Source organism: Schistocerca cancellata, chromosome 6 (genome assembly GCF_023864275.1).
Source record: "Schistocerca cancellata isolate TAMUIC-IGC-003103 chromosome 6, iqSchCanc2.1, whole genome shotgun sequence".
Taxonomy (NCBI): Eukaryota; Metazoa; Arthropoda; class Insecta; order Orthoptera; family Acrididae; genus Schistocerca; species Schistocerca cancellata.
This window is the reverse complement of record NC_064631.1, coordinates 112,066,894-113,220,326: the sequence shown is the minus strand read 5'-3', so window position 1 is coordinate 113,220,326 and position 1,153,433 is coordinate 112,066,894. Positions and strand designations below refer to the sequence as shown.

The following is a 1,153,433-nucleotide window of genomic DNA, read 5'->3' as shown; positions in this document are numbered from 1 at the left end:
TTTGAACAATTCTATACATTCATGTATGTTTCACATGAGCCTGGTGAGGTGTTAATGTAGTTTCTAAAACTGTGCAATTTTATGTTTAAACAAAGTAATTATTGCATAGTTTTTATATGTTACTTTTTGTCACAGATGAGTCATAAGTATATTAGTCTAATCTAAATATGTTATTTCCTTAATCAAACCATGAAATTTTCTCCTGGTTGCATTATTGTCAGAAACATTGCCAATAACAAAGAAATGTAATGTTGACTAATAACATCAGACATCCAAAGTACAGTAAAACCCTGCTTTTACACTTTTCAAGGGACTGGAAAAAAATGGCATAAACTGTGGGAAAATGTGAAATGTGGGAAATGATTTTTTTTAAGTTTTACTGGTTGTGTATGGGGCCCCCTTTCCATTTTTGTAGTTTTGTATGATATATGTAGATAATAGGCAAAAAATACTCATCAGGGAATGTTCATTTTTATTAAAGGTTATCTGAATTTAGTGCTATGTTTAGCAGGTGACGTGACATTCACAGACACTTTAGCACAACAAATTGCATTAAAAATAACACAAACCACGCAGCCACCATGTTGATTTACGTGTTTACAAAGTTAAAGCAATGCAGTTGGCAGTTTTAGTATTTATACTTTATGCCTATGAAAAGTGCATGTCAAGTGTATACTGCATTAAATATCTCTCTAAACTGCATCATTTTTAGTGTAACTTTCCTGCGAAAGTGATGTCAGCAGATGTATATAGTGCTGGCCATTTGTCTTGCTGTTTTTGATTTTGTATATATAGGTGCGTGAAATATCGTAAAGTGCGTTAAATATGGCACTACACTACAGATTAATCTGTCACTGCAGCCTTTATTTCACACTCACTGACTTAGTCAGCTCCCAGCCAAACTGACACTTTCAAATCAACGTAGACACCAGGGTTATAATAGAGATCAATCTGTATCCACAGCCAAAATTACAGGGAAGGAAACCATACTACACCTAAGCATTTTAATCACACATTTACAAAACATTAATATGACATTTATATTTATTATACTGACATTTAATTTGGTTGGTCTATAAATGCGACATTAACAAATGGGTACAGTAGTTACTACTTTTTGGCAAAAAAATGCAAAATTGTGGTCTGTTTTAGTTTTGTGTGATGAATTTTTTCAGTGTGATTCTCAAGTTGGTAAACACAATGGAAAACTTGGTCATTAACATTTGCAGCTGAAGTATATTTTTTAATTGTTTCCACTGCTGCATTAACAACTGCAAATGAGGGAACCTCGTTGTCCTCATTACTATCACTGTTGCTTTCTGAGTTTTCTTGTATGTGAAAGTCGATAACGTCGTCAAAAGAAACACTTTCCACAGTGACAATGTCGCAGTCAATGTGTAAGAAATCGTGAACCGGATTGCTGAAGCTGCAGCTTTTCCCATGATGAAGCAAGCAGTTTTTCACCATTGTCACTAACGCTCACGTCTGGTGCATCAGATCTATTTCTGCCATCAGCTTCGATGAATCCCACTTTTCGGAAGCAATTGGAGATGGTTGCTGCTGTAACTTCTGTCCATGCCATCACAATATAACGCAAAGCATCTAAAATTGACACTCTAAAGGAGGCTGAGTCTTTCCCAACTTCCATCAAACTTGATTCCTTCAGCACAATTGCCTTCCTATAGTCCGTTTTGAAGGCATGGATGATACCCAGATCCAAAGGCTGTAATTTGCTTGTGCAGTTTGGTGGCAGAAGCACTGATTGCACATTACGTAGCCTTATTTTCCTGGGATGCACATGGGAACAATCCACTAACATGAGAATTTTTCTGTTGTGAGTACCCATTTTTGCACCAAGACAATGTAATTGTTTCTCAAATAATTCTGATGTCATCCTCGCTTTTTTGTTGGCACTGTAGTTTGTTGGTAGCGTTTTTACATTTTTTAAAACACCATGGTGTTTTAGATTTGCCAGTCACAAATGGTTTAATTTTTTCGGAACCATCCGCGTTCGTGCCTAACATTACTGTCAGGCGAACTTTGCTGTGTTTATACCTCCATGGCAGTTTTCGCCTTTAAAGACAAGCATTTTATTTGGCAATACACTGTAAAAGAGACCTGTTTTGTCAATATTGAAGATATCCTTCGGTTTATACTGTTTCAAAAGTTCTTGTAACTTGCCACTCTGCCATTCTGTAACAGATTTTATGTCCACACTGTTTTCTTCACTACATACAGATATGTACACTACATTGTACCACTTCTTGAATCTATCTGTCCATCCGTTTGATGCTGTGAAGTCCTTGATCCCAAGCACACTGGCGACTTTCAGCACCTTTTTGCACATCATCACACCATTTATTGGAATATTCGACGCACATGCTGCCCGAAACCAGTTCTTCGTAATATCTTCCAGTTCTGTGTATTTTGAATAGCTAGCATATTTCATTTTTTTGGAATTTGGCCCACTGTTGCTTTCACTTTGAAAAATAGTCTCTGTTTTTCACGATAGTGTTCAATGTCGATACCGGTATTCCTAAACTCTCCACTAATGCAACACGTGTTCCACAGTCAGCATCAACTGTTTCCATAATTTTGATTTCTTCTTCCATAGAAAGGGTTTTCCTGTCTCTTAGCAGTACCAGCATTTTCAATCCTAAACTGTGGCAGAAAACAACTATGTGAAAGAAAAAACTAACCACAGACTTCGATCACTTCACACAAGGCCATGAACACACAAAGTAACAAACGCTATCTCTTCGCATGGCAGTTGTCGAGAGTAGCTGTGTCGACTGAAATAGACTCACTTTGGTTGTAGGAACAGGCTTCTCGTGTTTCCAGCCTTAGAGAGCAAACAACACTGTGCAATGTGTATACATACCATAAAAGAAACTACCATATATTAGCAAGTTACAAATACTGGAAAAATCTTCTGTATGTGATCATGATCACAGGGTGAAGTTAACACCAAAACAATGGGGATACAGTAAAGTAAGGGTAATACTTATTGTAGCACACAGTACCGACAGATAAAGTTGGTTTCGACTCTAATCAAATGAACGTTCCTCAGAAATTGTGTGTTCTTCCGACTTCTATCCAAATAGTTACTCCCATCAGCCACCACACCGAGTTGTGGTTGGCAGCAGGACAAAAATCACGTTTTTTTCTGACCTAAGATTTGCTGAGTAGAGTACTGTGGTGACAAGAAAGTTAAACGTATAATGTATGTAAACATTACTTGAAGGCAAAAACAGTGCTTGCATCATTTTATGTCAGTCATGCCAGTTTTTTTCCTCCACCAACATTGTTTCATAAAATGTAAATCGCGGGAAAATTACTGATGTGTTAACGTAAAAACCGGTGTGAATTAACATTGTGACATAGGAAATTTGAAGGGAGCATTAAAAAATGTCTTAAATGGCGGGAAAACGTTAATTCCAGGAACGTAAAAACGGGGATATAGTGTAGTTGAAATGAACAAAATTTTAGAATTAACTAAAGAACCAATAGGAGGGCTTGTTAAATTACTGTTAATTACACCATATCCCTACAGTAGGTAATTTAACAGATATATAATACAGAAGGAAGCTTAAATTTTCTTCATAGTGACATGAATACCAGTGCTGTCCAACTTTCTAATGTGCTTGGGCACATTTAACTCCTGCATAAGATGGTGTGGGCACTGTTGCCATCACAGTCAATATTTTACTAATGCTGTCAAAGTATTTCAAAGAATTATAATTAAAATTATTAGATTTATAGCTTACACAAATAACATGAAGTTTGTTCTTGATGATGATCATAGATGGGAATGTGATCTTGCAGAAATGTTGAGCCAAAACAAGAATTAAGTTTTTAAAGTAACACTAACAAATCGTGGGATATTTATTCCTGTCCACCAGAGTCCAGAAGCTGCAAAGCATGAAGATTTAAAATCTCACATAGTCTACCTCCAAGTTCTGTAATGTAAACACAAAAGAAAGGGTGACTGGGAAACATAATCACTGGTTCAAGTGTTGAAAACTGGCTAAACCTGTTACTAAATTCTGTGACTAGGATTCATGATGCTTGACTAAATGTAGATATAATCACATTTGTTAACATTTAGTGTTTCCATAATTGAATCAAAAGCTGGAAAATGTGATAGAAAATTTCTTTTAAATGTGCACTCCATAATTTTAGTTTCCTCTGGAAACTATTTGCTGTACATATCATGTTTGGAATATTGCAATTTTTCCCTTTCAGTCGGAAATTTAGCACATTTAATTTTGAAGTGATATTATAGTGATTCAAGAATTTCTTTGTAAATTCTAGAACCACTCAGCCTTCTACCGCCTCGAACACACGATATTCTGGATACGAGTGTGGGATGGCAGAATCCTACCTACTGTGCGTCACATGTTTGTGTGTGCAGGTTTAAAATCAGTTGCAGGAAGAAAGTAGATGCGGCGGTCGGACGGCACAGACAAGTACCCATCACGCAATCCATACATGTTTTAGTGAGTGTGTGAGGAATAACCATGGAGTTTATCTGCAGCTCTGTGCTTATTGTGTCATTGACTATTGTTATTAAAACAAGAACAGTTGAAAAAGTACTCTAGGAGACTCTTGACGTAATGTTAGAGGCAAGACTCATTTTATGATTCATGTTAAAAAAAGGTTATGGTATCGGTGCCAACTTTCTTTTTACTGTAACTCAATTTCTAACGTCTGACTGTACGAAAGACTTGCAGGAGGTTACATCTTCACGTGGAAAGTGAAATTTTTATTGTGTGTGGAGGTCAAATACATCATTACTTGATGAAAAGTAAAGTTTGTATGTCTTCTTATTTCATAAGTAGAAAGAGTCTAAAAATTCCTGTATCTAGCATTATTCGACGGAGAAGAAGCAAAGAGGGTTTCCAGCAGCCAGCTATTCAGTGAAGAAGAGTGGCTGTAAATTCCAAGTAAGTCATCTCATAAAGAAGTGAAAGGTGGTTTGGGGGAATAAGCCAATATAACCCAGATCCTCACTCACACTTTAAGTTATTACATCGTGGTGACCTGTGTGAAAGGACCAAGAAAACAGGAATTTTAAATAAAAAATGAGAGCTGCTGTTACTTGTTGCCATAGCAACCAAAAATAATAAGACAAGAAAATTACTCTGAGAAATTGGAATATGTTCAAGTATCCAAGGGAGCAAAATTTAAATTGAAAAAGAGTGAAGAAATGAAAAATTTATGATAAAAATAGTAAAGAAAATTTTGACATATTTGTCTAGGAAGAAGTACGCGTAGAACACTTCAGCTAAGAAGATCCAGTATGGGGAATATACAGCTCTCACACACATCACAGGGACGCAGACGCGGAAACCAACATACATTCAGCGCTGCCAGCACCAGCTGCTGTTCATCAGTGCTGACCCGGCCTTTCCACGTCCGCTCACCTGTGCAAGGAGAATTCTATGCCGGGTGAGGGTGAAACAAAACTTGATTACTTTAGTACGAAGTGGTACAAGATACTGTTGAGTGAACTGTTATTGTGTAATTATCATATTTAAAGTTAGTTTTAAATGCTTACAAGAGCTAAGGCATATAAAAGTATGGAAAATATACAACAGGTTGGGGATACTCAAGACCCCACTATGGCCATGAAAATTAGCAAAGAAGTGCCTGACTGGGCTGAGTTGATAAATTTAATCAAAACTCTGTCTCTTAAGTCAAACTTAGTAAATTCTCAATTAAATGCCCAGAGTGAAACTCTAAATATTCAAATGACAAATTTAGGTTTGTTAAATGCCAAAGTCATCTTAAAGCAAGGAATTTAGTAATCTATGTGAAGGCATGGGTGCTTTGAAGACTGAATTCGATACCTTAAGTAATAAAGTAGAGAATTTAAAAGTACATTTAAAGAAGGAGTTGACAAATTCTTTGACCACTCATATAAATCATATGTTTACTGACCTTAATCAGAAACAGAATGATACTTTTCAAGATTTATCGAAAATGTTAGAACTTGACATTGAGGACAAATGTAATAATGTAGAATGGGAACTTATTGAAAAGTTAGGATCTTTTGAAAACACATTCAGTATTAAATATGACGCAAGACAGGGAATGTAGGGGAGTGTAGATAAGCATAATTAATTAATGCCAATTAATTACAGATGTCAATACACGGGTAGATAATGTAGAAAGGAATTTCAAAGAGAAAATAGCTAACTCCGATATTTTGAATGTAATTAGTTTGGAGGAACAATTTGGAGAAATTACAGATCAAAAGGTTACCGAGAGAATAACATCCGGGAATGTATCGCCTATTCCTTCTTCTGAACTTAATGATACCAGGAAGTGTACGGACGACCTGTGGAGAGAAATTAAGCTTATCCAAGACAAAGTAGAAAAAAAGGGTAACTTCACCTACTGTTGTGTTAACTAGTGAAGCGGTGACTGATTTGCAATGGGGAGCTAATTCAGGGTTATCTAGACGATTCCCTAAATTTAAGGTACATCCTACCCATTTCTTAAAAAGATTTAACCAAGCTTTGCCAAAAGCCTCAGAATAAGGAATAGTAAATATTGAGAATTTTTCCTCTTGGGAAGACTTTCAAAAGAAATTTAACTGGTCTGCCAGTGCTCAAGAAAAGTTAACATCAGATCTGTGGGAGTCAAAATATTATTAATACTCGGGCTACTCTTAGGAAATATTTTGATTGGCATTTAACACAAGCAAAGTATTTAGGTAAGCCAATGGAAGAAGAAGGATTAGTACATTTTTTAATTAGACGATTGCCAATCTATGCTAGAAAAGATCTTATCTAGTGGTTGGAAAATGATAGAAGAGCTGTTGTCTTTTGTTGACGCACTTCATGCAATACATTAAGAACACAACGAAACTTTACACCAAAGTGAAAGTTCAAACTATAAAAGAAATAGCGGATATAATTTTAAAAAGCATGAGGCAAACTTTGCAAAAGTACACCAGTACAATAAGAAAAGTTATAATGGCAATTATCAAAAGAAGCATCCACCTTCAAATTTAGATCTGGTAGCTTCTCAAGAATTTGTACCAAGTAACCATAAAACACAGAACCCCTCCAGGGATGTTAATATTCTGAGTTAACGGGCAGAGGAACGACCGTTGGATCCCGAGTTGTTTTCAGCGTTTTTTTCCAAATAGTTACCTGCACCGAATTCCTTTAAAATCTAGAACTATTCTGTAATCTTATTGCTTAGAAAGCGAGATATGTCTATGAAATAGAGAATCACAAAAAAGTGATATCTACACCAAATAAACTAAATAGTTATATTTGTGGAAAATATAATAAGATGTGACTAGCTGAACAACTGTTATACCTTAGTGTATAGATTTTCTATTTTGTATAGAGTATTTTATACCTTTTGGGAGATGTGATATAGATGGGAGGGTTTCTATTTTTTCCTTTCTTGCTTCTCATTTGGGGATCTGTCTGTTTTTTCCCTCTTTCGATATTCACAAACTTCTATCGCTGAAGTCCTTCCTTCTTTCCATGTTTACTAAAAGCCAAAATCTTATCTATAATAAGAAGGCCGAGGAATCAGACTACACAGACTACATGAACACACATCCACATATACACAAATATACACTTCTACACAAACATTAAATCACCTAAGAGGAAGCCTGTCACAATGTGAAAACGGCCATGTGTTGTAGAGAAAGTGTGTGTACATATGGAAATATGTGCACATGGACAGTTCTACTTCGAATATACATAAGGAGAGGTGCACTTACATACCGATCAACTATAAAGTAGTAATGAGTAATGGATAAATAAGAGAGAGGCATGAGCAAGGAATGAAAACGAAAGTAGGAGTAGAATTAGTCATGTGGATCATTAAGAAACATCAGTGTAATAAGAACTCTAATGAACTGAAGGATAGTGGGATGTAAATAGTATAATAGTCTATTGAAAATATAGAAGTTGATAAGTAGAGGACGACTCTTAGGGAATAAATGATATATTAAAGAATGAATGTGAAGTTTAAGATAGATTTATATCTTTACCAGAAGATACTTAATTATGATTTACATAGAAATATATACTAGGGTAATGAACTGTGAGGTCTACTCAGAAAGGATAAGGGGGCCGTACCTGGCATTCACTAAGTATAAAGGGCAGGAGATAGGACGACCTGTGGCCTAAAAAAATAGGGATGTTTTGTAAGGGGTGTAACTACCAGAATGGAAAGAAGAAGTGCTCTCATAAGGTCAATCTACAAGCAAGGAATAGGTGCTGATCCTAGGAGAAGGGAAGAGTATCGTGACAAAAGTCACAAATTTTGGGGAAGTGTGAATTCTATGAACGACTAACATTATTATATTTCATAGAACTAAATGAGAGTCAAAAGAACACTTTCATTTAATACAGAGTTCCTCCAAGCCAAAAATAATGAAAATAGTACATACTAGGAAAAAGGTAGTACAAAAGATAAGAATAGAAAATAGATTACTCATGTGTTATAAACATCTGAAGTTAACAATTGGGAAAAAAAGGAAATAAAGAAAAGAAAGAGTCCTCACAATTCCTAAATATTAGTAAATCTGACTAAAATCACGAGTAAATGCTCATATCTTAATAACAAAGTGAAATAAGAAAAGAGTAGAGAAACAATAAGTGAATGATTGTTCAATAGAGGACAGAGAATTGTTATTGACAGGAAAGATATGTATACAAACTTATGTATGCATAAAATATACCGTGTTCAATCTGTGTGTGTGTGTGTGTGTGTGTGTGTGTGGGGGGGGGGGGGGGGGGGGGGGGGGGGGATATGTAGTGATTCGAGAATTTCTGTATAAATTCTAGAACCACTCAACCTTCTACCATCTCAAACATACGATATTCTGGATATGAGTGTTGGATGGTAGTATCCTACCTATTGCGCGTCACATGTTTGTGTGTCAGGTTTAAAATCAGCCGCGGGAAGAAAGTAGACGCAGCAGTCAGACAGCACCAAGTACCTGTTGGGCAATTCACAATGTTTTACTGAGTGAGTGTGTGAGAAAGAACCATGGAGTTTGTATGCAGCTCTGTGCTTATTGTGTCATTGACTATTGTTATTAAAACAAGAACAGTTGAAAAAGTACTCTTGGAGACTGTTGAAGCAACCTTGTAAGAGGCAAGACTCATTTTATGATTCATGTTAAGAAAGATCATGGTATCCAAGCCCACTTTCTCTTAAATGTAACTCAATTTGTTTCTTACGTCCAACTGTACGAGAGACTTTGTGGAAAGTGAAATTTTTATTGTTTGTGGAGGTCAAATATATCATTACTTGATGAAAAGTAAAGTTTGTATGTCTACTTATTTCATAAGTAGAAAGAGTCTAAAAATTCCTGTACCTAGCTTTATTCGACGGAGAAGAAGTCAAGAGGGTTTCCAGCCGCCAGCTATTCAGTAAAGAAGAGTGGCCGCAAATTCCAAGTAAGTCATCTGGTAAAGAAGTGGAAGATGGTTTGGGGGAATAAGCCAATATAACCCAGATCCACACTCACTTTAAGTCGTCAGAACGTTAGAATATCTGCCAAGAAACCTAAATCTGGGAGCCATGGTATCTCATCAAATTTTTGACAATATCGCCCAGAAGATGATTTCAAAAAATCTCTTACCTCATTCAGAAGTCTGCAGAATCATTCCTGAGTTTCCCCCATACTAAGCTATCTTATGTCTATGTGAAGAATTATGTCACTATGGTGAGAATGTGATGTATTCAAAATATTTTTGAATGATTTGTGACATGAAGGTGATGACAGGATGTAATTTACTATATGAGTTATAACGTTCATGTTATATTCAAATGTCAAAATCTTTGCACATAAAGCTTTGTGGTGGATCATACAGTGATAAGGAAGAAATTTTAAAAATAAAAGAGCAAGAATCCATTATTCTTTCCAGTCATTGAAGGCACCCCTTGCTATTGCAAAAAGTTTAAGGAGTGGAAAGTTACTACCTTTTGCAAATTTCAGGAACGCATTAAATACCTCTTCTCCCATAGTATTCTTATGAAGTGACAGCCATTTGAAAAACTGCTCATTATCTATAAAATCATGAAAGACCATTCTAATAAATAAACACAATTCTCCAATATTGGAAATATTGCTTTCATCAAATTGAAAATATTCACGAGTGCAGGTCCTGATATAATTGATATTCTAAATTTTCAGGAATCTGTTCACAAACAGTTTGGTGAGACAACTGAAGTCCCTTTATAGAAGACATACTTGCAGATTTATCTTTGTTCCCATCAAACAAAAGATTCAGCAGCATTGATCATTGGTTCTTTAACTGCTTCCCCATTACTGAAAGCTTTTTTTTTTTCCTTTACCCTAAAACATAAGACTTTGCAAGAGGCCATTGCCACATTGCTACTTCGCTGCGCGGGCTTAGAAACACCTGTTGCTGTAATGTTAATTTAGATTTTAAGTATCTAATATTAAGTTTTCGTAATTCAAAATTAACAGGGAATTCACTATTAAAATTTGTGTGATTTGTCAAAAAAGTCATCCTGCATTACTTTTCTTGGGAACAGACACATTACTGTTACAGAATAAATGCACTGGTTTTCCTCTGAATTCGACAAAACAATATTGCTCCTCCCAATCACTGATAAAACTTTTAAGTTCTTTGTCTTTTAGTTATATTGTATTAAGAATAATCAATCAGACACAAGGCATATAACTGAAACCACGTCCTAAAGCTCTCAGATTATACTGGATAGTGCCAAAACCATTGCATAGGAAGAAGCCATCGATATAAACAACAATGTAGGAAAAAGAGCTAACTTATTGTTTTTGGCAAAGATTTGTTGGGATCAAAGTGATTGTCAAGAATTCTCAACAACTGAGGTGTAATATTTGTTCAGGGAAATGATGAGTACAGTTTTGATTGTACAAGAAAAAAGACAGTTTTGTTCTGAAACTTGATTCAACATATAAATCGTCAGAATAGAAGTGTGCTTTGAAGGGAGCCAGGAGAACATATCACAGGCATCATGGCATCTGGGGATGATTTGGACAGCTTTGATGTAGATATTTGCCAAGAGTAGGTGAGGATTGTACACACACCTGAGCATAGATTTTCATTTCAAGTTGCTGTGCCCATTTCAACAGTACAGGAAATTTCCCTCCTGGAAGTTAATAAAGTCGAAAAATTTAACTTTTGTTGGCAGATGGATATTAAATAGCAGTTTTTTTTTCTGGGCAGGATTGAAGTGGTAGTTTTATTTCTAAAAGTGATATTTGTTATACTGATGATTTACTGAATTAGAGAATATTTTCTTAAATGGAATGTGGGCTGTATGTGGGACAATGACTCGTTTATTAGTGATCTGGTTTGGAATCAATGTAAGATCAGGAATGGGGGGAAAAGAGGCAGGGAGAGGCAGTAATATCTGCCTATCCTATGCACTTGCTGCCTCACTCCCCCATCTCTCCCTTCCTCTCCAGCACTTCCGTTCTCTCCTCTCCCACTCCACCTGAGGACTTGTCTGAAAACTAGTGACATTTCCAGTTACCTTTATGTGCCTGCCAACGCATCCACATTTCTACTATTCAGTGAGTTTTTACCTTTCCTCCTAAACTTCCTGAAGAAAAAAGTTCGTGTATGTCCCGCATGTTACCACACATAGATCACCATTCCACAGAACACTGTCAGGTCTGATGCTGTTGACTGCCTCCACATATCTCTCCCACAACTGAAACAGGCTTGTGAAATTCTTCTACACACACTGGGTGTTATGCAACAATCAGTTGGCTTCAGTGGTCAGCTATGTGCTCTCTGTAGATCCCCTCACATGTAGAGACATGGTTGAGATAACTGAGAAAAAGCACAAAGTGAGAAGGAAACCCATCATACTGGGAGAACAGTATTCAAAATGTATAAGACTGTCAAGAAAATTTGTTGAAGAGGGGAAAAAAAAAAACAACACACACACAAATTCTAGTCTTAGTCTTCCTTGCTATGTTTGCTTTGTAGCGTTTTTCATTACCCACTATCACCACCCAATGGTTATTTATCTTAATATCAACATGACTTTATGGAGTACCTTCCACTACGAACCACATTATTTGCTTGTTATCTGCAATTCAAAACACCTCCATGCATAGTCAACATTCAGTTGCCTTATTAGACAGTATGCAGAAAGGTGCAATATTACTTGGTATTTCCACATCAGTACTACAGTCTGTCAGTAGATTTGTGAGCAAGGAGTGCTCGTGGTGGAGGAAGTGGCCTTTCTGGGGAGAACTCTGCAACTGCTCTACAAGTAAACACAAAAATCTATTGCCTGTCTCCTGCCATGCAACACAGTGCAGTGTACAGTGATTTATGCTGATTCTGTTCTTTGATTTTCATTAAGAGTGTCAGTCAATTCAGTTTGTATATTTTGAGAAATACTGGTTCAGAAGTTATAGATACATGTAGTGTATCACAAAAAAATGTGCCCAATGCAAAGGAAAGGAATTTTCCTAGTAAAGAATGTTTGATCATCTGTAAGTGATTGCAGCATGTATTATATTTGGCTAATATTACAAGGGCGAGTCAAAGGGCTGCAGTTTATACAAAAATCAGCCTTACCACAATAGGATACATTAGTAAGGAATGCGAAAAATAAAGCACATGGTTTACTGAAATCGCCAAGAAAGAATGCTAAGAAGTTTGGGAGGAAACCTACCATTGTAGACAGCTTGACAAAATCAGTAATTCAACAAACAGTGGAAGACTTTCACATAAATCAAGAAACACTGCTGACACTGTGCATATGTATTTTCCTTGACAGAGATATGGTCACAAGACGTTGCATCAAATGGAATTTATGTGGAAGCAATCTTTAAGCAAAAGAAACGTACTGGTAGAAATAACTGATGTAAATGACTTGCAATGCAAATACTTCTTAAAAGTAAGGAAATCAAGAGAGCAAGACAGAAAGTTCTTTTATAGCAACAAAACTTCAGAGGACAATATTACTTTCAGAGAATATTGTCAGGACCTTGGTATTGACAACGATATGGACAATGTTACGTGGGAGCAACAGACTCACCGTGGTGAATATTGGATCTAATTTGGAGTTTATTTATTAGTGTACATCAATATTATCGTCTTCAAAATGTTCTCCTTTAAATGTTCCACACTTTTCCAGCATTTTATCTACTTCCTGAAATACTTCTGGAACTGTATGTTTGGGATAGCTTTTATATCTCTCAGCAATGCCTTTTTAATCACATCTGTGATTTCAGTATACTGCCTTCAAGGTTCTTTATTTTAGGGAACATAAAATGACATGGTGTGCACGTAGAGGCTAGAGCATCATTACAGTATTGTTTTTGACAGACACTTCACTTTCGAGCAGTGAAATGTTAGCAGGCGCATTATCGTGTTGCAAAAGCCATGAACTACTCCACCAGAAAAACTGAACCTCCCCCACTCCTGACCCCCATCCCCCATGGCATGATTCAGCCTTAGTTTCAACATCATGTCCGTCAACTCATTTTTCGTCATCTATTATGACACTTCTACATCATTGTTAACTTCATCTGGCAACTCATAAGCAATTTGTATTCATCACAGTTTGTGTTCACAATTCAGTTGGAAACAGATTTGCCTGAAACATCCAAAACAATTTCATGGCATGAGTCAGTTGATATGCTAACATCATCGGTGACTTCTCTGTTTGTGATTTGACAATCTTTCATAGTAATTTCTTTCAATCCCCCCCCCCCCCCCCCCCCCCCCCCCCCCGACAACTGCAACAGTTCATGTGCTGGGCGTCCAGAGCACTCGTCATCTTCAACGTCTCATGCCCTCCTTTTAAATGCTTATACCACTTGTAAACCCTGTTTTACTCATAGCAGATTCACAGAAAGTAATAGTTAACATTTCTGAAACTTTGATGCACTTTATTCTGTTTTTTATAACAAAGTGTTACACAAATTCTCTGATCCATTTTTATGCAAAATGAATAATCTACGATACTATCAAAACACCTGTAACCTAAATGACAAGAGAGTGGAATATCCAACATGACTACCCTACTACAGATACTTTTCAGACATATTTCCCGACACAATAACAAAAACGTTCTGCAAAACACACTATTACAGCATGCAAAATTACAAAATCCTGTCACCTTTAGAACACTCCTCGCATCAAGTTTCAATGAACCCAATCAAAGAAAAGTTCTACTTTCTCAACATAAACACAAAGCAAGAATAAGTCTTAAATTCTGAAAAATAATTACATTATATTGTGTTCAAATACTATAGGAATGAGTCCATCATTTTAGGGGGTGACAGTAGACAACCATGTATTCAGATGAATGGGTATTTGTGGTTCTATATTTGTAATAGATAAATGAATCCTAATCTATGACTGTCATTCATGGGTTAATATAATTTATTCTATGTTGTGTTTCAGGAGAAGACAGTTTTCTTCTGCATTTATCTATAAATAAATGATGCCCTTATGTAACTGCACACAGTGCTGCCACAGATTTAAAGCACTTGTGCAGCCGAAGTGCCAGTGGCCAGTGTGACACTGTGAAACAGCTTCTAGAAGCACCTTATGACATAGCTGGGTAGACAGAGCTCACTCACTCATGAGTTTATAGACAGACTGCCACTATATAAAGCCAAAACATGGTTACCAAGAATCTCAAAGTTCTTGATCATTTTACTTCAAATTTTTACAGATGCTCTAATGAACATAGAAAAAAAATTATGACACCAAACAATTATTAATGTTGACTAATGAAATTTTGGGAATACATTTGTCTAGGTAACATATTAAATGATTAACATTGTGAGATCACAGGTTAAAGTAAGTGCGAGATAAGCCATTGCAAATGGCCAAATAACCCGTGTATCTGCCAGACTGTCGAATGCAAACGTGCACGCATTGTGTTTGTGGGATGGAATTCGATGCCTGTTGCACTCGTCAGTCAGTACGTGTACGGTCGATGCTGTTTGTGGATGACACTGGAGTTGTCATCCGACGATGTCCCGTACGTGCTCGATGAGAGACATCTGGTGACAAAGCGGGCCAAGGTAACATGTCGACACTCACCTGTAGAGCACGTAGGATTACAACTGTGGTGTGTGGGCGAGTGTTGTCCAGTTGGAAAACACCCCCCTGGAATGCTTTTCGTGAGAGGCAGCACAACGAGTCGAATCGTCAGGCTCTCGTACAAATATGCAGTCAGTGTGTAGGATAACCACAAGAGTGCCCCTGCTGTCATATGAAATTCCAGCCCAGACCCTAACTCCAGGTAAAGGTCCACTGCATCTAGCACGAACGCTGGTTCATTGCAGACCCCGAGCTGGCTTCCTTCTAACCACCACACAGCTATCACTGACACACTGGAAGAACCAGCTTTCACTAGGAAACACAACAGACCTCCACACTACCCTCCAATGAGCTCTTGTTTGACACCACTGAAGTTGCAAATGACAGTGATTTGGGGTCAGTGGAATGAATGCTACAGGACGTCTGGCTTGGAGCATCCTTGAAGTAACAGATTTGTAACAGTTTGTTATGTCAGTGTGATGCCAACTGCTGCTAAAATTATTGCTGCTGCTGATGCAGTATGTTGCACCAGAGTCACACACTGAAGATGGTCTTCCTGTTTGTAGTGCCACATTGTTGTCTGGTGCAAGATCATCTCGCAACCGAACATTCTCGTGACCACTGCTGCCAGCAGTCCACATACTGTGACTATATTCCTCAAGTCTTTCTGCAATATCAGGGAAGGAACATCCATTACACCTCATTCAAATTCAGTTTGGTGTCGATAATACCAGTTTCGTCACTGTAAAACCGTTCTCAACTAACCTCAGCTCACCATGACAAATCTCAAAGGTAACTACCGGTAATGCTCTCAAATGTTAAAGTAGGTATTTAAAGCAAACCTGATTCGCATCATCGAGGGGCCCTACTAGCGCTATGCTTATGCGACTTGTACAAAAGTTGAATAGACGTCATCTTTCGGGTGTAGAAAACGTGCCTACCAGATTTAATTTATGTTGCACATCTTCCTGGGAATGAGATTTTCTTTTTCTGTCAGTGTATAAAACATAAATATATATAGTAAAGGTTGTTTTCACAAATTGTTGTCCTATTTACTTCAAATTTTTACACATTACTCTAATAATCATGTGGGCAGATGTACACTACGTATTTACGAGTAAAATATAGATAAAGATGAACAACTGTTTAACATTGTTTCCAAAATTCTCAATAGTTGTTGACCAACTTACTTAAATTTTTACTCGATGCTTTAACAAACATCGACAGACGTAGGCTATATACATATTTAACAACAATGTGCAGTTTTTCTGTTGAAACTGACCATGAGGAAAAAGTGCTGTGCAGTGAAACTGTGTGGTGGTTCCCACCCCCCCCCCCCCCCCCCTGCCCTCTCTCTATGCAAATTTAACTTTGATAGCATGTTATGTAAACCATTAGACAAATTGTTTCCTGCGTATACATTCATACATTCTCTCTTTTATATAAAATTATAAAGAAAAATTGTATACACAGCATTGTGCTGCTTTGCTTTAACAGAAAACAGGAAAGTTGTATTTATGACTTATGGGCATATGGTTCAATTACTACTACAGAATATGAATCATCCAAAACTTGGTAATCTTTACTGTTTGCAGATTAAACCTACACTAAATACAGTCACTGTAGCTACTATAATCACAGATGCAGCACATGGGGAGGTCCTCTCTGGTACCCAATATACCAATAATGCCAACCAATATACCCATTCATTTTAAGCATCTTCAATTCTTAAGCAAGGTTGTGTTTGCAATAACAATACAAAACTCAAGATGAGAGATTGGGGGGGCAGGGGGGGGGGGGGGGGAGAAGAGAATGAAATAGACACTAAGAGGGTGGAGAAGGAGATTCGGACTTACAACCAATTATTACATGCATTAGAAATTACAGAGCACTACTGGGTTCACTAGCCCTTTACAAGTCCAGTTCTAGAATTGGCTACCTACATTAATCCAGAATTTCTCTCCAACTGTTTTGAATCTGAATTTCAGAATGCACCACCATCTTGTTCATGTGGACACCAAGCTGCATAGTGTACTAGAAAATGAACACACCAATGAACTATCTTAGGACGTAGTTACTAGTGAACTATTGTGTCCTTGAATACCTTGCACAGACTTGTGAGCAAAACAGACAGCTGATACTAAAATCACTGGATATGGAATAGCAAGCCATTGTAACCCCCCTCCTGTGGAACCTCGGTGTATGAGTTGGACATACATTGGTCAAGAATGCCATCTTGGTGTGAGTTGGAACTAATGCTTCTTTTCCCTTAGGGAGAGTGATGATTTAATAACTGCTGTAAATATCCTACAGTGCACAAGGGAAAAGATTTAACACAAAATGTAATGCTCTTTCCAATTTTTGTCAGTTTCAGTGTGGCTGTGGAAGGTATCTCCCCACAATATAGACCTCCTGCTGTCTTCCACCAGACAGTGATACATTCGACAAAAACTTTTAGCTTTTTAAAAAGTTAATTCTTTAGCTACAACTTACCTTTCCCTTTTTTGTACCCCACTTTAGACAGATAAGATGCTTGTAGTGTCCCCTCCAGATAAAAAAAGTGTCAGTTGTTGCTTATTGTAGACTGCCACAAATTTTCTTAACTCATTACAATAAGGAAAGCATAAGAAATGATTTGCACACAGCACTGTTCTCACTTATTGGATGCCTCTCTTTCATGCAGATACTGGATGATTCAGCCCAAAGGGGTAGCCTGCTGAGACCTCCCATGAACTGGCACGCTAAATCACTGCCCCATCTGTAAATCAGTTTCTTCTCTTTTAGCCTCCAGACTGACTTTATTTTCTAGGCATCATCCTTCTCACCTTATTGAAACAACTGACTGCAGTAACTGATCATGGTGCAGTAACTGGTCATGGTAGATAGACCTAAGACAATGAAATAAATTTGCTGCTTCTACACTGTCATATCACCATAAACAGTTAATTTTATTAACCCTTTAAGTAACATACATACCACAGGTAAACCATCGGAATTACCATGTACAGGTATTATTGTTTTTTTCCCTGGTTCACCCACCAAAACCTAGTATGAAATTAACATTTTCAGCATCTTTGGCATGGCAAAGTCTTGATTCCTACATGCATCTCTCCCATAGGGACAGTGAAGACAAGATTAGGCTAATTACAGCACATACAGGTATTTGTATAAGGTGACTGATAACAATTGTGACTAATTACTACCATAGGAGCATGAATTCTTTCATTTTGTGATGTACATAGGCTTTTCTTTAATTTTATTATTATTAATTTTTTTACCTGTCTGAATATTTACAGCAAATTGCCAGTATGAAATCCAATGAAGATCTGACTGAATATTTGTGCAGAATATATGTACATCATTATAGAACACTACATAATCTGCAAACTGTCAGATGTTAATATTAAGATTCCAGAATGAGATTTTCACTCTGCAGCAGAGTGTGTGCTGATATGAAACTTTCTGGCTGATTAAAACTGTGTGCCGGACCAAGACTCGAACTCGGGACGTTTGCCTTTCGCGGGCAAGTGTTCTACCAACTGAGCTACCCAAGCACGACTCATGTTGCTTCCTCACAGCTTAAATTCTGCCAGTATCTCATCTCCTACCTTCATCGTGCTTGGGTTGCTCAGATGGTGGAGCACTTGCCCGCGAAAGGCAAACGCCCCGAGTTCGAGTCTTGGTCCGGCACACAGTTTTAATCTGCCGGGAAGTTCCACTATTAACATTGTCTGCATGGTCTTTAATATACAATGTGAACATCAAAGGACCCATCACACTTTCCTGTGTTACTTCTGAAATTACATCTACATCTGTCAATAACTTAACTAGAGAAGGAAAGTGGCTACTCACCATATAGCGGAGATGCTGAGTTGCGACTCAGCATCTCCGTTATATAGTGAGTAGCAATTTTCCTTCTCTAATATTGTTACATTCCATCCTGGATTTTCCATTGTTTGATTTCTGTCAATAACTAATACAAGGTATTATACTGCACCCTCCTTTTAAAGAAATCCTCAACATTCACTTCACACCCCATACTGCCTTACTGCTATTAATTAGTGTTTGCATTGTACAGAGACAAATCCTTTATGGAACTCAAGAAATACTGCTTCTACATTACTGCCTTGACCCATAACTTTCAGCATGTCATGTGAGAAAAGTGTACGTTGGATTTTGCATGACCAGTGGTTTTGTAATCCATGTTAAGTAGGGGATCATTCTGTTTGAGATATCTCATTACCTCTCAGCTCAGAATATGTTCCAAGATTCTGCACCAGATGGATGTCAAAGATATTAGATGATATGGAGGGGTTAACTCAAGATACCAATACTGTATCGAGTGTGGTCCTATAGGACCCTGGAGCTATGTTCAATTTTAGTGATTTCAGCTGTATCTCATATGTTGTTAATATTAATAGCTGTCCCACTGATGCTTGCAGTGATGCTAGGATGAAACAGGGGCACTACTCCTGGGTGTTCCTTTCTAAAGGAACAATAGAAAATGGAGTTCTGCTTTTACTTTGCTACCCTCAATTTCAGGTCCTTTGTCATCCACACATATCTGGACATTATCTTTGGTGCCACTGACAGCGTCTACATATGACAAGAATTTATTTGGATTTTGGGAGAGATGTAGCATCTGCCTCTTCTATAATGTGGGTGGTGGGTTTTCATGATTTTTGGCAATAGTCGATGCAGAACAGGCACAGAAATATTAAATGTCGACTCAAATTTATTAAAGGGAATGAATCATCTGTATTATGTCAAGAATGTATCTTACTGTTTTTCACATGAATTCTGAGGGCACCTAAGGAATGCGCGCGGTTTCCGTGCTTATTGGACGTCGCATCTACCGGGAGAGCACATCAAAATAATATTGCTTGTTGTGCTGTGGTTGTAAAAGCTCCATGGATTTTGGTGTTCCAGTATACAAGAGCGCTGAATTCTTTGGTGTCTGCCAAGAAAGAAAAAGTCAAAAAAAGCAAGGGTGCTGTGAGGAAAGAGAGATGTAGAGGCAGTTCAAGGTGGTACCTGTAGGAAAGTCAGTTGTTTTGGTGATATGTAATGACAAATCACGAAATTCTATTTTGAATGATTAACTAACTTAAAGGAATTTTATCTTGAATGAATGAGGTATATAAAATGTTTATATGTTGACTTTAGGCATGGGTATTCAAATACAGAGATATGTAAATAGGCAAGAGAACGGTGCTGTGGTCAGCAATGCCTATACAAGACAAGTGTCCGGCGCTGTTGTTAGATCAGTTACTGCTGCTACAATGGCAGGTTATCAAGATTTAAGTGAGCTTGAATATTGTGGTATATTCGTCACAGGAGCGATGGGACACAGCATCTCTGTGATAGTGATGAAATAGGGATTTTCTGGTATGACCATTTCACGAGTGTACCTTGAATATCAAGAATCCTGTAAAACATCAAAGCTCCGACATCACTTCGGCCGGAACAATATCCTGCAGAACAGAACCAATGAAGACTGAAGAGAACCATTCAACATGACAGAAGTGCAACCCTTATGCAGATTTCAATGCTGGGCCGTCAACAAGTGTCAGCATGCGAACCACTCAGTGAAGCACCATTGATATGGGCTTTCAGAAATGAAGGCCCACTTGTGTACCCTTGGTGACTGCCCGACATGAAGCTTTATGCCTTGCCTGGGCATATCAACACCAACATTGGACTGTTGATGACTGGAAACAAATTGCCTGGCCAGACGAGTCTCACTTCAAATTGTATCTGGATGGACATGTACGGGTATGGAGACAACCCCATAAATCCATGGATGCTACATGTCAGCAGGGAGTGTGCAGTTGGAATGATATGGGAAAGCTAATATGTCTAGATAAAACTCTGACAAGTGACACATACGTAAGCATCCTGTCTGATCACCTGCGTCCATTGTGCATTCTGATGGTCTTGGGCAATTCCAGCAGGATATTCAACACAGCACATGTCCAGAATTGCTACAGTGTCGCTCCAGAAACACTCTTCCGAATTTAAACACTTCTGCTGGCCACCATACTCCCCAGACATGAACATTATTGAGCATATCTGGGATGCCTTGCAACGTGTTGTTCAGAAGGGATCTCCACCCCCTTGTACTCATATGGATTTATGGACAGCCCTGCAGGATTTGTGGTGTCAGTTCGCTCCATCACTACTTCAGACATAAGTTGAGTCCATGCCACATCATGTTGCAGCACTTCTGCGCGCTTGTGAGGGCTCTACACGATATTAGGCAGGTGCGCCAGTTTTTGGCTCTTCAGTGAGCATGGAAAGAAGTCCAAGTACGTGGATTCACAGTCGTAAAAAAACCATACACACCATACTGAGAAAATGCATTTCATGTGAGTAAATAACCACAATTATAAACAAAAAGAAAGATCATCACAGAGATCTTTTAGTAAGATGTTATTCACTTCACACATTGCCCTTCTGACATACAAATGTATTTTTTTAAAGCATCTGTCTATCCTTCTCTGCTTTGTGTTACTTCAGTTGTGCAGCAGTCACTGTTTATTTTGAAGTTTATTTACAGAGAAGATATAGTGTGAAGGGTCTTTTCCCTCCTCAACTGTTTAACTAGGTACATATCCATACACTGCCTGCTCAACTATTCTCCTGGACTTTTAAACCTTTGTACGTTTTAGTTACCCTTTGCATTTGGTAATTAAAGTTGCTACAACCACCTCGCTATTACTGGATACCAATTTCAATGTGGACATCCTCAAAGAGGCGAGTTCTCTTTGTTGCCATTATATCCAACACAGTATAACCCCGCTTTTACGTTCCTGGAATTATGTTATCCCACCATTTATGACATTTTCTATCAGTCTTGTCATATTTCCTATGCCCACAATGTTAATTTTCATCCGATTTTGCAACATATTTATAATTTTCCCGCAATTTATGCATTACAAAAAGATGTTTGTGGAGAAAAAATGATGTTGGCTGTCCAGTAGCGTTTACAAATATTACATGGCTAAGTTTCTTGACACCAGTGCACTCTACTCAGTGGATTTAAATTGGTAAACATGTAAAAGTTGGAACAATTCATGCTGTCCTGCCGCTGCCAAGCTCTACTTGGCATGGTGGCTGTTGGGAGTAACTAGGTTCATTCGAATGAAGATATGAGCAATCACAACCATTTCCAAACTGTCTCTACTGCACAAACGTAGTTTCGTGATTGTTGTGATCATCTTGAAACCTTTTCAAACCATATTTAGCGTGTTTCAGCATATGGCCATGTGGGACGCTAATTGACACCATCATTCACTTTGTGTTGCTCAAATGTTTTTAGTTTAAACACAGCAATGGTTACGTATTTTATTCATGCTGAGCAAAATGTGTTCAAGAATTTATTCTCGTTGTCAAGTGCAGTATTTATGTACGTATTTTACACAAAATACTCAAGTATATGTTTGTACTTGACAACGAGAAAAAAATCTTGAAACGTGTCTTGCTAAGCATGAAAAAATAATGTAAATAGTCCAATATTTCATTATTTAAATAATGAATGGCAGCTGCAGGCTATCAAAAACATTGATTATGACATATGAAATAGAGTGAAATGTTCCTACTTCCCAGATGGTTATCAGTTCCTGTTACATCAGCGATTTTTATTAGATAATAAACTTTCATTAGATAATAAACAAGTCCCTGAAGTCTTTTTTGCCTGTGACATTCATATATCATACATAAAGCGCAAGAGGGTATCCTGTACATAACTTTTACAGCTTAAAATGTTATTTATATGATTTTACATCATTTTTTTTAAGTTCCTTGAAAAGTGTAAAAGTAGGGTTTCACTGTATATCTATTTCTATCATGAGTGACCGTCTGAAATATCTTGACTTGGTAGTTTTCAGAGAAGGTGTTTATAATTGTTTTGCAGGATGTCTTGTAACACTCACCACATGAAAACCGTAACTATACCAACTGACTGTTGGTTGAGTAAAGTCTCCTGCGAAGATTGCTATATGACTGCAGAACTTACGTACTAGCAAACTGAGATTTTCTCTTGAGTTTTTAGTTAAATCCAATAGTGAGGCTGGTGGCTGGCTGAAAGAGTAAAAGATTGTCCCCAATCATGCATACAGCTTCAGTTTCTGTCTCAGTGGATATGCTTTTGTCAACAGTGACAAAATAGCATCTTCTGTTACCATAAGCCTATCCTTTCAATATACATAAAAATAGCATCTTCTGTTACCATAAGCCTATCCTTTCAATATACATTTACATTAATCCCAGAAATCTTACTGCTGTCAAGGTAGAGTTTGGGCTGCTTTTACCAAGTATACTGGTAACTTTCACATGATGTATCACTGCTAAGTAACATAGCTCAATAAAACTTGGACCATACATTGAAAGAACTGCTTAAGTATAGTACAGAAGGTAGCTTAAATAAAGACACAATGAAAGGAAGAGATGTGATTTTTCTATCCTACTATGTGTCGGTATAAACAGTTTATGACTGCTCTCATTGGTACTAATAAGGAGACGGATGGAATGAAAAAAAAAAAAAGTTTTTGTGATAACTGACAGCAGAGATCACGAGGTGAATTAATAACCAACACAAATCCAGAGCATAGCCTAGTCATCCAAGCATATACCACAATGCAGGGAAAAGTACAAATTGCAAATGGCATGTGCATATGACTTCAGTGACTAGCAATAAACTGGCTGCAGTCGCCAGAATGCTGTGTATTGATAAAAACTCATCAGAGGTTGGTGCCAACTCACATGGTTGCTGCAGCTGTTGCCTGCAGCCCGAGTATCTCCTACGTGTTCTCTCTATCAATACCTGGGCTGGGTGGCAAATTCGAATCACCCTCGGATGCTAAAGTGACACTTTTATTCATAGACTATATTTATAATAAACCAATTTATAATGGTCATCTGGACATCAAAAAAGATAGGGCACAGTTCTTAATAGGATGTGTGATCACCACAGACAGCGATGCATGCTCTGCGTGCTCCCATTCTGACCACAAGGTTGGTAAGGAGTTCTTGTGGTAGGGCATTCCATTCCTCCGCCAGTGTGGTTGATTACTGTTGGATGGTGATGGTGCGTGTGGATGTGCAGCAATACATCTCCCCAATGCATCCCACCAGCAATACGTCTCCCCAATGCATCCCTCTTGTGCTCAATAGGATTTAAGTCTGGGGAACAGGCAGGCCAGTACATCTGCCAAATATCCTCTTGTTACAACTACTCCACCTGTGCAGTTCGATTCAGTCATGCACTGTCATCCATAAAAACGAAGTCAGGGTCCAAATGCTCTCCTGAAAAGATTTGTATAGGGGAGGTGTACAGTATCATGATAATGTGCACTGGTGAGTGTACAGTGTTCAAAGATCTGGAAGCCAGTGTGCCCATGCAACATTATGCCTAACCACATCATACCACCTGGACCACCAAAACAACCATGTTCTACAATGTTCCTGGGTGTGTTATACATTTCCACCTATCACCATACATAAGTTACTAATGCAAAAATAAGTTATTTAAATTTCCTATCAACTTGGGTGTATCATCAATCAAGGTTAAAAATGATACTTCAAACAAGGTTTACAGGGTCAGAAATGTTACAGGCTGCCATGTCATCTTCTGCCAATGGCACACTGGAAGTGGTATGGAATGGAGGAGAGCATGTGGTTAGCATACCATTGTCTCAACCACTGTTAGCATTCCTAGCCCGTAGCATCATTGGATGTGGTATGGAGTGGAGGGGTATGGGGTCATCATACCACCCTACCAGAAATTGTTAGCTTTCCTGTCTTGGGACCTCCACTTCTCAGAGAAGTATCTCAACTGGTTTATGAGGCTAAGTGTGCTCTGTTCCAGTATTCCCCGGCAGTAATGAGATTCAAAACATGGCCCTCTGCATGGCAGTCACATACACTGAATGGTGAGATAGAGGTGGACATAAGGAATATCACAGAAAACTGGCCAGACAGAAATTGGAGACTCCTCCTGATGAGTCAGAGCCAAGAGTGTTAACTGCAGATGAGTGTGCATGGGCTTTCGAAGTGAGCATTTTCAGATTTTATTCCCTGTTGACTTTATGTAGAAATTTTTCTCTCTATAAAAATATTTTGCTATTTGAAGTTAACTTTTTGCAGCCTTCAAAAAGTAATGTATCAGTACAGGCCAAAGTTCTATTTAAAAGACAGATTTTTTCAGTTCAGACTGAATATTTACAGAAATGTAGTACTGCAAGCCATTACACATCTGCAATATAATAAATAACTTGGGACAAATACAGAGTTATTCATAAGTACTTCCAGGGTCTCAGAAGATGACTGTGCAAAAGCTAAGAGACATACAGAAAAATGACACATAGCAGTGGATAGAGCATCTCTCCACATTTCGATCTGTAACACACAACATGGCATAGTTACAGAATGCACCACCAAGGGGCAGCCATGTCAGAACATGGCATTTAATGGAGCAATGTGTGGCTTCTGTGTCTGTGAATTTGCTAAACGTGAGTTAATTGTGGCAGTTTAGTGATGATTTCATACATAATATCACGTGAAAGCTGCAGCAGCATACTAAACAATCCATGGGTGATACAACACATTCTACGTATAAGTTGTTCACGGAGTTCTAGCCACATCAGACTCGTATCAGCCTCAAACTTTTGATAGTTTCATTGGTCACCACTGTCAGAAGATTTCAGCAGGCATTTTGGTACTTTATGTAATTGGCCAAAATATGCCTTGGAGACATCACGGATCTTCCTTATGCAACCAAAAATTAGGTCAATGTCTATGACTAAAGAACATTGGTAGCGATACTGATTTTGTTAGATGGTGAATGACTCAACTTATTTCTGTGTTGTCTTTCATCTTGATGCAACAATCTGCATGCACCATTAAGGATATAGCCACTGTCCCATTTAAAGTTACTACACAATCTGATCTCCATGGTTTCTTTGATACAAAAGCCCTATGCACAGATGCATGGGATATTATTTCTGTTTCATCAGACTTGTATGTATTTTTGTTCATAAGGCTGTGTTTTGCAATATCAGATTTGTCGAAATTACAATATTTAATGCGGCATTGCTGCCCTGAGCAGCATTCTGTAAACATACTTATTGACTGGAGATACTGACAGGTTTCAGATAGATTATATAATGGTAAGACAGAGATTTAGGAACCAGGTTTTAAATTGTAAGACATTTCCTGGGGCAGACGTAGATTCTGACCACAATCTATTGGTTATGAACTGCAGATTGAAACTGAAGAAACTACAAAAAGGTGGGAATTTAAGGAGATGGGACCTGGATAAACTGAAAGAACCAGAGGTTGTAGAGAGTTTCAGGGAGAGCATTAGGGAACAATTGACAGGAATGGGGGAAAGAAATACAGTAGAAGAAGAATGGGTAGCTCTGAGGGATGAGGTGGTGAAGGCAGCAGACGATCAAGTAGGTAAAAAGACGTGGGCTAATAGAAATCCTTGGGTAACAGAAGAAATATTGAATTTAATTGATGAAAGGAGAAAATATAAAAATGCAGTAAATGAAGCAGGCAAAAAGGAATACAAACATCTCAAAAATGAAATCGACAGGAAGTGCAAAATGGCTAAGCAGGGATGGCTAGAGGACAAATGTAAGGATGTAGAGGCTTGTCTCACTAGGGGTAAGATAGATACTGCCTACAGGAAAATTAAAGAGACCTTTGGAGAGAAGAGAACCACTTGTATGAATATCAAGAGCTCAGATGGCAACCCAGTTCTAAGCAAAGAAGGGAAAGCAGAAAGGTGGAAGGAGTATATAGAGGGTTTATACAAGGGCGATGTACTTGAGGACAATATTATGGAAATGGAAGAGGATGTAGATGAAGATGAAATGGGAGATAAGATACTGCGTGAAGAGTTTGACAAAGCACTGAAAGACCTGAGTCAAAACAAGGCCCCGGGAGTAGACAACATTCCATTAGAACTACTGATGGCCTCAGGAGAGCCAGTCATGACAAAACTCTACCATCTGGTGAGCACGATGTATGAGACAGGCGAAATACCCTCAGACTTTAAGAAGAATATAATAATTCCAATCCCAAAGAAAGCAGGTGTTGACAGATGTGAAAGTTACCGAACTATCAGTTTAATAAGTCACAGCTGCAAAATACTAACGCGAATTCTTTACAGACGAATGGAAAAACTGGTAGAAGCCGACCTCGGGGAAGATCAGTTTGGATTCCGTAGAAATGTTGGAACACGTGAGGCAATACTGACCTTACGACTTATCTTGGAAGAAAGATTAAGAAAAGGCAAACCTACGTTTCTAGCATTTGTAGACTTAGAGAAAGCTTTTGACAATGTTGACTGGAATACTCTCTTTCAAATTCTGAAGGTGGCAGGGGTAAAATACAGGGAGCGAAAGGCTATTTACAATTTGTACAGAAACCAGATGGCAGTTATAAGAGTCGAGGGGCATGAAAGGGAAGCAGTGGTTGGGAAAGGAGTGAGACAGGGTTGTAGCCTCTCCCCGATGTTATTCAATCTGTATATTGAGCAAGCAGTAAAGGAAACAAAAGAAAAATTCGGAGTAGGTATTAAAATTCATGGAGAAGTAGTAAAAACTTTGAGGTTCGCCGATGACATTGTAATTCTGTCAGAGACAGCAAAGGACTTGGAAGAGCAGTTGAACGGAATGGACGGTGTCTTGAAAGGAGGATATAAGATGAACATCAACAAAAGCAAAACGAGGATAATGGAATGTAGTCAAATTAAGTTGGGTGATGCTGAGGGAATTAGATTAGGAAATGAGACACTTAAAGTAGTAAAGGAGTTTTGCTATTTAGGGAGTAAAATAACCGATGATGGTCGAAGTAGAGAGGATATAAAATGTAGACTGGCAATGGCAAGGAAAGCGTTTCTCAAGAAGAGAAATTTGTTAACATCGAATATAGATTTAGGTGTCAGGAAGTCGTTTCTGAAAGTATTTGTATGGAGTGTAGCCATGTATGGAAGTGAGACATGGACGATAACTAGTTTGGACAAGAAGAGAATAGAAGCTTTCGAAATGTGGTGCTACAGAAGAATGTTGAAGATAAGGTGGGTAGATCACGTAACTAATGAGGAGGTATTGAATAGGATTGGGGAGAAGAGAAGTTTGTGGCACAACTTGACTAGAAGAAGGGATCGGTTGGTAGGACATGTTCTGAGGCATCGAGGGATCACAAATTTAGCATTGGAGGGCAGCGTGGAGGGTAAAAATCGTAGAGGGAGACCAAGAGATGAATACACTAAGCAGATTCAGAAGGATGTAGGTTGCAGTAGGTACTGGGAGATGAAGAAGCTTGCACAGGATAGAGTAGCATGGAGAGCTGCATCAAACCAGTCTCAGGACTGAAGACCACAACAACAAAACTTATTGACTGACCAGCACAACTGCTATCACATTCACAAGGTATTTTATAAATTCCAGGAACACCAAGGCAAAGGTGTCTTTTATGGTGTGCAGTAACACTCATAATTTTCTTGAGTGGGCAGAAAATTAATCGAATAAGGTGTCTACCAAGGACTCGGAATCAAACCTGAAATGAAAAAAAAAAAAAAAAAAAAAAAAAAAAAAAAAAAAAAAAACTGTGAAGCACTTATTCAAGAATGTTGCAACAGAAAACTACATTGTCACATTCCATGAGATTGGCTGCCTCTGTGGTGCACGGGGGCGTGGGTGGGGGTGGGGCAGGCCAGCTGAAACCATCAGTGCAGGAAATATGGACCATATGAGTGAATTATTCATCAAGAGCTTCAAGAAATCAATGGGAGCTGTGAACTGCAGACCCTGCTGCAAACCATCTGGCACATTCTACACAAACATCTGCATGTTGCATCACAGCAGCTGCAATGGTTGCGCGCACTTACTACTTGGGACAATGAACTTCATTCTGACTTTTGCAGTGACTTGCAGCAGCTACTGGTTGACAGATGGTTTTTCACAGGAGTTGGTTTTCAGTGATGAAGTAAGTTTCATGTGTCTGGAAAGGTGAATTGCCACGACGTGCATATTTGGGACACAGAAAATCCACATTAGATTGTGGAACAAATTTGTGATTCACTTGAAATTAATGCCTTTTGTACCATATCCTGTTCAAAATTTATGGAGCCTTTTTCTTTGTGGAGAAAACTGTGACAGGTTTTGTGTACCTGGACTTGGTACAGCAGTGGCTTGTGTCACAATTATGGCAAGACAATGAGGACTTCTTTTTGCATTGCAACAAGGTGGTACTCAAGCATATTTTCTTTCACACATTCATGATTACCTCAGTGCCCAACAGCCTTGGTGTTGAACAGAAAATCTACATCTACACGATTACTCTGCTATTCACAATAAAGTGCCTGGCAGAGGGTTCAATGAACCACCTTCAAGCTGTGTCTCTACCATTCCACTCTCGAACGACATGTGGGAAAAATGAGTACTTAAATTTTTCTGTGTGAGCCCTGATTTCTCTTATTTTATCATGATGGTCATATCTCCCCATGTAGGTGGGTGCCAACCAGAATGTTTCTGCAATCGTAGAAGAAAACTGGTGACTGAAATTTCGTGAGAAGATCCCTTCGCAATGAAAAAACACCTTTTTTTTTAATGATTGCCACTCCAATTCACATATCATGTCTGTGGCACTATCTCCCCTATTTCACAATAGTACAAAACAAGCCGCCCTTCTCTTTGTGATTCTTCTCTTCTTCAGTTGCCCCGATTTAAGTACATGTGATTTCTTCTTATGTGGTTATGGCATCACATGTTCCAGCATCCACTGCCATTTAATATGAAAGAGTTGTGAGGAATAAGAATTAATGGTCACTGATACTGATTGTGATGTGTTGGTATGTGTACGGCAGGAGTCTGACTATCATATTGACATCTGCTGCATCCCAAACAGTGCCCATATTGAGCAACTGTGAGTGAGTTTAAAACTTTAAGAATTTCTCTGTCTACTGATACTTACTTATTTTCTGTATGTCTTGTAGTCTTCATACAGTCACCTTCTGAAACCTCGCAGGTACTTGTGAATAACTCTGTACTTCTTGTGTGTTGTTTTAAAATGTTTAGATTTTAAACTCTCCCCCCCCCCCCCCCCCCCTTCCTCTTTTTTCAAAAGATGATATTTTCCACTGTAGTCATCTTCTATAGTTCATAATCAACTCTTCAACAATTACCAGCAGTTTTACTCGTATCAGAGTACTACTGAGTCATAGTAATAGGTAATGTGAGGAAGTATACATGGTGTCCCAAAAAAACACTGACAAGCTTTAGGAACAGGTTCCTTACATCAAACCAAGGGAAAAATATATGCTAAACATAGGCTTTAAAGTCCATACCTTGAGAGCCATGAACACTTTTCCATTTTCAATACTATGAAATACATCTTTTGTATTTCACACTCTTTGCTTTCCATATTTTTGGAGGAGATAGTATGGACCAAAACAGAAAAAAAATGTGTGGTTAACTTGGGCTCTAAAAGGCATACCTTAAGAGCTACAATCACTTGTTCAGTAGAAAGAGATGTGTTTCACACTTGAGAAGATGAACAAGTGCTCACTGGCTCTTAAAGTATGCATTTTAGACTCACTGTTGACTGGCCCTTTTTTTTATTGCTTTGGTTCATACTATCTCCTCCCAAAATATGGAAAGCAAAGTCCTTGCAGTAAAAGAGATGTTTCACAGTATTGAAGATGAACAAGTGCTCATAGGCCTTAGGCCACAAATTTTAGAGCCATATTTACTAGACACATTTTTTCTTGTTTTAGTGTAAGTAACTAATCCCTATGTTCGCAGTTTTTGGAACACCTTGTATAAGTACCAAATAAAAACAGATTTAATTTACTGATGACACAGACATTGTATTTTAGTCAATAAATACATATTTATAATTCAATTACATAATCTGTACATCTTGCATAAAATTAGAAACTGTCAAGCAGAGCTGTTTTTGTCAGGATTTGACAGCTAGGATTAAACAAATAAAAACAGTCTTTTTTTTAAATATATTAAATTGCTTTTCTTTCAGGCATTCTACTCACGTTGATATGGCTTTGACTTGCTCTTGTGTTTCATTTTAAAATGCTGAAAAAAGATAAAACATTATCATTTGAAAAAGAAACTTCTTACAGGCAGAAACATACATCTAAAATTCCACAGCTCACAATAAAGTTCCACTAGCAGTATTGCAATGGCGTCTTTCATAAATTTTACTACATATAATAAAAAGGGACATTCATCTACACATCATCTTTACAGAGGTATCACACACATCATAATTACATAGTAGAGCTAGCAAAAGGATATCCCTGATAACTGTGGAGACCTGGGGTGGCTGCTTTGCACATCTGCCACAACAAACAACATATCGCACCTTTGTATATGTCTCTGTGACATATGGTTCATGCAAGACGGAGCTCCAGATGGAAGGAGTTCAAAACATTTCATGTACATCACTTCTGCTAGCAATTCTGTAGTATTGTTGTAGGGTTTGAATTCCACGGTAAGAATATATCGGAAAGAGAGAAATTGTCATAGAGCATAAACACAAATTCCTAAGGTACACTGTTTTGCACTTAAACATGCTATAATGTTAAAGCAGTGTGGTTTCCGATATTTTAGGTGTGTGGAATGTAACACTGTTAATATTCCTATGCAGGCAATATATTTCCAACATTTTGTGTATTTCTCCTGCAGTCCCACACTCATTCCCACATATAAGAATTTTCCTGCCCCAAGCAGACATGTAAGCCACACTCCAATTCTCCCTCAGTTTTACCAATTTTATGTCATTTCTATTCACGTGATCAAGATGTCACTTCTAGCCATGTACTCTAAATTTGCTCGTAAATGTAGTACAGCTGTCAACACCTAGCACAACTGAACTATTTTTCTGTACATGTATGTGTATCGGTTTCATGTGGGTGGGGGGAGGGGGGTGCACAGCACAGTGTAGATTCATAGATTCTGATTAGGACTGAGATAGAGCTTATAGTTGGATCCATAACACATTTTGACCAGGATAGGGTTCAGAGGTGGATCCAACATGCGTTGCAGCCAGGATAGGGTTCTAAAGTGAATCCACCCACGATATGTCCAGGACAGTGTCTGAAGGTGAATTCACCAGTCTCCTTCAAAGCATAAGTAGCTTTGGGTTAGGATTAAGATATACAATGTGGATGAGAAATGAGGTAGTGGGTCTGGAGTCTGAAGGATTGGGAAAGGAGTGTTCAATGCTGGAATGACCATGGGCATGAGAGATGTAGGTGTATATGGTGGTGGAGTCAATAGTGACGAGTAGCGATCCGGGATGGGGTGGGGATGGTGAAGAGTCAGTGAAGGAAGTGGTTGACAGCTTTGATGTGGGAGGCTAGATTATGGGCAATTGGTTGGAGGCGTTGGTCAACGAGGGCTGAAATTCTTTCAACAAGAAAACAATAACCAGCCAGGGTTGTTGGGTTTGCGGATTTTGGGGAGCATGTAGAAGACGGGTGTGCAGGATACCATAGGAAGCCTAAAGCAGGAATTGGAGATTGTGTTGGACTTCTGCAATGGGATCACTCTGGCAAAATTTATAGGTGGAGGAATCTGATAAATGGTGGAGGCCTTCCGCCATGTAGTCACTGCAAATCATAACAACAGTGGTGGAACCTTTTGTCTGCAGGCAAAATGATTAAGTCAGGATTTGTTTTGAGGTTGCATATGGCAAGTTTTTCTTCTGCTGAAAGGTAGCTATTCTGAGTAAGGGACCTGGGAAAGGAGGTAAGGAATTCCTGGAAGGTTATCAGGGAGTGGTTTTATGGGAAGGGGGGAGGGGTGGATCACGGTTGGATAGTGTCATGAACTGGGCGAGGTAGGGTTCAAAATTGGAATTACAATTGTTTTGGTTGGAGGGATTGGCGGCAAAGAAGTGCTTCCACTGCAGGGATCAGGAGAAGGAGAATAGGTCTTTGATAAGTCCCACATGGTTAAATTTGGGTTTGGGGCTAATGGTAAGGTCTTTCAATAGGACTGAAACTCTGTGGAGCTGAGGGTTTTGGTGGAAAGGTTATCAACGGTGTTCCAGGAATGTTTTAGCTCTGGATTTGTTGGAGTGCTGGGAGTATTAGGAGATGTGGCAAGTTGAAAAGATCAGCTAGGTAGGGTTTAGCTGCTATGAGGGGTGGTGAGGAGGAACACTGTGGGTAGGATAGGGGTTGGATAGTGGTGCCCTCAGGCAGTATGATAGCAAGTTGGGTAACTTAGGGAGGTGGTGTCTGGAAATGTTCCTCCAGGTGCTGGAGAGGGAGGGGCTCAGTTTCAGAGATGTGATGTATGGAGCAGGAATTGCAGAGTAGTAGCATCCTTCAAAGGGAGCAGAGGTGAATTGGGGTGCCCATGCCATGGAGATATGTTTTTGTTATACCAGGTTTATGAGGGCCCGGTGCTGGCATAATCTGAAAAGGTGAAGTTCATAGTGAAAGGAGGGGTGGGATCCAGAGAAAGGAATTTTTATGGCTAGGCCATCTGGGGGAATTCCATGGTTTACATCTATATCTACATCTACATAGATACTCCGCAAGCCACATATGGTGCATGTTGGAGGGTATCCTGTGCCACTACTAGTCATTTCCTTTTCTGTTCCACTCACAAATAGAGCGAGGGAAAAATGCTTCTCTATATGCCTCCGTATGAGCCCTAATTCTCGTATCTTATCTTCATGGTCATTATGCACAATGTATGTTGGTGGCAGAAGAATCATTCAGCAGTCAGCTTGAAATGCTGGTTTCCTAAATTTTCTCAACAGTGCTTCTCGAAAAGAACATTGCCTTCCCTCAATGGATTCCCATCTGAGTTCCCGAAGCCTCTCCGTAGCACTTACATACTGGTAACAAATCTAGCAGGCTGACTCTGAATTGCTTCCATGTCTTCTGGTACAGATCCCAAACACTCAAGCAGTACTCAAGAATAGATCACACCAGCGTCTTGTATGCAATCTCCTTTACAGGTAATCCACTCTTTCCTAAGATTCTCCCAATAAACTGAAATCGACCATTCACAATTGACCATTAGTGAGAGTGAGTTTTTGCCAAGGAAAGTGCCTGAACTGGTTCAAAAAGATGGAGCAGCCTGCTTGTGTGTGTCTCTCTGTTTCTCTTTTGTTGATGAAGGCTGTGATCAAAAGCTTCGTGTAAGTGTCTTTTGATTGTGCCTGTCTCTGCAACTTAATGTGCCTTCTTTGTGGTAAGTAGCAATCTATCTTTTCCTAATTGTTGACGTTTCTACATGGAGTTTCCATTGTTCAGTGTAGACTTTGCCACACTAGCAAGGTACTCTGTAGTTTTCAGCTCCCCACAATTCCAAATTATCATATACTGAACCAAGAAGAGCACAAGTCTTTGTAGGCAGGAGTAAGATTACTTTGACATAATGTTTCCTTAAAAATTCTGCCTAATTTCAATGAAATATTGCCAACATATGGGAGAAATGGTCGGGACTTAAGCAGCTTCATACCCTCTTGATCATGTGGGTTGGTTCTGTTTCTTCTACCTTACAGCTGTGCTGGAATGATGTAAAGAATATTCATTATCTTTAAACACACACTGTAGATGTTCTAGCTCCTTTTGCAAGGTTGTCTCCATCAGACACAACTTGTGGCTGGTGCACAAGTGTTCAAATGACACCCCTATTTTTTGATGAGTGGTGGCAGCTGGACCTCTGCAAATACAAGTCTGTATGTGTGGGCTTACGGTAAATGGAATTCCCCAATGATCCATGCAATTTCCGACTGAGCAAGTTGTCCAGAATAGCAGGAAGCCACCCTTCTCCACTTCCATTATAAATTTTATATTGTCATGGATAGAATTCAGGTGCTGCACAACACATGACAGTTCTTCTTCACTGTGCGGCCACACTACAGAAGTATCACCTACATATAGCCAGAAAATTTAAGTTCAGCCAAACCAAGCGCCCTCTCCTCATAGTCTTCCATAAGAAAGTTAGCTACCAGAAGGGAGAGAAGACTATCCATGGCAACACTCAATTTGCTCAAAATATTCAATGTTGAATTTGAACCTGTGACCGTAGCAGTCGCGCATTTCCAGACTGAAGTGCCTAGAACCACTCGGCCACAGCGACCAGCATACTGGCTTTGAACTTACTGCTGATGAGTGACAATGAATGTAGGAGACGGACCCTAGTGGAGAGTGAGATGACATGGTAGCTTGTTCAGTCAAAGTGACTTCAGTCTATTAATAGTCACAGGAGTTGCAAATATGACACAGGCATTTCCTCACAAAAGATCTGAGTACAGATGCAAGATATCTAGCTAAGTCATACACTGGATCACTGATGTTGCTCACAATAGTACGAGGGCAGTTCAATAAGTAATGCAACAATTTTTTTTCTGAAACAGGGGTTGTTTTATTCAGCATTGAAATACACCAGGTTATTGCCCAATCTTTTAGCTACACAACACTATTTTTCAACGTAATCTCCATTCAATGCTACAGCCTTACGCCACCTTGAAATGAGGGCCTGTATGCCTGCACGGTACCATTCCACTGGTTGATGTCGGAGCCAACTTCGTACTGAAACAATAACTTCTTCATCATCCACGTAGTGCCTCCCACGGATTGCGTCCTTCATTGGGCCAAACATATGGAAATCCGACGGTGCGAGATCGGGGCTGTAGGGTGCATGAGGAAGAACAGTCCACTGAAGTTTTGTGAGCTCCTCTCGGGTGCGAAGACTTGTGTGAGGTCTTGCGTTGTCATGAAGAAGGAGAAGTTCGTTCAGATTTTTGTGCCTACGAACACGCTGAAGTCGTTTCTTCAATTTCTGAAGAGTAGCACAATACACTTCAGAGTTGATCGTTTGACCATGGGGAAGGACATCGAACAGAATAACCCCTTCAGGAAGGACATCGAACAGAATAACCCCTTCAGCGTCCCAGAAGACTGTAACCATGACTTTACCGGCTGAGGGTATGGCTTTAAACTTTTTCTTGGTAGGGGAGTGGGTGTGGCGCCACTCCATTGATTGCCATTTTGTTTCAGGTTCGAAGTGATGAACCCATGTTTCATCACCTGTAACAATCTTTGACAAGAAATTGTCACCCTCAGCCACATGACGAGCAAGCAATTCCGCACAGATGGTTCTCCTTTGCTCTTTATGGTGTTCGGTTAGACAACGAGGGACCCAGCGGGAACAAACCTTTGAATATCCCAACTGGTGAACAATTGTGACAGCACTACCAACAGAGATGTCAAGTTGAGCACCGAGTTGTTTGATGGTGATCCATCGATCATCTTGAACGAGTGTGTTCGCACGCTCCGCCATTGCAGGAGTGACAGCTGTGCACGGCCGGCCCGCACGCGGGAGATCAGACAGTCTTGCTTGACCTTGCGGCGATGATGACACACGCTTTGCCCAACGGCTCACCGTGCTTTTGTCCACTGCCAGATCACCGTAGACATTCTGCAAGCGCCTATGAATATCTGAGATGCCCTGGTTTTCCGCCAAAAGAAACTCGATCACTGCCCGTTGTTTGCAACGCACATCCGTTACAGACGCCATTTTAACAGCTCCGTACAGTGCTGCCACCTGTCGGAAGTCAATGAAACTATACGAGACAAAGCGGGAATGTTTGAAAATATTCCACAAGAAATTTCCGGTTTTTTCAACCAAAATTGGCCGAGAAAAAAAATGTGTTGCATTACTTATTGAACTGCCCTCGTACATAACGGAAGACCTTCTTTGTGTTTCTTTATAGACCATATAACCATGGTGGAACAGAACTGTGAGGTATTAATCTTTACGTAACTTCTTTTGGAAGGGAAGACGAATTTAACAATGCTGATATTTGGCATTCTAGTCTCTCTGTGGGGTCTTTATCAATCTTCTGGTACATTGGTTTACTCAACAAGCTATGACCACCATGTAAGGATCATGTCATAGCTTGCGTAGTGTGGCTTTTTCCATGGAGGAAACATTACTCTTTCGAGGTGAAGCCCTCGTAAGTACATGCCATGTTTCACATCTTAATTCTTCTGACTGGGAAGAAGTCTGATATCTTCAACAGTACTAATAAAATCCGTTAAGGGCAAGGTTCTAGGCATATGTGTGAAGATCGAGCCATCATCTATTACAGAATCAGTTGAAATACGATTTGGTGGAAGATCTTATTAATCATGGTAGCGGCTTTCAATTGGATAAGGCGTGAGACCCAGTGATTTCTTGAATTTGTTCAGAAAGGAAACATTTTATTACTAATGGTACATAAAGTGACAGTCAATTTTATTAATTTTGACATCTGAATTTCAATTCAGTGAGCATGCATTCTGACAGTGTGTGCCTGTAGTATTACCATTACGCATGTGCACCACAGATAGAGCAATATTTGAAGAGGCTGAAATTTGATAGAGGCTGCTCATCTAGGAACTGCCTTTGTGCATACATCTCCATGACAATTTTTAGAATAAAGTTAGTGATTGTGAACTGGCAATCTCCAGTTCAAAACATTTATCTGAAGATGGCTGAATGGTTGCCAGGCAAAATATCATGTCTAGTTGTCCATGTAATCTGGCTTCAAACCCAGAACTTCATAGAATAGTCTTATGCTGGGAAAATTTCAAGAATCACATCAGATACCTCTTCACTGTGGAGATGGTGTCACACATCCAGAGGTTGGATAAGTTATGTAACACGCCAGAAAGATTGTTACATTCTTTGTGTTTTTTACTGAAGTGCCAGGACAATAGCTTCAATCCAAAGTTTGCCAGAGTGACACATTCTATCAAGACTGCCACTGCAAAATTCATCACACGTAAGCCAAGCCTAACATTAATGAAGGAGAGAGGATTCGTGTTACTTGCTGTGAACTGGATATCATTTCAAACCAGCTGTTTTATCTGCACATAGAGAATGCTTCCAACGTCCCATCTCTCTCTTGGGAATGTGACGACAGCATGGATTGGGCAAAATCATATGGTTCTATAAGGAGTCTGCTACAAGACAAACTTCCAAGTTTGCCGAACCATCAGAAATGTTACGACAAGAAGATGATTTTTGACACTGCATGGTCAGTTTTATGAATAAGGTTTTGGGCTATGTGACACTGTCATGGCTTGGGAAACACTTGAACTTCGCGCCTATGCCTAGATCCTTGCCTTTAATTGATTTTATTAGTGCTGTTGAAGAGCATATCAGAACTCTTCCCAGTGGCGCAGCAGAAGAAATAAGATGTGAAACAAGCCACACACTTTGTCTTTCCAGTGAATAAGAGAAACTCCACTGTGCTGTTGTTACACACAATCTATGACCAGACTATTTATAGCTTGTTAAGTGAATCAAAGTAATGGGAGATTGATAAAGACCATACAGAGAGAGTGGAAAGAAAAATGTTAGTCTTGTTGAATTCATCTTCCATTCCACAAGAGTTGTGAAAAGATTAAGATGTCACAGCACTTTTCCAACATGGATTATATATGTTCTTCCAGTGGTACATAAAGAAGGTCTTCCATTACGTCCTATTGTGAGCAATATCAGTACTCCAACGCATGACTTAGCTAGACATCTTGCATTTATACCGAGACGTTTTGTGGGGAAGCGCTCCCATCATAGTTGCAACTCAGGTGACTTTGTTAATAGACTAATGTCATTTTGACTCAACAAGTGAGACTTATTAGTAAGCTATGATGACGTCTCATTTTTCACTGGATCCTCTCTTGCATTTGTTGTCACTCATCAGCAGTAAGTTTAAAGCCATTATAACAGTGCTATTTTATCATGTCCTATCCTCAACCAACTTTTTATTCAACAGTGAATATTTTGAGGAAATTGATAGTGTTGTAATGGATAGTCCTCTCTCCTCTCTGGTGGCAAACTTTCTTATGGAAGACGATGAGGAGAGGGCACTTGATTTGGCTGAGGATTTGTAGATGATACTTTTGTAGTGTGGCTCCACAGTGAAGAAGAACTGCCACTCTTTTTGTAGCATATGCAGTCTAATGCAAGAATATAAAATTTACAATGGAAGCAGAGAAGGCTGTCTGCCATTTCCAGACATCTTGGTCTGCTGGAAAGTGGATGGATCAGTGTTTACCATAAGCTCACATATGCAGGCATGTATCTGCAAGTGTCCAGCTGCCACTACCCATCATAAACTATGGGCATCCTTCGAACATTGATGCATCAGCCACATGTCGTGTCTGATGGAGATAGCCTTGCAAAGAAGATGGAACATCTACAATTTGTGTTCAATGATAATAGATATTCTCCACACCAGATCAGCACAGCTTTAAGGAAGAAGAAATTTGACCACTCATACAATCAAAGGGAGAAGGAGTGGTTCAAGAAAATGGTATTCCTCACATATGTTGGCAATATTTTGTCAAAATTAGACAGAACCTTAGGAGACATTACATCAAAGTAATTTTTCATCCACCCACAAAGTCTTGTGCTCTTCTCGGTTCACTTAAGGACAATCTGGGATTGCGAAAGGTTGGAATGTACACAATATCTTGCCATTGTGGCAAAGCCTACACTGGTCAGATAATACACAAAGAATATGAAATATGCATTGAAAATGATCATTACACTTGTCTTTCACAGCCTAGTAAGTCAGCCATGGCCGAGCACTGTATATCCACAGGACATTCCATGGATTTTCTGTCATGGATAGCTTGGCTTTGATGAGATCTTTCTGCGATTCAATTATTAAGGAACTGGTAAAAATATGTTTGGCACAGAAGGTCTGTCTGCTGTCTGCTGAATAAGGCATGGGACTGAATGTTTTCTTTAATTTCTTCAAAGATAAAGGATGATTAATGAAATGTCTAGCACCAGTTAATTTCATTAATTTTGACATCTGAATTTCAACTTGGTGAGCACGCATTCAGACAAGAGAGTGCACACTTAGTATCACCATTACACATGTGCCTACACAACACACATAGAGCAACATTCGAAGAGGGCAGGAAACTCAATAAGAGGTCCCTCGTGTAGCAACTGTCTTCATGGATGTCTCTCCACACCAAGTTTTGGTATAAAGTCAGTGATGTGAACTATCAATCTCCAGTGCAAAACACTCACCTCAAGATCACCGAACAGTTGTCATGAAATGTCATAGCATGAAGTCGACATAATCTGGCTGCATTCCTAAAATTTCATGGAATAAGTAGTCTGACGGTTATCTTTCTGGCTAATGGTCATAACGCCAGAGCTATGAAATGTATGAATGAAAAGCACAGCTAGCTCCTTTGTTTAAAATATATTTGCCTGCCTAAAAAGATGAGATCCTCCTCAGACCTATGGTGTTCAACCCAAAGTAATTTAGGAATAGTCTACAGCAGTTAGCAAGTAAAGTTGGTGAACCATAGACAGGTAGTGACTGTGATGTTGCTGAACAGTTAGCAAGTTCTACTGCGTGTGGTGATAAAGAGAAGAGTGAAGAGAGACTTAGAAAACATGGAAGTTATACCCAACCTCTCTCTCTATATATAAAGTCACAACAAAATCTCATATGAGCATGTAAAGGACTACAAACTACTGTCAGGGTCAATTTTTTAATTTCATGGCTGACTAAAATGTTTAAACCAATCTGCAGAGATATCAGCTCTCTTAATGATGATTAGTAGGCTTTACTGTTTCTTTAGCTTATCTTTATTTGTGAAGCACATACATAAAATATTGGTTTACTGGTAATATGAGATTATATAGACTTATATAGATCAGTATTGAAGACAAAAATCCATTACGAAGAACTAAGAACATTAACTACATACCTTTGTTTGATGGCCAGTATTAGATTCATCGTCACGTGTCCACAAACTAAGGAAACCACCTTCTCCGCCCGTTAATAAAACTTGATCCTGAAAAATCAATTATTCATGAATATATCATACATGTCCTTTCTTTGGAGGCTTGTGTGGGGAAAATACTGTTTGATGAGACCGGTGGAGAGAAAGAAGAAGAAGAAGAAAATAAAAACAATTTATCAGCAATTTGATGGCTGAGGCAAACTACTCTAAATTAAATTCTTAAGTCACATAACTAAAAGGGGGGGGGGGGGGGGGATTTACCATGTTTTCCTCTAATGTAATAAGAAGCAACTGCAAAGACTCCGTGGATGTTGCTTGAGATGATGCCATTAAAGCTTTATCATATTTCAATAGAGCACTCGCTGATTACCTTCAGGCTTTGATATTGACTGTTGAGTGTGAAGACAGATCTAGTAACATGTCTCAACACTGAAAAGCAGGCCACTGGTGGCAACACACAGATCAAGTGTTGTGCCACAGCATCGCTGTCTGCCTCCAGGTCAGTGCCCCAGTGCTCACAGTATCCAGGAGCACTTTAATACACAGCAAATGTGGCTCTAGCAGCCAAAGCATCACAACAGACCACTATGTTACATATAATTACTGATTGTATGGCCAGGCAAGTCAGCAGTTCATTGGAGCATCAGTCACAAAATCGTCAACCATCGCTGTATCATCATCTGCCATGAGCTGCCAATGCAGACACAGGTATTGGGCTCAAACGTGAATGTCTCTGTCACTTCCCAACAAGCCAACCACAAGCAGACCTCGCCTGCAACCAAGCCCAGCTACTGGGAACCCGCAAATGCTGGACAGCGCCGGCCGCGGTGGCCGAGCGGTTATAGGGGCTTCAGTCCGGAACCGCGTGACTGCCTCGGGCATGGATGTGTGTGATGTCCTTAGGTTAGTTAGGTTTAAGTAGTTCTAAGTTCTAGGGGACTGATGACCTCAGATGTTAAGTCCCATAGTGCTCAGAGCCATTTGAACCATTTTGCTGGACAGCCATCACCGGCCACCACATCCTGTACTCAGCCGCCTGCATCGCTCGTAACAAAAATCCAGTCGGCTGCATCAGTATCTGACACAGTGCTGCTGGGTAATTCTTCGTTATACAAGATCACTCTGCACTCAGACTGCACTTAGCCTAACAGCTATTGCCATCTCCATGACAATGTTTCTCCTGTGAGGACTGAAGCCCGACCATGCTCCGGAACACAGACAGCATGAATCAATACCATGCTGCATCACTTGATGAAACCATGCTTCTGTAATTACTCAAGCATGTTAGAACAATAATAAGAGTTTAGAGTTTAAATGCACATAATTTGTCTTGTTGCAGCTACCTTACTCTTTCAACAGACTCCTGTAGCCCTCACAAATACACCAAACCTACGATGCTCATGAGGTGGAGCCAAATGCCATCCTGAAAACTAAAATAACAGTTCTTCCACCCATTTGTATCAGCCATTGCACACACCAAATGCTACATGTTGGCATCAGAAGCAGGATTGGCAAAGGCGCTATGGTCATCGGCAATGTAAGCAGGTAACAGCATGTGCATTTTGTAACCACTCATGGGGTTTTCATATAATTTGTTCCTTGGATATGTCCTCTACGCACCATCATGTTTTTCATTATTTCAGGTACGGATTTGATTGTGGTATCTGGGAAGGGTTAAAGGGATAAAACAATAACATTTGTTGTGTGTACACAATGTAACCTAGTGTGTCATGTGGTCCTATGCACTGATTCACGCAATGTGGTATGCCAGAAGAAAGGAGATATGCCAGGTCGGGCAGGGAGGGTGCTTGGTTGAGACAAGGAAGGCTCTGTGTACCAAAGAAGTTTACATCAATGCAGATATTAGGTAATTTTAGGCATAGTTTGTTGACAATAATGTTGATATATGAATTAGGAATTTAGTAGTTCTTCAAGAGTTTATGCTAGTAGATACGTGGTTTGATGTCCACAGAGTGCCAGCGTCATGTGCATAGCTTTTCTCTTCCTTTAGTTTCTTCTCCTCACTCTTTCTGCTTATTCTGTTTTCTAGTGAGGTAGTTGTAAACCATGGTACAATTCTGTCAAATTAAAACATAGGTAAGTGTCGCAGCGATAATCCCCCCCAACATGAAAACTGACTCAAAGCACAGTAGTAAGCACTGAGACACCACTGATGCAAGATGTGCCATTGACCATGATATCATTATAACACTCCAAATCCCTACAGTTCAGTGGGCATGAAAACAACTATTCAAATCAGTATATTGCATAATGGGAGAACATATACGAGTATTGGGGAGTTATTTTAAGGAGAAAGAGTTACGGAGTATTACAAAGTTGTATTAGGGAGCACAGATTGTAACTGGTAAAGTGCCTGTGGTTAAATACATCAATAGCATTGCAAGGCTCATGAACCACGATACATTGTATGAGCCCCTCGGGAACTGAGAGTTGAAGTTAGACGTTAAGCAAGAGTTCTCCTAGCACTATGATCAGAAATGTGAACGTAGTGACTTCACCACAGACTCTTTACTTTCGGTAAATAATTCAGCTTAAGATTTATGTTCTGAACTTGTATGCTTAATTTTTACTACGGTAAGGATAGTATGTCTTGTGAAGGACGGGATTACTAAGCCAAAGAAGGTGAGTATATGTTGTTATGGATAAGTATAGAGTTGAAGAAAGGAACACATGGAAAAGAGTGGGTACAGACGTTCATGATGTTAGTGGGAATATTGCTGTAGTATGCCTCCCAGACTTCCACGCCAATATTCCTGCCAGACAGTTCGGTACTGCTGTCAAAAGGGACAAGTCGAAGATGCAGCCAGTAAGAACGTTAGCATTCCTCAGTGGGGCAGCTTGAAGACTGCTGCAATAAGTGAATGACAAAAAGGAATTTAAATGCGTATAGTGTATGACTGATATTGCATAAATGAATTTAAAGGTGTATAGTGTATGACTGATACTGCATCTCTGGTACACATTTTAGGTTCTGGGTTTGAGAGGATGAGGAAGTGGCTCTGGTTATTTGCTTCTGTACCAGGTCGGGAGGGTAGTTGCGGGATGCGAAAGCTATACATCCTCTCTTCCCGTTATCCACCAGGCCTCAATCTCCGCTAATTTCAAGTTGCCGCCACTCATACCTCACCTGTCATTCAACAACATCTTTGCCTCTGCACTTCTGCCTCGACTGACATCTCTGCCCAAACTCTTTGCCTTTAAATATGTCTGCTTGTGTCTGTATATGTGTGGATGGATATGTGTGTGTGTGCGAGTGTGTACCCGTCCTTTTTCCCCCTAAGGTAAGTCTTTCCGCTCCCGGGACTGGAATGACTCCTTACCCTCGCCCTTAAAACCCACATCCTTTCGTCTTTCCCTCTCCTTCCCTCTTTCCTGATGAGGCAACAGTTTGTTGCGAAAGCTTGAATTTTGTGTGTATGTTTGTGTTCGTTTGTGTGTCTGTCGACCTGCCAGCACTTTCATTTGGTAAGTCGCATCATCTTTGTTTTATATATATATATATATATATATATATATATATATATATATATATATATAAGAGGGAAACATTCCATGTGGGAAAAATATATCTAAAAAGAAAGATGATGAGACTTACCAAACAAAAGCGCTGGCAGGTCGATAGACACACAAACATACACACAAAATTCTAGCTTTCGCAACCAACGGTTGCCTCGTCAGGAAAGAGGGAAGTAGAGGGAAAGACAAAAGGATTTGGGTTTCAAGGGAGAGGGTAAGGAGTCATTCCAATCCCGGGAGCGGAAAGACTTACCTTAGGGGGAAAAAAGGACAGGTATACACTCGCACACACACACATATCCATCCGCATATACACAGACACAAGCAGACATTTGTAAAGGCAAAGAGTTTGGGCCCCGACTGACATCTCTGCCCAAACTCTTTGCCTTTACAAATGTCTGCTTGTGTCTGTGTATATGCGGATGGATATGTGTGTGTGTGCGAGTGTATACCTGTCCTTTTTCCCCTTAAGGTAAGTCTTTCCGCTCCCGGGATTGGAATGACTCCTTACCCTCTCCCTTAAAACCCAAATCCTTTTGTCTTTCCCTCTCCTTCCCTCTTTCCTGACGAGGCAACCGTTGGTTGCGAAAGCTAGAATTTTGTGTGTATGTTTGTGTTTGTTTGTGTGTCTATTGACCTGCCAGCGCTTTTGTTTGGTAAGTCTCATCATCTTTTATATATATATATATATATATATATATATATATATATATATTTATATATATATATATATATATATATATATATATATATATATACCTAAAAACAAAGATGATGTGACTTACCAAATGAAAGTGCTGGCAGGTCGACAGACACACAAACGAACACAAACATACACACAAAATTCAAGCTTTCGCAACAAACTGTTGCCTCATCAGGAAAGAGGGAAGGAGAGGGAAAGACAAAAGGATGTGGGTTTTAAGGGAGAGGGTCAGGAGTCATTCCAGTCCCGGGAGCGGAAAGACTTACCTTAGGGGGAAAAAAGGACGGGTATACACTCGCACACACACACACATATCCATCCACACCTATACAGACACAAGCAGACATATTTAAAGACAAAGAGTTTGGGCAGAGATGTCAGTCGAGGCAGAAGTGCAGAGGCAAAGATGTTGATGAATGACAGGTGAGGTATGAGTAGCGGAAATTTGAAATTAGCGGAGATTGAGGCCTGGTGGATAACGGGAAGAGAGGATATATTGAAGAGCAAGTTCCCATCTCCGGAGTTCGGATAGGTTGGTGTTAGTAGGAAGTATCCAGATAACCCGGACGGTGTAACACTGCGCCAAGATGTGCTGGTTGTGCACCAAGGCATGTTTAGCCACAGGGTGATCCTCATTACCAACAAACACTGTCTGCCTGTGTCCATTCATGCGAATGGACAGTTTGTTGCTGGTCATTCCCACATAGAATGCATCACAGTGTAGGCAGGTCAGTTGGTAGATCACGTGGGTGCTTTCACACGTGGCTCTGCCTTTGATCGTGTACACCTTCCGGGTTACAGGACTGGAGTAGGTGGTGGTGGGAGGGTGCATGGGACAGGTTTTACACCGGGGGCAGTTACAAGGGTAGGAGCCAGAGGGTAGGGAAGGTGGTTTGGGGATTTCATAGGGATGAACTAAGAGGTTACGAAGGTTAGGTGGACGGCGGAAAGACACTCTTGGTGGAGTGGGGAGGATTTCATGAAGGATGGATCTCATTTCAGGGCAGGATTTGAGGAAGTCGTATCCCTGCTGGAGAGCCACATTCAGAATCTGATCCAGTCCCGGAAAGTATCCTGTCACAAGTGGGGCACTTTTGTGGTTCTTCTGTGAGAGGTTCTGGGTTTGAGAGGATGAGGAAGTGGCTCTGGTTATTTGCTTCTGTACCAGGTCGGGAGGGTAGTTGCGGGATGCGAAAGCTGTTGTCAGGTTGTTGGTGTAATGCTTCAGGGATTCCGGACTGGAGCAGATTCGTTTGCCACGAAGACCTAGGCTGTAGGGAAGGGACCGTTTGATGTGGAATGGGTGGCAGCTGTCGTAATGGAGGTACTGTTGCTTGTTGGTGGGTTTGATGTGGACGGACGTGTGAAGCTGGCCATTGGACAGGTGAAGGTCAACATCAAGGAAAGTGGCATGGGATTTGGAGTAGGACCAGGTGAATCTGATGGAACCAAAGGAGTTGAGGTTGGAGAGGAAATTCTGGAGTTCTTCTTCACTGTGAGTCCAGATCATGAAGATGTCATCAATAAATCTGTACCAAACTTTGGGTTGGCAGGCCTGGGTAACCAAGAAGGCTTCCTCTAAGCGACCCATGAATAGGTTGGCGTACGAGGGGGCCATCCTGGTACCCATGGCTGTTCCCTTTAATTGTTGGTATGTCTGGTTTTCAAAAGTGAAGAAGTTGTGGGTCAGGATGAAGCTGGCTAAGGTAATGAGGAAAGATGTTTTAGGTAGGGTGGCAGGTGATCGGCGTGAAAGGAAGTGCTCCATCGCAGCGAGGCCCTGGACGTGCGGGATATTTGTGTATAAGGAAGTGGCATCAATGGTTACAAGGATGGTTTCTGGGGGTAACGGATTGGGTAAGGATTCCAGGCGTTCGAGAAAGTGGTTGGTGTCTTTGATGAAGGATGGGAGACTGCATGTAATGGGTTGAAGGTGTTGATCTACGTAGGCAGTTTTATCTCTCCCCATATATTTCTATCTTTCTTTTTCATTTCAACCTCATGTTAAACTTTCCACCTTCTAATACCATGTCACCCTCACAACACCCCCACAACGACCCCATTAAGTTTTATTTACATTCCCTCCGCAAACATGCCTTCACCCTAGCCAGATTACGCTCACATATTTTATTTTCTCCGGCTTGTCTGAAATTTGGCATAACCCCCAAAGGCCTCACACTTAAAGTTGCCATCTCTGGCTGCAACCCTTCTTTCCATCAGTCCCTATACCAGTTCCAAACTGAACAATCCATTGCCCTCACCCACCTAATCCGTCACCTACACATCAACTCAGCCAATGAACACACCCGTCAACTCCTATCCTTAATAAAAGTCCTCAATCTTTCCTCTCCCACATCCACACCGGCTATTCAGAGCATCCTCCTACAGGCCAAGCGCCAATTAGAACAGCATGCCACCCTTCACCTCAAAAAACTATCCAATCTCCTGGTTTCCCACCTCCGGAAAGGCAACTCACTCACCCTTCACAACCTTTCCAGCAAACCTCAACCACCTCTCATTGCACACAAACCCAGTCTCTCCCATCTACTCAATCTCCCACTTCCAGCTCCACTCCCTCCAAAACCTCAAAATTCCGATCAACACAATCTGGCACCACAACACCGTAATTCAGTAGTTAACCTTTCCTCTAAACCTCTCTCCCAATCCGAAACCTCTGTCCTATCCAAAGGCCTCACCTTCAGCCCCACTCCCAGATTCAACCAAACAGCCCTCGTCAAAGATTTACTGTCCTACACTCGTACTCTCTGCTGGAAGTATCACTTTGCCACGAAGAAAAATGATCCTAATCCTACCCCTAATGATCCAACTCCCCAAGACACTATCCAAATTGAACCCTGCCTCGAACAGTTCCGTCCTCCGTCACAGCGGGACCCACCTCCTCTTCCTCAAAATCACCCTCTCCAAACCTTCCAGGAATTTCTGACTTCCAGCCTTGCCTCTCAATCCTTCTTAAAAAACCTTAATCCTACTCCCAACATCACCACTACTGAAGCCCAGGCTATCCGTGATCTGAAGGCTGACCGGTCCATCGTCATTCTTCCGGCGGACAAGGGTTCCACGACCGTGGTACTTGATCGTCGGGAGTATGTGGCTGAGGGACTGCGTCAGCTTTCAGACAACACCACATACAAAGTTTGCCAAGGTAATCCAATTCCTGATGTCCAGGCAGAGCTTCAAGGAATCCTCAGAACCTTAGGCCCCCTACAAAACCTTTCACCTGACTCCATCAACCTCCTGACCCCACCGACACCCCGCACCCCTACCTTCTACCTTCTTCCTAAAATTCACAAACCCAATCATCCTGGCCGCCCCATTGTAGCTGGTTACCAAGCCCCCACAGAACGTATCTCTGCCTACGTAGATCAACACCTTCAACCCACTACATGCAGTCTCCCATCCTTCATCAAAGACACCAACCACTTTCTCGAACGCCTGGAATCCTTACCCAATCCGTTACCCCCAGAAACCATCCTTGTAACCATTGATGCCACTTCCTTATACACAAATATCCCGCACGTCCAGGGCCTCGCTGCGATGGAGCACTTCCTTTCACGCCGATCACCTGCCACCCTACCTAAAACATCTTTCCTCATTACCTTAGCCAGCTTCATCCTGACCCACAACTTCTTCACTTTTGAAAACCAGACATACCAACAATTAAAGGGAACAGCCATGGGTACCAGGATGGCCCCCTCGTACGCCAACCTATTCATGGGTCGCTTAGAGGAAGCCTTCTTGGTTACCCAGGCCTGCCAACCCAAAGTTTGGTACAGATTTATTGATGACATCTTCATGATCTGGACTCACAGTGAAGAAGAACTCCAGAATTTCCTCTCCAACCTCAACTCCTTTGGTTCCATCAGATTCACCTGGTCCTACTCCAAATCCCATGCCACTTTCCTTGATGTTGACCTTCACCTGTCCAATGGCCAGCTTCACACGTCCGTCCACATCAAACCCACCAACAAGCAACAGTACCTCCATTACGACAGCTGCCACCCATTCCACATCAAACGGTCCCTTCCCTACAGCCTAGGTCTTCGTGGCAAACGAATCTGCTCCAGTCCAGAATCCCTGAAGCATTACACCAACAACCTGACAACAGCTTTCGCATCCCGCAACTACCCTCCCCACCTGGTACAGAAGCAAATAACCAGAGCCACTTCCTCATCCTCTCAAACCCAGAACCTCTCACAGAAGAACCACAAAAGTGCCCCACTTGTGACAGGATACTTTCCGGGACTGGATCAGATTCTGAATGTGGCTCTCCAGCAGGGATACGACTTCCTCAAATCCTGCCCTGAAATGAGATCCATCCTTCATGAAATCCTCCCCACTCCACCAAGAGTGTCTTTCCGCCGTCCACCTAACCTTCGTAACCTCTTAGTTCATCCCTATGAAATCCCCAAACCACCTTCCCTACCCTCTGGCTCCTACCCTTGTAACCGCCCCCGGTGTAAAACCTGTCCCATGCACCCTCCCACCACCACCTACTCCAGTCCTGTAACCCGGAAGGTGTACACAATCAAAGGCAGAGCCACATGTGAAAGCACCCACGTGATCTACCATCTGACCTGCCTACACTGTGATGCATTCTATGTGGGAATGACCAGCAACAAACTGTCCATTCGCATGAATGGACACAGGCAGACAGTGTTTGTTGGTAATGAGGATCACCCTGTGGCTAAACATGCCTTGGTGCACGACCAGCACATCTTGGCGCAGTGTTACACCGTCCGGGTTATCTGGATACTTCCTACTAACACCAACCTATCCGAACTCCGGAGATGGGAACTTGCTCTTCAATATATCCTCTCTTCCCGTTATCCACCAGGCCTCAATCTCCGCTAATTTCAAATTTCCGCCACTCATACCTCACCTGTCATTCATCAACATCTTTGCCTCTGCACTTCTGCCTTGACTGACATCTCTGCCCAAACTCTTTGTCTTTAAATATGTCTGCTTGTGTCTGTATATGTGTGGATGGATATGTGTGTGTGTGCAAGTGTATACCCGTCCTTTTTTCCCCCTAAGGTAAGTCTTTCCGCTCCCGGGACTGGAATGACTCCTTACCCTCTCCCTTAAAACCCACATCCTTTTGTCTTTCCCTCTCCTTCCCTCTTTCCTGATGAGGCAACAGTTTGTTGCGAAAGCTTGAATTTTGTGTGTATGTTTGTGTTCGTTTGTGTGTCTGTCGACCTGCCAGCACTTTCATTTGGTAAGTCACATCATCTTTGTTTTTAGGTATATTTTTCCTTCATGGAATGTTTCCTTCTATTATAACCATATATATATATATATATATATATATATATATATATATATATATATATAAAAAGAAAGATGATGAGACTTACCCAACAAAAGCGCTGGCAGGTCGATAGACACACAAATAAACACAAACATACACACAAAACTCAAGCTTTCGCAACAAACTGTTGCCTCATCAGGAAAGAGGGAAGGAGAGGGAAAGACGAAAGGATATGGGTTTTAAGGGAGAGGGTAAGGAGTCATTCCAATCCCGGGAGCGGAAAGACTTACCTTAGGGGGAAAAAAGGACAGGTATACACTCGCACACACACACATATCCATCCATACATACAAGACACAAGCAGACATTTCTTGTATGTATGGATGGATATGTGTGTGTGTGCGAGTGTATACCTGTCCTTTTTTCCCCCTAAGGTAAGTCTTTCCGCTCCCGGGATTGGAATGACTCCTTACCCTCTCCCTTAAAACCCATATCCTTTCGTCTTTCCCTCTCCTTCCCTCTTTCCTGATGAGGCAACAGTTTGTTGCGAAAGCTTGAGTTTTGTGTGTATGTTTGTGTTTATTTGTGTGTCTATCGACCTGCCAGCGCTTTTGTTGGGTAAGTCTCATCATCTTTCTTTTTAAATATATTTTTCCCACGTGGAATGTTTCCCTCTATTATATATATATATATATATATATATATATATATATATATATATATATATATATATATATATATCACAGAAAGACCTAAGTCAAAACGAGGCCCCTAGAGTGGATGATATCCTGTCAACATTATTGAGATCCTTGGGGAACCAGCAACTATAAAACTATTCCACATGGCATACAAGGTATATGAGACATATGAAATATCCTCGTATTTCAAGAAAAATGTAACATTCCAATTAAAAAAAAGTACTTGCTTAGAAGTGTGAATATTATTAAACTATCAGTGTAATAAGTCACAGTTGAAATCTATTGACACGAATTATTTACAGAATAAATGAAAAACTGGTAGAAGCCCATCTTGGGGAAGATCACTCTAGGTTCCGCAGAAATGCAGGACACACAAGGCAATGTGACCCTATCGCTTATCTAATAAGATAGGTTAAAGAAAGGCAAACCTAAATCTATAGCATTTGTAGAGTTAAGAGATTGCTGATTGGAATACACATTTTGAAATTCTGTAGGTATCAGGAATAAAATACAGGAAGCAAAAAGTTATCTACAACTTGCACAGAAGCTAGACTACCATTGTATAAGTCACAAGACATAAAAAAAAAAAAAACAAGCTGTTTTTGAGAAGTCAGTGAGGCATTGTAATCCAATCACAATTCACTTGGTATACTGAGCAAATTTTGAAGGAATCTAAGCAGAACTTTGGAAGGGGAATTAAAATTCAAGGACCAGAAATAAGAACTTTGAGGTTTGTTGACGATTTCTATCAGAAATGGCATAAGGACTTGAAAGAGCAGAAATGGTAGTGTCTTGAGGAGACAATATAAGATGAACATTAACAAAAGTAAAATAAGGGTAGTGGAATGTAGTCCCATTAAACCAGGCAGTGCTGAAGGAATTAACTAACGAAATGAGACATTAAAAGCTGCAGATGAGTTCAGCAAGAGTGGGTATTGCCTGCAAAGGAAACACAGACTATTAAAATTAAGTTTGTAGGATAGCCACAAACTGCAATCAGTATTTTTAACTGACTGGTTTCGCTCAGTTCAACAAGAGCATCAAGAGAAAGTGTGGAATTTACAAAGTGTTACAATATGCCCACTTAAATCGTCAGACAAAGTTACATTATGATGTTTTCTGTTCAAAGTATACCGAGGGGAGAAAAGTCATGGGATACCTCATAATATCGTGTCAGACCTCCTTTTGTCTGCTGTAGTGCAGCAACTCAACATGGCATGGACTCAACAAGTTGTTGGAAGTCCCTGCAGAAATATAGTGCCATGCTGCCTCAGTAGCCATCCTGCCTCGATAGCCATCCACAATTGCAAAACTATTGCCAGTGTAGGATTTTTTGCATGAACTGACCTCTCAATTATGTCCCATAAATGTTCGTTGGGATTATGTTGAATGATCTGGGTGGCCAAATCATTCGCTCGAATCATTCTGAATGTTCTTCAACCCACCAGTGAACAATTGTGGCCCACGACATGGCATATTGTCATGGGAACATGAAGTCCATGAATGGCCGCAAATGGTTTCTAAGTAACCAAATATAACCATTTCCAGTCCACCATTGGTTTAGTTGGACCATAAGATCCAGTCTATTCCATGTAAACACAGTCCCTCACCACAATGGAACTGCCACTAGTTTGCACAGTGCCTTGTTGACTACCTGGGTTCATGGCTTCTTGGGATCTGCACCACACTCATACCCTACCATCAGAAATTACCAAGTGAAATAAGGACTCATCTGACCAGGCTACTGTTTTCCAGTCACCTAGGGTCCAACCGATATGGTCACAAGCCCAGGAGAGATGCACACTGTTCACAAAGTCACTCACATTGGTCTTCTGCTACCATTCCCCTTAGTGCCAAATCTTGCCACACTATCCTAACAGGTATGTCAAACAATGATTTCTGTTTTTATTTCATGCGGTGTTGCTTGTCTGTTAGCACTGACAACTCTATGCAAAGATCACTGTTCTCAGTTGTTAACTGTAGGCTGTCGGCCATTGTGTTGTCCATGGTGAACAGTAATGTCTGAAATTTGGTATCCTTGGCAAACTCTTGACACTGTGGACCTCAGAATATTGAATTCCCCAAAGATTTCTAAAACGGAACACCCCAAGCATCTAGCTCCAACAAGTATTCCGTATTCAGAATCTGTTAATTCCCATTGTGCAGCCATAATCACACCGAAGACCTTTTCACATGAATCATCTGAGTACAGATGACAGCTCCAACAATGTGCTGCCCTTTTATGGCATATGTTCCCAATACTACTGCTATCTTTATTGTGCATATCGCTATCACATGACTTTTGTCACCTCTGTGTAATTGGCTGATACTGTTGTCAATATCCAAAAATAATGTTGTATTTTCATTGAATTTACCTTGTGAAAAACCATTCAATTCAATTACCATATTCTTAGCAAACAGTGGTAAATATTTGCCATTTGCTGCAAGATACATTTGACAAGGAAAATACAAATTTAAATTTGAATTGCCACTTTTATGGGAGTGTGTCATTATTGCATTAGACAAATTCCATTATTCCGTAATATTTGTTAAAATACTTATTCAAAAAAATATGTCTTTTGAAATATCTTTACATATATATCATTTAAAATATACATTTAAAAATACACCTTTGAAAAAACTTCTGTATGGATAAAACAGCAGGGAATTAAGATAACGTCTTGATGGTTTATCTATAGCAATTTGACAACTGGAAGACTGTGCGTAAATTAAATTTATTTTAATGATTTAATAAATTTGGCAGCTTTCTCTTCTTTTCTATAAAAATTTCTAATTCCTCCAATTCATTTAATGAAGAGTCATTTTATCTGTGGTATGGATAATTTTCATGCTATCTTGTCTCTTGCAAAAAGTATGGTTAGTCATCTTTGAAAGTTCAGCCAATGCTGCACGGTTGGAATTTAAATTGCAGTATTCTTTATAACATACTTTAAATGGTGAGCAGTAGCTGGTGCAGTCAGCATTGGTGCCTGGTACTGCATCGGCACAATGTACGTGTGTGAAAACTGCTTACTCTCCACACCTAATCTTCTTAGTCGAAAAGTTGAGATCTTATCCCGGGGACCCCCCCCCCCCCCCCCCTTTTACTTTCTCACATCTTTTACTATGTTGCACTCTCAACTTTCTTCCATTGGTTTATTGGACTCAATACAATTACTGGAAACAGTTCTCGTATCTTGTTAGGCCTGGTTGCTACAACAACACCTAATATCTTCTTCCAGTTTCTGTCTTGAAATTTCCATTTTCTTCGGGTCCTGTCACTTGGGTCACCACGTTCTAATATTCTTTGACATGTGTGAAAAATAATAATTATCTCTTATTTCTGTAATCTGATGAGCACATATACAAACATTATTGTCAAAGTACTCGTCGATTAACAATGTAGTTGACTTAAAACACAATAAGTCTCTTCATATTCACTTAAATATATAACTTGCAGAGACCAGTTAATTAACATTTATGAGAGATTTGGCTTAGTAACCATTCTTCTTCTCACAAAATCTGAACTACGCCTTGCCTCTAGCAAGTCCAAGACGTGCAGTAAAGCACAAGGTAAATTCAATAAAAATTCAACGTTATTTTTGGATGCACATGACTTTATACATTACAAAAATCATTATATGACCAACTTAATCTCTGACATTGACAATGGTATCAGCCAACTACACAGAGGTGACAAAAGTCATGGGATAGTTCGGCTAGTATATGTACTTTGACACTTTTCTTGGCAAAATTGCAAAATTTATTAAATGATCAAAACAATTTATTTTATCTGGATTATTCCAAGTGTTCAAAAAGTATTACAGAGCTGTTGTCAAGACATAATTTTAACTCCCAGCTGTTTTATCATTACAGAAGTATTTTCAAAAGTGTATTTTTTAAAGACATCTATTTATATTTTTTGATGATGTATTTAAAAAAAAGAATATTACAGCATGATGAAATATGTCTTATGAAAGAATGATATGTCTACACACTCCACTATAAAAGTTGTGAATTAAGTTTAAATTTGTGTTTTCTATGACAATTTAAACATATTTCATGACAAATTACAGTAATTTAACATAGTTTGATAGCAATATGGTAAGAAAATTAAAATGATTTTCCATGAGGTAAATTCAAACAAATACATACAAAGACTTTGACTTGGTCTGTAAAAAATAGTACATTCACTTTGGATGCACCTGACCACAATGTTAAAAGTACTGTTATACAACCAACTGTGACACCGGCACCGTAATTAGCTAACTATTTTGAACAGAAATTATCATAATGTAACTGTTTTTATGTCAATTTAAGATTCCACATGTTTATAAAAATTCCACAGTGTGAATTCCACACTTTCTGGTGATGCTCCAGTTAAACTGAGCAAAACTGGTCTATAAAAAATGTTAACTGCAACTTGTGGCTTTCCTTCAAACTTAGTAGACAAATTTTGCTATTTGGGCAGCAAAATAACTGAAATGCCGAAGTAGAGAGGATTAAAAATGCAGGTTAGCAATGAAAGAAAATCATGCCTAAAAAAGGGAAATTTATTAATATTAAAAATAAATTTACTATCAGGAAGTCTTTTCTGAAAATATTTGTCTTGAGTGTAGACTTGTACAGAAGTGAATTGTGGAGAATAAACAGTTCAGACAAGATGATAACATAAGCTTGTGAAACACGGTACTACAGATGATTAGCTTGGAAAGAAAGAAAGAAGGAAAGAAATTTATGGGACAGCCTGATTATTTGGTGTATGTGTGTTTGGAGGGGGAGGGGGGGGGGTGATTGTACCCGAGGCCAAGCCTAGTACACAGAGTAACCAGGTTCAAAAGAAAGTAGGCCACAGTAGTTAAGCAGAGATGAATAGGAATGCAAATGACAGACTAGCATGAAGAGCTGCAGCCAATCAGTCTTTGGACTGAAGATCATAACAACAACAACCCAACAACGCCCCCCCTCCTCCCCATGTTACTGTGTTGTCCTCTGCAGAGATATGGACAGCAGTAATGAGGATCTTGGAATTGTTGTCCATCCTATGTATTGCACTGAAGCAAATACTGATCTTTCTACCTTTAGCTGCATGAGGCATGTATGGCTGTCACAGCTATCATCATCCAACTGATAACATTATTAAGAAATCCAAGGATCACTGTTTTGGCAAAATGGTCCTCTGAACAATAGAGTCTCTATTTGTGAAATGGAGAAAGCAACCAGCAGTCCACAAGGATCGGTAATCTTCCCTTATGTTAGCAGCTTTCCATCAGAGACTGGCTGTACCTTAACAAGCACAAGATTAAATGTACATTAAGCAACTTCAGTACATCTACATACAACATGTTTTGTTAATGACATCAAGGTAATTATGAGACACCACCCCATTGTGGCAAATGCTATGGTAAACAACTTTTTAATGAATCTCTGAGAGCCAAAACATTTCTTCTTTAAATGCGTGTTTTCTTTTAGAGGGGTTTGGCTTCAATGTGCTAAAAAAGTTACTCACAATCACAATTTGGAGATTTTGGGGCTGTACAGATGGGACTATTTATTCAGAAATGCATGATTTGCCTCTAGAAAATTCTAAAACATATATCTTAGTACCAGATATTTTTCATTAGGTTGATAGGCATTTATTTTAAAGTCACACATAAAATCACCAACTGGTGTCTCAATTTAAAGGCACCACCCCAGAAAGAGAAAGAAATTGTTTATACTCAGAAGTTGTTTTATTCAACTAATACAATCACATGAAATGGAAAAATCTTTAAATACAATCCTCTATTTTTAAAAAATCGAGAAATGTAGTTTGCTGAGAAGAGTTGTTGCTCTAGCTGGCTGATACTGGGCTAGAACCAACTCGTTTGCACCGAATAAGGAAAAATTGTTTCTAACCACTGCAGCAAAACTTAGTGCATCTGAATCACTCCTCCTCCTCCTCCTCCTCCTCCTCATCATCATCATCATCATCATCATCAACATTAGCTTCCCCCCTCCCCTCCCAACCTTCTACCAGCTTTGCTTGATTCATTATTAAAGCATTACAATCCTTTACATTAACCTGACAACCTGATGTGCAAAAGCCAGGATGTCATCACAACGAAGTCCTCAAATGTCACACTTGATGGAATATGTTCAACAGCATTCAAGTAAATCATCTTTATCTTCTTCCCTGACAACTGATTTTGACCCACAACACCAGCAGTGTTCAAGAGAATCTGTTGAGTTACAGCATTTCCAGACACGAACAAACAAAAGTAAAGCATCTAAAATATTCATTCTCATTACATTCTTTCTTTTGAGGAACAAAATTGACCTCTGCACAACAGCCATTTTATGTTTAGCTTTCACAGGGTGAACTGTGAAAAGGTGTAGAGTCTGTTTGTAGAGTTTGCTGGGAGAAACACAACATCAACATTCGTAGGAATGAGGAATGCTGTTACCTTTTGGGTGCGCAGGACTGGCAATAATAAGAATCATATTTCTTCTTGCTGCACTCATCGCAATAAACAAACTCCTAAGAAACTTCATACAAACTTCAGTAGCCACCCAAGCATCGCTTATCAGGTTGTAGATGAACAGCAGTTTTTATTTATTTAATCACCTGAAAGTTTAAAATTCCTAATATTAACAGTGGAAACATTACAATGCCACCACGATTAACACACATTAGGGCCATCATCCCCCCCACCCCCATCCCCACCAAAACATCCACCCCCTGAACAGAGTAGGGCTATGGTTTTGAAGGGAAATGAATTGTAGATGACCCCAGTTCCACCATGATTGAAAATGTTCCTGGGATCACATACAATTAAAGTTTGGTAACAGAGGTTACGACGTCTTTTCCTCAAAAAATCGAGTCTGCCAGCCATTTGATGCACTGAAATCATCACTCCAAAACTCCTTGGAGATTTCTTGGACCTCCTCATGTAATACACTTCCACTTACAGTAATTTTTCCACTTCTATTGGCATGAATCCATTTTATTAGTAGAATATTGGTTTCTTTTGTCCTTAAGGGCTCCACTTTCAGTTTAGATGCACAGCTTATCATGTGTGACAAAACATCTGAGCAATAAATGTTATGATTACCTATGGCAATTGTGTATTTCTGGCAAGTCTGCCACCTGTACAACAGACAAGCCTATATCAATGATACCCTGTGCAGTTCCCTCTTATGACTGTACAATTCTCACATACAGGTGTTATCTAAACCTCAACCTGCTGACATCTTTACCTCCATGAAAAATAATGCACCTTTGGATTTTATTGAAGACTTCTAGGATCACATTCCAGCTGTGTGTGTGTGTGTGTGTGTGTGTGTGTGTGTGTGTGTGTGTGTTGTTTGTGTATGTGTAAAAAACAAAAAAGGCAGCCACGTATCCTGATGAGACTCGTGATGGTGAAATGAAGAAAATAAACCACCTTCAATCAGATTTTCAGAGAGAATTAAAGAAGCAACACAGATGCAACCACACAACAAAATGCAGCTCTCCTTTTTCTGTTGCCCACTGTCATTTTATCATCAGGAAAACTGCATGGAATGCCAGAAGAGAGAGAACTGACGGGGAAACTGAATGTATCCTACACAGCCTCAGTTCAGATAACTATGTGGGTTTTAACATGAATGAATAACTGTGCAGTTAAACTGAAGATGTGTATGCCCTTTAACCAATGAAGCATGAATGAACTTCCATACAGAATACCGAATTATAAGAAGTGCAAGGTTCATGTTACGACACAGAAGCACAGAATGGCAATACTGCTCCTAGTGGTCTGGCAGTGAACCTCAGATACGGGGAAATATAGCCCAGAAATCCTTATTCTTGTTTTGTGAAATACTAGGATTAGATGATAATATTTTCCATTTATATTTTACGGCTGGGCCTGAAAGTCTGGTGCTAAAGTATATACATGGAAATGTTTTTGTGACCTTGCAAAGTAATACATTTGAAATCTCAATCAAAAACTACGATTAACTTCACAGAGCTGGGGAGAAGACCTCAACTTTTCGACTAAGAAGATTGGGTGTGGAGAGTAAGCAGTTTTCACACACGTACATCGTGCCGATGCAGTAACCAGGCACCGACGCTGACTGCACCAGCTGCTGCTCACCAGTGTTGACTCCGTGTCCGCTCGTCGACGACGACGCTGAAACCAACATTCAATGCTGCCAGTGCCACTGCTGTCCAGTGGCACTGATTACTCACCAACACAGCTAGAACTCCACGCCGGCTGAGCGAAAAACAATAATTGTTTGGTAAAGTTGAATTAACTGTTGAATGATAAACTGTTAGTGTAATTAGTGTACTCAGTGATGAATTTTCTTTTAGATGATTACTAGGTCTAAAATCAATAAAGTTATGCATCAAGAACAGCAACTAGCAGAACCAGCCATGGCTATGACAGTGAATAAGGAAATGCCAGACTGGGCTGAAGTAGCAAATTTAATCAAAGAACTAAGACTAAGGTTAGACTCAGTAAGAACAGAGTCAAATGCTCAAATTACTACTCTAAGTAAAAAATTAAATGCTCAAAATGCTTCCTTGAGAGATGAACTGAGTGCGAATTTAAGTGAAAAACCAGGAGCACAAAGTGTAGCTTTTAAGTGAAAAGCTAGATGCACAGAGTGCTAATTTAAGTAGAGAAATAGACACAGTGAATATTCAAGTAAATAATAAAGATGCTGTAACTTACCAAAAAAAGCGTTTGTATGTTGATAGGAGACAATAAAAAACACACAAACACACACACAAATTTCAAGCTTTCGCAACCCACGGTTGCTTCATCAGGAAAGAGGGAAGGAGAGGGAAAGACGAAAGGATGTGGGTTTTAAGGGAGAGGGTAAGGAGTCATCCCAATCCCGGGGGCGGAAAGACTTACCTTAGGGGGAAAAGGGACAGGTATACACTTGCACACACACTCCCGGGATTGGGATGACTCCTTACCCTCTCCCTTAAAACCCACATCCTTTTGTCTTTCCCTCTCCTTCCCTCTTTCCTGATGAAGCAACCGTGGGTTGCGAAAGCTTGAAATTTGTGTGTGTGTTTGTGTGTTTTTTATTGTCTCCTATCAACATACCAATGCTTTCGTTTGGTAAGTTACAGCATCTTTGTTTTTAGATATATTTTTCCCATGTGGAATGTTTCCCTCTATTATGTTCAAGTAAAAAATAAACTGGACATTCAGAATAAGACTTTAGGATTGTTAAGTGCAGAAGCAGATGAACAAAATAAGGAATTTAGCAAGTTGCATGAAGGTATGGGAAATTTGAAGACTGAATTTGATATTTTAACCACTAAAGTGGAAAATTTTATGTTAGAATTGAAAGGTGAATTAACAGCTCTTTAAGTAGTCACGTCAATCAGTTCTTCACTGCCTTTGGTCAGACATAGAGTAACTAATTTGGGTTTCAGGATTTGGCAAAGAAACTAGAATTTGATATTGAAGATAAATGTAATAGTGTAGAGTCTGAATTGAGTGAAAAACTAGGATCATTTCAAAGTGTATGTAATGTTACATTTGATGCTGTAAAACAAAGGTTACACACTTTAAAGGAAAATGTTGAAAAGCAGGACAAACTAATTCCTATAGTCCAATCACAAATTGCAGGCGTTAACATGCGAGTTGATACCAAGGAAAGGGACTTTAAAGAGAAACTATCAACATCAGAAAACTTAAATATAAGCAAACAGGAGGAACAAGTAGAACAGATGATAGACAGAAAGGTGGTCGAGAGGGTAACCACTAACAACATTTATTCAGATTTAGCTTTGGAACTTAATGATTCGAAGAAAGGCATAGATAATTTATGGAAAGAATTCAAACTTATCCAGGATAGAGTAAAAAACAGAATAACTTTACCTGAGGTTGTGTTTCCTAGTAAAGTGGTAACTGTTTTGTTGTGTGTGTGTGTGGGGGGGGGGTCCACACAAAACTTAACGAGAAGTATTGGTCCGTAAGTAACCGAGTGAGGTTCATGTCAGATCCGTGGGATCCGGGTGGGGTCACATCTGTCTCCCAGGGATGTTAACGTTCTGTGTTAACGGGCGGAGTCACAACCATCGGATCCCTAGTTGTTTTCGGTGTTTCTTCTGCGCTGTTTTTACCGGCATCAAATTCCCTTCAAATCTTAAACTATTCTGTAATCTATTCTTGAATTCTTAAATTTTAGTACATACAAAACTGGCAATGACGGTAAAGTAGGAAACTTAAGAGAATCACAGATGAATGGTAATCTATAGACATGAAATGAAACGAATAATATATTATTTGAGTGAAAGGTATAATATGAGGGTACTGTTTAAACCGAGTGATGTCGAGACGAAATAAAATGAATACAGGATTTTATGTGTGTATAAAAGTATGGTATAAACTGAATGACTAAACAACTATGTTATCGTAGTGTATAATTTTCTATGTTTATAGAGCATTTTATACCTTTTATGAGACATGAAGTGGATGGGAGGGTTTGTATTAGTTTTAGAAGGGGGAGGGTAGTGTAAGTACAAGCATGACTAGCACTAAACACACACCACACCTTTCAGACAACCCTCACAGACAAGTGTGACTGATTCTCCACCATTTGCCATTCCATAGGGATTGCTAAGATTTTTCTTCAGGACTTCAAAGGTGAAGGTGAGAATGTCTGTTCTGTAGGAGACGTTTAACATCATACCACCTCCGGTTTCTCACTCAAGTACTGGACAAGTGGTGATCCTGTCTTTGGTGCTATTTTCTTTCTCTTCTTCAATCTTAGCAACCATTTCTACTTTTTCCTTTCTTACTTCTCATCTGAGTACCGGTCTATCTTTCCCTCTTTCCATATGCATATACTTCTATCACTGAAGTCCCTCTTATTTTCTGTGGTTTCCAATAACCTTCAACTTATTTCATATAAGCAGGCCGAAGAATCAGGCTACACAAACACACTTCCACATACACACACCATAACACGAAGACGCAAACAATGAAAGTGCAAATTAAAAGGATGTGAGAACCGTCAAGTGTTGTAGGGGTAAAGACTGTGCACATAGAGAAATATGCACTTATGATTGATTATTGTGACGGTTCTACATCGCCTAGTTACTTGGAAAAACAATCATGTAGATAGAATGAGATTTTCACTCTGCAGCGGAGTGTGCGCTGATATGAAACTTCCTGGCAGATTAAAACTGTGTGCCCGACCGAGACTCGAACTCGGGACCTTTGCCTTTCGCGGGCAAGTGCTCTACCAACTGAGCTACCGAAGCACGACTCACGCCCGGTACTCACAGCTTTACTTCTGCCAGTACCTCGTCTCCTACCTTCCAAACTTTACAGAAGCTCTCCTGCGAAACTTGCAGAACTAGCACTCCTGAAAGAAAGGATATTGCGGAGACATGGCTTAGCCACAGCCTGGGGGATGTTTCCAGAATGAGATTTTCACTCTGCAGCGGAGTGTGCGCTGATATGAAACTTCCTGGCAGATTAAAACTGTGTGCCCGACCGAGACTCGAACTCGGGACCTTTGCCTTTCGCGGGCAAGTGCTCTACCAACTGAGCTACCGAAGCACGACTCACGCCCGGTACTCACAGCTTTACTTCTGCCAGTACCTCGTCTCCTACCTTCCAAGCTTTACAGAAGCTCTCCTGCGAAACTTGCAGAACTAGCACTCCTGAAAGAAAGGATATTGCGGAGACATGGCTTAGCCACAGCCTGGGGGATGTTTCCAGAATGAGATTTTCACTCTGCAGCGGAGTGTGCGCTGATATGAAACTTCCTGGCAGATTAAAACTGTGTGCCCGACCGAGACTCGAACTCGGGACCTTTGCCTTTCGCAGGAGAGCTTCTGTAAAGTTTGGAAGGTAGGAGACGAGGTACTGGCAGAAGTAAAGCTGTGAGTACCGGGCGTGAGTCGTGCTTCGGTAGCTCAGTTGGTAGAGCACTTGCCCGCGAAAGGCAAAGGTCCCGAGTTCGAGTCTCGGTCGGGCACACAGTTTTAATCTGCCAGGAAGTTTCAATCATGTAGATATTTATTAATACGTATATATAGGAAATACATCGCCTAGTTACTTGGAAATACTATCATGTAGCTATTTATTAATATGTATATATAGGAAATATATGTATCAGAAAAATGATTCTATTTCGCATAGGTACATAAGGATATAAAAGCTATGATAATTTTACATCAAGTATACCTTTGGAGGAAGCGAGAATAAGGAAAGAGAACATAAGCCAGAGAGGTCAGCCTAACAAATATTCTGATGACTTGTAGGATAGTGGGACTCTTATAACCCAAGTAAGCATATTATATATTGAATAATGTATGTAGGCATGAAGTAGATACTGGAAATGTAGAAGTGGATGAGTAATGGAGGACTCTAGGGTATAAAAGAGAAGTATGAAAAAGCGAGCGTGAAGTGTGAAGTAGATTTTAATTTTACCAGGTAATATTTAATTAAGTGTACACGAATGGCAAGAGAGCCAACCCCGTATGAGAGGAAGCCGAAAGGCACGCGTTTTAGCTCACGCAGGCTGGGGTGAGGTCTGGAACAGGTCAAGGAAATTAGACTAGCAAAAAAGGACGTAGCTGTGGAATACTTAACTTTAATCCATAAATGGTGAACATCGCTCTTGATGGTACATGTTTTACAGCATCAATAGTAACTGGTAATGGCGCCTTGCTAGGTCGTAGCAAATGACGTAGCTGAAGGCTATGCTAACTATCATCTCGGCAAATGAGAGCGTATTTTGTCAGTGAACCATCGCTAGCAAAGTCGGCTGTACAACTGGGTCGAGAGCTAGGAAGTCTCTCTAGACCTGCCGTGTGGCGGCGCTCGGTCTGCAATCACTGATAGTGGCGACACGCGGGTCCGACATATACTAAGGGACCGCGGCCGATTTAAAGGCTACCACCTAGCAAGTGTGGTGTCTGGCTGTGACACCACAATTATGTGTTATGAGTGTCAATAGGAACACTTCTATTTTGCCCAGAGTTCCTCCAGACTACAAAAGGTCTATAAATAATAAGACCATTGTGTAATAAAGAAGCAGTATAAAGAATTAGAATAAAGAATAAAGTACTCAAATGCCATGAACATCTGGAGTTTGCGATTGCAAATTGAGACAGAGTCCTAACGAATCCTAAATATTAGGAAAACTTACCAGGTCACTATTGAATATTCACGTTTGATGTCAAAATAGAGTGAGAGTAGAATAAATGAAATATTAACTAGAGTTTATTCTAAATGAGTGCAAAGATCTATGTTTGTATGTATACTGTTAGAACAGTATGTGATATAAATTTACATAATGATTGTACAAAATATCGCATGTTCGATTTAAAGGGGGGAATATGTAGTGCTTCGAGAATTTTGGATTAAATTCTAGAACCACTCGACCTTCCATCGTTTCAAATGCCCGATATTTTAGAGATGAGTGGGAGAAATGAATACGCCCTACAGCGCATTGCCTATTTGTATGTGCAGGTCAAAAAAACAGTTACAAGAAAATGATGGACCCGGTGGCGAAACAGCGGCAGACAAGTACCTGCTGTACGGTCCACAGAATTTCCGTGTAGGGATAGAGAAGAATAAGAAAAGTTTATGTAGTATTCTGTGCTCTTTTGGGTCTGTGTTGATTGTAAAATGACTAATGAACAATTGAATATAGATTTCTATGTTCATTCATGTATTGGACTGGCTTGAGACTAGAGACTTTTGAATTACTTCACATCTTGGCTATGAACGAAGCAAGACACATGTATGCTATTTGAATAGGTGTAAATGAGTCTAATGTTTAAGGAGTAAGTTAGCTTGCAGAATTTATTGTCTGTGAAAGTTGAAAATATAGTGATTGGACTGAAAAGTATTCCACGAGTACCCAGATTATTTCAAGAATAGAGAAGTAGTTTAATAAATTCCTTCAACCAGCTATATTCTTCGGAAAAGAAGCTTCTGGGAGATCAACATAGCTGATTACTCTGAGAAGAGGATCGGCTACACACTACATGCAAGTTAACTGATTTGAGAGACGTGTGAGCCTTGCAGCTCAATACCACACTGTCTCTTGTCGTCCAAAAAGCATTAGAGCATGAAGACTTATACACAGAAACAGAGATATATAAGTTCATAGAACACCATGTGATGAAACCAGCTTCTGTTTTATACGAAACAAAAACAAACACAGAGTCATTTACTCTTACCAATATTACAGATGCGAGCAAACATAAAAAAGAATAAGCAATATATTCACAATGCCTTCAAAATGTGCAATACACACATGAAATTGTAATCAGGAAAACAATGCTGTGAAACTAGCTTTTATTTGAACAAAACAAAAACAAATATGCAGGACTTTAAACGACACAATAAGAAAAGGAGTTGATGGTTTATTAAACTTGCATTGCTCCAAGTGGCCTGGCACCAAACAAAGTCCGTGTTATCGGATGTTCCTATATGAGTTTCACCCCTGTGAGCTCCCATTCAAATACACCACACAAAAAATATTCAGCCAAATCGTATTTATTTGCTGTGTAAAGAAGTTTAGCATTCCACTTGTCTTTGATGACATGAATAATTGTCTGCATCATGTGAATCTTAAAGTTCATGTTTTGCTGATCGTAACCACATGAAACGCTCACAATGTAAAATTCAACACTTCAGTAAACAACACAATGTGATCAGTTTGCGTACTAGGACCTAATGGCAACATTTTCTGTAATATCTTATCATGTGACCTATCTGCAGAAACTGGCATATGTTCTAAACGACTGATCAAAAATTATGAACTTCCTACTGAATGTGAATTACTAATGTTTTCTGCATTAGTACTTTGATGCAACTCATTTGAAAATCTTATGAATTCCATCATAACTAGCTATCACTTCACAAACTATTTGTCTTAAAAGTGGGCTTTTTCTTGAAGTGGTTTCGTTAAAACTTAATTTCAGTAACATTTTTCTTTTGGCAGTTTTACTGAGGCTGATGGAAGTATTCATTACAAACAAAAATTCCTTAAAAGCAGGTTCATTAACATGTGCTTTTAATCCACAATGATCATGCTGCTCCCATATTATAGTATTTTATGTATTAATTACTGCAACAATTTACCTCTGCTTTTTGCTGTTTATTCACAACACATCACTAACAACAAAGAAAAATAATGCAGGTATGAAGAAGACACCAAGTACTATTTCAAACAGAACAAGACAACTAGAAAAGAGAAATAAAGAGTTTCAAGGAAATAATATTAGAAACATGCTAGAATATGGTGGAGTAAATAAAACTATTGAGGATTTGTTCACAAGAATATGAGAAAAATGGTGAAAATCTGATAAAAGAAACTACTGAAAACAATATGAGCATGAAGAAAACAAAACAGTATCTAGTGCTGGACAGACATCTAATTTCTTCAGTTAATATGGCACATGATACGGTAACTGTTGTAACTGCGACTGGGACGGTCGCGGGGTAACAATGACGGAAAGCGCTGCGAGACCCGCGGAGTGGCCCGTGAACAACAACACAACAGAAGAGGACGGACACGACCAATGAACGACAGAACGAATACAACAAGATCGAACAACGGAGTCACAAGGAAACAAACACGTCCACTCGTACACAGAACAAGGAAGTTCGCTGTCTAACGCGAGGCGAGGTGTCAACCGACGTACGCATGATTAGATTGGCTGGCTGAGCGAGAGGCAGGCGCTTAAGTACGCTATCGGGGGCACTGCTATTGGCCGCTGGAACCACGTGTCTGTGGCGCCCTCACCCCAAAAAGCGGGCCAGGAGGTGCGCACCGCCACAGCTTACAGCGTGATGGTGCAGAGACCTCTATGGGTCTTCGACGTCCATGACATCTGGCACGGATTCAAATTCCGCAGCGCGCGGTACCAGATCCCTCCCCCCTGAAACTTGTGCATAGCGGCGGAAATGCCCCGAACGTTGCCGAGGTGGGTGGCAGTGGGAAAAGGAACTGGGCGTATCAACCGCATTTGGCGGAAAGGAAGGGACGCCCAAGGTATCCATGACAGCCGATCCAGAGTCCAGGGTGGGGGAGGGAGCCACCGATCCACCCGGAGGCGGAGAGGGCTGGTGGCAGGCCCACGGGGAGACGGCAACCGGGGGCTGGGAAGGTGACTCAAAGACCACGTCCGTACCCAAAGGAGGTAGGGAAAGAGGCAGCGGCGCGAGTCCCGTGGCAGCACGAGGGCGGAGCTGATTACAATGGCGGTGCTCCAACCCTTTCAACGTCACACCCCGCCCATGAGCCGGGTGTCCAACCCGCCTTGCACCCGTACTTGCGCGCCCACACAGCCGTGCCAGGGATATGCCGGGAGTAGGGGCGGCAGGAGGATGTGATCAGCAAATGGAGCAGGAGTCCAAACAAAAGGTACCCCCTTGCGACGCAAGTAATTGAGGGGTTGAGCAACGGAGGCAGCCTGGGGCAAGAACTTTAAGTAATAAGTAACCTCGCCCAAAAACACCTGGAGTTCAGATAAGTCCTTGGGATGAGGAAGGGCCTCAATTGCTGCAACATTACGACCCGAAGGGCAAATGCCATCTTTGCTAAGCCAGTGGCCTAAGTATTCCACTTCCAGTTGAAAAAAACAACACTTGTCCAGCCGACAGCGGAGACCAACAGACTGCAGAGCGTGAAATAAGGCGCTGAGGTTTTGCAAATGTTCCTGGCGGGAACGCCCAGTGCTCAAGATGTCATCCAGATAATTCACACATGCAGGGACAGGCTGTGTAAGCGGCTCCAGGAATCGCTCAAAAATGGTCAGTGCCGAAGAGACACCAAAGGGAAGGCGCTTGTACTTATACAATCCGAAAGGCGTGTTGATAACCATGATGTCCTGAGATTCAGCATCCAAGGGCAACTGGTGGTATGCCTCAGCCAGGTCGATCTTGGAAAAACACCCTACTCTGGTAAGCTTGGCAAGAAGGTCTTCCTGTCAGTGAATGGGGTAAGTGTCAACGAGGGACTGAGCATTGACTGTAGCGTCGAAGTCAACACACAGCCGAAGAGACCCATTGAGTTTCCGTATGACCACCAGTGGTGTCGCCCATGCACTGTAAGTTGCAGGTTCCAGCATGCCAGCGGCCTGGAGCTGATCAAGTTCCTGCTTGACCGCCGGCCGTAAGGCCACCAGATGGGGCCGGGCTCGGAAAAAGCGAGGCTGTGCACCTGGCCGTAGGGTGATGTGCGCCTGAAAGCCGGAAGCACATTCGAGATCCAGCTTGGCAAGAAGGTCTTCCTGTCGGGGAATGGGGTAAGTGTCAACGAGGGACTGAGCATTGACTGTAGCGTCGAAGTCCACACACAGCCGAAGAGACCCATTGAGTTTCCGTCCACGTCCTGAAAGGGAACAGCCGTCAAAACGACCTTAACTTCGTTGGAAATTGAAAAGCCAAACAGTAGAAATGCATCCAGGCCAAAAATATTCGAAACCGATGGATGGTCGACGACAAAGAGGGTAACGAGCCAGGGAACATGCTTGTACGTCGCCTGGACGATGAACTGCTTACGAAGGGGAATGGAACCGTCTCCGTAGGCGACCAAAAGGCGAGAGGGAGGTGACAATGCAGGAGAGCCCAGCTGAGTATATGTCGCCATATTAATCAGGGAGACAGTGTCCCTAGTGTCAACCTGAAAACTGACATCCTCTGTGAAAATGCGGAGCGTGAGGAAAAGCTTCCACATTGATGGGTCATCCTGTGGGACGACCGATTGCAGAGCATGGACAGAATCTTGAGGCCCAGGAGGGGCAGGATTGGATTGAGTCGAGCGACTACGCCATACCGATCGGATGTGGCCCTCCTTGTTACACAGCATGCACGTTTTCCAGCGGTGTGGACAATCAGCCCGTGAATGGGCAGTAAAGCGCTGTGGGCAAGATGGAAGTGGGCCGCATGACCGGTGACGAGGGGCGACCGAAGGCGCTGATGCTACAAAGATGTCGGAACACGAGGAGCCATGACGGCGCTGCCCTCCGTCGGCCGGGCCACGTCGACGTCGGGAGGGTGGAACCCGCCGTGACACCGCGATCGCTGCCACCTGTGGTCGCGCCATAAGACGCTCGTTAGCCGCTTGAGCAATTACAAAAGAGTGAGCAATGTGGAGAATCTCTTCCAAGGAGGGGTTGTCGAGATTCTATGCCGCAGTATGGACCTCAGTGTTGGGAGCCAGCTGAACCACCACATCCCAGATCAGGGAGTCCGCATATGAAGCCTTACACTGCTGATTGGTGCACGTAAAATTGCATTGACAGCTGAGACCCTGCAAGTCCATGACCCAGGAACGATACGATTGATCAGGCTGTTTATGGTACTGGTTGAACTCCAGCCGAGAGGCGACTACATGGTAGCGTTGGGAATAATAGTTTGTCAGCAAAAGGCAGATCTCCTGGACAATGGTACCAACTTGCGGAGAAGAAAGAACGTGTCTGGAGAGGCCCAAGACAAAAACAACGACCGCTGCAAGGAGTCGTCCGTGACTTGAAAAGCCATGAAATGTTGTTTCAGCTGATGTAAGAAGGTTTCCCAGTGCTCTTTAGTGTCATTAAAGGGCGGAAACGACGGCGGACTTGAGAAAGCATCAGACACCCGAAGACTCTGAAGCTGTTGCGGTAACGGATCACGGAGCTGCTGCTGCTGCATGAGCTGCTGCTGTTGCTCCAGCAGACAGACCAACTTCGCCTCCATACCAACGACCACTGTTTACCTTGTCGCCAATATGTTGCAACTGCACCTGGGACGGTCGCAGGATAGCAATGACGGAAAGCGCAGCAGGACCCGCAGAAAGGCCCGTGAACAACAACACAACGGGAGAGGACGGACACAACCAATGAAGGACAGAACGAATACAACAAGATTGAACAACTGAGTCACAAGGAAACAAATATGTCCACTCATACTCAGAACAAGGAAGTAAACTGTCTAACGTGAGGTGAGGTGTCAACCAACATACGCGTGATTAGACTGACTGGCCGAGCGAGAGGCAAGCCCTTAAGTACGCTATCAGGGGCGCCGCTATTGGCTGCTGGAACCACGTGTTCCGCTGTGGTGCCCTCACACTAAAAGCGGGCCAAGAGGCGCGCACCGCCACAGCTTACGGCGCGATGGTGCAGAGACCTCAATGGGTCTTCGACGTTCATGTCGTCTGGCGCGAATTCAAATTCCACGGCGCACGGTACCAGAGTAACTAACACCAGAGTGAACAATGTACAGGCATTCAAAAATTGCTTTAAGTGCTTGTATTGTTAAAAAGATGAAGCAGAAACGCTGATAGTTGACAATGAAAATACATTTCTTGATGGAAACAGCAAAATATTAGTACTGACAAGGAAAATAATTACGTTCTGGGGGTTCCATGTGTGTATAAGGTCAATCATGATATGAAAAAAGGAAAGACTTCTGAAGATGATGGTACTTTTCACAGAAAGAGTTAAAACTGCAGACATTTACAGAATATCTTTTGCAGAATAAAATTCCCGAAAATGAATATTACTGTAATTGTTCTGGTCCACAAGAAAGGAGAGAGAGAGAGAGAGAGAGAGAGAGAGAGAGAGAGAGAGAGAGAGAGACAGACAGACCGACCTTTACACACATCTGCATCAATGCCGTAATATACATTTCGCAAGCAAATGACCAAGTAAACCTTAAAAGTGACTACAGCACAATAGGCAACTTTCAAGTAGTGCACAAGAGTTATAGAACAGGCAAGGGTGTGAATTGCCACTTTTTATGAAATTGCACAATTCTGAAAAAGGGTTTGATCAATTTCAACAAGACCTTTAGTAACAGTCCTTGACTCACCGTATGTTAGTATACTGAAGAATCAATGCTGCAGCTTTCTTTAGACTTTATAAGAATACTTTCTTCATTAGGATAGCTGCACATAGTAAAGTGTCATCACGGAGTTTCTAGAAGGACACAGGATAACTTAAACAGAATTTCTATTTGATGTAATGAATGGCAACTTGCTCCAAATGTAGAAAAGTGTACATTAACACAGACACGTAGGAAAATCAATACTGTAATGTTCTAATGCAGTATTAGTGGAGTGCTGCTTGACACAGTCATATTGATTAAATATCAGGGTGTAACACTGCAAAGTGAAATGAAATGGAACAAGCAAACAAGGACAGTAGAAGGGAAGGTGAATGGTCAACCACAGTTTATTGGGAGAATTTGAGTAAAATGTAGCTCCACTATAAACGAGGCCCTGTATAACACAGTTATGCATTCCTGGATATAGCTTGAATGTTTGCAAGTCCCATCAAGTCAGATTAAAGGAAGGCATAAAGCAATTCAGAGGTGTGCTGCTAGATCTGTTGTCCACCTCCTTAGCTGAGTGATAAGCATGTGGGGGACCCAGGTTTTATTGCTGACACTGTGGGGATTTTCCTTGGTGTGAGGACTTGTATGGAGTGCGCTCAGCCTTGTGAGGCCAACTGAGGAGCTATTCAAATGATCAGTAGCAGTTCCATGGTCAACAAATATGATAATGACTGGGAGAATGGTTGCTGACCACATGCCACCCCATACCAAATCCGATCACAAAAGTAGCAGAAGGTGATAATGTGGACAGTTGAACCCAATTGTCTCATCAGGGCCAGGATGCAGAACTTTGCCTTTTTTTATAATATGCTAAAATTGTTACAGATAGGTTTTATCAACACAGGAGTGTTATGGAAATGCTTTGTGAACTGTAATGGGAATCCCTGGAGGGAAGGCGCCATTCTTTTCATGAAACACTACTGCGAAAATTTAGGGAACAGACTTTTTAGATGACTCCAGAATGATTTACTGCAGCCAACATACATTTCGCATAAGGAGTATAACGATGAGATATCACAAATTAGGGCTCGTACAGAAGCATACAGACAGTCATTTTTCCCTCACTCCACTTGTGAAAACAATAGAAAAGGAAGTAATTAGTAGTGATAGTGTGTACCCTCCGTCATACACCATGTGGTGGCTTGGGAGTTTTTACATAGATATAAAAAAAGTGGGAAAGTCAAAACTGAAATACATGTCAGGAAAAGAGATTTCATACAATAAAGACCATTATCAGCAACTCTAAGGATAGTTTTCAGTTACCTAAATAGTTGAGTGGTAGGTAACCTGGAACTGGAAGGGTTCTGGCTTTTAGGAAGTGACAGTTATGCTAGCCTACCATACAGTAAGTGTACATGCAGCACACAGGTATGCATGTGCATGCCCTCTCTCTCTCTCTCTCTCTCTCTCTCTCTGTCTATTTGTCTCTCCCTCTTGGTGGTGTAACATATCATTGTGATGGAGTGATATGTTACGCAAAATCTATCTGGACAATAAAAAATGATCACAACAGTTGGAACCATTCATTAGGAACATATTTTGGAACTGAAAACTGCATGGAGATTTTTCTCACTGTTTCTGCACATGAACGAATACAGATGGACTGTCTTTAAGATTGGATGGTCGTATTCATTTACACAATACTATGCTGCTAAATTTTTTATTTCCAGCATTTACTGCAGAATCTGGAGTAGTAGTCCAAGATTTTTCATGTCCACAACCACAAAAAATAAAAGGTGAGCTGAATAATATCTGATAATCAAAGGTCAGGAATGAATTAATTACAAATGCAGAGGAACATCAAACATGCACAGCAAGTTTTATGTTTGTAAAGACATTAATCATATTAAAATGTGTTTATTTGCATAACACATTTTCAAAGCAAAAATTGAAACACACGTTTTCCAAAAAAAGTGCTATGCTCTGAAAACTCTGGCAAAATTTCTTTTTAAAGAGAAAGTATTTAGAAGAAACTCTCTGCATTTGGAAAAACAGAAGATATAAACATTTTTCTATGTCAGTGAATTTATATGCCAATACACAAGTCTCTGCCTCAATGCAATGTGTAAGGGAAAGATCACTTTCACGTTATAAAGTAACATTTTCAGAAAAAAAGTAATAAATATGAATGATGTGTGATTTTTTTTAAAAAGAGCTAAGAACAAATTGATAACAACAAAACAGAAGATTAGAATAAAACATAATTATCATACCTTTGCATTATACCAACTACCACGAACCTCTTGCTTGTTTCCATTCATGCTTGAAACGCTATACACTGAAGTCATATCAGGCTTCTTTAGTGAAAATGCTGATAGATCCTGTCTGTAAACATACAGAAACGAAATTAAAACTGAAACTGTAACCTTTTTGATAGACTACATACTGATAAATCTTAAGGCATGTGAAACTGGTACGACTTCAAAGTCTTTCCAACAAAAGGTCTAGACAGAGAATATAAACTGCTAGTAACAGATTGTAGTGAGGAACTATGCCCCAAAATCTGTAACAAAAGAATCACTAAACAAAAAAACTTGGTAACTGACTGAACAAAATACAAAGGAAAAATTTAGTGAAGCAGTTGTGAAGCACCTTTTTTTTTCCAAGGGTGAGTTAACTGATGCTGTCATCTAATTTTTTCCCTCTTTGAGTGGTTTTACAGTCTCCTGTGCAGACACATTCACCACAGATGAGTAACAATGATTAAGTTTATGAGATTGATATTTTTAATTTTTCACACATGATCAACAGATATGTTTATAGATATTTTTAGTTTTAAATTGAATGTTGAAATCAGAATACTAATATCTCCCTGTTATTTTACTTTTCATGACATACAAAACGTACAGTGAGAGTAATCAATACACAGTACAGAGCAAACAGTTTCAATATCAGCTTTCAGATATTAGGCTTAATTTGTAGCATGTTTTAGACTAGATTAATTATACTTCTTGTGTCAGACATCCAGAGTGAGGAGATCCTCAAAGATGTAGAACATGTCGTAAAACAAATACTGTACATTATGTCCTAGAAAAGAGAGATAATAATGTTTCTGACACAGATCCCAAGTTAAATGGCCAACATGAATGTGGAACAGGTCAAAATCTCTGAAAGATATTTTCATTTAGAGATAATAGCAAACTTGTAACAAAACATGAATGTACAACGCACTGAGGTGCATACGATAACCCTTAACCTATTGTAGAAAAGCATCATCAAACAAAAAATCAATTTACATTTATATACATTAATCATATTACAGCATTCAAGATGCGCAAAGTCAGATTCCACATAACACTCACATTATTTGACATCATTAATAATATATACATCAACTGGTTCTATTGAGAAATTCATCATTGGGATAGGAGTTGGCCAGCAAAACAAATCTTGTACCCCTTTATTAAGTTGAAGTTTATTATAACAGCTTGCAAGTTACTGAAACTGTGTTCTACTGAATATCACCCTTCTGAACCAAAATAATAGATTTTAGGTCTTATGAAGGTTATTACTATTTATTGCACTGATTCCACAAACTAGGATATTGGTCTGAAAAAAGGTATTTATTAGTTATGACAAATTTCACAATGGGCAGCAGCAGATAGCATCCAAGCTTTTAACCAATAAAAGTTTAGTTTAACTTGATGAATTAACCCAAAAAACAATTTCCTACGATATTATGGAATGAAAGTAACAATAAATGCTATCTTTCTTTTAGTATCACCTATGTCTACCAACATCTGTACAGCAAATAAAGATTTGCCTGGGTATGTCATCAGTTCTGAAATTTATTATCAAGTTAATCCCAAGATTTCAACACTGTCAATCTCTTCAATCTGCTTTTCATCATACTTTAGACATATACTAGGTGAAAACCTCTTGCAAATTGTGAACTACATATGGTGTGCCTTTTCAATGTTTAGTAATGAAGAATTTTGCTAAGAACCATTTATTAATGTCAATGAAAATTTTATTAGCTGAACTTTCAACAACTATACTTGATTTGCTGTTTATTGAAATATTTATATCACCTACAACAAAACAAACTTGGCGTCTGGAAATGTTACTGATGAAGATCATTTAAGACACAAAAAGAAGTATGGGCCCTGGGATGGAATCTTGTGGGACACCACATTAATTAGTTTCCAGCTGGAAGGATGATAGCTTAATACAGGACTCTTTCCTAATGATAAATTTTGTTTCCTGCTGAAAAGGTACTTTCTTAACATTGTGACTTTCCTGCTACAGAATCATATGAAGTCCGTTCAAAAAATTCCAGAACATTCATAATTTCGCACCAATGATGTGTTGGAGTGAAATGCGGTTGGTATCCCTACACATGCCTATATTTAACATGTAGTTGCCAGAAGTTTCAGTGTTGTATGTCTGTCAGTTATTGTTCAGTGCTATACTGAGTAGAACACTGTCGGTTTATGAATTTCGAGATGGCAGTGTTAGAGGAGCAATGTTCCTGCACTAAATTTTGCGTTAAACTCAAGAAAACCTTTAAAGCGACACGCTGAATCATGCAGAAAGCCTACAGTGATGAGAGCTTACATGTGGTGTTATGAAAAGTTCACAAGTTCACATGGTTTAAAAAATGGTTAGACAGAAGTCAAAGATGACCCTTTTCAGGACACCCTCGACGTCTACCAACAATGCTCATATCAGGAATGTCAAGGAAATTGCCAATTGAAGACTGGCTGTCCAAGAGATTGCAGAAGAATGTAACATTTCAGCTGGATCGTGTCACGAAATCCTAACACAGCATCTTGGAGTGCATAGTGTTGTTGCCAAGTTCGTCCTACGGCTCATGAGTCAAGACCAGAATACCTTGCCTCACAATCTGTGAAGAGCTTTTGGATGGTGCAAATGAGAATGCAATGTTTCTTAAGAGAATCATAACTGGTAATGAGCCATGGGTCTAGGATTATGATGTTGACAGCAAGGTTCAATCTTCATAATGGGTCAGAAAGGTTCTCCAAGATCAAAAAAAGCATGTCAGATCAGGTCAAATATTGAAGCCACACTGATACTTTTCTTTGACTTTGAGGGATTAGTTCATCGACTGTACTATTAGTTAATCGACTGTACTACTGGAAAGTGTTGCGACGCCAGCGAGAAAATGTGAGAAGGAAACATCCTGAAATGTGGTGAGACAACTCACAGCTCTTGAATCACGATAATGCGCCAGCACATTCATCCCCGTTGGTGTGTGACTATTGCACAAAAAACGAAATCACTGTGTTGTCTCATCGTCCATACTCTCTAGACCTGGCCCCTGTAGACTTTTTCTTTATTTCCAAAGCTGAAAAATCCATTGAAAGGATGAAGATTTGCAACGATACACAAGGTAAATAAAATCACAGACAGCGCTTTGCGCAGCCCAGCAAGATGCTTACCAACACTGCTTCTGGAAGTGGAAATGGCATAGGGAACAGTGTATCAATTGTGGTGGAGAGTATTTCAAAGGAGACCATGAATAATAAGTAAAATGTAAGCACAGAAAAATTTTGTGGACAAAGTTCCACAATTTTTTGAACAGACATTGTATTCTAATTTATTTAAATGGATATTATGGTTTACACAGACTATATATTACACCAGTAACCTATAATTTATTGTCGAACAAATTAAGCATTTTCTTGCTGTATGTAAAAGCACCCTCCTCAATATGGGAACCCATTAAAAATCTTAACTGTGTCCCTGAGAGTGTACATGCCAACTGAAATGAAATGTGTGTATCGCATATTTGGTCAGGAGTCCATCTCTGGAGAGTTCAGCGCACGAACGCACACACGAGCACACCTTTGCTAACCACAAGACCACGAGCTGCTGACAAAGAGCTATTATACATTACTCATTAACTTTCAGAGTTATAATTTTCCAATGTATTACTTGTACAAATATAACTGATGGATGAATAGAAACATAAACTTGCAGATTTTGCATATCGTCCACCAGTTGCATTTCAAGTGCAGTGCCTTGACAAAATGGTGACAAAGCAAGAAAAGAATTTTTGTGTGTTGGAATATGTAAGATGTTTATCTGTTAAAACAGCATAGCCCATATTCTGAACGAACTATGGAAAAGAACTGTCATTTAAACAGATTATTGTGCTTTGGTATTGATAATCTAGGAGCACTGGTTGTTTCTGTAAACAGAAAAGTACCAGTTGACCAACTGTGCTAGATACAACCATAGAGGAGACGAGGGAAAGTTTCACATGCAGTCCAAGAAAGTCAACAGGCTGGGCAAGCCACGAACTGGGAACACTGCAGCAAATTCTGTGGAAGATTTTGCAAAAGCAGTTTCATCTCAAACAGTACAATATGCAGTTCATGTGACAATAAAAACCAGAAGATTATGGCTGGCACCTTCAAGTTTGCACCACAATACAGGAAGCACTTGAGGATGAACATTTAGCTGCCATGCCAATATTCAGTGATGAAGCAAGCTTCCATTTATCTGGAAATGTTAATCACCACAATATGTGCGTTTGAGATACCGAACATCCTTACAAAATTGTGGTGTACCAACAAGATTCACCAAAGATTAATGTTTTCTGTGCAGTGTCACAGATGAAGCTGTGTGGGGCATTTTTCTTCCGTGAAAAGAGACTGTGATGGAAATTTCTTACCTTAATATGATGCAGTCATGGTTGTTTCAACAACTGTCTCCGTTTCCATGAATTTCATTTCCCAACAAGATGGGGCATCCCCTCACTGTAGCATCGATGTTTGTAGCTATCTAAATGAAAAACTTTTGCATCATGGATTGGGTATACAGACTTTACTACAACTTGGACAAGTGTTGTATGACCAGAGGGGTACTCATAAACATTTGTAGAGGGCTAATTGCAAACTTGGTGGATTTACAGTTCTATCCATGTGTCAATCATGTCTGTACACGTAATACTTCAGAAAACATTCAGCTTTGAAAATTAATGAATCATTTGCAGTAGCCCTCTAGTAGATATAGTCAGATGGTTAAAAAGCTGCATTTATACAATATTTTCCAAAATTTTTGAGAATGCTGGCAAAAGTGAAATTGGATAGAAGTTTGATGTTTGCTATTTCTTTATTTTCTTTCCTATAAAGACTATTAATGTCAGCATATTTCAGACAATCGGGAAAAGTTCCAGTGATAAGTGACGGGAAACAGAAATAATTTGACATGTTAACTTCATCGCTATTTTATCATAAACACTAGTTTTTTTTCCTATCAGCTTGTTTGTGTTGTTTATATTTTGTGGTGCAGAGTTAACACATGTGAAGAAGTTCCAATAATCAGGAATTTTATCTGTGGGTGGCAACTGGTTACATGTGACCATCAATTATACTTTGTGTTGAGGGCTTGTTCCCGTAGCTTTGCATTTTGGTGTGTATCATGGTGTGTGTCGTGAAATGAGTTTATGAGATATCATAACATCTACAATTTGTTTGTAAAAGAAGAGCTGAATTTGGTAACTAAAGAATGAGGCACACTGAAAATGACTGTAATAGGCTCAGCAAATAAAGTAAGTGAATGTCATGAATTGAATACAAAAGCCTAGAATACAACTTGACAAAATAAGTGAAGAAAGCCGGAGTCAGAGAGATTGTCTCTGCTTTCCAAATTTCTTTATTATGCCTCAATACCAAGAAATTCAAATAATGCTAATGCTTCAGGTACTCTTTGCAATGGTACCCTCATTCAACACAAATCTGCTCTCTGGGCACACTGTATGAAATTCCGCACATACTGATTCATGTCCATCTTCCTTTTCTTCTACCAACGGCTCTCCACTACTCCCTTGTTGGTAGCCCTACATCCTCTATGATCTGCTAACAAGTGATCATGTGTGTCCTGTAGCACTCTATTCCTCAGTTTCACTGGGACTGCTACTTGTTGTTCCAACTTGGTTTTTCTACACAGCAATGCATCCTCTGTACAAAACTGTTTACTACACTGCTTACACTCACCTACTGTCTTCTGCACCATCTATCACTGTTGGCAAGATGGCGCCCAATGAAAAGTGCAATGACACAGTGCTCTCCGAAAAAAAAAAACAAATTAAACAGTTCGTCATGCAAGAAATGTCAAAAACGTGTAGTGAAAGGAATACTACGTGTTAAGTGCAACTTTTGAATGCATGAGAAATGCGCGAAACGTGCCTTAGATTCATAAGTGAAAACTTTAAATGGTCTTGTTTTGATTGCTTACATGAAGAAAGCGTTCATCTAGCATCGGCTGTTAAGATGAAATCAGAAAAGCGATGCAAACAGAAATTGATACTCTAAAATGTGAAATATTGTCACTTAAGCAAGGAAGTAAGCAAAAAAAGAAGGCATGTGAGCCTGCAGGTTATAACTGCAACAAGAGGGATACTGTTAGTGTAAACAATCTAAATGTCGAAAACTCGAGTGCCACTATTTCACCAAATACATCGACAGCAGACTCTAAAAAACCGCTAGAAAATGCAAATTCAAGAAACAAATACCACTGGAATAGTGTTACTTACAAGAAAAACAAGGAAAGTCGTCGTGTTGGCGAAGTCAAAAATGAAAATAATGAATCTCTTATTATTGGCGATTCTATGCTGAAAAACATCATCATGCCGAATGCAAAGATCAACGTACATCCAGGAATCAGGACACAGCAACTAAACAAACATTTAAATAACATTCAAAGCCCAAAAGAAGAATCTTCACAAATTTCTCCAAAAAACTACAAGGGCTTGTTCATTCACGTAGGAACGAATTCTCTTTTCAGTTCCAGTGAAGAAGACCTCATCAATGAAACACGTAACTTAATTTGAGTGGCAAGAAGCTTATACAAGACTTCAAAAATTGTTATCAGTGGTATAATGTACAGCAGGTGAGTAAGCTATAAATATGTAAACAGGATAAATAGTAATATCAGGGAGCATTGTAATGATCTTGGAGCAATATTTATAGACCCAAACAAGTTCTTGTGTAACAAATGCCTGGGGATAGATGGCCTTAATCTAAACAGACTACACTCCAAATTGCTTAGTAAAATGTTTATTGATGTATGCCACATATAAAAGAGTACTAAAAAGAGAAACGAATAAGCAGAGAGGGGGATGCAAAATTACATGTGAGCAACAACAACAAAAAAACACAATCTGGAACCACAACACCCTAATTCAGTAGTTAACCTTTTCTCCAAACCTCTCTCCAATCCGAAACCTCAGTCCTATCCAAAGGCCTCACCTTCAGCCCCACTCCCACATTCAACTAAACAGCCCTCATCAAAGATTTACTGTCATTCACTCGTACTCTCTGCTGGAAATATCACTTTGCCATGAAGAAAAATGATGCTAATCCTACTCCTAATGATCCAACTTCCCAAGGCACTATCCAAATTGAACCCTGCCTGGAACAGTTCCGTCCTCCGTCGCAGCGGGACCCACCTCCTCTTCCTCAAAATCACCCTCTCCAAACCTTCCAGGAATTTCTGACTTCCAGCCTTGCCTCTCAATCCTTCTTAAAAAACCTTAATCCTACTCCCAACATCACCACTGCTGAAGCCCAGGCTATCCGTGATCTGAAGGCTGACCGATCCATCGTCATTCTTCCGGCGGACAAGTGTTCCACGACCGTGGTACTTGATCATCGGGAGTATGTGGCTGAGGAACTGCGTCAGCTTTCAGACAACACCACATACAAAGTCTGCCAAGGTAATCCCATTCCTGATGTCCAGGCGGAGCTTCAAGGAATCCTCAGAACCTTAGGCCCCCTACAAAACCTTTCACCTGACTCTATCAACTTCCTGACCCCACCGACACCCCGCACCCCTACCTTCTACCTTCTTCCTAAAATTCACAAACCCAATCATCCCGGCCGCCCCATTGTAGCTGGTTACCAAGCCCCCACAGAACCTATCTCTGCCTACGTAGATCAACACCTTCAACCCATTACATGCAGTCTCCCATCCTTCATCAAAGACACCAACCACTTTCTCAAACGCCTGGAATCCTTACCCAATCTGTTACCCCCGGAAACCATCCTTGTAACCATTGATGTCACTTCCTTATACACAAATATTCCGCGCCTCCAGGGCCTCGCTGCGATGGAGCACTTCCTTTCACGCCGACCACCTACCACCCTACCTAAAACCTCTTTCCTCATTACCTTAGCCAGCTTCATCCTGACCCACAACTTCTTCACTTTTGAAGGCCAGACATACCAACAATTAAAGGGAACAGCCATGGGTACCAGGATGGCCCCCTCGTACGCCAACCTATTCATGGGTTGCTTAGAGTAGGCCTTCTTGGTTACCCAGACCTGCCAACCCAAAGTTTGGTACAGATTTATTGATGACATCTTCATGATCTAGACTCACAGTAAAGAAGAACTCCAGAATTTCCTCTCCAACCTCAACTCCTTTGGTTCCATCAGATTCACCTGGTCCTACTCCAAATCCCATGCCACTTTCCTTGACGTTGACCTCCACCTGTCCAATGGCCAGCTTCACACGTCCGTCCACATCAAACCCACCAACAAGCAACAGTACCTCCATTATGATAGCTGCCACCCATTCCACATCAAACGGTCCCTTCCCTACAGCCTATGTCTTCGTGGCAAACGAATCTGCTCCAGTCCGGAATCCCTGAACCATTACACCAACAACCTGATAACAGCTTTTGCATCCCGCAACTACCCTCCCGACCTGGTACAGAAGCAAATAACCAGAGCCACTTCCTCACCCCCTCAAACTCAGAACCTCCCACAGAAGAACAACAAAAGTGCCCCACTTGTGACAGGATACTTTCTGGGACTGGATCAGACTCTGAATGTGGCTCTCCAGCAGGGATACAACTTCCTCAAATCCTGCCCTGAAATGAGATCCATCCTTCATGAAATCCTCCCCACTCCACCAAGAGTGTCTTTCCGCCGTCCACCTAACCTTCGTAACCTCTTAGTTCATCCCTATGAAATCCCCAAACCACCTTCCCTACCCTCTGGCTCCTACCCTTGTAACCGCCCCCAGTGTAAAACCTGTCCCACGCATCCTCCCACCACCACTTACTCCAGTCCTGTAACCCGGAAGGTGTACACGATCAAAGGCAGAACCAGGTGTGAAAACACCCATGTGATTTACCAACCGACCTGCCTACACTGTGACGCATTCTATGTGGGAATGACCAGCAACAAACTGTCCATTTGCATGTATGGACACAGGCAGACAGTGTTTGCTGGTAATGAGGATCACCCTGTGGCTAAACGTCCCTTGGTGCACGGCCAGCATATCTTGGCATAGTGTTACGCCGTCCGGGTTATCTGGATACTTCCCACTAACACCAACCTATCCGAACTCCGGAGATGGGAACTTGCCCTTCAATATATCCTCTCTTCCCGTTATCCACCAGGCCTCAATCTCCGCTAATTTCAAGTTGCCGCCACTCATACCTCACCTGTCATTCAACATCATCTTTGCCTCTGCACTTCCACCTCGACTGACATCTCTGCCCAAACTCTTTGCCTTTTAATATGTCTGCTTGTGTCTGTATATGTGTGGATGGATATGTGTGTGTCTGCGAGTGTATACCCGTCCTTTTTTCCCCCCAAGGTAAGTCTTTCTGCTCCTGGGATTGGAATGACTCCTTACCCTCTCCCTTAAAACCCACATCCTTTCGTCTTTCCCTCTCCTTCCCTCTTTCCTGACGAAGCAGCCGTTTTTTAGGTATATTTTTCCTACGTGTGATCATTGTTTGTACAGCCCTCTCGCAGTGTCCGGAGCAAGTATGGTGGGTCTGACACACCGGTGTCAATGTGTTCTTTTTTCCATTTCCAGGAGTGTGTGTTATATATATATATATATATATATATATATATATATATATATATATATATATATATATATTTAAAAACAAAGATGATGTGACTTACCAAATGAAAGTGCTGGCAGGTCGACAGACACACAAACAAACACAAACATACACACAAAATCCAAGCTTTCGCAACCAACGGTTGCCTCGTCAGGAAAGAGGGAAGGAGAAGGAAAGACAAAAGGATATGAGTTTTAAGGGAGAGGGTAAGGAGTCATTCCAATCCCGGGAGCGGAAAGACTTACCTTGGGGGAAAAAAGGACAGGTATATACTCGCACACACACACATATCCATCCACACATACACAGACACAAGACAAAATGTCTGCTTGTGTCTGTGTATGTGTGGATGGATATGTGTGTGTGTGCGAGTATATACCTGTCCTTTTTTCCCCCAAGGTAAGTCTTTCCGCTCCCGGGATTGGAATGACTCCTTACCCTCTCCCTTAAAACTCATATCCTTTTGTCTTTCCTTCTCCTTCCCTCTTTCCTGACGAGGCAACCGTTGGTTGCGAAAGCTTGGATTTTGTGTGTATGTTTGTGTTTGTTTGTGTGTCTGTCGACCTGCCAGCACTTTCATTTGGTAAGTCACATCATCTTTGTTTTTAAATATATTTTTCCTTCATGGAATGTTTCCTTCTATTATAACCGTATCATATATATATATATATATATATATATACACACACTCCTGGAAATGGAAAAAAGAACACATTGACACCGGTGTGTCAGACCCACCATACTTGCTCCGGACACTGCGAGAGGGCTGTACAAACAATGATCACACGCACGGCACAGCGGACACACCAGGAACCGCGGTGTTGGCCGTCGAATGGCGCTAGCTGCGCAGTATTTGTGCACCGTCGCCGTCAGTGTCAGCCAGTTTGCCATGGCATACGGAGCTCCATCGCAGTCTTTAACACTGGTGGCATGCCGCAACAGCATGGACGTGAACCGTATGTGCAGTTGACGGACTTTGAGCGAGGGCGTATAGTGGGCATGCGGGAGGCTGGGTGGACGTACCGCCGAATTGCTCAACACGTGGGGCGTGAGGTCTCCACAGTACATCGATGTTGTCGCCAGTGGTCGGCGGAAGGTGCACGTGCCCGTCGACCTGGGACCGGACCGCAGCGACGCACGGATGCACGCCAAGACTGTAGGATCCTATGCAGTGCCATAGGGGCCGCACCGCCACTTCCCAGCAAATTAGGGACACTGTTGCTCCTGGGGTATCGGCGAGGACCATTCGCAACCGTCTCCATGAAGCTGGGCTACGGTCCCGCACACCGTTAGGCCATCTTCCGCTCACGCCTCAACATCGTGCAGCCCGCCTCCAGTGGTGTCGCGACAGGCGTGAATGGAGGGACGAATGGAGACGTGTTGTCTTCAGCGATGAGAGTCGCTTCTGCCTTGGTGCCAATGATGGTCGTATGCGTGTTTGGCGCCATGCAGGTGAGCGCCACAATCAGGACTGCATACGACCGAGGCACACAGGGCCAACACCCGGCGTCATGGTGTGGGGAGCGATCTCCTACACTGGCCATACACCACTGGTGATCGTCGAGGGGACACTGAATAGTGCACGGTACATCCAAACCGTCATCGAACCCATCGTTCTACCATTCCTAGAACGGCAAGGGAACTTGCTGTTCCAACAGGACAATGCACGTCCGCATGTATCCCGTGCCACCCAACGTGCTCTAGAAGGTGTAAGTCAACTACCCTGGCCAGCAAGATCTCCGGATCTGTCCCCCATTGAGCATGTTTGGGACTGGATGCAGCGTCGTCTCACGCGGTCTGCACGTCCAGCACGAACGCTGGTCCAACTGAGGCGCCAGGTGGAAATGGCATGGCAAGCCGTTCCACAGGACTACATCCAGCATCTCTACGATCGTCTCCATGGGAGAATAGCAGCCTGCATTGCTGCGAAAGGTGGATATACACTGTACTAGTGCCGACATTGTGCATGCTCTGTTGCCTGTGTCTATGTGCCTGTGGTTCTGTCAGTGTGATCATGTGATGTATCTGACCCCAGGAATGTGTCAATAAAGTTTCCCCTTCCTGGGACAATGAATTCACAGTGTTCTTATTTCAATTTCCAGGAGTGTGTGTGTATATATATATATATATTTAAAAAGAAAGATGATGAGACTTACCAAACAAAAGCGCTGGCAGGTCGATTGTGTCTATCGACCTGCCAGCGCTTTTGTCTGGTAAGTCTCATCATCTTTCTTTTTAAATATATTTTTCCCACGTGGAATGTTTCCCTCTATTATATATATATATATATATATATATATATATATAGAAGGAAACAATCCATGAAGGAAAAGTATACCTAAAAACAAAGATGATGTGACTTACCAAATGAAAGTGCTGGCAGGTCGACAGACACACAAACGAACACAAACATACACACAAAATATAAAATTCAAGCTTTCGCAACAAACATACACACAAAATATAAAATTCAAGCTTTCGCAACAAACATACACACAAAATATAAAATTCAAGCTTTCGCAACAAACTTACCTTATGGGGAAAAAAGGACGGGTATACACTCACACACACACACATATCCATCCACACATATACAGACAAGAAATGTCTGCTTGTGTCTGTGTATATGCGGATGGATATGTGTGTGTGTGTGCGAGTGTATACCTGTCCTTTTTTCCCCCTAGGGTGGGTCTTTCTGCTCCCGGGATTGGAGTGACTCCTTGCCCTCTCCCTTGAAACCCATGTCCTTTTGTCTTTCCTTCTCCTTCCCTCTTTCCTGACGAGGCAACCGTTGGTTGCGAAAGCTAGAATTTTGTGTGTATGTTTGTGTTTGTTTGTGTGTCTATCGACCTGCCAGCGCGTAAGTCTCATCATCTTTCTTTATATATATATATATATATATATATATATATATAATTAAAAAGAAAGATGATGAGACTTACCAAACAAAAGCGCTGGCAGGTCGATAGACACACAAACAAACACAAACATACACACAAAAATCTATCTTTCGCAACCAACGTAAAGTAAAGAGTTGAAACTTTTTGCCTTTACAAATGTCTGCTTGTGTCTGTGTATATGCGGATGGATATGTGTGTGTGTGCGCGAGTGTATACCTGTCCTTTTTTCCCCCTAAGGTAAGTCTTTCCGCTCCCGGGATTGGAATGACTCCTTACCCTCTCCCTTAAAACCCATATCCTTTTGTCTTCATATATATATGAATATAATAGAGGGAAACATTCCACGTGGGAAAAATATATTTAAAAAGAAAGATGATGAGACTTACCCAACAAAAGCGCTGGCAGGTCGATAGACACACAAATAAACACAAACATACACACAAAACTCTAGCTTTCGCAACCAACGGTTGCCTCGTCAGGAAAGAGGGAAGGAGAAGGAAAGACAAAAGGATATGGGTTTTAAGGGAGAGGGTAAGGAGTCATTCCAATCCCGGGAGCGGAAAGACTTACCTTAGGGGGAAAAAAGGACAGGTATACACTCGCACACACACACATATCCATCCATACATACAAGACACAAGAAAATGTCTGCTTGTGTCTTGTATGTATGGATGGATATGTGTGTGTGTGCGAGTGTATACCTGTCCTTTTTTCCCCCTAAGGTAAGTCTTTCCGCTCCCGGGATTGGAATGACTCCTTACCCTCTCCCTTAAAACCCATATCCTTTTGTCTTTCCTTCTCCTTCCCTCTTTCCTGACGAGGCAACCGTTGGTTGCGAAAGCTAGAGTTTTGTGTGTATGTTTGTGTTTATTTGTGTGTCTATCGACCTGCCAGCGCTTTTGTTGGGTAAGTCTCATCATCTTTCTTTTTAAATATATATATATATATATATATATATATATATATATATATATATATATATATATATATATATATATATATATATATTGCATTACAATGTAAATAGTCTAACCTCTAGCTCCTCAAATAGCACATGTTGTTGTTGTTGTGGTCTTCAGTCCTGAGACTGGTTTGATGCAGCTCTCCATGCTACTCTATCCTGTGCAAGCTTCTTCATCTCCCAGTACCTACTGCAACCAACATCCTTCTGAATCTGCTTAGTGTATTCATCTCTTGGTCTCCCCCTACGATTTTTACCCTCCACGCTGCCCTCCAATACTAAACTGGTGATCCCTTGATGCCTCAGAACATGTCCTACCAACCGATCCCTTCTTCTGGTCAAGTTGTGCAACAAACTTCTTTTCTCCCCAATCCTATTCAATACTTCCTTATTAGTTATGTAATCTACCCATCTAATCTTCAGCATTCTTCTGTAGCACCACATTTCGAAAGCTTCTATTCTCTTCTTGTCCAAACTATTTACCATCCATGTTTCACTTCCACACATGGCTATACTCCATACAAATACTTTCAGAAATGACTTCCTGGCACTTAAATCTATACTCGATGTACAAAAATTTCTCTTCTTCAGAAACACATGTTAAATAGATGAATTGCAAATGTTTCTGTCTGAATGCAAATTTGTAAAAATTGTATGTCTGAACGAACATTGGCTGATGAAAGACACTTTAAAATTTCTAAATAAAATCCAAAACTTCACCGTAGCTGCTAGCTACAGCAGGAAAAATAAATCACTTGGAGGCTCATGTATATTTGTTCATTCTAACATAAAGTTTAAAATAATGAGTGAGTTTGATCATTTGAATGAGGAATGCAGCTTTGAAAGTTTCTGTGTAGAACTTGTACATCTAGGTATTATTGTAATTTCAATTTACAGAATCCTGGGAAATCAAATAAAACCACTTCCTATACAAATTAGAAAATATGCTCGAAAGCATAATTAAAGAAAAAAGTAGTAATAGCAGCTGAATTCAACATCAATGTCTTAAGTGAATGCCATGAAGCCAACAAAGTCACTGATCTAATAAAAAAATCTGGCTTCAAACTAAACTTCTTAGAATACACCAGAGAAAATGCCTACCGGTAGTCAGCAATCAGCATTGATAACATTTTGACAAATTAAGTGTTTCAAGACGTTCATAAATTATGCTTAGATATAGGAATGTCTGATCATAAAGCACTGTTTATTGAACTGGCAAAAACAAACACAGAAACCTCACCTAAAAATAATCCTAAGTACTTTTAAAAAAATTTCAACTCAGAAATTTTAACTGTATTCCAGGACAGATTAAAAGATATAGACTGGAAATCTAACAATAACAAGTCAATTAATGAAAACTTTCAAAAATTCCTAAACAGCTTCCTTCATGTATTTAATGAAACCTTTCCTCCTAAGTGTGCCAACACCAAAGTGACAAGTAAACAAACTTGGATAACAGAAGGAATAAAAATTTCTAGTGCTAGGAAACGGCAGCTGCACAAAGAGCTGAAATATAACAAAGATCTAGCTTTTATTGAATATGTGAAGCATTACAAAAATGTTGTAAAGGCAGCAAAACTAATGTCTAACAGTGAACTAATCTCAAATCATAGGAATAAATCAAAAGCAGTGTGGTCTGTTGTTAAATCAGAATTGGGCGTTAAAGTCGGCAGCCACGAAATTTGTAAAATAAAGCGTGAAAACACTACCACTGTAAATCCTGCTCAATTATCAGAACACTTCAATGAATTCTTTATCAATGTGACAAAATCAAACGTCAATGTTACAAATTACAATAAAAATGTATGTCCATATGGGCTTGATCGAAAAAATATATCTCCTATGAAATTTAGTAATATTACAATGAAAGAAATACAAGACATTATATTATCACTAAAAAATAAAACTTTGGTGGGTTGGGGTGGGATACCTGCAAAAGTAATTAAATCAGTGTACAAAATAGTAAGTCCTCCACTAGCTGAATTAATCAACAAATCATTTGAAGAAGGTTGTTTTCCAGAATCATTAAAATACGCGGAAATAAAACGCACTTTTTAAAAAAGGGTCAAGAGAAGAAATGGGGAATTATCGTCCTATCTCCCTCCTTCCAGTGCTGTCAAAAAGTTTCGAGAAAGTAGCTGCTATCCAAATCCAAAACTTTATTGTACCATAGGGGATTATTTTGTGCAATCAGTTTGGCTTCCAGTAAGGGAAAAATACAACAGATGCCATAAATAATCTCATAGAAAAAATTAGCACAGCTGTACACAAAGAAAGTAAAGTAGCCGGAATTTTCTGTGACCTGACAAAGGCTTTCAATTCCGCAAAACATTCCTTGCTAATCCACAAACTAGAAAAATATAGGATTAAGGGTGCAGTACTTCAATGGCTTACTTCTTACTTATCTAATAGAAAACAAAGAACAATCATCTCTTCAAATGGTGTAAACTACCATTCAGACTGGAACACAATAACACAGGGTGTCCCACAAGGTTCGATCCTTGGTCCAATTCTCTTTCTACTGTATATCAACGACTAACCATTAAACATAAATTCACTATCTGTTCTGTTTGCTGATGACACGTCTGTCTTGATAGAAAATGAACAAACAGAAATGATTCCTGATAGAGTCATTGGTACATTAGACAGTCAAGAGTCATGGTTCCAGTTAAATGGTCTGAAGCTTAACATATCAAAAACAAACTTGATTCAATTCAGAACCGAACAGTCAAGAAACCAGGGAATTACAATAAATCATAAAAGTGAAGAATTAACAAAAGTGCTTTCTGCCAAATTTTTAGGTCTTCACCTCGATAAGAATTTAAACTGGAACACACTTATTGAGTACCCGTGCAGCAAACTGGGTAGCTTTGTGCATGCCATTCATATATTATCAAGTGCTACTAACATGTCCACTTGCAAAGTAGCATATCTAAGTTACTTTGAATCAGTGATAAGATATGGCATTATTTTCTGGGGGAGCTCCAATAATATATCTTGTGTACTGAAGCTCCAGAAGAAAATTATCAGAAATATGTGTACTGCAGAGCAAAGAGAATCATGTCGTCCAATATTACAGAAACTAAAAATTTTGACTGTCCCCTCCCTATACATATACGAGCTAATGATATTTCTACACAACAAACCAGAATTGTTCATTAAAAACCAATTTGATCATCCATACAGTACAAGGAGTAAAGATAATTTTATGCTTCCTGCCGATAGATTGAAATTATATGCTCAGTCCCCACAATATATGGGCATGAAAGTCTACAACGAACTTAAAGGCAAAAACATTCTAAACATGGAACTAGGGACACTAAAAAAGAAGTTACATGAAATTCTTATACACAAGTGTTATTACTCATTAGAACAGTTCATGGAAGATGAACTGATAATTTGAGCAGAATCCAACCGCAAATTAGCATTATATTGTGGGGAGGGAGGGAACACACTAAAAAAAATTGTCCATTTTCAAGAAAGATATTTGCTTATGCTGGAAAATAAGAAAATATAGATACTGCTACATAGAATAAATATAGTTTTACAAATTAATATTAGATTCTAGTTTGTAATTTTTGAGGTGTCTCCTGTACCATAATCACATGATTTGTAAGTGTATGTTATGAGACTAATAAATCACAATTCACAATTCCTAAGCTCATTCCCAACTATTTGCAACAAGGCTGCTTTCCCACTTAAACCATCTGTTTTTCTTTCCATGTTTATGTGTGACCTCAAAATCAAACTCACTCAATAGTGCCAACCTTCAACTCCAGCAACCATTTCAATGATCTGCTGTCACTTGGAAAATTTTCCCACAGAGATACACTTGAAGTACGTGATTCCATAGATAAGGCTCAACATCTCTTTTTCTTTCGTGCAGTAATTCCTCTCTGCTGAGCTCATTGGCCTTGATGCATACGCTATCAATGCTCCATGCCCTTTATTTCTTGAGGCAACATGGTTGGATGCATTGCATGGCAGAATGAAATCCTTACTGAAATATGGAAATAGTAAGACTGATTTCATGTCAACGCTTCTTTCATGTTTATCAAAAGCACATTGACAACCCCCTGATCAAATTTTGAAACTTTCTTCAGTAAATGCGTCGACGGTCTAACAACAACCACAAATCCCTTTACGAATCTTTGGTAACAATCTGCAACTCCAAGGAATGTCTGTAGTTCCTGCACTGACTCAGGCAAAGAAAATTCACGTATAGCTTTAACTAATTTCAGGGTCTGTCTTAACCCCATCGTTATTAATTATGTGACCAATGTATGACACCTCTTCCAAAACAAAATTACACTTTTCTGTACACGATGTTAAATTTCCTGCCCTCAGCCTGTGCAATACTCCCCTCAAACATAATATACGCTGTTCCTATCACTCGCATGGGCAATTATATTATCACATAGAAGAAGGTGTAATTAAATGAATGATGAACACTAACTTTACTTAATGAAGGTTTATTCAGCACTTGCATATACAAGAGCATGGAGCGAACTGCCACCGGCCAGAACACATACAGTATATATACAGCTACAGAACATTCCAGTACAATGATTCTTGACATCTGTGGATACTTCTAGAATGTACTCTAATCGAATACAGAAATTAAAATTGTACAGTCCAGGTGAGTTATGAACTCATGACCCTCCATGCAACAGTTTAGTATCATAACCACTACACCACAGTGGTACTCAGCTTCTTCTGCGACAATGCTTCCTCCTTAAGAGGACAGCGTCTCGGTGTCCTCCTAGTCCAGGAACAAGTCATCGGTCCTGCATGCTTCAACTCCCAATGACTAATGCTCGCTGTGGCGGTGATCTTCTTAGAACTTCTTTTGCCACTACGCTCTTCATCACCTTTCTACTTGTTGCCTGTCGCTGGAGCTTCGAATTTACCCTGGGTTACAGGATCCTTGTAGGTCTTCATTCGAAGGATGTGGACCGTACCTCGGATCTTTGATCGTCTTGTGTCGGAATCAAAATCTTCAGCTTCATAAGTAACATCAGAAAACTGTCTTACAACCTTATAAGGTCCAAAGTAGCGCCTGAGGAGCTTCTCAGAGAGACCAACCTTCCAAACAGGAGTGAAGATCCAGACCACAAGGTCACCAGGTTGGTAGACAACAGGGCAGTGACTCGTGTCATACCTTCGGCAATCATTCTCTTGAGCCTGCAGCGTGCAGAGTTGAGCTAACAGCTGAGCTTCCTCAGCTCTGGTTAATACCTGGCCGATGTAGTTGTCATCCAAGTCATCAGAACGTAATGGAAACACAGTGTACATCATTGTAGTCGCCTCACGCCCATGCACCAGAAAAAATGGTGTAAATCCTGTGGTGTCTTGTTTGGCGGTATTTTAGGCAAATGTCGAGAAAGATAGCACTTCATCCCAGTTGCTCTGCTCACTACTGATGAACGTTGATAGCATGTCAGCCAAGGTCTTATTAAGGCGTTCAGTAAGCCCGTTAGTTTGCGGATGGTAGGCAGTTGTCATGTGATATCTTCCACGATGAATTTGGCAACCTTGGATGCTTTGGCTGTTTTCACAGCTTTCGTAATGGCATAGTGTGTCAAATAATCAGTGTAAACAATAATCCATCTATTGCCTCTAGCAGACGTTGGAAATCGTCCAAGGAGGTCAATCCCAACATGCTGGAAAGGCTGGTGGAATTGGTATGAGTCAGCCAGGTGGTTTCTGAGGAACTGCCTTTCTCCTCTGGCACTCTCGACAGTGCGACACATAGTGACAGACACTCCTAAATAAACTTGGCCAGAAAAATCTCTTGCGGATTCTATTGTATGTCTTAATAAATCCTAAATGTCCAGCTTCAAGTGTGTCATGGAATTTCTGTAGAACATCTAAGCGCATATGTTTAGGAATCACTGGTAGCCACCTGGATCAAAGTTTTTCTTGCAAAGTAATCCATTAACTACCTTAAATTGTCCTTTCACATCCTCTGACAAATTTAAAGCAAGCATAATTTGAGATATCTTGGCATCCTCCTTCTGCTCAGCAGAGAGATCCTGGTGTGCAGCAAGACAGTCACTATCTTCATCGAAGTCTTGATGGTCTTGCACAGGGTTTCTTGACAGACAGTCGGCATCTTGGTGTTTTCTTCCACTTTTGTACACTATGGTAACGTCATTGTCTTGAAGACGCAGTGCCCACCTGGCGAGTCGTCCTGTTGGATCCTTAAGACCTGTCAGCCAACAAAGTGAATGATGGTCTGTAACGACTGTGAATGCCCTTCCATAGAGATACTGTCAAAATCTGCACATGGCCCAGATCACAGCAAGACATTCTCTTTCTGTATTTGAGTAGTTTCTCTCGGCTTTTTTAAGTGTCCTAGAAGCATAGGCTATACCCTTCTCTTTTCCATCCGAAATTTGCACCAGATCAGCACCGATCCTATATCGACTGGCATCTGTGTAATGTTCTGTAGGTGCTCTCTCATCATACAGACTAAGTACAGCACCAGTTGTCAGAGAATTTTGCAGCACATCGAAAGAATCTTGTTGAGAACCACCCCAGATAAATGTAGCATCAGCTTTTAACAACTGTTGGAGTGGCCTGGCTTTGAAACAAAAGTCTTTGATAAAACAACGGTAATAAGAACATAATCTGAGGAAGCTTCTGACATCTCTAATATTTTTAGGAATAGGAAATTCCATTATAGATCTCACCTTTTCTGGGTCTGGACGCACACCTTCGTTTGACACAAGGTGTCCAAGTATTTTGATTTTTTTGCTCCAAAAAGACACTTTCTTGGATTAAGTTGCAGTCCGCTTTGTTGGATACACTTAAGATTGGCCCTCAGTCTTTTTATATGTTCATCAAATGTCTCCGAGAACACTATAATGTCATCTAAATAACAAAGACACATCATCCACTTCAGGTGATGTAGAAGATTATCCATCATCTGTTCAAAAGTTGCTGGTCAATTACACAAACCAAAAGGCATTATCTTAAACTCTCACAGGCCCTCAGGGGTGATGAATGCAGTTTTCTCACAATCAGCCTCATCTACTTTGATTTGCCAGTATACCGAGTACATGCCCAAGGTTGAGAAAAATTTAGCCCCCTTCAGACAATCTAGTGTATCGTAAGTTTGTGGAAGAGGGTAAACATCCTTTTTAGTTATTTTATTAAGTTTCCTGTAATCAACACAAAAAGCACCAACTGCCATCCTTCTTCCTGACGAGGACCACTGGTGATGACCATGGGCTCTGCGAAAGCAGAATGATGTCATTCTTCATCATTTTCTCTATCCCATCATGAATTATTCGACACTCCATTGCTAACACACTGTATGTTTTCTGGTTTATTGGTTGATGGTCTCCAGTGCTAAATCGGTGCTTCACTGTTGATTTGCGTAATTTGCTGTTCACCGCGGATTGAAGCATTCAGAGAACTCTTGAAGAATGGCAAGTAGCTTCTTCTGTTGTTCCTTAGTGAGATTGGTGATAATCAAGCTAGAAGATCTTGTCTCATAGTTGTAGCGCTAATTTCACCCACAGAATTGGCATGGGAGGTTTCTATGACACTCAGCTGTTCTTCCATTAAAGGCTCAGCATTTTCTATTCACATGCATCTTGGAAGGATCTGCGGTTCTTTGTGACAGTTAACTATCTGCAATTCACTAAATCCATTGTTAAATGAGATGACAGAGGTTGGGGTGACCAAGTTATTCTTCAGTGGTATGCTTCGCTTACATTCCGCTACAAGATCCATGGGTTGATGCATGGCATGACACATGACAGTTACCTTTCTAGCGCTGACTGCCGGAATGATCACTTCATCCAGCACACAGTCTCCACACAATCAGATGCACATCTTCCTGCCCACGGTATCTCATCTCATCTCGCATGATCTTCGAGCGACCACAATCTATAATTGCCTGAGAAGCTTTCAAAAGATCTCATCTGAGAATAACGTCATGACTACACTCTTGTAAGATGATGAATTCTACGGGCTGTGTATGGCCACTTACACCCACACGAATGGTACATCTTCCTGTAGGTTTAACGTATTTCCCATTAGCCACCTACAGCAGAGATGTTTTGTTGTCGACGAATACGGTTTTCTGCAACTGGCAATGGTACTTCTCCGAAATGAATGAATATGATGCTCCAGACTCCACGAGAGTTTGGGCTGGTCGGCCATCCATGAGGATATCAACATAGTTTTGTAGTGATTGACGGCGGAGGATTTTTCTCTTCGACGGCCTCACCTCCAAGGATGGTCGCACCCTTTAGTTTTCCAGGTTGCGGCAGGTAGGTGATCAGATGGAGCTTCTTAACGGTGATGGAGACCTTGACCGGTGTGTTGGGGAGTGCCCTCTCCAGCGGCTCGCTTGCGTCGATGGTGACCTACTTTGTCCTGCACCCACATCTTCTTGTTCGTCTTCGTCGTCCCAGAGTTGGTGTCAGCTGAGATGGGTCTGCTGTCTTCTGGCGTGGGCTTCATCAAGTATCTGCCACCTTTCTCGACAATAGTGCACCACATGTCCCGGCTCATCCGCAGTGGAAACATACTGGTTGGTTATCCTGGGTCCTCCAGTCGTCAGTCTTCCTCGGTGCCCAAACATGTTTCTCATACGGCATTGTAGGAATGTAACTCCAGCTGGGTCTCGACGTTTTCGCCATTTCAAATGGAAATGAAGGACAAGAGATTGGGTTCAATGTCTGTTTCACTTCCTCCCTTATGACCTCTTGAAGCGTCTCAGTTTTTTGCTCGCCATGCAATCCAAGTGTCTTCTAAACTTCCTCTCTCATTATCTGACAAAGAACACTTGTGAAATTAGTTGCTTCCTCCATCACAGACATCGATATGACGTTTTGAAGCTGTTCAAACTTCCTGCATGTAATTCTTTTTTGATGCATTGTCTTGATATACTGGCACCATTTTATGAAGTTGTCTGTTGTTGAAACCTCCTTCAGAACTAGGGCTTGATACATGTCATCAGCAACATCCTCCATGAGATGTGCAACCTGATCTTCCTGCTTCATTCTAGGATCCACTATTTTACACACCTCCAAGACGTCTTGAATGTAGAATGCTGTAGTTTCTCCTGGACGCTGTGCCCTGCTCTTTAATTTGTCTTCAGCCTTGCAGTTCTGTCGTCGTGTGTTGCCAAAATACTTGCGCAGTTCCGCCTCGAATACTTCCCAGCTTGTGAACTTCTCGTTGTTGTTCCCATACCATTGCTTGGCAGTGCCCTCCAAGTAGAAAAATATGTTGGCCAAACACACGGTGTCATCCCATTTTTTAAATTTGGCTATACGCTCACATACCTTCAGCCACTTGTTTGGATCGTAGCCATTCTCACTAGAGAACCCAGAAGGATATCTCATGCAGTGGCTCACAGTTGCTGTCATCGTAACGTCCTCTTCTTCTTCTGTCTCCAGTAGATTGCCATCTGTTGAATATGGCTCGAACTCAGGTTTCTCGCCATGTAAATGGCGGCTCTGTCGTGGCCTGATGGGAGCCACTGTGTCGTCGATAATGTGCGCTATCACAAGTTCCAACACCCAACGCCTCCACCAGAATAATGTCACATAGAAGAAGTTGTAATTAGATGAATGACAAACACTAACTTCACTTAACAAAGGTTTATTCAGCACCTGCACATACAAGAGCGCAGAGCGAACTGCCTCCGGCCAGAATACATACACTATATATACAGCTACAGGACATTCTAGTACAATGATTCTTGACATCTGTGGATGCTTCTAGAATGTACTCAAACCAAATATAGAAATTAAAATTGTACAGTCCAGGTGAGTTTTGAACTCTCGACTCTCCATGCAACAGTTTAGTATCATGACCACTACATCACGGTGGTACTCAGCATCTTCTGCGCCAATATCATTAGGATACACCATGTATTTACATGGTTTCAGTCCTCTGAAAACTCTAACAATCTCTGAAATGCTGCACATGCATTCTTTAATGTAAAGGCATCTTCCTGTATTGGTAATGGCCCCAATGTGAGGAAAATCCAAAAATCTCAGTGTTCTATATGATTTGCAGTAAGCCAGTGATTCATTTTCTGTTGGTAAACAGTGCCTCATAACATACATAGCTGGCAATGGCCCTTGTGGAAAAAAAAGTCCTTAAATTTCAAAAGAAACTCTTCCATCCATTCCCTATCACTTCCCTTTAGGTGCTTTGCATTCCCTCGTAATGCAGTTTCAATGGCATCTGGTAGTTCCATGGCCAACACTCCTTGTGTCCCATCCTTCCTCCTCCAGGATATCCACATTAGAGATCAACAACCCCTTCACCATAAATCCTTGGCATTGAAATTCTCCACAAACATCATTTTATCACTATTTATCTCTTGTCAACATTCTTCTTCCTAAGCAAACTGCCTGATCCAATATGGCATTTACTTCCAATGATTCCTCACACATAAAATTCCTACAGGCAAACTAGACTCAACATTACCAAAAAGCAATTTCTTGGCACCCTGAGAAAAACAACTGTGTGAATTGAGTCTTAGTGTGATTGAACACAGTTTAAATGGTTTGTCATTTGCAATAGAGACACCTCACAACATCACTAAACTGGCAGCAGTTTCATCTAATTGAAACATTTTCCCATCAAGCTCCACCACATGCTGCCAAAGATCAGTTTTGGCCCAATGCAAATACATGAAACTGAACCCCAGAACTGTGATGCAGCCCTCACTCGCATGTGGCACAATCTCTGCACACTGTTAAAATTGAACTGTACTCGAGCAAAAATCTATATCCACTTATCCCAATGGCATGACATCTTTAGCCCCCATTCCACATAATCTATACCATAGTGGGTTCCATTGTTTATGTTCTACCAAATGCCAATTGGCACATGTGCTACTGTGTACAGTAACATCTGACAATGCCTCTTTCCCACTATTCCTTGGCTACACTTTCCATCTCAACATACAACTTTCTGGCACCCAGTCATACTGAGAATGACTGCAGATGGACCTCCAGTTCCTTTTGGGATTTAATGTCTGGTTGTTTTCCAGTCCCCTACCTCTGAAACTGCTGGGACCTCTGCCTCTACCACCATTGCCCCCAGGCAGGTGGCACTGCCTCCTCACATCCTCGTTTCCTTGACATCTCTGAAGGTAATCCACTTAAAAATGTGTCATGTGCCCCCTACTCAGCCTCTCGTAAAACCACCTTATTCACGATAGCATTCTGTCCCATCTCATATGTACTCCCATTGATCTTTCTTATTCAGTCTGAAAATTATTCCACTTTAACGCGGCACAGCCTAGTCATATGTCCAGAGTGTTTATACAAGGGTTGGAACTTAAATAGTGGCAACTATTTATTCACAACATACAAAAGAGTTACATGTTTGCACCTGTTACTGTCCTTCAAAGTAGTCACCAGCGTTGTGTAGAACCCGTTGCCAGTGATGTGGAAGGCATAGTATACCGTTAGCAGTGCCTGTTCTGTTGATGGCGCGAATGGAGCGGTCTACTGCCTGTCAAATCTCTGGAACAGTTCTGAAGCAAATGCCACAAAGTGGCTCCTTCATCTTCAGAATCAAATCAAAGTCACAAGGACTTAAGTCCAGGGAGTATGGTGGATGGTACAGTACTTCCCATTCACATCGACCGAACAGAGCAGCCACAGCTTGCACTGCATGCACCCACAAATTGTCGTGCAAAATGATGGGTGTGTTGCGCAGAAAGTTCTGTACGGCAATGCCGATTCCCCGCATGCCTCTTGATGACACTTTCGTGCTGTACGACCTCTGGCACATTCAATCTTGATCCAACTCCATTGTTTCTGTTTAGAAAACATAGTGACGCTGTTACGTTAGACTGCTTGCTCACAAGCGACTGTGTTTCCCTCGATTGTGTGCATGCCAGTGATGTGGGATGGGTGAGTCCATTTCCTTGGAGGTAAGGTAGGTATGTCAACAACATTCGCTATCAGCAACAATAATAGATTCCATTGCATAGTGTCTCCACATCAGTGTTGCCACTATTTAAGTTTCAAACCTAGTATGTGAAACATACAACGGATCTTGATACTGTACACGGTGCTGAATGACCTTCGAAGTTATACTGTGTACATCTAACAGGTACTAGTCATTACCTCTGAAGTACGACAAATCTACTGACTCATTACTTGTAACAAAATTCACCTTTCAAGAGGCACAGTATTCAAACTCTTTCCATGACTAAATCATGCAACAACAATCAAATTTCCTTTAACTCACCATACCATAGGCTGTAGGCTCAGGCATTGCTCTAAAAAGGAGATGTCAGTATTCTGATACTAGTGAAGAATGTGTCAGTCAGATCGCTTTGTGCTTTTCCTAATTTCTTTATTACAGCTCTCCACCATGATTCATAACAAGCAGTGGCAGTGTGGTTGAGGCAGCCTGTTGCCTGCCGCATGTGTATGCATGATGTTCAGCAATGCTGACAGACTGCAGTATTGCCAAGTAATGGTTTAACATCACTACTTCTGTCAGTGATGTCCCTGGACTCAGCAGCTAAGGTGATGATTATATTATGGCTCTCCATCATGATTCATTATAAGCAGTGGCAGTGCAGTTGAGACAGCCAGTGGTCTCCCGTGTGTGTGCATGATGTCCGTCAATGCTGATAGAGTGCAGCACGGCCGAGCAGTGGCATAATATCATTGCTTCTGTCAGCAATGTCGCCAGACTTGACAGCTCAGGCATTGGCAGCCGAGGTGTGGCTGATGTCTCCAGCACTATTCAGCTGGTCACAATGGGTGACCCACTGTATTAGTTCTGTGGTCGGTGCACTGTTTCCCAGGGCGCAACTGACCCCATGCCAGTGACGGCACTGCACCTCATTGTCTCAGGCCAGGCCACTGTATGCAAAACACTTCTGTGGTCACTGGTGTGGAAAGGTTTCCGCTTTCGTGGTGCTATGGCATCTACTTCCATATCTTGCCTGGATGGCTTGCCTCGCAATATAGCTTGTAAAGCAAAACATACGTGCCTGTGGTTGCCTCTCCCATAATTTACATCCTACTTTGGGTGTTTCTGACAAAATATGGCCAGTGTGCTACTGAAGGATTAATGCTATCACAAACAGCCTAATATCAACAAAACCACAAGGGAGTCCTGGTAAAATAATAGTAAACTATCTACAGATAGAAAAAATTGCAGATCAAACAGTTGGTTGCAGCTGTAAAGAACACCTTCCTACAAGAAAAAATATAGGACAGGATTGAAAAATTGTTATATAGTGTCATTAAGAATAGAATAATTCATAATTAATTTCTTCAATCAGGAGAGCTTGCTTATTGTGAGGTGACAAAGAGATAAGATGCCAACATACTATTAAACTGTGAAGAATACAACACTCATTTGAATGAAAGGCTGCACAATCCTGGTAGTGTAAATATGGATATTACAACCATGATGGAAGTGGAGACAGTAACATACAAACTGATACAACTTAGTTTGGAAAGTTTTGAAAGAATGTAAATAATTTAGGAGTAAAGATAACAATTCACTTAACACAGAGGTGTTAAGTCTTGACATGGATGTAAATTGATTTTAAATTTAGACAGCTTTAGGACAAATCTCTTTCTCTCTCTCAAGTACACACACACGCACGTGCACACATGCGCGCGCACACACACGCGTTTGCACACGTACACACACACACACACACACACACACACACACACACACACACACACACACAATTTTACACTTACATTGTGCTGGATGAATACACAATGCCGGGACTGCAGTTCTGCAGGTAGACTCAGGTATTGGGATGAGAAGTTCTCTCAGGTGGAGAGAGTGATGGGAAAAGGGTGGCAGAGAGTCAGAGGCAAGTAGGGAAAAGCAGCAAATGGCTGCCTCCTTCTGCCTTCCTCCTGCCTTTCTTCCCACTCCACTCAACAAAGCCCTTCACCCCAGTCAACCTACAGAACAGCAGTCTCAGCATTGTGTATTCGGCCAGCACAATGTATACTACCTGATCAAAAGAAGGCGCAATTGACTACTACATGTCACAAGGGGCAGATCCACCACTAAAAGATGATTCTGTGGAGATATTACAAACTTTCAGGGGGATTGATAAGGGTAAATGTATCAACTTGAGGTAAGGTACCCTGGTCTGGAAAAAACCATGTCTGAAATTATGACCAAAAATCATTCTGATAACTGTAACAATGGAATAATGTCCTGCACTGTTGTTGCTAAGATGCAGGGTAGGCAACTTTCAGAGGTGATAGTATTGACCAAACAAGAAAAAAAATATCAATAAATATGGGCTCTAAAGTGCATATCCTAAGAGCTAACAGCATTTGTTCATTCTGACTACTGTGAAACACATCGCTTCTACTAAAGAACTCCCCGTAGCTCTTAGTTTTGCATGTTAGACCCCATATTTACTGGACTTTTTTTCTTGTTTTGGACTATACCATCTCCTCCAGAAATATGGTAACTACTGAGCTTCCAGGAAAAGAGACATTTTTTCACAGTATCAAAGATGAACAAGTGCTCATAGCTCTTAAGGTATGCATTTTAGAGTCCATGTTTATGAGACATATTTTCTTGTTTTGATCCATAATACCACCTCTGAAAGTTGTCTACCCTACAATCTTACAAAAAACAGTACCAGTACATGTATGTCACTGTCAGAGATATCAAAATGATTTTCGCTTATAACTTTCAACTTGATTGTTCCTGGACCATGGTCCCTTAACTCAAATTGGTACATTTATCCTTCTCCATTATCCCTGAAAGTTTGTAACTTCACCATGGAATCACCCTGTTTAAAAAGAGGAGGGGAGTAATTTGTTGGCAGTAGAGAAGAGATAACAGCGGACCCAAAGTCGACTATTGGTGATGTGATGGTAAAAAGGAAATGCAACACAAAAAGCACAGCTAAACCATGACCAGGAAGACCTCATGTAGTGATCGACAGGGACCACTGAGCACTACGGAGGGTGACTGGAAAAAATTACATGAACCAGTGGAAGGAATCACTTGTGAGTTTCAAAGTGCTACCAGCTGTACAGCTAACATGAGATGTGTGCACAGGGAGTTACAAAGAATGGGGTACAATAGTCAAGCAGTCCTGCTACACATTTCTGTAGCTGATGCTAAATGACACCTGAGATGGTGTAAAGAGCAACACCACTGGACAATGGATGACCACAATGAGTATTTAGTGCCAACAGCGAAGTACAGAGGAGGTGGTGTTACAGAATGGGGGTGTTTTTTGTGGTTATGGTGTGAGCCCCTTATTACACTCAAGAAAACACTAATGCAAAAGGATATGAACACATTTTGCAGCAGTGTGTGCTGCACACAGAAGAGAAATAGTTCAGAGATGACTGTATTAGCATGATAGTGCACTCTGTAATAAAACAGAATCTGAGGCAATGGTTTGTGGACAATAACGTTAGTGAAATGGACTGGCCTGCTGAAAGCCCCAACATGAACCCAATGGAATATCTTTGGGCCGAGTTAGAATGTCAGCTTTACTCCAGATCCCAGCATCCAGCTACTTTCTCTGCTTTTGGCTCTTAAGGAAGAATAAGCTGCCATTCTTGCACAAACATTCAGCCACCCCATCAAAAGCGTCCATAGCCATCACAAAGAGAAGAGTGGGCACACCGTACTAAGGTCAACTGACAGGTGTTCAGATATACAGTAGTTTTAAAGTTACATCTATGAGAATTGGCATCTCCGTTATAAATAAAGTAAAAAAAACGTGTGTTTCAGTGTTTTTGGAAATTAAGGGGGTGAAATAGGGAATGAGATTTTTATGAAATATTTCATTATGAAAAATCAACCAATGGAAACTCCAGGTTGGAATGTCAACATTATAACGGAAAGGATAGATTGCTATTCACAATAAAGATGACACATTGAGTTGCAGACAGGCACAAAGGAACGACTGTTCCATATTTATCTTTTGGCCAAAGCCTTCTTCAGAAAAACACACACACACACACACACACACACACACACACACATATATACACATTCATTCACAAAAGCGAGCATATCTCATGCACATATGATGACCATCTCTGGTAACTCAGACCAGAATGCAACTGTCATGTGAACAAAAGCAGTAATCTGGAGGAAAACACTTAGAAGGTGAAACAAATCCACTAAAGTGAGTCCACACTACTTTCTCTGTCCTCTTCTGGGGTATTGCTGTGCAGTGTGATGGACGCTGAAAAAGTCCAAAGAAGGGCAACTTGTTTTGTATTATCACAATATGGGAAATAGATACTTCATCTCCTACCTCCCAAACTCTGGCAATATCCTTTTTTCCAGGTGTGCTAGTCTTGCAAGTTTCGTAGGAGAACTTATGTGAAGTTTGGAGGATAGGAGATGAGATAATGGTGGAAGTAAAGCCATAGGAATGGGTCATGAGTAATGCTTGGGTAGCTCAGTTGGTAGAGCACTTTCCTGTGAAAGGTAAAGGTCCGGAGATTGAATCTCTGTCCAGACACAGTTTTAATCTGCCAGGGAGTTTCATATCAGCACACAAACCACTGCATAGTGAAAATTTCATTGTAGTTGAGAAACAGTCTGAAAGTGGTTCTATGAAACCTCTGGAGACACTTAAGTTCTTAAGGGGTTGTTCAGAAATTGCTACACACACTATTTAAAAGAGTATGGAAATAAAATATGGCACCTTGGAATGGACATACAGTGTGATCACTTCACTTTTTAAAGAGGATGTTGGGAAGAAGTGTGTCAATTTCAGTGGACTAATTTTGCTTCCACAAGCCTTAATGTCAACAAGTCATTCCTTGAGAACAGAATATTAAAATCTGTTGTATCTACATCTGAAGAAGAATTACGTGGCAGGAAGAACTACATGGCTTTGACCTATTTTACCATAACAATTCTATACAAAAAATACCAGAAAAAAATAAAATACTTATAATAGTACTTTTGGAGATCACCTATACTCACACAGAACATCAGTGCAAGAGTACAACAGTTATATGATGATACAAACTGCTATTCAAAGGCCCTGAGTAGAAGATCATATTAATTCAAAATGAAGAGCTATGTCCCCTGCCATTCCTATTTATCACCATAATGGATGAAGCTTTAAAAGCAGTAAAAAAAAAAAAAGAATTCAATACCTAATTCTTTAGCCTCTGCTGAAAATGCAAGTGGAAGTACAAGAAGTAAAGTAGAAATCTGGCATAAAGAAATTATAGCTATGGGTCTCAAAATCAGTAAAACCAAGACATAGGATTTAGTATTCAGCACAGATGCTCAAATAATCCATCTATAAATTGGAAACACACTGAAAAAAGACACAGTTGGTGGACCACTAACCAAATCACACTATTTATCTAGCATTTTCTCTTCAGATAACACCATATACCAAGAGATAGTAACCACAATACAAAAATCCTCCAAAATCCTACCACAGAATGTGTCAGATACTTGAGGATGAAATATTTTAAAGGGTTCCAAGACTAGCCTTAGAAAACATACCTCTATTTAGACTGGAATACGGCTTGGAGGTTGCAGCTTCTACAGTACCAACAGTCATCTTCAGGCATCAGCAATGTGTTTCCCTCGTTCTTGCCAACAAAAGAGAAAAATAAGACACCTGACAATACTCAGGATTGGAAAAAAGCCTATTGGAGCTCCAAGAAGTAAAACAAATACAATAGTAGAATCATATGTAGAGAATGGCTTCATGCAGGACCACTGAAGTATATTTTGGTAAAAATGTTCCTGGGAAGACACCAAGAGGAACCTTCATGACAGCAGCAAGAAGCATAGCTCCAAGGACTTCAAAACCAATGGTACCGACTGATGTCAAATAAATGAACAAGAACTGTGGACGGGCAAAACATTATGGAAAGGGCTAATGCAGAACTGCTCCTGTCTTTCAGGAGTGAGGGAACGGCTATGAGAAGAAGCCAATAACAAATAGCACTTTGTCATTTTCCCACTCTCAAAGGCAGTTAGGATGTGACTGTTAATCTTATGGCGTGCTGTGTACTATATTGATGCTTACTGTGTATTTCCAAACCACTTTAGATATTAACAATAAATTGTGTGTGTAGGTTATCAAACAGCCATATTCAACAATGGTAATCTGGGAGGGAAAATAACCAAGTGAATTATAAATATTGCTGTTCACCAAATTGAGGAGGCATTGAGCGACATGCAGGCTCATTTAAAAGTAGACTAAGCCATTGGATCAAGTCTTCCTTCAGATTTAGAAAAACAGCCGTACATTCATAAGCACACAACTGACACATACATAAGCAGTATTGTCTCTGGACGCTGTGGCCTTAATGCATTAACAATTTTGGCTGGGGTGAGGAAACAAAAGAGGCATGGGGAGCAAGAGGGATACAATGAGGGAGAGGGAGATGGAGTTGGAGTGGGAGGGGGAGGGGGGGAGGAGACAAAGACAGAGGGTGAGAGAAAGAGAGAGAGATGCAGTGTAGGGCTGGGAGGATGATACTGTAGTGCTGTCTAGGGGAGTGTGAAGGAATGTGGCAAGGTAAGATGGCGAGTTGCTAGGTGCAACATTCGAAGTCTACAGGAAATGCTGTGTGGCTAGAGCCTCCCATCAGGTAGACCGTTCGCCCGGTGCAAGTCTTCCGAGTTCACATCACTTTGGCAACTTGCGTGTCGATGGGGATGGAATGATGATGATGATAAGGACAACACAACATGCAGTCCCTGAGTGGAGAAAATATCTGACCCAGCTGGGAATTGAACCCGGACCGTTACATATGACATTCTGCCGCGCTGACCACTCAGCTACTAGGGGTGGACATTCAAAGTCTATGATGGGAGGAAAGTGGGGAGGAGAGATGAAGAAAAGAGGAAGGACTAAGCAGATGCAGTGAGGGGATGGAAGGTATATGTTAGGCTGGAGTGAGAGCAGGGTAGGGGACAGAACTAGACGGAGGACAGGGACCAAAGAAAGTTGAGGCCATGAGGATATGTTGCTGGGCCCAGAGACAATACAGGGTGTATACGGGGACAAGGAAAAAAAATTCCCGGATATTCTGTTTAAAAAATATGCTTTTTCCGGGGCGAAAATACACTTTTTCTGTGCTAAGTGACAGTAGGTTTTCCGTAGATTTTCCCTTGGAACTGTAAAACTTATCAATCCTTTGAATGGTTAACGTTTTATACAATCGCGCAGAACTTCCCGAGAAAAAAAATAAAAAAAAACCCAGGGGAGAGAAGTTTTGGAAAGACCTTTGATTTGCAGCAACATATACGATGCATATTTTCGTATTACGAAAGTATAAATTCGAATAGCACCAAACACAGTGCGTTAAGTTTCCGGAGCGTTGAAACCGAGGTTGCGATGTCCTTTTGTAAGTGAGTCATATCTCAAGCCACGAGATCTCGCCAGCCGATGACAGCAGCTATTCAGAGCATAGGACACGTGTTACAGTCAGCCAACAGCAAGATCACAGGTTACATAGCGCGAAAAGAGGAAAAGTTAACGGTTTACATTAATGTACACAGTACCGTATATCTACAAGAAAAGCTAAGCTTTCACATATAATTTTGGTCTCTAAGATTAACATGCTACAACAGAAGCTAAGTTTTCACATGTAATATTGATTTTTTATTTTTTGGCGTGTGTTACACTTTAAGATACATCACACAAATGTGCCAGTAAACTTAAAATTCTGACATAAATGTCTCGGCTCGAAATTCTTGTCAGTGGCTGGTCCTCAAACTGTTCAGTTACGAACGCTCTGTGATTTAGATATCCATCCCACTTTCTCACACGTAACATAATTCAGAAATTTACTTTGAAAGTAACGCTTTTCTAACCACCGTTCGCAATACTATCCAGTATCCAGAGACTGTTAGAAATAGGTTCGATTTACCAGTTGCCAGAGAGCGCCAGAAAAACAGGCATTATTGTGCGTGTGCAACTGTATTGGTGTAGGAAGCCCGCATGTTCGTGTGTATAAAGCACTAACAGAACTTACATTACACCATAAAAGAAACAGGTCATCAGAGGGTACTCCAAGGAGCATCGGAATTTCGTAAACTATACTAAAATGCATAATTCGGCTTGAGTGCAAATTGGCTTTTTCCAGATTCACAATGAAGTAGGTCCCATCTGATATTAAGCTTTTCAGTGTGGTTTTTGGGATGTAAATTTTCTTGGAGTACCAGTAGTTTGCGATATCATTTTTGGTTCTTTATTATGGCATAATGCCATGTATGGCAGAAGATGATAACGTGCACTTGAAATTCAGCGAACAGTTGGAACTAGGCAATACTGTAGAATGAAACACTTCGTTTCAAATAAAACGACTGCTTCAGCGGAAAGATTAATAAAGCCAAATTTCTTTAGCAAACTTGCAAAATTAACTTCACTGTTTTGCAAGGCGATTAATGTTTGACTGCTACAAACTTGGAAATAAAATAAAATCAGATAACTGAAATTAATAATATATTTTTGCCCTCCGTAATTATGTGAATGTATTTTAATTCACCTGATATCCGTTTTGTTTTCATTTGATGTGGGAGCTGTACCGAAGAGAAGCAGTGAAATCACTTAACGTTAACACGGCTAACGTGGAGGTTAATCCCCTCCCCACTACAACTCAGACAACTCTGTGCAAGCGTGAATCTGGCAGCTAGGGCGCGCGAGAAAAATTTTTCTCGTTTGCATCTGGCTGCTCGCTGCTACTACCGATACAGCTAACAGCCAAACTTCAAGTAGCGGGAGAAGGTACTGCTTAATACGCGAGTCAAATGCGCATGCGCAACAGACCGCTGGCAATTGGTCAAACGAACCTAATGTGAACAGTTGTGACGTCATGCTCATAGCAAGCAGTTTATTGTTACGAAGAATTACAGTCTGCGCCCTATGGCCTTTGACATATTTTTGCTATTTGCAGACGCTTGTGCGTGCACGGTGTTTTGTTGCTGTAAATTGCACATTTCCTTTGCCACTAAAGTTTTATTTTTTTCCCTCTCGTTTATATTTTCTTGCCGCAGTATCATTCTCCAGTAGCAGGATACAATAACATTCTTTGCTAGAGAATCAATTCTGCAGTCAAAATTACAAAAATTTAACTGAAAGCTAAAACAATGAAAAATTCCCGGAATTCCGAAACATTCCCGGGTTTTTCCCGGTTTTCTCCCGGATGAAAAAATTCCCGGGTTTTTCCCAGATTTATCGGTTGTCCCGGGTCGTAGACACCCTGCAATAGTAGCTATCTGTAAGTGAGTTGTGTGTGTGTGTGTGTGTGTGTGTGTGTGTGTGTGTGTGTGTGTATGTGTGTGTGTGTTTCTAAATCTGGAGGAGGACTGTGTTTATTAACTTACTTTACTTTTAATTGTACCTGTAATGTGCAAGTCTGCAACTTGATGCCTCCTCTATGTGGTAAACAGACATTTCTTTTTATTTGCTTGAGGGAGACCAAGATGAATACATGTGTGAGAAAAATAATGCAAGAAAGATATTGTTATATACACTGAAAAACAAAACACACTTGAAACACAAAGTACAGAAGCAGATTCTTTTGATCAGACTTCTGTTGATAAAAAAAAAAAAAAAAAAAAAAAAAAAAGGGCGGGAACTGGGCTATAAAAATATACTGTTTTTCAACATGTTACTGTGCAACTCATGATACATGACCAGAAAAAAAACTTGAACACTGAATGGACAAATATCATCAGTTCAGAATTACTTTATGATTGACAACTAATGGAGGTAGTAGGGACCAACGTGGGAGGCATGGACCACTCTCCACCAATCTCATGATACCTATAGCTGAAGCAACCACATGAAGTTGCCAAACCTTCACACCACCACTACAACACTTCCTGCTTACAATGTGAGACTCAGGCAGCTTGCTGTACTGTGTGGTTGTTGCACCCTGTGATTTTGTTTGTTGTCATTTTTACCATTGCAGGAGCTATTATTTTACTTGTTGCTACTGTTATTTATTGTGTGGTACTAAACAATGTCAAAAGACGCTCGGCAGAAAAAGTTATAAGTGCAAAAGTTTTGCGTCCTCCTCTTGTCCAGAGGATTGCCATATGAGGTCAGTCAAGATACACTTTTTGCACATTATGTGTCTACTTTGACACTGAAAAACCATAATGTTGCCTCGCTGCTCTGTGTTCACAATGTAATCGATAGAACTGTTGCAACTCTGAACATAAACAAGAACACTATAGTGAAGCCTGTCAAAGAAATGTTCGAGAAATAAAATTAATCTAGAATAACATTGAAGCTCAAAACTCTTGGGGAAGAAATGTTATGTGGATAAGCAGAATATGAATATATATTCACTTGCTGAGGATGCAGTTTGTCATCAGGTTCACAGTTATTATTTCAGAAAGGAAAATCCAACACTCAGCAAGTTATTGGACACCCTTAATGAATCAGGTCTTTCTCAAGGCAATCACACACTTTTTTCCATTAAATAATAAAATTCACAGTTAAGTACTTCACAGGTCTGTCATAGTGACGAGAATGATATCAGTGGAGGTTTTCCATTGTCACCATAAAAAATGAAGTTGCACGTTTAAAGAGCACAGTTTACGTAACAGAATTATATTTTCATATGTTTTGACATTTTAATAAGAAGGCCTTATCAGCAACTAACCCCAACTGAAATTCATCTACGGAATTCAGTCTATATTACATAAAATAAATATTCCTGTTTACACTATTGCCAAAATACTGAAGTAATCATTTTTGTATCGCTCTTGTTCTTTCTCCCAATATTGGTTGGCCTACTTAATATAAGTTTTCTCACAACAATGAACATGCATAAAACTAATATTTTGTTACGTTAGAGATAAGTAGGTTGATCAAAAAAATTAACAACAGTTTAATTATAAACCTAGCAATCCATTTCTTGCAAAAAAATGTTATGGGTGACCTTTTAGTACATGGCATGCGAGCGGACCATTGAGCATCTACATCTACATACATACTCCGCAATCCACCATACGGTGCGTGACGGAGGGTACCTCGTACCACAACTAGCATCTTCTCTCCCTGTTCCACTCCCAAACAGAATGAGGGAAAAATGACTGCCTATATGCCTCTGTACGAGCTCTAATCTCTCTTATCTTATCTTTGTGGTCTTTCCGCGAAATATATGTTGGCGGCAGTAAAATTGTACTGCAGTCAGCCTCAAATGCTGGTACTCTTAAATTTTCTCAGTAGTGATTCACGAAAAGAATGCCTCCTTTCCTCCAGAGACTCCCACCCGAGTTCCTGAAGCATTTCTGTAACACTCGCATGATGATCAAACCTACCAGTAACAACTCTAGCAGCCCGCCTCTGAATTGCTTCTATGTCGTCCCTCAATCCGACCAACGCTCGAGCAGTACTCAAGAATAGGTCATATTAGTGTTTTATAAGCGGCCTCCTTTACAGATGAACCACATCTTCCCAAAATTCTACCAATGAACCAAAGACGACTATCCGCCTTCCCCACAACTGCCACTACATGCTTGTCCCACTTCATATTGCTCTGCAATGTTACGCCCAAATATTTAATCGATGTGACTGTGTCAAGCGCTACACTACTAATGGAGTATTCAAACATTATGGGATTCTTTTTCATATACATCTGCATTAATTTACATTTATCTACATTTAGAGTTAGCTGCCATTCTTTACACCAATCACAAATCCTGTCCAAGTCATCTTGTATCCTCCTACAGTCACTCAACGACAACACCTTCCCGTACACCACAGCATCATCAGCAAACAGCCACACATTGCTATCCACCCTATCCACAAGATCATTTATGTAGATAGAAAACAACAGCGGACCTACCACACTTCCCTGGGGTACTCCAGATGATAGCCTCACCTCCGATGAACACTCACCATCGAGGACTACGTACTGGGTTCTATTACTTAAGAAGTCTTTGAGCCACTCACATATTTGGGAACCAATCCCATATGATCATACCTTAGTTAGGAGTCTGCAGTGGGGCACCAAGTCAAACACTTCCCAGAAGTCAAGGAATATATGGCATCCGTCTGATACCCTTCATCATATTTAACTGAAATTATCTCGTGTTACAAAACTCTGCCAGAGTTCCAGTTTGGAGCAAATAAAATATGATGCATTCTTAACATTTCATGTGCTCAACGTGTTGATCTAACTTCAATAACAAAAAAGTTTCCCGCGCGTTGAAAATTCGGTGATGTCATGGGAAAATGCATTTTTGTAAATTGTCGGTATATCAGTTTAATAATTTGTTGCCACCAATGAAACTAAAATGAGAACATAGTGCAGCTCCTCCAGAACACATTGATGCAAGTTCCATATTTGTAAAGTGGGTAGTTTCCAACTTTGAATGACTTGAATGAAAAGTAAGATTACGCGTGCATTCTGTGCAGGATGTAGCAACTCTGTTCTGCACCTCCACATGTTCCTCCTAAACTGTCAATCTTAAAATGATTCTGAATAGACTATAGATCTCAATTTCTGTTTTATAACAAGCAGTTGCCTAAACCACTAAGGTATCTGAGTATGTCTCCCAGCCTGACTCGAACTTTCATATTTCCTGTATGAATATTAAGAGCTTAGTAGCTAGTACTATGAATAGGGAAAATTAAAGGAAATTTTGGAGAAAAGGAAAGTACCTGTATGAATAATAAGAGCTTGTACTGTAAGCCAGTAATGAAAAAAGAAAGGAAGCCTGAAAGGTGGCAGTGGTATTGGGAAATAGCTGAACCTTTAAAAGCTCTGGAGCCAGAAGGAATCCTTATCAGACCTATACTCAAACTGGTTATGAGTTAGCTCCTCTTTTAAACATAATATACCAAGGATCCCAGAAATAATGAAACATGTCTTGTGGTCAGAAGAAAGTACAAGTCACAACTGTCTATAAGAAGGATAGTGGAAGTGATCCACAGAACAATCACAACATTCTTGTCACCCTCTTGTTGTAAAACCTTAGTAGATAACTCTGAGCTCAAATTTAATGCAGTAACTCGAACACAATGACCTCTTCCATGCTAATCATCACAGATTCTAGAAAGACTGATCATGTGAAACCCAACTTGCACTTTTCTCACGTGACATCCTGGAAGTCACAGATCTAGGCAGCCAGGTAAAAGTAGTATTTCCCGACTTTCGAAAAGGAATAATCTCAATACCACACATACTTATTATCAAAAGTCAGACCATCTAGGGCAAGCAAAATTGCAGCTAACGTGAGGATTTTTGGTAGTGATGATGCAGCATGTTATTTTGGACAGAGAGTCATTGACAGATGTAGAAGTAAATTCAAGAGTAACACAGGCAAGTGTTATTGAGACTCTTTCTGTTAATATTGTATTTTAATGACCTTGCAGACAATACTAAAAGTAACCAGAAACTTTTTGCAGATGATGTTATCCATAATGAAGAACTGTCTGAAAGAAAAGTTGCACAAATATTAAATCAGATTCTCATAAGTTGTCAAAGAGATGAAAAGATTGATAAATTGTTTAGTATCCTATGATTCCAGTATCTATGATTCCAGTATCAATGAATCACAATTGGAATTGGTGAATTCACACAAATACGTGGATGGAGCAATTTGTAGGAATATGAAATGAAAAGCTCACATAAACTCAGTCGTAGGTAAAGCAGGTGCCAGACTTTGATTCATATGTAGAATACTAGGGAAATGCCATCAATCTACACAGGAGATTGCTCACAAAGTATTCATGTGACCCATCTTGGACTATCGCTCAGGTGTGCGGGCCCTGTACCAAACAGAGAGGCACGAATTGTCACTAGTGTGTTTCGCCCACGGGAGAGGGTCGTGGAGCTGCTGATGAAACTTAACTGACCAAACAAAACCATGAAAGCCTACTTGCAAAGTTTCAAGAGCCAGCTTCAAGTGATGAATCTATGGATACCCTATCCCCCCTCCCTCCCTCCCTCCCTCCCTCCCTCCCTCCCCCCCCCCCCCCCCCCCCGCACAATATATGTCACTACCATAAGGATGACTTGTAACTTGTAACAGCGGATTCACTATGTGTGCCATTCAGATACTCCCTTCCAGCATAAATTTCTCTGAACAAAGCAGTTGAGAATTATCTCTCCAGAATATCCTGCATTCTCACAATACCCCTGACCTAAGCCTCCATAAACCTGTTTCCCATTGCCTCACCTTACCTTTTCCCTTTTCTTCTCTGTCATTTTCCACACCATTCTTCCACCACCCAGATTGCACTGCCTCCCCCCCACCCCAACCCCCACCCCCGTCGCCATACAGGAATTCTCTCTCTCTTTTTGTCTTTCCTCCTTCTCTCCTTCAGTCCCTCTATCCTTCTCTCCCCCCTTCCAGTCCCCCACTCTCCACTCTATCTTCATCTCTTCACTGCAACCCTCCTTTCCCCCTCTTCTCTCTACATATTTTATAGGCTCTACCCTTTCAGAACACATTTCATCTTTTTGAGCAGCTGCTGAGACATACGTCTTCTTCACTCCTGCCTCATTGAATACCACTAACCTTCCTTGTCTTGTGTGTTCTCCCCTATCTTCTTGCTACATCCATAAGCCCAGGAGACTGCTCAATGGCTGTGGTAATGTGTGTGTGTGTGTGTGTGTGTGTGTGTGTGTGTGTGTGTGTGTGTGTGTGTGTGTGTGCATGCACGCGCGTGCGCGTGTGTCAATGTGTGTACTTTTTGCCAGTTGGAAAATTAGTTAGTATTCTATTCTGTTACGTGTGTCTATGAGCCACACATCAGTCCATTATGGGCGAGTGGTTGATTTTCCTTTATTTTTACATACTGTACCATTCATGAATCTCCTTATTGTAATGTGAATAAGTTATTTATCAAAGCATCATTATAGATCTTACCTTTTTAGTGAAGAGTATCCTGCAATTATTAAGAGACCACCATCTTCTTGGTTGTGTGAGTTGACCAAATATGTGTTGTCAACAGTGTCATCCTGCAACAAAACAGCTATAGTTTACATGTGGAAAGAATGTAACACAAATAAGTTCTCCCTTCTGCATATGAAAAATTCCATCATCAAAGTGATTTAATGTCAGTGTGGGCACGAATCAGCACTGTTAAATGTACAGATCTACAGAAAGAAGGAAGAGAATAAAATGCATCATAAAAGTTAATGTCATTACAATCAGAGCACTGCACAGGTAATCACTCACATGCAGTACATAACAAATACTTCCACACACACACACACACACACACACACACACACACACAGATATATAAACATTCCACGTGGGAAAAATATATTTAAAAAGAAAGATGATGAGACTTACCAAACAAAAGCGCTGGCAGGTCGATAGACACACAAACAAACACAAACATACACACAAAATTCTAGCTTTCGCGTTGCCTCGTCAGGAAAGAGAGAAGGAGAAGGAAAGACAAAAGGATATGGGTTTTAAGGAAGAGGGTAAGGAGTCATTCCAATCCCGGGAGCGGAAAGACTTACCTTAGGGGGAAAAAAGGACAGGTATACACTCGCACACACACACACACACATATCCATCCGCATATACACAGACACAAGCAGACATTTGTAAAGGCAAAGAGTTTGGGCAGAGATGTCAGTCGGGACGGAAGTACAGAGGCAAAGATGATGTTGAAAGACAGGTGAGGTATGAGTGGCGGCAGATTGAAATTAGAAATTAGCGGAGATTGAGGCCTGGCGGATAGCGAGAAGAGAGGATATGCTGAAGGGCAAGTTCCCATCTCCGGAGTTCTGACAGGTTGGTGTTAGTGGGAAGTATCCAGATAACCCGGACTGTGTAACACTGTGCCAAGATGTGCTGGCTGTGCACCAAGGCATGTTTAGCCACAGGGTGATCCTCATTACCAACAAACACTGTCTGCCTGTGTCCATTCATGCGAATGGACAGTTTGTTGCTGGTCATTCCCACATAGAACGCTTCACAGTGTAGGCAGCTCAGTTGGTAAATCACGTGGGTGCTTTCACACGTGGCTCTGCCTTTGATCGTGTACACCTTCCGGGTTATATATATATATATATATATATACATATATATATATAAAGAAAGATGATGAGACTTACCAAACAAAAGCGCTGGCAGGTCGATAGACACACAAACAAGCACAAACATACACACAAAAAATTCTAGCTTTCGCAACCAACGGTTGCCTCGTCAGGAAAGAGGGAAGGAGAGGGAAAGACAAAAGGATTTGGGTTTTAAGGGAGAGGGTAAGGAGTCATTCCAATCCCGGGAGCGGAAAGACTTACCTTATGGGGAAAAAAGGACAGGTATACACTCGCGCGCGCGCGCACACACACACACACACACACACACACACACACACACACACACACACACACACACACACATATACAGGAACAAGCTTGCGTATATGTGTGGATGGATATGTGTGTGTGTGCGAGTGTATACCTGTCCTTTTTTCCCCCTAAGGTAAGTCTTTCCGCTCCCGGGATTGGAATGACTCCTTACCCTCTCCCTTAAAACCCAAATCCTTTCGTCTTTCCCTCTCCTTCCCTCTTTCCTGACGAGGCAACCGTTGGTTGCGAAAGCTAGAATTTTGAGTGTATTTTTGTGTTTGTTTGTGTGTCTATCGACCTGCCAGCGCTTTTGTCTGGTAAGTCTCATCATCTTTCTTTTTAGATATATTTTTCACACGTGGAATGTTTTCCCACTATATATATATATTTGACAACAGCAAAATCTCAAAGGTAATAAGCTTTCAGAATGAAATTTTCACTCCGCAGTGGAGTGTATGCTGATCTGAAACTTCGTGGTAGATTAAAACAGTGTGCAGACCCAGACTCGAACTTAGGACCTTTGCTTTTCACAGACAAGTTTGAGTCTCACTGTGGCACACAGTTTTAATCTGCCCGAAAGTTTGGTAATAAGTTGTATTTAATGCTCTGATGTGTTACTACCGACATAATTTTAAAGTTTCCAAAGCATTCAGTGTTCATTGAACAATAAGTATATGAGTACACCAAATCATATATACAGAAAATAATTTCTTTTTTAATATAACAGCCTGGGAAGAAAGAAAACACAATGAAAGTCTTCTTATAAGGCAGCAGACAATTGACAAACATGGATAAAAGTTATAAGATTCATTGACTTTCAGACGACTTTCCTTTAACTGTATAAATGAGAGTAAATGTGTCATGAAAACAGGCCTTCATAAGCATTTATCAGGAAAGCCTCTCTATATACAATGTCAATATAGACAAACTAGGGCCAGTACAGGACAGAAACTTACAACTGAATACTAGCAAACAATATATTTAGGTTAGTGTCAGGTATAACAGAATTTTGGTAAATGTTAACTGTTCATTTTGTTCTTAAATCTTCATTAATTTAAGGCAGTGTAGTGCCTCAAGAATTTCAGTGTAAATTCTAGACACACTCGGCCTTCCACCATCTCGAACACCCGATATTTTAAGTATGAGTGTGGACGAGGGGAAGCGTATCTACTGCACCACCCCTTTCTATGTGCAGGTCAGAAGTTTGTTATGAAAAGACTGTAAGCGTGGCGGTTCAATGACACCGACAAGTGTTTGCCACCAACGTCACAGAAGCCGTGATGAAAAGCACAGGAATAATTATGTAGTATTCTTTGATGTGTTAGTGAAAGTGATTATGACTATAGACTTTTAACTTACTTCATGTTTTAGCTCTGAATGAGGCAAGATGCATGCGACGTCTATTAATTATTTGGTTGTTAAAACCATGCAATTGTGATTATATTTAATATAATCTAATGGTTAATGACATAATTGACTTGCTAGAGTTTGAATGTTTATGTGAAACTAGTGGAAATGAAAATATACCAGAACTGAACCCAAGTATTATGCTAATACCAAATTATTTCAAGCGAGAGAGTGTGTCTTTTTTAGTTCCTCTAACCAGCATTATTTCTTCGGAGAAGAAGTTGTGGCGATTGACGCAGCCGCGTATCCACAGAAGAGGATCAGCTAAATGTTTCAAGTAAGTCAACTGTAGTAAGGGAAGTGTGAAGTTCGCAATCCAGTTTTGCACCGCTTCTCTTGTAGCCGAAACTGTTAGAGCAGGATGGTCTATAAAACACTTTTGAAACATAAAACTGCTGTTAAAGTCCATATTGATTCAGAACTTTAGAGCTGTCACAGTCTATAACTAGAATACTCTAACAAAACTTGATTCTGGCCTGAGACGCTGGAGTCGGCGCCCGTGTGTGAGTGAGGTGTGCTTGCTTGTGTGTGTGTGTGTGTGTGTGTGTGTGTGTGTGTGTGTTTACTGACGAAGGCAGTGGCCGAAAGCTATATGTGAGTGTCTTCTAATCGTGTCTGTCTGCAACTTGATGTGTCTTCTTTATGGTAAACAGCAATCTATATTTTCCTGCATTATAGATATTCCTACCTGGTGTTTCCAGTGTTTGATTTAATAAATCTTCTGTTAGATGTGACACTGTTAATATTCTAATGACTGAAAATTAATACATAATATGTAAAGGGCCCTCTGACATTTGTGTATGTTTCTCACATCGTGTATACTCTGCAAGGACAAAACAATTTTATAAATGAGATGAATTCATAGTCTTGTAACTCCCTCAGGATTAAAAATTTGTAGTGTACTACTGGAATGAACTGCAAAAGGACTAAACCACACAGAAATGTGAGGACTTCTCTTTGTTGAGGAATGCTACCATTAGTACTAGAATTATTAATAATAATAATAATAATTAGCTGGAGAAAATTTCGAGCTTTCACACAATACAATTCATTTACTTTATTTTACCCATACATTCTGCACTCTATGTGACATCTTAATCATTATTATTATTTCTTTCCTTTCTCAGGCGTTACGTCTGGTTAAAAATGGAAAGCGACGCGGACCATTATCAAGCGTGATTTCCTTTTAACTGTATGGTATATGTTACATTGCATTTAGGAACTTTCGGGTAATTGAACATGTATCAATAATTACAGATTTCTGTAGTTGTATATATACGTTTGGATGTAGCTGTATTGCATTGATGTACTGGTGGATATTGTGTGGTGTGACTCCTGTAGTTGATAGTACAAATGGTATAATGTCAACTTTATCCTAATGCCACATGTTCTTGACTTCCTCAACCAGTTGGATGTATTTTTCAATTTTTTCTCCTGTTATCTTCTGTATATTTGTTGTATTGGGTATGGATATTTCGATTAGTTGTGTTAATTTCTTCTTTTTATTGGTGAGTATGATGTCAGGTTTGTTATGTGGTGTTGTTTTATCTGTTATAATGGTTCTGTTCCAGTATAATTTATATTCATCATTCTCCAGTACATTTTGTGGTGCATACTTGTATGTGGGAACGTGTTGTTGTATTAGTTTATGTTGTATGGCAGGTTGTTGATGTATTATTTTTGCTACATTGTCATGTCTTCTGGTGTATTCTGTATTTGCTAGTATTGTACATCCGCTTGTGATGTGATCTACTGTTTCTATTTGTTGTTTGCAAAGTCTGCATTTATCTGTTGTGGTATTGAGATCTTTAATAATATGCTTGCTGTAATATCTGGTGTTTATTGTTTGATCCTGTATTGCAATCATGAATCCTTCTGTCTCACTGTATATATTGCCTTTTCTTAGCCGTGTGTTGGATGCGTCTTGATCGATGTGTGGCTGTGTTAGATGATGCGGGTGCTTGCCATGTAGTGTTTTCTTTTTCCAATTTACTTTCTTCGTATCTGTTGATGTTATGTGAGCTAAAGGATTGTAGAAGTGGTCATGAAATTGCAATGGAGTAGCCGATGTATTTATATGAGTGATTGCTTTGTGTACTTTGCTAGTTTCTGCTCGTTCTATAAAGAATTTTCTTAAATTGTCTACCTTGAGGACAATATTATGGAAATGGAAGAGGATGTAGATGAAGACGAAATGGGAGATAAGATACTGCGTGAAGAGTTTGACAGAGCACTGAAAGACCTGAGTCGAAACAAGGCCCCGGGAGTAGACAACATTCCATTTGAACTACTGATGGCCTCGGGAGAGCCAGTCATGACAAAACTCTACCATCTGGTGAGCACGATGTATGAGACAGGCGAAATACCCTCAGACTTCAAGAAGAATATAATAATTCCAATCCCAAAGAAAGCAGGTGTTGACAGATGTGAAAATTACCGAACTATCAGTTTAACAAATACTAACAAAGAGATAGAGGGGCTGGCCAGTACTTACCTCAGCTCGGTACAGCCGATAGATACACACAAAACAAAACAAAACAAAACCGAAAATTTATGTTCCTAGCTTTCGGAACAAATGTTCCTTCATCAGGGAGGAGAGAGGGGAAGGAAAGAGAAGAAGGGAAAGGAGATTCAGTTACTCACAACCCAGGTTATGAAGCAACAGGGAAAGGAAAATAGGGAGGGTAGCAAGGATGGAGGCATGGTTGTCAGAGGGAAGCCAAAGATATTCTACTGTAAGTACTGTGCCAGCTTCAAACCAAAGAGGAAGCATACAGAAGTAAAGAGGTATATAGTATAAAGATAAACACAACTATGCAGGATGAAAAGATGCGTGAATGGCTAAGAGGAAAGGGAAAGAGGAGAAGACTGAAGAGTAAATGGGAGTGAGGTTGTTTAACGTAGGTTCAGTCCAGGGGGATGGCGGGATGAAAGGATGTGTTGGAGTGCAAGTTCCCATCTCCGCAGTTCAGAGGGACTGGTGTTGGGTGGGAGAAGCCAAATGGCACATACGGTGTAGCAGGTTCCTAGGTCCCTAGAATTATGCTGCAGGGCATGCTCCGCTACTGGGTATTGGGCATCTCCTAGGCGGACAGTTCGTCTGTGTCCGTTCATGCGCTCAGCCAGTTTAGTTGTTGTCATGCCGATGTAAAAGGCTGTGCAGTGCAGGCATGTCAGTTGATAAATGACATGTGTAGTTTCACATGTAGCCCTGCCTTGAATTGTGTACGTTTTACCAGTAGCGGGGCTGGAGTAAGTGGTTGTGGGGGGATGCATGGGGCAGGTTTTGCAGCGGGGTCGGTTACAGGGGTAGGAACCGCTGGGTAGAGAAGGTAGTCTGGGAATATTGTAGGGTTTAACAAGGATGTTACGGAGGTTAGGGGGCCGACGAAAGGAAACTCTGGGTGGTGTGGGGAGAATTTTGTCAAGGGATGATCTCATTTCAGGGGTTGACTTGAGAAAATCATATCCCTGGCGGAGTAATTTGTTGATGTTTTCGAGGCCAGGATAATATTGGGTGACAAGGGGGATGCTTCTGTGTGGTCTGGGGGTAGGAACATTGTTGTTGGACGGGGAGGAATGTATTGCTCGAGAGATCTGTTTGTGGACAAGGTCTGCAGGATAGTTGCGGGAGAGGAAAGCACTGGTCAGGTTATTGGTGTAATTGTTGAGGGATTCGTCACTGGAGCAGATACGTTTGCCACGAATACCTAGGCTGTAGGGAAGGGAGCGTTTGATGTGGAATGGATGGCAGCTATCAAAGTGAAGGTACTGTTGTTTGTTTGTGGGTTTGATATGGACAGAGGTGTGGATGTGAGCTTCAACAAGATGAAGGTCAACATCCAGGAAGGTGGCTTGGGTTTTGGAGAAGGACCAGGTGAAATTCAGATTCGAAAAGGAGTTGAGGTTATGGAGGAAATTAAGGAGTGTTTCTTCACCATGAGTCCAGACCACAAAGATGTCATCTATAAACCTATACCAGGCCAGGGGAAGCAGCTGTTGGGTCTTCAGGAAAGCCTCCTCCATGCGGCCCATGAAGAGGTTGGCATAGGACGGAGCCATCCTTGTTCCCATGGCCGTTCCCCTGATTTGTTTGTAGGTCTGGCCTTCAAAAGTGAAGTAATTATGGGTGAGGATGAAGTTGGTAAGTGTGATGAGGAACGAGGTTTTTGGAAGATCTTCGGGTGGGCGTTGGGAGAGGTAGTGCTCAAGGGCAGAGAGACCATGGGTATGTGGGATGTTTGTGTAAAGGGATGTAGCATCTATGGTGACAAGAAAGGTTTCAGGTGGGAGAGGAGTGGGAATGGATTTGAGGCGTTCTAGGAAATGGTTTGTGTCTTTGATGTAGGATGGGAGTCTGCGGGTGATAGGTTGGAGGTGCTGGTCTACCAGAGCTGAGATACGTTCGGTTGGGGCTTTGAAGCCTGCTACAATGGGACGGCCAGGATGGTTCTCTTTGTGGATTTTGGGTAATAGGTAGAAGGTAGGGGTACGTGGCTCAGGTGGAGTGAGTAATTCTATGGAAGCCGTTGTGAGGCCTTGTGAGGGACCTTGGATTCTTAGGATTTTTTGCAGCTCAGTCTGGATGGAGGGAATGGGATCCTGGGTAACAGCTTTGTAGGTTGAGGTGTCGGAGAGTTGACGCAGTCCTTCTGCCACATACTCCACACGGTCAAGTACGACAGTTGTGGAGCCTTTATCCGCCGGGAGGATGACAATAGAGCGGTCTATTTTCAGCTCCTTAATGGCACGGGATTCAGCTGGGGTGATGTTGGGGGTTGTTGGGATGTTCTTCAAGAAGGACTGGGAGGCAACACTGGATGTGAGGAATTCCTGAAATGTCTGCAAGGGATGGTTTTGGGGGAGGGGAGGAGGATCCCTTTGAGAAGGCAGTCGGAACTGTTCTAGACAGGGTTCAACACTGGCTCTAGTATTTGGGGGCTGTGTTTGGGTAGTGAAGTGGTATTTCCAGTTGAGGTTCCGGGTGAATGAGAGGAGATCTTTAACCAGGGCAGTGTGGTTGAATTTAGGCGTGGGGCTAAAGGTTAAGCCTTTTGACAGAACTGGTAAAACGTACACAATTCAAGGCAGGGCTACATGTGAAACTACACATGTCATTTATCAACTGACATGCCTGCACTGCACAGCCTTTTACATCGGCATGACAACAACTAAACTGGCTGAGCGCATGAACGGACACAGACGAACTGTCCGCCTAGGAGATGCCCAATACCCAGTAGCGGAGCATGCCCTGCAGCATAATTCTAGGGACCTAGGAACCTGCTACACCGTATGTGCCATTTGGCTTCTCCCACCCAACACCAGTCCCTCTGAACTGCGGAGATGGGAACTTGCACTCCAACACATCCTTTCATCCCGCCATCCCCCTGGACTGAACCTACGTTAAACAACCTCACTCCCATTTACTCTTCAGTCTTCTCCTCTTTCCCTTTCCTCTTAGCCATTCACGCATCTTTTCATCCTGCATAGTTGTGTTTATCTTTATACTATATACCTCTTTACTTCTGTATGCTTCCTCTTTGGTTTGAAGCTGGCACAGTACTTACAGTAGAATATCTTTGGCTTCCCTCTGACAACCATGCCTCCATCCTTGCTACCCTCCCTATTTTCCTTTCCCTGTTGCTTCATAACCTGGGTTGTGAGTAACTGAATCTCCTTTCCCTTCTTCTCTTTCCTTCCCCTCTCTCCTCCCTGATGAAGGAACATTTGTTCCGAAAGCTAGGAACATAAATTTTCGGTTTTGTTTTGTTTTGTTTTGTGTGTATCTATCGGCTGTACCGAGCTGAGGTAAGTACTGGCCAGCCCCTCTATCTCTTTGTTAGTATTTGTTTCACATCTCTATATGAGATTTTCCACTAATCATTTAGATCACCTATATGGTCCACATCCTTCATTGTTTTGTCCCTTTTGTTAGCTATCACTTACGTCTGTCATCTTAACATTTTCTCTTCTTCAGTGTTTTATATATCCATAAACAAATATTTTCGTCACCAACTGTGCTAGTTTCATCTTCCTCCTATTATCTTGTTCCGTTTATAGTCCTCTTCTCTTTTTTATTTATTGATTTATTTATTTATTCAACATTCCATAGTTTTAACGTTCGTTATTCACTGTTTTCCAGCCAACAATCACTGCCAACAATCTCTTCCACACCTACCAGTATCATCCATTTCCGTCGATTTCTTGTTGCTGGCGATATTTTTGTGCCATTGGCTATTTTTCTCTGCCACAAGAAAATTTTTTTGGGACATTTTTGCGGCACGCGCGATCTTTTTTGCGGCACGCGCGACCTTTTTTGCGGCACGCGCGATCTTTTTGCGGCACGCGCGATGTTTTTTGCGGCACGCGCGATCGCTTTTGCGGTACGCGCGATCTTTTTTGCGGTACGCGCGATATCTTTTGCAGCACGCGCGATCCTTTTTTCGCCACTCGCTATCTCTGTTTTTGAGCAACGTGTGTTCTTTTCCCCTGATCTGGACATACTTGCTTGGTCTGGTCAACTTTTTCTTATTTAGTGGTCTTCCTTTGGTATTGAACATTACCAACACAATTTCTTTCTTTCTCGTCCTTCCCTCCGCATTTTATTCCTTCTTATGATTACTATTTCAATTTTAGTTATTTAATTTCCCTACCCACCAGTTACCCACTATGTACCCTAATCCTATACCACATTATTTACATTCATTCCGGAAACATGCATTCACCGTAGCCAAATTGCAATCCCACATACTTTTCCTCCGGTCCTGCTTAACCTTTGGAATTACCCCTAAAGGGCTTACCTTAAAAGTTCCCATCTCCGGGTGCAATTCCTCCTTCCACCAGTCTCTCCTGGACTTCCAGAACCTTCAATCCTTAGCCCTTACCCAACTTGTCCTGAATCTCTACACTACTTCATGTAACCACCACTCCCAACAGCTCCTATCTCTCTTCAAAGTCCTCCACCTCTCAAACCCTTGCTTGGAGAACACACTCAAGAACATCATCTTAGAAGCCAGCTGCAAACTTGAGTTCCATGCCACACAACACCTGAAAAAACTATCCACAGTGCTAGTGCAACACCTAAGAAGTGGGGTCCCTCTCCCTATCCCTCACAAACACCAACCACAACAGAACCTTCAACAAACCCCCCTCATAGCCAACAAACCTAGCCTAGCCACCCTACTCAATCTCCCCATCCCAGCACATACCCCACACAGACCAAATCTCAACTATAACCACAGTCAAATGCCACATATCGCCAGTCCCAATTCAGTCCTAAACCTCTCATCCAGATCCCTCTCTCCTCCAGAGACATCTGTTCTGTCAAAAGGCTTAACCTTTAGCCCCACGCCTAAATTCAACCACACTGCCCTGGTTAAAGATCTCCTCTCATTCACCCGGAACCTCAACTGGAAATACCACTTCACTACCCAAACACAGCCCCCAAATACTAGAGCCAGTGTTGAACCCTGTCTAGAACAGTTCCGACTGCCTTCTCAAAGGGATCCTCCTCCCCTCCCCCAAAACCATCCCTTGCAGACATTTCAGGAATTCCTCACATCCAGTGTTGCCTCCCAGTCCTTCTTGAAGAACATCCCAACAACCCCCAACATCACCCCAGCTGAATCCCGTGCCATTAAGGAGCTGAAAATAGACCGCTCTATTGTCATCCTCCCGGCGGATAAAGGCTCCACAACTGTCGTACTTGACCGTGTGGAGTATGTGGCAGAAGGACTGCGTCAACTCTCCGACACCTCAACCTACAAAGCTGTTACCCAGGATCCCATTCCCTCCATCCAGACTGAGCTGCAAAAAATCCTAAGAATCCAAGGTCCCTCACAAGGCCTCACAACGGCTTCCATAGAATTACTCACTCCACCTGAGCCACGTACCCCTACCTTCTACCTATTACCCAAAATCCACAAAGAGAACCATCCTGGCCGTCCCATTGTAGCAGGCTTCAAAGCCCCAACCGAACGTATCTCAGCTCTGGTAGACCAGCACCTCCAACCTATCACCCGCAGACTCCCATCCTACATCAAAGACACAAACCAGTTCCTAGAACGCCTCAAATCCATTCCCACTCCTCTCCCACCTGAAACCTTTCTTGTCACCATAGATGCTACATCCCTTTACACAAACATCCCACATACCCATGGTCTCTCTGCCCTTGAGCACTACCTCTCCCAACGCCCACCCGAAGATCTTCCAAAAACCTCGTTCCTCATCACACTTACCAACTTCATCCTCACCCATAATTACTTCACTTTTGAAGGCCAGACCTACAAACAAATCAGGGGAACGGCCATGGGAACCAGGATGGCTCCGTCCTATGCCAACCTCTTCATGGGCCGCATGGAGGAGGCTTTCCTGAAGACCCAACAGCTGCTTCCCCTGGCCTGGTATAGGTTTATAGATGACATCTTTGTGGTCTGGACTCATGGTGAAGAAACACTCCTTAATTTCCTCCATAACCTCAACTCCTTTTCGAATCTGAATTTCACCTGGTCCTTCTCCAAAACCCAAGCCACCTTCCTGGATGTTGACCTTCATCTTGTTGAAGCTCACATCCACACCTCTGTCCATATCAAACCCACAAACAAACAACAGTACCTTCACTTTGATAGCTGCCATCCATTCCACATCAAACGCTCCCTTCCCTACAGCCTAGGTATTCGTGGCAAACGTATCTGCTCCAGTGACGAATCCCTCAACAATTACACCAATAACCTGACCAGTGCTTTCCTCTCCCGCAACTATCCTGCAGACCTTGTCCACAAACAGATCTCTCGAGCAATACATTCCTCCCCGTCCAACAACAATGTTCCTACCCCCAGACCACACAGAAGCATCCCCCTTGTCACCCAATATTATCCTGGCCTCGAAAACATCAACAAATTACTCCGCCAGGGATATGATTTTCTCAAGTCAACCCCTGAAATGAGATCATCCCTTGACAAAATTCTCCCCACACCACCCAGAGTTTCCTTTCGTCGGCCCCCTAACCTCCGTAACATCCTTGTTAAACCCTACAATATTCCCAGACTACCTTCTCTACCCAGCGGTTCCTACCCCTGTAACCGACCCCGCTGCAAAACCTGCCCCATGCATCCCCCCACAACCACTTACTCCAGCCCCGCTACTGGTAAAACGTACACAATTCAAGGCAGGGCTACATGTGAAACTACACATGTCATTTATCAACTGACATGCCTGCACTGCACAGCCTTTTACATCGGCATGACAACAACTAAACTGGCTGAGCGCATGAACGGACACAGACGAACTGTCCGCCTAGGAGATGCCCAATACCCAGTAGCGGAGCATGCCCTGCAGCATAATTCTAGGGACCTAGGAACCTGCTACACCGTATGTGCCATTTGGCTTCTCCCACCCAACACCAGTCCCTCTGAACTGCGGAGATGGGAACTTGCACTCCAACACATCCTTTCATCCCGCCATCCCCCTGGACTGAACCTACGTTAAACAACCTCACTCCCATTTACTCTTCAGTCTTCTCCTCTTTCCCTTTCCTCTTAGCCATTCACGCATCTTTTCATCCTGCATAGTTGTGTTTATCTTTATACTATATACCTCTTTACTTCTGTATGCTTCCTCTTTGGTTTGAAGCTGGCACAGTACTTACAGTAGAATATCTTTGGCTTCCCTCTGACAACCATGCCTCCATCCTTGCTACCCTCCCTATTTTCCTTTCCCTGTTGCTTCATAACCTGGGTTGTGAGTAACTGAATCTCCTTTCCCTTCTTCTCTTTCCTTCCCCTCTCTCCTCCCTGATGAAGGAACATTTGTTCCGAAAGCTAGGAACATAAATTTTCGGTTTTGTTTTGTTTTGTTTTGTGTGTATCTATCGGCTGTACCGAGCTGAGGTAAGTACTGGCCAGCCCCTCTATCTCTTTGTTAGTATTTGTTTCACATCTCTATATGAGATTTTCCATTAATCATTTAGAACTATCAGTTTAATAAGTCACAGCTGCAAAATACTAACGCGAATTCTTTACAGACGAATGGAAAAACTAGTAGAAGCCGGCCTCGGGGAAGATCAGTTTGGATTCCGTAGAAATGTTGGAACACGTGAGGCAATACTGACCTTACGACTTATTTTAGAAGAAAGATTAAGAAAAGGCAAACCTATGTTTCTAGCATTTGTAGACTTAGAGAAAGCTTTTGACAATGTTAACTGGAATACTCTCTTTCAAATTCTGAAGGTGGCAGGGGTAAAATACAGGGAGCGAAAGGCTATTTACGGTTTGTACAGAAACCAGATGGCAGTTATAAGAGTCGAGGGGCATGAAAGGGAAGCAGTGGTTGGGAAAGGAGTAAGACAGGGTTGTAGCCTCTCCCCGATGTTATTCAATCTGTATATTGAGCAAGCAGTAAAGGAAACAAAAGAAAAATTCGGAGTTGGTATTAAAATTCATGGAGAAGAAGTAAAAACTTTGAGGTTCGCCGATGATATTGTAATTCTGTCAGAGACAGCAAAGGACTTGGAAGAGCAGTTGAACGGAATGGACAGTGTCTTGAAAGGAGGATATAAGATGAACATCAACAAAAGCAAAACGAGGATAATGGAATGTAGTCAAATTAAGTCGGGTGATGCTGAGGGAATTAGATTAGGAAATGAGACACTTAAAGTAGTAAAGGAGTTTTGCTATTTAGGGAGTAAAATAACCGATGATGGTCGAAGTAGAGAGGATATAAAATGTAGACTGGCAATGGTAAGGAAAGGAAAGCGTTTCTCAAGAAGAGGAATTTGTTAACATCGAGTATAGATTTAAGTCTCAGGAAGTCGTTTCTGAAAGTATTTGTATGGAGTGTAGCCATGTATGGAAGTGAAACATGGACGATAACTAGTTTGGACAAGAAGAGAATAGAAGCTTTCGAAATGTGGTGCTACAGAAGAATGCTGAAGATAAGGTGGGTAGATCACGTAACTAATGAGGAGGTATTGAATAGGATTGGGGAGAAGAGAAGTTTGTGGCACAACTTGACTAGAAGAAGGGATCGGTTGGTAGGACATGTTTTGAGGCATCAAGGGATCACAAATTTAGCATTGGAGGGCAGTGTGGAGGGTAAAAATCGTAGAGGGAGACCAAGAGATGAATACACTAAGCAGATTCAGAAGGATGTAGGTTGCAGTAGATACTGGGAGATGAAGAAGCTTGCACAGGATAGAGTAGCATGGAGAGCTGCATCAAACCAGTCTCAGGACTGAAGACCACAACAACAACAACCTGTCCATAATGTAGGTTTTTTATGTCGATAAATCCCCTTCCTCCTTCCTTTCTGCTTAATGTGAATCTTTCTGTTGCTGAATGTATGTGATGTATTCTATATTTGTGGCATTGTGATCGTGTAAGTGTATTGAGTGCTTCTAGGTCCGTGTTACTCCATTTCACTACTCCAAATGAGTAGGTCAATATTGGTACAGCATAAATAGTTATAGCTTGTGTCTTTTTTCTTGCTGTCAATTCTGTTTACAGTATTTTTGTTAGTCTTTGTCTATATTTTTCTTTTAGTTCTTCTTTAATATTTGTATTATCTATTCCTATTTTTTGTCTCTGTCCTAGATATTTATAGGCATCTGTTTTTTTTTTTTTTTTTCCATTGCTTCTATGCAGTCGCTGTGGTTATCCAATATGTAATCTTCTTGTTTAGTGTGTTTTCCCTTGACTATGCTATTTTTCCTTACATTTGTCTGTTCCAAAAGCCATATTTATATCATTGCTGAATATTTCTGTTATCTTTAGTAATTGGTTGAGTTGTTGATTTGTTGCTGCCAGTAGTTTTAGATCATCCATGTATAGCAAATGTGTGATTTTGTGTGGGTATGTTCCAGTAATATTATATCCATAATTTGTATTATTTAGCATGTTGGATAGTGGGTTCAGAGCAAGACAGAACCAGAAAGGACTTAATGAGTCTCCTTGGTATATTCCACGCTTAATCTGTATTGGCTGTGATGTGATATTATCTGAATTTGTTTGGATATTAAGTGTGGTTTTCCAGTTTTTCACTACTATGTTTAGGAACTGTATCAATTTATGATCTACTTGGTATATTTCCAATATCTGTAGTAACCATGAGTGGGGTACACTATCAAAAGCTTTTTAGTAATCAATGTATGCGTAGTGTAGCGACCTTTGTTTAGTTTTAGCTTTATTATTATTATTGTTATTACTATTATTATTATCATCGTCATCATTATTATTTGTAACACATAATGCTATATTTATTTTGGGAAGTACTGTCATATGTTAAATACTTTACATAGCTTGTCATAGTTTCTGGTACTGTTTACTACTTTTACAAAGTTTGTCATAGTTTCTGGGACTGTTTACCACTGTAATGGATGTGTTATGAAATCTTATTTTGTTCAGTACCATTGTTTTAACTATTGCACATGTTCATTCTTTCATTCATTGTATTCCACAGACACTGTCAAGAAGGGAACCCTTTGTTGTTGTTGTGGTCTTCAGTCCTGAGACTGGTTTGATGCAGCTCTCCATGATACTCTATCCTGTGCAGGCTTCTTCATCTCCCAGTACCTACTGCAACCTACATCCTTCTGAATCTGCTTAGTGTATTCGTCTCTTGGTCTCCCTCTACGATTTTTGCCCTCCACACTGCCCTCCAATACTAAACTGGTGATCCCTTGATGCCTCAGAACATGTCCTACCAACCGATCCCTTCTTCTAGTCAAGTTGTGCCACAAACTTCTCTTCTCCCCAATCCTATTCAACACTTCCTCATTAGTTACGTGATCTACCCATCCAATATTCAGCATTCTTCTGTAGCACCACATTTTGAAAGATTCTATTCTCTTCTTGTCCAAACTATTTATCATCCATGTTTCACTTCCATACATGGCTACACTCCATACAAATACTTTCAGAAACGACTTCCTGACACTTAAATCTATACTCGATGTTAACAAATTTCTCTTCTTCAGAAATGCTTTCCTTGCCATTGCCAGTCTACATTTTATATCCTCTCTACTTCGACCATCATCAGTTATTTTGCTCCCCAAATAGCAAAACTCCTTTACTACTTTAAGTGTCTCATTTCCTAATCTAATTCCCTCAGCATCACCTGACTTAATTCGACTACATTCCATTATCCTCGTTTTGCTTTTGTTGGTGTTCATCTTATATCCTCCTTTCAAGACACTATCCATTCCGTTCAACTGCTCTTCCAAGTCCTTTCCTGTCTCTGACAGAATTACAATGTCATCGGCGAACCTCAACGTTTTTATTTCTTCTCCATGGATTTTAATACCTACTCCAAATTTTTCTTTTGTTTCCTTCACTGCTTGCTCAATATACAGATTGAATAACATCAGCGAGAGGCTACAACCCCATCTCACTTCCTTTCCAACCACTGCTTCCCTTTCATGTCCCTCGACTCTTATAACTGCCATTTGGTTTCTGTACAAATTGTAAATAGCTTTTCGCTCCCTGTAGTTTACCCCTGCCACCTTCAGAATTTGAAAGAGAGTATTCCAGTCAACATTGTCAAAAGCTTTCTCTAAGTCTACAAATGCTAGAAACATAGGTTTGCCTTTCCTTACTCTAGTTTCTAAGATAAGTCGTAGGGTCAGTATTGCCTCACGTGCTCTGATATTTCTACGGAATCCAAACTGATCTTCCCCGAAGTCGGCTTCTACTAGTTTTTCCATTCGTCTGTAAAGAATTCGCATTAGTATTTTGCAGCCATGACTTATTAAACTGATTAAACCTTTAAGGATGTGGAATAAAATGCAATAAAAAAGATAAATGACTTTTTGGACTGATAATGACATTTTTTTCTGTTCTTACTAAATTTAATCAAGTAGGTTACAAAAAGCAGCTGCCTCCTTGGCTAATCTAAATAGTTTTTGTGTATCTTCCATCAGCAGCTTAATATGTACTTGATTCCAATGAAGTTTTTCATATATAATAGTTATTGAACCTCTAAATACTGTGACCTCCTTACAGTACATTGCTGTTTGTCGTTAGCATTACAACAAACACTGCTACTTGTCAATAAGAAGTTAACAGAATTTTTCAATCTGTGAATCTAGCTGTTGTAATTTACTCAACAAGCAGTGGCAGAACAGTCACATGAAAGAATGTTATAATTAGGCAAGCTTTCGGAGCCAGTGTCTCCTTCTTCAGGCAGAAGCATTGAAGGGGAAGGAATAGGGGAGAGGAAAACGGCTGGTGAGGTCTAGGAAAAGGGGCAGATTTCTTAAAAGTTGCCCTGAACAGTGGGTCAGGGCAGACGTACCAGACAGTATGAGAAGTAGTCTTTGCTTCTCATCCTGTCCGGTACGTCTCCCCTGACCTGCAGTGGTGGGTGACTTTTCTGAAATCCACCCCTTTTCCTAGACCTCTCCAGTCCTTTCCCTTCTCCCCTCTTCCTTCCCCTTCAACTGTTCTGCCTGAAGAAGAAGCCACTGGCTCCAACAACTTGCCTGATTATAACCTCCTTTTACATGTATATATCTCTTTTTCCAACAAACAGCTCAATTCATACATACAATACCAGAAACAAAAATGATCTGCACAAGTACTTAAAAGCACTTACTTTAGTTCAAAACGGAGTCCACTACTCAGGAACACTCATCTTCAATAATTTCCCAGCAAACATAAAAAATTTAATTCCAAATAAAGATCAGTTTAAAAGGAGCCTGAAAGACTTACTAGTGGCCAACTCCTTCTACTCCATTGACGAATTTTTTAATAGAAACAAATGATGTATTGTATATACTCATACTATTACTATTGTTATTTCAGCTTAAAAAATAAATAAATAAATAAAAATTGACATGTTCCACAGCCACGAGGATCTTCTCAGCACAGATCTATGGAACGAAAAACTAATCTAATCTAATCTAATCTAATCTAATCTCTAATCTTCTGTGGCCACTTGGTGAGTAGATTTTTTATCCATTCAAATTACTTTATATTTGAAAAAAATTGATTTTGTTTCATTGTTACATTAAGGTAATTTGTAGCATCAGTGACTCATGAGCATGCTTTTAATTTTCAACTGGTTGGGATTTCCAGTTTCTTGCTTTATGTGAGACAAGAGTTCGTTTAATATTTTTGTACCAGTGTACATAACTCAACACTGAACCCTTGGCAAGGATGCAAAGTCTAAATGAAAATTATTTTTGGATCTTGTGACTGTGTGGATCACTATTCACCTGAAACTTTTTTTATTATCAGCAACAAAAACTGTTAAGAAGTAAATGTATTGGGAAGTAAATGGAGGAATTGCGAGAGCCTTCAAAGGGCTTCTTTAAGCTGTTCATTTACCTAGCTTACATCATATTTTTACTGCTCGCTTGAGCTGAATAAACACTTTATTTACTTTAGGAACAATGCCACAGAAGACAACTGTGTACGACAACAGGGAGAGAAATTATGCAAAGTATGTGAACACTCTAGTTTTAAGGCCTTCTAAGGGCAAAAAAAAATGTGAGCTCCTTGATTAGTTTATCTATGTATCAACTCCATTTTAATTTGCTTGCTAGCCAATTGGACCCCAAAGAATTTTTTGTTTAGTGTATGATAATTAATGTCTACTTCTGGTGGTAACTGGTCATTTTTGCATGTTTGAAGTTGAGTAATATGAGTCTTTGTGAGAGTAAAATGGTTAAACTGTTAGCTGTGAACCACATGGAGGGTTGTTCAATCATCATCTGAGCTGTGGTTGATAAAGTTGAGCTGGACCCTTTATTAGTATGCTTGTATCATCAGCAAACATAACATTTTTGTAATCACCCTTTAAAGTCATTGGAATATCATTTATGTAGTGTACAGACAAGAGTTGGCCCAGTACTGATACTTGTGGGACTTCACATGTTATGTTCCCCTATTCTGAGATATAATATCAAGCCAGTAACACAGTCTGTCAAAGAAAGCCTCTGCTTTCTGTTACGAAAGTAAGACTTTATGCATTGAAGGGATATGCCAATAATGTCCTAACACTAGTTTCCCCAAGTCGAATTTTATAGTGCAAACAATCTAAGGCTGTGGCAAGGGCAAAAAATATCCAAACAAGATAATTTTCTTCAGTTTCTCCCAGAATATCTGTTGATCGAACAGTCCACTGGTGTACTGCCAGTTCATACTGTCCAATGGGCACAATATTTTGGCAATCAGACATTGTCACCATCAGGAGTTGTACTGACATACTGACCTTCTGGTGGCCTACAGCCAACTCACATCCCTTCCCCCCATGAGCCATCCTCTGAGCAGTCTGCATGCAAGGGCACAGGTCAGTTCAACCACAAAGGCGATTTCGTTGGTATCTGTGGGCAGCAGCATCAGGCAGGGTGCCCTGATTGCTGTGGCGAGGATGTAGTTACCCTGTCCATCCTTGCCATCAAAACATTGTGTTTGCTGAGTGTCTTCTTCATTAAACCCAGTCCTCGTTCCGAAGCCTTGCCGAGATTACACATACAATCCTGGTTGATGAGATTTTCCTGGTACATATTTTCATGGCTTTCCAAATGACACTGTCCCAATATTTTGAAATTTATGCTGAAATCTTGGTATGTTTGTATTCCATTGCATTGAGTATTGGACAAACAGTGCTCTGTGACTGATGACACGTTAGTCAAGTGTGCTACTGGTGTCCTTGATATCGATCTTCTGCACAGTGTCTGTCCAGTATATGTCTTACCACACTGTCACAGAACCTGATTACCCCAGGCTTATGTAAACCGAGGTCATCTTTGATGCTCCCCAATAATGCACATGTTTTATTGGTTGGGTAAAAGACATTCCTTACACAGTGCTTTCTCAGTATGCACCTAATTTTTCCTCATAGCATGCCAGTGTATAGTGACAAGACAGTGGGTGCCTCTTTCTCTGTGTCTTCATCCATCTTCACATGATGTACTGTAGTTTGATGGGTGCAGAGCACCCTTCATCTGTCATTTCAAGTTACTGTTTTTTCCAGTTCCTCTATGAATAGTGATTGTAGCTCTATGAGTTCAGGCACAAGTCACTGTTCATTCTCTTCTGATACGCTATGTGGCTCAGGATGCCATCAGCTCTTATTTGACCATGACATCATGGAATAGTAATCTTCCTTCTGCCTTGGTCTCCTTACTGAATTTGATATTGGGATGAATGGAGTTTAGATGTGCAAGGAACGACTTCAGTTTGTCCCTTACATGGGTCCAGATGATGAATGTATCATCCACATAACAGAAAAAAGCAAGTGGGTTTCTATTTGGATGACTTCAGTGCCTCCTCCTTAAAATGCTCCATATGCAAAATTTCAACCATAGGTGAAGGTGGGCTGTGCCCACTGCAACTCCTTTCATTTGTTCATAATATCCTCCATTAAACAGAAAATTAGTGGTCAGGACCTGCCTGAAAAGGTCAGTGGTCTTCCTGTAATTTTTGGCCAATGAAACCAAATGACTGTCACAGAGGCACCCTGGTGAAAAGTGAAATAACATCAAAACTCCCCGGGATATCTGAGTCCTTTAGCCTTAAATTGTTGAGGTGTTTCACAATATCTACAGAATTGTGGACATGATGCAGGCATTTACCTGCATAAGGGCACAGTACATCTTTCTAGCATTTTGCCAGCAAATATGTTGGTGTCCTGATGTTATTGATAATGGGGCATAATGGATCTTAAAAAGTTCATAATGTCTTGGTGGCTCAGATTCTTGTGGTAACACCGAGCGGGGTGGCGCAGTGGTTAGACACTGGACTCGCATTCGGGAGGACGACGGTTCAATCCCGCGTCCGGCCATCATGATTTAGGTTTTCCGTGATTTCCCTAAATCACTCCAGGCAAATGCCGGGATGGTTCCTCTGAAAGGGCATGGCCGACTTCCTTCCCAATCCTTCCCTAATCCGATGAGACCGATGACCACGCTGTCTGGTCTCCTTCCCCAAAACCAACCAATCTTGTGGTAACAATTTCTTGATGACCCCTTCTGGCAATTCCGAGAAGTGCACTGGTCTTGTTCTCCACCTTTGGTGGACTTTCCTGTTGGAGTCATCATCTAGCAGGCCCTGCACTTCTCAGTGTAATCCTTCTGGGAGTGAACAACAGTAGCATTGCCTTTGTTGGCATAAAATATGACAATCTTGGGGCAATCTCTCAGGTCCCAAATGGCCTTCCTCTCTCTGTTTGTAATGTTTGATTCGGTAGGCTTGGTTCTCATCTGAACATGACATGTTCCACAATAAACTTCTTTAGCTGCTTCAGGCAGTAGTTTCATAGCAATCTGTTCAACTGCATTGACAGTGTCCAGGTCCAGTGTAAACTTAGGTGTGGGAGCAAAGTTAACACTCCTCTCCAAAACTGAAATCCCTATGCCATTCAGCTACATGTCAGTCAGATACATGACGGTCTTGCAGCAGACCTCCAGTGACTGTCTGCCAGTGAGACATACAAATTTTGATGTTTGCATCCTGTGGACTTCCTATGTGTGGGCATAGCACTGAGTAAAACTGGCTTTTACCCAACCAACAAAACATGAGCATTGCTGGGAATTGTCAAAGATGACCTCACTTTACGGAAGGCCACGGTCTATCATTATCTGTGCCAATGTGGGCAGTCATATAGGGACAAACAGTGTGCATCATCGAAGATCACAGTAGAGAACACCAGCAGTACACTACAAATGTATCACAACAAGTCGGTGGTCACAAAACACTATTTGTCCGAGACTCATGCGATGGAATACAATCATACCAGGATTTTAGAGAGATTACCAAAATGTGCACCAGGAACAATATTATCAAGCAAAACAGTGGTTATAATCTCAGCAAGACTTGGGCACCAGCACTGTCTCTACCTATGAAGACAATCAGCAAACACAGCATTCAGGGACTATGATGGATGGAGAGACTACACTCCTACTACAGCAAAATGGGTACCCGGCCGTCCTCCCCCCAGGAGGTCCATATACCAGCATGACTGATGATGGCGGCATGTCTGATTGACAAAATATTGTAATTTTTCTTGTTTAGCTCTGCAAGGACTTCATTTGTAAGGTCTCCTATCACTTTCTCTGTGGAGAATCCTTTACAAAAGCCAGACAGAGAGAGGTTCTGCCCAATTAAATTTTCCCAAACATTTGTAAAAGACTGGTAGCCCCATAATTACAGGTGGTTTGTTTATCTCCAGTTTCATAGATAGATGTAACTACACATTATTTAAGTCTGTCAGAAAATATAACCAAGTGATTGATTACGAAGATAGCATATGGATAATCTTATCAAGTCAGCAAAAGATTTTAATATTCTTCTAGATAAACCATAATCACCACCAGAATAAGGGCTTTTCTGTGGCCTGATGAATTCTGAAACTCCTTAGTGATTGTATTTCTGATGTTGGGCTCTGTGGAAGTTCAATGCTCACCAGAGGAAATGGACCTTGAGGTGGTTAGATGGCACAGTACCACCCCAGTGATGTGTTCACACAACAAGCACGCCACCCATCTCACCACATGAATATGCCAGAAAATAGTGTTCCTCGCAGCTGGTATAAACATGGCCACCCAGTGAACAGTCAGTCAGTTCTGTACTAGCATCAGATGTTGTAAGATACTATCATCACTGTACTACAGACCATTCAATAACAACCTCAACTGGCACTCGATCTTTCTCTCTGCTCTCTCTCTCTCTCTCTCTCTCTCTCTCTCTCTTTCTCTCTCTTTGCATGTTGGCATCTTTGTGGCAAAAGTTCCACTTCACACCTTATTGTTGCACACGTTCCTTTGGGCTTGACCTAATCTGTGTCTCATCTGCTGTCAGTCTGCTGTGTTTATCTCAACTATCAGTTGGTGTTGCATTCTCTTCTTCAGGCTGCCTCCCACCTTCTGGTTTCAACCATTTGTCTTCTGGCTGCTGATGTGTGTACTGATATCCGGCTATTGATGGATATAGCATTGGCAACCAGGAAAAAGAAAGTTATTCATTGGGACGGGCACTAAACTGGTTTACCCGCTAGAGCAACAGCAGCAGCTTCAGATAGACTTGCTACAAAAGTCACTTCAAATTTTGAACACATGAAGCCACTTTACTCCAGGACTCAGCAACCTCCCCAGTCAATGCCCTCATTCATTCTCAGTCATTTCTGCCTTTCAGTGACACTAAGGAGGACTGGGACATATATTTCCAGCGAATTAAGTGACATTTCACGGCACTTCAATACTTGGATAGTTCATTTCAGTGATTATTATTTCTATCTTGTGTGTCACCAGACATGTTTTTCCTGCTTCACAAATTGGTGCCTCTATCTGACCACCAGGTACACTCTTTACAGGAGATATGTGCTCTGTTGACCAACTATTATTCACAGAGATATCATGTGGTTGTGCCCAGAATCAAGTTCCATGTGGTTGTGCCCAGAATCAAGTTCCACCAATACCATAAACAGCCTGAACAATCATACCACTTCTGGGTCACTGACTTGCAAGGTCTCAGCTGCAAATGCAGTTTCACTTGAGCCAATGAAGGCTGCAAGGCTTTGTATGTGGACACCTTGATTCAAGATGTCATGGCTCAGCTGGCACCCAAACCTGAGGTATGCACAGTGGCAGAGAAACTGGACAACCCATTGTTGGAAGACATCCTGCACATCGCAAATGCACAGGCTGCTAAAGAATGACTTGTGTCGACACCACAGGTTGCAGCAGTTAATGTGCCACCACACACTCCACACCCAGGTTGCAGCACCACTGTGCTTTGTCATTGTCCAATGTCTGTCTGGGATTCAAGCTTCTGGTTGCCCCTCATCAAAGGTCAGGGGGCCACTCCCTTCATGCCCACAACATTTTTCCACTCACTTCTGAGCAGACAGACCAGATCACTCGGGAACCCGCACATGCTGTGGCAAAGAGAGGCTTCTAAGCTCAGTATGCTGACATTGCATGACCCATGCTCCCATCCTACCCCACGTATACACTAGGATACCACACACGTACCACAGTCCAGGCATCCCTTCCCTGTGGAAACTGTTTCACACTTTAAATTTCTTACCAGAACATTTTTTTTCCAGATGGGCACAGTAGCCAGCATTTCTTTGATCAATCAGGTGACACATACACAACTGGGCTCACCCAAGTTGTCCCCACACTCGCAATGTTTGGGTGCCTATGGTGATGGTTCTATTTGTCTTGGTGGGCAGTTAGAAATCATTGTGGCCTACAAAAGCATTACATGCCTCATTACATTATTTATCATCAATCACCAACCTGCTATCAACATTCTTGGAAGCCTCATTGCCTTTACATTGTTTGTATTTTCTGTTAACGATGAAGTCAGGTCACATTAACTGCAGTCCCTTTCTAGGAACTGGACAATCTCTGCACTGCATTTTCATCTATATTTCAGCCGGATTCGGGGTGTGCTGCAGACTTTCAGGCCACATAACCCTTCAGTCAGATGCTACGCCTCATTTTTACTGTTTCAGATCAGTTACCTTAGGTTTGTTTTGTAAATAAAACTGTGTTCTCTTGCAGCAACATAATTTATTTTTACCTGACATGTTTCACCTTTTTCTTGCTCTAAGGCATCTTCAGTGGTATCTATAATAATATCGTTTTGTTATTTTTAGATTGTCAAAGAGCTTCACTTTCCATTTTTTTTTAATGTAAATAAGTAATTACTGAGAGTTTTCTGTGGTCTGCATTTCCTCTCATCTGGTCTGGAGATCACATTAACACTCGTATTTCTGACACATAAGCACAATTTTGTATTCCGAACTTTTTCTGTGCTTGCTGCAAAGGATGGCCACACAAACAAACTTGACAATTACACTTAACTTATGTGCTGCTGCAAAGTAGGAGCTAGACTGTCTCCAGGCTGCTGAGGTTACTGAGCCAGTGAAATCTAGTACATAGGCCTCTCCAGTAGTCATCATCAGAAAGCAAAATGGTTCTCTCACATTGTGTGGAGATTTCAAGGCAATGCTCAATCGCAGATGAAAACTTATGCTATGCTGCAGCTCAATGACCTTCTCCCCAAACTTAGTGCAGGGGTATATTCCTCCCAGATCAACCTGATGACCTCAGATGTTAAGTCCCATAGTGCTCAGAGCCATTTGAACCATTTGAGCCATCAACCTGCCGATGCTTACCTCCTGTTACCCTGCGATGAGGAATTACAGAACACTACTGCCATTAACACACCTTTTGTACCATGTAAGTGCACTTTTCCAAAGGTTTCTGAAACAGATGACAGTACATATTCTGGCTTGCATGAATTACTTGAATGATCTCACTGTTATGGGACCCTCCCACAAGGATCATTTGCAAAACTTCTGCACCCTTTTCATGACGCTGCTGGGTTCTGTCCTGCATTGTCTTATGGAGAAGTGCAGGTTTTTTCAGGCAGAAGTGGAGTATTTGAGCACTGGATCACCAAGACGGGTATCAGGTCCACTGATCGGAATGTTACCACAATAGACTCCTTACCCCATTTGGCAAACTTACCTGAATTGCAGATGTTTTCAGCAAGATCAACTATTATTCCACGTTTGTAGTCTGCATAGCCCACATTGCTGAACCACTCAACTGGGCTTTCAGCCAACTGAAAACTAGGCAGGAATCTGCCCCTTACATTTAATCCATATGCATCGAAGACATTGGTGGTAGTGTTTGTCATTAAAAAAATTCATTTATAGCTTTTTTGGACCCAACTGTCTCTAATTGCAGATCACAAATCATTGGTGGCATTATTCAGGCCACACTGCAGCCTCCAGGAGCAGACATCCCAATGCCTTCAGCATTGGTCATTGTTCCAGAGTGCTAACAATTGTACCACCTGGTATAAGGCCATTCTGTAGCATTCCAATGCCAATATATCCACTGGCCCACACCATTATTTCAACCAACAGGAGGTCCTCTGCTACCAGCTTGATACTGAGTGGCAACGTACATTGGACAGCCCCTTGTGTCACTGCCACCATGCATGAGGTGCCCACACTGCGGCAGATCCTCTAATACGTAACACATGGCTGGCTAAATTACCCCACTTCCTGTATGGCACACTACATCAGCTCCTGGAAACACATTCCTCACTGACCCTCAGTTTTCGATGATGTCATGCTTTTAGCCACTGAGATGGATGGGCATCGGGTGGTCATCTTACTAGAATTGCACCAATGAGTGTTGAACATGTTGCACCAGGGACATTGGGGGATGTCGCATATGGTGGTGTTAGCTTGCCGACATATGTACTGGCTGGGAATCAACATTGACATCAAAAGAATGGTCCGTGGTTGCATGGCAAGTGCTTGCACCAGGCAGCACCTGCACAATCATTTGCCCCCTGGCCTATGACCTGTCTCTCCAGGGAGCAAATGCATCTCGATTTTGCAGACCCTTTTTTGGGATGCTTACTTGAAGTACCCACATGTTGTACGCATGGCATCCACCTCGACTGATGCCCCCTTCACCACTTTTTCCAAAGTTTAGGCCATCAGAAGGTTGTCTCACATATTGGTCTTCGATAATGGGCAACAATTCATGGCATTTGCCCACAAAGATTTCTGTGAAGTCAATGGCAAAAAACATAGTTGTAGCTCTCCACTCCAGTCCATATCTTGGTGAAGTAGAACATCTCCTGTGGACTTTTAAACAGCAAATGAGCCTACAACTCCCCACTATTGCAGTGGCAATCCCTTCCACACCCATGTGGATTGGTGGAATACCCTGCTAGCTCCATGCCAGTGATGTCCAGATGAATGCCACCGAACACCTTTCCTTTCTGCAGTCGGCAGCTGGAGGGAAAGGGTCTTCGCCCGTATCTCCCTTCTGCCCCCCCACAGCACTGTCCATGGCGTTTCCACTTGTACACACCTGTTTCACGGAAAGGGGGGATACACTATCAGGCTCTGCCAAAGTTGAATGTCCACCAGAGCAAGTGGATGGACAGTTAAGAGGCTGCCCAGAGCACATTAGTTAGTTCTGTACTCGTATATGATACTGTGAGTTACTATCACTGCTGTACTATGGGCTATTTGATAACAACCTCATTTAGCACTTAGTCTTTCTCTCTGGTCATGATTCAGATTCTCTCTCTCTCTCTCTCTCTTTGCTACTGGCCTGCTGACATTGTTGTAGGGACATTTCTGCTTTGCACTTCATAGTTGGAGAGGTTGCTTTGAGTTTGTTCTAGTCTGTCTAGTCTAGCTGTGTTTAGCTCAACTACCACTTAGTGTCACATTCTCTTTTGCAGGTAGCCCTTCACCTGTTCCTCTATTGGGCTCTGGCGCATGTTCTGATATACGGCTAACTTGCGGATATAGCAGTATTTATTAAACTAGTGTGTTTGGTGGTGGCATACAGTACCTACACAAGTAAATTTAATGATTCTGTATTTGATTATTAGTGACTGCAACATTTGCAGCACTGTGAGGAGGTAATAAACGAATCAATGATTTGAAAGTGTCATCATTTCTACCAGAGCTATTTCTGGATCATTATGTTTGTTTATTTCTTGTTTAACAATGTTCCAAATAATTTCTGATTAAATTCTTGGAGGATTTTACAACACAGATTGTAATAGTTTCAACTACATTCAACAACTAAAAGTTGGTTCTTGAATCTTACTAAGTAGGCTTTCACAGGATAGTTTGCATCTATCTTCAAGCATCAACCAGTTCAATTATTTCAACATCTGCATGACACTCTCTCACATAACTCAGCTCTTTCTGCATCTCTACTATGCTCTGCTATTGGGTCAAACATACTTGTGAGCATTCATGATGTGAAGTTATGCACAAGCATTTTTTGAACCAATGAAAGATGATAACCACTACAAAAGTTTATTTTCGTGTTGTATTACACAATCTACTGTTTGGTTGTATATTCTATTTATTCACATGTAACGTGAGATCGATGGAAAAAGTGTATCTGCAAGCTGGGATGCCACAAACATTGTATAATGTTCACAGTACCTGCTGGTTTATTCCGTGTGGTTGCTGCCTTGGGGATCCTATACAAGCCATACAGGAAAAGGAGCTGTGACAATGCCAATGATGTCATGGGGAAAAGAGAAAACTTGCTATATGGATAGTCTCAACTGAAATCTGTTTAACAAGACAGAATGTTTTTGAACTTATTAATGTTTTTGCAGTGTTCTGAATAACGTAACAGATTTCTAATGTGCAGTTATTATAAACATGAGTACAATATGCAAGACATGAGTACAATATGCAAGACATTGTCAATGAGAAGCCTCACCCTTATTTTAAGAGTTGGATGTTGGATCTGTAGTCTTAACTTCCAGAAGTTCAATCAGAAGAGGCTGACAAGTCAGCAGAAATAATAAGATGAGCAAGATTGAATAACACAAGGTCTTAGCACCTAGTCAAGTGTTACTTCGTCACTTGATAGCACAGTAACTGGGCGAGGTAGTGCAGTGGTTAGTACATTGGATTTGCATTCAGGAGGAAGATAGTTCAAATCTGCATCCAGTAATCCAGATTTAACTTTTCTGTGATTTCCCTAAATCGCTCCTGGCAATTGGAACGATGGTTCCTTTGAAAGGGCGTGGATGATTTCCTTCTCTATCCTTGATACAATCCGAACTTGTGCTTCACCTCTAATGACATAGATGCTGACGCGACGTTACACTCAATATTTCTTCCTTCTTAGCATGGTAAAGAACCAGTGGAACATCACGTGTGGCGACCATGGACAACAACCCAGAACTAATACAGCTGCAAGTAAATGAAATTTAGGAAGAACAAGTAGTAAACAGAATCTGAAAATTTAAAGAAAATCGATACATTTGTGGGATTTGATATCTGTTGTCCATATAATGAAGATCAATGTCAAAAATTACACTGCAGTGCATAAATCAATTGCTAGCACTGTGAATCAAGAATTTTGAAGAGGTTTTGGTAGTCGATGAACAATAATGAAATCCTTCATCTACAATTATGGTGCAGAAGAAATTAACTAGTCCACAAGCCGGAAGATTCCAACTATGACTACAGTGGGTTCGACTGCAATAATCCCATGAACAGTCAACAACAGCAGTTGTGGATCGCAGCTGCAGCACATCAACATAATGTGGCAGCAGTATCTATGGTTCAGTCATTTTCAGCGACGCGGCATGACCTACACAATGATCCAGCTTATCATCATCATCTAGGCATGCCAAAATGCTAGTGAGCTGTAAATAATCCACGTTGATTAGTTTCCAAAAGCTTTTTTTTGTGTTAGTGTTTATGTCATGACGTAAATTGCATGTGATTTTGCAACCAGTTTATGTCCGTGCTCTAGCGGTGTAGATAGCTTTGTTGCAATATTAGGCTGAGACTAATTAAACATGTGTTCTTGTATACACTGTACGCCTGTGGTCATGAGAAAACTAACTACAGCTATTACTCTCCGGTTCAAGATATTTAGTGAGCAACTGCCTAATGATATCAAAGACCTAACTGCCACATTACAGAGTACTAAAACCGAATTAAAAAATGAAATAAAAACAACAAACTTGACACTAAAATAAACAAACATCACACTAGAAAAGTGTACCTGAGTCACATAAGGAAAAGGAAGAAATCAGAACTGATATATTGCAATTATAGGTGAAACTTTGCACCTTACCAGAGGATCTAAATTCATAAATATTGAAACAGTGTGATTTAGTTCAATAGGAAGATAATGCGCAATTTAATGATGTGAACAAGGACTTTACACAATTAAAAGATTTAACTGAGCAGGGATTTGACACAATAAATGATCAAAGCTCAAGCACACAAGTGAGGATGAGAGTGCTGGAACAAAAGAAATATTCAGGTGTAGCCACTATTTCAAGCTCTGCACTTGCTACTTTGGAGAAGTGTCATTGACCTAGCCAATAAAAAAGTGCAAGAAAACATTGAATTGTCTGTAGATACATCTCATTCTAATGTAAAAACAGATAGAACAGAGAGTGAAGTACAGAAAATTTGGGAGGCTTAACTAAAACGAAGGAAGTAGATTTTGAGCAGACATTCACATGTCCATGGGAGTGTACCAAAGTATACCATCCTTGGAAACCTAGCTCTGAAAGGTACTTAAACTGTAATGACTATATGAATGGAGATTTAGGCCCTGAGCATAGCCTGTGTCACAGTAGGTTGGATATGAGTAGATGTATCAGAGCTTATTGTGGTTTTTATTGTTACTGTGAGAAGTATTTGAACAGGAAGAGGTATCTGAATGGAGCATAATTCCATGAACATGTTTCATGTAAACTATTACGCTATTCATTATCTGTAGAAGCAGTATGGTTCATTAGCTGTGCATGCTGCACAATTTTAGATGTACTACTTCATTAGATGCTTAGTGTCAAATAGCAATAAGTGTGCTATTCAGTGAAAGAGTCAGAAGTCTAGATACAAGATGTGTCAAATTGGTTTAATTTGACTGTTGAAGTTACACAAGTAAAGGTGATTACTGTGTCGTGTTGCCACACTCTCCACTTGGCATCAATATTAAGGTATTAGGTTCACATTTCAGGGCCTGTGTGGGTGAAACCGGCGAAATCTGTTCCATAGGGTTTGCTGAAGAACATCCCCCGGCTCCTCAGCAGGGCGAGAATTCTGGGGTGGGGGGTGGGAGGGGTGTCTTTGGGGTCTATTGTCTTTCTCTTTGGTTCTAACATCCTTAGTCTTCCTTTTCCTTTCTATCTACTCCTCCAGGGGTACCTTGGCTATTTATAAGGAGTATATTTGCTGTCTCAAAAGAGGTCATAATAAAACATAGAATGTAGCCGACTATTCTACTGCAAACTGCCTTCAGCAGCATAAGTCTTTGTGTATGTTTATCTCTCTTATGACCCTTCTTGGGTATGGAAATGACCTACATCTTTTTCCAATCCCTTGCTACACTTCATAATTCTAGCAACCTAAGTCACTGTTTATTTCCCATGTAAACTTTGTCAATGACTACCTATTACAACAGGGAAGTCTTCATAAATACAACACAATAGCCAAAACCATCTCTGTACAACCACTCTGTTACTTACAAGACATGAAAGACGTAACCATGAACTTGATCAAGCATTGAGAAATAGTTATATAGTTTTTCTGACAACTAACACAAATGCTTTTGCAATACTGATCTTTCATCTCAAATTTTACTTCACTGTTTTAAGTTTACTCATCAGAAAAGTAACTACGGCAAAAAGTAAATGAAATAGCATGCTTTTTTAATGATGAAATTTTGTCATTTGAAGAAAAAAAAGGTACAAGATGACACCATGTTATAATAGGCAAAAACAATAAAATACATGAACATATAATACACTACATGGAAAACTCACTGCAAAATAGGATGGATACAAGATAGACAACAAAAACTTCATCCATACACAAGTGTGTGCACACACTGCCATGAGCACCACCACCATCCTCCATCTCAACCGCACGCACGCACGCACGCACACACGCACGCGCGCGCGCACGCACACACGCACGCACGTGCGCGCGCGCGCGCGCACGCACACACGCACGCACACACACACACACCATCAATCTAGTGTTCTATGTGACAAAGAGTGGAACTACAAGACACTAGAATTGTGACTTCAGTATAATTCTGGATAAGTGTGAAGGCTTCCAGTAGAAAGGTAGATCTTCAGATAAAATAAGAGAACACAGTGTATGCAATGATAATGTGAACTGGAATTAGGGACATTACTATGATTTTTGAGAATTTCAGCAATGTTGACATTTATCCATAAATTCCACTAAACTTTATACCATTGTAGAACTATGTTTATAGGAGACAGAATGATATATTATCACTAAATCAATCCATTAGTTAAGCACACAGTAGTACACTCACCACAACATCAGTAAAACACACACACACACACACACACACACACACACACACACAGAGAGAGAGAGAGAGAGAGAGAGAGAGAGAGAGAGAGAAAATAGTGGAAAGGATGGGTGATACACACCTTCAAAATACCTGCAATATCTTCTCTCGTAAAGTGTGCGAAAGGAGAAGCACCATCAATTTCCCACAGCTGCAGTTCTTCTGTATGAGTTATACATGATATATTAAAGGTACTATCCATGCCTCTAAACCAGTGTAGTTTGTCCTGTTTTAACAATGAAAGGTGTGAAATAATTTGTAATATTTAAAATTCTATTTACATTAGGAAAAAAAATTTAAATTTAATAAAAATTTTAACTGCTGGAAAACAAAAACTACATTCTCAGTCCACAATGACAGTCAGACATAAATATAAAGACTATTTCAGAAAGAAGAAGAGCATCTGTTCACCAACAAATACCAACATACAATCAAATGAGACAGGCACAAAAACATGTTTAAATATCTAGTTTTTCGACCTTTCAAAAATTCAAATAAACCTCTATTCTCAGTGCAGTGTATCTCCAGCTGTGAATGAGACAATGCAGCTTGTATACACTGTTTAGTCTGTCAAAATGCCTTACAGCTTTAGGTATGTTCTTATTATCAATTTATGGCAGGAAGGGCTGCCAACATGAAGTTGGCAACTGAAATGGTGTATATCACAATGATTTCATACAAACATTTAATCACTATCATGAGACACAAAACAATACAGATCTGCTGCACAATGGTCATTCACACTCATCACAAATTATGGTTCGCAGATACTTCACACTGAATATAACAGAACTTTACACTGCCTTTGTCTCCAACTAGAAAGGCCTGTGTCAACTCAGACACAAATGTGGCTGTATGATCAATTTGGCCTCTAGACATCCAAAACAAACAACAGTACAAATTCCTTAGCACCATTGTGCACAAAAAGGGTGGGCAAGAGAACACACCGAGAATATAGAACATGGGTTGATTAACATCAGGTTCTCTTCACCAATGAGTAGAAGATTTTACAATGTAGCTTGTATTTACATTCTTGGTGATTTTAGTTGTACTGATATTAAGGTACAGCAGGAAGGTGGGTCAGTCATGTTTTGGGCTGGTATCAAGTACTGATGTTGGACCCCTCTCATTTCTATAAAGAGTAATTGTTGGGCTGTGCAGTATCGGGATAGGTTCCTCTGACCTTTGCCCAGTCCCAGAGTCAACATTTCAGCAACGCATAGGTGCATTGGCACCTCGTGAACCGCTTCCTCCAGGTAGCAGAAATTAACTAAATGGAGTGGCCTGTATTACCTGCTGGCCACAACCCAAATGAGCATGCTTGATTCAAGTTGAAGCTCATAGTGTGTCATTGCAGGAACCCTCTTCACACACCGGACAAAACTAGAAGAGTGGGACATGCTTTTGCTGCGATGTCAGCACACCAAGGAAGATGTAAACATGCTACAATCTGTGAAGAGGAGCAATTGGTTATTTGGTGTTCTTCTGCAGCATATTTTGATTGCATGAATGTGTACTTCTGAACAGATTGTGTTTATTTATTTATTTATTTGGTTCAGCGCAACCCTTTAGGATTGCGTGTGACTTGTTCAGTATGTCTTCTTTCTTCCCAGTACCTCTCCATTCTCCTGCTTCTCCTGGTTCTCTGTGCTTCTGTGATCTTAATGTTGACTCTGGTATCAGTCCACCTATGACCCTCCACTGCATTCCTATAGCTGGACCTATCCTGCACTGATGTATACATCAAATCTCTGTCTTCTCTTCCATATCAAGCTTGAAATTGAGTCTACATATAATGTCTCGGTCTGGTGTTTCTGGGCATATTATTCTTTCCAACATATAATTGTCTTTCCAACATATAATACTTTCTGCAGCATTTGAGACCTGTCTATTATCCTCTTGTTGGTCAATAACCCACCTACATAATGGAAGCTGTTCACATTCTCCACCATCTGAGCTTCAACTTTCCAGTTGGTCTCTGCATTCAGAACATTTGTCTTGATGTATGCTGTCTTGGGATTGGTTAGCCAAAATTCAATAACATATATCTGTGCAGAATAATAGGCTCTGTAAAGTCCATGAACATCATTACAGTGGTTTTACCTTTTCTGTGACAGTGTTCAAATATCATTTTGAGACCAAAAATCTGTGTGGCACAGTTCCTCCCTTTACGAAAACCAGTCTGATAGCCTCCAATACTTGGCTCGAGCTGCTCTTGCACCCTACTAAACAATACTTTACAAATTAACTTGTACCCAAAGTTAAGTAGTGAGATGCATTCTTACACACTGGAATAATGATGGCTTCTTACCAGTCTTTTGCTATCCAGATGTCCGCTATTATTCTGAATGTATTGTCTTCTGTTGCCAGATGAACTTACTTAATTTCCTCAGTGCAAATGCCACCATGAGCTGGAATTTATTGTTCTTGATAGCTTTCATTACTTCTGCCACTATCGTTCTGATGGGTGTACGACCTCCATTGTTTTCCTTGTTGCACTGCAGCATTAGCTTTTCTGTAGGTGTTCCAATAGTCAGCTGATTGTTGAAGTACCTTGCCATTTCTCACCTATTTTCAGTTCATCATCATACTCCTTCACAATGGGCTCTCTCACTTTATAGCCCTTTATACCATTCTTTATCTCCTTCAAGAAGGCTCTTGTTTTTCTTTAATGCATCATCTGCTCCTTTCAACTTTTTATTCTACATGTTTCTCCCAGTATTTTTTTTTAATTATTTTAGCAGGTTTCTTCTCACTGGCTCATATATTTAAATCTTTTTCGTTCTTAGTTGTTTTTCAGACCCTCCACACTTTTCTTCTAGACTCAGCAGCTTCTTGACACTCATCCCTCCACCACTCGTGTTTCCTTCTCTTATTACATGGGGCCTGCCATTGTGATTCCACTTTTATGATGTCCCTCACTTTTTTGCCATACATTTTAACCTTAAGATTCCTTGTAAATTCATCCTTGTGTCTGTTCAAAAGCTTTTTGTTAATTCTGTGTGTTCATTGTTTTCTTTTTTTTTATTTCTATTTGCGAGGTGTTGGCATTTAATATGAGATAATGGTCATATTCCATTCCAACTTTTTTCTGACTCTAGTGTTCATAAGCTCCCTGTGGTTCTTCTCTCAGATTGCTTCAGGCCTGTCTTTCACCAATCCCATTACCTGGTCTCACCCATGTTGTCTTCTTAGTTGCCTTGGCTTTACAGTGATTGGCCATGATCCTCATCTTGGACCTTCAGCACAGATCTACTAGCCCCTCTCCATTCTTGTTAGTTCTCTTGTGTGCCCTGTATTCCCCTAAAGGACCTTTGAGTATCTTCTTTGTATCCAATTATGAACTGAAACTGCCCAAAAGGACTGTTACCCACCTTTTACCTGTTTCTGTCACTACCTTAGCCAGCATGTTTCAGAATTGTTGTGTTCTTGCTTTTAGATCTATGCCCATACACATTTACAAGCAAGCAGGTGGTCAAACAATTTTATGAGCAGTTTATTTTGTGAACAGTAACTTCTATGACACTAAGAAACTACTTTTGGAACTGATAGTTTCACTACATTGAGAACAAAATACTTCAGGAAATCTTCAATCCTATGAACACTTTATCCAGTTTTCCATAATCTCATTTTCTTTTCAGTTGGTGAAAGTATGAAATTATACAGAATGTCTTCTAGAAGTTAAGAAACATGGCATTAACCTGGATGCTGATATGTACTACCTTATAGATCCCCCGGCAAACTCTGAGTTGCAGATCACCATAAGTTGAGAGATACGAAGTGACTCCTGCAGAGGATGTATGCAGTTAGGTTTTCAAAGCAGACGTCAGTTTCCATAATTTTTTTTTGGTTGTTAACTGTTTCATATTTAAAAAAAAAAAATTCAGGTGCTACTTCAAGTGGTCTTCTTTGTTGCACGTAATATTACCAGATTTATGTCATTCAGAGCTCAAGTGACATAGATCCAGTATATTAAATACTCTGATGAAAACTGCTTGTAACAATGGTTGGAAGGTTGGTTGGTTTGTTTGTTTTCCAATAATATATCAATCACAACCCAGAAAAGTCTTAAAGATACGCTACAGAGGCTTTTATTTCTCCAAAAATGTTATAATATGCATAAAATGCAATTATTGGGGAACAGTTTGATGCTAGTAATTTAGGCCATTAGTTAGGTGCATCTGTCCAACATCCCCTCTTGAAAACAAAAGTAATATATACATTTTTCCAATCACTTCGCCTACTTGCAGCAGTGACCTGGATTTTTATAACTGGTGGAAAGACTACTACAAGAAATGTCCTTCAGCTGTGAAATCAATGTGCAAGACTTGCTGCCTAAAAGAACAATATTAATTTTTGCCTAGTGAGAACATGGAATTTCAGAATGATTCACAACACAAGGAACTCGTAACTGTCAACAAGTTTACCGATGACATAGTGCATCGCAGGGGGCAGCTAAAAGGAACACGGAAATAATAACTTCTGTGGTGTGTGGACACTAAAAATGACTGCTGCAAATTTCTCTCCCTCTTCTACCAAACAAGAGGCCTTCTAACGGCTTTGGATGACAATTTAAGTGTGAAGTAGGTATCCAAACTTCCAATTCTTTTAGATCACTTACTTGGCATGCTCGGCGGACCTTCCTTGCTGGCTACCTTGCTGTTGCAAACTCTCTTTCACTTCTGCTCCGAAGTATGCTGCTAGGTAGAGGAATCTCTTTCTACTTATAAAAATAAGTAAACATACGAAGTTTCATTTGCTTCAACTAATGATGTATATTTGAACTTCAAACATTTTATAAATGCCACGCTTCACATAAATTGTGTCTCCAAATGTCATAAACAAACTATTTTATATATAAGAGAAAGGTGGCTTAAACACCCTGTCCATTCTCAACATGAGTCAGGACACATGTCTTCCCTTCAACAAGGCTAAGACAAGAGTTTTTCTCAAGAGTACCTTCTCAACTGTTCTTGTTATTATAACAATGGTCACTGACACAATTAGCACAAAATGACATAGAAGCTCCACAGTTCTTCCATACACTTTCACTAAAAATTTCATGGATGGCCTGACAAGTACTTGTCATTGCCGTTTGACCACCATGTCTACATTCTTCTCGCGACTGAGCTAATGCAAGATGTTGATTTAGAAACTAGGCAACAAATGTGGTTCCAACAGGACAGAGCAGCTCCCATTATGCTAAAAATGTGCTTAACATTTTAAATTTACTGTACCCTGGTCAGTGGATAGGATGCGGTGGACCAATTCAGTGGCCTCCAAGTTCACCAGGCCTAACATCTCCTGAATTTTTCCTGTGGGGTTATTTAATAAATATTGTTTATGAAAGACAGCCTACAACGCGAAACAATATGGAGCAATGCATTCGAAGAGCATGTGCAGCCATACCACGGGATGTGCTGCTCAAAACTGTGGATAACTTTTGCAGACTATTGACTTCATACATTGAAGCAAATGGGGATAATTTTGAACAATTTCTTCATGGCTAATTTCATTAATTAAGCACCCCAAATTGTGAGAGGCAAGGGGACTCACACTAATGATGTACCCCAACGTGTGAGAGGCAAGGGGACTCACACTAATGAAGCACCCCATGGGAACATCATTCTACTACGTCCATGTCGTTGTTCCTGGGTAACGCTATAAGTAGGATACAGTACATTTTGTACAAAAATAACTTAACTTGGCGTAACAAAAGAATTGGTGTACATTTTTTATTGATTTGATGCGTCTTTCTCGGATAATTCTAAATCAGTGTTCTTCCCCAATTTTACTTTTTTCTCGATTTCAGCGCCATCTGTCAATGGTTTAAAAAAGTCTTTCAGACAAAACGACACACGACACACAGACACACACACACACACACACACACACACACACACACACACACACACACGATGTAGAACCGTCATAGTTCTTATATACATATGTAATGTGGAATTGTCATAGTTTATATACCGTATTTACTCGAATCTAAGCCGCACTTTTTTTCCGGTTTTCGTAATCCAAAAAACCGCCTGCGGCTTAGAATCAAGTGCAAAGCAAGCGGAAGTTATGAAAAATGTTCGTACGTGCCGCCACAACTAACTTCTGCCGTGGAATATATGTAGCGTTACGCAGGCATGCTTTGTAGGCACAAAGATAAATACTGGCGCCAAAACCTCTGCGTCAGTAAATAAATTTTTTTTAAAAAAGTGGAAGACGAGCTTTTTTTCTCCGCCGCGAGTTTCGACCACTGTATTTTCATACATTATCCAATGAAGTAAATACAAATTCCGTATTGTTCATCTTCGAATGTAGCACAATTTCAGTGTACTACGAAAATCTGACTGTCTGGGATGTTTGTCAATATGGCCAACTCTACGTTCTGAATTTTTTCCTACCTGTGAGAAGAGATGGTTGCTAATAGGAACCTGATGAAATTTGAATCACATACAGTATTCTCTTCACCACAAGAATAATACGAATATAAACATTTTGCCATGTATTCTTTCATGTTTGCTGCTATCTCATTTAAATCCTGTCTGCCTAATAAACTACGAAACTAGAGTGAGACAACAGCAAATGCGGAAGAATATACGTATCGTGTCATGTTTATATTCGTATTATTCTTATGCCTAATAGTGATACTGTCAGAAATGAAGCACGGCAAGTGACTAGATTTTTAAATCTAAGATGACTAATTTCTGTGCATAATTTGATGTAATAAAGAAGCGGCCGCAAAGATTTTCAAACGGAGAAAAATTTTCGCCTAACTCTCGTTCAGAACATGTTCTATCATACGCAGTCTATTATTTGATTCTTGTTGATCATTATCAAAGAAAGCAGCAGTGTAAATAACAACAAATAGCAGTCTCTTGCCATTGTTTCGCTAATGTCACGATTCCTCTCTCTCTCTCTCTCTCTCTCTCTCTCTCTCTCTCTTTTTTTTTTTTTTTTTTTTTTTTTTTTTTTTTTTTTTTTTTTTTTTTTTTTTTAAATTGTACGCGGCGGTAGCATGCACAAAAGCAAGCCATGCCGCGACCCGCGACAGGCCATAAACATGCACTATCAGAATGCGACAAACAATGCATGACACAGTGCAGTAATGCATTTTCAGCTTAAGAGTGACGCAAACACCTATAACAATGAAAACGGCATTTATCAGATCAAAGCAAAATAAGCAATCAATTCAAACCAAACGAAGCACGTGAAAAAGGAAGGGTATCCGTATAAATACGGACGGAGTGCCTGACGCATAGCAATGGCTACGTGGTAAAGCTTAACTGCTAAGCTTACGACTCGAACCAAACTACTGTAGATGTATCGTCATTCATTCGACCTAAATTGTGTCTCATATTACAATGGACCAACTTTGTTTCGATCTGGAGGTGCGGCCTAAAACTTTTCCCTCCCCTTGAATTTCGAGTCTCGAATTTCAGGTCGGCTTAGATTCGGGAATTTTTTTTTTTTTTCCCTTTATTTCGAGTCTCATTTTTCAGGTGCGGCTTAGATTCGAATAAATACGGTATATGTGTGTGCATATTTCCCTGTGTCACATATTCTTTCCCCTACAATACCTCGCAATTCTCACAACATGACAGGCTTTCTAGTCTGTAATTTCAATGTTTGTGTCAAAATGTATTTTTGTGTGTATGCAGATGTGTGTTCGTGTAGTCTGATTCTTCGGCTTTCTTATCTAAAGATAAAATCTAGGTTATTAGAAATCACAGAAACAAGGACTTCAGGGATAGAAGTTTGTGAATATGGAAAAAGGAAAAAAATAGATAGGTCCTCAAATGAGAAGTAAGAAAGGAAAAAAAAAAAGATATGGTTGCTAAGATCTAACCAGAGAAAGAAGATAGCCCCAAACACAGGAAACCCTTCCCACCCCCCTTCCCCAGGATTGCTACCCCTCTGGTACTTGAGTGAGATGCCGGAGGAGGTTTGGTGTTAAATCATCTCCTACAGAACGGACATTCCCACCTTCACCCTTGAGGTCCCCGAAGGAAATCTTAGCAACCCTACGGAAATGGCAAATGGTGAAGAATCAGTCATATCCAGTTTTCTAAACACTACAATTATAGGATAGTTTAAGATGTTAGGAATAGATGACAGAATAGTTTAATATTTTGAAGGAATTCGGTGCAGAAAAACTATTTTGGAAGAAACACTGAAAACAACTCGGGATCCAATGGTCGTCACTCCGTAACTCAGAATGTTAATGTCCACGGGGAAATATATGACTCCTCCCGGGTCCTATGGATCTGATATTAACAAGTCTCCCTAAGAAGAAAAATTCACAATATTCACAGTTCCCCATTCTGAGGCTTTCCTAGAAGGTAACCCACAGCAAATTCAATCTTTTTAGAGTCTTTCCAATTTTTTGGCAAAGCTTGTTTAAACTTTTTCAAGAAATGTGTCGGATGTCCACCTCCATCGGGCTTAAATTTGGGGAATTGCCTGGATAACACTGAATTAGCCCCCCCCCCCCCCCCCCCATTGCAGACCAGTCACCACTTCACTAGTTAATACGTCATAGGTGATGTTAACCTTTTGTCTACTTTATCCTGGATAAGCTTGAATTCTTTCCACAGGTCATCTAGACCTTTCCTGGTATCATTAAGTTCAGAAGCTAAAATAGGAGATACGTTTCTAGATGTTACTCCCTCGGTAACTTTTCGATCCATAATTTCTTCAACCTGTTCCTCCAAACTACTTATATTTATGATATCAGAGTTCCCTAATTTCGCTTTGAAGTTCCTTTCCACATTATCTTCTCATGTATTAACACCTGTAATTTGCGACTGAATTATTGGCTTTAAATTATCCTGCTTATCGACACCAGCTTTCAAAGTACTCAACCCTTGCTTTACAGCATTAAATTTAACGTTGCACAAATTTTCAAAGGATCCTAAATTTTCATTAAGATCTGATTCTACACTACTACATTTGTCTTCAATATTCAATTCTAACCTTTTTGTCAAATTCTGAAAATTATCATTCTGTTTCTGGTTGAAGTCAGTAAACATTTGATTTACATGAATCGTCAATGAACCAGTCAATTCATTCTTTAAATCTAATTTCAAATTTTCTACTTTACTATTTAAGGCGTCAAATTCAGTCTTTAAAGCATCCATGCCTTCGCATAGATTACTAAATTCCTTGCTATGTAAGTTGACTTTGGCATTTAACAAGCCTAAATTTGTTATTAGGGCATTTAACTGAGAATTTATTGATTCTAGTTTTTCACTTAGAGTCGCATTTTGAGTTTTGATTAAATTTACTAACTCAGACCAGTCAGGCACTTCCTTACTAACTTTCATAGCCATAGCTGGTTCTTGAGTTTCCTCGACTTGTCGTATGTTACCCATATTCTTGCAAGCTTCCCCATAATGTGTGAGAGCTCTGCACTCCCTGCACCGCATCTTCTTAATCGAAGTGTTCTAGGCATATTTATTCTTAGAGGAACACTCCGGACTCTTCTTATCAATTTCTCAATTCAAAATTTTGCTCCTTTAAATACTTGAGCATGTTCCATTATCTCGGAGTAAATTCTTTGCCGTATTTGGTTTAGTTGCTACGGCGACATACAACAGCTTCTTTCCTCGTTTTTTGGTCTAAGAATTCCTGTTTTTTTTTTTTCAGTCCTTTTTCACTGGTCACCACACTCGTAACAGCTTTGTGACGCCTTTTTCAATAGGCCTTCTCTTCCAAAAATGTGTTCTTACAGCAACACAATCAATATATTTGGATTCCACGCGCAATAGCAAATTCGCACTTTCACTATAAATATACACTGTTTAGTAAGTCTCTCGTGTCTCCAAATGCCAGAAACAAACTAATTTATATATAAGAGAAATGTGGCTAAACAGCCTGTCCATTCTCAACATGAATCAGGATACACGTCTTCCCTTCAACAAGGCAGAGTTTTTCTCAAAAGTACCTTCTCAACTGCTCTTGTTATTATAACAATGGTCACTGACACAATTAGCACAAAATAACATAGAAGCTCCATGGTTCTTCCATACACTTTCACTAAAACTTGGGACCAGATGAAGCAAATGAGAGGAACCTATTGAGGTTCTGGAGGAATGTGGATAGGGTTTCCTCGCCCTTCATCCAGATTACAAAGATGTCATCAATGAATCTGAACCAGACGTGGGGTATAGGATTCTTGGTGTTTAGGAAGGATTTATCTAGATGGCCTATGAATAGGATGGGTGTCATAGGATGGTGCCTGTGAGTGCCCATAGCCACACCCTGGATTTGTTTGTAGGTAATGCCTTCAAAGGAGAAGTAATTGTGAGTGAGAACATACGAGGGATAGTATGGTAGGAAGGAGGTTGTGTTCAATAGCAGTAAGACCATGGCCATTAGGGTTGTTAATGTAAAGAGAGGTGGCATCACTAGTAATCAGCAGGGCACCACGTGGTAAAGGGACAGGAACTGGAGGTTAGGTTTCAGGTAATAGGCTGAAGGTGTTGAGTCTATGAGAGCAGAGATGCTCTCAGTGGCAGCCAAGTAACTGGCTACAATGTTGCATCCTGAGTGGTTGGGTTCTTGGACTTTAGGAAGCATGTAAATAGTAGGAGTGCAGGGAGTGGACTCTGGTGAGAGGCTCTGGGATGGGTCTAAGGATTTGAGGAGTGACTGGAGACCCAGCTCCATTTCTGGAATGGGGTCACTGTGACAAGATTTGTACGTGGACGTATCTGACACTGGCGGAGTCCTTCTGCCAGGTAATCCTTGTGGTTCAAAACAACAGTGGTAGAGTCTTTGTCTGCAGGTAGGATTATAAGGTCGGGATCAGTTTTTAGATGGTGGACTGCTGTTCTTCCTGTTCATGTGTGTGTGTGTGTGTGTGTGTGTGTGTGTGTGTGTGTGTGTGTTTTGTCTATTTTGACAAAGGCCTTGTTGGCTGAAAGCTTATTTGAGACAGTATTTTTGTTGTGCCTATCTGCAACTCAATATGTCCACTATATGGTGAGTGGCAACATTCATTTTCATAATACTAGTACTTCAAAAGTCATCAACAATGAAGGTAAACACGTGAGTAATGAAAGTATGAAAAAAATACTTTCAAAATCTATATGAACGACAGGCTGAAGAAATACACATAACAAAATAGAGAAATAGGAAAGAAATAACATCATTACTGACAAAAAATGTATAAATTACCTGGTAAAAATAAAAATATAAGATCTGCATATGTTGGATGTAGTGCAAGCTGATCAAATAATGAGGATAGTATGAATCTAAAGAGAGATTCCTGATGGCTGGATGAAGGTAATTATTGTATCTATTTTTATGAAAGGTAACATGGCACTCTGTGAAAGCAATCTGTGAAAACTACAGAAGGATAGCATTACTGTGTCGCTGCATATTGATTAATGAAAAGTACACATCTGGAAAAAGATCACAATCAAGTCCAAATAAAAAAGCAGCATCATCAGTGAAATATGTTACTTTTCACTGAATGTACGTATATTATGAAGATAAATGTACAGACAGAACACTACTGTGGATGGACAGTGGCGATATTTATTCAATCATAAAATAATAAAATATTCCAGAATATGCAAACATTACAAACATAAAAAATTTTGATAATCTCCTAGAAATGATAAAATACTTAATAACAAATACAGGGTGTTACAAAAAGGTATGGCCAAACTTTCAGGAAACATTCCTCACACACAAATAAAGAAAAGATGTTATGTGGACATGTGTCCGGAAACATTTAATTTCCATGTTAGAGCTCGTTTTAGTTTCGTCAGTATGTACTGTACTTCCTCGATTCACCGCCAGTTGGCCCAATTGAAGGAAGGTAATGTTGACTTCGGTGCTTGTGTTGACATGCGACTCATTGTTCTACAGTACTAGCATCAAGCACATCAGTACGTAGCATCAACAGGTTAGTGTTCATCACGAACGTGGTTTTGCAGTCAGTGCAATGTTTACAAATGCGGAGTTGGCAGATACCCATTTGATGTATGGATTAGCATGGGACAATAGCCGTGGCGTGGTACGTATGTATCGAGACAGATTTCCAGAATGAAGGTGTCCCGACAGGAAGACGTTCGAAGCAATTGATCGGCGTCTTAGGGAGCACGCAACATTCCAGCCTATGACTCGCAACTGGGGAAGACCTAGAACGATGAGGACACCTGCAATGGACGAGGCAATTCTTCATGCAGTTGACGATAACCCTAATGTCAGCATCAGAGAAGTTGCTGCTGTACAAGGTAACGTTGACCACGTCACTGTATGGAGAGTGCTACGGGAGAACCAGTTGTTTCCATACCATATACAGCGTGTGCAGGCACTATCAGCAGCTGATTGGTCTCCACGGGTACACTTCTAAGAATGGTTCATCCAACAATGTGTCAACCCTCATTTCAGTACAAATGTTCTCTTTACGGATCAGGCTTCATTCCAACGTGATCAAATTGTAAATTTTCACAATCAACATGTGTGGGCTGACGAGAATCCGCACGTAATTGTGCAATCACTTCATCAACACAGATTTTCTGTGAAAGTTTGGGCAGGCATTGTTGGTGATGTCTTGATTGGGCCCCATGTTCTTCCACCTATGCTCAATGGAGCATGTTATCATGATTTCATACGGGATACTCTACCTGTGCTGCTAGAACATGTGCCTTTACAAGTACAACACAACATGTGGTTCATGCACGATGGAGCTCCTGGACATTTCAGTCGAAGTGTTCGTACGCTTCTCAACAACAGATTCGGTGACCGATGGATTGGTAGAGGCGGACCAATTCCATGGCCTCCATGCTCTCCTGACCTCAACCCTCTTGAATTTCATTTATGGGGGCATTTGAAAGCTCTTGTCTACGCAACCCCGGTATCAAATGTAGAGACTCTTCATGCTCCTATTGTGGACGGGTGTGATACAATACGCCATTCTCCAGGGCTGCATCAGCGCATCTTGGATTCCATGCGACGGAGGGTGGATGCATGTATCCTCGCTAACGGAGGACATTTTGAACATTTCCTGTAACAAAGTGTTTGAAGTCATGCTGGTATGTTCTGTTGCTGTGTGTTTCCATTCCATGACTAATGTGATTTGAAGAGAAGTAATAAAATGAGCTATAACATGGAAAGTAAACGTTTCCAGACACATGTCCAAATAACATGTTTTCTTTCTTTGTGTGTGAGGAATGTTTCCTGAAAGTTTGGCCATACCTTTTTGTAACACCCTGTATACGCTAGTGATGGTATTTTAACGGGCGATCCGCAACATGCCAACCACTGATGTTAACCGCAGTTTCACATCGCATGGAGTGCAGCTCACAGCGCTCCTCCCTCACATGGAGAAACAGCGAAATACTGTTTCATACAATTTCACACGATCCGAAAACATCCTTGATCTAGATCTTATCAGTGGTCCTCTGTATGGCAGTGCTGGAGTACCCTTGCATTTAGTTGGGCTGTCAAGTCCTCTTCACTACAATGAACATCGAAGGTAGCTCCTCCCATCAAGCTTTGGAATCATTGAGTGAGTTTTCAGCTACCTTGAATGAGAAGCCCTCTTTGTTGATCTGCACTGCCAGTATTGTAGTAGTGCTTTATATTAACAACATGGACAATGTCTCCGTGCTTTTGTCTCCTTGATGAAGGGTCATAATCCTCGACTGTATGTGAAATCTGACAAGCAACAAAGAATATGATATGACCAAAGCAATGCTTCAAATACTTTTCCAATAGTCACACTTTCCACACAGAGCTAAAAATCTATACCAAACATTCCCGGTCGTATCTCACTGGGCAGTGATAGGCATTATAAAGCACTCAGCCCTTTTACAGTCAACTGACAAGCAATCAGCACGGATTCAGAAAACATCGTTCTTGTGAAACATAACTACCTCTTTATTCACATGAAGTAATCAGTGTTATCAACAGTGGATCTCAAACTGATTCCATATTTCTAGATTTCCAGAAGGTTTTTGACACCATTACTCACGAAAGATTCAAATGGCTCTGAGAACTATGGGACTTAACTTCTGAGGTCATCAGTCCCCTAGAACTTAGAACTACTTAAACCTAACTAACCTAATGATATCACACACATCCATGCCCGACGCAGGATTCGAACCTGCGACCGTAGCGGTCGCGCGGTTCCAGACTGTAGCGCCTAGAACCGCTCGGCCACTCCGGCCGGCACTCACGAAAGACTTCTAGTCAAAGTGTGTGCCTTGGAGTATCACTTCACCTATGCAATTAGGTCTGTTATTTTCTCTCAGAAAGGTTACAATATGTAGTAAACAATGGAAAATCATTGTTTAAAACAGGAGCGATACTCAGCATTCCTCAAGGAAGTGGTGTAGGCCCTCTGCTGTACCTAATCTACAGAAATGATTTAGGAGATTAACTGAGAAGCCCTCTTAGATTGTTTGTCATTTACCATATAGTAAAATCATCAGAAGATCAAAACCAATTGTAAATGACTTAGACATGATACATGAATAGTGTGAAAAGTGACAATTCTCTCTCCACTAGGAAAATTGTGAGCACATCCATGAGCACAAAAAGAAAGCAATTAAATTTTGATTACACGATAAATCACACAAATCTAAATATGTTTCGAATTACAATTAGGAACAACTAAGATGGAATGATCACATAGGTAATGTTGTGGGAAAGGCAAACCAAAGACTGTAACTTATCGGTAGAACATTCAGAAGATGCAACAGGTCTGTACTATACTTGTTCGTCCTCTGCTGGAGTACTGCTGTGCTGTATGAGATCCTTACCAGATAGGATTGATGGGGGACACTGAAAAAATTCAAATAAGGGCAGTTTGTTCTGCATTATCACGAAATGGGGGAGAGAGTGTGTCAGATACCAGAAGCAAGTTGGGATGGCAATCATTAAAACAATTTTTTTTTATTTTTTTCCATCGCAGCAAGATCTTTTCATGAAATTTCAATCACCAACTTTCTCATCCGAATACGAAAACATTTTATTGTCATCAACCTACATGCGAGAAATTACCATCATAATAAAATAAAAGAAATCAGAGCTCATAGAAAGATTTGTGTGTCCATTTTTCCCATGTGTTATTAGAGTGGAACATTAGAGAATGTGGTTCAAAGAACCTTCTGCCAGGCACTTAAGTGTGAATTGCAGAGTAGTCAAGTAGATGTAGATGTTCTCCTGAGCGCACAGGGATTCTATACGAGCCAATTGCCTGGCATGTTCGACCCTGGCAATGAGATGTTTTACGTAGTCGTCAAGCGTGTTGCTTCATTTGAAACAGGAACAGTGTATCCACTGTCATGTCCAAATTGCTTGAAGCAGAAAGAATGGTGGAAAGCCTTTACTGCCTTCTTTGCTGTATTATATGTGAATGTCACAGCAGGCAGTACTGTACCCCAATATCTCTGTTAGACATCAACACACACCAAGAACATATCCATCAACGTCTTATTAAAGCATTCTGTGAATTCATTCATTTGTGGTCAGCAGGCAGTTCTTGCTCTGTGGATGATGCTACAACAGAAAATTACCTCTGATGCTAGTCGCGACTGGAAAACTTATACACAGAGATTCGCGACTGGAAAACTTATACACAGAGATCATCACAAGAGGTGCTCCTTGCTTCAAAATTATGACTTCTAAAATGAACCTAGCAATTTCTTGAGCTTCAGTAATTGGCACAGCTGAGGTGACAATGTAATGAGGAAGGTACTCAGTGCAGAATATTATCCACCAATTCCTGTTTGTTGGCTTGGGAACCTTCCCAAGAGGTTGATTCCAGTCCAGTGGAGTGGAACTGCTGCACATGGAATTGGTACCACATTCCCCAGAGATAATTGATATATACACCCCCATGGGTGGCATTCCTTACAGTGGCTTACATAGTGCCTAACAGACTGGTAGAGTCCTGTCCAGTGACGTCGGCATCTGATTTTCTCATATCTGTTGTTTGGTTGGTTTGGGGGAGGGGACCAAACAGCAATGTCATCAGTGCCATCAGATTAGGGAAGGATGGGAAAGGAAATTGGCCATGCCATTTCATAGGAACCATCCCAGCATTTGCCTGAAGAGATTTAGGGAAATCACAGAAAACCTAAAACAGGATGGCTGGATGTGGGTTTGAACCGTCGTCCTCCAAAATGCGAGTCCAGTGTGCTAACCACTGCACCATCTCGCTCGGTTCCTCGTCTCTATCATATTTACATCTTCCACTATAGTTTGTTCTCTAATTCATTTAGTTGCTCTCCAGTCCCTCCCAATAATTTGCATCTCTCCACTGGTTGCTGAGCTGCCCTCAAATTTTGAATGATTTTCGTGTTAAAAAGGTCCAGGTTTCACTGTCATGACTGTGTCGGACAAACTGTTTGTAAACAATAAAATTTTTATTTATTTTATCAACAGTGCTCAAAGCCATTTCTACTCTTATATTTATTTCTTTTGCTATCCATCCGCTGACAGCAGTTATAACTAGTCATCGTCTAATAACAACTATTTTTTTCTGATTTGGAAAACTGACATTTAAATATCTGAGTTGTAAGACCAGCTTTTGTAAGACCAGTTTCTGTGAAAGAAGGAATATTTCCAGACATTGAAATTTGTGTAAAGGCATAATTTCTTGGACCTGTGAAAGCCAACCCACGCCAAACTGATTTCCTTGAAAGACAACTAGTATTATTGCAGCAAAAGGTCGGTGGTTAGTAGCTACTATTACTGGAAGACCTCTTAAGAGTACCAATTCCATTCCCAACAACTTATAACTGTGAATGTAGACCATCGACTACAGCAGAAATGAAAGCAAAAGTGAAGGACTGAATGAACCTGGTACGTGAGTTACAGTGTGCAGTGGTGGACACCAAACCAAATATAAAAAGTAACGTTTTGAACGTTAGGCTCTATAAGGTACCCTTTCCGTGCAGCGACCATGGAAACAGCAAAGGTCATCAGCAAGATAAATAAATTATGTTTCCACGACTGGTTGCTACATTCTTTATAATTTTATAAAAAGTAAAGGTAGAAATTAAGAGAACAAAATGTCCCATTTACAGATTCTCGGTGTACTGAAAAATGTAGAAAATTTGTGAGTTTATATTGTATGATTATGTATTATAAATCATATGTCAGTTAAAAAGATTAATGTTTATTTATTTTTAGTCTAATGTCTAATTAGGTCTCAAACTTTTTTAAGATTATTGGATGTCATCTGATCTCGTTCTGGGGTAATGGTCTCAGAAAGGTTGGGAACCACTGGTCTAGTCTTCGTGAATCATAGGTGACCAGATATTGGTCTGTTATGGAAATACTTCTGGATATCTGGTCGCAGATGAGCTAGGATGATGAGTAACCACTTTCGCCCCCACTGGATCATAGTTTACAATGTTCTTTGTTTGATTCTTCCTTCTTCAAGGCTTCTATTGTTTTCAGCAGTATTGGGTCTTCCCTCCATTCAGTAGTAATGTCATTTAATGCCGTGATGACTAAGACTTCATCGACGTAGCAGTGTTCTGCCGAAGAAGCAGTTAGTGTTGTGTGTGCGCATGTTTTTGTAAACCACTGTGACACCATACTCCTGAAGCTCCAAAGCTCATCTCTCCTGACAACCCATCAGATCCTCATAATAGTCTGTCAGTACAGAAAATGGTGGTCAGTCATAACAGTGTATGGTTTGTCAAATAAATATGACCTGAACTTGTTGATGGACCAAACAAATGCAAGGTAAATTAATTGTTTGTACAGTAGTTTCTCTCAAACTTGAAGAGCAATCTGGTAGCATAAGCTGTCACCTTTCAGTGCCTCAGTGCCTTCCTGAATTTGTTCTAAAAATGCTCCTACCCCATAACTGCTAATGCCAGCATAAGTTCTGTCTCAGCACTCTCAGCATATAATGTTAATACTGGAGGACATGTTGATGCAACCTTGAGAAAAAGGAGAGACCTTTTTTACACTTTGTTCCAGGAAACTTGGGTGCTCCCTGCAGTAGTTCATGCAAGTAAGTTCCTTGGTACAAAAATCCTTTATGGATCAGGTAGTATGAGCACATTCTGAGAAAACTTTCACATCATGAATGTTCCAAGGAGTCATAAAATCTGTGACTGCTCTTCTTTTCTCAGGGTTGGTATGGCCATTAACTGAGTGCACCAACATTTTTATTTCTTGGACGAGAAAGAGGCTTTATTCCGGATACAGGCAGTCTGAACATACATCAACACAGTGGCCACGAGGCTTAGATATTCTCCAAACGTTTTTGAAAAATCAAATCCATCATCCATAAAATAGACACACAGTCCATTTAAGGTGCCGAAGCAGATTATCCCTTATACACTCAAGGGTGGCTGTAGTTTTACACAGTTCACACAGCATAGCTTTGAACTCATACAGGCCTTCAGGATTTATGAAGTTCATCCTCATCAAACATGATTTGCCAGTAGCCTGGTGCATATCCCTAGTTGAGAAATACTCTGCTCCTGTCAAGCAGGCTAGGGTGTCATCAATGGATGGCTATAGATAGATATTTTTTCTAAACATTTCATTCGCTTGTCAGTAGTAAAATCAGTTATGCCATATGCCATCCTCCTCCTTCACATGAACCACAAGAGAGGTCCAAGGAGTCTCTGAAACTTCAATGATGTTATCTCGTAGTGTCTTCTCCACTTTCTCCTGATTACCTGTCGTTCAGCTAGCAACACCCTATGCAAGCACTGGCTAATTGGTGAAGGATCCCCAGTGTTGATATAGTGTTTTACCATGGATTGCTTGGACTGTCTTTTCTCCACTCCAGATTTGAAAGCATCTAAAAATTTGCACAGCATGGCTAATACTCATTGACACTTCTCGGTCAGGAATGAATCTGTTGGCAATTCAACAGTATGATTCTTCACTGTGTTGTCTGTAGTGGTAACAGAGAGCAATTCTTCATTGATGGCACCAAGTTGTTCAATACTGGCCTGGTTCGGCTGTTCCTAAACATATACCTTTGAAGACGAATGTGGTTGCTCGTGATAATTAGTAACTGATAATTCTCCTTGATCACCAGCAGTGCTTATGATCATCACTATATAGTATACAGATTTCTTTTGAGAGATTGACTAGCTTTTTGCAACTGACAAAATCTTCCTAATTTAACTAAGCATCTAGACTGATGACTAGAACTTGTCTTGTTGACAATGGCAGGATAACAATTCTTCTTCGCTGAGTGTGTTTGTTGGAAAAGCTTTATCAATCTGTAGATCCAATTTCTACAGTCTGTTATTACTGTGATGCCTGCAGAAATTCCTATCCAAGAATAACATTATAACTACATTCTGGTAAAACAGAAAATTCGAAAGGCTGGAGTCTGTCACTGATAGTTATTCTTACAATTCATGTTCCTGTCGGTTAGACTTATTTCCCATGTGTGACCTTCAGCACAATCATGAACCAAATCTTCTGTAGCTGGTGATAATAAGCAATATACATTACAGTACAGTAAAAGAACCCCCTCAGCTGATTAGCATCCAGACAGGTTGCCCATTGATTATGACATCAAACAGACCTCCTAACATCCCAGTAACTGGTGCCCACAGAGGATTTTTATCTGTGGGGGCCTCAATTCCATACATCGTCACCTCACATCTCCACCATAGGCCTATAATGTTATACTGTAACCACAATTAAGTCCAAATCTGAAAGCAGGGTAATCAATGAAGTACAACACTTAGCACTGAAGTCATGTTTATTTCATTGGAAGGAGAGTGGTGATACTTATAGAAACAGCAATTATTCCAGAATGCGCAAAAGCTAAAAAATTAGAAAATTTGAGAATCTTCTACAAATGGTAAATACCAAATAAAAAATTCTGGTGATAAGATCTGAACCGGCAAGCTGCAGTGCACCAGCCAGTGACACTAACTGCTGTTTTGCATTGTGTGCAGCACAGTTCATGGCAATATTGTACATTTTCTCGATACTGTTAGTGTTTTGGTAATGAAACATACACAACAAGAATATATTAAAAAGATGTTCAATAAAGCTATTTTGGAGATGAAAGTTCACATTTTGCCTATGAATTTTAAAAAATGTGTTGAAAACGAGTGGTCTCATTACCTGACAAAAGGGAGAGAAGTTTCAGAGGATGTGAGATACTTATGAAATTTAAATCTTAACCTATGCTACAGATCAGTCCGTGACCATACCCAAGGTTTCAGGACTGGAAGGGGTACAAGGGTCCTATTCATCCATTTGAATAAAGCATACACAACATGAATACTTTAAAAAGCTGTTAATCAAAGCTATTCTGCAGATAAAGTTGACATTGAACTTATAAATGAGAAAACAAAGAAATGTATTGAGAATGAGTGGCCTCACTATCTGAGGAAAGGGAGGCAAGTTTCAAAAGAAGTGGGTTACATGCATGAGATAGATATTCAATACCACAGGACACTAAACTGAGGTAAACACCTCAGAAAAGGATGACAATAAAATTAACCAAAGATATTACAGACACATCGACAAAATAACAATAAAATATGTCAGTTTTAAAATATATAAATTACTTACGATAGATGACTCTGTGTTGAGACAGTATTCAAGGGCGTCATCTTCACACTGTTTACTGATATCAAATACATTTATAATACCATCAACAGAGCCTGTTGCTAATTTGTTTTTTTCTTCTGGATGAAATCGGACCTAAAAGAGACAGAGAAATTTCCAAAACACTGAGCTATCGAGTAAATTAAAACGATAACTACTAGAAGCAATAGATTCAAAAGGAAACAGAAACTATTTATGAAATTTGAACAACTGATTCAGGATTTACAGGAAAAGGTTGGAATTCCAGTTTGATCTCAAACAGCAACATGGACAAGGCTAGGAAAAAAACACGAGGAATGAAGAAAATCAGAATTCCATGTCAAGACAAGGATACGGTGAGCATAATTTTAGACAGCTGCTTGCAGCTGACAGCTGCTGAATACAAAACTTCCTTATTTAAGACCTTTCCCGTTTCTAACCACCCTGCACTAGTGATCTCGTTTTCAATGACTGTGAACAGGTGATCTTCTGTATTACATGTTATTTCCATCTTATATATTATTGGCCATTACTTTCAATAATGGAAATTTCTAGACAGCAATAATAAAGAAAAGTGAGAAAGGGAACAAATCACCCGCAGCTAGCCGATACACATAATAGGTCATTAATGTTCGCTATTTTTTGAGCAATCACACCTATTTCCAATTTAATTACTCTCTGCTGACCCCGCCCTCCTCTCTCTCTCTCTCTCTCTCTCTCACACACACACACACACACACACACACACACACACACACACACAAAATAGAGAGACTCAAATGCACATGTCTGTAGTTTAAGGAACAGGTTTATAACTGTTAAATATTTTACAACACATGCTCATACTCTCATACTGAAGATGAGTTTTTTGCTGCAGATCAACACTCTTTCTGAAGAAGCAACCCATAAACAGTTTCATATTTTAGAAATTTTCCATTGTTCCATGCATTACAGTCAATAATTTTGTCAAAGTTTACCACATTTCTAATTTTGTAAAGTACTTGCAGATTTTAAGGAAAACATTTGTTCCTTTTGTTGTTAGCTCGTTAAACCATGAGAGAGCTAATCAAAACATTAAATATAAATAACAGAATGACTAAAGATAACGACTCACCAAGTAGAGAAGATACCGAGCAGGATAAGTATTAACTAAAACTATGAACTTGCTTTCTTCTCACAGTAAGCAGTCGTAGATAACTACAGTGCCTCAGTATTGTGGCCCAACTGGCACAATGTAGCTAAGTGAATACCATTGTGTGTGTCTACGAGATGCATTCAAGTTCTAAGGCCTCCGATTTTTTTTCTCCGGACTCGAAAGAGATAGAAACATGCACATTGTTTTAAAATGAGGCCGCGTTCATTGTCAATACGTCCCAGAGATGGCAGCACCGTACGGCAGATGGAATTTTACCGCCAGCGGCGAGAATGAGAACTGTTTTAAATACTTAAAATGGCGATGTTTACCTTACTTGAACAGCGTGCAATCATTCGTTTTCTGAATTTGCGTGGTGTGAAACAAATTGAAATTCATCTACAGTTGAAGGAGACATGTGGTGATGGAGTTATCGATGTGTCGAAAGTGCGTTCTTGGGTGCGACAGTTTAATGAAGGCAGAACATCGTGTGACAACAAACCGAAACAACCTCGGGCTCGCACAAGCCAGTCTGACGACATGATTGAGAAAGTGGAGAGAATTATTTTGGGGGATCGCCGAATGACTGTTGAACAGATCGCCTCCAGAGTTGGCATTTCTGTGGGTTCTGTGCACACAGTCCTGCATGACGACCTGAAAATGCGAAAAGTGTCATCCAGGTGGGTGCCACGAATGCTGACGGACGACCACATGGCTGCCCGTGTGGCATGTTGCCAAGCAATGTTGACACGCAACGACAGCATGAATGGGAGTTTCTTTTCGTCGGTTGTGACAATGGATGAGACATGGATGCCATTTTTCAATCCAGAAACAAAGCGCCAGTCAGCTCATTGGAAGCACACAGATTCACCGCCACCAAAAAAATTTCGGGTATCCGCCAGTGTTGAAAAAATGATGGTGTCCATGTTCTGGGAGAGCGAGGGCGTAATCCTTACCCATTGCATTCCAAAGGGCACTACGGTAACAGGTGCATCCTACGAAAATGTTTTGAAGAACAAATTCCTTCCTGCACTGCAACAAAAATGTCCGGGAAGGGCTGCGCGTGTGCTGTTTCACCAAGACAATGCACCCGCACATCGAGCTAACGTTACGCAACAGTTTCTTCGTGATAACAACTTTGAAGTTATTCCTCATGCTCCCTACTCACCTGACCTGGCTCCTAGTGACTTTTGGCTTTTTCCAACAATGAAAGACACTCTCCGTGGCCGCACATTCACCAGCCGTGCTGCTATTGCCTCAGCGATTTTCCAGTGGTCAAAACAGACTCCTAAAGAAGCCTTCGCCACTGCCATGGAATCATGGCATCAGCATTGTGAAATATGTGTACGTCTGCAGGGCGATTACGTCGAGAAGTAACACCAGTTTCATCAATTACGGATGAGTAGTTAATTAGAAAAAAAATCGGAAGCCTTAGAACTTGAATGCACCTCGTATAAGCTTTGAAGAAGGGCCCAAGTCCATGTGTTTCACTACTATGTTCAAGTCTGATGTTAACAGTATATGGTGAATGGTTGTCTTTCCTCATTTCACCATTTATCTTCCTCATAGGATTTTCCAGCATAATAGTAATTATATCTAACAAATACTTGTGCTTTGTCTCTTCCAGATAACACTTTTGTCATACCGAAGAAAAGTTCTCAGTTAGTAAACAACAACTCAAAGCTTCTTTAATACATTACAAATAGAGTGATAGTATCTTTGCATTTTCTATAAGAATTTATGTACATAAAAGACAGTAAACTCTAGGATAATGAAAATAGATGCTAACAAATCTAAAAATACTTGTGAGAAGTTGATGGTTGTTGATTCTGAAACATACAAAATAAGGCAAAACCAAATCTTATACTCGTGGTGTGGCCTTGTGGCAATTTCTTTTGTATTATACAATACTGAGAATTACAATAGTGCTCAACTTGTTTTTTACATTCTCAAGTAACTCCAAATGACAGAGAGAATTCTAAAGTTGTAGATCCTGAAAGTTAGGTGGATTAGTTGGAATGGATTACAAAAAGAAAAAGTATCTTCCAAATATTCATGTGCACACTTGATAGTAGCTTGTGGCATGTATACATATATTTCCACCTCACAACAGAAAGCACCTTCATCTTGGTATTCATAAATATTATAAAAATAGATTTGTGTGTGTATGTTTTTCCACGTCCCCTCCTAAGCCAGTGAATCAATTTCAACCAAATTTGGGCAGGCAACAATCACTGTGGGAGCAAGAAAACAATCACAGTTCCAGAGATATGACATCGCAAACAATGAGATGTGTGAAAAACTGCCACATTATGCATGACATTTACCTTTATTAATTCTGTGTTACTAACTCTATTCACAATAAATTTCGTAACAGTATCCACATATGCAGCTGCATGTACCTACATAATATGTCATTGTAAGACACATAGCTCAAGAGATATGACATCATAAACACTGAGATGTGTGAAAAATTGTCGCACTGTGCATGATATTTAAATTTATTACTTCTTTGCTACTAACTCTAGTCACAACATACTTCACATACTGTGTCCAGATATGTCACTGAATATATCTACACAAACATATCATTGTAAGACATATAGTTCAAGAGATATTATGTCACAAACACTGAGATGTGTGAAAAAATGCCACACAATGCAGGAAGCTTTAATATATTTATCCTTTACTACTAAGAAACTCCTACAATCGGACCAACTTAAAGAAATCCCTGACACCTGGAAGGGTTTTTGATGGCTTTCAACTGTGAAGCGCAAACAGCTGTAGATGAAAACAGTAGCTGTCCACAGAGTTACAATAGGTGTTGCCATAGCAACGTTTACAAAATCACATTGTAGACACATGAAGTAGCTGTACTTATAAATCTGTACATTATGCACATTTCTTTGTACGACTGTTTTACAATTTCAAAGGTGTTTTCACAAATAGTTGGAACTGAAATTTTTTCGATATTATACTACAAATACTTGGGCCATGCTGAGTTTGTCAGATAGCAGACAATAATGTCCACATATCCATTACATTATAATATCTATAATTAAACAAAACCTCAAACTGTAACCACAATATCAAATAATTTTTTAAAACATTCTGGTACTTACAATAGCAGAGATAGGCACAAGCAGACAGCCACAACAAACACTTGTGTAGAGAACCAAAGTTATTTTATGTAGCATGGGAGAGGAAGAGGTTGCGTGAAAAGATCCTAACTGGGAATATCACCCCAAACATTGCATCAAGAGAAAAACAGCCATATCTTATAAGAAGTATGTTAGTACTGAAATGTCAGCAATATACAAGAGTTGAGACCTGAGAGATTATATGACATGAGAAACAGGGTGACATAAAGCTCTGAGATTAAAAAGGATAGACTGAAACACAAGCCTGGATGATACGTAATTCTATATAATTTGGTCCTTACAGTTAGGTGTTTTGACCACTCCACTGATAGTCCCATAGTGCTGCCTTTTCATTTTTCATAGTTTATGTACAAAATATGTACGTAACATGTAACAAAACAGTTTTGAGAGATCTGTCTCTCGTGTAAAACAGCTTTTCAGAAATCAAGTTGCAGTTTTAGCTTTCATAATTTAAATTGCATTAAACATTGTGCAAATGTAGTTGTCAGATAATGCTACAAGCAAATCTGTTCCCACAATCTTTACTTTGCATTCAAATTCATTAGCTTAGCCAACTAACAACTAAATTATCACCTTCCAAACTAAACTGGCACTTGGGCAGTTCTACAGATCAATCTGTCACCGCAACCAAAACTTGAGGGCTGGGAGGGGGCAAGGGGTGGGAACGCAAAGATGCTCCAAACCAAATACAACATAAGACTATAAAAAGAAAGTCACTATGAAATGTTATTAGCCATGCTCACTATTTGCTTTTTTCGTAATAAGTTTCAACACCCCAGATGATTTTTACCTTTCGCATTAAATAAATGAGGCTCTGGGGAAATACATGTTGCCTAAGGCATCTGGCTTGGATCCCCATCACTAAGAACTGGCTACTATATTTGCTGAATAATTGTGTCCAGTCCTGAAAGACAGGGGTTCTCAAACATTTTCCGTTGCACCCCCTTTCAGACACATAAATTATTTTAATCCCCTCCCCACCCCCACCACTATTTATTTTTGCTTCCCTTGCTCAGCACGTCTCAAACTTGGCATTAAAACAGCCCACAATATCAATTTACTTCTGTTTAATTAATGCAACTTTCAGTTACAACTACAATAATAATAGTGCTATTAATAATAATTAGAAACTGTCATATGGGCACATTGGAGGAATTTTTTTAAAAGAATATCATATGTTTGTATTATTCAAAGATGGAGCAAGACGACAAATACAACTAGTTTATAAACAACTATGGTTATGATTGCAGTTTTACAAGTTCACAAATTTATTACTTAGTTAAAATTTAAATGTTTCCATTGTAATGCTTTAAGTCAAAAACAAAGTTTTAATATTTGAAAGATCACAACATACAAGTAATTCCAGAATACTATTCAACATTTAAAAGTCAATTTAAAACATGTTACATTCATACTGATCATCCAAAAAAGGAAATAAGCAAGAGTAAAAATGCACACGATCCAAACTTTGGAGTTTTTTGACATTTACACATTTAGTGTGCTGTGTATGCTTCTTCATAAAATGAAAGAAAATCCAGTCTGGGTTGGATCTTTGAAACAGCAACTTGCAGATCCCCTTCCAGCTGCAGTCGAGGCCAATGTTTTATACTGATTAATACCAGTATGTTGAGGTGAAGGGTAGTAACAGGTATGCTGCCCCTCCTGCTAAATTAGGATATTCATTCTGACTCTGCACAAAAAATTTTAAGAGGTATTAATTTAAATTCATTTCAAAGTGTTATATCACTTGAGAGTTCTATTTGCTCCTCCTGTTTTACTGTTGACAATTGGTCTGTAATGATCATATCGAATGGATCATGGATCCGCTCATACTCAGATGAAGGTTCTGAAAATTTATTCTCAAATTGCTGGTAAAGTTTTTCGGAAGTAAAATGCCAATTCTATTTCTTTTATTTACATTCATCTCATTTTCCTCCACAAAATCAGTCAGATAAGAAAATATCTCCTAATTTTGATTTGCAGCTCCTTGTATTGCCGTGTTTGCGGTTAAAATTGTTGGATGTGAGGTCTGCCAGTTTAGCATAACTGGCGGACCTCATATCCAACAAAATATCTCCTCTCCATGTGACCAATGGGTTCAAGTTTTCTATTAAACACAAACACTTTCTTGCTTAGAAAGACGATATTAATAATTCGGCCTTGAAGTGATGTGTTAAGATCATTCAGTTTCTCAAAAATTACTGTCAAGAAACACACTGCCACAAGCCATTTTCCATCCCGAAGCTTAGCCGTGAGTGTGGAACTGCTGTTCTATTGGAAACGACAAAGTTCATCCTTCACCTCCACACCGTAATGAAGACCTTTTTCTAAGAAACAACCAACTCATCTCCAAGAGCAATAGAAGCCAGCTGTAAATGGAACCTATATCCTCTCACAGAATGGAAAATAACCTACTATTTAAAGCTCGTACTTTCACCAAATTTACAAGACTGACTGCATCATTCAGCACTTCATTCACATCTGCTTGTACCATTTAAAAACCCAATACCACCCAGTGTATCGTGCAGTGTGTGAATTTTACAGAAGGAGAAAAAGGACTCACTCTTGTCACAAACCTCTTTTTAGCTCCATCAAATACTGCCATCCCATTGGTACATACATCAATAAAATTTCTCCATGACAGATTGTTGTCAACAAAAAAGGAATTCACAAGGGAAAAAAACATATTTGCCTGTAGTCCTCCCTTCAACAGATTTACAAAACAGAAAGTCTTCCTGCATTTCATTCTCATAACCGAACATACAAAAATAAGAAGCTGGCAAGAGTTCGGATATCAATACTGTCATCAAGTTGCACAGTGAATTTTGGGCTCATGAAGATATGGTAGCAATTTATTTTTCATGTCAGAGACTACTGCATTAACACAATTAGCCACAATTTAGTGTGATATCGAGTAAGAATGGTATCAACTTTGGACTCTCGCCAAACTTTTCTCCTTGCATGATCGCACATTTTTACAGCTGCAGGAGGCAATGTGCGGTGATTTGAATTTTGCAAATTAAATAGGATACTTCTAGGGATGCTCTTAGTGCTTTTTTAGGAGCTGATAACCCCCCCCCCCCCTTTTCTTTGGGCATCTGGCATTTTCTTTTAGTTGTTCCTCACTGTTGTTGTTGTTGTTGTTGTTGTCTTCAGTCCAGAGACTAGTTTGACGCAGCTTTCCATGCTACTCTACCCTGTGCAAGCCTCTTCATCTCTCAATAACTACTGCAACCTACATCCTTCTGAATCTGCTTAGTCTATTCATCTCTTGGTCTTCCTCTACAATTCTTACACCCCACGCTTCCTTCCAATACTAAATTGGTGATCCCTTGATGCCTCAGAACTTGTCCTACCAACCAATCCCTTCTTCTAGTCAAGTTGTGCCACAAATTCCTCTCCTCCCAATTCTATTCAGTACCTCTGCATTAGTTACATAATCTAATTATCCAATCTTCAGCATTCTAACTTAGCACCACATTTCAAAAGCTTCAATTCTCTTCTTGTCTACACTGTTTATTGTCCATGTTTCACTTCCATACATGGCTACACTCCGTACAAATACTTTCAGAAAAGACTTCCTGAGACTTACATCTATAATCGATGATAGCAAATTTCTCTTCCTCAGAAACCCTTTCCTTGCCATAGCCAGTCTACATCTTATATCCTCCCTACTAAGACAGTCATAAGTTATTTTGCTTCCCAAATAGCAAAACTCATTTACTGCTCTAAGAGTCTGATTTCCTAATCTGATATAATTCGACTAGATTCCATTATCCTCATTTTGCTTTTGTTGCCGTTCATCTTATATCTTCCTTTCAAGACATGTCCATTTGGTTCAGCTGCTCTTCCAGGTCCTTTGCTGTCTCCAACTGAATTACAATGTCATCAGCAAACCTCAAAGCTTTTATTTCTTCTCCATGGATTTTAGTACCTACTCCAAATTTTTCTTTTGTTTCCTTTACTGCTTGTTCAGTATACAGATTGAATAACATCGGCGATGGGCCACAACCTTGTCTCACTCCCTTCTCAATCGCTACTTCCCTTTCATGTCCCTCGACTCTTATAATTGCCATCTGGTTTCTGTATAAATTGTAAATAGCCTTTCGCTCCCTGTATTTTACACCTGCCAATTTCAGAATTTGAAAGAGAGTATTCCAGTCAACATTGTCAAAAGCTTTTTCTAAGCTTACAATGCTAGAAACATAGATTTGCCTTTCCTTACCCAATCTTCTAAGATAAGTCATAGGATCAGTATCGCCTAGCATGTTTCAACATTTCTACAGAATCCAAAATCCAAACTGATCTTCTACGAGGTCGGCTTCTACCAGATTTTCCATTCGTCTGTATTCATGTTAGTATTTTGCAACCATGACTTATTAAATTGATAGTTTGGTATTTTCAAACCTGTCAACACCTGCTTTGTTTCAGATTGGAATTATTATACTCTTCTTGAAGTCTGAAGGTACTTCATCTATCTCATACATCTTGCTCATCAGATGGAATTGTTTTGTCATGGCTGGCTCACCCAACACTATCAGTAGTTCTAATGGAATATTGTCTACTCCCAGGGCCTTGTTTCAACTTTCAGTGCTCTGTCAAATTCTTCACGTGGTAGTGTATCTCCCATTTCATCTTCATCCTACAGCCTCTTCCACTTCCATAATACTGCCATCAAGTACACCACCCTTGTATAGACTCTCTATATATTCCTTTCACCTTTAGGCTTTCTCTTCTTTGCTTAGGACTGGCTTTTCATCTGAGGTCTTGATATTCATTCTTTTCTCCAAAGGTCTCTTTAATTTTCCTGTAAGCAGTATCCATTTTACCCCTAGTGATATATGCTTCTACATCCTTATATTAGTCCTCTAGCCATCCCTGCTTAGCCATTTTACATTTCCTGTCGATCTCATTTCTGGGATGTTTGTATTCCATTTTGCCTGCTTCATTTACTGCATTTTTATATAGTCTTCTTTCAATCAATTATATTCAACATCTCTTCTGTTACCCAAGGATTTCTACTGGCCCTTGTCTTTCACATATTTAACCATCTGCTGCCTTCCCTATTTCATCCCTCAAAGCTACCTATTCTATTCTATTGTATTTCTTTCCCCTGTTCTTGTCAATCGTTCCCTAATGCTCTCAATGAAACTCTTTACAGCCCCTGGCTCTTTCAGTTTATCCATGTCCCATCTCCTTAAATTCCTACCTTTTTTCAGTTTCTTCAGTGTTAATCTACAGTTCATAACCAATAAATTGTGGTCAGAGTCCACATCTCTTCCTGGGAATGTCTTACAATTTAAAACCTGGTTCCTAAATCTCTGTCTTACCATTATACAATCTAACTGAAACCTCCCAGTGTCTCCAGGCCTCTTCCACATATACAACCTTCTTTCAACACATGCATGCACTTAGTTTACTTTGTGTTGTCCGACAATTCATTTAGAGTGCTAACATAGTACTGTTTGGTCATTGGTTACTTTTTTGCCCTGTGTAATAGCTTTTTCGTATGTGGGAATTTTCTTATGTTGCTAAAACTTGGTACAGATTGGTTACTCTGTTTTAGGATTTGGAGTTCATTTTCTGTGCCGCTGGGGTGGCAGTTGTTTTTGATGAGGTGGTCTGCAAATATGGAATGTGTGCTGTCACTTCTCAGTGCCCTTAAATGTTATGAGTAACTAATCCTCAAATTTCTTCATATGTGTCCAGTGCATACTGAATCACAGTCATTGCATGTTAGCTGGTATATACCTGCTTTGTTGAATTTATTGATGGTGGTTTTGGGTGTGTTTAATCTTTTCTGCACAGTGTTCTTTGTTTTATATGCCACATGTATACCTTGTTTTCTCATTATGTTTCCTATTCTTTGTGTTGTTCTGTGTCAAATGTTAGGTTGTGTCATGTTTTCTTGCTGTTTGTGATTTCTTCACAGTGTGTGCTCTGTGTGTGTGTGTGTGTGTGTGTGTGTGTGTGTGTGTGTTCTCTGTTGTGTGGTTGTTGGTAGTATGTTATATTGTGATACTGTTGTGTGTGTTCTGCATCAGCTGTGTTTTTATTTTATGGTTTAGTTTGTCAACAGTGTTTATTTTGTAACCTTTTCTGCGGCAGTTTGCATGATTATGTTTAGTTCTTGTGTGTAGCTCTCTTTGTTCATTGGGATCTGTACCAATTTTTTTGCAAAACATGAAAATTACCACAACAAAAAAAGTGATCACAAAGGGCAGAAAAGTTATCCATGACCAAACAGTACTGTTACAAAACACTATTCAATACTCTCAAAAAATTATCGGAACACAAAATAAACTGAACGAATGCACGCACGCAGGTGCGTGTGCGCATTCACTCACTCACTCACACACACACACACACACACACACACACACACACACACACACACACACAATGAAAAAAAAAGTAACAGATTCAAGGTTCGCAGATATCAAACTCAAGCAAAACAGTAAACAAATTACTGCCAAGCGTGCATCAGAAATTTTTGCAGTGAAAGATGATTCCTAGCCACAAAAGCATTGCAAGACACAGTATTCACACACAAGCAGGAGAAAAACTTAAATAAACGCTGTCAAAATACTAAACATAATTCATAAATAAATTGTTCACCATACCTAAGCTTCACAAATCTTTTACTGATGTCTGCAGATTCAGCTCACCTACACAAAACATGTTTGGCATGTAGAAACAAACTTATCACAGTTCAGGACTAGCCAAAAACTATAATGGTAAGGCCAGAAATGTGTATATGCCATGAGTTTCGCCTGACCAAACATTTTAAAGATTGGATTGTAAACAAAAATTCCATGCAGACAATTTTCTGATGTCCTTCATGTTTGCAAGTAATATGGTGTACTGATTTAGACCTGTGGCTGACTTCAGTTTGCAGCCACAGAAAACACACAATGTAAATGTGCACACACAATGGTAATGTGCACATATAACTTAAATAACAACAAAATCTGATGTAGCATATTTCAGAAAAAGGAAAAGAAAAAAAATCCACTGAGGATGCCACAACTGTGGTGAAAAATGTTTGGATGTTAAAATAAAATAAAACTTTCGTGTACTTGTAAAAAGACAGACCCATCCTTAGTTATATTATGAGCTACGGTAATGGCCATATCAAAAACTGGTGAAGATCACAGCAACCCAAAAAGCTACCAGGTAATTTTCCAGCTATGTCACCTTTACAAGGTTTTGTAGAGGCTAATATTGCAAAAACTGATGCAAAAAATTGACCCAGTCCTGATCCCAACATATACAAGACAGATATGAAAGAAACCATAGCACATGAGCTGTCTTCATAGATCTCACGGCATCTAATAGTATTGTGCACCATTATACATTATTAGAAAAGGTCTATAGCAGCACAAAAGACTATTTATTAAGCTGCATTATCGGGAATCTCTTTCTAAATCAAATTTTTTTAATGTCATTTTGAGGCTAAAGAAGCAGATGGAAGAAACAAGAAAATGGCTTGCCTCAAAGAAGTGTGTTTAATGTCTATAAAGATTATCAGCCTATTCTTGAAAGGATTGAAGTTTCATTTATGCTGACAACCATCTAATTTCTGAATGAGGCAAGCAAATTGGGACAGTAGAGGAGAAACTGTAAACAGTCCAATGCACTGTTTCTACACACTATGAAAATAACCAACTCAAACTGAACACAAAACAGTTCAACTCCGCAATACCTAGGGCTTACACCAGGCTGCACCTTGACAGAACATCAAACTGAAACTGGCTGTCATAAATAATGTTGTGTAATTTGACAGGCACAGCCTGTGAGGACTTCCGCACTACCAATGTACTACTCTACACATGAAAATGCATACCCTATATGCTACAGATCCCACCACAGCAAAGCTGTGGATGTGGCTGTTAACAAGATGTGTTGCATCCTTACAGGCTGTCTACAAATTACTACTCTGGAAAAGATATAATTTCTTGCTGGAATCGCACTTCCTGACACTGAATGATATGCAGCCACAAAAGATAAGATTTAAGCAACAACATCAGAAGCTCATCTTCTATTTAACTGCTAGTAAGCACATCCACAACTGAAGTCCAAAAACAGTTTCCTCAAGACAACTGACTAACTCTTAGCACAACCACACCATACAAAAACACAAATGTGGAACACCAGAAGCCAGTACCTGTACATATGATATCTGAAAGAGGTCACTCTTTTGGCCATGCATATGAATGAACACCTTGGAAGTCACTCAGCCAACTCCACTGTCATGTCACAAGGAGCACCATTAGTTTCCCAAGATGGGGTGTCATTGCAGAACCAATGTTCTGCAAATGTGGGGCAAAGTTGAGCTCAGCCAATTTCTTGCAGTGTTATTTATTTCCAGGCTTGTTTACTACAGAGGACTTTGAAAGAGCTATGATCATGACACTTGAAGTTGCCAAAGTTGAGTCTGTTGTTCTCTGATATTTGTGATATTTATACTTTTTTCTTAGTTGTGTATCTATGTGGTGCAATTTTGTTTGGTTATGCCATAAAAAAATACATATGCACCATAGCTCCGCTTGTGGAGTATTCCTTTTGTAATTCCACTGCATCAACAGCTTAATTAGCCCCTGGAACCAACAGTTTTATTACGGTTTGAGTACTGTGACTCTCCAATATAAGAACATATTCAATAAACTCTTTTCTTTTTAACCTTAACTCAGTCTGTTACAATATGTGGCAAGAAACATTCAACTTGAAATCCCTTTTATTGTGAGGTTTGATTATGGAGTCTTTTGACTGATTTTTGTCTAATGAATAAACTTTAACACCAAAGTATGTACACAGAAGCTATCTTCTGTCAATACTATTTGAGCTTTGTTACGTACTCAATGTTTGGCATCACCCGAACATACACTTGATGATTAAGAAGTACTTCAAACACAGTGTACATTGCCCTCCCTCTTCCCCCCATACAAATTTTTTAGAAATATATACAGGGTTATTACAACTGATTGAAGCGATTTCACGGCTCTACAATAACTTTATTATTTGAGATATTTTCACAATGCTTTGCACACACATACAAAAACTAAAAAAGTTTTTTTAGGCATTCACAAATGTTCGATATGTGCCACTTTAGTGATTCAGCAGACATCAAGCCGATAATCAAGTTCCTCCCACACTCGGCGCAGCATGTCCCCATCAATGAGTTCGAAAGCATCGTTGATGCGAGCTCCCAGTTCTGGCACGTTTCTTGGTAGAGGAGGTTTAAACACTGAATCTTTCACATAACCCCACAGAAAGAAATCGCCTGGGGTTAAGTCGGGAGAGCGTGGAGGCCATGACATGAATTGCTGATCATGATCTCCACCACAACCGATCCATCGGTTTTCCAATCTCCTGTTTAAGAAATGCCGAACATCATGATGGAAGTGCGGTGGAGCACCATCCTGTTGAAAGATGAAGTCGGCGCTGTCGGTCTCCAGTTGTGGCATGAGCCAATTTTCCAGCATGTCCAGATACACGTGTCCTGTAACGTTTTTTTCGCAGAAGAAAAAGGGGCCGTAAACTTTAAACCGTGAGATTGCACAAAACACGTTAACTTTTGGTGAATTGCGAATTTGCTGCACGAATGCGTGAGGATTCTCTACTGCCCAGATTCGCACATTGTGTCTGTTCACTTCACCGCGCCGCGCCGAAAATTCAAAGCGTTTGACTTTGTCATCGGGTGTCAGGGCTTGTAGCAATTGTAAACGGTAAGGCTTCTGCTTTAGCTTTTTCTGTAAGATTTTCCAAACCGTCGGCTGTGGTACGTTTAGCTCCCTGCTTGCTTTATTCGTCGACTTCCGCGGGCTAAGCGTGAAACTTGCCCGCATGCGTTCAACCGTTTCTTCGCTCACTGCAGGCCGACCCGCTGACTTCCCCTTACAGAGGCATCCAGAAGCTTTAAACTGCGCATACCATCGCCGAAGGGAGTTAGCAGTTGGTGGATCTTTGTTGAACTTCGTCCTGAAGTGTCGTTGCACTGTTATGACTGACTGATGTGAGTGCATTTCAAGCACGACATAGCTTTCTCGGCTCCTGTCGCCATTTTGTCTCACTGCCCTCTCTAGCGCTCTGGCGGCAGAAACCTGAAGTGCGGCTTCAGCCGAACAAAACTTTATAAGTTTTTCTACGTATCTGTAGTGTGTCGTGACCATATGTCAATGAATGGACCTACAGTGAATTTATGAAATCGCTTCAATCATTTGTAATAGCCCTGTAATTACTGTCTCCCACATAATGCTTGGACACAAGCAACTGATAGTACATGTTCGCAGAACAAACATACTGAAATACTCTTTTCAGTACAAGTTTCTATGGACTTACAACATTTTCGCACGCGCGCATGTGTGTGTGTGTGTGTGTGTGTGTGTGTGTGTGTTTGTTCTATCAACTAGCAAATGGGAATGTCTTCTCTCCAACACATAATTTACTTTTCACTATCTTTGAAAACTTCCTTTTTATTTCACTCTTTCCTTTAAGAGCAGGATTCTACAACAAAAGTTTAAAGTTCAATCATCTTTATGTTTTTATTCCTTTGAGGTCATACAATTTTAGAAGGCAAACCTAATTCATTTCTTTACGTCTGAGTACAACCCTGTCTCACTCTCTCCTCAACTGCAGTCTGGTTTCTGTACAAATTGTAAATAACTTTTCGCTCCTTCATACCTTCAATATTTCAAAGAGCGTAGTCCACTTTACAGGGTCAAAAGCTTTGTCTAAATCTACAAATTCTATAAACATAGGTTTGCCTTTCTTTAATCTATCTTATAAGATAATTTGTCTGAACAATATTGCCTCGTGTTACTACATTTGTCCGAAACACAAAGTGATCTCCCCCAAGGCTGGCCTCTACCAGTATTTCCATTCTTCTGTAAATAATTCATGTCGGTATTTTGCAAAAATGACTTATTTGACTGATGGTTCAGTAGTATTCACAGCACCTGCCTTCTTACGAATTGTAATTATTACATTCTTCCTGAAGTCTGAGGGTATTTTGCCTGTCCCATACATCTTGCACACCATATGAAATAATTCTGACATGACTGGCTCTCCCAAGGATCTCAATAATAATTCTGAGGGAATATCCACAAGTCTTGTTTCCACTTGGATCTTACATTGCACTGTCAAATTCTTTTCACAGTATCATATCTCCCATCTCATATTCATCTACTTCCGCTTCTCTTTCTATAATAATTTACTTAGTTTTTTTCCCTCTTATACAGACATTTCAGCTTTATCTGATTAGTAATTGTTTGGTATCTGAGCTCTGGATTTCACACAGTTGCTTCCAATGGTCTCCTTAATTTCCTCTAGTTAGGCGTGCTTCTACATTCTTGCATTTCTCGTCTAGCTCCTCTACTGTGTCATTTTGCACTTCCTGACAATCTTTTTATTTTCTTTTTCTTTTTTTCATCAATTAAATCCAACATCTCCAGAGTTATCCAGAAAGTTCCACTAGGCTTTGTCTTTTTACTTATGTGATCCCATTCTGCATTGCCTACAGAGCTATCCATTCACCTTCTCTTATATTCCTATCCGATTTCAGCCCAACATTGCCTTGTGCTCCCTCTGAAATTCTCAACAACATCTGGTTCCTTCAAATTATACAAGTCCCATCTAATCTGTAATTCACAGGCAAAAGATTATGGCCACATTTCACATCTTCCCCTGAAAGTGTATTAAAGTTTAAAACCTGGTTTCAAATTCTGTCTTACCACCACATAATAAATTCGAAACCTTCTAATGTCCCCAGATCTTTCCCACAACATTTATTTATTTTTAACCAAGTGTTTGTGATGATGCTCTGTGCAAAATTCAACTATGTGGCTTCCTCACTGATTCCTTTTCCCCAGTCCAAGTTCTCCTACTATTTTTAATTCTCATCCTTCACCCATTACTGAATTTCATTCAGCCATAACAATTAAATTTTCATCTCCTTTATATCTTAATAATTTCCTTCAATGCCTTCATCTTATGTGAAGCTAGTTGGCATATAAAACTGTACTACTATGGTAGGTGTTCGTTATAATAATGCATTCAGTGTGCTATTCATAGCAGCTTATCCACATTCCTATTTTTGTACTCATTATTAGGCCTACTCCTGCATATGTGCTATACGATTTTGTATAGAGAATCCTGTACTCCACCTGCCCAGAAGTCCTGTTCTTCCTGCCACTAAGTTCACTAATTCCAACTATATCTAACTTCAATCTATTCATTTCTCTTCTTAAATTCTCTAACACATCTAACCCGATTAAAAGATCTCTCATTCCACACTCTTACCCATAGAATACCAGGTCGGTCTTTCCTGGTAATGACATCTTCCTGAGTAGTCTCTGTCCAGAGATTCGAATGGAGGATTATTTTACCTACACCGTATCTTACCCACGAGAATACTATTAACATTAAGACACAGTAGAGCTGCTTGCCCTTAGGAGAAAAAAATCATAGCTGTAGTTTCTCCTTACAAATGTTCGCGATATCAGCACAGCAAAGCCTTGCTGCATAATTTTGCAAGGTAAGATCAGTCAATCATCCACATTGTTGGCCCTGCAATTATTGAAAAGATTGCTGCCCCTCTTTAAGGCCCATGGGTTACTCTTGCTTTTCCACAGATTCTCCTCCATTGTATCTGCACCTACGGTACAGCTATCTGTGTCGTTGAGGTATGCAAACCATCCCACTTTGGCAAGGTTCTTGGTTCATGGGGGTATAGTATTAATACAAATAGATAATTTTGCATTACTCCTTGTAAGACATTTTTTCTACAATACAACATAATATAATATAACATGATCTGGATGAAAAGCACCAAAATAAGGATAAAAGTTTACAAAAAATTAGAGCTCCAAAGCTACTTACATTTGCTTGAACTGAACATGAACAGAAAAGTATTTTGCAAATTTCTATGTAAACACTTTATGGTGACTTATGGAGTGCAGAGGTAGACACAGTTTTCATTGCCACTCAACAGCAATCACCTCAGTCAGAATTTCCAAAGTAGAATCTCTATTGTAAGAATGCCGAGTCTTATGGCGATAACACTGACTAAATGTTCTTGGAACGAGGATGAAATTTTCATTCTGCAGTGGAGTGTGCACTGATATGAAACTTCATGGAAGATTAAAACTGTGTGCTGGACTGAGACTAGAACTCGGGACCTTTGGATTTCTTGGGCAATTGCTCTACCGATTGAGCTACCCAAGCACGAATCACGCCCTGCCCTCACAGCTTTACTTCCGAGATTTCTTTGTCTCCTCATTTGTAAGGTGGGAGATTACCGTATTTACTCGAATCTAAGCCGCACCTGAAAAATGAGACTCGAAATCAAGGAAAAAAAATTTTCCCGAATCTAAGCCGCACCTGAAATATGAGACTCGAAATTCAAGGGGAGAGTAAAGTTTTAGGCCGCACCTTCAAATCGAAACAAAGTTGGTCCATTGTAATATGAGACACAATTTAGGTCGAATGAATGACGATACAGCTACAGTAGTTTGGTTCGCGTAGTAAGCTAAGCAGTTAGGCTTTACCAGGTAGCCATAGCTATGCGTCAGGCGCTCCGTCCATAATTATACGGGTACCCTTCCTTTTTCACGTGCTTCGTCTGGTTTGGATCGATTGCTTATTTTTCTTTGATCTTATAAGTGCCGTTCTCTTTGTTATAGGTGTTTACGTCACTCTAAGCTGAAAATGCATTACTGTACTGTGTCATGCACTGTTTGTCGCATTCTGATAATCAGTGTTTACGGCCTGTCGCCGCTCGCGGCGTGGCTTGCTTTTCTGCGCACTACCGCCGCTTACAATTAAAAAAAGAAAAAGAGAGAAATCGTCTCATTAGCGAAACAATGGCAAGAGACTGCTATTTGTTGTTACTAACACTGCTGCTTTCTTTGACGACCAACAAGAACCAAATAATAGACTGCGTATGATAGAAGATGTTCTGAACGAGAGTTTAGCGAAAATTTTTCTGTTTGAAAATCTTTGCAGACGTCTCTTTAGTACATAACATTCTGCACAGAAATTAGTCATCTTAGATTTAAAAATCTAGTCAATTGACGTGCTTCATTTCTGACTATCACTATTAGGCATAAGAATAATACGAATATAAACATGAAATGATATGTATATTCTTCGGCGTTTGCTGTTGTCTCACTCTAGTTTCGTAGTTTATTAAGCGGACAGGATTTAAATGAGATAGCAGCAAACACGAAAGAATACATGGCAAAATGTTTATATACGTATTATTCTTATGGTGAAGAGAATACTGCATGTGATTCACAATTCATAAAAGTTCCTATTAGTAACCATCTCTTCTCATAAGTAGAAAAATTCAGAACGTAGAGTTGGCCATATTGACAAACATCCCAAACAGTCTTGCCAGTCGGATTTTCGTAGTACAGTACATTGAAATGTTGCTACATTCGAAGACTAACAATACGGAATTTGTATTTACTTCGTTGGATAATGTATGAAAATGCAGTGGTCGAAACTCGGGGCGGAGAAAAAATTTCGTCTTCCATCGTTTTTTTTTTTTTTTATTTATTTACTGACGCAGAGGTTTTGGCGCCAGTATTTATCTCTGTGCCTGAAAAGCATGCATGTGAATCGCTACATATATTCGACGGCAGAAGTTAGTTGTGGCGGCACCTACCAACATTTTTCAGAACTTCCGCTTACTTTGCACTCGATTCTAAGCCGCAGGCGGTTTTTCGGATTACAAAAACCAGAAAAAAAGTGCGGCTTAGATTCGAGTAAATACGGTAGGTACTGGCAGAAGTAAAGCTGTGAGGACAGGGCATGAGTCGTGCTTGGGTAGCTCAGTTGGTAGAGCACTTGCCTGCTAAAGGCAAAGGTCCCGAGTTTGAGTCTCAGTCTGGCACACAATTTTAATCTGCCAGGAAGTTTTTTTAATTGTTCTTGGCTTTTTAGGCTCTTCTAGTGGTTACAATGCCACAAGCTTTTGGCCAATCACTGCCTGGTCACTCTCAAGTGAATGAATGTTGATGGACTGCTGATATGTCCTTATAAACTCTTACTCTAACTGCTAGCTATGATGTCACTGGTGCATATCGTATCATCAAATATGGGCATATGTTAACTCCGCTCCAACCATGCGATGGCCAGGTTCCATGCTGTGCTGTGTTGCAGACCACTGTCTCTGTTGAGGGTGTTATCAGTGAGGATGATATTATAGTCAGTTTTGATGTAGTAGCACTGTTTACAAATGTGCTGATAAAAAACTCTTTGGACCTAGTGTTCTAGCTTTTTAAAACTGACAGGGCTGAGCTATTTAGGCACATGATGAAATCATCTTATTTTCTGCACAACAGCTGATTTTAGGATCAAACTGACAACATTGTGATGGGAAGCTCGTTAGGTCCAGTTGTTGCAAACCTCTTCATGGAGAATTTCCAGGATATTGCCTTAGACACAGCCCCTTAAAGCCTAGTTGTTTCTTGCAATATACTGATCGCACATTCATCATTTGACCCCACAAATGTGAAAAACTTGGCACATTCTTGGAGCATCTCAACAGCATTAACATAACATCTAATTTACTAGAGAAGTTGGAAAAGACTATGCATTGCCGTTCCTTGACACCGGATAATCAGTGTGCACTGTAGAACAATGGAGGAAGTAGCATGAGAGAGTTTGTCATCTTTACTATCCCAAAAAGTTCACTTTAGCTCAGCACAGTCTGGAGAATGGTCACCAGATCAGATTTGATGAAACTTCTGCTGCTACTCATACAAATGCTCAAAGGAATTGTGTAACTTAAGAAGCCATCAAAATAAAAATCATCAATAATATCCTTAATGGAAATGATGGTCTGCAGCTCTGTGTGATGTGGGATCCAACAATTGTCCAGTAGCGTCACAGCTGGCAGCTACAGCATATAAGGGCATACCAGCAGTCAATCACTTGACAATGGCAGTGAGCACTTGGTCTTAAGCTCATGGAACATAAATCACTTGATGCAGCTCGAAACCAGAGAGCATTTTACTTGGCTTCTACATGTCAGGAATACTATAGAATCCACAAACACAGCAATCATCTACAGGGAAATATGTTTTATATGCCACAACTTGCTGACCACGAGCAAAAAATGGATTAATGACAAAAACAATCCTAGATAATGGAAGGAGTAAAAGTAACAACGCTCTGTACAGCCAAATTGTTGAATGGTCAATAGGCACATAAACAAATCAGAAAACACTGCTTAGATTTCAGATGGAGTCCTTCTTTCTGTCTTGTTTAACTACCTATTGATGACTCATTGTCTCAACTATAAGGTGAGAAGTTACATCTACTGCTTCCATTATTTTTATTCTGCTCAGAACTTTCTATTATCATAATCTTAAATGCTATCAAACATTCTTCAGCATCATCCGCGAAAAGGCGCATGGAACTTCCGACACTATCTACTAGGTCATTTATATATATTGTGAAAAGCAATGGTCCCATAACACTCCCCTGTGGCACGCCAGAGGTTACCTTAGCGTCTGTAGACGTCTCTCCATTGATAACAACATGCTGTGTTCTGTTTGCTAAAAACTCTTCAATCCAGCCACACAGCTGGTCTGATATTCCATAGGCTCTTACTTTGTTTATCAGGCGACAGTACGGAACTGTATCGAACGCCTTCCGGAAGCCAAGGAAAATAGCATCTACCTGGGAGCCTGTATATAATATTTTCTGGGTCTCATGAACAAATAAAGCAAGTTGGGTCTCATACGATCGCTGTTTCTGGAATCCATGTTGATTCCTACAGAGTAGATTCTGGGTTTCAAAAACGACATGATACGCGAGCAAAAAACATGTTCTAAAATTCTACAACAGATCGATGTCAGAGATATAGGTCTATAGTTTTCCGCATCTGCTCGACGACCCTTCTTGAAGACTGGGATTACCTGCGCTCTTTCCCAATCATTTGGAACCTTCCGTTCCTCTAGAGACTTGCGGTACACGGCTCATAGAAGGGGGGCAAGTTCTTTCGCGTACTCTGTGTAGAATCGAATTGGTATCCCGTCAGGTCCAGTGGACTTTCCTCTGTTGAGTGATTCCAGTTGCTTTTCTATTCCTTTGACACTTATTTCGATGTCAGCCATTTTTTCATTTGTGCGAGGATTTAGAGAAGGAACTGCAGTGCAGTCTTCCTCTGTGAAACAGCTCTGGAAAAGGTGTTTAGTATTTCATCTTTACGCGTGTCATCCTCTGTTTCAATGCCTTCATCATCCCGAAATGTCTGGATATGCTGTTTCGAGCCACCTACTGATTTAACGTAAGACCAGAACTTCCTAGGATTTTCTGTCAAGTCGGAACATAGAATTTTACTTTCGAACTCACTGAACCTTCATGCATAGCCCTCCTTACGCTAACTTTGACATTGTTTAGCTTCTGTTTGACTGAGAGGTTTTGGTTGCGTTTAAACTTGGAGTGAAGCTCTCTTTGCTTTCGCAGTAGTTTCCCAACTTTGTTGTTGAACCACGGTAGGTTTTTCCCATCCCTCACAGTTTTACTCGGCACGTACCTGTCTAAAACGCATTTTACGATTGCCTTGAACTTTTTCCATAAACAGTCAACATTGTCAGTGTCGGAACAGAAATTTTCATTTTGATCTGTTAGGTAGTCTGAAATCTGCCTTCTATTACTCTTGCTAAACAGATAAACCTTCCTCCCTTTTTTTATATTCCTATTAACTTCCATATTCAGGCATGCTGCAACGGCCTGTTCTGCACATACAGAGTCGAAAAGTTCGGGTCTGTTTGTTATCAGTAGGTCCAAGATGTTATCTCCATGAGTCGGTTCTCTGTTTAATTGCTCGAGGTAGTTTTCGGATAGTGCACTCAGTATAATGTCACTCGATGCTCTGTCCCTACCACCTGTCCTAAACATCTGAGTGTCCCAGTCTATATCTGGTAAACTGAAATCTCCACCTAAGACTATAACATGCTGAGAAAATTTATGTGAAATGTATTCCAAATTTTCTCTCAGTTGTTCTGCCACTAATGCTGCTGAGTCGGGAGGTCGGTAAAAGGAGCCAACTATTAACCTAGCTTGGTTGTTGAGTGTAACTTCCACCCATAATAATTCACAGGAACTATCCACTTCTACTTCACTACAGGATAAACTACTACTAACAGCGACGAACACGCCACCACCGGTTGCATGCAATCTATCCTTTCTAAACACCGTCTGTGCCTTTGTAAAAATTTTGGCAGAATTTATCTCTGGCTTCAGCCAGCTTTCTGTACCTATAACGATTTCAGCTTCGGTGCTTTCTATCAGCACTTGAAGTTCCGGTACTTTACCAATGCAGCTTCAACAGTTTACAATTACATTACAACAATAAGACATAAGGATCAGGTATATGTTACAAATGCTACATGCCAACAAGACAAATACAAGCTGATTACACTTTTCCTACAGCCCTGGGCAAAAACAAGGCTATTAAGAGCTGTGCAACATAAATATTCCCTCATTTTAGTACACTGAGCTGCAATGATGAATGTCAAGTCCCTGTTGCCTTTGCTGATTAATGTGTGTGTGTTTTGATTAAGTGAGCCAAAAAAATATCCCTCATTTGCCTCTCCCCTTAATCTTATGGTCCCATTCTATTTACTATTGCTCCTCATTTACTTCAGCAATTAAATGAATGAAAGTGTAACAAAAACTGCATGTAATTAGAATCTGTTTCACATATCTATGTATATTGTATGTCAAAAACCAATTTTGTGGAGTTCCTGTTATTTTAGTACAAAGTAATGATACCAATGGTGAAGCAAAAATTCTTTCATTAATAAGTTAATTGTGTAATTTCATTTCTAAGTCACTTCAAAAGAAAGACTGAGAGTTTAGAGGTACATATCTCAGTCAGCTCAACATTTAAGATACAAAGTAAAACTGCAACAGATTAAAACTATTGCTAGCATATGCAATTATTAATGTCCATTTTACCTGAGTTATATCATCTGTATGTGACTCCCAGTAACCACCAAGTAATTTAGATGTACGAATATCCCAGAACAGCACAAACGCATCTCCATCAAACAACTCTGTTCCTGCACTTCCAAAATTCTCATCAGATGAGAAATCAAAGCTTGATATTGGTTTTAACATTGATGGACCTTCTGAATCATCTGTAGCAAATAAAAAGCTACAGTCAATTTTTATTGTTCCTTACTTAAGACTACAGTACCTACAGGATAATAAAGAAATTGTTGAAAATACTTAGTTCTGCAAGCTGCTCTGCCTTTGACATTGTTTTAAACTGACCTGTGTCCACTGCACAGAGTTTGAGATAGGTATGACATGCACTGAACTGGTGGAGCACATGAATGGGATACCCGGTGGCCAGTTGCCAAACACACTCTACAGCATGACATAATGGACCTGAGTGCTTGCTACACCACCCAGGGCACTTGGATCCTCCCAACTGAGATTAGTCTCCATGAATTCCAGAGACAAGTATCTGCCCTCAAACAAATCCTATTATACATTATGACTGTTTTCTTCTGTCCTAATTCTCCAACGCACTGTTCTTTTCTGTCCCCTCTAATCTATCTTTCTTCTCTTCTAGGCGTTAACATCTCGGGACTAGGGGGAGGAAGGCGGGAGGGGGGGGGGGGGGTTGATGCATATTACGAGGTGTATTCAAGCTCTAAGGCCTCTGATTTTTTTTCTAATTAACTACTCACCCGAAATCGATGAAACTGGTGTTACTTCTCGACGTAATCGCCCTGCAGACGTACACATATTTCACAACGCTGACGCCATGATTCCATGGCAGCGGCGAAGGTTTCTTTAGGAGTCTGTTTTGACCACTGGAAAATCGCTGAGGCAATACCAGCACGGCTGGTGAATGTGCGGCCACGGAGAGTGTCTTTCATTGTTGGAAAAAGCCAAAAGTCACTAGGAGCCAGGTCAGGTGAGTAGGGAGCACGAGGAATCACATCAAAGTTGTTATCACGAAGAAACTGTTGCGTAACGTTAGCTCGATGTGCGGGTGCGTTGTCTTGGTGAAACAGCACACGCGCAGCCCTTTCCGGACGTTTTTGTTGCAGTGCAGGAAGGAATTTGTTCTTCAAAACATTTTCGTAGGATGCACCTGTTACCGTAGTGCCCTTTGGAATGCAATGGGTAAGGATTACGCCCTCGCTGTCCCAGAACATGGACACCATCATTTTTTCAGCACTGGCGGTTACCCAAAATTTTTTTGGTGGCGGTGAATCTGTGTGCTTCCATTGAGCTGACTGGCTCTTTGTTTTTGGATTGAAAAATGGCATCCACGTCTCATCCATTGTCACAACCGACGAAAAGAAACTCCCATTCATGCTGTCGTTGCGCGTCAACATTGCTTGGCAACATGCCACACGGGCAGCCATGTGGTCGTCCGTCAGCATTCGTGGCACCCACCTGGATGACACTTTTCGCATTTTCAGGTCGCCATGCAGGATTGTGTGCACAGAACCCACAGAAATGCCAACTCTGGAGGCAATCTGTTCAACAGTCATTCGGCGATCCCCCAAAACAATTCTCTTCACTTTCTCGATCATGTCGTCAGACCGGCTTGTGCGAGCCCGAGGTTGTTTCGGTTTGTTGTCACACGATGTTCTGCCTTCATTAAACTGTCGCACCCAAGAACGCACTTTCGACACATCGATAACTCCATCACCACATGTCTCCTTCAACTGTCAATGAATTTCAATTGGTTTCACATCACGCAAAATCAGAAAACGAATGATTGCACGCTGTTCAAGTAAGGAAAACGTCGCCATTTTAAGTATTTAAAACAGTTCTCATTCTCGCCGCTGGCAGTAAAATTCCATCTGCCGTACGGTGCTGCCATCTCTGGGACGTATTGATAATGGACGCGGCCTCATTTTAAAGCAATGTGCATGTTTCTATCTCTTTCGAGTCCGGAGAAAAAAAATCGGAGGCCTTAGAACTTGAATGCACCTTGTAGTATACATGGGTATGATGAGTAAGTGTGTGTATATGTCGTCTTTGTAAATTTTCTCTCAGTTCCTTCATAGAAGTCTGAAGAGCAACAAGCTCTAAAACTTGGTATAATCATTTCAGAATTTATTTTTTCGAAAATATGACGTGTGCCCAAGTGATTAACATAAGCATTAAGCAGTATATATAAAATGACAGCATATCTCTCAATTCGTAACCTGCAATTAAATTTTATATTTTTGCCAGTCTTGTGCAGAAAATTTGCTAACCTGGTAATTTTTTCTGTTTTCATATTCCTCTACCAAGTTAGAAATATGTATCCCAGATGTCATTCCACTGCTTGATACTTTCTGCTTGTTGGTGATCCTTTTTTACCTTATACATTCCATTAGTGACTGACTTGTTTGCTATGTTCTCCCCAGAAACCACAGCAATTTGGAGCACAGATTCTTATTCCATGTCAACTAGTCTACAATGAGCCTCTCTCAACTGCTATTACTAGTACAGAAAATACCTGTATTATGAACTGCACTTATACACTGATTCTGGATGAAGCCTGCATGAATGTACTGCATTTTTATGACTTATTTTCCTATTTTACCCGTGTCCTATTTCTCTGTTGTTTTACCATAATCTAAATAATATTAGTGATAATAACAATAAAATTATATGTTGTTTTGTATGTTATGACTACAAAATAAATAACACCATGGGTAACTGGTGATGAAGTAATTTGAACTCAATGTGGGCTCTGGATGCATCTCAGCAAAAATCTTAGAACAGTAACAACAAAATCATCAACAGCAACTTGTGCTTCCACAGCAACAACAGTTCAGCAGGCAAAGCACAAGGAACAGCAGCTAAACAACTCTACAAATATTATCAACAGCAATCTGAGTATCAGCATCATCTGCAGCAACAGAAATCCATGTCAACTCCCAACCCCATCAGTTCATCTTTTAGTTCTTGCCCCCACGGGTTTACATTCTACGATAAACCAGAGGAACACTCGGTCTCACATACAGTTGTTTCAACAGCATTTACACCCATTCTAAGTATCAGATCTACAACTCCAAAAGTCTTTCTTCTTGTCGTGGTCTAATTCTTAAAAGTCTTACCGCAGGCAAAAACTAGCTCTCTTATTGGGACAGCAGATTTGTTGACTGATGATACATACCATTCATTCAGCAACAATTTCCACAGTCATATGCATATCATCCTGTTCTAGCCAATATTTCAACAACTTTGCAATGGACAAGAGCAATCATATCACTGGTGGGTTTCAAACTTTGCAACTTCAGCATGAATGTAAATTCATAAGCAAAATGTGTCAAACACCTTATGTAACAATATTATGAAAAGGACACACACACACACACACACACACACATCCAGACTACAAGACGGTTAAGTGCTGCTGCAGGAGCATGTAGGGACGAGGTGGAGAGAGGGTAGGGAAGCTAGATGTAAACAGGAGCTTAAATGGTGGACAGGGAAGAGTGGAAAAGGGGAGAAGTCAAAACAGATGGGAGGATATATGGGACAGGTCTTGCATCTAGGTCTATCACAGGGATACGAGCCATGAGGCAAGGGGTTGGGAGCAGGAGTTGCTTAAGGATGGACGAGGATATTGTGTAGAAACAATCCTGCTGGCAGAACATCCGCAACTGAGTATTATAGCAGAGGTCGAGAATACCACTTCAATTGTAAATTACTTTATTTTCACACGACGAATTTCAGACTGTTATATGCCCGTCCTCAGGTGTCGTAGCTGTGCTGTGGTCCCCAAGCACCGTGTGTACCAGGTGCGGTGTGCTGCCTACGAATGCAGAACAGGGACTTTGGGAAGCATGTAGAAGGTAAGAGTGCAGGGAGTGCTTGGGGTGAGGAGAAAGATGGACTCCTGGGAGAGGTTCTGGGATGAGCCTAAGGATCCTGCTGGATTTCTGGAATGGGATCACTGTGGCAGTGTTTATAAGTGGATGAAACTGACAGCTGGCAGACACCTTTTGGCAAGTAATCATTGCAACTCAAGACAACAGTGGTGGAGCCTTTGTCAACAGGTAGGATTATAAGGCCAGTATCAGTTTTTAGGTGGTGGACTGCATTTCGTTCTGCAGATGTAGGATTAGTTTGTACGATGAGGGATTTAGGGCACAACGGTGAGGCAGGGTTCGAGGTTAATAAATCCTGGAAAGTTAAAAGGGGGTGATTTGAAAAGTGTTTTGTGTTACAGCTTAAGCATTCACATACAGACTGTTGGATATAGAGGGATTATTGCAGCAAGCGAGCCCACATAACTGTCATATCACTTTCTTCTAGGTGTCCCCCACAGACCCAATAAATTCAAAATACGGACATTATTATATCGGGTTGTGCTTTAAAATATTTTATTTCCACTACTAGTTTGAGACACTGTCCATTCTCAACTGCATTTAAAAAATCACAACACATACCTAGATAAAAGAAGAAAGCAAAAACATGACAGTCATGTAACTACATTAGATGAAGCATTACAAAAACATAGCAGATGCCCATAGTAACAAATGTGAACATGTCATTGTCAGTTTGTTAAAAATCACGTGCCACGGGTATCCGTGCACAGCAAACTCGTCAATGGTCTTCTTATAAGGTATAATGTGCATGACATGAAAGTCTTTCAAGAACAACAACATTACTTTTTATTAAAATGTCGGATCTAGCCAAAAGCACCGAGGAAACATACCTTGCCATATTTACTACAAATCACACTATATACTCTTGTTCACATAACTGTCACATGTTCATGACTGTGTGGGAACATTTTAACTGTCAGTCAGAGAACAAAAATACTAGATCTTACTGCACTATTGATATGATTTAAGAGTACATCTCTGTCTTATACTAAAAGTTACATAAGAAACATGGATACTTCTATACAAAAATCAATGTCACATATAAACACTGGTGTGGTAAGTTAAGACATATTTCACTGACAGAACATAAATATTTATACCAGATATTTTTGGTACAATATTGGTATGCGACATAAATACCACTTAGTATATAACATTGAAGAATGTGTGGAAGGTACACTAAAATCTTTATTGTAAAACAAAGCATTCACAACTACAGCACATCACAATATGGAGAACAAACTTCAGAAACCAAGTGCCAGCAAAACAAACTTATTGAGATTCACAGATAACCAATGCCTGCACAGAAAATAATTGAGGTAAAACAGTAACAGCAGATCAAAGATAAAAAGAATAGCATTAAGAGGTCAAAATGTATGCAATTCTGTACATGATACACATTTTTGTACTATACAATATGTGTACATGCGTTCGTGTGTGTAATTATTCGAAATTGCTGATAGCACAACACAAATCATCTCCTATGATGTAACTGTTATTTGAAAAACTGTCAAACAATTAAAAGATATTCCTTGCACTAGCACAAACTTATACATAATACAAGATACCAACCATTTGGAAAAACATTCAAACACAAAAATGAGACTTTATTTTGTGCAGTGTAATCAAAATGATACTGGCTCCTAGAGCTGACCAGATGTTTCTAATAAAGGAGCTCTTAAACTGTAGAATATAGCAGCTTTACAGTAAGGCAACAAAATTAGCTTCACTTAGGAAAATAAGGCAATAAAGGAGTGCTGATAATGAAATTTACAAAGGGAGGAATCTTCATGGAGAATTTCATAATTTGTATCATAAGCTACAAAGATTACCAGAGAAATTATTCGAATAAAGGAGGATGAACACAGACACTTTTGACTATTTCAAATTAATTCAGGTGTATATAACAATAGTAAATAACTTTATGCATAAGCAAAACTTCAGCATATTAGATAATTACGTCGGTAAAAAGTGCAGTCATTAGGTTTATTATTTTGCAATTGGTTATTGATGGAAAGCGTGGATTGACACAGGAGAATGTTGTTTTGCTATTGGCTGTTGAATAAACTAACCAATGGTAAAGCAATGCCATGAAACAGTTCAGACGTGTGTAGTAGTAGTTCCGATGGAATCGATAAGTTGCCCACTCTAGCATACATCAAAAGTGTGGTAAAGTGACGGCATAATTATTCCGATTGGCGTGTAGAAATTTCGGAATTTTCAAATTAATTTTGTGACAAGAAAAAACATACATTAGGCGTGGCTTACTGAGCAGGTCGGTGGCTAAAAACTGTGACTGCATTTGGTACCGACAGACTTAATATTTGGCGAGCATTATCAATTTTTGTAGCTACTACGTTTTCAGGATATGCAACACCATAAACTTGTTAACTTGAGTGAAAGGGATTGTGAGTGACTGTGTTAATACTAGCACGGGCTTGGCAGTGATACTTGTTCACCTAAGTTTCAGAGTATATTAATTGAGGACAAAATTTCCAACTTTTCATTTTGTGTGAAAACTTTCTCCCAAAACATAGATTAGTGACTTTAATTGCAGCCTGGTTCACGTCGAAGTACAGTAGGTTTCACTCAGCTTCCCTACTGATGATATGCTGAGACAATGTTCACAGGTAGGTGCGGGTTCGTCGTAAAAGGGAGGGAAAGAACCGCGCCGCCACAACCTGTAGTCATGTTTTGTAGCTTGAAGCTGTTGCACGCTGCAGTCACTTCAGTCACTAATTTAAGATGTAGCCTTAAGCTCAAGTGTACAGCTGCATAAAAATTCTGTTGAGTTTGATACTTCTGTTCACTCTCAAAGAACCACTTATGCAAGGAGTGGAAAGAATTACTGAACCCATTTTCAAACAGTGGAAACTCCAAAATGGAATAACAACAATCCAGGATGGAATAATTGTCACTAGAGACTGGGACGGACGGACAGACGGACGGACGGACGGATGGACGGACACACACACACACACACACACACACACACACACACACACACACACACACACACACAAAGCAGTCATAACAAACCCAAGAAAAGAGTTTGTTGTGATTTTAAAATTATGATGAATGTACAAATAATGATGCACACCTACTAAATTCCATGGCAAGATTCAATTTTAGAAAAATTTGAGTGACATTATTTTTCTGAAGTCAGTCTCTATTTGCTCAGAATTAAAAACATAAGAAGCAAGGATCTTGCTACAGTGTGTGTCTCATTGCAGTAGGACAGGTGCAACTACAACCAAGGGGTGATTGTGTCTCCTAAAGAAGGCCAGCAGCCTTCCAGTAGTTTCAAAGGCGACAGTCAGGATGACAGACTGATCCAGCCTTATTAAGTTAATACTATGATATGGTTGAAAATAAGATGAAACCATAGCCTTTATATTCTTTGCTTACACATTGCTTTACTGAATAGTTTAATTACGATGGCACTCTCATAAAGGTAAACTATTCCAGGGATAAACAGTCTCCCTATTTAAGATCCCTGAGAAGAGCCCACAGAGGATGATGTTTTTATCAGAAAAAAAGAAATCTGGAGTTCTGTGTGTCCAAGTGTGGAAGACTAAATCCCGTAAGCACATAGAACTTGAAAAGAGACGTGAATAGGTCGAAGAAGATACAGCACAAACTAGTGAACGATGCTCGCAGCAAGATTTCTGCTCAATGACTACAGAGTTTCAGTAGAAAATCAAATAAGTGTAAGGCAAGAGGAGGTCTAATAATTAACACGGAAGTACAAATGCAGATAAACTACTAAGAATAGCATAGTGAAAAGATCACTATGGCAAAGACAGAATGACAGTCATTATGAGCTACAGTATTACAAGCAAAGAGTACAATTTAATTGTTGTTAATACTTGGTATAAGAATAATGACAGAAGGCTCTAAATATAGAAGAGACCTAGAGATAATGAAATGGTTCAGGTAGATTATATAAAAGCAAGGTACAGATTTCAAAACTAGATTTTAAGGTGCAAAACATTTCCACGGGGAGATGAGGACTATGACTGTAATTTATTCATTACAAAACAATGATTAAATTTGTAAAGTACAGCCTGCTTCAGAAAAGAAAGAGAAACAAATACACAAAAATAGCCCCTCACCCCCCTACACACACACACACACACACACACACACACACACACACACACATATATATATATATATATATATATATATATATATATACACTCCTGGAAATGGAAAAAAGAACACATTGACACCGGTGTGTCAGACCCACCATACTTGCTCCGGACACTGCGAGAGGGCTGTACAAGCAATGATCACACGCACGGCACAGCGGACACACCAGGAACCGCGGTGTTGGCCGTCGAATGGCGCTAGCTGCGCAGCATTTGTGCACCGCCGCCGTCAGTGTCAGCCAGGCATACGGAGCTCCACCGCAGTCTTTAACACTGGTAGCATGCCGCGACAGCGTGGACGTGAACTGTATGTGCAGTTGACGGACTTTGAGCGAGGGCGTATAGTGGGCATGCGGGAGGCCAGGTGGACGTACCGCCGAATTGCTCAACACGTGGGGCCTGAGGTCTCCACAGTACATCGATGTTGTCGCCAGTGGTCGGCGGAAGGTGCATGTGCCCGTCGACCTGGGACCGGACCGCAGCGACGCACGGATGCACGCCAAGACCGTAGGATCCTACGCAGTGCCGTAGGGGACCGCACCGCCACTTCCCAGCAAATTAGGGACACTGTTGCTCCTGGGGTATCGGTGAGGACCATTCGCAACCGTCTCCATGAAGCTGGGCTACGGTCCCGCACACCGTTAGGCCGTCTTCCGCTCACGCCCCAACATCGTGCAGCCCACCTCCAGTGGTGTCGCGACAGGCGTGAATGGAGGGACGAATGGAGACGTGTCGTCTTCAGCGATGAGAGTCGCTTCTGCCTTGGTGCCAATGATGGTCGTATGCGTGTTTGGCGCCGTGCAGGTGAGCGCCACAATCAGGACTGCATACGACCGAGGCACACAGGGCCAACACCCGGCAGCATGGTGTGGGGAGCGATCTCCTACACTGGCCGTACACCACTGGTGATCGTCGAGGGGACACTGAATAGTGCACGGTACATCCAAACCGTCATCGAACCCATCGTTCTACCATTCCTAGACCGGCAAGGGAACTTGCTGTTCCAACAGGACAATGCAAGTCCGCATGTATCCCGTGCCACCCAACGTGCTCTAGATGGTGTAAGTCAACTACCCTGGCCAGCAAGATCTCCGGATCTGTCCCCCATTGAGCATGTTTGGGACTGGATGAAGCGTCGTCTCACGCGGTCTGCACGTCCAGCACGAACGCTGGTCCAACTGAGGCGCCAGGTGGAAATGGCATGGCAAGCCGTTCCACAGGACTACATCCAGCATCTCTACGATCGTCTCCATGGGAGAATAGCAGCCTGCATTGCTGCGAAAGGTGGATATACACTGTACTAGTGCCGACATTGTGCATGCTCTGTTGCCTGTGTCTATGTGCCTGTGGTTCTGTCAGTGTGATCATGTGATGTATCTGACCCCAGGAATGTGTCAATAAAGTTTCCCCTTCCTGGGACAATGAATTCACGGTGTTCTTATTTCAATTTCCAGGAGTGTGTGTGTATATACATATATTCACACAAGCAGCCACACCTCATGTACCCATGACTGCTATTTCCAAGCACTGTAGCTGGACTACAACTGTTGTGTTGAAAGAAAGCAACAATCGGGACTGGAGCAGGGAAGGAGGAGAGCTATCAGAGTATGGGTGGTGGGAGAGAAACTGCCATCTGGCAAAGCATGCAGGGACTAAGAGGTTGCAGGACAAGGCTGCCAGGCCAGTGTCAGGAACCTGTGGGGATGGGAGGGCATCCTACTCGTGATCTTTCCCATCCCTCCTAAAGTGGTGTTCCATCATCTACCCAAATTCCACAACATCCTAGTCCATCCCTGTCACTGCACATTTTTTAATATTGTAATGGCTACCAACCAACTGGGCCCAAAATGAATGGCCACCGCCAAACTGTGGCTGAGAGCAAAGTGGAGCACCGTGTGGCACAGCATACAGCTGAACACAACATGATCGATTTTAATGGCTGCTTCCAGACCTGGACCATGTGGATCCTTCCCTCCACCATCAACTTTTCTGAACAGCACAAATGCCAGTTACCCTTACACCAGATTCTCATGCTCTGTCAGACAGCACTCTTCTCTCCTCACACCCATACTCTGTTATCCCTCCCCCTTCCTTGCCCCACTGCCAATTGCTGCTTCAGTTCAAGGCAATAGCTGTAGTCCACTTAGAGTGGCTGAAGGTAGCCCTCATGTGTGCGTGTGGTGTGCCTGCTTGTGTGAATAAGTGTGTGTTTTATTTCTTTTCTGAAGAAGGCTTTGGCCAAAAGCTTAGTGTGTAACACTTTTTTCATTCTCTCTCTCTCTCTCTCTCTCTCTCTCTCTCTTTAACTCAACGTATCATCTTTACATTGAGTAGAAATCTATCCTTTTCATAATTTTTGATATTCTAGCCTGGACTTAATACTGTTTGATTAATTTTAAAAAACCACAGAAAGATGGCAAAATAAGGAGACCATACTTGGATATGTAGAAACAATCACACATTTACAAGAGTGTCCAAGGGAGCATTAGACAATGACTGATATAGGACAAAGGAAAATAAATTACAACAAAAGACAAATGGGTGTTCTGAGACATGGAATAGCAAAGGCCACTGAGAAACAGCTAGGCAAAAGGAAAAGGGCCAGTATAAATCCTTAGATAACACATACTATATTTAAATTACCTGATAAAAAAAATGAGAAAATAAATAAAAGCAGCTAATGAAGCAGACACAACAAATACAAAATGTCTATAAAAAAAGAGGATACTGACAAAAGGTCAAAATGGGAAGGTAATTATTTCAAGATTTTAAACATGGCTGCAACAGCAACTGTTGAAATTCTTCACGATAAAGGATGACAGCCAAAAATGTTTATCCTGCAACTGTTTTTGGCTGTCATCCTTTATCGTGAAGGTAATTATTGCTAGGGGAGAAATGCAAAGATGCAGAAGCATGCATAACTGTAGCAGAAGTAGATGCTACATATAGGAAAATATAAGAAATCTTTACAGGAAAGGCAAGCAGCTGCATGGTCATCAAGAGCTCTGACTAGAAGTCAGCACAAGGCAAAGAAAGGAAGACTTAAAGGTGAAAGGAATACATAGAAGGTTTACATAAAGAAAAGAAACTTGAAGAGAATATTATAGAAAGAAAGGCGGAATGGATGAAGATGAGGTGGCAGATCTGATACTGCAAGTAGGATTTGATAGAGCACTGAAAGACTTAAGATGAAACAAGTGATGTAGAGCACACAACATTCCATTCCATCAGAAGTATTAATAGCATTCCATCAGAATTATTAACATCCTTAGGAAAACCAACTATGACATCTGTTCCATTTTGTATGCAGTATTTACGAGACAGGCAAAGTACCTTTCATACTTAAGGAAGAATGCAATAATTCCAATACCAAAAAAGGCAGATGCTGTTGGGTGGTTCTGAGATAGGTGGCACACTGGTTAGCACAATGGACTTACATTCGAGAGGACGACATTTCAAATCCATGTCCAAGCATTATGATTTCAGATTTCATCATTTTCCTAAATTGCTCTACGAAAACATCAGGACTGCTCCCTTGAAAAGATCATGGCCCATTTCCTATCATTTTGAAATCAGAGCTTGCACTTCAACTCTAACAATCTTCCTATAGATGGGACATTAAACTCTAATCTTCCTTCCTTCCTGACAAGTGTTTTACTGAACCACCAATTTAATAAGTCACGGTTACAAAATGGAAATTCTTGGTTGGAATAATACGTAAAATAAAGGAAAGGCAACCACCTACCTACGGCTGACTGATGTGCGATGCATAGAAACACGCAAAATGAAACAGTATTTACACTAGCTTTCGACCTCTTTCTCTATTCATACACACAGACGTCCAAATGCACACACCTACATTAAAACAAACAGTTGATTATCAACTGCAGTTGCAATGGTAGAAGGGAGTGGGAAGGGGGTAGGAAAGGACATATGAGGGAAGGAGAGGGCAGCAGGATAGTGAGAGACAGGTCTTTCGACAGATGACTGTCTGCACAACAAGATGAAAAGTGTTCTGAGTGTAGAGTAAGGGAAAGGGGAGAAAGGGAGGATACGAAATGGCTCATGTAGTGAAGCAGCTGATGAAGACATTTGTGTTGCGGTGTGCAGCATGTTCGGTAACCAGATGGTCAAGTTTGTATTTTGCCACAGTTTGGTGGTGGCCATTAATAAGAGTAGACAGCTGGTTACTTGTCAACTGCAGTTGCAATGGTAGAAGGGAGTGAGAAGGGGGTAGGAAAGGACATATGAGGGAAGGAGAGGGCAGCACTTGTCATTCCCACACAGAATGCTGCACAGTAATTGCAGCATAACTAATACACAAAATGGCTGCTTTCACATGTGGCCTTCTTAATAGGGTATCACATGTGGCCTTCTTAATAGGGTAAGAAATGTCTATGACTGGACTGTAATAGGATGCAATGGGTGAGTGTATGGGACAGGTCTTGCAATTCAGTTGATCACTCACTCATGGGGTGTACAATTGAGAGCAGGATTGAAACAGATATGGGCAAGGATATTCTGTAGGTTGAGTGGGTGGCACAGAACACAACTTTGGGTGATATGGGTAGAATTTTGGGCAGGATATCCCTCAGTTCAGGTCATGAGAGGAGGTAGTCGAAGCCCTGATGAAGGATGGTGGTTGACCTTTTCATGGCTAGGGTGATATTGCGTGATCAGAGGAGTGTTGGTCAATGGCTGATTAATTGGTTTACTGGTGTCAGAGGAGTAAATGGCACATGAGTCTGTTTTATGAATGAGCTGGGTATGATACTGTCTGTCAACAGAGGATATTGACATTTTTTGACAACTCCTGCTTTCCGCTGCACACGTGGCATCCACAGTTGAAGAGCCTGTAAATAATTGACTTTTTGACATGGAATGGGTGACAGCTGTCATACTTGAGGTACTGTTGGTGGTTGGTGCACTTGATATGGGCAGACTTACTTATGAAACCAGTAGAGAGATGGAGACTGAGATATAGAAAGATGGCTTGTTGAATTGAGAAGGACTAAGTGAAGTGGATTTGGGAGTACATTTGAGGTTATTGAGGAAAGAGCAACTGTTGTCCCTGTCATGAGTCCAGATCGTGAAAGTGTTATCAATGAGTCTGAACCAGACAACATGTTTTAGATGTTGACTGGCTAGCAAGGATTCCTCCAGATAGCTCATAAATAAGTTGACAAAATGATGCCATGCAAGTACTGATAGACGGAGGTTTTATGTGGGATTTTTTTTCTATCTTCCTCTCGTTTCCTCCCCTCCCTCCCCCACCCCTCCCTACTCTCTACCTTTTATATACTCTACCCTCTGAACTAATTTCATCTTGTTGCACAGCCATTAAATCATCTGTCAGAGGACCTGCTTACACTATCCTGCCACCTTCTCCTTGCCACATGCATCCTTCCCTACCCCATCCCCATCTTCCAAGGCAACTGCTACTGTCAGTTCTGCCATGGGTGCGTATATGGGTATCTGTGTAGTTGTGTGTGTGAATATGTGTAATTTTACTAGAAAAAGAGCAAGGGCTCAAAAGCTAATGTAAAAAATAATTTCTGTTATATGTTTTTATGCACTATATATCAGTCAGCTATAAGTGTTTGGTTGCCATTCCTTTACTTTATGTACAAATTATCCACAGAAATATGGAACAACTGGAAGAAGCCAACCTGGGAGAAAGTCAGCTTGGCTTTTGGAAAAATGTAGGAAGATGCAGGGCAATACTAACCCTATGACTTATCTTAGAACATTTTTGAAGAAAGGCAACCCTACATGCAAGCATATGCACACAAACACAAGCTATATATACCTCAATTTTGGTCCTTGACTGAATGAAGAAACTGCTACACATCCAATCAACTTTTTGACATACCTAAATGCAAAATTATTTTCAGATTACAAATGTACTAATTGCTTACATCAAGAATTTTTTTTATGAAGAATTCACGAATTTTAAACTATAACATACCTGTTTCTCTGTGTACTATGTAAAGCAAACTGAAACACACAATGTCAGTGTCCATCCACTGTTTTTCATCTAATTACTATCCCATCCATTCTGTCATCACCTCCTATGAGTCACTTCCTATGAAGGTGGGGTAGATAACAGGAGGGAATGCACCAGCTCGTACAGCTAATTTATTCATCTTTTAAATACAGTTGCTGTTCAAGTTTACTGTGGTCATATTACCATAACCTTTGTTTCTACCATGTCGGGTCCCACAGCCCACCAGCATAACAGTGCTGCACTACAGGTGGCCTGTGCCAAAAGACACAGGTGCTACACCAGCAAACACCCCCACGGCAGTTCCGAGCAGAGATCTTGCTGAAAGGTGGCATTGGTATTGCCCATGAGGGTGCAGTCTGCATATACCTACTCACTTCCACAGGATTATGTACTCGAAAGTAGGTCTCACCATATCCTGGCGACTCAGCAGTATTTAGGCCAGCGCATGGCTACAGTTAGTCTATTCTCAATGAATGAGCTCTCTGGGTTTTATGCCGACCACTGCTGCTGTTGCTCAATCAGAAGCTCTACTAGGATCTCCCCGTAACTTGCCATCTGAAGTCAATCTACCTGCCTTGGATCTTCACATCTAACACTATGTGGAGAAGCCAGCTGTCGTCTTTGAGCTACGTCCAGACTTGGCCTTCAGTGTGTGGCTATGTGTGACTTGGGTATTTTGGCCTGTTGCAATGTCTGTCCAAATAGAGACAATCAGTTCCTTGTGAACCAATACTTTGACTCTAGTAATTGTGATTCAGTTCTCAGTTTCTGACTATCCACCAGGCTTGTGTATTTCACCCATTTCAAAGACAGAGACGTGATTGTGAACTATTTTGTGTATTGTGTAATTACATTCCAAAGAAGTAGAATTGAAGTTTTATGTTCATTTCAACAAACTTGCTTTCCACTGTCTACTTGGGCTTACTTCTCTATGTCGAATTCAGCGTGGGACCCTTCAATTGACAACATGGTTTTTCTTCTGTGGTTACACTCTGCACACTTGTGCTAGGCCCAAGGAGGACTGTTCTTCTGTGTGTTTTTTCTGAGTTTCTGGCAGGCTAATGTTTGCTCTTCGTTCCAGTATGTCTGCATCTAAGAATGAGACCCTCAAGTCTTACTGCTTCTACCAAACATGCAATAGGTCCTGGAGCTAATTTCAGAGAAGATGGCTGCCATCACCAACACGACACTAGAAATCTCCACTTGGTTGTCTTGCACTTACTCTTTGGTAAAGGGATTTCTTATGGCACCCCTGGTATTCCAGGCACCTGTCAAAAAGGTGGAACAGTGGGCCAACTATGTCCTCCATCTTGAACAGCACTTCATCATCCATAGGATCTCACATGAAATTTAGCAGTGGACATATTTTTGGCCTATGCAGAAGCAGAAATCTACCACCTCTTGCAGCAGCTCAGTCCTGAAGTCAAACCACATGCTTTACCATATGAACATTTAAAATCCTATTTGTTGGACTATTTTGATCCTCACATGCATATGGCAGATGTCCGCCACAAGTTTTGTTAGATGCCGTAAACAAAACAGACAGTAATAAAGAGAGAAGATAACACACATGCAAGGCATTTCCAATACTGCCATTTCCGGTGTCCTACTTCTCACTGCAAATAGTCTTATGCAGAACTGCTGGTTAGGGACATGATCTTGTCCCACTCTTTAAATGAAGGACTCCCAAATAATCTCTTAAATGTCAATTGTCCATTTTTAGTTACAACTGTTCCCTTCAACCAAGCTTTTGAACATTCCACCACAACCTTGGCAGTTCTGCAGGAACCACTGCAGGTGTTTGCCATGTGCCCAACACATAAGATCCAAGCTCAGCACTGTCCCCCAAGCTGGCCTGCTTCGCTGGCCGAGCCCTCCCTTGCAAACACACGGCAGATGGATGGCACACCCATCAATTATCTTCATGCAGTAATAACACATCACCACCACCAGCAGTGCTTTTTAGGTAGGGTAAAGTGTACAGCTTGTAGAAAAAATGTGCACAAAGCTGAAGAGTTCCAGTTGCCCACGAAAATGAACATTGGAGGGATCCTGATTCAGATGAAGAAGTTAACTGTGTCTAACGTCCTAATGTTCTCCATGTCCAGACTGTCTCCCCCATCTCTGATAAATTATTACCATTGTAAGAGACTATCAGCACCATCCTACTTATTTTTTCAAATTGATACTGGTTTTTTAAACACTATTGTCAATTCGAGGACATATTGCAGCCTGGGCTCTCCTATACTACAACCTTTACCTGAGCAGCTGAAAAGCTACAGCAATGAAACTACTGAAATAAAGGATAGTTTAGCACTATGGTTCAGTATCTAGCAGCATCCCTCTCAGCCTGCATCCTCATGGTGACGCAATGGGAGCCACAAACATTTTGAGACTGGATTTTTTCAATGTCCTTGGTTTAGAATTCCACAATTTAATGAATCACATCCAATTATTTGTCCCAAGTTCCTATCGGTGACACCTTTGTTCAGAACATGTCTCAGTTTTCTTACATCCATCCACCAACATCACTGACTTTGAAGCACATGTCTCTTTACTGCCTTCGATCACGCCCAAGTTTTTTAAGGCACGGAATGTTCCTTTTGCTCTGTATGACAAACTTCGTGATGAATTGGAACACCTACGTGAGAGAAGGAATTCTTATCCCGTTTACAAACAGGGAGTGGGCTACTCCAATTGTGGTCAGTGAAAAATCAAATGTACCATTGAGGATTTGTGAAAATTCTGGGTGAAATATCAATTCCCAGTCTGTCATCAAAACGTACACTGTTCCTAAAGTGGAGGATATCATGGCGCACCTTGCCGGAGGCAAAATTTTTGCAAAATTTGACTTACAGTATGCTTACATGCAGCTTCCCTTGGACAAAGCATCCAAAAGCTTACTGGTCATCATTCCAACGGTATTTGGAACACCTCACGAGACATTCGGAGCTGGCAAATTAATTGAACAACAACATTATCATTGTCAAAAAAGCACAGGTTCTAGCAACCAATTTGGAGTCCTTGTTCAGAGCGCACTCCAATAGGCTAATTTGGAATGCAATAAGGAAACATGCTGTTTCTTCATGGGGCAAGTGGTATATCTGGGACACGGTTTCAGCACATTAGGGAAACACCCCACTCCACATAACATCAAAGCTACACAAAACCTACCAGCCTCCTGAAATGCCAAACGACTCAAATCAGTGTTAGGCCAACTCAAATACTACAGAAAATCCATTCCTCTTGCAGCAGCAAAATCATCTCCTTCACAAGAATGTTAAGTGGAATATCTGGCATTCCAAGAACAAAAACAGGATCCAGTCCACCCATGTGCCTAATGGCATATGATCTTTCGAAGCCCCTGATAGTGGCAGCAGATGCATCTGATTACGGATTGTGGACCAATTCTTTCTCACAAAGTTGACAGAGATGAACTCCTATATTGTGTTTGTTTCGATGACATAATGAAGGCACAGCAAAATTACAAAAAAATGGTTCAAATGGCTCTGAGCACTATGGGACTTAACATCTATTGTCAGCAGTCCCCTAGAACTTGGAACTACTTAAACCTAACTAACCTAAGGACATCACACAACATCCAGTCATCACGAGGCAGAGAAAATCCCTGACCCCGCCGGGAATCGAACCCGGGAACTCGGGCGCGGGAAGCGAGAATGCTACTGCACGATCACGAGCTGAGGACAGCAAAATTACAGTCAAATAAAAAAGCAATCCTTAGGTTATCAGTTTAGTGTTGAAGAAATTTCATGCTTATGTGTACGGATGGATGGTGATTTATCCTGTTAACGGATCGTAAGCCTCCGTTACCAAAGTTCAACACTTATGCTAACATTCCAACCTGGGTACCAGTACTCCGAGAAGTTTAGCAATTGGCAAAGAAGCATTGGCCAAGCGATCGTAAAGCTCTAGAATGTTCAGATGTTCAGGCCTACTGGTACTGCTGACATGAGTTACCCACTCTCAATGGTGTCCTCTTGCTCCAAGGAGAAAACAGCCACATGAGAGTAGTCATTACACATCCACAACGCCACGTACTGACAATACTTCGTGAAAGCCATTGGTGTGTGGGCATCACCAAATAGATGGTGTCGACAAACGCATAGGACACATGCTTGTAGCTTGCACAACACACAACACAAGCAGGCAGCACCAGCTGGTTGGTATTTTCTTTGGCCTGACGCAACATCCCTGTGGCCTTGCATTCATCTACAAGGGGCATTCAAAAAGTAATGAAGCATATTTTTTTCTGAAAGCAAGCTGGTTTTATTCAGGATTTCAATAAGCTATACTAATCCCCACTTTTCGGTTACAAAACCCTTTATTATCTCCGTTCAATGTGACAGCCTTATGGTACATTACTGGGAGGGCCTGTATGCCAGCACGATACCACTCTAACGGTCAACATCGGAGTCAATGTCTTGCTGCATCAATAGCCTCCCCATCATCCACGTACTGCTTCCCATCGAGTGCATCCTTCATGGGACCAGACAGATGGAAATCGGAAGGTGAGAGATCTGGGCTGTAGGGTGGATGGAGAAGAACAATTCAATGAAGTTTTGTGAGATACTCTCAGGTCTACAGACTTATGTGAGGCCTTGCATTGTCATGGAGAAGAAGTAGTTCATTGGCATTTTTGTGGCAACGAACAAGCTGAAGTCGTTTCTTAATTTCCTGAGGGTAGCAAAATACACTTCAGAATTTATTACTGCGCCACGATGGTGGACATCAAACAGAATAACACCTTAAGAGCCACAGAATACTGTCACCAAGACTTTACTGACCGAACCTTTTCTTCGGAGGATAGGTGGTGTGGTGCCTTTTAACGGACAGCCGTTTTGTTTCCAGTTCAAAGTGACCAGTCCATGTTGTGACGACGCTTGATAAAAAATTGTCATGATCAGCCTTGTAACACACAAGAAATTCTGAACAGATAGTTCTTCATTGCTCTTTATGGTCTTCCATAAAGGATTCCAGCAGACACACACCTTTGAGTACCCCGAATCGTGGCTGTGTGTGTCAGCACTACCAACAGAGATGTCCAGTTGAGCAGCGAGGTGTCTGATTGTGATCCACTGATCACCTCAAATGAGAGAGTCCACACGTTCCAATGTTGCAGGAGTCAATTGCTGTGTGCAGCCAACCGGCCGGCATGTGGGTGATCAGAGAGGTACTTATGACTTAGTTGTGATGATTACAGGCAGCTTGTCCAATGACTCACAATGCTTTTGTTCACTGTCAGGTGTCTGTAGACATTCTGCAAGTGCCTATGAACATCTGCAATGCTCTGGTTTTCTGCCAAAAGAAACTCAGTGACAGTTCTCTGCTTAGAACGCACCTCTATTACAGATGCTCTTCTGAAGGCTACATACAGTGCCACAACCTATCAGAGCTTCATGAAAGTACAGGGTCTGAAGCAGAAATATTCCACGATGTTCCACAACAAATTCTTCTGCACTTCTGCACTCCCCACTCCCCACCCCCCTCCCACCCCCACTGCAGCTGAAACTGGCCGAGTTGAGCACCCTTCGTGGATTTCGTGGTCGATTGTGAAAGATGCCGGCAGCAGTTTTCCATACTTTTCACAGATGCACTCGGTGTCATCAACAGAAAGCGTCCAGGCCTTATCCCACATCTTCTCAACTGAAATTCTCCCAGAAACCACTACAACGGATAATGACCCTCAGTTCACAACAGCAGAATTTCACAGTTTTTGTTTGGAGAATGGTGCAGTTTTCATACATAAAGTGCTCTTCCACCCTGCTTCCAACAAACTGGTGGAGAGGTTCGTCCACACTGACAAAGTTGCACCAACAGTATGATCTCAACCAGAGTGCTTCCTACCACTCCTCTCCACAGAATGGGCAGCCCAGCTAAAAAACTCCATCATCAGCTAAATCAATCACTAATGTCTATCATCCATCCCAACACTCTCCCGCCCCCACCTGGCCTTCATGCTTAACTCTTATGACCTTCAGGATCCAGTCTGGATACTAGTTTTTTCTAGGGTTCACCAACAATGGGTACCAGCTCAAGTTGAACACATTCTGGGCAGAGCAATGATTTAAGTCCAATCATGTAACAGTTCACACTGTAGGAAGCATATCACGCAGGTGCAGGCATTGGCTGACCAGACAGAAGAATTTCACAAATTTTTGTTGCATAGTCAGTCCCCTCAAAGCCCAAGAGTGTTGAATGGCACCACTGGCTACTTAGCCACAGGAACTGCAGACCACAGAATCTGGGACACCGGTCTTCCAGCAGGCCAGGCACCCACTCCCAAGAATGATAACAGCAGTCTCCCATATTCTCCGCTTCCACACGGCATCACCGTTTGGGATGCCGAGATGTCTCACCAACTCTCCTGTAAGGGGTGAGGGATACTTTGTCAGGGTTCACAGCCCTCCAGCATAATAGCGTTGCGCCACAGGTGGCCTATGCCAAAAATCACTGGGGCTACTATTGCGAGCATCCCCATTGCAGTTCTGAGTGCACACCTCACTGACAGGTGGCAGCTGCATCGCTTCAAGAGGGCGCAATCAGTGAGGAACTATTCGCACTTCTGCAGGATCACATGCTCAAAACTAGATCTGACTGTATCCAGGGACCTCAACAGTATTTAGGCCACCAAGTGGCTATTCCTTGTCAGTTCTCTAGGCATGAGCTTTCTGGGGTTTACACCAACAGCTGCCATGGTTCCTCAATCACAACTCTCCTGGAATCCTCTCACAACCTATCATCTGACAACAATCTACTTGTCAGTGATCTTCACCTCTGACATGCTATGGAGCCATTAGCAGTTGTCCTTCAGCTATGCCAAGACAGGGTCTCTACACCATGGACCTCTGGGACCTTGGTGTCAGTTCCTCGTTAACCAGTACTTTGTTTCTAGTAACTCTGATTCAGTTTTCAGTGGCTGACAGACCACCACACTTATGAATCATCCACGCTAAAGACACAGACTTAAACACGAATGTTTTTTGTGTTGTTTAATTACACCCTGCAGGAGTATTAAAGTTTTATGTCCATTTTAATAAACTTGCATTTCATTATTTACCTGGGCTTTAGTTCCCAACGTCAAACCCAGCATGGGTCACTGCAGTTTCATTTGTCCAGTCTCTGATTGGTCATCAACTTTTATGACAGTACACAATATTGCCAAGGAAATACAGTGGCCAGGAACTCCAATATACTTGCCAGTTACATGCATCTGTTACACAGCTCTTGGAGTAGATTATGTACCAACATCAGTTTCTAACACCACCATCCACAAGCATACACTCAACTATATTAAACACTCTCTACAGATAAAAAACTTAGAGAGATAACTCACACTTTGTGATAGAAAGATATGATTTTAAAGAAGGAAACAAGTAATTCAAGTTATGCAGCTGAACTAACTCTCAATATTTTTGTATGTCCATCACTCTGATTGTAGGTTTGAGGGACTTCGACTGTTCATTGATGTAACAAAATGGAACACCTGCTGCTGTCTTTTCCATGTTATTTATTATGTAGCTATCAGTTTCGGCGATTCAATATACCATCTTCAGGTCTTAACTGACAGTGAGGGGGTTAACTCCAATCATATACACGAGTCCACCAGTGGCCAATATATACAAACTGATTTCCGTATACTGTAACAACGATGTTGTCTCTCCAACCATCAACTATCAACTGTTGGTAGTTGATTGAAAGGACAGCTGCCGGTGCTCCATTTTATTACCTAACTCTCAAGGTCTCCCAGTCAACAATGGCACATCACTAATGAAACACAATGATTAAAATACTTAAACATTAAAATGGTAATTAATGCAGATAAGCTGTTGTTCCAGTTATTTAAGAGTTGCAGCTGATGAAGTGATGCCACTCTGCTATCTAGGACATAATATTACCCAACATGATCAAAGGAATGGAACAAGAAGTGCAAAATACATTCTAACAATGGAAGTCCAGGATGTAATAACAATAGTAAGAAAAGGATAGATTGCTAGTCAGCTCTCAATACCTCTATAAATACAGATTTCTTGGACACACTTAATTACCAAAAAAATGTAGAGATTTACCTTTCAATTCAGCAACACAGGTCTTGCTTCGAAGATCATGAACTTTTACAGTGCCATCTAGTGATGATGAGTAAAGCAAGTGCTCATTCTTTGATGAAAATCTATGGGAAAATTAATGCATGTAAAGCATGAATCCAGGCTAACTGTTTTACATATAACAACCATTATATAATGAAAAAAAAAACCATAACATATAGAGTACATGCCAAATATGTATGTTCTCTACTTTTTCAGAATATTACAGTTTGGCAAAAATGACTTATTTTTCACAGATATTTTACTCCACATGTCCCTATTTACTAGTAACGATAATTCATCTATTTTGTTATTTTTACTCTTTCAGCCTACTATACACTTCCCTTATTTACTGTACTAATAAAGGAAGGCCACGACATTGGAATCACAGATTTACTTCAAACTTTGTACACCTTCAGTAGGCCATTGAAACAACATAATGTGCAAGTAGTAAGATGCACTACTCTGGCAATTCCGAAAAAGTCACAAGAGGCAATTCTGAGAAAATCACAAGAGATGTTCTACACAACTATTATGTGGCTGATGTACCTGTGCATAGTATTTGCATGTCAGAGTCCTTGGTGGTCAAGTGGTTCGTGTTTGAGCTTCGTAAGATGAACATGTATGTGACGACGGTTCAACTACTGCTTGAACTTTTTTTTTTTTTTTTTTTCCTTCACCACTGGTCATATTATTTAACTTGTATGACTTTTGAGAAATAATATAATGAGGAAAAAAATCACTTGTATTTGCATGAAGATTCAATTTATGTTTTCCATGTCTGTATGACAAATACCATCCTGCAACATATGATGAGAGCACATCCAACAAGTAATTGTATCACTCTTGTGGTCTCGCACATTGTAACTAACTTTCTTTTCTAAGCATGTCCCTCATCCTTGAAAATTTAATTACAAATAGTAAATAGTCAAATAACACATGAAATTCACTACAACTTCATGAAAATGCACATGGATTGTTTTTTTATTATATTATCTCTCAAATGGCATACAAATTAAATAATGTGACCAGTGATGAAAAAAATACAGATTAAAAAGTAAGTGGTTGGAGGATTCGAGTTGTCACCTCGTACACAATCTGCTTGCAACATGCATACACTAACCACTTGACCACAGTGACTTGTAATGATTGGCGCCTTCGCACAGATACATCAGTTACATAATAAACGCATAAAACTTCTCTTATTATTTGCACATTATGTTGTTTCAATGGTCCACTAAAGGTGTACAAAGTTTTAAGTAAAGTCGTGATCTCAACGTCGTGGCCTCGCCTTGTTAAGAAGTAGTTAAAATGTAAATGTGAAACACACAAAAGTCATTTGTTGTATGATGCACAGTTTTAATTATTTCATTTGCCATAGAGTCCTTAGAAGTTAACTATCCACACTATCATATTAAATAACATATTTTGTCAAAAATGACTGATTAGTCAAACAAACAGCAACTTCGAGTTTCAGGGAATCATTAATATAAGTCTTAAATTTGATTCGGTTACTTACTTTACATCTGTAATTGTGCTTGTATGAGCAGGGAAACTACAAACACGGTGCAGATTACAGACATCATACAATGCTAGTGAGTAGTCTGAGAGACCGAGTGCCACCGATTTTCCGGACCTGAAAAATTGTGAGTATTACATTTTTTAATTATATGCAATGTGGAAATTTTTAGTTAACTGGACTGCAGATTTAAAGTAGGTACAAGGAAACAGCTAGTGGGAAAGTAATCAATGATAAGCTTTGATGGTTATCTAGGAAACATACCATGACCAGATGAGACAAAGTCAATAAAATAACATAAGCAACAGAGCACATTTACAAAATTGAGACACTTTAACAAATTTATCAGTTGCTATTTGTCTGATATTTTTTTATATGCCCATAACATTTTGATTGATCCAGTCATTCATGCATCACATTCAGTAAATCCTATCATGTAGGTGATTTTCCAGGGACTTTGAACAAATCTGATTACGTGCTGAAGACACAAAAATCATGGGATGCTTCCTAACATTGTGTCAGACCTCCTTTTGTCTGGCATGGTGCAACATCACAATGTGGCACAGTTTCAAGAAGTCGTTGGAAGTCTCTGCAGAAATACTGAGCCGTGCTGCCTGTATAGCCGTCTATAATTGTGAAAGTGTTTCCAGTGCAGAATTTTGTACATAAACTGGCCTCTCAATCATGTCCCATAAATGCTCAGTGGAATTCATATTGGGGGATCTGGGTCACCAAATCATTCACTCGAATTGTCCAGAATGTTCTTCAAATCAATCATGTACAATTGTGGTGTGGTGATATAGGGCACTGTCATCCATAAAAATTCCATGAAGTCCATGAATGGCTGCAAATGGTCTCCAAGTAGCAGAAATAACCATTTCCAGTCAATGATTGGTTTAGTTGGACTAGAGGACCCGGTCCTTTCATGTAAACACAGCCCACACCATTATGGAGCCACTACCAGCTTGCATAGTGCCTTAATGATGACCTGGGCCCATGGCTTCATGAGGTCTGCACCACAGCTGAATCCTACCATCAGATCTTACCACCAGAAATCAGGACTCATCTGACCAGGCCACAGTTTTGCAGTCATCTAGGGTCCAAGTGATTTGGTCACAAGCCCAAGAGACGCACTGCAGGCGATGTCGTACAGTTAGCAAAGACATTCGCATCAGTCATCTGCTATCATAGCCCCTTAATGCCATACTTTGTCATACTATCCTAACAGATATATTTGCTGCACATCCCACATTGATTTCTGCATTTATTTAATGCGGTGTTGCTTCTCTGTTAGCACTGACAACTCCACGAAAATACCGCTGCTCTTGGTCATTAAGTGAAGACTGTCAGCCACTGTGTTGTCCGTGGTGAGAAGTAATACCTAAAATTTGGTATTCTCAGCATGCTCTTGCCATTGTGGATCTCGGATTATTGAATTCCCAAATGATTTCAAAAATGGAATGTCCCATGCGTCTAACTTCAACTACCATTCCACATTCAAATTCTGTTAATTCCTGACATGTGGCCATAGTCTTGTTGGACACCTTTTCAGATGAATCACCTGCGTACAAATGACAGCTCCACTAATGCATTGCCTTGTTGAACCTTGTGTAATCGATACTTCGCCAACTGTACTGTGCATATCGCTATCCAATGGCAATAGTCACCTCAGTATACATTAACTGTCAGATTATTTCTGTTATCCTAACATCAGATTATGAGTAATGTAATTGGACAGATAAAAAAACTACTCACCAAATGGCGGCAGAACATACACATGAAAGACAGTTATAATTAGGCAAGCTTTTGGAGCCAGTGGCTTCTTCTTCAGGCAAGAGGAGGACTGGAGAGATCTAGGAAAAGGGGTAGATTTTGGGAAAGTCACCCAGAACCACAGGTCAGGGGGGTCAGAGTAGACTTACCAGATGGGATGAGAAGGAAAGACTGATTTCTCAGAACTCCGCAGGTATGAACTATTGCTACAACAGGTCTTTGGTTTTCACCAACCACCTGGGCTTAATTTATGTTAATTTCTTCCATCTCAGCAATTCTTTACAGTAACTATTCCTTTCTTCACTCCATTTTAGTTTTCTGTATCTTTCATTTTCTTACTTGTCTATTTTCTGCTGCCCCCCTTCCACCTCTGTTATGTACAATGTGCTTAGCTTTTCATAGTTACTAGTGGGTGCATGATGTTTAAGCAGTAATCTCTGTCTTGTATATTACCCTATCTTCCACCTTTAAGCTTCCAGGTTTTCAAATCTCATATGGTGAAAATTTATGACTACCACCAAATTATAAGTTAGGATGAATGGGCATAGACAGAGGGTGTATATTGGCAACACCCAATATCCTGTTGCAAAGCATACTCTACAACATGACAATCGTGACCTAGGTGCCTGTTTCACCACACGTGACATCTGGATTCTTCACCCAGACACCAGCTTCTCAGAACTCCACAGGTGGGAACTATCGCTACAATGTGTATTTGGTTCTTGCCACCTGCCTGACCTTAATTTACATTAATTTCTTCTTTCTAAGCATTTCTTCAAGTAACAAGTCCTTTCTTTGTTCTGTTTTAGTTTTCTAAATCTTTCATTTTCTTGTCTATTTTTTGCTGCCCCCCCCCCCCCCCTCCTACCTCTGTTACATACAATGCACTTAGCTTTTCACTCTTATTAACTGTCTGTCTGCTTAGCTGAGGGGTAAGTGTTTGCAGTGGGTCTGGGTTCAATTCCCGGGCTGGTTGGAGATTTCCTCCACTCGATCTCATCGTCACCGGCACACAAGTCACCCAGTGTGGAGTCACCTGAAATATGACCCACATTCGGTAGCCGAACTCCCACCAGTTGGCGCCTCCAAACCAAAAATGCCACATGATCACTTCCCCCCCCCCCCCTTATTAACTGGTGCACAATGTTTAAACAGTAATCTCTGTCTTGGACATTACCCTGTCTTCCACCTTTCAGTTCTCAGGTTTTCAAATCTTGTCTGGTGAAAATTAAACTACCAACAATTAGTCAGTCTTTCCTTCTTATCCCATCTGGTAAGTCTCCCCTGACCCATGGTTCTGGGTGACTTTCCCGAAAGCTACCCCTTTTCCTAGACATCGCCAGTTCTTTTCCTTCACAACTCTTCCTTCCCTTTCAAACTTTCTACCTGAAGAAAGAGCCACTAGCTCCGAAAGCCTGCCTAATTATAACCTTATTTTATGTGTGTGTTCTGCCACCACTTGGTGAGTAGATTTTTTTATCTATCAAATTCCATTATTTTGTCAAAAATTGATTCTTTTCATTGTTAAATTATGAGTAGTGATATTCTACTCAAATGGATAATTACTGGAATTACTAGAAATTACTTTGTATATGTATAGTGGAAGGAAAGCAACTAGTTTGATGAATGCCAATGCTCCTTCTCTTATACCACTCAGCTGCTTTTTTTATTTAATACTGGCTACGTCAAGCTCTGTTTAATACAAACACTACAGTTATGTGAAATTTACGTCCCTGACAGATATTCTGACAAACTGTACAGCAGTGGTTCTCAGGCTTTCTGAGACCATTACCCTAAGGGTAATCAGACACTGGCTAGTAACACCCCCCCCCCCCACACACACACAAACAAACAGATTATATCAACAACATTAACACATTACTAAACCCCTTTAGAATGAAAAAGAATTTTCTGTGAACACTTATTTCTGAAACTACAAAAGATAAATGATTATTTAGCTTCTGTGGGTGTTTTATTAAATCACAAGCTAATGAGTCAGTGAGACAATTGGTGCTGCTTATTTCTAACAATCTTTTATTATAGAATGATTACGCAATTCTCAGCGCTTCCTACAGATCCTCAGAAAGGAAAGCTAGCTGTCTATACTGAGACTAGACACTTATTACAGAACATACTTTCTTTGCACTACTCCTCCCCCTAGCAACACTTGCTTCATATATACCCCACACTCCCATTTAAAAGCAACAAAGTTAAAATGTGTGTACTATACTTATTGTTTGTACATCACTTTATAATTGGACTCCTTACTTCTGAACTGACTGAAATTGGAAGACTTTGGGCTACCCACACTTTGTCTCTCATCACTGCCACTAACAGTAATAATACTAATAGTAATAATAATAATAATAATAATAATAATAATAATAATAACGACAACAACAATAACAACAATTCACTAGAAGCCCTACAGCAGTGTTGTGGCATTACATAGCTACTGTTGGGCTCACAACTTGTTTATCTGTTGCTGAAAGAATAACAGAACAACTTCAGGTCCATAGCAAGAACTACCTTTGACTTGAAGTATGTATTTTTGTGAGATATTTAATTACGTGTAACATCTAAGTGTCAGTTTTACCATCAGAGATGCTCAAATGCTATTGCTTTCACCCCTCACAAAATTTCATTTTACCCATCGGAGGGTAAGTACCCACAGGTTAGGAACTGCTGTTGTGGAAGAAGTGACTAATAAGGTAATTTTTACATTGCTTTTTGAATAGTCAGGGATTTTCAATTATTTCCTGACATCTACTGGCACCTGCTCTATGACTTTACATCAGAGTACAAACTCAATTCAGAACTCTAGATAAGAATGCACAGTTTTACTGGAAACTATTTTTACTTCTACTATTGAGGTTAAATTCACTTTTGTTACTAAGAATGAGTACTATTAAGAAGTACATAGATTGGCATGTAAGTATAAGATATGTTAGGTCCCTGAAGAGACTTCTGCAAAACATTCGTTTATCAATGTGAATTAGGATAGAATCCTACTCACCACACACAAGAGGCACTGAACAACAGATATGCACAAAATAATAAATAAATAAAAATAAAAATAAATGTGCAACAGTACTTTTCAATGTGCTTGTCTCCTGTTTGTCACCTCCCCGTGCTGAGAACATTTTATCCTAATTCATATTGTTAATCCATCTCAGATTTCCCATGTTAGTATATGAACTTTGTGCTGTAGCAACACCCCTCCAAGCAGACTTCACAACAGATGAGCAATGTAGGAAAGCTATCTGATTGTGAAATCCTGCTGCAAGTATTGGAAAATTCTGAGGCAGCATGATGTAAGACAACAGTCAATCACAGTGGCGAGCTGAAGTATCTCATGTCGTGGTAATCAAGGTGAAGCCCAGTCATAGTAAAGCTGCACAAATTTGCTATAAATACCTAGCATCTCAGACCTAGCATCTGGTATGTGACTACTACCGATGCGAAGGCATACTCCATGACAGCCCCATGTGATCCAACTAGGTTGGAATGCTAATTGTTGCCAGCTAAAGAAGACTTGTTCCTTGGTACAAAAGCAATTGTGACAAAAATCATAATAGGGAAAGACATACAGCCATTGGGAACATGTATTGCAAGAATAACTAACAGTGACAGATCACAGCCCTTTGAATATCTTATTTTAACAGAATATAGTCATGATGTTATTCTTGGAGGAAAGTCTTGCAGGCATCACAATCGGTCATAAAATAGATGGGAGCACCAGATTGACATAGCACAAATAACAAAGTTCTGTCTGGGCTGTTCTTTGCCATTAAAGACATTGATATCTTGTAACCGTCAACGAGATGTGTTCCACTCATGATTTGAGATGATCTGTTAAACTGTGAAGCTTACAAAAAGCTACTCAGGCTCACGAAAGAAATCTACATGCCAGTGATTATCATAAGTGTTGTAGGTGGTTAAGGAGAACTTTGGATTTCTAATTGCCTCGAGCAACCACAACTCATATCCAAAGGTATGTGCTCTGATCAAGGAGAAATGTTGGTGAGTGAAAACCTTAAGTGCCAATTTTTGCTTGCTTTCAGATCCAGAGTGGAGAAAAGACAAGAAGTGGCCTATGGTAAAACACCGTACCAATACTGGGAATCATCCACCAATTAGCCGCCTCGTGTATAGAATGTTGTTGGCTGAATGATGGATAGTCCAGGAGGAAGTAAATAAGATGCTGAAAGATGATATCATTGACCTACAGAGAGTCCTGTCCCTCTCCTGTAATCCTTGTGAACACGAAGGGTGGCGCAATGTGTTTCTGCCTTGACTATTGAAAACATGCATCAGTGAGGCCGTAGACAGCTGGAAAGCAGCAAAATATTTCTCAGCTACAGAGATGTAGAGAGGCTACTGGTAAATCCAGAATGACAACGCTCACATGGGAAATACTGCCTTCGTAACTCCTGACGGTCTCTATGAGTTTGAAATTGTGCCTTATGGACCATTTAATGCACCAGTCAGCCTCAAACATATGATGGACAACCTGCTTCAACACCTAAAGCGGACGATGTGTATTTGCTATCTGGATAACATTGTCTTCTTTTTTTTCCCAAACACATTTGATGAATGTCTAAACTCTTTGACAACCATGTTGAAGTGTATTCAGAATACAAGCACCCACCTGAATCTAAAAAAAAATGTTTCTTCACAACCCAAGAAGTAAAAGCCTTGGGGCATCTAATGAATGGTGATGGGTCTGTCCTGAGCACATGTTTAATGTGAGAAGTTTTCTCAGAATATGCTTGTAGTATCAGTGATGCTTAAAGGACTTCCATACCAATGCACATCCCTTGCAAGAATTGCTGCAGGGAGACACCAAATATTCCTGGAATGAAGTGCAAGATAGATCTTTCCTTGTCCGTAAGAAGGCGGTAACATCTTCTCCAGTCCTAGAATCATATGATGAGAATTTTGATATACAAATTCACTCTGATGCTAGTGATTATGAGGTAGCGACAGTTCTAGTGCAAATTCAGGGAAGTGCTTAATAGATGATAGCCTTGTACTTCCAGAGTACTCTGCTATTTCAAGAGAAACTACTGTACAATAAAGAAAGAGTGCCTTGCATTTACTTGGGCCATCAACTAGTTGATGAATGACAGCATAATCTGCAAATAACCCAAGACAGCTGCTCAGATTGTCTCCTAAATCATTTATATAGATTAGGAACAGCAGAGGTCCCATGACCTTGGGGAACACCAGAAATCACTTATGTTTTACTACATGACTTTTCGTCAATTACTATGAATGGTGACCTCTCAGACAGGAAATCATAAATCCAGTCACATGACTGAGACGTTATTCCATAAGCACACAATTTCACTACAAGCCGTTTGTGTGGTACTGTCAAAAGCCTTCTGGAAATCTAGAAATATGGAATCTATCTGAAATCCCTTGTCAATAGCACTCAGCACTTCGTGTGAGCAAAGAGCTAGTTGTGTTTCACAAGAACGATGTTTTCTAAATCCGTGTTGACTGTGTCAATAGACTGTTCTCTTCGAGGTAACTCATAATGTTCAAATGCAACATATGTTCCAAAATCCTTATGCATATCGACATTAATGATATGGGCCTATAGTGAATTACTCCTACTACCCTTCTTGAATGTTGGTGTGACTTGTGCAATTTTCCAGTCTTTGGGTATGGATCTTTTGTTGAGTGAACGGTTGTATATAACTGTTAAGCATGGACCTACTATATCAGCATACTCTGAAAGGAACCTAACTGGTACTCAGTCTGGACCAGAAGCCTTTCTTTTATTAAGTGATTTAAGTTGCTTCACTACTCCGAGGATATCAACTTTTATGTTACTCATGTTGGCAGCTGTTCTTGATTTGAATTCTGGAATGTTTACTCCACCTTCTTGGGTGAAGTAATTTTGGAAGGCTGTGTTAAGTAACTCTGCTTTGGCAGTGCAGTTGTCTATAGTATTTCCATTGTTATCATGCAGAGAAGGCTCTTATTGGTCTTGCCACTAGCATACTTCACGTACAACCACAATCTCTCTGAATTTTCTGACAGGTTTCAAGACAAAGTTTCATTGTGGAAACTATTATAAGTATCTCGAAAGTCCACATTTGATTTCGAGCTTCTGTAAAAGATTGCCAATCTAGGAGATTTTGCGTCTGTTTAAATTTGGCATGTCCTTTCCATTGTTTCTGCAACAGTGTTCGGGCCCGTTTTGTATACCAAAGAGGATCAGCTCCTTCATTCGTTAAATTATTTGGTATAAATCTCTCAGTTGCTGCCGATACTATTTCTTTGAATTCAAGCCACATCTGATCTACACTTACATTATTAATTTGGAAAGGTTGACGATTGTCTCTCAGGGAGGCGTCAAGTGAATTGGTGTTAGCTTTTTTGAATAGGCATATTTTTCGTTATTTTTGGAGGATTTGGGGGTTACAATATTCAATCTCGCTACAACAACCCTGTGTTCACTAATCCCTGTATGCATTTTTATGCTTGTTATTAGCTCGGGATTATTTGTTGCTTGGAGATCAAGTGTGTTTTCACAACCATTTACTATTCATGTGGGCTCATGAACTAACTGCTTGGAATAATTTTCAGAGAATGCATTTAGCACAATTTTGGATGATGTTTTAGACATACCTACAGATTTAAACATGTATATTGCCAACATATTGAGGATAAGTGAAAGTCACCACCAACTATAATACAATGAGTCAGGTACATGTTTGAAGTCAAACTCAAGTTTTCTTTGACCCTTTCAGCAATTGTATCATCTGAATTGGGAGATCAGAAAAAGGATCCCATTATTATTTTATTCCGGTTGCCAATAATGACTACGCATACTAACTCACAGGAACTATCTGCTTAAATTTCACTACAAGATCCTTTCTGAACACCGTTAGGTTCTTCTCAAAAAGTTGAGCAGAACTTATCTCTAGCTAGCTTTCAGTGCCTATAATGATTTGAGCATCAGTGCTTTCTATTAGTGCTTGGAGCTCTGGTACTCAATTCAAAGGATTATGATTGAAAACTCTGATTCTTCTTCTCAGAAACACTTTCCTTGCCATAGTCACTCTACACTTTATATCCTCTCTACTTTGACCACCATCAGTTATTTTGCTCCCCAAATAGCAAAACTCATCTACTACTTTAAGTGTCTCATTTTAAGTAACTCTAATAAACAGGGAGACCACACGAAACTGGCCATAATGTCCATATCTCAGAGTCGTAATTGATTGAGGCAATGTTCAAAATGAGCAGAATGTGCGAACATGTTGTTTACTCTTCCCCATATATTCACTGAGAATATGTGTTACATTATTTGTGTCGTTATCAGGAGAAGGAAAACTAGCATCCTACAGAACAGGGTGTGGAATGTCAGATCCCTTAATCGGGCAGGTAGAGTAGAAAATTTAAAACGGAAATGGGTAGATTAAAGTTAGATATAGTGGGAATTAGTGATGTTCGGTGGCAGGAGGAATGAGACTTCTGGTCAGGTGAATACAGGATTATAAATACAAACTCAAATACCAATAATGCAGTAGTAGGTTTAATAATGAATAAAAAAATAGGAGTGCAGATAAGCTACTAAGAACAGCAGAGGGAAAGCATTATCATAGCCAAGATAGACACGAAGCCCATGCCTGCTACAGTGGTACAAGTTAATAAGCCAACTAACTCCACAGATGATGAAGAGATTGAAGAAATTTATGATGCGATAAAAGAAATTATTCAGATAGTTAAGGGAGATGAAAATTCAGTAGTCATGGGGGAGTGACTGGAATTCGATAGTATGAAAAGGAAGAGAAGGAAAAGTAATAGGTAAATATGGACTGGGGGTAAGGAATGAAAGAGGAAGTCGACTGGTAGAATTTTGCACCGATCATAACGTAATCATAACGCCTCTTGGTTTAAGAATCATGAAAGAATGTCATATATGTGGAAGAGGCCCGGAGACACTGGAAGATTTTAGATAGATTATATAATGGAAGAAGTTTTAAATTGTGTGGACTTTGCTCACTATTTATTGGTTATGAACTGTAGATTACAACTGAAGAAACTGCATAAAAGTAGGAATTTAAGGAGATGGGACACAGGTAAACTGAAAGAACCAGAGGTTGTAGGGAGCTTCAGACAGAACATTAGGGAATGTTAACAAGTACAGGGGAAAGAGATACAATGGAAAAAGAATGGGTAGCTCTGAGTGATGAAATAGTGAAGGCAGCAGAGGATCAAGTAGGTAAAAAGACGAGGGCTAGTAGAAATCCTTGGGTAACAGAAGAGATATTGAATTTAATAGATGAAAGCAGAAAATACAAAAATGCAGTAAGTGAAACAGGCATAAAGGAATACAAAATGTCTCAAATATTAGATCAACAGAAAGGGCAAAATGGCTAACCAAGGATGGCTTGAGGACAAATATAAGGATGTAGAAGCATGTATCACTAGGGGTAAGATAGAATACTGCCTACAGAAAAATTAAAAAGACCGTTGGAGAAAAGAGAACCACCTGTATGAATATCAACAGCTCAGATGGGAAACCCGTCCTAAGCAAAATGAGACACATAAAGTAGTAGATGAGTTTTTCTATTTGGGGAGCAAAATAACTAATAATGGTCAAAGTAGAGAGGATATAAATTGTAGATTGACTATGACAAGGAAAGCGTTTCTGAAGACAAGAAATTTGTTACCATTGACTATAGATTTCAATATAAGGAAGTCTTCTCTGACAGTATTTGTATGTAATGCTGCCATGTATGGAAGTGAAAATGGGCGATAAATAGTTTAGACAGGAAGGCAATAGAAGCTTTCAGAATGTGGTTCTACAGAAGAATGCTGAAAATTAAATAGGTAGATCACTTAACTAATGGGGAAGTACTGAATAGAATTAGGGAGAAGAGGAATTTGTAGCACAACTTGACCAGAAGAAGGGATTAGTTGGTAGGACATGTTCTGAGGCACCAAGGAATCACCAATTTAGTATTGGAGGGAAGAGTAGAGTGCAAAAATCATAGAGGGAGACCACGAGGTGAACACACTAAGCAGATTCAGAAGGATGTAGGTTGCAGCAGTTACTCGGAGATGAAGAAGCTTGCATAGGATAGAGTAGCATGGAGAGCTGCATCAAACCAGTCTCTGGACTGAAGACCGCAACAACATGTGTCATGTGTTTTGCCAGCTAGTATATTAATAACTATGGGCCTTAGAGGTATGCCTTCCTTGTATGGCTCAGGAAGCCCTTATATTTGTGGTATCACAGCTGCTCATGTTCCACGACATTTAACTACATTTCATGGCAAACATGATGCACTGAAAAGAGTCATCTACTTTTCAATTTTATTCGTAGGATCAAAAATCATCTCGTAGTCCACATGACATTCAGTCCATAGCACTGCCATCATTGGCTGTCAGTATTACATTTGAAACTTCCTGGCAGACTATAACTGTGTGCCGGATCAAGACTCGAACTCGGGACCTTTGCCTTTCACGGGAAAGTGTTCTATCATCTGAACTACCCAAGTACGACTCACGACCCATCCTCACAGCTCCAATTCCACCAATACCTGATCTCCTACCTTCCAAACTTTACAGAATCTCTTCTGCAAACCTTGCAGAATTAGCACTCCTGGAGGAAAGGATATTGGTGAAACATAGCTTAGCAACAGCCTGGGGGATGTTTGGAAGGTAGGAGATGAGGTACTGGCAGAACTGAAGCTGTGAGGATGGGTTGTGAGTCATGTTTGGGTAGCTCAAATGATAGAGCACTTACCCGCAAAAGGCAAAGGTCCCAAATTTGAGTCTCGGTCCGGTACAAAGTTTTAATCTGCCAGGAAGTTTCATATCAGCACACACTCCTCTGCAGGGTGAAAATCTCCTTCTGGAAACATCCCACAGGCTGTGGCTCAGACATGTCTCCACAATATCCTTTCTTCCAGGAGTGCTAATTCTGCAAGGTTTGCAAAAGTGCTTCTGTGAAGTTTGGAGGTAGGAGACAAGGTACTGGCAGAATTGAAGCTGTGAGGAAGGGCCATGAGTCTTGCTTGGGTAGCTCAGATGGTAGAGTGCTTGCCTGCGAAAGGCAAAGGTCCAGAGTTTGAGTCTCGGTCTGGTGTACATGCTGAGAAAAACCTGAGAGATTGTGTGTCAACAGATAAGCGTTTTTTTGAGGTATTTCACAAGCTCATGATTGCCAAACTGATTGATGTGCTGTTGTGAACTCTGTGCATGTGCAACAGAGGTTTGGTATGTAACAATACAAGAACACACAATCAACAGTGACCGTACAGCTTTAATTTGCCAGGAAGTTTCATATCAGTGCTCACTCCACTGCAGAGTGAAAATCTCATTCTAGAATTACAGTTTCTTTATCTTCCTGCAGATTTCTCAGTGCTACTCATGCTTTAAAGGAAATGTTTGATCTAATTACTGATAAGCATTCTACAGGCCTCATGGTGAGTCTCTTCAATTGTTTCCAGTGCAAACAAACTAGCAACCTGTTCCACAGAGCTATAAGTAGCATCTTTGGAGTACATGTAAAATTTAACCCTTTACCTAGGCTCTACATTGTATGTAGTGCGGTGTGAGATTAGCTATTATTTGGCCCCAACATCTTGTCTTGGCTTTCTGAGTTAATAAAGAGAACAACAGACAGATTCCTGGATCACAGTGTGTATACAAACCCCACACTAACATCTTAACTCCACACCTCAAAGTCATCACCATCCATCACAAAAAATTCCGTGGTAAAGACTCTTGTCCTTAAAGATTGGATGTTGTGACACAAGGATACCTTCACTTAAGAATTATGCCTATAAATAGCATTCTGAAGGAATATGTACTCAGACTGACAAACTGAGCAGACATTTCAGTCAACATCAAAAATGCCTAAGGAAGAGGCTGAGACTGAGAAAGGTAAAGAAAATCACAAATATTTATCTGCCTTGAGCAGGCCCAATCTCCATACATATTGCTAAATTCTCACCTAAACATGGTATGCAATGTACACTCCTGGAAATTGAAATAAGAACACCGTGAATTCATTGTCCCAGGAAGGGGAAACTTTATTGACACATTCCTGGGGTCAGATACATCACATGATCACACTGACAGAACCACAGGCACATAGACACAGGCAACAGAGCATGCACAATGTCGGCACTAGTACAGTGTATATCCACCTTTCGCAGCAATGCAGGCTGCTATTCTCCCATGGAGACGATCCTAGAGATGCTGGATGTAGTCCTGTGGAACGGCTTGCCATGCCATTTCCACCTGGCGCCTCAGTTGGACCAGCGTTCGTGCTGGACGTGCAGACCGCGTGAGACGACGCTTCATCCAGTCCCAAACATGCTCAATGGGAGACAGATCCGGAGATCTTGCTGGCCAGGGTAGTTGACTTACACCTTCTAGAGCACGTTGGGTGGCACGGGATACATGCGGACGTGCATTGTCCTGTTGGAACAGCAAGTTCCCTTGCCGGTCTAGGAATGGTAGAACGATGGGTTCGATGACGGTTTGGATGTACCGTGCACTATTCAGTGTCCCCTCGACGATCACCTGTGGTGTACGGCCAGTGTAGGAGATCGCTCCCCACACCATGATGCCGGGTGTTGGTCCTGTGTGCCTCGGTCGTATGCAGTCCTGATTGTGGCGCTCACCTGCACGGCGCCAAACACGCATACGACCATCATTGGCACCAAGGCAGAAGTGACTCTCATCGCTGAAGACGACACGTCTCCATTCGTCCCTCCATTCACGCCTGTCGCGACACCACTGGAGGCGGGCTGCACGATGTTGGGGCATGAGCGGAAGACGGCCTAACAGTGTGCGGGACCGTAGCCCAGCTTCATGGAGACGGTTGTGAATGGTCCTCGCCGATACCCCAGGAGCAACAGTGTCCCTAATTTGCTGGGAAGTGGCGGTGCGGTCCCCTACGGCACTGCGTAGGATCCTACGGTCTTGGCGTGCATCCGTGCGTGGCTGCGGTCCGGTCCCAGGTCGACGGGCACCTTCCGCCGACCACTGGCGACAACATCGATGTACTGTGGAGACCTCACGCCCCACGTGTTGAGCAATTCGGCGGTACGTCCACCCGGCCTCCCGCATGCCCACTATACGCCCTCCCTCAAAGTCCGTCAACTGCACATACGGTTCACGTCCACGCTGTCGCGGCATGCTACCAGTGTTAAAGACTGCGATGGAGCTCCGTATGCCACGGCAAACTGGCTGACACTGACGGCGGCGGTGCACAAATGCTGCGCAGCTAGCGCCATTTGACGGCCAACACCGCGGTTCCTGGTGTGTCCGCTGTGACGTGCGTGTGATCATTGCTTGTACAGCCCTCTCGCAGTGTCCGGAGCAAGTATGGTGGGTCTGACATACCGGTGTCAATGTGTTCTTTTTTCCATTTCCAGGAGTGTATTTTGCTTTAATCCACAAAGTTAAAAAAGTTAAAGATGACCTAGGTCTCCAAAAGCTGAGTGTGTACTGCATTCCATGGGAATGTGGCACAATTTATGTGCCACAGACTATGTGATCTGTCGATCAGTGGTGCAAAGAACGTCATTGATACACCTAACTAAAACAATCATACAAATCAACTGTTTCTGAGCTCTACCTCATGCATAATCAAGAAATGAAATGTGATGAAAACAATAAAGTACAAACACTAAATCTTTGGGATGAGCATCAAAGAATACACACTTCACAGTCTGGCTGGAGTCCAGTCGGTGAATATACGTAACGTCACTCACAACACCTGAAGAAGAAACCTGGAACATTTATTGAAATTTGTGTAGAATAATGGAGTCAACAACTTGGCAGTACACCTGAAAGCATACAATTAATAAAGGTTAAGGATGGGTGGGGACAGGTGTCAACCTTACTGAATTATCTATTTAATAATTCGTAGCTGCAAAAAACAACATTCACAGTCTCGGCAGTGAGTCCAGGCAGTGAGTACACATATCAGCGCAACTCACAGCACCTGAAGAAGACGACTGGGTCAGTCATTGAAATGTGCATAAAATGGAAACGACGACACAGCTAAACAACTGGAAGTATGCCATTAACCAATCATGCTGAGAAAAACCTGAGAGATTGTGCGTCAACAGATAAGCGTTTTTTTGAGGTATTTCACAAGCTCATGATTGCCAAACTGATTGATGTGCTGTTGTGAACTCTGTGCATGTGCAACAGAGGTTTGGTATGTAACAATACAAGAACACACAATCAACAGTGACCATATTCTTGCCACCCATGAAGTAAGTTCGTCAGCAGTACGGGAGGTCATTGTCCAATACCACATGTGGCATGGCAGCTATCATTGATAATGTGGCATGCTTCTGTGACATTTGTCAAGTTTGGTACTGGCTGCGCACACTACAGCCAGCTTTTGACAAGTCAGATGAAGGTGCTTGCAATGCTACTTGCTCAGGAACAGCAGCATTTGCAGCAGGATAGTGCCGCACATATTATAGGTACAATGCAATGTGACAGTGACCAGGGCAAGGAACTCGATGGCAGGATGAGGCAAAGGACAATAACTACTCATGCTCTGAAGGTTGTTCTAGTACTCCTGAAGAGTTTCTAGATGGCATCAGAGACATTTTACACAAAAAAATGCCACTGAATCTACTTTCAAAGAAGTCAATCACTGAGCTTAATGCAAACTGTTAAATGGACTTTATTTCAAGCCAAACTTATGGGCAGGCTTGAAGAGCTGTGGACAGAGAATGCAAACTTGCGTGATAACCTTTCTAAAACTGGCTCTCAGGTGTTAACAACACATGCTGAACCATTACAACAGGAAAACTACAATTTAAAGTAGGAAATGAGCAACGTGGTGTCCACTTCTGCAGCCACAGTCACATCACGAATGTAGATGTCAACAGCAGCTGTTCAGATCCACCACTTGCTCACATTATAAACAAACAAACACTGTATTCATAATATCAGTGGACAATAAAGACACCAGAGAAGAAAAATTTAACAGACGCTATAGACCCTAGGGAAGACAAAACCAGAATTAAATCAATCAAAGCTGTTAACAGTGTCATCATTACTGAATTAGAAAATGAAGAGGATTGCAAGAAATTACACAAAAAAGCAAAACAGATAAATATCTCAAACGCAAGCCTCCAAAAAATCACAGGTCCCGACTCATCATATTGTCATGAGACAACCAAAATCAGGTCCAAATCCAGGAGCATGGCTGTCAATATAATACAACACTTACTGCTGAAACAACATTTATTATGAACACCAATGGACAGCCAGAACAGAACTGACCTCCTGGATGTATATTGCCGCTACATACACAAACTTCGAATGTTCCAGAATGCTGGTATTTATACATATACTGAATATTCCAGAATATACAGATATTACAAATGTAACATATTTAAAGAATCTTCCAGAACTGATAAATGCAACATAACACACAAATGATGGTGGTCAGGTTTGAATTTGTGACTTGCACCACAACAGCTAGCGTTTCAGGAGTTCTCACTGGAGCTGACTACAACCATCATGGATCTAGACCTAGTAACTGCTCCTCTGTAAGGTGGCACTGGAGGATCCTCACACTCTGGTAATCTTGTCACATACTTTTCACTATGATGAGCATTCTAAGTAGCACTTTTAATCACAGCTTTGTGATCGTCAACTAGGTCTTCAGCTTCCTTGATCTTCCCATCATCAATGTGTACCTTTCGACTTTAGTAAGACTCATTTAGAGGACATTGGTGATGATTCCGTGATTTTGTCTTCTTGATGAAAGGTAAGATCTTAGAATTTGTGCGTGTCATGTAAAAAGCAATGAAGGATACAATACGGCCCAAAATAGCACTTCAGAAGTTTTTCCAACAGTCCCACTTTCTGCACAAATAATCCATGTTTCACATGGCCATTCTGAGTATCAGCTGGTTGAAATGGAAACAGCATATACTTTGTCGTTCCACCCTTACAACTGTGTTAGAATGAACAGTGTCTAATGCCTTGCATCGCTGTGTTGTATTCAGATATCACCTGGGCAGTATCCTAATCTCTCTGTACATCATCAATGTATGCCATGAGCACATTTGCCAATGTCTTATTTAAGTGAATTGAGGCCATTCACGTGTGGATGGTAGGCAGTTGTCAATCTGTGGGTGATATCATAACATGAAATTACCTCTTATACTGGTCTCAATTGGAAAGCTTTTACAAGTTCAGAGAGCATCACATAAAGTGCTCCACACTTCAACATTATGTTTTCTACACATAACATTGCAAGGGCTTCAGCAGTTAGCACAGTTTTGGTGACAACAGGTAGTCAGTGTGGACTATTATCCAGTTATTCTTGTTTGTCAATTTTGGGAATCTGTCCAAGAGATTGATTCCAGTTCAGTGGAGTGACGCTGCAGCACGTGGATTAGTACAAGATGCCCCAAGGTAATTACGGCACATGCTTCCATTGTTGAAATTCCTTGCTATTGTGCCTAATGGATCAACAGAGAGACAGCCAGAGTTGGACGGTAACTACATCTGATTCTGTCTAGAGTGTTCACGAAACACAGGTGACTGGACGTTGGAGTTTTGTGGAAATATCTCAGGACAGCTGGCTCTAAATGAGCTAGGATGATGAGCAACCATTTCCACACCATCAGATCATAGTTCCTCTTATACAATGCTCCAGTATTTAATTGGAATTCTCTGCTGGTCAGTTCCTTCTTCTTCAGGGCTTTATGCTTTTCAGCAGCTATTCCCTGTGTTCAGCAGTGATGACATTTAGTGTGGCAATGACTGAGATTTCATCCTCACTGATGTTTTGCTGAAGGATTCCTTGAAAGGCCAAGATATCCTTGTGTTTATGAGCACTTCTGTACACCACTGTGATGTTCTACTCCTGAAGTCTCTGTGCCTATCTTACCAGCTGACCCGACATATCCTTCAGGTTAGTCAGCCAACAGAGAGAAAGGTGATCCATTGCATCAGTGAATGGTTTGCCAAATAAATATGGCCAGAAATTTTTGATGGCCCAAGTAAATGCAAGGCACTCTTTCTTTATTGTACAGTAGTTTCTCTTGAAATAGCAGAGTACTCTGGAAGTACAAGGCTATCATCTATTAAGCACTTCCCTGAATTTGCACTAGAACTGTCGCTACCTCATAATCACTAGCATCAGAGTGAATTTGTATATCAAAATTCTCATCATATGATTCTAGGACTGGAGAAGATGTTACCGCCTTCTTACGGACAAGGAAAGATCTATCTTGCACCTCATTCCAGGAATATTTGGTGTCTCCCTGCAGCAATTCTTGCAAGGGATGTGCATTGGTATGGAAGTCCTTTAAGCATCACTGATACTACAAACACATTCTGAGAAAACTTCTCACATTAAACATGTGCTCAAGACAGACCCATCACCATTCATTAGATGCCCCAAGGCTTTTACTTCTTGGGTTGTGAAGAAACATTTTTTTTTTTTAGATTCAGGTGGGTGCTTGTATTCTGAATACACTTCAACATGGTTGTCAAAGAGTTTAGACATTCTTCAAATGTGTTTGGGAAAAAAAAGAAGACAATGTTATCCAGATAGCAAATACACATCGTCCGCTTTAGGTGTTGAAGCAGGTTGTCCATCATATGTTTGAGGCTGACTGGTGCATTAAATGGTCCATAAGGCACAATTTCAAACTCATAGAGACCGTCAGGAGTTACGAAGGCAGTATTTCCCATGTGAGCGTTGTCATTTTGGATTTACTAGTAGCCTCTCTACATCTCTGTAGCTGAGAAATATTTTGCTGCTTTCCAGCTGTCTACGGCCTCACTGATGCATGGCAATGAATACACATTTTTCATCATGATCATTTTCAGTTTTCAATAGTCAAGGCAGAAACACATTGCGCCACCCTTCGTGTTCACAAGGATTACAGGAGAGGGACAGGACTCTCTGTAGGTCAATGATATCATCTTTCAGCATCTTATTTACTTCCTCCTGGACTATCCATCATTCAGCTAACAACATTCTATACACGAGCCGGCTAATTGGTGGATGATTCCCAGTATTGGTACGGTGTTTTACCATAGGTCACTTCTTGTCTTTTCTCCACTCTGGATCTGAAAGCAAGCAAAAATTGGCACTTAAGGTTTTCACTCACCAACATTTCTCCTTGATCAGAGCACATACCTTTGGATATGAGTTGTGGTTGCTCGAGGCAATTAGAAATCCAAAGTTCTCCTTAACCACCTACAACACTTATGATAATCACTGGCATGTAGATTTCTTTCGTGAGCCTGAGTAGCTTTTTGTAAGCTTCACAGTTTAACAGATCATCTCAAATCATGAGTGGAACACATCTCGTTGACGGTTACAAGATATCAATGTCTTTAATGGCAAAGAACAGCCCAGACAGAACTTTGTTATTTGTGCTATGTCAATCTGGTGCTCCCATCTATTTTATGACCGATTGTGATGCCTGCAAGACTTTCCTCCAAGAATAACATCATGACTATATTCTGTTAAAATAAGATATTCAAAGGGCTGTGATCTGTCACTGTTAGTTATTCTTGCAATACATGTTCCCAATGGCTGTATGTCTTTCCCTATTATGATTTTTGTCACAATTGCTTTTGTACCAAGGAACAAGTCTTCTTTAGCTGGCAACAATTAGCATTCCAACCTAGTTGGATCACATGGGGCTGTCATGGAGTATGCCTTCGCATCGGTAGTAGTCACATACCAGATGCTAGGTCTGAGATGCTAGGTATTTATAGCAAATTTGTGCAGCTTTACTATGACTGGGCTTCACCTTGATTACCACGACATGAGATACTTCAGCTCGCCACTGTGATTGACTGTTGTCTTACATCATGCTGCCTCAGAATTTTCCAGTACTTGCAGCAGGATTTCACAATCAGATAGCTTTCCTACATTGCTCATCTGTTGTGAAGTCTGCTTGAAGGGGTGTTGCTACAGCACAAAGTTCATATACTAACATGGGAAATCTGAGATGGATTAACAATATGAATTAGGATAAAATGTTCTCAGCACGGGGAGGTGACAAACAGGAGACAAGCACATTGAAAAGTACTGTTGCACATTTATTTTTATTTTTATTTATTTATTATTTTGTGTATATCTGTTGTTCAGTGCCTCTTGTGTGTGGTGAGTAGGATTCTATCCTAATTCACATTGATAAACGAATGTTTTGCAGAAGTCTCTTCAGGGACCTAACATATCTTATACTTACATGCCAAACTATGTACTTCTTAATAGTACTCATTCTTAGTAACAAAAGTGAGTTTAGCCTCAATAGTAGAAGTAAAAATAGTTTCCAGTAAAACTGTGCATTCTTATCTAGAGTTCTGAATTGAGTTTGTACTCTGATGTAAAGTCATAGAGCAGGTGCCAGTAGATGTCAGGAAATAATTGAAAATCCCTGACTATTCAAAAAGCAATGTAAAAATTACCTTATTAGTCACTTCTTCCACAACAGCAGTTCCTAACCTGTGGGTACTTACCCTCCGATGGGTAAAATGAAATTTTGTGAGGGGTGAAAGCAATAACATTTGAGCATCTCTGATGGTAAAACTGACACTTAGATGTTACACGTAATTAAATATCTCACAAAAATACATACTTCAAGTCAAAGGTAGTTCTTGCTATGGACCTGAAGTTGTTCTGTTATTCTTTCAGCAACAGATAAACAAGTTGTGAGCCCAACAGTAGCTATGTAATGCCACAACACTGCTGTAGGGCTTCTAGTGAATTGTTGTTATTGTTGTTGTCGTTATTATTATTATTATTATTATTATTATTATTATTATTACTATTAGTATTATTACTGTTAGTGGCAGTGATGAGAGACAAAGTGTGGGTAGCCCAAAGTCTTCCAATTTCAGTCAGTTCAGAAGTAAGGAGTCCAATTATAAAGTGATGTACAAACAATAAGTATAGTACACACATTTTAACTTTGTTGCTTTTAAATGGGAGTGTGGGGTATATATGAAGCAAGTGTTGCTAGGGGGAGGAGTAGTGCAAAGAAAGTATGTTCTGTAATAAGTGTCTAGTCTCAGTATAGACAGCTAGCTTTCCTTTCTGAGGATCTGTAGGAAGCGCTGAGAATTGCGTAATCATTCTATAATAAAAGATTGTTAGAAATAAGCAGCACCAATTGTCTCACTGACTCATTAGCTTGTTATTTAATAAAACACCCACAGAAGCTAAATAATCATTTATCTTTTGTAGTTTCAGAAATAAGTGTTCACAGAAAATTCTTTTTCATTCTAAAGGGGTTTAGTAATGTGCTAATGTTGTTGATATAATCTGTTTGTTTGTGTGTGTGTGTGGGGGGCGGGGGAGGGGGGTGTTACTAGCCAGTGTCTGATTACCCTTAGGGTAATGGTCTCAGAAAGCCTGAGAACCACTGCTGTTCAGTTTGTAAGAATATCTGTCAGGGACGTAAATTTCACATAACTGTATTGTTTGTATGAAACAAAGCTTGACGTAAGCAGTATTAAATAAAAAAAGCAGCTGAGTGGTATAAGAGAAAGAGCAATGGCTTTCATCAAACTAGTTGCTGTCCTTCCACTATACATAAACAAAGTAATTTCTAGTAATTCCAGTAATTATCCATTTGAGTAGAATATCACTACTCATAATTTAACAATGAAAAGAATCAATTTTTGACAAAATAATGGAATTTGATAGATAAAAAAATCTACTCACCAAGTGGTGGCAGAACACACACATAAAATAAGGTTATAATTAGGCAGGCTTTCAGAGCTAGTGGCTCTTTCTTCAGGCAGAAAGTTTGAAAGGGAAGGAAGAGTTGTGAAGGAAAAGAACTGGCGATGTCTAGGAAAAGGGGTAGCTTTCGGGAAAGTCACCCAGGACCATGGGTCAGGGGAGACTTACCAGATGGGATAAGAAGAAAAGACAGATATATTTTTACTACAAACTGATTTTATATCATTGACCTTGTCTTGCTGACCAGACACTTCCTTCACAACTGACCATATGGTTTTACTTTTATCCTGTGAATTAGCTATTCTATTTGCATACAACATACTCTTTGCCTTCCTAATAACATTTTTAAGCACCTAACAATACTGTTTGTAAACTGCTGCTGTGGCTTGACTGTGACTATTCCTAACATTTTGATATAATTCCCACATTGTTCTACATGATATCCTTATCCCACCAGTCAGCCACCCAGGCTGCCTAATGCTCCTGGTACCCCACTTAGAATGTTCTAATGGACAGCAACTCTCAAAGAGAATGAGAAATGTGTTAAGGAAAGTATTATATTTATCATCTATGTTATCGGCACTATAAACATCCTGCCACTCTTGTTCCTTGAGAAGGTTTAAAAAACTCTCTACTGCTGTTGGATTAACTTTCCTACATAGTTTGTAATTATATTTAGTGTTAAAATTTGTGCATCATGGTCTGAAAGGCTATTCACCGTTTTACTAACAGAATGCCCAGCTAGTAATGAAGACTGAATAAAAATATTATCTATGACTGTGCTACTGTTCCCTTGCATCCTGATTGGAAAAAACACAGTCTGCAACAACAACAATTCAAAGTTTAGTTTTACTAAATTCAACTGCCCTTGCACAACATTCAAATATCTGTTCAGTGCAGTGTCATGATATGTCTATGGACGCAAATGGAATACTGTTTTCTTTACGTACATAGCCCCCCCCCCCCCCCCCCCCCCCAGTAAGGAACTCCTTGAAACACAGCCAGCTAGTCTGTATCCTGGTAAAGGAAGCCTCTGAATTGTCAAATAATTTAAGTGGTGCTCTGATATACCAATAACTTCAGAGTCAACATCTATAAGCAGTTCACTAACTTCATCTCTAATACCTCTTATACTTTGATGAAATATGCTAATTCCTTCTACTTGGAAACATGATGTCCTCTGAAGGTGAGCCCTTAGTTAGAGGGACTTCCTTTAAGCAGGTATACCCATCAGCTGACTTCAGTCTAAGAAAGGTGCAGCTGTAACACCAACTACTACAGGAATTTTTCCACGAGTGATCTCACCACCACACATTACACTGTCACTTATAAGTTTTGCCAGCCTCCCCTTCCCATACCTATTGAGGCACAGGCCACGCCTTGTGAAACCCAATCTACTGACAGACCCAACTGGCACCACTGAAATGTGACCCATGCCCTCTGCTATCAGCACCCCCTCCAGCCTCATGTTAACGTGCCTAACAGCCACATTAAGATGCGGCCGATCATGATGCTGAAACAGTTGCACAAAATGCACATTAGTGCCACCAGTTTGACTAGCTATCTTTACCAGGTCACCACCTACATCATATTCCCCGTCCCTATCTAGACAGTTCCTGCTCCACCCACCATCACTACTTGATCCTCTTTCGTAAAATTCTTACGTAACTCCCCTATGCTTTCAGTCACCTGAGCCAACCCTGCACTAGGCTTCACAATGCTGGTGACCTGGTACTCACTCCCCAACACTTCCTGCAACTGCTGGCCCACAACTCTACCATGCAAACTACCTAGCAGCAGAATCTTCTTCTTTCTGTTAGACTTTGCAACTGACCTAGGCCTCCTAACTGCTGAGGACTGCTGCATGTTCCCTACATATACAGCTACAAGAGGCTCCTCTCCATTCAACTATCACAGTTGGTCAAATCTATTGCATATATGCAAAGTATAACTGTCTGAATATACCACCTCCTCCTCCTACCTCTTGCCAACTGCCAGTTCCCATTCCCCACCACCCTTCACCCTACTCAACCTATCTAGTTCCTCCTTTGCACGTTGTAACTGCACCTGACAGGCATAGATCTTACACTTCTGCTCCTCTATCAACTTACTTCTACTACAGATTCTGCATTCCCAGGAGAGGATCTCGCTAGAATGCCCACTGCAACTACGGTCTACAGCATGTAATGGTAAAAACAGTTAAGAGCACATGGTAGTACAATTCCATGACACTAATAAACAACTGAACAATAGACTCATTCACTGTAGAATAAGGTATCCGTTTCACACAAAGACAGTATCAAATCAATTATGCTACGGACTCTGCAAGAGCGTGGAAGTGTTGGGAGCTATTCTGTAAAAGTCTGCTCAACAGCTGACCACAAGTCGTAAAAAAAAAATAATACGAGCATGCATGAAGATATGTATATTAACCATTACGCCTAAAGGACTGAGGTAATGTCACCACTGGCAACAAGAAGTAAGATGGTAACTTAAAAATTATGTACAGGTCAACAGCACTTTGAACTGGACACAGCAATTACAGCACCATGTCAGTTGATTCCAAAAGGAAAGCATTGTGTTCCAAACTAATTCTGTGGGCCGTCCAGGTGCTATGGTGGCAGAGGAACAGAGAAATGAAAACTTTGAATGGCAAGAGGCCACCATTATCAGAAATGTAAAGGCTTGAAGGTCATATGATATGCAGTCAACAGGCCACCTGTTTCTAGGAGAGGGGTAAGGGGGAATGTTGGTGAGAAAGGGGGATGGGCATGTCATCAAAGAGAATTATCCACGGGCATGTAAGCTGAAAACAGTAACAGCAAGACCTGTCCCATACATCCTCCCATCACCATCTACTCCAGTCCAGTCACAAACATCGGCTATCCCACCAAAAGCAGGGCTACCTGTGAAAGCAGTCATGTCATATACAAGCTAAGCTGCAACCACTGTGCTGCATTCTATGTGGGCATGACAACCAACAAGCTGTCTGTCCGCATGAACGGCCACCGACAAACTGTGGCCAAGAAACAAGTGGACCACCCTGTTGCTGAACGTGCTGCCAAACATGACATGCTTCATTTCAATGACTGCTTCACAGCCTGTACCATATGAATCCTTCCCACCAACAACAGCTTTTCTGAATTGCACAGGTGGGAACTTTCCCTGCAATACATCCCACATTCCCATAACCCTCCTGGTCTCAACCTTCATTAGTCACTGTTCTCACCCAGCCAGCCCCTTCCCTGTACCCGTTCCAGCACTACACAGCCATCATTCCACGATCACACTCAGTCTTTTTACTTCTCTCCTTTTCAGCTACTTCCCCCTCCCCCTCCCCCCCCCCCCCCGACTCCCCTCGCCATCTAACCTGCAGCACTTCACTGTCTAACACCACCATCATACTCCCCTCCCTGCCCCAGCTTCTTCCTCACCCCCACCCAGTCACCACTCCCATCATGCACAGGTGCTGCTGCTCACAGTATGGTTTCAGTTGCCTGAGATTGCAGTCGTGTGTTCGTGTGTGTGTGTGTGTGTGTGTGTGTGTGTGTGTGTGTGTGTGTGTGTGTGTGTGTGTGTACGTCTATTGTTAATGGCCAAAAGCTTTATTTGTGACAGTCTTTTTGTTGTGCCTACCTGTGATTCAGCATCTCCACTATATGGTGAGTAGCAACTTTCCTTTTCGTAATATTGTCACATTCCACACTGGATTTTCCACTGTTGGATTACTGATATACAAATATCACTTAGTAGTGTAGGGGATGATCACTCTAATAACAGTTATCAGTGTATTCACACAATTATTAAGTATGTAGTTACAGAAAACCACTGAAATTAAAGTACTTGAAATGTAACACAACCTAGTTAGGATCACATAACCTCACATGGAGCATTTAACTGCCAATTTTAAAACTTTTTTGTATGTCTTCTTTTAACTAGCTGTATATCATTCAATCCAAGCCAAAGGATACCAACGGTTGACAATTTATTCTAGCAGTTGAAAGAATGAAAGAATATGAAAATTTGGTTTTACTCACCAACGAGCTTTTGAAATTGCACTGTTGTGTTACTCTGAACACATGGAGTGTTAAAATTTGAATGCTCTCTGTTGACTGTCTCGAACTCTCGTGAAGAGTAACCAAGTTGGTAGAGAACTTTGTTTCTGATACAATGCTAGAGATTAAACAAAACATCTGCATACAAATTTCCCATTAATCTAAAATTTCAGCACGAGTAAACTGTGGCATACAGGTATTTCCTACAGTAACATTCATTGTTTTGATCATGAATGTTCAAGTAACAAACAGAGCAATGCAAAAGAAATTTGTTACTCGTAAGTAAATGCAATAACACACCACTTTCATTACTCATATCATTAGCTGATCCCAGATAAATTCTCTTTATCAGTAAAAACTGGTGCTACTTTTTATGAAGCAAATAATAGTTCTGGCCCACAGTATACAGGAAAATAAGCTATGACTGGAAGTGGAGATGCAAGAGGAGTAATACAACATTATCATTTTGATATGGGTAATGCAATCTGCTCATCATTTATGATGGATGTTTGTTTACTCTACCAAATTGCTATACACGTGCAACCCCACCCCTGATTCTTTAAAGAACAAACTCCTATGAATAAAACATTATCAAACACAGGATGAGTATAGTTGGGATAATTTGCACTTCATTTTAAGAAAACTGGCTTCCCAATGTTTATGACATCATATCTCCTGAAATACATGTCATACAGTGATATAATTGGATACTGTCTGGAAAATGTGTTGCAAGTAGAGGTAGCAGTAAAGAAAAACTAAATTAAAATGGTATGCCTGATGTTGAAGTTTCACTGAATGAACAATAAAAAATATAGTAAGTGCTAAACTATTTCAAAAATGTGGTACGTGATAAACTACTTTCCTTTCACAAATATGTGGATGGCAGGGTTTCGAAGAGTGGGGGTGGGGACTGTCAGTGAGAAAAAATTTCAGAAAGGTTTGAAATTGTTAGTAAAATTTGTTGGAAGTTGCTAAATCTCCCACTCTCAAATACTGGACAACTTTAGTTTGGATAATCTACACACCATTGGTTATTCTGCCCAAGATATAAACACAGTCTCTAACTTTAATACTTGACTTACATTGTTAAACCTTTAATGTAAGATTATACCTCTGAAGTAGTAAATTATTACAGCATTTAAAATTTTTAGATTTGGTCAACAATTATATGGGATACCGAAAATTAATTTTTTGTTGCCCCTGGAAACCATAAGATGGGTAACCTGCAACTGGATCCAGGTGACTGTTTTACCCATTTAGTAATTTAGATAACTTCATTTCTGTGATCATGTATAATGTGACTCATTTACATTCACCCTATGATGGGATATACAGGATATGTGTGAATGAGTGAATGGATGATACTGGATGCACCTACATTACAATGTAAATATGCCTTCTATGCAGACAGTGTCACAAACCTGAACTGAATAAGAAAGACGAAACATCCCATCCCCATATGAAACTTTTCTGCATAATTCAGGAAGCCTGAAATTGTTCCTGTTTGCGTGCTAACCCATGTGCCCTGTGACAAGTAGTTTGTCAAGGCACTTACGTAATACCATGGACTTGCAGCCTCAGCAGTTCTGAATGATGTGGCTACTCATGTAGTGTAACCAGCATTCAAATGATGAGAAGGATGCTTGACATTGTAACCCATTTACCTACTTTTGCATTACAGTCTAACCAACAGAAATCTAAATCAGCCTGGAAGATTACAAAGATGGCATGATATTTACATCTAACACATAGCCTTTGATGAAATGATTGAAATCTAGAGTACTGTCAGCTATATCTCCCGTGGAAACATGCTTGATAAGCAATAGTAAGACACAGGTAAACAAAAACAAGGATTTATTACAACCACAGCAGAGAGATATAATGACAAAGGAAAAACTCTTCTCTTGTCATCGGTTGGCTACAGACTTCCTTTTGTGACAGCTCGCTTTGTTGTATCCCCGACATCATCACAAGCATTCTTCCCAAGCACTGAAGCGAAAAAGTGCCATTCTATATCAAACCCAAAATCTTCTTTATGAAAGGAGATGTTAATAATTTTTTTGTTTGATTTTATATTGACTTGCTGCCCCATCCAAAAAGTAAATCAGTTTTTTTATGGAATGGTGGAGCTGTTTAATGTAGTTTGTTAATTTTAGTTGAAAAATGTGCACTGCTGTAGTGTTGTGTTCAAGGTAGTCACTTATGACACAAAAGCTGTGGCTCATTAGTTCATCTTCATCCTTATAATAGAATACAAATGGATAAACTGTGGCCTGTTTGTTTACCCAGTGGTGCCCTTGTACTTCATCTTGAACAACAAAGGAATAATTTTCTGAAAAGTCAGCAAGAACTAAGCATTCATCAGCTGCCAAGGTTTGCTTTATTGGTCTTTCAAAAATTTACTTTGAGCTTTTGTAAAAAAATTATGCATTTTCAGATTTTCAAAGTTAACCACCAACATTTCAAAAAATTCTTCTTGTGATTTTATGACTGTCACCTTTTCAGTTCTGTCTAGTGTCACTCATTGTTTGTATTTTATACTGTCAGGCATCAAATCGTCTTCTTCAGATTCTTCAAACATGTCAAGTAAGGCTTGTTTGTCTGGACAATCTTCACATTTTCCCTTGATCATACAATTGTAAACTGTCAATATTGCATACCGTAACTTCCAAAAGGTCTTTATAGTCAACTCTAACATTGGCCCCATCTACCATCAACTTTACATTCTGATGATACAAACAAACACAAACATTGTGGGTGCCAGATGCCCCTGCAACAATACACCATCTTGGTCTCAACTAGCAAAACTTTGATCTTCCAACTTCAATGTCAGGATTTCCTTGTTTAAATTCAGTGAACAGTTCATTTAAATTACACAGTATTAATCTTTTTTGTCTTTGAATCTTAGAACCATTTTCTTTCACAGAAACACAGTCTTTTTTGTCAGACATCAAATGACTGTTATTTTCATCGTCATAATACTTAATAACTTTGTTGATTGTGTTTTCATCTACCAAATTAGATGCACTTTTCTTCTGTGATGCTGGTAAAATTCCCTGTTCTTTTATTAATTGCCTTGTTAATTTAACAAGACGTTCTGGCACATTAAATTCATCATTAACTTCTGCTCAACTCCAAGAATTTAGCAGTAAAATAATAATCTTAATTTTATCCTCTTTGTTTGAAGTACTGCATTTAGTTTTTAGTTTTTCTACCAAATCATCATATTCAGTTGGTGAAGTTTTATAAATTCAAATTGTATTTTGAAATGGAACTTCCAAATTCTTTTTGACTGTAGCTGCCACTTTCTCAAAAAATGGTTCAAATGGCTCTGAGCACTATGGGACTTAACTTCTAAGGTCATCAGTCCCCTAGAACTTAGAACTACTTAAACCTAACTAACCTAAGGACATCACATACATCCATGCCTGAGGCAGGATTTGAACCTGCGACCGTAGCGGCCGCGCGGTTCCAGACTGTAGCGCCTGTAACCGCTTGGCCACCACGGCCGGCGCCACTTTCTCAATTTTTGTATTCAAGGCACTTGGTCCTTTATCTTGACTTAGTTTTCTAATTTTACTAGCAGGCGATATACCCAAGATCTCACAAGATGTATCTACTTTTTTAATGGTTGCTAATAAGTTACAAAATTCTGTATCAGAGGTTTCACTATCCTTTCTCTTGTGAATTACAAATATCTTAGATTAACATGCTGGACACAATGATTTTCCTGGTATGAGATTGACAAAAGGGCTTTTATTTTTAGAACAATGATCAAATGTTATTTCTCGCAGACCTTTTGTTATAGGTTTCTTATGTTTCTCAAAAAGGTCCATGGAAGACTGACAAAAGAGGTGATGAAAATTTTTTAACTATTTCATTTCATGGTACTTGCATGTTGATTTTACCTCTGGGCCGACTCATAAGTAAAACAACACTTTTTCTTCTTCACTGTAATCTTCGATTAAAGTAATGTCTTTAGGATACACTCCACACACACTTTTATGACATGTTTCATCAATAATAACACCAACAGAACACTGAGACATCATTTTTCAACTGCACACTTCAAGAACTTTTAGCTAAATAAGGGTGAGTAGAAAATTGTTGGTTTAAGGGGGAGACAACAATCAGACTTGTATAGGCTTGCACATGCAATTGTTAGCCTGCTGAAACAATTACCGCAGCACTGTTTCGACAAATAATCATTAGCTTGTTAATGTGGTGTGTCACATTATGCAGTTGGTATACTTTATTTGATTAGCCTACCAGATATTGCAGATTTTAAAAAATGTATTTTTTACTCATGTTTGTAATCTTTTTTCCATAACTTCCAACTGAATCTCAAAGTTGAAATTTATACTGAAGTTTGATATCATAAAGGTCTATTAACTGTGAAATTTTCAGATTTTTATCTGGTCCCCCAACAAAGATACTGCAGGCCACAAATGGAAAAATTAAAAAAAATCCACTTTTTAAAATAGTGTATTTTTTAAGTGTAAGCTGTTCACCATTGATACTTTTATAAAAAGTAACTACACCATACAGTGTAATAGTAGGAAAAATATTAAAGCTGAGATATTAATCTTTCTTTGTAAAACTACTGTTCAAAAATTGAGTTTTTTAAATTTGAACTATTAAAAATATATTAAAGAACATGTTCGGCTAAGTGGTAATGATGTTAATTTGTAGCCCAGAGTGTGTTGAACTAAATGTATTTTATCTGAAAGGCTTATGACAATCCACTACTGAATAATTGTAAAAAATGTAGACACTTGCAAATACAAAAAAAAAAAATGTATGCGGCCTGGAACAAATATGGCCACCATTTCAAAATAATAAACAATAAATTTTTTAAAAAAATATTTTTGTGACTACTAAACATTGGGGAATTCACCAAGAAAATATAAATTTTTTCTGAGATGGTCAAGCAAACAGTGCTGGACCACTTGGTATGGTTTCTTTTGTTCGCCTCCCCCACATTTTCTATGTGTTCTTTGCAATTTAAATTGTCCATAATTGTAATTCCTAGGTATTTAGCTGAATTTATAGCCTTTATATTTGATTGATTTATCATGTAACCAAAGTTTAACGGATTCCTTTTAGCATTCATGTGGATGACCTTACACTGTTCATTATTTAGGATCAATTGCAAATTTTTGCATCATACAGATAAATTTTCTAAATTGTTTTGCAATTTGTTTGCTTCTTACAATGACTTTACTAGGTGATAAATGGCAGCATCATCTGTGAACAACCTCAGAGGGCTGCTCAGATTGTCTTCTAAATATTTGCTTTTATTAAGTGATTTAAGTTGTTTCACTACTCTGAGAGTATCTACTTCTAAGTTTCTCATGTTGGCAGCAGCTCTTGACTCAAATTCTGAAATATTTGCTTCGTCTTCTTTTGTGAAGGCATTTTGGAGGGCTGTGGTTAGTAACTCTGCTTTAGCAGCACTGTGTTCGAAAGTGTTTCCATTGCTATCACGAAGTGAAGGCACTGATTGTGCCTTGATGCTAGTATACTTTACATATGACCAGAATCTCTTTGGACTTTCTGCCTGGTTTTGAGACAAAGCTTTGTCGTGGAAACTATTGTAAATATCTCGCATTGAAGTCCACGCTAAATTTCAAGCTGTAAAAGCTCACCAATCTTGGGGTATTTGCATTCATTTGAATTTGGCACTGTTTCTGCTGTTGTAATATGTTTTGTATAGCCAATGGGGATCAGGTCCATTGCTTGTTTCATTTATTTTTGGAGGATTTGGGAGTTATGGTATTCAGTCTCGCTAGGACAATTCTCTGTGTTCGCTATTCCCTGTGTTCATTTTGATGCTCATTATTAGCTCAGGATTAATGGATTACTAATTACTTGTTTCAATGGAAGATACAAATTGATTATTTTGTTTTCGACATGCATAGTGTGAGCTTGATGATTACTAATCCTACTATTATGGATTATAAAGTTAGGTTTTTGTATATATTTCTTGTGTTGTATGTTTCTCACAATACAACAAGATATCTTCAGTTACTGTTTCGTTATGCTTTGACTGTGAGTTGGCAAAGCCAATGAAAGTGACTGATGGAAAACTGTCTGGCTAACAATGTTTTCTATAAAGTAGCCCCGGGTCTAGGTTACATCAGAGCTTGGTTGTGAGTTGGGGTGTGTGTGTGTGTGGGGGGGGGGGGCAAAAAAAAAAAAAACACGCTGTGGTGATGAGCTAATCTTAAGCATAGCCCAATAATGTGTTTGAAAAGTCTGTGCAGTATTTTCAAACTGTACCAATTCCCAAGGTTGTGGTTATGCAGGAACCTACGAGAACAGTTTAATTTTTAGGGAGCATTATGTTTTATATGACAATATTCTGCATTATGCTGCTACATAATTTCATATGCCCCACATCAAGATGGCGTTTATCAAATGCTGTTTTCTCCAACCATCCCATTCATCATTCATAACATTCACTTCCCACCATTCAAAGTGCCAAAAGTTAATAACTGCAACCTGTGTGAACAGTTACCAATTGCAGTATGCAACAGAAAAACTGCCAACACTGAAAATGCCATTTTACTTACAATGAATTGAATATCTAAGACACAAACATGGAACAAACCTCAAAATCATAAAGGTAGCTATGTACATACCACAGGTAGAATGACAGTGGTACCATACCAATAATTATTAATCTGACAAAAGACTTCTCCCATGACGTGTCTCCCAGTCTTCCACACTAATTGTTGACAAATTGTAAGTAGGCCTACTAGATAGATTATGAGCAGGATACTATAATTAAAGCCCTTAAAATGCAATAAGGGTTGCACAATTGTGGTATAAATGTGGTTTTCATTAATCTAAGAATAAGATAGTAATACAACATACCTTTGGCCACAAATATGGAGAATACACTTCTGTTCCAAGGAAACAGCAACTTCATCAAGTAGTTTATAGGAATTCGTCACTACATTATCATCAGTGTTCATGGGGTTCTCAGTTCCTTCCCTTCCCTCCACTTTCATTCCAGTCATTCCTATTAATAAAAGATACATATTTCAATGCACATCTAATCAATTCAGTGTCAATTCAACATTTTTAATTGCTACACTGCAATCATATCACGATCATTTAAGGAAATTTACAATTCTCCACATATTTTTGTTATTTTTATAATTTAATATAATGTTTTCAGAAGTCTTCTGTAAGAGAAATTATACAATTGTTAGATTATCAGAACTACTAACAATCCTAAAAACTGAGAATATCATAAGATTGCCATCCACACCCTACCTTTTGGATTTGATTACATAAGATTACTTGTTTTAGTTCTTTGTGAAGAAAACATATGCTGCAAGTAACGCTCAGTGATTTGAACACTTTATAATTGGAAAATCTGAAATTATAAATGACTTCTCAAGAGATTAGATCCTACACCACCCAACCATACTGTGTAGGTCAATGAGCTCTCATTTTGTTTAAGGCGAGAGACTAGATTTTTTTCTGATAATACAAGAATTATTACAGTACATATACAATAAAATAGCTACAGAAACACATATGCATAAGCAGAGTTCAGCAGGCTCTCACTAGAAAATCATGTGTTTCTGATATAGTAGAAAGGAGCAGCACAAATTTCGTACTTTTAAGTAGCACTCCTGGGAGAGGTTAGCAGCTGCAGGAAAATTTAGGTAAAAATTACTACAGTCTCCGTCAGATGATACAATACAAATAGAATTTCCAATACAAATAGAACTTCCAAAAGGCATTTGACACAGTATCGCACCTATGCATATTATTAAAAGTACAGTTTGTGTGGGGTATTAAGCAAAATATGTGACGAATGAAGACTTGTTTTAGTAGGGAGGACGCAGCATGTTACACGTACTCCACAAGCAACCATACAGCACATGGCATAGGGTACCCTGTACCACTACTAGTCATTTCCTTTCCTGTTCGACTCACAAACAGAGCAAGAGAAAAAATGACTGTCTATATGCCTCAATACGAGCCCTAATTACTCATATCTTATCTTTGTGGTTATTTAACAAAATGTATGCTGGTGACAGTAGGATCGTTCTGCAGTCAGCTTTAAATGCCGGTTCCCTAAATTTTCTCAGTGTTCCTCCAAAACAATGTCGCTTTCCCTCCTGGGATTCCCATTTGAGTTCCCGAACCATTTCCGTAACACTTGTGTGTTGTTCCAACCTAGTAAAATATCAATGAGTCACAGTTGGAATTGGTCAACTCATACAAATATCTGGGTGTAAAAATTTTTAAGGATATGAAATGGAATAATGATAAGAAGGTGGCAAACTTCAGTTTATTGGTATAATTTGGGACACACAATCAGTCCACAAAAGAGACTGTTTACAAATCAATGATGCAACCCATCCGAATATTGCTTGAGTGTGTGGAACCTGTACCAAATAGGATTAACAGAAGGCATTGGACATGTACAGAGAAGGGCCAGTATGAAAGGTAACATCCACAGGACAGTGTCATAGAAATGCTGGAGAAACGCAATTGACAGATACCTGAAGATAGCTGCAAACTACCCTGAAAAAGCCTATTTACAAAGTTTCGAGAACAAGCTTTAAATGATGACTCTTAAGAATATACTGTACCCCATACACTGTAGGGATTGTGAGGACAGGATTAGATTAGTTACAACACAGATACAGGCATTTAAATAGTCATTCTTCCTGCGTTTCGTGTGTGAATGAAACAGGAAGCAACTCTAATAGATAGTACAATAGGAAATACCCTCTGCATGCACTTCCCTGTAGTTAACAGAGTAGGAATGTAGATACAACACCTTGAATCTTTGTGTAAGAACACTGCAAAGGAGAATCACGTGGTAACAAAGGATGGGGCATAAAAGAGTCTCGATGAAGATCAGGACTACATTATTGGATATGGCTTGGTAAATTCAATAACAAACGAAAGAAATGTTGAGTTTCATTCTGTTTTGAGACTTTATGACTGGGGAAAAAATTACAGCTCCATGGGACCAGTTAATATATAGTTTTAGTGACTTCTTTTATCAATTAAAATGTCATGTATAGTTTTGGAACTGGACAACTGTACAGATAGATGCAGCTTTATTAATGACGGTCTACATCTCCAAAGAGAAAGTATGGATAAACTGGCATGGATGACAGCAGAATCAAGAGCCAGTCAATCATTAAGTAGGAGAAAGGGGCGGGGCGGGGTGGGGTGGGGGTGGGGGAAGGGGGGGGGGAGGGAGTTGAGAGTGGCTTTTTCCTTTGGGGCACATGGCAAGGTAAGACTGTCATGTTTTTTACCAAAATATTAATGGAGTAAAAAGTAAAGGCATTATACTTCAAATACTGACACATATTGCCTAGCATCCAATGACCAAAGATTTGATGTGAAGAATGGGACATTTGCCACTTACTTCGCAGAAGTATGCAAATATGTCCCTAGGTTTTGCAGTGATTGGGATTTTAAACCACTGAATGCAAATATAAGTTCATGCAAAGGTAACAGTAACAGTCAAATTACACTGGAGTTTGGCTAGTAATTTTTGTTTATTCATGTAACAACAATACTTTATGACGTACTTTAACCTCTAATAAAGTTTTTCTTTTTCTTTTTTTCATTTTGGTCATCTGATCTCCACATCAATTCAGAACAGTTCCTTTTCTTCTAGATTTTATCCTTGTCCAATATACTTTCATTCTCACAGTTTGAAATTTTGAGGGCAACAAAGACTCAAAATAAAGTATTGAATTTTGTTTTTCTTTTAGCTGTGCCTACCTGCGATTCAGCATCTCTGCTATATGGTGAGTAGCAACTATCCTTTTCTTAATATTGTCACATTCCATCTTGGATTTTCCATTGTATGAAAACACTAAATTTAATAGACAAAAGGAGAATGTATAAAAATGCAGCAAATAAATCAAGCTAAAGGCATTACAGATGCGTAAAAAATGAGATTATCAAGAAACAAGAATGGCTAGTGTAGAAGAGTGAATCAATTTGGGAAAAATGGATGCTGCATGTAGAAACATTAAAACAACTTTTTGGGAAAAGGGATGCAGCTGCGCAAAAATCAAGATGTCAGATGATAAACCAGCACTAAACAATGAAGGGAACAATGAAGGGAACACTGAACTGTGAAATTAATTTATAGCAGGGCTACACAATGAAAACAAACCTGGAGACACTATCATGAAAAGAGAACTACATGAAAATAAGATGGGAAATACGACAGTGGACTGTATAAAGAAAGATTAAACAGTGGGTTTTTCATTCAGAAAACATATCTGAATGTTGACAGTGAGAATACTGTTATGCTTCGTGTAAGAAGAGGAAAGGTCTACCAAAAAATATTGGAATTCGACAACTGGAGGATCGTGGCATACCAAGAATGTGGTTTCCAGTGTTTCGTGGGCATGCATGACTCTTATGCAAATACAGAATCAAAAGGTCAGGAAGGCCACACCCAATGTCATGCAGAATTTCAATGGTCCCACACATCTACTGCCCGAGGACAGACATGTTGTTAGTAGTATCATACAATCAAATCACATAGCTTGAGTTAGTACGCAGGCTTTTTTGTATGAAAAAGGCCACTTTCAAATCCCTGCATATTATTTAGATTAGATTCTGTTTTCATCCCACAGATCCAAAAATGCGATGATTCTCATGGGTGTGGAACATGTCAGAAAGTATAATATAAAACATCTGAGTACAATACTCACTACCCCAATCATCTGCCAGGAGATTGTCAATAGTTGATTACATTACAGGTATTGCTAATATTTACAGAATTAATAGACTGTCAGAATGAACTTTCAATAAATTTATCTTACCCAAAATACCTAATCTTGACTGTTGCGATCAAGTGCTGTCAAAACTGAAATCTAACAGACATTTATACTTAAGCTGGTCTAACAGTCCCTGTTAAGTTATTGATCTATAGAAGTGGTCATCAAACTGTGGCCCGCGGGCCACATGCAGCCTGGATCATGTTTTCATGGGGCCCGCAACCCTCCTCAGCTTTGCACAGGTAGCATTAGTTACCTACTTATCTGGCGTAGAGGTGTTTCATTTACGGAAATTGCATAGAATTGTGATTAAAGTCGGGAAAGTAATTAGGTAACTGAAAACCATCCACCACTTTCATTTAATGCGCCACTTGCCGGTGATCTGCAGCGCTAAAGGCATGAGTGCCTGCTAGCCAACAATGTGAGCCGTGCATCAAACGTGCCGCGGGCCCACGGCTGCTCGTTTGTCGGCGGCAGGCTTGTCTCGCAGCCACCTCATTGTTAGCTTTGTCGTGTCAGTGTGTCAGTCGTGAACTAATTTTTGGTGTCCCTGAGCATTCGTCCCATATTGAGTGTATTTGTGCTCATTTTTGGTGATATAATTATTAGTGGAATAAATAATGTCTGATGTACCCGCAAGAACAGTGACTAAGAGAAAAATATGTGAAGAGAAAATAAGTTTCCAAGAAATATTGGAAGAAGAGTTTTGCTTTATAAGTGGACACAGAGAAGGCACTGCTACTTACTTAATATGATGGGATACAATTGTGGGACTGAAGAGATACAATTTATTTCACCACTAAACAAGTAAGCACAATTCATTTACAGTAACTTTTCCTTTGACTTCAAATGAAAGAAAGGAAAAAAATTGCTCATCTAAAATCTACCATTTGTCATCAGCAGTTGGGCAAAGTGAGACTGCCACAAGAGCATCATACCACGTACGTAATATTCTGGCAATAAATATGAAAGCTGACGCTGAATTAGTGAAGCAATGTATGATGACTGTTTCTGAAACTTTGTTTCAAAATTTCTCCGACAGTAAACAAATATCGGCTGAAATAAATAAGCTCACACTTACAGAATCTACCTGTCGACGACGTATGGAAGATATTTCAAAATACATGTTTGAGGCAGTAAATAAAGTCAAACTACGCCAATACTTCAGTCTTGCATGTGATTCCAGCACAGATTTAGCTTCTATGGCTCAGTTTTCATTATTTGTGTGTTACTGCACAAATGATGGGGTAATAGAGAGAGGAAGATTTTTTAGCAATTATAACCATGAAAGGTCACACAAAAGGATGTGATTTTGTGGATGTCATTAAAGAATTTGTAAAAAAAAAAAAGGACTTATCTATGAGCAAATTAATATCAGTATGTACAGATGGTTGTCCGTCAATGATGGGAGTCAACAGTGGTTTGATAACACTGAATAAGAAGGAATGGAATTTGCCAAATTTACTCTCCATTCACTGCTTATGGCATCAAGAATTTTGGCATGTCAAATTTCAAATACCAAACTGAAGAACATTATGCAAACGGTTATAAGTGTTATAAATTTCATTCGTGCCCGTGAACTTCATCACCGAAAATTTAAAGAACTTCTGCAGGAATTGCAAGCTTTTTACAGTCATGTTCTCCTACATACTACTGTCAGATGGCTAAGCAAAGGAAAAGTGCTGGAACGGTTTGTCAATTTGAAATCTGAAATTATTTTATTCTTACAACAAAGTGACAAAAATTGTCCTGAACTTGATGATGATGAATGGTGGATACTTACAGCTTTTTTAACTGATATAACAAAAAAATTCAACACACTTAACTTGGAATTACAAGGACCCAACAAGATAACTGGGCAAATGACTAACAAAATATTAGCATTTGAAGCCAAACTGCAATTATATAAATGAACTTGAAGTAACAGATCTGTCTAATTTTCCAATTGTCGCTATGTTCCAATCAGGCTTAACTATCGCTGAAACTATTTACCAAAACATGAAAGAACATTTGGAAGCCTATTTGGAAGAAATAAAAAACAGATTTTCAGATGTTAAGAAATATTCGAAGCTGTTTCATTCTCTTAGAGAACCTTTGGCATGTCAGACATGATGATCTCAAATTATTCTGCCAATTTGGATTTCCTAAAACTAATTTGCTAAATGAAATAATCAAACTTCAGCATAACACACAGCTTAAAGCTCTCTTTATAGAACATCATGAAATACAACAGCACACTCAATTTTGGAAATTTGTGCCTAACAATTATAAAAATTCATGAGACTGTGCACAATTCATTTTAACACTATTTTCTTCAACTTACCTTTGTGAAGCTTCACTTTCAAAAATGAAGAATCTGAAAAATAAATATCGTAATTGGTTGTCCAGTCATTTAGAAGACGCAATGAGGATTGCACGCAGCCCAAACGACGCAGATATAGACGACATAGCCAAAAAAGTTCAACATCACAAGTCACATTGATGAAAAATTATATATTTGTATTTACATTTGTTTTGCAATTATAAGGAATAAAAACCAGCTTCAATAAGAGACCTGTAGCTTTCTCATATAGCTTGTTGCATGTGTAGTGCATCTGTCGTTTTTTTACTTTTTAAATTTCTAATTTATTTCTATATTTTTTGAAAGTCTGAGATTAAGGCAATTATAATAAATTTTTGTGGCCATTTGAATAATGTAATATAATATTTTAATAATACATCTATCTCATCTAGCATGAAAGTACTTTAAAATAAATTTCAGGAACAAGATACACTGATCCCAGATTTGTTTTTGATAGTGGCACAAAATTACTAATGATTCCCTTCCTTCCCTTCACCCTTCATATGCTCCTGCCTAGCTACATGAATATTGTAAGTCATGTGAATTTTATTTTCACAGAGATAATTAAACTGGAATGAATTAGTCAGATGCACTGTATACTTTTTTCCAGTTTATTGAAATTTGATCAGCAGCATTTTATGCAGTTTTCAACACTCGTAAACATGGTGACAGTCATTCTGTGAAAGTCTGTGAATGGCACATGTCATCATTGGCTCATGCTACCACAACGATTATTGCAGTCGGTCTCAACACTCGACTCCTGTGAAGACTGACTAAAAATGTAATTGTTGACAACGTGACACAACTACTCATATGTCTCCCACGAATATATTCCTCATAATCTAATAGTTGTCAAACCGGAGGACAGGTATTTAAAAATCTTTTTCCCTGTATTGCAGAATTTCAGTGTCATAAACATGGTTATTGTTGTCAGCAACTGCACAACAATGTTATTTGGCGAAGGAGTCATATACATCCAACAGTTGTGAGTGGTTTGTTTCCAAAAGTACTATTTCATTTTAACACATGCTAATGTTTACAGTTTCTGAAGAACGCTAAATGATATATATCCAAGTCCGGTAAAAAATAAATGGTTTGCGGCTGTCGGCTATGCCTGTCTCCTTCGTCAAATGAAAAATATACTGGAAAAATTGTAAGTAGGAGTGCGTAAAGTTGTTCTATCACCTTTACAGGTGCCACTGGTACAGGGGCAGATAGATTTGTTGTTGCGGTGGGAGGGGACATAATAATGGAAATGTTTTCTTGTTTGTTTCTCAGTGCTGACAACAAATGGGCGTGTGTGCCTTGTACCAATTATCTGCTATTATATCAATCTTAAATGAAAGTGGGTTGGATTCATGAATACGATTAATAGAGACGTCCATATGTAGTACATATTTGTTAAAAGAAGGACAGATATGCGAGTGCGAGTGTATATCTGTCCTTTTTTCCCCCTAAGGTAAGTCTTCCTTGAACAGGTTTCTACATGATGTTCTTGAATTTACCGCACATATGATTCAAATTACACATTTGTGCACGCTAAACATTTTTGTTCTGTTTGACGAGTTACCCCATAATATGGCCCCGCATGACTTAATAGAATAAAAGTAATCAAGGTACACAGGTTTTTTATATTTATATCTCCTACATCTGACATCATTCTCACTGCAAATTCAGACCTGCTCAGGTGCTTCAGCAATTCTGTGGTATGCCAGTCCTAACTGAATTTATTATTAAGTTCTAATCCCAGAAATTTAACACTTATTTATTTTATTTATTTATTTAAATGTCACGTTCCGTAGGACCAAATTGAGGAGCAAATCTCCAAGGTCATGGAACGTGTCAGTACATGAACTTACAACATAAAAAGGAATAACAGATAAAAATAAATGTTCATGAACCTGAAAGAAAATCAGTCCATAAGTTTAAGCAAACGCTATCAGCAATACAATGAGAATCATCTTAATTTTTCAAGGAACTCCTCGACAGAATAAAAGGAGTGACCCATGAGGAAACTCTTCAGTTTCGATTTGAAAGCGAGTAGATTACTGCTAAGATTTTTGAATTCAAATGGCAGCTTATTGAAAATGGATACAGCAGTATACTGCACACCTTTTTGCACAAGAGTTAAGGAAGTCCGATCCAAATGGAGGTTTGATTTCTGCCGAGTATTAACCGAGTGAAAGCTGCTTATTGTTGTAAATAAACTAATATTGGTAACAAGAAATGACAATAAGGAATATACATATTGAGAGGCCAAGAGGTTTGTGAACTCACACCACTTATTGCTCGAACCGCCCGTTTCTGAGCCAAAAATATCCTTGTAGATTGGGAAGAGTTACCCCAAAACATAACACCATACGACATAAGTGAATGAAAATAAGCAAAGTAGACTAATTTATGTGTCGAAATATCACTCACTTTCAATACCGTTCGAATACTGAAAATGGCAGTATTAAGTCTTTGAACAAGATCCTGAACGTGGGCTTTCCACGACAGCTTACTATCTATCTGAACACCTAGGAATTTGAACTGTTCAGTTTCACTAATCATATGCCCGTTCTGTGAGATTAAAACATCAGGTTTTGTTGAATTGTGTGTTAGGAACTGTAAAAACTGAGTCTTACTGTGATTTAACATTAGTTTATTTTCTACAAGCCATGAACTGAGGTCATGTACTGCTCTACTTGAAACCGAGTCAATGTTGCACACAACATCCTTTATACCAAGCTAGTGTCATCAGCAAACAGAAATATTTTAGAGTTACCCATAATACTAGAGAGCATATCATTTATATAAATGAGGAACAGGAGCGGCCCCAACACTGATCCCTGGGGCACCCCCCACTTGACAGTACCCCACTCAGATCCCACATCACAGCCATTATCAACATTGTGAATAATGATCTTTTGCTGCCTGTTGCTAAAGTAAGAGGTGAACCAATTGTGAGCTACTCCCCTTATTCCGTACTGGTCCAACTTCTGAAGCAATATTGTGTGATCAACACAGTCAAATGCCTTTGTTAAATCAAAAAATACGCCAAGCGTTCGAAACTTGTTGTTTAGCCCATCCAGTACCTCACAGAGAAAAGAGAATATAGCATTTTCAGTTGTCAAATGACTTCTAAACCCGAACTGTACATTTGATAGCAAATCGTGTGATATAAAATGATCAATTAACCTTACAAACACAGACTTTTCGATAACTTCTGCAAATACTGATGGCATAGAAATAGGTCTAAAATTATCTACCTTATCCCTTTCTCCCTTTTTATAAAGCGGCTTTACTACTGAGTACTTTAATCAATCAGGAAACTAACCATTCCTAAAGGAAAAATTACAAATATGGCTAAATACAGGGCTAACATGTGCAGCACAGTACTTTAATAATCTACCAGACACTCCATCATAACCATGAGAGTCCTTAGTCTTCAGTGATTTGATTATTGTCTCAATCTCCCTCTTGTCTGTATCATAGAGGAGTATTTCAGACGTCAATCTCGGAAAGGCATTTGCTAAGAAATTTATATGATTTCCTGTAGATACTAAATTTTTATTTAATTTACCAGCAATGCTCAGAAAATGGTTGTTAAATACTGTACATATATCTGATTTATCAGTAACAGAAATATTATTACTGCAAATTGACTTTATATCGTCGACCTTGTCTTGCTGACCAGACACTTCCTTCACAACTGACCATATGGCTTTAATTTTATCCTGTGAATTAGCTATTCTATTTGCATACCACATACTTTTTGCCTTGCTAACAACATTTTTAAGCACCTTACAATACTGTTGGTAATGGGCTAATGTATCTTGATTGTGACTACTTCTAACATTTTGATATAATACCTGCTTTGTTCTACATGATATCCTTATCCCACTAGTCAGCCAACCGGGCTGTCCATTACTGCTAGTACCCCGTTTAGAATGTTCTAATGGAAAGCAACTCTCAAAGAGCATGAGAAATGTGTTACAGGAAGCATTGTATTTATCACCTATATTATCGGCACTATAAACATCTTGCCACTCTTGTTCCTTGACAAGTTTTGAAAAACTCTCTGTTGCTGTTGGATTAACTTTCCTACGTAGTTTGTAATTAAATATGTCATTGGTTAGAGCACAAAAACCTTTTAGTGTTAAAATTTGTGCATCATGGTCTGAAAGGCCATTCACCCTTTTACTAACAGAATGCCTATCTAGTAATGAAGAATAAATAAAAATATTGTCTATGACTGTGCTACTGTTCCCCTGCACCCTAGTTGGAAAAAACACAGTTTGCATCAGATCATACGAATTCAGGAGATCTACCAACATCCTTTTTCTTGCACAATCATGTACAAAATTAATATTGAAGTCACCACATATAACTACTTTCTGGTACTTCCTACAAAGTGAATCAAGAACCCCCTACAGGTTAAGCAAAAATGCTCTGAAGTCGGAGTTAGGAGACCTATAAACAACAGCAATTACAAGTTTAGTTTCACTAAATTCAACTAATGCTGCACAACTTTCAAATACCTGTTCAGTGCAGTGTCGTGATACATCTATGGACTCAAATGAAATACTGTTTTTTTTATGTGCAGAGCCACTCCCCCACCCTGCAAGGAACTCCTTGAGAAACAGCCAGCTGATCTGTAGCCTGGTAAAGGAAGCATCTGAATTATCAAATTATTTAAGTGGTGCTCTGATATACCAATAATTTCAGAGTTACCATCTATTAGCAGTTCACTAACTTTATCTCTAATACCTCTTATATTTTGAGGAAATATGCTAATTCCTTCTCTACTTGGAAACATTACATCCTCTGGAGGTGAGCCCTTAGTTAGAGGCACTTCCTTTCAGCAGGTATACCTATCAGCTGACTTCAGTCTAAAAAAGGTGCAGCTCTAACACCAACTACTATAGGAATTTTTCCATGAGTGCTACCACTACCACAACCACCACCCACTACACTGTCACCTATAAGCTTAGCCAGCGTCCCCTTCCCATACCTACTGAGGTGCAGGCCATGCCTAGTGAAACCCCATCTACTGATAGACCCAACTGGCACCACTGAGATGTGATCCATGCCCTCCGCCATCAGTGCCCTCCCCAGCCCCACATTAACGCGCCTAGCAGCCGCAATAAGGTGAGGCCGATCATGACGCTGAAACAGTTGCACGAAATGCACATTAGTACCACCAGTTTGAGTAGCTATCTTAACCAAGTCACCACTGACTTCATATTCCCCGTCCCTATCAAGACTGTTCCCTGCTCCACCCACTATCACTACTTGATCCTCTTTCGTAAAATTCTTACATAACTCCCCTATGCTTTCAGTCACCTGAGCCAACCCTGCACTAGGCTTCACAATGCTGGTGACCTGGTACTCACTCCCCAACACTTCCTGCAACTGCTGGCCCACAACTCTACCATGCAAACTACCTAGCAGCAGAATCTTCTTCTTTCTGTTAGACTTTGCAACTGACCTAGGCCTCCTAACTGCTGAGGACTGCTGCATGTTCCCTACATATACAGCTACAAGAGGCTCCTCTCCATTCAACTATCACAGTTGGTCAAATCTACTGCATATATGCAAAGTATAACTGTCTGAATACCACCTCCTCCTCCTACCTCTTGCCAACTGCCAGTTCCCATTCCCCACCACCCTTCCCCTCCTCAACCTATCTAGTTCCTCCTTTGTGCATTGTAACTGCACCTGAAGGGCACAGATCTTACGCTCCTGCTCCTCTATTAACTTGTTTCTACTACAGATTCTACATTCCCAGGAGAGGATCTCCCTAAAATGACCACTGGCTTCCCCACTGCATTCCCCCCCAATGAAAATACTTTGAACAAATCCCACACCGTAATCCACTACTCACAAACCTACAACAGAGCCCACACTTTTCACTCATGGTAAATTTTACAGTTACTGAAAAAAAACTATATGTCTACGTTACCAAAGTTCAGTTACACCAGTAGAACTATTTAAAAACTAACAATAATGGTCTCAAAATTCTCTGCCGACTAAGAAAGCAGCTACTTGTATTAATACTACTACAACACAGCCAATACCAATACCAGCAAAACTTCACAAAATTATTAGCTAGAACTAAAAAATTAAAACTATCACTGTAACAGTAAGCAAAGTTAAAAGACTATATGAAAATTTTACTGAAATATTTCACTAGAAAGAATAATAAACGTCAGTTGAAAACTACAGCACGAAAATTACTAACGATTTCAACACACTGAAAACTCTCTAAAACACAGCGAGCGAACAATTACAAAAGTTTATTGAGTCATTATTTCGACACAAACGGCACGCAACACAGCTGAAAACTATTAAATTTAATAACTGTATTACAGAGCACAAACAAGTTTGTCAGTACTTAGCTTATAACCGCTACAGCTGCAGTGCACACCGCAAAATGTAAACACACTACACTGCCAATCTCTTCAATCTGCATGTCTTCATACGTTATACACAGCTGGAAGGAAATTTCTTAAAGATTCTGAACTGCATATTGGGGGTCTTTTCAAAGTTTACTGACAGTGAATTGGCTTTAAATCATGTATTAATGCCAGCAAAAATCTGACTAGCAGTCATTTCTAAATCTATACTTGACTTGCTACTTATTGCAATGTTTGTATCATCTGCAAACAAAACAAACTTAGCACCTGGCAATGTAATAAATGAGAGGTCAGTAATGTATGCAAGAAAAAGCAAAAGACCCAAGATGAAACCTCGAGGAACATCACATGTAATTAATTCCCAATCAGATGAAGACTGACTGCTTACTGCACAGGTATTTCACAATGACAACCTTTGTTTCCTGTTAGTTCGATAAGACTCAAATCATTTCACAGCCTTGCTGGTGACACCATAATATTCCTATTTACTTAAGAGAATGCTGTGATTCGCACAGTCAAAGGCTATTGACAGGTGACAGAAATTGCCAGTAGCCTCTAATTTGTTATCTAAAGAATTGAATACATTCTCACTATATGTGTAAACAGCTTTCTCTATGTCAGAATCCTCAAGAAACCCAAACTATAACTTGGACATTATATTATTAGCAGTCAGATGTTTAAGGAGATGCTCAAAAATAGCCTTTTCACAAATTTTAAAATGCCAGCAAAAGTGAAATTAGTCAATAGTTTAATGGTATCTCCTTATGCCCCTTCTTCTATGTTGTTATTGTTGTGGTCTTCAGACCTGAGACTGGTTTGATGCAGCTCTCCATGCTACTCTATCCTTTGCAAGCTTCTTCATCTCCCAGTACTTACTGCAACCTACATCCTTCTGAATCTGCTTAGTGTATTCACCTCTTGGTCTCCCTCTACGATTTTTACTCTCCATGCTGCCCTCCAATGCTAAATTTGTGATCCCTTGATTCCTCAGAACATCCCCTACCAATCTGTCCCTTCTTCTTGTCAAGTTGTGCCACAAACTCCTTTTCTCCCCTATTCTATTCAATACTTCCTCAGCATTCTTTTGTAGCACCACATTTCGAAAGCTTCTATTCCCTTCTTGTCCAAACTTCCATACATGGCTACACTTCATACAAATACTTTCAGAAATGGCTTCCTGACACTTAAATCTATACTCAATGTTAACAAATTTCTCTTCTTCAGAAATCCTTTCCTTGCCATTGCCAGTCTACATTTTATATCCTCTCTACTTCGACCATCATCAGTTATTTTGCTCCCCAAATAGTAAAACTCCTTTACAACTTTAAGTGTCTCATTTCCTAATCTAATTCCCTCAGCATCGCCCGACTTAATTCGACTACATTCCATTATCCTCGTTTTGCTTTTGTTGATGTTCATCTTATATCCTCTTTTCAAGACAATGTCCATTCCGTTCAACTGCTCTTCCAAGCCCTTTGCTGTCTCTGACAGAATTACAATGTCATCGGCAAACCTCAAATTTTTTATTTCTTCTCCATGGATTTTAATACCTACTCTGAATTTTTCTTTTGTTTCCTTTACTGCTTGCTCAATATACAGATTGAATAACATCTGGGATAGGCTACAACCCTGTCTCACTCCCTTCCCAACCACTGCTTCCCTTTCATGCCCCTCGACTCTTATAACTGCCATCTGGTTTCTGTACAAATTGTAAATAGCCTTTCACTCCCTGTATCTAACCCCCGCCACCTTGAGAATTTGAAAGAGAGTATTCCAGTCAACATTGTCAAAAGCTTTCTCTAAGTCTACAAATGCTAGAAACGTAGGTTTGCCTTTCCTTAATCTTTCTTCTAAGATAAGACGTAAGGTCAGTGTTGCCTCACGTGTTCCAACATTTCTACGGAATCCAAATTGATCTTCCCCGAGGTCAACTTCTACCAGTTTTTCCATTTGTCTGTAAGGAATTCGCATTAGTATTTTGCAGCTGTGACTTATTAAACTAATAGTTCTGTAATTTTCACATTTGTCAACACTTGCTTTCTTTGGGATAGGAATTATTACATTCTTTTTGAAGTCTGAGGGTATTTCGCCTGTCTCATACATCTTGCTTACCAGATGGTAGAGTTTTGTCAGGACTGGCTCTCCCAAGGCCGTCAATAGTTCCAATGGAATGTTGTCTACTCCCGGGGCCTTGTTTCAACTTAGGTTTTTCAGTGCTCTGTCAAACTCTTCACGCAGTATCGTATCTCCTATTTCATCTTCATCTACATCCTCTTCCATTTCCATAATATTGTCCTCAAGTACATCACACTTGTATAGACCCTCTATATACTCCTTCCACCTTTCTGCTTTCCCTTCTTTGCTTAGAACTGGGTTTCCATCTGAGCTCTTGATATTCATACAAGTGGTTCTCTTTTCTCCAAAGTTCTCTGTAGGCAGTATCTATCTTACACCTAGTGAGATAAAACCTCTACATCCTTACATTTGTCCTCTAGCCATCCCTGCTTAGCCATTTTGCACTTCCTGTGGATCTCATTTTTGTGACGTTTGTATTCCTTTTTGCCTGCTTCATTTACTGCATTTTTATATTTTCTCTTTTCATCAATTAAATTCAATATTTCTTCTGATACCCAAGGATTTCTACCAGCCCTCGTCTTTTTACCTACTCTCTACACCCTCTGGTTTAGTCAGTTTATCAAGGTCCCATCTCCTTAAATTCCCACCTTTCTGCAGTTTCTTCAGTTTTAATCTACAGTTCATAACCAATAGACTGTGGTCAGAGTCCACATCTGCCCCTGGAAATGTCTTACAATTTAAACCCTGGTTCCTAATTCTCTGTCTTACCATTATACCATAATATATTTAGTATCTCCAGGGTTCTTCCATGTATACAACCTTCTTTCATGATTCTTGAACCAACTGTTAGCTATGATTAATTTATGCTCTGTGCAAAATTCTACCAGATGGCTTCCTCTTTCATTTCTTACCCCCAATCCATATTCACCTACTATGTTTCCTAATCTCGAATTCCAGTCACCCATGACTACTAAATTTTCATCTCCCTTCACTACCTGAATAATTTCTTTTATCTCATCATACATTTCATAAATTTCTTCATCATCTGCAGAGCTAGTTGGCATATAAACTTTTACTATTGTAATAGGCATGGGCTTCGTGTCTATCTTGGCGACAATAATGTGTTCACTATGCTGTTTGTAGTAACTTACCAGCACTCCTATTTTTTTATTCATTATTAAACCTACTCCTGCATTAGCCCTATTTGATTTTGTATTTATAACCCTGTATTCACCTGACCAGAAGTCTTGTTCCTCCTGCCACCGAACTTCACTAATTCCCACTATATCTATCTTTAACCTATCCATTTCCCTTTTTCAATTTTCTAACCTACCTGCCCGATTCTTCTTCTAAAGAGGTGTAATGTAGCATATTTCCACTGATAAGCCATTGATTACACAAATAACTTAAGATAAAACTCAACTCGCATAAGCACTCTTTGATTAACGTCATTGGTATGTTATTGTAGCTGCTAAAATACTTAGAATTTAACTATTTTGTGATGGATGGCACTTCTTTGGGAGATGAGTGTCTCATTTCCATTTTACTGAAGTTATTTGTAAAGCCTGGTTCCAGATACTCCGTTGCACTGTTTACTGAACCTGATAACCCCAAGCTGTCAGTAACAGAAATAAAGTACTTGTTTAAGAGGTTTGCAACACCACATGCACTTGTTTCCAATGTCTCATTTACTTCTAGTGCTATGTGTTCCTCTTCCTTTCTGGCCCCACCTGTCTCTGTCTTTACTAAATTCCTTTACAGTTTTTACTTTGTTGCCTGATGTAATTATCTTTTTCTCATAATAAAACTGCTTTGATTTCTGGATTACTGGCTTCAATATTTTGCAGTATTCTTTGCAATATATTACAATGTTAACATCAGTGCTGTTCCTAGATAGTAGGTACAGTCTTCTTTTTGTCCACCATGATATCTTTATCCCTTGTTAAATCCATAGTTTATTTTTAGACTTCTTTTTGATTTGAGTTACTTTTAGGGGAAAACAATTTCCAACAGAGGAAGTAACTTTATTAATCAATGCTTTGTATTTTCTATTTGAGCCAAAAGTATTGTAAACATCTCTCCAATTCATGTATTTGAGCAATCTCCTACAATTCCCAATTTTTGACTTATTTATTCCCCTCTTGTACTTAGATTTAATAATTTTTTTTTTCATCCTGACAAGTTGCAACATATAGATTAGATTAGTTTTTCATTCCATAGATCCATGCTGAGGAGATCCTCGTGGATGTGGAACATGTCATTTTTTTTAAAGCTGAAATAACAATACTAATAGTATGAATATATACAATACATCATTTGTTTCTATTAAAAAATTCGCCAATCGAGTAGAAGGAGTTGGCCACTAGTAATACTTTCAGACTCCTTTTAAACTGATCTCTATTTGTAACTAAATTTTTTATGTTTGCTGGCAAATTGTTGAAGATGAGTGTTCCTGAGTAGTGGACCCCTTTTTGAACTAAAGTAAGTGCTTTTAAGTCCGCAGATCATTTTTGTTCCCGGTACTGTATGTATGAACTGAGCTGTTTGTTGGAAAAAGAGATATATTATTCAGGACAAATTTCATTAAGGAGTAAGTATACTGAGAGGCAGTAGTTAGTATACCCAGTTCTTTGAAGAGGTTTCTACAGAATGTCCGTGAATTTACTCCACAAATAATACATATTACACACTTTTGGACTCTGAAAACTTTTGTTTGACTTGAAGAGTTACCCCAAAATATTATACCATATGACATCATGGAATGAAAGTAGGCAAAGCATGCAAGCTTTTTTATTTTTATGTTGCCTATGTCTGCTAACACTCGAATTGCAAATACAGATTTGTTAAGGCGTTTCTGCAGTTCTGTGGTGTGCTCCTCCCAACTGAATTTATTATCAAGTTGTAATCCCAGGAAGACTGTCGACCTCTTCTATCTGCTCTTCTTCATACTTCATGCATTTGCTACGTGGAAACCTCTTACAGGTTCTGAAATGCATGTAGTTAGTCTTTTTGAAGTTCAATGTCAGTGAGTTGGCTTTAAACCATTTATTAATATCCATGAAAATATCATTAGCAGACCTTTCTAGAACTACACTCAACATACTATTTATTGCAATACTTGTGTCATCTGCAAACAAATCGAACTCTGCTTCTGGCAGTGTAACTGATGAGAGATCGTTAACGTACAGAAGAAAAAGCAATGTCCCTAAGATGGATCCTTGTGGGACACCACATGTAATTTCTTCCCATTTTGATGATGACTTAATTCACTAGTCCCTTGCACTGACACCCTTTGTTTCCTGTTAGTGAGGTATGACTTGAACCATTTTGCAGCACTGCTCGCGACACCATAGAATTCTAATTTATTTGTGGTTCACACAATCGAATGCCTTTGACAAATCCCCTTTCTTGAATAGAGGCTTAACATTTGCATATTTTAGCCAGTCAGGAAATGTCCCAGTTATAATTGACTGGTTACACAAGTAACTTAGAATTGTACTATACTCACAAGAACATGCCTTAATTAACTTTGTTGATTATTTCATCATAACCACTACAATGCTTTATTTTTAAATATTTAATTCCTTTGGTGAAGTGAGTGACATATTCATGTACCTGAAGCTATTTGTCAAGGCTAGTTACAGATTTTCAAGGGCATTACTTACTGATCCTGACAATCCCATTCTATCAGTAACGGATATAAAGTACTTGTTAAAGATTTGCCACACTATGCCCATCGGTTCCTAATGTGTCATCTACCATTAGTGCTATTTGCTCCTGTTCCTTTCTGGTTCTACCAGTCTCATCTTTCACTATATCACATATTGTTTTTATTTTGTTCCCTGACATTGCTATCTTCTTCTCATAGTGCATTTGTTTAGATGTCTGAATTACTTTTTTTAATATTTTACAGTAATCCTTGTATTTAGCTAAATCGTCAGCATTGGAACTATTCTTGGTCGACAGATACATTTTCCTTTTTGTCTTACAGGAAATCTTTATTCCTTGTGTAATCCATGGTTTTATTATAGACTTCTGTTTAATTTGAGTAACTTTTAGAGGAAAACAGTTTTCAAACGTGGTAGTGACATTGTTCATGATGTTGCATGCCATGATTAGATAGCCCATATACAATTGGTTTTGTGCTATTACTTTTTTTACTAGATATGTCTACAAACATATTATCAACAGCAGTCTCAGAGCAATTACATACTCTAGCTGCAAAGTTTACATTATGAATTAAATTGAATGACAGTGTCACTGAGTGCATTAATTCTTCACTGGCAGGGCTTTTCAATAAATCCACATTAAAATCACCAGCAACTACTATTTTCTTTTTATTTATTTATTTTTACTGTGAGATGGGACAACGGAGCTTCCAGATTTTTTATGAAGATGTTAAACTTTCCTGAAGGTGCTCTGTAAGTACTTACTATTATAAAGGGGTCAAGTAGAGCATTTGCCCGCGAAAGGCAAAGGTCCCGAGTTCGAGTCTCGGTCTGACACACAGTTTTAATCTGCCAGGAAGTTTCATATCAGTGCACACTCCGCTGCAGAGTGAAAATCTCATTCTGGAAACATCCCCCAGGCTGTGGCTAAACCCTGTCTCCACAATATCCTTTCTTTCAGGAGTGCTAGTTCTGCATGGTTCGCAGGAGAGCTTCTGTAAAGTTTGGAAGGTAGGAGACGAGATACTGGCAGAAGTAAAGCTGTGAGTACCGGGCGTGAGTCGTGCTTCGGTAGCTCAGGTAGAGCACTTGCCCGCGAAGGCAAAGGTCCCGAGTTCGAGTCTCGGTTGGGCACACAGTCTTAATCTGACAGGAAGTTCATATCAGCGCACATTCCGCTGCAGGGTGAAAATCTCATTCTGGAAATACTACTTCTGTTGCACAAGCTTCTAATTGGTGACTGAGTAGAGTTTATTAATATCAATATTCTTTAAACCAAAAAAGTTTCCAAAAATGTCAACTCCTGCTTTCTCCATATTTTCTCTACAGAAGAAAGAAGCTAACTTGAATACTATAACACTACTTAACTACAAAACTTTCTTCTTCTTCACAACCTTTTTTGACTTCTTATATCTCAAATACTTTTTGAGAGTTTGTTGTGTCCTGTCTATTACTACAACTACTTGTGGTTCATCAGTTTCCAACTGTGGAAACAGATCAAACCTGTTTTCAACAGTGATGAGATTGTCCGATTCCCGTTTCTTCCATAAACTGTTGTCACTTCACACTTCTCTATTCCCTTCACTCCCTTTATTCTTTCCAGATCTTTCTTTGATTTATGTGGTTCTGCCCGAAGGGCAGCAATCTTCCCCTCCCGCACAACTATCTTCCTATCTCTACAGCAAATCCTACACAACCAATGAGACACGTTTACTTTCACAATTCCCATACCGCTACAGTCACCGACATCATGGCAAACAAAATTTTAGCTTTAGTGTAAGTTAACAACAAGAATAACTTCTTAGACTACTCAATTAATGTATTAAATTTATTAGAAAGTTTAGGTCTTAGGTTCGGATACTAATTCAGAACTATAGTAGAAATAGAAACGATTAATGTTTATGTGACGAAACAAAAGTAAACAAAGAACTGAGCCTACACTAAATAAACTTTCACTTGTTGTGAATCTTCAGGTGTGGGGCCGCAAGAATTCTTCTTCTTGTTGAGGTGAATGGAACGAACTTTCACTTATTTACGAACTTTTCACTTAGGCTGCTTACTTGAGAATCAAATGGATAAGTGTAAGAATACACTAACAACACAACCTGTACTTTATTGAAATAATCACGTGCTTTACAGAATATGATAACATAAACAAACCTATTCCTAAATTGGCACCTATGAAATCTTTTCTTTTTCCGGGAAATACACAAAAAATCTGAAATTTTCAATTGATAGCTTACAACAGATGTTAATTTACTTATTTATGACATAATATTGTCTTTATTAATAATTATTATTCAATTAATTAATTAAACACGGGGCGTCTAAAAGTACACCATACCAATAAACGCTGCCCCAAAATTACTATGCCTTTCCATAATTACTTATCTACTATTTAGATTAGTAAACACGCTTACGTACTTTCATAATATGCACCTTTCCTGCTTCCAGATGAAAGTAAAACAAGTTATGTTTTCACCACGTGAACTTTGTAAACATAAATACAACACAAACTAAAGTTCGTCAAAGATATTCGTTCTACGAAAATTCCAGTGATCTCAATACTAAATTTTAATTTAGCTCACTGGAAAATCCAGACCAACGAGATTAAGAATCTAGCTTCAAGGGGCCCTCACACTTTCAGTAATATTGTCAACCCGTCAATATATTGGCTGTCTGAAGGCGTATGGATGCATTGTCAAAATTAGAAATAATGTCGAGCAGTACTGATGTCCTTCAAAATATTCACAGTATTGTCAACAGAAAATGAACTTTTTTTTTTTTTTTCCTTTATTGAATTTCAATTCCCCCCGAAGGGGGCGGGCTGGCAGCAGCTTAGGACGCCGCTCTGCAGCCTACAGATTTTCTGACAAAGAGCAGGAGAATAAATAATAATAAAAAACAGGCGATAAAATCGGGGACTTAGTGAGTAACAAGGTGAAAAGAAAATGGGGAAATTAAAACAAACAACAGAGGGATGATGAAGCGAATAAAAATACACATGGAGCAGACAGGGGAAACAATAGACAATTAAAAAAAACACGGCGACAGTCTGGATTCTGTTCGCAAAGTATATAAAATGCACACCCAGCGACAGCATGGTTTCTGTTCGCAACACAACACTGAATAGTCACTAGAACACAGCACGAAAAAGGCGGCAAAGGTGACACCACAGTCGAGAGCAGGTGGGGGGAAACTGGACAGGAGATGGGAAAACAAAAAGGGGGGGAAAGGAGAGTAAAAGCGAAGGGGGGGGGGACCGGGAAAGGAGCTGATGGAGGATGAGGACCCATAAGAGGGGTGGGGGGCAGACGCGACAGGGAGGGGGGTAGGCAGAGGAGGGGAATACAAAAGGACTGGGGGGGAGAAGGGAGGTAGGGAGACGTGTAGTGGGGAGGAAACAGGACAGAAGGGGGGGGGAAGAGGGAGCCCAGGGAAAGGACAGAGGAAAGGAGGGGGAGGGAGGATCAGAGTTGATAGGAAGGATAAATGGAGGGAGAGAGGGCATCATCCGGGAGGGGGAGTTGACGGAAGCCACCCTGGGAAAGGAGATGGAGGGTGTAGAGATGGAGGGTAGGGGGGACACAACGGTGAAGACGGGGCAGGGGGCGAGGATGGGAGAGGAGAGGAGCAACCAGGGGGTGAGGGGGTTCAAGACGGCGGGAGGTGTAGAGGATGCGGATATGTTCGAGGAAGAGGAGCAGATGGGGGAAAGGAATGAGATCATAGAGGATCCGCGTGGGGGACGGGAGGCGGATACGGAAGGCGAGGCGGAGTGCATGACGCTCAAGGATCTGGAGGGACTGATAGAATTTGGGGGGGGGGGCAGATATCCAGGCAGGACTGGCATAACAGAGGATGGGACGGATTAAGGATTTGTAGGTGTGGAGGATGGTAGAGGGGTGCAACCCCCATGTCCGGCCAGAGAGGAGTTTGAGGAGGCGGAGGCGGTTGTGGGCTTTGGATTGGATGGATCGGAGATGAGGGATCCAGGTGAGGTGACGGTCAATGGTGAGGCCAAGGTAGGTGAGGGTGGGGGTGAGACGGACAGGACGTGTGCAGACAGTAAGGGAGAAATCCAGGAGCCGGAAGGAGCGAGTGGTACGACCTACGATGATTGCCTGGGTCTTGGAAGGATTGAGTTTCAGGAGCCATTGGTTACACCATGCAGCAAAAAGGTCAAGGTGATTCTGGAGAAGGCGTTGGGACCGTTGGAGGGTAGGAGCGAGGGCGAGGAATGCGGTGTCATCAGCATATTGCAAGAGGTGCACTGGAGGGGGGGGTTGGGGCATATCTGCTGTGTACAGGAGGTAGAGGAGAGGGGAGAGGACAGAGCCCTGGGGCACACCGGCAGAGGGGTAAAAGGTGCGGGAATTGGCATGGTGGATGGTAACGTAGGAGGGGCGGCGGGAGAGGAAGGAGGCCACCAGACGGATGTAGTTGATAGGAAGGGCGTAGGTTTGGAGTTTAAACAGGAGACCGGGATGCCAGACACGGTCGTAGGCCTTTTCAAGGTCAAGGGAGACAAAAATGGCGGAGCGACGGGAGTTAAGCTGAAGGGAGAGGAGATGAGTGAGGCGGAGGAGTTGGTCATCAGCAGAGAAGGAAGGTCGAAAGCCACATTGGGTGTTTGGGAGGAGGTGGTTTTGGTGGAGGTGGAGATGGATGCGCCGGGAAAGGATGGATTCCAAGAGCTTGCTGAACACCGACGTGAGACAGATAGGACGATAGGAAGAGGCATCAGATGGAGGCTTATTGGGTTTGGAGAACATCAGGATACGGGAGGTTTTCCACAGGTCGGGATAGAAGCCAGTGGCAAGGATGACATTGTAGAGGGCGGCAAGGAGGGAAAGGAAGGAGGGAGGGCAGTGTTTGAGGTGGCGGTAGGTAACGCAGTTGTGGCCGGGAGCAGTGTTGCGTTTAGTGCGGAGTGTGAGGCTGATGTCCTGTGTAGTGATGGGAGTGTTAAGTGCAGATGGTGGGGTGTGGCCCAAGTACTGGAAGCTAGGAGCAAGGGGAGGAACAGAGGTATTTGTACGGTCCATGACATCAGGGAAGAGGGAATAATCAAAGTGGGGATCACCTGGGATGGAAAAAACATCAGAGAGGTGGGAGGCAAAGTGGTTGGCCTTACTGAGGTTGTCAGGAAAGGGACGGTCATTAAGGAGGAGAGGGTACTGGGGGGTGGGGCGGTTCCCAGTAAGGCGGTGGAAAGCAGACCAATACTTGGAAGAGTTGATGGGGAGCGTGGTGTTGAGGTGTGTACATGTCTGGCGCCAGGCTCGGCGTTTCTTCGCAACAAGCAGGTTGCGGATGTGTCGCTGTAATTGCCGGTGGCGGGTAAGTGTATCCCGGTCACGAGTGCGGAGAAAAGAGCGGTAGAGGCGGCGGGACTCCCGAAGGAGAAGGACGGCCTGTGGAGGCAGGGCGGGGTGGTGAGGGTGGATGGCTTTGGTGGGGATATGGGTGGCGACGGCGTCAGACAAGGTCTGGTGCAGGAAGGCAGCAGTGCGAGAGATGTCATCAGGAGACTGGAGGGTAAGGTCGTGGCTGTCAACCTGGGTGTGAATGGAATCCCGGTAGGCATCCCGAAAATGAACGTGTGAGATCAAGTGTTGACAGAGCTTCACATATCAGCCAAACGTCGTTCGTGTGCACTGTTGGATTTCAATTCGACTTCGAGCTTTCGAATGACCTACATGTCGCCAGAAATCTCAAAGTTACTCCGTACCGTCCTTCTCTGTTGTATCCCTTCTGAACATTAGTAACTTGTTAGTGCGGTACGGCACAGCACTACTCGAAAAACTTTCAGGGGCATGATTCTCATTGTCAGTAAGTTAACATGTTGCCAGTAGCTCCTTTTTTTTAACCATTCTCAAATTCATTACCTCTTTTTCGCTATTTTCTGTTCTTTGCAAGCTATAGCTACCGTATTTGCAGCATACGCTTTCTTTTGGGTATTCTAATCATTAGCCTTGTAAAACTGCGTTGTCAACTGATGATATTTGTCAATATTGTTGATGGTGTGAGGGCGTTGACAAACTATTTTTGTCATCAAATATTGAACGTGGGCAGGACTCTTAACCTCCTTGAACCTATCCAACCACCCTTATCCAATTATTGCACCACAGATACAACCAGCGGATTTAGTATACTGGGCGACTGGGATTTCTTTTTGGTAAAGGACAATCCATACTCCGCTCAAATTATCCATCATGGCACTGTCACATCAAGGTGTTTTCACACTGCCCATTATGTCGTGGCACGTCAGGTCAATTCAAGTCACATGATCTTAACTCGCATTGCTGTCCTCAACTGTACTTCCAAGGAACTGCGATCTTCACAAAATGATTTTAAACAGTTTTTAAGACCGGAGTGCACATACACAACGCGATGACTTATATGCATGTATTCTGGGTTCCACATTTTCACGAAAATGACATTTATTGGACTTAAATAGTCCGCAGCTTCCAGGGATAACTTGCCTATTTGAGAGGGCTGGCAGAAGAACAAAACAACACCGAGAAAGTGCGTTGGTTCGATAAAATGTCATCTCGTGTTACAGAAGAGGAATTTCACATACCATACAAGAAGTTTGAAAAGAGGAATTAGCACGTTATATTTTGGAAAGTCGACACATCAGTTTTTCCATTTATTACGTTAAATTGCACCTAGAGTTACTTAAAGGAACACGGTCTTCCAGGCTGCCATCACATCTCATGAAAATCTAGTTTGCTTTCAAGTTAACTTTAACTGCTAGCCCAATGCAAATTTTTGTGCATTAGTCATGTCTTCCTAAATAACTTTCCCTTCAAGATACATAAATTTGATTTACATTTTGTATTTGGCATTTAATAGTTCAAGTGGAGGAAACAAAAGAAAAATTCGGAGTAGGCATTAAAATCCATGGAGAAGAAATAAGAACTTTGAGGTTCGCCGATGACATTGTAATTGTGTCAGAGACAGCAAAGGGCTTGGAAGAGCAGTTGAATGGAATGGACAGTGTCTTGAAAAGAGGATATAAGATGAACATCAACAAAAGCAAAACGAGGATCATGGAATGTAGATGAATTATGTCGGGTGATACTGAGAGAATTAGATTAGGAAATGAGAAACTTAAAGTAGCAAAGAAGTTTTGCTATTTGGGGAGCAAAATAACTGATGATGGTCGAAGTAGAGAGGATATAAAATGTAAACTGGCAATGGCAAGGAAAGCGTTTCTGAAGAAGAGAAATTTGTTAACATCGAGTATAGATTTAAGTGTCAGAAAGTAGTTTCTGAAAGTATTTGTATGGAGTGTAGCCATGTATGGAAGTGAAACATGGACGATAAACCATTTGGACAAGAAGAGAATAGAAGCTTTTGAAATGTGGTGCTACAGAAGAATGCTGAAGATTAGATGGGTAGATCACATAACTAATGAGGTGGTATTGAATAGGATTGGGGAGAAGAGAAGTTTGTGGCACAACTTGACTAGAAGAAGGTATCGGTTGGTAGGACATGTTCTGAGGCATCAAGGGATCGCCAATTTAGCATTGGAGGGCAGTTTGGAGGGTAAAAATCGTAGAGGGAGACCAAGAGATGAATACACTAAACAGATTCAGAAGGATGTAGGTTGCTGTAGATACTGGGAGATAAAGAAACTTGCACAGGATAGAGTAGCATGGAGAGCTGCATCAAACCAGTCTCAGGACTGAAGACCACAACAACAGCAACAGTTCATGTGAATATCTGTACAGGGGTTAGCTAGTGGAACCACATAAATCTTGACCACTGATGTTGACAAAACTGTTTCACACTTAAGACATAGAACTACTTAATAATAAATAGGCCTGCCCACAAATACATATTTACACAAACAACTTGAAGTGTCTGAAGGTTTCATTGCGTTTCTCTATGTAACACTACAAATGGCTGGCAACATATGAATAAATTCCAACAACTGATCAGTTTGATTGTACCCACAGTACTTTTTTCACTTCAAATGCAGCCATGTTGCAATCCATTTCATTGTAAAATATTAAATACAGTACTAGTACCCACACAAATCCACTTTATAAATGTAGTAGAGGTAAGTAATTTAGTATGCTCACGTACAATTCAGATGGCTGTCTTACTGTTGCAAATAATCTCTCGTTATTTATTATAATTTTCAACCAAAGAGATAATGAAATGAGACAATTTAAATCAGCTAACGAACAATAAACTGCCGGTCGAGGTTGCCGAGCGGTTCTAGGCGCTACAGTCTGGAACCGCGTGACTACTACAGTCGCAGGTTCGAATCCTGCCTCGGGCATGTATGTGTGTGATGTCCTTAGGTTAGTTAGGTTTAAGTAGTTCTAAGTTCTAGGGGACTGATGACCTCAGAAGTTAAGTCCCATAGTGCTCAGAGCCATTTGAACCATTTTTTGAACAATAAACAACTTACATCAACCAAGGCAAAACGAAATATGAATATCTCTTTACGGCTGGTTAGCTTGAGAAAATGAGCTTGTGGGTCATGTGATCAGCAATGAACAGATGACGTCAGCCAACAAAACTTTCCTCCAGAGAAACCTTGGTGGTACTGCGACATGTCGTGGCGTGATGTGATGGGATGGCCAGTGTGAATTGGCCTTTAGACTATTAAGTCTGCATGTGTGCTATATTCCAGACTACAAACTTTATACTCTAAAGTATTTTTAAGGCAATTTGTTCAGCAAAATAGTGTCAAGCGAACGCTTATTCAGAGTAAACAGTGCTACGACAACCAACAGGAAATGTGAGAAAAAGGTTTTGCTCACATTTTATCTGCACCAACAGTGAGTGGTAACGGACTACTGAAACCAAAACAAACCCTGGTATTCTCAATCATGGTAAAACTGAAATTGAAACTTTACGTTACCAGCAAGGGTTGGGAGATACAGTCTGGTAATCAGATGCACGAAATTTTAAAGAAATGAAGTTTATGAAAGAATCACTGCATTTCGAGACATGCTGAGAACGAATAATGTTTACAGAAAATTCCTACTAAAGTCACATATAACTTTGAAAGTCACTGTGATTAAAGTAAAAACGCGAACAATTATCATGGAGGCATCCCTCACAGTAGTCATCTAATAGATTCTAGTTAATAAAAATTCAAAAAGCTGGACAATATCTACAGAAAGATCTGGTGCGCAACTGCAAATGAATTTTTTTTCTGGGTATGCTGTATATCTATTACCAATTAATTTATTCTTTCTTCATTCCAATATAAGAAATGCACCAGTGTTATTGATCAAAGAACATTCCTGATTAATCTGGTTTTAATATGCAACAAAATTTCATTTCAGTATACACAACACTGCAGGGAGAAAATTCATTCTAGCGTATTATTGATGTATACAAATCATTTCACATGTCTGTATCAAATTTTGTTTCATATGGCCCATAACTGAAAATAAAATAATGTTAATGTCAGTGGAAAACTGTGATTCAATATGCATTTGTTATAATTTCCACATGTCCAAAAATATAGAATTTCAATAAAATCATCATGACCATCATTTATTAAATTAATGGGCCTTTAAGGCCTACAGCAGAGAAAACAACAAAATAAATAACCACACTACAATGACAAAAAGAATATCAGTACACTCCAAAAAGTTGTAAAAGAACGAATTACAAAAAGCACAATAAAAAGGAGTCAGTAAGTCACAAAAGAATTGGTCTCTACTTTCATCTTACACCACAACTGGCTCTGTTTGTTTGAGGATCGTTAATATTCAGTCCTTCCATTGCGTTCTTGGATGTCCCATTGGGCCTTTTCCAGCAGATTGGGAATGGAGGCCCCAGTTTGGGAGGGATCCATCAGCTTGAACGATGTGGCAAGTCACTGTAGCCTGTTCTGCCTTAATATTTGGCCAACGTGTGGCCTTCCAAACTGATGGTACATAACTTCTTTTATTCTTTGTTCCTGCTTGTCTCCCATGACATTGTAGATAGTTCAACGATCTTTTGAAGTACCTTCCTCTCAAAGGTACAGATTGCTTCTTCAGTTGTTACTGATGTTGTCCAGGTTTACCCACAATATAAAAGTACAATTATTATTAGTATCATGTACAACTGGATCATGTAACAATAAGATACCAGTCATGAATTGAATGAATTCTTCAGACTGAAGAACATGCAATTAGAGCTCATTTTTCGTTGATCCACTTCTTTCGTCACTTCACTTTCATTAGACAGTGTGGTCCCAGCTACTCGCATTCTTGAACTTGTTCAAAGGCATGCCTGTCACCAACAATGGAACAAAGGAGAGCTTGACAGTGGAATACAACGAGATGTTTGGTTTTATCATTGTTGACCATCAGCCTAATTTTCTTCGCATTGTGCAGAAATATCAGCACATAGTTGCTCTAGGGTGTTACCAATAATCACAACATCGTCAGAAAATACCAGTATTATGACTGCTCCCACCATTCTTCTTTGATTAGACCAGTGCGACAGCTTACTTTTTCCATGGCTAAGTTGAATAGTATGGATCTCCTTGTCTGAATCCATTTTGAATACTGAATAATGGCGATAGATTGCTGCCAAAGTGTAATTGATAAGTTAACAAAGAGTATCAAGCTGCAATTAGTCAGATGTATTTCGATGCAATGTCTAATTCCTCTAACATTTTCCTCGACATGGAATGGTCAATGGTGTCAAAAGGAATCTTTTGTCACCAGACACGTTCAGCTACAGTCATTGATGTAACATGCCCAAAATCTTTTATGCTTAAAATACTAAAAAATGAAATCATCTCATTTTAAAGAACTTTTTTGAGTTTTTATTTTTAAAATTGTGTTCCACTGGTTTAACAAATTGATGTCTTCCAAATCCTATAAACATACATACAGAAAATCGAACAGGGCCACTCCATAAGGTCCACTTGTCAGATAAAACCTCATACATACGTGTACAGGCATGAATCTATACAATCGTCTGTGTGACCAGAATGCAAACACATACAGAGTGTGCAACAAATCCGGTACTAACTCATATACATTGCAGTCATTTTCACAAATTCTGAAAAACAAACGACTCAGTAACATCTACTGGCAGCACTAGATACTTGCTATCCTTACATCATGAGCCACAACCCCAGAAACCTCAGGGTTTAAAGTGTATTTGTTTCCTGTTGCAGCCCTTGTCTTTGTGTTTTTGTTGTTGTGTAACCTGTATCTTCTGTTGAACATCAAACTTGTATTTCTGATAAATTAGTAAAGTGTATACTGTGGTGTATGCAGGACTGCACCCCGAACATATTCGGCCACTAAACGTACATACATGATTCGTAGACCAGGTGCTGCCTTTGCCTCACCCCAGAGGTTATTTGTCAACAGCAGAATTTTGAGCTGTTTGACATCAAGCGTTCTGCAGCCTCCTGCAGCGTCTGGGAGTGCAAGTCATGTCAATACATAGTGCTACAGTCATAGTAACCTATTTGAGTCCCTTTGGTCTTGTTCTTGATAGTTGTTGTATTTTCTGTATAGTTTTGGCCGTCCATTCATGCAGTGTTACAATAGTCATTTTTGTAGTAATTGATGCTGTCGGTATGTATTGTTTTCAGTAATTAATGTTTTGGTTCCAGTTGGCTGGCACTGTATTTTTGCATGAGGTTTGAGTGCCCTTTTGAATTATCATGTCTATCCAACCGACGGAGCCGTCTTTGACTTAAGTCATTCAGTTATGGGGTCAGCAAATTCAGAAACTGCTGCAAATCGTAACAAAGCTCACTCTGGTTTTGTCTATAGAGCAGCTATTTAACAGCCAGAAAGAGGACTGGACCATTTACGGACCACAACTGGAGACTCACTTCTTAGCACACACCATCTAGGGTATGCTGAGCAGTGCTCACTTTATTATTACCTTCATTACCAATTCTATGTCATTCACCAGCCACAGCTGGACAGACAGCGTCAAGATACAACATTATCAAAATACATGAATACAACTCTACAATGATAGTAATTTAATACCGCAAGACATATTTGAGTTATAAATTAGATTACAATAATATCACAACTATAAAATAGATACAAGTATACAATGAAATTAAATATAACGGTTGCTGTTGGAGTCATGGAACTGAGGTGCAGCTCAAGTAAATACTAGGCTATTACTAGAGAAGAATTCTTCAATGTTGTATAAGGGTAGCTCTTTAAGATTACACAAAATAGTAGTTTTAAACTGCTCCCACGGTTAAGACTGAATGTGATCAGGTGGAGCATTAAACAATTTTAGGGCCACCATTGGGAAGTTGTTTTGTGTCTTTGCTAATCGACGCCTTGGCATGTCGATACTGCCTTTGTTGCGAGTGCTGTATTTGTGAACTTCACTTCTCTTTCTGTAAATATCATGGTTTCTCTTTATGTGGAAAAGGCATTTCAATATATACAGGCTGTAAACAGTCAGAACTCCTAACCTGGATTACAGTGGTCTGTTTCTTTTCTTTTCTTTTCTTTTTTTTTTTTTTTTTTTGCTTGAAGTAATTATCCTCATTTCTTTCTTTCGCAGTAAAAGAACATTCTTGCAGCCTGCAGAATGACCCCACAACATCAGCCCATAACTGATGTGGCTGTGGAACATTGCATAGTACACAGTTAGAAGGTACTGTTCTGGTACTATACTTCTCAGTTTCCTCAAAAGGTACAGGACCAGTGAAAGTTTAGAACATACATGTTTGGTGTGCTGTTGCTAGGTTAATTTGATATCAATGAGAAAGCCCCTGCTGAGTTGCCCAGTGCTCCAGTATTGCTGAGGCTGCATGTCATCCTCTGAGTTTTTTCTTCATTAATTTTCATTTTCTTCATGATAAACCAGGCCTTAGCTTCATTGAACAATATTTCTGCTTGTTGGACTCCCTGTTCGACATTCTCTCCTTTTGAGAACAAGGTTGTATCATCCGCAAACAGCAAGGTGTGCCCATTGGAGCCTATGTCATTGATAAACATAAGGAACAGCAGGGGCCCTATTACCGATCCCTGTGGCGCACCACAGCAGGGGCCCTATTACCGATCCCTGTGGCGCACCATGCTGTAGCTCAGGGATTAACAACTGGCCGGTTTTGAGCGTGAGCACTCGCGTCTGCTCAGGCACGTGCTCGCGAGCAGGTGCAAGGTCGCGGAGTAGGGAGGGAGGGTAGGGAGGGGAAATGCGCGCACACGTTTGGATAGGGCCGCAGCGTGCCTATTGAATTCGCGCCGACTGTGTAACGTTTAAAGTACTACGATCAGCTCTAACAGTCACTTCGCTGGTTAAGAATCATGTCGAGTCGCCGTTGTTGTAACCCCAACCATGCTTTCGCAGTTCAATCCCCATTGGGAGGAATTGTATCTGTTTACAGAAAAAGATGGTCTTGCAAAATGTTTAGTATGTCACAAAATGCTGAATTCTTTTAGGAAATTTAATTTGCAGCGACATTATATGTTGTACCACGCGAAAGACTACAGAAGTGGAAAATGTGGTGGACCAGATCGTACACCGGAAGTTATTAAACTTAAAAGGAAGCTATCCGAAGAAGATCTGGACGACGAAGAAAAATCAACTGAGGCAGCTCTCAGAGTGAGTTACAAAATTGCTTTTCTTTTAGCAAAATCCCTGCGCCCCTTCACTGATGGCGATGTAATAAAAGAATGTTTGGTGGTTGCAGCAGAACATTTGTGTCCATCTCAAGTTGAGCAGTTTCGGATTGTGCCATTATCTAACACAACCATTATGCATCGCAAACACGACATGGCAGACGACATGCAGAGGCAGCTTGCAAATATCTGTAAAGATTTTATGGCGTATTCTCTAGCTCTGGACGAAAGTGTTGATATCACTGGACAGCGCAGCTTGCTATATTTATTAGAGGTGTTAATAGAGATCTTCAGGTGAGGGAGGAGCTCCTCGATGTAGTAGCCATGAAGAACACTACAACCGGAGGTGATATTTTAAGTAGTGTTGAAGAAAGTGTTGAAAATATAGGATTGTCGTGGAATTCTTTAGTTTCAGCGTCTACAGACGGTGCACCAGGGAAAAAATCAGGTTTCGTTGCGCTGTTGAAGGAGAAAATGCAAAAACTGGCCGTGCCAAATGAAATAAGGAGCGTTCACTGTGTGATCCACCAGGACAACTTATGTGCAAAGAGTATCACTCTAAAAAATGTGATGAGTGTTGTTGTTCATACAACCAATTATGTAAGGAAGCATGGACTACAACACAGACAATTTAAAAGCTTTCTTGAGGAGATAGAAAGCCAGTATGGTAGCCTGCCTTATTACAGCGAGGTCCGCTGGCTTAGTTGTGGCGAATTATTAAATCGATTTTTTTGCCTATTAGATGAGATAAATATGTTCATGGAAATAAATAACATGTGTGTTCCTGAATTGAAAGAGCCTTCATGGAAATGTGATCTCGCGTTCTTAGCAGATTTAACTAGCTATCTGAATGCTTTGAACATTTCACTACAAGGTAAAGATCTGCTAATTACTCATTTCATAGATCGAATACGAGCTTTTAAAATGAAATTGACACTTTGAGTGAGTCAGCTGGAAACAGGAAATCTTGCTCATTTTCCTAAATTATTATCCATGCAAGATGTTCACAAAGACTGTGAACGTTATTCACATAGTTTAGTTTCCATTAAGGAAGAATTTGATCAATGATTTCATGATCTGACAGCACTAGACAGTGATTTTGATCTGTTCTCCAATCCATATTCAGCGAATATTGAAGAGATTCGTCCTGAGCTGCAACTAGAAATTATTGACCTGCAGTGTGACAGAGAATATGGAGACAAATTTCAGAACAAGAAGTCATTTTGGAATTCTACAGAAACTTCCCTCAGGATAGATTTCCTCGTTTACACAAACGGGCGGCTACAATAATATCAATGTTCGGTTCCACGTATGTTTGTGAACAACTGTTCTCTGCAATGAAATGTAACAAAACGTGTCTGAGAAACGCATTGTCTGATGGAAATTTAAACTGCACGCTGCACCTACAATGCACAAGAACAATTACTCCGAACATAGAAGCAATTTTAAAGTGCAAAAAGTGCAAGATAACCAAGAATCCCACACTTCAGTGACACCTTTTATTGTGTAACAGTTCACAAATTAATACAAATGTAGAGGCATACAATAAGCTAATAAAATTATGTGGCACATGTACATTCTCCTTTATTTGTTTCATTTGTCGCAGTAATAATTCGTGAGTGATATCCCTGCAGGTGGCCGCGGATTTACATTGACTGGCGGCAGCTGTTGTGTGCCCCACGTGACTCTCCCCACTCTCCGCACTGGTCCGGTAGTGGGGGTAGCATGCCCGCGCTGCTCCGTGCTCACGCCTTGCTGCTCACAGCTTGCTCCGAGAGCACATATGTTGTGAAGCCCTGCTGTAGCTTCTTCTCACCTGAATCACCTCCTTGCACAGAGACAATCTGTCATCTGTTTCTCAGATAGGATTCAAGAGTTTGCAGGACACTTCCCACTATACATATGTTTTTAGCTTTCTGAGCAGGGCCTTATGTGGGATGCAGTCAAATGCCTTAGGTCATAGAGTACTAGTGCTATAGACTCTTTGTCTTCAAAACCCTGACTTATGTTTGTAACTAAGTCAAGTACAGCTGTTGATGTTAACCTCCCCATCTGAAAGCCATGTTGCGCATCATAAAAAAGACTATAGTAACTTAATAGTTGTTCTTTCATTGTCGATTCCATCACCTTCGCTAGTACTGGTATTGTAGATACGGGCCTGTAGCTTGACACTTCATGTGGACTGCCTTTTTTGTAAACAGGCACTATGTGTGTTACTTTAAGGAAGTCTGGAAATCCCCTGCTCTGAGGCTTTTATTTATTACTACTGCTAATGGCTGTGCAATTTCACTGATTATAGTTTTTAACATAGTACAGGACATGCCATAAATATCAGGGCTCCCTGAAGATTTGTCGCTTTCTACAATTTTTATTATTTCTTTTGGATACACTCTCTTCCACATTACCATGCTGCATTTATTCTCAAATTTCACAGCAGCTGCAGGATCTATTCCAAAGTCAGGAATTTCATCTACTCTGTTTTCCACTATTTTTTCCTTTGCTCATTAATCAGGTCCCATGCTGCTTTACAAGGATTATGAGCTTCTTCAATAAATCTGGCATTACTTTCCTTCTTTGCTTTTTCTACTTCCTTTCTGTAGATCCTTTTGGTCTGTAAATAACTAGAGTTGAGTCTATCCTTAGTATCTATATCTTTAGCAGCTTTGACCTTGTTATTCGGTATTTGGACAATACATTTTATTTTTGCTAGTCTATGAGTATACCACCTCTTTACTTTGATAGTTTTTTGTCTACATTTTGATTTAGCATTTGAATATCTCTTGGGTTTTAATGGGAAATGTTCATCAAATTTCACTTTAATGGTCTGGAACATTGAATGCAGAATTTTGTGGCAATATATCAATTATTTGGTGCCAATCTACAGAAGACACTGTAGTTTTGAAATCACCTAAGCTTTTCTTTGTAATAACTCTATTTCTGAATACATAATTTGAATGCCAGCTGGGAATTTGTTGAGTACTTACTGATTTTGTCCATAACTTCATGATTACTGCATGGTGGTTTGCTAGTATAGGGTGCACCACACTTACTTGTGTCAAGACAAATAGCTCCTCTTATTGGTAGAGAGTTTCCTACGAATAGCCCATAGCTGCTTACTAAGTTCATGAAAGCTGTTTCTTTATCATTACCTTCTCCAATATCAATGCTGAAGTCTTCACATAAGCAATTTTTGTCCCTAAGTGCACTAGGTGACACAGACAGCTTTCCAACTGGTTGAGGAAATATTCAAAATTTCCATCTGGGGAACGGTAGACAGAACCAACAATTAAGTTGGCATCTGACAGTCCCAAAGCAGCTAATTGTAGGTCTAGATCTACACAAAATTTACTTAAGTCAATTTTATTGTCACTGAGTTTACTATTTACATAAACAGCCACACCACCATGAATATTAGTTTCTCTACACCATGCATTCACCATTTCTAAATAGTCAATGTTTCTGTAGTATTCTGTTTGTGATTGGGCTAGCCAGTGTTCACATATACATAATACATCAGGTCTCACTTCGTCAACAAACAGTGATAATGTATCAAGTTTTGTTCTGAGGCACTGCACATTTTCACTCGCTATAACTAAGACAGCATTTTCTTCAATGATATCATTTCCTTTTTCACTGGAATGTTCTTGGTCTTAGGAGTTTATCTCACTGGTGCATTGGGCACCCTCCAGAATAAAAAACGTTTTATCACAATGTTCTTCGGCCATATACTGTTGTCCATTATTTTATCTTTTAGGTTGACATTAACACCAATTTTGAAGCTATTATTTATTCTCTTTGTTTCTAGTTTTTCAATTGTAAAAGTTGTTGTGGTTTGGGAAAGTGTTCTGTAAGAAGCTAGTTACTGTTTCAGGTGTGGTGCCGCTTCTTAGTTTTCTTAGGTGGAACCAGGTTTTTTTGTCACCATACAGCATTCCTTTTTCATCGCCAATACCTATTATGGCTTTGTTTCTGGTGTAGTACTGGCATTCACAAACGTTTGTCGATTGGGCCTCAAACACTGTTCACCAGATTTTTCCATTTTGTAGCACACACTTGTAAGATGTTTTCTTTTCTTTTCCTCTGTCTTCAGTAGTTTTGGCTGGTTCATTTTCTTGTTTCGCTACAGTCGAATTTCTTCTGCCTTCTCATTTGTTTTTCACTTCTTGTCAGTCTGTATTGATGCCTTACGAAGAATTTTCATCCATCAGATTGTTTACGTCTGTATTTGGTTTGTCTTTAATGTGGGGTTGATTTTCAGTGACACACTCATTGTTTATATTTGTACTAGATGCCACTCTAGCAATGTTTGGGTCTTCAACGTTATTTCTCGTTGGAAAATTACCAAGTGATGAATTTGCATGCTTTTTGCTGCTGTTGTGAGTGGTGATAGTGGTAGGTGCTGCTTCTCTGACACGCTCCAGACCAGTATTTGAACTATGCCTCAGATTACCTCTTTATTTCCAGCTATAATACTTGGCATAGTATTTTCTACATCCTCTGCACACTGACTTGCTGTGTTTCTCGATGATTGAAATGCTTCTTCACTTCGTGATACCAATATTTCTAACTTAGAGTTTGTGGCAATCACAGTGTCTATGTCTAGTTCTTCTTTTATTTATTTGTTACCGATGGTAAGTTTTTTCACAATTTGCGTAAGATTATTCACTGATGCAACTAGATCAGCACTGCATTGCTGCTTAGAGTATAAGATTTGTACATGTTTCGCTGTATTAATGTCTTCTGAACTTTCGTCAGCTAACCTCACTTCACAGTTGTCGCAAATGTATTTTAAGCGACCTTTTGAGCAGTTTAGAATGCGATCTTCGCTGTTGGTGGGCCCCACACATTCCGTGTGAAACGATTTTCTACACCACAGTCCACACAAAACGCTGAATTCCTTATTTTTAACGTTTTTCTCGCACTTAATACAAAGGATGCTTTCACTGGATGCCATCTTTCCCACTTTATTGCAGGTGTAGGTACAGAGCTCTTACGTCTTTATTATCAGTTTTTCCAGACTCTTATCCATGTGATGTAGACTGTGATTGTTGGTTGTACAGTTAGATGTGCATTTTTTAGTGATATTCGTCTCCAGTGGCTAGCCATAGTGCTCGAGTGATGTATTGGTACGTAGGAAAAGCCAAGGATAACGACTGGAAGCGCCCGCAAAATATGTACTTTGCTACACCAGAAGGCTAGAACAAATCATAAAGACCTCATTCAATGTTTTGTCAGCTTATGTCTTGAGTTCTCGTGGAGAGGGGCCGTATTTAAATATGAGATGCGTGCAGTAGCATTCATGGTATCTGAATAATAATTTCTCTCATTGCAAAGATATGAAGCCTTTTTATTTTCTTCCACACACCACGAAAATGTCATGTCACACCTGCTGCCTGTATATGAGGAAGAAGTCCGATAGACAAAAATTGCATTACCAACATAGTTAAGAATGAGAAGTTTCGCGGCATCAGAAGAAGAAGCACCTAACAAAGTGTGTAGATTTCGACAACATCGAAGTAAGTTCAACTTAATATGGACTCAAAGAAGAGAAGATATAAAGTTACAGAATTTGGCCATTAATTGTCGGTTGGGTTGTGTTGGGGAGGAGACCAGACAGCGAGGTCATCAGTCTCATCGGATTAGGGAAGGATGTGGAAGAATATTGGCCATGCCATTTCAAAGGAACCATCCCAGAATTTGCCTGGAGCGATTTAGGGAAATCATGGAAAATCTTAATTAGGATGGCCGGATGCAGGATTGAACTGACGTCCTCCTGAATGCTAGTCACTGTGCTAACCATTGCCCTACCTCACTCAGTCCATTAATTGTAAAACAAAATAATTGACTTCTGGTTACAAAAAAAATTAACTTCCTTATTTAGGTATTTCTATTATTATTACTACTAAAAAATTGCACAACTGGCGACCTGTTGACATGACACTGAAAAGCCCATGAAACCAGTTGTGTAAATTATGCAACATTATTTACGACATTGTATGAAAAAATTTTTCATGAACTAATAATTTTTTTTAAATTTTCATGTGCAACATTACGACTGGGTGCAAAATAACCAGAACCAAAAATTCTTGTGAAGAAAACAAATCCAAAAAAGAATCAAAGGAACCAGAATTTACGGTAAATTTGGGAAAATATGCTGTTTGTTTGATCGCAGTAAAGGTAGGCCTACTACGCAACCGCTTGCTTAGCTATGCTTGGTAGCGCCTCCCACATAATAAAGATATACCTTTCCTTAATTTCCGTTCTAAATGCATTGTAGTGAATTTTTCAGAAATTTTTCGTGATGAGTAACGAGAGAAAAGTTTGAAGTTTTTGTGTTACAACATTTCGTGCGTCATAAAAGTATATAAATAACGCTTGACGACATGTAAATCATATGTTTAAATTCACAAAATAATATATTTCAATTTTCTGTTTTCCAATAATTTTAATTTTAACATTCAATCAAATATGGCACAAAAATCAGTTTCCGTTATTGTTAACAATGGCGAAAACGCAATGAACCTAGATGGTGTACAATTTCAGAAAAGAACATCTGAAGTATCAGTGCCATGTCTTCCAAAATTAGTCGTATTAAATGGTTCAGAGATAAACATGACCGAAATGACAAGTGCTAGTGAGCTTTCACAGAGCTCTAACTTTGATGATACGCTGATGACAGTAGATGAAACTACATCACGTATCCTCGCGAGCAACATTCTGTTTGCAGAGGAAAACACAGAAAGTGCAGATAACATGATTTTCGACGACGCTTTACCGTCACCCGTTACACGAAGTTCAAATATTGATTTGCAGAGTACAGTTGTCAACAACCAAGGTACATTAAATAATAACCAAAATAACGCACTTGATGTAATACTTCAAAAACTGGATAGTATGAACACCAATTACACCAATTTGCGTGCAGACATACATAATACTAACACCAGTTTTCGTGCAGAAATAAAAAAACATAAAGACCAATTTGCAAATGGACATAAATACGAAATTTGACAGTTTGTCGCAAAACGTTACCTTAGTAACACCAGACATAAACAAAATAAAGTAAGAGCAGAAACAAGTTTTAAAAGATTTTTAGGATACAGTCACACAGCAGATCAGTGATTTGACAAAGAATTTTGACCAGGAAATGATAGTAAAATTTAAAGACATGGAAGAACAGCCAAAACAAGATGTACTTTCCAAAGTAAACAATGACATTATTGAAATAAAACCGAAATTACACACTCTTAATTAACATAACGATACAGTAGAGCAGCAAATAAAGGCGATGAAAGACTCACACACAAACCTGGAAGCTACACAAACACAATTAACTTCCATAGTAAAGGACACCATAGTAAACAAACTACACAGGGATTACGAAAATATACCAGAAGCAATAGATGAACTCACTTTAAAAGTAGCATCACTTGAAATCGAATCAGTCTGTGCCAAAAAGGATAATTTATGAAAATTTATCTGACGTAATTTGACAAGTTGAAGCAGGTACTTTAGACAAAACCTGTACTGCAGCGGAAAAGGTAGTGAAGGAATGTAAATTAATGAATTATATACTTGAAAGGGTTATCAACGGAAGGAAAATTATATTATCGACAAAGTAAACAACAATTTGCAGGCTACAGAGCACAGGATACGCAACTACTTAGGTGAAACTGATACAAAGACAAAAGTTATACACGTAAATAAAGTGCCATCCACAGCAAACCAAAGTAATGTAAGCAGACAGATCATTGCAAACCCTACAAACAATGCCAATAGTAATGACCGATCACAAAGTGTAAGTTTACATGGCATAACGCGAGAACCAGTAGCTACGAGAAATGTTAACAATTATGACAGCTATGTAAACACAGCACAAAGTGTAAACAGCTGGTCCACTATATTTGCTGACAAAGGTCTATTAAGACACCATCAATTTCCAACATTTACGAGCGACTGTAAGAAGATGAATCCTGTTGTATTTATTAGTACTTTCCGACATGTGTTTCCTTGGAAGGAAGCGCAAAAGATCAGGTTTGTTGTAGGGTACATGCAAGGCGGTGTACTTTTGTGGGCGACCGAGGTAGCTGAGCGTTGTGCCACGTATTTACAATCTGAACGGGCATTTCTTAACAAATACTGGTCAGAAGCCATACAGGAAAGACTTAGGCGAGAGGTTTTTAACCCCGCCCCTTTTAATAGCAAATACGGTAGTATATCAATAAAACACGTTACTGGAAGAATCCTATTTCTCATGCCAATGTTGTAAAAATTTAAAAAGTCGTTTGCCATCACACATTAGTGAAAAATTAATCACTACACCTGAGCACAACACAGAATATTTTCTATCCATTTTAGATTCAATCGAATTAATATATGAAGAGAAAGTAGTAGCAAATAGGGTGTCAGACAGCCAAACACCACACAACATAACTTGAATGGTCAATACAAAAAGCCAGACACGAATACACAGCAAAGCTGGTACATGCAACCGCAAGGATATGTTCACCATGGTAATGGATATGGGAATGGAAATGGTAGGAACAAGAGTTTAAAACAAAACTTTCCATATGACAGGTATGATTGCCATTCACAGGCTAATTTACATCCCTCCTCTCAAAATTATGCACCGTGAGTAAACAAAAACAGTCAGATGTACCAGTGGCTGGCACGCAGCAACGACAATAACGTACAACACGCCATACTGCAGTCAACCTTTGCGCATTAAAATCACAATGTGGTAAAATTTCACAACAGGCATATGAACAGACGAGAGAGCATGTCGCGAATTGGAAATGATACACACTGGAGAAACAATCACACAGTACAAAATGGTTCAAATGGCTCTGAGCACTATGGGACTTAACATCTATGCTCATCAGTCCCCTAGAACTTAGAACTACTTAAACCTAACTAACCTAAGGACATCACACAACACCCAGTCATCACGAGGCAGAGAAAATCCCTGACCCCCCCCCGCCGGGAATCGAACCCAGGATCCCGGGCGCGGGAAGCGCGGAACGCTACCGCACGACCACGAGCTGCGGACCAAACAGTACAACTGACAGAAGTTGACCCATGTACCAAAGTAGATCAGACTACACCACAGGCAAACCCGAATCGGTCATAGTTGAGCCCCATACTATGGACCTTGTAAGTGATGGGGGCAAACCAAATTTTCAAACATGTTTCGCACGCTTCCATGAACAAGGAGACATAAAATACCATCTGTACCAACATGAACTAAAATAGGTGAAAATACACTGGAAGAACAAGTGCAAGCAGTAATCAGAGTGAAAATTTTTGGTATATACACACAGTTAATACTTGATACAGGGTCCATGACTAATTTAATGTCTGAAGCATTTTTCATTGAATTAAAAAGACGGAATACATTTCCTGTTCTGCCAGTACAAAACTCCAAAGTACAAACCACTACCGGCGGCAAAACCTAGTTAGTAAAACACCAAGCTCTTATCACCGTGCACATTGAACAATTGTCTGTGCAGTGTAATTTCTTAATAGTAGACAAACTTATAGTCAACTACTTGATAGGTATGGACACATTTAGAACCTACAAAACTCAAATAGACATAGGTAATGGTAAGTGCCATTTCCTTGTAAGTGCCATTTCCTTTCTATCAGCCTGATTACCACACCAAAGAAGTATGAAAAAGTAAACCCAGAACCCCATGTCACTGTACAGTATTCATATAATACCGTGTATTTTAAGAACAAATGTGATAACAAACACTAGACCGACACTGAAGATAATGAGGAATTAGTATAACAAGAATTGAACGAATCAAATATTCTAGATGCTACACAACAACAAGAGCTTTCTGACTTACTTTTTAAATATGACAGTGTTTTTAATAAGAATCCAGGAGTCATCAAAGATTAAGAACATAAACTTAATGTCTATCCTCACGAAACATTTTGTGTTATTTCTTACCCTATACTGTAGACAAAATGTGAAGCAGTTAAGCAGGAAATCAATAGAATGCGCAAAAGGGGTATCATACAGCCATCATTTTCACCATATTGCAGCCCAATACTACCAGTTAGAAAATGTGATGGATCAGTATTACAGTTTTAGGTGCTAGAGGCATAAACAAAATCCTAGTACCAGTAAGAGCAAAACCAGATAATTTAGATGAACAATTGTTTAAATATCATAACACCAAATATTTCAGCACACTTGACCTTAAAAAATCCTCTTGGCAAATAAAGTTACACGAGGAGAGCAGAAAATACACCGCATTTGTCTGCATTGGCAGGAGTTATGAATTTCAAGTTCTACTCTTTGGCTTAAACATTAGTGCAGGTGTATTTATATCAGCTTTAGACAGGATATTAGGACCAGAATTGCTCAGTCAAGTTACCATTTATGTTGACGATATGTTGATAGCCACATCAGCTTGGGCAGAACACATCAGTATAATGGAAAGCGTATTTCAGAGATTTACAGAATACAAAGTAACAGAAAATCTAAAGAAATTTAACTTTGGCAAAGAGCAAAGTAAAATTTTTAGTACATATCATATCTGAAGAGGTATATTACCAGACCCAAAGAAACTAGATGCCATATGTAATGGCCCACCCCCAAGGAATAGAAAACAATTGAAAGCATATCTAGGACTAACTTCCTTTTTCCAAAAATTTATACCACGGCAGCTTATGAATAGCGATGCCCTACTTAACCTGTTGAGAAAGAATAAGCCTTGGTTATGGGATGAGAGATGCCAGGAGGAGTTTACCAAAATTGAAAATGCATTAATATTTGCAAACATTCTGAGTCATCCTGACATGTCTATGGACTTCTGTTTAAGCACTGTCGCCTCGTCTCAGGGACTGGAGCCATGCTTGTTCCAGATGCAAGAGGAAGAAGGAAAAACAGTACCCAAAGTCATCAGCTTTACCACCAGAACTTTATGAGAGGCAGAAAGATCATATTCCATATTAGAACTGGAAATTAGCAGTAAATTGAGCATTTAAGAAATTCGAGTATTTTCTTTAGGGCAAAAACACTAAAGTCTATTGTGATCACCAACCACTATCTTTTCTCTTAACATGTAAGCTGTTACACCAAAGACTAGCGAGATGGTGTTTGTACCTGCAGGAATTCATGTTGATTCACGCACGTAAGCTTCTCAGCATCAAGAAACTCTATTATATTCGAACTGAGAATATGTTCGCCAGCCGGTGTGGCCGAGTGGTTCTAGACGCTTCAGTCTGGAACCGCGCGACCGCTACGGGCCCAGGTTCGAATCCTGCCTCGGGCATGGATGGATGTCATGTCCTTAGGTTAGTTAGGTTTAAGTAGTGCTAAGTTCTAGGGGACTGATGACCTCAGATGTTAAGTCCCATAGTGCTCAGAGCCATTTGAACTATTTTGAGAATATGTTCAAGGATTCTGCAACAATCAGAAGTTAAGGATATCGGACTTTAATTTTGCAGGTCCGTTCTTTTACCTTTCTTATATACTGGAGTCACCTGAACTTTTTTCCAGTCGCGTGGGACTTTGCCCTGGGAGAGGGTTCAAATGGTTCAAATGGCTCTGAGCACTATGGGGCTTAACATCTTAGGTCATCAGTCCCCTAGAACTTAGAACTACTTAAACCTAACTAACCTAAGGACATCACACACATCCATGCCCGAGGCAGGATTCGAATCTGCGACCGTAGCAGTACCGCGGTTCCGGACTGCAGCGCCTAGAACCGCACGGCCACACCGGCCGGCAGAGGTGGCGCAAACGAAGAATGAAATTCGCCATCACATTTCGTAGTGTCTCAACCGAAATGGATTCACATGCCACAGAGATCGCCGATTCAAGCTCGTCCAGCGTGGCAGGATGCTTCAGGTAGATCATGTCTTTCACTGTGCCCCACAAAAAAAAGTCACAGGGAGTCAAATCCGGCGAATATGGAGGCCAATCCATGCCTGCACTAGTAAATTTGGGATATTCCAAAGCAATGACTCGATTCCCGAAGTATTCCTCAAGAAAGCGAAACACTTGTTCGGTCCGATGTGGTCGGGCTCCATCTTGCATAAACCATTCAGTAGCTGGTCGATCCTCTAACGCTTGCTGTGTGGCGACAAATTGTTCCAAAATTGCAACGTAACGTGCACCAGTGACCGTTCCTCGAATGAAAAAAGGGCCAATAATGCATCTGCTGCATACTGCAGCCCACACAGTAACTTTAGGAGAATACAGGGGTTTCGCTTCACACCAATATGGCTTTTTGGAACCCCAAAATCGCCAGTTCTGCTTATTCACGTATCCATTCAGGTGGATGTGTACTTCATCTGTAAACCGGATGCAGCCAACATCAAATCCTTCACTATCAATCATTGTGAGCATCTGATTAGCAAAGGCAACCCTTTGTTGCACAGCTCGTACGGGTATGGCCTGGTGCGTTTGAATTTTGAATGGAAACATGTGTACGCTCTTTCTCAGTATTTTCTGCGTGCTGGAACTCTTCAAACCAGTCTCAGATGCAATTCAACGGACGGATGACATTGGATTTCGCTGAATAATTCCAGAAACTGCGGCGATATTTTCAGGCGTAACTGCGGTTTGCTTGCGGCCAACATGCCCCACTAGATCATCAGTTACGCTGCCTGTTCGTTGAAATTTTGCGAAGAGCGTACGAATGGATTTCGCATCGGCTCCTTTTGGAACATTAAATCGTGCTTGAAAACTTCACCTTGTTGCCGTAGGACTCTCTTCTAACCTGTGGTACTCTAGCACCAGAAAAACGCGTTGTTCAATGGAGTACATGGTTTTAATCTCTTCCTTCGGTACGCTAACCTCCTCTCACGTTTCAATAGTCGAAATGATCGCTCTGGGCTTCGGATCACTATTTATACTAGGCATTACGTATGGCGATTACAGCGCTATCTGTTAGCAGCTTTTGTAACTATTACTTCAAACTACTGTAAAAACTTCTTACAGCTTTCACAATAAACATACCGTTTACTGCATTCCTTTATCGATCTTTGTTTTCGAGATATTTAATTTTGAAATCAGGGAGTCCTTTTCTGGACACCCTGTATGTTGACATGTTGCTGATGCTCTGTGTGAGTTTACACGATGACACTGAAGCAGTTATGGCGTATGCCGTGAGATATCCTAGGCGAAGAGCTCCAGCAGCCATTACGTTCTTACGCACCGAACAACGACTTCGGGAAATAGGTAGCTTGGTAATACGCCGCAGTAACAGATGAAGAACTGCAAGAAGTGAGGAGACGGAGGTGTTTGTTTTAGCTGCAGTACACCACGATCCTCATGTCAGCTACGAGCCATGGCTGCAGTCACTGGTGTCAGTCTCATATCAGTGTGGCGTACATGGCCACAGGTTTCAACTGTACCACCTGTCACCGACCCAGGAGCTGGTTGGTTGGTTGCTTGGGGAAGGAGAACAGACAGCGTGGTCATGGGTCTCATCGGATTAGGGAAGGATGGGGAAGGAAGTCGGCCGTGCCCTTTCAGAGGAACCATCCCGGCATTTGCCTGGAGTGGTTTAGGGAAATCACGGAAAACCTAAATCAGGATGGCCGGACGCGGGATTGAACCGTCGTCCTCCCGAATGCGAGTCCAGTGTCTAACCACTGCGCCACCTCGCTCGGTACCCAGGAGGTGCATGGGAATGTGCGAGAGTTACATTCTGTGAATTGGCCGTGGGTAATTTCACGCTGGTGTCTTTACAAGGTTTTATGTTCTCTGATGAGGCCTCGTTCACAAATTATGGTGCAGTGAATCGCCATAACGTGCGCTATTGGGCCCCAGACAATCCTTGGTGGGTACGACCTGTCGAACGTGAACGTAGGTGGTCTATTAATGTATGGTTCGGAATCCTTGGGGACGAAATCATCAGTCCACACTACTCCCCAGGTACACGGACAGGTGAGTTATATTGCGCGTTTATAGTCGACAGTTTGGGTGGTCTCCTTGAACATGTGTGTCTACACACGAGAGTCCATATGTGGATGCAGCACGATGGTCACCCAGGCCTTTCTGTGCGTGCTGTTGTGAAAGTACTAAACAACAGATTTGCAGGAAGGTGGCTGGGGCGCCATGGTCCTCATTCATGGCCCGCAATTTCGATCGATTTAACACCATTAGATTTCTTTTTATGCGGATATCTAAAGGAACGTGTTTATATCACTAAGCCAACATCCCCAGATGATCTCAAATGACACATCGAGGACACATGTTGCTCCATGACACCGGCGATATTACATCTTGTGTGCAGGTCCTTTAGAAGGCACATTCCTTTGTGTATTCACGAACATGGACACACTATAGAACATCTCATTTAAATCAACATCCCACCGCCAGAACATCCATCACCCACCACACAGTCCTGTATTATGTACAGTGTGTGATATCTGCCCCTGAAACTTTGAAGGGTTGTTGCTCTCAAACTAAAAGTGATAGGAATGTAATTTAAATTGACGTATACACAGATGGTGTTACTGATTCCAGTGAATGCTAGAAACAACTACTGTTCCATTTAAAAAATTGTATCTTTTTGCTGTAATGCTTTGGATAATAACACAATAATGTATACTGACGATTGAATATCATCAAATTTTTTCCTAAGAAATATAATAGCGGTTTTATTTCTTTATTCTAACACCAATTCTTCTTGATTTTTTGGATCTATAGTTGACTGAATATTTTTAATTTTGTTTGAAAATCATTTATTTTTTATTGAAGATCTTCAAATTTTGAAATTATTCCATTATTTATTTTTGGTTCTAATGGTTGAAAATCTTTTATTTTCTCTAAATCGTTGTTGAGGTTAGCATAAAATATATTTCCAAAAAATTGAAATATTATTGAACTTATAATTCATACTTAATAGTTTTAAAACAAATAAACACAAATGATAACTTATTACTTCATCAGAATGTTATATCCTTTTGATCTTATAATATATATCATTTCTTTCCTAATCAATTTACTAGTTGTTTTGGTATATTACTACCAAATGAATCAAAAACAAATAATGTCTTTTTATTCTTATAAGACAAATCATTGAGTATCTACATGATCAGATATATCTAAATTTACTATTCCACATTCTAAATTTTTTGGTTTATCAGGCAATTCATCGTTCACAAAAGCGCCACAAATATATTTAACTTTAAAAATTTAAACTAATTCTTCTATGTCAAAATTAGATAAACGATTATTAAATTTTTTAATTATTCATTTGAATTTTTTTTACTTTTTTCAAACATTTCTCTTTATTTTCCATTTGCTTGGTTATGCCTTTTCTGCTCTTCCAATTCTTTATCAGCTTTTTTCTGATTTATAACAGCATATGCTATTAGTACAGATCCATCAGTGAGTGATGCAATGGTGGCTAAATATGATAATGCAGCCAATAGTAATGGTAAAAATCCACCTTCCCATTTTGTTAACACAGAACCTTCTTTTCTTTTTCTTAGATACTCAATAATTTTTTCACAACAGGAATACTTAATTTAACAAGTAAACTTCCACCAGTTTTTTTTATTACTTTCTTTTTTAACATTAGTGAAAAATGGTTCAATATTATTTAATTTTTCATTATAAAGTTTAAATTTATTTGATGTTCGTTTAGCTATGCCACTACATAATAAAATATAAACAATTGAACTGGAATTTAATCATACAGATTAAAAATTAATAAAAAATTCTGTAAATCAAATCCAGTTTGACAACAAATGTTCCATTCCTAATTTTCTTTTTCATACATTATGCCTCTAAGTGCAGTTGCAGCTACCTTTTCACCACTTGAAGCATCAGAAGTGTACATTCTTTCCTTTGCAACTAATTTAAGTTATTTGGCAACTTAATATATTTTTTCTAAATCTTTATTATCTTCATAAGGAATATCTTGTTGTTTACAAGCTTCATAAAATGGATTAATTCCTTGGTCTTCTCTAGCTAATCTTTCTTCTAATTTGGTCGCCAGACCACAAAATCGATAGTCTGGAAGATGCATTTCGCATGGTAATTTGTTAATTTATGTACTAACTATTTTTTCCATTTTTTCACTTTTCCAAAATATGTGACGACGATTATTCAAAAATCTAATCGAATATGAAATTCCTTTGGGATTATTAACAACAGAATCCTTAAATTTGTTTCTTAACATTTGAGTTATTCCAACTTTTCCATTATGATAATTTTTGTTTCTGTCCAATTCTTTCACCATGACTTGCTGTTAATCTATGAATTAAATCTTTAATATCATTCATCCAAATATATTTGAATGGTTTTTCGGAATATTTTTTAATTAAACTTTCACACATTTTTCCATTTACATTTGAATCGAAACTTGAATATATATTTATTGGTAATTTTTGGAAAAGTAAAGACCAATAATTTCTTTTATGAAATATCTATATTTATTACCTTTATTTTATTTTATTTTATTTTAGTTATTAGTAGAATATAATGCTTCTGAATGAATCAATGTATCTGGATATTTTGATAAATCGGAACTTGTACATAATGTGTTCACATCATACATAGTTACTTGTTTCATTAGTCCATCAGTTCCTTCATATGTTCTATCACCAACTGCATCTTCTTCAAATTTAACACATATTTGTCAACAAATTTAAATGTGCCAACAGGTCTTAATCCAAAATCTCTATCTTCACTATGATTGATACAACGTTCTTTCACTTATTTTTTGATATTCAATAATTCCTCTTAATTTTTTAATCCTTTCTATATTTAATTTGTTTATCATATTTATTCAATAAATCTTATATTTATGATTTTTTAAAAATGTAGTACCTCTTTAACCAGTTTTATATTGTTTAATTATTGCAATATCATTAAATTCTTCTAAATAATGTTGATTAGTATAAGGAATCATTTGTTTTTCAGTTTCTCTATTTTCTTCAGTTACTTTTAATAGATTATGACCTAATCTTTCAATTCCTTGTCTAACTTGTTCAACTAAACCAATAACTGATTGATCTTCTTTTTTACATTTTTCATATTTTCTTCTAGGTTGTTCTTTCCATTTTTTCTCCTCTTTTAACTGTTCTTTTACTTAACTTTTGGATCATAATTGGAAAGCATTTAATAAGGAATAATTTTATTTATTTTATGTTCAATGTCTTTATACTCAACATTTTTGTTTTTAACAATTATATACAACATTTTTCCGTTTCATATTTATGTTCAACATTTATTTTCAACATTTTTTGTGAAATTTCCTGGCCAATTAAAACTGTGTGCTGGACTGAAACTCGAACTCAGGACCTTTGCCTTTCGTGGGCAAGTATTCTACCAACTGAGCTACCCATGCACGACTCACGCCCCGTCGTCACTGCTTTACTTCTGCCAGTATCTCGTCTCCTACCTTTCAAATTTTACAGAAGCTCTCCTGTGAACCTTGCAGAACTAGCACTCCTGAAAGAAAGGATATTTCAGAGACATGGCTTAGCCACAGCCTGGGGGATGTTTCCAGAATGAGATTTTCACTCTGCAGTGGAGTGTGCGCAGATATGAAACTTGCTGGCAGATTAAAACTGTGTGCCAGACCGAGACTCGAACTCGGTACCATCGCCTTTCACGGGCAAGTGCTCTACCAACTGAGCTACTCAAGCACGACTCACGCCCCGTCCTCATAGCTTTACTTCTGCCAGTATCTCGTCTCCTACTTCCCAAACTTTACAGTAGCTCTCCTGCGAACCTTGCAGAACTAGCACTCCTGCAAGCGCTGATATAAAACTTCCCTTTCAGATTAAAACTGTGTGCTGGACCGAGACTCGAACTCGGGACCTTTGCCTGTTACGGGCAAGTGCTCTACCATCTGAGCTACCCAAGCACGACTCAGGCCCCGTCCTCACAGCTTTACTTCCCACAAAGTTTGCAGGAGAGCTTCCGTAAAGTTTGGAAGGTAGGAGACGAGGTACTGGCAGAAGTAAAGCTGTGAGGACGGGGCGTGAGTCGTGCTTGGGTAGCTCAGTTGGTAGAGCATTTGTCTGCGAAAGGCAAAGGTCCCGAGTTCGAGTCTCGGTCCGGCACACATTTCTAATCTGCCAGGAAGTTTCATATCAGCGCACACTCCGCTGCAGAATGAAAATCTCAATCTGGAAACATTTTTGTGTTTAATATTTAATGCTTGAGAAATTCTTAATCTTTTCTCTGTATTTGCAATTGTTAATTTTTGTTATATATATTGTTATAAAACTAAATTCACCTTTATTCTAGGGACTGATGCCCTTATCAGTTTGGTCCCATATGATCTTACCACAAAAAATTTCACTTTTTTCCAGTATTTAAAATACAATTCTCTAAAATTCTGAAATCTAAAACCTCCATCAATAAATTCATGACAAATATAATTTAAATTTGTATCATCTTGTCTGAAAATTTTAAAAAATTAAGATTACCTCTAACTAATTCTTTTGGTATTTTTAACATATTCAATATGAATGAGCATACTTTGAAAAAGACTACAGCAACCGTTTTTAATAATTTATGAAATAATTTTTTTCATAGATGAATGTATAATGAAGCAAAATTGCATTTTAATAAAAACAATCCTTCAATGAAAAAACTTGTAAAATTCACCCATTGTCATGTCTCTCTATCAGAACCTCCCCTTAATGTTGTAATGAAACAAGCCGAAAACGGACACTCGATTCAAACTGTGTTAACGACCATGCTGTTACACCAGCCAGAATATAATGTGAGGAATTTGCTGAACGGCACCTACATAGGTGCGAAACATATACACAAGAGCTGTGGTGTTTGTTGTCATTAATATTGACATCGTACTTGTTGGTCTAGTGGCAAAACGCGTGCCTGCAATCCGAAATGTTACAGCATATTATAACCTACTTTTAATCCAGCCTTCACCTGTCATTGATGCGAAGATTCGCAACGAGCTCATCTTTCGGATCCCACGTTGGGGCGCAGGTTTCCTTTCGCCAGTAGATTCATGGGGGTGGGTTCGGCACATCCAAGCCACCGAAGTGGCGTCCTATTCAAAGACTTGCACAAGACTCTTGAGCCACAAGGAATTAGTGTAATTATAAAATAGCCTCATATTAAGCATAACGAAAAAACCAGAAGCAGAAATTTTATATTCTGGTAGGGTTGTGTACGGATGCATACAGGATGTGTCCGTAAGAGTGTACAAAAATGAAACAGCACGTAGAGAGTGCTCCACTGGACAATTTGAGGTAGAGAACCTGGAGTCGGAGAAGCCAGCCACGTGGAAGTGATCTTGTCTATCACTTTGTCTAGCATCACCGTGTTCCAGCTTATTTACAACCAACATGTGTACCAGTTTACACGTACTGTGTTGTTTATTTACATGTTGTTTGTTGTTATGGTCTTCAGTCCAGAGATTGATTTGAAGCAGCTCTCCATGCCACTCTATACAGTAAAGCTGCATGCCCTCAGAAAGAAATTACGGATGTAGTTTCCCCTTGCTTTCAGCCATTCACAGCCGTTTTGGTTAATGTTACAAAACCAGATAAGTCAATCATCCAGACCTGCCCCTGCAACTACGGAAAATGTTGCTGCCTCTCTTCAGGAACCACACGTTTGTCTGGCCTCTCAACCGTTATGGTTGAGAGCGGTACGGCTAGCTGTATCGTTGAGACATCCAAGCTTCCCCACCAATGGCAAGGTCCATGGTTCATGGGAGGTGGTATTTACATGTACATTGTTTATTTCCAGTAAGGAAAGGAGGAGGATGACCCTCATTACTATGAAGCCATGATACCATCTGAACAGCCACCTGGTACTTGAGGTTGATGCAAAGAGTTTTACCTGTGTTTTTGGAGAACGTGCCCTTGGCTGTTAGTTCGAGGATGTGGATACAACATGGCGGTGCACCGCCTCAGTTCAGTGTGGATGTCCGCAACCATCTCAATGCTATAGTTCCTGGTTGCTGAACTGCGAGGGTGTTGGAATTAGTTGCCAGAATTGTAGCTGCCTTTGATATGATTCGAAATACACCAGAGATATTAGACTGGGGGCGTCAGAATATGAGTCGCCGATGTAATTATTGCATTGAGGTTGATGGTCGTCAGTTACAGCACACTTTGTAAGATACAGTACAAATGGTACCTTCATTGTGTCGATGATGCTATTTGCAGTTAACCGTAACCAATGTAAATAAAAAAGTACACACTAATGTGACTGAATTCCTGTTATCTTCTTAAGCTGGTTTCTCCAACCGCAGGTTCCCTACCTCGAATTGTCCAGTGCAGCATCCTCTACGTCCTGTTAAATTTTTGCACGCTCTTACGGAAACAGGCTGTATGTGTCTCAAGGTAACGGAGACATGGAGTGCTGTGCAGCACTTATATTAGTCCTTGAAGTGCAGAACAGTTCCCTAGGTTTAACTACTGTATGTCCCTTAGCAGTTTATTATACAGCGTTACAATGTTTTTCTGTGCATAAACCAGTTACTCTAAATGATTTAGTGTTGCTGTTGTTATGGTCTTCAGTCCTGAGACTGGTTTGATGCATCTCTCCATGCTACTCTATTCTGCGCAAGCTTCTTCATCTCCCAGTACTTACTGCAGCCTACATCCTTCTGAATCTGCTTAGTGTATTCATCTCTTGGTCTCCCTCTACGATTTTTACCCTCCACGCTGCCCTCCAGTACTAAATTGGTGATCCCTTGATGCCTCAGAACATGTCCTACCAACCGATCCCTTCTTCTAGTCAAGTTGTGCCATAAACTCCTCTTCTCCCCAATTCTATTCAATACCTCTTCATTAGTTATGTGATCTACCCATCTAATCTTCAGCATTCTTCTGTAGCACCACATATCGAAAGCTTCTATTCTCTTCTTGTCTAAACTATTTATCGTCCATGTTTCACTTCCATACATGGGTACACTCCATAGAAATACTTTCAGAAACGACTTCCTAACACTTAAATGAATACTCGATGTTAACAAATTTCTCTTCTTCAGAAACGCTTTCCTTGACAGTCTACATTTTATATCCTCTCTACTTCGATGATCATCAGTTATTTTGCTCCCCAAATAGCAAAACTCCTTTACTACTTTAAATGTCTCATTTCCTAATCCAATTCCCTCAGCATCACCCGAATTAATTCGACTACATTCCATTATCCTTCTTTTGCTTTTGTTGATGTTCATCTTATACCCTCCTTTCAAGACACTGTCCATTCCGTTCCACTGCTCTTCCAAGTCCTTTGCTGTTTCTGACAGAATTACAATGTCATCGGCGAACCTCAAAGTTTTTATTTCTTCTCCATGGATTTTAATACCTACTCCGAATTTTTCTTTTGTTTCCTTCACTGCGTGCTCAATATACAGATTGAATAACATCGGGGAGAGGCTACAACCATGTGTTACTCCCTTCCCAACCACTCCTTCCCATTCATGTCCCTCGACTCTTATAACTGCCATCTGGTTCCTGTAAAAATTGTAAATAGCCTTTCGATCCCTGTATTTTACCCCTGTCACCTTCAGAATTTGAAAGAGAGTATTCCAGTCAACATTGTCAAAAACGTAGGTTTGCCTTTCCTTAATCTTTCTTCTAAGATAAGTCGTAGGGTCAGTATTGCCTCACGTGTTCCAACATTTCTACGGAATCCAAACTGATCTTCCCCGAGGTCGGCTTCTACCAGTTTTCCCATTCGTTTGTAAAGAATTCGCGTTAGTATTTTGCAGCTGTGACTTATTAAACTGATAGTTGGGTAATTTTCACATCTGTCAACACCTTCTTTCATTGGGATTGGAATTATTATATTCTTCTTGAAGTCTGAGGGAATTTCGCCTGTCTCATATATCACCAGATGGTAGAGTTGTCAGGACTGGCTCTCCCAAGGCTGTCAGTAGTTCTAATTGAATGTTGTCTACTCCCGGGACCTTGTTTCGACTTAGGTCTTTCAGTGTTCTATCAAACTCTTCACGCAGTATCATATCTCCCATTTCATCTTCATCTACATCCTCTTCCATTTCCATAATATTGTCCTCAAGAACATCGCCCCTGTATAGACCCTCTATATACACTCCCTCCACCTTTCTGCTTTCCCTTCTTTGCTTAGAACTGAGTTTCCATCTGAGCTCTTGATATTCACGCAAGGGGTTCTCTTTTCTCCAAAGGTCTCTTTAATTTTCCTGTAGGCAGTATCTATCTTATCCCTCGTGAAATAACCCTCTACATCCTTACATTTGTCCTCTAGCCATTCCTGCTTAGCCATTTTGCACTTCCTGTTGATCTCATTTTCGAGACGTTTGTATTCCTTCTTGCCTGCTTCAGTTACTGCATTTTTGTATCTTCTCCTTTCATCAATTAAATTCAGTATCTCTTCTGTTACCCAAGGATTTCTACTAGCCCTCGTCTTTTTCCCACTCGATCCTCTGCTGCCTTCGCTATTTCATTCCTCGAAGCTACCCATTCTTCTTCTAATGTATTTCTTTCCCCCATTCCAGTCAATTGTTCCCTTATGCTCTCCCTGTAACTCTGTACAACCTCTGGTTCTTTCAGTTTATCCAGGTCCCATCTCCTAAAATTCCCACCTTTTTGCAGTTTCGTTAGTTTTAATCTACAGTTCATAACCAATAGATTGTGGTCAGAGTCCATATCAGCCCCTAGAAATGTCTCACAATTTAATACCTGGTTCCTAAATCTCTGTGTTACCTTTATATAATCTATCTGAAACCTTTTAGTATCTCCAGGCTTCTTCCATGTATACAACCTTCTTTCATGATTCTTGAACCAAGCGTTAGCTATGATTAACTTATGCTCTGTGCAAAATTCTACCAGACGGCTTCCTCTTTCATTTCTTAGCCCCAATCCATATTCACCTACTACGTTTCCTTCTCTTCCTTTTCGTACTGTCGAATTCCAGTCACCCATGACTATTAAATTTTCGTTTCCCTTCACTACCTGAATAATTTCTTTTATATCATCATACATTTCATCAATTTCTTCATCATCTGCAGAGCTAGTTGGCATATAAACTTGTACTACTGTAGTAGGCGTGGGCTTCGTATCTATCTTGGCCACAATAATGCGTTCACTATGCTGTTTGTAGTAGCTTTCCCGCACTTTAGTTTTTTTATTCATTATTAAACCTACTCCTGCATTACCCCTATTTGATTTTGTGTTTATAACCCTGTATTCACCTGACCAAAAGTCTTGTTCCTCCTGCCACCGAACTTCACTAATTCCCACTATATCTAACTTTAACCTATCCATTTCCATTTTTAAATTTTCTAACCTACCTGCCCGATTAAGGGATCTGACATTCCACGCTCCGATCCGTAGAACGCCAGTTTTCTTTCTCCTGATAACGACGTCCTCTTGAGTAGTCCCCGCCCGGAGATCCGAATGGGGGACTATTTTACCTCCGGAATATTTTACCCAAGAGGACGCCATCATCATTTAATCATACAGTAAAGCTGCATGCCCTCGGGAAAAATTACGGCTGTAGTTTCCCATTGCTTTCAGCCGTTCGTAGTACCAGCACAGCAAGGCCGTTTTGGTTAGTGTTACAAGGCCAGATCAGTCAATCATCCAGACTGTAGCCCCTGCAACTACTGAAAAGGCTGCTGCGCCTCTTCAGGAACCACACGTTTGTCTGGCCTCTCAACAGATACCCCTCCGTAGTGGTTGCACCTACGGTACGGCTATCTGTGTCGTGGAGGCACGCAAGCCTCCCCACCAACGGCAAGGTCCATGTTTCATGGGGGGGATGATTTAGTGTAACAACTGAGAAACACGCGAAAAATAAATTTTGATACTTCACTGTGTTTTGTGAAAAAAAGCAATTTTGCTCCTTCTTAGAGAAGCATCATTTTTAATCTCTACCGTACACAGCGCAGTCTCTCGGTACAGATAATAAGACTAGAGCCATCCTGCTGTTTAATTGCAGGAACAGCATCTTTCTCTAGGCGACAGATGGTTGGGCGAGGTTATTCTGAGGCTCGTGGCAGAAGATGTAGAGTAAACGTTTTCATTTGGCCATGAAAATTACTTTACATGCCTCTCACTGCAGCAACCGTACTGGAGTCAGCCACCTCCGAAATCGTCATTAAAATTTGGATGGGTTTGGGTATCGAACTTGGCTATGTATGCCTCTGAATACTGTCTTGCACTGCTCTTCGATGTTAAGTTTGGAACTAGGACGTGAAAAAGCTATTCGAGAGGTATGAAATAAAATCTTCACCTCAAAAGAATTGCAGATTCAGGTGGCAGTATTTAGTGTCCAAAAATTCAACAAATATAATTCTCACTAGGAAATGCCGCCACAGTACGCAATGTGCAATATTCTGCTTCAGACACAAAGTTTATTATTTATTTTATTTATGTACTGCAATGGTAGAAAGGGTCTATGATGCGACAGAGGGGGACGTATGAGCTACGTGTACACGCTCAAGAACGAATTCTGCTACTGAGTGTGTTAAACACGTTAGGATGTCTTCCAAGGTAGTGACGGACGCTAAGCCAGTCGAAGTCACTCATTCGTCGACTAATAGAAGACTGGAAAAGGAGAGCAGGGGTTTTAAATTTCGCGCTTAGAAAATCATTAACGCAGGATGATCGTACAGACATACCATCATTTAACTGTCGCACTATCTTCCCTATGGAGGACATAGAGATAGGCATCCCTTGTAATGAAAAGCAACTAAAAGAATTGAAGACAAAGAATTCGCCAGACCCGAATGGAACCGCACTTCAGTTTTACAGAGACTACTTTTCGGCAGTGACCCCTTACTTAGTTCGCAATTATCGCAAATCTCACCCCCAGCACGAAGCCCCAAGCAACTGCAAAAAAGCGATGGTGACTCCCATGCATGATGTAACGGCGATGTTCGCGGGGTGGCTGTGAACGAAGGCGTGTCGGGACCAAACGGGAGCGGCCCGCGAGCAAACAAGATGGACGAACGGGAAAGGATGGACAGGGACAATGACAGAGGACCGAGCAAGACACCAAGAACAACAACAGGCAAGAAGCAACGTGGTCACACGCGAAAACCTCACCAAATCAGCAACGTCCATTCGGACACGGAAACAAGCAAAGTAAACACGATTTCTGTAAGCGAGATATCGAGACTGACGCGAATATCAGACTGCCTGGCTGAGTTTTTTTTTTCTGTATTCCCCATATTGGCAGGAGAGGGCTGTCAGCGGCACAAAATTCGCCGCTGGGGTTAGAGTTGGTAGGAAGGATAGATGCCATCATCTGGGAGAGGTAGATGGTTTAAGTTGCATTGGGAAAGGAGGAAGAGGGTGTGCAGATGGAGAGAGGGTGGGATACAACGGTAAAGACGCGGCAGCGGGATGGGGGTGGAGAGGAAGGGAGACACCAAGGGGTGAGGGGGATCAAGGCGGCGGACAATGTATAGTGTGCGGATGTGTTCAAGGAAAAGGAGAAGGTTGGGGAAGGGGATGAGGTCGTGGAGGATGCGCGTGGGGGACAGAAGGCAGATGCGGAAGGCGAGGCGGAGTGCATGGCGTTCGAGTACTTGGAGTGATTTATAGAACCTGGGAGGGGCGGAAATCCAATCGATACTGGCATAACAGAGGATGGGGCGGATCAAGGATTTGTAGGTGTGAATGATGGTGAAAGGATGCAGACCCCATGTCCAGCCAGACAAGCAGAGTCTGTTGTGAGCTTTGTGTTGGATGGTAAGGAGATGGGGAGTCCAGGTGAGGTGGCGGTCGAGGGTGAGGCCAAGGTATTTGAGGGTAGGAGTGAGGTGGATAGGACGGCCATAAATGGTGAGGTAGAAATCATGGGGACAGAAAGAGCGGGTGATGCGGCCTGTGATGATCGCCGGGGTCTTGGAGGGGTTGATACGGAGGAACGACTGGTTGCACCAACCAGTGAATTGGTCAAGGTGGGTTTGGAGGGTACGTTGGGACCGTTGAAGGGTAGGATAAAGGTCTAGGAAGGCGGTGTCATCAGCAAATTGGAGGAGATGAACAGGTGTCGGAGGCTCTCGCTAAGTGAGAGGCAGGCGCTTAAATACGTGATAGATTACGTCCCGTTTGGCCGCTGGGACCACGTGCTCCACGGTGGCGCCCTCACATTATACGTGGGCCAGTAGCGCGCGCAGCCACGGCTTATGGTGTGAAGGCTCAAGAGACCTGTAGTGGTAATCGAGGTCCGTGCCGTCTGGCGCGAATTCTGAACCCGCGGTGCTCGGTGCCAGACATGATAAGTGATGTGTTGGCAGAAGAGACAACACCGTATAGCTAGAGGAGGCCGAAATGCACGCGTTAAAGCTCACGCAGGCTGGCGTGAGGTCTGGAAAATGACAAGGAATTATAGTAGCCAAAAATAGTACATAGCTTCTGGAATACTTAACTTTAATCCACAATTGGTGAACATCGCTCTTGTTGATACATTATATAATCTCAATATAAACTGGTCATGGCGCCTTGCTAGGTCGTAGCAAATGACGTAGCTGAAGGCTATGCTAACTATCGTCTCGGCAAATGAGAGCGTATTTGTCAGTGTAGCTTCGCTAGCAAAGTCGGCTGTCCAACTGGGGCGAGTGCTAGGATCTGTCTCTAGACCTGCCGTGTGGCGGCGCTCGGTCTGCAATCACTGACAGTGGCGACACGCGGGTCCGACGTATACTAACGGACCGCGGCCGATTTAAACGCTACCACCTAGCAAGTGTGGTGTCTGGCGGTGACACCACAATAAGACTGAAAGAAGGGACCCACAAAATTACAGACTAATATCTTTAACGTCAGTTTGCTGCAGATTTCCTGATCATTTTCTAAGCCCAAATACAATAAATTTTCGTGATGCAGAAAACCTTCTGTAGACAAATGAGCACTGATTTTCAAAGCATCGCTCATGTGAAACTCGTCTTACCCCTTTCTCGATATCTTGCGAAATATGAAGGGAAACAGACAGGCTACGTATTCTGATACAGAGTGAGTCAGATTGAAAGGGGTGGTAATATTGATGATTCTGAACAAAAAACTTGAAATTACGTTTTCTTAACAGTGTTTGACAATCAGCTGTTTGAAGAGCACGTCCGTCAGTCGCATGTCCTTCTTCACCAACGTTCACATGTGTATACAACTAAAGCGACATTTGGCGACTTTCTGTTGTCTTTGCCGACCGTTTTAATGCGCACTACTTGATTAAAGACGAGTCCGTGATGCCATTTCTTGGGGACTCAGTCGTACTCCGTTAGATTACTATTTGTGGGACTAGCTTAAGAGCGAGTCTTACAGTCGCAGAGTGGACACAAAAAACGTTCTTCTCGATCGTAATTTACATTCGTGTGCACAAATAAGGGAAGTTTCGAACTGCGACAGGTTCACCACCCGAATGAGTTCAGATCAGCAACACAGCAACTGTCTACAAGAGCTGCGGTATGTACTGAAGCTGACGGTGGACTTTGTGAACATCGTTTGTGAGGAAATGTAAAGAATAAACCAAAATATTAATTCCTAATGCAGAATTAATATATCACTTGCATTTGTCTTTCTCCCCATTGTTTTCATTAGTTTCCTCGGAAACCGTTAAGAACCGGACGTATGCTCACATGACGTGTTTTGTTCAGAGTCATTAATACTATCAGCGCTCAAAGTATGTATCTTTCCTCCTGACTCGTGCCGTATAAGGCGTGATCAACGAGTTTCCGTTTGAGAGCGTTGCTGCAGTGTGTATACAAAGCATTGCGACACCAATGGCGATATATAAGCACCGACTTGTAGGCAGGGGGACAGTGTGGGCTTCGAACGGCAAATTTTTGATCGCCGCTCATATTTCCGGAAAGCATTTGGCATGGTGTCACACTGCATAGCGTTGAAGAAGCGCCGAGAATACGGAAAAGATTCCCAGATGTATGAGTGGACCGAACTTTTTAAGTAACAGCGCCCACCACATTGTTTTGGAAAGCGAGTGTTCATCAGAGATAAGCTTATCGTTTGTAATGTTCAGGGAAGTGTGACAGGAGCACTCTTGGTCTCTATAGACATGAGCGACATGACGCACACGGTGAACAGCAATGACATTGTTTGCTGATAGTGCTATGGAGTTTGGGAAAGTGTCGTTGGTGAGTGACTGTGGCAGTATGCAGGATGACTTGGACAGAATGTCTAGTTGGTATGTTGAACATCAATTTGCTGTAAGTGTGCGAAAATGTAATTAATTCAGATCAACATGAAGTACAATCCTGTGATCAGAATGAGATTTTCACTCTGCAGCGGAATGTGCGCTGATATGAAACTTTCTTGCAGATTAAAACTGTGTGCCGGACCGAGACTCGAACTTAGGACCTTTACCTTTCTCGGGCAGGTGCTCTACCATCCGAGCTACCCAAGCACGACTCACGACCCCTTCTCACACCTTTACTTCTGCCAGTACCTAGTCTCCGACCTCGCAAACTTCACAGAAGCTCTCCTGCAGACCTAGCAGAACTAGCACTCTTGGAAGAAAGGATATTGCGGAGACATTGCTTAGCGACAGCCTGGGGGATGTTTCCAGAATGGAATTTTTACTCTACAGCGGAGTGTGCGCTGATATGAAACTTCCTGGCAGATTATATCTGCCACTGCGCTGCAGAGTGAAAATTTCATTCTGGAAACATCCCCCAGGCTGTGGCTAAGACATGTCTCCGCAAATTCCTTTCTTCCAGGAGTGCTAGTTCTGCTACGTCTGCAGGAGAGCTTCTGTGAAGTTTGGAATGTATGAGACGAGGTACTGGTGGAATTAAAGCTGTGAGGACGGGTCGTTAGTCGTGCTTGGGTAGCTCAGATGCTAGAGCAATTGCTCGCGATAGGCAAAGGCCCCGAGTTTCAGTCTCGGTCCAGCACACAGTTTTAATCTGTGAGGAAGTTTCACAATCCTGTGATGTTCGAATAAGTGTTAGTGGCGTGTTGCTTGACATAGATTGAGGTGAGAAAAGTCATGAGATACATCCTAATATCGTGTCGGCGCAACGCAGCAACTCGGCGTGGCATGGACTCACAACTCGTTGAAAGTCCCCTGCAGGAATACTGAGCCATGCTGCCTGTATAGCCGTCCATAATTGCGAAAGAGTAGCTGCTACAAGACTGTGTACAGGAACCGACCTGTCGATTATGTACCATAAACTTTCGATGGGATTCACGTCGGGCGATCTTGGTGGCCAAACATTTGCGCCAGTTGTGCACAGTGTTCTTCAAACCAATCGCGAACAATTGTAGTCCGATGATACGGCGCACTGTCATCCACAAAAATTCCATCGTTATTGGAAATACGAAGTCATTGAATGGCTGCAAGTGACCACCAAGTAGCCGAACTTAACCGTTTCCAGTCAATAGCCCCGTCCAATCCATGTAAACACTGCCCATTCCATTAGCAAACTCAAATGGTTCGAATGGCTCTGAGCACTATGGGACTTAACATCTGAGGTCATCAGTCCCCTAGAACTTCTTGTTGTTGTTGTGGTCTTCAGTCCTGAGACTGGTTTGATGCAGCTCTCCATGCTACTCTATCCTGTGCAAGCTGCTTCATCTCCCAGTACCTACTGCAACCTAAATCCTTCTGAATCTGCTTAGTGTATTCATCTCTTGGTCTCCCCCTACGATTTTTACCCTCCACGCTCCCCTCCAATACTAAATTGGTGATCCCTTGATGCCTCAGAACATGTCCTACCAACCGATCCCTTCTTTTGGTCAAGTTGTGCCACAAACTTCTCTTCTCCCCAATCCTATTCAATACTTCCTCATTAGTTATGTGATCTACCCATCTAATCTTCAGCATTCTTCTGTAGCACCACATTTCGAAAGCTTCTATTCTCTTCTTGTCCAAACTATTTATCGTCCATGTTTCACTTCCATACATGTCTACACTCCATAAAAATACTTTCAGAAATGACTTCCTGACACTTAAATCTATACTCGATGTTAACAAATTTCTCTTCTTCAGAAACGCTTTCCTTGCCATTGCCAGTCTACATTTTATATCCTCTCTACTTCGACCATCGTCAGTTATTTTGCTCCCCAAATAGCAAAACTCCTTTACTACTTTAAGTGTCTCATTTCCTAATCTAATACCCTCAACATCACCCGACTTAATTAGACTACATTCCATTATTCTCGTTTTGTTTTTGTTGATGTTCATCTTATATCCTCCCTTCAAGACACCATCCATTCCGTTCAACTGCTCTTCCAAGTCCTTTGCTGTCTCTGAAAGAATTACAATGTCATCGGCGAACCTCAAAGTTTTTATTTCTTCTCCATGGATTTTAATACCTACCCCGAATTTTTCTTTTGTTTCCTTTACTGCCTGCTCAACATACAGATTGAATAACATCGGGGAGAGGCTACAACCCTGTCTCACTCCCTTCCCAACCACTGCTTCCCTTTCATGCCCCTCGACTCTTATAACTGCCATCTGGTTTCTGTACAAATTGTAAATAGCCTTTCGCTCCCTGTATTTTACCCCTGCCCTAGAACTTAGAACTACTTAAACCAAAATAACCTAAGGACATCACACACATCGATGATCGACGCAGGATTCGAACCTGCGACCGTAGCATCGCACGGTTAAGGACTGAAGCGCCTAGAACCGCTCGGCCACCGCGGCCGGCGTTACGAAGCCACCACCAGCTTGCACAGTGCCTTGTTGAAGCGTGGGTCAATGGCTTTGACCGCTGTGCGCCAGACTCGAAACCTATCATCAGCTCTTACCATCTGAACTCGGGATTCATCTCACCAGACTACGGTTTTCCATTCGTCTAGTGCCTCACTGATATGACCACGGGCCTTGGAGAGGCGGTGAGGGCGATGTCGTGCTGTTAGCAAAAGGCACTCGCGTCGCTCGTCTGCTGACAAAGACTATTAACACCGATTTCGTCGCACTGTCCTGACAGGTACGTCCCACATTGACTTCAGCTGTTGTTTCACGCAGTGTTGTTTGTCTGTTAGCAGTGACAGCTCTACGCAAATGCCGCTGCGCTCTGTCGTTCAGTGAAGGCCGTCGGCCACTGCGTTGTCCGTGGTGACAGGTAATACCTGAAATTTCGTATTCTAGGTACACGCTTCGTACTGTGGTTCAAATGGCTCTGAGCACTATGGGACTCAACTGCTGTGGTCATAAGTCCCCTAGAACTTAGAACTACTTAAAGCTAACTAACCTAAGGACAGCACACAACACCCAGCCATCACGAGGCAGAGAAAATCCCTGACCCCGCCGGGAATCGAACCCGGGAACCCGGGCGTGGGAAGCGAGAACGCTACCGCACGACCACGAGATGCGGGCTTCATACTGTGGATCTCGGGATACTGAATTCGATAACGATTTTCGAAATGGAGTGTTCCATCCGCGTTCGTAGTCTGTTAATTGGCGTCGTGCCGTCACAATCGGGTCAGAAACCTTATCACATGAATCCCTGAGTACAAATGACTGCTCCAACAGAGCACTGTCGTTTTATATCTTGTGTACGCGATACTATCGCCATCTGTATATGCGCGTATTGCTAGCTCTTGACTTTTGTCATGTCAGTGTAAGTATCTAGGCTTAACTTTGCTAAGCGACATGAGATGGAAAGAGTACGAAAGATCGGTTGAGCTGAAGGTGAATAGTCGATTTCGCTTTATTGGGAGAACTCTGGCGAAGTGTAGCTCACCTATAAAGGAGACCACGTATAACACACTTGTGTGACCCGTTCTTGAGCACCGTTCGAATGTTTTGATTCATTATTAAGTAAGCTTAAAAGAAGACAGGTAAATAAATCAGCGGGGCGCTGCTAGGTTTGTTACAGGACGGTGCGATCAAAACGTGATTATTGCGGAAATATTCCGTGAACTGAAACGGGAATCCCTGAAGAGAAGAAGATGTTCTTCTCGAGAAACACTTTTGAGAAATAGTGATTAAAATTCTTCTGGGTATTATGCCGCGTCATTGCTAAAACTAACAACAATAATAAACTAAAACCGATGCTTCGGTCGAATTACAACGGCCTTCCTCAGGGCACGACTGGTGTATACACTGGACGTCTGTGGGTTTACTGCAGATGTTACAGACAGACAGTCTAGTGTAGCACTTTTGAACACATTCCTTCAAAACTGCCTTAATGAGCTAATTGGACAACTCACACGAAATTGAAATATTTCAGACCTTTAGCTACAAACAGGTCAGGCCTTATCGACAGTATCATTATAGAGATAGAAGTCATGACGTCATCGTAGTATCATTGTAGCGACTATAGTAACTGAAGTTAATCAATCCGTCAAGGAGACTAGGAGATCATTTTTGATAGGAAATTCAGATAAGCAGTTGTTAGCGTCCCAAGTGAATGGACATCATTTAGCTGCAGTATGACAGGCGTAGTCCGATTATGGGCAAAGTTTAAGCTGATTGTAAATCGCGCTCTGGAGACGTTTGTGCCAAGTAAATGGATTACGGGCGGAAAAGATCATCTGTGGTCCAATAATCAAATTCGGAATATGGTGAGGAAACAAAGATTGTTGCAATCTGGACAAAATTGAACACGCGAATAACGACAGGCAAAAGTTAGTTGAGTTAGTCCGTCTGCAAAAGATCGATGCGCGAATCTTACAGCTATCTCAGCAAAAGACTTTGCCGAGAACCCGACGTAACCTTGGTCACATGTAATATCACTAAACAGTTCATAGGCTTCTCACTCGTTAAATAGCCTGGGGTGGCAAAAAAAATTCCAAAAGTAAAGCTGAAGCTTTAAATTTCACGTTTAAGAAATCTTCACGTAGTGGGAGAGCGCAAACATTCACTAAACTACGCATCTTTGAAATAGAAATATTATGTTCTATGAAAACCACTCTTCTGTCCCATAAATGCACGAAGTAAGTGAAGGAAATCTACCGAAATTGGTTTTTGTTCAATGTTTTATGAAGAAACTAGAAATAAGTATACTAGTGAATTTGTGATACCGCACGTTTCTGTTGTTTTGCAGCCTAATTCTACATATTTAGTGATATGGGGCTGCATGACTGTACGAACGTTTTACGATTTCATAGTGCATGAAAATACGGTCTCTAATGATAACACATGTGACGTTTTCTCATCTCAGGGTACATACTAACAAAATCTCAGCTGTCGTTCAATTATGGCACATGTCCATCTTTTGGATTTCATCAACAACAGACGAGGAATTAAACACGCTGCAGTCTGTTCCAGCACTCTAGCCCAAGAATTAACTTGTACTACGTAAATACTAGCAAGTCAGAGCCATGTATTTATGACAATATTTATTTAGATAACAGGTCACATCACAAGTGCACAGTAACAACAGGCATCAGCCATGCTTTCCCATTGTTCAGAACCTACTTATCGAAGACTTTCACAAAAATAAAAGAGCTGTAGGACTTCATGAACTCCCTCAACATCAGTTCACTCTGAACTGCTTTCTCGCATCTTTGAAAGATCTACTATTGTTATGTCTCACCCGTCAGTTTATGGGATGTAAGATGACAGAAAAGTACAAGTATATTACTTCATAGTGGAATTAAGTGGCCTTCAGGCTTGATTATCTAATTTTATATTTGTCTTAAATTTAAAGAGGCTTTCATTTGCATATTCCGTTAGTTGAAAGGTTCACTATGTGATCAAAATTATCCGGACACCTGACTGAAAATGACTTACAAGTTCGTGGTGCCCTTCATCGGTAATGCTGGAATTCAATAAGGCGTTGACCCACCCCTACACTTAATGACAGCTTCCACTCTCGCAGGCAGACGTTCAATCGGGTGCTGGAAGGCGTCTTGGGGAATGGCAACCCATTCTTCACAGGGTGCTACACTGAGAAGGGGTATCGATGTCGGTCGGCGAGGCCTGGCATGAAGTCGACGTTCCAAAATATCCCAAAGGTGTTTCTAGGATTCAGATAAGGACTCTGTGCAGGCCAGTCCATAACAGGGATGTTATTGTCGTGTAACAACTCCGCTACAGGCCGTGCATTATGAACAGTTGCTCGATCGTGTTGAAAGATGCAATCGCCATCCCTAAATTGCTCTTCAACAGTGGGAAGCAAGAAGGTGTTTAAAACATCAATGTAGGCCTGTGCTGTGATAGTGCCACGCAAAACAAGAAGGGGTGCAAGGCCCCTCCATGAGAAACACGACTGCACCATAACACCACCGTCTCCGAATTTTACTGTTGGCACTACACACGCTAGCAGATTCACCGGGCATTCGCCATACCCTCACCCTGCCGTCGGATCGCCGCATTGTGTACCGTGATTCGTCACTGCACACAACGTTTTTCCACTGTTCAATCGTTCAATGTTTATGCTTCTTACACCAAGCGAGGCCTCGTTTAGCATTTACCGGCGTGATGTGTGGCTTATGAGCAGCTGCTCGACCATGAAATCAACGTTTTCTCACCTCCCGCCCAACTGTCATAGTTTTTGCAGTGGATCTGATGCAGTTGGGAATTCCTGTGTGATGGTCTGGATAGATGTCTGCCTATTACATATTACGACCCTCTTCAACTGTCGGCAGTCTCTGTCATTCAACAGACGAGGTCGGGCTGTACACTTTTGGGCTGTATGTGTCCCTTCACGTATAAACTTCACCATCTCATCGGAAACAGTGGACCTAGGGATGTTTAGGAGAGTGGAAATATCGCGTACAAAATGATACAAGTGACACCAGGTCACCTGGCCACATTCGAAGTCCGTGAGTTCCGCGGAGCGCCCCACTCTGCTCTCTCACGATGTCTAATGACTACTGAGGTCGCTGATATGTAGTACCTGGCACTAGGTGGCAGCACAATGCACCTAATATGAAAAACGTATGTTTTTGGGGGTGTTCGGATACTTTTGATCACATAGTGAATGTTAATGGGTCAGCAACCATGTTACATTCCACTATTCCTTTCCTAAATTGTGCTGCCATTTTAGCAAAACAAAATAAACACAATTTTCACTAAATTTAAAATATGATTCTTAGTCATATACCAACAAAATTGCACATTTCCTTGGTTTCATTAGCCCCATGTAAAATGCTGCTTCTTAGTAAGATGATGTGGTAACCTTCGTTACTTCTATTAGACGCAATATAAAATAAATGTGTCAATCACATAAATTGTAACAATAAAGAAGACCTGTTTAGATGAGAAATAACAAGCGAGATTTTGAAATACCGGCCAGTTTATATGGTTTTAATTTAATAAAATTATTTTAGATGTGGAGTACAGTAGTTTATATGCATTGCAGTCATTTGGCATGAGATTCCTTCAGCTTTTACCAATACTTGACCCATAACGTTAAACGACTAGCTCTTATTTTTGCATTATGGCTTCTTATCGTGGTGTTATCCCTCTTTTTCATTGTCTCATTCACTGTTCTTTCCAATTCTTCAGCTGACAAGGGGGTGTATGGAGAGAATTCAATCATTTTTTTTTAATTAGCCTACTGGGTTTCTTGTTGAACATGATCACAAAGAAGAGAAACCATTGTCAAATATGGGTGTGTATGCAGTCCAAATGGCATGTTTTGATGAACAGTAGAGCTGTGATAATTGTGAAATTTCTTACATAGTGATTAGTAAGAGTTTGATATTACTTATCTCAATGAAAGACTGTCAGCTTTTGAATACAAACTGGGATTTATTGTCAGACATCACTGCTTTCATTTGACACATGATGTCTAGATTTAAAATTTATATATTTAAAATATATTTCTGGCTTCCGGTCAAAAGCAGTGTCCAAATTTAAGCCTTGTCCAATCCAAAATTCAAGTTTTCACTCATGTTGGGAACAAATATTCGACCATGAATGAAAGTGTCTCCTTCAGTGCTAAATATTAATAAGTCTTGTGTCTTTGCTAGTTTGCTACTCTTTCCTGTGTCACCTCTAATACTCGAAACTGATAACTCTAATTAACAGATTTTTCTCAACTGTATATATACTTTGAATTTATAAAACAAGTTGTTATTACCCTACACATATTTTGAGGAGTACCAATGCATGTACCATACCCTGTGATGTCTGTTACTTGAATTCACACTATGCTGGTTTTGTTCTGTGTTCCATTGGCATGTCTAATTTTACCAAAGAACCAAAGTACTACTCTACTGACAAAAGGATGAAACAAAGGTTCAAGTTAAATCTCCCATCGACAACACTGTCATTAGAGATGGCTACTGACAGATAGGGAAATTCACCAAGCCCCATTGCTATTTTTCAGGCAAACATCTTCTCAGTCATTCTAAACGGAACAGTTCCCTCAACTAATTTTTACAGATTTCTTTCATAGCCCCCCCACACATTGACAAAGCACTTTTCAGTTCCAAAATTAAAAACTACTTTGGTTGTACTATGTAAGAGCTTCTCATTAAGAAGTTTTTACATAACTTAATTTTCTGATTATCAGGCTCACCAGGTGCAACGTTATGTCTGCATTACTAAATCAGATCTGCAGGATGGTATTTTTCCAGTTCTGAGAAACATTTTACAGTTCTACAGTATTACTTTTATTGTGTTAACCGGTTTTTTACTTACAAGACTATCTCCAGACATTTACTGAGTATTGCCACCAAAGAACTTGTTGTTGTTGTTGTTGCTGTTGTTGTCTTCAGTCCTGAGACTGGTTTGATGCAGCTCTCCATGCTACTCTATCCTGTGCAAGCTTCGTCATCTCCCAGTACTTACTGCAACCTACATCCTTCTGAATCTGCTTAGTGTATTCATCTCTTGGTCTCCCTCTACTATTTTTACCCTCCACACTACCCTTCAGCGCTAAATTTGTGATCCCTTGATGCCTCAGAACATGTCCCACCAACCGGTCTCTTCTTCTTGTCAAGTTGTGTCACAAACTCCTCTTCTCCCCAATTCTATTCAATACCTCCTCATTAGTTGTGTGATCTACCCATCTAATCTTCAGCATTCTTCTGTAGCACCACATTTCGAAAGTTTCTATTCTCTTCTTGTCCAAACTATTTATCGTCCATGTTTCACTTACAATGCTTATAAACAACATTGGAAGAGAAGCAACATGTCTAAATTGAAACAGAAATATAATAAGTAACATCTTTGAAAGTGTGGTGGTAACGCAATGTAAAAAGTAAAAAATTTAACAGTAAATAAATAAAAATGGAGTAGAGAGGAAAAACGTAAGCACAAAATAGGAACAGCATGCCTACATAACAGTATCTTGACAAGGCTTCTTCATGAGGTATAAAACATGCAGAGTGATACACAGACCAATTAAAAGAATAAAGAATTATCAACGCAACTACAAAATATATATGAGAAACTTAAGCAATATTAGTATGATAAATAGATATGAATATATGCAGGAAATGGAGGAGTGTTAGGGAACATACAGTAAATGAAATCTTTGAGAGTGTGATGCTACTGGATTTTAAAAGTTAAAAAGGCTAAAAAATACACAAATACAAAAGGAGTAAACAGGAAAAACATTAATATTATACGCAAAACTGTGACTATATAACAGTTTGCATTAAATAAATGACCCACCAAAATAAAAACAATATTTGATGAGATGCTACAAGAGGTATTAAACATGGAAAGTAATACAAGTACCAGTTAAAAGAAAGCCTTAAGAATTGAAATTAGAGTCTATATGGATTACACGGAATAGATCAATAAAATAAAAGGACTTAATGAATATTTAAAACCTTTCTCAAGCATATGCTCCTCTCCACACTCCATCAGAAAAACAACTGGATGCTATGAAAGTAGATATTGAATATGCTCTAATGAAGGACACCACTGCAAAATGTTTAGTTGCCAATGCACTAAAGTAAGAAACCAGATTCGAGTGTAACACCCCACGGGTTATTAACTTTCATATCCTCAAGTCCTTAAAACAGAAATTACAACACCTGCGTTTGTGACTATTACAGCGCCATCTATCACAAAGCGAAAAAAGTGGTCCAACTAAAACATTCATATTGCTTTACGTACTACACAAATATGTAATAAAAAATGGGGGTTCCTATTTTAAAAAAAGCTGGTGATAACCGTTTGACCTATGGCAGCGCCATCTAGCAGGCCAACCATAGCGCCATCTGGTTTCCCCTTCCCCCTTCAAACTACACAAGTTTCGTTCTTTGTAGTTTTTTCGTTTGACGCTTATTTCGTGAGATTTTTCGCCCGGTCACGACGACAAAAATTAGTCACCAAGTGTGTACACAGATGAATCGTTAAGCCGTAACAGTGAATGAAGGTGCATCCCAAACTTTAGTGAGAGAACATTGTGACGGAAACTGCATGGAATGAACATTTCGATTCGGTCACTTGCCATGAGGCTATTGTTCACACAAGCACATGTAGACAACAGCAGAGTTCATTGGGCTGGGTTTCTCAACACTGCTGCACACTATTACATCTTGACTGACGGAAAATCTCCTGACGGGAACCCCGTGGAAAATATGTGGAACATATTGGAGCAGCAGATAAAATGATGACAACAGCGTCACCGCAATTTGATGGAATTGAGCGATCAAATTCTCAGCGAGTGGCTGAACCTGGATGCGACATAACTGCACAACATTGTGGACTCACTTCCACACAGAATCCAGGCGGATATCAAGTCCAGGTCCCGAATTAGGCGGTATTAAATGATCGTTGCATTGATTTTTGTAGGGATGACTAATATTTTGTCCAACTAGCCTATCTAATAAATACAGATATAAAACAGCATTGACTGGAAGTAAATACCTTGTAAATGATGATGTATCATACAACAGCAAATGTTTTGGTGCGAGAAATGCTCCGTCGTATAACCTGAAAGTGAAATTATTATTATAAAAATGTAGTATTTATGTATTTCCTGAAGACTGCCCCTTCATAGCACTTTGACACTGAAATTAATGCCTTTAGACAACTGAAATACTATATGCTCTCATTCAATATACAATATTCAGTTCAGAAAGAAACCTTACAAATAAGCAAATGAATACAATGGATTCCAAAACTGAAGTAACAAGCTGAAATTTTGCAAGGTTACGTTTATTTGCAACAAAACAGTAGAATGAGATGATAGTAAACTAGAAACAATTAAATAATACAGAATATAAACAACTGCAACATTCATAGCGGTAGAGGAAAATGATCTTTGTTTTTTCCCAACTAAGTAGATTTGCACACACATTCCGACAATTGGTTAATGTGCTCAGTATGGAGTGTGACCATCCTTTCGCAGCGAAACAGCCCTGATAACGACGAGGCATGCTGTGAATGATATATTAGTCTCATGTTGAGGCAATAATGCCCATTCATCCTGCAGAGCTGCTCACAACTCTAGGAGTGTGGCGTGATGCAACCCGTCTCCCAGACATGCTCTATGGAATACAAATCGGGAGAGCGAGGAAGCCGCAGCTTGTCGTCCATCAACACTGAATCTGGGCCCATAGCACCTCACAACAACCGCAAGATCTCGCCACGATACTTGAAAGCAGCTAAACCTTGCCGATTCATCCGCATAAATTCATGAAGAGGTGTTCAGGTGGTCAACATAATCCCTGACAATTAGGGAGCCTCCTCGATACCGGTCTCTTTACACAATGTTTGTGTCCTGAAATCGTGTTCCACGTTCCCTCAGATACTATCACCTGTTTGTATTGTCTTGTGGCCAAATAAAAGCAACCTAGCAAAATTTCCGTTCGTTGCTTTAATTTTATTCACCATTGTAGGTACGAGCATACCTGATACACAGATTGTTTCTATACCAGTATAGGGAGCAGGTCGATAGCTGATGTGTACGTAGTTCCGCGTAGTCAGCGCGTACACAACTTTCCCACTAGAGCGCGCCCCGCTAAGCACAACACCGCAGGCGCAGCGTTCGTCCGTCTCTGCACTAGGAGATGGCGCTGTCATAGAGACGGACCAAATTCTGCTTCCACCGATCCGCGTATTAATATGTAACGCAGCCAATGAGATTGCTGCTAACGTAGAACCTTTTCTCCTCGCGGATCACACTCGCGCAGTGATACATGAACGCGCGAGGTATTATAACGAGTGTAAAGACCTCCGATTAGAGTCTGCATTTGTCTGCATTAGTCTGTACCAGTGTGCATTAGTCTGTACCAGTCTATAGTCAAGTTTCAGTCTGCGCCTAATAAGATTATCATATTCCTGTACATAGCCATGAAAAGAAATGTATAGACACTTTGTCAAGTATCAGAGATATGTGAGAATAAGATTAACGTACCAAGACCAAAGGAACTTCAGATTGTCTACTGTAAACAGCATCCAGAATCAAGTTACGTTATATCTATGCTTTTTTATTATTTTAATAAACGTGTGTGAAAATTAATCAAGTTCTGTTTAAAGTTGGTCACCGTCAATCTGCTACTCTGAGCGTGCAAGTGGCATTTCTATCGTCTGACCTAACGGCAGGAGATAAACACGCCACGATAAGACCACGAGACATATTGCTGACACTCGCCTACTTCGTTTGAGCGGCAAGTCGAATAATCTGATGGTGTGTGTGTACTGAAGGTCTTACAGTACGCACACCACAATAGCTATAGAAAAGATACATTATTTTCAGCGGAGATCGTTTGCTCACAAAGTGCTATTCTGTGCGGTTTCGACTTCAGTAACGCTTGTACAGCGGTGAAACCTTGGTTGTTTAATGGTGTTGTTTCAAATATATACTCAAACTACAAGAAATTACTGGCTGAAATAGACAATGCTGTGATAGTATAAAATGTAACACTCTCCCGTGAAAATCTTATTATGTTAAATTCTAATATGTTATTTGTTTTTCCCTTTTGTTCCTCAGTAAAAAATTCAAATAATAAGACAGAGTTGTGTATGAGAAAGAAGAAATGATTACTAGACAACACATGTCTGTATAGTAATTTTGATGTCTGCAATACAGGAACACGTGAGTACATAAATGATGCACAACTTTTGACTTTAGAATAATTTTCTTAATACTATTAGCAAAAGGTAAATTCGTGTACGCTATAATCTTCGACCTCCTCAGAAAAAAATTAACTTGACATCACCATAATTATTCGTAGAGATCTGAAATTATAATTGCAATTATCCATGATCGTTAGTCAATAATGTGGTCAGTGATCCAATACTGTTAGTGACCACTGAAGGCCAGTGATCAGTGATGGTCAGTGATCAGTGATGCTACGTGATAAGTGATGCTAACTGATCAATGACTCTTAGTGAGTAATAGATTTTATACCAGAAGCATTCGCTGTTCCCCATTCACCACCCACCATTCGTCACTCAGTGTTCACCATTCAGCATTCAGCATTTAGTGTTCTAAGTTCAGTGTTCAGTGCTTAGGATTACCGTTTAGGTCTTACCGTTTTAGTGCGAAGAATTTACCGTTTAATGGTGGCCACTTAGAGTGGAAATGGTGGCGACCCTGAAAATGACATGCTCTTGTTTGATGGGGAGACAGAGGAGGCGAGTGGTGCATAAAATACACAGTTGGTCTCTTTCGATCATCTTGGATTTTTGAAACTGTGCTGAAAACAGGAGAGGGAATGATCAAAAGCACATTATTAAATACTGCGCTCTGATTCGTTGGAAAAAGAGGAGAGGGCGTAAAATTCACAACTGGTCCCCGTTTCCATATAGAGAAAGGAGGAGAAGCCGTTATAAGTTTGTGCAATATCCACCATCTAGTACATTTTTTAATACCACAGCAGAATTGGTTGGAGATATGGAGTAGGAGGAGCAGTAAATGGTTTTTAGCCTCACTAACGCAATTTGGTATTTCGGGCATCTTAGATTTTTCATTGGTTACTTCATTCCTAATCCTGTGCTATAAACGGTTTAGAGATAGGAGGAATGCAGGGGTTTAAATTTTCCACCTTCGCAGTTAGCCTATTTCCGCGATCTTGGCTTTTTAATATTGCATTATTATTGGCTGGAGGTAAGGCTTATCACGTGACTGACTGTGGCAATAACGTGACTGACGAAGATGATGACACCACTTGGTAAATGACCTAAATGTGGCAGAATGCGCAATACAGACAAAGTGTGCCAGATATTTTCTATGTATATATATATTGGTATGTACATTAAAGACCGTCCTCTTCACAGTGCAACGGAAGTTCTCAGCATGGATACATGCTCTAAAGTACTGAAGCATTCCGTCAAAAATTTCCTCTTCTAACCCTACGATATGAATTAGGAAAATAGGCGTTAATTACCTGCACGATGCGTGCGAGTGACCAGGAGACTGACTGCAAAATGTCTTCACATTCTACACAGCCATTTTGCATCGTTAAAAACAACAGTGCAGCATTCACCGCCAGTGAAAGACAGCAGACAGACCAGCAGCGTAAGACTGACCGAGTTGTCGCTTTCGCGGACGACGTCTACCGAATGGCCAAAACCTGGGTTACAGAACCCGAAACTGTGTCTTCCCGGCTCCTTACCAAGGTACGAAAGAGTGTTGTAATAGTAGATATAGATAGATCCGTACAGAACCTAACCTTGCAGTATACGTCATAGATAACAACACGCGAAATAATTCAGTAATGAAAAATGTAAATGTGACACGGAACTTTCAGCGTTCGGTATGTGGTTTAGGCCTCACGATCTCCTGCTCTTGAGCTTCGCCACGTCCCCAGCGTTTCGTTGCGCCACTTCCATTACCCGGATTGGCCCCACAGTTAGAGGGAGGAACTTGTGACTCTGAGAACTCATTGTACCCAGTAACTTACGAGACTTCAGTAGCACCGTTTGCTCCATAGTGAATAAAGCAACTGCACTCGTAAACTTAGAACTCCTATTAAGTTTCTCGGCAGCCCTTTGAATATGACTACATCGTTCGGTCGCAATTTTGGAAAAAGCAGACATAGGAATAACCCGCTGAAACGTATCTAGAGGATACTGATTTTCATCACAAGCCCCGGGAGCAGCATCATGGAGTCATTAGGTAATTTCTTTAAAACCCATGGAACTAGCGGATATATGAATCCCGAGACGAGTGACAACAATGACAATAAGGACAACATAATTAATCTAGTTCTTTGATAACCAGTTACGATGGGTCGGAAGAAGATTACATCAAGAGAAATATTGTTTTGATTTTCATTCGTTGCAACGCCTGTATCCAGAGTTGCGACCACAACTGTGTACCCTAGTCTGTAATGAGCTTTCCAACATTACCAACTGATCTGAGAAAAAGTGAAAGAAAATCCCCTAATATAGGTTTATTAGTGAGTCTCCTAAGTTCTGTCCATGACACATACTTCGGCGTTAGCTCTACAACTATGAGAGATGCGATAAATTCTTAGTATTTCTCAGCAATTGACCGAATAAATCGACAGCAGCAAGTTCCTTTAGCTTTGAATGAATGATGGGGGCCAAGGCAGCGTGTGATATACTATCAGCAGTTATGCATTTTCACAAGGTTTTCATGAATCTATCGCTTACAGATTCTCTTCTCCATGTTAAGTCCGCCCCGTTATCTGAGTGGTCAGCGTGGCGGTCTGTCACGCCAAGGGACCCGGATTCGATTCCCGGCTGGGTCGGTGATTTTCTCCCCTCACGGACTGGGTGTTGTGTTGTCCTCATTATCATCCGTGGAAGGCAACGGGGAACCACCACTGTAATCACTTCCCTAGACGCTCATCCGGTGGACCTCTTGCCGAGGCTTCCCTCATGACAAGGCCTGCCGTAAGGTAGAACACAAAGTTAAGTTCTGCATGTTAATGAAGTTGCACGTTATCACAAAGATCGTGATACCAATTTTTTGGTCTGAAATGCCCATAACTAATGCGAGTATGCCAGATCAACTTATTAAGTGGTAATCATTTACATTTCTGCCTCCAACGCACTCTCCCCCCCCCTCCCCCCTTAAATCTTCCTATGCTTATTTCCTTTAAACTGATAAGAAAAACTATACTAGAATACTTTGAATGAACGCATATTAATGAATAGCACAGGATTATATCAAATAAATGGTGTGGTGGTGGTGTGTTGTGGCTTATGGGCGGTCAACATCGAGGTCATCAGCGCCCTGACACACATTAAAAGGAACGAATGTGGACAGACCTATGAAAACTAAAGCACACACTCAAAGAAAGCAGGAAAAGAAGGAAAATGCTACATAAGAAAGTTAAACCTAAGGAAAGGGGAAACATAGCAACAAGAATGTCACAGGAAATTGTTATTGGCTGGCCACTTACATAAAATATGCGCGAGCTTGTCACACAGTGAGCAAATTAAAATCCTCTCCCTAAAATCTTTGTAAAAACATTTGACAGGGCACAGAACTTTAAAACTTTAGCCACATTCGTCTGAGTGTTGCCTAAAAGAGATGGCAGGTCCGCTGGCAAGTCAGCCGCGACCCGCTGGTCAGAAAATAAAACGCAATCCAATAAAACATGGCGCAGAGAGACCTGGACGCCGCAAGCGCCACACATTGGAGGGTCCTCTCGCCGGAACAGGAAGCCATGCGTCATAGGGCTGTGGCCTATTCGAAGCCGAGTAAGGAGAACCTCATCCCGTCGATGGGGCTGAAAGAAAGTTCACCACACACACGTTGTGGGCTTGACTATACGGAGCTTATTGTCAGTCACTTCCAGCCATTCATCCTCCCACCGACGCATGACCCGTGAGCTCAACAGCGAGGTGAGTGCGTGCAAGGGGATAGCACACTGAGATACTTGTGGGGCGAGACACGCCTCCTTGGCTGCGAGATCTGCCCTTTCATTACCAGCAATGCCGACATGCCCCAGAACCCAGCAGAAAGCTACAACCTTCCCCAGTCGCTGTAGTCGGAGGAGGGCATCCTGGATGGTCTGGACAATTTTGTCTGCCGGATACAAACGTTGCAATGAGTGAAGGGCACTGAGTGAATCGGAACAGATAAGAAATTTAGGAGAGGAAGAATGTCTCACGTGCTCCAGTGCCAGGAAGATCGCAGACAATTCTGCATCAAAGACAGTAAAAGTCTGAGGCAGTCGGACCTTGAGGACACGACCCGGAAAAACAACTGAGCAACCAACAGAATCCCCTTGTTTCGACCCATCCGTAAAAAGAGCTACATAGTTGTGGTGCTCGGGATAAAATGGCAGAAAATGCTGCATTAAAAACGGTGGCAGGAGTGCAATCTCTGTGTACTGCAATAAATCTAAAATCACTCTGGGCCTCTTCAGTAACCAGGGTGGCAGGCGGTTAAAACCTTGGATTTGGGGTTGTACAGACTCCACACCGAGGGACTCTAGTACACGTTGCACACGGATCCCAAACGGCAACGTAGCCCGGTGACGGCGGGAAAAAAGGCGGTCCAGAGGTGGATGGGCAACAAGACGGTGAGCAGGCGAGCTGGGAACTGCAAGAAACGTACAAGCCTGGCGCATCAGCAGGAGCTGCCGCCGGATGGTAAGTGGCGGTTCGCCAGACTCAGCACAGAGGCTGGGTACGGGACTGGTCCGATAAGCACCCGTGGCTAGTCGAATCCCAGCATGGTGAACAGCGTCAAGGATCCGCAAATAAGATGGCCTCGCTGACCCATATACTGTGCACCCATAGTCCAGCCGTGAACGAACAAAAGCTCCATAAAACTGAAGGAGAAGCGCCCTGTCCGCGCCCCAAGACCTGTGGCTGAGGCACTTGAGGATGTTCAGTGCCTTCAGCTTTCTGGCTTTCAAGTCACGTAGGTGTGGCAGCCATGACAACCTGGAGTCAAAAATTAGGCCCAGAAACCGCACTGTGTCTCTAAAATGTAGGACAGTATCCCCCATATGCAAGGCAGGCAAAGTAAAATGACGACGAGAACGATTAAAACGAACACAAACACACTTATCGGCAGAAAACCGAAAGCCCGTCTTTGCAGCCCACTCCTCTAACCGCCGCACTGTTATTTGCAACTGACGGCTCACGGTTGCAACACTGGAGGAGGAACAGAAAACAGCAAAGTCGTCCACAAATAAGGAGCACTGTACTGGACTCCTCACTGTAGACGTTATACTGTTGATGGCTATGGCAAAGAGGGTAACGCTTAAAACACTGCCCTGGGGGACACCGTTCTCTTGCTCAAAGCGATCAGACAGTGTGTTACCAACGCGGGTCCGAAAAAACCGCTGAGACAGGAAAGACCGAATGAAAATCGGCAGGCGGCCACGAAAGCCCCATTGATGCAGTTGTGCCAGAATACAGTGTCTCCAAGTAGTTTCATATGCCTTACTGATATCAAAGAAGATAGCGATACAGTGATGCTGACGGAGAAAAGCCTGCTGAATAGCAGCCTCTAGGAGGGTCAGTTTGTCGACCGTGGACCGAAATTTTCGGAATCCACACTGAAAGCGGCTAAGGAGCTGTCTGGTCTCTAATAGCCAGACCAGACGACGGTTAAACATCCGTTCCAGGGTCTTTCCGACACAGCTTGTCAAGGTGATACTACGATAACTACCGGGACATGTGCGGTCTTTTCCTGGTTTGAGGAGAGGGATGAGGATTGCCTACCTCCACGAGGTGGGGAACACTCCTGTCTGCCATATGAGATTAAAACATTCGAGGAGGATTTCCTTTGACGCCGCTGGCAGATGTCGAAGCGTGGAGTACCGGATGCGGTCGTAAGCTGGTGCAGTGTCAGAAGTCTCAGTAAGTGACGATTCAAGTTCCCACATGGAGAAATGGGAATTGTAGGCCTCAGAACTGTTCGACCGAAAGTCCAAGGTCACTCTTTCGACAGTCGCACGGTAGCGACGAAACGCTGGATCCTGATTTGCAGTGGCAGTACTTTGTGCAAAATGCTCTGCCAGCGTCTGAGCAATGGCTCTGGGTGTCGTTTGGAGGCATCCCTGGTTCAGGACAGCAGCTATTGGTAAACGGCTATGTTTACCGGAAATCCTCCGCATGGCTTCCCATGCGTTTGTGGAACAATTGGAACGGTTGATGGAGTCCAGGAACTCCTGCCATGACCTTTTCTTGCTCTCTTTAAAGACACGGCGTGCCCTGGCTCTCGCGATTCGAAAGGCGGTAAGACTGACCGCTGTTGGGCGGCATTTAAATCGGCGAAGAGCCGCACGCCTGTCCCGGATGGCTGAACGGCACTCTTCTGTCCACCAAGGCACAAGGCGCCGCTTAAGAGTGCCAGAAGACTGTGGTATGGACAGGTCAGCAGCATGCTGGACCACAAGCGTGATGTGATCCACCCATTCCTGTACGTTATTGTGGCGGTCAAAGACAGCCAACCGAGTGAACAGTGGCCAGTTAGCCCTGCCAATCATCCACGATGGTGGCCGCTGCTCCAGCAATACACCATTCAGGAGATGAATGCGGATAGGGAAGTGATCGCTGGAATGAAGGTCGTCAATGACCTCCCAGTGAACAGAGTCGGTGAGGGTTGGAGAGCAGAAAGATAGGTCAATGGCTGAGAATGACCCTCTAGCAGTAGAGAAATGAGTCGGAGTACCTGTGTTGAGGATGCACAACACTTGAGATGTTAGGAGGCTCTCCAAAATTCGACCTCGAGCGCAAAGAGAAGTGGAGCCCCACAGGACATGATGGGCATTGAAGTCTCCCAGGAGGAGAAATGGGCGAGGGAGTTGGTCGATAAGATCTGTGGGAGCGTCTAAGGTCATTGCATCCAGAGGGGGTAAATAAAGGGAGCAAACGGTAAGCCTCCGATGTGAATGAATTTCAACTGCAACTGCTTGCAGGTCAGTATCCAAGGGGAGAGCAGAGGAGTGGTGTTCATTTTGACAAACACAGCGACTCCGCCTTTGGCCCTTTCTCCAGTCAGGTCATCTTTGCCATATGACGTATAGCCCCTTAGTACAGGAGCATCAGATGGTTTTAAATGCGTTTCCTGTAAACACAAGCACAGGGGGCGTTGCGGTGCTAGGAGGTTCAGTTCCTCCACATGTGCCCGGAATCCATTCATGTACCACTGTATAATGGGAGCCATCTGTCAGGGTGGGAGTACCTTCATTCTCACTTTCTGTCGGGGAGGAGAGCCCACAACAGGTGGAGGCTCAGTTTTGGGGCGAGATGATTGCCCCAGTCTGACATCAACCTCCATCGCCTCAGAAGAGGAGTCGAGAGAGACATCAGAGAGAATGACATCCACATCAGGAGACTGTATAACTGCAGTCTCCTTTAGTGGGCGAGTCTTCACCTTTGTCTTGGGCTTAGATGTTCTGGCCTGAGGTGGCATTGGAGCCAAAACCTCAGAAGCAGTAGGGGGTGTAGCAGCGCTGGGCAGTGCACAAGACTGGACCTGGGAAGGGGCAGGAAGTTCCATGATGTCAGCTACCACGGCCTGGTCAGAAGGCTGGGGGGAGCAGCAGGCTTCACAGGAACGGCAGCAGGACACGTACATTGACAAACGCAGGTGCTAGTGTTGACAGTAGCAACCTCCATTTGTGTAGCGGCATCGGTTTTCAAGACTGGTTGTTTGAGAACGGAAGAAAAGGAAGCAGCGAACGTGGGCGGCTGCATGGACTTGTAAATTTTCTTTGCCTCACCATACGGGATGCGTTTTGTAGTTTTTAGTTCCTGGATCTTCCGTTCCTCAAGGAAAACTCTGCATTCCCTACTCCACACAGGGTGATCCCCTGAGCAGTTGACACACTTGGGAGGAGAGAAGCAACCAACTCCCTCATGGGCAGCTTTACCACAATTCCCGCAAGTGGCTTCCCCTCTACAGCCGAGAGTAGTGTGTCCAAAGTGTTGGCAGTCAAAACACCGCATGGGGTTGGGGTAATAAGGCCGTACACTGAGACGTAGGAAACCTGCCTTCACATGCTCTGGCAATTTGGTGCTGTTAAATGTAAGGATAAATGAGTCAGTCTTTATGAGAGCACCATCCACCCGTTTCATAATGTGATGCACGTCGACAATTCCTTCCCGGTACCATTCAGCCTTCAGTTCGTCTTGGGGATTGTCAACGAGATCTCTGCAAGTCACAACACCCTTGCTGTAGTTCAAGGTGTTGTGAAATTCAGTCTCTATCGCAAACTCCCCAAGAAATTGTGACTTCTGAAGGTTCTGGACTTGCTGGAAGCTAGATGTTTCAACCAACAAGGTGCCATTTCACAAGCGCTTTACAGACTGTAATGTGCCAGCAATACCTTCCAGGCCCTTCTGGATATAAAATGGCGAAACTTTTTCGAAACTCTCATCTTTTCTTTTAATTATGAGAAATACATTCTGCGAAGCAGTTTGCATTCTGTTACGAGTAACTGAATCAGGAGGACTGGCTACACGAGCCCTCTTGTTGGATTGGGTTTTAGAACCCACCAGAGATCCACCCTTTCCGCTGGCATGAGAAGAATAAAAGTTCGAGGGTTCCATCTCGGTCCCACGCGCAGCTAGGGAACTAAAGGTCCGCTCAGACAGAGCCCCGCGTGCCTGAGTAAGCCTTATACAATTGGGGTGCGGCAGGTGCCCCAGAGGTTGCCCGCTTGCGACTGTTCCACCCCAACAGCCATGCATCTTATAGGCGCTCAGCACACCGTAAGTTTGAGGGATTTTTATAGAGGTTTACCTTCCTCGCAATCCAGGCGGTCAAGCCAAGATTACCACTCCCCGCAGCACACAACATTCCACCGCCGCGCCATGCGGTGGTCGCTGAAGCATGTCCGGGGGTTACGGTGACAGGAGACTGGCGGCGCTGACCAGTCCCCAGCTCAGGACCCCGGGGTCGCCAAGCCCGTACTCAGCAAATGAATGCTGAGCCCCTGGGTGCATCAAATAAATCTCCATTTGGTATTTCATCTGTCTCCTCCCGACAATGAACTCGTCTCTGTGTTTCTTTCAATGGATAAAGAGCAGAAGTGCACGAGCACAAATCTCTCTTTCAACATATTTCATATCAAAAGACATCACAGATCTCGTGAGATACTTATGACAACGGTTTGAACTCTTTTCCTTCAGTGACATTCAGCAGATAACAAACTCATCGCAGAACCAGTATTCATAAATCTAACTACCAAACGAGTAGTCTGTAACTAAATACCGAAGAGCAACCGCCAGTCTTATTGGTGGTGGATAACAGCACAGTAGTTTGTATTCATTTTGGAGATTTTAGGGGACATCAAACGCAGAAGGTTTTCGAAATTAGATTTTGTTAATGTGGCGAAACTGCGGGATGAGCTACCATCGTTCCACAGTAAATCAGACATTAAGTTTTTACCATATCTTGTGCTATTTTCTTAACTTTCTCTCCGCCAACACCTGCTTTTTCGTTTGTGGGGATGGGCAGATATTACGATTAAACCAGCACGTGCCCCAGCAGCTACAGTCTCCCCCATTTTTTATCAAACACTGAATCTGGTTTGGAAGTGCAACACTGTTAACAACTTTTATCTAGATACAAGTTGCTCTATCCAACAAATATGTTACCAACATCTATCAACATGTTGGTGACATTTTGTTGGCCGGTGTGTACATGGATTAAGAAACTTTCAGCTACACTGCATTGTGGTCCAAACGTTATATTGACTCCATGTTAGTGTATTAACTTTATCTTATAGTGCAAAATATTTGTCAACCTCTGTTGCTAATGCTAACTTATGCTACCACTCAAGATAATCTACAGGGAAATTCGATGAGATAACACGCTGAACCGTAGCATCAACGTACAGGGTGAAAATTATTGAACTATATGAAATAAAACCGTCATAACTTCTGAACAGTTTATATTAGGACGTTCAAGCTGCAGCGGTTGGCCGCGGGGAATGATGGGGATTAGCATGCGCATGTGTAGTCGCCCTGTTGTTATTGGCCATTGCAAGTGAAAAAGTCACAGTACAACGTGCCTCAACGAATAGTGCTTGTGAAGGTCCATTATGTGAGTAATAACAGCCCAACTGCGGGTCAAAACAGTTTGCGACAGAGTTCAAGCTGTATACAACCAGTCCAAGTGTGCTAACAATCAAGAATTTGATTTGCAAGTTTGAGAGAACGGGTAGAGTTCGTGATGACAGTGTCGACAATGTCGGTCTTCCAAAAGGGTGAAAATACATGAAAACATCGAGAAGACAGGCGCTGTGTTGTTGAAAACCTGCATCTCTTCCCATACCATATTCAAACCCATCAGCCATTAAGTCCCAGGGGCATGAATCAGCGTTTGTGTTTCGCCAACTCTACTGTCCACGTAAATGACAAGCAGGACTTTGATGTGAATACGGTTTGATTTAGCGACGCAGCCAACTTTCATTTGAATGGGTTCGTCAATAAGCAAAATTGGCGCATTTGGGTGACAGAGAATTCCCATTTCGCGATCGAGAAGCCTCTTCACCCACACTCTTTCCTGAGAGAAATGGAATGGTCTGGGCTATATCTCCATAGAAACCAACGTTACTTGCTTCAAACTAGAAAGCTTCTCCTTCCGTTGTTTCAGGTTCATTTCAGGAGCTGCTTGTTTACCTTATCAGAAAAATAGTCTCGCACACACTCTCCATAGCTTAATGTCTCTAATAGTTTTCACAGAGCCTTGAGGTAAAGTCAAATTTTTGATACAACACCTTGACTTTGATGCGTAACGCAATCAAATTCCGACAGGGATTGTATTTTCAGTGAATGATAGCAACCTAATGATAAAAACATAGAATAATGTGCATAGGGTCCAGGGAAAGCTCTTGTATCGCATTCCCAACTTTAGACATGTAGCTATAATCAAGAATTCCATACACCGAAAATTGAGAAACAGAAGGAAGCATCACTCTGGTGAACGACTGTTGTATCCCATTCTTCAGGTAAATCGTAGAATTAAGGTCAACCTGCAAGACATGGTTGACGTTTTTATGCTTCAGAATTATCTGTTTTGCCCTGTTAGCTCCAGGTACATCTTAGCAATTATTTTGTCTACGAAGTCAATTAGGAAATTAGTTCTGAATTTTTATTGTAGTGCTACGAAAACAAGAATTTCATATTACCTCTCTCTAACTCACATATATTGTGGGTATGCATACATACACTCCTGGAAATGGAGAAAAGAACACATTGACACCGGTGTGTCAGACCCACCATACTCGCTCCGGACACTGTGAGAGGGCTGTACAAGCAATGATCACACGCACGGCACAGCGGACACACCAGGAACCACGGTGTTGGCCGTCGAATGGCGCTAGCTGCGCAGCATTTGTGCACCGCCGCCGTCAGTGTCAGCCAGTTTGCCGTGGCATACGGAGCTCCATCGCAGTCTTTAACACTGGTAGCATGCCGCGACAGCGTGGACGTGAACCGTATGTGCAGTTGACGGACTTTGAGCGAGGGCGTATAGTGGGCATGCGGGAGGCCGGGTGGACATACCGCCGAATTGCTCAACACGTGGGGCGTGAGGTCTCCACAGTACATCGATGTTGTCGCCAGTGGTCGGCGGAAGGTGCACGTGCCCGTCGTCCTGGGACCGGACCGCAGCGACGCACGGATGCACGCCAAGACCGTAGGATCCTACGCAGTGCCGTAGGGGACCGCACCGCCACTTCCCAGCAAATTAGGGACACTGTTGCTCCTGGGGTATCGGCGAGGACCATTTGCAACCGTCTCCATGAAGCTGGGCTACGGTCCCGCACACCGTTAGGCCGTCTTCCGCTCACGCTCCAACATCGTGCAGCCCGCCACCAGTGGTGTCGCGACAGGCGTGAATGGAGGGACGAATGGAGACGTGTCGTCTTCAGCGATGAGAGTCGCTTCTGCCTTGGTGCCAATGATGGTCGTATGAGTGTTTGGCGCCGTGCAGGTGAGCGCCACAATCAGGACTGCATACGACCGAGGCACACAGGGCCAACATCCGGCATCATGGTGTGGGGAGCGATCTCCTACACTGGCCGTACACCACTGGTGATCGTCGAGGGGACACTGAATAGTGCACGGTACATCCAAACCGTCATCGAACCCATCGTTCTACCATTCCTAGACCGGCAAGGGAACTTGCTGTTCCAACAGGACAATGCACGTCCGCATGTATCCCGTGCCACCCAACGTGCTCTAGAAGGTGTAAGTCAACTACCCTGGCCAGCAAGATCTCCGGATCTGTCGCCCATTGAGCATGTTTGGGACTGGATGAAGCGTCGTCTCACGCGGTCTGCACGTCCAGCACGAACGCTGGTCCAACTGAGGCGCCAGGTGGAAATGGCATGGCAAGCCGTTCCACAGGACTACATCCAGCATCTCTACGATCGTCTCCATGGGAGAATAGCAGCCTGCATTGCTGCGAAAGGTGGATATACACTGTACTAGTGCCGACATTGTGCATGCTCTGTTGCCTGTGTCTATGTGCCTGTGGTTCTGTCAGTGTGATCATGTGATGTATCTGACCCCAGGAATGTGTCAATAAAGTTTCCCCTTCCTGGGACAATGAATTCACGGTGTTCTTATTTCAATTTCCAGGAGTGTATGTATGGGTATGTATGTTGCTAATCTGTTATACAGCACCAGACCGATTTCAGCTGAACTTGGCACACATATCACTTATTGTATGGAGAGAATTCCCATGAGGATACCAACCACCTACCTATTAAGGGATATGGATGGACTAAAAATGTACTGTAGCTCATGAGGCCAGAATCCACACTTCGTTCATCCAGTGTTTGAGAATGAGAGCATTTAGTGACGTGCTACAAACTTTACACATAATTTCAATCCCTTAAGAAATATTTTATCTCGGACAACCCTCACAAAATTATGAAAGGAAAAAAGTTTATCACTTACTACATTTTCACTGTTCATGCAGTAAAACTGCCGTATCATGCTTGGCGTTTTAATCTATTACTTCTGTATTCAGAACACATATTGCAGATAGTATTCACATATAACTCTGAATATACATGTAAAATCATATCACTGTATGACACATATCTCAGGAAATATGATGCCAAACACAATGAGATGTGTGAAAAATATCGTATCATGCAAGAAGTTGTAATTTATTATATCTTGCCTACTAACTCTATTCATAACACATTTCGCAGACAGTATAAAGATGTAACACTGAATGTATCATAGTATAAGACATTGTTCAACAGACATGATTCCATAGAAATTGAGCTGAATGAAATCGAAACTGGAGGATGATAATATTCGCTACAGATTAAGGTGATATATGTGTACAAATATGTCTGAAATGCATTAAATATACGCCAGATGTGCACAGTCTTGCATAACTGTGAGTAAAGAGCTCGTTCTGAACCCCTGCACTGATTTCAACCTAACTGGGTAACCACACACTACTGGGAAAAAATAATGCACCTAGAAAGACGACGTCAGTTCTGATACTATGACTGCACGTGTGACCTGGGGGATAGTAGATGTGCTGGTAATGGTTTCAGTGTCGTCCGCCAACAGATAGTGTAGTGGTATATCTAACAGAGCGCCATTTGTGTCTACTCTCAGTCAGAAGACTCAGTGTGGCAGTGTAGTGCAGATATATGAAACATGCCGTCAACTATGCCATGTAAATGCACTCATGCTTCTTACAGCCAACTGAGCGAGTTTGAAAGGTGTCAAATTGTAGCATTCCAAGTGGCAGGATGGTCCTTTTGGAGAAGTGCCATACAAGCTAGACAAACAGCATCAGTTGTGCAACCATGCTGCTATCAGCAGTAAGATGAGCATTCTCACACTCTTAGATGAGATTCTGGGCATCTACTCAGCACAGACCTCACCAGGATCATCATATTGTAAAAGCAGCAGTGGCAGTTTGCACAGCTACCATAGCAAGGATAAGAGGGCTTATGAGACCAGATGTTTCAACATGAACTGTTACATGCTGGTTATTAGCAGTTGGACTACTGGCATGCACACATCTAGCCATCTGCCACTCACACCACAGCATCGACTTGCATTGATTCAACCAGTGCTCTCAGAGGATCGATTGGAAGATGGAATGGCATGCCGTGGTCTTCACTAATGAAAGCATATTCTGCCTGCACACAAGTGATGGTAGACCTGGTGAGCACTGCCTCGTAGACACACTGGCCCCACCCCAGGCCCATGCTCTTGTGTGAGATAAGCTACAATTCTAATTCTTGTTCAATTTTGATGTTTCAAGAGGGGACGCTGACCAGTGTACAGTATGTGCAAAATGTTGTTAGACCCGCTCTTACGCCATTCGTGCAACAGGAAGGTGATCTGCCGTTCCAGCAGGATAATGCTTGCCCACACATTGCCCATTATACTCAACATGTTCTGCAAAACTTGTAGCAGCTTCATTGGCCAGCATAATCTCTGGACTTGTCTCCATTCAAGCACATATGGGGTTTGATGAGGCGAGAAGTAACTCGTGCAACTTGTCAACCAACAACTGTTATGGAGCTACGTGAATGGGCCAAGCAAGGGAGGAGGTCATGGACACAGATATGAGGAAGGAGGAGGCGGACACAGTGAGTGGAAGGGGTAAATGGACAGAGATAGAGAAGAGGAGGACATAAACAGTTAGAGGGGGAGAAGGAAATGGACAGAGGAAGGAAAGAGGGGGAGATTGACAGAGAAGTGGGGTTGTGGGGAGATGGACTGAGAGGGAGTGGAGGAGCAGTTGAGCCGAGAGATGGGGAAGATGAAATAAACAGAGAAAGGGAAGAGGAGATGTGCAGAGAGAGGGGGAGGAGTAGTTTGACAAAAAGACATGGAGAAGGAGACGTACAGAGAGAGGGAATGGAGGAGATGGACAGAGAGTGAGAGGAGGAGATAAGGGGAGTAGATGGCAGAGTGAGGTTAGCAGCAGTTGAAGAGAGAGAGAGAGACAGGAGGAGATTGACAGTGGTGGCTAGAAGAGGTGGGCAGAGGGGGAGAAGCAGGTGGACAGGTACTGGAGAGCAAAGGATCAGTTTCAGAGATGTGATGTATGTAACAGAAATTTCATCGGTAGCAGTATCTTGGAGAACGAGCAGGGTTGATTCTGTGATGCCTGTAGCATGGAGATGCGTTTTTTCAGTACCATGTTTGGAAGGGCCAAGGACTGGTGGCATCTGAAAAGGTGAAGGTCACTGTGGAAGGAGAGGTGGGATCCAGGGAAAATAATTTTTATGATTAGCCTACTGGGAGAGAGAGGATTTCATGTTTTAGGCAGCATTTAAGGAACCTGAATGTGAGACAGAGTTTTAGCCTTGGAAAGGGATACTTATCTCAGCTAGTGCAGAAAGATGGAGCAGGGTTCCATTGTGGCATGAATGGCGTTAGGGAAATGGGAATGATGCGGAATTTGGCAAATCAAAGTGTTAGGATACCTTTATGATTTGGATTCAGATCCAAGACAACCAATCCCAATTCCTTCATACGAACACCTTTTCTTCCAGCTTCTTCACCTAGTCCTCTCAACCCAGTGTGCCACCTTCGTGGACGTTGACCCCCTCCTGTCTGACGGCTCCATTCCACACTATGGTCAACATTAAAACCACTAACCACTAACTGTACCTGATTTCGATAGTTCCCATCTCTTCCACACCAAAATATCCTTTCTATTAAGAATTCCTTTGCCAAGTATGCTGAAGGACTCACCAAGGTCTTTCATGGAGAGAGACTATCCCTCAGACATAGTGCAAGAAGAATTTTTGCATCCCATTTCCTCATCCCACCCCCCAATCCTCCCATCACCCATGAAATCCAGTTACAAAAGTGTGCTCCCTTCATCGCACAATACTACCCAGCAGTGGAACTACTGAACTACATCCTTCCTTTGAATACCTTCCATCATGCCCTGAAATGAAGGACTTCCTATCCAAGTTCCTTCCCACCCTCCCTAAAGTGGTGTTTCATCACTCATCCAACCTCCATAACAACCTAGTCCATCCATATGCCGCTCCCAATTCCAAACCCTCGCACAGGAATGATATTCCTGTGGAAGACACGGGTCAAAGACTTGTTTCATCCACCACTTCCTATTGACATCAGAGGGCAGACCAACTGTTAATGCAGCTTTGCTGTAATCATTGTACATTTCCTCGTAGTGGTGTCTGGAAAAGAACACCAACACTCGTACTGTAAAACGCTGACTTGCAGCTGTACACAATTAATTGCCAGAAATAAAGAATTAACGGTTGTAAACTGAAAAACTCAGTACCCGTCTTGTCCTTTATCCCCAAACTATTGCAAAAAATACTCAGAGGCTTATTTCAAAGCAGACTAATAACTTGAATATACACCGAAGACCTGGTACACGTGCCTAATATCGCGTAGAGCTCCCTCGAGCTCGCAGAAGTGTCGCAACACGACGTGGCATGGACTCGACTAATGTCTGAAGTAGTGCTGGAGGAGATTAACACCATTAATCCTGAAGCGCTGTCAATAAATCCGTAACAGAGGGTGCAGATCTGTTCCGAACAGCACGTTGCACGGAATTCCAGACATGTTCAATAATGTTCACGTCTGGGCAGTTTGGGGACCAGCAGATGATTTTAAACTCAGAAGTGTTCCTGGAGCCACTCTGTAGCAGTTATGGACGTGTGGGGTGTCGCACTGTCCGTTCGATACAGTTTGAAACGAGACTCGTCCGGCCAGGCAACATGTTTCCAGTCATCAACAGTCCAATGTCGGTGTTGACGGGGCCTGGCGAAGCGTAAGACTTTGTGTCGTTCAGTCATCCAGGGTACACGAGTGGGCCTACGGCATCGAATGTCCATAACGAAGACGTTTCGTTGAATGGTTCGCACTCTGACACTTGTCGATAGCCCAGCATTCAAAAAATTGAAAATTTGTGGTAAGAACTATGGGACCAAACTGCTGAGGTCATCGGTCCCTAGGCTTACGCACTACTTAATCTAACTTAAACTAACTTACGCTAAGGACAACACATACACCCATGCCCGAGGGAGGACTCGAACCTCCGACAGGGGCAGCCACGCCAACCGTGACAAGACGCCCTAGACCATTGAAATCTACAGCAATTTGTGGAAACGTTGCACTTCTGTCACGCTGAACGGTTCTCTTCAGTTGGCATTGGTCCCGTTCTTGCAGGGTCTTTTTCCGGTAGCAGCAATGTCGGAGATTTGATGTGTCACCGCATTCCTGATATTCACGGTGCACTCGTGAAATGGTCCTACGGGAAAATCCCCATGTCATCAATACCTCGGAGATGCTGTGTCCCATCGCTCGTGATCTGACTATAACACCACGTTCAAACCCAGTTAAATCTCGATAACCTGCCATTGTAGCAACATTAACCGATCTAACAACTGCGCCAGATACTTGTCTTATATAGGCGTTGCCGACCACAGTGCCGTATTCTACCTGTTTACATATCTCTGTACTTGAATATGAATGCCTATACGCGTTCTTTTTTTTGTGCTTCATTGCATCTTTTCGTACTGAAGTAAATGCAAAGGCCAATAAAGTAAAAGACTGCAATATTGGCAAAAGGAAAGTCAAAGAAATTAATGAAGAACGAACAGTATTTTACAGGTAATAACTCGCTGCAGAAAGAAAGACAGTTAATCTTTATTTAGATGGGAAAAGCAAGTTTTCGTTTTATTGAAAAGATATTCCATTTAATTCTGAAATGTTAAGGTTAACGAAATAGGTTATCAAGATAAAATTTCAATGGAGTCAAGGATATTGTTGTAGCAAGGCGCTACATACAGAGGTTATCGCTGATTGACAACAAGAGATAAACAATATTAAATTGTATCCTTGTCTTGTGCACGTATTGTTGAATTTACGTAAAAATTTATAATGTTCGTTCCGACTGAGTGTGTATGAAACTATTCATTGAAGCTTTAAAGGAGGCGCAAGTACAAGAGGGAACTGATCCACATAACGTATTCGTCAGTTATGTACGACAGCTATCGTTTTGGTGCCTACGTTGTTGAGAAAGTGTTTAGTTGTGTTCTCCGAGTACACAGAATAAGCTTCGCTATACGTTGCCGTGTTGGCAAAGTAAATATATCATTACTACAATCTGTAGACGCTCGCGTTTAGTATTTTTCTGGTGATTGATGCTAGCTTTGTTGGCAGTTCATCTTTCGAACTTAATGAACGCTGATAGATGCGTTGCTGTAACTGCTATCCATGTAGCTACCACTGACCCCATTATACCACGAAAAGTGTTATTGTGTCTATCCTTTATTACATAGCGATGTCGTAGCGAGCTGTAACGTGATTTATAGCGTGAGAAGCTGAGTATCAAATCGTAGGTGACGTAGTCGTGTTAGTGTAGACGGTTATTTCAAGTTACACAGACTACGTCGTTGAGTGTAAGCAAAGTCTTGCCAGGATAACTTCTTGTAATACTACGAGAGTGAGCTACATTGCCCGACGTTGCTTTTCACCTACGTATTGGAGTGCTGTTCGAGCGTGTTCATACAGTATATTTCCTGCGACTTAGTGCTAACTAAAGGGCGGCGACATACAGTATTTTTAAATCTGATAAGAAATCAAGGTACCGAGCAGGGTGGCGCAGTGGTTATCACAATGGAGTCGCGTTCAGGACGACGACGGTGCATTGTCTTTTAGCCGTTCTCCTTGTTCGCTGTCCGTCTTCGTCCCTTCACCGCATGTGTTCCTGTTTCTATGCGTTTGGGCGCTGATTACCACGCTGTTTAGCGCCCGAAAACCTCAAACCACACACACACACACACACACACACGACGGTGCAAATCCGAGTCCGGCCATCCTGATTTAGGTTTTCCCTGATTTCCCTAAATCACTTCATGCAAATGCCGGAATGGTTCATCTGAAAGGGCACGGCCAACTTCCTTCCTCATCCTTCCCTCAGCGCCGGCCGGAGTGGCCAAGCGGTTAAAGGCGCTACAGTCTGGAACCGCGCGGCCGCTACGGTCGCAGGTTCGAATCCTGCCTCGGGCATGGATGTGTGTGATATCCTTAGGTTAGTTAGGGTTAAGTAGTTCTAACTTCTAGGGGACTGATGACCTTAGAAAATAAGTCCCATAGTGCTCAGAGCCATTTTTGAACCTTCCCTCAGCCGATGGGAACCACACACACACACCAATGAGCTCTCATTGCAACGTTTGTATCCGGCAGACAAAATTGTCCAGACTATCCAGGATGCCCTCCTCCGACTACAGCGACTGGAGAAGGTAGTAGCTTTCTGCTGGGTTCCGGGGCATGTCGGCATTGCTGGGAATGAAAGGGCAGATCTCGCAGCCAAGGAGGCGTGTATCGCCCCACAAGTATCTCAGTGTGCTATCCCCTTGCACGCACTCACCTCGCTGTTGAGCTCACGGGTCATGCGTCGGTGGGAGGATGAGTCGCTGGAAGTGACTGACAATAACCTCCGCATAGTCAAGCCCACAACGCGTGTGTGGTGTACTTCCTTCCAGCCCCATCGACGGGACGAGGTTCTCCTCACTCGGCTTCGAATAGGCCACAGCCCTATGACGCATGGTTTCCTGCTCCGGCGAGAGGACCCTCCAATGTGTGGTGCTTGCGGCGTCCAGGTCACTGTGCGCCACGTTTTATTGGATTGCGTTTTATTTTCTGACCAGCGGGTCGCGACCGACTTGCCAGCGGACCTGCAATCTCATTTAGGCAACACTCGGACGAATGTGGCTAAAGTTTTAAAGTTCTGTGTCCTGTCAAATGTTTTTACAAAGATTTTAGGGAGAGGATTTTAAATTGCTCACCGTGTGACAAGCTCGCCCATATTTTATGTAAGTGGCCAGCCAATAACAATTTCCTGTGACATTCTTGTTGCTATGTTTCCCCTTTCCTTAGGTTTTACTTTCTTATGTAGCATTTTCCTTCTTTTCCTGCTTTCTTTGAGTGTGTGCTTTAGTTTTCTCAGGTCTGTCCACATTCGTTCCTTTTAATGTGTGTCAGGGCGCTGATGACCTCGATGTTGAGCGCCCATAAGCCCCAACACACCACCACCACCACCTTGTTTGATCCTCTCCCCCAAATCAAACAACCAACCAAAGATTCAAGGAACCTAGCACTCCTGCTCTTGCAACAGCAGGGTAAGGATGTAATTTTCTGCTGGGTTCCAGGGCACATAGGGATTCCTGGAAATGAACTTGCAGATGCGGCTGCCAAGGAGGCTTGCTCCATCCCACCTCCTGCTCGCTGTTCCGTCCCCCTGCAGGCCATTACGTCTTTCGTGACTCGGAAGGTCATGCGTTGGTGGGAGGCTCAGTGGCTGGACGTGAGGGATAATAAGTTTCGAGCGGTGAAGGATTCTGTCCGACCGTGGCTCACCTCCTTCCGACAACGACGCGCTGAGGAAGTAGCCCTTACACGGCTTAGAATAGGACATTGTCCTTTGACACATGGTTTTCTGTTACGTCGTGAGGAGCCACCAACGTGTCAGACATGTGGGACACAGCTGTCGATACGACATATTTTAACTGAGTGTGTTTTATATGCGGGTTTGAGGGAAGATTTCAGTTTCCCACCAGACCTACCCTCTCTTTTAACTAATAATGAGGCGAGTGTCGCTAGAGTTTTACGTTTTTGTGTGATGTCTGGCCTCCTTCCCAAAATATTGGGATTGAAGTCTTAATGTGCTGTCCCGTGGTTTGGTCACCCATTATTTGTAAGTGGTCACTCAGCCACCGTTAATTATTTTTACCTGTTTGTACTGCTATTTTATTTTTAGTTTTATCTCCCTGTTTTGATGTGTTGTGTCCAATCTTGCAATTTAAACAATACCAATTCTCTCACAATTCGGCTCTGAATTGAACTTTTGGGAACGGGCGCTGATAACCTCGCTGTTGTGCACCCTAAAACACTAATAATAATAATCATCATCATCATCTCTGTCGGTTTAAAAAAAATTAATTTGTCATCGTTAAGGTTGGCAGGTAGCTGACACACCTCGTTCTGCTGACACCACAGTATGGACCACTTGAGCCGCACGGAATTAGCCGAGCGGTCTAGGGCGCTACACTCATGGACTGTGCGGCTGGTCCCGGCGGAGGTTCGAGTCCTCCCTCGGTCATGGGTGTGTGTGTTTGTCCTTAGAATAATTTAGGTTAAGTAGCGTGTAAGCTTTGGGACTGATGACCTTAGCAGTTAAGTCCCATAAAATTTCACACACATTTGAACATTTGGAATACTTGACTTAGTTCCCTAAACACGTGCGAAGGATTTTAATGACTAAAAGCCACTACTTTTAGCTGGGCAGGTAAAAAAGAAGGCTTTCAATAGTAATAAATGAAATGCACTATTATTGGGCTTGAGTCATACGACAAATCTGCTGATGAGAATCTGAAATAATTTTCAACGTAAGTGGCGAGGTAATCATAGGCAAGGATTTGGATTTCAGTATTGTTTCCCATTCAAGGACTTGAATCACCCATTAGTGTTGTGGTTCTATTATTAGGGATGCGCTTTTGTAACTCGAAATATTGATTCATTACATCCGTTTACTTATATGAAAAATATTTGATCTATTGCGTTTTGTGGTAATGTATTTCCACAGCCTTAATTTTTGAAGCATTTTGGCACCACAACTGTTTAACTGTTCAGCGTCACTGGTCATCAATATCCCTGAGAAATTATTTAGAAGCGAGGACCAGTTTGGACAGGCATTTGTATTTTGCGACGTTAGTGGAGAGGGTTAATGAAAACTGTTTCTGATTTGGTAGTTCCGTGTCGAAGGGGACATCCTATGGTAGACACGTCGCTGATTTTCTCAGTCACAGATAAACGTCGGTGTTGCTGAACTACCACCACTGACTGCTTACAGCACAGCACATTACTGCGGAAGTTCACGTTCAAGCCTGAGAAGTAGTGAAGTTGTAAAAAGCACATGCGCGTGAACGCCTGAACAAATACAGATGCCCGTCATTATTAGTTCTACGCAGCGTGAACAATGCATCCCATTGTGGAAGTAATCCTTGAGGCAGGAAGTGACACGTTTCCCGAACAGCAATGCAGTCATACGTGCAGGTGAATTGGCTTTTGTGAATTCTGGGGAATCAAGAGTTTGAGAAAGATTAATGAAAATATTATGTCTTTATAACCTGAAATGAGAAAACATATGGAGACAACAGATGAAATGAATTATGTGAACAAAATAATTTCAAGTTATTTTGTTTAATTTATAATCAAAGATTCCGGTTTTGAAAATAAAGGGTGTAAACATGCATCTCGATATTTCAGGTGCACATTTGAATGAGACACAACGAACCAGCCTTTGACATATCACCAAAGTATACATAGAGTGTAATGTAACTAAGGTATGCGAATTTCTGTTTATATTACTGTTCTACTGGCCACTGTTTGCGCAGCTGAAGTATCCGCAGTTCGTTACCTCTGCCTCGACTTCATTGTCAGTATCACCGCGCAGACCTTCCACTCAGTGTGGCCAGGCGGCTTTCTCATGTGGAATAACGGCGAAGTGAATGCAATAGCTTATAACCGAGACAAGCCTCCGAGAACAGTGAACAGGGCCAAGACTGAAGCCATTTTAATTTTCATGCCCCAGCAAAAAATATCAAAGTATCAAGGCAAGTCGGTAACTACCCTGATGAGTGTTACAGGTACACTGCACATGAGTTACAAAACTAGGCAGGTATTCCATCATGCTCCAGACTATTAAAATTTTGACTAAGAAAATGACGTAGTCGATAAAATTCCTGTTTCTATGCGTTTGGGCGCTGATGACCACGCTGTTTAGCGCCCGAAAACCTCAAACCACACACACACACACACACACACACACACAAATAAATTAAAATTTTTTCCTGTTCCTCACTTGCAAACAAGTATTTCGAGAAGTTTTGAGGCATATTAAAATATGGAAAACCTTCCCAAATACTCTCAGATGGGGAACCGTCTGATTTACTACCAAGTCAGCTGCCATTTGGATATGGGTTCTGTGTTCCTACTGTAGACGACCCACATAACTCTCTGCGGTAGAGAATGAAAGTATAAAGAAATAATAACTTCAACATATCAGTTTGTACCGATTCCTTAGTCGCAAAATATCTTTGCTTTCACAGGTGGAGTAAAGGATACGTTGTAACTCATACATTGTACTGCATAAACAGACTGAATTATTATTTACTGCTGATCTTAATTAAAATAAGCTTTAGTAAGCTTCTATTTGATGAGTACGATTAACTGCATACTACAGTTTTCCTGCAGATCAGAAATGATAATAAGTGCTCTCTATAATTTTCCAGTTAACTACTAATCAAGCTAATTATATGACAAGTGGAGAAGTAGTAGCATCTCAGATGTCTGTATCTCTGTCCGGCACATTTTAACAGACTGCATGTTATACCGTGATGCAAGGGCAGAAGCACAAGTTGATGAGGATCTGCCCTATGTTTTAGCTAACGATGAGACGTGTGTGTCTAGGGTTTTTAAGTTTTGTGATGCGTCTGGACTCTGGCCTAAACTTTTAGGCTGGAGGTTTTAGTGTATTGCAGAGTGGCTGACTCCTCCCTTTTTTCCTTGCGGTCAGCCAGCCACTTCCATCTGCTACATTGTTTTAGCACCCTCTACCTTTTTCTTCCTGTGTTGTCCATGTTTTACTGCTGACGCCCTGCTTCATCCCACGCTTCGGTGTGGGTGAGCACATATTTTTCAATGATTGTTCCCCGTGTTTTCTGTTCCGTTATATGTAAATGTTCTGAGTTTTTTTCTTGACACCCGTCTCACTATGATACTGAACGGGCGCTTAAGACCTTGCTGTCGTGCGCCCACACAACCCTTCTACTACCTTCTACTACTACATAAGTTTTTTGCATTTCAATACATACCGGTATTTGGGTGGCAGGGCTGCATACTGCTTTTACACTCGCAGTTTACATTTCACTTGCTTGCTCTGCACAACAGAAATACTCACTATACATCAATAGCACTTCCACGTAACGCTCAAGTGCAGGCCAGGTAGGTGGAATGGCTCTGCACTCGGCATGAGCTCTCATCACCTGGAAAAGAGACGTGGAATGAAATGAGCGTGTAGTATTAGGCTACATTACAATGTATTGTATCTTTTGAAAAGCAGTCAAAGGTTTCGAAGACTCTCAAGAAAACATTGGCCCCACATTTAGTTTCATATAAAATTAAATAATAAGAACAGTAAAAAGGTCTCACTGCAGCGATGTGCTAAGAAATGCTATAAGCTTTATTCTGTTCATTATTAGGACAGCTTCTGCACAGGCGGTGTTGGTGAAATGGCGATGCATTCGGCAGCGGTACTTACCACCTGGGACAACGACATGTAATGCAATAAGGAGTGTTTCGCAACATTATAAGAAACGAAATTTTCTGAATAGAATTCATCGTTGTGGAAAGATCTCACCAAAATCTGTTGATTGACGTTCAGCAATCGTTCTTATGAAGTATCAATCCGAGTAACGGATGTTATTATTACGAACAAGAATAAGCAAAAAAAACCTGCTTGCCGCATTGTGGTTAGAAATACTTCACAGTTAGTCTGTAGATTATGCGGAAACTACATGGAACGAAGATCCTCAGTCGTATGTCTAGTTATGTCTCTAGGTGGTATCGGTTTATTAAAAATACAAAAGAGAAAATTTTCCGAAAGTGTGATATGTTTGTATAACTCTGCCTGCAGAGATGTGAGTTATGTATCATTGGCCTAGATGTACGAAGAAATGCGGAAAAAAAACAAAAACCGTGCGAACAGAGATCGAGTATAGATCTAAATAGCAGAAACAGCGTATTTCTGTCATGTGGTTTTTTTTCTTGCCAAAAAACCATAAGGGTGTTGGACAAGTCCACTTTGGCAATTTCATCCTCTATTTCGAATAATTTAGTTTTAAATGACGGATTATTATCATTTCTGGTCTAATAAACCAGTTCTAGACGCAGTACTGGTAGACGTAAAACTGTGAGGACAGATTGTTGGTCGTGATTGCGTAGGTGTGCCAGTACAGCACTTGTTCGTGAAAGGCAAAGGTCCTATGTTCGAGTCTTGATCCGGCACACACTTTTAATCTGTCAGGTTGTTTCACTTCCAGCTTCTTTGACAGTATCGAATGCAAGAATAATACTGTGACAATTATCATGTATAAGCGATTCATGGTCCACAGGTTTGAGGGAAGATTTAAATTTACCACCAGACCTGCCCTCTATTTTAACTAATAATGAGGCAAGTGTCGCTAGAGTTTTACGTTTTTGTGTGATGTCTGGCCTTCTTCCCAAAATATTGGGATTGAAGTCTTAATGTGCTGTCCAGTGGTTTGGTCACCCATTATTTGTAAGTGGTCACTCAGCCACCGTTAATTATTTTTACCTGTTTGTACTGCTATTTTATTTTTAGTTTTATTTCCCTGTTTTGATGTGCTGTGTCCAATCTTGCGATTTAAACAATACCAATGCTCTCACAATTCGGCTCTGAATTGAACTTTTGGGAACGGGCGCTGATAACCTCGCTATTGTGCGCCCTAAAACACTAATAATCATCATCATCATCATCTGCACGTAACCAGTAGGTTTTCCGTTAATGTATCTACAGGCAGTTTGTGTTCATATACAGGGTGAGTCAGGAGGAAAGGTACAGGCTTTGAGGGGTGATTCTGAACAAAAAGCGTCTTATGGAAATATGCCCTATTGCGAATGGTTTCCGAGATAGAATGTATGTAATAATACCTTGTTAGTTATTTCTTGTGTTATTCAAACATCGTTATTATCCACAACGTACGATGGTAGTGTAGAGGAAGCTGAGACGAAAAGTTTGATCAGGACAATTGTGTTTCATCAGGACGGGAAACTCCTTCAAATTCGGCTACAAAGAGTAACTAAGCTACAGCGCATGCGCGTCGCGCTGTGTCAGTTCTTCAGTATCCTTGCGCTGTCTTTACGCAAACTGAAGTTTTAGAGAAATATGAATAAGTCCTTTTTTTGTAGGAAACTGAATGTAGTTTAAATTTGTACTGCGACATGTTTTGCAGTAGGGTGCGGCTTTCGAGTGATTCCATAAATCGTACAAAAGTGATATTACGTGTGTTCTATCTCGGAAACCATTTGGAACATTGCATTTGCCAATACGAAGTTTTTTATTCAGAATCATTATTGCTATCACCTCTCAATGCATGTACTTTTCCTCCCGACTCACCCTCTATATAGCTTGGAACGCCAAACATCTACATAGGAACTATGGTTCATTCAGTTTAGTCTTCGAATGAGAATTATGAGAAACCGAACCACACGATAGTTTAAACGAAATTCCTTGGTATTTGTGACCATTAGTTTTGACACTTAACACAACAGCTCAATCAGAAACCACAAACGTTTTTATTGAAAATGACCAGCTGACGTGCAGGCCTATCCACAAGGAGAAACTCTGTCTTATTGGTCTCTTCCATTCTGTTTTAAATTAGATACTCCGAAGATAATTTTCTTATTGTGTCTTTTATTGTGGCTTTAGCAGTTAATAATTTCAGTTAATAAATACACACTACATATTTTCTTCTTTATATATTTTACGCATCACGTAAATGCTTACAGGGCATGCACTTTTGTTTGAAAATATACGTTGTTTGAAAATTACGTTGGCCAGGACTCGAACATAAGTTGCCACATTTCAAGCGAGCATTCTAACACAGGGCACATGAAACTGATTTAATGTACTGAAGACGCTCGGGAAACTTAGGAGACGATTTCCTTGAGAATTTTTGAGAGTTGCACAGACTGCTTGGGTTTTGGTACTTCATGTACGAAAAAGTAAAACATAAATAAAGTACGACTGGTGTGTAGTCTCCTCCTGAGTTGGATATCTGTACAGTACGATTGCATTCGACAATTTTTTTCTATTTTTTTTTTATTTTTTACTGACAGAAATTTTTGAATGAAAACAAAATCATTCAGAATTTCTAGCGTCTTTCGATAGTAAATTGCAATTTTGTTTCCAATATTCAAATAAAAACAAGTTATCTGTCATAGCGTAGTTGAAAGTACAAGCCGTTCGGTGATCATGGATATGACTAGAAAAAAGTAAAAATGATTTTACGTTCTACGGAAAACAGTACTTACATTGTAACAATTTTGTGGTTGTTGCCAATGCCACGTAAACGCATAAAACGTGGATATTGAGATTTGCTCTTAGAAAGTGAAACACAAACATACGTACCATTCCGAGCAGAGAAATTAATCATTGCGTGCACCACAATAATAAACTGTCACCCAGCATCTGCTGATAAAAATAGCACACCCAAATGCCAGGTAACGTGGCGCGACTTGACTACAAGATATTCGGGTCTCAAGAAATTATTAATGTCAGGAGGATAGGCCCTGAAGTTAATGTATTTTTAGTTCTTTGGAATCTGTAAATAATACGAATTTGTAAGATATCCGTCATGAAGCATTCGGAATCACACTACTTTTCACATGTATTTTCAATCCCGACACTCATTCGCAAGCAAAGAGGCTAGATCTATATAAAGTGCAATGCTGCATCTTTGCTCCTACCTTAGAATAAACTGTATCGTTGATTATAGCGTTCAAAGTCGCTTACAACGTTGTGTCGGTTGTAACTCGAATCGTGTTACTACCTTGTGTATGAAACGACGCAAGCTTTTAGAGTTATGTAACTTATATGCAATTCGTCCTCATACGCGCATTACATGGGACTGCATCGGACATATTACTTATCTTTTCGTACTGACGCCAAGCACGTAATATGCCATCTTCTGCACCGTCGGAGCAGGATCTGGAACACTACTGTCTTGCTGGGACATTGTGAACCAACTGAAGAGATGCGTTTCCGCGGTTACGTCCTTATTATCGTCAACTCTTAGCAAATGTTGCGTGTGCTATGGCTTTTCCTGTATCGGTCTCATTGTCTTGCTGAAGCCTCTTGATATGTTGTTGTGGCTAAAAGTTAACGTATCAGTTATTCCCTGTGCCTATTTACGCCCATGTACCTTTACGCCGTTATTACACGACTTTAATGTTGGGTCAGTTCACTCTCTTGTATGAAGAATGCCATTTCTGTCAGCGACATATGAGATAGCCTATTATCCGTGTTGATCTTCAGCTTTGGTAATATTACTATTTCGAAGAAAATTTCCTGTTGATATATATGGAGTATAGATTACGTATTTTCACGTAAAACTCCCTCGCGAATTGTAAAATTGTTGCTCTTTGGTTTATTTATTCTCTTTGTAACAACACATTTACGAGAAGAGTTACGTGAAATACTTTTAGCAATGCTGTGCTTTGCTTTTCTTTATCATCATTACCTTTTAGCGGAATAAAATGTATATGTGGAAGTCTGATTGTTCTGGATCTGGCCTACAATTTAAGGAACGATTTTTCGTAACTGCAACTCATGCTAAGAATCAATATATCTTCCTACTTCATAGTGATTAAAAGTTGAAATTACTTTGTTATGAACACTGATGTTACAGTTCGTATGATCGTTCAAAAACACAAGTTCGCAGTGGATTTTATTTCTCGTTAAAATGCTATTTCATACCACGACTAGCCCAAGAACATGAGACTCTCATTAAAAAATACGTTGTCACTACAAAGTTTGCCAGATCAGAACGAAGCACAGCAAGATTCCTATCAGATTCTGAAGGTACATTAAATTATTTGCACTGTAAATTATATCCTATCAGCAGCCCGCGTCAACCTGCAACACATCATAAAATCTGCTGATCTTCACTGCCAGTCTGGGAGCTAAAAGAAATAATATTATTTTACTATTATTTTACCGCTTCCTTGCGGTATGCTCGACTATATTGTAAGTCGTTTAAATACGCCGCGGCAGCGGCTCTTCGTTCTCCACGCAGCTCAGCACCGCAGATAATATTTATATAACTGAAAAATGTCTCAATAGGATGGGATAATATGCAAGCAAGCTTAACAATAAATAATACAAGTTTTCCTTTATACAACTCTATTAAAACCTTTAAATATCTCAGTGATTACAGACCTTTGTGAATTCACACCTAATGGCGTACATTGCTTAGTCTCGACAAAAAAGTGCTACATTCGTGTTCTCTACGACAACAACAGGAGATCTTACTCGCACAACTTCCAAATCAAGAAGACAAAGACATTAATCTACATCACGCATTATATACTAGTTCCTTTTTTAATCTCTGTTTAACATTTATCTTCTGTGTCGGTTTTATTACTCGCCGACGCAGACGTTTTCAAAAATAAATAATAAAAAAAATACATAATTTTATGCAATGACACAATATGATACATCTAATTCTCTAATTACTACATAATATATTGTTTTTGTTTCTCTAGACGTTACAGTATTTAAGGCTGTTGTCCAATGCACCAAAAACTACTCGTTAGCGGCTACTTTCACAGCTGTTAAGACTGAGATTACAGAACCTGTGATAGTCTGATGTGTTTCCTGCACGACACTTACTTGAATTTAGAATGATTCAGCCTATAATATGTTCATTATAAGAATAAACCTGATGCAAACAAACACAAATGCTATGATTGGTCAGATGCCGTAGCACACATACACTGGTGTTGTTACGCTCCTGGAAGTAGGTCCCACTTATGTTTCAAATATCTTATTACTAAGTTACGTTAAATGTAACTTTCAGGTATTTAAATGTATTAACAGCCATAAACGATTTTCTTAATCACACTTTAGCTACGTAGGATTTATTTCAAAAATCGTGTGCAGTCATAGCTTCTTTTTTTTCATAAAAACATTTATTAAGAAAACAATGTTACACATTCCAAATACATACTAAGTTCAAGTACTAACTATGTACACATGTTATACATGAAGTTATTTGAACAAAACGGTTTGATCATTTCAATTACGCTGACGTTAAGGAAAGACAACAGAAGATTGTGTTACTGACTAAATTACCAGAAAGCATTAAGCTAAACATCAAGAAAATTTTTTTTAAATACATTCAAACATCAACGTGAAGAAATAAAATCTGCACTTTGAATTACATGAGCTCCAATCTTTACAGAAGCATAATTAGTTCTTTATGATGGATATCATCAAGTTGGTGGGATAATTTTAAATATAAAACAATTTAATAATCATATTAGACAATTTCTGAAATACTTGAGAATGCCGGAAAGGAGATATATAATAAAGTTGACTAGCCTTCCAACTACACTTTCTGGACATTAATTGAATGTTAAGTATCTGAAGTGATCAGATCTATATAATCAGTCTTTCACTGCGAAACTGACTTACACATCACAGTGCAAAAATTAATAGGGCAATGTGCCACCCATTGAATATTACATTTATCAAATAGAATCTTATGGTTTTAATCCATCGGTTAGGACATTTCTATAAAAACTGTCTATTTCCAAATTTCTAATATAAGCCAATAATACACCGTTAATGTTTTGTGTTTTGGCGCTATTAGACACACAATCTCAATGTCACATAAGTTCTGTACATTAGGTTATAAGTTTCAAAAACTACTCTCTGAAGTAGAAAAAGCACACATCATAAATATACTGTAAAATCTTAAATAACATCCTTAAGGTAACTACAATACATCACTGTGAACACAGTCTTCTTTTTTATATTAACCAATGCCCATTCTTTCAAATACAGTTTTTAACACACTACTGAACTTTTTCTTGTGATTCTAATACCTTCTAATATTGTGGAACTCACGTAGCATGTGTACCTTGAACTCTATGATGTTATCGAATCCTAATTTGTTAAGGACGTAGTTAACAAAATTTCCCAGCAACCAGTACACAGCGTTATTTTTTGCTTCTGGGAAATAGCGTGCTTCAGGCCTGTGTATCAATGACAGCGATATTTACTCAGGGGATGTTCTTGTAATCAGAGCTATTTGCTCCCGGATCCACTTCCAGCTATTCATGTGACCACTGCAAGTATATCTATGAATTATTGTGTCAATTAGATGGCACTGTTGTCATAAATTTGTTTCACAGTGTCCGATTGCGTGCAGTCTTTCATTGGTGCTAACTATGTTGTTAACTGTCTTGTACCATGACGTTTTTATATTAGACGTGAGCACATTAGAACTAATGTTTTTCCAAATCTCAGTCCACTCAATGTTTGGAAACTGTCGTTCTATTTTGTTCCTTCCTTCGCTTTTCTTTCGTTCCCGCATTATGGCTGTCTATGTTAAGTGTCGGAACTGCCTGAGTTCGACACTGACATAACTAAACTCAACATAGAAAATCCTCACATGCTGTAAGCGACTGTTGATATTCTGCACGTCAATCGGGGGAAGCAGGCTTGGAGGTTTAATGATCTCGAAAAGTTGGCTGGTTATGGTTTCTCGCGAGTCTCTTATTAAATTAACTTGCCTTTTGATAAAAAGAGCAGAGGCTTTATCCGTTATATCAGTTAATCCTAGTCCACCATTTTTAGGATCTAAAGTGGCTACTTTAGCAGGTACTCTGAACACTTCACCTAGCCACAAAAAGTTGGTGATTTTGGACATTATTCTCCTCGCTATCATTCTCGGTATTGGAAACAGCTGGGCAGTATAATAAGCCTTAGCAAGGATGCGTGAGTTGATATACTGTCTTCTTTGAACTTGGTTCATATGTCGAGTTAAATCCTCTACAATGGCCCCTTGCACTTTATCTGCTGCAACTTTCCAATTTAAAGTCGTCATTTTCATAGGGCATGCTGTCAGGGAGATCCCAAGTGCAATGTTGTCGGACTAATTTTGTCCACTCGACGTTGATATTATCAAAATCTCTGAGATGTAACATCTTACTTTTTTTTTCGTTTGCATTGGCTCCAGATGCTCTACAGTACGAACCAGTCACTGTTGCTAGCGTAGTTACCTCGTCATTGTTACTTATAATGACCCCTATATCGTCAGCATAGGCTCTTATAACTGTTTTATTTCCTGATAATGTTAAGCCCTTTAATCTAGCATGGACATGTCGGAGGAAAGGTTCCAGCAAAATTGCGAAGAGCGACATGGACAGAGGACTTCCTTGAGGAACACCTCGTTGTATTTGAATCGGCCTGGATTGTTGACAATTCACCGCTATTTTAGCAGTTATTCCAGTTGCTATGTTCTTAATCAACTGTATGACCCTATCGTTGAAAACTATTTTCTTCAATGTCTGTAGAAGATATTCATGATTTACTACATCGAAAGCTTTATAAAAATCTAAAAACAATAAAGCACACTTTATGTTTGTTACAGAAGTTATTGCAATGATATCCCTGAATTCCGCTAGATTTTGAAAAATGGCGCCTTACGCGCAGTTCTGATGTTGACTAATAATTTTATCTGTAAGACATGAAATTCTCTCGTTTATTATTGTAGCTATTAATTTATAATCAGAATTCAGCAGTAAAATTGGACGAAAATTATTTAAATCTTTGTTTCCATTTTTTTTGACAACAGAACAATTTTACTCTCTTTAAACTCAGCCGGAATCATTTTACCCTGAATAACCTAATTTACAATGTCCGTGATTTTCGCACCTACTATTGGCCAGTAACGGCTGTAAAACTGCTGGCAGACCAGCCGGTCCTGGAGATTTTTTTGGTGGTGAGGCGCACAGTCCTTCTTCACTGACAACCTCGAGAAAATTTTCATTGTTACCTTCTGTCAGCTGTGGGGCTAGTATGTCAAGGAATTCTTCCAAGGAAGCATCACTACTTTGATGTACAGAATATAGCTCGCAATAATAGCGATAAATCTCGTCCATGATATCCTGCTGGGTTCTGAGAATCGTACCGTGTTTAGTTCGAATTTCATCAATAAAAGTCCTTCTCCCGTTTCTCATATGCTTCACTAAATGATATAGGGAAGTAGTTTCATCTTCTGACACCGAATTTGCCTTCGATTTTATTTTCAACCCTTCCATTTGACTTCTCTTGATATTAAGTAACTTGGCTTTGACTTTTTTGATGTCTGCTATCCGAAGTGAGGAACCTGCTGAAACTTGATCATATAGATCTCCCAAAACGGAAAAGTAATACTCTATAGTGCATTTCATTTCCCTTGCGCTGGACCACCTTTTTAAAATTAAACTTACTGAGATTTTGGAAGACCATTCAGACCCATAAAATTACAAATCAGTATCCTTAACATCCGTTTGCTGCAGGATTCTTGAACGTATTCCAGTCGAATATAATAAAATTACTTGAAACGGAGCGTCTTCTGTTCACAAATATGCTCGAATATAGAAAGCATCGCAAGTGCAAAGCTCACGTTGCCCTTTTCTCACGCGATATACTGCAAACCATGGATGAGGGGCGACAGACAGATTCCATATTCCTAGATTTCCGGGAACAATTTGACACTGTGTCCCACTGCAAACTGTTAAAGAAGGTTCGAAGATACAGAGAATGCGAGAATAGCTCGAAGACTTCTTAAATAACAGAACTCAGTACGTTGTCCTCGACGGCGAGTGCTCATCACAGACAAGGGCACCGTTTGGAGTGCTCGAGGGAAGCGTGACAGGACCGCTGTTGTTATCTGTATACATAAATGATTTGGCGGACAGGGTGGGGAGCAATCCCCAGTTGTTTGCTGAGGATGCTGTGGTGTACGGTAAGCTGTCGTCGTTTAGTGACAGTATGAAGATACAAGACAACTTAGACAAAATTCCAGTTGGTGCCATGAATGGCAGCTTGCTCTAAATATAGAAAAATGTAAGGAAATCCAGATGACTAGGAAAACAATCTCGTAATGTTCGAATACAGCACATAGTCGCCTCGATTAAATATCTAGCACTTCGATTTCTGTTCTCTTTTCCTTGTGTTTCCTTTCCTCTTTTAGTGCGTTTCTTCTCCTCTTGTTTTGCCTCTGTATGTGAGGATTTGGAACTGCGTCAGGTCTGTGTCTTTTAGCCGTTCTCCTTCTTCAGTGTCCGTCTTCGTCCCTTCACTGCATGTGTTCCTGTTTCTATGCGTTTGGGCGCTGATGACCACGCTGTTTAGCGCCCGAAAACCTCAAGCCACACACACACACACACACACACACACACACACACACAACATTGCAAATCAATAAAGGGAACGCGAACGGAAGGACAATAAGAGGGAAGGCTAACGATCGAAATGGGTTTGTTGGGAGGATTTTAGGAAAGATTGGTTCACTTGTAAATGGGACTGCAGTACAGAACACTAATGCCACCCATTCTTGAGTATTGTTCAAGTGTTTGGAATTCGCAACTTGTCGGATTAGAGGAAGACATCGAAGCATTTTCGAGGCGAGCTGCTAGATTTATTACTGGAAGGTTCGATTCACTGAAGTGCTTCTTGAACTCAAATGGGAACGCGACTGAGAAAATTTAGGGAAACGGATTTTCAAACTGACTGCACACCGATTCTACTGCCACCAACGTACATTTCCCGTAAGACTTATAAAGACAAGATGAAGGAGGGCTTGTACACACGCATACGAGAGAGTGCGTTTCATCTCTCGCACTATTTGCAGGTTGAATGGGAAGGAAATGGCAAGTAGAGATACACAAGGTACCTTTCGCTACTCACGATATCGCGACTTGTAGCGTATTTACTGGATGAAGATGTTCGTAGTAGGCCTAACAGAGACGCAGGGCTGTACGCGGAAATATTACGGTGCAATTAAACTCAAACCTCAACATCCAAAGTAAAAGCTTCCCTCCAGGTCCAAATTGTTCTATACGGTCCACATATTGTTTGGTAAAATGTTACACCATTTTAAGCGTCGGGTTTGGGGTGAAGAGGGGTGCAGATGTTGTTAAATTAGTAGATTTATCAGTTTTGATTAAATATTTCGAGAATTGTACAGTTTAGCCCGTAAAGTACCATTTACAAAAGTAATCTACATTCAATTTCGAACAAAAATGGCTCTGTGCATAATCTTACTAAAGTGAACCGTTCCAGAGGGTGTAAAAATAGCAATTTTTCGTATTTTTTTTAGAATTTTGGAATAAATATGACACTATCACTAAGGAAACAATTCTTTTATACATGATTGTGTTTGTAAAAGCAAATTGTGATTTTAGTGGCCGGTGGTATGTTAGTGATAAGCCCTTGAAGGAACGACAACCTCACCACCTTCTCAAGGGGCGCTACTTTTTAAGGGAAAAGAGGCTCCCACAGGCCTAGGCCATATAAACCTGTGGTACGGAGAAACCCACTCTGAACTTTCTCTGGACAATGGCGCATTAAGAATGAATACTTTGCAACATAAATGATTTTGAATTATAAAAATATTATCTGTATAATAATTATGATACATAATTATATAATTTTGATTCATAATATTTTTAAAGCAGCAGCTTTTGGAGGCTTTTCTTCTGAAAATAAGACGCATTTGGCTGTATATTGCATGATATTTTATATAAATTTTTGAAGTTCATAAACTGAGTTCAGCAGTAATACTGAATAAAAATGTAGAATGTTAAATGCGACCTTAAATGAATGTAAAGTATTTCATTATTCAGTCCTCATCTAGATCTTGATGTATGATATTCGTGTCCCTGTTAATACATCCTAGGGCTGAACAATTACCACATATGCAGTTTAGACCCCTCTTTCTGCACTCGCAGTTAATGAAGCACACGTCTTTGCAAGCGCACACTACGAGGGATAGTAATTCCCAGGGAGCTGCACGACTTACTGTTGTAATTGGTCTGAGGTGTTCGCCAGTCTTCTTAAACCCGCACTCAAGTGGATTCTTCTTCTCATTCAGCCACTGCTGCAGCTGGTGGTAGGCTCTAAATGAATGCTGCCTGAAAGCTTCTGAAGTGGGGGGAATTGCAGCCAACTTGAGCAATTAATGTATAGGCTGCATGCAGTAGCCTGCAAGTAACATTGGTAGCCAAAACAATCTAGACCTTTGGTGTTCTTGGTTCCAAATATCGCAAGAAGGAAATTCGTTCCAGCATCAGTCACTGCATTGGGGTCAGCTTTGGTATCGTTGAAGACTAGAAGTTTCGTACAAAGAGCGTTGTTGGCTTGCACTTTCCACTTGTTGTAGATAGTTGATACAGTGTTACATCCTGTGAAGACGTATATTGCTAAGAGTACACCTTTCATATTCCCAATGCCTCGCAGAACGTCAGAAATAGTCTATACTTTTTCGTGCTGATTGCCCTTCTTTGGTACCATGATTTTCAGTTTGTTCTCCGATAGTGTGTGGACAGTCAATAAGACTGGTAAGCCCATGTCATCACCAACTGAACAAGCTTCAACTCCTTTCTCCGCTTCATCAATCGCTATTGAAACTATTAATAAGATGGCATCACCCGATGCTTGATGAACTGTGAACCACCTCTTTGCATGTGCACTGCAAGGAGAGAAATAAGGCTGATTTTGTTCTTAGCGTTAGCTATAAATTCGCTTTAATTGATATTTACATGGACTGAGTCTTCTAATTTCACTTCATTGTTAGTAGTAGAACGTGATCTGGCTACGTGTTCTTCATCTTTTGTGTTTCCTTGCTTGTATTCATAAAAAACAACAGTTGTTTGCCCATAAAGACTAATTATGTTTTCTGTGTATAGCTCTCAAATCTATCAGAAGATAGCTGGGCGTTGCCAGACAACAGGATAAAGGAGTTGACTCCATCAATGATATAGGTCACTTTCTCTGAATCTGGGGTGATCGATGATTCATTTCAATCTGGAACCAATACAGTCACCATGAAGATTTGCTTTCCTTCCTCATCAAGCCCGATTCGTCGAACAAGGATGAAGAATAAGCACATAATTCAACTTCAAATATTTCTTCAAGTCTCTCATCACTCTTTACTGTGCACACTCTCCGATGTAAGAGAGTGTTAAGGTTCACACATGCAGTTAAAACGTCCCCTTTGAACAATTATACAAGACTGTGCTTAACCTGACAGACTGTGCTTAACCTGACACACAATATTTTTAGCGCAACGCAATCTGACTTCCAATAATCCCTACAAAAGAATGGCCCTGACTAACATTAACCTATACCTTTCACAAATCACTTACCTCACAAAAATCTTCGTTACTGGAACTACTGCAATACAGCGAGCGCCACTACTGCCAGCTAAATAAAAGATTCAAACTACGGAAGGCACTAACTACTGATAGGCATAGTTAGCAAATGAAAGATTTTAATAGAGAACAAACAATGTATTTACCTTAATATCATCAAAAGTGATAATATATGTAATTTCAAAACTCCGCCATTTCCTTCCACACATCAACCACTGCTGGCGGCTCACCTTTAACTGCGCAACGCTACGCGCTGTTCACATCCAGCTGCCCAACACTACAATGGCAGACAACAATGCAAACTAGCCACAGACTGCACACAACACAGCCAGTGATTTTCATATAGAGCGATATGTAACGTTGCCAATAAGAAAACATAAACAGCCTACTTACATAAAGAAAACATAAACAGCCTACTTACATAGCCCCCATGCTCCCCACAAAAAAATTTTACAAATTGTTTTGGGCACTGGCCAATACAGATTTGAAAAAAATTTTCATAATTACAGTAATTACAATAACAAAGAAATCAAATACACACACTTATTGATACAATGTTGGTCAAAAGCTAAAATATTCTCACAGTCCATAAAGATAGTCCTGATCATTCATCATAATAGGAATTACAGTTTTTTTTCACAAAGTCTCATTAGTAAAAGAAATTGCACACAGAAGTAGTGGATTTCCATGCAGTCTTGAAGAAGTAGTGTTGTCCTTCCAACGGAAAGACAGTGCTGACTCTTGACATGCAGACAGGTAATGGGTCACAACAGAGCAAACCCACAGCAGAGTCATTCGACGTTTTGAAGAATATTGGTAGGTAGGTCATCACAGAGCAGACTCACTGTAGTCCTGGTAGAGAGTATGGTATTGGTGGGCCACCAGAGGTGCAGACCCACTGCAGTCCTTGTAGAAATTGTGGACAGGCCCACTGTAGTCCTGGTAGAGATTGTGGTATTGGTGGGCCACCAGAGGTGCAGACCCACTGTAGTCCTCGTAGAAATAATGGTGGGTCATCAATAAAACGTCCCCTTTGAACAATTATACAAGACTGTGCTTAACCTGACAGACTGTGCTTAACCTGACACACAATATTTTTAGCGCAACGCAATCTGACTTCCAATAATCCCTACAAAAGAATGGCCCTGACTAACATTAACCTATACCTTTCACAAATCACTTACCTCACAAAAATCTTCGTTACTGGAACTACTGCAATACAGCGAGCGCCACTACTGCCAGCTAAATAAAAGATTCAAACTACGGAAGGCACTAACTACTGATAGGCATAGTTAGCAAATGAAAGATTTTAATAGAGAACAAACAATGTATTTACCTTAATATCATCAAAAGTCATAATATATGTAATTTCAAAACTCCGCCATTTCCTTCCACACATCCACCACTGCTGGCGGCTCACCTCTAACTGCGCAAAGCTACGCGCTGTTCACATCCAGCTGCCCAACACTACAATGGCAGACAACAATGCAAACTAGCCACAGACTGCACACAGCACAGCCAGTGATTTTCATATAGAGCGCTACGTAACGTTGCCAATAAGAAAACATAAACAGCCTACTTACATAAAGAAAACATAAACAGCCTACTTACACAGTGTAGTTAATTGTCATGGACGTGGTTATAGAGGCTAGAACCTTAACAGCTAACGTTCTTTTCAAGTGTATCTCATTGAATGTTTTGTTCTCAATCTGTTTCAAGGCTAGTGTTACAATTTCAAACGCTTCATCACAGTTTACGTTTCCATCTGCTTCAACCCCTGCTGACAAGGAAGAGAGTTAGGGTGCTTTAGAAAACAGATTGTGTTCCTCAAACCAAGAAACAAAAGTTTGCCAGGCCTTGCAGCTTCTTTTCTGTCTTGCCTCTCATATATCCACGTGTTGCTCTGAAGAGGCGCTGCACACACCTGAATATTCTTCCATTGCTTCACACGCCTGAGAACAAACTGGCATGGAGTTGCCGCTGTTATTCCTCTGTCTCCAGTCATGCACCAATGCTACTCAAGGATGTCATCGAAACCTGTTCAACACTAAGTTCACCCCAGACTCCAGACCAAAGCTTTTCAGAACGTCGGATGGTCAAATAACCACAATTAACGAACAAATCGTTTCTGGTCTCATTGAGTTGAGAGGTTCCTGCGAATCTTGTAGGTAAACTTGTGCAGATTTAGCGTAAGACGCATGGAAAATGGGAAGCATTTGATGTACGTAGTGAAGGTAAAGGAGAAAGTCCCGACTCCTCTCAGCTCTAATATACGTTCGAACAAGTTCAACCATTTCTGTCAAGTGAATCCACAGTCTTTGTGTTCGTTCTGATTCTTCTGAACGTTGAAGCTGGTTTTCCAAAATTTCTGCAAAACTGTTCAGCTGCCTTCGTAAATTCTTCAGAAGATGTATTACTATGCTTGCAAGTTGAGTAGACAAAATTAAGCTAATCTTTAACCACACGAAAGAGAGCTTCAATAATTTTCAAAAATAGAACAGTTAGTGCCTCTTCGACTAGGAAGAGAGCGCGAATAAACTTCGTGTCAGCTTTCACGTTCATCAATTGTTGAACACTATTTTTGGCATAGACAGGACTGTACAATTCGTCTACACCACGTCCTGCCATGATGAATCCTGTCGCTGACAGAAAGGACATTAACAAGTGAGAACCTCCAATTCGAATGAAAAGTGACTTCAAAAGGCTGTCACCATGTGCTGTTCCTACTATTTAACGAGCCTTAGCGTACAAAGGCTGATCAAAAGTCAACATTGTTATTCTTTGTCCATTGCTGGTCCCTTTTGTGGCAGCTTGAAGAAGATCCGTATAAACTGTTGACGGATGTGAAGAAGCCAAGTTGATGAATGTAAGAGGGACTACAGCGGAAGTCGCATACAGCATTTCCATGCAGCCACTACAATAGGATTTACATTCTTCTGGGCCTTCCAACCAGGTACCACTCAGCCGAACCAAATCAAGTGTTCGGCCATGTTCATATGACAGTGGTTTTATTTTCGGCGAAACCATTTTTGCAGCAATTATTTTACAATCGCCAGATGTACTTGGCGCTCTGTAAGTCTGCAAATCAAACAGGCCTCGTTTTTCAAAAACATGAGCAGTAACATACATTCGAGGTACAGTGTCCTCTACCTGAAGAGCGGTTTTTGGTGTTATGCAAGCATTAGCACACACGACATGAAACGTGTCATGGCCACCCACAGTGCGGACATTGTAGTCTGCATTATCGAAAACAAATTGCACGTATCCGTTCTCAATGTTTATATATAGGTGTATTAGAGAAACTGTTCCTAATTATCTGATTTCATAGCGGACATGAACATAACTTACCGATAATGCAGTGTCTGCAAATGCCTTTTTCTTCACAAAAGCCAGTGCTCATTACTCAGATTTTAGATGCTTTTGTTTCAGCTTTTATTCTAACCACACAGACAATGAACTACTAAAGTTAGTTTGTTATTGATTATATGTGACAGAATCACTCCAGTGAAATTTTTATTCTTAGTTTGGGGTATCAAAATAGATGAAATTGTTTCTCTTCGATGGTGTATAAAGACCGGTTCTATAATTACATAAATGATATCGAAAGTTAAATTTCCTGCCTCCAGTATGAAATATTTTTTTCCAAGTATGTTTTCTTGCATTCGCATTTCTGATTTCCAAACACATTTTCAATCGGAATTAGAATGGCTTGTAGTAGCTACACATCTATATGATATTTATAAATATATTTGAAATAGTCATTGTATTTAATTATAATAATTTCGTAGAAAGGAAATACTTAGTATGTACTGCACAGTAGTTGCAATTAGCCAGAGTACTGCATTTCTCTTCATTATCGGATAAGAAACGTCGTTAGGGTAAAGTAAAGACGTCACTGAAATCGCGAGGCGTTGTGTTGGATGTCCGTATCTTCCTTGTCGCAGGTCTGGCACAACGGCGTTGCTGCGAGATGCGTGTTGTGCTGACGTTACGGTGTCGGGTACTTGTAGTTCACACGGTAAGGCCATGTAGTCCGCGCCGACGTCGATAAATTGGGGACTGTATTCAAATCACAATCAACCGTTGGAGATTTGCTTTCGACCACGATCCGTCGCTGCCGCAACATGAGGGTGCAAAGCGCATTCCGAGAGAGAGAGAGAGAGAGAGAGAGAGAGAGAGAGACTGAACAATATTGTGAGGTGCAGCTGTCGTGCAGCAATGTAGAATTCCGTACGAATAGCAAGAAGTGGCGGAGGAGACTGTTGAAGTTAATGTTACAAAATATATCGGCTCAACCACTTGTTTATAGTGTAAAACACTAAGATTGACGCGTTTCGGAAGTCAAGCTTCTATCATCAGAATAATAAAAAGTAAAAGAACCTGTTAAAACTCGCTAAAATGGAACATGCACCAGGCACAATGAAATTGATAATAAAATTAAAACATCGTGGCTACTTCCCTTGTTGCAGCCGTGTCTTCCAAGGTGCATCTCCACATAGTAGTCAAAATATAAAAAACTCTAAAATGGTGTCGCCTATGGTGTTCAACATCTAACCACATGGTTCTCTCCTCCATCGTCGTAAACCGCCCGTGCGTCTTAGTTGATACCACACAGCACGTAGCCAAACACGACGGTCTTGGTTTGGACGCCAGGTCACGTTGGCATCCCGGGGAACGAACGTGTTGACAGGCTGGCCAAAGGGGCGATCGACGCCCCAGCTTTGGAGATCGGCCTCACAGCACGCGACCTGCAGCTGGTGTTGCGCCGTAAGGTGCTTGGGGTGTGGTCTGTTGAGTGGCATGGCATGACAGCCCAGAATAAACTGCGGGCTGTCAAGGAGACGACCGATGTGTGGCGCTCCTCCCTGCGGTCTTCTCGCAGGGATTCTGTCATCCTGTGTCGGCTCCGCATCGGCCATACATACCTGACGCACGGCCATCTTTTACGTCAAGAGGATCCCCCCCTGTGTCGGTGTGGGTCCCGGCTGACGGTCGCCCACGTTTTATTGGAGTGTCCGCGACTGCGCACCCTTCGGCAGTCTTTTAATCTCCCGGGCACCTTGCCTTTGATTTTATGCGACGATGCCTCCATGGCTGACAGTGTTTTACATTTTATCCGTGCTAGTCCTTTTTATGGTTCCATTTAGAGTGGTCCTGCACCTTTCCCTTTGTGTGTCTCTTGTCCTCGAGTCTCTCATATTTGGTTGCAGCTTTTAGTGTGTAGTCGGTTGGCTGACTCTTTCCCTTTTTTGTTGTCGTGGTCAGTCAACCAGTCTCCGGCCATCTTCTTTTCTTCTGTTTCTTTCTGTCTGGTGTTCATCTGTCCTCTTCGTGTCTGTCGTATTCGTTACCGCATTTGTGTTCTTTTAGGGCCTGGGGGGGGGGGGAGTATCCTTCCCCTAGGGGTTTTATCTGCTCCGCGCCTTAATGTCTCGCCTGTTTTTGGAATGGGGGACTGATGACCTTAGCTGTTTAGTCCCCCTTAAACATCCTAACAACCACCACCACCAAACACGACAGTGAAACGCGAGTGAGCTCACGCGCAAGTAAACAAGGAAGTCACAGAGATGTCTATATATAAACAGATGACGTATACATGTTGCAAGTACCTCATGAAATGATGGTATCCTGCCGATTGCTAAAATTGTAATTACAAAAAGAAACCAGTGAAATGTTTGTAAAAGTTATTTGTATCACCAGTTAGCTGGTCATTCAGTGTGTTCTGATTATCCACGCTATGTATCGTAATTTCCAGCTGTTTTGATTAGATTAGAGCCCACACAGAGACATACCGACAATCTTTCTTTCCAGGAACAATAAGAGACTGGAATAGAGGGGAGAGCCGATAGAGATACTCAAGGTACCATCTGCCACACACCATCAGGTGGCTTGCGAGGTATGGATGTAGATGTAGGTTTAGAAATCTTTCATATTTTGAGAAATAATGCAATTCCATCTTGATCTAATTGTCATAGTGATCTGGAGCTATACTTTTACGATGAACAGCTTCGATGTGTGTGTGTGTGTGTGCGTGTGTGCGTGCTTTACTACTCAATAAACTATAAATAATTTTATAGGTGATTTTGGTTCTGAAATATCAAATCTGTGATTTTCTTTGTCATGTTATATCTCTGTCACCCACCTATGACGTGTGCATAAACAAAGCAGTTGTTCTCCATTTTAGGTAATATATCACAGTAAAGCACCTTATTCCTTTCTTCTTACATGAGTGTTTCTGTGTGCTGTGTGAATGTGTGGTGTTTTCATTACATGTTTGTGTTGATTATAGGAAATGTTGTCTGTAAATGTGTTTCTTTGAGACATCGCCTCGACTCGGTATAATCTTCTATAATAATCGCAATATGCAGTTTGATCTATTATCGTCATCCTTCCTAAATTGACGCTGTTCCCCAATGAGTTGGTTCAATTATACATTCAAAAATGCGTATTTGTTTTTTGTGCTCAAATAGTACTTATCTTGGTTAGGATAGTTTCGATGTTGTAGGCCTAACTTAGAACGTGAACTGTCTGTTACTTTTCATAAACGACATGTATTTTGGCGTGGAAATAGTATACTTATGATCCACAATAGAGATTTGGCAACCCGTATGACAAATACGTGTGGGTAATAACAGTGTGATAATCAATTTAGACATTGTGATACACGTTATCAACACTGTACTTTTTGCACTACTGGCGTGTTTTTTGCAGACATTCTATATGTGAAAAAACATAATGGAACATGGAAGCATCCCAGATGTGGAAAATAATTAGTTTTAGGAGTTCACTATAATGATTGACTGGCTTTAATATCAGAAGAGATTTGGCATGGTGGTGACATTGTTTACTCTTGTCGACAAGTGCAATATAAGTTCTAGCGGCTATTTGTGTCTTGTAAAGATGCATGCGTTTCATGTTGTGCTGACAGGATGTGGGAGTTGTGGATATGAGGAAGAGTAGTTCCTCAGTGGTTCAGTACTCTCGAAATTAGAAGCATATTTTACTTTGTAAACTGGATAAAACTGCATGCGCTCTACTCTCAGACTAGCTGAGGCTTGTAAAATGCATAGTCATCTGTTTATTCTTGCCGCTGCTTTCCTACCCAACTTTCGAAATGTGACAGGAATTTAGATTTGGGAAGTAATTAATTAGTGCGTTAGTTCAGTCTTTGCAAATACGCAAGTGCTGCTTTAAGTAACTTTTGGAGAAAATATGGCGGAAACAAATTCAGAGCATTTCTATACCTCTGAGCACCCTCGGAAATACTATGAAATACTGCAAGTTACACATTTTACGTAAATTTTGGATAAATATGTAGCTATCTATTACATATAATTAATACTCTCATTGCATCCCAACAACCACCACCACCATCTGTAATATAAGACCTGTATTTTCATATACTTTGCGCCATCACGATTTTAAAATTTGTATGTTTGACAACTTCGTTTTCTTACTGAAACATTTCCTCCTACTGAACAATTGAATCCGATACGATACGATTTCAACGGTTACCGTCAAAACGCTTAGAGTAAAAAACAAATGTTAAGAGGTTTAAGTCCTAAACCAGCGTGCGTAATGCCTAATTTTCCAGGTATACTAGATAAATTATACCGATCATCACGTCAGTTGCTACGTATAACCTCTGTCTCCGAACATTTATAGCGTAGTCCACGTCTACAGATCTCACGACCTGGTAGTTTTTTTTTTTTTTAATTTTTACTTTCTGGCTGGCCACCTCAGCCATAAACCTAATGGAGGAAACCTGTGTTCACCACCTGTCTGTGAATCGTCTAAACACTGTTCTTTATAGAATGAGATCTTCACTCAGCAGCGGAGTGTGCGCTGATATGAAACTTTCTGGCAAATTAAAACTGTGTGCCAGACGGAGACTCGAACTCGGGATCTTTGCCTTTCACGGGAAAGCATCTGAGCTATGCAAGCACGACTCACGACCCGTCCTCACAGGTTCAATTCTGCCAGTACCTCGTCTCCTACCTTCCAAACTTCACTGCGAACCTTGCAGAACTAGCACTCTTGGAAGAAAGGATATTGCGCGGACATGGCTTAGCCACAGCTTCGGGGATGTTTCCAAAATGAGATTTTCACTTTGCAGCGGACTGCACACTGATATGAAATTGAAGCTGTGAGGGCAGGTCGTGCGTCGTACTTCGGAAGCTCACATGGTAGAGCACTTGCCCGTGAAAGGCAAAGATCCAGAGTTCGAGTCTCGGTCTGGTACACAGTGTTAATCTGCCTGGAAGTTTCACTGTACTTTATGTTTTAATATTCCAGTTGTTTGTGTATACGTTGAGGGAGAGACTGGGTACCAGCACAGCATTCGCCTAAACGAGCGTGGAGAACCGCCTAAAAACAACACTGAGGCTCGGCAGTGAATCAAACCAACATCTATAAGTCCAGAATATGGAATGCATTCGTGTCTGTTCCAGCTCCCTGCCTTGCGAACAAGCTCGCCACACGTGGAAACTCTACGAGCTGATCTGTAGCTCTTCTGGTGTGGAGTCCACATTACACTCACGTTGATTTAGTGCAAGTACACTGTTTCATTCCGGTATTCTTACTCAATGTCTGCTACTACAGTTCGCTATGATTTCCTTTAGGTCAATGATACAAAAATATTAATTCAGTGTCTATCGCTGTTCTTCTTATGTTGCAAACACCGCCAATAAACTACTTTAATTTACTTTAGTATTTCAGTTAATGTGACATTTAAAACGTCAACAGCTCTATGTTGAAAAGATCGGCTTCGGTATTTTTATAATAAATCTGATACAGATTCAAGGAATCTAGATACTTAAGATCTTCGTCCTCTGTTGATGCAAAGTGTTTGACATTTACGAGGAAGTGGTGGTCACATGGATTTTTTTATTTTATATCAAAATGTATTCACTATTTGACGTCCTTTCTCTATCTTGCGTTATAGGACTGCTAACTCGACTACGATAATTACATTTCAAGATTCTTTTCCTGTATCCTCTTTTAAAAGATGGAACTCACACTACTAAACTCATTATCTATCAACCGCTACAGTTGAGGAAGTATACTAATATGTATTTTCTTACGTTATTTCATGCTATGCATTATAAATTACGTCCAACACAGCAATTACTGTGCGGAATTCAGGATGAGGCTGGCAACAGATAATTAAACCGTTTACCTGAAAGGTTTTTACTACCATTACGGAGACTAAAGTTTTCTCCTTCAAATAAAACAGTTTCAGTTGAAAATCTGAATGTTACGCAACGATTAAATCTTTGATGTAACACCACATTATATTTACAGTCTACTGTACCCAGTGTATACGAATTTCTGTTCATATTATTGTTCTACTCACCACTGCTTGCGTAGTTGAAAAGTTCACAATACGTTACCTCTGCAGCTACTGCGCTGACGGCATCTTCGTCCAGCCCTTCCACCCACCTGCAGCGGTCTCGGGCGCTCCCAAAATGCCTCAGCACCCATGCCGACACCAGCTCTTGCTTCTCCTTCGTGTACGTTTCCTGCAACAGAAAAAGACAGTCAGACTAATTCAGAATTACTCTCCCCGTTAATAAAACGTGTACCTATCCCAACAAAGACCTTTCCCGTTCTTCTGTTATTTATCTCGTCTACACTTCCGTCCTGCAACAGATGAAGACACTGCAGTCAGTATAGGGTTAACGAAACGCTTGATCCGTTTAAATAGAAATTTCTCTCTATGCTGAGTGTTAGATCATTGTTGTAAATGGTGGTGTGAATGACGAAAGCACAGAGAATGCGAGCTACAAGGGGTTTGTCCGTGATGATGTTACACAGTTTCAGGAGTGACGGAAACGGATAAATATGTCAATCCGACGCAAGGGACTCTCGGCCAGAAACGATAGAGTCTACATTTGCAAGCGAAAATCGTTCTGATACCTCTGACAGTGGATCACTTCTACTGGAAATTCTTTACTTTTCATATTTTGGGATTAGGTAGTTTGAACCAAAACAACAAAAATATCCAGTAAACAAGGGCTTTAAAAACGCATACCTAATGAGCTATTAGTTGTTGTTCAGTAGAAAACATGTATTTCACAGTAGCAAAAGTTAACAACTGCTCATAGCACTTTAGAGTTCACATTTAAGGAACCTTTTTTTTTTATTTATCGATTCTGCTTTCTTCCCAAGGAAGGACAACGAAGAGCGAGCTGCAGAAGCGCGACTGTCAGAGACACCAGAATAATTTTCGCTTATAACTTTCGACTCGTTCGTTTACTGGACATGGCCCCCTACCTCACGCTCATACATTTACCCTTTTCTATCAATCCCGAGAGTTTGTAGCATCATTATGGATTCATCCTGTAGACTGTATACTATTCTCCAATTACGACATTACCGATAAGTACAATTTGTACACTGCTTGGTGAAAATGGTATGTACTTTGTTTGTCATACAACACTTCAGCATCTATGCTTCTGATTGCTAATATATGAAATGTTGAATGACAAACAAAGTATGTTTATTTTAACCCATCTTCTTGCATCGGTAACTAATCTAAACGTATGTTCATCTACAATGTGTGTATCAATGCGTCAGGTAAAACGAGAAAGGCATGACACTTGCGAAATTTTATGTTGATTACGCCTCACTCATTATCGTTTGACGACTGTTGTGTGTGTATCAACGTACAATATAGAGGAATAAAGAAAGGAATTTTTGCAGATTGTATCATGGTGTGTAACATCCCAGCCCGTCGTTATGTGCAGGAAATATCAACATCTAACTCATGTCATTCTGTTCTAAAAATGCAGCATTTCTGGTGGACATAAGAGAACTCACCAATTTGAATATTACCAGCCAACAGCTAATGCAGGTAGAATTTGACCTATGTGATACCTAGCGAGCTTCGTGATTTGGAATAACGTAGAGGTAATTGCAACTGCTTACAACCAAGACAAATCTCTGAAGACAGTGGACAGAAGCAGGAAATTGTAGCCATTTTAATTTTCATTGGCGAGGGACATGTCCCAGCTAAAAATATCAAGGGCATATTCCTAAGCCTGTGTAACAGGACAGAGTCGGTAACCTTCATGACGAGTGTTACAAGTACACAGCACAAAGTAAGAAGATCAGAAGTTAATTAGTTACAAAACTAACTACCCAAGCTATCACAATTTTTTCTAAGAAAATGTCATATGTGCTAGAAATAAATTAAAAAGTATTCCTATTCTCCAGTTCCAAGCAAGTATGTCGAGAAACTGACCTTAATTTCAAAGCAGTGTGAAAAACCTTCCTAAACATTTCCAGATGGGGAACCATCTGATTCACTACTAAGTCAGCTGCCATTTGACTGACAAGATCTGGACTGTAGAACCTACCTCAGACTATCCACACTACTCTCTGCGCTAGAGAATGAAAAGTATAAAAAGATGGTAATTTCACTTTTTACCATTTCCTTAATCACAGAATATCATTTCTTTTACAGGTAGAGCCAAGGTTACATTGTAACTCATAGATGACACTGCATAGACAGACTGAGTTACTATTTACTGCTAGTCTTATTTAAATTAAGTTTCGCTAGCCTTCTGTTGTGATGAGTACAATTAACCATATATTACAATTTTCCTTCAGGTCAAAAATGATGCCAAGTTTTCTCTATCATTACTCACTTAACTACTAATCAAACTAATGAAATGGCTAGTGGACAAGTAGTAGCATCTTACATGTCTTTACAAAGATTTTATAAGTTCTGTACATGTTTCTTTCAATACATACCGGGAATTGGTTAGCAAGGCTCACTTCTTTACCAAGAGTGTCAGGTGTCGGCGCTTCTTCAGGATGAACTCTGAAATAAATTAAATATTTTTAGTTTTATTTATTCATAAATTTAAAATCGTTTTACACAAATTATGCATACAAGGAATTACGCATGTAGCAGCCATGTAAAACTGTTATATAGTTACGATTAATTTGTTTAAAACACATATATGATATCTGACATAAATAACCCAACTCGTTGGTCACTGTGTGGGACAGTAATTACAGATTATTCACGAATTCAGCTGCGCCACATGATAAGTTCCATGCTGAAGAATTCTGAACACACGGCACAACAGGCCGGACTCACCTGCTGGTCCTCCTGGACCTGCGGCCTCGTGGCAGCCTAATGCAGAGGCAGCAGGCCAGCAGCCGCCGCAGCAGGCCGCGTCTGGTCTTGGCCTCCCTCACCTCCTCCTCCTCTTCGCCTCCCTCTGCCACAACCACATTGCGGTGCTGCTGCGGCGGCTGCTGTCGGGCTGTTTCGCCTCCGCCTTGCCTCTCTTGCACCTTACCTGCTGCCACGTTTGGTACTATGTACGTGAGCGCGGATCTCGGGGACGGCTCAGACTGCACATCGTGGCGGTAGCAGTGGCCTGTAAAATAAAAGTACACCATCAGTCTAAACAACATCTATCTGCAGAACTCACTGACATCCACTGCTACAGACTAATAATGTGTCATAATTGCAGTATGTACATAGACAGCTATAATACTTATCATTACTGCTTTTGCATGTCAGAAAAGCTGAATACATCTTATAGTACTTACAGCTACCCAACATAGTCGACACTGTTAGCGGACAAATAATAATGAAGTTAGCACCCTCTGTAAACAGAAATTTATTTCATGTGATAAATAATTATGAATTAATCTAGTGTTTAAGAAGTACGAAACACCAGTAATGACCATCACAGAGGGCTGTGTTATGCCCATTACCAGTACAGTATTTAGTGGAAATATGACTCAGACTACAGAGAGCTATGAAGCTTGCCTCAGCGTTTACTGTAACTCTGTTACTACCATATGGATTTAGTTGAAAGTTCCATCGGGAGAGAGTTCACTCACTGACAGACGCAATTCATGGAATCTGTCCTTGCTACTTAGCTATCAGCCTAATGAAGAGACCATAACCAGTAAAAAATTCATACCCTTAAACGTGACCTTTCGTGGCATCACTCCTAATACAAATGATCGATACAGTGCTTTTTGCTGTAAGACTAGCAGAACCGATCATCCTTAGCAAATATTACAGAATCCCCAGATCATGTTACGTATGAAGCAAACTACAACACAGTAACAGAGACGTTGAAACGCTACATTCATTTCGTGTTTATTATAGCAGACGCTGATGGGATATGGAAACAAGTTGCTGATATCAAACGCAACCTCTGTAACAAAGCCACTTCATCAAAACGATTACACTACCCCAGTCCTTACTACTTGTATCCTCAGCACACAAAAAGGTACTCACGGTATTTGAACAAGACCTCCACGTCTTGCTGCCGTACAGGTCGTAGAGGTGGAACTGCCCTACACTCTGCATCAGCACTCATCACCTGTAACAGAAATATGGAACGCAATGAGTAATGGGCATTACGCTAAACTGCAAGACACGAAATTTTATGAATAGCAGTAAATGTTTGTAAGACGCTCGGCAAAAACATTTGATCGATATGCAACACTGCAATCACTCCAATTAAGTGATATTAGGACAAAACGATATGTGATGTTGTTAAAGTGGAAAAAGAAAGAACACAAGCTTGCGTGGTTGTACTAAGGAATTTCTTCAGCTATATTTCGTAAATCATGACGATAGTTGCCGTACAGGGCATGTAGGTGGAATGGACCTACATTCGGCAGCAGTACTTACGACCTGGAACAGAGACGCAGAATGCAATGAGTGTGGAGTATTGTGCTATATCAAAAGCGACGGTATTTTCTCAATATTAGTCAACGTATTGTAAAACTTACATCAAAATTTTTGTCAACGTTCAGTTCAGTAATTATTATAAAATGTATTTCATCAGGTTCCATCATTAATAAGAACAAGATAGAGCGTGCTTGCACCGATGTGCTAATAAAAACTTCTAAGATTATTCCGTAAATTATGTATAAAGCAATTCAAACGAATGATTATTAGTCATATATCTAGTTATGTCCCTACCTCCTGTAAGTTTTCTAAATAATATCACGGAAAAGGATTTTCTGAAGTGACGCTGTATATTTTATTTCTCTACCAGCAGAGCTGCAGATTGTGTATTAGTGTCCAAGGTGTAAAAAAACGCAACAGGACCACAAAACTATGCGAAGAGTCACGTGTAAATTGCGGTCGAGTATTTAAATCCGGTTTGCAAAGCCAAACGTCTAGTACGAGGCTTCTCTTTTCTCGAATTATTGTACGAACCAGAATTACAAAAAATCGAAGCACGCAATCACCCACAATCGGTTGTATGAATTAAATTCTTAACGAAGTCAACGTTTCTAGTCGAGGATGTCTACCGACACCATTTTGTGTTGTGCATCACAAAGTTTGTGAGTTTCTAGCCTATGAAACCTGAAAAGGAATATTCTTTTGAATGAACAAAAATGGAATGGACAGTGTGTTGAAAGGAGGATATAATATAAACATCAACAAAAGCAAAAACGAAGATAATGGAATGTAGTCGAATTAAATCGGGTGATGCTGACGGGATTAGATTAGGAAATGAGACACTTAAAGTAGTAGATAAGTTTTGCTATTCGGGCAGAAAATAACTGATCATGGTCGAGATAGAGAGGATATAAAATGTAGACTGGAAATGGCAAGGAAATTGTTTCTGAAGAAGAGAAATTTTTTAACAACGGGTGTAAATTTAAGTGTCAGGACGTCTGTTCTGAAAGTATTTGCATGTATTGAAGTGAAACAGGGACGATAAACCGTTAAGACAGGAAGAGAATATGAGGTGGATCACGTAAATGATGAGAAAGGTACTGGATAGAATTGGGGAGAAGACCAGTTTAACACTGGAGGGAAGCAAGAGGATTAATAATCGTAGAGATGAATACACTAAGAAGAGTCAGAAAAATGCAGGTTGTGATAGTTACTCAGAGATGAAGACAGTTGCACAGGATAGAGTAGCATGGAGAGCTGCATCAAAGCACTCTTTATACGGAACACCAGAACAACAACAACAACAACAAAAATTTTCGCTACTTGGCTTACCATTCCGTAAAACAATTTAATATACAAACAATTACAATGTGCTACTAATAAGTTGTTGTTCGCTATCTCACTGAATATAGAAGCTGCGCAGGCTAATAATTCATACTGACAGATATAAAATCAGATTGATTGCACCTTCTACAAAAATCTGTGGAAACTTTGTCGCAAAACTGTCGCTGTTGCCAATATCAAGTCAATGTGAAAAAAAGTGTTGTGTTGAGATTTATTCTGAGAAAACAAGACACTTAAGTTGAATGCCACTGCGCTCATAAACAAGAATCATTATTCGCGTCACGATAATAATAGACTCAAACCCATCATCTGCTGACAAAAAAAAGAAACAGACATTGATTGCGGTAACGTGGCGGGACTTTAATACGATATAGCCGAGTCACAACAAATTATTAGTGTTAACTATGGAGGTGCTTAGAGTTACTGTATCTTTGGTTCGGTTAACTCGAATAGTAAATACGAAATTTTTGGATCCCTGTCAGGAAGAACTTGAACTCGCACTACCTACCACACACACTTTCAATCCAGACACACTGATGCAAGTAATACATCGATTTTCACCACAAGCAGAAAGGCCTACTGTAGCAAGCGCAATTCTGTATCTTTGCATTGGTCTTGTAATAAATAATATCACTGCTTCCAACGCTGAACGTCACAAACAGCGTTACATCTATAGCAACTCGAACTGAGTTTTATTGTGTGCGAAACGACGCTAACTTTAGTATATCTGTAACTCCTAAAACATGTAATTACTGCAGCTACGCACTTCATGTAATATTGCATGGGGCGTGTTCTTTACGTTTCCATACCGACGCCAGTGCACGTATTACTTCTGCTTCTTCACGTCAGGAAAAGCAGTACGAACACTGCTGGTTCGCTCAGCCATTGTGAACCAACCGATGAGAGGTGTTCCTGCAGCCACAAACCTAGCGATCGTCAAACGTAATCAACTGTTTTATGTTCGAGTTCGCAACTGCGAATCAATCTCGTGTAATAACATTTCTGTTTTCAACAGAAATTCGTGTTGTAACACATCGAGATGAGGAGAAGTAGGGCGTCTTTATTATAACGCAAGCATCCTGGTTTCATGACGGCTCTTTTCACAACTATTGGATAGCAGTTACACGAGTTGTATTACTCTGATATACTTCATACTCGACTGTTACCTAATGTCAGGATTCTTCAGGTCAGGTGAAGTAGAACTGTACCGATAAAATTTCGGAGGTCTGACAGGGACATTTTTTCATCATTTTGGTATCAATGATCTACGAGCTCTAGTAGCTTTTCACCGAGTAATTGCATTTCGTTTTGTTTCCTATTCTCATTCCTGTTTGTATCTGTACTGCGCGGAAATTATATGCGCAACATTGCAAGTGCCCACTGTATGTGTTGAGTGTCTTGTTTGGAATCAACTTTGTACCATTTATTCATCGTACTTTCTGTCGATAATAATAAGCCCGCTAGACTCTTCGTCCTCAATGTTGTATTCAGTGCGGTTCAGTAATTTTCTGCCTCGGTTTAGATTTGCGACAGTGTCACACTGATACACAGCAGAGTTAATAAGTTTACTGACGAAGAACAGGCCGACTTTCCTCTCGTGTCTGGGCTGACTGAGTACGGTGGCAGACTGCCACAACAATTCTATGCTGACTGTCCCCGCAGCCACAGGAGACACATGACTGTACTCTAGCATTGTCTGAGAGTTTTTGCGTTACACTGTTTGGATTCGGATCTCTTGTTGATTGCGTATCACAGGGTATTTACTGTTGTGAAGATACTTCAAAGAAATGTCGGTAAATGTGGTAAAAAGTTCAATAAATCATCATTATAATATTATTCTGTAACGGAGGGCTGGTGACCACGAAACCGTTATACTGAAATACTCATAAACTGCCCACAAGAATTTCAGGAGTTCGGATTCGCTCCGTATTTTGGGTCTCATGTCTTCACTGCTTTACCTTGAACATAGGTAATTCAAATTGCTGCTGACAAGAAAGTTAAATATATTCACACTGTCACCTTAGACCGCATCACCTGTACGAAGGTTGCCTTGCAATTTTGTAAGTTATCTTAGTGCATATTGTTGAGTACAAGTGCTCGCTCCATAGGCTGACTCACACCTTAACGGTCATTATTACACACGCGATGAAAGATACTAAAATTAGTACTATGTGATACGAAATTAATAGCCGGTAGTGCGATAAACACGTTGACCAGTAATGGATAAACACGTTGACGTCACTTTAAACTCAATTGGTAATTTGTGGATCTATCTTAATGAAAACGTATTCGCTTACTACCCCCAAAGCTAGTTTCAGAGGTAACTCATGAACACCTGCGGTATTTCTGTTCCTGCACATTTTCTAGTCCTTCCATGTTACTACTTTGTTAAATTGTTGTGCTTTCCTTAGCAACATCAACATGTCTTGAAGGTCGACATACAAGTTTAGGGGTATGGGACAAAGGTGTCTGCTGCAGTGATTAGTGTTTTAGCACTAGATATATTTATGATCGAAACCGCGAAATAAAAATATAAATTTAGCGACTGAGACGGTGTTTTTTTATCATGATACAGCGGTTACGCTTAACCCACGACATTATGCTCTGTATTATGCAAAATATTTGTCACTAAAACGGACAACTAAAAGTAACATTAGACACTCGAACACACAGAAAAAAATTCAAATTTTTATTAATTACGTAAAATTCGCGAATGACAATGAAGTTACAGTGGGGAAGACAGTTTCCTAGCCCAATCTGCAACACAACTGCATAGATGTAAGCGAGATAAGAATGATGGGAAAACTTCCAGGCAAGAACAGAAAGCAAGAGTAGACACACACACGTCAGTTACTGACCTTGCGAAGTTTAGAAGAAAATATTCGCTCTGTCTGAGGTAAAAGAAGACAGGGTTAAGATGGAAATGAATTTCAACTGATCATATACCATCCTGCCTATTATATCTACATACGTAGTATTGCATATAATTATTCATTAATTTTCACATATGTAAAACAAAATATAATTTCCCATAAGCATCACAAGTAATATACAACTGTTATAAACACAGAATGAAATGCATCTTTTGTGATAGTTGGCTCCTTGTAAACAAAACAACTGTTTTATAAAGAACTTTGACTTATTTTCACAGTCTACATCATAGACAGTATAACTGTTAAGTAAGGTAAGCTTAATTCACGCAAAGCAGGCAACGCCGAGTTGATTTAGATCAAATACTGACAGGAAAATCGAAAATCCGAAAACAAAATAGGTTGAACACTATTTTCTGTTATTTCTAGAAGCTGAATATGTTCTGTCACCTGACTTTAGAGTTATAGCTGAGCACGTTCCGCCTCAGTTACACTAGTCGCAGGCGTTTGAATACGTTAGCACTATTTCATGGCTTACACTAGACACAGAAAGCTGGGGTACATTAATTCCATCCAGGAGGTAAGGGCTGTGACAGGAAGGGCAGCCGGCCGCGGTGGTCTAGCGGTTCTGGCGCTGCAGTCCGGAACCGCGGGACTGCTACGGTCGCAGGTTCGAATCCTGCCTCGGGCATGGGTGTGTGTGATGTCCTTAGGTTAGTTAGGTTTAAGTAGTTCTAAGTTCTAGGGGACTTATGACCTAAGATGTTGAGTCCCATAGTGCTCAGAGCCATTTGAACCAGGAAGGGCATCCGGCCACCCCCTGACATCAACATCGCCAAATATATTGTAACAAGGCTGACACCGAGCTGAAGTGGGACAAAGGCCTAAAGGAAATGAATGATGCTGGATGATGGTGATTACTTTGTTACACAATGTAAATGAAACTTTGGAGACCACTAAAAACGAACAGAGACGTGATTGGAAATGAAGGAACACAATTAAATATTTTCAACATGTAAATCAAATGAATCGTGAAAAATCGACACAAAACCTCATGAGAATGCCAGATTCCACAGAAAATCCTGAATTACAATTCGAATGAAAAAACAGTTATTGGAGGACTTCGAAAAAGATTGAAATGATGCTGTTTGTTAAGTTTGTAACGGCCAATAGCCTATTTCTTGAAAGGAAGATGATGATGTGATGTGTATCTACTAGCGTAACGCATTTTTGTTTGTTATTGGGTAGAGGGGATGGTGAGATCGCATTCCTGACTATGGTTACAAAGTTAATGTCAAGTTTGTGCTCATGGGTACCCAACCCATTACGTTCAGGCTTGATGGTATGGCTCATTTTGGGATGTACCATCTTCTTGACCATCTATAAAACTGAAGTTAAAAAATACTTTTAGTGTTTCATATACTCCTAACTCATATTTTCTGCGAAAATTGTAATATTGCTGATGTTATGCAAATGATATTACAACCAGTGTCTGCTGATATAACCATGAACAAAGATTGTGAGTCAACCACATATACAACGGTAGTTTGACGTGTGAGATACACAAGAAAAAGTAAATGTGCACTTACCCTGTCTACGGCCTTTTTATTGGAAGAGTTCCCGTGAAAAATGGTGGGAAGTGAACACGGCGAATAATTAATCGGATGTGGATAAAGAACAACACTGCTTCTTCGTAACTTCCTGTGTTTCATAAACGAAGTTGATAGATATTTTCTTTCACTCGGAGCAATTTTTAGCCACAGTTTCGTAAATGGAGATATAGCCGGAAAAAAACCGAAGAGACAGATTTTCAATTGTTACCGTGTACTATCACCAGACTGGCTACGACGTACATCAACGAATTACCAACAGCAACGTACAACGGATAAGTTGCACACGTTATAAGTTCACATCAGTTCAACAAATTATTAATGAAACGCAAAATAGATACAAAATGGAAGCTACAGTGATTAAATCCTTGCATTTAGAAATGTGTATCAACGATAAGGTTATTTTGATAGTCGTACATAACTTGCTGAGGCTGGGGTTCCTCCGCTCCACATTCGGCGTCTACAACTCTTAACCGACTATGCTCCCCATGTTCGTTGTTCGCCTCGTCACCCTAACTACCGTCTCCTTTTCGCCAATGCGGCAGTCCATACACCACACCGGCGGCCTCGATCGGGCCATACCATTGGGATCCGTGTTCGGTCACTCCTTAGTGACCTCGAGTCTTTGCCTCTTCCATCTGCTTTTCAGGTCCACCAACATACACCACCTTGGTGTATTCGTCGGCCGCAGCTTCGGCTGGACCTCTCACAATGGCAAAAGGATTCAGTTCCTCCTGCAGTCTTGCGCCGCCAATTTCTTGCTCTCCTCGACGCATCCCGCGACTCGGAGGCTATCTATACAGATGGCTCGATGGTTGATGGCCGTGTGGGGTACGCTTATGCTCATGCGGACTATGTCGACCAGCGCTCCTTGCCGGAAGGCTGCAGTGTTTACACCGCAGAGTTAACAGCCATTTTTCGTGCCCTTTAGCATATTCGTACCAGCACTGGCGAGTCTTTTATCATTTGCAGTGACTGACTCAGTAGTCTGCAGGCTCTTGACCAGTGCTACCCACGCCATCCCATTGTTGTTGCCATGCAGGAGTCCGTTCATGCTCTTGCACAGCGTGGACGTTCAGTGGTGTTCATATGGACCCTGGGACACGTTGGGATAGCGGGAAACGAACACGCCGACAAGTTAGCTAAAGAAGCCACCCGCAAACTGCCGTTGGAGATCGGCCTGCCGGCCACTGATCTCCGATCGGTGTTACGCCGTCGGGTCTTTGGGATGTGGGCAGACGAATGGCGCACTCTGTCTGTACCCAACAAGCTGCGGCGTGTAAAGGAGACCACGACCGTGTGGGGTTCCTCCATGCGGGCCTCTCGCAGGGATTCTGTTATTCTCTGTAGGCTCCGCATTGGTCACTCTTGGCTGACGCATGGTCATCTGCTGCGTCGAGAGGACCCCCCTCATTGTCGCTGTGGTACAACCATGACGGTGGCCCATCTGTTGTTGGAATGTCCTCTTTTAACCGCTCTCAGGCGTGCATTTAATCTCCAGGGTGATTTATCATCTCTTTTAGGTGACAATGTCTCTCTGGCAGATAGGGTTTTAAGTTTTATTCGCGCAAGCGGCTTTTATCGGTCCATTTAATTTTATTACATCACCCTCTTTTGTGCTGTATCTTTTACTTTGTTTTGTGTTGTAATTCGACTCCACCCTAATCTTTTAGGCTGGAGGTTTTAACGTGTTGCAGAGTGGCTGGCTCATCCTATTATTTTCGTGATCAGCCAGCCACAGTCCTCTGCTGTGCAGTTTAAATTCCTTCTGCCTTTGTTCTCTATGTAGTTTTTGTTGCTGTGCTCCGTTTTTCGTGTTGTCTTACCATTGACCATGGGGCTTTTCGTCCCCCGGAATTTTTATTTTAGTGCTTCGAATGACTAATGGATGGTTTCACTGTGCTCTATGTGTTTATGAAACAAGGGACCGATGACCTATGCAGTTTGGTCCCTTTAATTCTCAAACCAACCAACCAACCAACATAACGTCTTTTACATTTCGTCTATTTACGAACTGCATAGCACACAAAACTACGCAAATCGACCCGCATTTCAAGAAAAGAAATAACGACTACACTGTATTTCAGTATCTTTGTCTCTCATAATCAGTAATATCGTTGGATGTAACTTCCAAAGTCGCTGAGTCCGTATTAAAGTCGCTTTATGAAAGCGGAGCGGTGCACACTCCATCCGAATTCTGTAGCTTCTAATCTGTGCACTTTCCGCTGCTACCGATCTTACCTGCAACCGTGTGCAACATATCACTTACCTTTCCGTACTCGTGCCAAGGCACGTAGTACGGCTTCCTCTTCGCCTCCGGCACAGCTACAGGAACACTTCCGACGCGCTGCGACATCTTGAATTGAATGAAGGGATGCGTTTCCGCGGATATGATCTTAGCGATCGCCAACTGTCATTCATTGTTGCGTGTGCCGTCCCTTCTGCAATATCGATGTTACTGTTTTTGGAGGATTAAAGTCGAGCCGTCAAACGGACTGCATGCCCAAGAATAGCGCTTGTAATCAATTCAGAGTGTTTAACCCGAGTGGAGATTCTCGCACGTGACATGCGAAACCCGCATACTGCCACGCAGGAAGTATTTAAGGCTTCTGTTACACTGTTTGTCTCAGTTGTTTATGGGAATAACTAACCACACTCGTTAGCAAAATGTGAGCTTCGTCCTTAATTCACATATAACTATAATATGTGTGTCGAAACATGAATCTAGCTTTGACGTAAATAGGGACGATCTAAAATTGTTACCACTCTCCGAGAAACTATTAGTTGTCTTCTTGCCGACGCGTTAAACAACATGTAATATTTAATAGAACCATATATATAAACCGCTTTCTATTCGATCTTTACATTTAATGAAGATAGTTTCTGGATAATTGAAGCTGTTCATTCGAAAACTTTTTTTTGTGGTAACCATGTAATTCATCTCACTTATTTGATGTTTTCCCTTTGAGAATGCTATATGTCTACATCATCACCTAGAAAGAGACGTCACGGCTAATGAATGGTTTGAGGTAAAGGTAAACCCATTAAACTTAGTTTTTCACTCAAAACAATATGTGACCAGAAAGAGGTGGTAAATAAATTTTATATGTAATTCAAGTTCTGAGTAAAAAGCAACAATAATTCAATTTTTCCTTTCACACGGGAAACGTACCGTACTCTAAACTTCGTACTAATCATTCTACAAACATAGACCTAGAGGTGAAGATAGTTTTAAGTACAGCCATTCCTGTTAGAACTTCCAATTCGTAAATATTAATCTGAATGGCTGTAATGCACAACAGAGTTGGTTCGTGGTTGTACTGCTAAAGTAATCACAGGTTTTTTGACTATACAGCGGCAAATCACTGCTGTTTCCAGGCAAAACACCAAGTGCAAAGTTTTCATAACAAATTGTGCTGTCGCCCTGCAGCAGAAGAAGTGGAAATTCGAATGAAACGGTTATCCTTTATGATTGGTATTTAATGTCGCACCACACGCGTAAAAGTTTTTAGAGTACTGCATGTGCCGAGTTATGGAAAATTGTCTTGTTTAAGTAGTAACCTTCGCGCAAGTTTCGTACCAGATTCCAATGCAGTAAAGTGTTGGTAATTGTACAGCGCCGCTCCTTGTTGATACGGCTCACTTAAATTACGGGTCGGCTATAGCTGTGATAACATTGTCGGCCAGTCAGTCACTTTCTGTTACTGAATGCGCAACCTGTGCATTTGTCCACATGATTAGCGGTTTTCATACACTACCAAGATATGTCTTACATTCTACCAGTTCACGTCTTTCACATATTTATTGTTAGATCTATCGTGATTATGCAAATCTGGGTAAGGAAACTAAACTGGAGTGACTTAGATCGTTTTTCATTCTGATGCCAATTCCCTACTATACGCTGAAGCCGTTCAGGATAACTTTTTATATGAATTCTCTAGGAACGTCATCATTTACATTGAAGGAATCGCCAAGTGTTTTGTGTGGTTATCTTCGCCAGTTGCTCAATTAACTGAATCACTATGCTCTGTAAGAGCAATTCTATGACAAAAAATAAAAATAAAATAAGAATGACCATGAGGCACAGCGCTTCATAACGCCCCCATATTAAGTAAGAAACGGCAGCGGGCAGCAGCTTTCAACAGCAAGCCATGGTTATCGTTACGTCTGTGGTCGAAAGGCATCAGCTTCTTATGGACTATGAATTTATGTGGTAGTTAAAACATAATTTCGAATCAAAACTGTGGTTTTTATGCTTAATTATTGCTAACTTGTTTAATAATTTTAAACCACTCAGTTTGCAAGATCCGGGCAATCATAGAGGGTGGGATAATTGGTAGCTGGGAGCTCCAACGTTATGCGCGTTATGGGGCCCCGTAGGAATTGGCTGACAATATGGGAAACAAAACCAATGTGCACTCCGTGTTATAAAGACTCCTATTATTACTAGGCTAATTACTATTTAGCTCTACAGGGCCTTTATACTGAAATGGTTCTCCACACCACCTAGTATTGACTTCTATGTGTGTGAGTAACTGTTTGTTCACTATTGTGGGTAAATACATACAGCGTACACAGGGCGGTGTGTGAAACTGATAGCGATTACACTCTTCCGCTGTTGTAGAAATCTGCTCCAGATGCTGCAGATACCGTGTTGAGCTGAAAGTGGTAACCAAAGTACGGAGAAATATTCTTCGGGGCTCTGTTGCATAGCAATCAGATTGCTTTCAGTTCTGAGAAATGTCCAGTTACTATTATGGATTTGAATGATCCATGAAGTGACTTCTTTTCCGAAGAAAACATCGAACTATTTCACTAGAACTGAACGCTCCCGTCGGAACTGTTCTCAGCTGTGGGATATTAGTAGATCACAATAGCAGTATATCGCTGGGTGTATAATAAGACGTACCTTCTTGAAATGAACAATATTTTTATTGTTCTATTAACTGATTTCCTTCCATATGCACTTATATTTTACAATATGAATCACAAACTCGCAATGGCGTCGATTTTTACATCACAAGAATGGCTCTCCTCTCCTCAAATTACTCTTAACAAGAACAAAACAAAAAACTATATCCTAAGAATAATTATGTGAGCGCTGACCGCCACAGAGTAATAAACAATATCTTTGTCTCTCTCTCGCACTGTCACAGCAAGTTACGCTGCATGATACATCATAGTGTGTATACCGGGTGGAGTCATTCCAGGTGTGCAAATGGTCCTCCTGGATGCCATGAAGAACACAGGGTGCAGCCAATTGCAGGTGGTTGCTCACGTCGGTACCAATGACGTGTGCCACTTTGGATCAGGAGAGATTCTCTCTGGTTTCGAGCGGCAAACAGAAGTGGTAAAGGCTGCCAGTCTTGCTTGCAAGATGAAAGCGGCGCTGACCATTTGCAGAATAGTCGACAGGACCGATCGCGGAATGTGGTACAGAGCCGAGTGGAGGGTCTAAATCAGAGGCTCAGACGGTTCTGCTACCGTGTAGGCAGCAGATCCTCGACTTGCGCCAAAGGTTGAATGAGTTTCGGGTTCAGCTGAATAGGTCAGTTGTCCACTACATAGTAAACGGTTGTGAAAACACACTCGACCTCTTAGCAACAAATAATTCTGAGTTAATAACGAGCACCAAGAGCGATACAGGGATTAGTGAACACAGGGTTGCCGCAGCGAGAATGAGTATTGTAATCCCCTAATTCTCCAAAAATAAGCGAAAAATATACCTATTCAAAAAATCAGATAATAATTCACTTGACGCCTTCCTCAGAGACAATTTACACTCATCCCAAATTAATAATATAAGTGTAGACAAGATGTGGCTTGAATTCAAAGAAATAGTACCGGTGGCAATTGAGAGATTTATACCAATTAAATTAACAAACGACGGAGCTGATCCTCTTGGTACACAAAACGGGTTAGAACACTGTTGCAGAAAAAACGAAACAAACATGCCAAATTTAAACAGACGCAAAATCCCCAAGATTGGCGATCTCTTACAGAAGTCGAAATTTAGCACAAATTTCAATGTGAGATGCTTATAACACTTTCCACAAAGAACCTTTGTCTCGAAACCTGGCAGAAAATACAAAGAGATTCTGGTTGTATGTGAAGTATGTTAGCGGCAAGAAACAATCAATGCCTTCTTCGCTCGATAGCAATGGAGATACAATTGAAGACATAGCTGCCAATGCAGAGTTACTACACACAGTCTTCCGAAATGCCTTCACAAAAGAAGACGAAGTAAATATTCCAGAATTGGAATCGAGAACAGCTGCCAACATGAGTAACGTAGAAGTAAATATTCTTGGAGTAGTGAAGCAACTTAAATCACTTAATAAAAGCAAGTCTTCTGGTCCAGACAGTATACCAATTAGATTTCTTTCGGAGTATGCTGTTGAATTAGCTCCATACCTAACAATCATATACAACTATTCGCTCGACGGAAGATCCGTACCCAAAGACTGGAAAGTTCAGGTCACACCAATATTCAAGAAAGGTAGCAGGAGTAATCCACTAAATTACAGGCCTATATGGTTAACGTCGATATGAAACAGGATTTTGGAACATATAGTGTCTTCGAACATTATGAATTACCTCGTAGAAAACTGTCTATTGACACACAGTCAACACGGGTTTAGGAAACATCGTTCCTGTGAAGCACAACTAGCTCTTTTTTCACATGAAGTGTTGAGTGCTATTGAGAAGGTATTTCAGATCGATTCCGTATTTCGTGATTTCCGGAAGGCTTTTGACACTGTACCACACAAGCAGCTTGTAGCGAAATTGCGTACTTATGAAATATCGTCTGTTATGTGATTGGATTTGTGATTTCCTGCCAGAGAGGTCACAGTTCTTAGTAACTGACAGAAAGTCACCGAGTAAAACAGAAGTGATTTCTGGCGTCACCAAGGTAGTGTTATAGACCCTTTGCTGTTCCTTATCTATATAAACGATTTGGGAGACAATCTGAGGAGCCGTCTTAGGTGGTTTGCGGATGACGCTGTCTTTTATCGGCCAATAAAATCATCGGAAGTTCAAAACAAATTGCAAAACGTTTTTTGAAAAGATAGATGAATGGTGCAAGAATTGATTGACCCTAACTAACGAAACGTGTGAGGTCATCCACATGAGTGTTAAAAGGAATTCGTTGAACTTCGTTTACACGGTAAATCAATCTAAACTAAAAGCCGAAAATTCAACTAAGTACGTCGGTATTTCAATTACGACCAACTTAAATTGGAAGGAACACACAGAAAATGTTGTGGAGAAGGCTTACCAAAGACTACGTTTTATTGGCAGGACACCTGTAAAATGTAACAGATCTACTAAGGAGACTGTCTACACTACGCTCGTCCGTCCTCTTTTAGAATACTGCTGCGCGCTGTGGGATCCTTACCCTATAGGACTGACGGAATACACCGAAAAAGTTCAAAGAAGGGCAGCACGTTTAGTATAATGGCAAAATATGGGAGAGGGTGTCACAGAAATGATACAGGATTTGGTGTTGACATCATTAGAAAAAAAGGCGTTTTCCGTTGCAGCGGAAACTTCTCACGAAATTTCAAACACCAATTTTCTCCTTCGAATGCGAAACTATTTTGTTGACACCGACCTACATAGGGAGAAACGATCGCCACGATAAAATAAGGGAAATCAGAGCTCATACGGAAAGATGTAGGTGTTCTTTCTTTCCGCGCGCTATACGAGACTGGAATAATAGAGAATTGTGAAGGTGGTTCGATGAAACCTTTGCCACATACTTAAATGTGATGTGAGGAGTATCCATGTAGTTGTAGATGTAGAATAATGGTGTGAATGGGAAGTAAGATATTAAATGGTTATTATTATGCCTATTGACGAAGTACAAATAAGCGTGAGAACTATGATTGTACAGAAAAAGTAAGTTATAGTCTCAAAACTATTTTGTAGTGTACAAGCCAGGTTATGGAATTGGGAAAACAAGAAATACTGTTCGAAAATTCTGTTATTTATGCCTCCGTTAGAGAGGTGGATACTATAACACCAACAGAAAGGAGGGCTGGGGGATGCTTTACATTGTTGGAAGTGTGTGAGCGCTCCGATGTAAGGAGTTTATATAGTTTGAAACGTAAATGAGGGAAAGAAAACAGACTAACCAAAATGCATGGTAAAATGGTTATCACAATAATAGCTTCGAAGTATACCATCACACTTGAGATCCATGTAAACCAGTTCAGAGGTGCATTAATTAAACGCTAGTGACGATTGGGCATTGCAGTCTATTCCACAATTAAAATTTCATAGATACAAGGGAGAACATGACACAGGAAAATTAATACAACCTGACCTACTCTCTCTTTCTTTCCAAGCATTAATCCCGACTTGCGGGGTCTGCTGTTTTCCTACATCTCCTCCATTTCTCCCTGTCGTTGACATCTTCTGGTCTTAAGTCAACAACGTGCATGTCTCCCCTGACGTTGTCAGTCCATCTCTTTGCCGGTCTTCCTCGTAGTCTTGTTCCTCCTTGGTTGATGTGGAGCGCTGTTTTTGCGACTGAGTTGTCTTCCTTCCTCATAACACAAGCTAACCTACTGCACCAGAAAACAAATATCACTTTTGTTTACAGAAAGAACTGGGACTAAAGAAGTTTAGAATAAATTTTAGCATTGACACCGATGCATTGGTATGGTATCAAACCAAGGACAGGAAAAATATAAAGCATTAATTCCTTGTACACTTCATTCAATGTATTCTCCCAAAATGCAAAAATAGCATACAAAGAACACATATTGAACACATATAGTTTATGAGAATACAACCCTTCTACCAGCACTTTGGCCCAGTAGCTATGTCATGTACAAGATGTGTAAGAAAAGTAATGAGAGTGATTTTTTCTATCATAGTTCTAATTTTTTTCAAACAACAATATTGTCCACTCCAGAGTAGTTCCCTTCAGGAGGTGCACTCCGGTGGAGTCGATGGCAGTGTTGGTATCAGACTTGAAGGACTTCAGTTGGCAGGTCCTTTAACGTGTCTGTCACACTCTTTTGAATGTTCTTCATTGTCCTAAAATGATGTCCTTTTCAGATATTTTTCAGTTTCGAGAAAAACAAAAGTGGCGAAGACTCAAATCAGGTGAATAGTGGGGCTATGGAACAACAGAATTCCGTTTGAGGTCAAAAAATCCATGATGGATATGACCACTTGAAGTGGAGTGTTGTCACAATGCAGTATCCACCTGCCTGTAATGTCCGGCCTCAGTCGATTCACCCTTTCCATGGATTTTGAAGGACATCTTTGTAAAACTCTTGCTTGACATTTTGTCGTGGAGGAAGAATCTCACAAGAGCCCACACTTTCGATGTTTTGGCCGCATTTTGAAGTTGAAGTCTCTCTCTGAGCACAGTTCTGCTTCAACGTGTTGTCGGCATTCCTAAATCTATTTGCGTCAGTGAAAAACATGCGTTCTTGATAGAAATGTTTCCTAAGGAGCGGTTTCTAGTGATCTAATGTCACACACGGTGATTCCCCAATTCAACATCAAACTTGATGGCATAACGTTGCTCTAAATTCTGCTGTTCCATTTTCGTAACAGACAATAAAAACGCCACATCACTGATGGCGCTCTCAGAGAAGTCACATAATAGGTGTACGGAGGTGTAACTCAGACTGAGTATTAGGAAGGGATGAAAGCAGTGGTCTGCACAAGAAGAACAACACAGCGTTACCAGATCGCTCGCATTGTTTCCCATCTAGATACTTTTCTCACACGCCTCGTGCATTTCACGTATTCTCTTCTGCTCTCTCTGTTTTTGCACCTCTGTCTGTCTATCTCGCCTTGTCCCCTCTCATGGGCAGAACGAGCATTGTACTTGCTTAGCGCTGCGTGCAATACGTTACACATACCCTACGAATCTGAAGAAGTACTATTAAATATCAATCGATCGTTTTCATATTTGGTATACCTACTTCTATGGATAACGCAACCATGCTGTTACAAGTTTATATCAAAAACTTCCATGCTTTCGGAGATGTAAATTTTTACATAATACACACAATATCCGTGCTGGCATTGTGAAACCGTATTACGGTTGAAATGACACTAAGCACTATGGGACTTAACATCTGCGGTCATCAGTCCCCTAGACTTAGGTTAGTTACGTTTAAGTAGTTCTAAGGACATCACACATCAATGCCCGAGGCAGGATTCGAACCTGCGACCGTAGCGGCCGCATGGTTCCGCACTGAAGCGCCTAGAACCGGTCGACCACAGTGACCGGCCCCGTATTACGGACTGTAATGTATTCATCTGTAGAATCAATTCAAACTTCAACCAATAGTATGGCTTCGTATAACCTAATTTTATCAAATTTCTCTAGTTTCATTACCACAGATTTCTGATGTAATTAGAAATACGTTGGAAAACTATTATCTCATTGTATTTTGTTTGTGTGAGTGCTTTGGAGAGACAGAGACTAAATGAAGGACATACGTAAAGTGAGAATATGACATTTTACTAAAACTATCTAAATGCATGCGTGAGATAGTTGCTATGCAATAGGACAATTTGTGACGTATGTCCGAGTGAGCTTGATTTTGTAAAAGGCAGCCAGAAATGGCATGGAGTATTAAATTTATTAGTAATGTGTTTTGTTGAAAGAAATAGCATTTTGTTTTCACTAAATTTTATTTAGTTTTGGCATTACGGCATTTCTAGTCTAAATTACTTGTGCTAATCTGACTAGCTGACATTAGAAATACCGCGAGTATAGAAGGGCTGGGGATGATCCGACTGGCTGCTTAACATACTATCCGAAAGGAGTTCAGCATTTCCCGCGCGTTTGAGCAGGATGGTAAAGACCCTGTGTATACGTTTGCTGATGAAATTATTGCGATGATAATACTGGTGAGAACTGCGGTTCGTGACCGATAATAGGATATCCCCAAGTGCAGTGTGTACTGGAGCAATTGCATAGTTTGGAGTTCACTCTGAGCCTTACTTAATTGTATGTGACCAGGTTGCGTGTTCATTGGTATATTGATGACATAAATCGGCTGACTGCTGATTCGTTGCTAAAGTCAGGATTGTAGGCGGATTAGGTGACTCACCAGGTCAGGAGGACACAATAAGTGATGCGAGACTATTTCATGGAAGAATTTGTTGGAAGTTTGTTAAGTGGAAGCTATTCATATGCTCCTCGTAATTAATGGACGGTGTTTTTTGGGGGATGTTGGAGAGGTTGCGGCCCTGTTCGATTTTAGAAGACGAAAGCCCTGTTACTGGTGACAGGAAGTCGACTTCGACAAAGAGGCTAATAATGCTGAATAATTTCCAGAGATCCCCGTAACAGCGAAAGTCTCTGTGGAACCATTTATCAATAATGTTTTTCACATCGTACATTCTGTTATGCATTTTAGGATTGCCGAGTGGTCCAGCTGAGCCAGAGTAGATTCTAGGGGTGTCGGTAGATTTTGCTAGCCAATGCCTAAAGAGGCTGAGTTTTTGTGTGCTCAGTTATAATTTGAAGTAGTTAATGTCAGGGTACAGAGAGGTGACGGCGATCTTTTTTTTTATTTTTTTTATAAATGGAGTTCTGTGTAGAGAAATGTTTGGAGGACACTCGTGATAAATCTTCGGTAAGCACCCTGCAGTAGTGTTGGTTTCTATTGAATAAAACCGTTGTTACTTGTTGGAACGAAAAAAAGTTCTTATTCTAAAATTAGAGTATGAAAAGTCTCAGTAAGACAAAGCACTGAAGAAAATTACGATTTAACAGGAGGAAGAATTGTTATAAAATATGTGGAAGCTTCTTTCTACAAAAACATTAAAGACAGCTATTTTATTTTCCTCAAAGGCAGACAAATAAGTTACGTTTGCAGCTGGACTCATATTATCATTACAAAAAATGGCAGAACAACATGAGTTCTTGATTGTATGGTAATGTCAGTTTCTGTCATGTAGCATTGATATTCGTGTACTGATATGTTTCAAGTGTATGAAACTGTATTAAAATGTGATATCTGATCACGAATAGATTGAAATATTCCGTAAATTTCATGATTTTGAAAGTAAGAGCACGCATAATGGATACCTTCCGCGGTTGATCGAGAAAGAAGGTGTGGTGCACAAAAGACCCCGGAAAAAAAATTATCGATACCGCGTGTTGACTACAGAGGCCGGGACTGTCAAAGTGTGCAAACCGGAATTTTGCAGCCTTTTTGGCATTAAAAATGAACGTGTGCGACGAATTTTGTTATTGTGTGAGAAACAATGTTGAACCCTATGACAGAGAGGATGTGCTACTGCAAGCAATTCTGGACCCCAGACCTGCAGATAATTGAGAAGCATATTAAGCCATCCCCTATGAATATCACGCATTACTCTAGCGAAGAAGTGTGTTACTTGGATGTTGAGTTGTTTATAAAACTATCTGTGAAATGCTCACAAAGTTACATTTGCGTGTCATACGGAATATGTTTCAGGGGTTTCACTGAGTGTTTTAATTATGCTTTGAGCAGCCACTACCGAATTTGGTGCTCTTTTGAGAAACTTACAGCGAAAATTAAGAGTCAATCATTCAACGATATAGCATAGCCTGCAGATATGAGGAATTAATGGTACATAGAAAGTTCACAGTTCGTAGTAATGGACGGAAAGTCATCGAGTAAAACAGAAGTAATATCTAGCGTTCGTCAAAGGGGTTTACAGGCCCTATATTGTTCCTGATCTATATTAACGACGTAGGAGACAATCTGAGTAGCCCTCTTAGATTGTTTGCAGACGTTGCTGTCATTTACCGTCTTGTAAAGTGAACAGATGACCAAAATGAATTGCAAAATGATGGAGGTACGATAAATGTATGATGCGAAAAGTGGCAATTGACCCTGAATTAAGAAAAGTGTGAAGTTACTCACATGAGCACTAAAAGAAATCCGCTAAATTTCGACTACGCGATAAGTCATACAAAATTGAAGGCTGTAAATTCAACTAAATACTTAGGGATTATAATTATAAATAACCATAACTGGAACGACCACATAGATAGTGTTGTGGGTAGAGGAAAGCAAAGACTGCGATTCATTGGCAGGACGCTTGAAAGGTGCAACAGGTCTACTAAAGAGGATGCAAACACCACGCTTGTACGTCCTATTCTGGAGTACTGCTGTACGGTGTGGGAGCCGCATAAGGTGGGACCGGCGGATGTCATTGAAAAAGTTTAAAGAAGGGCAGGTCGTTTTGTATTTTCGCGAAATAGACGAGATAGTGCCACAGACATGATACGTGAATTAGTGTGACATTTATTAAAACAAAGGCTTGTTTCGTTGTGACTGGATCTTCTCGTGAAATTTCAATCACCAGTTTTCTCCTTCGACTGCGAAAAGATTCTGTTGGGACCCACCTACATAGGGAGAAACCATCATCACGATTAAATAAGAGAAATCAGGGCGCGCACAGAAAAATATAAGTGCTCGATTTTCCCGCGCGTCGTTAGAGAGTGGAACGGTAAAGAGACAGCTTGAAGGTGGTTTATTGAACCCTCGGCTGCGCACTTTATTGTGAATAGCAGAGTAATCACGTACATGTAGAGGTTATCTACGTTGTCGTTGCTGTCATGGGTCTTAGGATTTGTGCACCCTTAGTTTCAATGCACTGTAAGTTAATTTCCTAACGATTCTACCTAGGTACTGGCAGTACCTGTGATGAAAAATCACTATCCAATACATAAGTTTTAGGAGAATGTGCCAATGCCTGCTGTTTCAAAACTAAAGCACAGTAATATAGTGAAATATACGCTGGGTTATACTCAGAGAGTGGCTAAGAAATGCTAGAGGTGCGATAAGTTTAAGAGAGCAGTGAGCTAATTTACACTGTAACAGATGGTGTTGGTGGAATCTCAAAAGTAGACAAGCAAAATAAATTCACTGCCTCGCCAGTTTTTCCTTGTCTATGCGGAACCATTTCCGACAATGTGAATGGTGCAATATAACGCTTTAGAATTGGAGAAGCTATGGGCCAAACTGTATTGTGGCCTACTCCACGTACCGAAACCTGAGAGTTGTGTCACATTTGCGTTTTTCACTACTGAATTTTGAGGGTGTGCTGAAAAGTAATGGCTCCGAATTTTTTATGTGACGTCTGTGAACTGTATTCCGTATATTTAATGTTTTCATACTGCATTTCAAATGTGTTTAAAATGGTTTTCACTGTCATGGTATCAAGAAGATGTAGTGTTCTTTGAAAATATGCAAATAATGCAGTTTTACGATGATAACGTACACTTTGAGAGGACTATTTTTCGCAGTAAAACTTATGCTGTTGTATGATAAATTGTTGTCTATAGAAGACTTCCCTCTAGGCGAAGCTGACGTGTGTGTGTGTGTATTAATTGTGTTGAAATGTATGTAATTCTATTTTTCGTCTCATGAAATGGAAATTTTCAGAATTTGGCAGCTCAATGTCAATGTCTCACGGCACTACAACCGAAGTTCTGTAAGTGTTCGTTGCATGTTCGGTAGTAAAGCGTATTTTTAGAACGAACAGTACGCTTACACCTACAGCCACAGCTGCATACAGACCGCACAATCAACTGCGTGGTGCTCGGAAGAGGTGCCTTGTACTAGTGGTAGTCATTTCCTTCCCTTTACCACCCGTAGATGGAACGAGGAAGAAACGACTGTCTGTATGCATCCGTGGGGCCACTAGTTTCAGCACACGCCTGAACTGCTTTTTTTCTTCCTTTAAATTAACCTGGTGGGGATCCCACACAGTCGAGCAGTACTGAAGTATTCCTTGAAAAATGAGTTACATTTTCCTAAAATTCTTCCAGTAACTCGAAGTCAACCATTCGCATTCGCTACCAAGGCCCTTACGTGCTCGTTTCAAAAAAAAATTGTTCAAATGGCTCTGAGCACTATGGGACTCAACTGCTGTGGTCATAAGTCCCCTAGAACTTAGAACTACTTAAGGGGCTCCGGAAAGGCTCAAAATCATGAAAAGTTCAATTTTTACTTTTTTGCGTTTTCTGAATCTGCAGACTATTACCTTTTAATAGATATATAATTTATTCAATTCCGAAGACTACTACTATTTTTAAATTTTTTTTTTGAAATGTGTTCTATATGGGCGTGACCCACTGTGGCGCTGTTAAACTGCTGTCAAATGGTGTTATTATTAACGTCCGTGTTCATCAGGTACATTTTAGTGATGTGAGATAAAGTATGTGTTGTGGCTAACCTGTGATGGTTCAATATATATCGCTGGTGTGATTGTCGATTGTTTCATGTTTATTTACTCTGTCGTTATCTCGAAAATATTCGTAATTAATTCTGTTTCTTGAGTCTCTGTTTTGTTGAAGTATAATAAAGAGTAAAAGTAAAGTTGCTGTTGCGACTTTCAATGATGTCAACACTGTAAGGTGCAAGGTATTTAGAAATATGGGAATGAAGATAGGTTCTAACATGGTACGAGCGATGCTTGCTTTAGACAAGGAACGCCTTCGGGCTGCAGACAGGGCTGTAAAGAGTCTAGAAATACAAGCAAGAATAAACAGGAGGAGGAACAAGAGGAAGCTGGAGGAGGAGATTGCAGAGGATGAAGATAATCCATCCTATGGACCTGGAATGCACTAAAAAGTTAATCCAATCTTTGTCGCTCGATTCCCAAAACTTTTATTTTCTCATACTAATTACATGTTTTCTAAGGATCTTCCAAACATATTTGTTTCAAACTTTCAGTAAATGTTACACAGTACCTTCTGCATAATTTAACACAGCCTTTTTCCAAAAAACTGTATATTTTTGAATATATAAATAAAAAATTGCAAAAAAATGTTGTGAATTTTCGTTACAATTGGAAAAAAATCATCTTTAACAACTGAACTAAAATTTTGTAAAATCCCTGTGTTAAGTTGTAGCCCATATTCCAATAAATAATCTGTAAAAAGTTCAACTTCCTACCTCAAATACTTTGTGAGGAAAGATGTAATTTATAAGCGATATTTTAACATTGCAAGTATAGGGCGTTCCGGAGCCCCTTTAACCTAACTACCTAAGGACATCTTCTTTTCTGTAGTGTTCGTTGCCTAATTTGTGTTCTTTAGCACCTGGGGGGGGGGGGGGGGGGCAGTCTCCTTCCCCTTGGGGTTTTGTCTGCTCTGCGACTTTGTCTCGCTTGTTTTTGGAATGGGGGACTGATGACCTTAGCTGTTTAGTCCCCCTTAAACATCCCAACAACCACCACCACCATCACACACATCCATGCCCGAGGCAGGATTCGAACCTGCGACCGTAGCGGCCGTGCGGTTCCAGACTGTAGCGCCTTTAACCGCTCGGCCACTCCGGCCGGCTGCTCGTTTCATTTAAAATAGATTTCCAACGTCACCCATAGATATTTTATCGACGTGCACATCACTCATGCTGTATTCGAACGTTACATGATTGTTTCTCCTACACATCCGCATTAACTTACATTCTTCTACTTTTAGAACATCTTCCATTCGTAACACCGACGTGAAATTCTGTCCAAGCCATCTTGTATTCTCTTATAGTTGGCTAACGATGACAGCTTCCTGTACACCAGCAGACAGCCGCAGACTGCTGCCCTCCGTGTCCACCAGATCACTTCATATACAGAGAATAAGGGCGGTCCCGGCACACCTCCGATGCGCACTCCTGACGGTACCCTCGACTCTGATGAACACCTGCCGTTGAGGGCAACTGACCGGGTTCTATTAGTAAAGAAATGAGCCACTCTTACACATGAGAACATAATCCGTATGCTCGGACTATTTTTATCAGTCTGCAGTGGGGCTCTGAATCAAACGATGTCCGAAAATCTAGGAATATGGATTATACGCGTTTCCCTTCATCCCTTCATCCTTGTTTTTGCAGGGCATCATGTGAGAAATCAGCAAGTAGCGCTTTGCACGAGAGATGCTTCCTAAATACGTGCTGGGTTGTGGACAGTAGCGTTTATGCCTTAAAGCTATATGTTCTGCCTTACGGCAGGTCTTGTCGTACGGGAAGAGTCGTCAGAGAGGTCCACCGCATGAGCGTCTAGGGAAGTGATTCCAGTGGTGGTTTCCCGTTGCCTTCCACTGATGATGATGAAATGATAATGAGGACAACCCAACACCCAGTCCCTGAGCGGAGAAGAAAAAAATCTCCGACCCAGTCGGTAATCGAACCCGCGCTGACCAATTTTTTAAATTTTTTTTATGGCGTGACATTTTTTTCTCATTTTGTTCGATATAGTTCGTTGCGTGTGGCCTGGGCAGACGTCACAAGACATCCGTTCAAGTTGATCGTTGTTGCTTTGACTCACTTTTTTCTTATTACAGAGAGCACGTAGCCCTCTGAGCGAACACGCTGAGCTACCGTGCCGGCACCACGCAGCTATTGAGGGGGACTTCACATGCCTTAAAGAAATTTATTATATTCGAACTGAGACCATGCTCAAGAATTCTGTGGAAAACTTATATTAAGGATATTGGCCTGTAATTTTGCGGCTCCATTCTATCACCCACTTGAATTGTCCTTGCTATAAAAATAAATTGGGTTTCTATCCGGTCTTGGCGACTTTTTTTTTCTAGTCTTTCAGGACGCCTCTTTCCCTATCCTCCTTACGGGAGTCTCTGCGACGTTCAAACGATGGTATATCTATACAATTCTCCTGAATGAATGATTTTTTAAACGAAAATTAAAATTTCAGTCTGGATAGAAATCGTCGACTCGCTTAGTAATTTGCATACGACGGTGGAAACAGTTGTACGCTTCGTGGCTCAACATTTTTATAGATGCAGGAATTGCTAAGTTTGCCTGTCGATATTTCCGCGTTCTCTTTCTAATCGAGAGGCTCATAATCTCTGCTTCCAGAACGTTTTCTGAATTTTATTATTAAACGACGGAGCGTCTTCTTCGCTCTTAATCTGCTTCGTCAGCACATGCTTCTCCAGAGCATGATTTACAGCCGGTTTAGTCTTGGCCCATATTTCATATACTCTTATCGTATTGGAACTAATGGAAGATCATTTACTGTCTACGTAGAATGCTACTAACTGTTCAACTGCCCTTTCTAGTTTAAAAACCCGTAATAGCTTTCTTGATGGATTAAATTTAGACTCTGTACTATTTCCACTTAGTCGGTTCAGTACCAATGATTGCGGTAGATTTTAATGGCATGTGTCTGTCCTAGCAACTTCAGAAACCTCTTTCTTTTGTCTTTCCGGAAAGTATTACACGCATTCCTCATCCGCATGAGACTTTCCGAATGAATGATAATTTGAGTTCCTCATTCCTGTCTGTCAGTCCTTCCTATAAATTCCCTCCTGACGACAAAAATAAGACAAAGTTAGTGTAGCCATTGTCTCTCCTCCCATGTTGTGGGCGTCGCGCACCTCTGAACTTTGCTGTCTGTTGTTCTTCTCCTAGCACGAATCGCTTCTGTGGTCCATGGCTGCATATGAATTTCTCCTCGACAATGCCGGACCTATCCCATACAAGGTGAGTAGCAGCGTCACATTTTCGTCTTTCGTCGATTGATAACGGATGGCATGGTAAAAGTTACTTACCCCTCATTAAATTTCTAAAATGCAACACAGCGTCCTTAGTGAGCACCTGAATTCGTCAACTTTACCTCGGAAGCCGATTAACGGATCTCACATATTTATAATATTATGGTTGCTCCCCTTCACAAAAGGAAGAGGAATTTAATCAAAAGATGCTTGACAGCCTCCAGTCCGAAGCGCTAACTTCAGCCCAAATGTATGTCTTTATTTTTCTCCTCTTGTGGGTGGGCCCCTCAGCCTCAACAAATTTGAGGAACGACTTCATAATGCGCTGTGTCTGAAACATGTAGTGCATTAATACAGTGCTTTGAAATACAGCCTATTATGGAGCAATAACTTTCTTCAAATTTATGAGTTTTATAATTTCGCTCTGGTGGACACCGCAATAAGAGGACGAAATACAAATCCCCATCTAAAATATAGTTAAAGCCCAACGGTACCGACTGGCCGCCGTGTCATCCTCAGCCCACAGGCTTCACCGGATGCCGATGTCAAGGGGCAGGTGGTCAGCAAACCGCTCTCCCGGCCGCATGTCGTTTCCGAGACCGGAGCCGCTACTTCTCAATCAAGTAGCTCCTCAGTTTGCCTCACAAGGGCTGAGTGCATCCCGCTTCCCAACTGAGCTCGGCAGACCGGTATCCCACTGCTAGCTCAGCCCGACAGCACTTCGGGGATCCGACGGAAACCAGTGTTACCACTGCAGCAAAGCTGTTGGGGGAAAAAAAGTGACGAGTGTACAAATAATAACTGGTGTCATAGATTTAGCATCTGACTGCAATAATATGTTCCGCCAATGAAATGTCCTCAGCTAAAAAAAAAAAAAAAAAAAAAAAAATCTGAACGTTAATGTACGTAATAATTACGTGATCAGCGCACCGTTCAAAAGCTGCAAAGTATGCAAATCTATTGGCATCACTGGTTTAAGTACAGAGTGGATCGTCCCGGCGGAGGTTCGAGTCCTCCCCCGGGCATGGGTGTGTGTGTTTGTCCTTAGGATAATTTAGGTTAAGTAGTGTGCAAGCTTAAGGACTGATGACCTTAGCAGTTAAGTCCCATAGGATTTCACACACATTTGAACATTTTTGAACACAGTGGATCCTCCCAATAAAATTACAGGCACTGCGGCACAAAGTAACGAAATTTCTACCAGTTCTCAGAACATCAATGATGGCTGCAGTAGCTGGGGCATTTTGTGACTCTAAACATGCCACTCGAGGATGAATATAATGCAACTGCTGAGTACATTACAATGTCACTATCGTCTTGTTTCTTGAGAAGACAACGTCTGTTTGTGGTTGTCGTATTTTCTGTTCTCAGACCGTTCTTTCGTGCCCTCCCTGCGGGTTCGGGGGTTACAATAGGACCGCGGTATTCCTGCCTGTCGTAAGAGGCGACTAAAAGGAGTCTCAAACGTTTCGGCCTTATGTGATGGTCCCCTGTCGGGTTTGACCTCCATATCTCAAAATTTTTCCGAAGAGCGAGCCGATTTGGGAAGGGCGCCTTACTTGGTGCATTGTGTCCATGTTGTGTTGAGAACTTTCGCCATCTTATTCGTCGTTGCATTGCAGTCCTGCCCGCTCTCCATCGCTTGGGCATGAATACGCTCCTGCGTGCACTTTCTGCCAAGCACTGTGCAGGGCCATTTTCTGCACTGACGACGTCCATGGACCACATGTCACCTAACATCCAGCACGGTAGCCAGTCCGTTGTGGTGGGGCCGCCATGTACCCTCTTGGTTGTAGCCCCCTCACAACACAGGGATCGCTCTACTGATGCCTGCGCGTTAACTCCCCACGTATGCCAAGGAGTAGATGCCTATCGCCCTGGGGCATCGGGACTCCCGGCAATGGCCATCCTGCCAGGTGGCCTTTGCTGTGGCTGGGTGGCGCCCGTGGGGAGGGCCCTTGGTCGGAGTAGGTGGCATCAGGGCGGATGACCCGCAATGAAGCGTGGTACATCATCTCTCGCTGGCGGCCAGCCGTCAGCAGTCTCTAAGCGTTCCAAAGCTCACTTTAAGGCTAATGTGTATGACCCCAAATCGTTCCCCTCCCTGGCCACACCATGGGAGGAACGAAAGGCTGTGAATGAGAGCGAAAGATACTCGCTCCGGTATCTCGTCTGTACCAGAGCTGACGGGGACTCGTTTGTGTCTGTGAAGCCTCAGTTCTTTGTCGAACATTTAGAGGACAAGTTCGGGGAGGTGGAGGGCTTGTCCAAGATGCGGTCTGGATCGGTGTTGATAAAAACGGCATCCTCTGCCCAGTCACGAGCCTTGCTGGCTTGTACGAAGTTGGGGGATGTGTCTGTTACTATCACCCCACATAACAGCTTAAATATGGTCCAGGGAATTATTTTTCATCGCGATCTCCTTTTACAGTCCGATGACGAGCTGCGCGCCAACCTGGAGCGCCGAGGTGTCCATTTCGTCCGGCGCGTCCACCGGGGTCCGAGGGATCGTCAAGTTGCCACCGGTGCCTTCATCTTGGCCTTCGAGGGTGACACGTTACCTGAGAAGGTCAAGGTGATGGTGTACCGTTGTGATGTCAAGCCGTATATCCCTCCCCCGATGCGGTGCTTCAAGTGTTGGAAGTTCGGCCACATGTCTTCACGCTGTGCTTCCGACCTCGTCTGTCGCGATTGCGGTCGACCTTCCCATCCTGATCATCCCTGTGCGCCGCCTCCAATCTGTGTGAACTGTGGTGTGCACCATCCGCCTTGCTCGCCAGACTGTCCGATTCTGCAGAAGGAGCGGAAGATAATGGAAATCAAGACTCTCGACCGCCTGACGTACACTGAGGCGAAGCGGAAATATGATCGGCTTCATCCAGTGCGCATGACAGCTTCTTATGCCGCAACTGTCACTCCTTCTACAATTCCATCCACTCCAGTCAGCTCTCAGAGTCGAAGTCCCACACCTGCCCCCTTGATGGTGGGGGGCACTAAACCTCCTGTTGCTCCTGCTCCATCTACTTCAGGAGCAACACCCCCTCAACCATCGGGGACATCAGTCCCCCTTCCCAGCCGGAGAAGCGTAAGACTTCTTCGGCTACTCTCGTCAGGAAGGGGTCCCTTGGGGACCTCCCTTCGCACGTTCCGACCGGTTCCAAAGCCGACAGCCACAAGTGGCTCAAACAACCGCCAGTCCCTGGTCGTCGGGACTCACGGTCATCGTCTGTCCCTGAGACTGACCCAGTGACGCCCTCCCAGCCTGAACCACCCAAGGCGCAGTGCGAGAAGCAGAAGAAGAAGAAACTCACCAAGGCTACCGTCATTGCGGTGGCACCCATTCCACCGCTTCCTACAAGCTCTGCGTCTGAGGATGAGGTGGAGATTCTGGCGTCCACTGAGGACATGGATCTCGCCAGTCCCTCGGATGCAATAGATAGCTGTTGTCCAGGTGGTGACTCAGTAGCAGCAGGGGCCCCAGAGGCGTAATCTGCCTCCCCAATCCCTTCACGCCTTTCCCATCCATGGCTAATACCATCCTCCAGTGGAACTGCAGCGGTTTCTTCCACCATCTAGCTGAGCTCCGCCAACTTATCAGCCGTCATCCTTTCCTTTGCATTGCTCTGCAGGAAACTTGGTTTCCAGCAATGCGAACCCCCGCCCTCCGTGGCTATCGGGGTTATTTTAAGAACCGGGCAGCTTATGAAAGGGTGTCTGGTGGCGTCTGCATATATGTCCTTAACTCTCTTCACAGCGAGTTTGTACCTCTACAAACAGCTTTAGAGGCTGTCGCTGTTCAGGTGTGGACGCCACAGGCTATTACCGTCTGCAGTATTTACCTTCCACCTGATGGTGCTGTTGCGCAGCATGTCCTGGCTGCTCTGATAGCCCAACTGCCGCCACCTTTTTTGCTGCTGGGCGATTTCAATGCCCACAACCCTCTATGGGGTGGGACTGTCTCCGATGACCGCGGTCGGGCCGTGGAGCATGTGTTGGCTCAGCTCGACCTTAGCCTCTTGAACACCGGTGCTCCAACGCATTTCACTGTGGCCCATGGCTCGTTCTCGGCCATCGATCTCTCTATTTGCAGCCCTGGACTTGTCCCATCCCTCCACTGGAGAGTGCATCCTGACCTGTGTGGTAGTGACCATTTTCCCATCTATTTGTCACTGCCCCAGTGTCATTCTTCTGGGCGCCTGCCCCGCTGGGCTCTCCACACGGCTGACTGGCCGGCTTTTACTTCCGCTGCAACCATTGAGTCTCCCCCACAGGGTGACATTGACGAGGTGGTGCGTGTTTTAACCACGTCCATCATTTCAGCGGCCGAGGCTGCCATCCCCCGTTCTTCTGGCCACCCTCGGAGGAGGGCTGTACCCTGGTGGTCGCCGGAGGTTGCTGAGGCTATTCGCGACCGTCGGCGGGCTCTCCAGCGTCATAGGCGGCACCCGTCTCTTGAGACCCTCATCACCTTTAAGAGGCTCCGTGCCTTCGCCCGTCGTCTTATTGCACGGCGTAAGCAGGAGTGCTGGGAGAGGTATGTCTCATCCTTGAGCTCCCATGTCTCCCCCTCGCTCGTGTGGTCCCGGATCCGGCGGATTTACGGATACCAGACCCCTATGGGTGTCCCTGGGCTCTCCCTGGACAGCGCTGTCTGCACAGACGCTGCCGCCATTGCTGAACGGCTGGACGCGCAGTTTGCTCAGAGCTCTGCGACTGCATCCTATCCCCCCGCCTTTCGCTCTCTAAAGGAGCGAGCCGAGCGGACGCCGTTCTCATTCCACACGTGTCGTTCTGAAACATACAATGCTCCTTTCAGCGAGAGGGAATTCCTCTCTGCCCTCACCGATTGCCCTGATACAGCGCCAGGCCCAGACTGCATCCACGCACAGATGCTGAAGCATCTCTCCAGGGACTGCCAGAGACACATCCTCACCATCTTTAACCGCATTTGGAGTGAGGGCGTGTTCCCGTCGCAATGGCGAGAGGGTGTTATTGTCCCCATCTTGAAGCCCGGTGCGAACCCACTAGCGGTGGACAGCTATCGTTTTGTGCAAATTGCTCGAACGTATGGTGGGGCGGCGTTTGTGTTGGGTCCTTGAGTCGCGCGGTCTCCTCGCTCCATCCCAGGGTGGCTTCCGTCGGGGACGGTCTGCCACGGACATTTTGGTGCGGCTGGAATCTGCAGTCCGTACGGCCTTTGCCCGACGTCAGCATCTCGTTGCTGTATTTTTCGATCTGCGGAAGGCGTATGACACCACATGGAGGCATCACATCCTCGCCACGTTGTATGAGTGGGGTCTTCGTGGTCGGCTCCCGGCTTTTCTTCAAACCTTTTTATTGCGCCGCTCTTTCCGGGTGCAAGTCGGTGCCGCCTCTAGTTCATCTTATATACAGGAAAATGGGGTCCCGCAGGGCTCGGTGTTGAGTGTCTCCTTATTTCTAGTGGCCATTAATGGTCTGGCTGCAGCCGTGGGGTCGTCGGTGTCTCCTTCTTTGTATGCCGACGACTTCTGCATCTCATTTAGCTCCACGACTACGGGAGTCGCCGAACGCAGGCTGCAAGTCGCCGTTCGCAAGGCAGCATCATGGACTCTGACTCATGGTTTTCAGTTCTCTGCAGCCAAGACTCGAGTTATGCACTTCCGCAGGCGTCGGACGGTCCACCCTCATCCTGAACTTTACCTCGACGGCCACCTGCTTGAAGTGGTGGACACTTGCCGCTTCTTGGGACTCGTGTTTGATGCCCGGCTCACATGGGTTCCTCATATTACTCGGCTTGCAACTGGCGCTTTTCGTACCAGCCCCGTGGATAGTCTACTGGTGGAGGCCGGGGTTCCCTCGCTGCGGATTCACCGCCATCGACTGCTCGCCGACTATGCTGTCCACGTGCATTGCTCGCCAGACCATCCCAATCGTCGCCTGCTTTTCCCTGCCATGGTCCTCCATCTGCCCGAACGGCGACCTAGGTCTGGGCTTTCCGTAGCTGTCCGTGTCTAGTCCCTGCTGTCAGAACTGGGGTCGTTCCCTCTTCTGCCTCCCTTCCGGGTCCGTACACCTACGCCTCCCTGGTGTTTGTCCCGGCCGTCCGTCCGTCTGGATTTGGCACAGGGACCTAAGGACTCGGTTCCGCCTGTGGCCCTCCGTCGCCGTTTTCTTGCGCTCCTCGACTCATTTCCGGGCTGTGAGCCTGTCTACACTGATGGTTCCCTGGTTGATGGTCGCACTGCCTACGCTTTTGCTCACACTGCCCATGTTGAGCAACACTCCTTGCCGGCTGGCTGCAGTATTTTTACTGCAGAGCTGGTGGCCATCTTGCGCGCTCTTGAGCATATGCGTTTCTGCTCAGGTAGGTCCGTCGTCATCTGCAGTGACTCCCTGAGCAGCCTTCAGGCCATCGACCGCTGCTATCCCTCTTCTCCTCTGGTGTCCTCTATTGAGGAGTCTGTTTCCGCCATTGCCCGCTCTGGTCGTTCGGTGGTCTTGGTTTGGACGCCAGGTCACGTTGGCATCTCGGGGAACGAACGTGTTGACAGGCTGGCCAAAGGGGCGATCGACGCCCCAGCTTTGGAGATCGGCCTCACAGCTCGCGACCTGCAGCTGGTGTTGCGCCGTAAGGTGCTTGGGGTGTGGTCTGTTGAGTGGCATGGCATGACAGCCCAGAATAAACTGCGGGCTGTCAAGGAGGCGGCCGATGTGTGGCGCTCCTCCCTGCGGTCTTCTCGCAGGGACTCTGTCATCCTGTGTCGGCTCCGCATCGGCCATACATACCTGACGCACGGCCATCTTTTACGTCAGGAGGATCCCCCCCTGTGTCGGTGTGGGTCCCGGCTGACGGTTGCCCACATTTTATTGGAGTGTCCCCGACTGCGCACCCTTCGGCAGTCTTTTAATTTCCCGGGCACCTTGCCTTTGATTTTATGCGACGATGCCTCCATGGCTGACAATGTTTTACATTTTATCCGTGCTAGTCCTTTTTATGGATCCATTTAGGGGGGTCCTGCACTTTTCCGTTTCTGTGTCTTTTGTCCTCGCGTCTCTCCATATTTGTTGCTGTTTTGGTGTCTCATCGGATGGTTGACTCTTTCCCTTTTTTGTTGTCGTGGTCAGTCAACCAGTCTCCGGCCATCTTCTTTTCTTCTATTTCTTTCTGCTTGGTGTTCGTCTGTACTCTTCTTGTCTGTAGTGTTCGTTGCCTAATTTGTGTTCTTTAGGACCTGGGGGGGGGGGCAGTCTCCTTCCCCTTGGGGTTTTATCTGCTCTGCGACCTTGTCTCGCTTGTTTTTTGGAATGGGGGACTGATGACCTTAGCTGTTTAGTCCCCCTTAAACATCCCAACAACCACCACCACCACCACCACCCTCCCGCAGATTCTCATCGCTCGCCCAGCTACTGCATTCCCCCAACGGAAGCTGTGTGGCTGCTCAGATGTTCTTTGCGATAGGCATGCTACAGATTTTCACAAAGTAATTGATAAAACCATCTCACACAAGCTGCCCCTCTTTTCCCACCAGTCAGCAACCGTTCATGATTTATTGTCTTCGTTTATAAATATTAGTTGAATACTTTAAGTATGACCAAAGAAACGTCTGTAATCGGACCATTACATTATCCGATCAAAAAGTCACTTATGATTTCTTCGTCAGTAGATATTCTTATCAGGATACTATTGATAGTGTCGCAAACTCCACTAAATTTAAGCTAATAAGGACATCCTTGCAGCAAAAATCACCCAAAGTATTTCTCCACACGTTATACTGTACTTAACGTATGCTAATCTAATGTTCAGTACTACACGCATTCTAGTCTTTTGTCCGTTGGCTATTTGATTAATGAGTCACAAATCATGCCGTACAGTTATTTGGAAGTAACAGCATGTAGACATATGTAGTTGAGGGATAACTTCAGTGTGTCAAAAACAGGGAAAATACATACCTAATTATTCAGCTGTGAAAAGAGTATTAATGATATTTGTGACTTTTGATTCGTGAAGATATTTGTTCAGTCTTTGCATCTTCATCTATTGTGGAGCACCAGCGAATCAAATGTCGGTGAAATTACGGTGAACGTCCTTTTATGATCATTTGCAAGTGTGAAAAATCCTGAGTTCCATCGTGGTTCTGAGATCACTTTAAACTGTAGATTCTCGAAAATCTGGTCCTCTAAGTCAAATCAAAGGCCGGTAAAACTATCTGTGGAGTATTACGTATAAAGTTTCACGTTCTTCAATATTTGGTGAGTCACTATGTCACATAGGGATCATAGAATGAATTAATGTTGTATGCGTGAAGTTTCTTGGAATCTTAAGCTGTAAATGGGTTCACCGAGAGTGTCGTAGATCGCACAACGTTTAAACACACGTACAGCAGGGAGACCGTACCCACCAATAAGTACCTGATGTATTGGAGCGAATGATTACAAGCACGTCCGTTAAAAGCAAGCGGCCTTGTGATTGGGATGTATCTCCCTTAACATCTCAGAAATGCAGAGAGACACGTGAAGGAACGCTCACAGATTTTTGGACGTAAATCCAGAATGCAAGCCACTGGCGAGCCAACAGCACACAGTGGGAAGTGCTGCGAGATTAGACAACACGAGGTCGACACGAGACGACCCCTAAAAGTGTAATGCGTCAAATTTAAAGCGAATTATCGTGTGTTGTCGCCTCATATTATAATGGGAGTTGACTGTTTTTTGGGAAGACTCGAGAGTTTATTTGTGAGTTTGTAAAGCTTTATTATACGTGTTTTACTACAGATTTTGTCGCGTGATGTACGAGAATAGCAGATTCCAGTCAGATCAGCGAGTTTCCTACGCCCAGCCGACTGCAGAGTCGCGTCGTGTGGCAAAGATGACAGCTACGGAGTAGCTGGCCTCTACAAGATCACGCCGAGAGCAACTAAGAAGAAACGCCTATTGGTCAGTATAATTTAAAAATATTAGAAAATTTTATTCACACCTATTCGCCAAATATACATATTACAGTAGATAAAATATTAAACAGAGTCATTACTGAGGGGAATGTAAAATTTTAGATGGTTATAAAACATAGTACTGGCAGTATGTTTGGATTTGGCAATCAAATTGTTGCTAATGATGTTCCTAAAGTTATTTCATTCAAGTCAATTGACATTAATATTCATTTGGTTGTTGTCTGTAATAATGATGATTATTTTCACCAAGAAAATAGTATTACTGCTTCATTCCAGCCTGATGCACAATTTGGTGCTCCAATAATTCATGATCTACATTATTCTGTATATATTCAAATTTTTAATACTAGTTAAGAACTGGAAATACCTGTAACTGATGAAAATGATGCATTGATTGATTCTGATGGTGCTAATGTAACTGTTGTTTTAGAAATGTCTCTGTAAATTTTAATCCTTTTAAATGAACAAGATCGAGAACTATTAGTTTTACTCATTCCCAATAAGGACACAGAGATTAACATAAATATTGGAGGTGCTTGGTTTCATTCTCATCAAGCTCATCTGTACATGAGCTTCAGTATTATTGGAGCTGATGGTACAGATTATCCAATATATCGTGGAAAATCCAATGAAAAATTTATGTGCATCTATGTGGCAACGCTATTCAAGGTAACCACCATAAAAAAAAAACGAAACAATGTTTAGTATATAATGGAGCATCCTTTTATTTCCTCATCTAATCTTATGCAATTGATATCGCCTCCAGTCAACGAATTAACCATGGAAAACCATATCCTCAGTAATGGGAAGATAAAAAGTAAGGAAAATGAAATTATGGGTGCCTGGCCTATCGGTCTGCATCACCCTCAGTGTTGAAGTTGTTAGACCCCATACACCACTGTGGGGTTCGGCTTGCAACTGGCGCTTTTCGCACCAGCCCCGTGGATAGTCTACTGGTGGAGGCCGGAGTTCCCCCGCTGCGGATTCGACGCCATCGACTGCTCGCCGACTATGCTGTCCACGTGCATTGCTTGCCAGACGATCCCAATCGTCGCCTGCTTTTCCCTACCATGGTCCTCCATCTGCCTGAACGGCGACCTAGGTCTGGGCTTTCCGTAGCTGTCCGTGTCCAGTCCCTGCTGTCAGAACTGGGGTCGTTCCCTCTTCTGCCTCCCTTCCGGGTCCGTACACCTACGCCTCCCTGGTGTTTGTCCCGGCCGTCCGTCCGTCTGGATTTGGCACAGGGACCTAAGGACTCGGTTCCACCTGTGGCCCTCCGTCGCCGTTTTCTTGCGCTCCTCGAATCATTTCCGGGCTGTGAGCCTGTCTACACTGATGGTTCCCTGGTTGATGGTCGCACTGCCTACGCTTTTGCTCACGCTGCCCATGTTGAGCAACGCTCCTTGCCGGCTGGCTGCAGTATTTTTACTGCAGAGCTGGTGGCCATCTTGCGCGCTCTTGAGCATATGCGTTTCTGCTCAGATAGGTCCGTCGTCATCTGCAGTGACTCCCTGAGCAGCCTTCAGGCCATCGACTGCTGCTATCCCTCTTCTCCTCTGGTGTCCTCTATTCAGGAGTCTGTTTCCGCCATTGCCCGCTCTGGTCGTTCGGTGGTCTTGGTTTGGACGCCAGGTCACGTTGGCATCCCGGGGAACGAACGTGTTGACAGGCTGGCCAAAGGGGCGATCGACGCCCCAGCTTTGGAGATCGGCCTCACAGCTCGCGACCTGCAGCTGGTGTTGCGCCGTAAGGTGCTTGGGGTGTGGTCTGTTGAGTGGCATGGCATGACAGCCCAGAATAAACTGCGGGCTGTCAAGGAGACGACCGATGTGTGGCGCTCCTCCCTGCGGTCTTCTCGCAGGGACTCTGTCATCCTGTGTCGGCTCCGCATCGGCCATACATACCTGACGCACGGCCATCTTTTACGTCAGGAGGATCCCCCTCTGTGTTGGTGTGGGTCCCGGCTGACGGTCGCCAACGTTTTATTGGAGTGTCCCCGACTGCGCACCCTTCGGCAGTCTTTTAATCTCCCGGGCACCTTGCCTTTGATTTTATGCGACGATGCCTCCATGGCTGACAGTGTTTTACATTTTATCCGTGCTAGTCCTTTTTATGGTTCCATTTAGAGTGGTCCTGCACCTTTCCCTTTGTGTGTCTCTTGTCCTCGAGTCTCTCATATTTGGTTGCAGCTTTTAGTGTGTAGTCGGTTGGCTGACTCTTTCCCTTTTTTTGTTGTCGTGGTCAGTCAACCAGTCTCCGGCCATCTTCTTTTCTTCTGTTTCTTTCTGTCTGGTGTTCATCTGTCCTCTTCGTGTCTGTCGTACTCGTTACCGCATTTGTGTTCTTTTAGGGCCTGGGGGGGAGTATCCTTCCCCTAGGGGTTTTATCTGCTCCGCGCCTTAATGTCTCGCCTGTTTTTGGAATGGGGGACTGATGACCTTAGCTGTTTAGTCCCCCTTAAACATCCTAACAACCACCACCACCACCACCCACTAAATGTTCCCAATAAGGACACAGAGATTAACATAAATATTGGAGGTGCTTGGGTTCATTGTCATCAAGCTCATCTGTACATGAGCTTCAGTATTATTGGAGCTGATGGTACAGATTATCCAATATATCGTGGGAAATCCAATGAAAAATTTATGTGCATCTATGTGGCAACGCTGTTCAAGGTAACCACCATAAAAAAACGAAACAATGTTTAGTATATAATGGAGCATCCTTTTTTTTCCTCATCTAATCTTATGCAATTGATATCGCCTCCAGTCAACGAATTAACCATGGAAAACCATATCCTCAGTAATGGGAAGATAAAAAGTAAAGGAAAATGAAGAACTTCTTCCACTAGACTTGCTTGGTGCGTTCTTTACAGATTATGAAGAAATGATGTGGGAAGGTGACAACAGCTTGTAGTTCTGGTGGAAATGATGTACTTCTTCAATGAGCTGACCGTGATCAAGCTACTTCCCAAGAAAGCCAAAACTGCTGAGGGTTCAATGGAACTCCATGTTGCTGTGGTTAGATATGATCCAGAATATTCACTTGAGCTAGACCAAGAAAGAATAAAAATCTGAACATACCCATATCTTTCTTTGAATCAAAAGCCATAGTCTTTACAGGATTGAATGCAAAGAGAAATTTTCAGCTAGATATAACTAATTACTACAAATTCTGGAGAATTTGGTTCACTTTATCTTACATTTGTTGTTTCCAAACAAATCAAAGAAATAATGAGTGGATTGACTCTTCCTTGTTATATTACAACAAACTACAAGATATCTATTAAGAATTCTAGAAATGAAGTTCTTTCTCAAGAAACGCAGAATGTAGATCCACCAAACAGATACCTGAAGCCATATGATGCTTTCCGAGGTTATGAGTGAGTAGAGATGCGTCGAGCAGTTATTTTGTAATATCAGATAGCACAGTTACAGTTATTTTTATATCAGTTATTTGTAATGGTTATCAATAACTGCCAGTTATTTTTCACTACCGCATTCACCAGATGTGATGCAGTTAAATAATGGAGTAGATGGAATCAGTCAACTTACTTTAAGAATATAACTGTAACTGCAAGTAGTGCGAAGTGACAGGAATGTCGTGTGAGTCTTGCCATAACCTTAGCTAATTAACTGTCCAGTACACATCAGTCGATGTTTGAACTGTTACTGGTGTTTCGTATTATGTGTACTGAGATAATCAGTCACTATTAGAAATATTATCCTTGCAGCTGCAACAGAAGGTACACACAGTATTCACAGCACTGTTACGGTGAAATGTTAAAATGTTCTTTAAGTATGAACTAATATTTAGGCTGAATACTGTGAGTAAAATTCGAAACTTAATTTCTAATATTGTTCACTTAATGGAACAAGCGTAGGGCCTTGTAAATCAACACATAAATATAAATCATGTGAAAGATATGTTCACTTCTGCACAAGATAGTCTATTTGAGGGAACTGTCAGTACAATAATCAAGTTTTATGTGAAATGTGGGAAACTTCTCAGTTTCTTCAGCTACCGAGAGGGTCTTAATTTTTTGATGGGAGAATGACTAATTACATTTTTTCAAGCCTTCAGTTTGTTGTGTACCTCTTATGTTTGGCAATATAATAAGCAGCATTCCTGTGGATGATTGGTTGTGTTATCACAATAACAGTAAACGATTTACTGATGTGTTTGATCTGGTGACGATGCATTTGGCTACCTTAAGTTAGTCATAGTGACTCTATCCTGCTCCTCCCCCTTTTGGCCAACTTCACATTTTCATTCTTATTGTGGCCAGTCTGATAGCAGCAATAAAGGCTAGTTGGCTACCTTAAGAGAATCGTAGTTACTCCTGTCCCCCCCTGCGGGTTCGGGGGTTATAATAGGCCCGCGGTATTCCTGCCTGTCGTAAGAGGCGACTAAAAGGAGTCTCAAATGTTTCGGCGCCTTATGTGATGGTCCCCTCTCGGGTTTGACCTCCATCTTTCTAAATTATTCCGAAGAGCGAGCCACTTGGGGAAGGGCGCCTTACATGGTGCATTGTATCCGTCGTGCAATTAGACCTTTAGCCGTCTTTCTCGTCGTTGCAATGGTGTCCCGCTCGTTTTCGATCTCTTGGGCGATTACCACGCTGCACTCTGCAGTGTTTCTTTTAACTGCGACGACGACCTTGGCCATTTTTGCACCTAAGATCCAGCACGGTAGCCAGTCCGTTGTGGTGGGGCCGCCATGTACCCTCTTGGTTGTAGCCCCCTGACAACACAGGGATCGCTCTACTGATGCCTGCGCGTTAACTCCCCACGTATGCCAAGGAGTAGATGCCCATCGCCCTGGGGCATCGGGACTCCCGGCAATGGCCATCCTGCCAGGTGGCCTTTGCTGTGGCTGGGTGGCGCCCGTGGGGAGGGCCCTTGGTCGGAGTAGGTGGCATCAGGGCGGATGACCCGCAATGAAGCGTGGTACATCATCTCTCGCTGGCGGCCAGCCATCAGCAGTCTCTAAGCGTTCCAAAGCTCACTTTAAGGCTAATGTGTATGACCCCAAATCGTTCCCCTCCCTGGCCACACCATGGGAGGAACGAAAGGCTGTGAATGAGAACGAAAGATACTCGTCCCGGTATCTCGTCTGTACCAGAGCTGACGGGGACTCGTTTGTGTCTGTGAAGCCTCAGTTCTTTGTCGAACATTTAGAGGACAAGTTCGGGGAGGTGGAGGGCTTGTCCAAGATGCGGTCTGGATCGGTGTTGATAAAAACGGCATCCTCTGCCCAGTCACGAGCCTTGCTGGCTTGTACGAAGTTGGGGGATGTGTCTGTTACTATCACCCCACATAACAGCTTAAATATGGTCCAGGGAATTATTTTTCACCGCGATCTCCTTTTACAGTCCGATGACGAGCTGCGCGCAACCTGGAGCGCCGAAGTGTCCATTTCGTCCGGCGCGTCCACCGGGGTCCGAGGGATCGTCAAGTTGCCACCGGTGCCTTCATCTTGGCCTACGAGGGTGACACGTTACCTGAGAAGGTCAAGGTGATGGTGTACCATTGTGATGTCAAGCCGTATATCCCTCCCCCGATGCGGTGCTTCAAGTGTTGGAAGTTCGGCCACATGTCTTCACGCTGTGCTTCCGACCTCGTCTGTCGCGATTGCGGTCGACCTTCCCATCCTGATCATCCCTGTGCGCCGCCTCCAATCTGTGTGAACTGTGGTGTGCACCATCCGCCTTGCTCGCCAGACTGTTCGATTCTGCAGAAGGAGCGGAAGATCATGGAAATCAAGACTCTCGACCGCCTGACGTACACTGAGGCGAAGCGGAAATATGATCGGCTTCATCCAGTGCGCATGACAGCTTCTTATGCCACAACTGTCACTCCTTCTACAATTCCATCCACTCCAGTCAGCTCTCAGAGTCGAAGTCCCACACCGGCCCCCTTGATGGTGGGGGGCACTAAACCTCCTGTTGCTCCTGCTCCATCTACTTCAGGAGCAACACCCCCTCAACCATCGGGGACATCAGTCCCCCCTTCCCAGCCGGAGAAGCGTAAGACTTCTTCGGCTACTCTCGTAAGGAAGGGGTCCCTTGGGGACCTCCCTTTGCACGTTCTGACCGGTTCCAAAGCCGACAGCCACAAGTGGCTCAAACAACCGCCAGTCCCTGGTCGTCGGGACACACGGTCATCGTCTGTCCCTGAGACTGACCCAGTGACGCCCTCCCAGCCTGAACCACCCAAGGCGCAGTGCGAGAAGCACAAGAAGAAGAAACTCCCCAAGGCTACCGACATTGCGGTGGCACCCATTCCACCGCTTCCTACAAGCTCTGCGTCTGAGGATGAGGTGGAGATTCTGGCGTCCACTGAGGACATGGATCTCGCCAGTCCCTCGGATGCAATAGAGAGCTGTTGTCCAGGTGGTGACTCAGTAGCAGCAGGGGCCCCGGAGGCGTAATCTGCCTCCCCAGTCCCTTCACGCCTTTCCCATCCATGGCTAATACCATCCTCCAGTGGAACTGCTGCGGTTTCTTCCATCATCTAGCTGAGCTCCGCCAACTTATCAGCCGTCATCCTTTCCTTTGCATTGCTCTGCAGGAAACTTGGTTTCCAGCAATGCGAATCCCCGCCCTCCGTGGCTATCGGGGTTATTTTAAGAACCGGGCAGCTTATGAAAGGGTGTCTGGTGGCGTCTGCATATATGTCCTTAACTCTCTTCACAGCGAGTTTGTACCTCTACAAACAGCTTTAGAGGCTGTCGCTGTTCGGGTGTGGACGCCACAGGCTATTACCGTCTGCAGTATTTACCTTCCACCTGATGGTGCTGTCGCGCAGCATGTCCTGGCTGCTCTGATAGCCCAACTGCCGCCACCTTTTTTGCTGCTGGGCGATTTCAATGCCCACAACCCTCTATGGGGTGGGACTGTCTCCGATGACCGCGGTCGGGCCGTGGAGCATGTGTTGGCTCAGCTCGACCTTAGCCTCTTGAACACTGGTGCTTCCACGCATTTCACTGTGGCCCATGGCTCGTTCTCAGCCATCGATCTCTCTATTTGCAGCCCTGGACTTGTCCCATCCCTCCACTGGAGAGTGCATCCTGACCTGTGTGGTAGTGACCATTTTCCCATCTATTTGTCACTGCCCCAGTGTCATTCTTCTGGGCGCTTGCCCCGCTGGGCTCTCCACAGGGCTGACTGGCCTGCTTTTACTTCCGCTGCAACCATTGAGTCTCCCCCACAGGGTGACATTGACGAGGTGGTGCGTGTTTTAACCACGTCCATCATTTCAGCGGCCGAGGCTGCCATCCCCCGTTCTTCTGGCCACCCTCGGAGGAGGGCTGTACCCTGGTGGTCGCCGGAGGTTGCTGAGGCTATTCGCGACCGTCGACGGGCTCTCCAGCGTCATAGGCGGCACCCGTCTCTTGAGACCCTCATCACCTTTAAGAGGCTCCGTGCCTTCGCCCGTCGTCATATTGCACGGCGTAAGCAGGAGTGCTGGGAGAGGTATGTCTCATCCTTGGGCTCCCATGTCTCCCCCTCGTCCGTGTGGTCCCGGATCCGGCGGATTTACGGATACCAGACCCCTATGGGTGTCCCTGGGCTCTCCTTGGACGGCGCTGTCTGCACGGACGCTGCCGCCATTGCTTAACGGCTGGACGCGCACTTTGCTCAGAGCTCTGCGACTGCATCCTATCCCCCCGCCTTTCGCTCTCTAAAGGAGCGAGCCGAGCGGACGCCGTTCTCATTCCACACGCGTCGTTCTGAAACATACAATGCTCCTTTCAGCGAGAGGGAATTCCTCGCTGCCCTCGCCGATTGCCCTGATACAGCACCAGGCCCAGACTGCATCCACGCGCAGATGCTGAAGCATCTTTCCAGGGACTGCCAGAGACACATTCTCGCGATATTTAATCGCATTTGGAGCGAAGGCGTGTTCCCGTCGCAATGGCGAGAGGGTGCTATTGTCCCCATCTTGAAGCCCGGTGCGGACCCACTAGCGGTGGACAGCTATCGTTTTGTGCAAATTGCTCGAACGTATGGTGGGGCGGCGTTTGTGTTGGGTCCTTGAGTCGCGCGGTCTCCTCGCTCCATCCCAGGGTGGCTTCCGTCGGGGCCGGTCTGCCACGGACAATTTGGTGCGGCTGGAATCTGCAGTCCGTACGGCCTTTGCCCGACGTCAGCATCTCGTTGCTGTATTTTTCGATCTGCGGAAGGCGTATGACACCACATGGCGGCATCACATCCTCGCCACGTTGCATGAGTGGTGTCTTCGTGGTCGGCTCCCGGCTTTTCTTCAAACCTTTTTATTGCGCCGCTCTTTCCGAGTGCAAGTCGGTGCCGCCTCTAGTTCATCTTATATACAGGAAAATGGGGTCCCGCAGGGCTCGGTGTTGAGCGTCTCCTTATTTCTAGTGGCCATTAACGGTCTGGCTGCAGCTGTGGGGTCGTTGGTGTCTCCTTCTTTGTATGCCGATGACTTCTGCATCTCATTTAGCTCCACGACTACGGGAGTCGCCGAACGCAGGCTGCAAGTCGCCGTTCGCAAGGCAGCATCATGCACTCTGACTCATGTTTTTCAGTTCTCTGCAGCCAAGAGTCGAGTTATGCACTTCTGCAGGCGTCGGACGGTCCACCCTCATCCTGAACTTTACCTCGACGGCCACCTGCTTGAAGTGGTGGACACTTGCCACTTCTTGGGACTCGTGTTTGATGCCCGGCTCACATGGGTTCCTCATATTACTCAGCTGAAACAAAAATGCTGGCGGCACCTCAACGCCCTCCGCTGCCTTAGCCATACGTCTTGGGATGCAGATCACTGCACGCTGCTGCGATTGTACAGAGCCCTTGTGCAGTCCCGGCTTGATTATGGAAGCCCGGTCTATGGGTCTGAATCACCCTCAGTGTTGAAGTTGTTAGACCCCATACACCACTGTGGGGTTCGGCTTGCAACTGGCGCTTTTCGTACCAGCCCCGTGGATAGTCTACTGGTGGAGGCCGGGGTTCCCCCGCTGCGGATTCACCACCATTGACTGCTCGCCGGCTATGCTGTCCACGTGCATTGCTCGCCAGGCCATCCCAATCGTCGCCTGCTTTTCCCTGCCATGGTCCTCCATCTGCCCAAACGGCGACCTAGGTCTGGGCTTTCCGTAGCTGTCCGTGTCCAGTCCCTGCTGTCAGAACTGGGGTCGTTCCCTCTTCTGCCTCCCTTCCGGATCCGTACACCTACGCCTCCCTGGTGTTTGTCCCGGCCGTCCGTCCGTCTGGATTTGGCGCAGGGACCTAAGGACTCGGTTCCACCTGTGGCCCTCCGTCGCCGTTTTCTTGTGCTCCTCGAATCATTTCCGGGCTGTGAGCCTGTCTACACTGATGGTTCCCTGGTTGATGGTCGCACTGCCTACGCTTTAGCTCACGCTGCCCATGTTGAGCAACGCTCCTTGCCGGCTGACTGCAGTATTTTTACTGCAGAGCTGGTGGCCATCTTGCGCGCTCTTGAGCATATGCGGTTCTGCTCAGGTAGGTCCGTCGTCATCTGCAGTGACTCCCTGAGCAGCCTTCAGGCCATCGACCGCTGCTATCCCTCTTCTCTTCTGGTGTCCTCTATTCAGGAGTCTGTTTCCGCCATTGCACGCTCTGGTCGTTCGGTGGTCTTGGTTTGGACGCCAGGTCATGTTGGCATCCCGGGGAACGAACGTGTTGACAGGCTGGCCAAAGGGGCGATCGACGCCCCAGCTTTGGAGATCGGCCTCACAGCTCGCGACCTGCAGCTGGTGTTGCGCCGTAAGGTGCTTGGGGTGTGATCTGTTGAGTGGCATGGCATGACAGCCCAGAATAAACTGCGGGCTGTCAAGGAGACGACCGATGTGTGGCCCTCCTCCCTGCAGTCTTCTCACAGGGACTCTGTCATCCTGTGTCGGCTCCGCATCGGCCATATGTACCTGACGCACGGCCATCTTTTGCGTCAGGAGGATCCCCCCCTGTGTCGGTGTGGGTCCCGGCTGACGGTCGCCCACATTTTATTGGAGTGTCCCCGACTGCGCACCCTTCGGCAGTCTTTTAATTTCCCGGGCACCTTGCCTTTGATTTTATGCGACGATGCCTCCATGGCTGACAATGTTTTACATTTTATCCGTGCTAGTCCTTTTTATGGATCCATTTAGGGGGGTCCTGCATTTTCCGTTTCTGTGTCATTTGTCCTCGCGTCACTCCATATTTGTTGCTGTTTTGGTGTCTCATCGGATGGTTGACTCTTTCCCTTTGTTGTTGTCGTGGTCAGTCAACCAGTCTCCGGCCATCTTCTTTTCTTCTATTTCTTTCTGCCTGGTGTTCGTCTGTACTCTTCTTTTCTGTAGTGTTCGTTGCCTAATTTGTGTTCTTTAGCACCTGGGGGGGCAGTCTCCTTCCCCTTGGGGTTTTATCTGCTCTGCGACTTTGTCTCGCTTGTTTTTGGAATGGGGGACTGATGACCTTAGCGGTTTAGTCCCCCTTAAACATCCCAACAACCACCACAACCACCACCATACCTGACGCACAGCCATCTTTTACGTCAGGAGGATCCCCCCCTCTGTCGGTGTGGGTCCCGGCTGATGGTCGCCCTCGTTTTATTGGAGTGTCCCCGACTGCGCACCCTTCGGCAGTCTTTTAATCTCCCGGGCACCTTGCCTTTGATTTTATGCGACGATACCTCCATGGCTGACAGTGTTTTACATTTTATCCGTGCTAGCCCTTTTTATGGTTCCATTTAGAGTGGTCCTGCACCTTTCCCTTTGTGTGTCTCTTGTCCTCGAGTCTCTCATATTTGGTTGCAGCTTTTAGTGTGTAGTCGGTTGGCTGACTCTTTCATTATTTTGTTGTCGTGGTCAGTCAACCAGTCTCTGGCCATCTTCTTTTCTTCTGTTTCTTTCTGTCTGGTGTTCATCTGTCCTCTTCGTGTCTGTCGTATTCGTTACCGCATTTGTGTTCTTTTAGGGCCTGGGGGGAGTATCCTTCCCCTAGGGGTTTTATCTGCTCCGCGCCTTAATGTCTCGCCTGTTTTTGGAATGGGGGACTGATGACCTTAGCTGTTTAGTCCCCCTTAAACATCCTAACAACCACCACCACAACCTCTTTCCGGGTGCAAGTCGGTGCCACCTCTAGTTCATCTTATATACAGGAAAATGAGGTCCCACAGGGCTCAGTGTTGAGCGTCTCCTTATTTCTAGTGGCCATTAATGGTCTGGCTGTAGCAGTGGGGTCGTCGGTGTCTCCTTCTTTGTATGCCGACGACTTCTGCATCTCATTTAGCTCCACGACTACGGGAGTCGCCGACCGCAGGCTGCAAGTCGCCATTCGCAAGGCAGCATCATGGGCTCTGACTCATGGTTTTCAGTTCTCTGCAGCCAAGACTTGAGTTATGCACTTCTGCAGGCGTCGGACGGTCCACCCTCATCCTGAACTTTACCTCGGCGGCCACCTGCTTGAAGTGGTGGACACTTCCCGCTTCTTGGGACTCGTGTTTGATGCCTGGCTCACATGGGTTCCTCATGTTACTCAGCTGAAGCAAAAATGCTGGCGGCACCTCAACGCCCTCCGCTGCCTTAGCCACATGTCTTGGGGTGCAGATCGCTGCACGCTGCTGCGATTGTACAGAGCCCTTGTGCAGTCCCGGCTTGATTATGGGTGCCTGGCCTATGGGTCTGCATCACCCTCAGTGTTGAAGTTGTTAGACCCCATACACCACTGTGGGGTTCGGCCTGTGAACTGGCGCTTTTCGCACCAGCCACATGGGTAGTCTACTGGTGGAGGCCGGGGTTCCCCCGCTGCGGATTCGCCGCCATCGACTGCTCGTCGACTATGCTGTCCACGTGCATTGCTCGCCAGACCATCCGAATCGTCGCCTGCTTTTACCTGCCATGGTCCTCCATCTGCCCGAACGGCGACCTAGGTCTGGGCTTTCCGTAGCTGTCCGTGTCCAGTCCCTGCTGTCAGAACTGGGATCATTCCCTCTTCTGCCTCCCTTCCAGGTCCGTACACCTACGCCTCCCTGGTGTTTGTCCCGGCCGTCCGTCCGTCTGGATTTGGGACAGGGACCTAAGGACTTGGTTCCGCCTGTGGCCCTCCGTCGCCGTTTTCTTGCGCTCCTCGAATCATTTCTGGGCTGTGAGCCTGTCTACACTGATGGTTCCCTGGTTGATGGTCGCACTGCCTACGCTTTTGCTCACGCTGCCCATGTTGAGCAACGCTCCTTGCCGGCTGGCTGCAGTATTTCTACTGCAGAGCTGGTGGCTATCTTGCGCGCTCTTGAGCATATGCGTTTCTGCTCAGGTAGGTCCGTCGTCATCTGCAGTGACTCCCTGAGCAGCCTTCAGGCCATCGACCGCTGCTATCCCTCTTCTCCTCTGGTGTCCTCTATTCAGGAGTCTGTTTCCGCCATTGCCCGCTCTGGTCGTTCGGTGGTCTTGGTTTGGACGCCAGGTCACGTTGGCATCCCGGGGAACGAACGTGTTGACAGGCTGTCCAAAGGGGCGATCGACGCCCCAGCTTTGGAGATCGGCCTCACAGCTCGCGACCTGCAGCTGGTGTTGCGCCGTAAGGTGCTTGGGGTGTGGTCTGCTGAGTGGCGAGGCATGACTGCCCAGAATAAACTGCGGGCTGTCAAGGAGACGACCGATGTGTGGCGCTCCTCCCTGCGGTCTTCTCGCAGGGACTCTGTCATCCTGTGTCGGCTCCGCATCGGCCATACATACCTGACGCACGGCCATCTTTTACGTCAGGAGGATCCCCCCCTCTGTCGGTGTGGGTCCCGGCTGACGGTCGCCCACGTTTTATTGGAGTGTCCCCGACTGCGCACCCTTCGGCAGTCTTTTAATTTCCCGGGCACCTTGCCTTTGATTTTATGCGACGATGTCTCCATGGCTGACAATGTTTTACATTTTATCCATGCTAGTCCTTTTTATGGATCCATTTAGGGGGACCTGCACTCTTCCGTTTCTGTGTCTTTTGTCCTCGCGTCTCTCCATATTTGTTGCTGTTTTGGTGTCTCATCGGATGGTTGACTCTTTCCCTTTTTTGTTGTCGTGGTCAGTCAACCAGTCTCCGGCCATCTTCTTTTCTTCTATTTCTTTCTGCCTGGTGTTCGTCTGTACTCTTCTTTTCTGTAATGTTCGTTGCCTAATTTGTGTTCTTTAGCACCTGGGGGGGGGGGGGGGGCAGTCTCCTTCCGCTTGGGGTTTTATCTGCTCTGCGACTTTGTCTCGCTTGTTTTTGGAATGGGGGACTGATGACCTTAGCTGGTTAGTCCCCCTTAAACATCCCAACAACCACCACCACCACTCCTGTCACTTGCTTCTCCAGTTTGCTGATGTATTTCGCCTGGTAATGAGGCATTTGATACCTTAAGAGAGTCACAGTTACTCCCTCCAGTTGCTCCACATTTTTGGCATCTTCACATTTTATACTTAGTGTGAACTGTCTGCCAGCAGCGTTACGCAGCTATTTGGCTACCTTAAGAGAGTCGTAGTCACGACCAGCAGGTGCTCCTCGTGTATGCTGATGTGCTTGGTCTGGGGACGAGGTAGTTACTACCTTAAGAGTGTCATAATTACACCCGCCAGTTTCTAATCGTGTTTGCTGAAATGATGGAAAGGTGACGATTCATTTGGCTACCTTAAGAGAGGCATAGTTAATCCCGCCAGTTGCTTAAACTTTTTCATCATCTTCACATTTTCATGACTACTGGGACCAGTCTGACAGCAGCGATACACAACCAGTTGGCTATCTTAAGGAAGTCACACTTACTCCAGCCTAGTTGCTCCTCATGTTTTCTGATGTGTTTTTTCTAGTGATGAGGCATTTGGCTACCTTAAAAGACTGACAGTGACACCATCCTGTTGTTCTCCCTTTTTGGCCAACTTGAAAATTTCGTGCTTATTGTAGAAAGTCCACCAGCAGAGATACACAACTTGTGTACTTCTGACAGATGCTCCTCGAGTTTGCTGTTGTGTTTCGCCTGGTGAGGTGAAATTTGCTATATTAGCCGTGTATTACTTCCTGCAGCGCTCTTGCAGATGCTGCAGACCAGACCCCACGCCATTTGATGGTCACCGACATGGTGGTGATATATTGGACCGCCGGGAAGACCTCTCGCACCTTATCATGGATGGCCTGCTTGTCATACACGGCTGCCTTTCCATGTGACACCGATAAAGGGCGAGGTCGTCGCCGACCACCTGTGCATCAATAATAAGTGCTGCTTCGCCACGGACTGCCACAACATCTGGCTTCTTCAAACCCTAAGATGTACATAGGTGAGGTTCCAGCAGAATGTTGTAGCCCCTTCGGCGTAGGCCTCGCGCCAGGTAAGACGCCACTGCGTCATGTCGGGCAATGCGTGCCTCATCGCTCCTCCAACACTGCTGGATCACGTGGTTCACAGTCTCTGTGGCATTGCAGCCGCCCCGGCATCTGGTGTCACTCTCCCTCCCACGGAGGAGCCGTGCCTGGGTAGGCAAGGCATTAATCCTGGCACGCAGGCAGAAGACTAAATTGCGGCCTGTGACAAACTGCCGGGTTTTGGACACCCAGCAGTGTTGTCCTGGTGTTTGGGCAGACTTCTATAGAGCAGTGTGGTCGACTGACAGGTGCAGGCACTCGGTCCAACACCGCCCCAGTTGGTGGCTGGACTTAATGATGTCCACATTCCAACGTAGGGAGTTGTCCAGCTGAAGGATTTCATGTCAGAGGGAATCTTTGGAAGTTTCATCGGCAGCCATATCCTGGCTCTCCATCTTAGCGAGCCGCCTGCTGCAAAGAAAGGGACCAAACCAGTGGGCCGCCTGGACCCCCAGGCCCCCATGCAAGATGGGTAATGGAAGTAGCCAACATTTGTATTGGCTGGCAAATGCAGTCAAGATCTGATACCTGCACACACACAGACATCAAGAGCTGAGAGGGTCTTCAGACGAGTCCTGCCCAGGGCTAGACCATGGTAGATGCCTGGGAGGATTAATGAGCAGAGGGAGTACATTCACTGCTGAGGCTTAAGTGGAGCGATATTGATGGTGTCTGGCTACATCTTGACCTCCCGCCAAGGATGAAACAGGCTGTGTCCACACGTGGTGAATTGCAGTCCCAAGTACTTGAAAGTATCTCCCATCGCCAGTGCCAGTATGATGTTATTACCCGCACCAAAGATACCAGTCTCGTCGACCTTCGTCTTCTTCTCCCGGCCTGATGAAACAAGGGTGAGAGAGAAGCATTTCCAAGGGTTGACCTCGAGCCCGAGGTCGCTGAGGGCCGACGTAGCGATGGTGAGAAGCCCGTGCAATCCACCACGGGTCTCGATGAACAGTAAGAGGTCGTCAGCGAACGCTGCAGCATTTATTCGCCGTCCAAGGATGCAAGCACCAACTTGGGCAGGGAGATGGGATAGGAGCATGTCAATAGACACGTTGAAGAGGATAAGGGACAAAGGATCACCTTGCTGAAGACCCCTCGAATGCTGCACTAGATCGGACGATTTCCCACCCACACAGATCACTGTCGAGCCTGCCTTGTAGCAGCCCTGGGTGTAGTTAATGAATTCGACCAGCAAACCGTGGGCCCTCAGAAAATGACCAAGCACACCATGGCCTAGCGAATCGAAGGCCTTTAACACATCCAGGGACACTAAGTACAGCGATCTGCCAGCTCCCTGCGCCTGAGTGATCGCCAGATCTAGAAGGAAGGTGTTATGAAGCATCTCATCCTGTGGGATGAAAACCCACTGACGACCATCCAAGACACAGTAGCGCATCAGGTGGCCAGCTAGAGCCTTGTGAAAGGCCCTGGTCACCACCAAACATACTGTGATTGGGCGAAAGTCAGCAGGGGATGCTGCAGTGGTCTTCTTTGGCATCAAGGTTGTCTGAGTCTGAAGGAGATGGGATGGAAGGGAGCAGGAAAGGAGAAGGATGTTGAGAATTTTGAAGAACACCTCATAAGGAAGGCGAGACAGTAGGCCGGTGTAAGGCGATCTGGACCTGCAGCAGAGCTGCGAGTGGGGAGAGCAACAGCAGTGATGGGAGCCCACAGATCTTAGAAGGGCACCTCCTGCAAGAATGGCAGCAACTTCTCAGAGAGACCCTCACTGCATGGAGGCCGAGACCTTGCACCAGGTGTAGTGGTCTGTCCAGAACTCTATCAGCCCCAGGATGGAGGGTGGCTGATGGAAACGTGTGCCATCGAGAAGCCCACTAATGCAGTGTGTTGCATTCTTCTTAAAAGCATCTCGGACCATTGCATACTCCCATCTATGTCACGCTCGCTTTCGCTCAGGGGGTGTTGGGTCAGTGTACTCAGAGCTTGACGACCACCTGGCGCCTTGCTTCCTACTTCGTCCACGACAGACAGCAGTATTGCCTGGATGGTACCACAGCTAGTAGTAGGACCCAGAGCGAAAACAGCGTCAAGTTGCGAAATCGGCGGCCTGCGGAAGGGGAGTTCTGCTATAAAAGACCAGATAGCGACGTCAACGTCACCCCCATGCTGCGGAGACTGAGGCAAAGAAAGACATTCTGCAGGCACAACAGCAGGACTAAGAGGATCACAATCACTGCTGGAGAGCTCAGCGATGAAGGTTGCCACCATGTTCTTATAGGCCTGACCCCTACGCTGACACTTGATGGACTCCAGCGTATGCTCTCGGAAGGGCTTAATGAGTTCTTGGTTGAAGAACCATGGGTGGATAGGGTCGCTTATGGGCTAGGCGCAACAGCTCTTCTTGGAACCTCCTGGCCTTCTTCCTCTCCGCCTGGATCTCCACATTAGCATCAGCAGGATGGGCACGATGCCGGTGAACACCGAGCCTGTCTTGGTGGAAAATGATTACATGCACACAGGGCAAATTGCGGGGAGCAGCCCTCGACCCGCAATGGCTGGCTGGTTGGATGACTTATCAGCTGGCAAAGCCACTCCAGTGGGAGGCCTGGTGCCTCATTTGCTTTGTGTTGTTGCACCTGCTGAAAAAAAGGGAAGGGTTTAGGCAACCACCAAGCCCAAAAATACACTCTGCTCTGTCGGTCAGAGAACCTCAAAAGCGTTATGCCTAGACGTAACCCTTCTCTGCACCTCTCACGACCACTGCCACTTGAAGGCCAGAGCTTGGACTTCCCACTGAGAGGCTATTTAAACCATCATCTACCCAACATCACAAGGATGTGAAGGGGTGGCTCGAGAGGGTCCATATACGACGAATCAGATGGGCATTAGAGAGTAACAGTTACTCACACCACTTGCCCCCCTTTTTGGTCACCTTCACATTTTATGCTTACTGTGAGCAGTCTGCCAGCAGCGTTGCGCAACTATTTGGCTACCTTAAGGGACTCATAGTTACGACCAGCAGTTGCTCCTCGTGTATGCTGATGTGTTTGGTCTGGGGACGAGGCATTTTCTACCTTAGGAGAGTCATAGTTACCCCCGCCAGTTTCTAATCGTGTTTGCTGAAGTGATGCACTGGTGAAGAGGTATTTGGCTACCTTAAGAGGGTCATAGTTATTCGTGCCACTTCCTCCTCCAGTTTGATTATGTGTTTCGCCTGGTTATGAGGCATTTGCTACGTTAAGAGAGTCATGGTTACTCCCGGCAGTTGCTCCCCCTTTTTGGTCATCATCACATTTTCAAGCTTACTGTGAGCAGTCTGCCAGCAGCGATACGCAACTATTTGGCTATGAAGCCATCTTTATTCACAATAATACATGTGCATAATACAAGGTATACACTTCTCCCCGAGAGGACCATACAGATGGCGCCGGTTACTGCTGTTGGCGTAACATCAGAAACCTTAGATTATTACACAATGCAAAGACAAATTAACAAAATACAGAATAAATAATAAAGAACGGTATTGCTCCTGAGATTGAAGCCCCAGGAGTCAGGGCAAACTAACCTAGAAAATAACCGACTCGCTATCCCACGCCCTCCCTGTACTTTGGCCTGAGGGACGTCATATTTTCGAACAAGCCGAAGACCCATGCGGTTCCCCCGAGCACCCGCGTGCTGATGATGCTAAGCTCCCGCCTGTGGCAGCCCAGTTGGAGGATCTGGTGGGCAGATGTTGGTGCCCCGGCCCCCCTCCAATTCAGTGTCACAGGCTTGAATTCCATGCTGCTCGCCGCGGGTTGGAGAGCGCCGATAGCACGCCGCACCGACGGGACATCATATTTCGTCGCCTTCTGCCGGTGACACCAGTCGGTGTCGAGGTGGTCGCCGATGATTTGCGCATCGATGACATTCGCCACGCCGTCCTTCGACGCTACAATGTCGGGCTTGCGGACTCCCTCTGGCGTTCGAAGGTGTAGCTCGACAGAGACGTCGAACCCCTGTTGAGCCAGCCCGCGCGCGACGTATTTCACCACCGTGTCGTGGCGCCGCACACGGGCTTGGCTGGTGAGCCCGCAACCCTGGACGACGCGATTCGCAATCTCGACGGCGTTACACCTCGCACGACACGTCTTATCCCTATCTCGGCCGCGACTCCTGCGCGCTTTAGATGGTAGCGCGTTGATCCGCATGCGGATGCAGGCCACATAGTCGCGGCTCGACAGGAAACGACTGGTATCCTCAACCCAGCCATGTTGGCCTGATGTCCTGGCTGACGACGAAAGGGCTGCCCCATTGAAGGATGAAGGAGGGAAGAGGGAAGCTTGCGGGCAATTAGGAAGAGGTTGAGCAGTTTGGTGGTGACCTCCGGTGGAAGGCGGCGCAGCTGCACCGGCGAGAGGCCGTCTGGGCCAGCAACGGAGCCTCTGGGCGGCAAGGCGGCCACAGCCTCTTCTGCAGTGATCGACCCCCATAGACGCTCGATGTCGACAGGCTCCACTCGCGGGAGAAGCCGGTCAGGGATGGAGCCTGCGGTGGAGGATGGCTCCGACGTAAAGAGGCTGCGCCAGAAGTCCACCAGCCCAGGGGTGTTCGGCGGCGGCTGGAGCAGGGTGCCATCCAGGAGGTTTCGCACGCAACGCACACAGTTCCTCCTAAGGGCATCCTGGCATCTCACGTAGTCCCACCGGCGGCGCTTCCGCTTGGAGAGCGGAGGGACACCACCAGGCACCCGCTCAAATGGCGGGCATGGTGCCTTCTTTCTTCCTACTCCCTCGGAGCCGATGGCGAGGAGGGCCTCTGGCAACCCAGCCGCGACCAACGTCGATGGCGTTCCCGGCCCCAAACTCACGAGGTCGTCCAAGACCGAGAAGCGAAAGGCAGATCGCGGACATCCACCGAGGTACTCTGTATTGCCTCGTCGACTGCAGATGTCGGTGGCGGGCGCTCCGGCTCCAGCGAAGAAGGTGGCTCCTCCAGCAGCGACTCAAAGGCGGGTGGGTGGTCCAGCCCGCACTGCGCCAGTTGTGCCCGCATCAGTGCCTCCACGTACTCCCGCACCATGGCCCTGTGGGCCGCCGTCCTCCTCGTACACTTGATGGCGTCCAGCGTACGATGCGGGAACAGGGGTAGGAGTTCTTGGTTGGCAAATAAGAACTTCCAGTCGCTGGCACAGAGAAGCTTGGCCTCCACCAGAGCGAGCTTCCGCGTCTCCTCCTCTGCCCACCGAGCTCGCTTCCTCTCGGTGGTTATTTCCGCATTCGCCGCCTCAGAATGGGCGCGGCGGCGGTGCTGTCCGAGCCTGATCTTACTTCGGAAAGCGCGGCTGCAGATGCCACAGTGAAACCACAGCTCTCCGGCTTCTTTTACTCCAGGAAGGGTTGGCGAGCTAGGAGTCGGGAGTTGGGCTGGGACCTTCAGTGGATGGCCCGGTACCCGTATCTCGTTCATTGTTGTCTCAACTTCGAGGGTTATGCGATGGAGGGCTGGTAACCTCTCCCCCCCCCCCCAAAGCCCCTAGTGCGGACTTCCACTCTGCTTACCAGCCCTAAAGAGGACTGGCGTATCGGCGGGCTCACGGGAAGGGGGGAAGCTGCAGGCAAGGAGAGGCTAAGAGGGCTGGGCGCATGTATTGCGCGTCACTTGCCCAGTAGCTATGACCTTAAGAGAGTCATAGTTACTCCTGCCAGTGGCTCCTCATGTTTTCGGATGTGTTTTTTCTAGTGATGAGGCATTTGGCTACCTTAAGAGAGTGACAGTGACACCATCCTGTTGTTCTTCCTTTTTGGCCAACTTGAAAATTTCATGCTTACTGTGGATAGACCGCCAGCACCGATACGCAACTTGTTGGCTATCTTAAGAGATTCATGCTTACTCCTGGCAGATGCTCCTCGAGTTTGCTGTTGTGCTTCGCCTGGTGAGGTGGAATTTGCTTTATTAGTCGTCGTTATTCACGCATTGTGAATATTACAGTAAGTGTTTGACTCACACAGGGGGTTTACAAGATGACATACATAGAAAAACACTTAAAAACACACACAAATACATGAACAAAAGCGGGTATTATGGCTTAGAGAAGCCAGGCAGCAGCTAAACGGTTGAGTACAGTGCGGGGCATCTTGCGGTGGCGAGGGTGAGTCATTGTGTCGAAACGTTGCGCCGCCATACTGCTGCACAGTAGCACTCTAGTTGCAAGTGTTGAGAGGTGGCCCTTCGTCACACACACTTCTTGCAGCGCTCTTGCAGATGCTGGGGACCAGACACCACGCCATTTGATGGTCACCGACATGGTGGTGATATATTGGACCGCCGGGAAGACCTCTCGCACCTTATCATGGATCGCCTGCTTGTCATACACAGCTGCCTTCTCCAGATGACACCGATCAAGGTCGAGGTTGTCGCCAACCACCTGTGCATCAATAATAAATACTGCTTAGCCACAGACTGCCACAACATCTGGCTTCTTCAAACCCTCAGATGTACGTAGGTGAGGCTCCAGCAGAGTGTTGTAGCCCCTTCGGCAAAGGCCTTGCGCCAGATGAGACGCCACTGCGTCATGTCGGGCAATGTGTGCCTCATCGCTCCTCCAACACTGCTGGATCACGTGGTTCACAGTCTCTGTCGCATTGCAGCCGCCCCGGCATCTGGTGTCACTCTCCCTCCCACGCAGGAGCCGTGCCTGGGTAGGCAAGGCATTAATCCTGGCACGCAGGCAGGAGACGAAATCGCGCCCTGTGACAAACTGCCGGGTTTTGGACACCCAGCAGTGTTGCCCTGGTGTTTGGGCAGACTTCTTTAGAGCAGCGCCATTGACTGACGAGTGCAGGCACTCGGCCCAACACCGCCCCAGTTGGTGGCTGGATTTAATGATGTCTCCATTCCAATGTAGGGAGTTGTCCAGCTGGAGGATTTCACGTTGGAGGGAATCTTTGGAAGTATCATCAGCAGCCATATCCAAACTCTCCATCTTAGCAAGCTGCCTCCTGCAAAGAAGGGGACCAAACCAGAGGGCCGCCTGGACCCCCAGGCCCCCATGAGAGATGGGGTCATGGGAGCAGCCAACATCTGTACTGGCTGGCAAGCGCAGTCAAGATCTGATGGCTGCGCACACACAGATATCAAGGGATGAAAGGGTCTGCAGACGAGTCCTGCCCAGGGCTAGACCGTGGTAGATGCCTGGGAGGATTAATGAGCGGAGGGAGTACATTCGCTGCTGAGGCTTAAGTGGAGCTAGCTTGATGGTGTCTGGCTGTCTCTTGACCTCCCGCCAAGGATGAAACAGGCTACGTCCACACGTGGTGAATTGCAGTCCCAAGTACTTGAAAGTATCTCCCATCGCCAGTGCCAGTATGTTGTTATTACCCGCACGAAAGATGAGTCTCCTCGACCCTTGTCTTCTTCTCCCGGCCTGATGAAATAAGGGTGAGAGATAAGCATTTCCAAGGGTTGACCTCGCGCCTGAGGTCGCCGAGGACCGATGTAGCGATGGTGAGAAGCCCGTGCAATCCACCACAGGTCTCGATGAACAGTAAGAGGTCGTCAGCGAACGCTGCAGCATTTATTCGCCGTCCAAGGATGCAAGCACCAACTTGGGCAGGAAGACGGGATAGGAGTATGTCAATAAACATGTTGAAGAGGGTTGGCGACAAAGTATCACCTTGCTGAAGACCCCTCAAAGGCCGCACTAGATTGGACGATTTCCCACCCGCACAGATCACGGTTGAGCCTGCCTTATATAAGCCCTGGACGTAGTCAATGAATTCAACCAGCAAACCGTGGGTCCTCAGAAGAGGACCAAGCGCACCATGGCCTAGCGGATCGAAGACCTTTGACACATCCAGGGACACTAAGTACAGCGAGCTGCCAGCTCCCTGCGCCTGAGTCGTCACTATATCTAGAAGGAAGATGTTATGAAGCATCCCATCCTGTGGGATGAAAGCCCACTGACGACCATCCAAGACACAGTAGCGCATCAGGTGGCCAGCCAGAACCTTGTGAAAGGCCCTGGTCACCACCAAACATACTGTGATTGGGCGAAAGTCAGCAGGGGATGCTGCAGTGGTCTTCTTTGGCATCAAGGTTGTCTGAGTCTGAAGGAGATGGGATGGAAGGGAGCAGGAAAGGAGAAGGATGTTGAGAATTTTGAAGAACACCTCATAAGGAAGGCGAGACAGTAGGCCGGTGTAAGGCGATCTGGACCTGCAGCAGAGCTGCGAGTGGGGAGAGCAACAGCAGTGATGGGAGCCCACAGATCTTAGAAGGGCACCTCCTGCAAGAATGGCAGCAACTTCTCAGAGAGACCCTCACTGCATGGAGGCCGAGACCTTGCACTAGGTGTAGTGGTCTGTCCAGAACTCTATCAGCCCCAGGATAGAGGGTGGCTGATGGAAACGTGTGCCATCGAGAAGCCCACTAATGCAGTGTGTTGCATTCTTCTTAAAAGCATCTCGGACCATTGCATACTCCCATCTATGTCACGCTCGCTTTCGCTCAGGGGGTGTTGGGTCAGTGTACTCAGAGCTTGACGACCACCTGGCGCCTTGCTTCCTACTTCGTCCACGACAGACAGCAGTATTGCCTGGATGGTACCACAGCTAGTAGTAGGACCCAGAGCGAAAACAGCGTCAAGTTGCGAAATCGGCGGCCTGCGGAGGGGAGTTCTGCTATAAAAGACCAGATAGCGACGTCAACGTCACCCCCATGCTGCGGAGACTGAGGCAAAGAAAGACATTCTGCAGGCACAACAGCAGGACTAAGAGGATCACAATCACTGCTGGAGAGCTCAGCGACGAAGGTTGCCACCACGTTCTTATAGGCCTGACCCCTACACTGACACTTGATGGACTCTAGCGTACCCTCTCGGAAGGGCTTAATGAGATCATGGTTGAAGAATCTGCAAACATGGGTTGATAGGATTGCTTCTGCATGGGCTAGGCGCAGCAGCTTTTCTTGGGACCTCCTGGCCTTCTTACTATCTGTCTGGATCTCCACATTAACAGCAGCAGGATGGGCATGAGGCCAATGAACAGCGAGCCTGGTCTTGGTGGAAAATGAGTGCATGCACTCAGGGCAGATGGCAGGGAGCAGCATTCGACCTGCACCGGCTGGCTGGCTGGATGACTCATCAGCTGCCAAAGCCAATCCAGTGGGAGGCCTGGTGCCTCGTTTGCTTCGTGTTGTTGCACCTGCTGGAAAAAAGGGAAGGGATTAGGTAACCACCAAGCCAAAAAATACCATCTGCTCTGTCGGTCAGAGAACCTCAAAAGCGTTGGAGCTCCTCCCTGCGGTCTTCTCGCAGGGACTCTGTCATCCTGTGTCGGCTCCGCATCGGCCATACATACCTGACGCACGGCCATCTTTTGCGTCAGGAGGATCCCCCCCTGTGTCGGTGTGGGTCCCGGCTGACGGTCGCCCACGTTTTATTGGAGTGTCCCCGACTGCGCACCCTTCGGCAGTCTTTTAATCTCCCGGGCACCTTGCCTTTGATTTTATGCGACGATGCCTCCATGGCTGACAGTGTTTAACATTTTATCCGTGCTAGTCCTTTTTATGGTTCCATTTAGAGTGGTCCTGCACCTTTCCCTTTGATTGTCTCTTGTCCTCGCGTCTCTCCATATTTGTTGCTGTTTTCGTGTCTCATCGGATGGTTGACTCTTTCCCTTTTTTGTTGTCGTGGTCAGTCAACCAGTCTCCGGCCATCTTCTTTTCTTCTGTTTCTTTCTGCCTGGTGTTCGTCTGTACTCTTCTTTTCTGTAATGTTCGTTGCCTAATTTGTGTTCTTTAGCACCTGGGGGGGGGGGCAGTCTCCTTCCCCTTGGGGTTTTATCTGCTCTGCGACTTTGTCTCGCTTGTTTTTGGAATGCGGGACTGATGACCTTAGCTGTTTAGTCCCCCTTAAACATCCCAACAACCACCACCACCACCACACATTGACACCGGTGTGTCAGACCCACCATACTTGCTCCGGACACTGCGAGAGGGCTGTACAAGCAATGATCACACGCACGGCACAGCGGACACACCAGGAACCGCGGTGTTGGCCGTCGAATGGCGCTAGCTGCGCAGCATTTGTGCACCGCCGCCGTCAGTGTCAGCCAGTTTGCCGTGGCATACGGAGCTCCATCGCAGTCTTTAACACTGGTAGCATGCCGCGACAGCGTGGACGTGAACCGTATGTGCAGTTGACAGACTTTGAGCGAGGGCATATAGTGGGCATGCGGGAGGCCGGGTGGACGTACCGCCGAATTGCTCAATACGTGGGGCGTGAGGTCTCCACAGTACATCGATGTTGTCGCCAGTGGTCGGCGGAAGGTGCACGTGCCCGTCGACCTGGGACCAGACTGCAGCGACGCACGGATGCACGCCAAGACCGTAGGATCCTACGCAGTGCCGTAGGGGACCGCACCGCCACTTCCCAGCAAATTAGGGACACTGTTGCTCCTGGGGTATCGGCGAGGACCATTCGCAACCGTCTCCATGAAGCTGGGCTACGGTCCCGCACACCGTTAGGCCGTCTTCCGCTCACGCCCCAACATCGTGCAGCCCGCCTCCAGTGGTGTAGCGACAGGCGTGAATGGAGGGACGGATGGAGACGTGTCGTCTTCAGCGATGAGAGACGCTTCTGCCTTGGTGCCAATGATGGTCGTATGCGTGTTTGGCGCCGTGCAGGTGAGCGCCACAATCAGGACTGCATACGACCGAGGCACACAGGGCCAACACCCGGCATCATGGTGTGGGGAGCGATCTCCTACACTGGCCGTACACCACTGGTGATCGTCGAGGGGACACTGAATAGTAAATGGTCTGGCTGCAGCAGTGGGGTCGTCGGTGTCTCCTTCTTTGTATGCCGACGACTTCTGCATCTCATTTAGCTCCACGACTACGGGAGTCGCCGACCGCAGGCTGCAAGTCGCCGTTCGCAAGGCAGCATCATGGGCTCTGACTCATGGTTTTCAGTTCTCTGCAGCCAAGACTCGAGTTATGCACTTCTGCAGGCGTCGGACGGTCCACCCTCATCCTGAACTTAACCTCGACGGCCACCTGCTTGAAGTGGTGGACACTTGCCGCTTCTTGGGACTCGTGTTTGATGCCCAGCTCACATGGGTTCCTCATATTACTCAGCTGAAGCAAAAATGCTGGCGGCACCTCAACGCCCTCCGCTGCCTTAGCCATACGTCTTGGGGTGCAGATCGCTGCACGCTGCTGCAATTCTACAGAGCCCTTGTGCAGCCCCGGCTTGATTATGGGAGCCTGGCCTATGGGTCTGCATCACCCTCAGTGTTGAAGTTGTTAGACCCCATACACCACTGTGGGGTTCGGCTAGCAACTGGCGCTTTTCGTACCAGCCCCGTGGATAGTCTACTGGTGGAGGCCGGGGTTCCCCCGCTGCGGATTCGCCGCCATCGACTGCTCGCCGGCTATGCTGTCCACGTGCATTGCTCGCCAGACCATCCCAATCGTCGCCTGCTTTTCCCTGCCATGGTCCTCCATCTGCCCAAACGGCGACCTAGGTCTGGGCTTTCCGTAGCTGTCCGTGTCCAGTCCCTGCTGTCAGAACTGGGGTCGTTGCCTCTTCTGCCTCCCTTCCGGGTCCGTACACCTACGCCTCCCTGGTGTTTGTCCCGGCCGTCCATCCGTCTGGATTTGGCACAGGGACCTAAGGACTCGGTTCCGCTATGTGGCCCTCCGTCGCCGTTTTCTTGCGCTCCTCGAATCATTTCCGGGCTGTGAGCCTGTCTACACTGATGGTTCCCTGGTTGATGGTCGCACTGCCTACGCTTTTGCTCACGCTGCCCATGTTGAACAGCGCTCCTTGCCGGCTGGCTGCAGTATTTTTACTGCAGAGCTGGTGGCCATCTTGCGCGCTCTTGAGCATATGCGTTTCTGCTCAGGTAGGTCCGTCGTCATCTGCAGTGACTCCCTGAGCAGCCTTCAGGCCATCTACCGCTGCTATCCCTCTTCTCCTCTGGTGGCCTCTATTCAGGAGTCTGTTTCCTCCATTGCCCGCTCTGGTCGTTCGGTGGTCTTGGTTTGGACGCCAGGTCATGTTGGCATCCCGGGGAACGAACGTGTTGACAGGCTGGCCAAAGGGGCGCTCGACGCCCCAGCTTTGGAGATCGGCCTCACGGCTCCCAATCAGCAGCTGGTGTTGCGCCGTAAGGTGCTTGGGATGTGGTCTGCTGAGTGGCGAGGCTTGACAATGCCTAATAAACTGCGGGCTGTCAAGGAGACGACCGATGAGTGGCGCTCCTCCCTGCGGTCTTCTCGCAGGGACTCTGTCATCCTGTGTCGGCTCCGCATCTGCCATACATACCTGAGGCATGGCCATCTTTTACGTCAGGAGGATCCCCCCCTGTGTCGGTGTGGGTCCCGGCTGATGGTCGCCCACGTTTTATTGGAGTGTCCCCGACTGTGCACCCTTCGGCAGTCTTTTAATTTCCCGGGCACCTTGCCTTTGATTTTATGCGACGATGCCTCCATGGCTGACAGTGTTTTACATTTTATCCGTGCTAGTCCTTTTTATGGATCCATTTAGGGGGGTCCTGCACCTTTCCCTTTGTGTGTCTCTTGTCCTCGAGTCTCTTCATATTTGTTGCTGTTTTGGTGTCTCATCGGATGGTTGACTCTTTCCCTTTTTTGTTGTTGTGGTCAGTCAACCAGTCTCCGGCCATCTTCTTTTATTCTATTACTTTCTGTCTGGTGTTCGTCTGTACTCTTTTTTTCTGTAGTGTTCGTTGCCTAATTTGTGTTCTTTAGCACCTGGGGGGGGGGCAGTCTCCTTCCCGTTGGGGTTTTATCTGCTCTGCGACTTTGTCTCGCTTGTTTTTGGAATGGGGGACTGATGACCTTAGCTGTTTAGTCCCACTTAAACATCCCAACAACCACCACCACCACACTGAATAGTGCACGGTACATCCAAACCGTCATCGAACCCATCGTTCTACCATTCCTAGACCGGCAAGGGAACTTGCTGTTCCAACAGGACAATGCACGTCCGCATGTATCCCGTGCCACCCAACGTGCTCTAGAAGGTGTAAGTCAACTACCCTGGCCAGCAAGATCTCCGGATCTGTCCTCCATTGAGCATGTTTGGGACTGGATGAAGCGTCGTCTCACGCGCTCTGCACGTCCAGCACGAACGCTGGTCCAACTGAGGCGCCAGGTGGAAATGGCATGGCAAGCCATTCCACAGGACTACATCCAGCATCTCTACGATCGTCTCCATGGGAGAATAGCAGCCTGCATTGCTGCGAAAGGTGGATATACACTGTACTAGTGCCGACATTGTGCATGCTCTGTTGCCTGTGTCTATGTGCCTGTGGTTCTGTCAGTGTGATCATGTGATGTATCTGACCCCAGGATTGTGTCAATAAAGTTTCCCCTTCCTGGGACAATGAATTCACGGTGTTCTTATTTCAATTTCCAGGAGTGTATTTTGCTACATTCTTAGAGTGGTTGTTCTTATGAATAAAGAATCTTGTTAACACATGCATTTGTGTCATAGACAAGGATACCGGTCACATAACATCTTCTCCTTGCTTCCCATAGTACGAGCCTACCCCCCCTGCGGGTTCGGGGGTTAGAATAGGCCCGCGGTATTCCTGCCTGTCGTAAGAGGCGACTAAAAGGAGTTTCAAACGTTTCGGCCTTATGTCTGCGCACCCTTCGGCAGTCTTTTAATTTCCCGGGCACCTTGCCTTTGATTTTATGCGACGATGCCTCCATGGCTGACAATGTTTTACATTTTATCCGTGCTAGTCCTTTTTATGGTTCCATTTAGAGTGGTCCTGCACCTTTCCCTTTGTGTGTCTCTTGTCCTCGAGTCTCTCATATTTGGTTGCAGCTTTTAGTGTGTAGTCGGTTGGCTGACTCTTTCCCTTTTTTGTTGTCGTGGTCAGTCAACCAGTCTCCGGCCATCTTCTTTTCTTCTGTTTCTTTCTGTCTGGTGTTCATCTGTCCTCTTCGTGTCTGTCGTATTCGTTACCGCATTTGTGTTCTTTTAGGGCCTGGGGGGGAGTATCCTTCCCCTAGGGGTTTTATCTGCTCCGCGCCTTAATGTCTCGCCTGTTTTTGGAATGGGTGACTGATGACCTTAGCTGTTTAGTCCCCCTTAAACATCCTAACAACCACCACCACCACCATTTTAGAGTTTTAATTACTCCTGAAACTTGCTCTTTAGGTTTGCTGATGTGTTTCGCCTGGTAATGAGGCCTTTTCTTCCTTAAGAGAGTCATAGTTATTCCTGCCAGTTGCTCCCCCTTTTTGGTCACCTTCCCATTTTACGCTTACTGTGAGCAGCCTGCCAGCAACGTTACGCAACTATTTGACTACCTTAAGAGAGTCATTGTTACGACCCGCAGTTTCTCCTCATGTATTCTGATGTGTTTGGTCTGGGGCAAGGTATTTGCTACCTTAAGAGAGGCATAGTTACCCCTGCCAGTTTCTAATCGTGCTTGCTGATGTGATGGACTGGTGGAAAGGCATTTGGCTACCTTAAGAGCGTCATCATTACTCGTGCCACTTGCGCCTCTAGTTTGCTGATGTCTTTCGCCTGGTAATGAGGAATTTGCTATTTAAGCCGACTTTATTCACGTATGTGAACATACAAAAAGAGAAATACCCACAATTTGTATTTACAAAAAAAAAAAAAAAAAAAAACAATACAGACATTAGACAGTCAGGAAAACACGCGAATAAAGTGGTATTGTGCCTGAGATAGACGCCAGGCAGCAGCGTAGAGACACATATAATTGGGACGTCATCCAACACCAGTCTGGTGCATCATGCTCCTCTTGGCAGTCATGGCGTCAAACTGCCTCGCCGCCATCACTGTACCGATGAGCACCTGTGTAGCCATCGCCGCAAAGTGGTGGTGCTTGAAACCCAGCTGACACAGGTCCTGTGCGGATCTAGGCGACCACACCCCCCTCCATGAGATTGTGGCTGAAGTGGTGGTGATGTTCAACACTGCTGGGTGCTGGCTCCTAATAGTCTGGTGGATGGCTTTCCTGTTGTAGAACGCGACCTTCTGTTGGTGACAATCATCAATGTCTAGGTTGACGCCAACTACCTGGGCATCGACGATGTGGGCAGCATCGCCACGAACTGCCACAATGTCCAGCTTCTTCAATCCCTCAGATGTTCGGAGGTGGGGCTTCAGATGGACGTCGAAGCACCGGCGACAGAGACTCTGCGCGATGTACGATGCAAGGGCGTTGTGCCACTTCACATGGGTGTCATGGCTCCTGAAGCAGTGCTGGACAACGTGATTGGTAGTTCTCTTCGCGATGCAACCAGCTCGGCAGTTAGTGTCACCCACGCGACCTCGCTGCAAACGTGCCCGAGTTGGAAGGGCATCAATCCGAGTGCGAATGCAGGAGATAAAGTCGCGGCCTGTGATGGATAGTCGCGGGTTGTCAACCCAGCTATGTTGCCCAGATGTGCGGGCAGACTTCTTAAGGGCAGCGCTGTCCACCGATGGATGCAGCCATTCGGTCCACATCCGCCCCATCTGATTTCTCATCCATATGATGGTGTTGTTCCCCGAAGTTGCTGCTCAAACCTCCCAATTTCACGCCCCAGAACGACTTCGGCCAACCCGTCGGATAGGACACCCAGTGCCCGCATCTTGATGAGCCAGTTCTGCCGCAAGAGAGGCCCAAGCCAGCGAGCTGATGGCACTCCCAGCCCCCCCCCCCCCCAGATGCCACCCCCCCTGCGGGTTCGGGGGTTAGAATAGGCCTGCGGTATTCCTGCCTGTCATAAGAGGCGACTAAAAGGAGTCTCAAACGTTTCGGCCTTATGTGATGGTCCCCTGTCAGATTTGACCTCCATATCTCAAAATTTTTCCGAAGAGCGAGCCGATTGGGGAAGGGCGCCTTACTTGGTGCATTGTGGGGCCATTTTCTGCACTGACGACGCCCATGGACCACATGTCACCTAACATCCAGCACGGTAGCCAGTCCGTTGTGGTGGGGCCGCCATGTACCCTCTTGGTTGTAGCCCCCTGACAACACAGGGATCGCTCTACTGATGCCTGCGCCGTTAACTCCCCACGTATGCCAAGGAGTAGGTGCCCATCTCCCTGGGGCATCGGGACTCCCGGCAATGGCCATCCTGCCAGGTGGCCTTTGCTGTGGCTGGGTGGCGCCCGTGGGGAGGGCCCTTGGTCGGAGTAGGTGGCATCAGGGCGGATGACCCGCAATGAAGCGTGGTACATCATCTCTCGCTGGCGGCCAGCCGTCAGCAGTCTCTAAGCGTTCCAAAGCTCACTTTAAGGCTAATGTGTATCACCCCAAATCGTTCCCCTCCCTGGCCACACCATGGGAGGAACAAAAGGCATTGCATGAAAGTGAGACATATTCGCCCAGATATCTTGTCTGTACCAGAGCTGATGGGGAATCTTTTATGTCCGTGAAGCCTCAGTTCTTTGTAGAACATTTAGAGGACAAGTTTGGGGAGGTGGAGGGCTTGTCCAAGATGCGGTCCGGATCGGTGTTGATAAAAATGGCATCCTCTGCCCAGTCACGAGCCTTGCTGGCTTGTACGAAGTTGGGGGATGTGTCTGTTACTATCACCCCACATAACAGCTTAAATATGGTCCAGGGAATTATTTTTCACCGCGATCTCCTTTTACAGTCCGATGACGAGCTGCGCGCCAACTTGGAGCGCCGAGGTGTCCATTTCGTCCGGCGCGTCCACCGGGTTCCGAGGGATCGTCAAGTTGCCACCGGTGCCTTCATCTTGGCCTTCGAGGGTGACACGTTACCTGAGAAGGTCAAGGTGATGGTGTACCGTTGTGATGTCAAGCTGTATATCCCTCCCCCGATGCGGTGCTTCAAGTGTTGGAAGTTCGGCCACATGTCTTCACGCTGTGCTTCCGACCTCGTCTGTCGCGATTGCGGTCGACCTTCCCATCCTGATCATCCCTGTGAGCCGCCTCCAATCTGTGTGAACTGTGGTGCGCACCATCCGCCTTGCTCGCCAGACTGTCCGATTCTGCAGAAGGAGCGGAAGATCATGGAAATCAAGACTCTCGACCACCTGACGTACACTGAGGCGAAGCGGAAATATGATCAGCTTCATCCAGTGCGCATGACAGCTTCTTATGCCACAACTGTCACTCCTTCTACAATTCCATCCACTCCAGTCAGCTCTCAGAGTCGAAGTCCCACACCTGCCCCCTTGATGGTGGGGGGCACTAAACCTTCTGTTGCTCCTGCTCCATCTACTTCAGGAGCAACACCCCCCAACCATCGGGGACACCAGTCCCCCCTTCCCAGCCGGAGAAGCGTAAGACTTCTTCAGCTACTCTCGTAAGGAAGGGGTCCCTTGGGGACCTCCCTTTGCACGTTCCGACCGGTTCCAAAGCCGACAGCCACAAGTGGCTCAAACAACCGCCAGTCCCTGGTCGTTGGGACACACGGTCATCGTCTGTCCCTGAGACTGACCCAGTGACGCCCTCCCAGCCTGAACCACCCAAGGCGCAGTGCGAGAAGCAGAAGAAGAAGAAACTCCCCAAGGCTACCGACATTGCGGTGGCACCCATTCCACCGCTTCCTACAAGCTCTGCGTCTGAGGATGAGGTGGAGATTCTGGCGTCCACTGAGGACATGGATCTCGCCAGTCCCTCGGATGCAATAGAGAGCTGTTGTCCAGGTGGTGACTCAGTAGCGACAGGAGCCCCGGAGGCGTAATCTGCCTCCCCAATCCCTTCACGCCTTTCCCATCCATGGCTAATACCATCCTCCAGTGGAACTGCAGCGGTTTCTTCCACCATCTAGCTGAGCTCCGCCAACTTATCAGCCGTCATCCTTTCCTTTGCATTGCTCTGCAGGAAACTTGGTTTCCAGCAATGCGAATCCCCGCCCTCCGTGGCTATCGGGGTTATTTTAAGAACCGGGCAGCTTATGAAAGGGTGTCTGGTGGCGTCTGCATATATGTCCTTAACTCTCTTCACAGCGAGTTTGTACCTCTACAAACAGCTTTAGAGGCTGTCGCTGTTCGGGTGTGGACGCCACAGGCTATTACCGTCTGCAGTATTTACCTTCCACCTGATGGTGCTGTCGCGCAGCATGTCCTGGCTGCTCTGATAGCCCAACTGCCGCCACCTTTTTTGCTGCTGGGTGATTTCAATGCCCACAACCCTCTATGGGGTGGGACTGTCTCCGATGACCGCGGTCGGGCCGTGGAGCATGTGTTGGCTCAGCTCGACCTTAGCCTCTTGAACACCGGTGCTCCCACGCATTTCAGTGTGGCCCATGGCTCGTTCTCGGCCATCGATCTCTCTATTTGCAGCCCTGGACTTGTCCCATCCCTCCACTGGAGAGTGCATCCTGACCTGTGTGGTAGTGACCATTTTCCCATCTATTTGTCACTGCCCCAGTGTCATTCTTCTGGGCGCTTGCCCCGCTGGGCTCTCCACAGGGCTGACTGGCCTGCTTTTACTTCCGCTGCAACCATTGAGTCTCCCCCACAGGGTGACATTGACGAGGTGGTGCGTGTTTTAACCACGTCCATCATTTCAGCGGCCGAGGCTGCCATCCCCCGTTCTTCTGGCCACCCTCGGAGGAGGGCTGTACCCTGGTGGTCGCCGGAGGTTGCTGAGGCTATTCGCGACCGTCGGCGGGCTCTCCAGCGTCATAGGCGACCCCCCTTCTCTTGAGACCCTCATCACCTTTAAGAGGCTCTGTGCCTTCGCCCGTCGTCTTATTGCACGGCGTAAGCAGGAGTGCTGGGAGAGGTATGTCTCATCTTTGGGCTCCCATGTCTCCCCCTCGCTCGTGTGGTCCTGGATCCGGCGGATTTACGGATACCAGACCCCTATGGGTGTCCCTGGGCTCTCCCTGGACGGCGCTGTCTGCACGGACGCTGCCGCCATTGCTGAACGGCTGGACGCGCACTTTGCTCAGAGCTCTGCGACTGCATCCTATCCCCCCGCCTTTCGCTCTCTAAAGGAGCGAGCCGAGCGGACGCCGTTCTCATTCCACACGCGTCGTTCTGAAACATACAATGCTCCTTTCAGCGAGAGGGAATTCCTCGCTGCCCTCGCCGATTGCCCTGATACAGCACCAGGCCCAGACTGCATCCACGAACAGATGCTGAAGCATCTCTCCAGGGACTGCCAGAGACACATCCTCACCATTTTTAACCGCATTTGGAGCGAGGGCGTGTTCCCGTCGCAATGGCGAGAGGGTGTTATTGTCCCCATCTTGAAGCCCGGTGCGGACCCACAGGCGGTGGACAGCTATCGTCCCATTACCCTCACCAACGTTTTGTGCAAATTGCTTGAACGTATGGTGGGGCGGCGTTTGTGTTGGGTCCTTGAGTTGCGCGGTCTCCTCGCTCCATCCCAGGGTGGCTTCCGTTGGGGCCGGTCTGCCACGGACAATTTGGTGCGGCTGGAATCTGCTATTCGTACGGCCTTTGCCCGACGTCAGCATCTCGTTGCTGTATTTTTCGATCTGCGGAAGGCGTATGACACCACATGGAGGCATCACATCCTCGCCACGTTGTATGAGTGGGGTCTTCGTGGTCGGCTCCCGGCTTTTCTTCAAACCTTTTTATTGCGCCGCTCTTTCCGGGTGCAAGTCGGTGCCGCCTCTAGTATATCTTATATACAGGAAAATGGGGTCCCGCAGGGCTCGGTGTTGAGTGTCACCTTATTTCTTGTGGCCATTAATGGTCTGGCTGCAGCCGTGGGGTCGTTGGTGTCTCCTTCTTTGTATGCCAACGACTTCTGCATCTAATTTAGCTCCACGACTACGGGAGTCGCCGAACGCAGGCTGCAAGTCGCCATTCGCAAGGCAGCATCATGGACTCTGACTCATGGTTTTCAGTTCTCTGCAGCCAAGACTCGAGTTATGCACTTCTGCAGGCGTCGGACGGTCCACCCTCATCCTGAACTTTACCTCGACAGCCACCTGCTTGAAGTGGTGGACACTTGCCGCTTCTTGGGACTCGTGTTTGATGCCCGGCTCACATGGGTTCCTCATATTACTCAGCTGAAGCAAAAATGCTGGCGGCACCTCAACGCCCTCCGCTGCCTTAGCCATATGTCTTGGGGTGCAGATCGCTGCACGCTGCTGCGATTGTACAGAGCCCTTGTGCAGTCCCGGCTTGATTATGGGAGCACGGTCTATGGGTCTGCATCACCCTCAGTGTTGAAGTTGTTAGACCCCATACACCACTGTGGGGTTCGGCTTGCAACTGGCGCTTTTCGTACCAGCCCCGTGGATAGTCTACTGGTGGAGGCCGGGGTTCCCCCGCTGCGGATTCGCCGCCATCGACTGCTCGCCGGCTATGCTGTCCACGTGCATTGCTCGCCAGACCATCCCAATCGTCGCCTGCTTTTCCCTGCCATGGTCCTCCATCTGCCCGAATGGCGACCTAGGTCTGGGCTTTCCGTAGCTGTCCGTGTCCAGTCCCTGCTGTCAGAACTGGGGTCGTTGCCTCTTCTGCCTCCCTTCCGGGTCCGTACACCTACGCCTCCCTGGTGTTTGTCCCGGCCGTCCGTCCGTCTGGATTTGGCACAGGGACCTAAGGACTCGGTTCCGCTATGTGGCCCTCCGTCGCCGTTTTCTTGCGCTCCTCGAATCATTTCCGGGCTGTGAGCCTGTCTACACTGATGGTTCCCTGGTTGATGGTCGCACTGCCTACGCTTTTGCTCACGCTGCCCATGTGCAACAGCGCTCCTTGCCGGCTGGCTGCAGTATTTTTACTGCAGAGCTGGTGGCCATCTTGCGCGCTCTTGAGCATATGCGTTTCTGCTCAGGTAGGTCCATCGTCATCTGCAGTGACTCCCTGAGCAGCCTTCAGCCTCTTCTCCTCTGGTGTCCTCTATTCAGGAGTCTGTTTCCGCCATTGCCCGCTCTGGTCGTTCGGTGGTCTTGGTTTGGACGCCAGGTCACGTTGGCATCCCGGGGAACGAACGTGTTGACAGGCTGGCCAAAGGGGCGATCGACGCCCCAGCTTTGGAGATCGGCCTCACAGCTCGCGACCTGCAGCTGGTGTTGCGCCGTAAGGTGCTTGGGGTGTGGTCTGTTGAGTGGCATGGCATGACAGCCCAGAATAAACTGCGGGCTGTCAAGGAGACGACCGATGTGTGGCGCTCCTCCCTGCGGTCTTCTCGCAGGGACTCTGTCATCCTGTGTCGGCTCCGCATCGGCCATACATACCTGACGCACGGCCATCTTTTACGTCAGGAGGATCCCCCCCTGTGTCGGTGTGGGTCCCGGCTGACGGTCGCCCACATTTTATTGGAGTGTCCCCGACTGCGCACCTTTCAGCAGTCTTTTAATTTCCCGGGCACCTTGCCTTTGATTTTATGCGACGATGCCTCCATGGCTGACAATGTTTTACATTTTATCCGTGCTAGTCCTTTTTATGGATCCATTTAGGGGGATCCAGCACTTTTCCGTTTCTGTGTCTTTTGTCCTTGCGTCTCTCCATATTTGTTGCTGTTTTGGTGTCTCATCGGATGGTTGACTCTTTCCCTTTTTTGTTGTCGTGGTCAGTCAACCAGTCTCCGGCCATCTTCTTTTCTTCTATTTCTTTCTGCCTGGTGTTCGTCTGTACTCTTCTTTTCTGTAGTGTTCGTTGCCTAATTTGTGTTCTTTAGCACCTGGGGGGGGGGGGGGCAGTCTCCTTCCCCTTGGGGTTTTATCTGCTCTGCGACCTTGTCTCGCTTGTTTTTTGGAATGGGGGACTGATGACCTTAGCTGTTCAGTCCCCCTTAAACATCCCAACAACCACCACCACCACCCTGAGCAGCCTTCAGGCCATCGACCGCTGCTATCCCTCTTCTCCTCTGGTGTCCTCTATTCAGGAGTCTGTTTCCGCCATTGCCCATTCTGGACGTTCGGTGGTCTTGGTTTGGACGCCAGGTCATGTTGGCATCTCGGGGAACGAACGTGTTGACAGGCTGGCCAAAGGGGCGCTCGACGCCCCAGCTTTGGAGATCGGCCTCACGGCTCCCGATCAGCAGCTGGTGTTGCGCCGTAAGGTGCTTGGGATGTGGTCTGCTGAGTGGCGAGGCTTGACAATGCCTAATAAACTGCGGGATGTCAAGGAGACGACCGATGTGTGGCGCTCCTCCCTGCGGTCTTCTCACAGGGACTCTGTTATCCTGTGTCGGCTCCGCATCGGCCATACATATCTGACGCACGGCCATATTTTACGTCAGGAGGATCCCCCCCTGTGTCGGTGTGGGTCCCGGCTGACGGTCGCCCACGTTTGATTGGAGTGTCCCCGTCTGCGCACCCTTCGGCAGTCTTTTAATTTCCCGGGCACCTTGCCTTTGATTTCATGCGACGATGCCTCCATGGCTGACAATGTTTTACATTTTATCCGTGCTAGTCCTTTTTATGGTTCCATTTAGAGTGGTCCTGCACCTTTCCCTTTGTGTGTCTCTTGTCCTCGAGTCTCTCATATTTGGTTGCAGCTTTTAGTGTGTAGTCGGTTGGCTGACCGTTACCGCATTTGTGTTCTTTTAGGGCCTGGGGGGAGTATCCTTCCCCTAGGGGTTTTATCTGCTCCGCGCCTTAATGTCTCGCCTGTTTTTGGAATGGGGGACTGATGACCTTAGCTGTTTAGTCCCCCTTAAACATCCTAACAACCACCACCACCACCACCACCAGATGCCACAGTGGCATGGAAGTAGCCAACAGGGACATCTGCCGGCAGGCACAGCCAAGATCTTATTGCTGCATGGATGGTGGTGTCCATTGCTGACAGGGCCCCAAGGCGGGTCCTTGAAAGTGCCAGGCCATGATGGATACCTGGCAAGACAATTGTTCTAAGGGCGTGAAGACACTGTTGTGGCTTCAGTGGTGCCTCGGACAGGACGCTCAGCTGTCGCTCGACCTCCCACCTGGTATGGAAGATGCTGCATCCACTCATAGAGGACTCCAGGTCAAGATACCAGAAAGTGCTCTGGATTGCCAGGGCTGGAAGGATGGTGTACCCAGCTCTGAAGGTCGCGGTGTCATCAACCTTCATCTTCTTCTCACGGCCAGATGCAGCGAGGGCAAGAGTGAAGCACTTTCCACGATTGACTTGAAGACCAAGGTCCCCAAGGGCTGATGTTGCTGCATCAATAAGGTCCTGGAGTCCTCCTGGAGTCTCAGCGAACAGCAAGAGGTCGTCGGCGAAAGCAGCAGCATTGAGACATCGTCCCATCACGTTGGCACCAATGTGATCTGGGAGGCGAGCAAGCATGAGGTCAAAGGAAAGGTTAAATAGGATGGGAGAGAGAGGATAACCCTGCCTAATACTCCTAGACGGCTCCACTGGACCCAGCGACTTCCCAAGACCACAGATCACCGTCGTCCCATACTCATAGCATCCCAGGACGTATCCAATGAGCTCATCAGGCAGACCATGCGCCCTTAGGGCGGGCCTCAGGGCGCCATGGTCCAGATAGTCGAATGCCTTGGACACCTCCAGGGACGCGACGTAAAGGGAATGACAGTTCGCCCTGGCCTGAGTCATCGCTAAGTCCCATCCTGAGGAAGGAATGCCCGCTGATGCCCATCCAACACACAGGTCCGCATCAGATGGCCCACCAGGTTCTTATGGAAGAACCCTAGCGAGGACTGAGCAAACCGTGATCGGACTGAAGTCGGCGGGGGATGCTGGGACGGCCTTCTTGGGCAACAGGGAGGTGCAGGCTTGAAGGAGTCGGAATGGGACGCGATGGGTCAAAAGGAAAAAGTTAAGAATTTTAAGGAGGACCTCACGGGGAATACAGCGAAGCTGAGCTGGCGTCAGTCCATCAGGGCCTGCAGCAGGGCGACGAGGGGGGAGTGCTGAGGCAACTTCCTCCATCGTGATTGGAGCCCACAGCTGTTTGAAGGGAACCTCGATGCAGGAAGGCAACAGCCGACCTTCCAGACGGTCCACCTGGCCAGATGGTCGCCGGGTGAAAAGGTCCTTCCAAAACTCCACCAACCCGGGAACAGCAGGTGGTGGGTGAAGGAGCATTCCATCAAGAAGGCCACTGATGCTTCGAGCAGCATTTTTCGAGAAGGCCCGCTGACAGACAGCATATCCCCAACTACACTGGGCCTGTTTCCTGTCTGGTGGCTGCGACATCTGCTGGAAGGTAACAGGGTTGTGCGACCCCTCCCTGCGGGCGGGTGACAACATACCCATAATAGCAGAGGCTGATGTAAATGGTCCCAGCGCCACGATCTCGTCAACAGAGCGGAACTTCGGTCCAGACGACAGGAGGGTTACCAGAGTCGACCATATGGCCCGGTCGACTGCATCCTCAGCTGTAGGTGAGGGGGTGGGAGCTGTGCATGACTCGGCAGTCGCCGCAGCTGAAACCGATGGATATGGACCCAACCCAACAGCAGAGAGGACAGCAACAAACTCAGCAACCTGGTTACTATACACCACTGCTCGACACTGTCTCTTAATGGACTCAAGGGAGCGGTGGGGGAAAGCCTTCACCAGTTCTTGGTTGAGGAACGGGGTGCCCTTGAGTGTAAGTGCTGCCTCAGCATAGGCCAGGTGTAACAGTTCTTCACTGGACCACCTGGCCTTTGTCCATTCGATGTTCACTTCTGCATTGGCTGCATCAGGATGGGCTCTGCGTCGATGTACACCAAGACTGGGTTTGGTTGTATAACTCTGGTGACACTCCGGACACTGGACCGCAGGCGCAGCAGCTCGACCCAGGCTGGTGACATCAGATGATGCCCCAACAACTGGCATGGCGCCTCCTGTGGGAGCACCGCTACCTGCTTTCTTCCTTGTGTTGGGGCCAGCTGGAACAAGGGCAGGGGGGGCGGCAACCCCCAAGCCCCAAAAGATTCGCCCTGCTCTGCCGGTTGAGGAACTTTGGAAGAGCTACACCAAGGCATAACCTTCCTCAGAACCTCTCACAATCCCCGCCACATGAATGCCAGAGCTAGGATTTCCCACTGAAAGGCTAAGTGAACCATCATCCACTCGACATCGCTAGGATACTGAGGAGTGGATAGAGAGGATCCATATATGACGCATCATGTGAGCATTTGGAGAGACATAGCTTCTCCCGCCAGTCTGTGATGTTATTGAGAGGAGACGAGGCATATGCTACCTTAAGAGAGTCACTTATTCACGCCAGTTACTCGTGTTTGCTGATATGATGGTCTGGTAACGAGGCGTTTGGCTACCTTGTGAGAGTCATAGTTCAGCCGTGCTAAAAGTCGTGTTTTGAAGAGTGCGTCGCAGCACGTAGTATGAAGCAGTCGCCCTCCGTTTCTGGCAGTGGCACTGCTGTGGCAATAGCAGCTTTGGTGTCTCCTGTTCACGTGCATTTAAGGGGCGCCATGAGCTCGCCAGTGGGTCAGTCTGGGTCAGTCTCTCGTCCTCAGCTTGCTAATCTATCTCTCGTCGGCATTTGTGAGGCCGTTAGTGTCTGTCTGTCGTTCGGAGTGCTAGTACGTCTGTTATTCAGATCAACCTTTAAAGCCGGCAAAATGAGAGTCTTTCCACTCTGCCAGCAAGAGAACTCAGCTAGTGGTCGCCCGGGCAGGGCTTAGTTCCTACATCTGAGTCTGCGCGTTAGGCCGCCAGCCTGCTCGAGTTTGCTTGGGCAATGCTCATTGGCGGTTGGATCGATCGGTTGGCCGGTCGCGCACTGAGACACAAGATGACTTGTTCGTCTTGAGCGTCAGCGCTTGTGAGGTCGCCACGTGAGTCCAGTGGGCCGCGGCGTATAGCGAGGGGTAGTGACTTCGCGGTCGACATGAGAGCAACATGAGTCAACCCACGACATCGGTCTGTCCAGTGTGAGCTGCGACGCCATGAGATGGGAGATCGGCGCGCCTTCCTGCGTCCGTTGAAGCGGCTGGCAGTAGGCGGTTCGGGAAAGCGATTTCGTAGTGCTGCGCCAGGTCTTCTCGAGAAATCGCAGTTTATTAGAAGTTAAGTGATTGGTGATATGTTGTTTGATTTACTCTTTTTAAATTCTACTTGTTTTCTTGGTGAGGTCACCAGCCGTTTCGCTTTGGTGTCGTCCCACCATTCTTCTCCGTTTGCCCACCTGCGGGAAGGTGGTTGTTTGTAAATTGAGTGGTCCGTTTTTCCCTTGTGGAGTAGGGGCCGGTTAGAGCAACCTGCGGTTCGGGTTGTACGGTTATCTCCCTATCAATCTACCGTACGTTAGTAGCTGCCTCTGTCAAGTTTGTCGGATTTGGTGTGTTAACGAATTTATTGTTTGGAGTGCAACGGCCTAATACCTGAAATATGTTTTGATCTTTGGAAACTTTGATATTATTGCCTACGATCTTGAGAGACGGTATTTGTGTACTGTAGAGCATCTTAATTATTGTTTGGCCAACCTTGTAGAATTTTATATAAGATTGCATTTCATGGGATTTTATTTTGATGATTTTAGTACATAAAGTTGCCACCCTTTCAGCGAAAGACTTTTCTTAGAAGTTAAAATCAAGTAGCACTTCGGTGACAAGGTTAATATTTTAATTTTTAGTGTTTTGTACCATTTCCACCCTCTTAAGGGGGGGGGGTGCATAGTTTGTGTGCTTGTGTAAATTGTTAAAACTCTTAGTTTAAAGTTATCTGGTGTGTTGCAGATTTGCACCAGTGTAGTCTCTCAGAGGCTGTTGTGAGCAGTCGTAACTACAGCCTTGTCACAAGGGAGCAGCAAGGTTCTCTGCCCGAAAGCTCATACAGTCAAAACTTGTTTCTTTCTGCCTCTGAATAAATTGTAACTTTGATATTTAGAGTGTGCTTTCTGATTATAATTTTAAATCTGTTTCTTTTAAAAAATACTTTTAGGCGCTATTAAAGTGAATAAATTTGTTAAAAGGAATTTTGTTATGATTTCATCAGTTACTCCCTGGCAACTACTTCCATGCTTACATAGTGTGATTAAATGTGTTAATGTTCTTGATGAATCGCTAGTAAATAAAATAATTTATTAAAAATAATCTTTGAAAATAAATCACGGTTTAGTAGTTACTCCCGCCATTTGCTCCCAATGTTTAGTCACCGTCACATTTTAAGCTTACTGTGAGCAGTCTGCCAGCAGCGTTACGCAACTATTTGGCACCTTCAGACAGTTATAGTTACGACCAGCAGGTGCTCCTCGTGTATGCTGATGTGATGGTTTGGTGTCGAGGCATTTGGCTACCTTATGAGAGTCATTGTTACTCCTGCCAGTCGCTGATCCATTGTGGCCACCTTCAAATCATTATGCGTACTGTGGCCTGTCCACCAGCAGCTATACGCAACTATTTGGCTACCTAAGAGAGTCATAGTTACTCCTAACAGTTGCTCCCCGAGTTTACTGTCGTGTTTCGCCTGTTGAGGAGGAATCTACTACCTTAAGAGAATGATAATTACGCCCAGCAGTTGCTCCTCGTGTTTTCTGGTGTGTTCGGTCTGGTGACGAGGCTTTTGCTATTTAAAGCCGTCTTTATTCCGTCTATACCACGCCGTACCTCCACCGGAGTGAGGGCTTACAAGTGCGTAACACCTCAATGTATACAGATAGAAAATAAACATAACTTAAATAACAAAGCAAAACACAGAAACAACAAGAGAAGGAATAAAGACAGGTTATTGCTCCTGTGAAAGACCCCAGGAGTCAGGGTAGAAGAGAACAAGCGCTCTATCCAACGCCAGCCCTGGGCATCTGGTGACGAGCCGTCATACGCTCGAAGATCTTGTACGATGCGCAGCACCCTTGATGAAATGATGGCAAATTCTCGCACCTGGAAGCCCAGCTTCAAGAGGTTACGCGTGGATTGTGGGGACCAGGTTCCGCTCCAGTTCAAGGTGGCCAAGGAGTAGACAACACTCTGGACGCCGGCACGAAGGTCGAGGACAGCACGCCTGATGGTCGGCGTGTTGTATTTCCCCTTCTGTTGGTGACACCAGTCGAGTCGTAGGTGGTCTCCTACTATCTGGGCGTCAACGATGCGGGCCTGGCTGTCTTTGACCACGATGTCAGGCTTGCGAATGCCTTCTGGTGTTCGAAGGTGGGGCTCCACTGAGACATCGAAGCCCCTTTGTACGAGTCCACGCGCGAGGTACTTCACGACAGCGTCGTGACGTTTCACGCGGGACCCGTGCGTTTGTCCGCAAGCCTGGATGACGTGGTTGGCGCTCTCGACGGCCCTGCAGCCCGCGCGGCATCGGTTGTCAGCCGCGCGCCCGCGACTTCGAAGCTCCTTGGAGGGCAAGGCGTTGATGTGGGCGCGGATGGTGTTGATGAAGTCGCGCCTAGATAGAAGACGACTGGTGTCGGTGACCCACCGGTGCTGCCCCCGGATGGCGGCAGACTCCGAGAGGGCCACACCGTCGAAGGCGACGTGCAGGCGAGCTGCACACATGTCCCCGACCTGCTCCAACGTCGTGATGACGTGGCCTTCCCACGTCGAGTGCCGCTCGAGCGCCGCGCCCTCACGCTGTACCCCGCGCAGGCCCGCGTCTTCCACAGCTGACCCCATTTCTGCAGTGTCAGGAGGCGGCCCGCCGTAGAATAGGGCCCATCCAGCGGGCAGATGGTATGCCGAGGCCCCCATGGGCTACAGGAGAGTGGAAGTAGCCCGAGGGGGTGTCTGCTGGGAGGCGCAACCATCTTCTGACAGCTGCCGCACTGCGGTGTTCGTGGTGTTCAGGGCACCGATCCGAGTGCGGTTGAGGGCCAGCACATGATACAGGCCCGGCAGCAGCACGTGTTTTACGTCGCGGTTGGAGCAGATCTCCACCTTGGCTCCTCCGGAGACCCAAACTTATTTTCGATTTGACTAATTTTAAGAAAGCTGGCACACCAAATTTTACGTTCCAATCTCTGTTTTTTAACATTTTAGATGTGCATCATGGTTTCACTGTCGTTTATACTGATGGCTCCAAACAGGAGACTTTCCTTGGCTGTTCTGTGGTGTTCCCTGATCATGTTACCCGGATTCGCCTCCCTGCTGAATATACCGTTTTCGCAGCGGAGCTCCACGCGATCCTGACGGCACTGGAGCAGATGCATCGTGTTCGGGGCAATCGATTTCTTCTCTGCTCCGATTCTCTTAGTGCCTTACAGTCACTGCAGAACCTGTACCCGACTGAAGAGATGGTCCAGCTGATACATGACCAACTGTACTTGCTCCAACGGCGGGGTAAAGAGGTATCCTTCTGCTGGGTGCCTGGTCATGTCGGCATTTGGGGCAATGAACAGGCTGATCGGGCTGCCAAGGAGGCCTGCAGAGAGCAGGATGTGGTCCAGTGTCCTATCCCCTTGCAGTCAGTTATCGCTGCACTCCACAGGAAGTGCATGGAGTTGTGGGAGGACGAATGGCTGGCGGTGACGGCCAATAAACTGCGGTCGGTAAAGTCAACCACTCGGCCGTGGCGTTCCTCCTGCCGGCTGCTCAGGCGGGAAGAGGTGGCGCTCACACGTCTTCGGATCGAGCACTGTCCTCTGACACATAGCTATTTATTACGGCGGGAGGATCCTCCGTTTTGTGATGCTTGTGGTGTGCACATCTCTATCCGGCACATTTTAACAGACTGCATTTTATACCGTGATGCAAGGGCAGAAGCACAAGTTGATGGGGATCTGCCCTATGTTTTAGCTAACGATGAGACGTGTGTGTCTAGGGTTTTTAAGTTTTGTGATGTGTCTGGACTCTGGCCTAAACTTTTAGGCTGGAGGTGTTAGTGTATTGCAGAGTGGCTGACTCCTCCCTTTTTTTCCTTGCGGTCAGCCAGCCACTTCCATCTGTTACATTGTTTTAGCACCCTCTACCTTTTTCACCCTGTGTTGTCCATGTTTTACTGCTGACGCCCTGCTTCATCCCACGCTTCGGTGTGGGTGAGCACATATTTTTCAATGATTGTTCCCCATGTTTTCTGTTCCGTTATATGTAAATGTTCTGAGTTTTTTTCTTGACACCCGTCTCACTATGATACTGAACGGGCGCTGAAGACCTTGCTGTCGTGCGCCCACAAAACCCTTCTACTACTACTACTACTAAAGCACGTGGACGAGGGCATAGAGGCGCTGTTGCGGCTTCAGAGGAGCCTGGGTGATGACGTCCACCTGCTCCTGCGGATGGCGGCGAGGATGGAACAGGCACCGGCCGGAAGAGGAGACCTGCAGCCCCAGGTATCGGAAGGTTTCACCCACGCGTAGGGCCGGCATGGTGGCGTCGCCGGCTGTGAAGGTGACGGTGTCGTCCAACTTCACCTGCTTCTCGCAGCCCAGGGCCCCTGAGCAGCCTTCAGGCCATCTACCGCTGCTATCCCTCTTCTCCTCTGGTGTCCTCTATTCAGGAGTCTGTTTCCGCCATTGCCCGCTCTGGTCGTTCGGTGGTCTTGGTTTGGACGCCAGGTCACGTTGGCATCCCGGGGAACGAACGTGTTGACAGGCTGGCCAAAGGGGCGATCGACGCCCCAGCTTTGGAGATCGGCCTCACAGCTCGCGACCTGCAGCTGGTGTTGCGCCGTAAGGTGCTTGGGGTGTGGTCTGTTGAGTGGCATGGCATGACAGCCCAGAATAAACTGCGGGCTGTCAAGGAGACGACCGATGTGTGGCGCTCCTCCCTGCGGTCTTCTCGCAGGGACTCTGTCATCCTGTGTCGGCTCCGCATCGGCCATACATACCTGACGCACGGCCATCTTTTACGTCAGGAGGATCCCCCCCTGTGTCGGTGTGGGTCCCGGCTGACGGTCGCCCACGTTTTATTGGAGTGTGCCCCACTGCGCACCCTTCGGCAGTCTTTTAATCTCCCGGGCACCTTGACTTTGATTTTATGCGACGATGCCTCCATGGCTGACAGTGTTTTACATTTTATCCGTGCTAGTCCTTTTTATGGTTCCATTTAGAGTGGTCCTGCACCTTTCCCTTTGTGTGTCTCTTGTCCTCGAGTCTCTCATATTTGGTTGCAGCTTTTAGTGTGTAGTCGGTTGGCTGACTCTTTCCCTTTTTTGTTGTCGTGGTCAGTCAACCAGTCTCCGGCCATCTTCTTTTCTTCTGTTTCTTTCTGTCTGGTGTTCATCTGTCCTCTTCGTGTCTGTCGTATTCGTTATCGCATTTGTGTTCTTTTAGGGCCTTGGGGGGAGTATCCTTCCCCTAGGGTTTTATCTGCTCCGCGCCTTAATGTCTCGCCTGTTTTTGGAATGGGGGACTGATGACCTTAGCTGTTTAGTCCCCCTTAAACATCCTAACAACCACCACCACCACCACCACTAAAGCGAGGGTGAAACACTTGAGAGAGTCATAGTTACTCCCGCCAGTCGCCCCTTGTGTTTGTTGATGTGATGGTGCGGAGACGATTTGCTTGGCTACCTTAAAAGAGTACAGATACTAGTGCCAGGTGCTCCCCCATTTTGACCACTTTCATATACTCATGTTTACTCTAGACTGTCCATCAGCAGCAACTATTTGGCTACCTTGAGAGGATGATAGTTAGTCCTGAATGTTGCTACTCGAGTTTGGTCATATGTTAAATCTGGTGATGAGGCATTTGCTACCTTGACGGAGTCATACTTACTCCCACCAGTTGCTCCTTGTGTTTGCTGACATGTTGGTCTGGTGACAAGACTTCTTTAAGAGGGTCATAATTATTCCCGCCAGTTGCTCCTCGAGTTTGCTGATGTGTTTAGCCTAGTGAGCACATGTTTTTCAATGATTGTTCCCCGTGTTTTCTGTTCCGTTATATGTAAATGTTCTGAGTTTTTTTCTTGACACCCGTCTCACTATGATACGGAACGGGCGCTGAAGACCTTGCTGTCGTGCGCCCACACAACCCTTCTACTACTACTACTACTAGCCTAGTGAGGTGAAATTTGCTACCTTAAGAGACTCATAGTTATGCCCAGCACTTGATCCTCATGTTTGCTGATGTGTGTGCTCTGGTGATGTAGTATTTGCTATTTAAAACCGTCTTTATTCCTTCGGAATACTACATACATAAATATATCAGTGAAAAGGTACACTGGTGATTTGTACCTCGCCAGTACCTCCACCAGAGTGGGGTTTACAATGGGCGAAACACCTCCTTACGTAAATATATTATAGAAGATAAACATAACATACAAATTAACATAAATAAAGAAACAAGAAAGAGAAATAAAGAGCACGATTGATCCTGTGATAGGCCCCAGGAGTCAGGGAGAAGAGAACCAGCTCTCTACCCAACACCAGCCCTGGACGTCGGGCGGTGTGCCGTCATTCGCTCAAAAATCTTGAACAACGCACAGCACGACATCAGCACCATGGAGGAGATGTTGGAAAACTCCTGCCCCTTGAATCCCAGCTGCTGCAGCTCTCTTATGGGCTGTGGGGACCATGTTCCTCTCCAGTTCAGGGTGGCTGATGAATACATAACGCTCTGGACACAGGGACGAGGTCGAGGACAGCACACCTGATGGACAACGTGCTGTACTTCACCGCCTTCTGCTGGTGGCACCAGTCGAGCCGGAGGTGGTCTCTGATTATCTGGGCATCGATGATGCGGCGTGGCTGACTTTGACCGTGACGATGTCAGGCTTAAGGTAGGACTCCACCAAGTTGTTGAAGCCCCTTTGCGTAAGTCCACGTGCGAGGTTCTTCACAACAGCGTCGAGACGTTTCACGCAGGACCCGTGTGTTTGTCCGCAAGCCTGAATGACATGGTTGGCGGTCTCGACGGCCCTGCATCCCACGTGGCATCGGTTGTCAGCAGCACCCCCGTGACTTCGTCACGCTTTGGAGGGCAAGGCATTGATGCAGGCATGGATGGCATTATGAAGTCACGCCCAGAGAGGAGGCGACTGGTATCAGTGACCCATTAGTGCTTCCCCCATATGGCGACAGACCCGGAGAGGACCACACCATCGAAGGCGACGCGCAGGCGAGCCGCCCACAAGTCCCCAACCGTTTCCGACGTCGTGAGGGCGTGGCCTACCCACGTCAAGTGCTGTTCGAGCGCCGCAACCTCGCGCTGCACCTAGTGCAGACCTGCGTCTTCCGCAGCTGGCCCATCTTTAGGTGCGTCAGGAGTCGGGCCTACCGTAGAGTAGGGCCCATCCAGTGGGTAGACGCAATGCCGAGGCCCCAATGGGCTACAGGAGAGTGGAAGTTGCCCAAGGGGATGTCCGCTGGGAGGCGGAGCCATATTCTGACAGCTGCTCGCACTGCAGTGTCCATGGCGTTCAGGGTTCCGATCTGTGTGTGACTAATGGCCAGCTCATAATACAAGCCCAGCAGCAGCACGAGGATGAGGGTGTAGAGATGCTGTTGCAGCTTCAGGGGAGACCGGGTGATTATGTCCAACTGCTCCTGCAGATAGCGGCGAGGATGAAACAGGCACCGACCAGAAGAGAACTGCAGCCCCAAGTAGCGGAAGGTTTCACCCACACGTAGGGCCAGCATAGTGGTGTTGCCGGCTGTGAAGCTGATGGTGTCGCCCACCTTCACCTTTTTATCCCGGTCAGAGGCCGCTAAGGCGAGGGTTAAACACTTCGGTGCGTTGATGTGCAGCCCCAGATGGTCGAGGGCTGCCGTGGCTGCGTCAGTGAGGGACTGCAGGCCCCTCTTCGTCGATGCGAACAGCAGGACATTTTCAGCGAAGGCCGCAGCTTTGACCCTGCGACCCAAAATCTGGGCTCCTATGTGGGAAGGCAAGGTGTTCAGCATTGTATCCATGGCCATGTTGAAGAGGAGAGTAGACAGAGTCCCCTTGACAGACACTCTTGACGGCCGCACGGCCATTTCCACGCCGCCACTGCCCGCTATCACCTTTGTGCTGCCTCTGCAGCAGCTCCCGACAGTCAGCAAATTCTGTTGGAAGACCATGCACTTTCACCACAGAGTGTAGAACAGCATAGTCGAACGCCTTAGACACGTCGAGAGATGCAACAAAGATAGAGTGGCAGAAGCAGACTGTGTCAACGAGAGCCTGGTCTAGGATGAACATATTTTCCAGCATCCCATCCCAAGGGATGAAGGCCTGCTAACGTTTGTCCACAGCACATAGAGGCATCAGACGCAATGCCAGTACCTTGTGGAAGGTCCTCACCAGCACTGAGCATACGGTGATGGGACGAAAGTCAGAGGGGGATGCTGGTGCACCCATTTTGGGGAGTAAGGCAGTCTGTCCTTGAGGAGAGAAGGAAGGATGCTCATGCAAGGAGGAGGAGATTCATGATCTTCAGCAGCACATCGTGTGGCAGGCGGCGCAGTTCGACAGGAGTTAGGCTGTCGGGCCTGGCGTAGAACCTCTTGAGTGGCAAGTTAGCAGCGACCTCTTCTATTGTGATTGGCCACCACAAGCACCCCTAAGTCCACAAGCTGCGAGTGTGGCTGGGCCGAGAAATTATGTGCGGATGCAGGAAGTCCCAAATGGCTGCGTCAGCACTGGCATCTGGCGGTGGCGTCCCTGTCAGTGTCGTGTTGTCCTGTCCCCCATCCAGCGGCGGCGACCTCGCTGGTCCTGGGCTGGACGCCGACCCCTCCTCATCCGTCTACCTCAGGTCAGCCAGAAACTCCTGCATGCGCTGGTGGTGTGCAGGCTTCCGCCTCTGGCACTTGATGGCGTCGAGTGACTCTTGGGAAAGACTCAGAGGAACTCCTAATTGGCGAAGAAGGACCGGCAGTCTCTTCCATGGGAGAGCTCGGCCTCCACTCGGGTGAGTGAGAGGGCCTCTTCCTCGGTCCACCTTGCATGCTTCTGGTCCGTCTCGATGGCCACATTGGCTGCCTGCTGGTGTTGTTGGTGGCGATGGGCCCCCTGGCAGAACTTGGTGGTGATGGCATGGGAACAGTTAGGGCATATGTGTGCTGTGGGCTGTTCAAGATCTTCAGCAGGTTTGGTTGGCTAGGTAGCCATTGGGGTAGCTGGGCTGGCACCTCCAGCAAGAGTGCAAATTCCCATATTTCCTTTAATACTGCCCCCAACTAAAAGGCTATAAAGGGATGGGGGCTGGTAACCTCCCCCGCCCAAGCCCCCAGTGCAGTCTTCCAGTCGGCGAAATCAGTGGGCCCACGTGAAGGGAGGAAGACTGCAGGTGAGGAGAGGCTAAGAGGGCTAGGCCCATGTATTGTGCATCACTCACCCTGTAAGTACAACCCAAGGAAGGAGCCTCACAGCAGCGGCCTGGTCACAGCAGAACCACGCTTTGAAAAGCTAAGTTCGGCTACAACCAATACTCCACTATCTGGGCTATTTTGAACAGGTTATGATGCCACTGGTGGGGCTTAAAGCACCTCACGCTGATATGTATTATAACCTAACACCTCCAAGGAGCTGCTGGCAGTCTTCGGTGGACCAGATGGACAGATCCTTATCTGTGGGAGTATTTTGTCTTCCTCCAAATGACTCTGATAAATTGGCGGTGAATCCTTATGCCTACTAGGATAGTGTTGCAGATTATTTCCAGCTCAGTAAATTTTCGGAGATGAAATTTCTCCCATATTCACTGATTGTGCCCACTCCAGGTTGCACGAGCACCTACCACAAGAGGGAAGAACCTCTGGTGAATTGTAAGCTGGAATTCCCGCCTGACAGCAAGCATTTGGCCATCTTCAACTCATGGGCTCTATGAAGGCTGCCCTGGTACTTGTAGGTGACTGTGGTTTCTACCAGGGAACATCTGCCAACTCCCGGTGCCCCATCAGCGTCGTAAATGACAAGAATGTTGATGACATACCTCTCTGAATTGGCCAGGGTCAAGGTAGGCCCATCCACAACCCTGTAACCCTTATCAACCAGCGCCTTTCTGATGAACTTATTGGCGACATCGTGACGCTCCAGACGCGAAAAATGCGTCAATGGGCACCTCTGGAGGACATGTTGCAACGTCTCATGACGATTTCTACAGGGTCCCACAGCCCTACAGTTAGCATTTGGGCCAGTGACATAAGGAGCACCCCTTGTAGGTAGCAGTCCAATGCGCAGATGGATTGCGCTAACATAATCCCTTCCACTCCAAAAAGGAGTAGGGTCATTGATCCAGCTGTTGGAGTGCCTTGAATTCCAGCAGTACTCCAGTCCCCTCCCTAAAGCTATTGAGTGGAGTTTCCTTCGCCAGAAGTTGGAAATGGCTTCCTCTCTGCCCATACATAAAATCTTCTTGAGCCTGACAACAAGTCTGTTGACCAGCTCAGTTCCAAGAACAGCGCCTAGCTGGTTGTCATGCACGGCACTCATATTTTGGAGTCGCCGGAGAAAGATGGAAGTTACCAGCAACCTTAGGGCAGGAATTCCATGTCCACCATCAGGCTGCCTGGCATGAATGAAAGGGGTGGGCGTCGTCTTAGGCAGGTGTAGTATCGCCTTGACGAATTGCCTGATACTCAAGTCCACATAATTCAATCTCTTTGCTGAAATCTTCATTGACTGTTAACTGTGTATCAGCCTAGGTATTAAATAGATGAGCAAGACAAATAGCTTCTGACTGGACTTTAGAGCTGCTTTCTGAAGCCTTTCCAACATCAGCTGCAGCCTGGCAGGAGAAGGTGTTTGGATCCCCTGTGCATCGAAAGAATGCCCAACATAATTCAGTTGATCCACCACATTTAACGATGGGATGGACTTCCCTTCGATTTGGAAACGGCTCATGGTCTGTACAGTGCACCGCTTGGTCCTGGCCACTGTGACAAACTGAACAGGATTGATTTCCGATCGCGGTCGCCCGCAGGAATCTTGACACACATTCCAGATGGTTTCTCATACCTTCCACGGTGTCAGAGAGGAAGACAATATCGTCAGCGAAGCCCATGACAGCAATCTTCACGCCACCCAGCATTGCTCCATAGTTCTCCTTGATATTACACATAAGGTTGTCCATTAGGATGTTAAAGACATCGTCGAACCACCTCCACAATAATTCTCCATTATTCCACTCTCGAATAGCACATGGAAAAAATTGAACAACTGTATATTTCCGTGCGGGCTCTGATTTCCCTTATTTTATTATGATGATCGTTTCTCCCTGTGTAGTTCGGCCTCTAGAAAATATTTTCGCATTCGGAGGAGGAAGTTAGTGATTGATATTTCGTGAGAAGGACCCGCCGCATCTACATCTACATCAATACTCCGCGAGCCACCTTACGGTGTGTGGCGGAGGGTACTTATTGTACCACTATCTGATCCCCCCTTCCCTGTTCCATTCACGAATTGTGCGTGGGAAGAACGACTGCTTGTAAGTCTCCGTATTTGCTCTAATTTCTCGGATCTTTTCGTTGTGATCATTACGCGAGATATATGTGGGCGGTAGTAATATGTTGCCCATCTCTTCCCGGAATGTGCTCTCTCGTAATTTCGATAATAAACCTCTCCGTATTGCGTAACGCCTTTCTTGAAGTGTCCGCCACTGGAGCTTGTTCAGCATCTCCGTAACGCTCTCGCGCTGACTAAATGTCCCCACGACGAATCGCGCTGCTTTTCGCTGGATCATGTCTATCTCTTCTATTAATCCAACCTGGTAAGGGTCCCATACTGATGAGCAATACTCAAGAATCGGACGAACAAGCGTTTTGTAAGCTACTTCTTTCGTCGATGAGTCACATTTTCTTAGAATTCGAGAAACGTCTTTGTTTTAATTATGTTCACCGCAAATCTTGTATCATGTTCGTGACACTCTCCCTCCTATTTCTCTATCATACAAAACGTGCTGCCATTCTTTGAACTTTTTCGATGTACTCCGTTAATCCTATATGGAATGGATCCCACACCGTACTCAAAAGAGGATGGACAAGCGTAATGTAGGCAGTCTCTTCTGTAGATCTACTGCATCTTCTAAATATTCTGCCTATAAATGGCAGTCTTTGGTTCCCCACAACGTTTTGTGTGTGTTCTTTTCAATTTAAGTTGTTCGTAACTGTAATTTACGTCTGTGGATGATATGACACTTGTCGTTATTTTGGGTCAATTGTCAATTTTAGCACCATGCAGATATCTATTCTAAATCGCTTTGCAATTTGTTTGATCTTCTGAAAACTTTATTAGACGACAGCACCATCTGCAAACAACATAAGACGGCTGCTGAGATTGTTTCCTAAATTGCTTTTACACTGAAACGCCAAAGAAACTGCTACATCTGCCTAATATCGTATAGGGCCCGCACGAGCACGCAGGAGTGCCGCAGCGCGAAGTGGCATAAACTCGACTGATGTCTGACGTAGTGCTAAAGGGAACTGACACCATGAATCCTGCATAGCAGTCCATAAATATGTAAGAGTACGAAGGGGTGGAGATCTCTTCGGAACAGCACGTTGCAAGGCATCCCAGATATGTTCAATAATGTTCACGTCTGGGGAGTTTGGTGGCCGCGGAAGTGTTTAAGCTCCTAAGAGTGTTCCTGTAGCCACTCTGTAGCAATTATGGACGTGTGGGGCGTCACATTGTCCTGCTGGAATTCCCCAAGTCCGTCCGTATGCACAATGGACATGGATGGATGCAGGTGATCAGACATGATGCTTACGTACGTCTCACAAGTCACAGTGGTATCTAGACGCATCACTACAACTGCACACGTCCCACACCATTACACCGGCTTGAATAGTCCCCTGCTGACACGCGGGGTCCATGGATTCAAGAGATTGTCTCCATACCGCACACCTCCACCCGCTCGATACAATTTGAAAGGAGACTCGTCCGACCAGGCAATATGTTTCCGGTCACGAACAGTCCAATGTCGGTGTTGACGGGCCCAGGCGAGGCGTAAAGCTTTGTGTCGTGCAGTCATCAACGGTACATGAGTGGGCCTTCGGCTCCGAAAGTCCATATCGATGATATTTCATTGAATGGTCCGCACGCTGAGACTTGTTGATGACCCAGCATTGAAATCTGCAGCACTTCCTACACGTTGAACGATTCTCTTAAGTCGTCGTTGGTCCCGTTCTTTCAGGATCTTTTTCCGGCCTTAGCGATGTCGAAGATTTGATGTTTTACCAGATTCCTAATATTCACGGTACACTCGTGAAATGGTCGTACAGAAAAATCCGCACTTCATCACTACCTCGGAGATGCTGTGTCCCACCGCTCGTGCGCCGACTATAACACCACGTTCAAACTCACTTAAATCTTGATAACCTACCATTGTAGCAGCAGTATCCGATCTAACAACTGCGCCAGACACTTGTTGCCTTACATAGGCGTTGCCCACCGCTGCACCGTATTCTGCCTACTTTTTTACGTATTTGAATACGCATGCCTGTACCAGTTTCTTTGGCGCTTCAGTGTATATATCAGGAACAGCAGAGAGCCTCTAAAGCTCCCTTTGGGAACGCCAGAAATCACATCTGTTTTACTCGATGACTTTCCTTCAGTTACTACGAACTATGACCTCCCTGATAGGAAATCACGAATCCAGTCGCCTAACTGAGACGATATTTCATAAGCACGAAATTTGATTATAACACACATGTGAGATCCAATGTCAAAAGCCTTCTGGAAATCTAGAAATACGGAATCGTTTTGAAATCTTTTGTCAAGTGCACTCATGATTACGTGTGAGAACGAGCTAGTTGTGTTACACAAGAACGATGTTTTCTCAATCCGTGTTGACTGTGTGTCAATAGACCTTACTCTTCGAGGTAATTCATAACATGTGTCCAAAATCGTCCTGCATATCGACGTTAATCATATGGGCCTGTGATTTAGTGGATTTGTCCTACTGCCTTTCTTGAATATTTGTAGGGTATGTGCAGCTTTCTAATCTCTGGCTACGGATCTTTCGTCGAGTGATCGGTTGTATATGATTGTTAAGTATGGAACTATTGCATCGGCATACTCTGAAACGAACCTAATTGGTATACAGTCTGCACCGGAAGACTTGCTTTTATTGAGTGATTTAAGTTGCCTCACTACTCCGAGGATATCTACTTCTAAGTTACTCATGTTGGCAGCTGTCCTTGATTCGAATTCTGGAATATTTGGCAAAGGAATTTTGGAAGGCTGTGTTTAGTAACTCTGCTTTAACAGTAGTGACGTCGAAAGTATTTCCATTACTATCACGCAGAGAAGGCATTGACTGTGTCTTGCCGCTAGCATACGTTACGTGTAACCAGAATATCTTTGGATTTTCTGCCAGGTTTCGAGAAAAAGTTTCGTTGCGGAAACTGTTATAAGCATCTTGCATTGAAGTCTGCACTAAATTTCGAGCTTCTGCAAATGATCGACAATCTTGTGATTCTGCGTTCGTTTAAATTTGGGATGCTTTGTTTCGCTGTTTCTGCAACAGTATTCTGACTCGTTTGGTGTACCACAGTGGATCACCTCCGTCGTTTGTTAATTTATTTGGTGTAAATCTCTCAGTTGCTGTCAACACTATTTCTTTGAATTCGAACCATACCTGGTGTACACTTGCATTGTTAATTTGGAAGGAAAGGAGATTGTGTCTCTAGAAGGCACCCGGCAAATTTTTATCTGCTTTTTTGAATATGTATATTTTTTGTTAACTTTTGGAGGATTTGAGAGTTATGGTATTCAGTCTCGCTACGACAACTGTGTTCCCTAATCCCTGTATCCGTTCTGATGCTCGTTATTCGTTCAAGATTCTTTGTTGCTAAGAAAATTTGGAAATTTGTGGAACGTTCCTGTGGGATCCAACTGCTGAAGTCATCGGTCCCTAGGCTTACACGCTACTTAATCTAACTTAGACTAACTTACGTCAAGGACAGCACACACCCATCCCCGAGGGGGCACTCGAACCTCCGACGCGGGGAACCGCGCGAACCGTTGCAAGCCGCCCGAGACCGCGCGGATACCCCGCGCAGCTTGTTGCTAAGAGGTCAAGTGCGTTTTCACAACCGTTTACTATTCGAGAGAGCTCATGACTACCAACTATAATTGTATGTCTCGGGAACGTGTCTGAAGTTTTCTTTGAACCTTTCAGCAATCGTATCATCTGAGTTGAGAGTTCGGTAAAAGAATCTAATTATTATTTTATTCCGGTTGCCAAGAACGACCTCTTACCCATACTAACTCACAGGAACTGTCTACTTCAGCTTCGCTACCAGATAAACTACTTATAACGGCAACAAATACGCCATCACCAACTGTGTTTAATTATGCTTTCTAAGTCCTTCTCAAAAATGTCGGCTGAACTCTCCGGCTTTAGCCAGATTTCCGTACCTACAACGATTTGAGTATCAGTGCTTTCTATTAGCGCTTGAAGCTCTGGTACTTTCCCAATAGAGCGACGACAATTTTCAGCTGTTGTACCGATGGTTACTAGATCTATATTCTTCTTTTGTTCGACTTGCATCCTTCGAGACAAGCCCTTTTCGTGTTTTCCTGATACACTCTAACCTATAAAACCGCCCAGTCCGCGTCACACAGCTCCTGCTGTCCGTCTAGCCACCTCCTGCGTGTAATGAACTCCTGACCTGTTTAACGGAGCACACTGTGCGAACGAACGACACTGTGGTACATGCGCTCTTTCGCACCAGGTGTCTCTACAATCTGTCCTGTAGTGACCACAACTCGTCCAACCAGATCTCTAAAACCAAACTCTTCATTCGACTCCAGAGGAAAAAGTCCAGTGGAGTCAAATACGCTGATCGTGGAGACCATACGATTGGACCATACCGGCCTCTCCCTCTTATGTCCGAATCGTTGGTTCGGATGCTCCCGAACGTGACGTGAAAAGTGATAGTATGCGCCGTCATGCTGTAATCTTATGTCTTGACGCATGTCCAGATGCACAGCAACCATCAACACGAGTAAAACTTGTTGTAGGAAGGTCAAGTAGATCGGACCCGTGAGCTCGGATGGGAAGTCCAGTCACATGACCATCCAGACTACCTGCCCACCAAATCTGTGTTGGAATCCCAGGACAAGCCTGGTGTGTGGCTATTCATCTGCGCAGACATGGCTGTTTCGAGAATTGAGAACACAATCCCTAGTACATTTATATTCATCTGTGAAGAGAATGCCCAGTGGAAATGGCAGTGGCTCGTTAATGCATCAACGCAGAAATTATGTACAGAACTCACTGTGTCGAGCAAAATCGTCTCGCATTAGTTCTTGTAGCCTTTGGAAGTGGTATGGATGTAGGCATGCAGAACATACGAGACGGTTCTGGGAGCAACATTATTTGCATGCGCAATTGCTCGTGTACTCGTTGATGGGTTTTCTTCAACGAGATGCAGTACGGCCTCTTCCAAGTCGGGTGTGCGGTGTCTCCTTGGAGCACCGCACTCACGCCTGCGGACTGTGAAGGTAGTAGCCCTTTCCCGAAGCCGTTGTATAACTGTAGCGAAAAGCATATGCGATGGAGTCAGACGTTGTGGATAACAATCCTGAAAAAGGCGACGAGCAGCTCTTCTATTACCACGGGCTTTGCCATAGAGAAGAATCATGCCCGTGTATTCTGCGAGCCACTCACCCAAGTTGCTTTTACACTGACAGACACTTGATTGGGACTCGGGCCAGGTCAGAGAGGAACGATTGACGTCAAATGAAATCAGCCGATCCTACGTAAACACAACCCACAATGACTGACCTATTGTAAGCCTGCCTACCAAACACGTTTCCAAACGGCTGTAGCACGGAAACGCTACGTTTCTGGAGATGGGTTCCAGTTCAAAATATTGTCTACTTAGCCCCCTCTACAAGTCCTAGATGATTATAAGGGGAATTTCAGAACACCCTGTAGAAACGAGTATAAACACAATAGTAAGCGAGTGTAAACGACAAGACCGCCTGACACATGACACGCCATCACCTGTTGCTGACTTCGAATAGCTTCTTTGATTTGTAAACTCATGATGAAGTATTAGAACCGTTTCATACCCTACGGTCTCCACTGTACGGTAAATGGCCGGCTTTTCGATAGCTCACATCGTGAAACGGGATTTTACCAGGACTGCAACAGGTGCCACGAACACAGCTACGGCCGTCCAGCAGACGTTGGCCACCTTAAGCCCTTTTACTTGAGCCACTTCCCTGTCTCACACGCGACAAGCGGGTCTACTGCAGCTCCCCTGGAGTATTACACTGACATGGGAAACTCCCAGCCATATCCCCTCCCCCCACACACCCTTCAAATTTAGTGGGAAAATGGCCCATTGGATACTCTGTCAAAAACTGAACTCAGATCAAGCAAGAAAACGGGAAGCGAGTGAACTGAACTAAGAAAATAGAAGCAAAGCAGAAACAGTGAACACTCCAAGCTCAAGACATGCAACACCGGAGAAAGTGTAAGAACCAAGGCATTGTAGTTCTGTGGTCACGGCGCTGGACTGTAATGCGACAGATCCATGTTCAAATCTCACTCGTCCTCCCTTTTTTCACAAAATTATGAACTTCCTGTGCGGTCATTGGCATGTCTATTCTCGTTCTGTGGTCTTGGCGGTTGTCATACTACAGATTGTTTATAGGGTACGAGTCACGTGGTAAGAATACGAGGGTTGGAATTTTAATAGTGGCAACTATTTATTTACAGCTCGTAGAAAATAGATACGTGTTTCAAAGCTTTGCTGACCTTCAAAGTGGTCATCAGAATTGTGTATAACCCGTTGACAGCGATGTGGAAGTCGTAGGATGCTCTTAGCAGTGCCGGTTGTGTTGACAGTTCGAGCGGCGCGATCTATTGCCCGACGAATTTGTCGCAGTTCTGAAGCGAATGCCGTGAAGTGTTTCCTTCAGTTTAGAAATCGAGATGAACTTACGAGGGCTTAAGTCAGGGGAGTGCAGTAGGTGGTATAGCACTTAGCACCCCCAGTCAAACAAATCAGTAACAGCTTGCACTGTACATGCTTGAGCATTGTTCAGTAAAATGATGGTCAGGTCCTGCCGAAAGTGTCATCACTTCTGTCTCTGAGCTGTTCATTTTTGGAACACAACCTACGACCAGCTTAGAGACAGAAGTGATGACACTTTCTGCAGGACCTGACCGTCATTTTTCAGGACAATGCTCAAGCACGTACAGTGCAAGCTGTTACTGACTTATTTGACTGATGGGGCTGCTAAGTGCTACACTACCTAAGCCCTCGTGACTTCAACTCCATTTCTAAACTGAAGGAAACACTTCACGGCATTCGCTTCAGAAATGATACAAATTCGTCGGGCAATAGACCGCGCCGCACGAACTTTCAACACAGCCGGCACTGCTAAGAGTATCCTACAACTTCCACATCGCTGGCAACGGTTTATACACAATGCTGGTGATTACTTTGAAGGTCAGTAAAACTTTGAAACACTTATCTATTTGGTACGAGCTGTAAATAAATAGTTGCCACTATTAAAATTCCAACCCTCGTATATTACCGTCGCAAGTAAATGCGATGAATAGTGGGAGCAGACGAGACGTTTGGTAGATCTCTCACAGAAACGAAAACAACAAATAAAGAAGTGTGAACTATGTTACAATAAAGGAACTAAAGAGGCAAAACTTCCAAAGCAAAACACAAGAGTCATAAGATGTGGCACTTGTGTAGAATTAAAAGGAGAGGCATACCTCTGGAGGTCCCTTCCTTAACAGCAGGCTGTTGCAAACGGACGTTGCATCACTATACAGACACAAATCTGAGTACAGCGAAGACACGTCAACGACTGTACGGATAATTCATAATTTTTTGAAATAAAAGATATGAGGCGCAAAGGAGATTTAAACATAGCTCTCCACTTTTGTAGTCCAACACCGTAACCGCGCAACCACGACCCTTTAGCAAATCAAGATCACAAACTATTGCACAACTTGAGCTTGGACCGTTCATTGTTTTGATTTTGCTTCTTTTTCACAATACAGTACACTTTCTTCCTGTTTGCATGCTTGATCTGTGTTAAGCTTTTGACGGGCCATCTACTGGACCATCTTACCACTAAATCTGGGGGGGGGGGGAGCGCAGAGGTGGTTTGCCCTGAGAGGTGACAAAAGTCATGGAATAGCGATCATGAACACACACAGACGGCGGTAATATCGAGTACACAAGGTATAAAGAGGTTGTTAATTCGCGGAGCTTTCGTTTGTACTCACGTGCAAAGGTTTCTGGCATGATTATGCGACGGCGACGGCAATTAACAGACTTTGAACGCGGAATGGTAGCTAGACGCATGCGACGTTCCATTTTAGAAATCAGGGAATTTATTATTCCGAGATCCACAGTGTCAAGAATGTGCCGAGAATACTAAATCTCAGGCGTTACCACTCACAACGGCCAACGTAGTGGCCGACAGCGTTCACTTAAAGACCGAGAGCAGCGGTATCTGCATAGAGTTGTCAGTACTAACAGACAAGCAACAGTGCATGAGATAACCCGCAGAAATCAATGTTGGACGGATGTCGAACGTATCAGTTAGGACAGTTCGGCAAAATACGGCGTTAATAGGCTATGGCAGCAGTCGACCGACGCTGGTGCCTTTGCTAACAGTACGAGATCGCCTGTAGCGCCTCTTCTGGGTTCGTTACGATGTCGGTTCGACCCTAACTGACTGGAACACCGTGGCCTGGTCAGACGAGTTTAGTTAGCAAGAGCTGATGGTAGGTTCGAGGGTGCCGCAGATCCCAACGCAGCTATGGGCCCAATTTGTCAAGAAGGCATCAACAAAATACAGTACTATGTAAGCTGGTGGTGGCTCCACAATGGTATGAGTTGTGTTAACATGGAATGGACTGGCGCCTCTGGATGTTCGGCTACTTGGAGACCATTTGCAGCCAAATAACGATGCAATTTTTATGGATGACTATGTGACATATCACCGGGCCATGATTGGTTTGAAGAAAAGTCTGTACAGTTCGAGTGGATTCTTTGGCCACCCAGATCGCCCGACATGAATTCTATCGAATACGGGACGTAATCGAGAGGTCAGTTCGTGCACAAAATACTGCATCGGCAACATTTTCGCAATTATGGACAGCATGGGTCAACAATTCCGCAGGGAACTTTTGACGACTTGTTGAGATCATCTCACGTTGATCTGCTGATCTACGCCTGACGAAAGGAGATCCTACACGATATGAGGCGGTATCCCATGGCTTTTGTCGCCTCAGTCTATACTCATGCGTTATCCTTGTACTGTGCTAATGTGCATACCTAACGTTAGCCTGTCACGTACTTTCCATTGTGGATAGCTATCCTCTTTTCCCCCTGATGAACGTGACGATGCTAGCACCGAGCTCTTCTAACTGTAGCTGAATAGGTACTGATTAACACACAACTTATTATTTTATTTTATTATAGGTGTTGGCTATTACGTAGGTCTTTTACTTCGTCACACCTGTTTTTACTGGCTAGTAGCACACTAACAAGGGAACTTCCCCATCGCACCCCCCTCAGATTTAGTTATAAATTGGCACAGTGGATAGGCCTTGAAAAACTGAACACAGATCAATGGAGAAAACAGGAAGAAGTTGTGTGGAACTATGAAAAAAATAAGCAAAATATTCAAAATGAGTAGTCCCACGTTTTATTGGAGTGTCCCCGACTGCGCACCCTTCAGCAGTCTTTTAATCTCCCGGGCACCTTGCCTTTGATTTTATGCGACGATGCCTCCATGGCTGACAGTGTTTTACATTTTATCTGTGCTAGTCCTTTTTATGGTTCCATTTAGAGTGGTCCTGCACCTTTCCCTTTGTGTGTCTCTTGTCCTCGAGTCTCTCATATTTGGTTGCAGCTTTTAGTGTGTAGTCGGTTGGTTGACTCTTTCCCTTTTTTTGTTGTCGTGGTCAGTCAACCAGTCTCCGGCCATCTTCTTTTCCTCTATTTCTTTCTGTCTGGTGTTCGTCTGTACTCTTCTTTTCTGTAGTGTTCGTTGCCTAATTTGTGTTCTTTAGCACCTGGGGGGGGGGGCAGTCTCCTTCCCCTTGGGGTTTTATCTGCTCTGCGACTTTGTCTCGCTTGTTTTTGGAATGGGGGACTGATGACCTTAGCTGTTTAGTCCCCCTTAAACATCCCAACAACCACCACCACCACCAACATCAAGGATACTGTAAGCTCAGAAGCGCCGTGGTCCCTTGGTTAGCGTGAGCAGCTACGGAACGAGATTTCCTTGGTTCAAGTCTTTGCTGGAGTGAAAAGTTTAATTTATGATTATCACATCCACAAGGAAACCTAAATCGGGCAAGGTTTAAGAATGTTTTTACCCATTCGCCAAGTGTACAAGTTAGGTGGGTCGACAACATATTCCTGTCATATGACGCACATGCCGTCACCAGTCTGGTGTAGAATATATCAGACGTTTTTTTCCTGTGGAGGAATCGGTAGACCTATGATCTTGCGATCAAATGTTTTCGGTTTCCATTCGAGAGGCACGTCCTTTCGTCTACTAATCGCACGGCTTTGCGGTGCGGTCGCAAAACACAGACACTAAACTTATTACAGTGAACAGAGACGTCAAAGAACGAATGGACAGATCATAACTTCGCGAAAATTAAACTCTTCACTCGAGGGAAGACTTGAACCAGTTACCTCTCTTTCGCAGCTGCTCACGCTAACCATGGGACCGCGGGGCTCCTGAGCTCACACTACCCTTTATCTTGCATATCTTGAGCATGGACTACTTGTTTTGAATATTTTGCTTATTTTTTTCATAGTTCCACACAACTTCTTCCTATTTTCTCGATTGATCTGTGTTCGGTTTTTCAAGGCCTATCCACTGTGCCAACTGTGCGATGGGGAGGTTCCCTTTAAGAGAGAAGAGCCGCCGCAGTGACGCCGGCTTTGTCGTACGAGTTTACGAAGACAAGGTGCGGCTAAATGTGCATTAGCTTAATTACTTCAGATCTGGACAATGCACGCTATCTCTCTCCCCAACCACTACTGTACAGTCCAGTACCGTTAGTAACATTCTTCTTGGTTATTTCCTTTTGCTTCTTTTTGAGTTCCTCCCAAGTTTCCCGAAATTCCCCTTCATGCTTATCCAAATCTTCTGCTGAACAGGTTTTACTTTCAATCAATTCTACTTTCTGTTATATCTTCTGATCATTTACCTCATACACACTCTCCTCCAGGTTAGCAAAAACAAATCCTGTGATAGACGCCACTTCTAAATCCTTATTATCCAGTTTACCATGTTTGTCTGAGATGTGTTATTGAATTGCTGTTAACCTCCTTCAGTTACTTTATGTCATTATTAATCTCTCGAAATTATTTGTTAACTTTTCTCTCCCACGATCACATTGTTCAGGGGCAAGTGTTATCCTGCTGGAAAACAGCCCCTGGAATGCTGTTCATGAATGGCAGAACATCCTGTGTCTGTCTATATACAGGGTGTCCCAATTACCTTCAGCATCCTAAGTAACTGTTTGTCCAGATGCAAATTACAAAATGTTTCAAGCAAATGTTCTTTAAGCATCAGGGGGACATTAAACAGCATGATTGTCTTCGTTGTAGCTTTGTTTTTCACAAAAATATGAACAGCGGTATGACTTTTTAAATGGCACCCTGTATTCTTTTCGGCAATTCATTTCCTCTCCTAAAGACCTATTGAAAAATGTATCACAGTGTACCATTCACTGAAACACAACGTTATTAATTACATAACACAACATTGACTTTGAGCCTGAGACCACAAACTCGAGCACTTGCTGGAGTTGTCAGAAAACACATGAAAACCAAGTAAAAACATAACACAAAATTGACTCTGACTCCCCTGTACCAGGAGTAGAACATTCAAAGGTGCTCAAAGTGGTGACCCTGGACACCGATACACTGGTGCACTCGCTGAAAGAAAGAATTATTTACTGCTTCCAGTGCTGCCTGCTGCAGATAATTACAAGCAAGCACGATACGTTTCTGCATGTCCTCTGGAGTTGTTGGAATACCACGATAGACAACATCTTTAATGCTTCCCCAAAGAAAAAAGTCCAGAGGATTTAAATCAGGAGACGTAGCAGGCCAAGTAACTGTTCCTCTTCGACCAATCCATCTGTCAGGATACCTTCGGTTCAGAACACGACGTGCACGCAACGCATTACGTGATGGACACCTATCATGTTGATACTACATAAGCATTCTGGTTCTTAGGGGCACTTCATCCAGAAGAGGAGGAAGAATTCGTCTGAGGAAGTTGGCATACGCTGTGCCGTTAGACTACCATCGATGTAATAAGGGGCAATAATTGTAGTGCCAAGCATCTCACAACAGGCGTTAACTCTCCAGTGATGCTGATGTTCCACCTGTCTAAATCATCGTGTGTTGTAGCTGGACCAATAATGCATGTTCCTTGTATTTACCTATCCTTTGTATGAGACGAAACATCCATTGATAAATAGGACATTGGAGAAAAAGTTCGGGTTTTCGAGGATTTGCTGCTGTGCGCACTTGCGGCGTGGCGGTTTTAAAAAGTTCGCTAGCACTGAGTGAAGCAAGCTGCAAATTAATGTGCACCTACCTCAGTACAGCGTTCGTACACCATTAGTTGCTCTGCATTCGTAGGTACTGTGTAGACGATGTTAAATGCAGCGTTGAAGAAAACCATCGTCCATACTTATGATTGCATGGTCCGCGTAACGCAGGCAACAAAATAAACCTGTAAATCTCTTGTAATAACAGGCAAAAGTGGATGCTTCCTTCCTTCAATGAAAATTTCCGCTTCCTGATACTAATGTTTTTTATTGTCCTTTAGTTATGCTGTCAACCAGCCCACATTTATGTCGCTAGCACATCTACTACTAGTTCATGCAGCTTATATCACACGCAAGACAGCCATAAATGTACCAAGTTCAACCCGAAATATAACGAGATTAATACAGTTAATACTCTGCTACGAAATGAGTTTCACTCTCAGTCCTTTTCAGTGGATTCTTCAAAGGAAGATGCTCGTCAAAAAATGTTCTGTAAATGCATACTGACCACGCCACGCAGAATTCTTCACACAGGCCGATAGTTTCACACGCGGTTTTGTCTACAACAAACACTCCAAATTCTCCCAAACTTCACAGAACTGTCCATAAATGCATCTGCTTGCACGGCGATATAAACCGAACGCGAAATAACAGTCACTTCTTCATTTTGCAAATAACTTTTTCGGACACGTCTAACATGACCTTCTTGTTGGCAGCTAGTCCACGACTGTCTGAATGCCATTGCTATCAGGACATATAACTCATTCCAATGGGCGGGAAAGACATTACGCTGATTGGTTGATCAAAACGAACAGCCAATCAGATCAATCTTTCAAGATCATATTCGCGCTTAAACTGTTTTACTCCAATCAACATTCGCAGATGCATTTACGTCATTTCATGCTGCAAATATTAACAAAGTGTTCCACCAAACCAAACCAAATGAAAACTAAGAGAAAACTCTTCTTGAAATATACTTTTGAACTGATTATCCTCTTATTACCTTTCTTGCTGCCTCATTACAAAAGCAAACACTCGTAGACATACGAGGGGGGACGCAAAAGAAGCCGGATTGTTGTCATAAGAAATTTATTGATGAACCTTTTTACAAAATTACTTCAGTCACCCTCAAAATACTCTCCATTACATGCGATGCACTTGTCAAGTCTCTTTTCCCACTGTTGGAAGCATGTTTGGAACTCTTCAAGTTTGATGTTGTCCAGTGCCCTTTGCGAAGCTGTTTTTATCGCCTCCACATCGTCATAACGCTCCCCTTTTAGCGTTTTTTCCATTCGTGGAAATAGGAAAAAGTCGCACGGGGCTAGGTCCGGCGAATACGGAGCGTGGAGAACGACAGACCATCTCCGAGATGCCAAATAGTGGGTCACTCGTAAGGCCGTGTGTGCTGGAGCGTTGTCGTGATGCAGAAACCAGTCACCTGATCGCCAAAGTTCCGGCCGTTTCCTCCTCACATCCTCTCGCAGACGCCTTAAAACATCCAAGTAAAAGTGCTGGTTAACAGTCTGGCCAGGGGGTACGAATTCCCGATGCAAAATTCCACGAACATCAAAAAAGACAAGGATCATCGTCTTCACGTTTGACCTCACTTGCTATGCTTTTTTTAGTCTGGGAGAGTTGGGAGTCCTCCACTGGCTTGACGCTTGCTTGGTTTCTGGGTCATACCCGTAACACCAACTCTCATCCCCTGTAATGAATTTGTTCAAGACGTTTGGATCACGTGCTATCTCTGTTTTCAAGTCCTGACACACATTCATGCGGATGGTTTTTTGCTCCTGTGTGAGAAGGCACAGAACAAATTTAGCAGCAATACGTCTCATGTGCAAATCCTAACTCAAAATCCGCTGGCTCGAGCTCCAACTGATTCCTGTCTCTGCTGAAATTTGGTCGATCGTTCGGCGACGATCCTCGTTGATCTTTTGGCGGACCTTTTCAATGTTCTCCTCATTTCGCGATGTTGAAGGGTGTCCAGAACGAGCTTGGTCTTCAACACTCATCTCACCACGTTTAAAGCGCCCAAAACTCTCTAAAACCTGTGTGCGGCTCATAGCGTCCTCCTGGAAAGCTTTCTGAAGCATTTGGTGTGTCTCCGTTGCAGTTTTTTAAAGCAGGAAACAAAATTCCACACACACTCTTTGTTCTTTTAAAGTTGCCACTACGACTTTGCAGAGGTAACCCGCCAACAGTCAGAGAAACACAATACCACACTTGCACGTTCAGCTCTACATTGACGCCGTCTGCACAGCTGTTTCATGAAGGTCTCTACTAACACCATCTAGCGTGAGAACCCTGCACCCGAGCGGTTCTAGGCGCTACAGTCTGGAACCGCGCTGCCGCTACGGTCGCAGGTTCGAATCCTGCTTCGGGCATGGATGTGTATGATGTCCTTAGGTTAGTTAGGTTTAAGTAGTTCTAAGTTCTAGGAGACTGATGACCTCAGCAGTTAAGTCCCATAGTGCTCAGAGCCATTTGAACCTTTTTTTTTAACCCTTCACTACGTCTACGAGTGGCAGTGCCCTCGGAGTCCGGTTTCTTTTGGGTCCCCCCTCGTACGTCATCCGTCAGTAAGGGGGATTAACAGTTTTCATGACACCCTTGTGGCATAACACTTGCTAATTACGTAAGGTGTAATACAATGTAGAATTTAAATTTGACGTATGTCCCCAATACACACTCACATGCACTCTCATTCACTCTTACCCTAACACAAAATATAAATATTAACTTTTAAACTGTTATTTTCATTACGAAAGAAAAATTATCGAAAGGTTAGAGTTGAAAATCTTTATAAAATAAATCAAGACAATAAGAGTGTTATTACTGTTTTCAAATAACAAAAGAAATATAAACTGTTATTGTTCCTACCTGAATTTACTTTCTTAAGTGTCGGTTAAGTACTTTTTAATGGGTTTTCATATCTTCGAAACTATTATAGGTAGTGGTATCAAATTTTGACGCAAAGTTCGTCTGAATAACAAAAGCTCATGTACCAAATTTGGAATAAAACAGATGATATTTAACATAGTTATTAGTTTCTTAGGTGAGGTGAATAAGTGATTTCAGTATGTGCCACAGTGAGTTTTCTCACGGTCCGCTTTAGCGACAGATGTGGCTAGGCTATGTACACATGATAGCGTTGCATCGCGCGTTGCAACGCGCGTCAGAGGAAGTGGCGTGTACACACGTACGGCGTTGACGTCGCGTTGAACTCCAGTTTAGCCATGGAAGTTGAAGAGGCAACATGTCTTTGGATTATGCACCGCAGGCTTAAAGAACGGAGACGAAGGCAAAGACAGTACTGGGTACATCCGATTTTACGTGACAAATTAACTCACGGATCTTTTGTAACTCTGTACCCAAATCTAAGAAAACATGGGCCAAAATTTGTTAATTACTTAAGAATGTCGATTGCGTCCTTTGACGAGTTATTGAACATAGTTTATGATGACCTGGCACCTAGTGGGAACTACGTTAGGGATAGTATTTCACTAGAAGAGAAACTTGTAATCACATTGAGGTAAGTTTATTTATAAACTGATATTACATGTACGGTATAAATTATTGTATATAAAATAACAAATTGACAAGACATCAATTTAAAATTTTTATTCTTTCTTAAAGTAAAGAAAATCCTTCAGTTTTAGTACAAATCCAATATTTCAGAACTTTGTAGAGAAGTGCAACTATCTGCTGGTGAGGCGGCCTCTTGCGGAGCCTGAGTTGCATGTGTTGGAAAAGCTCCTGAGTGTACCTGGCCATATTGTATATTCGGCAATTGTTGGTGTTCAGACCCTGCTTGTGAGGTGACCGGTACTTGTGGAGACTGAGAAGCTTGGGCTGGAAAAGCACCTGGATATACTTGGCCATGTTGCATACTGGAGAATCTTTGGCAGTGCACGGGTCCACGTGTCTCATTAATCGCAGTTGCGTTGTAGAAATCTAGGGCTCTTTGTATTGTTATAAGGAACTGAATTTTCGTTCTAATTTTACCGTGTTTAGACACTTTCTTCAGTTCCTTGTACAGAGAGAGACAAAAGAGTTTGTCCTCATCCTCGTTATTTTTTTCCATTTCTCTTTGTTCTCTTAGCAAAATACTTTTGTTTAAAATGTCCGAAAAATGTTCATCAACTGGGTTTAACTTAATTTTTTTCTTACTTACTGGCTTTCGGTACTTCGTTCAGGCCAGTTCAAATCGTCAGTAGCTGCTTCCTCCTCCTCCAAGATGACTGTGTCCTGGCCATGGTCATCAAGATTACTGGTAGTCTCCTTATTACTTACTGTATTTTCTAAAAATTGGAGCCGTTAGAAATATATATAAGGAGTAGAACTGCTTGCTCCAGATCCTGATATATTGGTCTTCCTCCTTTTTAATTCTCTGCAAAATTGTCACGCAGACTCTTCCATATCTTTTCCAAAGTTTTTCCTACAAAAAAAGTTTGTAAACTTTGTAGTCAATTAAGACAGTAAAATATTAACATGTTTTTCCCAGGTATCTGGCAACAGGATGTTCTTTTGCTGAACTTCATTACAATTACAGAGTAGGAAAGTCAACCATAGGGTACATAATCCATCAAGTTTGTGCAGTAATATGGAACAAATTGAAAACAATTTGTATACTGCCTATGACAAGAAGGAACAAGTTCGTAACGACTTTCTAAAGTATGCCAACTTTCCTAACTCCCTTGGAGCACTGGACTGTAAACATGTTCGTATTGTGCAACCCAATGATTCAGGGTCCCTTTTTTACAACTACAAACATTTTCATTCAATTGTACTACTAGCTGTTTGTGATGATAACTACCGTTTTTTGTTTGTGGATCTTGGTTCCTGTGGCAAAAGTAATGACTCATCAGTTTTCCAGGAATCAATATTTTACAAAAAAGCTCATAGAAGGTACATTGAATATTCCACAGGCAAAAACAATTTCAAATGTGGACATTACACCATTGCCTCATGTTTTTGTATCAGATGACGCATTCAGTCTGTCGAAACACATCATGTGTCCATACGTTGGAAAATTATTGTCTCATATTAAAAGAGTTTTAAACTACCGATTCTCAAGATCTCGCAGGTATATTGAATGTACCTTCGGTATTATGGCAAACAAATGGAGAATATTTCATAGGCCTCTAAATGTCAGTTTAGAACTTGCAGAACGTATAGTTTTGGCATGTTGTGTGTTGCATAACTACGTATGACAAAGAGATGGGTACAGCTATGAAGATACATTTTATAAGGCGCCATTCGTTGACTTGTCTGGAGTAACTTCTCCACGGCCCGACATGTATGCAAAAGAAGTAAGGGACAGATTTGCTCGTTACTTCATCAGCGAAGGTAAGCTACCATGGCAAGATAAAATGGTGTAAACAAGAGAGCAATTGCGAACACTTGTGAGACAAGTATATGTTAATAATACAACATTACATTGCCCATTAGAACAATACAGTGTAATTATGAACAATTAAATATTTTTCTGTCATGCATTTCTCTGTAGATATTGATTAGATATTGTACACTATTTGCAATAGACATCATGTTAACAACCTTCTGTAAATAAAATTAAGATAACATAAATAAATAGCTTTAGTTACCTTTGACAGATATTACATCCAAATAGGCTTCGTCAGTAGTTACATATACAAATGTTTATTTGTATGTTAATTATTCAATTTTACACATAATTATTCGCATTATGCTCTATTATAAGTAATGCTATTAAATAGTAACTGCTTTAACTTACGACTAAATTTAGAGTCACAAGGTAAAACAGTTACTTATGTGTAACTGTACTAATCTACTGTGTAGTTTAACCTTAATATTAAAGTTGCCTCTTACCAAGAATTTTCTTCTGTTCCTCTGAACAACCCTCTTCAGCAAACAAATCAACCAATTGCTGCCACGCTGATCTTTTTAATTCTCTGTTCTTGTAGTCCGCACTTCTCATATCCCGTATCACAGGACGACTTTTCACTTCTTCAATGAAGATCTCAGTGTTAAACGTACGTTCCTCCATGAAGTGCGCGCTAGACTGAATGCGTGTGTACACCCAGACCCACTACTAGGACTCGAGGCGCGCGGCGGACACGCGATCCTCGAAGAACCTCCGACACGCGCGTTACGACGCAGTGTCATTTCGAAGCGCGCGTTGCATGTGTACGCAGTCAACGGTTTATTGTTTTTCAACAGTGCGCGTTGTAACGCGCTGCCCATAACGCGCGTTGCAACGCTATTATGTGTACAAGGCCTATGACGCATACGGCAGGCAACATGTTGGCCGCCGCCGAATTACACTATACTGCTGCCAAAATAGCTTGCCATAACGTAACAAAACTTACTGCAAAAATCTGCAGTCGCATAACAGCAGCGACACTACACACTGACAGAAATGAGAGAGTGCTTGGACGATTGCGTTGTCGTAGGTTGAAGCATCCTGTTTCCTGAAGTGTCGCAAAAAGACAAGAAAACATCCGTCGGTAAGGTGGGTTCTTGTCAGCATATCGCTCTCTGTACAGTTCTGCTGCCTGCGTAGCATTTCGCCTACCTTCACAACAATAATAAAAGAAATGTTATGTTGATGCAGTTTGCAGGAAGGACAGTCTCTACTGTGCGCCTACTCTACACAACAGTAAAAGGACTAAACTACTGTACTAAATGTACCCGTACATAAGAAACAGTATTAAAATTGCTGTTCTGCTAACTTACATTCCTCATAGGTGAATAGCATTTCTACCTTCTATTCTTTGGTGTACATTCTACTCAAACAACTCTTCAACTGACGATAGCTGATGGAATGACTGGTGTACATTCTACTTATGTTTACACTTGTCCTCTATCAACGTCACCACGTGGATGTGTTCCATTACCCCGAGTACCTGCACTAAACGTTGGGAGCGTAAACGTTGTTGTGTTTCGTAATTAATAACATTGTGTTTCAGTGCATGGTACACTGTGATACATTTTTGAATAAGTCTTTAGGGGAGGAAATGAATTACCGAATAAAAAATACAGAGTGCCATTTAAAAAAGTCATACTGCTGTTAAAATCTTTGTAAAAAAAAACAAAGCTACAACGAAGGCAATCATGCTAACTGATATCCCCCTGATGCCTAAAGAACATTTGCTTGAAACGCTGTGTAATTTGCATCTGGCCAAACATTTTTTTAGTGTGGTCAAGATAAATGGGACACCCTGTATATTATCTTGTTATATGATTACATTACGGCATATTCTGTGTCTTATTGTGCTGTTTAGCTGGTTGCAAGCATAATTGATTAAATGTTACTCTGTATAGAAATTTAAGAGTTGCATTTTTTAATTAAATGGGGAGCAGTTCATTGTGATCAAGGATCTGAAACCTTTTCATGTTTTGCATTTTTAATGAAAGTCCTACATATTTGCTTATCAGAGTTTTGTAAATTAAGTACTGTCCTTCTGAGCAAAAAGTGGTAAAACTGAGGAAATTTTCTTACCTGTATAGAATAGTTGACACTCTTGTGTGTGATATATTGGAGCTCTTTCCAGGGGTTATTATTTCTGATATTGGAAATTTATTTTTTTGAGTGTGTTTGCATTCTTCACAGACAAGTGACGTGCTTTTGAGGACAAATTCTAATGAATAAAGGATGTTGAATAGTGTGTTTCCAGACGTTTTGCAGAGATATTTGATTTTTTTGCTTTCTTTACAATTGCTGGTGCTACTAGGTGGTTCTTTCACTGTGTTAGTTACTCACTAAAAATACGTCTTCTGATACACACATCTATTTTTGCCTATACTGCTTGTGAGTACTTGTATGTTACTATGTGAGAGTGATTTCGAGAAACTGGGTTTGCATATATGATTATTGCAGTGTTACGAATGTACTGAAGCGTATCCTTGCTTTCTTTTAGTGTTCAGGTGGAATGATAGATCATCAGGAATTATGCTGTAAAATGAACTAGTACCTTCACTGTGTGTTTAATTGTGGATTAGAGACTCTGTGTTTCATGCTGAGATATTTTTGTTTGTTTGATTACGCTAAAAAGATACTTGTGGATGTTTAATAAAGTAATAACACTTTGGACAGGAAACAGTTTCAGATATTTACAGGATTTGCAATAACAATGGTTTGTGGACCTGTGCACTTTATTGTGGAGATTTTCTTCCTGGTTAGTACTGTTGACAATGGGTGTGTGCCTGAACTGTATCCTATTCAGTCATTTACCTTATGGTCTATTCTTGTGTATATTATTAATTTTTAATATTACACTTTATGTTCTTTGTCACTATTTGATATTTTCATAGCTTACTGCTGTTGCAGAATAGTGGTCTCCTGAGCAATGAATACTATATTTTATGTTATGTGTTAAAAGACCAGTGTCTGTGTTTCTGTGTCCGCAGCTCGTGGTCGTGTGGTAGCGTTCTCGCTTCCCGCGCCCGGGTTCCCGGGTTCGATTCCCGGCGGGGTCGGGGATTTTCTCTGCCTCGTGATGACTGGGTGTTGTGTGATGTCCTTAGGTTAGTTAGGTTTAAGTAGTTCTAAGTTCTAGGGGACTGATGACCATAGATGTTAAGTCCCATAGTGCTCAGAGCCATTTGAACCATTTTTTTGTCTGTGTTTCTGTAGACTACAGGTCCATATTTGATTTATATTTTTGTAGATGGGTGCTGCATTTGGAGATGGGCAGCTGTGATAAGATGCTTTATAATTGTGTAACATCAGAGTACAATGGAAGTAACTGTCTGCTGTTTACTCATGAAAGACATGCTATTAATGTGTGCATATTTTCTGGTTCACATTGCAAGGCTTGGTGTCGTCATATTCAAAGTATTTTCAGTAATTTAGTGAGTGGTGTATGTGTTGAGATCTTATGTACATGGTTTTTTTAAGATGGGTGACTTTTGAAGCATGTACAAAACTGGGTATCCATTAATCCAGCTAAATACTAGGAAATGTAAACTCATCATATTATAATTTAACAAGCTTCCTTCAATATTTTCTGACGTACCCGCATACAGATTTCCTTTTGTTGAAACATTTCACGTGTTGTGGCTATACGCATATGTGCTGTGTGTACCATGCAATTACATACTTTTCACTGAAACCCCCTGACAGTTATTCATGATCCCTTTACAATATTTTCAAATTCCGATGTCTTTCTGGCCAAGCTGCGTTTTGCAGTCAGTATCAAGCTTTTCCACACAATGTGCGTATTACCTTTGGCAAAGATAGTAATTTTCCTGACTTATCACTGTGATAAACATTATGTACTTCAGTCAGCAATATGCATAATCTTTTCTCTGCATGTTTTTGCAGAACTGAAGGTTAGTCAATTGCTGTAACTACTGAGGGAGTTCACTACTTAATATAAAGCATGACTACTTTACCCTTTGCATTTTCAGACCTCAGAATAGAAAGGTTATACAGACAGATGGGGCCAAGCATGCCGAATGCAAGCAATTTGGCTGCAAGCTCAGTTGCCTACACATTATTCATGTGAATTCGTGTGTTTATCACACATTAATAGGTTCACATAATTCATTTATCTATTTATGCCCATTATTAGTACATTGTACAAAGTTGCTTCTGTGTTTTTCTTATACTTCCTTAAAACTGTTTTCAGATTCATGGGTCTAAACATATGAGAGGGCATTTCAGTTTATGGAATTTTCAGGGTGCACATTAGCATGATGATGATGATGTTTGGTTTTGTGGGGCGCTTAACTGCGTGGTTATCAGCGCCCGTACAATTTCCCAATTTTTGCTCAGTCCAATTTCGCCACTTTCCTGGATGATGATGAAATGATGAAGACAACACAAACACCCAGTCATCTCGAGGCAGGTGAAAATCCCTGACCCCACCGGGAATCGAACCCGGGACCCCGTGCTCGGGAAGCAAGAACGCTACCGCGAGACCACGAGCGGCGGACTCACACATTAGCATTTAATCCTAATTCAATAAATGAACAAAAGTCTTGTAACATTTATTTCCAGAAAATGCAACAGGCATCTGATGGTGTTTATATAGTATTTTCGCAGTGTATTTCCATGGACTTGGGCTGAAAATAAAAAAAAAAAACAGAGGCTATATGCTAGATAATGCAGCATTGTGGGCAACAGAAACAGTCAACACTTGCCAGACATACCAACGGTTTGAGAGCACATTACTGTCGAAATAGTTGTCATGGAGAAGTTTCAGAAGTTTATCAGTCGAGTGCCATACTGTGTAAGACAAGAAATGCTGCACAGATATTTCACAAAGTGTATAACCAAAGCTAAGTAGTGGGATCAGGACAGATTACATGTAAACAGTTTAAGGATTTTGAAGGAAAAACTTCCACTTCACATTAGAGAAAAATTATTGATGGTACTACACTACGATTTTGAGAATTTCTTGGTGGTACATGGTAGCACTGTCATGTTCTAACATGATCAAAGAGCTGGATAGGACACAAGTTTAAGGTGACGTGGAATGACAGAAGCTATCATACAAAGAACAGAAGTATAAGAGCTGCAAAATCAGTTGGGAGAGGATTACAACATGAGAATGGTAGAGGAAGCACGAGAAAAATGAATAGCTGCACACATCACAACTGGGAAAACAGCACTGAATCAGGTGAAAGGCATGGAAAGGGGAAGTAAATAGAGATACATATACTGTACTCTATCAGTGGAAATCAGATTGGAGAAAAGCTGAAAAATGTAGCAACAAAATGCAGCATGCATAAAGCTGGGGGGGGGGGGGGAATTAGTGTTTAATATCCCATCAACAATGGGGTCATTAGAGATTGAGCACAAGATCGGATTAGGAAAGCATGAGGGAACAAATCGGATGTGCCCTTTCAAAGGAACCATCCCAGCATTTTCCCAAAGTGATTTATGCTAAAAGTCAAGCAATCAGCAATCAGTCTTGTGTGAATATAACTGGAATAATCGTCAGACTGATTGTGGTCACGGGTGCCGATCTCAGTTTAGTTTCTGCAGATTTATTTTGCAGGCTAAATGAAAACAAGAATGTGTTAACATTTCCTGCCAGTGGCATACAAAGCATAGAAGCTGTGCGATACAGAATCAAGTCTATTAAGCTGCAAGGTGATTTAATGTCATTTAGTGTAGAGTTGAATGGAAGAACAGTGGAAATTCGATTTTAGAGGTTGGAGACTTGTTAGTAGACTTTATTTTAGGGACTGATTTTTTTGTTTTGTTTTTTTGGAAAAGAAGCATGCAAAGAGCAACTCCTCTGCTAGAAAGTTAATGATGTGTTTCGAAAGAGGTTCTGTGGAGGAAGTTCTGTGATCAAATAAAAATGCAAGCAGAAACCACTGATAACAATCAGTACAGAAGCATATGCAGCAGGATGGGCTAAAATGGGTGTAATGGAAGCAACTGAAGACCAAGTACATGAATCACATTATGTACATATCACCTTCAAGCAAGAGGTGGAGAATCTACTGTCTGATTATTCTGATGTTTTTGAAGAATGACATGGACTAATTACTGAATATTTATTTAATTTTGTTGTAAAACTCTGTGAGCCTTTTCGTCTCCCCAAATACGCTATATCTTAGATCAAGTAATCAGTAAGAAACAGATTTATACAATTGTTAAAGTGGCAAGTCATTCACAGTTCAATGAACCATATTGTAGTCCATTTTTAGTTCAGGAGGAGGAAGTGGATTAGTTTTGAATGAAGAATAATTAGTAATGTTTTAGTACCAGTAACGGCATGTCAAAATAACTTGGAAGAACATTTTCAGAGGTTCCATGGAGTACAGTATTTGTCAGGTATAGATTTATGATGTTTATTGGCAATTCCCTTTGACAAAATAATTACTGAAGAATGCAGCATTCACATTTGCTGGAAGAAGATACCAATTTATTTAAAGTTCTGTCATTTGGACTGAATGTAAGTGTGATTGTATTCATTGCAGTCTTCGAAAAATTATTGGCATGGCAATCATTAGATTGAGCACATGTTGATGACTTTTTAAAAGCTACCTCAACATCAGGTACATCTGGAACTGATTGATAAAAGAATCACTACAAGCATATCCGAGAGTTGGAGTAACAGTAAATCTTAAGAAGTCAAAATGTGGTATGAAGGAGATTAAATTACTTGGTCATACCATGTCACTGGAAGGAATAAGTAGGAGTACAGCAGTAAAACATTTTTCCTATGCCACATAACAACAAAAATAAAATCCATTCAAAAGATTGAGTAGTTTTTAGTGAAAGTTTGTTCCAGAGTACTGAATAATGAAGCTTTAAACCATCCATTAAAGAAACACACAATGTTGGCATGCACAGCATAAAGACAGTCATCTTTTGATTAAATTAACCATGAACTGTGTCCAGGCAAGATGTTACATTATGCATATTTAAGTCTTGATTATGGTTTAACAACTGATGCTTTATGTTTTGGGCTCTTTCAATTTCAAACTAGAAATGGAGAACCAAAAATTTACACCATAGGATTTACAACATGAGTCTTAACAGATTGTGAGAAGTCATATCCCACCGCTGAATTTGAAACTTTAGCCATAGTATGGGCTTTCAGGAGATTTCATTTTTATTTAGCAAGTCATCGTGCTAAAATATGAAGTCAACATAAATTACTAAGATCCCTGCTGACTTGTAAACTACTGCATGCATGGTTAGCACACTGTGCATTATGCGTACAGGAATACAGTTTTGAAATTATTTATGTTAAAAGAGAACAGGAAAAGTCAGAGATGCAATATCACATTTACTAGAACGATTGGAATACTCATCTTTGTGTAAGGAAGTGATTGAAGACTTAGAAGCTCTCTCAGTCAAAGTCAAAACATATTGCAGATACTTTTGAGATGAGTAAAGGTATGAGTCAGACCCAACAGGCAGCTCCTACCTGATTGCAAGTAAAAGAAGCTCTGAAAACCAACTCAAACAGCAGGCTTCCCGTCCACTATATTCTCAACTGAGAAGTATTATTTTACAGGAGAAGGCCTGATGTGGAACAGTAGTTACTGTTTTACTCGAATCTAAGCCGCACTTTTTTTCTGGTTTTGTAATCCAAAAAACCGCCTGCGGCTTAGAATCGAGTGCAAAGTACACAGAAGTTCTGAAAAATTTTGGTAGGTGCTGCCACAACTAACTTCTGCCGTCGAATATATGTAGCGCTACACAGGCATGCTTTGCAGGCACAAAGATAAATACTGGCGCCAAAACCTCTGCTTCAGTAAATAAATTTTAAAAAAAAGGTGGAAGACGAGCTTCTTTCTCCGGCCCGAGTTTCGACCACTGCATTTTCATACATTATCCAACAAAGTAAATACAAATTCCGTATTGTTCATCATCGAATGTAGCAGCATTTCAATGTACTACGAAAATCCAACTGGCAAGACTGTTTGGGGTGTTTGTTAATATGGCCAACTCAACGATTTTCTTTCCCATAAGAATAATACAAATATAAACATTTTGTCATGTATTCTTTTGTGTTTGCTGCTATCTCATTTGAATCCTGTCTGCCTAATAAACTACGAAACTAGAGTGAGACAACAGCAAACATGGAAGAATACACATATCATGTCATGTTTATATTCATATTATTCTTATGCCTAATAGTGATACAGTCAGAAATGAAGCACGGCAATTGACTAGATTTTTAAATCTAAGATGAATAATTTCTGTGTAGAATGTAATGTACTAAAGAGGCGTCTGCAAAGATTTTCAAACGGAGAAAAATTTTCGCTAAACTCTCGTTCAGAACATCTATCATATGCAATCTGTTATTTGGTTCTTGATTATCATTATCAAAGAAAGCAGCCGTGTAAGTAACAACTAATAGCAGTCTCTAGCCATTGTTTCGCTAATAAGACTATTCCTCTTTTTTTTTTTTTTTTTTTTTTTTTAATTGTAAGCAGCGGTAGCACGCACAAAAGCAAGCCATGCCGCGAGCGGCGACAGGTCGTAAACACTCATTATCGGAATGCAACAAACAATGCATGACACAGTACAGCAATGCATTTTCAGCTTAGAGTGACATAAACACCTATAACAAAGAGAACGGCACTTATCTGATCAAAGAAAAATAAGCAATCAATTCAAACCAGACGAAGCACGTGAAAAAGGAAGGGTACCCGTATAAATACGGACGGAGCACCTGACGCATAGCAATGGCTACCTGGTAAAGCTTAACTGCTAAGCTTACGACTTGAACCAAACTACTGTAGCTGTATCGTCATTCATTTCACCTAAATTATGTCTCATATTGCAATGGACCAACTTTGTTTTGATTTGGAGATATGGCCTAAAACTTTTCTCTCCCCTTGAATTTCGAGTCTCAAATTTCAGGTGCGGCTTAGATTCGGGAATTTTTTTTTTCCATGATTTCGAGTCTCATTTTTCAGGTGCGGCTTAGATTCGAGTAAATACGGTAGTTTCCTTTCCTTAGGAAGCTGTAAACAAATTAATTTGGTATAAACACTATGTGTGGGGACTCTTTGGTGTTATAAAATGTGCTAATAAGTTAAACAAGTACAGTTACTTTCAAACATGAGAGGAAAAGTAAAGAATGTTTTGAGATCTTGTTTAGTGCATCAAAAACCAAAAGCAAGTAATAAATGTAGATAAGGAGAGTTACATCTGATAACTGCCATTCAGCAATTAAAAATAGTAAGTGTGAACATCTGTGATGTTCTGCCAAAAGGATGACGAGATGTGAAATATGTTGTTGGCTTGTACAATGTCTTTACTAAATATTTGAAACTATGCGATAAAGAATGTAATCAGTGTAGACATTTTTAAGAGAAATTGTGGTGATTACTTTTTCTAGGTTGGAAAGTGAATTACAGTACTATCTAATAACAGAATTCAGTATACTTGAGATCAATGGTACAAGATTCTGGGAGTAATCGAATGCTTACATCAAAATTCCAATCAGAAACCAACCCAAAAGTATGTGTTTTCCTTATTCTTATTTTTTTAAACTGAACCGATTTATTTGTAGGGCCTTATGGGACCAAACTGCTGAGGTCATTGGTCCCTAAGCTGACACATTACTTACTCGAACTTTAACTAACTTACACTATGGCCAACACACACACCCATACCTGAGGGAGGACTCGAACCTCCGACAGGGGAAGCCATGCGAACTATGACAAGGCGCCCTAGACCATGCGGCTACACTGTGCAGCAAGCCGATTTATAAGACTATATTACTCCAAAAGAGAAGGAAGATGGTTTGACTATCTAATTCAGTTTCAATAGTGAGTGAAGAGGCACTCTCCTCTATGGATGTTACATATATAGTGTGATAAATAAATATAAAATCAGTATTTTGCTGTAATTAATGTGTGTGTTTAAGTAGTATTTTTTCTACTCGAAATGTACTTTCGACTTTCCTGAACATTTTGGTATATAAAACACTAAAATCAGACAATTGTTAGACCTTCAGATGATATTTTGAATGTTGACATGTTAGTGTCAAATTTCGCAGCTACACATATACTACCACATTTTAGCAGTCTACAAGGCTGTGAATTGCTTTGTTTTGTGCCTCCTGCTACATCTCAGAAGTTGGCATTACGAATAAACAAACAAGTCCTCTGTTTATGATACTAGTTTTCGTTAAAACTAGTGTGATTATTGGCTATTTTTGTAGTAAGCTAACTTACAGGAATATTATGGGAAGGCCATTAGATATACTTGTGACAATTTAGAGAAGATGAAAAGAGCCGTGTGGAGCACTTTCTTTCATTGAATATCAACCAATGAAAAGCCATTTCATACTTTGTGACCACCTCCACCGAACACTTGGAGTAAATATAGGCAAACATTCTCTTCCTTTGGCAGTAATGCAGGCAATAAAACCTATTTACAGAGATTTGGCAAATCCTGAGCTTCTAAAGAAGTGTTTACATGGGAAGACCCATAATGTGAGTGAGTGATTCAGTAACGTTGTGTGGTGCTGTGTGCCAAAAATTTATTTGATGGCCTTATGACTCTAAAGTTAGCAGTATCTGATGCTGTAATAACTTTTAATGGTGGGAACTATGAAAGACTTAAGGTTCTGGAGAAGTTAGGGGTAAGATTTGAACAGAACACAGCTAAATGACTATGGGAACTGGATGAGCTTCGTGTATGTGAAGCAGAGTTAGCTGCTCAGCAAATGACAAAAGAAGCAAGAAATAAAAGGAGGCGGCAAATACTGGGCTGTTTTGACATTGAAGAAGACACAACTATGGGCCAAGGCAATTCTTGTGCATAAAAGATGCAGAAATGTAAGTCTGTATAAGAATTTGTAATAAAAAGGTCTTAAACCTCAATATCTCTGAACCACATGTTTTACAATAAATGACCCAATTTATAAAAAAGTGCTGATGGTATAGACATGAAATTTTCACTATATGCCAAGTGTGAGATTCAACACATATGGTACTGGAATAATTCAAATATCCAGAGTTGTTTTGTTTTTATGTTCATTTACTTACAAAACTCTGTCAAAAAATTGAGTGTTTGAAAAAAAGAGATAACATGCCCAACTATACAATTGCAGTAATAAATTCTAGTTCAGTGTATCTAGAAAGGTGCATTCAATAATTATGGAAAATTGTGAGTTGGTGTCTTAAAAATTTTCCAATATAATGGGCCACAAAATTCAATAATTCAACATTGGCAGCATAGAACATACAATGACCCCTTAAAGGAACTTTTAGCTTTGACTGCTACCTACAAATGATGTTTAACATTTTTAATGATTCAAGACGGTTAGTATCAATGATTTAAAGTGCAGTAGTGTGGACAATGTGCTACATTCAGCGACAATAGTTAATAAAATTTCGTTTCAAATATTATGTAGTGGGTTATATTAGTTACGACAATGAATTTAATATCCGTGAGACAAAAAGGAGCATGTTGTTTGATGTGTTACTGGGGAGCTTCTAGCATCAATTTCCCATTGAAATAGCAGGAAAAAGGACAGTGGCAGGATTTCACTTTAAAGAAACAGCTATGGTAGGAGACAGGAGAAGCAGACATCGATGTACTTAAGCATAATCCTATGATGGGAGAGATGCTCACATGTAAGATGTAGTAATCTGGAGCTGAATGATGCTAAACACAACACACACTAGATGAGACACTCACTAATTATCAATGAAACATGCAAGACTGGTTGTTATGTGTGGGATTATCTGTGGCAGTCGTCTAAAGCACATCCTACACAATGCTCCATGAATTAAAAATTCTGTGACAGATGGACCTTATGATCAGCATGCATCAGGGAGTAATCATTAGAATTCCCTTAGGCAAAAGAATTCTAAATATTTCAGCTATGTATACACAAGACGAATATCATTTTCTCGCCAGATAGTGTGGACCTCTGGTTATATTATAGAAGCATATTTATACGAACTGTCTGATGTAATAGGCTGTAATTTGTGCATGTAATATGATGAGTATCAGATTCTCTCATGGGAGAACGATTACTGTGCAACATTAGGAATAAAATTTATGTAAAAATTTTGTGTAGTAATGGTGGACTTAAACTAAGAAAGTATTTTTTCTTACAGAATACTTCGCAAGGGATTGAGTATGTGCTGAAGTAAGTATTAGTTGTCAGTTGCTAATTTCAGGAAGCAGATTAATTTCAAAGTTGTGTAGAATATTCATACACTTACACAAATACTACAAATTCTCAGTTACGATGACGCAGGCACAAGATGAAGTATCCAGCTGGAAGATGTCAACTACACTACTGGCCATTAAAATTGCTACACCACGAAGATGACATGCTAGAGACGCGAAATTTAACCGACAGGAAGAAGATGCTGTGATATGCAAATGATTAGCTTATCAGAGCATTCACACAAGGTTGGTGCCGGTGGGGACACCTACAATGTGCTGACATGAGCAACGTTTCCAACCAATTTCTCATACACAAACAGCAGTTGACCGGCGTTGCCTGGTGAAACGTTGTTGTGATATCTCGTATAAGAAGGAGAAATGTGTACCATCATGTTTCCAACTATGATAAAGGTCAGATTGTAGCCTATCGCGATTGAGGCTTATCGTATCGCGACATTGCTGCTCGCGTTGGTCGAGATCCAATGACTGTTAGAATATGGAATCGGTGGGTTCAGGAGAGTAATACGGAACGCCGTGCTGGATCTCAACGGCCTCGTATCACTACCAGTCGAGATGACAGGCATCTTATCTGCATGGCTGTAACGGACCATGCAGCCACGTCTCGATCCCTGAGTCAACAGATGGGGACGTTTGAAAGACAACAACCATCTGCACGAACAGTTCGACGACGTTTGCAGCAGCATGGATTATCAGCTCAGAGAGCATGGCTGTGGTTACCCTTGATGCTGTATCACAGACAGGAGCGCCTGCGATGGTGTACTCAACGATGAACCTGGGTGCACCAATGGCAAAATGACATTTTTTTCGGATGAATCCAGATTCTGTTTACAGCATCAGGATGGTTGCATCCGTGATTGGCGACTTCGCGGTGAACGCACATTGGAAGAGTGTATCACCCAGCGTGATGGTATGGGGTGCCATTAGTTACACGTCTTGGTCACTTCTTGTTCACATTGACGGCAGTTTGAACAGTGGACGTTACATTTCAGATGTGTTACGACCCGTGGCTCTACCCTCTATTCGATCCCTGCGAAACCCTACATTTCAGCATGATAATGCACGACTGCATGTTGCAGGTCATGTACTGGCCTTACTGGATACAGAAAATGTTCGAGTGCTGCCCTGGCCAGCACATTCTCCAGATTTCTCACCAATTGAAAACGTCTGGTCAATGGTGGCCAAGCAACTGGCTCGTCACAATACGCCGGTCACTACTCTTGATGAACTGTGGTATCGTGTTGAAGCTGCATGGGCAGCTGTACCTGTACATGCCATCCAAGCTCTGTTTGACTCAATGCCCAGGAGTATCAAGGCCGTTATTACGGCCAGAGGTGGTTGTTCTGGGTACTAATTTCTCAGGATCTAGACACCCAAATTGCGTGAAAATGTAATCACATGTCAGTTCTTGTATAATATATTTGCCTAAAGAATACCCGTTTATCATCTGCATTTCTTCTTGGTGTAGCAATTTTAATGGCCAGTAGTGTATTTTGTCCCAACCTATATTATATATATTCCGTGGAGCTAACAGGAGCGAATGCCAAGATGAAGCTGTGGAATTTCTGAGAATAGTACAATGACCCATTCTTAGCATTGTGTTTCTCCCTCAATACCATTTGAAAGCCACAGAAATGTTTCTCTGTTGTTCTTAAATTCCAGTTTCTTCAACAGATTTTTGAAATTGAACTTTCCCAGACAGTCTCAAAAATATTTAAATATTCAGTGTGGTACCTACTGGACTACAACTGCTGTGTTGTGTATCAGTTTACTACAAGTATAAAAGTAAGATTTAACAATGAAGTAGGGCCATAAACTGCCTCAATACTGGAGTCATCAATATGGTATGCAAATGAAGAAGTGGAAGAAGGCTCAGAGTAATTTCATGTAATCTTTGCAAACTTTTTTATTTCTATTTTAATTTCCTATATTTCTATAATTCACCGATTATTGATCACATTAGAAATGTAAAGCCAAACTATCAATATACATTTCTACATTTTTGTATGATTTTTACATTGTCCCATTATTTAATTGTTGTGGATCACAGCCAAATATCACATTACAATAATTACAGCTGAAAAGAGGAGCAAATTGAGTAGAATCTGAAGTTCAAGAAGAATCAGTTTGCATAGACCAAGATGATGAATTTAATTAAATTGATATTCATTTATTTAAAGTGGGCATCCTGTTAACATTGCTGATCTGCTTATTGCTTTAGTTGGAGATACTTGTACAGGACATGGCAATGTTTAACAGTAGCTAACCAGATGTACACGTGAATGTACAACACATTTTCTCACTACTTGGTGGAATGTCACTGTCTGCTTCTAGCATTACTTTTGAGAACACATTTTACCTACTGAAAGAACATACAAAGTAGTTACAACAATACATGTGAAGGATTATTTTGTCCTCCTTCACGTGGTATTTATCAGTGATGTGATGGAACTGTTTGTGACACAAAAATGTGTTTGAATTGTAATAGGTGTCACTGATGTAGTTATACTCACAATGACAGTCATCAGTAAGTAGTCGTTTGTTTTTAACTTAACTATCCATCATTATGTTACAAGCCTTCTGAGCAGCTATTAAAAATAAATTATTGATCCTAGGAACTTGGATTCTGTGCATTGTGTTTTCTGTGTGTTGGGCAGTGCACTAAACAAGAGGGAGCCAGATGGCTTACAGTTCAGAGCTCCTCCTGCTACTCTAACCCTGGGTCCACTTGCATGGCTCCAGAAGGCTACGTTATTGACATTATTGGCGCATATTGCCATCAGTAAGTTGCAAGGACACCTAATGGTGCTCTAGGATATAGCTAACAGAGAGTGCACAGTGAATGTCTCTCCAGTAATACTGAAAATGGAGATAGTCATTTTCCAACAATTTCTATTAAAGTTTACAAGAGACAAATAGAAGCTTAAAATCAAGACAATATTGACTGACTGAAGAAAACAGGAATTTAATACAATCAAATACTGAAAATAGATTTGAAAAGTAGGCAGCACAGGGGGAATGACAATTCTGAGATTGTCTGGCGCTTCTGAAGAAGACCTTACCCAGCAGAAGGTATAATCTGCCCATGATTTGCTCTCTCTTGCATGGAAGACACAGTGGAGCTCATTTCCACCTTACTTCTCTTCTGCTCTTGGTGATGTTCTCTTGTATTCGAGATTTGATGGACTGCAGACAATATTAATAAATGGGGTGACATGTCAGCTCGGTAACTGTTAGGGGAGCTGGAACTTGGTAAACCATGTTTAAATTTCAGTTACAGTTGTGAGATATTTGTGCACAGACATACTGTGAGGCACAGATGTTACCAGTGGTCTATTACAGGTACTGATGTTTGTAATACTGTTCTAATGTTATGATAAAGGCAATAGTAAGGTTTGATTAACAAACGTAAATGGATCTAACCATTTATTTTATTGGAATGTGATGTGGTCATCGTATGTCACTATTGAGGCACTTGTCGCATATTCAGTAATCTCTCTCTCATTGCATTTTGGCCATTATACACACGGACCAATCTACATACACACATATATACTGAGGCACCACATGTATCTACTAGGGTAACAATAATATATACCATGCAGTGGGTGCCACAGTTCTTTTTGATATCACAGAAGTGGAAACGTGTTACAACTAGAGAACTTTATATGAATGTTGCAATTTCACCAGTCGAAATATTATCGAGGTATAATATGGAAGATAAGTTTAAGTCACAAGGCATGGTATGTGGTGTTCAACATCTTGAAATATAAAATAATGTAAAAAATTGGAGATATGCAGGTTCCTTCAAGGTATGCTGAGTCAGTGTGGGCACAATGCAGTACTGCAAAAGCAACATGGTGGACGCTTCTGACATCTTATCTCATTACACGTCTTTACTTAAAGGAACCAAAGGAGAGGAACAATAAAAATGATGGTTCTAAAAGTATGCAGTATGAGTAGCTAGTAAATGATTCTTAAGAAATAACACTACAGCATTTTATGGAAGGCAGAGGAGCAGTGGCGTTGTACCCGCTCAATTGCTGCAGGTGGTGCTATAAGGCTGGCTTGTGAAAGTGTGCCATCAGTCAGCTGAAGGCAGCGGTGCACAGTAAGAGCAGCACTGGCAGCAACTGTCTGGCCGTTTTTGCAGGAGAAGAGGATGCAGGCTGCTGGTTCTCGAAGCATTCTGCGAAGAACTCGTCCACGCTGCGGTACAGGTGGGTGCTCAGGTCAGCCACGGTGTGGTCCTGGTCTGGGTAACTCTGTCACAACAACAACCACGGCCTCAGAGACAGTTTCATGATGGCCAACAAATAGCCTTTAATTCAGAACAAGAAAAATATTAATTAGTTATTCAAAAAGCATCCTCAGTGCCAAAGAAAGCAGGAACTGGGAAACAAGGTGTAAAGTAAATGAATAGGCCGACACCTAATGGAAACCAATATTCCTGTCCAACTGAATCATACCATACCACTTTGCAATGTACTGAATCTTAATGAGTACATGTTTGCAATGTTGTTAAATTATTAAATTGAAGAAATAATGGTACTTCGAGCACAGTTACAATGAAATATGGTGAAACTGTTATGCAAAATAGTTTCTATTCAAAAGTATGCTCAATGAATGTGAACAATAGTAAAACTTATATTTATAAAATTGTATACAGTACTCTAATTCAAAATTCCATTATTGTAACCTACATAAGGAGCAACACCAATAGCCAGTTAAGTTCAATATTATTCAAATTTTTGTCAAGCTCACTGTGATGCATTAAATATATTATAAAGCAAATTGTTTTATTTTGGCCACAATATTTCAGTAGAAGTTGATTAACTACCACATAATTTGCCTGACAAAAGGCAAATCCAGGATTCAGTTTCAGGTGGAGTTAACTTTGACAAGATACACAAATTTTTATCGAGAGACTCAATCTAAGTATCAGCTTTCATAGCTCAACAAAGTGGTTATGTTATAAGGCAAACTGGTGAAAATATCAAGAATTGATTGAACTGTTGATTTTTCAATGCATATCAACACACTTTTCTATGAAAAATTTAAAATTCCTCTATGATCTTACTCAGAAACAAATTCTATGTCATGATGTGAAATGAATCAAAGAAAAATCGAAGTCCCAACTATTGTGCTATGCAACCACTTCCCGCCCAGAACTCAGATGCACAAAACACCACAAACTCGGAGCCTAGAGACAGGGCTCCTCACTCTTTTGAGTCAGAAAATTAATTCCCTCTCTCATCTGAGACCCAAACCCAGCTTAGTACACCCCACAAGCTAAAAGAATAGTTTCCTTCCTAGTAGCAGCCACAATTGCTCCTTCCTACTGTGCCACTCTGTCCTAGTGAAATGCATTACATTACAGTTTTATACAACTTTTGAAGTACTTGGTCAACACGAATTAACAGTTTTATAATAAATCACACTCAGGGATTGACCAAAATGACATCAAACATGATATACTGGTACGTAAAACGAATCTGTATCCTTCATCCATTGTTTCTAACCAGAGGCATAAATAATTTGCCCATTTTTGAAGTAGTGATATTGAAGTTTAGAAAATACTATAGTTTAGTTTTGCATTCTTTGGTGTATGATTTAAATGTTTATGAATCCAAATTCAGTTGCTTTTGGTGCGAGTTCTATCACGAGATGAACCAGTGCCTAAGATGCACCAGTGCCTGCTGGCTAAGCTTTTAGACTGGTGCAGACTGCTAACTGCTGCACCTGCACCAGCCTTGAAACATTGTTACCACTCCTATATCTTGCCGGCCGGGGTGGCCAAGCGGTTCTAGGCGCTACAGTCTGGAACCGCGCGACCACTACAGTCGCAGGTTCGAATCCTGCCTCGTGCAGGTTAGGTTTAAGTTGTTCTAAGTTCTAGGGGACTGATGACCTCAGATGTTAAGTCCCATAGTGCTCAGAGCCATTTGAACCATCCTATATCTCGAACAAGGTTCTGCAAACAGTAATTACTCTTCCGCTCAAAGAGAAACCCAGCGTTCGTTCTGTAATCGTTCAGCTGAAGAACTACAATCATATAGTATAGATGATTAGAGACAGACAAGGATGGTTGCATCAAGAAAGGCTTTACATGTATGAGAGGATCTATCATTATCTGAAGGGGAAAAAAAGCAAAAATGCACTGATAGAAAAAATTCGCAACATCAAGGAGTTCTGCGACAAACGAAAATTGGTAGGCATGTTTCTACATCTGAAAAACGATACCTATTAACCCTAGGGCGCCCAAACCTTTTTTTCTAACTTGGATGCCTGGGGGGGGGGGGGGGGGGGGGGGGGGCGTTCGGCGAGCCCACAGGTATTAAATAAGTTTACTGATGAAAAATTACAACTTTCAAAATGGTTTATGTATTTTAACTAAGGCATCTGTTTATAAATGTTGTTAATTGTTATAAATATTGGATTGAGTGAATAAAAAATTGACTTATTACAATACAAATTACAGATGTGTTCATATACAATAGACTACTCTGAGTCCCCAACTTCAAGGCAAGAGACACACTTCACAATTTTTTTTGAATGTGTGTTACACACGTTTATGACACTGTCCACAATACTTCTTCACAGTGATTACTCAGGATCGGACATTGTTGATGCTTTTTGTATTTCTTACCAGGTCTTGTAACAATACTAAACATGAACAACAGTAGTGCGCTTTAATGACAGTTCTACCTGATTGCAGATCTTATCATTTACCTACCTGTCGATAGTGTATGAAGTTATACTGAAATCCTACCATGTCTTCGTGGTGCTTCGCTGCTTTTGACAGGCAGTGAACTTTCTCAGAACTTAAGGAGGAACACTAACAATGACAGTTATTTCCTAAACCAGAATTTGAAATACCGCACATCTCCCTTGGCTTACGTTGCACTGCCTGCACTGCACTTCCTCAACCCTGCTCCGCGGCTACTTTTCTTTGCTTTACTTTACTTTACTTTCTTTTTTTTCTGTTCCACTTTCCTCCTCATTTTCCTTTGGTTTTTTGTTTTTTTTCCCCTCAACACTGAAAAACATCTCGAAAATTCTTTATATTTACACTAATGTACACTGGCGGGAAAAATCTTAACACGAAAAAATAAATAATGTAGAACAATGAAATTTTCGGAATACGATTGTCTAGGTAACATATTTAAGTGATTAACATTAAAAGCTCACAGTTTATTGTAAGTATGAGATAAGCAACTGTAAATGTGAAATGCCGCTGCATTCATTCTGGTAACCGCCAGAAAGTTGAATGTAATCATACAAAAGCCCATGAATTTTCTTGTACAGTTGCTGGATGTCAGTTTGTCGTGTGGAGGTCAATGCCTGTTGCACTTGGTCAGTCAGTACAGGGACAGTTATTATTGCCTGTGAATGATGCTGGAGCTGATGTCTGATGATGTCCCATACGTGCTCGATTGGAGACTGATCTGGTGATCAAGGAGACCAAGGCAACATTTCGACACGCTCAGGAGCATGTTGGGCTGCAGCAGCAGTATGTGTGCTCCTGCTGTCATAAAAAATCGCACCCCAGACAGTAATTCCAGGTGTAGGTCCAGTGTGTGTAGCATGCAGACCAGTTGGTTGCAGACCAGCAACTGGCCTCCTTTCCCTCTCTCACCCAATGGGACCGAGGATCTCGCTGTCTGGTTCCTTCCCCTGAACCAACCAACCAACCAACTTAACCAACACATGGCTGTCACTGACACTGAGGCTTAACCAGCTTTCATCAGATAATACATCAGACCTCCACTCTACTGTGAGCTCTCACTTGACACCACTGAAGTCGCAAATAGAGGTAGTTTGGGTTCAGTGGAACGCACGTGTTACAGGGTGTCTGGCCCAAAGATTTTGTTGAAGTAATTAATTTCTAAGAGTTTAATGTATCAATATGGTACCAACTGCTGCTCATTTTGCTGCTGCAGATGCAGTACTGCTGCGGCAGAGCCATACATAAAAAATAATGGTTTTCCCTCCCGGTAGTGCTATGTGGCCATCCCGAGTGCAGTCTTCTTGCAACCATACATTTGCATGAGCACTGCTGCCAGCAATCATGTACAGTGTCTACATTCCTGCAAAAGTCCTACTACCAGCTTCTCGTAGCCCTGTTACACAACCTCATTCAAACCTAGCGAGGTTTCTATAATGGCGTCTTTGTCATCTTAAAGGCATTCTTGACTAACATCAGCACACCCACATCCAACCTCAAAGGTAACTAATGCATGACTTTTGAATTATTTCTAGGATAATCGTCCTCCACATATGGCACGCAACTCTGTGAACTGTCTGCCATTCCATTGACTATCAAACCATGGTTATTGATAGAAGCTTACACTTATACATTTTCAGCCTAGATATTGTAAGGTATCACATCAAATATTTGAAGTGAAAAGAAGAATATGTGCTAGCATAAGCTGCCGTCAGCACACCAGGTGGCAAAGAGATTGTGTGAAGATCGACAGAGGCCGAAGACAGACTTGCAAGAAACGAGCTGCCGAAGACAGACTTGCAAGAAATGTGCCGCCAACGCCCTCTCGGCCACCAGATTTGTCCCTGATAGAATATGGCTGGAACAGTCTAAGAAGTTAACTGCATCACACTGCCAGCATGCAGAATATCAATGACCAGTTACAGCAGCTATGGGCCAGCTAGCCTCAGGAGAGGATATAACGGCTCTATGACACCCTTCACAACTGAATCATTGCATGCATCCAGGCCAGAGGGAGTGCTGCACTTTTCTTGTCGTTGAGTTTACTTACATATACTGTCAGTCATACTACGGCCTCTCATAATAAATCTGCATCCCACACTCAGCATGCTGTTTATTAATGGAAGGCAACACTGGGGATGTAGACACATCTGTATGTTTTAGTTCAGTGGTCCTCAAACCTTTTTGCTTAAGAGCCAATATTGCCATTTTAGGGTGACACCTCGTGCCACATATGAAGAGACGTGGGGATGGGGGCGGAGTGGCCACTCAAAGAGAAATTCAATTCACCAAACCATGGTTATTGACAGAAGCTTAGACTTACACATTTTCAGCCTACATATTACAAGGTATCACATCAAATATTTAAAGTAAAAAGTAGAATATGTGGTGGCATAAGCTGGCGCCAGTACACCAGGTGGCAAAGAGGTTGTGAGAAGATCGATAGAGGCCAAAGACAGACTTGCAAGAAACGAGCCGCAACGCCCTCACGGCCACCACCAGTATTTAGATCACCAGCACGGACCGGAGGGCCCAGTCAGTCAGTCATCCAGTGAGTCAATGTGTCGTGTCATCAGTCGCAGTCCAGTGACAGTCGCAGCCACAGTTAGCTCAGCGTCTTGTTCAGAGTCAGGCAGAATATAGCGGCCAGAGTATTGTATGTACATAGTGGGACTTGTACTTCACCAGCAGTGAGGCTAACGTGGAGTATTATCGAAGAGCTTGTACCACAACAGATGGACTACGTTAAGTAACTTCTTGTTCTTACGAATAAAGAATCTTGTTAACACATGCATGCAGTTTGTGTCATAGACAAGGATACCGGTCACATAACATCTTCTCCTTGCTTCCCATAGTACAAGCCTACAGTGACAACTAAACGACACAAAAACTGGCGATGAGTATAATTCAGTGTAGATTTTGCTTGCTTCTCTTGTTTTTCAGACTGCAGAGGTGATCGTATTCAAGTGTCTGCTAATGTATTGTTGTGTACTTGCATGTATTCCAGGACGCGAGCAGCAGAACTAATCAAATTCTCTTTTCAGAGGCTTTGCTTCCTTTTTGTTATAAAATATTTGGATAAACAATGGCTACCCTGCCCCCTCCAACCCCTTCCCACGCGGCTCAGCCTTAGTCGGCCAATGTGGTGGATCTAACACAAATATTTCTGTTTCAGAACCAACAAATTGCTGCTTTGTTGACGACGGTACAACAACTTCTGGCTGCACACGTCGCGTTGGCCACACAACAACAACCAACTGACCGACTAGACCAACAAGTGCCACCGAGGAGCACACCAGCTAGTTTAACAATACAGAAGAGGAATTGCTCGAATACCTGACACAGTTCCAAGCACAATGTCAAGTTCATCGCGTTGAAGGTACTGTAAAACTACAACACTATTTTGATTGCGGGGTCCCTAGTGTTCAGGTTAATACAAAAACTATGTCTCCCGATGAACTCAGTTATGATCAAGTAATCGCTGCATTAACTAAATGGCCACTGTGGCCGAGCGGTTCTAGGCGCTTCAGTCCGGAACTGCACTGCTGCCACGGTCGCAGGTTTGAATCCTGCCTCGGGCATGGATGTGTGTGATATTCTTAGTTTAGTTAGGTTTAAGTAGTTCTAAGTTCCAGGGGACTGATGACCTCCGATGTTAAGTCGCATAGTGCTTAGAGCCAACAGAGCCATTAACTAAATACAGGGTGTTTATAAATGAATATTGGAGTTCTAATGCTTTATAATATTTATTATATTAAACTTACAATTCTAAATGATATGTCAAATGAAAGAGCAACTCAAACAGGTTTATCAAGAACCTTATAAATGTTCATTGTGAGCACCATTTTTCATACGGCACACATCAAGTCTATAGCCCAAGTGCTGGATAGGCTGCAAGGGGCCCAATGACAGGGCTTGCTTTGCATGGCCTCCACGTTCACCCAACCTAACGCCATATGATTTCCTTTGGGGCTTCATTAAGGATCGTGTGTACATGCCTCTGCTACCAGCAGACCTCCCTGAATTAAGAAACCGGATTGAAGCAGCTGTTGCTACAGTCACTGAAGACACACTTATCAACGTTTGGGAAGAACTCGGCTATAGACTTGATGTGTGCTGTGTGACAAATGGTGCTCACATTGAACATTTATAAGATTCTTGGTAAAACTGTTTGAGTTGCTCTTTCATTTGACATATCATTCATAACTGTAATTTTAATGTAATAAATATTATAAAGCGTTAAAACCCCGATATTCATTTATAAACACCCTGTATTATTGCCAGCAAGTCCAAGTAGCTGCAGCCAGATATCAGTTCTTTCGATTGCAGAAACAGCCAGAACATACGTACCGACAGTGGTACACAGAATGAACGGACATGACTGGGAAGTGTAGATTTAAGTGTAGTGTGGCAACTTTCACAGTAATTTGATGATTAGGGATGCAATAAAATTCAATGTCCGCGATAGTACAATACAATAACAGATCTTAAAGTACTTTGATCCATCACTACCACAAGTGTTGCAAATTTAGAACAATACTTTCGGGTGCCATAGCAGCCAGTAAGTTTGACCGGGCCCCGATTTGTCGGGTCAAGTCGCCCCTTGATCGCGACCGCCCCAAGTAGCCACAGCAACGAGCGTGAACACAGCCGCGCGGACAGCCACAAAGACAGGTAAACAGACCTGTGAACCTAGTGAAGCCTTGCCCTAGATATAAGACAGCATAAGACAGGACTGCACATCACGTAACGCAATGTGTTACACGTGTGGAAAGAAAGACAATGTCCAAGCAGTTTGCAATGGCACAAAAACGCCAATTTGCCTGCTCCAAGAACAAAGAGGCTCATGCACATGCAGTGAACGTTGTGTTATCCAATCCTACAACAGGTTCTGATAAAAGTAACATTAAGCTTGTGCCTCCTTCTCGCCCTAGTGATGTGCAACGACGTTCTAACGAACTATTTGTCTCATTACGAATTGCCGGCCGTCTTGTGAACTTTCACTTGGACATACAGTGAGTCCAAAAAGTATTCGTCTAGTTGTAACCTTTCTAAAACTAAGTATACGTCACGTGAAAGGAAGGATGGATGGCTCGGATGGCTCTGAGCACTATGGGACTTAACTGCTGAGGTTATCAGTCCCCTAGACTACTTAAACCTAACTAATCTAAGGACATCACACACATCCATGCCCGAGGCAGGATTAGAACCTGCAACCGTTGCGGTCGCCATGTTCCAGACTGTAGCGCCTAGAACTGCTCGGCCACACGGGCAGGCTGAAAGGAAGGGAACATAAAATGTGAACATCCAGTCATATGCAGCAAACCTTGCTAAGTTATTTTTATTGATGGACAAGAAAATAAATACATCCATAGCGATAACAAATTTTACAAAATGGAGAATTTATTATTTCAGTTACAAGAATTAATATTTAGTGGGGTTTCCATTTGCAGCTATTACAGCTTGTAGTCATCTGGGCATCAACTTGACCAAGTTAGCCATCAGAGAGGCTGCAATTTTGTCCCCTTCATCTTGAAGTGTTTCTTTTAGGTGTCTATTGTTAGAAATCTTCTCCTGATGCTATCTTCCAGTACATTCCAGAGGTGTTCAATAGGATTAAAGTCTGGGCTCTGAGGAGCGGTGTTAAGTTGTTTTGGGGTACTGTACAAAGGCTACAGCCTTGTATTTAGAAGCATACGCTTTTGGTCGTTATCTTGTTGAAAAATGTAATTTCCTTGCAGACCTAATTTTTTGGTTCTAGGATTCAGATTGTCCTTTAAAATGTTGATATACATATAGTGATCCATTGTAACGTCTATGAAATGTAATTTTCCAACACCTGCAGCACTCATACAGCCCCACACTATCAGGTAGCCACCACTGTGTTTAACTGTTGGCCGCATTCTTCTTACGCCACACCATTCACCTGCCATCCGACCCGAATACGTTATATTTATTCTCATCAGAAAATAGTACTCTACTCCAGAGTCTTCCTTATTGAATATACGTTGAATCGCAAAATGAAGACGTTTCTTTCGATTCTGTTCACTGACCCGAAATTTCTTGCGCGCTACCCGGCTGCGATACCCATACGTTTTTAAGGTGTTTCTGATTGTGTTGGCACATACCTTTTTTCCTCTAGATTAACTCCACAGCCAAGTTAGGAGCGCTGATTTTAGGTTTCTTCATTTCCCTCCTGATAAATCTCTTGTCTGCATCAGTCAAAGTGTGAGGGCTTCTGGTACGTGGTTGGTTTCTTAATGATTTTGTTGGGCAAAATCGATCTAATATCGACTGAACCGTTGTTCTAGGTCTACCGACTACTTGAGCAATCTCGTAAGAAGATTTGGACTCATTATGTAAGCGCAGAATAAGTTTCCTTTCGATCAGCGACGTCTCACTACGATTACGGATCATGGCGCTGATTGCACAGTATCAAATGGTTCAAATGGCTCTGAGCACTATGGGACTTAACTTCTGAGGTCATCAGTCCCCTAGAACTTAAAACTACTTATACCTAACTAACCTAAGGACATCACACACATCCATGCCCGAGGCAGGATTCAAACCTGCGACCGTAGCAGTCGCGCGGTTCCGGAGTGAAGCGCCTAGAACCGCTCGGACTGCACCGTATCAGAGTCGTTCAGAACCACAACAGGTGATAGAGTGGGGCCGCGCATGGTTGACTCCAGTGTGTGCCGTGGGTCAGCGTCATAGTTTAATCACTGCGTGCAGAACTTCGGCATGTCCAGATGGTGGACGAATACTTTATGAACTAGCTCTTGTATTACATTTTCTATTTTGTTAACCTTGCTGCCGAATTGGATGTATTACTTTCCTTGCTTTTCAACAAAAATGGCTTACCAAGGTACTTCTTACACGACTGACTCTTTAGATTTTGCATGCATTTCTTTTCATGTTACACAGACTTTGTTTTCTAAAAGGTATCCAGCTAGATGAATACTTTTTGGACTCACTGTAGGTGTCTCAGCAACTTTAATTAATCGTGCCACGTACGAACAGTTAGGTTCATCGCGCCCTTCTAAATCTAGCAAGCACCTCACTACTTACAACGGACAGGAGATTCCAGTGCTGGGACAGAGTAGTTTGCTTGCAACTTAACAAATCTCACACGAGGGCAGTGAATTTTACAGTGCTGAAATCAAGAGACAGTGAGAAAATTTTTGGTTTAGATTCCTTTGATTTGTTTGGCCTTAGCCTTCACGAAAATGTACTTTCCATATTGGCTTGTGAGCCAAAAGACAGTGTCGCTAACTTGGATGAAGATTTTCCTGAACTATTTTCAGAAGGAATGGGAGAAGCTAATAACTTTTTAGTGCATGTTACATTGAAAAAGAACGCACAGCTTAAGTTTTTTCGTGCCCGCCCCGTTCCAAATGCTTTAGCCAGTGAATTGAAAGAATTGCAAGATAATGGTGTAATTGTTCCAATTTATCTAGTCAGTGGGCAAGTCCTCTTGTTTTGTTGCCTAAACCTTCTGGTCACATTCGCATTTGTGTTGACTTCAAGTCTACAGGCAACCCACAGACAGTAGCTGACACTTATCCGTTACCTCATCCTGAGGAACGCATGGACAGGCTTGGTGCAGGACGTTATTTTTCCAAGATATATTTGCGTGATGCCTACTTGCAAATTTCATTGAATGAAGAATCACGGAAAAGTGTTTTTTGTAAATACACACTTAGGACTGCTCAAGTATTTGCGGTTGCCCTTCGGCAGTGCTACCGCACCGGCCATTTTTCAATGTTAGTTGGAACAGCTGACTGCAAAAGTGCCATTTTGTTCAAACTACCTTGACGATATTGTTGTCTCACATCGTACAGCAGAGGAACAAATTGCCAATTTGCGTACTCTATTTCTAATGTTGTCAGAAGCAGAACTCAAGTGTCATCTCGAAACGTGTGACTTTTTTCAAACTGAACGACAGTACTTAGGTCATGTGATATATAGTCAGGTTGTGCACCACCACCAATCTCATTTGCTTGCAATCCGTGATCTGCCTGTTCCTCGCAATGTGTCTGAACTGCAGTCGGTACTAGGCAAGGTGACATAGTACACTAGATTCATACTGAATGCCGCTCAGATCGCGGCTCCATTGCATCACTTGCGTCGCAAGAAAGTACCTTTTGTGTGGATTAAAGGCTGCCAAGACATTTCAGAAAATCAAAAATGCTTTCCTTAGTGACAGATGTTTAGTTCATTTTGACCCTGCCAAGCCGGTAGTCTTGCAAGTCGACGCTTCTTCCTACTTCGCACAGAATTGATGCTCCAGGCAGACCTATTGCTTTAGCCTCAAAGTTGTTAACTCAAACTCAGTGCAATTATTCTCAAATTGTAAAAGAAGCTCTCGCTATTGAGTATGGTGTGACAAAATTCAATTACTATTTGTATGGTCGCAAGTTCTATTTAGAGACAGATCACAAGCCTTTGCAGTCCTTATTACATCCGTTAAAGCCGGTTCCTACAAGCACAGCACAAAACTTGCAACGATGCGCTTTTTTGCTTTCGCAGTGTCAGTATGAAATTTTGTATAGATGTACGGCAAAGCATGGCAATGTAAACGCCCTATCTCGCCTTCCGATTGGCACAGGCTCTGATTTTGATGCATCTGTCGCATCTTGTTGCCAAATTGATGCACAGGACTCTGAATTGCTGAACTCTTCCCCTTGCACTACAGAAAAATTGCACAGGCCACAGAAGAAGAGCCGGCCGGAGTGGCCGAGCAGTTCTAGGCGCTACAGTCTGGAACCGCGCTACCACTACGGTCGCAGGCTCGAATCCTGCCATGGTCATGGATGTGTGTGATGTACTTAGATTAGCTAGGTTTAAGTAGTTCTAAATTCTAGGGGACTGATGACTTCAGAAGTTAAGTCCCATAGTGGTGAGAGCCATTTTGAACAGAAACAGACCCAGATTCCCAGATTTTGTTGCATTACATTGGCACGTCTTAGCCTCGCTCACTGAACAGTATTCAGAACTCAGTTGTGTGCCGACATTTTGCACGTCGGCATAACATCTCAGTTCAACAAGGTGTGATTCTAGTTCAAAATAACGGTGGACAATCGCGTGAGCTTATTCCCAAAGTGTTGCAAAAGGATGTGTTGTGATTGCTCCACCAAGGACACTGGAGAATTGTAAGCACTAAACAATTTGCGCGGCTTCACTGTACTTGGCAGGGCGTGGATGCCCATATTGAACAGATGACGTCACAGTGCCACGCATGCGTGGAAAACCAATCCTCTCTGGCACAGACATTCTCAGCATGGCCTAAGACTCAATAGCCATGGCAACGAGTGCGGGACGATTTTGGAACACTTGTTGGCTCATAGTGGTAGATTCTTTTAGCAAGTTTACATTTGCGGAGCCTATGCATTTTACCACATCACGTACCACCATTCAAGCATTGTCCTCCATATTTCGCATAGCTTTGCCAGAAGTACTTGTATCGGACAACGGACCACAGTTCACTTCACGTGATTTTGAACAGTTTTGTACACGCAGTGGCATTCGTCATCTAACAAGTTCTCTGTTTGACCAGCAGTCCCACGGAGAAGCAGAACGCTTCATACGCACTTTCAAGCAACACGTGGCCGAGCTTCGCAGCACCCACTCACGGAACAGGTGCTGCAACTCTTTCTCTACATCTACACCTACATTTATACTCTGCAAGCCACCCAACGGTGTGTGGCGGAGGGCACTTTACGTGCCACTGTCATTACCTCCCTTTCCTGTTCCAGTCGCGTATGGTTCGCGGGAAGAACGATCGCCGGGAAGCCTCCGTGCGCGCTCAAATCCCTCTAATTTTACATTCGTGATCTCCTCGGGAGGTATAAGTGGGGGGCAGTAATATATTCGATACCTCATCCAGAAACGCACCCTCTCGAAACCTGGACAGCAAGCTACATCGCGATGCAGAGCGCCTCTCTTGCAGAGTCTGGCACTTGAGTTTGCTAAACATCTCCATAACGCTATCACCCTTACCAAATAACCCTGTGACGAAATGCGCTGCTCTTCTTTGGATCTTCTCTATCTCCTCCGTCAACCCTCCCACACTGATGAGCAATACTCAAGTATAGGGCGAACAAGTGTTTTGTAAGCCACATCCTTTGTTGATGGACTACATTTTCTAAGGACTCTCCCAATGAATCTCAACCTGGCACCCGCCTTACCAACAATTAATTTTATACGATCATTCGACTTCGAATCGTTCCGTACGCATACTCCCAGATATTTTACAGAAGTAACTGCTACCAGTGTTTGTTCCGCTATCATATAACATCCTTCTTTCTGTGTATTCGCAATACATTACATTTGTCTATGTTAAGAGTCAGTTGCCACTCCCTGCACCAAGTGCCTATCCGCTGCAGGTCTTCCTGCATTTCACTGCAATTTTCTAATGCTGCAACTTCTCAGTGTACTACAGCATCATCCACGAAAAGCCGCATGGAACTTCCAACACTATCTACTAGATCATTTACATATATTGTGAAAAGCAGTGGTCCCATAACACTCCCCTGTGACACGCCAGAGGTTACTTTAATGTCTGTAGACGTCTCTCCAATGAGAACAACATGCTGTGTTCTGTTTGCTAAAAACTCTTCAATCCAGCCACACAGCTGGTCTGATATTCCGTACGCTCTTGCTTTGTTTATCAGGCGACAGTTTGGAACTGTATCGAACGCTTTCTGGAAGTCAAGGAAAATAGCATCTACCTGGGAGCCTGTATCTAATATTTTCTGGGTCTCATGAACAAATAAAGCGAGTTGGGTCTTACACGATCGCTGTTTCCGGAATCCATGTTGATTTCTACAGAGTAGATTCTGGGTTTCCAGAAACGACATGATACGCAAGCAAAAAACGTGTTCTAAAATTCTACAACAGATCGACGTCAGAGATATAGGTCTATAGTTTTGCGCATCTGCTCGACGACCCTTCTTGAAGACTGGGACTACCTGTGCTCTTTTCCAATCATTTGGAACCTTCCGTTCCTCTAGAGACTTGTGGTACACGGTTCTTAGAAGGGGGGCAAGTTCTTTTGTGTACTCTGTGTAGAATCGAATTGGTATCCCGTCAGGTCCAGTGGACTTTCCTCTGTTGAGTGATTCCAGTTGCTTTTCTATTCCTTGGACACTTAATTCGATGTCAGCCATTTTTTCGTTTGTGCCTCCTATCGCTCCCACCCACGAACTGAACCATCACCGGCGGAAGTTCTGCATGGCCACCGCCATGGGACCCTGCTACACTTGCTACACCTACCGCAGCTTCCGGTGCCGTCAATGGTCCACAAGTATCGCTTTGCGCCGTGCGATGTTGCACTTTTCAGGGTATATGACAACCGTGGGCGCTGCGAAAGAGGCATGATGCAGGAACGCATTGGCTCTTTTATGTATTTGATTGCATGTCCGATGGTTTGCAGCGTCGCCACCAGAACCGAATTCGCGCATGTCATTTGCCCCGTGATACTGCTGCTCTTCTTCCCCCAGATTCATGGCTTCACAAGACCGCGCGGCCTTCATGGCTGCCCGCTGGTGTCGCCAGGGCACCCCAGGAGGAGCGGATGGACGATGTGCTCTCGCCCCCGCCATCCCCACTCGCAGAGCCTATGGACCTGGAGCCCCCATCTCCATTTCCGTCGCCGTCGTCTCCCCAAAACACGCCCTCAGGCTTGGACGTGTGCCTTGGCACCAGTTTTCCAGAGAATGTTCCCATTGCCTCACAAGCCAAAAATGGTTCAAATGGCTCTGAGCACTATGGGACTTAACATCTGAGGTCATCAGTCCCTTAGAACTTAGAACTACTTAAACCTAACTAACCTAAGGACATCACAAACATCCATGCACGAGGCAGGATTCCAACCTGCGACCGTAGCAGTCACGCGGTTGCGGAGTGAAGCGCCTAAAACCGCTCGACCGCAGCGGCAGGCCCTCAAAAGCCAGATGGTGTGGTACGATCAGGAGTAAGCCATCCTCGGCTCATCTCAACATCCAGTATCCTGCCTCCTCCCTGTTGTCGTTCGCAGCCTCACTACACGACAATGGCGTGGCATTTCAGTGGGTGGGGGTGGGGTGGGGAGGGGCAATGGAATGTGCCAGCTTAAGCTGGCACCAGCACACCAGGCGGCAAAGAGGTTGTGAGAAGATCGATAGAGGCCAAAGACAGACTTGCAAGAAACGAGCTGCCGCCCTCTATTCCACCACCAGTATTTACAGGGTGGCGCAGGAAATGTATTACCATTTTGTTTTTGAATATAAACTTTATTGTCAATACAATCTGAAAGGAACATATACTACAATGAAGATCCGTCAATGGAGATTTGTTCTAACTCTGCACATGCTCAGTATGTCCACCATTTCGTTTCCTAACTTCTTTCAAATGAACACTGAAGTTAGTGATTACCCTACGGCACATGTCTTCCGTAATTTCACTTGAAGACCAAGTCTTCTGAGCTCCATTAAATTCCACAGCTTCTTGGTACTGCCTTGCCCTTCAACACGCAGTGGTTCATGCAAGATGGAGCATGGCCACATACTGCAAACACTGTGTTGGAGTTTTTACATGAGCGTTTCGACATGCGGATCATTTCACTCAGGTTTCCAGGTCGCTTCAATGGCGGTCAAAATTACCCCCCCCCCCCCCCCCCCCAATAGTCCAGACCTCAATCCATGTGACTTTTTTCTTTGTTGGTACCTGAAGGAAAAATTTTTCCTGAAACGTCCACGTGATTTAATGGAGTTCAGAAGACTTATTCTTCAAGCTTCCAGTGAAATTACGGAAGACATGTGCCGTAGGGTAATCACTAACTTCAGTGTTCGTTTGAAGGAAGTTAGGAAACGAAATGGTGGACATATTGAGCATGTACTGAGTTAGAACAAATCTCCATGGACAGCTCTTCATTGTAGTAATGTTCCTTTCATATTGTATTGACAATAAAGTTGATATTAAAAAAAATGGTAACACATTTCGCGCGGCACCCTATAGATCACCGCCACAGACCGGAGAGCCCAGTCAGTCAGTCATCCACTGAGTCAATCAGTCGAGTCATCAGTCGCAGTTCAGTAGCAGTCCCAGCTGCAGTTGGCTAAGCCTCTAACCAGAGTCAGCCAGCACATAGCGACCCGAGTAGTGTACATAGTGGGACTTGTACTTCACCGGCATTGAGGCTAATGTGGACTACTACGGAGAAGCTTGTACCACAACACCTGGACTACCTTAAGGTATGTAATTATTGTTCTTATGAATAAAGAACTCTGCATGCATGCAGTTTGTGTTATAGACGAGGATACTGGTTGCCAAACAACATCCTCTCCTTGCTTCCCATGATACAACCCTACAGAACGACGACGCAACAGAAAAAATAAGTTTCTCACAGTCGTCTCTAATTTTTTTTATTTTTTGCAGTAGGAGAATGAAATTTTTTGTGAACGTACTTAGAACATTGAGCTATAAGTTGACATATAAAAGTATTATCTTTTATTTACAGGTGAGCCATAATGGAGTGAGAAGTAGACGTCACGTTTCGACTACGGTCAGGCCCGCATCTCGTGGTCGTGCAGTAGCGTTCTCGCTTCCCACGCCCGGGTTCCCGGGTTTGATTCCCGGCGGGGTCAGGGATTTTCTCTGCCTCGTGATGGCTGGGTGTTGTGCGCTGTCCTTAGGTTAGTTAGGTTTAAGTAGTTCTAAGTTCTAGGGGACTGATGACCATAGATGTTAAGTCCCATAGTGCTCAGAGCCATTTGAACCACTTGACTACGGTCGGTGATAGAGTTCCTCTTTAAGACCGGCGATGACTCTGCCACATCGATTCACAGAAAGTTGCTCACTGTTTATTGGGAAAACACAATGGATCGCAGAAGTATCCAATGGTGATTGCAGAGGTTTAAAGAAGGTGATTTCTCTCTACTGGACAATCCATGATGCGATAGATCATTGACGGCAGTGAGTGATGTGAATAACGAGACCATTGATCAAATCATCCAAAATGAGAGATGTGTGATGACACGTCAGCTTGCTGAAATCAGGGGCAGTGGTAAGGGGGGGAAGGGGGGCTATGGGGACTATATCAATGTATAGCTAAATGTTCCAAGTATGTTCACAAAAAATTTCATTCTCCTCCTGCAAAAATTAAAAAAAAAAATAGAGACGACTATGTAAAACTTTTTGAACGCCCTTTGTATATTGGAAATACACTTATTTTTCTAAAGGCTTGTATAATGTCTAGTTTTCTTTCCCTAACCTGGTACTGCGGCCAGTGCCATGGCAACAGGATCCTGTGTTTGTTTCTCTGCCTTCCAGACATATTTTTATAGGCCTCTTCACGTGCTAGTATCTCAGTGAATACGAAGTGGCTGCAACTGTCAATCAGACTTTTCTATTACGTCAAATGCAACACAAATACAGGCGCTTTTAAATAATACAACTTGATTGATTCAGAATTGTCACAAAGGGCAGAATAGCGGATGATAGCTTTGTATATAAAAGGTTTAGAAGTCAGTTTTATCTGTTGCATTATGCATATTTTTGGAAGTGGTTGGTCCTCATTGGGGTCAACACTTCGACCACATTACACAACAAATACTGGGGCCACTTTACCCAATCAGATGGAATGTCAGCAGCAGTGATCCACAGAAGCAACTGTCAGAAAAAAAAAAGGAACTTGCATTTGTGGGCCAAATATCTGGTTTGAGCACTGATATTGTAAAAAATTATTACTCCCAACACAAGTAAGATAACAAGAAAGATAGAAAATAACTCATTGAAAGACTCAAAAAAGAAAATGTTTTTACTACGAGGGTGAGTCAAATAAAAACCTTAAATATTTTTAAATATTATTTGTTGTGCATAGTGAACGCATTATTGAGGCAAAGATAGACACGAAGCCCACACCTACTATAGTAGTACAAGTTTATATGCCAACTACCTCTGCAGATGACGAAGAAATTGAAGAAATGTATGATGAAATAAAAGAAATTATTGAGATAGTGAAGGGAGACGAAAATTTAATAGTCATGGGTAACTGGAATTCGAGTGTAGGAAAAGGGAGAGAAGGAAACATAGTAGGTGAATATGGATTGGGGCTAAGAAATGAAAGAGGAAGCCGCCTGGTAGAATTTTGCACAGAGCACAACTTAATCATAGCTAACACTTGGTTCAAGAATCATAAAAGAAGGTTGTATACATGGAAGAATCCTGGAGATACTAGAAGGTATCAGATAGATTATATAATGGTAAGACAGAGATTTAGGAACCAGGTTTTAAATTGTAAGACATTTCCAGGGGCAGATGTGGACTCTGACCACAATCTACTGGTTATGAACTGTAGATTAAAACTGAAGAAACTGCAAAAAGGTGGGAATTTAAGGAGATGGGACCTGGATAAACTGAAGGAACCAGAGATTGTAAAGAGTTTCAGGGAGAGCATAAGGGAACAATTGGCAGGAATGTGGGGAAAGAAATACAGTAGAAAAAGAATGGGTAGCTTTGAGGAATGAAGTAGTGAAGGCAGCAGAGGATCAAGTAGGTAAAAAGACGAGGGATAGTAGAAATCCTTGGGTAACAGAAGAAATATTGAATTTAATTGATGAAAGGAGAAAATATAAAAATGCAGTAAATGAAGCAGGCAAAAAGGAATACAAACGTCTCAAAAATGAGATCGACAGGAAGTGCAAAATGGCTAAGCAGGGATGGCTAGAGGACAAATGTAAGGATGTACAGGCTTACCTCACTAGGGGTAAGATAGATACTGCCTACAGGAAAATTAAAGAGACCTTTGGAGATAAGAGAACCACTTGCATGAACATCAAGAGCTCAGATGGAAACACAGTTCTAAGCAAAGAAGGGAAAGCACAAAGGTGGAAGGAGTATATAGAGGGTCTATACAGGGGCGATATTCTTGAGGACAATATTATGGAAATGGAAGAGGAGGTAGATGAAGATGAAATGGGAAATATGATACTGCGTGAAGAGTATGACAGAGCATTGAAAAACCTAAGTCGAAACAAGGCCCCGGGAGTAGACAACATTCCATTAGAACTACTGACAGCCTTGGGAGAGCCATTCCTGACAAAGCTCTACCATCTGGTGAGCAAGATGTATGAGACAGGCGAAATTCCCTCAGACTTCAAGAAGAATATAATAATTCCAATCCCAAAGAAAGCTGGTGTTGACAGATATGAAAATTACCGAACTATCAGTTTAATAAGTCACAGCTGCAAAATACTAACGCGAATTATTTACAGACGAATGGAAAAACTAGTAGAAGCTGACCTTGGGGAAGATCAGTTTGGATTCCGTAGAAATTTTGGAACATGTGAGGCAATACTGACCTTACGACTTATCTTATAAGAAAGATTAAGGAAAGGCATACCTACGTTTCTAGCATTTGTAGACTTAGAGAAAGCTTTTGACAATGTTGACTGGAAAATTCTCTTTCAAATTCTGAAGGTGGCAGGGGTAAAATACAGGGAGCGAAAGGCTATTTACAATTTGTACAGAAAGCAGATGGCAGCTATAAGAGTCGAGGGGTATGAAAGGGAAGCAGTGGTTGGGAAGGGAGTGAGACAGGATTGTAGCCTCACACCGATGCTATTCAATCCTTATATTGAGCAAGCAGTAAAGGAAAGGAAAGAAATGTTCGGAGTAGGTATTAAAATCCATGGAGAAGAAATAAAAACTTTGAGGTTCGCCGATGACATTGTAATTCTGTCAGAGACAGCAAAGGACTTGGAAGAACAGTTGAACGGAATGGATGGTGTCTTGAAGGGAGGATGTAAGATGAACATCAACAAAAGCAAAATGAGGATAATGGAATGTAGTCTAATTAAGTCGGGTGATGTTGAGGGTATTAGATTAGGAAATGAGACACTTAAGTAGTAAAGGAGTTTTGCTATTTGGGGAGCAAAATAACTGATGATGGTAGAAGTAGAGAGGATATAAAATGTAAACTGGCAATGGAAAGGAAAGCGTTTCTGAAGAAGAGAAATTTGTTAACATCGAGTATAGATTTAAGTGTCAGGCAATCATTTCTAAAAGTATTTGTATGGAGTGTAGCCATGTATGGAAGTGAAACATGGATGGTAAATAGCTTGGACAAGAAGAGAATAGAAGCTTTCGAAATGTGGTGCTACAGAAGAATGCTGAAGATTAGATGGGTAGATCACATAACTAATGAGGAAGTATTGAATAGGATTGGGGAGAAGAGAAGTTTGTGGCACAACTTGACCAGAAGAAGGGATCGGTTGGTAGGACATGTTCTGAGGCATCAAGGGATCACCAATTTAGTATTGGAGGGCAGCGTGGAGGGGAAAAATCGTAGGGGGAGACCAAGAGATGAATACACTAAGCAGATTCAGAAGGATGTAGGTTGCAGTAGGTACTGGGAGATGAAGAAGCTTGCACAGGATAGAGTAGCATGGAGAGCTGCATCAAACCAGTCTCAGGACTGAAGACCACAACAACAACAACAACATTTGTTGTGCAGAAGTGGTACAAAGCTGTATCACATTTCAACATAATCTGCCCCATGCTCAATGCAAGAAGTCGTCCATCACTTACAAAGTGCATAAACTCTTTTAGAAAAAATTTTTTGATAGTCTGCGCGACCACTCATGCACCACGTGGAGTACCTCTTCATCAGAATGGAACTTCTTTCTTGCCATTGCGTCTTTGAGTGGTCCAAACATATGGAAATCACTTGGGGCTAGGTCTGGTGAGTATGGTGGATGAGGATGACGCTCAAAATGCAGGTCTGTGATTGTTGCAACTGTTGTACGGGAAGTGTGGTGCCTTGCATTGTCATATTGCAAAAGTACACCGGCTGACAGCAACCCACGTCGCTTTGATTTGATTGCAGGCCGCAGATGATTTTTTAGGAGTGGTCCCTCTAGGCATGTAATGCTCTAAAATGACGCCTTTTTCGTCCCAAAAGAGTGTCAACATAACCTTCCCTGCTGATGGTTCTGTTCGAAACTTCTTTGGTTTTGGTGATGAAGAATGGCGCCATTCCTTGCTCGCTCTCTACATTTTGGTTGGTGGAAGTGAACCCAGGTTTCGTCCCCAGTAACGATTCTTGAAAGGAAGCCATCACCTTCTCGTTCAAAGCGCCGAAGAAGTTCTTCACATGCATCAACAAGTCGTTCTCTCATTTCAGGAGTCAGCTGCCTTGGCCCCCATTTTGCATACAATTTGTGAAACTGGAGCACATCATGCACAATGTGGTGTGCTGACCCATGACTAATCTGTAAACATGCTGCAATGTCATTCAATGTCACTCGGCGGTTTTTCTTCAATATGGCTTAAACTGCTGTAATGTTCTGTGGAGTCACAACTCGTTGTGCCTGACCTGGACGAGGAGCATCTTCCACTGAAGTCACACCATTTGCGAACTTCCTACTCCATTCGTAGACTTGCTGCTGTGACAAACATGCATCACCGATCTGAACCTTCATTTGTCGATGAATTTCAATAGGTTTCACACCCTCACTACGCAAACACCAAATAACAGAACGCTGTTCTTCCCTGGTGCAAGTCGTAAGTGCGGCGGCCATCTTTATACTGATACTGCGACGGTATGTGTGCATCTGCACTATGCTGCCACCTACAAGCCATTCTGCACGCTGTTCGTAGCACGCTTACCAACTTACAGGATAACGGCGTGAAATTTCGATTTGTCATTACAAGTTTAAGGTTTTCATTTGACTCACCCTCGTAAAAAATAATGGAATGAGCTTCCTCTGTCATTCTCACTGACAATAACAGTTGATGTATATCAGATTTAGCCTGCCCACTTTTCACGAGGCAGCAGCGCTGTTCAGAGTAAAAAACAATTAATGGCCACTTTTCCCATTCTTACCAATTACCACACCTTTCCCTACTAATCTTACTGTTAACTGGAAACCTGGATAAATTAGCATGTGATAATGATTAATAACAGTAGTTGAAACGTGATCACACATATTTGCTAAGTGTTTTAATGCCATTTTTCTTTTTCTGTTAATCATTGCATTGCATTACTACAACCCTAACCTGATTTCACGTTATTTGTTACAGGTATGTACCACATTTTAAGATGTACGTCTCGATAATGCACGTTCACGAAACCGTGTTACTTCCGTTTCACATTTGTACCATAGCAGCTGATCGGTGCTAGTTGCGCACGCTCGTGACTTGTTACCACTGGTACACAAACAATGAAATATTCCCCCTCTTGTATTAATCTTGCAGTGGCCGCGCTACATACCACTCTGCCCCTGACGTAAGCGACACACTTTACTTAGCTCAGGACCGAATTCACCAGCGTAATTAAAACTGAGTACATCTTAAAATATTACCATCGGTAGTATTTTTGCTTGTAACTGAGCAAGAAAAATACACTCGTAAGAAGCTCTTAACATCAGTTGAGGTTTATGGATTTGGCTGCTGCTAAGAACCGCCTACCGCACAAATACTCCATTAAGGTCACATGCGGCCCATAGGCTGCATTTTGACGACCACACTGTTACTGATAGACGATATATTGTATCTGCCTGGTTTCTTTTCTCTGCTCTTCTGCTGAAACAGGTACGTATTAGACCTCAACCTGTTGATGTCTAGAGGAAATTCCGAACCCGCATATCAGGTTTTGAGCCCCTTTCCTTCAGTTAGAGCATCATTAACAACTCAAACACCCTGTCTCTCCCACGCAAGTCACTGCAAGTGGAGGAATCTTACAGCTAAAGTGAGTGAGCAAGAAATTTGGTTTATCAAATCGGGAAACATATAGCTGCTGTGATTTTATTTTACATCAACAGCATCTGTACTGTTGTGGATTGGCAAGACAGCCAATCCACTATGACAGGAAGCCGAAAGGCACGCGTTTAAGCTCACGCAGGCTGGCATGAGGTCTGGAACATGGTCGAGTGCTAGGAAGTCTCTCTAGACCTCCCGTGTGGCGGCGCTCGGTCTGCAGTCACTGATCGTGGCGACACGCGGGTCCGACGAATACTAACGGACCACGGCCGATTTAAAGGCTACCACTTAGCAAGTGTGGTGTCTGGCGGTGACACCACATGTACATTTTGCTACTTGTTTTCTCCTCCTGGATCTAATGCCTTGAAGTATCTCGGCTTTTACTTTCTACAACCTACTTCCACTTCCGGCGAATACCTGTTGTCTGAAGATCACGCCTGCATCTTCCAGGGCTCGCGCCAGCATCATGGAGTGCTGGTAGTGGACGTTGTCGTCCGCCGTGCCGTGGATCAGGAAGAACGTCTTGTTCTGGAATCGTTCCGCCAGCCTGGTGACGTCACTGGCGTTGTAGCCCGCCTCGTTATCCTCTGGCGTCGGCAGTCCCATGTACACTTCCGTGTACTGCGAACCTGAAGGAAACGCACATATGAGGACATGTGGTGTTTGGCATCTATGCAGGAATTTCTGTTTATAAATATTGTTTGCTAGTGAATGCTTCACAATTGCTAAATATATATGGGAATTACATATACATCCTAAATTTCTTGGTCCCCTTCTATCTGCCCACCTTCTCACGCCCCCCCCCCCCCTTTCTCTCTCCGTATATCTACTCCTCCCTCCAATCTCTCTGTGCATAACCTCCTCTCCCCTCTGTCTACATCCATGACATTGTAATTCTGTCAGAGACAGCAAAGGACTTGGAAGAGCATTTGAACAGAATGCACAGTGTCTTGAAAGGAGTATATAAGATGAACATCAACAAAAGCAAAACAAGGATAATGGAATGTAATCAAATTAATGAGGGAATTAGATTAGGAAATGAGACACTTAAAGTAGTAAAGGAGTTTTGCTATTTGGGGAGCAAAATAACTGATGATGGTCGAAGTAGATAGGATGTAAAATGTAGACTGGCAATAGCAAGGAAAGCGTTTCTGAAAAAGAGAATTTTGTTAACATCAAGTATTGATTTACGTGTCAGGAAGTCGTTTCTGAAAGTATTTGTATGGAGTGTAGCCATGTATGGAAGTGAAACATGGATGATAAATAGTTTAGACAAGAAGAGAATAGAAGCTTTCGAAATGTGGTGCTACACAAGAATGCTGAAGATTAGATGGGTAGATCACATAACTAATGAGGAGGTATTGAATAGAATTGGGGAGGAGGTTGTGGCACAACTTGACTAGAAGAAGGGATCGGTTGGTAGGACATGTTCTGAGGCATCAAGGGATCACCAATTTAGTATTGGAGGGCAGAGTGGAGGGTAAATATCGTAGAGGGAGACCAAGAGATGAATACAGTAAGCAGATTCAAAAGGATGTAGGCTGCTGTAGGTACTGGGAGATAAAACAGCTTGCACAGGATAGACTAGCATGGAGAGCTGCATCAAACCAGTCTCAGGACTGAAGACCACAACAACAACAACAACAACAAAATTACTATTACCATCCACAATTTAATTTCGTTATTAGAAACCCAACACTACCGGATACCAGTCACCAAACAACGTCCTCTCCTTGCTTTCATGGTACAAGCCTACAGTGACAACGAGATGACACAAAAGATTCCATCCTTGGACCTCTACCTGTAGACACTATGACTGCAAAGAGAGAGCTCAAAATCAGGGCCCTGCGAGTGTCTTTCAGTGTTCCCCCCAGTCAGACAATCGTAGAGCCTGTGTCTTCAGCACTGCATGCGTCTTCCCTGAGTCAACTTCCTGCAGTTTCCTAGTTCTAACCATGGACTCACAAAAAATATCAGATTTGGTGTTGCCAGTAGGTATGGTCAAGCCATAAATTGCGTGTTTACATGGCTGGAATATTACCAGTCGGACTATGAGCACATCAACGTGGGGAGGCACTCACGCAAGCAACTCTGAAGTCTCGTGTCTTAAAAATAACTCGTAATGTCCAGAATTCCTTGACATTTTCTAGGCTCTTAGGATCACATGCTACTTTATTCTCCACAAGCTTTCTCTGAAATCTGGAATCTGATATACATAAAAACATAAACACTTCACTTAAACAGTTTTTTTTGGGGGGAGGGGGGGGGGGGGCTCAGGTTTGACCTGGTGTTCTCAGATCTGTGTGGATGACCGTATCAGTTAGCTATTGTATTGCTGGTAATTCCTTGGGACACATCACAAAAGCCGGAAAAACAATGCATTTTTTGTACAAACGTACCTTCATTTGACCATCGACCCGACTCCAGTATGGACGACACGTTAATAAACATCCCTAGCACAGAGAAACGAAAGATTTGAAAGAAAATAAGTCACCAGGTACGGATGGAATCCCAATTTGCGTTTACGAAGAGTACTCTACGACACCCCCGTACGTAGCTCGCATTTATCACAAATCTCTCAACCAGCACATTGTCCTGAACGACTGGAAAAAGCGGAGATTTAGGATGGGTAGAAGAACAGAACCGCAAAACTACAGATCAATACCCCTTACATAGGCTTACTGCAGAATCATTGAATACATTCTCTGTTCAGATATAATAAATTTTCTTGAGACCGAGATTGTTATGTCCATGAGCCAGCACGTTGTTAGAAAGCATCGATCGTGGTACGAAACTCAACTTACCCTTTTCTCAAAATGATATACTTTGAACTATGAATGTAGGGCAAAGGTTGATTTCATATTTTTAGATTTTCGGAAAGCATTTGACACAGTGCCCCATTGCAGGCTGTTAACGAAAGTACGAGCATATGGAATAGGCTCCTCAAGTTATAGAACACAGTATATTTTCCTCGACAGCGAATATTCATTGGAGACACGGGTATCGTCTGGAATTCCCCAGTGAAATGTGGTAGGCCAACTATTATCCTCTATCCACGCAAAGAATTTGGCGGACAGGGTGGGCAACGATCTGCGGTTGTTTGCTGGTGATGCTCTCGTGTAAGGTAAGGGCTGTCGTTGAGTGACTGCAAGTGGATACAAGATGACTTAGACAAAATTTCTAACTGGCGTGACAAATTGCAGCTATCTGTAAATGGAGAAAAATGTAAGCTAATGCCGATACGTAGGGAAAATAAGCCTGTAATGTTCAGATACAGCATTAGATGTGTCCTGCTTGACACAGTCACATCGTTTAAATATCTCGGCGTAACATTGCAAAGCTATATGAAATGGAATGAGCACATGAGGAATGTGGTGGGGAGAGTGAATTGTCAACTTCGGTTTATTGGGAGTATCTTATGGAAGTGTGGTTCACCTGTACAGGAGACCGCATGTAGGACAATGGTAAGACCTATTCTTGGGTACTGCTCGAGTCTTTGTTATGTGTACTAGGTCTGATTAAAGTAAGACATCAAAGAAATTCAGAGGTGGGTTCCTAGATTTCTTGCCGGTAGGTTCAAACAACACGCAAGTCTTAGAGAAATACTTCAGAAACTCAGATGGGAGTCTCTGGAAAGAAGGCGACATTTTTTTTTGAGGAGTACAATTGAGAAAATTTAGAGAAGCAGAATTTGAAGTTGACAGTGTAATATTAGTAATTTTCGCCTCACAAACATTACTATATGCTCAATAGTACACACCTGATAGCCTAAAGTTATCGAACAATTGTAAAGTAACAGAAATGAACCATAGCATAGCAGTGACAGAATCTATTATTCTTTATCTTTGCCGTTCTTGCGCGGTGCCTGTATATCTGTATGTACATGTATCGATTAATGATATAAAAAAAGAATTCTGTTGTTTCAAGACAAATGGGGCATTGGGTGCCTCACCTTTTACTGTTTGTATTCCATGAAAGGCGGACGCGGACTTGCTGCGTTCCACATCCATATTTTATATTTTATGTGAAAATATTGAGTGAATATGCTAATTGTTATTTTTCCAATCAGAAAACATGTAGTTTCTTGTAACTGATTACGAACGAACAGCATCAAGAGGACATTTTGACTATTATGTATAAAGTATTAAACAACAACGGTCATCTATTCTAATTTAATATGAAAAGGTACGTAGCATTAAAAAAACTTGTGTTAAAGACAAGTGTGCTTATTTTAGTAAATTAACCTTGATGATTTCCATCTCCTCATTTACTTACATGATAATTATTTTGTGTTAGTTCATCTCTGGAAATTACGATCACGCTGATGGCCGAACGCAGCATGAGGCAGAAGGAACATTATCGTTTTCCTATTATTTCTGAACCAACTCTTTTTTTTTAATTGTGTAGTGTTGCATTTCTTTTAAAGTTTATAAATCTTCTGGTCCCTTAGAGTTGTTCCAGGTATGACTACATCGCGACTATAAAAATGTAAAGAAATGATAATGTTTCTTCCGAACGATCTCAGATAAATCAATCTGCTACTCTTATTCAGGTATTTCATGCTCAACGTATGTTATTATAATAGTGTAATCAATCTCTGATTTTGTTGCAAAGTGGCCCACCAAAATATTCACTTTTTGACATTTTTCAAAAAAAATATAAAATAACAATTCTTTTTCTTTTCGCCCCCAAGAGCAACGCTACAACTGCCAAACGATTCTACAGCCACCAATATACACTGTGCCTAAGAACCACGAAGATAAGATACGATAAATTAGGATTCATATGGAGGCATATAGACAGTCGTTTTCCCTTCGCTTTGTTTGCGAGTGGAACAGGAAACGAAATGACTAGTAGTGGTACAGGACGCCCTCCGCCACATGTGGCTTGAGGAGTATCTATGTAGATGTATAGCCTTTCGTGTACTTAAATTTTTGCACATCAGGTTCTACTGGGAAACAGACTTGATTACCATTGCAAAATATTTGTTTCAGTTAAGCTTCAACACTGGAAGCTTCCAGCCCAGCTGTCGCTAGGTGCACTCACTGTAGTATATCCAGCTGGACACTGGCGCCACGGAAACTCCACACCTGAAGACGTCCTGCTCGTCCTGTGCCAGCGCCATGGCCGTAGCGTAGCCGCCGTAGCTCCAGCCCCAGATGCCCACACGGGAGGCGTCGATGAAGCCGTACTTCTCAGCCAGCCGCCTGCACAGCAAAGGCAACATTGGTGTCTATTTTGTGACACAGTCACTGTCATTCGCAGGAATCACTTACGCGAGATAGAGATTACGGCTGCTATGTTCAGTCACTTCAGAGAAAAAGTGAACTGAACTCACTGTAACGAAATGAAAGGAATAAATTGACTAGGATGAAATCAATGAAGATGCAGTGTAATGAAAGGTTACCATGTAAGCTGTTCATAAATGTTGAATCTGCAATGTGATGAATTTGTTAGCCCGCCCGGTTGGCCGTGCGGTCTAACGCACTGCTTTCCGGGCGGGAAGGAGCGCCCGGTTCCCGGCACGAATCCACCCGGCGAATTTGTGTCGAAGTCCGGTAAACCGGCCAGACTGTGGATGGTTTTTAGGCAGTTTTCCATCTGCCTTGGCAAATGCGGGCTGGTTCCCCTTATTCCGCCTCAGTTACACTATGTCGGCGATTGCTGCGCAAACAAGTTCTACACGTACGCGTACACCACCATTACTCTACCACGAAAACATAGAGGTTACACTCGTCTGGTGTGAGGCGTTCCCTGGGAAGGTCCACCGGGGGCCGAACCGCACAATAATCCTGGGTTCGGCGTGGGGCGGCAGAGGGCTGGAGTGGACTGCGGTAATCGTCGTGGGGGTAACGGCGGGGACGGAGCCTCTCCGTCGTTTCTAGGTTCCCGGCTAACATACAATACAATGAATTTGTTGAAGCAATTTAACACTTTTGTTTGACCCTCTCTGGCACAAATTTTCTAGTGTCGCAACGTATTCATTTTGTAGTGAATAGTTTGATAAAAACCTTACTGAACAAAACTTTTGTTTTTTTAAAAAAGGAAGACACATGGAAGACAGAATCGTCACAGTTACTGAAGTGTGCCGTATGTTTTCCTTTTATAAGATGTGAATATGGGACGAAATTATCATTTTCCCAAGATGCTCCTAGCAGAGTGGAAAAATAGGATCTTCAAACATTTCCTCTTCTGTAAACTATACTGGGAACAATTATACAGGGTGATTCAGGAGGAATGTGACATAATTTGTGATGTGATTTCATATGTGAAAACAAACCAAGAAAGTCCTCATGTGTCAGATTTTCGATTTTTACGGAACTGGAGAGGGTTGAAGATTATGAAGACAAGTGTGAATATTGCTTACCGAAATGCTGTTTGTGCACTATGATGAACAAAATAATTGTGAGACAGATGACTGATCCATCCTACTAAAGGTGTTCGAAAGATCTCGATATACTTGTCAACATGCTGCAGGATGCTGCACATTGAACATCATCCTGGAAGGCTTTAATGTTGGCAACAGCGACAAGCTCTTCACACACCTTCATAGAGTACTCATCCCATTCATGCAGCACCATAAACAGAAGACCAATAGCATAAGGTCAGGTGATCTGGCAGGCCAGTTGATGTGTGCGCTATGGCCAATCCAAAATTTGATATTCGTGCATTGGGGCACTTGTCTAGTACAGCAAATCATGTTGCAGGTATATTTGCCATCACTGTTCTAATCTTATATCTTCCAAAAGTGCAGGTTGGTTTGCTATCAGGAAAGGTGTGTATCTGCGGTTGTCACGTGATTTGGCATGAAAACAGTCCCTATCACTAGGCCATCAATAATAGCACACCAGACGTTCGTTTGAGAACCCAAGTTGGAATCTTGTTTCCCTAGCGTCATATGAGTTCTCCACCACCCATTTATGAGACCTGTGGACGTTTTTGATACTAATGCTTGTAAACGTAGCCTCATCTGTAAATAAAGTGTATTGCACAACGTCTCTGTATGCAGACAACCATTCACAAAACTGTTATCTTCTTACTGAGCCATTTCGATGCAGATGTTGAATGGGCTGCATATGGAATGGGTACTATCCCTTGGAATGTAACGTGTGCCATGGTCGCATTTGTGGAATATCGGGTTGACGGCTAATGTATTAGGTACTGGTGGTGCGACTCTGTTGCACCATTGCAATGGTGTCTTCGCTTTCCTCAACTGACTGGATGGCCTCACGTTCTGATCTTACGTGTACACTGTGTAGTGTTCTGGATTCGCATAATGTTTGAAAAACCTTGGGAAATACTTTGGCACAGGGGGCTTGTCAACCAGGGAAACATCTCTTGTATTCTGTCATAGCCACATGGGCACTGCCATTATAGCGCCTGTACACAAAAAACATGTCTGAATATTCTGCATCGGTGAACATATTTGGCATGTTGATATGCAAAGATGCAATGGATTTGCTCAGTTAAACAACACTTAAGCACGACATGCACATGGTCTAACGACTGCTCATTGATCCAGATCATGACTGCACACTGGGTACACTTACTGCCGTTGCCTCGGTGTGACACGGGGCTGCTATCTGTTGGAGAATCCACACACCTCTTGTAGAACGGATTAGTCCTTGCCCCACTAATATTCTGTACTCAACAGCGCCTACGCAGTATTTCGGCAAGTAATATTCACACTCGTCTTCACATTCATTCATGGATGTATGTAGTCTTCAACCTGCTCCAGTTCTGTAACGATCGAAAGTCACACAGATGAGGACTTTATTGTTTTATTTTCACATGTAGAATCACCTCACAAATTATGTGGCATTTCTCCTGAATCAACCTGTATATTTAGTTGTACGATCCCACACAACTCACGTTTAATCGATGAAAGGTTAGGTGAAGAGGTGTGTGTGTGTTAGTCAAAGAAGGCAAATGGCAAAATATATTAATAAAAACACTGAAGATATGTTTATCGCATGATGTTGAAATTCGACATACATGGTTATGACTGGGAACCAAGAGAGTGCAAAGAAACTGTGTGTCACACAGAGATGTGTCACAGCATTACAATAAATATGCATGCAGTTTTAAATCTTTCATAACAGCATCTAGTGTATCCTAATCTGGAAAACAACGAGTTCAGATGACTTTCTCCAGTGAGCTGAATACATGAGAAGTTACACAAAGTGTGGAAAGTTATCAAATTGTATACCAAAATAGCGTGTGGTGCACTCATTGGTTTACAGAAAATCATTATAACAAAGCAGCAAAAGCCTTAAACCCAGAAGAAATTCACACAATAATTCCATCATTCCTGAGTTAATCATTCAGGTTATTCTTCAGTGTTTCTAACAAAAGGACTGAAAATTAAATTGCAACATGGGTTTTGGGAAACAATAACATAAACAAAGTAAAGAGGCTTCATAGGTAATAAAAGTTTCTAACTTATACTCTGCAACTCTGTTGCGTGTGATGCCCCATCACTCATCTCTGAGCAATCCAGCACAAGTGAAAAAAATTCATCATTTGGTCATGACCAGAAACACACCACCAAAGATTACTAAATCATGCCAACTTTCATATCAATAGTAGTTCCTTCACCAAAGTGTCAACAGATGTTTAGCTATTGTGGTTGTGGAAATGAGTGTCTAAAGTGGTCACTATCACATTACAGTTGTCATGGGGACATGTCTGTCTCTTTTACATGGATGTATTTTTTTGAGGGAAATAATGTGATATTGTTCCACAATGTTCTTGAGCATTCACAAGTATTTGCGAATATTAATAAATGTTTTCTCATGTTCTGGAATTTTCTTGAATGATATAGGATACAAGGAGGCAACAGCACATATTCCATTGATCTGCACTCTTACAGAATTGACTTAATTAATGAGTTGTGCAGCGCCCTAAACACAGAGTAACAACTCATAGAAAAGTTTATTCCTTCACAGACAGACAGTATGTAAAAATACTGGTTGTGCCATGAAAGAAAAACTTCAGGAACGGAAATGATTAGATTCAACAAACAAATAAGTGAATACAGAATATGATAATAAAAGAAGAAAAATATTTAAATCTATTCATACAATACTGAACCAAAACAAAAGAAGAAATTATACAAGAGAATATCTAAATGTGCTCAATGTTCATTGCAAGCTGTCATCAAAAAGCTTCTAAATAACATGATAGAAGCACAAATATTAACCATAATAAGCTTTAGGAAGCACTAATTTCTGTTATGAGGAAGGTACATTATTTTTATCATTAAAACACAAGAACCAGTATTCCAGTGTTGCAGAATGACTTCAAAACAATGTCCCGATTTCGACTGGATTTAATTATAAACGTAATAGATTTTCATATAGGGCTGACTCCAAATTGCATAATTATAAAAAGTTGATAGTTTCCATAATGGTGTATCACAGAATGGAAACCAGCGAGGCCCATTGCTTCATCTCTTTTCAAAAGAATCATTGCAGTCCATATGTAGCACTCACATAAAAACCCCTTTTTGCACAACTAACAAATATGAAGCAGGCATACTAGTCCTAAATTTCAGAGCTCAGATTATTTCTAGGTACCTCAAGGAACAATAAACATTAAATATTAATTTTAGAACAATACAAACAAATATGTATAACACTTCATTTCATAGGACATGCTGCTTAACACAATCAAAATAAGATGTTTTTCGAAACTCCATGAAATTAATTAAGCAAGGAGAACAAACAGAATCTCCGTGATAATAATGTTTGTACATTATTTTGTGAAGACAACTGAGACTGAGTCAATCAGTGCTAGCAGTGGGTTTCCAAGTAACAGTATGCGAGTACACATGAAAGACATCATACATCTAATCTTAGTACCACACAATCAGGTTCAGTATAATGTACAAATATGAGGAAAGAAATTGATATTAGGCAGTTCATATTAAATGGAAAGTGATTATAAACTTTCATCCATTCATAGCGTTAATGGTGAGTGCTGATATAAGATTTAAGAGTGCACTGCCTAACACAGTTTATATATTGATAATTTATGGTTTTATTGTCAATGATTCACTTAAAATGATGCTCTAGATGCTTTTAAGAACCTCATGACCTATCAACTGAAACTGGGTATTAAATAAAGAATTTTGTTGGCAGTCGAGGTGGTAATGATGACATCTTTCAAATTTTTTGGAACCCTTGTCTCAGCTGGTAGTGGATGCAAGTAATTTCCTTTCCACACACAGGACGATGAAATGCTTTGATTTTCTTACTTTGCTAGAAGGTTAATAATGTAAACAGAGAGAATTACTGAGACTGTAGTAAAGAGTGTAAAGCATGTTGTTAAGTAAAACTGTTAGTTTATTAAATACTGCAGTCACTGAAGTCCACTCATGATGGGGCCACATGCCCACTACGAGAATAGGAAACTGTCACGAAATTATCTGAAATGATGTTTTAAAAGCAACGTGTAGCGTAGATTATATGAATAATTATACAAAATAGGAACAGAATCAAGCCCATTGACACAGTGCGCGATGGTCGCAGGTTCGAATCCTGTCTCAGGCATGGATTTATGTGATGTCCTTAGGTTGGTTAGGTTTAAGTAGTTCTAAGTTCTAGGGGACTGATGACCTCAGAAGTTAAGTCCCATAGTGCTCAGAGCCATTTGAACCATTCTTTTTTTTTTTTTTTGACACAGTGCGCACACATCATAAAAACGACAAATAATAGAAAACAATATGTATAAAAACATATATGGAAGAGGTTTTCAGTCCAGTAGGTGGCGATGAAAAAAGATCTACTCTATCTTACACAGTGAATCACATAATAATTCGACTGGCATTAGCAAAGCTGCGTTGTAGGAATTAAAAGTGAAGTCATTCGAGATTCACTAGAGGAACATAGTCTCCCAATCATAGGCAAACGTATCATGATAAGACGAAAGACAAGGTATATTACCCACAAACACATTGGAACACATTTCACTCCCAGGGTGAGAAAGTTAGGGAGCGACATAGAATTAATCGAAAGTGATGAGTGTTAATGATGAAGTCACAGGATTTACGCTTCCAAAACAAGGAAAATACTTTAAGGGGGGTAGGACGTCAAATGGGCCAACTTGGAGCAGGAGATGCACCACAGGAAATTTTAATTTCCACTGTCTATACTTTGGTAAATAAATTCATAAAACTTTGTCAGCATGACCAGGAAAGATTCAGGATTCACACTCATAGCAGTGGAAGTTCAAAAACGTAACAAAATGGTTTTTTTTCCATGTGAAATTTCATAATTTTTCACTTACTATTGGCTGCATTTGTTGCTATTGGTACAATTTTCTTCTTAAGTAAAAGAGATTCTTCGAATAATTTTGCACTGATTATTAAACACAAACTCCTTAACGCAAAACTCTAGAATTTTCCAAATCTATTAAAAATTATGGTAAAAATTGAGGTAATTAACTATAAAATTTGAGTTATTTCTAAACATGAAGTTTAAAACGTAGCAGCTCATTCATTTTTTCATACATTAAATAAATTCGAGAGTTACATGCACCTGTAAGTATGGTTTGTATGCTGTACTAATTCCATCGAAGAATCTCTCTTACTTATGAAGAAAAGTGTACCTATAGCAACAAAAGCAGCCAATAGTAAGTGAAAAGGTGGTGAAATTTGACATGTAAAAAAAAATATTTTGCTATGTTTTTGAACTTCCACTGCTTTGAGTGTCAATCCTGAATCCTTCCTGGTCACGCTGACAAAGTTTTATGAATTTATTTGCGTAAGTATAGGCAGTGGAAATTAAAATGTCCTGTGATGCCTTTCCTGCTCCAAGTCAGCCCGTTTGTTGTCCTGCCCCACTTAATCTTGCTTTTATGTTGTAGACAGATTTCGTTCCCTTTCTTATCTAATATAAGACTGGAATAAAAAAAATGCCACTCAGCAACACTTGATAAATAGTTAAAGTAGCGATAAAAATTGGTTCCGCCAAATGTGTATTTCCATACCTTGCAACTAACGCACCAAATCAGTTTTTGTGCATTACTATTTTAGTGCATAGATGCGTAATTCACTCGTTTGCAATGTTTTGACGTCTCCTCGGAAGTAAATGGGACAACACATAGAAAAGCCCTGTGAAAGCGTGTAGTTGTGGTGGCGGCAGCTGGCCTTACTTGGTGACGTTGATCTGGTCCTCGACTTCGACGCTGCCCAGCCGGCGGTAGACGGAGAAGAGCGTCCTGTTGTCCCTGCCGCCGGACCCGCGGCCGTCGATCACTATGTACACGTAGCGCCGCGACGTCGTGAAGTAGCTGTTCAGGTCCACCGCGTACGAGTCGTCCACCTGCTGGGAACTCGGGCCCGCGTACCTGCCACGGAACACCTCTGTGTCTCACATTACGTAAAAGCAAGTCGCGAAATTAAAGTATGGCGTGTCGTATTGTGACTGAGCTTGTACAATCACATACATAAAAGTCACTCACAACTCAAATATTTCCTTTTAAGAGACAGCACTGCCAAACGTTGATATGTACATACAATAAATGCCCCTCCAAAATAACCACATACAAGAAAAACACACAGAAAAATCACTCGCAGAAATGATTCACACAGTTAAGTATGTAGAATTTGCCCGCCCGGCTGGCCGTGCGGTCTAACGCACGGCTTTCCGGGAGGGAAGGAGCGCCTGGTCCCCGGCACGAATCCGCCCGGCGGATTTGTGTCGAGGTCCGGTGAACCGGCCAGTATGTGGATGGTTTTTAGGCGGTTTTCCATCTGCCTCGGCGAATGCGGGCTGGTTCCCTTATTCCACCTCAGTTGCACTATGTCGCCGATTGCTGCGCAAACAAGTTCTCCACGTACGCATACACCACCATTGCTCTAACACGCAAACATAGGGGTTACACTCGTCTGGTGTGAGACGTTCCCTGGGGGGTCCACCGGGGGCCGAACCGCTCAATAACCCTGGGTTCGGTGTGGGGCGGCGGAGGGGTGAAGTGGACTGCGGTAGCAGTCGTGGGGTTGTGGACCACTGCGGCTGCGGCGGGGACGGAGCCCCTCCGTCGTTTCTAGGTTCCCGGTTAACATACAATACAATGTACAATTTGGATTGGTGCATAAGTTAGTAGCGTTTTTCCGCAAGTTTAATAAAAAGAACAGGTACACGTAACAGAGACTTTAGTCATCAATAATACATTCTCCTTCACCATTTAGAATACTGCGCCAACGCTGAGGTAACTTTTCGATTTCACAACTGTAGAAATGAAGTTGTTTTGAGGCGAAGAACTCATCGAACCATTTTCGGATCACACTTTTATTCGGAAAGGAAGTTCCTTGAACCTGTTCGATAGATAGCGGAAAAGCTGAAAATCTGAGGGCGCAAGATCAGTGAGCCGTGCGTGGCTCGTGTTCGTGCCATCTCTTACTTAACACCCTGTTTTCACCATGCTGCTGCCTCGTTATGTTAATTTCTAATTACCGGCGTCACTGAGTTGCTACCTTGCCTGCCCGTGAGCAGCAGCAGCAGCGCTTATCGATATAGGCCCTGCTGTGTTATCTTTGCTGGACTGCTATTACTTCGCGGTGGTGTGTCGTCCAGCGGGCTGGGGACGGACCAGCAGTGGAGTTGGAACGTGCCAGCAGTTAGTTCGGGCCTGGCAGTGTTGGAGTTGGCACACGGCACAAGTTCAGTCGGGGCGCAGCAGCAGTGAGGTCTGGACCGCCGTGACTCGCCCGACGGTCGCCGAAGTACATGATTGGAGTGGCGACGACTTTGGTTGGTCGTCGGTCGGTCGTCTTTCCGGACGATGGGTTGGCTGTGTGTGCCGACTGGTGATTCGTCCCTGTTATTGTACAGTCACTTCCGTTAAGCCGTCGGCACACGGACCGTGCTGTCAAACGTTAACGTTGAGCGTGCCAAGTTAACGTGCTGCTGAACGCTCAGGAACGTTGCGACTCGTGCATACGGTACGTGGGCCCCAACGTGGTATACACGATCGCAACGCACTCCAGCGGCAGTTGAGCGATGTTTCTAGTTCGTAAACCACTCTGTTTACTCAACGGGCGCTCGTAAAATTCCCACGTTGGCTCTGTTAAAACGCACATTTCCTCCATCGTTCACGAAAAAGAAAGTACCATGTCCGATCAATAAGGACACAGGCTTATAAAAATTCCATTACAAACAGTGCGGTACAAATTTGGAATACTTCTCCGCATAAGATAAACATTATTTCATCATTCCCACATTTTAGTAAAACCCCAAGGTCAGTCTTATTTGATCCCAGTAGCAGAATCATTCTAACATGTGAATTACGAAGCGTAAAAGCGTAAAAGAAAAAGGAGCAAAATATCTTTATACAAGTAGCTCAAGCTGTCCTGTAGATTAAGCCAATCGAACAAAGTCACCCCTCAAAAAAAGGCAAACTTATATTTACATAACATCAAATATTATAGTATATACTTATATTAAACTAATAATAAAGTATCAGAAGCCAATAAAAACGCGAATGTTAGGGGAAAAAAAATTGTAAGTGGCAAGACGCGAACCACCGCCGCATCAAAATAATGTACGAAGAGTAGTACGCTAGTCACTACGCTACAGCAACAACATACGTCACTCGTCTAACAATAGTATCTTAGTTCGTGCAGAAAACCTTAATCATAGATATGTTGCTAATTGAAGTTCAATTATAACAAATTGTACCAAGAACAATGCGTTTGGGTAGATCTTCAGTGTGTCGCTGGCCTCAAATAGCCTATTCTCATAATACGCAAGGTACAATAATTCTTTTGCTACGAATATGATGTTTCTCATTATTTTATTGGAACGAATCACACAGTTAACAACGGGTTTTCCAGTGATCCTCAATTTGGTGGTGCTCAGAAGCGGGATATAAGTATAGGCTTGAAATTAATGCCAATATGGCGCCTCGCAACTCTCTACTGAAGAAGACGGCGTGCGTGTGACGTAGGTGGCGTTGTGCCATTTCATTGGTCAACGCTCAGACGCACGCTCAGAATATCTGACATGCCAGATATTGCTCTGCACGTTCGGAAAGACTCCCGAACGTGCTATTCCACGCTATGACGTCAGAAACTCGGCACGCTCAACGTTCGGATGCAAGGTCCGTGTGCCGACGGCTTTAGCATTGTCTAGTTCTTCGTGCAAGTGTTCGTGAAACTGTGTGTAGTTTGTGTGATTTTGACTGACAAGTTATTTTAAATGTTTAAATGACGAATTCTCGGCCGGGTGTAGTTTGGCCGGGTTCCGCTGGTGGTCTCTACGCAGCATCGGAGAGTGTGGCGCTGTTCCTATTGCTACGAGGTCCGTGGCTCACCGACCCTGGACAAGAAAGTTGAGTTGTGATTTAATCTACCAGCAACTCAAAACTGTTGACATTGTGTCGCTTGGAATTCGTTGTCGGCTGCTGGGATATTCCTGAGAGCAACTACGTGGTTTTCAAGCTGGAAAATTCTAGCCACCCTCCGGTGCAGTTTCACTGTATTTGGTTATTTGAATTGAACTGCACCAGTGGAATCTTCTGCCTTGTGGCCGTTAACGTTCCGGTTACCTGCCCTGGGCGTTGACGTAAATTTCAGGCAGTGTAGTTTCCTCATCGTGTTGTTGCGTCCAGCACGGTGTGTAGTTTGACAGCTCCGTGTATGACTGGTTGTGGACGCCGATATCTTCTATGTTGAACTCCCTGTTGTGCCCTGCTTGGGTGAAGTGGAAGTTATCTCGTCGGTGGGTCCGCTGACTGTCGGTCGGTTGGATTGTCGTCAGATCGTGAATGCTTGGCCCAACTGCCTGTCTCGCCTAAGCGAGCGTTAGGGTTTGAATTACAGGCCGACCCGCGAACATCTGGGCGCCCTTATGTGTACTGCCTTATTTTTTTTTAATTTGTTCTTGTTGTTGGTACTTGTATGGATTCTAGCCGGTTTTGTGTTTTAAATTACAGTTGTTTTACTCTTAAGGCCTTCAGCCTAGTTTAAAATACTGTTTCACGTAAGCCCTTCGGCGTTTAAAAGAAATTTTTGATTTTTTAAGTCTTCAGCCTTCAGCCGGTTTCAGTTTCAGTTGTTCGTTCTTAAGGCCTTCAGCCTAAATAAAGAACTGTTTTGAGATAAGGCTTGCCTTTCGAATTTCAGATTATGCTTGCGTTTTAAGTTATTGGCCTTCAGCCGTTTTTAAATTAAAGTAGCTTTCAGCCGGTAATTAAGTCCCAAAGATTAGAGCTGTGTCTTTAAAAAAAATTTTTGGGTTCTTGTAATGTTTGATCAAATAATAAAGTTGTATGTTCGAGTGTAACTGACAGACGCTTATTTTGGCCCCTTTCCACAGTTACACTATCTGTCCTGTCCTGCGAGTTTAGCAGGGCGTTTCAATCAGGTTAATACTGTGAGCGTGGAATGGCATCCCAACCCAGCTCCTGTACAGCGTTTTATGTCAGTGCACCAGAGTGCGAGCAGCCGTTTTCGTGGAGTAGCTTCACTTCACGCAGTCTTCTTTGTCGTTCTTGGATTGTGTTTAACACAATACGTCCCAGCTGTTGACAATAAATGTCAATACTGATTGTTACACCTAGATAACGTAATTCACAGCACACCACACCATCGCTGTTCACCAGATGCATAACACCTTTCACGGATGGACGAGGTGAGGCCTTTGTATGGGGAGTTGCTGCTTTCTTTGGGCTCAACTGTGCCTCTCTTTTCCTTACGTTAGCTTAAAGACACCGTTTCTCGTCACCAGTAACGATACAGGATAGGAATGGTCGGTGCTGCTCACGAGCTAACTGATGACGATCTTCACCAAACCCCGAAGTTTTTCCTGAAAGTAGAGAGACACTAGTGCCAAAATGGTCCTTCCTAAAACGAGAAAACCATGTTCTTGCCATACTCTGTCCAATGAATGGCATTATCTCAATACACTACGCAAATCTTTTAGTTGCCGCGACTGCTGTTACCCCCTTTACTGAATTTAAACAGAAGAATACGTCGGAAATGTTCGGTTTCTCCAGTTGGAACTCCATTTCCTAGTGCCCGGAGCTCCACTCACTATCTCCAAATATATTATAACACCATCAGCAGGGACCAGTGAAATTTCAACGACGCCACTGCCTTTCCAACCCGGAATACACAATGCAAAGTTAATAAGTTTTTATTAAAGCTATCTCGTTCAACATAAAATACTAAATTGTTAAGGCCTTCGTTGCCACTTGCTGGGTGTCTTTTTGGATTTCTGTTTCGGCTTAACAGTTTTTCTGAAATTTCTCCAGCACGAATGGCTGGAATTGTTAAACGTTCACCTTTCCATTCCTTGTGGCGCCACAGCCAATACGTCAACCTAAAACACATTTCGTCAAACGACTTCGCTGATGCGCAGTTCCTATCCTAATCTACTTGACATACTAACTGGGAAAACCAACTCAGCTGTAGTAAGGTAAACGATTCAGCACATCTGACCAGTGGTCTGATATATCAGAGTAAAACCAATGTTGCATTAACAAGCCGAGAGTCTTCGTCAACAAGTCTCTCCTGTGAGCAGTCTCCACACCCAGTGAGCTCACACAATGAATGTTTTTGATAGCCAGTCAGAGGCCAGTACTTCCTTCCACATTAATTTTTCCTGTCAATGCTATTTATAATTCATTGCATGGCTTTGTAAAAAAAAATTGTTTTCCCAGATGAGATCTGGCTCTGAGCACTATGCGACTTAACTTCTGAGGTCATCAGTCGCCTAGAACTTAGAACTAATTAAACCTAACTAACCTAAGGACATCACACACATCCATGCCCGAGGCAGGATTCGAACCTGCGACCGTAGCGGTCACGTGGTCCCAGACAGATGAGATCTCTTCTGAACAGCATGTTGCAAGATATCCCAGATATGCTCAATAATGTTCAAGTCTGGAGAGTTTGGTGGCCAGCCAAAGACTCTAAACTCAGAAGAGTATTCCTGGAGCCACTCTGTAGTAATTCTGGACGTGTGCGGTGTCGCATTGTCCTGTTGGAATTGCCCGTCGGAATGCACAATGGACCGTGAATGGCTGCAGATGATCAGACAGAATACTTACCTATGTGTCACGTGTCAGAGTCGTATCTAGACGTATCACAGGTCTCATATCACTCCAGCTGCACACACCCCACACCATGAAAAGCCTCCACCAGCTTGAACAGTCTCCTGGTGACATGCAAGGTCTATGGATTCATAAGGTTGTCTCCACACCGGTACACGTCCAACTGCTCGATAAAATTTGAAACAAGACTCGTCCGACCAGGTAACATGTTACCAGTCATCAACAGTCCAGTGTCAGTGTTCACGGGCCCCGGCGAGGCATAAAGCTTTGTGTCGTGCAGTTATCAGGGGTACACGGATGGGTCTTCGCCTCCGAAAGCCCATATTGATGTTTCGTTGAATGGTTCGCACGTTGACATTTGTTGAGGACCCAGCATTGAAATCTGCAGCAATCTGCGGAAGGGTTGCACTTCTGTCACATTTAACGAGTCTCTTCAGTCGCCGTGTTCCCGTTCTTGCAGGATCTTTTTCCGGCCGCAGCAATGTCGGACATTTTATGTTTTACCGGATTCCCGATATTCACGGTACACTCGTGAAATGGTCGAATGGGAAAATCCCCACTTCATCGCTACCTAGGAGATGCTGTGTCCCGTCGCTCGTGCGCCGACTATAACATCACGTTCAAACTCACTTAAATCTTGATAACATGTCATTGTTGCAGCAGTAAACGATCTATCACCTGCGCCAGACACTTGTCTTATATAGGCGTTGCCAACTGCAGCGCCGTATTCTGCCTGTTTGCATATCTCTGTATTTGAAAACGCTTGCTTATACAGTTTCTTTGGCGGTTCAGTGTATCTTTACCTGTTTGCTTTGAACTGAAGTAATAGTTTCTTAACAAACAATACATAGACAAGTTATATGCAGCGCTGGAATTCGTGGCGGAAACTGGTGTTATTTAAGCGGTTAAGACCCGCTGGCCGTTGAATCACTCATCACGGTCGTGTAACGGTTTCTGTTGCCACCAGCCTATCGGTGTCCATCATGTGTGCGGCAGTCCGCTTGGTCTCCTACGAAGAGCGAGTCCATCCTAAACGTTACGCCACTATTTACGTGAGGGGAGGATACCTTCCAATTCTGGACTTGCATTCACACCATGCTTTAGATACCCACGGCACCTGGTATTAGGACCTTTTTATCTTCTTAGACGTCCGCCCCAGTAGCTGAGTGGTCAGCGTGACGGATTGCCGTCCTCCGGGCCCGGGTTCGATTCCCGGCTGGGTCGGAGATTTTCTCCGCTCAGGGACTGGGTGTTGTGTTGTGTTCATCATCATTTCATCCCCATCCGGCGTGCAGGTCGCCCAATGTGGCGCCGAATGTAATAAGACCTGCGCCAAGGCGGCCGGACCTGCCCCGCGAGGGGCCTCCCGGCCAATGACGCCAACCGCTCATCATCATCATCTTCTTAGACATGTGTTCGTTCCATTACAAACCGCAGGATGCTAAAGTATGCAGCTATATGTAACATGGCTTAAACATATAAACTCTTAATTAAGGTTCGAAATATCAACACATTTGAGAAATTTTCTGATACTCAAATCGAAAATTGTCTTGGAAATCAAGGCATTAATCTAAACAAACAGTTTGTTTTTCAGACAAATGGAACCGAGATAAAATAAACAATTCTTTTCGATACTGTGAACTATATCTTGCCTGTTTACAGACTTGATCACTTCGGAAATAATGGCAATATTGTACAATGGATTAAATCCTATTAATGAGACAGAAAACAAAAAGAGCACTCTGCAGGAACACTTTAAATGGGGCAAATAATTGTTCTGGAAAAGCACATCTCAGGGTGTCCCACACGGCTCCATACTAGGCTCAATCCTATTTCTGCCCAGTATCGATGATTTACAGACAAAAATAGGTTCTCTATCAGTTTTTTTAACCAGATGATACTTCTGTGGTAGTTGAAAAAGAGACTGAAGAAAAATTTTCTGAGTGGATGATCAGTAATCCAGTTGAGAACCTTACTATCAAAATGATGGTAGAATAAGATGTAATGTCCATTATAATTATCCGGGCTGTTATGCCGTGGTCGGTTGATGAATTCTGTGGTGATTCCCAACGATATTTTAGAACTGTTTAAGTGTTGTTTGACGACCACATACTTCAAGTGGAAGGAACAGTTTTATGAGCAAACGGATGGCGTGGCTACGGGAAGCCCCCTAAGTCCCGTAATTGCAAACTTCTTTATGGAGAAATTCGAAGAACAGGCCTTAGGTACTGCCAGCAAGAAACCAAATGTATGGTTCCGATACGTGGATGATAAGTTTGTTTTGTGGAGACATGATAGGGAGGAACTAAGCCCGTTCCACGAACATCTGAACAGTATGAACTCGAGAATTCAGTTTACAATGGAGGAGGAGGTAGACGGCAAACTACATTTCCTCGATGTGCTTGTGTTTAGAAACTAAAATGGTAGTTTTGGCCACTCAGTGTACCGCAAACCCACGCACACGGACCGTTATTTGCACCGGGATTCGAACCACCACCCACAACAGAAGCGTGGTGTTATCAAGACGTTAGCGGACAGAGCTAGAAATATTTGTGAACCTGAGTTGCTCGACGCTGAGATGGAACATCTCCACAAGGCACTAACGAAGAACGGATATTCGTCCGCCGAAATAAAACGTGCGTTGAAGCAGCCACGCAGAAATCATACTGACGTACAGGCTACTGCAAAATCTAAGGTTTTCCTGCCGTTTGTTAAAAATGTAACGGAAAGAATAGGGAGGATCTTGACGAAGCGGAATATTACCGTAATTTACAAGCCCACCAGGAAGATACAGGAATACCTTAGGCCTGCCAAGGACGCTCGCAAACCATTGGAAAAATCTGGAGTGTTGGTTCAAATGGCTCTGAGCACTATGGGGCAACTTCTGAGGTCATCAGTCCCCTAGAACTTAGAACTACTTAAACCTAACTAACCTAAGGACATCACACACATCCATGCCCGAGGCAGGATTCGAACCTGCGGGAGTGTATAGGATCCCATGCAGCTGTGGTGATGTTTATGTTGGTACCACTAAAAGAACTGTTTCTAAACGTTTGGAAGAGCACAAGGGAAATTGTAGAAGAGGAGAAACGGAACGATCAGCTGTTGCGGAGCATGCTTTCCAGCCAGGGAACCACAATACTCGTTTCGAGGAGACGCAAGTACTAGCGGCCACGAGCGGATATTACGAAAGGCTCTACAGGGAGGCAATCGAAATCGCTAAACATCCAAATAATTTCAACCGAAAGGAGGAGGGCGTCAAATTAAACGGTATATGGATGCCGGTGTTAAAGAAGATGTGTACCACTCGTCCGCTACTGGGTGATGGCAACGGCGATCGACGGCGACGGACAGCGGCCAATTGCACTGACGTTTTCAAAACACGTGACGTCACGCCGCGGCGCGGGGGCGCGCGGACACGGAATGTAGCGGCAGTCAGTAGCGAGCCAGTGTGTGTGTTGGACCTTCCATCGAGCTACGGACCCCCTTGAAGATGTCTCCCGCAGTCGGAGACGAAACGTTGGGAATCACCACAGAATTCACCAACCGACCACGGCATAACAGCCCGGATAATTATAAAGGACATGATATTTCCGGCCGTGAAAGTCTACATTTTAGTATCAGAATAAGATGTAGTATTATAACTGAATTTACACAAAAATTTCAGCTGACACACACACACACACACACACACACACACACACACACACACAGATCACCTAGCAAACAAATTAAGCAGCTGCACATTTGTAATTCAGACGTTGTCAACTGCAATTCATATTGACCGACAAAAAAAATAGCGTGTAACTATTCTTATCAGTTCAATATCTGATACGTCCTGCATCGAAGATTGTTTAGGAAGACGGCAGTACCTCGTGCTGTTCTCCTGGTAGCAACAGCTCGCACTGGCCTCGAGCTGCATTTGGGTCTACCTCCTATCCTTGTTAACCTTCCTATTAGGGAAAAGAGTATTAAAATACCTACAGTAGTTCCTAAAATCATTATTGACATACAGACATAAAAATGCGGCGACGGACTTCAATTTATAATATGTATGGACGATTCCTAGAAGTTCTGCCATTCACTCGTAGGTGACAATGGCACCGTTCTCACACTCATCATATTTCAGCCAATTTGTAAGAAATATTTACAAACTATATACAAAAGAGAGTACTTCTTCCATGATGGGCTGATAAAATGATGAAATAATAAAAGAAACAGAAGAAGAGGTGGAAGGATCAAACGAATGTACTTATTCCACGAAGGAAATTTTTTCCCGTTTTTAAAACGGTCCTTCTGTCTCATCCTCGAAACTTGCATGGCGTCGCGCTGCTGTTGCTGCCAGAATGTACGCAGGCTTTGCGGTGTGGGGACCGCCAGAAAAATCACGCCAAGCATTGCTCCACGAGTTTGCTCGGGAACATTTGCTGGTGAACCCAGATTAGTCCTCAGCACGACTACATTATGAAATCAGTCTCAATAAAGGTCACCACTAGAACTCACTTTGAACTCCGAGACAGGGTTAAAATCTTCACTGTTCCACTACCACTAATGATGTCATCTACTTTCGAAAGACTCTCAGATGCGACGACTAGATTGGAAAACGAGCTCTACAAACGGTCACTACACTGTCACCAGCTGGTTTCTGGTAACTGGCCGGCCGAAGTGGCCGAGCGGTTCTAGGCGCTACAGTCTGGAACCGCGCGACCGCTACGGTCGCAGGTTCGAATCCTGCCTCGGGCATGGATGTGTGTGATGTCCTTAGGTTAGTTAGGTTTAAGTAGTTCTAAGATCTAGGGGACTGATGACCTCAGAAGTTGAGTCCCATAGTGCTCAGAGCTATTTGAACCATTTTTTCTGGTCTGCCAATAATGTTCTCCGAAGACAAAACAGAATTATAATATAAAGACAAAGAAAAGGGTGGAGGACACACTCAAAAACACATTTCGAATTTTACCCATCACTCAGCTCCATAACAATGGTGCAGCAACGGTAATTAATTATTCCAAGAAGCCTTTCACAACAGAGAACTTTTTTCCCTTTTCGGAATACATTTCGAATTATTCGCTGTCAACTTATAAATCTTTACTCCCCTACGTTACGGTGTCTGGTCATACAGTTTGAACTGCTCGGTGGGAAGCTTAAAGTATTTTTCCCCTTTTTCTGTATATACACTCCTGGAAATGGAAAAAAGAACACATTGACACCGGTGTGTCAGACCCACCATACTTGCTCCGGACACTGCGAGAGGGCTGTACAAGCAATGATCACACGCACGGCACAGCGGACACACCAGGAACCGCGGTGTTGGCCGTCGAATGGCGCTAGCTGCGCAGCATTTGTGCACCGCCGCCGTCAGTGTCAGCCAGTTTGCCGTGGCATACGGAGCTCCATCGCAGTCTTTAACACTGGTAGCATGCCGCGACAGCGTGGACGTGAACCGTATGTGCAGTTGACGGACTTTGAGCGAGGGCGTATAGTGGGCATGCGGGAGGCCGGGAGGACGTACCGCCGAATTGCTCAACACCTGGGGCGTGAGGTCTCCACAGTACATCGATGTTGTCGCCAGTGGTCGGCGGAAGGTGCACGTGCCCGTCGACCTGGGACCGGACCGCAGCGACGCACGGATGCACGCCAAGACCGTAGGATCCTACGCAGTGCCGTAGGGGACCGCACCGCCACTTCCCAGCAAATTAGGGACACTGTTGCTCCTGGGGTATCGGCGAGGATCATTCGCAACCGTCTCCATGAAGCTGGGCTACGGTCCCGCACACCGTTAGGCCGTCTTCCGCTCACGCCCCAACATCGTGCAGCCCGCCTCCAGTGGTGTCGCGACAGGCGTGAATGGAGGGACGAATGGAGACGTGTCGTCTTCAGCGATGAGAGTCGCTTCTGCCTTGGTGCCAATGATGGTCGTATGCGTGTTTGGCGCCGTGCAGGTGAGCGCCACAATCAGGACTGCATACGACCGAGGCACACAGGGCCAACACCCGGCATCATGGTGTGGGGAGCGATCTCCTACACTGGCCGTACACCACTGGTGATCGTCGAGGGGACACTGAATAGTGCACGGTACATCCAAACCGTCATCGAACCCATCGTTCTACCATTCCTAGACCGGCAAGGGAACTTGCTGTTCCAACAGGACAATGCACGTCCGCATGTATCCCGTGCCACCCAACGTGCTCTAGAAGGTGTAAGTCAACTACCCTGGCCAGCAAGATCTCCGGATCTGTCCCCCATTGAGCATGTTTGGGACTGGATGAAGCGTCGTCTCACGCGCTCTGCACGTCCAGCACGAACGCTGGTCCAACTGAGGCGCCAGGTGGAAATGGCATGGCAAGCCGTTCCACAGGACTACATCCAGCATCTCTACGATCGTCTCCATGGGAGAATAGCAGCCTGCATTGCTGCGAAAGGTGGATATACACTGTACTAGTGCCGACATTGTGCATGCTCTGTTGCCTGCGTCTATGTGCCTGTGGTTCTGTCAGTGTGATCATGTGATGTATCTGACCCCAGGAATGTGTCAATAAAGTTTCCCCTTCCTGGGACAATGAATTCACGGTGTTCTTATTTCAATTTCCAGGAGTGTATAAGCAAAGCAATTTTTCTCAAATAATTCCTGCCTTGCAGAAAAAAATATAATAATTTCACAAATATGTAAGAATGGGCCAGTTAATAGTTAGTTAAAGTGGCAAAGTGGTTCTTTCTTGTGTACATATTGCAAATGGTTTATGAATCTTTAATATCTGTACTACGTTAGTCGAGACTCCTAATGGCCAATACCCTGTCAACAATATGACTAGCACTAGCTGCTTGCGACTTCTTAAACAATCTGCGATGAGGTCGTGTCATATGTTAATCTAATAAGAATAGAGTTTTTCGGACACAATGAAAGTTTAAGGGGCGTGAAGGGAAATTCAGGAAATAGTAAGTAAAGAAATTACCGCTACGCCAGACTTGCTGTCCAGTAGTTAATGCATACTGCTACCCATACGCAGCTGAAGCAGGTCTAGTATCATATAAATGGTATCAACATTACGATCCCTGTATAATAGTAAGATGATGTTCTTGCTTCTACTACAACATCCAATGTAACTAATTTCTAAAGGTCAACGATGGTATGTTGCATATCAGTATACTCAGTACGACTCTCATGGTATAAATTTTTGTTTTGCACTGATGTGTTCGTGCTGAAATATGCGAATTGCACGATCATTTGACCAAAGCCACAAAATGAAACTTCAATACTCTACCCAGAAGGAAGTAAGAAGTGTCAAATGGCGAAAACAATATCATTTACACATTTAGTATATTTTTCCATGTCGCTGTCTCTGAAGAAGTCGAAACACCTTCGAGTCGTCTTTGTTTCACGCTTACCCCGATTTTCCAGAATCATTTATCACTCTACCAGCAGTATTTTGAACGTTTATGTGTTGTAGCAGGACAGCACAGTTTTTAAAATACTCGTAGATGCGCACAGCGGTGTACTCACACGTAGACGATGGCGGGCCTCTTCTCAGAGGTGCGGGGATCGAGCCCCGGCGGCAGCCAGAGGCGCACCTGCGCGCGCAGCCCGCCCCCCACCTCCACCCAGTCGTCCAACTGGCGCGGCTGCTGCTTCCTCAGCAGCTGCGTCCGCAGATCCTCGTTGTCCACCCACTGGAGCACGTCGCCTGCCACACAAGCAAGAACTCCGCGTCAGGATACTTTAACCCTTGGACTACGATTGGTACATACACCGAGGTGACGAAAGTCATGGGATAGTGATATGTACATACACAAATGGGGGTAGTATCACGCACACAGGATACAAAAGGTCAGTGCATTGACTGAGCTGTCATTCCTACTCAAGTGGTTCATCTGAAAAGGTTTCCGATGTGACTGGGGCCGCATGAAGGTAATTAACAGTCTCTGAACGCGGAATGGTAGCTGGAGCTATCGTTAGGAATTCGATATTCCAAACTCCACAGTGTCCAAAGTATGCTGATAACATCATATTTCCATCAGTGACAACACAGTGGCTGACGGCCTTCACTTAACGACCGAGAGCAGCAGCGTTTGGGTGGAGTTGTCAGTGCTTACAGACAAGAAACAATACGTAAAATAACACAGAAATCAACATGGAACATACGATGGACGTGTCCATTAGGTCAGTGCGGCAAAATCTGGCATTAGTGGCCTATGGCAGCAGATGATCAACACCAGTGCATCTGCAAACAGCACGACATAGCCTGCAGTACCTCTTCTACGCTCTGACCACATCGGTTGGAACCTAGACTACTGGTAAACCATGGCCTGATCAGTTGGGTCCCGATTTCAGATGGTAAAAGCTTATGGTACGACAGTAATATCAGAAATTGAGTCCGCCTTGATGCAAAACACCTTGTTATTCATTTATTTCTTTATTATCCCAAACTAGTTTCGGCGACAAATATCACCATCATCAGTGGGGTTTTTTAAATTAAAACATGCAGAAAATGGTATGGTTGTACAAACACAGTAACACATTATTACATTTTACAAATCGTCTTTTGAAATATAGTTTTATATTGATATTTTCATACTACTTTATTTATTTGTATGCTACAGCGTGTTTTAAGCAATTATTGGCGCTGTTTGTGACATATTTTCTGTGCTCTTTTTTTCTGTTGCCGTCTTTTTACTTACCGAACATCATGTCATCTGCAACCATGTGAACGGCTGTTAGTAAACAAATACTCAAAGGTGAACTTCGTATGTCAGCAGTATATACTTGGGGTTGTGGTAGTGTTGTGGTAACCAGTTATTTTTGTGTGTATTTAGCTGTTGCTTAGCTATTCGTGTACTCACGTTCGTGTGGCTGCTTTTTACACAGAAAAACAAAACTTTTGCACTTTGTTTCTGATCCAGAATATTACGCCATCTTGCTGTTCGCGTATGTCGCGAGAGGCGTATCGCAAGTGGCGAGAGGCGTATCGCAAGTGGCGAGAAAGGCTATGAAAAACTGTAGCGCGAATTACGAAGACTTTTCTTCATTATTTACGTCTCTGTGTGTGATGAGGAAGTGGTTCTTTTGCGTGTGTGTGCTTTCTGTTCTGTGTCCTTGGTCAGTTCTCTCTCTGTTTTTCTATGCAAACACGGACCAAATGGAAGAGTTCCAAGATAATATTATTGCTTATGGTAGGGTTTGAGTGTGACGCAGATCCCGTGAAGCCATGGACCCAAGTTTTCAACGAGGCGCTGTGCAAGTGGATGGTGGCTTCATCGTGGTGTGGGCTGTGTCTGCATGGATCGTTGAATGTGTAAATGGTTATTTTCCGCTACTTGGAGGCCATTTTCACCCATTCGTGGACTTCAAGTTCCTAAACAACGACGGAATTTTTATGGATAACAATGCGCCACATCACCAGGCCACAGTTGTACGTGATTGATTTGATGAACATTCTGGACAATTCGAGCGAATGATTTGGCCACCTAGATCGCCCGACATGAATCTCATCGAACATTTATGGAACTTAATCAAGAGATCAGTCCGTGAACAAAATCCAGCACCGTTAACACTTGTGCATTTGTGAACGACTACTGAGGCAGCATGGCTCAATGATTCTAAAGAAGACTTAGAATGATTTGACTCCATACAATGTCGAGTTGCCACTTAAGGAGGTCCGACACGATATTTGGAGGTATCCCATCACTTTTGTCACCTCTGTGTATAGTGGCCCGAGACAGTTTATCAGTAGGGCCGGTTTAAGCACACAAACCGTCGTCTGGGCCGCCAAGCTGAGAGGGGCGCCAGAGATGCTGAAGAGCAAAAATTGTACACAGTTTGCATCACAATTAGTAGCGAAAACTGACACACATGAAAGCGTAGGAGGAAGAAGGGCGAGGGGGAAGGGGGGATCCAAATTGTAAGTCGCTTGTGTGAAAAATTGTTCTCGAATCAGCCCTGATTTGCAGAGAATAAGTGGGAATTTGCTGCATGTTATTGCTATGTGCTCATGTCCTACCGATAAAGGGAAGCCTTTAATGGTTTGTAGAATTCCTATTATTACTGCTTGCACCCGTAGGCTGCACACACTTGAAGTTTCATCGTTAACCCTTTGATCCGCTCCGTTCCGTCCCATATTGTTGTATCGAATCAGTTCGCGTCATGTAGACAGGCAGCCCAGTAAATATAACTGAAAATCGGACTGCTGTTGCATCTTCCCGGACGAATCATGTCAAACAAGTGCACGCACATATTGACCTTTGGTGCGTCACAAATAGTTCCCACATTCAGGAACAGTAATTTGAATTAAAAACTTAGAACCATGCTCTATCCACTAAAGTCAGTCGTTTTTCTTTGTCTTCTATCTTTTGGTCAGTCCTCTTCTCAAACCTTGGAGATACTTAATAACAATCTGGAGATACTTAATAACAATCTGGTATGTCCCATCCGTCCTCACATCGGAAAACTAAACAGGAGGACATTTTTTTTTCATAATGTTACCTCTCACTATGAGTCTAACTAAAGTAACCACAAACCAGTATCTTTCACTCCAAAAAATAAGGTAACTTTCACTCCGGAAAAAAGGTAGTGAAAGGTCTGAAGTCATAAAGGGCCCCTAACATCGATGATCTGCAGAACCCCTATTCCGCGTATGTACTCAACTTTTTTTTAGAGATTATTGTACGTTCGCATAAAATCTGAAGGTAAAATCCAATAAAATTTAGCGTTGCTAACTTAAGCGTTAGATTGTCTTTTACGAATTAGAAGACTCCCCATCATAGATTAGAAACAATTTTTTTCTAGCACTACTTGCTTCAACAGCCCACACATCGAAAGTAACATATTGACCAGTGTGATTTTGCTCTTGTTTTCACAAAGTGACGAGGGCAAGGTTTCTACCATCACTGCCAGTGTCGACAAGAAGAACTGCCAATTGCCAGCCGTTTCTGGCGCTGACTTGCACAGATTGTACTAAAATTAATTATAGATCAAGGTAAAATTCTTGGATTTCCAGTGAAGTGAGTTTGTCGAAAAGTCGCGGCGTTTCGGCGAGTGTCACAACTTTTGGCCATATGCCGAGACAGGATCTTGGTTTTCCTTTTATAAGGGCTGCTCTGTACCGACGCCCGCTCCCCATGCGAAAGTGTGGAACGTATTGGCTTAACAAATGGTTCCTTACATATTTCAAGTGGTCTTTATTATTTTAGTTGTAAGATCATTAATTTACATCTAAAACTTCATGTACTGAGTAGAAGGAGTTGTCATTCAGATATTCTTTTAATTTGTTTGTAAACGTTGGTTGGTTATCTGTCAGACGTTTGATGCTGTTTGGTAAGTGGGCAAAGATTTCTGTAACAGCATAATTCACCCCTTTCTGTGCCAAAGTTAGTGTTAACCCAAAGTAGTGGAGATCAGCCTTTCTCCTAGCGTTGTAGCTATGCACATTGCTATTGTTTTGCCAGCCGGAGTGGCCGAGCGGTTTTAGGCGCTACAGTCCGGAGCCGCGCGACCGCTACAGTCGCAGGTTCGAATCCTACCTCGGGCATGGATATGTTTGATGTCCTTAGGTTAGTTAGGTTTAAGTAGTTCTAAGTTCTACGGGACTGATGACCTCAGAAGTTAAGTCCCATAGTGCCCAGAGCCATTTGAACCATTTTGCTATTGCTTTTGATCTGGGATGGGTTATTAATAGCAAATTTCATAAGTGAAGATATATATATATATATATATATATATATATATATATATACGCTGAAGAACCAAAGAAACAGGTACACCTGCCTAATATCGTGTAGGGCCCCCGAGATCACGCAGAAGTGCCACAGCAAGAGCTGGCAAAGTCTCGACTAATGTCCGAAGTAGTGCTGGACGGAACTGACACCAAGAATTCTGCAGGGCTCTCCACAAATCCCTAAGAGTCCGATGGGGGTGGACATCTCTTCTGAACAGACGGTGCTACGCATCCCAGATATGCTCAATAATGGTCATGTGTGGGGAGTTTCGTGGCAAGCGAAGGGGGAACTTCACTGGTCAGAGGGCGCCGTGAATACATTACTGGCCATTAAATATGCTACACCAAGATGAAATGCAGATGATTAACGGGTATTCATTGGACACACATATTATACTAGAACTGACATGTGATTACATTTTCACCCAATTTGGAAGCATAGATCCTGAGAAATCAGTACCGAGAACAAACACCTCTGGCCGTAATAATGGCCTTGATACAACTGGGCATTGAGTCAAACAGAGCTTGGATGGCGTGTACAGGTACAGCTGCCCATGCAGCTTCAACACGATACCACAATTCATCAAGAGTAGTGACTGGCGTATTGTGACGAGCCAGTTGCTCGGCCACCATTGACCAGACGTTTTCAGGTGGTGAGAAATCTGGAGAATGTGCTGGCCATGGCAGCAGTCGAACATTTTCTGTATCCAGAAAGGCACGTACAGGACTTACAACATGCGGTCGTGCATTATCCTGCTGAAATGTAGGGTTTCGGAGGGATCGAATGAAGGGTAGAGCCACGGGTCGTAACACATCTTAAATGTAACGTCCGCTGTTCAAAGTGCCGTCAATGCGAACTAGAGGTGACAGACGTGTAACCAATGGCACCACATACCATCACGCCGGGTGATACGCCAGTATGGCGATGACGAATACACGCTTCCAATATGCGTTCACCGCGATGTCGCCAAACACGGATGCGACCATCATGATGCTGTACCAGAACCTGGATTCATTCGAAAAAATTACGTTTTGCCATTCGTGCACCCAGGTTCGTCGTTGAGTACACCATCGGAGGCACCCCTGTCTGAGATGCTGAGTCAGGGGTAACCGCAGCCATGGTCTCCGAGTTGATAGTCCATGCTGCTGAAAACGACGTCGAACTGGTGGTACAGATGGTTGTTGTCTTGCAAACGTCCCCATCTGTTGACTCAGGGATCGAGACGTGGCTGCACGATCCGTTACAGCCACGCGCATAAGATGCCTGCCATCTCGACTGCTAGTGATATGAGGCCTTTGGGATCCAGGACGGCGTTTCGTATTACCCTCCTGAACCCACCGATTCCATATTCTGCTAACAGTCATTGGATCTCTACCAACGCGAGCAGCAGTGACGCGATGCGATAAACCGCAATCGCGATAAGCTTCAATCGGACCTTTATCAAAGTCGGAAACGTGATGGTAGGCATTTCTCTTCTTTACACGAGGCATCACAACAACGTTTCACCAGGCAACGCCGGTCAACTGCTGTTTGTGTATGAGAAATTGGTTGGAAATGTTCCTCATGTCAGCACGTTGTAGGTGTCGCCACCGGCGCCAACCTTGTTTGAATGCTCTGAAAAGCTAATCATTTGCATATCACAGCATCTTCTTCCTGTCAGTTAAATTTCGCGTCTGTAGCACGTCATCTTCGTGGTGCAGCAATTTTAATGACCAGTAGTGTATGTTGGGGCAGAATGGGGACACTGTAGCGTTGATACTATTAATAAAAAGTAAATGCTTTGCAGCCGTCCGTCTTGGTAGCTGCGGGGTCAGCGCGGCAAATTGCTAACCAGACGAGCCCGTGTTCGATTTCCGGACGGTCGGAGATTTTCTCCGACCAGTGTTGTGTTGTGTTATCCTTAGCTTCGCACCGTAACAATCGCTAAAACTGCCTGCATGACGTTACATGACAGGTCTAAGCGTATGAAACTTCGTATCATGACACTGCTTGGCCCTAATTAATGTTCCCACTTGTCAAGAACACACTGTCGTATCTTCCAGTATCGAGATGGCCGTACTGGCTCATCCCGAAAGCCAGTTTCTATGAAGTAAAAAAAATGAATGTTGAGCGATGTTTTTATGCTTATCCAAAGCCTCCTTTGTAAATAGAAGGGTTGGGCAAAAAATAGGAAACCATACAAAGCGCAACACATTAGCATACCTAATACGGTACAGGAAACCCGTTCGCATTCAGAAGAGCTTCCAGTGGTGTCAAAACGGACGAATACAGCTCCTCTACGGTTTTCGAGGGGATCTTACACAATTCACGCTGCAAAACAGTAGCCAGAACAGGTAAGCATGATGGAGGTGGACAGCGACCACGCACCCTTCTCTCCAACGCAGACCACAAAGGCTCAATAATACTGAGATCTGGTGACTTTGGTGGCCAGGGGAGATGCGCCAGTTCATCCTCGTGCTCACAAAACCAGTCCTGGACGATGTGAGCTGCGTGAATAGGAACACTGCCGTCTTTGAACACAACGTCACCATCCGGGAACAAACATTGTACCATGGGATGAACTTGATCAGCCAAAATGGTCACATAATCCTTGACACTTAATGCGACCTTGCAGGGTAACTACGGGGCCCATGCGATACCCCGGTATGGCTGCCCAGATCACCACCGAACCCCGCACCCCAGCGTTTGACTCTTGGGCCGTAAACTCAGTCAGAAGTTGAATACAGCGTGCAACGAATGCCGGACATTTGCCACGCCGGACATTTGCCACACTTGCCCCTTCGCCAGGTAGCGATCCGTCAGGTAAGGGACGCCCTTCCTCGTACTACTTCTGTCCGCTTTCACACCGCCGTCTCCACATCTCACTTGATACAACCAGTACGTAACGGACCTTCTTCTTCGACATCTTGGCGAAATACAGAGCTTCTTTTCCGAAATCGAAATATTTATATCTTTTGGGAAAAGAAAGCAATTCCGATGATTATGTCAGTATGTAATTAGTTCTGCCAAATATAAATATAGATCCCTCTGTCTGTACGGTAGCTTCCTTTCACGCTTACTGCTTGCGATAGAATCAGTCCATCGCCATGGGAGCAACAAGAAAGGAACGCTGTAAACAGAATGCGAATGTACGCTAATCATTTCTTTTTGATCGCTGCGTTTGTGCCTACTTTAATTACTACAACTGAATGCCCAAAGGACAATAAGGAAAGAAGAAATGGGTACGTGAATGTTTGAAAAGAAGAACGACGTACTCCATATTAATTTACTCTCTAAAATCCGATACCCCTTGCGGCGAAATACTAGTTAATGAAGTGTAGCGGGACAATGTTCAAAACTTGACAAAGTACGTTCATAAACAGAGATAAGAACATCTATGATTGACATGTCATCTAAAGTCGACGTACAATTTTAAAATGTTAGAAATAAGGAAACGAAGTAATACAGATACAGGAAACGAAGTAATACAGATTGTAACGTACGTTGTTGTTCTACATTGTTTAGCTCCGGTATTTACAGAGTCACAGAGAAAGCATCCTAGGTTTTGGATGGAAAAGCCGTAATTGTAATGATCTCCACTACAACAGAAACAAGAAGCACAACTTAAGGAAAAATAATGTAATGTGTGTTCCAGCTCACAAGCGACATTGAAGCAGGTAGTTCCTGTGACTTAGTATGGACAGACGTTATGTTCGACAACCGGAATAAATTAATAAGTGGCTCCTTTTACCAACCCCCGGCCTCAGATGAACAGTTGCCGAACATTTCAAAGAAAACTTGAGTCTCATCGCAAATAGGTACCCTACTCATACAATTATAGTTGGCAGTGACTTCAATCTACCCTCCGTATGTTGACAAAAATACATTTTCAGACCCTACTGTCGATAGAAAACAACTTCCATAATTGTTCTAAATGCTGTTTATAAAATTATTTTGAATTAGTTCACGAGGCCATTCAAATTGTAAATGGTTACGAAAACACACTTGACCTCTTAGCCACAAGAAATTCACCAAAACTAAATGCGAAATATATATATTTATAAAAGCAACTAAAAATTCGGTTGACGTCTTTCTAAGAGAGAGTCTCCAATCCTTCCAAACTATGTAAGTGAAGACTATATGTGGCTTTAGTTCAAAGAAATAGTATCAACAGCGCTCGAGAGATTCATACCAAATAAATTAATATCAGACGGAACTGATCCCCCATGGTACACAAAACACGACAAGAAGCTGCTGCAGGAGCACGTATAATTTAGACGACCGCAAAATCTCCAAGATTGGCGAAGTTTTACTGTGGCTCGAAATTTGGTGCGGATTTCAATGCGAGAATCATTTAATAGTTTCCACAACGAAACTCTCTCTATAAATGTGGCGAAAAATCCTTAGAGATTCTGGTCCTATGTTAAGAAAACCAGCGGAAAGGCTCAGTAAGTACCTCTACTGCGAGTCGGATGGCGAGTGAGGAGGAGGAGGAGGAGGAGGAGTAGGCAAGGGACCCAACCCTTCGGAGCAGGTAAAATCGACACCCCGTGCAACAATACTCATCTGGCCAAATGGCTTTCCTCCACTGCTCCATAGTCCAGTTCCTATAGCTTCGGCACCAAGTTTTCCTGTTTACGCGCATTTGCGTCAGTGATGAGTGGTTTCGGAATTCCAGCTCGCGGTGCAATTCCTTCCTTATGGAGCTCCCTTAACGAATGTGACATTTAGTTCGTCAGTGACTTTTGCAGGTGATATTGTTGTGGGTCGGCAGGAGAGCCAACACCGGTTTTGAGAGGAAGCCGAAAGGCACGCGTTTTAGCTCACGCAGGCTGGCGTGAGGTCTGGAACAGGTCAAGGAAATTAGACTTTAGCAAAAAACGTACTTAGCTGCTTGAATACTTAACTTTAATCCATAAATGGTGAACATCGCTCTTGACGGTACATTATTCACAGTATCAATAGTAACTGGTAATGGCGCCTTGCTAGGTCGTAGCAAATGACGTAGCTGAAGGCTATGCTAACTATCGTCTCGGCAAATGAGAGCGTATTTTGTCAGTGAACCATCGCTAGCAAAGTCGGTTTTACAACCGGGGCGAGTGCTAGGAAGTCTCTCTAGACCTGCCGTGTGGCGGCGCTCGGTCTGCAATCACTGATAGTGGCGACACGCGGGTCCGACGTATACTAACGGACCGCGGCCGATTTAAAGGCTACCACCTAGCAAGTGTGGTGTCTTGCGGTGACATCGCAGATATTGTCTTATTTTTCACGACAATCGTTTTCAATGACAGTCTGTCACGGTTGAACCGTGAATTTACTTTCAAAACCTTTTCTTAAAGAATTTACTTTGCTTACTAGCGATTCATCAAGAACATTAACACATTCAATCACAATATGGGAGCGTGGAAGTAGTTGCCAGTGGATAACTGATGAAAACAAAATAAAAACACGGCCGTAGTCACGACCGCTCACAACAACCTCTGAAAGACTACACTGGTGCAAATCTGCAACACAGCAGATTACTTTAAACTAAAAAATTTTAGCAACTCACACAAACACATAACTATGCACCCCGTAGGAGGGATCGAAATGGTACAAAACACTCACATTTTAAAAAAAATACTTGCCAGTGAAAGTGCAACTCGTTTTTAAAAGAAAACTCTTACGGTGGAAGGGTGGCAACTTTATATACTAAAATGACCATTTAAATAAAAACCCATGAAATGCAGTCTTACCTAAAATATACAAAGCTCTACATTACACATATACCGCCTCACAAGATGATAGGCAAGATAAAAATATATTTCAGGAATTCGGCCTTTACACTTCAAGGAATAAATTCGTTAACACCGAATCCGACGAACATGACACAGGCAGCTATTAACGTACGGCAGACCGAAAGACAGACTGTGGTGTCACCGCCAGGCACCACACTTGCTAGGTGATATCCTTTAAATCGGCCACGGTCTGGTAGTATACGTGTCGCCACTAACAGTGATTGCAGACCGAGCGCCGCCACACGGCAGGTCTAGAGAGACTTCCTAGCACTCGCCCCAGTTGTACAACCGACTTTGCTAGCGATGGTTCATTGACAAAATACGCTCTCATTTGCCGAGACGATAGTTTAGCATAGCCTTCAGCTAAGTCATTTGCTACGACCTAGCAAGGCGCCATATTCAGTTACCATTGATATTGCGAATCATGTACCGTCAAGAGCGACGTTCATCATTAATGGATTAAAGTTAAGTATTCCAACAGCTACGTCCGTTTTTCTAAATTCTAATTTCCTTGTCCTGTTCCAGACCTCACGCCAGCCTTCGGCCTCCTCTAGTAACACGGTGTTGGCTCTCCTGCCAACCACAACACAGACACTAACTACCTAACAAATGGGGACAGGAGACAGACGAGCAAGCTGGGGACGAGAGACTGACCAAGAAAACAAGTGGAATTTAACAAGAAAATGAAACAACACATCACGAATCACTTAACTTCTAAAAAAAACTGCGATGTCTGGCGAAGACCTAGCGCAGCACCCCCAAAACGCTCTCCCGAACCGTCCGCTGCCAGCCGCTTCAACGGACGCAGGAAGGTGCGCCAATCTCCCATCTCACGGCGTCGCAATTCGCCCCGGCCAGACCGATGTCGTGGGTCAGCTCCTGTTGCTCTCGTGTCGGCCGCGAAGCCACTACCCCTCGCTATACGGCGCGGCCCACTGGACCCACGTGGCGACCTCACATGCGCCGACGCTCCAGGCGGACAAGTCATCTTGTGTCCCACTGCGAGACCAATAAACCGATCGATCGGACAGCCAGTAACCATTGCCTGAACAAACTCGAGCAGACTGGCGGCCTAACACATACTAGCACTCCGGACGACAGACAGACACTGACTGCCCCACACTGACCCGGCTGACCAACTGACCAGACTCGCCCTCTTTGAGCTCATCGCGCCCCTTAAACGCACGTGAACAGGCTACCTTTCCCACCAGAGGGAGACACCAAAGCTGCGATTGCCACAGCGACGCCACCGCCAGAAACGGAGGGCGACTGCTTCGCACTACGCGCTGCGGCGCGCTCTTCAAAACAGCAATTTTTTACCATGGCTCAACGATCACTCAGCATACACTTTTGTCTGCATTGTGACTTAGCGGATGATGTGTTTTCGCTTTCCCTGTATGCGGTATTCGATACTGTCTCTCTTGCAACACCAATCGCTTCAACTCCCTTGGTTATACAACCACCCACCATACAAGCTCCAACAATTTGCCCACATTCGAATGTACTGAACTCCGGCATAATGCACAAGTAAGTACACAAAACGCTATTCTGACCACGAATGACACGTGCAACGTATGGAGGACATTACACTGGTGCCGTTCTTGGTCGAATACAATAGCACCACTTGCAGACCTGGCTGGCATCTCCATTTATGTTGAAGCATACGTTTCTCGCAGTGTTTCCATATCTTTGTCCAGCGCCTGTATGAAATTAATTCTGAGTAAAGCCACATCAGTCTTGACTAGCTGAATTGAGATATAATAATCTATGTTCATCTAACAGCCAAAAAAGTTCCCAATTAATACATTAGAGCTGATAAGATTATTACACAACGGGTTAATCATAAAATTCTAATCAACAGTTCGAAGAAATAAAAGTAGAAATCTGAATTTTAACTGTCCACAAAATGTTCAACCTCGAATATCATCTTCTAGTCAACCTGGACCTGCTTGTCACGCAATAGTTTCTCGTCATCTGAGGAAAGATGAAACGAAGGTTACAACTACCACCGTCACACCTTAGCAACAGATGTTGCCAAGAAGCCGAGAAAATTCTGGTCCTGCGTAAAATCGCTAAAGTAAAGGAGTAGTTTTAAATTGTGTAGTTACAGAATCGTTCACGCATACCGTCGTTTGATCATCTAACAGACTTCTGTATGGACGACATAGTAATAAGGATCCTTGGCGTAGAGAAGCAACCGAAAGAGTTGACACCAAATAAGCCGCAAGGTCCTGATGGAATCCAAACTGTATTTTACAAAGAGTACCCTATGGCATTGGCCGCTTATTTATTTGCAATTATCGCGAACTGTCTCCCAGCGCAAAGTCCCCAGCGAGTGTAAAAAGCGCAGGTGATGCCTGTATATAAGAAGGGTAGAAGAATGGATTCGCAAATTACAGACCAATATCTTTAACATCGCTTTGCCACACAACACTGAACATATTCTCGCTTTGAATATAATAAATTTCCTTGAGAGGGAGAAGCCTCTGTGCACACACGAGCCAGGTTTCAGAAAGCATCGTTCATGCGAAACTCACCTTGTCCTTTTCTCACTTCAGATCCTGTGAAGAATGGCTGAAGAGAAAAAGGCGGATTCCATATTCCTAGATTTCGGTAAAGCATTTGACACGGTGTCTCACTGCAGGCTGTTAACGAAGGAACAAGCATACGGTATAGGCTCCCAGATACGTGAGTGCCTTGAAGACTTCTTAAGTAATAGGACCCAGTATGTTGCCTTCGCCAGCGAGCGTCCATTAGACAGGGGTGTCGTCGTGATGCCCCTGGGCACTGTCATAGGATCGTTATTATGTTATATATATATATATATATATATATATATATATATATATATATATATATATACAGGGCTATTACAAATGATTGAAGCGATTTCATAAATTCACTGTAGCTCCATTCATTGACATATGGTCACGACACACTAGAGATACGTAGAAGAACTCATAAAGTTTTGTTCGGCTGAAGCCGCACTTCAGGTTTCTGCCGCCAGAGCGCTCGAGAGCACAGTGGGACAAAATGGCGACAGGAGCCGAGAAAGCGTATGTCGTGCTTGAAATGCACTCACATCAGTCAGTCATAACAGTGCAACGACACTTCAGGACGAAGTTAAACAAAGATCCACCAACTGCTAACTCCATTCGGCGATGGTATGCGCAGTTTAAAGCTTCTGGATGCCTCTGTAAGGGGAAATCAACGGGTCGGCCTGCAGTGAGCGAAGAAACGGTTGAACGCTTGCGGGCAAGTTTCACGCGTAGCCCGCGGAAGTCGTCGAATAAAGCAAGCAGGCAGCTAAACGTACCACAGCCGACGGTTTGGAAAATCTTACGGAAAAGGCTAAAGCAGAAGCCTTACCGTTTACAATTGCTTCAAGCCCTGACACCCGATGACAAAGTCAAACGCTTTGAATTTTCGGCGCGGTTGCCACAGCTCATGGAAGAGGATGCGTTCAGTGCGAAACTTGTTTTCAGTGATGAAGTGATGGGGTTATGTGAAAGATTCAGTGTTTAAACCTCCTCTACCAAGAAACGTGTCAGAACTGCGAGCTCGTATCAACGATGCTTTCGAACTCATTGATGGGAACATGAGTGTGGGTGGAACTTGATTATCGGCTTGATGTCTGCCGAATCACTAAAGGGGCACATATCGAACATTTGTGAATGCCTTAAAAAACTTTTTGAGTTTTTGTATGTGTGTGCAAAGCATTGTGAAAATATCTCAAATAATAAAGTTATTGTAGAGCTGTGAAATCGCTTCAATCATTTGTAATCACCCTGTATATATATATATATATATATATATATATATATATATATATATATATATATATATATATATGATGTGGCGGACAGGGTGGGCAGCGATCTGCGGTTGTTTATTGATTATGTATGCTTGGTGTACGAGGTGGTGTGAAAGTTGAGTGACTGTAGGAGGATACAAGATGACTTAGACAAAATTTCTTGTTGGTGCGATGAATAGCAGCTAGTTCTAAATGTAGAAAAATGTAAGTTATTCAGGTGAGTAGGAAAAACAAACCCATAATGTTCAGGTACAGCATTAGAAGAGTACTGCTTGATAACAGTCACCTCTATTAAATATCTAGGTGTAATATTGCAAAGCAATATGAAATGGAATGAACATGTAAGGATTTTAGCAGGAAAGGCGAATGTTGGACTTAGCTTTATAGGGAGAATTTTAGGAAAGCGTGGTTCATCTGTACAGGAGACCAAATACAGGGCACTAGTGCGACCCATTGTTGAGTACTGTTCACGTAATGTCTGGGTCTTCGCCTTTATTGGCAGTGGCGACTCCTCATGTTTCGACTGCTTGCTTTGATCCATTACCTCGGGATCATAGCGGTACATCCGGCACTGGTTCAGAGCGATTATGCGGCTAAATACACTCCTGGAAATGGAAAAAAGAACACATTGACACCGCTGTGTCAGACCCACCATACTTGCTCCGGACACTGCGAGAGGGCTGTACAAGCAATGATCACACGCACGTCACAGCGGACACACCAGGAACCGCGGTGTTGGCCGTCGAATGGCGCTAGCTGCGCAGCATTTGTGCACCGCCGCCGTCAGTGTCAGCCAGTTTGCCGTGGCATACGGAGCTCCATCGCAGTCTTTAACACTGGTAGCATGCCGCGACAGCGTGGACGTGAACCGTATGTGCAGTTGACGGACTTTGAGCGAGGGCGTATAGTGGGCATGCGGGAGGCCGGGTGGACGTACCGCCGAATTGCTCAACACGTGGGGCGTGAGGTCTCCACAGTACATCGATGTTGTCGCCAGTGGTCGGCGGAAGGTGCACGTGCCCGTCGACCTGGGACCGGACCGCAGCGACGCACGGATGCACGCCAAGACCGTAGGATCCTACGCAGTGCCGTAGGGGACCGCACCGCCACTTCCCAGCAAATTAGGGACACTGTTGCTCCTGGGGTATCGGCGAGGACCATTCGCAACCGTCTCCATGAAGCTGGGCTACGGTCCCGCACACCGTTAGGCCGTCTTCCGCTCACGCCCCAACATCGTGCAGCCCGCCTCCAGTGGTGTCGCGACAGGCGTGAATGGAGGGACGAATGGAGACGTGTCGTCTTCAGCGATGAGAGTCGCTTCTGCCTTGGTGCCAATGATGGTCGTATGCGTGTTTGGCGCCGTGCAGGTGAGCGCCACAATCAGGACTGCATACGACCGAGGCACACAGGGCCAACACCCGACATCATGGTGTGCGGAGCGATCTCCTACACTGGCCGTACACCACTGGTGATCGTCGAGGGGACACTGAATAGTGCACGGTACATCCAAACCGTCATCGAACCCATCGTTCTACCATTCCTAGACCGGCAAGGGAACTTGCTGTTCCAACAGGACAATGCACGTCCGCATGTATCCCGTGCCACCCAACGTGCTCTAGAAGGTGTAAGTCAACTACCCTGGCCAGCAAGATCTCCGGATCTGTCCCCCATTGAGCATGTTTGGGACTGGATGAAGCGTCGTCTCACGCGGTCTGCACGTCCAGCACGAACGCTGGTCCAACTGAGGCGCCAGGTGGAAATGGCATGGCAAGCCGTTCCACAGGACTACATCCAGCATCTCTACGATCGTCTCCATGGGAGAATAGCAGCCTGCATTGCTGCGAAAGGTGGATATACACTGTACTAGTGCCGACATTGTGCATGCTCTGTTGCCTGTGTCTATGTGCCTGTGGTTCTGTCAGTGTGATCATGTGATGTATCTGACCCCAGGAATGTGTCAATAAAGTTTCCCCTTCCTGGGACAATGAATTCACGGTGTTCTTATTTCAATTTCCAGGAGTGTACGTCGTCCACATAGTCCCGAAACAGCTTTCTGAATGACATTGTGACGTCAGGGACCGAAGCGACACTAAGGCACTCTTCTCACGTGTCCTAACGTCACCGCAGCCCGGAGCGGCAGTCAGAAGACGGTGAGCTGTGGCCAGCACAACATCCAGTTGTTTCCTGACAGTTCACTCTCACGCCAGGTACTATACTCACATGACTACGAGAATGTAAACTGGTGTTATTCCCTCTTCTCAGAACATCCAAGGATAGATATGTCCGTTGTGAAAGTACACTCAACTAGGACTCGTGTATCATCTGGGAAGACGATATGCTGACTCTCGTGTGCCCACTGTTGTTGGCCGCACCAATATCGGCGTGCCTCTCTTTGCCGCCATGCCCAGCGAAACCCCAACAGTAGTGTGACAGTCCATCGTGCTGGAAGTTTTGTTGTATTGTGGGTGTGGATACCTGTCCCGATGCAAAGAAGCCCTTTCCCTGACTCAAAGTACGTGACATGGTTGTTCGACAATGCATGACCGAACTGACAATATGTGTGTCCTCTAAGGCGCAAGGCGTGAGTGGTAACTGAGATCCAGCATGATATTGATTATGGAACTCCTAAAACTTTCGATACCATATTCGCACGACAGTCGTGGGTTTATGACCAACGCAAGCAACAACGTCATGGAAAGATAAAGCGTTGTGTCAATAGACCACGATCCTGCCGCTGTCGAGTTTCGATACACTCTGGTAGATGTTTCTCCTACACACACGAACCATAAGACGACCTTCTCGCAAACAACCAGCAATAAAATGGGACATACAAATCACAAACCTTCTGCATTATGTTTGTTTATATATAGAATGTAGATGGCGTTTCTCGTGCCTACTTTCTAAATTTGCATTGAAACGCTAATCATTTGCATATCCAAGAATATCAATTTTTTTATTGCGTATCGTCTTGATGGTGTCGCAATTTTAATGACGATCAATACACAAGAGTCAAAAATAACACACCAACAAGTAAAAAAAGTGCAAAATTAAATCTTTTGTCAAAGCTTCAATATTTTTGAGATCATGAGTGGAATAAGGCAAAGAGTGGATTGCCCGCGCTGCTGTTCAGCTGTGTACTGGGAAAGATGAGGGAATGGAGGAAAAAACCAGAAGAAGAAGGAATTAAATCAATGGTTCAAATGTGTGTGAATTCCTAAGGGACGAAACTGCTGAGGTCATCGGTCCCTAGACTTACATACTACTTAAACTAACTTATGCTAAGAACAACACACACACCCATGCCCAAGGGAGGACTCGAACCTCCGGCAGGAGTGGTCGCACAATCCATGACATGGCGCCCTAAACCACGCGGTCACTCCGCGTGGCTAGGGATTTAAAAAATCATGATTACGAAAAAGGGAATAATCTGAGGATTGATTGATTGGCCCGTGTAGACTATCTTGCTACCTTAGCTGAATCCATAGAAGATGGAAGAATGCAGATAAATCTCGTATGAGAGACAACTTCAAAAGCAGATCTATGAATATCTTTTGGAATAGCAGTGCCTGTGACAAACAGGAAGGAGGCACCAAAATATATTGAAACTGATTATGTAGAAAATAAAAAAGGCTACAAAACTTTATGGACAAAGAGGCTAACTTAGCAAGGGAAAGGAAAAGGGAAATGCCGCGTGGGATTAGCCGAGCCGTCTAAGGCGCTGCAGTCATGGACTGTGCGGCTGATCCCGGCGGAGGTTCGAATCCTCCCTCGAGCATAGGTGCGTGTGTTTGTCCTTAGGATAATTTAGGTTAAGTAGTGTGTAAGCTTAGGGACTGATGACCGTATCAGTTAAGTCCCATAAGATATCACACACATTTGAACTTTTTTGAACATTTGAAAAGGGAAATGGCTTATCAATTAACAAAAAACTTGTATAATGATGAATCTTCATCCGTAAATGCAGAACTTGAAGACTACTACACTCTCATTAGTCAAGAATGCCTTTCGTTAAATACATCAAAAAAATTAGATGACACAGAGAAGAAGGAAAGCAAAACAGCCAGTAAATCTTAGGAATTAAACTTGACAATAACAAATGGAAATTAATAATAAAGAATTTTACGATAGAATAGAAAGAATGCTAGAAACATGAGGAAGAGAAGAGTTGCATTTTATGGAGACATAAAAAGGGTACATAAGAAAAGAATGACAAACAGAGCTTTTAACGGTTTTGACACAAACCTAAAAATAAACAAGTGACGTGAATCAAAGGAATTAAAGCAGACCGGAGAGAAATGGAAATAACGGAGGAAGAAATACGAAAAAGAGAAAAGTTCAGAGTAAAAGTAAAAAGTTCCATGAACCTTCCAGGACAAAACAAAGAAAACAAGGACTTAGTGCGGTCAGAAGCAAGATGAGAACGCCACAAGAATAGAATAAAAAACTACTCGAGAGACATAAATTACTTAATATGGTCTTAAATAGGCCAAACCCGAAAAATATGAGGGTGACACTATAAAAATCAGTGTTGTGCATGGTCTCACTGTCGGGATCGGCAGTCGGATGCGTCGTCATGACAGGCGGGTCGGGCCCGAGGCAGGTGAGCCAGTACCAGCTGAGGTCGTGGCTGAAGCTGGCGGAGGCGCGCAGGCAGGCGTTCCCCTCGGGACTGATGACGTCACAGCTGAGGCAGCGGGGACTGCCGCCCTCCTCCACGGCGAACACCTGCCGCCTCGATGGCTGGCCCTCCTCTGTCGCCTGGTAGTACCTGCCGGGCAGCCACGTTACCTTGCCAGATCGCCTGTTTGAGCAACGCCTCCACAGTACGACACAACGCGAAACAGGAACATACGGGATGTTACACGTACAAACCAAGTGCTGTCCTAGCATTACACAGGAACTACTACTGGGAGTCAGGATCGTACAGGGTGTTACATGTACGACCCAAGTGTTGTGCTTGGCGTTACAGAGGAACCACTACTGGGGAGTCAGGACTATACAGGGTGTTACACATACATTCCAAGCGTTGTGCCTGGCGTTACAGAGGAACCACTACTGGGGAGTCAGGAACATACAGGGTGTTACACATACATTCCAAGCGTTGTGCCTGGCGTTACAGAGGAACCACTACTGGGGAGTCAGGAACATACAGGGTGTTACACGTACGACCCAAGTGTTGTGCCTGGCGTACAGAGGAACCACTACTGGGGAGCCAGGACCATACAGGGTGTTACACGTACGACCCAAGCATTGTGCCTGGCGTTACAAAGGAACCACTACTGGGGAGTCAGGAAGATACAGGGTGTTACACGTACGACCCAAGTGTTGTGCCTGGCGTTACAGAGGAACCACTACTGGGGAGTCAGGACTATACAGGGTGTTACACATACATTCCAAGTGTTGTGCCTGGCGTTACAGAGGAACCACTACTGGGGAGTCAGGAACATACAGGGTGTTACACATACAACCCAAGTGTTGTGCCTGGCGTTACAGAGGAACCACTACTGGGGAGTCAGGACCATACAGGGTGTTACACGTACGACCCAAGCATTGTGCCTGGCGTTACAGAGGAATCACTGCTGGGGAGTCAGGAACATACAGGGTGTTACACGTACGACCCAAGTGTTGTGCCTGGCGTTACAGAGGAACCACTATTGGGGAGTCAGGACTATACAGGGTGTTACACATACATTCCAAGCGTTGTGCCTGGCGTTACAGAGGAACCACTACTGGGGAGTCAGGAACATACAGGGTGTTACATGTATGACCCAAGTGTTGTGCCTGGTGTTACAGAGGAATCACTGCTGGGGAGTCAGGACCATACAGGGTGTTACATGTACGACCCAAGTGTTGTGCCTGGCGTTACAGAGGAACCACTATTGGGGAGTCAGGACCATACAGGGTGTTATACGTACATTCCAAGACTTGTGCCTGGCGTTACAGAGGAACCACTACTGGAGAGTCAGGAACATACAGGGTGTTACACCTACACCCCAAGCACTGTGCCTGGTGTTACACAGAAACCCCTATGGCAGTTAGGAACATAAAGGTTGTTACACCTATGGCCCAAGTGCAGTGCCTGGCATTACACAGGAAACCTACTGGAAAGTCAGGAACATACAGGATGTTACACATATGACCCAAGTAGTGTGCCTGGTGTTACACGGGAACCACTGCTGGAAAGTCAGGAACATACAGTGTGTTACAACTATGACGCAAGTGTTGTGTCAGGTATTACACAGGAATTACTATTGGGAAGTCAGGAACATACCTACTCCACGCATTGTGCCTCGCGTTACACAGGAACCGTTACTCAGGACTCAGGAACATACAAGGCGTTACACCTACGACTCCAGTGATGTGCCTGACATTACACGGGAACTACTACTCTAGCGTCAGGCTCCAATCAGCATGCACAATGCGCCCCACTGCTCGGACTTTGGCATGTGGCATAGCGGTTTAGGGAAACTGGACGAGTTAGGTGTCCCCTTAGAAAGAAATCTGTGAAGATCGTTTCTTCATTCAACATCTGGTCACAGAATTGTGCACAGACTTAGACTGCAAATCTTCAAAGTAATGGTAGCACATTAACCGACCAGTTGAGAATCAAGTGAGATGCTCTTGTTCAATGACTGTTCTTCAACTGGCTATTGCAATTTGTGTATGATTAAAGACTGGTAGTGAAATTCTCTTTTTTTCATGAAGTATTACCCCATTTTTGGGGTATATGAACTCTCAGTCGAGCACTCAACACTGAAGTTCTGAAATTCTACGTCTGTTACGACAAGAGCCTGTGAAATCTGTAAAAATAGGAACGTAGTGTGCAGTTAGTGTAACATAATTGTTGGACCCATCCTTTTTGCATTAAACCATAATTTCTGAGAGATGTTGTTGTTGTCGTCTTCAGTTCGATGAAGCTCTATATGCTCGTCTGTTCTGTGCAATTTCTGAGTAACTCCTGCTACCTACATCCATTTTTACTGCATCCCCACTGCCCACCCCATCCCACACTTCCCTTCATTACCAAAGTGACAATTCCTTCATGCCTCAAGTTGTGTCCAATCAACTAATCCCTTCTTTTAGTCGAGTAGTATTTCATTTTTCAATAGTTTGATGCAGTACCTCCTCATTACTTATTCAATCTATCCATCCAATCATTAGCATTCTTCTGTACTATAAGTCTTTAAAAGCTTCTACTATCCTCTTATCTGAACTTCTCGCTTCTATGTAAGGCTACACTCTGGGCAAACAATTTCAAAACGACTAACTATTCGATTTTAGCAACGTTCTCTTTTTCAGAAATGCTTTTTTCTTATAGTCAGTTTTACCTCCTCTCAAGTTGAACCTTCAGTTTTTTGTTCTCCGAATAGCGAAACTCATCTACTACTTTTAGCGTCCCATTTCCTAATGTGTTAGGTTGGTGCGTAAGTTCGTAGCGTTCGTCCGTAACTTTGATAAACACAACAGAGACATATAACGGAGACATTAGTCGTCAACAATATATTTTCCTTCACTATTTACTACAGTCTGCCAACGGTAACTTCTTGATTATGTGACTGTAGAAATCACGTGGTTTTGAGGTGAAGAAGTTGTCGAACCATGTTCGGAGCGCATTTTCATCCGTAAATGAAGTTCCTAGAAGGCTGTTCGATAGTGAGCGGAAAAAGTGAAAATCTGAGGGCGCGAGATCAGGTGAATAAGGGGATGAGAAGTTCCGCCATATGCAAGACACCTTTTTTCTTTTGTTTCACCCATACATGTTTCAGCACTTTTGTGGTATCGTCATTGGGTTCTATTTTTTTTTTATTTTTAACTGTAAATTTGTTGTTAACATATTAACATTTGTGTTGTTTACAACATTATGTAGATGTTGCATTTATAACTTAATTGGCGAAAAGTGGGTGTAAGCATTAGTTAACATACCTTACATGATGTTATTGTCCATTTATTTTGGTAGCTGTTCTGCTACACCATATACAACTTGCCATCTGCAAACAGCCAAACGTAATTTATTTTTCTGTTTGTTATGCAATTACGAACGGAAATAAGACTGTATCACGTTATCTTTCTGGAACTTACAGTTTTGTAGTTGTGGTGCGTTCTCCTGTGTTGTTGGCGAAGTAAGTAGGCTTACTTCTTTGTCTGTGTTCGCGTGGCAATGCACTTTTTCCGATTGGTCAAAACATAGGGGGAGTTTTCGCTGCCATCACGTGTTGTTGTGGCTGTGTGGCGTTCATTTGTTTCGTGGCGTGTTCTGCTGGGTGAGGCGCGCGAGTTTGAATTTTATTTGGCGTTAGTGGTGTGTGGTTTGTGTGGGTTTGCATGTGTGTGATGTGTGTGTTGAGTACTGAGGCAGAGAGAGAGAGAGAGAGAGAGAGAGAGAGGGGGGGTTTTTTTAGTTTTTTTGGTGTGTGTGTTATTTGTATAGTTCTTCTATTGTGGCGAAGAGGGTTTTGTTGCACGGTGATGTGTATTCATTGAGTACTTTCTTTCCTTGGGCTATTGATTTTTGGATGTGATAGTTTTCTTCTATAGTTAATTTTTGGTATAGGCTGCTGCTAGTTTTTAGGATGTGAAGGTCAGTTTCAATGTTTGTTGGGTGGTGGTTGTGTGCTACCAGGTGGTCTGCAAATGTTGAGTGTGTGCTATTGCTTTTCAGTACTCTGAGGTGTTCATTATATCTGGTTCTGAAGGTCCTACATGTTTGGCCCACATATACAGATTGACAGCAGTTGCAAGTAAGTTGGTAGATACCGGACTGGCTGTATTTGTCAGTGTTGGTGGTATTTCTTCCGAGTCTGCTCTGTATTGTGTTGTTGGTCCTGTATGCTATGATGAATCCTTCTTTGGTATATTAGCCACCCTGTGTGTGACTTTGTTGTTGTAAGTCATTATGTGCCATTTGTTGCTTACTGTCTGCTGATTTGTTGTGTGATGAGTCGTGTTTGTATGTGTGTGTGTTTCATGGTTATGTGCTGTTTGTTTTTGTATTTTGTGCTTTATTCTCTTTGCGTCATAGCCATTCTCCTGTGCAATTTGTTTTATCGTGTTCAGTTCTTGTGTGTAGTCATGCTTGTTCATGGGTATTTTGTTCAGCCTGTGAAGTAAATATCTGAAGCTGGCTGCTTTGTGAGTTATGGGGTGACTGGATTGGTTATGAACCGCACCACAAGATGATTATCAGGTGAATAAGGTGGGTGCAGAATGATTTCCCAAACCAACTCCTGTATAGTGTCTTTTGTCAGTCCAGCAGAAAGCGAAAGGTCGTTATCGTGGAGTTGCACCACTTCACGCAGTCTCTCCTGATCGTTGTTCTTGCGGTGCGTCTACAAAACGTGTCATTTGTTCGCAATAAATATCAGCAGTGATGGTTACACCTCCGGGTAGCAATTCATAGCACACCACACCGTCGCTGTTCCACTAGATGCATAAAATGATCTTTTGTGGATGTGCGCAGCTCTTTGCATAGGGAGTGTCTGCTTTTCTTGGGCTCAACCATTCCCTTTTCTTCCCTATGTTAGCATGAAGACACCGTTTCCCGTCACCAGTAACGATACAAGGTGGACGACGAGCGAGCAGAGATGCACATATGGCCACTGCTGATCACTGTGAATTTGGCTTAGAGCCTGCAGTACCCATACACTGGATTTTTGAACCTTCCCCATTACATGCAAAAGTCTAACGATGGTGGAATGATCATAGTTCATCACATTCGTCAGTTCAAGGGTACAATGACGTGGATCATTGTGGATTAATGCCTTTAATAATCAGCGTGAAACCCCGAAGGAGAGTCGCTAATGCCAAAGCGATCCTCGTTAAAGTGCGAAAATTATTTTCTTGCCATTTCCTACCCAATGACATGATACCCGTACACGGCGCAAATGTTGAAACAATGGCGTGACGATGTCTAAATTGGCAAAAGATTTCGGATTAGTTCCCCCTTAGGAGCTCCGGGAGAGGATTATCAAGATGGACTTTGTGACGGTACGTCACATAAATATTGACATGTTTATCGGTTGTAAACCGTAGTTAACGTATTTTATGAATATAATTACTATAGAAGATACAGTTAACGTTCTTGAAAAACTGATATGCAGCGATAATTTAAGAGTAGCATCTTTATTTAATGTCTATGAAAATAAAAAAGGATCGAAAGAGACGCGATTGTACAGCCGAGGAGGAAGGACGTACTTTATGGTACACACACTGTTTTGTTTCGCGATACGGAAGGCGGCCATTCAGCGGCTACACATATTTTATGTACGTTATTCTGTATTATGCTAAAATAAACTTGTTATTGTTATCACAAAATGAATTTCCTTGTAATAGTTATCACCTCAAATGCTCGCAGTGGCTAATTATTTTTAATAAGCATTTTTTCAGTAATTTGCGCTGCGGGAAGCTCATCTTTTGATGCAGCTTCTGGTTGGCCACTACGCGCCGAAGTATTAATTAATTAATTTTTTTTACTGTTAACAGCAACTGTAAATGCATGAGATTTCGTTGTAAGAACGTTTCTAAATTGCAACAGATAATAAATTTACGTTAAAGCTCATTTGTTTAAATTATACAGATGCCAAGAGTTCAGTAAGTTTTATCTTGGCCGCTCCTCGGCAACACTCGAAATTCTCTGGAGCCTTGCTTTGCAATCAATAAATAGAAATTTACAAAATTATATTCAATTCAGTTAACCACAACTATATTTTAGTCACCACGTTCAAAATCTAAAGTTGGTACATAAATAACTGCGGCGCTTCAAGAACCCGTCTCATATTTACTTATGCACGTAAGTAAAAGTGATAAGAAAAGACAATATCCCTGAGAGAAAGAATCATGCTCTAACAAAGGAAAAAATCATGCTGATATAATTAAATATATAATTTTTTTATATATAAAGTAACAAATGGCACCGGCGTAACAACTTGACCGTGAGAAACAGACTGATTAAGCAACAAAAGGGTAACATTGTACGTGTCGTAGCTTGGAATGTCAGAGTTCTGAATGCGGTAGGAAAGCTAGAAAGGAAAACGTAAAGTTACAGCCAGATATAGGGTGGATCAGTGAAATGAAATGGAAATAAGATATGGATTTCTGGTCAGACGAATATCAGCATCAGGAGAAAATCGTGTAATAATAATAATAATAATAATAACCGTCACGTAAAGGCAGATAGGGTAAAGATTGAGTTACTGTGAACAATTCAGTGACAGGATTATTCTCTTCAGGAACAACAGTATATCGACGGCAACCAACAATACTTCACGTAAATGTGCCGATGTCACAAGCAGAAGATGAAGACAAAGGAAGTATACGAGGATACTGAACAGGTAAGTCAGTGTACAAAGAGAGATAAAGATGTAATAACCACGGGTGATTGGAACGCTGCAGTAGGGGAACGACGAAAAGACACAGTAACGGAAGAATATGAGCTCTAGAGTAAGAATTAGTGAGAGGAGAAAGATTGATTGAGTTCTGCAATACATTTCAGCCCGTGAAGCGAAAACGCTGTTCAGAACTGGAACGACGAGGTTGTACACTTGGAAACAGCCTGGAAAAACGGAAGGATTCCAGCTGGAGCACGTCATTGTGGTACAGAGATTTGGAATTGAGGTATCAGAATGTAAGGCGTACCCAGGAGCAGATATGGACTCAGATTACAATTTAGTAAGAATGAAGAGCAGCCTGAAGTTTAAGAGAATCTTTCATAAGCATCAATGTGAAAATAAGCGGAATGCAGATGAGGTGTGTTTGAAGCGCTGTAAGGTATAGATACTACGTTTATGAATACCACAAAAGGCAATTCAGTTAAAAAGGTATGGAAATAAAGTATCTGAAAAGTGCAATCATCGAATTGGACAGACGAATATAGCTACAAGGAAGGTGAATCCGAAGAAACGTTGGGTAACAGATCTGTACAACGAAGAAGCAATGACAGAAATAAAAGGCAGGTTCAGGAGTGGAAATAAAATTCAGGGTTAAAGGATATCAATGATAAGTTTTGCTGATGACATTATTATACTCAGAGAAAATGAGAAAGAATTACAGGACATACTGAATGAAAGAACAGTCTGTTGAACACAGGATATGAACTGAAAGTAAACCAAACAATTCGAAATAAGTGAGTAGTTTCAGAAATGAGATCAGTGATAAAATTAAAATCAAAATTTGGGTCCACAACTAGAGTGAGTGTAGGAATTCTGCCACTTTGGAAGCAAAATAACCCATAACGAACGAACAAGGAGGACACAAAAAGCAAGATAACACAGACAAAGTGAGCATTCCACGCCGAAAGAAGTCTACTATATTGCGTTCGTTATCAGAATAAACCTGACGTAAACAGTACACGACATATTCTTCCGCGCTTGCTGGAATCTCAAAAATGGTTCAAATGGCTCTGAGCTCTATGGGACTTAACTTCTGAAGTCATCAGTCCCCTAGAACTTCGAACTACTTAAACCTAACTAACCTAAGGACATCACACACATCCATGAACGAGGCAGGATTCGAACCTGCGACCGTAGTGGTAGCGCGGTTGCAGACTGTAGTGCCTAGAACCGCTCGGCCGCGGTAAAATCTCATTGGATTTAGTTTCACGTGGAGCGGAAGCCAAGCTGTCCTGAGTACAGTCAAGTAGGATAATAAATATACGTTTTATGCTGTGATCTACGTGTACATAGACTCAGCGATAATAGGGGACAACAGCTTTTGTGTCCAATTTAATTCGGTCTGTCGAATTTAACTCGGACGACGCTGGCTCGCCAGTTGGTCCAACCAACCTGCAGTTATGTGAACATTTGCAGTTAAGACATAAAAAGAGACGAGCAGAGAAACAACACAGATTTGAATCTCACTTAATTTGTAATCCGAATGAAATAATATATGGTAAAACTCCGGCAGTACGCTTCTTAGGGAACCAGACAGAAAAAAAATTCTGTCGTCCGTAACTAACATAGCATCGTACTTAGAAACGAGAGCGATGAAAATTCCTTACTTAAACGAAGACCACAGGATAGTTTTTCAGGTTGATCTATGTGTGACGTAAAGACACATTGCAGGGATTTCGTCGTATAATTAAATATTGAAGCTACTGAGGATTCTACTTACAGTCAGTCGTCTGGTAATCTCTGAACTCCTTCCATGTCCGAAACCGATAAATACCTTTCAGTACTGGAACCGTCGTCTGTTACGTTGAACACGAGGCGATCAACAACGGAAGCCACAAAGCCACACAAATTCCACATTTTCTCCACTTTTCTATAATATGCGGTTCCGCATTCCGCCAGCGTTAGGCAGTGACGTTTGACAAAACTGCAAAGATTCATTCCAGTACGGCTGGCAGCTTAAACCTCATGTTATTTCTCGCGAAAAATCCCTTAGCTTGGATCCAGATCAGTTGTGTTACGTTCAAATTGGAGTGGTACAGTGGTAGCAGCATCTGTACGTTGTGTTCGACGACGTGAAAACTGATTTCCATTTTTCTACGACGCTTATCGCTCTGGTTCGTGTGAGACCACATCTGTTGTATAAAACAGTCGTCATAGGCCAAAAAAGAGTATTTGATTTTTCATTTTCGTCCTGAAAATTTAATTTACAATGGTTCCTTAATCTAAACAGTCTTTATTAACACTCTTTTATACACTGTCCAGTAACATTAATGTGACAGCCTGTCAAAAGCCTGAATAATTTGTGCAGCACGAAGAGAGTCAATGAGGTTCTAGAAGGCATGGACAGGGATGTGGAGCCTGTAATGGTACTTAAATTACGTAACCATTACGGCACCTCATCTCAACCTCTCGATACCAGCAATATTCTACTGTGTTTCTGTAAAATAGTTAACATATTTCTGTGACAACATTCAGATTTGATTTCATTAATGTAGAGGTACTTTCATACATCGATATGTTTATATCGCAATATTATGTGTATTCTTTCTTTTGTCACTATGATCTTTGACGTACTTGTAACTAAGAATTTTGGACCGTAAGCAGTTATTAGAAAGTCAAGTCTTGGTCTTCATGTTGAAAAGACGCAAATTGTAGTCAGTTTATGAAATGTGAACTTTAACAGTGAGGAAGATATTTTCAAGTATGTTTTATATTGTGAAGTGATGCTGCAACAAAAGTAATAAAAAAGAAGTGTAACTTAAATTCGGAGTGCTGATTACTTTTTTACATCACCATTGTCCTAACTTGCAAAAGTTTAATCTTCAAGAATGGTTTATGAAACACATCAATAAAACTTTTGAATATCGCAGTATAACACCTAGGCCTCTTTGCATCCGAGCTTGGAATCATCACTGCCTAGATCTTCGACGATTGAGCCATGAGTTGACAACGAGACCAGCGTGGGAAACACGAAAAGACGAGTGCCTAGTTTATCCATTATTTCATGAAATGACTTTATTAACTGTGCTCTAATGACACCTGCCACATAATATAACTTTGTTGTTGCCCGAAAATGCAATATTTAGCAGCGTGAGCAAGACTACATTCACAATTATTTTTTGGCCTTTGTTGTAGTAGGGTTGTTAGAAGCCATGCCGCCACCAGTGGCTTGACCAGCTGTGCTAGGTTTCTCGGTTGAGGATCTATGACGTACAGCCCAATCACGTTGGTCCCATAGACTTCCGATTGGTTTTTAATCCGGTGGGCTTGCTGGCCAGGCAGTATGGCAAACTCATCCTGGTGCTCTCAGAACAACGCATGTTTATTGCGAGCTGAGCGGCATGTTGCGCTGTCATGCATCTACCATCGTGCTAAGGAGAAACAAACTGCACGTAGGGGTTGACATGATCCTCAAGGATAGATGCATATCTTTGTTGATTCACTGTGCCTTCCGGAATAACGAGATCACCGACAGAATGCCACGAGAACATTCCCCAGACCTTAGCTCTCCGACGATTTTTGCAGGTTGTTTGCTTCAGACGTTAGGCAGTGACGTTTGACAAAACTGCCGGCCGTGGTGGCCAAGCGGTTAAAGGCGCTACAGTCTGGACCTCTACGGTCGCAGGTTCTAATCCTGCCTCGGGCATGGATGTGTGTGATGTCCTTAGGTTAGTTAGGTTTAAGTAGTTCTAAGTTCTAGGGGACTGATGACCTGAGAAGTTAAGTCCCATAGTGCTCAGAGCCATTTGAACCATTTTTTGACAAAACTGCATAGATTCATTCCAGTACGTTCGAGTGCGTCAGTAGTGCGCAAGTGGCTTATTTAGCGTTCATATAAGTGTTGTAGTCAAGTTGAAAATTTGTTTGAGTGTTCTTAGCGCACTTGTTTAGTTAAATCCGCCAAATCATTGTGTAGTTTCGTATTTAGCACGGGCAGATTTGCATTTTAACATCTGTGACGTGTAAAGTCGCGTAGTCGTCTGTCATTTGTTTATTTCTTTCAAATAGTCTTTGTACGTTACTGACAGTGAATTTTAGAACACGTTTTTTGCTCGCGTATCATGCATTTCTGGAAACCCAGAATCTACTCTGTAGGAATCAACATGCAGGGGCAGATTTGCATTTTAATATCTGTGACGTGTAAAGTCGCGTAGTCGTCTGTCATTTGTTTATTTCTTTCAAATAGTCTTTGTACGTTACTGACAGTGAATTTTAGAACACGTTTTCTGCTCGCGTATCATGCATTTCTGGAAACCCAGAATCTACTCTGTAGGAATCAACATGGATTCCGGAAACAGCGATCGTGTGAGACCCAACTCGCTTTATTTGTTCATGAGACCCAGAAAATGTTAGATACAGGCAACCAGGTAGATGCCATTTTCTTTGACTTCCGGAAGGCGTTCGATACAGTTCCGCATTGTCGCTTGATAAACAAAGTAAGAGCCTACGGAATATCAGACCAGCTGTGTGGCTAGATTGAAGAGTTTTTAGCAAACAGAACACAGCACGTTGTTCTCAATGGAGAGACGTCTACAGACGTTAAAGTAACCTCGCGCGTGCCACAGGGGGGTGTTATGGGACCATTGCTTTTCACAATATGTATAAATGACCTAGTAGATAGTGTCGGAAGTTCCATGCGGCTTTTCGCGGATGATGCTGTAGTATACAGAGAAGTTGCAGCATTAGAAAATTACAGCGAAATGCAGGAGGACCTGCAGCTGATAGGCACTTGGTGCAGGGAGTGGCAACTGACCCTTAACATAGACAAATGTAATGTATTGCGAATTCATAGAAAGAAGGATCCTTTATTGTATGATTATATGATAGCAGAACAAACACTGGTAGCAGTTACTTCTGTAAAATACCTGGTAGTATGCGTGCGGAACGATTTTAAGTGGAATGATCATATAAAATTAATTGTTGGTAAGGCGGGTGCCAGGTTGAGATTCATCGGGAGAGTCCTTAGAAAATGTAGTCCATCAACAAAGGAGGTGGCTTACAAAACACTCGTTCGACCTATATTTGAGTATTGCTCATCAGTGTGGGATCCGTACCAGATCGGGTTGACGGAAGAGATAGAGAAGATCCAAAGAAGAGCGGCGCGTTTCGTCACAGGGTTATTTGCTAAGCATGATAGCGTTACGGAGATGTTTAGCAAACTCAAGTGGCAGGCTCTGCAAGAGAGGCGCTCTGCATCGCGGTGTAGCTTGCTGTCCAGGTTTCGAGAGGGTGCGTTTATGGATGAGGTATCGAATATATTGCTTCCCCCTACTTATACCTCCTTAGGAGATCACGAACATAAAATTAGAGAGATTCGAGCGCGCACGGAGGCTTCCCGGCAGTCGTTCTTCCCGCGAACCATACGCGACTGGAACACGAAAGGGAGGTAATGACCCTGGCACGTAAAGTGCCCTCCGCCATACACCTTTGGGTGGCTTGCGGAGTATAAATGTAGATGTAGATATAGACGTTTCATGCCGTACACGCCAATGGTCATTTGTCCCATGGATCATATTCTGATAAGGCTACCTGCCGCCATTCAATGGACATGAAGTTGCGGTACTGGCGTGCAAATTCCAGCCTTCGTCGCCGGTGAACAGCAGTCAACATGAGTGCATGAACCAGGGGCCCTGCTGCGGAGGCCCATACGCAGTACCGTTCGATGAACGAACACTCTACAGCAAAATACTAATACGGTTGGCAGACAGTTTCAAGAAATTTTTCTAAGCAAATCGCGGAGCGATGGATTGATGGACCGGTGCTGACCCTCGAAGAATCGTTGCAGGCTGTTGCGCTCATGTTAAGTAGAACGTTTGGTTGCATGAAATGTATTCGCATTTGCAAATATGGACAACGACCAGCTTTATAATGGAATGAAGACAATAAAAATTTGTGCCGGAGAGGGACTCCAACCCGGATTTCTCGCTTACCGCGAGCGGTCGCTTCACCTTTTTTTTTTATCTCTTTTCGTTCTATATCGTTCGTTGAATTCGTTCGTGACGGACGTCCGATGAGACGCGTTCAGGTTTGTTGATCCGTTCACTCAGTTTTTTATTACAGAGGACAGCTAGCCCTCTGACCGAACACGCTGAGCTACCGTGGCGGCAAACCATTACGCTATCCAGTGTGACCAACGGCCAGACCCGAAGCACCAAATGTACACAACCATGCTTCTACAACCCGCACGTTTATTATGAATATTCCCACACAGGCGAGCTTACCCGATATCGGCAGATAAATACGATATTGCAGTACTCTTGTTGTTCAGATGTACGATGCAAATTTCCTTTCGATATGCATGCCCGAGTCCGCCGAAACGGGTCAAGCGACTTTCCATCAAAATGTCTTGCCTGTACAGAAATATACAAAATCAGTGAACGAGTGCAGATTGTATACACATAGATGACGACATATGGAAGTTTGGGTGTGGTTGTGAGTGGTGCTCGGATAGCCTAATGGTAAGGTGAACGCTCGCGATAAGCGGGAAATCTCAGTTCGAGTCACGGTCCGACACAAATTTCCGTTGTCGTCAACCCACTACATACACTACTGGCCTTTAAAATTGCTACACCACGAAGATGACGTGCTGCAGACGCGAAATTTAACCGACAAGAAGAGGATGCTATGATACGCAAATGATTAGCTTTTCACAGCATTCACACAAGGTTGGCGCCGGTGGCGACACTTACAACGTGGTGACATGAGGAAACTTTCCAACCGATTTCTCATACACGAACAGCAGTTGACCGGCGTTGCCTGATGAAACGTTCTTCTGATGCCTCGTGTAAGGAGGAGAAATGCCTACCATCACGTTTCCGACTTTGATAAAGGTCGGATTGTAGCCTATCGCGATTCCGGTTTATCGTATCGCGACATTGCTGCTCGAGTCGGTCGAGATCCAATGACTGTTAGCAGAATATGGAATCGGTGAGTTCAGGAGGGTAATACGGAACGCCGTGCTGGATCCCAACGGCCTCGTATCACTAGCAGTCGAGATGACAGGCATCTTATCCGCATGGCTGTAACGGATCGTGCAGCCACGTCTCGATCCCCGAGTCCACAGATGGGGACGTTTGCAAGACAACTGTCTGCATGAACAGTTCGACGACGTTTGCAGCAGCATGGACTATCAGCTCGGAGACCATCCCTGCGGTTACCCTTGACGCTGCATCACAGACAGGAGCGCCTGCGATGGTGTACTCAACGACGAACCTGGGTCCATGAATGGCAAAACGTCATTTTTTCGAATGAATCCAGATTCTGTTTACAGCATCATGATGGACGCATCCGTGTTTGGCGACATCGCGGTGAACGCACATTGGAAGTCTATATTAGTTATCGCCACACTGGCGTATCACCCGGCGTGATGGTATGGGGTGCCATGGGTTACACGTCTCGGTCACCTCTTGTTCGCATTGACGGCACTTTGAACAGCGGACGTTACATTTAAGATGTGTTACGACCCGTGGCTCTACCCTTCATTCGATCCATGCGAAACCCTACATTTCAGCAGGATAATGCACGACCGCATGTTGCAGCTCCTGTACGGGCCTTTCTGGATACACAAAATGTTCGACTGCTGCCCTGGCCAGCACATTCTCCAGATCTCTCACCAATTAAAAACATCTGGCCAATGGTGGCCGAGCAACTGGCTCGTCACAATACGCCAGTCACTACTCTTGATGAACTGTGGTATCGTGTTGTAGCTGCATGGGCAGCTGTACCTGTACACGCCATCCAAGCTCTGTTTGACTCAATGCCCAGGCGTATCAAGGCCGCTATTACGGCCAGATGTGGTTGTTCTGGGTACTGATTTCTCAGGATATATGCACCCAAACTGCGTGAAAATGTAATCACATGTCAGTTGTAGTATAATATATTTGTCCAATGAATACCTGTTTATCATCTTCATTTCTTCTTGGTGAATCAATTTTATTGGCCAGTAGTGTAGTTAGTGGTTGTCCACATTCGCAAAAGGGAACCAATTTCATGTGTTACATAACGTCCGTATCCGAGGCAGTCTCTAGCATGTGCGAAGAACAACACAGGCACTGCAGTATCGTATAAACGTGGACGTCAGCGTCGTTAGTAGTATAGCCGATTGGCTCTCCAGTCGACTCTGTTACTCAGGCCATACAGTCTACATAGAAACCATTTGGGCGGAAAGATATCGAGCAACGCTCTAATTTTCGCCGGTGTCGCCGGCGGTGCAAAGTATGGCGGCTAAGATGTCGCACTCTTATAGTCCCGACCGGTGCTGCGGCCCTACCCGTACCTGTACGTCGTCTTGCCCACGAACGCCTACTGAGCAGGCTACCCAAATGACACAATTGTACCGATGGGAAAACAGTGGCCTGGTCGAATGAGTCCCGATTTCAGTTGGTAAGAGCTGATGGTAGGGTTCGAAAATAGCGCAGACCCCACGAAGACATGAATCAGAGTTTTCAAAAAGGCACTGTGAAACCTGGTGGTGGCTCCGTAACAGTGTGGGCTGTCTTTATAGGGAATGGAATAGGTCCTCTAGCCCAACTGACCTGGTCATTACAGGAAAATTGTTATGTTGAGCTACTTGGAGACCATTTGCAGTCATTCATGGACTTTATGTCCCCAAACAACTATCGAATTATTATGAATGACCATGCGCCATGTTACCAGGCCACAATTATTCTTGGTTGGTTTTAAGAACATTACAGACTATTCGCGCGAGTAATCTGGCCACCAAGATAGTCCAACATGAATCCCATCGAACGCTTGTGGAACATGATCTAGAGGATAACTGGTGCAGAAAATCCTCTACCGGCATTTTTTTCGCAACTGTGGACGGCTGTAGAGGGAGCACGGCTCATTATTTCTGCAGGGAACTTCTGAGGACTTCTTGCGTACATAACACGTCGAGTTGCTGCACTATGCGGGGCAAGAGGAGGTCCGGCACGATATTAGGTGGTACAACACGACTACTGTCTCCTCAATTTATTACACTGGCTCCATGGCTGACGAATTCCCTTGAGAAAGGCGTTGTGAAGCACTTGATAGAAATAAAGAAGCAAAAAGCCGTCAGAGGAGGCAGCACTTTTCAGAGGTACTACTACCGGCAGAAACGAGAAATTACCAGTATACACTGAAAAGCCAAAGAAACTGATTTAGACATGCGCATTCAAATACATACGTATGTAAACAGGCAGAATACGTCGATGCGGTCGGCAACGCCTATATAAGACAAAAAGTGCCCGGCGCAGTTGTTAGGTCGGTTCCTGCTGCTATAATGGCAAACTATCAAGATTTAAATGAGTTTGAACGTGGTGTAATAGTCGGCGGACGAGCGATTGGACGCAGCATTTCTGAGTTAGCGATGAAGTGCGGATTTTCCCGTACGGCCACTGTATGAGTATATTGTGAATATCAGGAATTCGGTAAAACATCAAATCTCCAAGATCTCTGCGAAAGGAAAAAGATCCTACAAGGACGGGACCAACGACGACTGAAGAGAATCTCTCAATGCGACAGAAGTGCAACCCTTCCGCTGCAGATTTCAGTGTTCGGCCATCAACAATTGTCACCGCGCGAACCATTCAATGAAACATTATCAATATGGGCTTTCGGAACCGAAGGGCCACTCGTGTACCCTTGGTGACTGCACGTCACAAAGCTTTACGCCTCACCTGGGCGCCGGCCTTAGTGGCCGAGCGGTTCTAGGCGCTACAGTTTGGAACCGCGCGACCGCTACGGTCGCAGGTTCGAATCTTGCCTCGGACATGGATGTGTGTGATGTCCTTAGGTTAGTTAGGTTTAATTAGTTCTAAGTTCTAGGGGACTGATGACCTCAGATGTTAAGTCCCAAAGTGCTCAGAGCCTTTTGAACCATTTTGAACTCGCCTGGGCCCGTCAACACCGACAATGGACTATTGATGACTGGAAACATGTTGCCTAGTCGGACGAGTCTCAGATTGTATCGAGCGGATGTAGGTGTACGGGTATGGGGAAAACCTCACGAATCCATGAGCCCTGCATGTTAGCAGCGGACTGTTCAAGCTGGTAGAGTCTCTGTAATGATGTGGGGCGTGCAGTTGGTGTGATATCGGACCCCTGATACGTCTAGATACGATTCTGACTGGTACGTAAGCATCCTATGTCACCACCTGCATCCATATCCATTGTGCTTTCCGACGGACTTGGGCAATTTCCATCAGAATATGCGACACCCGACACGCTCAGAATTGCTACAAAGTGGCTCCAGGAACAATCTTCTTTGTTTAAACACTTTCGCTGGCCACAAAACTCCCCAGACATGAACATTATTGAGCATATCTGGGATGCCTTGCAACGTGCTGTTCAGAAGAAATCTGCACCCCGTCGCACTCTTACGGATTTATGGACAGCCCTGTATGATTCATGGTGTCAATTGCCTGCAGCACTACTTCAGACATTAGGCGAGTCCATTCCACGTCGTGTTGCGGCACTTCTGCGTGCTAGCGGGTGCTCAGCACGATATTAGGCAGGTGTACCAGTTTCTTTGGATAATAGATGAAAGACTCAAATGTTAAAACAATGTCCTGGAGCTGCTTGAGGATAAAATTTAAAAGGAGTCGACCGACAATCCTCGCGGGAACGGGTGGCAAGTTATGTGCTCTCTGGGGAGCAGCTGTTCCAAGGTGTTTAACATTTCTGTGCTATGTGTCCTGTGGTTCTTAGAGAAAAAGAAAACAAAGTTGTTCTTCAAATACGGAAAACATATAAAAATTCTAAAGTGTGTTCCAGTGTGCTGGCGTGGATTTCTCATGGAGCCACTCGCCGGTTTCATACAGTATGTAAGAGCTGTAATTTAGTGAACGTGCTCGTGACCAGCGGGCAGAGGTCTCACATCGGAACGTGGATTCATTAGCTGCGTCGAGGTGGTGTTCGATGATTTAGCAAGGTCTAACTGAAGCGAATAAATTAAATTTGATTCCGCGTATATCTGAAGTAGGATTTCTTGCGTTTCTTTTGACCTACCGCTATTCAATTTGAAAATTGAAAGTAGCAGTTCCATTTAACTTCCAGTTTTGTTTTCTTTAGTTCGCGAAACAGTGTTTGAATACATTCTGCAAACATATCCTGATATAGGGATCAACAGGAGACGTAAACTCTTGGAGCTATCCCTTTAGGAAGTACTGCAATAGCTGTATGTTTCGCCAACTCAGTTTAAATTCGCCATTTCGCAATTGTGCTCTAGAAGTGGCAGTCATGGGTTGTAAACTGATCGTAGCTGGCGACTGCAGTTGACAAGACTGTTGCGGTTACTTGCAGTGGATATTAATTCACAACGTACGCAATTCAGTTAGCAGATACTAGTATTTTCACATTTAAATTTCCATCATTTTGTGGGTGGAACTGATGATGACTGCGACTATGGTCTTGTACTTAGTCACGTGGTAGAGTCCGCGTAGGACATGCTGGTCCTGACCAGTTTTCGTCCAAAGCGTTGGGCGAGTTCATTCGTTTGTTCACAAGGAGAGGCCGATAGTGTTTGCCCCCTTTCGGTCGGTTGACGATAACAAAATCGAGGTGCAGAGTCTGCAGTCTTTCTCAAGCGATTTTACAGAAACCCTTCAGTACAAAAATTTCAGTTTTACATCACTTACACACTATGTCATCAAAGGTATCCGGACACCTGGCGAAAATGACTTACAAGTTCGTGGTGCCCTCCATCGGTAATGCTGGAGTTCAGTATGGTGTTGGCCCACCCTTAGCCTTGATGACAGCTTCGACTCTCGCAGGCATTCGTTCAATCAGGTGCTGGAAGGTTTCTTGGGGAGTGGCAGACCATTCTTCACGGAGTGCTGCACTGAGGGGAGGTATCAATGTCGCTCGGAGAGGCCTGGCACGAAGTCGGCGTTCCAAAGCATCCCAAAGGTGTTCTATAGGATTCAGGTCAGTCCATTAAAGGGATGTTATTGTCGTGTAACCATTCCGCCACAGGTCGTGCATTATGAACAGGTGCTCGATCGTGTTGAAATACGCAATCGCCATCCCCGAATTGCTTTTCAACAGTGAAATGTAAATGTGTGACTAGGGCCTCCCGTCGGGTAGGCCGTTCGCTGGGTGCAAGTCTTTCGATTTGACGCCATCTCGGCGACTTGCTCGTCGATAGGGATGAAATGATGATCATTAGGACAACACAACACCCAGTCCCTGAGCGGAGAAAATCGCCAACCCAGCTGGGGATCGAACCCGAGCAGTTAGGATTGACATTCTGTCGCGCTGACCCCTCAGCTACCGGGGGGCGGACTTTAACAGTGCGAAGCAAGAAGGTGCTTAACACATCAGTGCAGTCCTGTGCTGTGATAGTGCCACGCAAACTAACAAGGGGTGCAAGCCCTCTCCATGAGAAACGTGACCACACCATAACAGCACCACCTCCGAATTTTACTGTTGGCACTACACGCGCTGGCAGATGACGTTCACTGAGCATTCGCGATACCCACACCCTCCCATCGGATCGCCACATCATCTACCGTGATTCGTCACTCCACACAACGTTTTTCCACTGTTCAATAGTCCAATGTTTACGATCCTTAGACTAAGCGAAGCGTCGTTTGGCATTTACTGGCGTGATGTGTGGCTTATGGGCAGAAGCTCGACCATGAAATCCACGTTTTCTCACCTCCTGTCTAACTGTCACAGTACTTGCAGTGGATCCTGATGCAGTTTGGAATTCCTGTGTGATGGTCTGGATAGATGTCTGCCTATTACACATTACGACCCTCTTCAACTGTCGGTGGTCTCTATCAGCCCACAGACGAGATCGGCCTGTACGCTTTTGTGCTGTACGTGTCTCTTCACGTTTCCATTACACTATCATATTGGAAACAGTGGACCTAGCGATGTTTAGGCGTGTGGAAATCTCGCATACAGACGTATGACACAAGTGACACCCAATCATCTGACCACGTTCGAAGTTCGTGAGTTCCGCGGAGCGCCGTCTTCTGCTCTCTCACGATGTCTAATGACTACTGAGGTCGCTGACATGGAGTACTTGGCAGTAGGTGGCAGCACATTGCACCTAATATGAAAAACGTATGTTTTTCGTGGTGTCCGGATACTTTTGATTACATAGTGTAGATTTATATATCAGCTTCATGATGACGTGTCATCATTCAGTTAATGGTCGTAATTATTGTGAAATCTGTATGGAAATAAGACATTGCGCGAAATTCGAAATAGTTCGCAAAGAAAAATAAGGATCGCTAAGATTTTGTGTTAAGCTCATATTACGTAATATGTTTCTATGTATGAAATTTAGCTAACATATTGAATTTTTCTTTAGACTTGGTTGGACGTCTCTATCTGTTACCGGTCTCGAGAAAACTGATCTGATGTAGCACACTGATTTGCGATAGCGTGCGGTGCGATTAAGCCAGAATGAAATATCCACAAAATTGCTCATGTTTTATAAACAGTAGATACCGAAATTAATTTTTGACACGTTATAGCACGTAAAGAAGAGAGTAGTTCTACATATGGTTACTAAGCGTTACTTCATTATCTGCCTCGTTATTCCAGTAACTACAGTCTTTTTCGATGAAAGACTGTAATTTTATAGGCCACCAATACCTGGTAAAACGATAAATGTTATGGGTTTTGGAACAATGTAGGTGAAGACATAACACGTTTACTTTTATACCGAGAATGTGCTTTTTCATAGGCTACTGATCTTACTTCTCCCAAGTTCCTTTCTTAATAAACTACTGTTTCGGAATCCTCTCGCAGTTGCGTCTGCACAACATGTTAGTGAGATTGCATTATGTAAACTCCACTGTGTTTTGGGAAAAGAAGCAAATTTTAAATTGACAACAAGAAAAACGTATATGAATGTTAGAAATGGTTAACCCTTCAGGCGAAAATAAATCACTGCTTTTGTTGAATTTTCAGCGAAATTCTTTTTTGAATGGTTACCATGCAAGTGTGGGCGTAGGCTTCAGTTTAGAATGGCAGTTTCTCTCCAGCTCTCGGCATTTCCCCTACAGCACTTGCCTGCAACCCCCACCACTACCGCTCTCCCCACATGTGCCCTACTGATTTCCCTACTGATTCTATTCAAGAGGCCCTTAGTTCGATTACTTTTCGTTAACTTCGAAGTTCTTCACTCTAAAACTTTATGCACTCAGTTTCATCATTCTCTCCAGCATTTCAGATTATTTAATGCCCTAGTGGAAGACATGTATAGAAAATTGCATTTCTGTCATTGTTAGAAATCTTTCTTCACGTGCACTGCTAAAACGATGTGGTGTATATCTACTGTTTGATTATTTTCAGCCTGGTACAGAGCATAATTTCTGTTTTGTGCATGCTCATTCACGTTCCACTCAATCGTTTATTTAATTTTTGTGCTTACACATGAAGCACACATATACGACGCCGTCTTGGGTACACCGGTTGCCAATGTCCTCCTTTATCAATTCCTTGATCATCTACGAGGCAGTGAAATAATTTAGCCACATACAGCTTCTCCCATCGACTGGTAATAAATATGACGCTCAGCATGTATAAATTTTTAGGTTATGCAAGGTGACTTTTGTCGATGACAGTGGGACAAGGATCTGCTGTGGTAGATTTCTATAAAATGTACTGTTTTCATGCAATACTTTGTGCAGAACATGATAGAGAGGGCTTCAGCTTTTGTAATAATATGTGCAGATTTTTTCTTTGAACTACACCAGTAGTTAATTACTTTGATGAGGTATTTTCTGTGTTAGATTTTTTTCATATTCAAGTATTATTTTTTACATTCAAGGGAATTCAAACCACAGCACACAGTTTACCTGCAAGTTAACCACATTTGAGAGACTTTTAAGGGTGATTACTCACAGTGTGACGTTCAGTTACAATCAATTAGCGCAATGTTTTACCAATCAGTATATCTTTGTACAGTTTACTACTTCTGTTAATTGGCTGGTGATTCATCTAGTTCAATTATTTTTAATAAAATTATTTATTACATCTACTATTTTCAGTTCATATTTCACTGTTTTCTACCTTTGTACAAGCTCTTAGGTTCAAATGACTCTAAACACTATGGGACTTAACATCTGGGGTCATCTGTCCCCTAGACTTAGAACTACTTAAACCTAACTAACCTAAGGACATCACACACATCCATGCCCGAGGCAGGATTCGAACCTGCGACCGTAGCAGCCGCGTGGTTCCGGACTGAAGCGCCTAGAACCGCTCGGCCACAGCCAAGCTCTTAGTTATGTGATTATTCTTTAATTGTGTTGCTGCGAAGAGTTCTTCTATCAACAGAAATTCAAAATGAACAGTGCCAGGTCGATACAAATATCCTGATATTTCAAAATACACCTGCACTACTGAATTAATGCTGTTCCATTTCATTTCTTATTGACACATGATTTCCTTTTGGAATGGTCCAAGATTACCCACAGCATTAGATATAGGAAAAACGCCATGTTTTGTAAGACTGGTCCAAAATTAGCCAGAATGGCCGACTAAATTTATACTAATATTCCCCGCATGAACCACGGAGCTTGGCGTTGGTGAGGAGGCTTGCGTGCCTCATCGATACAGATAGCCGTACCATAGGTGCAACCACAACGGAGGGGTATCTGTTGAGAGGCCAGACAAACGTGTGGTTCCTGAAGAGGGGCAGCAGCCTTTTCAGTAGTTGCAGGGGCAACAGTCTGGATGATTGACTGATCTGGTCTAGGCGCTCAGTCCGGAACCGCGCGACTGCTACGGTCGCAGGTTCGAATCCTGCCTCGGGCATGGATATGTGTGATGTCCTTAGGTTAGTTAGGTTTAAGTAGTTCTGAGTTCTAGGGGACTGATGACCACAGATGTTAAGTCCCATAGTGCTCAGAGCCATTTGAACCATTTGACTGATCTGGCCTTGTAACATTAACCAAAATAGCCTTGCTGTTCTGGTACCGCGAACGGCTGAAAGCAAGGGGAAACTACAGCCGTAATTTGTCCCGAGGGCATGCAGCTTTACTATATGATTAAATTATGATGGCGTCCTCTTGGGTAAAATATACCGGAGGTAAAATAGTCCCCCATTCGGATCTCCGGGCGGGGACTACTCAGGAGGACATTGTTATCAGGAGAAAGAAAACTGGCGTTCTACGGATCGGAGCGTGGAATGTCAGATCCCTTAATCGGGCAGGTAGGTTAGAAAATTTAAAAAGGGAAATGGATAGGTTAAAGTTAGATATAGTGGGAATTAGTGAAGTTCGGTGGCAGTAGGAACAATACTTTTGGTCAGGTGAATACAGGGTTATAAATACAAAATCAAATAGGGGTAACGCAGGAGTAGGTTTAATAATGAATAAAAAATAGGAGTACGGGTAAGCTACTACAAACAGCATAGTGAACGCATTATTGTGGCCAAGATAGACACGAAGCCCACGCCTACTACAGTAGTACAAGTTTATAGCCAACTAGCTCTGCAGATGACGAAGAAATTGATGAAATGTATGAGGAGATAATAGAAATTACTCAAATAGTGAAGGGAGGCGAAAATTTAATAGTCATGGGTGACTGGAATTCAAGCGTAGGAAAAGGGAGGGAAGGAAACATAGTAGGTGAATATGGACTGCGGCTAAGAAATGAAAGAGGAAGCCGTCTGGTAGAATTTTGCGCAGAGCATAACTTAATCATAGCTAACACTTGGTTTAAGAATCATGAAAGAAGGTTGTATACATGGAAGAACCCTGGAGATACTAGAAGGTATCAGATAGATTATATAATGGTAAGACAGACATACAGGAACCAGGTTTTAAATTGTAAGACATTTCCAGTTGCAGATCTGGACACTGACCACAATCTATTGGTTATGAACTGTAGATTAAAACTGAAGAAACTGCAAAAAGGTGAGAATTTAAGAAGATGGGACCTGGATAAACTGAAAGAACCAGAGGCTGTACAGAGTTTCAGGGAGAGCATAAGAGAACAACTTACAGGAATGGGCGAACGAAATGCAGTAGAAGAAGAATGGGTAACTTTAAGGGATAAAATAGTGAAGGCAACACAGGATCAAATAGGTAAAAAGACGAGGGCTAGTAGAAACCCTTGGGTAACAGAAGAAATATTTAATTGATGAAAGGAGAAAATATAAAAATTCAGTAAATGAAGCAGGCAAAAAGGAATACAAACGTCTCAAAAATGAGATTGACAGGAGGTGCAAAATGGCTAAGCAGAGATAGCTAGAGGACAAATGTAAGGATGTAGAGGCTTATCTCACTAGGGGTAAGATAGATACTGCCTACAGGAAAATTAAAGAGACCTTTGGAGAAAAGAGAATGACTTGTATGAATATCAAGAGCTCAGATGGAAACCCAGTTCTAAGCAAAGAAGGGAAAGCAGAAAGGTGGAGGGAGTATATAGAGGGTCTATACAAGGGCGATGTACTTGAGGACAATATTATGGAAATGGAAGAGGATGTAGATGAAGATGAAATGGGAGATGTGATACTGCGTGAAGAGTTTGACAGAGCACTGAAAGACCTGAGTCGAAACAAGGCCCCCGGAGTAGACAACATTCCATTACAACTACTGACAGCCTTGGGAGAGCCAGTCGTGACAAAACTCTACCATCTGGTGAGCAAGATGTATGAGACAGGCGAAATTCCCTCAGCCTTCAAGAAGAATATAATAATTCCAATCCCAAAGAAAGCAGGTGTTGACAGATATGAAAATTACCGAACTATCAGTTTAATAAGTCACAGCTGCAAAATACTAACACGAATTCTTTACAGACGAATGGAAAAACTGATAGAAGCCGTCCTCGGGGAAGATCAGTGTGGATTCGGTAGAAATGTTGGAATACGTGAGGCAATACTGACCCTACGACTTATCTTAGAAGAAAGATTAAGGAAAGGTAAACCTACGTTTCTAGCATTTGTAACCTTAGAGAAAGCTTTTGACAATGTTGATTGAAATACTCTCTTTCAAATTCTGAAGGTGGCACAGGTAAAATACAGGGCGCGAAAGGCTATTTAAAATTTGTATAGAAAGCAGATGGCAGTTATAAGAGTCGAGGGGTATGAAAAGGAAGCAGTGGTTGGAAAGGGAGTGAGACAGGGTTGAAGCCTATCCCCGATGTTATTCAATCTGTATATTGAGCAAGCAATAAAGGAAACAAAAGAAAAGTTCGGAGGAGGAATTAAAATCCATGGAGAAGAAATAAAAACTTTGAGGTTCGCCGATGACATTGTAATTCTGTCAGAGACAGCAAAGGACTTGGAAGAGCAGTTGAACGGAATGGACAGTGTCTTGAAAGCAGGGTATAAGATGAACATCAGCAAAAGCAAAACGAGGATAATGGAATGTAGGCTAATTAAGTCGAGTGATGCTGAGGGAATTAGATTAGGAAATGAGACACTTAAAGCAGTAAAGGAGTTTTGCTATTTGGGGAGCAAAATAACTGATGATGGTCGAAGTAGAGAGGATATAAAATGTAGACTGGCAATGGCAAGGAAAGTGTTTCAGAAGAAGAAAAAATTGTTAACATCGAGTGTAGATTTAAGTGTCAGGAAGTCGTTTCTGAAAGTATTTGTATGGAGTGTAGCCATGTATGGAAGTGAAACGTGGACGATAAATAGTTTAGACAAGAAGAGAATGGAATGTTTCGAAATGTGGTGCTACAGAAGAATGCTGAAGATTAGATGGGTAGATCACAGAACTAATGAGGAGGTATTGAATAGAATTGGGGAGAAGAGGAGCTTGTGGCACAACTTGACTAGAAGAAGGGATCGGTTGGTAGGACATGTTCTGAGACATCGAGGGATCACCAATTTAGTATTGGAGGGCAGCGTGGAGCGTAAAAATCGTAGAGGGAGACCAAGAGATGAATACACTAAGCAGATTCAGAAGGATGTAGGCTGCAGTAGCTACTGGGAGATGAAAAAGCTTGCACAGGATAGAGTAGCATGGAGAGCTGCATCAAACCAGTCTCGGGACTGAAGACCACAACAACAACATTAAAATTTAAATTTTACTCGAACAGGGTACAATTAGCACACATTTTCAATTTTCCAAGCACTCAGTAATTGCAGATGTAAAATGCTACAATGCCTATTGTGATGTGTAATTTGTTTTATATCCATTAATTTCAAAAAGTGGAAAAAAGTGGTACAAAAACTAACGCGGTTGAGTGTACACAAGCTATGCATATTTATTTCACGTTACGTGGGTTTTCTGGAAGTGTGTGCTACTGTGATTATTTCATTGATTACTTCCTAGTCAGACGGAGTGACAGAGTTAATTATTGGATCATGAAAATTCATATAACAGAGCAAAACACAGGGATTAGTCTAACTATTCACCGTAGTAAACTAGTTTGTAAGACGGTGCAAAAATTACGAGCTGTATCCTGTTTGGTTATGGTGGAGATTGTCGGCATAAGTCGCTAGGAACCGCCTAAAGGCGGCATGTTGACTGACAGCGGAGTACGTTTTCCAGTGCTGTTGTCGGATCCATGAAACATTGGTGAATGTAGTTAGAAAGTTGCAAGAAATTAATTATTGGTTTCCGAACTGTGACAAGCTAAACAATGTCAGGCGGGTCAAAACGTGGCAGGATATCCTTGTTTATACTTATTTTATAAATTTAGTAGAAGCGCCAATTTTTCCAGATCCACCTACACTCCTGGAAATTGAAATAAGAACACCGTGAATTCATTGTCCCAGGAAGGGGAAACTTTATTGACACATTCCTGGGGTCAGATACATCACATGATCACACTGACAGAACCACAGGCACATAGACACAGGCAACAGAGCATGCGCAATGTCGGCACTAGTACAGTGTATATCCACCTTTCGCAGCAATGCAGGCTGCTATTCTCCCATGGAGACGATCGTAGAGATGCTGGATGTAGTCCTGTGGAACGGCTTGCCATGCCATTTCCACCTGGCGCCTCAGTTGGACCAGCGTTCGTGCTGGACGTGCAGACCGCGTGAGACGACGCTTCATCCAGTCCCAAACATGCTCAATGGGGGACAGATCCGGAGATCTTGCTGGCCAGGGTAGTTGACTTACACCTTCTAGAGCACGTTGGGTGGCACGGGATACATGCGGATGTGCATTGTCCTGTTGGAACAGCAAGTTCCCTTGCCTGTCTAGGAATGGTAGAACGATGGGTTCGATGACGGTTTGGATGTACCGTGCACTATTCAGTGTCCCCTCGACGGTCACCAGTGGTGTACGGCCAGTGTAGGAGATCGCTCCCCACACCATGATGCCGGGTGTTGGCCCTGTGTGCCTCGGTCGTATGCAGTCCTGATTGTGGCGCTCACCTGCACGGCGCCAAACACGCATATGACCATCATTGGCACCAAGGCAGAAGCGACTCTCATCGCTGAAGACGACACGTCTCCATTCGTCCCTCCATTCACGCCTGTCGCGACACCACTGGAGGCGGGCTGCACAATGTTGGGGCGTGGGCGGAAGACGGCCTAACGGTGTGCGGGACCGTAGCCCAGCTTCATGGAGACGGTTGCGAATGGTCCTCGCCGATACCCCAGGAGCAACAGTGTCCCTAATTTGCTGGGAAGTGGCGGTGCGGTCCCCTAAGGCACTGCGTAGGATCCTACGGTCTTGGCGTGCATCCGTGCGTCGCTGCGGTCCGGTCCCAGGTCGACGGGCACGTGCACCTTCCGCCGACCACTGGCGACAACATCGATGTACTGTGGAGACCTCACGCCCCACGTGTTGAGCAATTCGGCGGTACGTCCACCCGGCCTCCCGCATGCCCACTATACGCCCTCGCTCAAAGTCCGTCAACTGCACATACGGTTCTCGTCAACGCTGTCGCGGCATGCTACCAGTGTTAAAGACTGCGATCGAGCTCCGTATGCCACGGCAAACTGGCTGACACTGACGGCGGCGGTGCACAAATGCTGCGCAGCTAGCGCCATTCGACGGCCAACACCGCGGTTCCTGGTGTGTCCGCTGTGCCGTGCGTGTGATCATTGCTTGTACAGCCCTCTAGCAGTGTCCGGAGCAAGTATGGTGGGTCTGACACACCGGTGTCAATGTGTTCTTTTTTCCATTTCCAGGAGTGTATAAACGTAACTTAGTTAATCCTCTGAACAATATATTGCGCAATTTGTCTTGGTCGCAAAGAGTGCAATGTGTATGTTTAGCCCTGTGATACACGTCAAAGCATGGCAGGCGATCCTAGTCTACAGTCAATACTCCGAGCGATGTGTAGTGTCATATGTCTCATTTGCCAAGAGTATGTGATGCAAGTTCAACCCTGTCATGTGGGTCTAATCATGGCAGATTATCCTTGTTTACATCAGTTTTATAAATTTAGCTGGATCGATAATATTTTCCAGATCCGCAGATAAACGTTAACTTAGTTAATCCTGTGAGCAACACATAGCATAATTTGTGTCTCGTTCGCTGGGAGTGCATGGGTACTGGCTGTGGGTGCAAGTGAGATTTTAAACAATATAACGACAGCTCCGAGTACAGTAGGAGCAACTTTACGATCAGTGACAACAAAAGATTGAGTCACACCGACAGGCGATCACAGACAATTCAATGATTGACGAGACTGCTCTCGGAAAACAGGAAATCCTGGTTCGAATACCGAGCTGATACAAATTTTCAGACATCGGTAATACAAACGCTTCATCGTATTTCGACTTGTGCTTTCAAATAAATCATTCCAACGCGCCTGTGCTGATAACCAATGAAAAGCGCATATTTTAAAGTTTTGTTTATGTCATTGCACGCTTCATTGCGATTCACCAGGCGACAGGGAGATAGCAGTTTGCAAAATGGCGACTAATCATGAGAAAGCATTTTTTGTGTTGCAATATAAGAAGACTGAATCCGTAATTACCGAGCAACGTACTTTCCCAAGACAGGACAGCCACAAGCCCACAGAAGCATTCTGCGGTGGTACCGACAGTTCAAGGACACAGGTTGCCTTTGTAAAGAACGAAGTTCCCGCTAACAAGGTGTTGCAAGTGAAATAGTGGAAGGACTAGACGAGGCGTTCTTCAACAGCCCACAGAAATCTACACTTCGCGCAAGTCCCAAATTGGGCATCTCCCAGGCATCTTTATGAAAGATTCTGCGCAAGCGACTGATCAGAAACCATATCACCTACAGCTGCTGCAACATTTACGGCCAAGCGGTCACACCATCAGCCGAAAATTTTGTGATATTTTTCCAGGAAGCGCTGTTAGATGACGAATTTACTCACGTTCAGTGATGAGGCGACGTTCCAGGTAAACTATCAAGTGAATCGTGAAAACATTCGCATATGGGACAAGACAAACCCTAATGTTCCAACGGAGATTGGAACAGATTCTCTAAAGGTTAATGTCTTCTATGCTAAAGGTACTGGCCACCACTTTTTTCTTGGAAATCACCTGACAGCTGATATACCAGACTTCATATTCCAGCAAAACTGAGCTCCGCTTCATTGGCATGAGTGGTGCTTCACCATCTTTAAGGAAATTCCAAATCGGTGGACTGGGCGCGGCGCAGGGTGATTTGGGACTCTTTGGGTGACCCCCAATGTGTCTTTACTTTAAAGTTTCCGATTTCTTTCTTTGGAGATACGTGCAAGACAGTGTTTACGTACCACTTTTGCTGACAACATTGACTGAACTCTAGGGTCACATGACTGCTACACTGGTCAACACAGACAGGGATACACCCGAACACTTGTAATGATGTTATAAGAAACTTTTCATACAGTGTATCAGTTACTATTTTTTACGTAATACTTTGTGGAATAGGAACGTCATTCAGCAAGTAAAGAACTTTTTCTTTCTACAAAAATTTTTATTTGCTATAATTAAAGGAATCTGTGTTTTACATATAATTTGATACCCTAACAGTTTTCTGCGTAGTCACTGTTCAAAGTTTGGTAGTTGTCGTCCCGTTTTAACAGCTTTTCTATGCCTTCTGCACACTCAATTGTCGCCAAGTTGTTGAACGGCTGATTGACGGCTTTTTTTAAGTTCGTAGCGCTGTCCACTCAAAAAATCTTTCGATTTGTGGAATAAGGGATAATCACTTGGGGCTGAGCCCGAACTCTATGGCGGATGTTGAAACATCTCCCACTGAAACAGCTGAAGCAAGTCCTACGTCACTCCCGATGCATGAGGACGTACATTACCGTGAAGGAGGGTGGCTCCACTGCTCAGTGTTCTGTGCCGCTTGTTTTTAGTGGCACGACGAAGTTGCTGAAGCGTCTGGAAGTAGGCCACTGCATAACCTCTAACCATGTAGCCGATAAGCGGGGCACACTTACGATCCCAAAACTCCATAGCCATAATCTTTCTTGTGATCAAAACTTCTTTTGCTTTTTTTGGTGTCGTTAGGATTGGAAATACGCCATACCACTGATTGGAGTTTTGTTTCTGGTGTGAAATGTGGTACCTAAGTCTCATCACCAGTGTGATTCAAAAGTTCATCGCCATCCTTTTCATAGCACCGGCCGGAGTGGCCGTGCGGTTCTAGGCGCTACCGTCTGGAGCCGAGCGAGCGCTACGGTCGCAGGTTCGAATCCTGCCTCGGGCATGGATGTGTGTGATGTCCTTAGGTTAGTTAGATTTAAGTAGTTCTAAGTTCTAGGGGACTGATGACCTCAGAAGTTGTCCCATAGTGCTCAGAGCCCTTTGAACCATTTGAACCTTTTCATAGCGAATGAGAAATGTCAATGCAGCTGCCGTTCATTTGGTTTTGTGTTCATCCAACAGAATTAGAGGAACCTGCCTGACAGACATTTTTATAGGCCTGATCTGCAGTAACGATGTCGTACAACACAGTTCTTGAAATGTCTGGAAAGAATGAGTACAGCACACTACAGCACACTTGAATTTTGGTTTCAATGCTTGCTGTGAGTCCGTCAGTCACACTGAGGACCGGCCCGAGCCATCTTCGTCGTGAACATTCTTCCGTCCGCCATTAAACATAATACACCGCTTCCAAACTGGCGCTTCGTACGTCACATTGCCGTAAACCTCAGTTATCCGCCTATAAATTTCGATGGGTCGGGGTTTTCACGAGTTTAAAAGGCTGATAACACTGCATACCTAACATTTTGTCACACCTTTTAAAGCCGCACAGCTAAGCAGTATACAATCGCATTGGATCGTAGCTGCCGCTATATTGAAGAGGATGAGCAGCAAGGTCGGTGGGCGGTTGGCGGACGCAGTCACGTGTTAAAACAAAACGTTCTTTACTTGCCGAATGACCCTCGTACGCTCATTCAAAACTTGCTGAATCACTGGGTTTGGTACCGCGTCCTAATGTAAAAACTACTGCTGCTGGAAAAAACCAGTGTTGCGGCCACGATTGCAGCGGCCTTCTTCTGGGTCTAATGATGCGTTCTAGCTATGCAGTGTCTCTTATATTCTGTTGTTAGTGTTCACTGCGCATGCCATTACGTCACAATTTTAAAAAGGTAGTTAGTTTCATTGGTCACTTAAGGAAGAAGGAGCGGGAACTTTATTCTAATAGGTAATTGCGGTGGAGGGAGAACGTGAGCTCTGTTGTCTATTGGCTCTTGTGTTATGTACCATGATTGGTGGTCACCGTCGAATGAGAAGTTGGCTGCTGTTTACCAACTGCTGGACGTCGGCCGCGCGGCAGCAGTTACTCGCCGGTAGTGCTCGTGCCTCGTGTTGACAATGCGGTCTGTTGGGCTCTGACTGCTGGCAGCCAAGATGGGGCGATCCTGAGTCCATCCTCCCTGTTCATGTTGTTAGAGTGTTTAAGTATTCCGATGGCCTCTCTGATTTTGCGTTTCGTCATAACTGCCTGCTTGGCCAACACAGAGACTTCGCTAAATTTTATTTCTTTCCCGCAATCTTGCTGATGTTCTGCCACTGCGGATTTGTTGTGTTGCCCTAGACGAATATAACGCTCGTGTTCCCGAATGCGCGTTGCTATTGGCCTACCAGTGCCGCCGATGTATGCCTCTCCACATTCGCATTCCACCTTGTAAACGCCTGCAGTGTGTAATGCATCCACCTTGTTCTTACAAGGGAACCTTCCCATCGCACCCCCCTCAGATTTAGTTATAAGTTGGCACAGTGGATAGGGCTTGAAAAACTGAACACAGATCAATCGAGAAAACAGGAAGAAGTTGTGTCGAACTATGGAAAAATAAGCAAAATATACAAACTGAGTAGTCCATCCGCAAGATAGGCAACATCAAGGAGAGCGTAAGCTGAGCAGTGACGTGGTCCCGTGGTTAGCGAGAGTAGCTGCGGAACAAAAGGTCCTTGGTTCAAGTGTTCCATCCAGTGAAAAATTTATTTTCGCAAAGTTATGATCTGTCCGTTCGTTCACTGACGTCTATGTTCACTGTAATAAGTTTAGTGTCTGTGTTTTGCGTCCGCACCGCAAAACCGTGCGATTAGCAGACGAAAGGACGTGCCTCTCCAATGGGAACGAAAACAGTTGATCGCAAGGCCATAGTCAACCCATTCCTCCACAGGAAAACACGTCTGATATATTCTATACGACACTGGTGACGGCATGTGCGTCACATGACAGGAATATGTTGTCGACCCACCGAACTTGTACACTTGGTGAATTGGTAAAAAAGATTCTTCTACCTTGCCCTGTTTAGGTTTCCTTGTGGATGTGATAATCACTCCCAAAAAAGTGATGAAAACATAAGAGTTTGTGACATAAACTGAAAATAAAAAATTAAATTTTTCACTCGAGGGAAGGCTTGAACCAAGGACCTCTCGCTCCGCAGCTGCTCACGCTAACCAAGGGACCACGGCACTGTTGGGCTGACATCGTCCTTGATGTTGCCTATCTTGCACATGAACTACTCAGTTTGTATATTTTACTTATTTTTTCATAGTTACACACAACTTCATCCTGTTTTCTCGATTGATCTGTGTTCAGTTTTTCAAGGCCTATCCGCTGTGCCAACTTATAACTAAATCTGAGGGGGGTGCGATGGGGAGGTTCCCTTGTTAGTGGAGCCTAGCACGTCCTGGATCCTACGACCACTATAGAAGACAGGCTGCACCCCAACGCGGCGAAGGTGTTTGCCTATTCGGTCACTAACGTTTTTCATATAAGGTAAGCGCACTGTTTGCTGCAGTTTGCGTATTTCTTGCTTATCTTTCTTGCTTGTGTTCGTTGACAAGGCTGTGTTTATCGACTTATGGCTGTAGGCATCAGCCAGAAACGTTGTGCGTAACCTTTTAAGCTCAGGTGTGATGTTTTGAGCATCACTTAGGCGCTGCGCACGGATTGCCAAAGAGCGGATGACAGTTCTTCTGCGCTGGGTGGTGGTAGGATCCGTGCGCAGCGCAGAAGAACCACCCAGCGCAGAAGAACTTAAACACCTTAATAACACGAACAGGGAGGATGGACTCAGGCTCGCCCCATCTTGGCTGCCAGCAATCAGAGCCCAACAGACCGCACTGTCAACACGAGGCACGAGCACTACCGGCGAGTAACTGCCGCCGCGCGGCCGACGTCCAGCAGTTGGTAAACAGCAGCCAACTTCTCATTCGACGGTGAGCACCAATCATGGTACATAACACAAGAGCCAATAGACAACAGAGGTCACGTTCTCCCTCCACCGCAATTACCTATTAAAATAAAGTTCCCTCTCCTTCTTCCTTAAGTGACCAATGAAACTAACTACCTTTTTAAAATTATGACGTAATGGCGTGCGCAGTGAACAGTAGCAACAAAATATAAAGGACGCTCCATAGCTAGAACGCACTCCCTCCTTTCCTCTGTCCTTTCCCTGGGCTCCCTCTTCCCCCCCCCCCCTTCCGTCCTGTTTTCTCCCCACTAAACCTCTCCCTACCTCCCTTCTCCCCCCCCCCCAGTCCTTTTGTATTCCCCTCCTCTGCCTACCCCACTCCCTGTCGCGTCTGCCCCCCACCCCTCTTATGGGTCCTCATCCTCCATCAGCTCCTTTCCCGGTTCCCCCCCCCCCCTTCGCTGTTATTCTCCTTTCCCCCCTTTTTTGTTTTCCCATCTTCTAAAAAAATGGTTCAAATGGCTCTGAGCACTATGGGACTCAACTGCTGAGGTCATAAGTCCCCTAGAACTTAGAACTAGTTAAACCTAACTAACCTAAGGACATCACAAACATCCATGCCCGTGGCAGGATTTGAACCTGCGACCGTAGCGGTCTTGCGGTTCCAGACTGCAGCGCCTTTAACCGCACGGCCACTTCGGCCGGCTCCCATCTTCTGTCCAGTTTCTCCCCACCTGCTCTCGACTGTGGTATGTCACATTTGCCAACTTTTTAGTGCAGTGTTCCAGTGACTATTCAATGTTGTTTGTCTTTCTCGTGTTGCGAACAGAAACCATGCTGTCGCTAGGTGTGAATTTTATGTCTTTTGCGAACAGAATCCAGACTGTCGCCGTGTTTTTTAATTGTCTATTGTTTTCCCTGTCTGCTTCGTATGTATTTTATTAGCATCATCATCCCTCTGTTGTTTGTTTTAAGTTCCACGATTTCTTTTCGCCATGTTACTCTTTAAGTCTCCGATTTTATCGCCTGTTTTTTATTATTTATTCTCTTGATCTTTCTCACAAAATCTGTAGGCTGAAGAGCGGCATACTAAGCTGCTGCCAGCCCGCCCCCTTCGGGGGGAATTGAAATTCAATAAAGAAAAAAAAAATAGAACGCACTATTAGACCCAGAAGAAGGCCGCTGCAATCGTGGCCGAAACGTTGGTTTTTCTCCAGCAGCAGTAGTTTTTACATTAGGACGCGGTATCAAACCCAGAAAACTTTTATGTCGAGTGACTCTGGCCGCGGAAGCCTACGCAATTATATTGCTGAATCACTTTTAATCACTCTTTGTTCGAGAAATAACATTTTTAAAAGGAAAGTAGCCACAGGATGTCACGAGGACAAGACCAGAGAGGAAAGTCGCAGCTAGAGATGACGTCACAGCTGCAGCGGTTACTCACAGAGTGCCGTTGTCGGCCCAGCCGTATATCTCGGTGACCGCCAGCGCTCCAGAGGTGACGGCCCTGGTGGACTTCCCCGCGACCGCGACCACGTGCGGGAAGCTGGCGCCGCCGCCCTGCGGCACCCAGTCGATCGTTACGAAGGTCGACGAGTTGCCGTCTCTGAAGTACGACACCTGCGGGTCCAGCCAGCCCGACGGCTGCGCCATCTTCACGCCCTGCGTCACAATAACAACACCGTCAGTGCCAGTCCGGGTCTACAGCAGCCAGCAGTAAAGAACTTGCGGACAGTTGTGGGCTACTCACTCAGTAATGGGTGGATCTGGCCAACTGAACACATACGGTATTGAACACTGCAGCCAAAAACACTGGCAGAAAAAATATGTCATGCGCCTTAAGATTGTCAACTGAACGAGCATAAATCGCATCTGGGACAGGCGAAGTAAGCTGGGTTTCTAACATTCTGCGTGGTGTCTGTTTGTTCTAAGTCGTCTCTCCCTACCACTTTCGCGCAACGACGCTCTGAGTGTGTTTTTTAGGGAATGGACTAGTTTGAACCTGGGACCTGTTGCTGGTAAGGAGACGTCAGATCACATATGACATGTAAAATTCAGAAGAGTTCAGTGAGACTAGCGATGATATAACCGAATACTTAATTATTTCAGCGTCAGCTCCACTGCACTCCCTGTAAAAGAATCTTAATACTAACTAAATTTAGTGGAAGGGGTTCAAGCCTTTCCTATTTTTAGTTAGCTGGTAAAATAACGTCGAAAAAGCAGTTAAGTTTACCACTGGAATTTTTATTCTACTCAGAAAACATTGTTTATAAATTGCACTGTAGATAAAAGGAAATATTTTAATAAAGGGTGATAAGAACCAACTGTGTTCAACAAAAATGTGAACGAATATTCCCTGAACGGGTTTCCAAGTTCTATAATGGATCGAAGGATGATCTATGCCATATCAGATCTATAACCTAGGTTTAAGTTAAGTTTCATAAAAGAGAAAACTATCAAAATGGTCTACAGTGACCATCAATTATCTCTAATTACTTATTTAACTTGTTGTAAATTACAGTGGCTGATGTGGCTTCTCAGTAATTATATAACAGAAAAATCATCGCGTTTCGGATTTTAACTTCAAGTAGCAAATGTGAATACCACGAAGTTTAACTGACGGTCGACACTAGTATCACGTAAAAAGGGGATGTAACAGATGATACTTCTGCAGTTCTGAGTGAAGCCTTATGCACTCTTATGCGGCATCGCGTGCGTTCATTACCTTGTCGGTGGTTAGGCAGCGTCATGGGTGGCGGGCGGCGGAGCTCCACACACCTCGCCGTCTCGGTAGCAACTCTCTCGAACTTCTCCTTACTACAATTTACCGAAGCTGGTTTAAGAAAAGGTATCTGGCTGTGTTTTCAACTGACCAATCAGAGTCTCAATGTTAACCTTAAGCTCCACCTACAAAAATTCTGTCTATCCAATGAGAAACATTATAGTTTTTGTGGTGGGGCAATGTTTTTAATGTTTGCTACGTAACAGAGACGCGTATAGTCTCACGCTAAAACTTGCAGCTGGTGTGGCCCTTTTAGTGTTATTGTAAGATCTATACTGTTCTTCTGGAAGGCTCTATCTTTTAACATGGGCTGGGGGGTGGACCTCCCGGCAATTGGCCGGTGATGTGGGTGTCCCTTATCATAGGGCCTTCTAGCCTTCACGGCTCTGCTCTCGGCTTCTGTTCTCGTTTCTCCCCTCGGAACTGCGTCTGTTTCACGGTGGGAAGGTATGACATGCATTTAGGCGTTCTTGTGTTAGTCTGTGGTATTCCATTTGCTCACTCGTTGATCGTATTACTTTTGTTAATTTAATGTCAGGATTTATTCGGAGCTATGTGACATACTGCCGGATTTGCTATAATGTCAGGGTTATTATGGAAGGTGTTGGATTTGCCTGACACCTTACAGGTTATCTAGCTCATGGCACATGAAATACACGGCCCAAAAAATTACAGTGTCACTTTTTTGAATCATGACATTAGCCCCCATCGTGTCGAAGAAATTTGAAATTTGGCTCAAAGCTGACTACAACCTCCCTCAGTAATGATGCAAAATCGTGGTGTCCTGCGACATCACCCTCGCAGACTTTTCAGACAGCAAGATGTTGACACATGCGAAAGAAAGGCCAGAGCTCAGTTCATGTTAGTTGTAAGGTGAGTCATTGTTGTCACACTGACACAAAATTTCTCTCTCCAGTGCCAGCCTGGACGTGTCATATGATGGGAAGGTCGTCACCCCTGCCCCTATCCCACCCTCCCACGTTACCCACATCTCATCCCTTTTCTTAACACCTCTGCAATGGATGTCAGAACCGCGATGCCTAGCATTGGATTCGCGCTGTTCTCTTACGGGTGACAGAGGAAAACATTTCAGACACATCGCCACTCAGAATCGACACTAAGAGGCCTCAGGAGGCGGCCTAAAGACCGTCTGTGAAAACACCCCTTCCCATGGCTCGTTCATTTGCACACATTTCACGGGGGAAAACGATAGTTCGTAGTGCGCTGTGCAACAGTGTGACGTTGCACTGTTCACGTCAATGCAATCTCTGATCGATTCGGGCACTACTATAGTGCGCGTCATTTATGATGGCGGCCGAGTTTAGGTTCGTTCTGAGAATGTGACGTCGCAAAACACAGTCAGCCAATGAACAGAGAAAGACGTTGCCAGAGCTCGACTGCAGTGCAGAGCACGGATGAGGGTCTTTAGTTTTAGAAACGTTCAGTCACAAATAAAGTAATTGAAAAAAAGCAATGTCTTGATAGCAGACTTTCTATAAAAGAAAGTTTGGAAAAAGCATTCTTTATACCAATTGCTTCATATTCTATTAATTAATTAAACCAAACAAGCAATAATCCTCCTAATTCAGGCGATAGCAAGGAAAGGTGTTTGTATCATTCTCAAGAATCGCTTTTTTGCAATAAAGAACAGTGGTAATTGTTTATTTCCTATTGTACTTCGACGAAACGTGAATAATTCATAGCCATACCAACAGTGTTTGTCGGTATTTTGCGTGATATTTTACAGTCCTCTAGGAATTCTATTAAATGACGAGCTGCGTTGCGTAATGGTTAAAGTGTCCTTGATGCACACACGCTAGTCCTGTATAGAATAGTTTCTTCACATTTTAGATGGGTGTTGGTTATGTATACACTCCTGGAAATTGAAATAAGAACACCGTGAATTCATTGTCCCAGGAAGGGGAAACTTTATTGACACATTCCTGGGGTCAGATACATCACATGATCACACTGACAGAACCACAGGCACATAGACACAGGCAACAGAGCATGCACAATGTCGGCACTAGTACAGTGTATATCCACCTTTAGCAGCAATGTAGGCTGCTATTCTCCCATGGAGACGATCGTAGAGATGCTGGATGTAGTCCTGTGGAACGGCTTGCCATGCCATTTCCACCTGGCGCCTCAGTTGCACCAGCGTTCGTGCTGGACGTGCAGACCGCGTGAGACGACGCTTCATCCAGTCCCAAACATGCTCAATGGGGGACAGATCCGGAGATCTTGCTGGCCAGGGTAGTTGACTTACACCTTCTAGAGCACGTTGGGTGGCACGGGATACATGCGGACGTGCATTGTCCTGTTGGAACAGCAAGTTCCCTTGCCGGTCTAGGAATGGTAGAACGATGGGTTCGATGACGGTTTGGATGTACCGTGCACTATTCAGTGTCCCCTCGACGTTCACCAGTGGTGTACGGTCAGTGTAGGAGATCGCTCCTTACACCATGATGCCGGGTGTTGGTCCTGTGTGCCTCGGTCGTATGCAGTCCTGATTGTGGCGCTCACCTGCACGGCGCCAAACACGCATACGACCATCATTGGCACCAAGGCAGAAGAGACTCTCATCGCTGAAGACGACACGTCTCCATTCATCCCTCCATTCACGCCTGTCGCGACACCACTGGAGGCGGGCTGCACGATGTTGGGGCGTGAGCGGAAGACGGCCTAACGGTGTGCGGGACCGTAGCCCAGCTTCATGGAGACGGTTGCGAATGGTCCTCGCCGATACCCCAGGAGCAACAGTGTCCCTAATTTGCTGGGAAGTGGCGGTGCGGTCCCCTACGGCACTGCGTAGGATCCTACGGTCTTGGCGTGCATCCGTGCGTCGCTGCGGTCCGGTCCCAGGTCGACGGGCACGTGCACCTTCCGCCGACCACTGGCGTCAACATCGATGTACTGTGGAGACCTCACGCCCCACGTGTTGAGCAATTCGGCGGTACGTCCACCCGGCCTCCCGCATGCCCACTATATGCCCTCGCTCAAAGTCCGTCAACTGCACATACGGTTCACGTCCACGCTGTCGCGGCATGCTACCAGTGTTAAAGACTGCGATGGAGCTCCGTATGCCACGGCAAACTGGCTGACACTGACGGCGGCGGTGCACAAATGCTGCGCAGCTAGCGCCATTCGACGGCCAACACCGCGGTTCCTGGTGTGTCCGCTGTGCCGTGCGTGTGATCATTGCTTGTACAGCCCTCTCGCAGTGTCCGGAGCAAGTATGGTGGGTCTGACACACCGGTGTCAATGTGTTCTTTTTTCCATTTCCAGGAGTGTAGTTAGGAAGGTAACGCCTGAAGAGGTAAGAGTTCATTTTTGTTTGGCAGGGACACAAGTGGTGATGCCCTGTAGGGATGGCTATGATTTTATTTCTTTTGTTAGAAAAAAATAAAAATAAAATAAAAGCGTTCGACAGCTAAGCGAAAGGTTGCGAGTTCAAACCTTGTTTGATGCTTATTCTGTATTGAAAAACAATATCGAAGTGTCTTACACCATGAATTTTATTCGTTTGAATGTAATTTTTTGAAATTTCTAGTGCTTTGTCTCTTCATTACACTCATAGTAAGTTTTCGGTTTTTCTAATTTTGTCCTCCAATATTTATTTTCACAACAATTAAAAACAATAAAAAGGCACACATACAGTATCCATGTTATCTGTTTTGTTTGTATATCTTCTCTTCCGCAGTCGCTGTTTTACTATTCATATTGAGATATATTCTTTTGGGACAGTATTAAAAGTACTATTTAGAGCAGAATTTCGGCTCGTACGTTGCCGAGCTTCTTGATTGACGCAATTCTTTGGTTCGCTGCTTTGGCAACATCATATTCAATGTTTTCGTCTAGCTATGTTTTGGCAAGTATTGGCTGTCCGTTGTGACAAACACAAATTCTTTGCGCACTACGCCTGACTGACAATATATTTTAGTTTCTATGTTTTATTACGTCCACAAGTCAGTTTTGTGTACTTCGCCAACTTTGTTTTAATCAGAAGGGAAATGACTCTGGTATAAATAAAACTTTTATTACAGTCCCGAAAGACGGAATATTTTTCAATATTACATACGACACCTATCTGGTACTTAAATTAAATGAGATATTGTTAGACAGTAAATTTTATATGAAATTTAGGTATCTTATCCACATTTCATTCTCAACATTGTGGCAACTGAAATCGACCATACGGAAAGAATACACTATGGACTTTTACCCCTGCAAACTCTTCAAAATTTCGTGCAGTGGTTTACTACATTTAATGCTGCACAATTACTGCGTTGAACATCGAACCAAAGTTAAGTAATTTATGGGGGGAAGGTATCAGTCAAGAAGATGTGTAAAAATCAAATTTTTGGGCCAAATAGTTTTTGTGAAACCGAATGCTAAGCGTGTCGAAGCAGTCGGAGCACCATGTGGCTGCACAGGCGAGTAGTGCAGTGATGACAAAATGCGGGGAGCACGTCTCTGTAGCAGCGAAAGGGTTAATGCGGCCGTGGTGGCTTTACTTCATTAACTGCGCACTCACCCCTAAACTATACTATACTATATATACTATACTATACTATACTATGGCGCTGCTTCTCTTGGCGCGTGCGTCGTTTGCAACTGGCAACGCAGCAATCTCCCGCGCCTGGTCGGGCATGCGTGAGCCACCAAGATAAAAGAATTGAACTATAGATCACTTACATACAGTTATGTCATTTCGTTATTCCTCGGACAGTTATTCGCTTTGCTAACGGGGGCAGAGATTAATATTGTCAAATGCCAGGTATTTGTAAGAGAATCAAACCTAGAAAGGTAATGCAATTAACTACGTCGAAAATCTGTGAAGAACGACAAAAAAGAAGAAACCAGAAATTCCATTAAAGTATTTGGTCTTTCATGTGGCTTTGAAACCGGCCCCAGCGGGTTGATTCGGGAAAGGACACCAAACAGCGAAATCATTGATCCCATCAGATTAGGGAAGGACAGGGCAGGAAGTCGGCCGTGCCCTTTCAAAGGAACTATCCCAGCATTTGCCTGAAGCGATTTAGGGAAATTACGAAAAACCTAAATCAGGATGGCTAGACGCGGGTTTGAACTGTCGTCCTCCCGAATGCGAGTCTAACAAGTTCGCATACTACTGCTGTATGTCTGAACGGTTCGAAGACTCTGTAAGACATATATTCAGAGATCAAGATTTGTTGCAATGGCTAATATTGGGCCAGCAGGTTCCAACAGGCCCTTGTGCATGTAACATTTGATGCTGCTTGTAGGCATCCAGTAAGACGCGTTGCTAAAAAAAGAATTTGTACGGACGCGGAACTCACCTGCCGGCCGTGCATACGTTTGGTGTCGCTTTCGGTGTTGTAGGAGACAAACTGCCGCACGTTGGACACTCGGTTCTTCCACGATACCATTAGAGTGTTGTCGTCAGCCCAGCTGACATCCTCAGGACTGCACTCCCTGTAATGTAGAAGTCAAACTATTACCGTCCATCCATGCTGAAGTAATACACTACTGGCTATTAAAACTGCTACACCACGAAGATGACGTGCTACACACGCGAAATTTAACCGACAGGAAGGAGATGCTGTGATATGCCAATGATTAGCTTTTCAGAGCATTCACACAACGTTGGCGCCGGTGGGGACACCTACAACGTGCCCACATGAGGAAAGTTTCCAACCGATTTCTCATACACAAACAGCAGTTGACCGGCGTTGCCTGATGAAAAGTTGTTGTGATGCCTCGTGTAAGGAGAACAAATGCGTACCATCACGTTTCCGACTTTGATAAAGGTCGGATTGTAGCCAATCGCGATTGCGGTTTATCGTATCGCGACATTGCTGCTCGTGTTGGTCGAGATCCAATGACTGTTAGCAGGATATGTAATCGGTGGTTTCAGGAGGGTAATACGGAACGCCGTGCTGGATCCCAACGGCCTCGTATCACTAGCAGTCGAGATGACAGGCGTTTTATCGGCATGGCTGTAACGGATCGTGCAACCACGTCTCAATCCCTGAGTCAACAGATGGGGACGTTTGCAAGACAACAACCATCTGCACGTACAGTTCGACAACGTTTCAACAGCATGGACTATCAGCTCGGAGACCATGGCTGCGGTTACCCTTGACGCTGCAACACAGACAGGAGCGCCTGTTATGGTGTACTCAACGACGAACCTGGGTGCACGAATGGCAAAACGTCATTTTTTCGGATGAATCCAGGTTCTGTTTACAGCATCATGATGGTCGCATCCGTGTTTGGGGACATCGCGCTAAACGCACATTTGAAGCGTGTATTCGTCATCGCTATACTGGCGTATCACCCGGCGTGATGGTATGGGGTGCCATTGGTTACACATCTCGGTCACCTATTGTTCGCATTGACGGCACTTTGAATAGTGGACGTTACATTTCAGATGTGTTACGACCCGTGGCTCTCCCCTTCATTCTATCCCTGCGAAACCCTACATTTCAGCAGGATAATGCACGACCGCATGTTGCAGGTCCTGTACGGGCCTTTTTGGATACAGAAAATCTTCAACTGCTGCCCTGGCCAGCACATTCTCCAGATCTCTCACCAACTGAAAACGTCTGGTCAATGGTGGCCCTGCAACTGGCTCGTCACAATACGCCAGTCACTACTCTTGATGAACTGTGGTATCGTGTTGAAGCTGCATGGGCAGCTGCACCTGTACACGCCATCCAAGCTCTGTTTGACTCAATGCCCAGGCGTATCAAGGCCGTTATTACGGCCAGAGGTGGTTGTTCTGGGTTCTGATTTCTCAGGATCTATGCATCCAAATAGCGTGATAATGTAATCGCATGTCAGTTCTAGTATAATATATTTGTCCAATGAATACCGGTTTATCATCTGCATTTCTTCTTGGTGTAGCAATTTTAATGGCCAGTGGTGTACTTGCTCGACAAGCGCCACAACCTAATACACGTTTGAAGTAGCCAAGTTGTTTCTATTTCGTCTGCATAGGCATAGTTGACGTGACACGACTACCAACGTTGTATCAGAATGGTCAGTTCACAATTTTTTGTAATTTTTGTTTTATGGGGATTAGGCCGTGGTCCAAGGGATATTTCGCTGCCTAACGTTTCGTCTTCCAATGCTGGAAACATCATCAGTGGTTAAAACGACTCAGAAAGTAGTTACAGTCTCAAAGAGCGGGTTATATATATCCGCGCAAAGGTCGGTTTGTGACGTCGTCAGACAGCTGCAAAAGATTGCGGAGTTGCGCTGACGTGTGTTATTGGAGTTTGTAGCGGGGAAGAGTCGGCGTTGTTGACTTCGTTTAGCAGCAAGTCCTGTAACTTTTTTTAATTTCAATCATTGTTCTCTTCTGGCAAAATTATTTTTTTGCCCGTTGGAATTTCCGTGGCCTCTCTCTGTACATGTCAGCATAATAGTGATAGCGTCTTGGTAAAACCATAGTACCGTCTAAACGAATTTGGTGGTGCCCTGGTCCCACTGCATGATCTGATACTGTCGATTTATCCTTTTTGACCGGACGACCATTGCTCTTGTGTTTCTTAAGGCAGGTTCTAATGTTACATTTATAATAGCCATCGACGCAAATATGCCAAAGGCCTTGGCGCAGTGGTAACACCGGTTCCCGTCCGATTACCGAAGTTAAGCTATGTCGGGCTGGGCTAGCACTTGGATGGGTGACGATCCGGTCTGCCGAGCGCTGTTGACAAGCTGGGTGCAGTCATATCTTGTAAGGCAAACTGAGGAGCTACTTGATTGAGAAGTAGCGGCTCCGGTGTCGTAAACTGACGTACGGCCGGGAGAGCGGTGTGACGCCTGTGGGCTCAGGAAGACACGGCGGCTGGACGGTACCGTTGGGCCTTCATGGCCTGTGTCGGGCGGAGTTTTATCGACGCAAATACAGGCCGTCGTGAAGGGCTGCATTGTACCGGGTGTCCCACATAAAACCCGTTAATTCTCACATACCGCTTAATCATTTGTCTAATCGCTTGCACAGTGTCAACACTGTGTCGAAAGTTGGCTACACTGCAATATATCGGAAAATTGATTGCAGCTGTGTATTCGTGCGCCAGTTGTTCAAATGGTTCAAATGGCTCTGAGCACTATGGGACTTAATTTCTGAGGTCATCAGTTCCCTAGAACTTAGAACTACTTAAACCTAACTAACTTAAAGGACATCACACACATCCATGCCCGAGGTAGGATTCGAACCTGCGCCCGTAGTGGTCCCGCGGTTCCAGACTGAAGCGCCTAGAACTGCTCGGCCACCCCAGCCGGCCGTCAGTTGTTGTGAGAAGCTCGTATTATTGAGATGTTACAGAAATGGGGCAGTTTGCATTAGAGCAGCGAACTGATATTGTGGAGTGTTACATATAGACTGGCTCCATCAAGGAAAGTAAGGAACGCCTTAGACACACTGTCCAGTGAGTGCAGCAAGGTGGAGGTTCACTGATGTTTTGGGGTGGTATTATGTGGGGCGACGTACGCCGCTGGTGGTCATGGAAGGCGCCGTAACGGCTGTACGATACGTGAATGCTGAATGCCATCCTCCTACCGATAGAGCAACCATATCGGCTGCATACTGGTGAGGCATCCGTCTTCATGGACGACAATTCGCGTCCCCATCGTGCACGTCTTGTGAATGACTTCTCTCGGGATAACGACATCGCTCGACTAGAGTGGCCAGCATGTTCTCCAGACATGAACCCTATCGAACATGCCTGGGACAGATTGAAAAGGCCTGTTTATGGACGACGTGACCCAGCAACGACTCCGACGGATCTACGCCGTTAAATAGTTCCACTGTACATCTAATTTCGACTGAAGCTTTGCACAAGCGGAAGGTTTGTGCCAAAATAGTGCCGAAAAACCTCACGACTGAGCAGAAGGACAATCGAAGAAACGTGTGCGTTGATCTTCTTGAGAGGACTGCCAATGACCACGAATGGTTCAGTGCTGTGATCACAGGTGATGAATGCTGGATTTCTGAGTACGATCCTGAGACGAAGCTTTAAACTGAGGAGTGGTACACTGAGTGATCTCGGCGACCCAAAAAAGCTCGAATGAGTAAATCAAAGATCAAAGCAATGCTGATTTGCTTTTTTTACACCAGGGGTATTGTGCTTAAAGAATTTGTTCCTGCAGGCCAAACTGTCAACCAACTGTTTTACAAACACGTCCACGAAGGGCTCAGGAAAAGGGTGAATCTAGTGAGACTGGACGTTGCAGATCAATGGATACAGCGTCATGACAACGCTCCATGTCACACTGTCACTTCCATCACCGAATATTATTCTTCAAAAGACGTTCCTGTTCTTCCACAGCCCCCTATTCACCTGATCTCAGCCCCTGTGACTTTTCTCTTTTCCTGAAACTGATAAATGACTTAAAATAACGTCATTTTAGGATTCTGGAAATAATTCAAAAGAATGCGCTCGACATGTTAAAGACCCTATGAGTTGAAACTTTTCAGCGCTGCTACCTGGACTGGAACAACGAATCTGCCGTTTCATAGGTGCCGAAGGGAACTCCTTTGGAGTGGACAATATTGGTGCTTGGAAAAAACAGAAAGTTCGGTAGATAACATAATCAGTCTCTCACTTCTCACACACCTTGTGTGTTGATTTTCATACAGGAAACTTTTGATCGCCGAAAACGTCCTAATCCATGAGCAGATAGACTACTGGCCATTAAAATTGCTGCACCACGAAGATGACGTGCTACACACGCGAAATTTAACCGACAGGAAGGAGATGCTGTGATATGCAAATGATTAACTTTTCAGAGCATTCACACAACGTTGGCGCCGGTGGCGACACCTACAACGTGCCCACATGAGGAAAGTTTCCAACCGATTTCTCATACACAAACAGCAGTTGACCGGCGTTGCCTGGTGAAACTTTGTTGTGATGCCTCGTGTAAGAAGGATAAATGCGTACCATCACGTTTCCAACTTTGATAAAGGTCGGATTGTAGCCAATCGCGATTGCGGTTTATCGTATCGCGACATTGCTGCTATCGCTGGTCGATATCCAATGATTGTTAGCAGAATATGGAATCGGTGGGTTCAGGAGGATAATACGGAACGCCGTGCTGGATCCCAACGGCCTCGTATCACTAGCAGTCGAGATGACAGGATAACGGATCGTGCAGCCACGTCTCGTCTCGATCCCTGAGTCAACAGATGGGGACGTTTTCAACATAACAACCATCTGCACGAACAGTTCGACGACGTTTGCAGCAGCATGGACTATAAGCTCGGAGACCGGGGCTGCGGATACCCTTGACGCTGAATCACAGACAGGAGTGCCTGCGATGGTGTACTCAACGACGAACCTGGGTGCACGAATGGCAAAACGTCATTTTTTCGGATGAATCCAGGTTCTGTTTACAGCGTCATGATGGTCGCATCCGTGTTTGGCGACATCGCGCTGAACGCACACTGGAAGCGTGTGTTCGTCATCGCTATACTGGCGTATCACCCGGCGTGATGGTATGGGGTGCCGTTGGTTACACATCTCGGTCACCTCTTGTTCGCAATGGTGGCACTTTGAACAGTGGACGTTACATTTCAGATGTGTTACGACCCGTGGCTCTACTCTTCATTCGATCCCTACGAAACCCTACATTTCAGCAGGATAATGCACGACCGCTTGTTGCAGGTCCTGTACGGGCCTTTCTGGATACAGAAAATGTTCGACTGCTGCCCTGGCCAGCACATTCTCCAGATCTTTCACCAATTGAAAACGTTTGGTCAATGGTGGCCTAGCAACTGGCTCGTCACAATACGCCAGTCACTACTCTTGATGAACTGTGGTATCGTGTTGAAGCTGCATGGGCAGCTGTACCTGTACACGCCATCCTAGCTCTGTTTGACTCAATGCCCAGGCGTATCAAGGCCGTTATTACGGCCAGAGGTGGTTGTTCTGGATACTGATTTCTCAGGATCTATGCACCAAAATTGCGTGAAAATGTAATTACATGTCACTTCTAGTATAATATATTTGTCCAATGAATATCCGTTTATCATCTGTATTTCTTCTTGGTGTAGCAATTTTAATGGCCAGTAGTGTAGGTCTTCGTCCGCGCCATTAGTTGACCAGTCGATGCCAGTAGAGACGTCTGTGACAGACGCGACACCCGTCCATCCGTAGTGCATACAGTAACTCAACTGCCTCTGCCGGAAGACAGTAAGGAGGCGCCTACATCAACGAGTACGGAGAGTGTCGTTACTGCACTCATTGTCAACCCTAGCGACCCAAATTTACAGAAATGTCTCAGGGACACAGCAGCAAGCGCAGGAATTGAATCTGCGTTGCCTGACAATTCCGAATCGAGTTTGAAACATAAGAACAAAAGACGCATTGCTCATTCCAAGGCAGAAACGTTGGCTCCTAAAACTAGAGAGAAACTGTCACAGATGAAGAAACAAAAACGAGACAGAACAAAATTCGAAAGCAGGTGACTGTGGCAAGAACAAAAACACGACAGTCAGTTTTTCTGGTGCTGATACTAGTGCGGAAGGACGAACAAATGACGGGGCAATCACCAAAACCGTGATACCAGCAAAACGTGTAACGAGGATATGTAAAAGTAACGAAGTGGATCGTGACATGGACTGGGCAAATAATATTGAAGGAGAGGACGTGTCGGTGCAGGCCTCGGCGATTACAAAGGTGCCGGCAGACGTCGTAGGCGTAGAAGGTGCAGCATCCGAAGCTACTTCAGGAAAGAATCGTCCTCTGTCTGACTGACTCTGTTGCGCGAATGTCAGTTCAGCATTCACTCTCCTGTGTCACCAGAAGCACTCACTGTAATTTGAATCAAGGAGGTTGATTACTGACATAATTTATTCTCTTTATCTTCTACAATCATTCATCAGACGTATAGTATAACAACCTCAAAAATCAATAGAATCAATCTCCGGTGAAAGTTAGTGCTTTGAAGGAGTTTCTGTATGAATCAGACGCGATTGGGCCAGGTTTGCAAGAAGTAAATCTTAAGAGTCTTCGCATCCCAGGCTATCAAGAGATCTTAAATGTCGCAACCGAAAATTCATGTGGGACAGCCTTTTTAATTAGAGAAAGCATGCCTGTTGCAAATCTAAAAATTTAGAATCAAGGAGACGGATTAGTTGTAGATTTAACATTTATTAATATTTATGCTCCATTTGGTAATTATTCGAAACAGGAACGGGCCATTTTCTTTAAACAGAAGATTTTGTACCTCCTGAATGGTGACGCCAGACATGACAATAAGTGGCGACTGGAACTGTGTACTTAGTGACAAGGACAAGACACCAAATTTCGATTTTTCTCGCGAACTCTCTGATTTAGTTAAAAATCTAAAAATGAAGGATGTTTGCGAACACATATTTCCGTCTACTGTCAAGTTTACGTTTCTCACCAACGTGTCAGCAAGCCGCCTGCACAGAATGTATCTAACACACAATCTGGGACGAAGTGTATCATCTGCTGCAGTAATCCCGGCAAGTTCCACAGATCACTCTGTAGTGAAATGTTCTGTTAAACTGAGCAAACAGAAAACATACTGGCGACTTAGTCATTGGAAGCTGAATGCGAGTATACTCGACGACAACGAGTTAGAAAAACGCATACGAATGCGTGTCTCAGAGCCGTCCTAGGTACAACTCTGATATTACCTAATGGACATAGTGTGCAAAGAAGAAGTATAGATCTGCAGGGACTAAGTATGAGAAATAGAGAGCTCCATTAACTAAAAAGCACGATAGTACTTTACTATACGTGTCTCAGCGAGCTCTACGATCGATCTTCGGATTCCAATGTGCACTACATGAAAATTAAAAAGATCAAAGCGAAGCTGATAGCTTTAAAACGAAAACAGCTCGAAGGTCTAACAATACGATCTAAGCCCAGGACGACCCTTCAAGAAGACAGTACCTCGTTATATCACCTGCTGAGGCTCGCGCGGAATAAGCGGAATTTCTTCATCGACAAAATGATATTTGGAGACAATGTGTTGCTGGAGGAGCAAAATGACATAATCAGTGGGGTGCACCGTTTCTTTTCCGAACTACTCAATGAAACTGTCTACAATGAGCACTCTGTAGACGAACTGCTTGAAGGGATCAAGAAGAAAACGCGGATCTTGCGACACGCTTCGCAAGTAAAGATCTATTAGACAAAGTAATTGCTACGGCTTCGAAAAAACACCTAGTCCCGATGGTTTGCCTGTTGAATTGTATAGAAAACTGTGCCACATTATCGGTGGAAAATTTACAGATATTGTAAATGGAGTATTAAATGGAGAGCCAATTCCCAGTGACTTTAAAGAAAGGCTTACAATCCTTATTCATAAAGGAAAGGGTACCAAAGATATCAATAAAACAAGCCCAATATGCCTGCTGAATATCGACTACAACCTGATAGCCCGTGCCATCGAATCATGTGTAACGAACATTTTGAATCGCATAATAAGCAGAGACCAAACCTGTCTACCAGGCACCAGTATCATTGCAATTGTAAGTGAGTACTGGGATATTATCGCCATTTTCTCTACGATCAGCTTAAAAGGATCGCTAGTATTTATCGATTTCGCAAAAGCGTTTGACCGTGTGAGTCATAAATACCTATTCATGACATTGTTTAAAATGGGGTTTTCAAACAGATTCCTGCACGTAATGGGGAATATGGTGAGAGGGACTTCGACGAAAATAGTTATAAATGGCGCGAAACAAATCGACATTGAAAGAGGTGTTCCACAGGGAAGACCGCTGTCGACGTTGCTCTTTGTGGTAGCGTTAGATCCATTGTTAAGGGAGTTACGTGACTTGGAAGGCATCACCGTTATGGGCGCTAAAATGTTACAAACAGCCTGTGCTGACTACTTAGCTGTGTTAATCAGTAGCAGAGAAGATCTGAGTGTTTTGAAAACTGCACTGGATCAGTACAGTCAGGCCTCAGGGGCAATGATCAGTGAGACCAAAAGTTTCTTGCTAAATTCGAGAAGTTTTGCATAGATGAAATTAGACTGGGCAAAAAGGGGAGCAACACACATCCCTAGGCATCATCTCCCATAAGTGCCCTTTTAAAATGAATGCCATAAATTGGAAGGCAATGTTACGTAATATTAGATCTACCACAAGAGACCTAAGCGTGTTGCAGAAGGCTCAAATTGTTAATATAACTGTCCTGGCAAAAGCGTTTTATTTAGGACAATGTTTTCCAATCCTCAGAGGGCTAGTGAAGTCGATAATGACTGAAGTATTTGGTTGTATATGGCAAGAGCACTTATTCCGCATCACATCTAGTTCTTTAACACTGTTTACAAAATAACAACAGCTTTGTATTTAAAGAGAAATTCAGAATGCACTCAAAACCGACACCGTCACTGCTGCACTGCTGAAAACGACAGAGCGCAAGTCTCGATCCGCCGGCGAATGGCGCATCGATCAGTCCTAAAGTAAAACATGTACACCGAATTCAGCTATATCAGAATCAAGCGAAGAAACCTATCAGACGCAAACAACTGTTCGATCGTAGAAGTGACAACGCAGAATGTGAAAAGCAACAAAACTGAACAGAAATGTCCAGATACGAATTGGAAGAGTGTGCAAAAATGTTGCCACAAATGTTTTATCAAGTGAAGTGCAGGACTCCTGGTACATAGTTGTCAGTAATGTTATAAGTACAAGTGAGAAACTTTATGCTATTCGTTTATGCGATACGAAACTGCGTCAAAAATTCCTTCTTGTTGACACGCTCTCACACATATTTACATGTGGCCGCTATTTAGGAATATAGAAGGATTTCAAAAGAAAAATAGGTTTTGCTGAAACGAACTGATAGTAAATACGTATAAAAATCCGACTTGTTCGTTCCAGATGAGGGATCTTTACCCTACATGAAAAACAACGCCATAATGTGGCTTTTCGGGAATTATGTCAATTATACTATAACAAGAAAGGAGACGACAGCCTACTGGAGTTCCAAACGTATATCGAAAAGAGTACTTCCGCACACTCTACTTAAAATATCACAAAGTACAATTTGGAAATATGCTAAACATCCATTTCCAAAAGTCGGGTGAAGGATAAGAAAAATGTACCTGCTCAATTTATTGTTATGGAGCGTGTAGGCGTGATGAGAACAAGTAGGGGATATCTGCCGAGGGCGAAGTACGGTGGGGACTTCGTGGGTCCCGAGGCAGCTAAGGTAGCCGTGAAGGCCTCAGCAGAGCCCTGAAATGTCATTCCTCACAGGCTGGTCAGGTGACACTGCAAGTAATTACAAACGAAAATGACAAAGTACTCATAAATACATTAAAATCCGAACCAAAGACTTGAAAAATTTAGATGGACTGTATAAGTTCTGCAAGCAGAAATCCATCGATCGCCGGTTCGAATCCGTCCGGAGGAAACATTTTTATAGCTGTAGCTCGGAAGGACAACTGATACAAGAGCTAACGATTGTTCTTCGCACGGCACAGTAATACTCCTACACCGTATTGAATCTTCACATGGGCGACGGTCAGTGCAAGGAGGAGCCCGAAGCCTTTACGTCCCATGAGGCGATTATGATTATTCATAGAGACAATATTATTAATACTCGTACACTGAAGCGCAAAAGGAACTGGCGGTAGGCATGCATATTCAAATACAGATTTATGTAAACAGGCACAATATGGTGCTGCGGTCGGCAACGCCTATACAAGACAAGTGTGTGGCACAGTTTTTTAGATCGCTTTCTGCTGCTACGATGGCAGGTTATCAACATTTATACGAGTTTCAGCGTGGTGTTGTAGTCGGTGCAAGAGCGATGAGACACAGGATCTCCGAGGTAGCGATGAAGTGGGGATTTTCCAGTACGAGCGATTCACGAGTGTACCGTGAATATCAGGAATTCGGAAAAATATCAAATCTCCGACATCGCTGGGGCCGGAAAAAGATCCTGCAAGAACGGGACCAACGACGACTGAAGAGCATCGTTCAATTAGACAGAACTGCAACCCTTCCGCCAATTGCTGCAGATTTCATTGCTAGGCTATCAACAAGTGTCAGCGTGCGAACTATTCAACGAAACATCATCGATATGAGCTTTCGGAGGCAAAGGCCCACTCGTGTACCCTGCACAACACAAAGCTTTACGCCTCGTCTGGGCCGTCAACACCGACATTGGACTGCTGATGACTGGAGACGTGTTGCCTGGGCGGACGAGTCTCGTTTCAAATTGTATCGAGCAGATGGGCGTGTTCGGGTATGGAGACCTCATGAATCCATGGACCCTGCATGTCAGCAGGGGTTTGTTCAAGCTGGTGGAGGCTCTGTAATGGTGTGGGTTGTGTGCAGTTGGAGTGATATGGGACCCCTGATACGTCTAGATACGAGTCTGACAGGTGACAGGTGACACTTGCGTAAGTATCTCGTCTCATCACCTGCATCCTTTCATCTCCATTATGCATTCCGAGGACTTGAGAAATTCCAGCAGGACAATGCGACACCCCACACGACAAGAATTGCTACAGAGTGGCTCTAGGAACACTTCCGCTGGCGACCAAACTCCCCAGACATAAACATTATTGAGCATGTCTGGGATGCCCTGCAACGTGCTGTTCAGAAGAGATCTGCACTCCCTCGTACTCTTATGGATTTATGGACAGCCCTGGAGGATTCATGGTTTCATTTCCATCCAGCACTACTTTAGACATTAGCCGAGTCCATGTCATGTCGTGTTGCTGCACTTCCACGTGCTTAAGAGGACCTACACGATATTAGGCAGGTGTACCAGTTTCTTCGGCTCTTCAGTGTATATGAATGATCGACTATTAATACTGTAATTAGTTATATTCTGGCCAAGATACAGATTATGTGTACGTATTGCACTACTGAAAGTTTTGCAGTATGTGGCATTGTGTGTTAAAAAAAAAAAGAAAATAAAGAATGTTACCTTCGTTGTTGTATTGATCTACGGTAAACAACTGCTAGAAAGAAATCAAATTCTTCTGCATAGAATCTGTAGAATCTCACAGGCAATTCATCGGGTGCAGATAGCTTTCCACAACTCACAAACAGTTAGAATACGAATCCACGTTGGATGAAGTTAAAACGACTGCGATGGCAGTGAACGGTTTTGCCGTGGAATAAAAGTAATAACAGCTATCTAATCGTGGAAGGCGGAATACGACAAGCACGAGAGCCTACCAAACGTTGAAAAACTGCTGAACAATAGGATGAAAATTAACTAGAATAAGTTGGTGCTATGTTTCATTCCCTAATTCGGGAGTAAAATAGGCGATGTACCTCATTTTGAGGTGTAACCGAAAAGAAATTTAGCATTTCTGTAGAGAAAGAAACTCGGTGTCAGACTTTCGGAAGGAGTTGAGCAGGAGAAAGGAGTCTCAGGTATTGACCTATCGAGCGGACACCTGGGGCTGCAATGGATATTAGGCGGTTGATATGCTGAGGATGACGTGATAGGGACGGTCGGATACAAACAAGGGGAACAACACACACAGTAACGTAAGTGTCTGCGTGTAAAGAGTGGGTGGGAGACTGGAATGCAGAACAGTATCAAAGGCTTTCTTGCTGCTCGAGACGTACAAATACTGTAACAGGCTGGATGGCAAATCATATGTAACGCCGTAAATATTTTAGTGGATGATGGAAAAAATGAAACACAGGCTGAAATATTTTAGTGGCTAATGGAAAAAATGAAACACAGGTTGAAACCACGTGTACAGTTTCTAATTATTTTCTACATTATAATTACTTAGACTTCTTTCCGAGATACACTGCGGCGACAATAGTCATGGGATAGCGATATGCAGATATAAGGATGGCTGTAGTATCGCGTACGCGTATAAAAGGGCAGTGCATTGGCTGAGCTGCAATTTGTACTCAGGTGGTTCATGTGGGAAGGTTTCCGATGTTATTATGGTCTCACGGCGGGAATTGACAGACTTTGAACGCGAACGGTCGTTGGAGGTAGACGCGTGGGACGTTCCATTTCGGAAATCGATAGAAATTTCAGTATTTCGAGGTCCACAGTGTCAAGAGTGTGCCGAGAATAACAAATTTCAGGGGTTACCTCTCACTGTGGACAACGCAGTGGCCGATGGCCTTCACTTAACGACCGAGAGCAGTGGCGTTTGTGTAGAGTTCTCATTGGTAACAGACAAGTACGACGAACGTATCCGTTAGGACAGTGAGGTGAAATCTGGCGTTCATGGGCTACGGCAACAGAAGACCGAAGCAAGTGCCTTCGCTAACAGCACGACATCGCCTGCAGCGCATCTCCTGCGCACGTAGCTACGTCAGTTGGTCCCTGGGCGTCTGGAAAACCGTGGTCTGGTCAGAGGAGTCCCGATTTCAGTTGGTACGAGCTGATAGTAGGGTTCGAGTGCGGCCCAGACCCCACGAAGCCAGGGACACGAGTCGTCAACAAGCCACTGTGAAGCTTTTGGTGGTTCCGTAGTCATGTGGGCTAGGTCTTGGTTATGTTCGACTACTTGGAGAATATTTGCAGCCATTCACGGACTTTATGTTAGCAAACAATGAGACAATTTTTACGGATTACACTACGTCATGTCACCGGGCCACAGCTGTTCGCGATTGAAGAACATTCTGGACAGTTCGAGAGAATGATTTGGCCACTCAGATCGTCTGACATGGATCCCATCGAACATTCATGGGTCATAATCTAGAGGTCAGTTACTGCACAACACCCCGCACCCGCAACATTTTCCCAATTATGGACGGCTATAGAGGCAACATGGTTCATTATTTTTGCAGGGAACTTTCAACGACTTGTTAAAACCATGCCACGTCGAGTGGCTGCACTACGCCGGGTCGAAGGAGGCCCGACCGATATTAGGAGGTATCCCATGACTTTTCACTTCAGTGTAAATTGTGCTGCGAGATATAACTGGAAAGGAGAACAATACTGCGGAGTACTCACTTGCCGAGGACGTCTGTGGGACCCAGGAGCTGCTGGACGGTTACGGAGGCTTCGCCGGCAGCAGGCAGTGTTGCCAACTTCAGCGTTACTCGGGAGTTCGGCGTGCCCGGCTGCAAAGTCAATAGCAGTTATTCCCTACTAGCTCTGATAGGAAAAGTATTCTGCTGTTGTGTTATACGAATGCTGAGAACATTTTAGCAACTAAAATGTCGGCTTATTTTGCTTCCGCTTCATCACTGCATGTAAGATAATACAATCTTATTTTCCAGCTCCACACTGTAATAACAGCAGATTTTTAGAAAAAAAGTATTATTTTACCTACAAAATTTAGAAATTGCAGATGTTGAAAACGATGTGGAATGCGCACAAACTGATAAAAATAATTCTCCTTGCTTCCACTGCAGTATTGGAAATTTTAATATATTTCGTAATCAGAGGATAAGTAGCAACTTTGCTTTTTATTAACAAATTACTTTGGTTTCCAAAAAGTGGCTTCATATTTGACGTGTCATGCAATTACTCGAATGGTCCACCTTCATCACCATCTGCAACGAAATATCAAGCCAATGTTTAAACTTCTTTGCCTGATTATTACCTATTTGACAAAGTTATTGAGAAATTCTCTTACTGGTAAACACTCTTATATTTACAATATAACTCTGAAATGCCCATCAGATTACATCATCTTTCGTCAAGTCAGTAACATTTATTAACAATTAAAATTTGCATCGGTGCAATACATACGTTTTCAATCGTAGCTTAGGTCTAGTAATGTATTGTTGCCTATCCAGCATCCATCGGTTTGTAAGCATTTGGGCTGATACACTTACCAACACAACCAACTACGCAGCAGCGGTTCTGAAAGATTTGGTAAACGAGAAAACAAATGTGGAAAATCAGCTGCACATTCAGTCGTCCTACTTGTGTCCATCTGAGCAATTTCCAGCACCCTCAAAAGTCGTTCTTCGTCAGCAACTCTCGAAATAGTAATCTAAGAATGTTTGCAGCTACTTATCTCAAAAAGAATCGTTGCTTTAAAAATGAAGACAGTATTCGCAAACAGCTTGGACCACGATTAAGGCCAGAAAAAAACCTTTACAAATATACACTATGTGATCAGAAGTATCCGGACACCCGCAAAACCATACGTTTTTCGTATTAGGTGCATCGTTCTGCCACCTACTGCCACGTACTCCATATCAGCGAGTCCAGTAGTCATTAGTCATCGTTAGAGAACAGAATGGGGCCCTCCGCGGAACTCACGGACTTCGAACGTGGTCAGGTGTCTGTACGCGAGATTTCCACACTCCTAAACATCCCTAGGTCCACTGTTTCCGATGTGATAGTGAAGTGAAAACGTTAAGCGACACGTACAGAACAAAAGCGTACTGGCCGACCTCGTCTGTTGAGTGACAGAGACCGCCGACAGTTGAAGAGGTTCGTAATGTGTAATAGGCAGACATCTACCCAGATCATCACAAAGGAATTCCATACGGTATCAAGATTCACTGCAAGTACTAAGATACTTAGGCGGGAGGTGAGAAAACTTGGATTTCATTGTCGAACGGCTGCTCATAAGCCATACATCACGCCAGTAAATGCCAAACGACACCTCACTTGGTGTAAGGATCGTAAACATTGGACTATTGAACAGTGGAAAAACGTTGTGTGGGGTGACGAATCACGGTGCACGATGTGGCGATCCGATGGCAGGATGTGGGTATGGCGAATGCCCGGTAAACATCATCTGCCAGCGTGTGTAGTGCCAGCAGTAAAATTCGGAGGCGGTGGTGTTATGGAGTGGTCGTGTTTTCATGGAGGGGCTTGCACCCCTCGTTGTTTTGCTTGACACTGTCACAGCACCGGCCTACATTGATGTTTTAAGCACCTTGTTGCTTCCCTCTGTTGAAGAGGAATTCGGAGATGGCGATTGCATCTTTCAACACGATCGAGGACCTGTTCATAATGCACGGCCTGTGGCGGAGTGGTTACATGACAATAACATCCCTGCAATGGACTGGCCTGCACAATGTCCTGACCTGAATCCTATAGAACATCTTTGGGATGCTTTGGATCGCCGACCTCCGTGACAGGCCTCACCGACCGACATCAGTACCTCTCCTCAGTGAACCACTCCGTGAAGAATGGGCTGCCATTCCCCAAGAAACCTTCCAGCATTTGTTTGAACGTATGCCTGGCACGAGTGGAAGCTGTCATCAGTGCCAAGGGTGGGCCAATACCATATTGAATTCCAGCATTACCGATGGAGGGCGCCACGAACTTGTATGTCATTTTCTGCCAGGTGTCCGGATACGTTTGATCAAATAGGGTATGTCCTAAACATAGACTACCCTCAATAGTTCCTTAACAGTTTATGTTCCAGAACAGACCAATCTCTAAGTCCTTTATACACAGTCTAGTCAGATCAATGTGAGTATAGCCCATCTTAGACGTCAATGTGTGGCAACCACTCGCAGACGGCTGGTGGCAGCACTAGCGGTGGAGGGCATATAAAGCGTGTCTGGGCACACGGAAAACGGTACAGTTGTTGTCGTAATGCGAGAACTCAGCGATTTGTCTAACGTCCAAAAGGACACGATCATTGGCTTTTGGGCCAAGGGTGGATACATTTCTGAAACGGCCCAGTTGAGAAACTGTTGTGTGCCGTCGCGGTTAAAGTACACCGTCCACGGTAAAATGGCCCTTTCCGAAACCAGCACCACAGGCCATAGGTGACAGGGGTAGACGATAGCTGCGGAAGGCGTACGGGCGAATAGAAGTGCAGCTGTTGAGCAACGGGCCGCCCTGATGAACCGAGAGGCTACCAACAGTGTCTCCTCAACGACTGTTCAGCGAACGTTGCTGCGTACGAACCTCCGCAGTAGGCTTCTTGTGTATGTACCCATGCTGACTGCTGCTGATCGACAACGATGGCTCCAATTTGCACGCCAGTACCGCTACTGGATGTCCAGTGAGTAGCAACAGGTGGCCTCTTCAGATGAATCACGTTTCATGCTCCATCTGACGTTGGTGTGTATGGCCCTGCAACAATCACTGGAAGGTTCCAGGCCGGAGTGGGAAGCGGTAGGGTCTAACGACTGTTTTCGTGGCATTCCCTGGATGATGTTGTCATCCTGCAAGGCACAATGGATGTACACAAGCATCTAGCCTTGGGGACCACGATCAACACCTACGTGCAGTCTGTTTCCCTCGGCACGATAGCATCTACCAGCAAAACAATGCAACGTGTCTCGAAGCTTGCATGTGTACGTGCGTATTTCGAAGGGCACCAGGATGAATTTACCGGATTCCCCTGGCCACAACACTCACCCCATTTAAACCCAACTGAGTGTCTGTGGTACCACCTCGGGCTGTTCACGACATGGATCCTACACTGAGAAATCTAGCACAGCTGGCTCCTCTGACGGTACATTCCAGAACCTCACCGAATCTCCTGCGCGACCGCGCTGCAAAAGATGGTTATTCAGCCATTTGAACGTGGTCACATTAATGTGACTGATCTGTGTAGTTGACGAAACAGACCAGAATAATGTTGCCGTCGAAAAGTTCTATTCATGAAACTACCTGGCAGATTAAAACTGCGTGCCGGACCGAGACTCGAACTCGGGACCTTTGCCTTTCGCGGGCAAGTGCCCTACCAACTGATCTACCCAAGCACGACTCACGCCCCGTCCTCACAGTTTTACTTCTGCCAGTACCTCGTCTCCTATTATTTCAATCCATTCCATAGCAATACGCCAGCGTGCCATGCTATCGTTCAAAGGATTCGTCCTGACAACGAATGTTCGTTACAGTCTCTTGAATGCTACATCTAATTCCACTTGCTTCAGGGTAATTCCCGCTGACGACACAGAGAAAACAAATGTGAATATCTTAGGTTAGTCTTGTCCTGACTGCTGTGAAGGTGCAAGTCACTGTAATGAGTCACAATTTATTACATTTTTCATTGCGTGTTCCAGAAGGCTACACCCACATTATTAATCGGTTTTATGTCAATTATTTGACGTGGATGTATCAAATGCATGACTTTGGTAGACAGTGGTACAGGTTATACAAAAGTTGTACACTCGGCAGCACAAAAAGTGGAGGGGCTGACATTTGAATTCCCCGCCATGTTAAGCAGGCGCCACTCACATTTAAGAGTTTACAGTACTGCTCACAAAAGCAAAGGACATTTTTAATTGTGAGCGTAATTGGGAAAGTTACACTTTATTCCTCGAAGCATGCACCCGCTAAAACATACAAGACAATCATCTGCTCCTTGTCATTCCAAGGATTCCAGACGTGTGTAAGGCGCCTGAAGATGAGTGGTGGAGGCAAGGACGAACCAGCAGTAAGAAATGCGTCAGAAATGCACCGGCTTGGAATGGTTTTCTACATCTGCTTTCGATATTCCATCTGCTCCCATGTATTGTTAGCTTACGTTTTCGTTGTATGGAGAACAGCAAGGAGGAAGCATGTTTCATCTCAGTTTTCTCTGCTTATTTTCTTCTCGCATATGACGAAGGAGGCTGGCAGGAGAGCACCCCTGCCTTCGTTTATAATGCTGCAGTGGATTCCGGCTGCTTTGCTTCTCAATAGAGCACACACTACAGATATATTTGTAAAGGGTTACAGCGGCAACTATAATAAGCGTTATATACCTTGAGATATTGACTGATAACCCGGCAGTTGACAAAACAAGCGTACCCATAAATATTACAAAGATTTGAACAAGGATCGCTAGAAGTAGTTTATACGGAAAATACGCTTTCAGATACTGTTCAAGACTAGGAACTTTGGTGTGGGAAGTGATACCGTATACGCTTAGAGTGCATGTAGAAACTTTACGTACGCTCCTCTTGACAACTTACCGGTCAAATTCTGGTGGTGTAAATTTCATCCATCGTCGGAACTTTAACCAGCTACCTCCGAGTCAAGCGCCACGGCACAGGTGTGTATCACCGATCTTCGCTACGGCAGTGGTTCGTTTACATAAGGCTGGTTATCACGATGGAATAATATCATAATATTACGACATTCATAATGTTTTTTGGTGTAAAAAGCAAAATGCATCTAGTGTAAATATATATCGCATGATTTTACTGACACAAGAAACCGAGCCTTAAATACGCCAAAATAAGAATAACGACAACAAGAAACAAGTTTGTTGCACGTGACACCAAACAATTACATCAAGTGCTCTAGATTATGCATCAATTCCTTTTCTTTTTTTACTGTACTTTGAAAGGCAACTGAGTTCAGAATAAAACACATTATCCTCTGCTTTGCACCATCATTCGTCTCAATGGTTTTATGCTGTCCGCTACCACTTCTACTCCTATGCCAATTTCTTCATCTACCACTGAAGAGCCAACGAAAGTTGTACACATGCATAATATCGTGTAGGGCCCTCGCGAACACGCAGAGGTGCCGCTACACTACGTGGCATGGATTCGACTAATGTCTGAAGTAGTGCTGGAGGCAACTGACACCATGAATCCTGCACAGCTATCCATAAATCCGTAAGAGTACGAAGGGGTGGAAATCTCTTCTGGACAGCACGTTGCAAGGCATGCCAGGTATGCTGAATAACCTTATAATCTTCGTGACTGGGGTGTTTAAACTCATAAGAGTGTTCCTGGAGCCACTCTGTAGCAAATCTGGACGTGTGGGGTGTCGCATTGTCTTGTTGGAATTGCCCAAGTCCGTCAGAATGCACACTGGACATCAATGGATGCAGATGATCAGACAGGATGCGTCACCTGTCAGAGTCGTATCTAGACGTATCAGGGGTCCCATATCAATCCATCTGGACATGTCACATACCATTACAGAGCCTCCACCATCTTGAACAGTCCCCTGCTGACATGTAGGGTCCAATGATTTATGAGGTTGTCTCCATATCCGTAGACGTCCATCCGTTCGACACAATCTGGAACGAGACTCGTTCGACCAGGTGACATGTTTCCAGTCATCCACAGTCCAATGTAGGTGTTGACGGGCACAGGCGAGGCGTAAAACATTATATCGTGCAGTCATCAAGGATACACGAGTGGGCCTTCGGCTCCGAAAGTCCATATTTATGATGTTCCGTTGAATGGTTCGCACGCTGACACTTGTTGATGGCCCAGCTCTGAAATGTGCAACAATTTGCGGAAGGAGTGCTCTCCTGTCGCATTTAACTAGTCTCTTCAAACGACGTTGGTCTGGTTCTTGCAGGATCTTTTTCCGGCCGTAGCGAAGAAGGAGATTTGGTGTTTTACCGGATTCCTGGTATTCACGGTACACTCGTGAAACTGCCGTACGAGAAAATCCCTACTTCATCGTTACCTCGGAGATGCTGTTCCACCGCTTGTGTGCTGACTATAACACCACGTTCAAACTCACTTAAAGCTTGATAACCTGCCATTGTAGCAGCAGTAACCGATCTGGCAACTGCGCCATACACTTGTTGTCTTATATAGGCCTTGCCGGCCGCAGCACCGTATCCTGCCTGTTTACATATCTCGTTATTTCAATACGCATGGATATGCCAGTTTCTTTGGCGCTTCAGTGTATATTCCAACTTATATATGCCGACCTCTGTCTTCCCCTACAGTTTTTACTAAATTCAGCTCCTTCTAGAATCACTGAAGTTACTCCCTGATGTCTTAACACATGTCCTACCATTCAGTCTCTTTTTTTTTGTCGACGTTTTCCTCATATCCATTTCATCTCCTATTCTGTATAGAAACTACTCATTTCTTACCATTCCATCTAATTTTCAACCTTCTAGAGTAGTACATCGCAAACGCTTACATTCTGTTCTTTTCCTCCTTCCCCACAGTCCATTATTCTCTACCATACAATGCTGTGCTCCACACGTACATTCTAAGAAAAATTTCCCTCTAACTAAGGCCAGTGTGTGATACTAATAGACTTCTTTACGCCAGGAATGTCCTCTTTGCCTGTGCTAGTCCGGTTTTATATTATACTTGCTTCGTCCGTCATGGGTTATTCTGCTTCCAAGATAGCAGGATTCATTCACTTCGTCTGTTTCGTGGCCATCAATTTTTATGTTAAGTTGTTCACTGTCTCATTTCTGCTACACCTCATTACTTTTATTTTTCTTCTTCTTCGATTTACTCTCAGCCCATATTCTGTGCCCAGTGGACTGTTCATTTCATTCAATATGTCCTGCAATTTGTATCCCAAAATTTGTATCCCATTCCTCAATCTAACTTTTGCTTTCGACATTGCTTCTGCGATGTGTAGCTCAAAAAGTATTAGACAAAGACTGTATCTCTATCTTATGCCCTTTGTAATGCAAGCGCCTCTCTCACATTTTTATTGATCTCATATATATATATATATATATATATATATATATATATATATATATATATATATATATATATATAGCTGATACCTATTTGTCTTAGACTTTCGACGTCTTACACCATTTTACATTGTCAAACGTTTTCTCTAAGTCGAGAGATCCTATGAATTTGTCTAACTTCTATTATCGACCGCAACGTCAGAACTGCCTTTCTGGTGCCTCTACCTTTCCTAAAGCCAATCGCCATTTAACAGTTCCTCAATTTTATTTTCCACTCTATTGTACATGACTCTTGTCAATAGCTTGGATGCATGAGCCTTTAAGCCTGTTATGCGATAGTTCTCGAATTTATGTGCCCAAACAGTCTTCGGAATTGCGTCGATGACATTTTTCCGAAACTCAGACGCTATGCCTCCGTCTCATAGATTCTACAGATTGAATAGTCGTTCGGTTGTCACTTACCTCTTTGACTTTAAAAATTCGAAGACAAAAAAAAATTAGGGACAACGAAAGAATTATCTGAACGGGACGGAAATTTGTATATGTGATGTGCATGTACAGACAAACAAATTATTACAGTTTCAAAAAATTTGGATTATTTATTCAAAAGAACTTTGGTCTGCCTGTGGCCCTTATGCAAGCGGTTACATGGCTTGGCATTGATTGATAGAGTTTCTGGATGTCCTCCTGAGGGATAGACGGTAATAGTTTGATGCGTTACATCTTTAAAATTCCATTGATGAGAACTTCACTCAGTTTTTTTTAAATTTTTTTTCAAATGACAGCGGCCGCGGTGACCCTGTATTATCCTATTCATTCAATAAACAGCTGCTTTTGAGGAGGACGTTTGTTATATGCAATACGGAAAGGCAACCCCGACTACCTCCGATGATGTTTCACTGCATGATACAGAACATGTTAAATAATTATAAAGAAAGACAAGTAATTGCAAAGCTCAAAATATTACCATATGAATTCAAAAAAATTTCTGCTAACAAGAAGCGGAGAGCTAACGATTAAATTTTGAATTTGCAGACACCGTTTTGCGAGACTCTGTAAGACACAGAGTGATTTGGGTGGTCCTGCCAATACGTTTTATGGACCCCGGAACGCCTACAAAAATCACGCGCGACGTTTTCATATTCTCTCACTCGTTACGCACAAAATATTAGTTCTAGAGAAAAAAATGAACCGATCCTTTTTGTAGGAAATTTAGTGAGGAGACGTCTACGCCAGAGGACAGCGTTTTCGACTTAAGGGGAGGTTTACTATTTTTGGTCCGAAAAAATCTTATTCTATGAGAATTTTTTTCTCGGGATGTGTTATAGATATCAATGTCAAATTTGGTCAAAATGTTTATTGATATTTCCTCTACAAACTGGAATTTTTTCGACGGGAAATGTCGAATAGTGAAGGCGGAAGTGCCGTCGTAACGAAACAAAATTTCGATGTAGACCTCCACGCGACATATGTCACAGGTCAACTGGCTCATCTGAAATCAAAATTGAGTTGACGTTAGCGAAGATGCTTTAGGAGTTGTATCTCGCTTAAGTTATTTAGACCATACGAAACAAAATGGCGGCCATTTGAAAAAAATGTTTTTTAATTCATCGATTTTTCGACTTCATAGTTGATGGATCGGAATAAAAGTGGTACAACTCCTAGCCAATTTAGTTAGCTTCGTCAGAAACAAAAAAATCATGCCAATCGGTTCAGTAGATTTGAAGTTACCACACCACACGATAAAAAAAAGAAACGTCATTTCCAGAAAAATGCGTTTGCAACGCGCGTTCAGTCTGCTATTCCGGGTCCATAAACTAGTCCTTCCTCTTCCTCATAGAGGGTGTTCTGCTCGATCTGGGCCATCCTACGCTGCCCCAGAGCCGCTCGTACAGCCGGTGACAAGCGGTTTCGGCCTCTTGAATCCGGTGATCGTCCGAATGCTTGGCGAGCTGCGTCGAATAGGGTCCCAGGGTGACGTCCATCGTAGTCATGGTCTTCAGAGTTGCTAAATACCCTTCGTTGAAGCTGCTCACTGCCAGGAAAGTAGCAATCTCCACAGTTTTTGCACCAGAATGCAAATACTTGGGGGCTAGCTCCCAAACACACGCATTCAAACTTTCATTTGAATTTTGTGTGTTTCCTCCCAAGCACCGGTACAATAGCTCGTCCTCCGAAATAAAAAAAAACGGTGCGTGAAAAAGGCCTGTTTCAGGCAGGTGTATTTGTTTGTTCAACCGCGAATAACAAACATTTCCGTTCCGTATTCGGAAAAACCTTTTCAGGGGTGGATTCTAAACACTTTCATGGATCCAAAAAAGCAATTTTAAAAAATCAATTTTTTGAGCCAAAAGATAGTAAACCTTCACTTAATTAAAGAAAAACGCCTTTGAAGGTCACCATTGTAAGTTTTTCTTGAATAATTGGAAGACTAGTTTCTCTAGCGGAAACGGATCCCAGAATAAAATTTAACTACATTAAATGTGCTGCAGGATCGTCGTCTTAATTGTTTTCTGTAGGACAAATGATTTGCACGTAGTGATTAAAAGAATATAACAATCTTGCGAGTGGTATTTTAAGGCATTGCGAGTTGCGTAAAACCCGTGGGTAGGGACAGCTGAATCATCGTATATATTGAGAACATGAGATAATTACAGAAGAGAGGATTTCAGGACGCTGCCAGAAAATGCGGAGAAGTTTCTGTGGACATAAAATGTTGAACAGAAAAACAATGATACACTTAGAAGAGAACAAGAAAACGTGTAGTATTAGGTTGCTTCATTACTTCGTAGCGTTTTTGTTTTGAATGTTGGTATTCCGGTTGCTATGGGTTTATTTATCACTGTTATTTTTTTATGTAGTTCACTGTTGCTATTTGAGGTTACATTTTGTCATTTGGAGATGTGAGCGGAGCTGTGGACGCTAGAAAAATGGAGTGCCAAGAGAAGAAATTGGCGCGTTTCCGACATCATCTTTTGATGGAGTTCAGTAGAGGGGTGACAGCGCGAAACGTTTGCGTCTTGTATGGGGATAATGCCACTGGACACAGCACGGCTAGATAATGGTTTTCTTGTTTTAAGGAGGATCGTTTTGACATTAGTGACTCTCCATGTTCAGTAAGACTTTCGAGGTTCAATGAAGGTCGCTTAAACGCATCAGTACACAATGATCCAAGTCATAGTAAATGGTTCAAATGGCTCTGAGCACTATGGGACTTAACATCTATGGTCATCAGTCCCATAGAACTGAGAACTACTTAAACCTAACTAACCTAAGGACAGCACACAACACCCAGCCATCACGAGGCAGAGAAAATCCCTGACCCCGCCGGGAATCGAACCCGGGAACCCGGGCGTGGGAAGCGAGAACGCTACCGCACGACCACGAGATGCGGGCAAGTCATAGTACTCGAGAACTGGCAGATGTGATGAACTGAGATCATTCCACTACCGTGCGACATTTTCACGCAGAGGGGAAGGTCCACAAAGTGGGTATATGGGTACCGCGTGCTCTAAGCCAAAGTCACACAAAACGGCCGGTGGGCTCATGAGCATCTCTGCTTGCTCGTCATCAAGTGGCTCGTGAACAACACCGACCATTCCTATCCTGTGTCGCTACTATTAACGAAAAATGGCATCTTTACGCTGACACAAGGAAAAGAAAGGATTGGTGGAACCCAAACAAAGCAGCAACCGTACAAAGAGCTGTGCTCATCCACGAAAGATAATTTTATGCACGTGGCGGAACAGCAGCGGTGCGGTGAGCTACGAATTGCTTTCCCGAGGTGTAGCAATCACAGCTAACATGTATTGTCAACAACTGACACGTATTGTAGACGCAGTCCAAGGACAACGACCAGCAAGATTGCGTGGAGTGATGCTGTATCCACGATAACGCCCGCCCGCATCCTGCTAGACCGACAAAAAACACTACAAGGGAGCTGGGTTGGGAAGCCATTCCGCATCCACCTTACTGACCTGATCTCGCGCTCTCAGATTTTCACATTTTCTGCTCTCTGTCGAACAACTTTCAAGAAATATCCTTCCCGGTTAGAAATGCTCTGCGAACACGGCGCGATGAGTTCTTCGCCTCAGAGCCATGTGATTTCTGCAGTCGCGGAATCGAAAAGTTACCGCAGCGATGGCAAACTGTTGTAAATAGAGAAGGAGAATATCCAGGGTGGTCCATTGATCGTGACAGGGACAAATATCTCACGAAACAAGCATCAAACGAAAAAACTACAAAGAACGTAACTTGTCTAGCTTGAAGAGGGAAACCAGATGGCGCTATGGTTGCCCCGCTAGATGGCGCTGCCATAGGTCAAAGGGATATCAACTGCGTTTTTTAAAATAGGAACCCCCATTTTTTATTCCAATTAAAAAAAAAAACAGTTGATATCCGTTTGAGCTATGGCAGCGCCATCTAGCGGGCCAACCATAGCGCCATCTGGTTTCCCCCTTCAAGCCAGGCAAGTTTAGTTGTTTGTAGTTGTTTCGTTAGACGCTCATTTCATGAGACATTTGGCCCGTTCACAATCAATGGGCCACTCTGTATTATTGATGTTTTGCGTATCTGTTGTGTTTACTAAACTTATGGGAAAACCGCAGTACATATTATATGTAAGTAAAGATCAAGCAACAGTTTTCGCATTTAAAAATCGAATCTGAACGCTGTTTATTTGCTGAAAGATCGTGTTATGTCTCATGTAGGAAGGACAAACGGCTGTCACCTCGTGACACAATTCAGTAGTGGCAGGATTGTGGCCCGTCCACACTGCCGCTTATCGTTCCGGGAAGCTGCTACTAGTGCTATCCCACTACTGCCAAGTGAATATGAAATCAGTGGATGCAGGAGTGCCATACTCAACACCACGCAGGATGTCGGTGGCCCTGCATGACTAGCGCTCGAGAGGAGAGACATGCTGCACGCTCCGTCGTGCAGGATTGTAGAACCACGTCGTCGAGTCATAAAATGAGCTTGTTTGCAGCGGGACAAGTTTCCACGCGGACAGTACGGCGTGTCTGGAGCAGCACGAACCGTCAACACGGCGACCAATGTTGCGGCTTCTATATTCATCGATATGATGGTCAACTGTGGTCCTGAAAAGGTCCAAGATGATGTTTCTGGTGTGAAAGGATCAGCCTCCAGAGAAACCTGACGCCCAGCAACGGCTGAGATCGCGAAAGAGCTTCCTGAGAACATCCGAGAAGCTCCCCATTTCACCAGAGAAGGCAAGGCTGGAGTTATGGAAGAGGTCGACGCCTCACCTGCAGATGCCAGAAGCTGAAGAACTACCACCTGGACACGACGAGAGCTGGCTGGTGTGGAAATCTTTAAACAGATTACGATCAGGAGTTGGACGATCCAGAGACAACCTGAAGAGATGGGGCTTCATAACAGAAGATACGTCCTGTGATTGTGGACAAGAACAAACCACAAGCCACGTGCCTTTTGTGCCCTACATCCTGCACCAAGATTGATCTCCTGCAAGCCACTCCAAGCGCCTTGGAGGTTGCAAAGTACTGGGCACACGCAATATAAATACAATTTGTGTATATATATATATATATATATATATATATATATATATATATATATATATATATATATATATTTATTGATGTGTATGGCTACTGAAAATTTGTATGTTTCTGATTCGAGAATAATAATAATGTTGCGGCTTCCTCGACGCAGCAGCGGAGAGCGACGCGCTGACTGTGGTGCGCCCGACGACAACACTGCACACGGAGTGAGACCACGGAGTCTTTTCAGATGGACCTCACAAGGAGAGGTCCCCAACTGGAAGATCGACTTTTTGAAACCAAATATATTGTGTTGTAGGTTAAGATGCCAGGTATCACATCCTGCAGCCATTCACCTGGTGGGCCCTCGTTTGCGAGAAACTGACGAAAAAAGAACTGAATTTTGCGCGTTGCCCAGTAGCATTAAAAAAAGAGAAGTTACCCTGTATGGTTGTCTGGAGTAATGGGTAGGCTAACAGCTTCACATGCAAGAGGTTGGATGTTCGAGTATCGCCAGCTGTAGTACTTTGTTATTTTTAAATCTTTATCGAAATAACTTTGATCATTATTTTTGTTGAATTAATTGGTTTAAATGTAATTTTTTATTTCTGCTACTTAGTCACATCATTTCATTCACCATGCCCCCGGTAGCTGTGTGGCCAGCGCGACAGATTGTCGATCCTAAGGGCCCGTGTTCGATTCCCGGCTGAGTCTGAGATTTTCTCGGCTCAGAGACTGCGGGTTGTGTTATCTTTAACCATCATCATTTCATCCCCATCGACGCGCAAGTCGCTGAAGTGGCGTCAAATCGAAAGACTTGCACCGGACGAACTGTCTACCCGACGGGAGGCCCTAATCACGCGACATCACATCACCATATAACCTTTTTTTCTTTTCAAAATATCCACGGGTGTACTGCCGGTCTACAGTGCCCGTTGGACACGGCTGGGAGAAACTCAAGAATCACTTTTTTCATTTGTTTCATTTTTCCTTTATATCATTCTTTTTCCAATCGGAAACTTCGTGATTATGAATTTAATTACATTTATTTATTATAATATCCAATTATTTGAAAATTCCGATATACCAGTTGAAAAGCAAAAGATCAAATGATCTAGTCATACTGACTGTGCAGTGGTGTGAAAAACGCACTTTTAGTTACTAGATGTGCAAATTTTTGCATGGCAATCGTCATAGAAACATTTAAAACATAACCTAAATACGTATTGCACTATGGACAAAATACTTCAGATGAAGATTTAAATTAAAGCAGGGTTTACAAGTATAACGAAATTCAAACAAAATGAGAAATAGATATAATGAACTCAATAATGTGAACGAAAAAACAGGGTGATAAAACAAAAGATATTAAATCTAAATTAATATATTAAATTAATTAAGAACACAAGAACGAAGATTTCAAGTGGAAAAACAATGATAGGAAGAAAAATCACAGCAAATCAAGAAGTTGATATTGTGATTAAAATTACGTGACAAGCAAATGAAAATAAAAAGTTATTGCACCTGCTGAAACCCGAAATCACAAACTCCTGTACGTGAAGCTGCTACCCTGTTCGCTACACCACACAACCAAACTATTTGACAGAACATTTTTGATGCTGTTGAGTGTCACACAAAATTCCTAAATTTTCTTTTTCATCAGATACTTGTAAATGAGAGTTCACCATGGCTGCAGTGCGTGATACTGGGGTCTTAATCTACATAACCGTACAGAGGGTTTCAAAAAGTCGATCCCACCGCTGGGAAGCCATCCTTGTCAGTTCTGTGTGCAGCATCATGTTGGACGTGTCCTTGTGTGGAGACTCCAGTGAGAACGCATGCTCCCAGACTGTATTCTTCACCGTCATACCGGCCACAGTACCTAGAGTGATGGTATGGGGGCACCACTAGTGCACTATGAGGTCAACGCTGGTTATCACAACTATAAATTTGCTCACAAGTTGTGTTTAAGGCCAGGGACTGTGCCTTGACTTAGGGGACTCCGTAACGTTAATTTTGAGTAAGAGGGTGCAAGACTGCATGTTGCCCATGTTGTCCTGACCTACTTCAATACGGAGTACGTTTGACTGTTGCCTTGCCTGACACGTTCCCCAGATCTCTCAGTCATTCAAAACACGTGCTCATGTGTTATCGAAAGACAAGTATGCTACTGCTTGCCAGCCCTACGACTAATGAACTGTAGCTCAGAGTCGACAAAGCATATCTGCCATTGAAGGTGATTTAGACTCAATGCACAACTGGGTCAGTGGCAGGCAGCTGTAATGACCAAATTACTGGAAAAATAAAAAAAATCACCTTACGTATCAAAATTAACAGGTGGAGATCGGTGTCAGTCATTTTCTTCAGGCGCGTAGGACGTCATAGGCATTAAGAAACAGCTCATTTTACACTCGCCAGTTGCGAATTGAGCACAAAAAGAAACAAAGCGGTCACGTACCATCTTTCAGTTAATCGGCCCAGATGCAGTATACAGGGTCACTGAGCTGCTCCTACCGTTGGGTTTTATGCAATCTGCAACACCTTCGAATACCACATGCAAGATTTTCACATTCTCTCGCTCACTGCACACGAGTCATTAGTCCTGCAGCAAAAAATGAACAGGACCTCTCTGTAAGAAATTTAATGCAGTTAAATTTTGTACCGGCATACGTTTTTGCTAGTGGTCATAGATTTCGGGTTATTCAAGGAAAACATACAGTAGTGACCTTCCCAGTTTAACTACATTACATTTCTCACAAAGAGATCCTGTTCATTTATTCTGTAGAGCCAATGGTTGGTGTGTAGCAAGAAAGAGAACATAAGAATTTCGAGTGTGGTTTTTGAGGGTGTTGCACGTTGCATAATAAAACCCATAGGCAGTGGCAATTGAATCACCATGTATACAGTAGAGAGTACCAAACATCAAGCAAGACAGTTATAGCCAGCAAAGCAGTTTTACCCAGTCAGTGCCTGGTTGATCAGCACCTGTCACCAGAAACTATGTCAGCTGGGAATTATATTCAATTAAGTGGTTCCTTTTGTATGCTTCATATACGTGCCTTTTATCTGTTTGTCACTTCCATCGTGAACCGACGGGCTCGTCTAGAGAAGTAGAAACTGTATCCTTCTCATGATTTGTGCTATGAATTCTGTGTGTACACTGTTCTTTATAGAGTGTTAGGCCGGTGTGTCTCTTTGTTCAAGTAATTGGCCAATAATAGCGTGAAATTACAAATTTCACCTGTGCATTAGATTTACATTAATTTGATCTTAGGAGTCGAGCTATGAACTAGCGTCTGTGCTCTTCAACACATGCACTTTAAAAACGTGAAGAAGCATTAAAACAGACCAGTAATCCACACCAGTCTCATTCCCTTATTATCGCCGCATCTGCCTCCTTAACCTGACATTTGAGTCATTCTGCACCATTTCCAATCACAGAGACCTGAAAGATCTCAGTTTGACCCCGTCGCTGTCTCACTCCTGCACGTCGCCGCTGGCGTGCGAGAAAAGGATGACCTCAGATCCCGAGTGTGAGTTTCACAGTATGTTGCGACCCATGCCGGGATACTACATCAGATATGTGACATCTCTGTAGTAAATTTCATACTCTGTATACCCCAAATCATCTAAAAATTCCATATCGTAATCTTGCAACTGTATTGCGTAAAACTAATTTTCATTATTTACTGTGTTTAGGTGAAACCTGGCTTACTGATGCTTTTGTTCGTGTGTATTCGGCCTTAAGGTTATTGGTTAACAGTTTGGAAAGTTTCCCACCTCGTGATGTGCTCTGTTAGAGGGCTTTGATGTTGAATCAAGCAGAAGTAATGTCACATACAGACAAGTCGAGTAGATGTTTTATCGATAAACCCATGTGTATATGTACCCGTCATATGTGTAAATTGTCTAAAGGTGATACTGTATCGATTTAAGAGTCCCCGGTATTGGTGTGAAATTCCGTGTAGGAGGTGAGAGTACTTTGTACAATTCTATTTGCAAATTTTTCGGCATAAACAAATTCCAGACGATTACGCAAAACATTCACATTGATTCTATATCTTCATTGCGACAGGGTCTGCAGCTGTGACGAATTAAGAGTTCGTGATGCCTTGAGCTGCCATTCTCTTTACTACACTCATGGTTCAAATGGTTCAAATGGCTCTGAGCACTATGGGACTTAACTTCTGAGGTCATCAGTCCCCTAGAACTTAGAACTACTTAAACCTAACTAAGCTAAGGACATCACACACATCCATGCCCGAGGCAGGATTCGAACCTGCGACCGTAGCGGACACGCGGTTCCAAACTGAAGCGCTTAGAACCGCACGGCCACACCGGCCGGCTACTACACTCATGCTCATAAATTTAGGATAATTCTGATACATAGTGAAACAACGCTCTGGTGGGCGGTTTGCGGGTTTAAATCACCTCGAGGTATGACCATGTGGTGCATTTGACCTGCGGTCGTCGCACGGTAGCGCTGGCAGCAGTCCACATACGCAGAAGTGTGTTGGTGCATGTCAGAGTACGGTGCAGCGAGTAAGTTTGCAGACGTGCTAATGGTGACAGTGTGCTGAAAATGGCTCAAAGAACACATGACGTTATGAGGGGTAGAATACTAGGGCAACTGGAGGCTGGTCAAACACAGCAGGTCGCAGCACGGGTCCTCCGTATGTCACAAAGCGTGATCTCAAGATTATGGCAACTATTCCAGCAGACAGAAACGTGTCGAGGCGCTACAGTACGGGATGTCCACAGTGTCCAACATCGCAAGAAGACCGATATCTCACCAGCAGACGGCCACAGAGTACTGCAGGTAGCCTTGCTCGGGACCTTACCGCAGCCACTGGAACGGTTGTCTCCAGACACACAGTCTACAGACGACTGAACAGACATAGTTTATTCGCCCGGACACCTACAAGGTCCATTCCACTGACCCCTGGTCACAGGAGAGCCCGTAAGGCCTGGTGTTAAGAACACAGTGCATGGTCATTGGAACAGTGGTCCCAGGTTATGTTCACGGACGAGTCCAGGTATAATCTGAACAGCGATTCTCGCCGGGTTTTTATCTGGCGTGAACCAGGAACCATATACTAACCCCTTAATGTCCTTGAAAGGGACCTGTATGGATGTCGTGGTTTGATGGTGTGGCGTGGGATTATGATTGGTGCACGTACACCCCTGCATGTCTTTGACAGAGGAACTACAACAGGTGTATGCAGACGTCATGTCAGTATGTCCGCCTTTTCTGGGGTGCAGTGGGTCCCATCTCCTTCCTTATGGATGATAACGCACGGCCCCAACGAGCAGCCATCGTGAAAGAGTACCTGGAAACAGAAGATATCAGGCGAATGGAGTGGCCTGCCTGTTCTACAGACCTAAACCCCATCGAGCACATCTGGGATGCTCTCGGTCGACGTATCGCTACACGTCTTCAAATCCCAAGGACAGTCAGGAGCTCTGACAGGCACTGGTGCAAGAATGGGAGGCTATATCCCAGCAGCTGCTCGACCACGTGATCCAGAGTATGTCAACCCCTTGTGCGGCCTGTGTACGTGTGCATGGTGATAATATCCCACACTGATGTCGGGGTGCACGCGCAAGAAACAGTGGCGTTTCGTAGCACATGTGTTTCGGGACAGTTTTCTCAACTTACCACCAATACCGTGGACTTACATATCTGTGTCGTGTGTGTTCCCTATGTGCCTATGCTATTAGCCCCAGTTTTGTGTAGTGCCACGTTGTGTGGCACCAAATTCTGCAATTATCCTTAATTTATGAGCATGAGTGTAGATGTACGAGCGTACAACTTTGGCCGTAGGCCGTTTTCGAGTTTCTAAATCAGAAGCATTATACATTGGATGGATAATTATCAGTTATGAATTTAATATAGGTACAGGTCATATCCCAAAATACACTAGAAGGGTTATAACTTGCTTTATGCATGTGGCTGTCGGGAACGGCCGTGCCCACGCGTTTCGGTTGCCGAGGGGAGAGGAGAGGAGAGGGGAAGGCAGCGTCGGCTGCTTCCTGCATTTTGTGCTAAACGCGAAATCGGAGGCGACACTCGGGGTAATATTGCCGGTTTAAGTGACACCTCCGTCGGATCGGAATCCACCTAATTTGTTGAAATATTCATCCTCGACAATTTTACCTACGGCTTAGGTATTATTTATTTATCGAAAATAATGAAAAATGAAAGTAGATGAATGTACAACTTGATACTATGAATCGAAAGACAAAACCAGATTTTTGAATCTGTTTGCACATTGCATTTATTAAACACAGCACAGCAGTTATGTTTACAAAGTATGATTAAATGTGCGTGAAATAATTCTCAAAAGGATGTTAGGAGGAGGGCTATGCGTGAAGCGTTCAGTGAATTCGAAAGTAAAATTCTATGTACCGACTTGACAGAAAATCTAGGAAGTTCTGGTCTTACGTTAAATCAGTAAGTGGCTCGAAACAGCATATCCAGACACTCCGGGATCCTGATGGCATTGAAACAGAGGATGACACACGTAAAGCTGAAATACTAAACACCTTTTTCCAAAGCTGTTTCACAGAGGAAGACCGCACTGCAGTTCCTTCTCTAAATCCTCGCACAAACGAAAAAATGGCTGACATCGAAATAAGTCTCCAAGGAATAGAAAAGCAACTGGAATCACTCAACAGAGGAAAGTCCACTGGACCTGACGGGATACCAATTCGATCCTACACAGAGTACGCGAAAGAACTTGCCCCCCTTCTCACAGCCGTATACCGCAAGTCTCTAGAGGAACGGAAGGTTCCAAATGATTGGAAAAAAGCACAGGTAGTCCCAGTCTTCAAGAAGGGTCGTCGAGCAGATGCGCAAAACTATAGACCTATATCTCTGACGTCGATCTGTTGTAGAATTTTAGAACATGTTTTTTGCTCGAGTATCATGTCGTTTTTGGAAACCCAGAATCTACTCTGTAGGAATCAACATGGATTCCGGAAACAGCGATCGTGTGAGACTCAACTCGCTTTATTTGTTCATGAGACCCAGAAAATATTAGATACAGGCTCCCAGGTAGATGCTATTTTTCTTGACTTCCGGAAGGCGTTCGATACAGTTCCGCACTGTCGCCTGATAAACAAAGTAAGAGCCTACGGAATATCACACCAGCTGTGTGGCTGGATTGAAGAGTTTTTAGCAAACAGAACACAGCATTTTTTTTTTGTTTTGGTTTTAGGGCGCAAAACGTCTATGGTCATTAGCGCCGAAGAAGAAGAAGAACGCAGCATGTTGTTCTCAATGGAGAGACGTCTACAGACGTTAAAGTAACTTCTGGCGTGCCACAGGGGAGTGTTATGCGACCATTGCTTTTCACAATATATATAAATGACCTAGTAGATAGTGTCGGAAGTTCCATGCGGCTTTTCGCGTATGATGCTGTAGTATACAGAGATGTTGCAGCATTAGAAAATTGTAGCGAAATGCAGGAAGATCTGCAGCGGATAGGCACTTGGTGCAGGGAGTGGCAACTGACCCTTAGCATAGACAAATGTAATGTATTGCGAATACATAGAAAGAAGGATCCTTTATTGTATGATTATATGATAGCGGAACAAACACTGGTAGCAGTTACTTCTGTAAAATATCTGGGAGTATGCGTGCGGAACGATTTGAAGTGGAATGATCATATAAAATTAATTGTTGGTAAGGCGGGTACCAGGTTGAGATTCATTGGGAGAGTCCTTAGAAAATGCAGTCCATCAACAAAGGAGGTGGCTTACAAAACACTCGTTCGACCTATACTTGAGTATTGCTCATCAGTGTGGGATCCGTACCAGATCGGGTTGACGGAGGAGATAGAGAAGATCCAAAGAAGAGCGGCGCGTTTCGTCACAGGTTTATTTGGTAACAGTGATAGCGTTACGGAGATGTTTAACAAACTCAAGTGGCAGACTCTGCAAGAGAGGCGCTCTGTATCGCGGTGTAGCTTGCTCGCCAGGTTTCGAGAGGGTGCGTTTCTGGATGAGGTATCGAATATATTGCTTCCTCCTACTTATACCTCCCGAGGAGATCACGAATGTAAAATTAGAGAGATTAGAGCGCGCATGGAGGCTTTCAGACAGTCGGTCTTCCCGCGAACCATACGCGACTGGAACAGAAAAGGGAGGTAATGACAGTGGCACGTAAAGTGCCCTCCGCCACACACCGTTTGGTGGCTTGCGGAGTATAAATGTAGATGTAGATGTAGATGTTCACTAAAGGCCACTGTCATTTTTGTTTGATTCAAGATCATCGTCATCATCGTTTGAGGACGTGGTAGCGATGGTAACTTCAAAAATGGTTCAAATGGCTCTGAGCACTATGGGACTTAACATCAGAGGTCATCAGTCCCCTAGAACTTAGAACTACTTAAACCTAACTAACCTAAGGACATCACACACATCCATGCCCGAGGCAGGATTCGAATCTGCGACCGTAGCAGTCATGCGGTTCCGGACTGAAGTGCCTAGAACCGCACGGCCACCGCGGCCGGCTGATGGTAACTTCATCAATGGCCATATCCATTATTTAATTTCGTTGATGATGATGGTGATGATGTTTGGTTTGTAGGACGCTCAACAGTGTGGCAATCAGCGCCCGTACAAATTTCCAACCTTTGCTCAGTTCAAACTCGCCACTTTCATGGATGATGATGAAATGATGCGGACAACACAAACACCCAGTCATCTCGAGGCAGGTGAAAATCCCTGACCCCGCCAGGAATCGAACCCGGGACCCCCGTGCCCGGGAAGCGAGAACGCGACCGCGATACCACGAGCTGTGGATATTTCATCTCGTGTCCAATACTCTTGGTCCAGCTGCCGCAGTTTCCTGCAGTAGCCTTGCCAGTGTTGTGCAGAAACTGAAAGGAAAGCGGTATTTTCTGCACTCCTTCCTTCGGCATGTCATTAGTGATATTGTTCTCCCTGAAATTGTATTTTATTTTCGCCCATGTCAATTCTGTCCGATTTATATCGCATTTGTAGCGCGGTAAACGGACTGCCCTGAGCAATTTCATCCACGCCATACAGTTTCACGGCTGATTTGTTTTCCTTTATTTTACATAGCATTTCAGCCTTCCTCACTGAGTCTTAGCACATTTGCCTGTCTCGGAACCACTCTAACATCGTAACCCTGAAATTATATTTTTAAGCATCCTGTCGAACTTCCTGCTTCGGTACGGGGCATTATCCATACAATCACAGCCTTGGCTGGAATATTAGGAATCACCATATCTGCAACCCCCTCCCCCCCCCCCCACCTCACCCATCGACGTCCCCTAGTTTCGTCTACTTCAAGAAGTTTGCAAGTTAGTGGAAACAGTTTCTTGCATGAAATTTCCTGTCGAACTAAAACTGTGCGTCAGACCGTGTTCCCAGGATCGAGTCCCGGTGCGGCAGACGGTTTTAAGTCGTCAGGAAGTTTCAAATCAACGCACACTCCTCTGGAGCGTGAAAATTCGTTCTAGTTTCTTGCATCTTGCTTCAAGTACTTGTCGAATTTATCATTGCGTGGAAATTTTTGTCAAGCGTAACAGAAGTTCTGTGTGTGCAGTACCGGTGCCAAAGTATCACTGTCGCAAAGGAGACTGGCACAAAGACAGATGGGCCGAACAAAATAACCTTTGCAACAAGTAAAGGCATATAATTGGTACCACAACTCAGGGTAGTGCAAAATGCTTTTACCAGTCAATTTGTTTCACCAGAAGAGAAAGTAAAGTGGCAGTATAGACGTCATTAAAATTAGCTGATTTGTTTAATGTTGCCTTAAACATACATGCATTGCATTTGCGATAAAAGTAGTAAGTACTGCTTGCAAAAGTCGAAGAGTAATTAAAACGCAGTTTCTTGGTGAGATGCCACTCCGCACTTTTCTTTGGAGTTATGAACTACCTGTTTGTGAAATACACAAGAGAAGTTCGAAATTTGAATACGATATCCTCAAAGTTTTTAATCTAATTGAAGTCCTTTAGCTAACTGAATAGTTTTTCCTGGCAACATTAATATGTACTTCTCTAACATTTTTTCTATTTTTTATTTTTGTGATTGATAACGATTTTCATTCATTAATAATAAAGCAACAGCAGCGGATTTTAAGAATAACTGCACTTCTTCAACTAGTACTTGCGACAAGTTCCTAAAATAAACTGCCCCAGTAAATTGAAGAAGTAAACTTGAATAATTTGTTGTAATGTAAACACCTCAGCAAGTGCATACAGAAGTTACTTGCTGGTGAATACAAGCCTTTCGTAATACGCTCTCGATGAGAAAAACAGAACACTTTCAATGACTAGAGATAGGACGGTCATATTCACAGGACGCGTACATTAGTATGTTCTGCAGAAATGATTAGCATTTGAAACATGTCCGTCCGCCGGTTCCAGATCAACATCAACAGCACAGCGCAACACCGACTACCGGTAAAATGTGCCTGCGGCTCTGATTGTCGCTATAAACCGAAGGTAATGGATCAGTGTGACTCGAGGAGACGTGCAGATACATGTGCGAACCCTACCGTCAAATCAGAGAGTTTGAGAGAGTATGAATTACTGGCCTGAGGGAACTGAGGCATGCAGCCGGAAAATTGTTGCTCGTGTGGGACGAAGTGTTTCGGCAGTGCAACGGGTGTGTGCAGAATGGTTTACGGAAGGCCGTAGAACACTACGAGAAGGGTCAGATCGCACCTACCAGGCCACCTCTCGAGAAGATCGACAACTCATGCGAATGGCATAGCAGGTCGGATGTACATCCTCCTCGGCTCTGGTGAAACAGTGGAATCGTGTAACACATCGTATACTACCAGGGATGACAGACTGTCCCCGTTGGGTTGTCCACGCCTCCGCCTACCTTCGACGAATGCGCAGAAACATGTTAGACGGCAATGGTGTATGGAACGACGTCACTGGGGACAAGAATGGTATCAGACAGTGTTTCCAAACGAATCCGGATTCTGTTTGTTTGGAAATGTGATGGCTGCATTTTTCGCCAGAGACAGGGGGAACGACATCACAATGTATGCATTTGCACAAGACATACAGCGCCAACTCAAGGCAATATAGCGCGGGGATACAACCACAAATCACAGGTGGTGCGTGTCCATGGCACAGTGACCAGTGTGACCTATGTGAATGACATCCCGCTACCCGCAGCCATACCCTTCCTGCACAGCTCCCCGACGCCATTTTTCAGCAGGACAATGCCCGATCACACGTTGCTGCACGAACACGTGCCTTCTTGGTGTCACAAGGTGTCACCGTTTTTCCCTGGCCCGCCAGATCACAAGACTTGTCGACAGTCGGAAGTGTGTGGGATATGGTAAAACGACGGGTGCAGCGCTGTGACCCAGTGCCAACCACAACACATGAATGCAACATGGACGGCTGTACCGTAGGACGCCACTAGCGCCTTATACGCGTCTATGCCATCACGCATGGAACAAGTTATCAGGGTCCATGGCGGACCCTGTGCCTACTAGGCAACAGGACACATGCTGAACCGAGACAACTGAAATGTTAATCATTTCTCCAGAACATACACTACTGGCCATTAAAATTGTTACACCAAGAAGAAATGCAGATGATTAACGGGTATTCATTGGACAAATATATTATACTATAACTGACATGTGACTACATTTTCACGCAATTTGGGTACATAGATCCTGAGAAATCAGTATCCAGAACAACCACCTCTGGTCGTAATAATGGCCTTGATAAGCCTGGGCATTGAGTCAAACGGAGCTTGGGTGGCGTGTACAGGTACACGTGACCATGCAGCTTCAACACGATATCACAGTTCAAGGGTAGTGACTGCCGTATTGTGACGAGCCAGTTGCTCGGTCACCATTGACCAGACGTTTTCAATTGGTGAGAGATCTGGAGAATGTGCTGGCCAGGGCAACATTCGAACATTTTCTGTATCAAGAGAGGCCCGTACAGGACCTGCAACACGCGGTCGTGCATTATCCTGCTGAAATGTAGGGTTTCGCAGGGATCGAATGAAGTGTAGAGCCACGTGTCGTAACACATCTAAAATGTACCGTCCACTCTTCAAGCTGCCGTCAATGCGAACAAGAGGTGACCGAGACGTGTAACCAATGGCACCCCATACCATCACGCCAGGTGATACGTTAGTACAGCAATGACAAACACACGCTTCCAATGTGCGTTCAACGCGATGTCACCATACACGGATGCGACAATCATGATGCTGTAAACAGAACCTGGATTCATCCGAAAAAATGACGATTTTCCATTCGTGCACCCAGATTCGTCGTTAAGTACACCATCGCAGGCGCTCCTGTGATGCAGCGTCAAGCATGACCACAGCCATGGTCTCCGAGCTGATAGTCCATGCTGCTGCAAACGTTGTCGAACTTTCGTGCAGATGGTTGTTGTCTTGCAAACATCCCAAGCTGTTGACTCAGGGATCGAGACGTGGCTGCACGATCCGTTACAGTCATGCGGATAAGATGCCAGTCATCTCGACTGCTAGTGCCCCGCGGGATTAGCCGAGCGGTCTCGGGCGCTGCAGTCATTGACTGTGCGGCTGGTCCCGGCGGAGGTTCGAACCCTCCCTCGGGCATGGGTGTGTGTGTTTGTCCTTAGAATAATTTAGGTTAAGTAGTGTGTAAGCTTACAGACTGATGACGTTAACATTTAAGTCCCATAAGATTTCACACACATTTGAACTCGACTGCTAATGATACGAGGCCGTTGGGATCCAGCACGGCGTTCTGTATTACCCTCCTGAACCCACCGATTTCATATTCTGCTAACAGTCATTGGATCTCGACCAACGCGAGCAGCAATGTCACGATACGATAAACCGCAAGCGCAATAGGCTACATTCCGACCTTTATGAAAGTCGGAAACGTGATGGTACGCATTTCTCCTCCTTACACGAGGCATCACAATAACGTTTCACCAGGCAACGCCGGTCATCCGCTGTTTGTGTATGAGAAATCGGTAGGAAACTTTCCCCATGTCAGCACGTTGTAGGTGTCGCCACCGGCGCCAACCTTGTGGGAATGCTCTGAAAAGCTAATCATTTACGTATCACAGCATCTTCTTCCTGTCGGGTAAATTTCGCGTCTGTAGCATGTCATCTTCGTGTTGTAGCAATTTTAATGGGCAGCAGTGTATTGTTGTACATGTGTGATGAATATGAACGTCCTATGTCTATTTGTTCATAGTATTCCGTTTTTTCTGAACATAAGTGTACTTCGTGTGTAGGAGATGCTTGACGTTGGCAGAGCTCGGAGACAACTGGATATCTCTCATGTAGTGCCGATTCTATAAAATTGTTGACAAACTGCCTATTTGGCTTCTGTCTCGGGTTCTTCGGCCGACGTTCATCTGATGATTTTACAGGCGTTTCGCCAGCACGTGTGGCTGGCATTGTCAAAGCTTCACCCTCCATTGCCGCTGGTGAGCTGGAGTAGAGCTCGCCGCCGCAGACTACATGTACCTGGCGCGCCAACGTCCGAGGGCTTCTCCGCGGTCATTTCCGGTGCGGTTCTCCTCTTGCTACCTGCGACGGTCGTTCGCTGCAGTACGGGAAGCCAGGATCCGTATACCTTAAGGCTTTCCTCCTTATTGTTGAAGCTGTTCGCGTGTTTTTGTATTACTACAGCTTGTCTGAACAAGCGGGTGTGATAGTGCTTCTCCACAGCAGGAACTTCTGTATCGGCGAATTTTCTTACGTGGTCGATCTCACTCAGTGCGTACTCAGCGAAGGCCGATTTCTCCACCTGCCCCAACTTGCAATGTCGCTTATGTTCTTTGATCCTGGTGTTGATCGATCGTCCAGTCATTCCGACATAATTTTTTTCGCATGGTATACGGTATATTACTGACATTACAAATGGGTCCCTTTTCTCCTTTGCCGATCTAAAACACTCTTTGGTCTTCCTTGTCGGTTTGAAAATCGTTTCCTGCCGTGTTTGTGCAATATACGGCCGATTCTGTCCGTCGGTCTGGGAATGTATGGTAGAAAGTCCGTACCTGACATTTCTTTTTCTGATTCCTTCCTTCGCCGAGTGTTTGACACTGTTTCACTTCTATTATAATCTGTGGAGTACACATTGCTCCTCAGAACACTTTCCAGGAGTTGCATTTCGCGTCTGAGGTACTGCGACTCACAAAAAACTGCCATTTATAGATGTACAGGTCACAAGGGACGGCGAAAAGTGGGACACAGCGTGTATCGAAAACCGACACACACGGACCAGTACCTGCACAAATTATCAAACCACCATCCGAACCAGAAGAGAGGCATGATTAATACGCTCGTAACGCGAGCAGGACGAATATGTGAGCCGCAGCACCTCAGACGCGAAATGCAACACCTGGAAAGTGTTCTGAGGAGCAATGGGTACTCCACAAATTATATTAGAAGTGTAACAGAGCCAAACATTCGGCGAAGAAAGGAATCAGAAAAAGAAATGTCGAGTACGGCCTTTCTGCTACACATTCCCAGAGAGACGGACAGAATTGGCCGTATATTGCGCAAACAAGGCGTAAAGACGATTTTCAAACTGACAAGGAAGATCAAAGAGTGTCCTGATTCGGCAAAGGACAAAAGGGACCCACTTGCAATGTCGGGAAAATACCGTATACCATGCACATGCGGAAAAGTTTATGTCGGAATGACTGGACGATCAATCAACACCAGGATCAAAGAACACAAGCGACATTGCAAGTTGGGGCAGGTGCAGAAATCGGCCGTGGCAGAGCACGCACTGACTGAGACCGACCACGTAATAAAATTCACCGACACGGAAGTTCTGGCTGTAGAGAAGAACTGTCACACGCGCTTGTTCACAGAAGCTATAGTAATACAAAAACACGTGAACAGCTTCAACAAGAAAGAGGAAAGCTTTAAGGTAAACGGATCCTGGCTTCCCGTACTGCAGCGAACGACCGTCGCAGGTAGCAAGAGGAGAACCGCACCGGAAATGACCGCGGAGAAGCCCTCTGACGTTGGCGCGCCAGGTACATATAGTCTGCGCCCGCGAGCTCTGCTCCAGTGCTCCACCGGCAATGGAGGGTGAAGCTTTGACAATGCCAGCCACTCGTGCTGGCGAAACGTCAGTAAAATCATCAGATCGACGTCGGCCGAAGAACCCGAGGTAGTTTGTCAATGCCGATTCTATCCGTTTACGGCAGCACTAGCGAAACCGTCAAGTTACCGCGGCCAGACGGTACCTTGGAGTAGCGGAAGGAGACGACGGTGGCGTACTGGCCCTGCAGGAGGCCGGGCTGCCCGTAGCGCAGCAGGCTGCTGCTCTGCACGGCCGAGTCGTCGTAGCGCGCCAGCACCAGCCGAGACCCGCTGGGGGACCACCAGACGGCGCCCTCCTTGTTCAGCGACTGCTCGGCGCTCAGCGACTCTGCAACACCGGCGCCGCTGCACTGCCGCCACTCGACGACGGCTTCCTCAACAAACAGCTTACTACCGCGGGCATCGTGAAAATAGCCACTTCAAGGTCATCCCACTCTTACAGCTTCGCAAGTTAGTGATGATTTCAAATATTAGTAAATATTCCGGAAAACATATTAGACATCTCTACTTTCAGTATAGGATATGACGGAGTAATTTCTAAAAGAAAATTCTTGCTAGCTGACACGAAAAAAATATAAACTCACGTTGCAATAAATTTTGAAGAAAAATATTTTTTTACCTCAATCCGTCGAAAAAACAGAACCACTGACATATTTGCACTGAAAATAATATATGAACATTTTCAACGTTTACCTTTGGAGAAAAGAGAAACACTTGCATGAATATCAAGATCTCAGATGGAAACCCAGTTCTAAGCAAAGAAGGGAAAGCAGAAAGGTGTAAGGAGTATATAGAGGGTCTATACAGGGGGGGGGGGGGGGGGGGGGATGTACTTGAGGACAATATTATGGAAATGGAAGAGAATGTAGATGAAGATGAAATGGGAGATATAATACTGCGTGAAGACTTTGACAGAGCACTGAAAGACCTAAGTCGTAACAAGGCCTTGGGAGTAGACAACATTCCATTAGAACTACTGACAGCCTTGGGAGAGCAAGTCCTGACGAACCTCTACCATCTGGTGAGCAAGATGTATGAAACAGGTGAAATTCCCTCAGACTTCAAGAAGAATATAATAATTCCAATCCCAAAGAAAGCAGGTATTGACAGATGTGAAAATTACCGAACTATCAGTTTAATAAGTCACAGCAGCAAAATACTAACGTGAATTCTTTACAGACGAATGGAAACATCTCTGACATCGATCTGTTGTAGAATTTTAGAACATGTTTTTTGCTCGAGTATCATGTCGTTTTTGGAAACCCAGAATCTACTCTGTAGGAATCAACATGGATTCCGGAAACAGCGATCGTGTGAGACCCAACTCGCTTTATTTGTTCATGAGACCCAGAAAATATTAGATACATGCTCCCAAGTAGATGCTATTTTCCTTTTCCGGAAGGCGTTCGATACAGTTCCGCAATGTCGCCTGATAAACAAAGTAAGAGCCTACAGAATATCAGACCAGCTGTGTGGCTGGATTGAAGAGTTTTTAGCAAACAGAACACAGCATGTTGTTATCAATGGAGAGACGTCTACAGATGTTAAAGTAACCTCTGGCGTGCCACAGGGGAGTGTTATGGGACCATTGCTTTTCACAATATATATAAATGACCCAGTAGATAGTGTCGGAAGTTCCATGCGGCTTTTCGCGGATAATGCTGTAATATACAGAGAAGTTGCAGCATTAGAAAATTGTAGCGAAATGCAGGAAGATCTGCAGCGGCTAGGCACTTGGTGCAGGGAGTGGCAACTGACCCTTAACATAGACAAATGTAATGTATTGCGAATACATAGAAAGAAGGATCCTTTATTGTATGATTATATGATAGCAGAACAAACACTGGTAGCAGTTACTTCTGTAAAATATCTGGGAGTATGCGTGCGGAACGATTTGAAGTGGAATGATCATATAAAGTTAATTGTTGGTAAGGCGGGTACCAGGTTGAGATTCATTGGGAGAGTCCTTAGAAGATGTAGTCCATCAACAAAGGAGGTGGCTTACAAAACACTCGTTCGACCTATACTTGAGTATTGGGCATCAGTGTGGGATCCGTACCAGATCGGGTTGACGGAGGAGATAGAGAAGATCCAAAGAAGAGCGGCGCGTTTCGTCACAGGGTTATTTGGTAACCGTGATAGCGTTACGGAGATGTTTAACAAACTCAAGGGACAGACTCTGCAAGAGAGGCGCTCTGCATCGCGGTGTAGCCTGCTCGCCAGGTTTCGAGAGGGTGCGTTTCTGGATAAGATATCGAATATATTGCATCCCCCTACTTATACCTCCCGAGGAGATCACGAATGTAAAATTAGAGAGATTAGAGCGCGCACGGAGGCTTTCAGACAGTCGTTCTTCCCGCGAAACATACGCGACTGGAACAGGAAAGGGAGGTAATGACAGAGGTACGTAAAGTGCCCTCCGCCACACACCGTTGGATGGCTTGCGGAGTATAAATGTAGATGTAGATATAAAAACTGGTAGAAGCCGACCTCGGGGAAGATCAGTTTGGATTCCGTAGAAATGTTGGAACACGTGAAGCAATACTGACCCTACGACGTATCTTAGAAGAAAGATTAAGGAAAGACAAACCTACGTTTCTAGCATTTGTAGACTTAGAGAAAGCTGTTGACTGGAACATTCTCTTTCAAATTCTGAAGGTGGCACTGATATGATACAGGGAGCGAAAGGCTGGTTCAAATGGCTCTGAGCACTATGGGACTTAACTGCTACGGTCATCAGTCCCCTAGAACTTAGAACTACTTAAACCTAACTAACCTAACTAACCTAAGGACAGCACACAACACCCAGCCATCACGAGGCAGAGAAAATCCCTGACCCCGCCGGGAATCGAACCCGGGAACCCGGGCGTGGGAAGCGAGAACGCTACCGCACGACCACGAGATGCGGGCGGAGCGAAAGGCTATTTACAATTTGTACAGAAACCAGATGGCAGTTATAAGAGTCGAGGGACATGAAAGGGAAGCAGTGGTTGGGAAGGGAGTGAGACAGGGTTGTAGCCTCTCCCCGATGTTATTCAATCTGTATATTGAGCAAGCAGTAAAGGAAACAAAAGAAAAATTCGGAGTAGGTATTAAAATCCATGGAGAAGAAATAAAAACTTTGAGGTTCGCCGATGACATTGTAATTCTGTCAGAGACAGCAAAGGACTTGGAGTAGCAGTTGAATGGAATGGACAGTGTCTTGAAAGGAGGATACAAGATGAACATCAACAAAAGCAAAACGAGGATAATGGAATGTAGTCGAATTAAGTCTGGTGATGCTGAGGGAATTAGATTAGGAAATAAGACACTTAAAGTAGTAAAGGAGTTTTGCTATTTGGGGAGCAAAATAACTGATGATGGTCGAAGTAGATAGGATATAAAATGTAGACTGGCAATGGCAAGAAAAGCGTTTCTGAAGAAGAGAAATTTGTTAACATCGAGTACAGATTTAAGTGTGAGGAAGTCGTTTCTGAAAGTATTTGTACAGAGTGTAGCCATGTATGGAAGTGAAACATGGGCGATAAATAGTTTGGAGAAGAAGAGAATAGAAGCTTTCGAAATGTGGTGCAACAGAAGAATACTGAAGATTAGATGGGTAGACCACATAACTAATGAGGAGGTATTGAATAGAATTGGGGAGGAGTTTGTGGCACACCTTGACTAGAAGAAGGAATCGGTTGGTAGGACATGTTCTGAGGCATCAAGGGATCACCAATTTAGTATTGGAGGACAGAGTGGAGGGAAAAAATCGTAGAGGGAGACCAAGAGATGAATACACTAAGCAGATTCAGAAGGATGTAGGCTGTAATCGGGAGATGAGAAGCTTGCACAGGTTAGAGTAGCATGGAGAGCTGCATCAAACCAGTCTCAGGACTGAAGACCGCAACAACAACAACAACAACAATAGAGAGTGGTCAGAAAACAGGCCAGGTTAGCTGAGAGTGCTAACGCGCTGCTTCCTGGGCTCGGGTAGGCCCTGGATCGAATCCGCCCAGCGGATTAAGGACAAGTGCCGGTGTGCCGGCCAGCCTGGATGTGGTTTTTAGGCGGTTTTCCACGTCCACCTAGGTGAATACTGGGCTGGTTCCCACGTCCCGCCTCAGTTACACGGCTCGCAGACATCTGAACACTTTCGCACTACTCCATGGATTCCACTAGTCGCACACAGTTGGGGTGCACAAATTCCTTCTCGGGGGGTACGGGGTGGCGAGAGGAAGGGCAACCGGCCACCTCTTCAACAAACATTGCCACATCCGATTACCCATGCCGACCCTGCGTATCCGCGGGAAAGACGGCACAAGCAAAAGAAAGAGAGTGGTAAGAAAATGTCTGAAACGCTTGTAGGAATGGTAGGTAATACTGAGACTTAAATGTTAAGAAAAAAATTCTGTACGTTGCGCCGTTTCCGAGTTATTTAACACTGAAGTTAGCCAATCAAGTCGCGGCGCGCGCAAATTCAGGTTTCAGCCACCCAACCAAAGCACTAGTTGGGTAACACCGCACGTAGCAGGCCGTTTGAATGTGAGCGCGCGACGCCCCGATCGGCTAATTTCAATGGTAAATAGCTCAGGAAACGGCGCAAAGTATCGAATTTTTTTCTTAACACTCTGCCGTCTGGCAACAAACACCACAGTGGTGTCGTGTGCATAGTATCGCGCAGTGACTAGCGACAGCACTTTAGTGTCTTTTGTATTCTGCTGGTGTTTTGTTTAGGTGACAATAAGTTAAACACAAGTCAACAACTCTTTGTTTTTTATAAGTTCTTGTTCGTCATAGCAGATGAAAGAGAAGATACGATTATTTACCATGGCTGTGTGGAGCTTAACTTGGAGGTTGCCACTACATTGGGTATGTTTTATCATGATCCGGTTGACAGACTTTCAGGTCACATAAAGCAACACCAACTAATAGGCCTACGTATTTCCGAAAGGAATAAGCGAAAATGAAGAAACTGCCATGTATGTTCCAAAAATTAAAAAAAAGAACAACAAACTTACTGTGCGAGTCTTGTGGAGTTGCGTTACGTCTTGGAGACTGTGTTGCTGCATATCATATGAAAGAGAAATACTAAGTACCAAAGACAATGCAAATAAACAAACATGTGAAACAAACAAGTTTTGTATTTATTTACGTACGTATATCTTCGAAATTTCATGAAAGTAGGGGTACAGGGTTGAGAACTTATGAGAACTAACCATGACATTAGTAAAACATATCAATTTATAATCTCCCGATAATGTCAAAACGGCCAGCGACAAGCCAAGTAATCCGAATTAGCGCTGCCGGCGCCAAGCGAATAAATTTGTGCGAGACGTGCGGACGGCAAAGTGTTAACATTTATGTCTCGGTACAATCCGCCCTGCAACATCCCTACAAGCGTTTCAGACATTTTATGACCATCCTCTAGATGCATATGATACATGTTTTATCGTGAAAACATTAAAGTGTTCTGACATAAAGAAATACCGTAAGCGGTGTGTACCATACCGCATACGTAACGAAAAATGTCGTCGCTGAAATGGCGTGCTGTTGGACCTCGTAGAAACTTTCAGCAAGAAAGTTGTTAAGAAAAGAATGAAATTAATTTTGGTAAGATCTGAGATATCATAGTGTCTCGTGTCACGTATGAACACGTTGTACTTACGAGAGACTCCGTCGGCGACTGCGCACGAGTACCTGCATGCCGCCGCCACATTTTAGTTCCGACGACTCGATTTAATACGGCCGAAAGTACTTCCTAACTCTTGGAAAGTTTTTGTTTACAGCTCCTACTGACCCTTCGTCACTGCACCCATCACCCAAATCGCGCTGTACAGAAGTAACTGTCGCTACTTTCAGGCCAACACTTCCGCTGAAGTCGGGGAAAATACGAGGGTCGTTTAATAAGTAATGCCCTACATTTTTTTAAAAAAAGCCATTAATATACGAGGACAAACGTCCTTGTTGGTGCTTCACATCTGATATTTGTTCTGTGCACCGGCGAACTTCACATGTGATATTTGTTCTAGTGTGCACCGGCGAAGTTTCGAACCGTTCTGGCAGATGGCAGAGCCGTAGCACAGCGTCAGAATGGCGTCTACGTACGTCAAAAGCAGCGTGCTGTTATTGAATTACTGTGTGCAGAAAAAGAGACCGCGGTGAACATCCGTAAAGGTTTGTGTGCAGTGTATGGCGATGCTGCAGTTGATAGGAGTACAGTTGGGCGATGGGTAAAGAAAGCTACAGCCTCAGGAAATGCAGAAACAGAGCTCCATGATAAGCCACGCTCGGGACGTGCTGTCACAGCCACTGCTCCAGACATGCTGAACCGTGCGGATGCCATTATTCGTGCCGACCGGCGCATCACAACTCGACAATTGGCTCTACAGTTGTCGGTCAGCATCGGAAGTGCGTCTGCAATGATCGAGACTCTCGGATATTCGAAGAGGTGCTCACGATGGATTCCACGAATATTCACAGTCGACCACAAGATTCAAAGAAAGGCCATTTCATCTGAATTGTTGCAGCGTTTTGAGACTAACCGAGAGGCCTTTCTGACACGGTTCGTTACGGTGAACTAAACCTGGGTGCACCACTTTGCGCCAGAAACAAAATACACTACTGGCCATTGAAATTGCTACATTAAGAAGAAATTCAGATGATAAACGGGTATTCATTGGACAAATATATTATACTAGAACTGACATGTGGTTACATTTTCACGCAATTTGGGTGCATACATCCTGAGAAATCAGTACCCAGAACAACCACCTCTGGCCGTAATAACGGCCTTGATACGCCTGGGCATTGAGTCAAACAGAGCTTGGATGGTGTGTACAGGTACAGATGCCCATGCAGCTTCAACACGATACGACAGTTCATCAACAGTAGTGACTGGTGTATTGTGACGAGCCAGTTGCTCGGCCACCATTGACCAGACGTTTTCAATTGGTGAGAGATCTGGAAAATGTGCTGGCCAGGACAGCATTCGAACATTTTCTGTATCCAAAAAGGCCCGTACAGGACCTGCAACATGCGGTCGTGCATTATCCTGCTGAAATGTAGGGTTTCGCAGGGATCGAATGAAGGAGAGAGCCACGGATCGTAACACATCTGAAATGTAACGTCTACTGTTCAAAGTGCCACCATTGCGAACAAGAGGTGACCGAGACGTGTAACCAACGGCACCCCATACCATCACGCCAGTTTGGCGATGACGAATACACGTTTCGAACGTGTGTACACCGCGATGTCGCCAAACACGGATGCGACCATCATTATAATGTAAACATAACCTGTATTCATCCGAAAAAAATGACGTTTTGCCATTCGTGCACCCAGGTTCGTCGTTGAGTACACCATCGCAAGCGCTCCTGTCTGTGATGCAGCGTCAAGGGTAACCGCAGCCATGGTCTCCGAGCTGATAGTCCATGCTGCTGCAACGTCGTCGATCTGTTCGTGCAGATGGTTATTGTCTTGCAAACGTCCCCATCTGTTGACTCAGGTATCGAGACGTGACTGCACGATCCGTTACAGCCCTGCGGATAAGATGCCTGTCATCTCGACTGCTAGTGATACGAGGCCGTTGGGATCCAGCACGGCGTTCCGTATTACCCTCCTGAACCCACCGTTTCCATATTCTGCTAACAGTCATTGGATCTCGACCAACGCGAGCAGCAATGTCGCGATACGATAAACCGCAGTCGCGATAGGCTACAATCCGACCTTTAGCAAAGTCGGAAACGTGATGGTACGCATTTCTCCTCCTTACACGAGGTATCATAACAACGTTTCACCAGGCAATGCCGGTCCACTGCTGTTTGTGTATGAGAAATCGGTTCGAAACTTTCCTCATGTCATCACGTTGTAGGTGTCGCCACCGGCGCCAATCTTGTGTGAATGCTCTGAAAAGCCAATCATTTGCATATCACAGCATCTTCTTCCTGTCGGTTAATATTCGCGTCTGTAGCACGTCATATTCACGGTGTAGCAATTTTAATGGCCAGTAGTGTAGCAGCCCATGGAGTGGCATCATCCTCATTCACCACAAAAGAAGAAATCCCCTCTGGCAGAAAAGTCATAGTGACAGTCTTCTCGAATTGTGATGGGTCACTCTCGAGGATGTGATGTCAAGAGGGTCCACCATCAATTCAGAGGCATACGTGAAGATTCTGAATAAACTCAAGAACCGTTCCCGATGTGTTCGATCGGACAAGAATACAGATGAAATCTTGTTCCAACACGATAATGCACAACCTCACACAGGTCTGAGAACCCGGGGACACATCGCCAAATTGGGTTGGACATCATTGTCTCATCCTCGGACTTCCATCTCTTTGAGCCGCTTCAAGATTCTCTACGGGGAACACACTTTGAAGATGACTGTCACTCACGCAGTGAAAACATGACTACACCTACAAGACAAGAGCTTTTACCAGCAGGGAATACATACTCTTCTACGTTGACGTACGGCCATAGAACGTGATGGAAATTATGCAGAAAAATAGGGCATGGATAAGACATGTTGATGTATATTGTCACCAAATTCTGACTCTTAACAATAAATATGTTCTGAGAAAAAAAAATGTCGGCATTACATATTGAACGACCCTCGTATATTTGTGGGTATGGTTTTGATAGATCCAAGTTTTATCGAAGTATACTACAAGATTATTGTCCTTAGCGCGCAATAAGTACATTGTACACAAAATTTTGCTCTTGCTGCAGCAATGTGGTTGGACTCCATTAAAAATTTTCGTCCCTCATTACACTTTCCAAATTAAAAACCTAATGGTCAGAGGATACAAAGAAAGGAGATGTCTGAGCCAGAGGAATTAATTTTTTCACTGAGATCATTGTCTCTTTTTCTAGCCATCGGATATTTTCCTTTGTCATACTATTTAAGGATATCTCTACTCATTAATTTTTTGTCAATAGCGTCAAATTCCGTAGATTTCCGTATTCATTTTTATCCCTTTTATGGAGAATGAAAACACATGATCACAATTAGAGATCCTGCCAATCTTACTGCACTGTTAATATGGAATATGGTCGATTCCAAAGAACCACAAGATTTTGTTGTCAGTTTCTGAACTTGCACGAAATGTCCATTATTGCTGGTCTCTTCACTGTTGGTCAGATCAGTAAAAGAATTCAGTACATTCTGTATGACAGTTTGAGATTGTTTTCGAATGTCTTTTTTTTTCCTTTGCACGCACCAACAGGGGTAGTACGACACTTGGGCACTAGCTCCTGCACTACGATCACTACCAAATACACGTCACTGCACCGTTCCACGAAAGACAGAAACCACAAGTGAACACACGATATCCCACAGAAACAATGAACACCCACCCAGCGCCGTTCTACTGCACTTATATCAGTGCACATGTGACAACAGAGTCATGAGGCAGGCGAATCACAGAGCTTAGCGCCTGTCGCCTGCAGGCGGCGTATGTGATCTTCAGGGGTCTAATTTCGTGACAGCCACTATAGTCTCAGTATGAGCTCCACAACATCTATGTGGCCACAGGCCAGTTACGCTTCAGTATGCCAGAAACCGCCATCTACTAGCCCTGCGAGTCTAATTTCGTGATGGCCACTATAGTCTCAGTATCAGCTCCACAACATCTACTTGGCCACAGGCCAGTTACACTTCAGTATGCCAGAAACCGCCATCTACTAGCCCTGCGAGTCTAATTTCGTGATGGCCACTATAGTCTCAGTATGTGTGGCTGTGTGGCTGTGTGGCTGGATTGAAGAGTTTTTAGCAAACAGAACACAGCATGTTGTTCTCAATGGAGAGACATCTACAGACGTTAAAGTAACTTCTGGCGTGCCACAGGGGAGTGTTATGGGACCATTGCTTTTCACAATATATATAAATGACCTAGTAGATAGTGTCGGAAGTTCCATGCCGCTTTTCGCGGATGATGCTGTAGTATACAGAGAAGTTGCAGCATTAGAAAATTGTAGCGAAATGCAGGAAGATCTGCAGCGGATAGGCACTTGGTGCAGGGAGTGGCAACTGACCCTTAACATAGACAAATGTAATGTATTGCGAATACATAGAAAGAAGGATCCTTTATTGTATGATTATATGATAGCGGAACAAACACTGGTAGCAGTTACTTCTGTAAAATATCTGGGAGTATGCGTGCGGAACGATTTGAAGTGGAATGATCATATAAAATTAATTGTTGGTAAGGCGGGTACCAGGTTGAGATTCATTGGGAGAGTCCTTAGAAAATGTAGTCCATCAACAAAGGAGGTGGCTTACAAAACACTCGTTCGACCTATACTTGAGTATTGCTCATCAGTGTGGGATCCGTACCAGATCGGGTTGACGGAGGAGATAGAGAAGATCCAAAGAAGAGCGGCGCGTTTCGTCACAGGGTTATTTGGTAACCGTGATAGCGTTACGGAGATGTTTAACAAACTCAAGTGGCAGACTCTGCAAGAGAGGCGCTCTGCATCGCGGTGTAGCTTGCTCGCCAGGTTTCGAGAGGGTGCGTTTCTGGATGACGTATCGAATATATTGCTTCCCCCTACTTATACCTCCCGAGGAGATCACGAATGTAAAATTAGAGAGATTAGAGCGCGCACAGAGGCTTTCAGACAGTCGTTCTTCCCGCGAACCATACGCGACTGGAACAGGAAAGGGAGATAATGACAGTGGCACGTAAAGTGCCCTCCGCCACACACCGTTGGGTGGTTTTCGGAGTATAAATGTAGATGTAGATGTAGATGTAGCTCCACAACATCTACGTGGCCACAGGCCAATTACGCCTCAGCATGCCAGAAACCGCCATCTACTAGCCCTGCAAGTCTAATTTCGTGATGGCCACTATAGTCTCAGTATGACCTCCACAACATCTACGTGGCCACAGGCCAGTTACGCTTCAGTATGCGTAACCGCCATCTACTAGCCCTGTGATTCTAATTTTGTGATGACCACTATAGTCTCAGTATGAGCGCCACAACATCTACGTGGCCACAGGCCAGTTACGCTTCAGTATGCCAGAAACCGCCATCTACTAGGCCTGCGAGTCTAATTTCGTGACGGCCACTCTAGTCTCAGTATGAGCTCTACAACATCTACGTGGCCACAGGCCAGTTACGCTTGAGTATGCCAGAAACCGCCATCTACTAGCCCTGCGAGTCCAATTTCGTGACAGCCGCTATAGTCTCAGTATGAGCTCCACAACATCTATGTGGCCACAGGCCAGTTACGCTTCAGTATGCCAGAAACCGCCATCTACTAGCACTGCGAGTCTAATTTCGTGATGGCCACTATAGTCTCAGTATGAGCTCCACAACATCTACTTGGCCACAGGCCAGTATGCCAGAAACAGCCATCTACTAGCCCTGCGAGTCTAATTTCGTGATGGCCACTATAGTCTCAGTATGACCTCCACAACATCTATGTGGCCACAGGCCAGTTACGCTTCAGTATGCCAGAAACCGCCATCTACTAGCCCTGCGAGTCTAATTTCGTGATGGCCACTATAGTCTCAGTATGACCTCCACAACATCTATGTGGCCACAGGCAAGTTACGCTTCAGTATGCCAGAAACCGCCATCTACTAGCACTGCGAGTCTAATTTCGTGATGGCCACTATAGTCTCAGTATGACCTCCACAACATCTATGTGGCCACAGGCCAGTTACGCTTCAGTATGCCAGAAACCGCCATCTACTAGCACTGCGAGTCTAATTTCGTGATGGCCACTATAGTCTCAGTATGAGCTCCACAACATCTACTTGGCCACAGGCCAGTATGCCAGAAACAGCCATCTACTAGCCCTGCGAGTCTAATTTCGTGATGGCCACTATAGTCTCAGTATGACCTCCACAACATCTATGTGGCCACAGGTCAGTTACGCTTCAGTATGCCAGAAACCGCCATCTACTAGCACTGCGAGTCTAATTTCGTGATGGCCACTATAGTCTCAGTATGACCTCCACAACATCTATGTGGCCACAGGCCAGTTACGCTTCAGTATGCCAGAAACCGCCATCTACTAGCACTGCGAGTCTAATTTCGTGATGGCCACTATAGTCTCAGTATGACCTCCACAACATCTATGTGGCCACAGGCCAGTATGCCAGAAACAGCCATCTACTAGCCCTGTGAGTCTAATTTCGTGATGGCCACTATAGTCTCAGTATGAGCTCCACAACATCTACGTGGCCACAGGCCAGTTACGCTTCAGTATGCCAGAAACCGCCATCTACTAGGCCTGTGAGTCTAATTTCGTGATGGCCACTATATTCTCAGTATCAGCTCCACAACATCTACGTGGCCACAGGCCAGTTACGCTTCAGTCTGCCAGAAACCGCCATCTACTAGGCCTGCGAGTCTAATTTCGTGACGGCCACTCTAGTCTCAGTATGAGCTCTACAACATCTACGTGGCCACAGGCCAGTTACGCTTCAGTATGCCAGAAACCGCCATCTACTAGCCCTGCGAGTCCAATTTCGTGACAGCCGCTATAGTCTCAGTATGAGCTCCACAACATCTATGTGGCCACAGGCCAGTTACGCTTCAGTATGCCAGAAACCGCCATCTACTAGCACTGCGAGTCTAATTTCGTGATGGCCACTATAGTCTCAGTATGAGCTCCACAACATCTACTTGGCCACAGGCCAGTATGCCAGAAACAGCCATCTACTAGCCCTGCGAGTCTAATTTCGTGATGGCCACTATAGTCTCAGTATGACCTCCACAACATCTATGTGGCCACAGGCCAGTTACGCTTCAGTATGCCAGAAACCGCCATCTACTAGCCCTGCGAGTCTAATTTCGTGATGGCCACTATAGTCTCAGTATGACCTCCACAACATCTATGTGGCCACAGGCAAGTTACGCTTCAGTATGCCAGAAACCGCCATCTACTAGCACTGCGAGTCTAATTTCGTGATGGCCACTATAGTCTCAGTATGACCTCCACAACATCTATGTGGCCACAGGCCAGTTACGCTTCAGTATGCCAGAAACCGCCATCTACTAGCACTGCGAGTCTAATTTCGTGATGGCCACTATAGTCTCAGTATGAGCTCCACAACATCTACTTGGCCACAGGCCAGTATGCCAGAAACAGCCATCTACTAGCCCTGCGAGTCTAATTTCGTGATGGCCACTATAGTCTCAGTATGACCTCCACAACATCTATGTGGCCACAGGTCAGTTACGCTTCAGTATGCCAGAAACCGCCATCTACTAGCACTGCGAGTCTAATTTCGTGATGGCCACTATAGTCTCAGTATGACCTCCACAACATCTATGTGGCCACAGGCCAGTTACGCTTCAGTATGCCAGAAACCGCCATCTACTAGCACTGCGAGTCTAATTTCGTGATGGCCACTATAGTCTCAGTATGACCTCCACAACATCTATGTGGCCACAGGCCAGTTACGCTTCAGTATGCCTGAAACCGCCATCTACTAGCACTGCGAGTCTAATTTCGTGATGGCCACTATAGTCTCAGTATGAGCTCCACAACATCTACTTGGCCACAGGCCAGTATGCCAGAAACAGCCATCTACTAGCCCTGCGAGTCTAATTTCGTGATGGCCACTATAGTCTCAGTATGACCTCCACAACATCTATGTGGCCACAGGCCAGTTACGCTTCAGTATGCCAGAAACCGCCATCTACTAGCCCTGCGAGTCTAATTTCGTGATGGCCACTATAGTCTCAGTATGACCTCCACAACATCTATGTGGCCACAGGCCAGTTACGCTTCAGTATGCCAGAAACCGCCATCTACTAGCACTGCGAGTCTAATTTCGTGATGGCCACTATAGTCTCAGTATGACCTCCACAACATCTATGTGGCCACAGGCCAGTTACGCTTCAGTATGCCAGAAACCGCCACCTACTAGCACTGCGAGTCTAATTTCGTGATGGCCACTATAGTCTCAGTATGACCTCCACAACATCTATGTGGCCACAGGCCAGTTACGCTTCAGTATGCCAGAAACCGCCACCTACTAGCACTGCGAGTCTAATTTCGTGATGGCCACTATAGTCTCAGTATGAGCTCCACAACATCTACTTGGCCACAGGCCAGTATGCCAGAAACAGCCATCTACTAGCCCTGCGAGTCTAATTTCGTGATGGCCACTATAGTCTCAGTATGACCTCCACAACATCTATGTGGCCACAGGCCAGTTACGCTTCAGTATGCCAGAAACCGCCATCTACTAGCCCTGCGAGTCTAATTTCGTGATGGCCACTATAGTCTCAGTATGACCTCCACAACATCTATGTGGCCACAGGCCAGTTACGCTTCAGTATGCCAGAAACCGCCATCTACTAGCACTGCGAGTCTAATTTCGTGATGGCCACTACAGTCTCAGTATGACCTCCACAACATCTATGTGGCCACAGGCCAGTTACACTTCAGTATGCCAGAAACCGCCACCTACTAGCACTGCGAGTCTAATTTCGTGATGGCCACTATAGTCTCAGTATGACCTCCACAACATCTATGTGGCCACAGGCCAGTTACGCTTCAGTATGCCAGAAACCGCCACCTACTAGCACTGCGAGTCTAATTTCGTGATGGCCACTATAGTCTCAGTATGAGCTCCACAACATCTACTTGGCCACAGGCCAGTTACGCTTCAGTATGCCAGAAACCGCCATCTACTAGCACTGCGAGTCTAATTTCGTGATGGCCACTATAGTCTCAGTATGACCTCCACAACATCTATGTGGCCATAGGTCAGTTACGCTTCAGTATGCCAGAAACCGCCATCTACTAGCCCTGCGAGTCTAATTTCGTGATGGCAACTATAGTCTCAGTATGACCTCCACAACATCTATGTGGCCACAGGTCAGTTACGCTTCAGTATGCCAGAAACCGCCATCTACTAGCACTGCGAGTCTAATTTCGTGATGGCCACTATAGCCTCAGTATGACCTCCACAACATCTATGTGGCCACAGGCCAGTTACGCTTCAGTATGCCAGAAACCGCCATCTACTAGCACTGCGAGTCTAATTTCGTGATGGCCACTATAGTCTCAGTATGACCTCCACAACATCTATGTGGCCACAGGTCAGTTACGCTTCAGTATGCCAGAAACCGCCATCTACTAGCCCTGCGAGTCTAATTTCGTGATGGCCACTATAGTCTCAGTATGACCTCCACAACATCTATGTGGCCACAGGTCAGTTACGCTTCAGTATGCCAGAAACCGCCATCTACTAGCACTGCGAGTCTAATTTCGTGATGGCCACTATAGCCTCAGTATGACCTCCACAACATCTATGTGGCCACAGGCCAGTTACGCTTCAGTATGCCAGAAACCGCCATCTACTAGCACTGCGAGTCTAATTTCGTGATGGCCACTATAGCCTCAGTATGACCTCCATAACATCTATGTGGCCACAGGCCAGTTACGCTTCAGTATGCCAGAAACCGCCACCTACTAGCACTGCGAGTCTAATTTCGTGATGGCCACTATAGTCTCAGTATGACCTCCACAACATCTATGTGGCCACAGGCCAGTTACGCTTCAGTATGCCAGAAACCGCCACCTACTAGCACTGCGAGTCTAATTTCGTGATGGCCACTATAGTCTCAGTATGAGCTCCACAACATCTATGTGGCCACAGGTCAGTTACGCTTCAGTATGCCAGAAACCGCCATCTACTACCCCTGCGAGTCTAATTTCGTGATGGCCACTATAGTCTCAGTATGAGCTCCACAACATCTACGTGGCCACAGGCCAGTTACGCTTCAGTATACCAGAAACCGCCATCTACTAGCCCTGCGTGTCTAATTTCGTGACGGCCACTATAGTCTCAGTATGAGCTCCACAACATCTACTTGGACAAAGGCCAGTATGCCAGAAACAGCCATCTACTAGCCCTGCGAGTCTAATTTCGTGATGGCCACTATAGTCTCAGTATGACCTCCACAACATCTATGTGGCCACAGGCCAGTTACGCTTCAGTATGCCAGAAACCGCCATCTACTAGCACTGCGAGTCTAATTTCGTGATGGCCACTATAGTCTCAGTATGACCTCCACAACATCTATGTGGCCACAGGTCAGTTACGCTTCAGTATGCCAGAAACCGCCATCTACTAGCCCTGCGAGTCTAATTTCGTGATGGCCACTATAGTCTCAGTATGACCTCCACAACATCTATGTGGCCACAGGTCAGTTACGCTTCAGTATGCCAGAAACCGCCATCTACTACCCCTGCGAGTCTAATTTCGTGATGGCCACTATAGTCTCAGTATGAGCTCCACAACATCTACGTGGCCACAGGCCAGTTACGCTTCAGTATACCAGAAACCGCCATCTACTAGCCCTGCGTGTCTAATTTCGTGACGGCCACTATAGTCTCAGTATGAGCTCCACAACATCTACTTGGACACAGGCCAGTATGCCAGAAACAGCCATCTACTAGCCCTGCGAGTCTAATTTCGTGATGGCCACTATAGTCTCAGTATGACTTCCACAACATCTATGTGGCCACAGGCCAGTTACGCTTCAGTATGCCAGAAACCGCCATCTACTAGCCCTGCGAGTCTAATTTCGTGATGGCCACTATAGTCTCAGTATGACCTCCACAACATCTATGTGGCCACAGGCCAGTTACGCTTCAGTATGCCAGAAACCGCCATCTACTAGCACTGCGAGTCTAATTTCGTGATGGCCACTATAGTCTCAGTATGACCTCCACAACATCTATGTGGCCACAGGCCAGTTACGCTTCAGTATGCCAGAAACCGCCACCTACTAGCACTGCGAGTCTAATTTCGTGATGGCCACTATAGTCTCAGTATGACCTCCACAACATCTATGTGGCCACAGGCCAGTTACGCTTCAGTATGCCAGAAACCGCCACCTACTAGCACTGCGAGTCTAATTTCGTGATGGCCACTATAGTCTCAGTATGAGCTCCACAACATCTACTTGGCCACAGGCCAGTTACGCTTCAGTATGCCAGAAACCGCCATCTACTAGCACTGCGAGTCTAATTTCGTGATGGCCACTATAGTCTCAGTATGACCTCCACAACATCTATGTGGCCACAGGGCAGTTACGCTTCAGTATGCCAGAAACCGCCACCTACTAGCACTGCGAGTCTAATTTCGTGACGGCCACTATAGTCTCAGTATGAGCTCCACAACATCTACGTGGCCACAGGCCAGTTACGCTTCAGTATGCCAGAAACCGCCATCTACTACCCCTGCGAGTCTAATTTCGTGATGGCCACTATAGTCTCAGTATGAGCTCCACAACATCTACGTGGCCACAGGCCAGTTACGCTTCAGTATACCAGAAACCGCCATCTACTAGCCCTGCGTGTCTAATTTCGTGACGGCCACTATAGTCTCAGTATGAGCTCCACAACATCTACTTGGCCACAGGCCAGTATGCCAGAAACAGCCATCTACTAGCCCTGCGAGTCTAATTTCTTGATGGCCACTATAGTCTCAGTATGACCTCCACAACATCTATGTGGCCACAGGCCAGTTACGCTTCAGTATGCCAGAAACCGCCATCTACTAGCCCTGCGAGTCTAATTTCGTGATGGCCACTATAGTCTCAGTATGACCTCCACAACATCTATGTGGCCACAGGTCAGTTACGCTTCAGTATGCCAGAAACCGCCATCTACTAGCACTGCGAGTCTAATTTCGTGATGGCCACTATAGTCTCAGTATGACCTCCACAACATCTATGTGGCCACAGGCCAGTTACGCTTCAGTATGCCAGAAACCGCCATCTACTAGCACTGCGAGTCTAATTTCGTGATGGCCACTATAGTCTCAGTATGACCTCCACAACATCTACGTGGCCACAGGTCAGTTACGCTTCAGTATGCCAGAAACCGCCATCTACTAGCCCTGCGAGTCTAATTTCGTGATGGCCACTATAGTCTCAGTATGACCTCCACAACATCTATGTGGCCACAGGTCAGTTACGCTTCAGTATGCCAGAAACCGCCATCTACTACCCCTGCGAGTCTAATTTCGTGATGGCCACTATAGTCTCAGTATGAGCTCCACAACATCTACGTGGCCACAGGCCAGTTACGCTTCAGTATGCCAGAAACCGCCATCTACTAGCCCTGCGTGTCTAATTTCGTGACGGCCACTATAGTCTCAGTATGAGCTCCACAACATCTACTTGGCCACTGGCCAGTATGCCAGAAACAGCCATCTACTAGCCCTGCGAGTCTAATTTCGTGATGGCCACTATAGTCTCAGTATGACCTCCACAACATCTATGTGGCCACAGGTCAGTTACGCTTCAGTATGCCAGAAACCGCCATCTACTAGCACTGCGAGTCTAATTTCGTGATGGCCACTATAGTCTCAGTATGACCTCCACAACATCTATGTGGCCACAGGCCAGTTACGCTTCAGTATGCCAGAAACCGCCACCTACTAGCACTGCGAGTCTAATTTCGTGATGGCCACTATAGTCTCAGTATGACCTCCACAACATCTATGTGGCCACAGGCCAGTTACGCTTCAGTATGCCAGAAACCGCCACCTACTAGCACTGCGAGTCTAATTTCGTGATGGCCACTATAGTCTCAGTATGAGCTCCACAACATCTACTTGGCCACAGGCCAGTATGCCAGAAACAGCCATCTACTAGCCCTGCGAGTCTAATTTCGTGATGGCCACTATAGTCTCAGTATGACCTCCACAACATCTATGTGGCCACAGGCCAGTTACGCTTCAGTATGCCAGAAACCGCCATCTACTAGCCCTGCGAGTCTAATTTCGTGATGGCCACTATAGTCTCAGTATGACCTCCACAACATCTATGTGGCCACAGGCCAGTTACGCTTCAGTATGCCAGAAACCGCCATCTACTAGCACTGCGAGTCTAATTTCGTGATGGCCACTACAGTCTCAGTATGACCTCCACAACATCTATGTGGCCACAGGCCAGTTACACTTCAGTATGCCAGAAACCGCCACCTACTAGCACTGCGAGTCTAATTTCGTGATGGCCACTATAGTCTCAGTATGACCTCCACAACATCTATGTGGCCACAGGCCAGTTACGCTTCAGTATGCCAGAAACCGCCACCTACTAGCACTGCGAGTCTAATTTCGTGATGGCCACTATAGTCTCAGTATGAGCTCCACAACATCTACTTGGCCACAGGCCAGTTACGCTTCAGTATGCCAGAAACCGCCATCTACTAGCACTGCGAGTCTAATTTCGTGATGGCCACTATAGTCTCAGTATGACCTCCACAACATCTATGTGGCCATAGGTCAGTTACGCTTCAGTATGCCAGAAACCGCCATCTACTAGCCCTGCGAGTCTAATTTCGTGATGGCCACTATAGTCTCAGTATGACCTCCACAACATCTATGTGGCCACAGGTCAGTTACGCTTCAGTATGCCAGAAACCGCCATCTACTAGCACTGCGAGTCTAATTTCGTGATGGCCACTATAGCCTCAGTATGACCTCCACAACATCTATGTGGCCACAGGCCAGTTACGCTTCAGTATGCCAGAAACCGCCATCTACTAGCACTGCGAGTCTAATTTCGTGATGGCCACTATAGTCTCAGTATGACCTCCACAACATCTATGTGGCCACAGGTCAGTTACGCTTCAGTATGCCAGAAACCGCCATCTACTAGCCCTGCGAGTCTAATTTCGTGATGGCCACTATAGTCTCAGTATGACCTCCACAACATCTATGTGGCCACAGGTCAGTTACGCTTCAGTATGCCAGAAACCGCCATCTACTAGCACTGCGAGTCTAATTTCGTGATGGCCACTATAGCCTCAGTATGACCTCCACAACATCTATGTGGCCACAGGCCAGTTACGCTTCAGTATGCCAGAAACCGCCATCTACTAGCACTGCGAGTCTAATTTCGTGATGGCCACTATAGCCTCAGTATGACCTCCATAACATCTATGTGGCCACAGGCCAGTTACGCTTCAGTATGCCAGAAACCGCCACCTACTAGCACTGCGAGTCTAATTTCGTGATGGCCACTATAGTCTCAGTATGACCTCCACAACATCTATGTGGCCACAGGCCAGTTACGCTTCAGTATGCCAGAAACCGCCACCTACTAGCACTGCGAGTCTAATTTCGTGATGGCCACTATAGTCTCAGTATGAGCTCCACAACATCTACTTGGCCACAGGCCAGTTACGCTTCAGTATGCCAGAAACCGCCATCTACTAGCACTGCGAGTCTAATTTCGTGATGGCCACTATAGTCTCAGTATGACCTCCACAACATCTATGTGGCCACAGGTCAGTTACGCTTCAGTATGCCAGAAACCGCCATCTACTAGCCCTGCGAGTCTAATTTCGTGATGGCCACTATAGTCTCAGTATGACCTCCACAACATCTATGTGGCCACAGGTCAGTTACGCTTCAGTATGCCAGAAACCGCCATCTACTAGCACTGCGAGTCTAATTTCGTGATGGCCACTATAGCCTCAGTATGACCTCCACAACATCTATGTGGCCACAGGCCAGTTACGCTTCAGTATGCCAGAAACCGCCATCTACTAGCACTGCGAGTCTAATTTCGTGATGGCCACTATAGTCTCAGTATGACCTCCACAACATCTATGTGGCCACAGGTCAGTTACGCTTCAGTATGCCAGAAACCGCCATCTACTAGCCCTGCGAGTCTAATTTCGTGATGGCCACTATAGTCTCAGTATGACCTCCACAACATCTATGTGGCCACAGGTCAGTTACGCTTCAGTATGCCAGAAACCGCCATCTACTACCCCTGCGAGTCTAATTTCGTGATGGCCACTATAGTCTCAGTATGAGCTCCACAACATCTACGTGGCCACAGGCCAGTTACGCTTCAGTATACCAGAAACCGCCATCTACTAGCCCTGCGTGTCTAATTTCGTGACGGCCACTATAGTCTCAGTATGAGCTCCACAACATCTACTTGGACAAAGGCCAGTATGCCAGAAACAGCCATCTACTAGCCCTGCGAGTCTAATTTCGTGATGGCCACTATAGTCTCAGTATGACCTCCACAACATCTATGTGGCCACAGGCCAGTTACGCTTCAGTATGCCAGAAACCGCCATCTACTAGCACTGCGAGTCTAATTTCGTGATGGCCACTATAGTCTCAGTATGACCTCCACAACATCTATGTGGCCACAGGTCAGTTACGCTTCAGTATGCCAGAAACCGCCATCTACTAGCCCTGCGAGTCTAATTTCGTGATGGCCACTATAGTCTCAGTATGACCTCCACAACATCTATGTGGCCACAGGTCAGTTACGCTTCAGTATGCCAGAAACCGCCATCTACTACCCCTGCGAGTCTAATTTCGTGATGGCCACTATAGTCTCAGTATGAGCTCCACAACATCTACGTGGCCACAGGCCAGTTACGCTTCAGTATACCAGAAACCGCCATCTACTAGCCCTGCGTGTCTAATTTCGTGACGGCCACTATAGTCTCAGTATGAGCTCCACAACATCTACTTGGACACAGGCCAGTATGCCAGAAACAGCCATCTACTAGCCCTGCGAGTCTAATTTCGTGATGGCCACTATAGTCTCAGTATGACCTCCACAACATCTATGTGGCCACAGGCCAGTTACGCTTCAGTATGCCAGAAACCGCCATCTACTAGCCCTGCGAGTCTAATTTCGTGATGGCCACTATAGTCTCAGTATGACCTCCACAACATCTATGTGGCCACAGGCCAGTTACGCTTCAGTATGCCAGAAACCGCCATCTACTAGCACTGCGAGTCTAATTTCGTGATGGCCACTATAGTCTCAGTATGACCTCCACAACATCTATGTGGCCACAGGCCAGTTACGCTTCAGTATGCCAGAAACCGCCACCTACTAGCACTGCGAGTCTAATTTCGTGATGGCCACTATAGTCTCAGTATGACCTCCACAACATCTATGTGGCCACAGGCCAGTTACGCTTCAGTATGCCAGAAACCGCCACCTACTAGCACTGCGAGTCTAATTTCGTGATGGCCACTATAGTCTCAGTATGAGCTCCACAACATCTACTTGGCCACAGGCCAGTTACGCTTCAGTATGCCAGAAACCGCCATCTACTAGCACTGCGAGTCTAATTTCGTGATGGCCACTATAGTCTCAGTATGACCTCCACAACATCTATGTGGCCACAGGGCAGTTACGCTTCAGTATGCCAGAAACCGCCACCTACTAGCACTGCGAGTCTAATTTCGTGACGGCCACTATAGTCTCAGTATGAGCTCCACAACATCTACGTGGCCACAGGCCAGTTACGCTTCAGTATGCCAGAAACCGCCATCTACTACCCCTGCGAGTCTAATTTCGTGATGGCCACTATAGTCTCAGTATGAGCTCCACAACATCTACGTGGCCACAGGCCAGTTACGCTTCAGTATACCAGAAACCGCCATCTACTAGCCCTGCGTGTCTAATTTCGTGACGGCCACTATAGTCTCAGTATGAGCTCCACAACATCTACTTGGCCACAGGCCAGTATGCCAGAAACAGCCATCTACTAGCCCTGCGAGTCTAATTTCGTGATGGCCACTATAGTCTCAGTATGACCTCCACAACATCTATGTGGCCACAGGCCAGTTACGCTTCAGTATGCCAGAAACCGCCATCTACTAGCCCTGCGAGTCTAATTTCGTGATGGCCACTATAGTCTCAGTATGACCTCCACAACATCTATGTGGCCACAGGTCAGTTACGCTTCAGTATGCCAGAAACCGCCATCTACTAGCACTGCGAGTCTAATTTCGTGATGGCCACTATAGTCTCAGTATGACCTCCACAACATCTATGTGGCCACAGGCCAGTTACGCTTCAGTATGCCAGAAACCGCCATCTACTAGCACTGCGAGTCTAATTTCGTGATGGCCACTATAGTCTCAGTATGACCTCCACAACATCTACGTGGCCACAGGTCAGTTACGCTTCAGTATGCCAGAAACCGCCATCTACTAGCCCTGCGAGTCTAATTTCGTGATGGCCACTATAGTCTCAGTATGACCTCCACAACATCTATGTGGCCACAGGTCAGTTACGCTTCAGTATGCCAGAAACCGCCATCTACTACCCCTGCGAGTCTAATTTCGTGATGGCCACTATAGTCTCAGTATGAGCTCCACAACATCTACGTGGCCACAGGCCAGTTACGCTTCAGTATGCCAGAAACCGCCATCTACTAGCCCTGCGTGTCTAATTTCGTGACGGCCACTATAGTCTCAGTATGAGCTCCACAACATCTACTTGGCCACTGGCCAGTATGCCAGAAACAGCCATCTACTAGCCCTGCGAGTCTAATTTCGTGATGGCCACTATAGTCTCAGTATGACCTCCACAACATCTATGTGGCCACAGGTCAGTTACGCTTCAGTATGCCAGAAACCGCCATCTACTAGCACTGCGAGTCTAATTTCGTGATGGCCACTATAGTCTCAGTATGACCTCCACAACATCTATGTGGCCACAGGCCAGTTACGCTTCAGTATGCCAGAAACCGCCATCTACTAGCACTGCGAGTCTAATTTCGTGATGGCCACTATAGTCTCAGTATGACCTCCACAACATCTATGTGGCCACAGGCCAGTTACGCTTCAGTATGCCTGAAACCGCCATCTACTAGCACTGCGAGTCTAATTTCGTGATGGCCACTATAGTCTCAGTATGAGCTCCACAACATCTACTTGGCCACAGGCCAGTATGCCAGAAACAGCCATCTACTAGCCCTGCGAGTCTAATTTCGTGATGGCCACTATAGTCTCAGTATGACCTCCACAACATCTATGTGGCCACAGGCCAGTTACGCTTCAGTATGCCAGAAACCGCCATCTACTAGCACTGCGAGTCTAATTTCGTGATGGCCACTATAGTCTCAGTATGACCTCCACAACATCTATGTGGCCACAGGCCAGTTACGCTTCAGTATGCCAGAAACCGCCATCTACTAGCACTGCGAGTCTAATTTCGTGATGGCCACTATAGTCTCAGTATGACCTCCACAACATCTATGTGGCCACAGGCCAGTTACGCTTCAGTATGCCTGAAACCGCCATCTACTAGCACTGCGAGTCTAATTTCGTGATGGCCACTATAGTCTCAGTATGAGCTCCACAACATCTACTTGGCCACAGGCCAGTATGCCAGAAACAGCCATCTACTAGCCCTGCGAGTCTAATTTCGTGATGGCCACTATAGTCTCAGTATGACCTCCACAACATCTATGTGGCCACAGGCCAGTTACGCTTCAGTATGCCAGAAACCGCCATCTACTAGCCCTGCGAGTCTAATTTCGTGATGGCCACTATAGTCTCAGTATGACCTCCACAACATCTATGTGGCCACAGGCCAGTTACGCTTCAGTATGCCAGAAACCGCCATCTACTAGCACTGCGAGTCTAATTTCGTGATGGCCACTATAGTCTCAGTATGAGCTCCACAACATCTACTTGGCCACAGGCCAGTATGCCAGAAACAGCCATCTACTAGCCCTGCGAGTCTAATTTCGTGATGGCCACTATAGTCTCAGTATGACCTCCACAACATCTATGTGGCCACAGGCCAGTTACGCTTCAGTATGCCAGAAACCGCCATCTACTAGCCCTGCGAGTCTAATTTCGTGATGGCCACTATAGTCTCAGTATGACCTCCACAACATCTATGTGGCCACAGGCCAGTTACGCTTCAGTATGCCAGAAACCGCCATCTACTAGCACTGCGAGTCTAATTTCGTGATGGCCACTATAGTCTCAGTATGAGCTCCACAACATCTACTTGGCCACAGGCCAGTATGCCAGAAACAGCCATCTACTAGCCCTGCGAGTCTAATTTCGTGATGGCCACTATAGTCTCAGTATGACCTCCACAACATCTATGTGGCCACAGGCCAGTTACGCTTCAGTATGCCAGAAACCGCCATCTACTAGCCCTGCGAGTCTAATTTCGTGATGGCCACTATAGTCTCAGTATGACCTCCACAACATCTATGTGGCCACAGGCCAGTTACGCTTCAGTATGCCAGAAACCGCCATCTACTAGCACTGCGAGTCTAATTTCGTGATGGCCACTATAGTCTCAGTATGACCTCCACAACATCTATGTGGCCACAGGCCAGTTACGCTTCAGTATGCCAGAAACCGCCATCTACTAGCACTGCGAGTCTAATTTCGTGATGGCCACTATAGTCTCAGTATGACCTCCACAACATCTATGTGGCCACAGGCCAGTTACGCTTCAGTATGCCAGAAACCGCCATCTACTAGCACTGCGAGTCTAATTTCGTGATGGCCACTATAGTCTCAGTATGACCTCCACAACATCTATGTGGCCACAGGCCAGTTACGCTTCAGTATGCCTGAAACCGCCATCTACTAGCACTGCGAGTCTAATTTCGTGATGGCCACTATAGTCTCAGTATGAGCTCCACAACATCTACTTGGCCACAGGCCAGTATGCCAGAAACAGCCATCTACTAGCCCTGCGAGTCTAATTTCGTGATGGCCACTATAGTCTCAGTATGACCTCCACAACATCTATGTGGCCACAGGTCAGTTACGCTTCAGTATGCCAGAAACCGCCATCTACTAGCACTGCGAGTCTAATTTCGTGATGGCCACTATAGTCTCAGTATGACCTCCACAACATCTATGTGGCCACAGGTCAGTTACGCTTCAGTATGCCAGAAACCGCCATCTACTAGCACTGCGAGTCTAATTTCGTGATGGCCACTATAGTCTCAGTATGACCTCCACAACATCTATGTGGCCACAGGCCAGTTACGCTTCAGTATGCCAGAAACCGCCATCTACTAGCACTGCGAGTCTAATTTCGTGATGGCCACTATAGTCTCAGTATGACCTCCACAACATCTATGTGGCCACAGGCCAGTTACGCTTCAGTATGCCAGAAACCGCCATCTACTAGCACTGCGAGTCTAATTTCGTGATGGCCACTATAGTCTCAGTATGACCTCCACAACATCTATGTGGCCACAGGCCAGTTACGCTTCAGTATGCCAGAAACCGCCATCTACTAGCACTGCGAGTCTAATTTCGTGATGGCCACTATAGTCTCAGTATGACCTCCACAACATCTATGTGGCCACAGGCCAGTTACGCTTCAGTATGCCTGAAACCGCCATCTACTAGCACTGCGAGTCTAATTTCGTGATGGCCACTATAGTCTCAGTATGAGCTCCACAACATCTACTTGGCCACAGGCCAGTATGCCAGAAACAGCCATCTACTAGCCCTGCGTGTCTAATTTCGTGACGGCCACTATAGTCTCAGTATGAGCTCCACAACATCTACTTGGACACAGGCCAGTATGCCAGAAACAGCCATCTACTAGCCCTGCGAGTCTAATTTCGTGATGGCCACTATAGTCTCAGTATGACCTCCACAACATCTATGTGGCCACAGGCCAGTTACGCTTCAGTATGCCAGAAACCGCCATCTACTAGCCCTGCGAGTCTAATTTCGTGATGGCCACTATAGTCTCAGTATGACCTCCACAACATCTATGTGGCCACAGGCCAGTTACGCTTCAGTATGCCAGAAACCGCCATCTACTAGCACTGCGAGTCTAATTTCGTGATGGCCACTATAGTCTCAGTATGACCTCCACAACATCTATGTGGCCACAGGCCAGTTACGCTTCAGTATGCCAGAAACCGCCATCTACTAGCACTGCGAGTCTAATTTCGTGATGGCCACTATAGTCTCAGTATGACCTCCACAACATCTATGTGGCCACAGGCCAGTTACGCTTCAGTATGCCTGAAACCGCCATCTACTAGCACTGCGAGTCTAATTTCGTGATGGCCACTATAGTCTCAGTATGAGCTCCACAACATCTACTTGGCCACAGGCCAGTATGCCAGAAACAGCCATCTACTAGCCCTGCGAGTCTAATTTCGTGATGGCCACTATAGTCTCAGTATGACCTCCACAACATCTATGTGGCCACAGGTCAGTTACGCTTCAGTATGCCAGAAACCGCCATCTACTAGCACTGCGAGTCTAATTTCGTGATGGCCACTATAGTCTCAGTATGACCTCCACAACATCTATGTGGCCACAGGTCAGTTACGCTTCAGTATGCCAGAAACCGCCATCTACTAGCACTGCGAGTCTAATTTCGTGATGGCCACTATAGTCTCAGTATGACCTCCACAACATCTATGTGGCCACAGGCCAGTTACGCTTCAGTATGCCAGAAACCGCCATCTACTAGCACTGCGAGTCTAATTTCGTGATGGCCACTATAGTCTCAGTATGACCTCCACAACATCTATGTGGCCACAGGCCAGTTACACTTCAGTATGCCTGAAACCGCCATCTACTAGCACTGCGAGTCTAATTTCGTGATGGCCACTATAGTCTCAGTATGAGCTCCACAACATCTACTTGGCCACAGGCCAGTATGCCAGAAACAGCCATCTACTAGCCCTGCGAGTCTAATTTCGTGATGGCCACTATAGTCTCAGTATGACCTCCACAACATCTATGTGGCCACAGGCCAGTTACGCTTCAGTATGCCAGAAACCGCCATCTACTAGCCCTGCGAGTCTAATTTCGTGATGGCCACTATAGTCTCAGTATGACCTCCACAACATCTATGTGGCCACAGGCCAGTTACGCTTCAGTATGCCAGAAACCGCCATCTACTAGCACTGCGAGTCTAATTTCGTGATGGCCACTATAGTCTCAGTATGACCTCCACAACATCTATGTGGCCACAGGCCAGTTACGCTTCAGTATGCCAGAAACCGCCACCTACTAGCACTGCGAGTCTAATTTCGTGATGGCCACTATAGTCTCAGTATGACCTCCACAACATCTATGTGGCCACAGGCCAGTTACGCTTCAGTATGCCAGAAACCGCCACCTACTAGCACTGCGAGTCTAATTTCGTGATGGCCACTATAGTCTCAGTATGACCTCCACAACATCTATGTGGCCACAGGCCAGTTACGCTTCAGTATGCCAGAAACCGCCATCTACTAGCACTGCGAGTCTAATTTCGTGATGGCCACTATAGTCTCAGTATGACCTCCACAACATCTATGTGGCCACAGGCCAGTTACGCTTCAGTATGCCAGAAACCGCCATCTACTAGCACTGCGAGTCTAATTTCGTGATGGCCACTATAGTCTCAGTATGACCTCCACAACATCTATGTGGCCACAGGCCAGTTACGCTTCAGTATGCCAGAAACCGCCACCTACTAGCACTGCGAGTCTAATTTCGTGATGGCCACTATAGTCTCAGTATGACCTCCACAACATCTATGTGGCCACAGGCCAGTTACGCTTCAGTATGCCAGAAACCGCCACCTACTAGCACTGCGAGTCTAATTTCGTGACGGCCACTATAGTCTCAGTATGAGCTCCACAACTTCTATGTGGCCACAGGCCAGTTACGCTTCAGTATGCCAGAAACCGCCATCTACTAGCCCTGCGAGTCTAATTTCGTGATGGCCACTATAGTCTCAGTATGACCTCCACAACATCTATGTGGCCACAGGCCAGTTACGCTTCAGTATGCCAGAAACCGCCATCTACTAGCACTGCGAGTCTAATTTCGTGATGGCCACTATAGTCTCAGTATGACCTCCACAACATCTATGTGGCCACAGGCCAGTTACGCTTCAGTATGCCAGAAACCGCCATCTACTAGCACTGCGAGTCTAATTTCGTGATGGCCACTATAGTCTCAGTATGACCTCCACAACATCTATGTGGCCACAGGCCAGTTACGCTTCAGTATGCCAGAAACCGCCATCTACTAGCACTGCGAGTCTAATTTCGTGATGGCCACTATAGTCTCAGTATGAGCTCCACAACATCTACTTGGCCACAGGCCAGTATGCCAGAAACAGCCATCTACTAGCCCTGCGAGTCTAATTTCGTGATGGCCACTATAGTCTCAGTATGACCTCCACAACATCTATGTGGCCACAGGCCAGTTACGCTTCAGTATGCCAGAAACCGCCACCTACTAGCACTGCGAGTCTAATTTCGTGATGGCCACTATAGTCTCAGTATGACCTCCACAACATCTATGTGGCCACAGGCCAGTTACGCTTCAGTATGCCAGAAACCGCCATCTACTAGCACTGCGAGTCTAATTTCGTGATGGCCACTATAGTCTCAGTATGACCTCCACAACATCTATGTGGCCACAGGCCAGTTACGCTTCAGTATGCCAGAAACCGCCATCTACTAGCACTGCGAGTCTAATTTCGTGATGGCCACTATAGTCTCAGTATGAGCTCCACAACATCTACTTGGCCACAGGCCAGTATGCCAGAAACAGCCATCTACTAGCCCTGCGAGTCTAATTTCGTGATGGCCACTATAGTCTCAGTATGACCTCCACAACATCTATGTGGCCACAGGCCAGTTACGCTTCAGTATGCCAGAAACCGCCACCTACTAGCACTGCGAGTCTAATTTCGTGATGGCCACTATAGTCTCAGTATGACCTCCACAACATCTATGTGGCCACAGGCCAGTTACGCTTCAGTATGCCAGAAACCGCCACCTACTAGCACTGCGAGTCTAATTTCGTGACGGCCACTATAGTCTCAGTATGAGCTCCACAACATCTACGTGGCCACAGGCCAGTTACGCTTCAGTATGCCAGAAACCGCCATCTACTAGCCCTGCGAGTCTAATTTCGTGATGGCCACTATAGTCTCAGTATGACCTCCACAACATCTATGTGGCCACAGGCCAGTTACGCTTCAGTATGCCAGAAACCGCCATCTACTAGCACTGCGAGTCTAATTTCGTGATGGCCACTATAGTCTCAGTATGACCTCCACAACATCTATGTGGCCACAGGCCAGTTACGCTTCAGTATGCCAGAAACCGCCATCTACTAGCACTGCGAGTCTAATTTCGTGATGGCCACTATAGTCTCAGTATGACCTCCACAACATCTATGTGGCCACAGGCCAGTTACGCTTCAGTATGCCAGAAACCGCCATCTACTAGCACTGCGAGTCTAATTTCGTGATGGCCACTATAGTCTCAGTATGAGCTCCACAACATCTACTTGGCCACAGGCCAGTATGCCAGAAACAGCCATCTACTAGCCCTGCGAGTCTAATTTCGTGATGGCCACTATAGTCTCAGTATGACCTCCACAACATCTATGTGGCCACAGGCCAGTTACGCTTCAGTATGCCAGAAACCGCCACCTACTAGCACTGCGAGTCTAATTTCGTGATGGCCACTATAGTCTCAGTATGACCTCCACAACATCTATGTGGCCACAGGCCAGTTACGCTTCAGTATGCCAGAAACCGCCATCTACTAGCACTGCGAGTCTAATTTCGTGATGGCCACTATAGTCTCAGTATGACCTCCACAACATCTATGTGGCCACAGGCCAGTTACGCTTCAGTATGCCAGAAACCGCCATCTACTAGCACTGCGAGTCTAATTTCGTGATGGCCACTATAGTCTCAGTATGACCTCCACAACATCTATGTGGCCACAGGCCAGTTACGCTTCAGTATGCCAGAAACCGCCATCTACTAGCACTGCGAGTCTAATTTCGTGATGGCCACTATAGTCTCAGTATGAGCTCCACAACATCTACTTGGCCACAGGCCAGTATGCCAGAAACAGCCATCTACTAGCCCTGCGAGTCTAATTTCGTGATGGCCACTATAGTCTCAGTATGACCTCCACAACATCTATGTGGCCACAGGCCAGTTACGCTTCAGTATGCCAGAAACCGCCACCTACTAGCACTGCGAGTCTAATTTCGTGATGGCCACTATAGTCTCAGTATGACCTCCACAACATCTATGTGGCCACAGGCCAGTTACGCTTCAGTATGCCAGAAACCGCCATCTACTAGCACTGCGAGTCTAATTTCGTGATGGCCACTATAGTCTCAGTATGACCTCCACAACATCTATGTGGCCACAGGCCAGTTACGCTTCAGTATGCCAGAAACCGCCATCTACTAGCACTGCGAGTCTAATTTCGTGATGGCCACTATAGTCTCAGTATGAGCTCCACAACATCTACTTGGCCACAGGCCAGTATGCCAGAAACAGCCATCTACTAGCCCTGCGAGTCTAATTTCGTGATGGCCACTATAGTCTCAGTATGACCTCCACAACATCTATGTGGCCACAGGCAAGTTACGCTTCAGTATGCCAGAAACCGCCACCTACTAGCACTGCGAGTCTAATTTCGTGATGGCCACTATAGTCTCAGTATGACCTCCACAACATCTATGTGGCCACAGGCCAGTTACGCTTCAGTATGCCAGAAACCGCCACCTACTAGCACTGCGAGTCTAATTTCGTGACGGCCACTATAGTCTCAGTATGAGCTCCACAACATCTACGTGGCCACAGGCCAGTTACGCTTCAGACTGCCAGAAACCGCCTGTCCATCTACTCGGAGTACGCTTGTCCTCACACCCAAATAGAGTCAGGCATGACGGTGTATACCTTTTTCTAAGCATTTGCACATGAGTGATTTATTTCACATCTGCAGGGAACAGTCCACGCCACTCCAGTAATCCAGCAGCAGCTCTAAGTTGGGTGCGCCCATGCGACTGGCCAGTAGGCACTATACAGGATATCTTCAAAAAAAGTGTCGAATACTTTGAGAGGTAGTGGTACTCAATGTGACAAGAAAAGTAAGTTCGACAAACATGCGTCCAGAAACGCACACTTTCCGAGATAAACACGTGTTAATAGGAAGGTCTCCGCAACTCTTTGTTGAGATATTAGCAGTGTCGTTGCATTGGCGCTCCGCCAAATGCGTCAACAGGGTATTATTATGTCTTTCGCACAGTTCTCTACCTACCATTAGCTAGTATACAGTCAGTTGTGTGGTTCGAGTCGTGTAGTAGGCTAAGTTAGTTTTCGTCATGTTTGTGTGCCTTATTGTACAGTACTGTCGATTCTGGGTACGTATCATGGTGTTTTACCTTCTTCCCAAAGCGGATTCAGTTATCTGTTTACTGTTATTGCGCTATGTGTACGTACAACTGCTGTAGTACATATATATTTTCTCTGAAAAAATGTTCAAATGTGTGTGAATGGGACTTAACTGCTGAGGTCATCAGTCCCTAAGCTTACACATCACTTAACCTAAATTATCCTAAACACAAACACACACAACCATAAACGAGGGAGGATTCAAACCTCCACCGGGACCAGCCGCCCAGTCCATGACTGCAGCGCCTGAGACCGCTCAGCTAATCCCGCGCGGCTATATTTTCTCTCTTCCACCACTTGTTAGCAATGGAAGCCTACAACTGGACAAGTGAAATTGCTGATATGACATTCTGCTACGGTTTAGCTACGATTTAGCCTGCGAGCCCATGCCCTCTACGCTCAAAAATATCTGCAGCGCAGAGTGTCCTGTGATAGACTGTTCGGCAGACTTTTCCAGCGTCTGAGGGACACAGGTACCCTTGCACCTCGGAAGACTGACAGCAAAAAGCCCCACACAGTCCGCACGCCTCACATGGAGGAGCATGTGATACGTTCAGTGGAAGAAATCGCTGGGACCAGCAGCAGAAGAAGTCATGTGTCACCCCCTTATCTGCTGTACCCATATCACCCACAGCGCGTTCAGACCGTAAGGCCACAGGAACGTCATGGTAGACGGCAGTTTCGTCAATGGCTGTTGCAGAAGTGTGTCGCAGATCCGCTATTCACATCCAAGATTTTATTTACCGATGAGGCGGGGTTCACAAGAGAATTTCCATAACCAGCAGATGTAAATCCCTAAGTAATTCGGGAAAGAGGACATCTACACCAACTTTCAATCAACGCATGGGCAGGTGTACTTGACAATGGACTGTTAGGGCCATACCTGCTAGCACAAATGTTAACAGGGGTGCATTAGCTGGAATTTCTCATTAATGTATTGCCTACCTTGCTGGAGGCTGTGCCATTGCGGCAACGAATACAAATGTGGTTGACGAATGATGGCGCAGCAGCACACTTTCGTCACAAAGCGCGCGACCATCTGACACAAATATTCTGGGACCACTGGATTGGTCGTCGCGTCTCACACCTTGAACTGCTCGTTCCCCAGACTTGAATCCCCTAGACTTTTGTTTATGGGGACACTTGAAGGAAATGTTCTACGCCACGCCAATCAACGATGTGCGGACACTACAGGCTCGCGTCTTCAATGCGTGCCAGCAGGTACGCCAGAGGGCAGAGGGGTGAATTTTCACGAATGGACGCCACGTTGAGCAGCTCCCGTAAACACGTGTTCATCGCAGAAAGTATTCATGTCTAGACCCATGCTTATTGGAATTATCTTAGGAAGTATGCATTTCCAGACCCATGTTTACTGGACATATTTTTGTTATTTCGATGAGTACTAATACACTCCTGGAAATGGAAAACAGAACACATTGACACCGGTGTGTCAGACCCACCATACTTGCTCCGGACACTGCGAGAGGGCTGTACAAGCAATGATCACACGCACGGCACAGCGGACACACCAGGAACCGCGGTGTTGGCCATCGAATGGCGCTAGCTGCGCAGCATTTGTGCACCGCCGCCGTCAGTGTCAGCCAGTTTGCCGTGGCATACGGAGCTCCATCGCAGTCCTTAACACTGGTAGCATGCCGCGACAGTGTGGACGTGAACCGTATGTGCAGTTGACGGACTTTGAGCGAGGGCGTATAGTGGGCATGCGTGAGGCCGAGTGGACGTACCGCCGAATTGCTCAACACCTGGGGCGTGAGGTCTCCACAGTACATCGATGTTGTCGCCAGTGGTCGGCGGAAGGTGCACGTGCCCGTCGACCTGGGACCGGACCGCAGCGACGCACGGATGCACGCCAAGACCGTAGGATCCTACGCAGTGCCGTAGGGGACCGCACCGCCACTTCCCAGCAAATTAGGGACACTGTTGCTCCTGGGGTATCGGCGAGGACCATTCGCAACCGTCTCCATGAAGCTAGGCTACGGTCCCGCACACCGTTAGGCCGTCTTCCGCTCACGCCCCAACATCGTGCAGCCCGCCTCCAGTGGTGTCGCGACAGGCGTGAATGGAGGGACGAATGGAGACGTGTCGTCTTCAGCGATGAGAGTCGCTTCTGCCTTGGTGCCAATGATGGTCGTATGCGTGTTTGGCGCCGTGCAGGTGAGCGCCACAATCAGGACTGCATACGACCGAGGCACACAGGGCCAACACCCGGCATCATGGTGTGGGGAGCGATCTCCTACACTGGCCGTACACCACTGGTGATCGTCGAGGGGACACTGAATAGTGCACGGTACATCCAAACCGTCATCGAACCCATCGTTCTACCATTCCTAGACCGGCAAGGGAACTTGCTGTTCCAACAGGACAATGCACGTCCGCATGTATCCCGTGCCACCCAACGTGCTCTAGAAGGTGTAAGTCAACTACCCTGGCCAGCAAGATCTCCGGATCTGTCCCCCATTGAGCATGTTTGGGACTGGATGAAGCGTCGTCTCACGCGGTCTGCACGTCCAGCACGAACGCTGGTCCAACTGAGGCGCCAGGTGGAAATGGCATGGCAAGCCGTTCCACAGGACTACATCCAGCATCTCTACGATCGTCTCCATGGGAGAATAGCAGCCTGCATTGCTGCGAAAGGTGGATATACACTGTACTAGTGCCGACATTGTGCATGCTCTGTTGCCTGTGTCTATGTGCCTGTGGTTCTGTCAGTGTGATCATGTGATGTATCTGACCCCAGGAATGTGTCAATAAAGTTTCCCCTTCCTGGGACAATGAATTCACGGTGTTCTTATTTCAATTTCCAGGAGTGTACCTCTCAAAATATTCGACACGTATTTTAGGAACATCCAGTATATATATCAGAGTGCCAGATGTGCTAGCGATGTGCAACCAAATAGGTTGCGACAGAAACGTGCTGTGTGGAGACATACTCTTGTTGGAACAGGAATATGCAGCTATATCCCTTTTATATTTTCCTTTCACATTTTCGCCTACTCTTCTTTGCTGATAACTGGCTTGCCATTTGAGCTATTGATATTCATATAGCTGCTTCTCTTTTCTCCAAACGTTTCTTTAATTTTCTTTTACGCTACATCTATCTTCCCTGCAGCCAAGCACGGTTCTACATTTTTGCATTTCTCTTGTAACCTTTTCTGCTAACCTTTTCTGCTTCGCCAATCTGAACTTCCTGTCCATCTCATTTTTAGATGCCTATATTCCCTTTTCCCTGTTTTATTGGCTGTATTTCAAATTCTCTCGTTTCGTATGTTAGTTATTACTCGACAATGTGTGATAGCGTTGAATCCAGGAATACTTACCTAGCTGGTCACATATATCACTATCTGTTGGTTAACGTGTAGGAATTAAGTTCTGGAAGTATTACTCACTCAGCGTTCACGTTTCGAGAAGGAGAAGTGCACGAGCGGTGAATAGAGCGAATTTCTGACCTGATCACCTATAGGGGCATCCCCAGTAACACAGTTCTGTGAGACTTTATTTGAAGAACACTCTGCAATGTTCGCCTCACTTTAAAAAAAATGAAAGAAAGAGAGAAAGAAAGAGAGAGGGGAGGGGAGAGAGAGAATAAACTGCCATTTGACTGTCTATTACTGTATTTATCTTCTGTATCCAGGTTTCGGCTTTTGTGCCATTAGTTAGCACAATGATAAAAGTTCTTCATATCCGGTAAAGTCAGTCTACAGCAGGTACACAAGTCCTTTTTACACGCTTTGGACCGACTTTGCCAGATATGACCCGTTAATAGTCTAAGAACTTTTAGCATTGCACTCGGTATAAAAGAATAATCTAGATAGCACAGAAGATCGGTACCGTAATATAAAGTCAAATGGGAGTTTATTCTTTCAAAGAATATTTTTTGTTCGCATTACCGTCCGTCAGTTCGTTGGCGACGCCGTTGTAGATGACGTCTGGGACGCCGTCGTCAGTGATACGCACTGGCTGGCCGCCCACCTCCGGCAGGTAGTACAGGTCGTTCTGGAGCACGTAGGCGAGCGCGTTGCCCTCTGGCGACCAGTCCACGAACTGCAGTCGCTCCCCGTCGGCGATCTGCGTCGTCGTGCTGCCGACAGCAACGTTAATCACATTAAAGTAGCAAGTCCCACGTAATACCGCAACATGTAAAGTACTAAAAACCTTCCCTGCTTTGATTTTAAAAGGACTGTTATGACTGTGTCCTTCTCTAAGCAAAATATACGCAAACTCCCCCTCTGTTGCCGCTGTCCGCCTTTGAAACAAGTGACTCTATACACTGCGCGCAGTCCAGTGCATTGTTGCATTTCAGGTGCTGAATTACTTCGTTTCGCCAACCTGACAACTTATCGCTGGCAAATGAACACATAGGGCTTTTTTTTTTATCTCTCTGTCAAGCAGTAAAGCAATTGCGTCCATCTCGTGACAGTCGCACTTCTTTCTCTGTTGGTTTCTCAATCCGTCACATCTCTTTCTCCACCTCCCTCCCCTCCATTACTCCTGTTTGCATCACATTCGTCTTTCTCTCCCTCTCACTCAACCACCCTTGTCCCCAATGTTCGGAGGTTAAATCCTTCTGATGGTAAACTTCTTGTTCGCATGAACTATTATAGTGTGTCCCAGGAGCAATGGTCAACATGCAAGGATATGACAGGAACGATCATTCGAAACAAAAAGGTCTAACAAACATGAGCTCTAAAATGCATACGTTAAGAGCTCTGAGCATTTCTTCACTTACGATACTCTGAAACAAATGTGTTCTAATGCAAGCTCATTGCTTTCCGCTATTTGAGAGGTGGTAGTACGAACCAAAACAAGAAAAGAGTGTCCAGTAAATATGGACTCTAAAGTGCATACTTTAAGAGCTATGAACACTTGTTCATCTTCCCTACGGTGAAGCGCATCTCTTCTATTGATTTCATAATTATGGCTGACTGCGCTACCGCGTCTTACAGGGCAGGTGGAGGACTCTTGGAACGAGAGGTATTCGGCGAATGATCTGACCTGCCCGTTCCCCGACTTATACCCCATCCAGAACGTGTCGGATGCGTTAGGTAGAAGTGTTTCTGTACGTCCACATGCACCAACAATTGTTAACATTACAGTGACACCGTTCCTTTCTTTAACTACGAAATTATTGGACTGAACTCTAGCAAGTCTGTTTCTCCCAGATCTGGAACACAGGCCACGATACACATTAAGATAAAAGTGAACAATTCCTTCATTATTTTCACTTACTTTTTCGCAATGTTGTAGGCTACATAACGCGCAATTGCTGAATGTCGGAATACCTGGAAGAGAAAAATATTGGATGTGAGCAGAAAAGATCAGGTTTGTAATTATATTAGATTTTTAAATAGAGAATTTAGCCAGAATACGGTTAAATTTACAGTTTCTGAGTCGTGTCAATATTTCCATATCACGGAGAAAAGGTTTTTGGAAGTGCAAACATACAGCGAGCCTTTTGCGGCACATTGTATTTAGTGAACACTTGTAGCCGTCTTGTGGAACACAGTGTACCTGGTTATAACGCCATAATTTCGCTACGTTCAAAGTTTTAAAAAGTCAAGACATGGGCTTACACTTGGCACTCCAAGTGGTTCAAAGCTCGTCTTGCGCTCTTTTTGTTTCGGACCTGTACTACAAGAAAAGCACATTATCGTACATGTTATACAAGATTAACTAATTTGGATATCCAGTTTTCGGCTTACAAGGACATCATCAGACTTTGACTCACTCTCGTCGTTAAACAAGTTACAGTATTTGTAAATAACGTTGGAAAAGATGTTACCCATCTAGACTGAGTTGGAAAAGATGTTACCCATCTAGACTGAGGCACCGCAATGAGGTCTCTTTCAAACTGAGGCAACTGTCGATAACGCTATCTTGCATGAGTACGCACCACCTCCATGCCCTTCCCACTGACCACTCAACATCTGACTTTTTTTTGTGGAGTTTCGATTCCCCGCGAAGGGGGTGGAGACTTAAATGGTAACATGGCGAAATAAATCGTGGAACTTAAAACATAGAACAAAGGGATGATGATGCTAATAAAATACATATGAAGCAGACAGGTAAAATAATAGACAGACAAATAAAAAACACGGCGACAGTCTGGTTTCTGTTCGCAAAAGACACAAAATTCACACCCAGCGACAGCATGGTTTCTGTTCGCAGCACTTTGGAAAGACGAACAACACTGAACCTTCACTTGAACACTGCACTAAAAAGTTGGCAAATATGACATACCACAGCCGAGAGCAAGTGGTGGGAAACTGGACAGATGATGGGAAAAAGGGGGGAAAGAGAGGAAAAACAAAGGGGGGGGGGAGAAGGAGCCAATGGAGGTTGAGGACCCATAAGAGGGGTGCGGGGTGCTGGGCAGACACGACAGGGAGTGGGGAAGGCAGAGGAGGGGAATACAAAAGGACTCGGGGGCAGGAGAAGGGAGGTAGGGAGAGGTTTGGTGGGGAGAAAACAGGATGGGAGGGGGGGAGGGGGAGCCCAGGGAAAGGACGGAGGAAAGGAGGGGGGGTGTGGATCAGAGTTGATAGGAGGGATAAATGGAGGGAGAGAGGGCATCATCCTGGAGGGGGAGTTGATGGAAGCCACCTTGGGAAAGGAGATGAAGGGTGTAGAGATTGAGGGTAGGGGGGACACAACAGTGAAGGCGTGGCAGGGGGCAGGGACGTGGGAGGAGAGGAGCAACCAGGGAGTGAGGGGGATCAAGGCGGCAGGAGGTGTAGAGTATGCAGATATGTTAGAGGAATAGGAGCAGATGGGGGAATGGAATGAGGTCATAGAGAATCCACGTGGAGGATGGGAGGTGTATACGGAAGGCGAGGCGGAGTGCATGTCACTCAAGGATCTGGAGGGATTTTGAGGGGGGGCAGATATCCAGGTGGGACTGGCATAACAAAGGATGGGATGGATTAAAGATTTGTAGGTGTGGAGGATAGTGGAGGGTGCAACCCCCATGTCCGGCCAGAGAGGAGTTTGAGGAGCCAGAGGCGGTTGTGGGCTTTGGATTGGATGGAGCGGAGATGAGGGATCCGCATGAGGTGACGGTCAATGGTGAGGCCAAGGCAGGTGAGGGTGAGGGAGAGGCGGACAGGACGGGCGCAGATGGTAAGGGAGGAATCCAGGAGCCGGAAGGAGCGAGTGGTATGACCTACGATGATTGCCTGGGTCTTGGGGGGATTGATCAAGGTGATTCTCGAGAAGGCGTTGGGGCCGTTGGAGGACATCTGATGCTGTTCACACCCTTTATATACCCTACCAGGGCTGGTAACACGGCTATTCACGAACAACAGTAACGGCCACTGCGACCTATCTACCTGTCACAGAGAATCGCAACTCTAATCATTCATACGAATGCATGGTGTCTGTTCTTTTCGACGTGCCCAAAAGAACAGACACCACGTATTCACATAATTGATTCACCTCGATGAGCAATGGATCAACCACATTCGGTGCGGATGCGCAGTTGCGTCCGACCTCCTGCGGGAACCTCCAAGTAGCGAGCATGGAGGGTCCGGACAGCGACAGCGGATAGCTGGCGCAAGGTGGGAGTGTGTGTCGGCCGAGAGGCGTGCAGAGCTAGTCCGCACAGTTGCGATAAACACTGTTGGGGTGGGGCTGTGGTTAACATAACTTCCTAGCAAGCAGGAGCTCGAAGGTTTTCGAGTCCCAGCCCAGCACACATTTTCACTCGTCACCGCTGAAGCAGCACTAAGTCCTGACGCAACTGATATCATTAATCCCTTACTTTTCTTTTCCTTTCTGCCCCCTCCCCCTTCATTTTCTTAAATCATTTACACACACACCGATGGCGTGTACGTGTATGAATTTGACGTCTACGGTGTCTTCCGGACGCTTCACTTTTCTTCGGAAAGTGTCGATCTGTATGCGTGTGACAGACCCAACCGCCATTTAGTATGATCAATGACACCATATACCTTCCATTTAGTGTAAAGAACCTTCTGGCTGAACCATGCGACTCAGCGTTCAGGGCTACGAGCAACAAGTGTACTGAGACTGATACTTCGGACCGCAAGACGTCTTCATTTATGGTGTTGATAGGCAGTGCGTTGCGTGTTGTATCACATTCGCGATACACTGTAACAATGTATAAAGGGTGATTTCAAGTGGCCATTCAATCCAAGGTGCTAAGTACTGCGCCACTTCGGTCAGTGGTTGTGGTAATACGAGATGCATTCAAGTTCTAAGACCTCCGATTTTTTTTTCTAATTAACTACTCACCCGAAATCGATGAAACTGGCGTCACTCCTCGACGTAATCGCCCTACAGACGTACACATTTTTCACAACGCTGACGCCATGATTCCATGGCAGCGGCGAAGGCTTCTTTAGGAGTCTGTTTTGACCACTGGAAAATCGCTGAGGCAATAGCAGCACGACTGGTGAATGTGCGGCCACGGAGAGTGTCTTTCATTGTAGGAAAAAGCCAAAAGTCACTAGGAACCAGGTCAGGTGAGTAGGGTGCATGAGGAATCACTTCAAAGTTGTTATCACGAAGAAACTGTTGTGTAACGTTAGCTCGATGTGCGGGTGCGTTGTCTTGGTGAAACAGCACACGCGCAGCCTTTCCCGGACGTTTTTGTTGCAGTGCAGGAAGGAATTTGTTCTTCAAAACATTTTCGTAGGATGCACCTGTTACCGTAGTGCCCTTTGGAACGCAATGGGTAAGGATTACGCCCTCGCTGTCCCAGAACATGGACACCATCATTTTTTCAGCACTGGCGGTTACCCAAAATTTTTTTGGTGGTGGTGAATCTGTGTGCTTCCATTGAGCTTACTGGCGCTTTGTTTCTGGATTGAAAAATGGCATCCACGTCTCATCCATTGTCACAACCGAAGAAAAGAAAGTCCCATTCATGCTGTCGTTGTGCGTCAACATTGCTCGGCAACATGCCACACGGGCAGCCATGTGGTCGTCCGTCAGCATTCGTGGCACCCACCTGGATGACACTTTTCGCGTTTTCAGATCTTCATGCAGGATTGTGTGCACAGAACCCACAGAAATGCCAATTCTGGAGGCGATCTTTTCAACAGTCATTCGGCGATCCCCCAAAACAATTCTCTCCACTTTCTCGATCATGTCGTCAGACCGGCTTGTGCGAGCCCGAGGTTGTTTCGGTTTGTTGTCACACGATGTTCTGCCTTCATTAAACTGTTGCACCTACGAACGCACTTTCGACGCATCCATAACTCCATGACCACATGTCTCCTTCAACTGTCGATGAATTTCAATTGGCTTCACACCACGCAAATTCAGAAAACGAATGATTGCACGCTATTCAAGTAAGGAAAACATCGCCATTTTTAGTATTTAAAACAGTTCTCATTCTCGCCGCTGGCGGTAAAATTCCATCTGCCGTACGGTGCTGCCATGTCTGGGACGTTCTTACAATGAACGCGGCCTCATTTTAAAACAGTGCGCATGTTTCTATCTCTTTCCAGTCCGGAGAAAAAAAAATCGGAGGCCTTAGAACTTGAATGCACCTCGTATCATCAGGATATCCAGTAATTAAGTTTTTAGGTAGTATCGGAAAGGATCAAAATGTGAGAAAAACTGCTCTGTGCTATGTTGATATATCGTAAAGTATGAATGATTTCGCCAAATTTATTGTAACTGAAAGTGATTTGTCTAAACTTTTATTAATTCAGCTGCAAACGCAATAAAATGCCTTCTGCAGGGTATTACAATGTCATTTCATACCAAATTTGCAGTATGCACTGATTGTGTGACTGCTTAATAGATGCTGAGAATTCCTATCCCTCTTCTCTGTTATTTCCATTCATTTAAAGGCTTGTGATGATAACTTGTTACACTGTCTGTTTTTGTGCAAACAGCCAGTGGACCTGTGAACGTCCTTCACAGTATGATCAAACAGCGAAGGGTAAAGACCGCTGACACCACGATTCTGCCGAAATGAGACAGTGGTGGCTATCGGAAAAGAACATATCGCAATACTCAATGAAATATAGCGCTATTTCGAGTTCTTCAGAGAAGTAGCGAGAAAAGCTGAGACAGACCGAGGACCAAACACACTGAGCTGGACAACAGTGAGAGATTTTATCATCTACAGCGAGAGACTTTATCGTTCTACCAGAAGAAAATATTACTTCTTGTTTCACGTCAGAACTGTTCTTTTGTGTGTTCACTAATAAAGTGTTCTTTCATTGCAACCTGTGGACCAACATTATTACGTGCTGTCCTTGCCACCTCTGAGGGCCAAGATCAGAGTTGTAAAACTACCGTACGCTACCGTAGACTGTGATCAGTAAGTGTGGACTACGGTAGTTCTGCTAGCACCTTTGGCCAGTTACGGTCGTACCCACGTTACCGGTACGTCAGGTGTGTTGCATACCGACTGGGCGTTCGCTAACAACGATCGCTGTCTTTAAGTACTCGTATATGATCTGTGTCCTACTAGATTCCCCCATAAACCAGAAGCGGTGAACCGTCTAGAAACTAAGTGAGTATATATAAAGGGCTGCGTAAGCTACAGAATATATTCGCTCTACATAGTTATTCTCCTGTTACTTAAAAATAAACAGTATTTACAACAAAATTGAAATTGGCAACGTTTAATTCAATACTTGATTTGTAACGTGAAACAGAGGGATGTTGTAGTAAAAATAAAGAAAACAATACCGATTCATATTATAGTGCAAGGAAACGCAATTGTTTCAACAAAAAGGAAAATAAAAAACGTGAAAAATACAGGGTGTATCAAAAATAATCATCAGATTTAAAAAATCATAACTATTATGTTATTTGAGATACGTGCGTGAACAACGTACTGTTGGAAAGAGCAAACCCTCGAGTTTTACATGGTTCCCGCTAGGTAGCAGCAGTGTGCGCCCACAACAGTTATAGTCAAAATGTGCGAACAGAAAGCTTTTTGTGATCTGCGTTTTGCGCAGTGCGGGTCAGTAATAACTGTGCAGCGTAACTTTCGTACTAGGTATGGTGTGGATCCCGCTACAGCACAGAGCACTAGACGATTGTCGTGAACAATTCCGAGAAACAGGTTGTTTGTGCAAAGGCAAATCGCCAGGCCGTTCCCGAGTGTGACACAGATGTCGAACGCATCCGCCATAGTTTCGCAAGGAATCCGCAGAAATCCGTTCGCCGTGCAGGTCGACAGCTCGACATGCCCCGATGTCCGTCTAGCGTGTGTTTCGTCGACGTTTTCACATGAAACCATACAAAATTCCGCTATTGCAAGCTGTTCATGAAGGTAAGAAACAATAACGTGTGGAGTTCTGTAATTTCGCTTTTGGCAATATGGAGGATGACAGTTTTCTTCCACGCTTGGTGTTAAGTGACGAAACTACACTCCACTTAAATCGAAAGGTGAACCGCCAAAATGTGAGAATATGGGGTACGGAACAACCACATGAAGTTGTATAACATGAGAGGGACTCTCCAAAATTTAATGTGTTTTGTGCAGTTTCACAGGAAAAGGTGTATGGTCCACTTTTCTTTGGCGAGAACACTGTTACAGGAAGCCTTTATCTCGATATGCTTGATAACTTTCTTTTCCCACAGCTGGAGACTGATTCGAACGACTTGATTTACCAACAGGATGGGGCACCACCACACTGGCATCTGGAAGTTCGGGATATTTTGAAATCAAAGGATTATCGAGCGCTGCGCTGGATCGGCCGCACTGGATCAAATGATTCGGCCTTACATTACTGGCCTTACATCGCCGTACCTGACTGTATTTGATTATTTCTTGTGGGTGTTTTCAATACAGTTTATGTGCCTCTGTTACCAACAATAATGAATGAACTGAGACATCCCATAACAGCAGCTGTGGAAGTTGTAATTCAGGAATGCTCGCTGCAGAATGAGAACAATTTGAATACCGCGTTGACATATGCCGTGGATCTCAAGGGAGGCATATTAAACAGGTATGAAAAGGTATGAAATAAAACCCGTTGAGTTCCCCGTTCATCAAAAAACAAAATTTATTCTATATGTTTATTAGTTTCAAATGTGCCAAAAGCGGATGAGTCTCATTGAAAGGAAAAAAATCACGAAATCAGTGAAAAGTGTCGGATGAAATGGCACGTCAATTTTCTTGAACAAAAGCTCTTGCAAGAACTCCTGACAATGAATCAACAGACAATAACGCCAAATACGCTGCCCGACAAAACGCTGCAGAAAGCTATGACAGAATTCCCGCGTTTGTGATCAAAAGGATATTAAGAAGCTCTGCAAAAGATAAATGGGAAAAGAGAACGGGTGAGACTACAAACGGGGTGGTTACAAATGGAGGACAAATCTTGCGTGTGCTCTGTACCTTGCGTTTCGTATTACTGTCGTGTCCACCTCTCCTCCATATTTGTTCTCCAATTCACAGACACGTAAAATCTTTACACTTAACTTTGCTATCCATTGTCTTCTACTCCATACGTCTTCTTTCCTTTCCTGTTCTTCGATACTAACTGCATCCGTTGGCGTGTAGCATTTCTTAACTACCGTTTTTCTTCTTAACGAAGTCTGTTTGCGAACTCTTCTGTATGTGAATCAGCTATTTCTTAAAAATTTACTTGTTCTAATAATCGAGGAGTCTCATTACGCTTACACTACGCGAGCGCCACATACGACATACTATAATCTCAGTCTTTTTTTCTGGACTATGGAGCTGCAAAGTTTCGACCTAAACTGCCGTCTGGCGCAGACTGGACCGCTGTACTATAGCAGCATCGCACTAAATCATTCATTCACTTCTGTTACTCTTCAACGTATATACGCCAACGTTGGTAAATTAGTACAGCCAGAGTCTGTGCAGTGAAACAGTAATCGAACCCGGGTAGGCCGTGTTATTTCTTTTGATACATCCGATACTGAGTGACCACCTAATTTAAGGCTTTAACCTAGCAGTTACTCACAGCTTTGATTCAAAAGCCCAGAAACACTTACGCTAAGTTTTCACGTCGAGCAACCCTGTCATGAGAATCCAGATGCAAGTATGGCGTTACTTGCCTTCGGAATTCTTATCGTAACGCAGAGGAAAAAGGAAAATGAGAATTGGTAGGTATAAACTGCCAGCATGTGCGTCAAACGTTCTAGAATGGCAACACTCTTGTATGATCAGCACTGACCGAAGAAGGCAGCAAATGTTAGCTCGATGTATTCGGCAGGCAATATTGTTCAAAATGGACACTATTGCAGATTCTCCATAAATTTAACGATGTTTCTAATTCAAGAGAAATATATATCTTTTCCAGTTTCAAAAAACACTTTCACTTGAAAAATCAACAGAAAACTTGGCTTTACAGGCGTATTTGAAAACATAAAAATATAAGCTGTTTATAAAATTTGACTGGTGTTGTACAATAAACTTTTTTCTGATTTCTGTAAGAGCAACTGAAATGATAACTTCAGTTAATAGAAGACTTACCTTTTCCACGTCATAACCAAGAAGAACGTAGCGCTCATCTGCCGACAACAAAGACACGTTCGCCTGGATACTGCTGTATACCTGTAAGACATGCATTTATCGTAAATGAACTTTTCAAATAAATAGTGCGTTTGGAGCATGCTGCAACAAAACACAAAAATAAACTTGTACAAACTTTAAAAAAATACTATATGCGAGAGTCCAACATACTGATTTATTTTTATAAAAAGTAGAATGAGCGTTCCGTTGGAGATTGACTCAGCAGGACAACAAAAGAAGTAGAATTCACTGTTGGTGATTTATAGACTGCCACGAAATGATTTTCAGCTTTTCAGGCTCACTTTAGATTAGGATTTCCCCCCAGACGACAAAGGCAATATTATAGAAACATATTTTACAGTGATTTACACAAAATTATATATTACAGCCTCACACCTCTGTTTTCCATGCCTAGTATAAAATGGTAATTTATTTTTAGAAATAACGTTATTGTTAATATTAAAATTCTTATACAAAGTACTTGAAATGTAGACAGTTATACGGTACTAAGTAGGATATAATGCGATATTTTCCATATGAAGGCTAGGGGAAGGCAACAAAGAAAGTTATTGCTTTTACTTGAACTTCTTACTAAAGGTGCCCTTACAAGAAATTGATTTAATACTTTCATGTGAGTTTTAACTACACAATAACACTTTCCATGGTGCCTGTTAAAGAAGTTTTCGGAGAATGAATCAGCACTCACACAGTGCACGAACAAAAATGTGTTACCTTTTTAAAGAAATTCACGCCATTAGACTGTTGATTGTTCATTTATTTTACACAATCATGATTTCCGCTTTGTAGCCATTTGCAAGTGTACGTTGAAATGTTAAAATGTGTTTTAACAGTTCAACATGCACTTGAAAATGGCTACAAAGCTGAAATCATCATCACGTAAAATAAATGAACAACTAACAGTCAAATAGCTGAAACTTCTTTCAAAAAACTCTACATGACTGTAGTCCCACACCAAGAACAGATGAAAAATGTATAATTTCAAAATGCGTGACACAAAAACAGGACGAATTTGTCGCATGGAACCTCAAAACCATTTCATGACCGCTTCTGTGAGGTCAAAAAGAAAAAAAAACTCTCGTAACTTCACCGAATTGAGAACAGAAAACTTCTTTTTACCTCAGGTCACCAAACCAACGACAACTACAAAAAGCCTTAGGGCATTAGGACACCAAACCAATAGCAAGTGCAAAACAATGCCCCATCAGGAAAGCAAGAGAATCTGTAAAAGCCATCTGACAATGTACTTCTAATAAATCGGAAACCAGTAATGTTTTGATTTAAACAAAAATTTTTAAACGATACTTTGGCTGGTTGCTGTCTATACACTGAAACGCCAAAGAAACTGATACAGCCATGCACATTGAAATACAAAGATATGTAAACAGGCAGAATACGGCTCTGCGGACGGCAACGCCTACGTAACACAAGTGTAGCTACAATGGCAGGATATCGAGATTTAAGTGAGTTTCAACGTGGTGTCACGAGTATAATCGGCGCACGAGCGATGGCATACAGCATCTCCGAGGTAGCGATAAAGTGGGGATTTCCCGTACGACCATTTCACGAGAGTACCCTGAATACCAGCAATCCGGTAAAACATCAAATATCTGAAATCGCTGCGGCCGGAAAAATACCGAGCAAGAACGGGACCAACGACGACTGAAGAGAATCGTTCAACGTGACAGAAGAGCAAACCTTCCGCAAATTTCTGCAGATTTCAATGCTAGGCCATCAACAAGTGTCAGCGTGCGAACCATTCAACGAAACATCATCGATATGGGCTTTCGGAGCCGAAGACCCACACGTATACTCTTGATGACAGCACGACAGAAATCTCTACGCCTCACTTGGGCCAGTCAACACCGACATTGCACTATTGATGACTGGAAACATGTTGCCTGGTCGGGCGAGTCTCGTTTCAAATTGTATCCACCGGATGTCGGGTACGGGTATGGAGACAACCTCATGAATCCACGGACCCTGCTGTCAGCAGGGGACTGTTCAAGCTGGTGGGGGCTCAGTAATGTTATGGGGCGTGTGCAGTTGGAGTGTTATGTGACCCCTTATACTTCTAGATACTAGTCTGACAGGTGACACGTACCTAAGCATCCTGTCTGGTCACCTGCATTCATTCATGTCCATTGTGCATTTGGGCAATTCCAGCATGACGATGCGAGACCTCACATTTCCAGAGTTGCTACAGAGTGGCTGCAGGAACATTCTTCTGAGTTTGAACACCTTCGCTGGCCACCAAACTCCCCAGATATGACCATTATTGAGTCTATCTGGGATGCCTTGCACCGTCTGTTCAGAAGAGATATCCACCCCATCGCACTCTTAAGGATTTGTGGAGAGCCCTGCAGGATTCTTGGTGTCAGTTCCGTCCAGCACTACTTCAGACATTAGTCGAGTCCTTGCCACGTCTTGTTGTGGCACTTCTGCGTGCTCGCGGGGGCCCTACACGATATTAGGCAGGTGTACCAGTTTCTTTGGTTCTTCAGCGTAGTGAAGCAACGTTCAGTTTCATTTACTCACTCAGCTCTATGATGGACTACGTCAAGATAAATATTACGATAGAAAAGAGGCTAAATACTATAAACAACACCAACCTTTATTTACGTTACTGATAGGGAAATTATCTTATGTATCAAGAGCAATATAGTTCAGAGCGCTTCAGACGAGCGTTTTACATAATCCTGTATTTAGGCGCCTGTCATAACGTGCGGAAAAATCTCTCATTTTAAGGAAAGATGCTCATGAATGACATGATTTTTTCTGTTTTTACTAACATTACTTCCACTGTTAATTAATGACGTCCAATTAGAGAAATAAATAAAATTAAGATTTTTGCCTATGGTACAAACTAGAATTGGTAAATCCGATTCCAAATATGAAGATAACTGCTTTTTCTCCCAAGACTGAATTAATTCTTTATCTACATATTTTTCAGACGAGGATTTGTGTTCTTAACATTCCCACTTTACAAGCCTCTTAATTTAGCAACGTAATCAAGAGATGTAATAGTTAAGCTTCTTTCAAACTCTTACAGTTTATTCGAAAGACACAATAACGTATTACCCATAACGGAAGAACACCACTACTTCACAATCTCTACGTAGGCAAGAGTCAATATTTCATTTTCATCAATTAACTTTCTCGGGGAACAGAAATACAAAGCTGTAACCTCAAGCTCACATACAATATAGTTCCTTATGTTTCTGTAATGCTGACTGTGTGGTCCCTACACCAATATTATCTCGACAGGAGACAGATACTTGTCAGATGAGGATGATTGAAGAAACTGGAAACTGTTTCGTGAAGGGAGGCAGATGTTGCAGAATATCAAGACGTTCGGTTGTTTTTGTGGTAAACGTAAGTGTTCCTACTCAGCATTTCGGAACAACGGCAAAACTTTAGTCCTTAAACTTTCAGCTACAAGAGAAACATACGTATTCTAGTTCTTTGTGTAAGGGTAAAAATAAGATACCAATATGAGATCTAAGTGAGAAACGTGGCAGACGTGATCGTTATCTTCTAGTACTGCTGGATACGTTTATAATGGTCACTAGTTCCAAAATACGTTTTCGGGAAGTAAAAAGTGTTGTGGGATGACGTTGCCCATAAATATCCATGTTGGAGAGTACTCTTGTTCTTACGTCTAACAGCGACAGATTACGATAAAAAATATGTGGAGGGAAAATGCAACAACTGTTGAAAATGTGAAATTCGAAGAATTGTTTTGCAATGTAAACGGAATCTATTGCGTGCGCTTTTATGTTAGAAACGATACAGAAAAGAGTGTACACAACAGATAGGCAGAATCGATTGCGAACAATGAATGAAAGTGATGGTTAGAAATTTGCGTAAAATCCGACTGAATGTAGAGAAGCAAAATCGCTGACTTCCTGAGCGTTTCGGTGGTAAACAGAACTAGTTTTATCCGTGCAGGAACCTCGTTCGCTGCTCTTTATCTCGGTTCAGGGGCCTGCGGGTAAACAAAAGCGCCGTTTCGTTTATTGCTGTTACGTAATAGTCAAACACAGCTCCCACCCAGTTACGGCATTTGCTGATACATCGGGAGAGTTTCATACTGCAGCGTGGAACCATCGCTTTTACCAGGTGTACCGGTATGGAATGAGCGTTTTTTTTTTTTTTGTTGTGAAAATGAAACATTAATTTTGAATTGAAAAGTAAAAACATATTATTCAAAGTACTGACCATTGCTTTCTATACATTCTGATCACCTTTCTGGCAATTTGTGGACACCACGCCAATAGAAATGTTCGTCTTTTGAAGCAAACCGATCAACACCCAATTTTCGACTTCTTCGTAGGAATCGAAGTGTTCCTCAGCCAATGCGTGTCCCATTGATGAAAACAAATGGTAGTCGGAAGGGGCCAAGTGAATACGGCGGGTGGGGTAGCAGGTCCCAGCCAAGTGTTTTGATTGTATTCTGAACCAGTTGCTTTGTGTGCAGGTGCATTGTCGTGTAAAAAAATTGCTTTGCCATGTCTTCTGGCCCATTCTGGTCTTTTTTTCGATCAATGCATAGTTCAAATTGATCATTTGTTGTCTGTAGCGACTAGTATTCACAGTTTCACCGGGTTGTAGAAGCTCATGATACACCACACCTTTCTGATCCCAACAAACACAAAGCTTTGTCTTCTTGCCGAATCGATCTGGTTTTGCAGTCGATGTTGATGGATGTCCCGGATTAACCCATGATTTTTCCCGTTTAGGATTCTTAGAATAAATCCACTTTTCATAGCCAGTAACAATTCGATTCAAAATTGATTTTCTTTCATGTCTTTGAAGTAAAATTTGACAAATGGTTTTTCGGTTTTCCATCTGTCTTTCATTCAATTCATGTGGCACCCATTTTCCACACTTTTGGATCTTTCCCATAGCTTTCAAACGGTCAGAAATTGTTTGTTGTGCAACATTTAGCATTGCTGCCATTTGCTTCTGACTCAAAGTATCATCTTCATCCAAAATTACTTGCAATTCGGCGTCTTCGAACTTTTTTGGCGGTCTTCCACGTTCTTCATTTCTTACAAGAAAATCATTATTTCTGAACCGTTCAAACCATCTTTCGCATGTTACTTCTGATAGAGCATGATCACCATATGCCTCGACAAGCATTCGATGCGAGTCTGCAGAACTTTTTTTCAAATGAAAACAAAAAATTAATGCTTTCCGCAAATCATCACTTTCTGGTACAAAATTCGACATTGTTAACACGATGCAAACATATGATGTTGTTTGTTCCATGACTTGATGTATACTAAATATCTTTGACAGATGTCATACCAACCAAACAAAAAAAATTAAGGCTCGTTCGCAAGAAATGTTCCATATCGACATATTTGTATCTTAACGCTCATTTCATACCGGTACACCTGGTACAAAAAAAATCGAGGGCAGCTAGTCTCAGAAACCAATGAAAGACTCATCCACTCCAACCTGGAGATTATTTTCTGAACAACAGAGCACAAGACCGGCATTTATGTTTTCTCAAAAACAATGAAAGAAAAATACACTGCGTGACAAAAAAAGTGAGGCGCCCATAAGGGAGGAGGAAACGGAACGGAACTTCACAGGGTGCGAAGGTATGTGATGTTATTACACTGATCACAATTGGGAGTGAAATTTACAAAGAAGGTATCTTTCTCTGGTGACGCGCAAATGCTGAAACTGGTCGTTGATATTCTGGGTACTAGCATCGGCACAGAGTTTACGTCTGAGCTGTACCCACACACGTTCTGTCGTAAACATATCTTAGGATACATGAAATATATTCGCTGTTTCGAATATGGACAAACATCAGCTGTACAGTGAAATGACGATAAGGAAAATCTGTGACGGACCGGCACACGAACTCGGATCTCGCTTAGTACGCGAGAGGTCGCCTTCACCGCTTCGGACATGTGCGAAAGAACAGACACCATGCATCATATACACTGAAGCGCCAAAAAAACTGGTATAGGCATACTTATTCAAATACAGAGATATGTAAGTAGGCAGAATACGGAGCTACTGTCGGCAACGCCTATATAAGACAACAAGTGTTCAAATGGTTCAAATGGCTCTGAGCACTATGGGACTTAACATCTGTGGTCATCAGTCCCCTAGAACTTAGAACTACTTAAACCTAACTAACCTAAGGACATCACACACATCCATGCCCGAGGCAGGATTCGAACCTGCGACCGTAGCAGTCGCGCGGTTCCGGACTGAGCGCCGAGAACCGCGAGACCACCGCGGCCGGCAACAAGTGTCTGGGCACAGTTGTTACATCGGCTATTGCGCCAATAATGGCAGGTTACCGAGATTTAAGTGAGTTTGAACGCGGTGTTACAATCGGCGCACGAGCGATGGGACATAGGATCCCCGAGTAGCGATGAAGTGAGGATTTCCCCATACGACCATTTCACCAGTGTAACGACAATATCAGGAATCCTGAAAAACATCAGTTCTCCGATATCTCTGCGGCTGGAAAAAGATCCAGCAAGAGCGGGACCAACGACGACTGAAGAGAATTGTTCAACGTGACAGAACTGCGACCCTTCCGCATATTTCTGCAGATTTCAATGCTAGGCCTTCAACAAGTGTCAGCGTGCGAACCACTCAACGAAACATCATCCACATGGGTTTTCGGAGCCGAAGGCCCACTCGTGTACCATTGATGACTGCACGACACAAAGTTTTATGCCTCGCTTCGGCCCGTCTACACCGACATTGGACTGTTGATGACTGGTAACATGTTGCATGTTCGGACGAGTCTCGTTTCAAATTGTATCGAGTGGATGGACGTGTACAGGTAAGAAGACAACCTTATGAATCCATGGATCCTGCATGTCAGCAGGAGATTGTTCTAGCTCGTGGAGGCTCTGTAATGGTGTGGGGCATGTGCATTTGGGGTAGTATGGGACCCCTGATACTAGTCTGCCAGGTGATGTGTACGTAAGCATCGTGTCTGATCACTGCATCCATTCATGTCCATTGCGCATTCCGACGGACTTGGGCAATTCCAGCAGGACAATGTGACATCCCACACGCCCAGAATTGCTACAGTGCGGCTTCACGAACAATCTTCTGAGTTTAAATACTTTCGCTCGCCACCAAATCTCCCAGACATGAACATTATTGAGCACCTTGCAACGTGCCGTTCAGAAGAGATCTCCATCCTCTAGTACTCTTACTGACCTGTGGACAACCCTGCAGGATTCATGGTGGCAGTTCCCTCCAGCACTAGTTGAGACATTAGTCGAGTCCATGCCACGTCGTGTTGCGGCACTTCTGCGACGTCGCTGGGCCCCTACACGATATTAGGCAGGTGTACCAGTTTCTTTGGCTCTTCAGTGTATTTCATAACGGCTATAGGGAACATTGCAGCGTACTTCTTAAACACGCAGGCACTGCAATATCGCTTTCACCCGCCGATACCGAGTAGTGACTTTCAGGTAAAATCCCCCCCTCCCTCCCCCCATCGCCCCCCGTACAGGAATTATAGGAAGTGTTCGAGTGCAGGAACGACGAAATATGGAAGATTGTGTCTGGCCGTGAGTCGTGCACGGATAGCCAAAGCGGTTAAGGTGGCCGCTGGCGTAAAACGGGAAACTCAGGTTCGACTCTCGGTTCAGCACTAATTTTTTCACTGTCCTCATTCCATTATACAGCTGACGGCTGTTGAGATTCGCAAGTACGATTTCATGTATTTCATAACGGCTGTAGTCAGCGCAGACCCTGTCATACTTCTTAACAACACAGGCACTGCAATATCGTATCATTGGCGTCGTATCTAACGACCTTGATGGCCACTGGACTACCTCAAGACCACGCAGGCAGTTCATAGAGACACGTGCAATGTGTGAACGAGCACTGTCCTGTTGAAAAGTGTAACCACGATGCTGTAGCATGAGAGGTAGCACACGAGGATGCAAAAAGTCCGTGACATGATGTCGTGCCATCAAAGCTCTCACAGTAACTATTAGCGGTGACCTAAAGCAATAGCCGGCGGTACCCCACACCACGGCACCAGGAGTAACTCCGCCGTGCACCTCGAAAACATTGGAGGTATTGGACATCTCCCGAGTCGCCGCCAGCGTCGCCAACGATGGTCTGTACATGTGTAGGGAAGCGGTAAGACGGTTGTTGCATCCGGCTTACGACGACAACGTACTGGAGGTCGAGCAGTCAGGACTTGTGAGTGAGCATCTAGGGCTGCCGTTAAATGGCAGAATGGACAATTAGGTGAATATATTTCAGTGTACGGTATACAAGTGGTGCGCCTAGCGAGGAGGCTAGAGGTTGAGGCTAGTCTAGGAGGACGAACAACTAAACAAGTGGATAGTGGAAGGTGAGGCGGTTCATGTTAATTTATCTTGTATTGTATTGTATGGAACTGGGGACCTAGAGGCGACGGAGAGGCTTCGTCCCCGCCGTAGCCCTCAGTGGTACCCAATTCCACAACAGGCTACAGCAGTCCACTCACCCTTCTGCCGCCCCACACTGAACCCAGGGTTATTGTGCGGTTCGGCATCCAGTGGATCCCCCGGGAACGTCTCACACCAGACGAGTGTAACCCCTATGTTTGCTAGGTAGAGTAATTATGGTGTACGCGTGTGTGGAGAAAGTGTTTACGCAGCAAACGCCGACGTGGTGTAACTGAGTGGGAATAAGGGGAACCAGCCCGCATTCGCCGAGGCAGATGGAAAACCGCCTTAGAAACCATCCACAGGCTGGCCAGCACACCGGACCTCGACACTGATCCGCTCGGCGGATTCGTGCCGGGGAGCGGCACGCCTTCCCGCCCGGAAAGCAGTGCGTGAGACCGCACGGCTAACCAGGTGGACTAATTTATCTTGGTGACCAGTCGTGGAACGCAGAGCCGGAGGCTTTGCCTCCCATGAATGACGTCTGCTGTGCTCGACGTCTGGATCACAAGAAGCGAAGCAACCGAGTTCTGCACTGCAGAATCCTCCAGAGCCCACACACGTGACCTGTATCCCGAGCACGCTACTGGCTAAAACATATGGCGTGAATTCGCTAGCAGTTCAGCAGAGTTCTCAAGACGTCTCTTGGCAGCAGCTTGAACGGGACGGAACTGCCTTGGTTCCGAAAGGTAAGCAACTTGTGTCACGTAGGCACAGCCAAAGTTGCTCTGGAAGAAAAAAGGTAAAGGTTTGACTGATCCTTTGAAATAAACCAATTCCCTAAAATATTCCTTGACTGGCTGCCATCCTGTACAAGTCAACCAGGGTAGTGCAGAAAGACATTTCATCGCTGAACAAAATGCGATGCTATTCATCAGCAGTCCACCCTTCTCAGTCATGGCACCATCCCAAACGCAGCCGTTTGTGTTGTCGCGTCAACGATGGCCTGCAAACATTGTCGTGTCAACGGTGGCCTGCAAACCAGACAGCAATTACCTAGTTCGGCTGTTGCAAGTCTGCGACCAGTGGCACAGGATGACACAGAATGTTGCACAGAGTCCACTACCTGTAACTGTTGGATGGCAGGCGCAGATGTGAAGAGGCTACGATGTCCTTGGTGCACAATAACGGCGATCGTCCATTCTGATGATCGGAACGCTGATGACGATTGTGTGTGCCCGTAAGTACCCAGGCAGTCTAACATCGGGCCACTGTGACACTCGAATCATCCACAAATCTGGATACTGCACGATTAGACCAGCAGGCAAAATGGAGGCCCACAATGAGGCCATTTCCAAACTCTGTTAGGTACTGATAATGCTGTCTCACAAGAGCGCAACGAACGGTCTTGTTTTGAAACAGAGCCCCAACATTATTTAGTAAGCATTTCGAAAGTGATGCTGAACGGTCCTAGCGAACCGAAACGCTGTTGTCAGTTCTTCTCACGCCAACCAATTAAAAGTAATATGCCTCAGATCCGCGCATGCGTACTGCAGTGCCACAGCGGTACGAACTCGAAGAGGCTAGCAGCAGACACAGGCATGCCATTCTTCACAGTACCGAAAAGTGTTGTTAGAGTACGTAATACTGCTCAAATTTCGCTGACCACTGGCTTCCATGGATGCATGATAACGATAGAATATTGACTGTGTTCTGGAACCTGTCCAAAATGTCACATTATGTCGTTTTATTCTCATTCACATCGACATCTTGTTTTGGATTTTACGTTTCGGAATATGAATTAGGAACGGAGTGTAGTACGATATTGTACAAATACATTTATAGAAAAACCCGAAAAATTCGTCATTTTTTCTGTTTTCCGTCCTTTCTTAGTGGCTTTAAAATTCATGGAAGTACGTTCCGTCTGTGCAACTAATTGAATGCAGTTTGTTTATTATCATACGCGTTTCGCTTCCCTTATTCGTGATGATGCTTCACAAATAACAGAAGCGAACCACGTATGGGAATGAACTGCTTTCAATTAGTTGCATAGGTGGAACACATCTCCAACAACTCGAAAAATTGTTTAAGAGAGTGTCAAAGAATAAGAAGATGCATAGAATGTGGTTGTAGCTCGCTCTTAGACATCCAAGTGATGAAGTAGCCCACTTCCCTATATGACACGACGACGATTCGGCCCATAAAAACAAAATTGCAAAAAAACGCGATTTAGAGAGTGTGTGGCGAGTGCAGCTATAGAAGTTCGTTGTAGTTTATAACATGAATCTTAAGAATCAAAATGTTTCATTATATGGTGGTATAGTCTGAAAATATTGTGGCGGGAACCATACATCTCTGTCTATTGTTGTTAACGATTCGATTGCAGATAAATACTTGTGACAAACTAAAGTATAAAGACGATTGCTGCTAGTCTCATTCGCAGTAATTTACGTTGTGCTCTTACCTCAGTCTCGGAAATCGCTACGTATTCCGAAAAAAATTGTGAATTATTCGTGACAAGAAGAATGTCAGTGTAAGTTGTTTCATGCACAGTAATTTCATCTTTCATTTCTTGAGCAAATGGAAGTCACGAAATCGGAGATACTCGTTACTGAGAAAGCGCGCTTTTACATGTAAATTACAACGAATATTTCAGAAAAATGGTTAACTTTGACGATTAACGAAATCTCAGAATGAGTTGCAAAGACGACGAGGAAATAACATATTTCCGTATCCATCAATATGCGAAACACCGTCCTTTGCCACGGCAGTTCGTCACGTTATCAACTTTGCTACTACAGCTTACGTGCTACCGCCTCTTTGTTTTATGTTATTCCCTACGAGAGAGACGCAGGCAAACTTCGTTGACGAATGATGCGGACGCACGCCGTAAATGCATAAAATTTTAGAAGGTTTCTTCTATAAGGCATCACAAAATTCTTTTGCATTGTTACGTAAAAGTTTCAAAAGTTAATAAGTAAACCATTTGCAGAAAAGGGTACGCGAAGTCACTAGTAATTTCAGCTAACACTCATGTAAAATATTTAATGATCTTTAAACACTTAAATGCATAAAATAACAGGTACTCTGAGAGAATATTGACCGAAAACTTTTTTATGTTGTAATCATTAACAGTGACAACCTAACCTAACCACATTTCTAGCAAAGGAAAATAGTGTATTATGAACTCACTTTCCTAACAGACGTGTCCTGTAGTGATTCTTTAGTAACACAATCACTAAATCCAAAGCTTAACCTGGTCAATATATTTAAATAACAAATTATAGGTGTAAATAAACCACAGGTACCCGAACGACAGCGCCATACTGAAATCCAAAACTTCTCGGTACAGTTGTCGAAAGATCGGCGAGAGGACCGTTCGGTATCAGGTCTCAGAAGCTTTCTGAATAGGAAATACGGATAAAGAACCGAAAGTGACGTCACTACCGAGACTAGCCTACTGCACCGATTGGTATGAACGATATAGAATAGGGCCCCAGGCCTGATAACAATACTAAACGGGATCAACAGTAGCGCCCACTGCTGTCCATTACACCTTTCACAAAGAATCGCAGCTGCAATCACTTACATGCCTTCCCATGGTGTGTGAATGTGTACAAAGTTATGGTGATATCCGAACATGTCTTCTGTGTAGCTCACTTTGTCAGGCAGTGTCGATTCAGAAGAAATAAGAAGTCTGTCTCCAAATTTATGAAACAAATTGAGTCGTTGCTTAAAGTGTGTTGTTGATTAAAACAACTTATGCAATGAGATACAATTTTTAACAATCTTTTTTAATAATTACTGAACAGTTTATTTTCAGTAAATTTAATTTCAATATTTCCAAATTTATCAACAGCTTTGCGTAACATCATAAACATGCCCGGATAACCAAGAGCGTTAACGCATCTCTTTGGGAATTTTGGAAAGCTAGACTACCGCAGATGGAATCCGCTTCGCAGATTAACGACGCGTCTGGTAAGCCGGCCAGGACGGATGTGGTTCTTACAAGGGAACATCCCCATCGCACCCCCCTCAGATTTAGTTATAAGTTGGCACAGTGGATAGGCCTTGAAAAACTGAACACAGATCGATCGAGAAAACAGGAAGAAGTTGTGTGGAACTATGAAAAAATACGCAAAATATACAAACTGGGTCGTCCATGCGTAAGATAGGCAATATTAAGGGCAATATGAGGCGAGGAACTCCGTGGTCGCGTGGTCCCGTGGTTAGCGTGAACAGCTGCGGAACGAGAGGTCCTTGGTTCAAATCTTAGCTCGACCGAAAATTTTAACTTTTTGTTTTCAGTTTACGTGAAAAACTTATGTTTTCATCACTTTTTTTGGAGTGATTATTACATCTACAAGAAAACCTAAATCGGGCAAGGTAGAAGAAACTTTTCACCCATTCGCCAAGTGTACTAGTTAGGTGGGTCGACAACATATTCCTGTCATGTGACGCACATGCTGTCACCAGTGTCGTATACAAAATATCAGACGTGTTTTCCTGTGGAGGAATCGGTTGACCTATGACCTTGCGATCAAATGTTTTCGGTTCCCATTGGAGAGGCACGTCCTTTCGTGAACTAATCACACGGTTTTGCGGTGCGGTCGCAAAACACAGACACTAAACTTATTACAGTGAACAGAGACGTCAATGAACGAACGGACAGATCATAACTTTGCAAAAATGAAGAAAGCAAAAATTTCAGTGGAGGGCAGATTTGAACCAAGGACCTCTCGTTCTGCAGCTGTTCACACTAACCACGGGACCACGGCGCTCCTCACCCCACATTGCCCTTAATATTGCCTATCTTACACATGGACGACCCAGTTTGTATATTTTGCTTATTTTTTCATAGTTCCACACAACTTCTTCCTGTTTTCGCGATTGATCTGTGTTCAGTTTTTCAAGGCCTATCCATTGTGCCAACTTATAACTAAATCTGAGGGGGGTGTGATGGGGATGTTCCCTTGTTAGATGGTTCCCCATATCGAGCTCGGTAAATACCTATCTGTTACCCAAGATCCACAGCAGATATAATGTTTAGAAAATGTGGTCACACTTGAACTTGAGATTTTCTCTCGACGAAGACAGATACGACACACAGATTCTGTACTCCGTCGTGAGCGTTGGGGCAGTGGAGCAATGTTGGCTTCACCCACATTAACTAATGTTGTCAAAACCCATGTAACAATGCCTACGCCGCACAGTGGGCCAGAATCTTGAGAACGTGGCCAAAAAGGGGAAAAAAGTTTTTAGATGGAATTTTGAATATCAGGTTGGCTGCAGCAATGCTGGGACAACTGAATGCCGGCTGTGCTGACGGCCACATGTTCATTTGTTCGGTTAAATCTCAGGTCAAATGCGACAGTTCACTGGTAGCGTGCTTGCAGCTGGCGAGGCTACAAAAACAATCTTGTTGTTGAAGATAGTTATTTGTGTTTTTTGCAAGTGAAGCCAATACTTTCAATATGGAAGGTATTCGAGGAGGTATGTTCTAATGAAAAAACATTTATATCACTATTAAATCATCAATTATGCATGTTTATTTTACAATTAACGTACTATGGGAAATTGAACGAGAAAATTATAAAATGCTTTTAAAAAATAGAGATAGGTTATGAATTCCACGACATTCTGCTTTCTTTTGGGTTGTGTCTGCTAAGTACAGGGCTATTACAAATTATTGAAGCGATTTCATAAATTCACTGTAGCTCCATTCATTGACATATGGTCACGACACACTACAGATACGTAGAAAAACTCATAAAGTTCTGTTCGGCTGAAGCCGCACTTCAGGTTCCTGCCGCCAGAGCGCTCGAGAGCGCAGTGAGACAAAATGGCGACAGGAGCCGAGAAAGCGTATGTCGTGCTTGAAATGCACTCACATCACTCAGTCATAACAGTGCAATGACACTTCAGGACGAAGTTCAACAAGATCCACCAACTGCTAACTCCATTCGGCGATGGTATGCGCAGTTTAAAGCTTCTGGATGCCTCTGTAAGGGGAAATCAATGGGTCGGCCTGCAGTGAGCGAAGAAACAGTTGAACGCGTACGGGCAAGTTTCACGCATAGCCCGCGGAAGTCGACAAAAAGCAAGCAGGGAGCTAAACGTACCACAGCCAACGGTTTGGAAAATCTTACAGAAAAGGCTAAAGCAGAAGCCTTACCGTTTACAATTGCTACAAGCCCTGTCACCCGATGGCAAAGTCAAACGCTTTGAATTTTCGGCGCGGTTGCAACTGCTCAAGGAAGAGGATGCTTTCAGTGCGAAACTTGTTTTCAGTGATGAAGCAACATATTTTCTTAATGGTGAAGTGTTTAAACCTCCTCTACAAAGAAACGTGCCAGAACTGCGAGCTCGCATCAACGATGGGGACATGTTGCGCCGAGTGTGGGAGGAACTTGATTATCGGCTTGATGTCTGCCGAATCACTAAAGGGGCACATATCGAACATTTGTGAATGCCTAAAAAAACTTTTTGAGTTTTTGTATGTGTGTGCAAAGCATTGTGAAAATATCTCAAATAATAAAGTTATTGTAGAGCTGTGAAATCGCTTCAATCATTTGTAATAATCCTGTATATATTATTACCTTTGTAAATCCTGCTACTAGTTGCTACTCTGGCTTTGAGCCACGTTTTAAACGACACTTGGAAAATGTCATTGTTGAGACATCGTCAAAATTGACAATAGAATTAATTAATTATGAGCTGCATTTGTACAGTTTAACTTATAATCGATGCGTATAAGCATTGTAAAGTATAAAATAATTAGCAAAATGACGGAAAGTGTAACATAGATTTTTTTTTATTTGAGTTTCATCTGATCCAACATATTCCGGAATCGGATTTTTGAAGAAAGATATTTTTCTAATAACAAAAGAGTATTTGTCAAATGATTTGGAGGCGGTCATAGAACATTTCGAAAAGCCGTTGACAGAAAAAAATGGACATACAATTACAATTCCCGATGATATGAGGCCTACCATTTCGATTCTGTTGACAAAGTTAAGAAGCAAATATAAGGAAGCACCTCGGCGACAAGATTAGCTTTTCAAGAAGAACGAATATAAAATTTGAAACATTATCTGATAGGTCCAAAAGAAGGAGAACTGAGGAGATTCGTACGATGTTCAGTCCTGTCGAATTATCGTTCGCTGCGCAATTGAGTATTCGATCTTCGGGGCACTCCGACGCAGCAAAGATTGTGAAAGACGTCATACTCTCAAGTCCATCCACGGCGAAAAAATACGAGGCATCCTTGCGATTGTCTACATCATCGCCACCCTCGTATGATTCAAATGAAGGTCTAGCACTTCTTTTAAACTTGACATTGTCAAAAGAATCTTACCACCTTTTGAGAAATAGGACTGAAGGAAAAGGCTTAAACGCATTTTATCCACCATACTCAGCTGTTTTGGCAGCAAAAAAAGCTTGCTACCCTCCAGTCGAAGCCCTCACTTTTACCGAATCAAAAGCTGAGGTACGGTTGCAAGCTTTGTTAGAACCCACTGTTCAACGTGTTCTACTCCTGGAACGATAAGATATTGTACATATGAGTGATTCAGAAGTGTCTAATATAGCTTTTATTTGTATGTGTGGCTTCGACGGAACTTCCGGGCAAAGCATGTATAAAATCTTTTAAGATTCGAGTATTTCATATGCAAGTTTATGTTTCACTTCGCTTGTTCCACTGAAACTTGCAGGTGTAAATGAAGAGACGAAAGAAGATAAGATCTTATGGGTTAATCCGAATCCGCCTTTAACCCTCTTTTGCAGACCACCCGAGTTAGAATTTACAACGGAAACAGGGCAAACGCCTTTAAATGAGAATGCGTATTACGACAAACAGATCGAACAACTCCAGGCATTCGAAACAGTCATTCACGGGAAAGACATTTCCATTAAATACAATTTAAGCATGACCATTGTAAATGGTAAAGTGCGCAGTGCTGTCACCAACACAAAATCTGCGCAACGGTGCTATCTCTGCCAGGCCACGTCGGCCCAATTTAATAACATTGACGATGCTTTGCAAAGACAAGTTACCGCCGTTTATCTCCATTACGGACTGTCAGCTCTTCAAGCCTGGATTCGATGTTTTGAATGCTGTATTCATTTGGCATACCAAATGAAAACAAAAAAGTAGCAAGCATGTAAAGCAGAAGATAAAGAGGAAAAAGCAATACTGAAAGCCAACATTCAAAAAGCTTTCAAAGAACAACTTGAAATTTTTATCGATATGCCAAAACAAGGGTTTGGCAGTACGAACGACGGAAACACCGCTCGACGTTTTTTTGAAAACACTCTTACATCAGCGGTGATAACTGGAGTTTCCAAAGAACTAATGCACCGTCTTCATATGTATAATTTTTCAGACGATTACGAGCGGACGTCAGATCGACGTTGAAAAGTTTCGAGCATAAGCCTTAGCAACTGCGAGGCACTACGTGAAAGAATATCCCTGGTACAACATGCCAACAGCAGTCCATAGATTGTTGATCCACGGTCCAGACATTATTTCTTCAACTGTCGGAGGATGCTCAGGAAACAACCCATAAACTGATAAAGCAATATCGCTGGAGTTTTTCTCGAATGTTTTCAAGAGTTAAGACTATGGAAGACGTGTTCAGGAGATTGTTGGCAACGATTGACCCCTACATTTCTTCCCTACGCAGATCGTCGCCAAAAAAACTGAAGAGTTTGTCGCCAGAAGCGGTTGCCCTCTTAGTTCCTGTGCCGGAAGATTATGAAGATTCAGATGATGAGGAAACAGTGTTTGAAGATGATGACGATTCAGCTGAAGCAGAAAAAGAAGACGATGAAGATGAAAAAGAATAAAAAACGAAAACTTGTAATTTTAGTTATAAAAAATTTACAAAATAAATAATTGTAATTGAAATGAAATAAGTTTTTGTAATATTAAACACCATCTTCTATCCTCTATTTGGTCCTTTCTTCGAGATTTCCACTTTTTTTGTTTATATTTTTAACCGTTAACTACAACAACGCCTAAATACTAACTTTTATATAAATATAAATATATAATTAAATATAAATAAAAAGATTTATCAATTTTTCGACCGTCATCTTGGATCCTCAATTTTTTTTAAATTTTTGAACTCAGTCTTCATCAGCAACATCGATAATTCCCTAAAAATTACTTTTATATGAATAAAATGACAGTAATGTACATAGAGCCTGCCATTTCTGATCCGCCATTTTTTTCACTTTTTGATATTATATTCTTAGCCAGAAACTTCGTTAAACCCTTACATACTAATTTTGGTGCAAATTCAACAACTCCTTACATTCTGACCAGCTTTTTGGGATTCTGTCCCACTGTGCGCCGTTGAGAAACAGCTAAAGACGAGGAAGAACATGCAGAAGAACATTATCGGTCACAGAAACTCACAGTGCAGAATTTTTTCTAAATCAAAAATCATAAAAACATTTGGTAACCAATCCTGGACACTGAAAGAAATTATAAATACCTGGAAATAGTAACGATTGCATTTAATAAAGTAGATAAGAAGCATTGTAATAATTTTAGAGACATTTCCTTACTCGGCACTCGAAGTACATTTTTTTTCCTAAAGCGGTGTGGTTTTATTCAGGGTTCCAATACACCATATTATCGCCCACTCTATTTTTCAACATAATCTCCGTTCCGTGCGACGATCTCATGCCACCTTAGTGTGAAGGCCTTATGCCGCTACGGTACCACTCCATTGGTCGACGTCGGAGCGAACGTCTTGCTGCATCATCCACATGCTTCATCCCGTGAAATGCAGCCGTCATCGGGACAAACACATAGAGGTAGGCAGAACAGTCCAAATAAGTTTTGAGGGCTCCTCTCGGTGGACGAGTGTGCCAGCTCTACCAATAGAAACGCCCAGTTGTTTGACTGTGACGCGTCGATCACCTCGGATGAGTGTGTCCGCACGTTCCATCATTACGGAGTCACAGTGGTGTGACCGGCCGGGACACGTGAAATCGGACTGTTGTGGGCGACCTCGTTGTGATGACGACAGACACCTCGTCCAAAGCCTCACCGCGCCTTCGTTCACTGCCAGGTCCCCGTAGACATTCTACAAGTGGCTATGAATATCTATCGGGTTTTCCGCCAAAAGCAACGCATTGGCAGCTCTCTTCTTGGAACGCACCTCCGTAACAGACGCCATTTTGAAGGCTACATACAGTGGCGACATGTATCGGAACTTCACAAAACTTCAGGTCTCTAGAAGAGCGTAGCGTTCCAAAAGATTGGAAAAGGGCTCAGGTCATCCCTGTTTACAAGAAGGAACGTCGAACAGATGCGCAAAACTATAGACCTATATCTCTCTAACGTCGATCAGATGTTGAATTTTGAAACGCTTATTATGTTCGAGTATAATGACTTTCCTGGAGACCAGAAATCTACTCTGCAGGAATCAGCATGGGTTTCGAAAAAGACGATTGTGTCAAACCCAGCTCGCGCTATACGTCCACGAGACTCAGAGGGGCATAGACACGGGTTCCCAGGTACATGCCGTGTTTCTTGACTTCCTCAAGCCATTTGATACAGTTCCTCACAGTCGTTTAACGAACAAAGTAAGAGCATATGGACTATCAGACCAGTTGTGTGATTGGATTGAAGAGTTCCTAGATAACAGAACGCAGCATCTCATTCTCAATGGAGAGAAGTCTTTCGAAGTAAGAGTGCTTTCAGGTGTGACACAGGGGAGTGTCGTAGGACCGTTGCTATTCACAATATATATAAATGCCCTTGTGGATGACATCGGAAGTTCACTGAGGCTTTTTGCGGATGATGCTGTAGTATATCGAGAGGTTGTAAGAATGGAACATTCTACTGAAATGAAGGAGGATCTGCAACGAATTGACGCATGGTGCAGGGAATGGCAATTGAATCTCAATGTAGACAAGTGTAATGTGCTGCGAATACATAGAAACAAAGATCCTTTATAATTTAGCTACAATATAGCAGGTCAGCAACTGGAAGCAGTTAATTCCATTAATTATCTGGGAGTAGGCATTGGGAGTGATTTAAAATGGAATGATCATATAAAGTTGATCGACGGCAAAAACAGATGCCAGACTGAGGTTCATTGGAAGAATCCTAAGGAAATGCAGTCCGAAAACAAAGGAAGTAGGTTACAGTACACTTGTTCGTCCACTGCTTGAATACTGCTCACCGATGTGGGACCCGTACCAGATAGTGTTGACAGGAGAGATAGAGAAGATCCAATGGAGAGCAGCACGCTTCGTTACAGGATCATTTAGTAATCGCGAAAGCGTTACGGAGATGATAGATAAACTCCAGTGAAAGACTCTGCAAGAGAGACGATCAGTAGCTCGGTACGGGCTTTTGTTGAAGTTTCGAGAACAAACCTTCGCCGAGTAGTCAAGCAGTATATTGCTCCCTACTATGTATCTCGCGAAGAGGCCATGAGGATAAAATGAGAGAAATTAGAGACGCATACCGACAATCTTTCTTTCCACGAAGAATACGAGACTGGAATAGAAGGGAGAACCGATAGAGGTACTCAAGGTACCCTCCACCACACACCGTCAGGTGGCTTGCGGAGTATGGATGTAGATGTAGATGTAGATACTGGCCCTGAAATGGGAATATTCCACAATGTCCCACAAGCAGCCGAAACTGGCCGAGGAAAAAAAAATTGTTGCGCTGCTTATTGAATGCCCCTCATAAAATATTTTGAAGATAATAACACAAAGACTCGTAGTGATTGTAGAACGTATCTTATAGGAAGAGCAAGCTGAGTTCAGCTCAGACAACACATTTGCAGTAAGACAAATAATTGAAAAACATACAGACTGTATTAGAGGAATACATTAGGTGTTTATTGACTACTTAAAACTCTTTGACACTGTAGATAGCAGAATGCTGTGGGAAAAGGTCATTAATACCACGCCACTTACTAAGAGTAATCCAACAAAGGTACAAAAATTCCAAAATTGCCACTGCAAAAATGTTAAAATAATAAGAAATCTGGGGTTACGATACCGATGCAGTTTCTTTCCGATATTTTCACATATCGATGTTGATGATACGTAGAGACAATGACTGAAAGAAACACAGTTTTGCACCCGTAACGTTAACGAACGAAATTCGCTAATGCCAGTATTTTTTCGGATTGACCAACCTCTTGTAGCTGACGGTGAGGAGGATGGAGGATGTGCGGTGGGCAAACTGTTTGAAGGATTACAGAACATTTTTCTTCACTTCAAAATCTATACAAAAAGAAGAATTCATGGTATCTGAAGGTCAATCGGGAAAAAATGGAAGAATCAATAACATTAATGGTATTGGGATCACATACAAACACTGAGCAAAAAGGTGAGGACGTAGTATCCGGTCGACGACACTTTCAAATAGCGCGCCGCCAGTTACGCAGCCGCGTTTCCTACAGCCGTCACCGCGACACGAGGGAGCTGCCACGAACGATTACTGTGCTGGAGGAAACTGGCACCATGAATCCTGCAGGGCTGTCCATAAATCCGTAAGAGTACGAGGGGGTGCAGATCTCTCGTGAACAGGACGTTGTAAGAAATCCCAGATATGCTCAATAATGTTCCATTAAGTTTCAGGTGTGCAGCAGCAAGAAATCTCCTTCTTCAGTCGCGCGCTACAACAGTAGAAAGGGACGAAGCGAGCACTGGAGCGGCAGTCTTGCGGCTCACTCTGCAGATGGCTGAACGTTATACAGCCGAAATACACTCCTGGAAATGGAAAAAAGAACACATTGACACCGGTGTGTCAGACCCACCATACTTGCTCCGGACACTGCGAGAGGGCTGTACAAACAATGATCACACGCACGGCACAGCGGACACACCAGGAACCGCGGTGTTGGCCGTCGAATGGCGCTAGCTGCGCAGCATTTGTGCACCGCCGCCGTCAGTGTCAGCCAGTTTGCCGTGGCATACGGAGCTCCATCGCAGTCTTTAACACTGGTAGCATGCCGCGACAGCGTGGACGTGAACCGTATGTGCAGTTGACGGACTTTGAGCGAGGGCGTATAGTGGGCATGCGGGAGGCCGGGTGGACGTACCGCCGAATTGCTCAACACGTGGGGCGTGAGGTCTCCACACTACATCGATGTTGTCGCCAGTGGTCGGCGGAAGGTGCACGTGCCCGTCGACCTGGGACCGGACCGCAGCGACGCACGGATGCACGCCAAGACCGTAGGATCCTACGCAGTGCCGTAGGGGACCGCACCGCCACTTCCCAGCAAATTAGGGACACTGTTGCTCCTGGGGTATCGGCGAGGACCATTCGCAACCGTCTCCATGAAGCTGGACTACGGTCCCGCACACCGTTAGGCCGTCTTTCGCTCACGCCCCAACATCATGCAGCTCGCCTCCAGTGGTGTCGCGACAGGCGTGAATGGAGGGACGAATGGAGACGTGTCGTCTTCAGCGATGAGAGTCGCTTCTGCCTTGGTGCCAATGATGGTCGTATGCGTGTTTGGCGCCGTGCAGGTGAGCGCCACAATCAGGACTGCATACGACCGAGGCACACAGGGCCAACACCCGGCATCATGGTGTGGGGAGCGATCTCCTACACTGGCCGTACACCACTGGTGATCGTCGAGGAGACACTGAATAGTGCACGGTACATCCAAACCGTCATCGAACCCATCGTTCTACCATTCCTAGACCGGCAAGGGAACTTGCTGTTCCAACAGGACAATGCACGTCCGCATGTATCCCGTGCCACCCAACGTGCTCTAGAAGGTGTAAGTCAACTACCCTGGCCAGCAAGATCTCCGGATCTGTCCCCCATTGCGCATGTTTGGGACTGGATGAAGCGTCGTCTCACGCGGTCTGCACGTCCAGCACGAACGCTGGTCCAACTGAGGCGCCAGGTGGAAATGGCATGGCAAGCCGTTCCACAGGACTACATCCAGCATCTCTACGATCGTCTCCATGGGAGAATAGCAGCCTGTATTGCTGCGAAAGGTGGATATACACTGTACTAGTGCCGACATTGTGCATGCTCTGTTGCCTGTGTCTATGTGCCTGTGGTCCTGTCAGTGTGATCATGTGATGTATCTGACCCCAGGAATGTGTCAATAAAGTTTCCCCTTCCTGGGACAATGAATTCACGGTGTTCTTATTTCAATTTCCAGGAGTGTATTAGAAGAAGAAGGAGATTTCTTGCGGCTGCACACCCGAAACTTAATGGAACAGTCTTTGCGCCGCCAAAGCCTGAAGATGCTCAATAATGTTCAGGTCTTGGGCAGTTTGGTGGCCAGTGGAAATGTTTAAACTCAGTGTTCCTGGAGCCACTCTGTAGCAATTCTGGACGTGTGGGATGTCCTGCTGGAATTGCCGAACTCCGTCGGAACGCACGATGGACATGAATGGATGCAGTTGATCAGACAGGATGCTTACGTACGTGTCACCCGTCAGAATTTCATCTAGACGTATCACTCAAACTGCACACACACCACGCCATTACAGAGCCTCCACCCGCTTGAACAGGTGAGGTCTTCGGCTTCGAAAGCCCATATCGATCATGTTTCGTTGAATAGTTCGCACGCTCACGTTGATGGCCCAGCACTGAAATCAGTAGAAATTTGAGGAAGCGTTGCAGTTTTATCACGTTGAACGATTCTCTTCAGTCGTCGTTGGTCCCGTTCTTGCAGCATCTTTTTCCAGGCGCAGCGATGTTGGAGATTTGAAGTTTTAGAGGATTCCTGATATTCAAAGTTGACTCGTGGAATGGTCGTATGGGAAAATCCCCACTTCATCGCTACCTCGGATACGCTGTGTCCCATCGCTCGTGCGCCCACTATAACACCAGGTTCCAAGCACACTTAAATCTAGATCACCTGCCACTGTAGCAGCAGTAAATGTAACAACTGCACCAAACACTTGTTGTCTTATATAGGCGTTGTCGACCGCAGCGGCATAATCTTCGTGTTTATATATCTCTGTATTTGAATACGCATGCCTATACAGCAACTGACGTCGCAACTATAGAAACAAGGCTATGTATTAATTTTACTGCCGCGTGGGGTAGCCACGCGGTCTCAGGCGCCTTGCCACGGTTCGCACGGCTACCCCCGTCGGAGGTTCGAGTCCTCTCTCGGGCATGGGTGTGCCTGTTGTCCTCAGCGTAAGTTCGTTTAAGTTGGATTAAGTAGTGTGTCAGCACAGGGACCTATGACGTCAGCAGTTCGGTCCCATAGGAACGAACCACAAAATATTAATTTTACTATTTGATACTAGATGTAGAATAAATTAGTATCTGATTGCTTTGTTCATGAATGGCATCTGTTCCTCACTCCTGTATCCAGTAAAGAACCGCACAGCGTGCAAAAGAAGTTACAGCAGAGGAGACAAATCCTAATGAAGTTCTACAAAACAGTGGCAATATCACCACAATTTAGGTGCTGAGACTTGGACAACAACAGCTGAAAATGAAGGAATAATATAAGATGTGGAAGTTTTAAGAAGCGCTGGCGCGTACAGACCACAGGCGTCCCCTTTCCCCACTCCTGAATCTGGTGGACACGCTTTTTGTTCATTACAGAGTTATCTACAATTAAGAGAATGATTGTCTATGACGCGACTAAACCGCAGAGTAGCACTGCCCGGCACGATGGAAAATACTGTTAGATTAACAGTGACTACCTGTATTGGCATTATTTTGGCTTCCACACCGTTCACGAGAAATAACTGCTATTTCCTCGGCGCGGTGGCAATTTCGGTGCTTTTCTGCTATCAAGATGGATGCGAGCCTTTACAAAACAGTGCGTAAATAGCGTTACCAACCCAACACCCTGAAGTTTGTATTCCAGTACAACAAAAGGATGGTAGCAATATACGTAACTCCAGTCAGTCACCATCTTCCTCGAGAACGGCGGAATCTCAATAGCAGTGGGTACCTTTCGTCTGTGGACAAAGAAGACACTCGATGACTTGTAATTTCTACATTCAGTTGTACGCGGCAGAGCTGTTGCCCTACGTTCCGAAGAACACAGCCGTCTGTATTTAATCTATGAGTCCATATGCTTCAGTTGAAAAAGATGATCATATTTCATGCGCTAGAATAGATGGAGAAAGTACGATACTTTAAGATCGGAAAGCTCTCAAGGAACTGGAAATTACTCAACCGTACAGGGTGTAATACAGCGCCACATGCACTCATATAGAGTTACGAATTCAGCAGTCCAGTATGGCTGCACAATAAGGCGATGAACAGGAGAGACGAGAACTGTCTTGGCGGAGCCCCAGGCTGTCAGAAGCCGATTCCATCGGCCTATTTGAGGGTGGTTTTCGTAGATTTCTGAAGTTCATCTATTGTGTTATGGGCCTTAGGCTATATGTTATGTAATCCAGTGAAAAATGTTTTTCAAAACATATTTTATTCAATTCTAGTTATGGCAGTCAACATAAAAAAATTGGAAAGCATGAAATACTAAATAAATCGATTAACATGAACAGACTTGTCTCCTAAGCAAAGAAGGTGTCGTAGAGGACATCAAATCTAACAAACCATTTTTCAAAGTTTACGGCCTACTTCTCCAGTGTATTAATGTTGGTTTTGTTTGCTTTCTCGTTCTGACTTAATCTCTGTTTCATATTTTTTACGTTCCTCTCTTAACGCATTGTAGGAGCTATAAATATTTTTTTAATATTTTCTAGCTTTATTTCTTATCTAGTTGGATTCGCTCGATACTTTAGTCATATGAGAATGAAATTTTAGATAGTTGAATCAAAAACAAGGCCTGCACGTTTAGAACATAAAATGATACGTTTTGCATATACGATTGATATGCTTACTATTTAGATGTCAACGTAAACTATCTTAAAATACTAATTGGGTGCCGGTCCGTGTGGCCGCGCGGTTCTAGACGCTACAGTCTGGAGCCGCGCAACTGCTACGGTCGCAGGTTCGAATCCTGCCTCGGGCATGGATGTGTGTGATGTCCTTAGGTTAGTTAGGTTTAAGTAGTTCTAAGTTCTAGGGGACTGATGACCTCAGAAGTTAAGTCCCATAGTGCTCAGAGCCATTTGAACCATTTTTTTTTTTTAACTAATTGGGTAACTGTGTTAGGTACACTAAGGTTTATACATTTCTTGCCAAATTTAGTTCCTGGGCACGACACGTCTTCATACTCACCGAATCAGTTATATAAAAATCACAGTTTTAGTATTCTGCCGCCTCTTGGAAAACTTTTTGCGGACGCCCATACCACAGAACCATCCGATATGAGCATCCAATAGAACAATGAAAGAAGAACTAGGACTTAAAAACACAAATGAACACATCACGGAGTGTAGGAATAAATGAAGATATTATGTCACAACACTGAATAAAAAGACAATGCCTAAATAACAATAAATTATCGATCACTCACGTCAATGTTGTCACAAACTGGACTAATCAATTTATCTTTGACTGGTATTAAACGCGATATCCATTCTGAAATTAATGACATCGTCTTGGACTTTGCGAATACTTAATCTCGGAAAGTATTCTTCTAAATATTTTTCGTTATTTTTAAAAGTGAATGGATAATTAAATACTCGTTTTGAATTTAAGAACCGCCTTAATTAAATGTTTTACTTTGTATGTATGATAATAAATGAAACCTCTGCAACGTGTATTTTTGTGTAAATCTTGAAACAAAATTAATATCCAAAAAACATTTCAGTACTGCGGCTGGATTCGCTAGTCAGCCTGGGGCGCCAAGTAGTGCTCATATGTTGCGACGGATAGGTTTTGTCTGTCTATGCGTATTCCATTACTAAGGTCCAGTTGTACAATCTCCGGTTAACAACCTGTTAAGCTCTATTCTGGGAATAGCGTGAGAAACGCGCTGTGCGAATCCGGAATTACGCCTAACCGAAGAATAGCTCGAGATAACTTAACCGGCGATTTCTGGCCGGATAGCGATCTTAACTGTGGAATAACTACACAAGATGGTAGGGACAGAGAAAGATGTAGCCAGCAATTACGATATTTTGGCTGAACTGTTCATCAGAATGAGGAAAAAAAGAAAGAGTGACAACGTCGATTCCGCATTTATATCCATATTTTGCTTATCAAAGGAAGCCGTACTTCGTTTTGTACGTGAGAAAGTGGAGCATATGACGGGCAGGTGAGATTTTTCCCTCTGATTTCTTAAATAATAAAATGGTTCAAATGGCTCTGAGCACTATGCCATCAGTCGCCTAGAACTTAGAACTAATTAAACCTAACTAACCTAAGGACATCACACACATCCATGCCCGAGGCAGGATTCGAACCTGCGACCGTAGCGGTCGCTCGGTTCCAGACTGTAGCGCCCAGAACCGCACGGCCACTCCGGCCGGCTCTTAAATAATACTGTTTATTTGTAGTAATATGCATTCGATTTCAGTACTTCGTCAATTTCGTCGTGTTATTTATGTAAATCATACATATTAAAATAACGACTCGTAAAAAAATATCTTGTTTAACTGCTGTGTGTTACGAATGCTGCAGTAGCGAAAAGACTATTTCGTTTTATATAGCAGATAGTGCCATAATAGACTTAACCAAATCGAAAAATCACACCATTTATGTGTACAATTTGTATTAACAGCATTTTCTGTTTTTGGCGAAACATCGATTTTTTGTGTAGCAAAACGTTTGGACAAAACAGTAGTGTCCCAATCTCATCAATGGCAGAAAATATTGTTCCACTTTGTATTCTATTGTATTCTATTTTGTAAAGACCACAGCAGTGCCAAAATAAATTTCCCCCTTTTATTGAAAATGTTAGGATTACAGGCACATTAATGCCTTGGAGCAAGAAAATTGTCTACCACCTACCATTATTAGCTGAAGCCAGTGAACTGTTTGTTCTTACTCAGGCTAAATTTAACACAGTAAGATTAAGAAGAAAGTAAGAGTTTTTTTCTTTAAAAAAGTGATGCTTCTCCAGCTATAGAATGTAACTGTTGTTTCTTTGTTATCAGTATTATCCTCATAAGCCCACCCACATTTACCATAAAATAATAGTTGTTTTTGTATGCTATAAGAACATAAGAGGGATCTAGTTACATGCATAGTTGTAGCATGTGAGAAGGGTGCCTGGAATGCTATGTTTTTAAATTTCCATTAATATCAAGTGTTTTTCAGTGTTCTCTTTTATGTCAGACTGTAGCTAGTTGAAGGTAACTTAAAGTGAAATATCTTATATTGTACCAGAGTGAAGCACCATTTTTCTGAAATTGATGGCTTATTGTAATTGTTTAATATAACAAAAAATTTGATAGCACACTAATTTCGCTAGTTCACTCAACCAAATCTATAGCAAAAAATATTGTTCACTCTTATAACGCATTGGGACAATAAGTTTCCATCTTTTAGTGAATGCTTCAGAGCAACAAGATACTCCACCACCTAGAATTATTCCCATAAGCATGAAAGTTATTTGTGTTTACTAAAGCTAAATTTAACACACTGAAATTAATATGAAAGTATTTTTTAAAAATAAAGCTATAGCAGATAGCTGTTGTATTTCTGTAATTAGTATCATCCACATAACCACATACATATTTATCATAAAGTAATTACTCCTGTGTGACACGAAAATAGGTACTTTTCATTCAGTTAACAGGAATCTTTAGTTATTGGATCTACATAACCATAACAGTGGAAGGAGTCGCTGCAAATTATGTCTTTAAATTTTTCTTGAATTGACTCATGTCACTCTTTCCTTTCTTTCAGAAATGACTCTGCTCTACCAATGAACCAGCGGCTACAGACACTCACATATTTTGCCGCTGGTGATTTCTTTCTGTCCGTTGGAGAATTTATTCGTACTGACAAGGGGAGAGCTGGCATGATTATTAAAAGGATGTGTATGACACTGGACAACATGCACAAGAGATAGGTTTTTAATTATTTCAGTTGAAAAGGAAAGAAAATAAAATAAACAAATGTATCTTTTTTTCTTTTGTTACTGCCTTTATCCCGCATTGTGCGCAGGGTCGGCAGGGTTAATTGTAAGGGGTGGCCGGATGCCGTTCCTGCTGTGGTGTCACCGCCAGACACCACACTCGCTAGGTGGTAGCCTTTAAATCGGCTGCGGTCCGTTAGTATACGTCGGACCCGCATGTCGCCACTATCAGTGATTGCAGACCGAGCGCCGCCAGACGGCAGGTCTAGAGAGACTCCCTAGCACTCGCCCCATTTGTACAGCCGACTTTGCTAGCGATGGTTCACTGTCTACATACGCTCTCATTTGCAGAGACGACAGTTTAGCACAGCCTTCAGCTACGTCATTTGCTACGACCTACCAAGGCGCCATATTCAGTTACTATTGGTATTGATATTGTGAATCATGTACCGTCAGGAGCGACGTTCATCATTAATGGATTAAAATTAAGTATGAAACTAATTACAACCGCTTTCTGAATTCTCATTCCTTGTCATGTTCCAGACCTCACGTCAGTATAGTTCTTCCCTCTTCACGCCAGCCTGCGTGAGCTAAAACTCGTGCATTTCGGCCTCCTTTAGTAACACGGTGTTGGCTCTTCTGCCAACACAACACCTGCCGCCACCCCATACCGCCCCTGGACGGAAGTAGTGTACCCCAGCTGTCTGCGTCTAGTGTAAATCGTGGAATAGTGTGAATGTGTTTCAGATGTCTGCGAGTCGTGTAACTGAGGCGGGACGTGGGGACCAGCCAGGTATTCACCTAGTAGGATGTGGAAAACCGCCTAAAAACCACATCCAGGCTGGCCGGCACACCAGTCGTCGTCTTAATCCACCGGGCGGATTCGACCCAGGGCTGGCGCGCCTACCCAAGGCCAGGAAGCAGCGCGTTAGCGCTCTCAGCTACCCTGGCGGCTAAAATAACAAATGTATATGGATTAATATAATTTTATTCTGAAATTATTTGATTAATTTTTATTTTCTGATCCTAATTTTGAGCTTTATAATCCTTTTTTAACCAATACAGTTCTTTCTCCCTTCTCTGGTTCTTGTCAAGATACTTTTGAAGCAGCACCATCTGCAATTTTGCTAATTATTTTTCATTTGAGAACAGGTATTTTTATTCTGAAAACAAAACTGACAGTTCTAAGCTGAGATGACAAGAAAAGAACGAAGAACACAGTGAAGGTGCCAGGCCTCTGGTTACTTCAACTTCCCCCCCCCCCCCCCCCCAATATTACATACAGGTGCCAGAGATCATTGCACAACCCAAAATTATGTATGAAACAGTTTCTCAACCATTTGTGGTGAGATACAATAACAGCAGCCTCCAGTTTGGTACGCGCCATAGGTGTATTTCCACCCCAAGATTATAGAAAATTTAATGGATGCTTTTTGTAAACCGTGGCATCTTATTCTTTAAATATGCCCTCAATATAATTAATAATCATCAAACCACAGAAACATGATTTGCATAAGGCCAAGAAGTGCAAAATTAGATGGACAAATAGTGTTCAATAATTTAGGAAGGGTATTTTCTGTATAACACCCATTGCCGTTGTAATGAATGAATCATTCTAAAACGTAAATACAGAAACAAGCTAGCCAGAAACATCGTTCACAATTTTCAGTCAAATCAATCTCCATGATGTCTATGTTGTCACAGTTTGTTAAAGAGACTATAAATTTCACAAAGCACACCGCATTTGACAGTTGTTCCTGTTTATGTGCCTACTCATAATTCAATTCACCATCTACCCTACAAATAAATTTGATGGAATACTATCGTACAGAAATGTTGCATCTGAATCGAACTGACTGTGGCGTCTTTCTGTGACAAACTTTATCAAATCGTGTACTTTTGGAATTACATTACACATATGGGGGCCACCAATCTACAGCCTCTGCTACCTTTTCTGTGCTTAATATTTACATGTTTCTGTCTTTAAATAATAATAATAATAATAATAATAATAATAATAATAATAATTGCACGTCTATTGTAGATGCTCTGTCGATCTGTTTGAAGTTGTTTGTGAATGGAAACTGTAGCATATTTTTTCGTATACTTTATTCGGAAATGTAGAAAGATTTCTTACTGATCAAATAACAAATACCTGATCATTTAACTAAATTCAAGACAGGAAGTTATACATATATGTACCCTACCAAATTAGTTAAATGTTTTGCACTAATATTTACATTGAATGAGACTGCAACAGTTTTCGTGTTTTCTACTATACTCTTGAACTCATTCACAGTATCTACCAGCCTCAAGGTACCCTCATGTGAAATGTTTTGCGATCACTAATGTTTGACACACTCTTTCTGTAGACGACGTCCGCCTCCGCAGCGTAGCGGTAGCGTCAGCGCCTACCATGCAGGGGGCGCGGGTTCGATTCCCGGCAGGGGACTGGGTGTTGTGTGTCCTTCATCATCACTGACTCGCAAGTCACCGATGTGGCATCACCAAAAAGAACTTGCAATACGGTGGCCAAACTTCCCCGAATGAGGCCTCCCAGCCATACGATCATTTTTTTTCTGCAGACGACGAATATGTAAATGTGAAATGACGTAAGCGAAAATACCCAGAGTGCTCTTGAGTTCTTGCCAACTCAACTCGACATGAATGCTACTCCGGGAATAATTAAAAGAGGAATAAAATGGTGACGTACAACGCGCACTCCAACTTCACCAGTGGTTAGTGTGGTGTCACCGCCAGACACCACACTTGCTAGGTGGTAACCTTTAAATCGGCCGCGGTCCATTAGTATACGTCGGACCCGCGTGTCGCCACTATCAGTGATTGCAGACCGAGCGCCGCCACACGGCAGGTCTAGTTTAGAGAGACTCCCTAGCACTCACCCCAGTTGTACAACCGACTTTGCTAGCGATGGTTCACTGACAAAATACGCTCTGACAAAATACTTAGTCTTCAGCTACGTCATTTTGCTACGACCTAGCAAGGCGCCATTACCAGTTACTATTGATATTATGAGTAATGTACCGTCTAGAGCGACGTTCACCAGTTATGGATTAAAGTTAAGTATCCCACCAGCTACGTCCGTTTTTCTAAATTCTAATTTCCCTGACCTGTTCCAGACCTCACGCCAGCCTGCGTGAGCTAAAACGCGTGCCTTTCGGCTTCCTCTAGTAACCCGGTGTTGGCTCTCCTGTCAACCCACAACAGTTAGCCTATTCCTCCGTTAGCTAGCCCTAGATTTATCCCGAGATTGCACAACTGGCTCTAAAAGCGTTTTTGGTACCGGGGCAAGAAACAGAAGACTTACTTCCAATATAATGTGCGACTAAACTAGGACAATGTAGACAGGTTTGCCATCACCCGCCGAATAGCGAGGTACTGAAATATCTGAATTCAGAATGCAGACATATTTTGAGGATGAATGTAACACAAAAGTAACAAAACATATCATATCAACTTATGCAGAAAATGGGAGAGTGAAAGGAGGAAAAATAATCACTGCACACCCAAGAAGGAGTAGAAAATTAATGACAGTTCGACAGTATAAACGTAGTACGAAAAACAAAGCGTGAATGAAAGTCGGCATGCCTCGCAAGAAAGTAAATTTTGCGGTCAAACCCATAACAAGGGCAGCAAACAAATCTTCAAGGATATCTAATCTCAGCGACTTTATTCCATAAACATTGGCGTTTAATCGCAACGCGTTGGTCCACCTCTCGCCCTTATGCAAGCACTTATTGGGCTCTGCACTGATTGATATGGTCGTTGAATGTTCGAGGTATATCGGCCAAATTATGTCCTGCTGGCGGATTAGATCCTCAAAAACCCCAACATGAGTGGAGGGCCTTGCCAATAATGTGCCAAACGTTCTCAATTCAGGAGGGATCCAAATTTAGGAGGGATCCGGCGACATTGCTGCCCAAGGTAGGGTTTCGCAAGCACGAAGACAAACAGCAGAATTCTCGCTGGGTGTGGGTGGGCAATATCTTGCTGAAATGTAAGCCCAGAATGGCTTGCCATGAATGGCTACGAAACGAGGCGTAGAATATCGTCGACGTACTGCTGTGCTGCGAGGGTGCCGAAAATGACAACCAAAGAGGTTATGTTATGGAAAGAAATGTCATCCCGGGCTCCATTCTCGATTGTCGGGTCGTGTGGTGGGCGACAGTTAGGTTGGTATCCCACAGCTGAACGAGTTGTCTTCAGACTCGTCTTCAACCTGGAATCTCACTGGCCAGAGTAGAACAGTTTTCTGCGATGAGTCCCGCTTCGATCTGAGGCCCGATGACAAGTGAAGACGTATTTGGGGACTCCCTCGACAGCAGTGGGATTTCAGCCTGACTGGCGCCCACCATACGGCTTTCATAGCAGGAGCTCTCTGCTTGTCATGCGCGGTATCTTTCAAGCACAAGGGTAGGTCGACGCTATTCTACGCTACTGGCCATTAAAATTGCTACACCAAGAAGAAATAGATATGGTAAACGGGTATTCATTGGACAAATATATTATACTAGAACTGACAGGTGATTACATTTTCACGCAATTTGGGTGCATAGAGCCTGAGAAATCAGTACCCAGAACAAACACCTCTGGCCGTAATAACGGTCTTGATACGCCTGGGCATTGAGTCAAACAGAGCTTGAATGGCGTGTACAGGTACAGCTGCCCATACACCTTCAACACGATACCAAAGTTCATCAAGAGTAGTGACTGGCGTTTTGTGACGAGTCAGTTGCTCGGCCACCATTGACCACACGTTTTTAGTTGGTGAGAGATCTGGAGAATGTGCTGACCAGGGCAGCAGTCGAACAGTCTGTATCCAAAAAGGCCCGTGCAGGACCTACAACATGCGGTCGTGCATTATCCTGCTGAAATGTAGGGTTTCGCACGGAACGAATGAAGGGTAGAGCCACGGGTCGTAACACCTCTGAAATGTAACTTCCACTGTTCAAAGTGCCATCACTGCGAGCAAGAGGTGACCGAGACGTGTAGCCATCACGCCGGGTGATACGCCAGTATGGCGATGAGGAATACATGCTTTCAATGTGCGTTCACCGCGATGTCGCCAAACACAGATGCGACCATCATGATGCTGTAAACAGAACCTGGGTTCATCCGAAAAAATGACTTTTTGCCATTCGTGCACCCAGGTTCGTTGTGTACACCATCGCAGGCGCTCTTGTCTGTGATGCAGCGTCAAGGGTAACCGCAGCCATGGTCTCCGAGCTGATAGTCCATGCTGCTGCAAACGTCGTCGAACTGTTCGTGCAGATGGTTGTTGTCTTGCAAACGTCCCCATCTGTTGACTTAGGGATCGAGACGTTGCTGCACGATCCGTTACAACCATGCGGATAAGATGCCTTTCATCTCGACTGCTAGTGATACGAGGCCGTTGGGATCTAGCACGGCGTTCCGTATTACCCTCCTGAACCCACCATGTTCTGCTAACAGTCATTGGATCTCGACCAACGCGAGCAGCAATGTCGCGATACGATCAACCGCAATCGCGATAAGCTACAATCCTACCTTTATCAAAGTCCGAAACGTGATGGTACGCATTTCTCCTCCTTACACGAGGCATCACAACAACGTTTCACCAGGCAACGCCGGTCAATTGCTGTTTGTGTATGAGAAATCGGTTGGAAACTTTCCTCATGTCAGGACGTTGTAGGTGTCGCCACCGGCGCCAACCTTGTGTAAATGCTCTGAAAAGCTAATCATTTGCATATCACAGCATCTTCTTTCTGTCGCTTAAATTTCGCGTCCGTCGCGTCCCTTAAACACATGAGCCAGTTTTTCTGAAATTATAATGATCAGCTTTTCTGCACGTGTACATCATATCCACCGATTTCCGTCTGATTCGGATAACTCATTTGTGATGTGTCATTTTTTTTAAAGAGTGTATACCTATAACCAGTCACTTTTATAGTTATTCACATTCTCTCTCTATCCCTCCCTCTCTCTCTCTGTCTCTTTGACACACACACACACACACACACACACACACACATATATATATATATATATATATATATATATATATATATAGTGACAAAACAACATAAAGAAAAATCAATAACAATACTATTAAACATTGATAAAACTTATATAATATTCACCTTTGTTGACAGCACGATTATGTTATATGTTTATTGGGACTCGTACCATCTTTTGTTTAGCTATACAGTTTAAACAGCGACAAAGCTTTGAAAGACGACAAAGTTATACACAAAAGACTGTTATATTTTTGTTCATAGGTTTAATTTACATCGAGATTATTTTAATATTTTGTACTTCACACATGCCTAGTTTCGACCCATTGGTTATTTTCAGATCTCTCAAAGTTTTACAATATTTATTGTTACAGTATGAGATAAGAACAAAATTCAAACAGGGAGAGCATAGAAATTTTTTTTAAAATAGTGAAAAAAGGTCATCCGTTTTGGGAAATTATTTGTTTAAAAGTAAGAAAGAAGACAGATAAGAGAAACGTTTGACACTCCTTTGAATGATGTTTGAAATCATTTACAGCGAACGACGTGCCGATTGAGAATTTAAAGTTAAATCTTTAATTTAGAAAATTAAAGAGTAGGCCTAATAGAGGATATTTGTCCGCTGGTCTATACAATTCACGAGACAAATATCCTTTAGTTTTCTAAATGAAACACTGAACTTTAAATTCTCAATCGGCACCTCACTTGCTGTGCATGATTTCGAACATCATTCAAAGACGCGTCAGATGTTCCTCTAATCTATTTTATATTTTACTTTTAGACAAATTACTGCACAAAACACTTCATTGTTCTTTTTTCACCTATTTATTTTTAATTTTTGTTTATAAAGCATATAATATGTTTCTTACTCTCTTCACTCTCAAGCAATTATTTTTTTTTCCAAAACTAGACCGCACATTGGTCAATTTGATACTCCATTTTCCCATTTCCAACTCATCGTTTGGCTGTGAAAATTTGAATAAAAATTCATTGTGCAATTTCTAGGGAGTGCTACTCTCCCTCCGCTCTAACATCTGGTTAATAATGGTGGGTAGCATAATCGCAAGATGTCCAACATCGAGTACAATGTATATCACCGCATTATCATACTTAGGTTACAGGTGAATACAGTCAAGAGCTAAGGCTGTGTTCACAACACCCTGTTTTAAAGCGCGCCTCCCAGAGCCGATGGGCGGCGCTAGTGTTGTGTGTTAACTGTAATTTATCCATTAATAGCTTTGTGACGTAATAATAATAAATTTATTACATGTTGTTAGGATGGATGCACCAGCTATGATTTATCTCACCCTGTTAAAAACCAAATAGGTAACAGTGCAAACTCAGTTGAGGGATACAGTAAAAAAAAGTTATTTAGTATATTAGTATTATGTATTGCGCTCATCCCAGGAAAATGAAAACCGGTTGGCTCAAATGGCTCTGAGCACTATGGGACTTAACTGCTGAGGTCATTAGTCCCCTAGAACTTAGAACTAGTTAAACCTAACTAACCTAAGGACATCACAAACAGCCATGCCCGAGGCAGGATTCGAACCTGCGACCGTAGCGGTCTTGCGGTTCCAGACTGCAGCGCCTGTAACCGCACGGCCACTTCGGCCGGCTGAAAACCGGTCGGGGTGTTTAAAAAGTTTGCAAAAAACAGGGCGAAAGTAGTAAAAGACTAATAAAATCTCAATTAAGAGGTCAGTGTATTTAACAGCCTAGCAACAACACCCAGTAAGAAAATATTTTGTTGTAATCAAATCGTAACTTTAAATAATGCACTAGAATATTATTTTATCTACTGCCAGATATTATCACACGTTGCTCAAAAGTGTCGTATGTACAAATCGTCTGATGGAAGACTGGTCACAGTTATTAGCGCATTTCAGTTGGTGTTCACTGCAGTGAAGATTCGAGCCGAAAAACACTGCTCCCATGTAAATAAAAGATAAAGACGGGTGTACTATTAGACGCATACAACGAGGTGAGAAAAATCGTGGGACAGCGATATGCACATATACATACGGCCGTAGTATGGCGTACACAAGTCATAAAAGGCCAGTGCATTGGTGGAGCTGTAATTTGTGCTCAGGTGATTCACGTGGAAATGTTTCCAACGTGATTCACGGTGGGAATCAAGAGACTTTCAACGCGGAATGCTAGTTGGAGCTAGACGCATGGCATATTCCATTTCGGAAATCGTTACGGAACAATATTCCGAGATCCTCAGCGTCAAGAGTGTACCGAGAGTAGCCAATATCAGGCATTATCTCTCACCACGGGCTATGCAGTAGCCGACGACCATAACGACAGGCGGCAGCGGCATTTGCGAAGAGTTGTCGGTGCTAGCAGACAAGCAACAATGCACGAAATAACCACAGAAATCAATGTGGGACGTGCGACGAGCGTATCTGTTGGGACAGTGCCGCGAAACTGGGCGATAATGGGCTATGGCAGCAGACGACCTACTCGAGTGGCTTTGCTAAGAGCAGGGCATCGCCTGCAGCGCCTCTCCTGAACTCGCGACCATACCGGTTGGACCCTAGACGACTGGACAACCGTGGTCTGGTCAGATGAGTCCCGATTTCAGTTGGTAAGAGCTGATGGTAGGCTTCGAATGTGGCGCAGAACCGACGAAGCCTTGGACCCATGTTGTCAACAAGACATTTTTCAAGCTGGTGGTGGTCTATAATGTTGTGGGCTATGTTTACATATAATGGAATAGGACCTCCGGCCAACTGAACCGGTCACTGACTGGAAATGCCTACGTTCCGAGACTTGGAGACTATCTGCATCCATTCAGGGACTTCATGTTCCCGAACGTTCACGATTGGTTTGAAGAACATTCTGGCAGTTCGAGCGAATCATTTGGCCACTCAGATTGCCTGACATCAATCCCATTGAACATCTACAAGGGTCACTCGAAAAGAGATGCACACTATTTTTTTAAATCCATCTTTTATTCTACATGTTTGAAACTTTTACAGTGTGTAGATACATCCTTTAGGAACAATGTTTTCATTTCTCCACATAATTTCCATCCCTCTCAACTGCCTAACGCCATCTTGGAACTAGCGGCTGTATACCCGCACGGTAAAATTCTGGACCAACCTGTTGGAGCCACACTGTTTGGCAGCGGGCACAAGGGAGTCATCATCTTCAAACCTTGTTCCACGAAGAGAGTATTTCAGTTTCCCAAAGAGGCGATAGTCACATGGAGTCAGGTCAGGACTGTGTTTCAGTGTTGTCCATCCGAGTTTTGCGATCGCTTCCGTGGTTTTATGACTGACATGTGGCCGTTCATTGCCGCGCAACAGTAAAACATCCTGCTTTTGCCGATGTGGTCGAACACGACTCAGTCGAGCTTGAAGTTTCTTCAGTGTCGTCACGTACGCATCAGAATTTATAGTGGTTCCACTTGGCATGATGTCCACAAGCAAGAGTCCTCCGGAATCGAGAAACACCATAGCCATAATTTTTCCAGCAGAAGGGGTGGTTCTGAATTTTTTTTTATTGGGTGAGTTTGTATGAAGCCAATCCACTGATTGTCTCTAACGTCTCTGGTGAAAAATGATGGAGCCATGTTTCATCACCTGTCACAATTCTTCCAAGAAATTCATCTCCACCATTCTCGTACTGTTCCAAAAGTTTGCTGCATACCGTTTTTCTTGTTTCTTTGTGAGCAAGTGTCAACATCCTGGGAACCCACCTGGCACGAATATTTTTTAACGCCAACACTTTCAGTATTCTGCAAACATTTCCTTCCCCTATCCCAACGTAGCGTGACAATTCGTTCACTCTGATACGTCTGCCAGCAGTCACCGATTCGTTAACTCTCTGCACATTGTCTGGATTGTATGCAGTACAAGGCCTGCCGCTGCGAGGACAATCCTCAATATTGCCGTGCCCACTGTCATCACGTAACCTACTTGCCCACCGACTAAATGTACTGCCATCGACAGCAGCATTTCCATACACCTTTTTCAACCACTTGTGGATGTTTCCCACTGTCTCATTTCCACGGCACAGGACTTCTATGACAGCACGTTGCTTCTGACGAACGTCAAGTGTAGCAGCCACCTTGAAGACATGCTGTGACAGCACCACTCGCGGGAACAGGTTGAACTAAGTTTGAAAACAAGCGGGAAGGATGTATCTACACACTGTGAAACTTTCATACATGCAGAATGAAAACTGTATTTTTACAAAAATAGTGTGCACTTCTTTTGGAGTGACCCTCGTATGAGACATAATCGAAAAGTCAGTTCGTGCACAAAATCCTGCACAGGCAACACTTTCGCAACTGTAGACAGCTATAGAGGGAGCATGGCTCAATATTTCTGCAGGGGACTTCTAACCACTTGTCGAGTCTATGGCACGTCGAGTTCCTGCTCTATGCCTGGCAAAAGGAGATGTGACACGATATTAGGACATATCCCACGACTTTTGCCACCTCAGTGTACATATTATGTTACGATAAAGCAATAAGCGGAGTATACAGGGTGATTCAAAAAGAATACCACAACTTTAAAAATGTGTATTTAATGAAAGAAACATAATATAACCTTCTGTTATACATCATTACAAAGAGTATTTAAAAAGGTTTTTTTTTCACTCAAAAACAAGTTCAGAGATGTTCAATATGGCCCCCTCCAGACACTCGAGCAATATCAACCCGATACTCCAACTCGTTCCACACTCTCTGTAGCATATCAGGCGTAACAGTTTGGATAGTTGCTGTTATTTCTCGTTTCAAATCCTCAATGGTGGCTGGGAGAGGTGGCCGAAACACCATATCCTTAACATACCCCCATAAGAAAAAATCGCAGGGGGTAAGATCAGGGCTTCTTGGAGGCCAGTGATGAAGTGCTCTGTCACGGGCTGCCTGGCGGCCGATCCATCGCCTCGGGTAGTTGACTGTTTATACCAACGTTTAATACACCACCTATCAGGAGGTTTAACACCATACGTCGTTCGAAATTCACGCTGAACAACTGTCGTCGATTCACTTCTGCCGTACTCAATAACACAAAAAGCTTTCTGTTGAGCGGTCGCCATCTTAGCATCAACTGACGCTGACGCCTAGTCAACAGCGCCTCAAGCGAACAAATGTACAACTAAATGAAACTTTATAGCTCCCTTAATTCGCCGACAGATAGTGCTTAGCTCTGCCTTTTGTCGTTGCAGAGTTTTAAATTCCTAAAGTTGTGGTATTCTTTTTGAATCACCCTGTATTATGAATGCGCTGATGTTTAGTAACGATGTTAACTGGCTGAGGTTGGTAAAAGCATGGCGCTGGGAACGGCTCTAGTAAGCTGCAGGCGGTTGCATTAAAAAGCTGGCAACGGTGATGATGAGACTTGCCTCTTTTGGTACAAGTACCCTGCTCTTCATGGAACTCACATCCATTGCCACCACCTCACTGTCGTTCTTGTAGATTATTTCCGTCCCTGTAACATACAACGATTCATTTGCTGAGAGCAAGAATTCAACACTCGTGCTTCTTACTCCTAAACGAAAGAGATACCTTTCACAATGAGAAATAAATCTTTTCTGTTCGCCACTGTGAGTGTCACAACAGTTTTAAATTTCCTTCACTCATCGTAGTACTCTCTAAGGGTTCCAGGCCGCAGTTTAGAAAAATCAGAGACTCTATATTTACATCTTCGTCTACACCTTTCGATGTGTGGCAGAGGGTACTTTGCGTGTTACTGTCACTTCGGTCCTTTCCTGTTCCAGTCGTGAATAGTTCAGGGGAACGACGATTGCTGGTAAGCCCGCTAATGTACGAGCTACGTCTGGAGCGGTCTGGCTAAGTTTAGGGGTGAGTGCACTCCCTACGCGCCATGCACGTTTCGTGAAGGATCAGAATTTTATCCAGCGAGATAAGGGGAAGTAAGGGGAAGAACTGACATACTTTAAATGATGGTGGGATGCTGCTCTGTCAGCTCTGTGGCGGTCACAGGTTAACAAAACAGTCGTCAAATACGGAAGAAAGACTACGTTTATGTTAACGGTAACGGTCTCATTCCCAAAAAAAATTTTCTTATCGTGGTACTTATTAACTTCTTTGAAGACCATGTACCACATACTCACACCACTACATATAATACAAGGGACGTTCAGTAATTAATGCAAAACATTTTTTCTCGCCCAATTCTGGTTGACAAAGTGCGGAATTTGTTGTGGACCATCGTGGAATATCGCCTACAGTTTGATGGAGTTCTGAAAGTTGACGGCACTATACGTAGTCTTCAAAATGGCGTCTGCAATGGAGATGCTTTCCAAGCAGAGAGCTGTCATTTAGCTTCTTTTAGCGTAAAATCAGGGCATCGCAGATAATCGTAAGCGCTTGCAGAATGTCTACGGAGACATGGCAGTGAACAAAAGCACAGTGAGTCGTTGGGCGAGGTATCTGTCATTATCGCAACAAGATTGTGCAAACCTGTCCTCTCTCTCTCTCTCTCTCTCTCTCTCTCTCTCTCTCTGACACGCTGCCACACAACACTCACTAGACATTGGTGTGTTCTAGCCAAGGCCTATTGTTAAGGCAAGAAACAAACAATAATATACTCTTCCAGTTGCACAAAACCACATAAACTACAAAATTGGTCGAAATCCTGCATATACAAGGTGTTCCAGGAGTAACAGTCAATATTCATGGTTGCGTGTTGATGTGAAGACTTGCCTATGCAAAAGCGAATGAGTGTGGCAGACGTAAGTAGACAGTTCACTGAAGGACATGTTGTCGTAGCTCATAAGATGGAAGGGAACTCACCACTTATCCACTCGAAGTCAAACTCCTCTGGCGAGAATTCTCCGGAGGTAATATCGTCTAGGTCAAAGGGCTTTCGTTTGACCGTGGCAGCCAGCGCCGTCTGCAACAGCACCACGCAAGCAGCCTACAGACGAAAAAAAGAAAAGGAAATCAGCTATACGTTACTAACACTCGTTAGGAACGTTATGAACACTCGCCCACATCATGTGTCTCCTGCATTATCGGGACAACCTCTGAGTCATCAGCAACGAAATGTAAGCACACAAATAAACTCTAATGGTGAACTGAAATATTGAGGAAGTAATGATGTAAATGAATGATATAGCATAATCAGATCGCTCAAGTGCTGTGCTACTGCTAGGTACTATATACCATCTTTACTAATCCAACTTGTCACCAGGCGACTGGTTAGCACACTGCGTAAGGTAACGGGGGGGGGGGGGGGGGGGGCGTAATATGGGCATACAGCAGTTTTGCTGGCAGTGGAAATATCAGCTATGGAAAAATGGATGGGATGTGAAAAGCACAAAGACAAGTGAATATATTTATTGACTCATCTTTCCCTGATAAAGAGAAGGCAGCATTCAGCAGTTTCAGATGGTTTAAATTACTTGGTTACATCATTGCATATAATTACTGTGCATGACTTTGCACTTACGTAAATAATGTAGGGTGTGCTTGTAATGAGTCCTTGAATTTGCTGGATACCTAATCATTGAAATAGAAGTCATGCGAAAACGAGCTCTTCCAAGTAGATCGTAATTTAAATTTAAAGCATAGCAGCAGAATTAATACGTTGGGCTGTTCTACTTCAATCAAAACGTTTCATAGTAAAATATGTTTAGAACAACTGCAAAGTAAGTCATTATTTTATTATGAAGACACCATTCAGTTTCGATCTTTGAAGTGCCAGACACATATTTGTATGTCTCATATTTCGTGCAAAATCTGATAGCATGTCATTAAATGGAGAGGGTGAAACTGTGCCAAAACATGAAGTTACTCCTAATTATGTAAATCTGATAGCATGTCATACATAAGTTCTGATCTTAATTTTCCGTTCTTAAGTATGAAATTATGTATTAAATGCAGAGTGAAAATTGTGTAATGCAAAATGGACGTGAAAATACTTGTGTTTTGATAAGCGTTCATATTTCTGTTGCATAGTGTTTTGTTCTTTTAATTACGACGAATTGTAAAATTATCTGGTGAAAAATGTGTGTAAAATTATATAACGTATTTAGGTTTAAGTATTTAAATCTTATAAAAATTGTAAACGAAATGTGGCCATGTTTAGAAATTATTTTGATTAGTATAGTGTCACGTGACGCGACTCAGGACTGGGGATATGAACGGGAAAATGTGGTTTTTGGTCATCGTCCGTTGTAGTGGTAAGTTTGGAGCGGCAACGTGCCTCGAGTGTAAGCATGGACGCGTGTGTATGCGAATAAACCGTGAAGGAACAACGCGAAAGTGTGTAGGTGCGAGACAATATACCATGCACCGATTATCATTTATCCAGATCGGATTTATTTGTTAACTTTAGAAGTGTCTTTTTTTTTAAATAAATAAGTTTCAATCTGAACTTGTATAGCGTACCTCATTTTGCGCAGGTTTGTGGTATACACAATTGTGTATTCAATTCACTGCTGTTCAAAGGCTAGCCAATATATGACTTAGTATTAGGGGCGCAAATGCAACCGTTCGCTACCAACCCCCTTTGCAGATGAGCCACGTGTAAATTTGGTAGTGAGCAAGCCCGAGTACAGCTGCAATTGGGGGCTCGTCCAGGATAGGACTTTTTTCTCTATTCTATAATATTTCAGAATCGGATGTCCATCTGATGTTTAGGCTTTTGCACAGTTAGTGTGGGGGCTCTGAGCGAAGTCAGTGCATTAGCAGTAGCAGCGTGTTTGTGCTGGACAAGATATGCGCTGCTCCTTGGTGACGCCAATATAAGGCCACCACGACTGTGATGCAGTCAATTACACAGCCTGGTGAGTCGACCATGCGCTACCACAGGCGCCGAAGATGCGTAATCTTCCGTGCTGCGTCCACGTCTTGCCGTGGGTAAAACCGTCGTCCGTGCCGTGTCTATGTGTTGCTGCGGTTAAAGCCGTCAACGAAGCTGTATCCACGTGCTGCCGACGATCAACGCCGTCGTCCGTGCCACCGACCAACATGTCTGCATGTTGCCAGGGACCCATGCCACGTTTTGTCGGTCCTGGTCGAGTTTGCTGCGAGTGTCACGCCGCCGACTATGATTCATTGCATGCTGTGCTGCCGCCGCTGACTGCAGACATCGCATCACACGAGGATATAAAAGATAAGTACAGCCAGCAGCTACATTGCAAAATTGTGCTCTTTCATTAGCCATGGCCGATGAGATGCGTGAATCTCAAAGCGAAGGCGAATTAGTGGATGTTAGGAGTGACTGTAGTAGTCCTAGCATGCCAAAAGAAATTGGTTGGAGTGCAGTTTTTGTAAAACTTAGTAGTAAATTAGGAGAAATAGATTCAAAAATAGGGAATATAAAAACTGAAATAGTTGGAGAAACTGAGTCAAAAGTAGGGAATATGGAATTGAGGCTTAGTGATAAAATAAAGACAGCGAGTGAAGAATGTGATCAGATAGATCTCAGATTCACTCAAATTACAGATAAAGTCGAAAGCACGATTGAAATTGTTGAGGGAATTATTGACAGAGTTGATGAGGTTGAAAAATGACTAGTGGCCAAGGTGGACACCGTGCAAAGTAATCTTGCGGGGAAGATTCAGGCACAGGAACAGATGTGCACATTATTTCAGAAACAAACAGAGGCAGGTATTGAATCCATAAAGACAGGAGTGCTGGGTTACCATAAGGGAATTACTGACAATAAGAAGGAATTAGAAGGGCAAATAAATTTCTTGAGGGAGACAGTTAATACTGCAGCAGCAGGGAATGGAAATTTATTGTTGATATCCTATGGGGCACGAATTTCAATCAAAACCTTTTACTGGGGACAATTAATACCATGCAGTTGACTTTTTAGTTGCGTGTAAGGATAGCTTTGTGACAGGGATGAGTGAGCAGGCAAAAATTGAATATGTTAAGAGGCAGTTGGAAGTGGGAGCTCAAACATGGGCTAACCAAAATGATAATAAATTTTGTGATTTTAAAACATTTGAAACCCTGTTCTTGAACAAATACTGGGGCCAGCCAAAACAATTAAGATTACAAAACGATTTTTTGAATGGATCCAGTTACAAGAGTGGAAAGGAAAGTGTGAGAGAATTTTGTGTTAGAGAACTGAATAAATTAAATCATCTTGATTGGCCACTGGCTATATTAACAGAAATATCAACACTAAAGAGAAGATTACCAGTGTATTTGCAACGGGATTTGATTCACAGTGCAACAGATTCAGTGGAATAATTCCTTAATTTTGAGGATAATATCGATAGGGCATTATGTTACAGACCTAAATACATGGAACAGAGGGAGAGTGGAAGGTATCATGAAAGGGGAAACAGTATTCATTTTGAGTACAGTAGTAATCGTAACAAGTGGAGAGGGGATATAAGTGGTCAGAATAATCAGAATAGACATTGGAGAAGCAGGCCACAAAGATATAACAGAAATTTTGGGGCGAAGAAGAGACGATTTTGATCAGAGGAAGAATGATACAGAAGGTGCGAGAATAGGGGAAATGCCAGATACAAATGGACAGGGTAGGCAGTCAAAATACTAATTGATGCCTCACTTAAGGTCCGCAGGGGGGCTGGTAATTCTGTGAACAGGGCCAGACAAGGACATGATGGGATGAGTAATAAAGTCAGCAAGGAAAAAGGGAAATTGTAACGTATCATATGGATGCTGTCTTAGAAAATGAAAATCTGTGGGGACCTTTTAACAATTACAGAAATAGCGATAAAAGGTATAACAGGAAAAAATAGAACAAGGCTAATACCAGCAATGAACAGTGTGAGTTTAACATTGATTATATGTTTAAGAGGGAAGAGTACTTACAAGCAGGGGAGGTCAATATTGGTTTGTGTGCAGCAAAAGTCATTGAAAGATCAGAGACAGATGTAGATTCATCAAAAGGGGTAACAGAAGTGAATATGGAACTAAGGGGCAATGTTCACAGTAATAATGGATGTGATGAATGGGAAGAGATGTCTATCGGAAATAGTATGGAGAAGTATGGAAAAGGTGAGGAGAGGATTATTCAGTGCGTTGTAAAGGTTAATATGAATGGTGTATTTGACAATGTGGAAAATGCTGGTAAATTACCTACTGATAATGTTACTGTGCTTGTGGGTGCAGGTGATAACAGTGGTGGTGATAATGAGTCCAATGTGGATATGGAAATATGTAACGATATGGAGAATGTTACTGTAGGTTGCCCTGAAGATAAAATTGAAACCTTTGTTTTCTTAACTGATGAGGATGCAAGCCTGAAAGATGTCAATTGTAGATGGTTAGGAAAGGAGGAAGCTGATTATGATTTGAGTGATTGGGTATCTTATGCAAAATTACGTAGAGTAAAAATAGTGGAGATACAGGCAATAACTGATATCAATGCGGGAGGAATTACAGATATAGCATTATTAGACTCTGGCTCAAGTTTATCTGCAATTTCTGAATCTTTCTAGCAGAAAATTAAATGTTTACGATTAATAGAACTACCAGTTACAGGAGTCAAAATTAAGACAGCAACTGGAACATGTAGTAAGCCCATCAGCAGAGAAGTATCACTGGAATTTAATAGTAGTGATTATTGTTTTGATATTAGTTGCTTTGTGGTGAATGGTTTGGCATTGAATGTAATTTTGGGCATGGACGTCTTGTACAAATATGACTGTAGCATTTTTGTAAAGGACAGAGTAGTAGAATTTGATGCTGGTGGAAACAGACGAAGAATAAAATTTAAAGGGGAATTAAAAGGGGGTGAGACAATGACTCATTTACAAAGGATAGATGAGGTAGGTGATGAAATGTGTACTGAACAGCAGATATATGACAAAGTAAATGAAATGGGACATTTAAATGAGGAACAAAAGATGCAGCTTACAGATTTATTGTGTAAACATAAGCATGTGTTCTCTGACAGACCTGGAAAAGTTGTAGAGTTCAATTATGTTTTGAGGTTTTGCCACATGAGGTAATAAGGGCCAGACCTTATCCTATAGCAATAGCTGGTAAAGAGGCTGTAAGGGCCAGGATACAGAAGATGTTGAAGTGGAGCATACTGGAAATGGGGAGGAGTGAGTATTATAATCGTATTATAATCCAATAGTAGTGGTGAAAAAGAGAGATGGCTCTATAAGAATAGTATTGGATGCAAGAAAGCTAAATAAAATAATAGTCAAGGAAAATGATCAGCCTGAGAACATGAATGAACTGTTGCAGAATTTTTATAATGCTAAAATTCTGTCCATGTGGATTTGACTTCAGGGTTTTGGCAGGTGGAATTGGCTGAAGAGAGCAAAAAGTACACTGCTTTCTTATTTGAAGGAAGGACTTACATGTTCACAGTTGTGCCATTTGGTTTATCAATATCTGCAGCAGTTTCTGTAAGGGCTTTAAGTCATGGGTGACGAATTAATGAGAAAATTGACAGTGTATGTAGATGACATTTTGATCATGAGTAGCAATTGGCAAGAGCACTGTCAGCTGTTGGAGGATGTATTCAAAGCTGTATCTAAAGGGAGAATGACACTTATGTAAATGTGAATTTTTTTCAGGCAACATTACTGTTTCTCGGTCATCAGGTAACTCCTAATGGCATTTTGCCCAATAAAGAGAAAATCAAGGCTATTGTTGACAGCACAGTGTTAACAAACAGGAAACAACTGAAATTATTTGTAGGACTATGTTCATTCTATAGGAATTATGTAAATGATTATAGCCTGAATTCACCTAACTTATGTAGACTATTAAAGAAAACTGTAACCTGGTGCTGGACATATGAGTGTGACAGGCAATTTGAAGCCATAAAGAATAGCTTAAAAATGGCAAAAATTTGTACTGCCCAGATTTGTCTTCGTCTTTCTGTATTGGGGCAGACAGCTCAGATTACAGGATACGGCAGTGCTATTTCAGGAGAGGGTAGTAGATGGGAAAACAGAGCACAGGGCAATCGCCTCTGCAAGAAGAACACTGTCCAAACGTGAATTAATGTATGGTATCTCAGAGAAGGAACTTTTAGCCATCGTTTATGGCTTTCGGAAGTTCAGGATATATGTGAAAGTTAGGAAAGTGATTGTTTACACAGACCATAAGGCTCTGAACTATTTGTAAGAATGTAAGCTGTTAAATAATAGACTCAAGAGATGGGCCATGTTTCTGCAAATAACATATGTTAAAGGAATAGACAACAACGTGGGTGATGCCTCATCAAGGTTACCGTTTATTGGAGAAGAACATGAAGGGAATGGAGACGAGAAAGAACTACAAATACTGTATATGAAAGGAGTGGGTGGAGAGAAGGAAATGAAATCCGTCTGTAAGGACATGAGGAGACTTCAGAATGGGGACCAAACCATGAAGCTCATCAAACAAACTTTGGAAGTAAAGAATATGAAAAATTTGCTAAATATTATAGAAATTAAACGGGATTTTATTTAGGTGAAGGAGTTTGGACACAGAGGAGTGGGAGGTATGTTTTCCAGATGAGCATGTGGAAACATTAATCAATTACATCCACCTTAACCATGGGCATTATGGGGCTCAGAAATGTTTGGAAATACTGCAGGACTATGTTAGTTTTAATAACATGGGCAGGAAGGTAAAGAGACAGTTGGCTTCTTGTGACAAATGTCAAAAAGTGAGGTATAATACTATTGCAGTACAAGGAGAGATGCAGAATATTGTTCCTAAAAGAAATGGTGAACTGCTGGCTACTGATTGTTTAGGAGACTGAGAACAGCTGTTCTTTAAGCTGTTAACATATTCACCAAGTTAGTAAAGCTGTATCCACTGAAAAAGGCCACTAGCCAGAATATAATTAACAAGCTAGAGAAAGATTACTTTGTGAATGTTAAAAAACCAGAGAATGTTCTGTCTGATAATGAAGCACAATTTGTGTCTAGTGTGTGGGGAGAGTTTATGCAAAGATCTGGGATAAAGCATATAAGGATTTCAGTGTATCACCCTGCGGAAAACCCGGATGAGAGGTATATGAGGGAGCTGGGTAGGCTATATCGGACATATTACAGTAAAAAGCATAGCACTTAGGCAGAATATATAACTGTCTTCGAGGATCCTATGAGCACAGTGAAGAGTTGTGTGACAGGATTCTCACCATATGAGCTCATGAAAGTTATCAAGCCAGACAATCTAATAGCAGAACACATAGATTTTCCTCCATCTCAAGGCTTGATAAGTCAGAAGAAGATGCAGCTGACGAGACAGCAAATGTTAAAGAAAGGACCTGATAGACAATGTAGCATGGAGAAAGGTATAAGACAACCAAGTTCAAGGAGGGAGATAAGGTGCTGGTGAGGAACAAGAAAAAATCGAGTGACATTGAAGGCGAAATCAAAAAGATATTCGAATTATACCGTGGGCCCTTCGAGATAACTGATTGTCCACACCAGGGCTTCCCAACGTGTGGTCTGCGAACCCCTTAGGGGTCCGTCGGCTCTTTCTAGGGGGTCCGCGGCCACCCTTCACCAAATCGTGTAAAATAATGAGTAAAATTATTGAATAAAAATGTGAAAATCAAATTCATCACTATTTTTTTTTTCGTGTGAAAAACATGTGTACTTCAGGTCGTATTCCCAAGCAGCCTTTGCGGTTCCTATGTGAGGACGCATACACAGTTTAGTGCCAGAGAATGCGGCTTCTCTGATAAGACTGTTTCGCAACAATACGTGGGTTGTTTGTGCGCCGGCTCACGGCGCTAGATGCGCTGAAACCTTTTACGCATGCGCGGAGCGAGCTTTGTCGACCAATCACAGCGCTCGCTGGCACGTATGCGGCCGCAGGCATCATTAAATGTTAACCCTAGAACGATCGGGCGATAAAGAATGTCATAAACGGTTGGGCTGGGTTTGTGGGACCCAATAAATAAATCAGTTGTAATAAATGACAAACAGTATGTTTTGATCAAATGTCGAATTTTTATTTTGATTAAGTACTACTAAATGCTATAGTGACATTAGTTCAGGTTTCTGCATCATACAACAATTACTGTAAAGAAAAACTGAAACATATATATCTTTGTAATACTAAATGTCAGTAAACTAAAAATACAAGTAAATTTGACTGAAATAAGAATATAAATGAGAGTAAGTTGTAGAAATAAGAAGCACAAATGATGAACTTTCGTTGTATAAATGGAAATCATGAATTTGAAGAATAGTTCATGAAATATCATCCTCTAGATTTATCACTTTTCAAAACAGTCGCCGCAATCCATTTCTGCATGCGCCAAGCATAGCCACAATTTGCAAACTTTGCAAAAGTATTTAGTTTCGCTGTCCTTGCATTTGTAGCATCTTCTCATTTTCCCTGGTTGTGAAACTTCGACTGTTCTGTGTTCTTCGGTACTGGAGAGGTTAGAAGCAAGCCTGCGAATATCGCGCGGGAGGTTTGGTTGGGTTGCGCGCACTGTCAAACATGGTGTTATGAGAGACTTTCCTAGTGTTCTGAGGTATTCTCGTCTAACTGGACATTTTTGTTGGCTTTGAACACAATGTAGTCATTGAGAGCTGCAATGTTCAACAACTGAAAAAAGAGACACCGAGGCCACCGTCACCGTCTTGTCCCTCTAGCAACAGTATATTCACCATACACAGCATCAAGGACGTCTACGCCGCCCTTGGTTTCGTTGTAGTACGTTATTATATTTGGTATTTTCTTTCCACTGCTGCCACTGTCAGTTTCATCATCATGGTGCATTGACGACAAAAGGAGTACTGATTTGTTCCGTTTTGATACATATGAAAGTAAGGTGACATCTTCCTGAAATCCAAACATACTTGAGTACTCTTCTTTAGATTTTTTGGGCAAAAAGTCTAACGGAATTTCAGGCGTATTTTTTTAACCTACCAACAACAGCAATATTCTTTCTTGTAATAGTTTTTTGACGATTGGGTAAGAAGTAAACCAATTATCTAACGTCAGATTTCTCCCAGACCCTTTTACTGGGTCTACAAGACGGAAAACAACATCATCTGCCTTATTACTGACTTTGTACGGTCCTTGGGGTTGTGCACCTGCATAAACTTCCAAATGTTGTACGTAGTACGTTTTAGAACAAGCCAGGATGAATACCTTGATCCCATACTTGGCAGGTTTATTTGGGATATACATCCTGAACCTGCACCTGCCTGTGTATGGAACGAGCATTTCGTCCAAAGTAACGTTTTTTGACGAAACAAAATATGCTTTGCCGTTAGAGACACACATATCAAGAATGGTTCTTATGGCAGCAAGATTATCTTGTGCTTTTCTTTCTTCCCTTGTATGGATGATGTCAAACCTGATACAACGAGTCAAAAATCTGAACCTCTTCAGTGACATACTTGCACGGAAGATTTCTATTCCTGTCCCATCTGTATTCCAAAAGTCTTCAATATTCATTTTACCGCCATGCAATCTTCCACCTAAGTAAAGTAAGCCAAAATATGCCTTCAGTTCATCAAACCTGGTAGGCCTAGCAATGTTCGGGTCACTTGCATAGTTGTTTCGAACTGAATCAATATATATATTGGTCGATTCAAGAACTGTATCAATCAATGCATTGCTAAAAAAATACCTGCCATGATTCTAGCGGTGAATGTACATCCATCGCAGCTCGAATACTTCCAGGCAATTGCATTGTAATTATGTTGTGACTTCTTGTTCGAACGTTTTGTGGGAAACACGTTTTTCGCCATTTAGTTGCTTCATTCCTTCCTTTGTAATAGCGTATAGGTGACGTACCTGAGTCAGTTACAGGACCTGTACTTGAATCAGCAATAGCAGGTGCATTGGTGTCGGCAGATGACTGAACATCTTCCTCTTCACCACCACTTATTTCACTATTGCTGTCATGATAACTGTTTATTTCGCAGTCTGGGTCCGCTTCAGAATAGTCTGCTTCTGTCTGACCATCATATAAAAATTCTGCAAATTTCACTGTAAGAAAGACCTTCTGTTGCCATGTTATACTGCAGACTACTGACAATGATAATTCGGTGTTAAGAGATCACATATAGTTCACAAAATAACTAGTTACTCAATGATACACCAAAATAAAAATGGGGTTGCACCGGCAGAATTTAGTTACGTAAACGGTCGGGCTGGGTCTGACAGACCTGCGCGCTTTTTGAAAGACTGCCAAACAATGACTAAACAAAGAAAAACCTTATTCACGACAATAATGTTTTCTCTCAGATGTTTCAGGAAGGTAGAAGGGCGCTCGAGTCAAATCAGCAACTATGTTGTTGTTGTTGTTGTTGTTGTTGTCTTCAGTCCTGAGACTGGTTTGATGCAGCTCTCCATGCTACTCTATCCTATGCAAGCTCCTTCATCTCCCAGTACCTACTGCAACCTACATCCTTCTGAATCTGCTTAGTGTATTCATCTTTTGGTCTCCCTCTACAATTTTTACCCTCCACGCTGCCCTCTAATTCTAAACTGGTGATCCCTTCATGCCTCAACACATGTCCTACTAACCGATCCCTTCTTCTAGTCAAGTTGTGCCACAAACTTCTCTTCTCCCCAATCCTATTCAATACTTCTTCATTAGTTATATGATCTACCCATCTAATCTTCAGCATTCTTCTGTAGCACCACATTTCGAAAGCTTCTATTCTCTTCTTGTCCAAACTATTTATCGTCCATGTTTCACTTCAATACATGGCTACACTCCATACAAATACTTTCAGAAATGACTTCCTGACACTTAAATCTATACTCGATGTTAACAAATTACTCTTCTTCAGAAACGCTTTCCTTGCCAGTTATCATTTTATATCCTCTCTACTTCGACAATCATCAGTTATTTTGCTCCCCAAATCGCAAAACCCCTTCACTACTTTAAGTGTCTCATTTCCTAATCTAATTCTCTCAGCACCACCCGACTTAATTCGACTACATTCCATTATCCTCGTTTTGCTTTTGTTGATGTTCATCTTATACCCTCATTTCAAGACACTGTCCATTCCATTCAACTGCTCTTCCAAGTCCTTTGCTGTCTCTGACAGAATTACGATGTCATCGGCGAACCTCAAAGTTTTTATTTCTTCTCCATGGATTTTAATACCTACTCCGAATTTTTCTTTTGTTTCCTTTACTGCTTGCTCAATATACAGATTGAACAACATCGCGGAGAGGCTACAACCCTGTCTCACTCCCTTCCCAACCACTGCTTCCCTTTCATGTCCCTCGACTCTTATAACTGCCATCTGGTTTCTGTACAAATTGTAAATAGCTTTTCGCTCCCTGTATTTTACCCCTGCCACCTTCAGAATTTGAAAGAGAGTATTCCAGTCAACATTGTCAACAGCTTTCTCTAAGTCTACAAATGCTAGGAACGTAGATCTGTCTTTCCTTAATCTAGCTTCTAAGATAAGTCGTAGGGTCAGTATTGCCTCACGTGTTCCAATATTTCTACGGAATCCAAACTGATGTTCACCAAGGTCGGCTTCTACCAGTTTTTCCATTCGTCTGTAAAGAATCCGCGTTAGTATTTTGCAGCCGTGACTTATTAAACTGATAGTTCGGTAATTTTCACATTTGTCAACACCTGCTTTCTTTGGGATTAGAATTATTATATTCTTCTTGAAGTCTGAGGGCATTTCGCCTGTTTCATACATCTTGCTCACCAGAAGGAAGAGTTTCGTCAGGACTGGCTCTCCCAAGGCTGTCAGTAGTTCTAATGGAATGTTGTCTACTCCCGAGGCCTTGTTTCGACTCAGGTCTTTCAGTGCTCTGTCAAACTCTTCACGCAGTATTATATCTCCCATTTCATCTTCATTTACATCTTCTTCCATTTCCATAATATTGTCTTCAAGTACATCGCCCTTGTATAGACCCTCTATATACTCCTTCCACCTTTCTGCTTTCTCTTCTTTGCTTCTAACTGGGTTTCCATCTGAGCTTTTGATATTCATACAAGTGGTTCTCTTTTCTCCAAAGGTCTCTTTAATTTTCCTGTAGGCAGTATCTATCTTACCCCTAGTGCGATAAGCCTCTACATCCTTATATTTGTCCTCTAGCCATCCCTGCTTAGCCATTTTGCACTTCCTGTCGATCTCATTTTTGAGACGTTTGTATTCCTTTTTGCCTGCTTCATTTGCTGCATTTTTATATTTTCTCCTTTCATCAATTAAATTCAATATTTCTTCTGTTACCCAAGGATTTCTACTAGCCGTCGTCTTTTTACCTACTTGATCCTCTGCTGCCTTCACTACTTCATCCCTCAAAGCTACCCATTCTTCTTCTACTGTATTGCTTTCCCCCATTCCTGTCAATTGTTCCCTTATGCTCTCCCTGAAACTCTGTACAACCTCTGGTTCTTTCAGTTTGTCCAGATCCCATTTCCTTTAATTCCCACCTTTTTGCAGTTTCTTCAGTTTTAATCTACAGCTCATAACAAATAGATCGTGGTCAGAGTCCACATCTGCCCCTGGAAATGTCTTACAATTTAATACCTGGTTCCTAAATCTCTGTCTTACCATTATATAATCTGAAACCTTCCAGTATTTCCAGGATTCTTCCATGTGTGCAACCTTCTTTTATGATTCTTGACCCAAGTGTTAGCTATGATTAAGTTATGCTCTGTGCAAAATTCTACCAGACGTCTTCCTCTTTCATTTCTTTCCCCCAATCCATGTTCACCTACTATGTTTAGTTCTCTCCCTTTTCCTACTCTCGAATTCCAGTCACCCATGACTATTAAATTTTCGTCTCCATTCACTACCTGAATAATTTCTTTTATCTCATCATACATTTCATCAATTTCTTCATCATCTGCAGAGCTAGTTGGCATATAAACTTGTACTATTGTCGTAGGTGTGGGCTTCGTGTCTATCTTGGCCACAATAATGCGTTCACTATGCTGTTTGTAGTAGCTTACCCGCACTCCTATTTTCCTATTCATTATTAAAGCTACTCCTGCATTACCCCTATTTGATTTCGTATTTATAACCCTGTATTCACCTAACCAAAAGTCTTGTTCCTCCTGCCACCGAACTTCACTAATTCCCACTATATCTAACTTTAACCTATCCATTTCCCTTTTTAAATTTTCTAACCTACCTGCCCGATTAAGTGATCTGACATTGCACGCTCCGATCCGTAGAATGCCAGTTCTCCTCCTGAGTAGTCCCCGCCCGGAGATCTGAATGGGGGACTATTTTACCTCCGGAATATTTTACCCAAGAGGACGCCATCATCATTTAACCAAACAGTGAAGCTGCATGCCCTCGGGAAAGATTACGGCTGTAGTTTCCCCTTGCTTTCAGCCGTTCGCAGTAGCAGCACAGCAAGGCCGTTTTGGTTAATGTTACAAGGCCAGATCAGTCAATCATCCAGACTGTTGCCCCTGCAACTACTGAAAAGGCTGCTGCCCCTTTTCAGGAACCACACGTTTGTCTGGCCTCTCAACAGATACCCCTCCGTTGTGGTTGTACCTACGGTACGGCCATTTGTATCGCTGAGGCACGCAAGCCTCCCCACCAACGGCAAGGTCCATGTTTCATGGGGGGGGGTTGAACTACTTAACCCTAACTAACCTAAGGACATCACACACATCCATGCCCGAGGCAGGATTCGAACCTGCGACCGCAGCGGTCGCGCGGCTCCATCTAGACTCTGACAGGTGACACGTACGTAAGTATCCTGTCTGACCACCTGCATCCATTCCTCCCTTGAAATGCACTACTTCCATAAAAAAAAGGTTCAAATGGCGCTTGAAGTACCACCTTTCCAATTCTATCTTCCGTACACTAATAAACCCTGCTACTATCAAAGTTTTGACATTAACACAAATTTGCAATTATCTAAAACTTACTTCTCCAGCACCAATCCGAAGTTTCCTTCCATCTGTTCTGATTCATGCATCGTCGTAAACAATTTACCGTGAGTTGCGTAGTACACCTACCTCGCAAAGTTGTTTGGGGAAAAGTTGTTGGCTACTTCTCTGTGCTTATACACTGAAGAGCCAAAGAAATTGGCACACCTGCCTAATGTCGTGTAGGGCCCCCGTGATCACGCGGAAGTGCCGCAACACGATGCGGCATGGACTCGCCTAATGTCTAAATCAGTGCTGGAGCGAAGTGACACCGAGTCCTGCAGGGCTGTCCATAAATCCGTAAGAGTACGACGAGGTGGAGATCTCTTCCGAAGAGCACGTTGCAAGACGTCCCAGATATGCTCAGTAATGTTCATGTCTGGGGAGTTTGGTGGCCAGCCGAAGTGTTTAAACACAGAAGAGAGTTAATGGAACTACTCTGGACGTGTGTGGGGGAGGGGGTCGCATTGTCCTGCTGGAATTGCCCAAATCCGTCGGAATGCCCAATGGACATCAATGGGTGCAGATGATCAGACAAGATACTTACGTACGTGCCACCTGTCAGAGTCGTGTCTAGACGTATGCAACTAGTTCCGCAGATGATGAAGAGATTCAAGAAATGTATGATGCGACAAGCGACATTATCAGATAGTTAATGGAGAAGAAAATTTAATAGTCATAGGGGACTGGAATTCGAGAATAGGAAAAGGAAGAATAGGTAGCACGTGAATGATGTCTGGGGGTGAGGAATGAAAGAGGAAGCTGCGTGGTAGTATTCTGCACAGAGCACAACTTAATCATAGCTAACACTTCGTTTAAGTACACGGAAGAATGTTGTATACGTGGAAGGCACCTGGAGACACTGTAAGCTTTCAGACAGATTATATAATGGTAAGACAGAGATTAGGAACCAGTTTTTAAATTCTAAGACATTTCCAGGGACAGATGAGGACTCTGATCACAATTTATTGGTTATGAACTGTAGATTAAAACTGAAGCAACGGCAAAAGGGTAGGAATTTAAGGAGATGCCACCTGGAAAAACTGAAAGAACCAGAGGTTGTAGAGAGTTTCAGAGAAAGCATTAGGGAACGATTCACAAGAACAGGAGAAAGAAATACAATAGAAGAAGAATGGGTAGCTTTCAAAAATTAAATAGTGAAGGCAGCAGAGGATTAAGTAAGGAAAAAGGCGAGGGCTAGTAGAAATCCTTGGGTAACAGAAGAGGTATTAAATTTAACTGAAAGGAGAAAATATGAAAATGCAGTAAATGAAACAGGCGAAAAGGAAGATAACCGTCTCAAAAACGACATCGAAAGCAAGCGCAAAATGGCTAAGCAGGGATGGCTAGAGGACACATGTAAGGATTTAGAAGCATATATCACTATGGGTAAGGTAGATACTGCCTACAGAAAAATTAAAGAGACCTTTGTAGAAAAGAGAACCACTTGTATGAATATCAAGAGCTCAGATGGAAAACCAGTCCTAAGCAAAGAAGGGAAAGCAGACGAGTAGAAGGAGTACATACAGGTTCTATACAAGGACGATGTGTTTAGGACAATATTATGGAAATGGAAGAGGACGTATTTGAAGATGAAATGGGAGATATGATACTGCGTGAATACTGTCACAGAGCAGTGAAAGACCTAAGTGGTCTGGTGAGCAAGATGTATGAGACAGGCGATGTGGTGTCACCGCCAGACACAACACTTGCTAGGTGGTAGCTTTAAATCGGCCGCGGTCCATTAGTACATGTCGGACCCGCGTGTCGCCACTGTCAGTCATCGCAGACCGAGCGCCACCACACGGCAGGTCTTGAGAGACGTACTAGGACTCGCCCCAGTTGTACGGACGACTTTGCTAGCGACTACACTGACGAAGCCTTTCTCTCATTTGCCGAGAGATAGTTAGAATAGCCTTCAGCTAAGTCCATGGCTACGACCTAGCAAGGCGCCATTAACCATTACTAGAGAGAGTCTCACTTGTATCATCAAGAATGCTGTATACAAATGATGGATTAAAGTTAAGTATTCCAGCAGCTACGTACTTTTCTTTATAGCATTCATTACGTATCCTGTTTCAGACCTAAGCAAGCCTGAGTGAATTAAGCGCGTGCCCTTTCGGCTCCCTCGCCTTGTGTCTAGACTGTCTTGTCTAGACACAACAGGCGATATACCCTCAGACTTCAAGAAGAATATACTAATTCCAATCCCAAAGAAAACAGGTTTTGACAAGTGTGAAAATTACCGAACTATAATTTTAATAATAATAACAAGAATTATTTACAGACGAATGGAAAAATTGGTAGAAGCCGGCCTCGAGAAAGATGAGTTTGGATTCCGTAGAAATGTTCGAACACGCGAGGCAATACAGGCCCTATGACTTATCTTAGAGGATATGTTAAGGAAAGCCAAACTTACGTTTCTAGCATTTGTAGACTTAGAAAAAACTTTTGACTACGTTGACTGGAATACTCTCTTTCAAACTCTGAAGGTGGCAGGGGTAAAATACAGAAAGCGGAAGGCTATTTACAATTTGTGCAGAAACCTAACGGCAGTTGTAAGCGTCGTGGGGCACGAAAGGGAAGCAGTGACTGAGAAGGGAGAGAGACAGGGTTGTAGCCTATCCCCGATGTTATTCAAACTGTATACTGAGCAAGCAGTAAAGGAAACAAAAGAAAAATTCTGAGTAGGAATTAAAGTCCAGGAAAAAGAAATAAAAACTTTGATATTTGCCGATGACATTGTAATTCTGTCAGAGACGGCAAAGGACTTCGAAAAGCAGAACGAGGATAATGAAATGTAGTCGATTTAAATCAGGTGATGCTGAGGGAATTAGGTTAAGAAATGAGACAAAGTAGTAGATGAGATTTGCTATCTGGGAAGCAAAATGACGGTAGAAATGCAGAGGATATAAAATGTAGACTGGCTATAGCAAGGAAAGCGTTTCTGAAGAAAGATTTGTTAACATCGAGAGTCAGGAAGTCCTTTGTGAAAGTATTTTTATATAGTGTAGCTACGTACGGAAGCGAAACATGGACGATAAATAGTTTAGACAAGAAAAGAGTAGAAGCTTTCGAAACGTGGTGCTACAGATGAACCCTGAAGAGTAGATGAGTAGATGACGTAAATAATCAGGAGGTACTGAACAGAAGAGGGAGAAGAGGAATTTGCGCCACAGCTTGAATAGAAGAAATGATCGGTTGGTAGGACACGTACTGAGGCATCAAGGAATCATCAGTTTAGTATTGGAGGGAAGCTTGAAGCGTAAAAGACCAAGAGATGAATACACTATTCAGATTCAGAAGGATGTAGGTTGCAGTAGTTACTCGGAGGGAATGAGTAGTATGGAGAACTGCATCAAAGAAGTCCCAGGACTTACAACAACAACAACGACATTTAAAGTGATTTCCGTGACAACATTTCGCAGTGTGCTTCACGGCGAAATGGCCAACGTGGAACCTATTAAATGCTTAATAGGTTTCTAGAACGGACGTTAAGCTCAGCGCATCCCCCTCCCTCCCCCTCCTGCCCCACAAATCATCCACCTCGGTGGTGTTCTGGAGGAGCACGTTGTGTGCCGATGCACGGTTCAGGACATGGCATATAAATACCAAAAATAAATGTAAGTACTACAACGAAAATAAAGGGGATTTCTTAAGTGTTATTATTATCTGTACGCTTCTGACAAGGGGAACTCCCCATCGCACACCCTTCAGGTTTAGTTAACGGTCCGAGCTCAAGATGTGCAACATCGAGCGAAGTTGAATAGCTACGGCTTCGTTGTTATGTGGTCATTGTGTTGGAATTGGGAAGCGGGGAATGCCGGTCAAATCTCCCTCGTAGCCCCCCCGCCCCCCGTTTTTCGACAAAATTCTGAACTATCGAGCCGGTAACTGACGTGTCTGTTCGCTGTTTTCAAATTTATGTCTGCGTCTTGGTGTAATGTCTATTTGCAACAGCTAACTTTTGCATTTCGTTTTGGAAGTTTTGACCCTTGGATTCCTTTGTTGTAACATAGTTCACACCCGTTTACTTCTTGTTTTCAGTTCTGTGAAAGATCTATGCGGCATCTGGCCTGCTTTCAGTATTCATCATATTTACTTGCGACCGTAATATATTCTTACTGCATGACTCACATTCGACAACCAATGTATAGTATGACAGTTGCCAAGACTATAGAAAAAAAACAGACACTTCAATAACCAGACGGACAATCCATAAATTTGTGAAAAAAATGGAGCACGAAGGAAATTTGAATACGGATCTTCTGCTTGAAAGTCCAAGACCATCACCACACAACCACGACGCCGTGGTTCTGGCTACATGTTGCACATCTTGAGCTTGGACCGTTCACAGTTTCTATTTTGCTTCTTTTTTCACAATTCAGTACACTTTCCTCCCATTTTCATGCTAGGTCTGTGTTCATTTTTTGGTAGGCTATCCATTATGTCATCTTACCATTAAGTCTGAGGGGGTTGCGATGGGGAGTTTCCTTTGTGAGTAGTCAGCGAGCGTACTCTTCATCCCTTCAGATAATGACACGATTTCTGTACAGCAATATTGAGAAGCAGTCCATTGGGTAATTTATTCCACAGATTGTGCTTTTTGAAACTTACTCCTACCACTTGCCGCTCCTCTCAGTAACATAGCTGTTCTCAAATGAGACTAAAGCTTTATGAAGTTATAAAAATTGAGTATAGTTGCAAAAGATTACACAGTGGGTTACTAGTCCGTTCTTACTGGATGGGTTGTTACATAAACTTTAGTTGCGTAAAAAGACTTCTTAGAACTGAAATTGCTATGTTGTCTCCAGCTACCAATTTCATGCGGATCCCAATTACTGTTTACTTCGCTTGCCAGCGCCTAAGGTCCTCCCACGAAGAAGCCTTTCGTCATTATATAAGGAGTCTCCTTTCAAAACTGATGCTCAAGGATGGACCTACCGCTGAAACAGTACAACACTACTAACGTTTATAAGAGTTTCTTCTTAGACAGTTGGTACAACTGCAGTTTATTTTATTAGTATAGATTTCTGCCTCAGGTAACGTAAGTTGTATCATTAGCAGTTTCGGCTTATTACCAAGGCATCGTCAGATTATATGACTGAAAAGAAAAAAAAAACTGGACAGGTGCGACTAGGACGGTTCCGTACAAACATAATTATGTATATAGACAATCCATCGATACCGGGAATCGGGGATCTCGACGACTTTTGCCTGTTATCGACATTGTTATTAGCAGTATATTGATCCCAGGTATTCCAAGAGGCTTTAGAATGTTTTAATTTTAAGTTTGAAGTCGGATAACAAAATGACAAAAGAAATATTTTTTCGTGTGTTTTAAATACAAATTAATAATTTTCTGATTTTTTTTTCCCCTTTACTTGTACTGTGAAACCTTTCTTCTCACCAAATTTCTTGATTCTACATCAAGAGGAAGTACCCATAAATTATTAATGAGTGACTTTGCAAGTATCAAAACAATGTGAAATAAATGGCCATATCTTTTTGTTACAATGGCATAGAAGCTTACATTTATTACAACACAGGCTAGAGATGGGGGATCCGCTCCTGAACTGATACACAGAGTTGAACCTTTCAAAGGAGTGAACAATCAGTGATTCAGAAAAAAAAAAAACGGTAGCACCAAACGTTTCCCACGGCAGAGAGAGAGAGAGAGAGAGAGAGAGAGAGAGAGAGAGAGAGAGACAGAGCATATCAGCGGCGCCTCTGCTGGTCAGAGCACAGTGCACGCCACACAACACAGCCAGCGCCGGCCTCTGCCCTGCTTCTACCTTGGCTGCCTGCATTGTGCAGTGCCCCATTGGATTTTGTGTTTCACATATGCCGTGCCGTCTCTGTGCGTCGTCTGCCGCGTGCAGTGTCTGGCGCAGCTTAACTTAGCATCGCACTCTGTCGGCGATCGTTTCAGTCGCACATCCTGCCCTCTGGGCAGTTTATGCGAGCAACAGGACAGAGAGCCTCCTAGCGGAGAACATAGGAACTACTTGCAACAACCTGCTCACAAGAGAACGGACGATTTGTCTCGGAGCGGGTGACTGGTGGCCGTTCACCGCTCCCCCCACCCTCGGAACTCGCCCGCTCAACGCTCACCCCACCGTTCTCGACTCTAGCCAGGGCGTTGAGCAAAGCAACTCAGGTGTCACTCTGGTCTCTGCCGTCTTAGTTCACGCAGTAATACAGCTCGCGGCTCGACCTGCTCGACTCAGTGCTTCTGCATCGGAGTTCGTCTCTACTGGATATTGTTCTTCGTAGTAATACCGCTATGTATATTACATTATTATGTTATGTATACATCATTTGTTTTTATTTTATTTTTATTTGTTTAAACTGATCAGATTAGGTTCCTGACGACTCCTCTTACTATAGGATTTTTATTATGGACACTCGCTTTTACTACGAGCGAACCGATAAACGTATCGCAAAATGTGATACACCAATATTTTCCTTGTTTTATTCTGTGTAAGGCTATATGCAGCACTTTCGTTTTACAGTCAAATTTATATTTTTTTTTCTTATTCTGGTACGGATTTTGCGATTTTAGGCGTCTTCGGAAGGAAACGTTCACTTTAAAAATATGTGGCATGTGATGTATTTGTATGAGGTTAATGAAATTTTAATACATTATAGACAAATATATTGTTAATGTAAATCTCAAGTTACAACATTTTCCGATCACCCAAAAAACCACGATAGTGCAAAATAAATCAATAATCAAAGACTTTGTCATATCGTGGAAATTTCAATAAACAATACAAAATTCTTACTCATTATCTGTGTTACTTCAAAATAGGATCAAATAAGATCAAAATACAGGTATAGTACTGGAATAAACCAAGTTTAAAGGGCAATGTGCCTTCCATTTATTTTCTATTGTAAATGAGTAGTGAGTCATGAAAATGAGCTAATTCATTTCAGGGAGTGAACAGTTCTGATCCGATCTCTGAAAAGAACAGTTTTGCCCATCTCTAACACAGGCAAGCGACATAAATTTCAACTTGCTCTCCATTCCTGGGAAAAAGGAGGCTTAAGAGACACACGGACAGACAGACAATCAGATAAGAAATGGTCATGTTTTTTTCGTGTGTGATATAATTACAGATCAACGATTTTCAAATTTTTTGTTTTGGTTGTAGTGTGAAACCTTGCTTCTTCTCAACTTTTATGATTCTAGACTAACGAGAAGTACCCTACAAGTTTTGATGAATGAGTTTAGAGTATAGTCATATCTTTTGGTTTCATAGACTTAGAAGCTTCACTTTTTACGTCGCCCAGGGACCACAGGCCTTAATATGTGGTATAAATTTCAATTTGATACCCTGAGGAAAGGGGTTTTGAAAAGTCGCACAGGCAGAGAGACAGACGAACTGCGAAGTGACCCCATAAGGTACCGACTGAGGTACAAAACTCTAAAAAGTCGGATAGTAAAACACCAGGATACTAAACTAGATGTCCAATTAACTTTTATACACAACAGTGCCTACTTCAATACGTTACAGAGTAAGTCAACATATGAGTAAGCCCACAGAGGCTGTCAGAATGTAGACATACACTGCATTCATGCAGTGATTGAGCGTGGCATGGTTTAGTCAAATCCTTGGTGGGTTTCTGAAAGAATATGGCATCAGATGTCTACATACGGATTGCGCAGTTACCTCAAATTAGGGACAGTGATTTGAGGGTGTGAACCTGGCGCCCAATAGCATTGCAGATGTTTTCCACCCGGTGAATTTGGTGGTAGAAACGTCAGCGTGAGTTTATTATCATCCTCCTCTAACATTCGTAGTGTTATTCAAGGTTTCTGAGACTGACAGTCACCCTGTTAGAAGATGGCAGTGCCGTCGGGAAAGATATGAAGCATAAAGAGATTTTATGTGACTCCAACTAACGTTCACGTCGTGCACAACTGCACTATGGGACTTAATATCTGAGGTCATCAGTCCCCTGTAACTTAGAACTACTTAAACCTAACTAACCTAAGGACATCACACACATCCATGCCCGAGGCAGGATTCGAACCTGCGACCGTAGCGGTCGCGCGGTTCCAGACTGAAGCTCCTACAAGCGCTCGACCACACCGGCCGGCTGCACAACTGCCATTCTAGGTTAGAATATGACCACAGTCCCTATGGAAGCCCATCAGAACATCCGCAATAACATACTACTGTACCCGCCGATCTGGCTTTGTGGCGCGTTGCATATTTCGAGCAGCCGTTTGCCTGGATGACGGCGTATTCCGACACGACACGGTGTAACAAGAAACGTGACTCATTTGGGCAACTGACACGTTTCTATTGATTCTCGTTCTCGTTTATCCCGTGCCCACTGCAATCGTAACTGATGATGTCGTTGGATCGACATGGGAACACTCAACGTTTGTCTGCTGCAGAGCCCCACAATCAACAATGTGCACTGAATGGTGTGCTCCAAAACATTTGTGCCTGCACCAGCGCTGTACTTAGCTGTCGGATCTGTCACAAATCGCCGCGCTGTCCTGCTTTTCAGAGCGGGCAAGCCTCCCACCTCCACGTTCTAGAGGAAACGTGGACGTCCAAAATATTGTCTCCTACTCTTGATTTCACTGTTCTGTTGTGGACGAGTTCGTACACAACGGCAAGTAGAGGTGGGCTACATAGCAGTCCGGCAGCTGGACGAGAACAGAAATGATCGACGAAGAAGTTAACACAATGAGCAGAAGATTTGCTTAACTTGCATTTCTCCAAGAAGCAACAGAGTCCATCTCATACAAGAGCAACTAGGATGAGCGCCACTGTCTTGACACGAAAGTGGCGCAGCGTAGTGGCTCCAAGTACGAGTGGGCTGAGCAGTTTTTTTTTTTTTTACTTTATTGTTATTTTAACACCTGAACAAAACAGGTAGGCTGGCAGCGGCATGCTAACCGCTCTTCAGCCAGAGAGTTGACAATCACAGTACAAAAAATGGAGAATGAAATGAACATAGTGACGGGCAAAAACAGTTTCACAGTCACACAAAAAACACGGAGCCGTTCACACTCGACGAGAAAGACACTGAGAACACGTTGACACGGCGCACAGAACACTGACGAATCCGATGGCACAAGTGAACGGAGAAGCGTGACGGCGGACACTAAAAACACGAAACGACGTCACACACACGAGATACAGATGGCGATGATCTCCGGCGCGCGAAGGTCCACGTAGCGTGTGCGAGTCCGGGGACCTGCCAAGAGGGGAAGCAGGGTGAGGGTGGGTGGAGAGGGAGGAGAGGGGAGAACAGAGATGCCAATGGCTGAGGAGAGGGGAGGAGGAGTACAAGGACAGGGGAGGGGAGGCCGTGGGGAGGAGGGGGGGAGGGATGGAGGGTGCCCAGAGGAACAGATACAGGAAGAGAGAGGGAGGATCAAAGTTGGTAGGAGGGGTAGATGGAGGGGAGGAGGGCATCATCAGGGAGGGGGAGCTGGCGGAAGCCACCTCAGGAGAGGGTAAGGAGGGTGGAGAGATGGAGACTGGGTGGGACGTGGGAAAACAGGCGCGGCAGCGGGCGGGGGTGGGAGAGGAGCAGGGAGACGAGCGGGTGAGGAGGATCGAGTTTGCGGGAGGTGTACAGGATCCGTATCTTTTCAAGGAAGAGGAGAAGGTGGGGGAAGGGGATGAGATCGTAGAGGATCCATGTGGGGGAGGGGAGACGGATGCGATAGGCGAGGTGGAGAGCATGGCGTTCAAGGATTTGGAGGGATTGTAAAAGGTAGGGGGGGCAGAGATCCAAGCCGGATGGGCATAACGAAGGATAGGGCGGATGAGGGATTTATAGGTGTGGAGGATGGTGGAGGGGTCCAGACCCCAGCTGAGCAGTTGCTGCTGGCCCTCCTATATTGCGGAGGTAGAGGGCACTCGTGGTACGGAGCCGCTGGAGGTGTAGCTCAATGGCCGCGCGACTGGCTCTCCCAGATCCCGCAAGACCCATATCTGAGTCAGATGGAATGCAATTCCGTTTCTATGTCGCACGTTGGGTGGTATCGACATGTGGTACCACATGCCCTAGATACTCCCCAACAGTAGCATGCTAGACAGACCAGCTCCCCAATTTCCACGATGCTTGTTTTAAGACGTTGGACCTTAACAATCTGCCATTTGTTCAAGGTGCTACGTCAATGGATTTCCCATTTGCAATCCATAGTCGCCCGGGGTAGCCGTGTGGTCTAGGGCATCTTGCCATGGTTCGCTTGGCTCCCCTGCCGGAGGTTCGAGTCCTTCCTCGGGCATGGGTGCGTGTATTGTCCTTAGACTAAGTTAGTTTAAGTTGGAGTAAGTCGTGTATAAGCCTAGAGACCGATGACCTCAGCAGTTTGGCCACATAGACCTTACCACAAATTTCCAATTTTGCGATCCATATCGCCGCTAGAATGATTTCCCATTTGTCTATGTTCCCTTCATAATCTTCCCTTCCTACGTCACGTGCCTACAGCGCCACTAAGACAGTGTTCAATCTTGCAGCAAGCAATCGTCATATTGTTTGAGGTCAACAGAGTAAGCACGCTCTTACGTTGTTACTTTCCTGCCGTTTTATTACCCAGCTTCTCTTTCCTCTTAACAGATCATGCTTAGTATGCCTAGCCTCCAACTGTAAAATTTCGTAATCGTAATTGTAAAACAACAGTGCGCAGTATTCAAATCCTAAAATGTTGCGAAGAGCACACGGAGTGCCGGGTCGACTCCATGTAGACACATACATACACAAGACCCCTTGTTACATCCCTGTTCAACCCAATTGAAACCTCTTTTGATAACCTGCTATGTACTTTATACTACCTTCTGCCACACGCACCCTTAAAAAATTCACACAAATGACTGGACTTTAACTCACAATGACGAAATAAATGGACATAAGATATGCCATTTCACATGGAAACTTGCGTTCTGTACTTCACAACACACACATATCAAATCTGTTGCATTCAAAAAAAAAAAAAAAAGAATTCAAGCGAACTACACATACAGATGGAGTGAACCTATAAGTGGTGAATTAACACATAATTTCTTCAAAAATGTAGAAGATACCAAGAAATGCTTCTGTAGCAATTTTAATGGCCAACCGGCAACCCATCCGCATTTAAAGATTCTAATTTCCTTATTCACACATTTCAGTCTTTAGTGTATCGTATTACCTGACCTGCCGGCCGTGGTGGCCAAGCGGTTAAAGGCGCTACAGTCTGGAACCGCGCGGCCGCTACGGTCGCAGGTTCGAATCCTGCCTCGGGCATGGATGTGTGTGACGTCCTTAGGTTAGTTAGGTTTAAGTAGTTCTAAGTTCTAGGGGACTGATGACCTTAGAAGTTAAGTCCCATAGTGCTCAGAGCCATTTGAACCATTACCTGACCACTGTATCGCGCATAAATCTAATTTTTAGGTACATTCTGTGGTATATGTGGATACCGTCTGCAAAACGTGTTGCGAAGAGAGTTAGTAGTAAAGAAGTAATAAATTAAAACTTCATACCTAATGCTGAAGTTTTACTGCATGGACGGCGAAAATGTGGCGAGCGATAAATTTTTAGTTTTTGATTTTTAGTGCGGGTACCAGTGAGGAAAACTTTTGAAAATGTTTTGAATCATGTGTAAAGTCTGACGGGAGTTGCTAAGCACTCTCATTCTCAAATAAGGGATTAATATAGTCTGCATAAATTGCGTACTGCCCCAAAACAGATTCATGCTTTATTACTCATCTGAATGCGTGAAACTTTAAACGGAAAGCTATATATATCAAGCCGAGTGCAGCAAACACTACTGTTTCTGCCAAAAGCACATACAGGATGTACATAAAGTCCGGGAATACTTTCATTTATTTATTGCACAAGAACCAAACATTGTACAGATGTCATACATACGTAATTTTGAAGTGAAACCCTGAAAGTTTTTTCATGTATACCGCCACAGCGTAGTTTGGTAATTTGCCGATAGCGCTAGTCGCAAACGCGGCGAGCTCAGGTGCGGAGCGAGCTTTCTGTGTGTTGAAGTTCGACAAAACAAGTGTGCTACAGCTGTTCAACGGATGTTTAGAACCAAGTACGGTAAAAAGCCACCAACAAGGAAGGCCACTTAGCACTGGCACAACAAATTCGTTACGACGGGTTACTTGTGCCCGGCAAAGAGAAGCGGATATACCCAGTGTGAGCGAAGTGAATGTGGAGTACGTACGAGAGACATTCATAAGGAGTCCAAAGAAATCGGTGCGTCGTGCATCCCGTGAACTCGAAATGCTCCAATGACAGTGTGGAAAGTCCTGCGACAGAAGCTGTCTATGAAACCATTCAAACTGGAGCTAGTGCAGAAGCTCAATGAGGACGAAAAAGACAAGCGTTTTGAGTTTTGTTCCCAGTTCCCACTTTTCATACTAATGAGAAAGTGAACAGGCATAATTATCGAATCTGGGGTACAAAGCATCCACACGAATGCATTGAATTTGAGCGTGATTCCCCAAAAGTAAATGTTTTTTGTGCCTACGTCGAAAATCGTACGGGCCATTGTTCTTCGCCGAGAGCACTGTCACTGGATATTCCTACTTGGACATGTTGCAGCAATGGCCGATGCCTCGAATGCAATCGGATTCTCCGTTCATCTTTCAGCAAGATGGGGCTTCACCCCATTTTCATCGTGAAGTTCGTGGTTACCTGAACACGGAGCTGCCGCATCGATGGATAGGCCGTGCTACAGAAGGGGACAGCTGTTTCATGAAATGGCCTCCCCGGTCACCAGATCTCACTCCGTGTGACTTTGTTCAGTAGGGACACATTAAAAATCTGGTGTATGTACCGTCTCTACCACGTAATGTAGCAGAGCTCCGGGAGAGAATATAGGAAGCGACTGCCACAGTCGACGATGCCATGCTGGGACGGGAATGGCAAGAATTCGATTACGCTATTGACATATGCCGGGTCACTCTTGGTTCGCATATCGAATGTTTGTCAAAAAAAACTTTCAGAGTTTCTCTTCAAAATACAATATGTACGACATCTGTACAATGTTTATACTTCATGTACAACCTGTATAAAAGTGAGTCAAAAGGTGTTAGTGCAAACAAGTCACCCAGTCACACATACACAGCAAAATTTATATCGAAACATAAAACTTTAACAAAATAGCAGCGATAGCTAGGTAATAACAACAATTTAAATTTTGTAATTTAGTCAATAATTATATGAAATAATAAAAATCAAGTGTTTGTTGCCCCTGGAAGCTGTTAGATAGGAATCTGCAGCTTGTGTGGGTGACCGGATGAGAGTTCTAGGCGTTTAGTAATATGGATGTTGTTGCCGTCATCGCTTTACGAGGGAGAAAAAAAAACAGGCATATTGTTACCTTTCCCTGCAGCTGAACGCTGAAAACTTTGAGATATCTGGAGTTTCTTGGCTTATTAAGATTCTGTCGAAGTGTACGTTTTCCATGTTCCATATAACAGTGACACATGAGCAGAGGTTATCAGTTCATGTCCAAATTTGGAAAAAGTGCCAGAATTTGACCGGATAAGAAAGCGTTGATGAACAGTTCATCATCAGTAAGAATGTGCGACAATGTTCTGAGTGAAACTGCAAACCACTGCACAGTTCCTCATGAAGCAAGGGTGTGTGGGGACTCACCTGTGCAATCAGTATGTAAAGTCAGTGATTCCCCTGGATTATTTAACAGGCATAAGACGTGTCTATATCCAGATACACCCTTTCCTCTCCTAGAATTTTCACAACAACAGAAATATTCACAACCACGAATGTCACATGATTCTGATATACACTCGACCCTCTGAAGGAAGGAAAGTCCCCAGCTTCTGCCAAAAGCGCTCATAAAAGTGTGCCAAAATGTCTCAGCACAAACTAGACATTTGGTCCCACAAATACAGTAACACTTATACTGACAGACCGTAAAACTGTAACAAATTGGCAGCAACAGCTAGACTAGTGCACAAAACTTGTAGATGGTAAACCAGTTTAACATCTTGTTAAAGTCATGAAAATCGTTGTCCACGCTTTGTTGGTTTATTAGAAGTGAAGGAAAAGAAATCGTTAGGCGATAAATCAGGCGGTTACGGGTAATGAAACAAACGTCGGTGGTACTCCAGAGCAATTAATTGATCGAAAGTCCATGGATATGGAGCGTGGTTCATCGTGTCCAGCAGGCACGACATTTTGGCGACTAGACTTCGCGTCATCGTTAGGTGCGCTGACGCTCTGACTATTACCACAAAGATCTGTACCGTCAAGTCTTCACGAACTGCCTAATGTCCAGAAAGATGAAGTGGGTTACTTCCTATTGTCAGAAGCAACAGCACTCCTAAACACATACTAAAAAAACCTTCCGAACTGGCTGTGAACGCCTGATGGAACTGACCGGCCGCCTTCTCATCCTCAGAACTTAGGCATCATCGGATGCAGATATGGAGAGTGGTCAGGAGACCATTCTTCCGGCTATTCTCAGTTTTCAGAATGAGTTCTCACTCTGCAGCGGAGTGTGCGCTGATATGAAACTTCCTGGCAGATTAAAACTGTGTGCCCGACCGAGACTCGAACTCGGGACCTTTGCCTTTCGCGGGCAAGTGCTCTACCATCTGAGCTACCGAAGCTGGCAGAAGTAAAGCTGTGAGACCGGGCGTGAGTCGTGCTTCGGTAGCTCAGATGGTAGAGCACTTGCCCGCGAAAGGCAAAGGTCCCGAGTTCGAGTCTCGGTCGGGCACACAGTTTTAACCTGCCAGGAAGTTTCATATCAGCGCACACTCCGCTGCAGAGTGAAAATCTCTTTCTGGAAACATCCCCCAAGCTGTGGCTAAGCCATGTCTCCGCTATATCCTTTCTTTCAGGAGTGCTAGTTCTGCGAGGTTCGCAGGAGAGCTTCTGCAAAGTTTGGAAGGTAGGAGACGAGATACTGGCAGAAGTAAAGCTGTGAGACCGGGCGTGAGTCGTGCTTCGGTAGCTCAGATGGTAGAGCACTTGCCCGCGAAAGGCAAAGGTCCCGAGTTCGAGTCTCGGTCGGGCACACAGTTTTAATCTGCCAGGAAGTTTTATTCTCAGTTTGCATTACCGGTGCCGCTACTCCTCAATCAAGGACCTCCTCAATTGGCCTCGCAATGGCTGAGTGCATCCCACTAGTCAGCAGCAGTCGGCAGACCCGCACGGTGAGCCAGTCAAGTGGTAGCCAAGCTCGACAGCGCTGAACTCCGGTGATCTGACGGGAACCAGTGTTACCACGGCAGCAAAACCGTTGGCTCTCACACACTCACCACCTGGAAAAATTTTGAAGTGCCCAGAAAGAGAGGAGGAAACGAAACGGAAACTTCGCTGGCTGAGTGGGTATATGTGGTGTTATGTCAGTAACTATAAAACTGAGTCAAATTCGCAAAGAACGTGACACCTCACTTACCAGTATGACGTTTGACCCCCTCTGGACTGTATGCATGCACTGATTCGATATGAAAGAGCCGTTGTATCCTCTCCTGAGGAAAGTCACCCCACAACTGTAGTTACTGTTCCTTGATAACCTGGATACTGCCACTGGGACAGAGTTGATGCACAAGCTGGTCCCATACACGTTCTAACAGGTACAGATCCGGGGATCTAGCTGATCGTGAGAGCACCACAGCATCACACCGACAGTTCACACAGGCATACGTCATGGTTCGATGAGCGTTGTTCTATTGAAAAATGGCACCACGCCGAACAGAATGAGGCGTCATTCATCAGTAGGCCAGTCTTCTTAGTCGCAGCACCACCTCAAATTCAGCCGCTGGTGTTGTTGTACTAACGGCACCTTAGTCTGGCTACTTCCCGACCAAAGGTATGGGTTGTCACAGAATGTTTCAAGTGGTCCATTACTTATTCTAGGATGACCAGCGCAGATATGAAGATGTTACGATGTGGTTGGTGCAGAAAACGGCAATCCTCCGTGTGTTGGTGCGACATGTTCGACTAGAACCTTGATGATGAGCATACCTGCCCTTACATTCCCGTACACCCCATGTCGAGGCATCTCACTCCCCGATGCCACAAAAATCTAGTTATTGGACAATCTGACCTGTCAGCCAAACAGAGGGAAATGGTCCAAATGGCTCCAAGTACTATCAGTCCCCTAGACTTAGAACTACTTGAACCTAGCTAACCTAAGGACATCACACACAACCATGCCCGAGGCAGGATTCGAATCTGCGACCGTAGCAGCAGCACGGTTCCGGACTGAAGCACCTAGAACCGCTCGGCCACAGCGGCCGGCCCAACGGAGGACCCTTTCAAATTCTGTCCACACGTGCACGAGTTATCTCCGTATCCTTCGCAGTGATCACTCAACATCTGACGCTGTTTTCGCCCCTTACATACCTTAGCAGGCCTGGTAATAAGAAAATGTTCAAATCTGTGTGAATTCATAAGAGACCAAACTACTGAGGTCATCGGTCCCTAGACCTACACACTAAGTAAAGTAACTTAAACCAACTTATTCTAAGAACAAAACACACACCTATACCCGAGAGAGGACTCGAACCTCCGACGCGAGGGACCGCACAATCCGTGACGTGGCGCCTCTAACCGCGCGGCCACTCCGCGCGGGCCTGATAGTAACACTAAACACTAATGCATTCTGGTGGCCGCTCTACCTGTCATATACAGGGCTATTACAAATGATTGAAGCGATTTCATAAATTCACTGTACCTCCATTCATTGACATATGGTCACGAGACACTACAGATACGTAGAAAAACTCATAAAGTTTTGTTCGGCTGAAGCCGCACTTCAGGTTTCTGCCGCTAGAGCACTCGAGAGCACAGTGAGACAAAATGGCGACAGGAGCCGAGAAAGCGTATGTCGTGCTTGAAATGCACTCACATCAGTCAGTCATAACAGTGCAACGACACTTCAGGACGAAGTTCAACAAAGATCCACCAACTGCTAACTCCATTCGGCGATGGTATGCGCAGTTTAAAGCTTCTGGATGCCTCTGTAAGGGGAAATCAACGGATCGGCCTGCAGTGAGCGAAGAAACGGTTGAACGCGTGCGGGCAAGTTTCACGCATAGTGAAGTGAAAGATTCAGTGTTTAAACCTCCTCTACCAAGAAACGTGCCAGAACTGCGAGCTCGCATCAACAATGCTTTCGAACTCATTGATGGGGACATGCTGCGCCGAGTGTGAGAGGAACTTGATTATCGGCTTGATGTCTGCCGAATCACTAAAGGGGCACATATCCAACATTTGTGAATGCCTAAAAAAATTTTTTGAGTTTTTGTATGTGTGTGCAAAGCATTGTGAAAATATCTCAAATAATAAAGTTATTGTAGAGCTGTGAAATCGCTTCAATCATTTGTAATAACCCTGTAGAATGTGGTGTTAATCATTCACATACTTGTCAAAATAGTGTATCTTCACGAAATTCTGAGTACTTCACTTTCTTTATATGGCAGAGTACATGAAGAAAAACCATTTGAAAGACATATTCAGCACTTATGTGGGCAAATGCCTGCACGACATTCGTAATTCTGTGGAGTTTGTGAAATGCCGCAACTATTTCTGGCCGAAGGGTTTAGACATCCTGGTGAATTTTTATACTGCTTCTCTATCCGCCGGGATGTCTCTACGACACGGCCGGTGTGGCCGTGCGGTTCTAGGCGCTTCAGTCTGGAACCGCGTGACCGCTACGGTCGCAGGTTCGAATCCTGCCTCGGGCATGGATGTGTGTGATGTCCTTAGGTTAGTTAGGTTCAAGTAGTTCTAAGTTAAGTCCCATAGTGCTCAGAGCCATTTGAACCAGTTTTTGTCTCTACGAGAGTCACCAGAACTCATTGCTCAGATATTTGACACGAACACTACCGGCCTTTCAAGGAATTTCCTGACTTCCACCACATTTTCTCTTTAACAGAGAATCCTACGAACAGACGAAAGGCACTGGACTCGCATTCGGGAGGACGACGGTTCAATCCCGCGTCCGACCATCCTGATTTAGGTTTTCCGTGATTTCCCTAAATCGCTCCAGGCAAATGCCGGGATGGTTCCTTTCAAAGGGCACGGCCGACTTCCTTCCCCATCCTTCCCTAATCCGATGAGACCGATGACCTCGCTGTCTGGTCTCCTTCCCCAAAGAGTCAACCAACCAACCAACAGACTAAAGGAGCAGCACTGGGCAGTTTACGCCCGCCTATGGTTGCCATTCAGTATATGGAATACTTAAAGACAGAAACCGTAAAGCCATCCAGATTGAAACCTTATTGCTTTTTCCATTACATGACTGACACGTTTGTCATGTCGCCCCGTGGAAGAGAACATCTCCATGACTTCTTGGCACGTCTAAATTCCGAAATGACAACAACAAATTCACTACAGAGACCAAGGCAGGGGGGTGACTACCATTCCTGGACGTTATACTCTACAGATGAGCAGATGTCATCATGGGTCACAGTCTACCAAGTGTAGATATCAAACCAGAATTTTGTTGCAATAATTACACGTCTGTTGATGGCAACTGATAAACAATATCTTATTCAAAATAATCTCCATTGCTATTTACACATTTCTCCAACCTCTCTGACAGGCTATAGGATCCACGCCAAACTACATTTCTTCTTTTGAAGTGAACCAATCAGCGAGCCATTTTCGTACATTTCCATTCGAACTGAAGCGTTGTTCAGCGAGAGCGTGTCCCAGTGATGCAAACAGATGACAATCGGACGGAGCCAAGTGTGGAGGATAAGCCGCATGCCCCAGTATTTCCTAACTGAACGTCTCGATTGTTTCCCTGGCCCGTTTTGGTATGCGTTAGGGAGCGTTACCACGGAGCAATATGACTGTGTTGCCTTTTTCCTTATTCCAGTCGTTTTTCACGTAATCCTCGATTAAAATCGATCATTTGCTGTTGGTAGCGATCAGTGTCAATGGTTTCATCAGGTTTTAGCACCTCATAATAGATTACATCCTTCTGATCCCACCGAACACAGAGCATTGTCTTCTGTCCAAAGCGATTTGGTCTTGCAGTGAATATCGATGGTTTTCCTGGACTTACCCATGATTTATGACGCTTAGGATTCTCAAAATATATCCATTTTCTATCACTTGCCACTATTCGATAGAGAAGCGACTTTCTCTTGTATCTGGCGAGCAGCATTTCACAAGTGGACTTTCGATTTGCTTGCTGTCTTTCATTCAGTTCATGCGAAACCCATTTTACCACTTTCTGCACCTTTCCCATAGCTTTCAACAGAAGAGAAACGGCTTTCTGCATCACATTCAATTGTTCCATCACTTCCTGTTGAGTCTGAGTGTAATCTTCATCCAACAAGGGCTGCAATTCTTGTCTTCGAACTTTTTCGGTGGTTCCCCGCACTCGTCGTTTCTCACGTCAAAATCACCACTTTTAAATTTTTTGAACCACTCAAAACACTGCGTTTTCCCAAGATCACGTTCGCCGAAAGATTCTACAAGCATTCGATGCGATTCTGCAGCAGTTTTCTTCAAATGATAACAGAAAACCAATGCTGTCCGCAAACCGTAGTTCGTAGGCCCAAAACTCGACATGTTTAAGGGTTTGAAACAGATACCGATGTATGGTGTTGGAGACGTTGTTGTATCAACACTCCAATCTTATTTGGAAAACCGAAATCAGGCAGTATCAGTGCACAGAGCAATTTCTCTTGACCAAAAACTGGAACATGGAGTGCCCCAAGGATCAGTCTTAGGACCTCTCCTATTCCTCATATATGTCAATGATATGAGCTGTAATAGTCAAATATTGCAGTTTGCAGATGACACTACCCTTATTGCCAAAGGACATACAGCCGCAGAAGCTCTTGGTGCATCAAATTTGATGTTTGAAGAAATAAAAGAATGGTTCATCATAAACAAAATGAAGATCAATGAAGAAAAAACCCAACATTTGATATTCAGTCTATCCAACATTGAAGACCAAGAAAACATGGAGACTGTGAGACTACTGGGCTTCAAGATTGACAGCAAACTCTCCATGAATGATCACACTGCATATGTATGCACCAAACTTTCTCGTGTGATATACCTCCTGAGGAAGCTGAAGAGGGTAATAACTGACCAGTTTCTCACAATAGTCTACCATGCACTCTTCCACAGCCACATTAGCCATGGACTATTGTTGTGGGGACACTCCTCAGGCTGCAAAGATGTGTTGCTATTACAAAAAAAAGCCATCAGGATCATATCCTCTAGCAAAAGACTGGACCACTGTAAGCCTATTTTCACCAGGCTAGGCATAATGACTGTTTTTAGCCAGTATGTGTTTTCTGCCTCATTTATATAAAAGAAAATTAAAGGAATTTTAGCGTAAGACAAGAAATACATAATCATGACACTCGCTGTATAATGAACATTGAAGTGCCAAGGTGTCGCCTATCAAGTACACAACACAGCTTTCCAACAGTCGCCCTAAAAATGTGCAATCAACTGCCTCCAGAAGTGAAATCCCTGCCACCTGAATTATTTCGGAAAAAAATTCTGAGGTCTTGAAACAACATCCACTATATTCCTTTGAAGAGTTTTTCAACAGCGATTCTAGTGAATGGACAAAATAATAAATATTGTTATGTTTTATATATAATTTTGCCTAAATTTAATCTTCTTTTTATGATCTCAGTTACTGCACATTTAATTTTGTGTTTTACTTAAAGTATATATTTGGCCAAAACGAAGCTTTATGTGTGTGATCTACATGGTTTTGTAAACATTTTGCTTTATGGTATTTTCATTTGCTGCTATGAAGTTTTACTTTCCTGTTTAGTTATATTTCATTTTCTCTGTGCTCTATGTGTTTTGTGCACTGCATAAATATTTTCTTTTATTTGTAATATAAATTTTGTATATGGTGTTGTATAAATGTTAGTTGATAAACTTTGTATTTGTGACACAGTCTGTCCAGCCATGGCTGGTAAACGACGAAGATATAGTAATGAAGTAATATGGAACTTGAGTTACTGTGTGCTGACACTCGTGGCCAGCCGTTACAGGAAGCAGATGGCGCTGCAGACGTGGTCTCATGGGCCTTACACTGACGGCTTGCACCATCTATAGGCAAATTCCGGTTTCATACTTCTACACCTGGTACAGAAATTGGAAGGAAGCGCACACGGACCCACACCCGTATGAAGACAGCTACCATCATCCCGTGCAGAGGGATGTTGTGCTCAAAACGCTAGTACACAGGATGGGCACCATCTCAGGTGCCAGTGTAGTGGAACACCTCAGCAGGGTATTCTGAAAAAACAGTAAATCGTAATGGCGAACTAGGTGCGCTTTGAGCCCTACCATTACAGTACAATCTGTGCAGACCAACCAAGTTAGAGAGATACAGAGAGCCACAGCCTTTATAGCAGGGTCGGCGGCAGCATGCCAAAAGGCACGTGAGCACCAAGCGTTGGCCACCTGCAGGTAGAGGGCCTCTGCTGTCTCATTTTTGCTCGGTCCTTCTCGGAAGTACTCGGAACAGCGCGAGATTTCATTTAGCATTACCGTGTTGCATTCTGCAGTTCGTGAACGCACAGTTACCCCTCCTCTCTTCATCCCGCCGCTTCCCCAGCTGCCCCATGCTCTCCCCTCCTTTTCCATCCTCTCTAACCTTTCTCTCAGCAGGTCCCACCTGGTAGTTTTCCTCTTCGTTGTGTGTGCTCCAAGTGGGTTTTAAGTGTGTTGTTTCGGAGTGTTTTTAATACTGTGGCCAACTTTTAACCTGTGCATGCGCATTCAGTGTCTTCTCTGTGTTTCAAGAATCGCCAACTGTGTTTTTTAACTTTCTGGTGACTTTTTTAACTGTCCACCATGAACGTCTACATGTCAATGTATTTTTACCTCCATTTTCTCCCCTTACTCTGTTTTATGTTCCCCTTTTTTATCTCCTTATGTATGTATCATTTTATTCTTGTTTTAGTTGTTGCGTCACTCAGCTGAAGAGCGGCGGATTGTGCCGCTGACAGCCCTCCCCTGCCCATATGGGGCAGGGGAATGAAATCACAATAAAGAAAAAAAAATTCCATTCTGCGGTCTGCACATCTTTTTCAGTGCGGCAGAATCGTGGCGTCATCGATGTTTATCTTTAACCATTTGTTTGCGCTGTAAGAGAAATTCACACATATCCAGTAACTGTTGTTACATAAAGAGACAGTCTATCGATCTACCATTAAAAGCCTTTAAAATGAATGAGAATGACAGAAGAGAAGGATAAGAATTATCAATATCTATTATACGATATACTGCCGCAAACCGATAGGTACTGCAAATTTGCCAAGGAACGCCATAATAACGCCATGCAGAAAGACTTCAAAAAATTTGGTTGACAATGAAATAGAAAAAAATTACAACAATGACCAGACGGGATTCACTGTTCTGTACCTCAAGAAGCGCATTATTCCGCAGTCATTTGCAACAGCTTTCGATGGAATTGTACAAGAGTATGGAGACTTTATATATTACTACAAAGTACGTTGTCGGCTAAGTCAACGGCCGTGCCTGAAACGATTTTCCGATTTATAACACACTGCTGTTGAATTTATAACGAGAAAATGAGAGCAGGAACGATAGAATATCCCCAGATGGACTGCAGACATAGCATTTAAATGGATTTGACTCCCCACAGTAAGACACTGCAAGGTGATAAACAGCTTATTTCCGATTTAATTGGGATGCATTTAAAAAAATTGCATTACGAAAGGAATAAACACTGACAAAAAACACTGTCCGTTTCCTTAAGCTCACCGGCGTCAAAGAAAACGCGACTTTTTAAGAATCCATTTGAGAAAATTACAAGGACAGTTTCCTAAACGTTCTGAGGATACGGCCAATCTTCCATCTGCTTTCGCGTTGTTTTCGAGAACGTTTGCTGTTACGATTGAAAACGCCCCTTTGCATGTGCATGTGAAACATTAATCTACTATGTTAAAACTATCCAGAAGGTCTACACTGCCTTCCTTAGGAAGAGTAGCACATAACTTGGTTGCAAATATGATAAATATATCATTCAACATATGTGTATGAAAGGCTTTTTTCGATTATTAAATTAAATACGTCATGATCACATGGCAACCTGAGTGCGAAAAACCGTGAAACTGTTTGCGTCTGTCCGCATGCCGATGGCTTGTACCAGATAAAAATTATATTGTACCTTCAGTGCGCCAGAGTCGGCCTCCTGTAGCTGAATGGTCAGCATGACGGTTTGTCAATACCCTGGGCCCCGGTTCGATTCCCAGTTGGGACGGGGAATTTTCTCCGCCCACGGACTGGGTGTTGTGCTGTCCTCATCATCATCCTATCATCCTCATAGACTGCAGGTCGCCGAAGTGGCGTCAAATTGAAAGACCGGCACCCGGCGAACGGTCTGCCCGACGGAAGGCCCAACCCATACGATTAAATAAATAAAATAAGTGCTCCAAAAATAATTAAAGAATACGGAAAATTTGTTTTGTTTGTGATCTGTACTAATCAACAAAAGTTCGGAATACTATCGTAAAGTGTAGTCTACGGTACTAGGGATATCATTGACCAAGGCAATTCATGCATTACCCGGTTAGAGCCCATTTACAGGATGGCATTTGTAACTGACATGCTTTGGGGGCGTTTCCCAGTCACGTAAATATCCGCAGCGGCACATCGCGAGCGGTCCAGTATCAACAACAGCTTCATTAGTTTGTGTTCAGCAGTTCAGTAACATGCCACGTAGAGGCATACAACACTTTGATAGAGTCAGGATGGTGGCTTTACTTTCAGAGGGTAATACACAGCAAGATGTTGCCGATCGGTTACAGGTCACTCTAAGTGGTGTGCGTAAGGTATGGAGTAAGTACAAAGAGATGGTAAATGTCGACGATAGACCTCGCAGTGGTCGTCCTCGTATAACAATATCAATGCAGGATCGTTTACTCCAACTGTTTGCTCGCAGGCGCCCACCATCAGTTTCCAGAAATATTGGGAACGACTTATCCCAGGTAACAGGGATTCGCACCTCAGACCAAACAATGCGTAGAAGATTTCATCAGGGTGGTCTTAATTCCAGAAGATCAATGAAAAGTTTTGCACTGAACCAACGGAACCGCCGCAGTCGAAGGACCTGGACTCTTGTACATGAACATTGGACCATTGGACAATGGACTAATGTTATGTTTGTTGACAAGACCACGATTGCTTTGCGACCAAACACTAGAGGTGTTATGGTTTGGAGAAGCGCTAGACGACACCAGGAACGCCGATACGTTCAAGAAGTCCATCCGTTTACGGGTGGAAGTGTAATGTTCTGGGAGGCAATACTGATTGGATGGCGGACCTCTCTAATTCCCATCTACGGCAATTTGACTGGGCCCCGATACCTCCAAGAGGTCCTGCACACGATTGTAAGGCCCTACAGACGTGAAGCCGGTGACAACCTCATCCTAGTTGACGACAATGCAAGGCCTCACAGTACTCTGGCAATGTCTCGGTATCATGCAACATCAACCGAATGCATTGGCCAGCACAGTACTCAGACATAAATGCAATTGAGCATGCGGGCGACCTGATAAAGGGGGCACTGCACAGTGCCTGAATCCAACCTAAAGTCTTCAGGACTTCAATCAAGCTGCCATTGAGCAGTGAGACCTCAACCCCAAGATAAACTTGATGGTCTCATCCAGAGCATGCCTCGCAGAGTGGGAGAACTCGTCCGTGTGCGGGGAGGACATACTCACTACCAGATAATCATTGCCACGAGATACACTTAGGAGAGAGCCTGCTTTGTTTTCTAACGATTTTTTGTACCTAACCAAAATCGTTCTTGTTTTCAGAAGGAATTATATTTATTTTGTTAAAAAGGTATTCTACAAACCTCAAGTGATGTACTATAAGAAGTCATTGTAGTAAACTCTAAGGTATTCCAATCTTTTGTTGAGATGCCTACGTTGTTGAGAAATTTGAAATACGGAATCAAGTCGCATGCAGTACGACTGCTTTGCCGCCGGCCACCTAAATGCGACACTTTGGCAGTTTGCCGCTCTTCCCATCTTCACGCTCAGACAGCGTGTCGTGGCTGTGGAGAAGTGTGAAGCTAGGCGGGGAAAGCTATGGCACGCGAGCGACATGACCGCATGCCGACTTCTTGTCCATCACTGCTCTACACATAGTCAAAAATGGTTCAAATGGCTCTGAGCACTATGGGACTCAACATCTTAGGTCATAAGTCCCCCAGAACTTAGAACTACTTAAACCTAACTAACCTAAGGACATCACACACACCCATGCCCGAGGCAGGATTCAAACCTGCGACCGTAGCAGTCCCGCGGTTCCTGACTGCAGCGCCAGAACCGCTAGACCACCGCGGCCGGCTCTACACATAGTCATGGGATAGCGATATGCACGTATGCAGATGACGGCAGTATCGCATGCAGAAGGTATAAAAGAACAGTGCGTTGGCGGAGCTGTCATTTGTACTCAGAGGATTGATTTGAAAAGGTTCCCGACCTGATCATGGCCGTACGATGGGAATTAACAGACTTCGAAAGCGGAGTGGTAGTTGGAACTAGAAGCATGGAACATGCCATTTGAGGAATCGTTAGGGAATTCAGTATTCCGAGATCCACAGCGTAAATACATCACACCACAGACAACGCAGTAGCCGATGGCCTTCGCTTAACGATCACGTAGCCGACGGTCTTCACTTAACGACCGAGAGCAGCAGCATTTGCGTAGAGTTATCAGTGCTAACAGACAAGCAAAACTGTGTGAAATAAACGTAGAAATCAATGTGGGACGCACGATGAACGCATCCGTTAGGACACTGGCAAAATCTGACGTTAATGGTCTATGGCAGCAGACGTCCGAGGCGAGTACCTTTGCTGACAGCTTAATATCACCTCCACCGACTGTCAAGAGCTCGTGACGATTTCAGTTGGACTCTAGACGACTGCGAAACCGTGATCTGCTGATGTGAGTTCCGATTTCAGTCGGTAAGAACTGATAGTAGGATTCGAGAGAAGCGCAGACCCCATGTAGCCATGGACCCAAATTCTCAACAAGGCACACTGCAAGCTGATGGAGGCTCAGTAATGATGTGGACTGTGTTTACACGGAATGGAAATGGTTATGTTCGGCTACTTGGAGACCATTTTCAGTCAACCATGGACTTCACGTTCCCAGACAACGATGCCATGTCACTGCACTACAATTATTCGCGACTGGTTTGAAGAACATTCTGGGCAGTTCGAACAAATGGTTTGGCCACACAGATCGCCCGACACGAATCCCACCGAACATACACTCCTGGAAATTGAAAAAAGAACACATTGACACCGGTGTGTCAGACCCACCATACTTGCTCCGGACACTGCGAGAGGGCTGTACAAGCAATGATCATACGCACGGCACAGCGGACACACCAGGAACCGCGGTGTTGGCCGTCGAATGGCGCTAGCTGCGCAGCATTTGTGCACCGCCGCCGTCAGTGTCAGTCAGTTTGCCGTGGCATACGGAGCTCCATCGCAGTCTTTAACACTGGTAGCATGCCGCGACAGCGTGGACGTGAACCGTATGTGCAGTTGACGGACTTTGAGCGAGGGCGTATAGTGGGCATGCGGGAGGCCGGGTGGACGTACCGCCGAATTGCTCAACACGTGGGGCGTGAGGTCTCCACAGTACATCGATGTTGTCGCCAGTGGTCGGCGGAAGGTGCACGTGCCCGTCGACCTGGGACCGGACCGCAGCGACGCACGGATGCACGCCAAGACCGTAGGATCCTACGCAGTGCCGTAGGGGACCGCACCGCCACTTCCCAGCAAATTAGGGACACTGTTGCTCCTGGGGTATCGGCGAGGACCATTCGCAACCGTCTCCATGAAGCTGGGCTACGGTCCCGCACACCGTTAGGCCGTCTTCCGCTCACGCCCCAACATCGTGCAGCCCGCCTCCACTGGTGTCGCGACAGGCGTGAATGGAGGGACGAATGGAGACGTGTCGTCTTCAGCGATGAGAGTCGCTTCTGCCTTGGTGCCAATGATGGTCGTATGCGTGTTTGGCGCCGTGCAGGTGAGCGCCACAATCAGGACTGCATACGACCGAGGCACACAGGGCCAACACCCGGCATCATGGTGTGGGGAGCGATCTCCTACACTGGCCGTACACCACTGGTGATCGTCGAGGGGACACTGAATAGTGCACGGTACATCGAAACCGTCATCGAACCCATCGTTCTACCATTCCTAGACCGGCAAGGGAACTTGCTGTTCCAACAGGACAATGCACGTCCGCATGTATCCCGTGCCACCCAACGTGCTCTAGAAGGTGTAAGTCAACTACCCTGGCCAGCAAGATCTCCGGATCTGTCCCCCATTGAGCATGTTTGGGACTGGATGAAGCGTCGTCTCACGCGGTCTGCACGTCCAGCACGAACGCTGGTCCAACTGAGGCGCCAGGTGGAAATGGCATGGCAAGCCGTTCCACAGGACTACATCCAGCATCTCTACGATCGTCTCCATGAGTGAATAGCAGCCTGCATTGCTGCGAAAGGTGGATATACACTGTACTAGTGCCGACATTGTGCATGCTCTGTTGCCTGTGTCTATGTGCCTGTGGTTCTGTCAGTGTGATCATGTGATGTATCTGACCCCAGGAATGTGTCAATAAAGTTTCCCCTTCCAGGGACAATGAATTCACGGTGTTCTTATTTCAATTTCCAGGAGTGTATATGGGAGGTCAGTTCGTGCACAACATCCTGGGAAAAACTTTGAAATTATGGACGGCTTGTAGAGGCAGCATGGCTCAATATTTTTGGAAGGAACTCCCAACGACATTTTGAGTCCATGCTACGTCAGGTCGCTGCACTACGCCGGGCAAAAGGAGGTCCGACACAAATTTTGGGAGGTATCAAAAAAATGGCTCTGAGCACTATGGGATTTAACTTCTGAGGTCATCGGTCCCCTAGAACTTAAAACTACTTAAACCTAACTAACCTAAGGACATCACACACATCCATGCCCGAGGTAGGATTCGAACCTGCGACCGTAGCGGTCGCGCGGTTCCAGACTGTAGCTCCTATAACCGTTCGGCCATTTCGGCCGGCAGTATGGGAGGAATCCCATGGCTTTTGTGACCTCAGTGTACATCTTGTAGTGTCCTCAAAAAGCACCGAATAAAAACTGTCTTCTGCCGACCAAATATTGGGGAGCCAACTTTGGATCAGCTTCCAGTGGCAATAAAATGTCCCAAACAAAACCATTTTTGCTACAGCATGGTTTTGTAATTCATCAGGTTTTAGGGATAACATGCTTTTCAGCTACTTTAAAAAGCCACAAAAAGTAATTCTACTCTATATCCACGTCTATACGCTACAAATCACATTGAAGCTCAGGGTAGAGTGTACTGCTTACTGTACTAAGTATTAAATTTTCTTTCTCTTCCATTTACGTATGAAGCGTAGGACGAGTCGCTGTCTGAATGTATCTGTCCACTCTGTAGGCTAACCTTGTCTTAAGGGCGCCTATGCCGGTGGTACGTAAGAGACTGTAGCGTATTCCCAGGTAAGTCAGTAATGGATCTTGAAATTCTCTAAGCAGGCATTCCCGAAATAGTTCCCGTCTATTTTCAAACGTTTCTCATTTCAGTATATTCAACGTTTCCATGATACTTTCCCATGGATCAAAGAACCTATAACCAACTGTACTGCCGTCTTTTGTATATGTTCAACATACACTGATATTTGTATTTGGTATGAGTTCCACACACATCCACCATACCAATGAACTGAAGTATTGCACTTGTTTTTCCCACCACTTAGCCTACCTGACATTCAGTTAGGTGCACTACTGGCCATTAAAATTGCTACACCAAGAAGAAATGCAGATGATACACGGGTATTCATTGGACAAATATATTATACTAAAACTGACATATGATTACATTTTCACGCAATTTCGGTGCATAGATCCTGAGAAATCAGTACCCAGAGCAACCACCTCTGGACGTAATAACGGCCTTGATACGCCTGGGCATTGAGTCAAACGGAGCTTGGATGGTGTGTACAGGTACAGCTGCCCATGCAGCTTCAACACGATACCACAGTTCAAGAGTAGTGACTGGCGTATTGTGACGAGCCAGTTGCTCGGCCACCATTGACCAGACGTTTTCAGTTGGTGAGAGGTCTGGAGAATGTGCGGGCCAGGGCAGCAGTCGAACATTTTCTGTATCCAGAAAGGCCCGTACAGGACCTGCAACATGCGGTCGTGCATTATCCTGCTGAATTGTGGGGTTTCGCAGGGATCGAATGAAGGGTAGAGCCACGGGTCGTAACGCATCTGAAATGTAACGTCCACTGTTCAAAGTGCCGTCAGTGCCAACAAGAGGTGGCCGAGACGTGTAACCAATGGCACCCCATACCATCACGCTGGGTGATGCGCCAGTATGGCGATGACGAATACACGCTTCCAATGTGCGTTCACCGCGATGTCGCCAAACACGGATGCGACCATCATGATGCTGTAAACAGAACCTTGTTTCATCCGAAAAAAATGACGTTTTACGATTCGTGCACCCAGGTTCGTTGTTGAGTACACCATCGGAGGCGCCCCTGTCTGTGATGCTGAGTCAAGGGTAACCGCAGCCATGGTCTCCGAGCTGATAGTCCATGCTGCTGAAAACGTCGTCGAACTGTTCGTGCAGATGGTTGTTGTCTTGCAAACGTCCCCATCTGTTGATTCAGGGATCGAGACGTGGCTGCACGATCCGTTACAGCCATGCGGATAAGATGCCTGTCATCGCAACTGTTAGTGCTACGAGGCCGTTGGGATCCAGCACGGCGTTCCGTATTACGCTCCTGAACCCACCGATTCCATATTTTGCTGACAGTCATTGGATCTCGACCAACGCGAGCAGCAATGTCGCGATACGATAAACCGCAATCGCGATAGACTACAATCCGACCTTTATCAAAGTCCGAAACGTAAAGGCACGCATTTCTCCTCCTTACACGAGGCATTACAACAACGTTTCACCAGGCAACGCCGATCAACTGCTGCTTGTGTATGAGAAATCGGTTGGGAACTATCCTCATGTCAGCACGTTGTAGGTGTCGCCAGCGGCGCCAACCTTGTGTGAGTACTCTGAAAAGTTTGCATATCACAGCATCTTCTTCCTGTCGGTTAAATTTCGCGTCTGTACTACGTCATCTTCGTGGTAGCAATTTTAATGGCCAGTAGAGTATTTGTGTTTGAACACTCCAATTGTGACTCATTATTATTGCAGTTATAGAGAACCATGCTTTAGTTGTGTGGAGTTCAGTGTTCCTGTTTTCATCTGCTTCCTTCTCTATAGGAAAGCCTTTGACTGTGTTGTCTGGGAAAAGTTGTGGCAGGTGCTTGCAGAGTTCGGTGTCCCAACCCACTTGATAGCACTGATCAAACGTCTATACAATAATCACTTCGCAGGTGTAAAGACAAGTGCTGGCACGTCTCATTCCTTTAGAGTATCAAAAGGTGTGAGACAGGGTTGAGTCCTATCGCCACAATTGTACAACATCTTCGTAGAACACGTCATTATGAAAGCTCTTGATGGACCAAAGGCATCTCAATTGGTGGGAGAACTATCAACAACCTCCGTTTTGCTGATGACACTATGCCTTTAGCCAACAGCGAAGATGAACTTGCTGAGCTACTAAAAAGAATAAAGGTCTTTAGTCTTGCATATGGATTAGACATCAACCTCAGCAAGTCCAAACTCATGACAATTGATCGAGAAGAACAGATCCAGTTCACAGGTCGACTAAAGGAACTGGAAGTCGTGCATTCCTTCATCTATCTTGGCTCAACCATCTGCAGCACAGGAAGTTGTGAAGATGAGATAAAAAGACGGATCACGCTACGGCGAGTGGCTATGAAGAAGCTCATCAAGGTCTGGCAAATAACAAATAGCACAAAGATCCAGCTAGTTGCAACACTCGTGGCCGGCCGGGGTGACCGACCGGTTCTAGGCGCTACAGTGTGGCACCGCGCGACCGCAGGTTCGAATCCTGTCTCGGGCATGGACGTGTGTGATGTCCTTAGGTTAGTCAGGTTTAAGTAGTTCTAAGCTCTAGGGGACTGATGACCTCAGATATTAAGTCTCATAGTGCTCAGAGCCATTTGAACCTTTTTTTTTTTAACACTCATGTTTTCTGTCTTCTTTTATCTTTGCGAAACGTGGACACTCAAGGCCAGAGACATACAGCGCATTGATGAGTTTGAGCTTTGGAGCCGGCGTAGGATGCTACGCATAAAATGGACCGAAAGAAGAACAAATGTGTCAATTATTGAACAACTCGATATCTCCAGACGCCTTTCTTTTCGAGTGACCGAAAAAATTCTCCAGTTCTTCGGTCATATTGTGAGAAGAGATGGAGAAAATCTAGAGAAAACAATCTTGCAAGGAAAGATCGAGGGTACGAGACCAAGAGGAAGAGCAGCGAGCAGATGGATGGATCAAATCAAGATCTCCGGTCTACTTCTTCAGCAGGCACTAAGAGAAGCTGGCAACCGTTCGGGATGGAAACGCTTGGTTCATGGGGTCACGACGCTCAGCAATGAGCATAACGACTTATGAGAGAGACCGTTTTAAATTTTTGAACATTTAAAGAAACTTTATGTTTTGTATACCATTCTGAAACATTATCAAGATCTAACTGAATAACTGTTCGAGTTTCTTCAGATAGTACTTCAGCATAGCCAGCTGCATTATCTAAGGTTGCTAATTATATTAGCGCTCTCTCTGTTCTACAACAAACGGATGTCAATGATACTGGATGGTGTTTTTGTGTGTCACTTCTACCACCCTTAGTGTAGACGGATGTGAGCTCCATTTTCTTCCAATTAGTGGGCAAAGGTTTTTGTTAGAGGAATCTACAGTCCATCGTTATTCAAACAGGTGCTAAATCCGTCGGAAATTCTGTATAGCATCTGACAGGGATTGCATCGCGTGTTGGATTTTTGTTCAGTTTCAGCAATTTTAGCTGTTTCTCAACATCGCTTACTATAAGAGCTCTATAACTCGTCTTTGTAGTTGCGAGTTCAGTCTTTCTGCTTTTGCTTTGATATCCCTTATTCAGTCAGATCTTGATTATGTTTCAGAGTGGTATATAAATTAGTAAGCTGCTTTAAACGTTCACAAATTTAAAATTGTACCCTCCATGAAACTAAACCTCAGTATTCTATGAATACATTAGCAATGAGTCACAATTGGAGTCTTCAAATAAAAATACCTGAGTGTGGGATACAAAACTCAGTGATCAGATAGGATTAGTGGTGGGTAAACAAGTGGGAGACTTCAGTTCATTAGCATGGTGGATGTGTGTGAAACTCATACGAAATATAAATAATAGTGCGTGTTGAACATATACAATGGACAGCAGCACAGTCACTTATAGGTTCTTTGACCCATGGGAAAGTGTCATAACAAACGTCTGAAAATAGACGGTAGTTGTTCCAGGAATGCCTGCTTACAGTGTTTCAAGATCCAGTATTAAATGTCAGTTCCTGTGTCATCCATGAGTGTTTTCTTTCTCGGGGTCTTAGTCCCGTTGAACGCGGGGTCAGCCGTGTTAATATTGATTTGGTAGTGTTAGTTGCAGAGGGTGGCCGGATGCCCTTTCTGCCGCCACCCTGAACCCCCCAGGACGGAATTACTGTACCCCAGCTATCTGCATAAGTGTGAGCCATGGAACAGTGCGAGTGGTGTAACTGAGGCGGAACCTGGGGACCAGCCCGGTATTCGCCTAGTGGGGTGTGGAAAACAGCCTGAAAACCACATCCAGGCTGGCCGTCATACCGGCCCCCGTCGTTACTTCGCCGTGCGGATTCGATCCAGGGCCGACACACCTACTCGAGTCCAGGAAGCAGTGCATTAGCACTCTCGGCTACCCTGGCGGGGGTCATCCATGAGTGTCTGTACACAAATTTGGTACCACTGAGAGGCTTTACATAAGGCCAGAACGTCTTTTAGGTTTGTCAGAGATTCGATTATAGATTCTGCTACGGTGGTCTATGAAGGTTTTCACGCATTTCTCTTCCGACAGCGAAAAGTGTTTCACACAGCATCTCTCTGTCTACTGCAAAGCCCTGTGAGTTGCTTTACAACTGTAATGCAGTAGTCGCTTTTTCTTTAGAAGTTTCTTTGCAGAGACAGTATGAGGATTACTCCTCAAGTAATACTGATACTCGACTTCAGTGATCTTTACACCACCTGGATGGAGAACACTGGTTTGTGAGCACTGAACTTAGTGCTCATCTACAATCCTGTGGCCTGCATCTTCCGCCATACTGTACTCGGGCAAACAGGCTCCACAGATCTGCTCAAGATTAAATATTACTTACTTATTTCTCATTAATGAACCCGGTGTAATATACCGTAATACTATCTGAAGCAGGTAATTAATAGATCAGCACAATGCTGCAATTAGAAATCTCCCTCCTCTGCCCCCCTCCCCCCCCCCTCCCCCCCCCCTCCCCCCCCCCCCCCCCACACACACAATCAAACATCTTCCTTCCCTCACGTAAGCTACTATGTTTACAATCTCTACTGCGTCTTTGTCGCTGAAACTGTAACAAAACATCATGAATAACGTATTACATTATGTTGTGAATACGCATTTATTGTGTATATCCTGCCGGGAACTGATAAAGGTTTGCAACACTAATCCTGAAATCCATTTTATGTCGCTTTGCACACATATGAAGGGCTTATTTCAATAGTGGTACAAGTCCATTACCTCCACTTGTCTGCCTATAATGCTTCCGAAATTAATGATCCAAACAAACAGAAAGAATGGTTCATCTCTAGCAAGAAGCCATATGCTTGAATATTTCTGGTATCTCAACTGCAGATTTTTCAGCGCTCATTTAACTTTAGGACGCTGTATCTAAAAATGAACAAAAATGGACTTTTACCACTATTGAAATAAGTCCTTCATATATGAGTAGTCAAAATATGCTATTATTAAAACCCAGAAGCAGATAATATTCCTGAAAAAATGACATTTAATGTCCTGTTGATTGACATACAGTACTCTGTCATAATTGCAGTATGTAGCTTACGATACTGAATTTCAACGCGAATGCCGCCAGGCAGTCCATCACTTCAGATACCATAACGTAAAAATGTATTTCGCTTAAGTGTGTTACCATCAGCAGACTGAACAAACAATGTTAACATTTTTTTTCTTTTTCTCTAGTTTGAAGTTTAGATGTTATAAGAAGTAATTTATCTATTTGTACTGCAGCCTACTGCGCTATTTTACACGACAGACCGTATGAGCAAAGGATATGAGAACTGAAACAGAATCAGCTTTCTGGTCACCCTATCAATCCCCGCATCACACGAGAGGTTTGAAATTATAGCAGAACTATCACCGTTATGCACTAGTTTTGAAACAATTTATTTTGTTCTTCTCCAGAAATCTGAAACGTCCTACGTAATAGGTTACGTTGGCTTAGAAATCTGGGAATATATTGTTAGGGGAAAGTCGGGAAAGAGCACGCACTTTTTACTTAACCGCTCATATCTAATAGATGAGAAGGTTAAAACACAGTTTTCTTATAACAAATTATTGCTCGTTTATTTAGAACAACATATATCAGTTACAGCTGCCTAACTTTTAACACATACACGTATGTAAGACACTGCTCGTTCGTGATCTTAGCCGTATCGATTGGTAAGAGGACGTGACATGTAGTCAAAGAGTACGCACTAACAAGGGCTATTCAAAACATCAGATTCCTCCTTGGTGTTGGATCTGGTTGTTCCTGAAGATGATGGCGCGGTTAAGTCCAGAGTACCCCTAGAGATTCTTCGTTGTTCGTCACTGGTATACTGTCTCCTCTTGTTCTATTTATTTATTTATTTATTTATTTAGCTTGTTTTTCGAACAATCCATCTTTTTATGGAGACCCAGACAAAATCTCGAAATTTTTTTGCCATTTTCTTCTTTGTTGTGGGTTGATCATATTTTGGCAGTGGATAAATACTGGATAGGCCTACACCTGTTCGTACATCAGGACCCTGAGCTTTATTTGTGTCACGTTCTTGGTTTTCTTCGCTGGTGACTGCAAAGACAAATCATCTGTCACTGAAGAGCAGCAATTCTCCGCGGGCTCCTGTTGAACTCCTTCGCCTTCTTCACTTGTTGCAAATCTGGCACTCTCAGTGATATCTGGTGGAGCAAAGTCTTCGGCTGTGAAGACATCCGCCCTGAACGGGAAGGATTTTTCAGCTGTTTGGATTGCGGCTACTCTGGAACATTCAGCTCGAGACACGGTGCTCACATCTGTCTATCTAACAGGTCTTCCTGGGTTAGTAAGTTAAGCGTTAGAAACAAAGGCGGAGGGGGGAGGGAGGGGGCGTCGAAGGTTAAGAGTAAACGTGTAGTCTTTTCCGCTATCTTACAGCGTTCTCTTAACCGATGCACCACACAGTGTAAAGAAAATATCACAAATGGCAGCCACTGCTTCGTTCCGCTGTATGTCGCGCCGTGTTTTTTTCCTCACAGAAAGGTGATTCTCATGAGAAATATTTTTTTTTTCTATTGCGTACCTAGATAGTACTTATTGCTTACGATATACAACTTGAAGTTTACGTAATTTGAAACAAAAACTTATATATACCTGCTGCAACCAATAAATCTTGCGGAGGTCTTCAAGATTACATGTGACGGTGTCGCTATAGAAGCAACAACTTTATGTGATTTTTCGTTGTCGGCAGTGTTACCAAAGTAGAGAAAATGTCACTTCGAATTCTTACTAGAGGTGAGGTCTTACTCGACCTTGCCCTATTATCATTTTTGTTGTTTTGCGAGCTGGTAATACTTCACTGGCCGTCATGTTGTAGGTACGAAAGAAACAGACTACGGAGAATTTGGCCGGCAGGTTCTGACAACAGCAGTTCGATATCCATTTCATTTAGAGGTCGCCGTATGGCTGACGTTATTGTGCATGTGCCAACACTGCAAAAACAAAACTTCGTTCATATTACTGCTCTCTACCAGGACGCGCACAAAATGTTGCCACTAACGATGGAAGAAAATGGAGTGTTGATCTGTGTCATTCACATGATGCTGACAACTTTCGCTAAGCCGCACGTCTTCAAGGCACGACAGTTTGCGTATGTAATTTTCACCTGCTACGTAGCTGTGTCACTCGGAGGAATCATTCACAGCACGCTGCCTTGTACATTTCTCTCCAGAGTCCCTGTGCCCTTGCGCTCTGGTATAGCTGCTGTCTTTACAGATCTCTGTTCTCGATTTTCTCCAATAATCATTTGCATCTCATTTCTACATAGCGATATATTTTCCTTTTTGTTAGGAACGTTATCCCTAAAGTAAAATAGAGAGAACTCTTTGAGTGGAATTCACAGTCATATAAATCTTTCTTCAAGGACGGCTTTGTCGCCTTCGTTTGTTAAAACGACATATTTATGAAGTAAATGATTGCATTTAGATCTGTTCCGCCTTCAGCATACAGTTTTTGCTTCTTTTTACTCACACATATTCCGCTGAAATTACAGTATCATCAGTACGTTTTAAGGGTTCCGTGCTTCAATCTCCAAAAACAGGACCCTTATAGGAAAGCTTTATTGTCTGTCCGCCTGGCTGTCTCTTCCACTGCTGAGAACTCTTTTCTCTCAGCAACTGATGGACGCATCGCGTTAAAATTTATGTCAAATACTAATCTCTATGGTTCCTTTGCGGAGTAAAAATTATAAGCTTCTAAGTCAATGCAATCAAAATACTCCTCCCTTTATGTCACATATTTTGATACTTGAAAACCCACTCATCAAAACCTATAGGGTACTTGCCGTGGACCTAGAATCATAAAATTTGGCAAGAAGCGAAGTTTCACAGTACAAGTAAAAGAAAAAAAATCCGAAAATTCTCAAATTGCAAATATATTACACAAGGGAAAATATTTTTGTTATTTTTTTATCCATCTGTCTACCTATCCGTCTGTCAAGGCATCTTTTTCTCTGGAAGAGGTTGGCGTATCAAGCTCAAATTTATGTCACAAACTAAAGTCTATAGTCCCTAGGGGGTGTAAAAATTTCAAGCTTCTAAGTCAATGCAATGAAGATATTCGGCCATTTATTCACATCTTTTGATACTCGAAAACTCACTCATCAAAACTTATAGCGTAGTTCCCATTGACCAAGAATCATGAAATTCCTGAAGTTCCAAGGTTTCACAGTACAAGGAAGAAATCCGAAAATTGTTCAATTGTAATCATATCGCGTAAAAAATATGTAAATATCTTTTTTGCCATTAGGACATACTGTACATTGCATTCCGTCAGCCGGCCACGGTGGCCGAGCGGTTCTAGGCGCTTCAGTCCGGAACCGCGCTGCTGCAACGGTCGCAGGTTCGAATCCTGCCTCGGGCATAGATGTGTGTGATGTCCTTAGGTTAGTTAGGTTTCAGTAATTCTAAGTTCTAGGGGACTGATGACCTCAGATGTCAAGTCCCATAGTGCTTAGAGTCATCTGAACCTTCTGAAAGACTTGCACCGACGATTGTTTGTATGAGTATAACAATGCACGCTGTAATAAAGCAGCACTATGAGGGAAAGGTTTGTGGACAATAGCATTCTTGAAACGGACTGGCCTCTCTAGAGTTCCGACCTCGAACCTCACTAGCATGAGTTAGAACGTCGACTTCGCTCCAGACCTCAGCGCAAAACATCACTACCTTTTCTGGTTTTGTCTCTTGAGAAACAATGGGCTGGAATCCCTGCACAGAGATTCAGACGCATCACTGGAAATGTCCCCAGCAGACTTCAAGCCGACAATGAATCGAACGGTGAACACAACCCGTTTTACATTCCATTATTAGGTGTCCGGATACTTTTGATCAGATGCTGTATCTCGCCATAAGTGTACAACAATGATTTTCATCATCATTATTATTCCTTTCCAAAGAAGAATAGTTCGCTATAGCAATATAAGTGTTTGATGAAACATAAGTAAACTAGGAAAGGACGTGACTCTGACTCTGACACAGATTGGTAGGACTCGTAGTCTGCCACAGCTATAAGAGGTTTGCGCAAAGGCCGGTATTACACTATCATATTTCTTTGAGAAAGAAATATGATCAACTATTCGTCAGATCTTTGACGTGGCGCTAAAAACGCGTATTACACTGTCGTCATATTTTTCGTCAAATTTCAAGACGGCGGACAACAACTTGTTATTAGGCGCTGCAGTTGCTACTACACACAACTGCACTGTGTGTGTGTGTGTGTTTGAAAGAAAAAAAGCAAACATACTTGGTTGAAGCCATAGATATTACGTCGAAATAATAAAAGCATTCAGCAAACTTTGTTACGAGAGCTGCAAGTGGAGGACGTCAAGTCTTATAGATAAATTACTTACGAATGGATGAGAGTGCATTTCAGTATTTTCTCACTAAAGTGGCTTGTAATATTACAAAATAGAATACTCTCTTGAGAAATGCTATATGTGCAGAACACAGGAAAACTGTGACACTGAGATTTCTAGTTTACAACGCTGCACCCAAATTTCACATTCCACATTAACCAAAATAATTCCAGAATTATGTTTGAAGCGATTTATAAAGCACTGAAGGGAGAATATGTGAAGGTAAATAAATGTTTAGTACACTATATGGGCAATAAGACCTATTTTTATTTTTGAATAATTTAATTAATGGAATTAGTGATCCAACAAATGCAAAATTAATAAGAAGTACGAAACAGATGAAGCACTTTTTAACTTGTGGCATCCAGAGTTCAAAAACAGACAAAGTAGAATGGAAAGCTACGAAAGATTTTTTTTTTAATTTCAGAGTGCGACCACATCCTGCATTTCGTTTTGCTGAATAGCTGCCTGGGTGTTTCCGCATGTAGAGGTGCATGGCTGTAGCTGTGATAGTGGACACGAAGCATATTCCATCTGCCCCCCAACGCACAATTAATAGCATGCACTGTGCCCCTTGCTCACCAAACGCCGTAGTCGAAGCAAGTTTACATATTAAAAAAAAAGGAGTCAAAGGATCAAACCAACTTGGAAGCCATGTTTACAAACACACTACAGAGACGTCAAATAGTTGTAGCGACGCTAGCGCTCCAGTCGGTTACATTTCACACCGCAGTGAACAGAAGACGAACGAGTTTTATGATCAAATTGAAAAGCCCCCTTAGAAAAATTAATGAATTGCAGTGCTGATAAACCTCTTACGTTATTTGATTTTCAAACAGCTGAGCAAAACTGAACGTGCTGACATTTCTCTCTTTACTTATTCTGATCATCAATAAAATGACACACAATATTTTTAGCACAATGCAGTCTGACTTTCAATAATCCCTGCAAAAGAATGGCCCTAACTAACAATAACCTATACCTTTCATGAATCACTTACCTCACAAAAATCTTCGTTATTAGAACTACTGCAATACAGCGAGCGCCAATACTGCTAGCTAAATGAAAGATTCTAACTACTGAAGGCACTAACTACTGATAGGCATACTTAGCAAATGAAAGATTTTGATAGAGAGCAAACAATGTCTTTACCTTAATAGTGTTCAAAGTTATAATACACTCCTGGAAATAGAAATAAGAACACGGTGAATTCATTGTCCCAGGAAGGGGAAACTTTATTGACACATTCCTGGGGTCAGATACATCACATGATCACACTGACAGAACCACAGGCACATAGACACAGGCAACAGAGCATGCACAATGTCGGCACTAGTACAGTGTATATCCACCTTTCGCAGCAATGCAGGCTGGTATTCTCCCATGGAGACGATCGTAGAGATGCTGGATGTAGTCCTGTGGAACGGCTTGCCATGCCATTTCCACCTGGCGCCTCAGTTGGACCAGCGTTCGTGCTGGACGTGCAGACCGCGTGAGACGACGCTTCATCCAGTCCCAAACATGCTCAATGGGGGACAGATCCGGAGATCTTGCTGGCCAGGGTAGTTAACTTACACCTTCTAGAGCACGTTGGGTGGCACGGGATACATGCGGACGTGCATTGTCCTGTTGGAACAGCAAGTTCCCTTGCCGGTCTAGGAATGGTAGAACGATGGGTTCGATGACGGTTTGGATGTACCGTGCGCTATTCAGTGTCCCCTCGACGATCACCAGTGGTGTACGGCCAGTGTAGGAGATCGCTCCCCACACCATGATGCCGGGTGTTGGCCCTGTGTGCCTCGGTCGTATGCAGTCCTGATTGTGGCGCTCACCTGCACGGCGCCAAACACGCATACGACCATCATTGGCACCAAGGCAGAAGCGACTCTCATCGCTGAAGACGACACGTCTCCATTCGTCCCTCCATTCACGCCTGTCGCGACACCACTGGAAGCGGGCTGCACGATGTTGGGGCGTGAGCGGAAGACGGCCTAACGGTGTGCGGGACCGTAGCCCAGCTTCATGGAGACGGTTGCGAATGGTCCTCGCCGATACCCCAGGAGCAACAGTGTCCCTAATTTGCTGGGAAGTGGCGGTGCGGTCCCCTACGGCACTCCGTAGGATCCTACGGTCTTGGCGTGCATCCGTGCGTCGCTGCGGTCCGGTCCCAGGTCGACGGGCACGTGCACCTTCCGCCGACCACTGGCGACAACATCGATGTACTGTGGAGACCTCACGCCCCACGTGTTGAGCAATTCGGCGGTACGTCCACCCGGCCTCCCGCATGCCCACTATACTCCCTCGCTCAAAGTCCGTCAACTGCACATACGGTTCACGTCCACGCTGTCGCGGCATGCTACCAGTGTTAAAGACTGCGATGGAGCTCCGTATGCCACGGCAAACTGGCTGACACTGACGGCGGCGGTGCACAAATGCTGCGCAGCTAGCGCCATTCGACGGCCAACACCGCGGTTCCTGGTGTGTCCGCTGTGCCGTGCGTGTGATCATTGCTTGTACAGCCCTCTCGCAGTGTCCGGAGCAAGTATGGTGGGTCTGACACACCGGTGTCAATGTGTTCTTTTTTCCATTTCCAGGAGTGTATATATCAGTTCATGACATCCAGTCTTACAAATTTACTGTCTCTGAAGGACACATGGCCAGATCACCCGCTCTCAAAACTCCGCCATCTCTCTCCCCACATCCACCACTGCTGGCGGCTCACCTCCAACTGCGTAGGATTAGCCGAGCGGTCTAAGGCGCTGCAGTTATGGACTGTGCGGCTGGTCCGGGCGGGGGTTCGAGTCCTCCATCGGGCATGGGTGTGTGTGTGTCCTTAGGATAATTTAGTTTAAGTAGTGTGTAAGCTGAGGGACTGATGACCTAAGCAGTTAAGTCCCATAAGATTTCACACGCTCCAACTGCGCATCGCTACGCGCTGTTCACATCCAACTGCCCAATACTACAATAGCGAATGTTCCAACTATGCCAACCAGCCACAGACTGCACACAGCACAGCCAGTGATTTTCATATAGAGCGCTACGTGGCGTTACCAGCATAAAAACCTGAACAGCCTACTTACAAAATGTACGGCGAGGACCTAGATTTGATCATATTTATTTGAAGACAGGCGAGATTTGAGAAAGTTTTCCATTACGCTATCAAATTTCTTTGACATAAATATTTGACATATCAACTTTGACAAAGGAATATGACAGTGCAATACCGACGTAACGCCGCTGCTTGGTGCCTGACGCTCTCGTATGACAAGCAGACTCGTATATCTTTGGACATCGACTTGTCGGAAACGCTTGACGAAGCAGCAATTCCCACTACCGAGTGTGTACTACTACCGAGTGAAAGACGAATAAAATCCGTGATACACTGGGCATAAGCTGACGTTGTAAGAGAACCAAGAAGTCTTCTGACTTTTTAAGAGTTGTTGCAGCCATTGTGATCTGGTAGAAGAAAACTGTACTGCATTAGGCCAGTCTATTATTAGGCAGGGTAAGAAAAACGCTCCTGTAAATGTGTGGCTTTCTAGAAAGAGACTCGATAACAGTGCAGAACCGATTTTTCGATTTCTCCGTCGGAAGTCGTCCGGGGAACGAACTTACTGCAGGTGCTTCAAAAGTTGGAGGGTGTAGCAGTGTTCAACAGGGCCCGAGTTCCGTAGTGAATGTGCACGAGCGGTTTGGTCAGCTGCGTCCGACCTACAGCGAGCGCCATCACAGACAAAAGGCCGCTCTCACATCCGGTGGCACAGCAGGTCGCGGGCGACCCTTGCGTAACGCCCGCATCAACTGTGTGACCTCGGAACGCTTCAGATACCGTCGGTACTCTTCCGCAAGCACGAACAGCGTATTCATTGGACAAATATATTATACTAGAACTGACATGTGATTACAGTTTCACGCAATTTGGGTGCACAGATCCTGAGAAATCAGTACCCAGAACCACCTCTGGCCGTAATAACGGCCTTGATACGCCTGGGCATTGAATCAAACAGAGCTTGGATGGCGTGTACAGGTACAGCTGCCCATGCAGCTTCAACACGATACCACAGTTCATCAAGAGTAGTGACTGGCGTATTGTGACGAGCCAGTTGCTCGGCCACCATTGAACAAACGTTTTCAATTGGCGAAAGATCTGGAGAATGTGCCGGCCAGGGCAGCAGTCGAACATTTTCTGTATCCAGAAAGGCCCGTACACGACCTGCAACATGCGGTCGGGCATTATCCTGCTGAAATGTAGAGTTTCGCAGGGATCGAATGAAGAGTAGAGCCACGGGTCGTAACACATCTGAAATGTAACGCCCGCTGTTCAAAGTGTCGTCAATGCCAAGAGGTGATTGAGACGTATAACCAATGGCACCCCATACCATCATGCCGGGTGATATGCCAGTATGGCGATGACGAATACACGCTTCCAATGTGCGTTCACCGCGATGTTGCCAAACACGGATGCGACCATCATGATGCTTAAACAGAACCTGTATTCATCCGAAAAAATGACGTTTTCCGATTCGTGCACCCAGGTTCGTCGTAGAGTGCACCATAGCAGGCGCTCCTGTGTGTTATGCAGCGTCAAGAGTAACCGCAGCAATGGTCTCCGAGCTGATAGTCCATGCTGCTGCAAACGTCGTCGAACTCTTCGTGCGCCGGCCGCTGTGACCGTACGGTTCTGGCGCTGCAGTCCGGAACCGCGAGACTGCTACGGTCGCAGGTTCGAATCCTGCCTCGGGCATGGGTGTATGTGATGTCTTTAGGTTAGTTAGGTTTAAGTAGTTCTAAGTTCTAGGGGACTTATGACCTAAGATGTTGAGTCCCATAGTGCTCAGAGCCATTTGAACCATTTTTTGAACTCTTCGTGCAGATGGTTGTTGTCTTGCCAACGTCCCCATCTGTTGACTCAGGGATCGAGACGTGGCTGCACAATCCGTTATAGCCATGCGGATAAGACGCCTGTCATCTCGACTGCTAGTGATACGAGGCCGTTGGGATCCAGCACGGCGTTCCATATTACCCTCCTGAACCCACCGATTCCATATTCTGCTAACAGTCATTGGATCTCGACCAACGCGAGCAGCAATGTCGCGATACGACTAACCACAATCGCGATAGACTACAATGCGACCTTTATCAAAGTCGGAAACATGATGTTCTCCTCCGTACACGAGGCACCACAACAACGTTTCACCAGGCAACGCCGGTCAACTGCTGTTTGTTGTATGAGAAATCGTTCGGAAACTTTCCTCATATCAGCACGTTGCAGGTGTCGCCACCGGCGCCAACCTTGTGTGAATGCTCTGAAAAGCTAATCATTTGCGTATCACACCATCTTCTTCTTCCTGTCGGTTAAATTTCGCGTCTGTAGCACGTCATCTTCGTGGTGTAGCAATTTTAATGGCCAGTAATGTATGTTCCAATGGTTGCTTAGGAATTTGTGGTAAGTTCCTATGGGACCAAACTGCTCAGGTCATCGGTCCCTAGGCTTACACGCTACTTAATCTAACTTAAACTAACTTACGCTAAGGACAACACACACACCCATACCCGTGGGAGGAGTCGAACCACCGACGGCGGGAGCCGCGCGAACCGTGGCACAGCGCCACTCACCGCACGGCTACCCCGCGTGGCACCAATGTCTTTTTTTTTCTCGCTCTCTCTCTCTTCATTTACTGATCGACAAGAAGACTTCAATTTATCAGTGCCTTTCAAACTGTTATCGATAAATGTAATGATCTAGGTCTGAAAGATTCACCGTCAATGATGTGTCCAGACTTTGAAGACAGGATAGTGAAAGCGAAAGCTGATGTCTGGATTGATATGAGAATCCAAGTATGCAAATTAACTCAGAGCTGATGGCGAAAAATACAAACACTGGGACTTGCACATGACTATTACGCAAGAAATTACATTAGCACGTTTCTGACATATATTTGGTTTGCTGATGCTGGATCCTGATGTCGCTGATGACTGTTTTGTTGAGGATTTAAAGTCAGCGATGCATGTATCGAAAAACTGCAAAGTTTAGTGATTACTTAGTTGAAACTCATAAACAAGACAATGTATTCTTTGCCATGTTCGTGAAAGTTTCCACAGTGAATATAATATTTAGTTCTAGTCCTGCAGTCCAGACATTTAGAGATTTCTTTAAAGTGATGAAGCAAATTGAGCTCGACTCTAAAATCGCAATAATTTCGTCAAAAACCAATAAAAAGGAAATGAACTGTCCAGACTTTACATTCATGATATAGCAATTGGAAATTGTAAAGCTGGGAAAGTTTCTAAATGTCAATACGGTATGTGAAATGTGTTTCCTATAAAATCAGACCAGAAATTACACAGCAAAAAATTGTGATTTTAGATGTACATATACATGTCAGGATATAAATGAAGAAATTTTCTAAATATATTTAAAAATTCAAAAAAATTAATTATGTAAATACTATTTGGCATGTGAATCAGTTCGCCGTCTCGTGGTGTACCCAGGATAACACAAAACAAACCGGTATTCCGTACACGTATTTTCTTTAATGATGTTTGTTTTTAACAACTTTCATTCAATTAATAGTGGACAGAAACTCAATCTGCATTTGCATCACACCCGTCTCACTCCTGTGCAGAAAGCTGTATAATATTCCCCTGCATCCCTTTTCAGTAAGCTATCACGACATGTGAAAGATCTTAGCTGTAATCCTCGCACTTTACAATGTAAATTGAAGAATATGTTCATGGCACCCTCCTTTTGTTATGTCTAGCAGTTCCTAGGAGAAACTTCAGCCAAATTCTGTGTTTCATTGCTATTGTGCTAGTTTATATCCAGCTGTATTACGGACTTTTTATGCTTAACTGAACTTGTCGAGTGAAAAATGAAATGCCCACGTCACATTTTACGATATTCACGACAGACGCGATAAAGTTTTACAGCTACTACTATAAGTCTATACAGGATGCGGCGCTTAAATCAGGATAAATGAGACTTTCTTTAAAAAAGAAAATGTATTAAAACAAAATACAAACAAATATGAAAATCTTTTTGCTTATAAGTAAGGGTATCTTTCTAAAGTAACATTACTCGATGTAACCCCCTTCAGCCGCAATGAGCGCATCCAGTCTTGTCCTGAAGCGATGGCACGCACTCTTTAAAGCAGAGCTGTCCATATTCGCGAATGCTGCTTCGATAGCAGTGCGTACAGATGTGACACTATGGTGCCTCGTCTTGTTGGTAACTCTTTGCACTATCCAAACATTGTAATCGATGGGGTTCAGATCCGGGTTATTCGGGGTTCATAACTCCTTTGATTAGAACATGTCAACGTTATCCGAGAGTCACTTGTGCATTAAATGGCTCGTATAAGCTGGTGCACCGTCCTAAGACATATTGTTCTCCCGAGGCCACGCTTTCAGATATTCGTCAAAACTTGCAGATAAATTTCTTTTGTGACATGATACCACCGTCAGTGGACACAACACCCAAGGCGTGAACCCCAGACTTCTCCGACGCATTATACCTGGCCACAATATAGTAAACAGGTGATCTCGTGTACCCGAAGAACCGAACAATTTCACTGGTCGAACACCCAGCGCGAAGACTTTCAATAATCGCGGCTCTTCGGTTGTACTCCGCACTTGTCCGTAACATCTCGGCCATTTTGAGGTTCTGACTGTTTACTAGATGTCTGTGGCTTTCACGAATGACAATCGCGACATTCCGACGGAACTACGGTGTGGCGGGAAATTCAAATTGAAATTTGTCGCACCCTGCATGCTAGAAAACTTTGCTTGACTGCAATGTAGATGAAGTTTAGACAGAAGACTGGGCCGAGAAAAGCGCCGTTTTCTGGTCAGAAGAAGCCCGCACGAGAAAGTTAACTGTTCCACCGTCTGGCCACACACTCGGACTACATTGTCCGATGCGCTGAAGGGCCGTCACCAGCCGCGAAAGATACGTCTACCTGCTTCAAACGGAAGCAATGAGTCTGATTCTCTTCCGCGCCCTCGAGGTCTCTGAAGGAGCGGCTCCCATTTTTGTGACCGCGGGATAAGTGGGTCCCGTTCCGGGCGAAAACGTTACCTGGATTGGTCTGACAAGTCTGCAACATCACCGATGCTGGCTCGGATCGTGAGCAGACGCTTGTTTCAAACGTTAAGGCGTTGAAAGCTGGTCCGTGACTGATTTTTCGCTTTCTCCATTGTCACCCCGATTGTGTCTTCGAGCCCCAGAGAGTCCACTGCTATCGCTATCCTCTGTTTTCACATAGAAATGGTCTTCGTTCTTCGTCATTCAAAGTTGTTGGACCACACAAGAAGAGCGTGCTCCGGCTAACCAATATGTCATACGATTGTGGTTTGGTGGCGTACGCTTCCAACGACTAACCGTGAGTTACTACGATTCTATTCGCACCCGAAAGCAGAAAATAAATTGTCGCACGATATTCCACTTTATTAAACCGGCGATAGACAGGTTGGTATCCCACTGCCGTCCGGGTTCCCCAGAACACTTCCTTTTGAACTGCATTAGATACATGCACTTAAGTAAGAACATACAACACATAACGGAATTTACATTATGTCAGGGGTGTCTAACCTTTTAGCTTACCAGGGCCACATTTGAGGAAGACAAGTACATTTGGGTTGTACATACACTACTGGCCATTAAAATTGCTACACCAAGAAGAAATGCAGATGATACACGGGTATTCATTGGACAAACATATTACACTAGAATTGACATGTGATTACACTTTCACGCAATTTGGGTGCATAGATTCTGAGAAATCAGTACCCAGAACAACCACCTCTGGCCTTAATAACGACCTTGATACGCCTAGGCATTGAGTCAAACAGAACTTGGATGGCGTGTACACGTACAGCTGCCCATGCAGCTTCAACACGATAACACAGTTCATCAAGAGTAGTGACTGGCGTATTGTGACGAGCCAGTTGCTCGGCCACCATTGACCAGACGTTTCCAGTTGGTGAGGGATCTGGAGAATGTGCTGGCCGGGGCAAAAGTCGAACATTTTCTGTATCCAGAGAGGCCCGTACAGAACCTGCAATATGCGGTCGAGCATTATCCTGCTGAAATGTAGCATTTCGCAGGGATCGAATGAAGGGTAGAACCATGGGTCGTAACACATCTGAAACTGTTCAATGTGCCACCATTGCGAACAATAGGTGACCGAGACGTGTAACCAACGGCACCGCATACCATCACGTCGGGTGATACGCCAGTTTGGCGATGACGAATACACGCTTCGAACGTGTGTTCACCGCGATGTCGCCAAACACGGATGCGACCATCATGATAATGTAAACATAACCTGTATTCATCCGAAAAAAATGACGTTTTGCCATTCGTGCACCCAGGTTCGTCGTAGAGTACACCATCGCAGGTGCTCCTGTCAGTGATGCAGCGTCAAGGGTAACCGCAGCCATGGCCTCCGAGCTGATAGTCCATGCTGCTGCAAACGTCGTCGAACTGTTCGTGTAGATGGTTGTTGTCTTGGAAACGTCCCCATCTGTTGACTCAGGGATCGAGACGTGGCTGCACGATCCGTTACAGCCATGCGGATAAGATGCCTGTCGTCTCGACTGCTAGTGATACGAGGCCGTTGGGATCCAGCACGGCGTTCCGTATTAGCCTCCTGAACCCACCGATTCCATATTCTGTTAACAGTCATTGGATATCGACGAATGCGAGCAACAATGTCGCGATACGATGAACCGCAATCGCGATAGGCTACAATCCGACCTTTATCAAAGTCGGAAACGTGATGGTAGGCATTTCTCCTCCTTACACGAGGCATCACAACAACGTTTCACCAGGCAACGCCGGTCAACTGCTGTTTGTGTATGAGAAATCGGTTGGAACTTTCCTCATGTCAGCACGTTGTAGGTGTCGCCACCAGCGCCAACCTTGTGTGAATGCTCTGAGAAGCTAATCATTTGCATATCACAGCATCTTCTTCATGTCGGTTAAATTTCGCGTCTGTAGCACGTCATCTTCGTGGCAGTAGGTGGCAGCACAATGCACCTAATATGAAAAACGTATGTTTCTGTGGGTGTCCGGATACTTTTGATCACGTAGTGTATGTCGTCCCACGCTAAGACAATTGCGGTACAAGAGTTTTGCGCTGTCAGGAGAGGTTACATGTTCCACGCTTCCTGCAGGCATAGCTCTGCTTCGGTATGGTTAAGAGATGTATAATAGAGTGAAATGACATGGCAGCCATAAATTTACTCCAGAGCTGAAGTGGGCGTGACGGTAAGATTGTTGAGAGTAAAACGTCTAAATTGCAAACAGATGCATCGTTAAATTCTGGCAGGTATGTGAAACAAATTCAACGTTAAGACCAGCCGTAGTGAAATAGTGCCTAAAATTTGACCAAGGTCCCACAATCTTGAGTGATTCTGACTAGGATGTATGACCATCGATATCGACCACAGACGGTAATGTCCAGGCAACCGAGCAACTAATCCACAGAAATCGCAGATTTCCGACAGCGAGAACGTTCACAGAGTGGTTGTCGAATAGCTCCGCGACCAAGGAGCGGTTTTCTATCGTCGAGGAACTGAACGACTGATAGGACTTTTCAACTGTTGCTGACAGAGACTATGTTGAAAAGAAGTGTCAGGTACCTGTGTGACTTTCACATGTACTGCAACACTTAGAGTAAATATTGTTTGTCATCCGATAATAATGTGTAACTTAGTTTTTGAAGTCCCTTCGTACCTTCTTCATCGAACAAACTTCACAAGAATAATAAATGACTGCTTCAAGAAAGAAAAGGTTAGACAGGTAAAGAAAGAAGGTGTAACATTCCTTCGTCAGTCTTGTCCTCGGAGAGGTCGCACCATCGCGCGAATTCCCAGTGCAGGCTGCGATCGGCACCCACGCGCTCGTGACACGTGCGAGACACGTTACCTCACGTACTGAGTCGCAGGTTAACCAGGAAGCGTCTATTGGCGGGCAAAGATCAATTAAATGCACTACCGCTGTAACAAAATTATATTGACAAGGGTTGCCGACCTCGCGTTAACTCGTGGCAAAGGGTTAAACTTACCAGCGCTCCAAACCCAATGATTAATGCCCTGTAACTATTTAACAGTAATCAGAAAGATTCAGAGATTCAACCAATGGACTGAGACATTGACTGCTAAGTGTCGATAAACCCCTTCAAGTTGGTTACTAGCACGTTACACTGAAAATCGCTGACTAGTGGAAATGTAACTGGACCAGATGAGGTAGAAGCCCACGCAAAATGCCGTAGCCTGTAGGTGCGCAGTTGGCAGGACACAGGTGGGGAGAATGGTAGTGGTAGGGGTTAAGGGCAGGTGTTGTAGGGGAAATGCCAAGCACTGGAGTGGAAGTGCCGTTCGAAACTGAAACCTACACTCGCTTTTTTAGGAAATATTATATTAAGTGGAGCCCCTCCAAGCCCATACGTGCATGGTGACCTTTTAAAAAGATCTGTCACCTCTGCTTAGATTAGCATCTAAAAAGAATTCCCCTGAAATTGCAGCGAAATGTTTTCGCTTGGCTTGTTAACTATTTTTAACTTCCAGAGAAGCGTCTGAGGCGAATTTTGAGTATAACCTACACATTTATCTTGTTGCGATGTTAAAATTTCCTTCTTTTGCCAAAAGACAGCGGAGTCACCTCTCTAACATGTTGCGCAGACGCAGCTGCGAGAGAATTCTGGAACAGTGGCTTATTAACTTTTTTAAGTGAGGAACTGAGGAAAAGTAAGGTCAGTAGCTTATTAAATAAGCACATCCTCATCCGGCCGGTGTGGTCGTGCGGTTCTAGGCGCTTCAGTCTGGAACCCCCTGACCGCTACGGTCGCAGGTTCGAATCCTGCTTCGGCCATGGATGTTTGTGATATGCTTAGGTTAGTTAGGTTTAAGTAGTTCTAAGTTCTAGGGGATTGATGACCTCAGATGTTAAGTCCCATATTGCTCAGAGCCATTTGAACCAAGCGCGTCCTCGTGACAAAATAAACATGTACTGTCTTCATTTATGTTCTTCCAAAACCAATAGCATTTCTCGTTTCACCAGCTATTGATGGCCCCTAAAAATTACATTCTTTCATTGAAAAAGTCTGCAGTTAGTGGATTAACACGGTATATAATGAATTTTTGCATAATAATCATATGGTAAAATACTCTCCAAAATCTCAGTTCGATATCTCAAACCGTTTATGAAATACGAGGAATGCTGTGCTGAATCAGACCAATTTTCTCATGCTTGGTGACAGAGACCTCCATATCCAAGTCTAAATTCTATATTTTAGCTAAATTTCATACGGAGCAACATATTATGTAATTTGCACCAAATTCAAAATCATAGCGACCCCTATTTTTCACTGCAAACTTTTTCCAATTTCGCGCAGTGTGTTACTTACATGGAAATATCACAATAACTATGACCATTAACGAAATAATGTGCACTTCATCATGAACCTGACATAAGGCTATAAGAAACGCAAAAATGAGTTTTTTACCGAATGGTTCCCCTAAAATCGTTTGAGAAAGACTGCAGGGCGTGTGCCCCGATTCTGTCACCGCTGACTGCCTAAAGCCCTAAGAGATGGTAAATATTTGTCGGCCTCCCCTTCTGAACAAACGAATGAAGTCGCTCAGCGCTTTGGACGAAAATTGGTCACTGCGCATCAGCCACCTTATCTTGCGTGAACTATACGTGTAAGACCCTACAGAGATTAAGCGAAAGAAGGCGCTCCCTTTCTCGTAGCAGTTTATGGCAGTTCACTGGAGCAACGAAGGGTACCTACTGCCTGAAAAAAAGCGCAGGCCATTCACGTTTTCAAGAAGGGTCGTATGAGAGACGCACATGATTAGAGGCCCATGTCGTTGACGTCATCCCGATTTAGATTTATGGAACATGTTTTATCCTCATGTATTATCAAATTTCTGGAGAACGAAAATCTCTGAAAATCAACAGGGATTTTGCAGACAGAAATCTTCCGAAACACAGCTCGTTCTAATAATTTTTTCATTATGTGGGGCCGCAGCCGTAATAATTAAATTTCTTTAAAGTCTGTACCGCCATTAGACTGTTTTTTATTTGCAGTGTTGCATTTACACGATCATGATTTCGGCTTCAAAGTGCCATTATCAAGTGTTTTAATGTTATACGTCAGTATGCCATCTTAGGCACTCTATAACATTAAAACACTTGATAATTGCACTTTGGAGCCGAAATCATGATCGTGTAAATGCAACACTCCAAATAAAAAACAGTCTAATGGTGGTACTGACTTTAAAGGAACAGCTCGTTCTGTTCCCCCAAGAGATGCACGTAGACGTCGGCTCTCAAAAAAATGGTTCAAATGACTCTGAGCACTAAGCGACTTAATTTCTGAGGTCATCAGTCGCCTAGAACTTGGAACTAATTAAACCTAACTAACCTAAGGACATCACACACATCCATGCCCGAGGCAGGATTCGAACCTGCGACCGTAGCGGCCGCTCGGCTCCAGACTGTAGCGGTCGGCTCTCAGGTTGACACCATGTTCGCCGGCCACTGTGGCCGAGTGGTTCTAGGCGCTTCAGTCTGGAACCGCGCGACCGCTACGGTCGCAGGTTCGAATCCTGCCTGGGGCGTGGATGTGTGTGTTGTCCTTAGGTTAGTTAGGTTTAAGTGCTTCTAAGTTCTAGGGGACTGATGACCTCAGATGTTTGAGTCCCATAGTGCTCAGAGCCATTTGAAACATTTGACGCCATGTTCCTCTACTTGAGGAAGGCATCTGACAGTATCTCGCACTGCTGTTTGGCGGAAAATTACGAGCTTACCTAGTATCGAACAAGATTCATCATAATGAAGTATATATGTATTCCTGCGTTACATCACAATGGAATATTTAAATATGATATGAAAGTGTTTTAATTTTATTTTCAGTAATTTTACGGAGCATGCAGTTTTTAAATGGCTGCAAACAAGCTATGACAATCGTTTGCTCCTTGGAATTTCATTTTGTGTTCACCTGTTTTGTTATCAGTCGAAAAGTGGAGGAAAATTTTTTAATGCAGCCAGACGCTTCAGTTTAGGTCTCCAGTTATGCTTTTTATTCTGGTACATTAATTTTCATAGCAAATTTTATTTTAGGCCCTTTATTGCAGTGGCTCACCCGCGCCAAATTATAAAACGAACATACTCTTAGGCAGAAGAGTAGTGCTCTGTAATCTGAAATACTCTTAAATAAATTCAAGCAGCATTATGAGAAAAAGAGTCACCTCAATGGCGACCTTTCTGCCAGGACACGATTTGCATTAAAATAGAGTATCCTGATTTAGTAAATGAGATTTTTAGCTGGAGAAGGTTGAGGACCTGTAGTTGGTGCTACGTGTATGATCTGCACAAGAGACAAGGTGCTGCCGTTCACCTTGACCGCGTCTGCTTCGGTGCGTGGTTATTCTGGACAACTACACTCCTGGAAATTGAAATAAGAACACCGTGAATTCATTGTCCCAGGAAGGGGAAACTTTATTGACACATTCCTGGGGTCAGATACATCACATGATCACACTGACAGAACCACAGGCACATAGACACAGGCAACAGAGCATGCACAATGTCGGCACTAGTACAGTGTATATCCACCTTTCGCAGCAATGCAGGCTGCTATTCTCCCATGGAGACGATCGTAGAGATGCTGGATGTAGTCCTGTGGAACGGCTTGCCATGCCATTTCCACCTGGCGCCTCAGTTAGACCAGCGTGCGTGCTGGACGTGCAGACCGCGTGAGACGACGCTTCATCCAGTCCCAAACATGCGCAATGGGGGACAGATCCGGAGATCTTGCTGGCCAGGGTAGTTGACTTACACCTTCTAGAGCACGTTGGGTGGCACGGGATACATGCGGACGTGCATTGTCCTGTTGGAACAGCAAGTTCCCTTGCCGGTCTAGGAATGGTAGAACGATGGATTCGATGACGGTTTGGATGTACCGTGCACTATTCAGTGTCCCCTCGACGATCGCCAGTGGTGTACGGCCAGTGTAGGAGATCGCTCCCCACACCATGATGCCGGGTGTTGGCCCTGTGTGCCTCGGTCGTATGCAGTCCTGATTGTGGCGCTCACCTGCACGGCGCCAAACACGCATACGACCATCATTGGCACCAAAGCAGAAGCGACTCTCATCGCTGAAGATGACACGTCTCCATTCGTCCCTCCATTCACGCCTGTCGCGACACCACTGGAGGCGGGCTGCACGATGTTGGGGCGTGAGCGGAAGACGGCCTAACGGTGTGCGGGACCGTAGCCCAGCTTCATGGAGACGGTTGCGAATGGTCCTCGCCGATACCCCAGGTGCAACAGTGTCCCTAATTTGCTGGGAAGTGGCGGTGCGGTCCCCTACGGCACTGCGTAGGATCCTACGGTCTTGGCGTGCATCCGTGCGTCGCTGCGGTCCGGTCCCAGGTCGACGGGCACGTGCACCTTCCGCCGACCACTGGCGACAACATCGATGTACTGTGGAGACCTCACGCCCCACGTGTTGAGCAATTCGGCGGTACGTCCACCCGGCCTCCCGCATGCCCACTATACGCCCTCGCTCAAAGTCCGTCAACTGCACATACGGTTCACGTCCACGCTGTCGCGGCATGCTACCAGTGTTAAAGACTGCGATGGAGCTCCGTATGCCACGGCAAACTGGCTGACACTGACGGCGGCGGTGCACAAATGCTGCGCAGCTAGCGCCATTCGACGGCCAACACCGCGGTTCCTGGTGTGTCCGCTGTGCCGTGCGTGTGATCATTGCTTGTACAGCCCTCTCGCAGTGTCCGGAGCAAATATGGTGGGTCTGACACACCGGTGTCTATGTGTTCTTTTTTCCATTTCCAGGAGTGTAGATGACGCCGGCTTCCCAGATGGGGGTCTGGTGATCGATTATACTTCGAAGTGGGCACTGACTGTACAGTTGTTACGTATTACGAGCGGGCTGTGAGCCTATTTGGCTTGCCCACATTGACGTGGTGACACGACAGTTTTAGTGTTGTCACGAGGGCTTACCACAGACTGGTGAGCCTCTAACTGACCAGGAAAGACCATTATATTGTCTCTCCAACTCATCAGGGCGAGTTGCTGGCAATATGTCATCTACGGCAGTGCAGTGGCTCGCAAACTACGCTCTCAGTCACTCGCAACTTCATGCAGTGTGTTGGCTGCTTCTACATGTGCACCTCGTGGGTCTTTGACAGTGGCGTTCACCATCCTGTCCATGGCTGAGCGATACAGTGGTTGCACCACAGCAGCGTGGCAGAATACAATAAGTTCAGTCCATAGTCATTTATTTAATTAGTAGTAACAGGAAGAAAGAAGTAGGATCGAATGTAAATATTTCAGAATATTCTGTATTATTGCCACAGCGGAAGGAAGGTGACTGTCGAAGTACAAGCTGACAAAACATCAGTACCTGAAAATAAAAAAGGACGAATCTAGAGAGGGCGCCTGCAGAGATTAGGGAGACGATAGAACTCCAAGTTGACACCAAGAAATGTTCAATAAGATGAGGTTTAACTGTAGTGCATTTGACCTGGAACCAATTACCACTCTGTATGAAATAAGAAATAAACTTGAAAAAATAGGGCAGGAAATACACAGACGCAAAAAAATCGCAACACCAAGAAGGTATTGTGCGACATACACTCCTGGAAATGGAAAAAAGAACACATTGACACCGGTGTGTTAGACCCACCATACTTGCTCCGGACACTGCGAGAGGGCTGTACAAGCAATGATCACACGCACGGCACAGCGGACACACCAGGAACCGCGGTGTTGGCCGTAGAATGGCGCTAGCTGCGCAGCATTTGTGCACCGCCGCCGTCAGTGTCAGCCAATCTGCCGTGGCATACGGAGCTCCATCGCAGTCTTTAACACTGGTAGCATGCCGCGACAGCGTGGACGTGAACCGTATGTGCAGTTGACGGACTTTGAGCGAGGGCGTATAGTGGGCATGCGGGAGGCCGGGTGGACGTACCGCCGAATTGCTCAACACGTGGGGCGTGAGGTCTCCACAGTACATCGATGTTGTCGCCAGTGGTCGGCGGAAGGTGCACGTGCCCGTCGACCTGGGACCGGTACCGTAGCGACGCATGGATGCACGCCAAGACCGTTGGATCCTACGCAGTGCCGTAGGGGACCGCACCGCCACTTCCCAGCAAATTAGGGACACTGTTGCTCCTGGGGTATCGGCGAGGACCATTCGCAACCGTCTCCATGAAGCTGGGCTACGGTCCCGCACACCGTTAGGCCGTCTTCCGCTCACGCCCCAACATCGTGCAGCCCGCCTCCAGTGGTGTCGCGACAGGCGTGAATGGAGGGACGAATGGAGACGTGTCGTCTTCAGCGATGAGAGTCGCTTCTGCCTTGGTGCCAATGATGGTCGTATGCGTGTTTGGCGCCGTGCAGGTGAGCGCCACAATCAGGACTGCATACGACCGAGGCACACAGGGCCAACACCCGGCATCATGGTGTGGGGAGCGATCTCCTACACTGGCCGTACACCACTGGTGATCGTCGAGGGGACACTGAATAGTGCATGGTACATCCAAACCGTCATCGAACCCATCGTTCTACCATTCCTAGACCGGCAAGGGAACTTGCTGTTCCAACAGGACAATGCACGTCCGCATGTATCCCGTGCCACCCAACGTGCTCTAGAAGGTGTAAGTCAACTACCCTGGCCAGCAAGATCTCCGGATCTGTCCCCCATTGAGCATGTTTGGGACTGGATGAAGCGTCGTCTCACGCGGTCTGCACGTCCAGCACGAACGCTGGTCCAACTGAGGCGCCAGGTGGAAATGGCATGGCAAGCCGTTCCACAGGACTACATCCAGCATCTCTACGATCGTCTCCATGAGAGAATAGCAGCCTGCATTGCTGCGAAAGGTGGATATACACTGTACTAGTGCCGACATTGTGCATGCTCTGTTGCCTGTGTCTATGTGCCTGTGGTTCTGTCAGTGTGATCATGTGATGTATCTGACCCCAGGAATGTGTCAATAAAGTTTCCCCTTCCTGGGACAATGAATTCACGGTGTTCTTATTTCAATTTCCAGGAGTGTAGATGACAGTTGGCACGTGTGTTTCTGCATCTGAAAGCTCATGTCTACTCAGATTTCGCGCCAGTCGCCCAAGAGTGGCGGTAGTAGCGCCACTATGAGGATGCAAATCAGCTTTGCTCTAAATACGTGCAGTAACGGACGTGAATGTTGGTCACGTTTGAGTCTAGACATGGCGAGCTAATGTTAGTCAAGAATGCCTTTAAGGTGACAAAGACGCCATTGTCGACACTTCAGTGAGTTTGAACGAGGTCGTGTAATAGGGTTACGAGAGGCTGGTTATTTTTTCTGCGATACTGCAGAAAGACTTGGCAGGAATGTAGTCACTTTAATGACTGCTGGCAGTCCGCCCCCGGTAGCTGAGTGGTCAGCGCGACAGACTCCAAAGGGCCCGGGTCGGAGATTTTCTCCGCTCAGGGACTGGGTTTTGTATTGTCCTAATCATCATCATTTCATCCCAATCGACGCGCAAGTCGCCGAAGTGGCACGGTAGCTCAGCGTGTTCGGTCAGAGGGTTAGCTGCCCTCTGTAATAAAAAAACTGAGTTAATCGATCAACAACGAACTTAAACGAATGTCTTACGACGTCCGCCCCGAGCAGATGCAACGAACGAAACCGAACAAAATGAGATTAAAAAAAAAAAGTGGCGTCGAATCGAAAGACTTGCACCAGGCGAACGGTCTACCCGAAGGGAGGCCCTCGTCACACGACATTTCATTTTCAAATGACTGCTGGCAGCGGTGTTCGCGAGAATGTACGGTCACAAGAAGACCGGGCTCCGGACAGCCACGTGGCACAACCGAGAGGGAAGATAATGATGCTGAGCCTATGGCTATGGCACCTTGTACAGCATCTGCAGCAGCACTTGAGCAGCAATTGGCACGGTAGTGGGACAATGAACTGTTACAAATCGGTTACTTCAATGAATGTTCTGACACAGACGCCCTGTAGGTGCATTCCACTAATCTCAAACCATGGTAACTTGCGAGAGCGAGAGATCATTGGAGGGCAGGGTGGAGATCTGTTGTGTTTTCTGCTCGTTCTGCCTCGATGTCAGAGATGACCGTGTGTTGGTTTGACACAGTGGACCCATACCTGGAGTCTATGGTAAGGGGGGCATTTCGTATGAAGGCAGGGCCACCCACTCTCGTGCTTATCCGACGCAACCTGACTGCACCTGGTAATTCGACCTGTTGTGCTGCCATTCATGAACAGCATTCCGGGGGGTATTTTCCAGCAGGATAACTCTTTCTCACATATGACTGTCGTAATCCAACACGCTCTACAGAGCGTCGACATGTTGCGTTGGTCTGCTCGATCATCAGATCTGCCTTCCATCGAGCACATACCTGACATCACGGGACGACAACTCCAGCGTCATCCACAACCAGCATTAACCGTACCTATACTAGCGATCAAGGGCAACAGTCGTGGAACTCCATCCCACGAACTGACACCCGACACCTGTGCGACACAATGCATGCACGTTTGCAAGCTTGCATTCAACATTCTGGTGGCTACACTGGTTATTAATGTACCAAGATTCCACGTTTGCAATGGAATATCTCGCACTTACATTAAACTGTGATCTTGCATCGTCAAGCACTTAAATATGTTGCCTAGACAAATGTATTCCCGAAATTTCATTACTCTACATTAATTATTTTTTGGTGTTTCGATTTTTGTTCTGTCAGCGTAATAATAATTGGCCACGAAAATTATATTAAGTTACAGGAAAAAGTATCTGCAGATCTGGCAGCAATACATAAGCAGATGAATAACTTGAGTGTTAAGGCTTAAATCTCCGTAACTGAAATAAAAAGGCAACAAGTTGAAGCTATTTGTTCAGTTAAGGAAGAGGTCGTCAGTTAAAAAGGCTCTTGGCTCTTGTAACACAACGTAATAATATAAATAAACACCAACTGAGGATATATCTATGGGTAATATTATAGATCCATCATCCGTCCAGTGCCTTGTATATCGTGATGGCCCATTGGTGTAAAAAAATGGTTCAAATGGCTCTGAGCACTATGGGACTTAACATCTGAGGTCATCAGTCTACTAGAACTTAGAACTACGTAAACCTAACTAACCAAAGGAGATCACACACACCCGTGCCCGAGGCAGGATTCGAAACTGCGACCGTAGCGGTAGCGGTCGCGCAGTTCCAGACTGAAGCGCCTAGAACCGCTCGGCCACACCGGCCGGCAAATGTACAGCAACTGAGGACATATCTATTAAAAGGCTATAGATTTATCATTCGTCCAGTGGCCTTTTATATCATGATGGCCCATGGGTGTCACAAGGCTAAATCAAATGAAAACGAATATGTAATGGAACGTATAAAATTAACACCAACGTACCTTACGTGGTATTGGCACATCACTGAAAGTGACGACAACTTCACACGATCCAGGAGAAAGTAACACCATATCCATCGACGGTTCGACAAAATCAAGGAGATGTTCTCGACAGAAAGCTGTGACGACAGGCAACTAGGCAGATGAAATCTGCATCAGTGCAGGACATGCCCTAGGAAAGAAGAATGTGTTGGTCTTCTAAAGCGTCTTCGGCATTAGTTTCGTTGGTCGGAATACTATGCTTGTCGCCATCATGCGGAGTTGACGAGTGGCTGTTCCTGAGGACACTTCGCTATCAGCGACCAGGCAAAGTAACAAGCGGCCTCATCCAACCGACAATGGTTCTTTCATGTTAAAGTAAATCACATAAATTCCATTGTAGTCTGTCTTAAGCAATATTGAATTAAATACTGCGCAAGTCAAACTAACAACTGGTCGGTTGTGAGTCATAACTGTTCTTTCAATTCACAGTATTTTCCACAGATTTTGAAGAACGTGCGTTCAATGAAAGTCGTCAATCTGAAAACACACCAACTGTTTCTACCGAACAACAGGACATATCACAAACCCTAAAACAGTCCTGAAAGTACTCGGTAAAGTACGATTCCGCATTCTGCGCACGGCCTACGGTCTGTTACGAAAACGGGCAAGAACAATCGAATCAACCGCAGCCAGCTTTCTCAGCCACGAAGAAACCGCGCCCGCAGCCTCGCGCGTCGCAGCTATAGCCCAGGGAACTCGGTCGTGACCGAGGTGCAGTCTGACTAAGCCGGAGAGCGAACAGCCCTACTGGTAAGGGAAGTGCTCTTCCACGGGAGAACGTTACAACTTCTGGGAATGCAAACCTGCAAACCTACCACCGAAAGTGTTTCTTTGCGTGATTGGTGCACGATCGGAAACGAGTTAGTACATCACACGGAACGTTGCCCTCGGACTGAAACGCTCTTCACCAGCGGTTGCTGGATGTTCATGGCACAGGCTTTCTTACTTTTTTTTTTTTTCAAAAATGGATCGTCGTAAAACAGCTAAGTTAGCTCCTTTAGCAACTGTCTGAAAGTTACCTCTTCTGGCTCCTCATGCTGTCGCTTCCCTTCTCTGCTTTCATTTTATGCAAGCACTATGAGATCAAAATTATCTGGACACCTATTAGTACACGTTAATGTGGAGTGTGTCCACCATTCGTCTTTATGACACCATGAACTGTGCTAGGGACACTATCGGTGAGATGTCTGAATGGCAGCCCTTTCTTCCACAAGAGTCGAGACCAGAGAAGGCAATAATGTTGAACGCTGGGGGCTGGAGCGAAGGTTCTAACTCATCCCAAAGGTGTTTCGCTGGATTCAAGTCGGGACTCTTCGTATGACAGGGCATTTCAGCAATGTTATTGTCCACAAACCATTTCCTCAACGATGCTGCTTTATGACAAGGTGCATTGCCATGGTAACAGAAACAACCTTTGTCTCCGGACCGTTTCTCTACTGCACACAATACACAACGCTATAAAACGAGCTCATATACTTTCGAATTTACTTTCGCATTTAGCGTTTCCTTAAGCGTAATAAGGGGATCACATGGTAAGCACGATAAACACCGTCATATCGTAACAGTACCAGCCCCATACTTCGCTTTCAGCACTACACCTGACGGCAGGTAATGTTCTCTAAGTATATCCCAAACCCAAACTCTTCCGTGGGACTGCAGCACGGTGTGGGGTCGTTCAACCATTCACAATCATTCGTTTCCAGTCATCTTCTGTTTCATGTCGTCCCATTGTCTCTGTAGAGCTGTACCATGGGAAACAAGGAGAAGATGTTTGGTGGCCAGTATCTTCTTTCTGTATCACAAACTGCGCACATATATTAACTGGATTCCTTTTCATAAGAATAGAAAATTGTTTAACTGAAGATAGTCGTTGTGGTACAAGTTCTCTGCAATAGCCCACATTAGCCTCACTGGTGGTGCAGTACAAATCCGCTATGTACACTATTCTGGTCGCTATATCATGTCTGATTCTGAGCTAGAGGCTGTGATTGCGACTCCGACTCGGTGACTCCTTGATGACAGACTCGAACTTAGTCGGTGCGACAGACTGGCTCTCGAGTCCGCAGCGGCGATCTAAATACTGGCGGCCGAAGGGGCGTTGGCGGCCCGTTTCCTGTGAGCCTCTCATTGGCCTCTATAGATCTTCTCGCAACCTCTTTGCTGCATGCTGTGCTGGCGCCAGCTTATGCCAGTACATTCTGTCCAGTGGCATCGGTCTTTACACCACCTCAAGTGTTGGTCAACACTGACCACAGAAATATGTGGCTTATGAGCTGCTGTACCATTGTACCCCATCCTTTTTAACTCACTACGCAGAGTCATTGTGCTAGACGGATTGGTGGTAGCACTTTGGAACTCACGACTGATTTCTTCTGCTGATTTCACCCGTTTTTAGGGTTTTGTGCCTCAGTCTGTAAAAACAGAACGCTTATATGATCGCATTGTGGCCATTTGTCTATCTGTCTGTGCAAGTGTCCAGAATCGTTTTTCTCAGGAATGGGTAGATGCCTCAAGATCAGATTTATGTCACATTTTAAAATGGTCCCTTCTAGATGCAAAAATTTTGAGCTTCTAAGTCACTTCAATCAAATGTTACAGCCATTTCTGTCACACTTTTGACACTCGAAAACTCTCACCAAAAACCATAGGGTGGTTCTCGTTTAATTAAGATCCTGAAAGTTTCACAGGAAAAATAAATGGAAAAAATCCTAAAATTGTTAATTTTTAATTACATAATATGAAAAAATATTTGTCATTTTTTTTATCCATCCATCTACTACGGCACTTTCTCTCTTGAATAGGTTGGTGCATCAAGTTCAAATTTATGTCTATGGTCCCTTGGCGGTGTAAAGAATTTAAACATCTAAGTCAATGTGATCAAAAGATTCAGTCATTTTTGTCAATTAGTTTGATACTCGCAAACTCACTTGACAAAGCTTATAGGGTACTTCACGTTGACCTGGAATCATGAGATTTGACAAGAAGAAGGGTTTCACATTACAAGTAGAGTAAAAAGTCTGTAACTAGTTAAATTGTTATTAGGGCCGCTGCGAGCACGCACAAGTGCCGAAACACGATGTGGCGTGGGCTCCACTAATGCCTAAAACAGTGCTTGAGGGAACTGACACAATGAATCCTGCACGGCTGTCCATAAATCCGTAAGAATACGAGGGGGTGAAGATCTCTTCTGAAAAACACGTTGCAAGGCATCCCAGATGTGCTCAATAATGTTCATTTCTGGGGAATTTGTTGGCCGGCGGAAGTGTTTAAACTCAGAAGAGTTTTCCTGGAGCCACTCTGTAGCAATTCTGGACGTGTGGAGTGTCGCATTGTCCTGCTGGAATTGCCCATCGGAATGCACAATGGACATGAATGGATTCAGGTGATCAGGCAGAATGCTTACGTACGTGTCACCTGTCAGAATCGTATCTAGACATATCAGCGGTCCCATATCACTCCAACTACACAGACCCCGCACTGTTACAGAGCCTCCACAAGCTTGAACAGTCCCCTGCTGACATGCAGGACCCATGGATTCACGAGGTTGTCTCCATACCTGTACACGTCCATCCGCTCGATATAAATTGAAACGAGACTCGTCCAACCAGGTAACATGTTTCCAGTCATAAAGAGTCCAATTTCGGTGTTGACAGGCCCAGGCGAGGCGTAAAGCTTTGTGTCGTGCAGTAACTAAGGGTACACGATTAGGCCTTCGGCTCCGAAAGCCCATATCGAAGAGATTTCGTTGAATGGTTCGCACGTTGACAGTTGTTGATGGTACAGCATTGAAATGTGCAGCAATTTCCGAAAGGGTTGCACTTCTGTCACGTTGAACAACTCTCTTCAGTCGTCGTTGCTCCCGTTCTTGCAGGATATTTTCCCGGCGGCAACAATGTCGGAGATTTGATGTTTTATTGGATTCCTGATATTCACGGTACACTCGTTAAATGGTCGCACGGGGAAAACCCTACTTCTTCGCTACCTTGGAGATGCTCTGTCCCATCGCTCGTGCACCCATTATACACCACGTTCAAACTCACTTAAATCTTGATAACCTGCCATTGTAACAGCAGTAACTGATCTAACAACTGCGCCAGACATTTGTTTTCTTATATAGGCGTTGCCGACCGACGCGCCGTATTCTGCCTGTTTAAGTATCTCTGTATTTGAATATCCATGCCCATACCAGTTTCTTTGGCGCTTCAGTGTATTATACATGAATTTGGGCTAGAATTTCGCCAGCTTTTTAGTGGTTACATTAGCGTTTTGCTAATGTGTCTGGGTTTGAGTTATTTACTTGCTATTCAGTTAGATAGTCTACGTTAGCACCACTTACCATTATTATATATTGTATAGTAAATATAATGAGCATTATGCGCCTACAAATGTTTATTGTCGCCTTTTATCTAATACTGCCGCCACATTTATTTGTTTTGAAATTTATTTTGCATAAAAATGTGTCAGTCTCAACATTCCGGCTCAAAACTCAAATTTTATTGATTTAATAAAAGTTGTGAAGCTGTTTTTCGATACTGCTGTACAGTGCTACCTATAGGCACTTTGTTCCCTAAGGCCGCTTGAGGCGTTTGGAAGTTATTAGTTTTGAAGATACTTAGTGCACTTATATAGTTTACCGCCAGTATTTAAGATATTATTATATCTACAAAATGGATGTTTAGGCGCGCTTCTTCGCCTCGTTTCTCTCTTTCGAATGGCTCCATTGCCTATTCTTTTTTTTTGGTATGGATTTTACGTATCTGGCGGTCATGATATAACTTGCGGCCCTGGAGTCTAACGGCGCCTGTCTGTCATCTCTCAGTTGTAATTTGCTGATCATCCCTTCATATGAGCTCTGTTCGGAAGAAACTAGTTTCTCTTCGACATGACTAGGATCCCCACGACACATACGCTACAGTCACAGTACCTGTGTCGCGGAGATTCAAGTCATGCCCACTTGAGTGATTTTGTATCAACTGCTTTTTTTTTTTTCTTTATTGTGATTTCATTCCCCTGCCCCATATGGGCAGGGGAGGGCTGTCAGCGGCACAATCCGCAGCTCTTCAGCCAAGAGACACAACAACTAAAACAAGAATAAAATGATACATACATAAGGAGATAAAAAAGGGGAACATAAAACAGAGTAAGGGGAGAAAATGGAGGTAAAAAGACATGGACATGTAGACGTTCATGGGGGCAGTTAAAAAAGTCACCAGAAAGTTAAAAAAACACAGTTGGCGATTCTTGAAACACAGAGAAGACACTGAATGCGCATGCACAGGTTAAAAGTTGGCCACAGTATTAAAAACACTCCGAAACAACACACTTAAAACCCACTTGGAGCACACACGACGAAGAGTAAAACTACCAGGTGGGACCTGCCGAGGGAAAGGTCAGAGAGGATGGAAAAGGAGGGGAGAGCGGCGGGATGAAGAGAGGAGGGGCAACCGTGGGTTCACGAAGAGGCAGGAGACACGTGGGGTGGGAGAGGAAAAGGGAAGACAGGGCAGGAGGGAGCGCAGAGACACTGAAAGGAGGCACAAGAGATGGAGAGGGAGTAGGAGGGGAAAGCCGCTCAGAAGGAGGGAGGGGGAGGAGAGGGAGCCCTGAGGAGGAGGCAGGAAGAGGGGGTTAGAGTTGGTAGGAAGGGTAGATGTCAGGGCGAAGCTCATCATCCGGGAGGGGTAGCTGGTGGAAGTTGTGTTGGTAAAGGAGATGGAGGGTGTGGAGATGGAGAGAGGGAGGGACACAACGGTAAAGGCGCGGCAACTGGTTGGAGGTGGAGAGGAAGGGAGACAGCAGGGGGTGAGGGGGATCAAGGCGGCGGACTATATATAGTGTGCGGATGTGTTCAAGGAAAAGGAGAAAGTGGGGGAAGGGGATGAGGTCGTAGAGGATGCGTGTGGGGGACGGAAGGCAGATGCGGAAGGCGAGGCGGAGTGCATGGCGTTTGAGGATTTGGAGGGCTTTATAGAACCGGAGAGGGACGGAAATCCAAGCGATGCTGGCATAACAAAGGATGGGGAGGATCATGGATTTGTAGGTGTGAAGGATGGTGGAAGGATGCAGACCCCACGTCCGGCCGGACAGGAGTTTCAGGAGGTGGAGGTGGTTGTGAGCTTTGTTTTGGATGGTAAGGAGATGGGGAGTCCAGGTGAGGTGGCGGTCGAGTGTGAGGCCAAGGTATTTGAGGGTAGGAGTGAGGTGGATAGGACGGCCATAAATGGTGAGGTAGAAATCATGGAGGCGGAAGGAGCGGGTGGTGCGGCCTATGATGATTATCAACTGCTGCTAGGCAGCCATTAAGGAAAGACAGGAAAGTGTTTGTTATGCGAACACCACCATGACATCGTCCATGTTGTCAACTTGAAAGCGCCTTTTCCTGTCCTGGGGGTCGAACCGTTTCAGTGACAAACCATCTGGATCACCTAAGTCGGACTTTCGTCATTACTAAAGAGGTACAAGCAGAGAACGCCGTAGAAGTTCTACTGACTCCAGATACCCCTATATAACGCGGACCTGACCACTAGATGTCATGAGAGGCGGAACCTCCAGTATAAAGAGAGTATTGTCTTGTCAGAAGAAAAGCAGCAACAACAGACAGGAGAGGTCAGTGGCTTCGAATGTGAACCATTCGTTAGGTGTAAAATTGGTCAAGTGAGAGTAATACTCAAGCAGTGAGGGTTCCGTGCAAACTTAATTGTGTACGAGTACTGGAAATTCCAAGACCGTATCAAAATCTCTGCAATAATAGGTCCTCAGCCCTGAGATATAAGAAAAAAAGAAAAAGAAGGGAGCAGGGGACTTCAGTTGATATATGTAGAGAGAGAAAGATTAATAAAACACTTTTATGTATTTACTAGACTTACTAAAAATGATTACCAACTTACATTTTATAATTGGATGCAGTAATGTTCATTTATTATGCTTTTGACGGGTGGCGAATGCAATATATGTTCAAATGAAAAAAGATATTTTTATGTGATATAATAACAAATTAACTAGTTACAGATTTTTTACTTTACTTGTAGTGTCAAACTTTGTTTCTTGTCAAAGTTCACGATTCCAGGTCAACGTGAAGTACCATATAGGTTTTGATTAGTGAGTTTGCGAGTATCAAACTAATTGACATAAATAATCGAATTTAGTATCTGGCCTAAATCTGAACTTGATACGCCAAATTATTCAAGAGAAAAAGTCTCTTAAACGACGGACGGATAAAAAAAAAACAAAAAAAAAAAAACAAGAATATTTTTTCGTGTTATATAATAACAGATTAACGCTTTTCGGGCTTTTTCCCTTTATTTGTCCTGTGAAACCTTACTTGTTGCAAAATTTCATTATCCTAAGTCAGCAGGAAGCACCCTATAGGTTTTCAAGTATCAAAAATGCGACATAAGTGGCCGTATCTTTTGATCGAAGTAACTTAGAAGCTTAACATTTTTGCATCTCCAGGAGACCGTTTCAATAAGTAACATAAATCTGATCTTGATGCAGCTACCTATTCCTGAGCAAAAAGATTTCCGCACTCGGACACACAGACAGATGGGCGACAAAGCGATCTTACTACTTCGACAATTCCAGCAGGACAATGCGACACCCCAAACGTCCATAATTGCTACAGAGTGATTCCAGGAACGCTCCTCTCAGATTAAACACTTCCGCTGGCCACCGAATTCCCCAGACATTAACATTATTGAGCATATCTGGGATGCCTTGCAACGTGCTGTTCAGAAGAGATCTCCACCCCCTCGTACTCTTACGGATTCATGGGCAGCCCTGACGGATTCGTGGTGTCAGTTCCCGCCGGCACTACTTCAGACAAAAGTCGAGTCCATACCAGGTCGTGTTGCGGCACTTCTACGTGCTCGCGGGAGCCCTACACGATATTAGGCAGGTTGCATGGGGGCTTAATTAAAAAAAATATGAATGCAATGCAAATACTTCTTTATTTTCTGTCACTGTATGTCCGATTACGCAAGTCTCGTAAACGGCTGGCCCTGACTAGTGTTTGTACGCAATCTGACTGCATGGAACAACAACAAAGAATGAAATGAAAATTTTCGTTAATACAATTAATTAATTAAGTCCCCAGCAACTATAAAACCAACGCAACAACAAGCACAAGTATAACTGTTCTGTGTGTGGTAGTGTGACTCAACGCACATCTGGCACGGTTCTTCTTCAACAAGACAAGAAGTTTTAAATACCATTTATACTGACGTGATAAAAGAAAATTAGAAATACTATAATTGTGCAAGAAAACCAAAATTACACTCTAATACAAGAACACAAGCCAGATGCTTTGTTGACTGAACCTGTAATGATGCATTATTTAGGTCACTGAAATAATGAGAGAGAAAAATAAAAGTACTTTGTTACCTTAATTTATATTGACGAAATGCACTCTGATCATTACAATGTCTCCATTAGAATAACATCTGCTATCTCTCCCATCAAATAGCTGCATAAAACATGGAACAAACACTCACTACTACCCCATCTCACTCCAACTTCACGACAAGCAGTGTCCACCACAACTTCTCGGTGAGAACTGCTTGCCGCTACGTCTCAATAATCACTGCCAGTGGAGGCGGCGGAACAATACTCTCTGGCGCGATTTCTGGCGCTGTGGCTCAGTGTAGCCACCTTTCAAGGTGTAACAGTTTCTTTGGTTCTTCAGCGTACTTACGGTAGCGAGGAGTTTAATGTATTTTTATTCGTTATAAGGTTTATGTGCAACAAGCAAAAGTTGTTACGCTGGGTTTTTTATAAATAGACAATGAAACCAAAATTTTTTGACAGCCAAAATGAACCAACGCGCAAATAATAGTCATATAGAGTATTTATATTTTTAGCTATGATAGTAACATGTACAGTATCTGTAGCTTTATAGATTTTGAGACGATATATCAAATATTTGTAGAAAGGCAGGATCCGGCTTATACGCACCTACATGTTGTTGGGTGGCGTTGCAGCCGCGACGTAAGAGTTTAAGGAGCGACATTAGCGAAGAACACACACTATTTAAAAGATGAACCAAATCCACAATTTTGAAGATACGGCAATGAAATTTTGTACCACGCTTTACATGAAATTAACAGATTTACTGTTAAGTTCCTTGGATTATACAGTGTGTAAATTTTTTTCCACAGTTTCGGATAAGCTTTGTTTGTTTCGTGGTCATGACGCCACACAACTTTTAATTATCAAACAAATCAGCTGACTAGCTAACTAACTAACCAAACATCCCACTTTCTAAAGAATGAACTCATTAACTCACAGAGTAAACAAAGTAAAAGACTAACTGAGGAAAAGACTAACCCACTCGCTAACTAAAAATTAATATTTGGCTCAGCATTAGTAAAACTCTAATTCCTCTATCTCAAACCCCGCCCAATGGGGAGAGAGGGAGAGTTTTAGTTTTAGCGAATCAAAATTTACGAAGTAAATATTTTTTATTTATCCGTAACCATTTTCCACGCAAAAATGAGACCATGGATTTTCTTTAATTACAGCGCCAACTACCAGGAATCAAAACAAATGTTTAAGACAAAATGTACATAGTTTTAATGTAGAATTTGATTCTGCAATAAAAAAAATGGGGGTTCCAATTTTAAATTTTAAAATTGCCACCCGCCCCACTGCCATGGGGCTGGGGCGGCGGGTTAATTTTAGCGCCAGCAGATGTTCCCCTCGAAAATAATCAACTTTGGATTCTACACATTTCTTGGTGTGAAGCTTATTTTTCTAACTTTTTTATGATATTTAAAAACGTTATTTTCTGGAAATAATGTATGTATATTGTTCTCAGAGCTTATTAAAGAGATTTCTACAAATTTTTCGGTGTTTAATTTCTTTGGAAATAGTAAGCTTCTTTCATGTTTTTGAATGTATAAAATACGAGAATTTTAATAATTTTTAACCATAATTTGTAAATATAGTATAAAATATATGCAAAATTCCAAGTACTTTTTTCCATATCTCAGGTTAAACTCATAATTTCAAAATTTACTCCTGAGACAACATTTATTGGGTTCATAGAAACAAGTGTGCAAAATTTCATAATTATAGCCTTCATAGACACTGAGCAAAAGCTACATAAACTTTAAAAACCATTGTCTCCAGGAAGTGCAATTTAAGGTTCATCACAACGCTTTTTTCTGTCACCTCTTGAGAAGGCGCCGGATTTATAATCAAGGTCCTCTTTCCCTTCTCTTCTGGTTGTTTATATTCTGTCTTCTTTGCTTTACTAGGTCTTTACACGATTTTTTTTTTTTTTTTTTAGCTGCTGGAGCGGCAGTGTAAATCTATTTTCCTCAAGACGTCTTGATGAAAATATGGTTTTAGAGTATCGTTTCCATATGAGTGGATTTAGAGGCTCATTTGGATTCTGGGTTGTACCATGAGCACACATTATAAGAAGTTCAGGATCGACCGGAAATCTGTGAGTGGGCTTGACAACATCCAGGATACAATCTGGAAATTTATCCTTACTAACATAATCCACGGCATCATTGTTCACCAGACTAGTATTGAAGTGTTGCTTCAAAAAGTGTGCGTTAGGAAGGTCGCGCGTCACACATTTAATTATTTTTCAGGCGCTTCGAATCCTAGGGAGTTGTAGAATTTCCGCAGCAGATCGGATATTTATATAAGCTTTTCGACAGTTGTGCTCGTGAACTTCAACTCTGACCAGCAGATCGCTTAAGGACTTGTCAAATTTCCGCATAGCTTCGTCAGCTTTAACTTCGAACTGCAGCGATGTATTTGAAGACTTAGCTCCCCCGAATTTCGAATGTTGCCCCCAATCTGTTTCCGAATTTTAATTTCGAACAGCAACGTCGACTGCTAGACTTAGTGCATTCTTAATCGAGTTAGTGATTGAATCTGTCGTTGCTCTTTCACAGTGTTAAGAAAACTTTAAATAGACAATTTCATTGTTACACAGAACCCAGCTTGTGATTGCGAAAATTTACTGATTTCGCCGTCCATTATCTTCCCTGAAGCATAATCTCGTTACAGCAGGATAAAAGACTAACAACAGGGTAATGCGAAAAGTTTGTAGTCATCCGCTAGAACCACAGGCGTAGCCAACGAACTTTAGAAATTGGTCACGAACTTAGTTACCCTCTTTGACACACAAAGATAGTACGAGGAATGCAAATAGTATGTCGCACACTCATGTTAACCTAATGAACAAGCTACGAGATATCTTGAATAAAGCCGTTTTTGCCTGCCGGAGTGGCCGAGCGGTTCTAGGCGCTACAGTCTGTAACCGCGCGACCGCAACGGTCGCAGGTTCGAATCCTGCCTCAGGCATGGATGTGTGTGATGTCCTTAGGTTAGTTAGGTTTAAGTAGTTCTATGTTCTAGGGGACTAATGACCTCAGCAGTTAAGTCCCATAGTGCTCAGAGCCATTTGAACCATTTGAACCAAAGCCGTTTTTAGATGTGTCAGTCGCAACGGAAGAGGAGCCAACTGCTAAAAGTTTTACTCGGACTACACTTCCTCAGCGGAATATAGTGACCGTCATGTAAACTTTTTTTTCCAGGCATATGTCACACAAATAGTGTCATGGCCAGTTTTGAGCTCTTGGTCTGTCTCCTACAGGTTAGATTGATGGCACGTGTGCCACTGTGTCGGCTTCCACTGACCAGAACCCACCAACGCCACAGACTGCAAAGGGCAGGTGAATGCCAACACTGGAGTGCTGAGTGGCAAAATGTAGTGTTTTCGTATGAGTACCGCTTCAACCTGTCAACCTAGGTTGATGGCAGCATATGAGTTCGGCGCCGCAGTCGTCAACCCAGCCCGAGAGATTGTATTGTTGAACGGTGCGGCAGACAAACCCCAAGTGTGATGGTTTGGGGCGCCATTGCCTATAACCGGCGCTGTCGCCTCCTACGTCTTGGTGGCAGTCTGAAGAGCCACCGCTACATCAGGGAAGCACTGCCCCTCCTGTAGGCCATTCCACATGCCATAGTTCAGCAGGATAACGCCCAGATGCATGTGGCGAGGAATGTGCAAGTCTTCTTTGAAGAACAAGGGATACCACCGCTTCCCTGACCAGACCGTTCGCCTGGCACGTCACCCATCGAATATGTCTAGAACATGGTCTACATCTACGTCTACATCTACATCCATACTCGGCAAGCCATCTGACGGTGTGTGGCGGAGGGTAATTTGAGTACCTCTATCGGTTCTCCCTTCTGCTCCAGTCTCGTATTGTTCGTGGAAACAAAGATTGTCGGTATGCCTCTGTGTCGGCTCTAATCTCTCTGATTTCATCCTCGTGCTCTCTTCGCAAGATATACATAGGAGGGAGCAATATACTACTTGACTCCTCGGTGAAGGTATCTTCTCGAAACTTCAACAAAAGCCAGTACCGAGCTACTGGGCGTCTCTCTTGACGAGTCTTCCACTGGAGTATATCTATCATCTCCGTAACGCTTTCGCGATTACTAAATGATCCTGTAACGAAGGATTCCTTGGGATTCTTCCTATGAATCTCAGTTTGGCATCTGCTTTACCGACGATCAACTTTATACGATCATTCCATTTTAAATCACTCCTAATGCCTACTCCCAGATAATTTACGGAATTAACTGCTTCCAGTTGCTGACCTGCTATATTGTAGCTAAATGATAAAGCATCTTTCTTTCTATGTATTCGAAGCACATTACACTTGTCTACATTGAGATTCAATTGCCATTCCCTGCACCATGCGTCAATTCGTTGCAGATCCTCCTGCATTTCAGTACAATTTTCCATTGTTACAACCTCTCGATATACCACAGCATCATCCGCAAAAAGCCTCAGTGAACTTCCGATGTTATCCCCAAGGTCATTTATGTATATTGTGAATAGCAACGGTCCTACGACACTCCCCTGCGGCACACCTGAAATCACTCTTACTTCGGAAGACTTCTCTCCATTGAGAATGACATGCTGCGTTCTGTTATCTAGGAATTCTTCAATCCAATCACACAATTGGTCTGATAGTCCATATGCTCTTACTTTGTTCAGTAAACGACTGTGGGGAACTGTATCGAACGCCTTGCGGAAGTCAAGAAACACGGCATGTACCTGGGAACCCGTGTCTATGGCCCTCTGAGTCTCGTGGACGAATAGCGCGAGCTGGGTTTCACACGATCGTCTTTTTCGAAACCCATACTGATTCCTACAGAGTAGATTTCTAGTCTCCAAAAAGTCATTATACTCGAACATAATACCTGTTCCAAAATGCTACAACTGATCGACGTCAGTGGTAGAGGTCTTATAGTTCTGCACATCTGTTCGACGTCTCTTCTTGAAAACGGGGATGACCTGTGCCCTTTTCCAATCTTTTGGAACGCTACGTTCTTCTAGAGACCTACGGTACACCGCTGCAAGAAGTTCCTTCGCGGCCTTTCCTCTTTGGAGCGATTTTAATTGTTTCTCTATCCCTCTGTCGTCTCTTTCGATATCTACCATTTTGTCATCTGTGCAACAATCTAGAGAGGGAACTACAGTGCAGTCTTCCTCTGTGAAACAGCTTTGGAAAAAGACATTTAGTATTTCGGCCTTTAGTCTGTCATTCTCTGTTTCAGTACCATTTTGGTCACAGAGTGTCTGGACATCTACTCGAAATATTTTCCAAATTTTTCTTGAGGTGCTCTGCCACAACAGCTGCTGAGCCAGGGGGCCTATAGAGACACCCAATTATCATGTTCGAGCCTGCTTTAACCGTGACCTTCACCCAAATTATTTCACATTTTGGATCTCCGTCAATTTCCTTCGATACTATTGAACTTTTTATCGCTATAAACACGCCTCCCCCTTCGCTGTCCAGCCTGTCACTGTCTGCGGTATACCTTCCAATCTGAGTTTAGAATTTCATTACTGTTTACGTCTGGTTTCAGTCGACTTTCCGTCCCTAGTACTATGTGGGCATTGTGACCGTTTATTAATGAGAGCAGTTCTGGGACCTTTCTATAGACGCTCCTGCAGTTTTCTATTAGCACATTATAATAGTTATTCCCTGTTGCGTTTTGCCTGCTACTACCTTGTCGTGTCTCAGGAGTCTTGTCGGACCTAGCGAGGGAATTCTCTAACCTAAAAAACCCACATGTGCACTCTACACGTACTCCACTACCCTTGTAGCCGCTTCCTGCGTGTAGTGCACGTCTGACATTTTCAGGGGGACCCTACATTTCTCCACCCGATAGCGGAGGTCAAGAAATTTGCACCCCAGTTCTCCGCAGAATCGTCTGAGGCTGTGGTTTAAGCCTTCCACTCGGCTCCAAACCAGAGGACCACGATCGGTCCTGGGAACGATACTACAAATAGTTAGCTCAGATTCCACCCCGCGAGCGAGGCTTTCCGCCTTCACCAACTCCACCAACCGCCTGAGGATGACCTCTGAACTCAGACGGCAGGAGTGATTGGTGCCGACATGAGCAACAATTTGCAGTCGGGTGCACCCAGTGCTCTCTATCGCCGCCGGCATGGCCTCCTCCACATCTCGGATGAGACCCCCCGCCAAGCAGACAGAGTGAACACTGACCTTCTTCCCCGACCTTTCCGCTATCTCCATAAGGGGCTCCATCACCCGCCTAACGTTGGAGCTCCCAATCACTAATAAACCCCTCCCCCCGTGTGCCTGCTCGGACCTTGCTGAAGGAGCGGCCACATGTCCACTCACAGGCTGAGCGGGCGATGCCACACGGCCAGCCTCCACATTGACCCTAAGTCTCGTGCGTCGCGAACGCAGCTGAACCCGCCACTCCCCTTGGGGAGAGGGTGGCCCAAACGCGCCCGGTACCCGCGAAGATGTCTCGATAGCAGGGACAGTGGGTGAAGCATGTAACACCTGGGGTGTACCTTGCGACGCACCAGACTCCCCACTGCCGCTACACTCCGAGGCAGCAGCCTGAAGACGGCTGACCGCGGCCATCAACACGTTCAGCTGATCGCGAACAGGGGCCAGCTCCTCCTGCGTCCGTACACAGCAGTCACACATCCTATCCATCCTAAGAAATCAATTTAGTGTAGAGAGTTAATCAACTTTTAACTAGACTGCATCTTGTTCGCTTAGGTCCTCCTGCAGCCACAGGTGTCTACAAACCACGTGTCTATTCCTCAGCAGTATATTCAGATGCTCTCTGATTCCATGCCACGACATCTAACTGCTCAGATTGCAGCGCGTGGTTACGCTACTCCATATTGCTCAGGTGTGTAATGCTAATCATTTGTGTCGTGTCATGTCCCTAATCGACGGTCTAAGTTTCATTGTGATTGCATCTCTCGGTCTTGACGTTTCGCTTTTTTCCAAACAGTAGTCTGTATACAGAGACTGACAAAGAAAAATTAAGCGTTCCAGACAATATGGTATGGAATGTAGATGCGAGAAGAAGACATGGAGATGGTCTCTTCCACAGAGCCATATAACAAACGTATGAGCCATGTAATGGAAAAAGCAATAAGGTTTCCATCTGCATGGCTTTGCGGCTTCTGTCTCGAAGTACTCCATATAATTAATGGCAGCCATAAGCGAGCGTAAACCGCCCATTGCGGCTCCTTCCTTCTATCCGTAGTATCTGTGAAGTCAGGATATTCCTTGATGGGCCGGCAATGTTCGTGTTAAACATCTGAACAATGAGTGACTCTCGAAGATACACCGTGGCGAATAGAGAAGCAATCTAAAAACTCACCAGGATGTCGGAACCCTTCGGCCAGAAGTAGTTGAGGCATTTCACAAAATCCACATAATTACGAATGTGATGCAGGCATTTACCTGAATATGTCTCTTAGGTATTCTTCCTTCATGCCTGACAAAGAAAGTGAAGAACCCAGAAGACATGTAATTTCGTGAAGATACACAATTTTGACAAGTATGTAAATGATTAACACTATATTCTATAAGACAGGTACAGTGGCCACCAGAATGCATTAGTGTTTAGTGTTGCTACCAGGCCTGGTAGTATATATAGCATCAGATGAGTGATCACTCCCATCATGTGGCTAGGGCCTCCCGTCGGGTAGACCGGTCGCCTGGTGCAAGTCTTTTGAGTTGACGCCACTTCGGTGACTGTCGTGTCGATGGAGATGAGATGATGATGATTAGGATAGCACAACACCCAGTCCCTGAAAGGGGAAAATCTCCGACCCAGTCGGGAATCGAACCCGGGCCCCTTGGTATAACAGTGGAAGGACGCAGAGGTGGCGAGTACTTGTGTGAGGCAGCGTTGACAGGACTTGAAAGAGTCTCCATTTGGACAGCTGGTTGAATCGCGCAACATCCAGATTTGTAGGGCTTCCAGCTGTGACAGTGGCCAAATGTTGTGCACCAAGCACCCTGTGATCCCTTCATATCCACGCCTTCTGCCCAGAAATAAATAATGGACACCCTGCAACATTATGTCATCACACATCAAGGATCATAGACTAGTAGCAGCCGGATAGGGAATTACTGCCCCTACACAGGCTACCACAACACAACACAAACGGCTGCGTTTGGAGTGGTTCCGTCACCTCGAAGCATGGACTGCTGATTAATAGCGTCGCACTGTTTTCAGTGACGAATCGCAGTTCTGCACTACCCTGGATGACCATCGTCGGCGAGTATGGTGGTGGCGTAGGGTGATACGTCATTCTTCCAATGTTTTGGTAAGGCACAGCCCTGTTACTCCTAGTACCATGGTGTGAGAAGCCATCGGGTATGACTTCCGGTTATGGCTGGAAGCGGCTGAGGGAACTCTCACACCACAATAGTACGTCACCGACATTTTGCGTCATTATGTGTTACCCCTCATGGAACGGTGTCTTGCTGCCATCTTTCAATAAGAGAATTGCTCTTTCACACATGGCACGCCTCCACATGAATTACCTCCGTGATGTCAAGGTACTCCCGTGGCCAGCAAGATCCCCAGATCTGTCCCCTATTGCCTACAGAACATTTTCGGAACCAGTTCGGAAATGAACTCCGTCCCAGTGCTAGTATCCATGGTATAAGGACCATTTACAACAGTTGGGAGCCACCTTGCATCAGGTGAAGATAAAAGAAACAAACAAATAAACAGCGTCCGAGCAAACCTTGAAGGCCCAATGGTACCGACCGGCCGCCGTGTCATCCTCAGACTTTAGGTGTCACCGGATGCGGTTGCAGAGGGACATGTGGTCAGCACAGCACTCTTGCGGGCGTTGTATGTTTTCGTTACTGATGTCGCCACTTCTCAATCAAGTACCTCCTCAATTGGCCTCACCAGGGCCGAGTGCACCCCACTTCTCAACAGCACTCGGCAGATCCGGGCGGTCACCCATCCAAGTGCTAGCCAAGCCTGGCAGCACTTAACTTGAGTGAGCCGACGGGGACCGGTGTTACCACGCAGCAGGGTCGTTAGCTCTCACGAGACGATACAGCGTCCCCACCGAATCAGTGCATGCATCGAGACAACACTGGGTGTAACGTCGTACTGTAAACTGGGCTGTCACTTCAAGTTCTTTGTAAATTTGAATCAACATTACGTACCGTGCCAACCTGTGCAGTTTCATTTCGTTTCCTTCTGCCGTTGCAGGGGTTTCACTTCTTTGTCAGGCAGTGTATTTGTCTGTCATGGGCTGATATTCAAACTATTCTAAAAATTGAAGTCGCTACGTGCATATACTTTTAATAAATTGTACACATACAGTTTTGGCGCCTAAAACGTCAGCTGAGACATTATAACAATTAACTGTTATTCATCGTTTAGTTTTGAAGTTCTAACAGAAGGTGTTTTGGAGACTCAGTTATGGGAATTCAGATCCACCTTTATGCAAATAACTAATCTTCTGAATACTCAAATGTACTTGAAATAATATCTGTTTTCATAATGACTTCGCATAACACAACCGTTTAATTTGGTTTGATAACATCTAATTTTTTAAAGCACCTTTACTGAATTCAATTTTTGCGGCATTTCCTGATAGACCTAAGCGGCAAGCAGAGCACATTTCCACGACACTATTGCTAAATGGTTCGTCATCCACAAGAATTAAATAAGAAGATTTTAGCGTGGAATCCCGCTGGCGTATGAAAGAAATTAATAATGGGAATTTGAACAAAAACGCACTGAGATGAACAGTGAGCCACGTGAGGAAGATGTCAACATGCCAATCACGCGATGGCGTGCCTTTAGATCATTGGTCAGCAAACTGCGGCCTAATGACCGCATACAACTCGAATTAAATATTAGGGCGGCCCGCTGTTCTGAGCCGTATTATACAATATCATGCATCTAGCAGCTAACAGCCGAATCCAAAAACGTTCACTAACGCTAAGAGCTGGTTAAGAGTACAGTTTTCCTCATCAATACTTACTTGCATACTGTAAGTAGGCTGTTTAGGTTTTTGTATTGGCAACGCTACGTAGTGCTCTGTATGAAAATCACTGGCTCTACTGTGTGCAGTCTGTGGCTGGTTGGCATTGTTGGAATATTCCCCATTGTAGTGTTGGGCAGTTGGATGTGAACAGCGCGTAGCGTTGCGCAGTTGGAGGTGAGCCTCCAGCAGTGGTGGATGTGGGGAGAGAGATGACGGAGTTTTGAGAGCGGATGATCTGGACGTGTGTCCATCAGAGACAGTAAATTTGTAAGACTGGATGCCATGAACTGATATAATGACTTTTTAACACTATTAAGGTAAATACATTGTTTGTTCTCTATCATAATCTACGCTGGACTGTACGTGTTCAGTACAGACTAGGCATCAGTGCAGGCTGTTTACGAGTAGTGCACACTTCGTTCAAATGGTTGAAATGGCTCTGAGCACTATGGGACTTAACATCTAAGGTCATCAGTGCCCTAGAACTTAGAACTACTTAAACCTAACTAACCTAAGGACATCATAATTTTTCATTTGCTAAGTATGCCTATCAGTAGTTAGTGCCTTCAGTAGTTAGAATCTTTTATTTAGCTGGCAGTAGTGGCGCTGCCGTATTGCAGTAGTTCGAGTAACGAAGGTTTTTGTGAGGTAAGTGATTCATGATAGGTATAGTTTATTGTTAGTCAGGGCCATTCTTTTGTAGAGATTATTGAAAGTCAGATTGCGTTGCGCCAAAAATATTGTGTGTCAGTTTCGTGTTGATCAGAATAAGTAAAGAGCGAAATGTCTGAGTACGTTCAGTTCTGCGCAGCTGTTTGAAAATCAAATAACGTAAGGGGATTATCAGCACAATCATTCATAAATTTTTCTAAGGGGAGGTTTCAATACTTACAGGAACAGTAACATTTTAAGCAGGATGCAATTCCTCAAACATTTTTTTTAATTTTGGGCGTAAGATAGCGGTGGTCAAACCTTTTTGCTCAAGAGCAATTACTGGCCACGTGGGGCGGCAGTTGAGTCCACTGGGTGCGTCCGGCTGAAACTCGTGACACGTAGGCACAAGTGATGGCTGCCTTAAGTAACACAGCCACTGCGGAATTAGAGGATGCGAGAGGGGGAATGTTTTATTGTTTATCTTCGAATAATCAAGAGCGTGAGCGACTCGTGCCTATCATAAATTTCGACACGGAAGTAACATGTATTCCCGAGTGCGCATTATAGAGACGGCCATCTTCAAATGCGGTCCATACACTGCTGGGAAAAAATTCAACACCCTCATTCAGTAACATGCTCAGACTGAGGAGTTGTAGTGTTTGTGTTTCATTCGTCACAATTATCAGCAACCAGAAAGGCTGTGTGTGCACCCTCTGTTTTGTCTCTGCAGGAAGTAAATGAGCTGAGTTTAGGCGCGAGCAGTGTTTGAGACATTCATTCCGGGGTACAACCACGCCGCATCGACGTGTACGTAGTCCCTGTCGAACAGCGTCAACCATTTGAACGAGGCCATATTGCGAGCTTACGCTATGGTGGATGGACGCATGGACGGAGTACTCACATGTTGCGCACAATGTATCGGTTTGTGTCGCGTCTTTTAGAAGTCTACTCCTATAGACCAGGTTCTGGACCTCCACACTGCACACACGCGCGTCCAAATCGACGACTGTGCAAGCTTTAGCAGCCGACTGAACATCATCCAGAGACGAAATCTGGGCACACGTTGCACCTGCTTTGTCATTAGGAACCAGTGGGATCCTTCTGCTTGCAGCAAGATTGAGATCACGTGCACCTCTGGCCAGGCTCCACTGACACGCATCACCAAGCACGGCTACTTTGGTGTCATGAAACCCCTGGAGAGTGAAATGCTGTTGTCTTCATTGCTGAGTATCTACTGTCTCAATGTGAGTGACGGATCTACACCTGTACGATGTAGATATGGTGAGCTGCCTATTCGAGAATACATTCGCCCATGGCACAGGTCCCATCCCAGACTTGGCTTTGGGGGGGAGGGAGAGCGAGGGGGGAAGTCAGCATCAGAGACAACTCGCAGAGATACATCTGGTGTTTCTGCAGGGTAAAGTAACCACTGCCCACTACATCCCACAGGCTGTTGTCCCCGTGCTACTGCCATTTCTTCCACAGGGAGCTGGGGTGCCTTTTCAGCAGCGCAATGCACGTCCACATACGACTGCGGCGGCGCAACGTGCTCTTCGTGGTGTAGATCTATCGCGAACTGAACACGTATGGGACATGATGAAGTGGGAATCTACTCGTTCTCCAGAGCCAGCAAAACCATTACTGCATTGCAACACATGCCGCAAGATGCTTGGGGCAATTATTGCACATTAGGGACACTTTCCATACGAGAATACACACTGTATTAATGCGACTTTATGGGTACCCTATGCTGTGACATATGTGTACCACTTGGTATGAATTTAACATATACGCCTACAATGATGAACTACCTGTCAGTAAAATGAACTTGTCCTTGACTGTGTTGCAGTTTCTTTCCGACAACGTAGTTGTAGCAAGGATTATGAAATTACATTAACGCTGTTGTAATATAACACAGCGAGTTGAAGAAAAACGACATTCAAAACGTTTAGTACACGTTTTTGATCGTATCTCAGATTCAATAATGCATTTAAATATAATTACAGTTATTAATCAATGTAAGACGTCATGGTCTCCTGACCTTCATTGCTTACATATTCCGCCCTCACAATCATATTCCGCACATCAAGACGCTTCATTCCAACCCAAACTCGATAAGATAAAGTCAATGTTGTATGAATTCAGGTAAACGATATGCAAATAAGTAGTAAATCGCAAGTGCGCACCCAGATTGAAATACTCGACGCTGGCATATACACACACATTCAAGACACGACGGTCGCAGGGGCTTTTAGTTTCGGGAGAGGCAAACCGCACGCCGGGCGGCGAGTCCCTTCAGAGAACAAGTCAACCTATCAACGTCGGCCAGCGACCGCCCGTAGAGCAGACAACGTTTATATATGACGGTAGTATCTGCTCCCGAAAGAACAGTTACCGTGGTGATCATGCAGCTTTGCTAGGAATGAAATGATAATTAAATGGACACCCTAGCTGCAAACAGGCGTTGATGTACTTCATTGGGGACATGTTGAAAATGTGTGCCCCGACCGAGACTCGAATCCGGGATCTCCTGCTTACATGGCAGACGATCTATCCATCTGAGCCACCGCGGGCACAGAGGATAGTGCGTCTGCAGGGACTTATCCCTTGCACGCTCCCCGTGAGATCCACATTCCCAACATGTCCACACCACTACGTTCGTAGTGCGCCTAATAGATGTTTGCACATCATACTCATTACTCATGGCAGATTAATCTACCAAGTCCCGTACGAGTTCGGGCATAGCGTGTGCGTTCGCACAAGAAGGTCAATGGCCGGGAAGCCATATTTTAACTATATATGACGGTAGTATCTGTTCCCGAAAGAACAGTTACCGTGGATGACCATGCAGCTTTGCTAGAAATGAAATGATAATTAAATGGACACCCTAGCTGCAAACAGGCGTTGATATACTTCATTGGGGACATGTTGAAAATGTGTGCCTACGCACACTATGAATGTAGTGGTGCGGACATGTTGGGAATGTGGATCACACGGGGAGCGTGCAAGGGATAAGTTCCCGCAGACGCACTATCCTCTGTGCCCGCGGTGACTCAGATGGATAGATCGTCTGCCATGTAAGCAGGAGATCCCGATCCCGGGTTCGAGTCCCGGTCGGGGCACACATTTTCAACATGTCCCCAATTAAGTACATCAACGCCTGTTTGCAGCTATGGTGTCCATTTAATTATCATTTCGGACAGCGTTTGCCCGAGTGAAAGGCAGAACGACCCCGTGTTCAGCTTAAAAGCAAATTCCGCTACATTGTGTGGGAGCGCCCAGCCTACGCATTCTTTTCAAACATAGGACGCAGTTTCAGAGGTTTTCACAGGGAGACAGCAAACGCCAAACGCCGATGCTACAGATTTCCGGATTGGTCGCCTTAAACGAAACGTCATTCTCCCGTTTTAGAAGAGCAATGCTGATTGGCAGACGATATTCCTGACGCCTTGAGCTAAAGGACTAATGGAAGAGACCGAAAGATACACCCCTTCACGTCTGGCGTGGAGAGGGACCATTCCGTTGTCGCTCTTGGAGTGAGAATACGTAACGAGAGGATGGGCGCTCGTACGTGTACTCAAAGAGCGAGGAACAAGTCTCTCCTCAGTACTTCACTGGGAGAGCACCTCTGTCGAGAGCGAATCAGAGTGCGACTCTATATTGAGGCCTTGCGATTGAGCGTTGTTCACTGTGTTGGCCACCATACTTATTGTGTGGTGTGAATGGACAGAGTTATAGTTAAACGCCTGCGAGCGAATTTTTGAGTGGCAACACGGTGGACTGTTTATCTGGCCGATGTACCACGCCAATAGTTAGACTAGAGGCGAATAGGAGTCCTTGACTTCATCAAGGAGTAGGGGGAGTTTGATTGGCGAAGGTCAATCCAGATAGAACGAGAGGTATCTTATTTGTTAGCAGCGAGTGGCACAGACAGCAGTCATCGCAGCTTACGGTATTGTGCGCTACAGCTCTTGCAAGTCCCATATTTCCTTCACAACAGTACACTTCACTGCATTTCACACGCGAAAGCCTTGACCGTACCTAGCAACATTCTAACGGATAATTATTCAAGTTGAGTAGGCGCGGCTCTCAGCCATTCTGTCAAGTCAATAACAATCTTAAACTTCGTATAGAAATTTCATTAGCCAATCCTATCCTTAAGAGGTATTTTCACATTCCGAAAAGAACCCAAAAATAACTTATTCAGTTCATAACTAAAAGTGCCATTGTGATTTCTCAGAATTTTTGCAAAAAAAAAAAAATAATAATTTTCGTTAGTTTCATGTTTTTCTTACACTAACTAGCACTACTCCAGTACCCAAAAATCCCACTAGTTACGTAAGAAATTTTGTGAATTTTTGTGTCATTTCCTTACAGCGGACGACTCCAGAAGATATTTATTGCTGAAAGTTTTTCAGGCATTTCTCTTTAGAACATTAGGAGCGTCTGTCTGACTTCTGTAGTAGTGTGGGGCTGGAAATTGCATCTTGCACGAGCCACAGGGTAAAGGGTACATCTCAGATTAATCCGTTGCGCAGAATGACAGAATAGCACCCACACGCTCACATCAATTAGTCAAGCGCTCACACGGACAATACAACAAAGCTTCGACAGGTAATTGCAGCGTTATAGCATTGGGATCGGTGCAACAAGTAGCAATCTGAAACAGATAACAGTCAACACGAAGTGTTCCGATTGATGCTGACTTTTGACGATCAGTACTAGAAGACCGGCGGCCAACGTATTGCGCCCTTATTAAAGCTAGTGTATTGGGGGCTCATAACATACTACTTTATGAAGGTTAAGAATTAATAAGATCGGGTCATAAGTGAGCTCTAGCGCCATCGCACAATGTCAGTACTGGCTCTTGAGCAAAAAAAGTATGACGGGCATTGCTTTAGATGAAGCTGCAATTAACAGGAATCAAGAAGATTCATTACATGAGCTGCATACCTCAAAAGGGAATAATCGTCGCATTACATTTTCGCAACGTAACTGTGCAGTGTGCGATTCACTCGGCGATTCAAATGCAGAATGAAAATATATTATTTACTTCTCTAGAGTTAAATGAGTGTTATTTTCTGTACAGTTACGCAATACAGGTTGTTAAGGCTCCTAAATCACGGCTTCGGCTCTCTATAATAAAACAACGGGCCTACTGAACGTATTATTACACTTTCTCACGTCTCTTACGAAAGCTGAAACCTTCACGAAATGTCCTGACGGTCATGGCTAAGTATCTTTCCGCTGCGCACTGCGCACGGCCAAGGCAACACATCGACGTGCGAAATCCAACGGTTGTCCTCTTTCACAAGATGCAGCACGAAAAGTGCAGTTTGTTGCAGTTATTTGGTTGGCAGCACTGGAATCACCCAAAGTGCAAACCCATGTTTTTCAGCAGAGGAATATATGTGTCACAGAGGACATGCCAATGACTTTTATAAACTATGCATTAATTCCTGTCCTCCTCTTTTAGAAAGATTTCATTAGCACGTTTGGTCTATAGTAGTGGCTCATTTTCGATTTACTTTGTTTTCCACACGTTCTGCAGATTAGCACGAATCGTTTGAATTGAATTTCGTAACAAATGAAATAACAGTGGTCAAACAAATTACAAATTAGGAGAACAATCACGCATTATGCACCAAGGAAGTTTTTCATTCGCTCTTGTGTATTGCTTAGGTTATATTTTAAATATGTGACGTTATTTGATTGTGATTCTTCTAATTTTTGCATGTATGTATACTTTATATTCGAAGAGAATGAACGTTGTGTGCAGAGCAGTGAGCTTTTGACTCTCTTCAGAAAGCTGCACAATACCTCAGCTGCTGATCCCAGCGACTGACCAGAAAACTGACACCGCAAAGCAATAATCACCAGATTAGGCCAACTCAGTACTTTCGTTCTGCAAGGTATTTTGCACAACTGAATTTCCAACACCCACTTAACGGTTATCATGAGCAACAGCGCAACTAGCATATCATCAGTAGAAGGATAATTATTTGAACGCATAACAGCTACTAAAATCAAATGACCCGCAGCTTTCCGATCAAAACTATGAGGCGTGGTAGAAATACTCCAAGTAACATATCATATAGCGCTCAATATAAAGAGAGACAACGGGGAAAAAACATTTTTTCTTGGCACTGTTACGGAATCCATGGCTCGATTAATCGCTCGGGAATTTAACAGAAAAGATAGACATCGCGAATTGTTAGATGTGACATTGGAAGAGCTGCCAGAGGTAGCCGACTGAAGAACAAACATTGGAACTCAAAACAACAACGGAGGACCCTCCGAAGTGTACCGCACACTTTTCAACTTTGACATAATAATAATAATAATAATAATACTGATGAACTCAGTTAACACAAGACAGTGCAAAAGCTTTTACGTTACACACAATAAGCTGCGACCTCACAGATGCACACAATTTCGTTACAAATAATTCTTCTACAGAATTTCAAAAGAAAACAAAAATGTAAAATTAATAAAATACCCATCCTAAGAAAAACGGGAGTATTGCAATCAAACAGTAATTATATAAACAGTAATAGCAACTGATGCTATGGAATTCCACATCTAATAACTAATAAAAGCGAATCTGAGAGTGCAATTGATTAATTTGATCGAACGAAATATATTATTGTACAAACGGGAGGAGCACTCTCACCGTCTCAGGTAACGTACATAAAAAGAATGAAGGCTGGAAGGTTACGGTTCAATGTCCCAACAGTACAAAGTCATTAGAATCGCAAGATAAACTGGCTTTCACTAGTTATTTTATCATTCGTCCCGTCACTATAAGCTCACTGGAGACGCAGCATAAACTCGCTTTCATTAGTTATTGTACAATTTTTTTACGTAATGTTGTTAACTTCATGCTGTGGTGTTTCTATCATTACTGATTACCTTAACCTACCGGAATAGTGCTTCAGCAGTCGGCATCACATACTGTCACTTACTTATTTCCTTTATAATAATTTTTAAAAGATTAATTCATTTGCGTTTTTAATGCGCTTCGTTTTATTATTGTAAAAACTTATTACACCACATAATACCAGAAAAATTTCACGCAACTGTTCGCTTTTATTTAAATGCATATGCGTATATTTGTAATATATTTACACAGCAGCGATATCAGACGAGTTTTACGTCACAAATACATTTTTGTCGCCACTGTACCCTAGTTTGTAGGGAAGAGTAGTACCGCTGACGTGATCACTGTGCCGGCACTGAGGCCTAGTCCTCACCATATTTTTATTTCTGTTAAATGATGCCGGCCGCTGTGACCGTGCGGTTCTAGGCGCTTCAGTCTGGAACCGCGCGACCACTACGGTAGCAGGTTCGAATCCTGCCTCGGGCATGGATGTTTGTGATGTCCGCAGGTTAGTTAGGTGTAAGTAGTTTTAAGTTCTAGGGGACTGATGACCTCGGATGTTAAGTCCCATAGTGCTCAGAGCCATTTGAACCATTTTGTTAAATGATGCCTAGCTACTTTTTTTGGATCTCTTGATGATACCACATCGATTCTATTATACGTGGATATGCTTTCAACAGACATGGTCAGTAACATTTTCAAGCTCATGTATTTTATATGTAATATGTATTTTATATGTAATACCTTCTTATTACGTCAGAAATACACTCCTGGAAATGGAAAAAAGAACACATTGACACCGGTGTGTCAGACCCACCATACTTGCTCCGGACACTGCGAGAGAGCTGTACAAGCAATGATCACACACACGGCACAGCGGACACACCAGGAACCACGGTGTTGGCCGTCGAATGGCGCTAGCTGCGCAGCATTTGTGCACCGCCGCCGTCAGTGTCAGCCAGTTTGCCGTGGCATACGGAGCTCCATCGCAGTCTTTAACACTGGTAGCATGCCGCGACAGCGTGGACGTGAACCGTATGTGCAGTTGACGGACATTGAGCGAGGGCGTATAGTGGACATGCGGGAGACCGGGTGGACGTACCGCCGAATTGCTCAACACGTGGGGCGTGTGGTCTCCACAGTACATCGATGTTGTCGCCAGTGGTCGGCGGAAGGTGCACGTGCCCGTCGACCTGGGACCGGACCGCAGCGACGCACGCCAAGACCGTAGGATCCTACGCAGTGCCGTAGGGGACCGCACCGCCACTTCCCAGCAAATTAGGGACACTGTTGCTCCTGGGGTATCGGCGAGGACCATTCGCAACCGTCTCCATGAAGCTGGGCTACGGTCCCGCACACCGTTAGGCCGTCTTCCGCTCACGCCCCAACATCGTGCAGCCCGCCTCCAGTGGTGTCGCGACAGGTGTGAATGGAGGGACGAATGGAGACGTGTCGTCTTCAGCGATGAGAGTCGCTTCTGCCTTGGTGCCAATGATGGTCGTATGCGTGTTTGGCGCCGTGCAGGTGAGCGCCACAATCAGGACTGCATACGACCGAGGCACACAGGGCCAACACCCGGCATCATGGTGTGGGGAGCGATCTCCTACACTGGCCGTACACCACTGGTGATCGTCGAGGGGACACTGAATAGTGCACGGTACATCCAAACCGTCATCGAACCCATCGTTCTACCATTCCTAGACCGGCAAGGGAACTTGCTGTTCCAACAGGACAATGCACGTCCGCATGTATCCCGTGCCACCCAACGTGCTCTAGAAGGTGTAAGTCAACTACCCTGGCCAGCAAGATCTCCGGATCTGTCCCCCATTGAGCATGTTTGGGACTGGATGAAGCGTCGTCTCACGCGGTCTGCACGTCCAGCACGAACGCTGGTCCAACTGAGGCGCCAGGTGGAAATGGCATGGCAAGCCATTCCACAGGACTACATCCAGCATCTCTACGATCGTCTCCATGGGAGAATAGCAGCCTGCATTGCTGCGAAAGGTGGATATACACTGTACTAGTGCCGACATTGTGCATGCTCTGTTGCCTGTGTCAATGTGCCTGTGGTTCTGTCAGTGTGATCATGTGATGTATCTGACCCCAGGAATGTGTCAATAAAGTTTCCCCTTCCTGGGACAATGAATTCACGGTGTTCTTATTTCAATTTCCAGGAGTGTATTTGTTTTAAGATTAAGACTGTTTATTAGTTGTATTTGGTGCCCTCTCTTCCTGATCTGCAGATGGTCACCACTGACCGAACTCGATAGTCGGAGAACAGTTAATGTGATGAAAGTCTGGAATAATACAAATTCTATACTTCCTGGATCACTTAAGAAAAGGTATATATCTCTTCACTGTGACTCTGACGTTTGTCTACCCTACTCCACATACAAATGATTGTCACAGATCTCACCTCACATGAGTATCGTTTGCAGAAAGGTAGATATCGGTCGCTGGTGTCAATGAATTTACCATGTATTGCCTTTTGTGCATTTTAATATATTCTTTCATGTTACAAAATTCCACCGTTATCAGTTTCGAGACAGACACCGATTTTGAAATTACAACAGTCGTACGTGCTCGATGTCTGTCCTTACGTTCGTGGATAGTTGGTCCGCAAGTGTTCGGAAAGCGGAAGGAAGGGAGGGAGGGAAGAAGGAAGGAAGGAGGTTAGATAGAGTTCAACGTCTCGTCGACGACGGCATCGTTATATTCGGAACACAGGCTCAGTCCGGAAATGGATGGGGAAGGAAATCCGCTGCAGTTTCTTCCGTTAAGTGACGCAAAAAAACCACGAGAAACTCAGCTATGGCCGGCTGGACAGGGATTTAGACCGACGTCCTCCCGAATGTGAGGGCAGTGTCTTAATTACCGCCCCACCTCACTCGGTCCGAAAGAGAAAAATCGACAACAGTTTTGATTACTTCAGAAGATCCGCACTACCGGTGACACGTTTTCAAGCACAGATTACTTGTGTATTATCCTCTGGGATGTGGTGTCCCGTGCACTGACACCTTATTTCGGAGCGCCATTTACTTTCTTGAGAAAATAGTGCGCAACACAAATTTTCAATGTTTCTTCTAGCAGACTCACATGTTATGTCAAAACGCGGAATTAATGGTTTTTTAACCATTTTTCTGACTGGTTTGATGCAGCCCGCCACGAATCCCTCTCTTGCGCTAACCTCTTCATCTCAGAGTGGCACTTGCTCCACACGTTCTCAATTATTTGCTGGATGTATCCCAATATCTGTCTTCCCCTACATTTTTTACTCTCTACAATTCCTTCTAGTGCCATTATGTCTGATGTCTTACCGCATGTCCTGTCATCCACTCACTTCTTGTTGTCATTGTTTTCCATATGTTCCTTCCTTCACCGTCTCTGCAGAGAGGCTCCACATTCCTTATCTTGTCAGCCCACCTGATTCTCAACTTTCTTCTGTAATACCACATCTCAAACGCTTAGTTTCTCTTTAGTTCCGATTTCCCACTGTCCATGATTCACTACCATACAATGCTACGCTCCAAACGTACATTCTTAGACATTCTTCCTCAAATTAGGGCCTATGTTTGACGTCAGTAGACTTCTCTTGGCCAGGAACTCCCTCTTCGCCTGTGCCAGTGTCATTTTTATGTCCTCCTTGCTTCGTCAGTCGTAATTTTTCTTACAAGGTAGCAGAATTCCTTAATTTCGTCTACTTCGTGATCACCAATTTCTATGTTAAGCCTCTCGCTATTTTCATTTCTGCTATACAGGGTGAGTCACCTAACGTTTATTTCGTAAACCACATCAAATACTGACGAACCGATTCCACAGACCGAACGCGAGGAGAGGGGCTAGTGTAATTGTTTAATACTAACCATACAAAAATGCACGGAAGTATGTTTTTTAACACAAAACTAGTTTTTTTTTAAATGGAACCCCGTTAGTTTTGTTAGCACATGTGAACATGTAAACAAAATCGTAATCAGTGCCGTTTGTTGCATTGTAAAATGTTAATTACATCCGGAGATATTGTAACCTAAAGTTGACGCTTGAGTACCACTCCTCCGCTGTTCGATCGTGTGTATCGGAAAGCACTGCAACATACATCGCGTTTCTACAGAATGATCGGCCAACGTTGCTCGAAAATGTCCCACTGGAAACGAGTCGACGTATGTGGTATCAGCATGATGGTGCACCTGCACATTTCGCAATTAACACTAGGCTGACCCTTGACAGGATGTTCGACGGGTGTTTCATAGGACGTGGAGGACGCATAAATTGGCCAGCCCGTTCTCCTGATCTTACACCTCTGGACTTCTTTCTGTGGGGTACGTTAAAGGAGAATGTGTACCGTGATGTGCCTACAACCCCAGAGGATATGAAACAACCTATTGTGGCAGCCTGCGGCGACATTACACCAGATGTTCTGCGGCGTGTACGACATTCATTACGCCAGAGATTGCAATTGTGTGCAGCAAATGATGGCCACCACATTGAACATCTATTGGCCTGACATGTCGGGACTCACTCTATTCCACTCCGTAATTGAAAACGGAAACCACGTGTGTACGTGTACCTCACCCCTCATGGTAATGTACATGTGCGTCAGTGAAAAATACCAATAAAAAGGTGTCATCATGTGGACGTAATGTGCTGTTCCAGTCTCTTCTGTACCTAAGGTCCATCACCGTTCCCTTTGGATCCCTACATAATTCGGTGCTCTCCGATACACACGATCGAACAGCGAAGGAGTGGTACTCAAGCGTCAACTTTAGGTTACAATATCTCCGGATGTAATTAACATTTTACAATGCAACAAACGGCACTGATTACGTATTTGTTTATATGTTCACATGTGCTAACAAAACTAACGGGGTTCCATTTTAAAAAAAACGTAGGTTTGTGTTAAAAAACATACTTCCGTGCATTTTTGTATGGTTTATATTTAACAATTACACTAGCCCCTCTCCTCACGTTCGGTCTGTGGAATCGGTTCGTCAGTATTTGATGTGGTTTACGAAATATATCCAGCGGTAACGTTAGGTGACTCACCCTGTATATCATTACGTTTCTTTTTTTTCTGGTTTACTCTCAATCCATATTATTTACTAATTAAACTGTTCATTCCATTCAACAGATTCTGTAATTCTTCTTCACATTCACTGAGGATAGCAATGTCATCAGCATATCATATCATTGATATCCTTTCTCCGTGAGTTGTAATTTTACTCTTGAACCTTTCTTTTATTTCTATTACTGCTTGTTCAATGTACAGATTGAACAGTAGAGGTGAAAGACTGCATCCCTGTCCTACACCCTTTTTAATCCGAGCACTTTGTTCCTGCTCTTCCAGTATTATTGTTCCCTATTGGTTCTTGTACCTTACTCGCTTTTCCCTGTTGCTTACTCCTATTTTTCTCAGAATTTCGAACATCTTGTACCATTTACATTATCGAATGTTTTTCTAGGTCGAAGAATGCTATGAGCGTGTCCTGATTTTTCTTCAACCTTGTATACATTTTCAAGAGGAACGTGAGCACTGCCTCTCTGGCTGGTGCCTCAACCTTTGACAGAGCGGAACTGATCATCTGACTGTTCCTAAGTTTTCCTTTCCATTCTTCTGTATATTATTCTTGTCAGCAGCACAGATGCATGAGTTGTTAAGATGATTGTGTGACAGTTATCACACTTATCTACCCTTACTGTTTCCGGAATTTTGTGTATGATACTTTTTTCAGAAATTCAGGTGGTGCGTCGCTAGTCTCATAGATTCTACACACCAACGTGAGCAGTCGTTTTGTTGCTACTTCTCCCAATGATTTCAGAAATTCCGCTGGATTGTTATCTACCCATTCTGCCTTATTTGACCTTAAGTCTTCCAGAGCTCTTTTAAATTCTAACTGTAATACTGGATCCCTTGTGTCATCCCTATCGACCCCTTTTGGGTGTGACTAATTTTTCTTCCAGGAGTTTTACGAAAATGAGATATTTGCGTAAGAGGTGTACTATTTCGGGACTGCAATCGCCAAATAGCGAATGTAAGTCTCAAAATATGCACGATACCAACAGAAACATCGCGTTCAAACACATATACCTAAATTACCAAATAATCGACACTGAATATTATTACATAGTTGTTGGAAACGGATGTATAAGGAAATGAATTATAAATCCCAGTGGTAGGATGCTTGTTTGGAAATAGTATGTATCTTATTTATAATTGTAAGTTTCAAAAGTTAGTCTAATAATAATCCGGACAATTGCGTGTAGTGCTCGCGCACTGAGGGTTTGTTACAAACTTAATTATGAATTTAGGTAATTCATCCATCCTGGAAATCGAAAATTTCGACGATTTTTGCCCGTTATCGTATTGATACAGGCAAGATATACGTCTAGGCATTCCTGAGAGAAAGGGTTTTTAACTGAGGGACAAACGGAGAGTCTGATAACAAACGACAAAATATATTTTCTTCGTGTGATATAATTACAAATACACAAATTTTGGATTTTTTCCTTTGCTTGTACAGTGGAACTTCGCTTCTTGCTAAATATCACGATTCTAGGTCAATGGGAAGTACCCCGTAGGCTTTGATGAGTTACTTTGCGAGTGTCAAACATGTGACGTAAATGGCCGTATCTTGTCACTGCATTGACTTAAAAGATTAAAAGTTTGTACACCGCCAAGGGACTATAGACCTAAGCAAGCGACATAAATTTCAACTTGATGCATCGACCTGTTCCTGATGAAAAGACGTCTTAACAGACGGACGGGCAGGCAGGCAGCCCGATAACAAATTACCAAATTTAATTTTCGTGCGTTATAATTACAAATTAACAATATTCGGATTTTTTCCTTCCCTTGTGCTGTAAAACCTTGCCCAATTTCATGATTCCAGGTCAACAGTAAGTACGCCTAAGTTTTTGATGGGTGACTTTGCCAGTATCAAAATATCTACATCTGCATCCATACTCCGCAAGCCACTTGACGGTGTGTGGCAGATGGTACCTTGAGTACCTCTATCGGTTCTCCCTTCTATTCCAGTCTCGTATTGTTCGTGGAAAGAAAGATTGTCGGTATGACTCTGTGTGCGCTTTAATCTCTCTGATTTTATCCTCATGGTCTCTTCGCGAGATATACGTAGGAGGGAGCAATATGCTCCTTGACTCCTCGGTGAAGGTATGTTCTCGAAACTTCAACAAAAGCCCGTACCGAGCTACTGAGCGTCCCTCCTGCACAGTCTTCCACTGGAGTATATCATCTGCGTAACGCTTTCGCAATTACTACATGATCCTGTAACGAAGCGCGCTGTTTTCCGTTGGATCTTCTCTATCTCTTCTATCAACCCTATCTGGCACGGATCCCACATTGCAGTATTCAAGCAGTGGGCGAACAAGCGTACTGTAACCTACTTCCTTTGTTTTCGGATTGCATTTCCTTAAGACTCTTCCAATGGATCTCAGTCTGGCATCTGCTTTACTGACGATTAATTTTATATGGTCATTCCATTTTAAATCACTCATAATGCCTACTCCCAGATAATTTATGAAATTAACTGCTTCCAGTTGCTGACCTGCTATATTGTAGCTTTCTATGTAATCTCAGCACATTACACTTGTCTACATTGAGATTCAGTTGCCATTCCCTCCACCATGCGTCAATTCGTTGCAGATCCTCCCGCGTTTCAGTGAATTTCCCATTGTTACAACCTCTCGATATACCACAGCATCATCCGCAAAAAGCCTCAGTGAACTTCCGATGTTACCCACAAGGTCATTTATTGTGAATAGCAACGGCCCTACGACATTCCCCTGCGGCACACCTGAAATCGCTCTTACTTCGGAAGACTTCTCTCCATTGAGAATGACATGCTGCGTTCTGTTATCTAGGAACTCTTAAATCCAATCACACAATTGGTCTGATAGTCCATATGCTCTTACTTTGTTCATTAAACGACTGTGGGGGACTGTATCAAACGCCTTGTGGAAGACAAGAAACACGGCATCTACCTAGGAACCCATGTCTATGGCCCTCAGAGTCTTGTGGACGAATAGCGCGAGCTGGGTTTCACACGATCGTCTTTTTCGAAACCCGTGCTGATTTCTACAGCCTGCAGAAAAGTCATTATACTCGAACATAATACGTCTTCCAAAATTCTACAACTGATCGACGTTAGAGACATAGGTCTATAGTTCTGCACATCTGTTCGACGTCCCTTTTTGAAAACGGGGATGACCTGTGCCCTTTTCCAATCTTTTGGAACGCTACGCTCTTCTAGAGACCTACGGTACATCGCTGCAAGAAGGGGGGCAAGCTCCTTCGCGTACTCTGTGTAAAATCGAACTGGTATCCCATCGGGTCCAGCGGCCTTTCCTGTTTTGAGCGATTTTAGTTGTTTTTCTATCCGTCATCTATTTCGATATCTACCATTTTGTCATCTGTGCGACAATCTAGAGAAGGAACTACTGTACAGTCTTCCTCTGTGAAACAGCTTTGGAAAAAGACATTTAGTATTTCGGCCTTTAGTCTGTCATCCTCTGTTTCAGTACCATTTTGGTCACAGAGTGTGTGGACATTTTGTTTTGATCCACCTGCCGCTTTGACATAAGACCAAAATTTCTTAGGATTTTCTACCAAGTCAGTACACAGAACTTTACTTTCGAATTCGTTGGACGTCTCTCTCATAGCCTTCCTCACACTACATTTCGCTTTGAGTAATTTTTGTTTGTCTGCAAGGCTTTGGCTATGTTTATGTTTGCTGTGACATAAATGTGACAAAAAAAAAATGGTTCAAAGGGCTGTGAGCACTATGGGACTTAACTGCTGAGGTCATCATTCCCCTAGAACTTAGAAGTACTTAAACCTAACTAACCTAAGGACATCACACACATCCATGTCCGAGGCAGGATTCGAACCTGTGACCGTAGCAGTCGCGCGGTTCCAGACTGGAGCGCGCAGAACCGCTCGGTCACACCGGCCGGCTTAAATGTGACATAATGTGACAGAAATGGCCGTATGTTTTGATTTCATTGACTTATAATTTTTTACACCTCCAAGGAACCGTAGAGCTTAATATGTGGCATAAATTTCAGGCTTATACATATACCTGTTCCTTAGAAAAACGGTTTTTAAGGCTCGAACTTCGGTACTGAAATCTTTGCCTATTAAAGTATAGATCTATGGTCAGTACACTGGCAGTTGTCTCACTGTCAGTTGTAACACGTCAATTTCGGAAGTATGTGGATGGCGGTGGGGCAGCAGTGGTGGCTTCAGAGCCGTTTCCCGGGCAGGTGCTGGTAGCAGCCCTGGCTGTTTGTGGTGGGCGATGCCTACACGCCACGCTGAGGCCGGGAGCCGTTCAAGGCCGATGCTGCGGCCACAGGAAGTAACTCGGCGTATCGCGATCCTCTGTGGCGGCAATGGGACGCTGGCCGTCAGCACTTCGGCAGAGACGTGGTGCGCTTACCGGCGGACAACTGAAATAAATACACTGACCGACACGGTAGAAACACCCAGAAAGAGAGAAGGAAACGAAATGAAACTTCACGGATTGAGAGGGTATTTAATGTTATTTCAGTGCTTGCAGAATCGTGTCGAATTTAGAAACACCTTTTACAGTATGGGTCCACGCATTAGTAGGAGGTTACACACCTTCAGGCCTGGATGCTTGTTCTAAATCTAAATCTACATTTATACTCCGCAAGCCACCCAACGGTGTGTGGCGGAGGGCACTTTATGTGCCATTGTCATTACCTCCCTTTCCTGTTCCAATCGCGTATGGTTCGCGGGAAGAACGACTGTCTGAAAGCCTCCGTGCGCGCTCTAATCTCTCTAATTTTACATTCGTGATCTCCTCGGGAGGTATAAGTAGGGGGAAGCAATATATTCGATACCTCATCCAGAAACGCACCCTCTCGAAACCTGGCGAGTAAGCTACACCGCGATGCAGAGCGCCTCTCTTGCAGAGTCTGCCACTTGAGTTTGTTAAACATCTCCGTAACGCTATCACGGTTACCAAATAACCCTGTGACGAAACGCGCCGCTCTTCTTTGGATCTTCTCTATCTCCTCCGTCAACCCGATCTGGTACGGATCCCACACTGATGCGCAATACTCAAGTATAGGTCGAACGAGTGTTTTGTAAGCCACCTCTTTTGTTGATGGACTACATTTTCTAAGGACTCTCCCAATGAATCTCAACCTGGTACCCGCCTTACCAACAATTAATTTTATATGATCATTCCACTTAAAATCGTTCCGCACTCATACTCCCAGATATTTTACAGAAGTAACTGCTACCAGTGTTTGTTCTTCTATCATATAATCATACAATAAAGGATCCTTCTTTCTATGTATTCGCAATACATTACATTTGTCTATGTTAAGGGTCAGTTGCCACTCCCTGCACCAAGTGCCTATCCGCTGCAGATCTTCCTGCATTTCGCTACAATTTTCTAATGCTGCAACTTCTCTGTATATTACAGCATCATCCGCGAAAAGCCGCATGGAACTTCCGACACTATCTACTAGGTCATTTATATATATTGTGAAAAGCAATGGTCCCATAACACTCCCCTGTGGCACGCCAGAAGTTACTTTAACGTCTGTAGAGGTCTCTCCATTGATAACAACATGCTGTGTTCTGTTTGCTAAAAACTCTTCAATCCAGCCACACAGCTGGTCTGATATTCCGTAGGCTCTTACTTTGTTTATCAGGCGACAGTGCGGAACTGTATCGAACGCCTTCCGGAAGTCGAGGAAAATAGCATCTACCTGGGAGCCTGTATCTAATATTTTCTGGGTCTCATGAACAAATAAAGCGAGTTGGGTCTCACAGGATCGCTGTTTCCGAAATCCATGTTGATTCCTACATAGTAGATTCTGGGTTTCCAAAAACGACATGATACTCGAGCAAAAAACATGTTCTAAAATTCTACAACAGATCGACGTCAGAGATATAGGCCTATAGTTCTGATTCGGTATAGAAGCGTGTCGTAAAGCGGTTGTATCCTCTACTTGAAGAATACTGTCCCAAAACTGTTGTAACTGATCCCTGGCATCCCGGATACTTAACACTGGGACGGAGTTGATGTTCGAGCTGGCCCCAGACGTGTTCTATTGGGGATAGATTTGTGGATCTCGCAGTCCACGGGAGTATCACAGTATCACGTAGAAAGTTCGTAAGGACACGTGCCAGCCGGCCAGTGTGGCCGAGCGGTTCTAGGGGCTTCAGTCTGGAACCGCGCGACCGCTACGGTCGCAGGTTCGAATCCTGCCTCGGGCATGTATGTGTGTGATGTCCTTAATTTAGTTAGGTTTCAGTAGTTCTAAGTCTAGAGGACTGATGACCTCAGATGTTAAGTCCCATAGTGCTCAGAGCCATTTGAACCATTTTTGACACGTGCCATGCGTGGATGAACTTTGTCCTGTTGCAAAATGGCGACACAACACTGTCGCATGATAGATAACATGCCAAATGTCCATGACATACCATTTGTTGTGTGTTACTCCGTACACAACGGTAAGGAAAGCTGGTCAGGAGCAGAAATGATTACCGAACAAGGAAATACTGTAACAGAAGCTTTACTTAACTTGTAGCTGTCTTAAAACGCATGAATACTCTTGACAAATGACTAAGCAGCAGTAAAATTCAGATAATAACAATTGCAACAAGAGCATAGTAGGTTGAGCCTCTAAAATAATTCAAGAGCGATAGTGACAGGGCCGCGACTTCGTTGCGAATAGCCCGCAAAAATGTTCAAATGTGTGTGAAATCTTATGGTACTTAACTGCTAACGTCGTCAGTCCCTAAGCTTACACACTACTTAACCTAAATTATCCTAAGGACAAACGCACACACCCATGCCCGAGGGAAGACTCGAACCTCCGCCGGGACTAGCCGCACAGTCCAAATAGCCGGCACCTCGTTGCGAATGGGGCAGGTGGCTGCCGCCGACCATCCTATATCGCGACTGCAGGGGGCACTCGTGGTATGGAACCGCTGCAGCCGTGGCTCAGCAGGTGTGCTCCACTAGGTCTGCTGGATCCCGCACGACCGCTATCGGTGTCTGATGGAAACTTGCGTTGTCATTGCCAACTGTGGGACGCAAGTGGGGTAGTATCGGTCTATTATACCACACCACTGTGCTGTGAGAGTTCCCTCAGTCACTACCTGCCATGACATATCCGATGGCTCCCCACACCACGACACTAGAAGTACGAGGGCAGTTCAATAAGTAATGCAACACATTTTTTTTCTCGGCCAATTTGATTGCAAAAACCGGAAATTTCTTGTGGAATATTTTCAAACATTCCCGCTTCGTCTCGTATAGTTTCATTGACTTCCGACAGGTGGCAGCGCTGTACGGAGCTGTTAAAATGGCGTCTGTAACGGATGTGCGTTGCAAACAACGGGCAGTGATCGAGTTTCTTTTGGCGGAAAACCAGGGCACCTCAGATATTGATTTGCGCTTGCAGAATGTCTACGGTGATCTGGCAGTGGACAAAAGCACGGTGAGTCGTTGGGCAAAGCGTGTGTCATCATCGCCGCAAGGTCAAGCAAGACTGTCTGATCTCCCGCGTGCGGGCCGGCCGTGCACAGCTGTGACTCCTGCAATGGCGGAGCGTGCGAACACACTCGTTCGAGATGATCGACGGATCACCATCAAACAACTCAGTGCTCGACTTGACATCTCTGTTGGTAGTGCTATCACAATTGTTCACCAGTTGGGATATTCAAAGATTTGTTCCCGCTGGGTCCCTCGTTGTCTAACCGAACACCATAAAGAGCAAAGGAGAACCATCTGTGCGGAATTGCTTGCTCGTCATGTGGCTAAGGGTGACAATTTGTTGTCAAAGATTGTTACAGGCGATGAAACATGGGTTCATCACTTCGAACCTGAAACAAAACGGCAATCAATGGAGTGGCGCCACACCCACTCCCCTACCAAGAAAAAGTTTAAAGCCATACCCTCAGCCGGTAAAGTCATGGTTACAGTCTTCTGGGACGCTGAAGGGGTTATTCTGTTCGATGTCCTTCCCCATGGTCAAACGATCAACTCTGAAGTGTATTGTGCTACTCTTCAGAAATTGAAGAAACGACTTCAGCGTGTCTGTAGGCACAAAAATCTGAACGAAATTCTCCTTCTTCATGACAACGCAAGACCTCACACAAGTCTTCGCACCCGAGAGGAGCTCACAAAACTTCAGTGGACTGTTCTTCCTCATGCTCCCTACAGCCCCGATCTCGCACCGTCAGATTTCCATATGTTTGGCCCAATGAAGGACGCAATCCGTGGGAAGCACTACGCGGATGATGAAGGAGTTATTGATGCAGTACGACGTTGGCTCCGACATCGATCAGTGGAATGGTACCGTGCAGGCATACAGGCCCTCATTTCAAGGTGGCGTAAGACCGTAGCATTGAATGGAGATTACGTTGAAAAATAGTGTTGTGTACCTAAAAGATTGGGGAATAACCTGGTGTATTTCAATGCTGAATAAAACAACCCCTGTTTCAGAAAAAAAGTGTTGCATTACTTATTGAACTGCCCTCGTAATACCGTTGTGCCTCTCTAAAACATTGGGAAAATGGGTCTCTCACCAGGTCGCCGCCTAACTCGCCGACGATGGTCATCCAGAATAGCGAGTCATCAGAGCTGCATGTGTTACCCTAGTACGTCTCCATCCCCTATACAAAATCCAGTTCATGCCTCAGCCCATTGTTACTCCCCTAATACACTGAAGTGACAAAAGTCACGGGATACCTCCAAATACCGTGTCGGACCTCTTTTTGTCCTGTGTAGTGCAGCAAGTCGACGTGGTGTGGACTCAACAAGTCGCTGCAAGTCCCCTGCAGGAATACAGGGCCACGCTGCCTATATAGCTCGCCATAATTGGGAAAGTGTTGCCGGAGCAGGAATTTATACACGAACTAACCTCTCGATCATCAGTCTGGTGATCTGGGTAGCCAAATCATTCATCTGAATTGTCCAGAATGGTCTTCAGACCAGTAGCGCACGATTGTGGCCTGGTAATACGGCGCATAAGAATTCCGTCATTGTTTGGGAACATGCACTCCATCGGTGCCTGAAAATGGTCTCGAGCCCTCCAACCTTAACCATTTCTAGTCGATGATCGGTGTTAACACAGGTCACACCTTTATGAAGCCACCACCAGCCTGCACAGCGCCTTGTTGACGAGTTGGGTCCATGGCATCATGGGGTCTGCGACACACTCGAACCCTACCGTCAACTTTTACCAACTGAAGTCGGACCCATCTGACCAGGCCACGGTTTGCCAGTTGTCTGGGGTACAACCGATATGGTCACGAGCTCAGGAGAGGCGCTGCAGGTATTGTCGTCCCATTAGCAAAGGCACTCGTGTCGGTCGTTTGCTGCCATAACTCATTAATCCCAAATTTCAGCACACTGTCCTAACGGACACGCTCATCATACGTCCCACCTTGGTTTCCGCAGTTATGTCACGCAGTGTTGCTTGTCTGTTAGCACTGACAACTCTACGCAAACGCCGCTGCTCTCGCTCGTTAAGTGAAGGCCGTCGGCCACTGCGTTGTCAGGGGTGAGAGGTAATGCGTGAAATATGCTCTCGGCAGTCTCTGGACATTATGGATCTTGGGATATTGAATTCTCTAACGATTTCCGAAATGGAATGTCTCACGCATCTAGCACCAACTACCATTACGCGTACAATGTCCATTAATGCCCGTAAGTGCAGCCTTAATCACAACGGACAGCTTTCCACATGCAACACTTGAGTACAAATGAGAGCTCCGCCAATGAACTGATGTTTTATGTCTTGTGTACGCGATACTTCCACCATCTGTACATTTTCATATCGCTGTTCCATTAGTTTTTTCATCTCCGTCTAAACTCGCATCAGTATTGCAGAGGTTCTCCAATACTGGAATAGCACCTTAGCAATGAGCGAAATGGGGTTAATCCTGCCTGTACCTGAGCCGTAGGTGACATATTAATTCATTGCTTCAGCCTACATCATTATCGTTCATAAAGGTGGGACTCAATATATCTCAGGAACAGCAACTGTATATCCTTAAATTGATATTACATGTTAAAAAATTCTTCTTCCTCAAAAACGGTTTTCGCACAATAGCCAGTCTGTATTTTAAATCTCCTCTACTTCGTCTATTTGCAGTTATTTTGCTGCCCAAATAACAAAACTTATTCCGGCCGCGGTGGCCGAGCGTTTCTAGGCGCTTCAGTCAGAAACCACGAGACTTCTACGGTCGCAGGTTCGAATCCTGCCTCGGGCATGGATGTGTGTGATGTCCTTAGGTTAATTAGGTTTAAGTAGTTCTAAGTTCTAGGGGACTGATGACCTCGGATGTTAAGTCCCATAGTACTCAGAGCCATTTGAACCAACAAAACTCATCAACTACTTTTAGTGTCTCACTTCTTAATCCAGCTCCTTCAAAATAGACTGATTTAATTCCACTACGTTCCATTACACTGTCCCATTATACCGTCCGTTCCATTCAACTACTCTGTGGTTGACAGAATTCCAGCATCAGCGCCAAGGCTCAAACCTTTCATTTCTTCTCCCTGAACAGGAACTCCCTTTCGAAATTATTCTTTCGTCTTATTTACAGCTTGCTCATGTACAGATTAGATACCACGGGGAAGGGTCTACTACCCTCTGTTACTCTCGTCTCAATCACTGCTTCCCTTTCATTTTCTTCGAGTTCTATAATTGAAGTCTGTTCTCTGTACAAGTAGACACCTTTTCGCTCTCTGTATTTTATCTCCGTTACCTTTAGAATTTTGAAAAGTGTGTTGCTAACAACATTTTCAAAAGCTTTGCCTAAATCTACAAATGCTATAAATATAGGTTTGCTTTCTTTCACGTTTCTTGTAAGATAAATTGTACAGTGGTGCAGCATGTCCATGAAAAATATACCAGCTGTAAATTCCTCTTTCAGCCGCTCGCAGTGCCAACACAAGCCAATATTAGCTAATGTTACGAGGTCACATCAGTCGACCATTCAGACTGTTGCTCCTGCAACCACTGTAACACCTGCTTCTGGCGTATCAAGGGGTAGTCAATTTTGTAGCCGGCCGTTGTGACCCAGCGGTTCTAGGCGCAACAGTCAAGAACCGCGCGACCGCTACGGTCGCAGGATTGAATCCTGCCTCGGGCATGGATGTGTGTGATGTCCTTAGGTTAGTTAGGTTTAAGTAGTTCTAAGTTCTAGGAGACTGATGACCTTAGAAGTTAAGTCCCATAGTGCTCAGAGCCATTTGAACCATTTTTTTTCGGTTTTGTAATGGAAAGAAGCAGGGGAAGGCGGGAGGGGGGATAAAGAGTGTGAAGACAAACCAATGTTTGAATATGGTATGCATGTTGAAATGGATTTAGGTTACAAAGTTGAAAAGACTTACACAGAACACACAAATGTTCAGAGCTGCCTCAAACCAGTCGCTGGACTGAAGACATGTGCAATACTTAGTATTATTTTAAATTGTTTAAAACTTCATTATTTTTTAATTTTTAATCATTTAATTATTTTCATAATTTGAACACTGTCACCTTTTTAATTGTATTATTTCCATGTTATGCACGCAAAAACCTTCGGACTGCAGAGCAGGTTGTTAGTACCAGCGATGGTATCACCGACAGCACATCGTCTCCCATATGAGGTGATGGCGATGACGCAACCAGAATAAAAATATCTAAGTCTCCCGTACACCACTCACTGCTAGATTAATTACGCAGAGTCCTTTCGTTTCTGTCGTCTGTGAAACCTGTAGATTCTTTTAATAAAGTGTCACAAAGGCGTCCCTCAAAAACCTCATTATTTCGTCTTTTTGCTCTGTAACTTCCAGTTCTAACTGTAGTAATGCTTTTGAAATCATTCCATTTCAACTTTCAATGTTTCTGACCACCTAAATTTTAGGTCAACGGCTTCATACAACTTCTTTAGTTGCTCTATGTTATAGTAGTGTGATTTTATACTTTCCCTTCTCTCTTCGTCCATTGATTTTCCATGCTTTCTTTACCATACAATTCTTCCACTTATCTTCCAGTTTTAACACATTGCTACCTCTTATAATACTTTTAGCTTTACTTAAGTTTCAATTTTTTAAATTTTTCTTATTGTTATTTTTGTCTGTAATCCAGACACTTCGTGAAGTAACTTACTCAATCTGTTTAAGAGTCACTTCATAGTTTTATCATTTTGACTGCAACCACAATGTTCTTGGAAAATTTCATAATGATACGCTATTTCCTAACTTCGATTCACTTTTCTTCACATTTCTCCTAATTCCTTCATTGCTTCTTTTTCCCATAAGTTACTAACTGCAGGTCCTAGTCACATATCAGTTGTGCTCCAATTTTGGCCATCTTTCTTAGTATTTCCATTATTACCATTTGGTGGAAGTAATATGAAAATTTACTCGTCCGTCTTCTGCTTATTCCTATCTTCCTTCTTAGTCCGTATCTTGAAAAGCTTCTATATATACATATGGTAAATATCACAAAAGTATAATGAGTCACATTAATTATTTGTTTAATTACTGAATGTAACCTTACATGTAGAGGATATTCGGATGCCTTTACCTTTCCTAAGAAGAAATGAATTATAATTGTGTAACGCTTACTGGATTGTTTCTGGTCTATACGTAAACAGCGCTTCAAACAAAACATGAAATCGTTTCAGATCAAATGATACTTGTAAACTCTAATTTTATTTTTGGTAATGCTGATAGTTTCATAATAATACGTTATTACCCAACTTTGATTCACATTTCTTTACAGCTGAGTAGCTCCAATCCATCTCCCACATACAGCAAAAGTGAAGTACCCATAAGAGGAGGAGGATACGAAATAATATTTCCATGTTCTTGATAAGATTTGCACATTTTCTATCGAGATGAGGAGGGAAGGGTAATGCACGTTTTGGTTGCGTGTGTATGCTTACACAGTGGCAAATTTGCAGAGTACTAAGTATAACGATTGCTTAAATTTTACTGGTACTTTATGTACTACTCCAGAGATCAACTTTTATATTGTGGCATACGTGACTCCACCATATTGACTACTAGCATATGTAATATACGATCGTTTTCCTTATGGCTTTAATGATTTCACGGCGTCCGTGAAGGGGTGGATGATAAGAGATTAGCGACTTCGAAATCGATCGCTTTTCATACATGGTCATCAGAATGTTAATGGGAAATAAATGTTATGAACAATGAGGAATGAATATTATTACAGTTGAGTTGCTCCAATCCGTGTCCCAAAGACAGAGAAAGTGAAGCACTCATAAGAGGAGGAGGATACGAAATGGAATTTTACGGGTTGAGATGTTACTACAGTGATTACAAAACAAATTCAAATTTATGAAGAAGTTGGCAGCACAAGGCCGCTTACCAGTATGACGCTGCACCTCCCCATGCCTTGATGTTCTCACAGATTTGGTAGGGAAGCCGTGGTATCCTTTCATGAGGCAAGTCGGCAGTTCTGCTGTAGCTGGTTGCTGATGTTCTGGACACTGGCAATGGGACAGCCCCAAGCGTGTTCTATCGCTGACGGGTCTGGGGATCTTGTTGTCCACGAGAGTACCTCAACATATCGCAGGCAGTTCATATAGACATATGCCATGTGCCCTGTGTGAACGAGGATTGTCCAGTTGAAAAACGGTGCAAAAACGCCCCACTCGTACTAAACCTCCAGAAATGTTTCAATTTAGGCTATTGGATCCGTAGATGGTGGTACACGGGGCGCGCAGTATAACTGGCCACCCTATCCCATCCGAGTTTTGCGATAATTAAGCCAGTCCGTCCTTGAACTGACTTCGTGAGCTGCCGAGTAGGAATTCTTCCTACCTAGTATGTGGAAATACTCTCGCAGTTTTATGTCCCCTTGCAGAGGCATAGTAGCGTCGTCGGATCCTCAAAGTGCCATAAGTGCAATATTACTGTCTACGTTTTACATAATGAAGCGGGAAGAAGGTTTTTTTGTGCAAATAATTTTTACGTGGCGTGCCATTATGCTGCGTTCATTTAAGAAATACCGTAAAATGAACTTGTTGTCGCTGATTATAAGCTAACTATTAACGGTACGAAAGCATGGTCTACCGCATGACTAGACTGAAAAGCATCCTACAGACGACTACTGACTTTGGTGCACAGTCTGTAAACTGAGCACAGAATAGGTAGTTCATATAAAGTCGTACATCTTCGGTTATGCGGAAGTTATTCATTTATTTATAAATACCAACGTTTCCTGGCATTGTAAAATTACTGAATGGTAGTATTTATTGACTTGTAGACTCCTCCTAATATCTGAGCGGCAAAAGGGAACTTTTGTTCGCAAATATTTCTTAATAACAATTACTTGATTCGCGCCACGTATCTCTTGGCTGACGTCACAAGCGATTTTTCTGCATCGGCACCCCATCTCTCTGGCTCTGAAATCGCCAGATGGCCAAGCGCCTATGCTAACCAGCGTGGGAACCTACCGCTCTTTCCTTACTCTGTACATAGATGAAACAGCGAAACTGCAAATAAGGGGTACCTTACTGGCATCAGGATTTGTCGCACAGAGATGACAGCTGAGGACGCCGGATGTCCGTCATGTACCGTACATAACTATTTATCATCAGTCCACGCTTCCTGGTCACGGAAACACTCCAAACGCAACCTTTTGTGTTGTGGTGTTACTGTCGTTCTGTGTATGGGATGGTAATCCCCTAGTCCAACTGCTGCTCGTTTCCCATGAAATACGCACAACGACACCGAATGTTTAAGGTAACTCATTACTTGTCCTAGTATGGCAGGTTGTAATAAATTAATTCTTGTTGTTTGATTAAGTACCATGTAGAGATTTATGTCCATCCTTCATCTCCATGTATTAAAGTCCATGGAGTAACTCCGCTCTTCTTTTATATGAAACAAAGGAAGTTCATTAGAGTCCTACTTACTTCCCATTTATTAGAGTAGACGCACCAAATAGCTGCTTATAATAAGTAATCTTTATTCACAACATACTGTTTTGGCTTTATCGCCATTTTCAACTACCTGCGATTACAATTTTGGTGAGAACATGTATGGAAGTGAATGTCATTTATACTAAAGTAGCTGTATTGTACTCACGTCTAGATTGATGTGATGTCCATATTACGTCGTTAGTGGACTGTCTTATAACTTCACTGTTTTTGATGTGATGTCCATATTACGTCGTTAGTGGACTGCCTTATAACTTCACTGTTTTAATAAGATGGCAAATGATGTCAATATGTTGAAAATAAAATGTCAGTTACGATGTGACACGGTTTGACAGTTCCACTCCTACGATGCTATATGTTTACAAAGATTGTGCAGATGAGCAGAGATATTATTTTTTTTTAAAAAATCTTATGGGACTTAACTGCTAAGGTCATCAGTCCCTAATCTTACACACTACTTAACCTAAATTATTCTCAGGACAAACACACACACCCATGCCCGAGGGGGGACTCGAACCTCCGCCGGGATCAGCCGCACAGTCCATGACTGCAGCGACTCAGACGATATTATTTTACTAACGAAAATTTGTCACGATTGTACCACATTATTAAAACAGTGACAGTTATAAGACAGTCCACTAACGACGTAATATCACATCAGTCTAGACGTGAGTACAATACAGCTATTTTAATATAAACGACATTCACATTCATATATCTTCTCACCAAAATTGTAATCCCGTGCACTTGAAAATGGCGATAAAGCGGAAACAGCCTGTCGTGAAAGCAGCTATTTGGTGCATCTACTCTAATACTCATGTTATCAGACAGGCTTCTGGCCCTAAAGGAGAAGGAAAAAAAAATACTCCTCATTTCTATTTCTGCCTAATTATGAGTAATGAACTTGATACTGAATTAAAATGATTTAATATTTATTGAATATGTACCTTAAATATAACTGTCTGTAAAAGTTTGTTACATGTTTCAGCAGCTTAATTCCGCTGGGAGGCGAAAATTCTTCTTTTTTTTCCTCCAATTATTGGCTTCAATTGGTGCCCTTACGGCCATCTCAGTAGTGGAAAGACGATATGACAGTATTTTGAGGCGACTTTCGTGTCAGTAATGACGATAGGAAGTAGGGACAATACAATATCCAGTCCCCGAGCGAAGAAAATCTCCGACCCGGCCAGAAACCGGACCTAGGGCAGTTTGGTTAGGACTCTCCCGCGCTGATCGCGTGGCTAACGAAGCGGACGAAAGCGCAAGGTCGCTGGTGTGACGATTACGCGCCATCAGCGCGTTTATCATATGCGTATTCACATCCTTCCTCTTAGAACCTGCAGTCTACGTTGCTTGTTATACGAAGTCCGATTATTCTTGCTGTGCACTGCGACATATTTCATCCCATTGTGCTACATTTTAACACGGTCACCAATTCCCCAACTCAGCGCTCTCTGGGCATGATCTCGTCACAACGAGAAAATTAATGGTAACACCTGCGGAATCAGTTACAGTGGGAGTTTGTTCATATTATATCTGAACTGTAAAGTAGATAAAATCATCGTCACTCCCGTTGCAGCCTTTGCGATTTTCCCACCTAAGAACAATTAGTATTCTGAGGCACAATGCAATCTAGCGTTCTATCTTTACTCTGACTACACATTTTGTGTGGCAAATGGGAAATATCACAAGGTGCGATCCTCCCTAGTGGTCGTTATAAGTGGCTGACCAGAACCATTGCACCAGTGTACATCCGAATGCCTCACAAATCTACGTACTGCACGATTCGACCAGCTAGCAACATGGGAACCCACAATGAGGCCCCTTTCAAACTCTTTCATGCGCTGATAATGACGTCTCACAAGAGTACGTGGCGTCTCCATATTCTTCACATTGATCACTCAATACCCAACGTAGTTCACGCCCCTTTTGTACCTTGTCACTACCTAACATGAACAACATTAATTCTCTCTGATGATAGGATAGTTCTACCTGCTACATGTATTAATTTACATGTGCGCCTATGGTGTTTATGTATACGAAATTACATTGTGATCTGATCCTATGTTCTGGGCGCTTCACTTTCTTGTCAAGTAATGTATTATAAAAGTTTCTGGTCGATCGTATTCCATCTGATTTTTTCGCAAAGGCACTCGATCATGTAGCAGAATCCATCCAAGTCAAGGGTAGAACCTGCAGTACAGTAATCCCGAAAAAATGGCACGGCACGATGATAATAAGTATCGTTTCTAACCTACATACGTCTAGCTTTTTTCACTCTCCATTATGTTTTCATGATAATTTCCCCAACAGTCCTGACATACATAAATCAAAGACAACACGAGTTTCACACGAAGTAGGAACGTTAAAATAAATGAGATAGCTTCTCGTGTCCACGGATCAGATGCCTTTCACGCAGTGGTTTCCGTTGTTTTTTTGTATCCGTGTGCAGTTCCACGCCGGAGATTCTACCTTTTGTTGAGCGCTTTCCCACGACCGGACGTCCACATTACTCAACTGTTCCTCTTATCACGACGCGGTAGGCAGATTGAAACACCAGTCCGCAGAGTCTTATCTGTTAAAACGAGCTGCTCCATGTGTAACTCACTTTACATCTGATGGGGAATGCGACCAGTTCTATATTAGTAGCCCCCACCCCCAGTGTAAGTAACCTTTCAACAATCCGCCGTCAGTAGGTTGCGGAATAGGTCTGTAGCTTACACACTACGTTTACATTGGGCTCCCAAATTTAGGTCCCTGTAAACTGATTTCTCAATGCCCCACCTGCTTGGTCATGTAAACATTCCAGTATTGGTTCCGGATACGCGGCTTTAGCTGCCGCATTTCAGATTTCATGATCAGTATTCACGCCATGTAAAGGTTCTACTTCTTTTGACTCATGATTGGACAATCAAACTGCTACTCGCTTTTTAAACCATTGGTTAATGTACACCACCTTATGAACAGTATCCTTACACCTAGTAGCGGATGCTTTCAATGAAATGTCTGAATATATGTGGAGGAATGGCAGCACCACTCATTCTAAGGGGGTCGAAACCAGATGCTTACAATAATTTCCACAACGAAACTTTGTCTCGAAACGTGACAAACAGTCAAAACGGATTTAGAAAACACCGTTCTAGTGTTGAATTCTATTGACAAGGGATTTCAGATCGATTCCGTATTTTTGGATTTCCGGAAGGCTTTTGACACTGTACCACACAAGCGGCTTGTAGTGAAATTGCTTGCTTATGGAATATCGCCTCAGTTACGTGAATTGATTCGTGATTTCCTGTCAGAGAGGTCACAGTTCGCAGTAACTGACGGGAGATGGTTCAAATGGCTCTGAGCACTATGGGATTTAACATCTGTGGTTATTAGTCCCCTAGAACTTAGAACTACATAAACCTAACTAACCTAAGGACATCACACACATCCTTGCCCGAGGCAGGATTCGAACCTGCGACCGAAGCGGTCACGCGGTTTCAGACTGAAGCGCCTAGAACCGCACGGCCACACCGGCCGGCAACTGACGAGAGAGTCTTCGAGTAAGACAGAAGTGATTTCTGGAGTTCCCCAAGGTAGTGTTATAGCCTCTTTGCTGTTTCTTATCTATATAAGCGATTTGGGAGACAGTCTGAGCAGCCGTCTTAGGTTGTTTGCAGATGACGTTGTCGTTTATCGACTAGTCAAGTCATCAGAAGATCAAAACAAATTCCAAAACGATTTGTATGGTGCGAAAATTGGCAATTGACCTGAAATAAAGACAAGTGTGAGGTCATCCACATGAGTGCTAAAAGAAATTCGTTAAACTTCGGTTACACGATAAATCAGTCAAATCTGAAGGCCGTAAATTCAACTAAATACCTAGGAACTACAATTACGAACAACTTAAATTGGAAGGAACACACAGAAAATGTTGTGGGGAAAGCTAACCAAAGATTGCGTGTTATTGGTACGACACTTAGGAAATGTAACAGATCTACCAAGGAAGCTACGCTTGTCCACCCTCTTTTGGAGTACTGTTACTCGGTGTGGGATCTTTACCAGATAGTATTGACGGAGTACATCGAAATAGTTCAAAGAAGGGCAGCACGTTTTGTATTATCGCGAAATTGCGGTGAGAGTGTCACTGAAATGATACAGGATTTGGGATGGACATCATTAAAACAAAGGCGTTTTTCGTTGCGGGGCAATCTTCTCGCGAAATTCCAATCACCAACTTTCTCCTCCGAATGCGAAAATATCTTGTTGATGCCGACCTACATAGGGAGAAACGATCATAATGATAAAATAGGTGTTCTTTCTTTCGTGCGCTATACGAGATAGGAATAATAGAGAATTGTGAAGGTGGTTGGACACTAAATGTGATTTGCAGAGTGTCCTTGTAGATGTAGATGCAGATGTATAATAATATGCATCTATAATCTGTTCGTTATAAGAATAAACCTGACGTAAACAAACATATGCAGAAAAAATGGCTCTGAGCACTATGGGACTTAACTGCTGTGGTCATAAGTCCCCTAGAACTTAGAACTACTTAAACCTAACTAACCTAAGGACATCACACACATCCATGCCCGAGGCAGGATTCGAACCTGCGACCGTAGCGGTCGTGCGGTTCCAGACTGTAGCGCCTTTAACCGCGCGGCCACTCTGGCCGGCAAACATATGCAGATGTGTAATAATATGCATCTATAATCTGTTCCTCATAAGAATAAACCTGATGTAAACAAACACGGAGGCGATGATTGGTTGAGAAACCGTAGCACACGTACAGTGTTATTACGCTCTTGGAAGTAGGTCGTACTCCTGTATTAGATATCTTGTTACCAAGTTCCGTTAGATGAAACCTCAAGATATTCTAATGTATTAACAACCATCAACGTTTTTCTTAATCACGCTTTAGCTATGTGGTTTTTATTTCAAAAAACGTGTATAGAAACAGACACTGTACTGTTGTGCTCTGGTTGGCACGCTGTACGAAAATGGCTTAGGCTGCTTCCTGCTCCGTAGTGAAATACGTGTGTCGAACACCGTTAAAAAGTGCCGAGAAATAGGTCATTCTTAATGTTTTTCATAAATTTACAGAAAAAGTCGGCTTTGAAGTTTTGCGAGGGACTGTATTTGATACAGTTCAGATATCAAAACACGTTTGATGCATAACGGAATCGGTAGCGTAGTAGATTGAAAATCTGGTGCACTTCACAGATCGCTTTTTCAGATCTCACCTTGGTCACCCTTTTTTTCGTTCAGTTCGAAATACCTACATCTCGTAATTGTAAAATTCGCCATCATTTTTTTAATAATGCATGTCTTATTGTTTCTAATTACATATTGCATACGAAATTCCTGTTTTCATTTCAACTATAAATTCTTAATCATCGATATTTTATAAAGATCGTTAATAAAGGTTGCTTAAACTAACAAAACACAACAATTTCATTTTTAGAACAAAAATGAAAAATCAAATACTCTGTTTGGACAATGTCCAATCTTTGATACCACAGATGTAGTCTCACACGAACCAGAGAGATAAATGTCGCAGAAACACGAAAGACAATAATTTCAACAGCATCGAGCACACCATACAAATGCTGCATTTGCCATTGCACCATTACAATATGAAACCAACAGAACTGATCCGGAGCCAAGTTAAGGTATTTGTCGCGAGAAATAACTTGACTATGGAGCTGCCAGAGGTACTGGAAGTAGCGCAGGCAGTTTTCACATGTTAATGCCGAACGCTGGCGGGATATAGAACGGCACGTCATAAAAGAAAAGGAGAAAATGCGGCGCCTGGGTGGCTTCGTGGATTCTGTAGTTGATCGACTCGTTATCAACGTAGCAGATGACAGTTCCAGAACTTAAATGTATTTCTCGGATTCGGATATGGAAGGAGCTAAGAGATTTCCAGACGACTGACTGTAATTAATACCTTCAGTGGTTTCAGTATTCAACAACGCGGTGAAACTCCTGCAGTATGCTTTTGCATAACACATGGCTCGCTCAGAAAAGTTACCCTGTGTTTAAGTTAGGAATTTTCATCACTCATGTGTGTAACTAGAATATTATTTTAGGTGAGAAAGAAATGATTTTGTGCTGTCCGTCTGGTCAGCTAAGAAGCGTGCGGTAGTACGGGAGTCTTTCCGAATATTATTTCATTCTCTTTAAAAACAAAATCATGTTTGAAGCTGTATTGCTCCTCTGCTCGTCTCTTTTTACGCCTGAGCTGCAACTGCTCACATCATTGACTGTTAGTTGGACCGCTGACTGGCCAGTGCTGTCCAAGTTAAATGCGCCGGGAAAGCTGTTGTCCCGCGCGTTATCGGTCAATCTATGTGCGTGTAACAAAGCATGCAACGTATCCTTATGATCGTACACAGCTTGGCTTCCGCTCCACGTGAAACGAAATCCAGAGAGATTCAAGCAAACGCGGAAGAATACATGGTGTAGTGTTTGCATCAGGTTTATTCTTACGATGAACACAATGTAGCAAGGAACAGACGAATGAAAAAACGTGAACTAACGTTCAGAGCTCGTGAAGGGTGTGGTTGTCCTGTTCAGTAACAAACAAAAATACAGGAATTAGCCAAAAATATGGAAATATCGCGAGAAATGTATGCTTCTACATAAATGCAAATGCTAGCCAAGCCTGCAGTTTGTGCTATTCTGTTTGAACAGGAACGGCGGATGTGTAACGTCCACAGTACGCTGCAAACGTCAATGTCAGAACAGTGCTCTGTGTGATTGTACAGTGCTCTGTGTAATTGTGAGTGCATTTCGTCGAGGCTAAGTGAATTCGAACGTGTTGGTGCTCGTATGGGAAGGGGGGTGGGGTGCATTCTTAGACGAGGTAGCCGAAGCGTTCGGTATTTCAAGAGACACCGTATCTAAGGTTTATACCGCATAGGGAAAGCAAAAAAGCGGACGAAGTGTGTGTTGAGCGATCGCGACAAACGGTAATTGAAGTGGATAGTGGCGAAAAGTAAGAGGACCATAGATGCAAAAGTTACTTCAGAACTGAGTGTCACACCCCTGAACTCTATCAGCATAAAACAACACGAAGAGAGCTCCATGGACCGGGAATTTCAGGACGAGATGGAATTCCAAAACCACTCACCAGCGACGCAAATGCCGGTAACAGGAAAACATGGTGCCTAAATCATAAAATCTGGACTGTGGAGCAACGGAAAAATCATATTTGGTCGGATGAGTCTTGATTCACACTGTTTCCAAATTCTGGCCGAGTTTGCAGCCCAAGAGCGAAACATGGCGTGACGTCGGTGATGATTTAGGCAGCCACACTCCATCGGCATCGTCGTTTCTCTGCACTGCAATTGTCGTATTAGTGGCAGGTATTATGTGACCATTTTGGCCGATCAGGTCTCATGGTATAACGTCTGTTCGCCAGTGGTGATGCTGCTTTCCAACACAGCTCCCATCGTCGAGGACTGGTTTTGTGAGCACGAGGATGAATTGTCCTATCTCTCTTGGCTACCACAACGACCATATCTCAATACAGGGGCCCCCAGGGGCTCAGCATTCATTTGCTGGGTACGGGCTTGGCGACCCCGGGGTTCCTGAGCTGGGGACTGGTGAGCGCCACCAGTCCCCTGTCACCGTAAGCTCTGAGCATACTTCAGCGACCACCGTGCGGCGCGGCGGTGGAACGTTGTGTGTCTCAGGGAATGGGGATCTTGGCTTGACCGCCCGGATCGCGAGGATGGAATAAACCTCTATAAAAAAAACCTCAATCTCAAGGTGTGCTGCGCGCTGATGAGATGCATGGCTGTTGAGGCAGCGGGGCTCTGTCTAGGTGGACTTCTAGTTCCCTAGCTGCTCGTGGGACCGAGATGGATCCTTCGAAATCCTCTTTTCTTCCTCCCAGCGGAAAGGGTGGGCCGCTGGAAGGTTCTAACACCCAGTCTCTTAAGAGGGCCCGTGCAGTCAGTCCCCCTGACTCCGGCGCTTCTTTGAACAGTCCAGTCTTAGGTAACAGAATGCATTCTGGTAATCCGAATGTGTTTCTCATTGTGAAACGGAAGGAGGGTAGTTTCGAGAAGGTTTCGCCCTTCTATATACAAAAGGGATTGGAGGGAATCTGTGGCTCCTTAAATCGGTGAAGCGCTTACGTAATGGGACCTTGCTAGTGGAAACTTCCACTTCCCAGCAAGCAACTAACCTCCAATCTGCTAAAAGCCTTGGAGAGTATGCCATAGACACTGAACTGCACAGCACCTTGAACTACAGCAAAGGTGTTGTGACATGCCGGGATCTAGTTGACATTCCCAAGGAAGAACTGCAACGTGAGTGGGCTCCAGAAGGTATCATTGATGTCCAACACATAATGGCACTCTTGTCAAATCCGGCTCCTTTATTCTGACCTTCAGTAGCACAAAGCTTCCTGAACTTGTTAAAGCTGGCTTCCTTCGCCTTAGTGTGAGGCCTTATTTCCCGACCCCAAAGTCCACCAAACCACAGAAAGCTATTGTACAGCAGCAACAGCGCGTCAAATCCCGTGGTAAACCATCTGACCATGTGGATGTTGTTTTAGGTGAGGCTTCATCTGACTCTTCCCCAGAGTTGATGAAGTACGATGTATGTGTGGGGCAATCATCTCGTCCCACGCCTGCCCCTCCACCTGCTGCGGTCTCCCCGCCCCGTCGGAGAGACAGGATGAAGGTGCTACCCCCAACATAGATGGCTCCCATACTCCAGTGGAACTTGCAAGGGTTCAGGACGCATGTGGAGGAACTTCGTCTACTCTCTCAGGGTAGACCACTGTGTCTCTGTCTCCAGGAGACGTATTTCCATCCATCATACTCTCCTGAGATACGAGGCTACACACTCCACAAAAAGGACGACCTGCGTGGAGAGAGAGCTAGAGGAGGCGTAGGTATTTTCGTCAGGACGGACTACCACTCCTCGCCTCTCTCACTTACGACGACTTTACAGGCCGTCGCTGTGTCACGTGCGTCATCCATTGACTGTATGTTCACTTTACTTGCCCCCAAATGATGCTCTTGATGAAGCGGCCCTCACTGACCTTCTTACCCAGCTACCCCAGCCATTCATTATTTGTGGTGATTTTAATGCCCACAATGTGCTTTGGGGCTCTGCAATTACCTGCCCCAGGGGTAGAGCAATTGAGAGGCTTCTCCTGTCATCCTGTGCCTACTTGCTCAATGGAGGACAGAGTACTCATTTCTCCACAGCGACTGGGTCGTTCTCTGCCATTGATCTCTCGCTTTGCTCTCCAGCTCTTGCCGCCAGTGCCCACTGGGAAGTGGTCGCTGACTTGCACGGCAGTGATCATTTCCCAATCTGGATTCACCTGCCAGATGGCGTGGGCCCCGAAAGGAGACCACCACGATGGGTGCTCAGTGGAGCTGACTGGACACTTTATAGCCAGTTGGCCCAATTCGAACACTGTGCGAATGTTGAGGTGTGGGTGGATCACATTACCAAAATGGTCCACCACGCCGCTGCAGCATCCATTCCACAGTCCACAGGCCACCGGAAGAGGCCACCTGTGCCTTGGTGGAGTGCCGAATGCCGCTCTGCAATCAGGACGAGGCGTGCAGCTCTGCGTCGGTTCAAGTGTCGGCCGACTGCTGAGAATCTTGCAGCCTTTCGGGTGGCGAGGGCAAGATGTCGCCGCGTTATTCGTGAGAGCAAGAAGAGGTCATGGCAACAGTTCCTGAACACCATTAGTCGTTCCACCAAAAGTTCCATTGTGTGGGACACCATCAGGAGAATTTCTGGCAGAGGAGGGAGGTGCCCCATAGCTGCTGTAATGAATAATGGCACTCTCCATACGGATCCGCGAGACATTGCCCAGACTATGGCAGCGTATTTCGCCACAGTTACTGCAACAACCAGTCAGGATCCAGGTTTCCAGTGCCATAGAGCCGTTGCTGAGAGATGTAGTCTGGACTTCCATTCCACCTCTCATGAAGTTTACAACTGCAAATTTTCTATGTGGGAGCTGGATTCTGCGTTGTCTGGAGCTCGTGACGCATCCCCTGGCCACGACAGGATCTATTACAGTATGCTATGGCACCTCACATTGCGCAACAAAGAAATCCTCCTCGCACTTTTTTATGCCATTTGGGCGTCGGGTCAGACGCGTGGCGTGAGGCAGTTTTAATCCCTTTTTTAAAACCTGGGAAAGACCGCACAAGCCCAAGTAGCTACCGTAGTATTGCCCTCACTAGTTGCATAGGGAAGACCTTGGAGCGGATGGTCAACCGCCGCCTTGTCTGGATGTTAGAATCCCGGCAACTCCTTAGTCGCTTTCAGTGTGGGTTCAGGAGGTTTCGTTCCACCTTCGATAACCTTGCCCTCCTGGAGGCGGCTATACAACAGGCTTTCCTACGCCGTCACCACCTTCTAGGTGTATTTTTCGACATCGAGAAGGCCTACGATACTACTTGGAGGCGTCTCATCCTGGAGCAGCTTCACGAATGGGATTTTCGTGGTTGTCTTCCTCTTTTTATTCAGTCTTTCCTCTCGCCACGATATTTTAGATACCGGATTGGTGACGTCCTGTCTGATCGCTTTGAGCAGGAGAACGGTGTCCCTCAGGGTAGCGTTTTAAGTGTGACTCTCTTTGCCATCGCTATTAATAGCATTACGTCCATAGTGAAAAGTCCTGTCCAGTGTTCTTTGTTTGTGGACGATTTCTCTTTGTTTTGCTCTTCTTCAAGCCTTGCAACGACAACTCGTCAGTTGCAACTTATGATTAGGCGTTTGGATGACTGGGCGCAGAAGAGTGGTTTTAAGTTTTCCACCGAGAAGTCTGTATGTGTTCTTTTTAACCGTTCTCGTTCGATTTTAACCTTTCCTGAGTTGAGGATGAGGGACGCTATTCTTACTTTTAAAGACACGGTGAGGTTTCTGTGGCTCATTTTTGACTCGAAGCTCACGTGGTTACCTCATCTTAAAGACCTGAAACGGCGGTCACTTAAGGCTTTAAGTATTTTAAAATGTCTTAGCCACAGTACATGGGGAGCTGACAGGACTTGTCTGCTCCAGTTTTACAGGGCGTTTGTGCGATCTCGGCTCGATTATGGGTGCACGGTGTATGGGTCTGCGAGGCCTTTTTACTTAAAGTTGTTGGACGTTGTGCACCATGAAGGGCTTCGGTTGGCCACTGGGGCATTCCGAACTAGCCCCATACCAAGCCTCTGTGCAGAGGCTGGTGAACCGCCACTTCATATGCGGCGACGGCTACTTACAGTGCGCCAGGTGTATAAAACTTCGTCCACACCATACACCCCTGCATACCATACCGTTGCTCAGCCTCCTCTGGCACGATTGTTTCATAACCGGCAACGTGCGACGCAGCCCTATGGGATTCGCGCACAGGATTGCCTCGGTGCGATGTCTATGGCTGGTCTTCGTGTTTTACGTCGCGGTTGGAGCAGATCTCCACCTTGGCTCCTCCGGAGACCCAAACTTATTTTAGATTTGACTAATTTTAAGAAAGCTGGCACACCAAATTTTACGTTCCAATCTCTGTTTTTTAACATTTTAGATGTGCATCATGGTTTCACTGTCGTTTATACTGATGGCTCCAAACAGGAGACTTTCCTTGGCTGTTCTGTGGTGTTCCCTGATCATGTTACCCGGATTCGCCTCCCTGCTGAATATACCGTTTTCGCAGCGGAGCTCCACGCGATCCTGACGGCACTGGAGCAGATGCATCGTGTTCGGGGCGATCGATTTCTTCTCTGCTCCGATTCTCTTAGTGCCTTACAGTCACTGCAGAACCTGTACCCGACTGAAGAGATGGTCCAGCTGATACATGACCAACTGTACTTGCTCCAACGGCGGGGTAAAGAGGTATCCTTCTGCTGGGTGCCAGGTCATGTCGGCATTTGGGGCAATGAACAGGCTGATCGGGCTGCCAAGAAGGCCTGCAGAGAGCAGGATGTGGTCCAGTGTCCTATCCCCTTGCAGTCAGTCATCGCTGCACTCCACAGGAAGTGCATGGAGTTGTGGGAGGACGAATGGCTGGCGGTGACGGCCAATAAACTGCGGTCGGTAAAGTCAACCACTCGGCCGTGGCGTTCCTCCTGCCGGCTGCTCAGGCGGGAAGAGGTGGCGCTCACACGTCTTCGGATCGGGCACTGTCCTCTGACACATAGCTATTTATTACGGCGGGAGGATCCTCCGTTTTGTGATGCTTGTGGTGTGCACATCTCTGTCCGGCACATTTTAACAGACTGCATTTTATACCGTGATGCAAGGGCAGAAGCACAAGTTGATGGGGATCTGCCCTATGTTTTAGCTAACGATGAGACGTGTGTGTCTAGGGTTTTTAAGTTTTGTGATGTGTCTGGACTCTGGCCTAAACTTTTAGGCTGGAGGTGTTAGTGTATTGCAGAGTGGCTGACTCCTCCCTTTTTTTCCTTGCGGTCAGCCAGCCACTTCCATCTGCTACACTGTTTTAGCACCCTCTACCTTTTTCTTCCTGTGTTGTCCATGTTTTACTGCTGACGCCCTGCTTCATCCCACGCTTCGGTGTTGGTGAGCACATATTTTTCAATGATTGTTCCCCGTGTTTTCTGTTCCGTTATATGTAAATGTTCTGAGTTTTTTTCTTGACACCCGTCTCACTATGATACTGAACGGGCGCTGAAGACCTTGCTGTCGTGCGTCCACACAACCCTTCTACTACTACTACTACTACTACAATACAGGGTGTTTCAAAAAGGACTTTGAAAATTCATATAAATTAATTCATAGTACCCACAGAGGTCATTGTAGTGTCAATTTGTAGGGAAATACATCAAGTTTCGTCTAGCATAGTTCGTTGGTGCCGAATCACACTTAAGGAGCTCTAGCGTCAGTTGCCTTCACTGGACCTGAGCGTGCTAGCTCTGTGTTTTGATTTGAAGAATCGAAGTCGGCGACAACAGTTCAGCGTAATTTCCGTCCCAAGTACGCTAAAGATCCTCCTAGTAGGCCTACAATTTATGAGTGGCATAAATGTTTTGTAGAAACAGGGTGCTCGGTAAGACATAGGAAATCATCAGGTCCTCCATCTGATGAAGTCGTTGAGCGTGTGAGTCAACGTTTTGTCAACAGCCCTACGAAATCGACCTGTTGTGCATCTCGCGAACTGCAAATCCCAAATACGACCGTTTGGCCTGTGTTGAGAGTCCGTTTGCATTTGAAACCGTACAGATTGACAATCGTACAAGAAATAAAAGACACTGCTAAAATTGCTCGCAAGAACTTTCGTGCTTATATGCTAAATTGATTACATGATGATGAACACTTCTTGGACAAAATCATGTTTTCTGATGAGACGACTTTGCACTTAAGTGGTAATGTTGACACAGATAACTGTAGGATTTGGGGCAGTGAAAATCCACATCAAACATTGCAACATGTTAGTGATAGCCCTAAACTGACAGTTTTTTTTTTTTTTTTTTTTTTTTGTACATTGAGCAAAAATAAAATGTGCGGCCCCTTTTTTTCCCTTGAAAGAAGCGTCGACGGGATAGTGTACCTGGATATGGTACAACAATTTTTGATACCACAGATTGGTGAGTATGTGTAAGAACGAAATGTTTACTTCATACAAGATGGATTTTTCCAGAGACCGCTTTCCAGCTCAATGAATTGGCCGTGATGCACCAATTGCATGGCCCCCACGTTCCCCAGACCTGACACCACTCGATTTTTTTTTGTGGGGATTCATTAAGGATATCGTGTTTGTACCTCCTGTGCCGGATTCTCTACCTGAACTTGGAGCAGGAATTTACGCCGCCAATGAGCAAGTTACACCTGCAATGCTACACTGAATTTGGAAAGAAATTGACTTCCAATGGGATGTGTGCAGGATAACCAACGAAAGCCACATACAACATCTTTAGTTTAAGATAAAGAAACTTGATATGTTTCCCTACAAAATAACGCTAAACCCAGCTCTATGTCTTCTTTCAATAAATTTATATGAATTTTTAAAGTTGTAGAGTCCTTTTTGAAACTCCCTGTATAATCGAGTCTTTGTGGTCTACTTTGGAGAGAAGGGTGCGCCATCGCAATGCTCCTCCAGCATCGGTAGCTGAACTCGCCAGTATTATGCGGAAAATGTGGTACAAGACTTCCTTGCCAATCATAAAGGAATTGTATTTATCCACTGCGAGACCACTAGAAGCTGTTTTGAATGCCAATGATTTTCCTACGTCATATTAGGCACGGTATTGTGTTACGTTTACCCATTTTGCCCAACTCCTATACTTCATACAGTAATATTAGCCGCTTACCCCAGATGCAGAGGAGTAAAGAATCGTGGACACTGCAGTGTTAGAAGATATGTGTGTGTGGGGGGGGGGGGGAATGTTTTCTTGTGTGTCTTCCATTACTGACAACTCACGGGCTTGTGTGCCTCACACCAATCAGCTGCCAAATTTCAAACCTAAGTTACATGGATTCGTGAATTTGCATAACAGATACGGTCATCTTCAAATGCGGTACATATTTATAGCAAGGAATATGAAATTAAATTAATACTGTAGTAATACAAGCAGTGCGTAGAGGAAAAATTACTCTCAAAACATTTAGTAAACATTTGTGATCGTGTCTCACACTGCATAATCCATTTAAAAATAAATAAATTATAATAAATAACTTACTTTTATTAAGCAATTGTTAATCCGATCATAAAGGCACTACAACAATACTTCGTCAAATAATTACAGTGTCACACCTTTGTGGTCGCTGAGGGGGGAGTGGGGGGGGTGGGGGGGGGGAGTGGGCACCAATCTGAACCAGAGAACAGTCGACACGAAATGCACCGAGTGGTGCCGGTTGTTAACAGCCAGTACTTGGATGCCGGCGTCCACCTTACCGCGCCCTTACTACAGCCTACTCGAAGGCTCATTACACAGTAATATACGTACGTTATCAATTAAAAATAACATCGGTACATATGAAGCCTTAGGTGACACCAAAAAACGTGTGTTGGCTCATGAGCAAGAAGGGCTGACGACCTCTACCCTAATGTACGTACACTGAAGTGCCAAAGAAACTGGTACACCTGCCTAATATCACGTAGGGCCACCGCAAGCACGTAGAACTTCCGCAACATGACGTGGCACGGACTCGACTAACGCCTGAAGAAGTGCTGGAGGGAACTGACACCATGAGAATCATGCGGGGCTATCCATAAATCCTTAAAAGTACGACGGGGTGGAGATCTCTTCTGAACAGCACGTTGCAAGGCATCCCAGATATGCTCTATAATGTTAATGTTTGGGAAGTTTGGTGCCTAGCGGAAGTGTTTAAACTCAGAAAAGTGTTCCTGGAGCCACTGTGTAGCAATTCTGGCCGTGTGGGGTGTCACATTGTCCCGCTAGAATTGCCCTAGTCCGGGAATGCACAATGCAAAAAATGGTTCAAATGGCTCTAAGCACTATGGGACTTAACATCTGAGGTCATCAGTCCCCTAGACTTAGAACTATTTAAACCTAACTAACCTAAGGACAACAAACACATCCATGCACGAGGCAGGATTTGAACCTGCGACCATATCAGCAGGTTCCGGACTGAAGCGCCTAGAACCGTTCGGCCACAGCAGCCGGCTTGCACAATATATATGAATTGATGCAGGTGATCAGACAGCATGCTTACACACGTGTTACCTGTCAAAGTAGTATCTCTAGGTATCAGGGTACCATATCACTCCAACTGCACACGCCCCTCACCATTAAGAGCCTCCAACAGTTTTGCACAATCCTCTGCTGGAATGCAAGGTCCATGGATTCATGAGGCAGTCTCCATACCCGTACACGTCGATCCGCTCGATACAATGTGAAACGATACTCGTCCGACCAGGCAACATGTTTCCAGTCATCGACAGTCCAGTGTCGGTGTTGACGAGCCCAAGAGAAGCGTAAAGTTTTGGGTCGTGCAGTCATAAAGGGTACACAAGTGGCCCTTGGGCTCCGGAAGCCCATATCGATGATGTTCCGTCGAATGGTTCGCACGTCGACACTTGTTGATGGCCCAGCATTGAAATCTGCAGCAATTTGCGGAAGGCTTGCACTTCTGTCCCGTTGACGAGTTTCTTCAGTCGTCGTTGGTCCCGTTCTTGCAGGAGTATCTTTTTCCGGCCGCAGCAATGTCGGAAATTTGATTTTTTTACCGGATTCCTGATATTCACGGTACACTCGCGAAATGATCGTACGGGAAAATCCCCATTTCATCGCTACCTTGGAGATGCTTTGTCCCATCGCTCGTGCGCCGACTATAACAACACGTTCAAAATCACTTACATCTTGATAACCTGCCGTTGTAGCAGCAGTAACCGATCCAACGACTGCGCCACGCACTTGTCTCATATTGGTGTTGCCGGCAGCAGCGCCGTATTCTGTCGGTTTACGTATCTCTGTATTTTAATACGCATGCCAATACCAGTTTCTTTGGCGTTTCAATGTGGTAGGCAATGGAGTAAAATGTGCTCATATCCTTCCCAAGTAAGCATTTTCTTGTGCGTAATAAGGGAACCACACACTTATCACGAAAAACACCCCCGTACCTTAACAGCATGTCCTCCGTACTTCCGCGTCGCCACAACTCATGGTGACAGGCAACGTTCTCCAGCCATTCCCCAAATCTAAACACTTCCACTGAATTTCCACAACGCATAGGGTGATTCATCACTACAATTTATTCGTTTCCTGTCATCCATTGTCCAATGGCGTCGGTCCTTACACTAACCTCAACCGCCACTAAGCATTCACTACACCAATGTTTGGCTTATGGGGAGCTGCTCGACCACTGTACAGCGTTATTTGTAACTCACTATGCTCAATAATTGTGCTAGCTGGTCAGCTGGCAACACTCTGGCATTCACGAGTGATTCCTTCCACTGATTTCGTACCAATTTTTACAACAACCCTCTGCAGTGCTTAATGGCCCCTGTCTGTCACAGTACACAGTCATTGGATAGAGATATGCTCGTATACAGATGACGGTCGTATCGCGTACACATGGTATCAAATGGCTTTCATTCGGGGAGCTGACATTCGTAATCACGTGGCTCATATGAGAATGGTTCCGTCGTGACTGTGGCCGTACGACGGGAACTAAGAGACATCGAATGCACAACGGTAGTTGGAGCTAGATGCATGTCACACTCTATTTCGGAAATCGTTAGGGAATTCAATATTCTGAAATCCGCAATCTCAAGAGTGTGCCGTGAATACCAGATTTCAGCCACTACCGCTCACCACGGACACTGCAATCGCAGACCGCCTTCACTTGACGACCAAGAGCAGCGGCCTTTGCGTAGCGTTTGCAGGGCTAACACACAAACAACAGTGCGCCAAATAACTGCATAAATCAATGTGGGACGCACTACGAAAGTATCCATTAGGACAGTGAGGCGAAATCTGGCGTTAATCGGTTATGGCAGCAGACGACCGACGTGAATGGCTTCGCTAAGATCATGACATCGCCTGCAGCTCCTCTCCTGGGCTCGTGACTATATGTGTTGGACCCTAGACGATTCGAAAACCATGGCTTGGTCAGATAAGTCCCGATTTCAGTTCGTAAGAGCTGATGGGAGGATTCGAGTGTGACGCTAGCCCACGAAGCCACGAATACAAGTTGTCAACATGGCACTCGGCAAAATGATAGTTGCTCCGTAATGGTGTCGGCTGCGTTTACATGGAACAGAAGCGATAGTTGACTGTAATTAGTTACTTTCGGCTACTTGGATACCGTCTGCAGCCAAACAACAATGGAGTTTTTATTGATGACAATGCGCCACTTCACCGGGCCACAATTCTTGGCGACTGGTTTGAAGAATATTCTGCACAATTCGGGTGAATGATTTCATCAATCAGATCGCCAGACATCAGTCCCACTTCACCAGGCCACAATTCTTCACGACTGGTCTGAAGAACATTCTGGACAATTCGGGTGAATGACTTGACCACTCAGATCGCCAGACATGAGTCCCACTGAACATTTATGGGACATAATCACGAGGTCAGTTCGTGCACAAAATCCTACACCAGCAACACTTTCGCAATTATGGATGGTTGTAGAGGCAACAAACATGGCTCAATATTTCTACAGGCTACTTCCAACGGCCTGAGTCCATACCACGTCGAGATTCTGCATTATGCCGGGAAAAACGCGGTCCAATACGATATTGGGAGGTATTGTCACCTCAGTGTGTGTTGGAATGCCATGATCTTCCTCCAAAAATCATTTAGTACGTTTTTTCACGGTGCACATGATCTAGGAAGATATAATAAAACAACAACAAAATTTGATCACTTCGTGCCTCTGCGGCTGAAAAACGTGATTGTTAATAAAAACCGCCACAGCTGTTAGTTATTATATGTGCATTTATTACGTCACAACGTGTTTCGTTCTAAATGAACATCTTCAGATGGCAAAATGTGCCTGTGTGATGACTCACAAATTGCCTAATCACCACACAAAATGCTAAAAGATACGTACTAGAACAGACGAGCGCAATGATCCACTTCTCCAATCGGTTGATACACGCACAGCCAGCATACGCGCAGGGATCGTAACAGCATGTGTACTGACCAGGTCGGTGTATTATGAGGTGAAATATGGGCTCCATTCACTAGCTCGCTGTTGAGACTAATCAGGTATTGTCATGACTGTAATGAGCAGGAAAGCGATCAAGTCTCACAATAATAATTGCAAATCATATAGCTATGATCCTTGTGGTTCAATCATGACGCATTCACACTAGTAATAGCTCACGACATTTTTCCTGGTTACATATATTGTATGCACAAAACACCACATGAATTCAGTGGCGCTATTTGTGTTAACAAACATGCTATGAAAAAAATCATAGATTATTAGAGCCCAGTAAATTGCCTGAGGTGACTTATTAATGTTTGAAATGGTAATTATTTAAACGAGGAAACACTGAAATATGTAGAATATTTAAATAATTCCGTCCTAGTAATATCGATTGACGCTTTACTATAAAAACAGAGTAATCGACAGTTAATATTAGTAACTGAACGGCGTTTTGTCTGTTACATAATACTCTGGCTGACAGAAATGAAAATAAATTGAATCGCACTTACTTTTGTTGCTGGTATTTCGTTTCATTAAGACTTTAACGTTTATTTTTACTTCACTACCGTTTTAAATCACGAAACTTCACAACTGAAACTGTTACCTGGATTTGGAGATGGAGTCGTATCATGTTAATTGCACAGAAACATTTTTCTATCTCCGGCGGCAAACGCACTATTCAGGTGCAAGAGGAGCTGGATAGTTAGCTGTGGAGTTTTACAAATTCAGTCCAATGGTATGGAACTTACTGTGGAGAAAGATCGTCACACAGTGGAATGAGAAGAAAACATAGAGATTCTCGAGAAATTATTATTTCAATAAAGGCAGATAAATGAAAAAAAAGTTGACTTAAGAAATCATAAAAGAACTTAGCGATTTTGTAATATGTCAGAACCGACGTACGTAATCAGCACACTCCAAGTAAATAACATTTCACAAGCTGTCTTCTACGCAGCCTCCTACAAGACGTTCATTCTCCTTGTAACGAGGTTACATCGCGCATTAGTCAGCATTCTTCTGCGATGTCCTCAACAAAATATGATTGAACGCACGTTTCCAGTCAACAATTACCATGGTGACTTCATAACAGCATTGCGTATTGTGTAAAAAGGCGAAATAATCCGCAGCTGTTCTTGCTTCCGGTTTTTCCATAGCATTTTTTATTTACTTATTTATTTATTTATTGATCGATCAGATGCTGAATTGTTCTTACAACGCGTCTCGCCAACTTTTCTTGCACGAGTCTCTCAGAATTATAAAAGTATTTTTAAGATAGTCTCTGTACCTGAATAGGGCGTTTGCCGCCGGAGATAGAAAAATGTTTCTGTGCAATTAACATGATACGACTCCATCTACAAAGTATACAAATCACACAAAATAAATCATTTTTTGTCATAGATCAATCAAAGAATAAAATTATAAAAGTGTACATTGAATATTCGCGAAGTTATTAGTAGAAGTTCTAGTAAATATTTGCAGATGATGTCAGCGTGGAGTATGTAAGCTACCAGGACTCCACACGGAAAGTGAGTAAATTTAACGAACTCCCACTCTTAAGAACATAAATGAAAGAAGACATGAACTTTTTTGTTACCAATATGCCCTAGTTATTATTGGAGTGTTACAAATGCTGTCATGTGTCTCTAAGTGAAATTAAATGTAGCTAAAGAGGAGATGGCCGAGATCAGTTACAAAACTGCTGGTACAAACGGGATTATACAGGGTGGCGCACGAAATGTGTTACCAATTGTTTCTTTCACAATTTACGACGCACATTAGATATCCCGCTGGGATCTCTACAGCAGTACCAGCAGAGCTTGGAAAAAGAAAAATGAGTTACGAAATGACGTGTAATTCACGCTACTGCCGCTAGGAGACTAAAGTGCGCGTCATTTATGTTGGCGGCCGAGTTTAGGTTCGTTCTGCGCATCTGACGTCACGAAACAGTCAGCCAATGAACAGAGAACGACGTTGCCACATCTCGACTGCAGTGCAGAGCATGGACGAGTGTCTTCAGTTTTAGAAACGTTCAGTCATAAATAAAGTAATACAACAAAAGCAATCTCTTGATAGCAGACACTCTTATATAGAAAGTTTGGGAAAAGCATTCTTTATACCAATTGCTTCATATTCTATTAATTAATTAAACCAAACAAGCAATAAGACTCCTAATTCAGACGATAGCAAGGAAAGGTGTTTGTATCACTCTCACGAACCGCTTTTTCACAATAAGAACAGGTAATTGTTTACTTCCTATTGTACTTCGATGAAGTGTGAGTAATTCATAGTCATACCAACAGCGTTTGTCAGTATTTTGCGTGACGTGTTATAGTCCTCATGGCATCGTATATTCAGACGAGGTGCATTAGCGTAAGAGTTAAGGTGTTGGGCTGCTACGCGAAGGGTGATGAGTTCAAACCTTGTGTGACGCTTAATATTTTCATTATTTAAAAACAATATCGAAGTGCCTTACTTCACGAATTATATTCGTTTGAATGCAATTTTTTGAAATTTCTAGTGCTTTGTCTCTTCATTAACCCTTTCGCTGCTGCAGACACGTGCTGGCCGCATTCTGCACTGTGCGCGATTTTGTCATCACTGCACTGCTCGCCTGTGCAGACACATGGTGTTCCCACTGCTTTGACACACTTATCATTCGATTTCACAAAAACTATTTGGCCCAAAAATTAGATTTTTACACGTCTTCTTGACTGATACCTTCCCCCCACAAATGACTTAATTTTGTTTCGATGTTCAACGCAGTTATTATGCAGCATTAAATGTAGTAAACCATTGCACGAAATTTTGAAGAGTTTGCAGAGGTAGAAGTCCACAGTGTATACTTTCCGTATGGTCAATTTTAGTTGCCACAATGTTGAGAATGAAATGTGGACAAGATACCTAAATTTCATATAAAATTTACTGTATAATAATATCTCATTTAATTTAAGTACGACATAGGTGCTGTATGTAATATTGAGAAATATTCCGTCTTTCGCGACTGTAATAAAAGTATTATTTACACCGGACGCGTTTGGCTTTTTTTGAAAGCACTTCAATCAAGGAAAGGTATGGCACATACACAATGGTACTCATGTTCTCTTACTTGTTTTTGTTCCACAGTCACAGTTTTACCAATGGTACTGAAATATATTCCTCTTCTGCAACTGTAATAAGGGACTTATTTAGACCAGACGCGTTTCTCTCTTTCGAAGCATCTTCAGTGGACAGTATTTTGTCTCCTCCATTTCCAAGTCACCTTTCGTAGTTTTGCGCTGCGGTAACACAATATTCAACGTTTGTGTTGGCAGATCAGTGTTTTAGCAAATAAATGATGTTTGTGTGTGCCACACACAAAAATTACACTCCTGGAAATTGAAATAAGAACACCGTGAATTCATTGTCCCAGGAAGGGGAAACTTTATTGACACATTCCTGGGGTCAGATACATCAAATGATCACACTGACAGAACCACAGGCACATAGACACAGGCAACAGAGCATGCACAATGTCGGCACTAGTACAGTATATATCCACCTTTCGCAGCAATGCAGGCTGCTATTCTCCCATGGAGACGATCGTAGAGATGCTGGATGTAGTCCTGTGGAACGGCTTGCCACACCATTTCCACCTGGCGCCTCAGTTGGACCAGCGTTCGTGCTGGACGTGCAGACCGCGTGAGACGACGCTTCATCCAGTCCCAAACATGCTCAATGGGGGACAGATCCGGAGATCTTGCTGGCCAGGGTAGTTGACTTACACCTTCTAGAGCACGTTGGGTGGCATGGGATACATGCGGACGTGCATTGCCCTGTTGGAACAGCAAGTTCCCTTGCCGGTCTAGGAATGGTAGAACGATGGGTTCGATGACGGTTTGGATGTACCGTGCACTATTCAGTGTCCCCTTGACGATCACCAGTGGTGTACGGCCAGTGTAGGAGATCGCTCCCCACACCATGATGCCGGGTGTTGGCCCTGTGTGCCTCGGTCGTATGCAGTCCTGATTGTGGCGCTCACCTGCACGGCGCCAAACACGCATACGACCATCATTGGCACCAAGGCAGAAGCGACTCTCATCGCTGAAGACGACACGTCTCCATTCGTCCCTCCATTCACGCCTGTCGGTATATTCAAGTCCTAATGTTTTTGTACGTCCACAGTTTTGTTTAATGTATTTTGTCTACTTCCTTTTGATTGATTGAAGTGCTTTAAAATAAAGCCAAACGTGCTCAGTGTAAATGAAACTTTTGTTACAGTCGCGAAAGACGGAATATTTCTCAATATTACATACGACACCTATGTGGTACTTAAAAGAGCTATTGTTATACAGTAAATTTTATATGAAATTTAGGTATCTTGTCCACATTTCATTCTCAACATTGTGGCAACTAAAATCGACCATACAGAAAGTATACTCTATGGACTTTTACCTCTGCAAATTCTTCAAAATTTAGTGCAATGGTTTACTATATTTAATGCTGCATAATAACTGCGTTGAACATCGAAACAAAATTAAGTCATTTATGGGGGGAAGGTATCAGTCAAGAAGATGTGTAAAAATCTAATTTTTGGGCCAAATAGTTTTTGTGGAATCGTTTGATAAGTGTGTCAAAGCAGTCGGAACACGATGTGTCTGCACAGGCGAGCAGTGCAGTGACAAAATCGCGCACAGTGCCGAATGCAGGGAGCACGTCTTTCTAGCAGCGTAAGAGTTAATGCGGCCGTGGTGGCTTTACTTCATGAACTGCGCGCTCCCCCCTAAACGTAAGCTTGCGGACAATGCTATACTATGGAGCTGCTTCTATTGGCGCGTGCGTCGTGTGCAACTGGCAACGCAGCAATTTCCCGCGTCTGGGCGGGCATGCGCGAGCCGCCAAGATAAAAGAATTGAACCATAGTAAGCAGCAATGGCTGACAATGGAAGACTGACGACACAGCAACGATCGGCAATTGTGTTACTTTTTCATAAAACGAAAAACCTTGTTGTGACTCAGAGGCGTTTTCGACAACAGTTTAACACACGATTGGTCCCTTGCAAGAAGACCATCCACAGGTTGTACGATAAATTTGTACAGGAAGGAACAGTATTGGAAGTGAAGCGACCTCGGCCTAAGCCTGTTTGTTCGCCGGAGAATATTGAAGCGGTACGAGTTGCTGTACAGAGATGTCCCGGGAAATCGTGTAGAAAGGCAGCAGTGCAACTGGGAATATCCAGACGCTGTTCAACGCATTCTTAAAAGTGTCCTCCATATGTACCCATACAAAATGACATGTGCACAGAAGCTCACTGAAGAACACAAGTAGCAGAGACCACTGTTTGCTCAGTGGTTGGAGGATAGGGAAGAAACTCTCAACAACGTTTCGTTTTCAGACGAGGCGCATTTTCCTTTACACGGTGTGGTTAACAAAATAAATGTATGCTTTTGGGCCACTGAAAACTCACAAGTGCTTCATGAACGACAACATTATGCTCCGAGTATTACAGCGTAGAAAGCAATTTCCAGTCACGGACTTATTGGATCCTTTTTCTTTGAAGAAACTGAGAACAGTGAGCGTTATTTGAGCAGGCTTCGCAATAGCTTCATTCCACAGCTTCTTGCTACTGCCTTGCCCTTCAACACGCAGTGGTTCATGCAAGATGGAGCAAGGCCACATACTGCAAACACTGTGTTGGAGTTTTTACACGAGCATTTCGACATGCGGATCATTTCACTCAGGTTTCCAGTCGCTTCAATGACGGACAAAATTGGCCCCCCAATAGTCCAGACCACAATCCATGTGCCTTTTTTCTTTGGGGGTACCTAAAGGAAAAAATTTTCCCGGAACATCCACGTGACTTAATGGAGCTCAGAAGGCTTATTCTTCAAGCTTGCAGTGAAATTACGGAAGACATGTGCCGTAGGGTAATCACTAACCTCAGTGTTCATTTGAAGGAAGTTAGGAAACGAAATGGTGGACATATTGAGCATGTGCTGAGTTAGAACACAACTCCATGGACGGCTCTTCATTGTAGTATATGTTCCTTTCAGATTGTATTGACAATAAAGTTTATATTCAAAAACAAAATGGTAACACATTTCGTGCGCCATCCTGTATTTGAGGTTGTTTGTGAGAAATATATTTTACTCAAAAGCTTCGTTCCCAGAAAGCGAAAGAACATATTATAGTGTAACAAAAAACGTCTGATATGGCTAAAATCCTATTTCATAGCGTGTCTAGATTACTTGTACAGTATACTTACGCAGGATCGCATGAAGATGATCCTGCGCCCCTAACTGAACTGCCAAAGCTGTCCCCCTGTCCCAACAAACCGACGACAAAGCTACCTTCCTGAAATATTTGCTACGCATATTTGGAAAATTTTGGAATTTTGTAAGTAGGTTTCAAAAAAAAGCATCACTGAAAAACTTGCTTAAATGAACTACATTGAATAAGAAAATCACACTCAATCAATTGAACGTATCACTGCGTAAACTTTCGAAGAAAGTAATTTAAACCAAAATCTGTATTTTATTTCCAGGATGAGATTTTCACTCTGCAGCGGAGTGTGTGCTGATATGAAACTTCCTGGCAGATTAAAACTGTGTGCCGGACCGAGACTCGAACTCGGGACCTTTGCCTTTCGCGGGCAAGTGCCAGCACACTGTATTTTATTGTTTATGGCAGCTTCCGTATACTGACTGTAGTTAGATGTATACTAAACAACAGGTTTATTTTCTCCTCATAAATTATTAATAATGCATAAGCTACTAATCTAAAGAATAAAAATGTAAATACTTGTTTGTTCAAAATCTCCGATAGTTCGTCACTGATTGCTCTGAAATATTGACACGACATTGCATTCGAATACGAGCGTGTTTCTATATACCTACTGAAGCACCATGTACAGGGTTATTACAAATGATTGAAGCGATTTCACAGCTTTACAATAACTTTATTATTATTATTTGAGATACACTCCTGGAAATGGAAAAAAGAACACATTGACACCGGTGTGTCAGACCCACCATACTTGTTCCGGACACTGCGAGAGGGCTGTACAAGCAATGATCAAACGCACGGCACAGCGCACACCAGGAACCGCGGTGTTGGCCGTCGAATGGCGCTAGCTGCGCAGCATTTGTGCACCGCCGCCGTCAGTGTCAGCCAGTTTGCCGTGGCATACGGAGCTCCATCGCAGTCTTTAACACTGGTAGCATGCCGCGACAGCGTGGACGTGAACCGTATGTGCAGTTGACGGACTTTGAGCGAGGGCGTATAGTGGGCATGCGGGAGGCCGGGTGGACGTACCGCCGAATTGTTCAACACGTGGGGCGTGAGGTCTCCACAGTACATCGATGTTGTCGCCAGTGGTCGGCGGAAGGTGCACGTGCCCGTCGACCTGGGACCGGACCGCAGCGACGCACGGATGCACGCCAAGACCGTAGGATCCTACGCAGTGCCGTAGGCGACCGCACCGCCACTTCCCAGCAAATTAGGGACACTGTTGCTCCTGGGGTATCGGCGAGGACCATTCGCAACCGTCTCCATGAAGCTGGCCTACGGTCCCGCACACCGTTAGGCCGTCTTCCGCTCATGCCCCAACATCGTGCAGCCCGCCTCCAGTGGTGTCGCGACAGGCGGGAATGGAAGGACAAATGGAGACGTGTCGTCTTCAGCGATGAGAGTCGCTTCTGCCTTGGTGCCAATGATGGTCGTATGCGTGTTTGGCGCCGTGCAGGTGAGCGCCACAATCAGGACTGCATACGACCGAGGCACACAGGGCCAACACCCGGCATCATGGTGTAGGGAGCGATCTCCTACACTGGCCGTACACCACTGGTGATCGTCGAGGGGACACTGAATAGTGCACGGTACATCCAAACCGTCATCGAACCCATCGTTCTACCATTCCTAGACCGGCAAGGGAACTTGCTGTTCCAACAGGACAATGCACGTCCGCATGTATCCCGTGCCACCCAACGTGCTCTAGAAGGTGTAAGTCAACTACCCTGGCCAGCAAGATCTCCGGATCTGTCCCCCATTGAGCATGTTTGGGACTGGATGAAGCGTCGTCTCACGCGGTCTGCACGTCCAGCACGAACGCTGGTCCAAATGAGGTGCCAGGTGGAAATGGCATGGCAAGCCATTCCACAGGACTACATCCAGCATCTCTACGATCGTCTCCATGGGAGAATAGCAGCCTGCATTGCTGCGAAAGGTGGATATACACTGTACTAGTGACGACATTGTGCATGCTCTGTTGCCTGTGTCTATGTGCGTGTGGTTCTGTCAGTGTGATCATGTGATGCATCTGACCCCAGGAATGTGTCAATAAAGTTTCCCCTTCCTGGGACAATGAATTCATGGTGTTCTTATTTCAATTTCCAGGAGTATATTTTCACAATGCTTTGCACACACATACAAAAACTCAAAAAGTTTTTTTAGGCATTCACAAATGTTCGATATGTGCCCCTTTAGTGATTCAGCAGACATCAAGCCGATAATCAAGTTCCTCCCACACTCGGCGCAGCATGTCCCCATCAATGAGTTCGAAAGCATCGTTGATGCGAGCTCACAGTTCTGGCACGTTTCTTGGTAGAGGAGGTTTAAACACTGAATCTTTCACATAACCCCACAGAAATAAATCGCATGGGGTTAAGTCGGGAGAGTGTGGAGGCCATGACATGAATTGCTGATCATGATCTCCACCACGACCGATCCATCGGTTTTCCAATATCCTGTTTAAGAAATGCCGAACATCATGATGGAAGTGCGGTGGAGCACCATCCTGTTGAAAGATGAAGTCGGAGCTGTCGGTCTCCAGTTGTGGCATGAGCCAATTTTCCAGCATGTCCAGATACACGTGTCCTGTAACGTTTTTTTTCGCAGAAGAAAAAGGGGCCATAAACTTTAAACCGTGAGATTGCACAAAGCACGTTAACTTTTAGTGAATTGCGAATTTGCTGCACAAATGCGTGAGGATTCTCTACCGCCCAGATTCGCACATTGTGTCTGTTCACTTCACCATTAAGAAAAAATGTTGCTTCATCACTGAAAACAAGTTTTGCACTGAACGCATCCTCTTCCATGAGCTGTTGCAACCGCGCCGAAAATTCAAAGCGTTTGACTTTGTCATCGTGTGTCAGGGCTTGTAGCAATTGTAAACGGTAAGGCTTCTGCTTTAGCCTTTTCCGTAAGATTTTCCAAACCGTCGGCTGTGGTACGTTTAGCGTGAAACTTGCCCGCACGCGTTCAACCGTTTCTTCGCTCTCTGCACGCCGACCCGTTGATTTCCCCTTACAGAGGCATCCAGACGCTTTAAACTGCGCATACCATCGCCGAATGGAGTTAGCAGTTGGTGAATCTTTGTTGAACTTCGTCCTGAAGTGTCGTTGCACTGTTATGATTGACTGATGTGAGTGCATTTCAAGCACGACATACGCTTTCTCGGCTCCTGTCGCCATTTTGTCTCACTGCACTCTCGAGCGCTCTGGCGGCAGAAACCTGAAGTGCGCCTTCAGCTGAACAAAACTTTATGAGTTTTTCTACGTGTCTGTAGTGTGTCGTGACCATATGTCAATGAATGGAGCTACAGTGAATTTATGAAATCGCTTCAATCATTTGTAATAGCCCTGTATATAAATAATAATTAAGGCGACAAGTTGTCAGCAAAAACCTCGTACTCGTTTGATGCAAATCTTAAATCTCCGAATGTTCTTCATCAGTTCCTTTGAAGTTTCGATACAACGTTGCATTCCAATAGTTACATGTTTTTGTATCTCTACTGTAGCGCCATGTAGTATATAAATACAATAAAGAGTCAAACAAATCGGTACACCTTCCTAATATCGTGTTAGGGCCCCCGTGAGCACGAAGAAGTGCTGCAACACGACAAGGCATCGAGTCGCCTAATGTCTGAAGTAGTGCCGGAGGAAACTGACACCATGAATACTGCTGGGCTGTCCATAAATTCCTAAGAGTACAGGGGGTGGAGATCACGTTTGAACAACACGTTGCAAAGCATCCCAGATATGCTCAATAATGTTCATGTCTGGGAAGTTTGGTGGCCAGGAGAAGGATTTAAACTCAGGAGTGTGTTCCTGGTGGCCACTCTATAGCAATTCTGGACGTGTGGGGTGTCGCATTGTCCTGCTGGAATTGCCCAAGTCCGTCGAAAAGCACAATGGACATGAATGGATGCACGTGATCTGACAGGATACTTACTGACGTGTCACCTGTCAGAGTCGTATCTTGATGTATCAGGGGTACCATATCACTGCAACTGCTTGAACAATCCACAGCTGGCAGGTACGGTCCATGGATATATGAGGTTGCTTCCATACCCTTACACGTCCATCCGCTCGATACAATTTGAAACGAGACTCGTCCGATCACGCAACATTTTTCCAGTCGTCACCAGTAAAGCTTTGTGTCGTGCAGTCAGCAAGATTGCACGAGAAGGGGTCTTCGGCTCCGAAAGCCCTTACCGATGATGTTTCGTTGAATGGTTCGCACGCCGACACTCGTTGATGGCCCAGTATTGAAATCTGCAGCAGTTTGCGAAAGGGTTGCACTTCTGTCCCGTAAAAGATTGTCTTCAGTCCTTATATTGACGGTACCTAGTGAAATAGTCATACGGAACAATCCCCACTTCATCGCTACCTCGGAGATGCTGTGTTCCATCGCTCGTGCGTCGTCTATAACACTACGTTAAAACTCACTTTTATGTTGAAAACCTGCCATTGTAGCAGCAGTGACCGATCTAACATCTGCGCCAGACACTTGTCTTATATAGGCGTTGCCGGCCGCAGCGCCGTATTCTGCCTGTCTAGATATCTGTATTTGAATACGCATGCCTATAAGAGTTTGTTTGGCGCTTCAGTATATATATATATATATATATATATATATATATATATATATAGAGAGAGAGAGAGAGAGAGAGAGAGAGAGAGAGATAGAGAGAGAGAGAAATTAAAAATCGGTGTGCTTCCTACTAAAAGCGTTAGCGGCACAATAATATCAGATTTTTTTTAAATAAAAAATCGTATTTGGAATTTAAAGAATTTTGCTTTCAACAATTAACATATATTATAGTTTTCAAAAATATGTTTTTTTACGAAAGTGCGATTATAGTTTTCCCTATGTTTCCAGAATTGAAAAACTAACGTTTTCTAAACGACGGTTCGCGATGGGCAGGAAATAAAAAACAGAAGGGAAGAAACGTGATATAGCGATTGTCTTCACTGACTGGCGAGCAGAGAGTCATTGTTTCGATCTCACAACTTGCAATAATTTAACATTCGCGATTTCTGGACGGATCTGGGACTTGCTTTAATATTGGAGCACCCTAGAATATTCTTTGTATTTATAAGCAGGACCACTTCCTGCGGTTGAGCTACGCGTGTACTTCCCGCGTGATCAACAAACTAGCTTTCTGTGTGAAATCTTAGTATTCGTTTAGCAGTCCTGTTATCGTAACTAGAACTTGATTCCGGATTCTGTCTGACAATATAACAGTAGTGAAACAGATGGAGAAAAGGAGAAAGGAAGGTCGGAGTCTAATGTCCCGTCGATGCTGAGCTCGTTAAAGATGGAGCACAGGCTCCGAATGGGGGATAGGCTGGGTAAGGAATTCGGCCCTGACCTTTTCGAAAGAACCATTGTAAGTAGGCTGTTTATGTTTTCTATGTAAGTAGGCTGTTTATGTTTTCTTTATGTAAGTAGGCTGTTTATGTTTTCTTATTGGCAACGTTACGTAGCGCTCTATAAGAAAATCACTGGCTGTGCTGTGTGCAGTCTGTGGCTAGTTTGCATTGTAGTCTGCCATTGTAGTGTTGGGCAGCGGCAGCTGGATATGAACAGCGCGTAGCGTTGCGCAGTTGGAGGTGAGCCGCCAGCAGTGGTGGATGTGAGGAGAGAGATGGCGGAGTTTTGTAATTTGTCATGAACTGCTATATACACTCCTGGAAATGGAAAAAAAGAACACATTGACACCGGTGTGTCAGACCCACCATACTTGCTCCGGACACTGCGAGAGGGCTGTACAAGCAATGATCACACGCACGGCACAGCGGACACACCAGGAACCGCGGTGTTGGCCGTCGAATGGCGCTAGCTGCGCAGCATTTGTGCACCGCCGCCGTCAGTGTCAGCCAGTTTGCCGTGGCATACGGAGCTCCATCGCAGTCTTTAACACTGGTAGCATGCCGCGACAGCGTGGACGTGAACCGTATGTGCAGTTGACGGACTTTGAGCGAGGGCGTATAGTGGGCATGCGGGAGGCCGGGTGGACGTACCGCCGAATTGCTCAACACGTGGGGCGTGAGGTCTCCACAGTACATCGATGTTGTCGCCAGTGGTCGGCGGAAGGTGCACGTGCCCGTCGACCTGGGACCGGACCGCAGCGATGCACGGATGCACGCCAAGACCGTAGGATCCTACGCAGTGCTGTAGGGGACCGCACCGCCACTTCCCAGCAAATTAGGGACACTGTTGCTCCTGGGGTATCGGCGAGGACCATTCGCAACCGTCTCCATGAAGCTGGGCTACGGTCCCGCACACCGTTAGGCCGTCTTCCGCTCACGCCCCAACATCGTGCAGCCCGCCTCCAGTGGTGTCGCGACAGGCGTGAATGGAGGGACGAATGGAGACGTGTCGTCTTCAGCGATGAGAGTCGCTTCTGCCTTGGTGCCAATGATGGTCGTATGAGTGTTTGGCGCCGTGCAGGTGAGCGCCACAATCAGGACTGCATACGACCGAGGCACACAGGGCCAACACCCGGCATCATGGTGTGGGGAGCGATCTCCTACACTGGCCGTACACCACTGGTGATCGTCGAGGGGACACTGAATAGTGCATGGTACATCCAAACCGTCATCGAACCCATCGTTCTACCATTCCTAGACCGGCAAGGGAACCTGCTGTTCCAACAGGACAATGCACGTCCGCATGTATCCTGTGCCACCCAACGTGCTCTAGAAGGTGTAAGTCAACTACCCTGGCCAGCAAGATCTCTGGATCTGTCCCCCATTGAGCATGTTTGGGACTGGATGAAGCGTCGTCTCTCGCGGTCTGCACGTCCAGCACGAACGCTGGTCCAACTGAGGCGCCAGGTGGAAATGGCATGGCAAGCCGTTCCACAGGACTACATCCAGCATCTCTACGATCGTCTCCATGGGAGAATAGCAGCCTGCATTGCTGCGAAAGGTGGATATACACTGTACTAGTGCCGACATTGTGCATGCTCTGTTGCCTGTGTCTATGTGCCTGTGGTTCTGTCAGTGTGATCATGTGATGTATCTGACCCCAGGAATGTGTCAATAAAGTTTCCCCTTCCTGGGACAATGAATTCACGGTGTTCTTATTTCAATTTCCAGGAGTGTATAATATGACTATTAAGGTAAATACATTGTTTGTTCTCTATTAATATCTTTCATTTGCTAACTATCCCTATCAGTAGTTAGGGCCTTCTGTAGTTTGAATCTTTTATTTAGCTGGCAATAGTGGCGCTCGCTGTATGGCAGTAGTTCGAGTAACGAAGATTTTTGTGAGGTAAGTGATTTGTGAAAGGTATAGGTTAAAGTTAGTCAGGGCCATTCTTTTGCAGGGATTTTTGAAAGTCAGATTGCGTTGCGCTAAATATATTGTGTGTCAGTTTTAGCACAGTCCCGTACAATTTGTTCTAAGGGGACGTTTCATATGTCGACCCATAGCCTAGGATACCTCAATGGAAACTTCTGATTTTTTTCTTGTAGTTTGTGTATTTAGTGTAGCTTTTGTTTATTGCTAGCGCGTAATTATAGAGAGAATTTCCTTGGTAGTTGTGGTTTTTCATTGTTGCACAGTAAAACAGTTGTGGCATGCATGTAGATTTGCACCAAGTATTTCGCAGCTGCGCTTGCAATTAACTAGATATTATTTTCAGTTGTACGTTAATGTCTTCTCTTATTTTTGCTCTTCAAATTGTGCTTTTCTGTGTTATCGTGTGAAATATTGTGACAATAATGGCGTGTGAAAAACGTAACACTAGGCTCCAAAGTTAAATGAGAAATGACAGTGAAGACGAAAGTAGTGTGTTAGCGCCACCATGTAATGAATTAACTAATGTTCAACATAGTAATTTGGTAATTGTGCATAGGGAAATGGAGCGGGCGGCAAACAATGGCGTAGGCAGTGAAACAATTAGTGAACAGGAAAGCATTATCGATCGATCGGTCGGCAACAGCTCGCCTCAGGAATCCGAAATGACAGGACACAATCTTGCAAATACTGTAGATTCAGGTTTTGCGTCCTCACCCTTTTCTCAAATAAGTCAAGACACATTTTCTGCTATTCAAACTGTGAATATTGCCGGTTCAAATGCGTTGCCGAATAGCACTGAGGAACATGTTTCAGACACCAGTGCACTGTTATTACAGTTAATGCAACAAATGGGACAAAGGCTACAAAAGTTAGACACAACGCTTGAACAAAATCAGAAACAAATGGAACAAAATCAGAGACAAACACAGCAAAAGCTTCAAAAGTTAGACACAATGGAACAACACCAGAGACAAACACAGCAACAGTTAGACGCAATGGAACAAAATCTTCACACCACGCTTGAACAAACACGTGAAGATTTAACTACTGACTTACATAACATTGAATCGAAATGTCAAAAAGTCTGTAATGACGTAAAAACACAAATTTGTGAGCATTTTCAACCATTTTTTCGCGGCATGAAAATGCATTACAGAATCACGAAGCAGCCATAAAAGAACTGCAAACCATTGTTCATGAAAATCATGAGACCTTGTGGGCTAAAATTGACTCAGTTGCATCTACCGATTCGGTTACGCAACTTGCAAAAACTCAGGAAAACTTAAAGGACACAGTAGATTCGATTTCAACACAAATGGACACTCTGAAACTTGGTTCAGAAAAACACACTGAGGAAATGTGTTCACTATCGGAGAAAGTAGCCGAACTTTCGGATCAGGTCACTAACTTATCTACAAAGGTAGATGATGATCTGAATGACACAAGACCCGTAGCTTTCACTGACACAGAAGAGTATGAACAAATAAGAAAATTCAAACAAAATCAAAATCAAATCAATACACAGTACAAAAGAGAAATCTGGGAAGTACAAGATCAGTTGACGCAGGTGATACAAGAATTACATATTTCAGAGGACACTCACGCTCCAACACGGGAAGAGGAACTTAGAAATACGGAAAAGCCACAAAATAATAACACAGGGCATTTCGGTAATTATGGAAGGAATTGGCAAGGTGGACCGAATTTTGAGATGGAACCGCCGACACGACGTAACAATGACCGATATGCTACTCGCCGACACGATGACTTTGACTATAAGCTGTTCATTACTACACGTAAATTCAAAACATTTAAGAATTCTGCCAACGACATTCATCCACAAGCGTGGCTCCATCAATTCTCTCATTGTTTTCCTCCCAACTGGTCATTAGAACACAGGTTAGAATTTATGTGTGGCTACTTGGAGAATGAACCAGCTGTAAGAATGCGATCGGTCATTCACGATTGTCACAGTGAAGGAGAATTTTACCATGCGTTCCTCTCAGCATATTGGTCACAAGCTACACAAGACCGAGTAAAACATAGCATCATGATGATGAAACACTTTGAACAATCTGAATTTTCCAGTCTTGTCAAATATTTTGAAGACATGTTGCACAAGAATCAGTACCTGTCAAACCCATACAGCCCCTCAGAACTCATCCGCATTTGCTTAATCAAACTGCCTGAACATTTACGACATATTATTTTAGCAGGACGTTGCAAAGACGACATTGAAGCTTTTCAGGGACTCCTACAAGAATTAGAAATTGACACAGACAGTCGCCGGATGAGACAACAGGAAAACAATCACTACAGGTCACATACGTCACAATTCCGTGACGACAGAAACAATAACTGGACATGACAAGGCTATTCTTACAACGCAAATCGTGATCAAAACAGACACCACCCATATGACAACCACTGGCAGAGTAATAATAGTTACAGAGAAAGATCGCATTTCCATAGTAATGAATATGACAGAGACAATCATAGAAACAGACAATATGGCAACCAGAACTATTATTATCACGGGAGACAGAATAACTTCAGACGCAACGGTCCACCGTGCAGTGATAATTCAGGGAGAAATTCTCCACCACGTCACCGACAAGAAAGAATCTACAGGAACTACCGACAAAACGACAGACCTGAATTCCATCGGAACTGGCGAGTTTTAAACAGGGCAGATCCCTCACGGCAAGGTGAATTTGTAGAAGTTAGGTCTCCTAATCCCAATAACGACGTGCGCCAACAAAGAAACAGACAATGACTCGCACCGCAGGCAGCCACGTGCGCCCGCTGGCTCAGGGAAAAATAATATTGACGCTAACCTTGAGCAAAATTCCAGTATTCTTTACGGACGAATACCGCATGATAATTGCATTCAAGTTGAAACTCTGCATACTGAGAAGAGCAAAGGGTTACACCACATCTCACATGTAAAACCGTTTATTGAAAGATAATCTGCTTTTTAACTTTGTCTTTGCCATAAAACGTTTCACTTCACGTTACTAGTATGCTTTAGAAACTGTTACCATGCAACAATGTTTGAAGTTAAATATCCAGTCAAGAACCAAGAGAACTTATTTAAACAGAAATTACGAATGCATTGTTATTGCGAACAGACGACACAGTGTATTTGTGTGTGTACATTCTTGCTTGTTAGTTGCACGATTAGAACATTTACCAGTACTGCTAATGAGATTTTAATGCAACATATTGGTTTACTGGAAAATACATTTGGGATTTAAAGTACTTTCTGTGAGATTAAAGATGACTTAGTATTTGGTTTCTTTGACAGCTACACGATTATATTACGACACTACTAATGTGTGACATAAATTACATTGTTGCTTTTGCGGTGTATCTGTTTTATATCTGCACAGTTTTTCTGAATTCTTCTGGAAAGCAAAACATGTTTTATTAGTAACTTTTGTGGTATAGCTACAAGGAGACAGCCTTTTCCATAGCACAACAATACGTTACAGCACAGTACTTTCATCATCACAACAATAAGCGTAATAACTAAGATATCTCTACGCCAAGCATTTCACTTTTGTTTATCATGAGGTAAGTACATTGGCTTCTGCAGAACTTAGCTTTCGGAGGAAAATAACTACGACACTTCCACAGAGATTATCTTACAACAAGATGCACATTTAGCGCTACAGGACACACATTTCAGTGATTAATTTTGTACTTAAAACATTTATTTTTAAAGATTTTTGAATTACAAAGAAAGTTTTCCGTGATACATTTCATTCCATTGCTGTAATCTGTAACACATGAGGGTATAATTACATTAATCCTCAGGGGGGTACATGCTTACTTTGTGTACCATGTGTTTGGCAAGCACAAGGAGCCTTAGCTAATGTGGTATTTGCTTATACAACTTTACACATCGGTACCATATTTCTCTAATACATAAATTACACAGCTATCTGATCATTTAACTGAGAGATAAACATGTTTTTTACTACGTCAGTGACACATGTTTACGTAATTACACCGTTGGGTAACTTCACACTTACAAAATTGTATTTTGTCTGTACTGTGTGAACTCTTCATATTTTTTCGGAACCATTGTGATACTATGAGAGCTTTGAATGATGTATTTGGTATGAGATCATGATTTTTAAAGTACGTTTGAGGTAGATGACACTACTGAAATGAGAAGAGAATTTCTTTAGGTTTTGAAATTACTGGAGGAAGCTACGACGATTTTGAGATTTGACTAAGGTGTTATGATGTTATTTTTACGACGACGATGTGTATTATGCTGTTGAGGTATGTTTATGTCAATAAGATGATGCTACCATATATGAGGAATGTGATTACGTGTTTATATGTATATGAATAATGAATAGAAATTAGGGACTCTTGACTTGTGAAAAAGGATGTTGGAAACCAAGAATCGTACTTTAAGAGTTATGAAATGTGTGTAAATGCGTGAATGTATCACAATGCCGACGAAAATTTTTTTGGACACTGTTATATTCATAAGATTTTGTTTCTACACATTTGCAACGCAAATTCTTGACCTGTGAAATATTTTTATATGAGACTGTCACTGTAGCGGAAACTGCTGTCGTAAATATTTCCGTAAGAAAGTTAAGTGACCACCTGCACGTGCGTCGTCGGCACACAGCTGTGTCAGACACCTGGAGAACAAGCCATTAGGGTGTGCCTTTCCGGAAGCATAGGTAGAAAAAAAAAAAGGGGAGGCCATTATCCTCGCTATTGACATTTCCTTGCCGAAAGCATACTGTGGAGCTTGTAATTTATGATATTTACTGAAATGCCTAATGAAATGACGAGAAATATTTTTACATCTGCACACCTGATTACGACAAGCGTCTTTCTACGAGAGTTGAGAGAATTTCTACTAACTTATGAAATGTCACATGACTACTGAATGATATTTTTATGCTTTGGTTTGCGTAATTGCTTATTTCATTTAATATCTGGTTTTCCAGCTGTGTTGCAGCATTAGTTTTATAAAATAAACTTAGATGCATTTGCTAATGTGAACACTTTCTGTCAACAGATCTATTAAATGATAATTTTGTAATCCACATTCTTTAAAAAAGGAGCACTTGGAAACGAAAGAACAATAAGAAGGGACTAGTAACAGTAACATTTTCTTTTAAAGTACATGGTAATATTTTTTTTACAATAAGTTGTTGTGGTGTACCACTTTAATTACATAGACATTAAGATGTGAATATACATTTCCCTTATCTGCATTGTTGTTTTTACTGTAATATTTTTTCTGCTTGAGCTATGTCATGTTTAGGTATAAGTTGCTGCTGTTTGCCAGGCATAGTGTTATTGAATTTGACTTTGTATTATTCTGTTAAGCCAGTTTTACTAATGTTTTATTTTTATTGTTTGCTGCACATTGCCTTAGATTAGTTGTAATATTACAATTGCTTTGCTAATTTCTTAATGCTGCTTGCTTCGCAAAACTGCGTTTTTTTTCATTGCTGTTTATATTAATTGTTTAATGTGATGCTGCATTGCCTCGTCCCTTGGTATATATATCTGAGCTCAGTAGATTTAAGTTGGCTTAAGAGGGGTAGACTATATAAGAAACTAACTATGACGACTTGGAAGAAATGTATTGAGAAGCTATATGAAAATGGTTTGGGCAAAAAAAAAAAAAAAGGATACTGTACAGTGGAGAAAAACTATTTTTGACAGAGGATGTGAACAGAATACAGAAGGTAGGCTTAGATAGGACTTTTGGGAATAATGATGAATGAAGGGACATCTCCAAGAAGCAAAGAAAGTTTTGTTTGCAAAATACTGCAATGAAACAAACCCTGTCCTTTCCTTTTGTGTTATCCCACTATGTGTTTGGGTACCCGTGTGTAATTATGTTCTTCCTGTCTTTATATGTTTATCTGATAAGACTTATGTTGTAGAATTTTTCTAATACTCAGCTACATTGACTATGATGAGGAATACTGTTATCCTCAAATATACTTTGCGTTAATAATATGGTATTTTCTTTGTAAAGATGTTTAGACATTATGTATTCTGTTCTGTTTTAATGCTCATGTGTGAAGTTGATGTTTCAAAAGTTCTTCTGATCTTTATGTATGTACTCATGTCATAATTCCTGTAACACTGATGTATATGTTTATTTCTATTCTGTTGTAAAGCCTGTACTACAAATGTTATCTGTACTGTTATGTTTTTAATGATGTATTTTGTACCTTTGTAATTGTATTCTCATGTTATAATATTGTAATTGACACCTGTTAATCAAATTATGTAACTTGTAACCATTCATTGCACTGCACACATTTCTGTTGGTCATAGTAATGGACAATATGTGAGAAGTTGGGGCTCTTAGTGTTTACATGTGTGTTGATAATTCAGCAAGGGACTGGATAACAGCATTGCTGGTTCTAAGGACACTTCCAAAAACTTTGTGAGTGCACAAGTGGTGGTTATGGACTTGCTATATTAACTGCAAGACTCTTCAATGGTGATTGTGCACCCGCACAGTCACAACAGATGGCTGCTGGCCATCTCTACAAGGACTACAGTGGGTCTGCACCTCTGGTGGCCCACCAATACCATACTCTCTACCAGGACTACAGTGGGCCTGTCCACAATTTCTACAAGGACTACAGTGGGTCTGCACCTCTGGTGGCCCACCAATACCATAATCTCTACCAGAACTACAGTGGGTCTACTCTGTGATGACCTACCTACCAATCTTCTTCAAAACGTCGAATGACTCTGCTGTGGGTTTGCTCTGTTGTGGCCCATTACCTGTCAGCATGTCAAGAGTCAGCACTGTCTTTCAGTTGGAAGGACAACACTACTTCTTCAAGACTGCATGGAAATCCACTACTTCCGTGTGCATTGTCTTTTATTGCTCCGACTGTGAAATAAAAAAAACTGTAATTACTATTATGATGAATGATCAGGACTATCTTTATGGACTGTGAGAAAACTTTAGCTTTTGACCAACATTGTATCGATAAGTGTGTGCATTTGATTTCTTTGTTATTGTAATTATGAAAAATTTTTTCAAATCTGTATTGGCCACTGCCCAAAAAAAATTTGTAAAATTTTTTGTGGGGAGCATGGGGGCTATGTAAGTAGGCTCTTTATGTTTTCTATGTAAGTATGCTGTTTATGTTTTCTTTATGTAAGTAGGCTGTTTATGTTTTCTTATTGGCAACGTTACGTAGCGCTCTATATGAAAATCACTGGCTGTGCTGTGTGCAGTCTGTGGCTAGTTTGCATTGTTGTCTGCCATTGTAGTGTTGGGCAGCGGCAGCTGGATGTGAACAGCGCGTAGCGTTGCGCAGTTGGAGGTGAGCCGCCAGCAGTGGTGGATGTGAGGAGAGAGATGGCGGAGTTTTGTAATTTGTCATGAACTGCTATATATATTATGACTATTAAGGTAAATACATTGTTTGTTCTCTATTAATATCTTTCATTTGCTAACTATCCCTATCAGTAGTTAGTGCCTTCTGTAGTTTGAATCTTTTATTTAGCTGGCAATAGTGGCGCTCGCTGTATTGCAGTAGTTCGAGTAACGAAGATTTTTGTGAGGTAAGTGATTTGTGAAAGGTATAGGTTAAAGTTAGTCAGGGCCATTCTTTTGCAGGGATTTTTGAAAGTCAGATTGCATTGCGCTAAAAATATTGTGTGTCAGTTTAAGCACAGTCATGTATAATTTGTTCTAAGGGGACGTTTCACCATTACAGCATTTACCTTAAGCGTTTTCAGGAAATCACGGAAAGTCTGAATCAACGTGGTGCGACGGTGATTTAAAAGCCGTCCTCCCGAAAGTGAGTCCAGCGTACTAACCAGAGAGCCTGCTCGTTCCGTTGAAATTCAGGAAAGTCATTGGGGGGGGGGGAGGGGGAGACAGGGGTGAGATGCGAGAGGCAGGGGGGAGGGTAGGGGGGAAGGGAACACACATCTCCCCTTCACGCCATAGGTGATCTTACAACGTTGAGAGCATCACTGACGCACATCTCGCATTGCTTCTCTTCGTGAAGACTTCTTACCAACGACAGCGAAGTCAGCGGAGAGTCACTCTTTCACCTTAGCGACAAAAAGCATCACATGGCATTCTATCAAATGCGTTCTGGAGACAGAAGAAGCAGATATAGTGCTTTGCAGAAGTGAGGACAGAACATTAAGCCGTCAAGAACGAACATTCTTCTCCAGATAGCGTGTGCATGGAGGTCATAGCCATGGTCATGAAGAGCTATCGTTTTCGCAAGATTTCTCCAGAAATTCCATTTTCAGCACCGGTTATTCTCATAAAAAATACTATTACGGCTTTGACTCATTAATGCGTTCATTATTGCTGCTGATGACTTCAGTTTTAGTTTTAAATGTGCGTTACTGTCCACAGTAAACAGCACTGCAAAGTCTGCACTGGGAAATTTTGCCGCCAGAGGACAATCGGTAAAGATTCTGAAGGAATGAGTACAGAAATTAGCACGTTGAGCTGGTCATTGCCTTTAATCTCTTATGTACACAAACAATCGCAAGGTGCTAACGCACTGCTTGACAGCTTCTAAGGAAGAGAGACTTTCTTGGACCGGAATACTCACAGGCAGTGATGGGCGACATGAAACGCAGTACATATGTAATGAAGGAGGGGTGGTATACAGGGTGTTTCAAAAAGAATACACGTATTTCAAATGCATATATTTATTAAATTTTAATACATACGAATATGAAACTTTACACACATATTTAAGATCCTTTCAAGTTCAGATTACAGATTTTCAATATGTCCTCTATCAGCGACACGAACAATATCACATCGATAGTCAAATTCCTCCCATACTGCCGGCCGGAGTGGCCGAGCGGTTCTAGGCGCTACAGTCTGGAACAGCGCGACCGCTACGGTCGCAGGTTCGAATCCTGCCTCGGGCATGGATGTGTGTGATGGCTTTAGGCTAGTTAGGTTTCAGTAGTTCTTAAGTTCTAGGGGACTGATGACCTCAGCAATTAAGTCCCATAGTGCTCAGAGCCATTTGAACCTCCCATACTCGGGCAAGCATGTCCTTCGTCACTAATGTTATGGCAGTACGGATCCGGTTCTTCAACTCTTCCAGGTTCTGTGGGAGAGTTGGTACATAAATGTTGTCTTTAACGATACCCCACAGGGAGAAGTCAGAGTGTGTCAAATCGGGTGACCGTGGAGCCCAGTTGAGACATGCTAAGTCACCAGCTCCTTGACGGTTCGGTAGAGTTTCATCCAGACAATCACGCAGTTGGCGACTCCAGTGAGGGGTGGCCCGTCTTGTTGGAAAATGAAGTCTTCGTGCAGCCTCGGAAACAACCAGTTTTGTGACAGCGTGATACTGCTGACCGTTAACCGTGTTTCCATCGAGGAAGAACGGGCCGTAAACAGATGATCGCGATATCGCACAAAACACATTGACTTTGGACGAATCTCGTACATGTTCAATGGCTGCATGTGGGTTCTGTAGACCCCAAATTCGAACACTGTTTGTTTACCTGACCACTAACATGGAAAGTCGCTTCATAACTGAAAACGATGCGTTGTGCGAAAGTGTTAACATCGTCAATAGCATCGAGAATCCCTTTACAAAATGCCACACGTTTGCGTTTGTCATCAGGGCGCAGAGCTTATAGCATCTGTAACTTGTACGGATTCATAACCAACCGACGTCTCAAAACACGCCAAATTGTTGCTGTAGGCAGTTGTAACTAAACTCTGGCACGACGAGTTGATTTTGAAGGAAGAACTACGTTGGAAAGAAGTAAGAAGTCTGAATTCGGGCAACATTTCCTTCAGGAACACGAAGGCGGCCACGTCTCTTTCCTATACATACACATCCTGTACCTAGAAACTGTCGATACCGTCTGCGAATGTTTCACACATTCGGAGCATCAATTTTGTACCTCAATCTCAAACGTCTTTGCACTGTAAACACGGAATTGCACTTCGCAAAGTCGAGAACGCCGGCCGGTGTGGCGATGCGGTTCTAGGCGCTTCAGTCCGGAACCGCGCGACAGCTACGATCGCAGGTTCGTATCCTGCCTCGGGCATGGGTGTGTGTGATGTCCTTAGGTTAGTTAGATTTAAGTAGTTCTAAGTTCTATGGGACTGATGACCTCAGATGTTAAGTCCCATAGTGCTCAGATCCATTTGAACCAAAGTCGAGAACACAAAATACACTCCTGGAAATTGAAATAAGAACACCGTGAATTCATTGTCCCAGGAAGGGGAAACTTTATTGACACATTCCTGGGGTCAGATACATCACATCATCACACTGACAGAACCACAGGCACATAGACACAGGCAACAGAGCATGCACAATGTCGGCACTAGTACAGTGTATATCCACCTTTCGCAGCAATGCAGGCTGCTATTCTCCCATGGAGACGATCGTAGAGATGCTGGATGTAGTCCTGTGGAACGGCTTGCCATGCCATTTCCACCTGCACTATTCAGTGTCCCCTCGACGATCACCAGTGGTGTACGGCCAGTGTAGGAGATCGCTCCCCACACCATGATGCCGGGTGTTGGCCCTGTGTGCCTCGGTCGTATGCAGTCCTGATTGTGGCGCTCACCTGCACGGCGCCAAACACGCATACGACCATCATTTGCACCAAGGCAGAAGCGACTCTCATCGCTGAAGACGACACGTCTCCATTCGTCCCTCCATTCACGCCTGTCGCGACACCACTGGAGGCGGGCTGCACGATGTTGGGGCGTGAGCGGAAGACGGCCTAACGGTGTGCGGGACCGTAGCCCAGCTTCATGGAGACGGTTGCGAATGGTCCTCGCCGATACCCCAGGAGCAACAGTGTCCCTAATTTCCTGGGAAGTGGCGGTGCGGTCCCCTACGGCACTGCGTAGGATCCTACGGTCTTGGCGTGCATCCGTGCGTCGCTGCGGTCCGGTCACAGGTCGACGGGCACGTGCACCTTCCGCCGACCACTGGCGACAACATCGATGTACTGTGGAGACCTCACGCCCCACGTGTTGAGCAATTCGGCGGTACGTCCACCCGGCCTCCCGCATGCCCACTATACGCCCTCGCTCAAAGTCCGTCAACTGCACATACGGTTCACGTCCACGCTGTCGCGGCATGCTACCAGTGTTAAAGACTGCGATCGAGCTCCGTATGCCACGGCAAACTGGCTGACACTGACGGCGGCGGTGCACAAATGCTGCGCAGCTAGCGCCATTCGACGGCCAACACTGCGGTTCCTGGTGTGTCCGCTGTGCCGTGCGTGTGATCATTGCTTGTACAGCCCTCTCGCAGTGTCCGGAGCAAGTATGGTGGGTCTGACACACCGGTGTCAATGTGTTCATTTTTCCATTTCCAGGAGTGTATGTACTCGTTTCTCCAATAGTCGATCCGAGGCGCAGCGATCGATAGTTTGAACAAAATAATACTTTGTAATACGTATATTCTTCTGTATTTATAACGAAAAATGGTACAGGTTTCACCATATAGGAAAGGAGGATAACAGCCATAAATAACGTTCATATTTCACCAACTGCGACATGGTCGCGTATACTACCAGTGATCCAATACTGTCAAATGTTTTTTATTCCAGTCTTTGATCACAATATGAGTTCTATATGATTTCTTTAGACGATGACCGGTTGCAGTCCGTAATGACCATCCTCAGATCTTTTTTACATCATGTCCTAAAGTGACGATGCCATTACGGTCTTATCACTTTACGACATGGTGTAAAAAAGATCTGAGGATGGTCATTACGGACGGAGACCGGTCATCGTCTAAAGAACTGATAATGTGATCAAAGGCTGGAATAAAAAAAAATGACGTTCATATTTGACACAGGTCAGACTCCCAGCACAAATGTCGATGTCGGTCTCTCAATAAGGAATATTCGCTCCTCGGGCTCTAGTTCACATTTTGCACCTGTTCTTCATGCTCGCTACAAAACAGTTGAGCAGCCGTTCAGGGATATTTCACCACAACTTTCTCGAGGCAGTTTTCAGTTCTTTTACTGATCAGGGAGGGGTTTTCTTCGAGAAACACATCTGCCAAGAGCATCGCAGGCATATTTTATGTGGTTAGGTACGGGGAGTACGCAGGTCATTCCATACGTTCCATATCTTCACTTTCCAACGTGTCCGACACCTTAGTGGTCCTGCGTGGACGTGTACTGTCGTCCATAAACAGAAAATCTGGACCAACCGCACCCACAGACAGACTGGTGTGATCCAGGATAGTCTCCCTGTAATTTCTCTGTGCTGTAACGGCACCTCCCGCAGAGATATGGAGTGGTGTTTGGCCACTATGCGTAGTGCCTGCCCACACCATAGCGTCTGGGGCATACCGATGACGCTCGCGAACATTCCACGGTGCGTAATGCGTTCCCCTCTCTCCACACTAACTGGTTGCCAGAACGACTTGCCACAGTGAAGCGAGATTCGTCGGAAAACGCCACTCTGGACCAATGTTGCTGACCCTAAACAACGTGCTCCCTGCACCATCGATTTTTTTCTCGACAATGGCGTGGTTCAAATGGAATGCAATTAACAGGCTTCCGAGCATGCAAACCAGCCTGACTTAATCGCCGCGAAATGGTTCTGGTAGACACACGTGTAGCGGTTGCAAGGTCTGCAGCGATCTCCTAGGAGAGAAATGTCTGTCCCTTTTCGCCACTAGGGCCACTTAGCGACCCTCTTGCGGTGTTGTGCTCCGTCTACGACCACCGTCATGCTTTCGCATAGCATTTTCAGCTTCAATGGCCTTTTTCAAAATCGAGATGAAACTTTTGGGTACCCTCATTGCTATGGCCAACGAAGTGACTGTTTCACTGGCTTCGTGCCGTCCAACTGCTCGTCTACGGCAGTAAGCATTCAAATAACGTGTTGCCGTACAACAAGGAATGTTCCTTAGCAATTGTCAAGCAGTATATTTTTGTCTGGGGCATAATGTCTACGTCTAATAAATACATCTATGCTCCGAGAGCCACCTTACGCGGCGGAAACCGTGCGTGCGAATCTCTCTGGTCTTCCCGTCATTGTCACTTTGCTAAATATACGTAGCAGGAAACTATGTATTCGTTGACTACTCTAGGAAGTTACGCTTTCGGAATTTCGACAGGAGATGACGTCCCGATGCATAACGCGTCTACTGTAGCGTTTGCCAATGGAGTTAGAGCATTTCCGTGACTCTTTCGCGCCTACTGAACGAACCTTCTAGGATCTTCTCTATCTCATCAACGAATCCTGATCAGTCACAGACTGAGGAGCAATAACCAAATATTAGTCAAACGGGGGTTTTGTACGCTGCCTGATTCGTGGATGTATTACGGTTCCTAAGAATTCTAACAATAAATGTCAGTCTTCTCCTAGCTCCAGACAAATTCCCAACCTCGTACAGGTAGCCCTGAAAATTTATGATAGTGAATTTTTAGTAGCTATCAATGAATATTTCAGCTTCTTACTGTTACACTATTTACTAACTGATGCATGAATAGTTCACTTCGTTACTATTATTTATCGCATGCACCCCATGTTTTTCGTTTTAAATGTTACAAGTATTTTCATAACTATCAAAAATTCACAATGACAAATATTCAGGTCTCTCTGTAGGTCGTTAGGAATCTGTACGGGATGGCAGACATTATTTTACACTTCTTAGTGCAGTTAAAAACGTGATGTACACAATAACACAAAAAATGAAGCATCACGAACGAATTATGCGAATGGAACGGAAATCGGTAAATGTGATTTACATGCACAGACAAACAAATTATTACAGTTTCAGAAAAACTGGATGATTTATTCAAGAGAAACAGCTTCAAAAACTGGGCAAGTCAATAACGCGTTGGTCCACCTCTGTCCCTTATTAAAGCAGTTATTAGGCTTGGAATTGATTCATAGAGTTGTTGGATCTCCTCCTGAGGGATATCGTCCCAAATTCAGTCCAACTGGCGCGTTAGATCGACAAATTCGCGCCTTGGTTGGAGGGCCACACGATATTGCAGTGCTTCTGTTATTTCCGAAGGAACAGGCATTGCGGTATTTCATAACGGCTGTAGAAGCGGCAATCCCTGTTCCTTGGGACATACTTATAACGGTTGTAGACGCCGCAGTGCCTTCTCCTTCGGACATGCAAGGATGTCCGAAAGAGCATAGCATCATAATTCGGAACAACACAGGCACTGCAATATCGTATCGTACCAGGAGTGACGGTCTGGGGTGCCATTTCATTTCATAATAGGAGCTCTTTGTTTGTCATCCGCGGCACCATTAGAGCACAGAGGTACGCCCCGTTTTGTTGTACTTAATGGCAAGCCATCCTGGCCTTACATTTCGGCAAGATAATGTCAGCCGGCACACGGCGAGAGTATCAACTGCTTGTGTTCATGCTGGTCAGATCTTATCTTAGCCAGCCAGGTCGCCGGATCTCTCCCCAGTTGAGAACCTTTGGAACACTATGGGCAGGATCCTCCAATCAGCTCGGGATTCTCACGCTCTAACGCTCCATTTGATCAGAATTTGGCCAACCATCTACTCTCTCAATCATTGCCAAGCTGAACAACAGCTTGCATAATGACCAAACTTTCCGCTGATCCACAGTCCAAGCTCGATGACCCCGTGTCCACTGTAATCGTTGCTGACGATATCGTTGGGGTAATATAGGAACATGTAGGTCTGCTGCGAAGCACCATGCTCAGAACCGTGCACTGAGCAGTATGATCCGAAACACTGTACTGTGTCGTCAGATATGCCGCAGATCGCGCCGCCTATAATGCTTTACAGAATTGGCAGGCTTGCGGCCTCCACCTTATTGGATGAGGCGTGGACGTCCACAATACTTTGTCGCCTACTCGAGTTTCACCGTTCTTCAACCACACTCCACAGACGCTCACGACGTTGCTACGTGAACAGCCGACCAGCTTCGCCGTTTTCGAAATGCCCGTTCTCAGGCGCCACGCCACAGCAACATGCTCCTTGTGAGAGTCATTCATATCATTCGATTTCCCTACTTGCGGCCGATATCGTCTCTAGAATGATTCCACCCATTCGTCTCTGCTCCACTTGTTCAGGTTGTTCGGAAAATCTCATTACAAACTTCTAGGTCTTGTACAGGGGGTCGAGCATATAATATTTTGAATAGGAACACATGTTCTAGACGGTTTCAGTTCAGATGTGTGACGCGTCCACATCTGCTAGGGAAAGAGAAAAGTTTCAGAGTTGCTAGTCCTTGTATGCAATGGGGTAGACAGAATAACATGTTCTTTGCCAGATGGTGACCTGATGTTACTTAACGTCTGCCTTGGTGCGAGATGGTGCACGTCTCCACTACTCACATGCGGTTCAAAAATGGTTCAAATGGCTCTGAGCACTATGGGACTCAACTGCTGAGGTCATCAGTCCCCTAGAACTTAGAACTACAGAAACCTAACTAACCTAAGGACATCACATACATCCATGCCCGAGGTAGGATTCGAACCTGCGACCGTAGCGGTCGCACGGTTCCAGACTGTAGCGCCTAGAACCGCTCGGCCACCCCGGCCGGCTCACAAGCGGTTCAGAGGCATCTCAACAGACGATACGGTGAAAGATGGATACGTCAAAGTGGTCGAACTGCACGACCGCCGCAAATGCCGGACTGAATTCCTGTGGACTACTTATTGGGGGGTGCATGCAAGGTTTAATTTACGAGACTCCTGTAGGCCCTCGATATATCAAAAAAAGTATCGATATCCACGTAAAAGGAGATCGACGTACCGCCCTATAAAAATATTGGGTGCACGCTGTAAATATACTGCCGATCTTAGAGCTGTACATTTAAATATTGATTTCTTATTAGGTATTCTGTACATCAATAAGCTAGCAGCCTCCTTAGCCCCCTTACAGCAAGAATTGCTCACGCTTGGCGATAATCACATTGCTAACAATGGTACCTGCATGTAAGTGGCTCCATAAAAGGTGTCCGATGAGTGCGTCGTTCGCTTTCGTCACATACTGGATTTGCTCAGAACACTTCATGTCGACTTTCCCGTTTTTTTTGTTGTTTTTTTCATTTCTGCAAACGCCAGCGACCTAGCAGTTGTGGTGCCAAAATTGTGTGGTGAAGTTAAACTTTATATAGTTGGTGTTGGGAGCGCCGAGCGCCTATTAAGTCAGCATTCCCCTTACACGTCTCTGCCCACCGCAAAGACCAATCTTTTATTCAAACCGTGTCACTACATCTACATCTACATCTACATTCCGCAAGCCACCCAACGGTGTGTGGCGGAGGGCACTTTACGTGCCACTGTCATTACCTCCCTTTCCTGTTCCAGTCGCGTATGGTTCGCGGGAAGAACGACTGTCTGAAAGCCTTTGTGCGCGCTCTAATCTCTCTAATTTTACATTCGTCATCTCCTCGGGAGGTATAAGTAGGGCGAAGCAATATATTCGATTTTTGTTCATATAGATTTTTGTTCATAATTTTCAGCAACCGTTTTTGAAAACTGCCGATGTAAAGAAATAGCCAATAATTGCGTTAAAAATTGCCACCAGCCCCCCCCCCCCCCCCCACCCCCGTGCAACCGGACTTTTTGTTTCTAGGACCTGTACTTGCTTCACACATTCAACGAGAATGACTGGACGTGATGAAAGCTCAAAAAGCAGTAAGACTCCTTTACATACTTAAAGCAAAATTATCTTCTACTCCAACTTCAAAAGAATAGTTTCAAATATTTGCCGAAAACTGCGAAAAAACTATAATATAAAATAAAAATATCGGCTCTCGATATTGCCATTTCCATATCGATTTATCGGGAATAAAATTGCTGCCTTAAATATCGATGCTTTTACAGAAAGAATCGATATATGATATTTTACTAACGGCCTTCTGTAACAACGTTGATGGTCGCTACATCGAGTCACTGTTGTAATGTATCGGTACTGATAAGTACGTATAGTATGCTGGATCCTTGTTTGTTTTGGAATAATGTAAACATGTAATGTTTAAATGTTAATGCAAACAAATGTCCTGAAGTTCCCATACGAATTGTTACCTAACAGCTGTTCTGCGTCGCGCCTAATTCATTTCCTCAACCAGAAGTGTATGAGTTAAACATCTGAACTGAAAGCGTCGTATGACGGAAACAATACGTTTCCCGACATGGGTTCCTGTTCAAAATATTATTTAGTCACTCCCCTCTACAAGCGCTAGTAGTTTGTAACGGAAATTTCCGAACACACTGTATACTTTCCCCACAGCGTCACGTACCAGCATGTGTCTTGTCTGCTTATAGCAGATTGGTGGTGTGAGAATCGATCACTGGGCGGGACAGTATCTTTCAAGCTGACACAGAGAATGGGGATGATCCGAAAAACGAGCGACAAACAGTTACAGCTTTAAATGCAAATACTACGAATGGTTCAAATGGCTCTGAGCACTGTGGGACTTAACTTCTGAGGTCATCAGTCCCCTAGAACTTAGAACTACTTAAACCTAACTAACCCAAGGACTGTAGCGCCTAGAACCGCTCGGCCACCACGACCGGCTAAATACTACTAACAAGAGCTCATGTTGTGCATATAAAAAGTCAGGAAGCATCTACCAGTCGTTGGCTGCAGTCCGGTAGTATTCCTACGCGGAAAATTTCAAATTTTGCTAAATAAGGGACGGGAACGAAGTCACACAAGAGTATACGAAGAAGAACGAACAGCAACATGTTGTGCAATAGATACGGTACTGTGCCAAGTTAGTCAGACGGTATTTAGACACGACCCAGCCAATATCTCCATGTAGTCCATGTTCTTCATATCTTTGCATTTTGGAGTTAACTATTTTAATTATTATCAGAAGTATATTTCTGTAAAACTCACTGTTATTATTTTCGCTAAGCGCACGATGATGGTGTCCAGAAACTGTTATCAGAAGCCACACTTTATCAGTTTACTAGCGGAGAAACCCGGCGTTGGCCAGATGCTTATTTACAGCTGTGCGTACACATCTATACCACGAAGGGTCTGGCCTTGTTCGTAATATTTAAAATGTCATGCCTCCTGAACTATGGATCGTACAATGATTTAATTTTGTAGTTACATTCAGCGGCATACGTGGATACTGTCTACAAAATGTGTTGCGAATGAAGTTAGTAGCAACGAAGTAATAAATTTAAACGCCATGCATAATGCTGCAGTTTTTCACGCATCTCATTGTTCATACGAGGTGCGGTCGGAAAGTTTCTAGCCCGAGAGTTACCGGAATGTCTCGCACAAACAACACCACCTACTCTTACTTTCTGGGTATTGAAACACGTATGTATGCAGGGTATACAGTACAGCGATGGCGAGCCATGAGAGAATCTCTGACCAGAGAGTTATTTATCGTTGCTAGTCTGCGCTTGACCGCGCGAGAGTTCAGTTGCATGTAGCGAGTCGGTAGGTGAATTGCGAGTTAGCTGTTGTGTGTGAGGAGTCGGCGGGCGTCGACATGGCTCTATGGTCGGGATTCAGGACGAGGTATATTGTTAAATAAGGTAATGAAGCAGCACTGCGCTCATCTGATAATGTAATGGATCTTAAGTGTAATTAATTTGTTCAAGAATCGCCCCAAAAATAATTTTGTTTTCAAACCAAGCATTTTAACCAAACAAACATTTTATTGAAAGAAAATTTCCCATGCATTTCCTTAAAGAAAAAATTTACTTAAGTTCAAAGAATTTTTGCGATGCATTTCCTCCAAGCTATTGCGAAAAAATAAGAGCAGATGGAATTTTACTGAGGTAACAACAGGGCCTAAGATCGACATTTCGGTCTATTTGCGTTTTCATTGTCACTGAGATTCCATTTTTTTATTGAATTGACTTTATATTTTTTGCTGGTAGGTTAGACTAGGTTCTATTCTCGTTAACATTTAAATATTACCATTTCATTTTTGTGGGGAGGTTACAGTATGCACGTCAAATTTCGCGGCTCCAGCTTCGTTAGTTTTGCCTCTAGAATGCGTTGTATACCGTGGTGTAGGCAAACTGACGAATATAGAGAGAATCAGGAATCGCGCTATGACTGGATATCTTCATTTGAAGGGAATGACGCCCCAGGAAATTGCGGGGGACATGCGCAGTACACTTAAGAACAGAGCTCCGTCTTATGCAACAGTGAAAAACTGTCTTTCCGACTTCAAACGTAGAAAAACAAGTGTGGAAGATGCGCCAAGAAGCGGAAGGCCTGTCACCGTTGTCACTGATGAAAGAGTGACTGCAATTCACGATACGATTTTGCACTATCGTCGAAAAACGTTGCAGCACATTGAAACCTCATTTGGAATCTCCTGTGGGCGTGCTCATGACATTTTTGTGGATATTTTGGGAAATCGGAAAGTTTCATGTCGGTGGGTCCCGAAAAACTTGAATGCAGATCAGAGACGGGAGCATGTGAAGCGGATGAAGACGGCTTTCTTGCAAGGTATGTGACAATGGACGAAACGTGGGTTCACCACTTTGATCCTGAGAAAAAACAATAGTCAGAAACCCAAAAACCGTAAACTAGTCAGAAACCCAAAAACATTCCGGGAGCAAACATCAGCCGGTAAGGTGTTGGTATCGGTGTTCTGGGATGCAGAAGAAGTAATTATGGTGGATTACTTACAAAAGGGCTTAACTATCAATACGTCATACTATTGCACTCTCCTGCCCTGTTTGAGAGAAGAGATAAAGAAAAAAATGAGCAGAAAACTGGCGAGCGGAGTTCTTTTGCATCAGGAAAACGCACCAGCGCACAAAGCCCTCGCAACATTGCAAACTCTGCGTGACTGCGGGTTTGAATTGTTACGTCATCCGCCATATTCTCCAGATCTGGCTACATCAGACATTTTTCTTTACGGAATACCTAAAAAAACATCTCAAAGGACGACGATTTGACAATGATGAACGCTTGGTTGGACTCGAAGACATTTTATTGGAATGGTGTGCAGAAGTTATCAGAGCGTGCCCGCAAGTATATTAGTGTACACAGGTATTATACTGGAAAATAAATTCGAATTATGAAATTTCTGTCATTCTTTATCTGTTAGGCTAGAAACTTTTCGATTCCTCCTCGTACTGCATATCTCCTGAACTACGTGTCGTACAATGATATAATTTTGCACTTATGTTCAGTGGTATATGTGCAGAGTGTCTGTAAAGTGTATCGCGAATCCCGTTAATAGAAAATACATATTAAATTTTAACGTCATGCCTCATGTGATACTTTTACTGCATGAACAGCTCAAAAGTGATAAGCGATAAACATTTTCATTTTGTACGGGTTGTCAGCAAGAAATATTTTTGTAAAGGTTTCAAATTATATTTAAAGTTTGTTGCAAGTCGCTAAGTGGTCTCCTTCTCAAATGGCTCTGAGCACTATGGGACTTAACATCTGTGGTCATCAGTCCCCTAGAACTTAGAACTACTTAAACCTAACTAACCTAAGGACATCACAGACATCCATGCCCGAGGCAGGATTCGAACCTGCGACCGTAGCTGTCACGCGGTTCCAGACTGAAGCGCCTAGAACCACACGGCCACACCGGCCGGCGATGAATAAAGATTGAATTCACGCGTTGCCAGCTACGCCCCTTTGGCACACCCATTCCAACCCTTTGATAGGCACGTGGGTATTACTTCCACAGCGACTGTAGCCTGACAATAATATATATGTGTACCAAGTTTGGCTGAAATCGGTGGACAGGTTTAGAAGGAGATATGGAACATATACACACACACACGCATTCGAACATACATTTTTATAATATATACGGACCTGGATGACAAAATTAGCGCTACCAACTGCGAGAGATATAATTAGGAGGATTGCAAAACGCAGCACGTTCGAGACTCAAGATGTTAAGTAAAGGAAGAACTAACCTCACCTTTTCTCCCTCAGTGACATGGTTTTCCCCGTTGTATCAGTACAGCAGCAAAGTCATTCCTCAAGGGCGAAGCGTCTTCTTCTGCCGGCCGGAGTGGCCGTGCGGTTATAGGCACTACAGTCTGGAACCGCGTGACCGCTACGGTCGCAGGTTCGAATCCTGCCTCGGGCATGGATGTGTGTGATGTCCTTAGGTTAGATAGGTTTAAGTAGTTCTAAGTTCTAGGGGACTGATGACCACAGTAGTTAAGTCCCATAGTGCTCAGAGCCATTTTCGTCTTCTTCTAACTAGCAATATTATGAGCAAAATGTGAGAGGTATGTTGCAATATCCACACTATCTGCCAGGGCCATTTATGAGTGACAACGTTGCCAGCACTGTTCTGCAGCCGACATTCACGACTACACTAGAACAACGTGTAGCAGGTAACATTAGAAGACCAAAACTGTTAAAAGCCGTGCAGGACAGTTACACACATGAAGAGATTCGCACGTGAGTAATGCCGCTCAGAACGACGAAGGTTAAGAAGCTTGTTCTTCCTTTTGATGTGTGGCGGCAGTAAACCTGATGACGTCAGTAAGATACGTCATTTGTTTTTCGAGACCACAAACGAGGTACTGCAGGCTCCGGTAAATAAACTTTCCCCGTTTATCTGCGTCACAGATGGTCAGCGTGCAGAGCAATTTGCCTCCACATCATCTCACCGAAGAAATTCTCATACAAGTATCGGACGGTAAAATGATAACTTTCTCATTACGTCCAATGCTAGGGTGTTACTCCGAAGTCGGAGAGCCCTGGCAGTAGTGACAATGTAAGGGAAAATAAGCAGAAGATATGGATTGAAGTGTGTGTTGGGGAGGGCAGTCAATTTGGGTAGTTTGTGCTGCAATATTACCCGATGTACTGCCGTGATGAAATAGTTAGTATTTCTACCTAGCAAGCAAAAAGACCCGGGTTCGAGTCCCGGCCGCAGCACAAGTTTTAATTGATTGCTTCGGTCACTATCGTAAAAAATGAAACTAGTTCGAAAACTGATAGCAGAACATTTATATTAGTATGCAACACCTGTTCAACGTAATGACGAGGATTTTTTGACGTATATATAGCGTCGTGGTGTATGAGTTTACGTTATAGGACAAGCTGAAGCAGGCTGCATCTGAAGAAATGAAATATGGGGGATCCAGACACCCAGTTCAGAAACCATTGGCAGCTTTGAAAATGGACAGACAGAAAATTTGATAAAGATGCAGCTGCTTTCTGACAATGTTCTGACACGAACGGTCTTCCAGTTCCTACTTGGACACGTCAGTGGCGGCGTTATTTTGTTGGACCTTACTGCGTGCTGTCTTTTACTCATGAATATCAACAAGAAATAAATCACGGGTGAAGGAATTCGGCCAAGTTAAACCAGGTGATGCTGAGGAAATTGTATTAGGAAAAGAGACACTAAATGTAGATGGGTTTTGCTATTTCGGGTGCAAAATAACTGACTGTGGCTGAAGTAGTGAAGCCATGCAGACCGGCAATAGCAAGAAACCATTTCTTAAAAAGGAGAAATTTGTTAAAATCGAATATAAATTTAAATGTTGGGAAGTCTTTGCTGAAGGCATGAAGGAAGTTCAGTAAGTAATGTCATACATGTTTTTTTTCTGAAAGCAGGTTAGTTTTGTTCAGGATTGCAGTACACCATATTACTCCTCACAGAACACTATTTTTCAAAATAATCTCCGTTCATCGCGACGACCTTACGCCACCTTACTGAGAAGGCCTGTATGTCTCCAAGACCCAGGCACTGCTTCCCGCGGAATGTATTCGTCATTACGATAAACAGATGGAAGTCGGATGGTGCGAGATCCGGGCTGTGTGGTGGATGAGGAAGAACAGTCCAATGAAGTTCTAAGTTCTGTGAGCTCCTCTCGCGTGCGCAGGCTTGTGTGAGGCCTTGCGTTGTCATGGAGAATGAGAAGTTCGTTTGCATTTTTGTGGTAACGAATACTTGAAGTCGTTTCTTCAGTTTCTTGAGGGTAGCACAATACACTTCAGAGTTGATCGTTCCTCCATGAGGGAGGACATCAAACAGAATAACCCCTTTGGAATCCCTGAAAACTGTCGCCGTAACCTATCCGGCTTAGGTTGCAGCTTTGAACATTTTCTGGGGAGGAGAGGTGGTGTGACGCCCCTCCATGGATCGCTGTTTTGTTTCCAGTTCGAAGTCGTGAACCAATATTTTATTGCCCTTGACGTTGTTCGACAAAAAATTGCCACGATCCGCGTCGTACCGCGCAAGCAATTCCGCACAGACGGTCCTTCTTCGTTGCTCTTCACGGTCTTCCGTCAGACGGCGAAGAAGCCAGCAGGCACGCACGTTTGAGTGTCGCAACTGGCGGACGAGTGTGTCAGCGCTACCAGCAGAGGCCCCCAGTTGAGCAGCGAGATGTTTGACTGTGACCGGTGGAATGACCTCGAATGAGAGTGTACGCACGTTCAAACATTCCTGGCGTCACAGCTGTGTGCCGCCAGCCGGCAAGACTTGGCGACCTACACTGTTGTTGTTGTGGTCTTCAGTCCTGAGACTGGTTTGATGCAGCTCTCCATGCTACTCTATCCTGTGCAAGCTTCTTCATCTCCCAGTACCTACTGCAACCTACATCCTTCTGAATCTGCTTAGCGTATTCATCTCTTGGTCTCCCTCTACGATTTTTACCCTCCACGCTGCCCTCCAATGCTAAATTTGTGATCCCTTGATGCCTCAAAACATGTCCTACCAACCGATCCCTTCTTCTAGTCAAGTTGTGCCACAAACTTCTCTTCTCCCCAATCCTATTCAATACATCCTCATTAGTTACGTGATCTACCCACCTTATCTTCAGCATTCTCCTGTAGCACCACATTTCGAAAGCTTCTATTCTATTCTTGTCCAAACTGGTTATCGTCCATGTTTCACTTCCATACATGGCTACACTCCATACAAATACTTTCAGAAACGACTTCCTGACACTTAAATTTATACTAGATGTTATCAAATTTCTCTTCTTCAGAAACGATTTCCTTGCCATTGCCAGTCTACATTTTATATCCTCTCTACTTCGACCATCATCAGTTATTTTACTCCCCAAATAGCAAAACTCCTTTACTACTTTAAGTGTCTCATTTCCTAATCTAATTCCCTCAGCATCACCCTATTTAATTTGACTACATTCCATTATCCTCGTTTTGCTTTTGTTGATGTTCATCTTATATCCTCCTTTCAAGACACTGTCCATTCCGTTCAACTGCTCTTCCAAGTCCTTTGCTGTCTCTGACAGAATTACAATGTCATCGGCGAACCTCAAAGTTTTTACTTCTTCTCCATGAATTTTAATACCTACTCCGAATTTTTCTTTTGTTTCCTTTACTGCTTGCTCAATATACAGATTGAATAACATCGGGGAAAGGTTACAACCCTGTCTTACTCCTTTCCCAACCACTGCTTCCCTTTCATGCCCCTCGACTCTTATAACTGCCATCTGGTTTCTGTACAAATTGTAAATAGCCTTTCGCTCCTTGTATTTTACCCCTGCCACCTTCAGAATTTCAAAGAGAGTATTCCACTTAACGTTGTCAAAAGCTTTCTCTAAGTCTACAAATGCTAGAAACGTAGGTTTGCCTTTTCCTAATCTTTCTTCTAAGATAAGTCGTAAGGTTAGTATTGCCTCACGTGTTCCAACATTTCTACGGAATCCAAACTGATCTTCCCCGAGGTCCGCTTCTACCAGTTTTTCCATTCGTCTGTAAAGAATTCCCGTTAGTATTTTGCGAACTGATAGTTCGGTAATTTTCACATCTGTCAACACCTGCTTTCTTTGGGATTGGAATTATTATATTCTTCTTGAAGTCTGTGGGTATTTCGCCTGTTTCATACATCTTGCTCACCAGCTGGTAGAGTTTTGTCATGACTGGTTCTCCCAAGGCCATCAGTAGTTCTAATGGAATGTTGTCTACTCCCGGGGCCTTGTTTCGACTCAGGTCTTTCAGTGCTCTGTCAAACTCTTCACGCAGTATCTTATCTCCCATTTCATCTTCATCTACATCCTCTTCCATTTCCATAATATTGTCTTCAAGTTCATCGCCTTTGTATAAACCCTCTATATACTCCTTCCACCTTTCTGCCTTCCCTTCTTTGCTTACAACCGGGTTGCCATCTGAGCTCTTGATATTCATACAAGTGGTTCTCTTCTTTCCAAAGGTCACTTTAATTTTCTTGTAGGCAGTATCTATCTTACCCCTAGTGAGACAAGCCTCTAAATCCTTACATTTGTCCTCTAGCCATCCCTGCTTAGCCATTTTGCACTTCCTGTCGATCTCATTTTTGAGACGTTTGTATTCCTTTTTGCCTGCTTCATTTACTGCATTTTTATATTACTGGCCATTAAAACTGCTACACCACGAAGATGACGTGCTAAAGACGCGAAACTTAACCGACAGCAACAGGTTGCTGTGGTATGCAAATGATTAGCTTTTCAGAGCATTTACACAAGGTTGGCGTCGGTGGCGACACCTACAACGTGATGACATGAGGAAAGTTTCCAAACGATTTCTCATACACAAACAGCAGTTGACCGGCGTTGCCTGGTGAAACGTTGTTGTGATGCCTCGGGTAAGGAGGAGAAATGCGTACCATCACGTTTCCGACTTTGATAAAGGACGGATGTAGCCTATCGCGATTGCAGTTTATCGTATCGCGACATTGCTGCTCGCGTTGGTCGAGATCCAATGACTGTTAGCTGAATATGGACTCGGTGGGTTCAGGAGGGTAATACGGAACGCCGTGCTGGACCCCAACGGCCTCGTATCACTAACAGTCGAGATGACAGGCATCTTATCCGCACGGCTGTAACGGATCGTGCAGCCACGTCTCGATCCCTGAGTCAACAGATGGGGACGTTTGCAAGACAACAACCATCTGCACGAACAGTTCGACGACGTCTGCAGCAGCATGGACTATCAGCTCGGAGACCATGGCTGCGGTTACCCTTGACGCTGCATCACAGACAGGAACGCCTGCGATGGTGTACTCAACGACGTACCTGGGTGCACGAATGGCAAAACGTCATTTTTTCGGATGAATCCAGGTTCTGTTTACAGCATCATGATGGTCGCATCCGTGTTTGGCGACATCGCGATGAACGCGCATTGGAAGCGTGTATTCGTCATCGCCATACTGGCGTATTACCCGGCGTGATGGTATGGGGTGCCATTGGTTAAACGTCTCGTTCACCTCTTGTTCGCATAGACGGCACATTGAAAAGTGGACGTTACATTTCAGATGTGTAACGATCCGTGGCTCTACCCTTCATTCGAGCTCTGCGAAACCCTACATTTCAGCAGGATAATGCACGACCGCATGTTGCGTGTCCAGTACGGGCCTTTTTGGATACAGAAAATGTTCGACTGCTGCCCTGGCCAGGATATCCTCCAGATCTCTCACCAACTGAAAACGTCTGGTCAGTGGTGGCCGAGCAACTGGCTCATCACAATACGTCAGTCACTACTCTTGACGAACTGTGGTACCGTATTGAAGCTGCATGGGCAGCTGTACCTGTACACGGCATCCAAGCTCTGTTTGACTCAATGCCCAGGCGTATCAAGGCCATTATTACGGCCAGAGGTGGTTGTTCTGGGTACTGATTTCTCAGAATATATGCACCCAAACTGCGTGAAAATGTAATCACATGTCAGTTCTAGTATAATATATTTGTCCAATGAATACCCGTTTATCATCTGCATTTCTTCTTGGTGTAGCAATTTTAATGGCCAGTCGTATAGTTGCGATGATGACAGACGCCTCACCCTACGACTCATTGTGCTTTAGTCCACCGCCATCTCCTCGCAGACGCTCTACAAGCGCCTATGAATATCTGCGGTGCTCTGGTTTTCCGCCAAAACAAACTCAATAACAGCTTTCTGCTTGGAACGCCTCTCCGTTACAGACGCCATTTTGAAGACTGCCTAGAGCGCCCCCACCTATCGCAATATCTTGAGATATCTAGGAATAATGAATTTGTCATTGGTGGGAAGGGGGCAAGCAGGGGGAGATTGTATAGTGCTTAAATACAGTAAGCGGGTTCAGACGGATTTAAGTCACAGCAGTTAGCAGGGATGAAGAGGCTTGCAGAAGACAAACAAGGATGAAGAGCTCCACGAAACCATTCTCCGGAGTGAAGACCATAATACTAACAAAAAAATAACAACAACAACAATAAAATCTCTTATTTGAATACTGTCTACTAATATTCAGACTCGTTTCGGATGGTTCTCAGACGACCTCTTTACAGTTAGACACATTTTGTGCCTGTGTTATTTTAGCTACCCTGTACTTGATAGCGTCTTTGATATTTCTCTCAATTTTCTCACGAGTTCCACAGCGTCAGCAGAAAAACAACTACCACGATGCGAGGCCAAAGTTGCTCTTCTTCCATTATGACGTTCTCAGTCACGTCTCTAAGTAACCAGCGAAATTCAGTTTCTCTAGATTTTTATAGATTCTCTCTCCCCGACCTGAACGCTCTTATCTGAACAACATGGTAGAAACACCCGTTACCATCAGAGCAAAATCCTTTCTGTCCCACTCCTTCGTTCAGGCGCTTTCTCGTAGCCCTTCTCAGTAGCAGGAACCGGCTCTGGAATATGACTAGCATTATATTAACTGAATAACATATACAGCTTCAAAAAACAGTTAATGACATCCACTAAAGCAACAATAATAATTACCACTGTACCTGTACACACTCGTTACCTTTGTACCTCCTTCTTTCCAACCAGATCTTTCTCATTTCCCAGTATTCATAGCTGACGCAGTCTCCTTAAATTTCCTTTCCCCGGAACATGCTACATCATAAAACATCTACTTTGTACACTTATAAACTCTTTTTACCTCTGTCACTGTCTTTATTGTTATTATTATTACTATTATGACTATTAGTGGCAGCAGCTGCAATAGTACAAGTACTGCCAGCATTAACTTTATTTATTCAGAGTCAGTATTACTTACTCACATTGCCACTTCAGACACTCATCCCGTTTTAATACTACGAGGGTTGGAACTTAAATAGTGGCAACTATTTATTCACAACCGATACAAAAGAGTTACATGTTTGCACCTCTTACTGTCCTTCAAAGTAGTCAGCAGCGTTGTATAGAACCCGTTGCCAGCGATGTGGAAGGCGTAGTATACCGTCGGCAGAGCTTGTTCTGTTGACGGTGCGAATGTAGCGGTCTACTGCCTGTCGAATCTCTGGAACATTTCTGAAGCGAATGCCACGAAGTGGTTCCTTCATCTTCGGAATCAAATCAAAGTCACAAGGACGTAAGTCCGGGGAGTACTGTGGATGGTACGGTACTTACCAGTCCCATCGACCGAACAGAGCAGCCACAGCTTGCGCTGTATGCTTCCACGCATTGTTTAGCGCAAAATGGTGGTGGATTGCCCAGAAAGTGTCGCCGCTTCTTTCGCAAAGCTGGTCGTAGGTGATGCTCCAAAAACGAACAGTAATACTATTTAAGTCCTTGTGACTTTGATTTGATTCCGAATATGAAGGAGCCACTTCTCACTTCAGAACTGTTCCAGAGATTCGACAGGCAGTAGACCGCTCTATTCGCACCATCAACAGAACAGGCTCTGCTAATGGTATACAGTGCCTTCCTCATCACTGGCAACGGGTTCTACACAACGCTGGTGACTACTATGAAGGATAATAACAGGTGCAAACATGTAACTCTTTTGTATCGGTTGTGAATAAATTGTAGCCACTATTTAAGCTCCAACCCTCGTATTTACCATATTAATATTGTTATTTCTAAGGAAACCATGATGTAAAAAAGGTATTGCATGTGTGTGAAGCCCTGGTCCGATGTAAGATAGGTCTAAACAGATCAGATTAAATAAGAAACATAAATTCTGATCCACACTGATATTTACTAAGAAAAATACGTTAGTACGAAATATGTATCGAGGTTTGCCACTGGAGTGAAATCATCTGGACGGCATGAGCACGTTTTTCTGAATAGACAGTCAGTTATGGACACAGAAGAAATTTCAGGATTCCATTAATTGACTTCGTATTCCGTTGGTTCTCGGCAGAATATTTTATACATTATGAATTAAAAACGAACGGATTGGTGTAATATTGTAGAAAATTACACCAGTGTTGTGTTTTCTTTATTCACACTTCCACAGTTACTCTTCGAGATGTGATAGCAGAAGTATTAACCGAGTTACACCGGGTGTTCCAAAAAACAGTTGAGCGTCTTCACGGAGGCAAAAAACGACAGTGGCAGAGGAAATCCAGCAGCTAGAGCAGCATTTTCATAATCGATGATGTTTACAAGACCAATCAGAGTACTGGTAAATCGATGTACAAGACTGGTTTCTGTATCGCCACAGTAAAGTAGTAGTGAAATAACTGAGCAAGACAAGAGATTTTTACTCGTCATTTTGCGGGGTGATTAACATGGACTCAGCGCCAGTGATGAGATGATTACTGACTGATGCCGTATGTGAAACGGGATACTGGAAAGTTAATGACCACATCAGAAATTTAGCTTTCAGTTTCTTGACTTTACGGCTCTGTGTAGCACAACAGCAGTACGAACATCTTTGTTTGTGTTTGCATGAACGTGCGTGTGTCCAGATACCATCGCCGCCCAGTCATCTGGAAAGGATTTGAGCGAGTAAACAGTCGGTGCGTGAGTGATAGTGTCATGTAAACTCGCTTCCCTACGAGGCGATGACTCTCAAGGTCATACAGGGCACGAGATGCGAAATGTGCATACTTCCCATCTGGCTTGCGAATGCAAAACCCATAAAAAAAATTTCTTCCCGTTAACCTACAGTCAGGGTCGGATTTACAGACGACGGCGCCCTGGACCAGATATGTTTCGGTAGGCCTCCCTCACTCCCACCCCCAAAAAAATTCCGTTCGTTTTCGAATTTCGACGTCTTTGTTTTTCGTCCACTCTTCGTTGCCTTTCAAAGTTAAGATTATATGTTACAAAAAATGTAATCAATACTGAAACGACTTAAAAAAATTCCGTACTTAAGATATTTTTCTGCTGTGAAACGCAAAACCATATCAAAGCAGAGAAAGGAACAAGCCCGACCTACGTCACGTCACGTTTTGTCATTTTGTGTGGGAAGAAGCTACGCTAGAGGTAGATCCAAGAATAGGTTTCAGCTCAAATAACAACGAAAAAAGTGAGACGTCCAAACTTGGCGCTTGCACTCGTAATGCACCTTTCTTTTTTCTCGACACACTCTTTTTGCCACCAGATCCGTTCTTTTATATTTACACTTCTCGAAATGTTGCAGTATCCATGCTACCATGACGATCTTCATCTTAAATGCCGCTTCCACATCAACGCCAGTAACCGTATCGCTTCCACACGTAATTTCTAGCAACATACGTTTCATTGCCATCAACGCTTTATTAAATGGTGTTAAAATCTCATCTAGAGGTTCAAATCTGCATTTACATGCTTCGAGAAATATTCGCCAAATCTTTTATCTTGAACTGCAGCTTCCTTTCTCGTCCAGTAGTTCGTTTCCTATATTACGCACCAATTAGCCCAACATGCAGAAAAAGCACAATAGCTAACATGCTCAGTGATTACAACTGACAACCAACGACGCGAAACAACTATACGGCATACATAACCAATCCCACTCCAGGTCCACCTGAACTCAACAATAGACCAAACGCCGTCAGAGATGTTACAGTACATACATAAATGTGTGTACTGTTGTTGTGGTCTTCAGTCCTGAGACTGGTTTGATGCAGCTCTCCATCCTGCTCTATCCTGTGCAAGTTTCTTCATCTCCCAGTACCTACTGCAACCTACATCCTTCTGAATCTGCTTAGTGTATTCATCTCTTGGTCTCCCTCTACGATTTTTACCCTCCACACTGCCCTCCAATACTAAATTGGTGATCCCTTGAAGCCTCAAAACATGTCCTACCAACCGATCCCTTCTTCTAGTCAAGTTGTGCCACAAACTCCTGTTCTCCCCAATTCTATTCAATACCTCCTCATTAGTTATGTGATCTACCCATCTAATCTTCAGCATTCTTCTGTAGCACCACATTTCGAAAGCTTCTATTCTCTTCTTGCCCCAACTATTTATCGTCCATGTTTCACTTCCGTACATGGATGGCTACACTCCATACAAATACTTGTCAGAAAAGACTTCCTGACATTTAAATCTATACTCGATGTCAACAAATTTCTCTTCTTCAGAAACGCTTTCCTTGCCATTGCCAGTCTACATTTTACATCCTCTCTACTTCGACCATCATCAGTTATTTTGCTCCCCAATAGCAAAACTGCTTTACTACTTTAAGTGTCTCATTTCCTAATCTAATTCCCTCAGCATCACCAGACTTAATTCGACTACATTCCATTATCCTCGTTTTGCTTTTGTTGATGTTCATCTTGTATCCTCCTTTCAAGACACTGTCCATTCCATTCAACTGCTATTCCAAGTCCTTTGCTGTCTCTGACATAATTACAATGCCATCGGCGAACTTCAAAGTTTTTATTTCTTCTCCATGGATTTTAATTCCTACTCCAAATTCTTCTTTTGTTTCCTTTACTGCTTACTCAATATACATAAATATAACAATAGAAAATTCACAAGGCATAAATGTTTCAGCACATGCAATCTATAAGGGGCGATCAAAAAATTTCCGTTCGAGGGCGTCGCTGCAGCATATATGCAACGCAGCGGAGATCGATGCGAGTATATAAGCACCGACATGTAGGCGAGGGATTAGTGTGGCATTCGTGTCTTTCCGAGGTGCGTACGGTAAATGGGGGTAACGTGAACTATGGCGACTTTATTACCAAATGGTTCCAGATAAGACCAACGTGCTGTTATTGTTTCCTTGGCTGCCGAAGAATGTGTATGGAGTACCATGCCCGTCGAAACCACTGTCCAGGAAAGCTACGTCAGGGGTGCTGCTGCTTCATGATCAGACAAGTCTCCATATCGCAAGTGTCGTGACGCTCACGTTATGCCAACTCAAGTGGGAAGCTGTCCAGCATCTGTCCTACCTTTCTGATCTCTCCGCACACGATTATAGCGCCTTGGTTCCCTAAAAACGCCCTTGTAGGGTCGGTGATTCCTATCAGGCAAGGATGTCCAGTATGCTGTTAAGGTTTTCTTCACGCAGCAGAAAACGTTGTTATACCAAACGGATATCTTCAGCGAGGTGCGTCGATGGGATGATTGACTCAATGCTCACGACATATTCGCCCGATTGGCATACCGATTCTGGACTGTATAGTCTCCGGACGGAAACTTTTTGATCACCCTTTATACACTGAATGACCAGTAATTGTGTCCGCCCCCAGTAGCTGAGTGGAGCCGGCGCTGTAGCTCAGCGTGTTGGGTCAGAGGGCCAGCTGCCCTCCGTAATAAAAAAAACTGAGTTAATGGATCAACAACGAACTGAAACGGGTGTCTTTCGACGTCCGCCTAGAGCAGATACAACGAACGAAAATGAACAAAATGAGATTAAAAAAAGAAAAAAAGTGGTCAGCGCGACAGACTGTCAATCCAAAGGGTCCGGGTTCCATTCCCGGCTGGGTCGTAGATTTTCTCCGCTCAGGGACTGGGTGTTGTGTTGTCCTAATCATCATCATTTCATCCCCATCGATGCGCAAATCGGCGAAGTGGCGTCAAATCGAAAGACTTGCACCAGGCGAACGGTCTACCCTACGGGAGGTCCTCGTCACACGACATTTAAATTTTACCATTAATTATAACCAATCGTAACAAATAAAGAGTTCTACCTCAAACATTTCCATATTACCTGTCACTATTATGTTTTGCGCTAAGTGGTGCGATTCCAGCAAGAATGTTGATTTCGTCAATGAATGTCGGCTTAAGATATCTTCTAATTAATCTACAGGTTCATCTAATGTTGTGCCCAGTGGTTTTGTTTTTGCCACTTTATGTCAAAGAGGGCCAGAAAACTCTGCAGCTGAATTGCAGGATTCGTGACCGAAAAGCATTTGACTCTATCGAAAGACGAGGGCATATTGAAAAGTAATTACTCCGAATTTTTTATTCTACAGGGTGTTTCAAAAGTGACTTTGAAAATTCATATAAATTAATTCATAGTACCCACAGAGCTGATTGTAGTGTCAATTTGCAGGGATATACATCAAGTTTTAGCCTCGCGTAGTTCGCTTGAGCCGAATCGCACCGTAAAGGTCGGGACACGGGACAGACACGTCCGGGCCGTGTCAGGGCCGAGCGTCGGACGAGTGACGGCCGCGCTCCTGTCCGTTCCTGCAGGGGCCACACATGACCGGGGCACGGCCGTGTCTATGTTGTTCCTCGTAGTGAGGCGGACGCGGTGATTTGTGTTTCTGTTTGTGAAAGCTGTAAAACATGTTCACTAATTTTCGTAATAGTCAATTAGGACTTACAGCACTTGCTTTAGACGAAGAGGAAAAAGAACGAAGGCAAACAAGAAAAAGAAAATTATGGATCCACAGTGCCTGGAAAACAAGACCAGTACAGGGAGAGTTTCGAACATTATTTCTCATCTCATCTGTAGATGGAAAGCACGTAACAATACAGGCTCCAAACAACTAAGGAAGTCTCTATTGGAACTACAAAAAAACATATCCATTGTGCTTCTTGCTCTGGTTGACCCATGTTATAATTTTATTGCAATAGACGTGCGAGCGTACGGAAAAAACTCTGATGGAGGCATTCCAGTAAATTCAAACCTTGGAAAGTCATTGGAAAACAATACGCTTAGCGTCCTAAAGAGTAAAACTTTGCCCGGAACTGATGTTGAACTTCCAATGGCAATTGTAGGCGATGAAGCTTTTCCTCTCAAAACATACTTGATGCGACCATATCCTCGCAGGAACTTAACAAATGATAGGGCTATATTTAATTATCGTTTGAGTCGGGCAAGAAGAATATCCTAAAACGCATTCGGTATATTGCAACAGAAATTTCGATTATTTAGAAGAATCCTTCAAAGAGATCCTAATAACCTTACAATGATTGTGACGGCTGCGTGTGTCCTGTACAACTTTATTCGAAAAATGGAAAGTTATAGGGTGCCCAAACAAAGGATGGATCAAAAGGAAACTGCTGAGGGATCCGGAAGATCATCAAATCTTCGAAACCTGCCTCGAATTCGTGGGATATCAACAGATGCTGCATTTGCTGTACGAGAACAACTCAAAAAATTCCTGAATTCTCCACAAGGGACTGTGGAATGGCAAGAACATATCGCCTTGGCAATGTAACGATGACATAAACCAAACACCTGTTTGTAAAATAAAAAGTAAATAAATATCTTTCGGGTATTAAAACTTGTATAGTCTTAATCATACCTTTGGCTTGTAGATCTGTTGCAATTGTCTTGCAAACTCTGTCTTTGCACTCGATATTCCTGTAGTTTTCACTTCCCTGATCGTAAAGAACAGGAAACTTACGAACTTCTTCTGTTAGTCGTTCCACATCCATGTTTTGTACACAGAACAGTCTTGCGCAGTTGCACAGCTCGCAAGACAATTCTACAGTCAGGCCGTGTCCGTCACGTGAAAAATTAAACACGGGAATTCCGCCCGGCCCGGCCCCGGCCCGTTGACGTTCCCCATGCACGGCCCGGTCAAGTGGGGCCCGCTACATTTGATTTATTTATTTATTTATTTATTGTTCCGTGGGACCACATTAATGAGAAGTCTCCATGGTCATGGAACGAGTCAATACATGAAATTATAACACGATTGTAGAAACAGATAAAATGAAATATAAGAAACATATTCAGGCGACACGTCATTAGTTTAAATAAAGAAAATCAAGAATGTAACACTGGAATTTGCTTAATTTTTTAGCTCTTCCAGGAGCTCCTCGACAGAATAGAAGGAGTGAGCCATGAGGAAACTCTTCAGTTTAGACTTAAAAGCGTTTGGGCTACTGCTAAGATTTTTGAGTTCTTGTGGTAACTTATTGAAAATGGATGCAGCAGAATACTGCACTCCTTTCTGCACAAGAGTCAAGGAAGTGCATTCCGCATGCAGATTTGATTTCTGCCTAGTATTAACTGAGTGAAAGCTGCTAACTCTTGGGAATAAGCTAATATTGCTAACAGCAAACGACATTAAAGAAAATATATACTGTGAGGGCAATGTCAGAATTCCCAGACTATTGAATAGGTGTCGACAAGAGGTTCTAGAACGTACACCACACATAGCTCGAACAGCCCGTTTTTGAGCCAAAAATACCCTTTTTGTATCAGAAGAATTACCCCAAAAAATAATACCATATGACGTAAGCGTATGAAAATATGCGAAGTAGACGACTTTTCGTGTTGAAATGTCACTTATTTCAGATACTGTTCTAATGGTAAATAAAGCGGCATTTAGTTTCTGAACAAGATCCTGAACATGGGCTTTCCACAACAGCTTACTATCTATCCGTACGCCTAGGAACTTGAACTGTTCCGTCTCGCTTATAACATGCCCATTCTGTGTGATTAAAATATCAGTTCTCGTTGAATTGTGAGTTAGAAACTGTAAAAACTGAGTCTTACTGTGATTTAGCATCAAATTATTTTCCACAAGCCACGAACTTATTTCATGAACTACATTATTTGATAATGTTTCAATATTACACACAAGATCCTTCACTACCAAGCTGGTGTCATCAGCAAACAGAAATATTTTTGAATCACCTGTAATACTAGAAGGCATATCATTTATATAAATAAGAAACAGCAGTGGCCCCAGCACCGATCCTTGGGGAACGCCCCATTTAACGGTGCCCCAATGGGACTGAACATCATTACCACTCTCAATATTGCGGAGAATTACCTTCTGCTTTCTGTTCTTAAAGTAAGAGGCGAACCAATTGTAAGCTACTCCCCTTACTCCATAATGTTCCAACTTCTGCAGTAATATTTTGTGGTCAACACAGTCGAAAGCCTTCGTTAAATCAAAGAAAACACCTAACGTTCGCAACCTTTTATTTAATCCGTCCAAAACCTCACAGAGAAAAGAGACTATAGCATTTTCAGTTGTTAAGCCATTTCTAAAACCAAACTGTACATTTGACAGCAAATTATGTGAATTTAAATGCTGCAGTAACCTTGTATATACAACCCTATCGATAACTTTAGCAAACACCGATGGCATAGAAATAGGTCTATAATTATCAACATTATCCCTCTCTCCCTTTTTATAAAGTGACTTCACTACCGAGTACTTTAATCGGTCAGGAAACCGACCACTCCTAAAGGATGTAATGATGTATTTCGTTGTCCGGGTGACGGCGGATACTCGGACGTGTCTCGGCACGGACACGGTCCAGGCATGTGTGTCCCGACCTTAAGGAGCGCTAGCGGCAGTTGCGATAAAGATGGCTGTCTTCCCTGGACCCGAGCATGCTAGCTGTGCGTTTTGAATAAACTGGAAGCAGTCTTGATCGCTTAACTTTTTTAATGGTGACCGGTTTCGATCTTTTTATCAGATCATCTTCGGACTATGAATGTCTGCCAGAGGCGGTGGCGCATGGCAATCCTCTTGTTTGTGGCTGGTGTGTTGAGAAACCGTTTGCATCTGATATCGTACAGATTGACGATCGTAAAGCAATAAAAGACACTGGTAAAATTGTTCGCAAGAACTTCCGTGTGGATATGTTAAATCGATTACATGAGGATGAACACTTCTTGGAGAAAATCATCATTTCTGACGAGTCAAATTATCACTTAGGTGGCAAGTGTGTTTTGGTTTGGTTTGAAAAAATCGAAGACTGCGACAACAGTTCAACGTAATTTCCGTACCAAGTACGCTAAAGACCCTCCTAGTAGGCCTACAATTTATGAGTGGCATAAATGTTTTGTAGAAGCAGGGTGCTCAGTAAGACATGAGAAATCATCAGATCGTCCAAGTACAACAGACGACGTCGTTGAGCGAGTGAGGCAACTTTTTGTCAACAAACAACCCTACGAAATCGACCTGGCGTGCATCTCACGAAATGCAAATCCCACATACGACTGTTTGGCGTGTGTTGAGAAACCGTCTGCATCTGAAACCGTACAGATTGACGATCGTAAAATAATAAAAGACACTGATAAAATTGCTCGCAAGAACTTCCGTGCGGATATGTTAAATCGATTACATGAGGATGAACACTTCTTGGAGGAAATCATCTTTTCTGACGAGTCGAATTTTCACTTAAGTGGTAAGGTTAACACACACAACAGTAGGATTTGGGGTAGTGAAAATCCACATGAAACATTGCAACATGTACGTGATAATCCTAAAATGTACGTTTTTTGTGCATTGAGCAAGAACAAAGTGTAATGCCCCTTTTTTCCGTGAGAGAACCATCAACGGGATACGGTACCTGGATACGTTACAACAATTTTTGATACCACGGGTCAAGGAAGATGACCAGCAACGAAATGTTTACTTCGTGCAAGACGGTGCACCACCCCATTACCTGGGTGACGTCTGGAATTTTCTCAGTGGCCGTTTTCCAGGTCAATGGATTGGCCGTGATGCACAAATTGCATGGCCCCATGTTCACTAGACCATACCCCACTCGATTTTTTTTATGGGAATTCATCAAGGATATCGCGTTTGTACCTCCTGTGCCGACTTCTCTACCTGAACTTGGAGCAAGAATTTACGCCGCCACTGAGCAAGTTACACCTGCAGTGCTACAACGAGTTTGGGAAGAATTTGACTTCCGATTGGGTGTGTGCAGGATAACCAATGGAAGCCACATACAAAATCTTTGGTTTAAGGTAAAAAAGCTTGATGTGTTTCCCTACAAAACAACACTAATCCCAGCTCTATATCTTCTTTTAATAAATTTATATTCTACGAATTTTTAAAGTTGTAAAGTCCTTTTTCTCCTTCTCAATATCCGCTGAAGTATTACAAATGATGCACAATGCTCGGTCGACTTTCCTGCTTCGATGAGGCAAGTTGCAGCCTTCTGCTGCTACAGGGGTCCGCATTGTAACGCGTAGCTATGTCGGTGCGTAGAAACACACCCCTCTCAGAAAACTGAAAGCACGAATTCGAAGAGTCCGTTCACACGTGGAGCATCCCGTCCTTCAGCATGATAATGCCAGACCATGTGCGACTTCTTTATCAATCCGACGTGTTGAGTTCACTTTCATCAATCATCCTCCATATAGTCCCTACTTGGCCCCATCCGATTTTCATCTGTTTCCAAACTTTAAAGAGCTCCACCATGACAGTGATGGAGCGGTGCAATCAGAAGTGAGGTTGTGGCTCTGCCAACAACATCAAACATATCAACAAATTGGTCTCTCGTAGGGAGAAATGTGTTAGTGGTCAGGGTGACTAAGTTGAGAAATGAATATGATGACATGAAGAATAAAGATGTAGAATGCTAAAAAGTTTTTTTATTTAAAAATCTTTAAGAATTTTCACATAAGAAATTAGGAGGCATTACTTTTCAGCACGTCCTAGTACAATCGTATGGATTGGTAGGCGAAATTCATGACTGGATTGAGGATTTTCTGGTAGGAAAGACGCAGGATGCTATCTTGGATGGAGAGCCATCGACAAGTGTAGAAGTGCCTTCAGGTGGCCCCAAGGATGCGTGTTGGGACCATTGCTGTCCATGTGTATATTAATGACCTTGCAGACAATAGTAATAGTAACCCCATACTTTTGCAGATGAAGCAGTTACCTATAATAAAGTACTGTCTGAAGAAAACTTCACAAATGTTCAGCCGGCTGTTGTGGCCGAGCGGTTCTAGGCGCTTCAGTCTGGAATCGCGCGACCGCTACGGTCGCAGGTTCGAATCCTGCCTCGGACATGGATGTGTGTTAAGTCCTTAGGTTAGTTAGATTTAAGTATTTCTAAGTTCTAGGGGACTGATGAACCCAGATGTTAAGTCCCATAATGCTCAGAGCCATTTGAACCATTTTTGAACAAATATTCGGTCAGTTCTTCATAAGATTTCAAAGTGGTGCAAAGATTGGCAACTTGCTTTAAATGTTCAGAATTGTAAAATTGTGCACCTAAAAAGGCGAGGAAAAAGTCGTATCCTATATCAACGAGTCACAACAGATACCTATCAACTTACACAAATACCTCGGTGTAATTTTGTAGGGATATGAAATGGAACGATCAGGCAGCCAGTTCATAGCTAGAGTACTATTAGGGAAATTAAATCAGCCTACGAAGTGAATGCTTACGAAACATTCGTGCGACCCACCCCAGAATACTGTTCAAGTATGTGGGACCCGTACCAAATAGCACTTGCAGAAGATACTGAACGTATATAATGGTCAGCGCGAATGGTCATAGGTTTGTTTGACCCGTGGGATAGTGTCACAGTGATGTTTAAGAAACTGAACTCGCAGATACTTGAAGAAGATTGGCGCAAACTATACCGAGAAAGCCTACTTACGAAATTTCAAGGAGAAGCTTTAAATAACCAATCTAGGAATATACTACAACCCCCCCCCCACCCCCTCCAATCATATGTATCGTTCCCGTAGTGATCACAACGACAAGATTAGGTTAATTATAGTACGTACAGTGGCATTTAAATAATCATTTTTTCCACACTCCATACTGCATTCAAAACAGCTTCTAGTGGTCTTGCAATGGATAAATACAGTACAATTCCTTTATGGCTTCAAATCGCTTTGAGCACTATGGGACTTAACTTCCCAGGTCATCAGTCCCCTAGAACTTAGAACTACTTAAACCTAACTAACATAAGGACATCACACACATCCATGCCTTAGGCAGGATTCGAACCTGCGACCGTAGCTGTCACGCGGTTCCAGACTGTAGCACCTAGAACCGCTCGGCCACCCCGGCCGGCCAGCGGAAAGTACCCGCTGTCTTGCACTTCACTGAGAATAGATGTAAATTCAGCTGTAGATGTATCTATAGTGCTGCTGGCTGCTGGTTTACCTTCCATGCTTTCAAATTACACGCAACGCTTTTCTTTAATATCTGGCCAAGTCTACGTAACATAAACGCGCAGATCGAGGTCTCTCGGTGCCTCTTTCTTCCGGATGCCCTGGACTCGTGCATACCTGGCCTAGGCCTAAGTACAGTCCTGTATACAGTCGCACTTTCATTTTGGTCAAATGTCTTCCGGTTTCGGTACCAGGTGCCATCATTGGGCGTGCAGTCGTCAAACTCGCTTACGCAGGTCGGTGCATCGTTACGCTAATAGGTAACGGTCAGTGTTGGAAATGTGACAGGACGTCACACAGCGAGTGAGCAGTCGTCATCTCTCCACGTAAGCAAATGGACCTCTTGCCACACCAGAGCATGACATTCTACAAACGAAAATTAATTCAGCGTCATGAAAGACGCAACAGTGCGGTTTATTCAGCAGAGAGCAATGTATCTCGATTTGTGATTGATTTACTGCTAATCGGATTTCCAAAGAGGCGAGGCGAGGTACGGTACTCTAGGCTACCTATTTACTGTGTGGCTTTACACCGTCTGGCTGATCTCTAAGCGTTGAAGTTCCGCGCGCCTGTTTCCTGTAGCCTGCACACTCCGCCATTTCTAGTGATGCAAAACACTTCGATCGGTCTCTTCATCATTACGGATTATTATCTTAATTCGGGTTACAAATCTTTTTATATACTGCTACTGTCCCTGAGACAGGCCACTAACGCAGCAGCACAATATTTCAATACTTCATTAGAAGACGTCCACATAACCAGAATAGATTCTTCTTTCATATGGGAATAGAAAGTTTAATCCTCCAGGAATATTTTGTGTGTTCCGCAAATTTACAGTGTGTTTTATGCAGTAAACTGGCAAGTAATGCATTATTATTCCAGAAATCTGTGAACTTTTACGTATCCTATCATGCTCAACAAAAGTATCCGAACGAATTTTTAACATTGTGCAGCCCTGTCAGCAACTGTGATAATTGAACATGTAATACGTCAGCCTCAGTTGCAAATAGAAACCAAACTTTACCCAGGTTTCAGCCAAAATAATTTGACTTTCTTCAGAAGCTAGTGACACTAAACTACTGCATGCCAAATTTTGGCCAAGTCAAGTATTTTCACGAGCGGAGAAAATCTCCAACCCGGCCGGAAATCGAACCCAGAGCCGCTGCAGGGGAGGCAAGCACATAACCACTCAGATAAGCAACGGGACAAGCATTCCGTAATCCTTACTCAAAACTGAGCTTTAGTGCCTTAGAGATTTTTCAGGAATATCTGGACTTCCAAATCTCTGTGACAATGCGAAATATTCTTGCCCTCTAGATGGTTTTCGAACCACCTATTAACTGTCGTTCACAAACTAAGTGGATTTTCATAAATTGATTAATGAACTAACCAGTCATAAAAACGATCTAAGTCTCACCATCAACAATGTATCACTAATAATTTCACTATATTCATGATTGTGCGTTGATCTGGGTGCAGCTCGAAATCCACCTATCGCACTAGTTGTCTAACACACAGTGAGATTAAAAATGAAATTTTGTTAATGAGCTGTGCATATGTTTGAACTTTAAATGACATGTCGAACTGTTTTATCCTGGATGTGGATTGAAACCCAATACTAATTATGCAACATATTCGTGCCTGAACGAGACCCGACCACAGCCCTGATGGCCATTGCTATCTATCCTTAAAGAGGCGTCGTATAACATATTTTTAGCCTATATCGCATAGCAAATCTAAACTTGAAATCACATGGCGAAAATTCTTGTACAGGAGCGGGACTCCTATCCAGAAACTATTGTCCTTGTTAAATAGCCACGAATGATGTTAAATATGGTTTCATTCCCAAGTATAAAACTTGAAATAACGTAATGTATATGTTGCGTGGCGAATCGAAACCAGCATCTAATCCAATTATTATGTAAAATGCCAAATACCCTATTTTCTCAGCAGTAGCGAAATGTTTGAACTGCGATGATGAGAAAAATGAATAATTTCTTGCCTTCCCAGGATTCAAATCCGGCTCCTATCGACGTTATTTTCTAGCCTCGAATGGACATAAAATATAGGTTTCTTTCACCGGTAGCGAAATGTGCGCATGTCTGAACTAGAAACGACGTGACGAAGAGTACAGCGATGGGAATCGAACCCCGCACATATCGTCGATGAGTACACTCGAAGATACGTTAACTGCCCAGTTCTTTTTCACCATTAACTAGAAGTGGTATTTTTGAACTTGAAATACATAAATGTCGTGTGACTAGGGCCTTCCGTCGGGTAGACCGTTCACCGGGTGCAAGTCTTCCGATTTGACGCCACTTCGGCGACTTGCGCGTCGATGGGGATGAAATGATGATGATTAGGACAACACAACACCCAGACCCTGAGCGGAGAAAATCTCCGACCCAGCCGAGAATCGAACCCGGGCCCTGTCTCACTGACCACGCAGCTACCGGGGGCGGACAGCTTGAAATGATGTACTGAAAAGACCTGTGCCCCTCTGGCAGTCGAAACCGTAACATATCATTATTGACAATGAATGCAGAGACGTTAAAAATCAAAATAAATTTCCACCAATAATGTGGTGCGCTCATGCTAAAGCCCGAAAGGACATTATAAAAATTTTTGAGTCAAACCAGGAATCGAACCCTGACATGCACTTTACGTGGAGAACTTGACAAGTTTGGTATCTTGAGCAAACAATGAACTGATTTCAGTATGTCGTCACGAAGGTATCAAAACCTGCGAATGGGAAGATCCAAGTACGAATCCCAAATCAGAACCAATGTATTCAACACCTCAAGCTGAAATAAAAGATAGACTAAGTGCCCTGTGACTAGCGTTGTATAGGTCCTGATATATCGGGACCGTCACAGTCACGGACCCTCTCGTCCCGAGATACCGACAAAGCCCAACTCTGTCCCAATTTTGCAAAATACTGTCACGAGCTTGAATCAAGTAATGAAGTAACGCCATCTGTTAGCGCAACATGTAAACGAAGCCTCACTTAGTTTTATTCATGTCAACAAGTTTATGTTGACAAGATTGTCTCAGAGATGGCGTTGCATGTTGCATATCCTGTATCGACGATGCAAGCATCTTCTAAATCTAGAGCCATCATTCGAGAAAATAACAGACCTTTCCAGTAGTGCGGGTTTGGGACTATTTAAGCAGCACCACGCAGAAGAATCAGGCCTTTCCGATTTGAATAGCGATCTGATAAGACGAATCTTTCTAAATGTAATACGAACAAAAATCCCGAACGCAAATGCCAACCGCTAAAATTATGCAAGAATTTGTTTTCTATTCCCACACACAACGCCACAGTGGAAAGTGTATTTTCACTTATGTCGGCCCAGTGGACTGATGAAAGAAATCGACTGCTGCCGGTGACTGTGGAAACAATCTTACAGTACCAATTTATCCACAAGCTGACTTGAGTGGCGTTTTATAAAGACGTAAAAGAGAAAAAAGACTTGCTGAAATAGGTGAAATCTTCCGAAAAAATGATGTACTAACTGCTTCCGTGTAATTGTGTTCTAAATAAAACGTAATTATATTAAATATATTTTTACTTCTTTTCAATACTCCCCATCTCAGAGTGTCCCGACGAGGTCCCAGCTAGATTTGGCAATTCTGCCTGTGACCTAAAATTGGCGTATGGTGCTTTCACTAAAACAAAAATACTAGCGTAACACAGTTTATTGGTGATGGTGTTTCTACATGCTGCTACTTACACCTCTGTCATGCCCCAAGCTAAGCTGTAGTCAGTAACGAAGGGACATCATGTTTAGTGTGAATTTGGGGTAAATAGGATCTACTAATACCTGTTAAAAACCATCGGCTGAAATGGGAATCAAACCTTGAAGGTACATATCAAACTAGCATCAAGAGCTCAGACGACCGAACGCCATGTATGGCTGCGCCATTATTTTGTTATAACTCAACAAAGCAAACTCCCAGTCAATAGATGAAAGCTAGTGCACAGCGTGCGCAAGCCGGGACTACGATAGATTGTTCTGAACCTGAAAAACACTGAATTAGGAGACAAAACACTGAATTAGGACGCTCAATAATACGTCGTATTGGACCAGTTCCTGACTTGGTAGCAACATATGCCCAGCACCACAATAAATGCATGAAGATCCAGCACGAATACCCAAATCAGATAGGAAAAGAAAAAAAACGAGGTCCTATGCCACTAAAAATGATGTTGTTATGGAATAATTTTTCTACTACCTGAGTGAAAATTATGAGGAGCGTCAATTTTCCTTTCAGCAGTTAGTAAAATAAATTCACAGTGACTATCATCTTGGTGTCAGGACTGCGGAAGCTCAACTGTTGAAGTAGGGAAGTAATATCGTGATTGGCCCATTTGTGAAGAAATCAACCGTTGTTCGTTCCAAAAACACTGGGTACAAAATTCTTACAGATGGTTGGTGTCGGCCAATGTCATCTCCTAAGGTAGAGCGTCGACGTGTGTCTTAAACAGCGGCAGACGTAGTTGTTGAAGATATTCGACAGCAGGTTTACAACACGACGAAATATCCCCCTCCTGACCAGTTTCTTATAGAGAACCGAATCCTCATCCCTCATACTGTGCAATATTTCGTTAAGCGATTAGCGATAAAGAAGAAGTGAGTAAACTTGAATGAATGGAAGATGAAAATTATGGCCGTAGCATACGGCATGGTGGCAGCTGCCAGATCCAACACTTTCTTCTCGGCAGACAAAGGTAAGCCGTATTTCACATTGTTGTTATTATAATTCCCCCTTATGAGATCTCATAACCTCGTTGTAGTAACACAAACACTGTATTACCCGTTCAGTTTACAATCGCCGGTATAACCAGGTGCGCTGCGAACTGTTGACGTGTGCTGCTGTTTTGTTTCGGATGACGGACGAACGGTATAACTGCGCTCAATGAAAATGTAACATGGTTCGTTTACTGTACTTGGTATACGTGCAGCAGATAAAACCAATATACATTCTTCTAACTCATTCTTGTACAGAAAAACAATCGAAATGAACAATAATTATATAAAACTGTTGTTTTACGATCGGACAATGCAGCAGTACACGCGTTTAGGAGACAACGGTACATTTGCTTTTAATGTATTCTTCTACATGAAAACGTAGAAAATGAAAAAAACTGTTGAGTTACGATCTAATATCTGAAGCAAACGCGTAATACATTTGCTGTTAACAGGTTCTTCTACAGAGAATCGTGCGAAACTAAAATAAAACTGTTTTTTTTCTGTAATAACTTGGGTTGGGTGTGCAACAGATAAAAATACATTCGCTGTTTAATATATTATTCTACAATAAAGCATAAGAAATGAAAATGAAATAGAAATTTTCGTGTACAATCTGATATTCAAAAGAGAGGAGATGCCCACGGGGAGAATCGACTTTTGAAACTATATATACGGTGGTGTAGGTGAGGGTCCCAGGTATGACATCCTGGAGCGATTCATCCTAGTGGGCCCCCATTTGCAACTAATGGACAAAAAAAAAAAAAAAAAAAAAGATTCGGAATTTCGCGCGTGAATCTATACCATTAAAACAGAATGCATATACTGTCAGTTGAAGTACTGCAGTGGACAACATGTCTCCTTGCTGTGCAAGAGGTTGTCAGTTGAAATCTTGTTAGGTGCTGTAGCTCTTTTTTACTTCCAAATCTTTATCGAAATGACTTTGATCACTACATTATTTATTCTTGTAGCGAAACACACATTTTTGACAGCATTGCACAACCAATAGGCACAGATTATTCTATTTTTGTTTTTTATTCAATACATCAACATTTTCACGTTTAAATATTGTATGGGTAAATAAAAATAATTAAAATCACATACACAGGGTAGCCCGCATCTCGTGGTCGTGCGGTAGCGTTCTCGCTTCCCACGCCCGGGTTCCCGGGTTCGATTCCCGGCGGGGTCAGGGATTTTCTCTGCCTCGTGATGGCTGGGTGTTGTGTGATGTCCTTAGGTTAGTTAGGTTTAAGTAGTTCTAAGTTCTAGGGGACTGATGACCATAGATGTTAAGTCCCATAGTGCTCAGAGCCATTTGAACATACACAGGGATTCCAAATGAAAAAAACAAAGACAGGAACAAAAAATTACCTATTGAAAAACGTTAATACAATGTTTACATCGACCTTTAATCCATATGTAAGGGCTGGAACACCTAGCTCCTCTGCACACAATTCTACCTGATCTTCTGACTCGGTAGAGCTTTTGCTGATGTCCGAAGCAGCTGTCTCTGTCGATTCTGAATTTGCTTCGTCCGATATATCTCACTGTCTCATTGAAGCAGAATAATTACGTCTCAATAGCTTCGTCCATTTGTGCGACTCTGTGCCCGTATTCGTCCATAATAGTTTTCACACGTCTTTTCGTAATGCTCTGTATTGCATCCATAGCCATTTGTTTAAGTTGGGAAAGGGTCACACTGTTGACATTATTCGATTAAATTCCATATACGTTCGATGGGTTCAGGTCACAGTTGTAGGGTGGAAGGCGTAAACGTTTAAGTTCTTACCCGGATTCTTTGAGTACTCTATCTACGGTATATTCTGGCTCCAATTTGTAACGTTTCGGAGCTTCCACCAGCTCGTTGCGTGTTACATCCACACCGAACGATATTTTATGCTTATTCAGTCGTTATTCTATAACCGCTTTAGGAGATGTGTTAGACGCTTTATTTTATTTTCGTGAATACAATTCTAGAGTGCACTTTCTAATACCACAATACCTCCACCTGGAATATTTTGTATTAAGCGCTCCTGCAACCATTTTATATAATTTTCACTGTTCATTTCGTTGTAATAATCTTCCGATGTTGATCTCGAATCATAGATCTCTGCGCCCTCAATGAACCCAGTTTCTCCTCCCATATGAACCACTATTGCTCTTTGTCCAGAACTTTCAGTTTTCTGCACTCCTGGAACGTCACTATGCTGCCGACATTTACTGGCGGTGTAGTGGGTATGCACCCAAGTTTCATCAGAATAAACGACGGGTTTCTTCGCACCTTTCTAGTTTTCTTGCAAAGTTCTAAGAAAGTGTTTACGCCATGCTACAATGCCCCCCCCCCCTCCCTCTCAACAAGAAATGTTCGTCCGTTTTTACATTTTTTAATACTATACCCCTTATCCTTCAAAATTTTCCAGAAAGCGATTGGTTTTTTCGTGAAATTATTGTCTGTGTTCTCCTTCACTCGCCGGCCGGTGTGGCCGAGCGGTTCTAGGCGCTACAGTCTGGAACCGCGAGACCGCTACGATCGCAGGTTCGAATCCTGCCTCGGGCATGGATGTGTGTGATGTCCTTAGGTTAGTTAGGTTTAAGTAGTTCTGTTCTAGGGGACTGTTGCCCTCAGAAGTTAAGTCCTATAGTGCTCGGAGCCATTTCTCATTACTCATCACTCATCTGTAAAGCTTTCGAAGAGTGGGTATTTCTCTTCTAACGTCGTAATATTCCAAGAACCTCCTATTCAGTAAACACTTCTGAAAGTCGTCGAGACGCTTCGTTTTCTTCCTCAATCTCTTCCTCGTTGGTGTCACAATTTTCTGACCACTACCACTCCGTCTGGCATTCTTAACATCATTCAGAACATCACGCACTGTCCTGAGACTCTTTCCTACGGTGGCTTCTGCTCTCTCCAAAGATCTTTCCAACGGTATTAGCAAACCTTTCTTTTTTTTTTCCTCTCGACAGAACTGAACTACGTTATTAATCAATCTTTCCTTCTGAGCGTACAGTTCGATAACGTATATTTGCGGGACCACTGCCCACTTCAGCAGACGCTAAGTAGCAACGCGTTATGACGACAGCGTGACTGTACAAAGCAGCGCCAAGTGCATCATTCGTATACTGTCGAGTATTTTCTGAAGCCTTCGGCCCCGTCAGTATGTAAGCAAAGCTTAAGTTTCGCGTTCTGCCGTCGGCAATTGAAAAATGAACAAGTAATACACTGGTTTCAACTGTAATTATTTATTTATTACCAGGTGTGAACTGACTACGGCCGCAAGAGCGGTCTGCTGAGCTTGTGCCCCTCCGTGCGGGCATCCAGTGACGCCTGAGGTCTGGGAATGACACGGCGGTCGGTCGGTACCGTTGGGCCTTAGGGGTCTGTTCGGAAGGTCTTTGTTTTTATGAACTGCAATTGGTAATCTGTTTCTGTAACATACCCATATGTATTCTCATTTTCAAGACGAATCAAGAGGAGGGCAGTGGTGCACGAAGCAGGAAGAGAATGAAACTTCCCCGAAAATTCTTTAAAATTATTGAATTAAAAAAAATAACATTATGATAATTATTATTTCCAAGTGCCAAATAAAGCATTATTGTGATGTCATTTACATAATTTATTTGAACATCTTTAAATCGTGGGACTGATGAAAGATTTCGTTTAAATATTTGAATCAACATCATATTGCTTTGTTTCCAAGTTATAAACGAAAAATCTAAAAAATTTCCCAATGACTAGTAGCTTTTTTCCATTTTGGGCCCATTTCCGGGCCGAAATTTTGGTGGGACTTTGAAAATTCAGATTCAACACCCTTGAAAACTTATAGAAAGTTTGTAAAAAAGACTTCTAGAAAACTTTCCACTAAGAATCACCATTTGACTGGACTAAAGTAGTTATTAGAACTTATTACTCTAGAGCAGAAGAAGTGAGAAACGTGAAAGTATTCAAAAGAGGAAGGATCATCACAGATGCATGCCATACCACATTTCATCTGGAAGACCAGCCATGTTTATCAGTTGCAAAAAGAAGGGCCATATTGCCATTTCTTTACTAACACAGAGAGAGTTACGGTATATTTTGTAAACATCTCATCCGAAGAATTGAGTTGTGTAAAAACAAAAATCAGTACTCAGGCATGTTTCTTCATGAATTTAATTTTTGTATTCTCTCCTAAAAAATACGAAAGAAATGATAAATGGTTTTCATTGGCTGCAGTTCTACTACTTCAAAAATTACTGTTGTATTTCTTTATTTGTATTATCAGTAAGACTACCATTTTTCCCATAAAAATCTGAGACATATGAAAAGGCAGTGATCAACTGATGAATAATTTCTGAAACACTGTGTAAACAGAACATTAGGATGACGCAAACATGATATTGAATAACTGCACTTTGCATCAGAACAATCCTTAATATTAGTAGAATTCTGTCTGTATTTTTCGCCTGAGTCAATTTCCTCATATAACTGCTTTTTGCGTAAGCATCTATTGTACAAATCTACACATGAAACGCTTAGGTTACTCTTTAGAATCATTGCACTGGAACTCTACTACCTAAAACATTTGTTTCATCCCAGGACCAATAATGATTCATTTTTGAAAACAAACTTTCAATTCTAGTATTTGACTCCAGGATGCACAGATATAGTTCCACAGTTTTAGGCAGAAGTTCCACTTTTATGCATTTTTCGTTTAACGCTTTAAACTTTCCATTTTCCACTTTCTATTACGCACTTCTTCCTTGGAATCGTTCCAGTAACTTATTTTTCAGCTACAATCGCTTTGACAATACAATATTGTTCAAACATTTTGCACTATCAGTTTCTACACTGATTACCTACTGAATCAAGGGTATACTTGATTCTATATCTTTCCTCTGTGCCTCTTTTTCCACATAGTCCCAGCAAAGTGAATTACAATCTGAAAACTTCTTCCCGCATGAAGCGAAATATTCAAGTGCTACATTATACACTGAATGAGTAGTAGTAGTAGGAGGAGGAGGAGGAGGAGGAGGAGAATGAAACCTATTGTGAGCAGCTTGGTAAGCGTCATAAAATTCCTTCAACACAGACTGAACTTTAAAGCTCACAAAATTATCTTGTATCGCGTTTTTTATGTTTTGTATGAGAAGTTCATAATAAGATATTGTCTCTGTAAGGCAGGCATTCTGCTTTTCGATTTCTGGAATACTTATTTGAAAAATTCTAATCTGACTATGAGCAAACCGCAACCATAACTTAGTTTCTCATTGTTGAAAACTCATTGCAAAGATGAAGGACGATTCAGAGACGCAAAATGATTTTAGAGCAGAATACAAGAGCAGGAAGATATTCCAACCATTTTGTACTATTTCAACTTAGAAATTGACCATAACAGACATTTACGAAATCACAGAAATCTTATATAATACAAAAATGAAAAAAATGTGAATTTTACGAATGATATTCTCCATATGAAATGGCAGCTTCTCAACGGCTGCTTCCACACTGTTGTGGACGATATGTGATGACCAACTCACGCCTATGAGGTAGTTCCTACCAAGGCTTGCTCGTAATTTAGCAAAAACATTTTCTCTGTCACTTCTGTGAACGCAACCAAACATACATTTCGTATTGCCAGCAGATAAATACATAAACTTTGATCACGCAGAATCAACATCACATTTTTCGGCATTAATTAGAAATTCATTTCGAACAGAAATTAATTCCAATATTTTTTTATGCATCCTGCTTTCTGAAATGAAATATTTTACTCATACTGGAAAAAACTCTGTTGAACTGTGAGTATTGGTATCAATGGGTAAACCTACAAAATTTACATGGTCAAGATCTTCTTCACGAAGTTGTTTGCACCAAAGATTATTAACAATGGTTTCAACTTTGGTTCGATTAAATTAAACTTGACGTCATAGATATTTGAATGACATTTGTTGTACAGTCCATGAACTGTAGCTATGATTATGACACACAGTTTAGTATGCAAAAGTTCCCTCAGCTGCAGTTGGTGAACCCTCTTCGTTTCCTGGAATTTCACAAATTATGATTTCACAATTTGCCCATTCTATCTTGACACAAATTAAACCTTATCACTGTAACGTGTGTGGTACTCATTATACAGAACCAAGTTTAATGAAGTGTGTTATAGCAATTACGGTGAAAGCCGGGCGGGGTGGCCGAGCGCTTCTAGGCGCTACAGTCTGGAACCGCGCGACCGCAACGGTCGCAGGTTCGAATCCTGCCTCGGGCATGGATGTGTGTGATGTCCTTAGGTTAGTTTATGTATAAGTAGTTCTAAGTTCTAGGGGACTGATGACCTCAGAAGTTAAGTCCCGTAGTGCTCAGAGCCATTTGAACCAATTACGGTGAAGAACCAGTCAACCATCAACGACAATATTTTATCTTTCGTCATTATAAGTAAGGTACAATCTCTGTGATTCTGAATATCAAGGGTTTGATTTCATCATAGTTCTATAATAAAGCATATTTATGCTGGCAATACGTCACATTTTCAAATGGACATTTCATAGAAACAACACAAGAAGAATTTCTTAGGATGTATGAAGAAGTCATTTATTCTAGAAGTTGTTGCAACAGTACCACAAAAATCCAGCTTATGTTTGTTTGATTTATCAAGCTGAACAGTATTCGAGGTCCCAACATGTGCAATCGAAAATGTGACACTGCAAATTTTACAGGGAACTTCATAACTAAAATCTGTATCTTCGAGGAAAGGAACAGACGCATTTGTGTTTAGTCATAATCGCTTAGTTCACGCAAATAACAACACACCACATTAACTGCCAACACCATACTAAGCAAACTGCCTTCATTGTTCACAAAACGCTTTAAACAATAACAACAATAAGTGAGTTAGGCGCTGGGCCAACATTTCTCATAATATGCAATGCCAAAACTATTCGGTTTTTAATTTAGGAACACAGTGTCAAGAAAATACGGAACCTATTCGCGTCCCAACAAAAATTGTTTTTTGATTCTCCTGACAAATGCGAGATTTGGTTCATAGAAAGTTTTCCATTTCCAGTCTCTAAATGAACTTTCTCATTATTGTTGCCTAACGCCGTGAGGGTAGTTGCCTACAAAGAGTCATTGTTGTGCAGGGAAGAGAGGCCTATCCTTTCTGGATAACACTCGACGGGATATGGGCACTCTGCATTAACTGTGCTGAAACTGGTGGATAGGAAGGATGTTATCGTGACGCGCTCTCTCAAAACATACGTGACGTTTACTTAAACTGACGGTAGCACATTGTATTACACGATCAACTGACATATATAGTCGTAATCTTCTGGTAGTTAGTGAAATAATTCTTTCTATGGTTGAAACTGGAGCACACTTATTTCAGTTGATTCGCACTTTACTGATTTGTATTATGGCAAACGGGACGACAAGAAACTCAGTGTTCATACATATACAAATGCAAAAATGCTGTCCTGTATTCCTGTGTGAACACAGAAAAGCAAATAACTATACAAAAAATAAAAAAATAAAAACAAAATAGTTTTGTAGACTTTATCTTTCCAGACCGATGTGAAGGGGGTTTCAACTGTATTTTGTGAATCACATACTGAGTAAATTTCCAGTCAGCTGTCTTTCTTTTAAGATATTCATATTACATGATGGATTTCGGGATTAGACAATCCTATCTTCAGACGTCCGTGTAGTTGTCATGACTAATGCATAAGGATACAATATGTGATTAATATGTCCGCTGTTAAGAGTTCTACAGATGGGTTGAATAATTCCTAAATAAATAATGTAATATGAATATTTAAATTAAAACACAGCCAAGTGGATTTTTTTAACTTTTCATTTTCTACCCTTAAAAGGTAGAGAAGTCTTTTCGAGGTGGAAGGAATTGTCGTGAAGTCAGGTTCTATGTCGCCAAGTACCACGGCGCCTGGTAATTGGGGCGAGGGAGTCCCAGTTGTGAATACTTGGGAGGAGATTTCCACTTCCAGCATTAGCCTTACAATCAAAAGAAATGTGTCGAAAAGCTTAGTCCAATCTAGCGGGTCGGAACTACTTCAGATTTTATTAGAAACAATATGAGACAGGGTAAATACATGAAAGGCTAGTGTGTGTGAATAAAAGGGATGACTTCGCTGAACCAAAGTCTCAGCTTACAGCAGGAAAGGAGACCGAGGGCAACGATGAGAATGAGTGGAAATTTACTCAGCATACCAATGAACGAAGCAGGATAAACTGGTAACGAATGGAATCGCACCGTTCAAAAACGAGTGGCTCTTCTCCGTAAGTACATATCCAGCCAATCTGTAGTGTGATTTCGTCTAAAAGTGATGGTTGCCAGGCGGTTGGACTCTAGCCTAATTTAACTTGGCTCTCGTCGGCGTTTAAGGCCCAAATTGGCGGCGTTTTCGCGACTAAAGTACGCGTCATTTATGTTGGCGGCCGAGTTTAGGTTCGTTCTGCGCATCTGACGTCACAAAACACAGTCAGCCAATGAACAGAGAACGACATTGCCACATCTCGACTGCAGTGCAGAGCATGGACGAGTGTCTTCAGTTTTAGAAACGTTCAGTCATAAACAAAGCAATAGAACAAAAGCAATGTATTGATAGCAGACATTCTTTTATAGAAAGTTTGGAAAAAGCATTCTTTATACCAATTGCTTCATATTCGATTAATTAATTAAACCAAACAAGCAATAAGCCTCTCAATTCAGGCGATAGCAAGGAAAGGTGTTTGTATCACTCTCACGAACCGCTTTTTCGCAATAAAGAACAGCGGTAATTGTTTATTTCCTATTGTACTTCGACGAAGCGTGAGTAATTCATAGTCATACCAACAGTGTTTGTCAGTATTTCGCGTGACGTGTTATACTCCTCATGGCGTTATGTAAGCAGACGAGGTGCGTTAGCGTAACTGTTAAGGTGTTGGGCTGCTACGCGAAAGGTAATGAGTTCATACCTTGTGTGGTGCTTAATATTTTCATTATTTAAAAACAATGTCGAAGTGCCTTACTTCACGAATTATATTCTTTGAATACAATTTTTTGAAATTTCTAGTGCTTTGTCTCTGCATTAACCCTTTGGCTGCTGCAGACACGTGCTCGCCGCATTCCGCGCTGTGCGCGATTTTGTCATCACTGCACTGCTCGCCTGTACAGACACATGGTGTTCCCACTGCTTTGACAAAAACTATTTGGCTCAAAAATTTGATTTTTACACGTCTTCTTGACGGATACCTTCCCCCCATAAATGACTTAATTTTGTTTCGATGTTCAACGCAGTTATTATGCAGCATTAAATGTAGTAAACCATTGCACGAAATTTTGAAGAGTGCAGGCGAGCAGTACAGTGACAAAAACACGCACAGCTCGGAATGCAGGGAGCACGTCTTTGTAGCAGCGAAAGCGTTAATGCGGCCGTGGTGGCTTTACTTCATGAACTGCGCGCTCCCTCCTAAACGTAAGCTTGCGAACTATGCTATACTATGGCGGTGCTTCTATTGGCGCGTGCGTCGTGTGCAACTGGTAACGCAGCAATCTCCCGCGTCTGGGCGGGCATGCGCGAGCCGCCAAGATAAAAGAATTGAACTATAGCACTGTATCCAAGCAACCACCAATTGAGTTAAAGAAATCAAAGTCTCTCTCTACTACTAAAACCACGTCAAAAATTTCAAATGCGCGTATGGTAAACGTATTCGTCGGCGATTCCTTACAAACAGGAACATTTCTTCGCGAGCCCACTGTTACAATTGTTTATATTTCATGCACTAAATTTACCTATAAACAGATAAACACTTTGAAACTGAGCAACTCGTTAAATAAATGAAGGCAGCAGGTCACAAACTGTTATTAACGATTTGACACAACTGCCATAAACACAGATATACTCTGTTCATTCTACAGGTGCCTTTACACGGGCCATATTTTATGGCAATGTCTGGCCACAATAGCGTTGCCCAAGAATGCTGCAATGTGGCGCAATACAACCAATACTGATAATGTTGCGGGCGTTCGTTGCTGCTAGTTGCCGGCGTATTGCAGGGAGGATGCAGGTATTGTCCACCAAGGATGGAGAATATTTCACATTGGAGGGCAATATCTATTCTTGTCCTTGTCTGTAAATACACTCCTGGAAATGGAAATAAGAACACATTGACACCGGTGTGTCAGACCCACCATACTTGCTCCGGACACTGCGAGAGGGCTGTACAAGCAATGATCACACGCACGGCACAGCGGACACACCAGGAACCGCGGTGTTGGCCGTCGAATGGCGCTAGCTGCTCAACATTTATGCACCGCCGCCGTCAGTGTCAGCCAGTTTGCCGTGGCATACGGAGCTCCATCGCAGTCTTTAACACTGGTAGCATGCCGCGACAGCGTGGACGTGAACCGTATGTGCAGTTGACGGACTTTGAGCGAGGGCGTATAGTGGGCATGCGGGAGGCCGGGTGGACGTACCGCCGAATTGCTCAACACGTGGGGCGTGAGGTCTCCACAGTACATCGATGTTGTCGCCAGTGGTCGGCGGAAGGTGCACGTGCCCGTCGACCTGGGACCGGACCGCAGCGACGCACGGATGCACGCCAAGACCGTAGGATCCTACGCAGTGCCGTAGGGGACCGCACCGCCACTTCCCAGCAAATTAGGGACACTGTTGCTCCTGGGGTATCGGCGAGGACCATTCGCAACCGTCTCCATGAAGCTGGGCTACGGTCCCGCACACCGTTAAGCTGTCTTCCGCTCACGCCCCAACATCGTGCAGCCCGCCTCCAGTGGTGTCGCGACAGGCGTGAATGGAGGGACGAATGGAGACGTGTCGTCTTCAGCGATGAGAGTCGCTTCTGCCTTGGTGCCAATGATGGTCGTATGCGTGTTTGGCGCCGTGCAGGTGAGCGCCACAATCAGGACTGCATACGACCGAGGCACACAGGGCCAACACCCGGCATCATGGTGTGGGGAGCGATCTCCTACACTGGCCGTACACCACTGGTGATCGTCGAGGGGACACTGAATAGTGCACGGTACATCCAAACCGTCATCGAACCCATCGTTCTACCATTCCTAGACCGGCAAGGGAACTTGCTGTTCCAACAGGACAATGCACGTCCGCATGTATCCCGTGCCACCCAACGTGCTCGAGAAGGTGTAAGTCAACTACCCTGGCCAGCAAGATCTCCGGATCTGTCCCCCATTGAGCATGTTTGGAACTGGATGAAGCGTCGTCTCACGCGGTCTGCACGTCCAGCACGAACGCTGGTCCAACTGAGGCGCCAGGTGGAAATGGCATGGCAAGCCGTTCCACAGGACTACATCCAGCATCTCTACGATCGTCTCCATGGGAGAATAGCAGCCTGCATTGCTGCGAAAGGTGGATATACACTGTACTAGTGCCGACATTGTGCATGCTCTGTTGCCTGTGTCTATGTGCCTGTGGTTCTGTCAGTGTGATCATGTGATGTATCTGACCCCAGGAATGTGTCAATAAAGTTTCCCCTTCCTGGGACAATGAATTCACGGTGTTCTTATTTCAATTTCCAGGAGTGTACTTCTCTCTCGCTCTCACCTTTGTTTCCTAGATCTCTCACCAACGGCGCTGCAGCCACGTGTACGAGCATTGCAGTCACTTGTATGACCGTAAACAATATCGTTTCGCTTTTATTCAAAAGTTTCCACCCATACATATACCAGCCTGTTATGGTAGTTCTTGGCTGTAGTGAGTATGTTGCGTACAGCTACGAAGAAGTGCCATAACGAGAGAACAATGAATTTCACAAATGCGATTCATCGAAGAATGGAGCTGAGACTTCGAAAGTAAGATAAACAGAGATCACAATCTGAGAAAGGACGACTGGCAAGCTGTGAGCTCGGAATCACACTTGATGAAGCACACAAAAAGTTCCGAGGCCTTCGAACGTATGCCAAATGTAGGGAAAAAAGTTTCATGGGGAGAGACGAAATGCAGATGGCTCGTCATCTACACGATTTACTTTCTGGAGACGTGTCTGAAGCTAGAATTGACTGTGTAATCAGTGATGTGTGCTAGTGAACAAAAATAAAATTTAAATAAAAATTGAATTCTTATTTCAAACTTACTTTAATGAAATCCTTCGACTCTTCTACCAAATCGTCGCACACAACTGGTACCAAGAGGCGTATTGATGAATAGCGCACTCTAAAGAGGTATATTAGCAGTACCTAAAAACGGAACAGTGAACACTAATCGGGTTTATACTGGAATACACGCTCTCATATTTGTATCGGACCACTTCCTTGAACATGAGAAATTTAAACAGACGCAAAATCCACAAGATTGGCGATCTTTTACAGAAGCTCGAACTTTAGCGTGGACTTCAATGCGAGATACTTATAACAGTTTCCACAACGAAACTTTGTCTCGAAGCTTGGCAGAAAATCCAAAGAGATTATGGTCGTATGTGAAGTGTGTTAACGGCAAGAAACAGTCAGTGCCTTCTTTGCGCGATAGCAATAGAGGTACTATCGAAGACAATGCTGCCAAAGCAGAGTTACTAAACACAGCCTTCCGAAATGCCTTCACAAAGGAAGACGAAGTAAATATTCTAGAATTCGAAACAAGAACAGTTGCCAACATGAGTAACGTAGAAATAAATGTCATCGGAGTAGTGAAGCAACTTAAATCACTTAATAAAAACAAGTCTTCTGGTCCGGACTGTATACCAATTAGTTTCCTTTCCGAGTATGCTGATGCATTAGCTCCATACTTAGCAATCATATACAACCGTTCGCTCGACGAAAGATCCGTACCCTAAGGCTGGAAAGTTGCACAGGTCACACCAATATTCAAGAATCGTTGTAGGAGTAATTCACTTAATTACAGGCCCATATCATTAACGTCGATATGCAGCATGATTCCTGAATCATACATTGTTTTCAAACACAATTAATTACATCCAAGAAAACGGTCCATTGATACAGAGTCAACATGGGTTTAGAAAACATCGTTCTTGTGAAACACAACTAGCTCTTTATTCGCATGAAGTGTTGAATACTATTGACAAGGGATTTCAGATCGATTTCGTATTTCTGGATTTCCGGAAGGCTTTTGACACTGTACCGCATAAGCGGCTTGTAGTGAAATTGCGTACTTATGGAATATCGTCTCAGTTATGTGACTGGGTTTGCGATTTCCTGTCAGAGAGGTCACAGTTCGTAGTAATTGACGGGAAAGTCTTCGAGTAAGAAGTGATTTCTGGCCTTCCCCAAGGTAGTGTTTAGCCTCTTTGCTGTTTCTTATCTATATGAACGATTTGGGAGACAATCTGAACAGCCGTCTTAGGTTGCTTGCAGATGACGTTGTCGTATATCAATTAGTCAAGTCATCAGAAGATCAAGACATACTGCAAAACGATTTAGAAAAAATATATGAATGGTGCGAAAAGTGGCAGTTGATCCTAAATAACGGAAAGTGTGAGGTCATCCACATGAGTGTTAAAAGGAACTCGTTAAACTTCGGTTACACGCTAAATCAGTCTAATCTAAAAGCCGTAAATTCAACTAAATACCTAGGTATTACAATTACGAACAACTTAAATTGTAAAGAACACATAGAAAATATTGTGGAAGGCTAACCAAAGGCTACGTTTTATTGGCAGTACACTTAGAAAATGTAACAGACCTATTAAGGAGACTGCCTACACTACGCTTGTACGTTCTCTTTTAGAATATTGCTGCGCGGTGTGGGATCCTTACCAGATAGGACTGACGGAGTACATCGAAAAAGTTCAAAGAAAGGCAGCACGCTTTGTATTATCGCGAAATATGTAAGAGAGTGTCACTGAAATGATACAGGATTTGGGCTGGACACATTAAAAGAAAGGCGTATTTTGTTGCGACGGAATCTTCTCACGAAATTCCAGTCACCAACTTACTCCTCCGAATGCGAAAATGTTTTGTTGACACCGACCTTCATAGGGAGAAACGATCACCGTGATAAAATAAGGACAATCAGAGCTCGTACGGGAGGATACAGGCGTTCGTTCTTTCCGCGCGCTGTACGAGATTGGAATAATAGAGAATTGTGAAGGTAGTTCGATGAACCCTCTGCCAGGCACTTAAATGTGATTTGCAGAGTATCCATGTAGATGTAGATGCAGAGATACGAGTTAAATTTCTGACGCGTTCCGCTTGCTTAAAAGGGAATGCACCCACACAGTCCGATTTCTCTTGTTCTTTCTAACTTTTTTCCTTGTGTGATGTAGAAGGAAGAGAGTCGCACTCACTTCCACTACCTCGCGTTGGACCGTTTCCTGCCAATACTGTGGCCCCGTGTAATCACTTCTGGCCTGGAAAAACATTGCCGGGCCACAGAGCCAGAAATATTGTACGAGGTGCATTCAAGTTCTAAGGCCTCCGATTTTTTTTCTAATTAACTACTCACCCGAAATTGATGAAACTGGCGTTACTTCTCGACGTAATCGCCCTGCAGACGTACACATTTTTCACAACGCTGACGCCATGATTCCATGGCAGCGGCGAAGGCTTCTTTAGGAGTCTGTTTTGACCACTGGAAAATCGCTGAGGCAATAGCAGCACGGCTGGTGAATGTGCGGCCACGGAGAGTGTCTTTCATTGTTGGAAAAAGCCAAAAGTCACTAGGAGCCAGGTCAGGTGAGTAGGGAGCATGAGGAATCACTTCAAAGTTGTTATCACGTAGAAACTGTTGCGTAACGTTAGCTCGATGTGCGGGTGCGTTGTCTCGGTGAAACAGCACACGTGCAGCCCTTCCCGGACGTTTTTGTTGCAGTGCAGGAAGGAATTTGTTCTTCAAAACATTTTCGTAGGATGCACCTGTTACCGTAGTGCCCTTTGGAACGCAATGGGTAAGGATTACGCCCTCGCTGTCCCAGAACATGGGCACCATCATTTTTTCAGCACTGGCGGTTACCCGAAATTTTTTTTGGTGGCGGTGAATCTGTGTGCTTCCATTGAGCTGACTGGCGCTTTGTTTCTGGATTGAAAAATGGCATCCACGTCTCATCCATTGTCACAACCGACGAAAAGAAAGTCCCATTCATGCTGTCGTTGCGCGTCAACATTTCTTGGCAACATGCCACACGGGTAGTCATGTGGTCGTCCGTCAGCATTCGTGGCACTCAGGAATTGTGTGCACAGAACCCACAGAAATACTAGCTCTGGAGGCAATCTGTTCAACAGTCATTCGGCGATCCCCCAAAACAATTCTCTCCACTTTCTCGATCACGTCGTCAGACCGGCTTGTGCGAGCCTGAGGTTGTTTCGGTTTGTTGTCACACGATGTTCTGCCTTCATTAAACTGTCGCACCCACGAACGCACTTTCGACACATCCATAACTCCATCACCACATCTCTCCTTCAACTGTCGATGAATTTCAATTGGTTTCACACCACGCAAATTCAGAAAACGAATGATTGCACGCTGTTCAAGTAAGGAAAACGTCGCCATTTTAAGTATTTAAAACAGTTCTCATTCTCGCCGCTGGTGGTAAAATTCCATCTGCCGTACGGTGCTGCCATCTCTGGGACGTATTGATAATGAACACAGCCTCATTTTAAAACAATGCGCACGTTTCTATCTCTTTCCAGTCCGGAGAAAAAAAAAATCGGAAGCCTTAGAACTTGAATGCACCTCGTACTACGTGTGGATGTATTTGTGTGTATTTGTGTGCAGTCGGACAATATCGTTGTGATATACCGCCGGCATTAAGCAGTTGTCATGGCTTGTGTAAACGCACGGAGCTATAACTTGTCACTCGGACTCGTCAGTTCTGACCGGCAGCAGTCGGGAGACTTCGTGCCGTAGTGATTCGCAGATGTTCACCACAACTGTGCAGCGTACCCCTAGCCAGTGTTGCCTGCATTTTTGTCTGTTTCGTCGATGAGGTGTGCTTTTCGCCGTCTGTATATGGTTGCGCTATTTTCATGGCGATTTTTCGAAAATGAGCGGTATAAGTAAAGCCGTAAGGCATGAGTGGCTGGAATACCCCGAAGGACAGGTTCAGCTGCCTGATTGGAAAGGTTCTTCCTATTCGTCGTGCCCGCAGGCTCCTTTCCTTGAAAATGAGTGATGAGGCAGTTGCTGGAACATTGCAGTGGTTATCTCCTACTTCAGGTGGAAAAGGAAACCGATTATCAGGAGCTCCTGAAAGCTCAGACACGGCGTACTTCAGTACATTGAGGCGGAGTTTGTCCCCCCCCCCCCAAACCCTCCACTCCTCCGCCTCCTCCCACCCGTCGCACGCCTCCCCACAACACATAACGATAACACATGCTACATGCTCGGCCTGCACTCTGCAACCCAAGCTCGCACTGCGTTTGTTGTTAAAATACATTGGAAGCCCCTTCCTGCAGAACTTAAATGGCGGTTCATCATTCATACGGTTACTGCGCAGGTCGTTCATCGTCTTACCTGCTGACGCATTTAACTTACATCTGCAGCGCCCTCGCCACCGCTGGGACCCACTCCAGGCGAGCTGTAGAATTAATGTATCGTAACAGCCGAACGCCCGCATGGACCAGGGACCTTGCCAAAGTGCACTGACTTGCAATCCTCAACTACTGTACATAGATGGCCATAGAACCTCGAAACTACGTGTAACCTTTGATCTGGCCATCCGCTTTATTTCACAGCCTTATCTCAATGTTTTTAAGTCCTGCAAGTCGCCAGCCAATTAACGCATCACCAAAAGTTCTCACTTTTACTTAAGAAACATCACGTTTATATAACCGAAGATATACATTTTAATTACATATCTCCGTATTTTATGTATTTAACGTTTTATTTTACACAGTCTTCTGGCTGAAGAGCGGCAAATTGTGCCGCTGCCAGCCCACCCCTGCCCACATGGGACAGCGGTATGAAAAAACAATAAAGGAAAACAAATTACCTATATCTTTCCTTAAGGCTGAAGTTTGATACAGTTGGAGTTAGCAAAATGTGGTGGCAGAAAGTCCTGGACTTCTGGTCGTGCGACTACAGGGTTATAAATACGAAATCACATAGGCGTAATAAAAGAGTAGATCTAACAATGAATTATACGACTGCGAGTAAGCCACTATCAACAGCATAGGCGTAATGCAAGATTAGATTTAACAATGAATAATAAGAACGCGAGTAAGCTACTACGAACTGCATAGGGAACACATTACAATTCCAAGATTTAAGACTGACACGAAGCCAAGACTTGCTGCAACAGAACAACTTTATAAGCCTACTAACTCCCCAGACGATGAGGAGTTTCAAAGAATTGTATGGTGACATAAAAATATTATTCAGAGAGTTCATGGAGACGAAAATTTAATTGTGATAGAACCATGAACTTTGATAATAGGAAAAGTAAGAGAACGAAAAAAAACTAGGACTGGGGGAAAAAAATGAAAGGGGAAGCTGCCTCGTATAATTTTACATGGAGCATAATTTAGATTGCCAACACTTGGTTTGAATATTAAGAAAGAAGATTGTGTCTGTGGAAAAGTTAATTGTATAATGGTAAGACAAAGGTTCTGAAAGCGCATTTCAAAGCGCAAATCATATCTAGGAGCAGATGTTGACTCTGACCATAATTTATTAGTTATGAGCAGCAGCTTAAAACCGAAGAAAGTAGAGAAAGGTATAACATTAAGGAGACAGTCCGGAGTAAATTCAGGGAACCAGAAGTTGAGAATATCAAAGGGAGTAGCACGCAACGATTGAATGAAAAAAGGGAAGGGAATGCAATAGAAGATTAATGGGTAGCTTGGAGAGATGAATAGTGAAGACAGCATAGGATCAAATACGCAAAAGCACGATGCGTAATACATACTTTTTAATAACACCGGCGTTACTGAATTTTAATCGGCAAAAGAAGAAAACGTAAAAATCCGGCAAATGAAGCTAGAGTTAGGGCATACAGACGTGCATAAATGAGACTCACAGAAAATGTAAAGCATTTGCGTATGAATGGTTAGAGGACGAATACGAGGCTGTAGAAACATGCATGACAAGGGAAAAGGTAGATGCCGGCTACAAGAAAATTACAGAGACCTTTGGAAAAAAGAGAAGCAATTGTCTGAGTATTAAGAGCTGAGATGACAAAACAATGCGAAGCAAAGGGAGAAACCTGAAAGTTGATGCGAATGTACACTGATCAGCCAGAACATTATGACCGCCTACCTAATACTCGGTATGTCTAACTTCAGCAAGCAATGTCAGAGGCGACGCGTAGCGGCATGGAAGCAATGAGGCCTCGATTGGTCGCTGAGGGTAGCTGGCACATCTGCACACACAAGCAACCTAATTCCCGAAAATTCCGGGAAGGGTGGTGATGAGCTCTGACGCCACGTTCAATCACATGCCAGATGTGTTCGATCGGGTCCAGATCTGGCGAGCTAGGGGTCCAGCACCAGCACGTCAATTGGAACTCGCCATGTTTTCCTCTAACCATTCCATCAGACACCTGGCCTTATAACATGGCGTATTTGAAAAATGCCACTGCCGTCGGGAAACATGATCGTTATGAAGGGACGTACATGGTCTGCAACCAGTGTACGATACTCCTTGGTAGTCATGGTGTCTTGCACGAGCTCCTCTGGACCCACGGATGCCCAACTGAATGTTCCCCAGAGCATCACCTTCTCCCTGTCTGCAGTACAGGTTTCAAGGAGCTGTTGCCCTGGAAGGCGATGGATTCGCTCCCTCTCATCGGCACGATGAAGAAGATACCGGGATTCATCAGACCATGCAACCCTCCGCTAGTTTCAGTCGTAGTTGCCGATGTCGTGGTGATAACACTGGCACATGCATGGGTCGTCGACTGTGAAGGCCCATCGTTAGCAGCGTTCGGTACACTCTGTGCTCAGAATCTGCCCAGTATTAAATTCTGACGTCAGTTCCGCCACATTTCGTCGCCTGTACTGTTTCACCAGTCTGCCCAGCCTACGACGTCCGACATCGGTAAAGAGGGGTGGCCGCGCAGCCCTACGACGTCTGGACGTGGTTTCACCTTGGTTTCGCCATGTGCTGAAGACGCTCGCCACAGCATTCCTCGATCGCCCGACGAAGTCTTGGAGTTTCCGAAATTCTCGAGCCGAGCCTCCGGGCCATCACGATGTGCCCTCGGTCAAACTCAGACAGATCGTACTCCTTCCTCGATCCACACACGGACAGCACGCTCACAGATACAACATGCGCCTTACGTGTGCCTGACTAGCAGTCACTTCTCGCCTGGCACACTACTGGCCATTAAAATTGCTACACCAAGAAGAAATGCAGATGATAAACGGGTATTCATTGGACAAATATACACTCCTGGAAATTGAAATAAGAGCACCGTGAATTCATTGTCCCAGGAAGGGGAAACTTTATTGACACATTCCTGGGGTCAGATACATCACATGATCACACTGACAGAACCACAGGCACATAGACACAGGCAACAGAGCATGCACAATGTCGGCACTAGTACAGTGTATATCCACCTTTCGCAGCAATGCAGGCTGCTATTCTCCCATGGAGACGATCGTAGAGATGCTGGATGTAGTCCTGTGGAACGGCTTGCCATGACATTTCCACCTGGCGCCTCAGTTGGACCAGCGTTCGTGCTGGACGTGCAGACCGCGTGAGACGACGCTTCATCCAGTTCCAAACATGCTCAATGGGGGACAGATCCGGAGATCTTGCTGGCCAGGGTAGTTGACTTACACCTTCTAGAGCACGTTGGGTGGCACGGGATACATGCGGACGTGCATTGTCCTGTTGGAACAGCAAGTTCCCTTGCCGGTCTAGGAATGGTAGAACGATGGGTTCGATGACGGTTTGGATGTACCGTGCACTATTCAGTGTCCCCTCGACGATCACCAGTGGTATACGACCAGTGTAGGAGATCGCTCCCCACACCATGATGCCGGGTGTTGGCCCTGTGTGCCTCGGTCGTATGCAGTCCTGATTGTGGCGCTCACCTGCACGGCGCCAAACACGCATACGACCATCATTGGCACCAAGGCAGAAGCGACTCTCATCGCTGAAGACGACACGTCTCCATTCGTCCCTCCATTCACGCCTGTCGCGACACCACTGGAGGCGGGCTGCACGATGTTGGGGCGTGAGCGGAAGACGGCCTAACGGTGTGCGGGACCGTAGCCCAGCTTCATGGAGACGGTTGCGAATGGTCCTCGCCGATACCCCAGGAGCAACAGTGTCCCTAATTTGCTGGGAAGTGGCGGTGCGGTCCCCTACGGCACTGCGTAGGATCCTACGGTCTTGGCGTGCATCCGTGCGTCGCTGCGGTCCGGTCCCAGGTCGACGGGCACGTGCACCTTCCGCCGACCACTGGCGACAACATCGATGTACTGTGGAGACCTCACGCCCCACGTGTTGAGCAATTCCGCGGTACGTCCACCCGGCCTCCCGCATGCCCACTATACGCCCTCGCTCAAAGTCCGTCAACTGCACATACGGTTCACGTCCACGCTGTCGCGGCATGCTACCAGTGTTAAAGACTGCGATGGAGCTCCGTATGCCACGGCAAACTGGCTGACATTGACGGCGGCGGTGCACAAATGCTGCGCAGCTAGCGCCATTCGACGGCCAACACCGCGGTTCCTGGTGTGTCCGCTGTGCCGTGCGTGTGATCATTGCTTGTACAGCCCTCTCGCAGTGTCCGGAGCAAGTATGGTGGGTCTGACACACCGGTGTCAATGTGTTCTTTTTTCCATTTCCAGGAGTGTATTATACTAGAACTCACATGTGATTACATTTTCACGCAATTTGGGTCCATAGATCCTGAGAAATCAGTACGCAGAACAACTACCTCTGGCCTTGATACGCCTGGGCATTGAGTCAAACAGAGCTTGGATGGCGTGTACAGGTACAGCTGCCCATGCAGCTTCAATACGGTACCACAGTTCGTCAAGAGTAGTGACTGGCGTATTCTGACGAGCCAGTTGCTCGGCCACCATTGACCAGACGTTTTGAATTGGTGAGAGATCTGGAGAATGTGCTGGCCATGGCAGCAGTCGAACATTTTCTGTATCCAGAAAGGCACGTACAGAACACGCAACATGCGGTCGTGCATTATCCTGCTGAAATGTAGGGTTTTGCAGGGATCGAATGAAGGGTAGAGCCACGGGTCGTTACACATATGAAATGTAACGTACACTGTCCAAAGTGCCGTCAATGCGAACAAGAGATAACCGAGACGAGTAACCAATGGCACGCCATACCATCACGTCGGGTGATGCGCCAGTTTGGCGATGACGAATACACGCTTCCAATGTGCGTTCAACGCGATGTCCCCAAACACGGATGCGACCATCATGATGCTGTAAACAAAACCTGGATTCATCCGAAAAAATGACGTTTTGCCATTAGTGCAGCCAAGTACGTCGTTGAGTACACCATCGCAGGCGCTCCTGTCTGTGATGCAGCGTCAAGGGTAACCGCAGCCGTGGTCTCCGAGCTGATAGTCCATGCTGCTGCAAACGTCGTCGAACTGTTCGAGCAGATGGTTGTTGTCTTGCAAAAGTCCCCATCTGTTGACTCAGGGATCGAGACGTGGCTGCACGATCCGTTACAGCCATGTGGATAAGATGCCTGTCATCTCGACTGCTAGTGATACGAGGCCGTTGGGATACATCACGGCGTTCCGTATTACCCTCCTGAACCCACCGATTCCATATTCAGCTAACAGTCATTGGATCTCGACCAACGCGAACAGCAATGTCGCGATACGATAAACCGCAATCGCGATAGGCTACAATCCGACCTTTATCAAAGTCGGAAACGTGATGGTACGCATTTCTCCTCCTTACACGAGGTATCACATCAACGTTTCACCAATCAATGCCGGTCAACTGCTGTATGTGTATGAGAAATCGGTTGGAAACTTTCCTCATGTCAGGACGTTGTAGGTGTCGCCACCGGCGCCAACCTTGTGTGAATGCTCTGAAAAGCTAATCATTTGCATATCGCAGCATCTTCTTCCTGTCGGTTAAATTTCGCGTCTGTAGCACGTCATCTTCGTGGTGTAGCAATTTTAATGGCCAGTAGTGTACCCCTGCTATTGCCTGGACGGGTTTATATCGATAGTAGATCGGTGGTCATAATGTTCTGGCTAATCATTGTACAGAAGGGCTATACGAAGGAAATGAATTTCATGACAATATTACAGAAAGGTTAGAGGAAGTAGACGGAAATGAGAAGGAAGATATGATACTACGATCGATTTTGTCAGAGCACTGAGAGATCTAAGCTGAAACGTGGCACCTGCAGCAGATGACGTTACCTGTACACCTACATCTACATGACTACTCTGGCTCTGAGCGCTATGGGACTCAACATCTTAGGTCATAAGTCCCCTAGAACTTAGAACCACTTAAACCTAACTAACCTAAGTACATCACACACACCCATGCCCGAGGCAGGATTCGAACCTGCGACCGTAGCAGTCCCGCGGTTCCGGACTGCAGCGCCAGAACCGCTAGACCACCGCGGCCGGCAGACTACTCTGCAATTCACACTTGAGTGTTTGACAGTGGGTTCATAGTACACCTTTCAGGCAATTGCTCACTCTTCCACTCTCAAATAGTACATGAAAAAATGAACATCTAAATCTTTCCGTGCGAACTCTGATTTCTCTTAGTTTAGTATGATGAACAATTTCCCCTATGCAGGTGAAAGTTGATAAAATATTTTCGCATTCGGAGGAGAAAATTTCGTGAAAAGATCTTTCCACGGTGGAAAATACCTTTGTTTTAATGATTTCCAACCCTAACTTGCTTATCATATCCGTTATACTCTCCCCTGTTTCACAATAATACAAAACGAACTGCCCTTCTTTGGACGTTTCTGGTGTCCTCCATCCATCCTATGTGGTAAGGATCTCACAGGTAGTCTCTTTAGTAGATTTGATGCGTCTTGTGTAAGTGTTCTGCCATAAATACATGGTCTTCGGTTCGCCTTCCACACAACATTTTCTACGTAATGGTTCCAATTTAAATTGTTTGTAATTGTAATTCCCAAGTATTTAACTGAATTTGTGTTAGTTATCGTGCACTGAAATTTAATGGAATTTTGTTTAGTACTCCCGTGGATAACTTCACGCCTTTTCTTCTTTAGGATCATTTGCCACTTTATGCATCATGCAGAAATCTATAGATTATGAGCAACACTTCCTTGGGGAATTCCAGAAATCACTTCCATTTCGTCAGATGACGGTTCATCAATTAGCACGAGCTGTGACTTTTCTGAAAGAAAATCACGAATCCAGTCGTACAACAGTCATAATACTCCATAGGCGCGCGATTTGATTAGGAGCTGCTTCTGAGAAATGGCGTCAAAACTCTTTCGTAAATCTGTAAATATGAAATCAACTTCAGAACCTCTGTTGATAGCCGGCCGGTGTGACCGAGCGTTTCTACGCGCTTCGGTCTGGAACCGCGCGACCGCTACGGTCGCAGGTTCGAATCCTGCCTCGAGCGTGGAATTGTGTGATGTCCTTAGGTTAGTTAGGTTTAAGTAGTTCTAAGTTCTAGGGGACTGATGACCTCAGATGTTAAGTCCCATAGTGCTCAGAGCCATGTTTGTCTGCCAATAGTATTCATTACGTCATGTCAATAGAGAGCTGGTCACCACAAGAGTATTTTGTGAACCCGTGCTAGTGATACGTCAGTAGATCGTTTCCTTCGAGGTATTCCACAATGTTAGAAAACAGAATATGTTCCAAAATACTACCACAAATCGATGAAAATGATACGGGTCTATAATTCGGCGCATTATTCTTTATTGTTTGTTGATATGACCTGTCTAGCTTCCCATTCGGTCCTTGGTAAAAACTTCAGCCAGCTTTCAAGACCTTATAACTATTTCAGCTTCAATGCTTGCTATGAGCGCTTGGAACTCTAGTTCTCTCCCAACACAGCTACGACAATTACAATTATCGACAATTACAACTATAATACCGATATTTCCTAAGTCTTCTATCATTCTGTGTTTGACGTGTTCCTTTTGAGAATGTAATGCTGTTTGTATTTTCCTGAGATATTCTAACCAAAAATATTGATATCCTTGAGATCCATGACGAAATACTGCATCTGGTTTGCAAAATACATGAGACTGAAGTCCAATTGCAAAAAACTTTACTTTCACAAGTATGAGTATCATCGACTCACTAGTTTCATAATTCATGGTTGCAAAATACTGACACAAATATCGGCTTCGGTATAAAATATGAGTCAAGATTGTCCATACAAATTATCTCAGACGATAGGTTGAAGAAAAGTAAATTTACGTTTACAACATTTTATAGACATAGAGTACGCTTTTGACTCTGTTGGTTGGAATTTTCGTATCCTGAATCTGGCAGGGATAAAACACAGGGAACGAAACGACTCAACAAGTCGTTGGTAGTTCCTGCAGACTAATGGCGTGTGACGGAGGGTACTTTCGGTACCACTACATATTGTACAGAAACAAGGCTGCAGTTATAAGTTTCGAAGAAAATAAAAGGAAAGCAGTGATGGAGAAGGAAATGAAACAGTGTTGCAGCCTCTCCTCAATGTTATCCAGTCGGTAAATTGGGCAAGCAATAAATGAACCGAAAATAAATTTATAAACGGAATTAATGTTCAATGGGAAGAAATAACAACTTTGAGGTTCGCCATCCTTCAAAGGATTTGGATGAGCATTTTTATGGAATCGATAGCGACTTGAAAAAAAGACATAAGATGGACATCAACAAAAGAATAACAAAGGTAATGGAATTTATTCGAATTAAATCCGCCGATGCTAATGGAATAACACTGAGGTGACAAAAGTCATGGGATATCTCCCAATATCGTGTCGAACCTCCTTTTACCCAGAATGATCCAGCAACTCGACGTGATATGGACTCAACAAGTCGTTGGAAGTTCCTGCAGACTAATGGTGTGTGACGGAGGGTACTTTCGGTACCACTATCTGATCCCTCCAACACTGTTACAATCGCGAATAGTGCATGGGATGAATGATTGTCGGTGACCCTCTGTATTGGCTCTAATTTCTCGAACTTTCTTCTCGTGGCCATTACGAGAGATGTATGTGGGGGAAAGTAATATGTTGTCCGACTCTCCCTGAAAAGTGCTGTGCCGTAATTTCAATGGTAAACCTCTCCGTTATGCACAATGCCTCTCTTGTAACGTCTGCCAGTGGAGTTAGTTGAGTATCTCCGTAACGCTCTCTCGCCAGCTAAACGAAACGCGCCACTCTTCGTTGGATCTTCTCTATCTCCTCTATCAGTCCTACCTAATAGAAATCCCAGATAGATCAACAATACTCAAGAATTTGGCGAACAAACGCCTTATAACCACTTCTTTCGTGGATAAGTTACATTTCCTTAAGAGTCTTCTCATGAATCTGATATGGTATCTGCTTTTCCCATTATCTGTTTTATGTGATTATTCCACTTAAGGTCGCTCTGGATAGTTACGCCTAGCTGTTTTACTGCAGGCGCTGTCTCTCATCAATAGTGTAGCTATAAGGTGGATTTCTTTTACTATGTATGCGCAAAGTGTTACATTTGCTTACGTACAGAGTCAACTGCCAGAGCCTGCACCATTCATCAATTCTCTGCAAGTCGTTCTGCAAATTCTTACTACTTTCTGGCATTGCTTCTTTGGCATAGACAAGTGCATCATCTTCGAATAACCTTAAAGAGCATCCGACGCTTTCTACTAAACATTTATGCACGGTGAGTCAGAAGGAAAGGTACAATCATGCTCAAAAGTATCCGAACGACCTGAATTGCATTTCGCCTGATTCGCATGCAACCCGCATAATGCAGCTGTCTAGCAGGTCCTCTAATCGCTCCTTGGTACAGTCGTTTGACTATTGAAAATGGTTCCAACAAGTCACCACTAGAAAACTCTGCCCTGTATCGCAATAATTCAAGATGTAAAGTAATATCACGATACTACAAATATCAGGGAACACCTTAGCACAGATAAGACTGTCCTTAAGGCTTGTAAACTCACATTTATTTCAATAAATGACATACCTGAAATGGTACCACTCTCATTATTACGCCAGATAGGTAATGCACGTAGTAAGTTTGTCGTATTCATGATTTCCTCTTCAAAGTAACATACCGTACTTGTTATTTAACACAAAATGACATTAAAAACTTAAGTTATTCACGAGCAGCTAGTTGAGAACATGTATGAACTTCAAATGACACGACGAACCGTCTCGTTCTGCATTTGGATTCAAACCCAGGTCGTGCAGACTAAGATGTCGTGACTGACGGAAACTAACAGTCATTCCTGACTATGCATACAGAGAGTTATAAACCTCGATTTTAGACAGTATCAGTTAGCAAATATCAACTTTAAATTACATAACACAAACATTTTTAACGGACGCGAATTCCTACCCAGCATCTATTGTCCCTGTTAACGAACTACATGTTAAATATTGCTTCTTCACAAGTAACCTATTTGAAATGCCGTGAGGTAGAGCTTTGTGTTGGACAGGGATTCGAACCCAGAACCTAATCGGATTGTTATCGAAGCGCAATCAACTGTGACATATCGGATTTCTTCGGCAGTAGCAAGATGTTTAAACTGAAATGACGAGACGTAACATTAATTTTTTCCTTCCTCGGAATCCAACCCGGCACCTATCGCTGTTATATTCTAGAGAATACGAACGTTAAATATGGGTTTGTTGCACCAGCAGCGACGTGTGAGCATGTTTTAAATAGAAATAATATGACAAAGAGTTCAGTGCTGACTGGGAATCGAATTCCACATATATCGTTGTTGACTGCACACAAAGAGACGTCAGCTACCGAATTTTTCTCCACCAGCAGCTCGGAATAACATCCTTGAACTTACAGTGATCTCTCAAATAGTTCGGTGTCTCACTGGGAGTCTAAAACGTCAGATATCGTTAGTGTTGACAACGAATGAAAATGAATTAAAAATCAAAATTATTATCCACCAGCAGGTAGGTGTTCTCATGCTAGAGCTTGATGATACATAATGAAAACTTTAGTGCCGGGCAATGATTCGAACCCACTCACGCGCAGTATGTGGAGATATTGAGGAATGTGCAGTTTTGAACAAACAACAAGTAGTAGTCGAGCTGCATTGTCACGAAGGGATCAAATTCCGCTTTAAGGGCGGTCTGAGTAGCATTCCCAGTTCAGAACCAATTTTATCGACATACAGAAGCTCAAATAAAAGATGAAATAACTATCCTGTGACCCTACATAGCGTTTGTTTCGTTACTAGAAATAAATAACCAGTATAAGAAAGGTTACTGGTGACAGAGTTCCCACATTTCGCCACTCCTGACTTTATTGTGGTTCAACCTAACGTCTACTTGGCAGAGAAGGAATATCATGTTTAATGTGAATTTCAGACCACAATGCCATTATACCTTCTTCACTTCGCGTAGCCAGAAGAGAATAGAATCTGTCTCTCACTATTAAAAATCATAGGCAGAAGTTTTAATCGAACTGAGACCATTATGATAGGAACCTAGCATCAATCCAACAGACCACCAAATCATCTTCTCTGAGGCTCATTTTCCTATCATAGCGCCGTTGCGACACACTCGATGAGAATTCTGACACACAGGCTCCCTGTAGTGGTTTGCAGTACGTTCAGTACGTTCATGTACTTGGTTGACCGAATCGCCATGAACTAGCTACCTCGGCTACCCAGTGCATACATTCGACTCTATTTTGTAATCACCGAAATAAAATCACGTAATTACCATCAACACAGAACTGCCAACAGTGGAGGATGCAGAAATTTTAAATAGGAAGTGTTCCTTTCCATTTGAGCTACTCTACTGCGCATTCTATGTGTTGAAAACGTCGTGCAGTGCAAAAGAAAAGCTGTAACTGTCGGTCTCTCAGAAGTCTAGATCCGGCCATATGCATTATCTCATAGCACTATGGAATTCGGAAGTTCTAGAGGAACTGTTGTTGACTGCTGGAGGTGCTGTAGCTATATGGGAGCTAGTAGCATAATGGTAAGCGTCGAGCACCCTACATAAGACGTCGCGGGTTGTATTACATTTGTTGCTACATATTTTTAAAAAGCAATTTTGGTGTTTTCTGAAGTTATCAGTTTAATGAAACTTCAAACTTAATTCCCTTCACCTCTCACCCCAAAAAGCCGCATGTGGAAAAAGGCTAACTTCTGCATCATTTTGTTCTTTTCAGTTTTAATAGACTTCCAAGCAGCAGACGCATCTCGAAGCTTTTGTATTATGTGTGGGGAGAGCGCAACGTGCCAAAATAGCCAGAAAAGTATTTTCTACATTAGCTGTCGTCTGGTAGTGGCATTTTATTCTTCTTCAAACCTTGGGTAACAGCTTTAACTCAGAACAAGTCTTCTACATGCATGTGCACTGTCAGACTGTTACAGATAACATCAGAGAATTGATGATTAATTTCTCTCTCATGTTTAGTATTGTTTTAACAACACTGAAAGAAACCTTACGAAAATTGTGCACTGTATTATAAGAAATGAAATAAAACTACCCACGATAATCTTACGACGAATGTTTGTTTTAATAAAACTGAGTATCTGTACACAAGCGAGCTTCTATTGGCACGAATTAGATACATACTACTCACTTAGATTCCGACTGGATTTGTATATAATCGGTATCCTGTGTCATACTCAACAGGTATGCAAATGTGACATTTCATAAACAAAGTTATGTATTCCTAGAAACCCAAAGTTTACTTGTCAACAGTGGAGAGAGGCGTTACCTGTTGTGCAGCATTGTAAGTTTTCACTATTGCACTATGAGCTGAAAGTACTTTCTTGCGATTTCGTTATCGATGTTTGATCTGACTGCTTGTAGCTCTTTCACAGAAGGGATAAAAACGTTTCTCTCTGCGAGACTGGCACCGCCAACCATAAGAGACGCTTATTCACAGGTGACCACGTCACCACACAGCTAGCGAAGATATATATATTGCGTTTTCCTCTTACGAGGCCAATAGTGGCTAGAACACGCAAAGCGCTATTTAAAGGACGAGATTAGTTGCGATTGCCACGTGCAACGGCTTTCCTGGGCTGAAAACCGTAAATCTACAATATTTTGTTACACCTCAAGCGATAATAACTCAGATTATGCAATGGAAATGACATGAAAAATCAAGTGAACTTTGAGGCTTAATTCCATGCACACCAGGAAGTAACTTGTCGATCACAGCGTTGCCATGCTCTAGCATGAGAACACCTATCTGCTGGTGGATAATAATTTTGATTTTTAATTCATTTTCATTCGTTGTCAACACTAACGATATCTGGCGTTTTAGACTCCCAGTGAGACACAGAACTATTTGAGAGATCACTGTAAGTTCAAGGATGTTATTCCGAGCTGCTGGTGGAGAAAAATTCGGTAGCTGACGTCTCTTTGTGTGTAGTCAACAACGATATATGTGGGATTCGATTCCCAGTCAGCACTGAACTCTTTGTCATATTATTTCTATTTCAAACATGCTCACACGTCGCTGCTGGTGTAACAAACCCATATTTAACGTTCGTATTCTCTAGAATATAACAGCGATAGGTGCCGGGTTGGATTCCGAGGAAGGAAAAAATTAATGTTACGTCTCGTCATTTCAGTTAAAACATCTAGCTACTGCCGAGAAAATCCGATATGTCACAGTTGATTGCGCTTCGATAACAATCCGATTAGGTTCTGGGTTCGAATCCCTGTCCAACACAAAGCTCTACCTCACGGCATTTCAAATAGGTTACTTGTGAAGAAGCAATATTTAACATGTAGTTCGTTAACAGGGACAATAGATTCTGGGTAGGAATTCGCGTCCGTTAAAAATGTTTGCGTTATGTAATTTAAAGTTGATATTTGCTAACTGATACTGTCTAAAATCGAGGTTTATCACTCTCTGTATGCAGAGTAAGGAATGACTGTTAGTTTCCGTCAGTCACGACATCTTAGTCTGCATGACCTGGGTTTGAATCCAAATGCAGAACGAGACGGTTCGTCGTGTCATTTGAAGTTCATACATGTTCTCAACTAGCTGCTCGTGAATAACTTAAGTTTTTAATGTCATTTTGTGTTAAATAACAAGCACGGTATGTTACTTTGAAGAGGAAATCATGAAACGACGAACTTACTACGTGCATTACCTATCTGGCGTAATAATGAGAGTGGTAACATTTCAGGTAACATTTCAGCCTTAAGGACAGTCTTATCTGTGCTAAGATGTTCCCTGATATTTGTAGTATCGTGATATTACTTTACATCTTGAATTATTGCGATACAGGGCAGAGTTTTCTAGGGGTGACTTGTTGGAACAATTTTCAATAGTCAAACGACTGTACCAAGGAGCGATTAGAGAACCTGCTAGACAGCTGCATTATGCGGGTTGCCATGCGAATCAGGCGAAATGCAGTTCAGGTCGTTCGGATACTTTTGAGCACGACTGTACATGCTTTGAGACGCGATACAATTAGTGATGCTGGACAAAAAAAACTTCATATGAACATATGCTCTATTGCGAATGGTTTCCGAGAATGGGCATGTTTAACACCATTTTTGTACGTTTTTATTCAATAACTGGAAAACCGCACAATACAACGAAAATTTGTCTCAGTATACAATGAAACTAAATTAAATTTGCAACAAAAAAGGTGCTATTTACCTTTTGTCAAGGACTAACAGTTTGCGCGAAGAGATCGCGAGAATATCGGAAATCTCGGGGGTCGCTAATGCGTTGTAGCTTAGGTATTTTTTGTAGGCCAGTTTGAGGTGGTTTTGCGACTTGATAGACCACAAGGGTCCTGTACCAAAATGTCCGTCTCAACTTCCTCTCTTCTACTGTTGTACGTTGTAAACAATGACAATGAATAGTACACAAAATAAATAGAAATGCAGATTAAAAGTGTTCTGCCTCGGAAACCATTCACAATAGAGCATGTGTCCACATAAGTTTTTTGTTCAGAATCACTAATGCTATTACTCGTCAATTCACGTACCTTTCCACTTGATCCACCCGGTATATAAACAGCAACGGTCATCTCACCTTTAGATCAGTCAATTTTGTTCCGTTAAGAGCAGGAAAGTCTTGACTCCAATCGCAAGTCTGCTCCGATACTCCGTAAGCTCGTATTTTTGTCATTAAACGGCAATGCGGGATGGTGTCAGATGCTTTACTGAAATCAAGGAAGGCAGCATCAACCTGAGCGCCGTTGTCCACTGCACTGTGAATCTCATGGCGGAAAAGAGCAAACTGACTTTCGCGGGAAATGACCTCTAGATTATATCCCATAAATGTTCGACGGGATTCATGTCGGGCGATCTGGGTGCCCAAATCATTCTCTCGGACTGGCCAGAATGTTCTCCAAACCAATCGTGAATAATCGTGGTCTGATGACATGGCGCATTGTCATCCATGAAAGTTCCATTGTCGTTTCCAACAAAAAAATCCATGAATAGCTGCAAATACTCTCCAAGTAGCCGAATACAACCACTTCCAGCCAATGATCGGTTCACTTGGACCAGAGGACTAAGTACATTCCATGTAAACACAGCTCACACCATTATGGAACCACCACCAGCTAGCACATTGTCTTGTTCGCCACTTTGATCCATGGCTTCGTGGGATCTGAGGCACACTCGAAGCCTAGCATCAGCTCTTACCAAATGAAATCTGAACTCACATGGACAGGCGAAGGTTTTCCAGTCGCCTAAGGTCCAACCGATATGGCCACGCGCCCAGGAGAGGCGTTGCAGTCGATATCGTGCTGTTAGTAAAGCCCCTCGCGTCTATCGTCTGCAGACATAAACATTAGCGCCAAATTTCGCCGTACTGTCCTGATAGATACATTCATCGTACATCCCACAATGATTTCTGCAGTTACTTCACGCAGTGTTGCTTGCCTGTTAGCACTGACAATCCCACTCGAACTTCATTGCTCTCGGTCGTTAAGTTAGTGCCGTCGGCCACTGCGTTGTCTGTGGAGAGATAATGCTTGAAGTTTGCTATTCTCGGCTGACTCTCGACATTGTGAATCTCGCAATACTGAATTCCCTACCGATTTCCGAAATGGTATGGCCCCATGCTTCTAGTTGCAACCACCAAACCGCGTTCAAAGACAGGAAAGACGTCGTGCGGCCACAATACGTCGAAAACCTATTCACATGAATCACCTAAGTGTCAATGATAGCTCCGCCAACGAATTGCCCTTTTATACCTAGCGAACGTAAAACTACCGCCTTCTGTATACACTATGTGATGAAAAGTATCCTGACACCCCAAAAAACATATTAGGTGCATTGTGCTGCCACCTACTGCCAGGTACTCCATATCAGGGACCTCAGTAGTTATTAGACATTGTGAGAGAGCAGAAGAGGGCGCTCCATGGAACTCACGGACATCGAACCTGGTCAGGTGATTGGGTGTCACTTGTGTCATACGTCTGTACGCGAGATTTCCACACTCCTAAACATCCCTAGGTCATAGTGAAGTGGAAACGTGAAGGGACGCTTACAGCACAAAAGCGTACACGTCGACCTCGTCTGTTGAGTGACAGAGACCGCCGACAGTTGAAGACGGTCGTACTGTGTAATAGGCACACATTTATCCAGACCATCATACAGGAATTCCAAACTGCATCGGGATCCACTGTAAGTACTATCACAGTTAAGCGGGAGATGAGAAAACTTGGATTTCATGGTCGAGCGACTGCTCATAAGCCACACGTCACGCCAGTAAATGCCAAACGACGCCTCGCTTGATGTAAGGAGTGTAAACATTCGAAGATTGAACAGTGGAAAACCGTTATGTGCAGTGACTAATCATGATACACAATGTGGCGATCCGATGGCAGAGTGTGGGTATGGCGAATGCCCGGTGAACGTCATCTGCCAGCGTGTGTAGTGCCAACAATAAAATTCGGAGGTGGTGCTGGTATGGCCTCCTCGTGTTTTTCATGGAGGAGGCTTGCACCCCTTGTTGTTTTGCGTGGCACTATCACAGCATAGGCCTATATTGATGTTTTGGTTGGTTGGTTGGTTTGTGGGATTAAAGGGACCAGACTGCTACGGTCATCGGTCCCCATTGATGTTTTAAGCACCTTCTTCCTTCCCACTGTCGAAGAGCAATTCGGGGATGGCGACTGCATCTTTCAACACTATCCAGCGCCTGTTCATAATGCACGGCCTGTGGCGGAGTAGTTACACGACAATAACATCCCTGTAATGGACTGGCCTGCACAGAGTGCTGATCTGAATCCTATAGAACACGTTTGGGATGTTTTGGAACGCCGACTTAGTGCCAGGCCTCACCGACCGACATCGATACCTCTCCTCAGTGTAGCACTCAGTGAAGAATGGGCCACCATTCCCCAAGAAACCGTCAAGCACCTGATTGAGCGTACGCCAGTGAGAGTGGAGGCTATCATCAAGATTAAGGGTGGGTCAACACCATATTGAATTCCAGCGTTACCGATGGAGGGCGTCACGAACCTGTAAGTCATTTTCAGCCAGGTGTCCGGATACATTTAATCAGCGTATGTGCATTTCACTGTCCCATGACCGCTCACATCAAAAGAGAGGCGTGCGGTTCTAGGCGCTACAGTCTGGAACCGCGGGACCGCTACGGTCGCAGGTTCGAATCCTGCCTCGGGCATGGATGTGTGTGATGTGCTTAGGTTAGTTAGGTGTAAGTAGTTCTAAGTTCTAGGGGACTGATGACCTCAGTCCCATAGTGGTCAGAGCCATTTGAACCAATAGAGAGGAAGCTTTTGAAATGTGTTGCTGCAGGCGAATTATTAAGACAGATGTTTGAATCGAATAACTAATGGTGACATACTGAATTAAACTGAGGAAAAAGAAATATATAGTACGGTATGGGATAGGATGATAGTACATGTCCTCCGGACTCGAGGAATCGTCAGGTTTTTAATAGAGGAAAGTGTGGAGGGTAAATCTGCAGAGGTATACCAGAGCTTGACTACACTAAGTAGGTTCAAATGGATATATGATGGAGTAGGCCTGCGCGGAATACATCAAAACGGAGAGCGACATCAAATCAACAACAACAGACAAACAATAAAACGTCAAATTCCCTTAACATGTTACTCTTAAAGCGATGAACAGCTGGAAAATAGACCTCGTCAGATTAAATTTAGTACAAGTTGCAAAGACATGAATACACGGTCTAGTAACATTAAAGTGTCCAATTCCTACATTCAACGTCAACGTGCAATAACAACTCAAGATCTGACGTCCAAAAGGGTATAATCATTGGCTTTTGGGGCAAGCGAGAAGCACTTCCAAAACGGCTATGGTTGTAAACTGTTCGCGTGCCACTGTGGTTAAAGTATACCGTGCATGGCAACGCAAGTATGCGCCTGTCCTTGGGGACCATGTCCGCCCCTACATGCACCTTGTTTTTCCTCGACACGATGGCATCCCCCACCAGAGCATGTAGTGCATCGTATAGCTGGCAGAGTACGTGCGTGGTTCAGAGAGCACCAGGATGAGTTTATCATACTTCCCTGGCCACCAAACTCGCCGGATTTAAACCCAATCAAGAATTTGTGACACCACCTCAATCGGGCTGTTCGCGTCATTGGTCTTCAATCCAGAAACGTAACGCAGCTGGCCGTGGCGCGGAGTCAGCATAGCTCGACATCCCTGTTCGATGTCTTCCAGCACCTCACTGACTGTATTCTTGCACGACTCACGGCGTCCCGCGCTGTAAGAGGTGGTTTTTCAGTTCTGTGACTTGCGGTGTTAGTACGCTTGTGTGGCAAGGTTATGATAGCTCCAAATGAAGAAAATCTCCAAACAAAAAATGGTTCAAATGGCTCTGAGCACTATGGGACTCAACTGCTGTGGTCATAAGTCCCCTAGAACTTAGAACTACTTAAACCTAACTAACCTAAGGACAGCACACAACACCCAGCCATCACGAGGCAGAGAAAATCCCTGACCCCGCCGGGAATCGAACCCGGGAACCCGGGCGTGGGAAGCGAGAACGCTACCGCACGACCACGAGATGCGGGCAAAATCTCCAAACAATCTTAGAAGTTATTGAGAAAGTACTAAGGGATGAGTACCAACTGGAAGTTAACTAAAAACAGACAGATCACTCTCGTGTGCTTGGGATTCAGAATGAGTAAACATTAATATTAAAGGAAACAAGATGAAGCAACCAAGCTCATAAAAATACTTCGGAAATTAGTCCTCTGAAGACGGAAGAAGTAAAGAAGACGTAAAACAAAGAATTGGAGAAGCAAATAAAATGTTTATACGTAAGACGATAATACTTTTTCTAACATCATAGTTACTGAAATGAAGAAAAATGCGACTAACAAGGGAACCTCCCCATCGCACCCCCATTTAGTTATAAGTTGGCACAGTGGATAGGCCTTGAAAAACTGAACACAGATCAATCGAGAAAACAGGAAGAAGTTGTGTGGGACTATGAAAAAATAAGCAAAATGTACAAACTGAGTAGTCCATGTGAAGATAGGCAACATCAAGGATAGTCTCAGCTCATGAGCGCCGTGGTCCCGTGGTTAGCGTGAGCAACTGCGGAACGAGAGGTCCTGCGTTCAAGTCTCCCCTCCAGCGAAAAGTTTTTCTTTATTTTGGCAAAGTTATGATCTGTCCATTCGTTCATTAACGTCTCTTTGCGACCGCACCGCAAAACCGTGCGATTAGTAGACGAAAGTACGTGCCTCTCCAATGGGAACCGAAAACATTTGATCGCAAGGTCATAGGTCAACCGATTCCTCCACAGGAAAACACGTCTGATATATTCTATACGACACTGGTGACGGCATGTGCGTTACATGACAGGAATATGTTGTCGACCCACCTAACTTGTACACTTGGCGAATGGGTAAAAACATTCTTCTACGTTGCCCGATTTAGGTTTTCTTGTGGATGTGATAATTACTCCCAAGAAAGTGATGAAAACATAAGAGTTTGTCACATAAACTGCAACGAATGAATCCAACAGTTTCGCAGTCGCTCACTTTCCCCTGTGCTCTGTCAAAACATATGTTTCAAATTTTTCCATGTGTAGACCGTCAAATCCTGCCTATGTCCAAGCAAATCTGAACATGTCCTGGAATTTTGGAGAGCGAAGTTTATTATGTGTGAGTGCCTGAACTTTGATAATTGTCTGAAAATAAAAAATTAAACTTTTCGCTCGAAGGGGGACTTGAACCTAGGACCTCTTGTTTTGCAGCTGCTCACGCTAATCACGGGACCACTGCGCTCCGGAGCTCACACTATCCTTTATGTTGCCTATCTTGCAACATGGACTACTTGGTTTGTATATTTTGCTTATTTTTTCATAGTTCCACACAACTTCTTCCTGTTTTCTCGATTGATCTGTGTTCAGTTTTTCATGGCCTATCCACTGTGCCAACTTATAACTAAATCTGAGGGGGGTGCGATTGGGAGGTTCCCTTGTAAGAGCTGCATTCAGTTCATAGCACTTATGGCACTGAAACATGGACAACAGGGAAAACTTTAACGAAATCTCTTGAAGCATTTGAGATATAGTGCCGGAAAAAATGTGAACAGATGAAGGAAAAGGTGAAATAAGGTCATTTAGGAGAGCAATCGACAGATGAAGACACGAGGGGTTGGTCACACAATATGACACCACTATTTCCTTCTAGATGTTCTAGGAAGACTGCGACTGGTGTTTTTAAAAGAAGTTAAAAATAATGCAGGAAATATGGAGTATTGCCAGCTGATCGAAAGATTCACGATTAAGGAGAAAACTTCCGTCATAAGGTACGTATGAGATCAAACGGAAAACGAAAGTTAGGACGGGAATGAGCAGCAGATAAACCTGTCGCAAACATAGGATATTTCATTTGCATAAGTTATGTGTACTGCAAAAGCGAATTATTTTGGTTTTCAAGAGTTGATATTTTACCTGTGTTCCGTTTCTCTTTCCGTGTATCTAATATACTCGACACAGAAAAGTCCGATAAACTTTGATCTTATTTCTGAAATCTGTTGTATCGGTAGTGACGATTATTTTTCTAAAACATGTTGAAGACATCAAGCACAATTTTTCCCGGTGATTTATAATGGATTTTCACGCTGTTTTTCTCTACAGAACACGAAGCAACACTACACATTTTCTCAGCGCATATGAGCGACAAGACCATATCACGCCTGGCGAAACAGAGAACGGGACTGTTCAATGAGATCTAAAGTCGCGCTAAACTAGTGACAGCTGCAGCTATTAAGAAATGCCGTCCTTCATGGCTGTGAAAAACTTCTAAAATAACTTCGCGACCCTCTCACCATATTGCTCTAATTCTCACAATTAGCCGTAATTAGACGTAAATACCATATTAACCCTGACGCTATTTGCGCATGCGATGTATGAAATCACAACTGAACTTGCATCTCCTTCAAATTTTGGATCATGAGCGTGCAGTGTCATCGGATTTTATTCACAGCTCACCTGTACTTCGTTAAGGAGATGTATTTCATGCGGTTGTTGTTAGACCATACTTACGATTATTCATCGGACCCAAAGTGCGCCGGTATGAAAACTGTTTCAAAGTATTCAGAGGTAACGAAAAAATGTATAAAAGTTGTTTACTTGGTTCATTAATTACAAAATGGATCTGTATTAAAACAAATATCATACTCATTAATCGCTGTTTATTACTAACTACAAATACAGCGTTCTTAAAATTTTCAAATGTAAGTAAACTTAAAATAAACTAAGATACAGTGTTCACGTTTTTCATCACATTATCAGTTATCTTTTGTTCCCATATCACGTTTTCAGTCTTTTCTACAGTACAATTATACTTTCGTAAGTCCAGTGATGGTCTAGAACCAGCCAACATTACTCTTTCATAAAACTCTCCTGAGTCCATCGTTGTTCGGTGTAAAATCCAAGCCGTGCGGGATTAGTCGAGCGGTCTCGGGCGCTGCAGTCAAGGACTGTGCGGTTGGTCCCGGCGGAGATTCGAGTCCTCCCTTGGGCATGGGTGTGTGTGTTTGTCCTTAGGATAATTTAGGTTATGTAGTGTGTAAGCTTCGGGACTGATGACCTTGGCAGTTAGGTCCCATAAGATTTCACAAACATTTGAACATTTTGTAAAATCCAAAATTCCGCTTCCAAGATCAGTTTTCGCCCTTTCTATTGCAGCTCTCTGCTGGTATTTATTCTCGCCAGCGCTGTTTGATCACATTATTTAGAGTGCGACTCCATCGTCTAATCAAAACATCTTCCGGCTACCCATGACCATGCAGTTATATATCAAACAAAATTACGTATTTTTGTTTTCCATAATTTTTGAATATTCATTCGTAACTCAGTCCCATTACGTTGTACGATTGACAAAAGAAAGAAAGAAAAAAAATTACGTTAGGTCTAGTTACATCTGAACAGTGTATGCCCTGACAAGTACTACGCGAGGTAAACATTGAACTCCGTGATTGGCAAAAACAGTGGAGCCTCTGAATATCTTAGCGTACCTCATTATGTCATTCACGCAAGAATAACGATGAAATAACTGATACATAAGTAGGCCCTATGTCCAGAGGCGTCGCAACGTCCGACAGTTGCACTGCACCCGACAACTAATCGCTGAGCGGGATTTTGTTTACGTGAACGAGATACAGTCAGCAAGCGACATTGTTGGGATCCGACAGAGATTTGCCACTCGCCACTAGCAAAACGTTGGCCGAAGTAGAAGCAACAGAATGGCCAGCCACCACGACAGACTAATTTGGATGCTCATCAATGCTAACTATTGTATTTGCAATAAAATGTGAAAATGGCTCTTACCAGCGATTGGTTACAGTAAGTGCTGCCAAATCAGCTTTTTAGAGCTAACTCTGGTTTCTTTAATACCATTTAGCTGGCAAATGAGTGAGTTAATTGGGTTCATTTGGCGTTTTCTCTAGTTTCCTTTTTCTTGACGATACGAAAGCACTAAAATCCATGTTGGTTAGATGAAACGTATTTGACTCGACCTTTCAAAGCACGCATTAATATCTCATGAAAATGTAGTTGGATGGAATTAAAAAGCACATCAAATCAAACTATAGCTGTGTTGGTGTGCGTTTCCGGCCGTCGGAATACACATACACAAGAAGAAAAACGTAACTATCTAATATAATCAGTTAAGAGCGTTATTGGAATTCAAAGCATCGCAACTTCGCAATAATGAAGGACGCTGTTGTATGCAAAGCAGACTGATGCAAGATGAATCAGAAGTCGACCATTTCACACATGTAATAAACAATGGGCCAACGATTGTACTGCGGAGAGGAGCAGCGAACTTCTATTCAGTGCAGTAGTTTGCTAAGATATCAACCTCACTACAATGGACATATGATTTGGATGAAGCAATATTAAATATGCCGATCACGGACACAAATTACAATTACACATATAGTGTTGCATATCATCTGTTTTGAACTTCTAAAAATGCAGTCTGTTGTTTCCGTATTATCAAGGATATGTAATTCAAATTATATTTTCACAGTTAATTGTTTGTATCACTGCAGTTCCAGCAGACTCCAAATTAAAATTAATATAAATTAATTCTTGTTTCTATCTACTCCTGAGAGGAGACGTGGTCAGATGGGATGCGGGATTACATTGTTTTCGTTCTACATTTAAGAACACCCCTGACTTCATTATTTAGAAACTGTTACACAGAATAATCATTGCAAACTGCACCATAATATATCTTATATTTCAGCTTTTTCCTGGCTCCTTTTTGTACACACATTTAGCTGATTTCGTTTTGAAGAGCTGGCAACACTGCTTACAGTTCTACAAGTTTTTACTGCATATTAACCTGTGTAGCACTGTTGTCGAAAGTTAAGATTAAAAACTACAAAAAACTGTTGATCTGTATCATGAAGCGACCCGCCCAGGAGTCGTGAGGCCCAGTTTGAAAACCCTGATATAGATTTCTACGGTATCTGTAAGTATGCTACAGTTATGTCTGAAATAGATGAAAATCTTGCGTCCGTTATTCCTATTTGGTAAGTGGCACGCACAGGATTTGCATTGCGGTAGCGGCAGCGCAATGGCAACGGACAGTGCGAGTCTCTTGTTCTCGTATGCCCTTTTACACTAGCAACTTTGTTGTCTCAGTCGACTACTCTTGGCAAGTACTCCACTGCAGCGGCCCTGCCGTTTTATTCCTCCTGTACTGAGTATTGCCCGTCACGAGTGGCCTTTTCTGTTTACGTGTCAGTTTCAAAATTGCAAGCGCAGAGAAGAGTTCTCTGTATGCCAGAATTAAGGAACAAGTAATGACAACAGATTTTATTAGTGACCTAAGCAAAATTCATGCTCTTGGCAGAGGTCGTACGGTAAATTCTGCTAAGAACACAAAGAAGAGGATACATGTCGTCCAAACATTTCAAAACGTCAAGTATCGATTGCTTAAGAAAATATATACACACAAAAACAGCAAACAATGTGTTTCGTTTCGAAATCTAGTGCCGGTGATGGTTTACTAACCTCTTTTTTGACGTTACGTCAACACGAGTAGCTGGCACTGTCAGAGGTTCACCCTCCGTCGTTGCCTTGGACGATACCAGCCACTCGTGCTGGCAAAACGTCAGAAAAATCACCAAACAAACGTCGACCGAAGATCCCAAGACGAAAGCCAACAGCCAATACATCAACAAGTGGGCTATAAAGGCTCGAAAGTTTTGTACACCAAACAATATTCATAAGACAGTATCTAGCGCATTTTTACTGTATCCTTTGTACCTTTCAAACTGCCAGATAACACAAAATTATTTTTCTCGTTCAATAGATCCGGCATTTTTAGCTGTTGCAACAATTACACTTCTTACGTATTGATAGTGTAGGCTTTTTCTTAGTCCAAGTACGACTACTGTAAAACCAACATGTGTTTTTTCGATTTTTGGTCTCTCTCGTCGAAGAACACTAGTAAGAAAGATATTAGGACCGCATGCAAACTTTGGAATGTGCCATTGAAACAAAGCAAAGAATAAAATATAGATTAAGAAGAAACAGAAGCGCAAAATCCGTTACTATAGCACGAATGGGAGCGGCGAAAATTGGTTAACTTCCGGTGTTAGCTGACGACGCCACAGTCCTTTGTTTCTGCGATACTCGGTATTTCAGAGCTCTACACTCGTCACAATCAATAGATCACTGACGGCACTGCCCCAAACGAGACGCGATTGACGGCTGATTTATGTGACGCGCACCCACCAGAAGTAGTCGATTTTGACCAAAATGTCGTTCGTCTAAAACGGGCTGTGTTGTTGCTGGCGGGAGCAGTCCGGTCCGCTGGCAGTCAAATGTCACTGGTTTAAAACAAGAAAGCAGCAGTAGTACGCGTAGTACTCACCGCGCCCACCAGCAGCGCGCCGGTGCTGCCTCTCGCGGCCATCTCGTTCAGCCTGCAGATGGCGGGCGACTGACTGGTCGCGAAACCACGAGCGCCGTCTGTCCGCGGGCAGCCGTGCGGAGCGTCCGCGCCTCCCACCAGCAACCGCTGATTCACGCGCTCGCTCCGAGACACGACGCCGCTGTTGCGTACATCGTGAGCAGGAGTCAAGGCCGACGGCCGGGCCACGCGCCTTGGGCGCTACTCACAGGCAAGCCGACTCGCTGTCGGGCGGCCAGCCAGGTGCCGCAGTGTCTTCCTTCTGTCGGCACGCTGACTGTCGTTGTCGATTTGCTTTAGTTGTGGCCATCAGTCCGGGGACTGGTTTGGCGCAGCTCTTCAGCCGAGTACATCCTGTGCAGTCGTCTTCATCTCTGCATAACTACGGCAAACTACATCCATATGAAAATGTCCGCTGTATTCATGCAATGGTCTTTATCTGCAATTTTTGCTTCCCACGTGTAATTTGCTTTCTTGGCGAGGAGATCTTGAACACTGCCCGACTACTAGTTATGCTAGTTCATTCAGGGCAATTGCTAGGTGTTTTGCCACTCTAGATGAGAATTAAAACAGGACGCCCCCCTTTTTTACTACTATTGGTCTCCTAGATTTCTCCTCCCCCCCCCCCCTCCACACCACCAGCAGCCACCGTCATAACAATGCAAATGTCCTATTATACTTTTAATTATTAAACTAAGGTGACCAGACGTGCTCATTTTCTGAGGACACCCCTCAGTTTTCATGCTTTGTTCTCAATTCCTTTAAAGCTATTACGTCCCGTCGATATGTGTCCGCCGCTCGTGGTCTCGCGGTAGTGTTCTCGCTTCCCGAGCACGGGGTCCCGGGTTCGATTCCCGGTGGGGTCAGGGATTTTCACCTGCCTCGAGATGACTGGGTGTTTGTGTTGTCCTCATCATTTCATCATCATCCAGGAAAGTGGCGAAATTGGACTGAGCAAAGATTGGGTAATTGTACGGGCGCTGATAACCACGCAGTTGAGCGCCCCACAAACCAGACATCATCATCATCACTCGTCCCGTCGATAGACAAGTCATGTCACCATCTTCCTGGTTATTACTTACGTGTACATCAAATTAGAAGAAAACGACTGCTCTTTTGAGGAAAGACAATGTAGTTCTTTTCTCGTGATGCTAATCTAACAGAGACACACTTACACAGACACCAACTCATTTTTGTGTATGGGTACGATGAAATGCACTTATCCTTTAGATAAGTACAAAACCTACCATGCGAATACATGATCGACTACCCAGAGGAAATAACAGTAGAACAGAAAACATGAACAGAACCATTCAATACAACTGACGCTTGACAAATGAGCTGTAGAGACAAAAACAAAAAGCGGGGAGAGGGGGGGGGGGGATGCTATAAAATCCAAGCCAGTGCACTACCCAGCTCCAATGCTTGACAGAGATCAATCAACGTCATCTTTGTTTCCGTTTCGTACTCAGTAGCGGCTCCTTTTTTCAAGGTGGACAGAGGCACTGTGCTTACTTTCGTCGAACTAACTAATGACTTTTTAAGTAACTCTTCAGTGTACTATTGAAAACAATTCGGTGTTTTAATATTTCGTCTGTTACATTTTTCTCCTCATTTGCTCCTGTTTATTTGTTCGCTGTTTGATTTGAAATTAACTTTTTCCGCCTTTTGCCGCCCCTAAATTTCTGCCGCCCTAGGCGGCCGCCTATGTACTCAATTCATTTAGCTTTACCCAGGGTTCACCACGGGGAGGCGAACTAGCTTTTAGCACAGTGGTTTCCAATCTTTCTCAGAACACCACCCCTGAGTGCAATTAGACATTAGCTAGTACCCCCGCCCCCCCCCCCCCCACCCCTCGGCCGTCTGTTGCTGCACCCCCTCCCACATTATCACCAACTTTAGCACCATAGAAACTGTAGAATTAAAGACTTTTCTTGGAACACTTTTATTCTTTAAATGATGAACGACGAGTGATATTTAGTTTGTGTGTGTGTTAGAATGAATGACGAAGGAATTCGTGGTTCATCGTAAGTGCTAACCACAATTCCTTCAAAACAGAAAATAAAGCTAAGTATCAATAAACTTCCCCTTCGTCTCTGCTGTGGCATTTGCTTCACCTGCACACTACAACCCCATTTAAAATCAACCAAGCTAAAATGTGTACACTATATTTATTATTTGTAAATCATTTGATTGCTGCACTCCTTACTTCTGATCTGGCAGAAATTGAAAGACTTCAGACTGTTAACGCTTTGTGTCTGACCACTGCCACTAATAATAATAACAGTAATAATAATAATACAATCTCTATAGTAGACCTTGTGTAGTTACTGCTGTGTCGTGCCGTCAATTAATTCATGTATCTGTTTCGAAGCAAGTAATGAAGCAATTTCTGGACTACTGCGGGTACCATCTACAGCTCGGAGAAGACATTTTCTTGAGATTTTTAGCATTTGTTACGTGTATGTCTCACTCTTATCATCAGCAATGTACAGGACAAAGCACAATATACGTGTGTAGTGGTTGGAATGTGTGAGGAATCTGTAACCTCCAACGCATTGGTGTTACTAACTGAGAGAAAGTAATTATTGATACTTCCTGGCAGATTAAAAATGTGTGCCGGACCGAGACTCGAACTCAGGACCTCACAGACGCTCTTCTGCGAAGTTTGGAAGGTAGGAGACGTGGTACTGGCAAAAGTGAAGCTGTGAGGACGGGTCGCGAGTCGTGCTTGGGTAGCTCAGTCGGTGCCGGCACGGTAGCTCAGCGTGTTCGGTCAGAGAGCTGGCTGGCCTCTGTAATATAAAAACTGAGTGAAAGGTTCAACAACGAACTTCAACGGATATCATGTAACGTTCACTACGGCCAAATGCAAAAAAAGTCGGTAGAGCACTTTCCCGCGAAAGGCAAAGGTCCCAAATTCGAGTATTCGCGCGACACACAGTTTTAATCCGGCAGGATGTTTCATATCAGTGTACACTCCGCTGCAAACTGAATATTTCATTCTGGAAAGTAATTATTAATAACTTATATAATCAAAATCAACATCTTGTAAAATTGTGATAATATTAATGATCTTTAAAAATAATTTAGTTTCGTGACTGAAACACAATCAAATTGTTTAGTTCTTACCCCTCAGAAAATTCCATTTTCCCCCTAAGGGGGTAGTTACCCCCAGGTTGGGAATCACTGCATGTACAGTCTTAGACAAAAAGACTGACCGCCGGCCGGCCGCCACACAGACAAAGTCCGAGTCGTTCACTTAAGGTGGCCAATAAAACTGCCCGCCCCTGACAACTCCAAGTCCGGCCATCTGCACAATCTGGCAACACTGTAAGATGCGGAAGTGTTAGGAGGAAGTCTAGTCTACTTCCGAGATAATGTGGTTGGAGTGAGCCTGTGGTCTTGCGGTAATCGTCGTGCATTCTAAACTTAGAGTCGCGTGTTCGTGTCCAGCTGATTTTTTTTTTTTTTAACCACATTTCGGTCTAAACTTACGAGTCTGATTGAACACCGAAGACAATTCGCTTAACATTCTACCCACCCGCAATAACAAGTATTCCAGAAACAATTCCGCAGGACAGCTCGTGGCTGCGTCGCGATCATATAGCTTACACTCGGGCGTTTCCTCGCGCTGCAGCGGCTACCGGCCACCGGCCAGACGCCACCCGCCGCCTGAAATCTGGCGCCGCCCATGTGAAAACGGCGCCACGCTGTCAGTGTATGTATCAATGCCATTTTCGAATTTGAAGTTCTAGTTAGTATCTTGCAGTTAAGCATTTGATTTTGCATACCTGAAAAACATGAACTACGATTAAGCATTGTAAAATTGAGTCACAAGTGGAAAAAGGTGTAACATTTGCAACACAATATTTACTTTGGTATAACAGAGGGGTGAATGTAGAGGAGGCAGCTAGAAAGATTTGAACTGTGTTTGGAGCGAGTGCTTTTGGGAATAATACGCCAGAAAAAGATAATTCTTGTTTCAACAAAGATCGTTCTGGCATGAATGATTTTCCACATTAAGGAAGTCTCGACCACTGATATATGTGACAGATTACCATTTTACCATCATGCGACATTTGCATCCAACAGGCGAAGTTCAGAAGTCTGGTGTAGGAGTACTGCATGCTCTAATTCGAAACAACAAAAATCAACGGAGTGACTATTATTGAACGTCATCAGGTCGCTCATTGAGCATTCCTTTGCAGTACTGTTACTGGTGATGTGTTATGGTGCCTTTATCGTTCTTCCTAAGAAGAAATAAAGGCTGAGCCCCACCAAAAGACGTAGACTAGAGCAAAGAGTAGTGTAAACATAATGTTTTACGTTTGATAGCTCCAAGAGTGTGTTTTGGACTACAAATTCTGCCCCAAGGGGTGTGTGCAACACAGCTGGAATTTGTTGTCAACAATTGAGACACCTTTCGGTAACAGTGTAAGAAAGTCGAGCAACAAAACTACATCACCTTTGCTACTGCATGATAATTCACTCTGTTGATTTGAGAAACAAAACTATCAAGGAGATTGATAGGAATGTCGACTCTCAGACACTTGTATTGTTAGGGAAGTCCTCTCTCAAGCAGTTGTCCCTCTCGTCATGTATTCGTAAAATATTACCTTTCCGCTCTTGATCGATCAACCGTCAAGGCAATTCATTTCTAGACAAAAATACTCTTAAAACTACTATGGTTTAACGACCTCGGTAAAACAAGTAGGTTTCTATGGGCGTAGAATTTGTAAACAACTGTTGCATTGCCAGATTGTTTTAGATATCGTGAAAGAAAATTCAGCTGCTGATTAATTTCTCTTTGATGATTACTGTTGCGTTTAGAAAAGTAATGAAAAATGCAAATAAAATATTCATTTTACTAATACAAATTAAATTCAGCTTACTACAGAAACATCACGACAGCAGTCTATCTTAATAAAGCATTAAGTTCAAAAAACGTTCAAAGGGCTCTGAGCACTATGGGACTTAACTTCTGAGGTCATCAGTCCCCTAGAACTTAGAACTAGTTAAACCTAACTAACCTAAAGACATCACACACGTCCATGCCCGAGGCAGGATTCGAACCTGCAACCGTAGCGGTCGCGCGGTTCCAGACTGTAGCGATGCATTAAGTGTCTGTAAGACTATTAATCCTATTTTAACACGAATTAGTAGGATATTACCGACTTTTGCCTTCGAAAAGATCTGTATTTACTTTATTTCCTGTATAGTTCGCAAGTCTTATGAAAATGTGGCATTTCATAGATAAAATTATGTATTAACAACAACAAAAAATATGTCGGCAGAAAACAAAAGTGGCATTATGAAATTGGCAACACCGTAAGGTTTTCGCTCTGACACTAAGGGTTACTGTAAGTAGCAGGACGAATTTTGCCCGAGCGTTATCTTACGATTCCCTTATTGAGTTTGTATCTGCCTGCTTGTAGCTTGTACAGAAAATACCCTCTACCACGCACCAATTAATCATTTTCAATCAAACCATCCACATTGATTCACTTTGGAAAAGTTATCTGATCTGATTTTCTCGTAATATATGCGGCGACAGCACGACGACGCCAAAGTATTTTCTAGTGCGTTTATTCTTTGAAATAACAGAGATGCATATATGCATTCTCCGTGGTTGTTAGAGTGGTAACTAGGACAGCTTCTGGAGTATCTGTTGAGGGATTGACGTGTGTCTGAGAGATACATATTCTGGTTTTCTTCTCGCTAAAGCGAGCCAAATAACATTTGTGCCGCTAGCGGTTCGTTTGAAGAGAAAGAGACTGTAAAAGGAAATTAATTAAGGCGTGGAATCACCGGAGATCTGGACATGTAATGGAGATGGATTTAATACACAATTTCCTCCATAAATAAGGTTTTTGACTCTTTTGTTCTGGAGTGAATGAACGAATGAGTTTTTTCTGAATCATTTGATGATCACGTTGGCCCTGTAATTAGTGGGGAAGTTTCAGCTGTGTCGAAGAGAGCCTGCAATCACTGAGTCTGTGTTAAATCGTCCAACAAGGCTTCGTACAAATCTGGAATTCGCAATATTTCGTAAAAGGAACAAATTGTCCAAACGATTGATTCTCCCGCCTGACTGCAGTGTTTAACAGTAATAATAAATGTAAAGATCTCTTACAGCAAGCCAGCCGCTGATTACCAAGACGAAGGACCTCACCAAAGATCCTATTTGGCTGATTTCACGTAATGAAATATTATATTAAAAACTGTACATAGATAAAGGAGAGAAAGAGAGAGAGCGAATGAAAATAGAGATAATACTAATAATCCTCCATTAGTCTAATTTTTCGCCTGTCTTATCACGGATCAGCCAAGAACTGGGAGGGCCCTACTTCACTGTATAGATTTATGTGTGAAGGTGAAGTGATCTTAAAGGCAACAGATACACGTCTATACAGACAAGACATTACACAGAGATAGCGGCTAGTTGCATTCATCATCTATTCTTAGATAAAGAGACGGCAACTTATTATCAGAACATTTAAAAATGTTAAAAGCTCCACTTCAAACGAATTAAAAGTCTGGCTTTCAGCGAGTCTAGAAGGGCGAACGACAGCAGCTCGCACCTGGTAGCCAAGCATGTTACCTGAGAAATGGTATTTTCCTAAAGTGGGAAGACACCCTTTTGTGGTTGAATTGTTGGCAAATATCAGTCAGACGTGTGCCGTTGGTCTAAGCGTTTCGGTGTGTTGAATTTGTACCAATGATTTTTCTACAGGTTTTTTCTGCCCCAAATAGAGAGTTGAAGTCTCCCATTAGTATTTTCACGTCATCTTGGTGAGTTTTGCTCATAGTATTTTCGAGTGTGTTCCACAATTTTTCGACGTTTTTGGTGTTTTTCTTATTTTCGATGTTGGTGGGGGCATGTGCATTGATGAGTGTATATTTTTTAGTGGGGCTCTGAATGAGCATAGTCCTAAGACGATTGTTGATGGCTGTGATTTCTTCGACAGAGCTGATGATAGATCTGTGTTCGAGAAAAGCAATGCCGAAGATTGGTACGCCTTTCGCTACCTTTTGTTGTATTTTGCTCTTGAAGATGAAATGGTTTCCGTAATGCAAGGTTTCATTGTCAGTTAGTTGTGGTTCTTGAAGAGCAATGATGAGAATTTTTTGTCGGTCGATTTATTATGTGAGATTATTTAGTTTTCGTATTTGGATCAATGTATCGATAGTTATGAAAAAAAAAGTTCTTATGTTTGCGAAATCGTATGGGACTTAACTGCGAAGGTCATCAGTCCCTAAGCTTACACACTACTTAACCTAAATTATCCTAAGGACAAACACACACACACCCATGCCAGAGGGACGACTCGAACCTCCACCAGGACCAGCCGAATAGTCCATGACTGCTGCGCCTGAAACCGCTCGGCTAATCCCGCGCGGCGTCGAGTTTTCAAATGCATGTTTTCCGCTTGTAGGGAAGTTTACAGGAGATCTTTAATATTCTCTGCCGTGCTAACCTGGACTCCCCAGAATCCGAAATTCCAACTGCCGCCTGTCGACTGCCGGGTTGTGTACCACCTGGGGGTATAGTTGACTTTGCTTGCACAGTTCATGCTTGCTTGTGTTTCATTGGTTTGCCCTGGGTGATTCCAGGACCGGACAGGACCAGAGGGTGTTGAAGCCTTTGGAAGCAAATATTTTCAGCCGAGCTCATTGAGCTAACAGACGGTGACCAGAGTAGCGGTGGTTTTCACTCAGACGTGTCTGGATTTTGAGTTCAACGGATTGAGTAGCCGTTCAGGATTGTGTTAGTATTTGGTTCACCCCAAGTATTTGATTTCCTCGGTACCACCCATATGGGGGAGGGTTTCCCCTATCGGCCCCATGGGATTTTTATTATTATTATTATTGTCATTGTGGTGTCACCGCCAGACACCACACTTGCTAGGTGGTAACCTTTAAATCGGCCGCGGTCCGCTAGTATACGTCGGACCCGCGTGTCGCCACTGTCAGTGATTGCAGACCGAGCGCCGCCACACGGCAGGTCTAGAGAGACGTCCTAGCACTCGCCCCAGTTGTACAGCAGACTTTGCTAGCGATGCTACACTGACAAACACTCTCTCATTTGCCGAGACGATAGTTAGCATAGCCTTCAGCTACGTCATTTGCTACGACATAGCAAGGCGCCATTACCAGTTTATGTTGAGATTGTACTTAATGTATCATCAAGAGCGATGTTCTCCAATTATGGATTACAGTTAAGTATTCCAGAAACTATGTACTATTTTTGGCTACTATAATTCCTTGTCATTTTCCAGACCTCACGCCAGCCTGCGTGAGCTTAAACACGTACCTTTCGGCTTCCTCCAAACTCCGTGAATTGGCTCCCGCCAATTCACAACAGTCATTATGACATCAGCAAATCCGACATGGTGCATCTTCCCACCACTGAAATAGATGTGCATTGTTCGCTTCAGTATTTCCGTCACAAAAATATGGGTTATATTTACGTGACATTGCTGCTAGTAGACATATTTCTCACTTTTTCTTAGGCAGTTCCTACCTGTTACTCCAGCATAAGAATTTATGTGCGCAGCATTGTTGCAATACAGACGCTCTAATTATCCGATTTCTGTAATTTCATTTCGATACCAGATCGTTCTAATCGGATGCAGACAGTCAGGCTTAATGTGGATATCCGAATACGACTCTCATCATTTGATAGACTGGGTAAACGACATTCTTAATGGGACAGTTGAATCTAGATCACTTATTTATGACAGGGCCTGAATTCTTAAACACTGTGGAAAATAATAATACAATGTGCTTATTACTAATATGTTATTTAAATATGAATATATGAACGAACGAGATAACAGTTTATTTACAGGAGCAGAGCCCCATCCCTCATAGCAAAGCAGTGCGAGATTGGTTTCAGGGCCAAGAGAGGATAAAGCTGTTGTCGTTTGTTCCACGATCACCGAACATCAACCAGATAGAGAATATGTGGGCAGAGCTAACAAGGTCATTGCCATGTGGACCTACAAATGCAAGCGACCTTTGGACGAATATAGAAAACGTATGGTGGGAAGTAAACCATCACGCTACACTGTCGACGTCTTGATGAAATCAATGCCCCTACGCCTTCGAGAAATCTTACGTAATGACCGTGGGTGGGTTGGTTACTAAAAGTATACTCGTCCACAAAACCCATGTGGACAATTATCTGACAGTCGGTCAAGCCTTGCTTTGTCGCAGTTCTTTAGATACAAGTCCATTTACTTTCAGTCTCCTCCTTACAATTCTTGCAATGCAAGGTAATTGAAAAATCTCACCCACTCGACGCCAACTGAGGAATTGACTGGTGCATGTGTTGTTCAACACACAGTAGTTGTCACCCTCACTGGAATCAATGACTGTTTGTGTGTGTGTGTGTGTGTGTGTTTTCGTGTTCACGCACAATCTGAATCAATACTATTAACATTAGAGAGACAACCAGCAATAAATATTGCATCAAATATGACTGTAAAGTATTTTAATGTGATGGGAAGTGACAAACTGAACTTTTACCCTACCCACGACCTGCATATTACGTTAAGTAAGATGTATTAACTCCATAGTATCGTTAGCAGAGACAGTGCGCTCGTGTTTCGAGGCTCGCGACAAGTGCAGCGACTAGCAGTGCCCAATGCCGCCGCGATTTGTTTATGTTGGCTGAGCGTGGACACTGCAGCAGACACTTCGCCATAAACAGAAAGAAATCACCTTGGCTCTGACTGCAGTGAGCGGATATCACTGCCTGCGTGTTCTTACAGTAACCAACGTGAGACTCTACTCACAGGTGCCATGGAGCAATTGCAACGGGTATCATGTCATTAGTCATCAGAATATTAACCAGTGATGAAATGTCCACTCTATTTGAATCCCAAGAAAATAGGAACCTTCGCACAAAGGAATGTGAGGTGTTATCAAAATTTATCCAACATACAAAAATTAACTGCAGGACTTTCATGTATGCAGTAGTAGCACACAAGGAAATATTATGTCTTGGAAGCGTATATTTTATTTCCTCTTCTCATATTAACACCCTTGTTTTAGTATGAAGTGAGAAAATAAATACGAAAAACTAAAGTTCCTGAGAAGCATATCAGTCATTTCCTCTTCTCATATCATAACTTTTATTTTAGTATGAAGTAAAAAAAATAAACAGTTTAAGGTTGTGAAGCATAATATGACACCAGATTCTTATCGTAGGCGCTATCGGAAACGCAAATAGCAGGGAGCTGTCCATTCTTTTGTCCAACAGTCTGTCTCCTTCCATTCATTACTTCCGCTAGGAGATTCTTATTTAAGGACTTGTGGGCATCAAGTTCTTCAGCAGAACAACCCTTATGTTATTGTGCTAATCACGGTATGGAAAAAATGCAACAAAGACGATTTCCCCTAAAGCAGGGGGGGGGGGGTATTTGCAAATGTCTGTATTCAGCAATGACTGCCAGCTGCCACAACACTTCACAGAATCCATGCGGCGGGCAACACAACTGTGCGTGCACTTCAGACTTCATTCAGTAAGACGTCAGGAGATGGATGGAAACGTCAAATTAACGTCGCTCTCCGAGTCGTATTCAATCCAGAATGAGGTGTTATTAAGGTAGTTGAGCATTCTAGAAATTACACTTTTGTAGTTCACATATGAGTATTCCGATAGCCAAAAGAGCTCGTTAGTGTGAAACTATCGGGAACTGCATTAATATCAAACTGCAAGAACTTGAGACAATACGTGGACTTTTCTCTTCGCTGGGTGACCTATTACTGTTATTTAGGATTCTCTCCGTCCTAGACGTAATGCAAATGGAACTTCAGAGGCGCATTCCGCTATTCTTGACAAACATCAGCAACTTGTAGTACTCCATTAGCGGGCTGCTAATGATGCAGTATGACTACAGAGATCATCGCGCGGCTATTACATTAATTCTGCAATGAATTGCTTAACAAATATTACCCTCAGCTATGCAACTGGAATGACTCATTACACAGGTACTCTATGTTTCACTTGGTTAAGGGATCAGTTCGCTGCAATACTGCTTCTACTGTTCGTAAATACTTGTATGCTTCATAAATGGTTCAAATGGCTCTGAGCACTATGGGACTTAACTTCTGAGGTCATCAGTCCACTATAACTTAGAACTACTTAAACCTAGCTAACCTAATGACATCAGACACAACCATGCCCGAGACAGGATTCGAACCTGCGACCGTAGCGGTCGCGCGGTTCCAGACTGTAGCGCCTAGAACCGCTCGGCCACCGACCCCGGCCGGCATACTTGTATACTGACCATTCGTTATTTGACTAAATATGAACTGCAATCTGATTCGCATATATATGACTTGGGTTAGCGCCGCCACGAAGCGATGACTAAGGCTTGGATGCCGTTGAAGTCCCGTTACACTGATGGCAAGACAAATGTTCGCAAATCACCTATATTGCCTCAAAAAACAGTTGCATCTTAAATATCGAAGGACCGACGTCCACACTGTCACAGCGCGTTGAAATACAGCTAAGACGGCAGATGAATATTTGTGACCGACTGGGCTTCGAACCTGGACCTCCTGCTTACTAGACAGACATGCTGATCACTGCACTATTATTTTTTTTTTTTTTAAATTGAGAAGACTTTCAGCACCAGGTAGGCGGAGGCAAAGAGGGCAGGGGTCGAAGGTCCGAGGCCTGGCCTCAATTCCTCCCCCATACCTGTCACTGAGCAGCTGCATTATTCCCATGTGTTCTATGTTTGCACCCTTGTATACCTTTAAATTGTGGAACAAAATTGAAGTAGTAATTAAGGTAAAATAAATTACAGATTGCCGCCTCCAATGGCGTGCGTTCCTTGTAGAACATAAGTTACATCAGTGAAAAGGTTGACGGAAAAACACATAACAAACATTTATTCAGAAATATGTTCACAATTTAAGTTATTTGCGCTGGATGGATATGAGGTCTGCAAGGAAGCCATATACTTTTCAACAAATGAAAAAAATTTCGGAGCTTGAGGAGTTTTGCCAAATTAAAACAGTTCTGATTTTAGAACCATCGTAAAAGAATATTCCAGGAATAGAAATAAGTGAAAGAATAGTATTCTGCTCCTAATAAAAAAACTGTCCACCTCTTCGTAGTCCACATAAAGCAATAGATAAAAAAATTTGAAACCATTCCTTATATTTGTTATTCTTCTTCAGCGAAAAATGTTCTTCTGCAGTATAAAACATGTAGTCTTCTAAGTTCTGTTTGTTACGATGTAAAACTCAAACTGTCCCAGAAACCATGTATCACTGTTATTCTTTGCGGACGGATAACATTTCCAGTTGGGTTGTAAAGCTTCAGTTATCAGTATACGACTTTCTGAGGTTCTGTTGATAGTGCTAGTTTCTTCCTAGTGCAGTTCCAAATTCTGATTCTATTTTCACATAAGAAAATGTGCGCTACAGTTTCTACAAGCCGACATTTGTCGCAGTATGGAGATGGTCTCAATTTGATTTTCCATAATCGTTCCGCTGAGGGTATGGTTTTGTTTACAACGTCGCACCATACGGCACTGACTCTAGTTGGTAGAATTTTATTGTTGATATTTTTCCAGACGTTCCCCCATTTTTTTTTGTAGGTTAATTTACCGGAATTGGTTTGTGAAGACGATTCCTGGTAATATAATCATAGACGATTCTAGTGTTGGTTTGTGCTAGTGGAAGTCTTATACAGCTCCAGTCGCCATAGTACTTTCGGACGTAATCTAGGCTGGCATACTACATTAACAGGAGCGTTCCTATCCCCAGGATTTAACGAGAGGAACAGAAGTTTTGTGATGCCTGTCTTAGTGGCATGTATTAGTTTAAAAGCACGTCTTTAATTCCAAGTCCTCCGTTTTGCCTCTGCAAATATATTTTGTTTCCACACATACCAAGAGGCTACAGCTAATATTTTATGTGCAGTGACCTGCAGTATCGGTAAGACTGCTGCGACATGTTATATTTTGCTAAGTATGTATGTATTTATAAGGTGAACTTTCTGCAGTCGGTCTAACAATTGCATGTCGTGGTCCTTCAACAAGGTTCTGATGACATTAAGTTTCCACTCCCAATTGTTCGTGGCCATGCGCTTGAGATTCGCCCTTAACCTCAAGCCGAGTAGGAGTCTCTTTTCAGTTACACCTTGTAACCTCCCCACAGAATTATTTAAATATGAACCAAGTGTAAACTCCCCACAAAATAATAAGTAAATGAATTTTAAATATTGTAACCTCAGAACAAAATTCGTTCCCATTTTTAGTCTCCGTGCAGAAATGCATTCACATTTAATGTAACCACAAAATTCAAATTCCTAAACCCGGAAATAATTTAAAAAATTCAGTAACCTGGTAAATTTTATGACGACAGCAGCGCTGCGCCTTGGCCCTGTATTCTGAATAAAAAAAGGAAAAATTCTTACCTCAATAAAAACTGCGAATATATCTGCTCTTACGTAAAAACTTTTCGGCACAGCTTCGTGCAATGCTGGCCTATATTTTTTTTTATTCTTGGAAGGAATGATCATGTATTGGAAATATTATTTAAATTGAAATGAATGCTTTTCTTAAAAAAATTACTTTATATTATAAAAATTATTATTGGGGCATTTTTTAAAAAGAAATTAATGACAGTTAATATACATTACTAGATATGCGCAAGGCTGCTTCTTTACATTCTACAATAATACTCATCCTCCACAGTCCCGACCAGAGCAGACTGCCGACACGCGCAGACACGCGCCGACTACTGTCGACTACTGCAGACTACTACAGACTAGTGCCGACTAGCGACAAGCAACAACTAACTACATACTACTCTCTGGTCAGAGAATCTGCCATTCCTCGCCCATCGCCGACAACGCATACGTCTTACATAACCCTCCACTGGGGGGGGGGGGGGGGCAAAAATTTTGCAGCGATGGTGAGTCAATTGGACTTGCCATGAGCAACAAATTTTTCTTAATTAACTAAGTTTAAAATCACAGAATATATACATATATATAAGTGCAGAACATGAAATAAAATATAGTGCACATGCACTGAGTACAGAACATATCAAGCAAAGACAAAATGTATACACAATGAGTACAAATCATATTAACAAATGACATAAAGTGCACACGCACTGTAGTTCAGAATATATCAGCAAATCACAAAATGTATACGGAGTGAGTACAAATCATATTAACAAATGACATAAAGTGCTCACACACTGTAGTACTGAACATATCAGGAAATCACAAATGTATAGGCAATGAGTACAAACCATGTTAACAAAATGACAAAAGTGCACACGCACTGTATATACTTTTTTTTACTATTTTACAAGAACTAGGATAGTAAAGGGAAGGATTGCATCATGGTTGTAGCACTTTAGGTTGCACGCAGCTACACTGCAAGTCCATATCTTTCTACAGAAGCACAACACCAAGTGAGGCAATCTGAAGTTCTTTTCCTTGAAGTATTAATCAGTGTAGCCAAGACACTGAAATGTCGTAGTAATATTCCATGTTATCATTTTGGTAGTACCTTAGGTATACCAAACAGTGGGACCACAATAACATCTCCATCGCTCAAGGTGGTGGACAGCATGACGTGTCAACACCACGTTCTTGTAAGGTACACCAACGTAGAATTAGTGCAAAAACCAAATATAGTGCTCCATGATCATGAGGATAGACAGGATAAATGGATATTGCAGTAATTTCTGGTAATTAGGTCAGAAGGTGAAGGACATTAAGTCACATACTAGTCTTCATTGAGAATTACACTAGTCTAACAACTGATTTGAGTAATTGGTGGCACTCATCGCCTAGTTACTGAACATTTCTGTACCATGGATGAAGTATTACAGAATAATGTTCATAAATCATCTGATTACAGTGAACATTGGCACTCATTGGCCAGTTACAAACCATCAGAAGTCATCATTGAAAACAGGAGCTAATGAATGGCATAGTATTAACATAATTCACTTAGTTATAGTAATCATTGGCACTCATTGGCCAGTTACAAAACATATAGCAAGTACTGAATAGTACATAACATTTTTCATCATTCAAGTGACATGTGACATATTTAAAATAATTATTGGCACTCATTGGCCAGATACAAAGTATTCTTATATTTTTATAAAACCTTATTCAGTATTATTCAGAAGTTATCATTCAAAATGAGAGTCAATTATTGGCATAGCATTTATAGAGTATAACAAAATATTATTTACAGAAATTATTTGTGTGGTGTCACCGTCAGACACCACACTTGCTAGGTGGTAGCCTTTAAATCGACCGCGGTCCGCTAGTATACGTCGGACCCGCGTGTCGCCATTGTCAGTGATTGCAGACCGAGCGCCGCCACACGGCAGGTCTAGAGACACTTCCTAGCACTCGCCCCAGTTGTACAGCCGACTTTGCTAGCGAAGCTACACTGACAAATAAGCTCTCATTTGCCGAGACGATAGTTAGCATAGCCTTCAGCTACGTCATTTGCTACGACCTAGCAAGGCGCCATTACCAGTTTATATTGAGATTGTTATTAATGTACCGTCAAGAGCGATGTTCTCCAATTATAGATTAAAGTTAAGTATTACATCAACTACGTACTTTATTTGCTACTATAATTCCCTTAACAGTTCCAGACCTCCGCCAGCCTGCGTGAGCTTTAACGCGTGCATTTCGGCCTCCTCTAGCAACACGGTGTTGGCTCTTCTGCCAACACATCAATTGGCATAGTATTTATGCATTATTACAAAGCATCTTTCAGTATTACTCAGAACTGATCATTCCAGTGACATAGGACATATTGAAAATGTAACATACTGTAACTATTATTCAACGTCTGTGACTAGAAAACATCATTCAGTATTACTCAGAACTCTCTTAAACTGGTAGCATTATTTGGGACAGGTAATACATTTTTTTTGTGCTAGCAATGCATTGCGTTGGGATCGACAATTAATTACTGGGGCTTAACAATATTTGCATTTGACTTATTGCTGCAAATGAAGATGTGTAACGTCATTCGTCATGAGTCAGCTGTAGCAAGGTTATGAAACAAATAGAGTATATGTGATCACATTCATGAATGACACACACAAATGGGTAAGAAAAAATGCAAGTACTAGAACAGGTTTAATGATTAACTGCTTATAGCGTATTAATTTCGTGAATAATTCCTCCTGCAAAAAATGCAAATAACTACATAGCATAAATACATAAACTTCAACATTATCCTAATCTGCAAAGAAAAACTTCATTATCCATATCATCATAATTCCATTATTATCATCACCTGTAAAGAAAAACTTCATTATCCATATTAATATATTCTTCATCATTATTCATCACCATTCATTATCATCTGCAAAAAAGTCACTTCATTATTCATTATACAACTATTTCTAGCATATTTCATCACTAAAACTAAGATGTGTAGTTCTGTCTGACAGCCTGCATCAATCGCCTCGTATTCTGAAAGAAAAAATTAGTTAAGACTGCTATCATACGATGTGTATAGTATATTCTCGTTAATGCTTGTTAATTCTGATCCATTTACTCTTCGTGACGAGGTATTGCATCTTCTTTCGTTCATTCCGAAGGTGAAATTCCCATTTCTGTTTAATTTATTTCTTTCACACGTTATTTCTTTCTGAATATGATGAACAAAGATTAATGTCTTGCAATTAAATCATATACCCATTAAATAGAAAGTGGTTTCTAGTGGTATAATTGAGCATACAGCATAGCATGACGGAAAACTTAATATGTCAAAAACACAGACAGTGTGCAGGTGCAAAAATGTACACAGAGTATCACAATGTAGCAGCAAAAAAAAACGATGTTGAGATATCATAAGGCAAAATGTCAAAGTCAACTGGTGTTTGTTATTTCTTAAATATTTCATAGTGCATACAAACAAAACAGGAAAACAATCATACATACATGAAAAATGGAAAATGTGCACAGTCTGATGTGTAACGACAAGAAGAGCGACCTGCTAACCTTACCTTGCCGGGCACTTGCCAAGAAAAATACGATAATCATCAGTAAGTAGTCACATAAATATAATTGCATAAGTGGTCATAAAATGTGTAAGTTCATCTGGAAAAATATGCACGGTCTGATGTGTAACGACAAGAAGAGCGACCTGCTAACCTTACCTTGCCGGGCACTTGCCAAGAAAAAATACGATAATCATCAGTAAGTGTTCGTGTGAATATAATTGCATAAGTGGTCATAAAAAAAATTAGGAAATGGCATTACAGTGTGATAAATCATAAAGTATGTTCATTCAATAAAGGGTTTGATGTTGGAGACATGGTGATTGCCCTTGCTTTTTCTGGTTCTCAAAGTTTCGACGTGTACTACATTGGGGTGAGGAATGCTGCGAATTCGATATGGACCTGCATATAGAAGCTCAAATTTACTGCATCTATTCTTTCCTCTGTTGGATAAATAGTGTGTACATACTAATATCTTCTGTCCAATGTGAAAGTCACGGCGTGTACAAACCTGTTTTTGCTGTCTTCTCCGGCGCTCTGCGGCACGTTTGATGTTGTTCAGCGCAATGTCAATTATTTCATGGTGTCGTAGTCGACGAGATGTAGGAAAGGTTACTAATTCTTTAATTTTGTTAGGTGGTTCAACATTTTTCAGTGTAACAGACGGAGATAGCATAGTAGATTCATTTGGTATGGAATTAATTACATCCTGGAATGAGAGTATGTGTGTGTCCCAATCAATATGTCTTTTATGGCAGTATATTCTACACAGTTTACCAATTTCTTTCATTAATCGTTCACAAGGGATCGAAGAAGCATAGTACCTGGATATATAGATCGGAGAAATGTTTCTAGCTCGTAACATACGTGTCCATATAGCAGATAGAAACTGTGGTCCATTGTCGCAAATTACTTTCAACACATGCCCTACTTGAAATAGAAAATGTTTTACAAATGCTTTCGAAACAGTTTTAGCAGTAGCTTTGCGTAACGGAGTGAAGGTAACAAATTTTGAAGTGAGTTCAACAGCGACAAAGATGTAGCAAAAACCTCTATTAGTTCTGGGAATCGGACCAAAAATGTCTACAGCGGCCATGTGTCTCAATTTAACAGGTACAATGAGATGTAATGGAGGAATATGTGAAGTCGTATCTGACTTAGCTTTCTGGCAGATTTTGCATTTGTACTGTTCTGTTATTTCGTCCTGACGTATTACGTTCGGGATGATATCTACTGTCTGGTTCATTCATGATAATTTGTTGTTGCGGATGATTTTGCTGGTGGTAAGGCCGACTGTTATTAAACGTACGCTGAAAATTGTGTTCATTACTTTTACGTCTGTCATGATAGTCATTTCTATACGGTACATTGCGATAGGAATTGAAATAGTGTGTTTTCTGTACGTACTGATTCCCTTGTTGCTGTGCGTTACTATTTGTTGGAGCTGACGCTATACATGTAGGCGGCGAAACATTAAAGCTTGGTTGACCTTGTACATTACATTATTGGTTAGGTATGCTAACCGGCTGGCTTTCATGCTGTTGTTGTGAAAAACCTCTATTGTTACCAAAATGTGTTCGCTGTTGCTGAAAATTCTGACGATACTGATAATTAAAATTTTGTCTGTTATTATAATTCTGGTGGTTGTCGTTCCTGAAGCGTCTATTAGCTTTGCTATTGAAATAGCGTGACTGATCGTAATTGCTGTATCCTTGCTGATCTTGGTCATTATGTGAAAAATTTTTGTTTATGAAGGAATAATCCGATTGCTGCACTTCCAAAAGCTGTAACAGATCTCTGAATGCCGAAATATTTTCTTTCTGCTGACCCGTTAAAAGTGGCACTCTTAATGATCGTGGTAATTTAGAAATACATAATTGAATAAGTGCAGATTCACTGTATGGTTCACTTAAGTACTGGTTTTGTTGGACCATGTGTTCAAAAAATTGCGTGACAGTGGAAAAATTTGAGTTCTCATAATTCGGTAAACTAATTAATTGATCCTTAATTCCGCGCTGTGTCGTCTTCGACCAATACGCTGACAGAAAAGCATTCTGAAATTCTTCTAGCGAGTAGCATTGTCTCGCGATCGGTCTCATACGAGTTGCCGGTTCGCCTTCCAAAAAACTGCAAATAAATTCAAGTTTGTGTGTTACAGGCCAAGTCGGTGGAAAATCAAAGCTAAATTGTTGTATCCAATCCAATGGGTGAATCTGTGTTCTATCATTTTTAAATACTTTAAATTTTCTCACGGATCGAAAATGTTTGTAATCAAAATTATCGTCTCTGTACGTCTGAACAGGTTCAGGATTGTATGAGAATCTATTTGTCTGTGATTGTTCGGAATCTAAGTCACGCACTCTCTGTAAATTACCTAAATTATACTGGCTGTGTGAGTGTGACAAATGTTCGGAATGTGCCGTATGCTGTGACATGTTATTGACTGAAACATTTTTCATCTCTGTCACTTCTTGCTGTAAAGTTGACAATTTTCTACGTAATGTATTATTGGACGAATCTATCTCACTGATTGTCTGCTGTAAATTTTGGAATTCGGGTGTTTGATTAAACGAAATCGGTGAAGTATCGTCTGATTTGCTGTCATTATTACTTTCAATAACGTTAATACGACTGGCCAATTCATCATATTTTTCAGTCAGTATTTTTACCTGATCATCGTTTTTAGTATCACAAGCATTAATTTGTTTTTGTATTTTACGTGTGGTTTCGTTCAATTTTTTAACGTCTGCTTTGATGGCATCGGGATCCTGTATTAATTCTAATTGTTCAAGTCTGTCGGTCACTGTCTGAAAGTCTACTGTGTGTGTATCTGTTTTTGATTTAAGATCGGAAATTTCATCACGCAATTCGGTGTTCAATTGTTTGATTGTATTAATTTCGTCTGATACTGTAGCAATATTGGTATCTACGTATGTTTTTGCTTTCGTAAACAATTTGCGTTTATCTTCCTGTCTCTGTGCGGTAATTGTTTCCATGACTTGTCGCTTTACTTTATTCTGTTCCTGTAGGAATTTACGGTAACGCGTTTCACTGTTTTGAAGGTGGTGATTAAAACGTTCGTCAATTTGACTGTTCTGTTGGTCGAATTTCGCGTCTACTTTTGCATCCAGTGTGCGCGAAAGTTCTGCTGACATTAATTTAAACTCGTCGCGTAACTGTGTTGCGTTTTTAGAGCATTGTTTACCGACTGCACTAATTTCGTCTCTAAGTGATTCTTTTGCAGCTGCCTGCGTATTCCTTAATTCTTGAGCAACAGATCTAATTTCTTCACTACTTTTCCTAGCACAAGCCTTAATTTCTTCACGTAATTGTTCTTTTGTATCATGACATTGCGCGGCAACGGCTGTAATCTGTTCACTAAGCTGTCTGGAATTGTTGTCTAGTTTTTCATTAAGGTTGTCATGTTTTTCATTAAGTTGTTTGAAATTTTCATTAATGTTGTCTTGTTTTTCATTAAGTCGTTTGTTCTGTTCACTAAGTTGTTTGTAATTGTTGTCTTGTCTTTCATTCTGTTGTAGCAATACTGCCATAATTTGATCCAAGCCAATATTACCTACTCTATTCTCTGTGCTGTTTGATGGCGTACCTGCAATTATCACGTTTTGTGTAACCATTTCGTTATTCTGTGATTCTTGAAAATGTTTGCTCATCGGATGTGCACTGTTAGTTACTAAATCGGAATCAAATAAATCTGTCGTACTTTGAGTACACTGTTCATTTTCGTTAGAAAAATTTATCTGTTCACAATTCAAATTTTGCAAATCGGGTGTGTCGAACTGGGCAGCGTGCATTGTAATAGAACGTGCCGCGTCATCAATTGTCGTTAAATTAACAGAGGACACAATTGAATTTGTTTGCTCATCATCAGCATTAAAATCATTACTAGTGATCAATACGCACTGATTGTCTGTAAATGGAGGACTATCATTATTACACAAACTGTCGCTAGTATGATCGGTCAAATTATTCGAATCGGCTGTTTCATTCATTGCACATCGCGGCATTTTTCACTAATCAGAATTAAGCACAAATGAAACAAGGACAATGCAAAATACAGCAAACACAATTACAACAAAGAGCAACAAATTGCCGATGATCTGTGAAAGAAAGAGTGACAAATTAGTAAATGCGTTGCGCCAGATGCAAACTACATTGAAGTAAGTAAGAGCAGATATATGACTACTTAACAGAAGATTCACAAAGAAATACGATCCTGGCCGGATGTCGCCAAGTGTAACCTCCCCACAGAATTATTTAAATATGAACCAAGTGTAAACTCCCCACAAAATAATAATTAAATGAATTTTAAATATTGTAACCTCAGAACAAAATTCGTTCCCATTTTTAGTCTCCGTGCAGAAATGCATTCACATTTAATGTAACCACAAAATTCAAATTTCTAAACCCGGAAATAATTAAAAAAAATTCAGTAACCTGGTAAATTTTATGACGACAGCAGCGCTGCGCCTCGGCCCTGTATTCTGAATAAAAAAAAGGAAAAATTCTTACCTCAATAAAAACTGCGAATATATCTGCTCTTACGTAAAAACTTTTCGGCACAGCTTCGTGCGATGCTGGCCTATATTTTTTTTTATTCTTGGAAGGAATGATCACGCATTGGAAATATTCTTTAAATTGAAATGAATGCTTTTCTTTAAAAAATTACTTTATATTATAAAAATTATTATTTGGGCATTTTTTTAAAAAAGAAATTAATGACAGTTAATATACATTACTAGATATGTGCAAGGCTGCTTCTTCACCTTCTACAATAATACTCATCCTCCAGAGTCCCGACCAGAGCAGACTGCCGACACGCGCAGGCACGCGCCGACTACTGCAGACTACTACAGACTAGCGACAAGCAACAACTAACTACAAACTACTCTCTGGTCAGAGACTCTGCCATGCCTCGCCCATCGCCGACTACGCATACGTCTTACAACCTAACCAGTGCGCTCCTGTTGCACTATTGTAAGAACCGAGATGCAGGTTCATTTGGCTACAAGAATGCGTATGTTCCTCCAGCATGACGGGTCTCCTGCACATTCTAGTCGTCAGGTCACACATTATCCAAACCTAACATTTCCCGGAAGGTGGATCTATAGATATGGGCACTTTTCTTGGCCTTCAAGGTCCTCGGACCTTATCTCTTTGGATTTTTGCCTGCGGGGATGGTTAAAGGCGAAGTCTACAAATAAAAAGTAAACCCAAGAGCCGATTTGATCGTTCGGGTTATGAATAGTGCAGCCCTCATAAAAGAACGCAAAGACGACCTCAGTAGAGCTACACGTGGTGTTATCAAGAGAAGTCAAATGTTCATTGAAGTTGGTTGGTGAATTTTTGAAAATCAACTTTGAATGGCCTCATTTGCCTTTGCTTTGACTTTGTTAGCGTTACGTACTAACACCTGTATCTCTGTACTCAATAAAAAGTGGACGCATTTATATGGAATTTTTTACGTCTGTACTACCACCTGCTAAAATATCTATTATTCCTCCTGAAACACCCTGTATATGGATATATGTGTGGTGTCTGTTCTTTCGGACATGTCCGAAAGAAAATCCTTCATGGCATTCTGCAACGACCTTCGATCTAGTTGCAGGGACTGATAGAGATTTCAGAGCTGCTTGGCTGTCTGAATAAAAGTAGAATGTACGATTTTTGTAGGGTCTACTCTAATTTTCCTCCGTGCACATGCTGACAGAAAAAAAACGTGTAATACTGTGGCCATCATCCCTAAAGAGATTCTAGGCTGTACACCAGACCTGGTACTTTCGTCTGTTTTCGACCTGTCAGTAAACCACTAGATTATGTCTCCTGCACGGTGTTGTGGTTCGTTTTTCCACTGCTCCCAGCTTCCAACTGTTACGTGGCAAAGTTTATTGAAACAGCTAGAAGTTATTGTGTAGTTAGTCGGCATTTCCCCAGCCATCGCCTTACTGATTTGGGATTCCGTATATTCTAACTATATCCAGTTATTTCCAATTTTTAGTCTTTATGCCCCTGCCGCTGCCTCCATTTTAAGCCACAGGTGTAAGGCAGGCATGTCTAGCATAATATCGATTCCAAGAGTGGATGTCCTGCTAATTCCATCTGTTTGTGAAAGCAGGCCAGTCTCTGCACTTTGCCAGACTCCCTAGCAGCCACCTTCTGTTCGACTTTGTTGATATAATAGGCCAATAAATTATCATTGGTCTTTTTGCAGGGATGTATATCCAGTACGTACTGGGTTTAGACCCCAGTTTACCCTACAGCAGCTTGTAGTGCTTATAAGATTATCTTTCGCAGTGGAAAACATTCTTTATGTGAGGTGTTCATAATAGTTTTCCATCCAGGGCTACCTCTAGATACACTACAACCCTCTCTAAAGTTTCATCGAGAAACGTAATTTTTCAGTATGTGTGCTGGACATGCTTCCCCATAAATAATACTACACCAATTTTCGTGGGTCTCGTCTTTAAATACTTTTTCACAATGTTCAGTGCACATAGGTTTAACAGTACCAGCAAATTTTCTAAGTCTTACTGTGAATAGATCGTCTACTTATTCTTTTCAAGAGTAGTCTCCCACATTCAGCTCATCTATGAGTTCATTCACCACTAGGTTCTTCATCTCTAACTATTTTCTCGAAGGTCGTATTACTCGACATCCAGGAAGATACAGAGAGCATCCAGAAAGGGTAGTGCTTTTTCCACCTTCCCAACAAGTTGGTGAAGTGTTACTTCACATGATTTGCTTCGTAAGTATTATGAAAATGTTGCAGTTCATAGATAAAATTATGTATTCACAGCAACAAAAAATATGTCGGCAGAAAACAAAAACGTGGCACTATGAATTTGACAGTACCTCAATGTTTTCGCTTTGACACTAAGGGTTACTAAAAGAAGCAAGACGAAATTTGCTAGAGCGTTGTCTTACGATTCCCTCATTGAATTTGTAACTGCCTGCTTGTAGCTCTGCTACAAAACAATTAAAAATCTGGCTTTCGGCGAGGCTCGAAAGGCGAACAGAGGCAGCATGCACCTGACAGGCAAGCACGTTACCTAGGAGCTAGCGAATAGGCGCGGTGTCTTCCACTTACTTGTTAACTCTGTAAGCGCTACAGCAGATAAACCGCAACATAAGAGGTGACAGTAGTTGTATTTCCCATGTGGAACGACTTTCGTGGACTCAAAGAATTAACTGATATCCTTATGTCACATCTCAAGCGAAAATCACTCAGTATTAAATTGAAATGAAACGATAATATCAAGTGAATTTAGCAGGATTGTTCTGTGCCATCAAGGAAGTAACTCGTCGGTCACAGAGTTGCCAAACATATTCTGCACTGTTGCCAAGTTTCAGTTATACCGCCAGGAAGGATATACCAGCTGATGTGTTCTGTGAGTGACCTCGGAAGTGACTATAGCTTCGTTTCAAAGTTGTGGGTGCCGAGGGCCGCAAGATCCTCATTATATGTCAATGAGTCTTATTCGCATTTCTGTACCTAGGTTTAGGGGCTAGAGTGCAATTACTTGTAATACATCGATGCACTGAATGCAAACTAAATGTCATAAATTAATAACTGCGGCAATGATTTGTGTTTTACTGACTTAATCGCATCGAAACCTTGAAAGCGGGTTCACCAGACGCGATTCACAGTGTTGGAGCTTCTCCAGTGGTTGAGTTAGCAATGTATATTTGCTGTCAACACCGGTATTGTTGTTGAGATAACTGTCATTGGCACATCCACCAGAAGACAGGCATGGCCAGGCTTATTGTTGTCAGATTTCCTGACGGATATTCTGCCTTTGTTCGAAACGTGAAGAGAGAGTGAATTCGAATATTCCATATGGCAAAAGTTTGATGGTTCTATTCTTCCAGCTCTAACATTCCAATAACAGTTACAATAAGCGGCAGAAAAGCGCCTGTGAATCAACAGTTAATAATGCAATCATAATTAGTGGAATCTGACAAATTCCATCTGTCATCTGATAATTGTGAAAAACTACTTTTTTCATCTTGACGGCACCACAGTATGAACTCAAGGGTTTCATAGGATACCTATACTTAATTTCGTTTTGATCGTTTTCAATGACAGTACGGGAGGAGCAAAACCATCTGACTTGAAACATACTTTTCCAGCGGGATTTGAATCTTTGGCTACAGTTGCAGTAGCACGTCCAGTGAGGTATGAAGCATGTGAGCAATCACTCATTGCTATAGTATAGGCTAGGGCAGAGAGAAGCAGGTTTCCGACAAAGTAAACGATGAGAGACACTGTCGCTATCACTTATTAAACAGGAATCGTTCAGAAAATTACAACTATATCTCGTGAAATGAGTAGGTTGGTGCAGCTCCAGTCCGGCACTATCACTGAGTTGCCAAACATTTTCCGATTAGCACTTAAGATAAAAATGTGTATGTGTGTGTGTGTGTGTGTGTGTGTGTGTGTGTATCTGTCTGTTCTTTCGGACATTTCCGAAATAACAGACTCTACGAATCTAAATAGACAGCCTGTCCACGCTGTCATGCGCATTAAAATAGAACAACGACACAGATGAAAATTTGTGCCTGACCAGGTTCGAACCCGGCTTCGTAGTGTCTTTTCTTTCGGACATACCCGAAAGAACAGACACCACACATGTATCCATATACAGGAGGTTATATGGCATTTTTCTGCAAGTTGTCTATACCACCACCTCCTACAATATTTACTATTCCTCCTCAAACATCCTGTATAATTATTTGGGTGTAGACGGGTCATCGAAAGTTTTCAGTGCTAGACGCACAACATCGTCCCAACCCTAGCGGGAATACAGTGTGGCCGCGAGCGAGTGGAATAATAACCGCGGGGGGGGGGGGGGGGGCGGCTGGGGTACCGCATGTGTAGACAGGTGCTGAAGAGAGGTTGGCTGCTGCGTCCCGACAGTGCCCACCGTCGGAGGTTCGAGTCCTCCCTCCGGCATGGGCGTGTGTGTTGTCCATAGCGTAAGTTAGTTTAAGTTAGGTTAAGTAGTGTGTAAGCATAGGGACCGATGACCTAAGCAGCTTGATATCATAAGTTCTTACAACGAATTTACAAAATTTTAAATCCAAAATACTGCATCTCGGTTCTTACAATAGTGCAATAGGTGCGCAGTGGTTAGCTGGACAGAAGAGAGACTCCAACTCGGATTGTGGTTAATGGCATAATAACTTAAATTGTGAACATATTTCTGAATAAATGTTTGTTATGTGTTTTTCCGTCAACCTTTTCACTGATATAAGTTATGTTCTACAAGGAACGCACGCCATTGGAGGCGGCAATCTGTAATTTATTTTACCTTAATTACTACTTCAATTTTGTTCCACAATTTAAAGGTAAATATGGGTGCAAACATGGAATACATGGGAATAACGCAGCTGCTCAGTGACAGGTATGGGGGAGGAATTGAGGCCAGGCCTCGGATCTTCGACCCCCGCCCTCTTTGCCTCCGCCTACCTGGTGCTGAAAGTCTTCTCAATTTCAAAAAAAAATAATAGTGCAGTGATCAGCATGTCTGTCTAATAAGCAGGAGGTCCAGGTTCGATGCCCAGTCGGTCACAAATATTCATCTGCCGTCTTAGCTGTATTTCAACGCGCTGTGACAGTGTGGACGTCGGTCCTTCGATATTTAAGATGCAATTGTTTTTTGAGGCAATAGAGGTGATTTGCGAACATCTGTCTTGCCATCAGTGTAACGCGACTTCAACGGCATCCAAGCCTTAGTCATCGCTTTGTGGCGGCGCTAACCCATGTCACATATATGCGAATCAGATTGTAGTTCATATTTAGTCACATAACGAATGGTCAGTGTACAAGTATGCCGGCCGGGGTGGGTGGCCGAGCGGTTCTAGGCGCTACAGTCGGGAACCGCGCGACCGCTACGGTCGCAGGTTCGAATCCTGTCTCGGGCATCGTTGTGTTGTAAGTAAGCTGTTTATGTTTTCTTATTGGCAACGTTACGTAGCGCTCTGTATGAAAATCACTGGCTGTGCTGTGTGCAGTCTGTGGCTAGTTTGCATTGTTGTCTGGCATTGTAGTGTTGGGCAGCGACAGCTGGATGTGAACAGCGCGTAGCGTTGCGCAGTTGGAGGTGAGCCGCCAGCAGTGGTGGATGTGGGGAGAGAAATGGCGGAGATTTGAAATTTGTAAAAATGGATGTCATGAGCTGCTGTATATATTATGACTTTTGATGACTATTAAGCTGGCAGTAGTGGCGCCCGCTGTATTGCAGTAGTTCGAGTAACGAAGATTTTTGGTGAGGTTAGTGATTTGTGGAAGGTACAGGTTAATGTTGGTCAGGGCCATTCCTTTGTAGGCATTTCTGAAAGTCAGACTGCGTTGCGCTAAAAAATATTGCGTGTCAGTTTAAGCACAGTCCTGTATAAATGTTCAAAAGGGGACGTTTCAGTGTCTGATGTCATTAGGTTAGCTAGGTTTAAGTAGTTCTAAGTTATAGTGGACTGATGACCTCAGAAGTTAAGTCCTATAGTGCTCAGAGCCATTTGAACCATTTATGAAGTATACAAGTATTTACGAACAGTAGAAGCAGGATTGCAGCGAACTGATCCCTTAACCAAGTGAAACATAGAGTACCTGTGTAATGAGTCATTCCAGTTGCATAGCTGAGGGTAATATTTGTTAAGCAATTCATTGCAGAATTAATGTAATAGCCGCGCGATGATCTCTGTAGTCATACTGCATCATTAGCAGCCCGCTAATGGAGTACTACAAGTTGCTGATGTTTGTCAAGAATAGCGGAATGCGCCTCTGAAGTTCCATTTGCATTACGTCTAGGACGGAGAGAATCCTAAATAACAGTAATAGGTCACCCAGCGAAGAGAAGAGTCCACGTATTGTCTCAAGTTCTTGCAGTTTGATATTAATGCAGTTCCCGATAGTTTCACACTAACGGGTTCTTTTGGCTATCGGAATACTCATATGTGAAGAACAAAAGTGTAATTGCTAGAATGCTCAACTACCTTAATAACACCTCATTCTGGATTAAATACGACTCGGAAAGCGACGTTAATTTAACGTTTCCATCCATCTCCTGACGTCTTACTGAATGAAGTCTGAAGTGCACGCACAGTTGTGTTGCCCGCCGCATGGATTTTGTGAAGTGTTGTGGCAGCTGGCAGTCATTGCTGAATACAGACATTTGCAAATATCCCCCGCCCCCCTGCTTTAGGGGAAATCGTCTTTGTTGCATTTTTTCCATACCGTAATTAGCACAATAACATAAGGGTTGTTCTGCTGAAGAACTTGATGCCCACAAGTCCTTAAATAAGAATCCCCTAGCGGAAGTAATGAATGAAAGGAGACAGACTGTTGGACAAAAGAATGGACAGCTCCCTGCTTTTTGCGTTTCCGATAGCGCCTACGATAAGAATCTGGTGTCATATTATGCTTCACAACCTTAAACTGTTTATTTTTTTTACTTCATACTAAAATAAAAGTTATGATATGAGAAGAGGAAATGACTGATATGCTTCTCAGGAACTTTAGTTTTTCGTATTTATTTTCTCACTTCATACTAAAACAAGTGCGTTAATATGAGAAGAGGAAATGAAATATACGCTTCCAAGACATAATATTTCCTTGTGTGCTACTACTGCATACATGAAAGCCCTGCAGTTAATTTTTGTATGTTGGATAAATTTTGATAACACCTCATTCCTTTGTGCGAAGGTCCCTATTTTCTTGGGATTCAAATAGAGTAGACATTTCATCACTGGTTAATATTCTGATGACTAATGACATGATACCCGTTGCAATTGCTCCATGGCACCTGTGAGTAGAGTCTCACGTTGGTTACTATAAGAACACGCAGGCAGTGATATCCGCTCACTGCAGTCAGAGCCAAGGTGATTTCTTTCTGTTTATGGCGAAGCGTCTGCTGCAGTGTCCACGCTCAGCTAACATAAACAAATCGCGGCGGCATTGGGCACTGCTAGTCGCTGCACTTGTCGCGAGCCTCGAAACACGAGCGCACTGTCTCTGCTAACGATACTATGGAGTTAATACATCTTACTTAACGTAATATGCAGGTCGTGGGTAGGGTAAAAGTTCAGTTTGTCACTTCCCATCGCATTAAAATACTTTACAGTCATATTTTATGCAATATTTATTGCTGGTTGTCTCTCTAATGTTAATAGTATTGATTCAGATTGTGCGTGAACACGAAAACACACACACACACACACACACACACACACACACACACACACAGACACACACACACACACACACACAGTCATTGATTCCAGTGAGGGTGACAACTACTGTTTGTTGAACAACACATGCACCAGTCAATTTCTCATTTGGCGTCGAGTGGGTGAGATTTTTCAATTACCTTGCATTGCAATAATTGTAAGGAGGAGACTGAAAGCAAATGGACTTGTATCTAAAGAACTGCGACAAAGCAAAGCTTGACCGACTATCAGATAATTGTCCACATGGGTTTTGTGGACGAGTATACTTTTAGTAACCAACCCACCCACGGTCATTACGTAAGATTTCTCGAAGGCGTAGGGGCATTGATTTCATCAAGACGTCGACAGTGTAGCATGATGGTTTACTTCCCACCATACGTTTTGTATATTCGTCCAAAGGTCGCTTGCATTTGTAGGTCCACATGGCAATGACCTTGTTACCTCTGCCCACATATTCTCTATCTGGTTGATGTTCGGTGATCGTGGAACAAACGACAACAGCTTTATCCTCTCTTGGCCCTGAAACCAATCTCGCACTGCTTTGCTATGATGGATGGGTCTCTGCTCCTGTAAATAAACTGTTATCTCGTTCGTTCATATATTCATATTTCAATAACATATTAGTAATAAGCACATTGTATTATTACTTTCCACAGTGTTTAAGAATTCAGGCCCTGTCATAAATAAGTGATCTAGATTCAACTGCCCCATTAAGAATGTCGTTTACCCAGTCTATCAAATGATGAGAGTCGTATTCGGATATCCACATTAAGCCTGACTGTCTGCATCCGATTAGAACGATCTGGTATCGAAATGAAATTACAGAAATCGGATAATTTGAACGTCTGTATTGCAACAATGCTGCGCACATAAATTCTTATGATTGAGTAACAGGTAGGAACTGCCTAAGAAAAAGTGAGAATTATGTCTACTAGCAGCAATGTCACGTAATTATAACCTATATTTATGTGACGGAAATACTGAAGCGAACAATGCACAACTATTTCAGTGGTGGGAAGATGCACCATATCGGATTTGCTGATGACATAATGACAATAATAATAATAATAAAAATCCCATGGGGCCGATAGGGGAAACCCTCCCCCATATGGGTGGTACCGAGGAAATCAAATACTTGGGGTGAACCAAATACTAACACAATCCTGAACGGCTACTCAATCCGTTGAACTCAAAATCCAGACACGTCTGAGTGAAAACCACCGCTACTCTGGTCACCGTCTGTTAGCTCAATGAGCTCGGCTGAAAATATTTGCTTCCAAAGGCTTCAACACCCTCTGGTTCTGTCCGGTCCTGGAATCACCCAGGGCAAACCAATGAAACACAAGCAAACATGAACTGTGCAAGCAAAGTCAACTATATCCCAGGTGGTACACAACCCGGCTGTCGACAGGCGGCAGTTGCAATTTCGGATTCTGGGGAGTCCAGGTTAGCACGGCAGAGAATATTGAAGATCTCCTGTAAATTTCCCTGCATGCAGAAAACATGCATTTGAAAACTCCACACCGCGCGGGATTAGCCGAGCGGTCTCAGGCGCAGCAGTCATGGACTATTCGGCTGGTCCTGGTGGAGGTTCGAGTCCTCCCTCTGGCATGGGTATATGTGTGTTTGTCCTTAGGATAATTTAGGTTAAGTTGTGTGTAAGCTTAGGGACTGAAGACCTTCGCAGTTAAGTCCCATAAGATTTCGCAAGCATAAGAACTTTTTTTTTATAACTATCGATACATTGATCCAAATACGAAAACTAAATAATCTCACATAATAAATCGACCGACAAAAAATTCTCATCATTGCTCTTCAAGAACCACAACTAACTGACAATGAAACCTTGCATTACGGAAACCATTTCATCTTAAAGAGCAAAATACAACAAAAGGTAGCGAAAGGCGTACCAATCTTCGGCATTGCTTTTCTCGAACACAGATCTATCATCAGCTCTGTCGAAGAAATCACAGCCATCAACAATCGTCTTAGGACTATGCTCATTCAGAGCCCCAGTAAAAAATATACACTCATCAATGCACATGCCCCCACCAACATCGAAAATAAGAAAAACACCGAAAATGTTGAAAAATTGTGGAACACACTCGAAAATACTATGAGCAAAATTCACCAAGATGACGTGAAAATACTAATGGGAGACTTCAACTCTCTATTTGAGACAGAAAAAACCTGTAGAAAAATCATTGGTACAAATTCAACACACCGAAACGCTTAGACCAACGGCACACGTCTGACTGATATTTGTCAACAATTCAACCACAAAAGGGTGTCTTCCCACTTTAGGAAAATACCATTTCTCAGGTAACATGCTTGGTTACCAGGTGCAAGCTGCTGTCGTTCGCCTTTCTAGACTCGCTGAAAGCCAGATTTTTAATTCTTTTGTAGTAGAGCTTTTAACATTTTTAAATGTTCTGATAATAAGTTGCCGTCTCTTTATCTAAGAATAGATGATGAATGCAACTAGCCGCTATCTCTGTGTAATGTCTTGTCTGTATAGACGTGTATCTGTTGCCTTTAAGATCTCTTCACCTTCACACATAAATCTATACAGTAAAGTAGGGCCCTCCCAGTTCTTGGCTGATCCGTGATAAGACAGGCGAAAAATCAGACTAATGGAGGATTATTAGTATTATATCTATTTTCATTCGCTCTCTCTCTCTCTTTCTCTCCTTTATCTATGTACAGTTTTTAATATAATATTTCATTACGTGAAATCACCCAAATAGGATCTTTGGTGGAGTCCTTCGTCTTGGTAATCAGCGGCTGGCTTGCTGTAAGAGATCTTTACATTTATTATTACTGTTAAACACTGCAGTCAGTCGCGAGAATCAATCGTTTGGACAATTTGTTCCTTTTACGAAAGATTGCGAATTCCAGATGTGTACAAAGCCTTTTTGGACGATTTAACACAGACTCAGTGATTGCAGGCTCTCTTCGACACAGCTGAAACTTCCCCACTAATTACAGGGCCAGCGTGATCATCAAATGATTCAGAAAAAACTCATTCGTTCATTCACTCCAGAACAAAAAAGTCACAAACCTTATTTATGGAGGAAATTGTGTATTAAATCCATCTCCATTACATGTCCAGATCTCCGGTGATTCCACGCCTTAATTATTTTCCTTTTACAGTCTCTTTCTCTTCAAACAAACCGCTAGCGGCACAAATGTTATTTGGCTCGCTTTAGCGAGAAGAAAACCAGAATATGTATCTCTCAGACACACGTCAATCCCTCAACAGATACTCCAGAAGCTGTCCTAGTTACCACTCTAACAACCACGGAGAATGCATATATGCATCTCTGTTATTTCAAAGAATAAACGCACTAGAAAATACTTTGGCGTCGTCGTGCTGTCGCCGCATATATTACGAGAAAATCAGATCAGATAACTTTTCCATCTGAATGAATGTGGATGGTTTGATTGAAAATGATTAATTGGTGCGTGGTAGAGGGTATTTTCTGTGGGGACATTACAAGCTACAAGCAGGCCGATACAAACTCAATAAGGGAATCGTAAGATAACGCTCGAGCAAAATTCGTCCTGCTACTTACAGTAACCTTTAGTGTCAGAGCGAAAACCTTACGGTACTGCCAATTTCATAATGCCACTTTTGTTTTCTGCCGACATATTTTTTATTGTGTTAATACATAATTTTATCTATGAAATGCCACATTTTCATAAGACTTGCGAACTATACAGGAAATAAAGTAAATACAGATCTTTTCGTAGTCAAAAGTCGGTAATATCCTACTAATTCGTGTTAAAATAGGATTAATAGTCTTACAGACACTTAATGCATCGCTACACTCTGGAACCGCGCGACCGCTACGGTTGCAGGTTCGAATCCTGCCTCGGGCATGGACGTGTGTGATGTCTTTAGGTTAATTAGGTTTAACTAGTTCTAAGTTCTAGGGGACTGATGACCTCAGAAGTTAAGTCCCATAGTGCTCAGAGCCCTTTGAACCATTTTTGAACTTAATCCTTTATTAAGATAGACTGCTGTCGTGATGTTTCTGTAGTAAGCTGAATTTAATTTGTATTAGTAAAATGAATATTTTATTTGCATTTTCCATTACTTTTCTAAACGCAACAGTAATCATCAAAGAGAAATTAATCAGCAGCTGAATTTTCTTTCACGATATCTAAAACAATCTGGCAATGCAACAGTTGTTTACAAATTCTACGCCCGTAGAAACCTACTTGTTTTAATGAGGTCGACTTTCCTATCAATCTCCTGGATAGTTTTGTTTCTCAAATCAACAGAGTGAGTTATCATGCAGTAGCAAAGGTGATGTAGTTTTGTTGCTCGACTTTCTTACACTGTTACCGAAAGATGTCTCAATTGTTGACAACAAATTCCAGCTGTGTTGCACACACCCCTTGGGGCAGAATTTGTAATCCAAAACACACTCTTGGAGCTATCAAATGTAAAACATTATGTTCACACTACTCTTTGATCTAGTCTACGTCTTTTGGTGGGGCTCAGCCTTTATTTCTTCTTAGGAAGTTAACGATAAAGGCACCATAACACATCACCAGTAACAGTACTGCAAAGGAATGCTCAATGAGCTACCTGATGACGTTCAATAATAGTCACTCCGTTGATTTTTGTTGTTTCGAATTAGAGCATGCAGTACTCCTACACCAGACTTCTGAACTTCGCCTGTTGGATGCAAATGTCGCATGATGGTACAATGGTAATCTGTCACATATATCAGTAGTCGAGACTTCCTTAATGTGGAAAATCATTCATGCCAGAACGATCTTTGTTGAAACAAGAATTATCTTTTTCTGCCTTATTTTTCCCAAAAGCACTCGCTCCAAACACAGTTCAAATCTTTCTAGCTGCCTCCTCTTCATTCACCCCTCTTTTATACCAAAGTAAATATTGTGTTGCAGATGTTACACCTTTTTCCACTTGCGACTCAATTTTACAATGCTTAACCGTAGTTCATGATTTTCAGGTATGCATAATCCAATGCTTAACTGCAAGATACTAACTTCACATGGGCGCCGCTGGATTTCAGGCGGCGGGTGGCGGCTGGCCGGTGGCCGGTAGCCGCTGCAGCGCGAGGAAACGCCCGAGCGTAAGCTGTTATGATCGCGACGTAGCCACGAGCTGTCCTGCGGAGTTGTTTCTGGAATACTTGTTATTGCGGGTGGGTAGAATGTTAAGCGAATTGTCTTCGGTGTTCAATCAGACTCATAAGTTTAGACCGAAATGTGGTTAAAAAAAATAAATAAATAAATCAGCTGGACGCGAACACGCAACTCTAAGTTTAGAATGCACGACGATTACCGCAATACCACAGGCTCACTCCGACCAGATCATCTCGGAAGTAGACTACACTTCCTCCTAACACTTCCGCATCTTACAGTGTTGCCAGATTGTGCAGATGGCCGGACTTGTCAGGGGCGGTCAGTCTTATTGGCCACCTTAAGTGAACGACTCGGACTTTGTCTGTGTGGTGGCCGGCCGGCGGTCAGTTTTTTTGTATAAGACTGTACATCGCTGATATGCCTGAAATCTTTAAAATTTGGATATGCTGGCGATTGGGCTCTGGCCACACAGCATAAAGACATGGAGGAAACTGAAAGCACACTGGCATACCCTCTTACCACAACGAGTAACTACTTCCGGAATTGGATGCTATTACCAAGCCCAACAAAGACAGTACTTACGTGCTTTCACTTGAATAATAAGACTCCAATAAAGAGCCAAGAATAAAACCATTTACTCTCCCATAATATGACATCGAAGTATCTGGGGACATAACTTGGATAGGACCCTCAGTTACAAACACCAGCTGACAAAAACAGCGGCTGACTCCCAACCAGAAAGAATTCACGGAGAATCATCTAAAACATGTCCCGCAAATATTGCGAAAAAGGAAAGTGCTATTGATGTGCAGTTTTCAGAGAATGAACAGGTAGTCAGGGGTTCGTTTGTTACCCAACCAACAGATTGTAATAATACTTAGAAAGTGTATTTTTTGTGCAAACATACACTTTTTTAAATGGAACAATTCCTACTGACCTTAGGAAACTAAACGTAGGGTAAAGTAGATTGACAGCGGTGTTGTTGCAGGAGTCTATGGGAATTAACTGCTAAGGTCATCAGTCCCTAAGCTTACACACTGCTTAACCTGAATTACCCTAAGGACAAACACACACGCCCATGCCCGAGGGAGGACTCGAACCTCCGCCGGGACCAGCCGAACAGTCCATGACTGCAGCGCCCTAGACCGCTCGGCTAATCCCGCGCGGCTGCAGGAGTCTAGTGTGAGCTGTTTGCGAGATATCGTATTTTGAAAAGTTTCCATACCGACACTTCTACAATACCTGTAGTATCGCACACTAAAGAACAACACAAGTGCATACACTAATTATGTGGATTTTGACCAGTAACGAGACGACTGAACATCACAAGTTGTGTTCAAAATGACCACCGGCAGCGTCAGTACACATTTCCAGTCGGGCATGGAACGACCACTGCACACGTGCTAGCTTTTGAGCGGAGATGTCCAAGCAAGCTGCAGTGACACGTCGTTGCATATCGTCGGGGACAGCTAGTACACTATGTCATCAAAAGTATCTGGAAACCCGCAAAAACATACGTTTTTCATATTAGGTGCATCATGCTGTCACCTATTGCCAGGTACTCCATATCAGCGACCTCAGTAGTCATGAGACATTGTGAGAGAGCAGAAGACGGCGCTCCGCGGAACTCACGGACTTCGAACGTGGTCAAGTGAACGGGTGTCACTTGTGTCATATGTCTGTCGCGAGATTTCCACACTCCTAAACTTCCCTAGGTCCACTGTTTCCGATGTGATAGTGAAGTGGAAACGTGAAGGGACACGTACACCACAAAAGCGTACAGGTCGACCTCGTCCGTTGACTGACAGAGACCGCCGACGGTTGAAGAGGGTCGTTACGTGTAATAGACAGACATGTATCCAGAACATCACACAGGAATTCCAAACTGCATCGGGACCCACTGCAAGTACTATGACAGTTAGGCGGGAGGTTTGAAAACTTGGATTTCATGGTCGAGCGGCTGCTCATAAGCCACACATCACGCCAGTAAATGCCAAACGACGCCTCGCTTCGTGTAAGGAGCGTAAACATTGGACGATTGAACAGTGGACCAATCACGGTACAGAATGTGGCGATCCGATGGCAGGGTGTGACTATGGCGAATGCCCGGTGAACGTCATCTGTCAACGTGTGTAGTGCCGACAGTAAAATTCGGAGGCGGTACTGTTATGGTTTGGTCGTGTTTTTCATGGAGGGACCTTGCCCCCCTTGTTGTTTTGCGTGGCACTATCGCAGCATAGGCCTGCATTGCTGTTTTAAGTATCTTCTTGCTTCCCACTGTTGAAGAGCAATTCGGGGATGGCGATTGCATCTTTCAACACAATCGAGCACCTGTTCATAATGCGCGGTCTGTGGCGGAGTGCTTACACGACAATAACATCACTGTAATGGAGTAGAATCCTACAGAACACGTTTGGGGTGTTTTGGAACGCCGACTTCGTACCAGGCCTCACCGACCGATATCGATACCTCTCCTCAGTGCAGCACTCCGTGAAGAATTGGCTGCCATTCCCCAAGAAACCTTCCAGCACCTGATTGAACGTATGCCTGCGAGGGTGGAATCTGTCATCAAGTTTAATAGTTGGCCAACACCGTACTGAATTTCAGCATTACCGATGGCGGGCGCCACGAACTTGTAAGTCATTTTCAGCCAGGTATCCGGATACTTTTGATCACATAGTGTACGTCTTTGTAGACAGCGTCTTTCAGCTTTCCCCAAACAAAAAGTCTACAGTCGTCAAATCCTGGGAACCGGATGGCCAAGGTCAGGTCACCTACGTCCAGTCCAAAGATTCGGAAAGAATTTCTGAAGACATGCTGTAATACTTCGTGCACTATGGACTGGACAGCCATCACGGTACCACAGGTTGCTCCTAGTCTACAGAGGAGCGTCTTCTAGGATTATGGAAGGTGGTCTGTTAGGAGGCTGCGATACCTCGAGTCCCAGCTCCGCACAAATTTTCATTGTCGTCATTCCACCATACACATGATGGTTGTCCATATTCGCAACTGCGAATACATTTAGTGCAGAAAGAATACAGTTCAAAAGCTATGTAGCACAACCTGGGGCTCTACGGCATCCGTTCTACGTGCGTCTGCACTGGGGCTCGTTAAATCGACGTGGAATTGAGTAGAACCATGAGCATGAAAACTACACCCGTCGATTGGTTACCATTACTTACATGCAGAGGCCGCGACGTTGGGATCACGGATTAACTTCAAAGTTTGTTCACCTTTAGTAGGCCTTTAAAACACCATAATGTACAAGCAGTAATGTGCACCACTCTGGCAATTCTGAGAAAATCGCTGGAGAAGTCTTACGCGTCTATCACGTGAGTGAGGTATCTGTGCGTAGGTGCCGGTCCTTAGAGTTCATGATGGTCAAATGGAAGCCGGCACGGTAGCTGAGCGTGTTCAGGCAGAGGGCTACTTGCTTTCTGTAATAAAAACACTGAGTGACTGGATCAACGATGAACCCAAAGAAATACAATGAATAATAACGAACAAAATGAGTTACAAAAAAAGTGAATAGCGTTCGAGCTTCGTAAGACGAACGTGTATAAGGCGACGGTTCGGCTCCCGCTCAAATCTCCATTTTTGTAGTAGCTACTAGTGTAAATTCTGTGATATTAAAAAAAATTGCACCTACACTATTTGTTCTTGCTACGTTAGCAATGCTCACCGCTACGTATGTTAACTGCCAAATGGGGCCTGCCTGTGTGTCTGCAGCTCGACGCGTTGAGGTACAAGGTAATTCCAGGTACCTTACCAGATTGCATTGAAACATCCTCTGTGCTGATAAACCTCTTATGTTATTTGATTTTCAAACAGCTAAGCACAACTGAACCTACTCAGACATTTCTCTCTTTACTTATTCTGATCAACACTAAACTGACACACAATATTTTTAGCGCATCGCAATCTGACTTTCAATAATCCCTACAAAAGAATGGCCCTGACTAACAATAACCTATACCTTTCATGAATCACTTACCCCACAAAAATCTTCGTTACTCGAACTACTGCAATACAGCGAGCGCCAATACTGCCAGCTAAATAAAAGATTCTAACTACTGAAGGTACTAACTACTGATAGGCATACTTAGCAAATGAAAGATTTTGACAGAGAGCAAACAATGTATTTACCTTAATAGTGTTCAAAGTTATAATATATATCAGTTCATGACATCCAATCTTACAAATTTTCTGTCTCTGATGGACACACGGCCAGATCACCCGCTCTCAAAACTCCGCCATCTCTCTCCCCACATCCACCACTGCTGGCGGCTCACCTCCAACTGCGCAACGCTACGCGCTGTTCACATCCAACTGCCCAACACTACAATAACGAATATTCCAACAATGCCAACCAGCCACAGATTGCACACAGCACAGCCAGTGATTTTCATACAGAGCGCTACGTGACGTTACCAACATAAAAACCTAAACAGCCTACTTACAGCATGTAAAAGGGAAATCGCAAATCACGACAGGCATACATTTTCAGGAAAACTCTATGCGTTTCTTCATTTACTTGTCGACAGTTATAAATATGTTTGTTCTACTAATTAAATTAAATTAAAAATAGTAAGGAGTCGAATAACATGAAATTCCTCAAAACTTCATGCAAATACACGTGCTTTTTTTAAAATTATATTACCTCTCAAATGTGATATAAATTAAACAATATGACCAGTGATGAAAAAGTATAGATTAAAAATTAGGTTTAAGCGGGAGTCGAATCGCGGCGGCTCATACACGTGCGTATTATTGTAGCTCGAACACTAACAATTTTTTTTTTCCTGCCGGTGTGGCCGAGCGGTTCTAGGCGCTTCAGTCTGGAACCGCGCGATCGCTACGGTCGCAGGTTCGACTCCTGCCTCAGGCATGGATATGTTGATGTCCTTAGGCTAGTTAGGTTTAAGTAGTTCTAAGTTCTAGGGGACTGATGACCTCATATGTCAAGTCCCATAGTGCTCAGAGCCATTTGAACCATTTTAACAATTTTTTTCCCTTTCTTTGTTGATCTCATTTAATTCTTTATCGGTCGTTGAATTTATTCGGGGCGGTCGTCCCATGACGCTTGTTCAAGTTCATCGGTGATCCATTCACTTAGTTTTTAGTTGCAGATTGCAGCTAACCCTCTGACCAAACACGCTGAGCTACCATGCAGGCACCCACTTGATCACCATGAATTCTGCAACGTTCAGCCTCTCCGCACAGATATATGCGGTACATAATATACGCGTAAATCTTCTCGTGCGATTTTGTCGAAATTGTCAGTAGTAAGTCTGAAGTAAATGTGTGATCCTAATGTTATGGCGTCCCCTTGGTAGTCATATTCTAGCCCCTGACTTGTGCTGGCAGTACGGGTTAGAGAGCATAGCAAAGTACAAAATAACTCCCAGCTCCCTATTCATTTTTTCTCTGAAGATGAAAACATCAACAGACTTCGATCAAGAAATCCTCCGATTGTTACTGCTGTAGACCTGCAACGAGATGCCGTCGACATCATAGAATATTGGCATGGAGAGTTTGGAAATTGGAAATTTGTGGGACCAAACGGCTGAGGTCATCGGTCCCTAAGCTTACATGCTACTTAATCTAACTTACACTAAGAAATACACACGCACCCATGCTCGAGGGAGGACTCGAACGCGGGGGAAGCCGCGTGAACCGTGACAAGACGCCCTAGACCGCACGGCTACCCCGCGTGGCATAGAGAGTTTCGTTCTGTTTATTTACAAAATACTCCATTTCACTATTTGTAATACTACATGTATGTATTGTGTGTGTGCTTGTGTAGTGGAATGTAATGCTTGTGTTGTGAGATCATGATGAGAGAAGGGATCTGTCTATTACTTTCATTTTGTAAGTAGGCTGTTTATGTTTTCTTATTGGCAACGTTACGTAGCGCTCTATATGAAAATCACTGGCTGTGCTGTGTGCAGCCTGTGGCTAGTTTGCATTGTCTGCCATTGTAGTGTTAGGCAGCGGCAGCTGGATGTGAACAGCGCATAGCGTTGCGCAGTTAGAGGTGAGCCGTGTAAGTAGGCTGTTTATGTTTTCTTATTGGCAACGTTACGTAGCGCTCTGTATGAAAATCACTGGCTGTGCTGTGTGCAGTCTGTGGCTAGTTTGCATTGTTGTCTACCATTGTAGTGTTAGGCAGCGGCAGCTGGATGTGAACAGCGCGTAGCGTTGCACAGTTGGAGGTGAGCCGCCAGCAGTGGTGGATGTGGGGAGAGAGATGGCGGAGTTTTGTAATTTGTCATGAACTGCTATAGATATTATGACTATTAAGGTAAATACATTGTTTGTTCTCTATTAATATCTTTCATTTGCTAACTATCCCTATCAGTAGTTAGTGCCTTCCGTAGTTTGAATCTTTTATTTAGCTGGCAGTAGTGGCGCTCGCTGTATTGCAGTAGTTCGAGTAATGAAGATTTTTGTGAGGTAAGTGATTTCTGAAAGGTTTAGTTTAATGTTACTCAGGGCCATCCTTTTGCAGGGATCTTTGATAGTCAGATTGCGTTGCGCTAAATAATATTGTGTGTCAGTTTAAGCATAGTCTTGTACAACTGTTATAAGGGGACGTTTCAATTTGTATTCTTCTTTCGCATTTACGAATTTATGAACTTTATTAGTGCCCTTTGTAAATTGTGATTTATCCCATCTATTAAATAAAATTACCTCCCACACTTCCCTCCATCACTGTAAGACTCCCCAGCTGTGTGACAGACTCCCAACTACGTGACACTCACAGTTTTTGACATACAGAGCTCTCTAGCGCTTGTGGTGGTCGAGCTAAAGTTCGTAACAAGTCCGGGCACTTGCTGCGGCTGCCTGGAAAAGGTGGAACAGATTCCACCGTTCTATCTGTCCTAATTATAAATTTCGACAGGTTTACAAAATTCAGTGTGAGTTGTTACTGTGTCAACACGATCGATATAGTCACCTCTAACCTCGATATATCCAGAGAAATGTGGTAAGTTCGTACTTTCATCTCAGTAAAATCAGCTACAAAACGCGATCTTTGGTAATTTGAGTTGTTTGTTCATTCTGGTTTTGTGGCCGTTTGTATGAAAAATTGTTCATCCTATCCACGAAATCATTGCAGCTGAACCAGCTATTACAAATGACAAGTGTGAACGAGAGGACGGAACCAACATTTTATAACGTCCATTGCCATCACCACCATCGCTGATGAACAAGCTTCTGCTTCCACCCCCCTTAATCGCCAACCACGATCTGATGCTACGCAAGAGATTTACCTCTACGCAGTTGTGAAGTACTGCGGGAAATTACTCGTATATCCGGCGCACAGGCTTTCTACTCCCGATGGGACAGGGAGGCACCGATGTCAGCCACGACCAAGGTAGGAAAATTCTGGGCGTGGCCCAGTCTTTCTGATGACGTGTGGTATAAGGCACAACAAACTGTTCTCAGAATGGACACAGCCATAAACTATAATTGGAGTGAGCATTCGGATGCGCAAAACGAGAATTCTGTCCGCAACATCTCCTGCAGCTCAAGTCACGTGATTTTGGGAGGACGCATTTTAACTCGTAAAAAGCTTAGCATATTTGGAGTGTTATAACTTTGCTTCTACGGATAAATCACCTTCAGACGTACCTTGAATCTTTGTACACGCGCTCTACAGACAAATTGATGCCAGGAACTGAAGCTGGCTTTTTATGAAGAGCAACGCAGTATCACGGCTCGGATTCCACTTTATTTAAGTTTTAAGATAACAGGATAAGAAGTGACAGCCAACAGTATTTTTTCCGTTTTCTTCTGCACTTATTCAGATTGCCAAATCTCTGTTCTAATTAATTACATTGCAATAAGACTGCAGATGACGCCAAAGTGTCGTGAAAAAACAAGGCGTTTTAAACTATGGCCGGCCGGTGTGACCGAGCGGTTCTAGGCGCTTCAGTGTGGATCCGCGCGATCGCTACGGTTGCAGGTTCGAATCCTGCCTCAGGCATGGGTGTGTGTGATGTCCTTAAGTTAGTTAGGTTTAAGTAGTTCTAAGTTCTAGGGGACTGATGACCTCCGATGTTAAGTCCCATAGTGCTCAGAGCCTGTAACACCATAGCTCTAATACTCTACTGATTTATTTTGCTTTTGTTTTATTTAATGTTACATTGTTGATCTTCTGTAAATGTGTTTGAATCGATAACATAAAATTGTATACTCCTTTCTTTGTTAAAACTTTGATGTCTTGCTTTGATTCTATGCAATGTAGTATATCTGTCATTTAAATTCTTTGTCCCATTTGGAGGGAACAAAACTTACTCTATATAATTGTAATTTCTGTGTGAATAATTTTTTGTAGAAATGTCAATATGTGCAAATGTTCTGTTTTATTTGATGTATTTGATTACTGTTATGTAAACTGCTGATCCTCACTTAGGGCTCTTAGTTAGTTTGTATGTAAAAGTTGTTGTGGTTCCACTTGGGAACGGAACTGTGTACCGCGCGCAAATTGTGGTTGGCCTAGGTAGAAAAGGTGGAACAAGAGTCAGTCGGGGACGAGCTACCAAACTGTGCACTGCCATGTAAAAGTTGTATATTATCCTGGTTCCGAGAGAGGCTTTTTCTGCTACTGTCCAATGCCTCGGATGGATGGATAAATAGCCGGAACGATTCTGGAATTGGTATTCATCATTGCCACCAAGAAGGGACAGAGTCCAGCAATTCTGCCTGCAAATCCACCTACCAACATGCAATTGCCATCACATTGTGCAATCACTGTATCGGAATGCTATAATAATGTACAGTGAAGGATCAGCTGATTGGATGTTTTTGTGTGCACAAATATAAGGTAACTTATAACTGAATTTATGTACCTACCTTGATTTTTTCCTTATCATAACACCTCTCAGGTTCCTCTCCGTTTAAACTAAAGTGATTACCGAGTGTCCCTACTGAAAGAACATTAAAGACCAGTGTTTTTGCTAATTAATGCCTCTTGAACATAGGAAAAAGAAAGTTAAAGTTAATGTGGCAAGAGAGTGAGTTAAAGTTAATGATGCTTGCTGAAAATAATTTTCCTAGTAAAACTGCTTATTAATGTGTTGTTGCCAACTTCAAATTAAAAGTTCTTAAGACTGAGGCTTATAAAGTTTTGCTTAGTAAATAATCACATTACTGCCTGTTGTAAATCGCAGAAGGTGAGTCAGTATCTTACATATATGTTAATTTTGTGTCTCACTGTAGTAAAAGTGGAAAACTGCAGTTGTGAAAAGTTATATACTCATGTTTGCTAAGTGTTTGTCTCTCTTGTGTATTAGAAGTGCATATTAATAATATAAAAGGATCCACGGTTTGTCTATTGTGTTAATGCTCGGTAACAAGTAACGGAAAGACCACTAATTATGAAAACCATAATTTCTTTATTCAAATGATAGTGAGAAACAACCTGTTAGTGGATTCCAATTAACTTCCATTTTAAATAGTAAAGTATTTAACTGAGACAGACTTAACCTATGTCCAATTTATAATCCTGCAGTGAACGTTTATAGTAATGTTATAAAGACCGTTCAGTTTGAACAAGCCATGAAAGTAATAGTGTGTTTAGGTATCTGTTATATTTTTGCAAATAGTTTGTGCTGCCCCAGTTGTTAGCTTCAATCTTAAAACATATGTATGTGTCAGAGTTCATTGCACTCGCGTGTGGCCAAGTCTAGGTTGTGTTTGTCCGTTATAGTCACTTATACCTACTTTCTTAAACGAGAACGTTAATCTTTCTCTTGCCTAAGTAGGCTGGCGATCGTTTAACTTATTCTTTAAACAGTATAGCTAGGCAAAAATATTGTTTGCTACTGTTCAAATATTTACGTAATTCTGACTTTCACTTCCGATAAGCCACATCCGTTAGGTACAACACGGTTAACATAACAAAATTCCTCTCAGAGGGTAACACTGCTCTGTTGCTTTATACCATAATTGTACTAACTAGATAGTTATATTTCACGACCTGCCTCCAACTTTAAGGTTATGGTATAGCAGTAGCAGACAGGAGTGTTATAAGCCATTTGAACCATTTTTTGAAACTATGAAATTGTTACAGTAAATACGGTAAGCGATTTGCACCACCTGCTTGTTCATTACTATTTTCAGATTTTCTTTATGTAACCTTCTGCTTTTTATAGACAAGTACGATGGTCGTCCCGAAAGTAATGCCCCTAAGTCTATTCATTGAAGCTACAGAAGGTAATAAATCACAACAGCGCAGCTAAATAGAGCAATATTTCAGCTACAGATCGTCAGTTTTCCACATAGTCACCACTATCCATTATGCACTATTGCCAGCAATGAACCAGAGCCTTCATGCTGCGCCTGTAAAACCTGGAACAAGCTGAGGGTAATCCCTTCCTTATAGCTTTGATAACAGCATCCGAATCTTGGAAATGTTCGCCACGTAGTCCATCTTTCAGAGGTCCAACAGATGGAAGCCTGAAGGCGCTATATCGGGACTGTACGGCGGACGTGATAAGACAGTCCAGCCGAGTTTTGCAATGAGTTTTGTGGTGGCAAAACTAGTGTGTGGCCTGGCGTTAACAGGTTGCAGGTGAAAGTTGGTCTTCTTCTCTGGCCTTACCGTGGGAATTCAGGCTTTCGGCTTAGTCAGTGTGAAACGTCCCCTTTGAACATTTATACAGGACTGTGCTTAAACTGACACACAATATTTTTTAGCGCAACGCAATCTGACTTTCAGAAATCCCTACAAAGGAATGGCCCTGACTAACATTAACCTGTACCTTTCACAGATCACTTACCTCACCAAAAATCTTCGTTACTCGAACTACTGCAATACAGCGAGCGCCACTACCGCCAGCTAAATAAAAGATTCAATCTACTGAAGTCACTAACTACTGATAGGCATAGTTAGCAAATGAAAGATTTTAATAGAGAACAAACAATGTATTTACCTTAATAATCATAATATATATGCCATCCAGTCTTACAAATTTCAAATCTCCGCCATTTCTCTCCCCACATCCACCACTGCTGGCGGCTCACCTCCAACTGCGCAACGCTACGCGCTGTTCACATCCAGCTGCCGCTGCCCAACACTACAGTGGCAGACAATAATGCAAACTAGCCACAGACTGCACACAGCACAGCCAGTGATTTTCATACAGAGCGCTACGTGGCGTTACCAATAAGAAAACCTAAACAGCCTACTTACAAGTGTCGTCTTGTAGGGTGCTGAACTGACAGTTTCTCCAGGATCCACGACATCCAAAAGAACCACACCGTGGCTAACCCCGAAGACTGTGCACGTCACTTTACCTGCAGACGGATGTGTCTTGAGTTACTTCTTAGACGGAGAATTCGCATGTCGCCATTCAACGGACAGTTTTTTGGATTCCAGCTCGTAGAGGTGACACCACGTCTCGTCTCCAGTAACGATACTATTCAGAAAATTGTCACCTTCAGCTTCACATTGGTCCAGCAAGACCCGAAAAAATTTCCATTCGATGAGTTTTTTGTTCTTCTGTAAGCATCCGCGGAACCCTACTCGCACAGACTTTGCGATAACGAAGATGTTTCAAACTCGTTTCCAAGGCACTGCAGACGCTCTTCATTGCGGGGGATGACAGCCGTGCAGTGTCACCGGGCCATGGCTTGTCATGTGCCCCTTTCTACCGCCTCGAAAACGCCGTACCCATGGTCTCACATTGTTCACGGCTATTGCATCATCTCCACACACCTGCAGCAAGCGTCGATGGGTTTCAATCGGCCAAATTTCTTCAGTGGTGAGGAATTCAATCATACATCGCTGTTTTATCAAGCCCCTACCACGCCATAGTGACGAAGTGAGCCAAGAGCACCCAAACTGAAGGCCTTAACCGCCGCAATTTGCAGGGACGAATGTAAATGTAGGCCTGGTAATTTGAAGGACGTGACACACAACAGTGGCATTGTAAAACAAAATAAAAGTAAATGATTTCTAACTGACAACAGGTGTTGTTGATATACCTCGATGTGGACAGTTGAAATGTGTGCCCCGACCGGGACTCGAACCCGGGATCTCCTGCTTACATGGCCTTTTTTTTTTTTTGTAATCTCATTTTGTTCGCTTTTGTTCGTTGAATCTGCTCGGGGCGGACGTCGTAAGACATCCGTTTCAGTTCGTTGTTGATCGATTAACTCAGTTTTTTTGTTACAGAGGGTTGCTAACCCTCTGACCGAACACGCTGAGCTACCGTGCCGGCAAAGAAATATTTTTAGCAGAGCGTGGTTTCGATCCACGGACATCCATCTGAGCCACCGAGGACACAGATGAATAGCGCGACTGCAGGGACTTATCCCTTGCACGCTTCCCGTGAAGCACTCATTCCCAACTGTCCACAATTCTACATATGTATTGTACCTTATAGTCATTTGCCAAAGCCTGCGCGAGTAATGAGTGGTTGGGCAAACCACTTGACAAACCAAGTAACATCCTAGTATACACCACAATTGGATCCACAACACACCGCAATCCCAACTGTATGACGCTGACATAGCTTTTCACCTTTTAGTATTTGTTTACTAACAGCCGCTCACACAGTTGCAGATGACCTGATGTACGCAGAGAAAAACGGCAATAGAAAAAGCACTGAAAATATGCCGCAGACAGCGACAACAATTCTGTAATGTACAACAAATAAGGTAGTATGAAAGTATCCACGGAAAACAATGTTTAAAAAACAAACAGTGCAAATGTAATAATGAGTTACAGTGTTTTATAACTATGATATTTTCTGCAATGTTTTAGATTTAAACAACCCACTGATGATGGCGATATTTGTCGCTGAAACTAATTTGTGGAGTAGATAAGTAAATATCCAGGGTGTTCCATTGATAGTGACCGGGCCAAATATCTCACGAAATAAGTGTCAAACGAAAAACCTAAAAAGAACGAAACTTGTCTAGCTTGAAGGGGGAAACCAGACGGCGCTATGGTTGGCCCGCTAGATGGCGCTGCCATAGGTCAAACGGATATCAACTGCGTTTTTTTTTAAGTAGGAACCCCCATTTTCATTACATATACGTGTAGTACGTAAAGAAATATGAATGTTTTAGTTGGACCCTTTTCTCGCTTTGTGACAGATGGCGCTGTAATAGTCACAAACGTATAAGTACGTGTATCACATGACACTGCGCCAGTGCGGACGGTATATGCTTCGTGATACATTACCCGTGTTAAAATGGACCGTTTACCAGTTGCGGAAAAGGTCGATATCGTGTTGATGTGTGGCTATTGTGATCAAAATGCCCAACGGGCGTGTGCTATGTATGCTGCTGGGTATCCTGGACGACATCATCCAAGTGTCCGGACCGTTCGCCGGATAGTTACGTTATTTAAGGAAACAGGAAGTGTTCAGCCACATGTGAAACGTCAACCACGACCTGCAACAAATGATGATGCCCAAGTAGGTGTTTTAGATGCTGTCGCGGCTAATCCGCACATCAGTAGCAGACAAACTGCGCGAGAATCGGGAATCTCAAGAACGTCGGTGTTGAAAATGCTACATCAACATCGATTGCAACCGCACCATACTTCTATACACCAGGAATTGCATGGCGACGACTTTGAACGTCGTGTACACTTCTGCCACTGGGCACAAGAGAAATTACGGGACGATGACAGATTTTTTGCACGCGTTCTATTTAGCGACAAAGCGTCATTCACCAACAGCGGTAACGCAAACCGGCATAATATGCACTATTGGGCAACGGAAAATCCACGAATGCTGCGACAAGTGGAACATCAGCGACCTTGGCGGGTTAATGTATGGTGCGGCATTATGGGAGGTAGGATGGCAATCTAAATGGTGCACTATATGTTGATTTCCCACATAATGTTCTACCGATGTTACTACAAGATGTTTCATTGCATGGCAGAATGGCGATGTACTTCCAACATGATGGATGTCCGGCACATAGCTCGCGTGCGGTTGAAGCGGTATTGAATAGCATATTTCATGACAGGTGGATTGGTCGTCGAAGCACCACACCATGTCCCGCACGTTCACCGGATCTGACGTCCCCGGATTTCTTTCTGTGGGGAAAGTTGAAGGATATTTGCTATCCTGATCCACCGACAACGCCTGACAATATGCGTCAGCGCATTGTCAATGCATGCGCGAACATTACGGAAGGCGAACTACTCGCTGTTGAGAGGAATGTCGTTACAAGTATCGCCAAATGTATTGAGGTCGACGGACATCATTTTGAGCATTCATTGCATTAATGTGGTATTTACAGGTAATCACACTGTAATAGCATGCGTTCTCAGAAATGATAAGTTCGCAGAGGTACATGTATCACATTGGAACAACCGAAATAAAATATTCAAACGTACCTAAGTTCTGTATTTTAATTTAAAAAAACCTACCTGTTACCAACTGTTCGTCCCAAATTGTGAGCCATATGTTTGTGACTATTACAGCGCCATCTATCACAAAGCGAAAAAAGTGGTCCAACTAAAACATTCATATTTCTTTACGTACTACACGAATATGTAATAAAAATGGGGGGTTCCTATTAAAAAAAAACGCAGTTGATATCCGTTTGACCTATGGCAGCGCCATCTAGCGGGCCAACCATAGCGCCGTCTGGTTTCCCCCTTCAAGCTAGACAAGTTTCGTTCTTTGTAGTTTTTTCGTTTGACGCTTATTTCGTGAGATATTTGGCCCGGTCACGTTCAATGGACCACCCTGTATAACAAAAAGTGTTTTTCGTCAAGACGGATTCCCATTCCGATATTGTTTTTTTTTTCTACGCAAGCACGGACCAAATGGAAGAGTTCCAAGATAAAGTTATTTCTAGTTTATTCATTGCTATGATTTACACACAAAATAAAAAAAACAGGAGCTGGTAAGGTACAAGAAAACTGGTGTTTTCAAAGTTTAAACAGTTTATTTTTAACAAACTGACATCATGTAAATCGCTGATTATGAAATTAAATAGATTTTTTAAGTTCCTGCCTAGTTATTTTCCTGTACAAATTGGCATTGCAAGTATTTGCAATTTGGTGACAACGAATTTTAATACACTCCTTTACTGAAGTGTTTAGAGTCAAATAAACATGATTCTCGGGAAAACATTTTCTATTAAATGCTTTTTCAATTCTGGGAATAAATCTCGGTGCATCACTACTGAGACAACATTTAACATTACGTCATTGTCCACACTGACTTTTGAAAGTACGTTACTAGATGACAGAACTCGTAACCGTATTAGCTTCTCTGTCTCTCTTCACACAGTAACGACACCTGTTGACGGCATTATCAAGCCACCATTACCTTTTCTTCTTAACAAATCTGAGTACTGCACATGTTCCACATTAAATACACTATGTATGCAAGTGTTGCAATTCAACTTGTTCGCCATATGTTTGACGTCAAATCTTGCAGTATAAACAATCACATTGTTAGTATATTCAGTTAGGTTCTGGGACAATAAGACACAATCATGATCAGTGTCTCCACATTTCCTTCTGTATGGTAGTACCTTCTGTTATTACGAAACTCTACCGGATCATGTGAAGCAAATTTGTTTTTCCCAGTCCAGACAGGAGACAAGTGTTATCTTAAATCTGACAGTTAGCACTTGCTTTATGTTTAACTTCATTTGAAAGAAGAAGATTTCTATACGCTGCTCTAATCTGGAGGTAATATGGATTGTTATTCCAACCTAATCTAGACCTAACTAAAGAAAAACACATTTCTAGATTATACTGGCTAAACTTGTACATGAGCAAATATTTCATCTTTTTGTTTTTATTACATCATTGTAGAATCCTTTAACAGTTTCACAGTGTGCTAAAATCCCTAGTATTGCTGTCTTTCTGTAACCTGTGCACAAAAGCTTTCCGTTTGAATCCTTGAGGGATGTTAAAAACGCGCTACTCTATCAAGAAAAGTTCCCCATGTACTTTTATTTGTATCCTGTATAGGTGATTTGCATTCCTTAACCGATTGATTTTTCGGAGTTACAGAGATCAAATTTTTGCGGTTCCTTCGGCCCCTGAAATTCTTGAAATTTCAAGTCACAACATAAATGATGCAGTACACTACTAACTGAAGCAATTAAAACTTGAACAACCAGCTTTACTTTCATCTACTGCTGACAAAAATTAAGAAGTAACAATTTGAGTTTATTTGCAAGACGAAGCCCCTCCTTTTCTTGTATAGAATGAAGTTTTTCAATGTATTCCCAATATACTTTTCTTCCACTCCTATCAACTAAACACGTACCAAACATATTTCTAATTTACTTCATCATATGGCATGGATCAAAAATAATATATAAGTTATTACCTGAAACAGGATGAGAGAAATAGGGCTTCATATTGTCAATGGCAATAGTTGCACCTAACTCCTTGGCCATCCAATATTTGTTGAAAGGCCATCACAAGTGACAGCTAATACAGTCACATTTACATCATGTAACACTACAATGGCCATTTCAACAATGGTCTTCTTCCCATAGGCAGAAACACTATCGTCACAAAGTATCCTGCAGGGGTCTCCCAATGGCCATCGACTCCAGTTGCCATTATAAGCCAGTTTTGTGTGAGCGACTTTCTGATAAAAAAAATCCACTGCCCGGCAAAGGTGCGCATCACGTTCTTGCGTATAAATCATCAACCAACCACGTCACGAGCTGGCCAGTGATGTCAGTGATCAGTTGACTCTGCCAAGGGTGGAGTTCTGAAATCTTTAGTATGCAACAGACTGCACACGTGCAGAAACAGCGGACTGTGCGGGCGAGTTGCCAACATCGGAAGTTAACCTTTCCTCGGCAACACCTTTCCTGTTATACGAGGGGTCTTCACTAAGTAATTCAACAAATTTTTTCTCGGCCAGTTTCGGTTGAACAAATCCTCAATTTGTTTTGGGTCATCGTGGAATATACCGGCTTGAGCCTCTTCAGTTTCATGAAATTCCGGTAGGTGGCGGCGCTATACGTAGCCTTCAAAATGGCGTCAATAACGGAGGTGCATTCCAAGCAGACAGCCATCTTTGAGGTTCTTTTGGCGGAAAATCGCAGCGTCGCAGATATTCATTGGCGCTTGCAGAAAGCCTACGCAGAGCTGACAGTGGAAAAAAAAACGGTGAGTCGTTAACGCGAGGCTTCTGTCACCATCGCAACAATGCCGTGCAAATCTATCCGATCTGACGTGAGCCAGCCGGACCCACACCGCTGTGACTCCTTCAATGCTGCATCGTGCAGACACTTTCATTCGAGGTGATCGACGGATCGTAATCAAACATCTCGCTGCTCAACTGGATGTGTGTGTTGGTAGTGCTCACAGAGTCATGTTTCGATGTTTGCAGATGAAAAGCTGTAGGTTGTGTAGCAGAATTAACAGCTACCAACATAAACATTCAACAGCTTCATGCAGCGTACGTAAACTAATGCATACTTATCTTTTTCCAAATAACGTGTAAACACACAATGCATCATTACCGTAATACATATGTCAACTGCGTACTGAAAACAAACCATTTATAATATTTGACAACAATCATTTCATTCACAAACGTAAATATTTTGTACCAAATGTTTTCTCTAAATGTTAATATGTGATAATTTTACATAAACGAAATGAAGTAACCTACTGAAGATAGCACAACAAGTGCTGAAACATGTCGGGGTAAAACAAAACTCCAAAGGTAATTGCTCACCCAACGCCGTGTAAGTTTTACATGAAACAGGACTCACAAGGGGAAGGCCTCAGACACGGCCAACCGATTCGGCTCAGATTTGGCAGGTCGCCTGTGTACAACCTAAAACGAAGGTCTCTAAGATATTTTGGGTCAACACCTCCGCGTTTTTTAGGAAATCACCCCTAAAGGTTATGACGAGCGATCGATTCAAAGTTGGCGGGATCGATAGATAATTGTAAATAGAGCATTTTTCATCACCAGGTATGGGGTCCGAAAACGCATACTTTTCCAGGAATGGAGGTAAGAAGCTTTTACAACTGTCGCGTCTGTACCCACATGGTCAACTCTTTTCGCCGACTGCACCGATAGCGCAACAGCCAAGGTAACTGGCTGCGAATCTCGAAGAAACGCAGTGGATGTTATTCTTTTGGTTTGTGTTTTTCCATATCTCAATTGATATGCATAGGAGGGTTAATAAGGTAAGTAAATCAATAAGGAATTATAATAAGGTAGGCAAATAAATTTCTCAAACCTCTTGGGATAGTATACAACTAAAATGTTACTCCAGGTCACTTTACAATGGCTCTTCCAGTCACTGTTACGTGTCCTCACTTTTCTTCGACCAACTAGATGGATGGTACCTGTCATACAAACATTCGAAACAAATATACTCGCGGCACCAAGAGCATCTAATGTATGCAATCACACTGTTCCTTCCCGATGATATGACGAAGAGTCAACCGGGACAACATAACTCTCCCCGCGTGCATCCTATCCCGTGCCTCGCTGTAAACAAGCGTCGCACGCTTGGCTGTCTGTGATCCCTCGTGAAGAAGTGGCAGCACTTTTACTCGGAGTTGTTTTCTTGTGACAAGGCTTAAAAGTTTAATACTTTACTAACTCACGGCGTTTGGGAAATTAGTTTGCCTACCTTATTATTATAATTCCTTATTGATTTACTTACCTTGTTAACCCTCCTATCCCTGTCAATTGATATATGGAAAAATACAAACGAGAAGAATAACATCCGCTACGTTACTTCGAGATTCGAACCCGGGTTTTCCGATTCCCAGCCAGCTACCTTGGCCGTTGCGCTATCGGCGCTGTCGGCGACAGGCGTTAACCATGTGGGTACAGACGCGGCAGTTGTAAAAGTTTCTTACCTCGATTTCTGGAAAAGTATGCGTTTTCGGACCCTATACCTGATGAAAAATGCACTATTTACAATTATCCATCGATCCCGCCAATTTTGAGTCGATCGCTCGTCATAATCTTTAGGGGTGATTTTCTCAAAAACGTGGGGGTGTTGACCCAAAATATCTCAGAGACCTTCGTCTTAGGTTGTACACAAGCGACCTGCCAAATCTGAGCCGAATCGGTTGGCCGTCTCTGAGGCCTTCCCCTTGTCAGTGTAAGCGGTAAAGCATCATGCCAGTACTAAGACTCATATTGATTAGGTGTGGGATGTGTTAAGAAACTCCACTGTTCAAAGGTATTTCGAGCCAGCAGGAGCTACTCAGGAAGAGCAAGTGTCAGCAATGGAACTAATATTAACATATCATGTGTTGTGGTTGGCAGGAGAGTCAACACCGTGTTACTAGAGGAAGCCGAAAGCCACGCGTTTTAGCTCACGCAGGCTGGCGTGAGGTCTGGAACAGGACAAGGAAATTATAATTTAGAAAAAACGGACGTAGCTGGTGGAATACTTAGCTTTAATCCATTAATGGTGAACGTCGCTCTTGACGGTACATGATTCAGTATCAATAGTAACTGGTAATGGCGCCTTGCTAGGTCGTAGCAAATGACATAGCTGAAGGCTATGCTAACTATCGTCTCGGCAAATGAGAGCGTATTTTGTCAGTGAACCATCGCTAACAAAGTCGGTTGTACAATTGGGGCGAGTGCTAGGAAGTCTCTCTAGACCTGCCGTGTGGCGGCGCTCGGTCTGCAATCACTGATAGTGGCGACACGCGGGTCCGACGTATACTAACAGACCGCGGCCGATTTAAAGGCTACCACCTAGCACGTGCGGTGTCTGGCGGTGACACCACATTCCTCCCCCGCAAATCGGCGTACGGTTGTGGCATAAGGCTTCCGCCCGCCGTGGGGAGGACCCCATGTTGACGTATGCGACGAGGTGGGGAGCCTAACAACAGGCGAGGCTGTGCCACCCGCACCCTGCCATTCGGACCGCAGGGAGTTAGGAAACGCCTTAAAACCTGCTCCAGGGTGCACGCCAACATGCGGTGTATGCTCCCGCAGAGAGACAGGAGGGGCCGAAGGGTCGACTTCCATCGGGCCGGGGCAACCGACGGGCGAAGACGACATACGGTCCGGAGCGAGCAAGAGTTCCATGTCGGAGGACAACAGGTCACGGGAAGCGATCGGCGGCGCGTGACCCAGGGAGGCGCCCGGCGGTTGCAGCGACGCGTCCACTGCGGGCGTCGCCGGCGGGAGAACAGGCGGCGGCGGCGGCGCGTCGCCATGGGGCAAAATGGAAGGCAGCGTGTAACGCCGGAAATGCATATCCTCCTATTTCCATCTATTGTACTATAATTTTTTTCCTTATTTTGTTACCTGAATATATGACATTTCTGTGCCTTTATATATTGTATTTGTTTTACTAGTTGTACATATATTTATGCATTTATGTCGATGTATAATTGGTTGTTTTGTTAATATTATTTGTATTTTTACGCTGGGTCTTGCCTAGGGAAAACTATGCTATCGAACGAATACATCGATAGGTCGTGTGGAGAGCCAAAGTGTTTAGGATCTTTGGTAGTGTTAACTCTGTCGCGTGAAGCGCGGACAGAGGGGGAGTTTGGCTGGGGTGGTGCAGTGGAGCAGGTGTGTTGTGTGACGCTCCCGCGAGTGGCCGCGCTTTCGGGGTTGGGCAGCATGTAATTGCGCTCGACTTGCTATGATAGTTTCTGACACGGTGTCGCGGACGGGAAGCATTAGCTGGCGCATATCAAGAGCCCGTTTCGCCTGGTGACCGTGTCGAGAAGAAGGCGCGCCAACATCCAGCTTCTGCAACAGCGACGGCCGACAATGAGTGACTGTCGCCACCTCCTCGATTGACGGCTTCAAACCTTCAATCAACCAACAAGGAAGACTGGAAGCACGTAAAGTTTTAGAACTGTATGGCAGACCTCAGCTTTTCAAACTGTCCCATTTTCATAACTAAATTACAGCAACATAGCATGAACCTTTGTTGCTCATTGTCCCAATTGCATTACCAAGCAGGGTCCCTTCCTTTTTCGGAATGAACCCGAGTGTCGTAGAAATTCAAACGCCAGCATCATTCGATTTCACTGCTTTAATTTCAAGGTTCAGTTAAGGTATTCATAGCTGGCTACAATATTTAGATTACACAAGCACAAATTAAGAGTGCGAGTTTTGTTACCGTATTTTAGCTTACATGTGACTGCAGCTCAGCTTGGTACGTACTAAATTTTACTATTGTTAATTGTTCAGAATCATTTAATTCAAGTTCAAAGTTAAATCTCTTATTTCTAAATTGCGTAGATTCAAGTAGCTTTTGAAATGATTGTTGAGGTAGTCCAAGACTAACCATATTTTACTGAATTTCGATGTGCTTCAGAACGAAAGCTCACTATTAACTTCAGTCACTAAATTAACTTTCGATTTTCCGGTTTTATTAATTCTTTTGCTAAATTAAGTCAGAGTGTAGCGAAATTTATAACTTTTGACAAACTTTCAGTTTTCACACTACACGTGTCAACCTTCAGTTGCCACACTTCTAGTGCTAATTATATGTGTAATAACCTTTCTTTTTCAGTTACTATAGTAACTCTCCTTAGGACTGGCGACCGTAATTTCCCCCAAATTTCAAATATCTAATTACCGCTAGTTGGTTGTTAACGTAACGGCCGCACATTTACTTTCTTTATTAACTTTACCCCTTTTAAAAATTAATTTCCACCAGTTTCATTTGCATTTTTCCTCTCATTTAGATTTAACCCTTTCCTCCTCTTTACTGACAAATTACCTTCGGTAACGATTGTTTTTCCCAAATTTCTATTAGGTACACGCGGTTTAATTTTTCACTGTCATTAAGGCCGATAAGTGAGGGGGAGGTTACAAGCGTCGGTAACACCTGAGGCCGAGGCGAGCCAGTAGATGGGTCCCCAGGACGCTGACCGGACGGCACCGTCGCAGAAAGCAGACGAGGAGCAGCAGATTCCATGCGACGACAGAGGCGCAGCTGATTGAGATGCCGACGCATCTCAACAGAGGCCCCCAAAACCAGATACATAGCGCGGCCGAGGCAGCGAAGAATGCGCCCTTCGAGCCAACGACGTGAACCTCGATAGTGGCGGTAGCAGACAACGTCGCCTGGGGCAAAAGCAGAAACCTGATGCAGCGGATGTAGCAAAGACATCAAGGTTCGATGAGGGCGACCGTGAAGCAACTCACCCGGCGAGCGACCGTCTCGGGGCTGAGAGCGATACGAGGACAAAAAGAGCAATAAAGCGTCCTCCCGAGAATGCGACTCTTTCAACTTCAACATCTGTGACTTGGAAGTCCTGACCAATCGTTCAGCGGCACCGTTTGACTGTGGCGAAAACGGCGCGGACGTCAGATGTTGAATACCATTGGCCTTGCAGAATGACTGAAATTCTGCGGACATGAATTGTGGGCCATTGTCGGAAACAATAGTCTGTGGAAGACCTTCAATGCAAAAGATAGCAAATAACGCTTGGATGGTGGCAGATGACGTCGTGGAAGACATCCGGCCAACAAAAGGAAAATGACTGAATGAATCTACCACAACCAAACAGCGAGCATTCCAGAATGGACCAGCAAAATCGATGTGTAAGCGTTGCCAAGGGGAAGTGGCTTTTGGACATGCAAAGAATTTCCGCAGTGGTGCTGATTGTTGTTCGGCACACACCATGAAAGAAGAGCACATATTCGTAATCGCGGCATCGATTCCGAACCAAGTGCAGTGCTGACAAGCAAGTTGTTTCGTTCTCACTATACCCCAATGTCCTTGGTGGAGAAGCTGTAAGACTGTAACGAACGTGGGACCACGACCCTGGACTGATCATTATCAGAACGCAACTGCAAAACACCACGTTGTACAAAAAGTCTCTCCCGATGAGCAAAAAATCGGCGAACCAACGGATCCCCGATCCATGACTTTGACAAGGGCCATTGCGTAGCAACAAAACGCACAACGGTAGCAAGAACAGGGTCGGCAGCTGTGGCTCTAGCTACACGACGAAAATCAATCAGAAACGATTCGACCACGTCATAGGTTTCCAAATCAATGAACATGCAAGCAAGTTCGGAGGAATCGAATGCTCTATCCTCAGCAACAGGCAAACGGGACAACGCATCGGCGTTTCCGTGCTTAGCAGTGGACCGATACAAGATATCGTAGCGGTACTGCGAGAGGAAAATAGACCAGCGAATGAATTTCTGCGCTGTACGTGGAGGTACAGGCTTCGTTGGATGAAAAAGCAATGTCAAAGGTTTGTGGTCTGTGATGATGGTAAAGTGACGACCACACAAGAAATCATGAAACTTTGTAACACCAAATACGAGAGCCAATGCTTCTTTCTCGATCTGTGAATAATTTCTGTGCGCAGACGAGAGCAATTTGGATGCAAAGGCAGTAGGCCGATCGTGCGATCCATCTTTGTGCGCAAGCACAGCACCGACCCCGAAATCCGATGCATCCACCATCAACAAAAGGGGCTTCTGGGGATCGAATGGCGTATTGGAAAGCAACGCTGATTTCAACTGGCGAAAGGCGCGTTCGCATTCCGTCGTCCAGATGAACGGAACACCTTTATGGCGTAAGCTATGAATCAGAGCTGAAATGGAAGAGGCATGCGGCACATATCTGTGATAATAGTTAATTTTTCCCAGCACACTCTGTAGCTGCTTGAAATTCTGCAGTGAAGGCAAGTCTTGTGTGGCACGGAGGTGCTCGGAACTGGGATGTATGCCTTGGGCATTGAGTACATGTCCCAGGTAGGGCAAGTCACGAGCAAAAAACACACACTGGTCCTTCCGCAAGCGAAGACCATTTTGTCGCAAGACCTGAAATAATGTTCTGAGATGGGCTAAACGTTCTTCTTCCGTCTTTCCGGAGATCACAATATCGTCCAGATAGTTTGCTGCAGTAAGGACCGACGCACAAACAGTTTGTAGATATTGCTGAAACAATGCAGGGGCGGATGCACACCTGAATGGCAGTTGTTTGAATCGATACAAACCAAGATGCGTGTTAACCACCAAAACGCGCTTGGATTCTTCGTCCACCAGTATTTGCAAGTACGCATCTGCTAGGTCCAACTTCGAAAAATATTTACCCGGGCACAGTTTGTCAAAAAGATCTTCCAGGTGGGGTAAAGGAAAAGTTACAGTCACTAGTTGTGGATTCACTGTTGCCTTGAAGTCCACGCAAAGTCTCAATTTTCCGGAAGGTTTTGGCAAAATTACTAAGGGTGATGCCCAGAGAGAAGCCTGCACACGTTCAATTACACCTTGTGATTCCATATCGTGTAATGTTTTCGCGACCTCATCACGCAATGCGTGGGAAACATTGCACACTCTAAAAATTTCAGTTGCGCGTTTACTTTCAGTTCCAAATGTGCTTTATAGTCCTTAGCGCAACCGAGGCCCAGTGCAAAAATGTCTGCAAATTCTTCTCAGAGACGAGAAACACTGTCTGAAGGCACAGTCTGGTTCACTGATAGGACCTGATTTACTAGAGACAAGTTAAACAACTGAAATAAATCGAAACCAAACAAGTTCACTGCAGAAGAAGAACGAAGGACATAAAATGACACAAATTTTGTTTGTCCGTTGTATGTTGCTAGAAGGCTGCACTGTCCTAACACAGGGATCTCTTGACATGAATAGCTAGTTAACTTAACAGTTGCGGCACGCAACGGAGGTGTGCCCAGCAGTTTGTAAGTATCTTTATTGATCAATGAAACTGCAGCCCCGTTATCGAGCTGGAATGGTATCACTTTGCCTTTAATGTCCAAGTCCACAAAAAGTTTATTGCCCTGCTGACGACAAGAGCGTCTGTCTTGTGCAACGTGAACTGACACTGGTACGAAATCACTTGCGACTAGGCGGGAGTTCCGGCGACGTCGACGCACACTATTTGTGGGACGAACACAGTCACTGTTAGAGAGAGTGGCACTGGGCGGAGTGGAATGGACTATATGAATTTCCATGTGCGAAGTTTCGCGAGCCTGAGTATCCTTGGTTCAATTCCGATTCCGGTGTGAAGCAAAGGGCCTGGAATGGTTTTGAGCTTCCGTTCTGAGCTTTTTCTGGCAAACACTCTGAACATGTCCTCTTTTATTACAGTAAAAGCAAATAGCTTGGCGTGATGGGCAATTCTCACGCGAATGTCAAGTAGCACACCGCGGGCATGATTTTAGCACTGCAGGTGCTTGCCGGCGCGTACACATGGCTGAGAGCCTGGCGGCAGCGGCGCGGCCGGGCGCGAGGACTGTTTACTGTTCCGTGCAACTCGCCCGTGGGGCCGGTTAACCTGACACATGGGTGGCGAAGTTTCAAATGAGTCATGAGCAAAGTCAAGCGTGTCCTGCCAATCCAATATGTCCATCACTTGTTGAAGGGAGGGATTGACTAGTTTCAAAGTCTCTTCCCTTATACGAACATCAGAAACGTTCTGTGCAATAGCATAACGTATCATAGTATCCGAATAAGGGACTCCACATTGACACTCAAAAGCACAATCCCTAGTAAGGCCTTGCTAGGTTGCAACCCACTCCCGATTAGTGTGACCTGCCGTACATTTTGTACGAAAGAAGGTATACCATTTGGCAACTACATTTACTGATTCTTTGAAATATGCATCTAATGCAGACAAAATTTCGTCATAGGACAGAGTTGCTACGTCGCGTCGGGGAAATAATTTGATCATCACACGGTACGTTTGGACGCCGACCGAAGACAACAAAAACAGCTGCCACTTGTTACCTTGAATTCTGTAGGCGGCGAGATGGAATCCAAATTGGCGTGACCACTCCGTCCAGCTTTCCAGTGCAGCATCAAAAGGACGAAAAGTTGGTGCAACTGCGTGTTGGGGCTGCGTTAGCGGTGGAGTGGCGGCTGCCGCGTTGTTTTGCATTGCACGTTGACCCTGGACGAGCTGTCCAACGGCATCCAGTAATGCCTGCATCTGCTGATTCTGTAAGCGATAAAATTTGGACAGTACATCTGGACATGGTGGTGAAGCCATTACACAAGTAAATCAGGGCAGTATAGTTAAGAACGCAGTATTGCCTCGTCGCCAATGTTGTGGTTGGCAGGAGAGCCAACACCATGTTACTATAGGAAGCCGAAAGGCACGTGTTTTAGCTCACGCAGGCTGGCGTGAGGTCTGGAACAGGACAAGGAAATTAGAATTTAGAAAAAACCGATGTAGCTAGTGGAATACTTAACTTTAATCCATTAATGGTGAACGTCGCTCTTGACAGTACATGATTCAGTATCAATAGTAACTGGTAATGGCGCCTTGCTAGGTCGTAGCAAATGACGTAGCTGAAGGCTATGCTAACTATTGTTTCGGCAAATGAGAGCGTATTTTGTTAGTGAACCATTGCTAGCAAAGTTGGTTGTACAACTGGGGCGAGTGCTAGGAAGTATCTCTAGACCTGCCGTGTGGCGGCGCTCGGTCTGCAGTCACTGGATAGTGGCGACACGCGGGTCCGACGTATACTAACGGACTGCGGCCAATTTAAAGGCTACCACCTAGCAAGTGTGGTGTCTGGCGGTTACACCACATCACGTAGTGAAAGAATCATCACAGTTACCTTTCACAGAACTGTGGAAATGCTCTCCTATCTCACTTTTTGTTTCAAGATTCGAAACTATCATCCAAAATTCGCTGTGAACGGACTAAAGTTCTAGTAGAGCATGTATTGGGTCCACATTCTCTGCAACAAAGTCTGAAAAAATTTGGTACAACTCCATTCTCGACTGCATGTGGTGCTTCAAATAAAGGAAATATGAAATTATTTCCAGTTGCTATCCGGTACTTTGACCAAGAAATAGGAACGACTTCAGCTATTATAGATATTTACGAAGACGCTGACGAAACATCAACTTTCATAGTCAAGAAGCTTAAAGAAAGCATTATTAATACTTGTCTTTGAAGATTGCAGTTAGTTTTTCTGATTGCTTCAAGCTGGCCATTGTTGAAGTCCTATTTTCTAAGCCAGGGTAAAGACAATAGTGCCAAACTTATTTGGACATTCGTAGCCCATGAAAACGACAGTGAAGTGGATGGTGCAGTAACGTTCCCGGAGATTTCCATTATATCTAGAAAAATGGTTTGACTTCAGTGAAGATTCAATTTTGAAGCATAGCTCCCAGTTAAATTTTGAAGAGCCACTTCAGATGGGGAACATAATGAAATTTATAGATTATTTTAACATAAATATTAATGGTGACGAACTATTTTCTGAAATATGTGCAATGAATGACGTCTTGTCACTGATTAAGGATTTACCCGACTCAAACATTTCAAACAAATGGGTAGCACTTTTTATATTTGTGAATTTTAACTACTGTATGAAATGTCCTGAATTTGCTAAATTTGTCAATTCTGACAACGGGAAAGAACTTCTTAAAGCCGCGAAGTCAGAGAAGGAGTATAACTTGAAAATATAACTAGCAAAGAAACTAAAGGTTCGCAAGAATGGCTTGCTTTGCAGTATTAACAATGAGAATCATGTTAAGTAAATGCATGCTTTCTGTTGTAGCAGCTATAATGTATGTATTGTGTGATGTGTTGAAAATAATAATAATAATAATAATAATAATAACATTTTCAGTAATATATTATAATAATAATGGCAATAATAATACATTTTTGAGTTGTCCGGTTTTGGGTCCAGTTAAAGTTTGCAACCTTATGTCCAATTGTTGTGATAAGCAGGGTATAACGTGAGTGCACTATCTTGTGCTGGCAAATTGAGCAAAGTATAACGTACCCTTTTGTTCTATAGTTTTTTTCTCTGAGAAGCCAATTATAATATTCCTGCTATCTTCCCCTGGCATACAGTGCAAACAGACCGGGGTTAAAAGCATCATATATAAAGTCACTGTTGCTGCAGACAACGTTACGTAACACACACGCATGTGAATCGGATATTTTATGATACACGCATAAGTAACACGCACTTGGTTCCCCACGGCACTCATTCTCTCGCTGCTGCCACCGCCAACTAAACTCTGTAATGTTCATTAATTACACTCTGTTCATCATAAGAATAAACCTGACGTAAACAAACACAAACGCGATGATTGGTCGGAAACCGTGGCACACGTACAGTGATGTTACGCTTTTGGAAGAAGGTCCTACTTATGTATTATATATCTTATTACTAAGTTACGTTAAATGAAACTTTATGATATACTAATGTATCCATCAACGTTTTTTCTTAATCACTCTTTATCCATGTAGTTTTTATTTCAAAATCGTATACAGTCACATTCTCTGTGCTGTCTGCGCTCTGATTATCACGCTGTTAATATGCAGTATGAAAATGGCTGAGGCTGCTTCCTGCTCCGTACTGAAACATGCGTGTGGAACATGGTTAAAAAGGGCCGAAAACCAGATTGTTCTTAATGTTTTTCATAAATTTACAGAAAAAAATCGGCTTTGAAGTTTTCTGAGGGACTGTATTTGATACAGTTGAGATAAAAATGCATGTATTGTAGAATCGGTAGCGTAGTGGACTGATAATGAGATGCAGCACGTGGTTCAAATCTTGCCTTGGTCATCCTTTTCTTTCAATTTGAAATGCCTACATCTCGTAATTGTAAATTTCATCATCATTTTCTATGAAAAGAGCACGTCTTCTTGTTTCTATTTGCACATCACACTCGAAATTCCTGTTTTCCTTTCAAATATAAATTCTTAATTACCGATATTTTATGAAAGGCTGTTAAATTAAGAAAACACAACAATTTCATTTTTAGTACAAAAATGAAAAACCAAATACTCTTTATTTGGACTGTGTCCATTGTTCTATACTACAGATGAAGTCTCACACGAACCAGATTGATAAGTGTCGCAACAACATGAAAAACAATCATCTTCACAGCATCGAGCACACCACACAAATGGTGCATTTTTTACATTTGCCCTTGTACCATTACAATATGAAACAAACAGAACTGATCTTGAACCATGATAATGGATTTGTCGCGAGAAATAAGACCATTAAGCTGCCAGACGTAATGGAACTAACGCACGCAGCTTTTTCACATGTCACTGACGAACGCTGGCGGGATACAGAACCGCACGTCATGAAACAGGAGAAAATGCGGCGCCTGGGTGGCTTCGTGGATTTTTGTTGTTGATCGACTCGTTATCAACGTAGCAGATGTCAGTTGAAGAACTGAAATGTACGTCTCGGATTCGGATAAGAAAGGAGCTGAGAGATTACCGGACGACTGACTGTACTTGATACTCTCAGTAACTTCAGTATTCAACAATGCGGTGAAAAACCTGCAGTATGCGTCACACATAGCTTGCACAGAAAAATTACCCTGAGTTCAAGTAAGAAATTTTCATCACTCTCGTTTGTAGTTAGAATACTACGAGAGAATTTATGCTTTCTGTCTGGTCACCTAAGAACCGTGTGGTAGTGCTAAAAGTTTTGCCTAATATTATTTCATTCTCTTTAAAAATGAAATGGCATTCGAAGCTATATTGTTTCTCTGTTCGTCTCTTTTTACGCCTGAAATGCAACTGCTCACCTGACTGCAGGTTAGTTGGACAAGCTGCCTGGGCAGTGCTGTCCAAGTTTAATGCGCCGGTAAAGCTGTTGTCCCGCATTATCGCTCAGTCAATGTTTGTGTAACACAGCATAAAACGTATCCTTATGGTCGTACTTGAGTGTACTGTACACAGCTTGGCTTCTGCTCCACGTGAAACGAAATCCAATGACATTCAAGCAAACGCTGAAGAATACATGGTGTAATGTTTACGTCAGGTTTGGCTCTGAGCACTATGGGACTTAACTTCTGAGGTCATCAGTCCCCTAGAACTTAGAACTACTTAAACCTAAGGACATCACACACATCCATGCCCCCGAGGCAGGATTCGAACCTGCGACCGTAGCGGTAGCGCGGTTCCAGACTGTAGCGCCTAGAACCGCAGGACCACTCCGGCCTTACGTCAGGTTTATTCTTGCGATGAACACAGTATAATCGTAAGTTGGAGGAGCAGTCAGACAACGAAGTCCACGATTATCTGGTAGGATCTACATCTAAATCTACATTTATACTTCGCAAGGCACCCAACGGTGTGTGGCGGAGGGCACTTACGTGCCAATGTCATTACCTCCCTTTCCTGTTCCAGTCGCGTATGGTTCGCTGGAAGAACGACTGCCGGAAAGCCTCCGTGCGCGTTCGAAGCTCTCTAATTTTATATTCGTGATCTCCTCGGGAGGTATAAGTAGGGGGGAAGCAATATATTCGATACCTCATCCAGAAACGCACCCTCTCGAAACCTGGACAGCAAGCTACACCGCGATGCAGAGCGCCTCTCTTGAAGAGTCTGCCACTTGAGTTTGCTAAACATCTCTGTAACGCTATCACGCTTACCAAATAACCCTGCGACGAAACGCGCCGCTCTTCTTTGGATCTTCTCTGTCTCCTCTGTCAACCCGACCTGGTACGGATCCCACACTGATGAGCACTACTCAAGTATGGGCCGAACGAGTGTTTTGTATGCCACCTCCTTTGTTGATGGACTATATTTTCTAAGGACTCTCCCAATGAGTCTCAACCTGGACCAACCTTACCAACAATTAATTTTTATGATCATTCCACTTCAAATCGTTCCATACGCATACTCCCAGATATTTTACAGAAGTAACTGCTACCAGTGTTTGTTCTGCTATCATGTAATCATACAATAAAGGGTCCTTCTTTCTATGTATTCGCAATACATTACATTTGTCTATGTTAAGGGTCAGTTGCCACTCCCTGCACCAAGTGCCTATCCGCTGCAGATCTTCCTGCATTTCGCTACAATTTTCTAATGCTGCAACTTCTCTGTATACTACAGCATCATCCGCGAAAAGCGGCATGGAACTTCCAACACTATCTACTAGGTCATTTATATATATTGTGAAAAGTAATGGTCCCATAACACTCCCCTGTGGCACGCCAGAGGTTACTTTAATGTCTGTAGACGTCTCTCCATTGGTAACAACATGCTGTGTTCTGTTTGCTAAACATTCTTCGATCCAGCCACACAGCTGGTCTGATATTCCGTAGGCTCTTACTTTGTTTATCAGGCGACAGTACGGAACTGTATCGAACGCCTTCCGGAAATCAAGGAAAATAGCATCTACTTGGGAGCCTGTATCTAATATTTTCTGGGTCTCATAAACAAATAAAGCGAGCTGGGTCTCACACGATCGCTGTTTCCGGAATCCATGTTGATTCCTACAGAGTAGATTCTGGGTTTCCAGAAATGACATGATGGTTCAAATGACTCTGAGCACTATGCGACTTAACTTCTGAGGTCATCAGTCGCCTAGAACTTAGAACTAATTAAACCTAACTAACCTAAGGACATCACACACGTCCATGCTCGAGGCAGGATTCGAACCTGCGACCGTAGCGGTCGCTCGGCTCCAGACTGCAGCGCCTAGAACCGCACGGCCACTCCGGCCGGCTAATGACATGATACGCGAGCAAAAAACATGTTCTAAAATTGTACAACAGATCGATATCAGAGATATAGGTCTATAGTTTGGCGCATTTGCTCGACGACCCTTGTTGAAAACTGGGACTACTTGTGCTCTTTTCCAATAATTTGGAACCTTCCGTTCCTCTAGACTCTAGAGACTCGCAGTACACGGCTGTTAGAAGGGGGGCAAGTTCTTTCGCGTACTCTGTGTAGAATCGAATTGGTATGCCGTCAGGTCCAGTGGACTTTCCTCTATTGAGTGATTTCAGTAGCTTTTCTATTCCTTGGACACTTATTTCGATGTCAGCCATATTTTCGTTCGTGCGGTGATTTAGAGAAGGAACTGCAGTGCGGTCTTCCTTTGTGAAACAGCTTTGGAAAAAGGTGTTTAGTATTTCAGCTTTACGTGTGTCATCCTCTACCCCAGAGTGTCTGGATTTGCTGTTTCGATCCACTTACTGATTTAACGTAAGACCGGGACTTCCTAGGATTTTCTGTCAAGCCGGTACATAGAATTTTACTTTCGATTTCACTGAACGCTTCACGCATAGCCCTCCTTACGCTAACTTTGACTTCCATTAAAACACAGATATTAGTACATTGGACTGCACTGTTCACATCTGGTTTGACTGTACGAGGGGCGTTCAATAAGTAACGCAATACTTTTTTTTCTGGAAGCAGGTTGGTTTTATTCAGGATTCTAATACACCATATTATTCTTCACACGTTTGGCTACAAAACCCTAATTTTTAACATAATCTCCGTCCAGTGCCACCTTACTGGGAAGGCCTTTATGCCAGCATGGTACCACTCTGCTTGTCTGAGTCGGAGCCAACATCTTGTTGCATCAGTAGCTTCCCCATCATCCACGAACTGCTTCCCGCAGAGTGCATCCTTCATTGCACCAGGCAGGTTGATGTTTACTTTAGCAGCGAGGAACCCAGCGTTCACTCACCTTTGAGTACAACTGGCGTACGAGTTGTACCAGCACTACTAACAGAGACATCAAGTTGTACAGCGAGGTGATTGTGGTCCGTCGATCACCTCGAATGAGAGTGTAGGTACGTTCCAACACTGCGATAGTTGCAGCTCTGTGTTGTGTCTAGACAAGACAGCCTAGACACAATGAGAGGAAGCCGAAAGGCACGCGCTTAAACTCACGCAGGCTGGCGTGAGGTCTGAAACAGGATACATAATGAATGCTATAAAGAAAAGTACGTAGCTTCTGGAATACTTAACTTTAATCCACATTTGTAGAACATCGCTCTAGATGATACATTAATAGAATCTCAATATCGATTGAATACGGCGCCTTGCTAGGTCGTAGCAAATGCAGCTGAAGGCTATGCTAACTATCGTCTCGGCAAATGAGAGCGTAATTCTCAGTGAACCATGGCTAGCAACTGGGCTGAGTGCTAGGATCTGTCTCTAGACCTGCCGTGTGGCGGCGCTCGGTCTGCAATTACTGACAGTGGCGACACGCGGGTCCGACGTATACTAGCGGACCGCGGCCGATTTAAAAGCTACCACCTAGCAAGTGTGGTGTCTGGCGGTGACACCACACTCTGTATGGCCTTCCGGCACGCAGGAGATCATAGACGTGTGCGAGACCTTGTTGCGATGATTGCAGATGCTTCACACAACGACTCGCCGTTTTTCTGTCCACGGCAGGTCACAGAAGGCATTCTGCTAGAGCCTATGAATACCTCCAATGCCCTGGTTTCCGCCATAAGAAACCCAATGACAGCTCACTATCTTGGAGCGCACCTTCTGCGCAGGCGCCATTTTGAATGCTACATACAGCACCGCCACATATCGGAACTTCATGAAACTATAGAGGCTGAAGCGGGAATATTCCACGATATCCCACAACAAATTCCGCTTTTTTTAACCGACACTGGCCGAGGAAAATTAAAAGTGTTGCATTAATTATTGAACACCCCTCGTACAATCTATGTATAGTCTGTTCACCGAGAGCTGGGATGAAGCATAAACAGTGTCACGTGAGCGACTACGCTCGTTTCCAGAGAAAGCATTCGGTGTTCACGTGATACGTAGAGGTGTGGAAGATCCTTGGCGCACGCCTTGCAGCTGGCGGCGTTCGGCTGGCTGCCGAACTGTCACAGCGGACCGTGAGAAACCTGGGCAACAATGTACGAAATAAATTTAACAATAATGTTAAACTGAGTTCATTCTGTCGAAGCAGACTTACTTTCATTCAGGTTGCTAACAAAACGCTCCATTCAGACACAATTAATTGTTAATTTTAATAACAATACCAGTAATAATAATGATAAAGGACGAAACAAGGTTCACTCTGTCGAACTTGAGCTGTTTTCATTGAGGTTTATAACAAACCGCTCCTCTCTCTCCTCTATAATGCAGTCTAATTTCCACATTTGAGTTTCCCCTTTTTCTACGGCATGGAGGACGCATTTGTTCCAGTCCTCTGCAGTCACTGTTCTTAATGCTTCTTCTAGCAGTACTTTTAACTTCCGGCATTTTGTATGTTTTGTTTTTCGCTGCAACATAGCCTTTGATTCTGGCCCACACTAACTCGATGGCGTTTAATTCACAGTGGTACGGAGGAATTCTGAGAAGTTTTCCCTGCATTCTTCGCCATTTCATCTATTGCGTATTCGTAGTGCGCTGTTGTGTGATTTTTAACTATATCTTAAAGTTCTTTCTTCAACATACCGTCTTCGAAATCGATGTTTTTAGATTTTAGCCACTCTGATATTTCGTGCTTATTGGAATTCGCATTGGGAACTTTTTCTTTTCTCCGAGAATAGTACGGCGCGTTATCAAGAACAATAACTGCATTTTCCTGAAGCCGAGGAAAAATTTCTTGAAACCATTTCTCGAAGGTTTCGGCGCACATCTCCTCATGATAATCTCCACTTTTCTTGGATTCGAAAGTCCACAAACATCCTTCAACGAACCCTGCTTTGCTGCCAATATGTGCGATAATCAGACTTTCCCTTTACCTGATGGGCCCTTGCTTTCGGTGGATAATCTGGACAGAAACGTTTGTTTTGAGGAATTTATAGTGTCATCTACCCAGACGTAACTTCGGGTATGTCCTGCGTTCACCCACGTCTCGTCCAAATAGTAAATGGGTCTGCCTTCATCACTCAACCGTTTAACGGTTCGAAGATAACGCCGCCCTCATAAAATGATGTCAACCCTGTCCATTAGCATGCTATCGCGCCCACGCCGGACATATTTGAAATTCATTTCTCTCAATAACTCATAAAATGTAGTTCTCCGAAAATTGCCCAGATCTGCATCTTCGTTCACGACTGTAAGCACTTTGCCAATTGTTGGCAATTCGTTACGAAAAAAAAAATCGTGTACTTTCCTTCGTATCGCATTTCTATCGAAGTCATCGACACTTTCAGAAAGTTTCTGTCGTAATTTTCCTTTCTTGGGAGACTTCGAGAGTGTGTGGCCTTGTACTCACTTATCACACGATACACTGAAGAACGTCCAACACCTGTAGCTGCAGCTGTTATCGAAACAATGTCACTCACCGACTGCTCTGGATGTAACAGTCCCATTTTATACACATTAAGCACCACGTGCTTCTCAGAAGAACTTAATGATTTCTTCTTTGGTCGCTTCTTTGATGGACTCAGAGCTAACATGTCGACCTCGTTCGCTGAATCCGTGGATGACATAATGAGGACAGCCGTATGTGATGCTAATGAAATAAGTCAATATATAAAATAAGTAACCATGCGATGCTATTGGATGCGCACATAAACAGTGAATGCTCAGCGTGACTAGAAAAACACATATACTTACCCCAATAATCAACAACTAGTCTTTCAAGTGTTTTTACAGATGAACTTGAGAGATCCTGAAATCGCCGCTGTACAACACCCACTAACGAGCTCACACCTGCAACTGAGACGGCCACACTGACTGAGCGCCACGACTGCGAACCGCACAATGCATCGCTCATAAAGGACAAACGGTTGCACCCATCTCATTCGAACAAACTACAAAATTAAATTCAAACCTTTCTGAAGCTTTTCTCGCTTACACCCCCACAAAAAAAATTAAAGGGGAAAGGTTTGTCGCTTACTATATTTCGGATGATGATTTGGTAAAAGTTTTGCATCAGACGTGAGATTTTAATTTATTACTTCACTATTACTGACTCTATTGGGCAGAAAATTTGCAGACGTCATCAACATATAGTACTGAAGGCAATTATAAAATTATTTTACTGTGCGACACACAGTTTGGGAAATATTGCGTGATAAATATAGAGTAACGCGAAAAAACAACTTTTCCTGAAAGCTTAAATATTTCTGTTTTTCAGTGACAATAAATTTTTATGTAATGTAAAAAAAGGTGTCGGAAGGTAGTTCTCGGATTACTTTATCATGTTCAGGTGCCAAATTATAAAAAACACGACTTCCATTTTTTAATTTCTGACGCCCCTGCCTTGTACACCCCTCGACGGCAGCGCTATGGTCACGGCCTTGGCGTGTTTACAGTACGTCTCTTGTTTCGATGAATGGAGTTATAGTCATAAATTGGCACTTCAGCCACGTAATCTGTTTGGACTACGATGACATCTACTGCAGTGCTGATTAATGACTCTGTTCGATTACTTACTCAATAACCACTCAGAATTCACTGTTTGGATAGTTCGTTCTAAATTTTACAGGCTGTACAGTTCTTGCAATTGACGTTAAACCACTCTAGCGGTACTGTCATGATTTTCACGAGTGCACACGTGATCGTTCGCGACACGACCGGCTGTTGATCTCACGACACGATATGCGAACAAAAGTACCTCCACTTGCGTAGTCTCTCTTTTTCGCAATGGTCGCTGCATTAGAGCAAAATCGACGTTAATGGTCCCATAACCGTTGCGGCACGGCTGGTTGTTGATTACGCGACAGGACAAGAGAATGTGGAAATTTCACATTTCTTAAAAACTCATTGATGTTAAAGACTTTCAATTGATAACACACACACACACACACCACAGAAGCTAACTCACTGCACCCTCTAACAATCAATCTCTGTGCCCTACAGAGAGGCGACTGTCAACGATATAATAGTATGCTTACAGTTTCAACAAGTATAATACACCTACGGTTATCATTCTGTTAAATGTTAATGTTTGTGCCTTAGGAATTTATATGCCTGTTCACATTATTGAAACTGACTGCGTTTATACACTGTGGTGACACAACACATGGTATACCTCCTAACATCGCGTCGGACCTCCTGCTTTCCCGGCGTAGAACAGCCACTCGACGTGGCATGGACTCTACAAGTCGCTGGAAGCCCCCTGCAGAAATATTGAGCCATGCGGCCTCTACAGCCGTCTATAATTGCAAAAGAGCTGTAGGTGCAGGATTTCCTGCACGAACTGACCTTTCTATTATGACCCATAAATTTGCGATGTTATTCACGTCGGGCGACCTGGATGACCAGATCATTCACTCGAACTGTCCAGTTACTCTTCAAACCAGTCTCGAACAATTATGGCCCACTGACATCCTTGTTTGGAAACGTGAAGTCCATGAAGAGATGCAGAGGGTCTCTAAGTAGCCGAAGTCAATGATCGGTTCAGTTGGACCAGAGGGCCTATGTATTACATGCAAACACAGACCACACCATTATGGAACCACCATCAGCTTGCACAGAGCCTTGTTGACAACTTGGGTCCATGGCACATTCGAACCCTACCATCAGCTGTTACCAACTAAAACCGGGACTCATCTGACAAGGCCACTGTTTTCCAGTCGTCTTGGGTGCAACAAACATAGTCACGGGCCCAGGAAAGGCGCCGCAGGCGATGTCGTGCTCTTAGCAAAGGCAATCGCGTCAGTCGTTTGCGGCGAAGCCCACGGATGCCAAATTTCGCCGCTCTGTCCTAACGAATACGTCCGTCGCACGTCCCACACCGATTTCTCCGGCTATTTCAATCAGTGTTGCTTGTCTGTTAGCACTGAGAACTCTTCTTAAATGGTTCAAATGGCTCTGAGCACTACGGGACTTAGCTTCTGAGGTCATCAGTCTCCGAGACTTAGAACTACGTAAACCTAACTAACCTAAGGACATCACACACATCCATGCCCGAGGCAGGATTCGAACCTGCGACCGTAGCAGCAGTGCGGTTCCGTACTGAAGCGCCTAGAACCGCTCGGCCACAGCGGCCGGCAAATTCTTCTCAAAATCCGCTGTTTTCGGTCGTTAAGTGAGGCCGTCGGCCATTGCTTTGTTCGCAGTGAGTTGTAATGCTAGAAATTGAGTATTCTCGGCACACTCTTGGCACTATGGATCTCGGAATATCGGATTCCCTAACGATTTCCGAAAAGGAATGTCCCATGCGTCTAGCTCCAACTACCATTCCGCGTTCAGAGTCTGTGGTCACAATCACGTCGGAAACATTGTGTGAATCACCTGAGTACATGCACTGTCCTTTTGTACCTTGTGTACTCGATACTACCGCCATCTGTATGTGTGCAAATCGCTACCCCATTACTTTAGTCAGCTCAGTGTAGATAATAACAGTGTATGGTTCAAATAGCTCTGAGCACTATGGGACTTAACATCTGAGGTCATCAGTCCGCTAGAACTTAGAACTACTTGAACATAACTAACCTAAGGACATCACACACATCCATGCCCGAGGCAGGACTCGAACCTGCGACCGTAGCGGCAATTCTTGCCTGGTCTAAGGCTAGCTTGCTGCGAGATAAGAAGTGTATCAACTACCGCAGTTAGGCGGTGAAGAATCATTCTCTCTAGGATCTTATAGATATGGCTAAGGAGAGATAGTGGCCTGAAGTTCTTCGGATCCGTTGATGTCTTTCCAGATTTTAGTATCACAATCACGCGTGCCTTGCGCCATAATTTCGGGATCTTGAAAAAAGCTAGACAGTGGTTATACAGGTTTAAGAGCCAGACTTTGTTTGCGGTGCCAAAATGTTTAATTTGCTCTACAAAAATGTCTTCTAATCCTGCTGCCTTGCCATTTTTGCATTTGTGAATGGCTTCTTCTAATTCATCTAGGTTGAATGGTCTAGTCAGGTTATTATTCCTCGGATTGCTCCTTAAATTTTAATTTGAAGTCCAATTTTTGGATAGAAGATCTTGGTTTAACATTCTCAAGAGTCCGTGTATCAGTTTCATTTGGAATGATGTTAGCGTAATTGGCATGTTTGGTTGGATCGTTGTTTAGTTTTCCCAGCAGTTTCCAGGCCTTCTGGCTACTAATTGAAACATCTGTTTCTTCAATAAGTTTAATCCATCTTTCTCTTTTATTTTCTGCTATGGAAGACCAGCCAAGATGATTTGCTCATTGAATGGATCTTGTTCAAATAGCGACAGGTATTTATTCATTAGGGCTGCTGACTGGGTTGTTAATCCGTGGAGGTGTTGTGTTCTGCAGTCCCGAGGCATAGATGACCTTGATACCTTCTTCACCCCATCCACAAACTTATCGCAGTTTTCTGGTGTTGCCTGGAATTCAGTTACAATTTTATCCAGGTCGGAACTAAAAAGCTCCCAGGTAGCCTAACGGAAGTTGTTTCTTCTGCGGAATGGAATGGTTCTCGGTTGGGATACTGCAGTAACTTGGCACATCACAGGGCGGTGTTGAGAATTGGGTACAGGGTGGCAAACTGTCTTAACACACTGTTGGCCTATGTGCTCACTTGCTAAGATTATGTCTGGGTTAGATCCACGTTTCCAACGTCCACTGTTGAAAGATGTGGGGAGTTTACTGTCGTGAATAAGAGTTAGTTGGAAGGTGTCAGACCATTTCAACACTTCTTCCCAGTTGTCATCATCTTGTGAGTAGCCCCAAACTGTACTGTGGCTCTTGAAGTCTCCAACTACAAACTTGGTTTGGTGTTTGTTGAAGTTCTCAGGGGTTACAAAAGAGAACTTGACATTAGGTTGTTTGTAGATAGACAATACAATGCAGTTATTAAGTTCTACTGTGAGTATTTCAGTATCATTGTGTTCAGAGATGGATGTAGATACAATGTGGAGGTCGGGTCGTACAAATAAGGCACTTCCGTATTTTTTTATGAGGTCTTTCAGCAACAAGTCTCATTCCAGGTATTTTGGGGCGACACATTTGATCATCTCTGTGGGTTTCTTGTAGGCACAGAACATCGCAGCAGTTAGTTTGGCAGAGTTCATCCAAAAGCTCTTGTTTTGGAGATGACAGTCCCTCTACATTAGAAGTCAGTATAGTTAACTTTGGCCTTAAGAAAGGCCTACGTACAACAGACGACATCATTTGCTTGTACTCGTACTTCTGGAGTGCTGATGCTCGGTTCAATACTGGGAAATCTATTCCAAGTACCTATGCAGGGGCACCACATGCAGGAATCAGCTTCACAATATTTCTACTATCACCACTAATACAACGAACTTCAATGAAATATAAATAGTGAGGGAATAAGGCACCAAAAATGAATATATTTCTAACATTCCCACTGATGCAACGAGCTATGATATGCAGCCGATCTCCTCTTGTGCTTTACCGTCCAGACAACCAAGTATAGCATATGCAAATTTCGTATATTGTTATATCAGGGCTTTGAAGTTATGTTAGGCAGTTCATTAATCCGCTCTTATGGTTCCTAGGTTTGCCTTTATAAACTGGGTCCCCTAATATCTTATGTTCATTCTCGGTTCTTATTAGCTTTCAGTAAGTGACTTAAATAAAGTTTTGTAGTCTTATAAAGTTTTTAATACGGTTAGTCTTTCATCTACAATCTGTTTGCACATGAATGTACATGTAGGCCCAACAACTTCATTAACTTCTTGTTTCCAGATTGTAAAGTTCTTTAAAAACATTTTTTTGTGATTATTGAATGAATGTGTGAATTCGGAATACATACGAAACCTGGATTTATCGTAAAGCGTGTTGTAACTGTAAGTGGTGTGCTCACACTGTGTTATTGTTAGCAAAAATTTTATACTAACTGACTGGGAAATGCAACTCCCAATACCAATAAAGAAATACAATCACTGCAAAATACATTCTGCCCCTCAGGTACTGAATCCTCTGGACCTGTTCAAAACTGGCAACTTTGATCCCTGTGCGCCACAGCAAAATAAATAAAATTGTCTTACCTCTAAAGCAGCAATGGTGGAGCGCGATATATTCTGGTCTCTCATGAAAAAATAAATAAAATATGCTAGCTACAGGCTCAGCAGTGTGCATTTGAAATTTACATGAAATTCTTTTGGCTGATATATGAAAACATTTAAGAAATATTCAATGTCTTTGAAAAACGGATGACCTGGACAGGGAGGCGGTACTTATTAGGATGAATTACTAACACTGACTTTTCAATATGAAATTGCATACGAAGTTAAGTCTGGCTTTTCAAAACACTTGACAATTGAAATTACATTACTCTGAAAAATTACTTCCTTTTTAGTAATTGAGTCACAACAGTGACATTTATACCTCACTAAAAACATAAATACAAATCATCAAATTACATATACCTGTGTTAACAAACCTTAGAAACTTTACGAAAGGGAAATATCCAACTAGCCTTTACATCAAATCTGTTTACGTACATTCTGGGGATACTCAACAGTTGACAATTATCAGCCAACTCACCTACACTAATGCGCTAAATATTTAACATCTTTATCTTGCATGCGAGAAGACTTCTGCTTTCACGTTTCCATTTCCAGTAATACATGTACTCATGATTCTTATATTATAATCTAACACTTGGTGGCTTCACAAAGCACACTACAAGAAGTGCCTACTCCATCCTCTTTCGCTCACAGACAGATATCCACTGCTGTGCGGCAAGCTCTCTCTTACTCCAACACTAAGATCTCAGACAACAAGCAGTATCTTTAGCTCTGCGGTCGTGCACTGTCACCCGCTTTATAAAGCCTATCAGAGACGTACATCGTTTATAATATAATAGTTTCATTTTACTTTACATTAGTGTTACTATCATATTCGGGTACCACACACAAGTGTACCCCAGTAGACTACTTTCAAGATTTTTAATCTCGCATAATTTTATCCATCTGAGAGAGTTTTTTCTTTGTAGTAATGTGGCTCGTTACTGGGTTACGGTTCTCAGACATAAATTCCACTGATGGTATCCCATTTTGTGTTTCTTGTATTACATTTAAACCATACTTATTGTATTAACTACGATTCTTTTTGCCATAGTTACTCATCACCTGCACTATTCACCCCAGTTCTCTGCCATTTATTATTTGTTGACGACATCCACTCTTCATGGGGCTGGATTCTATGACTACGAAAGTTGGGAGCGTCTACATGTACTTACCTATCAGACACTTCTTTAAGTACTTCTATTTAGGATTACTTTTATGGGCTAACCTTGATCAATTTTTAATTGCTAGTCAAAGTGTTTCCACTGTACCAGATCCTGGCAAAGGGTGGATGGCAGATATAATGTGGATGCTTATTTATTATCCTGGCAGGCTGAACCAACTATGTGCAAAGTGCCCTTTTGCTACATATGTTCTCTTTTTTGTCAGTTATAGTAACCCAAGTAGAATATGCCCTCTATCTTTCACGGGACAGGCTAGATATGTACAACATTCGTACTGTCATCTGTCTGTCAATTTTAATGCTTATGAATAATGGAGTTTATATATCTGTCCATATTATTGAATATGACTGCATTTATAAATGGAGTGTGATTGTAAGAGATGCTATTTAGAGATTCTGCGAGATGTAAACGACACTGGCATTCCGAAGTTGTTCTCTTGAAGGTGTCTTGTTCGTCTGAACAGCTATCTGCAATCCAAGTATTAAAAAAAAGAATCCTGTTCTTTGTTTCTAAAAATGAGTTTAGCTGCAAAGGAGTGTGTCGATCCTTTCTTGAATTAAACTTGTACGCAATTAGAGAGTTACACCGATACCTTTTGCCTTATTACCTGATTTTTTTTCTGTTATATTATCACACCAACTCTTATCATGTATTGTTATTATTTATTACACCGCACGTTTTCAGTATATTAACCCTTGTAGAAAATAAACTTGTTCGAGTACTTTTATATCCAATATTCAGTATCAGTCTCAGAACTGTCATCTCCCTATTCCTTAACTCCATTCGGCCTAACTCGCCACTGTTCATACACGATGTCCTGTCCCAACTTCCTCTTGTCTTCAGCTTCCCACAGCTCCTCTCTGGCACCAGCTGTTCTGCTTCACACCCATCTCCAGGGATGTATCTTCTCGGGTGACGTCATTATTTGTGATGCAATACTGCTTCAATAATTTATTTTTCTGAGTAGTGCTTTCTTCTAATCAAACTGCTAAATGGCATATGGTTTAAGTTCATAATTCGCTGAAATGTTACATTATATGCGCAAAGCTTAATTATTTGTCACTGAATGAAATGCAAGGTGACATCACTGGTTTCTGCAGATCTAGTCACCCTGCAAGGGCATTAGCGTACAGACATATAATGTGTGACAATGTTCCACACGTAGTAATACTGCAGTGTACACTGTTACTACTGCTCCTTTCTCATTCTTGGGCAAAGACCTTATAAAAAATAACTAGACTCACTGATGGCGCTGCAGTCACGGGATAATTTGAACCTTCGGCTGGACGCCATTATAGTGGTTGTAGTCTGATGTGTTGTGTAGTACTGTTGTTTATGAAGACTCTGATTCAACGTTGTATATTTGTTGGGACATACATACAGTATTTCTTACTCGTAATTCTACTGTCTGTACGTTCCAATCAAAAGAAGTACAATGTGAAGAGTCGTGCAGGGATTAATTGTACAAATAAATTCGAGAAAGGAACGAATATTATATTTCACAGGTAAGTGAATATTTTAAGTTGTTTTGTATGTCAGTGCACTTGCTTAATAAATGTTTTTGTAACACGGTATTAGCATAATGTCTGTGCATCTATTTGCAGGTTTCCTTTCTCAAAACCAAAGCTGTTACAAAAATGGTTACACGCTGTCAGTAGGCAACATTTCCGACCGACAGAAAACCATTTTTATGTTCTGATCATTTTGAAGAAAGTTGGCTGATCGGTAGTGTTTTCATGGTCTAGGTTAGGTTGAAACTTCATAATTGGGTCGTGAGTTGCCAAAGCACTATGCCATATATAACGCACTTCTCGTCATAAAATCTAAAGCAAGGTAGAGTCAGAAAATATCTATTAATATAGTGGGCAAATCTTCGAGTATTTAGATGCATTTTGCGTACATCTATCGTAAATGAACTACGAAAAATGCTAGGGGCCCAGTACATAACTTTTAGCTACGGCAGATTCCATGTAGTACGTAAGATAAATTCATGAACAGTGACCAGTTGCTGTTTGTTCATAAATTAAAAAAGTATATTGTAGTAACGTATTTAAATGAGGCATTATGTTTGTGGCCTAACTCAAGGGAAGGCATTTTATAACCAAAAGCGGTGTATAAACATTCGAACTCCGCGCGTCAGTTTACCACTCTAATGGCCGCCGCCCAGCTATTCAATTTGTCCGCTCTTCACAGTCGACCACTCGTGCGGTTGTGGGGGCCTGTTCTTGGGTGTTAATACGATGGTGCTGTGACCCTAACCTGGTCTTCAGCTCGTTTTTCTGGATAATAACACTTTCACAGTAAATGTGCTACAAGTTTGTTGCCTTACGTCAAGATCTGCTTTCACTGTCTGTCAGATATTTTAGTATTGTTGAGTAAGTGATGAATTATTTTTGACAGAAGCATTATTGAATCGTTTGTGGGCTAAAGTCTATTTTAATGAAGAGGAAAGAAGGTAATTATTTCCTCTAGTATTCTGATTATGCATGTCATCATTTCTTCTGAACCCTAATGACTTGTTTACAAACTATTTCATCAGAGAAAATATTTACTGAGATGCTGCAGTTAAAATACTAAACTCCTCAAACAGTGATTACAAGATATATGAGAGGGGCACCACATATTACTCTTATGACATGTTTTTGCAGAAGGAAGACTTTTTCTCTTGGATATTAAATTGCCAAGACTACAATTGCACATGACATTACTGAATGAAAATAAGCAAAGTATGCAATAACAGGAAGGGCAGAACTGACTGCACTAAGTTGTTTAAGAAGCGCTATAATTGGATGTGTTCCAATTTAAATTCTCACCAGTATGTGAACCCAAAAATTCCTCCTCATTCTTTATAAGCATCACTGTTGTCGTACGCTTTGATGTTCAGAATCGAATACATGCTATTTTCAGAAAATATAGAGAAAGATTATTTGCAGAAAATATGTTAACAATCTTGCTAAATATGGGTTTTACAGTTTCCACTATTACTCTTCGCCTATTGGATTTGACTGTAATACTTGTGTCATTCCGGTGATGTGTATTAAAAGAAAGACCATTAACATATATCAGAAACAGCAGAGGCCTCAATATTCAACTTTGAGGAACAAAATTAATGATTCCCCTCCCCCAATCATAAAACTGATGAATTATAATGCATAACTTTTGATGCAGTAGAAACAGGAAGAAGTGTTGCAGCAATACGGTTCCATGCAGATTCCCAACCCATGATGAGATGGGCAAGCTAGCTGCCTTTGAAATCCTATTGCAGGGCTGAAATATGTTCATATATCATGGTGTAAGACCAAAGTCCGCCACAATGGCAAACTAAATTTCCTCATGCTGCGCTGCCTTATTCCCCTACATGACTGAAGGCAGGGCCCTATCACAACAAATTTGGGCAGGGCCACTGCAAATACTCACCGCTCAGACCCTAGCAGTATCTTCCTTTCGATTATACCGTTTTGAAATACAGCTGTGAATTTTCTGTTACCTACAGAAAACAGCTAAATCAAAGGATACGACGTAAACATACAGGTGCTTTCTTCTGCACATGTACTTCACCAGTGTGAAATACAGCTATGAATTTTCTGAAACAGTTAAATATAAGATTCAGGGAAACTGTTTAAGAGGAAACTGGAAGCATTTGAAATGTGACTGTAACGAAGACTGCTTAAAATTAAGTGAACCTATATAGCATTGAAGGATGAATCAATAAAGAAAGGGTTCTATTGAAAATCCATGGCAAAAGAAGGAATGGATTAGTAAAACATCTGCTAAAGCATTAGAAATAGTGCTGTAAGTAATGGCAAATACGGACTGCTTTAGAACCAGTGACTGGACGTTGGGGTGGGGCACCTTCAATGTACATGGTTGGGTATTTAGAAACCAGAAGGCAGTAGTTAAAATAGATCTAATTGCTAACAGAAGTCAAAGTCCATGTAGGGTCTGTTTCAATAACGTTAACTGTGCACACGTTTCTTGAGATATACACTGATGAGCCCAAACATTATGAGCACTGACTTTTTGTTAGTCTACCTTAGAAAGCAGTGCAGCATAGGACTCATAACCAGAAGAGACGTCATGATTACTTAAGGCTATCAATATACTATTAACACTAGCAAAAACCTCTGAGTGGGCGGAGCTTTTGCCACACATGGGAGTGAGTGTAAGTAATACTGGTAAACATGTTTTCCGGGATCATATACTACCCTGTCTTGGCTCTATAGTAGGTATCCGACTACAGTAACTTGGTTAACAAATCGATTTACACACAGGCGAACAGCTAGTCATTCATCCACTCCCACCATCAACAAATGTTCTGTTGCACCCTGTAAGGTTATGATTAGGTGTTTTCTTATTCTATGACTGAACACAAGTGTGTAAGCTGTAATTACATTGTTTAATATTGCAATCTTGTCACGGAAATACACGCTTTTACACAGTTTACAGTGTGACAATGTTAAGACAGTTGTCAATATGACACATCTCGGCCTCTGAAGGTGAACTAATCCTAAACATAATAGTATTAAATTTTAACTCTCAGAAAGTTTAATAAACCTAAACACAACAACAATAATAAATTTTAACTAGAATTTTCATTACAAAATTATTCTTACAATTATGTTATAATGTTGGCCAGTACTACGATAAATCATCCGATTCCAGTTCAAAGTTTGGTACTCTTTTTAGGATGACAATCAAGTCTACGGAGGATGGTTAGTTTTGTGGCAAGGTGAGCAAAAGATTACCCAAGGTCGCTCGAGTTTACAGTGGACGCAAGCTGGTCAACCAACAAGTTTATGACTCTGCACGCGGTATTTACCTTAAGCTGCAATGAGCTGCCGTCTGCCTGGCTGCTCCAACCCTCTGAAATTCCTATAAAACTAATTAATGGTTTGCCGAATTTTCCAGCAGAAACTCTCCCTATGTTTCTCAATATGTGAGAAAATATGAACTCATCCCTAGTCTCAGACTATGGTGATACACACGCGCATGGCTGGAGCAGCATGCATATTATAATGGCCTCTCACTTCTCGCAAGAACAATTAACTAGCTGGCTGGTTCGTTTCTCCACAGTTGGAGCTCTACGATGCTACACCTAATTTCTAGCAGGATGTCAGCCGCTGTGAACGCAGTGTTCACACAAATTTCTCCTCTGTGTCGTACAGGGCATTATGTGCCCCATTCTGCACTAAGCGCCAGTTCAGAGAAAAGTCCCTGAAAATTTCCATCTTGTCTTTCTCATAGCCGAACTGTCTCCCCACTTGGGTTCTCTCGTTCTCCATGTCACGGCTTTTTTCGACCAATAGGAGCGTTCCTCTTATTTTGTGGAAACTCTCTCTACCAATCACAAGGGTTCTTCCATTAAACTGCGTCGAAATCTCGGTATTTTACTCCTTCCCAGTGCGTTTTCCGCCAATCGGACGTTTTGTGCCCACTCCAGACGCCTAAAAAGTTACATGTACATATCACGGGTGTACCACTCACAGTTCACGTGATCGATTGCGTCACTGGTTTTGTTCGTATCCATTTGGAATTCTGAAACAGTTTTCTAAAGCTTTTTCTGACCTCCTCCTGGTGGCCCAGCCCATTACTCTCTCTCCCATCTGAGTCACCTGGTCGGTCGGTCGTTGACTCTCACCTTAAGTGGTTTCTGTGGTACCCCCTGTGGCGCGGCATTCGCCTCTGCCCGCCCTTGCTTCCAAACCAAAACATTTCCTCTCGCTGCTTGTTCCACCTTCTGCTCATAGACATGCATTATATAGGATTGGTGTGTTAGTACCGTCAATTGAGTGTCACCCCTTTTTGCATTACATACTGATAGGCAAAGTTGCTCATTACCCCCAAATTAAGTTAAGTGTCATATTTACCTTCCCATTGCAAAGTATGAAGTTCGTATGTAACGTGCGAAACTGACCGTCATTTATTCTGCCACCTTACAACCCACATTATTGTAACCCATATGCATTGCATACTGATTTTGAAATTAATTTGCACATGATGAATAGACAGTTATCTATATATGCAACACAGAATTCCTCCAAGATACAGTCTACAACTGAACTGTCGTCATCACTGTATGGTAGTTTGTGCAATCGATTTCCACATTAAACAATTAAAACTATAGACATACAGAGCATAGTTTTATAATCAATTATTGCTCCCAATTATTTACTGCAATTCTTTGAAAGATGCTGGTTTAGATCCCATGTGAGTCAGCTTTATGTGTATGTGTAGGACAAACACTGGTTTGCAATTTAGCATAACAATATGATCAGAATGTCTACCAACAGACAATGGTTTTTGGTGATGATTATTTGTACCAGTACCAAAACCTGCTGCGTAAATACCATGATGATGACACGTCCAATCAAATGAAGCTGAATGTCCTTGCAATCCAAGTGTAAACTCCTAGCCCAGTTACGCTATTTTGTGTGTGCTATAATGTTGGTACCCCATGTCCAGAGGAAGGTTGTGGGAGTAGATACAGCAATGACAAGCAACATGTATGGATTTCTTGTGTGTGTAGTCTTACGCTGCACACCTAATCGCACACTAAGGGAGGGAATTTGGCGGCATATATTTATTAAAGTATGAGTCCCAATGACTATAAAATGTGAGGCGCTGCTCCCATCTGAACAGTACAGCCTCACCCCCATGACTGTATGGAAGAATGTGGTAATTATATCCCAGACTGCAGGGTCATCATAATGTATGGATGACTTTGATTTCGTTTTAAGTAGAACTAAGACGAGTATTATGAAAAAGTAATACAGTCAACCTAGACATTGGTCCTCAGTATGTTTAAGCAGGCTCTGTAGTGAACGTCAAAGAATATATTATTTAATAACCAACAGTATGAGTTTGTGTAATGGATTTCCATGTTAAATAATTAAAACTATAGACAAACAGATAATAGTTTGCATTAGATCCTCACCTGTCAAACACAGCTTAATCATGTGCAGTGTCTGCCTCCGTAGCATAGCAGTAGCGTTACCGCCTACCACACAGGGGACCCGAATTCGATTCCCGGCAGGGGACTGGGTGTTGTGTGTCCATCATCATTTTCATCATCATTGACTTGCAAGTCGCCGATGTGGCGTCACCTAAAAAGGAGTTGCAATATGGCGGCTGAACTCCGCTGAATGAGGCCTCCCGGCCAACAATGCCATAGGATCATTTCATTTCACGTGCAGTAACAGCTTTACGAACCATCGTGTGTTGCAGACAGTGCCTAAAATGTGTTTCTACAACTTTTTAAAAATTCCACTTTATAGAAAGAGTGTATTTGATTATTTAAAAAATAGACTATAATCCATGGTAGTAAAATGTTAAACATTAAAACTATAGGACAGTGACAGGCGCTCCCTGGCTGACAGATAATGATAGCTGGCGGCCCCGAAGAATCAGCAATGATGGGCCTAACCTTCCACACAGCAGCAATTCGATACATATGATATTCCCACTTACATCATCACCGGCTATCTCCTTCCAATGCGCACTCGCTCTCCTCCCACACAGGTAATTGCTTATGTGTCAAAAGCTGTAAATTTCCCACCACTGATACTGCCAGGGAGAACAATCGAAACAAATTGTTAAATTTATCATATACTGTGGCAAAAATTAGATAAACACTGAGCAATAGCATAACTTGTTAATCTAAATCATGTAGACAATATATATGCTACCCATCTCGAGCACAGAACCGTTTTATCCTCTTTTAGCGAACTTCTCGTGATTACATCTGTAGTAGCATCAACATATGATCCATGAGATCGCTTTTCATTTATGGAATCATGCCACTTTTCAATGATCCAAACAAATTCCAAATATATATGACTTGTAGCTTGCGTGCATTGGGAGAGAATACCACAGCATTCAGAATACAAAGGGTATCTTACAAATCACATGCCACAGTAATAAAACGACTCGAGGTAAGAGGACATAGTGCATGTCATCAACTTTCTATCACCCTATATTCCTATGTAGCCAGCATACCTGGGAATGTGTTGTAAAAATACTGCCAGGTAATTTGAAAAAATAGTATATTTTGTGCGTATAACGTGAAATGTAAATAGCATTACCATTTTCTCATGCACATAGAACTAGTAGGAATATGACAATTTAGTCTTGTCACCATGTCTCTCTAGAATGAAGCATCATTCCACTATTCAAGCACTATGATATCATTACCTCCCCTATATCTAGTCGCTACATTATGCACCTACTCCCTCTCCACTGCATATTGCAATTACTCCATCTGTATAATGTTTTATTTATAATGGAATGTGCAACGTGATGTCTCTCCTACACACACATATATATTATTATTATTTTCGATTATTCCCTTTTAAGAACGCGATTGAAATTGAATAGTCATGATTTCTTCTTCTTTCTTCGTTCTTCCCAAATTCTCTTCATACGTTCATTGTGTTCTCCCTTGCGTTCTTCCGACCATATTTTTCCCGTTATGTTCCCCGTATGTTGAGAGGTCGTAGTACTCACTGAAACAAGAAAAATATGTCCAACAAACATACGTCACATGAGCCTGGAAACGCATGCTTTCCGAGATAAATACGTGTTTATAGGAAGGGCTGCGCGATGCTTGGGTGTGGATATTAGCACAGCTCTTGCATTGGCGCTCCATAAAGTGTGCCAGCAGGGTATTATAATGTCTTACTCACAGTACTCTAGCTACCATTAGGTGGTCTGCAGTCAGTTGTGTGGTTAGAACTGTGTTGAGAGATAAGTTAGCTTTCGCCTTATTGTGCAGCACTGTCAACCCTTGGTACGTATCATGGTGTTTTACCTTCCTCCAAATGTGGATTCACTTACGTGTTTACTGTTATTGCGTGTTTGTAAATACAAATGGTGTAGTACATTTGCATTTGTTCTCTTCCACCACTTGTTAGCAATGGAAGCCTACTACTTGACAAGTGAAATGACAGATATGATATTCTGTTATGGTTTAGCAAGTGGACGTAGCCTGTGAGCCCATGGTCTCTACACTGAAAAACATTCGCAGCGCAGAGTGCCTCTGTTAAGCTGTTTGGCAGAATTTTCCAGCGTCTGAAGGACACAGATAACCTTGCACCTCAGAAACGACAGCGGAACGCCCTGCACAGTTCACACACCTGACATCAGGGACTGTGCACTAGGTTTGGTGGAAGAAACCCCTGGGACCAGTGTGTGATGATTAGCAGCATCAGAAGGCATGTCTCACTCTCTTATCTGGGGGAGTACCTCAAGAACAATTGATGTACCCGTAGCATCTACAACGTGTTCAGGTTCTAAGGCCACAGGATCATCATGGCAGACAGTGGTTCTGCCAGTGGCTGTAGCAAAAGTGTGCCGCAGATACCCTGTTCACATCCAAGATTTTATTTACCGATGAGAGAAGATTCAAAAGAGATGGTGTTGTGAATTTCTATAACCAACATGTATGGGCAGATGTAGATCTCCAATCAATTCAGGAAAGAGGGCATCAACACCGGTTCCCAATCGATGTATGGGCAAGTGTAATTGGTGATAAATTAATAGGGCCATACATCTTACCACAAAGGTTAACTGGAGCAGATTATCTGGACTTTCTCATTAATGTATTGCCTTCCTTGCTGGAGGCTGTGCCACTGCCGCAACGAATACAATTTTAGTTTATGCATGATGGTGCACCAGGACACTTTCGTCACAACGTGCGCAAACATCTGACACAGACATTCAGACATCATTTCAGGACCGCTAGATTGGGTGGGGGGGTGGGGGGGGGGGGAGGGCACAACTTGGCCTGCTCTTTCCCCAGGTCTTAGTCCCCTAGGCGTTTGGTTATGGGGACACTTGAAGGACTTGGTTTACGCCATGACAATCAACAATGTGTGGACACTACAGGGTCCCATCTTCAATGTGTGCCAGCTGTACAACAACAACTGAGTATACTTCAAACGTTGCATTTTGGGGCTCTGAGCACTATGGGACTTAACATCTGAAGTCATCAGTCCCCTAGAACGTAGAACTACTTAAACCTAACTAACCTGAGGACATCACACACATCCATCCCCGAGGCAGGGTTCGAACCTACGACCGTAGCGGTCGCGCGGTTCCAGACTATAGCGCCTAGAACCGCTCAGCCACTCCGGCCGGCAAAGGGTGCATTATTGCTTACACCGGAGTGCAATGGGGTGCACTGTCATGAATGGACGCCATGTTGAACACCTACTGTAAACACATGTTTATCACAGAAAATTTGAGTTTCTGGATCCATGTTTGTTGGACTTATCTCAGAAAGTATTCATTTCTGGATCCATGTTTATTGGCCTTATTTTTCTTGCTTCGATAAGTGCTACAACCTCTCAAAGTACTCGGTACTTTTTTGAACATCTTGCACATATATACACAGGGTGAGTCACATAAGACGTTATCTCGCGAACGGTTACACATATCGAAAGCGGATTTTGACAAATGTTAGAGCGTCACGTCCTTTTTTTTTTTTTGTTAATTTTCTTAACGCTGGTATCAACGGAGATGCTGATGCAAGTACCTTTCTTTAGTGGAACCGTATATTTTTTATAACTGCATCCGATAGCTCTTGAGAAGCCAATTACTGAAATATAGTGTTTATTAACTTTGACATTGAAATATGTCGTAAAAATTCCGAGGAATATCCTAGAATTTGAAAGCACGGTAGCCGGAATGGGTATCAGCGATGCAAACACCACCAAGCAGAGTTCTCGTGCTACGCTGGGACAGAATGTCAAGACATTTGCCTGTTTACTTGTCTGCACTACAGACCGCTCTTTTCTGCTTCAGCATTGCGTACAGACATGTACATCAATGAGGAGAAATTGGGTATACCGGGTGATCAAAAAGTCAGTATAAATTTGAAAACTGAATAAATCACGGAATAATGTAGATAGAGAGGTACAAATTGACACACATGCTTGGAATGACATGGGATTTTATTACAACCAAAAAAATACAAAAGTTCAAAAAATGTCCGACAGATGGCGCTTCATCTGATCAGAATAGCAATAATTAACATAACAAGGTAAGAAAAAGCAAAGATGATGTTCTTTACAGGAAATGCTCAATATGTCCAACATCATTCCTCAACAATAGCTGTAGTCGAGGAATAATCTAGTGAACTCCACTGTAAAGCATGGCCGGAGTTACGGTGAGGCATTGGCGTCGGATGTTGTCTTTCAGCATCCCTAGAGATGTCGGTCGATCACGATACACTTGCGACTTCAGCTAACCCCGAAGCCAATAATCGCACGGGCTGAGGTCTGGGGACCTGGGAGGCCAAGCATGACGAAAGTGGCGGCTGAGCACACGATCATCACCAAACGACGCGGGCAAGAGATCTTTCACGCGCCTAGCAAGATTGGTTTTATTTTATTTTATTTTATTTTGGCTCTGATAAAAGCCCATATCATTCCAAGCATGTGTGTCAATTTTTACCTCTCTATCTTCATTATTCCGAGGTTTATTAACTTTTCAAATTTGTAGTGACTTTTTTATCACCCGGTACTACTCTTATATGGTGAATGCAAAAGAAGTGCCGTAAATACAGTACAGTGGTATATGGCTATCTATCTCGATCGCCAATGCCCGATGCGATAGGCAATTGCACGAATTATGAAGACGCTAGTGTGGATAGGCTGCTTGGATGTCAAAAGGAGGATAGAAAGAAGACATCAACTGACAGAGAACACGAAGAAGCTGTTCTGGCTACGAAGCTAATGAATCCGCATTAGTGGTACGAGAGATACAACGATCAACAACGAACAAAAATGAAGAAGAAGAAGAAAAAAAAGTGGCTAGCGTTGCTGCTTCTGGATCACAGGGTCCCGGGTTCGATTCCCGGCCGGATTGGGGATTTTCTCTGCCAAGGGAATGGGGGCTTGTATTGTCCTCATCATATCATCATCATCATCATCATCATCATCATCATCCGTGACAGTGGCTCGATTGGAATGTGGAAAAAAATTGGACTGCATGAAAATTGGGACTTTTTACAGGCGCTGATGACCGAGTAGCTGAGCGCCCCACAAACCAAACATCATCATCATCATCATCATCATCATCATCGTGAACTCGGACGACGAAGCCTCAACTACGGCAGACGATACGTGTCGTCGAATCGTCAGTGCATGCTCTACAATATCATCCAGTGTAATTACATCTGTTCATCGTTCTTTCCAACGGCGAATGCAGAAATGCCTTTCAGTTTGAACACATGCTTAAATAAAGGATAAAGTTATTTTTTTAAAGACAAAAATTATGCTATGTGATTTGAGTGGTTACCAAATTACTCATAGTAAATTGTTTATTTCATTTACGTGTGTACGAAACTGCACTGCAATGTCAAATAAGTCAACAGCGTGTATTGCACATTCAAAAATGGTTCAAGTGACCTTAAGCACTATGGGACTTAACATCTGAGGTCATCAGTCCCCTAGACTTAGAACTACTTAAACCTACCTAACCTAAGGACATCATACACATCCATGCCTGAGGGAGGATTCGAACATGCGACCGTAGCAGCAGCGCTGTTCCGGACTGTAGCGCTTAGAACCGCTCGGCCACAGCGGCCGTCGTATTGCACGTAGCTGGTAACAATGTCATTACGCGCTTAAGTTCAGTATGAAGCGACATTATGTTAAGAAGAATATTTATTTTGAGTTGTTCAGTTGGTCACCAAAGTATTTTTAATAAAATGTTTAGTTCAACAAATGTTTCTCATATGATACAATTTAGAGCAGTGTAGGTAGAGACAACTGTCCGACAGCATGTATTTTACCTCTAAGTAACGCACAGCCACGTACAAGAAAAGAGAGGTCAAATCTTCCTGTTACCATTTAGGTATTTAATGCAACAGTTGCTTTTCTTTAATTTTGAAAAAAGGACAGTTGATTTCTCTGTTTCAACTCGTGTAAATCTGAGAGGATACGCAAATGTGTAATAGTTTTCCTAAGCCCTTTGTGATACGCTAGATTCTAGAATTTTCCAAATTGGACAAGTTTCCGGATTACACGAAACTCAGTGGGGTACGTGAAATTTGTCAGGTATCTTGCACAAAAGTACAGTAATTTTTTTTAATTATGCGTATACTGTATCTACGTACCTTCACTCCAGCACAGTAGACGTTCGTTTACTGTATATTGGACAACACAACACTGGACTATTACACTGATTGATCTAGTTGATAAATAACACGGCATTTCTATATTTTTACTCGAACTTTAAATTCGTTTATTATTGTATGGACACCCTTTGACATAAAACTTGACCGGGGGCCGGTCGCTGCAGAGGCTAAGTCCGCGCCGATCGCGACATGGGACAAATAAACTGGCCAACTCGCTAATTCTCCAAGTCCGGCTATCTGCACAATCTGGCAACGCTGTAGACTGCGGAACTTCCTGGAGGGTGTCTTGTCCCACGTTAGAGAAGACCTAGACCGTTTATGCCCGTGGTCTAGCGGTAGCATGCGTTGTTTCTGTGTACGATGTCTGTGGCTCGAGACCAGCTGACGTAAAAGATTTTTATAGCCTCTTCTGTCTGAATGATGAAGACGTGAATTTAGTGGTAGCGCAGATTCAATCTATTTCACTTTCTGACACACCGAAAACAAAATTTTGTCCAGTAACCATTTTGCGACAGATTTCTCGCAGACTGTCCTACTCTGGACTCCGTATGCGGCAAACCTCCGGGATCCACTTGCTGGCTACAGCAGCGGCGCTGCACTCCCCCGTTCTTTATCGAAAGCGCCTGCTACCGCTCATCGCTTTTGATCATTTAAAACGCTTTATTATTATTAAATGTTGCTCCACAGAAAATTTCTACGATTTCCATTCTCGCTCAAAAGCAACGGAGATTACTGTATTACATTAATCGGCAAGAGCTGACTACGGCCCGAAATTAATTTTATAGACTGGGACGAAATTAAACCACCTCACTACATTCGATGAATTTATGAATTCTTCATACCTCGTTTCTTTTTCTTTCAAAGTCAACTATTTGTGCAACTTTTGGCCAATATTCGGATGTTTTGATCAAGCCAGAGTGAGCGTCTGTGGTGTAAAGTGTATTACAGTTTTTGTTTCATTCTTTATGGTAAGTCTGTGCGAATACCTTGCAATGCATGCTCTGTAGTAGTGCAGGATCACTGCACATTTGGAGTTCCATGTATGGATTCATGAAGTATTTAACGTTGATCGGAAGTGATAGTTAAGGTCATCAGATTTAAACCAGAAAAAGTTATCGTTTTTGAGGTTTCAGAGAACGGAAAGGAATTGCTAACGCCGGTGTCAGAAAACCTCTACAGTTAAATGCTATTGCAAAAATTTAGAGGAGAGGAACTATATTAATCAGCATGTTCACTTCATAAACAACCTCCTCACATGTTAGATCTATATGACGAACAAAGCTCAAATTCGTATCGTTGACAGTCGGTTTGAATATTTTCAGAAACTAGTTTACAGTGAAGCACCTTGGCATTTGCAAAGCAGACATCCGTAATATTAACATAATTTACTAAGTAGAAATTGCACAAAGATTTGTGTGTAAAGGCATTCTTCAGATTTCATATAAGGAATTTTTACTAGCAGTTTGCAACTCCATTAATTAAAATGGAAAATAAAACGTTGTGTTCAGCTGCTTTCGCCGAGATCGGAAATGCCCTCTCATATAGCACTAGCGTCGCAACACACAAGGGAACCACTGAGCTAACGACACACTGGCGGCAATACGCGGACCACAGTCCATGCGATATTGCCTGATCCTCAAAACGCAACATTAAACACACAAACAGGTGTTACTTATGTGAAGAACGCCGTTCTTTGAGTCCAGAAATTGAATATACTTTCTGTCTCATCTTACAGTGGATTATATCGTATGAGTCTTCGATGCGAAAAACGAATGCCCAGTGAGTTTCCAACACGTTGGAAGAAATTGTGTGTGCTGCAAATTGCATAACACCGTTTATGCATGCAATGGCTTCTTCAGGCTTATTAATTTTTCTACGGACATCACTTTGCTCCTCTTCTTCTTCCTTTGTTTCTTCTTCATCCTCCTCCGTATTGCGGATTTCTGTTAAAGTGCAAGTGAAGTGAGCTGACAGAAAGTCATCCCTTCAAATGTAATCATCTGTACTACACGAAATGTTTCGCACTTTCATTATTTCAGCAACTGCTTCTGCATTTTCTTGAACTTCGATGGCCACAGAAGCGTCTTGTTGTTGAGCCCCAAACTCCACTTTGTTGAAGCACCTGGTGACAGTTTCGGGTTTTATTTCCTTTACTGTCAAGCCAATCCAATTTACTGCATCCAGAACAGAAACTGACCGTGCAAAAGGAAACGCACTTTCGGCTTCTTCAACACTAAGAATAAGAGACTGCATCAGCAATCGCCTATAATGACACTTGTAAATAACCCTCTGGTCCAGGGGTTGTGTGGGGCTGGATGAACCTGGAGGGAACCAATTTCACGTTTGATAACGTTATTTTCGGGTGGCAGGTTGCATTATCTAGGAAAAGGAGAACTTAATGATTTCCATTTTTCATTTTGGCATTGAAAGAGCCCAGCCTTTCTTCCATGAGACCACTCACCGTCCACCCGTTTTTATTGCTTCGCCACGTGACTGGAAGGTTACTGACGTCTATGTTTTTGAAACAACGCGCTTTTGCCACCTTTTCAAACACCAGTTGCTTCTCCATTTCACCTAACATGTTTCCACACAGCAGTACAGTGAGTCTTTCGTTGGACATTTTTCCGCCGGTGCACTTTTCACCTCGGATTGCTAGCGATTTTGAAGGCAGCGCGCGATAAAAGTCTCGTTTCATCGGCACTGAACACGTCTTTCGGGTTATAATTCACAATTAGGTTGGACAGTATTGTCTTCCATTCTGTTGCTACACTTTCCTGCACATCCTTAGCTTCCCCACACACTTCCCTCCACACGATGCTGTGCCTAGCTTTGTCCAGACATCCTTTGGATGCTCAAAACTCCGTAATTCCAAGCTCTTTAGCGACTTTAAAACCCTCACTCTGTAACATGGGTCCTGATAAAGGTAAGTTTTTTGCCCGCGCATATACGAACCATTCCCACGCTATTTCGTTGCCGTCCGGTTTGGAGCGCCATGTCACGGATTACGCGGTCCCTCCCGCCGGAGGTTCGAGTCCTCCCACTGGCATGGGTGTGTGTGTGTTGTTCTTAGCATAAGTTTGTTTAAGTAGCGTGTAAGTCTAGGGACCGGTGACCTCAGCAGTTTGGTCCCTTAGGAACTGACACGTATTTTTTGAACTATTTCGTTAATTTCTTCATTTCCGGTCTTCTTCGCCTTACTTTTCATCTGCCCGTTTCCTTTTATCCATTCGTCCCAAATCCTTTCCTTGTTTCTTAAAGTCTCATAAATTCGTGTTTTACCGCATTTGAAACGCAACATAATTTCGCGCACAGAGACTGTCTTTCTCACTCGCCTTGATTACATTAATCTTTACGTTAAGTGCTAACGACACATATCGTTTGTTCGACATCATGTTACTGTAGCTCTTCAAGTGCTACTAATCAACTGAAACTGGCAGAAAATAATGACCTTGCCGGATAAAACCATTGTTTAACGGGACAAAACCCACCTCTTTCACTGTGCACATTGCAGCAGTGTGTTGGTAGATGCGCAGCAATGTTCCTGTATGCGCCGACGTGCGTCAATAATGAGGAAAAAGAGAAAGCCGACAAACAGAGCGCTGACGAACTAATCTTTTCCTTTGATGTACTGCACAGACACTGAGGGTGACATATCCGTTGCTGCACAGAGCGGCGCGGTTTTAGGTTCACACCACGGCGCTGCGGTGCTCAAATGGTTCAAATGGCTCTGAGAACTATAGGAGGTCATCAGTCGCCTAGACTTAGAACTATTTAAACCTAACTAACCTAAGGACAGCACACACATCCATGCCCGAGGCAGGATTCGAACCTGCGAGCGTAGCAGCAGCGCGGGTCCGGACTGAAGCGCCTAGAACCGCTCGGCCACGACGGCTGGCCGCCGCGCTGCGTTGGAGATCTTTTCTTGGTATTGCGCCGCTTAACAGAGGTGTTAAAAGTAACGTCCTTGTAGAGTCGTGAGTGACTAATGAACTGTATAGGCTGTTTTCCGCATTATACAATGAATTATTAAGTATGTTCTACGATTTGCTTTCCGTTTCCGCGTTAGGCACGTTCCGCTTCATACAAAAAATCAGCATGTAAAAGTGAGCTGAATGCGTCGGGACTGAAATACTTGTACGGTTTGGGCAGATTTCCAAATTATGCACGTGCCGATTTGAGCAAGTTTTACAGCACAACATTCGTAGGTGAACTTACATCAAGGTCATAAGGTGGTTCAAGGGGAAATAAAGCTTTATTCTCGTAGCGCAGCCAGGTCCGAGGCTCCTGCTTAGCAGTGTTTGCACTGTAAATGCGGTTTCCGGCCACCATACTCTCACATTCCAGGTCATTTCTCGAATTTTGTTTTGGATAGGCTTTAACGTCAACATCAACAAACGCTATTATCACTGTAGCTGTCTTCGCAAGAGCTATCGAATGCAGTTACAAAAGGTATACATTCCCATTAAAAAAGAAAACGCTCTTTATCATATTTGATACCAACGCTAAAAACATTAACCATACAAAAACATACGTGTCCCGCGACGCTCGGACATTTGCCGAAAACCGCGTTTCGATATCTCTAGCCGTTCACGAAATAAAAGGGGTGTTAACATCTTACCTGACTCACGCTGTGTGTTTGTCTGTGTGTGCTCCTTATGCCGCAAATTTTGACTACTTCCTGAGTATAACTCTGCTTTTTTTCAAGTGCTCTGCAAGCTCGCTCAACCTCTAGTGCACATCTCTCAATCATTTTCGGAGCAGATGGTACTGTTGTTGTAATAGTTCTCGTTCTATGTACAAAGTTGTAGCTTTCTAGGGAAATATCCAAGAGGTCATCAGACACTTTGATCTAGTGCTTACGCCACAAATTTCGACTGCGTCCTCTATATGAATACAGATATCCAGCATTACCATTCCGTAGATGGATTTCGCCAGATTTTACACAGTTATCGGTTTTTCTATGTTTTACCTTTATTCCGCATTTTTCCGTTTTTTTTCTGTTTTCCTACATTTTTTCGTATTCTCCATATTCTGTATGAAAATGTAGAACTATCTCTACCATGCAGCTGTGACACAAGAGTCCCAGTCCTGCCAGCGTATGTGCAAACTATAATTTTTCCCAATGTCGACCCACATAATACTAAACACCAAAGCCAACGCCAAAAAACACACATACATTAATTCCTATGGAGGTAGTGTTGACTTCATCCTGTTATTAACGCCTACAGTTCAGTCAGGCTATTGTGTTAGTTTCCTGCGGGCGCCCTACTGTCCAGAGTACGCCGGCCGGTGTGACCGAGCTGTTATAGGCGCTACAGTCTGGAACCGCGCGACCGCTACGGTCGCAGGTTCGAATCCTGCCTTGGGCATGGATGTGTGTGATGTCCTTAGGTTAATCAGGTTTAAGTAGTTCTAAGTTCTAGGGGACTGATGACCTCAGAAGTTAAGTCCCATAGTGCTCAGAGCCACTTTTTTTGTCCAGAGTACATTTGGGACAGGCTTCGCAAGTTGTCTGATAGTAGATCCATCAGAATTATGCCTGGAATATTGTTGGGATGGACCCATCAACGTTCCTTGGCACCTTGACTGGCTGCATTATCCAATGAACTGTTCTCAGAAGTAAGTTCTAAAAACTCACCATCACTGTCAATTTCATCTGAACTTGAAAATGTTCAAACGGCTCTGAGCACTACGGGACTTAATATCTGAGGTCATCAGTCCCCTACAACTTAGAACTACTTAAACCTAACTAACCTAATGCTCATGAATCTCAGCGATGCCGCACGTTGGGCATACCTAATCGGTCCGCGCCGATGTGGTCCGCACTCGTCTGACTCGGCTTCAATGGACCCCTCCATGTTCCGACTGCCGTCCGCGCCCGTTTTGGCCGTCCTCAACGGTTGTGGTCGTCATCTGAGGTGTGTCAGACCCGATCTGAGATGTTGGGTAATCTGTCTCATGACTGTTACTAATCTAAGGTCACACACATCCATGCCCGAGGCAGGATTCGAACCTGCGACCGTAGCAGTCGCGCGGTTCCGGACTGAAGTGCCTAGAACCGCTCGGCCACTGCAGCCGGCCTTGAAAATGCCTTATCCAATTCATCAGCTGAAGGAAGGACAGCAGAAGACGTAGAAGTAGATGCTGTGCACTTTTGTATCTCTTGCTTTTTCTCATCTTCCAATTTTCTTTGCCTCGCCCTTTCTTCTTTATTCGCAAGTTTCAGTCTGCTGCTCCAAGGCAGATTTTACATCCAGGCTCTCTCCCAACTAGATTGATTGTGGAATATTGGCACGTGCAATATCAAATAAATTGTCCAAATCATTTATAACTTCTCTTCACTGCTCTTAAAACACATCCAGGCACTTTTTTTTTTGTAATTTTAGCCACCCTGAATGCAAGCAAGTAATTTTTTGGCGAATAATTTTGACTGAATAGCTAGTCAGAATTCTTGCTTTCTCCCAAAACATAATTCACTCGCGAGCCACAAGATTAGCAGTTTCACTAATGGTTAATTTTGCTTCTCATATGTTGTAAAATACAACTTCTCGCGCTTTTCCATTTGATGATAATTTGTGTCCAGTTATTTGGCATTGTACATCTACTAAAACAGGCATTTTCGTTAGCATTACATAGTCATCTTAAGACTTCAAAACTTGTGCGATCAGTAAGCTGGCCGGTGTGGCCGTGCGGTTCTAGGCACTTCAGTCTAGAACCGCGTGACCGCTACGGTCGCAGGTTCAAATCCTGCCTCGGGCATGGGTGTGTGTGATGCCCTTAGGTTAGTTAGGTTTAATTAGTTCTAAGTTCTAGGTGACTGATGATCTCAGAAGTTAAGTTGCATAGTGCTCAGAGCCATTAGAACTATCAGTAACAAACAACTGACTGCGCTATATGTGCACGTACAGATAAGCTGATGTGAAGTCTGCATAACAGCTGTGAACAATGCGGAAGATCATGTTCCTCATGCGAGTTTATGTTCAACTCGGCACAGGTTACAGTGCTTTAATCACAACAAAATTTTGTACAGACATGCTTTGGAGTCATTCAAACAACGATGGAGAGTAAGCACTTAAAAAATATTGAAGTAGGAAAATAAAGGACACCCTAATGGGCATGCCTCAGTTTTGTATTCCTCACTAACTGACTGTTGCACTTCTGCTTTACGCTATATGATTTTCAGGCAGGTGCGTAGTTTGTATGCCCAGTGTGCACCATCTCCGAGATTCACGAGCTGTTCCAGTTCATCAGTTAACCAAGATGGATGTTTCTTTCTCACTTTTCCACTCTTTAGGAAGCATATCTATCATTTAACTTAGTAATTTCGTTAGTAAAAGTAAGAAGATTTTCAGTTACTGGTATGTCCGAGAAGGGACTAGATGATGTCCTCCAGACTATTTCTTGCGCCTCAGTTCCAAGTTCTGATACGTTTGTGTGTTTGAAATCTCATTATGTAGTCAGTTGTGGGTTCTTTCCAAGACATTCTAGCGAGTATATCACGAAAATTATGTCATGGTCAGACGTGTCGGGTGCATGCATGAGAGGTAAAAATTATTCTGATTGGGAAAAATTTGTTAGTCACCAGCTTTAATTATATTCTCTTATGTCAATTCAGGACTTGAAATGAAATGTGTGGCTAGGGCCTCCCGTCGGGTAGACCGGTCGCCTGGTGCAAGACCTTTTAGGTGGTGACACCGTTTCGGTGACTTGCGTGTCGATGGAAATGAGATTAGGATGACGATTACGACTACGACACCTAGTCCCTGAGTGAAGAAAATCTCCAACCCAGCCGGGAATCAAACCCGGGCCCCTTAGCATGACAGTCCGTCGCACTGACCGCTCAGGTAGAAAGAGCAGTTTCGAAGCAGGCAAATACACCTATGTTAGGCTTGTAGAGGACACATATCAGACACTTTCTGTTAAGATCTGTTGATCTTTATGAACATGAATTCCACATTTTTATCTTCTTTATTGTTGGATGTTTGTAGCACAGTAGATGATAAATCAGAGTGCATTATGCCCCTACTCTACCCCTTCAGTTACATCCATCATGTCGTAGGAAGATGTAGCCATCTAGATTTACTGAACTTGAGGATTACTCAGTTTGAGCGAGGTCTCTGACGGAGTATTACATGGATGTCTATGTCTAGAAATATATGAAGAAACTTGTTGAGATGAGCTGGCAGAGACCAGGCATTCTCACGTGCAATATGGAACAGAGAGTGTGTGTGTGTGTGTGTGTGTGTGTGTGTGTGTGTGTGTGTGAAGCTCTACTGCATATTAGCAACAACTTTGTGCCAGCAAGGGACATAGTACATGGTGTATCAAAAAGTAGCATCCTATTTGCCATATATATATTTCTGAAAGTAATAATCATATACAATGAATTTTGTTTTTTGAGAATGAGAAATTCAAAACTTTTTTATACCTTTTCTTAGGTGTTTAATTCTCCCCCCCTCCCCCTCCTTGAGACGCACAGCATATGTCACAGAGGTATTAAAATTGTTGCCACACTGCAGCGAGCTTGTCTTGAGTTACAGCTTCCACAGCTGCTGTTATGCAACGTCTCAGTTCATTCATTGTTGTTGGTGACAGAGGCACATAAACACAGTCTTTTGTAACCCCCACAAGTGACCTCAGAGGCCAGTAACGTAAGACTGAATCATTTGGTACAGTGTGACCGATCCAACCTTCAGTGATCCTTTGATTTCAAAATTCCCATACTTTCAGATGCCAATGTGGCAGTACCGCATCCTGTTGGTAAATGAAGTCATTCGAATCAGTCTCCAGCTGTGGGAAAAGGAAGTACTCGAGCATATCGAGATATGTGCTTCCTGTAACAGTGTTCTCGGCAAAGAAAAATAGACCATACACCTTTCCCCCCAAAACTGCACAAAACACAAAGTTTTAGAGTGTCCCTCTCAAGTTTTACAACTCCATGTGGTTGCTCCGTACCCCATATTATCACATTATGACGGTTCACATTTCCATTTAAATGGAATGTTGCCTCGTCACTAGCCACTAAGTGTGGAAGTAAACTGTCATCCTCCATCTTGCCAAGAACGAAATTACAAAACTCCACGCACTGTTGTTTGTCAACTCCACGAAGACCTTCCAGTAGCTGAATTTTGTATGGTTTCATGTGTAAATGTTGATGCAACACATGCCAGACAGACATTGGTGGCAAGTTGAACTGTCAGGCTGCACGGCAAGCGGATTTCTGCAGTCTATTTGTGAATTATGGTGCATGCGTTCGACGTCTGTGTCAGATACTCGGGAATGGCCTGGCGATTTGCCTTTACACAAACAACCTGTTTCTCGGAATTGTTCGTGCCATCATCTAATGCTCTGTGCTGTAAGAGGGTCCACACCATACCTAGTACAAAAGTCACGCTGAACAGTTATTACTGACACGCACTGCACAAAACGTAGAACACAAAATGCTTTCTGTTGTCCCGGCAACACTTAATAGAACTTAAGGGGACCACACCCTGCCTATCTAACCCATGTTAATTTAGGCAAGTATTTGACCCATTTCTGAAAAAACTATTTGATGCAGGACCTTAATATTTTTACTGTATGTTACATGATGCTAATAGAGTCAACTGTACTAAAATCTGCTTTATCCATTTTATAGTTTCTAAGAAATACTTTTTGAAATTTACTAACAAAAATATTAAGTTTTTTCTGCAGGAAATATTTTTGTGATCTTCCTAATGGGGGAATATAAATGAATGTAGTACCAGAGGTGGCTTTTTATGTTATGTAGAGTCTCTGAAAATTTCATTCATTTATCTATGATAGTTTCTGATATAATGGAGCATATGTACTGAAAATTTTAGTTTGCAGGAAATTGACTTTAAAGAAAAACTTTTGAAATTTGTTACTTACAGTTAATTAAAACTGTCCTGCTGCATATGGTGGCCCTTCTTTGGCCTCTAGCAGGTCTTCCAGCTTCTTTTTCACCTTCCTGGATGTTTGTCTTGCTTTCTTGGCCATATTAGATGCAGACCTGTCTGCATTGGCTATCCTCATTTTATTGCAATGTTGCAGCCCAGTGATCATATTTTCACCAGGATTACTTCCCAACTTTTTCAGTACCCAACACCTTCCAATATTACCACAATTGAATGTAATAACAGCATCATGAACTCCTTGTTTCATTGTATGCATGCCTACAAATACAGGTTTAGGAAGTCAGTTCCAAATTATGTTGTTGAAACATTCATTTGGGTTCTGTGTCTGCCCATGCAGACAATTCCTTAGGTCAGGATTAGCCAAGTCTCTGAAAATAGGTTTAATTGCTGTAATAACGACAGCAGGAAGAGAATGCTGGTGAGAATAAGATTCTCCAATTGCCTGAGCCCTATTGTAGTTGCACCACGCATTTTCTCCTGCTGGACACAATCCATGACATGGCTTATCATCAGCAGAGGACTTATGGAAAAATATGGCCCAAACATCTCTCTTCATTGCCTCCAGATTTTCTTTATTTCTCATAATTGCCTGCTCATAGTATACCCGCAAGTTTTCTATTTCAGTTTTAGTTAACCGACCCTGTCTGGTCAACAGTTTTCCATCTTCTAATTTTTGTCCTCTGATATCAACAGTTAGTTTTCTCAGCCTTATTCACAAACGTTTTAGAACATGGCCTACACATTCTATTTTGCTAACTATGGCATCTCTATACGGCTTAGAGTTCACCACATTGTTGTATGGCTTACTGTCACCATCGCCCAAATAGTTGGTGTACCGTACACAAATTTTCACACTCTGTGACTCACCACACTGTCTACATTGCACAAATTTAGAAATTACATCTGATAATATTCTCAAATTTATAATAACATTACGTGTTTGAAAGAGTGTTGTTTACAAACAGCAGAAATAAAAGAATACCGACCGTTGCATTCCAAGAATAGCTAACACACTCGGAAGTAAAAATAAATAAATAAATAAATAAAATAAAAAAATATATATAAATAAATAAAAAATCCCCAATGTAGGAGATATAAAGATCTAAAATATATGCAGAAAAGTGGGTGACAGAAAAGTGGGCGTGACACAAACACGTGGTAGGAAAATGCTCTTTAAAAAAAAAACAGCAAAATCCATTTCAGAGTACTTAAATAAAACCTTAATTTGTCAAAATACAATGGAAACCAAAAATCGATGTTTTCCGACCTGAACCATGGTGTGGTCCCCTTAACTGGGTGCACCCTGCTGCTGCCTAGTAGGAACAAAGAACAATGTAAAACTCTAGAGTTCGCCCTTTCCAACAGTACATTGTTCACACACATATTTCAAATAATATAATAGTTATGTTTTTCTTTCTTTTTTTTATCTGATGATTCTTTGTGATACACCCTGTATACCGGGGCACATTCAGGTAGAAGAGCAGGGTTCCCAGAAGTGAAAGCAACAGGTATCTTCAGGCAGATGGGTGTTTTGTGGCCCAGGCCAGCAGCTTTTGCACAGGTTGTTGAACAATCGAGTGGAGAAAGGAGGAGAAACTCGCTAAGCAGAGCTATAGGAATGGGCTAAACTGTGATTTTGCGATATCAATGATTTCTGTGAATGCTACTTTTCGGTAACTGTGAGTCCTAACTGAAATTTGTCACACTTAAGAATCACAGTTAACGAATTCACAACTCTTATCCCTCTGCACTTCACTAATGCTATTTCTGTGATTTTTGCTAATTATGCGTTTTACGTCATTTCTGAGGCTCCGGAGCTTTACGCAATTTATCACCGTAATGTTACGTTGTCAAGCACGAAGTGAACTGTGTCAACACATTAAGAAATATGTTCTCGCCTGTATAGGCAACAACGTGTCAGGACTTAATGCTAACGTTTCAGTTTGCCAACTGAAAAAAGTTATGTGAAATGGTATTATTAATAATTCCAATGAGTCTTCCTCTGCTGTTACAGGATAGACAGAAGATACATTTGCCCATAGACAAAATTTCATCTCAACAAAACAATCAGTAGTACATATGTTTTACTTTATATGTTCTTCCTTAGTTTTATATTAATAGACCAAGTGTGAAAATATTGATAATGTGATGCTGAGAATCAGAACACAAATTACCATACTGTACCATAAGAGTTAATGGTTAGAATACGTATTCTAATCATGTTGTTACGTTCACATGTATCTGAACCCTATTTTCAGCCACTCAATACAGCAATAATTCAAAATATGATTTACAGCACAACTGGAGAAGTTGCCGCAGCATCTTTATGCCGTCTTCGTCAGGAGTGAGGTCAGTTTCTAACTTTGCGAATGAATGTTGGGACGTCGATTATACAAAATGTGATACCTCCTCCCACTCATCTACTGTCACAACCATTGTACAGTATGAATTACATTACTACTAATTAGCAGCAGTATAAAAGTTTAATAATCCTCATGGTTTTCAGACGGCGCTCCCATCCTCATGTAGAAGAGATAATCGTGAAGATTAAAGATGGCTCTGTAAGAACACGCAGCGTAAAACAGCCGTAATTGATAACATGTGTGCAACATGAGTATTGGTACAGTGTGCCATTGAAGTCATTATGTTATATGAAAGGGGTGATCAATGTGAACTACACTGAGTGAATAATGAAAATTCCATTCTCACCTTGTTTAAGCCATCTCATACCCCAAATTTTTCTGCCCTGTATTTAATGATGAAGACTTGCTAGAGTGTGATACTGATCCGTCCATCCTCCCAACCTTGAATGATGGTTGTGACGATAGACTGACCTGCAGTGTAGCACAAGGTCTAGGGTAGGTTGGAGAGTTTCGTGTTCTTAGGTTGATAATGTGCAAATGAAACAGCCAAAAATACTAATCTTACAGTTAAAAGTGGATGTTGGGAATGGTATTAATGCAATATTTGAACATATAGACAAAAGTTTAACTGCGTATTGTACTGATGGAAAAAAAATATCTGTCTTGTGAATACAGTTGTTAAACATTACATAAAAGTTACACAGTAGACACCAGACTGCATTTTTGGTAATTTTTTTCCCATACACAACAAAATACTCATCGGACCCTTATCCATTATCTGTTTTCTGAATTAACCTTGCTGGTTTAGCTTTTACAATGAAAAGTGTGTTTAGAGATGCCACAAAAATTCTAGGCTACGCTATATGTCTACCTACTAGCACAACCGTTATTTGGCATTCACATTCGTTGGCTGCACCACTTCTCAACCATAAAATTTTTCTCAGAGCAAATTAGCTTCTTGGTTCACTTTTTTGACAGTAAGTCTGTGATACATCCATATCGTGTCACATGAGGTTCTTAGAACGAAGTACAGACACGCGTCAACAGATGGCATAAGGTGTCTAATGTTAACTGCTCTTTTTAGTTTCTGTTTGCAACTTGTCGTAGAAAGCTTGACTCGATAATGTGTCACAAAAGCAGTATTACGAACTTAAGCCATCAGATGGCACACGGCATTGAAGTAAAATGCTTCTTGTTACTCCTAGCTGTAACTGAAATCGCACCCAAACTCTGTAAAGTAGTTATTATGATATCTGTGACTTCTCCATCACTGAGATTTGTAACGAATTCCATATGGCCTTAATCTACTAATCGATTACCGATGTCTGACTTGTGCACATTCCTTGATTTTCTAATGATTTTTCTTAGGAACTTTGCGGAGTTTCTGTAGTGTGCAACAACTGTGTAATCTCTACTTGTTCTTGGAAACAGATAGTTTACTTTAATTCATTTCGCGACCCATGATTTTTTAAATGGTTGTTTAATGTCCTTTCTGATTAGGATTTATGCAAAGCTATTTTCAAATAATGACATGAATTTATTATGGAATAGATTAAATTTATGTTAGTATTTGTCTCATTATAAATTTGATTCCAGATCATCTCTGGTAACTCCTCTTAGAAACATTTGTCCTGGTGTCATTACTTTTCCCGATTTCCCCTGAAGAGTATCTGTACTTTAAGACAATCATTTATCCTAACTGACCGTGCATCAAGATCAGAAAGAGCACTTGTTACCAATTTTATCTACTTATATTTACGTGCTTTTATCCACCACCATGATCCTTTCTGTTTCCATCTGCATCAATACACAAAGTTTCCTTATCCATAGCCCCAAGTACTTTTCCTGTGTTGTTGCTTGGCTCATGGAATGCCCCCCAATGGCCTTACCATAAAATTTTCTGTCTCCGGCTGCGACCCTTCCTTCCACAATTTTTTTTTTAAATATATGTACTAAATATTATTCTACACTAACAGTTACAGTATGTCATTCACTCAATATATAGCTATTTGTACTGGGCTACAAAACTAGCACAAGGAAGTGAACGAATAAAGGCAACATAATTTCAGTACTTGAAGACAGTATATTTCACACACTTTTGCTTATCACAATCAGCAAACAAGAATAAGGTTTCTTTTAATGATACCACTAGTAGTAAGATATCAGTTTTTTGTGCAAACAAGTCATATGTTCAACATATGTTATTATAGGAATAAATATGAGATATTAAAAAAGGGAACTTCATCTGTTTCCAAAATAATTAGGATAATGCCACACATTATTTCAATATTATGATCACAGCTGGCTATTAAACAGGATTAAGCAGGCCTATTCCAGTGCACTCGATTATGTTCGAATTTGGTCCTTGCTTAATGATGTTGAATTTTGCCTGCAAACAAAAATAGCAACACATGACATACAAAATTACATTATAGTATTGAGGATTCTACTATTTCTTTAAATGTCTGTATAGCACAATATATGGCACAGATGGTGAACAGTGAAAATAATATAGTTTCAAAATGATGCCAGATGAGGCACAAATATGTCTGAAGTAAATAAAGGTGCCTCAAAAAGGTTTCTCAGCAGTGAAGATTAAAGCTGGAGGAAAAGTGAAACAAACTAGCAAAATTACTTACAGAGTATCGTAGTAGTACAATTCCTGAAAAACTGGAACACTGCCATAACAACACTTAATTCACAAAAATGGAAACCAGTGGCAAGCATAGTTCTACAATAAGTATTAAGAAAGTTACAACTGTTTTTAATTATGAATATTATGCTGGAAAATTAAACCATTGGAGCATCACATAATATAAGGTATCAAACGAAAGCTGATTACATCAGCAAACATCACAACAGGCTACATTCCAAATCCTGCATGTATATTAAAAGTTACAATTGGTTTCCTAAAATATAGATATGCAAATGTGCCACAGTCAAATCCTCCACAAGCTACATGCAATGTGAGGGCAGAATGAGTTACCTAGTTCCTCACTGTGCCTTGCCAGATAATATCTACAGCCAACTATTAAATATGCTTTAAATGATTGTGTAACTAGTCATAAAAAGAAGTTATATTAAACAGCTATGGAAGTGTGTATAAGAAAAAGTTTAACATTTGCATGAAAGCAAATACATCTAGAGGTCAGAACGACAGTTTGCTAAAGCTGGCCATACGTATAACTGTAACTTAACTAGTTCATATTTTAAATACAGATGCAAGCACGTTTAGGGATTTTGCTAAAAACTATGTTTTTTGACTCGAGACAGCTGATACCTTTAATTATTTAGCTGCTGTTTGTATTGAGACTTGCATCATGTGATGAACTTGTTTATTCTTTTTGAAGTAATTGTTTAGGATATTGAGCACTATTTTAATCTTGCAAGAAACACTGAGAAATTGTGCTGTCTGATTATGAGTCCTTGCTTTAGAATTTCTCCATTCATGGGTTTTTAAAGGATCGTTCCAAAGCACTTATACTATTTACAGTGCCGTGTCATCTACATTAATTATATATCATTGTTTTCATTTGAATCTACGACTACGTAGAGCCATGAATCAGAATCATGTGAACTACTTGCAATAAATATTTACTGGATTTAAAGAAGAATTCTCCTGTATCAACAACATTATTAAATCCACAGGATTTATTTATCCAGTTTATAAATTATTTCACCAAACTGTTTAGTAAATTATAGTGGTCTAAGGGACTATTGTTTAGTAAATGCATGTACCTCAGAGCGCTGATGTATGATTGACCCCTACGAATCTGCAGTGAGCTCTGCCTGCAGCAACATCACCAACCACAAGAAAGAACATCGGGTTTTAATCTGACCAACATATTAAAAGGCTGGATTTTCATGCAGACATAACAATGGTCCATTTGAAAGTCACAAAGGAAATTACAGGCTGGAACAATAGGTATGACTTACTGCTCTGTCAATGATCCACGTATTATGAGAAAGCTTTTGACTCCAGTTTCAATAAAATCTGTACAAAATGGCCTTGAGAAACTATGAATTGACTGAACATAGGACTGTCTCCCTATAGCTTACTTTCTTTTTTCTCAGAATTTCAAACCTCAAGCACCATTTTAGATTTTACTAGGTCAACAAATCCTATGAGCGTACCTTTATTTCTCTCCAGCCTTGCTTCAATTATCAAGCACAATGTCAGCATTGTCTCTGTTGTGCCTTTACCTTTCTTAAACTGATAGGCACCTAACTGTTCCTCAATTTTCTTTTCCATTCTTCTGTATATTATTCTTGTCAGGAGCTTGGATGCATCTGCTGTTAAGCTGATTGTGTGGTACTTTTCGCTCTTATGTGTCCTTACTATATTCGAAATTGTGTGGATGGGATTTTTCTGAAAGTCTAAAGGTAAGTCACCAGTCTTGGATTCTACACACCCACACTGGTTGCCACTTCTCCCAATTAGTTTAGAAATTCCAGTGGAATGTTATCTATCCTTTCTGCCTTATTTGATCAAGTCTTTCAGAGCTCTTTTAAATTCTGACCATCTCTTCCATGTCGACTCCAATTTCTTCTCCTACCATCCCATCAGACAAGTACTTCCCCCCCCCCCCCCCTCACAGACACCTTGACACCTTCAATGTATTCTCCCCCCCCCAACCCCCCCCCCCTCTCTCTCTCTCTCTCTCTGCGCCTCTCTGCCTCTCTCCCCTGTGTGTAACACGAATTCCCACTGCACTCTTTACATTGCCAACCTTGCTTTTAATTTCACCGGAGGTTGTTTTGACTTTTCTGTGCCGAGTCAGCCTTCCAGTGATCATTTCTTTTTCAATTTCTTCACATCTTTCCTGCAGTCATTTTGCCTTGGCTGCCCTGCACTTGCAATTTATTTCATTCCTAAATGATTTAGATACTGTACAGCTACATTAATGTGACCACCTGTCAACAGCCTAAATAACCACCTTTTGCCATGCAGATTGCTGCAAGGCGTGCAGGAAGAGAGTCAGTGAGGTTCTGGGAGGGACCGACAGGAAGGTGGACCCTGGCGAGCTCCAGTGCCAGGACTCACTGCACTAGATTTCTAGGCTGAGGACCGACGGCACGAACAGCCTGGTTGAGGTGGTCCCACAGATTCTTCATTGGGCTTAAATCCATGAGTATGGTAAACTCATCCTGGTGCTTTTCAAACCATGCACATATACTGCAAACTGTATACACACTGCATTGCCCTGCTGGTATATGCCATCATGCCGAGGGAAAACACACTGCATGTAGGGCTGAACATGGTCTCCAAGGATAGATGCATGCTTTTGTTGATCCACAGTGGCTTCCAGAATGATGAGTTCACCCAGGGAATGCCACAAAAACATTCTCCAGACCTTAATGCATCTGCCTGTGGCCTGGACCCTTCTGACAATTGTTGCAGCATGTTTTCCATCTGTCCAATGGGGCACAAAATGAGATTTATCTGAAATAGCCACCTGATGCCAGTCAGCTGACATCCAGTTGTGGAATTGGAATCCCAATTCTAGCCTTTGTCACTGCTGAACAGCAGTCATCACAGGTGCACGAACCAGGTGCCTGATGTGGAGGCCCGCACCAAACAGTTGTTCAGGTGATACTGTTGGTCGCCCCTTGGATCATCTGGGCTGTCAGTTGCTGAACAGATGGGCGTCTATCTGCCTGTACACCTCTCCACAGCTGTTGTTCACCTGTCATTTATGGCCCTTGGAACACCACAGTTGCCTTGGCACCAGTTTTCGATAGTGACATTTTGATTTTTTTTAACCATTTGCTTTAACCACAGCAGCACACAAACAGTTCATAAACTTAGTACTTTTGGAAATGCTTCCATCCTCGGCCTTGAAGCCAATGATCATGCCCTTTTGGATATCAGATAAATTGTTCCACATAACGATAATGTCTGCACTGTTTTCAGCACCTTGACACGCTTTATATACCCTCCACTGCTGGAGCTGCCACTGGCCATCTGGGAGCAGTTACTGCAGGTTGACAAATATAGGCAGTGGTCACAATGTGACTGGACCATGTATTGCTCTATTCCTCTCATTTCCCTGAACATTTATATACCTTTTTCGTCGATCAATTTAACCCAAAGTTTATTCGCAGTGTACCTATGTTTGCCTGTCCAATATCTGTGAATGCTGTTTTCAGAGATGTACATTTCTCTTCAGCTGAACTGCCTACTCTGGTTTTCCTTATTGCAGTATCCACATCCTTAGTGAACTTCAAATGTGCCTCATCATCCCTCAGTATTTCAATATCCAACTTCCTTCCACATTGATTCTTTCGGACTATTCCCGAACTTCAATTTACTCATTACTAAAGTATTATCTGAGTCTATATCTGCACCTGGGTACACCTAACAATCCAGTGTCTGATTTCAGAATCTCTGACTGACCATGACATAATCCAGCTGGAACCATCCCTTGCCTCTGGATCTTTTCAAAGTATATCACCTATTATGATTTTTGAACAGGGTATTCACTATTAAGATCTGAAATTTATTACAGGACTCAATTAGTCTTTCTCCTTTCTCATTCCTACTGCCAAGCCCATATTCCCCCGTAGCCCTTTCTTCTATTTCTTCACCTGCAACCACATTCCGATCCCCCGTAACTATTAGATTTCCATTCCCCTTTACATACTGAATTAACCATTCAATAGCCTCATAAACTTTATCTTCATTCTGCTACTTGCAATGTTGGTATGTGTACCTGAACTACTGTCGTCAGTTTGCATCAATTCTAAAGAGAACAATCCAATCACTGAACTGTTCACAGTAACTTACTCTCTGCCCAATCTTTCTATCAATAACGAATCCCAATCCTTCTATTCCATTTTCTGCTGCTGTTGATATTACCCTATAAACGTCTGACCAGAAATCCTTATCTCCTTTTCATTACCCTTCACTGACCCCTACTACACTTACGTTGAGCCTTTGATTTTTTCCCTTTTCATCAGATTTTCTAGCTTTCCTACTACATTCAAATTTCTTACATTCTATGCTCAGACTCTTAGAAAGTTATCCCATCAGAGATTATTCCATGTTTTCCTCATGGTCACCTCCTTGGCAGTCCCCTCCCAGAGATATGAATGTGGGACTAATACGGCACCTTTTGCCATTGGAGAGAGCATCACGACACTTTTTCAATTAGAGGCCACATGTCCTGTGGGCACACATTATGTGTATTTAATGCATTGGTTTCCACTGCCTTCAGCATCCTCATGCCACTGATCATTTCCGATTCTTCCTTGTTTTAAAGAGCCGGAACTCTTCGGCTGCCACTGCTGATGATGTTTATTTAAAATATAAGCTATGACTGGGTTCTAACTTGGGACCCAGGACATTTTAATTAGTAATCAAAGACACTACCTTTAGACCATCTACATCTACATGTAGCTGTTAACCATGGGTGAACTTAACATAAGAAACTGAAATAGCTTAGCCACCTGGGCAATAAGCTAAGTTATAAAGGGGAGTAAAGAATGTCATCAAAATTAGGACTGAGTATTCTAAAATTTTATGTGAGTTGCTCAGTATTTAATGCCCTCAATTTCTTTTTTAGAACACATTTATTCTTAAGAGAGAGGATTTTTGACAGTATCAATCAACATTTCTTTTAAATGTACTATTTTTTACAATCTCCATCACATTCTATGAGCTTATGTCAGCAAAGTTTAAGACCATATATTGTGCATTGGTAAAAGCTCTTGTCCTGTGCTTGAGGCCATGTCTTCTCTACATGAATTACACTCTCGTCTTCGAAGTATTCTTCTTAGAGAATTCACATGTGTTCCGAATAAATGGAAGTCCGAATGCTTGAAGTGTCAGCAGCAGTGGCTGTGACAGGATGTCCTAAACATAGCTGATCACTGAGCTCTGTTCCTGCACTTCTTGGCACTAAATCTCTTAATCCATCACTTGAAATCACTCCTAGCAAATTGCCATACTCTGCACATGAATGTTTATGAATGATGACTCCTGTTTCCTTTTACACAACCGAAAATTCAATTAAACTATGTTACTAGTAATGAGCGTCTTGCGTGTATGCCATTTTCATTATTCATTATGGCTCTGCTCCCTGTCAGAATTGTTTGAAACTTGAGACACATGCAGAAGAAACATCGAATTACAAGCACCTAAAAGTTGTTTCCTATATTTATTAATAGCTGTAAAACATTTGGGGCATTATTCATTGAACTACCCTCATACTAATCTAAATAAAATGATTATAAAAAGGAACTGTCAAAGTACACTATGTGCAACCATCAGGTACTCAGTTTCCATTTTACAGACATGGGTGTCCACAGAAACACATCGGAGTGGGGGGTAGGGGAGACACCTAGCCTCTGAAACTGTCATTTTGTATAAAAGAAATTTTCTACTCCTCCAGGTGCAAAGAAAAGACTGTGCATCTAGGGAATAAGCTGAACCACCTTAGTTTTCCCGATGGCATTGTACTGTTTGCAAGAAATAATAGAGGAACTAGGCAGATCAAATTTCGAAGTCAGTCTCAGATTCAATGGTAAAACAGAAATAGTGGTTGATCCACACCGCAAGGAAGTAGTAAAACTCAGTATTATTTAACTAAATCAGCTGGCAGCTGGAGATGAAGACTGTATGGACAGCAAAAGAAAAACACAAAATTACAAATTGCCTGGCATTCTTCTGGTTACCTAAATAGTTTTGTAAACAATATTCCCTTTTTAACCTTTCCCATCCTAGGGTCCGAGTGACCTGTTTGCCTCAACCTATACCTTTTCCATCCAAGGAAGGAACTCTGATTTTGTTGCATACTTAATATACCCCTCTACTTTATTCTGACAATACATTTTTATCAAATATACACTAACACATTACACTGTGACTCCCGCAATCTGCACGACATTTGCAATGTGTTGCTCGATATAAATGTGTTGTTATCTGTATTACTGCGGCACTTCAGGGGTCTGACGTGCTACATACACACCACCTCCTTGATGTCATTTGCAGATGAAGTTAACTGATGAAAGATGTGAAAAAAGATCATCTAATTCTCTACAGACGATAACAGTATTTCAGAAACAGCCAAGTTTGTGAACTATGCGTGTGCCTTTGTGGTGAACTAATGGCATGATTGTTAGTAAGTTTTATGGAAACTGAAGTGTCATGCATCACATGTTTGAGATGAAAATGTATGATGACCTCACAAACGACTCTGACACAGTTGTGGAACAATGTATTGTTCAAATAAACTATACTTGTCTACCACTATATGGTGAACTTTAGTGACATGGATAGCAGCTGCAACGCACACAGTTTCTGGACTAGCCTTTTTAAGGTGCACCTCATATTAAGTAGTTTGGAACTTTAATCTTTGATGTTGATTTATTTTTACTTATGAACCATTTTGTGTTTATTGTCTCAGCCGATTTGAGGTTCAGAGGAAGTACTTTTCCTCCCCATCACAAGTACAAATCTAAACTTTCTTTTCCTCTTTTCTTGTTTCTCTCTTGCTCCTGACAGTAAAATGACTGACTACCTTAACTGTAAGAAGATTTTTTGTTGTTTAAGTCCACTTATTGCAATAATTTAGTTTTACAGCATAACATGGAAACAAGCAACACTGCAGTTAAAGAAAGGAAAATCGGGGATGGATTTGTCATATTATTGTAATCACGTTTCCAAATGTGACATTTCTATCAGTGTTATTACAAGGATATTTATAGAAAACATGATTACTCACCTCACTTAGAGATTTTGCAATGTAAATAGCTGTTTCGGTATGCTGTGTCACTGGGCCCACCTTCACCTGTGAAATGCCATCTGCTAGGGCCATGAGGACTACCATCTGTAAAGCAAAAGAAATGAGGAAGAAAAATCAAACAGTCTACACAACAATCATTTCCATACATAACTTTAATGATGGAGAAAAAAAGAATTTGCATACATCCATGTCCGCACAATATGTTTTGGGTCCACTGACAAAATTAATATGGTCAAATTTATTAGCTTTTGTATATTACATCAACTCTTTTGTTGAAATAAGTGAAAGAGTTAGATGTCTTTGGACAATCCAGTCAAAGTAATGAAACGAAGAACACGAGCAGCTGCTCGAGCGTCATCCGTTAAAATATCCTGTAAAGTAGATGGCAGAGACAGGACAACACGAGATTGACTAAAACGGGGACACGACAATAAAACATGGCGCACTGTTAATGCATGACCACAAGGGCACTGCGGGGCTGGGTCACCGGAGAGCAGGTAGCGGTGGCTAAACCGGCAATGCCCAATCCGCAACCTCGTCAGAAGGACCTCTTCTCGCCGAGATGGTCGGGAGGAGGTTGTCCAAGCAGTTGGGAGCGGTTTTATTGCCCGGAGCTTGTTTCCTTGAAGTGAGGACCAAGTATCCCACAACAAGGACACAAGCCTCTTACAAACAACCCCACTAACGTCAGATGACGGGACACAATGGGAGGCTGGCCGAGGCAGGAGGACTGCAGCATCAGCAGCCTCATTCCCAGGCACTCCTACATGGCCGGGAACCCACAGAAAGCTGACAGGAGAGCCACCCTCAGCGAAAGAATGGATGGACTGCTGGATCCGTTGCACCAAGGGATGGACCGGATATGGAGCTCCAAGGCTCTGAAGAGCACTGAGTGAATCAGAGCAGAGTACATACGATGAATGGCGGTGGCGGCGGGCATACAGAACGGCCTGATGGAGAGCAAAAAGCTCGGCCGTAAAGCTGGAACATTGGTCGAGGAGCCGGTATTTAAAGGTGACGGCCCCGACGACAAAGGCACAGCTGACACCATCGTCAGTTTTGGAGCCATCAGTGTAAATAAAGGTGTGACTGGCAAGTCGCGCACGAAGTTCGACAAACCGTGAGCAATACACTGCAGCCGGAGTACCCTCCTTCGGGAGCGAGCTGAGGTCGAGATAAACATGAACCAGAGCCTGGAGCCAAGATGGTGTCGGGCTCTCACCCTCTCTGAAGGTGGTAGGGAGGGCAAAATCCAATTGTCGAAGCAGGCGACGAAAGCGGACTCCAGGGGGCAGCAGGGCAGACACATACAACCCATACTGACGGTCGAGAGAATCGGCGAAGAAGGACTGATAAGAGGGGTGGTCGGGCATTGACAACAGCCGGCAGGCATACCGACAAAGCAGTACGTCACGCGGGTAGGTCAATGGTAATTCGGCAGCTTCAGCATAAAGACTCTTGACGGGACTAGTGTAGAAAGCTCCGGTCGCAAGACGTAACCCCCTATGGTGGATGGAGTTGAGACGGCATAAGAGGGATGGCCGAGCAGACGAGTAGACGAGGCTCCCATAATCCAGCTTTGATCGGACTATGGACCGATACAAGCGAAGCAGGACTGTGCGATCCGCTCCCCAAGATGAACCACTAAGAACTCTGAGGACATTAAGGGAACGTGTACAATGAGCAGCCAAATAAGAGACGTGCGGAGACCAACGAAGTTTCCTGTCCAGTGTGAGCCCTAGAAACTTAGTTGTTTCCACGAATGGGAGAACAACGGGACCGAGATGTAAGGATGGCGGAAGGAACGCTTTATATCGCCAAAAGTTGATGCAAACCGTCTTCTCTTCAGAGAACCGGAAGCCATTTGCCACACTCCATGAGTATAGGCTGTCTAGACAACGCTGAAGGCAGCGCTCCAAGAGGCATGTTCGCTGGGCACAGCAGTAGATCGCGAAGTCATCGACAAAAAGAGAGCCTGAGACATTAGGTGGAATGCAATCCATAATTGGATTGATCGCTATGGCAAAAAGGGCTACGCTCAAGACGGAGCCCTGAGGCACTCCGTTCTCCTGGAGCAAGACGTCAGACAATATGGAACCCACACGTACCCTAAACTTTCGATCTGTTAAAAAGGAATCAATAAAAAGGGGCAGGCGACCGCGTAGACCCCACCTGTGCATAGTGCGGAAGATACCTCCTCTCCAACAGGTATCATAAGTCTTCTCCAAATCGAAGAACACGGCGACCGTTTGGCGCTTTCGCAAAAAGTTGTTCATGATGAATGTCGACAAGGTCACAAGGTGGTCAACAGCGGAGCGGCGGCGACGAAAGCCGCAGTGAACATTGATAAGTAGCCGTCGAGATTCAAGAATCCAAACTAACCGAGCGTTAACCATGCGCTCCATCACCTTACAGACACAACTTGTAAGAGAAATGGGGCGGTAACTAGAAAAAAGGTGTCTATCCTTCCCGGGTTTGGGTATAGGAACAACGACGGCATCACACCAACCCATGGGGACTTGACCTTCGGTCCAGACGCGATTGTAGGTACGAAGAAGGAAGCTTTTGCCTGCCGGAGAAAGGTGTGCCAGCATCTGAACGTGAATGGCATCTGGCCCCGGAGCAGAGGACCGGGACAGTGCAAGTGCATGTTCGAGTTCCCGCATAGTAAAGGGGGCATTATAATTTTCCAGATTCAGCGAGTGGAAGGAAGGTCGCCGAGCCTCTTCTGCCTCTTTCCTGTGAAGGAAGGCAGGGTGGTAATGGGCGGAGCTTGAAACCTCTGCGAAAAAGCGGCCGAAGGCGTTGGAGATATCCACAGGATCAACAAGGACCTCATCACCTGAAGTCAGGCCACGTACCGAGGAGTGGGCCTTAATGCCCGACAGCCAGCGCAGGCCACCCCAGACGACAGAAGAGGGAGTAAAACTATTAAAGGAGCTGGTGAAAGAGACCCAACAAGCTTTTTTGCTGTCTTTGATGACTCTACGGCATTGTGATTGGAGTCGTTTGGATACAATACAATTCGCCAACGTAGGATGGCGGCGAAAGGTGCGTAAAGCACGTCGTCGAGCACGGATAGCGTCTCGACAAGCCTCATTCCACCAGGGGACGGAAACGCGACGTGAAGAAGAGGCAGTACGAGGAATGGAACGTTCGGCAGCATTGATCATAACAGCCGTGAGGTATTCGACCTGACTGTCACAACTGAGAAAATCGTGGTCCGGAAAGGTCGCCAGGGAGGAGTAAAGTCCCCAGTCAGCTTTCGGTATGTTCCAGCTCGAAGGACGTGGGGATGGGGTGTGGTGCAGGAGACGAACAACACAGGGGAAGTGGTCGCTTGAATAGGTGTCAGAAAGGACATACCACTCGAACCGACGGGCAAGAGTGGTAGAACAGATCGAGAGGTCCAAGTGGGAGTAGGTATGAGTAGAGTCCGAGAGGAAAGAAGAGCCAGTATTGAGGCAGACAAGATTGAGATGGTTGAAGACATCCGCCAAGAGGGAGCCTCTCTGACAGGATGCAGGAGAGCCCCAAAGGGGATGATGGGCATTGAAGTCGCCAAACAATAAAAACGGCGGAGGAAGCTGAACAATCAGGTGCATCATGTCAGCCCGACTAACTGCGGATGACGATGGAGTGTAGACGGTACAAACAGAAAAAGTAAAGGCAGAAAGAGTAATACGGCATCTATTGCTTGGAGTGGGGTGGTCAATGGGAGGGGATGGTAATAGACATCGTCCCGAACGAGCAACATGACCCCACCATGAGCTGGAATACCGTCCACAGGGGGGAGGTCAGACCGCTCCGAGGTATAGTGGGTAAAAGCAATACGGTCAGTTGGGCGCAACTTGGTTTCCTGGAGACCAAGGACGAGCGGACAGTGCAGGCGGAGGAGCAGTTGTAATTCCTCCCGATTAGATCGAATACCTCTTATGTTCCAATGTAACAAAGCCATTTGCTAGTCAGAAAAGAGGGGGAACAAAACAGGTGAAGAGCTGGTCACCTCGATGGCCGCGGAGGGCCAGGTGTCGAGGGAACACCGCTACAACCGGCGGGAGGCGGATCCTGTTCCATCGAGTCGTCGCCAGCAGCGGCCGCTTTCCCGGGTTGCGTAGGAGGGGCAGCATCATTCGCCGACAAGAGGCCAGCTGAGCGCCTGGCAGCAGAGCGTCCCGGCGAAACTGAGGACGGCCGGGAGCAGTGACGCACGGATGGAGCATCAGACGAAATGCGCCGGGGTGAAGAGGGGGATAAAGATTTCTTCTTGGAGGCCTTCTTGGAGGGCCGATGCGGCACGGGGATGGTGGGCTGGACCCGAAGAAGGTCCTCACGCGCGGGGTCCGTTTTGGAACGCCGGACCTCGGAAGCCGGGGTCCGGAACGTTTCCCCGATGGACGCCTGAGAAGAGGATCGCTTCTCAGGCGGCGGAGGGGGAGGGGGAGGAGGAGGAGGAGGAGGAAGGGTGGCCCCCAGGGCAGAGGGGGCAGGGCCGCGAGGGAGGAGGATTTGGAAGGGAGGGATTTGGGAGGCGGAGGCGTAGACCCCGGATGGGGTGAGGAGGTGGAGGGGCGACAGGATAGGGGTGAGGATACTGTGGAAGGAGTGGACACGACTGAGGCAAACGAAGTTGTCAACGTCACGGGATGGAGGCGGTCATACTTCTTCCTGGCCTCAGAATAAGAGAGACGATCCAAAGTTTTGAATTCTTGAATCATCTTCTCCTTCTGATACGCGGGGCAGTCTAAAGATCTAGACGAGTGGATGCCAGGACAATTGACGCACCGAGGTGGTGGGGTGCATGTATGTTCCTCACGAAGAGGACGTCCGCAATCGCCACAAAGGGGCTCAGCCTCACACCGTGACAACATGTACCCAAAGCGCAAACACCGAAAGCAGTGCATAGGAGGCGGAACGTAAGGTCGCACGTCGCACCGGTAGCACATCACCTTTACCTTCTCTGGGAGAACGTCCCCCTCGAAGGCGAAGATAAAGGCTCCAGTGTCGATGCGACGGTCTTTGGGGCCGCGCTGAACTCGCCGGACGAAATGCACGCCTCGGCACTCCAGGTTGGCCCTGAGCTCCTCATCAGATTGCAGCAGGTGGTCCCGATGAAAAATAACCCCCTGCGTCCTATTCAGTGCCAGATGCGGGACAATAGACACTGGGATGTCCCCTAGTCGGTCGCACGCCTGGAGCGCCGCCGACTGTGTGGCGGAGGCGGTCTTTATAAGAACGGACCCCGAACGCATTTTACTGAGAGCCTCGATTTCCCCGAAGATGTCCTCGATGTGCTGGACAAAGGACATGTGCTTGGAGGTGGCGAACGTCCCCCCATCGGTCCGAGAACAGACTAAATAGCGGGGGAAGTACTTCGCCCCAAGCCGGCGGGCCTGTCCTTCCTCCCAGGGAGTGGCCAAGGCGGAAAGGGCAGGAGAACCAGAACCAGAGACAGTACCTTTCTTTTTAAAAGACTCGGCCACAGAGCGACCTGATACATGTTGACGTTTCATCTGCGAAACGTCCACCCCGATACCACCCACTCCGACCAGGGGCTCTCCCCACGGGCGCCACCCAGCCTCAGCAAGGGCCACCTGGCAGGATGACCGTTGCCGGGAGTCCTGATGCCCCAAGGAGACGGGCATCTACTCCTTGGCCGACATGGGGAGGGTGCAGCTCAGGTATCGGCAGTACGATCCCTGTGTTGTCAGGGGGCTACAACCTAGAGGGTACATGACGACCCCACCACAACGGGCTGGCTACCGTGCTGGATTTCGGGTGCCATGGAAAGTCCATCATGATCGTAGGTGCAGATGGGGACGCACTATGGGTGTAACTTGTGCAACCCATCAGGCGTTTAGGCCCAATTTGAGGAATAATGGGTGTGGTTACAACGCCGTTACAATGCTGAGTGCCAAGGTCTTAGTGCACTGAGGACCAGTGATACACCACGTAAGGCGTCCTTCCCCAAAAGGCTCGTACTTCTGTAGAATTTTGAAAAAAGGAGGTCAAACCCCAAGAGGGACCATCACATGGAAGGCCGAAACGGTTGAAACTCCTTTTAGTCGCCTCTTACGACAGGCAGGAATACCTCGGGCCTATTCTTACCCCGGACCCGCAGGGGGGACATTTAAAAGTAATTAGAACAGAATAAAACAGGGATGAAAGATTAGCCTATTCCATGAGTTAGGATTGGAGATTCCCCAGACCTGGAATGCAGTGGGAGAAACACCCTCCCCAAATGCCCTGCCTTTCCTCCTGAGGTAGTTATAACTGAGAATGAAATCCGCCACAAACCAATTCTGCCATCCAAGAGTCATCTGCCAATATTAGGGCAATGAGCCCTAAGTCCATACTTAGCACAGACAGTCAAAGGAGGGGGCATTCCACCGAAATATGAGCTACTATCTGTAAGACTCCAACATCACAATGTGGGGGATGTCTGTTACACAGACCGATGTGGATACAAACATAGTACTATGGATTCCTTCCAGAAGAAGTGGAAAGAAGAGTCCTATGCTGCAGCAGTCTCCTTGATTGTGCGAAGTTTATTAGATGAGGCAGTAGTCCGCCAGATGCCGCTCTGACCAAGCAGAGATGTTATGTGCACCCGTAAATCAGAAACCGGAATCGGCAAAGTGAACACAGAATGAGTAAGTTCTCCTGTAGCTAAACCGTCAGCCAGTTCATTCCTCAGGAAACCCACATGACTTGGGATCCAGAGAAAGATGGCTGAGCAGGCAACACAACGAAGGCCAGTGGGAAGCTTATGAATAGCAGATACCAAGGAGTGACAAAAATAGCATTGGTCAATAGCCTGGAGACTACTCATTGAATCAGTAAATATTAAAACACACAAGGGAGGCCCATCTGGTAACAGCTGTCAGCTCTGCCATGAATACATCACATGGTCCCAGCAGCAAATGGTATTGCATAATGTTAGGGGATGTAAAAATATATCGACACGCATGCTGGGTGTAAAAGTTTTAAGGCTGACGGAGCTGTCAAGCCATAAATCTGGCAATCATAGTCCATATCTTCTGGTAAACCTTCCGGGATTAAGGTCGTGGTCCATGAAACTCTTCAGCTCCTAACGTTTCGTCCAGAGCTGGGCTGGACATCTTCAGAGGGGTGTTCCTCCTCCGGTGAGTCTTGCCAACTGACGGGTCGGACGTCTGAGAGCGACTTATGTATCGTAGAAAGTGGGCGTGGCCAGAGTTACACGTGATATGCAGAGATAATCTTTGTCAGAGATAAAACTTTACTATCGATCGTAATCTTGTCATGGATAAAACTGTCTAGTAATTCTGTAGTGCTACTGTCCAAATATCACTAAGTTTCATGGTCTCTTCTTTCCGATTAAAATTATCCTTATGTTTATATATTTCAATTGCTTCTCTACAAAGCCGTGGGTAACAGTTCGTCATCGTAGATAAAATTTTTGTTTCGAAAAACTTCACTTGATGATTTCCTGACTGAAAAGCATGTTCTGCTACAGCCGATTTATCTGTTTTTCCTAATCGGCAAAGACTTCTGTGTTCTTTTAACCGTGTATTTACGCTTCTTTTTGTTGTTCCAATATAAACTTTACCACATGTACACGGAATTTTATATACGCCACTGGCTGATAGAGGAGCACGTTTATCTTTTACAGACCGGAGAACATGACAAATTTTCTTCGTTGGTTTAAAAACAGGTTTAGTATCATGTTTACTTAAAAATCTTTCCAATCTGATCCGTTACTTTCTTTATAAAAGGGAGAGAGACTGTATTCTTCCATCGTTTTTCGGGCTTGTCCTTAGGCTTTTTGTTGTTTGGGTGCAGAATTCTGCTTACTTCTTTCTTTGAGTAGCCATTTTTCTCAAAAGCGTGCTTCAGATGTTTTAATTCAGCGTCTAGATACTCCGGCATGCAAATCCGTCTGGCTCTGTCAATGAGACTTTTAATCACACCTCTCTTTTGTTGTGGATGGTGGTTAGAGTTTTTATGTAAGTATCTGTCTGTGTGCGTTATTTTTCTAAAAATCTGTTGTTTCAATCTTCCATCTGTCTGTCTCATAACTAAAACATCCAAAAACGGTATTTTGTTGTCATTTTCTCTCTCCATGGTAAACTGGATTCTTGGATTTATATTATTAAGGTAATCAAAAAATTCATCTAAGGCTTCTCTACCATGTGGCCAGACCACAAATGTATCGTCTACATACTGATACCAGCGAGATGGTTTCTTATCTGCTTTTTCCAAGGCTGACTGTTCGAATTTCTCCATGTAGAAATTAGCTACTGCAGGACCCAATGGGTTACCCATTGCTACGCCATTAAGTTGCTCATAAAATTCATTATTCCACTGGAACTGACTGGAAGTAAGACAATGTCTGAAAAGAGCAGTCAGATCTTCTGGAAAAATATCCGTTATAAAATCCATAACTTCGTTAACTGGAATCATAGTAAATAAAGATACTACATCCAAACTTACTAAAATATCTTTAGGAGTCGGAATTAAACATTCAATTTTCTCTATAAAATGACGTGAGTCCTTTATATATGAGTCAGTTTTTCCAATATAAGGTTGTAAATGAGTTGCTAGATATCTTGCTATTTCATACGTAGGAGAATTGATAGCACTAACAATCTGTCTCAGAGGAAGGTCCCTATTATGTACCTTGGGTAGGCCATAGAGTCTAGGACACACAGCTTCAGTCTTCAATAAAGCTCTTTTTTCTTCTTTTTGAATAGAAGTGGTAGATTTTATCAGATTATTTGTTTTCCGTAGTACGCTGGCTGTAGGATCTTTCTCAAGTTTTTTGTATTGGCCTGACGTTAAAAGATTCAAGAGTTTGCTTTGATAATCTTCTGTATTTAAAACGACAGTAGCATTCCCTTTATCAGCAGGAACAATCACTATGTCTTCATCTGCATTTAAATCTCTCAGAGCCTTTCTTTCGCCATTGGTTAAATTACTTTCCAGAGGTTTACTGCGGCATAATACTCTGGTAGTTTCGATCCGGATTGCATTTGCAGTTTCTATGCTTCTACATTTGCAATAATATCCTCAACAGGAACTTTCGGAGGTGTTATAGCGTAGTTTCCTCCTTTTAAGGTCAGGACAATACAAAAAACTTAAGAAAGATCCTACAGCCAGTGTACTACCGAAAACAAATAATCTGATAAAATCTACCACTTCTATTCAAAAAGAAGAAAAAAGAGCTTTATTGAAGACTGAAGCTATGTGTCCTAGACTCTATGGCCTACCCAAGGTACATAATAGGGACCTTCCTCTGAGACCGATTGTTAGTGCTATCAATTCTCCTACGTATGAAATAGCAAGATATCTAGCAACTCATTTACAACCATATATTGGAAAAACTGACTCATATATAAAGGACTCACGTCATTTTATAGAGAAAATTGAAGGTTTAATTCTGACTCCTGAAGATATTTTAGTAAGTTTTGATGTAGTATCTTTATTTACTATGATTCCAGTTAATGAAGTTATGGATTTTATAACTGATATTTTTCCAGAATATCTGACTGCTCTTTTCAGACACTGTCTTACTTCCAGTCAGTTCCAGTGGAATAATGAATTTTTTGAGCAACTTAATGGCGTAGCAATGGGTAACCCATTGGGTCCTGCAGTAGCTAATTTTTACATGGAGAAATTCGAACAGTCAGCCTTGGAAAAAGCAGATAAGAAACCATCTCGCTGGTATCGGTATGTAGACGATACATTTGTGGTCTGGCCACATGGTAGAGAAGCCTTAGACGAATTTTTTGATTACCTTAATAATATAAATCCAAGAATCCAGTTTACCATGGAGAGAGAAAATGACAAAATACTGTTTTTGGATGTTTTAATTATGAGACAGACAGATGGAAGATTGAAACAACAGATTTTTAGAAAAATAACGCACACAGACAGATACTTACATAAAAACTCTAACCACCATCCACAACAAAAGAGAGGTGTGATTAAAAGTCTCGTTGACAGAGCCAGACGGATTTGCACGCCGGAGTATCTAGACGCCGAATTAAAACATCTGAAGCACACTTTTGAGAAAAATGGCTACTCAAAGAAAGAAGTAAGCAGAATTCTGCACCCAAACAACAAAAAGCCTAAGGACAAGCCCGAAAAACGATGGAAGAATACAGTATCTGTCCCTTTTATAAACAAAGTAACGGATCAGATTGGAAAGATTTTATGTAAACATGATATTAGACCTGTTTTTAGACCAACGAAGAAAGTTTGTCATGTTCTCCGGTCTGTAAAAGATAAACGCGCTCCTCTATCAGCCAGTGACGTATATAAAATTCCGTGTACATGTGGTAAAGTTTATATTGGAACGACAAAAAGAAGCGTAAATACACGGTTAAAAGAACACAGAAGTCTTTGCCGATTAGGAAAAACAGATAAATCGGCTGTAGCAGAACACGCTTTTCAGTCAGGAAATCATCAAGTGAAGTTTTCCGAAACAAAAATTTTATCTACGATGACGAACTATTACCCACGGCTTTGTAGAGAAGCAATTGAAATATATAAACATAGGGATAATTTTAATCGGAAAGAAGAGACCATGAAACTAAGTGATATTTGGACAGTAGCACTACAGAATTGCTAGACAGTTTTATCCATGACAAGATTACGATTGATAGTAAAGTTTTATCTCTGACAAAGATTATCTCTGCATATCACGTGTAACTCTGGCCACGCCCACTTTCTACGATACATAAGTCGCTCTCAGACGTCCGACCCGTCAAGTTGGCAAGACTCACCGGAGGAGAAACACCCCTTTGAAGATGTCCAGCGCAGCTCTGGACAAAACGTTAGGAGCTGAAGAGTTTCATGGACCACGACCTTACATCCCGGAAGGTTTACCAGAAGATATGTCATCCGGTCGTGAAAGCCTTCATACTATAATCATAGTCCAGACAAGATGAAACCTGGGTCCAGTAAATCACAAAATGTGTCAATATACAATGCAGGGGTGATCAGTGGCCCAACTAGACCATTAATAGCGATGAGGAAGAGAGTGAGACAACACAGAGCCCTGCAGGACACCAGTCTCTTGGCCCCATGGGGAGCTGGGTGAAGAGCTGACTCTAAACTGGAACTACCAGTGGGATAAAAACTGATAAATAAAGATAACTAGGGGACTTCAAAATCCCCGGTCATACAGGCTGAGTAGAATATGAGGACATTAAGCAGTATCATATGCCTCATGCATATTGGCATTTAGAATAAGACTGTCGGATTGCTGTTTCCAACCTAATCAGGTGGTCAGTTGTGGATCATCCCTCCTCAAAACCACAGTTGTGACCCCATGATTCAAGAGCTCGGTATAATCTGCGGTCAACCGTCTTTTCAAGCAGCTTACAGAGTACATTGGTCAGGCTAATCAGCTGGTAACTATCTACATGTGTTGGTTTCTTGCCTGCTGTAAGTATTGGGGCAAATATGGTGTCTCACCATTGCAAGGGAAAGGCACCTTAGAGTCAAAGATACTAGAAGAGCCTGATGCCTTTGGGGAACATTCAGGTGCTGGCTCATTTGACTGAACTGAATCCAGGCCTGGGGCCGTGTTATTCGGTGAGGCTAGAGTCTCAAACGTTTCCAGTCAGTGAAGGGTTCATTACAGGATTCAGTTTGGTGGAGAGAGAAAGGTAAGGGGATGTCTTCAACTTGTGACTTCTGCAGTAGAGATGCAGCCCAGTAGGAAGAGAGTGCTGCTGCTGTCACAAAGTGTTCTGCAAGAACCACTGAATAGGTAGATTAGGGGAAAGAGATCATTTGATTGATAGCTGAAAAGGTACCATGCACAGCACTGAAGTGGGTAGGTGATGTATCACTTAAAAGAGGCACAGGTCATGGTCTGTGAGAAGCTGGTCAATTAGAAAGCCCTAACAGAAAAAGTAGTACTTCAGCTTATGGGGTGGTGTGCATTGAAGTCCCCAAGCAGGAGAAAGGGTGGGGGGAGAGGCTGGATTAATGTGGTCAAATTGACATAACTCTAGCAAGGTGCGAAGGGGAATCCATTTTGCCAACATCATCTGTATCAAACAAAGTACAGAACCCTCCAGATGCCCTTTCAGGACCAGCACAGTTCTGAAAGAATGCATTAGAACCAGAGAGCATTGGACAATGGCCATCTGTAAAGTGTGTTGCTTGGAGAGAAATGCAAATTGTAGAAGAATCACCCTAATATTACCCACTCCAAATGTGGACTCTCCCCGCGAGCACCACCTAGCCACAGCAACCTGACCAGTACAACAATGAAACATTGCCAGGATTACCCATGCCCCAGTCATGATGGACACATACTGCTTGACTTGTATGGGTAGTTCCCAGTTCAAGCACCAACAGTGCAATCCCAGTGTGGTCAAGGAGCTACCCCCAAGCAGATACTTGACCCCCCTCCCCGTCCCCAACAGAATGGTACCAAGCTGGCTTTTGGGCATAGTACCTCTAAATGAGAAGAAGGGTACTAAGAAAGAAAGGCACAAAAAAAGTGGAATATATGACGAAATGGGTTACCTTCCCTGCACAATCTGCACTTCTGGAAAATTATTTTGAAAACAAATGGCAAGTCAGTCCCAACAAGGTGACCATATAATTAATGAAAATTTGTAGAACATTGGAAGGAAAAAAACCTAGTGTTGAAAATCACAATTCAGATCTAGCATGAAAACCATCCAATGGAAAAGTCGAGATGAAAAAGAATAGTAGGATATACTTGCAGCTCAGAAAGGGAATTAGTGCTGCTGCAAGGGCTGGTACTCACAAAAAGAGATTTGGGCCACCCGAGAGGGGGGAGGACAACTTCTGCACAGCACTTTATGCGAGCATGACAACCAACAAGTTGTTCACCCAAATGAGTGGCCATCACCTAACTATGCCAAAGAACATAGTTGACCACCAAGTGGCAGAACATGATGCTGGCCACAATTTGCTCAATTTCAATAGCTGCTTCACACAACCTGTGTCATCTGACTCCTTTGCCGAAGACCAACTTCTCTGAATTACATAGTGGCGAATTATCCTTGCAACAAATCCTTTTCATCTCAATCATTTTGGCAGTCTCCACTAGACTTTATCCCAAACCCACTTACAGCCTTACCCAAGACCCTAACTTAACTGCTGCTGCATTGTCAACCCCTCTCTGCAGTTTCTGTTCCATGTTCCACTGCCCCCCACCCCCTTCCCAAATCCACATTACTGTGCACTGCACCCAACTGCCACAGTGCCACAAGAACAAGCTTACTGGCCCCACAGTCCTGTCCCATGCACCTGCCATCTGTTATATACTGCTACCATTCTTCCTCAACCCTCCTCACCTTTTCCCCCCCTTTGCCTGCTTCGCCCTACTCCACCCCTCAACACAGTCAAAACCCAGTGAAGCTGCAGTACTGGCAGTTAGATCAGGAGAGAGATTCATCTGAAAGCTTAGCAAAATTCTCAGTCTTGTTTATGTGCCTATTGAAAACTATCCCTCAACTATATGGTGAATCATTACTTTTACTCTTTCATTATTTTTCATCAAAACACACACACACACACACACACACACACACACACACACAATACAATCAACTACCTTATGTCATGCCTTGAAATGAGACTGACTACACAAATATTTTCAATATTCCAAAATAAAATCCCACCAGCCTCTATGATGTTACCTGTTATGACCTACCCTACAATACTCCTAGTCACCTGTCATCATTTAACACATTTACACTCTTATTCCTACAGCCTGCAGAGTTACAAGTGGATGAGAGAGAGCGAGAGTGAGAGCAAGAGAGAGGGTCAAACCTCCTAGATAGCCAACTTTACTTCCAACTCCTGCCACAGCATGACAGTCCTCTACAACTGACAAGTTCAATCAAGTGTTTTACATTGGAGTGATTTTACACTGCCTTAAATGTGTATTAAAAATTATGAACAGAGCAAATGACACTCAGATATAAGTCAAGAGACACAAACGAAGTGTAGAAACAGTTGAAACTGACATTGCTTCAAACTATTTCCCCAGACTTTTTATGTACTAATCAATGGTCCAGATATATTACAGTGTCAATTTTTCCATTCAAAATATGGAGTTAAATTTACTTTCAATTTACCTGATCTTGTGCATGGGGATCAACACAGGCACCAGTTTCAACAGTGCTTATGAGATCATCTGCTGCTTGTTTCCCTACTTGTTCTGGTCGCACATCTCTCTTTCCCAAGCCTGATGCTCCCAAAATGCAACCTGTAGTCGTTTCTGCAACTATACTGTACAGAGAGGGGTAAGACTGAGCATAAATGAAACCACAGTAGTATATAAATACAGGGTTATTACAAATGATTGAAGCGATTTCACAGCTCTACAATAACTTTATTATTTGAGATATTTTCACAATGCTTTGCACACACATATAAAAACTCAAAAAGTTTTTTTAGGCATTCACAAGTGTTCGATATGTGCCCCTTTAGTGATTCGGCAGACATCAAACCGATAATCAAGTTCCTCCCACACTTGGTGCAGCATGTCCCCATCAATGAGTTCGAAAGCACCGTTGATGCGAGCTCGCAGTTCTGGCACGTTTCTTGGTAGAGGAGGTTTAAACACTGAATCTTTCACATAACCCCACAGAAAGAAATCACATGGGGTTAAGTCGGGAGAGCGTGGAGGCCATGACATGAATTGCTGATCATGATCTCCCCCAAGACCGATCCATCGGTTTTCCAATCTCCTGTTTAAGAAATGCCGAACATCATGATGGAAGTGCGGTGGAGCACCATCCTGTTGAAAGATGAAGTCGGCGCTGTCGGTCTCCAGTTGTGGCATGAGCCAATTTTCCAGCATGTTCAGATACACGTGTCCTGTAACGTTTTTTTCGCAGAAGAAAAAGGGACCGTAAACTTTAAACCGTGAGATTGCACAAAACACGTTAACTTTTGATGAATTGCTAATTTGCTGCACGAATGCATGAGGATTCTCTTCCGCCCAGTTTCGCACATTGTGTCTGTTCACTTCACCATTAAGAAAAAATGTTGCTTCATCACTGAAAACAAGTTTCGCACTGAACGCATCCTCTTCCATGAGCTGTTGCAACCGCGCCGAAAATTTAAAGCGTTTGACTTTGTCATCGGGTGTCAGGGCTTGAAGCAATTGTAAACGGTAAGGCTTCTGCTTTAGCCTTTTCCGTAAGATTTTCCAAACCGTCAGCTGTGGTACGTTTAGCTCCCTGCTTGCTTTATTCGTCTACTTCCGCAGGCTACGCGTGAAACTTGCCCGCACGCGTTCAACTGTTTCTTCGCTCACTGCAGGCCGACCCGTTGACTTCCCCTTACAGGGGCATCCAGAAGCTTTAAACTGCGCATACCATCGCCGAATGGAGTTAGCAGTTGGTGGATCTTTGTTGAACTTCATCCTGAAGTGTCGTTGCACTGTTATGACTGACAGATGTGAGTGCATTTCATTTCAAGCACGACATACGCTTTCTTGGCTCCTGTCGCCATTTTGTCTCACTGCGCTCTCGAGCGCTCTGGCGGCAGAAACCTGAAGTACGGCTTCAGCCGAACAAAACTTTATGATTTTTCTACGTATCTGTAATGTGTTGTGATCATATGTCAATGAATGGAGCTACAGTGAATTTATGAAATCGCTTCAATCATTTGTAATAGCCCTGTATAAGTCATTTGCTAGCTTAGTAATGTAATATATTCACGTAACATTATGAAAATGTAACAATACCAGATACATACTTGATCCCTGAACCATTTCCAACTGCATCTTCTTCCCTCTCTTTATAAGCCTCAATGTTTATTTCCACTCCTTTGAACGCACGCTGCAAGGCAACTGTTGCACTGTCTGCCATCACACTGGCCAACTGCAAGGAAAGAAAAATATGTTACTTAAATACATTTCAAAACTGTCCCAAAAATGTCCAAAAAATATAAAAACCCGACTATTTTTTAAAACACACTTGTTCACATCATTTCAATAAAAATTGCACAAAGGAGCTATCCAACATATTAAATAGCTAAGGTCTCTGTAACACAGGGAAAGTTCAGTAAGCACGATGAGTGAGCCAAAGTATTCATGGGAAAATTTTCTACAACATTCTCACAGAAAAGAAATCTTTCCACATTATGAGAAAGTAGAGTTATCAGTAGAGCCTGGATTTACGTATTAACATATTCTGTTCCTTCAGACTTAGTTATAAGAAAAAAGAGAATGTCAACCTGTTACACTGAAAGGACCTTGTTTAAAGAGTTAATTATATATTCTGTGGTACTCATAATATGTATTTCACACTATACTATAAAATTTACATATTTTAATATTATTGCATAATTATTATACATTTTTGTAAGTCCCATACGTTTCCCTTATATATCAAGACAGGGAAAAAAAAGATGAAGTTTTGTTACTGCGTTTCTCATACTGTTATCAGTCCCATTACAATCAAAGCTAAATTGCACAAGTTTGATACCAACAACGACAACTCATTTTAAATGCTGTCCTTTCTTGTTCTCAAATACATCAAATTGATTAGTAGTCAGTCGCATTTAAGTTAATCGTGGCCATGTACGCCTCTTCATTGCCACGAAAGCTGCAAACACGGATTTCTATTGATAGTGCTTTAATCACTGATGGTAAAATAGTTCTCTGCCAAATTTGTGATAAACATACAGGGTGTATGATGAAATCTTAAACTGAAAAACATTTACATATTATGAATGAACAAATGATTGCTTCAAAGAAATAGGTTCTATTTACACAGCTGCAGGAACAGCCTGCATAATCTAACAATGAATGTTGCAAAGAAATGTGTATTACACTGGTTCCAGGGAACATACCTTGGAACAAACTACGGGTACTGGAATTTAAACATTTCTTACAGAAATACTGCAACAGTAACATCCCAAATGGGCAGAGTATCAGAAAGAATTACCTGCATTCTTGCTACGTTGACATATTAGGAAAAAAATCAGGGCTGACACTGGCAAATCAGCTCTCAGGATTTCTGTTGGTAGGATGACAGATGCAGTAGGCTGTTTCACTGCTAATCTATGTGTGTTCAATTTGGACTCTTTATGAGGCTTCACCTAAACCCAATTTAATTTATTGTGCACCTTTGGAGGCAACATACAGGTCAACAGTTGCTAGATTCATTAATGATGAACTGAAGGTACTATGGCCAGATGGTGTTAAAAAGAAGACCATCCTACTGATGTACACAGATGAAGTTCCATACATGTTGCTCGCAGGGAAATCACTCAGTGTATTTTATCAAACCTTAGTGCATGTTACATGTACAGCTCACACACTGTAACAAGTGGCAGAGACAGTTAGGCATCAATTCTCATACACTGATATAAGCAAGAAAGGTGGTTTCCTTTAAATGTCCTTACACCACATACAATGTCAAACTGATGTACTTCTGCTTCTAGAGCCAGTGACAACAAGGTGGTCAACATGGATACAAGCTGTGATTTTTTACAGTAAGCACTTCGAAGCTTTGAAGTCAGTGTCGGAAAACTTTTCTGCTGATCCTGCAGTCTCTCTGAGTAAATCCTTGTCAGCATTCAACAGTTCTAAAGTGCTCAGTTCAGTTTCATACATTCGAAGTCACTTCAGCTGGCTTCCCAACAGTATCAAAAAACTGGAGACTTGAAGTATGCCTCTCCAAGAGGCTGTGGGAATGGTGGAAGATGCAGTTCAGAAAGTCAGTGTTGTACCGAGTGAAGTAGGTGGTGTAGTTTCCAGTAAACTGCAGTCTGTGTTCAACAAGAACCCTGGATTCTCAAAATTTCGTTACTTTATCTAGCTTATTTAATGGTGTTATTTTAGAACACCCTGAGAACATTGTTTGTAGCACAGTCCCTCTGTATAAATACGCACCATTGAATTATCAATTTGAGTGTTCTTTCTCTATTTATGAAAACATACTGTCAGGAGACTGCACGGCTACAAAACATTTGGAAAATTATATTATAATTAATTGAGCATCCTGTTCCTTTGTGACTTAAAAAACTTGAATAGGAACACTTTTACATAAATACTCTGTAGCAGAAGTTAATTTTTTAGGAACTAACTACCTGTTAACTTATATTTTCTAACAAAAAAAATTAAATTTTGTATTTTACATATAATTGCTTCATTACATATTTATGGACATACAGTATTTCACAAATTTTGTTTATACATTGTGTACACATTTCTTAATTTGATATTACATAAAATCTGGGCTCTAGTTATCAGCAATGTCATTACAAAATTGTGGCTGACTGCTTTCATATTCCAGGGCATTCCTTCCCATCAGCCTGTGCCTCACAGTGAGAATTTGGTGCATTACAAATGCTGTGATATTTCTCAATTTAAAATAAATAAAGGTCAAGTTTACCCACCCGTTCAGAATTAGAAGACTTACTGATACAGTTACATCTATGGTTGTATACACAGATGAGCCTGAAGTACAATAACTTTTTTTCCAAGAAAAAACTGCTCCAAAATGTTAATTTTGGCCAATTTTCACTACTTAGCTACTTCAGTGTTTCTCCAATCACTTCTGAAACCCCTGAAGGATGCATCTTTACAAATACTAAGTTTTTTTAAGATTTCAGTTGATTTCATGAAGTGATGTGTTCATGATCTCTGTCTGAGACAGTTCCATGTTTTAAAAATTTGATAATTAGTGAAATGACCAAAGAAGCCTCAAATGATATAAACTGATTAATGACGATTCAATTTATCGACATAAACAGTTTCTTTTTTTTTTGTGGTTTTAGGGCGCAAAACTGCTTTGGTCATTAGCGCCCGGTCCGTGACTTAAGAAACAGTAAAAAATCTAAAATAGAAACCAGCAGCAGTGGGAACGAAAGTCATAAAAGTGGAGAAACTAAAATCAGAAGGAAGGCTTAAAAATCCACTACAGAAAGGGGTTGGGTATCCCAAAAAAAAAAAAAAAAAAAAAAATCAAATGACTGACGTCATTTCACTGGCACGAATGAACTCTAGAACGCGATCGGCCGATCGCGTGTCATCTGCTAAAATTGACGATATATCAGGCGACAGCTGTAAACAGGCGCATAACGGATTAAAATAGGGGCACTCAATTAAAAGGTGTCTTACTGTCCACAGCTGAGAGCAGTGGGGACAGAGTGGGGTAGGATCGCCGCTTAAAAGATGTCGATGGCTAAAAAGGCAGTGCCTTATCCGGAGTCTAGTTAAAATCACCTCCTCCCGACGACGCGCTCGGGAGGAAGAGGTCCAAGCACAAGGAAGAGTTTTTACGTCCCGCAATTTATTTTGGGGAAGTGTCGACCAGTGCGCGTGCCATAAATGAACAACACGACGACATAAAACGCTCCGTAGATCGGCGACGGGAATCGATTGAATAGCTGGCCGAAGAAGAGAGACTGCAGCCTTGGCTGCAATATCGGCCGCCTCATTTCCGTAGATACCAACGTGTCCCGGGAGCCAGAGGAACGCCACCGAGACGCCCCCCAGGTGGAGCAAGCGCAGACAGTCCTGAATCCGGTGGACCAGAGGGTGCACAGGGTAAAGAGCTTGGAGACTGAGAAGAGAGCTGAGAGAATCTGAGCAGATAACGTACTGTATCCGCTGATGGCGGCGGATGTAGTGGACAGCTTGGAGAACAGCGTAAAGCTCCGCAGTATAGACCGAACTCTGGTCGGGAAGCCGAAAGTGATTTGGGGTGTCGCCAACAACATAGGCACTTCCCACACCTAACGATGTTTTCGAGCCATCGGTGTAAATAAATGTGGCGTCCGTCATTTGTGCATAGAGCAGCAAATGCCCGACGATAAACAAGTGAAGGGGTACCATCCTTGGGAAATCGACAAAGGTCACGGAGCAGGCAGATCCGGGGACGGAGCCAAGGCGGTGCTGTACCCCAAGTTGTCAAGAAGATTTTTGGAAAGCGGAAGGAAAGAGAATGGAGCAGTTGACGGAAACGGACTCCCGGTGGTAGTAGGGAGGAGGGGCGGCCTGCATACCCTACATCAAAGGAGGCGTCGAAAAATATGTCATGGGCTGGATTAGCAGGCGTGGAAGACAGATGGCTGGCATAACGACTCAGAAGGACTGCTCGCCGATTGGACAGCGGAGGTTCAGCAGTCTCAGCATAAAGGCTTTCCACAGGGCTGGTGTAAAAAGCTCCAGACACTAAACGTAATCCACGGTGGTGGATAGAGTTGAGACGCCGAAGAATAGACGGCCGAGCAGACTAGTAGACTATGCTTCCATAGTCCAATTTCGAGCGCACTAAGGCGCGATAGAGGCGGAGAAGGACCACTCGGTCCACTCCCCACGAGGTACCATTCAGGACACGGAGGGTGTTGAGGGATCGCAGACAGCGAGCCGAAAGATACGAAATGTGGGAAAACCAGCATAGTTTCCTGTCAAACATAAGACCCAAGAATTTAGCGACGTCTGAAAACGGAAGGTTGACAGGTCCTAGATGTAAGGAGGGTGGAAGAAACTCCTTACGTCGCCAAAAATTAACACAAACGGTCTTACTGGGAGAGAAACGGAAGCCAGTTTCGATGCTCCAAGAGTGGAGGCGATCGAGACATCCTTGAAGACGCCGTTCAAGAAGGCTGGTCTGTTGAGAGCTGTAGTAGATCGCAAAATCGTCCACAAAGAGGGAGCCCGAGACATCAGGAAGGAGACAATCCATAATTGGATTGATGGCAATGGCAAACAGTACAACACTCAGCACGGAGCCCTGAGGTACCCCGTTTTCTTGGGAGAAAGTACGGGAGAGAGTAGTGTTCACCTGCACCCTAAATGTGCGCTCTGCCATAAATTCGCGAAGAAAAAGGGGCAGCCGACCTCGAAAGCCCCAAGAGAACAGTGTGCGGAGGATGCCCGTTCTCCAACAGGTATCGTATTCTCTCTCCAGATCAAAAAATATTGCTACTGTTTGGCGTTTCCGGAGAAAATTGTTCATGATATAAGTGGAGAGAGCAACAAGATGGTCAACGGCAGAATGATGCTTTCAGAATCCGCATTGGGCAGGTGTTAAAACACTGCGGGACTCCAGCCACCACGCTAGACGGTAATTCACCATACGCTCCAAAACCTTACAGACACTACTCTTGAGAGAAATGGGGCGATAGCTAGAGGGGAGATGTTTGTCCTTTCCAGGTTTCGGAACGGGAACTACGATAGCTTCCCGCCATCGTCTGGGAAAAGTACGGTCGGTCCAAATTCGATTATAAAGGCGAAGGAGGTAATGCAGACTATGGGTTGATAAATGCAGCAACATCTGGACGTGGATATCATCCGGTCCTGGGGCGGAGGAGCGAGAAGAAGAGAGTGCATGTTGGAGTTCCCGCATGGAGAAAACAGTATTATAGCTTTCGCGATTTTGAGAGGAGAAAGCAAGAGGTCGCACTTCCGCTGCACGTTTCTTCGGGAGAAACGCTGGCGGGTAATTGGAAGAGCTCGAAATCTCAGCAAAGTGCTGACCCAATGAGTTAGAAATTGCGACGGGGTCCACTAATGTATCATGCGCAACAGTGAGCCCAGAGACGGGGGAGAAACTAGGCGCGCCTGAGAACCGTCGAAGCCGACTCCAAACTTCCGAGGAGGGAGTGAAGGTGTTAAATGAGCTAATAAAGAATTTCCAGCTTGCCTTCTTGCTATCGCGGATGACGCGACGGCATCGCGCACGGAGCTGCTTATAGCGGATACAATTGGCCAAAGTAGGATGGTGACGAAAAATGCGAAGAGCACGTCGCCGCTCACGTATTGCGTCACGGCATGCCTCGTTCCACCAAGGAACTGGGGGGCGCCGGGGCAATTCGGAGGTGCGTGGTATTGAACGTTCCGCAGCTGTAAGAATAACGTCGGTAATATGTGTGACCTCATCGTCGACGCTGGGAAAGCGACGGTCATCGAATGTCGCTAGAGACGAAAAAAGTGTCCAATCGGTTTGGGCAAACTTCCAGCGTCGCGGGCGCATATATGGCAGTTGAGGCTGCAGTCTAAGGACACATGGAAAGTGGTCACTCGAGTGTGTATCATCAAGGGCGAACCATTCGAAGCGCCGAGCTAGCGGAATAGTACCGACCGCAAGGTCCAAATAAGATAAATTTGTCGTGGAGGCAGACAAAAATGTGGGGACCCCAGTGTTGAGGCAAACTAGATCCACTTGGTGGAAGACGTCTAGCAATAGTGAGCCACGTGGACAAGGATGTGGAGATCCCCAAAGCGGGTGGTGGGCATTGAAGTCCCCAACCAGCAAATAGGGGGGTGGAAGCTGACCAAGAAGATGAAGGAGATCAGCTCGTGCCATTGGTGTGGACGATGGAATGTATACAGTACAAAGAGAGAACATGTATCCATAGAGGGAAAGGCGGACGGCGACAGCTTGGAAGGAACTGTTTAAGGGGATTGGGTGATAATGGAGAGTATCATGGAGAAGAATCATGAGTCCTCCATGGGCGGAAGTGCCCTCAACAGAGGGGAGGTCATATCGGACGGACTGAAAATGAGGGAGAACAAAGCGGTCATGGGGACGCAGCTTTGTTTCCTGAAGACAGAAGATGACCGGTGAGTAGGATCGGAAGAGGATCGACAATTCATCCCGATTGGCTCGAATGCCTGCCGCGGATATTCCAGTGGATAATGGACATAGGGTGAACAGAAAATGAAGGAATGTGACCAAGGGTGCTGTCAACTCAACGGCTGCTCAGAGCTTGCGACCGACAGCATGGAGTGGCATTCAGCCGTAGGCAGAAGATCCGGTTGACCGGCCACCAGCAGTGTGCCTCGGCGACACAGAAGACGGCTGAGGGCGATTTCCGCCAGGTGGTGCTGTAGATGGGACACGCCTTGGCGGAGAAGGAGAGGAACTGGGTTTCTTTGTAGCCTTCTTGGAAGTATGATGTTTAGATGAAGGAGGAACCGATGGTTGTGAAGTTGCGGAACGTAAAAACTCTTCACGAGTATGCTCTTTTTTCGAAGACTTGGTGTCTGACTTTTGGGCTCGAGATTTAGCAGAACCCGATGAAGGGTGAACCATAGAGTGGGCAGGCGAAAGTGGTGAGGTTGAACGGGCGATCTTTGCGCTGGCCGATCTGACGACCGTGGCACTAAAGGTGAGGTCGCAAGTCTGCGTGGCCGCCTCCTTTGTTGGCCGAGGAGAAGCAAGGACAGTGCTGTATTTTCCTGCCTGAGGCACGGTGGGCTGTCGACAGGCGAATAATTTTCGAGCAGCAAAGGTCGACACCTTTTCCTTCACTCTTATTTCCTGGATGAGCTTTTCGTCCTTAAAAACGGGGCAATCTCGAGAGGAAGCAGCGTGGTCACCCATACAGTTGAGCAAGGGGATGGAGGTGGACAAGCACCCTCATGGGCATCCTTGCCACACGTAACACATTTGGCCGGATTGGAACAGGACTGGCTGGTGTGATTGAACCGCTGACATCGATAGCAACGCGTAGGGTTTGGGACGTAAGGGCGAACGGAAATTATCTCATAGCTCGCTTTGATTTTCGATGGGAGTTGAACTTTGTCAAACATCAAGAAGACAGTGCGGGTTGGAATGATGTTAGTGTCAACCCTTTTCATAACTCTGTGAACAGCCGTTACGCCCTGGTCAGACAGGTAGTGCTGAATTTCTTCGTCAGACAATCCATCGAGGGATCGTGTATAAACGACTCCACGCGAGTAATTTAAGGTACGGTGCGGTTCCACCTGGACAGGGAAGGTGTGGAGCAGAGAAGTACGCAGCAATTTTTGTGCCTGGAGGGCACTGTGTGTTTCTAACAACAGGGTGCCATTCCCTAATCTGGAACAAGACTTTACAGGACCTGCAATTGCGTCGACAACTTTTTGAATAATGAAAGGGTTGACCGTGGAGAAGTCGTGACCTTTGTCAGACCGAGAAACAACAAGGAACTGTGGCAACGATGGAAGAACCGTCTGTGGCTGAGACTCAGTATACTTACGTTTGTGAGCAGACATAGTGGAAGGTGAGGAAACCATTGCGGAAGAATCCCCCATGATTACCGGCGTCTCCGATGGCGCGCTCCTTCCTTGTGGGGGCCCTCACTGAGGGCACACCCGCCTCAGGTGATTGTTCACACCTCAGGTCACACCTCCCGACAAACGGACGGAGGGACCAATCGGCACTTTCGGAAGGTATCAGCTCGGGTAATCACCCCTCCCTGGGCCTGGCCGTTACCAGGGGGTACGTACGTGTCCTACCTGTCTACCCGGGGCGGGGAATTACGCGTTACCCCGTCACCGGCTACGCATGGAAGTGCGTGGGTCGGCCTTCAGACACGCACAGGGAGGAAAAAGAGAAAGGGAAAGGAAAGAAGAGGGGTCTCAAACGCCGCAGCGGAGAAAAGGGCAAAGAGAAGAGGAAAGGAAAAGAAAAGGACAGAGGAAGGACGAAGACTTGCAAGTGTAGAAAGCAAGGCAGTTGGAACAGTTTCAAGCGTCCGTCTCCGGACGTAGGCACAAACCATACTCCCAGATGGGGAGAAAGGGAAGCAGAGAGCCAGAGGTGAGGGGAGGAGGGACGAATATGCGGGATGGGGAAGGATGCGGAAAGGGAAGGTATGCAGCCCGGAAAGGAAGGAAGGCCACATTAGCTCGGGGTCCCGTGCTCGCTACGCACGTATCCACAAAAGAGTTGTGGACCCCCTGGGGGGGTCAGTTTTGATCTGTCACCACCTAGATGACACTCATAATCTGGAACCTCCAGATAATGCTCTCCATATGTTTATAGTTATGTCAGCCACCACACAGGGCACTGATACATAGAATGTAGTACTAGAGCACAAATGGACATCAATACATCAGTTGCAGATGAATGCAAATGCACCTCAAACACACTGCCAACTGCAGCTGCTGACAGTTTCTGTTCCAGTTCAATAGAAACTGTTGCCTACAGTTCCAGCTAACACGTATCAGCAGCCACCATCATCACAGATCACTGCTATTAATGACTGATCATCAAAAATTAAATGCCAAGTGTTTATGTGATATTCAATTCATAGACAGAAGCCAAATGTTAAATACAGCAGTCCTGATTGAACTACTTTAGATTAGATAGTTCTCTTTCAATCTGTTAGGTCACACTAGCATTTAGGGCTTTAACCACAGAGCCACACACCATAAATCACTAAAAGCTGAGTACTCTGAATAAATTCTTTTATTAAATGTTTCCTTTTGTGTTGCTTGTATTACTTGTTTTAGATATAATGCCCTGTGATGACATATGTTGCCAGTGCCTTGTACAGTAACAAAATGCCTGTGGTACAGGGTTCGCTTCCTGCTAACTTGAATGTTGCAGCTAGGATCTATTTTGGTGAATACAACAATGAGGTGGAGGTGTTTGGTTTGTGGGGCGCTCAACTGAGCGGTGATCAGTACAATCCAATCTTTTACACAGTCCAAGCGAGCCATTGTCACGAATGATGATAATGAAATGAGCATACAACAATAAAAACATATGTGCATGTAAAAGTAGGAATGATCCATTAACTGTAAATAACAACTGTATACACTGTAAAATATCACCTGTTTATTATGCTGTAATCCGTTCTATATATTCATCAAACTTCACAGTACACTACGTTAATGCCAGTGTAAAACCAAAACATTGAAGGCTCATATCTAATTATACACTACGTATCCATCAGTATGTCAAATTATTGAATGAGTGAATAACTGATTCATTCAACCATGCAAGTAATTTATTACATCAGAGTAAACATACATATTCACCATATGAACTAATCTAAAAAAACATAATACTATGTTTTTAACGACGCAGTTTTCCTATCATTCCAATTCATAGATACACTAGGTATTTTGGAGCTAATTAAAGATCATGTGCTCATCAATGCAGTGACACTGGAAAAATTTACCTTGATTGGCAATGTTCCTGCTACAAACGCCCAACCCCAAATTCTTAGGATCTTTCCACCATCTATCATTTTGATTGGTTTTAGTTGTCTTACAGGATTCACCCTGATATGCACTTCGCCACCACCACGTGGGAAGTATCCCCTGTAATGAATGCAAAGACATGTGAAAAATAGCTTGATATAAGTAACTTAAAAGTGCTGTTGGGGAGGGGGGAACATTAAGTACGTGTGTGCGTGCCTGCATGCATACGATATTCAGTTTAATGTAGTACTAACAGGGCAACAAAATGTTAAGAATAAGCAATACTCCAAGAGTGACTGAGCAGTGCCACTGTATAGTAATCTTATGCAGACAGTGAGGCTCCAGTGCACAAGATACTTGGCACACTGTGAATGGAAGTGCCATACGACACTAAAGCAGGCTGGTTTTTAATCCCAAAGCATAGCAGAATGCAGCAGATAATATTGTGTAAGAGACTGTTCCGTTTAAGTACCTTTCATGTTGCCCCCACTGCACTGTCGAATCAAATGAAGTGTCATACAGTTTCACAAACTCGCACCTGAACTTTGATGTTTCAACCCAACCTAGACCTCTAGCATCACAAGAGGTCAGTCTGTCACTACAACTCGCATTTCAGAAACTAATACAGCCGCAAAGGAAGTACTGTCAATGATCTGTTATTTTTCTGTGTGTGCACCTATGATGTCATATGCCAAATCACGTTACGGGATGAAGTCGACATCCAGGTTTGGTAGGTTCAGTTGAGAAGTGTTGTCTGTCTGCTCTTTAAGAAATGACTGTTTCGTCCTTTGCTCTTAAGGGCTTGCAAGTTGCCAAGCTTATACAAAATTGGCAAGAATAAATAACAGTTAACAACATGCACTGAAGGACACACGTGAGCTGGTTTGCATGATGTTTATTCCAAAAGACTACCACAACAAAATATAATAAATTCGCATTTTGGAATTAAGAGGGGACCTCGCTCATGGCTGAGTCTTCTATAGAGCAAAGCAGTTCACAGGTTGCAGTATTTGGTGCAGCAACACCTGGTGACTCAAGCAGCGAATGGGCGAAGTCACTACAAGGAATCGTTGGAACAATCTTCTTTTGAGTGAAATATGTACACACAAAAAGGGGGAGAATCAGGATAAAGACAGACTTGGCTGTCAGACAAAAGAAACTCCTTTCTGGGCATGCTTGGAGGTACAGGGATACTATAGCTACCAGGGATAAAGTGATAATATAAGTCACCTGGCACTCACTAAACCTCACTGGAATGAAACACACTTTATTGCACGTATTAATCCATGTGCCAATACCAGAGGGACAAACCGGGTGTCTGGCATCTCACTTCGCAGAACTGCAACAAAAATCCCTCTAGAGCACACAGCTTGAGGTCAGGATGTGGAAGACAAATACAACTTCTCTTGTTGTTTGAACTGTGAGGAAATGCAAAAACTGAATACAAGTGTGTAACCTGCTCCTAACACCAACTCCAGTGAGGCATGGCAATTAGTGAAACGAACCACATGGTGTTATGCACCATTCCTCATCAGAATGACAGATTGAGGTAGGGGTGGGGGTTGCGATGTGGCTCCTGGAAAGCATGGCGGTCCAATATTTACATATAGCGGAAGTGACCAGCATGGGTGTTGGAGAAACATGGTGACACACTGGACGGTAGGAACCCCTCTGATCATTGTTTTTTTGTAGGCATGGAACATCATCTGCTGCATGTAATAGGACCCCCTCCTCTAACATTACCTTTTTTTATAGGAATAACCAATACCATGTGTACTATCGATTCTTGAATAGGTGAACTGAATGAACTTCATATTATTTTGTATACAATGTACAATATTTCAGGCTAAAATTTATAAAAAGATATTAATTTGTTATAACTGATATGTACTAATGATTAAAATTACTCTTCTTTTAGAAATATCTGAAATTAAGAAATATCTGACATAATTAAAACTCATATTATTCATTGCACAATCTAATGCTAATTATTAAATTTATTTCTGATTCATTTCTAAAATAGTGTTATACCTTGGTGATTATTCTTCTTTTGTCAAGAAAGTTTGTAAACTCCTCTGCTTTGTAAACTCTTTGGAATATTGCGAGTATTGCAGAATTTAAGTAGCAGTGGGCATGTCTCTGATGGAATCAGACGTATTTGTATGATTGACACTAACAATGTAATTTGTGGTGTTATAGAAGTGGAAATTATAAAGCCTGTGTGATATTGAAAAATGTGACAAAAAATAAAATTCAAGAGCAAAACAGGCAAATCTTGAAACATAATTCAGATTAACAGGAACCTACGAAATCAAAATTTCAGCCTCGAGAATGTACCCCTAGGTGTGAGAACTGCAACCAATAACAAGAGAAAATAAAGTAAAAAGTTTCTTTTGTATATCTTATGCCTCTCAAAGCTTTCAAAACTTTTAGAGACTGAGAAATTCAAAGGTGATCTGTGGGAGGGTAAGATTACATGCTGTTAGTGGAGGAAACTGGAAGGAGTTGCCACACTCTTGCTATTACCAAGCACTACTCAGTCATTGCTGGAGTACTGGTTCCTCTTCATGTTTTGTTTTTTGTATTAATACTTACTGTGAAAACAAGTATCACACTACACCAATCTGGGTTTGTTTTATTGAATAGGCACATACAAGTGCACTTCCAGAAACATTTTGTTTACAATGAGAACTGACATTCTTTGACGATAGTAACATGAAACCCGTGATGAGCAGAACTTGTTTGGGCTGACTCCAAAAATGAAATTGGTAATAACTGGTAAAATGCCACAGAAAATGCACCTGCTAACATGCAGAAGAGATATCTGGTATATATTTCAGCATCTGTTTTGAATGTGAGTTCCGCCTGTTGATCTTTTATGATGATCTTTGCTTAATTTTCAAGATCTGTGCTGCATACATAACAGGTATACTAACATTTTCCTGCAACCATCAGAAGAAACAATTAAGGTTTAAGAGTTATTGACAATTGATGGAGGACTATAGAGCTAGGGGTAAATTATTTTCCACTACCTTTCTCTTCAGCAGGTCACCTACAGAAGGAAATTTACTGGTATTCTACCTACCCTACCCCTCCTCTTGTTGTTATCAAATATGGCGTCAAAGATGATGATTTTGCTAAAATATTCCCACCAAAGTTTACACAAATAGATTCACATTTAGCTCACTGGCCATGTTTTATTGTATTCCTCCGACCTGAGAACTATTTTCCTCAATGTCAGTCTCAATTTTCTTCATTGTTTCATATGAACTTTTGACAAAATTAAACATACAGACAATGACAGGGACTTCCCTTTAAATACATGCTGCCATTCCAGACCTAAATATCTCCGCCCTACAGCCTGGGTACCCATGGATGCTACAAATGCTACATCAAGCATTTCATACCGAGCGAGGTGGCGCAGTGGTTAGACACTGGACTCGCATCCGGGAGGACGACGGTTCAATCCCGCGTCCGGCCATCCTGATTTAGGTTTTCCGTGATTTCCCTAAATCGCTCCAGGCAAATGCCAGGATGGTTCCTTTCAAAGGGCACGGTCGACTTCCTTCCCCATCCTTCCCTAATCCGTTGAGACCGATGACCTTGCTGTCTGGTCTCCTTCCCCAAAACAACCCAAAATCAAGCATTTCATATCCCATTGCACTTATGTTTGTATGCAGCAGCACACATATGTATGTGCAAACTCCCTCTGCTTGGAAGAAGCACAAAGGTTTGGAAGTTTAACAAAAATTACTAGTTTTTGTGTGTCTTTTAGTCACTAATCATTTTGTCTTTGAAGAACAGTGTTCTGTCACCTCCAGATATTTCTCATCTGATAGTTCACAATCATTTCATGTACTATTATCAGTATACTTAATGTTACTGTAAAATTCAGATCTTAAAAATTAAAATACAAAATCAAACACTATGCCACTTTGAAACTGGGCAGAACAACAAGCTTCACACTTTGCCCCTATTATTTATAAATCTAGTACTGTTTTATTTAATTCATTCACAGAAGTATTTTAAAATTATGTCTACTGAACTAACACAGTACTGAGCACCGAAACTTGCTTCTAAGAAACTTATTACTGACTATGTTACACAGAAATATAATAAATGAAAGTGCAAAATAGAAAGCAGACAGCCTTTACAGAGAATTATAAATCTTCCACTTTTCTTGAGCAGATATGTTTGGTATCACTGGATAAAAATTTTAATTCTTAAACAGAAGTCATAAATTTATTAATCTCTAAAGAACATGACAAATGTATGGATCCGCAAAGCCAAACAGTGTTACACAAAACAATTCTGGGTGAAGCAATCCATATTTGCTCTATGGCAATTTGAAATCTTGCAGTTACTGAAAGCACTGCATGAGGAACAATTGCCAAATAGTTTTAATCACTCTTACAGATTAGTAAGTATTACCTTCTTAAAAGTTTGTAATCGAATGTTGCCCCAAACCTCTCTAACAGTGGTCTGAAAACCTGAAAAAATAAAAAAATTCTTAACTCCTATTTAATGACAACTGATATTGAGAAAAAGTTTTCCACATTAGTCTATCTGTTGCTAAATATTAGGGTGGTCCTTATCTGATGGTTACATAAAATGGCAAATGATCTGAGTGTACGACCCCCCCTCCTTTTTTGTCATGTTTTGAAAATGTGTAAAGTTTCATTACAATTTTTTTAGTATTAACCCATGCTGCATTGGACTTCAATATCTAGATAAGATTGCTATAAACAACTGAAATCAACCTACGTATGTTTTGCATATATGTTCAAATATATTTAAATGGAAGAAATTTAAGTATTACTATATAACAGACCATAACAAATGTGTGAATACAGCATAAATCAATACTAGTTTTATCATAACTTTCTTTTCAGTGTCTTTTTACAATCAGGTCATGGGCTCCAGTGATCTTGCAGACATCACAAAATGAATTCTTTTCGTTCTTCATCACCTGTTAATAGCCCACTGGAATCTTGCATTAACATCACTCCTCTCCCCACCTGAAGATTTTTCAGCACTCTTTAGCACTAAGGTATCAAGGGTCTGAATCCCAATAAATACAAACTTTATTTAAGAAATCTGAATCAATGCTTAATTTTTCATTGTGTCTACACTCTTGACTGAAATAAACTCATCAATTTTCTTGTCTGAAATAATAGAGAGATTCTAAGCACAATCTGCCAGTAAACATGTTGATACATTCCAAAAAGCCTAAGCCAAAGTACCAACTTACATTTATAAAATTACATTAAGCCAAAAATTAGACTTACCAAACGTTTTGTAACTACAACAGTCCACAAAGCTTCCCGTTGCAGATTTCTAACCATATGTGTTTTTGCAACATCATCAGATAGAGATAACACTCAAATCTCTTCATTTAAATACCACATGTGCTGACAAAACTTCTTTAGAGTACTCTACAAAACCCTTGCATTTACTTTTTCGTACAGTTTTATTTTTTTTAAGTCATTCTTAGGTGCACTGACTGCTGATGAACTCTGAAACCATTATTTTTCATACAATTTTACAACAGTGTTTTTTGGGCAATCCAATTCATTAACACTGATGGATAGATGAGGATGAAAGAGGAATGTCTTCAATGAATAAATTTCTTTGGTCACCCACCTTGCATGATGCAAAGCTGAACGTGGTCTTACTTGTACCGGGTGGTTATAATTAAAGTGCAGCTACTCACAGAGATCCAGTGTGGAATGTAATTATTGTATATTGGTATTATTGGTATATATTCTAAAGTGTTAATGCTGAACTAATGTATGCCAGAAAAAAATTAGTTCCAATTTTGGCCTCCGGGTGCAAATATGGCGCTATGAATGCGAGAAAGATGTATATAAATGTTTCACATAAACACAACTTGCACACACATCAGCAGTCTCAGAGAGCTGAGACCACAGCTCTGTGAGACAGCAGATGTGTGTGCAAGTTGTGTTTATGTGAGTGCGTGTGTGTGAGTGCGTGTGTGTACTGCTGACAAAGACCTTAATGGCCGAAAGCTTTAATTGTGTGAATCTTTTTATTGTGCCTATCGCGACTCAGCATCTCCGCTATATGGTGAGTAGCAACTTCCTTCTCTGGTATTGTTACATTCCATCCTGGATTTTCCATTGTTTGATATATAAATGTTTCTGTATTTAACAGATTAGGAATGGGACATGTGCAGAAAAGGTCGAACAAGTGAGAAAGGCATAACATCGATTGTATTATTATCCACTGCTTACACAATTTGTTCAATATGAGCACCAGGGATGTTGACAAGATGATTTACAGTACCAGATTAGTACCTTCCGGCCACAATAGCAACAAATATGTTTTTAGCATTTTTTTTAGCATAAATCGGTTCTGCATTATTCCACTATCGCATCTATCAAGTTTTTCTGCCATCTAATAATTACAGTCCGCACTGGACCTCTGTGAGTAGCTGCTCTTTAATCATAATTGGCCAGTAGTTTCACATTCACCACTGTCCCCTTAAACATGATGCACATTTCAATGAGTTCAAGGTAATCATTCTTCAGGTATTGTTCTTTTAGCAGTTTTAGAAGAAGTTAAATGCTTTGTCGTTTTCAACATCACTGAAACCATCATGTAAATGTCATCTTCATAATTTGCTTTTACTTTACATTCCACTTTTCTCCAAGTGTCTTGGAAAATATTCCACTGGAATTAACTGCCACTTGAGGTAACTCCTTTTTTAACACACTCCGTAACACTAGTTCATACCTGTGATAAGTGAAAAACAACAGCTTTCTTCCTGCTAACTGTTCCAGAAAAGTAATAACTCTTCTGGAATGACCTGAGTAGGATGCAATTGCGTCGCAACAAAGAATTTGAACTTTTTGATACAGTCCTCAAGTTCATGACATTCCAAACTTCCCCACTAGAATTCGGTAATGCAGGCACATGATTTCCATAATCATCTGCAAAACAGATGACCTAAGGTGTTGGAGATGCAATAGGGTCCACAATGAAATCATCTGCTAAGGTTATGCTGTAAATTGGGGAATGGACATTGGTCCCAGAAATCTGTCAGAGGCAGCCTCACATAACAGAAGAGGGAGTGAAACTTAATTACTAGTAAATGAAATCCAGCTAGCGTTTTTGTTCTCCCGAAGAAAGCAATTACACTGTGCACACAACTGTTTTTAACAAATATAGATTGCCATATTAGGATCCTGTGGCGCTAAGAGTAACACCTGTAAGGCATTCCTGGTCATCATAACTGGGGGAATGTGGTGCGTCGAAGGTTGCCAGGGAAGAGTAACGCCTCCAGTCTGCCTTGAGCCACAGAGAGAGAAAAATAGAAAGAGTGAGAGAGAGTGGACAGCTCAAGAGAAAAGGCTAGTTGGACACTGAAGAACAAGAGTCCAAATGGGAATAGTTTTGCACGGAATCCGAGAGGAACGTGGGTGCTCCAGTGTTAAGACAAATGAGGTTGGGTTGATTGAGAAGATCGGGGGGCTACGGCAGGGGAGGGGAGGCGCACGGCGAGGGCATGGGTTGGTGGGGCGTGGAGAGGGCAGGGGAAGGAGGGTGGGTGGGTGGGTGAGGCGTGGAGAGGGCAGGGGAGGGAGGGTGGGAGGGGCGTGGCGAGGTCAGCAGAGGGAGGGTGGGTGGTCGGGGCGTGGCGGGGTCAGGGGAGGGAGGGAGGGAGGCTGGGTGGGTGGGTGGGTGTGGTGTGGCGAGGGCAGGGGAGGTTGGGTGGGGCGTGGCAAGGGCAGGGGAGGGAGGGTTGGTGGGTGGGTGGGGCGTGGCGAGGTCAGCGGAGGGAGGGAGGGTGGGCGGGGCGTGGCGAGGTCAGCGGAGGGAGGGAGGGTGCGCGGGGCGTGGCGAGGTCAGCGGAGGGAGGGAGGGTGGGCGGGGCGTGGCGAGGTCAGCGGAGGGAGGGAGGGTGGCCGGGGCGTGGCGAGGTCAGCGGAGGGAGGGAGGGTGGGCGTGGCGTGGGTGTGGGGGTGAGGTGTGGCGAGGGCAGGGGAGGTAGGGACGGTGGGTGGGGGGGGGGGTGAAGTGTGGCGAAGGCAGGGGAGGTAGGGACAGTGTGTGGGGTGTAGCGAGGGCAGGGGAGGGAGGGAGGGAGGGTGGGCGGGGTGTGGCGAGGTCAAGGGAGGGAGGGAGGGTGGGCGGGGTGTGGCGAGGTCAAGGGAGGGCAGGGGGGGAGGGAGGGAGGGCAGGGGAGGGAGGGAGGGAGGGCAGGCGGGGGAGGGAGGGAGGGCGGGGGAGGGAGGGAGGGAGGGCGGGGGAGGGAGGGAGGGAGGGCGGGGGAGGGAGGGTGGGCAGGGGAGGGGAGGGAGGGCAGGGGAGGGGAGGGAGGGCAGGGGAGGGGAGGGAGGGCAGGGGAGGGGAGGGAGGGCAGGGGAGTGGAGGGAGGGCAGGGGAGTGGAGGGAGGGCAGGTTAGGGGAGGGAGGGCAGGGGAGGGGAGGGGAGGGAGGACAGGGGAGGGAAGGGAGGGCAGGGGAGGGGAGGGAGGGTGGGTGTGGGGGTGAGGTGTGGCGAGGGCAGGGGAGGGGAGGGAGGGTGGGTGTGGGGGTGAGGTGTGGCGAGGGCAGGGGAGGTAGGGACGGTGGGTGGGGGGGTGAGGTGTGGCGAGGGCAGGGGAGGTAGGGACGGTGGGTGGGGGGGTGAGGTGTGGCGTGGGCAGGGGAGGTAGGGACGGTGGGTGGGGGGGTGAGGTGTGGCGAGGGCAGGGGAGGTAGGGAGGGTGGGTGGGGGGGTGAGGTGTGGCGAGGGCAAGGGAGGTAGGGACGGTGGGTGGGGGGGTGAGGTGTGGCGAGGGCAGGGGAGGTAGGGACGGTGGGTGGGGGGGTGAGGTGTGGCGAGGGCAGGGGAGGTAGGGACGGTGGGTGGGGGGTGAGGTGTGGCGAGGGCAGGGGAGGGAGTGTGGGTGGGTGGGACGTGGCGAGGGCAGGGGAGGGAGTGTGGGTGGGTGGGACGTGGCGAGGGCAGGGGAGGGAGTGTGGGTGGGTGGGGCGTGGCGAGGGCAGGGGAGGGAGTGTGGGTGGGTGGGGCGTGGCGAGGGCAGGGGAGGGAGTGTGGGTGGGTGGGGCGTGGCGAGGGCAGGGGAGGAAGGGTGGGTGGGTGGGGCGTGGCGAGGGCAGGGGAGGGAGGGTAGGTGGGTGGGGCGTGGCGTGGGCAGGGGAGGGAGGGTAGGTGGGTGGGGCGTTGCGAGGGCAGGGGAGGGAGGGTAGGTGGGTGGGGCGTTGCGAGGGCAGGGGAGGGAGGGTAGGTCGGTGGGGCGTTGCGAGGGCAGGGGAGGGAGGGTAGGTCGGTGGGGCGTTGCGAGGGCAGGGGAGGGAGGGTAGGTCGGTGGGACGTTGCGAGGGCAGGGGAGGGAATGTGGGTGGGTGGGGCGTTGCGAGGGCAGGCGAGGGAGGGTGGGTGGGTGGGACGTTGCGAGGGCAGGCGAGGGAGGGTGGGTGGGTGGGACGTTGCGAGGGCAGGGGAGGGAGGGTGGGTGTGTGGGACGTTGCGAGGGCAGGGGAGGGAGGGTTGGTGGGTGGGACGTTGCGAGGGCAGGGGAGGGAGGGTGGGTGGGTGGGACGTTGCGAGGGCAGGGGAGGGAGGGTGGGTGGGTGGGACGTTGCGAGGGCAGGGGAGGGAGGGTGGGTGGGTGGGACGTTGCGAGGGCAGGGGAGGGAGGGTGGGTGGGTGGGACGTTGCGAGGGCAGGGGAGGGAGGGTGGGTGGGTGGGACGTTGCGAGGGCAGGGGAGGGAGGGTGGGTGGGTGGGACGTTGCGAGGGCAGGGGAGGGAGGGTGGGTGGGTGGGACGTTGCGAGGGCAGGGGAGGGAGGGTGGGTGGGACGTTGCGAGGGCAGGGGAGGGAGGGTGGGTGGGACGTTGCGAGGGCAGGGGAGGGAGGGTGGGTGGGACGTTGCGAGGGCAGGGGAGGGAGGGTGGGTGGGACGTTGCGAGGGCAGGGGAGGGAGGGTGGGTGGGACGTTGCGAGGGCAGGGGAGGGAGGGTGGGTGGGACGTTGCGAGGGCAGGGGAGGGAGGGTGGGTGGGACGTTGCGAGGGCAGGGGAGGGAGGGTGGGTGGGACGTTGCGAGGGCAGGGGAGGGAGGGTGGGTGGGACGTTGCGAGGGCAGGGGAGGGAGGGTGGGTGGGACGTTGCGAGGGCAGGGGAGGGAGGGTGGGTGGGACGTTGCGAGGGCAGGGGAGGGAGGGTGGGTGGGTGGGACGTTGCGAGGGCAGGGGAGGGAGGGTGGGTGGGTGGGACGTTGCGAGGGCAGGGGAGGGAGGGTGGGTGGGTGGGACGTTGCGAGGGCAGGGGAGGGAGGGTGGGTGGGTGGGACGTTGCGAGGGCAGGCGAGGGAGGGTGGGTGGGTGGGTGGGACGTTGCGAGGGCAGGGGAGGGAGGGTGGGTGGGTGGGTGGGACGTTGCGAGGGCAGGGGAGGGAGGGTTGGTGGGTGGGACGTTGCGAGGGCAGGGGAGGGAGGGTGGGTGGTTGGGACGTTGCGAGGGCAGGGGAGGGAGGGTGGGTGGGTGGGACGTTGCGAGGGCAGGGGAGGGAGGGTGGGTGGGACGTTGCGAGGGCAGGGGAGGGAGGGTGGGTGGGACGTTGCGAGGGCAGGGGAGGGAGGGTGGGTGGGACGTTGCGAGGGCAGGGGAGGGAGGGTCGGTGGGACGTTGCGAGGGCAGGGGAGGGAGGGTGGGTGGGACGTTGCGTGGGCAGGGGAGGGAGGGTGGGTGGGACGTTGCGTGGGCAGGGGAGGGAGGGTGGGTGGGACGTTGCGAGGGCAGGGGAGGGAGGGTGGGTGGGACGTTGCGAGGGCAGGGGAGGGAGGGTGGGTGGGACGTTGCGAGGGCAGGGGAGGGAGGGTAGGTCGGTGGGACGTTGCGAGGGCAGGGGAGGGAATGTGGGTGGGTGGGACGTTGCGAGGGCAGGCGAGGGAGGGTGGGTGGGTGGGACGTTGCGAGGGCAGGCGAGGGAGGGTGGGTGGGTGGGACGTTGCGAGGGCAGGGGAGGGAGGGTGGGTGTGTGGGACGTTGCGAGGGCAGGGGAGGGAGGGTTGGTGGGTGGGACGTTGCGAGGGCAGGGGAGGGAGGGTGGGTGGGTGGGACGTTGCGAGGGCAGGGGAGGGAGGGTGGGTGGGTGGGACGTTGCGAGGGCAGGGGAGGGAGGGTGGGTGGGTGGGACGTTGCGAGGGCAGGGGAGGGAGGGTGGGTGGGTGGGACGTTGCGAGGGCAGGGGAGGGAGGGTGGGTGGGTGGGTGGGTGGGTGGGTGGGACGTTGCGAGGGCAGGGGAGGGAGGGTGGGTGGGACGTTGCGAGGGCAGGGGAGGGAGGGTGGGTGGGACGTTGCGAGGGCAGGGGAGGGAGGGTGGGTGGGACGTTGCGAGGGCAGGGGAGGGAGGGTGGGTGGGACGTTGCGAGGGCAGGGGAGGGAGGGTGGGTGGGACGTTGTGAGGGCAGGGGAGGGAGGGTGGGTGGGACGTTGCGAGGGCAGGGGAGGGAGGGTGGGTGGGACGTTGCGCGGGCAGGGGAGGGAGGGTGGGTGGGACGTTGCGCGGGCAGGGGAGGGAGGGTGGGTGGGACGTTGCGCGGGCAGGGGAGGGAGGGTGGGTGGGACGTTGCGCGGGCAGGGGAGGGAGGGTGGGTGGGACGTTGCGAGGGCAGGGGAGGGATGGTGGGTGGGACGTTGCGAGGGCAGGGGAGGGAGGGTGGGTGGGACGTTGCGAGGGCAGGGGAGGGAGGGTGGGTGGGACGTTGCGAGGGCAGGGGAGGGAGGGTGGGTGGGACGTTGCGAGGGCAGGGGAGGGAGGGTGGGTGGGTGGGTGGGACGTTGCGAGGGCAGGGGAGGGAGGGTGGGTGGGTGGGACGTTGCGAGGGCAGGGGAGGGAGGGTGGGTGGGTGGGACGTTGCGAGGGCAGGGGAGGGAGGGTGGGTGGGTGGGACGTTGCGAGGGCAGGGGAGGGAGGGTGGGTGGGTGGGACGTTGCGAGGGCAGGCGAGGGAGGGTGGGTGGGTGGGTGGGACGTTGCGAGGGCAGGGGAGGGAGGGTTGGTGGGTGGGACGTTGCGAGGGCAGGGGAGGGAGGGTTGGTGGGTGGGACGTTGCGAGGGCAGGGGAGGGAGGGTGGGTGGTTGGGACGTTGCGAGGGCAGGGGAGGGAGGGTGGGTGGGTGGGACGTTGCGAGGGCAGGGGAGGGAGGGTGGGTGGGACGTTGCGAGGGCAGGGGAGGGAGGGTGGGTGGGTGGGACGTTGCGAGGGCAGGGGAGGGAGGGTGGGTGGGTGGGACGTTGCGAGGGCAGGGGAGGGAGGGTGGGTGGGTGGGACGTTGCGAGGTCAGGCGAGGGAGGGTGGGTGGGTGGGTGGGACGTTGCGAGGGCAGGGGAGGGAGGGTTGGTGGGTGGGACGTTGCGAGGGCAGGGGAGGGAGGGTTGGTGGGTGGGACGTTGCGAGGGCAGGCGAGGGAGGGTGGGTGGGTGGGTGGGACGTTTCGAGGGCAGGGGAGGGAGGGTTGGTGGGTGGGACGTTGCGAGGGCAGGGGAGGGAGGGTTGGTGGGTGGGACGTTGCGAGGGCAGGGGAGGGAGGGTCGGTGGGACGTTGCGAGGGCAGGGGAGGGAGGGTGGGTGGGACGTTGCGTGGGCAGGGGTGGGAGGGTGGGTGGGACGTTGCGAGGGCAGGGGAGGGAGGGTGGGTGGGACGTTGCGAGGGCAGGGGAGGGAGGGTGGGTGGGACGTTGCGAGGGCAGGGGAGGGAGGGTGGGTGGGACGTTGCGAGGGCAGGGGAGGGAGGGTGGGTGGGACGTTGCGAGGGCAGGGGAGGGAGGGTGGGTGGGTGGGACGTTGCGAGGGCAGGGGAGGGAGGGTGGGAGGGTGGGACGTTGCGAGGGCAGGGGAGGGAGGGTGGGAGGGTGGGACGTTGCGAGGGCAGGGGAGGGAGGGTGGGTGGGACGTTGCGAGGGCAGGGGAGGGAGGGTGGGTGGGACGTTGCGAGGTCAGGGGAGGGAGGGTGGGTGGGACGTTGCGAGGGCAGGGGAGGGAGGGTGGGTGGGACGTTGCGAGGGCAGGGGAGGGAGGGTGGATGGGACGTTGCGAGGGCAGGGGAGGAAGGGTGGGTGGGAGGAAGGGTGGGTGGGTGGGTGGGTGTGTGGGTGGGATGTTGCGTGGGCTGGGGAGGGAGGGTGGGTGTGTGGGGCCTTGTGGGTGTGTGTGGGTGGGGCCTTGTGAGGGCAGGGGCGGGAGGGAGGGAGGGAGGGTGGGTGGGGCCTGTCGAGGGCAGGGGAGGGTGGGCAGGGTGTTGTGAGGGCAGGGGAGTGGGTGTGGGGCGTGGGATGGGAGATGAGGGGGGATCGTAGGAAAAGACAGTACATGATATGGGTGGCGAAGGAGTAGTATGGACAGAAGAAAGAAGGAATGGCGAGACAATGGGAAACATGTTAGGAAGCTTTAAGCCGCAGAATTGTGAAAGTGCAGGATATGCTGAAGAGACAATTTAGACCTGCATAGCTCAGGGGATCTTGCACTGAAGGAAGTATCCAACTGATCTGTGTAGCAAGGCAGCTGTTGGAAGTCATTTGCGTTGTGGTGTGCAACATGTTTGGCAACTGGATTGTCAAGTTTGTGGGTTGTCACAGTTTGGCATTCAAGCAAGTGGATAATTGGTTACTTGTCATACCCACATAGAATGCTGCACAGTAATTGCAGCATAACATGGATGCTTTATGTGGGACCCTGTCTTTTATTTGGTACGAGATAACAGTTGGTGGCTAGTTAACAGGGTTACTGATGTCAGAGGAAGATAATGACATGCAAGTTCTCTATAATGATATGAATAGAATATTGTCTGCCAATGATGGCTCTGGTAAGATTATCTGTTCATTTCGACAACTGCATCTAGATCTACATCACACTCCACAAGCCACCTAAAGGTGTGTGGCAGGTATACTTTTAGTACAACTAACTGAGCCCTCCAACCCTGTTCCACTTACAAATAGCGCGCATGAAGAATGATTGACTGTACACATCTGTATTGGCTCTAATTCCTTGATTTTCTCCTCATGGTCATTATGCAAGATCTATGTGGGGGGAAGTAATATGTTGTCCATCTCTTCCCGAAAAGTGCTCTCTAAAAATTTCAGTAATAAATTTCTCCATGATGCATAAAACCTCTCTTGTAATGTCTGCCAATGGAGTTTGCTGAACATCTCTGTAATGCTCTCTCAGTAGCAAAACAATCCCATGACAAAAATGTGTAACTCTTTCTTGGATCTTCTCTCTTCTGTCAGTTCTACCTGGTAGGGATCCTAGAGAGAAGAACAATACTCAAGAATTGGTAAGACAAACACTGTATAATCTACTTTCTTTGTGGATGAGTTAAATTTCTGAAGATTTTCCCACAAGTGGTCTTATGTGATCATTCCACTGAAGGTCGTTCTGGAGAGTTACTCGCAGAAATTTTGTGGTAGATACTGTTTCCAGCAATTTGCATTCAATAGTGTAGTTGGAAGTAGCGAATATCCTGTTGTCCCCTGCATGTGTAGCATTCACAGGTAGCAAGGGTTTATGGAAGAGACTTTGACAGCTGTTGAAGTGGAGGTACTGTTGGTGGTTGATGCACTTGATATGAATGGACATATTTACGGAACCATCTGAGAGGTGGAGACCAACATCTCTTTGGTCTGAGAAGGAGCAGGCAAAGCAGATCTGGGAGTAAGTGTTAAGGATTGGAGAAAGGAGCAAATGTTGGCCCTGCCATGAGATCAGATTATGAAAATGTCATTAATGAATCTTAACCAGACAAGGGTCTTAGGCTATGACAGTATAGCGACAAAGCCTCCAGATGGCCCATAAATAAGTAAAATGGTGCCATGCGAGTACCAATGGCAGAGTACCACATATTTGTTTATATTATTTTTGTGCATAAGCTCATAGCATTTTTGTTTTGAATGTTTGTATTCTGGTTGCTATACATTTATTTATTTATTGTCTTTTTTGTAGCTCACTGTTGCTATTTGAGTTTATACATTGACATTTTGTTATTTGTCATTACTGAGTGGAGCTGTTCACAAGAAAATGGAGTGTGAAGTGGAGCTATTTGAACATTTCCAACATTTTTTTTTTTTTTTTGTTTGAGTTCAATAGAGGGATGACAGCAGCAGAGGCAGGCAGAAACATTTGTGCAGTGTATGGGGATAATTCCACTGCATAGAGCACAGCAGGAAAATGGTTCTTTCATTTTTGGAGGATTATTTTAACATTAGTGACTCTCCACATTTGGGAAGACCTTCAGGATGTGAATATCATTTCAACACATTAATCCACAATGAGCCATGTCAGTGTACTCAAGAACTGGAAAATGTAATGAACTGTAATCATTCCACCACTGTGCAACACCTGCTTGCAGTGGGAAAGGTTTAAGATTTGGGTGTATGGATATCGCATGCTCTAAGCCAAAATCATAAAAATTAATGGGTGGCAGTATGTGCAGCTCTGCTTGCTTGTCATCAATTGGCTTGTGTTTTATTACTGGTGACAAGAAATAGTTTGTTTATGTTTATATAAGGGAAAGAAAGAAATGTCTGAGCCCAAACAAAGCAGCAACTCCCCACACAAACAGCTGTGCACACCAACAATAGATAACATTGTGCATCTGGTGGAACAGCGACAGTGTGGTATACTACGAATTGCTTGCCCCTGTTGTAAACATCACTGCTGACATTTATTGTAAACAATTGAAGCGTCTTGCAGATGCAATCCGTGAACAACAACTAGGACGACTGTGTGAAATGATGCTACCCACGATAAAGCTTGCCCACATTCTGCTAGAAAAAAAAAAAAGGTATTGTGTTGGGAAGTCATTCTGCACCCACCTTATTCACCTGACCTCGCGCCCTCAGATTTTCATCTTTTCCGCTCCCTATTGAAGAACCTTCAAGAAACTTCCTTTGCAGGTGAAAATGCACTCTGAACATGGCTCGATGAGTTCTTTGCCTGAAAACCACACGATTTCCACAGTCATGGAATTGAAAGTTTACAACAGTGTTGACAGACTGTTGTAAACAGTGGAGGGAAAAGTATTATTGATGATTAAATTCTCTCTTATGAGTCTCTATTGTGTTTATTAAAATTATGGAAAAACACTTCAAAATCATTCACCAACCTAATAAACTTGGCCTTCAAAAGTGAAATAATTGTGGGTCGGGAAGTTGTTGGCTAGGAAGATAAGGGAAGAGATTGTAGGTTCAATATCAGGACAATGGTGCAAAAGGTAGCATGGGGTATGGTGTTTAGGATGTCCCATCCACTATGAGCAACAAAAGAAACTAGTGGTAATGAGACAGGAAGTATTGAAAATTGCCAAATTGTGGAAGAACACAAACTTCTGCTTTACTACACCCTTTGGATACTCCATTCCAACTTAAGTTTCTCTAAACCACGCAGGTAGGAATTTTTACCCCAGCATAACCTGTACTCTTGCAATACCCCTGGCCTAAACCTCCGCTAACTTCTTTCTCACTGCCTCACCTTTTCCCTTCTCTCTCCTGTCCACACCCCTCTTCCCATCCAAACCATGTACTGGTTTCTCCATGACTTTCATCCCCCTCCCCTTATTCATGTAAGCTAGCTCTCTCTCTCTCTCTCTCTCTCTCTCTCTCTCTCTCTCTCTCTCTTTCCATTACCCTCCCCCTTTTTTCACCACCACCCCCTTTTTCTCCTCCCTGCTACCTTTTCATCACCACCTTCCTCTCCATCCTCTGCCTCTCTCTACCCCTTACATGCTCTATTCTCTGAACTCCTTTCATCTTATTGTGCAGCTGCTGTGTCTTCTGGTGAAACATGTGCCTCACAGTACAATGCTACTCCCTCCCCACCTCCATCTACTGCCAACTGCTTTCAATAACTGATATTCGGTAATCAGCCTCGCTGCTAGCACAGGTATCTACTTTTGGATGTCTGTGTTGTTGTGTATGTAAATGTGTAATCTTACTACATAAAAGAGTAAGGACTCAAAAGCTGTTTTCTATTACAGGGTGTATACACATAAGAAAAAAATTTCCTGAATTTCCAGGGGAAAAAACTTTTTCCTGGCTGAAAATACATTATACTATCGGTGGAAGTACAACCTTTCTATTTTAAGTGACAACATAGTTTCCCTCAGAGTTGTAAAACGTAACAATTCTTTGAATGGTAAAGGTTCTATACTCTAGCATCCAACTTCCCGGTGCTAAGAAATGACCACCTCCCACAGCAAAAAGAAAAACCCACATTTTGTAAAAATCTTTGATGCATGTTAACATGTACACTGCATATTTCCTGTGTTGTGAATAAACAAATGTTCCAAGCAATGGAAACTAAGTATGAATATTAAAAATGTAGGATAAGGTAGAACTCTACTTTCTGTAAAGAGGACATATTAAGTTGCAGACAGGCACAATTAAAAGACACTTACACTTCGGCCACAGCCTTCATCAACAAAAGATAAACACACCATTCATACACAGAAGCAGGCACCCCTCACACACCCATGACCACCACCTCCAGCAGCTCTACAGTAAGTAGGTATATATCTTTCCCTAAATTGTTGAATAAATGTTCTGTTGAGCACTTTGATATTTCCACAGAATAGCCAATTATGTGTGAAGAACTCAGCTCACAGTTTTTGTTTACGGATAATTATACTTTCTGCTATCATTATTGTGTAATTTGTGCAAAAACTTAGATAGATGTGAAAAACTAACATTGAAGCTTGGCCTTCTTTAGTGTGTGTTACCCTTTAAGACATGTCAAACATTAATATGCCCTAAGAATTTTAAATAATGGCCTAAATGGCTGGTCTTCAGGGCCCAAAATTTTTCTAAGTTGCTGGTCCTCAAAGTGTTAAGTTTTGAATGAGAGTCAAGTGCTCTGTGATTTAAGAAATTCATTGAATGTTCTCACACATAACATAATTCATCTTTCATAAGAGGAAATTTACTTTGAAAATACCACTTCTCAAACCAGCCCCCCCCCCCCCCCCCCCCCCCAAATATTTTTCAGTGACCCATTAGAAATGTAAACAGTTGTGATGTCACACTCATCAAAAGCCATTTGTTGTTAAGAGGTATTGCATAGTCTTCGTCCTACAGCCTTTTACACATTTTGCTGTCGGCAGATGCTTGTGTGTGCATTGTGTTTTGATGTTGTAAATGGTCCATTTTCTTTGCAACTAAAGTTTTATTTTAGTGTTATTCACTCATTTATGTCTTATTGCCACAGTATTATTCTGAGTAGTAGGCTAGAGTAAAATTCTTTGTTAGAACATCAGTTCTTACCAGTCAAAATTACAAAAAAATAGCTGAAAAACAAACAATGGAAAATTCCTGGAATTTTAAAAAATTCCCAGGTTTTTCCTGGATGAAAAAATTTCTATCTTTTTCCTGGATTTCCCTGGGCATATATACCCTGTTATGTGTTTCTGTGTGCCACACACTATTCCTTTATGGAGAAGTGGTTGCCTTTTGTTTATTTTATGCATATTATCTACCAATTTTGATCTAGGGATCAAAATGTTGGACCTAGAAACCGAAATATTCTAAATGGGATCTGTGGGTAAGACAAGAAGGGACAAGATACAAAATTAAACAATACTAAGCATGCTTCAGATCAATCCCCTAAAAGAAAACTATGGATGGAAATTGGCTGAACTGATTTAGCCACATTAAAAGAATTGTAAAGGGAAGATTATCAAGATGAAGTGGACAGAATCTGGAAGAAGACAGACTGGAAGATCATGAACAGATGGAGAGACCTGGTGAAAGACGATCGAAACTGGAGAGGACTACTATGGGAGAAAATGCTGAATGACAATTTTAACAGGTCAGCCTCACACGAGGATGACCTATTAAAATTTTGGAATCTCTAAATACATACTCCCGATTAAATTTCACATGGTTGTATCCAACTCCCATGCCACTTTCCTTAATTTTGACCCCATCCTCACCGAGGCTCAGCTACACAATTTTGTTCACATTAAACCTGCTATGAAACAAAAGTATTCACATTTTGATAGCTGCCATCTTTTCCATATCAAACATTCCCTCACATACAGCCAGGCAAACATATTTGCTCTGATGCAGACTCTTTGCAGCAATACGCTGCCATTCTCACCTCAGCCTTCACAGGATATAATTACCCCACCAGCCTACATCAAAAGCAGATTTCCCAGTCCACCATATCCAACCCAGGTACTAATGATCCCTCCAAAAAAAAACAACTTACGAGTACACCACTAGTCTCTCAGTATTATCCTGGTCTGGAATGTATTAATCAGCTACTACAATAAGGCTTTGACTTCTTAAGATCATGTCCTGAAACAAAGTCCATTCTATCGAACATTTTGCTCACCACACATCTGCCATATCCTGGTCAGACACTATGCTCCTCCTCCACTCATTTCCCTGTGGTTCCTACCCCTCTGACAGTTCCCCCTGTAAGACTTGCCCTATGCACCATTCTACCACCATCTATACTAGAATTGTAACTGGTAAAACATTATCAAAGGGAGAGCCACATGTGGAATGACAAACGCCATGTACCACCTGTTATGTAAGTATGTGTCAGCCTTCTACATCAGTATTACTACCACCAAGTTATCAGATAGGATGAATGACCGTAGAAGGTTTATACTGGCAACACACAATATCCTATCACAGTGCATGCTCTACAACATGATAGTCATGATACTGCTGCCTGTTTCATCCCATGTGCCATCTGGATTCTTCTGACACCAGTTTCTCAGAACTAAACAGGTGGGAACTGGTGTTACAAAATGTCCTTGGAACTCGTCGCCCACCGGACCTAACGTTCTCAGTATTTATTTTCAGTAGGTCGTCTTTACTGACCTGTCAATCCCCACCTCCCATCCCACCTGTCTACTATGTATAATGCACTTTGCTTTCTACTCTTATTAACACTTTCACAACGCTTTGTCAGTAATCTCCTTCTACCTCATTACCCTGCCTTCCATCTTTAAGCTCTCAGGCTTTCAAATCTCATCTAGTACAGTCCCAATTATCAGTTTTTCCTTCTCATCCCATCTGGTTCTGGGTGTCTTTTCTGCAACTTTCCTTATTTACTTGACTGCATCAGTCCCTTTATTTCATCACTCTTCCTTCCCCTTCAACCTTTCTGTCAGAAGAAGGAGCCACTGACTCCGAAAGCTTGCACACTTCTGTAGCTTCTGTGAGTATTTTCTCCTGCTGCTGCTGCTGCTTGGTGAGTAGATTTTTCTACTGATTTATTTTGTATCACATGTGGAAAATGTATTCACTTTAATATCTCCAGAATAAGTTTTGTAGTAATGTCAACTTACCTCAGTGGTATAGTCAAACTGAGGCGCCATCTCAGCGTTGGTCCCTCCTCTCAACTGAAGAATGGTAGTAGTTGATGAGAACAGAGCACACGGCAATGCCACCTGAATCAGCAGACCAACACTCCTGCAATGGCATTCATCTGTACCAATGTCCTTTAGCTCTGACTATGAAATGCAATACACTTAAATGAAATCTGATAATTCAGCTTCCAGACCTAGGCATAAATTTAAAAACACTCCTAGACGCATTTCACACTTGTCCAGCAGCCCTCTACACAGTACTGTGCACACGACCATGGTATGGAGAGCCCTACACAGCCTTTCATATCTACATGACATGAGCCGTTGCTATCCAAACAGCAAACAGCACTCGTGGAACTGCCGAGCTCTCCCACTGCAATGAAAACCTGCCATTTCACTAGCATTGTGACCTGTGGGGTAGTTGCTTACAGAACATTGATGCCTTCACATCTTCTTGCCACAGCATGGAGGACTGAGGCCACAACAAGGTGCAGATCAGTTAATCTGTTCTAAGGTTATTTGGTGTTCTTTTTGTTTTCATAACTTCTCATAGGCCTACATACAGCTTCAAAAATGGACATCAAGCAATTAATTTCTGTAATAGAAAAATGGCCAGTTTTATAGGACAAAAGCCTAGAAAATTATAAGGATAGGTTTCATTGCATGGATCAATGTACTCAAAGTATTAAGTGGATCATTTCATAACATGAATACAGTAATATGAGTACAGTAAGTTGTCCAATCACTTGATGAGGCTTTATTGTACCATTTTCAAAAACATATTTACACTGAATGGAACAATAACAATCTTTCCAAAAACTATACTTTAGAAAACTGCCAGTTTACAGAACCAACTGAAGTTGAAAAGTAATGTAACATTATGTTCCTCTCATTATTTGCTAAAATTTCACCACATACCTGTCTCATTGCCTGTGCCTGAAGCCTAATTACTGATGATATATCTTTGGTTTCAAAGCCACCTCTGCCATGCCCAAAGTTATGCAAAATGACACAGGCTTTTATATCTACAGAAAAATCACGGCCCAAGTTCAAAGGTATTTGAGAAATTCTTCATTTGTTGCTCAGTAAAAATGTAAAGAAAATCAACTGCTTTTGAAACTTTTTTATGCCTCTGTTCCTGCAGTAGTTGGTTACCCAATTAATTATGATGTGCTGAGTACAAATTATTAAGACCTTGCCATATGCTGAAATAGTATTTTTATTTTATTTATGTGATGGCAACAGTCAACATTTGTATGGGCTGAATATATTTCTTTAAGAACACATTCATGCACTGTAACTAATCATCCTGTCTCACATGTAGTTCAATGAATGTTGATATACTCAATCATAATGGTAGAACTATTCAGGATCACTGTAGAGCTCTTGAAATTGAGTATGAAATGCCAGCATTCATTTTTAAATTAATTCAATGAATGAACTGTATTCTGTTTCCCCTTTTTAAGCAAAGATAAACAAAAACCCATGATAGCATATGTTTGTTTTTCATTTCATTGGGATTGTGCCAAGACACTAGCAAAGAAGAAGGAGGAAGTTAATGGGCCATGCCATGTACAACAGCATCTGGATAAATGTGAACCACAATGGCAGCATGCCATGTACACAGTGGAATAGAGACAGTTGCCAACAAAGTGTGAAATGGGCCAATCACAGCTCAATTTCAATACAACTATTGTGCAGATAGATCAACAACAAAGACTGTACAGAAATTTATTTTATTGTTCATGCAACAAACAGCAGCAACATATGTTTAAACATTGGACAGAATCATAAAACACCACCAATCTTTGATTACATACTTAGTGTATAACAATAATGAAAATTCCTGGGTGGACCAAAATGTGAAATAAAGAAAAGGAAAGGAAACTACTCATCTGACAGACTGGTGTTTGGAGGTGCAGAGTGTAGACACATGTAACAGCGTTCACAGCGCGCGCGCGTTCGTGTGTGTGTGTGTGTGTGTGTGTGTGTGTGTGTGTGCACACACGCTTGCACACTCCATACATCCATCCACTATAGACAAGTGGTTGCCTTTTTCTACATGTACTAATATTGAACTTGAGAATACATTTCATGCAACAACTAGATGTATTTCCTGCTTTCTTTGTATGTAAAAAACTGAAAGAAAATTTAATTCAGGAATAAAAAGTAAATTTGCCACTACCCCTGTCTCAAATGACATTGAAGCATTAAGCAAGCTTTTCCATTCATTATGGTTTGCACTTATGAATGATTATGTAATCTTTGATACTTTATGTGTAATTTATGACACTAAAGCAATGTATACCTGACCAACAGGAAATTAGGAAACACTGTTCTACACACTACCATCTTTTCTCAGTATGTCAGTACCCTTTGTTTTCATAAATTTCATCAAGTCTTTAACTCCACTGCAATTCTCCTATTTTTTTCTCTGTCTGCTACATATTTCTCTCACAGTGGTTTACAGGACTGGAGGGGGCAAATCTATATCTCACCTAGTGTAGTAGGGGAAGCAACGCAACAGAGGTACATTCCACTTTCCTCATCAAATGTGCATTTCATGCTTTGTGGTGTGTGGCAACTGAAGTTAACCTTTACATGCTGGTCCAAATGGATGATTACAAGTCTTATAGAACCAAATACAGAAACAGAATACATGCATAATGAAATATTCTCTCAAGTCTTACAAAAGTACAGAATTAAAAATAGTACAAATTATACAAAAAAAAAATCAGAAATATAATAACTAACAGTGTTTGTACTATCCTGGAATATAAGACTGCACTATTACACAAATCTGTGTGTGTCAGCCATGAGAACTATACGTTATGAGACACCACTTGTGATGACACAATCTGAGTTACACCAGAACAATATTTTTTACAACAATTTCATAGCAATTGCATCTGAATCATTTATACTGACATGTGGTTTGTCAACAACAAACCAGTCAACAATTGCAACTTTAACGAACAGAAAAACATTGGTAACTTTCTCCATAATGTACCAGAGCATCTCTCGTGTCCACATATGAAGAATACACTATGTTTGTTATCTAGAACAATATCCTATTTGCATAGTTATTAAGCTGAAAATGATGAGCGAGATACACACGATTTTCTGCTGGGGATGTTTAGTATCAATGCTTACGTGTGAAATTAATATGGCTGCATTTCAGGCCTACTACAAAAGTATGTAAAATAGATTAAAATTAACACACATTGAATAGAGTCAAGGTCTACATACAAACTCTGCAAACCACTGAAGTGCGCGGCAGAGGGTATTTTCCACTGCATCACCTACTATATCTTCTTCTCAGTGGAGTGTGGAAAGAACAACCACTTACATGGTGTGTGTGTGTGTGTGTGTGTGTGTGTGTGTGTGTGTGGTGGGGTGCATGCAGTGAGGGGGGGGGGAAGGGGGGACAGGATGGGGTTTGCACACCGCAATTAGTGTAATTTTGTCTTTCTTGCTCCTATGAGAGCCATAGATGGCTGTAGTACATTCGTACATTTCTCATTTAATACTGGTGCTTAAAATTTTTAAGTAGTTTTCACACCAGCATTCAAAAATGATATCATACATTTGTTCAGATTTAACTTTTCAAATGGATAAAGTGCACTTAAAAAAAATAAAAAAACTGATTTTTAGATTATGCAGCAGCAGGAACAACAACTTGTGTATTAAAACTTTGCGACTTCCAGGTAATAAATTAAGAGGTACTATCATACGAAACTCACGAAAACTGTATGAACTTTCTTCTAAATCTACATGGATACTCTGCAAGCTACTATACAGTGCGTGGCGGTTGGTACCCCATACCACCACTAGTCATTTACCTTCCTGTTCCATTCGCAAATAGGACGAGGGAAAAAATGACTGTCTATATGCCTCCATATGAGCCCTTATTTCTTGTATCTTATCTTCGTGGCCCTTAAATGCAATGTACATTGGCGGCAGTAGAATCATTCGGCAGTCAGCTTCAAATGCCGGTTCTCTCAAAAAGAACATCGGCTTCCCTCCAGTGATTCCCATTTGAGTGCCTGAAGCACCTTTTTAACACTTAAGTGTTGTTCAAACCAACCAGTAACAAATGTAACAGCCCACCTCCGAATTGCTTTGATGTCTTCCTCCAGTCCGACCCAGTACGGATCCCAAACACTCTAGCAGTACTCAGGAATAGGTCACACCAGTGTCCTGTGTGTTTTTATGGCGAGTTATTTTGCTTTAGGGCGCAAAAACAACAACTGGGGTCATACACGCTCAAGTCAGAATGATAGAACACAAACACAGAGAGGAGTTAAATGACTATACATCAGTCGCAATTGAGAGAACAGTAGACAGCTAAAAACAAGCACATGGAAAAAGGGCTAAAATCACCATTTAGAAATGGAGGTCCAAAACTAAAAATTAAATGGCCTTTGCCACATTGCTTTAGTGGATAAAAAGTAAAACGCGGCCGACAGCCCGCATGTCATTCCCTAAAACGGCTGATAAATAAGATGGCAAACCCTTGCTGGAGCGTAAATGGTTAAAACAGGGGCATACAGCAGGAAGTGGCGGACAGTTAAAATTTGGGCACAATGTACACAAAGTGGTGGGGTAGCACCACTTAGCAAATGACGATGGTTAAAACGGCAGTGCCCAATATGCAGCCAACTTAAAATAATCTCCTCCCTACAGGAGGACCGAGAGGTGGTCGTCCAAGGTGCTGGAAGAGGCTTAATAGACTAAGCTTATTCCCATGAAGGCAGGACCATTGGAAATGCTCAAGGGACACCACCTCCTGACAGATGGCAACACAGAGATCACTGGAGGGAATATAGGTACTCACAGGCTGTAATCTTGGCAGCAGTGTCAGCAGCCTCGTTTCCCGGCAGACCGACATGAGAAGGAACCCACATAAACATCACAGTGACTCCACCAAGACTGAGCAAGTGACAGTTTTCCCAGACCTGCTCCACTGAGGGATGAGCAGTGTACAGCCACAGAGACTTCGGAGGACACTGAGTGAGTCTGAGCAAAGGACACAATTGGAATGCCTGTTTCATCAGATGTACTCTGTGGCCTCATACAAGGCAAAGAGCTCGGCTGTAAATACTGAAAAGCATGTCGGAAGCCAATATCAAAAGACATGGGTGCCAATGATGATGGCACACCCGACCCCACAGTCAGTCCAAGAGCCATCAGTGTATACAAAGGTACTATCACCAAGTTCCATGCGAAGATCTTCAAACTGAAGACGACAGATCGAGGCTGGAGAACTGTCCCTAGGAAGCGAATGAAGGCCAAGGTAAACATGGGCCACATCACGAAGCCAAGGTGGTGAAAGGTTCACAACCACTGGGAAAGCTGCAGATAGTGTGTAAGTAGCTGCTGTAGCAAGTGGTGAAGGCAGACTGTAGGAGGTAACAGAAGAGGGATGAGCCCCATACTGACGATCGAAGGAATCATCAGAAGAGGAGGCACAGCAGGTGTGGCGACGCACGGCAGACGAACAGCATGCTTACCTGCTGAGGAGAAAGTCATCGTGGTAGGACAGTGGTAGTTCAGCAGCTTCAGCATACAGACTCTCAACCTGGCTGGTGTAAAAGGCGCCCATGGCCAAACAGATGCCGTGATGGTGCTGAGACGGCATATGAGGGATGAGTGTGCAGATGCATAAACAAACCATCTACAGTAGAGTTTTGAATGGATGAAGGACCAGTACAAACGGAGGAGGATGGTTCGATCAGCACCACGGGAAGTACCATTGAGGACATGTTGGAGATTGAGGGACTGCGTACACAGGCTGCCAGGGGAGACACATGGGAGGACCAAGAGAGTTTGCTATCGAACATGAGCCCCAGAAATTTCGTAGTTTCAACGAACGGAAGGGTAACAGGCCCAAGATGCAGAGATGTTAGGAGAAACCATTTGTGCCGCCAGAAATTCATACAGACATTTTTGTCAGGGGAAAAGCAAAAGCGATTGGCGATGCTCCAGGAGTGAAGACGATCAAGGCAGTGCTGAAGACGTTGCTCAGTGAGACAGGTCCATGGAGAACTGGAATAGAGGGCAAAATCATCAACAAAAAGAGCCCAAGATGCCCGGCGGGAGACAGGCCATTATAGGGTTACTGGCAATAGCAAAGAGGACGACTCTCAGGACAGAACCCTGAGGCACACCGTTTTCCTGGACAAAGGTGTCCAACAAGGCAGAACCAACACACATCTTGAAAACTCTGTCTTGTAGAAATGCCTGAAGGAAACAGGTCAGGTGCCTATGGAAGCTCCATGTGTAGAGTATGGGGGATACCAGTTATCTAGCAGGTGTTGTAGGCCTTCTCCAAATTGGAAAACACATCCACGGTCGGGAATTTCCACAGAAAACCATTCATGACATAGGTGGACAAAGTAACGAGATGGTCAACAGCAGAACTCCGTGCTCGAAATCCACACTGTGCATTCATTAGTAAATGGCAAGACTCAAGCCACCATACCGGCCGGGCACGAATCATACGGGTGCAAACGCATCTGGTAAGAAAGGCGGGGAAGTAGCTAGAAGGAAGGTTTTTTTGTCCTTTCCGGGCTTAGGTATGGGTATGATGGTGGCTTCACTCCAGCGTCCAGGAAATGTGCCCTTTGCCCAGATGCAGTTGTAAGTGTTAAGCACAAAGTGGTTGCCCTTCAGGAGAATGTGGATGATGTCTGGCCCTGGGGTGGAAGATCGGGATGAACTGAGAGCAAGATCTAGCTCCCTCACAGTAAAGGCGGCATTGTGGCGCTCACGATTCAGAGAAGAGAAGGGTATCGCCCGAGCTCCTCCGCTCTTTTCCGATGGAGGAAGGCAGGGTGATAGTGGGAAGAGCTCAAAACATCTGCAAAATGGCAGCCCAAGGTGTTGGAGATAGGAGTAAGGTCCATGATGACATCGTCAGCGACTGTCCCGTCGGAAATTGAGGAATGGATCTAGGTTCCAGATGGCTGTTGGAGGTTGGCCCACACGACAGCGGAAGCTGTGGAACTGTTAAAAAACTAGTGAATGAAATCCAGCTAGCTCTTTTGCTATCCTGAAGAACGCAACAACACTTTGCATGCATCTGTTTATAACAAATGCAATTTGCCAGTGTAGGGTGGCGGTTAAAAACGTGGAGAGCACATCTACATGCGCGAATTGTGTCTCGGCATGCTCAGTCCACCAAGGGACTGGGACACGACATAGAGAGGAAGTGCGGAGGGATGGAACATTCTGCAGCAGTAAGGATAATGCTTGTGAGATATTTGACCTGGCCATCACAACTGGAGAAATCTTGTTCTTCGAAGTTCACCAGGGAAGAGTAGAGCTGCTAGTCAGCCTTGGGAAGCTGCCATTTAGGCATTCACGTGGATGGGGTAGGAGTTAGCAAACGGATAGCACACGGGAAATGGTCGCTAGAGTAGGTGTCCGAAAGAACAGACCACTCAAGACGATGGGCAAGCTGGGCAGTGCAGAAGGATAGGTCCAAATGGGAATAGATGTGCAATGAGTCAGAAAGGAAAGTGGATACTTCAGTGTTAAGGCAGAAGAGGTTAAATTGTTTAAGAACGTCAGCCAAGAGGGCACCTCTCTGACAGGTCCTGGGAGAACTCCAAAGGGGATGATGTACATTAAAGTCACCGAGTAGCAAAAAATGGGGGAGGTAGCGCCCAATAAGTTGAAGGAAGTCTGCCCTGGTGACAGCGAATGAGGGAGGGACATATATATGTAGTAAAGAGGGAAAATGTCGGGTGGGGAAGAGAAAGGCAAACTGAAACAGCTTGAAGATTGGTAGTCAGAGAGATGGGTTGACTATGAATATCATCCCATATGAACAGCACGACGCCCCCATGAGAGGGAATGCCGACCTCAGGGGGAAGGTCAAAATGAACTGGTAAGAAATGTGAAAGCTCAAAGCAGCCGTTAGAGCGCAATTTCGTTTCCTGAAGGCAGAGTACAAGGGGATGCTGTGACACTAAAAGCAGCCGTAAATCCTCATTGTGGGACCGAAGGCGACGAACGTTCCATTGGAGGAGAGTCATGATGAGTGACAGCTGGGGAAGAGGTGCTACTACAGGGCACAGAAGCAGGAGCTGTGTAGCTGGTGGTTTCGCCCCTTGAGCAAGAGTTTGACAGCTTGTTGCACAGCTGGATGAGGGGATGGCAATGTTACCTAGACACTGGGCGATTTCACAACCTCAGAGCTGAATTGGAGGTCACATGTCTGCATGGCCATGTCCTTCATGGAGCAAGAGGTAACAAGAACAGAACTATAGGTACCAGACGGGAGAACACAGGGTTTGCGACTAGCCACTAACTTGCAAGCAACTGGATAAGGCACCTTTTCCTTTACTCCGATCTCTTGAACAGCCCACTCAGCAAGATACAATGGACACTCCCGAGAGGAGGCGGCATGGCCGCTGTCCTGTTTGTGACCTCCTTACACTTTTTCCTAAAATTCTCCCAATAAACTGAAGTCAAACATTTGCCTTCCCTACCACTGTTCTCGCATGCTTGTTCCATCATTTTGCAGTGTTATACCCATATATTTAAATGACCTGACTGTGTCAAACAGGACACTAGTAATACTTTATCTGAACATTACAGATTTGATCTCATCCACATTAACTTACATTTTTCCACATTTAGGGCTAGCTCCCATTCATCACACCAACTGGAAATTATGTCTAAGTCATCTTGTATCTTCCTACAGTCACTCAACTTTGACACCTTATTGTACACCAAGGCAACATCAGCAGACAACCACAGATTGCTGTCCACCCTATCAACCAAATCATTTATGTATATACAGGTAACAACAGTGGTCCTATCACATTTTCCCTGGGGCACCCCTGATGATACCTTCCTCTCTGATGAACACTTGACGACAACAAACTGGGTTCTATTATTTAAGAAGTTTTTGAGCCACTCACATATCTGAACTTATTCCATATGCTCATACCTTCGTTAACAGCCTGCAATGGGGCAGAGTGTCAAATGCTTTCTGGAAATCTAGAAATAAGGAATCTGCCTGTTGCCTTTCATCCACAGTTCACAGTATATCATGTGAGTGAAGACCAAGCTTAACTTTGCATGAGTGATGCTTTCTAAAAATCATACTGATTCATGGACATAAGCTTCCAGGTCTCACAAAAATTTATTATATTCGAACTGAGATTACGTTCAAGAACTCTGCAGCAAACAGAAGTAACGGGTATTGGTCTGTAATTTTGCGGGTATGTTCTTTTACCCTTCTTGTTTACTGGAGTCATCTCTGCCTTACACTGAAAGAGAACCAGTCACAGCATTAACATAATATTGCTGATTCACAGTCACACATGTGTATTTGTGTCTGTTCAATTGCTCTTGGTCTAACACTATCACTTTATAATGAGAACGTAAATGTTTATGTGCCTGCAACCAGTGGTTCATTTTTTCTGAACCTTCAATTTTATGTCTGTCAGAAAGTACTACACACAGTTATAGTATCATAGTATCAGGTCGACTTATCACAACAAGAGAAATGCAGTTACAGTTCTGAACCTCATGTTTGGACTTCAATAAACCGAAGTGCATATTTTTTTCTACATTGATTTGCAGTACTCACGCATGATATGTCACAGATGTTTGTAAAAAGGTCATTGACAGCACAATTGTCCTGCAAATAGTATTCGTCATTATGGAATTTTGCTTAAAAAAGATTGACTGTATTGCAGGTCCCCCTCTCTGCTTGAACACACTATTTAGCACATTCTAGGAGGTGCTGGTAAGTCCTTTGGTTTCTCTAGTTAAAACGAATGTAGACTGGTTCTGAATTTTTGTTATTAATGCTTCTTTACATTATATGTGACAGTACCTGTATAGAAGTAACACTGGTTTTTACTTTTTTGTGGAGGTATGAAGTGAATATGGCGCAAGAATGTAGATAATACACAAAGTCATGGTGGGATTAAGTATCTTTCTTCAAAGGGAACATTGGCAAACAAACTTATGATAATTTTATTTGATTATGTTTTTAGGGGCCAAAGCTGCTACAGTCATAAGCGCACATTCTGTGGCATAGAGAAGGGTAAAAAACTGAAATTTAAATCAGCAGCAATGGGAGCAAAACTCAAGGAGGAAGGAAACTTAAAACGGAAGATAATCTTAGAAAAGTCTTTTGAAGGGGGTTTGTTTTCCCTGAAAAGAGCCTCAAATCACCAATGTCCTCCCACTAATACTTACAGACTCAAGGACATGATCGGCTGAACATGTCATCTGCTAAAAGGGAAGATATATCGAGTGACAGCTGTAAATGGACGCGTAGTGGATTAAAATAGGGACACTGAAGTAAAAGGTGTCTCACCATCCTTGATTAAGAGCAGTGGGAAGAAAGTAGGGAAGATCGCCAATTAAAAGATGTTGATGGCTAAAAAGACAGTGCCCAATCTGGAGTCAAGTTAAAATTACCTCCTCCTGATGATGAAACCAAGAGAAAAAGATCCAAGCAAGGGGAAGAGGTTTTATGTCCCGCAATTTATTATCCTGAAGTGCAGACCAAGTTGTGTGCCACAAAAGAGCAACACAACGACATAAAACGCTCCATAGATTGGCAAACGGAACCGGACCAGGGGGTGGACGGGATAAAGAGCTTGGAGACTGAGAAGAGATCTGAGCAAATCCAAGAATATAATATACTGTATCTGCTTATGGCGATTGATGTATTTGACAACCTGGATAACAGTGTAAAGCTCTGCAGTAAAAACCGAACATTGGCTGGGAAGCCAAAATCTAATAGGGGTGTCATCAAAGGTGGTCTTGGAGCTGTCAGTGTAACGTGGCATCCTCCATTTGTGCCCATAGAGAAGCAAATGCCCGTCGATAAACTATGGGGGGGTGAGGGGGGGTGGTACTATCCTTGGGAAGCTGAAAGGTCACGGAGAAGACAGGTTCGGGGGCGAAGTCAAGGTGCCGTCGTATCCCCAGCTGTGAAGCAAGTTTCACGAAATTGGAAGAAAAGGGAATGCAGCATTTGACAGAAGTGGACTCCTGGTGGTAGGAGAGAGGAAGGGTGGCCTGCATACCCTAAATCCAAGGAGGAGTCAAAAAAAGGACATGGGTTGGGTGAACAGGCATGGAAGACAGATGACTAGCATAATGACTCAGAAGGACAGCTCACTGATTGGACATCGGAGGTTCAGCAGTCTCAGTGTAAAGGATCTTTACGGGGCTGGTGTAAAAAGCTCTAGACACTAAATGCAATCCATCATGGTGGTGGACAGAGTCTAGGCACTGAAGAACCGACTGCCATGCAGAGGAGTAAACCATGCTTCCAGAGTCCAATTTTGAGTGCACTAAGGCACGATATAGGAGATGGAGAACCACTCTATCCACTCCCAAGGAGATACCACTCAGAACACCCAAGGTGTTGAGGGATCGCCGACAGTGAGGTGAAAGATATGAAACGTGAGAAGACCAGCACAGTCTTCTGTCAAACTTAAGTTCCTAGAATTTGGCAACATCTGCGAATGGAAGGGCAAGTGCGCCTAGATGTAGGGAACGTGGATAAAACTCTGTACGATGCCAAAAACTGACACAGACGATCTTACTGGGAGAAAACCTGAAGCCGGTTTCGATGCTCCACGAGTGGAGGTGATCGACACATCCTGGAAGACGTCATTCAAGAAGTCTGGTCCATTGAGAGCTGTATTAGATGCAGAATCGCTGACAAAGAGGGAGCCCGAGACATTGGGAAGGAGACAATCCATAATTGGATTTATGGTGGTGGCAAACAGCACAACATTTAGCATGGAGCACCCTGTTTACTTGGGAGAAGATACCAGAGAGAGTAATGTTCACCTGCATCTTAAATGTGCCCTCCGTCATAAATTCATGGATGAAAAGGGGTAGCCGACCTAGAAAGCCCCAAGAGAACAGTGTGTAGAGGATGCCTGTCCTCCAACAGGTATCATGTGCCTTCTCTAGACCAAAAAATATTTCTACCGTTTGGCAATTCCTGAGAAAGTTGTTCATGATGTAAGTGGAGAGAGCAACAAGATGGTCAAAGCGAAACGATGCTTTCGGAAACCGTATTGGGCAGTTGTTAAAAGGTTTTGAGACTCCAGACACCAGCCTCACAGGAAATTTACCATACGCTCCAAAACTTTACAAACACTACTCTTGAGAGAGATTGGGCAATAGCTTTTGCAGGTTTCAGAACAGGAATGACGATAGCTTCCTGCTATATTCTGGGAAAGGTACTGTCGACCCAAAGTCAGTTATAAAGGCGAAGGAGGTAGCACAGACTAGGGTATAATAGATGCAGCAATGTTTGAACATAGCTACCATGGTCCCAGAGCAGAAGAGTGAGAGGAGGAGACTGCATGTCTAAGGTGCCGCATTAAAAAAAAGAAGCATTACAGCTTTTGCAATTTTGAGATGAAAATGCAAAATGTCGCTCTTCCGCTATCTGCTGCTTTGGGAGAAAGGCTGGTGAGTAATTAGAAGAGCTCAAAAACTCAGCAAAGTGACAACCCAATGAGATAGAGATTGCGACTGGGTCCACTAAGGTGTCCTGCATGACAGTTAGTCCAGAGATTGGGGAATAACTGAACATGCCGGATAGCCGTCGGAGTAGACTCCGAACAACTGATAAGTAAGTGAAGGTATTAAAGGAGCTGGTAAAGAAATCCCAGCTTGCCTTCTTGTTATTGTGTATGATGTGACGGCATCACGCATGTAACTGCTTATAGCGGATACAGTTGGCCAATGTAGGATGGCGGCGGAAAACACGAAGAGCACATCTCCGCTTGCATATTGCGTCACAGCACACCTCGTTCCAGCAAGGAACTTAGCGGTGCCAGAACAAAGGGAAGGTACAGGGAAATGAACATTCTGCTGATGTAAGAATAACTTTCATAACACGAGTGACCTGATTGTTGATGCTAGGAAACTGATTGTCATCAAATGTTGCCAGAGAGGAGAAAAGTGTCCAATTGGCTTGAGAAAACTTCCAACGTCTTGGGCACATTGATGGCACTTGTGGCTGTAATCGAAGGACACATGGAAAATGGTCACTCGAATGTGTATCAGCAAGAGCGAACCTTTCAAAAGCATCAAGCTAGCTGAACATTGCCAATCAAAAGGTCCAAATGGGAGTACATTGATGTGGAGGCAGACAAAAATGTAGGTTCCCCACTACTGAGGCAATCAAACTCCAATTGGTGGAAGAGGTCAATCAATAGGGAGCCCCTCTGACAGGAGATCCCCAAAGCGGGTGGTGGGTGTTGAATTCCCCAACCAGCAAATATGGGGGTGGAAGATGACCAAGGAGATGAAGGAGATTGGCTCTTGACATTGGTGTGGACGAAGGAATGTATAGGGTACAAAGAGAGAAGGTAAATCCAGAAAGGGAGAGACATACAGCAACAGCTTGGAAGGAACAGCTTAAGTGGATTGGGTGATAAGGAATAGTATCATGGAGGAGAATCATTAGTCCCCTGTGTGCTGGAACGCAAACAACAGAGGGGAGGTCAAACCTGACTGACTGGAAATGAGGGAAGACAAAGTGATCTTGGGGATGTACCTTTGTTTCCTGAAGACAGAAGATGGGGGAGTAGGTTCGTAAGAGGATCAACAGTTCATCCCAATTGGAGTTAATTCCACTGATATTGCAATGGATAATTGACACACGATGGACAAAAAAAAGGAAAAATCTCACCACCGTTGCCGTCAACATAGTGACCACTGAGAGCCGGTGGCCGACGGTGTGGAAAGGCATTCAGCCAGAGACAGAATATCCTTTTCCATAGGTTGTTCAGGGGCAGTTCCTGCCAGCAGTGATCAGCTGGTTGATCAGCCACCAACGGTGAGTCTCGGCAACGCGGGTGGCGGCTGAGGGCAGCTACCACTGGATGGTGCTGGAGAAGAGACACGCGGTGGTGGAGAAGGATCAGCCATCTTGGAAGCAGGACATTAAGATGAAGTAGGAGTGGACAGTTATGAGGTCCGGGGACGTAAAAAATCTTCACGAGTAAGCACTTTTTTGGAAGTCCGGAGGTCCGATTTTGGGGGCCATGACTTAGCGGCTGCTGCTGAATGTTGAGCCTTAAAGTCAGCGGGTCATAGTGAGGACATGGAAGGGACCATTTTTGGACTGGCCAATCTGGCGACCGTGGCACTAAAGGTGAGATCGCAATTCTGTATGGCTACCGCCTTAATAGGTCGAAGAGAGGTGAGGACAGTGCTATATTAACTCACTGGGAGCACGGTGGGTTTTCTACTGGCGAACAACTTACGAACAGCAAAGGTGTGTAGCAGTGTAGTTCAAAGCAATTTGTATGACTGGAGGGCACTGTCTGTCTCTAACAACAAGGTGCCATTTTGTAACCAGGAACAAGACTTTACAGGACCTGCAATTGCATTGACACCTTTCTGCATAATGAAAGGGTTTACTGTTGAGAAGTTTTGACCATTGTCACACCGAGAAACAACTAGGAACTCTGGCACTGACTGTAGAATGTTCTGTGGTTGAGACTAGTCTAGCTTTCTATTGTGGGCAGAAGTTGTAGAAATAGAAGAAACCATTGCAAAAGTATACCCCATGATTACCGGCGTCTCTGATGATGTGCTCCTTCCTAGTGGGGGCCCTCTCTGAGGGCACTCCCGCCTTAGGTGACTGTGTACACCTCAAGTCACACCTCCGATTAACAGGGAGGGACCAGGGACCAATTTATATGTTCAGAAGGTACCAGCTTGGGAAATCACCCCTCCCTGGCCTGGCCTTTACCAGGGGTATGTATGTGTCCTGCTTGTCTACCTGGAGTGGGGAATTACGCATTACCCCGTCACCAGCTACGCATGGGAACGCATTAGTCGGCCTTCAGACATGCACAGGGAGGAAAGAAAGAGAAAGGGAGGAGCAAAGAAAAGGAAAGAAGAGAATAATTCTCAAACACCACAGTGGAGAAGAAGGTAAAGAGAAGAATCTAGGAAAAGAGAAAGACAAAGTAAGAATAGAGACATTCCATTATAGAGGTAAAAGAAAAACCACGTCATACATTCACATGTGTCCATCTCCAGATGTAGTTGCAAAACATTCTCTGAAAGAGGGTGAGGAGGAAGGGAAGGGTGGGGGGAGGGGGGTGGATGATCGGGGACAGAAAGGGATGTGGAAAGGGGAGGTATGCAGCCCAGAAAGGAAAGAGAGCTGCACTAGCTCAGGCTCCCGTGCTTGCCACACACGTATCCGCAAGGGAGTTGTGGACCCCATGGAGGGGGTTACGGTAATGTGTCTGGTACATTGGGTGGTAATGGCCCTTCCTACTCCACTATCAATAATTGGATTGCTGCATTTAAAACAGAGCATTTCAGCAATGAAGATGATGAGTTTCCTGGAAGGCCAACTCAAGTCACAGATCTGGGAACTGCAGATGATGTTCATTCCGTGATCCTGGATGATCAGAGGATAACTACTAGCGAGCAAGACACTAGGGATGTCCTGAGAACACGTGCATCATTACTCATGATATTTTAGGCATGAGAAAGCTCTCAGCCAAATGCGTTCTAATGTCTTGATGCAAAACAAAAGTGTTTGCTTCACAGTCCATTTGGTCCAATTTCACCAGAATCCTGTGGGATTTTTTTAATAGCTTCATCAATGTGAATGAAAATGGATATAGACTTATAATTCAGAGTCAGAAGAACGAAGACACAGTGGTTCTCCACATCCAAAGACATTCAAAAACAAAATGATTGGCAGATGAGTTGTTTATATCTGTCTTTTGGTATTGATTTGATTTTAACAGGAGAGCTAAAACAGCTTAGGTCTAACCCGCCACTGCCCACACTGAAACTAGGTTTATTGTGCGGTATCGCTCCCTGTATATCTAGTAAAGCCAACCAGTGCCCTTAAATAGTGCAAGGAGTCCCTCTACCAGTTTTTTGTTAGACACAATTTCTTCAGGTCTAGTTGTCCCGAAGATTCTGTATCTTTTACTCTCCAATGCCATGCATTCAAATATTAGGTGTGATGCAGTTTCTTCACACTCATCGCAGATCTTACATTTAGGGTCCTCTTCCATTATACTCATTGTGTGTAGGTATTTTTTGAAGTTCCCATGGCCGGTCATCAGTCCAGTCATGAGTTTGATCCCTTTCCTGTTCAATCCCAGGATTACAGAGCTTCTTTTAAAACATGGCTTGGGCATCATTACCTTACCATGTTTTTGTTTATGGATCTTGGTCCAATATCCTACGTACTGTTTCCTAAGCCAGTTCCGTAGTTCTAATTTGATCATAGCCTTAGTGATTGTCAAGACACGTTCCGGCCCAATAAATGGAGTTGTTGCCCCCATCCTAGCCAATCTATCGACTTGTTCATTGCCACAGATCCCTGAGTGGCCAGTCTTTTGGTATAAAGAAGGAGTCCTACTTACTGACTACGTACAACGTGGTGAAACCATCATGACAAAGTAATATGTTGAACTTCGACAAACTGAAGCAGCAATTGGTATCTGAACTTCAATGAATACTGAGAAAAGGAAACTCATTCCCACAAGACAATGCTCCTCCTGGCGAGGTGGGGAATCACACAGCAAAAATTGGTAGATCTTCACTTTGACATCCTCAAACATCCACCCCACTCATCTGATCTAGCCCGCTCAGACTATTATCTGTTTGCAAACCTCAAGACACATCTCAAGGGCAGATGACTTCTGATCACTGAGAAAGCCAGTAAGGATATGGACGAGCAATTTCCTGCACAGCTGAATATTTTTTTTTTTTAGATGGGATAAAGAAAATGGAACAAAGATGCCACAAATGTGTTAAGCTGAAGGGGGGATTGCTTGAAGTTTTCTACTCCCCCATCTGGCGTAGGGAGTCAGAGATGTAAAGTTCTTAATTTACATAAAATATTACATTGAAACCAAGAAGTCAAATACATAAATGTAATTATACAATGTATGTCACAATGTGCTTTTAAAACATTCTGCTTTCATAATTACGATGAGTTTTTAATTTATATAAAGTGTTCACATGTCCCAACGGGATAAATGAGATGCGTGTTTCATCACATCGTTAAAATACAACAAAAAATTGTTAGTCTGCAGCGTTAATATTTTTTTTTATAACATGTAATGAGTTTCATGGCATTTTGACCTGCTATATTGTGACATACATTGTATAATTACATTTATGTATTTGACTTCTTGGTTTCAATGTAATATTTTACATAAATTAAGAACTTTATATCTCTTGACTCCCTACGCCAGATGGCGGTTACTGTGTTACAACAAATTCTGTTATATTTGATGTCTTGTTATTTGTATATTTTTCTTCTTTTCTAGTCCTGTAATCTGACACCATATAACTTCACCTGTTGATTTTTATTCTGACGTTTTTTAAGTTGTTTGAAAATAACACGCCAGCGTATGTCGGCACGATGTGGAGGCACTCTGTATTGCTGCAGATGTCCATATCACTATGACAGTAGTCTAAGAAGTAGTCATGCAAGTATTATGATCAAATATTTTATCCGATTCCTCTTTTTAAACTTAATAATCTTCATCTGCCACATATCCTTTCTCCTTTTTATGAAACTGAAGCCAGTAATAAGGGCTGTATGTTGGAATATTTATTTCGCCTTCATTACTTAATAAACACCAAAACTGTCATTTCATTCACTGATTGTTAACAGATTTATTATTTGTTACACTTTAAGAGGGCTGATATGTAGAGGGTATCAAATTAAAGGTTACCTGAAAGAACCACTCAGGAGGAAGAAGGAACATTTTGGCAACAAACTGGAAGAGTCTAAATGCACATTTGAAGTCACAACAAACAGTAACATCTACTGGTTGATAGAAGAAGAAGAAGAAGAAGAAGAAGAAGAAGAAGAAAAGGCACTTATTTTAACAACAATAATTTTTCATACCCAGCTGTTTGTGTGTCAGCACTAAACTCTCCTCCTCCTCGTCTCTCTCCTGGAAAAAATGTGACTTCTGTAGAACCCATTTCAGCTCCCACAAGCTGACCTCCACTCAATTTCTGCACCAATTCAAGACCTGCAGAAAAAAAAGAAGATTAGTAAATTGAACAAATATTTGGTCTGTACAGTGACAGCACCTGCCAAGTAAAAGTCTGCAATTGCGCATACGTCCAATGTGAAACTATATGTGAAGGTAGTATCTGTTCCTGTAAAAACAGATACCATTGATGACCGTGCAGCTTCTCTAGAATGAAATGATAATTAAATCGACACCTTAACTGCAAACAGGCGTTAATATATATCATTGGGGACATGTTGAAAATGTATGCCCCAGCCACTGAGCTTCACGCTATGCCCAACTTGTATGGGACATGGTAGATTAATCTGCCACGTGTAAAGAGTGTGATGGGCAAACATCTATTAGGCCCACTACGAATGTAGTGGTGTGGACATGTTGGGAATGTGGATTTCGTGGGGAGCGTGCAAGGTATAAGTCCCCGCAGGCGCACTATCCTCTGTACCCTCAGTGGCTCAGCTAGACCATCTGCCATGTACACAGGTGACCCTGGGTTCAAGTCCCGTTCGGGGCACACATTTTCAACATTTTCCCAATTATGTATATCAATGCCTGTTTGCAGCTAGGGTGTCGATTTAAGTATCATTTCAATGTTGTGAAAGTTAATCACATAAATATTTTTCCTTGGATGACCTTTTACATGCAACCACCACAAGACAGTATCTGGTAGAGTGGCAGTACCTGATGCTAAAAATCACTGAGGTTTCCAGAGGTTGGAAGTTAGCCTGTAAAACAAGTAAAGCTTATCCAGACACTTTAAATCCTCTCATTTCAGGGTTGATGAGTGGATCTATTGCTGCAAGTGGTGAGAACATTTGGCAGTGTTTGATTAGTAATCTTTAAGTTGAAACTTAAATACCTAAATGTTTGAGACCAAAACATGCCAGATGACTGAATTAACCTAACACATGACCCAGGCAAAGCCGTATATTGAGTGAAGTTTATTTATAAAGTTAATGGAGCTGTGAAGAAGAGTAGTAAGCTAGTTTCTTACACTCCTGTGACTAAGGCAACAGCTTTGACCAATTTTGAACTACCAGGTGGTTATAATGAAACTTTCGCTATTTGATAGGGCCCCAAGAGAAAAGAGTGATAGGAGGACAATTAAACTTTGTGGAAACATTTAAAGGGGCACATGGAAGAGAAATGACAAATAAAACCATTCAAAGAAACATTTTAATTTCCACATGAGAGGATAACAACTCTATACCATATTTACATTCCACATTACAAGCACTGCTCAATGTGACAACCAACAGCATCAACAACAGCCTGGAACAGCACTAACTCCATTTCACAATTGTTTGCAGCACTTTTCTAACAGTGAACCATGGATTGTTCCAGCTGTTGTGACACAGCCCATTCACTTCTAACAGTGAACCATGGATTGTTCCAGCTGTTGTGACACAGCCCATTCACTACTCTAAGATCGTACTTGTGACCAGTATTCTCAGCCATGGCAACAGTAACTTCAACAATTTGTGGTGCAATTGGCCGTTAGCCTCTCTCTCCTAGGAGCAATTGCTGAATCTCCGCTTACTTCTTAGTTCCGAATTGTGCTCTTCAACCAGTGTGTGGAAAGACCACCTCTCCATATTCCTTTAATCAACAGCTACATCCGTACTCTGTAAAACCACCATGAAGTGCATGGCAGAGCATACACCCCATTTACCAGTTACTAGGGTTGCTTGTCCTTCCATTCACATACAGAAAATCGGAAGAATGATAGTTTGATGGCCTTTGCACATGCTGTAATTATTCTAATTTTATTCTCACAATTCATATGTGAGCAATACATAGGGGGTTGTTGTATATTCCTAGATTCACAATTTAAAGCTGATTCTTGTAACTGTGTTAATAGACTTTCTCTGGATAGGTTACGTCTGTCCTCAAGTCTACCAGTTCAGCTGCTTCAGTATCTCTGTGACACTCTCCCATGGGTCAAACAAACCAGTGACCAATTGTGCTGCCCTTCTATGTATATATTCAATGTCTCCTGTTAGTAATATTTGGCATGGGTCCTACAACTTGAGCAATATCCTAGAACTAGTCGCATGAGCGATTTGTAAGTAACCTCCTTTGCAGACTGATTGCACTTCCCAGTATTCTACCAATACACTGAAGTCTACCTCTTGCTCTAACCACAACTGAGCCTATGCGAGCATTCCGTTTCATATCCCTAAAAAGAAGTGTTACACCCAGGTATTTGCATGAGTTGACTCAGTGACATTATAGTCAAAGGATACTCCTATTATTAATTTTATGAAGTGCAAAATTTTATGTTTCTGAGTATCTAATGCAAGTTGCCAATCTTCGAACCACTTTGAAATCTTATCAAGATCTGACTGAATATTTATGCAGCTTCTTTCAGACAGTGCTTCATTACAGATAACTGCATCATGTGCAATGTCTGAGGTTACTATCAATATTATTGGCAAGGCCGTTAATATACAACATGAACAGCAAGTGTCCCAATACACTTCCCTGGGTCACTCACTCAATGCATCACTCTCAAAGAGCAACAGCTCTATCAATGCTTTAATAAAACAATTTTATGGGTAAAACCCTGCCCATCTTGTTCAGACCCATGTTGACTGTCCACAACTAACACACACTGATGCTTGTGTTTCAGACCTATGCCACGATACCAATACTGGTGTTTAATGGCAAGTCATGACACAGACTCTACTAACAATGCAAATCCTGCGGAGCACAGGCTGAGCATGATTCCTATAAAGCTGGGTACCCATACGGTAAATAGTTTTCTGTCTACACTGGCTCAAGTAGTTGAAGTTTAATTACAGGCACCCTGTAAAAGATAATGAATACACCACTGGGTGTATTGAAGCTCATGGTACAGCTGTTCTACTTCAGCCAGCAATGGGGCCACTTTATGAATGGAAGTTGATCTCTAGCGGAGTCCGAGGTCTGGTTTAGGTTCCAAGGTGACAGTTTAGTAATGTACCGACATAGCCAACAAATGTATGTCAATCTTTTTTATGTGTACAAGGCTGTCAAATGAAAATGAGAAAAGAAAACGTAAGTAAACTGTTTATTATTTCAAAATTTATTGCCATAACTGTTAATACATGTATTTCACTGTGAGACAAGATGGTCAATGCCTTCATGGGTAAATGTTTGTAGTTGGCTACAGAACAGTAATTGTATAAAGGCATGCACCTCTTCATTTGAAGCAAATTAACGACCACTAATGTCTTCTTTTCAGGGCACCAAGAATATGGAAATCACATGGGGAGAGATCAGGACTATATAGAGGACGAGTAAGGGCTTTCCAGTGAATTTTCTGCAGCAGAGTTGAAATGTGGCTAACCCCATATGTTGCCAAGGTTGTTTTGGAAAAGCTGTAAAAGTTTCTCTGGAAGTCCTTAGACATCTCCCATACAATCCTGATATCTTACCATTCAATTTCCATACTTTTGGACAGCTGAAGAAATACATTCATGGCATTGATTTGCTTCAAAGAGGTGCACGGCTGGGTACAAAACACAAACATTTTTCCATGAAAGCACTGACTATCCTGTCCCACAGCAGAATAAATATATTAAAAGTCATGGCAATCACTTTCAAAATAATAAACACTCACTCTCTTTCAGTCTGTTTCTTTTTCATCTGACTGCCCCTTACATATGACTTGCACCTTTCGTAGCTAAAATTATGTTCTCCATGTAAAGAAGAAAGATTTTTCCTGCTGTGGTCTGATAATTTCAATTCCATATGTTTGAAAGCATTAACCTCTTAACATAAAACCATGAGTTACCTTGTTTTTATTGTTCCGACAAATTTAAAATCCCAAGTATACACTGGCAACTTAAGAAGAGACTTTCAAAAACATAAAAACCCACTTATATCCATTTTAGCACAGACAGTTACACATTTGGCCACTAGACAGCATCTGGTACTACATTTGTAGCCTGGCTATTGTGTTCCGGTGAAGTAGTTGCCGCTATATATCATCTTTATTGTGCACAGTTTTGGATACTCTACAACAAAACACGCACTTTCAGGCAAGCCTATATTGTTGTTTAGGCAATCCTTCCAAAAAAGGATTACTAGTAATCCAGAGTTTGACATTGAATTTAGCAGCTCATAAAGTGAAGAAGAACATTATGTTACTTCATCAGCAAAAAGTGATGACAGTTTGTCAGTTGAGCAACAAGTGCTTGTTGGTGGTACAAGACAAATACATTCACTGTGCTCCAGCCAGCTCCTCCAGGATTTATGCACACGGAAACTATTGTGAAAGACATAGTTAGACTTCACAGAAACACAAATGAAAAAATGGTTCAAATTTCAGGATATTTTAGTCAATGTCTGGTGCACGAGTAAACTAGGGTTCATTACTAGTGATTTTCAAAATTTTGTAACTCATTATTTTGAGCTTTAAAAGCTGTCCTTGTAGGTCTATACATAATGTCATTCACTATAGGACGATTTCATTAATAATATGTTATTTTTTGGAACATGACTTTAAAAAAGATCATTAAATTAAGGGGTTAGTAAGACAATCATTCACACCAAAATCCCTTTTATTCCTGTTGAGGTCATAATATTCCAATATTTAAAATGCATGTGATGTTATACATAACATCATAGTCACTATACTGGCTGCCAAAATCAATGGTCAAAGTTTATAGGCTGTATCATGTTCTTCAATACTTCCAAAACACTAGCTGAGAAAATTTACACATGGAAGCTGTTGCCTGAGATGCTTAATGTTACTGCATGAAATTAGGGTCCCCAAATCATGAAACATAGACCTACTCCTGAAAGTTTAGCTTGTGAGCCTAAGATACTGATAGTTGTATCGTATGAGGAAACATCATACAGATATCAAAAGAACCCAGGCTAACACATGGGTCCTGAACAGAGGCAGCAGGCTTTTCAATGCTGTGAATGACATGGCCTCTAGTGTACAGTATAACAATTTTTTTTATTAGTTATGGTTTTAGGGCACAAAACAGCTATGGTCATAAGCGCCCATTCTGTGGCTTAGTGAAGCGTAAAAACAGGAATATAAATCAGCAGCAATGGAAGCAAAACTAAAAACGGAAGCAAACTACAAACGGCAGGAAATCTTAGAAATGTGCCATTGAAGGGAAGTTGTTTTCCCTGAAAAGGGCTCCAAATGACCGATGTCATCTCACTGACACTGACTCCCTTTTCAGGGAAAACAACTTCCAGCTGTCAAGAAAGTTTTAGGGAAGTGGAAGGAAAGAGAATGTAGCAGTTGACGGAAGTGGACTCCTGGTGGTAGTAGAGAGGAAGGGCGATCTGCATACCCTACATACAAGGAGGCGTCAAAAAAAAAAAAGGGGGGGGGGGGCATAGGCATAGGCCAGATGGAAGGCATGGAAGACAGATGACTAGCGTAAAGACTCGGAAGGACTGCTCGCCGACTGGACAGCGGAGGTTCAGCAGTCTCAGCATAAAGGCTCTCCACGGGGCTGGTGTAAAAAGCTCCAGACGCTAAACGCAATCCATGCTGGTGAACCGAGTCGAGATGCCAAAGAATAGATGGCCGTGCAGAGGAGTAAACTATGATTCCATAGTCCGATTTCAAGCACACTAAGGCGCGATATAGGAGGAGGACCACTCTGTCCACTCCTCAGGAAGTACCACTCAGAATACGGAGGGTGTTGAGGGATCGCAGACAGTGAGATATGAAGTGTGGGAAGACCAGCACAGTTTTCTGTCAAACATAAGGCCCAAGAAATTAGCGATGTCTGCAAACAGAAGGTTGACTGGGCAAAGATGTGGGGAAGGCGGAGGAAACTCCATATGACGCCAAAAATTTACACAGATGGTCTTACTGGGAGAAAAGCGGATGCAAGTTTTGAAGCTCCATGAGTGGAGGTGATCGAGACATCCTCGAAGCCATTGTTGAAGAAGGCTGGTCCGTTGAGAGCTGTAGAAGATCACAAAATCATCGACAAAGAGGGGGCCTGGGACTTCAGAAAGGAGACAATCCATAATTGGATTTATGGCAACGGCAAACGGTACAATAGTTAGCACGGAGCCCTGGGGCATCGCGTTTTCTTGAGGGAAAGTACAGAAGAGAGTAGTGTCCACCTGCATCTTAAATGTGCGTTGTGTCATAAATTCACGAATAAAAAGGGGTAGCTGACCTAGAAAGCCCCAAGAAAACAGAGTGTCAAGGATGTCTGTCCTCCAACAAGTATAGTATGCTCTCTCCAAATCAGAAAATATAGCTACCGCCTGGAGTTTCCTGAGAAAATTGTTCACAATATAAGTGGAGAGAGCAACAAGATGGTCAACTGCAGAAATATGCTTTCAGAAAACGCATTGGGCAGGTGTTAAAAGGTTTTAGGTCTCCAGCCACCAGGCTAAAAGGCAATTCACCATACGCTCCAAAACCTTACAAACACTACTAGAGAGAGATATGGGGTGATAGCTAGAGGGGAGATGTTTGTCCTTTCCAGGTTTCAGAACAGGAATGACGATAGCTTCCCACCATCCGTGAAAGGTACTGCCAGTCCAAATTCAATTATAAAGGTGAGGGCAGACTACAGTATGATAAATGCAGCAACATTTTGACGTGGATTCAATCCAGTCCTGGGGCAGAAATGCAAGAGGAAGAGAGAGTGTGTTGGAGTTCCTGCACAGAGAAAACAGTATTATAGCTTCCGCTATTTTGAGATGAAGCACCTCCGCTGCTTGTCTCTTCGGGAGAGTGGTTGGCGGGTAATCTGAAGAGCTCGAAATCTCAGCAAAGTGTTGACCCAATAAGTTAGAAATTGTGACTGGGTCCACTAAGGTATCATGCACGACAGTGAGCCCAGAGATCGGGGAGAAGCTAGACATGCCAGATAACTGTCAAATTCTACTCCAAACTACCAATGAGAGAGTGAAGGTGTTAAACGAGCTGGTAAAGAAGTGCCGGCTTGCCTTCTTGCTATCGCGGATGACGCGACGGCATCACGTATGTAACTGCCAACACAGGATGGTGGCGTAAACCCGAAGAGCACGCCTCTGCTCGCGTACTGCGCCACAGCACATCTCGTTCCATCTACATCTACATTTATACTCTGCAAGCCACCCAACGGTGTGTGGTGGAGGGCACTTTCCGTGCCACTGTCATTACCTCCCTTTTCTGTTCCAGTCGCGTATGGTTCGCGGGAAGAACGACTGTCTGAAAGCCTCCGTGCACGCTCGAATCTCTCTAATTTTACATTCGTGATCTCCTCGGGAGGTATAAGTAGGGGGAAGCAATATATTCGATACCTCATCCAGAAACGCACCCTCTCGAAACCTGGTGAGCAAGCTACACTGCGAAGCAGAGCGCCTCTCTTGCAGAGTCTGCCACTTGAGTTTGCTAAACATCTCCATAACGCTATCACGGTTACCAAATAACCCTGTGACAAAACGCGCCGCTCTTCTTTGGATCTTCTCTATTTCTTCCGTCGACCCGATATGGTACGGATCCCACACTGATGAGCAATACTCAAGTATAGGTCGAACGAGTGTTTTGTAATCCACCTCCTTTGTTGATGGACTACATTTTCTAAGGACTCTCCCAATGAATCTCAACCTGGTACCCGCCTTACCAACAATTAATTTTATATGATCATTCCACTTCAAATCGTTCCGCACGCATACTCCCAGATATTTTACAGAAGTAACTGCTACCAGTGTTTGTTCTGCTATCATGTAATCATACAATAAAGGATCCTTCTTTCTATGTATTCCCAATACATTACATTTGTCTATGTTAAGGGTCAGTTGCCACTCCGTGCACCAAGTGCCTATCCGCTGCAGATCTACCTGCATTTCGCTACAATTTTCTAATGCTGCAACTTCTCTGTATACTACAGCATCATCCGCGAAAAGCGGCATGGAACTTCCAACACTATCTACTAGGTCATTTATATATATTGTGGAAAGTTGGCTCAAATGGCTCTGAGTACTATGCGACTTAACTTCTAAGGTCATCAGTCGCCTAGAACTTAGAACTAATTAAACCTAACTAACCTAAGGACATCACACACATCCATGCCCGAGGCAGGATTCGAACCTGCGACCGTAGCGGTCGCGCGGTTCCAGACTGTAGCGCCTTTAACCGCTTGGCCACCACGGCCGGCTTGTGGAAAGTAATGGTCCCATAACACTCCCCTGTGGCATGCCAGAAGTTACTTTAACGTCTGTAGACGTCTCTCCATTGGTAACAACATGCTGTGTTCTGTTTGCTAAACATTCTTCAATCCAGCCACACAGCTGGTCTGATATTCCGTAGGCTCTTACTTCATTTATCAGGCGACAGTACGGAACTGTATCGAACGCCTTCCGGAAGTCAAGGAAAATAGCATCTACTTGGGAGCCTGTATCTAATATTTTCTGGGTCTCATGAACAAATAAAGCGAGTTGGGTCTCACACGATCACTGTTTCCGGAATCCATGTTGATTCCTACAGAGTAGATTCTGGGTTTCCAAAAATGACATGATACTCGAGCAAAAAACATGTTCTAAAATTCTACAACAGATCGATGTCAGAGATATAGGTCTATAGTTTTGCGCATCTGCTCGACGACCCTTCTTGAAGACTGGGACTACCTGTGCTATTTTCCAATCATTTGGAACCTTCCGCTCCTCTAGAGACTTGCGGTACACGGCTGATAGAAGGGGGGCAAGTTCTTTCGCGTACTCTGTGTAAAATCGAATTGGTATCCCGTCAGGTCCAGTGGACTTTCCTCTGTTGAGTGATTCCAGTTGCTTTTCTATTCCTTGGACACTTATTTCGATGTCAGCCATTTTTTCGTTTGTGCGAGGATTTAGAGAAGGAACTGCAGTGCGGTCTTCCTCTGTGAAACAGCTTTGGAAAAAGGTGTTTAGTATTTCAGCTTTACGTGTTTCATCCCCTGTTTCAATGCCATCATCATCCCGGAGTGTCTGGATATGCTGTTTCGAGCCACTTACTGATTTAATGTAACACCAGAACTTCCTAGGATTTTCTGTCAAGTCGGTACATTGAATTTTACTTTTGAATTCACTGAACGCTTCATGCATAGCCCTCCTTATGCTAACTTTGACATTGTTTAGTTTCTGTTTGTCTGAGAGGTTTTGGCTACATTTAAACTTGCAGTGAAGCTGTCTTTGCTTTCGCAGTAGTTTCCTAACTTTGTTGTTGTATCACGGTGGGTTTTTCCCGTCCCTCACAGTTTTACTCGGCACGTACCTGTCTAAAATGCATTTTACGATTGCCTTGAACTTTTTCCATAAACACTCAACATTGTCATTGTCGGAACAGAAATTTTCATTTTGATCTGTTAGGTAGTCTGAAATCTACCTTTTATTACTCTTGCTAAACAGATCAACCTTCCTCCCTTTTTTTATATTCCTATTAACTTCCATATTCAGAGATGCTGCAACAGCCTTATGATCACCGATTCCCTGTTCTGCACTTACAGAGTCGAAAAGTTCGGGTCTGTTTGTTATCAGTAGGTCCAAGATGTTATCTCCACGAGTCGGTTCTCTGTTTAATTGCTCGAGGTAATTTTCAGATGTGCACTCAGTATAATGTCACTCAATGATCTGTTCCTACCACCTGTCCTAAACATCTGAGTGTCCCAGTCTATATCTGGTAAATTGAAATCTCCACCTAAGACTATAACATGCTGAGAAAATTTGTGAGAAATGTATTCCAAATTTTCTCTCAGTTGTTCTGCCACTAATGCTGCTGAGTCGGGAGGTCGGTAAAAGGAGCCAATTATTAACCTAGCTCTGTTGTTGAGTGTAACCTCCAGCCATAATAATTCACAGGAACTATCCACTTCTACTTCACTACAGGATAAACTACTACTAACAGCAACAAACACGCCACCACTGGTCGCATGCAATCTATCCTTTCTAAACACCGCCTGTGCCTTTGTAAAAATTTCGGCAGAATTTATCTCTGGCTTCAGCCAGCTTTCTGTACCTATAATGATTTCAGCTTCGGTGCTTTCTATCAGCGCTTGAAGTTCCGGTACTTTACCAATTCAGCTTCGACAGTTTACAATTACAATACCGATTGCTGTTTGGTCCCCGCATGTCCTGACTTTGCCCCACACCCTTTGAGGCTGTTGCCCTTTCTGTACTTGCCCGAGGCCATCTAACCTAAAAAACCGCCCAGTCCACACCACACAACCTCTGCTACCCGTGTAGCCGCTTGCTGCGTGTAGTGGACTCCTGACCCATCCAGCGGAACCCGAAACCCCACCACCCTATGCCGCAAGTCGAGGCATCTGCAGCCCACATGGTCGCAGAACCGTCTCAGCCTCTGATTCAGACCCTCCACTCGGCTCTGTACCAAAGGTCCGCAGGCAGTCCTGTCGACAATGCTGCAGATGGTGAGCTATGCTTTCATCCCGCTAGCGAGACTGGCAGTCTTCACCAAATCAGATAACCGCCGGAAGCCAGAGAGGATTTCCTCTGATCCATAGCGACACACATCATTGGTGCCGACATGAGCGACCACCTGTAGATGGGTGCACCCTGTACCCTTCATGGCATCCGGAAGGACCCTTTCCGCATCTGGAATGACTCCCCCCGGTATGCACATGGAGTGCACATTGGTTTTCTTCCCCTCTCTTGCTGTCATATCCCTAAGGGGCCCCATTATGCACCTGATGTTGGAGCTCCCAACTACCAGTAAGCCCACCCTCTGCGATCGCCCGGATCTTGCAGACTTAGGGGCAACCTCTGGAACAGGACAAGCAGCCATGTCCGGCCAAAGATCAGTATCAGCCTGAGACAGCACCTGAAACCGGTTCGTCAGACAAACTGGAGAGGCCTTCCGTTCAGCCCTCCGGAATGTCTTTCGCCCCCTGCCACACCTCGAGACGACCTCCCACTCTACCAGACGTGGGGGATCAGCCTCAATGTGGGCAGTATCCCGGGCAGCCACAGTCGTAGCCCGATCGGGGGATGCGTGGGACGAGCTGGCCGTCCCCGACAAACTCCCATCCGGACCCCCACAGTGATGCCCATTGGCAACAGCCTCAAGCTGTGTGACCGAAGCCAATACTGCCTGAAGCTGGGAGCGAAGGGATGCCAACTCAGCCTGCATTCGAACAACCCCCCTCCCCCTCCCCAAGGAGGGGAGGGGGAGGGGGTGTCCGTGGCTGAGACTTATCTAGCTTTCGCTTTTGAGCAGAAGTTGTAGACGTAGGAAACCATGGCGAAAGTATCCCCCATGATTACCAGCATCTCCGATGGTGCGCTCCTTCGTCGTGGGGACCCTCTCTGACGGCACTCCTGCCTTAAGCGATTGTCCACACCTCAGATCACACCTCCCAAGAAACGGATGGAGTGACCAATCGGCCCGTTCGGATGGTACCAGCTCAGATAATCATCCCTCCCTGGGCCTGGCCTTTAGCAGGGTGTACATACGTGTCCTACCTGTCTACCCGGGGCAGGGATTTGGTTGGTTGGGTGGAGAAGGGACCAAACTACGCAGTCATCAGTCCCTCCAACCTTGGATTAACTAAAACCGATAAAATCCTACATTAGAAGAGGGAACTACAATGGCCATAAAATGATAAACTAGTGACAGGGAAGGAAGGAAAAGGGCGGAAGAAAAGGCGAGGGAAAGAAAGTGACTAATGACAGGCATGAAGGAAGAAGCACAGGTGACAAGAGAGACCGCTCAAGACATAACAGACCCCATAAGGAAAGGAGTGGGAAGGCAGAGGGCCGGGATGAACCACCAAACCCAGTTGAAGGCAATCCAGTCGGGGCGAAGGGTGCAGCAAGAGAGCCGACCAGCCCCTCCACTCACTGATAAGGTGGAAGGTCCCTCCCTTAAATGAAGCGATAAAAACCTCCATCACGAATAGAACATAAAATGAGATCCGCCGCTGAGGCACTGTCAGTCAACACCAGGGGTAGCGAGTCTGAAAGGCTTAAAGTCCTTTGCAGGGTGGCTAAATTGGGGCAGTCCAATAAGATGTCAGTCAGTCACAGTCAACATTGATCCACAATGACAGAAAGGGGGGGGGGGGGCTCTTCACGACAGAGGAGATAACCGTGAGTCAGCCAAGTCTGGCTGATGCGGAGCCGGCATAGGACAACAGAGGCCTTACGGGAGGCCCGGAAGGAGGACCACCGCGGAGTTGTGGAATCCTTAATCGCCCTGAGCTTGTTTGGCGAAGAAAGAGTGTGCCATTCTGCACCCCAAAGGCCCAAATCCTGATGATGTAATGCCGAGCAAAGGTCTATTTCCAGAAAGCCAATAGGAAGAGATGGCCTGGTAGTAGCTAATTTAGCCAGTCGATCAGCAAGTTCATTGCCAGGAATCCCAACATGGTCTGGGGTCCAAATGAAAACCACCCAGCATCCACGTTGAGGAAGGGGAGAGAGGGAGTCCTGGATAGCGATGACAAACAGGTGGTGGGGGAAGCACTCGCCGATCGTGTGCAAACAGCTCAATGAGTCACTACAGATAGCGAAGGATAGTCCTGAGCAGGAGTGGATACGGTCCAGTGCGCTCAAGATGGCTAACTATTCTGCAGTAAAGACACTACAGCCATCTGGCAAGGAACGAATTTCCATGCGTCATGCATAGGTGTAAGCAAAACCAGTGCGACCAGCAACCATGGAGCTATCACTACAGATCACTTCTGAAACCTGAAAAGAACTGAGAAGACAATAGAACTGGTGGTGAAGAGTCATTGGAGGGACAGAATCCTTTGAATCGATTGAGAGATCAAGACAGAGCTGCGGCCGAGAGATGCACCACAGAGGGGTACACGCATAAGCGGTAAAGGGAATTGCTAGAGCTCAGGAAAGAGCGACTGAGTGCAGATAGCCATGGTAATCCCACATTGTGGCCGCCGCTGCAGCAGAGGAATCTCCATGTCTGGATGCAGGAGACCATAATTAGGGTGCTTTGGGGTGCAGCGAATGCGGAGTGCATAAGATATCAGGTGTTGTTGGCAAAAAAACTCGGAGTGGTGGAATACCCGCCTCTGCGAGAAGGCTAAGTATGGGGCTAGTCCGGAAGGCACCAGTTGCAAGTCGGACCTCACAGTGGTGGATGGGGTCTAGTATCTGCCATGGTGAAGGCAACACAGAACCACAGACAGGACTTCCATAGTCTAAATGAGACTGGACCAACGCTTCATACAAACACATGAGAACAGAGCGGTCGGCACCCCAGGTGGTAGTGCAAGGACATCTAAGAACACTGAGATGGGACCAACACATCCTCTTCAGCTGGTGAAGATGAACAAGCCATGTCAACTGGGCATCGAAGGCCAGACCCAAGAAGCAATGGGTGTCCACTACCTCGAGGGGCTGGCCATCGAGGAACAATTCCGGATGGGGATGGACCGTACAGCGAAAGCAGAAATGCATGACACATGACTTGGTCACCGAAAACTGAAAGCCATGGGAGAGAACCCATGAGTGTGCCTGGCTGATTGTCCCCTGCAGCGCCCATTACGGAGGAAGCGACGTAGATACAAAAATCGTCAGCATACAAAGAAGGGGACGCTGTCGGCCCTACAGCTGTCACCAGACCATTAATGGCTATAGGAAAGAGAGGGACACTCAGCACGGAACCGCATGGAACCCCATTTTCTTGCCAATGGGGAGTGCTGTAGGAGGAGAAAACTTGGACCCGAAAAGAGCGACAAGAAAGGAAGTTATGGATAGAAACAGGCAGAGCACCACGAAAGCCCCATTTGTGAAGGGTGGTGAGGACGTGGTGGTGCCAAGTGGTGTTATAGGCTTTATGCAGATCAAAGAAGATTGCAAGGAGGTGATGCCGATGGGCAAAAGCTGACCGGATAGCAAACTCCAGGTAGGCCAAGTTATCCACCGTAGAGCGGCCACAACGAAAACCACCTTGAGTCGATGACAAAAGGTCGCGGGATTCGAGGACCAAAAATAGGCGCCGACTCACCATGCACTCAAGGAGCTTGCAGAGGGTGTTAGTAAGGCTATTTGGATGGTAGCTATCCAACTGAAGAGATGGCTTCCCTGGCTTCAACACTGGAACAACAATGCTTTCCTGCCACTGGATAGGAAAGACTCCCTCACTCCACAGATGGTTGAAGAGGGTCAGTATACGATGATGGCCAGCCACCAGTAAGTGTTGGAGCATTTGGTTATGTATCCGATCCAGTCCAGGAGCTGTATCTGAACAAAGGGCAAGGACACTGGCAAACTCACACTCGCTACATGGGGCATTATATGGCTCCGAGCAGCGAGAAACGAAAGACAAAGGCAGTCGTTCTGAGCGCTCTTTCAGGAGAAGGAACGTGGGTGGATACTGAGCCAATGCTGAAGCCTGAGCAAAGTGTTGAGCGACGTTTTCTGCTACAAAGTCCGAATTGGTAAGGACAACACCACGCACAGAAATTCCAGCAACCCTGGTGGGAGGTCGGTGGCTAAAAATTCACCTGAGTTTCGCCCAGACTTGTAATAGAGGGTGTGTGGCCCTACGGCAGATACATATCATTCCAAGCAAACCTGTTTCTGAACTTTGATTAGGTAGCAGGCCTGGGCATGGAGTCGTTTAAAGACCAGAAGAAGAGCAGTAGAAGGGCGCCGCTTGAAGTGTTGAAGAGCATGGCGGCGGTCTTTTATGGCTGCAGCAATTTCCGGAGACCACCAAGGGACATCTTCCAGTGGGAGGAACCTGAGGAAGAAGGGATTGCTTAAACAGCTGCTGACAGGATGGCGGTAGTCAAAGTCTGTGTAGATTCATCAACACTGTCATGTGGCAATGCAGGGGAGATGGGAGCAGAGGAGAAGGCACCCCAGTCAGCCTTATAGATGGCCCACCTAGGAGGGTGATGGAATTAGAGACACTGAAGGAAGGTTAAAACAATCGGGTAATGGTCGCCGTCATGCAAGTCATCATGTACACCCCACTGAATGGAGGGAAGAAGGCCAGGGCTGCAGATGGAGAGGTCAATGGCAGAGAAAGTGTCGTGTGCCACACTAAAGTGTGTGGGAGCGTCGTGTTTAGTAGACACAGGTCAAGACCTCCCAGAACAGTTTCAACTGTCCTGCCCAGAGCTGTAGTCGTATGACTACCCCAAAGAGGGTTGTGGGCATTAAAGTCCCCTAGTAGCAGGAAGGGAGTTGTTGAAGGGTGGTTAGGGCAGGGGATGTGGGGTGGGAGGTAGAGATTTCAGATTGTGATTGGAGTGGCCAGATGGACCCTCACAGCAATTGCTTCCAGAATGGTATGGGGGAGAACCCATTTACTAACAATGTCCTTGCGGACCAAGGTGCAAACACCACTACAAGATTAGGGAAGGGTGGGGAGGGAAGTCGGCCGTGCCCTTTCAGAGGAACCATCCCGGCATTTGCCTGGAGTGATTTAGGGAAATCACGGAAAACCTAAATCAGGATGGCCGGACGCGGGATTGAACCGTCATCCTCCCGAATGCGAGTCCAGTGTCTAACCACTGCGCCATCTCGCTCGGTCTAACTCCTTTATTCTTTAGTTACTAAAATGTAAAGTGTTTCCAAACATTATTTGAAGATATCTAAATAACGGAGAACAATTACACATCAAAGAAATTTATTTTGTACCAAGATGCAATGCAACAAAAGCCATCACTTGTTCCTCCACTTTATTTGAGTAGTTCATCAGTTCTTTTTCCACTAACAACATAATGTATACTTCATTATGGGGGTGAGGTGTTTTTATTAGTACTGCTGAAGGGAGAAGCACCTTTTGTTGATAGTTCAGCATGTGCAAGTATTAGTGAACATATTTTTTTTCACAGTTTAGAAACTTTATTCAGTTGAATAATGATTGGAAGCGACATGAATAACAGTCTTTTCACCAGTTAATGTTGCTTTGCATAAGAAATAGGATTTGACACCGGAATCATATTCCACAGGAGACAATGATACCACCGAAGAAATAAGACAAACAGTACTTTAGAATTCTAGATGTGAATGAGGAATTCTATGCAATTTACTTAAAGTAAGAGATCAACACCAGTTTCAAAGGCATATCACTGAATATTAAGCACTGAAGACCCTACTATACTACAGAACCATGATTGTACCCAGGTGTTAACCTCTACAAAGTATATAGACAGTTGATAACGTTTTTCTTCACGACTTCAAAAATATGGAAACTGCATGGGGAGAGATTGGGGCTGTATGAAGGATATGTAAGGGCTTCCTAGTGAAACTTCAGTACACTTAAAACAACCTTGGCAACATGTTGGTCCATCTAAATATTCCGATTACAAGGCAGGAATTTTGCTAGGGAGCCCTTACAAATCCCCCTGTACAGTCCTGATCTCTCCCCATGCAATTTCAATATTTTTGAAGCACTGAAGAAAGACATGGCTTTTAAGTTGCTTCAGATGAAGAGATGCACACCATGTTAAATCATAGTTCCACTGGCAAATGCAAACATTTTTATGTGAAGGCACTGACCATCTAGTCTCACACTGGGATAAATTCGACAGTTATTGTGGTTACTTTTTGAAATAATAAACAGTTTACTTCTTTCAACCTGGCTTGTTTTAATTTGATTGGGCCCTTACACTATTTCAGAAATCATACATCCTGACTTTCTATTTATATACAGGAAGACAAAATATACTGAATTTCAGTTTTCCATTATGGTTTCGCTTTCAATGAAATTACCGTTTGAGGTTTCCAATGGTATTACTGTCAGAGGCAGCAAAGGACTTAAACCGAGTACAGAAATAAAAAGGGTAAAAATTGCAAACTGCAAGATAAGCTGTTCTGACAAACAATGTTACCATCTAACGTAAACTGTGAAGGAACACACACAGTTGATAATCCGCAATTGCATGAACCATTCAGAAACTAATTCGCTGATTGCGAATTCGCTCCGGGCATACACAAATTTTCACGTCACTATTGGGAAGATAATGTGTGATGCCAGCGATTTCGAAGTTGGCGTATTAATTTTGAAATTTGTTTGGATGTCTTCTGAAGGTATGTTGTATGGTTATGAAACGGGATCAAATAGTAAACACTGGTAGGAAATCGCAGTTCTAACAAAACGAAACTTACAGTTAATTCATTGTTTCCCAAAGGCGATGTCATCTTTTTAATTATTGCAAAAAGAAGTAAACAGAATAATTATAACTTAACTTACAATTGTGACAGTAAAGAATGGTAATTTAAAAAACTTTATTACTGTAATATGATCTGTGTACACAGGTTATTCACAAGATACTGTGCAAATGGTGCTCACGATTGATCATGTGAACAGAGGTATCAACACTCTTCCGCTCTATTGCGAGGAAGTTACTACCTCAAATCATCACTATTACAGATTCGTTAGGTGTTAAGAAGCAAATTGCGATTAATTACCCTTCAAGTGTTGGGCCATAAGACCGGGCTTGCTGCGTCCAGCACGTATATTTCTCACCTTTATTGGTACTTTCGTCAGGTAACTGAATGACGCTGCTAGACGCAAGATTTGGCCACCCTAGAGCAGATAAATGTGAAATAATCTCAATCGGAATCACTCTAAAATGAGAAACAGGTTTATAACTCCATGTGATCCTACTTACGCCTTCCAAAACACCACCATCTATGTCTACTGGCTGTGCTGCCATTTCGGAAGCAGTAACAGAAATCTTATTATCAACGCAATATTGCTGCACAATTGTTTTTCCACCCACACATTCCCATACTCCGCACGCCGACACCAAACCCCCTAAACCGGCGAATACTGTCACTGTCAACCGCAGCGAGAGTAACATTTACACCAAAGATAATGAACAAAAAGAAATCTAGACATAGGAATGATGAAATAGTGAATCAATGATGTGTGACCCGAAGAGGTTTGGGTTCTTTGGCGATGGAGACCAGACAGCGAGGTCATCGGTCTCATCGGATTAGGGAAGGAAGTCGGCCGTGCCCTTTCAAAGGAACCATCCCGGCATTTGCGTGGAGCGATTTAGGGAAATCACGGAGAACTAAATCAGGATAGCCGGACGGCGGATTGAACCGTCGTCCTCCCGAATGCGAGTCCAGTGTCAAACCACTGCGCCACCTCGCTCGGTTGTGTGCTGAAGAGATAGAAAATTTTATCTCTTCGCTGTCTATCATGGACGTAAACAGCATATATTCATAGGATTATTTCAGAAGAAAAACAGTCTAGGTTGCTAAGTTATTTAACATCAACAGGCTCTATTTTTTCCCTTATAAATGTGGTTTTATGTG

General features: G+C 43.2%; 3 protein-coding genes, 1 long non-coding RNA gene and 1 other non-coding gene across 7 annotated transcripts; 1 reads left to right on the top strand and 4 right to left on the bottom strand.

The window, feature by feature from the left end:
• Positions 1-30,978: 30,978 nt before the first annotated feature.
• LOC126088551 (WD repeat-containing protein 89) lies at positions 30,979-266,195 on the bottom strand. Of its 3 annotated transcripts, XM_049906731.1 has the most exons (12): positions 265,964-266,195; positions 251,377-251,409; positions 245,146-245,293; positions 212,704-212,820; positions 211,170-211,270; positions 189,026-189,207; positions 165,743-165,874; positions 145,287-145,430; positions 113,483-113,574; positions 73,155-73,266; positions 40,861-40,947; positions 30,979-31,180 (listed from the first exon to the last, which is right to left on the bottom strand). In XM_049906731.1, the coding sequence occupies exons 3-12, from the start codon at positions 245,289-245,291 to the stop codon at positions 31,130-31,132; spliced, it is 1,164 nt and encodes a 387-aa protein (XP_049762688.1). In that variant the 5' UTR covers positions 245,292-245,293; positions 251,377-251,409; positions 265,964-266,195; the 3' UTR covers positions 30,979-31,129. The 3 variants fall into 3 exon arrangements, with proteins under 3 accessions (XP_049762688.1, XP_049762689.1, XP_049762687.1); XM_049906732.1 differs by lacking the exon at positions 251,377-251,409 and having other exon boundaries at positions 265,979-266,195; XM_049906730.1 differs by lacking the exon at positions 251,377-251,409 and having other exon boundaries at positions 265,964-266,191.
• A 132,979-nt stretch (positions 266,196-399,174) lies between these two features.
• On the top strand, positions 399,175-414,304 carry LOC126088589 (uncharacterized). The gene is made up of 3 exons (XR_007519979.1): positions 399,175-399,275; positions 403,342-403,460; positions 414,253-414,304. It is a non-coding gene; the product is annotated as an uncharacterized LOC126088589 (long non-coding RNA).
• A 70,478-nt stretch (positions 414,305-484,782) lies between these two features.
• On the bottom strand, positions 484,783-959,805 carry LOC126191246 (venom dipeptidyl peptidase 4-like). Its single transcript, XM_049932056.1, has 16 exons — positions 959,581-959,805; positions 722,729-722,852; positions 721,315-721,400; positions 681,589-681,669; positions 673,383-673,435; positions 672,044-672,234; positions 636,317-636,501; positions 608,244-608,353; positions 594,633-594,768; positions 587,974-588,191; positions 553,209-553,432; positions 534,887-535,067; positions 521,485-521,679; positions 514,375-514,535; positions 509,746-509,957; positions 484,783-487,123 (listed from the first exon to the last, which is right to left on the bottom strand). Exons 1-16 carry the CDS (start codon positions 959,620-959,622, stop codon positions 486,947-486,949), a joined length of 2,376 nt encoding a protein of 791 aa, XP_049788013.1. The 5' UTR covers positions 959,623-959,805; the 3' UTR covers positions 484,783-486,946.
• A 103,431-nt stretch (positions 959,806-1,063,236) lies between these two features.
• LOC126191421 (RNA 3'-terminal phosphate cyclase) lies at positions 1,063,237-1,152,988 on the bottom strand. Its single transcript, XM_049932292.1, has 10 exons — positions 1,152,779-1,152,988; positions 1,152,576-1,152,693; positions 1,135,106-1,135,235; positions 1,117,171-1,117,294; positions 1,101,272-1,101,330; positions 1,096,819-1,096,960; positions 1,086,664-1,086,788; positions 1,085,034-1,085,187; positions 1,070,899-1,071,003; positions 1,063,237-1,063,562 (listed from the first exon to the last, which is right to left on the bottom strand). The coding sequence occupies exons 1-10, from the start codon at positions 1,152,968-1,152,970 to the stop codon at positions 1,063,482-1,063,484; spliced, it is 1,230 nt and encodes a 409-aa protein (XP_049788249.1). The 5' UTR covers positions 1,152,971-1,152,988; the 3' UTR covers positions 1,063,237-1,063,481.
• On the bottom strand, positions 1,101,107-1,101,233 carry LOC126090349 (small nucleolar RNA SNORA79). The gene has a single exon (XR_007521188.1). It is a non-coding gene; the product is annotated as a small nucleolar RNA SNORA79 (small nucleolar RNA).
• Positions 1,152,989-1,153,433: the final 445 nt, after the last annotated feature.

What these genes read in the sequence shown, in the direction of transcription:
- LOC126191421 (XM_049932292.1), bottom strand. Translation starts at nt 1,152,970, where the DNA reads ATGTTACTCTCGCTGCGGTTGACAGTGACAGTATTCGCCGGTTTAGGG. An exon ending in AGTTTGACTATACCACTGAG is followed by an intron (nt 1,101,331 to 1,117,170) that starts GTAAGTTGACAT and finishes TTATTTTTTCAG; the next exon opens with GTTTTCAGACCACTGTTAGA. An exon ending in GGAAATGGTTCAGGGATCAA is followed by an intron (nt 1,085,188 to 1,086,663) that starts GTATGTATCTGG and finishes CTCTCTGTACAG; the next exon opens with TATAGTTGCAGAAACGACTA.
- LOC126088551 (XM_049906731.1), bottom strand. Translation starts at nt 245,291, where the DNA reads ATGACTGGAATGAAAGTGGAGGGAAGGGAAGGAACTGAGAACCCCATG. An exon ending in ATACAGATGATATAACTCAG is followed by an intron (nt 165,875 to 189,025) that starts GTAAAATGGACA and finishes TGTCTCTTTTAG; the next exon opens with GTCCGATTTCATCCAGAAGA. An exon ending in TCAACACAGAGTCATCTATC is followed by an intron (nt 145,431 to 165,742) that starts GTAAGTAATTTA and finishes TTGTTAAAACAG; the next exon opens with GACAAACTACACTGGTTTAG.
- LOC126191246 (XM_049932056.1), bottom strand. Translation starts at nt 959,622, where the DNA reads ATGGCCGCGAGAGGCAGCACCGGCGCGCTGCTGGTGGGCGCG. An exon ending in GCGCGCTGCTGGTGGGCGCG is followed by an intron (nt 722,853 to 959,580) that starts GTGAGTACTACG and finishes TTTCGTCTGTAG; the next exon opens with GCTGCTTGCGTGGTGCTGTT. An exon ending in TCCGACTGCCGATCCCGACA is followed by an intron (nt 535,068 to 553,208) that starts GTGAGACCATGC and finishes CTTGTGTGGCAG; the next exon opens with GCGACGTGCTCCAGTGGGTG.